Source organism: Chiroxiphia lanceolata, chromosome 8 (assembly GCF_009829145.1).
Source record: "Chiroxiphia lanceolata isolate bChiLan1 chromosome 8, bChiLan1.pri, whole genome shotgun sequence".
NCBI classification, from domain to species: domain Eukaryota; kingdom Metazoa; phylum Chordata; class Aves; order Passeriformes; family Pipridae; genus Chiroxiphia; species Chiroxiphia lanceolata.
Window position 1 is genome coordinate 28,652,822 of NC_045644.1, and position 1,153,433 is coordinate 29,806,254.

General features: G+C 38.7%; 1 protein-coding gene across 2 annotated transcripts; it reads left to right on the forward strand.

Annotated features, from left to right (window-relative positions):
• Positions 1–57,417: 57,417 nt before the first annotated feature.
• GRID1 (glutamate ionotropic receptor delta type subunit 1) lies at positions 57,418–576,786 on the forward strand. Of its 2 annotated transcripts, XM_032695050.1 has the most exons (17): positions 57,418–57,714; positions 59,839–59,994; positions 257,589–257,873; positions 333,085–333,290; positions 449,632–449,685; positions 463,510–463,683; positions 476,140–476,301; positions 477,522–477,641; positions 519,107–519,208; positions 520,753–520,950; positions 522,844–523,168; positions 524,585–524,723; positions 544,942–545,137; positions 553,559–553,725; positions 555,050–555,290; positions 555,551–555,637; positions 572,584–576,786. In XM_032695050.1, exons 1-17 carry the CDS (start codon positions 57,636–57,638, stop codon positions 573,010–573,012), a joined length of 3,120 nt encoding a protein of 1,039 aa, XP_032550941.1. In that variant the 5' UTR covers positions 57,418–57,635; the 3' UTR covers positions 573,013–576,786. The 2 variants fall into 2 exon arrangements, with proteins under 2 accessions (XP_032550941.1, XP_032550940.1); XM_032695049.1 differs by lacking the exon at positions 555,551–555,637.
• The last annotated feature ends 576,647 nt before the right edge of the window (positions 576,787–1,153,433 follow it).

A 1,153,433-nucleotide genomic window follows, 5' to 3' on the forward strand; every position in this document is an offset into this window, starting at 1 on the left:
GGAATGACAGGCAGTAGAGATGAGCAAGGGGTGGTACCCTCTGTGTCAATGACCATCTGGAGGGCATGGAGCTTGGCCTGGAAATGGATGATGAGCTGACTGACAGTTTAGGGTTCAGGATTAAAAGGAGGGCAGGGGCAGGTGCCATTATAGTGCTACAGGCTGTCCAACCCAAAAGACTGAATAGACAGATAGGAGTGACCTCATGTTCACAAGTCCTGGTCCTCACACGGTACTTCAACCATTCCAATATCTGTTGGATGGACACCACAGTGGAGCATTAGCAATCCAGGAGGTGCCTGGAATTCACTGGTGATCACATCCTTCTCTAAGTGACAGAGAAGCCAATGAGGAGAGGTGCTATGCTGGACCTTGCTCTCACCAATGAGGACTGGTGGGGAATGTGAAGCTCCAGGGCAGCCTTGGCTGCAGTGACCATGAAATGGTGGAGTTCAAGATCCTTAGGGCAGTGAAAAGGGTGCACAGCAAACTCACTACCCCGGACTTCAGGAGAGCAGACTTTGGCCTCGTCAGGGATCTGCTTGGTAGAATGCCATGGGATAAAGCCCTGGAGGGAAGAGAGTCCCAAGAAAGCTGGTTAATATTCAAGGGTCACCTCCTCCAAGCTGAGCTACTGGGAGGAGCTCAGTGGGACCCTGTGACAGAGGCAGTACAGTTTCTTAGCTGCTCTCTCACCTGGCTACAGAGATCCTACAGAAATTTAGAAAGGCCTCTAGAGAAGATTACATTAATAGTTCTGAGATCTGTAATACAGTACTTCCTAAAAATTTGATGCAGTACAATATATGAAGCAAACACTTCATCAGACTTGTAGCAGTCCTTAAGGAAATTCTTTGAGAATGGTAGGGAAGATGTAAATACTTGCCCAGAGAAGCTTTACAATGTCTTTTATCACAGGTAGTTCTCAGCAGAAAGAGGAACCTGACGTTTTTCTGTGATAACCATAGATTCTGAAATGAGAAACAGCAGGCACGAAAATTCAGCCAGTGGGTATATCTAGCTGCTGTAGCCTTTCAGAGCTATGTCTTCATAACTAAAGTGTTACTGTGCATAGGTATTGTTTAGCAAAGATGTAACTCAAAGAATTTTTCACTTTGATGACCCAGACTGATGTTTTGCAACAGAGAATGCTGGAATAGGGAGCACTGATTTTGATTCCTTTCTGCTTAGCTCAAAAATCTGCAAAGGCAGATTTTTGATTTTTGTTGTTAAGTGACTCTCGAAATTGCAAGCATCTATTAGCATGAGGTTCGTCAGCAGACTAATTTCTCCTTTCTTAAGCTCCTCTGAATCTCCAGTGCTTAATTTTTATAAATCCTAGATCTAGATCTTTATCAAAACTCAGTTGGGCAACGTGGTACATGACCATTAATTGCACCTCTAAATGCAGTTGTTCTGTTGAAAAGAAATGCCTCAGTTCTTCCACTCCTCACCCCCGCCCTCAACTCAAAAAGGCAATATCCAGCTTTTATGGTTAATATAAATTACAATGTCCTTTTTCAGAGCAAAGTTGCTGAGAAGTAACTTCAAACACACATTTCCTTTGACTTAAATACTGTGTGGCCTACAGGTCCCAGGGCAGTGGCAATTGCCTCTGTCCTCTACTGAGACCTGGACTGCTCCTTGTGAGCTCACTTGGCTTCTCACCTTCCCTGTACAAACCTGCTTCTGAGGAATTCAGGCAGGTGTTCCCTAATGAGATCTATTGGAATAAGAATGGAGGTGGTGCAGATGTGTTTTTGTGTGTCTGTCCCTCTCCTACCTTTCATCTCTTGTCTCCAAATTGTCAGCTCCAGAGCGTAAAAACAAGTGATTGTAGAGAAAAAATAGGATACAGAAGTGCTAAACGAGAAGCTCATTGGTAACTTGTTTGTTTGGAGCAGACATTGCAAAACTAATTGGCAGAGAAGCATGAAGCAGAACTGGCTGGCAGGGAGCCCCATAATGCCCTGCACCATGGCCCTTTCTGCCTTGCTTGGAAGAAAACATGGTAACTCACATCCACGGCCTTGAAATTAATCCTCTTAGACACTCTTTTGAAAAAAACCAAGAGGTATACAGCTTTCCACTTTGATAAATCCAATGTGAATCTATTGTAAAGACAACTCCTCCCATCGTGCTTTGTATTTCCACATGGTCTTGAATAGAAATGGGCTCAAGACTGTTGCGAGCTTCAACTGTTTCAGAAATCTAGCAAGATAGGAAGAGGATGTGACAACCTGGCTTGTTTTGCTTATTCAATTAACAGACCATCCAGGGAACAGAAGAGTTATGAAAGATCAAAAAGGAGCTGTCACTGTCCTTGATGACCCCTGATGGGAAAGACTCTTTGTCCGTGCCTGTCCTCTTCCTCAGACCCATCTTACAGCAGGTACAAATTCATTGGATCTTTTCTCAGGTACAGACTTGCTATTATCACCCTCCAGGATGGACACCAGTCTTGTGGCGATTTACTTTTCTCTTCTGCATTAAAATAGAAAAGCAAAGGATGAAGAAAAACCTTTGGTGGATTAGGAAGGGGTTAAGCTTTTCTTAGTGAACTTCCTGGTGTTAATGGTTGTAGCTGGAGTAAGTGATGTGTGTTATTGCACTGTCTGTCTGCTCGATTTTTCCTAATGCCATTTGAATCCATAGGTCACAATGAGCTATCTCAAAGACAGTGTCCCTAAAGGCCACAGAAGCTGGTGGCTCAATAAGGAGGTAAATACCCCTAGAGGTAGTTTCACAGAGGGAAATACTAACTGATTACAGGTTGTCTGTGTTCACAGCTTAGCAGGCAGAACAGCTTTAGTCCTGCATTGGCTGTCCCTTCCTGTGGAGTTATCACAAGAAAAGATAGAGCTGCTGCTGCTCCTGCTAAGACTGAGGATAGTGGTGGTGACCCCAAGTCCGTAGGACACAATATGTTGTTGATTCCACTGTTCTTGTTGTTTCTAAGGGAGCAGTAACCTGTTTTGAGCTACTTGATTCGAGAATGCAAAGTATCTTTAAATCAGCCATGCTAACAACTTGTATGTTCTCACTGTATAACCCTCCATCACTCAGAGCCTTTGGGAATTTCAGTTCATTTGTTTTTCCCCAGTTAATCTTGCCTGTTATGTATGGCTGATTTATAAATAAGTCCTTAGGTTAAAAATAAAATGAGAATTACTTGAGGGAAACAAGCATCTTTGAAACATACTCCTAAGTTAGAGAAGGCCCTACAACTGCAGAAAACACTAAAGACTAAGAGGAAAATAATGAGATTAGGAGGGGAAATGTCGCTTCAGTATTTCTGCTCTGAATATTAGGAGTGAAATACTGAACCTAATTGTAGCAAACTCACAGGCAAACTCCACATTTGCAAGAAAGTGAAAAGAAATTATTTCAGGTCAAAGAAATGGATCACAGACCCTGCTATATCTGGTAGGTTTCCTGGCAGTAGAAAAATGGTGATTCTCTATGTGTGCAGCAGAGGTGATAAGAAGTGGGTGTATCTGCTGGATTTCAGTCCATCCTCATTAGCTCTACTCCTATTACAGTCCCAGAAATGTAGGACTTGGGAGGAGGCAGTGTTTGTGTTTCCTAATGCCCTCTACAGGGTCTCAGAAGTAAAGCACCAGCTTAAAAATACAGAAATATGTTGTTTTAAACATTACATAACAACAACTTGTACATATAAGGAAGAAAGCTGACTTTAATATTTACCTCTGAACAATATACTGCTACCTTTCTATGGTTAAGCTGGAAAATTGCACATGTGAGTAACTTATTGATTAAAGCAGCCTTTAAATAACCACAAAACTCCACAGTGATCCCTGCTACTTTCTGTTATCACTGGATGTGTTGCAAGCCCAGCAATACTCTGTGTTTTGTGAGCCTGGAACAGGCTCAGATTGCTTATTCCCCTCTCTCCCCGGGCCTGAAAACAGAATTCTTGTTTTTGTAACACTGCCATTTTAATCTACACAATTTTGGGGGAAATCAGCATATTCCTATCTGTTAAACAGTGCTTTTTAGTGAATTTGGCTCCACTTCTGAGGAGTCAATAACACTTGAATGCCTTCCAGCTTCCATTGTAATTCACGCTTAGAAGTTTAGCCAGGTTGGAAATCTGCAGAATAGCTTGGGTTACATGGAAACAAACATTGCAGAGCTGAACGAGAGTCTCTTAAAATCAATGGGAGACTTTTCCTATTGCCTGCCACAGGTCTGGAGTCTGCCCATGATTTGCTCCCAATTTGGACAAAAGATTTCAGGCAACTACTTGCACAGTCATGTTTGTGTCGTGTTCAATAAGTCTGTGCTGGGCAGTTACAAGGCCGGGGTATGATTCAGTTCTGCCTCAGCACTCTTATAGGCTTGATCTTTTTCCCAGTACAAGTAGGGCTGGTATTACTCAGAATTACTGACACCAGTTTCTAGGAGCGTTTGTTTAGTGCCTTATAGCTCAAATAAAACGTTTGGTGGGAAGTTTTTTATACCGATGGTAATTTTTCCTGGAATAAAAACGTATAGAGGTTTTTATTTTTTTATTTTTACTTGGGTAGTAATCTCTTATTTTGGAACAAAGACTTATTGTACAGCAAGAATGATTCTTCATATCAGAGAACCCTTTTTACTCTGTACCCAGCTTTGAATGAATTTTTCAGTATCAAAACACTGGAAATTTATATGTGTTTCAGCAAAGGCTGGCTAGGGCTTAACAGTTAAAATTTCTACCCACATTCAGACTCAGTTTGTAAAGTAGCTAGTGAGCAGTAAATTCACACCCCACCCATTTTGAACTCATGCCCTGTCTAATCAAGTGATGAGTCTACTGTAGATCACATTGCTTATAAAAAGAGAGGTCAGAAAATAAAAGTCAGAAAAATATACAAATGGGAAGCTCTAAGCAGCTTGATGAAATGTGATATGTCTGTGGACACAGGGCGTTTTACTGCCAGGTATTGCTATAATGTCAGAAGACCATTGAAAATCAACACTGAAATTGGATCTGATGACTACCTGCATGCTCTTTTCATGTTTTGGACTTGAATAATATCTGACCATTTAGAAAATGAAAATTGGTTGGTAACTGGTTTTCTTAAGGCAGAGTTTTCTTTTCTCACATAGACGAGTAATTAAGTATGCATGTGCTTGTTTTTAAAGCTCTCAGAGTAACTTTGTAATACTTCCTGTGTTTCTGGCAAAAGCTCCTCTCAGCATATGGGCAAAAAGGAATAGTGCCCTTCAAAATAACTCTATCTATCATGTTGCATCTTTAAGAGAACAGGCTGATAAAATGTGTCAGTCTTCTATCAGAGAGTTATGTAGATAAATCGCTGTTGACCTTCTATTACTTCCAGAGATCCATTCTTCTTTTAGGAAAATGGGTAGGTGCAATTTCTCTTTCAAGAAGGATTTAATGCCACAAGAAGCAGGGAAAGAGTGAACCAGTCTGTTGCTATTTATTTATTCTCTGGCCAGTTTCAATCCTTAGGCCACTGATACCTGCTGCTGCAAGATATTTATCATAGGATTTATTTTTCCATTTCGGTCTGTGTGAAACTGTGATAATGACTTTATTTTACTACCTTAAAGTCTTCAGAACACATAAGTTTAGAATTTGCAAGTATTTAATTCAGGATAATTTCAGAAGAGCAATTCAATTTGCATTTGTATTTTGGAAGATAGGATCATTGTGTATATTTTTCTTATACTGTAGTAAGTAAATGTGACACAAATCTTCATTTCCATGTCATAACTCTCTTGAGAGTGATATTGCAGATAGAATTTAAAGCAAAGTAATCTGTAATGCTAAAGTTCAAATCTTAGATGTCAGCTGTGATGTCAAAATTCTATCTTTACTTTGGGTATGCTGGGATAAATTAACCTACAGGGTGAATTCCTGAATCTACCCCAATTTTGGTGAGACTTTTTTTTTTTCCTGGTTTTTTTTTTCTTTTTTTGACCTTTAATGGTGGAACTAACTGCTAAACCATTATTTCTGTGGAATAAGTGACTCCGTGAGTTGTTACATTTTGTTCCTTTTATTGACACAGTGCTTACTGAAGCTAGCATACAGTAAGAGCCAGACTCAGCTCCTGCCTTCATCTGTAATTAGGAAGATAATAAGGTGCCTTTAAATGTATTTATTTCTCTACCCCTCTTCGAGATAAAAGTGGATCAATAGAGAATTCTATAGCAAGCTGAGCTCCTTTTGTAATTATAATGGCTACCAGTTGAATCAGGTAAAATTAATTCACTCCAATTGCTTATCTATTGTTATTTTACTCCACAAAATGTCTCTTCATGTGAACAAAAGAAGTATGACACAAGCACTTTGTGGCATAAACCGGGTTTCTTTGGCATGCGGGTGACAGCTGAATGCCATCCTGGAACAGTCAATAATTGCTCACAACTGGGGAAGCCCTGGTGGTCCCACTGGGCTCAGTTACAGAGTTGGGTCATTTGCCAGACGAGTGGCTGAGCAAGGAGTTAATCAGGCACGTCCACTCATAATGGGAGATCTCTGCCTCTTGTAGGAGACTGAGGGCAGGGAGTGGGCCTTGTCCCACTTGAATAGTTCTTCCATTAAAATGACTGCATTACCAATTAGACTTCTCTAAGCTTGTTTTCTCTTACATCAATATCAATTGTGTTTCCCTTGTCTTTTAATGACCTTACAACTGATGTATTCTCTCTTTGATCACAACAAGCTGACCTGGGTGGGGCAGGGGGGGTGTTTCAGTTTTCCATTGCAGTCACCTACTTGTTGGTTTTACTTGATGATAATTTCCTTAGATTCATTGTTACTAATTTCCATTAAATTGTTTTAAGTTAGGAGATCAGAAGCAGAGTTGAATTAAAATTTTTACCAGTAGTTGGGAAAAAGATAGAAAAAAGAAAAATCAAGTGGATCTCATACGAACTGTAAGAGGTAAAATACAAACTGTGACCCTAAAGTAATAAATGTGTTGGGGTTTTTTTTAAAAACAAAACAAAACCAAACAAAAAAACCCCAAAAAACCCAACCAAAAAACAAACAAACAAACAAATAAAAAAAACCCCAAAAAACCCCAAAAAAACTACTTACCAACACAGGTTGCCATTTCAGGCTTTGTATTATTTTTGATGCTGCCAGATGAATTTGTTTCCCAGACTATTCAGAGATACTGAACTGGTTCTGTTTAGCCTACAGAAAATTTAGGTTTTAAGAGAAAGTTACTAATCTGATCATCCAGTTATTTACTCCAAAAGGCAGGTAATGATGTGGATATTCAGTGTGTATTCACTTTGTAATTAAACCCTCTTTAGACTGAGATGTTGGAATAAATTTTTTACCTACAGCCTTTTGTCACCTTTGCTTCTTTCACCTACCCTGCATACAATTTTAACTGACTTAGGGTATAATAATTTTTGAATAAAAACCCTCTTAAAATCTTTCTCTTGAAAACTAGCTTACTTTAGGTTTGCATATTTTTCTCTTGCCTAAAATATGGGAGAGGGTCACTTGGAGTTGTTTGCAATAGCTGTATAGTTTGCTCAGTCGTGATTTTCTGGGCTCAAATGACTGTTGCTTAAGTAGGTCCATTTCTGTAATGCATTTTTTTTATTTTTACCCTGTTGAGTTTAATTATTAATTTGGACAGTTCATTCCATGTTTTTCTGTTAAGAGACTTTCAACCGTTCACAAATGTGCAGACTGTGCTAGAGGATGTTGCTTTGTTGGAGAAAAACACAGTTCTGTCTCAAGAGGGAAAAAAATTTAATCTCTGTAGATCTAGTCATGAACCTGGATATGGCAGATCAGTGAGTCTGGGCTAAACTCTGTCAATCAACTTAATTTTTAAACTTGAGACACAAAGGAATTAAAGGCTTCATATTCTACACTGGGCATGCTGTGTGGGTGATCCCAGCTGAGATCTTTAAGGTTTTTAACCCCACCACACCTGGCCGCTATTTCACCTTGTGCACTGGTGCCACAGCCTTGGTGAGCACTGTCATGTGGGAAAGCTGAAAGGTTAGTACAATGATTTGGCCTTTTCTGATCTTTTATGATTCACCTCATCTGCCTCCTCTGTATTATTATTCTGAAATGCTCAGTAGAGCTGAGGAATTCAGTATTTTCAGTAGGGCAAATGTGATCCAAAATGCTGCCCTGATGTGTGACAGGGAATAAAGTAGCTAATATTCTATTCCAAACAGTTCACAGTTTCCTCTGATTTATGAGTGGAGATTTAAAACTACCCAATGTAGCATTTCTCCCACTCACTCTTGGCTTCTGCGGATCCTTCAGAGTCAGTTCCCTGGATTCTGGTGTACTTACTTACATGTGAGCTGCGGCAGAATAAGACACATAAACATTCTGTTGTTGGGATTTACAGAAGACAGTGAATTTTATGTGCATTCTCTGGGATTCCTTAAAATGTGCTGATCAGCAAATATACATGCCTGTAAGCCAGTTCAGTAGAACGATTGTGAAATAAAAATACAATAGAACACAAAGCAGACTTATTGTAGGACTGGGGTTTTAGAGTTTTCAAAAGCCTCTAGAGAACTCTGGAAAACAAATCCCATTGAGAGCCAAAGAGATTTATGTGGTTAAATCCTTCAGCCACTTCTCATAAACTTCTCATAAATGAATAAATATAGGGAAACTGTACAACAAATTGGTGTATGCACTCCCAAAGGAAGAAAACAAGTTTAGGAAATATATAGACTTCACATAGCAACCTGAAAAAATTGTAGATGATACAAGAAAAAAACACACCTCCAAAGTTCTTTTTAATTTTTTAAAATATTTTTTTAATGTTTGGATTTGTTTTAAGAATATTTACCCTAACCAATGGCTAAATGCTGAGTTGAGCCAAAGTGTAACTACTGTGACTTCAGAGGTTAAAATTTTACTCCTGATATTTTAGGGAAGTAGATTTGGAGCTGGCTGGAGTATGTAATTCTGCATTATCCTGCAGCAGATGTCTTCACTGCTGCCTTTCATTTAAAGACTGTATAACACTGTGGTGTATCCAGCCCATCCATATAAATTGCTTACTTGGGAAGATGATGTTTGCATAGGTGTTTGCCTGCAGTCTGTCAAGCACAGTCTAACTTGGATCATTTGTAGTCTGATACATCTGTACCTTAAATCCAAGTGTGTGGGATGGAGCCTTAAAGCCCAGCAGAAGGTCAGTCAGATGACAGGTGAGGATGCACCAGTTATATTTCTCAAAAGCACTTTCTGTAGAGATTATGTTTCTGTTCCTGTTCTCAGTGCTGAAGAACTGGGATGATCATCATTCTGAGTTCAAATGCTGATGGTCATTCACCTCTTATATATTGTTACCACAGTGCTGGTAGTTCTTTCTGCAGTTGAGATGGCTAAAGCAATGGAAGTATATTGTACATGTTCTTGGATAATTTTTAAAATAAAACATCTATTTTTATTGTTTGTATTCCAAGAAAGCTCTGAAGAAAACCTGAGATTTACATATGCATCTTAGCTTCTCTTTCCCTTCTTTCTGAACCTGTACAATGTGATTGCTTCATATGTTCAAATTTTGTCTCAAATGCAAGGGGTTTCATTATGAAGGCCAAGATTTCTAATGGATAAGAACCTAAGAGAAAAAAAACCCCTACAGTTAAAAAAGTGAGAAATCGGGAAAACCTCTGCATAGAAAGGAAATGTTTGGACTTATTTTTTTCCCTCTGCACAAACATTGCCCTTGTAGCTGTTGTGGTAGTTAACCAAATAATAGTTTTATTGGAAGCAAGTCCAATCAAAATCATACTAAGAGTGCATAGATCCCCAGGGTATTATTTTTTGCATAGGGTATGATGTGGCAGTATAGGAGATCAAAAAAATTATTATCATGGCAGCTAAGTATAAGCAAAGTCTGAGGGATATTTTCTGCTCTTCCCTCCTCCTGACTGGTGCTTGAGCTATTTCTGTCATCTTATGCTAGTGTGAGGGACTGTTTTCTCTAGTGCTCTGATGCTTTCGTTATTATTTACATTATTTAACAGAAAAATAAACACCCCAACTTAAATTAACTAGCTCTCTGCAGCAGTCCCTGAATCCTAAATACCTACAGAGCCGGGTGAAGAAATAGTGTGAAACATAAGACAGGTTCTTCCATCCTTCCAGTCTATAATGTAGTAGAATATATAGTGTATGGAACAGACCAGTCACCTTAACAATCAAAAATAAAAAAGGAATATTTTTTATAAATTAAGAGTATCATACTCCTTACCTCCAGAATAAATAAAATCAATAGAATTGTTTCCAAGATTGACAAATCTAGCAGTTTACTGAGTGGGGAGCTGTGACACTGCAGCCCTCCCAGACTGAAGAATAAAAGAGGTGACAGTACATCCCCAGGCATTTACTGCTGAGAAAGCTATTCAGCACCTCTTTTGAATTTTAAGAGAGGATAGATACCTGGCTGTAAAACATGACATAAAACAGGACAACTGCTGTCAGAATCCAGTAATAATAGGAAGAAAGGAAATATTTGAGAAAAAAAAAATATGAAAGGATTAGGGGAAGGCACTTTTAACCCTTGAAATCGGAAAGTTATAGCAAAGCAGTGAAGTTCCTTATGACAAGCTGTAGTTACATCAGCCTGGAACTGAGATGTTCTGAGGCCTGGAGTTTGTAGAAAGTCTTTAGGAATTGCAGGCAACAACAAAAATGGAGGGAAAAAAGCAGAGATGTAAATGCATCGCATCACCTGCCTGAGGGCTAAAGCTGAGAAAAGAATGTTTTGAGTGAGAAAGACGGACTAGGACCGCAGAAGGATGTTTCAGTCTCCTTAGCTCAAAGGGCTAATTTCACTCTGAGTGAGGGACTGCAGGGAGGGAACAATGTTTGAGATTGGCTGTGAATTTTAGAAAGTGAGGAAACAACAGGAACAGAAGCAGGCAATTGGGAAAAATAGAATCTGTCTTGAAGGTCTATGAGCTTCCTTTGTGAGTTAAAGAAAGAATATAGTAGTTTCTGTGCTAAATTAGAATAGAAGGAATCAGTAGTTTGGGGAAAATCAGAACCGGTCAGTGATTAAAGGACTGAGCCACTTGAGTATCACAGAAGTATCTCTGTATGTGCTCCACAATTTCCATTCTAACTGAATATTCACTATGCAAGAAAAAAGTTTTTTTAGGATCTGCATAAGTATAAGTCTGTGAAGTCTCACTTTCCTCCACTGAGACACTTATCAAAAGCAAGGAGACCAAGGGAAATTACATTACTGAGGGATTTTTACATTTCTGGGGATAGATATGGTTCTGGAGCAAAATTCTGCATGTGGCTGCCTGACTCCATTATAGGGCAAATATAAAATACTTTTCACTGAGGAGATGGAGAACTTTGAATTTGTAAGAGGAAAAGGCTTAAACTGTGTTCTGGACAATGAATTTGGTGGCACTGTATCATGAAATGAGCTGTTTACCCATGTGATAGAGACAGCAGAGGCATTATCAATACAAACTACCCTGCCTGCATGTACCAGTATGTCCTTACATTGCTGCAGAAAGTGAGAACCTTTCTGGAGGCATGAGAGCAGTGAGTCTTCAGTTCCCTCTGCCACTGGCAGCTCGTCTGAGACTGCCAGGAAGTTCTGAACTAGTGCCAGCTGTTAGTCCTGAGAGGCTCTTCAAATCAGGCATCCTAAGCCAGCATAAGGGGACTACTTTATTTTCAGAGTAGTAGTTCTGAATGTATTTTCATTCATGCAGAGGGGGTAAAACTGCATTAGTTATGCCAAGAAAAAAGGGGCAAGGAGTTATTTATCTAAAATTCAAAGGGAAGATTATCTGATAATGGAGGCACACAGAATTAAAGACAAAGGTACATGCCTGTTCATGTCAGACCTTTGACTTTCTAATCCTGCCTAGTTGCTGCAGTCAGAATCATAAAGACTATTTTTTGTGAACTATTGCTCAGCAAAAGCAAAACAGATCAACCATAGTTTGTAGGATTACATCAGCCCTGTCCTGAGGCATCCAGCACAAAATACAAAGCTTCTGGCAAAAACAGAGAGAAATAAAACCAGCTTGTCCTCCTTAAATCTAAGTGAGGAAAGTACATCTGGTGTAGCCATAAAATCAGAAGTGACTTGTTTTAAAAGGAAGAAAAGCATCAATTTGTCATTCTGGAGCTATGTGTGGTTTTTTGCAGTGCAGAATTGCTGTAGGGATCAGAGTATTCAGGGATAGAGAAAGACTATTAAATGAGTCCACTCCCCTGCACTCATGGACATAATCCCTTGATGCAAATACATGGTTTATTAAGGTTGCAGTGTACTTACTATGGGAATCAGACCTCTAATAACATCATCCCTGGAGCTCTGGAGGAATAATGCTTCTCCTCTTTAGATGTGTGCTGTGGGTGGTTTTGCACCAATGCTATACACTGGTAAAAGTGAACTCTCCTTACTGCTAAGAAAGACCACTTGAAAGGAACTGTAAATGTTCAGGTTTTCTGTAGGAATTAAGTTTTTTCAGATAGGTCAGTATTTGATGAGAAAACTGAGATATGTTGCTTGAGACATGCTTAAATTCTCCCAGCAGATGTTGAATTTCAGATTCTATTCTAGTAAACTTCAGCCTAAAGGGGAAAGTTCTGTTGGATGACACAGGAAGTCTGAAGAACATGTGTGAGAAGATTAAAAAATTCTGGTGCTACTGAAATCTCCATCAAATAGCTAAATAAAAGACCAAAAGAAAAGTTCTAGCAAACCAGACTGAAGGTGGGGAAGAACCTTAGAGAATCAAGTAGCTTTGAATTTAATATGGATCATATTTCAGTAAAGACTTGTGCTGAGTTCTCTGTCCTCCTTTCTCCTCCGTGGGATGTAGCTTTTGGTCTACATCTTAGCTTCTAACAGCAGAGCTGGAAACACAGCCATGTCATACAGATGTCTGCGGTTGTGTCTGGCCCAGGGTTTCCTTCCTCCTCCCCCTATTTCAGGATTTTGTGGCTGCTGTGACTCTCATCTACACCAGAGGCACAATGTTTGTGTATTACAGTGCACATAGACAGCCTAAGCTCTGAAACCTGGTGATAGCACAACTGCATAAATATCTAACTAGCATCAGCAGAGTGAGCTTGTGCTACATCCCTCATTTTTAACTGAGCTGATTTTTTTTTTTATCACAAGGGATTCATCACAATAAAAGTAATTCATCCTTCGCTTGCCTACCAGATCCTTGGGGCCGCTTCACTCTTTTCTGTTGTAGGAAATGATGTCTTTGAAAAGGCAAATGAAATGCAGCTGAGAATAGTAGTTTTGTTTACTACCTCTTACTTTACAAGCTCCATGTAGCATAGGACAATGTAGAAGAGAAGCCTTGAAATGGGGACTATTGGTTTTCCTTGTATTTTGGTTGAGGCTTCTGGAAGTTGTAATTCATTCTGAGTTTCAGTTGTCTTGCTGCCAGGATCCATAATCCAGGGAAGAAAGACCTAAATCCTCAGAAAACAGCTTCAGATGTTAACTTGGTTATTCAAAAATCAAGACACTTAATTGCTAATTATTTTTTTAAATATTGGTCTTATTATAAAGTTAGCTGCTAATTGTTCACCTGTGCATATACACACAGTGTTAGAAATAGCATCACTTTAAAGCTTTGATGTTCACCTTTTAGAAAATTAGTTACAGTCATTTTTTCCCCTTCCTAAAATAAATGTGAGAGGAAACATCAAACTAATCATGTATACAGAGACTGCCTGTAGTGAGGTAGCTCATTAAGCTGCTTCTTCCCAAGCTCCATGTTTCTTTCAGAATTTTCATCTCCATATTTGTTTTGTTTTCGTTGGGGTGTGTGTAGTATTCTGCAACAATGAAATGCTTTGCTGAGTCACTTATCATCCTTTACCTTGAAGAAAGCCTATATAATTATCTTTGTGCTTGAGTTACACTTTAAAGTTCAGAACCCAAAAGTGTAGGTGTCTGCAGGCTTTTAGAATTCGTGCAGTGGAAGTTGCACATTAGAGAAGACGCATCATTGCTTCTGAAAGCCCATCCTCGGAAGTCACAGTTACATCCCCTTGCACAAGGCAAACTTCATTTTTCCATCACTGTTCTCTGGCTTACAGCACCACCTACGAGTTACTTTCAAATTGCACATGCAGGGTGACACCTCACATTTGTGCTTCCTCTTCCACGATGCAGCTCCAGGTGTCTGCCCACCCTTCTGCAGCTTCATGGGAGCATCAGCGACTTCAGCCACAGCGGTTTGCTGCTGGTAAGGACACTGTGGTTCAGCGATTTTCTCTGTGCCTCAGGAAACACTGAACTTCACCCATTTCTGAAATTCAGTACCAGTCCCTGCATCCCATTTATTCCTCAGCTCTGGATTTTAATTAATGGGGGAGGAGCCATGCAAGGGAGTCTTTGTTGGCACTTAGGATAGACCAAATGCCAAAACTTAGTAAACTAGTGTAAAACTAGTGATCAGGTCCACTATGGGCAACTAAAAGCCACCTTATCATTCCTTCATCAGGTGGATCTTCATGCCAAACCACTGAGGCTTTTTTACTTCCAGCTCAAACCCTCATCAGTTTTACAAGTTTGACTACTTAGGTTTTGTGAGAGTCAAATTACTCACACTCTGCCAGAGGAATACTGAGGGAACTGAGCAGCACACACCAAATATTAGTGAATTATTGCAATGGCTGTAATGGCTTTGGTGGAGTTTTTTCTTCCCTGTCTTTCTCAGAGCATTCCTCATGTACTTTCATGGCATTATGTGCATTTCAGGAGATATTTGTAGCTCTCCTGTCAGTTAATCCATTTCCCTAGTGTAGTTGACAACTTTTCCTCTGATGGAAATTGTGATGACACACTTTATTCTTTCACTTCTGTTAAAAAAAAAAGTATGTTATTTATACTCATGAAAATAAAAGGCACTTACCAATATGGATGCACTTTACAGCTGTGAGAACACTTCATACACTGCTATTGCAGCTGCTGCAACAATACCAAATGAAAGTGTTGTTCATACAGGTTCTTCTTGCTGTTGTTAAGCAGAAGAAGGAGGAGATTATTCTGTTCTATTTGAGGAAAATATTGTTTACATTGATAAACTTTCAGTATGCCCCTTAGTTAAACCCATGGTTATGAATTTATCCAGTCTGAGTATTAATTATGGCTTGTTTGATGTACCTTCATCTAAGACTTCTTCCACAGTATCTGTAATGCAATCCCATTCAAATTCTCTCTGGTTTGATATGGATGGCAAGGCAAAGAGAGTGTCTGATGTGAATATTCCCAGAAAAACATAGGCAAAATAAACTTAAAAAAATATAAAAATCCAAGCAAGAGAGCACATCTTCCTTCAGCCTGAAAGGAACCACCAGTTTTCCAAGTGTATTACTATTAGCAGTAGGTAGCTTATTAAGGGGATTTTTCTGCCTGGGAGTAATCCTACTTCATCACACTGATGAACTTCCTGACAGAGTTACTGATAGAGTTACTGACTCCTGCTGGTAAATTTTGAAAAGCATATTGTTGAGCTGCAATTCTGCAGACAGTTATTTTTGTTCTCCTTCCCTCACTTCATATTTTTTATTGTCAAATACTTTTGCATGGGGATGGGATTCAGTATTTGAGAATTCAAGGGCTTTTGTTGCTTCAGGACCACTGAGGTGATTATGGCATAAGAATGTGGTTTGAGGTGGGGAGAATAAGCAGCAGGAACAGAAGAAATGTCAAGTAATTATACAGGTTTCATATTAGCTACCATAATAATACAATCAGAAAACTCACCACCTTATCTCAACAAAGAGGCAAAATTGTTTCTAAACTAAGAATTCCTCAAAAGCTTTGCATAGCATGTCAGGTACTCTTTTTGATTCTGGTAATTTGACAAGCAGATTACCAACTGGTAGACAAAGAAAGATTTGTTTTAGTTGTGTATATTGTAGGATTTTATTAAGCTTTTTATTATACATTGCATGTAAGAGAGATGTAGTTTTTTTGCAACATAGTAACAGATGACAACTCTAGTCCAATAATTTTAACAAAACCTGTTACCTGAGATCAGTGCTTTAGATGTCTGTGGGAACAGCTGTAATAGCTACTTAATTGCTTACCTTGATGTCATGTAGAAAAGAGGGAAGGCCAAATGATAGCAGATGTGAAAGCTTTAATTACAAGCAAATCAAACTAGGGTTTTGGTTTTGGGGTGTAAGATGCCATCAAAGCTTTTCGCAGAGGCTCTGCTGAGTCAGTTGCGTCAGGACTTGTGCTGTCCTTGCATTCATGACAGTTTTGTTTGAACAGAATGTGTTTGTCAGGCAAGACAGTCTCCTTTCCTCCCCCCTCTCCTTATTGATTTCAAGAAGAGCAGTGGAAGTACTACTCTGAGCTCATTTAGCTCAGCATCTTTTCGGTCTAATTAACAAACAACCTGCATCACTGACTTTAGGAATTAGCATGATCATAGTTCTCTAACTAGTTACAACCTGCTGACTCCATCTTGAACAGTATTAATTTCCAGTTATATAATACATGGAAATGCTAACAAGAAAGATTTTCTTGTATTCTTATCCAACTGCTCTTTAAATGAGGGCTCGGTGTTGCAGGTTTGTCCCACCTGTTCCCATCTTATCACTGATATTGATGTAGCTGTATTGCTTAAACTGAAATACTGCATGGGTACCTTGTCTGCTCCCCACAGAGTTCTTGGCTTGGCTCCCTAGAATGAGAATAGGTACACAGACCTAATCATAGCAGCTAGAAGCCTTTGTTTGCAGGTTAAGGAAATCAAATTAACCTGGATCCTAACTCAGCCACCAAGCACCTCTATCCCCTTGGGGCACTGATTTACTCTGTTCCACATCTCAGTTTTCCTTCTGAGAAATGAGGGTAGAATAAATTCAGCTGTAAGATGAGAAGTGTGATAAATGCTTCAGCAGATAGAAACAGTGTCCACTGCAGCCTCCTTCCTTCATTTCCTTCATTCTCTGGGAATAGTGAAGCTTGCAGGGAAGGTAGAATTCTGAATCTTATGAGTCACTGACCTTATGTCTGTCACTCCACTGGCCTTATGCTACTTCCTACGAATCTTATGACAAATCCACCCCTTCAGTTGGCTTTTTGTGTACACTTTTAGAGAAACTATATGTACCAATTACAAATACCCTCTCCTAATATTTCCTTTTTTAAGTTTTAAACTAGCAAAAGTTTAGCCCATTAGGAACTCAGAGCAATATCCAGCTTTGCTATCTGATACAACCACTGATCCTGGTTTCACAGCCCCTCCAAGTGCATTGTGAGGACTTTGTTTGATGCAGCAGATGTAACTAGCGATGGGTGTTTCACAGAATGCTATGTTCACATGCTATTCATTTAGTGGCCCCAGTTGGAGTACAAACTATTCAGTTCTATTGTTTTCATTCCTACCATTCCACTGGCACAGGGCAGTGTTCCATGTTTAACTGTAGTAGCAGCAATCACATAACCTTACAGTTAAGATAAGACTTGCTATCGTTCTAGAACAGATAAAATGTCTTGTGTATTGGAGCCAACAAAAGTTGTACCATGGTTTTATTTTACTCCTTAAGAAGTAGAAAGTGAAATAGAATGGCTTCAGTTGCACTGAGCTCCCTTCAAGCTTATTGGACTACAGCATTTGAAATGGAGAAATGATTTTATTTTTGTTTATTCTTGCTTTCCAATTTTATCCAAGCCTTTGAAAAATCAGGGAGATTTTGTTTTCTAAAGATCATCACTTTGTGTTTCAGGAAATAGATCCTCCTTTTTTTATTTCTTCCCTCCCCCCCGCCCCCCGCGTTTATGCAGGTCATCTGCAAAAGGTGTGATTAAATTATGCATCAGAGAATCATCCTCCTGTATATTTCTGTGCCTTTTCCTTCCCAGGAGTTATGACCTTTTTAATTTGTTTGTGCTACCTTTTTTCTCTGTAACCACAGTTGTTACAATGTCTCAACACTGCTTTATAGTCACGCTTTTCTCTATCTGAATGCATTTGCTCCTCTAATGGTGAGATCACCCTCTACGTTAACTCCATACAAAACCATCAGATAAGCTACAGATAAAAATTCCTGGTTCCAAATATACTTAAACAAACAAACCTACCTATAGAGAGCCTATGAAAAGTCTTGGACTGCTTGCTTTCCTGCAGAGAGCACTGTGGCTTGAAAAATAATACGTGTTTTACACTTTCTACTCTGTAGACCACGTGTGGGATGCAGCCAAATCTGAGAATCACTGAACGTATTCACAGCTCTCTGTGCACAGGAAATCTGCAATGAGATTGGCTATCATCATGCCATCAGGGTCTGTTCTATGGTCACAGCTGACTCAAAGGGATAGTAAATGCTGCCTTTACAGCTGACTTCTCAATCACAAAAATACTGCTGTCCTTGCATCTGAGTGTTCTCACATAATGCAGGCTCCCTCCTCCCAGAACTCAATTTCACTGCCACTGAAGCAGTGATAAAACCTGAGCACTGACAGCATGAACAATTGGCATTCTTAAAGGTAAACATGAAGCCTTATCACTTGGCTGCTGCAGACTGCGATAGGGAGATGAGTGCTGGGTAGAGACAATTCGAGATGAGAGATTGCAACTAAGGGGGCAAGAAAAGTCTCTGTACTGATAATGAAACTACTTAATAGTTCTGACTTATACATAACTTTGAGCAAGTAATCTCCCCCCAAAATTGTCACAATTATTTACATTTCCAAACTGCTCAAACAAGAACTAACAATATTTTTAATTTTTGCCTTATATTAGCTTGGATATGTTTACGTAATGGGCATAAGTTCAGCGAATTTGACAAGCGTAGGAAGAATTCTCAATTATACTCTATGAAGGGCTTGTGTTTAATTCTTCCAGCTTTCCCTTCCCTTAGCAGGTCAGAAGTTCCAGAACTTGAGCATTTGAGTGCAAGTTACTTCTCTTTCTAATGAGGTTGGCCTATCCTTTACTCCTTGATTTCTATTCATAGTTTCTCTGACCCTAGAGAATATATAACATTGATGATCAGATCTGAGGCACATTAGCAGTGTTAGCTGTGATATTAGGTCTTTTTTCCTCTTTACCAGTATAACATGGTTTAGCCTGTCCAGGCACTTCTGTTTGTGCTCTCCACAGAGCTGATTATCTCAGGTGCAAAGTCACTGCTGCACAGCTGTTTCTAGTTTCACATTTACCTAATAAGGACTCTTTGTTTCCCTCAGCTACAAAAACCTGTGCTCAGCTGCTGCCTAATCCTCTTCCTGCCTAGGTTTCAGTGCCATTTGTAGCTCTGAGCGATGCCACACATGACCTGCAATGGAATTTAGTGTTGAGGAGTCTCTGCTTCTTTTGCCTGGGTAGCTGAGCTGACAGCCATGGCTGAACTCGAGCTCATTCACTCAAGATGTTGAAATCTGTGAGTCAAAGCGAAGATGAGGAACTGGGACATTCCCTTGTCTCTGCAGGTGAGTGGTGTTTTAGCCATTTGGGCTTGGGATGACCGAGTCATTCCCATTCTCTGGCCTCCTGAATATTTGAATACTTTTATGGGGCAGATCAGCTTATACATGAGAAATTGAGAGCATGTATCAGCCCATGGCAAAGCAGAGTTTTAGGACAGGGCAAGTCTGGTCTCAAAATAAGCAAAGGAAACATTGCAATTCAGGTTCTGGTACTGAATGAAGGTGAGGCATCTAATTTCAGTATTTCCTGAAGATCACCCTAAAACCAGAAAAATGTTTATTTTCTTACCCACCTGCTGTGTAGTCTCTGTTGAGTCATTTGGGAATTTGTGAATTCCAGTCAACCCACAGTTAATCTAAAAGTTAATTTTTGTGTTTTGTTGAATCTGAGGTTATTTAGCCTTTAACTAAGGGAGGAGGTAAAAAAGAGAAGAGTAGGCGTGAATGCCAACCAATACAAAGAAGTAAATAACCCCTTCCCTAGTGCCCTGGGAGTTCAAAAAACTAGTTAGCTGGCAAGGTCCCCTCAAATACTTACTGGTACAGGATTAATATCCTGCCCACTGACAGAGAATGGAGATCACAGCTGTCTCCTAATAGGGCTGCCACTCCCTAGGGGGCCTGCAGTGGGTAACTCCATCAAAGAGGACTTGAGAATTGCACTGTGTCTTCTAGATTTTACATTATGAATCTTTTATCGTGAAGACCATTTATTTCTTGGCCAAGGAAGGGTCGGATGGGTAAATGATTTGACATATGATGCATGTCCAGGGTTTAAAAATTTCTCTGTGAAACTGAAAAAAGGCAGAGATGCTCCTCATGAGGGAAGGAAGAGAATAATAATCACATTTACTTTTACCATTTCAGGAACATGAGTTGTTGGTAGGGTGTTGATAGCTAAGATAACAAACTGCATTCCCATGCAGCATCCCAATTCTACTTGTTGCACTTCAATAGTGTGTCCCTGAAGGGACCTGAAGGGTTTCTTTCTTAATGTGCTGTTTGTATGAAAAAAGCTAAGGGCAATTAGAGCATTAAAGCCGTTTCTTCCATTTTTATAAAATGTCAATTTACTGTCGAGGGCAGTTGTGTCATTAGCACAGGCTGTATCCCAGACTCGCTTTGCCATTGCTTGGGATATCTGATGCCAGAACGAGCTCCATATGGGATCCCTTAGAGCAGAGCTGCTGTAACTCAGCCCATCATGAGCTACACCTGAAGACTTCAGTCTTCCTTCAAAATGTCTCAGTGTTGTATTTACTGTGAGTGCTTCTGCTGCTGTTAATTAATGTGCTTTTGATCTCATTGTTTGACAAACAGAGACAGCTATTTGTGTGAAGAATTGCACAGAAGTCTTGCTGTAGGAATTATTAGGTAATGCACTTTTGGTTTGTTGCTGCTGTTAGAATGGAAGAGGACTTCTGACCTGTTCCCTTGAGAAAAGAAATAGGTTGCTAAACTTGAAGTTATTTAGTGTTTGCCTTAAATCTATGCCATCTTCTGGCACAGAAGGCCCTGGATTTTACTTTGAGGAATGTTGTACCTTGTAAAGAAAGTCCATCATTAACCAAAGCTTCAGGTGGGTTTCAGTTACAAGCTGTTGTTAATTGTACTTGGTCTGGAAGGATGGGACAACTGGGATTGCTGTCCAGGGTTCCAAATTTGAAGGAAAATTTCTTTAACTGTTCTGGGGAAAATCTGTAATGGTTTCTCATCTTGGAATGAGACCCACTACATGTAGGAACTCTGTGCTACTTCAGTTAAATTCTTAAATGTCTTGTTTACATTGATAAAGATATTTTTGAGGTAATAGCTGGACAAATTGTATCTGGAATACTGGGGCTTTAATTTTCTCTATCTTTCTGTTCTTTATGTCTCCTATATTAAAAAAGCATTATGTTATATCAATATGAAATGAGCTTTGTGCTACATGGATTACAAGGTGCTGAAGAGCGATTACATTGTCCAATTCTGCTCCTTTCAATGTTTTTTATGATAGTCTTCAGGTTCATAATTATGCTATATTAAATACATTTTTGTTTGTTTAAAAGAATTATGCTTTTATGTACAGAACCTATCATCAGAACAGACAATGGAAAAGAATAGACCTTTTTCATCTTCAGCTCCCTCTTTCATGGTGTATTTGTGTGTCTATCTGTACAAGCTTAATAATGCCTTAACCTAGTTTTTTTGCATTCACTATGAAATAAGATTCATAGAGGCTTGTGATTGCAACCTCTATTTTGAATTGGGAGGAGGGGAAAACACACCTTGAAAGTACTGCTTTAAGAAAGTTAAATGCTAGATTCTGTCCAATTATACAGACAAACCTTATTTAACTCTTCCCTGTGTGCATGGCTATTCCAGCAAATATAAGCATATAAAATAATCACTGACTATTTCAAATGCCTGATCAGATTAAAACAACTTGCATGTTACATTGTCATGTCGTGAGCACAGTTGAAATGTTACCTGAGTATGGTATGGTAGGGAAAAGAGACCAGGAATACAAGCCAAATTCAAAATTCTTTAGTGATATATATTTCTTTACCTCAGGAATAAGAAGTCTAGTTTGGTTTATTTAGGCACAAGGATCCTGAGAAAGGTAAAAATGTAATACCTTCATAGCTGGCAGGTCTACTTTTGTGATAAATGATAAATATGGATGTTTCAGGTCTGCAATACAGACAGCAGGAACAAACAGCTGCTGGAGAGCAAACAAGATTCTCCTTGGCTCTCTGCACAACCTAGGGATCCATTATCAGTGGTCCCATTGCCATAGCATTGCCTGGACAATGGTATGTGCTGTAATGAACTGCAGGGAGCCACACCTGCAGATAATCAGTAATAATGAAGGAATACAGCTTAAGTTTTGAGGCCTTGGGTTGAATTTGCAGGGTCATAGCTAAGGAAAAAAGTTCCTCTTTGCTTATAAACCAGACTTACCTGGGCAATAAAACAGTGAAGTAGAAGCTCTCAACAAATTTGTATTGGAAGGGACTTTTAAAGCTCATCTAGTCCTACAATGAGCAGGGGCATCTCCAGCTAGATCAGGCTCACTAATGGATTGTTTATTTTGAATAATTCTGAAAGACACTCCAGCATTTTTGTATAGAAACGTTCTGCATGGTGATACATTTAGTGTGAGATACCTGACATTTTAAAATTTGTTTGAGAAGGGAAGTGGATTAAAAAGTTAACTTGTTACAATGGGTTTCCACAATGAAAAATTCAAAAGGTCTCCCGGTCTCTCGCTCCCATTTTCAGGTCAGGAGAGACTTTAACTTTTACAAGTCAAAATGAAAGGGATTTCTACATAATGCATGAATGATGTATAACTTCAAAGGGAACTTTCCTGGAGCAAAGGTTTGGTTGTCTTTTCCTAACTTCTCTTTACTGGAGGGGGTAGAAGATAAGGGAATAGGCACACCGGGTTGCTTGAGGGATTAATAAAATAGCAGAGAGATTCCACAGTAGATCATCAGTTTGAATCCAGCAGAAATCATTGGTACTGATCAACTGTCTGGTGGTCTTTTGGTAATCACTGGCCCTCTTTTTCCGAGAGGATGATGACACTGGAGTGAACATCACCTTGAGCTTGAGAGGAGTTGAAAATCTAGTCTGTTTATTAAAATTCTTCTTCTGAAAACCTGGCGAATTTGTGGTATAATCTGAGCAGGGAAATATCTTTTTGGATTGAAAAGGCTACTGAGTTTCAGCAGCTGTGTAATATAGTCCTTGCAATAAACTGAGACTCCATTTTAGAATGAGTTGGGCTGGGCATTTGCCCCCTTTACTCCCTTTGGAAGGGGGCCCCAGGTTTCTATAATGACCTTCTTTCCAGTCTGCTCTGGGCTGACTTTCTTGCTCTAGGCCTAGGAGCATCTTTGTCCTACAGGGCAGACTTGGCACACGTGTCCAACAGTGTGCCACACTGTGTTTGAATACAGAAGTCCAGTGTCAGTAGGTCACTGAAAGACATCAAGCAGACTATTGACCCCCTGAGCATGAAAGAAATCTACATGTGGCTGCAATAATTGGAGTTCTTTCGTGATTTAGAAAAGTGTGTGTTGGGGAAAGCAAGTTTTTTTGTTTTGTTTCTAAAACATCAAGCCTTTGTAGTAGGTGTGACTAAGGAATTAGTTTTGAGTTGTTTGACCTCTTCTTAAAATTTAAAATTATAGTCTGGGCATTTCTCAAAACAAAACCAACCACCAAAGAAAACCTTTAAGAAATCAGGAACCATTTAAGAAACCATTTGATGGATTTTAAATTTTATTTTTCTGCTTTGACAGCTGTTATTTTAGTGATCATTTCAATTCTGTTTAAAACAAGTACAGCTATCTTACAACTATTTTTTAGAACTGAGTTTCCCAGGGGCTGGGAATCATGCATGTAATTTTTCAAATTAATGACAAGACTTGGATGGAGTGTATACTCTTAGAACAAAACTGTCTTGTTAAAAAACACTGTGTTTAGACAGCTTGCAGCAACAGGAGATTAAATTGCTGGATTGGCCTTTTATATGGCTTGATTGATGAGAAAACTATGCTGCAGTATTCGTTGTTTATCAAATGCCACTTGGCCAGCGGCACTCACAAAAACAAATATTTGCAGGATATGGGATTAAAAAATGATATTGCAGAAATGTGTGACTAGTTTCAGTAAAAATTTCTGTATCTCTGTGGGGGCAAAAAGTTAAGATGTGCTGAAACAGTAATGAGAGGCACTGTGCATTGTAACCAGGGAAACACTACCTCCTTCATAGGAAAGAGGTTCTTGTTCATGATCCCCTACTGAAGAGCATTGCAGGAGTAACATGTATGTGTTTACAAAATCAAATGCTTTCTCCAACCGCCTTCTCCCCCTGCTCCTTTCAAAAAATAAAAAGTCAGTCTTGATGGATGTTCTTTTATTGTCACTCTTCATGTGTAGCTTGCTCTGTGAGGGGTTATACCTGTGCATTACAATTTATATCCATCCAGCTGCAGCACATTTATCCACAAGCAGCAATGGGAGTTTATCCATACAGTTATCTGGTCTATGCACCGAATATGTTGTTTTGATTAGGGCACTGCTGTGGACTATGTTACTGGAATGAGTAAGAACCTGAAAGGTGGTTTATCCCAATGTTAACCATTCAGGAAAAATGTAGTTCTCATATGGTGACAAGTACATTGTGGACATATTTGATATACTGCCTATTCTCCCTATCTATAGAAGAAGATTGGCTCTTTATTTTTTTGTGTGTGTGTGTGTGTGCATAAGAACAGATTTGGGTTTCCATTTCCCCTGTAATTGTACATCATGAATAATTAACAGTTATCACCTGTTTATTTGCAGGGAATCCTCTGTGTTTGTGTTTTGGGTTTTATTTTTTCTTTTTTTTTTTAATTTGCTTATCTAAATATGGTGTTTGTGAAAATGAGTCTCATATTAACTGTAGGTTAATGTAATGTTAAAGACATGCTGGGCAAACATCCCCTAGCCAGTCTGTCTGGGAACAGCTATAATCTGTGAAATGTTATCTTGGCTAGTTTACATCATTTCCCAGTGAGTCAGTTTGAACTCTGTTCTTTTATTGGTTTATTATTTTTGGAATGTAATTCTCAATACATTTGTATTCGTGGCAATGGACAGTAAGTAATTTAACACCTGCTATCTACAATCTATGTCAGCAAATGGCCTTCTAGTGGGATTTATAGTTACTTCATGTTTCAAAGGTGGAGAATTCAAATTCTGTTTAGTTTGCTGTGCTGTGAGCAGAGTTATGTTATATGCCTTCTTTCCCTCTGCCTTTTAGTCTAGTCTTAAACTGACACTGCTTCTTTTATTCCAAAAAAGAGAGAGAACCTGAACCTTGGAGGGGTTTACAGTTGTTTCATCCCGTCAAGTTATTTTTCCTCTCAAAAACAGCAAAGGGTGGGAGTGTGGGGAAGAAAGCTAAGCAATAATTAACCCTAGTCCCACCTTATTTACAGGGAATATTTTGTAGGCTTAGTGTCTTGGTCTCTGCATTGTGTTCTCCTATTGATTTTTGAGGAAGAGTCTGCACAGGTGTGAGGCAAAACTGAGGTGTGACGCTGTAATCCCCAGAGATAGGGGCTCTATATATGTCTGTATGGTTCCTGCTGGGAGAGCTGACTTAAGGTCATTTGCATTCCCTTTCTGCTCTGTGACAATTTCCAGTTCTGTTTCTTTCAAAAAGTGTAGAGAAAGTGTGAAACAGGAGGGGTGAAAGAGATTTTTAAGAGATAAAGGTATCTCTCTTGTACCTCTCATTTGAAATAAGGGAATGTAGTGTTTGTGACTGATTTTTTGTTTGTTTTTGCTTTTCTATTTTTGCAGTACCTAGTTTGTAGAGAGTATATGCTACATCCACCCTACTGCAAAAGCCCTGTGTTTGGGAGATCATTCATATCACCAGTTGTTGCTTTAATGTTAACCAATAGGAATAAGCTAAACTCTGCTGCATCTTTTCAAAATGAGAGAACTGCCTTTTGGTTAAAAAAGTGATCGGCATCACTTGATAGATAATAGACAATTATTGCCTTCTCACAGCAAAATTCTACATAGAAATGTTCACTCCAGCTGTCTGAGAGACCATTAAAACTAGATTGAGTATTGGCCCACATGATCAACAACCTATTGATGATTTCAGTCTCTTGCTAAACAGGTTAAGAGTACTCCAGGCTAAGATGAATTTTATCATTTCAGAGAAGGGGAAAATGTACCTCTCTTTCTCCTTCACCAGCAAACTGTGTTTATTTACAGTGCTTGACAGCTTTTCAAAGCTGTGTATATGGAGTGTGTTATAAAGCAAACCCTCTCTCTTCTGACTGTGCATCCTGTTTCCTTTTTCAATCTGTTGGACAGAGGAAACTGTGCTCTTTTTTAGCATTCAGAGTAAGAGCAGTCTTTGTGGTCTTACCCTAATTTCCATCCACTTCCCTAACCTGTGACTGGCTTGAGCTGAACTTGTCTCCTGTCTGCACGTCCCAAATTTAAGAGGGACATATTTTAGAAGCAAATGTCTGAGAGCATGCAAAATGGAGACTTAAGAGCCATACCAGAAACACTTTGGAAATGCAGGGAAGGATACTTTTTGTCATATCAGGCTTTCTGTTTAAAGAGTACTACGGAGAAGTAGGAGTTTGTCAAAGCACAGTCTCGGTATGAGAGAGGCTCAGAAGCTGCCTGAGGAGGAGCAGTTGTGCACAGTGCCTGGGTTCAACACTGACCACACAGGAAGATGGCAATAGTTGGGCTGTTTCACACAGAAGCTGGATAACCTTGGAGAATGGGGAAAATAGCTGCTTCTACAGGAAACAGTCTGAAGCCTCGTAGAAACAGGTGGATGGAGCAGCTGAGGTGTGATTGGACTGAGCTGTGGAGTCAGGTCCTGCATTGTTCTCAGGTCTAGTGGAAAAGGAAACTTTAAAAGATCACATAGAGCTGCATCTCAGACACACCATGCAGCCAGTCCATGAGTGCACTAGAAAGCATTGGTTTGGATGCTGGCATGCCCCATCCTTTCTGTGTTCCTTTGGTAAGGTAGGCCGTGTCAGGGAGATGGTGTTACTTCTGTCCAGGTGAAGGCTGCCCCACAAACAGAAAGGGCACTTATTTGGGAGCATGTCAGTCTAGCACCTCTGCAGTGCAGTAAAGCACCTGCAAAAGATAAAAACAAACCAACCCCAAACAAACAAATTATTGGATGATAGATAAAATAAACCACCAGCTCTGCTTTACCTTTGCAGAAGTAAATACAGTTTACAGTTGGTTAAGTAGGGGCTTTCTATTACCATATGTTAAATTTTGCAATTTTTCAGCCCTCCTGTTCTTGCATTTGTGAGCCTCAGTAGCAGAATCGTTGCTTGGAAACTCTGTTGTCTTTTTGCATTTCCTGATAGAAAAGAGGGCTCAATTTCAGTAACTTGAGTATCACGACTTCTAAAGAGATCTAAAACTCCTTAGCAAAGACAGTTTCTTAACTGGCAGGAAAAATGCTCCAGATATAGAAGAAGTGTTTGACAGTGTTTTCAGCAGGTGTTTTCCAATGTGTTGGTATTGTAATTGAGATATAGGTTGCATGGAAATGAACCTGCTGTATATGTGCCACTATCTATGTGACATTTCTACTTCCTTTTTTTTTTTTCTGTGGAGTAGAAAACCACCTGTGAGGTACAGGTTGCCAACATCTGACTGTGGGTAAATTTAGAGTTTCTTTGCTTTTCTGAAATTTTTTGTTTGTTAAGTTTTACATCTGCAGTGAGTATACATTGATAATTTTTTGTGTATCTGCTGAAGAAGTCAAACTTCTAATACCTGTAAATTTGTGGTAAAGATTCAGTCACAACATTTTTCTCTGGTATTACAATACACAACAGAATATGGAATCTTTTTGTACAGATATACTCTTTGGAGTTAAGCTTGTCTGAAAGAAAAGAGTAAGTGTGTTTTGTGACTCATATCTAATATCTTGTACAGATAGACTATTTGGAGTTAAATTCCTTTGAAAGAAGAGAGTAGGTGTCTTTTATGACTCATTATATCTAATATCTTGATTCAAATTGCTTAGGAAACAGGCACTCCCTCCTATTCCTTGAGATTTATATTCCTAAATGAAAAAAACTGGCGTCAGGAGGCTCATTCTGTGATACATTCACAAATAGTAGGTTTGATGCTGACAGCTGCCTTTTTTCCCCCATACATTTTAATTTAAAGAGGTGTGTTCCTTGCTGAGTGTTTGCCTTAAAGGACTTCTATGGCACAAGAAGGATTTCAAGTTGAGGAAAGTTTAGGAGATGGTCATAATATCGGGAAGCCTGACATGCAGCCTCTTCTTAATTTTCCAGTTGGTCACTCTGACCGCCTTATATTTTGGGGAAGCAAGTTGACAGGGGAGATTCTGAATTGCTTCATAATACTCTTGGTCAAATGAATCTTCTGTTTGAATCTGTTCTTCCTCCAGAGTCCTTGTTTCTCTATTCCCACCTGCTCTTCAGGAGCTTCTTTGAGAAATGTTTTATGGACAGCTTGTCAAGAAGACTTTTTTTATGGGATTTTTGGTTTGATGGGACACAGTTTGGTTTTTTTGGGACTTTGAGGATTTGGTTTGAAGGGAGTGAGAAGGAAACTGTGACCATTTTTGTGTTTTCTGGGTTGCTTTTCCTTCCCCCCCCCATCCCCGTTGCCTGAAGTAACATGAATTTCACAAACCTTGCAGGATCAATCCCTAAACTGCATACTAATGTGTTTTGGAGAACTACAGGGAAGGTAGGTGTATAGGGAACATGGAATGACTCTTTCTTTGTTCATAGTGTGCTTTGAGAGAAAAATAACAGCTGCAGTTGCCATCTTCAGTTATGCTCAGGAATACCAGAATCTGAAGCTTAACAGGGCTTTTGTTTTTATTGCCATGTGAGTTTAAATGTTGGATCTTAGGCTGTGTGCTCTAAAGTCATAGCAAAGAGTTATTTTTCACTCAGTTTCCAGGAGTTATTGCAAGGACTGAAAATTGAGCTAAACACCAGAGTGGGTTGGAGGAAGTGTGAGATCAATACCTGTGATTGGCACAGGTAATGACAGCTTGCAAACTGATGTGTATGTGAGAGATTGGTAATTGCATTGAGAGCCTTTTAAGAGAAGCTTGGTGAATCATTTTGTTTAAAATGGAAGGAAAACACTGTCAATACAACACTATGTACTACACTTTATGGTAAGTGTTACAAATGAAGGTTTCAAAGAGTATTTAAGTGCTTTATGCTATTTGTTATCCTCAAGAGTAGTATTAAAATCAACATTCTAGGTTACAGAGCTTGTGGGATGTGTTTCCCCTTAAGATAGAGAGGGATGGTTGCCTTTGTGGTTTGGCTAGTGCTTGGATTCTTTTTTTTTTCCATCTGTGGGGATTTTCATTTGTAATCAGGACTTAAGAATCTGGACTTCAGAAACATCTGTTTAATGTGGCAATGAACATAGGAATTCATACATTTGTGATTTGTACTTTTAAGGACTGGGTAGGCACTAGAAAGTGTCACCATTTGATCAATATTTCCCGGTCACATCTCTTGTAAAGTTTAGTGACTGACTTTATTCTGTGGACCTTTCAGAGAGGTCTGAAAGTATGGGGTGATATGGAGGTATTTAATTAGCCCAGGTATTCCAGTGTAGTCAGAAGCCTGGGCTGTTTGCACTCCTGAGAAAGTGATTTGGCAGTGAACCGGATTGTAAACAGTAAAAGGAGAACAATGTGCTGCTTCAGTACTTTGCCATAAAAGGCTATTCTTGTTTTCTTGCAGAATGTAGCCACTGAAAAAGAATTATAGCTCCCCAGTTGAAGAGAGCCCCTAGTTGAGAGTGAAGTTATTGTGTTCCCTTTGTGGTTTGGATGTTTTTGGCGAACAAGAGAGCAACCTTCCCCCTTCCCTCCTCCAAGGATTTGGGAGTCTTCAATATTGGACTCTTAAGCTACTTTACTACCATCAAAAGTTGTTTATTGTCAGGTAGGAGGTAGGACAATGATTGTTCTTGCAGAAGGCTCTCACTAGCCTTTTTTTTTTTTTTTTTTTTAAACTGACCTGCCAGAAAAGATTTTGTAGAGGGTATGTGTTCCCAAGCACTTTTCTTTGTGGAAACTATTGCTCTAACTTCTCCCTGATCACTTGGAAACTTTTGTGCCCCAGTGTTGTGGGTGTTGTCTATAGACCTTTTGTTCTTTCAAAAATCACTGAAATGGTGGGCTGAAATTTTGCTTTGACATAACACAAAAATGAAGATGACCTACCCTTTTCTGATGCAGTTATTGCTGGAGTCATTAATCCGGGTGTGGTTTTAATGGCCCCTGTTTGGATCTGCTTAGCAGGCTGACTTCTTAATGTCTGAACATGTAGCTGTGCTGAATTTGGCCTATATGAGGTTAACTGGAAAGAAGAGAGCTGTTGTTGGCATGAAAGATGGGCTACGGAGAGGTGAGTGAGCAGAAGTTTAAAGCAAAACTCTGACTTGCTGAGAAGTGCAAGCAGCAAACTGTGAAGTACATTAATTAAATACTAGTGAGTAGCAGGGAAGACTATGCTTAACAAGACAGTTGTGTAGAGTTTTAAAGAAAATCTAAACAAGGCCTTGGGAAACAAGTTTTTCCATCTTTGTTCCTTTGCCTTGTTGTAACAAAATTTTAAATAAAAAAATTTAATTAAAACAAAATTAAAGTATTTCTTCCAATCCAGAGAGATTTTATGCTCATGTAGAGTCTCCAAAATCTGAAGCAGCTCCAGACTCCTGTTGTTGGCATAAAACGGGGAATAACAGTGCTGCTGACCAAGGCAGAATGGTCATGCTTGGAGGCCTGTCTGAAACAGTATGGGCACAGGTGGTAACTCTGTGATAGTATCTTTAATTAGACAAAAAGAGGGTTCTTGCAGACATGATGGTTTTCAGGATTTGTAAATATTTCCAGTTGGGGTCAACAGATACCAGAATTGAAACATGGTGACATTAAGGATTAACAAAAGGATTTGAAGACCAACCAGGGAGGATTGCATGTTTGTTTTTTTTCTACCTTTGTTATATTACACCTTTATGTCTAGTGCGGTTAAATCCTTGACTTTTCTTATGAAGCCTTGAAAGATCCTGTGGGGGTTGATGTCTAGTAATTGAATCTGAATTGGCTTATTCTGTGATGCACTGTTAAAGTAAGAACTCCTGTTTTCTGGAAAAGAATCTATGGCTGTTAGCACGATACAAGTATTTGAAGGATGGACCATAGAGAGGCACATACTGTATCCCATAGGATATTTTATTCTTCCTTCATGCTGACTTTGTCTTACCATCTTTTGAAGGTGAAGCTCTCTGCCAGCAAGATTGTTTTAGCTGTGAAGGAAATCACACTCTTTGAGAACTGGCTTGAAGCAGACCTTGTTCCACCCAGTGCAAAAATAACTGTATCCTACCCAGAATCAAATGAGCGTGAAAATGAATTGCCCATGAAAAATTTATATGAGTGGTGCTTCAGGAAATACTTTTCTTCACTTTTCAAGTAGCAGCAATGAATATATAGCAGGGGATCTGCTGGAAGAGGTTCTGTATTTTACCTTCTCTGCTGTAACATTTCTCCAGTTTGCTAAGGTGGTGGAATTCATTAGGATATATTTTTTTAGTGGCATCATGTATATTCATTTAACCACAGAAGATGCCAGAGAAGAATTTCCATGAACCTGGATCCAAATGTCACTTTTGTACCACTCCAGTTGTTTAAGGTTCTATTTGAAGAGAGTAGAAAGAAAATCAGTTGCTTTGGCAAAAGTTGTTTCGAAGTATCTTAATTGGACAGTGATAAAGTTCTTCCACACCTTTGTCAGCTTCTAGGATAATTGTTTTAGGCACCCCACGATTCACAATATTGAACTAAGAAAAGTTGCAGTTCCATGTCGGCCTCAGTTTCATACTGTCTTCAGCAAGGATGATGCTTAGGTTGCTAGTGGTCAGAATGGAAAAAGGTCATCTATAGGGGCTAAATATTTCTATCCCATATCTCAAGTAATGGTCTTTCTTCTGTTTAGTAACCACTAAGTATGTATATTCTATAAAGGAACCCCATATGAAGAAGAAAGTCTCAGAACTAACCAGGCAATTCTGTTAAACTTGGTGGAAATAGCTTGCTATTTCTTAGATCCAAGACATAAGGCAGGCTTAATCTTGTTCCTCAGTTTTATCGTGGAGCTTGGGCTGCATAAGTCAATTTTCTGTGTGTTAGAGGCAAAATCTGTGTATTTGCTTAGTGTAAGTTAAGCAGACCTTCCTATGAATTCAGTCTAGGATTGGGGGACTCAGGAGCATGGCATGAGGAAGCACCTCTTCAGAAATTTGATAGAAGTACTAAGACTGCTTCCTAGTATAATCCTACTCCAAGATTACATCTAAAAGAGAGAGGGAGCTTAATAAGACAGTATCTCTTCAAAGAACAGATGTAATTTCTCTAGTAAAATGAGCATTTTTAACAGCACCACCTGGTGACTGCTCTAGCAATATTTCCTCATTAAATTATAACTAATAAACCTGCTTCTTTGGGATAGGTGTCATAGCTAATTCTCAGCCCTATCAGCTTGCCTGTAGTTGGGTTTTTTTGCTTATGTAATACTGGAGGAAGAGATCACATCAGTCTTCACAAAATGTACAGATGGCCAGTTATACCTGAGGTGAAGTTAACTCCTATGTGCTAACTGGCAATTTATTAACTTTGGAGGTTAGATTTTTGTTTTGTGTCATGTCCTGTGCCCCAGAATTTCTTTTGTGGAAAGACTCTGGTAGTTAGTTTTGATTATAATAAGCTGTTCACACTGAAGTGGAAGCTGACTTGCTTAGTTCAAGCAGAGATATTAAGTAACTATCAGATTCTGCTTCTAATATAGATAGGATTCTAATAAAATATTTCAGGCTTATGAAAATAAGAAATAAAATATTTCAGGCCATGTGTCTGTCATTTTTATCATATCCCTCATGGAATCACTTTATGAGCTTTGAGCTAATACCAGCTGCAGATTGAAAGGGGAACATTAATAGCAAGCTGAACCTGGCTTGCTGGCTGATAATCTAGAAGATCATTTTAATACAGGGACCCATAAGCACAAAGAAAAAAGCTGAGGGTTCTTGGAAGTGTTCTAGGGGCAGCAGTGAATGAAGAGTAAGGTTTATTTTCTGCTTTTCCTTTTAGGATTTTCTTTTGTTGCCCTGAAAAGAAAGTGAAAAGGCCATATGTGACCTGGCTTGGCAGGGATGATCAGCCCCAGGGAAGTCCCATCACTGGTCCCTAAGAGGAGGGGCAATGTGTGTGTAGAAAAGCTAAGGGAGAAGGTCATTGACAATTCATTTATTCCTAATGAAGCAAGGGAATCACAGGGCTGCTGCGTAAGAACTGCAAAATCTGCAGTTATGTTGCAGCAGCAGTTTCCCGAGAGACCAATTGTAAGAGGCAATACTTTGGACTTCAGTGATTTAAAAGGCTCTAATTCCCTGTACTTGTTCCGTGGAAGTCACCACAGCAAAGGTGATATGAAAACCACAACAAATCAGCCTTGCAGCTGCTTCAGAGGTAGTTTGGAACTATGATTGAAGTAGGGTAATCAGGGTAAAGGTCTGACACCTGTGATTTAACTTTTCTTTGAAGTAATCGAGTGGTAGCCTGTACTAGGGGATCAATAGCATGTAAGAGAAGACTTCCCTCTATTTAGAAGGTAGGCCTGCTCTTGGTCTGCAGGACTGATTTAGTATTATTCTCTAAGAAAAAGAGATTGAAGGAGGTTGTGCAAATGGCTCTGGCTTTCCTTGCACTTATTTGAGGTATGTTTAGGAAATTGGCACTAATTGTGTGATGTAGAAGTTGTGTGGTGTGGGTATTTTGGGGGATTTTTTGTTTGTTGGGAATTTTTTGAGATTTTTTGGTTTTTTAATCTTCCCAGTAGACAGCACAGAAGTTGTTCCTTACTCTGGCAAAGAATGATCAGCTTGAATTTCTAATGCTAAGCGCAGGGAATTGGTAACTGTGCGTAATCAATGACATGGTCAGCTTGTTGCTTAATTTCAGTTTCTTCTTGGTCTTGTCCTGATGCTGTGGAAAGGATGAAAGTTAGCATCTAAAAGAGACCAAAAAAAGAAAGGCTCAGAGTAAATGTGCCTTGCACATGCCCTTAGCACATGGAAGCCCCTCTTGGAGTCCTGTAAATGAAAATTCTAATTAGATACGCAACAACATCTGAAATTCTGTAGAGAAATACCTTCGGGCATACCTCTTACTGCTTACTCCTAAACTTCTTTGGACTCCTTGTTTATGTTGCAATATTCCATTCTAATTCAGGTTTTAAACGATGTATGTTGAGCTGTGGGGTGCTCTAGCTGGTACAGTGCTTGGGTAGATATTTAATAATGTGCTTCTTGCTTCCAGTAGAAACAGAAGTGGACATGTAAAGCACTGGTATAGATGAACAGGTTTTTTTCAGGAGTGTCAGTGTGTGGGAATTTCCTCCTTTTTGCTTACTACAAAAAGATGCAAAATTCTTTCCCTCCCCCAGACTGCACGCTGGGTATAACATGAAAACTGAGTTTAAATGCATGATTTGTGGAATCTCTGGAAATTCATTTTGACACAAAGTTGATGGCACTAGCTAGAAAGAAACTTCTTCCAGAGCTTAGCCTGTACAGAGGATTTCCCCAGCAGCATTACTACGATGCAGTGCACGTGGCACTCGTGTTGGTGTTCTCGGGTAACCTTCCATGTGGATACAGCGCTGGTGGAGCATTTTAGTCCTCGGCTGTACCGAAAGAGAGAGACAATGACTTTTGCAGACAGGGGATGGCACTGTTGCACTGTAGCTCCTCAGCCTTCCGTCCAAACTATCTCTATTTATAACAAGGGCTTGGTATTTACCAGGAAGCGAGCAGATGAACCAGATGCATTACTGCAAGATTTTCTTGAAATAATTCTGCATAAAATATCAGATTTGGTTTACTGGGAAGTTTATATGTTGATAAAACCCCTGAAAGAATGCGTTAACATGCATCTAAATTGAATGTTAGCAGTGGACATAGTTAAGGCACTCTTATTTACTTTAGATTTAAAATAAAACCAGCAAGCATTTAAGCTTCTTTCTACCTTTCTTTTATCCTGGAAAATGCAGACTTCTTTTCTCAGAAGCCTTAATACATTGTTTTCTTCAGCAATTCACCCAGCAAATTCTTTAGGGCAAGAGGCTAGTTCTGAAGAATGCCTGGTCCATGTGGTCAGGCATGTGGTGGGTGTGGAAGTAGCATTCAGATTGCTTGTCTTGGTTCTCACCACAGCCATAGCAACATGGCAGATGGGCCAAGATGATTTCTTTTGAAGGACAGGCTTTTGCCATGTAAGGCAATATAGACCTTGATCAGCGCCTTCAACTTTAGCTGTGAGTTGAGTGCAGTCAGGGCTGTTACTCGTGTACTGACATCAGCACATGGCAGTGAGGTATCTAACTCTGCTTCAGTCATTTGATGATCCTCAGATGGAGTCCCATCTGGGATGTGTTGTTAACAGCCTCAGTTGTGAGGTGATGAAAGTGTAGGTAACAATGGCGAATTCTGTATTCAAAATACAGATGGCAGGAAGAGCTGAGCAGGCTGTTGCTGAAATTAGCTCAACAATTCTGTCTCTTTTCTTGGATGAATGCAGCTACCTCTGTCTGTCTTCCACCAGTCCACTGTGACTCCCTTAGCCTTACCTGAAAGGTGGCTTTCTCAGGTTCACCTGTACCTTTGTTTCAGCAAGGCATGGGCTGTAATCCTAAGATAAACTGTGCAATTTAGATAAAGTATAGCTGTAAAGCTGACATGAGCCAGTACACAAGAAACACTGGCATTTGTGTTTTCTGCTTAGGCCCCTTATCACTGACCAACCACTTCAAACTGTTGGTGTGAAACCTCTAGTGGAAAAAAAAAAGGGCCATGTCCATGAGTATCAGCAGGAACCTCTAAAGCAAGAAGAATGAAACCTTAGAAAAGCAAACTTAAACTGCATCAAAATCTTTACCTTTCTCTCTCTCTCTTTTTTTTTTTTTTTTTAATTTCCCCTTCCCCTGAAAATGTTTGACTTACCTGAAACAATCTGTGTGATGTGATGTCGTGTAGTATTTTTGGGAGGGGAAAGGGAAAAGATGCAGATCATTCTGGTCAGACCATATTATTGGCACTGCACTTAAAAATAAAAAGTTTCAATGCAACATTTGGTTTCAAAAGTAAATATAAAAAGTTTTCTATGCTTAGTTTTGGGACCAAAATATTTATTCAGCTTGTACCCACCTCTCCCCATCTTCATCCTTTCCGCTTTACTGGAGCTTGATTTCTCATTTGAAGGACAGGCCCTATTGCTGCCTGCTGAGGTGTGTAGGTGACTCAACTCTGAGGCCTTCCTACTGTGAGGAAGTCAATTTGTTTTCTGGACAAGACAAATCAGATTAGAGATAACCTGTGTGCTTCTGTGACAATCTCAAAGGCAGCCAACCAAGCTAATAATAGCAGCATTATTAGAAGACATCTGATTCTCATTCATCATTAGAAAGAGATAATTAGCTAAGAAATCCTTTGGCTTATTCTAAGTCCATACCTAGATTGCAAGGTTCAAGTGCAAGGAAGGCTTATCTCACCACCTGCCTTGGAGAAAGGAGACAAAATATTGGCTGGTTATTTTGCGATGCTCTGGTGATGAGTTGTGAAGTTGTGCTTCTTTCAAAACTGTATCCAGTCTGTCTTTCCTGGGTTGCTGATGGTCATTGCTGACCAGGAGTTTGGTAGTTGTCCTTAGGACTCCTTTAGAAAATGATTACACAGGTTCAGTGGAAAATGCTCAGCTTTTTCCCCCCTGAACACTCCTTGAGTTTCAGTGAGTCGGTAACGGGCTCAGGGGCAGAGCTCAGGCTCAGCAGAGCAGCCAGAGAGGTGTCTCAGAACATTCCTCATCTACCTACTGGCCATGCAGTGCCACCACAGTCGTGTTCAGCAAGTCTTAGCCTGGCAATGGCACGAATAGAAATACACTAAAAGTGTCCCAGCTTTGTTTTCTTTGGGGCCTTGCATAGTAAAGGGAATAATCTTTCAGGTGCTGTTTTGGACAGAGTCCTCTTTATTCTGCTTGTTGTTTTGTCTCGAACTTAGAAGAGTGTTTCTTAAAAATTATGTTGGAGCAAAGTGAATTTTTTGCCTTTAAGTTTCACCTGATCATGCAATGTGTGTTTGTGTGTGCAATCATGTGATGACTCCTTCCTGGGAACTGGGAATGGAAAAAGTGAGCTTTTAAGGGCAGAGGCACTATTGGAAAATTACTTCACTTGTGGTAAATAGATGCTCACCAATGACAATGATTTAACTTGAAATAGGTAAAGCTAGACTGGAAAAATCATTAAAATTATATTGTAAGACCGATAACACTGAAGTAATACAGGAATAAAATGGAAGAAATTAGAGGAAAAAAATAGGTATCTGTATTTGACTTTTGATAAGTATTAACATGATAAGAAATAGAATTATCATTATTGCTATTTCAGAAAGGGGGAAACAATGCACAGATGCTGAAAAACTCATTCAAGTTTACTCACTGCGTTCTTGTCAAGGCCAGGCCTCCTAAAGATATTAGAACATAACATTACTTCAGGGAGTTAGAGAAGAACTAAACTTTTTCACTGAAAAAAAATCACTAGCTTAACCTAGGACTTCAAACTCACCATATGTGTTAGAAAACGTTCCATGGAATGTCATACAAAACTCCAAGTGTTCTACATTAAGAGCAAGCCAAGGTGCATGATCATGGTGTTCCTCCTGTACCTTGTATTTTTTCCCCCTGGACAATACTGAAATCTCTCTGGAACATCTTGTCTGAGCTGTCTCCAGCAAGGTTCTGCCTGTCATTCATGATGAGGAATGTCCATGTGAAACTAATTTAGGATGTGTATAGCACTCATGCATTTAGTGCTGCTGAAATCAGTCTCTGTCAAAATGTTGATGGCCTACCATGCCAATTGAGGCTGAGGATGCGTAAAGTGGTGAAATATTTATTTCAATACTATGATGATACACTATTTATTTTACACTAGCTGATGATACACTATTTAAGACTACTGAACTGCGTGGTTCTGATGTTTTAAAAAGCATCTATGAAATGTCCTGGTTGTATATCTACCACAGGTAAAGATGAAGCGGAACTCTGGAGGCAAATACTGCTGGATTCCAGTTGTTCAGTACCTAAACTTGGTTCTGGATTGCTATAGCCTGGACATATATGTCTTTACATAGAGGCATGTAAAATACATAGAGTATTCCACTTCAAAGCATCCTGGTTTGGACTTCAAGATGTAAACTCTTTCAATGTTCTGTTTGGATAGGGATTTGGAACCCAGACCTCAAAAAGGAAAAATTTAACTCCACCTTATTTATCCTTTTACAGAGGGAGTATTTACACCAACAAGATTAGATTGTGGATTTATGGATAAGTATTCAGAATTTTCCTTCTCAACATATTTGTATTAGTGTTACCTCATCCATTTGAACTACAAGCCTGAAATCTTTTTTTTTTTTTTTTTCTCCTCTGTAGATAAATTCCTTTAAATTACATAGTATTTATATGCAGAAAAACAAAGTAAGGGGCACCTTCTTGGAAGATATTAGGTGTCTAAGCTCTGGGGCTGTGACTAGGAAACTTACATTTTCATGATTAACCTAGGACTCCACAGATTCTTTTGTGTGGAATTTAATGTTTTCCTGGGGAATGCAAGGCTTCTCTGCTAGGCTTCCCTGGAGGAGTCCATTCTAGCCTTCTGCCCAGAAGGCAGTCCAGCACACGGGGTAGGTGAAGTCATGCCTATTTTTAAAGCATATATTTGCCTCACACCACAGAAATCTGAAGATTTGGGGTTTTTAATTATGTTCATTGACCAACACAGTTTAAACTGTAATTGCTAAAGAGTTTAAAAAGGCAAATGAAAATCTACTCTCACTGCATAAGGAGCAGAACCATTTTTGGATATGCTTTATGACTAGCAATAGTTATTTGAGACTATAACATACTTTTATTTTACTCTTTGGAAACAATCTATCGGTTGCCTTCTCTTTTTTAATTAGGAGAATTTGTGCATTGTCTTCTGAAGATTTTTTTGCAACAGCTGTATAATGTGAAATTGGGGAATTAGTTTAGAAGTTCCCTGATGTGCTTCGTGAACTGTTTCACAGTGAAGCCCAGTGTGGCCAAACACTGGTGGATCATAAGCCTACTTACTGTGTCTAGACCCCAGGGCCATATGAAAGGTTCTTGTTTCCTAGGATCTGTTTGACCACTGTTATGGAAACTGTGCTTTGTGACCTGTTTAAACAATTAGTGTTGGTACCTAACAGCATAATGCATTTGAAATACACAGTTGTTAAACTGTGTATTGCAAATGAAAGATCCATTTCAAGGAACTGGTTGAGTGATCCTGTTTCCTTCTCCCACTCCATGACTTGGTGTGCCATGTTGTCTGGAGGTATCAAGAGAAACAAATGTCTCCCTATGCAACTGTGATTTATACTTGTGAAAATAAAGTGTGAATGATGGCCACATTAATACTGGTTTTCAGAAAGGCTTTTTTTGTAAAACTGTTGCAACTTTCAAACAAATAAGGGCTTTCTTTTGGCTGCTCTACTGTGATCAGTCATAATTCAAAAATAAGAGATGCATGTTTCACTTCTTAGGACAGGAAATAAGTGTTTTAATTATCTTTTCATTCACCTTCGAGTGTTTAATTCACAATTAATATTGCTTACACTAAAAGAAGAGAAGGACTTGACTCGTGTATTAAAGGTCCTTGAGTTATAGACACTCATAATGAAACTGTCCTTGGTGATGATTAAAGCTGCCAAACCATAGTGACTGTCAGCACTGCTTGGGCTGTTCCATCCCTGCATCTTTTCTCTTTGGAGCAACTGATCAAAGGGGAAATTGGCACCAAAGTCACGTTTTTCAAGATGAGAGGTCTAAGGGATGGCAGGTTCGAAAGTGTAATGTGCAGGGGCTGAGGGAAAAGGATGTGTGGGAAGAAAATGTGTTAACCAGATGGCTCCACTTTACTGTTTTTGGGAGCCCTCGAAGACAGTGAGGGGGAGATCAAGGCAGCAAGTTCCTGCCTGAGCAGAGTTTCAGCCAAAGGGAGCTCTATGTGTGCTTTTCACCTCGCTGGTTCAACTCCACAAGGCTCAAGGTACACCCTGTAAATAAACTCCCTTGTACTTTACTTTTCGTCTTTGCGAGTACACTGCTCTTGAATTGGACACTGTATGGTGCTAATGCAGATCCTCTTTCTTTCTGGAAATGTAAAAGCCCCTATTTACCTTTCCATTCAGATCAATTAAAAAAATCTAACTTTTATAACTGTTTAATTACAGGGCTTCTGTTGATAAGGAGTTCCACTTCAGTGGGAACCATTCAGTATTGACTAACTGATGTCTGTGTTGCACCTTGGTGACCTTTAGAACAATTTAATTAAAATGATGCAAAATACCTCTGGAGACCTGTCTCTCCAGGCTAAGAGTAGATATTATCATCCTCTAGGGCTCCATTTAGGAAATTTTGTGACTTTTTAAAGATAAAACATATGGGGATTCTAGGCTACTACAAAAGCACAAAACAAAATATAGGGATGAAAAGATGTTGCATAACCTGTAACATTGCTCTAACAACCATACCACTAGTTACTACTAAAATACTCTGTGGTAAATGATAGGTGAGCAGACTTTAACCTAACAAATGAGAGGAGAGGGGAAAAAGGGAAAGATATTATTAGCAAGCATAAGATGAATCATGACTATATGTTCTCCAAAGACGTGAAAATGATATCTATTTGTGTTCTACTTGAAAGAGATTTCCAAATGTGTGTACATTGATTATTTATTTGCTGCAACTGGACATAACCACCATTAATTTCAATGAGTGTGAACAAACTTTGAGTAGTGCTGTATAACTAAATTACAGGTAACCTTTTTTAATTTTCATTTTAGCATTATTTGTGCCATCTAAGAGCATTTGAGTTCCCCATCTCAGCCATTCTTGATATTATTCGTTGCTCCTCATCTTATTACCACATCACACATAATGAACTGCGATTGCTGTGATTTGTGCCGACATGGTTTACTGAATTGCCCTGATCTCCTGCTAAACTTGTTTACCATTAGTTAAAGACACTCAGAGTTTTTAAGAATACCCCACTGACAGTGGAGTGCCTAGAAAAATAGTATGTTTTGTTCATATGACATCTATAGGACACAAATAGGGATGTCTCCATACCCACCCCAAAAACTACAGTCCATTTACACTCAGTCTTGATCTTCTGGCCAAATTCTGGTGTTTACTCTAAACTGTGTCTCTGAGAGAAAGGAGAACACTAATTTGCTTTTTGGGAACATCACTGAAAAGATAGATATTGGAATTTGTTTAGGTGCCCTTTAATGAAACAACTTTTGTTTGTTGTTTGTGTTTTTGTTAGGGGTTTTTTGTTGTTGTTCTTGGTGACCTTTCTTAGACTGTCTGACTCCAAACTATAAACAGCACATATTACTCTTTGTGTATCAAAAAAGCAAATGCAAATTTATTGTCAAAACTTCAACTTTCCTCAAATACTTAAGTCACCATGTCTTAAGCTTAACACAGTGACCTCATTTTTTGTGGAAATGCAGTGACTTCTACTGTTTCTCTAACCTTGGAGAGGGAAGCAAATCCTGTGTTCTGGGATGGAAGGCATTACAATCCTGTTGGTTCAAACATCAGGCTGCTTTGTCAAAGTGCTGTAGAGAAATAGCAAAGAAAACAGCTCCTGTCCTGGGCAGCTGCTGCTTCCAGTTATCTGACACACTGTGATGGAGCAGCACAAAGAAGAGCTGCGGGAAGGCAGGGGTGAACACTGAGGCAACAGCACAGGCTGCAGTCGAGGTGAAAGCAATTGAAAGAGGGAACAGAAATTGTATGTTGATATCCCTAAGAAACTGCCAAAGTATAAATTGTCCCTGAGAGTGCTTGGCTATTGCTTCCTGTGTTCGCTTGCCCTGTGAACAGCTTGGTGTTTATGATTCCTGTCGGGGTCAGTAGCCCTAATTAGACCTTTAGCCAGTGATACAACCCCCTCCAACTTCATGCTGATATGAATACACAGTGACCCATTTCAAAAACATCAATCACAGTTTCATTAATTGCATTTAATCCAGTAGTTTATGCTCAAATGGAGCCCAAGCTCTGAATATTGGCCATTTGATGACTTAATTAGGTATAGAAGTCAATGACCGTCAAACTTACTAGAGCTGATACACTCCAATATTGACCTTTATCACAAGTGCTTTATTTTCAAAGTTAATATATTAGAAAAATGAATCCTTTAGGTACTGATGAATTTAATGCAGATATATCTGATTCTAACACTCTGTGCCTTAAGAAAGATTTTTTTTTTTTTTCTTATCTCGTGGACATCAAAGCCCAAAATCACTTCTATCACATTTGTGGATCATTGTAATATGTAATTTTGTATGTGTTGTGCTACTTGAATGACTGATCAAAATACATGAAAGTATAAATTGGGTTTTAAATAGATTAGAATAAGGAGATGGGAGATACACATCCTGAATATTGTATCCAACCTGCTTATTGGTGTTTTAATGTCTCAAATTCTCATAACCAAGGGCTTTAGTATTACATCTTGTAGCACTCTCAACACTGCTGAACTGCAACTCCTGAAGTCAGAAATCCCATACATTAAAAAGAAACCAACAGATGGCATTTTAGAAGCCTCATGTTTCATTGTCCTATAAATAGAGATTATCAAACGCATAATGAGCACCCAGCAAGAATAATATTCCTTCTGTGTTAACCACTTTATTAATCATAAGCAAGCAACTAATACCTTTTTTACTTCTTACTGGTAGTTCTGTGTGTAATATATATGGTGTTATTATCATAGGTCTGTGCTCATAGGTTAATGTGAGTTAACATTTCAAGTGGGACACAGAGCACAGGTAACACCCACTTTTTTGGTCTTCTGCTACTCATATTCCTATAATGTGCATATACTGGTATTATGGTTATATTGTAGTTTTAGAGATGGATCCATTAGAGATGGATTTCAAATGGTTAGGAATCAGGTTTTCTTCTTCTAGAAGGGAGGGTGGTAACTGGCAGTTAGGTATAACTAAAGTCTTAGTTGAAAGGAGGTGAAAGAAATTGCATTTAAAATACTAATAATGCCAAGAAGACAGAGATTTCTTATGGATGGTGTAACCAGCTGTGCAGGAGAAATGTCAAAAGATGGTTATGGGAGCATTTGGAGTGTAGAAAAATCAATCTAAAAGGGTGTTACATAAAAATTGCGCATTTTATTATGATGTTGCCTTAGGACTGTTATCCTGTATCCTGCCATTAAGAGCTTCTTTCTCTTATAAAGTTACTCTACCTTCTCTTATATAAGTCCCTTAATATTATTTACTGTCTTTTGTAGAAGGAAAGCAGTGTACTGCTTTTAGTCATGTAAGAAGTAATGAACTAACCCATCTTGCTAAAAGAAAATAGATCAGCGAATCAGAAGTGTGCTTTGGAACACAGAAGGTATCACACAGAAAAGAACCCTTATTATTTTGTACATCTCCTTTCCTTGTGCATTTGGAATCCCGTCAGCTTACTTAAGGTCTTGTTGATGCTGCATCCATGTAAAGGTTTTGGTTTTGCATTAGCAGTTCCTAGTGATTCCTTGGCAAAGGTTAATCTCTCCCCAGATAACAGGTCTCATCAGAGACTTCCTCACCTCTGAAGAAGAGAGATGGTTCCTACCACTGTTTATTTTGGTTTGTGTTAGTCTGGGGTTGATTTTTACACATGAAGTTATACTTATTTTGAATGTTGCTTTATTTTATTCCAGGAAATACATTTTTTGTGAGGAAGATGTCATGCAAACATATAATGGGAAGCTTTGTTATTTCATGAATTGTTTTGCACTGTTTGTCAGCAGAAACTGTCATGAAAGGAATAAAACTCTTTGTCCTAAAGAGGAGTGAGACCAGTAGCCTGGCAACAGCTTCATTAATAGCTATTTGTCTGTTAGTCAAAATGCATAAAGAATGATCATAGAACTGGGATTTGGACCTTTGGCTATGGATGGCTGTTTATGGGACTTGAACTTACATGACAATTCTTTTGGTGCGGCCACTTTGTTACCCCAAGAGCTGCCTTGGCTTCTCCAGAGCCAGAGGCTGTGCTGTGCCTATTGAGGACTGTGCTTATCTAGCCAGTAGTGTGGTGGTTGGAAAAATGGTCCAAAATCTGGGCTTAAAATCAGCCCTGTCATGAGCCCACAGACTCAGTTCTTGTGTAGTCAACCTGTTTGTTTCTCTTGTTTGAGGGCAATGGCTAAATCATAAACAAGGGATGGATTTTTATACTCCAGTTTTCTTTTTAGAGCAAAGAAATATAGAGGTCTAGATTCTGTTCTAACTTACATATCACTATCAAAGTACTAGAGGCAGTCATACTTTTTGGAAGAGTAACCTTTATAAATTTCTCACTGGTGGGGGAAAAGAAAAAGAAATGGGGAGGCGAAAATTTGAGCTACTTAGCAGTAGATAAGAAGTCAACCTGGAAAAATGTCATGCATTTCAAAGAAGCAAAGATTTTCTGGCTACCGTGCGAGCTAGAGACCAAGAAATCAGGCATCAGAAAGGTGAGCTCTTAATTTTTATTTCTTGTTTCTAGAGGGAGATCTCTTTATTTTACTTTCCTGCCTAGTTTTGTAAAAGATGGGAAAGGCTTGGCTGGTTGAAGTGTATATGTGTGTTTCAGTCACTTTCTCTCCTCTTCCTCAATAATTTAAAATATAAAAAAAACCAAATCCAAACCTAAGTGCCATGACAATGGACATGCAGATAGAGAAAAGAGGCCAAAATGAATAACTCTTCTGGGATAATGCTACACTAAGTTTATGAAACAGTCCTGTAAAGCTTTGTTTTGTACAGAAGCACATTTGCATTAGTGGCTGTGTGGAGAGACCACCTCAAAAAATTTCCTAAGAGGAAATGTAAACACATCAGTGAAAGAGTGGATTTTCGAGAACTAAGCAGTAAAGCTGAAAAGCTACTGATAAAGATCCTCTTTTGGTTACTGTAAAAGAAGAATTATCACTGTGCAGTAGCACACAGCAGCAATGACGGGTAATTGGGAAGTGACACTGCCGTGAAGTTCAGTGAGCACAGCCTCGCTGGTCCAGGACAAGGGGATACCACCCCAGTTAAGAAACTTCTCTCGACTCAAGTTTGAGGTCAGACCTGCTCTTGGCCTTTTGGCTTTGTTTCCTCACTTATACTTTATTGCATCTTGAAATTCGAATCAGTCTACTGAGCTGTTGCCTGTGCTCCTTAGCAGCATGGTTTATGTACCGTGAACAAGCTAGTGCTGGCTGTGGCCTTGAGTTGAAAGGGAGTTTGCTCTTCCTGTAAACCTCCTCTCTCTAGCATTAATCCAAAGCAATTAAGTCTTTTTCCTGTGAGCTAGAAAGCTTATTCTTCTTGTGAGCTGATTTGGTTATCAGTTGCTGCATTAATTTAGTGATCTGATTCTTTGAATCTATTGATTTAATTATAACTTTTCACTCAATTTTTTTCATTGCATTATTCCATCTTTAGTAAAACTGTATAGTGAATCAGCTTAGAACAAGTATAGTTATTTAAATGTTTTTTTCTTGTTCAGCCTTGAAATGAAATTCATAATTGTACTGTACAGATGTATTCCACTACATTGCAATAAGATGAGCTCAAGGTTACAGAAAGCAACAGATAAGAAATTTGCTTGCCACTTGCTTTTGTTTTCCCACCAGCGTTCGAGTCCCTTTTAGTCTCAGGCAGTATTCAGAATCTGTTTTGCTTCCATAAGCATTGTAAAGTCTGATTGTGTGTTAATGGAAAATCGTTTGAGCTGCTGTGTTACCACCTTCATCAACAGAAGAGTGTTTGCATCCTGTGTACACAAATCCACGATTCACTGCTAACTGCAGATAGTGAGAACTTCCGCTCCAGCATTTAGAGGTCTAAATAGAAGAAATCATTCACTGTGCTTTTAAAATGCATCCTCTTAGGCCACTTTAGCTAAAGAACAATATAATATGGTGGCAACCACTGTCAGAATTGAGCAGGCAGGGCTACTGCCCCTGACAGAGAGGGAAACTGTGAATTTGTGCCTGTGTACATAGTTAGCAGTGTCATGCAGTAACCACTCATGCAGCTTGACCTCAGGAGGGAGCAGGGTGGTTTGCAGTTTGCTATTTCTATTTCACATTGTTAGGCAAATTTCTAGGGTGGTTCTCCAGGACAGTGGCCTACACAGCCAGGGTATGGAGCCACTAATGGAAACTTCTGACCTAGTGATCTTTGCTAGTAATGATCTTGATAGATATGAGCACTTGATTGGCAGGTTATCTGTGAAAGACCTGATAGATTTTTATCTCTGCCTAGGTGGTTTTGTAGTCAGGCAGTGATGTGGAGTTGGACTTGATGATCCTTGTGGGTGCCTTTCAATTCAGCATATTCTGTGATTCTATGAATGGTTGAGCAAAAGGAAAAGGAATATGTTGCTGATGGAAGGCTTCAGGTCCTGAGGCTAGAAATGCTGCTGCTGAAAACAATTCTGAGCCCAGATTATAATGCAAAATTACTCATCTAACTCAGATTATTTCACAAAATCCATGCATCCATATACACTTTCACTTTGAAAAGGGAAAAGGAAAATTCTACACTACTAATGTATGAGGCATTGCCAAACATTTGTTGAACTGAGTGCCTTGGAGCATGCTGGGCTGAAGAGAAAAACCAGAGAAGAAAAAAGTGTGTCTCTTAAACCAATTACTGCACCTAGTAATCACATCTGTTTGCCAGGCTTTAAGAAAACAAAGTTATAAAGTTTGCTTTGTTAAAGTGTGAATTGATGAAGTGCACCAAGGAGCAGGGTTTTGCAGGGATATATCATGTTATAATTGTTCCTTTCTATAATAGCTTTCCAATACAGAATTAGAGGGAAGTGGAAGTTCACTGAGAGGCATCTGTACTGTATTTATTTAGAGTACTGTACATCTGTACTGTATTTATTTAGAGGCTTCTTTTACGTATATAGTGCAAAGGTGATTGGTAGCTAGTTTGCAGTAAGAAGAACCTCTGAGCTTTCAAAAGTAGGTGCCAAGAGAGCAGAGGGACCAGACTGAGTGGCTTAAGGAAAACTGTCCAGCTGCTCTCCATGGTGTTGTGGTGCTGAAGCAATTGCATCCCTTTAGGTTGGGGTAGGGCTCTGAATCACCGTGGCAGTGAAGCAGGGCACCAGTGCAGAAGTGACAATTCCACCGTGGTGATCCTAAGCCAATCTGATTTTCTTCTCTTATTGCATGGAAATTTTGTTTTTGCTATGCTGAGGGAAGAGCAAGGTATTCTGTTCTGTGGACTTTCCTAAACCAACTGCAGAAGGCTTTTGAGGTTCATGAGGATTATGGCATTTGCTGCTGATCCTCCTGAGCCCCCTTCTGTAAGCCCTTTTAATTCAGTTGACATAGATGAAGGTGGTGGAGCAGTTATGGCTTTTATTAATTTCTTTGGACTGGTTTGCCCTTAATTAAGGGTCATCCATCAATGCAGGTTGGAAAAAGATACTTGGAGTAAACAACAGGATGGCAAATACTGTTATGTCACCTATCTCTCCGAAATATATTTTACTTGGTAAATTATAGGAATGATGTGAAATGATCAAATAATGGATGCATCTTCGTTTAGTGTTTCTGCTGGATTTTCTTAGGTCCTGATTGTAAATCTGTCCCTTGAGAGGGAAACCTGTCTCTTAATAAGCCTAAGTAGGTGGTGGAGTCAAAGGCCTCTGAGGAAAGTAAAATATAATTTGTCTCTAATAGTAAGTCCATCTAAAGCATAAATGCCTAAAAACAATTTAGAGATAATGTTCCAAACAAGGTTCAGAAACAGAATTTTGCTTTATTGTAACACATGACACAAAGATCACTGTGTACCTGTGATTTTTTTATTCCTGGTGTTTATAAGTTCTGAGTGCAACAAGAGACTTGTGGTAAAAAGGGTAAAGACTGTCTGTTCTTGAGTTTTTACCAACTGCTGTGTGAGGAAAAGAGTGTTCATCTACTTGTGTAACAGGTTTTGTGGATGTGCAGATAGACCAGCACAGGTGATAGCATTCATTCACTTAACAGTATTTCCAGCAGGAGGAAGCCAGAAGTGGGAAAGTAAGGTCCCTGTACATTATCACAAGAAACCCACTCTGCAAATTGGGATTAAGCTAGCAAAGCAGTAAAATAACTAAGAGGTCTTTATCAACTTGTGAAAACAAAAGCACAGTCTGCATAGAAATCTTGGAGAGGTGTTTAAAGGTTATTTTTGGAATGGTGCAAGTACTACCCAGGGAAACTGGTCAAGTAATGGTATAGGGGGTGATAAATCTGGAGGACTGCTTGGGAGCATGAAAACTGATGATTTTATACCCTTAAGTATGTCATTTAAAATGTAGGTGTAAGGAGGTACTTTAGTTTGAGATTGAGGGGGTTTTTTTCCTTGCCCCCTCCCCTGGCATAATTTATTTAATGTAAAATATTCTTCCAAGAGTGCTTTGCTTACTTGCTTGTGGACTCTTGCATGACTCAGAGCAGTAAGTGAAAAATCTTCTTGTGTTTCCAGGGAACAGAAATCCTTACCTAACAATGCTCTAAAAGGTCAAATTCAATTTAATAAATTTATCTCTCAGGAAAACAAGCATCTTTTTTAGCTAGTGGAGCTAAAAAAAAAAATGATTTTGCATTTTGAAAAAAATAATTTGAAGTGTATTATAGGTGTGTAAGTTTGGAGTGCTAAAAGCTTCTATTACTGAGACCACATTGGTGTAAATCCTCAGTACATGTTGAAGTCAGTAGCATTACTTGTAATTCTATTATATAGTCTCTGTGAAAAAAGGAGAGCTGCTGGGAAATGCAATTCAAATTTGGTCTTAAAGTACTTATCTAAGGGCTGTATCCTGACAGCATTTTAAAAATAAGGGTTGTAATCAATGTTATTGCTTAAAAATCAATGTTGCCTGGTCTAGTCATGTGTGATAATACAGCACTGCAGCAAATAAAGCTATTTCAACTGCAGGCTTGCATTCAGCTGGATAGCATGTAGCTGCAGTAAAATATATTGCTGTATAATGCTGCACAGTTTGGACTAGGAGCATGATAGGAGTGTATTTTATGATATTATGAAGACATTGGAGAACGTGGGAACTTAGGAACCATTGGTTGGTGAGGTTTCATGAGGGTACTGTGACAGGGACTGTGACTCAGGGAGTGCTGAGTGCTTGAAGTGACATCTGTTTTTTTATCCTCCCTTCCCTTTTCATAAGCCCTTTACCACAATATCTCCAAGTTTTCAGAAGGCCAGAAGTTTTTGTTGGCTTTATGTTTTCTCAGAACTGTTGAGTCCAGTTGCAAAATAATAGTTTGAAGTTCATTTCTTATAAGAATCAATAAAAAGAGGTCATTGTTTCCAGTGCTTTCAGGTGTTGTATACCAGGAATCGAAATGTTTTGGAACTCTTGAACTAATTTGTACTTTTTTCTGTGGCTTAAACTTCTACACTATGTCAATAATACCCAAATGGTTCTATGTGGAGGTCTACAAAGTCATGTGGTGCTGGGTTGCCTATTTCCACTGGCCACACTATAAAAACTACTGCAAATGTGTCTCATGCACTTATGTTTTCAGCTGAGGCTGTATAAATGGGAAGGGACAGGTGTTGAAGGGATGAGGCAGCACTAAGATGTGGCTTACATGACCTAAACCATGGGAAAGGTGGTGAATGCCTGAGTGCGCTCATAGGCAGGAGTGTTCATAGAAAAAGCTGCTTTTCAGGGAGAGGTATAAAATGCCCACAGAAAATCAACCTGACATAAACAAGCTTCTTGACACTGGGAAAGCTGGGTTAGAAAGCTGCTACTCTGTTCATGCTCAAAAAAACACCTTCTACAGCCTAAAAGTGGGAAGGAAGCAGTGTGATTTTTCTCTTCTCTCCCCCTTTCTCACCAGGCCATATGGAAATATTTCAAGGTGGTTTTCCTTCTTTCTTTTTTTTTTTCTTTCTCAAAAGAGGTGTATATTCTTCCCCCACTCCTTTTCCAACACCTCATCATCAGGACACCCCTTTCTCAGGTGGGAGACCTAGTTCAGGTGCCTAGTCCAGCAGAATTGAAGAAGTAACAAAGAGATGAGTATAATCAGCTTGTATTTCTGGGTGAGTTTGTCTCTAGAGCTTTTCTTATCCATTTCAATATAAGGTATTTTCCCCCACTTCACACACTCCTCCCCACCAGGGTTAAAAGGTTGAAAAGAAACAAAAGCATTAGACAGCTGAAGACCTGTCACTGGGGTCAGCAATGGAACTTGGATACTGAAAATTTACATCAGGACTCAGCTACATGGAACGAGTTGTTCCCAAGGACCACAAGAAGCATTTTCTGATGGAAATTATTTTAAATTAGATAACTTTTTTGTAGTCTCTGTATGATATACCAGCTTGAAACTACTTAAAATTACTTGTTTGACCAGCCAAAAATAAACCCACCATGTTTCCCTTATACCTTCTAGAGAAGTAGGACAACTGAATGAGTGCAGTAACTAAGGAAAGGAACTTGATGTTCTTGTTCACCCTTAAATTGAGAAATGAATACGATGTTCATGCAACAGTCCACTCAATTAGTCATGAAATGAATCAGTGACTGTGGTGGGAATGGAGCCCAGGAATCATGGCCCCTCTGCTCCAATGGCTGGATTGCACTGCCTTTAAAAACAATCCGTTTTTTTGAATAGGAAATTTAAGATATACCATGGCAGTTTACCATACTGTTCTGGCTTTTTTGTTGTTTTTGTTGGTTGGTGGTTTCTTTTGTTTCCTCTAAGAGACAAAAATTACAACAAGCAAAAGCTTGGTGAGGATAAATTTTGAAGTCAGGCATACAGTGAGAGTCAAGCTGATGGTTCTGGTATAAAATCTTCATTTCCCTTCCTGGAAACATGAGTATGAATTATGAACTCTATGACTGGGGACCTTTTCTAAAAGAGAACACAAATCCCTGGGAGAATATATTCTCTTCTGCTCTGTGTGTGTGACTGCCATTAATGCTAATGGAGTCAATGAAAAGGCAAATATACCCTTGTTTGTACAAATGGCTGCAAAGTAGATGCTATAAAAACACACTGGGAAACAAACAAACAAAACAACCCCACCCCAAACAAAGAAAAACCCCAACCCATCAACTCCATGACACAGCATTGCAAGTCAAAAAAAGAGACCTTATCAGCTAGAAGTGACCTATTGTAGGACAGTGGTAAGTATAATATGGTTTAGAATGGACTGCTGAGGAGGATCAGGGTTGTTTTTTTTTTAAGGTAAAATTACTTTCCACTTAGAGTACTTTCCATTGTGAGGCTTTTAAAGGGCTTTGTACCCACAAACTGAATCACTATTTAGTGATGGAATTAGTGCAACTGAAAATGTTCCTATTCTTTGCCTGAGATGCAGCAAAGGGCAGTTTCTGGCTTGTAGCAAAATTTTCTGCTTACATCACTCCTTGGTGGAGTTTGCAGTGAAGTAGGAACAAACACGAGACCAGTTACTGTGTCTTGGCTCCAGGGCAGAACTTTTTCAAATGAACATGTTCAGACTTCTGTGGTTATGGGCTTCACCACACAGCAGCATCTGCTTTACTGATTTTGTTGCTGTTTAGTGGGGTAAAGTGAGAAGTAGCAAGAATATGACTTCTCCAGAGTCCTCATCCAACTGAGGTGAACCGCAGGTTAAATTCTAGTAACTTGTTTTCTCCTCTGTCTGGCATACCCACCCTGCAGTTTCAATCAGTTCTAACAAAGCAAGGATATATTTTTATGGTCAAGTGTTGGTAAATTTTGTAATAGTGGAAGTACTGGGAAATGTATTTGCAGTGAAGTATCTGTAAAACATAGGGGTCATTCTTGGCCTATTGCTACCCATGAAAGTGCAAGATTGGTCAGTGTGTATTTATGGCAGCTGTACAAGGAAGGATATCTGGGGTTTTTCCTGTTATGGTTTTCCTTTTGGGATGTGTCTGCCTCTTTGGGTTGCTGTGATGGCAGAGGACAGCTGTCCTAGCACTGTCTCATCTGTAATAGGCAGCTCGTTGAACAGCTCACAAGACTGGACTGGGTGTACAATGGGGATGGATCAATGAGGCATGCAAGATGTTTTTGAATGGAGTTCCCCTGAAGAGGGTTTTATCTGTTCTGTGGAGAATCTTGTAAATTGTTTCTCCCCCTCCAATGAATGCCAGTGAAGTTAGTTCAGAGGTTATCTCGATATGGCTACTATTAAATCAGGAACAATGGACAAACACTTTTACTTGGAGAGCCTGCATTCTGATGCAACTGTACTGCAACAAGGATGACAAGCATACCTATTTTTTTTTTAAGAAGGATCTCTGCTCAGGAAAACTTATGGAGTTTAGCCTTTTCCAGTGAGTGTTCAGTGGATATAATGACAAGGAACTTGCTTAGAAATGGAAGAGAAAAGGGTTTTCCTCTAACTATGAGTTACACCCACATCCCGTACAGTAATTACAAAGGATTCTTCAGCCACTTGTGTGTTAGAATTCTCAGTCAACTACATATTGATGGTATTAAAATGTTGTGAATAAAGATATTCCTTTTTGAGTTCCTTCTGAATCAAAGTGTTTATTAAATACAGATGCCAAGATAGAGATTACATTTAACAACACCTATAAAACTTGCCTTGGACTACATTAAGAGTGCATTTATGCAATTATGAAACTGTGGGAGCCTGGAAAAGCCTCTATAGGCCCTTACCTATTGTAAAGAAAATGCCTGTTAGAGTAAAATAAGGTGTGAAAAGGCACAGCTGGAAGAGAGGAGTAGGGAAGTAAATATGAATCTTATCAAGATGCAACAGATATTGAATTGATGAAATTAAGCAAACATCAGTATGAATTAAATCAAATCTAGGCTGTGTGTACTCTGCTGAATTAAATCAGGTAAAAATATGGAAATAATAGTGCTTTGCCTTCTTTATGGCATCTTAAAAGGCATGTCAATCCAAATAAAGTTTGACTGTAGCAAAGTTTCAGATTGTTGGTAGGCACACAACAAATTAATCAAGAATGTTGACTGTCCCACAAAGAACTCAATAATTCAGCAGCCTCTTCTTGCAGACTTTAGTCCATTTACTCCTGGAAGATTATCATACTGTGCTATCAACCATGAAAAGAGAAAAGGTGGCTTTAATAATCTAAAGAAGCTTCAATAAAGCAACTGAAACTTAGAGTTGTCAACACAGGAGAATGACAATCAAAATGAATTTTTAAACACAAGCATCCACAAAGTAAGGAATGCATAGTAGGTTTGAGATTTTGCATTACTATTTCCCAAGTGAAGCACAGCTGTTCAATTTCATTGCATTTTAAAATGAGAAATTTGACCTTTTTTGTGTGTGTTAGCAATAGGTATCTTGGCTTGAGATTGTTACCATGTTGTATACGATCATATTTTTGTTTATTTTTTGTTTTCGTTCTTCCGCCTCCATAGACTGAGCAGCTAAGGACTGGAGGTATTTGCTGCATCTTTATACCCGTATAACTGATTTAGAGGAGGAGTTCCATTTACTTTCAGAAGAAATAATAATAATTGCTATGTGTACAGACGTAGATATATATATATATATGCACATATTTTCATATGTGGAAGCCTCAGCTTAGCTACAGTAAATGGGTGGAACTTGAGAGAAGACATGAGAAATGTTGACTCTTAAAGCACTCCATTTATTCTGAGCATAGGGTACAGTATGATAAAAGTCTCAATGTTATGGTCTTGTGGAGTTCCTGCTTATGAGGCAGCTTTGTAAATGCTCAGTAAATGTGAGGGGCTTTCCAGACCCAGGCATGTCCTGCAGCCAGAGTTCTGATGTTGTCTTTCAAAATGTGCTTCATTCTTGCCACGGTAGCACAGAGAGATAGAGCCCTGGGCACAAGGCTCTGAGTGTGGCACTGCACAAGCCTTTCAGTTTACCTTTATAGGATACTTTATGTTTCTATTTGCAATATAGTTTTTGAAGCACTACTCAGGCCATTCTCTTGTGGTAGCAAACCTCAGTGGGTACAGGTTTCATACCATGTTCATTCAGGTAACAGCAATAAGTACAGCAATAACTCATGATAGGTAAGCCTAAAATCACCACAGTGGTTTGCAAAGGTAATAGAGCTGTCTGAAATCTGCATAGAAACTCATCTGTTGCCACAGAGTTGAATTTTGAGTAGTGCCTGTCACTTGAGTTGAGTATTTACGTTGCATATTGCTAATGAGATGCCATCCTTCCACTGGCACTGTAAATCCAGTGGTACCTCGGGTAATAATGTGCTATGAGTCCCCTATGCCATGATGATGGAATATCACAGTGACCTACAACATCCTTAATATGCAAAATGTTGGCAAATGGATTAGCCTTTTAGTGTTGATTGCTGCATCTAAACAATGTTCACCCACTGCAAAATGTCAGCACTCTCCTGATGGCAAATGATGAGTGGCAGAATTGAAATGAGTGGTCTCATTTATACTGGTCTTAGAAATGTAACATTGATAGCTTTTTTGGGAAGGAGGGAAATCATAGGGGAATCAGTAAGTGTTATGAAAGACATAATCCAAGTCAAAGTTGTTGGCTTTTTTTTGTTGTTGTTGTTAAAAAAAAAAAAAGTGGTGAAGGAGGAGAAAGAAAAAAATTATGCAAATAATGGGAAAGAAGAGGCAATGCAGCCTGACTGCTGCAACTCTTCATCCTGAAGAGACGCTACTGAATTTGCAGTTCTTCTCTTTACTGTGGTGGATCCATTTAGGTCTCGTTGTACGTTGCGTGTTGCATATCAGATTTTATGGCATTTGAGATTTCTTCTAGGCATTTTTCTTGTTAGTTGTTGTCCTCTGACTGTAGCCTTCTGCCCAGTTTTGGGGCCTGTTTCAGTTGGTCTGTTTTACAGTATTCTGGACTCTCGTCTTTCCCCCATCCCTCCCTTGGCTGGGACTGGATCCTTTTCTGCATGCAGAGTGTTTGCTCACAGAGTTCACAGGAAATTTTGTAACTTGTCCAATTCACTGGGTTTAGATTTTTAATATTTTATATTACTATTTTATTATTACTAAAATAGCAGCCAGAGGCATTCGAGCTGAGGTCAGGACCTCACTGTGCAAACTACAGAAAGAGGCAAACCTGCTCCCAAGTGCTTGGAGTGCTACTGACGGGTGCTTGGGTGTCTGCACAAATCACAGGGTTAACAGCTGCATGTTTCTACAGCTTTCAGGCTAGGATGCCAAAGCACTACTCAAACAGAAATAAATTTAGCCTCCTTTATGAAAGTCAGAGACTGGTTCTGTGGTAACACTTTCCCCCTCTCTAATTCCCACACATGTACTTGTTACTGACATATATATGACTCTGGTCAATATAGGTGCTTAACTTTTTAAAGAGCCTGTGTAAGTCACTAAGTGCATATTGATTTGAAGCAAATGTAAATTAGAATTAATTTTGACTTGCTAACGTAGTCAAATAAGGAACATTTCTATTGATCTCTGTCCCAGAAGCCAATTATCTGGATTAAGTGTTTTTATTACATGAAATGCAGAGTATAGTATATATCATTCTGCATTGATCAGTGTGAAATTGCATATTTAAGACAAGGACTGTAAGTAAGAGTAGTTAACAAGTGATTTATTTTTAAAAACCATATCTTGTTTTATTTACCCCTGCTCTTCCCTGTTCAAAAGCTGTGCTTGTAACTACCACTGAATAAGAGGTTGTTGATGCATGTGGATCAACTGGGATTCTTGTTCATATCATTTCCATTTCGGCTTCCTTCCCTTTCACTCTGCTCCATCTATACTGTGTGTTCCCTCCCCCTTCTGCCTCCCCAGCCACTGTAAAGCTTATCTAGATTTCCTACTCCTTTAGCATTGAGCAGTTCTTGTCGTACTGTGCTCTGCATGAAAAAAAAATATTTTCTATATGGAATAAATACATTGCAGCTATCGCTCCTGCAAGCAAGCAATGCTAAGTATCCGGAGAATTTACTAGAGCATATACAGGTGATGGTTATAAAAAGTGTGCTGAATAGGCGTCACAGGTATGCTGTAGTAAGTGACAGGGGTCCGGGTGCCGCCGGACCCTCCGTGACCAGCCTCCCGGGGCTCAGCAGGCGGCGGGGACCCGGTCATTCCCTGCCGAGCCCTCGGGCTCTGCCTTTCCCTTCCCGAGAGCAGGATGCGGCCACAGAGCGCTGTTACCAGGCTTGCGCTTGCAAGACTGCGACCTCCAGGAATCGCTCTGCTTCCCGTTATCCAAAGGCTGACATTATCTCTATGTATCGCTATAGCGGTCCGTGCCTCAGCCCTACAGCAACTTAATAATCCTGGTAACATCCTGCACTCAACTAATTTTCTTGGCAGTAGTTTTAATTACGTTTCGGGCTCCTGAATGAATTTGTTTTCTCTGGATCCTCGGTATATTGAGACGCTTGTCACGTTTGGGTGCCTGCAATCACTGATGCGTTTGTTTTAGGGGATGAATTAGTCTTCTGAGCCTGAGCATGTCCAATTTATGAATTAGATTTCATTGAAAGCTAGAACAAAACAAAACAAGAAAAGGTTATGCTGTACCACTTTTCTCCCCCACCCCCTCACCCCTAGCGCGGGGGTAAAAGCCTCTCATTTCCATTTCGCTCCTCAAACGCGTGGACCATGTCCCGGGCCCGAGCGTGCGGAAGGAGGAAGGGGCAATCCCTGCACCCCGCGGTGCCCCGAAGTTGTAGGAGCGGCGGCGGGCGCGGCCCCGCGCCCTTACCTGCGGGGGCGTCCCGCGGAGCCGGGCGGGGGCTGCGGGAGGCCGCGCGGTGCTGGGCGCCCTCCGGGCAGCGGCTGCGGCCCCGCGGACCCTCCCGCGCCCGGCAACGGGGAGCTGCCCACCCGCCTCGCCTCCCTGCGCTTCGAGCATCGGCCCCCTGCCCGTTTCCTCCGGGAGATATGCGTGATATACATGTACACCTAATTCTGGATGTACCCAGCTGTACGCGGCCGCGATCGGTCTCCCCGGCTCTCCCGCTGCCCCCGCCGCTGCCCGCCCGCCCGCCGTGCCCCGGCGGCACCGAGCGCCGAGGCTCCGCAGTCACGTGGCGCGGGGGGCGGGCGGCGGCGGCGGGGGGGCCGCTCCGCAGTTCGCGGTCTGCCGGCGCCCCGGCACACACCGAGCGCTGGAGGCTCCGCCGCGCCGCCTGCCAACCCGGGATCTACCTCCGTGATTTTTTTTTTTTTTTTAAGCCCCGGCTTTTTTTTTTCTTTTTTTTTTCCCCCCCCCCCCCTCTCCGCCTGTCCCCATCGCCCGTTTTTGCTCGATTTTGGGAAATTCTTGGGTCGCTGCAGGAATTTGGGATTTTTTTTCTGAGAGGGGGGTGTTTGGGCATCTCTCCCCGGCGCCCGCTGTCTTGCTCCACCTGCCCTTGCACCTTTTTTCTTCTTTTCCCCTGTCTGTCTCTCCCACCAAACCCGGGCTGATGTGCTGTGCGAGAGGCTGGAAATGGAAGTGTTGATGCTCTGGCTTTTCCCCTGGATATTTCAGTGCGTTTCGGTGCGGGCGGACTCCATCATCCACATTGGTAAGACAGGGAACGGGGGGGGTGTTGGAGAGAGACGCGGTAGATAAATAAATATATAAAGGGAACATCTCGTTTAGCCGCGATAATGTCACGGGCAGCGGTTGAACCCAACTCCGTGGAGAGACAGGAGGAGGGATGGGAGAAAGGCGGCTAAATTCCCCACCCGGCTCTCCCTGATTGTAAAGTTAGGGGCGAAATGCCGTCTGTTTGCCCGGCCAGGAGCGAGCAGGGGACCTGCCGGGGCCGCCGCTGCGGTCTCCCATGTGCCTGGGGAGTCTGTGCTTGGACCTGTTTGCGTGGAAAGGCTTTCTTCCCCCCCACCCCCCGCCTCCTCGCCGCCGAAAACAAACAACCGCCCCCATCACCCGAGCACGGGAGAGGCATAGTCTGAACGTGCTCACAGGGAAAACTTTAGGGGAGATAATCCCCTGTTTTGCATCCCCTGTCGTAGCAGGTGTCAGCCGAGCCGGAATGCGGAGGGGGGGAACTTGGCTGGGAAAGGGTTAGAAAGGCGAGCTTTGCAGCGGCTCTGTGTGTGCGTGTGTGTCTATGCGCGCAACTGTTGTGGTTTGAATAAGATCTCATTAAAACCCCTGGGCAGCAAGAAGGCTGGATCAGCAGTGGGAGGAAGAGAGGGATGAATAAGAGGCTAAGGAAAGGCTGATGTGAACTTTTATGGCTTCTGGGAGCAAGGCACGGTGATGTCCGCGGGAAGCCTGGCAAGCAAAAGCGAGGCTCTGCAGTCACCTTTTGGCTGGTGTTGAAAGGTACCAGCAGGAACGAAAATGAGGATGTTTAGGGGTGGAGAGGGGGGAGAGAATCACTTGTGGAGGATGATAGAGGAGGAGACGGGAATACGGCCGGGAAATGAAAAGCCGTAATTCCCACCAGCCTTTCGGGGAGAATGAGAGATCAAAAAAAGGAGGGGGCCGGGGCAGGAGCCATCCTGGTGAGGGGAGGCTCCGCTGAGACGAGAGGAAACTCTCGTGTCGACCCGGGGAGAGGAAAGGGAGAGGGGGACCAGCCCTGTAACAAGTTTCCCGGCACGGGCAGCTCCGGAGCAGGTGGAGGAGGCTCCGGTCATCGCCGCTCGCCTCCGGAGCCTGGGGGCGCAGCCAAGGCAGACAGCATTGCGGAGCCATTAAGGAGACGGGGTCAGCCCTGACCGCAGCGGAGGTCTCTGGTCCAGGGACACTCCCCAGGGCAGGGCAGACCCCGGCGGCACCGGGACCAGCCCAGCGGGGACGCAGGGAGGCGGCCTTGGAGAAGTACCCTGGCCAGGGGCAGAGGGGTGGGCGAAACAATCTCCGCGGGTCTTCCCCTCGGCCCCGGTTCTCTTGCGCGTGGACGGTGTCATCTCGGCTTTTCCCCTCACGAACTTCGGCCCGAGTAGTGTTTGCTAAGTGCTGGCAGAAATAGTGGTCCGGTGGGCAGGAGCGAGGAGCTGCTGTGTGCACGGCTCTGATTTCACACGGGCAGTGCACAGGCACGCACGGTGTGAATCAGCAGGACTTTTCCAGGCTGGGGAATAACGTTTTTTTTTGCTTGTTTTGTTGCCAGCTCTAAAGATCTCCCACCGCCGCGTACAGCAGGGCAGTAAGCCTGGCGTGGGCATACACACGCTCCGTAGAGAGGGATTTTATGTAACACACATCGCCAGATGTTTTCACGTTAACTGCATAAACAGGACAGTAAAATTACAGCTTTCAGGTTGCTGGACGCAAATCCTGACTTCACGTTTGTGCGTGCTTGTAAGCTTCAACAAAACTGCGGCCTGAAAGGCGGCATCCCAGGAGCGGCGAAGCAGAGCGAGCAAAAAGTTGGTGGAGTTCCCAAGCCTGCTCCCTTTCTCATCACTGGCGAAGCGAGTCCCTCACGCCGGCGTGGCTGCGGTTCAGGGCTCCGTAAATGCCAGTGGAGCAGAAGTGGCCCGGAGGAATGCTGAGCTTCCCCGTGCCCGGCCGCCCCCTCGTGTGTCCCGGCCCCGATGCTCCGGGAATGCCCTGCCTGGCACCGTGCGAGCCGGCCCGGAGGGGAGCCGGAGCTCTGGGGTGGCGGGTGGGCCGAGGTGGTGACGAGCGGGGCCGAACACTCCTCACCCTCTGCCGCCTTCCTCCCCCTCAGGTGCCATTTTCGAGGGCAATGCTGCCAAGGACGACGAGGTGTTCAAGCAGGCGGTGTCGGATCTGAACCTCAATGACGACATCCTCCAGAGCGAGAAAATCACTTACTCCATCAAGCTCATAGAGGCCAACAACCCCTTCCATGCGGTGCAGGAAGGTGAGCGCCCCGGGCGGCACCCACGGGGCGGGCGGGGCTGGGTGCGGGAACGGGATGGGGCTGGACGGGGGACTGTCTCGTCCCGGCGGCGGGGAGGGGGCGTCAGCGCCGGGGACAGCCCGGACCTGTCCTGGCGCTCGGCTGGAAACTTTCCTTCGGTCGGGGGTGGGCGCTGTCTTACAAGGAAAGGGGAGGGACGGCGCGGTGCGGTGGCGGCAGCGCCGAGTCCAGCCCAGCTCAGCCCAGCCCGGCCGTGCGGCGAGGGCAGCCCGGGCTGGGAGAGAGGGCAGGGCAGGGCGTGGGGGTCTCCGCATCGCTCCTGGATCCACAAGCGCCCCCTCTCTCCGCCGCTGCGGAGGGAAGGTCGGGCCCCGGTCCCCACCGCCGCCCCCGATCCCCCGGCAGGGACGCGGCGGGACAGGGCAGGCGAGAGGGTCCCGCCCGGAGGGGAGGGGGTCGTGCGGCACCGAGGGGCCGGGCAGGGGGATGCCGCGATTGCAGGAACGGCCGCGGATGGTGCGGGGCGTCTCTCCCGAGCATCCGCCCCCGCGCCCCCCGAGGGGAGGCAGAGGCGCGGTCAGCGCGGAGCTCCATCCCGGGGAGCGGGGGAAAGGGCAAGGGAGGCGGCTGGAAACCTGCCCAGAGTATACGAGTTCTGACAAGTCCCTACGTGGGTAAATAATTTCAATTAGATCTTTTGCAAAAGGGAAACGTTTAAATTAATCAGCTTGCCTTTACAAATAAGACTTTAAAAAGATATTATTTGTGACTTAATGAAGTGAAGGTTAATTATGGCCTAGGTTATTTCAGAAGCTGCGTTTTTCAGTAGTAATTATTCTAGAAACAGAGAGCTATTTATATATCCAGACTAGAATATTTAAAAAAAATGATTCATCACCAGCCTTACCCTTAGTTTTACAGAGCACAGTGAATCTTTCCTGGTATGAAAATTTGCATTAATCCATATGTATTTATGTCTAAGTTGTGTACATGCAAATTATGGCTACAAAATTACATCAAATGTTAATTTTCATGAACTCCGAACAATTTCTTTAGCTATTTCTTTGCCTCAGAGGAGGTGCTAGTTAATATCATGCACATTCAGGAGAAATAGCAGTAGATATCTTTTCAAGGGCCTCATCCCATTGACAGTAGGATTCCTCCTGCTGCTCTGAAAGCTTATCAAGGTGGTATAAAAATAATCTTTATGAAATGAGAAGAAGGGGACTTTAAAACGAAACTCCACCCACATATTCAGACATCAGAGGAAAACAAAAGTCTCTAAATAATGGCGGGTTGATTTACTGGCAAAGAATAACTGAACAATTGGATCTTCTTACATTTGCAAAAAGCTCAGTGTCCTATATTGGAGCTTATTCATATTCATGGAAGTGACAGTAGTTGGCTGGCTGAACAATTGCTTTCAACAGTGTCTCTTCTCAGAAGTTAAACTTTGTGAAACAATTTTGAATGCCCAAGGATCTGAGCTGACAGTCTGGTGGATGGGGTCTCTGCTCAGTTTTGTTGAAAGCAGAAAAGCATGACCCACTGGAGGATTCTTCTTGATCTAGGGTTTTTTTTCTGTTTCCTTTTTTTTTTTTTTTTTTGATTTGGTTGTTTGCTAAGCTTGAAGACTGGTAGTACTGCATTTTTGAAGTCTATCTTGAAAATAAATTTTCTCTGTTGAAATTCTGTGCGGCATCCACAGAAAAGAATCTGGTCAGATTTTCAAGCTTTTTGGTATAGAATCTTTGTACTACCTCAATATATGTAACCAAAGATGTTTTCTGCTGTCCCTTCCAAGATGTTCTTTGAGGACTCATGTGCCCGTTGCAGCTAGAAATGCTAACTGACGAACTGATACAATGCTTGGACAATTAAGGAGGTGGTTGATGAAGGTTCTCAATTCCAAAAAAAACTTGTTCTCCATCACTACTTCATTAAGGCACATCAAGGTGTCTTCTTTTGGGAGGACTATGAAATGATCCTATCTGCAAGCCAAAGCTTGCCACAATGGGAGAGCTAAGCAAAGTGTGTCAGACTTTGCTCAATTTCCTGGCTTGCTTTATTGGCTTAGGTCTTTATTTTCTTTACTTTACATTTAATTTCCTACTTTTGAAATCATTATACAACATGCTGACAGAACGATCCACGGGACATCCAAGTTGCTGCTCTGTTCTTACTGAGCTGTGTCACACTGCCCAGTGTTACTTGGTGTTGTTCTGACTATTCAAAATCTCACTTATCTCACCTTAAGGATGTTCTGCCCATTTTGGTAAAATGTTGCAGGTAGTAGTCAAAATAATCTGGAGCAAATCCGCTGCCCAGACTGCTCACACAATCTTGCTGCTGCTACGTAAAGTGCCCTGACATCCACATTATTCTTCTGCAGCGTCTTTCCAAGCAGCACCATGGAAATCAATGTTGCAAGCCTTAGTTTCATAGGGATGGAACTTTTCATAGTAAAAACCAATTTGGAATAAAAATAGACCATTGTGATGCTACCACCAGAACAGTTCACATGAACAAACCAATCACAAATATTGCTTATATTTGAGTTGTCTTTTGCACAATCTTGTGAGGCAACATCGTAAATTATTTCTTAAGTCTTTTTAAAAGAATGCTGCAAGTAAGGGCCTTTATTTCAATAATTTTGTACTGGTAAAATGATGGAGAGTCACCACTCCATGTAACAAGGCCTATTACACAATAATGAAACTTTAAATACTGACGGAGTAACACGTATTTGACCCGGCATTTATTGTGTAGTTGGAGAACGTCTGCATGGATGAGAAGCATGGAAGGGTAGTTCCTGCAGGGTTTTCTCAGCAGAAGCAGCACATTCACAGAACTAAAGACCAAAGAGAAGACACCTTGCTTTGTATAGAGAGTAGTTTTCAGTGCTGGATAGTGCTGAGAAGTGTTGCAAGATTTAAAAAAAAAAAAAAACAAAAACAAACAACAACAAACCACATAAAAAAACCTGTAGGAACTTCACTTTGGGGAGAGAAGAGCACTATTGTGATAATCTCTGATGATTGAATTAGGTAAATGAAATTCAGATGCTTTTTCTTCAAAGTCTTGGTGGACCCTCGTGTTAATTGTAGCCAGGTGCCAGCAAACAGTAATTAACAAAAGGTGTAAATTGTTTCATTCTTTGTTTTTCATTTTAATATATATTGCATAAACAAGATCCTGTTGTGCTGATAAATAATGAGATTATTTTGGCCCCATCAAAGTCATTCTATAACAAAGTGTGGCAAATGGGTGGAAGGAAATCCAGTGGCAAGGGATGTAACAGTAAAGAATAAACAGACCCTGGTGTATGCGTAAAATAGGACTTTGTTGTTTGCCCTTGCAAGCAATCATTGCATTTTGCAGAATATTGCTTTTATGTATGCGACAATTACTTGAGGGAAAGATTGTTTTCTCACCGACTGTCATGGGAGGAAATATACGTGGGGAATCATTGTTCTTTTCATAAGATTTAGAGAAATGAGCTCAAATCACAAACATGAAGTTAAACTGTATCCTTGCTTCCACAAGAGCTGTGTGCTCAGTTTCGGTTAAGTGATTGCAATGTGAGGTTAGAAGTGCTTGTGTTTGTGTGTTGTGTATTTAAGCTACTACTGTGGTAACCTTTTTGTGATTCAAGGATTCAAATAATCTCAAAGCTGTGAGAAACTTTGAAGCTTTCGGTTCAGATTGGGATTTTTGAGCCTGCCATTGGTGTTGAAAAGGGGCTGTGTGTATGACATATGGGTGGCAAACAGGTTTCCAGATGGGCTTGAAAACATGATGACATGTTTAAACTAAAAAAAACAAACAGAATTAACGTGTAAGTTTTTAACATGTTGCTTTTGAAGGGGGCATAATTAGCTGTAGGTCAAAACTGGGGCATAAGAAAGCTAATACTTAACATTTGTAGTGCCCTTAGGAGAGTGGATACAAAGGAGACTGTCATTCAGAAACTGCAAAACTTTCAAACCCTGTTTCTCAGCGGATGGTACTTACATATCTATGGAGCTGAAACTTGCTGTTCTCTCTGCATAGCAATTTCAAATGATTTGTTTCTAATTTGGGCAGCCTTGTATGTGTGCTTGTTGATGTTAAAATACTGTCAGTTCTGCAAACCAGAACAAATTTGGAAAACCAGAATGTGATTTGAGATCAAGAATGATGTTCCATAAATGGGTTTATTGTCAGTTCCGTACACACTGCTGTGGTTTCAGAGCGACTTGGAGCTGATAACTTTTTGGGTGTCTGTGTTGTATACCACTGAGTGAATCTGATCTGTTCTCATAGTCTGCAGCATGTGGTGCCAATACATACAAATGGAATAGAATAGACAGGATAGACCATTTCAGTTGGAAGTGATGTACAATGATCATCTAGTCCAACTACCTGAATAATTCAGTGCCGACCAAAAGTTCAAGCACACTGTTAAGAGCGATGTCTAAAGGGCTCTTAAAACAGTGACAGATTTGTGGCACCAAGCACCTCTCTAGAAAGGCTGTTCTAATGTTTGACAACCCTCTCAGTAAAGAAATGCTTCCTCATGTCCAGCCCAACTTTTCCTGGTTAACTTTGAACCATTCCAACACATCCTATCACAGGATCCCAGGGAGAAGAGATCAGCACGTGGTTCTTGATCCATCTTTGCTTAGCACATATATTTCATGTTACTACCACAGTTTCTTTCGAAAAGTTTTGATTTTTTTGACAAGGTATAAGTTGTTCAATGTGTAGATAACTAAGATGAAATACAGACCTGGAAAATGGGACTGAGCAACTCTATTGCTATTTACATTTGTTTGTGAAATATTACATATAAAAATTAATGATTTTTTGGTTTTTCTTTTTTTAAACAAACAAATCTTTATTGATTTGACTGCACTAGATTGGGAAACTTGGTTCACAGATAGAAATTATAGACTGTACCTAGATTTTTAAAGTAAAACATAAAAAAAATAAAATCTCATCTGCCAGAATTGCAAAGGATTGGTTTATATTGATGTACTGTCAGTTTTTCTCCAATGTTTTCTCTTGAGCCTTCACTGTTGGGTAACTCACTTTATCTGCTCTTCTTCCATGGTTTGCTCGAGCACAAGTTTCACAACTGTTTTCATCAGGGTGCGAGGTCTTGTTTGGAAGTTCGCACTCTGAACTCTCTGGAAAAGCACATATTGTTACATACTTTTTTTTCCTAAATTCAATCTCAGCTTTCAACACTTTTTAAAAACCAATCAGAAAGAATGTAGTTGGGCTCCTTCCCATGGTCAGAGAGGCCTTGCTGTGCAACTACACATTTTTTCTACTAGTCTGCTGCATTGAAAAGCTGTTTCTCAGTAGGGTGAATGGGCTTAACAATTTTACCTCCTTGTACCCTCTGAGATCAGACTACGACTTGTCAAGGACTGCCACAGTGAAGAGATCTGTGACACTGTCACCTCATTGTGCTTATGTTTTTAGGCTCTGTAGTTGCATGTTTCATTGTATTATAAACCCAAGTGTTTTCCTGAGCTAAAGAAAACAACAAATTAAAATATCCATCTCTTCCCATTCTTGTAGTTTTATTATGCTGAAAGCAAAGACCTGCAGTAGCAAGAAAAGGAGTGATAGCCTATGGAGTCTTTTGGGTGCTGAGGATGAAGGTAGGCTACAGACTATGGGGCAAACATCCAAAGATGTTACTTTGCAGCCAACAGCTATTCAGGTTCCAGTCACACATTAACTGCAGGTGCAAAATACTTGGTTCTTTTGGGAGGAATTCCCAGCAGACATATCCCCGGTACAGTTTGGGTGTTTTACAGGCTGTACGAGGGTTAGTTCCACCCCAGCCACATGCTCTGCTTTTATGGAGGCTCCAATCATTTCAGGCTGGGATGAGCTTCCCAGAGCTCAGTGTCACACATCTGGGTGCAGCAGTCAGGAGAAGAGGATGTGCTGCTGTGGGGGTCACAGCTCAGCATCCCAAGGTTAGTGAGAGTCTTTTTTGTGGAAACCACACCAGTGTGGATGGGACCTGATCAGGGCATAGAGTCCTTTCTCAGCCTGGGGATGTTGGTGGTGAAGTGTCCATGGGAGGTATCTCAGCACTGCTTGCAGTGGGGTATCAGGGTATCCCTTGTTATTTCATACTTTTGCAGTTAAAAGACTTTGAGTCTGAAAGAGTTTTTATTTTTTCACTTCTTCCATCTGCATCACAGGTTAGACTCGATTCTTCTCTCTTTTCTGTTTGCAGACTTGCTAATACCTTTATTTCCATGTTGGTTGTGGGTCACCCATCTGTTTTAAGGGTCTCGTATAAAAGAGAAGCTGCAGGTTGGGTTACAGTTCTTTTTTAGAACCTAATGCACTTTCCCATTGATCCTACTGCTGATCCTGCTCATTTACCAAGGAGCTGCAGTTGTTTTTTTTTATTCTGGGATTTCATTATGGACAATATGCTACATCATTAACTAGTATGCTGGAAATTATCCCAAAAGTTCAGAAAGAAACACTGTTCATAAAAACATTAGCGAACATGTTTTGGGGTTAAAGATTTTCTTTATGGTTCTCTTATTTATTTCTTAATTTATTTTCTAAAGAAAAAAAAGATTTCTGAGTGTTTGTTTGTCTGTGGCAGCTGTTCTCAGTCATTAATGTGGAGGAGGATCTGTAAATGTGAAATGAGTATACAAAACCGCCTCAGCCTGATCTAGTTAAGATGATGGCCCAAGACAAGGCTCCTGAACTGTGAAATACAATCTGTATATATGCATACACATGCTGGCCCATATACTCCATACAAATAACTTAATTGCTAGACTTACTGTAGTGTGTCCAGCAGGGAATATGCCTTGAGCCTTTCTCTGTTCAGAATCTTCAAGCTACAGATGATTAGGGGATTGACTATCTAAGTATTACATTTCAAATTGCATCTTCACACTTGCTGAATGAGATGAATTTAATATTTTGATGTGATTTATCATGCTAAGATTCAGCCACGCAGTGAAAGGAGTTAAAGCTACACTTTCCTTGAGCAGAGGGGATATTATTGTGTTTATTAAACTGTTCATAGTTACCATAGTTGTTTACTGGAAGGAAACAAAACAAAGACTCAAAGCTCAGTTATACAACTGTAATAGTGCCTGACTGTAAGACTACAGCACACTAAGACTGTGGCTGAAACAGTTACTTTGGATTTAACTTTTTATCATTTCAGAGCAACCACAGTCAAACTAATTTTTAGGCAATGATCAAATGTTTTTATGCTTTTATTCATAATTGATTTCCTCTGAGGGGAATTCCTGCTGTCTTTTTCTCTGTCACCTCATGCTTAGAGGTGTTTTTTTTCAATTTGCCCCTCAGGAAAAAAAATTACTTAGATTATATTGTTGGAATCGTACTGCTGTGAGAGTCTTGTAATTATAGGAAATTAAACTTTTATTTTTTTAAAACCTGAAAATATCTGTGTTTATCTGACAGTGCTCTGTTAGAAATGGCCCACTCAAGTCTTGCTTTTCTGGCAAGAGGTTTTTCCATAATTTTCGGTTATTTGAGGTGATGACTTTGAAAAATGGTTTACTTGTTAAATTTCACTTTTTTTTTTTTTAATGTAATAACACTTGCAGTGATTTTTACATATGGAAATACTGTGTGTTGCTTTCCATTTGGACACCTGTTGAAGATGGCCAGATTTCAGACTGAGAAATGAAAGATTTTATGTACGGGGCACATACAAGTTGTGCAGTGTACATCAGATTACCTGACACAAAAATGTGTCAGCTCTGAGGCTGAAATCCTGGGTGTCATCCTGAGAATCCTTTCTACTTCTCTCTTCACTGAAGAACAGGAGCAGCTGAGGCTGATCCTTAGTGTAGCTCTTTTGTTATAAGGATTCTTGCTGATGAGAAAATTGAAGTGAGACCATTAAATAACCTGCAACATTTTGAGAACCTCATTTTATATCGTATGTAGATCTGTAATCATTTCAAAGGCGGATAATAACGATATGCTAATATGCCAAGTTTTCTTTCATTTACATAACTTTCAGGCAATAAATATCTGAAATGAGAACTATGTTGAAAGGATTTCTTTTATGTTTTTCCTAATAGCTTGCATTTAATTATAATTTGGAGTCCTGCTTGCTGCGTTTGAAAGAGTGTTCATGTCTGTGGGTTTGGAGTGCTTTTTACAGCCCGAAAGGTTTGTCTGATCAGGAAGCTGCTAGCACAACTTTTGTGAAATTCCAGTCCTTTGACCCTGTTGTGACATCTTGGTGCCTGTCTTGTTTCTCTTTTGGCCTTTCACATGTTTAGTTTTGCAGTAAGAATACTGGAAAGCACTACCAGCCAGTCCTTAAAGGTAGAAAGAACCAAGAGACATTAATTTCAAGTGCTGTTTGGCTGCATTAAAACACACAGCAGGGTTTCTACTGCTTGACCTCACTGAGAACTATTCCCTTAGCAACCTTTCATAGAGGGAGTAAAAGGACAGTAAGAAAACGATTCCCTCCTCTTCCTCCCCCATATTCAAGACAAATAATATCTAAGAAATTAATTTCTCTCTTATAAATACACCAGTCTCAAACCAAAAAACTCCCAGTGGGCCCAAGCTTTCATTAAGTATCCTGTTTCTCAGTCCAGTCATTTAATCCTCTGCTTTTTAACTTACTTATCTGAGTCTTAGGGATTTTAACTAGTAGCACTGCTGATGGAATGCTTTCCACATCCTCAAAATCTCATTGACAATCTGGTTTGTTCTGATTTAGAAACTGAATAAAAGGATTTTCCATAAAAGTGAATGTTTGTGAAGTTAATGAGAATTGTCTTTGTTAGTGGGTAAATAACCCTACTTTATACTATCACTAGATGTTTAGGAAACATCAATTATTTGTTCCCTGATATAATACTTTCAATAGAAAAACTGTGTAACGATCTAGAGCACTTCCACAGCCCTTTGTCTTAACCTCTGCTCCTGGATAAAGGTAAAACTTGTGATGGTGGAAGGAGGAATTGGCTTACGGAGGGAGAGCTTCTCAGTGTCTTTTAGTGTTTGCAAACCTTTGACTTAATCTTTACATTTATTTTAAAAATGGTTTAGAATGCCAAGGTATAAATTGAATATTGCCTTGTGTGAAATATTAGCTGCATTTTGATAGAAAGAATTGATGATTTGCCCATTTGTTATCCTAGTTGAGAGTATTTTTTGAATGAGAACCATTATCTGAGAGGCTCAGAGAAAAGGAATGTAGGATATGTTGTCTGCAAGGGTCAAACCATAAAGGACTAGGGTGTTGAAGTGCACAAAAAATAGAAGGGAGCAACCCAATGATCTGCTTTATTTTTACTGAAACTTTTTTTCCTTTTATTTGCTTTTAGCTTGATTTTGTCCTGAAGTTCTTCAGTTACTGTGGAAGTAACACTGTTTCTGACATGGGTAGGATTTAGTGACCCACAGAAACAGAAAAAGCTTGCTCTTCCTCTGGTCTGAACAAGATGCTTGCACAGTATGGGTCTGGATTTTTAAAGAGACTGGAGTAGGGCAGGGGTGCCACAGCATTAGACAAGGAATCATTTTGCAAGTAATCAGCCCATGGCAGGCATTTCACTTTCCAAGAAAAGAAAAAGAATTTCTAAAGTCTGCTCTGAGGACAAGATTGGGAAAGATATAGTTCACCAGAAGTCGAGGCTGACTAAACCTCAGTTGCAGAAAGCCACTTGCCCAGGACACCTTGAAATGAGAGTGCCATATCTGGGTTAAAGTGTTGTATAGTCCACATAAAAAGTGATTTCACATTTCAGCACTACATAGGTTGTTGGTTCTTTTCTTTAAAAGGCCCCCAACAAATTTTAAGGCAGCTGGTGGACTGTGTGTGGTAACTCAGAAAATTTGGAAGGAAGATCCTCAAGCAAGACTTCTAGACAAGCAGTATCCTCAGCCATGAGTTAGTGCACCTGTTAAATGTGTTGGAGTGCTTTGACAGCCAGTGGAGTCTTCCCTTGCCTCTGGATGGGTACTCACAAATCAGCAGCACAGGGAAGGAGAGGTGCTGTTGGCAAGCACGATTAGAGACAGCCTCCTTAAAGTAGGTGGCTGGAGGAATCTTCCTCTCGTTTCTCTGGCTGTGGCAGACAGTGTGTGGAAAGCTTGGTTCACAAATTGGTTTCTAAAAGCTTGGTTCACAAATTGGTTTCTAAAGGCCTAATGCCTTGTCATGTGTAGAGGGCAGTTTACAGTTTTGTGACCATGGTGGGTTCTCTTTGCTTTTACACTTTACTTAAGAATATAATGTGATGTCAGCTGAAACTCAGAGTCACCTGGGCAATGCAATGACTACTGATACCTGATTCTTCCAGAATCAAATCTACAGTCCTAGTTCTCAAAATGCATTTTACTGTCTTTTGTTAGACTAATTTTTCAGTAATAGCTGGGGAGACAGACCTGTGGTTCTACTTTTCAGAGCCACCTCATCTCTTCTAGCCATGCCCCATTTTGTATGGACAGCAGTCCATCATTCTGCTTTCTGGTGAGGTTTGTAAATGTAATTATTTCTCCAAATTCTGATGTCTTTACCTGTTTTTCTTGTTGGGCAGCAATGGTGTTCCCACCCTCAACGCCCCCCCCCCCCCCCCTCCGCCTTCCCCCATTACTTTTTCCTCTTCCTGCCACTGCTCAATGCAATAGATTTTATGAACAGGCTTTTTGTGATTTGCTGGATTATTCTATTTCCACTGCATTTTAATCATCGTGATGACAACATCTGTTGGCAGCGGTACACAGCTGTTTTTTCAGAGTATATTCTAAGGTTTGTAAATTACTGTATCTACATGACACAACTAAGGTTTGACTTTTTCATTTACATTAAAAGAGTGACACTGCATTACAGAAATGAAGTGTCTCTGTGAGACTTTACTGCCTTACAGTGACCACCAGGGGAAACCTTTAACTTTGATGTAGCTTCTTCTATGTTACCTGCTGCATTGAGCCTTGTATTACAGAATTAAGTCTCTCATCCTGCTTTCAGTGGTGGGTGATCTTCCTCTCTCTCTTTTTTTTTTTTTTTTTTTTTTTTATTTTAGGTTTGTCCTTTAAAGCTGTGTATGACTGACATTGTAAGGAATGGAGAACACACACGGAAAGAAGCCAGTGGTGCTCCTTGAGGGCATCACAGTAGCCCTAAAGAATGACAAAATATCAGGAATGTAAAAATAAATTACAACAGTCCTCAGTTATATTTGCTATAGGGCTTTCTGGCAAGGTTAGCAGCTGAATGCATTCAGACTAAAATGGTCAAAAAACACTTCATAAAATGCCCATAAACTAGAAGGCAGATTATGTATTGCCATGATTTTAAGGTATTGGTATATTCTTCCTTGTGTTAAGCATCTTCAAAGAGATGTTATTCTTTAGGTAACTCAATATGCAGAAAAGCAGTTGGTGACATGCAAGAAATAGTTTGTGGATCAAAATCTGGTGTTCCTGTCCTGTACTCGTGGTGGCAATGGGGCTCTAAAATGGATTTTGGTAACCCTGATAACCAGTTTTTTGTTGTTGCTGGCCTGCAGGGAGACTATTAGTAATCTGGAGTCTTGTCTCTTGCCTTGAGAGGGTTATGTTGAGTCAGTGGAAGTGGCACATCTCCTAAAGGATGCTGTAAGAGGACAGTTTGAAGCAAGGTGTATGTCATGGTTTGGTTCTGAAATATATTTTCTCAGAAAAATAAATTAATAAGCTGTGACATGGTCTAATTGACAGAGAAATAAATTACTCTCGTGTTTGTAAAAATAGAAAATGTGCTTTAAAATGTTACTGTTCCTTTGTGCTTGCAGGGGAGAGAAGCTTACAGTCTGTAACTTGTGACAGACCTACAAGGTAGAAAGTTGAATTTATTTTTTTTTTTTCCCATTTCAGAAATAGCACTGCTAAATTGCCCAGGGGTGTAGTTTACCTCTGTACAAAACCTGTGCATGGAGTGTAAGTTAACTGTAAAATTCATACACTGTAAAATGCAGCACATGAGCCCAGAGAACTATTGTACAAGGCCCTAGAGAAAAATATGTATCATACATGCACACAACACTTCATCTGGCTAAATTCAAGTTAAACTCAGTCTCAAGATGATCAAGGGACAGGCAGTGAGCCTGGATTGCTCAGTTCACTTTCTGGGACAATTGGCTGAACTAATAAGCTACAATTGTTCTCTCTTGTTGAGGATGAAGAAGAAATAGGAGGAGTGCAGAATAGCACAGTGACTGTCAGAAAGGCTCTGCTGGCTCCAGTGTCCCTGAAAAGGGCCTTAAGGCAAACTGAAGTCCTGTGTCGATTTGCCATTTAAATGTTCCCAGATACTTTCTTGGTGAGGTGTATCAGACTTCGGAAATACAAATAAATATATGCATTTAGAAAGTTCTGCCATATCTCCATCTCTTCAAGGTTGCCTTGAGCGTGTAATTTCCAAATGTCTTGTCAGATTATCAGATTAACTAGGAAATAGTCATAGATCCTAGGGCCTTTGAAAAATGCACTTTGAAGCTAAGAATTTAAAGTGGTATCTTCAAGATTTAGCATGTTATTGCAATAATGATAAATAGCTTGAGAATTGATAGAAAAACATATGATTCTATTGATAAGATGCAAACAAGCTGAAGAAGCTTGTCTAAAGCTCAAATAAACATACACGAGAGAAAATGAAATTGCTCCTCAAAAAAGATCTCTATATATGTGAACTTTTACAGTCCTTTTATTTTATTTAAATATTTTTGGTGATGTTATATTTATTGGAAAAAAAGGTCAAATTATTTTGTCTTTTGGTCAGAAAGTTTACTAACAGATATGACATTATCTTTGCAGACGTAGTTTGATCTTGGTCTCATAAATCTAATATTACAAAGTTCTGTGAGTTTCTTCGTGAGAGGTTGCTAATATGAAATGTGTCTGTGTTCTTTCCAAAAGATTGCCAGTTATCTTTTTTCCCCAGGGTATCCTTATTTGCAAATAATAATTCCTGTGGGAAAGAGTGGCCATCAAAGTAATAGAGTGTTCACACTGCTTTAAAAAATTCTGCCCACGATGCATTCATCTAGAATAATATTGAGATTTAAGTTGAAGATGGGAAATATTTGCTGACAGGACTGGCCTCAAGGCATTCTTTTTTCTTCCTAAATGCTGATAAAATTTCTTAAAATGTTCTTAAGGAAATCGATGGCTGTCTCAAGATGGATATATTGGCTTAAAAAAGGATTATTCCATTCTCCCCATAATTATATTCTATTTTTGATGAGATTTTACAGGAAACTAATATTATCTCTTTTTCTATATAAAACTATTAATATAGAAAGTAAACTTTTTGAGAGTATCAGTTATCTTGATACAGAGAAAGATCAATTGGTTTTCTGGATGCTGGTCCTGGATTAAGTTTTAAATTGTGGAAGTCTGACTCTAATTTTGGTTGCTGGTGAATGAAAACTCCTAGTTGAAAAGAAATGGGAGTCTCACTGCAGTTTCTCATATGTTTTCCGAGCTCTGATGTGTATAACATAGGAAGGAAGACAAAACTTTGTTTGTGACCTCTGTTTGTGCCCTTGGGATTAGAGTTCCTCTTCCCAGTGCTCATGTAGTGTTATCACATAGCTCAGGCCTCCTTCTGACCAAGAAGGGCCCAAGAAAGGATATTCCTCTTGAAACACAGCTTAAGGTGCATGGTAGTCTTTTGCTTCATCCCTTGTTCTCTTTCCCTGCCTTCTCATCTCTGGCATCCTTTGATCACCCAAAGCACCAGACAGGCCAGAGGAAGCAATAAGATATTTGGTGTATTAGTCTGGTACCTCTTGGTTAATTCTGTTATCACTCAACTGCATTTTCTTGAACCAGAACTGGGTTAAACAAGAGAAGAAATTTTTCTCCCTGGTGTGACTGACTCCTTGATTGTATTTTCCTGTGAGCTCAGAGAACCGGAGTCAGTGACTCCAATGATCTTTCCAGCTTTGCTCCTCTGGCATGGACCATAAGTACAGAACTGTGGAATCATTTAGGTTGGAAAAGACCTTTAAGATCATTGACTCCAACCACAAAATGACAGTATGCTCATTGTCATTGACCTCATGTTTGTTTTCCTTAAAATGGTCTGTTAAATCTTTATTTGTAGTACTGAGGGATCCTCTTATCACTAGCTAACTACAAGGACTAGAAGAATTGACTGGCATTCATTAGTGATAAGCCATTTTCTAAGTGCTGACAAGGAGAGGAACAACCCCCTTGAGTGTTGAAGTCAGTTCTTTCCTGTAGGGAAATAGAATGTGAAGGAGAACCCTCTGTCTTTGGAGGTATAAGCCTCAGAGACATAACATGAAGAAAAGATTTCAGGATGTCTGACAGCCGTAAGTTCAAACATTGACCTGTTTGCCAAGCATGACTGTTCCTCTGTTGTAGGGGAGACTAGAAATCTTTAGTGGCTGTAGTTGAGTACTTGTAAACTAGTGAGTGATTATTTCATCCTCTGTTTATACCATTCATTGAAGCAGTCTGGGCTGACAAGGCCAGGAAAATTCTCAAGAGTTTGCTGCTGTTAATGCAGTGTGCTACAATGGGATGTCTCTTGTACAACAATGTTTCTGAGTACTTCTAATATCACAATCTCTATTGGCAATAACTCATTGAAGCACAGGGGTTGTGTATTTGTATCCATCTGCCTTATTTGAACTGATTGCAGCCAATTCCTTGGAAGTTCTTCCTTCTGTATCCTGTATGTGAACTTTTGAAGTTGACTGTATTTGTTGCCATTGATAGCAAACAGTAGTTGGCTGATGATTTTGTAAAAGCTCAGACCATTTACTTATAATATAAAATAAGGAATTAATTCTGTGAGTATTTTGAGGAACCCAACTTTTTGCATAAATATGAATAAATCCCTCAAAGAAATCATCGTAGGTGAGAATGTTTTACTGCTCTAATTTATTAAATTTATTAGATGCTTCTGCAGCTTTTTTCAATTCATAGAAGCTTAGTATGAGGACCACAACTTGCTTTTTGTTTATAGAGATCTGAAAGCACAACTTTTATAACCATCTGTAACCACATGAACTTTTGCCTGGGTTGATCCTCAGCCAAGTTACAGCTGAGGTTCTAGACAACATGTAACCCCATGGCAACTCTTTGTTTTTAAATAGTGAAAATCAGGGTCAGAATTTGTGCATAAAAAAGCTTTTCAGGCCCATGTGCATTTAGTTCTGGCCTGTGATCAATACAGTGTAAGTGCTGTGAACACAAACCTGGTCCAGACCTAGGGTTACCTGTAAGTAGAGTCTCAGGGTTACTTCTACCATGCCACGTGTAGTACAGCTTGACACACTCATTGGATGCATTTCTTCTTTCCTTCCAACTTAGCTTGGCTCTTCAGCTTCAGTCAGTGGGCCTCTTATACAGCAGAAAAAATCAACTGGTTTGTTGCTTATGCTTGTTACAGTCACTCAAAATCTTTTGCAGGTATTTCTGAAGTATGATACTTGATCCTTCCATAGGCAGACCCTGCACACTTTTCATACGCATGGGATTAAAGGCAGGATGGCTCAAAGCACAGGCAAAGCAAGCAGCTCTGGGGCAAGGGGCAAGTGTCTGTAAGTGTAGCACCAGCTTTAGTTCTAGTGATGAATTTGGCTGCTCTGTGAAGCTTGCCAGCATTGCCACTGCCCCATGAGAAGGGCTGGGATTTGGGAAACGTAACTGTTGTTGGGACCAGAGTAGGAGCACCCCTCCTCATATTTTCCATTTTCTCCCAGCTGACATCAGGAACAATAGGATCTGATCACCTGAGTGCACCACTGCTACTTCACCTTGTTCCTTTGTATTTATTTCCTATGGAAGAAACAGCAGGACTTGGCCAGAAATAACTTCTTATCCTTGTGGCATCAAAATTCCGTTCTGCTCGAACTTGGCCTGTGTGGGAATTGAGTCCATATTTCTGAAAGGTGCAGCCAATGGGAAAAGAATTTCAAGGACAGAGCTGCACCATGAACAAAGTTGAAAGAATAGTAAGTGTTCTCAGAGTTACAAACTTCTAGCTCAGACACAAGTGATCGTCTCACAGGTGGTGGTGTGCACAGCTGCTGATGGCTAAAGGCAACCAGGGTTCTGCCACTGGAGGAACTGCTTCCAGCTAAGTCACAACAGCCACAGTGTCTTAGCAGACTTGGCTGATCTGTACAGACTTGAAGTGGTTCATTTCTAAGGGAAAGAACAGCAGTCTGATATATGCTGTTCAATATAGGCACAAAAATAAAGACTATACCTGGGGGAAGTTATTTGCTGAAAATTGTTCAGTCACCTTTAGAAGAAATAGGCAATAAATCTGCTTGACTCTCTTCATTAAACCCCAAAACATCTGTTACAACACTTCTTATGGTAACCAAAGTACATATTAAATCTGACTGTAAAAGTTACAGAAAACATAGCTTTAAAAATTTATTGCCTGTTTTACTAGTCATTGACAAATAATTCCTAAAAAGAAGGTTTAAAGGGTCTGAACTGTGGAGTTCAGAGATTTGTGTTTGAGAGTATCTGGCTCTTTCAAGGAGACTCTGCAGATTTATGATTGGTATCAGATGTTTTTCTGAGCTTGTAGCTGACTCTTACTGAAGAGTAAGCAAGAGCTAGCCAAGTAGGGATAATGATAGAATGAGAACAGAAAATTCCCTACAAGGGTCTCCCAGGCCCTAGTGTCATCAGCCATGCACATGAAGCTTGGTATCCCTTCTCAAGAATATCCTTAAGCTGTAACAAGAGAAAGGTTCTACTTACTCCAAATTGCCACACTACATTTACTGATTTACTGAGGCTTCAGAAAGCGAATCTAGGGATGGACATGACAAGAGATGTGGCAGAGCTGCTGTTACTGGGGAGTACAAATCATATAGAAGGTAAGAGTTCCGAGGCTACACTTTCTTAATACACAAAAATGGTTACATGTAGCACAGAATGAATTCCATAGTGGATTAGAGATTCATTGTCTGTTTTTGAGCACTTTTGGCAACAAAATATAACAAAGGTTTTTTGAAAAGGCATGTAGGCAACTTTTCTCCTTTATCATGCTTCTGAGAAAATGTAAACCAGAAAATGCAAACAAAAATAACCCCACAACTGTTTTTTAAAAATTCATTCAGTGAGATTTGTGAAAGAGTGGTGGAAGAATCTGTTTTTTTCATCTTCATTTCTTTGAAAGCTGAATAGAGTGCAGTTTCTCTGTTACAGACTTCTTATTAAAAAAATTATTCCTACCTCAGAATGTGTAATTTTTGGTGACAGTGACATTTTCTGTTACCTCTGCTCACTCTTCCAAGTAAAATCTAAGGAAGCTCTTGCTGCCAGTGCAGATTCTTCTTGTGATAAGGAATATTTTCGCTGAAAACTAAGTAGCTAATCCAGCTTGGGCAGTGTCCATAGATAGAACCACTGCCATTTTTAACTTCTGAAGTTCCTTTCATTTATATCTTGAGAAATAAATTTCCAGGGAACTGTTAATTCTTTTAGTTAACTGGATATCTGACAACAGAGCCCTATTTGCACTTAAAGACTTTAAAGCAAAGGAATGACTTTATACCTAAAACTTTGGTGGGCTTTGCTGTCCCCATAGTCAGGGGTAGCTGGTGCCAGGGGCTCACTGGGGCACATGTATGCTGTCCCACTGCTCCAGGACTGCCTGGCTGCTGACCCTGCTTCTCCAAAGGCAAGGAGGCAGGAGAAGAGTGTGTGGGCTGGCTCTGCTGCCTGGGCACCCAACCAGGGCTTCAGAGGCTTGCAGACCAAAGTCAACCTCCAGAGATTTCTGGTCTTATTGTGGGACAGTCACAACCAGGACCCTAACAAACTGTCCTTGGGACTCTTTGTCTAATGGAGGGAGCAGGAGGTTTTGCATTGCTCATGACTGATTGATCTCTCAAAAAGTTTTAGTGAAAACTCTATGTGTGGGCAAAATTCCCTTTAACTTTCAGTGAGGAAGCTACAAACTGAGGCAAACAAGTCCAAAAAGCTGAACCATCAACTGGCCTGTATTTCTCCACTTCTGGGAAATTCATCTATATATGTGTGTAATCTATCTATCTGTCTGTCTAAAATAACTACTCACCATTAGGAAGATTATGCACACATTAGGGAACTCTTCCTTTTCTTTCTGAAAGGCTTTTTCCTCCATTCCCAGCTGTTATTTTGTTATGATAGAGTCAGTGTTCTTATTTTCTATTGTCTCTTATAAGATTTAAACTTGTTGTTTTCATTGCAGTTGTATTTTTGTTTTCAGTAAAAGTTTCCTCTAAGATATATCTGTGTTTTATCCCAAACCCAGTAGTTATAGGAAATTTCTTCCTGAGATCCTTGCAGTTAGGACAGGTAGGACTTGAATCCCATGAAGAATTGCTGTGATGCCTAACATGTATGTCTCGTAACTTCCTGTAAAGACAACTCCTGATGATTTGGTGTAACAGAAAGAAGGCATATTTTCATTCAGAGTACTTTTGTTCTCTTCATTCATTGTTCAACCAAATGCCTTCAGAAATAGCTGTGGTGCTTGGTTTACCTCTGCAAGCCTGAGTTTTTGATACCGAAAAATTTTCTGTTCAGAAATGACTAATTAGCTAGAGGCTCAGAATAAAATAAGGAGGTGTCAAATGTGGTAAGCATCATCTAGGGAGATTGCTGTGTGCCTGCCCTGTGTGTCTGATTAGGGAACACTTCTAAAGCGTAGGAAATAGAGAAGCTGTCGTTCTTTCCTCTGATGGGAGGCCTCAGAGACGGAGCTGTTAACTGCTCTAGAGACAGCACTGTGGATTTCCCCTTTTGAAAGAGTCTTGAGAGATATTCTCCTTCCCCAGATCCCTGGTGACATGAAGGGCTCAGGAGTGTGGTGTCTGACTTACAGCCCCTCAAAGCCTTCTTATCCAGTGGAAATCTTCCCAGGAGTCTCCATAAAGATACTTGAAAGAACCGGAGATCACTGCTTGCACAGGGCCATAAGATCTCATAAAAACGAAAAGCTCGGCACAGTAGAGGATTTTTTCTTTTTCTTCATATACCCCTAATGACTGAAATCAGTAAAAAAAACCCTCAAACTATAGCCTATCACACAGCAAAGGAAAGGATTTGGCTTAGACAAAGTTTTTACGCTTGGCAATAAAAACTTCGTTGTGTTTTATATAATACGGTGTGGTCCACTGTGAAGGACTCTAAAAGGGCTTTTATCAAGAGGGATTTTAGATGAGTACTAAAGACAAGGTGATACTAGTACTGGGCTTGTTTCACAGGTAGCCTTCATTGTTTTAGCAGTGTCCAAAATTTTCTATAGCCTAGATGTTAGAGAAAGGTGGATAGGTACATGTAAATGCATTGATTGTTCCGGATGTTTAGGGCTTGTCAGGTAGAGCTTAAAGTCTCAGTCTTTATCTGAAAAAAATGCAGTCACTTTGCAGTAATCTGTATTTTCTTAACCAGAATATTTTTTAACTATTCTAGTCGTTTTCTTGCCTATCACTGCATAGATACTGATAATATTGCTCTGTAATAATACAATCTTTCTTCTCTACCTACTTGTGAGGAGCATTGTGAGAATCAATTAACAAGTCCTGAAAGAATATTCAGCACACTCTTAAAGCATTTTATTCAGAGAGATCTTACCCTTTTCTACGAGAACTTGAAATGCTTTTCTTTTCCCCATATGTATTAAAATAAAAGGTCAGGAAACAGTGTTGCACTGTTTGACACGAGGGATATGTGTTCAGATGGTGGGGTGAGGGTTGGCTGCTGCACCACTTATGGGAGACTGTCTCTGAAATTGCTGTTTTTATTTGCTTTTGATGGGTTTGCACTGAAAGTTTTCTGAGTGTAGCTGTCCCTTCTCCGCTGGTGTCAGACTTTGAAGCTGAAAGAGAAGTTGATAGCATGTCTTGTGAGAAAACCAGCAAGGTCCTGTCAAAACTGCAACCACCTGGTTGCATAGTGGTACCTGTTTTGAGAATATTTGTCTGAGGTTTTATGAAGAACAACCAGTAATACTTATTAGTTAGTTGATCACAAAAAATAGCAGGACTTCAGTTTCATATGGATCACCTTTATTTAAAATAACTCCCAGCTTTCCTAGTAATTATCCTTGGTCTTACCATTTTTTTTCCTGGCTTTTCTTCTGTTACCAGTGATCAACTACACTGATTAGAAGTTTTCATTGGAAAACTTACTAAGTGACAGAGGTGGCAGCCTTTTGCATGGAAGGAATTTATATGATATTAATAAAAGTATGTTATCATACTGATACCATCAAATTACAGTATCTGTAATTTGATGAAAATTTTCTGGCCAAGTCTGTCAAGCCTTTCAATTATTTTCCGTGACCTTTCCCAGTCCTTCCTGTTGTCCCTTCAGTTTACAGTTGTCCTCAGAGAGCTATGCCAAGACATGGTTTGGCCTTGGAATCTGCCTGTAATTTTCTAAAGGAAAATAAATGAAGACTGCACCATTTCTGTTTACCTTGTAGACTGATCTTCATTTGCTGCATATCTTTGATAGCTGCCAGAATGCATTTCCAACTTCCTCGAAGGTTGAGTTTATCTCCCTTCAGATCTCATCATGTTCTGCAACTTCACTGCCTTAGGAAGCAAATATATATATATATTATTTCATCACGTTATTATTTTTCCTCTTTACAAACATCACCTGCTTCTGTTTTCTCCCTTTTCTGAATGTGTGGATAACAGCAGTTTTCCAGAACGCTTGCCTTGTATTCTTTAAATCACTGCACCGCAAACAAGTTCCCTTTTTGGATGTATTGATGTCTCTTTGGACCCTCTTAGTCTTGTCATCACGCATTCCTGCACCATGAAGTGCTTTCTTTAGGCTCATCTCTTTCCTTCCCTGCCACTCAGACTTGACTGATTTTAATTTTTTTTTTTTCTTTTTTTCTCATCTGTCCCTTTCCCTTTTCTTCTCTACCTTTACTTTTGGACCTACCTTCTCTTCTATTTCTCCTACCAAGGCAGTCACAGTCACCACATGTTTGTGGTGCAGGATGTCTGTTGCCGTAGTACTTTCAGAAAACTTATGTGAAAAGGAAAAGGACACAAACCCACAAATTGCTTAGAGGTGAGGGAAGCCAATGTGGAAGGGTTCCTTGTGTCAGAAGAAAATCCTTGTGTCCCTCACTCAGGAGAAATCTGAGGACTTCACCTGGAGGAAAACATTTTCCCCATATTTTTGCATTTGGTCTACATTCCTCTCAGACTAGATGGACCAAAACAAGCAGGAACCATTTAAACTGACTTGGACCATCCAGGTCTCAAAATCATCACATGTGCACCTTTCCTACAGCAATCATGCTTTCAGATTTTATAAACCCTGATATCCATATTTTCTCCCTCTCTATCCAGGCTGTATTCCTATTTAAAGTGGAAGAACTGATACATCCCATCCTTTAAGATTCTTTTTTCCCCCCATCTGTGCATCATCACAGCTGGAACTCTAAAGGATACACTTCAAACGAGTGCTGAATTCTTATATTGTTTGCAGCAACAAACTCTACAGTCACAAAACCACTTCCATCATAGGCTCTAGCTCGGCTCTTACCTCCCACTGAGTGCCATGGATTCCCCTTTCATTTTCATTGTTCATCTTTAAACAGCATATCTTGTCTGCAGACACAATGAGGAGACAAGCTCTTCAGAACTGTGTGTAATAACAATCATCCATTCTTCAGGCTATTCAGCACGAGTTGGTAAGTACTTTGGAATCTATCTTTCTGTAGGAAAATAGTGGTGTTTCAAATGAACTTTATTTTAGGGAAGTCACGTAAGGCAGTGCCTGTTTTCCAAACAGTGAGGGAAGTACTTCATATTAACTTGGCTGTGTGAATTTTATCAGTAAGTGTGAAATGCTCAGTTATTCTCCGGAATTGAGGTGACTTGAATCTCCGTTGAATCAGAAAGAATGAGGAGTGTTTGTTTTTATCTGGGGTGTACAGTGGTGAGGATCAAACCAGGACAGTGCTGTAGGGTCAAACTCTGCCAATCTCCAGTTTTTTTAAGAACATGGTGCTTAAGCAGGGTAGAGAGACATGGGATTTTGGTCTTCCTGATTTGAGTTCCCCTGCCTAAGCAGGGGTGGGGATTTCATAAACTGTAGAAGGTACATTTTGAGCACAATGGTCAGTAACTGAGAGGAACTTCTATTGTAGGGAGAGGAAGAAAGCTTTAGTTTGCTTTTTGTTTGCTACATTTGTCTGTGAACATTTTGTGAAATAGGATGAGTTTGCTTAGACGGGGGACTAGAGTAGGCACAAATGCTCTGTTCCTAACTGTGTAATTGGTAGTTGTTTGTTGATGAATTAACTGCGACTGGGACGTTCACAGTGGGCTATGGTTTGACTTACCGAACCCAAAGACTTTGGTTCTCTGCATGTGTGAGACAAGCTTCCAGCTTTATGTGTTCCAGTGGCTTCAAGACAGCTGATTTGAAGTCTCTGTTAGTCAAAATGCATATTTAAAGGCATTGTGCATCTGCAGACTAATGTTCTTAGTTCGTTTGAGGCTCTGGAGTCAGTTTGTTGCCGTAAAATGAGGGTTGTTTGCACGGTCTGGAAAATAACAGCTCCAGACCAATGCAGTCGTCGTCATGTAGCTGCATTACATGAAATTTATACTGTGCTTTCCAGTTTTCTGAAGATTTGTGTTGTTTCTGCAGGGAACAGCTTACAGAATCCAGTAGACATAAAAGAACTGTGGGAAATTAGAGTCACTGGGAGAGCATTTGTTCCCCCTTCCTGTGGTTTGATTCGCCTTGGTTTTCTGTCTGGGAGGGAAAAAATATGTACCACACTGCCATTGCTATACAATAATTCCTGCTGCTAAACGTGCAAGTTTGATGTGACACAGTCAGTATTGGGAGGATTATGATTCATATCATACTGTCCCCGAGCGTGATTCTTTTGTATGTTTGTCTTGTTGGGTTTTGTTTTATAAATTTTTAGTGTCTTCTGTTTCTAGTCTTTCTATTAAAAAAAAAAAAATTCTTCTGCATTTTTATGAAGACAGAGATAGGAAGGATACTATGAAAGTTTGTTTTCAAATACTTTTAATAGGCAGTGATCTCTATGCTTTTCTTTTTTTACAATTTAATTGAAATTTAAGATTTCTGAAATATTAAAAAAAATCTTCCTGGCATTAATAGTAAGAAGGATAATAAAATGAGCATCTCCCTTAACCCAGACCATTCTATTGAGTACCCACTTTAGGTTTCCACCAGAGATTCAAGATTTGTGTTTTGGATACCAAAACAGATTGACAGCTTGTGACATTATGACTTTTGGAAATATGGGCTTAAATGTTCTTTCAGTGTTTTGGTTTTTTGTAGGGTATTCAGAAGATCCAAAGTCCTGAACCTATTAAATTTAATTTTCTTTCATTGTTAGAAATATGGAAATGCACTAAGAATTCCACATAATGTCACACTACATGGCTATGGAAAACCAGCTTGTGCTCTTCATGCGAACTCTTAGTCAGATCCTAGCAGATTTTATACTTGGCAAAAACTGGAGTTTCAGGGTAGGAGCAGAAAATGGGCAAATTTAGGATGAAATGCAAGAAATTTTTCACAGAAAGAAATGGAGTTAAAATGTATTGCTACATTTCTTGCAGTGTCTTCACACAAATATTTTGACCTTTTGCTTTTGGAAATTGTCGTTCGGGAATGAACCCCAACAGTTGTTTATGTAAAACTGGTTGGAAAGTTTCTGTACCTTTACCAACTTTCTTTTATTTCCAGCTATAAACATCCCCTCTATCCCAATGTTTGGCTCTAAGAAGTCCCTAAACTAAAAGGAAATATTGTTGAAAGAATAAAAATGTCAAATATGCCTTGCGTTAAACATTCAGTCTTTAAGAAAAAAAAATGCTTTAAAGAAACATTCTTTTTCCCCCAGTGTTTTGGTCCTGTAGTGGATTTTTTGTTGTTGTTGTTTGGTTTTTTTTGTTTGTTTGTTTCTTTGTTTTTGTTGTTAAGCCTAGCTCCAGCTATAATTCTAAAAGCTGTAACTGGTAAATAATCACTGGTAAATGAAATATCTCTGCATATTTCTGTACATGCAGACAGCCTGGCATTCTGATATTCCCTTCAGGGAGGGAATGCGTTGTGAGAAATCGAGTCTGCAAATTATCTGTCATAAAAATGCATTATTTCTGGCAAAGCTACAAATGGGGTGTCTGTGTTGATGCATGCCCACAGTGTCATTAACTATGTTCCTTAATAACCACTAATTAGCTTCGCTGGAGCTCTGGTAGTCCAGATTAATTGCAGTGGGAGGGCCAAGGAGAACTAAGACTCTCCTTTATTTCACTGCATTTATGGACTGGAGGCTGCCTTTGGCCATTCTACCACTGAGTGATGTCAGCTTCCTTAGATCTTTTTACCTGTCATGACTGAAATAGCACCTATTAGCAGCATCCAAAATTATGACTGGGAAGAAGAGTTCTCTCCTCTTCCTTTGTACGTCAGTATGCAGCTTTCAGGACCTCACACAGATACTCTGCAGGCCGTGTTATGGGATTTTCTTTGATCCATGTATCTTTACATCCAGTACCCTTCGTTTCAAACTTTGCAAACAAAATGAGGACAAAAAAGTAATGTGCTATTGGCCAATGCCCTCATGAATATAAACCAGGGATTTTAACAGGACAAGTGATACGATTATCTTCCTTGGTTCTTTGACGAGTTTGTTTTGCCATGAATCATAAGGGAGCTCCCATTACACATCAATCTGCTCAAAGATGACTGTTTTGGTATGTTCTGGAACAGAGTCTTCTTTATCAGTTTTAAGAACTAGAAACGTGTGTTTTTTTTACAGTTCTTCAGTAACTGCATCATAGGATCAGTTTTGTTGACCCAACACCAGATGGATTAGCCATAATTACTGTTTATATACAGCTCAGGTTGGGAAATTTCAGTATTTTCTCAAACTTTGTCTATTTCCAGTTATTATCAACCAGTCTCTCATAGAGGAATTAACCATGTTGAAAGTTAAGCCATATTTGGAAGTTACTATTGAAGAGCAGTTCTTTTTCTCTGATTTCAGAGTATTTGATTATTTTCATACATTTCTGAATGGTTATTTATAATATCTTTGTTCTCCAAATTCCTTCTAGTAGAAGAAGTAGTAGAGAAGGCTTACCTGTTGGTGTGCAGTCACTGATATCTCCAATATAAATGGTGTGAGTGGCTTGAAAAGGATACAATATGGTCTCAGCAGAAGATAAAGACTTGTCTGTGACTCTTTAACTTTCCAAATACATTTTTTGATTTTTATACTGTAGTTGAACTTTGGATAAAATACAATTTAGGCACTTTTATTTCTTCTCCCTCTGAACCACTTGCATCCTTCATCTGAACAAACATTTCTGTGACTGTTGGCTCTTCATCAAACACTCCACTGTTGATACAATGATGTGTTTGAAACAGATATTTATTAATTAATGCTTGTTTTATGAATTCTAGTTCTGTTTTTTTCTGATACAGTAGAATTAATTTGTCAAGAACACAACAGTCATAGCAATTTTGCAATGTTAAAGTGCTTGTTCTTAATTGTAACTTCCACATCAACATCACTGCATTGTAAAGTTTGATGGTCTGTTTGATTATCTGTTCCTTATAGACTTTTGCGGGGAGGTTTTTTTGTTGATTTTTTGGAAGGGATGGGGCAGAACAGTTTGATATGGTCATCTTGTAATTTTTACAGTGATATTGGAACTCAGTTACTAATATAAGCTTAAAACTGTCAGGTACATTGGTTTGAATTAAGAAAGAAGTTAGCATTTCATCTTAGCTACTGTAGATAAGAAGGAAACTGTCTCATTCAGGTTGCTTTCTGATTAGGAAGTGTTTGGATTTTGAGAGAACTCTGGGCTTCCAGCTGTTGAGAAGTGGTATAAAACTTTTAACCCACTGATTTCTAATCCAGGTTATTATACCACTCACAGTCCCTATACTTAAAGAATTTTTGAACTGTTATTAAACAGAATAAATAAATGAAACTCAGAGAAATCCAGAGGGAATAGGAACTCCAGAACTGAAACAATCTGCTTTAATGGCATTTGCTCATTGCCTTTAGAAATCATTGCTGCTTTCTGTGGTGTTTTGTTCTCTGTAGATTTCGTGTATTGACTGATCTTTATAGAAGCAACCTGCTGGGAAGTGGAAGACTGCCTTTTTTAAAGTATTAACTGAGATCTTTAGAGGTGGTTCAGAGTGGGAGCAGAAGAGGGAAGGGGATGTGGAGTGCGTTAATAAAAATCAACTGCACTGATATTTCTTCAGAATATGTCCTCCCTATACAGGAAGAATTAAAAGGTACCAGCTGCCTGTGACAGAGTGCTGTGCTACCTCCTAAAGGCAGTGGGTTATCCACTGTGTTTTGGGATACTCATACTGATGATGGTTGGAGTGAATGTGAAGCCTTCCATGTAGGCAGCTAGAAAATTATCAGCTGTGGTCATCATTAGAAAGCCAATGGTCCTTGGCAGCAACACAGTAGCATTTGTAATGTTTCTATATTTAATTTGAAGGATTCTACTGTCTGTGTAGGGACAAAAGCAATAGAAGAATAGTTACTTCTTCATGTTTTGTTTCTCATAGTTATAGTAAAAAAGAGTGCATCTTTTGTTTCGGTGCAAAGCACTGATAATATTTACTTTTTCTTGTCATGAAATAAGACAGGTAATACTGTATTCTTACGAATTGGATAAAAAATTTTATTCTCTTTGAATGAATTACTTCTGAAAGCAACAGAACTCACTTTGTAATGTGAGACTTAGAGTACAATTTTCTTTTACATGTGACATCTTTCTGGACTTTAATGATAGAGAATAAAACTGGGTGTTGACATCATGATTTTATTATAATAAATTTGTTGTTGTTCTTTCTTACTTTGTTTTTATTCATTTTTTTTCCTGATATCTGAAAGAGTGGAGTAGTAATTCTTTTAATATCAGTCTAAACATGTAATAACTGCAGGGTTGATCCAGTCTTGCATCTGGATTTTGTAAATTAGCAGGGAGTCAATGGTCTTTGTCAGGACAGCATCCTATCTGTCTGTGCGGACCTAACCCAGCTTAAAATTGGTCTTATTTCTGAATAGTTGCTTTGTGATTTAAAAAAATCGGAGTTGAAAACAATTCTTTTGGGTGAAAAAGATATAAAGCTATGTGTTTAATCCATGTATTCACACTGCCTAATGCTTATGTGATGTTAAAAAGAAAAACTTGGATTTCAATTTTCCATTATTTTCAAGGAAGAGATATCACAGTGTCTTAGTAGCAGATTGTCCTTACACTGAAGATTCAGAGTCACTCGACTGCACCTTTTAGCTCAGATAGGATAAGACCTATTTTGTTCTCATTAGATTTATAATCCCAGAATTACTTTCAGCCCAGATCGCTTAATGGAACAAAATTATGCCGACATTAGATAATAGAATTGATTTTCACAAAACTGAAGATGTGAATATGACCAAACTTGAATATATATCACTCAGAACCTTTTAAATTATCAATTAACTCTTGGCTTCAGTAACATAAAACGGATATTAAAATGCAGTTTAGTGATTAATCCTTGAGCTTTTCTCTGTTCTTATACAAGGTTTTTCAGTAAGGTTGCAGTCCTAATTCTTTGTACAAAAACATGGTACATCTGTTGCTCAGAGTAGGCAGGATATTGAAACACCAAATAGATAAATTTCTTCAGCCTTCAGATAGACATTTAAATGTTTTTGGTCACAAGGTGTGGGTATTATATGGTGTAAATATTTATCATGTTGTTTTATGAAGTACTCATTTTGATACTGCAATTTCTATAAATACTACAGACACTTGGAAACTGAAGAGATGAACCCAGTCTTGGATGTGTTTTCCAACTGCAATGATGTTTTAGAGGACAGTTTTCTACACAACCATTCGTGGTTCTCAGCCTGTGTCTCTGTCACTGTGTTTTATTGTGGCAGGTCAGCATTAAAAAGGAGAAAGAGGCAAATTGAAAATTCTCTTCTACCATGAAAATAGAATTGTGTGGTGGCCTTGCCTCATTCTACGTGTTATTCTGTGCAACTGTTACGAAGGGAGATACTTTAGAGTATGCTAATGTGGAATAAACCTAGTTTTTGCTCCAATAACACATACTGTCTCTAGGATGTCATTTAATCCCAACTGTTCCCAGTCTGTATTTCAGTTGTAGCCGTGATCAGTGGAGAAAAAACTGCTTAGCATATGGTGGTCTTGCTGGGCAGCAAAAATATACCAATTGAAAGAACAGCTTGCAGATGTATTGCTGTAAGAAAACAGAATTTCTTCATGGCAGAAAAAATCCAGAATAAGTATATGTCTATTTGGGTTGTGCTTCAGCGTGGTACATGAAACCGTGTTACTTTGTCACTTGGAGGCTGAGTCTCAGTGAGAGAACAGATGAAATTCAATATGTGCTGGCTTTTAACCAAATTATAAAATACGGTAGGAGGTTGTAATCTTAATGCTTTATTTTATTTAATGTTGCAGGAAAACTTAGTCTTCACAATCTTGCTAATTCACTGATACATGTTGTGTAGCTGACACCAGCTTGATCTCGAGGTATACCAATGAAGTCTACAGAGGTCTTAATGAACACCTAATCTGATCCTCAAAGCCACGTGTAACCTAACACTTAAAACTGATCGTGAAGTAATGGTTGTTTTTTTTTATGCTGATGGACTTGATATAGATTTTCTTGTCCTAGGAGGTGAGGTTTTTGTCTAATCCAGGATATTACTGGGAGACTCAATGTGGATTTGGTGACGAGATTCAGTAATAACTTGCTGTATACTATTACATTTAGTGTTGCTTATATGTTACAAGACTGCTGAAACTACACAAGTTTAGTGTTGTTGAGAGGACGTGCAGGTCCACAGGTGTCATTTTGCCAACAGATTCCTTAATACTGGGACCATTTGTGCTGTGTTCAGACTTTACATCTTCTTGTTGAGGGTAAGTGGTATTAAAAGAAGAGTTTCTCCAAAATTATTTGGGTGTAGTGATTATTTAAATGGGAAACAATATCCTAGGATCTTTCTCATTTTGCAGCCTTTGTGTGAAATATTTGACACCTTCCTTGTAATATTTGTGCTGGTGAAAAGCCTGTGTCACAACTGAAGGATGCAGCCAGATAAGGAGCGAGAGTGAGAGTTGCTGGTACTGTTCAGATTCTGTGGTATTACACTTCTTAGACTTGTCATAGGCCAAACTGTTTTGTCTGGCACTACTTAGATACATCCAAATCACTTTGCAGAATGCAATTTCTGAAGAATATTTAACCTTTGTTCTTTTATACTGTTTGTGGAGCAAACCTGCTGGAAGATCTCACGTGAATGTAACGTAAAGCTTTATGACTGTAGTTCTACTGTGATTGCTTTTGTAAAAGAGGAATTATAAGACTCTAAGTTCTACTGAATTCCCTTGTTAACAACCCCCATACAGCAGAAAGCTTATTATACCTGAGGGAAAGCTAATATAAATGATATTGTAGGATGTCATTAACAGGAGGGTGACAGTTTTACTTGCACTATTAGTTTCAGGTTAAAATCATGGAGAGCAAAATATTTCATGTGCACTTGACTATAATTAACCCCTTATGCCTTTCCCCAGTAGTCATGTCATTTAACAAAACTTCGTTTGCAGTAGCTCAGTAACACAGCTTGTGCTGCCACACATGCAAAGGCCACTTTAGTGACTCCCTTCTGCTAATGGCTGGTTATACCGCAGGGCAACTTGTAGGATTAACTAGTCACTCTCGGAATTTCTTACTGCTGTTGCAAATTTTAAACACTAAGGCAGCGGGCAATTCTGCATTCCCAGAGTCTGTCACTACCTTCTAGTTTTAATTCTGTTTTTATATTAATACTGAGTCCTGTTGCTTTGTTTGTTCAGTGTAACATGGGCAGAGTAAATGCAGCTTTTCAGAAGAAAAGAAAGTGCTGATAAAGTTGGATGAAACTGAGCATTAGTCATGTCATAGTTAGCACAGAGTTTGTGCCCTGTGTGTATCTTATATCCCCAGCCCTTAGCTGTATCATCACACTGTCCTGCAGCTGTCTAAAGCTGAGAAGGAGGGAATGCCCCTTCACTCAATCTGAGCATGGTCCTGCTGATGGGCTACAGAAAGGTAACCCTGCAAGGTGGTCCTGTCACTTAAAAGAGGCACATGGTTGGATGCTTTGCTGAGCTTCCACAAGGCTGGCTTTTTTGACATTGTAGAACACAGATCCAGGCAGGATCTAACATGTCATTCACTTGTTACTGTTAGCCAGAGGGATCTGAAATCTAGAGTTGCAACTATTCTTACTGGAATTTATGACGAAGGGAGAATAAAGGTGCGTGACTCTGTACTCTGCAGGTTGTGGTTTTGGAAGTGAAATGGCTTGAATAATCTTTCAACAGCAGATCAATTGCTTAGCTCAAATGATGACCACCTATATGATGACTGTTACAGTATTAACAAGCGTGTTCTATTTTTTATTTGGTTTCAATTAAGGAAGTGAAAGCTTATATGTATTGAATAAACTGACTTTCCCATTTTGTACCCAATTCCATTTGTGTACCTTTCTAATTGCTCAGCAGACCATTCTTCTAACATACTGTCTGTATTTTTTTCTAAAAAGCAGCAGTACTTGATTTTCTTTTTGTATTTCTTATTCTACTGCTAGCATCACCATCTTGAAAACTGCACTCTCAGTACCTGTAATCACCTACCATGCAACAGATGAAATGTTGAAAACTGGAAAATCAAATTTGGCTCAAAGTGTTTATATGAGTCACAAGCCTAGTGGTGATTCTGGTACTCTCTGGATTTCTCAGAGGGAAGTGAGAAATGTTTCTTCTGCTGCTGATTCCCGATCCTGCAGTGTCTGTCTGCTTCCGCTACCATAGTGAGAGGAATGTTTCAGCTAAAGCCTTGGCTAACCAAGCCTATGTTAGGAGATGGGTGTTCTCTTTTGGGTGAATTTCTTTCTATTGGTTGTTTTATGGTGAGTTATAGGAGATTAGTTTACCTTGGTCTGGTCACCACCCAATATATACAGTATTTTGGAGGAATCCAAGTAGTGTGGTGTGTTCACAAAACATACAAAAGGGTTTTTGTACTCTTCTGGTTAACATATGTGACAGGTGCAGTGTTTTCTAATTGCTCTCATTTGAGTTGCTCTTTCTTGTCAAGCCTCTAAATGCATTTATACATCTAGTGATAATAAGCCATGAAATTATCAATGTTTGTTTTTTACATGTACCCATGTATGGGCACGTGCATATGGAGTCTGTGCATCATATTAGCTTTGACTGCAGTAAAACTTCAGGACAGCCAAGTACTGTCTTCCCATTTGTGAATTGGATGCATTATGCAATGTAACAGCATTGCATATGTGCAAAACATGTTTGTTTTTCCTGACATGGTATTTACTGTGAAAGTTTGAAACATTTATTCCTTTCTCTTTTTTTTTTAAACACTTTTCGAATAATCTAAAAAGTAAAACATTGCAGGGCTTATTGTAGCTCTTACAGATATTGAAATGTTATTAGCTACATTTAAGTGACTGATGCAGCTTTAATTTCTGCTAAGGTAATAGCTTTTCATCAGCACTGTCCATTTTCTTCTGAACAGAGGGATATCTGGATTACAGAAGAATTATCAAGCACTGTTATAAAAAGTGGGAAGGGCTGCCTGTGAAAACATTAGATGCTGTAATGAAAAGCAGACAGTATTTTACTGACATCTGATTGTTCAGTTACAATAATAGCTTTCATGTCTGCAGCAGTACAGTGCCAAGTCTCATAGAAGATATGCCTTGAAAGTGTTTTTTTTGACAGACTAAAGAAACTCCTAGAATCCATACTCCATAAATCTGGATTCCATTAAAGAAAATGTGCAATTTATTCAAGACTAACTACTTTCTTTATGCTTTGGAGAGTCTGAAAACAAGAAAAAAATCTGGTAAGATTGGCAGTGTTCACTGACACGAGGGGTAGAGGGAGTCCCTCTAAATGAACTCAAAGTTCTTTGGAACTGCATGCTGTTAATGATCAAAACTATATAAGATTAAGCCTGCAAAAGATTGACTTTACGTAATAAAAAGGTGTCAAGCTCCTTAGCTGATGCTAAGAGAATTAAATTAATTAAAGGTGGTGAAATCAGGTCTCCAGTGAGTACAAGCATTCACTGATCAATATTGCACGTTAGAAAGTACTGGGGAAGGATCTGTTTGGAATGTTAATGGCTCACAGCCCACCACAAACAACAACAGCCAGCTGGGGAGCTGGGTTGTGTGTCCTTGCGTGCCCGGTGCATCCCAGGGCCACAGAGCCACGGGCTGGCTGAGCTTCCTTTAGCTGCTGCAAGCTGTGTGCAGGGAACAGGCACAGTGCTGGTCATGGGAAGTGGGTAGTTGACTCCGAGTTCATGTTTTCAGTACGGCCCTTTTCCAAGCGGGAAAATGCGTTTGTCTAAGTGAGGCTTGGAGGAAATGATCTGTGAGGTTTCAGTCAGATCTAAGGGGTAATTGCCTTGAGTGGGCAGCTATTGCTGTCAGCCCAAGGAACTAAGGCTTATAGCAGGACTTCGACACTTTTACATTTACTTTATAGGAGCTTTCAGGAATAATTTAGTAAAAAAAAAATTTACTGCTTAGTCTAAGACTATCTGAAACCTGATGACCTGTGTGCCACAGGGAGGTGTGTGTGACAGTTGAATTATGCAGCTGAAGATTTACTCCTGTTTTCATACAGTGAAGTAGAATCTGATTATCATACTGCTTACGCAAAATGCTGCTACTACTGAGCAGCTCCTCACAGGGACAATTGTGAAAGGATTTCCCGATTTGCGAAGTGAATCAGAACCCTTGAAAGGGACATGGAGTAAACTAAGGGAATGATCTTGTAGAAAGTTCGTGCCTTAAAAAGATCTACCATAGCCATGAGCCTCGCACCAAGTGTGTCAGCCATATTCCAGGTGTAATTTTAGACAGCAACATTAAGAATGAAAGTTAGAGGCAACAGGAGTTATATAGTTTTTGCTGTCTATGTAATAAACTGGCTTAGAGGCTTCAGTATCATCACAAAGCTTTATATGCCAATTAGTTGCTTAATTATAATGATTGTAAGTTAATTAACAAATAAGGTTACAATGGAAGTGACAATACCCCCGAAAGTTACAGCAGAAGTAAGCAACAGGAGGATTTTGTAATTGGCTTTTTTTTTTTTGGTGTTGGAGTAACTATCCAGCTATTTGTTATTTTTGCCCAAGGTAGATAGGAGGGGGGGGAACAAGATATTTTTTTGTTTTGCCTGAGTGATGACTGCTCTGATTCTTAAAGGGCCTGAGGTTCACACTGGAGCATGGCAGTTCAACTGTTCTGAACAAATTTGAACCAAAGAATTATCTTCACTGTATTTTTACTGTTGCAGATAGGGATGAGTGCAAGAGTCTCTCTTACTTTTAGATCAGTCAACTGTACAGAATGCTGCCCGTTTTAAATTGCTCAAGTTCAGGAACTCCTCAGAAGTGTGTAGGTACTCGTCCTCTAAATATTTCAACATTTTTCATTTTGTACTTACATGTGAAACTACTTTTAAAGAACTTGCCAGTATCTTTTCAGGGAGCAATAGGAAAAATAATAGTGAAGAATTACTAGAAGTATCATTCAAATGCAGGTCTAGCAGGCAGAAACTTATGACCTTCCATCTCGGTACTAAAACAAATCCTTCTATGGCATTTACTTCTCCTAGGATTCTCCTAATCTTATTACTACAAAAGTTATTTTTATTACTAACTGTCAGCCAATCTTTAGCCTTTAACTGTTAATCTTCATGCCTCATTGCACCCGTTGGACAGACAGGGGTGCTACTTTTCTTCATTCCAACACAAACCTGTTGAGATCACTATGGCTTGGATTCCCAAAAAAACCCTGAAGTCTTCAGTCCATTCTGTTTATTAAATTATCTATATACATGCACACACTGACTGTAACTGTATGCTTGTTTTGGTAAGAATTATTTGTGAGGAAAATGGAAGAAGCTAAATCAAACTTTCTTTAAATTTAGTGCCAACTGAATGCTAGTGTATCCTCACAGTTACCAACAAAAGAGTTTATCCCAGATTTCTCCTTTTAAAACTCTCTGTGAGGTTAAATGACCAATTGATTCAGGAGACTGGTTGCTTCTATCAGACTATTCCTTAGGAATGGACTGTTGAGATAAATGTTGTTAATTAAATACAAATCCTTTTCCCCATTGTGCAGAAACAGCCTTGCTACTGGTCCCTCTCCTAATCTTGTTATAACAGTTCCCTGATAGGTCTCATTAGATTGTCTTGTTAGCTGATACAAAGTCTATTTTGCAGCAGAACAGACAGAAAAGTTAATGAGTTGTAATGTGCCTCAACGACTGATGTTTTTTTCCTCTTACTTCATTCACTTTTTTTCACTCCCATCATCTAGTTCTTTTGCTCTGTTGCCCAAACAAAAGACACGTGTGAAAACAGTAATTTATGTACTTTGATTAGTTTTTATTTAATCTGTCATGGTTTATTGAACTTAATTATTTTAAAATCATTAACTTAAACCAAACAACATGAGGGGGGGAGAAAAGCCCTGAGTGTCTTGTACAGTGTGAATGGGACATGCCATGAGCTAGTTCCTGGTTTGCCATACTAAATTAATTCTTTGGACATAGAACTTTAATCAGGGTTACCCTTTATGTTGTCAGGATGTCAGGAGAATTTATGGAAATATTGTCACCCATAATTGCATGTGTGGGATCTTCTCAGCTTCTTTCCCTGTGACTTTCTCAGAAAGTCAGCTGCAGAACTGACTTCCGGTTGCTTGAGAGATTCAGAAGACCAAGACCTCTTGAAAAAATGACTGTTTGTAGGAAGGAACACTTGTGTAAAGTATTGTATCAGTATTTGAAGTTGTGTGTGATTGTGCTAATTGAGTTCATGACACGGCCTTTGGAAGGTGAGTTTAAGCAAAAGTAGAATGTTTTGTGTGATAGTCTTCTTAACAGGACAGTTATGAATTGCTAACCATCAATAACTCAATTAATGCTCTGGTACCTACTAAACTGTTTTGCTGAACTGTTGTTTACATAGTGCTATTTGTGTGTGATGTTTCTTTAAAGAGAAGCAGCTGGCCACTGAAACTTTAAATAGCACATACGATGATGTGCAAAATCAGAGAAGAAACTAGTAAAACTACTGAAAAAGCCATGCTGTTGACTGAATACAGTGATCTGGAGCTGCTTGCTTCATTTTTTTCTCCTGTTTCTTACACTGATACACTATGTGAATTATCTTTGTATGAGCAAGGTTTTCTTATATTTTATATCATTATTTAAATAATTATTTTTTATTTCAGAATGAGACCTATAGCAAGAGGAAAAATTGTGTTTTGCTGCCTGTTTCCAAATATTTTACGTTTCTTTAGCTGGTTTTCTTGAAGAAAGTTTGGAGGGAAATAGTATACAAAATAGTCTTGTTAGAGTTTAATATTATACTAAAGCTACAGATTTTATTTTTTTTTTTTGTTTAGGTCCTTGATTTATGAAATTGAGACCTTATTGCAAATGCTTGCCTCCACTTTTTGTGAAGTACCTGTGGTCTGTTGTCTGCTTACTTGAGACCAATAGTTTTTTTGACTTTGCAGAATGATTCCAGAACCCTTCAGATAATAAGTACCTCCCAATTTTTCTCAAAAATCAGAGTAGCAGAGGTACCTGCCACTGCTGAGCTCTTTTCTCTCTGGTACTCACTCTCTGCTTTTCCTGCTTCTAATGGATCCCTTTGCTTTTCTAAGAAGTCACAACCTGGGAATTTTCCTCGTCCTTCTTAGAAATCTTTTGATGAAGTGAATGTACCCTAAGAAGGTGATGTCAGCTAAATTGATACTCTCCACCAAAAACACTAATGCGGAGTGCAGCATCAGGTGCACAACCCATCAGTCCTGGCTTCCAAATCACCTTCCTTTTTCAAATGAAATTTTTCTCTCCTGTCTTTCTTGCTCAGTATTATGTTCATGAAAAATCCCCAGCTCAAGCTGGCTCTCCAAGGAGGAATACAGGTGGAAAAAATGATGGCACTCTCTAGGCAATGCTGCATATTTACATTTATTGTTAATTCTTGCATGGACAAGGCTTTATTCCATTTGGAGATGGTGCTCTAAGCTGTCTACTACAGCATTTGTAAATACCTGTGTGACACTGGCTCCCTGTTCAAAGTGGAAAGGATGAGAGTATCCTTGGAGAACAGTGTTGGGACTCTTTGCCAAATAGCTGTAAGATTTCAGGAGAGACGGATGATTGCTTGGCAGATGAAAAGTGGGTGAGCTGATTCAAGTGTGGGTGCTGGCATGAAAGAAGAAATAAAGCTGAGAATAAGTACAGGAAACAAGTGTGCAGGTAGGAGGGACAAGGGAACTGTTTACTCAGCCCCCCAATAGCTCTTTCAGCTCTGGCAGAACAGAATCACAGTTATCTGGGTGATTTTTCCTTAGATGGTTAAGCACCACGAGTTTACTGCCCAAACCTTTTTTAAAATTTAGGGTGTGTATGGGTTTGGTGAAACTTGAGGCATGTTATAAGCTGTATCTGGCTACACTGGAGCAAGCAGTGGATTTTAGCATGATCATCGTGTCTGGTTTAATTTAAATTAAAAATATTGTACGAGTTTTTTATGGGTATGACTAAGTGGTCAACTGTTCTTATTTCCGTCAAATCTGAGTTCAGATCAGGCTTCTAGAATGTGTAGTTGGCGTTTGATCTTATAACTCTTTTGTTTTTTTCTGGATAAAGCCTTTATTTTTTGTTTGTTTAAACTTCGTGTATGGGTACAAGGAGTGGTAACTTCTTCATTGAAGCAAACACATTGTCTCTTTCTGGTACATCCAGTTTTCAGAGATCCAAAGTCAGCAATATACTGTATAAAAGAGCACTTGATGAAATCTGCTTGAAATATAAAACTGTTAAAGTTGCTTTTTTTGTGTAGTGTTATTAGAACAAAAGGCATGACTGATTACTTGTATTTTTTCCTAGAAGACAAAAGCTGTCACTCTTCAAAGACATCAGGATATACTTGAACAACAGCCATTGCAGGTTCTGCCTTGTTTAATGTGGGCAGTATGGGCTTGCAGTATGAAAATGGCTCCCATTTCTTTGGTGAGCAGAGCCCTGTGGATATCCTCTCTATGAGCATATGATGAATTATTCTACGGGAAATAACAAATGTTTTCCTCCAGCCCATATTGGATTTTTAACATGCATCTGTTACTTTACCAACAACCTCCCATATGCTGCCACAAAATCATAACTTGCACATTTTGGTCTTGGAAGCAAATGTTACCTATAGGCCTTGGCTTGTGCCTCAGAGTCCCGAAGAATGGTTATGAAATGTTTGCATAATTAACTTCTTATGGGATACAGCTTCTGTTTATTTAAATGATACTAAGTATGATAATATCCAGGTGTCTTAAACTCCTACCCATGATAACAATGGAGAATTCACAAGTATTATGAGCTGAATCCTTCAGAAAAGACTTCAGGATCAGTCACCTGCAGGAATACAGTGAGCAGCCCCGGCTGCTACTGAAACTCCTTGCATGAAGATTGAGCATCTGATCACCTGTAATTCCTGAGAGCTGGAGAGTGTTTGGCATCTCCTGCAGACACAGACAAGAAAAAATCCTTCTTCTCACCTTACAAAAGTTCAGTCATTAAATCAAATGGTACTTTCGCAGTTAGCTGAGGCCCCATAAAATGTGAGTGGCTAAGCTTTTAAAAAATAGTTCTTACAGTTTTAAAGACCTGTAGGTTAGGAATAGAATAGAGCCATGGGTTTAGGAACTGGAGTTACCCAAATTTTAAGCAAGAAACTGTCCCATTTTGCATGCCTAAACAAGTGCTTAATTCTGTACCTCACCCTGTCAATATAACTGACAATGTCACCAATGAAAGGAGAGACAAAACCAGCTTGTGCTTTCCAGTCACTACCAAAGAAACATTAAAGAGCAATCTCAGATTTCTTTTGCAAGCTGCTGATCACAGTGGAAAAGTACTAAATGATCCAATGCTGAGCCAGCACCTTTCTGTGGTTTCTCGGTCAGATTCTTTGAGCCTGACCTAACTCTGTCACAATGGAGTGACTCCTAATATCCTAATTTTGTCAGAATTTTCTGTGTAATTTATCTCAGAATTATTATTGCCACGTTACAGGGAAAGTAGCTTTAAGCCCTTGGTGTCTGCTGTGTGAAGCCAGACAACCACTTTTACTTCCTCAGGTAGCCAGAACCTAAAAGATTACAGCAAATGTAGGAGACTGGGTGTACAATCTGCAGTGCAGTAGAAAAGGATAAAGTGTAATGGCTAAAAGAAAAGTGTATTGGTTCTCCAGATATCAGTGATAAAAAAGTCCAGCGACTTTTACTGGCTGGTTAATAGAAATACTTCCATTTGGGGAAGGAAAGGGATTCATATTCTAAATTCTTTTAATCTAAGAGCTGGTAAGTTGTTTGATCTTGTCCTATTCTTGCAAGCATTTTAAGAAGTAAAATAAAAACCTATACTAAGTAACATGAAATTACAAAGAGGGGTAGAAAGAGATATTTACATTGTTGGACAGGTGTGGTTTTTTTTTTTTTTTTACTTTATCAGTTTCCTTTTCTTTCTTTTTTTGAGTTTATTACCACACGGATTTGTTTAAATTTTTTGCCTTGTGATTTTTTCTTTGTTTTTTTTTTCCTCTATATATTTTAATTTATAGTGTTACATTTACATAATGAGAATGATTACATCTAATTATATGTCATCTCCCCACTGAAACTTGTAATTACAGAGATATGATGTGTAATGTTAAGTTTAGTGGGGGAAAATATAAAGGAAGACGGTAGCAAATTAATTTCAAAATGAAATTATGTTGAAATAAACCTACCCACCACCCCCACTACCCCCAAACAGAAATAATTGAATTCAACCACTTGAACTGTTACTGCTAGGACAAGTTCTAATTTCAGTAGTGTTCACTTTTTTTTTTCAGTTTCTGTTTCAGATCACATTTTACTTTCTCAGATTCAGAGACTAAATTTTCGGATTTTTCCCTGGCCAATACTTACACAATGTTTTGTCGAAGCATTTCACTTATGATGTGCAATTAGGTTAAACCAGAGAATTAAAAAGCTGCACGCTGTGTGAGGAGTACAGAAATAGATACAGATTAAAGGAGATCTTTTGTATCTTAAAATCTTGTGCTGCTTTAGCAGTAGTAAATATTTAATCAACAACCCCAAACTTCTCCTAAAACCCAGAAATTATTACCTCTATTATCCAAATGGAAGAAGGCTGTAATCAAAGGCACAGACCATAATTTTAGAAGTTGATTTTTAGTGTCGCAAATTCATCATTAGTTTTATAACTGAGAACCCAACAAAAGGTTAAAAATTTTCTAGTCCTGCTAAAGATGGGATAGCAGTTAGATAGACAGATGTATAGCAGCTGTGGGCCTCGACAGAGATTTTTGAATACAGTTCTTTGTTTCCAGGCACTGTGTGGTTTTTCCTCTGCAGAAGGTGAAGGACAGAGCTCAGTGACTCACTGAGTTACTTTGTGCTGAAGGCTGAATGTCTCACTGGAACGAACGGCTCTTAGCGGGTTCGCAGATGCTCGGGCATCACACGGGTGCTGAAGCACTTGTGTGGCAGCAGAGGCCTTGGGGAGGCCACCATGCAAAATGTTACTGTCTCCCTGTCTGTGGAGAATCTGGAATATGCATTGCTTCAGGTGATGTTGCAGGACTTCAAATAAACTTAGGAAGGAACTCTGGAAATTCTGGTTAGCAGCCTGTGAAGGGGAATGAGGTAGCCTTTTCTGGTTAATCTTGGGCATGCCTTGAAAACTTAATGGATGATCCCTTAATTATTCTGGTGACTCATATTTATATTGTCCTAATTAATTTATTCTTGGTATGAGATGCTGACCTTTTTCTAATAGAAAATATTCAGAGCAGGCTTTTGTGAGCTCTTGAGAATGAAGTACAGTAGGCAAGAGATGGAAAATCCTCACTTTTGACACATCAGGGTGAACCCCCCAAAAGGTTCTAACTGTCCTGTGTGGGTAGGTAATCCTCTCAGAAAGCAGCAACAGTCTTTTAAAAGGAAGCTGATCTGGCCCAGTTCCACCTTCAAACAACTCCTCTTCTATCGCCTCCTGAGAACCTCTTTTGGCTCATCAGTGCAAGGTCAGTGTTTGACCTTGCAGTGAGTTACCTTGTGACAGATAATTCTGTCCACACTCCATTCTTTCTGCAGTACAGCCTTGTCAATAGCCTCCTCTCTGAAAAAATGCTTCCAGGGATTCATTTTGCAATCATCATCCCCTTTATAAATGGGCTTTTTCAGGCAAATGATGGCTGAACTGAATTCTACCATAGTCAAACCACATCACTTGTAACATGAAAGGTACTTTCCTCAGTGGGCTGGATTTCTGGACTTGTTTAGTAATAAGCACAAGAATTAAATGTGCTGTACTCCACTTCCACTCACAGCTTCTTTATGCCCTTCCCCTCTTCTCCATTTCAGTCATTCATTGTAGCAGACTCCTTTACCTAACTGCCAGCAGCACATGATTTCCAATTGTACAAATGAAATGGAAACCACTGAGCACAGGTGAATCAAAGACACAATTAAATATGTTGCAAACTACCACGAACGTAAGGAATGTGCCATGGAAGCATCATCTGTCACAGTGCATGTGGGGAGGAAGAATCTGTCAACTTATTCTGTGTTAATGTCATGATAAATTGGTGCTTACCTACACATGTGTATAGCTGTTCAGTCTCAATGTCTTTGTGGATAGATGGAAGAACAGCTAAATGCCTGTGAAGACCTCTCCAGCTATTGCTCTGAAGTTAGCAAATACTTGGCTCAAAGTAGCTTTCCTGCAAATGAAGTCTGAAGGCTGTTTATGTTTGACTGAAATACCATAATGGAGAACAAATGAATGACACATTTAATTACATCTATGGGATTAAATAAAACACACTGCTAAAACATATGCATAAGGGTTGCAGCGGAGTTTTATTTTGTGAGAAATTAATTGCCTTATTTATTATTCATAAAGTAAAACCACACAAAATGGTATTGGACATATCTGGGGCTTTTGTCTTTAGCATATTTTCATTTCCTCTTAAAAACCATTTATTGAAAGAAGCTTTATCTGTTGATGTTTTCAGGAGATACTTTCTGAGCAGCCCAGAAGTATTTGACAGTGACTCTCAGTTTTCCACTTTTTTAGGGATCTGTCACTGACTACACGTGTGTACAGTTAAAATATCTGCTTTGGGGTATCTCTGTACTTGTTCATTACAAGCATGGGATCTGGGATTCCCTAGCTCCAGCTGAAAGCACTGAATAGAGCATGATAGGAAAACCAAGGTAACAAGACAGCAATTTATTGTTTGTGATGTTTTGTCTATGCAGTGGCCCATGCAGCAACCCTAAGCTTAAGCAGTTGGAGCAGTTGGGTCTGCCCAGGAAGCCAAGTGAGTGAGGGATAGAAGAGGACATCTGTCCCCTAAGGGACATTTGGGATTTCCTCTTGCTAGCTGTTAGTTTCTGTGCTCCATGTGGTGATACACTGTTTCCCAGAACTGAGTCTCTGTACTGTTTTGTTGCAGATGACTGTGTAAGCAGTAAAAGTATGTTGTTTACGCTCAGTGATGAGTAGGTGGGGGCACCAGGCTATACTGCTGGTATAAACTGCTTGTATTGAGAAACAATAAGTTGAACATGGTGAAGTTCTAGTCAGAAGAGAGCTATAGGTAAATCTGGGGGAAAAAAAGGCAGGTAGAAAGGCAAACATGATGGCTTCCCTTTCTGGGAAAGGAAGAAGGAAAGACCCTTTGGAAGAATAGAAAGACGGATGAAGCTGCACTAAGTTGTGCTACTTTTTGAATCTAACTGCGTGAAGAGCTGTGGCTGAGAGTCACTGAGAAGCAAGCAGACTCGAAGAGAACTGTGAGAGAGGGATCAGAGTAGAGGAAAAGCCTTAAGGCAATTGTAAAATATTGTACTGTCCTTGCTGAACCCCGGGCTCCCCAGGGTGATGCACTGTGGACCTTCTGCTTCCCTACCACAGTAGGAGCTATCATAGGGAATCGGGGTCTTGGAAAGTCACAAGGAAAGATCTGTGTTGACTGCGGGGATTCAAATAATATTTTCTTCCAAAGCTGCATATCTGAGGAAGGAGGAAGCAGGGGAGGAAAGCACCAAGGCTGCTGCCTTTCTCCTGTCTGCTTTTCTTACCCTCTCTTCCTGTAATCTGCTCTATCCTAGCAGCCAGATTACAGGTGAAAAAAGGGGAGTCTCTGCTCCAGGGGGAGTAATAAGAAGCCGCTGTTTAAATATCAGGGATGTGTTCTGGTTAGGAATGCTGAGCCAGCTGGTAGAAACAATCTCAGAAGGTGAAGTCCTGTTGATTTGGTGTTAGTCGTCACTGCCAGTGGTTGAATTTTTCCATATTGTCTGTTTTAGGACAATGCATCGCAACCCTTGTCTGTAAGTGGAAAAGCAAAGAAATATTTTTTGAACCTGTGTTGTCAGTTCCATTACAAACTTCCAACTAATGTTAATAAAACTAATTCTTTTATAAATCTCATTATTAAACTTGAATTTCCTGTATAATATTTTTTCTTTTATAATTAAAGAAGACTTTTCTGTGAATGCTTGGCATAATGAAGTTTTTTCTCAGATGACTACAAAAAATATTTAACATGTTGAGCTCAACATGGTGCTGATATTATCTAGGAGAAAATCTAAAGTACAATGAAGCTGATGATGGAGTTTTCAGTATTGTCAATGACTGCCAGGACCCTAGCAGACACATTTTATTTGGGTGAGTTTCAGAATTAGTTGATTAATGTCATTAATGCAATTTTATGCTACTTCTGTTACCTTTGAATGAAAGCTGGTCTGAAATCTGACAAAAGTGAATTATCATAAGTTAGTTACAGAAAGACCAGGAACTAGAAAAAGTGGAATGTCCAGTACACAGTTCATGTGATTGATAAAAAGATGATTACAAAATCTATGGGCAGGCAGGGTATCGAAAATGCAAGCTGAAACAAGAGGAATGGACAGAAAAATCAGTGAGACCAGATGCAAATTTTTCATGCATCTCTGTGAATTTAAATTAGGTATGAATTTTTTTGCAATAAAATCTTATGAATTCTGCACTATTTGTACAAAAAAGTGGTCATTTATATATTAGGTCTAGAGAAAGAAAATGTTTTCTTTGTCCATCCTATGACCACAGTTACCTGTTCCATTTTTAGTGGCAATTTTGTGCAAAAAGGGGGGCTTATTTCCGTGGTTATTTTGTCAAAGAATAATTATTTATGTGGAAACAAACTAGGGAACATTTTCAATTCTCTAAGTAAAAGTCAGTAGGTGCATATGATCCATTTTAAAAATCAATTTTCTTTCATTTCAGGTTTCTTGCACGAGACAATTGCTTTTTTTTCTCATGATGGCTCAGGGTGACTTCAGGCTAACAAATCTTTCAAAATGACAGGGTGCACTTGGTGCTCTGAGGACATAAAATGCTTTCTGTCTATCACGGCCTTTAGAGAATTATAGATATGGTGGAAGTTATGTCAGAATTTATCTCGGTCAAAGCTAATATTAAAATCACTGTCAGATTCCAGGCTCCTCTACTATCTTGGAAAGTGTTGCAATTGGTTAACATAGTCATGTTTACTGATGTCAGCTTGTGATGGATTGTGTGAGTAAATGGACTAAGGAAAATATTTAGTATCTATTGTACCAAACATCCACATTTCAGTGAACTATGGGCAAAGTGTGTTATCTCTTACAGTGCTGCTAGTTACAGCACACTTTATATGAAATATAAATGTTCCTTTGCATCGTAATTCTTGAGGTAAATTTCCCTAGAGGAAAAAGCAACTTTATAGCCATAAAGCAGAAAATAGTTTTCTTGTTTGATAGATGTAGTGAGTTCCATTTGGTAACAAAGATGAGCAGATGTGAATAGCAAACTTTTCTCATCCACGCATGTTCCAGCATAAATTTCATGTAGCTACAGTTGTCAGAGAAGTCACCTCACGTGTTACCCCATTTAACCTATGTGGAATGAGGTCCCCTGAATACAGTTCCAACAGTGGCTTGTACACTGATAAGGGTAAGAGTTGAAGAAGTAATGGAAAACAGGCGCTTGAAGGAAGTTTATAAAAGGCAGAATAAGACTTAGAGATCTGTTTCATGGAAACACAGAAGCTGCTTTTCAGCTTGTTAGGGGGAATGAATGCATTTCGCTTTCCAATGTGCATAAAAAAGTAGTTTCAACATGAGTCTCTTACACATGTGCAAATATTACTCTGGGAGCTCATGCATCAGTGTGATTATGGGTGTAATGCCTGGATTTACATTTCTTTCTTTATGAAGTTCTTACTTGTGTCAACTGGCTAAATCTATTACATGCCAGCAAGGAAGAAACTTATTCATATTATCATATATAGTGTTATTGTTTTGGAGAGCTCCCTTTTTTTTTGTACATTAAAATAAATTAAACTCGTATAGAAGATAGAATCCATATTCGCAGCAACTGCATTCTCAACATCAATTACCTCCACAAACACTGAAGTAGGATCAATTAGAGAAGAAATAAATTTCCAACAATACCTGAAGCCCATTTCAGAAAATGTGTGTAGGAGGATGTTGCATTTGGCAGCTGTGATTTGATCTCAACATAGGAGATAACTAAAGGGACATTAAGTCAGTAGGAATATGTTCTTGCTGTGAAAAGGTTTCACTGAATTCATCCCCACTGTCTTTACTGGGGTGCCCATACAGCACTGGCAGAAGTTTCAGGCTGTTGTTTTGTTGCATGAGTTTGATTTTTGCAAACAGGAGTCTTTGAAACTGTACCTATCAAAGTATAGATAATGAGTATTTAATTACCTCATTGTATGATGAGTTAATTGCTAATAATTGTTAGTAAAAAACAAAAAGAAGTCTGACTAATATCCTATAGTGAGAACTCTGGACAAAGAGCAGAATTCCTCTTCTTGTTTATCTCCATCATTCACTTGTTCAACTTGGAAAGGATGGCCCTCTCTTTCATGGAACAATTGTCCTTTTTTTTTCAAGAGGAGGTGTCTTAGCAAGATCTATCATAAAGACAGACACCTTCCAGGAGAGTATGTGCAGTTTTGCTGTTTTATAAATACAAATTCCCAAAGGTTAAAACATATATTGGCTTAAAGTAGTGTGAAATTGATCTGGATTTAGAATAGTAAGGAAAAAAAAATAAATGAGCACAGAAATATATCACCAGTGAACTCTGAAGTCTTAATTGGTAAACAATAGAGCTGTAACTATTTTGTTTTGATTATATTCACTAACGGAGTAATTATCATTTTAATTGATATGTATGAACAGGTGCTTACACTGAAAGCAGTTTCAAACTGGGATGCGTTATGCTTGAAAAGTAGCCTGGGTGATTGTTCTCATTAGCCAAACAGATGGCTGGACGCTTGCTTGCCATTTTATGGAGAGAGAATTATAATCTGACAATATTTTACATAGTATGAAGTATTTATAAATCAATAAAAGACGAAATTTATGCTCAGTATTAGTGTAGAGTAAACCGACTCACATGCTGGGGAATGGCATCTCCATGATAAATATCAAGCTACTGTTCTAATTACCTCTTTTGGAGGGTTTACTTTCAAGTGTAATGAGGCCAGAGCATTGGCATGCTCAGCAGTATGTGGAAGTAGACCTTATTTTAAATGATGGATTTTAGTGCCCTTCTCTGGACACCATGCATCTATCTGTTTCATTCTCATCTACTGCCTGGTTTTAAAAAAACTCCAGGGCTTCTTAAGAGAAGCCTTGCTGTGCATCTCTGAATGTTAATTGGGCACACTCTGAGTGTGGCTTCTATAGTTTAGCCTTGTTGCAAATGAGTTTGTGTGGAAGTTCCAAAATATTTTATGTGAATTTACTTTTACTTTTTTTATCCTCTTGAATTATCCTCTTTATACTGTAGGATAGGTCTCTGTAATACTTAGAATGGTTGTGATGGATATATGGTACTCCTTTGTCTGGATAGTAGTGTTCACTCCAGTATAATCTGAATTTCCTCTCAATTTGTTGCCGTTTTAGGCCCTGAAAAAATTTGTGATTCTGAAAAATTCTATTTTATGTCAAAATGAATGATTGTGTAGGACTTTTGCTCCAAAAGTTTGAGAGACAAGATATACTCTTTAAAAAAAGTGAAGGTAATCGCTTCTAATTTTGGAGTGACAGAATAGAAATATTAGCATTGTCTTTCCATATCCCCCTGAGTTACACAGACACTTGAATAATAAATGTGGTGTACACCTTTTCTAGTCTTGATTCTGGATCTAAAAGTCCATTTCCAGTGAGACTCACTGACCCTTGTAAAATCTTCTGAGAAATCTGGCTTCCAACCAAAAGCAATCAACACCTAAAATAATGAATGCCAGAAATCTTCATCAGTGACTTGTTAACAGAGTTTGCTTGGTACTTTTTAGTTTTGCAGTAAACTGAAAAGGTATATTAGTTACAGCTGGCTTGGTGGTGGGCAAGCACCTGTTAAGTCTTTCAGGTATCATCTCCTGCTATGAATTGCTGCACTGGAATGAATCTTCTTTACTTGGCACTGTAATACTTTCCAGAATGTTGACTGCAATATCTGAAAGAGAAACAGATGACCAGCTTGAGGGATCAGCAATAGCTCTTCATAAACTTCAAAGTTCTTGATGATTGCATTGCTTTAGTATAATGTTCCTGTTAGTAAATGTCAAAGAAAAAAGAATTATGATACTGTGGCATAAATATAAAACTCAGAAAAAGTAATTTGTATGGTACAAAATATTCTAAAGTCCTGCTAGTAATTTTTTAACATTCAAATGCCATAAAAGCTCCTGTATTAAATGTCCAATTATGCATACCTGGAAAAAAATTTGCTGGAGGTAAGGAAGGCTTTTGCTTAGCACCGGAACAGAAGCAAAGCTGTAGCCACCTCTTCTTTTTACCTCCTCCTCCTTTTCATACCTCTATAGCCAAGTGATGAGTCTTTTTGCTTTAGACTTTATTTCAGCCTCAAGATCCAGACCAAACTGCAGCCACACGAACAGCCGTGCTGGCACAGAGACTGTCATGGACTAGGTGGAATGTTTGGGACTAGAGGAAAGCAGGACTTCTCTTAGTAACAGCAATTGCTTTTGCTGCCTTAAAATATTTAAAGTCCTGCTGTTCCCGGAGTCCTCTGAGTACCAGGCATGGTACTGCCCCAGCTGGGAGCCCTTCTCTGCAACACACACTACCTGACCAGATGTACTGCAGTGGGCTGGCCCTGTGCACCAGGTGTCACTCTGTTAAACAAGCAGCTGTGAACTTCAGTTGCATAAAAATGATGTTTAGCACTTCCTTGTTTTCCCTCCTGTGTGGGATAATGTCCCAAGCATGCAGCTTCCAATTATTTTCTGTAGCTGAACTTGTACACTCTTATATTTTCGCTAAGCACTTGAAGACACAGTCTTTCACTGCAGACAGACTGTACTGCACAGTGCATCTAAAATAAATTGTCTCCTCCTTGGTCCTTTGGGGCCAAGTAATAAGGCATTTCATGCTAACCACTGAAGACATTTCTGGTGCTGAACAGCATTCCTCTTCATTTGTTAGTGCCAGGGACTTCGGAACAGTAAATAACATCAACAGATTTTCTCATGTTTTAACCATATTGTTCTGCAAACCAAAGACAAGGCAAAAGGCAAAACTAAAAATGAGTTGTTTCAGTCAAAATGTGATGAACACCACACTTTTCTGAAACTCAGTTACAAATCATTCTGTCAACAAACAGAGATCAGCTGGCCTTCCAAAAGGGGTGGTCACCATGGTAACAAAAGATACCAGATACTTCATTTTCCCCAAACCTTTATTCATGTCATGGATGAAGCGGGAACCCATCCTTCTTTTACTGAGTGAACAGGAGAAATGTTTTTGCTGATTCTTATCTGCTGAAAAAACCTCACAAACTTGCCCGTTGCTGGGAAATGTTTGGTAGAACAGGTGCTCCTGCAGAGTGTCTGTGTGCAGAGACTTCATTGGAGTATGAGACGAGAATCACCTCAGTAAAGCACTGAAATGATCCATAGTGGCTGATGAATTGCCAGGGGAGGTGAGAGGAGGAGAGAGGGAGAAGGGAGTCTTTGGTACTGCTTGCATATGAGTGCTGGAAGACAAAAGCAAACTTTCTCTAAAGCTAGTTGTCTTTATTTCCCATGGTGAATTTATCATTTTTCAAGGGCCCAGAGCTCATAAACACACACCTGGCTCTTGAGTTGCAATTTGTGTATCGAAGTTTCTTTTGTGAGGTTCCTGTGCTGGCACAGGCAAAGTTGTTTTACTATTATTGTACATGCAGTCAGCTCGTTCTTAATTTAATTTTATAAGCATCACACATATTTTGTCTGCAGCTTTGGTAGGCCATCTGGAGCAGTCTTGTTTTCCTTCTTTTACCTTTATTAACTTCACACTGAATGGTAGCCCTTCACTTCACAGTTCAATTATACTAAAAATTACAAGGAAACAGAATGAGTCAGTTCAAACTGAAAAGGGATCTTGAGCAAAGTTTCACACTCATGACTGTACCTCAGGAAAATGAACAGGTTTCAGCACTGTTTTTGCTTGAAATACTTCAGCAGAGTTTTTCACTGTAGTAGGAACAAAGTTGGAGTAAAAATTGATGAAAAAATGAGTTGCCTCTTTTTTTCTTCCATTTCTCCCTCATTTTTCTTCCCTGTAACTGCTTTATGAAGAGACTTCAGCAGAGATTCAGATCTTTACTTCGTTCCAAGCAATATCTGGAAACAGTCCCTGATGGACTCACTTGATTATGCTACGTATATGAATTTTTGGGAACAATTGTGATGCCAGAAGACTTTCATTAAGATAACAAGATTTCTAAATACATCCAGCTGACCTTCTCTCTGACTCCATCTTTCACTAAATGTTGCCTTTAAGGACATAGTCTATTGTTTAGGCTCAGAAATTTGTATAAATGACTATTTCAATTCCTAGATTCAGAAATAGTTTTGAAAACCAGCATTGTTTCAAAGTTAGTCTTGGAGGGTTGGTTTTTTTTCCCCAAATCCATCCTTTATGCAATGTTTTGACTGAAAATAGATTTACTACAAAAATAAACTTGAGGTTCTCTCATATAGTGTGATCTTCACTATAGATCTGTATTTATTCGTCATAATGAGATGTAATGGGATTTTCTTTCTTTCTTTCTATTCTTTTTGTTCTTTTTTACATAATTCTATGATGAAACACTGATCTTGAGGTTTCTTGTTTGAAGTCCTTAATTGCAATTCAGACTTTAAGTTGACAGTGTGGTATTTCAGGTTAAAACCAAAAAATGAGGATAATAATCAACTTGGCACCTAAGAAGAGAAACTAAATGTTAACCAGGAGAAACTTCCATCAACGCAAAGGAAAACTCTGACATAATAAACCTGATCACCTAAAAAAGAAGGTCAGGTAATTCCATGCCAATATTCAGCTGAACCACAGAACTCAGAAGTCTGGAATGTATTAGAAGGAAAAGTGTCCCAACTCTTGTCTATTGTTCCTGTGCTTTGCCATCCCTAGTGGTTGCTACTTTCTCTTAGGAAGCTGCTCATATGAGAGGCTGCTAAGGGCATTTGGGATGCATTCGATGATATACTCTGTTCCTGTAGTCTGTGTTCCATATCCAACAAGTAGGCCCTGATGACAATATTCAAAATATATAAAAAAGACTTATTGTTGGCCATATAAGTCAGTGATAATGGGAACAGCTTTCATAACCTTAATCTTTAAACTTTTCAGAGTGAACTGGAATACTTCTTGCATGTATGTAAATATTCACATTAGGTGAAGACATTGTTTAGGACTATCTACTGAATTAATTTCACTTTACTTTCTGTTTCTAAGTAGTATTAATTCAGATAAAGCATCCTCAAATTCATTCATTATTTGAATAATCAAGTAAAGTTCCTGGTGAATGTTGTTTTCTTTTTGTATTCTTAAACGATGCTGTCATAATTATTTTCATTTGAAGAACTGCTTTCTGCTAATGGAATAATATTTCCAGTGGAATTGCCATTTTAATTTGTTAAGATCCCACCCATTTGCTTTCTTCTATGTCTTTCTAGTTAAAAGTAGACTGTATAAATTCTTTGTGGAAAACATGCAATGAAATCTGAATATGTTTAAAAAAATTCAGGGTAAATATTTTTCTCTACTCTATTATTTTTAACAGGTGAGAGGATTTTATGTATATGTCAGTGAGACTGTGGCATGTAGTACAGTGCAGCAACGTGAGCACAACACAAAGTACAGTGGCAGAACTTTCAGCTCTCTGTGATGCAGCTTTTGTCAGTGTGTTGCTTTTCCTCCCCTCCTTTGCATGACAAGTATACATTAAGACTTTTACTCTAGCTGAGGAAAGAACAGATCAAATGTCTGGTCATGTACAATAAATTTTGAACTATATAATTCCTGAAGGCTAGAAACAGTTGATGGAAACCATAATTTACACCAAATAAAGCTTTAATACCTGTAAAATTACTGGCCAAATAGACTGGGTAAATTTATGGATGTGAAAGACTGGGCTGTGATATCAAGCACTTGATTGAAGAGATTTCAGGTTTTTATGTATTTGTGGAAGGAGGGGCAGGAGGGGGTATTTAATGCATTATTATATGTCAGCAAGAAAATTTTGGTTTTTTAAACACACATTGATTTAGGCACTGGCAAGGGTGGTGTGGGATCTTTGCTGACTGGCTTAGGGAAATAGCTTTAAACAGAGGTTAAAGGAGAACATGAGCAAAATGCCAACAACCTGAACAACAGTATAAAGATCAAAAATCATAATGTCACACTGCGAGGAGAAAAGCTTTTCATTTTGATAGTTTACAAAAGATGATGAAATCAGGAATCTGGCAAAATGGTTTTTAATAAATGATTTTTATATTGACACAGAATCCAAAGTTAGGTAGATTGTGAAGTTTAAATAAGAAGGCAGTATGGAGGGTAAAAAATTAGTGGGTGCTCAGCAAAGTCTTAGAATTCATCAGGTTGATGAATTGAGAAGTATTTGTTTATTGATCTATTGTTGATAGTGACAGTGCAAAAATGGAAATTATTCAACAGCCTTCAATCTGATCGAGCAAAATCTAATACTGAGGAAGATAGGCTGGGTGAGAACTGCTACAGAGACAGAGAAAAAAGGGGTTTAAGAAGGCAGACATAGATCTCTTGGGGGGGACAGTCTAAGGAAAACAGAAAGTAAGGTGACTTGCTTGCAAACAGACAACATTAAAAACATAATTTAAAATTATCCATGTGTGGAAGGATAGTAGAGGAAGATTATTAAAGACTAACTTGACTAAATCACGAACTCCCAACTGGTTTTATATAGAGAAGAATATTAGTTTACTAAGAACAGCAATAAAAAAGTAACACTGATTTATTGACAGGTACTCAAAACCCGAGGCTCAAAATTAGAAGTTTTTAGCAAGAAATGTTAAGGATGACAAGAAATACTTCTGTAATCACTTCAGCAGCAAAAGAAAAAACTTTGGTCTTCTCTGTCAACAGAAGGGAGATTTCTTAGGAGATGATGTTGAGAAGGCCATTATTCCTATCTCTTTTCAAAGAGACCAATTATAAACAAGAAGGTAGCAAAATTATTTCTAACAATAAAAGGAAGAGATAAGTTCCAGCTTGGGAAAGAACTTTGCATTTAGCACTTTGATAGTTAAAAATGTTTTCACATCAGCCCAGTGTAACTTCAAGATAGAATTTTTAAAACCTCCTTGAATGAACCTCAGAACCAGGAGTAGTTACCCTTTGGAAGCTTGCAGAGGGTGGCTGAAGTTGAAAGCAGTCACAGGTTTCTTCATCTTTAAAAGGGGCCATAGAGAAGAAGGAGAAAATTGGTATTAATTTGGGCCATTCAGTTCCTACATACATTTCTGAAACACACAAGCTGTTTGAAAGCACTTGTGGTTTGAGGAGACTAGGTAGCTGCCAGTCAGGTCAAACAAGTCTGATTTTCCTCTATGCTTGGAAGAGAAGGCGTTGTATGTAGGTGAGAAGGAGTGGATGCTCTCTAGCTTGGATTTATTAAAACTTTTGTCAGAGTCTTACACGCTCCATACACTTCCTTCTGCTTCATGTGCTGAACATGATACCATGTGGGACAGAACATCCCTTGTGTCAGTTGGGGTCAGCTGAACTGGCTGTGTCCCCTCTTAACTCCCTGTGCACCCCCAGCTGATAAGGTGGGATGAGGAGCAGAAAAGGCCTTGGCTCTGTGCAAACTCTGCTCAGCCATCAACATCCCTGAATTATCAACATTGTTTTCATCACAAACTCAAAATACAGACCCATATCAGCTACTATGAAGTAAACTATCTCTATTCCAGCCAAAACTAGCACATATATCTTACTGGGAATTATGTACCATTCATTATGGCACCCATCCCTCAGAAAACGTGTTATTTGACAAGAAACTTGATCTTTTGTATCACGTTTCAGATAAACTTGGTCCTTTCACTTCTGTCAAAATTCCGTCTCTATCTTTTGATCTAGTGGAGGAAATAGTTGTCAACAACCAAGGAACAAACAAATCTATTTGCAAAGAGGACCCAGAAACCCTTTTGTTCTATTTATGTCACTGTTTGCCATCTAACAGAGGACCAGTAAACAAATTTGTCAACAGTCTTAAGGAGTATGTACCTTCAGCTTGATAAAAGAGGTAATAAATATTAACCCATGGGTCTGTGGGGTTTTGTTTATTTTGGTTGTTAGTTGTTTTTTTTTAAGCACTGTAACATACAGTCCTTAAAATAGAGATTAGTTTTCTTTTAACAGTCAGAAGAAATTATTGATTTGATAGAATCAAAAGGACTGCTGACTCTGAAGTAAAGGTCACTGTTTTACTTTAAGAAATTACTAAGAGTAAACCAGCAAGAAATAGAGGTCTCAAAATGAGCCTTGCAAAATCTGATGACAACTGAGAACTTGATAGGGTGAAATACTTGTGGCTGATTAATTTATAATGTTTTTGTTTTCTTTTTACTCTCCATTTCCCATGAAAGTATAGAGAAATGATCTTGAAACCCTTAGAAATTACTTTTCTGTGGAATGAATGCAAAGCTATGTTATGCTTATGCTTCATGTGTGGATGAGAAAGGACAGTGAATTTTTCACTAGTCATGGTGGGTATACAACTGCAAAACAACTGCAAATGTGTTTGACTGATACTGTAGCCTGGAGGAGGTGTGACACTCTACATATACTCTGTAGGCAATGCCTTTTATAACCAAACCATAACTTAACAATGAACTCCATCAAATTCTCTGTCAGCCCTAATATTTCTACTTCAGCAGCCTCTGAGCCTCAGAGAGAAAAAGCTTGTAAGAGAGATAAATACCTTTTGTCTTTCTATTTAATTCTATTCTGATTGTGTTATAAACTTAGGTCATAGCCAGACTCGTGTTGCATAGAAAATAGTAGGTGACGTGAGCACGAACGGTCTCAACAGGGTACTTGACCTAGGAGGCCAAGGAGAGATCCTTGTAGCCTGTTTGTCTCCTTTCTTTTTCGTCAGGACTTCTGTAATTACTCAGGGAAGGGAGAACTGTTCAAAAAGCCTCTTATCTGCTCCATTTCCTAAGGTCTCATGGCACCTTGGGAGTGAAAGCATCATGTGTGTCTTGTGGCCAAAACACAGGCGTATTTTGTCACAAAACAGGCAAATTTACTGTTGTGTGTTGAGCACTAAGTAGAGTTGAATGGTAGGCCCAGGTGGTGCTCTGTGAATGAGGATATGGTAAGGGGAAGGCATTCCCAGATAAATTAGGAGTGATTTTAGACTCTATTACTTTCTGTAAAATTCAGCAGTTGGAACTAAAACACTGCCAGATTTATGGTGACATTCATTTAGATGGTTGTGCCAGCTAATTTTGTTAGACTTTTACATAATAAGATTGCATCCTAATTTTTCCATATGATCCATACTCCCTTCTATGCACAGTGGGATATGTGGAAGCTTCATTGACAGCAACATTGAACTTAGTTAATTCTATTTTAGGAAACCTAAAAATCAAGGATAAGTATTTCAAACATAACTGTTAGTCAATGTTAACTTTTTAATAATGACAATAAATGGAATATAGTTAGACACCATTAAATTTAACTGCATAGGTGTCTAGAACTAGGTATTTAATTTGAATTTAATAGTAGAGTAATCACTTGTAAAATAAATAATTTAGGAACAAATATATTATAGACATACATTAACCATTGCATGAGAACTAAAGGTTTTATAGCTGTTTAATGTGTTTAATACTTATATATCATTAACATACTGTGATTAACATACTATTAAATCCTAAAGGATAACAAACTGAACCAGTTAAGCTGCAGTCCCTTTCTTCCCTTTCATTACTGTAACCTTACACTATAACTGGTTAGCATTCATTATTTATACAGTAGATGTTTCTAGCCTTTTTTCTCATATGGTATGTCTGCTTTTTCCTCTCTCTGGCCTTGTTCCTCACTCCAGATATGTGCTTAGGCCAAAAAAAGCGGTTTTGCAAATGTCTGTTAAACATTGTCTGCTTGTGCAAACTCTTACTGCTGATTCCTGAATGTATTCATCCTACATTTGCAGTTTTGTATTGGACTTTCCAGTAAATTGGACTTACTGACTTCCCAGGCTGTAGCAGGGTTGCCTTTTGGGATATATAGAGCATGAGTAATCGAGAGTACAGTAGGGGATAAAAAAGACAAAGAAAGGTGGACATTAACCAATAAGGCTGTATTTGTTAGATCAATAGGATCTCAGAAACTTTTTATTCTCCCAGAGGTGTCTGCTGACAGAAGCTAATTGGCTTTATCTTATTGCAGTAAAAGGTACCATTCTCTGTCCCTACCGACTCAGGATCTCAAGGGAGCCCAAGGTAGCTTCCTCAACTGGCTCTGTCAGGGTGAGGCACAGCTACATGAGCACTGCGACCTTGCTGATGTGATGTAGAACAGGAGCCACGTCTTCTGTGTCTTCTCTGACACCTCCAGGTCAGTATGGGGCCTCTGCTGTGTCGAGCTTCTTGCTTGTGCTTCCCACTAATGCCCTGGCAGTGCAGTGGCAGATGAGCAGGGCACCCTTGAGAGCAGAGCTGACAGTCACAGCGGCCCCGAGGAACAGCCCGTATGCTTTGCTGGTGGGCTGCAGTCCCCGCTGCCCGCAGGGCTCTGCGTCACTTACCCTGTGACAGCCACTGTGACAGTGACTGGCTTGGACTGGTCTAACATGTGTGAAAAATAGACCCTTGGAGAGTGTGGTGAGAGCCACCCCCCGTGCAGTGAGGCCACTTTGCTCTGAACACATTGGCTTGTTTGTTGTCAGAGCCAAGGTTAGAAAAAGAAGTAATTAGGAGAAGGAGAAGAGAGTGATGACTGATGCCTGCAGGAATTGCCTGCTCCAGATGGCAGTCTGAGAGCTGAGCAGAGGTGTAGAGATGGAGCCTTCCATCAAGAGACTGAGGAAGAGGTTAGTGAGACCTTTCTCCCAAGCAGAGCAGGAGGAAGCCTCCTTGCTGCTGGGTGCCCATGGGTGTTCTGCATCCCAGGGATGGTGCTGTGATGGAGCACTGCATATCACCCACCTGGGACTCTGCTTAAGACCTGTCTTGCAATGTATAATATACCTGCATGACATGCAGTCCTGTGCCTTCCATTATCACCAACTTTGCAAGTTCTGATGTTTGGTTTATTCTTCCTGTCCCCTATTGGCCCTGCAACATCAATAGATAATTTTGTTTCTCTAACCACTGTCAGCAGTGGGTGATCTACAGTTTGATTTCCTCTCTGTCTTTCATTCTGTCATCATTCAGCTACAAGAAATCTATATCCTTTTCCTATCTTTTCTTTATACTCTTTCATGAAAACAAATGGATCATAGCAAATTTGCAAAATTATATAATACACATATTTAACTTTAGGATGCTTTGGGATGACCAGCCAATAAAAGAGGATAGTGATAATATTCTTCAGTAGTCATAGTACTGTTAGAATTGTAGAGTTGAATTTGTTGTTGTACTGGTGAATTCAGAATTACATTTGTAATTTTAGATTGTCACATTTGTCATATCACCAAAGAGGCTACTTACCTGTTACAGGAACACAAATACTAATTGGTGTGCTTTGCATTAGGGCTGAAGAGGGAACGTTCTTTCCATTCTTCTGTCAAGGCAAGGTAGCTTCTGGCTTGATGGCTTGTCAAATTACCTCAGTTTTCACCATGCACAGGAGCATTCATTTTTCCTATTTTATGGGACAACCAAAAATGGTTATTGTAGGGAGGTGGGAAAGTAATTTCATTGTTAATACTGTGGTTTAAGAGATACAACAAGCATTTAACTTCCCATTATCCATTTGGCAGGTAAATGTTCTGTTGTTAAGCTGGTGTTTCTAACTAGTTTTGTCTAACTGAAGAAACGTTGATTACATGCCAACTCATTTTTAAATGTTGATAAAACAAGGCATAATCCTTTAGGGTGAAATGCAAAGTTTGAGCTATGGCTGAAGGAAAATCAAGTGTCTAATTTTTTAAGTTTAGAGTTACCAACAACAAAGTTTTTATGTTCTTTTAAAACAGAGAATTCTGACATGAAAAACAACTACATGAACAAGCTTTTATTAACTCAGCATAGGGTTGACGCTTCTCTTGTCTCTTTGATTTCTGAAATTGTTGGCTGTCAATTTGTCTTATCCTAGGATATTTTTCTGATTTATAGGAGTGAATGTTTTCGTTGTCTCTTAGAATCAGAAACTTTTATAGGCTGGACTGGTACTGCCAACAGAATTAATTTGTTTAAGAGGTGGAATTTTGATTTCTTTGGAGAGAAAGACAGAGCTTCAGCATGCTTTATAGTATATTGCAAGTTTTACTGAAAAACAACAGCAGAAGATCTGCAACCAGAAATGGTGAATGGCACAATGAATAAAGCTGACTTGAGCCTGGCTTACCTTCTTGCCAAAATCTGAGGTAATTCCTGTTAGTAGAGAGGTGAGAGCAGTATTTACAGAGGGAGAGGAATGACATCTGTTTTATAGATGCTGGAATAAATGTGCCACACAGGATTAAAGCAGTCTTTGCCCAAGGTCATGAAATAATGTAGTGAAACAAGTTGTGTGTAAATATGATATCTACTACTCATGGGTTGAAATGTGACAAACCACTCCCTATTTTCTTACATTCATTATTATTAGGACTTTCTGCTGTCATTTCAAATTTCTCTATTCTTATGCTTTTTTTCCTTTAGGCTATTTCTTTTATGGTAGTTTTATGTCCACTTTTTCCAGTATGCGTTTGTTACTGTGGTGTCTGAACATGAAATATACAGATAAATAGAGTTGATCCAGAAAAACACAATAAGAAAACCCAATATTTGTGAAAATCTATGAATTTAATGAAGTTAATTAAGATTAATTTTGAAAAGTAATTATTAATATTATTTAAGAAAACTGAAATATACTCTCCAGAATTCTTTGATGTCACTTAAAAATGTGTATAATAAGTTATAAGTAAAAATATTACAATTAAACTTCCCATTTAGAAATTAGAAACTAGTTATCCCATAAAACGTTCAGATTTTAAGAGCTCAGCAATCTCAGATGACAAAAATGCTGGAGAATTTGCAGCATACAAACTGTCATTCTCCTTACCCCTTCCTTTAGGCTGTGTTGCTGTGCTCTTTTATAGAACACGCCAAACTGTGGAAGAATGAAATTTGTCCTTCAGGGGGGTATAGGTTGTTGAACCCTTGATGTATCTCAGTTAGTAATAGGTTCCTGAAAAGTGGGCCTCTGTTCCTGCTGTATCACTGTCCTTTCTTTTTTTCTTTCACTTTTTTGAATAAATTATGATCTTTGTCAGTCTGAGAGAAATAAATTTCTCTTCTTTTGTATTCTTTTGTAAAGTGTTTCGTTGTATCACTTTCTCCTTTGTTATGCTCTCTACACTGACAGTCCTATTCTTGCTTCTTGACTTGTCTCTACCTGCATTTTATTGTTGTTGACTGGGTACTTTTGGGAAATCTGTTGAAGTCATTGCATTTGTCCTTATACTGGGATAGTTTTCTGGGACAAGATCATTGTTTGCACATGACATACAGCAGCATCTTTTGATGGCATGGCTGTCCAGAGACAGTGTTAACTTTCATGCTTTGCAAAGGTTGTATGTTGTTTTATTTTTGAGTTAGATTTGCAGTGTAAAAAAATAAAATCTTTGATAATGCACTGTCTGATGTGTCTTTGGTCATGGTGGTTTGCTTTTCTTTGTTTTGTTTTTGTTTCGTTTTGTTTTATTTTTATTCAGGATTTTGGTAAGAAACTCTGTTCCTTCTCTGTAATGAAGTGTTAAGGGTTCATTTTTCTAATTTTGATGTTGGTTTTGTGGTGTTTTATCCATATGGGAAAAATATTTCATACTCAGCAATTTTTGTTTATTTAATGATCAATCTAGAAACTGAAGCTAAATGAGAGAATTTAATTCTCTTGGGAATGACCTCAAAATTTAAGCTCATGTATTTCCATTTAAGACAATATAAAAATGAAGTTTTCAATTGGTACTTCATGACTGAACCCCATTTTGTCATGTGTCAAGTGTCTGTAACATCTTCCAAATGACACCATCCTTATTACACCTTCAGCACCGAGAAAATTTGCTAAGTTTGGGGGTGGTTTTTGTTTTGTTTTGTTTTGTTTTGTTTTTTTTTCCTGAGCTTGTTGGTACTTTCAGAGGCTTTATGGAAAACATGCTGGTTGAGTCAGTGTCTTAATGTTCTGTATGTTTTTTGTTCCACAGTACTTAGTTGCAAATCAATGTAACAAGGTACTCTAGAGGAACTGGCCTGAGAGTCTTCCAGGGTAAGAACTCAAGGATGAGCTTTAGAGGATCCTGTGTATGTTCCTGAACAGGTCAAAGCACTGCTGATCCTCTGAGGAGAATTCTGTTTACCAATGCTTTTCTTTGGAGATTTACAAGCTGACAAGAAATTAATAGGAAGGAGTGGATTTTAGTGAAAGGTAGTGATTAGTAGTCCGTCCCTTAAGCAACTCCAACATGATGTCTATATGGGTCTAATTTTCCCCTTTGTGCACTGACAAAACTCACACTTCCATTAATGAGAATTCCATGCAAGTGTCAAGGGAAGAACAAACCCTTCTGTAAACCATTGGAATGAGCCTCCTTATTCCTATGCAGGAGTGGAGAGGATAAGACTAACTCTGCTTTACTGGGGATAGTTTTACTGAACTAAATATCAACCTTGGCAACAGGTAAGTCAATTTTATAGCAAAATGTTACAAGCACTTACACAGGTTTAGGCTTCTCCTTGCTGAATTCCTGGTGAAATATGAGGGAACAAACTGTCTCCCAAATCTTGGAAAAAGGAGGATGCTTCTCTTTCCAATTGTCCTTCATATTCCCTGTCAGATAGGTGATTGCTTGTTGCAGTCATTACCTCCTGTCTCATCTCGTGTGGGCAGTAAGCTCTGTGCCACTGCTATGCTCAAGTGCCAACATATGCAACATATGCTCTGTTGTATATTAGAACAGCTGTGTGACAGTGACAAGATCATACAGTTTGTGCTGTAAAGCTATATAATCAGAGCTATATAATCAGGCGAGAAGTTGGAGGTTTGACACAAACCCAAACATTTTAAGCCTTATTCAGCAAAATGCGTTACCTTCTTTATGCACTGCAGAGAGAGTTCTAGTGCTCTTACAGTGCCAAAACACCTGTGAGATTGTAGGTGAAAGTGGGAATTTAGCATGACCAACAAAGTTATGGTGTTGCTCAATGTGCTGGTTTCTTGGGACACTGAGTGGCTTCTCACAGCTTGATAACCAAAACGAAATGAAGGGAATCTGCATTTTGGCAAAAGGTGCCTCTCTTTCACAGTATTTTTTTTTGAAAGTAGGTGAGGAGGGGAACGGTAATGGAGGAAATATATTTTAATTTTATTTGCTGATAGAGCCAAGTGGTTAGCAACATGATGATGTTGATCTCTTAGTAGCAGCTCCTGTGGGTAGCAAAAGCATGTGGGAGGTGAGCTCATAGCCACAGCCACCAACAAAAATGCCTGTTTGCTGCTTCACTGATTAGAAGGAAATTTCCATGGTACTGTTCTGTTACAGCTGAGTAAGTTGCATTCTGGTGTGCTGCTTTTGGTGAAGTCAAAGAACATATTTATGCTCTGAAAAGTAATTTAATGGTTGTGTGGCAGTATACTTTGTCTTCTTTTAGAGAAAACTTCTTTTCAGAGATGATTACTCCTTCCATCATCTGTTAAGTGTCCTTGTAGCTAGAAGTTCTGAAAGATATGTGTGTATTTGGGACCCTAAAAGTCAGACATCATAGTAGGATCTTGAATAAACATGTCTACAAGTACTAATCTGAGAAGCATTTGTAGTGAAGCAACAAAATTTCTTTCTTTTATTTCTTAGTGCACTTGAAACCTTGCTTGGCAGTAATTGTTCCAAAGAGAATAGTAATATTTTTCTATAAAGTAATGGAAGAGCTAAACAATACCAAGGATAGTGCACCTCTTCCCCCTTTCTCAGCTGCTTGCCTTTGGCTTAAATTACAGGGATTAGTTTAACACTGTACTTAAAATTGTATTTGCAGAGGAAATGGGAGTCCTGTAAACAAAACAACAGTGAAATATACTCCTTTCAGTTTTCTTTCTTCATTCTTCTCCTGCCATGTTGAGCAGCCTTCAGCTTTGAACTGTGGTGTTAGAAAAATGTTGTAACAAAGGAGACAAAGACGTTTTGCCCCATAATATACTGCCCATCTTTGCAGTTATTGTGAAATCTCTCCATGGTGTGACATGAAAATTTTTATGTTGACGGATTGCTTTTGGAAGTATTGTACATTTATGTAACTTAGAAAACAGTGATGTGGGGATGATAGCTGTGAAGGCTGACAGGATTGCTACTGTGTTGTTCACTCATGAGGGATGCATTACTAGAAGTTGGTTTCAATACAATTGTGTTGTGTGGTGTCTGCCACAACTGCAGAATCACAAAGTTTTGCCAGAAAATGAGGTGTTTAGTTTTCAGTGAATCAGTAACTACTCAGGCGAATGTAGCAGATGACGTGCCTTGTACAAAACGATGGTAGTTGGGCTGTAGTTTCTAGCTCTCTCACTCTTTGTCTTGGTCACTATGCACAGTAATTTTGCCTGGTGCTGCTGTGCTGGGACAGTTCTGTTCTGGTATAGGAGCCCTTTAGGCTCATACCTTTGTGCTGGAGGGTAGTCTGATGATTGTGCATCATTACTTGGACTTGTATTGTTCCAGTTCTTCACCTCTCTCTGGAGGTGGTCTTTTGTGGGTAATAAAGCAAATACTTTACAGTATCGGAAATCTCATGACACACAGTGAGAGCACTGATGGTTGCCGCTTACTTTTAGTGCAATTTCCCCATTTGCGAGGCTATTTCATCATCTTTCAGTGTTTTCATTATAAGGAATGAGTTAGAATACAATCATCTGAGAGGTTTTTTTAATGATTATGATAGGTCTCCTCATTTCTTGTCTTAAAATTACTGTAATTAAACAGCTTATCTGCATCTCAGAACTGGCTGAAAATCAGAGACTAGGGATGTGATTGCCAGTCTTTACATGTCAGCAGTGTGACAGCGTTTCGAGGTGCCAGTGACCTTGTATTGTCCATAGTTAAGTACAGACATTGGCTAATTCTTCTGCTATGGGGAAAAATCTTACATTCAGCTAAGAAAACTGAACTTATTAAACTCTCTGCTGCTATAATTTCCCCACTGGCCTGAGAGACGAGTTTTGAAGGTCACGAACCTATCCCTCAGTTATTTTGCAACAGGGGTTCGTATGCAGATGGTTGTACTTCAGTGTCAATTTTTGCTAAAAATCCACAGAGATAGGAAAAGAATGGAATAAAGCAATTGTTCTGTCAAGGTTAATAATTTTCATTAAAATCTGATCTGTTTAGTTGCTATTTTTCAGTTTTTTAAAAGGCTCTTAGAAATTGGATTATCAATAGTGTGTTATGCAAGTCTTTTATTAATGCTGTCAGTTCATCTTTTCGTGGGAAAGTGCATAACAGTTTGGCTATTTCTTCATTTTTTGACTGATTAGTGCTGTTTTTCAATGCAAAGGCAAATAGTTTGCAGAAATTGCAGTTCCGTGCATTGTCTTGAAATCACTGTTTTTAAGTTGATCAGTTAAATTTCTTTCTTTGGTCTGATTAACATGTGGTTTGATGGTGAGAGTTTTGAATTACTTTGTTGTCCTAATTTTGATTTATTTATTCTGAAAGAAGAAACCATGCAGTCAACCCCGAAACAATATAATATAATATGAAATCTATATTATGTTCACCTCGACCAGACTAATTTTTGGAAGAATTTATCTGATTCCTTTTGTCACACTTGGCCCTCCTTAGTATGGTTGATACATGAAAAGTCCCAGAGAGAAAAATCTTAATAAAGCAATAAAAGAAGGTGAATTTGCAATGTGAAAGGAACTATCAGAATGTCAAATTGTGAACAAATTCCTCTCTTTCAATGATACTGAAGAATACAGCTTACAATAGTTGAACAGTCCCAGAGCTATACACAATAAACAGTCAACTCATGCATGGCAGGTTGACTTAGTTCTGTTTGGGGGGTTTCTTGTGTTGTATAGTAAATGTTTTGAAAAGGAAAACAGAGACAGGCTCTATTTTCCATTTCTCTTAGCACCTGAAAGTGTGCAAACCCACCATTGGTTAGGATTGGCTCCTCAGAATCTGCCTGCCAACTTTCTACCACTTTGTGTTTATATGTAGTTTTTGTGGTTTGCTTTCAAATTCAAGAGAACTTTGTGTCCTCATGGAGCAAAAATCTGTACAATAGAATTGGCTTGAACTACTGAGAAGAACTTGTGATTTTTACTGAGTGTTTCTATGAATATATGGAACATTTTCTAGCTTCTTACCCAGCCTGGGAAGTCTGTACAACATTGGTTGATATTTACCCAGTCAGTAGCTGAGAGTTGTCATAGTATTTAGGTAATGCTGGCTCACTCTGTCTTTGGAAGCATCAACCTTATTCCCAGGATGAAAGAGTAAACTCTCATGGTAGAGTATAGTAAAATTCTAGTAAAATCACAGGATGCCTTTAATTGAAAGTTTAGCTTGTCTAATGTATGCAACCAAGTGGTACATGTTTAAATCAGTAGTGATGTTGCACTTTATGTAGCCAGTATCTTATTGTCATTTGAATGACAGTCCCATTTCTTAGTTATCTTTGGGAATACTGCCTCCTCTTCCACTGAAAACCCTGCAAACAGCTAGCAGCCTAGATTGGATACAGCAGCAAATGTGTAATATCTGGGCCTAGACCAGTCACAAAAACTGTACAGTAAGAATTTGACTTGATAACATACCAGATTTTAAATAAAGAAATGCACGTTCTTTATCTACCAAAAAAAAAAAAAAGCAACTTAGATCTCTTTGTTGTTGTACAGTTATTGTTATTGAAAGGTATTCACCAGTTTTCAGCTGTTCTGGTATTCATTCTTTTTCACTTCCCTCCTGAAGATGAAGTGTGTGATTTCTGCAGCTTCCTGTAGGTCCTGTTGCAATAGAGAGCTGAACAAATTTCGAAAGTTACAGAGGAATTTAACAACACAAGCTTGATGCTCCTCTAAGCTGTATTCCTACTTAAGAATTAGTGACCCTGGCTACAGGTGGGGTTTTTTCTGAGCCTCCTGGTAGTACACAGGTTTTCAGGATATCAGAGGCTTTTACATATAACTCCTCATTTAGGTTCATGGATGTTCTGGGTCCAGATATTTTTGTTACAATCTCTTTATAAACCAAAAAAGTATAGAAGGAATATGCAGTACTTTTCACAGGGACTTTTAGGGGAATTTCCTGTTCCAGTTTGTTGCTTCTTCGGTTGAAGATTGTGCTAAAAGTCAAATAATGAGGTTTGTTTTGGAGAAAGATGAAACTGTGATTACATAGATGTTTTGTTTGAACATGAATTCTATCCTTTAAATTCAAATAAAAATGGACTTTCAGTCTTGATCAGGATTGGAACATCCAATAATTTTTACCATGTTATTCTGTTTTCTAAATATAGAACTCAGAGAATACAATTTGGTCAAACAGATGCACATGCTCTGCAGGTCCTCTAATGGATTGCCAGGGCAAGGCTGTGCAGATGCTTGATTAACATTTAGCATCCTTTCAGCTTTTTGTTGTTTTGGGGTTTTTTTGTCTTTTTTTTTTTCTCCCCCCAGTAATTGAGGGGTTTATCACCGTGTCTGCAGCTCTCTGTGTTTATCAATCTCTCAGATTCCTTCTCAGATCCAATGCTTCCCTCCCCCATTCTCTCCCAGCTCTGGGCTCTTTTCTGACACCCCCTCTTCCTTTCCCAAAGTGCTGTTATTCAGAGCACAGTGTTGAACCTGTTTCCACTGGTGTGCAGGTCCCTCTGTCCAGGACAGTCCTGTCTGATGTGTTTGTGCTGTGCCATCTGTAGATTGCACTCAATTATAATACAGCATCTTGCCTCCAATGATATTTTCTACACCTGAAAAACATGATAAGTGAATATTTGACCTTATCTCCTAGTGCAGGAATCTGAAGTGTTAAGATATATTTACTGGTTTTGTGGCCACCTGTAAATTATTTCTGTTCCTTTAGATATAATTAATGTACTTTTGACCTATTAGGGCATCCATAGCTGCAGAGCTAATTAACTAGGAAATTATTTTTGTATGCATACAGGTGCACTCATTTAAATGTCACTGATTTAATTTAATAACACACTGTGAGTTTAGACATGCTGCCAATTCGATGGAGTTGTTTGTTTCTTCTTTAATTTATACTTAGTAAGATTCTTTGCCCTTTTTTTTTGGAGTCTCTGAACAGTTCAAATGATAAATAATTTTCTTCCTTTATGAAAAAAGTGGTGTTTTGTTTTGGGGTTTTACGTTTGTTTGTTTGTTTTAGGTTCTGGGGTTTTTTTTAGTTGTTGATTAGATATTTTAAAATAGGAACCATTGCTTAGGAAACATCAGTTTCAGTGTTTGGACAAGAAGAAGAGAAAGAGAACTGTATCTTTCTCAGGATCAGCACTTTACAGAGAAAGTATTTGGGTTTTTCTAGAATATCTTAATAAAATAATGAGTTAACATGTCTTAGAAGCTTATATGTTTAAGGAATGCTTTTTTCCTGTTTTTTAGGAGAAAAACATAAACTGTACTGATGGGACAATAATATTGCAGTGTGTTACATATCTAGACATGTCACCTAGAATCTGATCTTGAGGCAAAATATCCCCTACCATTCTTTCCCTGTCCAGTACAGTTCCCCAGGTCAGGCATAGTCAGAAAAATTGCCTGGGAGCTGTGCAAAATAATGATTGCTGGGATGAATCCCACTGGGTTTGCTGCAGGGCTCAAGGACCTGGAGGTTGTGTTTTATTCCTACCCTAAAGAAATCAAACCTCACCCATTGGAAGGAAAGAAAAAATGACTTCTTGTTTGGGTGCATAAATCTGACATTAAAAAATATAAACTAGCTCTGAGATAAAATTTTAAGACAAAAATACAGTCAGAGTTCTTCATAGATGTATATATTTTTTATTTATCAATATTGTTGGTAGCTTTCTTAGAAGTCAGTTCTGGATGGTTTAGGGGCTTTTAAATTGTTCAGAGGATTATTGCAATGCTCTTAACTTCTGAACTAAACACAGTTCAGTTAAGCCAGTAATTTGTACAGAAAGATAAAGTGCTTCTCCTTCCAATCAAATTGCACTGAGCTGAATTTCTAGTTGTCTTTCTTAGCAAAGGATTTTATTGCCTACCCTCTTCACAAGAGAGCACAATCTCTGTTACAATGCTATCTTTGTGTCTTAAGTTTCAAAGCTTACACACTGTAAGATGTATCAACCAGAGCAATGACACTTATTTATATGAGGGAACAGTCCTTGACATTATCAGGGAAGAAAATCTGGGGTGTGGAGGGAAGAAAGCCTTGCCAAAGACCTTTTTCACATGAACAGAGACTTAGGTTTTTCAAGAAATACCTTAACAATGCTGTACAAGAATCAAAGCACCTTTTTCTTCCATCTTGAGAGGTACTTAAAGTGCAAATCGGGATAAAATGTGTTTAGTTTTGCAGTTCAAATACACCATCTTTGCAATGTCTTCGTGAAAGAAAGTCTCTCAGTTGCTTCACTATCTGCTTGGTCAAATCTATAGCTGAAATATCTGCTGAAAATAGACAGGAGCTGTTCAATTAAGGCACAAATCTTGTCTCTTGTACAGAGCTTGGGTGCCCAAGAGGTGTTAATGTAACTTAAATGGGGCTGGCAGAGGATGGCTGAAACTGGAGATTCCTGCCTTGGTCTGGACTGCCAAATGTCATTACAGCTCTTCCTTCAATATTAACTTAGGATTCACAGCTCAGATATCTGAACAGTACCAACTGTCATCTTTCTGTCCATTAGGGAAGAGCCACCTAATGAAGTCACTAACCCAAAACTATTCCCAGATGGACAGCTTATTCCAAATTCCATTGGCATTTTCTACTGTCATAGTGCTTGTTAAGCCCAGAACTACTTTGTTTCTTCCCAGTGATCCTTAGACTCTATTAGAGTTTTCAAGTTTCTTCTTTGTAATGCTACTGAAGTTGGGAATTATTTGTTTCCCTGATTAATTGATTGTTCTCTTTTCCCAGACGTCATCTTTTTGCACTTACTTCATATCAGTTTGGGGTTTTTTAAATACTTTCCTACCTTCCTCACTCCTGTTTATTGCACGTTCCCAATTACCAATTAATGTCCTTTACCTTTTTTTATTGAGTTTTGTACCAAATCTTAAGTTACAAGATCTTAAGCATATTCTTTTAGTATCCCACGATTTTCTTCTTAATACTTTTTTTTTGTTTACTTTGAAATGTTTTCCATCAATGTTTTGCATTAATTTTGAACACAAGTAGGAAAAGTCGTGCTCCCTAAGAAGGTATTTATGTAAATGTGTAACTACGATCAGAACCAAAGTTCTTCCCGAAAAAGGTCTTTCAGTTAAAACTCTAGGAAAGAATTTATCAAGTTATTGCTGTAAAATTATGCAGTTATTCTCTGTTCTTTTTATAGTAGTGTACATCAGATATTGCATGATCCTACTTCACAACCACCTGCTACTCACCAGTTTCAGTCTCATTATAATCTCAGCTGAAACTTTTCCTTAGTGCTTGTTCTCTTCTTTTAACGATAATCACCCTACAGTTTACTTCTATTTCATATTCTGAACATTTACTCAATGTTTATTCCTGCATTTTTCATTTATATTTTTATGTTACTTAGAATAATAGCAAGAGTCACAAAATCATGAGCCTTCTTTTCTACATTCTGTAAAACCCTATCATGAATATCCACTCAATTTATAAACACAAATACTTTCCAAGAACTTTTTATAAGCTCTGAATTAATGACTATTTCTAGACTCTTTGTCATACTGATAAATTGCCATTTTTCATTTTATCAGGTATATGGAAGGATAAAAAAATTACTATGAAGTTTCACACAACTTAGTATTATTAAGCTCTGATGAACTTAAGAAATGAAAAACGCGTTTGCAGAGTGTTTGATTAAGTGACTTCATAGCTTATGATTCCTATAATTCAATATTCATGGTAATTGAAAGTAGCACCCATGAAACTTTTGCTTTCTCGCTTTCTTGCATTTTAGATTTACGCATAACACCGTGTCATCTTTTTTCCCCCTCCTTTCACATTGCACTGTTGGAATAAACAGGAGTTTCATCTGTGAAAACAGGAAGGACCTTAATAAGCCTGCCTGCCACCAACTTCATGTTTTGATAGGTTTTGTTTCAGTCTAATCATGTGGCTGCCAGGGAATAGTGTCCAAAGCCTCCTTCTCAGTTTGGCAGCGTTTTCACTGCTGTCCAGGAGCCTGTGAGGTTGGACTGTGAATTTTGTACTAAGGTTTGCTGCTTTTAATCCCAGATGAGGTAGCAAAAGACTTGACTTGGTTAAGTGCTCATAACGGAGTTCCTCTTCAAGAGACTTCCATTTCTTATTATCCTGCTTTCTTCATAGTAAATAATAAGACTTTCTTGAAGTGTGTAGAAAACCCTCAAATCAAGCAGAATGGCTTAAGAAAGTTTGGGGAGGGGGATAAAAGCACTGTCAAAAAGTTTACTGTCTGAGAGCTTGTCTCATAGTACCATTTGACAATATAAATGCCGTTTGAAAAGAGAATTGTGCAAAATGAAATTCAAAATGAAAAAAAAAGAGCATGGGAGTTTAGCATAGTGCCAGAGGCTTTGTTTTGCATAGTGGAGGTAAGAGCCCCAGTTCTTCTGCTCTTATAAAATCTGAGGGGACACCACTGTCAAGTTCTTTACAAGAATTGGCTTGTGTTGGCTTTGTAAAACACTGTCTGCCCTGAAACATTGTTTCAGTCTCCTGCAATTTTTAATGTGGTTTTATATAAGGATGTGACTCAAGATGATAGGTACTTAATAAATATTATCTAATAAATATGTCTATAGTGGCTGGTAGTCAGACTCAATGCTTTACAGTTCTATCATGTCAGAGAGAGGGCAGAGTATTAACAAAAAATCTGATGCTCAAATAAGTGATGTGTATTTCCTGAAAATTGGTCTCTTCTACATCACTTATTAATTGAGTGCCTGCTTACTTTTAGAATACCTTGACTAATGTAATAAATAAAAATCTCTGTTGCTGGGCTCTGGAGAATGTGGGGTTATATTTTTGCCCATACCTCTCATGGGTTATTCAAGGTTTTGGAGGAGTTCTTATTGATGAAAAGGTTCTTCCAGAAAAACATAGTGAAAATTACCTTCACATGAGTAAGAAGTGAAAGCTCAAAAATATTCTCTTGATTCACTTAAACATATGCTGCCCTATCAAAAATGTTGTCCTTCCTTGCTGAGTTTTTTTATAACTTTAAGGCCACTCCCATTTGATGTTACCTGGAGTCCTCAGATTTCCTCTACCCTTTTCAGACTGGCTAAGGCTTTCCTCTGTGTGCTGAATGCTATTCAAGTTCTCATGTTGTTGCTGATTTCTTCTGGTTAATGGACTAATGCCAGGTATCTGTATTTATTGTTTAAACCTTTTAGCAATCTGCAATATTATTGACCATTCAGGAATATTTTGGGTATTTTTAGGACCTCATTGTGGATATTTCAAGTAATTTTTAGTAGCTCCATTTTTTTTTTTTTTTATCAAGGAAGAATTCCTGAGTGTGGTGCTAGGCAGATTTATTACTCACAGGGAGCTTTGTGTTCTAAGTGCCACAGGCTTATACCATCACCTTTCTTGCTCACATCCAGTCATGTTTGAGATCACCAGGGGCTACCAGGAATATTTTGAACAGCATTGGCATAAGGAAGTAGATTATGTGCTCCTCCTCATTCTCTCCATGTCACAAGACTTGAAACAGACTGTTTGTCATCCAGTGCTGGCTACAACGTTTACCTAATCATCCAGAATTTTACAGTGAAGAAATAAATTTAGTTGGTGCTATGTACTTCAAGAACTTTAAAAGGTTTGAAACTAAACTGTTTCCTGTAGTGACAGTTCTAAAGCAGTGGAATACCACATGTTGTACTTTATGTAAGGAAATTTGTTCAGAAGTCAGCTGCATAAACAGTGCAGCTATTTAATAGTGCAGCACTTTTTAAAGTGAGACATTTCATGATCAAAACATAATCTCTAAGCACTGTGTTGCTGATTTCAGTATTTGAAAGCACAGGTCTGTCTCCCAGTAGTGCTTTGCTGATGGTCATCTTTAACCAATTACAGTCAAATAGTATTTTTTCCTTTCTGTCAGGAATTCAGTACCACAGGAAAGTAATTGATGTTTTAAAAGAAGTAAATGTCAGAGCTTACTTTCCTTAATGCAAGTGTCCAGATTCCCCATGGGTCAAAGTGGGTCACTTGAGCCATTGCTGATGACAGTAACTGAAAGAGAACACACACAGTATATTTTTGTGGTTTTGGGGCTATAAATGCTTGTTCTGTGATTTCTGACTAGCTCCAGGGTTGTGGTTAAGGTTTATGCTCTCTTGTGCTTCTTGCAGCACACCTTCTTTAAGGATGCACCCCTATATGAAAGGTTTATGACCCTCTAACCATTGGGTGCTCTGATAACCACTTGCTTTCTTCCATCAGTGCATTTGTTGGTGAGGAATCAGCAACACTGGCTTGAGTTAGCTGCTGTACAGGTGATTTTCAGATGATGCTCTGGGTAACCTTCCCCTCCAAGTTTTGCTTATGTGTCTCAGACTTGTGTACAGTGCTGGCAGATATTCTGCATGAGACCAAGACTTCAGCAGGAACTGTGGATTATGTTGCATCAGGTGATGGTATTGTGAAATGGCGTCTCTTCCCTCAGTCATTTCTGAGTTTGGATTTGTTCCCCAGGGAATGAAAATTCCTGAGTATCTCCCTGCACCGAGATACTGAATGAGTCCATGTAGTTGTCCAGTAAAACTCTACTAGTCTGGTTCAGAAGACATAGATTATTGAAAGCCTTACCTCTGGTTGGTCTAACATACTTTCTTTTGGAACATTCAAAACAAATTACAAATAACTTCAGAAGGGTAAACGCTAATAATGAGTCACTTTAATTCAATAGCCTCTGCTGTCAGAAAATTATAAAAGTGTTTTATTTCTTTGCATAGTCAGGGTGCTTTAATTGTCAGTTGTGAGCTTGTGTCCAAGGGCAAACTGTGTGAACATTTATAGAAAGATTTCATAGGCATTTCATGCCTACCACAACTAATTTTAATTATCTTGTTTTAAAGAAATAGTTTAGCTTGCAATAAATGCCATGCGTGTGTGAATACTAATGTTTTATAATTTAGTTCTTAAAATGTGGTACAGAATACAGATAAGACACATAGACTGAGGGTTTGAGAAGCCCAATTCCTGTTCTAAAATTACTTCGTCTTTTTTGCTGTTTTCCATTTCTCCTTGTCCCCTTCTTCTGCCTCAAAAATCAAACTAAAGAAACCACCTTTATTTGGAAGATGACAACTGACTTCACCTGATATTCCTTTCACAGCCTGTGGGAGATACTGGTCTGTGTTATAGTCCACATATGCACTTGTTTTGCTGTGTTAGGAACAATGCTGATAAGCTATTATGAAAAGCCACATACCAATATACACATATATAGCTAGCATGCTATATATGTGTATATATATGCTATATATGTTTACTGCAGAGCATGCAGTAAACTCTGTAGAGCTGACCAGATTCTCTGTTGTGTTTGATTTATTGAAATTTATTCACATTATATGGTGCATTTTTATTTTATTTATTTAAAAGTAATCCTAACCACTAATTATTGTAAGCTATTTAATATAAAACATGTGTTTAACACAAGCTGCGACTCTCCCCTTGCTTTTGAGAGCTCAATGCTAATGTAATGCTATTTCTGACTCTGGTTGACATGCAGTTCTATAAATGGACATAATTTGTTTTGCCTATTGAGACACTAAGTTGTCTGAGCTAGGACTGTCTCCTACTATAAACAGTACTTAAAATGAGGTGACTGTAACCTCAGCTGGTGTTTCTGGGTACTGTTGCATACTAATGTATACAATACATGTCAGCTGCCAAAAATGAAGGATTTTCTTTTACTATAAGGTCCCTTGCTGTCTAATTTTCTCTCCTCCGTCTTTGTATATTCCCAAGGCATTTGTGATTTCACCTCCTTTCTTCACATGATTTTGAAAGTTCACACCTAATATATTCAATAGTAAAAAGCCCAAGGCAGCAGTGTTGCATAGGCAATCAAATATTCATGCTATTTTTCAAATATTTATTGGGATTCTCCTAATAAATTAGGAGACAGGAATGTGACCTTTTCTTCCCTGTGAGTGAGAAGCAGCTATCTGACATAGCAACACCTGTAAGAGGTTTTAAAAGTATAATTACATGGTTGTAATACTGCTAATAATTTCTTTTTCATGGTCATTCTAGTAGAGGGCTCTGAGGGTTTCAAATAAGACTGATGTATCAGGATTTATATGTGAGAATTTTGAGAATTTGGAGGTTTAGGTGAGCTTCTAACTTTCAAACAATGCACTACAAGTTTTAAAATTCAGGAATTATATTTTTTATTTACCATGTGCATTTTCATCTTGGATCTTGTCAAAAGATTCTTTTTCATGCTTAAATCTCTGCTGTTAGGGATGTTGTTGTTGTTGCATACTTGATTTGTGAAGCCAGGGACTGGTTTGATAATTTAGGGTTATTTGTAGGATTGTAAGAAAAAATCCAGCAACTCATGGGCATATCCAGGCGTGAAGTGAAGTTTGGATATGTAAAATATCTTGGCTCAAAGAACAACAGAAGTATTTTCTTTTCAAATCTGTAAGGTAATTACTGCCAGCTGGAGCTGTTAAGGTGAGTACAGACCTCAGGGACTTTAGTCAGAGATTCATTCGTGGGGGAAAAGCAGGATGCTGGGCTTGAAATCTATCATGGTCACAGATAGTTAATGACTGTGTGCTTTGTGCTGAATGTAAAGCACAACAAGGTTACTTCTGGTTCTCCATGGAATATTTTTATGCTATCATAGTTCTTGCAAACAGATTATTTCAAACCCAGTTGAAGTTGATGGAAAGACACTGTATTTCAAGTGGTTTTGCCAAAGAACTTCAGTCAATTAGAAATATCCATGAACAAAATCAGGTTGTTATAAAGGGAAAAAGTAAACATCCTCTCACCCCTCAAAAAAACTCCCAATGGAGTCTTCCAAGTTACAGGATGAGTTTGTTACAGAAGCAGTTTCTGGTACTTGTAAGTTTAATGAAATGTGGCCATAGAAATCAACTCAGTTCCTGGATTCAGATTGTTTGCTTATTTCTTAAGCTTATTATTCTCAGTTGTTTCTTGTATTTATGTTCCTTTTCCAAAAAAGAAAAATGGGAGTTTGAATTTGGTTCTCCTACAAGCTGTGGTTGCACACATGAATGTCTTCCTTAACATACAGTATAACCTTAAGGACCTGAAGTTGTTTTCAAATTATTTTTTTTCATTTCATCAAGGACTTCAGTTTAATGAGGCCTTATTGGATATTGTGGAAATTACAGAATTATGCAAGAATGGAGCAATTATTCAGTGATCTTTCAGGGCTTTTTCTAAAACTAGTAAATGTATAGAGCCATAAATATTAATCATTCTAACTAAATGTTCATTATTTAGATGTTGAGCCTAAAAACCTTTATTAAACCAAAAAGTCAGAATACTTGGAGTTTTGTGAGTTTTTGGGATGACAGATATACAGAGATTAAGTTTTGCTCTCTCTTCCTTTCAAACTCCTTTTCTCTACAAAACTGAAACAGGGGCATACAAGGGGCAGAAAATCGGGTATAAACAAGCAATAATTCCTTCCTTCTTCCTCTGCCCTATTGATTTTGGGGAGAATTTTATCAGATGCCAAGTCTTTGGAGTATGCTAACAAACTTTGCAGAGATGGTTTATATACACCAGCAGCCTGTGAGGTGAGTTAGGCAGGGACTGATGAGTGTTCTTCCACTGAAATTTTCAGTGGCGTTGTTGTTTTCTTCTAAAAGATTCCGATTCAGTTAAATTATCTTTTTCTTAGTGAAAAGTTTTCAGTTTTTCTCGCTGCCCCCACTTCATCCCTTTGTTTGCCTGGTTTGTTTTCTGAGTACCAGCGTATTAGGCAAGTGGTGTTTTCAAAGCAGCTTTTCACAATTGACTTAGGCTTTCATTTTTCATTTGAATACTCCTTGGCATGGCTGAAACTTCAGGGTTGTGTCAAGGCTGGTTCAGACGCACAGCAGTGTTGGTGAACAAACCTTGGGGCAGCCCTGCCAAATACCATTTGCGTTGCTGCAGCCTCTGTATGTTTACAAAGTATTATTGTTTTGACGGTGTCTCAGAGGATATGTTTTTGTTGTAAGGATTGTGACCAGGTAGTCCAAATTTACCTCCAGATGGTCATATGTCTGCCCTCCATATTAAATTTTTACTGACATATACATTTTCCTGTGTGTCTTCAGGTAAAGGATAAATGTCTGTGTGACAGAAGCACAGTCTAACTTGTCAAAGGAACTATTTGTAGAGCAAAATACAATTCAGAGTAAGGTCACCAAAACGCTTTTAAAAATTATTTGAGATATATTAAGCTCTGTAAATCTATCAAGTGTATCTAACAGATAATTTGCCTTTAGAATGTAGACAGTATTTTCATGCTGATTGAACATAAACACAATATTTGGATATCGTTTTTCCAGGCATCCTTGAAAAGGATTTGGTGTAGCTTGATAGGAAAAAATCTTGTGCATGTGGTGTTTTTACTTGTTTTGTGTTGGTGTGTGAGTGGGTTTTTTTAAACTGTGTTTTATTGTTTCATAACAATACCATGACTTTTTTTCCTTTCCCTCAAGTGTGTCACTGGTATCTCAGAAAATGAAGCATTGTATGCATACTAGAGAAATGCAAATTTATGCAGTCACACTGCTTTAAAAACCAAAAGCAACAATAGCTTTTCTGGAGTAGAGAGAATTCCCCATTCCTTCAGGATTGCTCAGGGGTGCTGTATTCCCTTGCTTATGGCAAAAAATCAGACTTGCCAGCTGAGTGGTGAAATCCTACTAACCAACAAATTTTTCACATAGCAGTGAAGATCTCCTTTCTGTTTGCCAGCTACCAGCAGTCTCACAGGTTGTTACTCTCTATCCGTTCCCCATTCCATTATGTGAACATTGCCTTTTCTTTCTCTGTTTTATAAAGAAGACATAGATGATGTATCTTCAGTGGGTTTTAACATATTTTGGTATATATTTCTTCTTCTGATTGGAACAGACATCTGCTCTGTGCATATGTTGTTGTCCTGGAAAAGAGGTGAGCTTTGAGCAGAGCTCTGGTGGCAGTGCTGCTGCTCAGCTCAGCCTCCCAACCCCAGCCCTGGGGCAGAGTGACCAGCAGTGCCCCTCCAGAGAGTCCTACTTTCCGATGGAGAGCGCCTGCTCTCTGAGCACAGCAGTGGGTCTGTTGTCATTTTGCATACTTTCATACCTAAAGTACTAGCTGACCTACTTTTTGGCTTTGATTTAAATCTACTCCTTTCCCCAACAACTCTTTCTCTTTTATCAGTAGTTACTATAAATTCATCTGGCAAATCACAGCAGATGTAATCCCAACTCTTTATCTTTCTTTGGATTTCATCTGTGTTGTACTGAATCGGGTAATTTGCACTGAAATCTAAGCTTTATTTTCAGATATTATATTTTTTTGCTTTCCTTGTTCCTGAAGAATTGTTGACAAGGAAAAAACAACAAGAAAAATGAACTAAAATTGATAGAACGTATCAGAAAACACTAAAGCTTTTAGAAAGAATAATACAAGTTTATAGCATTACTGTCTTGCATACATCCTGTAAAATGGTATCCTTGTTTTTGTCTAGAATGTGCTAAGATTAAAAATAAGTTTAGAGGAAATGTAAGATTCTGCAGAAAAATTCATATTCCACTTTCAAGATGATTGTCCAAACCTTTATTCCTTTTTCCTCGATGATGTTTTTGAGAGACAAGCTCACCCCTGACCCTACTGGCTGCCAGAAATGAGATACCATCCTTGGAAATGGAAGACTCAGATCAGAAGGTGGATTTGATTTGTGTGTGTCCTGAGAAGATGGAGGAGGATGTAGAATTTCCTGTGGCCCAAAGAAATGCTCTAATCAGTATGATGTTTGGAAAAAAATTCTCTGTTTCTAGATGTCTCAGAAACTTTCTAAATCACCAAAATATTTTTCAAGACAAAGATATTAGATGAGTTTCCCAATTTCATGTTTGTTTTGGGTTTTTTTGTTTATTTTTGTGATTTCAGGTTTTTTTTTTTTTTTGGTTGTTTGGTTTTCTTTCCCACAAAAAGTTTTTCCAAAAAACCCACAGGAAATAATTCTTCCAACCTCTTAAATTTAATGCCTGTCGTTCACAGACATATGCATACACAAAACTGTAGTTTCAGAAAACAAGTTTCGGGTGAACAGTTTATAGCCATAGCATTACAAGCATGTTATTTCTGATTTTGAATAGGGAAAGCTTTGTCACTGTTATATTTGTTAGTAAATTTTATGAGCAAGATTTACAAACTCAAGATGGTAGAAATGCGGTTCTGTCATGAAAAGAAAAGACAGTCTCTCTATATTTACTTGATTCAAATGACAAATCAATTTTTGCCTGAGAATCTGATATTTAAACTTGAGTGTAATGATGATGATAATAAGGAAATGATAATAAAGAAAGAAATAGATATAAGATTGACAGATTTTCTGAGTTGTGTTTCTGATCTCAAGAATGGGGAATTGACTCTCCCAGTTTGCCAGAGCACACGTGCAGTGCAAGGGATGATGTGCTTTCCTTTATGCATGGATCCCTTTGCATGAGCACATTCCCATGGCTTCCTACCAGCCCCACTGCAGTGATCCTGTCTAACAGCATGGCACAAACTGTGTGCAAGGCTTAAATATCCCATCCTTAGAGGGGGAAGGGACTACTGAAACGTTGCAAATTGCAGACACAGTGAAGAGACTTTGATTTATAGGCTTGTTGTTCTTCCAGAAGAGACACGAATGCTTCATTTTGAGTTCTGCTTCAGCTTATGCAAATTGGGAGGGAGACTGGTGGTTTAAGAGATGAGGTGTTGAAGGTTTTAATTTCCAAGTTTCCCTTTCAGGTTCCACATGAGGCAGAATGACTGTGAAACCTTGCTACAAGACTGTTGTTTGGCCAGGAGTCCCGTTTCCTCTCTCTTTTTTATCCATGTTACTGGCTTATCTCTATTAATTAATATGTAGATTAGCACTTTCAGCAATGACAAAAGTCAGTGGAAATATGGAATCTACTTTTTCAAAAATAAAAACACCTTCCTAGGTTGACAGAAGTGCAAAATTGGCACTGCAGGAAGCCTGTGCTTCTGCTGTGTTCTGAGCACGAGTTTGTTATCCAGAGTCGTTAGGCTGGAATCTTCTGTTAGATTCTTGCAGTAAATAATTGGTGAAATCTTGAACACATGAAATTTGATGCATCATTTTAAAGTCTCTTCTGTTTTACTCAGTACTTCAAAACCGTTTGTCTTGACCATCTGTATCTTCAAACGGATACAGGATCATATTCCACTTCTCATAGATGAAGAATGTTTGAATTGATTTACAGCAAAGCCTACATAAAAAAAAAAGAACTTTCATGGTGAGAACAGGTCAACTCTGAATTCTCTGGCTTCCTCTAAAGTGACCATGTTTGGTTTTGTGTGTAGAAAAGGTTAAAAGAAAGATGTTTCAGAGGGTGAGATACTTTCTTGCTAAAGATGTCCCTTTAGAAGTTTCTGTCATGGTAATGTGAGGTGTGGAGACGCAGCAAGTCCAGGCTGTACCAGATGGAACACTTTGCTAATTGGTTAATTCTGCTTTAGTGCCTGGCCACCACCTGGCACCATGGCACAGAGAATTTTACATAGATTCAGCAGGGAAGCTTCTCCTTTTTATTATCCTGAAATACAGAATTGGCTTTGATGAAATAAACCGGTTTTGTTAGATTGTCTTGAATTTTAGCATGTTCTAAGATCCCCCACTTTAACCCTGCATATGTATCACCTTTTTGAAGTTGAAATTAAAACTAGGTCCTTGCTTTTTTCAGTAGGCTCCAGTGTTCTTATAGTAGTTTTAAGATCATAGCTAGTAGTTCTGCAGGTGAAAAACTACATTTCAGTAAATGTGCTAATAATAGATTTTGCTTATGGCCTGTCATAACTACTGACTAATGGATCTGTGGATGGGATGAGTGCACTCAATTCTGCTAATTCAATAAAGCAAGCACCCTTCTGGATAGTGGGGCAAATTTATTCTTGGAATTATTCCATACACTTAAATGCACTTACAGCTGAGCTGGATGTGCACCCGAAGGTCCTATTTGAGGAACAGTATTCATAATTTCTTCAGTTATATTCACAAAGTATAGAGGTATCTTTTAATTTTTATTATCATACTTAAGGACACTGAGAAGTTTATAGTAACCTCATAATTCCAAGCTCTGCAGATCCTGCAGTGGGAAATATACAGTGGAAAAGAAAGGAGTATCCTCTTTCTGCAGATGCTAACTTGCAGCACACAGTTTTTGGTAGAGATGAGACTTAACTAGTTGTTTCCTTAACTTGACCATTCCTTCTGAGCTTAAAATGAAGACACACACTTGACAAAGGCTTTATTAATAATTATTTGGGAATGGGAATGAACAATTTTAGAAAAAAAATTTCCTGTAAGAGCAGTGCACTTATCAACTACTCAGTATACCTATGATAAGCTTGTAGCCCTGTCTCTTATGTCATACTTCAATGAGTATTCCTAGAAAATAAAAATCATTAGAGAATTGAAAATGTAAGTGTATATGGACACAGGCCATGTTAGCTTTGTCCATAACACGGAGATTATGATTTGGATTGGATAAATCCTTCTATTTCAGTGCCATTTACAACACTGCAGTCATAAAATACCTTGGGCTGGGAGGGGCTTCCAAAGCTCATCTAGTCTAACCTCCCCTGCAACGAGCACATATATCTTCAACTAGATCATGTTGCTCAGATTCCTGTTCCACTTGACTTTGAATGTTTCCATGGCTGGGGCATTTCCACCTCTTTAGGCAGTCTGTGCCAGTGTTTCTGTGATCTCGTTGTAAAAGATGTCTTACTTGTATCTAGTATAAATCCACTCTCTTTTGGTTTAAAATCATTATCCCTTCACCAGTTGCAAAAATTATGTCCTCCTCTTTCTTTTAAACCACTTTGAAGTATAGAAAAGTTGCTCTGAGGTCTCCCTGTAGCAGGTTGAGCAACCCCAACTCTATCACTCTGTCCTCATAGATGTATTCCATCCCTCTGCTCATTCTTGTGGCCTCCTCTGGACTTGCTCCAACAGGTCCATCTCTTTCTTCCTGTGCTGAGGATTCCAGAACAGGAGGCAGCACTCCTGGTAGGGTCTCACCAGAGCAGAACTGAGCAGCAGAATCACCTTCCTTGACCTGCTGATCATGCTTGTTTCATCCTGTGAGTGCACATTGCTGGCTCACCTTCAGCTTTTCATCCACCAGTATCCCACAACATCTTTGTCTTCTGTACTTTAGCAATAACCAAGGAGATATTAAAGATCTCTCTCTCTCCAGGAAGTTTTACCAGGAGGCTTAAAAAAAACACCTTAGCATCCAAGGTGTAGTGTGCTGGAGATAATTTTAAAAGGGATAGCATCACACAACAAATATTCATACACATTTTCTAGACAAACATTTATTACCTTTCACATTAGGTACTTTTTTCCCCTCTCAGGCATGTCAGTTGCCATACTAATAGATGATTCCACCTACAGTGTATTTACATTTTCTAAAGGCACTCCTGTTCTTGGTCTCTGGCAAATATTTTTCTGTTTTGGTGGTGGTGGGAGGAAGCAAAGAACTTCTAGTCCCGTGGTGAAGTAATTTCAAAGATTTAAATAGCAAATTCAAAATAGAAATGAGACACTTAAAGTACCTTTGCAACGAGAATGACTTTCTGCAGGAAGATATATTTGTGTTTGTGTAGGCATATATATGCACACATTTATACCTTATTTATATTAAGAAGCATAAATAAAAAAGCATACATCAAATATTAGGAGCTGACTTAGGCTTGTGTTTCCAGAAATTTCAGTGTTCCATATCACCATGTTAGCTTAGAGAAATCCTCTCTCTGCTTATTGTTGGCTGATCACTGTGTGAGAGCTTCCTTTTTTTTCTGGCATTTGGGAATCTTCTTGCCAAAGTGGGCACCATAATGCTCATTGGAAATAGGTCATTGAGCATGTATTAAGATAACATGCCTAATGCTTTTGCCTGATACAAGAGGGGTTCTAATCAGCTGTATAGCAGGTAAACCAAGTCCATTTTCCCACCTCAGTCTGCCAATTTATCTGTTTACATACTGGACAGTTGTGCTTATGTTTTCTAGAAACATTTGATTTTTAATTAGTTTTGTTTTGCCAGATCGTGAACTAGAATGGTATCTTACCTTCTCCCCATGACCACTAGCACTTTTTGAATCAATTTAAAGTAATTTGGAGGAGTCTCTTCTGTCTAGAAAAGAAACAGCTGCAACAGAATATGATAAAAGTATATAAAATCTTGGCTGACATGGAGAGGGATCAACTCCTCACTGTTTCTTCTAATGTAAGCATGACTGTCCTGCAGGTGAAATAGTAGGTGGTGAGTTTGAAGCACGCGAGAGAATGTGACTGTTCTTGCTACAGATTGTCATGGAGGTAAAATTTTACATCAATACATGGATGTATTCCATTTCTGGAAAAGTTAATGAGAGAAAAGTATTGAGAGGAATTAAATGCAGAGAAACTATATTCATGTTGTAGTCTGAACACTGCTGTCTTTCTGAGCTCTGAGTATTAGGTTGAAGCAAGGAACAAGTGTATCCTGTTCTCACTCTCTTCTGTAGGGATCCTTTCAGGAGCCCTGGTGTGGAGAAGAGAAGACAGTTGAGATAGTAAGGGTATGGGTACAAACAATATAATTTCTACCTGGAAGAACAATCTGCTTGTTCATGGCCAAACTGGTGATGAAAAGAGCAGATTTAGCGACCATATAACTTGAAAGATATTTATAAACTTTAACCAGTCAAGAATTTGAAATATTTCTCAGAAAATAGTGAAGTCAAAAGAAAAAAAAGTCCTTTGCCTGTAACCTGTAATTTCTTTTTTTTGTTCTGTAGCTCTTGGGCATAATATATTCAGATTTTCATTCATTCAAGATACAAAGCATGCTTTTGCCAATCAGTTATTTAATGCTTTGCTATCTACCTTTTATATCTGTTTCAGTAGGAAAAAGCAATGGTAGATTGTATTGGCATAAAAATGCCACAAAGCAAATGGTGTTTTAAACTGTTTAGGCCAAAGTATTGCCAAAGTGGAAGAGGATTTTAGTTTAGTGGTGTCGGTGAGATGGTGAATATCTGATTATTTCAGAAGAGAACTTTAAAATGAATTGAGTGTTGGAGTGCGAGTTAGGATGAGTATTTGGCTAATCATTTGGACTTACAGGCATATATTTCAATAGCTGAAATATATAGCAGTGCTCAGGAAAAGTGTAGTAGAGAACACAGTTCTGTCTATTTTTAGTTTATATTCTGGTTTCAAGTATTATTTCCATGTGAAGGAAAGCATGAATATAAGCAGACAATTTTCACTCCTTTTTCTTCTAGTTGTAGCACTCTGCAGCCTCTTGGAATGATGTCCTGGCTGAGCCTGCCACCCATACAGCTGCTGCTTCTTATGTTGTTTCCTAATTTGCAGAAATGTGTTATCCCATTCACATATTTTTTAATTTGTCATTCCCTTTGTAACTTAAGGAATCTTAAAAGACATCTGGAGGGCTTTTTCATGCTCAAGAAAGAGTGAGGAAGGACTTTGCTGCCGGAAATTAAATTGTTGGTGCAGAAGATAATTGAACACCACAAGAAGAAGCAGCACAAAACAAACATGCCCTGGACAGGACCCTGTCAAAGTGCTCGTCTTCTGTAAGGTTGTGAAAGAATTCAAATACCAGGGGGAAGAAAGCTTTAAGGAGTATCTGTTTATCACACATGCTTCTCCTTGTTCCTATTTAGAGGTGCTTGCAGCCACTCTCTGTTAAAGCCGTACAAGACACAAAGAGAAGCAGATTGCTTACAGGCAGGTAGCATCTTTTTTTTTTTTTTTTTTTTTTCACAGAGAGCACTATATTAGCTCCCTTTTAATGCTGTGCATGTCAGTACCTTGCCTAACTAACACTGCCAACACGTTTTCCCTGGAAAGCTTTAAACAATATGAAGAAGCACTTTGGGGAAGCTTGTAAAATTTAGTCGATTTGTCACGATGTTTTACAGTTTTATCACCTTAGTCAGTGGAGACTGCCTGCTCCATGTCAAACCAAAAAGTAACCAACTGGAAGCATTACTGCTTTTACATGTTCCAAATAGCCTCTGATGTTCCAACACCGGGTTAAAGGACTACCTAATATTGAATGTGATAGTAGACTCGTCATAGACTACATGAAGGGTAGCCACTTGAGCAGCAAAGTAAGTATCTGGAGGTGATTGTTCTTATTTTTCCTTAGTTTTGTTAGCTGAGATCATTATTGCCTAGGTGAATCTCTCTAATTTCTTTTAAAGTTGAGAAAAAGAAGTTAAGTAAAACAAAAGCTGCTATAGATTCCTTTAAATGCATACAAAACCAAGCAAGGTGAGATAACGTAGCACTAAGCAAGTTATTTTGATAACATGAAAATTGTAGAAAATTGGTACTTTTGGTTTTAATACTAGCTGTTTGGCAGACAGGCTCCTGTGGATAAGAAGGATGTGGAATATGGGAGTGGTGATTACAAGGATTTCTAGGTATTTTAAACATGAGTGTGGTATGTATGTATTTATATGAAAGCAGTGTCACTTTGATAGCCTAACAAAGCTACGGACATGAACCAAGTGCAAGAGTAACTCACATCTAGAAGAGGCAATCATGAGGGGGACACTGCCTGGATGTTTTTTTCGTATTCTGAAACCACATTTTCAAGGAATATTTGGTTTTATCTGAGTCTCAAGTGGGCTGGCCCCCCTCATGCTCCAGAGTCCCATAAGACCTGAGTGGGAAGTGACTCTTACTGAAAGCAAAGAAGATTTGGATGAAACAGCAAGATGAAGCAATGCCCAGAGCTAACCCTGAGTGTGTAGCAGAGTGATCCGAGGATAGGCTCAAAATTCAGTATTTTTTTTTTAAACCATCATATTTCCTTTGTCTTAGCAGTTCAGAAAACACCCCCAAAAATTTTCCATTATTTTTTCCCTAGTAAGGTTAATTTTAAAGTAATGTATCACATCAGATGATCCCAGTATGTTGACTCAAATTTTGCTGCTGTTTAGGAGCAACTGGTCTCCTACAGCAGTCTTCCTGTGTTCTGGCATCCTCCTGCTGTCTCATTCCAGCAGACCTGAGTTTTCACATCCTTCTTTCTTTCCTTGTTTTCATACTGACAACAGTTCCAAGACATTTTGCAAGAGTGGAATGTGCAGACCTTCCTTCACCTTGACACAGTGCCATGTCAGCCTTGATGTTTAGGCAGTGCTTGGGTTGTTTCCCTTGCTCTGCAACTGGCGTTTTCCACTTGCTGTTGCAGCACTTGGTCCCCTCTCCTGTCTACTTTTCAGTGAGAAAGCCACACCTCTGTGTTTTCACCATTCTCAAACCCTTTGCATCTTCACACAGAGCCTGTAATTCTATTTCAAGGCATGAAATGTTTGCGTATACGGTAGAACAGTGTACAGAGGGGTTCATGGCCACAGAACAGTCTGTTCCCTGATCGGTTGCAGGGCTGCAGAAGCTTCATGAAATATGGTTGTCAATCAGTAATCGATTTACTGATTAATGTTCTTACAAATGACAGTATGTTTGCTCTTGTTATTTTTGTTACTGTTTAGTTACTAACCTTACCTAGAAGTCAAAGTGGAATTCAGCACAGAAATGAGAAATCCTGAAAGTGGGGAAGGATGAAGCAAGACAGAAATTTATTATGTATTGCAGGGGTGGCAGGTCTGCTTCTCTTCAAATGTTGCTTGTACTTTATGCTGAATTTATTGTCTGTGTAGCAGACATGGAGAGAAGAAAACAGAATGGAGTGACAGTGGTTATCAGGGCTTTAATAAATTTTTTCCATCTGATTATTGATGATGTTTACAACACAAAAATTAACAGCTCTGAAAAGAAATAATTGATAGGCATTGTCAGTATAATGATATTATTGTTGGAAGCTCTGTTTTTAATAAGTACAACTTGAAATGAATCAGGAACTGGAGATGAATATGTCAATATGAGAAAAAATTTGTAATTGATTTAATAAGTTAAATATTTCCTAGCATTATATTCCAAATGCAGAATAAAAATGTAAGGGTACCAAATCTGAACACTTGCTACATTTCAGTATATTTAAAGTATAATGATTACTGTGGTTATTTAGCATAATGACTAAAATAGTTGCCCAAAGTACTTTATTTATAGCAACATTTGTAATTAGGTACTTGAATATTTTTTATTTCAGAGAGGAATGTCCTGTAGAGCTAACCCCTGTGAAATGAACTCTCCAATTAGTGAATTTACATATCACCCTTTTTCTATGAAAAGTAAAATAATTTTCTTTCTCTTGGCAATTTTGGTTACTATTAGATTTTTTTTAAGGAAACAGTATAGCATAACTCTCCTTTGCCATATCTAATTCTTAAACTCAGCTATTGTATCCTCAGTGAAGGAATATCACAATTATTTTCCAGATGGAACACCCCAAATATTATTATTTCATGGGGACTACTTGACATACTTACGGTCATGAAGATGCTTTTTATTCTTGTATCTTGCCCTTCCTCCCTCCCCCCAAAAGAAGAAAAAGCCAACAATACCCTGCATAAAAAACGTGAGTATTAAATATTCCTCCAAATGAAGCAAGTTCATTCTTTGCAAATTAAATATTATCAAGTCCCTTAGTAAGTTTTCTCTTTCTTTAAGCAATGTTAAAATTAATGTCAATCAGAGATTAAAATTAAAGATGATTTTGCCTGGTGCACAATGATGAAGGTTATTCAAATGCAGCAGTCTAAAGGCTGGTAAAGGTGTTCACAGAACATAAAAGCTGTGCCTAAGACCTTGATTTAAGGTAAAGGAAGAGTCCTTTGCCACCATTTTGGGTACTGGACACAAGAAGTGAATTAAATATTTAGATAACATGAAGATTCTCATCACGTTTACTGAAGCAGTTTCTCACTCCACGGATGGGCTGAAGTTTTTGTGTGCAGTTACTCTGTCCAAATTTCTACCACTGTTCACGCACAGGACATTGTCTCAGAGGATGGGAAACTTGTGCTCAAATGTTAATTCCTCTGCCTGGTTTGGATCAGACTGCTGAACTCAGATTCCTTACTTCCCAAGGTCTGTTGTCATCACTGATCCATTCAGTTAAAATCCATTCCTGGTCTCCTTTCTTCTTCTCTGTGTGACCCACCTGAGATACTCTGCAGGTTCAGTTTGTCCTAGAAGCCCCATAGCTTTTATGATTTGCTTTTGTGGGTACTTGAGCTCCTCTTGCCCAGTCTGAGGAGTCTGGGTGCCAACCATGGGCCTCTGGGTTCCTCTTGGTGAAGGCATGAGTTTGACACTGACAGCTGTGTCCCTGGGGGAAGATTTCCCCATTTTACTAGAAAGCTTGGTTCACCCTTGGTACAACGGAATATTTGGTTTGAAGGTAGTATACTGTGGGTGATAAACGGATTGCTGATTTAAGTTTGGTTTTGTTCAGCTGAGGCTAACTGCCAAGGAAGAACACCACTGCTTCAAGCTTTCATTTCAATCTCCAATACACCTCAAGAGAAACAGAGAAGTTTTGAAACCAACTGCTGCCAAAGGTGAAAGGATACAGAATTTGTCACGTGGGAGATAAGGAGTAACTATGATTTAGGGGTGTAATCTGTTGGACTGACTGCTGTGTTAAGTCAGTGAAAGACTGGTAGTCTTCTACTTTTAATAGATTAGTTTTAGCAGACTAGTAGATTTTTAGTAATAATGATAACAATGCTTCAGTGTCCTTTATGTCAGTTTTTATGCCTTTATTTGAGGGTGGTTTTGATCCAAGCCAAATTAGGAAAAGAAAATAGTATCTGGATAAGCTCAGGTATTAAGTATTTACTATTATGAAAGCAAATAATTCAGACTCATTAACACTGATGCTACATTACATAGAGTTGTGTTTGACCTTCTGTTTTCTTAACTGTCAAATACATTAGTACTGTTAGGTACTAATGAAATGTTTCTGTTTCCAAACATAGTTTATCCCTTTGTAAGAAATTCTTATTACTCTTATTTTTTCTGAAGAAGCAAGAAAGGTGGTTTCTTATCCTAACACTGATGTGTGAAAGGCTAAAAGCCAATGGCTACTTCTTCATGATGTTCTGCCATCTCTCTTTTTTGGACCTTTTGATGACACACCAAAGGCAGAGTCATGGTAAGGGGAATATGGTAAAGATTTTTGCCTGACCTATAAGTGACACTTTTTGTTAAGTCCAAGACTTGATTGTCAATTTAGAGGAATTTAAAGGCCTCTCTTTTTTTTTCTTCTTTTTTTTTTTTTTTTTTTTTTAAACCATATCTTAACAGTCTATTTTAAAGTCTGTATTTTGTAGAAGCAACACTATACCCATATTGGAATCTTTTAGTAGGCATTTAAAATGTGAAGTGTGAATTCTGTGAAATACTGTTTTAGCTTACAGAATGAATTTTTTAAAAAAGGAACATTTTAATTCCATTCCTCTTTATTTTCCATGCTTTTCCTATGAGCTTCTTAATGACCTGAAAGTTAATCTGGAACATGCACTCAAATTTCTAAGAAAATACATTTTATTAAAATTATTTCACATTTCTAAGAAATGTAATTTTTTTAGAGTACAGTTTAACACAGCGTGATCACTTTTGAAACATTATAACACAGAGCAAATGTAGTTCCAGCAACGTGACTAATTCAACACAGCCTGAGATGTAATTAATGTAATACTTCACAATATGAATACTTTCTACAAGGAATAAAAAAGCAAGTGCAATTTTGCAGGATAATTGACAAGTAAAATGACCTGAAAGGGATGTTATTTAACTGTTACTCTGCAACAAACACTGGTTGTTCAAGAGTTTGTTATGTGTATCTCACACACTTGCAGACCATGTTGTGGGTGCTGTCAGTAAAGGTGGTGAAAGAAATAATGGCAAAACTGAAAAGAAGGATGATAACTTTCTTTAGTTTGAAAAAGACAATTGGTCATTGTTTGAAAATAACAAAAGAAGATTTGCTGGAATTTGTTATTTATAGCTGAGCAGCTCTGGTACTCTAAGATTTATTTGGAATGTCAGGTAAATAGAAACACAGTTATGATTTCACCCAGTCCTTGGGATTTGGCACATGATTTTGAGAACTATTTTGTAAAAGTAAAAAAAAAAACAACCCAACTTTCCTTTTATACAGGGAGAAAAATAGTTCATGTTCAGAATACAGTGTCTTGTTAGCTACATATTTTTAATTGTGTTCAATCTTCTGGTAAAAGGGATTACGTCAATTCTCAACAATATCAAATTTAGCAGTTTACTTTAAACATTCCCAAACCTAAAAAAGTCTCCTGAAATTTGACTTCCCCAAAAGGGATGAAGGTCAGAGCAGCCCAGTAGAAGAGCTGATGGGTGAGGACAGGTTGGGGAGAGGCATTATGTACGGGTCCTGGACATGAAAAAAACCCTGTTCAGATTGGATATCCTTTGCTTGTACCTCACAGTCATTATATATCGTGTGAAACACAAATGAGACTTGGAATGGCCTCTGGAAGGGAAAATGCTCGTAGTCTTTCTTGAGCCCTGCAGGCCTTGCCTGGAAGAAGCTGTCCATCTCCTTTCAGCCTTGCTGATCTAGTGGACTCTGCATCTGGGACTGCTGTGGGGAAAAAAGAGTAAGGGCTGGGCACCAGACTAATACGGGAACAGAATCATACACTTCATTTCAGGCTTGAGAACTGTTTTTATCCTAAACCTTGACATGCAAATGTTCTTCTCAGTCATTGCCTAATCTCATAAAGTAGCTACTTTCAGGGCAGACTTTTGTTCTCACGGATTACTTGTACAGATGCTGATAAACACAAGTGTCAGATGAAGATTTGAATAGCTGCTATGTCACAGTACAGATCAAACTGTGTTTAGAAGCAGAATACCAACCAAGTAAGGGTAACTTCTGTACATCTAGCAGCCTAAAAATACACCTAAATAAGACTTACCTTGTAATAGTGCCAGGAGACTGCTTTTAAATGTTCAAGGGCGTTCTAAGAAAAGGTTGTCTTCTTTATTTTAAACTCGAGCATCCCAAGTGTGTGAGAACGTGGGGTAATCCCTAGAACTGCACAAATTGTAGCAAATTTAAAAATGGAGTGTGTGTAGCAGGTGGTTGTGCTAATGTAGCAAAACAAGGCCTGTGATGGGAGAGCTATTCTCAACATGGCTGATTGAAAGACTATGGCCAGCTAATTAGTACTTTGCAATTTGGTATTCAAACGTCAAAAATTCTGGGCTCTAGAGCCAACATAGGATGGTACTGGCTCTGCAAGTTCATCTAGAAACTTGTAAACCGGTAAAGAAAAATTGCAGATATATTTCTGTATTTCTGTTTGTGTGTGTCTCCACAAATGTGTTCCGGGAAGCAGGGATTCTGCTCCCTTTCCCAAGGACTCCTGTCTTATTTCTGTTTGGCAGTCAAGCAGCTACAGTCACTAGCAAACAAATTTTTCCTCTGCTGCAGGCCTGAGGTCAACAAAGCCCAGAGTTCAGCTGAAATTAGTACGGCTTAGAGATACAAAGAAATGAAATGTTCCCCTGACTGTTTTGCTGACTATGGTGCATTTTAATCCTTTGCATTTTCTATATGCCACAATCCTGTTTAATGTGCTTTTCTTTGTTTCCCTGAGTGCCCTTGTGCCCCTGCAAGGGAGAATGGGGCTCCAAATACGGTGGGCTCTAGTTACAGGTGCCAAAGCAGATTATTTTACTCTGCAGCTGGCGGAAAACACAAATGTTTTGGGAAGCCACGAGTGCATGGCCGTGTAATAGCACTTGGCTGGACAGCAACTACATAAATAGTAATGTAAAAGAAGGATTCGTAGGCTGATCCTGTTCAAGGCTGTGTGGTCCCATATCTCACCAAGTGTTCTCCTTGCCATCCAGCCCCAGGTGCTTTCCAGCTCAAGAAATCCATATGGCTGTTGTCTGCTTTCTGTTCTGTGAATTAGTTAACAATCACAGCTACTTATATACTTATTCTGGCATCTTCAATACATGAACATGCAGGCTGAGATTTTGTGTGTGCATATGTAGTCAGAAGAAAAATAGCTCTAAAGTGAGAGAAATGTTATTTTGATGAAACATCTGTCTTACTATATTAGCATTTATATTGAGGAGCAAACCTTAGAAAATGATTTAACTACTTTTAACTCTGTATTCTCATAGTTAGCAAAGGATACAACATCTGATTTTTGCTTTATACTGTTCATCCCTCCTATGTCTTGTGTAGAATTTAAATGCACCTCATTACTGTTCTCAGTTATTTTCTGGAATGTCTTAATTTAATTCCCATTCGTTCTCCCCTGTGGCCCCCAAAGAAAAGAAAATAGGTGGGGCAGACAAATTGGAAAGTAGGAAAATACTCTGTGTCAGCTTTTCTGATTGTGTCAGGTGCAGTGCAGAAAAAATAATCTACTTCATTATCTCCTCCTTCAAGTGGAATACTAATCAATATCAAGGACTCAAAGAACAGTGTTTGACAAATACAGTATGCTACTGTCATACAGTTCAATTTTAAAGTGATCATTTTTTTAACAGCAACTTGCAATTTTGTTCTAAATATTTTTTAAGTGTTTAAGTCTTGAAAAGTGCTGTATTACTACTTATGCCCTTGAAAAGGAGATGTCACTGAACTGACCTTTTACTGTCTTCTACTCCACCTCAGAAAAAAAGAGTTGTATAATATCTTTTTTTCAGAATCAGATAGAGCAAAAAAAAAAGTCTCATGTAATTTGTTCATTCAGAGAGTAATCTTAATTTCTGTTATTCTACAGGCTCTTGCTCCTTATCTTCCTCTTCTTTCCTTTCTGCACCTAATTTTTCCAGTGTTTATATTCATTAATACAAGGTATGTAGAGAATGCAGTAGTGTTAAAACAAGTTACATTGGATGGATCAGGCAACCTCAAAACCAAAAGACAATGCAGATATCATCAGGAATATTTTCTGCTAAGAAGTTGTTTTACCTTCTGAAGAGCATTTACACTCATTGTGGCCTAAATACAGTAGAAATCTCCATCTGTAGGAAAAGTAATATATGCCACCTTCACTCCTTTTTGATATGTTCTGAGCTAAATGTGACCTCAAGAGATCTGTCTTTCCCATTTATCTCTTCTTTTTTCATCAGTAGTGTGGTAACAGGAGTAGTCTTGACTGGGTCAGATTTAGGTAGGTGGCAATCCACCTTCTTAGACTTGTTCTAATTGTAAATTTGGTCTCTTGCTTTTATTATGCAAGGATGAGGATTTGCGACATCCCACTTTCCCCTTTAAGGAGCATTACTGAGAATCAGCATTTTCAGAGAGCTTAGTTTCCAGCATCTGATACTGTGACAAGAGAGGTCAGATAATTAGTGTTGAAATTCTCTGTTGTTTTGTGTTGGGGTTTTTTGTGTGTGTGTGTTTTTTTTTTCCTCTGAGAAACTGCCTTCTTTATTCAGTATTGAGAAAGAAAACTCGAACCAAATTTCAAAAATGCTGATCACACTTTTTCCGTAGTTGGTATCCTGTGGAGGTTAAATGGAGCACCTGTAAATTTTCTGTGAGCCTGTGACATGTAATTGAATTTTGTAGGTTAATATGTTTTTTATAAGGGACAGTGACTGTCTCTGAATAGTTTCTCTGTTCAGCAAACAGAGCAAAAGACATGCAGTTGTAGGCACTTAATATCAGATGTCATCCCGATGCTCAGAATTAAAGCATTTGTCTCTTTGCATGGAGTTTACATCCCTCCCCAACTGGCTTACTGCAAAGGCCATCAGGAGGTAACTGTGGTGTTTGGTCTTGCCATCACTTTATGGATCATTGCTCAGCTATAGATGATCTGTGTGCTCCAAGACAACCTTAGAAATGGAAAGAAGGATTTGAGAGGTGGCCTTACTGTGTTTGTGTGTCTGTCCCTGCCTGCTTTGCACTGCACACAGTGGGCAGGCAGCTGCTGATGCCCCATCCAGGAATCCTCTGTTAGGGACCCTGTGGGGACGTGCAGCCTTGGCTCCAGAGCCCACGTGCTCTCAGTAGCACCACAGGGACAGAGCTGGAGCTGCCGCTTCTTGTTTGCAAATGGGAGCTACAGCAGAGCCCTGTGCTCCAGAGGTGAAGGTTCCAGCTGATCCAAGAAAACATGACGTAGTTTTAAGTCTTTAATGTGCCTGATTACTTTTTTCTGAGGTAGGTAGGGGGTTAGGAGAAAGTGAAGAGCTTGAAGATCTCCTGTTTTGTCTGTTCAATTACACTTCATGTTGCTTTATGCTCTTCACCAAAAAAGAAAAAAAAAGGAGTTTTTAAAAAGCAGTCAGTGGAGTGTCTGGTCCATTTACTGCACATGGCACTAGAAAGTAATATAAAATCCATATTTAAATCCAGTGCTTATTGCTGAACAGACAATGATAAAGAAGTTACTTTACTACATAATGCCCCTGTTTAGGGGCTGAGATCTCATTCTGCCCACTCTTTAAAAATTGTCCAAAATTTATATCCTGCATTTTGTCTAGTATACAAGTTGCAGATGTGGAGGTAAGACTCTTCAGGTCTCTTCCTGAAGTCTTGAAGAGCTCTCTGTATAAGATTACTCTTGAGGAAACAAATATTCCTGTCTCAGGAAATATTCCTCCCTGTATTTGCCCTAAAAGAAAAGATGTCTACCTCCTTGTTCTCAAAGTATACTTTGACACAGTAAGAGGTGTTTACTTTCTCTACTTTAATACCAGCTTCACATGGCTTAATCCTCTCCAATGACTGCAGCTTGGCTCTGTGCCATGAATCCACCTATACCTGTAGACTTCAAACCCACCCCCCCCCCCAAAACTGTGAAGAATATTGGAAATCTAGCCAGAAAAACCCTCTTTAACTTCTTTGGCAGAGTGCCTGGAAAGGAAGAGAGAGCACAGAATCAAAATAATTACAGGATTCAGAAGTGCATTAAATTAGCCCTAAGAATTGCTTTCTCCCTGTATTAGTGACTAGTGGTATTTGAAACACTTCAACCCTGGTCACTTTGTTATTTTAAAAGAAATGGAATAGAGATTTAAGATAAGAAAGCTCGAATAATAGGGACAATGGTTGCATTTTAAGTGGCAACTTAAATTGAAATGCTTTGGTTAAGAGGAGACAACCTAGCAAAGAGTTAATTCTGAGAGATGTAAGAGGAATCATAGGATATTTCAGTCTTGAAGGAATAGCTGGAGATCCTCTTGTCTATCCTCTTACTCAGATCAGGGCCTGTGAAGATAAGGTTGCTCAAGACCTTGTCAAATTAAATTCTGAGTATTTTCAAGGCTGCAGATTCCACAACATATGCAAGTTTTATAGAGTGGGGTGCACATTTCTCAGCACAGGTCAGAGAGAGGAGAGTTTGGAATCACAGGTTGCTTGCACTCCATATTTGTCTTCCTCACAGGGTTTTATGACAGAAGTGCATTTGGCATTTTGTGTTTTGGTTCAGTTTTCCCCCAGTTATTAAACAGTACAGATCTGTCTCTATGAAGACAGAGAAGTTCAAATTGCAGATGTTTATTGCTCAAATCAATATTGTCCAGCCACTGCACAACCGGTCCTGCCGTGTTATTCATCTTCTCCAAGGATTAGGAATCCCCTCAAAGACGTTCTGTGGGTTCAATATAATGCAATCACTAATAGTCAGTGTATGTGAACTGACTCAGCCATGCAAATCTGATCAGGTTATTCAGCTGCTGTGCTCATCATCTTCAAAAATAATACAGCTGAGAGTTTGAAGCTTCACTAGTACAAACACACAGAGCTGTACAGAGCTTTTCTGGCTGCAAAGATCTTTCCACCTGTTAGACTGAAGCTGTTAGACTGCAGCTTCATTTTATTTGGGTTTTTTTTCTCCCCAAGAAGTTGACCACACCTAGGAAAAGTATTCAGAAAGGACAGTAATTGCTGTAGTTTTCTCCATGCCTCAGTGGGAAGAAGACTGTATTAATAATAAAAAGCCATTTATGGAGTATGCAGGACAAAGATGATCTCCTTATTTCCTGTAGGTGAAGATAATCCTGTACTTATTGTGCAACTGTATAATCCCCAAAGGTAAGGATTTTGCTGCAAAAGGGAAATATTCACCTCAAGCAATAGTAATAATAATCAAAATAAATAAAATTAAATTATGGAAGTGAAATGAAATGAAAAAAAGAGAAATAATGAAAGAATCTTCACTTATGTTTTTTTTACAGTCATTAATCTTGGGTTCATTTATAAATACAAGAACCACTTCTTTCTGTTTGTGCTTTTCTTGTCAGTAAATGCTTAAATGAAGAGCATTTCTAAGATGTATCAAAGGCTTTATAAATGTAATATTAAAACTTTTATCCCATTGGAACCTGGTAAAGTCCAAGGGGAACAGATTTGAAAGGACATTCTTTGGTTCTTGTCTGCCATATTAAATTTCTGAATATTTTTATTTACTCCTTTATTTATTGATTGATTTATTTATTGTGTCCTATATATATTTCACTGGCTTGTGATAACAGAGATGTCCTTCAGGATTTGTTTTCCAATATCTATCTCTTTGTCTTCGTGATGGTTATTGTAAGGGATAGAAGAGACAGTCGTTTTGCAGAAGTTGTCTGGATCAGCATCCTGTTGTCTTAGAATTTGGAGATGTGCTGCATATGAATGCTGTGGCACAGTGGAAAGAGACGCATGAGGGGAGGTTATAATTTTTTTGAGCAAAAAGGAATAGTGTAGACATGCCTGTTATTACTAGGGGAGAGAAATGAGTCTCCAGAGAGTAATTCAACGGAAGTCTTTGAAAAGAAAGGTGGGAACATTCCCCTGTAGTTCATAGGAAGCAAAAAGAGCATAATCAGTACTCTATCACATCAGAGGGAGCAAGTAAATGTCAAGACCTTACTTCAGGAAGGTCACAGAGATCCCTGGTTATTTATCAAGGGTATTACCTTGGTGCAACTATGAGTTAGAATTATTACAGTTATTACAGGACAGTTGTTCTACCCTATTTTTTTTTTTCCTTCTATACTGCACACTATAATTTGTTTTGGTTTTCTTTTTGGGGTTTTGGTTTGCATAGAATGTTGGTGGCAACTCAGCAGCTTGCTTGTCTTTGTAAGGTTTGAATATGCCAATGTAACCTACAAATAAGTGACTTTAGGGAAGGAAGGATTTTAAGTTTGTTTATATGAAAATAAATGAGAGATTATTCACAAAGAGAGATCCAACAGAAGTTTAATTGAATATATTTACATTTAGAATGCAAGACATTAATAACAGTAAATTTAAGAATTTAATGTGCAGTGGTAAGTTGTCTTTCACTGGGAATAACGGGTTGGAGAAACTTCTGGAAAAACGAAGTCTACAAGTATGTTTTGTAGTATTTCTCTGGGATGCCCGTAATGCTTCCTGAGTTTTTATGATCATCTATTTTAGTTCGCCTCTGGGGCAGAAAAGTGCTATCCTCAGCAGAAAAGTCCTCTCCTTAGCAGAAAAGTATCCTTATTTTAAAGCTGGGGAACTGAAACACGAGCTAGGCTGTGCCCTTCCCAAGGTACAGGAAGATGTGTAAAACAGCAGAAAGTGGCAACTCGGTTTCCCATGTCTCAGGCTCCCAAATTTATCCGTATTTGATATTGCAGTAGAACCTGGTTGGTTGGGTTTAAACAAACTGGTAGCAATTTCTGTGGCAGAATGGATTTCAGTGCAGTCCAGATTACTCTGCCTCTCATCTCAGTAGGTTAGATCCTCTACTGATCTTTACGAAAAGCTAGTTTCATATTCCTAGTCTAACTAATGTAAAGGTAGTTTTAGGGTCTACTCACTGCACTGTAGTGTGTTGTATAAACATACACTATTGTATAAATGTACTACATTCCACGGAGTGAGAGAACATGCTTTTGTACTCTAAGTGTCCTTTTAATTTGTTTTAAGTTCAGGGACTTGACAGTTTTAACCAGAATCTCCCAGTTCTGACACAGATACACGGGTGTGTAACATTGGTCAGGATACTTACTCTCCCTGCCCTGCAGTTCTCCTGCTGTAAGCTGAAGGCAAGGTTTCCTTGCCCTGGCCAGTGCCACAATTCATGTCTGTTAAATGCCCACAGCCAGGGGAACACAGTCATAAAAATACACGTCCAAGTCTTTCAGACCATGAGCCTGTACAATTTGAACATCCCAGAATACTTTTACTGCTGTTAAATAGGGAATGGATGTTGTACAGTGCCTACAGCCTGCTCATGTCTAGAAATGCGGGTCCTGGGAGAGGGCCAGGGAAGAATGAAAGCTGGTTTAATGTTTCTCTGGTTTAATGTTTGAAACAGAAAAATAAGTCTGTTGTTATAATTTAAAACTAATCTCTGTTACTTACTCTCTATATCTTCCAGAGGAAAGTTGCATTATGCCTGTCACAGATGTGATTTTGCAGGGGTCAAGAATAGTGTTGTCAAATAAATGTATTGATGAATTTTTTATTTTCGTTAAATCTGGATAGTTATACTTTGTTGCCTAAAATTCTTTCATTAAATTTGGTCATTCTACTTTGTTGCTTAAAATACTTAGTTTCTTTTGCTGTCATAACAGAAGCTGTAAAAGTTTTAAGAGTATAATGTAACCACCTGAACGTGGGTTGGCCAGAAGGCTGTGTGCATGCACAGACAAACATAAAAGCAGACAGGTACAGAAGTGTCCAAGGAGCAGAGTTTTAACCAAGGGGTACTCTAGAGCCAGAAGTTAAGGTTATATGATATTTTAGTACTCTCTGACTTGGAATAACTTGCAGGCCACCTTGTTTTGAACAGAGTAAAACAATCATTTTAAAGGATTAGAGAAGAGAAGATTTTTCCTCCCCTTAAGTGTTGCTAGGATAATCTTTCTGGAGTCCAAAAAACCTATAGAAGTGATAGAAAATGGTCTGTGACTGTATGGCTGAAGTGATTGATGACAATATAGGATATTTCATGATTCTGTCATTTTTTAAGCCAGAAAATCTAAAAGGGTTGTGCTCTGACAGTTGCTGAGCAGTCTGTGCAAAATAAAACTGTATGTTTTACAAAACCTAAAACTTTATGGAAAGCTGAATTATGTTTTAGATCTATGTAGTAATAAAAATATTTATTGTAACACCAATGAATGAGGGGAATTCTTAAGACCAGACTTTTAGAATTAAAAAATGTTAGTCTGAATTGGAAGGAACCACTAGTGTATACCTCATGAACAAAATGCTTACACAATTTCTAGCAACAAAGACTAATAAAATAAAGAACTTGGAGAATAATTAAAACAAGACGACCTTCTGCTGTTGTATGAGGAAGTATTTTCTCCTCCCAAGAGACTGAGTTAGTTCATTCAGGAAGCTTTTTCATGCATCATCAACAGATCTGTGACATTCATTTTGTTATCAGCTTTCTGTTTTTCTAAGCTCCACTGACAAAGAGAATGTTACATCTGAAGGCTCATCATCTTTTATTACAATTTTTCTGCATTATCCTATGCAAGACATTCATTAACATGTAATACAAGATGCAAATTAATCTAATAAACTGGCCCATTACAGAGCACAAAAGTTACAGATCCATCTTATAAGCCTAATGCTTTTAAATTCTGCCAGCATAGGCACTCAGAACAGACTTCTGTGCTGAGAGTTGTAATGAATTTTCAAGTAGTTTATAATTAAGCAGAGTCAGCAGTAAAGTTTTGGTCATGCTTTATTGGCTTTCTTATTTCTTCTAAATAACTGAAGTCAGAGTCTAAAAAACTTGCAAGTGAATGTGATATATTTTGCCCTATAGGTATCCTTTAAAATTGCCCGTTGTTTGCCTTTTCCATATGTTTCCTTGCCAACCAAGGGTACTGTGGAGTTGTGCTTTAGGGTGGTTCCTCAGAAACTCTCTCTGAAGTGATTTGGGTTTTACTTGCCCCTTGACTGGTATTGAGGAATTTTAAATCTTGAACTCTTAGTAACCGATAAAAACGTATTTCTTATTTTGCATTTCTACCTCTCTTGCATTGATGCCACTATCTGAAAGCAAGAAAAACTCTGCTAGCTGAATAGTTTTGAGAATGAAAAATGCCCCAAAACAGAGATCTGGAGTTGAAAACCTTCTAATTACCCGGGTAAGAGCAGAAATTATGTTTCATGAATCATTCAGAACAGGCATGCTTATAATCTGCTTCTTGATTATATTTTTTAGTTGATATGATGGAAACACCCTCCTTCCTCAGTTCATTTTGTTGGTTATGAGTTTCTGTCTGTCAGAACCACAGCTGAGCTGCTCCTTCCTTCCTGACTCTGAAAGGTTCATCTTTTTTGGTTTTATTCTCTAATCATGGCAAATCTTCAGTTTTTTAATGGAAAGGAAATATGTCATCTTCAGTGTTAAAGTGATGCATGATTATATCGCTATTGATTTTCAGTGAGCAAACCCTTTAATTTAGCATATTTATATTTGTATGAAGTGCAGTTGAACTTTTGCTGTACTTAATTTGGTGGTGGCCTAATTATACAGTTCAATACAATCTAATAATCCAGGCTGAAGTACAGGACAGAAGAAGATTTTTCTTTGTGATTTAGCTGGCAGCAAACACTAATCTTTGTGGTTGTTATCAGAGAAAGACATCTGAATCTATAGCAGTATTTGTCTTTTCCTGGCACTCAATTCCTGCCTTCTCTGTGTGTCAGAATTTTGTTTATCTTTTCCGGTTGTTCTGGGCTCCAAACATTCATCTTCATTTCTGTGGTTTTTCCCTTCCCTCTGTGACTCACAGCAATAACTTATTTTCCTCTTAGGTTGGTAAACAACATAGTGATGTGTATTCTGAATCTGATGCAGAACGTTTCTGTTAGGTCAGAAGAAGTGACTCAGCTTTCTTTAGCCAGCAAGTGGCCAGTTGCTGATTCACTTTGACAAATGTCTGGTTTAAAGTGAACAGTGACAAATTTGACAGTATTTAAGGAACTCCTGAATAAAATTACTGCTCCTTTTATATTCTTTAAAGGCTGATACAGGCACAACTGGAGGGAGGAAAAAATCTGTTTAAACAGTGACCTCAATCATTTAAAAGAGTACATTCTGTGATATAAAAGAAATTTGGATGCTATTCCAGTGTGAGAAGATACCTAATAAACTGAATTCATTCTTGACATAGCTGCTGACTAGGTAAATCAGTAATACAATTATCTCGCTTTGCTTTATGACTGTACTTCATATATTTATATAAAAACTTATGGAGAAATTCCTCACTTGTTTGCATGCATGCATATTTTCTTGATTTGTGGTACAAAATGTTCTTTTGGACTGCATAAAACAGCCTTTACTAATAAACCTGGACTTTTAATTACTATAATACAATCTCTCCCCAGTCCTCCTCCTTTCTTTGTCTAGTGACTAAAAAGTGATGAACACAAGTCATCAGTCATCACTGGCATAAACCTCTTACAGTATCACTTTATATTTCTATTCTGCTGTTTCTGCTGATATGCTTTAGGTGAAGGCCTTAATAACAGCAGAAAAAAAAATGAGGTGAATCACGGTGACTTTTAGAGACAGACGGTGTTAAATTTTTTCCTGATTCCCCTTCACTTGCTTTCTTAAACAGGAAGGCAATAATCCTTCCTTAGCAGAATAGAATCTTGCTTGTCACTGATATTTCGAGAGGCTTGTCTTAAAGCCCTGTGTGTTTTAAGATTACAAATAGGATAATGCTGTAACTATACAACCTTAATACATGAAGATGGACAGAACTAATCAGATAAGAATGAATGGGCTTCTATGCATTTAACATTTCTACCTGCTTTTCTGCATTTTTATTATTATTTTTTACTGCAGATAAATGCTATTAGCAACTTAAAATCATTTAGTTATAGTTACATGTTTTGGTAAAGGAAACCTGCTAGTGATGACAAACAAACTTAAATAGAGAAAAGACTACTTTTCATGAAAGATGGTTTTTTATTAAAATAGTTGGATGTTACGCTTGGATTCAGGACATAAGAACTGGTAGACTCAGTGTAACTGAGGTAAGTCAAAGCTGTGCCTGTAAGCCTGGCTGTGTCCTAATTCTCATTTTCTTCTCTGTTAAACAAAGTAACATTTCCTAAAGGGGAAATGTAAATTTATACTTGGATATGTTTCCAAACCTGTGGCTAGATTGTTTGGGTTGCTATACCAATTATTTGGTCTTTCTCTCCTTGTAAATGGGTATTGGAAAGGAAGTGTCATCTGGAATATGCAGCAGTCTTTACTGTCATCTTTAGTTTCCTCTTGGAAAAGCTTTCTGTTCAAAGGGAAGGTGGTCATCTGATTTCACCCTTTTGAAACTGTGTTGAAAAGCACCTTAGGAAAACTTTGGTATACCACACAATGACTGAAGCCTTGTGGCCCTTCTGAATTACTGTTCAGGCCTGACAGATTTTCACAGAGTTTTGCTGTTCATACTTCACACGTTTCCCTTTCTGGCTACCTCAGTAATGCTTCCTTCATTTTCGTACCTCTACAACGACACTACTACTGGATAAAACTGAAAAAGAATTGAAAAAGTGGAAAAAACTACATTAAAAAAGGTGAAGTGATGAAGCACATCTGTTTGAGTAAGTGCAGCAAAGGATTAACTAATAAACTACAAAGTAGCTCCAGAGGAGTTGAACTGTCAAGGAGCATCTTATGATGTCCTTTTCTGAAGTATTTACCTATGGAATCCCCAAACCAGAAAACTGTCATAGGATATCAACTGTATTCTGTTTCAATGAGATACTATTCACTGCACTACTATAAATGTAATGGTGCTCTGGTGAATTACAGAACCGTTAAATCTTTAGATTTAGATTTTCAGAACCTGTAACTTTTCTGACTACACATTTTATTTATCCTTAACCCCATAAAATGAATGAATATATAAAACAAAACCAGCATCGACTGACTGAGGGATAGTGAATAGGCATATTTGGGGAAGTTAAAAAGCAGAAACCAATTTTGTTTAAAACAGTTAAATGGATAGTCTATCATTTATCTTTTTCCTTCCGCCTTTCTTTTGTTTGGTTCAAACAGTTGTTTCATCTCATTTTTCTTGTATTTTATTGGCTTTTACACCTTGTGAATTATCTTTATGTGGAAATGCCATTTATTTTATGTCTGTACAGGGCCTAGCACAAACAGACCCAACCTTGTCAAATCTCTGTTTGCAAACAGTATTATTAATAATTAAAAATGGCACAGGAAAATTGGATTGAGACTGGTGTTTGTATGAGACATAATATTGAATATAATAAAAGACAATCTTTAACATATAAATAGGTTTAAGAAGATACAGTGTAATCAAATTCAACTGCAGTTTTTAGCACTTTTCGTGCCATGTCTCCCAAAGTACTTTACAGCACAATAATCGTGATTAACTCTGGATTTAATCAGTGAACTAGTGCAGTAATCCACAAAGTGGGACAATGAGTTAGAAGAGTTTGATGTTGGTGAGGACCCCAGTGACCACACTATAATTCATGAGATGTCAGTGGAACCATCAAATCCGGGTGTGGCAGAGAACATGGACAGGCAACTCCCTATTTCAGAGAAACAGTTGAAACAAAAGTCCCCAAGCACTTCTTTGATGACAGAGTAATCTGAGGAGAGGAGGTCTGGGATGAGGGCTTTGTTTTAGGGTGATACTGGCAAATCATAAGAGGAATTTATAGCACATTTTCTGGTTTGCTTCAGTTTTGCTTTTGTCAATGTTTGCGAGTGCAAATATCTCTCAAACGTGAACTCTGTGAATTGCAAACTCTGGTTTCTTGGCAACCACATCAGGACTTTGCTATTTGCAGCTAGAAAGGAGGGTGCATTTTAAAACAGTCTGCAAATTTAGAGGTTTTGATGGCATTCATGGCAACAGAGCTCTTAAGGCTTGTGTTTTAATCTTTTTCAATCTTGAATTCTTAGTCCTCAGAACCCTAAGTGCAAAACACCTAAGTGCAATACTACTACTAGTATCCATAGTAGTAGCAGTGAGTGCAAAAGTAAACTCAAATTACCTAAGTTTTTCCTGCTTATTAGAAGACAATTTTTGAAATACAAACCTTCCTTTTAGGAATGTTTCATACCAGGTACATTAAATAAACTACTTTTACAGTGTGTTTCAGATGGATCATGATGGGCACTCACTCTCCATGTCACTGAGAGATAATGATGATAGGAACTGAGGAGACAGTGTTCCCGTGTACTCACCTTGGGAGAGGGAGAAGAGGTTGTTCTGGTACAGAAGGAAAGAGCCTGGGAGGGCTAAAGGATATTTGATGCAGTGATATGACCCAAAAAAATTCAAGTATAGTTTTCCCCTTCTTTCTACCTTTCTCCTTCATTTTACTGCCTCAAATCCAGGGAAAGTGTTCACTGTCTTGGATCTCTGTAGAGTACAGAGACACTTATGAGTATCAGAGCAGGCAATAATCCAGTTAGTAGGGTCTAGCTGCCTGATACTCAAGCAGTACAATTTCAAATATATTTTTCTTTGCCTTTCTATATGGTTTAAATAAATTATTATTAAAAAGTAATAATGCCAATGAAGAATTAATTTTAAGTATTTGTTATGGTGAACAAATAGAATGATTTATCTTATTGCTATCTGAGCAATGAAATCCATGGTTATGAAAATTGGTTCTGATTTTACAAGATATTGATTCTACTACAGTTCAGGTGAAGAAAAGAGAAAGGTCAGTGAAAGGAGAAAAGTGAGATATTTTCATTCTCTTTTTGTGGATTTGGTGCAGGCTCTAGAATGCGTGTTCTAGTTGTGTGTTGGATCAAGGTTTTAGACTGTGTGCTTTTAGGATCAGAGAGAGTTTTTAAATTATAAAACGAGGGATTTATACCCTACTTTGGATATATGTTGTATAGTACTAATAAAACAGCATAATTGTCATGACTGCATCAAAGTTTCTTATAAAGCTCCTTATTTTGTGGCACTGCAATATAAATGCCTCAGCACATTTCACAGGTTTCAATGAATTGACCTTCCCATACCTTCAGAGAGTGGATGATTTTCCTACAGAAAAACTCCAAGACTCCAAGAAGTCTCTTAAGAAGTTGCCGGGCTTACTGTGGAGTCACAGCTTGGAACCAGGTTTCATTCCTCATTGCCCTGACCAACCTGTTCTTAACTCTACCCACCTTTGCTCTCCTTTAGACCTTTTTTTGGAGTTAGGCCTCTTTAAAGCATGCCTATTATTTTTATGGCAATGGTTGGTCTTTTTTTTTTTTAATCCTAATACATTTTTTCCTTCTGTGAAATGGTGAGAGCTCTGCTTATATAACCTTCAAGGGGTTAAGTAGTGTTGGCTGGTTCAAAGATGCAGAACTTCTTGACTCAGCAAACTGGGACTTTACTTCTGTATTTACACAATGAAGAAGAAAGTAACACTCCCTTCATACCTGGAACTACTAATGTCTCCCTGCACTGCTGATGGATGCAACCAATGCATCATTTTTTTCTCAACCTCACTCTGCATGAAGTGAACTATTACCCATATATTTATTATTTATTAAATGAAACATTTTTAATTTTTATTATTATTTTCAGCATCTCTTGACACAATTACTGAATTATGTTTGCTTATGGGTGTGTTAGTTTGTGCAGAAAATAAGACAGTACAGTATAGGCTTCAATTTTTAGAGTTAGAGTAAAATCTAGCTACATATGAAGAACAGTATATCCAGATAAAGTATCTATTGTGCTAAAGCAAATGGTGTTACTTTTTACTGCTTCCCCTTGGAAAAAGGCCATGTTTTGAGATGAAATCCAGCATCTCAAATGAATTTTTATATTACTTGCATGTAGCAGGATTCATTTCCTCCATTATCTAATGGATCATGTTTATTGAGTCTGACAAACTCGAGAATCTGAGCTTTCAGATGTGGAGGGCAAACAACTGTCTGTGTTTGTTTGGCATCATCGATTTATCAAGACTTTCATCTTGTGCAGAGATTGAGTTTATAGGCTGAGTTTCCATCTCTTTGGGAAAGTTCCATTATCTTTCTTAAGTCTCTAAAAACTAGTATTGAGGAAAGAATGGTGTTTAGGAAAACCACCAGAAATATTTTACCAACATTTTATATAAATGCTATAGAGCAAATCAGTAGTTATTGTCTTTCTGTTCATGATTTTGATTCAGTGACTAAGCAGAGTAGGATTTCTTCAAAAAATATTCTTGATCCTGCTTTAGCAAGGTCAGTAACAAAACTTCTGCAGTTCTGTCTCTCTTAAAGACACAGATACTCAGCTGTTTGGACTCAAGAAAGATATTTTCTTCTGCTGAGAAGAGATTTTTGCATAGGCAGCAGTTCTTCTGGTTGAACTTCTGCCTGGTAGTGTAAAGAGTGATTGCTCCCATTGCTGTGAGACAGAAACCCGCCTCTTTTCTCTGGACACTCTCCTTTCTGAACACTGTGGAATATTGCAGCTTCCCAGCACGAAAACCGACCTTGCTGCCCTGAAATCAGCGGGGAGAGTTACCACTGACTTCAGCAGTAGCAGGGTCAAGCCCAGGAGTTAAATTCTTTTTGTTGATACCTTGAAACCACCAGTGGGTTGTTACAGGATTTTTGGCAGCTTTATACACGGCTTGGATACACAGGGCAGTTATGGATTGCATTTGGGGGTCAGCAGAGGACTCCAGGTGGAGAACAGGTGTGGGCTATGCGAGCAGTAAGTGGAGGTAGCTGCAATGAAACCTGTGGAAGAGAATTTGAAACACCTGGGGGGGGTAGTGGCCTTGCTGGGAGCAGGGAACTGAGTGTGCTCTGGAGAGGTGGAAGTCTGCTGAAGGTCTGTCTGCCTTTGAACAGTTCTCAGGTCAGATTTCTGCATTTTAGAAGTTGATGAGAGCTCATCTATACGGGTAACAAATGTTTTATTTCGGGTCACTTTTGCTTGTTGCGAGCTTACACATTTGTATATGTTTGAAACTTGGTTTATATTTGTGAGCTAGATGAGGCATAAATCCTTTCTAGGACTACCTTAGAGTGAGAAGACCAATGTGTAGAAAGTATCTGGGATGTAAAAAGTCAAGCATGAATTAGAAGACTGAATGGCAAAAGGTATCCATGTTTCAGACCAAACAACCCCTTTGGGCAGGGAGCTGTTGGATTGCTACTTAACTGGTGTTTAGGTGTGCTGGATGTCCATCTGGGAGCCAAGAACAGATAACTGCTGTGCCTGCAAAAAGGCAATTCTATTGCATGTTCGGTGATTATATGTAATATTTTAGGGTATATTTAAGTAGATTTGCATATTGATTGATATAGTGCAGCTTGGCTTTTGGATTACCTTAATTGTTAGTAAACTAGAATGAGATCAAGATTTTTGTGTGATAGATTATGGAATTCAAATGGATGGTACAGATTGTGAAATATGTACACTAGGAATTACTTTGGATTTGCTTATCTGGTTTTTTTGTTGTGTGGCAGATATTGCACCCATATTGTAGTCTATGGATCCATTCTCTCCTGCTTGTTTTATGAAATCCTTTGCACCTGTGAAGAGTGAGTGTAAAAGGCAGGCAGCAAAGTGTAACTCTTAATGGTGCTACGGGTGTAAAAAACAGCACAAGTTGCAAGACAATACATTGATATGTGTAGTTGTCTTTCTGTGACAATATCCCCTTTAGAAAAGTAGAGGATATATAGTTAGGAGTTTGATTGGAAAAGCTTGACTTTGCAATTTCTAAGCCCTAGTATTAGGAAACTGAGGTCAAATTTTTTCAAGCACCAACTGAATCTTATTGTGGTTTATAATTAGGTACAGCTCTCTTGCATTTTAACAGACACTTCATTTTTATTCTCTCTCTCTCTGGGAGACTTTATTCATAGAAATTATAAGAGTTTGAAATGGAACAAGGTGTACTCAGTGGGGCCTTAATTGTTAACTGTGAGTAAAGAGAAGTTTTTTGCATTAACTTATTGCAAAGGCTTCTGAGTAACTGTTCAGTTATTCAGGTTTGCTTTTGTTTGGGGTGACTGTTTCACCTTTTGTGAATGCTAATGACATAACGCTTTGAGTTACAAAGATTTATTTTGGAGGCTGCAAAAACTGTGAGACATCTATCAGTGTTCTTAAACTACCGGTGTGTAACTGAACTCTAAGATTGTATTCTTTGAACTCTGTGGAGTGCTGTAGGGTGCACGTTTCCAGCTGTGAAGGATTACTGTTGATCCCACTAGCTCATCTAGGGACAGGTTTATATTTCAGCTCACACTTTGAATGACTGATTCATATCTTAATGGTGTACATAAATGTAATCTATTGATTACTTTGTTTCCTACTGTTCATATGCAATATTTATACTTTGCTTAAGCAACCATAAACTTTCATCACTGTCATCTCTGAAAGCTCTTATCTGGAGTGCCACTAATAATGAGAGAACATACATTGTTATTAACTCTCTCTGATGTGGTAGAAAGGGTTCCTTTACTTCTCAAAAACATATCTTTCCTGAAGGGTGGAGGGAGTGATGTGTGCAATTGTCAGGGACAGCTACTATAGTTGCCTGTTGGGAAATACTATTTTTTCTGTTTGGCAGGTTTACTGCCATTGAAATCCAACCAAAGCAGCTCTGGGAAGGGAAGAAGGGAAAATAATTAAATGAAATGGTGAATGGTCTGCAGACTGCCCTTGGGAACTCCAGCCAAGCCTTCAGCTCCCAGTGAGCCGAACCCATTCCTTCTTCACACCTAGAACAGAAACTGAGGTATCTCCTCCGGCCCTAAAATAAGGAGAAACTAACTCCATTAGTTGAAAACCAGCCTGAGCCAGGGGTTTCTTCTTACTGCCTCAAGTAAGAGTGTGGAGAGTATTCAGTTGTTCAAGTATAAGGTACGTTAGGGATTTCTGCTTTCTCTCTTCACTCTTGTTTTCCATGACTTAACATCTTCACTGTTTTATTCATGCGAAATTTCAGGGGTAAGCCTCAGGTGTCACTGAAGGGTGCCACAGTCCAACTAGGGCAGTACATTAACAGTGGATATTTCCATATGTTTCAGAACAAGAGGTTAGAGCTACCAGAAGCTGTGTCCTGTTCAGAAGCCTGGGGCATGATAGTCTTGCATAAATAAGTATTTTGTTTTTCCTAAATGCTATGTTGAACAATTTTTAAATTAATTATTTTTTAAAATTAAAATTCCAAATTAAATCACATTTTTTTTAGAGTAACTTTATCAGAATTTTTCTTCCTAAACTTTGTGAGTCAGCCAAAAGTTCAATTTAGTGATGATCTGTATTCTGAACTGACAGATACCGAAAAATATGATTGATTTCAACCATGGAGCTATGATTTCTCAAGATTTTCTTGTAACTGCATCATGCATGACAGAAAAATAATGAAGAGCTCCTGTTACTTTCTTGAAAGAACAAAACCAATAGTCAACATATGATATTCCAAAGAATGTAGAAATACATTCTGAAATCTAAATGTTTTAACTGAAGAAATAATTATGTTGGATATAGAAGCTCTTGATTTCTTTTGAGGGTTTAGTTGAACAGTCTTAGTACATTTATGAGTATACCGAGTAGTTTTAGTCTTAGTAAGATTAAACCTTCCAGCTTGTTTTAGCCTGTTAGCTAAAAGAAAAATTGTTTGGTTTTTTCCCCCTTAAATCCACTTCAGATTTGTTAGTGACTTTTTGTAGAGAATTTAGAAGCTGAGGTACACATGGAAGCTGATGTTTATGATGTGAAGATTGATAGCAATACACCTCAAAAGAATTTTAAGCTCTTGACATAATGCTTTTTGCAAGTTCATCTTGGAGTGATTTTATACTTTAGAAGGTGAGAAATGGATCCTGCAGTGAAGAGTCAGGTGAAGAATGTTAGGGGCTGTGAAAGCAGCACCTGTGTTGTACCTGCCTTTGCACCAGCTGGGACTGAACCTCTCCTTTGTACCTCTCAGCACAGTTGAGAGCTGTAAGAATATTTTGTTTCTCGTACTAATGCAGATGGAGATACTACACACATTTTTTTGGGTGACCATCACTAAAAAAAAATTGAAATCACAACAGGGACTGAAGTGTTATGAGTGTGCAGATGTGAGTTTGAATCACCAGGTAGTTTTGAAGCCGGTCCTTGCTCCAGTTAGCACCTTCTGGTTTGTTACTTGAAGCAATGTCAGACTTCACAAACCAGGCTTTCTTTGATTAAATTCAATGCAAAGATGCTTTCCAGGAGTGCTCTTAAAGCTGATAAGGGGCAGCTAGCCCACAGCACTGGATCAGTGCTAGTCCCAAGTAAAACCCTGTAATCCTATTCTGTGAGCACTTGGTGATCAGCACCAGCTGGTTCACTGCTTACAGTGTGAGATCTCCTCACGTTGTGTTAAGTTACTTGCTAATATAGATTAAGCATGGGAATTAATTATTTTTTTATTTCAAGAGGGGAGTTACTTCAGTCTCAAGTATCTACTGAGATGAACTGAAAGGATTAGAAGTGCTTCTTATTTGAATAAAACTACTTATACTTGGATTTTTATTATTTTAATAAGGATAAATGAAAATCTCGCCTTTCTCACTGTTTACAAAGGACAAGGGATGGTTATGGCAGCACTACTCCATCAGACAGTAGTCAGTGAAACATGTAGGACACTTTCCTGAGATACAGGAGAAACATCTCTTAATCTCTTCTTTGAAGTGACTGGAGCATCCCTCAGCTTTTTCAGGAACAAGGTAAATGCCAGCTATATAAATGATGATGGGGGGCTATTTTCCTCTCAGTATTTCCCATGTAGAGGTTCCACTTTGCATACAGTGTGTTTGCTAGACTAAAAGTGAAGGAGAATGACTGTAGAACCTGATAATCAGACTCCAGGTCTCAGTTTCTGCTCCAATCTTACAGTGCAAAATGGGGCAGCTTTAGCAATTTGCGTTGCATGTGTCATGTTGTTAATAATGAAGATGAATCTGAATGCCACTTTTAGGATGATATTTAAAAGAAGCATTATTTTGAATTCCAGAAGATTAAGCAAATGCAGATGGGAATTTTGGTGGGGGGGAGGGAGAGGCGAGGCCCAAACTCAGTAATTAAGGTTTCGTGAATGTATCGCTTTCATCTTCCCTTCTACTGTTCCAATTTTACTCTTCATCACATTTTATGGATTCTTTTTAATCTGTCTCCTGGGTGATATATTTTTTCCTGAGAGCTTGTTATGCCATTGTGACTGTGGGGGATAGTGTACCATTTTCCTTTCCTGCCACTATTTATTCACAAAGATGAATTGTGATTTTTCTATGCTGTTTCCAGTTTGAGAGCACGCCAAAGCTTTTCAGGGTTTGACATGCCTGGTGTCCTTTTGCTGTGGGGGTGGACTATACCTTTTGCAGTGACGAAGAGCTGTTTGCTGTAAGGGAAAGAGGAATCCAGCATACTGGAAAAATCACTTATGCCCACGATATTAGCAATTTTTGTAGGTCTTCTGTAGGCGCTTTTCTACCTTAAAGTAACGTGAAAACTGCAAAGGGAGCATGAGATGAAAGTACCATCAATCAAAATGTAAAACTATGTATCCTCACTAGAAGTTACAATAAAGTATTTTCATGAATGATGCAGAAGTAATTTTTTTTTTGTGCCTCATAACATGGGATGTTGCCAATTATTAAGGAAGTAAAACAGGGAGTAGTGATTCCTGGGCAAAGTAATTCAGTCTCAAGTCCTTCTTGAATCTCAAGGATTCTTCTTCTTTGTGGGGTATTTTGTTTTGTTTTTTTGTGGTTTTTTTTGTTTTGTTTTGTTTTTTATGATGATGAGACGTTTTTCTTGCATGAGACAATTGATAAAACAGTGTTTCCATGCTTATGCATTTTTAAAGGTAAATAATACTGGGTAGCCAAAAGAGGGAACAGTATAACTTATTTTGGCTTTTATATGTGCATGTAATCAGGAACCTTTATGTTTAAACACGCACATAGTTATTTATGTAAGTGTGAAGTTTCAGACAATTTTGAGAACTCGTAGCATACACAACATAGTCTAATTATAAATCAGAAACATATACTATGTTTTATGCTAATTCTAGCTGAGAGAAACTCTTCATATTACTTTCACAATCTTGTTTTCCAAAGGATGTTTTTTTCTGCTTACATATATATTTCCTCTTCTCTTGTAGTCAGGTTTAATTTCAGCTGAACTTGGCAGGAGGGCAAACTGGAGATACGGCTGGTTTGGGGAGATCCTATTAGCATTCCCTGCTGTGAAGGAGGCCCCATACCTAGGGTTGGTGCCTCCTTGTCTTCACCATAACAGATATTCTAGGCAGTCTTGTCTCCTTCTTGGTCATGGAAGCCATTGCATTTGCTGAAACAGTTTATACTTTAGATTACAAAACTGGCTACTGTCAGGACACAAATCTATTGGAAATGACACTTGACTAGTTCTACTGCTTAAATAATTGCTTGTTATACTTCACTCCCATTCATCCCCCCTCACCTCACCCCTTGAAACCACCACAGAACAGTTCTTGAAAAGTAAATTTTAGGAAATGTGTTTTGTTAAAGTAGTTGGTGGATTGCAACATCTGCTTTGTGTAGACAGAATAATTTGAATTAATTAAGCTTTTTGTTGATCATCTTGCTAAATTAATTTCAGAATATCTGAACAACATTACCCGAAGCAATAAAAGCAAATATGCTAAATGCTACTCTACTTTAGAAGTTTCTTCTGGGATACTACAAAGTTCTGCGTTGTTGATACCAACTTTTTACAGGTCTTCTGTATTTGAATTAGATGGAGGGGGCAGAAACCTTTTGTGGTATTTGATGTTGAATGACATGAGGAAGGACTTCTTTATATTAAGGGTGGTGGAGCACTGGAACAGTCTGCCCAGGGAAGTTGTGGAGTCTCCCTCTTTGGAGATGTTTAAAACCCACCTGGATGTGTCCCTGTGTCACCTACTCTAGGTGACACTAACTTGATGTGGGGGTTGGACGGGATGGTCTCTAGAGGACACAACCTTAACAATCTGTGATTTTATGACATTAGTTAAACAATAAACAAAACAGTTTTGGTTTTGGAAGGGAAATGTAGCTGGAAAAATAGCCTGCATTTATGATAAGGATGATTTACTACTATTTTGTAGTGGACTGGATTGAAGAGAAAGAAGTTTTTAACTTCTTTGGAAGCAACTCCAGGCATAACCATTTCAGCAGTACTGATGTATTTTTCAAACCAGTGAAAGGCTAACCTTCTCATAAAGCAGTAGGAGAGATATTGAGCTGCTTATTGTTTCCTGGAACAATATATGAGGCAGATTACAAATGTTTCGGAGTGCCAGAGTCTTGGATGCTGAATTGTTTGATAAAGTACTCATGAGTTTACCAGAGCACTGGTAATGTAAAACATCCAGCTGTTATATACTGTGAACTGACATGTTCCAAGTACTTCTAAGCTCTATTTAGAGTTAGTGCTTTGTGTGCAACACCTTAAGTCTTGGATGAGATATTGGAAGCTGAGTTGTAGTGAACTGCATGACTCCTGTGCTCTTGGGAAGTGAATACTGAGAAAGAGATAATTACAGTTTTTTCAACTACCACAGATCTCTTACAGGAATTGTGGAAAGAGGCCAGTAACCTTTGCTGGTTAATCTGGTCTGAAGGAGCACAGGGTTTTTTTTGGCTACTACCAGAACTGTGTGTTTATATTTACATGGTCCCTCAGCAGTTGCCTTGGAAGATGCTGGCTTTGCAAAGAGTTAAGCACTTAGACTACAGTTCTGAAAAGTGTTTATCATGCTTCAAGCAGAACACACTGATATCTGACTGTGTGATTATACAACTGTATTATTTGTCTTTTGATAGGGCACTGAACACGTGATTGTCATTCTTGTTCGAGGAATGCAAATAATGCAAATTTAATTGGGCCTTTTGGGTAATGAATTTGCAAAGTTATGTGCTTAAAAACTACTTCTGTTCTTTAAACTAAATGAGACCTATTTCAGTAGGTTGAAAGCCTCTCGCACAGTGCCTTCCAGGATAGTGCATGTGGTTGTCCTGTCATGAGCAGGCACACATGTTCCTTATGTGAAGTCAAGGGGAGCCACATGTCTCTGAGCTTAATGTTTGTCTAGCTCTCCTTTTGAGTCTTTCCTAAGGAAATGACAGACAGGTTGAAGGATAATAAAGGAGAGTGGGGAAATGAGCAAGTACTACTGGAGTTTTGTGTTCAAAAATGAAATTTTGAACTTAGAGCTAACTTTTGAGTTTGGAGCAATCTTGCTCTCCCTTTTCTCTCCTGATTCTGCTGGTGATATGAACTGAATAGGGAAGAGCTACATTCTTGTTTTGAGCCAAAAGCTATCAAGGTTGTGGTGAGGTAGCTTTGCCAGGCTAATATGTTACCTTGGTTAACTTACAGATTTCCCGTTTGGAAAACAACCCTTGCATTTCCAAATACAGTTGTCACTGTCATCTGTCCTATATCAGCTCTTTACTGCCCACCCTCCAGGGGAGTGGAGATCAGTGTACCTTGCAAATATTTGGGCTTTGCTGATTATTCTTTCCAACATACTTCTTGCTTAACTGGGTGTGCCAGGACCTTTGTATGATTTCTTTGCTGGTTTTTTTTAACAGTGGTTGCTACCTATATTTATCAGACATTTGACTTCTGTTCTACATATTTTTTTTTCTTAAAAATATCACTCTAAATTGGAAATATTTTCTTCAGAAGCTTGTGTTATATTAAGTGACTGCTCTTCTAGAAATATGTTTGCTTGTATGGAAATTGGTTCAGATTCCTGCCCTTGTATTTGCCACACAACTCCACTTATGTGAATGTTATTGGCTTATCTTTGGTATTAAGAATGTAATTACATATACATATAGTTGAGGGTGTTTTTCAAAAGCTGAATGTTTTCTTTTGTTGGGAAAATCTGTCCTTTAAAACTACTCTGCTGGATTAGGGTTGTATGACATGGGTTAAGCTATTCAATTTAATTTGAAAATACGTCTTCTGAGACTTGTCTGCAGCTTACTGAAAAATGGTTCCTAAGTTTTTTTTGAAAGATAAATTTAAGGGTTACTACAGCTTTTTTTTTTTAAGGTAATAATTACAGTAAGTTCTATTTCACCTATTTAAAAACAAGACACCTTTAGTGTTGAACTGTTCTTTTAAAAGATAGAGATGACTGCTGTACAAAATAGCGGTGAATACTACCTTGGTAAAATAAAGTAGCTAAGATTTTAAAAACCAAAGAAACATTAATAAGAGAAAAGAATAATTTTCAACTACAAAGATTTGTTCTTCAAGATAAGTATCTTAAAATGATCTGGAGACTACATGTTATTAATAGTAAGATATTTATTAAAAAATTGTAAAGCCCTCTGAGGAAAATGTATGATTAAGTCATAGATCCTAATCTATCAGTGTAGCTCAGAGCTGGGTTGATCAAAGTTGAATCTCAGTAGTTGTGCTTTATTCTTATTAAGCTGCATAAAGTATACTTATTTCAAGTTTTTTATTGGTATTTGTTCTCCCTTCCCCATAAATAACCTTAGTCACTTGGTTAAAATATTTTAAATACCAAAGAAAGAGAAGAATGAGAAAAACCATTCTAAATGTTGGAACAAAGGCATTTTAGGTTGGTGTGAGGTTTTTTTTTTTACTAAGTACGAATTTTCTTCTGCATGACAGCAAAAGTGAACAGTAATTTATTACATTAAAATTATTTGCAATGTTAGAGGTTAATTTTTTTGCTAAATTTCTAGTTCTCCATGAATTTTTGCTTACCAATTAAAACCTATTTGGTAAACCAAATGTTTGATCTAAAGTTGTGGGTTTTTAACTACATACTTAGAATGAATTATAATATTAATGTCATATTGTATAGCATAGGTTTTACATGGATTCATAAGTGTCCAAATGTATCTTGAAAGACTAAACAGTGCATCATATCAAACTAGTTTACTCCCCATAAGCAGCCTCTTTTGTAGAATGAAGCAGTTGAAATAGCCTACAGGGTTTTTTTCCTGTTTGTTTTTAATCTGATGATTTTCCTGTTCTCTGCTGCCTATAAAGTCTCTTTTCGTTAATAACTGGACTCCAAGGGAGGGGAAAATGAAAACTTATAAATTTTAAAACATCTCATAAAAGCTATGTAAACCAGCCTTATGATCTATAAAATGTTACAGATTGTAAATCACGTATCTGGGGACCTTCCAGAGCTAGATGCAAGTGTTGCTGCTTATTTGGCAGTTCCCATTTCTAATTGCATGGGGTTTTATGATGCTGTAACCTGTAAATGGAGCAAGAGATTGAATGTGATTTTTTTATTTATTTTTTTATTTATTTTTTTAATTTTTTTTTTTTTAGCTGAGAACAGTATTTTTATTTTCAAACCCTGGGTTGGAGGAGTGGACCAGAAGGAAATATTGGGGTAAACAAACATTGTAAAAATCTGTGCATTTTTTCAGGAATTAGGACTGTTAGGGATGTTAATGTGAATATTGTGTCTATTGGATGTCATATATTAAAAATGTTATGAATATTAAGAGAAGCTTAAACATTTCAACTCCATTAGACTTGGGATTCTTACCTTTTGCATATTTCTGTTGGTTTAATAGATACTCCTGTTCTCACTTACAACAATGAAATCTGATGTGTTCTTTGCAATTATGAGGTCCACTAGCCCTATTTCCTTTTTGTTAAGGTGTTACTTGTTAATTTTTTGCTCTATTAGTTTTTATTGCATTAACTTTTGCCTTATGTAAAAAGGTCTTGATTAACCAAATGGAAAATTGTAACCTGTGAAGCGGATATAGGTTGTAATCTCAAAGATTTGTCCATGAGCTGCCTTAGTCCTTGGGGAATTTCTGCAGGAGATGAGGTCACTTGCTGGAGCCTTTAGCTTCTCTATGGAGAGCTGGATATAGAGATGACAATTGTAATAAGGGTGCTTTTCTAAGGGTTTGTGCTCAGTCCAGTTAAATGCAATCACCCACCCCTTCCAGATATGTTGGAGTAGCTCCTAGAGATTAAATTTGGTGAGACTCTGCTGTCAAGGTTGAGGTCATTTAGCACCTCACAAGATCAGGCATCAGATAACAACATTTGTGCAGTGTTGACTTGGACAGAAGAAAAAAAAAAAGGCTTTTTTTTTTTTTTTTTAGTAGAATTTGTACTGTCAAGCTTTTGTCTTTAAAGCTCTGCAGTCCTGCTGTCACTAGTTCTTTTTGCACTGTGGGCACAGCATCGATCTTCCCCTCGTGTGTGTGATGCAGCAAGGGAACAAGGCATGCAAGATTAGCGGCTGTGCTCTCCAGGGCAGCGTCACTGTCTCTTTTTGGACAGGAAAAGTAAAGCTCAAGATGACTAGAGATTATACACAAATAAGTCGAGTCTTTGTTAGTTTGAAAAACTCTTGTATTTTTCAGAAGTCTGTGTCTGTGTAAATTGGTAGGAATTCCTGATCGTTCATCAGTTGAGATTATATGGTGATGGAGAATAAATTTTCATTTGACAGGCTTTGATATGACAAATTGAAAAAGATTGTCACTCTGGGGAGTGGTGGGGGAAGTGGGTGGGAGTGAAAGTGGAAGGAGTCTGGATGTATGTGAAATTCTATGGTTCTCATAACTGTGTGCACTTCACAATGTCATTGTTATCTAAGATAAAAAGGATACTAAAGAAAAAAGGACTCTTCTCTGTTGCGAGCTTTGAAAACACCTATAGGAGTTTCTACTTCCCTCTCAGTACAATAGGAGTAGAGTTTAAGGTAATTTAGACAAGTGAGTTTCAGTTCAGCTGTTAGAAGATTTTTAGTCCTTGCTTGTTAGGGGACTGGAAGGCTATTGAGAATCCACAGGTCTCTCTTTGAGTTTCTCTTCCAAAAAACCTGTTTCTGTGCTAGGACGTTCTTGACCTTGACTCACAACTGCTAATTATCCCAAATCTACTGTCCTGTTTCTTTGGCTGAATATCTGAGGGATCACTTGTCTGGCTGTGGATGGGCCTCCCCAGCCCATGTACTGAAGGTGAGAGTAATTAGCTCAGAAATTCTTTGGACGTTTGTGTAGAACTGGGTTGTGCAGTGGACTGTACTCAGACAGCACTGTGATGTGAGACAAGTTAGTTACCTTTCTTTTTTTCTTTCATTTTTAGTTTGAACAAGTGTTGGCCATATATAAGCAGTTTCTATTGAAAGGAGTCTTCTGTTGACATCACAGGAAGATGGTAGTAATCTAAAAAAATTGCAACAGGATTGCATTTTGATATTATGCTCAGAAAAATGCAGAATTTTCTTGTGGTTTTTTTTCCTCCTCCTACAATTTAAACAATAGTGGCCTCTCTTGGTTTTCATCTCAAGCCTGTTCCTGAATAAGTCTTCATCAGGTTTCTGTCCAAAACTTTCTTGTGGTAGTCTAACCTATTCCTGGGGTGAATCAGCTAGTTCTGACTGATGTAGATTTATAAAATCAGGAGATTGATTGGATAAAAAGCTGAGCTCCTCATTTCCAAAGGTGGTGTTACCTCACACGGAGGACATTGGTTCAAAAATGGCTATTGCAGGACACTTTTCAACGATACAGACCTGTACCAGCTACTGAAATGTGACACAAAAGCTCTTCCTGTAAAAAAGAATTCATCTTTTAATGGTTTTTGCCTTTTGGAAATAGACTCTCTATTCCCACATCCATGATGGTGATGGTTCAGAAGAGGAATATGCTTTATTTTCATCTCATAGAGAACACCGAAGAGTACTGGGCTGATGAAAGTCCCAGTACCTGTATCAGATGTTTTTTCATTGATGTGACAAAGCTGTAAGCCCAGTTGCAAGCACAGGGAGACAGATGAGCCAAAAAGGTTAATTACTTCTCATTTTCTTACCCTTATGTTTATTTCAAATATTCATCTCTTTTACTACCTGAAGGTGGCCAATTAATCTTATGTACTTTTGTTTCTGCCAAAAGAATGGTTGTGGTGTGTCTTGCTGTTCTTTATAAAGGTGTGAAAAGTTCTCTAGTGAGGAAGAATACCAAAAAGAACAGAAAACCATTTTGCTTTCAGAAGCCTTTTTGAGGGTCTGTTTAAAGCTAAAACTTGTAGTGAACTTAGCATGAAAGTTCTTCCATCAGGAAGATTGTGGGTTATGCTTGGAGAGAACCACGGTCTCTACCTTTCTTCACAGCCATTTCACTCCCTGCAAGTTGTACTCAGAGGTAAGGCTTTCAAACAGAAACCCAACACCAGGGAGTCAATCCACCTCCTCTAGTACATGGTTCTTCCCAGCTTCTCCATTTTTAAATGATTTGCATGGCAGTGGATTTGTCACTGTATACTCTGACTCTTCCCCAGCTGTATGGAACAGGTGATGCAGCTCTGCCTGCTATTGCACTACTTAGGTTCATAGCTCCATAAAAGTAAGATAAATCAGTGTAAGTTTCTCCTGTGGTGCCCTTCTATCTAAAGCAAACCTTTTTTTTTTTTCTTTTATGCTTATTGCTCTCCCTTGTATTTTGTGTCAGCTGAAAATATTTTCTTTGAGAACCTATGTCAAGAATAAAATTGTATAACAGTAATTCTTCCTGATTTTGCAGTTACAGTTAACTGTAATGTCTACTACACCAGAAACAAAAACAACTTATTAAAACAAATGGAAGAAAAGCTTTCTTTTTTTAAAATCTTCACCTTCCTTTTTTTTTTGAGTGTTTCTTAATATTCAGTTTCACTGTCTGAAAGTTGCCTCTTAGCTGGCAAAGAATCAGTAATATATCATAAAATTTATGTTGAAAGGATGTCAGCATGAAGTTACCATGCAGAACATAGAATCAGTAGTCCAGGAAGTTTAATTATTAGAAATGGTGTCTGGCAGATAAAGGCAGAGTACTTCACAGGTGGACTTAAAGACTCATGCAAAGGGATCTCTCTGTGATCTGCATCATAATCAGATTTTAAAATATTTGAAGAATTCATCCTTTTTTTTTTTTATAGTAGGAGACCTCTTTATTCCTTTTATAACTTTTCCTTTGCAGTTTAGAAGTATTATTCAGAGCAACCAGTGATACACCCTTTAGGACATATCCACGTCCTAAAAGGCATAGCTGTAACAATACTTCACAGTGCTGTGCCAGTGGTGTGGTGTTGAAAAAAAAAAGCAAGACAGGTAAAATAGTAAAATGAGTTTTTGATGCAGCTACATTGCCCTTAACTGGTAATCTAAGCAGTCCTCTCAGTGTAGCTTACAGTTTATCTTGAATTCATCAAAGGGAACTCCCCAGCTAGCTGGTTACTCACAGAAAGTGTTTTCGGCCAACAACGAAATTTTGGGAAAATGGATGTTTTATGAAGCTCTGAGTGACTCTAGTGAAACCTTCCTTCCTGGATTGGTAGACCTGTTCCTAAATCTATTCCCAAACCAACGTCCTTTACTTTCTTACTGGGAAGGAGTAATTTGCGTAAGGGAATGTTGAATTGCTGACATGCAAGTACCTGGAAAACATGTCTTACTCTTCTTTTGATAAGATGGAAGGCTGTATCTCCAAAATTGAGAAACATGGCTACTCACCTCACAAGCAGGAGGATATCCTTTGTAGGTTTTTTCATGTTTATCCTGGAGAAAGGATGTGGGGATAGTGTGACTGTATTGGGCACAGGTGGTTTTTAGTAGTTCTCAAATAAGCAGCGTGATAGTAGGTTAGGGGCCCTAGAAAGGTTTCTGTGTGCTCTAAAAAGAATATTTATGGGGAATATTTCCAAACACACTTTTGCTAGCCTTTTCTTTTTGCCTCCCTTTTGGAAAGCATTTGCTTGTCTCACACTGTGATGCAGTATATCATGTAACAGAGATGGAAAAGAGGCTGTTTTCTACAATATTTGGTTTAGTACATATTTGTCCTTTGTTATTGCGCTCTGACAGTGAAATCTCTAAAGGCCTTCCATGAGTAAATACCATTTATCAGAGTTACAATATTATGGTAGTGAGAAGTGGTTTAGCAAGTAAAATGCTGGTCATGGACATGGAGATTTCTTCAGCTTTACCTCTGCTTCTTTCACTCTGCAGGGCACGTCCAGTTTGCTTTGCCATTCCTAAGTCTCTTTCTCTTCAGTACAGGGTCGTTAAGACTGTTTTAAACTGCTTCAAGATCTGTTTGAATATCTCATACAGAGATGTTGTTTTCCCCCTTTTCAAGTTGTGGTTAAATGGCTCTTTCTATTGTTTGGTTTTTTTAATTAAAAACAGAAACAAAACCAAACAAACAAAACATATGGAGTTATTACAGTTGTTTTGATTGCTTTCCCTTTCCAGCCAGGTCATTTCCCTGGAATTGAATTTGATTCGTGACCTAGAAGAAACCTGAATAAGCAATGTTAAGAGTTAATGATTCCTCTACTTATCAAGTCATGATGAATGCCCTTCCCCACAAGGCTTGAAAAAACCTGATTTTAAAAATAGTTTTTCTAGGGTATTTTTGTACTCATTCTCATTCTGCTGTACAGGTTAAGATTTGAAAAGCAAGACTTCTTATACCCTTATTCCTGCAGACCTCTGGTTGTAGAAGTACAGAGCTGGTCTTTACTGGGCAGGATTTAGATTGAATGTAATGAAGCTGATGGTGAGTGGTGAAAGATTTTTGTACAAAACAGAAAAAGGAGTGGGAAGAACACTGATGGGATTTAGGATATCATCAAACTCACTACTAAAGGTAATGGCTAGTCGAGTGAAGAATGGGAACTGTATCAAGTCTTTCAAATGAAGTTTGTGAAAAAGAGGAATGATAGTTTATTAAAGCCTCCTAAATTTGAAAATATATATATTTTCATTTTAAGCCTGTTACAATTGTGCATGAGTTAGAATGCAGAAGTCAATATGTGCTTGCTCTAATGCTCTTCAACTTCGGTACTTTTTAAAATGCTGTTTAACATACAGTAACAATTGTATGCAGTTTTAATTAAGTGTGGAATCGTGCATGTTAGAAACATGATTTATGTATTTTTCACTGTGATGATTCCCAAGTTATTTTTCTGGGCATTTCAAATGCTGGTTGAAAGCAAGATTGAGTGTAACTGTTTAGCTTTTCATAAGAACTGATTCTAGTCTAGCTGTCTTGACCCATCACTCCTCTCTGTATTCCCTACCATACACTAGGATTTTTAAGTCTGAAAAAACAAGATTGAATTGCTAAGTTCTGCTGCTCTGAAACCCTGCCAGCCCGCACTCAGTAATCTCAGAAGAATTAAGAAAAAAGTGGATGGACTCTGTCACATTCATTCACATCATCTTGGCTTGTCATCGGGTCACAGGCTAAAGGGAACGATTGCGTGACTGCTAAGGCAGAGACCGGGCATTGTCATTAAGGAACTGTGAATCAAACGTGTGCAGCCCTTGGGATCATGCTAATCACTAACATCTCTGTGTGCTGAAGGTCTTATACTGTGCAATCTGTGCACACTGAAGTCACTGTGATGCCACGTAAATTTTTTTTTTTCAAATTCTGCTTTCATGCAGTCAGAAGGAAAATCCTTAAATATAAACATTGATGTGAAAATTGATGTGTCAAAAATGTACTTTGCAGTGAGGAAGCAACGCTAGTTGTGTCGGAGACCCTCTTATTGTGTCTGTACTTACTGTACACTTCACTTACCAGGACCTGAGCCTCCATCCTTGTCTAGAAGAGCTGAGGCAGGTACACAGCTGCTGTTGATGGAGAGTTTAGTCCTGCACTTGTGAAGATTCGTGTACCTTTTGGCCATGGTGATGAGCAGACAAGAAGCCTCTCCATGCATTGGTGTGAGCTCTGTGCTCAAGGTAGATGGGCTGCACACTCGTAATGGTGTGGCAGGAGGGCTGGGCTGGAAGCTCTAGGGGCAAAAATGCCACACAAGTCTTGGACTGCTTGTTGTCAGTGTTGACCTTGCTTACAGTCATTCACGACCTTTTGGGTGTCTAGCTGAATTGGGAGAAACAAATCTGTGGAGATCTTGTGGGAGAATGGGAAGGGATTCTCATTGCAACTCTGAACTCTAATTATTTGCATCTATGCTACTGTGAACTTCCAGATGGCATGTTGCTCTGTTGTTTTCCAGTGCAATGCACCCTTTGGGGAATTTTCCTGAGGAACAATGAAACATATTTGAATCTGCATTCCACCCTAGTACCCTGAGAATGCCTTGTAAGCAAGACTTTCTTGTCTGGCAAAAAACGTCTGTGAATTACGAGCAACTTGGGTTAGGAGTCCACATGCCAAATTAACTTAGTTTTGTTTAGAATCTCCAACAGATTTTATTTAGCAGGCAGTCTGTTCCACATTTGGATGATCTGCTGACATCATGTGCTTCCTTCCTCTAAATCATCCAGAATGGAAACTGGAACTTTATGATGCACTGAACACAAGGACATTTTCCCTCTCTTAACCTGCTAATGCAAGATGGATTTTGCTTATTTTAGCTAAACCACCTTTTGACGTGTACATGTAAGCACTGATCATAAGTACTTTCTCTGAGGAGTTGAAGACATAGAACATACACTAGCATTCATATTTACAAATATTCAGGCTCTTACTGCAAAATGTTATATGTTATGGAACAAATAATCTTTCCATACTGTGTCTATTTCCCCATATAAAGACCTAATCATAAAACAACAAATGATAGTGAAACTGTAGCTAACAGTGATCTTCTAAGTAGAACAGACTGCTCGGGGAGGTGATGAAGACATCATCCCTGGAGATGTTTAAGGAAAGACTGGACATGGCATTTAATGCCATGGTCTAGTTGACATGGTGGTATCAGCTCATAGGTTGGACTCGATGACCTCAGAGGTCCTTTCCAACCTAATTGATTCTATTAAAATAGCCTATTTTCATCTGTCGTATTAAAAGTAAAGAGAAAAGTATGGGAAATAGTAGCAGGTCTTATCTGTAGGCATTTCTCCATCAATTGCTTTTTGATTTATGATTTGAAATCAGACTCTGCAGGACCTTCTATCCCAAGAATACTCGTACCACATCTACATTCTGTAGGGGAAATCCTTAATCTCCAGATACAGCTGGTTTCTCTACTGTAGTAGAGTTGGTTCTCCAGCCATAAAGTGCTCTCATTCAAACTAAGATTAGTACAGGTGTGCTGTCTCTGCCTTTCTCTGATGCACTCTCCTCTCTGCTTACACACTTGATAGAAAATTTGGAGGAATAATGCATTTCATACCAGCATAACTTTTAGTTTCCTTTACTGGAGTTGGTTCCCTGTTTTAAAAGGTGTCAGAGATTGATATGTTTGTTTTATAACAATACTTGAAGAAAGAAATTCAGCTTTTTATGAGAGAGGATTTCCAACTCATGTAGTGCCTGGGCAATGGAATTGCAAAATTGAAATTATTGTCTGACTATCAAAGGGATAAGTCCAATTTAAAATAGGGAATTTATGCTTGTCCAGCTGTGCATCTACTTTAGGATTGCCAGCACCCTGTCAAGTAGCAGGCTTCTTAATAATTTGAAAGATGTTTTCATGGTAGGAATTACACTCTGACTGTCCTATTTTCAGTATGTACAAAAATCTTACCATTAATATCTTTATTTCAACAATAAGATATCTTGAATTTAAAACAAACAAACCCTCCACCACTTTTCAAAGTAAAGTCTTGTCATGGAGGTGAAAATCCCTCTGTTGTTGTGAAGTTACTCTGAGCGATGCTGGAATGGAATTGTAATAACATAAGAATTCTTGCCTTTGCTCTCAATCCCCTTGAGTTTAACAGCCATACAATGCCCTTGAAAATCAGCCCAGCCTCAGTAGTCTAGGACCACCTCCTGGGTGATCTAACTCATTACAGCAAAATCTAGTGCTCACATGCCATTTGAATCATGTACACTATAATGTAGGAACTGTAGGTAAGAAGTTGAAGTTCAGGTCTCTTTTGCAATAAAAATTCCAGAGAGCTTTCTTCCTTCTGTACTGGTAAGGAGAAGAGAAAATGTCATGTATAAGCAGCAGGAGAGAGAGTGTGAAACATCCTCATTACTTGTTGAGGTGGACATAGTCTGCCAGTGGGGGATGTATCATAAAATTCTTGTATGCAGGATGTAGTAGGTACACAAAGATTACTTTTTTTCTGGAAGTGTCTGCTGACAAATATATGTGGAAGTAGAAAAAAGATCAAATGCTGTTCTATCTCATCTTCCTCTGTTTTGTGCAGGAAGGCTGAACAACCATACCTTTGGGAAAGGGGTAATGTTACCACAGCTCGACTCACTCACTGGATCAGCCTGTGACATATTGGGGATGTGGCGTTATTTATTTATCACGTTCAGGTCTGTCCTGGGGTTCTTGTCTCCCTTAGGAAAGGATTAGCAAAGTCCTCCTAGCTCAGGAAGTTGAAACTGTGTGGTAGCTGTTGCTTCATACATAGAAGTAGACTGAAAAGAAGGGACAAATATATTCACTGTACCTATTTCCATCACCTGGTCTCCCCTTCTCCCTTCTGTGCTCACCCTCGACTTGCCTTTTTTTTTGTTTTTGTTATCAGAGGCAGCTGAACTGTGGCCTCACAGCAGTGGATAATGAATAATACGAAAACCTTCAAATGTGTTTGCTGTTATATTGGTGAAGGTGGGCTGGTACTTCCTTCTCTGTGTGATTTTAAACTGGTGCCCACGAGGTTTGATCTGGTTAGCTGACTATATTTTATGTGGTTTTGTCTGTGGGTTTAGTGACAAACTGCTGAACACTAATTTAAAGGAAACCTTATAATCAGTGATATATATATGGTATGTATATTTTTCAAAGGTATAATTGAAATAGAGAATGAACTATTAGAATATCTTCTGCCAAAAAGATTGTTTTACTAGTTCCTTGTGCACTGAACTGTGGTAGCAGTGAAAGAAGCTGGAAGACTCTTGCCCAGCCTCACTTGATCAACAGTGGTAAGACAGCATTGAGTGGCTCTGGGTGTGGGCAGCTGTTTCCTTCAATCCCAGTTAGACTCAGCAGCAGTTCATATCCTCACTGGTGGGATCAGGAGCAGTGAAGATTTCTCCCTGATTCTCAGCAGTCATAGCAGTGTACTGGAAAAAGGAATTTTGTTTCTGACCTGTTAATATCTGATGACTGTGCATTTTCCATTTCACACAAAATTATGTGCCACTCTTTTGGGCATGAACATTTCTGGTTTTGAGCTCCTTTGAGGGAATGAGTAAACTGTGCAGTTTTCATTTGCTATAGATCATAGAAACCAGACTTGCAGGTGCATTTCCAGACTTCAGAAACAAGGCAGCAGGTACATCCCTGGCATCTGCATTCCAGAGACTTTCTGCTTTGTCTGGGAAGCACCAAGGGCACCTGTGGCACTGCAGACACAACAAATGCGGCATAGAAACCACTTTCTAAACGAAATTACATACCTCACTCAGCTGCTTGTTCTGAGGAGGAATTAGAGATAGCTAACCAGAAAAGAAAATTTTTTCTTTGTTATATTTGTATATATCCTAAGCAGGTTTCTGCATGTAAACAAGCATTACTGCATAATTACAAGGTAAAAATACGTGGAAACTTTGAAAATATATATCGCTGTTCTCTATTGCATCAAAATATTTGAGATTTTTTTACTAGGCATGTTACTTTTGCTATCACTCATACAAAACACTTCAATTAATTTTTGTTATGTTTTATACATAGTCCAGGGGAGGTTTGCTTGAAAACTACCTGCAGTTATCAATACTTACCCATTTTAGTTAGGCTGTGGTGATTAATTCTTTTGCTTACTTGTCTATACAGTGCTTAAGGAAAGGCTACAGTTTTAATCAAGATTCTAAGTCTTATCTTAATATACATAATTCAGTAATTATTGAAATTATTTCCTTCCTGCCTCATCTATTTGTTACTGTAATTCACACTTAATAATTTGAGAGTTTGAGAGCTGTTGGCAGAAAGTCAGTGTTCACATGCGTTAATTCACTGGTTTATTACTGGTCTGTGAATTGCAGTAGTTAGTTCTGCCCTTTCTATTGTGAATTTATAATCAAAATATAAAAATTAATACCCATTTGCAGGCATAGATATTCAAGAAATCAATGAAATGATACAACATAAATAGCACTATTAGGATACCAACTAACTGGATAAGCCAAGCAGAATTAAATAAAAGCATTTTGGGAGAGGCTGAAGTAGTAAACCAAGTCCTTACAAATTGTGTTTTTTTGTATGAAAAGAGGTGAATATTTTTAATGCCTCATTGATTGTTTGAATCTATAGCTTCTGGTTTTGTTGACCATGGGAGAGGGAGAATGTATTGGTCCAAACCTCTTGAACACTGTACAGTCATTCCTCCCCCCTTTTAGTTTCCAGCTACATCATCCCCTTTGAGTTTAGTGTGGATGAGATTTTCATCTGGTCTTTGCTCTAGGAGGCAGGATGTTGGAATAACTGTGTGCTAAATGCCTGGATCATGAAGTATAGACAGGCTATGTCCCTTTTAAAATTAGGAGCAGCCTTCAGTGATCTGTATAGCTCCTGTGATGCTTTTCCATTACTGTTGCTTTCTCTTACCTGCAACAAATAGTGCGATTGAGACTAACAGAATACCTTGCCTATCTGTACAGAAAAAAGTCCTGTGTACAATTAAAAAAACCCCCAAACACCCCCCTGACATGTTCCTTCCTCCTCCTGTACTCTAAACCATGAGCCAACTCTCCTCAGGTTTGACTTGGAAGTAATTTAGCTCCATCTGGCTATGGAGGTCATGTGAACCAGCCTGCGTTGGAACAGGTTGAATCCTTTGATTTGGAAACTGCTCCTTAAAAGTACTTAAGAAGAAAATCAGATACAAATGCTGTGGTTGTCATCCTGTGTTGTAAATTGCACAATGAACCTTTTGGACGTTGCATATTCCATCCAACATGATATTGTGGTCACAGTAAGACTGCAGAAATAGTTAAAATAAGAAAAGGAGACTATGGAACAGGGGGTGTTTTTGTTAAGCATGGCAGTCCAATGTCCAGTTTCCATAAGGTTATGCCATTTTCAAAGGGGTACAGCTGCAGTATAGAGATGATCTACAGGAAGGCAGCATGGGGACAAAGCTCTAGATATTTCCCCAAACTGTGAAACTTGTACATATATTTGTTTATGATACATGTACATGTATTTGTTTATGATAATGGCAGTTTAAAAGTGCTACCTGCCACGTTAAAATTTCTGTTAGCATTTCAGTTGTGTTCTCTGAAACCAGTTAAAGGTTAGAGAGAAGAAACTAATTTACGTCCCGTTAATTAGCAGTGCAAGAATAATAGTCAATGTTTCTTTGAGGTCTGAATTTTAGGATTATTTATAAAAGCTGAAGAATTAGTCAAAACTCAGGAGAGTATCCTCCCAGGCACAATATTCCCCTAGGGTTGCCATAAAATACATGTCTTGGGGTTACTTGTTCAGATTGTCGTGACTGGTTTACATTCAATTGTTGTGCTATTTTTGGAGGGTGGACATGCAGTAATGCTTATACTGTAAGGTTGGTTTTTTTGTTTAAATAATGTGAAGTAAAGCTCTTCTATTTCCATCCACATTTCCAAAACCAGACTGTGAAATGTGCTTTAAGCATCTATATTTTAAAAAGAGTCTCCTGGGTAAAAAAAAGAATAAAAGCAGTTTGGTTACCATAGAGATCCAGTCCATTGTGCTCAGTTTGCTCCACACCCTGAGGCGTGTGGAAGTTCTGGCTGGACTGCTCTTGCAAAGCAACAGGTTTTGGTTCCCTCTGTGCTTGCAGTCCTCAGAATGTGGCAGCAATCCAGTTGGTCTGAGATGTAGCATTCCTTTTCCTCCCATCCATCCCCAGTGCTTATCCATTATGCCCAGGGACTATTGCTTCCTCTGAGAAAACTCCCACCTCTACTTAAAGAAATAAGGTGAAGTGCTACTGTGGCAATAGGCAAGGCCATTGGAGTGCAGACAAGGGACTTAATGTTGAAATATAACCCAGTGCAGTATGTGGAGGCCCTTGAAAAGAAGACACAGAAAGGGAAGAATGATCATCATACAAACAAAAGTCAAGGCATCATCTTGCATTTTCTCCCTTTGTAATGCTGTTTATCAGCCAGTACGATGTCAGCGCCTTAACTAATGGCAATTTTAAGATCAGACCTGGAAAGTAAGTTTGTTTGCCTGAAGAGGACCCTGTGTGGTTTTTGTTTGGTAGAGAGAACAATCATTTGCTGCCTCAGGGCTTTAGAGCTCTGACTCACTGAGAACATTATTGGATGCTTTGTAGGTATGGAATGGGAAGGAGGTTTCCATGAAATCTGTAATGACATGAGTCTAGTCTTTGAAATCTTGCTCTGTAGGAGTTAATCCAAACCACTGTGAAGCAAATGCAAAGACCCTAGTGACTTCTCAGGACTTGTTGAACTGAGCAATCTGGATGCTTTTCTACTGACAGTCCTCCATCAGGTGTTGCATGAGGACTTGTTCCTGTCTTGGTTCCATAATTGCTTTCTGCATTGTTTAAAAACCAAAACAACAAAAATCACCTTGTCAGTCAAACCCCAGAGAATGTATTCTGTGGTTGTGTCTGTTTTTACACTAGACAGTGAGATTCAATAAGGCAAGAAGAATGTGGTTTCATCCAGTTCAAGTGTCAATGACAGATGTTGAAGAGAAAAACTTGAGCAAAATTTGGCATAGCAAGACATACTTACCTGGAAAGCTTTTAGAATGACAGATTTATGCTGTACTGTGCAGTGGGTTTGGACCTGTTGAAAGCTCATCAGTATTTGTTCCAAAAAAATGTTCACTGAAGAGTTACCAAATTGTTGTTTTTGGTTTTTGTTTTTTTTTTTTTTTCATTTCTTTGATAGTTTGCTTTAATTGCTTTTCTGTAGTTCATTCTAATTTCAGGTTATCATACAATTGATGACAGTGTGCTGTGTCTACCAAATGCAAATTCTCCAAAGGCTTCAAGCAGCATTTCATCTTAATGAAAATGCCATTTGGAAGGGTAATACATAGTTTTAAAATGGAGGTCAATTTTGGCAGCTAATGAGTTGGTCTAAAGGAACAGAAATATCTTGCTGAAGGACTTTTTTTTTTCTTTCTTTTAGAAGAGAAACCATATTTTTTCCTCAGTGTGCTCTTGCAGTGACTTAGGAAGGCAAGATCTCTTATGTCAGTTTCTGAGAAAGTGTGCTTTGGCAAGACTTCATGAACCTGGCCTGTTTCTGTTGCAGAGGACAAGTGCCCCTTTTCTTACAGCCAAGTGTCTTGTTGGCCAGAGCTGTGGATATAAGGGTGTGAGGGTGGAAGCAGCAGAGTAAGCAGAATGAAAGCTTATGTGAGTGCTTTGAATAATCCATGGGGACTGAGTAATTATGTATGGCTTTTAATGAGATGAAGATGTTGATGTAGGTAATGGGATTTTTCTGAAGTAGGAAGAAAACTGATGCTCAGCAGACTAAGAAAATGTAATGTGGAACACTGGTTCAGTGCTAGCTTTTAAAAAGCATACAGTGTCAAGTTGAAAACATTTAGGACGATATAATTGTCAAAAAAATAGTATGACGAGAGTGATAATTCCAATTTATCTGTGGGATATTCACTTGTCAAGAAAAAATAGTATGAACTGAGAGGGTGATAATTTCCAATTTATCTGTGGGAAATGACCTTGCTGCATGCTGCTTCCCCTCTCAGAAGAGACAAATCCCTTTTATTCTACGTGGTCCTTCATCCTGTGCTGTTTGTTATTGCCAGGAAGCAGATAGGATTTGAACATTGTCTCAGCCTGGACATAGGGAAAAGTGATTTTTAATTACCCAAATGGAAAAGTTTGTATCCCGTTAGCAATCCTCAAAGACTAAAGCACCACAAAGCGTAATCACTTAACAATGTGTGTCTATAGCATTAAACACATTTGAATGAAAGTCAATGAATGACTTCCAAATGTAACCAGTTATGAAAGTCGTTGGGCATATCTAAAGTATTTGGTTTAAATTTCAGAAACAAATATCAAATAAAGCCCAGTGAAAATGGATTTATACGGTTAGTCTTGTCTTCTCTTGGATGGGAAGTAATTTCTTCTTTTGAAGAAAATCTTGTGCCATGAGCAGCGTATTCAGTGAATATCAATGATATTTAATTGGTAGACTTGCTGAGGAAGGGATTTTTTTTTCTTTTTTTTTTTTTTTTGTGAAAAATTCTTTCATAAGAACATTTGGTATAATGCCCTTTTTCTAGATGAAACCGTGGGGTTTGTTAGCAGGAATGTGAGCATCAGAATACAGATTTTTTTTTTTTTTTTTTTTGAAAGCAAACCTCGGCAAATGATTGAGCTGTGACAGGGAGATGCCAAATGGGAATTAGGTGCCCAGTTCTCACTGACTTTGAACATCTTTACTGCCGTTTGTTCTTGTGCTAATCTCTCTTTTTGATCCGAAGTAATTGGCTTCTGCCTGTGTATCTTTATCTCCTTCTGTGAGGCATGTGTGAAGGGGAATGTGTGGTAGGGAGATTCGGACTGTTCATCAAAAAGAGCATCATCTGTGTGCTGGCAGTCAGTTGGATGTGACAGCGTTCTGAGTGTGGTTTGCAGACCTGCAGAGTGGGAGAGGATGAGAGCAGGATTCACCTTCTGGTGACCTTATTATGCCAGCAACCAAAATGAGTTGCTCAAATATGTAATAAGCAGGTAGAGGCTGGATTCCATGGATTCAGTGCAAGCTCTGTATTGACTGCCAAGGCATGGCTGCTCTGGTTGATAACCTCAGGCACTATCACGTTCCTGATATCTACATGCTGCTTGATTTAGATCCAAGATAAGAGATCTCAATTTTGTTGCTCTTTCAAAGCTTAAAACAGATCTTTGTTGTTCAGAATGGAGGAAAAAAAACCTACAAAAGCAACTCTTCCCTTTATAAAAAGGAAGAAAACCAGCCCAAAAACCTAAATCAACCAAAATGACAACTGAAAAACCAACCGACAAAAAAAAAATCCCCTCAAACAAGCAAAAGAAAAAAAAGGCAAAAAACCAAAACTGACCACCACTACCAACAAAAAAACCCAAAAAACCCTCAACACCAAACTCCAAACCAGAAAGATATCTAAAAAGCCTTTGAGTTTGAAATGGGGGGAGAATGTTTTGTATTGAAGCGTCAAAAAGACAAAACTGTTTGTGAGGCCTTTTTTTAGTGCATTTGTTGCAAAACTCCAGCATAAGGCTGAGCAAATTCCCTAAGCCAAAGTTTCTCCAGGTTGCTAATTCTCTCTGACTTGTCATGACGCCTTAGTTTGCTTTGCTAAATTCCAGATCATTAACAGGTGTCAGAAATGTGGCTGGGAGCTGAGCTAGGCTGTGCAATAGATAATACTGAGGGCCATGTCTGGGCTGGTTTTACTGATTTCAAACTGGTTTCAAACATTTTGTATGTTTGTATGTACACCATCCCCTGTGCAGAATGAGGGAAATAATTTTATTAAACATCCAGACACTAGAGAAAACCAACACCATAGAAAAATCCTGGTAGGAAGTGAACATCTATTTTAGAAGGTAAAACTGAGAAATGAGACCTAGGCATAGACAGTATTTTTCTTTGTTATTCAGTCTGTTTAGTAAGTGAGTTCCATTTCTCCTCAGTGCCTTGGATGGCATGGGAAGGCTCGTGGGGGGAAAGTAAGATCATATAATTAACAATTGTACAACAGTGCAAACAAGGTGGAACCAAGTCTGATTAGGCAATCTGTGCTGTGTAAGTAACTTTTTGTCGTAGGGGTGTTGGTGGAGATGTGGGGGTGTTTGTGGAGGTTTGTGTAATTCTCTTGCAAAGCAAAACCAGTGGGTAGTTTGTAAACATTAATTAAACCATGTGGTGATTTTATAAGTGAATATTGTTTGATAGCTAGGAATCAGTTACACATTACTTTTCCCAAAGGACATTTACTGACAAAAGGTAAGTCAGTACATGGAAAAACTCCCTCAATTCTGTACTCTAGTCATAACTCCCAATAGAGTAATTCTAAATAGTAACCAAGTAGTCTTCTGCTGTTTTAGGCATTGGTTGCTGCAATAGGTTTCCCTGTAATTTCTAGGTAATGTTTTGAGTATTGTATTTTATAATTTTTTATAATATAATTGTACAACTCAATATTGTATATAGAAATATGTGCATTAAACTATACAAGGTATGCAGTAATCTGTACACTTTTAAATCTTATATAATTTTATACAACTGTGTTAAGCTCAAAATACCTTGTTTTCAAAGGGAAATTTTAACTTCTTGATGTCATTGATGACAAAAACCCTTAAACATATAGGGATATCACAGTATGTAAAATGAATCCATTTACCAACTGACTAGTTTCTATCATGTGAGATTCTTCTAAAAACACACAAACAAAAAACCCCAACCACACAGTGTTTTAGAAAGCTGGAAAGTCCATGTAGAAATCTCTCCTTTACAAAAACATATTGATGTACATAATATATGAATATTGCACTGTTTTTTTAAATTATTCTTAGCTAACTTTAGCAATTCTGAAAATGGAGGAAGGAATCACCTTGGGTTGACAAAATATGAAAGTAGTTAATGAATTCAAACAGCAGAAAAAGTCTTTAGGTTTGAAAGAAACATTTTGCTTGGCCCAAATATTAGTTTTAATATATTGATGTATTAAATCTGTGTCAAAAAATGTAATTCATTGTAAATGGAACTTTTATTGCTTTAAAATCAGTGAAATACAGGGCTACAAATCAGTGAAAGGGTTAAAAAAAATCAATGTAAAAGTCTCAAACCAATTAAAAATTGAAATACTTTTCTAGAACAGATCAGCAAAACTTTGTCTTGAAAAATGTGCAGACAATTTGATTTTATGAAGGTAAATCTTAAAAATTTCTTTCATCAAAATATTACAAAATCCTGGTGTTACTCTTACACACTTTTCTGAGTTGAGAGGAAAACCTGGACTGAAAGATATCACCCAACCCGAGCTTTGTATCTTCTTGAAGTAAGCAGCTAGTGTGGGCGAAAAAAAGCGCTATTCCGAATCTTCAAAGTTCAGAGAATCTACTTTTGTCTGTGATAAAACAGTTTGAGGGTTGATAGGCCCTTGGCAGCTATGTAGGTGTGCACTCCAGCCTTTGCCCTTCAGCTGCTTGTGTTTGATTTCACTGTTTGGAAGTGAGAGTTGTTTTCAGGTTGCGCCTCACCCGCACCTTTCCCTACTTCATAGCTCACCCCCTGCTTGGCTCACTTGGCTGCCTTAGATTTGGAGAGGCTGAGGGTGAGGTAACAGAAGGATAAGCAGCTTAGGGCTGACCCATGGCACAGGGAGGGCTCTGTAGGAAGGCAGCTCAGAGCTTGTCCAGGAACTGGGGAAAAAACACCCTGCTACTCACTCGTGGTTTGGAACTGTCACTTGACTATTGTCTTCAGAAAATCCTATAGCTACTGATCTCCCGAGAGACTGTACACTCTAATGAGTTATGTACTGTGCCCAGGAAATAACTGGCTCATGAAATATATCTCTGTTTTTGGAAGCATTAAAAAAACTGACTGCGGATAAAACGTCCAGTATTGCCAAGAGGATACCTGTGATTTAGAAAGAAAGGTAAAACATGCACTACAAGTAAAGTACTTGACTCCATTGCACAAAAGAGACTTTGAAGCTTTTTAGTTTCTTGACTAAGGGCTCTGTTTTGGTATCTGGTGTGCTGTAATGGCTGAACACCAACTCCTACAAGAGTGGTATAAATACTGTCAGAACGAAGCTCACTTTGCTCAGATCTAGGACAGGAAGCTCCTGCTGCGCAGGAGCCACAATGAGGAGAGTCTTGCTGGCGAGGACAAAGCTAAGTAGGAACTCACTTAACTCAGACAGAGTTAAGTGCTCTGCTGAACTGGATCCATGCAAAAATTACTTGTGAGTTCTTATGTTTCTGAGGCAGAAAAAACCCCTTTGGTGTGGGCTTTGGTATTGGGAATAGGATACGCTTCCCTGATGCCACAGGAATAGCTTGAAAGTCTCAATCTAACCTATTCTGATAATTTTCGTTTTGATTTAATGGTCTTCTTGCTCCAGAGTTGTCTGCCATTCCCTCTAGGGACGCTTGCATCTGAGACAAACATGACAGAGTATATACTGACTTGTGAAGGGCTTTAGGCATTATGAAAGTTTGGCAAGAAAAAAAATCAGGACAAAAAACTGCTTTAAGGTTCTATTACTTAGTGGGTTATCTTCAGCTTCAAAACTTTGGTTAATCAGCACTTTGTGGGGGGAGGGGAAGAGGAAATTATCTTGACCTGGGAAACACTTTAGAACTGTAAATGAACTGCTATAAAAGCTGAACAGCTGTTTGCATTCTCTGGACCATTTGTAAATCCTGATCCTAAAGCCACTAATGCTGGTGAGTAAATTTACTGTAATTAGTTCAGGAAGGGATAGGTAAAGTTTATTTTCTAGTCTGGATCCATAGTGTGGCTCATGCCTGCTCAAAATTACCCCTTTAAAACTACTTGCATGTTTCATCAGAACCAAAATTGGTGGCAATACTATATGGGAACTCAGTCACCAAACTTTATATTAATTTTCCTTCTGTTACTTCCAAATATAGTTAGACCATGGCGGTGAAATGTGAACCATTTGAACCAGTGTGGTGAGACATCCCTGCATCTCCCATCATTATGGGATTCTGCTGGCAGACCAGGATGGTCCCTGAGCGCTCAGAGACCTGCCACAGCCTCAGTCAGCTGTGCGTGTCACGGCTGATGGGTTATTGGCTTATGGCTAAGAGTGACTCTATGGCCAGTTTCCCAATGTCCCTGACCTAATCTGAGTCTTATAATAACATATTAACAGATAAATATGACTCCTGACCTATTTATTTTCGGAACGATTTGGGAAGTGCTGTGGGTTGCGTGATGTACAAATCTAAGATTTAGAGGATTACTGGAGAATATTAAATTGTTTTGGCTGGATCACATTCAGTCTAAGAATAAAGATTCTTCTGAAAGTTGATACATAATGTAATTTTTCTTAGTCATCACAAACTTCTCTCTTTTAAAAACATTTGGCTTCTTTGCAGAAGCCATAAGCTACTGACAATGTCAACCTAAAATCCAAGGGTTTATGAAAATCTAATTCTACTGAAGACCAACACTTCTGCTCCCTGTCTGGTGAGCATTAACAGCTTCTGCATCACTCAGAGAGAGGTGCACAGGAAGAGCTTTTTAATATGGCCCAGTTTGTTCCACTACGTTTTCATAAGGCCACGGGAGAAGGGGGCATGTACCCAGTATATTAATGCAAATAGCAGCTGAAGGTCTAGTTATGCTGAGACTTTAACTCTGAGTAACTACTGAGCTTAATCATGTTAGCAAAGTAAACATTTCCCCAGCACAGATGACTTCTGTGTCTTTCAAGTGAGTAAGGTTTGATGCATAGTGGATAACAAAGCCATCCAAATAATGCCTCCCTTTCTAGGTCAGTGCTTTCTTCAGAGTGCACTTCTTTTCTGAAAGGCAATCGCTGTGAACGGTCTGTTGGGCTCTGTATTACGTTAGTGTCACGTTTTCACTTATTATATATGTGATAGTGTTGTGTATGATGTTGTATCTGCAAAAGCTGGGCTACGAAAGTTGTCAGGCTTCAGCTAACAAAGTGTGTGCTCTTCCCTCAGGAGATATCACTCTAAAATTAGACTTTTGAAAACAGGATATAACAGAAGTAAAGATGAGGGGAAAAAAGGTGAGAACTGAATGTATTAGATCAGTAAACATTCTGAATTTACTCAGTAAAAGTGGAGCGCGTAGAAGGAAAAGTATGTAAAAGAATGAATGACCTTTGTTAGCTCATCATTACAGCTGTCAGCACAAAAGCAGATCTGGAGGAGATGTGAATCAGGAGAGTGGAGCAGATGGGTGTGCTGTAGCTGAAGAGTGAAACTGGGAACAAGAAGTGGAAGGTTTTTTTTTTTTTTATGGGAGAAACGGGTGCTCTGTGGAGCCTGATGTGCCAAATCCCAAGTCCCTGAATATTTGATCATGTTTAACTATGAATCTGGATGAAAGAGTGAAAATGTACTTAAACATACAGAGAAGCCAAGAAGGTTAAGGCTAAAAAAACAAACTTTCTCTCATGTGAATAAAAGAGAATCAGAGCAGGGACTTAGATTAGTGAAAGAATAGAGGAAAGCAACTCTTAGCGGTGGTTTTTTGTTTTTTTGGTTTTGGTTTTCTTTTGTGGGTTTGTGTTTTTTGTGTTTGTTTTGTGTTTTTTTTTTTTTTTGTTTGGTTTTGGTTTGGTTTGGTTTTTTTGGTGTGTCCTTGTGCCTTGGGTGCACAAAACGAGAAGGTTTTGCTGGTCGAGTCTGTGTGATGAGGGCCTGGATGAGGGTTTTAACCGTCAGAGCTGAAAGAAAAGGTCACTTCCTAGACACTGTGCTCTTTGTCCTTTGAGTTTTTCTCTTAGGGAAAGCTCTAAATGAGGTAGTACAGGATGAATATGTGGCCCATGAAGGGTTTACAGTGGAGAACAAACTGTATTAAATTGAAATATGCATAAAAACTAAATTAGACTAGCTTATAAAATGAAGTTGAAGCCAATTATGGAAATTAAGCATGATGTAATAGTTAATGAAACCAGTGTAGCAAGCACAGTGAAGCTTTGCTGATTGCCAAGAACATCTTGCTTTTACAGTACTTATGTAACTGTCAGGAAAGGCCTTAGAGTGTTTTTAATAACAATAAGCCTTTTAATAACATTTTTTTTTTACTTCTTTTTTTCCCTTTTTTCCTGTGACATTTTTTCTGCAGGTGGGAGTCTGTGTGTGTTTAAAAAAAAATTAATTTGTAATTTCCCAAGCAGTATTCCAGGTATACATGTATTTTTATTGTCCTTATGAGCTTCTGTGAATTGCATGCGTGTACTTCATTAACAAGGAAAATTCTGTCTCTGGAGGTTTTTTTTTCCCCCCCCTTGCTAACTGAATGGAAGATTTGTGTGGTTGGTTGTCTTGATTTACTTCTGTATTCAGGAATCCAAATTTAATTTCATTAGAGGAAAGAAATACCTAACAAAACACAAAACCATTCAGTGTTGTGTTCATTCTGTGATAGCAGCTGTTTTCCAAACTTTTGCGCTCTTAAAAAAATGGCATAATGTGGATTTGAGCTCTACAGAACTTGATTTGTCACTTCTCAGAACACTCAGGCTTATTCCATCAATAAAAAAAAACAGATTTCACTTCACAAATCCTTGTCTGACTAAAGTAATAATAAAGTAAGTCTAATGGATAGGAATCTTCATTTTAAAAAAGAACTTTCTTCTAGTATAGGCTGATAATAGAAGCTTACTGACTACAGATGGCCTTTTCTTCAGTTTTTAGGTTTATTCTGTGCTTTACAGATACATGGGGGAAGCTAAACATGACTAACTTGCTGGACTGAAAGCTGAGGGATCATTTTCTCATGAGCTGCTTATAACATCTTAGGTAATTTAGGTTACATGTACCTCACTTTACATTGTACCAGATAAATGATAAAACAGAGAAATTAGAAGGTTTAAACACATCAAAACCAACTCCTTGTAGAAATACCAGCACCTGACAAAATTTTGCCTGAGAAGAGCAACAATAGAGTAGGACTCTACCATATATAATAATATACTCAGGTATAGAGAAGTGGAGTGCTGGGCTCTGCTTTCCCTAAACCTATTACTGGCATAGGAAGGGGGCTTTAGTGTCATTTTGAATCACAATTTGGTGATACAGTGTAATGCTTATTTTCAGAATACCCAAAAAGTCCATGGTTTTTCATGTTCAGCTTTTTTTTTTTTTTTAATACTTTAACAAAGATCCTCTGGTTTTTTTTTTTATAATCAGTATCTGGAGATTATTATTGTGGGTACTCCTGCTTCCCTGATTTGGGAAGGCTAAAAGAGGACATAATTCTCTCTGTATTTTCTTCCTGCAACCAGTTTTCTTGTTCATCATGTATTTTCCTGAACTAGCTCAACTTTGAGGGATGTTACTGGCTGGAAAACAGATCATCAGAACTAAATTACCAAGTGGAGCAAGGGACTTTACAGCTAGCAGAGAAAGTATATTTAAATAGTTCATTCACCTGTAATTCTTGGTTGCCTTAACAGGCACCGTGTACTCAATGATGTGTTTGTCCCATGAAAGAATCTCTGTCTCCTCTGTGAATTAAAGAAACCAGCTGTGTTAGACTTAACCTGAGAAGTTTGATTCAAAGCTATTATCAGTGATTTTTCAGTGAATTTCTGAGAAATACATGGTGAATTAAGTAAAAGTTGTTGTCTAAACTCCTCTTGTTAATTTGAAAAATCTTATTTCTTGGTTGGAAAGTGATCTGAAATGTCAAAAAACTAACAGAAACAGAACATGGTCCTTGGAGTTGGTTGTCTTGATACCTGTTCTCCTGGGCATCCGTACTAGGTCTGTACGTGTATTACTTCCGGAAAATGTCTAAAGAGGGTTGTTAAGAGTTTTGCATTGTTAAACAAGCTGTAATCTACATTTTTGTTCATACTGTGCAATAAAGAGAAACTGTTACCGAGTGCTTAAAAATTCTCCTCTCTGACTTAAGCACATGGTAGCGAGGTACACCAACCAAAGAGTAATTCTGTCATACCAAGGTAATTGTACTGAGATGGAATCAAAGCCAGTGTTTAAGTGAAGCAGTGGAAGTGGAAAATAATCAGAGGCAGAAAATTGATGGATGAGGCTGTTCTTCAGAGAAGTCCAGGCTTGTAAAAGTGAAATGATACTTGGCTAATTCTCAATCAGAATTCTTGGAATTCTGTGGTAGGTTTTTGATAATGGTACCACTGTGTCTATGATCCCAGGCTAGCTTTAATTAATTTTTAAAAATAATTTAGATAATGTTCTTGGTTTTCTGCTCCCTCAACTTTGTTACAAAAACAATTTTGAGTTATTTTGCAAACAATTTCTGAGTTTGAGAGCAGTGACTCTATTATATACGAAATACTGGAAACAATGCAACAGCTCATTGCATTGTATGTGTATTTCTCCCTTGTCATCTATTCTGCCTCATAAATCAAACATCCCAAACAAAGTGAAAAAAAAAAAGAAAACATAAAAGCAAAGAGGAGTGAGACAAGAATGAGCGAGGAAGGAGAAAGCAGATTCATAATTTTCTTTTATTCCAGAAAAATATTTATTATGAATGAGACACAAACAGGTTTCTAAAACACTGAATATCCCTTTTTTTCCTATATTGGCCAAGCATAATACTGTTTTGTATCTGCACAGAATCACATACAAAGAACTTGATGTTGCTTGGTTTTATACCTACAGTAAATATAATTACTAAAGAGTATCTTTTGCAGATTTCATTGCAACTTCAGGTAACTAATGACTTCTTTCTTTTTAAACTGTCTAGGGCAAAATGCTCATTTTGATTTCAACACAAGTTATGCCATTTTCCATCCCAGTTAAGTACTTTGTCGTAAGACTTATCTCTGCAGAACTTGGGGTTCTATCTGCAAGCATATTACAAATGTTATTGCTACTTATTTTCTGGAAGGAAGATAAAATATTGTGTGTGTGTGTCCATTTATTTCCATTTGCTACATACCACTGCAAATTCAGCATGAAATCACCGCAGAGATAATTCATACTATTCTCCAATTCTTGCATTAAACCAGAGACACCTCAGAGACCATAACATTATTTCTGGGATTACAAACCGTGCAAATATAGACTTGCCATGAAGGGTTATGCTAGACTGTGTAATTTCCTGAACAACAAAAAAGAAACCAAGTAAAGAGTGTTTATTTTTTTTTGTCTGCTAGAACTAGTTTTTCAGAGAACTGCCTCATAATTATTCTGTGGAAGGTAGAAGACTTTTTTTTTCTTTTTTTTCTTTTTAGGAGAGTTTCTTGATGAAAAATGATAAAATGTAAAACTCAATTCAGGCTGAACAAACCTTTTAGTTGTGGATTCTGAAGCATTTAAGGGATATGCATAGGAGAGGAGGTTTTTTTCTGAACTCATGAAGGACACAGTGGCAGAAAATATGTATCTGGGTTTATCTTAGAGATGTGAAAATTAGCATAGAAAATTGTACAACCTTGGTTGGCTCATAAAAGTTCTAGTATATTTTGGCTGCACTAAAATCAAGAAATTAACTTTTACCCTTACTTTGTGACTAGACATACGCTCAAGTTATCATCAGAAATTTTCAAGCTAAAATAAGATTTCAATTTCCTGGACTGAAACAAGTGCTAGAAGCCAAACTAACCTGTTTAAGAATGTTCTTTTTATTTGTTCTGAACTTCTAGGCTTTGATTATATCCTACACTGTGCAACAGAATTTGAAAATAATATATACAAAAAGCAACAAGTCCATAGAAAGTTTTCTGGGATACCAAAAGCTCAGAGAAGAGGAGAGAGACTAAAAAGTCTACCCAGGCTGCCACTTTGTCCCTCCAGGAGAACCAGCTGACCTTAGTGAACTTGTATGCATTGAATGCATCTCCAAATGTTTGCTTTGCATATATTTATATGTATATATTGAAAACCCCCCTTTGTATGTGGCTATATGTGTATATGCATTTGGATGTGTGTATCTATTTGGTGTTCGTACAGTAAATCAGAAGAAAATGTAGTACAGACATTGTTGTTGACTGTCTTGAATGGACTTTCTGGTTTTGATGTTCAGTGAGCAGGTTAAGGACTGACTTTCTCTTGTAAAATAGAGAGCTTACAAAGATGAAAGTTTATTGGCTTGGCAGTTGAAATTTTAGTCCATTACCACCTTTGTCCATGTCAGTATTTATACTTGTCAGATATTTGCCATTTTTGTTGTGTTTCTCATTTGGCAGATTTGGAAACACGACTGAAATTACTGAGCCCTAACTGGGCCAGCATGGAGCATGGTCTAAACTATTTAAAATGAGTGGAGTGATAATGGTAATGAATTGCATGGCCTGACCATGGCCAGCTTCCCTCACCATGTGCTAAACTGTATTGTGACCAATAGTCACAAGACCTGTATCCTGTACATTGTAAAGATGGAAGACAGGAGCCTTCCAGGGCAGTGTTTCACAGGCAGAACCTGACAGCAGTTGCTCCAGACTTTCAGGATGGAGTTACTACTGAATGTGACTTAGCAGTTCCCTCTCAATTTAATTTTTTTCTGTAGCTGACAGCTGGCTAACATGAAAGCAGCTATGCCAAGAAAGTCCTGATGCTGACTTTCAGATTTGGTCTAGCATAAAAAAGAGCTACTGCATGACCATCTCTTCCATTGCATGCTAAGAAAAGCAAGAAAATTGCAGGGTTGATGCAATCAACAGGCAGGGGTTGCTTGCATTTTGTCTGCAGTTCTTTGGGCATCAAAAGGCATAGAAGCAAGTTGACAGATTGTTAATTCCTTTTCTTACACATAGCACCCGTTATAAAAATAGGGGAAAGGAGGAGGTTTGGGCTTATTCCAGGCAGGATCCCAGTTCCCTCCATTTGGTACATGGGTGGTGTTTCCTCTTCTGGCACTTAGGGATTTGATTGTTTACACAGGTTTGCTTAGCGAGTGCGCAATTTAAAAAATGATTTGACAGGAAAGCAGACTTGCCTTGCACACATTCCCATGGAAATTTATTCATTCTGTAAGAATGCGTGGCATGGACAAGAAAGTTCACGTTCCAACAGCAGTTGAGTATGATGGAAACATCCCCACATTTTACCCCATGCTCAGCCTTTCTCCAGCAGTGCCCCTGTACATGGCTCCCTCCCTGCCCGCTCCTGTCGGCTGGGTTGAGCAGGGAGGTGGAGGTGGCTGACGTGGTGGCTGGGAGAGGGCACACAAGATGAAGTTATTCTTCAGGATTGGCAAGAATTATAAATTCTTACTGTAGGTAGGTACCTGGTGTTTGAGGCCCTGAAAGCCTACTGGAGGGAAAAAAAGGAAGACAGTGGAGTGAGTAAGGTGTCTCACTGTGGCTTACTCAGCTGTATTATGCATTTGTTTTACATGGTAGCAAAAGTGATTTGTGTATGCACAGCATTTATATTGCACATGATGCAGCAGCTGTATTAGCCGTGATTTTATTGTTGGTTGCAGTGCAGGTAGTTAAGAAAAAACATAGAAATGAAGAACAGTGAGTTAAAAATATTTGGATATTACTTGTATGCTTAGGAAGTTATTTCCTTAAGTTCATCAGGGCACTCAATATTGACCTTACATGATGATCTGTCATCTCTTCAGGTTTTATTGATATGTAAACTATATGATTTATGCCATTTGCATTATTTTAATGACAGTTCTTTTAAGTAACATGTGAAAAAAGAGAAGCTGAATTTGTCTTATGTTCACATAGTTAATCTTATGGTTGCTTAGCTTATGTTTGTTTCTTCAAAAGCAAACACCCAGTTCAAATTTTCCATTTCAATATTAAGACATATTACACTAACAGAAGTGAGTACAGTATAGAGTTGTAAATGAAAAAAGTCTTTTTAAAGCTTGCATAAAGTCTAATGTCATTAAGTACCTCTTACATAACAAATTGTAAAATCTTTGGGTATTGCCTGTGCCACTCAAACTTAACTGGTTATCCTGTGTAGTCAGCCTGTTGTATTATGTGAATTGCAGGCTGAGTGAAAGAAAAAGGTATCACAGTATTTTATGACAGCTTCTTCAGTGATTTCAAATGAATCAAGTTGGTTCTTTCAGTTGTCTTTTTCTCAGTTCTCATTACTCCTTGGTAACACTAATAAAGAAGAATATAAAGGTGAAATACAAAATGACAATTGTACAAAAACTCTGAATGATTTTTTTTCTCTTGTCTTGGTCCAGTGGGAGCCGATATTGTGCTCATATAATTTTGCATGACATGGATGTGGTAATTAGGTTAATTAAAATTAGTGGAGGTTTTATTAGCAATAGGAAAGCAGAGAATGTTGTCTTCTGGGGATGATCACCTTTTGCAATTTCAATTCTGTTTCAAAACACTTGGGCCAGACACACTTGTTAATTCTTGCGCTTTAACTTTTCTGCCAGCCATGCGTTTCCTGCCCACTGGGTGCTTTTCATGCTTCTCTTATATCTTCCTGATTTCTTTCCATATCTCTGCCTTTCTGTCCCCTACTTACCGCCACTAATTAGGACTCTTCTGGAAGTTTTAGAGATCCCTAAATCTGGTCTGTGTTGATTGTGCAGCCAACAAACAGTGGTAATTCAGGGCTGTCCCCAAGTCCTGGTGTCAGCATTGCCTGGCAATGTTGTAGCAACCAAGAACTGGCTGATTACAGCGGAATGTTTTTCCTCTTCAGTTTTTTAGAACCGAAAAATGTTTCTATACAACCTGAAAAAGTCTGATTTTTTTTCTTTTTTTAGTTGTGTTTATTGATAAAGTTGAATCAGTAGAACTTTCTTCAAGACTGATCAGAGAAATACGATTAGATTGCAATTACATGATCTGGTTTAACTGCTGGAAAATAACCTTTCAACTGACAAACAACCCTTGAAACAATGCTGTTTCACTCTATCAAATAATAGGATAAATCCTGGGCAAACACATCGTGGTAAAGTTCTTTCAGATTTCCGAGACAGGCAAAAGACTGATTTATACGAGGGTGTCATTTTTGTGTTGTAGGAATGACAAATGACAACCAGTGATTAGGAAATACTTTTGTAGAGTTGTTAAAGAGGCGTTTAACAAGTAAGAAAAGTAGTTTAAAAAATGCCAGTGTACATTGAGGGCATAATTTTAGAAGGGGTGATAGCTTTATCTGTGACCAATAACCTGTCTAGTGTTGAAAATTAATTTGAAATCCAAAGTATAGGACAAGTCAAATAACCTGGCCGTGGCACACCTGGAAAAACGTGTGGCTCATTACGAAATGTAAAATTATAGAAGAAAAATTATATCCTGATATCAAACTAGCTCATGCATTTCTTTGATTGGAATGTGTGTTGGGCTGTGTTGTGGAGGCAGTTTGGTCCAGCTGAGTAAAACTGGCTTCAAAATCACAGCCACTTCCTGAGTTGGCTGCTCAATAATGCTTCCACCAAGCTGTGCTCCCTGTTATTGCTGGCCCTTCTCCTGGGTGCTATGCTTCCCGCACTTAATTAGATGAGAAAAAGGATGAGCTGTTCCCATCTCTCTCCCTTCAGGTTCATGTCTGGATGGTCCTAATTCCAGTGCTCAGTAGCACAGCTCACTGAGCTGGCTGCTAACCTGAGAGCCCACCTTCAGTGAGAGGGTCTGCTTTGCCTTCTCAGCTTGAGAAGAGAGTAAATTCCAACTAAAATTGCTCCTGTGTTAATATCAAACCCAGCATGACTGTCATTTGGGGAAACAGAAAGTGGAAACTTCCCCCAATGGTTTTTCATGTTGAGTATTTTCATAGCTTTGATTTAAAATCTTCCTTTCCTGCTTTTAGTTACATCAATATGCAGAAAAAGATATCATGTTCTCTAATTAATGGCGAAATGAGTCCTGGCAAATACAGTCCTCTACGTACCAAGCAGCCAGAAATGGTTTAAATGTTCCAATTCCAGGCAATGTCAGGCTTGCCTGGAAAAGCCAGCTCTAATAGGAGCTAAGCTGGATCAGCTGAGTTCTTGGCTTCTCTAAAATGATGTGCAAAGAGTACTAATTAGTAGCATCTCAGCAGGCCGACATTTGAGAACCTTCAGTAAAACTCCAGTGATGACATTCATTAGTAACTGTAACACCCATCTTGTCACTGAGGATTAAGGTAAATCAGGTTCAAATAACAGAGGTTGTAAGTAGCTGATATTAAATGGGTCAGCTGCATTTGGTGCCTTCCACCCAACACAGCTGGGAGATGGGAAGAGAATGCAAAACATTTATTGTGGTCACTGTTTATCTATGTGCAGTTTTACCTTTTACATTATAACAAAATAATCTCACATTAAAAGAATATCAACATGTATACACAGGAACAATTAGTAGCAGTAGATAATTATTCCTCTTTGTTTAGAAAAATACATATGTAAAGATCACTTACCTTTCTAAGGAGGACGCATTGAACAGCTCATTGCAAGCAGTGAGAACAGGACCGTGTACTTTTATACATTGCTATTGAATTTAGCAAAATATTGAGAGAGAGTGCAAGGGAATCAGCCTCATTTGTTACAGTATTTGAAACCTTTAACCGTTCCCAGGTGGTTACAGTCAGTCCTCAGCTAGAGGACTAAGGCAAAGCTCCGTCATTCCGGTGTCAGAAAGGTCAGATTCTGGAATCTGGAAACGTTATTCACCTCATATGCCAAATGCAGATTTTCTGAAAATAGCCATATGCCAGTTTGTTATGGTGATGTGCACATGCTTGAGCTACTATGTTGCTTTTGATGCCAAATGTCTGTCTCAATGAGATGAGTAGAGCAGAGTGTCGGTGCAGCGAGTATAATCCATTCTAATATTAGACTGTGGGGCTGGATCCTGTGAGCTGGCCTGCCCTGACAGCCCAGCCAGGGCAGCTGCAGCTCAGGGTGCTTGGGACCTCTGTATCCTCTGCAAACAGCATTTGCTGCTTCTAATTATTTTTTTTTTTTCCTAAGAAGTATGAGCAAAGCACAACTAATCCCCTCACAAAATACAGTTGCAATGGAAAATACGGTCTAGTGGACAAGTACTGTGTTGTGGTTTTGTTTATCTCAATTAATGCACTTCCAGCTTGACAGACAACACTATCCGTAGTCATCCTGTCTAGAAAGCCAGTTTGCAAGTGATGAGAGTAATACCATTAAACAAACAAAACCAAACCCCAAACTCCCAGCTTTAACTTATCTGGCCACATCTGAATTCTAATGTCAAGGTCCAGGGCATTTGAAAGTGATGATTTAGGAAGTAGACATTTTTGAAGAGTTTGGGGATAGGTGGGTAGATAGATATGTAGTAAGTGTTTACAGGCTCTAGCTTGCTTTGTTATAGGAAGGGAGTTTGCCTGCATAACTGGCACTCAGATATCTTTATCTCACCCAAATCCCTTAGGAAAACCCTCCCCGGAGCCCTGTCTAGACTTCAAAATGGCAAACTGGGTAAGACAGACAGGAGGTGAACTGTTCAGAGCTGGTTGCTGCCACCTTTAGGCCAGCTGGAAATCATCTCCCCGAGGTGTCACGTGTATCTTCCAAACACCCAGCTACGAACAGAGTTCTCAATTCCCCTAGCCTCTAGAGACTTTGAGCATTATCCAAGTCCAAAACTCCCATTCATTCCAGGCCCATGTATTGAACTTGAACTTAGAAACAAAATTGCACCTATGTCATAGTAAGTATTTGTAATACAATTTAGAGCAGGCAATTGTTAAAGAACATGAGTGCTCATTTTAGGCAATATTAAAATTTACTGTCTCTGCCTATGTTTTACTTCAGTTGCTAATAGCTTCTAATAAATGCATCACTGTTTATGTGTTTATACATTCAGTAATGTAATTTTCTTAACATTCACTTATCAAAAGATTAGAAAAATCATGGACAATCTTTTTCTTTGCAACCTCTTCTACTCAGCACTTCCACTTGTCAGTCTGTCTATTTGAATGCTTTTTACACTTGGTTGGTTTAAAAGCTTTACGGGAAGACAAAGATAGTTGTGTAGTTCTTAGAAGAGGACAGTTCTGAACATAATTGAAGAAAAAAAGGGTACATTGCCAAAAATGTTGTGTTGCTGTCTCTGACTGTGGTACTTATAGGAAACCCATCACCATAGTAACGAAGCCTCTGTTAAGTAATTACCAACAGATTTGTTCTTTTTGTCTTCTAACTTGTATACATGTGTCTAGGCTTGACTATAGTTTTAAATATAAGAATTTTGTATATGTGTGTGTTTACATACTGCATTTGGAAGAAAAGCTGAAGATCTCGCTATATAGGATCCTGATTCTTGCAGAAGTGATTTCTGATTTTTAGGTGTCCGTGGCTGCTGTTTCTCACAAATGAAAGACCAGTGCAGAAAAGTTTTTAATGAAGGCTGTTTAAAAAAGCCAAACAGCAGGAAAAAAGCATTTTCCACAAAGCCAAAGCAATTCTTGAGAGACATTAGATTTGTAGTTAATAAGTAGCTACTTCAAATAGAGCAAAGTTCCAAGACTTGGCTGTTCTTCCTACTCCATCAGCGGTACTTGGGCAGCGCCTTATTCAGCAGTAGATCAGTGGTGCTGCATTTCACCTGCCTGGTTTTTGTTGCTCACTGTATTGCACAAAGCAAATGTACTGACTTGGTTTGGAGGATTTGCTGTCCTGCAGCCTGTGTGGTCTGTGTGAACAGTGAGCAGCGAAGCCAGTGGCAGAGTAGTGGTTTTCAGCATCTTCGTTCACTTTGAGTTACAGGTGATCTTTTCTCTGAACTCTTCTCCTCATGTAGAGTCACCTCATGTTTGCTTCAGGGCTGTTTTGGAGAATACTGAACTATTTTACAAACTCTCTGGCTGCTTATGGGGAAGTGGCCTGCTGCTCCTTTATTTATTCCCAGAATGCTGTTTCATGGGCATATCTGTTTTGCAACCCTGTTCTTCTGGGAGGAATCTGTTGGCCTTTCATGCTACTCTTGGCAGTGAAATAAACTCAGTTCTTAAAATATGCTCAACTTTGAATAGTCTGAAGAAATTTACTGAAGTAGCTGTGCCCTGAACAAGGTCTTGCAAAGCATTGCATTTTGGCTGAATAATGACATTTGAAGTCTCTTTGCTGAGACTCAATTTCATCTTGTTGGAGATCAAGTGGGTTGTTTTTCTTTAGCAGCCAATGCAACTTGATGCATCAAATGCTGACAGCAGAATGATCTCTGATTTTTAGGGAGTTTTTTGTTGTGTTTTTTTTTTTTTTGTCTGACAGTTGTTAAACAGACCATGAACCATCTAGAACCAGACTTCTGAAGTCAGTAATCAGTGATAGGTGTACCTGTGCTCACAACAATTAATTGAGTTGAGGTACAGATAAATCTCTCCTGGTGAGGAATAGCATCCAGATATCTGTCCAAGGCAACATTCACCTTGTTGATTTTTTTTCTTTTTCGTTTTGGAGGAGGGAAAGAAGGGAAGGAGAAAGGAGAAAAAAGTAAGTCAACAGACAAGACTGTTCTTGACTTTCTTGTGAAATTCTGGCATGAATCCTACAGATTGTGTGATTAGAGTCATCTTGTAAAGGTTGTTTTTTTTTTTGGAGTTCCTTTCTTTTTTTTTTTCTTTAACAGTACTGTGTGAGTTGAGCTAGTCTACAGCCATTAAATATTCATCTGTTTGAGGTACAGGCCTGAGGTCCTACTGCACTATATGGTCTCTAGCGATGTGGGTTACCCTAGAAACAGTATATTAGCAAGACCAGTAGCACAGAGGAGCCCATCATGTGATTTTGAAATCACCAGAAGTAACAACAGTAACTTTGGATTGTAAAAGTAATCTGTTGCCATAAACAGGTATTTAAAATTGGATTTTTCTAAATATGCTCTTTATTACATTTGTGTATGTTCAAACATATGTGTGGACTGGGTTAAGAGATGCAAAGAGTTCTGAGCAGTTTTTCTGTTTCTGGTGATAGGAGCTATGTACAGACATACAGTTTCAGAATTGAATCGAATCACTAGGGAATCAAACTTGCAATTTTCATTACTACCATTCCTTTGAAATCTATAAACTTAAACATGTTTCTTCAACTGTATGTGGCACATCTCAGGAAATAAGAAGGTAGATCAACTCATTGTGTTATGAAATTTGTTAAAATTTGGTTCAGCAAGGCTTAAAATGTACATAAACAGATTTCATTAACTCAAGCCATGTACTTATATTTATGATAAGTACTATCTTGATGCTTTTGTCTAATAATCTTTCTAAAAGGCAGTATGTTCAACTTCCAAATATCTTTAGTAGTGCAATAAGTGAAAAGAACTCATCTCTGCAGATGATTAATTTTGGGAAATGTCCTTGAAAAATCTCCTTGTATCCTAGCTGAGGACATGCATAGTAAGTCTAATCTGCAGTTTTAAGCTCTGCTGGAGATGAAGATTTATGATCGAGGTTAGATTTAAACATGGCAATATTGTCGTGGTTAGTATAACAGCCAAGTATGTAAGCGAATTTTAAGCTAAAGAAAGTACAATTTTCTTGTTCATACTATCTATCCCATTTAATCTGTATCAGAGAAGTCATGGTTATAATGTCTCAATCATTATTGCTCTTAACAGACAATTACTCTTCTTACTGACTCATGTCCCCTGACATACGGTTTGCTGCTTCTCAAGCCACTTCCAGACTGTTAAATAGCCACTGTCCCTTTGAGCTGAGGACTTTCAATTGCAGCTTCTATTTATGCAGTTGGCTTTTTTTTGTCTATGTCTCCCATTGCTTGTTTTGGCTTGCATATCAGAGTTGCCTTCTTTAATTCGCTATCAGTGCCTCCCTAAAAATGTGAATGGATTTACTTTTTAAAGTTTATTACTGACCGAATTGGTTTGGGGGATGTGATTATTAAAATAAAACCAATTTGCTATTGCATGCTGAGAAATATTGAACTGTATTTCCAAGAATGAAATCTTGCTCAACAACAGTTCTCCATGTCAGTAGTCATTAAACAGGAGGAAGGAGTTTGACAAAATAATTTTTCCAGTGAATCTTAAATGTTTTAGTGTGTTTAGCTGGACCATTTGATTCTATATAGTATCATTTGGATAGCTGGGAACTTGGATAAAATTATTGGATATATCCTGTCTGTCATAACTGAGACTTAATCTATGTATGCCTCACAGTTTCAGATTTCAGCATGAGTTCCATGTATATTCCAACAAGAAGGAAATTAATGCAGAGTTTTCAACTGACTCTTTGACCTCTGCACGGTATAAAACATGAGGTTCATGGGATTAACTAGGTCTGGTCTGCTTTGAAAATGGAATTATGCCATGTATGCTAAATGATTAGGAAAACCTAATCTGTCTGGATTTTGGCAGTATGTTGTGTAACAGCGAGAAGTGACAGCTACTGAGAAACGTTGCTTTTTAATAAAATTATGTTGTATCTGTTTCTATAATACTTAACAAGAGGAGTCTAAGAATTAAGTGGGAATGAAAGCAGAAACAAGTATAGAACTTTCCTCTGAATAGTCAACTGGTTATTTTTGTTTTGGTGGGTTGTTTTTGTCTTTTTTTCCCCCAAAACTGAGGCCCTTTATCTGAAGAATGATTTCATGACAATATCTGTGGCAAGTTGTTCTACTCTAATGGTCTTGAGCAACTTGCTGTTGTTGTCCTGCTTGAGTGTGTGTAGAAGTGGACTTGGTGATCTCACCTTTTAGCTCAGCCACTGTATTGCTCCACTGGAATTAACTCAAGTTTCCCAAAGAAATAACTTGAGACAACTGGGTTTTGCCCATAATATCTTTCTCTTACAGCTCAAAGAGGTGAATTGATCTGCCTTCTCTTTAGCGTGCTCACGAAGTTTTGTGGAGTAAAATTTGTGCTTTGATTAACAACCTGAATTTAATAGAGATGACTGTGCTTTGAACTGACATTAGAGGAGTTTTTGTTCCTTCAGAGGAGATACCAGGGAACTCTGAAATGAGTGGCACAACTTCTTAATGCTGAATTTCATTATGCTTAGAAAATAAAACTTCATGTGGAAACCAAATTCAGGCAGTTTGGCTGAATTCGGTAATTTGCATGGTTTAAAGGTTGCTAGAAATTCTTTGAGATGTTTTAAATCAATCTGCACAATGTGAAGATTTCTAGTTGATTTTAAAGAGAAGAACAGCAGAAATATAGCTCAAAAAACCTTGAGTTTTTCTTTAATTATGAGGATCTCTACATTTAAACATTGAGATGGATTGCTATTGAACATTGAATGACTTAAGGGACCTTTACTGATGTTTTCAGGTTCTTTAACAGCCCTTTATTGTGAGAGTCTTTAATATCATGAGAAACTGATCATAAAGTTTTTTAAAATGGGCCCTTTTTTCGTGAGCTGTAGCGAATTCTAAAATCTCACTGTGTTTGCATGAAAATAGTAGGATGCGTTTGTCTCTAATTTTATTACTTATTGCCTCAACCAATTCATATGTCTCTATCAGGTGATCTATGTACCTTTTCTCTACCAGTTTACTCATTAGAAAACCACTAAATGCATCTTTAAATTAAGGAGAGGTAAATGTCATGGTAGAACACAACATACTTTTTTATTGCCATTGAAGCTCATTCTAAATCGAATTTTCATTTCATTACATGCTTATTAAAACCATGAGTGTCAGTCGTTTATCTGAACCTCTTATTCTGAGAGTCAGTTATTCCTTCACCTTGTTTTGTATAAATCCTCTTTCCTGTATCCATATTAGTGTTATTTCAAGAGATACAGGAAAAAACGCGTTTTCTCGTGTTGAAATAGATAACATGAGAAAGATTCACAAAACTAATGCCATGGGTATTTCCAAGGCTAACAGGCTAATGTAACAAGAGCAAATAATGAAATCCACCACAGAGGGATTTGAAGTCTAAAACCAAATAACTGTATGAATATGATAATAGACCGATTTGGTACAGAAGTGATTTGCATTGGTACAGCTACAGGTCTGTTTGAAAAACGTTGCTAAATGTTGATTTGAACTATTTCATGATCTGAAAACATCACTGCCAACTTCTTTCTATTCAGGAAATTCTTATGCTGCAATTGCAAGAGAGCTGTGCTCATACAGATAGGTTAGAAATAAAGACAGTTTAAAACAGCTATGTAGCTGAATATAAACATCTGAAGAGTGGAAGTAAATTTTTATTTTTCATTCTAATACTCAAAAAATTTAACAGAGAGTTATAGCTCATCAAATTATGCCACAGGATGACCTTTTCTTAAAGGCTTACATTGAACCTTGTACTACTTATACTTTAATAAACGCTGGATGGATGTAAATCATGAACCCTTGGAACTGTTGCCTTTGTTGCTGTGGGGTGAAGCAGATTAAGAAGCAGCGTGGAGGGTGTTGGGTGGTCAGAGCTTCAGTATAGACCTCGCACACACTGGGATGAAAGATGCTGTACACAGCCCTTCCTTGGCTGTGCTCTCCTTTTCCAGTGAGACACCCTGTGTGCAGGTAGTTGTCTTGGATATCCTCCTGCTGCAGTGGGATGGTCCCTGCTCCTGCAGCCAGGAGCTGGAAAGTCTTGAGCCCCCAGCTCCTGCCGCTGGCAGCAACAGCAGTGCAGGCTGTCCAGTCAGTGATGAAACATGGGGACATAACACCTGTAACACCTGTGTGTGTGTATTTGTTATATTTATATACGTATTTTAAAACATGAGTGCCATTCTTTTACCCCGTGAGGTGTTACAGGATTTGTGCTTGTGTAAATGAGAGCAGATGACAGCCTCGCCTTCTGGCTAGATCAGGGTATGTGCCTACAGAGTATCTCCACAGATTTGGGTGCCGTTTTCTGCATGTGTATCACGTAGTAAAGGCATGTGATGTTTGTGTATATATGGAATTACAATTATGAAGTGAGATTTCAACCTGGTTAAAGCAGGTACAAAATAATTAAACATGTTTTCAGGGTGAATTCAATCCGAATAGAACAAATCCAACAAGAACAATGCAAAATATTAATAAGAGTAATTATCCAAGGGGGAAAAAAACAACTCAGGCTTTGAAGTCACCTGAATCATGCATGCTTTAAAACAAATACTTAAAACAAAGAAAATAATTCTTCTTTAATTTTAATTCACTTTGCAGCTTGAAACAAGTCTGTATCCTAAAGATATGGGTTCAGTTTTTTGTTGCATTACTTGTTTCTGCAGAGTCTTAACTAGTTACTTAATCTATAATTTACAGTTTTAATCAGTAAATACTCTGACAATATGCTTTTTCTTACTTTATGTGTCATGCTTGTTTTTAGGGTACAGCTGCTTTGAAATCTACTAATTCAACTTATTTCAGGCTACTGAATTCTTGTTCCCCATTATGAAATTCAATTACTCCAAAAAATCTATTCCTATCACATGGAACAATTCAGCAATAGAGACACCCCTCATTCACACCTTAAAATTAAACACTGCCTTAAGGATATTAAGTGTGAATTAAATAGCAATCTTATAGCACCTTGTGGTTTGGAAACTTGTAGATAAAAGATCCTTTTAATAGAATTGTGGCTCCTCTTGTCTCATATCTAGCAGAACATAGAGTAGATCATGCTATCTGTTCAATGTGATACAGCTGTGCAAAATCACAAGGAAAAACAGTAGGAAAAAACCACCTTAGAGGGACTACACCAGGTGCATAGTACACAATCATGAGCAAAATCAGATCTGAAAGGTAACTGAGAAGGTCACTTTTCTACACTGTTTCAGGAGGTGATATCAATGTAAAGTAGCTGGAAGGTGCTTTTATTTTCTGAATGTTGTGTATGTGTTTGATCTGACTGTTGTGCTATTTTCTGTGCTGATTCAGGGAGCTTCTGGCAAAGATAGATGTGAGAGAAGTTTAAAAACATACTAGCAAGTACTTTATTGACTTTGTATTGCAATGTCACATTACTGACACCAGTGACTTGTACAGCACTTTTGCTTCTGACGCTAAAAACTCTATTTGATGTCTAGGTTTTGCAGGTCTTTCTGGGGGAAAAAATAGCGTGGTAAACTTAAGTCTCTGAATCTGGAAGACAGTAGTTTACAGAATTGATAGTGACCCTAATCCCACACTTGGAGGATTACACAGTTGGGGTCAGTTTGCCTGGCCTGATCTAAGCATGGGACAAATCTGCTGGGCATGTTGTTGTATTGTATGCTTTTAATGAGGTATTTGATACAGGATCTGGTCACAACTGCTGATATGTAGCAGACGATAAATCCAAACCCCCTTTGCCTTGTTAAGAGTCATAGTTGGCTGCAGACCAGTGATCAAATCCCTGGGCAGGCGAGGAGCACAGGCTGCTCGTGGAGAAAAGACGTTGCTGTCTGTAGCTGTGCAAGCCTAACAGAGCAGCTAAAGAGAGCTTGGCGATGCAGCTGATGAATATAAAGACAAAGTAAACCTGGTTCTCTCAGGGCAGTTTTGCAAGTGGGGTATGATAATCAGGAATGATAATCAGGGAAAGCAACTCCTCTTAAAGAAAACTGGTTGAGGAACTGAATGTTTTAGACCATCATTGGCAGTTCAGATATTTAGAGGGCTAGGGGAAATTTGATTTCATTAAAAGTTCATTGCTGCCAAGGTAAAAGATTGAAACAGCTTCTTTTCCAAGCTATCATAGAGAAAATCCTTGATGATTGTTTCCTGAATGTAATCATCTGATCAGGCTGATACAAAGAGACTGATGCCATAAGGTACTCATTGTTTTTTGTGAGAATATGTGGTTGAGATACTTTTTGGTGAATCAGTTATTTAACTCCAGTTCCAGGATAGTCTGCAGAGCAAAGACAAAGACAGTGTCCTGTCATGGATATATTAGTTGCTCCTTACCACAAACACTTGGTGAATTCTGGAACATTCCTGGGACTTCGAAGGTCTCTGACAAAATGTCAGCTCTCACACAGTGAGTTCATTTACCTCTAGGTGAAAACAGTGCAGGTGCCAGTGTTAACTGTGTGCTGGGAAGGAGAGCAAAATGAACTACTCATAGAGCACCCAGTGAACTACCATTAAGGGTGGGGAAGCTGTAGGAGTGCAGTTGTATGTCAGGTAGCCCCAGCTATCAGCCAGTGCTGCCGGGCTCTGCATTTTCTCTTTGTACCTTACAGGTGCTAACCTAGTAGGCACTACATAGGGCAGTGGTGATGTTGGTTGTGTAGTTTTTGAGATTCCCCAAAGTGTCCTAAAGCTCTAACCACAATGAAAAGCTAAGTGGTAGCAGTGCACTGGTCATGACAAATCCCAGCAGCTATTAGAGGGTTAGGAATCACTAAAGCTATGGCTAATGGTATCATTTTATGAATGAGGCGGTGTGGCTCGTACTTAACGATTAATTCCCCCTACACATTTTTAAGAGTCCTAGGGTCCTTAATTTCTCTTCAAAAGTCACTAGAGGTAAGCAAAGAGACCTTGTAAGTACTTACCTGAAAGGCAGCAACTTCTAAGCTGTGCAACTTCCTCATGCTGTGCAACTTCCCCATGCTGTGCTGCACACCAGCAGGAGTACTTTAAGTGCAGGTTTTTGTGGTGATTTCCTCATAAGATTCCCTTCTAGTTTGGCCAGACTTCTGACTCTTCTGAGCTGATGTTGTTGATTAAGTGCTTAATGCATTCTGTATCCACACTGCTGGTGCTGCTGGGTTCCTAATCTTGAAGAATTGTGGGTAAAAGGCAACTGGCTTGAAAGACACTCTTTCTCTGACAAACTTTGTTGTAGCATACGTGCAGGTTTTTTGGCTAACAGTGCTTGCAGCTTTACTTACAGTTCATTCTGCCAACCTCTGCTCAGAATATGGCACTGAAAGGACATTCAGTCTGCATTAGCAACAGCAAACCTCCAAAATTTTATGTAAGAGAATGACAGCATACTGTGGGGTTTTAAACCCTGTTGGTTTTGCACAAAGAAAGTTTAAGGCAGAGATTTTACATGTGTTCAGAACACAAAAGGTTGAATGCTGAATGACCAAATTGTGCTTTTTGGAAAATGCTGTACCTGATGAGGTGTGTGCGTGCTCACGTGCTTGTTAGTTTTTGCTTTGGGGAGTGAATCAGTAAAGTTGCATTGCTTTGAATGGATATACATTGTTTTATATTATAGATATTTTGCTAGGAACTTTGTGTGGGCCTGACAGTGACTTGGTTACTTCTGAAAGCAAAGACTGAAAACAATTGGGCTGAGTGTGTTTGATACTATTATTAATGTCTTCTATCTTCTTAGGCCCTTCAGGGTGAAAAAAAATTCTCACTATTAACTCTTCCCAATGTGCCACTAAATATCCTTGAAAACTGGCTAAACAAGTGGTATTTAAAGAAATTTTCTTGTGGTTCAGTAATTACTGATTATTTTATTAATTTCTTTAGTGGTTGCATGTATTTTCATGTTAGTCTGAGTAGACAATTTGCAGTTTAAAGAGACCTTGAAGCCTTGAGTCAGTGTTAATACTGGAAAGAATTTTCTGTCAGGCAGCTGTAGGTGTCAGACACTGATTTTATGTGTAAATACTCTAAGGAAGATGTATCACTGAAGGTGATTTTTGTCCTCAAATGTTAGAGGGCTATGCTCTGAAAATATGTGTTAGGATTCTGAAGCTCTGGTCTGTCTGGGAGCTGTGCTTTTCTGGATCAATGTGTTCTGAGAAATAGTATCTAAGTACTTTTTGATTTTATAATAAAAAAGGATATTTTAATGAAAATCCTCTTAGTAAAAACTATATAGCAAATAACAGCTGCTCACATTTACTGTTAAGCTCTGCCTATAAAAGAGAACTTGCAATCCAGCAGCAGTAACAACAGAACTCCTTTACATGAATAAAAAAATGAAACTTCCAACCTACTATGCTCTTGCCCCACTCAGTGGGTACTTGTTATCTCAGTGGTGCCTCAAATTTATGGTGAAGATAGCCTACTTTTCTTCATTGTGAGCCACACTGTTCCAGCTCTGCTGAGTGCTTTGCTCCCTTTCATGTAACAGAACTCAAAAGATAAAATGGTACTCCACTATGGCATGCTGGGCTTGAGAGAGTTGTGTAAAATACAGTCTAAACAGGAAGCAGTTGTTGTAAGGTGAGAAAAAGCTTTAATTCTTAAAAGAATTTAGGGAACCATCTTCTTGCTTGTAACTACAATCCCATCTTCTACATTGTAGAAACCTGCCAACATCACTTGGAAGAGGAGTTTGAAAGTGAATTTCCAGATTTTTATGCCTTTTGAGAAAAGAAGAAAAGTACTGGGGGGCTGTGAGGAGTGTGGTTAGTCCAGCCGAGTCAGTTTTGAGCCTTATAGAACAGGCCAGACCATAAACTCAGCTTAACTGTTGTTTGCAGTGTAACTTCCACATGTGCAAATGCTTCTGAAACATGATGTGAAGAAAATTGTTTCATTTTACTTGTTGCTTTAAATGTTAGACTTGTTGCTTTGCCATTGCTCATAAATTTTTAGCAGCCAGAGACTTCAGTTTTCAGCCTGAGGTAAAAGGAAATGGAGGATTTGGGAGGATATGCACCAACATAATTTGCTCCAGTGACTGTTAAAGGTGAATTTTAGACTCTACTGCCCTTCTGCTATTGTGTAAGGTAGAGTCCAATTCCTTGCTCCACTTAGCCTTGCAGAGCTGCTAAAAAAGAAAAGGTGAAGTTTTACTGTCACTGAATTCTGGTACATGTCAAAGACGGGTAAATCCTTGGTACTTCCTTTTCCACTCTGGGTAGTCCCCAGAAAGAAGCAGAACATAGGAAAGGAGAATGTAAGGAGCAAAGCCTACATGTGCAGAAAAATACAAGGATGGCATCTAAAAAAGAGTAGATTTTACTTTCAAGATGAAGCGATAAGAACTTTCTGGAGCAAGGAGGGCTGTGTTACAGCATTCTCAACTCCATCCTGCAGTTCTGAAAGTGCAGTAAATTAACAAGATGATTTCTTAAGGTGATTTCGCCGGTGGAGACAGGAAGGAATTAAAGCCTACACAAGGCTTCTAGCAGAAGCTGGGAACAAGGTAGAGATGAATTTTGGCATATTTTACACTGCTACTCTTCCAGTAGTAATGGTTACTTGTGCTCAGCACCCCTCTTTGCTGGGAATGGCTTCTGCACGTGGCCTCTCTGACAGATCTGGCCAGCTGGCAGAGAAATTCCTCTTCACAGATTAAATGACCCCGTCCCCTTGGAGACTGAACGTGGATGCTGCATCCGCTGACCAGGGGAAGAAGGAGCATTCTGTGACTGTCCTCTCCAGCCTGCATTTTGCCTGACTGGAGCAATGGGAAGGCTCACCACACTATTGCACACCCCTCCTTGCCGGGAGTGGTCTTGTCAAATCTTTTCTTTGAAGTCTAACAAGCTTGGGGTGTTGTAGAATCGGGAATATGGGTTGTAAAAGGGTCATATCCCCTGGGCCTAGACTGTACTTATATCAAAGGGTACTTTTCAAGTTGTTGATAATCTGTCAGGCAGCATGATGAGATGCAGAGTAAACCAGAATGTCTTTGATTTCTCTGCTGCTAAGGTTATCTGTATGCATGTCGGTCTTATTTTTCTGTTCTTAGCCTTGGGCTTTCTACGGCTATTGATTTTTTTGCTGGTTGTTACAACATTAATGCTTATTCAGGTAAAAATATTTGTTATTTTCCCAAGACAGCCTCACAATTCATTAAGAATGTGAAGGGCTCCTGTGTACTGGTAATGACTGCTTTAATTCCAGCAAACAGGATGCCTTACAAACAGCAGGTTAGATATTCACAGCTAGTTCTGTGGTCCATTACAGCAATTCCTTTTCTTCTTCACTGCAGTTGGCATTAGTATTCAAAAGCTGAAAGCATGTTGGTCGAAAGCTACCTAAATATTTATGGACTATTGCTAGGGTCAGAGTAACAAGGACAGCAAATGAAATTAAAGATTTACACTGTGAAACAAAGCGACCTATCAAGCACTCTTTGCCAAATTGCTTCTGCTGTTTAAAGAAGATATTTTCTAAGAGGATTTTTTAAAAAAATGAACTTCAGCATGAAATTTTGATCTGTAGTTTCACTTAAATGTCTGCATTATTTCTTCCAACAAGATGAACTAGTGGAGAAGACATTGCACAACTGACAAAGCAGGTTGTTGCATAGCTTGACTCCATAAGAACAGTACTCAACATCTTTTATCTGAGTATATCAAAGCCTCTTCCAAACTTTAGGTCATAAATATCCCAGAGTGAGGAAATTAATGAGGGGAGAAACTGAGATGCAGCAACCTCAGAAAATTTGTATGCCAAGTTAGACTTAAGAATAGAAACCAGGGGTTGGGCAGACTTTACATGTAAACTTTGCAGTCAAACTTCAGGCTGGACAAGGGATCTTGCTGTGCCCAGCAATGGGCAAGCTGAGATTGTTTAACATTTTTCTGGAGGGGTATAAAAACCTCTAACTTGGCATCTGCATTAAATGAGAAGTGACACTCTCTTGTTTTGTGGAAGCATGGCAGAACATATATTTGAAATGGAAATTGCCTTGCTTATTCAAATGAAAACCTCTGAGCACAGAAGCCCTGCTTTCATTATTTTGTTTAGAAGCAAAGTATTTTGCAATAGCAAGCAGGTAGGAAAAAAGCTAAATTTGAGGGAAGAAAATACTTTTTTTCCTTCAAAATATGACTTTTCTTGGTGCTTTGAGAAATGTATATATTCATAAAACCAAAGAAAAATGTGATTTTTTTATTTTGCTCTGAGATAAATATAAGTGATTATCTAGCAAGGTCTCCATAAGGTGACAGCACAATGTTAATAAACATGAACATCACCTAGAGAAAATGAACTGAACTGTAAGTGGCTTTAATAAGCAGCATGACAGCTTTTTCTTTTGGATTTTAGCTGGAGATTGCATAAAACAGAGCCCCAGGAACTGACTTATCATTAATGCGTTTTCTAGTTTTCCCTCAAAGTTGTGTTCAATACTTAAACAGACTTATTACAGTACAATAATGATAAATTAAAAAAAATACATTTTGTGTAAAAAGTGCATACATGTGCACAGGATATCTTTAGCTAGGCAAATTCTAGGGTAAATCAAAACCTGTAAGAACAAACGTGTCGTTGTTCCAGTTAAATATTGAAATAACATTTATTTGCCCTAAGTAGTGCACACGTGTACCAATGTCAGTTTGGAATCAGCATTTGCCTTTTGCAAATGAAACTGGTCTCTTTTGATGATTCACTACAGTGAAGTTGTGTTGATAATCACCCAAAAGGGATTTTGGATACGCTTGGAGAAGATACATGCTTGTTTGTACTAGTTGACTGCCTGAGTATTAGCATTTGCAAATATTTTGGTTTACCAGTAATTTCTGGTTCTTATGCTTTCCAGGGAAATAAGACTTTAATGAAGGTGAAGGAAAAAAGAAACCTAAGAAATGCACAAAGTAATTTTCATTCTTATTATAGAAGGCCAAAGGATTCACAGAGAGGATCTGAAATTTGTCTCTATGTGGTTACTGTTGTGTGCTTTTTCCCATCATCCCCTTGCCCTGAGGGGCAAAACATCTGTAACTTTACTGAAATCCACAATAGCTTTAGGCTCAGCATCTCCCAAAAATCACATCAGTGATGAGGGCTCTAATTCAGAAAAGTAACTTTGTGTATTTTCCAGTATTGCTAACTGCACTGTGATTTAAACTGTAATATTTTGCCTAGAATCACAGCAATTCAGACCCTGGATATATCAATCGCAGTACATCACTTGAGACACAAAAAACCCCCCAAAAACAAGCCAACAAAAAACCCACTTAAAAATTCAAGTTTTTCTGATTCTTAGCCTGAAAAGAATCTTGACCTGAAGAGTAGTTCTTTTGCCTAATCATTAAAGAAAGCTCTGACACATAGGCACTCCAGTCTCCTTATTCTGGTTCATTAATGTTGGACTAATACTATGTATCCTGTATGGCCAGTGTGGAAATCCAAGAACTTCACCAGCTTCAGAGCATCTCCCCTTATTTAGCATTCATAGACATGCCTGTGTAAACATAGTCTTTCTTCCGTATTTTACTTAAACTGTATAATCTTTTCCCCAGAGGGAAAGCATGCACAGCCACGGATGCCCCAGTGAAATATTCCTCTTGCTGCCCTGTGAAAAAATTCTGAAAATCCCTATCAGTTAAGAGTTTTAGAGGAAGATATTTGCCACTAAGGATCATCAATAATAAACGTTCATGATTTTTTTATTAAAGGTTGAACTTATGACATTTCCACAACTTGTGCAATACCTAATTGGAAGTGTCTTTATTTCTCCCACCCAAGATGAAAGACATCTAACATTTCACACCTTTTTATCTTGGTTGGAGGGATTAGTTTGTTTTTCCTGTGGAATAGATGCTTTCTCCCGAGCTTGTCTTTCCCTCACTCTCCATTTACCAACCGTGGTACTGCATGTCCATCTCAGCCAAGGTGATGCTGACAGCATAGTGGAATGTTTCAGAGTAAAGAACAAGGTAACCAGCAGCTTTAACGAGGTCTGAATGGCTGCAGAGAGTCAGAAGCTGTATTACCTTGTGGCACTGGTCACCCTGAGAGATCTAAAGGCACATCATAGAAAGTTGAGGCTTTACGCATTCAGGTACTTCATGCAGGACCCTGATTACAGAATATTGGCTTAAAAAATAATTCCTGATGATGCTGAGGGAGTTAGGTATATTGTGGCTCTACAGCAGAGAATTTAGGTTCTGAATATCAGTCTGTAAAGATGTACGTGGTTGTGGAGTAGATTTTCCTTGCTTCATTTTTTAATTCAAAGGGTAAATGCACTCTAGAATATTAGTGCTTCAGATATTTTTTGGTGTATGCATATCCTCTCTCTTGTTGTTTCCTGCAGCGTAGACTGTAGGACAAGCTGTACTTTACACGCTGGTCATCTTGGACAATCTTTTCATATGAAGGACTCCTGAGGATTTTTCTTGCTATTATAGAGAGTTCCTATGACTCATAAATCATATTTGAAGTCAAAGAGGGGGCTTAACAGTTTATTCCCAGTACTGGGCATAGTGTGCTATATTCTTACACCTTGATGTCTGAATTAGCTGTTAGAAGAAATACTTCACCAAGACATACATAACAAATCTTGATTATGTGGAAGTGGTATGTATATATAATTTATTTTTTAAAACAGCTTTGGAAGAATTCTGTTTCGTTCCATGTGTGATAAACTAAATACAATTTGGTTCCATTCCCATCCTCAGGTTTCATTTATTGTGAAAACATGTCTGATTCTCCTGAGGTGGTAGATTTGAGGTGAAGAAAATGAAGATATATTGAATATCCAGATATGGTACTTGCAAGTACACAATTTTTCTCTGCCAACAAGACTTCAGTTTCCATATTGCATCTATATTTTTCTTAGCTTCCCAAGAGAAAAGTAGTCAGTCACCAGACAAAATGTTTTTTTAATGGAAGTGCAGTTCTTGCATGGTGCTGTCTCCAAAGGGTAGTTTTAAATGGCAGATGAACAGTGTTGTCGCTACTTGCATTATGTAAGATAGCTCTTATGTTTTTCCAGGCTTGCTTGCTGGGGGCTTGTTCCTGGGGAACTGCAGTAGTGTGGACTAGGCCTCAGAGTACAGACTTTTTTTCCCCCTGCAACTGAAGGCAGTGAAATGTGTTTAGTCTAGCTCATCGTGTTGTCTCATATTTGCCAGCAATGCAGCCTACCAACTGGGAGGGCAGCAACAGGGATGGATGGCTTTGTGCCTGCCAACAGGGAGCCTATCTGGAAGCAATGTTTCCAGTAACTCTTCAGGAGTTGCCCCTTGGAGTGGTATTTGGGCAGCTCAGCCCCAGGAGGGGCACAGTTGCCCTGTTCTCTGTGCTGCTTTACTGTCAGAGTCATTTCCATACTGACTTATTGAAAGAGAGGCCGCTATAGAGGCACCATCTCCTGGGGACGTGATTTGCATTCTGTGTTTAATTAAAGCATGACAGTTTATGCCAGAGGATGTTAAAATGGGAAATGGAATGCTTTTTTGCCAAATATTGAGATTTTATAGGGACTTGAAAACTCATTAGTAGAGAATTTTATTCATATGTTGCAGCCTGTTTTGCAGGGCCCATTGAGTCTGTCTTTGTCTTCTTCTGGGTTTCTCTCTCACTGAGTTATTTTAGCCTTAGATAATATTGATGGAAATACCCTACTCAGTGACAAAACTATTTGAGAAACCGAAATGTTTTTCTAGTAAGGAACTGCTCCAGGGGACTGTTAACGAGAGGGAGAACCTCCTCCACACTGGGTCATAAGTTTCAATTCGATCACATCAGTCCAATTTTAATCACCTGATAAAGCTGTCAGGTGGCTTGTAAGAAAGGTGGTATGTATTTTATACCGCTTGTTAGTTTTTTACAGGACAACTGTACAAACCTTGTGACCCTGACAACTTGAATGGTAGTCTCAGAAGTCAAGTGTTAAATAGGAACAATCAGGTGGGTAACTGTGAGTAAATACTCTGTATAGTAGGCCAACAATTCATAACAAGACACAAATATTTGTCGCCTCACTTTGTGAATGAGGTCACAAACTTACCGCTTTGAAATCGGCTGTTAGCAAATGAATTCACCCAAAGCTTATGTCAGTTTTGATTAAGCAGGAAAAACAATATTATTTTTACAAATGTGAGGCCACCTGCATTTAATCTAATTGTGTTTTTTCACAAAGTTTTAACAGGAGTAAACGTGATAGAATTTATCCTTCTCTTAGTTGTAAGGCAAGGTCAAGCTGAGGGTCACTCTACCCTTTTTCCTGGTTGTGCTGTAAAGAAATGGCTAAACATGCTTCAGCAGAGTACTGCATAGGTGCTCTTTGGAGACAGCCATGGTTGGTCAGGCAGCCCTGTCCATGAGTTATTCATGTGTAGATTTAGAGTTGTTGGAATTATTCAAAATCCTATTCTTTCATCAAAAATTGAGCTATAAACCGAGGAAAGAAATGACATTTTCATGTGCATGAATTTGATATCTTTAAAAGTCCTTTTTTTGGTGTTAGAAAACCTGCACAAAGCCAGAGAACGCAACAGAATTTGGTATTGAGGGTGAGGAATTTGCTATTCAGGAGCTGGAGATGAGAGTCAGAGACTGGGAAACTATCAGTAAAGCATTTGTGTGATGGACTTCTCTCGTGATTACCCACTGACATGCAAAATATTACTTGATTTGCAAGGATCTGGTTTTCTATGCAGATAATCCCAGGTTGTGTATATGATTAGGTTAATACTTCTCTCTTCTGCCTACCTAATGATGCTGAAGGGCTTACCTGCCCTTACCTCCCCATTCTGCAGACTGTTCGGATTAGAGTAATTTATACCAGAGGCCATGCCATCCTAACAAGACATGGAATGCTGGAAATTAGAGCAGCCTGGACCATATTAAGCTCCTGTTTGCTTTCAGATAATTAGCAGTGGATTCCACTGTGAGATTCATCCTTGAGTTCTTAAACCAAGGAAGTTTGAATTAACAATCCCTAGTATGTATTATGATGTTCTTTTACTCTATGTGTATTTAGAATTTATAATTCTCAGTCTTTTTCAGTTTAATGCTAAATTGCACCTATTTGATGAAGCTTGTTTTGCTGCACAAGAAGTAAGGCCTCCTAGAGATCCCCTTCAAGGTGACATTTCTCTGGAGTGTTGGGAGAAGCTAGATTGGACCTGCTTAGGGAACAAAGGAGGAGGTCACAGAGGAAAAGGCTGCAGATGTGAGCTTGTTCTCTTGTACTTTTTCCTTAACTATAAATACAGAGGAATTGTACAGTAAATGATGCATTTTGAGTGAATATTTTCAGTGCTGTCTGACACGTCTCCCTGATGTTTCGGTAGCGCGTACATCCAGGTTTAAGTGTCAGCTGTGCTATTCATCTTCCTCTGGAAGAAGGCAGCGGTTCTGCACTTCATGAGGATTTGTAACTCTGGGCTGCAGTAACTTTCTCCCATATATGTAGCTTCTATTCAGAGATTGTGATTTCAGAAGGCCTTGGGAAAAAATAGATAGAGCAAAGGGGTGTGTTTTGATTTGTTATCACTCCTGCTTGCGAGGGCTCCTTCCTTCCTTGCCCTGTTCATAGTCTCTTACCAAATCTCAGCTGAACATGGGTGAAGATCCTGTTCCCCTCCCTTGGGCTGTGCTCTTGACTGACAGTTTCCATTCTGCACCAGTCAGACTGTGGGAGTTTCCTAAACTGAAACAGGAACTGAAAAGCAAGTAGTTAAAACCTAATTTCTAATAACTTATTTAATACAGAAGAGCCAGATACTTTAACAGAAAGCTGACATGTCCCATCATGGAGAAGTTTATTCTGCTCTTAAATACAGAAGATGAATGTTAAGTTTAACATGGAATTGTATTTATTTTTTGACCTAAGGCCTGAAATGGGGGAGTTATGGCTTTACCTACCATAAGCAGCAAATATTCATGCTTTTAAGTGAATTTTAGATCGTACCAAGATAATTTCCTTTATAATTAATAACAGCAATATAGGTGATTCCCTATTTCTTTGCTATACTAGAATTATCATCCAGTAAATTATATACCAGAGTGTGATTTCCTGTTGACGCTGAAATATTGTAGTATAATGACCTACTATGCTCATTCATGGATATCCAGAAATAAATAAATCAAAGGAAAGAGTCTGTTAAAGTGCAGTTTCAGCATAATTAGTAACACTTTATATGAACTACTCTTTGTGCTATTTTTTATATTCAGAAGATATGAAAGATGTGGATTTTAATCGGTTTCTGTGGGAAAGGCTTATTAAAAAAGATCTTCAGGGATTAAAGCAGCAGAGCAGAAGAGATTATAGTTGTGTTAGTAAAGCATTTTTTAAGAAAACATTTCTTTGTATTTTTATCAAATATATTATAACCTATGGACACATGATGGCAGAACAAACATCATAAAGAGAATATCTTTTGCCCCGCTGCATACCAATGATAAGACCTTTTTTTTTGTGTTGCACTGGTTATGTTGCTTATTACTGTGTCATGTCACAGCCTATTACATAACCTAGTGCCCCAACAGTGAGAAAGAGGGTAGGGGACTGAGCAAAAGTGTCTGTAATCTAGCAGAAATATGAACTGAAAGAATTGAGCTGCACAAATATTTTTGTGTGTAGCTGCAAATGACCAGAAAACCAGGCAGACTTAGCAGCCTTTGCAGCTGCAGTACTAGAAATTTTCAATGATAGAGCAGAATTGCAAATGAGATATATAGAAAATTGTTGTATGGGCTTTTTAATAGACAATACTCATAGAATGTGTTCAACCAAATTTGAATATAGAAAATAAAATTATATTCAGATCGTAGTTAGTATTTTTCTGAAATTACATTCTGAAACCATAAATTCTATACTACAGCTGTTTTTTCAGAATCAGTGGAATTTCTATGATAATGTAAATTTTTTTTCTAAATTGCCTTTTTAAAATAATGCAGTCTTGTACTTCTGGTTAATCACTTAAAATCTGGCTACCATATTTATTTAAAGAGTTAGGTAAATACGGGCCAAATACTGCTCAGAAAAATGACTCTGGGCTCTGATCCTGCAGATGTGAACTGCCAGCATATATATTCTGTCTATCTCCATTGAAAAAGCATTGCTGCTGTAAGACAGATGGATGGAATCAGTGCTTTGACCTGGCCAAGGACAGCTTACCATCCCAAAGATTGGTGTTTGTGATTACAGGACGTATGCTTGCTGCTTTATTGTGCCATATACATGACAGTAGTTCAGTGTGAGTTTATACTAAACAGACAACACTTAGTATTAATTGCTCTATTAAAAAATGGTGTTTGAGTGTCTTCTGTGTTGGGCACTGCCATGATGTTCTTGTTTACATAGCTACTACCTTCACTGATAAATTTGTCATAATCATTGCAAATAACTTCCAAAACTTTTTCTTTAAATCTTTTATGAAATCTGCATTCTGGCTAGCAACCCATTCACATCTGAAAGAGATGTTGAATGCAGAACCATGTACCAACTTGCTACAGAGGCTTGCTGTGTGACTTGGGGTCCAGAGCATTCTAATTAAATTACCATGAGACAGACAAGCTCTGAAAATCTTTTAGTTTCTTTCCTTAACTGGAAATCTACGTGGTTTGTTTGTTGTTATCAAAACTTAAAAATTGAATTTGGTCATTTTCTGTGGTCTGTTGTGCTTCAGTCTGTGCAAAAGAAGCCAGAAGGCCTTAGTGAGTCAACTTATGTCACCTTTTCTGATTTTAGTTCAAGGGTCATTTATTGAAAAACTAGTCTCTGTGTGAAGGGACATCAGTGGAGTATATGGAGGGAGTATATGATAAGAAGCTGTTACCTGACCTCTTGGCTATTTGAAGTAGAGTACTTAATTCTGTGGTATCTCTAACTCAGATTGGGTTGATATGGTCGTGAGTGAATAAAGTCTCTAAGGAGAGTCTAAAATGCTATTTGCATTGAGACTTTTCTCAGAAATGCCAAGTTTGTGATTGCCAGGAAGAAGTGTAAAAGTTGAATTCTGCAACTTTTTCTGAAGTAATAAAATGGAGTTAGTTTTCATATAAAATAAATGCCCTTTGAGAAGTATTTTATTTTCAGTTACAGAGAAAGTTGTGTGGACAGGTTTTCAGTAGACCTTGTTCAAATCAGCAACCAGGTAATAGGGGATGTAGATGGGGAGATGTTGGTTAAAACTTCTTGCTATGGAATATTTGTAAAATATCATGTTCAGTACTGTAGAAGAGGAGGATTAAGACATAAGCATACACACACACAAAAAAATCAGTGTTGGTACATGTAGAGCCCTATTAAGTGAAGTGTATCATGAAAAGGTTGAATTTGACCAAGGTGAAGGTCACTCATCTCACATGTGTAGTAACTGTAATATTATGGGCAGATTAGAGTACCCTGAATTCTGGATAGTACCTTGAACCTTTCAAAACTGTACAGTGCCTTTCTGACTGCAAATCTGGGTGGAAGACAAATGCAGTTTTGGTAAAAATCCATAGTGGGAATGTTTGTATTTTGATGCAAAATTCTTTAATTTTGGTTCTGATAATAGCAAGTTATTTTGATTTATGTTACACTGTTTTGCTTATTTTTATTTCAACATGTGCTTTTTTGAAACTAATTCAGCTAATATTTCATGTCTGAGAGTTTGATTTACTATATTACAGTACCATTGTGTAATGCTATGAAATGAATGTGATTTAGCAGCCTTAGACCTTTAGTCTTTTGTACTGATTTAGAAAAGATGATCTGAAATGCCAGAATTTCATATAGAATGAAAAATGTATTTTCAGTCTCATTATTTCCAATTTACTTGTACCTGCAAACAGAGGAGGATCTTTCAACATGAGGTGAAGGAGAAATGGAATTCCAGTGAAAGACAATCTGTTGAATTTCTCAAATATTTAGCTTGAACTCTTATTGAAGTCTTGGGTAATTGTTAATTGCTTTGAGCTGTGCTTCTCTGAGAAAAAGGAACATTTCATATTACTCCATGGGAAAGTGGAACAGAATAACTCTTTAGAGGAGCAGAAAAAAGTGAGGATCTGGCCAACTGGAATGAGTAAGGGAACAAATACTGAAGGAGTCAGTGGGTAAAAGAAAGGTGACCAAAAACCCACGTTGCAGAGGTGAAGTGAAAAGTGGATGCTGGAGAAGAGTTGGGGGGAGTGGAAAGATGAATGGGAATGTCTTTGGGGAGGGTTACCCAGTGTGCTTTGGAAGGACCTGTTCAGATGTCTGAACAAGGTCCGTAACGTTACAACTGGTATGAAAGCCAGAGTTAAGAGACAGCTGATTGTGTCAATTCTGCTTCCGAAACAGAATACATGCCAGCTTCTTAATTTCTTACTGCTTATTGTCTCATTAACTTTTCTCTCAAGGTGGTGTAATATTTTATTACCTGCTTTTTCAATACTATGTATAAACACCTACTGAAGCTTCATATTAGAGTAGTCTCACTCCTGGCATTCCAGACTAGAGTTCTCAATTCAGATTTGCCATAAAATGCAACCTGTGAGATAATTATGTTAGAGAGAACTGCACTCTGCAAAATGCTTTAAAAGCTGGAGTAAAATTAATTATAAAGTGACCTCTTAAAGAGAGTAGATTTATTTCTTTAGCATGAATTAATTTCCTGATAGAGATTTTGGATTGCCATCAAAACGGAATTGAATCTGTCAGTGCCTGTGTCACTATTACCACATCTAGCAGTATTTACCAACTTTGATGTGATGGGAACTCTTCTGGGGGCAAAAAAGGCTGCTTGGGGGCCAGAGCTTTCCAACCCTTAACTTCCTTTCAGAATGTCACAGTAGTGCTGATAGCTATTGATGTGTCTACTATAATTTACTAGAAACTGTAATGAGATCAACAGCTCCATTCACAGAAGTGGCTGTCTGCCAGTGAGGAGGTGTTAGGCTGGTTCAGTCCAGCTTGTACCAAACTGTGATTAAGACTGAAATGATGGTGGTTTGTACTTCTTTACTACTGCACTGCTGGAGACCAGCATTGATAAGCATCCTGTTGCTTTTGTCTTTTTAACTATCTGTGCTGTATCTCTGCAGAAAATGCAAATCCTTCAACAGATAAAATTTGTTTTCCCTTGGTTTATTTCCTAAAATACAACTTTTGTATATAAGTTAGCTAGACAACAGTTCATTTTGGATATACTCTGTTTTTCATGTAGCTGCTGATGGTTCTGACTTCAGCTACATTCAGCTAGCTCATCCTTGGTTGAGTACAGAACCTTTCAAAAGTGCTTGGCAATAGTCAGCTGGTGTGGATTACCCTGTACAGAGGCTGATGCTAAAGCTTTTGAAAATAATAATTGTTTTGAGTTTGCATTTAATAGGGGTTTTCATCATGATTTAGACTGTATTCATTATAAATCCCTTAATTGTAATATTACTAATCTAGTTGAATACAACTAGTCCATCATTCTAATTTTTTTTTTTCTCCTCATGACTGGCAGTATGTTTACAAAGGCTTCCTGCTCCTAGGTTTACCTCCCTAGTCAACCCAGATACCAATGCCAAGTATATGAAATACATTTTGTTGTTCTCTTCCTTAATAATGTGTACTTTGAAAACCTAAAGGTATTGTTGGTGAGCGTTTTAAAAGCAGAGAAATGGAATTGTATCCTTGAGACAGATCTGAGTGTTTCCAGTTTGAAAGAGTTTGAAGTAGTCAATTAAAGCCCCTTCTGAATGCCATGATAAAGGTCCCTTGTGCTGCACCCTGGTGCATTTTGTGGCACAGAGGGTAACGTGCTGTGTTGGTGCTGTCAGAGAAAAAGGCTGGCAGTGATGTCAAACTCAGTGTGTTGCTCCAAGGACTAAGGAAGCCTGACAACATGATTTGGATCTGTCACCTGTGCTCAGGTAGGATAGGATCTGATTGCAGGAGTGCTTGCACCGAGTGGACTGTGCTGTCAAGGGGCCTCAGTCGGAGGGGAAGAGAAATGGCAGCACTTCTTTCACAGGAATGTTGGTGGATGAGGCTCGGCCTCAGGCACACAGCCAAGTGTACCCTGAAGGGTGGCTCACCCCTCTGTGTGTCAGTGTGGTAATGGCTCTTCAGAGAGGACAAATGACTCCCACCAAGCAGCGGCAGGAGAAATTGCCACCGAAGGATTCACAGCAGTAAAGGCAAAAGCAAATGGCAGAGTAGGTTATTATCTTGATGTGGTTGTGTCATGGTTGAGCAAGGCCTTTGTTGGACATGGTTTAGCAGGAATCTGTACTGAGTTAAAGGCCAATGGGCGTATTAGTTGTTTTCACTTTTTTACAAATCTAATTGTGCTGCAGGGAGCAGCTGATGGCATCACAGTGTGTTTCGTATGTCTTTGAGCATGGGCTTCTCACAAGGGGGTGGTGTCCCATTGGTGGATTTGAAGTGATCCTTTTACTAAGTGCACACCTGAATATAGAGACCACAAAGAAATCAGAGTAGAATGGGGCAGGAACCCAGAGTACTCTAGACAAAGATGGAACTGTAATCTCATAGATAATTTTGCTTTTTTTTTATTTTTGTTGAAAAGCATGGCTAGAGGAGCCAGTACGTTGTAATTTACACATGCACCTTATCTGGGAATCTGCCTCACTTAGTGGGACTTGAAGCCCAGCTTGGTTTTTTCATGTGTTTTCTACAAGAAAGTGTCTTTGACTTGCATTCTTTATGCAACTACTCTTTATTATTTTTAAATAAGGTGCTCTATACTGTTGTAATTGAGAAGGGAAGTGGGGGATACATTGGTGAAAGTCCTGTGTAGCAGCAGCCAGGCTGTACCTTTGTCCAGCGGTTGTAGCCTGTTGCTTTTCCAGCGCAAAATACATGTTGAAAAGTCCATGTGTGTATTTCCATATCTGAATGAATGCAGGAGTCTCCAGGTGCAAGCTGAGTGAGGGTGATTCCCTAGCCATCATAACATGCATTTCTGAGCCAAGAATGAGAGAAGCCAGCAGATGAGAACAACCATCCATAATTTGTCTTGCTTCCACAGTTTTCACAGCTTGACCTCAGGAGCAGCCATGATGTCTGGCTTTGGAAGGAAAAAAAAACATAGCTTTTATGCTGCTTGTTGATTAAAGGACACGTTTGTTGTCTAGAATTAACAGGATGCAGAACCAAGTGGGTATGGATGGTGATTGCATACAAGTCTGTGATTTGGATTTTGGAGCTATATACAATTGTACAAATTGTGTCAAAGGCACCTTAGTCGCTTGAGATTTGTGTGTGTGCGGAGTCACAATGAGAGGTCAGTTTTCTTATGTGGAAGATGAGATTTAAACAAGTTCAGCCTGTGCTCACATGGTAAAGTTTGCTCAGCCTCTGAAACCACAAAACTAATTCTTTTCAGCTTTGGATGTACAGTGGTTCTGCATTTTGCAAGTACAGTGTGATGAATATGTTTTGGCTAGAAAATGGGAAAGTTAAAAAATTGGTGTGAAAGGCGTATCAGACTTGATTACCTTTCTTGATAGAATTACAGATCTGGTGAATAAAGGGAATGCAGTAAATGTAATGGATTTGGACTTAAGTAAAGCATTTGATAATCTGTTTCATGAAATCTTACTTGAAAAAATTGATTCAAATAGACTGTGTTGGAGAGGCTGCCCTATGATCTAAGGGTTGGCAGGGAGACTGTAAAATGAAGAATAATCTTAAATGGATGAGGCCAGAGATTTTGGAAAAACCTAATCGCGGAATAATGGTATATGTGTTCTAATGTTTAATGTCTTTGTTAATAGCATAAGAAAATAAGAATATAAACTAAGCTATGTGGAAGTACTGAACCATTAATATCTCCAGTATAGAGGAAATAGTTAAATAATGCAAAAGAATATTGACAGAGAGTAGAAATGTGGAGGAAAAATAGGAAGGTGAATGCTGAAAAACATAATCTCTATCATGGCTGAAGGGAAGAATAATGCATAACAGAACAGCCAGAACAAAACAATGAAACTCAGGAAATAGATTTTTCCTTTTCTAATTAACTCAAATTAACTGAAAATTGAAAAAGCTTTTTTGAAGGTTTCTCTGTGTTGGGCACAATCAAATCCCTTTAAAAAAACCTCAAACCCAAAGACCACTAAAATACACGGCCTGGGAGAGGTAGTTATACTTGCCAAAAAGTTTGCCTAAGAGTTCTTACAAAATTTATCACCTATCAGAGACTACTTTTTGAAAGAAACTAATATTGTCCATGAAAGTGAGACTTCAAAGACTAAAATGCTATTAGTAAAACTTATTTTTTTTAAATCCCCTAAAACAGTTTGTCACTATGAAGCCTGTGAGTGAAAAAAAAAAGAGATATGGAAACTGTTATTAAAAGAAAATAAAAACCTTCCCATTTGACAACTTTTCTTTAAATACAAAGACTCTATGGTAACCCATCCCTAAATCATAACCAGTCCCTAGCATCAACCAGTGGTGAAATGTCTCCTTCAAAAGGGTTTTGGGTAGGGCTACTTGTAGTCTAAGGGAGCTGTGTTGTGGAGCTGAATCAGCAGTGGATGGCACAGAAAGACCCCAGGGCTCTGTGCTTGGCACACTGAAGTACTCCCAAGGGCGTGAGTCAGTTTGCCAGCCCAGCCCTGCAGCCCCAGGAACACAAAATACAAAGGAAGTTTCAGCCAGCCCAGACATGGTAGGCTGCTGTATCCCTGTGAGGGATAAAAGCACAAGGGCTTCTGTTCACCTGGAATTCTTTTCAGTGTTATGGTTGCACAGCATTGATAAATATATCATCAGTGAGACACAGAAGTGACAACAAAAACAAGAGGAAAAAAACCACCAATGCCTTTTTTGACATAGAAGTGAGCTTTTAAGTTTTCTATCTCAATAGATGTGTCTTGGGGTTAACACTTTTTCTACAGGAGGTGTTTGACAAAAGTGGATATGAATAAAATGCAGCCCATGAAGTCTTCCTCTGGCAGTGTACATGTAATCAAATCAAAGAAAATGGCAAGGTCATTGTGTATTAATTCTCCTGATATGTTATGAAGTTGACCTTTTCCTGAGTTGTATCCTAATTAGTGTAGGAAGACCTGCTGAGTTCTGACTATAGATTCGAGGAACATGTAATCTTACCTCTGAGGTTTTGAAGGTCTTTGATCATCCTATAAATTAGAATTTCTGTTCACATCCCTTCTGAACTATGGGCAAAGTCAATTTGGCATTTCTCTCACTCTACATAGTTTCCCTCTAACTGATGGATGCTGGTGTTGCCAAAAGATGAAGCAAATCCTGTTTGAGGTCTGCATATGCATAAATCCAGACAAAGATTGGGGGAAATGGTGACTTAGGTTTTTAATAATTCAGGTGCCTACCTGTACCTGACATCCTGCTTAGGATTTTTATCTTGAGAGGGTACAAATCAACTGCAGCTTCATTGAACATGAATAATTTTTAATATCTCAGTAAAAAGGAGGATTAATCATTAAGGAGTAAAAAAAGTTACTTTTCAGGTAAATTACATGGGAAGTTTCTATAAAATATGCTAACTAGATTTATCACTTAGCTATGTCTTACTGTAACTGCAGAGAGCATTTCTGTCCTGCAATCATATTAAGTGCTATGACCTCATGTTTCTAGGAATGTGGGATGTGTATCATACTGCATAACATAGGAGTGTATTGTGATTTAGTAAACAATATGGGTCACTACCTTCTGTGACTTCTAAATTCAAGCTTTTAAAGATTCATAGCAGCTATGAGAGCAGAGTATTGAGTAATAGCAGTAGTACCACTATGTCAGCAGTCTTAAAATACAGTGTGTCTCAGTTGTGTGGGCTTTATAGAGGATATGGGCGAGTCACTGTGTTGAGTAAAGAAATACAAGGCTGATCTGACATCTGTTTCTGTTGCTTTAAGAACTTAAAAAAAGGTTGACTTAGTTCAGAAAGTTTGACAACCTCTCTGTAATGACTTTGAGGCAATATTTCTGGTAGTAAGTTGCTCTATACTCTTGTAGAAAAAGCCTTTATGAAACAGAGAAACTGAAGCTAGGAAAAATTGAAACTGGAACAAAAGACACTTTCTGAAATTGTAAGTGATAAAATGTTGGATCAGTGAAATTGAGCACGTGATGAATCCAGGAAGCTCTAGACTTGATGTGAGAGACATTTGATAACATTTCATAGCAATATGGTACAGAAGCTCAGACTAAATGGCTATAATGAAACCTTCTGCCCTTAAAAATATGAAACTTTATATTCATTGTAGTAATTTCTAGCTAGTGAAATGAAGATGTCAATTTTTTTTAAAGAGCGAAGTATTATTATCATTGTTTTTATATTATTATTGTCTCTATTAGATTTTTCCAAGTGATCAGTGACAGCTGCCATATTGACATGGTGGTGAATTTAATGTAGCTTATTTTGGGATATATAAATATTATTGAGTTCAAGACTCTTATTGTGGAATTTGAAAGGACATACAATGAACTTGTTATAGTATCATCAAAATCTCACCAGCCATCTCCTCTGCATACAACAACCAGAGATTCATGCCCTCCACCTAAGTGTATTTTTTAAAATTTTTTTGGTCGGGTATTTTATATTTTAGAGGCTGAGTACAATGTTATGTGCCCTTTCCCTAGATCCACTGGAATTACCACAGCTAAAAGTTCTGTCTTTGCGTGGAAAAGGGTGGGTGGAAGAACTCTACCGTCATTGTGGAGACTTCAGGAAGTGGGGATGTGCTTGTGCCACCTCTGCATTGATAACAGCCCTGTCTAGGCTTTAGGTTGCACGTGGTGGGCCAGGGTAGCTGCTGCTGCCTGGAGAATTCCTCTGGGGACATTTGTGAGCTGCAGTGAGCTGGGAATATCTCCAAAGCCTTTTAGTGCACCTGCCCCTTAGACTGTCGCTTTCGCTTTGTGTGGAAAATTCTCATTTTAAAAATATGCAGATGACCTCCTCCCTGAATATCAGCTGCCTTTTATGGTGGCTCTAATTGCACTCCTAAAGCTACAAATTTCTGGAAATGTTGCTCTAAATTTTTATTTGCACAGGTCTGCATTTATAGATTTGATCACAAGATGATTTCTGCTCTGCTGTAGGCGGTGGAGTGTTACAACTAAAATGGCTGAGAAGAAGAGTGATTCCAGAAGATGTATTTTATCCGCATTTTAGTTTTTTTTTTGTTTTAAATCTCCTGATATGCCCAATAGCAGAAGGATAATGACTTTTTTGGGGGAGAAAAAGGCCGACATACCCCAACTTTATTATACCTATTTTAATGCAGTAATTTTAAATATATAATATGTGTTATTAAATATTGCTCATGACGTGTAATCCTAAAAAAATCATTGCAATACATTTAAAATATTATTCATGCAAGACGTTTTCCAAATATTACAAACTTTTGAATACTGAGATGATAGATTTTTCAAGACAAGCTAGTTTAATCTGGTCTTCAAAGTGTTTCTTTTCATTTCATTCTAATTTATTCTATAATTCCACTCTTGTTCATTGTAGGCCATTTAATAGTGCCTTCATCTTGTAATTGTTGCTGTCACTTCTATACCATCTCCCTGAATTGGAAAAAAAAGCTTGCACAACTAATTTTTATTCAACTGTCCCCAGGCTCTTGGGGGGCCCTGGGGGACTACTGTGCCTTTCAGAAAAGGTGGAGAAATGAGGTAGTGACATTTGCTGTGCTGCCATCTGTGAAATTTCCAGTGTCCCGTCCCTCTACCGGAAAACCCTGCAAAAAATGGAGAACCACTGGCTAGGATTCACATCATCAAGACTTAAAAATGAATGATTTTATGAATAAACCTTCTAAATATTGAAATGAGACAGATTGCTACATATGCCCAAAGACACACGGGCAGCGAGTTCAAAATGTAGCCGTGTGTTTTCTTGAACGAGGCACTGCCCAGCTGTGAGCCAGTGTGTTTTACTGCACAGCACCTGGAACCTGGGGGGGCCCCTGTGTGCTCTGGGTATCACCTATGCACTCTTCGTCCCTGCCTGGATAGGAGCCATCGTTCAGCCTGTCTACTTGCTGCTCCTCCACATCCTGCTTTTTCCTGCAGTTGCATCTGTAACCCTGTGAGCAATAGAGCTATAAAGCCTCAGCCTGTTGATAAGATATCTCTGACAAATGAAGCCCCTAAAAGACATAGGCTGTTTTCATTCTGCTTCCCATCTTATCTTTTTCAAAATAACATTGAAGTAAGCACAAGGGTGTCATCAGTTGTCTGCAATACGAGTTGGGCTGACCCCTGAGGGGCAGCAACTGAGTTGAGCCGAATGCTCTTGAGATGCTACTTCAATAAGGAAAAATAAACATATATATATATATATAGATCAGAGTGCTCAGAGTGAGAATTTGGTTCTCCTGAACTTTTAATGCAGAGTAATTCAGGCTTCTGAAACAAATGAAGGGGTGTTTCAAAAATTAAAGTGTTTTAAACTCCTTGAAACTGGGGTGGTACATGGTTAGGGTTAAAAGGTTGGCTGGAGATACTTTTTATCTACAGCTGTGTCTGTTAGAGTATGAATTTTTGTACTGCTTGGTGAGTGCACAAAAGACATGTAGGGAAGTGTAAGAAATTAATATTATGGAAAAAACCGTGAAATTTTCTGTTCCTGAATTTAAGCCACCTTTTTTCCGTTATCTGTTTATAGCACAAGACATACTTCTGATAGTATCCACTTTGAGGATCAAATTAACTTCTTGGCATTTTTTGAATTAGAGAGCATATAAAGGCCATTTAATAGGAGTGCTTCAATTGAGGAGCAGAAATTGAAGACAACAAGATTACATATAGCCCTTTCTTTAGATCCTGTTAGGATTGTGCATCTTTCTGATGTTGAGAGCAGACTCTTGTTGTTTACTGCTGTAGTGTAATTTTTCATTTATTTGAAACAACATGAAGTATCTCACCATTCTTTTCTGTCCTTTAAATTGACTGTGGATAATAGAGGATTTATGCTGTGTGTACAGATTATAAAACAGTTTAAAAAAAAGTTTCCAAGATGATTAGGACTAAGATAAGCTGCCTTGGCTTCCTGTGCCTTTCAAAATGAATAGTACTTTTACCAGTGTGTAGTTCTCCTTGAACACTCGAGTTCAGTACTTCTCATTTGTGCTTGTGCTATTCCTTGCTACCATTTGCTCCAGCATTGCCGAGTGCTTTGCTGGAGCAAGTTTTGAGGAGAGAAGAGCTAATGTAAAAAGAAATCACTCTCCATTTGTTCAAATAATTTGCAGTGGCAACTATGTAAAATTGAATAAAGCAGCCTAACAGGATGATAGATGCTAGAAGATGGAATTACTGACTTGAAAACAAAGAAGTTATTGCAGCAGATGAGCAGGCCAGTACAGAGGAACTGGTGATGTAGCAGTGCTCAATTGGGTGCAAATGAAAAAACATCCAGACAGTCAGGAAGCACAAATAGAAAACCTGACAAGGAAATAGCTTCTGGTGCTTCTTAATATGCTCTTTGCTTTCACTGAGGCAGGTAAATATTTTCACAATGTTTTTCTGAAAAATATGAATTTAAATGTAACAGAGAAAGATTCTTCTAAAGGAACATGTTCATATTTATTTGCAGTTACTAGAGTTCAAAAGAATTTTATTTTTCTGCATTTCTGCAGAATATACCTTTTCTTGCCCTGTTCCTAAGAAATGCATTCGTGCCTGTTCTTTCTGGTGTGTCTACCCAGTGGTTGTTACTAGGCATGTTCATCCCTGTTGTCATGTGTTCTACAGTTACTGCATGAGTACAGATGGATGTATTAAAGATACCTGTGAAGGTGGCATAAAACAGCTCTGTGTTCTGGATGCAGGAGCCCCCAGTCCGAGCGTGGATTTGCGCACACGTTGTACCGTGTTGGCCCCCAGCTCTTCCTTACACTGCCCTGAGAGCACCTGCAGATCAAAGTCTTTTGTGCTACCTGCAGCCACTTCCAGCGATCGTGGGGTATTCTGGATCAGGCTGTACACTAGTCCTGCAGTCAGTCCCTGTGCTGTGTAGGCTTCATAATAGCTGACAAAGCAACTTATTTACCTCTGAGCTGGGGTGGTGTTTCAGTTTGAGCAGTCTGAGAGCAGTGACACTCCTTGCTATGAGACAACCACCTGCAACACACGTGCTATGTGGTGGGAAAAATGTTTGATAGTTATCTGCCTATTAGCTGATGAAGACACAGCTGTGTTTGACTTCATTTTGGACACTGTCCAAACACCAAACGTGTGTCCTCCTGTTTTCCAGACTCTGTGCTTTTATAAATAATAATAATTTTGGGGGTAACGCACACAGCGATGGGTAGATACACATAGTTCAGTAGTTATTTTGATCGGGTATGACAGATTGTTTTTTTCCTGGGCATTTTGTTTTCTTAGCATTGTGGGGCTGTCAAGAAACATTTTCTGTTGCAATATGCTACGTGTGTGTTTTCCCACAGAATATATATGCGTTCATGTACATAATAGTAAATTTGAAAACTACTATTACCATTCAGGAAACAGATCTTGCATCTATGGTGGGTATTTCTCAAAAACCACTACTTGAATGCTTGGTGACAGTAAGAAAAGTCAAATCTTAGGGATTCTTAGGAAGGGAATGGAGAACAAATCAACCTCATTTTTCAAGTGTACTTCTGTATCTTGAATTCTGTGTGCAGATCTGATGATCCTGTCTCTCAAAGGTCATAGTCAAGTGGATAAAATCTAGAAGAGGGACAGGAAGAATAGTTAAAGGTGTTGAGCTGTCTGTACAGGAGGAGAAACACAATAGATTAGGATTACTGCATGAAAGGATATGATAATAGCATAATAGTAGTATAAAAAATGTAGATGGTAGAGAAATAAAAGTAGGAAATAAGAACTACCTGCACGTTGTAATATAGGATCTAAGGGGTGTCCAACAAAAATAGAAGTTTTAAAATAAGTACTTTTCCATGGAAAGTACAATTAAATTGTGGAGCTTTGTTACCACAGTATAAGAAGAACGTTTTCTAAGTCAGTTGGCATTAAAATGTACATATACACATACACATATAAATATTGTAATGCTAATAATTTCAAATTCCTCTTTTTATTCCAGTCCAATGTCTCTTATCCTAGCTCTGAATAGTAGATCTGTCCTCACCACTGTAAGATAAATTAGACCTGAATTTCTACTCTGTGTTCTCAGAGTTTCTGAAGTGGAGAGGGCATTATGACAGTCCAGCAAAGATATTGCAAAGAGAAGAGTGTTTAGTCAGGGGTAAGAGAATACTTTAGTGCAAGCTACAACTGGTAGATCAAACAGAGCAAAATCAGCACTGCATTCTGAGGTGCTCCTCTTCAAAGGAACACTTGATGCTGCAGCAAAGCTCTACTTCCACTATTCGCTTATTGTTTTATCTGATGGTTTACACAAGCCCAGTGATTTTAATTGATGAAAATTCTTACCATAATTCTGCTCTTTGGTTCAGAAAAAAACTTTAAATTTTTATTTATTTTTTTTTAAATCTCCTTGAGGTTTATTCTTAAACACGCAGTTTAAGTAATTGGTGTTTTTCAGTAGTGTGTTGGGGTTAAATACTAACTTATGTGACATGCATATATCTGCACGTGTTTTATTGAACTACAACAAATATTCTGAATTGAAAACTCAGTACAGTCATGATTCAAGTTAAATATAAGATAAAGTTTTCTCTAAAACCAGTAACAGCACTGTAAAAGTTCATAATGGCATAATAAATCACTCACTACGTTAAAAGAGTTATCTGTACATCCCGAAATTTTGTTTCCATTTAAAGTGTCTTATGAGGGCAAAAGAAATGAGTCATAAGGATTCTGCTGACAATAAGCAGCATATGGTAATTTCTTGCATCTCACCCACGAGAAGAAACCCTCGTTTCCACTTTTAAGTGGTAAATGTTATGTGACTTGCATAAAGATTTGTACCGGGGTGACTTCAGCCACGTAATGGGGTAAAACCCTTGTTGAAAAGTTCTTTACAGAATTTTGAATGTTTTAAAGCTTTCGTGTTTAGCCCATGAATTCCAGAGCAAGGGTAACAGCAAACTAGATCCAATTCAACAACGAATCATTCCTTTTTTGTAGTATCATATTCTCAGGAAATGATGTGGGCTTCTAGGGTGGGTTCTGCATATCTGAATCTTGAGTTCCATCATATTTTGTAAGATTTGTTGATGGAGGAAACCAATGAAGTGCAACTACTGCATCAACTGCGTCAGAAACACGTGAGACTTTACCAGTACGTCAGACCTTCTGCCCTACTTTGCATTTGTGAGATGTGCCACTTATGAGCTTGTCTGCACTGCTCGGTGCACTGTAGCACAGAAAAACCTTCTGTGTGACTTCAAAATGACCTAGCTCACATGCCAGAAACTGGTGCAGCTGTAAACTGCACGGTGTAGACAAAATGTAAAATCTAAAATGTTTGTAGGTTTATGTTGATTCTGCTTGTCATATCTTTCCAGAGATGCCAAGATTTGATACTATCAAATCTTAAAAAAGTAAGGGTAGCATTATAGTCAGCTCACTGTTCTTTTGATTTTGTTCATCATCTTTTCAAGGAACTGGAATGAGATATGAGATGTTTTGCTGTAGCACTGCAAGTGCAATTTCATTAAAATAGGACTGCTACAACACCTTTCAGATCCTATAACACAGCTTGTGGCTTTCACTGAAGCTGCAACACAATTTCCCAAAGCAATACCCAATTAAACACATGGTTATAGGACAATGTGATCTTCACCCAAGATGGAAACACTCGAAGATATCCTTATTTTTTCAAAATGTTCAGGCAATACTATTATAGGTCAATGGGTTACCATATGGAAAAAGCATAATCTGGCAAAAGTGACTCTAACAGGAGTAGGTGAACGGGAAGCAGATAAAACTCACTGTTGAGATCTGCAAAGTTATGCTTTTTCATGGAAAAATAATGAATTTCACGGCTGTAATGCTGTTTATGGCAGAAAGGACCAAAGTGTCACTGGATGAAGATCAATGTAAATGTGTTAGGAACATCATGTTTTTCCTCTTGACAGTGTTTTGTGAAGATATGTGCAACACAGACTCGAGCATTCAAAGGGAAGCGAAAGCTGATTAAAGCTGTGGAAAAGAGTGGAATCTTGGAGCTATTAAAATTAAAAAAATATCATAATTGAAGGAGAGAAAATGGTAATGGAAAGAGAGCAAGGGGGATTTTATTTCAACCCCACAGGAGGCAGAGTCAAGGCTTAAAAGCAGCAAGAACTTTCTGAGGTCTTGAAATTAATGTACTGAATGCTTAGGATCTTAGCAGGATTACTTCATTTTTAAATTTTTTGTAAGGATTTGACTCTCTACAGATAACTAGAAAATGCACAAATATATTTGATAGGATTAAGAAATTATAAAGAGTTTAAATCCTCATGCTTCAGCACAAAAGCCAATGAATACGACAATATTCTGAATAATATTCTCTTATGGGAATTTGATCTTGTACATGTCTGTAGAAGATTTTGCAAGCTTAGGTGAGACTGATGTGGTATTGGTGACAGATATGGAAAAGACACTGGCCTAGACAAACCAAACTAGCTAATGTGATGAATTCAAGATTGTATTTACCTTCAGGGAAGGTTTTTCTTTACACAGCAAGTACAAAATTGAACCCTGACAGAGGAAAAATTCTGGGACAATAAATGTTCTCAAAATGTCCCCGAAAGTTTTCTCTCAAAAAACATTCGTCCTTTGCCTATCATTCAGTGGAACTGTGAGAGATGACTGCAAAATCATGCTTTGTAAGAGAAGAGGGCTGATCCTGGACTGCACAAGAGATACTTGGACAGTTATTTACATTAAAAATAGTTTATAGCAGTTCAGATTTCTGGTCATTTGCTTTTTATAGCATCTTCACTGTTTTGCTTTCAGTAGCCAAAAATAATTTAACATGTGATTCTGCTGTGTAGGGCCTGAAATGACATGACAAGTATGGATTTCTCTTCATGCTGTATTAACCACTCAAACAGAATGCAATAGCATGCTTCATACAAGCACTTCAGGAAGAGCATAAATAAAAGAAATAAATAACTATACAAATGACATTAGACCTTGCTATCATTCATGTATAAATTATCCATGTAACTCCTTTTCTTTTGCCAAATGTACAGAGATCAGTAATGAAGTTTCCCAGCTAAATCCAATTGACCCTGAAGATAACAAAAGTTTAGTCTGTCCTGATTTCTGTAAGTGGCATAAAGCGTTGTGCTTATTGTGGCAGTCACTGCACTCTAAACAAACATTGGCATTCTTGGTGAAGTAGAAAGCCAATCATTTTTGGATAGGGTTTCTGAGTGGCGGAAGCTGGGAATTGTGTTCGGCAGATTCACTCACCATCTTAGCTGGCATGTACCCAAGGTGTAGAAGAGAGCCAGGCAATGCTTTGTGCTGGAGGCTTTGTATAACTTGCCCTTGAGATCTCACAGTTTTCATAGCAAAGAACTGAAGCAAGAAGTTGCCAGCTGATGCTTACCGTGAATGGAGCTCACAGAGGCCAAACAGTTGCCAGATTTTTTTAGCTTTCGGACTTGTGACAAAAGTGACTGTCTTATGGGGTGAAGTTACACGTGGGCTGTATGAAGTGTCAGGTGAGGGCACTGATTATTTAACTGCAGCTGAGCTCCACAGGATCTCCTGGCTGCACAGGGATGATGTTAAGTGTGGGTCAGAACCAGAGAGCTCAACCTAATCCTGTCTTGAGTATGAAGTGGGGAGGGAGGAATGGGAGAACTTGGGGGCAATACAAGTGGGACCAAAAGTCTTGGTGAACTCATCAAGCAACTTGATGAGGAATGTCAGGACCTGTGCTGGCCCCTGGCTGACATGTCAAGAACCTGTGACCCTGTCAGTGGCACCCCAGAGACACAGTCAATCTGAACATCAGCCCACAGGGAACATAAAGTGCTCTGTGTGAGCACACCTGTTCTGGGATTTGTAGCAGGGTTTAGTTTGCTGTGTTGGCATGTTAAAAATTGGCCCGCAAGGAATTTACCTCGTAACTGCATCAACAGATGCTATAGACATCTGTTAGAAAAAAACAGTGCATGAGTCACCATAGTTTTGTGCCTGACACACCTTTTAGAAAGCTTGCAGGTCAGTTTGAAAGGCATTTAGCAACACTGACTTGCTCTGGAAACATGAAAAGTGTGTTGTGGTGTATACATATACAGTCAGTGCTGCAAATCAACATCCCATTTGCTCAAACTCTTTTTCTTGAGGCCTTCAGAGAGAACTTGAGCCACTGAACCAGCGTTACTGACTTTTTGTTTGTGCTGCCCACTGGTATTCCGTGGGAGTGGACTACTGGGATGGACAGGTACCAAAAAGATTTTGGATGTAGCATGACATTAATCACCTGAGAGTGCAAGTTCTGGCTGGTGCACTGTACTTCAGCTGAGTCCTGCTGATTTGCAGTTTCTGAATCAAAATGAAATTACTCATTTATGTTTTGGTTTTTTCAAGTATATAAGTGGTAAAAAAAAAAAAAAGGCCTTACCTGGATTGAAATGTCAACACTAGATTTAAAATAAAAATTGCTTAATCTTTGTTTAGAAAAAGTTTCACATTTTCTTCATATGAAACTTCTTGTGGTTGATCTTTTTGTTTTGTAGAGCTTTATATTTAAATGACTTCTGCAAGGGTCAGTGGGCAAGAAACTTGTCACTTCAAAATACTTACTCTTTTTGGATCATATTTGCTTTCCAGTGAATTAGCTCTTTGTGTGGCACAAAGAGACCTTTTAGCTGCTTGTCTAATATGGGGCTCTGTGTACACCCCAGGTCTGTGTTTAGAAGTCTGTGTTGGCTCCCGGGGCTTGGTGCAGTTCAGCTGGTTGGATACTGAGCATCTTATTCTGAATAATAAAAAGGGTTTATTCACACAATGTGAAAAGTTACCTTCCAATTTATGCAAAACAGAGAAGAGTAGCTGAGAACACTGGTAGGAAAAAACTGTCTTCCTTTTCATTATGCATTTCTATATGTTCTAATATTAGTCCATAAATTGAACAATACCTACATGAAGAGCTTATCAGTCGTCCATGTATCTGAAGTATTACTCTAATATTACATTATTTGCAGAACCACAGAACAGATTGGAAGGGACCACAGTGGGTCATCTGGTCCTGCTTGAGCAGGGATGTTGAGTATTTTTCATTCAGAGTGAACCTTTCCAGGGGAAAGATGGATATGATGCAAGCTGCGTGTGGTTTTCTGTGTCACAAGTGATCTGGTTGGTCAGTTGAAATTTTCAGACTTGTTGAAAATAATTGTTTGGTTTTGGGGGTTTTTTTTGAGAGCCTAATTCATATGCTACCAAATTCCTAGTCTGATGCCAAACTGAGCATAAGTAAATTATTAACAGATGTTAAAAAATATTTTGCCCATGTTATGATCCAGTTGTCATTCTCAAGAGGGAGCTAATGAAGACTCTATTAGGACTCTACACACCTTATTATCATCTTTGTTTTCTAGTCTTTCTGACAATTTAGCTGATGTATTTGGTCATTGCTCACAAAAAACCTTTTCGTCCAGCTTTGACGTTCAAGACACTTAAGTCCTATGAGTTACCTGAGTAGTTGTGATCAGTGCAATTAATCGTGTATCATTAATCTGAGGAAAAATGATAAGCAATCCTCCCATTTAGAAACCCCTTTTCCCAACATAAACAGGTGCACAATGCAGTCTCCTGCATGCACAGAGGACCAAGGGGGTGTTCAAATCTTAAGTGAGAAGAAAAAAAAGTTGGGTTTTGTTACATTCCATAAAAATATCTTTTACACTGGAAAGGACTTGTAGGGGAAGTAAGGAAAAACATTTTCCCTAACTGCCCAGGTTCTGTGTGATGAAGGAGGCCTGAGTGTATATGACAATCACTCTCTTGTTTGGCAGAGTCCAGTCCTGCAGCTCACTTGTAACATCAGTTATGATTTGTCGTAGCTCAGGGAAGAGAGGAAGAAAGGAATCCTTATAGTGTGTGTTGGCCTTCGTCTCCAGAGTGTTCAGGCTGTGTCTGGTATGTGGCAGCAACCCTGCACCAGGAGAGGGCTGTGAGGAAGGAGCATCTAATATAGGGCTCCATTACACCTTGATGTAATGTGTAAAGCATACAAGAAGGAGTAAAATTTTCCCCAAGCTTTAAGCTTGCTTTGGGCCAGAGCTTCATTAACACCTTCCATTGGTGCTGTGGCCAAGGATAATGTATTATGCCTTAGGCTCTATGGCTAAAGAACCCTCTTATTGTAGTGAGAAGACAAAATAAGTCACTGTTCTCTTTTAGAAAAGAGAAATAGTTGTCAGTCTAAATATATGTGAAAAATAAAAGTGTTCTCCAAGGAGTTTCCAAGCGTAATAAATGTACAAGGTCATTATCTGCCAGACAGTCTCAAGATGTAGATTTGGGCTCTATCAAAATATTCTTACTGTGTGAAAATGGAGAGTCTCTGTGACAGAAAGTCCCCCTGAGAAATCAGCTGACGTGTCTATCTGTGAGGTAGTTCTCCTTGTACCACAAAAGAGTTTCAGCCTGTGAGGGAATATATTAATTTGATTTCAAAGAAGTTACTTCTGCAGATGAATCAGGTCCCAAAATACAAGTGGTTCGTAGTAGTTCTGTGTGTGTAATAAATTCCTGTAGAAAATGTTCAGGATCTCTATAGAACTCACCTTAGGGAATGTGGGGAGGGGTGGGTGAGCATGTGTTTTCTAAATCTATGGTATGTGTTTAGACTGTTAGAGATACTTGAACAAAAAATTAACTCCTGACCTAAGGCTCGTGAAATTGGATCTTTGGGAAAGAGTTATTTGAAGTAAATAGGGAGCTAATAGTAACCATTGAGTCTGCAGAACCAGGCTACAGTGTTAGAGCTCTCAGACATCACGTGTCTGGAGAGTTAATCTCAGAAGGCAATGCCTCACTTTTAGAGATATTTGAGAAACTTTAATAGCCCACAACTGTGTAGGTTATTAGCAGTCAGACAAGTGAGATTCTAGAGGAGAATGTACTGTCAGGCCTGGATATTGATTCCCTGCAGCCCCCCACATTAGAGTCAGGTTAGTTTGTGAAAAAATTCAGTGATTATGAGAGAAGAATAGATGGTATTAAGAATGTGACAAGTTAGGTGGTGTATATAGCTTATGTTCTGAATGAGGCAGTGATTTTATAAAGATGATGAGCAATGAAAAGAAAAGAAATCAGAGTATAATAATCATACAGTGACAACTGAAAAAAGCCCACCTTAGCCTGGCAGGGAATATGTCATAGTTATTGTCAATACATCCAGGCTCTAGAGCTGACACTGTGCTGTCTGTGGCACCCTGCTGGAACTTGATTTTTATCAGTTCTAGAATCTGAGTGTTTCTCACAGTAAAATTCTCTGATGCTTATGCCAGTGTGAGAATAGCAAGAAGGCTGTATGTGCTGTGGTTTTCTAATATTTGACTTTTGAATTTTTTTATTTGGCTTGTGGCTTGAGCGTGTGACTGTAAGACATATTCTCAGAAAATCTGTATGATCCAATAACAAAAGCCTTTAGTGGGAAGCTGGTGACCTACGAATAAAGAAACAAAAAATCCACATCTGTACTGGTACTTTTGATTAGGAATTCATTTTTCTAATAAATCAGTTATTATTTTTTTAATTGGTAAAAAAAAGAATTTATATTTGAAAGCAGGATCCTACTCTTTCTGATTCTATATTTGAGGTGCATCTTTTCCTTTCCTTAAACCAGTCTGTGCACAGAGCTTGGAATCAGGGACCAACTTCTTTGGTATGAGGTTTAGCTTGTCAGTTTAAGCAATTCCTTCCATCTGTGTGTAACTCTGTGCAAGCAATGGTTACAGGTGTTACAATGCCCTGTAGATTCAGGAAGGTGTGATATTGAATTTCTTACCTAGCATCATATTTCCCATCACATGTGATAATGCCTTAGTAACTGTTTGTGCCTCTGACCGCAGTTCTAACAGCTCTCTTGGTCTTCTGTAGGATTCATTCAAATGCAGTAGTAAGAGGACAGAGACAAAATTATTTTGGCTTTAGTCTGTGACTAAAGAAAGCCACCTGGGGGTTTTATATAACGAGATTATATGAATGCAAACATAAAACGTAACAACCAGTTAAGCTTTATTAGTAATAAAGCCTAAGGAGCACCTAATCAGAAGTGTAAAAAGATATGTATGTATAGATTATGTCACAGGGCTCAAATTATTCTGTATTATCTATACACTCTGACAGTTTTCTATTATGTAGTTACTGAAATCAGATACATTTGAAGGAATTGTTCAACAGCTGAAAGAAGAGGCTTTAAGTGAAACAATATCTTTCAGAGGAAAGTGAGGTGATTTGATAGCAGGTCTTTTGTACGTGGTTTCTTCTGGATTAGTCCAAATAGTGTCTTTCCTAGAGTGACTTTCATGTGGAGAGAAACCTTAGGTGCAAGGTGTAATTACACCAATTTTTGAACAGCTTTTAATAATGCGATATTAAAAAAATATTCTGTGTTTGTACTGGTATGAGGTAAGCCTGGCTGTCACCAGCATAATATCTGTTTATCTCCAGAAATGGAGGTTAAGATGGTTAAAAACAAAAAAAAAGGTTTGTAGTCCAAAACAGGAAAAATTTTCAAGAACTCAGGTCTCATTTAAGCATTAAAAGAAGAGGTCTGGTCTTGAAGCATCTTCTGGCAAAGAGGTGTGTAAATATTGAGACTTTTTGAAAATCTACCCTCAGGTTTGCAGTTGGAACTATCAGGTGTTAAACATTTGGACAATTTGGCTAATTTCATGTATTCAGACGAGAAGTCCTGACAACTTGTAAATGTTGGTGTTTTCCCCTCATTTGTGATGTGCAGAGATGAAGGGGAGAGAGAAATTCAGATTAATATTCCAATAATTTAAAGTAGATTTATTAGCTGTTGGAAAAGTTATTGTGGTGTTTGAAGTTACTCTGTGGCAACTGCTAAAAGGAAAACTGGAGAATACAGATTTGCAGTATTTTAATGCCACCCAGTCTTGTAACCCTGGATGGTCATGGGGACTAGACGTCTGTGAACAAAGTGGGTTTTATGTCAGGAATACTAGGGCTGAGTGAAGACAGGAAATTTTTCTTAGTATTGAGCAAAAATAATTTTGGCATTTGTTGTGTCTTTCATGAGTGAGGAAAGAAGAAACCGTTCCTTCTAAAGTTGATTTTAGAAAATGACAGAGCAGCTTTAGACTGTTGCTAGGCTGAGATTTCTGCATAATCCTTGAATGCAATTGTAAGTATGTGATACATTGCAGAGATCTTTCAACAGACCAACCCCTTACGTTTGTCAATAAATATATGCTATAAATATGCACCGAGTCACAACTAGATTCGTAAACACAACAAGTCTTTGAGCAGTTGGCATAAATAAATACAAGTTGTTGAGATAAGTTGGCTCCTTCACCATGGATGGGCTTCTCTGGCTGTGTGAATTATTTCTGGTGTCTCATCTACCTCATGTGTAATACTGCTGTCCACTTTGCTGGTAGAAGTAACAGCTGTTGGAGGGGGGAAATTGTAGAGAGGACAATAATGATAAGATTTAGGGCTGTGCATTTCTGGAACTGGTTGTTGGAGTATGGAACTTGCTGTCCATGCATGAGGCAATGGTAGCTTTTGTGAATTTACCTTCAGCCTCATATAACGGTTTGCTTCTCCTAACACAGCAGCCCTAATAGCATTATGTAAACCCCAGAGTCTTCCTTTAAGTCTGAGGACACAAAATGCTTTTGGAGTGATGTTTGCAATTATTCGACTTTGTTGTTTTCAAGTAGGTGTTTTACTGAGCACAATGGCAGATTGGTTATGGGAAAGAGATCAGGCATCAGTGTTTTGGTTTACCTAAAATGTCTGGGTGAGTGGGAGTGTGCAGCGAGTGGCATGTGCTGGGGAAACAACAGAACGGAGAAAGCTTTTGTGGTTAGTTCAGAAGCAATGTCGTGATGCTTAGGCTGATGCTCATCCCTCCTGCTTTCCACATAAGGCATGATACAAAGCAGAAGAATTCAAGCCTCCCCTGTCCCCTCCCCAAGTGGAAGTTTGTCTTGGCGCTTTTTGTTGCATATGTGTCTGTTATAATCATTACTAATCACACAGGCAAGCAGGGCTAACGTGTTCCTTGGTTGTCAATGCCGCTCAGAATCCAAATGAGTTCCTCAGTACCAAAGAGCTGGGAGGTTTTATCAGCTTGTCTGGAGCTGCTGTGTTTGACTGCTTTTTGTAAATGGCAGAGGAGTGTTTTCCTTTTGTGCTTGCCGGAACTGAGCCTGAGCCTCGCTGATGTTAAAATAATGCTCGGCGTGTGCAAGTGAAATAGTCCCAAAGGAGGCAGCAAAGTCAAGCATCCCGGTAGAATGCTAATGAAGGTGTACAAAACACTTCTGTATCATTATGATTTGTCATGAAAGGCAGGTGAAAGAAGGAGAGGGTGAAAAAGCACAGTTTATTCTGTGTTAAAGGACAAAAGAAAACATAATTATTGAAGCAGTCGCAGAGAACAAGATCAAATATGTGGCATTCAGAAAAGCAGTTATGTCCCTTGAATAATTAAGATGATTTGCAAGTAGTTCTACCTCAGAACTAGTGTTGAAGGGGGAAAAGAAAAAAAAGTCAAAGCTGATTCAGTTCCGCCTAGGGCCTTAAAATAGTATTCATGCCATTGAGATTAATGTGCAGTTCTATGAAACCATGCACTATTCAAAATTAACAGCAATACTTATTCACATTTCCAAACATCACACCAAACTATGATTCTGGGAGAAAATCATTACTAATGGAATTACATTTTGTTGAGAAAACAGAAGTACAGTTATTCTGCAGAATTTCTATATCATCAAAGTTCTTTTTATCTGCCTTAAGGATCTTTTTATTATTAATACAGAAAAACTAGATAAAGGTTCCTTTTCCAGGATGTTTCACATCCTTAAGCACTCGCATTGCTAAATTGTTTTCAAAGAAATTTTAAAATATTTTTTAATATCTACATTATGTAATCTTTGCTGGTGAGGTTCTCCAAATCCACCCAACTGCAAAACCAACAGCAAAAATCAACTCTAAAGCAGTCACAAAGCTGTTTGTGCTCTCAGAGACTTACCTTCTGAGGAGGAGCTAGAGAGCAACATCAGAGCTGTCCTCTGGAAAAATAAGGCCATCTCTTATCTGCCACTAGTGCTCTCAATTAATGCACTTTTATCAGTGGAGTATGCCTTGTGCTGATTTCATGGTAGTAGCTTTTCCATGCAAAATGCAGTGTGTTCAATGAAGATTAACTCAAAAACCTTACTTGGAAAATAACTGGTGCATTTTTTGACCACTTGATGGCATCACTCAGTTGTATGGAAACTAGACTGTGCTACCAGTAGAGTAGTTTTACTTGTGCTTGGTGTGGGAGGACTTTCATGTTTTATCTTTGACCATCAAAGAGTGAAGAGAGTTATTAATACACTCCCATAAACTAAGCAAAATCCCCAACTCTTATTTTTATCACTGTTTTCCTTCTCTGCGGTACATTACTTACCATTTTGGAGTAATTTCTTTATCTCCATAAATGCAAACAGAAGAGTTGTCCAGGTGGCAACAAATGACAGTGTACTGAAGATGCTGAACCAAGGGGGTAATGGAGGAAACAAGGCACAGTGACTATTATTTAGATGGAAGGATGGTTCTGGTAGTGTCAGGGGAGCTCTGGGAGTTTACACATGCTGAGAATTGGCCCACAGGACATCAGGTCATACAGCACATGGTTGAAAGGAAGCTGGAGTCCTAAATACTGCTTCTCCTAAGCAGCCAGTGTCATTGAGCAGTAACGAGGCACCCTGTTAGGGCCCTGAGCAGTGACCCAAAGGAGATGGAGTCAGCTACTGACCCCAAAAAGAGGTTGACAGTCAGTGAGAGCAAAGCAGCACAAGAAAGGCCATATCACCAGTGTGCCTCTGTTCTGTGAGCAATGGTTAGCATGCTTCTGGAGGGGAAAAAAGTAGCAAAAATATAGACAAAACTCCATTTTGATTTTTTTTTTTTTATATTTCCCCTATTTTTCCTGCTTGTTTAGCTTAGGGTGCTGCATGATGGAAAAATAATAAAAAGACAGCCCCAAAACTGGGAGAGAATATTTAATAGCAATTTTCCCAGGGCTTTTTGGTAAACATTTCAAAATCTCATGCTTTCCTTAGCTTTTGAGGTATTTTTTGATGCTGCTTTTTCAGGGATATTCTGACATACTGATCACATGAACTCTTAACTATGCACAGTAATGTATGTATGTACTGGTTTTCTGGAATCTTTTCCTCATAGTGATGGCCAGCTGAAATAATCATCATTATCTTAGAACATGTAAACAATGATGCATATATAGTTTTTGGATCATGAAATGCTTTGAGCTGGCCTGCTGAGAATTTTATCAAAGTTGTAGGCTAAAGAGTCCAGCTATACACTTAGAAAATTTATGCTGTTTTTCTAAAAAAAAAAAAAAAGAAAAAAAGAAAATGTTTATCAACTGACTTGCCAGTCTTATTTCAGTTGCTAAGATTCAGTTGCTAGGAAAAAACACCTAAGATTCCCTTATCTTGGTTTTCTAAGGAAAAAACATAATGAAGGATGGAGAAAGAATTCAGAAACAGAAATTGTAATTATTAGGTTTTTCAGTATATGTTATCTAGCATAATGATTTTGGTTGGTAGTTATTAGGAGACAAGCTGCAAAAGAACCCCATGGAGGGCTCACAAAGGCAATTCCATTGCTGACAAATACTGTGTTTCCACAGTTGCACTAAGAGGAAAAATCCAAGCTTGCCTCAGGACAGCAATGAACTTCTCTAATTTTCATGGAGTTGGTGGTAGCCTGTGCCTTGCTGGCAGCATCTCTTTCATGTATAGATGTTAATGGTCCTGTTACAGGTTAACTTAGACATTTTTTTAGCTTTGGTGCCCTAAATCTGTAGTTTTTAGGAACTGTGGCCCCAGGTTTTACTGCTGTTGCCTGTCACTTGTTAAGGACCTTACAGCACACATATTTACACAAGGGAAAGTATCTCTTGTTGAGAGATGCCCTGGCAGTGAGGTGTGTGTTGGATTTTGAAGCTCTTTCCGAGCTTGCAAACTGCCAGGAGAAGGTGCTCTCGGCTTCTTGGAACTGTAGAGAGCCCTACAGTGATTATTGTGAATTCTTTCCAGTATGGGTTTCATGGCTTCAGAAAAAGGACATGTAAAGGGAGGTTTCTCTGTGAGACTCGTGAAAATGGGGATTTTGAGGAGGTAAACATTAGTCTGCTTTGCCTTTGTGTTGAAGACATGGTTCCTTCTATTGTGTTTCTGTGAAGTCCAACAAGAATGTTATCTATATGAAAAACTCCAGGCATGCTCTGTCCTCTTTGATGCTCAGACTGGCTATCAATTTATTCGTTTATATTTATTGCAAGACAGTCTGCAGTACTTGTCAGTGGTTGCATTTGTAATTTGAATGCCGGGCTCGTGCCATGCTCTCCAAGACCCTTTTCACAATGTGTTATTATATACAGGGGGAGCTTTCATGACGTGAAATCCACTTCTTGGGTGAAACCTTGGCATCACATTTGGGCTCTGAATGCAAGGAAGCAGGAGTAACACAATTGCAATCAGAAACTACGGAGAGGCTGTGTCAGACTTTCCTGTGGCTTCCAAAATAATCACATCAAGGACTGCAGGATCTAAGAATGCCTGTATCCTGATTCTGGATACAGGCAAAGGATTGTTTAAATGAAACAATCCTATTGTTAAACAACAATATTTGTTGTTCTCAAGTGCTATATCCAAAAAATGGATATATCCAAGTGGAGGTACTTAGGGGGTTTGGTTGGTTTGATTTATTTTTTTTTAAATTTTTTTTCTATCAAACCACAGAGGACTAATTGTCTAATTGTGAATTTTCTTTCTTGTTTTAAGATGTATTTTGTTTTGATAATGGAGTAATAAATACCCATCTTCACTACACATAAGGTGATACAGCAATGAAAGTGTCACAGAAAAGATTTTGCTGTGTTTATTATTTTTCTCTATATTATAAATTACCATGCAACAAGTAACTATAACTTTGTGTAGGGTTTTCCTAATAAAAATAATAATTTTTTTGTTATTTGTAGAAAAATAGTGAGAGTACAGAACATAAAGATAAGTAAAAGCATCCAGAAAAGAAAAATATATTAAATATATTACATTAAAATATAATTGCTGAGTATCCAAAGGAAGAATAAATGCACAGCATTAAGTGTAAATGATGCAAATTCATTGTGAAGTGCTTTTTCCAGTTAATAAAAGAAGCTGAAGAGTAAGAAACATCATAAAATGTGAAATAAGGAGTAAAATATTCTTCAGGAAACCCCATTTAGGTTCTGTGCTTAGAATACTAATTTTGATGTTGTACTTAATACACCAATAACAGAAGTGAATCTTTCTGTAGTTCAATATTTTAATAGAAGTATTTTCAGTGATATTAATGAGATTATTCTATAATTTTTTCTGCCTCATCAACTAGTTTTACACAAAAGCATTTAAGGGCCTTTTGAGGTATCAAGAGGAAAAAATGTAGATAGTTAGTAGTCTTTTCCCATTTTTCTGTGTGACTGAATTAACTGTGGGCTTGTGTCCTGACTCCATGGAAATTTCTCATGTGCTGCAGCAGAAATATTTAGGTTTTGTTTAGATATGTGTGAAAATGCTTAGTTCTCTGGTTTGTGTTATTTTGGCTTTACCTGAAAGAATTGTATCATCATCCTCTTGATTTTTAAATATTCCTTGGTGGCTTTCTCCTTGTATTGTTTTTCTTTCTATCTCATTTCAGTGCTCCAACAACTTCCCAGAAGGACTTTTTCCATTTAATTTGAGAATACCTCTATGGGTGTGTTTCCCACAGACCTTACATCTTAAGACACAGTTTTATCAGTTTTCTGAATCGATATATTTTTATCTCGGAACTCTTTGCTCGTCTAGTATTTCATCCCAAATTTTATGAGTATCTGTTTATATATAATTTTGATAATGAAAAAATGACTGATTAAATTTTGTACACATGAATAATACAATAGTTTGTGTATATAGCTGGTGGTATTCTGCATCTGCTTGCCAGTTCATGTGGTAGATCTGCTAACTATGCACTTTCAGCACAAGATATTACAGGCCTTGATAGTCTCATGGAATAGTAGGCTTTAGGTTCCCAAAAATAGTTTGTTTTGTTTTGTTGTTTTTTTTTCCATAGAATTTGCTATGTTCTCTTTACTTTGATGTTTTAATGATAAATTTTTTCCCTTATTGGTTTTCAAAAATGTGAAAAAGTAATCTTCTGTTAGAGTGACTGAGGCAGTAGTACTGAGGCAAGCATGAAGTCCCTCATCTCAGAAGGAAGGTGGCTTTCAAATCTAATTACAGATACTTATGTGCCAACTTTGTTAATCACTTCATTGCAGAATGTTACAGCAGATCTGAAGTTATCTTTTTTCATTTGAAAATCTTTCCAAGCAAAAAGGCAGAAACCTCTCAATTTTCAAACAGTGACATTTTTTAAAATGCAAGTTACTTGTGGTTAGGATGATTCTCCCTTTGCAGTGCAGTGAAGAGCTCCTAAGCATTAGTCAAACTGAAAAATAAGGAAAAAAAAAAAGTCAACCAAAAATTTAGAGAGCATTTATCAAGTATCAGGTGGTGTCCAGAGTGGGTAGGGCCAGTTACGGTGATACCCAAAAGTGAGAGACAGAATGACATTGAAGTTTGAAGAGGCAGTGTGAATGCCAGTAGGTGGATATATTGTTAGATCTGAAATTACACTGGCAGCTGGTCTTTTGATAATGGAGGAAACAAAGGAACAAGTTTCTACTCTTTTCTGAATAATAGGAAACTGTTGAAAGGGAGACTGAGAGATGGTCATGTTGTCACATTGCCAGGAGCTAGATAACAGTTTCTCTTGGAGTATTTTAATTCCCTGTGGTTTGGAGAGAGAGGGATTTAATTACAGAGAGATCTGAGCTAAAGCCCTTAATGCAAATATCCCTATGAAAAGGGTGCCAAATCAGGACTTTGCCATCTGCACCTGTCTTCAGAAATGGGATGGCAGGACACAAGGCAGTGGTAGAAAAGCAAGACCTCAAGCAGCATGATTGCAACAAAGTAAAATTCTTGCATCATCTCATATGCCATGAGGAGTCCCACTGATGAAAAAGGTCATATGGATAAGGCTCAGTCTGAAATCTAATAGCTGCTGTTCTTCCAGGCTTAAGTGTGGCTTAATGGGATGTGATTGGAGTTAGAGATGTGGGTCACAGAATGAGAGAAAAGTTTAGTACATATTGCTATGATGTAATAGTCAAGTTAGACAAGTGGAAGCTAGAAAATGCCCAAAATATATTAATCTGTGTTACTTCTGCCAACATCATGACAGAGATGACACGGAGAAGCTAAATGGAAAAAACCCAAGGCAATAGATGGAGAAGAGAGCAGACAGTGTCTTGTGAAACACTGTAATGGAAATAACAGCTCAAGAGATAAAATGTCAAGCAGATGTGAAAAGGGGAATTTCTGAAAAGAGACTTCAAGAGAATAGGTTAGGAGAGTTACTTCCCCAAAATGATTAAGAACAGGATTAATCGATAATTTGGAATACTTTAATAAAATCCAAGAATAACCTTGAGAGAGGGTTGGTTGATAGAAGCCAACATTGAATAAGCTGCATGGCATGATTTAAGTGTCTCGAATGGGTTAATGCAGGTTTATTTTTTAGGTATGATGATGTTCATGTTTTCATCATTAGAATGCACATCTCTTACTGTATGGTTTTTAGGATGTTGGTGTCTTCTTAAAAGGAAACCTAATTGTGATGAAGGAATTCAGTACAGCAAACTTATAACTCACTATTTAAATAGCAGTCAAATCCGGAGGCAGGATTGCTAGAATGTTTATGTCTTTTTATCTGTGGAACAGATATCTTAAAAGCACTATCTCTTGAAACCGATCTAAATGAATATATACATACAAGATAAATATAAAGCATTTCAGTTATAAAAATATTAAATTCTTATAACTATAAATATAGTAATTAAAGATCACTAAAGTTCTCAAGGTGTTTTGATTCCCCTTTCCATTATAGGCTGACATGGACCAAAACATTTCAAATCTCTGTATTTCAGCTTTAAGAAAATCAAGATCAGGGTTATGAAATTCATATGCAAAAATTCAAGATTCTTTTGAGTGCTTGTGAAGCTGCAGCTGATATACAGAATTAGTGATTTATTCAATCTCATGTTTGATGTTTGATTGTTTCTACAAATCCATAGCTAGTGTGAAGTAAAACAGAAAATCACATACATTTTCTCATGTTAGTTTTCTGTGGAAGAAAGTGCAGGACTGTGGGAGGAATCCTAAAAAAACCCCAAAAAGTCACCAGGGTTTTCTTCTGAGATGGTATAATCCTTGAACGTTCCCTTGCTAAGGAATTTTGAGGTGTCTAAAGAGTTAATGAGTTTTTTAATGGAGTCTGTTATGTAGTAGTAACCCACTGTGTTACTCATGTAAAAAGAAATACTTCTTTATGTGCTCAAAGCTAATTCTCACCCTCCAGTGCAATAAGTGTGGAGAGGTTGAACTTCTTGGAATTCATTGTATTTTTATATAATGAAAGTCTTCTATTAGAAATGACACGTTCTGTTTCACATTCTGTGATTTGACTAAAGAAAACAATTCAGAAAACACGAAACCTTTTTTTCCTTAGTCATTCCAGTTTTTATTGCCTGCTATCTTGAAACAGAGAGGCAAGAGGAGAAAACACTATGTAGCATATGCTTTCAGGCAGAACATAATCAATTGACAAAATATCAGAATGTGGAAACATATTGACTAATTCTTCATTTTTAACCCATGTACACAAACTAGAAAACATTGGGAAAATGCCTCAACTGAAATGGTCTTTCTTGAGATATTTCAGCTGTGTTTGGTGGGCTGTACTGGGAGATAAGGGGGCCCATTTGCCATGATCTGTCATCTCTCTGGTCTTACTGCTAATAAGCAAGCAGCTTTTGATTAGTGTCAACCACTGAATGGACGTTTTTCTTGTTAAACAACTGGTGATCAGCTCTATATTGCACAAATAAGTGACTCTCTGAATGCAACCTCCCATCAGAAAGGGCTTTGTTTTTTCTCTCCTTCTGTCTGCTTTGCAAGTAAATTGTTCCTGCTACAAACCCACGTTGCTTGCTTCTCTCACCCTCGCTGACAGCAAAGCTTGCTGGCTGGTGATCTCTGCAGGGGTTTATGGCTCAGCTCTGCTGTTCTCTCCCTCTGTTCCCACTTCGCCGTTCCCTCCCCTACTGTGACTAAATAAATTACCTGTATGACATGTTCAGTTTTCTCTGGCAAGAAGCCTGGGAAATCAAATCTGTTCCCGAACCTGGGTCTCCCATTTGGCAAATATAATGCCTCCCTGCTGTTAAATCAGGTCAGCTCTCAGGAAAAACAAAGAACAATTTCATATAACTATAATCAACACAGAGTAAATTTAGATAATGCTGCTGACATATGTTTATTGTAAAGACCATCAAGGAAATAATTTTAAAAGCTCTTCATCTTTTTCTGTTGCATCAGGATACATGATGTACATTCTGTGCAAAGAGAAGATCAAACATCTTCCTTCTGCTATCCCATATCAAAGGGAAATATATCTATTTTCTGCCTGGTCTAAGACGATATTTAGTGAAGTGGTTCATTGGTTGTGTTAGAAACAATTTTATGCATTCAATTACTGAGCTGTTACATAATTAGTATTAATTGATACTTAACTGTTAATTACTATTAATTATTCATAACCTGTCCAGTTCCTTTGACTTTCTGGCCTCCAAAAGTGGAGATATACGTAAAAGTGTTTAGAGGAGAAAAAATAAATCCTTTTAATAGATTGTGTTCTCTTTTCTACCTTTACACTCAACCCATTTCCACTGGAGATCAGAGGCAGTGGGTCAGCAGCAGTGACACAGGCACTGGCAGTCCTGCAGCACCTGGCACGTGTGGGCAGCCTGCTTGCTCGTGTGCCAAGGCTGTCACCCCAGAGCGGGGCAGCACCAGTGTGGGCAGCCTCCCCCTCCCAGATGAAAGCTGAATTTCCTGCTCAGCTCTCTGTGTGTCCTGGAGGGGCTCTGAATTACACCCCAGAGGCCGTTTCATTTATCCACTGTTAGCAAGCTTGTGCAGACTGCAGTGGAGCATCTCCAGTCACCTCCGGTCTGGCTTTATTACAGCAGGACTCTGTGGTGGAGGAGCAGAGCAGAGGTTTCCTTTGGGCAGGTGGTTGCTGGGGACTGAAACAGGTGCTGAAACCCTGAGCTTGCCTCCAGCCCTCTTCAAAGGCAGAAAGGAGTAGGCAGTTCCAAGTGCCCCTGGGGGATGCTCAGGGCTGGTGCCACGCTAACCCATGATGTTTGCTGTGCTCAGCTCCCAGGGCCAACTTTGCTACCACTTACTCAAGAGTGTTAGTAAAAACTGACGTTGCTGGTTGCTTCGTAGTTCTTGCACAGTCTTAGCACCACCACTGACTAAATAGCTGCTGAGTTATACCCAGGGTCCTTGGCTGGAAACACTTTCCAACCACAGCTTAATATCAGGGTGTCTTACCTGGAGGAGTCCTGGGAAGAACAAGCCATGTGGGATGTCCTGAGCAGCAGAACCAGCTTCCCAGGGCTCTGCCCAGCCTGCATGGCCTGTGCTTCAAACTCACCTAATACTTCATTCTCAAAAGCAGATGAGGTCAAATTATATGCTCTGTTTTTAAATGGTACATGCTTTTTGAGATCTTTTTAAGGACAGCTACAGTGTTGTTAATAATTATTTAATCATTCATAAGTTGTCTTTGTTCTAATGAGTGCCTTTGTTGTTTCTTCGTTGCTCTGAGACTTACAGTGAATGTCTTTTTCATCAATTTAAAAAATCATTCACAACTCTGCTGTGTAACACAAATCCTTGAAATGGAAATTGCTCTTTATTGTCCAAAATCTTCATCCAATGTGCCTAATGAAGATTAAGGGGTTAAAGCAGTGAAATGAGTTTTAAAAGATGGGAGTTCAGTTCCTGCTTCCACCAGGAATGACCTGAAGCAAGGACCATAATCTCCATCCATATCTGCTGCTGTCTCAAGAACTGACAGTAGCTACATTATCTGTCCTCCACTTTGACATATCAGTACAGATTGTAGATACTGTCTCCTACTGTAAAGGTGCAGAACCTAACTCTGAAAGGCTTCAACCGATATTGTAATATAAATAATTTCAGCTCTGTGTTGATGGCAAGGGTAAAGCTTGTCTTGTTCCCTTCCTAGCATTTAGGTTGTCAGAAGCATTGTTGAGCTTACTCAAACTCCTCTTTATTTCTTGTCTTCTCCAGCCTGTGACCTGATGACCCTGGGGATCTTGGCCTTAGTGACGTCCACTGGCTGTGCCTCGGCCAACGCCCTGCAGTCCCTGACAGATGCCATGCACATCCCACACCTCTTTGTCCAGCGGAACACGGGAGGCTCCCCCCGCACCGCCTGCCACCTGAACCCCAGCCTGGAGGAGGAGGAGTACACGCTGGCCGCCCGCCCGCCCGTCCGCCTCAACGACGTCATGCTCAAACTGGTCACTGAGCTGCGGTGGCAGAAGTTCATAGTGTTCTACGACAGTGATTATGGTAAGTAGAGGATTTCAGACACGTTAAATCCCTTTCTTTTCAACTGGGAGGTAGAGAGGAAAGTATAAAGGGAAGGACGGAATATAACTTGCCGGGGTTTTCATTGACGGAGGAGAAAGCATTTCAAGTGGACATGGGTCTTTGGCTTGGAGGAAAGGTTGCTGTGAAAACTAGTTCTCAGACAAGGAGCAAAGTTGCTTAGCAACACCTACCAAGACAGACAAAGTTTGAATCCTCTCGCACTTTTTCAGTCAAATATTAATAAAGTGTTGACATTGATAGGCAGGGGTTGCACAGGCGAGCAAGGAAGTTCAACATGGCCTCTACCCGCTCCAGAAAACACTTTCTGTCAAAGCTGAGAACTGTTCTCTTTAAAAATTAATTTTCACAATAACTGTTACCGTTTCTTTTTTCACACGCTTCCTCATACTATTCCGCATTAGGACTAAATTTCACAGGGATATACTCCCTGGCATTAAACCAACGGGTAGAGTTAGTATTTTCACTGTATCTGAAGCATTTCCTTCAGCAAAATTTTTGCTCAGGCTGAAACTCGAGGAAAAGTAATCTCTGCCCAAGCATGTTTTGTGCATTATGATGGGTGTAAAGAACAATGAAAAAACAAATCTCTCATTGTGCCAGGCTCTCGGAGTGAAAGGCAACTGTGTGCATACTTTTTTAAAATATATTCCCCCTGCCTACTGCTCAACTGATACGATCACTGTTCCATATGTTTAATTTGTGGTATTTTCAGCTCTGTTGTCTTAGGATATTGGATCTGTAATGGGGAAAATAAATTTTCTGTGGTATATTTTAAAAGCCTGCAAATACTTTTGCCTTAAAATATGATGGATAATCTTCTGATGTGGTGACTTACCATGAACAGAATAAAAAGAAAGGAAACTTAAGGTTAAATCACAGTAGGAAAAATAATCTTATGTGTCTCTGTGCATATAGTTTAGTCTTCCACAACTGCACAATAAATCTTTATTTGCATTCTCTATATACTGTCAGATTTCTGCTGGTGAATCAGAGAGAAATAAAACATCTTTTGTTTTGAAATTGGGCTAGTCCTGCTTTAAAAAAAATCCAAGAAACCACAAACAAAAATGAGGACAGTTTTCAGTGAGAGATCAACTGAGGTTGTACCATCTTTCTAATGATATAGAATTATTTTAAGCATGAGAAGACTGCCATGGTGCTTGTAGACTTACCTAATCTGTAGACTCAAAAATCTAGCAACCCAGCAAGTAATTACTATCGTATGTAATGCTTTAACAGTGAATTCTTTGAAAGGCAAAGCTATAAGGTACATGGTAGGTGTTCTTTGGTGGACTTCTGGTAGTGATGAGAAAGTTGCTCTTTACAGGAAATTGGGTTTAAAGACTCAAAATTCTTCTAACAGTTATTTCAAGAATGAAGGGGAAAAAAAGAAATCTTAAAAGGATGCCTTACAAACACCTCAGATGCTCTATGTGCAAACTGCCATTGCCAGTTTTGTCACTGAACCATGGTATCACTTATTCAAGTAATACAACTGTGTTTCTTGGCCTTTTTTATTTTTTTCCTTTTTTTTTTTGTATTTTTTCTTTTTGGTTTTTTTTTTTTTGTTTGTTTTGTTTTGCACAGGCTTACCATCTCAATACAAAATTCTGAAACCCTTAGTTCACATACTGTGTAAATTCAGTTATGATCGAATTTATCTTTTCTGTTTCCCACAAACTGTATCAGTAAGACATCAACGTTATGGAAAATTGCCACAGGCATTCTGCTCCTTCCAGTGGAGAATGTGGTGTGCATTTGCAGCTGCCCATGTGCTACTTCCTCTCCTTTTCCTCATGGATGTGACATCCTTCTTATGCGAACTCCACTAGAATAATTTTTTTCATAAGAATTTGGTGGGAGGGGTTTCCGTAACGAAGCCAGCTGAACCTTGCCAGCTCTGGGCAGGCATCAGTGAATGGAGGATAAATAACCCAGTTCCCAGGATAAGGCATGCTGAGCTCAGGAGCAGATGCCTGGCTCCCAGGGCATGCCCCTTGCCCTCAGCAGTGAGCTCCCACCCAGCCCTGCTCCTGCAGCTCCAGCAGCACTTCCCTGCTCAACAGGCAGGAGCTGACTGCTGGCTGTGAGGAGGGAGGTCACATGTTTGGGATTACAGAGCATTTCCAGCATTGAGTTTTTGTGGTTTTCTATAATAAATGGTCCTTCTCTACCTGATCTCTGAAAGTTATACTGTTCCTTGGAGTAGTGTTTTAATTTGTCCTTTTGCTGATCCCTAAAAGCCATCCAATCCCTTGGTGTCTTCCTTGTGTAAATGGCCAGATTTTCTGAAGCTAAAGCAGCACCACACAATTTAAAGAAGTCCTGTGTTTATATATACAGCAATGCTGTGTTATATTGGCCCTGAAAATTATTTACTTAGTTAATTACTTGTCCCTTATCAGAAATACATTTTGGATTATAATTTGTGCATTGGCTAAATTAAGGAAAAGTTAGTAATGGACTTGGTGATTAGAAATACAGAGTAGTCACTGAACAGCCTAATGAACCCTTAATATTGTTGTGCTTACTATAAATATGCCTTGTTTTACACTGAAGTGACAGATAAAAATCTGTATGCACAACTTCAGTGAAAGAATATGACCCTTTCCAGTAAAATGCCTTTAAGTCTTCAACAAGAAATGAAGAGGTTTCACAGGAAAAAATGTGGAAGTTTCAGTGAAAAGTTTTCTAAATGAAGTGGTAGAAGCAGGATGCAAACTGTGGCATTTAACCTAACGTGAAACCAGCTTTTAGATTTTGTCACTTGTGGTGAAGGAACAGGTAACAGCAAGCAATGGTAATGGCTTGGTTCTGGACAAGTGACCTTTTAAAGACCTTGAAGTTGATAGTAGCAGCACTCAGATTCTCCTGGATGATACACCGTTCTCCTGCTGAGCAGTGCCAACAGGAGAAAGGTTGGTTGATACTTTATCTATGTGGTTCTCCTGTACTTATAGAAGAAACGGTAAGAGTTCATATAGATACGCATCTTCATGACTTAGACCTTGTTTTTCCACTTCTCTCATTTATGGTTTATGAACAATTTCAAAAGATGCACAGAAATCTACTTCCCATTGATCACAATGGGAACTTTCTCCTGCTGAGACCGCTGCCTGATCAGAAAATGATTGCTAGGTACTATAGTCCTTGCCATGTCATCTTGAGAAGGTTTTCAACCCCCTGTATGCTTCCCTTTCCCATCTGTGAAAGAAAAGCCTTCCTCCCTGTGTGACTGAGCTAGTGTTTGAAATTTCTTTAAAATTCTTTAGGAAACAGAATTAAGTGGCACAGTCAGGAATAAGGCAATTCCAGTAAGATCTCAAGGGACCAGAGTCATGTTAAATGTGTCATTTTCCTTTAAACACTTTTATGAAGATCCCATGCTAAATCATGGTATTTGACATTCATTTTCTGCAGGAAAAAATGAGTTTGTCAATGGCTGTCAGGTGGTGCTCTGTGGAAATAGGTCTACCCACCTGTTACAGAACCTGCAACAGAATTCAGATCAGGTCTATCATCCTAGAAACCTTCAACTGTGCTGATGTGTTTTGAATTGCTTTTTGCTCTACAGGAGCATCTTTTGTGCCTCTACATATATTGTAACAATGTGTAAAGGCCTTCTGGGAAGTTTAATGTTTTATTTTGCTGACCTTCTGGATGTAGAAGCATCAGTAATCAAATTTTCTGACAGAAAAATTGGTAGCATGGCAAGTTTCATAAAGAATCTTACCAAGCTGTAAAATGACTATAAGTTAAAAGTAGTATGTGCTGCCCACAGTAAGATGAGGTTGAATAATAAACAGTTGAATCTGTGCTCCTAGGGTGAGCAATAAAGAGATGTATGGTTAGAGCATGGATTTGAGAAGAGTTTTGGAAGCTGAATGCAAAAATGAAAACAATGAGGAATATTAAGTCGTATTTCTGAAGAGAAATGTGAGTTATAGCTGTGTTTTCACCAGCTTAATCTTACTGTTGAAAAACACTTTGTAGTTATACTGTCACTCTGCTTTCCTACCTATGTGTCTGCATATCCATATTACAAAATATAAGACATGAAAGGTGTTTTTATGAATCCGTTTGGTCAATGACAATGGTATTAGACATGTGAAAAGTAGCTGTAATATTTTATTCTTAATTTTTGTTGTCATTAAATGACTGTCATCTGTTGAAGAAAAGTGTTGTATGAAAGTTTTACAGAAGAAACCACTGAAGAATTTTTGACCTTCCAAGTCTATGGAACTTGGTTCCTACAGAGGGGAAAAAACCCCAAACCCACAATTTATTGATTTTTAAATGATTTTCTTTTTTTTTTTTTTTTTTTAGGGTTCGAGATAATGCAGCATCAATAAAAGAAAATAACTTGGAACATTTCTTGATCATTCTTGCTGTGTAGGAAGAACTTAGTTTTCAATATGACTAGTTTTGCAGGAAGTAGTGTTTCCCACAGTAATTACATGGCAGTTTTATTTCTGAGTCCTGCTTTTCAAGGACCTCACCCTTGATTATAAGTTACAGGAATTATGCTATTAATAACTTTACAACTTGCCATTGATCCTGGAATGGTCTCTCCTTTGTCAAGGTCCCTTTGTGCAGGCCACTACTCTTGCCATTATTTAATTTGCAAAGGAGTATTGTAATGAAAATTGAGAAGTGCATGCATTTACACAGTCCACATGTAGCACTGCAAATCACTTGTGATGTGAAGCATTGGCTGTCACAAAAAAAAAGCAATGCAGAGCATTTGTACACAAGCTGCTTTCACCTTACCTGCTTTACTTAATTCTCCCGTTATCCTTGTCTGTATAATATAAGTTATCTCATGTTTTCTGTGTCGTGATTTCAGCTGTCAGACTTCTGCATCACTAGGGCTGCCATATTTCTCAACTGGCTTTTCCAGAGCATGCCTTATTTAATGTAAATACAGGGAATCTGGCACTTGAAGTGTTGAACCAACAGCACATGTATCAGTAGGTGCCTGTTTAGCAGGTTTTATGCTACCAGGAAGTGTTGGACTTTTTTTGCATGTGCTGTGTGGTTAAGTTTGTATGTGTCATTAAAAATACCTGTGTTTTTTCAATTGTTTGGTACATCCCAGCTGGAACTGTTACAGAGAAGCTTCAATTGATATTGCTGTGTTTGAACGGTAGAATGTATAGAATTTAATGAGTCAGCTACAGAAAAATATATACCATGTTATGGTCATCTATCTGCAAGTCAGCAGTCACTTAGGGAGGGAATCCTTGCGCATCTCTGTTGTTGGTGCTGCTGTATAAGATGATGAAAGGAAGGAATAGATTGGGGCTAAGAACCTTTTCACCCAACAAAGAACAGAATCCTCTCAGTATTTATTCTATGCCAATTGTGCATTACCTAGTTATTCATGCATAACTGGATACTGGATGTCTAGTCTCCAGACTAATATAAAATCTACCTGGAAAAAATTAAGACTTTCCTGTAAAAAGTTTGTGTCTCATAACTTAATGTGTGATCATCATTGCAACTGCAGAGAATGTCAAGAAAGAAAGAATTCAGCCAAGTTCTCCAAGTCCAACAGGGAGTTTGTGATGCCATGGGGTAGTGAAAAAAAAATTGACCTTTCGATTTTACATTGAATTTGATCTGGAAGCTATTGAAGAAATAGCATTGTGTGTTCCCATACTTACCCTTGAATCACTTTTCTGACTGTAGCAGCACTTAAAGTAATTGGTCTGCTTGAATTAAGCATGGATTTTTGTCATTTCTGATAGTATTTTCTTTATTTAGTAATGCATCACAGTATATAACACCAAATGTAATTAAAGAAAGTCAATTTCATTTCAAATTATTACATATACGTTACTTTTAGTACTTGGATTTGTAAGGTATATGAGTATTTGTGCTAATAGCAGCAGTAAGATTTCCCCCTCTCCAGCCTCCCCAGAATTCCTAGCAAGGTATGGGAGCAGTGGTCAGAGGTTGTTTCCCATAAAAGTTATTAAATTCCTTCAGGACACTACCTGAAGGGGTATAAAAATGATCTTCCAGTTCTGGTAAAGCCTATATTTTAAATGTGTACTGTCACAGCTGACCTGGAAGTTCAATGGTGGCAAAACCCAGTCAGAGATCTCTGGACAAAGAGTTTGAGCAGTTTCAGTCATCTTATCTCACTCATAAATTCAAGACAAATAAATATTAAGGAAATAATTTTGACCTTTCAAATAGTTTGAAAAATGTTTTGCAAAGAGAAGATGCAAGTTCTTTTGAAAAAGAAAAAAGAAAAGTTTATCGCAGACTGACACTTTCAAAACAGAAGGCTTGCACTCTATTCAAATTAGTTATTTTTAAAATCAGTTTGTATTTTAAACAACTTTAGAAATATATATCTGAGGGGATGATAGCGAAAAAATTAAATTAAAGCCTTTATTAAAAGCAGTTTTCCAGTAGTTTTTCAGCTCAGTCATCTGGTCAAAAGTGAGTATTAATCTAGTCCTGAAAGCCCTCATTGTGTATTCTTTACTGTCTCTTTTTCGACTCGTTGTATCACTTTAGTGAACAGTCTCCAGGCACAACTTTGCAGAAACTAGTGGTGATTCTGTTTTTTCCCCCCTTCATAGCCTGAAACAGAGAAATGTTTCATAATACAACACCCACTGTCCAAAGAAAGTGCAGAGTTCAGCAGCCTGGAACCAAAGGGCACAAATTAATTTGTTTTCAACAGAGGGGTCTTTGAAAATTGTAGAAATCATCTGCAGAAGTTCCTAAGTTCTTGACTCTCTTTCCTTGACTGATGGTAGTTTGAATCTCCTAACTTTTCAAGCCATGGTATAAAACTGAACTGTTTGTTCAGGCATGTGAAAAAAACAAGGAGAAAAGTAAGGATGATCTGCAGTACTTGAGCAGGGAATCTGAGGACCTAATTCCAGAAGGGAGTCTCTTTAGTCCACGTTTATTAGAGACTGAATGTTTATACATCCATTTAGACGTTGTTCAATAAATGCGTAGCTGGAAAACAAACAGAAGGATAGAAATTTGTCCTGGAGGGCTTCAGACAGTGACATCATTCTGATGAAATATATTCACATATCTCAATTTGCAATGAGCCTTGAATAAGTTCCCAGTCTCTATTACCTTTCACGAAAGCAGCAAGGGAGAAAACTCATCTATGTATACACATGTATAAGTACACACACACACATATATATATATTTATGCATGGATTTCAGGGAAAGCAATAGAGGAGTGTGTATATTTGTGTACATGTATGTGTATTTACTTGTGTGTAAATGTATACCTGAGTTCATATATAGAATCTAGAAAACGTATTTCCTCTACTTCTTTGCTACCTTTACCCAGTCTCCCCCAGTAATCTTTCTGATGCCACTACAGGCAGGACTTCTTTGGCTTCCTTCCTGGTTGGAGATAGTTTCTTGTCTGTTACTCATTTAAGAGTTGACATGCCTTCTCATCACTTCTTTGTGTTTTCCTTATTGAGACAGAAATCCTTCTCCTTCTTGCATTTCTTGTATTTACATACTTCTCTTATTTATTTATTTTTTTTTTTACAGTTAAACTTTTTTGTGGGTTTGCTAGCTTTCTTTACAAATTGTTTTTAATATCTAACTAGCTGTCCATAAATTTCCCCTCCAGCCAGAAATGTGAAAAGGTGGTAGTTTGGCTCTTAATTGAGTTGTGCTGTGCAGGCCTTTTGTGCCTTTTGCATTTACCTTTTGATTTTAGCTTCTGATTTACCTTCTGTATTTAGTGTTTAGATCTGTTGCTTTGGGAGTTATTTTAAGACTTACTTCAATCATTTTAGGAGAAAATGCATCGTTAGACTGTAAAAATTAAACAAAAGGCAGAGGAAAAAAGGCTTCAAAGTTTGGATTATTGTGAGTCAGAGCCCATTAGCAATGTAATCTAGATGTCTGAGTTCTATTGGAGAGCATTTTAATATTCATGATGTTATTATAGCATTTGTTTAAATGGAAATAATGCATTATTTTTTGTGTACAAATTGAGTAAACAGGATTAGTCTCACTACTGGGGAACACTGAGTCCTACAGAGATCCTTTTAAATACTGGATATTTTGTTTTCATGTCTCTTGCTTTCGATATCAAGATTCAAATAGACTGTTTCTAACAAAACCACAAAAAGGCAAAAATAAGGTGGGGACATCCCTCTCAATAATTTAATTGGTTGTTTCCTGTGACAGGAGAGCACTAAATGCAAACATAGCTAGTGTAACACTATGTGGAGACAGTAGTTGAGTTCATCAGTTTGGAAGATTTTATGGAGTCAGGAACTATTGATGGTCCCCACTCCCATGAATCATCTAGGTTGGAAAAGACCTTTAAGATCATAAAGTCCAAACATTACGTCAGATGCCAAGTCCACCACTAAACCATGTCTCTAAGTGCCACATCTACAGGTCTTCTAAATACCTCCAGGGATGGTGACTCCACCAACTCCATCGCTTCCCTGGGCAGCCTGTTCCAGGGATTGACAACCCTTTCAGTGAAGAGGTTTTTCCTAATATCCAATTTAAACCTGGTGAAACTTGAGGCCATTTCCCCTTGTCCTACTGCTTGTTACCAGGTATAAAATACAGACCCCCACCTTGCTACAATCTCCTTTAAGGTATTTGTAGAGAGAGAAAAGATCTCCCCTGATCCTCCTTTTCTCCAGGCTAAACACCTGCAGCTCCCTCAGACACTTGTAAGACTTGTGGTCCAGACCCTTCCCCAGCTTCATTGTCCTGCATGCACTGTGTGATGGGACTCAATCTGCTTTAGCCCTTCCCAGACCCTTCCCAGCACTCTATCTCATCTATCAATAAGAATTGAACCTTTGGGTGGATAAATCCCCAGCTGTCACAGAGCAGAGGAGGAAGGGAATTCAGGATAATAATTAGTGCTGGTATGTATTGTGGTTAGCTTGAATTTCATTTCCAATGTGACTGTGATTTTTCTCTGGTTTGCCTCTGGCCACCATTAGCTTATCTCAGCAGCAAAGTGTCTTCCTCACAAAGCACCCATGCAGAGTCAGGAAAATAGAAAAACTGTGCCATGGAAGAACAGTTGTTATGTTTATATCTAAAGACCAAGAAATATCCAGCCTCTGAAGTACAAAATGCTTTCCTTGCATAACAGACCATAACCCAGAGATCTCATTTCTCCTAATGCAACTCCTCAGTGATTTTGAAAGTCATTTTACTTTGGCCCACTGGTATTAGTATTTGACATTGCCATTAAAAGGAAGTAAGACATATCTTGTCTTCCAAAAACCGTATAATAACATCAAGGGAACTTTGTTGAGAAAGGAATAATCCATTAACTAAAACCAACATTTCTCTGCAATCACCTTTATCCTTCAAATGACAGAATCTTTACAGGAAGAAACTGTCTTTCATTTATTTTTGTCATAGACATATTAATCCCTCCTGCAGTGGAAGAATAATTAAAGGTCAAATTCTGGCATTGTATTCATGAGTCGGCACAGCCTGAGCACCAACACCTAACTGGATACCCCACCTGGCACTTGTGGTGTAATAGAAATCTTGTTGGCTGAAGGAAAAGAAGTGTGCTTTAATTTGCAGTGAAGATCTTCCCTGTTGCGCTGCATTAAGGATGCTTTGTTATGATTACCTTGTATGGAAGCATATATAAGTGCATCAAATTATTAAAAAAAATAAAATAGAGTGCACTTCAGGCAGTCCAAACTATCTAGCAAGGAGTATTTGGTGACATAGTCTGTCTCTACTGTATAAGGCAGTATCTGTGGGAGTCTTTGTGGTACAAACTTCTTTTTCTCTAATTTTACAACAGCTGATGTACCACTGTAACTTGCAATGAGTGAATAGTCTCCTTGAAATCCAGATATAAATGAATAATCACAGGAAGGGAATTAGGGAATTTATAACCCGTCTAGAACTCTCAGAATGACTCCTGACCTTCAGTCCTGCTGCAGAAACACCTGTCTGATGTGAGGAAGCACATACATGAGGCATTTTTAGGCAACAGAGCCTGATACCATCCATGCCAGGAGGCCCATGAGACAGTATCTGCTCCTGTCCTGTAAAACACATGTACTAAGTGCTCCACCTCCAGACAGAATAGAAGGACTGTAAAGGCTATAACCTCAAACTGAAATTGTTTGCAGAATGACCTGTCTACATGTATGCAAGGACTGAATTGTTCAGTTTGTGTTGAGTTTTACTTGGTTGAAAAAATACGGCTTCTGTGGTTACACTCTGTGTGAGATCATGTGTCAGTCTGCTTGTGTTCTGAGTAATGCTGACCTTGTTGACCATCTTCAGATCAATCTCCTATGGTAGAGGCCTCAAACCTTTACTATACACGTAGAAAATATAAGTGAACAATGCAAGAGAGAGCTCCAGATTCTTGCTGTGCAAAAGGTTGCACTGTGAACCTGATTGCAAACTATGAGACAGCAAAGAATCAACCCAGCAGCAGCAGGTGCTCACTTAGATTTGACATCAGGGAGTTCCAAAAGAAAAGGTCTTGTAGAATATCCGAGAGTACTAAAAGCTTTAATCAGACATTGTTAAACATGAGGTAATCCAAACATCCAACACAAAGTCACAGGACTAGTGACTGCTATTGCTCAGGAAAGGGTTTTTTCCTAATGTTCCAGTGCTTAATGCTTTTTATGTGCTAATTAACCTTCTGTGTTTCATCTTTCTCAGCTGGTGTCAGGAAAAGTCATTGTTATTCTTATATTGTATAATGGATTAGAATGGAGTAAACCATCTCTAAAAAGAGTTCTAACAACCTGGCTCTGCAGTAGTTATTGTACTGTCTTAGGGTCTGCCAAAAATATTTGAATTTAATCATGGTTATTGCAAGATCTACCTTTCTCTTTTTCACATTTTTAAATTCCTCTGAGGGTGGACTTTTCCATTGCTTAGGACTGCATAAAATTTATTCTGCTGTGCACTGTGGCCATTAATCACCTTATAGTAAAACCAGACAAATTTGAGACCCTTGTGCTGCAGAGTAGCTGGCAGTGCCACCTGAGGGAAAGGAAAATCCTTACAAAACTAATAATCACCTCAGGCAGGGGGAGTATTTGAGAAGCTATAACCCTTTGCAGGAGAGAAATGCATTTTCATAGTAGGTTTTTAATATTAATGTATGAAGAAAGATTACCCTGGCTATCTAGCAAAACAATAGCTAATTAGATATTTGTTTCTTAATAACGACGAAAGTTAAAGTGTTAGAACATCAGGACAACTATCTGGGCATTCTGAATGATCACACAGAAAACAAAAAACCCAGTTTGAATTTCCTCTTGTTTGTGGTCACTGCTGGTTTTCAAGTATTGCTTCAGCAGGATCTATAGAGACACATTTTTTGTCGTGCATTTATTAGACAACGAGGAGGTAAGAATACCTGTGGGTTTTGCACGTAAGTGTGAGTGATTTTGGAGCTGTTTAGATCGACGTGTTCCTGCGTGTTCTTATATATGTTACCCATCTAACTGAAAAATGGTTGGAATACCACTATGAGGAATTGATATTGATTTGAGTATTCTCTTTAGCAGAACACACTACCAAAAATAAGCAGCTTAATGTGTTTTTCCTTAATAATGGTTTAAAGACTGGAAATTGGCAAGCGAAAGGAGACCTGTGGGGATATATGCAAATAGCTTTGTTTTCCCATATGTCTTGGGTGGGAGGATGGCTGCTTTCTATTTAACTAATTCTTTATGTGTTAAAGAGATGTTGTGTTAAGGGAAAATATCTTTACTTATTTATTTATTTTAAGGAAAAAGGAGAAACTCTGGTGATAAACATCTGAAAGAAGTATTCTAAACAGCTAATGTTTATTGCTGTTAATTACTGTGGTAATTGTATAGAAGTGGTAATGTGTGATGTTAATTCCTAGTTTATTTATTTGAGACATGTAAATGAATCTACAAGTGAGCTTTTCATTAGAAAATCTTGTGTAGGATGTAGCTGTGTTGTCAGACACCAGACTCTGCCTACAGCCTGTCTCATGGTGGGGTGTCTTGCAGAACTTGACCTATTCTATGGAATATCATAGGTTTAAAATAAAATGAAGCCAAAACAGTCCTTAAACTTAAAGACCGCAGAAGCTGGCAAGATATTTTGTCCCTGTCTTTGAACTTCAGTTCCCAAGGAGAAGGATTTTGAGTTTCAATGGCAGGGAGATGATGAAATTTCATTGGCTTTTATTGTCACCTCAGTGTTTGGCCCACTAATTATTTTGCCTTTGGGATATATTTTTAGTAAGACCTGTTTAAAAAATGTGACAAAACTTGATTTTACTGAAATTGAAGGGAATCTTCCATTTATCAGTTGAATGTCTCAGGAGAGGCAGGTCCTCATGGAGAGGGATATATAAATACTTCTACCAACTACAATTGCATGTATGTATTTTCATCAATTATAATAAGCCTGATCCCGTGAGTCAATCAGACCTTGTTCTTATTAATTGGAGTATTTTGCACTTGGTCTTCATCAGGCTTATGTGCATGGACCAGAACCTTCTGGTTTCCACATGGTTTGCAGCAGCTCTAAATCTAAGACCAAGCAGTGTTCGCATTCCTCCTTCTTTTCCACAGCTTTTCTGTCACTCTCAAATGTTCAAAATGTTCTGGTTACATTTTTTGTGTGGGTTTTTTTAGATTTGTTTGCTTTTTAAAAAGTGATAAATATTTTTAACAAAGGATAGCTATGGTGAGGGTTGAGCTGAAGACCAACCTCTAATGTTTCTTATTAAAATGTTAATAGCTGAAACCAACCTAAAATCTAGTTGTTCATACATTTCAAACAAACCCCATGTGAATTATTAGTTTCAGAGAAAAGGTGGTGTGCCCCACTTTATCATCAGTTTTGAGAAGAACCTCTGATTATTACTTCATAATAGGGGTTGTATTTGTTAACATTTCTGTTGCAGAAGGCTCTTCCTCCTCTCTTTGACACCTTGACCCAAAGGGCTTAATGAGGCAAGAGGTTTTTGAAGTAGTGGGGTTTTTCTTCCAAACCACAAGCTTTAGGTAGTGCCTCACTGTACTCCCTGGCAGTTTTGTTCTCCTTGTATTGCAGGTGAGGAAGTTAGATTAGTATTTATTAAGTTTGAAGTGGCTTCAGTGTTCATTTGTGGTTCATCTGACAGCCCTACACTTTGCGGTTAGTATTTCTATTTAAGGTACAGGCTTTGTCTCTCTACTTGCTTCACACAGCAATGGGGAAATAGAACCACCCCTATTAGAAATAATTGGCAAAAAGCCATAACTACTGCCACACTATGCAGTGAGGCTTATATCACTTTATTTGCTGAGACTGCGTGTCAGAGCCTTCAAAATGATCCTCCTTTCTCCCTTTGTGATCACAACTTGCCTCTGAGGCTTCGCTGAAACACAAGTCTTGTGGACTGTGCAACTGTGATTCTGTTCTTCCACTTGGGAGCTTTCCCTCACGATGTGAGAAGCTGCAGAGTCATTTGGGCAACATTAATCAGGGGGCTAATCAGGTTGTCTTCCTTTCCCTGCAGTCCTCACAATTAGGGACATAGCTGCTGCCTCTACCGTGGCACTGACAAAGCAGAGCCAGCTTTTTGAGAGAGTGCTGTTTGTTTTACAAGCCTGTCCTTACGGCCAGCCACCTGTTGCTGACACTAATTAGGAATGTTTGAGGGACCAGTCAAGAATAGGAGAAAAATGGGATAAACCCATATGCACACAACACCCATGAACATATGTGCTTAGAAAGCAGTGCATTTTTTGTGTTTGCATTCACGTCATGCTGTATATAAGTGTGTGATACATATCTACATTATTTATTGCTCTGTGTGTGTGCATATGTACATACAAACGTGTATGCCTACGTGCAAATGAAGAGAAAAGGCAATCTGTGCTTCTGTTGATGAATATCAGCTACCTGGAATCTGTAATTAGAAATTAAACTTTAAATACAGAGGTTGCATAAATACAAAAGACCTCGAAGAAGTAAGAGTTTGGTTTGGTAGCATTTAGACATATAAAAAAAGGTGATTCTTCTGGAGAAAAAAAATGTAACTTTCTTGTTTGATTTTGTTTGTTTGCAAATCAACATCTAGCTTTTCAGGCTCCCAAATACATCAGTTTTGAGAAGTTGGAGGGTAGGAACTAATGGGTGGCATTCAGGCTTTGAGGAACATGCCTTCATTGAAACTATATGATTTCTTGTGCCAGTTCCTTTGTGTGCAGGCAGCACAAATGTGAACTACATATATCATCTTTGCAAGTGCACATGTAAAAAGCCAACACAGAACCCCCTGGTAATGAGTAGTGCCTACTGTTGTTAGAGCTATAAAGGTTTTCAAGTTACAACTTTTTTTCCAGGTAGCCTTGGTAGCTTCCTTTACTATTTTGCTTTTCAGATTTAATTTGTTATGTTTGGTTTGTCCCAAAGAGTGAGTTAGTTTGTCAAGGTCAGGCTATGTAGGTACTGTGATGTTCATTTGTGAACATAAAGTATTTGGCAAACTCAGAAGAGTGTATTTTTAAGTACTGTGGGTTGACTATCTTGTAGTATTTTCTTTTATTCTCGCTTTTCCTTCTCTTTCTCTGGTGTATCAGTTGGAAAATCTGAGATTTTCATCATACAACACAATGTATATCAAGCACTCTGTTGTCAGGGGTTCCCATGGTAAGACAGACCTGGTACTGCTGCCTTCACCACACACTGGGTGTGCCAAGTGTCTTCTCCCTGACATCTCCTAGTTCAGTCAATACTTGGTTATTAGCACATGACACAAAATGGCAAGCACAAGGAAGTCCATGTTACCTGAGTTAAGGTTCATGCTTAGGCTTCACTGAAAGCTTCTGAGAACTTAGCCTGGTAGATGTGGCATTGGAAGTTGGCTCCATGCTTGTTATAATTGAAGTCAGACAAGCTGATAAATATTGGAAATGGTTGGCTGTAAATCTTGATGATAGTCAAGGTAAAATATGTTGTATTACACAATACTGAAGTGAAATTACCTGAAGGACTTGTCTCAAGGACAAATTCAACTTCTTTTTAAAGATTAACATATCTCCTATGCTAAATTAAAAGATAAAAATTAAATGTGATGTTAAGATATTTGAAATTGTGAGGTAGTAGAATATTTTAGTGTGAATTTAATCATGCTTTGAAGGACTTCAACCTGAATGCCCATATGTTAGAAGAATGAGTGCTCAGGTGTGACCATGAAGAGACATTACCTTGCTGTGCTGGTCTTCCTGTTTAAACAGTTTTGTTTACTGTTGAAAGTTTAGCACAAGTGATAATAAAGCCCTCCACAATTTTCTTTCTGTCAGGTGTAGTGTTTGATATCTCTATTAAGGCCGTTGACAAAAGGCATACAGTCTCAAAGAGATGTAAGTGTAATACAGCAGAGTGAAGATTTCTATTCTAGCTCCCACTCCCCAAGACATTTCGATAATTGAGAATGTGTTTCTGCTATCCAGTGTGTGTTAAAAGGGCAATAATTGCAGGATCTTGGGCCTATTACACCATAATAATTTTGAGTTCCTGTTGTATTGGTCCTTGTTGCATTGTACCCAGATGCTTATATGGCAAACATTATGAGTGGAAGGTAATTCCGCCTTAGGTAATACTCTTTTTCTTTAATGTCCTTGTATACTGATGATTGAAAGTTTAATATGTTTACACAGAGATGTTTTCTGCATAAAAGTGATTATGTTTTCTTTTGAAAGTGGGGCATATATAGGTAGCAAATGTTAAATCAATCTTCCTATTTTCTTCTCATGATTGAAGATTTTATTTATTTTTTTTTTTATGGAAGACATCTCTCAGTGAAAAGGGGGAAGAAAGAACAGCCGGATAGCAGGGTTATTATTTTTGTGTACATGGATTTTAAGAGTGTATCAGAGTAAGAATTGTTTCATAGCACTCCAAAGAATAATTTGTTTATTAGAATCTTTTGAACAACATCATATCTGGACAGTGGGAGAGGCAGTGGTCCCTTGGGAATGAAAGATGTGATGCCACTGCTGACAGCACTCTGCTTCATGCAGCATTGCTGGAAGAAGGGTTAGGCATCGGGACAGGCTTGGGATTGGGCAGTGTCAGAAGGCTCCAAAAAGAGTGTTGGGAAACCAAAGTGGCAGCGACCATGGAAAAGTGACTCTAGATCTTGGAAAAAAATGATCTATTTCTCTCCTCTGTCACAGATCATTATGAATTACACAGACTCAGTGCAAACTAACACCACAAATTGATCTGGTCTGCCTTCCAGTTTCACAGTGGTAGCCATGGCTGAGTTTAGGTATTTGTATGGGATAGTTCTCCACATCCAGTGATAGTATCTTGCAGGTCAGGGCTGATGAGAAAACAGCTACCATGTATCGCAGAATGACTGAGATCTGGATCATTTTAGAAAAGCGTTCTGAAAACTTAATATATTTCTTTCACAAAAGTGAGAAATAGTTTTTCTTAGTAATTCCTGTCTACCAGAAGTACAGGGACATGGCTGTATCAAACATTAACAAGGAGACGAAACTCCAGAAATGCTACTTTTGTTGTGACAAGACAGACCAGCTACTGATAAACACTTGGGTCAGCTGGGCCTATTTGGTCCATGGAAGAAAATAATTTAATACCTTGATCATGAGTTCAAAATATAAAACTGCTTTTATTTTACTTAATTTTTAATTTTTTGGGGGGACATTTTGAATTACTTTTGTCAGTGTGTTCAATAAAGTGTTTCAATAGACGTAGTTTTCATCTTTGGAGGTAAATATTATTCCTTTTGCATATGTCTCTTTCTGAAAACACTTAGGAGAAAAGGGCCAAATATTCTTAAATGGAGATGCTTTTTTTTTATGTTGACCTTCCCAGAACAGTAATGATTAGTGGTGTTTTGAAGGCAGACTTCTCATTTTATCTCTAGAGCTTTTCTGTGGTTTTAAATATCTTAAATTGAAAAGTAAATAGAAAATGTTTACTCCTATCTCTACAATTATTTCTCCCTCGTTTTCTGTTTGTTGACAGGCAGGAACGTTGTACTTCATTACTGCAGAGCTTCAGTCAGCACATTGATCTTTATATTAAACAGGCACTTAGTGCAAACTTTACCAACATTTGACATCTTTTCCCTTGCTTTTTCTCTTTTAACCCTTGTATTTATTGAAGAACCCTTTCAATAAATATATCAAGCCCTGCAGCCTTATTCTGTTTTGCATGTTCTATGCTACTAATAAAATGGAAATAATCTCCAGCCTTAGAAACACAACACTGTGGATGAACTTTTTAGGGAGTTTGGTTTAGCTAGACTTCTACATCAAGAACTCATTTTTTTACTCTTCCCTTTCTACAGATTTTTTTGTATTTCTGCCCAGTTTGCAATATTTGTTACTTTAAAAAAAAAGAAAGAAAAAGAAAATGTGTTTTCTTTGTATGATTTCAAGTTTTTGTTTCCAGTTTACACATTCCAATTTAAATTGTCTGAATCAGTAATCAGTATTGACTAAACATTAACAAAAAGTGTTGACTGCGAAGGATTGTTTATTTTATACCTTGTTTTCCAATTTTTAAAAGTATTTTATAATTGTTTTTTGTTCAGAAATGTTTCCAGTTGTTCCATGTCTTTATAGAATCAATTCTTTTGATTTTTACTTTTTTGGTTAATTTTAAATTCTGTTGAAGTTAGTTAGCCAAGTAGATGTCTTGTAAAAGTTCGTTTGAGGGCTGTTTGATTATTTATGTGAACATGCATATGCATGTCAATGTATTTATAAGGAGCATGATTTGACATGTATGTTAAACTCTTTCTCATATTTTTATATTTATCAGAAAGTACAGATCTTTATAGACTAGAAGGAGAAGTTTGGATAGTACCTGATTTTCCTGCAGTCATTAGGTTTGTTTCATCTGAGGAAAACAATACTTACTCCGATAAGAGCAGCTTCAAAAGTATTCTGAGGTTTTGGGAGGGATTTATCTATCCATATCTTCAATACAGAAGCCAAAGTTTGGAACTGTGTGCTTATACCTACAACAGAGCCCTTGCCTGAGGCTCCCAGCCACCTGCCCATTGGTCTCTGCTGTTAACCTGTTGTCAATGAGACCATTCAGCAGTGCTTTCCTTGGCAGTTCTTAGATTACAGCGTAGAGAGACATAACGTATTTCCAGAGAGAGAATGAAAGATCACCTAGTATTTTCTCTCTCTAGGGGTTCAGTTTTAGAGGGTCAGTGTGCTACTGCCTTTCCTCTTGAAACCAATGTGTGCTTCATGTATTGTCTGCCACATCGGCTCAGATCAGATTTGCGCAGTTGTTTTTCACCCTGTCAGCTTGCACCGTGTTCTGCTTCAAGCTGATGTTATGTAGCATTATGGGACTTAACATGGCCTGACATAACAGGAATTCAAATTCAGTTAGAAGCAGCCTGTGTAGGGTCTATGGTACCACTCAACAAGCCAATGAGCTTTTGGCTTCGTGGCTGCTTTGCTCACTTAGTAAACTCTGTAAGTTGGGCTTGAAAATGGATGCTCTTGTTTCTGGTTTCATCTTCTGCAATAATTTACCAAGATATGAAAATACAAAGACTTGCTGGATTTGAAAACAGTTGGAAACTTTCTCCAATTACCTCTGTGAAAGTAATCAAGTATAATCAGCAAAAGCTCAGTGCTGGTATATAAAACTGCACTAATGTCTAATCCCTTTAATGTGATCACTTCAGTATTAAAACCAAACAAAATCCCCAAACATGGTAAGCTTAGAGAAAGTAGTAGAGTAAGTATGTAATGGTATTTAAAAGAGTGGGCCAAAGAGCTACCTGTGGATGTTACCTGTACTATGAGATAAAATTATATCAATAGGACTGTGTTCTTTAAAGTCCGTAGTTCCTTAAAACTGTTTGGAACTGAGTTCTTGGCTAAATTGCTAGTTAGCAAAGGGAAACCTTTGATTAAAAAAAAAAAAATAGATAGCAGTAATGTGAGAACAGTCAGTAGAATATAACATTGTAAGAATCCTTGCAATGGATTGAGTTTTGGCTGTGCCACTTCTTGTGTTATCTTCTACAATGTGCCTATCCTACCTTTTGAGCATTGACATTCACTGTCAAAACTAGTCTTCCAGTACCCTGAAAAATGAATCAAATCAGAGTTGATTTCTAGCAATAATGTAGTATAAATACTTTTAATAATTCTGTGGAACCTCTATGTGTGTTGTGATTTCTGCACTGAAGTGAGGTGCTTTATGAGTCACGGTATCTAAGAAAAGCCCCAGGAAATACCAGCCTTTCATTCTGTATGTATATATATATATATATATTTTTTAAAAAAAAAAAAATATATAAGACTTTGGACCTGAATATGGAGATGTAATGCTGAAGTGATATTGTTTTGAAGTGATATGACAGCAATAGCATTCTTTAATTTTCATGCTTACACACCAGGGGACTTAGAGAGAAGAGACAGAATCACAGAATGGTTTGTGTTGGAAGGGACCTCAAAGATCACCTGCTTCTGCCCCCCTTGCTGTGGGCGGGGACACCTCCCACTAGACCAGATTGCTCAGAGCTCCATCCAACCTGGCCTTGAACACTGCCAAGGATGGGGCATCCAGAACTTCTCTGGGCGACATGATCCAGTACTTTGCCATGCTCACAGTAAAGAATTATTTCCTAATATCTAACCTAAACCCACTCTCAGTTTGAAGCCATTCTTCCTTGTCCTGTCACTACATGCTCTTGTAAACAATCTCTCTACATGCAGGAGAACTTTTAGTTAGGAAGTGAATTGTGATCATTTTTTTCTGAAGAATATTTTGACTGATTTTCCTCAATGAAAGGTGTGGTTTCTTATGTACAATCTAAGGGAACTTGGCATCACTGAAACATCTTGGCCCTTTAGACTGGAGTACAGAGCAAAGGGTAGAAAGGGGGAAAGGTCCTAAAGAAAATATAAAAAATAAGCTTGGCCCTCTTTCCTGGTGCCAGAGAAAATGGAGTAAACCTGGGGTTTTATGCGAAGTTAGTTTTTGGACAGCCCATAGTAAAAAACTATTTTATTGGAATATGTGTGGTTTAACATGGTAATTACTAGTCATTTGCTGAGACTGATTATACTGTAAAGGAGCAGTCTAAAGGCCCAAGGAGAAATAAATGAGTCAGAAGGAAAAAGCTGTCATCCACCCATGCATTCACTAGAAATAGAGAAAATTTTTACACAATAACAGGTACAATTGTGGGTTAAGGAACCAGAAGCCAAGGCGCTGTCAGCCTGAAAGGCAGCAGGAGAACATGCTGTGAGGAACTACTCCTGGCAAATTGGTCTCTGTCTCCATCTTAATAAAGCCATGGGTGAGCTGAAGAACCCTGCAGAAATGAGACTGAGGATTAAAATCGGTTGATGATCAGATAATTTTAATTTTGTTATTATATATGTACTTTAAAACCCACTAGATGAACTCGTTTGGTTTGCTAACTTAGCTGTAATACAGTTTTTTGAGTGGCTGGAAAAGGCTTTATGTTTCTAGAAATAGACTTTGGAGTAGGGTTTTTTTTGTACCTCAGCTTTTGAAGGTATGTCCAATTTTTTTTCTTATTAGCTCAGATACCAAGATCAAAAAGCTTATGTGGTCTTAGTGCCCTCCTTCTTTACCCTGGTTTTCTCAGGTAGTCTTGGTCACAGCATAATCAGTATTGGAGTTTATTACTTGAAAGCTGATTTACATATGACTGTGGAAGCTACAGCCCCACCTTTAACTGCAGTGCAGGCAAACTAAGATATAATCACTACAGATCCAGCTGCTTATTGTTATTCAGAGTCACACAGCATTCCTGTAAGGGGAAAGTAGATCTGCTAAGTTTGTTTTAGCCACTTTCCAGCTACCAGAATTGTTTTCTGTCACTTGCTTTAATTGTGTGAGAAAGAAGCTTCCCAACAGTGTTCTCACTGACTAACTTTGGAAGTTCCAACCAACATCCAGAAAATGCTTGAAATGTAAGACAGAGAAGTTGGTCCCATGTGTGAATATTTATCTGTGAAAGCAAAGTTCAAGGCACAGAATTTTCTCATGCTAGAAGATGTTTATCACAATAAATATTTAAATCTCAAAGCTGCTAAATAAGATGGTGTCTAATGGAGAAGTCTGGGAAGAGATATTTAAGCAGTGCAATACTCTTCTCCTCAGTGAATGAACTTCAGCTGTCCAAGATTTATAAAATAGAATGGAGCCTTAAAGGTTTCAGTGTGAAAAATTATTCCTGAAGTTAATATGTGAGATGTTTTTCTTAATGCTTGATAGATGAGTTTTGTTCCAGCTGGCATTATTAGTTGAATAAAATAAGCCATTTACTTCAATTCTCAAAAAATCCCAGTTCAGAACTAGAATTTAAATTGGTGTGTTTGTGTGAGATTTTGATTTAATCCCAAAGCAGCTCTTTGCCTAAGTCACTTCAAGAAATGACAGGAAAAAGACTCAATATGTACATTGTTAAAATGTACATTGTTAAAATTCTTAAAAATTGGCCTGAGTTTGAATATGGCAGTTTTGAGTAGCCATCAGCTAAGACCACTGATAAAACTAATTAAATTTTCCTTTCACAGATGTGAGATTAAATTGATTTCCAATAGTGGCAAAAGCATCAGGATAGAATTGGAACTATCTTCTCTTTTTTGTAGCTCTCATTGCTCATTTTTCAGACTTTAGTTCCTAAACTTGTCAGGTGTAGGAGAATGGCTTATGTTGCAGGGAGCTTTAGGCATTTTTTTTTTTGTTTTGTTGGTTTTTTTTTGTTTTGGTTTTTTTTTTTTTGTTAATTTTTGATGGTTGGTTTGTTTGGTGCTATGGTTTGGTTGTTTTTTTATTTGGTTTTGGTTTGTTTGTTTGTAAAATTAGGAATGAGGAACCCCTTTTAATATAACATGTTTAGCTGGAAGCTGATTTGCAAGTTGAAGTCCTGTAATGTTTTCTGGTTTTACCTTTCATGAAAAGAGAATATAGTGTATATTTAACTATGTCCTCTCCAGCAAACCTCAAAATGCCACAAGGCCCATGAACCTTCCATTGTGAAGGTTACAAAGCCTGAATTTCTTCTTCACCTGTGTTCTGTGTTCTCCTTTTAACTGTCACATTAAAAAAGATTATTGGCTACATTTATTGCACACTTCTGTCCACAGATATTTAGATCTGTATTTTCAACTTCAAAGGTTAAGTGCCAGGTTTTACAGTTGTGATAACTTGGGTAGAATGCTAATCAACATATCTAGAAGCTCCATGAAGGGTTTCTTATAGTACACTGGAGGACTTCTCATTGTGAGTAGCCTTCCCTTGAAAATATTAATTATGAGGAAGGCATTTTCTACTTTGTTACAATTCTCTTCCACTTCCTAGTGAGTATACAGACAATTTCGGAGTTACTTTCTTTATAGCACACATATCACAGAAATATTGATGCTGATTTGGGTGTCCAAGTGAGGCATTTGCAACCTGGAGTGTATTGCACTCTAATATCCATAGAAGTTCTTGGTATTTAAAAGAATCCTTTCAGCCAAAGATCTCACAACTGTCCGTATCTATGGATTAATATGGCTGTGACTTTTACTCTTGAAAGTGAGTTTTGTCCAAAGGGAAAGCAGTAGTGGAACTGGGGACATCACATTTCTTACCATGTTCTTTTCTTGTATAATTCTTCCTCCTCTTTCTTTTCCAAAATATGTTTAGATGTAGCTGGCCCTAACTGCCTCTTTTGATTCATGTTCTGTGTGTATCTGTGATACCTAAATATCTATTCAAGATACTCTTTTATTGTCCACTCTGTTATACAGTGGGAGCACCTTTCTATATCCAACCAGACAGATTTGCTTCTCAGGTGAATGTGGAAATGTAAGTTTTGTGAGGATTTGTAATGATACTGCTGACTTGCAATCTCTCCAGCTACAGAGTGTTTTTCTATTTTTTTTTTTTTTAAAAAAGGAATTTTTCAGGTCAATCCTTTCTGACAATCCCTGTCATTCTCTCTTTGGAAGACTGTTCTTATTCTCCTTTAAAAATATAGGATGCACTACTAGAGTAATTTCCATTGTAATTATTGACAGGCTCTGAAGGCCTTGATCTCTAATCAAGACGCAATAAGGAAGTCAAACTGTGAGGAGACTGGATGAAGTATCTTTCAGTGCATTGCATGAAAAAATAAGGAAGGTTAGCTTTAATATGTAATTAAAAGCTATGAATACTCCTTAGTAAGACTAGGATAGACACACAAAACCCCACCACTCCCAAAAGACTGGATATTTCATTACCTTCACCAAAACTCTCTGGGGCTGGTAACAAGTTTAAGAAGAAGCTTCAAAGACTAAGTTTTCAAATTTGTTTATGTATTTCTTAAGTGACTAATGGGTACCACAGATAGTCCTTGAAGAGTTCTTGGGAAGATTAGCATTGACTTTCCACTGAATGGATAATTATCCTACAGTATCACATCTGAATTCGTATAGGTGGGTGGGCTTTTAGGTGTCTGTGACAAAGAGCTAATGTAATAGCTTCAGGCAGAATGCTTTGTAATTGAATGCAGGAGAGTTCAGATGTACTGCAGACCATTAATATACATCCAACTTTTCTGCTACCTCTCCTGGGTAATGAGGTGGAAATTAAGAGAGATCATTCTGAAAAGTCAGTTGCTAAGCCGTCTTTGTTTATTGAAGACTTTTTTTCAGCTGCTGCTTGTTTTGTCTTTTTTTTTCTTTTTTTTGTTTAGTTTGGGGGTTTTTGTGCGATGGAGATTGTAAACTTCTACGAGTAGCTACTCTCTTTCTTATCTCTTTCCCAGTCTGTTCTTCCTTTCTTTAATTGTTGACATAATTTAAATGTGGGGTTTTTTTATTTTATTTTTTTTATTTCTAGAGAGATGTTTACATAGCAATGGTTTTTTAGGAGCTATCTCTGAAAGAAAGACTTACAAGAGACTGTGCAGGTAGAAGATCAATTCCAAAGTATGTTACTGTAAAATGGAATGTGTCTGGCACAGATAGATTCAAGTATCTGATTTCTTCACACTGCTATCATGCTTCTGCCCACAAGGAGAGAAACAGTGTTTTGATCCAAGTGCACTGAGACAAAGAGGCAGGATGTGTGAAGCAGGACAGAATGTACAGAGCAGCTGGCTCAATTAATTCCAAAGATGATGGGGAATTTTTTCAGTGGCTTCCTTCATACTATTCTGCAAATGGTTGGAAATGTTCTTGTGCTTTGACTTTCTGAGTAAAACAAGTTCTTATACTGTTTTCCTTCTCAAGAATATTAGAGCAGGTACTTAGAGCCTTTACGGTATTCTGTTGATTTGAATTCCAGTTGGGAATACAGCGTTGGTACTATAATGGGGTTCAGCATCTCTGACCTCCCCCTACAGGCAATACTTTATGGGAAGGAGCAGTTCTTGATTTATGGGAGAAGAAAACCTCCACTGATTTGGCTTATAAAGAATCCCATACAGAAAGCAAGGAAAGATTTTTCTGGACAGTCATGACAGGTGCCTGCACTGTAGTTTGTTTTCTCTGACAAATTATTAATCTTCTCTAAGCACAGCTCCAGCAAAGAACCAGGTCTGTTCTCTCCTGGTGAGAGGATATGCAGCTAGCTAACAAACTGATTCTGATTCTATCTGGCCAGTGTCAGAAAGCAAAACTCCTACTGACTTAATTTAAAAAAACCCAAACCCAAACAAATCACAAAACCAACCACCAGAACAACAAATGGTTGGTATGTCATACTGGTCCTTTCCTTCTTTGTCTCTTTAGATCCTGTGACACTGTTTCACTGTTTTTCTTCTGAAGAAAGTGATTTATTCTCAGTTTTTATTGTTACTTTTCTTTAGAAACAAAAAGGAGACAGGCAGTAAATAGCCTTTTTGCTGATGACAACCTGATCTTCTTGTATGCTGCCATAAATGGGCTTAAATGATGTAATACTGATGAACTCAGCATCTTTACCATTCAGGAACTTTTGTCACAAGGGATTAGATAAGATTTCTCACTATTTGTAATAGTATCAAGGTAGTTAAATTTTGTTTTTTTTTAAATTTTTAACTTTAGCTTGACCGGATATCTCTCTGCTAGTTTTTAGCCCATATATGAAGCAAGTATCTTCCATTGACTGACAAAGTGATAAAGCAATGGCACATAGTCTCAAAGCTTGTTGCATTAAGATATTCTTAATCTAGATTTAAAAATTATTAGTCTAAATAACTCTTGGTCTTCAAGTGAGAATAGAACTGCTATCTTCCAAACCCGATAAATCACTCCAAAAGGAAGTCTTTAGCCCCGTAAAATTTGGAAACAAATGGAAAAATATGTTTTCCTTTGCTATTGCTTAAATATAAAGACCAAATTGAAGGAGTGTTATTGGAAGACAAATTAAGCAGCACAGCAGAGGTATTGTGCAAAGAAAGAAAGGTCTTGTCAATAAAAGACTGTGCAGTGAATAAGTCTTTGCTTCCTTTTTGGTGCATACCTTGGCAAGTCCTAAAGGAGCATGATAGAGAAGTTTGCAAATATATACTAAGATCAGCTTTCATGGGAATGGGATTAACCTTTAAGAATTCTTTATATCTAACTGATTTTAAAAAAAACAACCAAACTATCACAAGGTGAAGTAATAATTCAATCTTACCAGAATATAACCTATTTATTTCTTCAGTGTTTGGGGTGTTTACCTTGAACATGAACTTTGCATTTAGTGTGCTGTTTCAGTGGTTAAAGCAGGGTTATGCTTGCTTTTAGGGGCATGGATGGTAAATGTCTATTGTCCCTGAGATTAAGGTGGTGGAAAATAGCAAATAATTATCTTTCTTTTCATAAGGTTTACCCTAAGGTCTTAGTGCCTAAATCAGCTTCTGTGCAAGTTTTTTCTTTCTGGTTTTTGCAGAGGTTTGATTCCCTGTATTTTACTTTTTTTACAAACTTATAGGAGTGGATTGATGGAGAAGAGAGACTCTCTAACTGTATATAAGGACAGTTTATGGACTAATATTTTTCATTTTTTTTTTTTTTAAAGCCAAGAATTAATGTAACTATTGTCCCAAAAGGATGGGATGAAGTCTTGAGTGCAAAATCATCAGAAAACATGAAGGGAAGTAAGTAGAGCAGGAAACCATATCCAGGGCTGTCAGTGTCTGGTTTAAAAAATTATTTGACTACCACAGCTTTAGAGCCAAAAGACAGTAGTTTGCATTCTGTCTTGCAAGATATATTGCCACAAATAGAAAAGTAGGCTTGAGTGTCATTGGCATAACTGTGATACAATTACAGTGACAAATTACAGAGATGAAAAATCACTGAGAAATGCCAAGGAGTTTTAGTTACCATTTTTAATACCTGTAATTTTTTTTCAACCTTGGTGATTACTAACATGAGATTACAATATAATATAATTTGGAGGATATTGCACATGTTTGCAAAATGTGTTAACAGTGAACCCAGTGTTTATTGAAGTTAGGAACTGGTACTTGAACTTCCAGTCTGTTTTCCTTGTATGTTAGCACCAGCCTATCTCATATTTTAGCATTAGGATTCTTTGAAAATCAACAACCAGTGTACTTTTGCAACGTAGAAACAAGGAACAGAAGAAACCCACCCTGTTCCTTTCTACTTCCAGTATAAATTAGAATTTGCATTGGTTTCTTTGGGGATGGGATGGCTACAGCTGCTGGTATCCATTCCTTTATCCCTCTAGGCTTAGCTGTCATTCAGACTGCCTCCTTCACCCTTTTCAACACCTTCCTCCTCCTTCATTACTCTGCTTAGAAAAGATGCTTTAACACAGACCTTGAAGGGTGGTATGTACAAGTGAATGTAATGTCCCTTCGTGGGGGGATTTGCAAACATGGCACTGAAAAGATTTGTAGGGCTTTTTCCCTCTCCTCCTCCACTGTGATTAATCAAAATTTAAGGAAAATCTTGCATGTCATGCATATTTTTCTCTTTGATTAGGAAAAAAAAAACTAGAATAAATGTTTTGAAGTACTGTGTTTATAAGACATCAGGTTAAAAATATTTTGCTAAAAATAAAGATAACTTAATAAAGCAAGGGATTGGGGTTTTATTCTTGGGTCTTCTGTTGGCCTGTTGCCAACTTTTCTCTGCCTTGTCATGCTTTGACTTTTCTGCCTGTAGATTGGGACTTTATTTTCAGGTATTCTGGGGTCTCTTGAGTAGAAGCTTGATATCAGTGTTTGGAAAATAAAAATCTTTTGTAATCAGTTAATTTGCCTTTTATGTTTCAGATCTCCATAGCTTTCATGTTGTTTATTTAAAAAGAAAATAAATATACAAATTGAAAGCAGATCAAATACTTCAGTATCCAGCTCCTGCTTTTTTTTGACTGGCTTCCTCATCTGAAAGAATTTCAGTTTTTCGGTATGGGTGTTTTGCTTAAGTGTGAAAATAATAGCTCTTTTTTACTTGCTTGAATGCACATGATTTAGATACCTGGGCTTTAGTGACAGTAGAAGCTTGAAATCCAAATCCTTTGCCACCTACATTGTGATCAAATAAAGAAAGTCTCTTGCTCCATCATGACTGAATTCTTGTCCAGATTGCACAATTTCTTTATGAACATAGTAGTGCAGATTAATAATTTATAAATTTTTTAAAAAAGTAGAACCAAAAGCAGAGAAACAAAATCAAACTTTTCCCCAAAACTTCCCAAATATTCCTCTAAAACTAATGTTTTTGTGGTTGTCAGGGAAGGGATTGAGTACATATATTCAGTAATTTTTCTCACTAAACTGCCATCATCAGTGGTATAGGTAAAGTAGACATTGACTTTCTAAGTTATCATACTTTTCTCAGATGTTTATAACTTTCTTAGATCAGTTTTTAGAAAGCATATTAGTCATAATAAGGTAAAAGATGAATTAGTATCTATTTGAACAAAATAGGGTTTTATACATAAACATGAAAATATTTCTGAAGTGCTTCAGTAACCCTCTAGCCCCCTCCTATTATTCAATTAAAGCAGGATAAAACTACTATGTGTGCTTAAGAATGTGCAGATATATCAAGCAAAAGATGTGTCCTTGTGGGTTCCATCTTTTCATAAACTGGAATGGCAACAACAAGCCTTGGTCAGCTCAGCAGAGAGAGTGTGAAGCTGGGAATTAGAGATGATCAGCATCCCAAAATGTCAATGCCTTGCACTGTGCTCTTAGAGATGTTGTGTGTGTTAAGTGTGTCACGCAGGCTCTTCATATTTTCAGCTTGATCTTGCAATTTGTGAAGGACACTCAACATTTTGCTGACTGCATGTGATGTCTTTAGTATCTGCTGCGGGTATTGAATGGGTTTTTAAAGATAATACTGTTTATTTCTTGGCCTGTGAGCTGTGTTTTGAAGAAAGTCTTACCAAAGCCCTTTTCCTAAGGATTTTTTCCTCTCTTTTTTTTACTGTATGAAAGGGGCATACCTTCGAGAGAGAAACTAAAATCCTAAGGTGAAGTTACCATGTTACTAGTAGTACTTGTTGGATTTCTAATCATTTTGTCAGTATTCTTTTTTTTATTACTTTAATTTGCTCCATCTCCCACAATTCCTTTGTGTGTGTTTACTTAACCTTTTTTTTCCTGTGTCTTCAAAATTTTTCTCTGGCAATATGAGAAGAATAATAGGGACTGATAAATTGAAAGGAGTATCTTAGCAGTGAAAAGAGAAGCCAAAAGAACAGGATGCTCAGGTTGCTTTGTCTACCTGAACGGTGCAGGGAGGGACTTTAAAGGCAATATATTGGCATTGAATCCCCATCAGGTTTTCTTGTAACTTTACTTTCATGATGCAAATTAAATTCATGACTTCTTTCATCTTGGCCAGTGCAATAGAGAGCTGACCTACCCCAAGCAGAGTGAAAAATGTCCTAGGCTTTAGTCTTTTGCCTCAAAGTGAGTATTTGCAGTGAAATCTGGCGTGATGATTTTCTGGCATGCTCAGATACTAACTGATCTGATGAGGTTTTCACCAAATGTGTTTCAACTTCTGTTTTTCACTCATATAGTGGCTGCTGCAAGGATATGTCCTTATCCAGAGAACTCACTTGCATAATCAGTCTCTTCAATTATTAGGCCTTCATGTGGGGAGGAACATTATTAGTTAGCTGGTTTCTCTGTGGAACACAAGAAGGTAGTTAGAAAATCTTGAATGCTCTTTTTGTCATCTTTGTTTTCTATTACAGTCTTCTCCCACTAACCCTTATAGCAAAATCTGGCTTCTAAGTTCCCAACTTCTGGTAATATTTGGAACTCTCTGGGCAGGCAGAGATCTTGGGCAGCTGTTGAGACCTGGGTGGTGGCAGAAGTCAGCTGGCTACAGCCTGCCTTGAAACAGTCACCCGTCTTCCGAGGACTCAGCTTCTAAATTTCAATTCTGGTTGGTGGCATAGTGTTGGAAAACCTCAAGCTGCTTTTTTTGACAATTCTCATCTGTGTGATGGGACTGAGACGAAGGGCTCTTGTACAGAACAGTACTGTGAGTGCACACAGGTAGGGTTTCTGCAAGGGACTGTGAATTTGCTGATAAGGCAGGTTCTAAATATCTGTTTCATGATGTATATAATTTCAAATAAATTATTTATTGAGCTAATTTTTTTCTTGTAGGCTGCTCTTGTCAGTATGGTAAATTCTTTAGAAAATTATTGTATTTCAATTTGGTGCTACTTGCTTGACCATCATTTGTGCTACACTAGCAGAATGTCTTTGAGAGAAAATGCATTTATATTGGAGTTTTGCTTTACTGGACCTACTTTCCTAGACTCCAAGTAATATTTTTCTTAAATTCTTTGTTAAGTCTGTCAACAATTTAAGTAAGATATTCAAAGAACTTCTGTCACACTGTGGCCATGATATTTAATGAAGAAAAGTCTTCTCTGTGAGTAAGGATATAAATATTGTTTCATTGCTTATTACCTAATTTTCGACAAGCCAATGTTGGACTCAGAAGTTCCAACTACAAATAGCAGTGACAATGTGGAATAACAACACCCATGGCTCTCTTGGGAGTTCTGTGTGTTGAAATGAACTCAAATGATGCCATTGTCCATTTAAAATGCAAGATTATTGTTACCTGTTAACTGTTTTATTCCAAGGTCTTATTCTTTGTTTATGTTTGAGTAAATGGGTGTTGTATATCTAACTAAATGTGCAGTTCTTTAAATCTCAGTTGCACAGTCAGTGTTTGTATATTCCTGCCAGCACATATTTTTTTCTAGCTTTGTTTTTTTACCTTACTTTGTTAGGCAAAACATCATGTGAGAAATCTCTGTAAAAAAGGGAGAAATATTAATATTGACTCATACAGTAGCGGTAGTGTAACTTCACAAGAGATATATATTCAACCATAAATTTAAACTCACATAAACTGTGAAACATGAAATGTTCTGAGGCAACTTTCAATGCTAGTAATAGCTACTTTATTGCTATTTTGTGTGCTTGAAGTCTCTGCCACTGAGTTATGTCTTTGTATTTTAAATATAAATTTTCTGTCATGAAAACTGTAATCATGTGTGCAATGGATTCTCAGGCAAAATAGGCAAACTTGGATTGAAAAAATCCACTGTTAAAAGAATACTTGCTAATTTTGAAAATATAGAAGGTCTAAATCTGTCTTCTGGCAACTTGTATTTGATTGAAGTTGTTTGTGCTCTCTACAGAAGAAAGAATATTCTTGAACTTTATGAAGTCATTAATTGTAAATAGAAAATAGTTGGAAAGCTTTGAAACCTTCCAGGTACTGTTTAATGAAGTATGGAATATTTTCTTTCAAAGGTGCAGGTTGTCATGGAAAGTTGCATCATAAAATTTTAGATTTTTTTTTTTTTTTAGCTAAAACAATAGAGATAATTGTATTTATTCAGGGTCTTGGGAAGACAATAATATTGGAGAGTACATATCTATATGAATGAGAATTAGACACTTAAAATTCCTAGTATGGTTGCATATTTGTTTTGAAGCTTGAAAACAGTGAAAATTTCTTTTTTACCCTTTTTGAAATATGTTACATCATTCTTTAAGTTTTACCCTTCCTATGCTGCAACCTCTGCTCATTCCTTCCTTATCTGAGCCTTTTATTAATTCACGTACTTTAAGGCCAGAGGGGATTATCTGAATTGATCTATCTCAAATATCACTTAGGTTACAGACTGATTGAGTTGTAGGAGGGCTGTTCACCTTGAACAAATGATCTCAAATGAAGGAGGAGCTGCCATTTGCCTCGGGTGAATGGTTCTCTTGGTGTCACTAGTCTGATTCTCACTTCTTTTCTCTGTCTTGCCTTTTTAGGCTTTGCACTTGGTCCTCTCTTGAAAAGGAGTAAACCAACCAAAGCAAAACAAAGAAATTTTCTGTCTCACCTATTTGATTCTTTCTTTTTGCCTTTTTCTGTTAACCCTTCTACACATCTTTACTTCAATACATCTCTTAGCTTTCTTGTTGCAATAAGGAGGAGGAATTGGTAGATATTCCTCCTTTTTGGACCTTTCCTTTCTGATCTGCTCTTCTTGATGTTTGAGTCCACGAGTGGTGGCCAAGGCAGGGCAGCTGCATGTCTTTTAAAGTTTTTGAGAAGGCATTGTTGAAAGTGGTGTTTTCATTGAACTGTTTCTGTGTTCATCTGTTTTCAGCTGAATTTGAGAGCACAGCACAAGGAGAAACAGGCTACTATATGGCAGGATCTTGTAGCTTTAATGAAATGAAAGGAACATTGCCTACAAGATTGTTGAAAATCCATGTTGTCTTCAGCTTGGTCTGGAATTTATATGTGATCATGAATCATTCTTTTCAGATGGTTGTCTTGTGTTAGGCACTGTTCCTTTTATGGTCCTTTTAGAGTGACATAAATTCTTCTATGAAACTAAGGAAATGTCCTTTCCTGTGTTGCACGGACTATAGTGAGAGATGATTGTGTGCACAAAGATTTATTAGCAGGGTCTGTAGCTGATGTCATTGTACCTTTATTGTAATACCTTTATTGTAATGATGAAGATTACTTTTGGGGGAAAACAAGAAAAAAAGCAATGTGTCAGGAAAGGATGTTGGATGGCTGAAGTAATATTTGTAAATATTTAGCAATCTTCCAACAATAGTCTCTTCGCTAGAAGAGACCCCAGTATATAATGTATAAAATATACAAAGTGTAGATGTAAACAATGAGTTAGTGTAGAACCTAGCATGCCAAAATTAGGTGGCTTTTACTGCATGGGAGAAAAGACTTAGCAAGATATTTCTCCTATCCTTTTTAATATGTTCTTTAACATATTTATTTCTTTATTACTGTGGTGGCATTTTTTTCCCCCCTTTTCTGTCCCAATTTCACTTTTCTCTTTTCCTGCATCAGGTCAAATACAGCAGCTGCTAAGGAATTGCAGCAGAAGTGACAGTTGTGCACACAAGTGCTGTACTGTAGGGATTGCTCCAGCTAGTCTGCAGCTGGCTTCTTATATGAAATGCTTCTTTCTCTCAATATTGCTACTTCCACTGCTATTCACCCTTTCTGATCTCCCAAAGCACTGTGTGTAGAAGGCTGGTCGTCAAGAGATCTGGTGGTTGTATGTGTGTGATCTTTTCAGGAAATCCTGCAGCATTGCTGTTTGAGAACAAAAGTACAATCCAGGATACCGATTTCCAAGTTTGGCAGGGATAATGAAGTTGCTTTTTCTCTAAACATATTCTTTTTCAAAGGTGTCTTGGTCTAGACAGACCTGTAAAATGCACACTGCAGTGCCACAGTTAGAATCTCATTCTAGCTGACTGCTGCATCAGATCTGCTGTGTTAGTTTTCCTGTGAAAGCATTTCACTTTGTAGCAGTAATGTTCCTAGTATTTGGCAAATGATATTTCATGTCTGGGGCCTCCTTCAAATTATTTATCTTCAACTTTGAAAGTCTTCCTAGCTTGCTAAGATGTGTACAGGTAGAGAAATGATGCTGTTCCAGTCTGCGTGCTGAAAAATAGGAGCAGAGTTGAAAATGTGTGGGCTAAATTGTGAGCACCTCAGTGAAATATGATCATCATGTAGACGCCTGATAACTGTCAGTGTTGATCTCCCAGGCTGCTGATGTACTGATCTAGCTGAGATCAAGGTAAGTGCTGTACTCGTGAGTTATGTTGCTGTGCACTGAACTGCACAGAATGAAGAAACTGTGCTTTTGAAAGGATAAATGGCTATTACTTTATTTCTAAGTATCTTATCACTTACGTCTGCACAACGTAAAGCATGAGTCAAGAACAGTTTCGTTGGATATTAAGCATTCCCCTGCCATGTTCATATGCAGCTTTTTCAGAAAGTGTTTTTTTGCTTCAATTTTTAAAAAGAATGGATGGGGATTAGATTATGGTCTTTCACCTGTAGCTTTGAATACAGATTTATGCAAGTACCAAAACTGTCTTGATACATTCTTAATTAATTATTTTAGAGCAATTTTCTAGTAGGGCAGTAGAAAAGCTAAGCAAACATTTGTTTAGAAGTAAATACAATACAAGTTACAGTAGAGGCACTGAATTTATTCTTGTGAGGGGAAGGGGAGGAGGTTTTTTTTTCTCTTCCTCCTGTTTGAGAATCATCTGATTAATCAGTTGATGCTTTCAGTGAACACCCTAAAAACCCTTGGTTCCATTTTTTTAAGAGTTGGAGTCAGTGAAACACTAGTGTATTTACTATAAAATGTTTCTTTAAAACCTAGGTTAATAAATAACATTAATAAAAAGCATAGAAGATTTGCTCTGAAAGTATTTTGCTTCAGAGCCACGAGAGCAAGAAGTAACTCTCTGAATTTTTCTCAAGAACAACAAAGAACAAACACTGCAAATGCAGTATTTCAGTCTCTTCTAATTTGCAATTGCGTACAATTAAAGTCTCAAAGAAAGAAATGAAAAGTAGCTTTGGCTGTGTGTTGATTCAGCACAAAACTTTTGTTTGAAGTAATGCTGAAGGCATCACTGCCTAAAGATTTCTGAAAGGAAACTGAAGCCTGAGATTTCCTGTTCTAGTGCAGAAACTGAGGTGATCCTTGTGCTGAGCATCCCTGCCCAGCCTATTGTGCTAATTGTGTTAGTCCCTTTATGCAATCTGCTAGTGACCAGAGTCACAGAAAAGGAGCCAGCTGCACCTTCCCGAGAATAGCATCACTATTTCTGGTGTGGCCGACTGAAGCCCAGGGCACAGATTTAACTGGTGATTGGCCCTGAGCCCAGAGCTTACACAATGTGTTACAATCGCCAATCCCCTCCCGAAGTTTCCTCTGATCTTCACATTCCCTCTCTTTAAAGTGAGACACAGTCTTGTTCTCCTGTCTGTTCATATTTTTCACTTTTTCTTTACTGTATCAAGATCAAGAAGGTAGAGCATTTGGATCTCTGAGGTCCATCCAAACTGAGAGGAGACAGTAGTTTCAAGCATATGGAGTATTTTATCCCAGGAAAGATGGTATTACTTACATGTGCACTGAGCCAACAAGATACTACTTCAGATATTTTTACCAGTAATAGTAAATATGTTACAGAGGAATTGGATAAAGAAAGAAGCTTGAACAGTGACAGAAAAAAATAAACATATTTAAAATTAGGTGGAAAGACAAAAAAATATCTATATCTAAAGCTCCTTATTACAGAAGGTGAAAGTCTGAGAAAAGTAAAGGGGATAAGTCTCAAATGCTGCTGAACCGAATAGCTCAACAATTTCATCATTGAGGAACTATGAAAATTTTTTAAAGCAACAACTCACACCCCCCATTAACCTGGGTGAATGATCACCTTGGGAAAAAGCAAAGAAGGAAAAGATTATGACTGAAGTATATTCTATTTCAGAGTTAAAAGAGAATTGGCAAGGTCAAGAGGAGTTAATTTATATAAAGGAAATGTTCTCTGGCCAAAGAAAAAGAAAATAATGATAAATGTGAAAAAGAAAAGAAGATGATCTAGCAAGGCTTACAAAGTTCAGTAAATAAGTTTGTGTTTGGATTGCAGCAAGATTGATGAATATTGACTATTCTGGCAAAATTAGAAAGGCTAAACAAAGGGAGGAGAAGGCAATGGACAGCAGGACAAGTAAAGCTGCAATACAGTCTGAACAGTGTGGTATGGTTCTACAGGAGAGACCTGCTAACCTCTCAGCTGGAGTTCATAAAGAACTGGCTTAGGGTAATGCAGAAGTACATTTCTGATGAGTGTGCCCACTTAGCAGTATTAGTGTGTGATTAATGAACAGCAAGCACAGTAGTGTATTTGAGAGTTGTACTTTCGAAGCTCCTGTGGTGGAGTCGCAGAGGAGAGAGAGAAAATAATCCAGAGAACAACAGACTTTATAAGTCTACCCTGAAAAGAAAGTAAAAATTTAGAGAATGGGAAGGATATTTTTGGGTTTGAGTTTACATACATTTATATGCATACATAAAAAAAAGAAAATGGGATAAAACCACATTTTTGAAGGCAATATATGATAAACTAATGTGGGATCTTTCCTTGGTAAGCCCACTAATTCCTTAGGTATAATAAATGCAGTGGTTCTTATATGTCTGGGTTTTGGCAACATTTTCCATGCAATGTTGTGTGGAAACTTGTTGGTTTCAATGGAGGCTGATACCAGAATACCAGCAGTGGCTCAAGAGGAAAGGGTAACCTGTTATGCTAGAAGTGGCATGGATAGGTCAGAGAGCTAACCAGTCTAATTTTCATTACTGACTTTGTTATGAGAGGTAGCACAGTGTGCTTTTATAGATGCAGAATTATGTGGGTTAGTGGGTATCTGAACAGGCCCTCACTGTTTAGACTGTCTGTTTAATCTTTGTGCTCTCCCTGGTGTTTGCATGTTCAGCTGCTGTGACAGTTCCCAATGTGGCAGTGTCCTGCCAACACGCTGTCAGTGAACTAAGTCACTTTGCAATACTCCCTCCTGCCTCAAACACCAGGCTGAGGCACCTGCCCAGCCCCTGAAAGAGGCAACTGGCCTCCTTCTAGGGGCTCCTGAGCTTCCTGCTGCTCTGAGTCACTTGTAGTTTACTGTGATCTTTACCATGGCTCTCTACAGAAAAGCTGAACGGGAGCCAGGCTGGCAAACACAGAACTGACATTTCTGATAGAAGTGCACAGAAAGATCCTGATGAACCTGTTACATCACCTGTTTTGTGAGATGTCTAGAAATAGGAATAGTCCTTCCATATTTTTCCAGTGTTGGGATGTGTGTATTTTAGAGCAAGGAAGTACTCAAATATATTTTGAAAACAGGGCTATTAATCTCTAATCTTCCTTAAAGGGAAGTGTAACAGCTGGTATGCTGATGACAATGGAAAGATAAAAATAAACGGGTTTCATTACCAAAAAAAATAATGCTGACTGACTTTTCTTTTGAGGGGTTGTATCTAACAAGTTTTTCTTTTCTACATAGGAGAATTGTTGCAGGTGCTGCTTGCACAAAACCTGACAGCTATTATTAGAGTAAAAGAGTGCTTTTATGTGGTAGAGTTCATAAAGAATGTAGATTGATGACATCTTTCTCTCAGGAAATTTATAATCAAAAGTGTAATCCCAACCCACGGGATTTTTCCTTCTCTGTGCTGCTGATAAGCTCCTGTCTTGAAGATGCTATCATGGGAGATTTAGATGACTACTCTGTGCTTTATAAGTAGAGGAATGGGTAGCAAGACATTATTACAATAAATTTTAATACATTTTAAAAAGCAGCCATTTGGGATGGAGTGTTGAAGATTCAGTAAAATTCAGGTTGTTATCATCAGAGGAATTGTTTTGGTCTTTTCAAAGTCTCCTGTCTTGTCAGCAGTGTATTGTCAAGTTCTGTGAATTCATCAAGAGTATTGTGCTCTTTGGTTTCTTCTCTTTCTACCACAGCTCCAGGAGTAATAACAGAATGTGATTATTGTAACTCTTATTTTCTTATTTGTTTATTTAACACGAGTATCTCCTGTGCCTGATTTTTAGGGAGGGGAAAAACTTCAATGCTAGAAAATCTAACTGTAAGATTAAAAATCTAGCTGTAAAATTAAAAATAATTTTGCATGTCTTCCCTAGCTATCCACATTTTTCAGGTAAGCATTATTGGTTTTGGAGTCCTTATTTTTGGATGGTTGAGACTAGCAACACGGACTTTATAAATGATGAAATATAAAAAAAATACCCCTGTGTTTCCATGGAGTTGCTTCTGCTTGTCATTTGTTTATGGCTCATGCTAGCCCAGCCTGTACATAGTAAACAGCATGTAAAACCAGGGATGCATCTTGCTACCAGGCAGGTGTTCATACCTTGGCTAATCAAGTGCACATTAAGCCCAGGCTCCTTTTAGCAAGCATCAAAATTAATTAGCGCGTGTGTAAACCCTGTGACCACTGTAAGCCTTTGTAGATTCCTCCAAGAAAGTCAGCTGGACTGGAAACTGCCACCTGTTAAGGCTCACATGTATTTCATTGGTAATACTCAGTGGAAATGCACATGAGTAACCCACCCCTTCCTTCCCAGTTCCTATGGAAAGGTCCAGCAATGATTCCTCATCATTACATCGCAGCGATTTTATCAGTTCCGTGGTTGCTCAGCTGTTAATGTTAATTTTACGGTTCTGTTCATGATCTGCACAATTGATGCCATTGATTGGCCCTGAAACTGAGTCATCCTCGAGGTGACTGTGAGATGTGGAATAGGTTTAGCAATACCTGAAATTATTCAGGTAGCAGTCAGCTCTGAGGGGTGAATACAAACTGATTGTGTGTAGACAATTTCAAAGTGGTAAACTTGGGATAAAGTGTTGTCAAAACAGTCTGGACTCTCACTGCCTCACTGGTGACTTTTGAAGTAGATTTTAAAAACTTGAAACAAGCGATTTATTTACTCTCTTTGACATTTATTTTTTCCTCCATTTTTTACAGTAGAGACAGAAATTGTAACAGCTCTGCCTTAGTGAAGGAAGTTTACACAGGCAGAGACAGTTCAGGTGTTAATTTTTATGGAAATAATTGTTGTAATATGGTTTAAGTCTATGAAGTACAAAACTTATATGGAAAACCACAGACAGCCTTTTTATGTCCCCTCTGTAGAGAGGGGGACAGTCTACTCTAAAATGTTCTTTTGTGTTGAACATATGGAAAGATCATGGCAAGGATGGTGTGCTATGGGTTTGAATATTTTCCTACATCAATTTACTTACAGATCCATCATTTTTGAAAAATTTCTGCTTGATTATGCCTCTGATTATATGGGTGACTAATGCTACCGAAATCGCTCTCTTTGTGGCATGGTTGCAGTGTGTCTTACAACACAGCTAGAGTTGTTTTTTTTTAGCTTCAGGGGACTTGGGTGGTAAAATTGAGCAGAGCTGAGCACCTCGTCAGTACAAACAAGCATGAGCAGTTTGTGGGAACAAGCTGTGATCGCCACCTGGGTTTTCAGTTCACATGTCACAGCCCATGCTAATATCCCAAAGAGCACACCTAAGCCACCATGACAGAGGAGGAACTGCATGCCATGTGCAAGGCCAGATTAGGTGAGCTTGTGATGAAAATGCAGTATTTAACTATACACTGGTATAACCTCAAGCAGGCATTTCAAGTGATAACAGGCTTGTGAATGCCCAGAGGCAGATGAGAGCCTGCTGCACCTACTGTGATCATCTGATTTCTTGGTTGCCTGGGCTCTGAGAATCCGCAGACATTTCATAAAGTAATTGTAAAACTGCTGAATTCATTAAGGATGAGAAGAGAGTTCCCCTTATGTATCAATGAAATTAAATGTCGAAAAGGGTGTTTAGAAAGTGGTAATAGATTTAAACAGTCCCATAATCTGGTAGGAGACACAGAGCATTGCACTATCACACAGCAAGACCACGGACTTTTTTGTTGTATGTTCAGATCATTCCTGTACTTAACTGCAGTTTGGTTTCCTTCATGTTTCAGTTGCTTTAAAGAGCTATATGTTTTTGGAAGTAAACTCTAATTGTTGTCCTGAAATTTCATGGAGCACACATTTCTGATCACAGTGCACCACGGACTGCTTTCCCCAGAATTGTCCTTCCTTATTTCATGAATGTTGTGCTTCTAACACGCTTCATAGCACTCACAGATTTCCTTTAGAAAACCAGCTTAATACAGAGGAGGTAGGGGAGTATATTTTTCTTGCAAGCTCACTTTTTTTTTTTATTGCCTGGCTGAAAACCTTAGCTAACCTGTTTCTGTACTTAAGATATTCTTCCTCTTTGCTTAATTAAGTATCTCTTGATTGAAAAAGCAGATGCTTCAACTGAACACCCCATACAACCTCTCTGTCTTCTCCAGGAAGGACTGACATCATTTGTAAAGCTCCAGTAAGGCTCATAAGAGAGCCAATGAAGCGGATAAATAAGGTTCCAGCTTTAACTTCCAGTGACTTTTGAATATTTTTAAAGCCTGAGTAGAAATCTCTTGACAGGACAGAGTCAACATGGCATAATAGTTGCTGTATCAGGAATACCCACTGAAAGCTCCCTATGTTTTCACCAGTTTACCAGGCACAAAATGTTCCCTCCCTGCACACATCCAGAATGTTCCTGTCTTTGCAGAACCAGGCACCTTGGGCATATGTCAACCCAAGCTCGTTTTGGGATCCCAAACCAAAGGTTTCTGAAAGGCACAGCCTCACAGAAGCCTTGCTTGCAATGGCAACCAGTGCTGTGACTTTGGGCACTGCAGTGTTCCACACCTTGCAGAGGAACAGGGCATACCTGTGACTGTGGGCTGGTGGCTGTGACTGTGGCTGTGTCCTGCCCTGGGAAGGAGGAAAATGAGGGGGGGTTGTACTTGTAGCCACTTGTGCCTCTTCTCAAAATAGAGCTTTGCCTCCTAATGGGTTAAAATTACTGTTTGTGCTTTGTCTCTTTGGATCGATGTATCCTGCCTACTTTTCACTGCAGTGGAACAGCTTTTGCAGAGGGGATGGGGAGGGGGTGGACCCAAAGTAATAAAAATGAAGCTTGACAGAGGTGCAGGCAGGCTGAGAAGACTGTCAGTTGCTTCCCCCCTGCTGAGATGTGTAGATGTCTGTGACTTTACAGTGAATAGACAAACTTATTATCTCTGTAAAGAATTGGTCACTGCCCTTAGCAGAAAGCATACAGAAAATAGGACTTGTGCTCAAGAATCTAATTACTTAAAGGCCTAATCTGATACCTGTTGAGGAAAATAAGAGGTTTCTGGGTAAATACAAGGGAGAAGAGAGAGCACGTGAGTTCTTCAACATTGTGCACTAATGAGGTGGATTAGAGGAATGGGATTAGGCAAGTATTAAATTTAGATGCATAAAAAAAAATGACACAGCTTTTAGCTGGCCTGGCTGGTGGTAATGTGGACTTTAGTTTCATTTGGTGTTGGTCTCAGGAAAAATTATGTGAATGAATGCACCCTCTGTCTGAGCACCGCAGAGCACTGGGCTGTGAGTGGTGTGACAGCCGAGCTGCTGCTGGTTCCCTCCTTTCCCACCTGCATCCTGGGGGGATGAAGTGTGCTCTGTGCAGTTACCTGTGCACCAAAGAGAGGGCACCGTTCACCACGTTAATAATTTATTATTTCCATGGCAACTAGCAACCGGTATCACTTTCAGAATATTTCCTTGGTATAAACTTTGTGTTTCATGTATCGCCTGATTCAGACTGAGGGAAAGAAACTTGTCTGTTCAAGAAATACAGTTAGATTCCTATTAGACTGTGATATATCATGTTGAAATCAGTGAAAGGTTTTCTCCAGTCTGTGGGTGGATTACTGGGTTCAATTATTTTATCTGACATTGACATTTATAGAGTAAAGGTCAGCAAAAAAAGAAATCGATGCATTTTAAAGGATAAAAATCGGTGGTAAAAAAACCCCACTGAATTGAAACTCATGCTTTAAGGAACAGGTATTGCTATTAGTGCATTTGCTGAAAAGCTCCTATCAGTTCTTAAGGGTAGAGTTCTTTTCATTAGAAGGAAAGGAATTTCTCTAGTGAAGTATATGGAGAGAAAAATCCAGCTGTATTGACTTGGAAGACAAATGGATGAAGCAGGTTTGAGAATTTTAAACAGTACAAGAAGAGGTGTTGCCATTTTTAAAAATGTTTTAGCCTGCATGATTTGATTTGTGATAATATATTTTTATATATTCATAATGTATACATTTTGAATTGCTAATTGGGGAGAATTTTTTTTATATACTCATTTTTCATACTAAAATGCAGTGGTGATAATTAAACTGTTGCTGGCAAAATGACTGGATGGAAAGTTAGCTTTCTGGTGAACAGCTGTCTGTTCAGACATAATCATGAAAAGTCAGAAAGATCTGGGTTGACTAGGATTTGGGAAACACAAGTTAATGTGAATTACTATCACTTTGCCATTTTCAGTTGTAGGTAGGGCAGTGTGCCTTCTACACCCCCTAACATGTTGAGTTAAAATCTACTGGGCTATTTACACAGTGACTAATACCTCTCAAATCCTGGTATAGAGAAACCAGTATGGAGCATTAGAGGGAACTAATCTTTTGTCCCAGAAATAAGGTTATGTGAAAAAATGAGACTGTCTTCATGCTGTTTCAGCTTCACTTGCCCTGCCAATGTCCCCTGCAGGTCTCCTGTAAAGCACTGACATCACTGTCAATCAAACATCTTTCATCTATCCCAAATTGGCTTAAAATTCATCACAAATTTGTGTGAAAGTCACCCCAAGAGAATTAGGAGCCTGGGATGCCAGAATTTTTAAGGTCAGAATTAGAGTATATTGGCAATATTAGAACTAGAGACTCATTTATGTTGTAAAAGAACCTTAAGGTCATTGAGCCCAACCTCATGGAGAGGAGGACCTCTCTACAATGTGCTGCTCTTACACAGTTCTGACACTGCCACACAGGACAGCTCCACGTTTAGCCTGGCAGCAATTCATCCTGTGTTATCCACAGATTTTCTGAGCTGACACATGACTTGTCTTGTGGAATGAATATAGAGAATTATGTATTTCTTGTTCTGAAAACGATTTCAGAAGACAAAGTTTAGCTGATTAGATTAGAAAAATGACCCAGCTGAAAATAGTAAAACATGAATAATGCCAAATTGTCAGTGTATTTGAATTACTGCAAAGTAGCTGCTCAGACTATCAAAAAGATTGGTGGGAGAAGTACTTCCTTTTTTGTGTGTACAATCTCTTTGCTCTCTGACTAGCAAGATTAAACCACCAGACTCAGGTCTAGACATTGTTATTTTCATATATTTACTGCCTGCAGATGAAGATGTTACAGTTATTTTTCTGTCAGAAATGAGTGCCACAGCAGAACCAGAAGGAAGTAAACAGAACAACATTTATTCTTTTTAAGTCAGCTTTGAATCATTAAGAAAGTAATCATCAAAGTGAACAAATGAGAAGTTACATTGCTGGGGGAAAAAAAAAAACCCTAATTTTTGTTTCCAAGAAACTGTTTTCAGCGAAATAAAAAGATTAGCAAAGGACTGCAGCTAGAGATGGATTAAGGCTGGAATGTTTAGACTCTGGGGATTCAGGATATGTGTATAGTTTCAAGACAATTTAGCATTTCTTTTTCTGTCTGTTAGTTGGGTCATAGTCCAGTCTAGAATGTGCTCCTTTCCTCCTCCTCACTGAACAAGAACATGTTCTTCTTTAGGAAGAAAGTCTTTAGGTCTACACTATATAGTGAGAAAATTAGAGGAAAGATGGGTCTGTACACGTGGAAACTATGTGAGAGTTATCCCCCTTGGACTGGCTTTCTAATTTTTCTTCTTTGCGTTTCAGTACTTTTTCTGCTGTTAAAGAACAGTGAATCTCAGAAAATGGCTACTTTTCCATACTTCCCTCTGTCATGAGTGGAATTTTTTTTCTTGGGAATCTAATGAAACCCTGAAAGTCTGAACATTTGCTAAGTTGTATCTTTTCCAGAGAGGGAGCCAAGTGGGGATTGGCTCTTTGTAGCTTAGAAATTTTGCATAAAGTTGGTTCGGTTTGAGACCAAAATAAGTAAATTCATACATTGCCAATAACTTATTTTCTGAGTATACTTAGAAAAACATGTTATTCTGAAAGTAATTGGAGAGCACTAGCTATCCCTTACTTCTCATTACAAATGACAGTGTGCTTTCTCCATCACCATCTTAATTTGGATTTCCATGTACCCTTAAATTAGAGAGTACTTCGAGTGCATGATTATACCACTGCTTAATCAAGCTGTGACGTGCAGACTGGAGTTTTGGCATTTATGGCTCTGTGAACTGAGGTGGTATAGAACTAATATATGGGTTTGCATACCCTATGAAAATATGGAGGCACTGACTCAGTACATAAAAATAGTTGGTTAATGCTATTGTAGGTGCTTGGGGTATCTACAGGAGGCCATCTACATTATCTTCCATTAACCCATTGTAAAACAGGCAGGGGTCACTTGCAGACCCTGTGCTGTATCTCAAATGTCATGGGACATCTATTTGCAGATGTTTGAATTGCTCCTAAAGGGTCTGACAACCAAAAGCTTCAGTTTAAAGATGGGTAACAGATGGCGATATTTAATTGGGTTTTAGATTTTTTTTGGTGGACATTAATTTTAGAGACTATGGAAAATAATGAGATGCACAAGCAAAAAATCTGAAAAATACCTCTACTTGAATCTTAGATGAGATATGACTGAATAATTTCGTTGTTCTTTGAGGTGCTCTGAATTTTTCCAGAACATTTAAATGCATAGGTTTCTTCAGAATGTGGTTTAGATTGTGGACTCTGAGGAACTCCAGGGTTGGTTTTTTTTTATTCCCGGTAAGATTGGTGGCTATGTTTCCAAGAGGAAGGTGCAAGCCATGAGTTTTTGTTCACCTTTTCTGGTGATGTCTGTGCAAGTGGAAAGTCAGTATTCTGTGGCAATCCTAGAGAAAAAATTCCTGATATTGTGTGCAATAGAACTTGATTTATGAGAAAGACTAATGACCACAACCATAAGTGAGTTATTTTAAACATACAGACGATGATACTTTTGCTTTCACTCTCAGGCATTGCATGACAGAGTCCCCTGTGAGCTCTAGGTCCTGCATCAAAAGCTTTTTGTGAAGGATTCTTATACCTTATACACAGCAATCAAGGTACCTAGACTAAAAATAAGTGACAAATAGTAGATGCACGAAAGTAGATTGCATCATATTTTTTTGAAAGTAATTTAAGTGTCTGAATCAGTTTTCATTATGACATGACCTTAGTCTAGCTTTGCTACTAAACAGGATCCCATGCAAACACAGTAAAAATTATTGCATGATTTGAGAGGAAATAACTCAGAGTATATTGTATTCATCTTGAGCAGCATAATCTGGTGCAAACCTCTCCCTGTAGAACTTTTTGTGGCTCTCATGCTGTACACACTTGGTAGGCAGGAAAGAGTTTGTGTAGGTCCAGCCATAGCACTGGGGCATGTAGAGCAGCTTGAGGTCATAAGGGAAAGCAAATTATACCAGTTGTCAAATTAACTTTGGAAATTTAATTGCATTGATCATAAAGAGGAACAGCAGAATATAAGAGGGTGCTTTCAAACAAGGGACAAACATCAATTATTTCCAGTTACATTCCAGAATGTTAAATAACAAGTGGTTTATTACATCAATCAGGTTAGAATGTCAGACTTTTTTTCTGACAAGATGTCATTAGCTGTTTTTCTTTCCTTCTATTTTTTTTTTCTCTCACTCTTTAGGAGAATGTTATATATCCTTGCACTGATTTGTGTTCTGTTCAGAGCACATGGTGCAGAGGGATGCTGGCTGGTTCACTACCTTGTTCAGTCTCAGGGAAAGAAGTACAAAGAGAACACTTTTCGAAGTCCTACTTGCTTATTATACCAAAAAGGAAAGCTGTGTTTGGAAATAACAGTTCAAACTAGAAAGGAATACAAAATAGGACATTAACTTCTGAAACTTTTCCAACTTAATGATACTGCTGCAAAATCAGTCATCATACAAATCACTTGCACACGTTAACCCATTTAAATCAAAATATTGTCCAGCTGCTAAAAACAAAGGAATTGATCTTGACCATCCACTGCTGTGTATTCACTGGTGTGATTTTGAATGCGGCTGAACAGGTATCTTGTAAAAATCTGGAGGGGAATAAAAGCCAAGGAAAATGTTTAGCCTCAGGCAAGGAGACTTTATTGCAGGATTTTTATAATATAGCCCAATAAACTTTTATTTTTATTTGAAATTCTTCTTGTAAACAACATTGTAAGGTATTAAACAAGGAAAGAAGAGATATAATCCCCGAATAATGCTTTTCTAATAACAACAACAGAAGGAGAAAGTGTGGAGGCAAAAAAATAGGCTGTTAGTGGCACGTTAAAAAAAAAACAAACCCAAACCGAAAAGCTATGAAACAACATTTTGGGGTCATTTGTTAAGTTAAAAAGAGGGTGAAACATACCCTATTGGTTTTATTTAGAAATGTATGGTCAGTACTATTCTGTGCATCCTTTAATAGTGAGGATAGACTATGACAGAGCTTTCTGTTGTCATCATTACACCTGTGTTAATGTCACGTGTGTAAAGTAGACATGGGTATAAATAACTGCATTGAAACGTGGCATATACTTGCCTAGTTGGCAAGATAAAGGGATTATTTTGCCCTTTGAAAGGTTTATGTTTCCTTAAGTGAAGATATGATAAAAGCAAAGGCCTTGGAGGTTTTCTTCCTTGCATGTGTTAGAGGAAGGTTTGGTGCTACATTGCCCACAGTAAGGCAGGTTGGGGAGTGAGTGCTATGTGTGCTTCCTACAGTGTAACTCAGTCTTCACTCTGAGCTCTTTTTCATTGGCTGGTTGACTTGATGAAGAGCTATAAGCCAAACCCCACCCACTGTTTTCCAAAGCTCCTCGGGGTGTTTTCAGACAGTTTGGCAGTTTGTGGAGAAAGGGTGTGTTAGGCTAACAGAGATCTGTGCCTGTTCTCTGCCTTTGAGGCTGAACGGATCAGAGAAGATATGAATTTCTCTTATAGGCCGTCCATATATGCTTCCAAAGTCAGGTATCACATGAAGACAGAACACAGTGCTTTCTACCAGGCCCTGGTCATTAGTGAAATACATTTTAAAATATCTTACTGCACCTGTTAAACCAGATATGCAGTTCTGACACCTCTAAAGAACAGAACAGTGGATATTCCTCAGCTATTTGAATCTGACTGCAATTTGCATGACTCCATCCCAGTTACATCACCAGGAAGTTTTGTGACTTAAAAACTGGAATTCTGAATCATAGCGTAGGGATGTGGAAAGTGGAAGTCCTACCTCAGCAAGCCACTACCACCTGTTCCCTTTGGAACACTGCAGATGTTTACTGTAGTATCTAAACAGGGAAGAAAGTGTGCTGTGGAGCAAGGCTAGTTTGTTAAAATTGCATTTAGTTTTATGTACATTTTTATGATCACTGCAGAGATCTTCACGCTGTCAGTCCTGTCGCTGTCTCAGTGCTTGCTGTTTCCTCAGTGGTGTGAAGTCTGATCCCGGCAGCTGTCTAGCTCTGACATCTGTCTTGTTTGCCTGTAAGGCCCCATGCACACCTGGGGTATGATCTGAGTAATGAATAATGGTAATAAATGTTATTAGAAGCAGTTGTTATGAAATCACAGACCCACTGAATACAGTACAAACTTCCATTTAAGCATTTGCATGCACATGTAGTGAAATGTGTGTGTGCAAACACAAATAATGTAATTGATGTATAATTGGTAGGGTGTGGAGAGGAATACATTGGTTTGAATAAAGAAAAGTAAAATCTATGACCAGTAATGCTTGTTTAAGCTCTCCAAACACGTTTCACAAAATTTGACTCGTGTCTTTTTCACATGTGCTAAATATTTATATACTGCTTTCCTCAATGCTAAGATATGAAATCATAAAGACTATGCAAGGATCTAATTTGATGTGAAATGTATTCATCTACCAAGGAAGATGTTGTTTCTTATTGAGAGATGGTTCCAAACATAGAAGGTGGTTTTATTTGTTTGCTTCTCTGCTTGTTTAGCTGTGGGCTTAGGTTTCACAGGTGAACCAAGATTCTCACCATTGGTTTGACTTTGAAGCAATTAACTAAACACACCAGTAGCACGTAGGGATCTGCTCCATGATGCAGTGCTGTGCAAGTAATGTAATAAAGTCTTATTATATTTTGTTGGTGTCTAAGAAGTTAAAACCGTTTCAATTTATTTCCAGTTCTGTTTGGTTTTAATATTAAAAATACCCGAGGGTCTGTACAGTTGTTGTTTGAATTTTTGCTGCCGATGATTTCTAAGTGGTTTTTTGATTATTTTTTCTTCCTTTTCCTTGGGTTTTGTCATTTTCATCCAGCCTGTTAATAAATACTGATTTACTGGACTCTGAAAACTTTGGGTTAAGCATTTACTCTGTCTTTAATACATACGAATAGTGTACAGGAATCTTCTGATTATCAGACCAGTTCATAGAAGCTTATATGAACTGCTTATATGTTGTTTATAACAGTTTTTATCCCTATGATGGATTGCTGGCTCTGCGAACTCTGACTCTTTTAAACAATTGGTGTGAATTAGGAAATTCCATATTCTTCAAATGTCCAAGTATGTGGTCTGAGTACTTATGTTATTTTAGAAATAAGATACTGACTCTTAGATGTATGAATGCTTTTAAATTTTCATTTGCAGCAGTGAACATTCTATTATGAATTGACAAGCTTCTTGTCCTTATGTGGCTGTGGTAAACATTAATATTTGAAGTACATGATACAGGTTTAATAATCCATATGAATTTTGCTTGTAGAAAAAAACTTATACTAGAAATTACCCTGGAACTAAGTATAGGCTAGACCTTTAGTTGAGCTCAATAAATGAACTTACAAAAAGATCCTTGTGGGTCAAAACTGAGGCATGGAGAACAGCACAGTAGCAGCTTCTGTTAGGGATTTTTACACTGTATTTATTCAGGGAGTAAGTGGAAATATTTATTCTTTAATTGCTGTCATTTTGGTTTTTCCTAGCTGAAATTTGAGGACCACTGATCGAAGTCATGACTTTTAACATAGTTACTTGAAACTGAGTGGTTTGCTCTAATCTTGCACTGCAGCGTAGTACAAGTGCAACAGTTGCACTTTGACACAGTGGGTTAATATGAAACTCGGGATCAAGATCAAGCCTAAGGGGGCTGAAATATTAAGATGTATTGAAATGTGAAAGAAAATAATTTCTCCAACCCTTTTCCACAGTTTTGTGCTATATAATGAGTAGCTGCTGTTATATATTCCTTACCTGAAGTCATAGATGTCACTTAGTGGCATCACTGGTTAGAGCTAAAATAATGACTGTGTCAAAATACGGGAGTGTAACTGCAGGGGAGGGAATCATCAGGAGCAGAAGATTGCAGCTTGCCTCTTCAATCAGATAAAATTGTTTTGCAAATGTCCACTGCAATATTAATAATTTAATAGCCAAACTGTGGTTAATTGCTTGGGGAATGCTAGAACCCTTAAATATCATTTTAGGTTAAATTGTTTGTTATTTACATTTCCCTTGAACTGTCAGTAAGTCTCTAATATATGTATACTGGTTTGTATCCCAACCTGCCAAGCAGAAGGGACATTTTGATAAACTCAGTGAGAATTTGGTCCTTTGAACTGAAGGAGAACACTGAGTAACGGAGTTGATGGATTTTGTCTTTGGAGGGGAGAGTTTTGGCTGCTTCATGCTGCAGCTCTTCAGAATGGACAGACTAGACAGTCGAATGCCATTTCCTGTTAATCACCCAGTCAATCACAGTCTGCCCAGCATCCAAGCTGCATCTGCTAACAGAGACTCCCATTTTGTACAGTGCAAAAAGGGTTTTTCAATTTTTGCTTCAATCCAAGTGCACATGGAAACACCATTGCTTTGTGTGCTCGGGGAAGTGGGTGACCTGTGGAACCTTATAGACAATGTACTTTGAATACAGTTGTGAAGGTGTTTTATACAAGACAACATATACACACAATCTTGTCAAAACACAGGAGCTTTTTCTCTCATTGCCTCAAGTGTATTATTATTCTTCTGGTAGGCTCCTGTTAACGTCAGAGGAGAATTGGCACATGTGCATGATAACAGATCAGGGCAGAGCTTACAAAACTGCGTCTATCATTTGTAGCTGTCAAATGGTACATGCTTGTCTCCTCCCTCTGTCAGCATTGTTCTTGCATCTGCCCTGTCCAAATTCTAAATGCTGTCATAGAATCATAGAATATCCCGAGTTGGAAGGGACCCATGAGGATCGTTGACTGCAAACAATTAAAAATTTAATCTAATATTAATATATATATATGAAATTAAATAGTGATGGGCTACCTACTAAACTTAAAAAATTAAACATGATATGATCTGTGATACTAACATAACCAGTTGCTTTTCCTTGAGAAGCAAGTTCATCTTACACCAAGATAACAGTACCAGTTTTAGTTCTCTGTTTTGAATTGAGAGTCTCGATGGGCTGTGGGACAGAGGTGTTTTGGAATGTGAGAGTGGAAATGTAAGTTGGAGAAGGACAGGAGGCAGGGTGGGGGGGCAGGAAGCTCTGGAATGATGGGGGTCAAGGCAAGGATGGGACTCACCAAAGGGAGAGGGAACTGTGCTGGTAGGGGCTGGAGATGGCTCCAGAAAATGAAGTCCACAAGGTGAGATGATGTTTGTCTCCATAGTTCAGTATTTATCCACAGGTTACTCTGCTGACTTATCACTGATAAAGAGCAACTTGACCTTTCTTTTTGTAGTTGACTCCCCTGCCCCAAGCCAGGAAGAAATGAGCACTTACGAGACAACTGCAAAATTGCAAGTGCCTTTTTTTGGTACTCTGGTGTATCTATTCTCTGCCTCCCTCTGAGAGATCATCTTCCTGGTTCTCCATCCACATCTCCGTCGGCCTTAGTTTGTTCAGAAGTTGACCCTTAAGCCTCTTACATAAACAGTTTTATGTGGAAGACTTGCTGCAAGAGACTTCTTACCCCGAGCACCTTCCCTGCCTGGGAAGATCCCCCACAAGGTGTGTTACTTCTAGGGATGAGGGAACTAGAAAACAAAATTGTTGGGTTTTTTTCCCCCTTTCTCAGCAGATTTTGCTAGTTTGTTTCTTCTGTGAGTTCTCCATGTAACAAGTCCCATTGAATGTTATTGAGGCTATTGCTTACCCATAGGCATAATTAGTTCGTATACAATAGATCAGAACAAATTGTATTTAAGCAAGCTAGGAAACTGGAAGGCTTGTTCTGTGTTTGGAGCCAAGCTCCTCAAATCGAGTTTATTTCCAACAGCCAACATTATGCAAATATCCTCTATAATTTCTTGTTTAAAAATTGACAACTCTTCTCTTACCTGGAGTGACTCCTCACCTGAAAAGGTGCATTCTGGACTTGTGTGTGCATTCTCTGCCATTGCATTTGAAAGAGAACAATCTGGAAGCAAGTGTTAGGCAGAGTTTAGAAGTAGAGGTCAGACTGACCTTTCCCTGTGTTTGAGAGCTATCCTTGCTCCAATGTACTGTTAGAGCAGTAATTGAATGGATCTCACAGTGAATAATAGGAAATGAATCATGCTTTTTAATTTTTTTTTTTAACTCTCCACCAGCCTAAAAAGAAATTAATCTGGCAGAAGTTGCATGTATTGCCTTTTTCCATTTCTCCTGGGTTCCTGCCTTCCATGATTATCATGACAGGGCATAAAAATAATGAAGAGGAAGGAATCCTTCTGAGCTCCTGCTCAGCATGCTGCACTTTGGAAGCATGGCAGCCTCGCCCAGGGAAGTGGAGTGCATCAAGTAAGGAGTGTGTGTGTGCAGTCATGCATGTAGGTGTGCTGGGACAGGTGACTATATAACGCTATTTCTGTGTTCTTGAAATGATATTGTCCATTCCAAGGCACTGCAAAGTAATTCAGCTCTGTAGATAGTGAAAAACTGATCTTTTCCTATTAGGTCTGACCTCATTTTGGGGAAAGAGACAGGGAGAAAAAGGAGATTGATTTAGTCTCTGTGTGTCTGCCATATGCTGAGGGAGCATTGTCTGCACCTGTGAGGTGGCAGAGGTTGAAGGATGTGAAACCTGAACTGGTAGAATGATGGGGAGGAAAGGGTGGAGGCTGTAAAACAATTTCTTTAGGAAGCTCATGCAACAAGTTGCACTGAGGGGTCAATACAATTTTATCCATGTTACTGTTGTTTACTGAATCCTTTAGTGTGGTCCTATTTATCTTTAGGACCATATACTTCAGAGGGTGTGTTTCCAGCACTATTGAGAAGTGGTTACATGCTTAAGGGCTGTTTCACAGCCAGCAGTAAGAGCTGATGTGGTCAGAAATGTGATGTTAGCCTCAAATTTTCCAACCTCTGCCTACGTTTTTAAATGTATGAATCAGTGAAAACTGTAGAGCTAAGGTTTGCAAGCTAGTATTGAAATCTTCAGGATGATATGTTTTAACCAGCAAAAGGAATTTGCTTCATGACTGCTGGACCAGCATGCTTGAAACAAGCAAACAGGAAGGAATCATCAAATAGTGTGCTGGATACCATGGTGACAAGGGTGGCATAAATGTTTTAGTTCAAATCATTAGCTAGTTGCAGAGTTCCTGGAGTGTGCAAGGCTTTTCCATACAAATAAGACATTTAAGGAGAAATAGTTTAAAAAGCAACTGTTAAGGGGCCCTATTAAAAATGCTCCCATCAGTGGTGAACTCTGTATATTAACTCATACATTTTTTTTCTTCCATGTATAAGTGAAATATGGAGCAGGGTGTGTCAGCAGCAGCTCCCTGGGCTAGGATTGCTGCTACATTTGTATTTGATTCTGAAAGAAGGGAGTTTGTTACTTGGTGAGGTTGAGGTCATGGTGGACTGTGGCTGCCTACAGAGTAACCCAAGAAACAGAGCAGTGTGGTGTTATTTATGTCTCACTGATTAAACTGCTGTTAGGGTAAGATTTCCTTACAGTAGGTTGTCAATGTAGGGCCATTTTCAGGAACAATCCACTAGAAATTGCACACAGAACCCAAGTCAGTAAGGTAATAAATAGATAATAGGTCTTTCAAATAGTCCAGTTTATCCTTTTTTTTTTTTTTTTTTTTTTTTTTTTGTTCCATCTAAAATGGGAAAGATAATGAAAGAATCATAATGTCTGACTGAAGGGAGATTAAAAGTTTTGAGGGTTTTTTTCCTTAACAGAGACATATCTTTTTGATTCTGTACAGTGTAGTTTTCAAAATGAGGTCTCTATCGTTCATATTGCTATGTTATTTTTCAGAGTGGGTACGTATAAGTTTTGAAAAGCTCGGATCTCACAGAATCCCTTCACTTGATGGTTTTAAAGTAACTTTGATTAGTTAAATAAGCTTTATGCTACCTTCCTACAAACTTTTCTGAGTTGCAGGATACACTCTTAGGTGCATCTTCACTGGGTTTACACCATGCTAAGGGCAGGTTTAAATACCGTGGTGCAAAACCATTGTGAGCTTTGCACTGTAAGAATGGCAAAAGCTAAGGGGTGTTCACTGGGCCATATCCAAGACAGTTCAAGTACCTTTCTAGTCAGTGCAACAAATAGGATGCAAAATGGTGCCCACTGATAGTAGCTGAAATCTGACTCATTATGCACTAGGTGTGACATGAGCTTTTGCTCATCTCAACTTTCTCTTGAGTTCCTAGACATTAAATAGCTGTTATCAACCTTTCTTTTGAACTTTTTAAAGTAATATAAAATTGTGTTGAGAGAATGCCTGTGTGTGTATAGATGTGTATAAATGAAATACGTGGGAATATATTAGTTTTCTCGTTTCATGTGCATCTGTGTCTGTAATTAATGATGATATTTCTCATGGATTTTGCAGTGGATGCTGGCTTTTCTGTAAGCAAGGCTCATGTCAGGAAAGTCTTGTGACCTGAGAGGATAAAATTCTAGTTGAAGTTCCTGGAAATGCAGCAAAAGGTACAGGTGGGTAGATGTTAGGAACTTGCACATTGGCAGATAAAACTGATGTTTTTGGTGAAGCATGTTCAGGATAATGTGTAATCTGTGAAAGAGTAGAGTGGGAAATATAGAAGGAACAGCATGAGAAGGGACATTGCTCCAAGCTTGAACTAAGAGACTATTGGTTGTGCTGCTGAAAGTTTTCTCACAGGGGTGATAGAGTCCAGCAGGAAAATAACCAGTACCTTGTGTGGAATGGAAAGAGTGTGGTGGCTGTTAGAAAAGCTCAAAAGATTATGTATTCACTGTCAAAAATAAGAGAATATATCCCAGCATTGACAGTGGACAATAAAAATATTATGAAGAAAGGAGCAACAAGTTTTTGGCTGACCCAATGTGTAGACACTAAAGTACCTGGGAAAGAGAACGGAACTCTGCTGCTGTGGTTCAGCCAGAGGGAAGGGATGAAAGAAAGACCATATAGGAAAGATACTGGAAGACAGACTAGCATTTGACCAGGTCAAAAATATTAAACCTTGTCTGTAATAAAATATTATTAAAACATGCCAATTTGCTTAAAGTGATTTTATAAGCATGTATCACTTTGGATAGCCAATTTTCTTATAGGCTTATTCTAGTCAAAGGGACAAGTACAATATTTCCAAGTCAGCCCTTCCAAGGATGATGGGGGTTTCAGGCTCAAGTTGTTGTTTTGTTGGATTCCCTAAACTCCTATTAATATTAATGCTTATTCTGTGCAGCAATTGGAGACAGAGTTGAAATGGCATTTAACCTTCTTATTATGTTTTAACTGTGTATTTTGTCTTTTCTCAAATGTCTCATTTTGCATTAGAAAAGAAAGAGGTAAGATGACCTTTATGCAGACAGAGGGTTTGCAATTTCTTTCTGCCTTAAAATATAGTAGTGCTCCTCACTGGTATTTATACTTGGAATTTGAAGATAGAAAACATGGAACAACTAGATTGTTACCATAATTATCACTGATCTATAGTTTATGAAAGAAAGCAGCAAAGCTGAAATTGGAGTTTTAAAACTGTTTTAAGAACTTTCATACCTTCCTCTGCCTAGTGAGCTACTGCCAAATAAATACACAATTGAATATTTTTTTTTATTCTAGATTACAAGATTTGATATGAAATAATCATATTTCACTCCTAACTGAATTTTAGTGCTAATTCTGAGGGGAAGGATTAATTTTAAATGCTTTCCTGGATATTAATTTCCTTTAAACTGGAAATTGCTATTATTAAAGTGAACACCCTTGACAGTGAATTTAAATGTTCATCTTTGGTTTCTCACCATAACTTTGTTTAATAGACATCTACAGTTTACTGGAGAAAAGCCATTCTAATTTCTCACAGGAAATGATGGCAATTTCTGTATTAAAATTTCAGGCTGTGTGGTGAATGAAGGCTAGAATGCATGCTACTTTGAAGTGGTGCTTCATGGTTTGTTTCTCACAGGTTTTTGAATGGAAGGAAAAGACTTCAAATAGGTTGCATGAACTATATGAGCACACTGTGAAGATTTCCTTCAGTTTTTGAATTTAGATTTATTTTTTGAAAGTGCAATTATAAAATCATCTGTCCTGGTAAAGTCTTTGCAGAAGATATTTGACTAAAGCACCTTAACTTTTGTAGCTCTTCAACACAGCATTTAAGACTGCCAGAATGCTTCCTGGTAGCAAGATACATGGTTGTAGATATATGAATACTGATGAAAAAGTCTCTTCAATAGCCTGGCAAATAACCTAATATGATGTTACTCATCTGTGGATTTTTTTGGACATACATAGTGAGATTTTCTTTCACATAGGCTTATCTGAGACTTAAACTTTTTTATAGACCTGACCTGGTCTGATTTTTTTTTAATTGACCTGCTCATAAGTATGAGTAGCCTGGAATGCCTCTGTCTCACAAGTTGAAAAATGGGCAAATATCTTGGTTCCTGTATAAATTCCATTCCTAAAATCTTCCCTTTCTCAGACTCCTATAAAACAGCCACCAATTATATTATATTCTGGTAGTTGATCATTTTTTCTACCTGAATAACTCCTTCACAGCATAAACTTCATCCAAGGTCATTTACTTCCTCTGATAGAATGGCATATAATATCTCTTTTTTTAGTAAGCTTTTAATTTCCAATGTGTAAATAATCACACTCTCCCATACACCCTGGGCGAGGTAGCTTTGCTTCAGCTGCGTCTGTATGATGGTTTTCTTTCTTTTTTTTTAGTTTGCTTTGCTTTAATTAGTTGTTGTGTAAGGTTCTATTAGTCCCGTGCATTCACTCTCAACTTTTTTTTGCCATTTACTAACTCTCTGTATCATGTATAATCTGAAATGCATGGACTGGACATGCAGTACCATTCCCACGATTTGCTCTCAAATGATTAATTGTAACCATTGAATCACAGCCTTGATTTATTGTAAGTCTGGGCAGTGACTGTGGGTGATGGATCATGACGGTCATGATATTTCAGAAGTAAAGTTCAAATTATATTTTAAAAGAATTTTCCCCTCCTTTGAAGCATCACATTTGTAATCTTCCCATAGAGTTTATGGCAGCAGATGATTATAGTGATTGATTCTTCCAGGATCCTATTAGACCAGCTTTATTTTGCCAATATAGCTTTTTAATTAGTGGGTTTTTTTGACATTATCAGCAAGAATTGATTTTTGAAAAGAATCACTGGTAATATTTCTAATAAGTCACTATAGAGACTAAGTTCCTTTATGCTGGCAGTAAACAATGTAAGGGAATAGATTTTTGTCAAAGTCAAATGGTTTTAATCTGTTCAGTCCCTGGATGTTAAAGATTTTTATATTCTTTAATTTTATATTAATAACTGAAATCTAGCTTCTATTTAATTTTAAAATTTAGTTCATGGTGCTGGTTTGATTGTCTCTTAGTACTGTGAGGTTGAAAATCCATCCCTGGGTAAAATTCTGGGGCTATTCTAAGGCAGGACAGGGAGTAAAACAGCAACAAATGTCTGCCTGGGATGGAGTTAGCTTTCTTCAGAGCAGTCCATACAGTGCTTTACAGGAGCTCAACACTTGCTAGTGTTCAGGGCAGATCTAAAATAAGGATCTTCAAGTAAAGGCAAAATACTTCTTTTACTTAATTTTAAAATATCTCTGAGTACAGCACAGCTTGTTGTCCTAGTCCAAGAACAGCATAGATACAGCTGAATTTTTTTTGTAGAATGCATTTTGGTACAAAAGGAGAAACACATCCAACTCTTACATGGACTATGTGGAGATATAGTCGGTGGAAAAGGTAGAGAAGACAAAAATATATACATGTATGCCTCTGCCCTTATTTGATTGGCTTTGAATAGAATCATCAAGGTTGGAAAAGACCTCTGTAGTGGTTTGGACTTCGTTTTCCCCCAGAGGATAAGAAAAGTGGTAGACCCCAAGGGGTGGAAACCCCTGGAAGTTTTGAATTTCTGTCCAATGAGTGCTCCTGCAAAAAATGTAAACATATCACAACCAGACCGGAAGAGAAGAGTTGTAGTTTGAGGTGGTTAGAAGAAGGTGGCCATGTTGTGAGCCACGAGGAAGGGGCTCTGAGCCCCACAGGGGGACTTCGGCCCCCAGCCCCAGCTGGGACCTGTGGGGACCTGGAACAGCATAATGCTGGGCTAGGTGCCTATAGTTATACTGGGAGATGTTTTCTCCATCGTGGGCAGTGGCCGTGGCAGTGGCCGGAGAAAGCAGCAGCCAGAACTGAACCGAAGAAGCAACAAAGACATGCAGCACCAGAGAAGGGACTCCTGGAAGGAGACCTGAGGGAAGGAGAGTCAGCAGCTGAGTTCTACAGAGTTCTTGGGGGTAAGAACTGATACCAGACCCCCCAAAACTCCTTTGAGACCTCCTGGAAGGAGGAAGTTGATAGACTCTTACTTGAAAGAGCCTTGAAGTGCAACATGCACTGCAGAGAGGAGCTGAGAAGCTCGGACGTCCTGAGAGCTCAGCCAGGACGGTGTAGGAGGTTGGCCTTGAGGCCCTCCCTTGCTGCAAGCTACAAAGAAACTCGCAGCCTGAGACAGGGCACAGAGGCCCTGCAAGGAGCTTGAATCTCCTGAAGATACCAGACCGTCACGAAGACCCCCTGTGCTTCGTGATATGACGTGGTGATACGACCTTGTCTGGGGTTACGAAGCCCACGGAAGACCACTCGTTTGGAGAGACGAGTGGCCGAGGGGGATACCCCCTCGTGTGTGCTGGCAGAGATCCAGCTATCAGCTGCTGCAAGAAACAGAAGAGACAGAGAGAGCCTGCTGCCTTAGAAGATGCTGCTGCTTAGTGACTGCTACTCTGAAGAAGCTGCTGCCCTAAGAGACTGGAAGGGATCTGTCCTTCTTTCCCTCCTGGACTTTTATTTGGAGGGGAGAAGAGATCTGATCCATTGTAAATACTTATGTCATGGTAGAGATAGTTGTAGTCGTGTGTATAATGTATTGTAGTATTTATTTGTATAGTCATTGTAATATATTCCCTTTCCCCATTCTGAGTCTGGTTGTGTTTTGTCTGGAAAAAAACCCATCTCACATTGGGTTGAGATGTGGGAGGGGGGATGGAGCTAGGGAATTGGAATTTGGGCTATCTCAAACCATGACAACCTCTAAGATCAAGTTCAACCACTAACCAAACTCTGCCAGGTCCACAGATGCTTGGATGCTAATGAAGATAAAATGCAAGGAATTTCTGGGCCTTTGGATGTGTTTCTTAATGATCTATTCTAAGTGAATATTGCTGCTCTTAATGTAGAATCTGGATAATTTACTTACTTTAAAACACTTTGTCCTTGCAACAACCATGTAAAATAATGCTTTTAATGATTTAGATGGGGAATGGAGGCAAGACATCCAGAAATAAATTTTTATTTTTTTTTAGAACAGTGTTAAAACTTTCTAGCAGTTTAACAGTTTTATTGAGGAGTAGACTGTAAAGTTCTGAAATTGTCACAAGGCACAATGTCTTTACAACATCAGACCTCTGAGTATGTCAATGAATATGATCCTATGAGACTTACCACCACCCACTGATGAATAGCTTAATTGTAGGAAGGATCTAAGATCTCTGGTTTATTCCTAATGCAACCCTAAAAAGTAAATAATTTGGCTCTAATTTTTGCTTTCCTCACTTTTCCTTTCTGTTTGCATATATAATTCCTCAGAGAAGGAATCCTGTCTCATGAAGTGCTGACAGCACATATCACTTGGCCGATAACATGCAAGTTAGGCCTCCACGTACCTGTTCCACAAAGAAGTAAATTCAGGATGACTTTATAATGAAAAAAAAAAACCATGAAGAACATTGGCAAGCTATTTATGCAAATGTGCCTTGGATATTAAGATTTTTTTTTTTTTTTTTAGATAAATTTTTTCAGCATTCTAGCATTTAACTTTGTTTTCTTCCAGTAGTAGTTTGGTATTGCATGTCTAAAATCATAGTTACAGATACTATTACTGTAATCTAGGCATTTTTTAAAGTAAAAATGAAGCCTGGAAGTCTTCCCTCTTGTTTTCTGGCTCATGACCTTCAGGAATTTTTTTTAAAATTAATGATCACATGCCCACTTTAATTGATAATAAACATATGGAATCTAGCCTTCCAGTGTTACAGTTACTAAAACTGATTCAAACGCATCACTACCAGTGATATGAATCACATTCTAACACAGGTTATATTTTTGCATTGCCAGGTGTGCTGTGGCTGTTGGCCAAAATACTCAACTGCACCTGTACTCTACCTTAGGTGGTGAATACACTGAGGGTTCTCATAACTTAAGTCATGGACTTTTCATTTGAATAGCCCAGTGTTTTCAAAGCTTTTGCCTAGATTTTTTTATCTCTTTCGCTGTAGCCCAAGTATTGTTTAAGGGTAAGATCAGAACTTGAATATTTGTATGTATGATAATATAATTCCATAGATGAGTAATAAAAAATGTGTATATTCATCCAGTGTATCAGATTTAATAAACATTATCATGATCAAAATCTGCTAGTACCAAAAGGTACTAAGAATTGCTTTCTTAATATTATTACCTTTTCAAGTAGTTGGATGATGTTTGCTAGAGTGACCACCTGCAGAGAAGGGCATGTCAGCCTGACGAGCACAGACTGATGAACACAGTTGGCTACAGATTATTCAGGATCAAGACAGCAGGGAACCATGAAAAAGAATCATTTGCTCCTGTATGGAGGGCTGGCATTTCTCTCATCCCATCTCTATCCAAATGGACTAGTTCTACCTGTTTCTTTCTCCATCTGGAAATGGTAGACCAAGCTGTCTTTTCTGATCTTAGCCTTTGCCAGGCAAATGGAGAGGAAGTGGAGGGGGGATATTATGCTAAGGCCTTGCACACACTGAGCCTTACAGTCCACAGGAGAGGCAGGGGACTGTGCCAGGGGAATTTGGAGGTGTGCTATGGAATGTCATCTTCTTAGCTCTTCAACAGCTTATTGAAAAAAGGTATTGTTAAATTTGGAAAAAAAACCTCTTCAGAATTAATTCCTTCTTGCAGAAAATAATCGTGGTCTGCTCATAATGAGTTCTTAAACCTTTGCAGGAGTTTGCTGCTGCTGAAGTGGCACACTGGATCTTCAGGGGCTACCATTTGCCTTCTGAGCTACAGCCAGGTCCTACCCTACAAGGCAATGGTTCTCCAGTCCTGGGGTTACCTTCACAGAATAAACCACTCTGGTTCCTCTCCTTCCCCTCTCCTATAGCTCTCTTGCCTTCTCCTCCATCATGCCATCGCCTGCTGCTGCAGCTCTGGGAAGTGTGGGAAAACCAATGCTCATGTGGAGTTGCCAGGAACTGCACAGAGGCATCTTCAGGGACACAGGAAAGGATCCTGGCATCACCGTTAATGAAATTGTTGTTGAATTGTTGAAACTGTTAATATGTTGCAGAGTCACCTGTAGCAAGGGCACTTCTGGGGGAAGCTGATCTGCAAGAGCGAGAACATACGAGGAAGGGTTTTAGGGGCTCTCCAGCCATCCTGGCTGACTTGCAGTGCCTGGGGGAGCTCTGCCTGCTGTTTTGCTGAATCCCCAAGGGATCACAGTGTGTTTTAGAGACATTTTATAGTGGGGACCGGTGTCTTTTTTGGGGAAAAGGGAGAAGGTGATAGACCATTAATGATTTCATGGGAGGAATGACTGAGAGGTGAGTGTGGAACATGAGTGAGGGTGCTCCCATGTAGAGGTGAGTAGATGGGTACAGTTGAATCCAGAGAATTGCACAAAAAAAGTGACATTAAAATTTGCTAACTACTACCATGGGAAAAAACCCAAACAAACTCTAATTTTATTAAGTTTCTCTTAGTTATATGTAGCTATTGAAAGGAAAAGTACAAAGTTATCACTTTCCATGTAGTATAACCCATAAAAAATTGTATCAGATACATTTAATGTACCTGCAGATACAATAATTTTAAATTTCATTCTAACATCACTTTCAGCTACTTTTAGTTAGAGGCTAAAAAGAAATTGGACAACTTTAAGAGGATCTTGACCTTTATGTTTGTAACAGTAATCAGATTATATGAAATCTATAATTAGAGCACTAATAATAGACATTCAAATTAGTTGAAGTGCAAGTTGCAACAAAAATAGACATTGGACATCTGACGAGTATGAGACATCAGACGTTTGAGTTTGTATACAGACCTTTGGAAAGTCTTTGAAAAGGAGAAAGTAGTCTGAAAACAGAATGATGTTCAACCTAGAGTTCTAAATCTGCAATGCATGACTTGTTCTTTTAACTCTCCAGTCCTATTATTTATGTAGAAAATGCAACAAACAACTGCTTGTATCCTTAAAGGCTATATTTGCAGTTTATTTTAATCTTTCCATGCTCAGTATCACACTAAAGTTGCAAACAAAATTAGAAATTGAAAAAAAGAAAGTTTAAACCCCTGTCTTACAAAAAGCCCTACAAAATAGGAACTTTCATTTATTTTTTTATTAATTATTTTGTGTGTATATATATAATCCTGTTCAGTTGGCTGAAGGGAATTGTAAATCAAAGTGACTATTTATTGCAATGGGAATAAGGGATAGGTTGGATAAAAAAAGGAAGAATAGAAATTAAGGTACAAAGAAGCAAAGGCAGTGTCAGATAAATATCACGAAAATAATTTACAGTAGTGAATTATAAAATGAGAAACAAGGAAATGTTTTTGAATAGTTCATTTGGACTATTTTCAATTGGTTGTGGTTTGTGGGAGGTTTGGGGGGTTTTTTGTTTGTTTTCTTCAGAACCAGGTCAAAAATGTGAATAAGTAGCGGACTTGAGGATACACTTCAGTTTGTGTTGGTTCTTTCCTTTCTGTTCTTTAGTAGTTGCTAGAAGAATTTGCCTCAATATTCCCACAGCACTCTTCAGTGTCCAGTTCTTTCATTTTCACAGTCAACTTTACTATCCCTCTTCACATCTTTTTAGCACATGGGGCTATGCACTTCACTAAATCCACTGCAAATTTCAGATGATTCATTCTCTTCTAAGTAGGTTTTTTACTCACTGTCTCTTCAAATTGTCTTTAGCATACTGCAAAGTTCAAGAAGTCTTTCTTCCCTCCCTCCCACCTCGGTATGTTTATCCTCAATTAACTGATCTACATTCATTCTAATATTCCTCCTTCAGCTTCTGCACTTAACTGTCCCACAGTTCCTCAAGAGAAATATTTTTATTGCTTACTATTTATTGCTATAGCAATGGAGTCCTCTTACACCCCCCTGCCTCTCACACTACAGAGATTTAAACAGATACTCATGTTTTTGGTCAAACTTTTCCTAGTGGGCTTGGGAAAGAGTATATACATATATATAAAACTCTTAACATTGTGGAATTGATATTGTATCATTGATCATTTCAGATAGAGATGAATGAGTACTCTGTAAGAGGAGAGTAAGGGTTTATTCCACTCATTGAAAGTCAATTAAAATTGCATGTTTCAATCATTGAAATATAACACAGAAGAATTAAGATGATATAAATTTAGAAAGCACAGGAAAATGTCTTCTGGTTTTTTTTTAAATGTGTAAGACTTGGTTATAGGGCGTGAAAGAAAACATAAATCAGGATACTATTATAATATGACCAGAAACTTATATTTTTAGTATTAGACTCTTTCTACATGAAAAATGAAAAAGAAGGAAAAAAAAAAAGGTCCTGTTGTATAAAGAATGTAATCAGTGACCTCCTAAATCTCAAGAGCCTAACTTCCAGCTCTCTCTTTTTCTGGTGTTAAAGCACATTTTGCTGATCATTCATTCCACCCTTTTGAGCAAAAGAGCTCTGTTCAAACAAATACTGAGTACTTGTTTCCAGGGGAAAAAAAATGTTTCTTTTTCATGGGAGCAGTAGCTAGTGTAATAAAGCCTCGGAGGTGGCTGGGGTGTGTGGTTTCAAATACTGTCACTGGATACGCACAGCAGTGTTTCTGGGGACATGTCAAAAGAAATGAAGTGTGAAACTGTATCTGCAACCTCTTGCTAGAAGGTTTTGAAGTAAGGGTGTTTCCAGCAGCTTACATGGCTGTCTTGTTCCCTGAAGTTTACAGCTATATTGTCTGTGCTGCTGTAGAAGTCAGTGTAGTTATATGCCAGGAAATGCATCTAAATAAATGCTTAGGGAAGGAAGAAGATGCAGATGAAACCTGTTAATGTACTTGGTGACCAAGAACAACCTCTTGATAGTGAGAAAAATGATTATATGAGTGAATGAAGAGATTTGAGGAAATACCTGAACTGGAAAGAACCTCATTTTTGCTCAAATGAGGATCATAAAATAACAAAGAAATCTAAGCTTAAGAAAAACACTCGGTGTTATTTTGCCTTCCAAAGATTTCCAGCTGGCATTCTTAAGTGACCTTTCAGAGATCTGGGTCACATTCTCCTGACAAGAAGTCTCTCACTCTGCTTCCCCCTCTGCCTCACGTTGTTAACTATATTAACCAAATATATTTCAGATGGAGAAGTGCTTGAACATATTATGTAGGATCAAAGCATAATGATTTTCATGATGAATAAACTCAAACCTTAACTAATATATTACCTACACTTGGTGAATAAATGAGCTAGTAGAGTGAGAAATGTTAGTTCTCATCTGGTCCTTTTATTATTAATTGCAGTATGTGCAAGTTACCTTAGAGCTAGAAAGATACAGAGCTTGATGTGTTGCGTCCCAGGAATAAAAACCTGGGATTGATGCTGCTCAGAGTGAATAGAAGAATAAAAGTTAGAAATAAAAATAAACCCCCCCTATGTATGGTTCACCTAGAGTTCAAATAGTCTTTCCACACCTTTATACTAAAACATCATGTAGTTGAATTGTTCTTGTGAACTCAGCAGAATTAGATTTTTTTTTTTTCCCTTGAGAACTGGAATATGTGAAGGTAATTATCTTTATTAGCTATATTTTTAATATTTTTTTTCCCTTCAGTGCATTGTAGCAATTATAATCCTTTCTTAAGGAGAGGTTTCTGTTTCCCCCTCTCCAGCTACTCTACAAGAATAGAAAAATGAGAAATCGGTGATTACATTAGTCTTGTCTTTACCTGATGAATGGTTTTTTTAGATGCCTGGCAGTAACATATTATCCTATCCTTTCTGGTATGACATCTTGTCCTCTTCCAAGCCATTGCTTTATTTAAAGTAACTGAAATTAGCACAGTGTCTGCTTCTGTGAACTATGTTAAGATGTGCAGATTTGCCAGCACCCACCAAAGATAGCAGCACCTGCGTGGTGCTGCTCAGCCAGAGATGTCCTTTTCAGCCTTTTCTAATGATAAGATTTTTCCTGGTGACTTTTGGAGTTGTCTAGTTCCTTTCCAGTAAATTAGAAGATATTAGCTAAGGAATTAAGTTCATTAGGGGAGAAAAAAATAAGGCCTCTTGAAATATTAACCTTAAGGTGTATTTTACTTCCTAAATGGTCTTCAGATTAATGATTGTCATCAGTAGATAAAAGCTTGTCAGATTTTGCCCAGTTGATTTCTCTTTGAGTCCTACAATCAAATTTAAATTTACTGAGGCATATAGATCTCCCATTTCATTTACTCATAAATATGCATAAAGGAGACACTGTAGTAAGTCCTGGTTTTATAGACATGCAAATAAATCCCCTTACTGTCACTGAAGTAAACTGAGAACCCTGAATACTTATTGCTTTTGAAAAATGTGAAGGGGGTTTTCTTATTGTCTCTTTGGGTATCTGTGAGTGCAGATCTCAAAATAACTTTCTGGTGAATTGTGAGGTTTACTTTGCTGGGAATGGTTTTGCCAAATAACAGAGGATACTTACTGTATTTGCTTTTATTCAAATGAAGTTATTTTAATTAAATTTGTGAGGGTCACACTAGTGGAATCGGAAAACTCTATATGGCATTGTGTTCCCATTTTCCCATTATCCTTTTCTACAGCTGGGTATTTAATGAGAAGACACTGTTTTCCTGTAAATATTTCTCTTTGCTGTTGCTCTATAAAATATAGTAAAGAGAAGAAGAAAAAATATTCTTACAGATGGTTGTTAATTTTTTAATGGAGTATCTCTGTGAAAACTGGGTATTTGCTTTTGTATCTGGGCACTTGTAACATTATGGAATCATTAAGGCACTTGGAATCATTAAGGCTGGAAAAGACCTCCAAGATCATTGAGCCCAACCTTTGACCAAACACCACCGTGCCAAACTAAGCCATATGACTAAGTACCACGTCCAGTCATTTCTTGAACACTTCAAGGGATGGAGACTCCACCATCTCTCTGGGCAGCCCGTTCCAATGCCTAACCAACATTGTTTTTCCTGGTGTCCAACCTGAACCTCGCCTGGCACAGCTTGAGGCCTCTTATCGTGTCTCTGGTTGCCTGGGGACAGAGGCTGACTTTCACCTGGCTGCAACCTCCTTTCAGGTAGTTTGTAGAGAACAATAAAAGTCTCCCCTGAACCCTAGACTAAACAATACCCGCTCCCTCAGCTGCTCCTCATAGGACTTACTCTCTAGACCCAAACCTACCATATGAAACAGTCCTAGGCATGCCTGGCAAGAGCAAGTTTACAGTGCTTTCACAAAGGCCATGTATTCTATCATGGATATAAGATGTTAAACTATCAGGGATGTGGTTTGGAGAGGAGGGCTGCACAGGAGTATTGGTTAAAAAGCTGGGAAGCTTTTTGCTTGTTTCTTTTTAGTTTGTTGTGGTCTTTTAATATTTTTATTATTATTGTTATTTTTTATTTATTGATGTTTTGAGAAAGAAGTGCTTCACATCCAAGAAAGCGTATGTTCTATGCGCTTAAAGTGTTTGTCCTGATTATCCTCACAGGAGTAAATCACAGTGTGCAGGAGCTATGTGAACACTTATTCTTGTGTTGGGAGATTTTGTCTGTGGGAGGAGACTTGGCATTGAATTTCCTCACACGAAGCAAAATGTACACTCGAATGTTTGTAGGACTAAGACCTGAAACATCTAATTTTTCTGTCTGTTAAAATGTATTACTTTTGTTTACAATATGATGAGCGGAGAATCTTTTGGCACTAGTCTTGGTACAATGTACCACCTCAGAGTTAGCAGTTGTCTCGTCAGTAATCATTTCTCATTATGTTCCAAAAGCATGGAGCTGAGAGAGGGATGCCTGAGAAGGTTTTAGCTGATGACAAAGTACAAGCAGATTTGTGTTTTTGTTTTCTAGCATGTTAGTTTTGTGTTTTCCTCCCCCTCCCAGAATCAGAGTTCTGTTGTTAGAGAATGGAGTACTTGTATTTGCCATTGTACTAAAGTAGTTGTCATAATGCGAATGAATAATTGGCAATTGATTATTTTTTTCCCTGTTCGTTTGTGTTTGGCATATTCCTACAAGAGGGAGTAATTGGTGGTCATTATATGTGACATGAACTTAGTTTTTATTTTCAACTCCCTCCTGCTTCTGCCAAGAGATTTGTTATCTCAGTAGGGATCCTTCTCATCTTGTTTTTATCAGAAAACACTGGAGAACAGAAGAGTCTATAATTGATTTTTGTATTCCTTCACGTTTTTGTGCAGAGTTTTATGGAGGCTATATTGCAAAAATGGGCTTTAAAAAAAGTAGGAAACTAAAGAAGGTTACATTTTTTTCCCATTTTCAAGTTCAATTAATATTGAAGTCTATATTAAAATGCATTTTGTGAGTCAAGCGACTATCCAAGGAAATTAAACTTCCAATATTACCATCGTCCTTATGGCCTGATGGACATCATGCAAATAAAATAAAGATTGGCCAAAGGGTCCTTCTTCCTCAGTTCTGAGCCAAAAATGGTCACTCTGCTGTCCTTGCCTTGCCAGCAGGTGAGCAACTATTGGCTGAGTAGTTCACGATGGGCTTGCCAGGGCAGGTGAGCTCTGTGAAGCTTGGGCTCCACGTGAGTGTGGTGTCCATATGGTGCATGTGGTGTGGTGACACAGAGCCTTAGTCACAACCACAGCCAGGTCAGAGAACACTGTGCTGGGGGCAGTCAGGCTCAAGGTGAGGTATGGGCTCAGTGCCCCTGTGCCACCTTGTACTGAATGCCCTGAAAAGCGAGCGCTGGAGTGAAACTGTGGCATCTGCCAAAGTCACAGTGCAGAAGACTGGAGATAGTACAAAATTAACAACAAGTAAGGACTTGGTTGGGAAAAATCTGAGACTGGTTGAGAAATAGTAACAACAAAGAGAATTTCTGTTTCCTCAGTGAAGACTCCATCCCTGGAGGGTGCCAACATTAGAACTGGCAACTCTGGCAGCCTTTCTGCTGTTTGTGCACCCAGAGCAACTGACTTTTTCTTGAACCTACAAAAATGAGAGAAAGTTTCTTCAATAGAGCGTTGAATTATTATTTGCTGACATGTAGTTAAGCAGGTATAAGAACATCTAGCTTCTCTAGTGTGTATTTATAGAGTATACTTTTTTATACTGTACAGGTGTTTATAAAGTATACTGAGACCCTTAACTGAAAGAATGTTGTATGAATGCAAGCAATAATTACTGTCACACATGTAAAAGAATCAGGTCTTCCTGCCAGTAGCCTTTCCTCAAGGGGGAATTTAATTCCTTTATCTGCAATAATTTTAATGCCACCTCTCTTGAGATTGGAATGTACAGTATTTAATGCTCATTTAAACAAGAGGGAGACTTGCTCTGCAATCCATTAAATCCAAAGGGACATGCTTCTACCTTCTCTTTGCTTGACACTTAGCTATACACGCAGAGAATGAACCTCTCTCAAATTCTCAGGTGACTCCTGGTTTTCTCTGAATGAGAAGAAGTAACCTTTGCCTCTCTATTAAAGGCATGCCCTTTACACACTTGGTTTGTTTCAGGTTGTTTTTACTTGCATTTACTTATCCCTAGTTTTGGGTTGCTGGTTTTATTTATGAAGAGTGTTCTTCAAGTGTCCAAGTACAGTAACCAGAGTTACCAGGCAGTAACAGGTGCTTAACCTACATTTGTGTGAAAGCAGATAGGCTGACAGTCACAACACCTTAAATGGGCACTATTAATTCACATATTTATGTAAAATAATATGGCTTCAGGAATGTGCATCTCAGCCATCCAAGAGAAGAAAGATATGTTTTCCTAAGGTCCTGGTGGATGGTTGTTTAGATTTTCTGGTACTCAGTCACAGCAAATATTAAGCTCAGTAATTTAATGCCATAATTAGAATTAGTTTAGATGGAACAAGTATTTCATTTAAACTGAGTCTGTACATCAGGAAAAGTATATTTTCTGTCAATACAGATATTTTTGGTCTCATAAGATGATTCAGCAGTTCCACTGTGTAATGTCTTTAAAAGTATTTTAGTATATAAACAGCGGTAGTGAGGTGAGAAGCTATTACAGCTCATTTCAGTGGTTTACCATTGGGCAAACAGTTGGCAATTATTGCACTTGGAAGAATTGAATGGATGATTTGAATGGAAATGCTGGTTCTTCAGTGAATTCCCTTTTTACATCAATTGTAGCATATGTCCATATTTTTTTTCCAGCAATAATGAATTTCCTGAGGTGATTTTCCTTGTGCTTTTGAATGCTGAGTGTTAACATCCAGCAGGAGAGATCTGTAGTTGACCTTTCATGCTAAATGTGAAAGGGCTGTTGTAGCCTTTAAAAAGCTTTTGTGCTTCTGGGCTTCCTGGGAAGCTCCAGTTACCTTCAGATTGGATCAGCTGTTTCAGGTATGAAACACCAGTTGTGCAGAGCAACTTTTAAATATTGTTAATAGTGATATCTGCCTTCTATGATAAGTCAGGTCTGAAAAACATCTGTTTGTGTACGCAACACATCTGGCTTTATGGTGCATTCTGTACCTTTCCCATCTGTTTAGGAGTGAAAATCACCAATACCTGTGATTTGACACTTTTCAAAGTACTTTTTATATTTGAAAGCATGAAAATAATATCAATGTGGGTGGTATAACTGTCCAATAGAAAATTTCTGCAGCCATTATACAAACTTCAGCCTTCGATATCACGAGGAGTTTGGAGTAGGTCTTTGCATCTGGTTAATCCTGATGCTTGTATCCAAACACACGTGTAATACTTTTAGTTTCTACGGAGGGGTAGTCAAGTGTCAGCCTGTGATCTAGATTTAAGTGGTGAATCAGTATTCTGTGCCTTTTTCAAAGATTAATTTCTGATAGCCTACTTTTTTCTTTGCAGAAACATCTGATTTCTGGCATTTCTCTCATCTCTTTGAGAAGGGACTATGCAGCTTCTAGGTCTGGTTGGTGAGGCAGTGCAGGTGCTGGCATGTTGCTCTGTGTTTGATCCATATTAGTAGAACTGACCAGAAGAGAAAGGTAAAATTGGGAAATGGGAAAGTCCAGGGAGATCCTGAAAATTCTCAGGTTGTTATGCTGGTTGGGAACTGATTTGGATGCTCATAGTTTACATGGGCTTAAAGGGAAACTGCTGCTGTTCTATGCAGGAGAATCCATTGAGGATTACACAGACCCTTAGTGCATAGAAGTACATAGAAACCACACATGCCTGAGGAATTCCCTGCACTGCAAACTGAATTATCAGGAGAATATTATAGGGAAATATCCATGATTTGCTCCTGGTTTACACTCTGTTTGTCAGAGATAGGCTCTGGAGCTCAGCAGAACTTCTCGTCTGGTCACATCTAGTACAGCTGTTTTTATCTAAACTGAATAATAAACAATATCCAATTTAATTAATGAATTTATTGTACCTGATATTGTATCTACTTGCTGTAATAATTACTGCCTAGTTATTAATTACTGCCTAGACTTAATTTCTTTATAAAAAAGGAAAAGAAAATGGAATATAATTGCAGAGTGTTACTGTGAGCTCTGGTGTATCTAAAAGCATGAAAAAAGCCAAATATTTTTTCCTTAGCAGAAAATTTTTGAACTAAAACTTAATTAGGAATGAGGTGACTAAATCAGACATAGTCTGAAATTGTGAGTTCTAATGTTTGTAGAATAAATTATCTTAGCACTGATTGTGGGAATACAGCAGGCAGAGACATGCAAGGAAATGATGTAGGTAAAGTGAGAAGTTACATGTTTGGAGGGAGGTTGTAAGAGCAGAGAAAAAAAAGTAGAAAATATGCTGCACTAATATAATCTCACATTTGCACTGGGAACTAATCACCGTTTATATTCTCAAATTAATGCAGTCGTATCTTTTGTAATGTACTTTGTTATACTTTCTGGACTAATCAATCTATTTGAACAGTTAAAATCATCTTGTGAATATTTTAGACTGAAAGTTTCAGTACTTTCTCAAAGTCTAATTCTTCTAGATGATTTGGATGAAATAATTCCCTTTTGGAAGCATAAATAGCAATATTCTTTCTATTGTTTGAAGAAAGAATTTTGTTATTTATTAACTGAAAAATAAGAGCTACTTCTGAAGTATGTCCACTTTCGGTTTTCTGAAATACTAGAATATATTCAAATCCCTCAAGTAGGTTATTATCTGCAGCAAGGACAAAAAGATGGTATTCAAAATAATTTATTCAGAAAGCTGGCAGTGCAGCAGGAGTCTAATCATCAGGATATGTGTCTCTGTTTCTAACACCAGTCATATTATCCCTTATTTCTAATACAAACAATTTTCAGTTGCGAAAATTAGAGAGAACAGCCAATGTAAGATAAAAAGAATGAAATCCATGAAACTGAAGTGGTTTAGGAAAGCTGTTTCAGAGTGCTTATAGGTTATCTTCCAAATCAGTGAATCCTGGAGTGAGTATTTTATTCTGTCTCAAGAAATGAAATAATAAGTGGGAAGTGTTCTGTTCAATTTGAAGTCAAGAGAGACAAAACTACAGTAAAGGAGAGGATTTTTGTATGAAAGATAAGAAATAGTAATTTTTTTTTCTCTTGGAGCTTTTAAGTATAAGGAACAATGCCTTGAATAGCATTCCTAAAATTTTGGAAAAAGTATATGCATTTTTATAAGTGCATAAATGCTAGAACAGTTAAAGTACCCAAGTCTCCTTTATACTCTTCTCAATACTTTAAATATCGTCAAAATAATGCTCAAATAGAACTGATATGGGAGAAAAAAAAAGTGTGAAGAGCCTACAATCTGCAAATGAGAACTCAAAACCTCACCATCTCCTGATCTCATTGTTTTTCACACTTATTTACTTTTCCCTCTTACAAATGTACAAGTGAAAGGATTGGCGTAGGATATTTGAAAACAGAACTCGGTGGCGATACTTAGTCCTCCCAGAATTTACTTGGATGAAAATGACACAGGGTGAAGTTATATCCTGGTGCTTCTTTAGCCTTGCTTTCAGCTCCAACTTGGTACTTCAGTTTGCTTCCAGCTGTTTTCTGCCCAAAGTAAAATGTTTCCTGGCCATGTGCTGCCTCTATTTCTGTCAAGTGGGGTTAGGAACTGGTGTTGAAAAGACAATATAGTACTCTTTACCTCCTGGAAATTCCTTTTTGCAATGAGCCGTCCTAAAAGGCCAGCTGTGCCCAACCACACAGCTGTTCCCAGAAAAATAATAGCTTAAACCTGCTTTTGTCAGGGCCAAGAATCAGATCTTGTGAATTTATGAAATCTGAATGCTATGGTAGACTCTAGAAGTGTTTTGCATTAGCAAGATTATAAATAATACAATAAAAATTAATTACTTTAGTGTGTGATAATGAGCTTTACAGGTAGCTAATGCCATGTTTAGTATTATTCTTTTATGTTTGTGATCAAGTCAACCAGTGCAGTAACCAACCTAACCTATGGTAGGAAATTACACATCCCATTATTCCTTATAGTACAATAAAGCCTTTTATTTATGGCAAGCATTAGTTTTGTAGTCACACAGAATTCGTATCTTAGCAGTGCATTAAGACCTTCCTTCCCTCCTTGTAATAGCTATCCCTCAAATTGTCCTGTTCTTCTGTTGTCAGACCTGGACATATGGTATAGCCGTCAGCATTAGGAAGAAGGCTCTGGGCCACAGAAATTCTCTCTCCAGTCAGATGTAACAGGAGAGGCCCAAAGTTCATAAGAAATTTGCTTTTCTTATGAAGATCTAGTGAGTTAGTTCTAATTCCAGCCTGCCTATTCCACATGATGGTGGTTGACATTAGAGTATTGTAAACATATCCAATTATCATATGGTTTTACATATCACTTCTATGAGAGGTGCTCACCCGAGTGCATTTTCTGTAGTGCAGCTTCTCTTCTGAAGTGTGTTTTATCATCTCTAAGAAACTCACATTCTCTAAAGGGAAATTTTCAAATATTGCCTCTGAAGCTCTGCATGTTGAGCTTCCATAACTCAGGTGGGCAATTAGATAATTAAAATATGATTTTAATGTTGAGTGTAGGCTACAACCTGAGCAAAAGGAAGTAATTGTGAAACTGAAGGCAGATAGCTGAAGCTTGCAACTGGTCCTTTTTTCAGATGTTCTAAGCAGAAGTGAAAGTTTGAATTGCTGTATTTTTCCTAGAAAACATGAAATAAATGGACACAAGGAATTATTTCATTAGTAATGGTTCGGGATAACTCTAATGTTAGAATCTGAACTTCTTAATAAAAAGTCTCTGTTAAGACTACAAGAGACAGGAAACAATTGTATTTTAACAGGCAGAAACATTAATAGAACCCTTTATTTTTATGAAATTCTATGTGAATTTTATAAAACTCTTTTTAGTGTTGAAGGAAATGAAGGGTGAGCTGTCCTAGATTATGAGAAATGAAAAGAAATTCATAACTGTTATCTGTGAATATTTCTGTTTCAGCCACTGTGGAACAAAGCTCAGTTTTTCTTTAATGTTTCGTGGGCTTGTGATCTACTAAATGGAGAAAAAAATGAGGGCACTCTCTTCCTTGTGTGATGTGTCAGATAAGATAAAAATGAGCCTAATTTATTATGTCTTTTAAACAGATGCTCCTGCATATGGGCATGTGTTTCCCTATTTGTTTACTGATACATTTTAAGAAATGATTGCCCTCTTGGTAATGGTTGCAGATAATTACTTATGAAGAAAAGTTCCCATTATGCAGGCACCTAAAATTGTTAGTCACCTCTTAAAACACTTCAGTTCCCACTTCCACCTCTGAATTCCCACCAAACCTCCTTCTTCTCAGTGTCATGTAGGAGCAGGCATGTCAGCATTCAGGAAGATACCATCACACAGTTCTTTTTAATTGCCAACACTGAATAAATTCACATTCGTTTATATCTGCGAAAAACTCACAGATTGTGCTTGTGCAGTTGAGCTTGGACAGTCTCTTCCATCTTAGGTTTTGCTTTCTCAAGCTGGAAAAAGTCAATTTTTTTTTCATTTTTCAAACTGGGAAATAGCTTTTTTTCCTTGGTGGACAGATTTGTAAGGGAATATAAAATGCCCTTCCCAGTCCAAATAGTCTTACCGCGTGCATCAAGTATTTTGCACTGGTCTACAAGAATATTTCAGTAGTTCAGTAGGTCAGCTGAAAACATAAGGCAAGAAGAAAACCAACCTAGAGCAATATCAGCAACAGTTAATCTTTTGTAAACAGCTTTTGTTTGTGCAGTGATAACTTTAGAGGGTGACACGAAAAGACAAATTGTTACCAAATCATAAGAGTTTTCTTACTTACTTTCTTTCATACTTGCTTATCAAGCACTGCAGTAATTTTGAAGGACTAAACATCATTAAAAGAAAAATCTTTCTGTTTTGCATACCACATATCCATAAAGTGTGCATAGGAATGAATGATAGCTTACTGAATTTAAATTAACAAAATCCAAACTTACTTTGACAAGTTTGGTGAAATACTTTAATCTGTCAATAATAGTTGTTTGTCACTGTCATTTTTGCAGCACACTTGCAATATTTAACAGTTATACAAGTGCTAAAATCTTCTGATGCTTTCCAAAAATGCCTGCACAGCAATAAACCCCTTAATATCCTCACTTACTTGGGATTTTGGACAATAAGCTAGTCTGGCATGTATTTGACAGTGTGATAAAGCTGCTATAGACTTAGCTGCCTAAATTGAACAGCAAAAGACCAGCAAAACCCTCATGAGTTCACCTTTCCTGATAGGGGAGTTGGCTGGAGGGGCGATCATTTCAGCTAAACCAGAGTTAAAAAGGCGATAGGGAGTCCACTGTGGTTGGCACAGTCCTGGCTTACTTTCTATTATTTCTGATATGTCTCTGCAATTCAACTGATTTCTGAAGCTGAATTAATCACCTTAACAAGCATTCCCATGTTTGGACAGAAGTGTGAAGCTACTCAGGGCAAATTCCAATGCTTTTCATTTGGGTCTGATATTTTCTAGTTGATCCTAATATACTGCACTTGTTCGTGAGCTAAATTCTTTACCTGATGTATCCTCACAAGATATTATTACTTATATCAGGTTTCATATGATGTTTTCCAAGGAGATATAAAAGGTGATAATATGTATTCTATGGCCATCAAACACCAAGATGGGTGATGGTTTAAGAGCCCACTCGGGGGGCAGCAAGCAGTGCTATTGATTCAGTTGGAATGATGCTCAGCTCCTGAACAGTGTCAGAAGATGGTTATTTCCATGACTAATAAAAAAAAAAGCAAATCACCAGGTGTTATGATGTGGTTTACAGAGATTGTTAGAGTTACAGTAAAGTTTTCTGAAGAGCGAGTTTTATTATTGGATCAATAAATGTGCTCTAACTTAAGCCATTCGGCTTCACCCAGGAGATGAAGTTTAATGATGAAAGTGTGAGAAATGAATGTGAGAAAAGATGCTTCAATACTTTCTTGAAAAAGTTTTACATGTTTCCCATAAAATTAAGGGCTCGTAATAACATGGCACAGCTGTGATCAAGTCACTGTTAGTTTTGAGAGCAACCCGGTGCAATATAAACTTTGACCTTGTTCTAAATTTCACAACAAAATAAAAACTCAGACATTTATTACAGAAAAATGCTGAGAATCAGGAAAAAAGAATACAGTTCAAACAAGCAGCTTTCAGCATGAACATAATATGAAATGTGTTCCTCCATGTGGATGCCCTAGAATGTGATTAAGGAAATATGTTTTTTTCAGTCATCCTGAAGTTGAGGCATAGAGCTCAAAGAAACATGTTCTGAATGGGCTTGTTTGCATGATTTCTCTTCTAATAGACTGAGGGTTTGTGTACTATTTCATGGGCTTGCAGGTAAATGGTAAACCTCTGTTTAGGTAGGTTATTTATAGGACAAGAAAAAAACAGGGATGTCAAAAGGGGGGCTGTGTATGTTCTGGATATGGTAATTTTTTCTTGAAAAAAGCAGGAATATGAGGTTGTGGTAGAATAAGAGAAGTTTAGGGGTGAGTGATCTATCCTCTGTGTATTTATCTGCTCCTGGTTTTCTGCATTTGGACCATTATGTTGTTGGGGTGGGACTGTCTTTTTGTTTGTGCAGTGTTAAGCCTTGTGGCCTTGAGCTTCTGGGGAGGTTTGCATAGCCACCCAAATCCATGAACTGGGTCTTGCTCAGAGTCATTCACAGATAACTGGGGAAAGGTAATTGATGGAGTTTCCCCCTTGGCATTGATTATGAAAGGGAGGCATGGAAGATGGTGGTGTGGAATACTCTTCTTCTGATAGCATTGCAGGAAAAAAGTAAAAAAGTTTTTTCCGCCTAATTAATAATGCTTGCCACCTAATTAGTGATGCTTGTCTAACTGATGAAGGTTGATGCAGTGGCTTTTTTCTTTTCTCTTTTTTTTTTTTTCCTCCGTCTGTGTTACAGATATACGCGGGCTGCAGGGATTTCTCGATCAGGCCTCAAGACTGGGACTTGATGTATCGTTACAAAAAGTGGACAGGAACATCAGCAGAGTGTTTTCCAACCTTTTTACTACCATGAAAACAGAAGAGCTGAACCGCTATCGGGACACGTTGCGGAGAGCTATCTTACTGCTGAGCCCACGGGGAGCCCAGACTTTTATTAATGAGGTCAGTGCAGAGTTGTTTTTATCATCAATATTTTAGAAACATGTATTATGACTTATTGTGACTTATTATGTGATACCTTGCTGTGTTTTGCCATTTTGACAGTGCTGTTTGTTAAATGTCGGATGGGATTGCGAGGCTCTGGTGCCAGAGAATTGAAAGATCACATGCTTCATGGAATGCATACTTTGTGGTTGATGCAAATGGGGCAGCATGGGCTAGATGGGCACTTTCAGTATAATATACAGCTCTCTGGAGTAATTATTTTTTTATTTGATTGTCTTCCGTATCAATAATTTTGTCCTGGATTTCAACCGCTGTTGACAAGTGACCAGAAAATCTAAAATAGTCCATTAGAAATGAAACATAATGTGCCTAGAGAGATGCTTTTGTTGTGGAAATGTCCAAATTCATGTTAAAAGGGCACATTATGGATATTTGAAAGTTGAATCAAGGAGATTTTATCAAATATGAGGTGGGAATTAGATGTTTGTCTTTTTTTTCTTAGTGGTTTCTTGAAATCAATGAGGCTAATTAGGACAGGGAGGTAGCTGTTGGGCAAACTTTAATTAGTGTGCTGTGGGCTAATTTTTGGCATTAATTAGTTTTATCCAGATTTCTTAATATTAAATAATGAATTATTTTACAGTGTTTTATATGTCAGAATTGAGAATGAGAGTTGAAGCCTCAGTATAAGTTTGTGTATTCATTAGCTAAGAATTTGGCAATGAAGTAGGGGTTTTAATTTATTTTTTTTTAGTTAACCAGGCATAAGACTGAACCAAGAAATTAAAATGTGGGTGAGAACTGTTTCCAATTATCAGTTTAGCTGCATCAAAGCCTTCTCAATTAAAAAAAAAGTCAACTCAAATTAGTTTATTAAGGTTTTTTTACCATAACGGCATTAGTAAATTATCCACATTTTATGTTCATCAGTGGTTTTTAAATTAATAAGGTAAAGTTTATCAGAAATAAATGAGGCAAATAGTTAGCTTGGAAAAGACTAAGCACAGGGATAAACTCTACTAGTGTTTGTGCATACACAGGGATTTCCTGCAGAAGAATGAGGGAGCAGATGCCCTCAAAGTGTAGTAAGCTCTATGCAGCTCAGTGGGCTGTTTTATTTGCTTCGTAGCAGACCTCCAGCAGAAATACACATTGCTTAACTTTCCAGTGAGTCCTAACAAAGCATCCAAACCAGGTATGAAAAAGAAATAAACATGTGTGTTTTATTCAGACTCAAACTGGGTGGAAAGTGTGTCCCCCTTCAGTGCTCAAGGCTCCAGATTTCTTTGTTAAGAGTTAGATGAGTGCACTGTCAGGACCCTGAGGTGTCTGGAGTGTAAAGGCTCGTGTATTAAACTGCTTTACTACTCACTTCACCTTAAAGCACTGTGTATTATAGGCATTAAGACTAATGACCCTGATATATTTCCAGCTCCCTACAGAAGTTTAACAGTGGGCAGAAATGAAGAGTAATTTATTTGGCAATCTTCCTATATTGAATCTTGATTGATTCAGAAAAGCTTTATAAAAGAAAATTTAAATCTTAGAAAGGAACTCTAAAAAAGCTTGAGTTGTGAGGTACACGGTGTAGGGGAGAATCTTTCTCTGGCAGAGGCTGGGCTTACATTTTGTGGAGTTAGCAAATAACTGCAATTCTTTAAGATCTCAGTCAATAAGTGGAACTAATTATCTGCAGCACATTTTCAGGGAGTCTAGAATAACAGCTTTCAACTTAAATGAAATATGCATTCGTATGTAATTTACAGAAATGCATCACTCACTGTGTGTGGCAATAAGTGCCTTCGAAGGGTTTACTTATTTCTGCAGTAACTATTTCATGCTATAGATAACTTACAGCTCTATACTAGTAGTATTGTTACCAGTCTGGCTCTGCACCTTGAAAATTGTTTGAGATTCTGAAACAATTTCTCTCTTCAGTTTTGGGAGGAAAATTAGCTCTACAAAAAGAATCTAAATAGTAGCATTAGAAAAAAATGCAAAGATATCGTTTTTATATTTTGCACATATTTATTTTCTTTTTTTTTCTGTAACTCAAGTTAGAAATAAAAGCTCAAAAACAAAGAGAAGAAATTGGATTTAACGTTTTGTTTCCACAAACTTGTGGAAATGGAAAATTTCATGTGAAAAAGAGGTTCCTTGTTAAGTTTTTCAGTTTTGCTGAGTTGGTATTTTGTAGCAGGGGGAAAATGTCTGAAAAGCTTCAACTACATTTTAAGGTGTATTGGCTAATAACATTTCTTCATAAAAAACAGGTGTTGCACACAGACCCTCCAGTGGAAGGCAGAACAGAAATAAGAACAGTGTTTGGACTATGAACCCTGATATGAACAGTTTTAACAAATTTTTCTTAGCACAAGTCACAGACATCAGCCATTGGAAGCTGGTACAAGATTTATTTTGCCTGGTTTGATATCGCAAGTGATACATCTTTTCTGCTAAAAAATATGGATCCAGTTTTCAGCCTCACTTATCATTTCTTGGGTGGGCGAGAGAGATCTCATCTGACTTTGAATGCACAAAGTTAGGGGATTCTGCCATATCATACATGAAGAAGCTTTGAATGCTAGAAGAACTCAATTTTAGGATTATTTCTTTAATTTTCATTTAACTCTCTTAATAGCTCAGTACCTGGTTCTGTCATGTGTCAAAGTTACTGCAGCAGGAGTCACTGACATTTCATAAGTTTTCAAGATTTATTATTTTACTATAAAAGCTGCTTTGACTGAAAGAACAGAGAGGAAGAAAGGAAAAATATCTTTTCAATGATATAGGTATAAACACGGAATCAGCTGTTATTCAGAAAAGAAAAGGTAAATGCATTTATAAAATGTTAACTAACCCAGATTTTGCACTAAAAGGTCACCTTGGGACTGAAGCAAACCTAATGTAAAGAGTGTTCCTCTTAATCAGTTGAGAAAAATGTTCCATTCTTCACCTGCAAAAATCCTGGATATATTTGTCTCAATTGGTACAGATGTACATGTACCAGCAAACACAATTTTGTAGTTTGAAGGCCATACCATCCTCTTGCAAGGCAATATATAGAAAGAAAAGAAGAAAAACTAACAATTCAGAAATAGGGATATTTGTCACTTTTAGCTGTTCTGTTAGTTTCTTTGGCCCTGACACAGGAATCTGAGATTCCAAAGGCTCCCTCTTTGTGGCAGCCAGGTTTCACCTCTCTCTTTCACTTACCAATCGATAGGTTTTTTTGGTTGCAAGTAGAGGTAAATTTGTATGGATTGCTTTTATCATTAAGGGCTGTACAGTGAAATGAATAAATGGAAAAATAGTTCAAAGAGGTGACAAAAATGATAAAAGAGTGGGAGAGTATGACCTGTGAAGAGAGGTCTCAGGAACACGCTATACACAGCCTGCCTAGGAGAATACCACTGACAAATACCTGAGAAGGAACATGAGAGGAGAAGGAGGAATTATTAAAGGTGATCATGGGTTGTCTAACAGGAAGTAATGACCTGAAGCTAAACGGGGAATGCTTTCTAGCAGGGAGGTCAGTCGGACAACGGGAGTGCTTGGCAAGAGGGTTCAGTGAGGCGTCATTCTTCAAGGTGTTCAAGAGTTCACTAGATAAAAACACTCTGGTAAATTAGGCTAGCAGGCGTTCCTGAATTGGTTTGAAGGATGTTCTAGACGATCCAGGAGCTCTTCTGAAGACTTACCTTGAAACATTTGTTGCGTGAATAAGTTTAGACGTTGTACTTTTTAGACAAGACATATCTGAAGAGGAGGAAAAAGTCTTGTAATTTAGTGCTTCTGAAGTTTCCTGTGGCAGGTGTGTGGTACCTGGTGGCTGTGGTTTGGTTTTTTAATTCTTCACAGAAGATGGATTTTAATGAGATTTTTCTTTATAACCATAGATGATATCAATTCTTTAATCTTCCTTCTTTTCATTATATATATATAAACTTTACTTTTTAAAACCAGTAAAATAGAGGCCGTAACCCACTTGCATGTAATTGTTGACTTGTAAGGAAAAGACATTATTGGCTTTACAAAACCTTTAACTCAGCATTACTTGTATTTTTGGCATCTTCATTGAAGCGAAAAATGTTTCTGTTGAGGTGGATCTTTGAAAATGCTGTAGTTACTTGTGAGCCTGCCTTACCTCTAAGCTAGTAAGCTTACTGCAGTAAGGTTCCTTGTATATATGCATGTCCCTGCAGCAAACCAGCCAAAAGCAGAACTCTTTGCATGCCTAGGATAGTAAATAAGTTGAAAAAAAAAGGTAATAAAAGAGAGCAGATTAATTGCTTTAAAAATTAATACAAACCCCCTGTATCAATGCAACAAAGTTATGTGAATCACTACAATACCAATTTGAGCTGAAGCTAAAAACTTCCAGAATAACTCTGTGTTAAACAGCTGTAATTTATCTCTGCCCTGTTTATGTAGTAACCTCTGTGTCCCCACTGGAGAGCAAAGATTGCTCTCTCTTTCTCTTTTACCCTAGTTCATACTTGTCGGGGTCGACAGAGAACCTGTCAGCAGCCTGGCAATTAGTGATGAGGAATTTAAACAACTTTTAGGAAATATTTACTGTAATGGTGGACGGAACAAACATAATGCAGCCCAGACCAAAGGTCACCAATCAAAATGTGCATAGTGTCACCAATAGCATGTCACAGCATGCACAGTGTCTTCAGTGTCACCAATAAGAGTGTGTGCAGTGTCTTATGCTTGAGACTTTTGACCAATTGTGTTGTGACACGATAGTGTACAAAGAATATAAAAGAAACACTTGAGAGTAATAAACAGCTTCCTGATCACCTTGCACCTGGACTATGTCTGACTCTGATATTTATGTCGCATTGGCCGTTCCGACTTTATCAGCGACATATGGAGACGCCGACGTGATTACAGCGTTGAAGAAGGATTTATCTCCAACTCCGAGAAAGAGTTTGGAGGGATTCCTCTCCGAGAGAGAGGGGCTGCCGTGACTTCCCTCCTAGAGGGGGAAAGAGCAGAGGATTTTCTCTCCTAGAGAGAGATTGGACCTGTGGGGCGAGGCACAGGGGGAACGGAGCCCGGTGAAGCTTGAGAGCGGGTGGCTTCCCGCCAAACGGTCCGGACCTGAACTTTTTGAACCCTCATTAGGTAAGCTAACGGGGGTGCCACCGGGGACTATATTTTAACGACGGGTCAGCATATAACGAAGGAGGAAAGTGTAGTTCTATCTACGTGGAAATCCCTCCTTAATTGAAAGAATGTCAAGGTTGCTGAATTTAATTTACGACGTGTGCTGTTATAGTACTGAAAATAAGGCTTTGAAGCTACTACGTTAAGTTGCATTTCGTGTGTTTGCCTGACACTTGCTCCGTGAGATTCTGAAAGATTTAGAAGCGTACGGGAGGCAACAATCTATGCAATAACTCATATAAGAACTAAAACTCTGAAACGCAGTTGCCCAGAAAGATAAGCAGGTTGCCGATGTAACAAATTGTCCTTGAACTATACCTCCAAGCAAAAAAATGCAGAAAAATTTAATAATTCACTCCCGGAGACAGAAAAGAAGTAAGGACCCCCCCTCTCCATTGCCACCGCTGCAGAAAAAGCAGTTTTTCCACCAGATAACTCCACTGAGAAAACAACTAAGAAAAGAAATTCAAGTTAAGATATATAAGCAAATGGAGAGGGACAGAGATAAATTAGAACAGTGGGGGCTGGGCAGAAAACAAGACAGCAAGGCCCATCCCTGTATAAGCCTTTGAACTTCTTCGCAGCCTGAGTTACTTATTTTTTGTTCATGTACTAATTGGCTGTTTCAGTCTCACAATATGTGTAAGATAAAACACAGAAAAATATGCAACAAATCAAGTTTGGTGTCATGGAAGCCTGAAGACGACGATCCCTACCGGGGAGAAAAGGGGGGCAAAAACTGCCTTCTGATATTTCTGTTAATTCTTGTGTTAACTGTAGTGTCTGTTGAATGTTTTTGTGAGCTCACAATATTATTGTTACTGTGTGTGTGTATGTGAAGAAACAAAGTTCTTTGCCAGGACAAAAAAGGAAAAAAGAAAAGTAAAAAGCCCTCCCTTGAAAAGATTCAGCCTTGCCAGGGAGAAAAAACAGTGTGTATTTCTCATGATAGAGAAGGTCTGTTGCTTGGTAACTAAGCAGGAGTGAAACTCTCCTACTTTGTAAAAATTGCAACTTTGTAACCTTCTGATTGGAGAAAGAAATTGTCTTACAATTTCATAACATGGTCTTACTAACTGTTTTCTGAAGTTGTTCATTAAAATAACCAAAATTGTTTTAAAATACATACATAAATGTAATGGAGAAATAGACTTTTTAAAGTAACTGCTGACAACTGCCTGTGATAAGAAAATTCCAAAGCGTGTGGGGGGAACGATTCTCAAGCAGAGCTGCTGGGCACAGCTGCTCTACCTTCCTTCTCCACCCCCTGCTTAAACAGCTCTGTAAACATTCTTTTGTTGCTTCTGTATTTTACAGATAGGTTTTTTGAGATTGTTGAGGAAGCTTTAAGGTAGACTTATTTGGTGGAATACCTAGCTCAAAAATATCTTATTTGACAGGGGCAGTTTTTGCCAGAGAAAAAAGGAAAAATAAATAAACTGTTTCTAGCTGGAAGTTTCCACCTTTGTGGAAAGAGAGATGAAATCTAAGGATATAATACAGGAAACTGCCTAACAACAGACAGCGTTTCAAGTTTAAACTGCATCTGTCCTAGTCTCTGTGCTAAGCAGCAGAGGTGTGTCCCTGTTATCAGGTGACAAACCAGAACTGTTGCTGCTTTGCAGGTGTGCATTCTGGATCCCCTGGTATACTCTTATGAGCAAAACCCTCCTTTAAAGCAGCCTGAGTGAGTTTTACTATGGCTTTATGTAAATTGCTAAAGTTGAAAGCTACTTTACAAGTGTTAACTTCTTAAATACACTGATGTAAGTTAAACTGTTACACCTATTTTGTTTAAATAAGATGTTTAAAGTTTTCATGCATATCCCAGACAAATGTATAAATATCAGCAAAAATTCAGAATTAGCTGCTTATAAATCCTAGCTGATCATATCATTTCAGAGGCTGGGTGAGACTGCTTAAGTTGTAAAAGGACGTGACTGTTCTCCAGTTTCATTTTTTACATTCAGAGAGGCAGGAATCTGCCCTATGAATTTGTGAATCCTGTTCAAATCCCAAGCCATGTGTGGCTTGATAAAAGAAAAGTAAAAGATGCAAAACTATATTTAATCCAATTATGCAACTAAACCCCTTATCAAAATCAGTAATTCCATCCTCTGAAAGATTTCCATATGCTGAGATTTTGAACAGCCAATTGTTTCTTCATAATGAAAGCTGTTATTTGCTTTTATTGAAGTTACAGTGACCTTCCTGAAATTCAGTGTGTTTTACTTTACTATAGGAGAGAATTTTTCTGCAGTACAACATGATAAAATGCTGCTCAAAATGATAAAAGCAAAGTAAAAGGAAATACAGAAGTTAGAGACCTAAAAAGATGAGTTAAAATTAAATGTGATTGTTCTAACCAATGTTATTTGAGAAGCAGGATTGAAGAATGCTCCAGGAAAATTCAAGGAACCAAACCATGGAACCTATCTCCAACAGAGAGGATTACACTGCAAAGAATCATCACTAGACCTTCAGCTTCAAAGAAAAACTGCAAAATTACCCACAATACCCACTTAAAAGTGACTGAACTATTAATAACAAATTTGTGAGTTTTGTATTGAAGGTGAAGAACAACTACAAGAAGCAGATGAACAAGAGCCGAGAGTTAATTACGTCCCAGACATCAGAGACAACTTGGACTGACTTCTCACAGAAGACACTGAATTTCAAGCTGTATTAGCAGACTGTAATAGTGATTTATCTATTCATTTTTCTAAGTACTGACTATAGACAGAAATCATGTGTTGCTGCCAATCACACATTACTCACGTAACTCAGACATTGGTTTAACTTCTCCACAATTTAGGAAGTTTTGAAAAACTGTAAGGACAAGTAATGTTGTAATTTGCTGGTTTTTCAGAACTAAAACAATTCTTGCAGGTTAGAGTGCATGTCACACTGCAGACATCCAGCATAAATCTCTAAAAGTTACATTGTACTCAGTGTGAGAGGACATGAACCTCTTTAACAGAATTATTTGCAATGTACTGCATGAATTCTAATACTTGTTTTATTTTCCTTTAGTGACTACTGCTGTGAAGCTTCTCTTAGTATACCTAATGTAAACATTCAGAAATTCTTTTTCAGTATTAACACTGTTGAGTAGATGATCCCATGATAAAGTATTGTACAGGTTAATTTAATCCATATTTGATACAATATTCCTTCAGTTCAATCAAGATGCGAATTATGAGTAACTAAATTCAAAAAGTAAAATACCATTTGTATTAATTTACAGCTCTTACAGCATGTTGCTAAAGGATGAACAAAAATATAGAATTAGATGATGTGCTAATAAAATAACATAACCCTGAATTTTACCCATCAAATGAACATTTTAAAATATAAAAAGGGGGGAAAGAGACTATGCAGGCGCACAAACAGATGCTAAATCAGAATAGATCTCATTTAAATTTTTTAGGCCTTATATTCCTTGTATGTATTCCTTTTCAAGCCAGGTACAGTTGTTAGACATGAATGCCAAAGATGACAAACTGAGAAGTACTCAGCCAATAACTACTTAAAATGTAAACTGTGTAATTAAAATGTAAAAGTATAATAGAAATTCCAGCTATGTGTGAGTGAAGAGTGACTGAGGTGGCCACCAATGAATGACTGAAGAGAGATTGTGTGAGAGAGAGAGACTATGTAGATATATATGTGTGACAATATCTGTGTGTGCAAACTTAACAATGCTTTTGTATTGGAGTGTTGAGACTTAGGGGTAATGTATTACACAGATCTCTCGGACTGTAGTGGATCCTTGTTTTGAATAGTGGATGAGCTCTCTGGATTCTTTCTTGGTGAGATGTTGCTGTGTTTCTTTTTAGCTTTGGATCAGGGGTTGCCAATGCTGATGCCTTGCTTGATCAGCCTGTTGCAAAGGGCCCTGCAACAGACTGTCAAAGCCATCTTTGTGGCATAAAATAAAAAAAAGAGGGGGAATTGTCGGGGTCGACAGAGAACCTGTCAGCAGCCTGGCAATTAGTGATGAGGAATTTAAACAACTTTTAGGAAATATTTACTGTAATGGTGGACGGAACAAACATAATGCAGCCCAGACCAAAGGTCACCAATCAAAATGTGCATAGTGTCACCAATAGCATGTCACAGCATGCACAGTGTCTTCAGTGTCACCAATAAGAGTGTGTGCAGTGTCTTATGCTTGAGACTTTTGACCAATTGTGTTGTGACACGATAGTGTACAAAGAATATAAAAGAAACACTTGAGAGTAATAAACAGCTTCCTGATCACCTTGCACCTGGACTATGTCTGACTCTGATATTTATGTCGCATTGGCCGTTCCGACTTTATCAGCGACACATACTAAGTGTTCTGCCTGATTCTTTAAAATAAAAAGAGATATCCTGCTTTTGATTTGGGCTTTTGGGATCATTTCACAGTGATTTCTGGCCTTCCTTCATTCCTGGTCATTGAGAAAGCTGAATACCTTGCTCCCAGAGCACTCTCAGTTGGCACTTGTTAGTGAACAGTGCTCCAGATTTCTCTTTTTCCCTTCTGCAGCTGGTGACATGTTATTACTTGACTGGAGCTGAATGAATTATTTATGGCATCTTGAACAGTTTGCACCCACAAGCAATTGTATGAAATGGTTTTTCTCAGAAAACAGGGATCTTCAGTTTTCAAAATTTAACTGGAAAAAGTTCAGTACTAATTTTCTGGCACTTAACATTTCATATTGGCATACATGTCTCTCTTTTTTTTTTTTTTTTAATGTTGCAGACATTCAGCATATTAGTCCATATCTCTGTTTTCTCTGCAGCATATAAACATCTTCAAATATTGGTGAATAATTTTGGGAAAAAATATTATGCCTCTTCTGTTTTTAGAAGGCAATTTGTATGTTGAAAGAGCTGGTAGTGATTTGTGAGTGCTGGTTACAGACCTGTAGAAATAATACATTCTTCTTTCAATGGTTCAAGTTAAATTATGCCCGCCTTATTTCTCCTAAATCCTCCTGTGGTATTCTATTTCTTCCTTAGAGCTAAAATCTTGTCTGCTATTGTTGACATTTTCAATACGCTGAGACTCTTTATGCTTATAGAGAATAATAATTATAGTTAAAACCCAAGCAAATCTCATTGAACTGCTAAAACTGAAGTGAAAACAAAACCCTCCCATTTTGGGATAAATTAGCCTTGAAGCAACTTTCTTTCCACTGGACCAAAAAAAACCCCAAAACACAAACCCTCCTACATTTTGTTTCACTGTGATTAATCCAAGGGGTGGGATTATTTTCACAGGGATCCTGATCTATTGGATCCCCGTGTGAATATGTTTAGAATGATCAATTACACGGATTTGTAGACACTGTGAAGAGGGGGGAAAAATGATGAATAATTAACTTTATGAATTGCTTACCTAGTTTCATTTGAATGGTATTCCTTTTGCCATTACTGGTATATTTAAGTGAGATTTTTAAATCTTTTTTTTTTACTCCATTAGAATGTTACATGAGACGTTGAACCTGAATGTTGAAAGGATGGGAAACATGAGGCTCCCATCCAATTTTGTGCATCTCTAACAATAGCTGATAGGAGTTTTGTGAGGCTTTGTGGGTCAGTTGAGAAAAATGGCAAGAGACACACAAAGTCCCTATGAGTCTAGAACCTGCTTTACTATCAGTCTTACTAAGTTTCTGGATGCCAGTAATGATATGGCAGCTCTGAAGGAACCAGATTTCCCAGCTCATATTTTGAGTCTGAGGACCGATGCATAAGGGATCATGTATTTTTAAATGTCATTAAATCTGTATGTATAGAAACCAGGCCTTCCTCTTGCTCGAAATGCTTAATATCCAGTGTACTTTTGGGTCCTTGTTTTATTGCAGATGTTCAGTTGCTAAAACACGATTCACTTCAAAATTTTCCTGCTGTCCATATGTAAGGATGTCAGGTCTAAAGGAAACTGTGCCAAACATCTGGCTGACAAAGTTATAATAATATCTGAAATTAACTTTTGTCTCATGAGCTTCATTATTTTTTTTGAACTAACCAATTTTTTAGCTAATTATTTTTGGTTATTTTTTTATTTGTTAATCCAGATCTCTGAAGAGATTTAACCTCAAAAAGAGGGGAGAGAGGCTGCATTTATGGTTTGGTGGGTTTTTTTTGAAGGAATAGGAGCTATTAATGACTTGGAAACACACAAATATTGTATTGGGTCACAGGCAATGCACCTTCTTTAGTACTGTCTTAGTGCTGGTTTTTGCAAGAGCTGAGACAGGACAAGTCTAGTGGGCACTAAAAAAAAAGGCTATCAAAAACTAACCCCACCTCCACCTACTCCTTCATGGCTCTGTTTTCCAAATCATTTTACTTCAGGTTGTTTGGCTGACTCCTTGATTAATGTGCAATTTAAAAATAAAAATTATATGTATTTTTAAGGTAGTGAAAAGTGAGATTGAATACTCTAACATATCTGTGGTCACTATGCAAAATGTTTCTCTGAAATGCTGCAAATTTGTAGATGACTTTATCATTCCCAGCAAGGATAATTTTCTGCAATTTAGGTATAATTTACCAGAAAGGAGAAATTAGTAATTAATTATGGATGATTAATTTTAAATATGTTCCTGCATTTGCATTTCATCCCTATGCTAGCATTTACCTATTGTAAGGCACTGGCAGAAGCAGTATAGGTACATGAGAAAAGGTCTTTGCCTCACAAAAATCAGAAAAAAAGTAATGGTAATAAAATGCTATTTATCATCTTCTGGTTTTACTTTTTCATATAAATTTAGTGAATTGTTCAGCTGACTGTTCTAGGGAAGCTTGACTTTAAATGTTATAAAATACATACTGTAATTATTCTGTATTGAACTTTTGAACCTCCAACACCAGTGTTTACACACTGTAGCTACAGGTTGATTTTTTCCATGTCTCTAAGCACAGGAATTGGCTTGGAGTACAGGACTCTGAACAACCATCTCTCCCCTAAAATAAACTTCTAGACCTGCTGTGCTGGATTGAGAAAACCACTGATTCATTTCGTTAGTTATTCCAGAGGTTATAGAAGAAGGCCATTATCCTTAGAAGGGATGAGTAATTATTGCTGATAATAATTTGCACCTGCTTCAAAAATCAGCTCCTTTTCACAGAAGGGTTTTAATCACTTCCAGTAGGTGAAATGAAATTATATTTACCCAAGACTTTATTTTTAGTTTCAAACTAATTTGAAAAATTACTTAAGCCTTTACTAATTACTCGTAGCACCCAGGATAATGCTATCTGTGTATGAGATAAAAGCTTGGGTGAGATTTACCATGATTTGAGAAGACTAATCCCAATCAAGGTGTCCTAGGACTGGTGCTCTGTTCCTCTTAAAGTTATTTTGTGTCTGGCAGGCAGCACACAGTGTGAAGGTGCGAGACAACACTGAATTTTATGCCTGTTTCTTCACAGTTGAAAGTTTAGAGTTCCTAAAAAAATCAAAAATGAAGGGTCAAGGGAGCTCTCTAGAAATACAAGGAAAGAAATATCTGGAAACTTTGTTCATCAAGGACAAGCAGTTAGATCTGATTCAATTCAGCTTATAACTTGAGACAGTGTGGTAACTGTGTAAGAAGATTGTCGGGCAAAGAGTGTTCTGTGTCAAAGGAATAGAGCGGTGTATCATCAGCATAAAGCATGATGTGTCAGTTCATTTACCTTTGTACCTTGGAGGATGGCAAATACTGCAAAATTAGCAAGGGTTTGAGAGTTGTTTTGGAAAGAAAGTATAGTCCTATACTAATAATTATTTTTCCTACTGCTACTGTTAGTACTGCTGGTGCTATTACAACTAGTATGTTTGCTGTACTTGAGTGGCTTGTTATAATTTGGGATGTTGTTTTACTGGGTGCTGTATTTGTGTCCCCAAAGAATTTACAGCATTCAGGAGGTGACAGATAGAGGTATCTGGGGGGTAAAATGAATTGATGATGAATGCTGTTCTGTGACACCAATAGTGTCATCATTCCAGGATCTTAGAAGCTAGCATTTTGAAAATAAAATAAAAAGGATTTTAAGATATTTGTGGAAATGTTTTCATACATAAGAATACATGAAAAGGGTTGAAACCAAGACCAGAATCTTCATGATGAATTAGAGGTAACCTGAAAGATTGGAATAAAAAGTATACAGTATTGAAAGTGAAGATAGTTAGCATATCTTTGATGTGACAGGTAACAAGGGAGCTATTGAAGCAATGTGAAGAGATGGGTGAAATGATCAAAGCAAGGGGTTAGAGATCCTCTTTGTAGCAGAAGTTTTAGTGACATATGAGGAGAGCTTGCAATTCTTAAGGTCAGAAAGATGAACTTGGAAGTAATCAATATGTAATATCATCAGAGCTCGGAAAGGAATTTTAGCATTACATATGGGTAAAAAGAACTGTTTATTAGAAAGATTATGTCTAAGGAATCTGTGAGATTTGGGGCTTATCCTGGATGAGAAGCTTTGAAAGTAGTGAGAGTCAAGGATGACACTTGTGTTGTAGCCCAAATTGGCAGGTCTGATGTTCTGGCTGTTCATTTTGACTGAGAAAAAAGATTTTCTTTCCCTAAAGGGAGAGGTCTGAGAAATCTCATTATCCACATGAAGCTTGTGAGGGTATCCAGAAAGCAGGCTATCAATTTAGACTAAACAGAATATGAAAAATGTGTCACAGAGAAGTAGATAAAGACTCATCAGCATGTGAATGACCATGGATTTTTTTTGCTAGTTTGTTCGCTGGATGAAGTTAATGTAAACAAAGAAGATTACAGAGTGAAAGGGTGTGGAACTCTCCTTGGGAACTTGGACAATATCACAGAAAGTATCCCCAAGAGGGGGGCCCTCTGGTGGTCTAGTGGTTAGGATGCGGCGCTTTCACCGCCGCGGCCCGGGGTTCGATTCCCGGTCAGAGAAAAAGTCCCCCGGGTAGATGGAGCTCGTCAGCCCTATAAGGCCATCCATCTAAGAGAAGGTCACTCTAAACAAACCTACGTCCTGAGGACCTCACTGCCACCGTCCAAGCTCGCTCGGCCCCGGCAGATGAACCTCAGGATTAAAGGGTGGGCTCAGCTCAGCGCACACTGTGTCTCACCTAAAAAAATCCACTGCGCAGGCTCGAAGGGTAAAGACCCTTCCCAAATCTTCGTTCGCGAAGACTGGCCATACTACATATACTACATCCCCAAGAGAGACTGTGCTGGAGTGTCAGAGGAGGAAACCCATGAGAGAGGTGCTGAGAAGAGGAAGTTTATCAAGAAGAAATGTGATTAGCTCTATTAAAAATATCTGGCACGTCAAACAGGAGACAGTAACAATTTTAGAGTGTGGCTAAGAAAAGTGAATGATCGTAGGAACAGTTTCAGTGTTGTTAAAGGGCCTGCAAGTAGAAGAGAGAGGAAGAATGGGGTGAAGAGACAGGCTGGCAGTGGGAGCAGTTTGTGTGGGCTGGGGCTTTCATCTTCTCTTTGGATGGGCAATGTGTGGTCTGTCAGCTCTGCTTGTCTTTGCAGTTCTTACCAGGTGTGCAGTTGTTTTGTGTGCTGTTCTCCAATCATTGGGAAGTTGTGTATTCATAGACAGTAGAGATTATACTCTCCATTCTTGTTGCTGGTTGTTCTGCTGTGTGCAGAATTCCTTCGTATTAATCTTATTGGGAAAGGAGACAATTTTTCAGGTTTTGGATAATTTCCTTTGCAGTGTGATGACTAAGGGAATAAAAGCAGATCTGACAGTATCCTCTCTGGGAAAGGACATACACTTTGTGTCCTAAGGACATTTTCTGATGGAGCTTTGGTTTTCAGTAATGTCTCTTTACTGGAAAAGTTGTCATGCTGAAATTTTCATAGAAGGAAATATAATCAGGTTTCTATACCCAGATTTGCTGGTTTTGTCATTGTTTTTGTTCACTGCATGTTCAGGGTTTTGTTAAGATACATTTTCAAAGCTTTTATTGAAAGATCAATTTTCAAGGTTGATTTCTTCCTATTGAAACTGGTACCTAATGATTATCCTTACAGAACATAAAATGTGGAGGTAAAGGGCTATTAGTCCCTTTTTTACCAGCTGAGGCATTGAGATTATAAAGAAAGTAGGCAATTTACTGAGTTCACCTGAAGCAGGGTCTGAAGTTCTAAATGTCAAACCAAGAACTTGCCCAGAAGGTCATCCTTTCATTTGACACTGCCAGGTGTGTCTTTGTCACCATTGACCCCTGGTTGTTTCATTTGACAGAACTGATTGTCCTGTCACTCCAGTGATCCTTTTGTCAGATATGCAGCCTTTAACCCATACATGCTGTGTCAAATATTAAAACCCTCTTTGAATAGTGGATGTTGGCTTTAGTTTCAGATAAATAATGCTGCTTGCACATGCAACCCTACAGAGCATTTAGAGATGTTTAGATAACTTTAAAAATCTGTATTTTATTTATTGAATTGAGTCCTTTCACTGTAATGGAGTTATAGTTTGCTGTAGACCATGCACTGTGAAAGAGATCAATTTGTTTGGCACTGACCCATCCATTCAACTTGAAGCAATCAGATTTAAAAGCTTTGCACTTTATTAATGTGTGTGCAAATAGCAACTGGGTTCCAAGGACACTCTTTAGGAAAGCACCTTGAGTGATTGGTCTTGATATATAATTCATATTTTGCTTCCAACCTTCCAAAGGAAAAATCATGTTAAAATTATTTTTAGATAATATTGAAAGGGGAAAAAACTCAAACCTTGAAGGATGATAGTGACTTTGTGTGTTTAATAGAAGTATATTGACTTGAAAATATTACAAGTTCCCCAATGTGTTTTCCCATAAAATTATTAAAGAGTATAGAGAATATTTTGAGATGTACATCAACACATAAACTCACCAAACAAAAACCCATTACACCATAGTGTTCATTTTCTAAACTATACTAACATTCAATCTATTTTAAAAATCAATTTCAGTTCTGAATGCATCTTGATTGAAAGTAAGAACAACCTAGCAAATAGAGCACTTCAACCAGGATACAGTTATGAATACTTAATAAAAGTACACAGTTCAAGACAGACTCATCCCTGATGGCTCCCATAACCAAGAGGCCCCTCAACACTGGAAATGTCACTGTGTAAATAAGATGGTTACAGCATCCAGGGCAAATAAGCAGTGGAAGTGTCTGTAGTGGTTTGGATTTTGTTTTCCCCCAGAGGCTAAGAAAGTGGTAGCCCCCAAGGGGTGGAAACCCCTGGAAGTTTTGAAATTCTGCCCAATAGGCGCTCCTGCAAAAATGTAAACATATCACAACCAGACCGGAAGAGAAGAGTTGTAGTTTTTGGTTGCTGGAAGAGGTAGCCATGTTGTAGAGCCACGAAGAAGGGGCTCTGAGCCCCTCGGGGCCTCTGGGCCCCCCCCAGCCCCGGCTGGGGGCTACAGGGACGTGGAACAGTGTTAAGCTGGACTATATATCTGTAGCTATGAACTGGGGAATGGTTCTTCAATATGAGCAGAGACAGCAGCAGCAGACGTAGCGTCCGGAGACTCTGGCTAAGAGCCAGGACAGATAAGAACTGAACCGGAGAAGCAGCAGAAGCCAGTAGCTGAGTTCTACAGAGTTCTTGGGGGTAAGAACTGATACCAGACCCCCAAACTCCTTTGAGACCTCGGAGAAGGAGGAATACATGGACTCCTATTTGAGAGGAGCCTTGAAGTACGTGCAGCAGCGGAGAGAGAGAGGAGCTGAGAAGCTCAGTCGTCCTGAGAGCTGAGCAAGGATGGTGTGGGAGGTTGGCCTTGGGGGCCCTCCCTTGCTGTAAGCTACAAAGAAACTCGCAGCCTGAGACAGGGCACAGAGGCCCTGCAAGGAGCTTGAATCTCCTGGAGATACCAGACCGTCACAAAGACCCCCTGTGTCTTGTGATATGACCGTGGTGGAACGACCTTGTCTGGGGTTACGAAGCCCACGGAAGACCCCTTTGCCTGCGTCAAGGGGCCGAGGGAGCTTGGATATCTCCCTCGTGAGTGCTGGCAGAGATCCAGCTATCAGCTGCATGCATGAGATGAGGAGAACCTACTGCCTTAGAAGAAACTGCTGCCCTGAGAGACTGGAAGGGATCTGTCCTTCTTTCCCTCCTGGACTTTTATTTGGAGGGGAGAAGAGATCTGATCCATTATAAATACTATATGTCATGGTAGAGATAGTTGTGATCCTGTGTATAGTGTGTTATAGTATTTATTTGTACAGTCATTGTAATATATTCCCTTTTCCCCCATTCTGAGTCTGGTTGTGTTTTGTCTGGAAAACCCCATCTCACATTAGGTTGAGATGTGGGAGGGGGAATGGAGCTAGGGAATTGGATTTTGGGGCTATCTCAAACCATGACAGTGTCTAATTTGAAAAACCTGTGGAATGCAGAAGTGCTAAAAATAATACCAAGGAAATAAAATTGCAATAAAAGGAGGACCATAAAAATACATAAAAACTAAGGATAATTAATTACTTAATAGAACCAATTAATAACTATTATATTTTATGCCAACCATGTTTGAGTAAAATATATATGCTTATGTATGATATATATTAGATAATGTGAAATATATATGCTTATATATGATATATATTATAAAATATAGAAATATATATGTGCCGTATGTATTTTTTATATATATATACACACACCTCCACATACACCTTGTGTATTATACCATGCCCAGGTCAGTCACTTGAGGAGGAATTTGTGTATGTGGAAATATGAAAGAAAAAAGTTTAAATGTTTGTGTTCTGTGCAGCTGGAACAGAAAAATAGATATTGGAGCAGAAATGAACAAAAGAGTAAAGAGTGCAAGCTCTTCAGAGCTGATCTGTTTCAGCTCATTAAGAACATTCACATTTCTGATGTGCTCTACAGATATTTGCCAATAGTGTTGACATCTTTCAGCGTAAACTAGGTGAAGGACTGCATTTTTAAAAGCCTGTTGGAAATGGTTATTATTTCATGCAGGGGGCTTGCAACGCTGACCAAATGAAACAGAAACAGCGTAGAAAAACTACCTCACTGAGGCTCATTGGCTCTGAGATTTCTGTGAACAATGAAGACACAAAAAGTAAAATTAAAGGTCAAAGCCTGAATACGAGTGAGCAGGGAAAAGCTGTGCCAGTGCTGGCTTCCTCACAAAGCACAGAGGTCTCTTAGGGGACGTGAGGAATGCTTCAGTGTGAGTGACAATGTCAACCAGGTATTGGTCCCAAAAGACTCTACAGTTTGATGGTGAATTGTGCAGAAACTGTTATTTGTGATTTCTAAATGAAATTTGTGGAACGTTGCAGTCACAGATGTAAAGGAAAACAATCCTGAATGAAATGGTTGAGTGGAAGTGTCAAAACATCAACAAATGAGGCTGAAGAGTCAGTTTTACCATTTCAAGGCTCGTTGTCCTGGCATCTGAAGAGGAAAGGCCCGGTTGGCTACTTTTAATTAGTAGTTACTGTGAATATAAGAGGGAGTGTTGAACTCTATAGTCTTTGAAATAGAAAAATTTATGAGTGTGTTTATATCAAGCTGGCTGCACTGTACAGCTTGGGTTGCTGATAACAGCTGCCTTGTATGTCAGGAGTATTAGTAGTCACATTGATGTGACCACAACATGGTGTACATAAACTTTATCTCTGGTCTGGTTTTTGCTACTTTGAAAAATTAAATTCAGCTTTTCTAGCCAGAGAATTTGTCTTTCTCTTGTTCTCTTTATTTCACAGCCCCTTCCAATGGTTCCCTTTGTCATAGATTTAACTCACTCTTTGTGATAAATAAAGAGTTCCAGAGATCCTTACAGTAAATAACAGTGCTGCTCACGTTAAAATGATCTACATGGGCACTTAATGAGATATGTTTGCACTGCTGCAATTGCTAATCTAAAATTAGAATTAAGAGTACATATAAATCTTTGTAGAGAGGTAATGACCCAGTTAAACAATTGTTGTGTCCAGGAATTTTGCTTACGTATTTCTCGTCACCTTGACAAAAATTTGTCAACCTCCCCCCCAAAAAAACAAAACCGCACAAACCGACGCCTGTGAACTACTGAAGCTTTCTTGTTGACTGCTGTAATTAGAAGTGAACACTTAGGTCCTACCTAAGTGGTTTCACCATAGCACTGGAGCTGTGAACACTGTCAGTGGTGGTGGGCAAACAGTTAAATCAAGAGGCCACTGGGCTGCTCTAGAGCATAATGGCACCCTTTATTTCCCACTCAACTCATTGGTATTGATTTGCAAATGAATATGCCTATTTGTTTATTGGAATTATCATTACTTCAGCAAAGTGTTCTAGCCAAGATGCAGCAGCTTTCCAAGGACTCTGGATTTCATTATCACTGTCGCTTGTGGAAGGTTAGGCAACCTAGCCACACAGGGACTTGTAATGACAAAAAATACAGTTGGCCAAATAAAGAACAAAAAAGTACATGCTAGAAAAGTACTTTGGTACTCAAGTTTTTAAAATAACTAGATGAAGTTTAAAGAATAAGGATGCAGTGATGTTTTAGCTGCTTTAATAAAGACAATGTAGTGTGGGGAATCATATAGCATGCATGCCACTGCTTTTGCTAATGGTCATTATTTACTTGTTAATATAAGCAGTCCTAAAACTGTTGCTAGTCTTCTAGATCAGGGATATGGAGCCTCTATTTGCAGTAGATGTGTAACTATATCAATATTTCAGGGACCACTTTTTCCTATCACTGGAAAAGTGTGAGGGTAAAATCCGTTGATGGTCATAAGACACCAGAGAGTGAAGTAAAGAGAACAAGACAAGCTAAGGGGATGGGTATCAGTTTCTTGGGTTTGAAATGTTCATATAATGAGTGTTTGAGAATGCTTTGAAAACCTTTATGTTAACCAACAATTTCTTCAGTTATCAAGAATGACCTGTTCCCATACAGTGCGTTAATGCTGGGAGAAAAAGTAATGATTCTGAAGCACTGCCCTTCTCCTGAACCTACCTCTTTGTTTTGTACGTTGTCCCTCAGTCTTGTGTTACTCCCCCTTGGTCATGCACAAGAATGAAGGCAAGGGAAAAGGGTTTGTCTTTTAAGAAGCTGGGCAAACTAACATCGTCTGCATGTGAGACAAGAGCAAGAGAGAGTGGCATAGCTGAGTGCCACATTTATCTTGCCCTCATTCAAATAGGGAATTTCTTATCATTGGCTGAATCGCCTAAAGAATATCAAAATGTTATTGAGAAAAATCCCATGCAATCTCTCTCTAGTTCTTCGTTGATCTTGACAAGGGTAATGAAGTTCTCTCACATGCAAGAGAACTGTATCAAAATGACCGGTTTTGTGCATTTTCTGCTGCTTTATATTGGCAGGATGGCATCTGGAAAGGTTAAAGTAGAGTCTATTCATCCACAATTCTGGCAGCAAAAGTAGCCAGAGACATGGTGCCAGTCCCCTCATTTGAGTTTGACCTTGTTTTCCTTTTCGTGCTCTCTTCATACTCTGCCTCTGTAAAACTCCTTTGTTCTAACACCAGAAATATTCTTGGTGAGAATCCTGGATTCAGCAGAGTTTGTATTGAGAACTCAGCCACCTCTGCAATTCTGTGCTTTACCTTTTGAGATTATATAATGCTGGAGGAGAAACACATGATTTCTTTTTTCCCCTGTGGTAAGGTCCTAGAATCGGTGATGTCAGAATTATGTTTTTGTTTTTAAATACACAGAATTTTTAAGTTATTTAAAGAATAATCTATTGTACTTTCTTGACCGCAAGCAGTGACTAACTCATGAGAAAAATTTAGATATATTTGCTTTGTTTTCACTGATCAGTCTTATAAGCCATTTGTTATGAATATCCAACAGAGTAACACAAAATATCACTATTTCTCTTCATTTGTCTAACAGGCAAAACAAGTTGCAGACGTTTTGTGAAAATATGGAACAGCTTCAGTGCTTTCAATGACAGTGAAAATTTCAATTCTTGACATTTTTGAGTGATGTCATAATGACATAAACCATTAAGAAATTTAAATAAGCACATATTTTACACTTCTGATACAATGCAACTTAATCTATTGATTTGAGACAATGAGCAATGTTAGATCCCCCATACTGTGACTCTACAATATACAATGAAATCCTGCCATATATTGTCATAGGGAAAATCCTCTTTTTGATACTGTTTCATATCAAATGATCACAGACTTCAGATCTCTTTTACCTAGAGAAAACTTTTAAATGTCAGTGTGGTTCAACCAGATTACGACTGAGTACAGTATTTCCACTGTGTTGTGTAGTATTCTTTGCCTTCATTGAAGAAACTCTTACGAAATGTATGAACTCTTACTTTCATTGGATTGCTTCAAATAATTTGCTTCCACAACTGGTCCTGGTGTAGGCTCTGATGCATTGTCGCTGACTTTTGAGATAGAAAGCAAATTTTAGATGATAGGTTGGGTTGTTCACAGCAACATTCTGCTGCTGATAACAGAGCCATGTTCTGGTATTTCCGTCTTTTTTATTGTAGTAGTGTGGGTAGTGTGCGTGTATATATATTTAAAAATTACTTGAAATCATTATTATGAATGAAAACGGTGATCTGGTGGTGACTTGACAATGGACAATTGCTACTACTGCCTGTCTGCTGAATTGCCAGCCATTTTCACCATGGGTATTTTAAGTCTCTGAAGGTACCTGTGCTCACTGTTCATCCCTTAGGTTCCTATGTTAGTAGACTACATGTTCCTCTGTTCAACACCTTTGCCCAAGTAGAGGAGCCCATGGAGTACCTGTCTCCATGACCAGGTTCACTCTTCCCAGGTTCATAATCAGCATAAGAAATTCCTGTACCTAATCCCATCAAAAAAGGAGTTTTCAATTTTACAGTTTTATTTTTTTAAAGGTGGGTTTGGGGATGAAATTGAATTAAAAACCACCCAAAATCAGATAGAAAAGCACCCTTCTTCCCTCGAGATGTTTCCAAACCTTTAGCAGTGTGTCCCTGCTCGGTCTCCAGCAGCACACGCATGTTCAGCAAAGCAGCTCCACCACAGCACATCAACAGGCTCCTGGTGTCAAGGACCACAGTTAGGCTGAACAAGGCATAGAATGGCAGCAAATTCCTCAGAGTATCCATGGAAAGTGGAAATTGCCACTTTTTCACCCCGTCTATATTAGGCTTTTGAAGTGCTCTCTGTCACTCTCTTTTCTGAGTGCAACCCTATTACCCAGTGCCAAAACAAGAGCTCTGTAGGCTGGGGTACAGGTGAGGGCTCTCCCAGTCTTTTCCTTCTAAGATTAGAAGAATGTCTGGTCAAAGAGAACTCTTAGGCATCTATGCAAAGAACTGTCTGGTTGTGTATTTATTGCATTTTTCTTCAAAACAAGAGCAGCTTTTTTTCTGAGAGCAAGAAAGGAGCTATTTTTTCTCTTATACTCTTGAAACTCTTCCAGATCATTTGGGAGAAAATATTTGAAAAAAACTGACTGTGCATCAAAGACAAAATCACACCTCATGGGACAGTAGCAAAAGAGAAAGTATAAAGATGAGAATTCAGAATGTGTTGCTGAGGGTGCTTGTTGGTGCCTAAAGAATAGTTTGAAAACAGGCGAGGAGCATCAAGAAGGGGCTGCAGGGTCACAGGATTTTGTTAGATTTTGGGGAAATGCCTTTTGGAATCAGGAAACACCATCTGCAGATTCATGATGTTAATATTCATGTTGTATCTCTCTTCAGGAGGTCAGCAGGATTAAATGGGAGGCTAACTATGTAAAAAAGGATGAATTTCACCCTTAAGCCCTCAAAGATCAAAAGAAATCCTAAACTGTTGAGACAGAAAATTGAGGACTTCTGTTTTGTGAAGAAGACAGTAACACTAATAAAGATAAATGAATATTTTGAGACATCCACTGATGTCTAAGAACAGTTGTGTGATGGAAGGACAGGGTTCAACAATCATCTTGAATTTCCCTAACTTCTGCTTGTCTCATAATTTGAATGTTGCTTGCACTATTGTTTGGCTACTATATATAGATATATATATTTATACATATATGTATATATATATAATATAACCCTAAAGCATTGAGAAGGCAAACTTATGATGAAAAGCAAATGCTAGGTTTGGAGAGAGCATGCAGGGACTTGTATCTGTGTTTTGGGGGTCTTTTTGATTTGCCTTGCAAAAATCCTGTTTGTATTTAATTTAAATATTTATGAGCAAATAGCGAATTTTAAATATGATTCAGTGAGAAGGGTTTGAGTTAGCTGCTCGTTCTGCCAGTAAATAGTAAATTCCCTTTAAGATTACCAAATGAAGTATGATATAAGCTATTAAAAATACTACTGATAGAAATCTGGTTCATTAACTGTGTTGTTAAGGTTATAAACGAGTTTCTTCAAATTCATAAGCAACTTTTATATACATGTTTATGTAGACCTGAACGTTTACTTTTGCATATTTGTTATACCAGATATGATGAAAGTAATGTATATTAACTTATTTGTAGTTGTAAGGTATGAGTATAGTTATATAGTATGAATTTATACGCATAGACTATAATATTTATATATTTTTAACATGCAATTACAGCCGGACTCATAATTTGGTGACATATAACTACCCTCTTCGTATCTGAATACTTTATTGTGCATTTAGACACTTTATCAGTGTTGTTAGAAAGTTGTACCAACTGTCCGGTATACAATTTTCAGTGCCATTTGAAAGATAATCTCTGTGTTTGAGTTTTGGGTAGAATGTCAACTTGTCAACAAATAAGCAACATTTCTAGATGTCTTCAGTGTGTGGCATCTTGCATGTCCAACCGAGAAGGCAAAAAATCATATTAATATTTACTAAAATCTGGGATTGCAAGGGGTAAGATAGAAGAGGAGAGTTCTGGCTGAGAAAGGTAATGGGTTTGTTGCAGGGTTTACTTGGGTGTGTATCTGTTATTACATGTCTCTGGTGGTTCCAGATTCCCTTGGTCTTTGTCTAGGGACCTTGTTATTTGTTTTCTTGATTTAATTTTCTTTGCATTGCCTGACCTGGAGACTTCCCAAGCCCATCTCTCTCTGCTTGTACTTTTCTAGTGAACTTTGATTTTTCCATGCAACCACATAGTTTTAAGAAAATCTTTTAATTTAGGGGTTTGATAGAGAAATCAATAAATGCAGCCAGTAAAGTGCTCTGTCCAATAAAATATATGAGTTTTGTTAATGGCACTATTTTATTTTCCTCTGAAATTTGGGTTCTACTTTATGGTTTTAGCCTACAGTTATACCCTCTCTGAATTCATTCCAGTGTTCCTCATTTCCCAGACTCTGCAGTTCTCAATAGCTCTTGCTTTGAAATAATACATTGAAAAAGTATAACAGATTTCCATGTTTCATTTATCTGACTGGGTCTCAAAATTGGTTGGATGATCCTCATTTTTAGGATACAGAATGGTTTTAGCCATGCAAATGTTCCTTTCGAGATAAGTAGACAATTGGAAAATACCAGGAGCTCTACTTAATGGTATTGCCTCTCTTAGACAAAATTGATAATAAGAATTTAAGTTGATAATAATTTATGAATGATTTAAGTTGTACTTAATGTCAGATCACACTTTCTGCCATTAGATGTCATAAAAACAAGCAGCCAATACAAACTTGTCATATCTACAGAATGTGTGCAGAGAGTGCCAGAGGCATTTGACAGATTTTATTTTACTGTCTTAATTCAGTGTTTTATCACAGAGTGTTTTTTCCTAATGAGAAAGTTGATAGCTACGTTATACTAAATTAACCAATCTCTGATTTAACCTTATGGCTTGTTATTTCAATTTCTTCACGAATCATTAGTTGTCCTGCCTGCCCGCAAGAGCTTGGCTGGGTCTTGGGAGAAACAGATCAATAGAAAATACTTAAATGCACAGTTGTTTACAGATGCAGCTGTCTCACATACATGCAGTTTTGAACATTAGGGTATTTCAGGCCTTTCTATCCCTTGCTTGATTCGTAGTAGGGCTATCATTATTGCGTGGTCCTTCAAAACTAAAGTACAGCTCAGATGCCCTGTCTCTTTGTCATTGAATGTCACAGGCTGTGCACTGTATTGTTGCTCCTAAGAAATCAAGGAGCTGAACTGTTGACGTAAGTCAGCTAGAAATGGGTTTGTTTTGTGATGCAAACCCACGTGTTTACTGTGTAAGAGAAACTAGAGGAAATGGAGCCCTCTATTAATAAAGCAGAAGACTATAATGGAGTTACTTCAGTTCATCTTCATGTGCTGAATTGTTCTTTAGGGAATTGTAGCACAAGCCTAGGTCGTATATCAGCTTGAAGATTGGTTAGAGCTGATTCCATGGCACTTAAAATCAACAGAGTTCATCAATCAGAGATAAATGCCATTGGAATAAAACTCAAGGAAATCTTAGATGAGGGGGAAATTCAGATGCCAGAATGACATTGGGACCTTGTATAGAAGAGCAACATCCCAAAGACTTTCTTTTTGTCATGTGTAGAAAAGAAGGAATGGTTATGAGAGTGTGTATGGATGAACTCCTAGCACTCTGGAGTGGAATACCTTCTGAAGTAGCACTATTAATTTCTGTGAAAAACAAAGTTTTTCCTCTGCTGATACCAATGTATCCAGGGTTGCAGGTTATAAAAATGTGTATTCAGAAAGGGCTCAGGGGAATTCCTATTGTCACTTCACTCTTCCAGGCTGACTGCAGGCTCAGGGGAGTGCTGTGACATCTCTTACCCTTGGCTCACATACTGAAAGCTTGTTTTTTTGTCACAACTGGTAGAACTAAAAATTTGCTTTGACTGAAATACAGGGTTGAATTCTTTTTGGTCCTCAGACCCTGAACACTTGAAGAAACTAGGACTTTCTGCTTCAGGACATAGGAAATTCTTCTTCTCCAGTCTCAGGTCTGTATCTTCACATCTACGTGAGTTCGAGTCTGAGACAGATTTTGCTGTGTCGGATTACATTCATTTTCCAGGGTTAAGTTTTCATTCTAAAAACAGGAGTTCAAATTGGAGGCCGTGAAAATCCTCCTCTTGATTCTTTCCTTGGCTTTTCTTTCCTCATGGCTGCTCTCAGGCTTCCTTGCTGGTGGTCTCAGTCCCCTCAGAAAGCAAATTTCTAGCAGTAGTGTGGTGGGGGCAGTGTTCCTTCCCTAACAATGGGCCAATAAGGTAACCACTTATTGTTTTTAGGTAAGCACTTGCCAGACTGCAGCAAATAAGTTGGTATTGACCAAAAGTAATTACCTCCTGAGAGATGTTCAATGTGGCAGGCTGCTTGTACCTCTGAAATCACCCTCGCGTTCCCTGGAGTGCATACAACGATTGCTAAGACCCAAGAAATGAATCATTATGATCTCAGTCATCCATTCCTGATGGCCTCAGTTGTCCTGGGGTGGTGAATTGATACTTCTGGCTCTGAAGCATTGCAGTGTAGCAATGGCCTGGCCACAACAGATCTTAGAGATGCATTATGTAAAATCAAGTTATTTTGGTGCCTGGAATCATGTAGGCTGGAGAAAATCACGAAAACTCTGGCACAGGTAAGGTCACTTGCTAAAGTTACTGATACTCTTTGATCAAGGACTTGTAACATTAGATTTGCAACTAGTTCCAAAATATTTATTATAATTAATTTTATTAATTCTACATGTATCTTATGTCTGGTTTAGGGCCAGTTGTTTTTAAAGCTCACTAAATTCTTGATCTTGGTGATTTCTGTAATAAAATTTTAGTTTATTTAATATTACGTGAGAAAAATGTTCTATTATTGTGCCATGAGGCAAACAAAACAGCTCAAAGGCTGCTCAGAGTATTTTTATTACGTTCCCTTTTATTAACCATCTTGCTGAACACAATTCCATCATTTGCATTCTTCTTGCTACTAGTTTTCCTTGGCTTTTGAGAATTTTTCTCACTTTGATCTCTTCAAGTTATTTTACCTAACTTAGAAGTATTGTGGTTTTGTCTGTATTGTTCTACAAACTTTCTGAATTGGTGAGCTCTAGAGAAGCCTTTTTTTAATATGTATATGTACCAGGACATCGAAAAAAGGGAGGATAAAGTATGTCTGCAACTTATCTAATCGTAAAGTGATGAAGCAAAGTGGGCTACAGTGCAAAATAATATTACTGGATGGAAATTACCAGATGGAAAGTGGTGTAGGACAGAGATGACCTCAGATAACTTTCTTAAGCTTTCATCTAGTTTGAACTGGGAACAGCCTGCATTAACCAACCAAAGACAAATTCAAACTTTTAATAAATACTGTGGCTCTGTTTTAAATAACTCTGTAAAGACTGATGGACTCATTCAGATGTACTATTTGTCTTTGGACCTTCTATCAGTGAATCAATGTCCTTTATTTGACTGGCAGACACATATTTAATTTGGTGTAATATATGATACATGGAAAATGCCTTTCAGTTTGAAACATTAATGACTGATAGTTGCCATCACTCAAGTTCTGCCTGTTACAACTTATTTTTTTTCTATACTCATCAAGTTTACTAATAATGATTAAAGATTTTCTTAGTTACATTGTCTTTGACAACACTGATGATTAAAGACATGGGCAACTTGTAGTATGGAACAGCTCACTTCTGTCCATCATTGATCTTCCTTTCCATATTATCTGCCAGTTAGACCTAAGCGAAAGTATAGAAAAGCAAGGTTGTTCAGCACATTTGAATGAGTTATTGATGAGTAGACATCAGTCAACCCAATAAAATATATATTTTAAAACCTGTAATCAAGAGAATGATATTTCATGCTTATGAGAATATTGGCATTACATTGGAAATTAGATACTTGCAATTAGGATGAATAATGTAATATATAATTCAATGGTAGTACATGAGTTTCAAATAATTAAAACTTATACTTCATTTGAAGTTTCAGACTTTTTTTTTGTGAATTCTCTACCTGATTACTCAGATATCCCACCTTTTTATATGTTTGGGGGGGGGGGTGAGAAAGACATGCTACTGTTTCTTAAATATAAAGACTTGAAAAAAAAATCTGTAGATAAGAAAAAAAACCCAAACGTTGAACATGGCACACATGACTTATCTGGAGTTTTATTTCAGCACTGTATGCCCTTGGTAAGCATAGATGTTGGGCTCATGACTATATTGAGCTGTCTGGATTTCACTTCCCAGCTCTGTCTCTTGCTTGCTGGTTGACCTTGGACTTCGGCAAGCCATCACTGTGCTGCCTGCCTTAGTTTCCACTTTGTAAGAATAATCTTAATGATATTGACCTCCTCCTTAAAACATATCCAAAATCAAACATATTCCTATGGACAACCACAAGCAACAGTTGGTCTTTGCACCTCTATTTAAAAGGAGACTGACGCGATTCATCTTCACACGGGAAGAGTTTCCTGGTTGATCACAGATACAGAAAGCAGTGCTTTCTGTTCCAGGCTGTGACAGAAGGTCTGACTTCAGGAAATTACTTTATCTTGCTTCTGTTTCTTCTTTTCCCGTCTGTCAAATAGGGATCATCACCTTTTTAAAGTGGTTTTGAACCTATAGGAAAAAAATGGTGTACAAGAGATACAATTTACTTGTGCTATGCTTTAAACTTCGTGCCCTACATGGCCTGAGGATGCCAATATTTGAGGAGGCTTCTGTAAGGATTTCAGTTGTAAAGGAGTAATTGGATACAAATGTTAAATCTTAATGTGTAAATGAAATTCTACACCATTTTTTCCTTACTTTTTTTGCCACTTTGTAATGATAAGTTTCAGAATCCTCCATCAGTTAGTACTTCTAATCCATCATTAATACTTCTAGTTCAATAGTTTCAGAGTGAGAAGTGTGGCTTTCTGGTTAATGATTTATATCCAGTTTCATGTCTTAAAAATCTATCTTATTTTTGTAAATATGCTTTCTAGCAAAATTGAATAATAAATCAGAATGATTTAAGGACTATTTATCTTAACTATTTATGTGTTTAATGCATTTGGATATCATCCATCATTTTCTTATAGATATTTGATCATAATTTTATATATATATATATATGTGCTATGATATATGCATAAGAAAAAATAGTTTAAAACTTATTATATTCTTAAATGTAATATTTTCATATTACATATACATACTGAATATTTAAAAATTCTGTTGGATATCATGTACTTAAATAATGTGTATTTTTCCATATATTTACTTACTGAATTATATAAAAAATTGCATTTAGAAGAGACCTAACCACACAGACTTTAGATTCCTGTGAAGGAAATAGGTAAAGATTAGCAAATACACCTGTGTATTATTACTTTAGGCATACATAGCAATCTTTGTTCCTTTTGTTTAAATTGACTGTAATTTGACAGAGTGAGCTCTAAAGTCATAGTACAAGGACATGAGTGCATTCTGTGCATGAAAATATTTATTAGACAAGCATATCTTCCAGATGAGAATGTAGAATTATTCTCTTGCCTTGAGTAGAACTTCAAGCTTGAATTCAGAAATTCTCTCTAACCTCTTCCTAGAGGCTCACCAGATCTTGCCAAGTTGTAGAGTATATGATGATGGCTTAATTTTCTGTCACTGTTATTTGGTTCCCTGATGTTGTGTGCATGTGTATGTCTGAGTCTATCACATAAGGCTGAATTCAAATGGGTCTTTTTACAGAATATTCACCTCTTGAGTAGCCAAGTGCTAGGTTGTTACTTGCATTGTGTTGGCTTGCATGCTTCAGCTGCAGTTCTGACTTTGACCATGTAATGCTTTGTATGATATGTAGGCATTTCATAATTTTTAAACCTGTGGAATCATACTCCTTGCAATCTGACTGCAAAGAAGTAACCCCAGTCCTAAAATATTCTTTCTTTAGTTTGCAGTCCTGCACACAGTTTGTCACAGCACTGGACACTCAGGTAGGAGGGTGGTGCTTTAGCAGTAAACATGATCTTTACATGGAGGAAGTAAAATGGCTCATTAAGATAAGACAGAAAAACAAAAGGAAGTGGTTTTTATTAAAAAATAAGTTATTTTGTAGACTAGAAAGTTTTACTACAACTGGGAAGAAAAGTTAGAGATAGTGATCAAGTTGAGGTAAAATAAATGACTGAGCTCAAAAATGTGTTGTCAGAGAAACAACAATAACAACAACTTCCCTGCTGGGTCATACCAGGGTTCCCTCCCTCTGATGGTGGCAGGGTAAAATAGACAAACCTGGCTGCCCTATACGGCTCAACATCTCCTCAGCATCCATTTATTGGATTAGAAATATTAAAGAGAAAAGGAAGGATACTAATTTTTTTCCCCCTGTTGCTTATTAATTTGAACCTGTTGGAAATATTTGCGTCCACAGACTTCTGTAACAACAAATTCCAGTTTCTGACCCAAGAAGTAAAGTTCCTAAGAGTAAGAGAAGATGTGTTAAAAGCGTTTGGGTATATGATCTCAGCTGTCTGATCCCGATGGCATAAGACCCAGCAGAAGGATCTGAGTCAATGGTTGTGGACAAAAACGAAATAGAAATATTAAAAGGGGGTGTCAACCTGCAGGGTCAAAGTTGTTTGGGTTTTGGAAATAAGTGGATTCAGAAAATTAAGACTAAAGCCCAAGCACAAGTTAATGATGCAGACATAAAGTGGATTTCAGCAATTTTCTGCCAAACATTGAATAAGGGCATGTTCAACTGTGAAAATTAATTGAGTTTGCCTGTAATTTGTAATAAATGTGCTTTGTGAAGATGACGTCACATGCTGCTGTTTGTCTGTCTCAGCTACTGCTTTTAAAAGTGTATGGCCAGCTCAAGATAATGAAAAGTAGAGAGGCTGAGGGGTAAAGGAAGGGTTTGGCCTCTGGGATTTTGGTATCTGTGGGAAGATTTTGAAATGCCAACTTTCTCGATGAATGGAGCTACAAGTTGTTATCCTCATCTAAGACAATTAACAAAGCTCTTTGGGAAAATGGTGCCCCCCCCTTGATCACTGGTTACTTGGCCAACCTCAAAACAACTCCTAGGTTGATTTACAGGATGAAACTGTATTTCCCAGAAAATTTAAAAAAACCCCAAATATCCCTATTGTACAGCTCAGCCTACTGCCATGAGTAAACTGTATGACATTCCTGCTTTAATCCCTGATTTGTCTTTACTAACCTTTTCAAGGTGGTCTCTCTGTGTAGTTTAGTTCTTTGTTCTTATATTTCTTTCAGTTGTTGATGCATTTGAGGCATGTAATTTTCTAAAAATGGGATGATGCATGTCAGTTAATTAGGCTAGCAAAACCCTTGTGAGGAAAAAAAGGAGAACAAAGAGAGTGTAGTTGGAGACTCCTTTCATTGCTTTTAACAGGCTTTGAGGAAAACAGATGTTCATTTGAAGATTTTAGAAGAAAAACACAAATGTTTTTAATTCAGCTTTAAACTGGGAATAATACTTGACCAAATTAATATGAAGTGATAAGGAACAAATTTATCTTTTGAAACTAAGTCAATAATTTGTTTATGTTGAAGTACACCTCCCTGCGCTAGTGAGGCATTTAGACATTTTTTTCTAATTGACATTCCTTCTCATACCTGATGCCCAGAAGTAAGATATGTGGATTTTTTTTAATTTTTTTTTTTTCAAATCTTCTTCCTTATGAATTCATGCTCTCCCTAGGAAACTTGTGAAATGAGAACAATGAAACCAACAGTGGTTAATAACTTTCTTACTTTTTGCAGATAAACACATTTCAGGACTGGGACCTGGCTACTCCCAGCTGTGTTTCAGCTATAGCTGCTTGTCTGCTAATGTTTAACTTGTTCAACTGTAAAGTGTTTTTAGATAACCAAGATAGGAATGACTGTATGGAAAAGAAAAAATTCCATCTGTCCATCTTCTGTCTAAATAATGGTCAAAATATTTACTCTGTTGGGCTATTTCTGTGTTGTTCTGTAGTAAAGATGAGGTACAGAGCTACAATTATATATGCTGCAATAATTATATGGAGTTAAGGGCTTTCTTCTCTTCCCCTGGTTACTTTTGTGGAAAATTCTTCTGAAAATATGTCATGCTGATGATATCCAGTGAGAGACTGTCTATAGCCCTTCCAAATGTACAAGCCTTTTTGTAGAATAAATGCAGTTGTAAAGGGACTGATCATTCACTGAAGTACTGGGATGGGTTAGTTTATTGTAGGGACACAATAATGGGGTTCTCTGCCAATAAGTGGCATTGTTTAGGAGTTCATCTACAGCAGCAATGAAACAAAAAGGCACGTTATTTTCCAGGCTGTAAATTTCCTTATTGCTATTTCTATATTTCAGTTGCAGGCTCTGCACTCTACGCTCTGTACACTCTAAAAAAGGACCACTGGGGCTTTTGTTACATCACAAGTCTCATGAAAAATTGTAAACCCCTCTGCTCAGAAATCGGGGAGAATGCAATAGTCAAAATGAAGTTATATTGTGAGTCTTATCAAGGCATTTCAAATCTGGGTTTGTAGCACTGATGTAACATGGTTTGGTTTCAGTTCAGGGTGCAGGTAGTCATTGTCAGCACTGATTTTATCACTGGTTTCGGCTGGGCCTGCAAAATGCTCAGCCAAATGCTCCAAATTTTGGGAAGGGAATAAAAAATAAAAGTATTACAGGATGTCACACATGTGTATAAATATACACATATATATATATGTATGTATGTATATATGCTGATATTTTAGGTGATCATGATCCATACTTCCTTCTTGATTAAGTCTTCTTTTGTAAGAATGTTTGATGTCAACAGCCTCACAATGACCATGTTCTAGCTTTCCAAACTAAGCTTTCTTCCTCGGTGTGGTGTTTCTTCTCTGGAAGTTTTACTTTACCTGGAAGGATGTGAGGATAAATGCTGTTCAAAAGGCACAGGAACTCACGGGTAGGCAGGAGTGTTTCTCAGACTGAACAGTGAGTTGTCCAACACTCACAGAATCGGCTCTAAACTGTTTCATCTCAGCCCAATCCAGTAACTGCTAGATTCCCTTGCCTTGTCAAAGAAACCTTTGCTAATTATATTAGAGCTCTTGGCAGACTTCGGAGATTTGACAAAAAGGATTTGTTTACTCTTTCCTAGAAGTGGTTACCATGGCTTTCAGTGGGTATGTTTCTTTTCCTGACAGGTCATGAAAGCTGCTACTGAGATAGTATTCTTCAGGCACCAATGTATGTTCTTTTAAGTCCTGTTTTTGATGCTGATAATGGAATAATCATCTCTGTTATAACTATCCTCTGAAAAACGATCTGGTTCCCACAGCACTCTTGTCAATGGAATTGTACATTTTCCTGAAGGGAAGGAAGCAAAGCATACATGCAGAAGTGACAGATATGTAAACCTAGAAAATGTTAAATACCTCACTCTTTTCAGATCATTTAAGACTGAATATTATGTGCTAGGACAAACTCCAACAGTTTAATACTATCTTTTCTGCGGGCTCTGCACAGGCATAGGAACTTCTGTGGTATTTACCTGTGACAGTACATGTCTTACCATGCAATTTGTGTGTGTCTCCATCATGGAAACTCACTCACTCATTTATGTTCGTTTTTGGCTTTATTGAAAGGCTTAAGGTGTCATGGAGTTTGATGAAAGACTGAAATGAGTAAATGGGGAAAATAGTAAATATAGTTTAGTTTTTGCAATGTAAAATTACCCCAGGGTTTTGGCTCAATGCCCTTCACTCGAGCAAAATATGATGTGTGGATCCTTGCTTTTTACATCAATTATTTGTTTGATGCACACTGAGGTTTGAGAGATTGCCTTTGATGTTCAGTGGTAGCTGTGTCTAGTGTGACCCTTGATGCTTCTTCATGGGTGGAAAGAAGTTGGTTGTGAAAAGATAGATAAAACCCCATTTAAGCTCATTATGATTCTATTGAATTTTATGCTGTGCTTCTGCATATGGTCATTTGTCTTATAGGAATAACAACACAAGAAAGCTGAACATATTTGCATTTCTTTCTTCCTTTTGTGAACTCTTGACTCTTTCACCTTGGTTTAGTCTCTTCTTTACACCCAGCAGCATCTTTATGGGGTTGTATCAATTGACATTAATAAACTGTCTTGAAAGTTTTGGGGACATCACAGGTTTTAAGAATTGATTTTTGTATCTTTGAAGTAAATTTGCATTTTGTATTGACCTCAGCAGATGAATATTCCTAGCTGAAGACAGCAATGTTTGTAACATGGCATAAAGCTTTGCATGAGGAAATGGTAACTAGTTTCCATTCATCTGCCTTGCTATTAGATTAATATTTTTAAATGAAGCTATAAATTAAACATTTACCAGTATTAAATTTTTCTGGGTAATAAATCTGTGTTGAAGCATGTTGAACAATGCTGACACTGGTGCCAGATGTTGTACAAAGACAGCATTACAAATAGTTGCAATTTCAGCCTTGTAATGAGGTAGCCACAAGTAGCAAAAGCCTTCCTGCCTCTCCCCCCAAATCCTCATTCCATTTCAATATGTCCTTGTAAAAATTATTTTCTCATAATAAAGACCAAACTGCCAACTTTCAAAGCTCAGTGTGAATATAATTGAAAAGGATGCATAGTTTTAGTGAATGCACCTGTAATTGCCTCCCATCCTTTCAGACAATAGTGGGGGAAATAAAATTAGCTGCAAATAACAGATCCAGAAAATCTGGATGGAAAAAAAAGATAATAAGCACTTTCATGGAATTTAATTTATATCATGGATTTGTAAGCAGAACAGCAGAAGCCAGCCAATGGACAACATTCAGGGTGTGAATCCCCTGGTATATTTAAAATTTGACAGCCTTATCTTGCAGCATTCATGAGCTGTATATTGGAAAGTTGAAAATAGAGAATAAACATCACAACTTCAGATCTGGACATCCTTAGGAGCTCAGACAGTAGCTGATTGAGTCTGTCAGGAACAAGACATTGGACGAACAGTTGTCGAGTTCACTTAAAACCTCTTTACGGTTTCTTTGAACTGCTGGTTCAGTTAACCTTGCTGTTATTTGCAAGTGTTTACATGTAGTGCCTGCCACTGCAAAGACTGGGTTACAGGAAAGTTTAGCTACACATAGTTTTTTAATGGCCAATTTATTATCCTCAGTTTTTGAATATACCTTTTGTCTTTACAGATGATTTTCTTCCTCTTACGTTGAACTGAGGTTATGGTGATGCAGTGAAACTGTTTTGATGCCACAGCCACATTAGTCACAAGCAGTGATGTGGAAACTGGCTTACTCCATTGCTCAGGGTGTACTTTAATAAGAAATTAGTCTGCAGCCAACCCCTATAGATTGCAAATTTGGATATTTATTTGGATGGAACTTCTCTAGGGAGAACTCAGGTACACTCAGGTAGCTATATTCAACAGATGTCAATGGGAGTGAAAGGAGACCTGCTGAACTGAGTGCATGTCTGGTATATGATATGAAATTTTCCATGTGACATTTCTTACAAATGTTAAGACTTCAGTCTTACATTGGCTAAATTCCAGTTAGGAACCCTTCAACCCTAGCACTAACACTTCTACAGTGTTAATTTGAGTTTGTCTTTATCAGACTTCTCTCTTCAGCAATTGCTCAGTTGTATGCAGGTCTCCTGGAATACAAAAGCTCCAGAGAATATGAATTCCTCTGTCACAGGAATGGATTGTTACACTGGTCTTTTTACATATTCCTGTTCCAGAGAAGGGGGGATGTCGTGATGTCCTGTGGTGCTCAACAGCCACTTGTGCCTGGGCTGACCCATGTATTCATCATTGCAGGCTGAAGTACAGAGCAGACATACCAGAGCAGGGGGGATAGCCTGAATATTGCATGGTATGGCATAGCTGAGGTGCCTAAAGGGGCTAAATGTCCTCATAAAGGGGCTTTCACATCCAAGGTAAAGCTCTCTGCTCCTATATCCTCAACATTTTTAACCTGACACTTGAAAAATACCACCTCAGTGTTTTGTGCAACCCCGTAGCCAAGCAAGCTCAGGGCATGTGGATGGATATCCAGCAAGATCTGGGATAGGGTTGTAGAACAAACAGTGCATCTATTAGGAAATAGTTAAGAATCCCAAGGAAACTCTAATTTCCTTGATTGTCTGGAATTGTTTTAATCTTCCCTTGTGAGACAGAGGTAGTGTAAGTTTTGATAGAGTAACAGAGTGCATGTGGTCTACACAGATGACATTCTTATCTTGGGAAACTGCAGTAGAAATATGTGACTAGTAACATGCAGCAATTTTAAATATAGTTTGAATAGTGAGCTAAGACAAACACCCCCCTCCACAAAACAAAAATCAAATAAAAGGCAGATGCATCTTAGACAAAATGCAGTGGAAGGAGAAACCACCTGTAAAATACTGTCCCAAGGGACAAAAAAGAGGCTCATTGCAACTGTGAACTGTTTAGAGAAATTTGGCTAATCTACCTGTCCATCTAGTCTGAATCCACTACAGGGCACAAATATAAGGTGAACACAAGGTATGAATCTCAATAAAGGATTTGAAAATCTGAAGAGTTCAAAGGCATCCCTGCTACCTTTCCTTATTTGGCTCCGTAGAGATATCTTTACTCGAGTGCAGAGACTATCTGCAGGGAGGATGTGCTTGAATTGAATATCCTCCAGTGTACACACAGCTAGTTCTGGGACAGAAATATCTCTACATATAATAAATATTTTCATATGCATTTTAAGGTTTTTCTGACTGGGGAACCAGGAGTGGGATAAGAGTTCTACCAGAGGACTGAATTTAGTGAGGATAAAAATGCAAAAAGTAGAGTATTGAAAAGGCAATAACTGCTTCCAGAGCAATATAGTTTTAGGAGATCCTCAGTTAAGTACAGAGCTTATTAACTGTTGTCTTTTACTAAAAGTGGCTCTCTTTGATAACTTTTTTCCTGCTGTTCTTTCTGAAGAGCTCATGCCATATTTATTATTATCATAGTGGGGTGAAAAGGTTACAAATGCTCTGTTATGCAACTGATTTTGCATTCACTGGACTGGATTTGAGTGCGTGAAAAAGTGCGTGTATGTGTTTACATTTATACTTGAAGCTTACCTAGGACATAACCTTTTCGGAAAACAAAACATCCTGAAAATGACATTTGTTTCCTCACATTAATTGGAAAGAAACTTGTGTATAACATGATGCCAGATGCTCCCTACCATCACAAATCACTCCCGAAATAAAAAATGCAGGCATAATTATCTAAGGAAATAATGAAGCTAGAAGTCTGGGGGAGTAATTTGTCAGGTAAATGAATCTCAACATGAACTGTATGAGCATGGACTGACACCTTATTTATCAGAAAGCTGTTACCTATTGAGGAGGACAACTGCTTCATTGCTCTGTTTCTTTACCTCTCTTCCTGGTTTTCCCTTATGCTCTTCCTTACCCAAAACACACCGTTTAGAAGTAAACAGTAAAAGTCTGAACATCCCAAGTGACAGGGGTGAAAAACTCTGTATGTCACTGAAATAAATACTGAAGAAGAATGAAACTCAGACTATTATAGCATTACAAAGACTCTGTTTCTAACTGTTGAAGAGGATAATGCAGTCAAAGCATATTGCTTCTGTTATTATTGCTGAAAAATTACTCCTGAGTAGATTTTTAAAAATGCCAACCTCACCTGAAAACCCATTGTTTGCAGCTTTATTTCAGGTTCAACATACAGTTGAACATCTGACAGGGGAATTCTCGATCTGCACCCTGAAAGTCAGATACAGAATTACTTCAGATTGCATCAAAGCTTTTTTTTTTTAATTTTGATAGAAAAAAAAATCAGTCCAAATAAATGATTGTGGTTTGCCCAAAATAAAATGTTTTCATCTAAGGTAACTCCACACTTTTATTTAAGATTTTAAATGGTAACACCACCTCTCCACACCACCACTTTCCCCCTGTTCTCTCCCAACTTTTTAAAATACTAAACAATCAGAAGGAAGTGAGAATATGTGATGAAATGATGTGGGACTTATAAATCTAGAAATTTGAACTTGTTGACCTATTTTAGGCAGATTTGATGTGGAAGTAGAAACATCAGAGTTGCTACTTTTCCAACATGCCTTCTGGGAGGGAGGAGGGAGCAGGGGCATAGACCTGGCCCTTCATTTCAAAAGTTAAAGCCAGAACAAATACATCACTTAAAAAATATTATTTACTTTTTAGAATAAATGAACAAATCAATCCAGTGCTGAGGCTACAGAAACATAATGCACTTCCTCTAAATAGAACACTGAATACAATTAATCAAAATCTTCATCTTGGATGAATCAAATCATGTTGGCTTAAAAACATAAATTGTTCATTTGTGTCAGCCTCCTGGTTTCCAGGAATTCAGACTCTGGGAATAGCATCAACATGTCAGTTAAGCTGCTCAGGAACATATTTGAGTTTTAAGTGACTTCCTGACATTTACCTCTTATGTAAGTTATTATGTAAATAGGAAAAGGTTATTTTAATGTACTCATGATGTATGATGTTCATGCCTGTGCGTGCGCACATGAGCCACGTTCTTTGGTCCAACTGCCTTGAACTCTGGTTTTGGCGCTTCTTATGGAAGGGTGCTGCTGCTTTTAGGGTCTTGTTGGGCTTTTCATACTGTTATGCTGTGTCTTAGTGCATAATTACATGCTGTTGTATCTCAGTCAGTTCCTCTCAACCAAAGCAAAGGTTGACCATGTTGGGTTCCTAACTGTGGGTACTGCTGCTGCTCTGCTGGTAAACAGCAATCGTGTTTTCCCTTGATTTCCCTAATAATAAAATGAATGCGTGTGTATGGACATGCTTTTGCAAGGAGAAAATGTGGATTTGAGATAAAACAAGCTGGGATGAATAGTTAGATCTGTGGGTCCAAATATTTTGTAATTAAAAAGGATAAATACACCATTTCTCACTTTCACCAAACCTCAGAAGTCATTGGAGCAAGTCTTAAGGAAACAGTGACAGGTGTGAATATAGGTGGAGCAGAAATGGTGTATGGAGAGAGGGGTACAGCACCAGTTCTTCTGGAGATTGCCAAGCATAGAAGATTTTTGCAAAATAGAAAAATGTAATTTTGAGAAATAAGGATGTAATGGAAGGTATTTTGTATTATATGATACCCATTACTGGAAACAGTGTTTCCTATTTTTCTTTTTAAATTCCATAAATTTATTTGTTAAGAACAAATGACAATATTAAACAACAAATAGAGCAAAATTATGCATGCACTTGTATTTATAGTGTGTTTATTAACTGTTAAATATTAGATTGATGGTAAGATATTCTCAATTTCTAATGCCACGAGACATAACGTTGGGTGTAACTTCTTTTGGTAGCATGCAGACAGTCACTGGTGAGAAAAAAATGAGTCAGGAAAGAATCATAATTGGGAAAAGAGAACAAAAGTTTTCAGAATGATATAGTTAATTAGCTTTAGTAGAATGAGGATGGGAAGGAGGACACAATCCACTTCAAAAAAAGAAAAGGGGTGAAGCTGTTGCAAAAGAAGGGATGAACTCACCTGGGATCCAAATATTTTGAAACTTAAAAGGATTTCTTTTCTTTTGAGGTTTGCTCAAAACAGTCTCCAGTGTATTTTAAAACCATATTGCTAATTGTTTCTCCCACAATGCCTGACAGTCAGAGAGACTTTTAAATACTCTTTCCAATTACTACCACAAATCTCTTTGTCTTGCATCAGTACAGTGAATCAGTTTTACTGCACCTTGCTATGATGTAGAAAATGACATTACTGCATTTTCTACTGTCCTGTGTTCTGCCATTGAGAGACCCTCCATCAGCTACTCAAACGATATTTTGTATAAGCCAAGAATCAGCCTTCAGGTCAGTGGGTGACTTGTGGACACATAGAACTGCAGAGGCTCCAGGATGTCACCAGTGAAACCAATATAGCTGCAATCTCTTGGGAATAAGGGGGAAAGGATTGGCGTGTCTTTCTGTACTCTTCTCCTGCTCTCCCTTCATGTGGAGGCACGAGTGTTTCGGGCACAATGTGGGGCTGACTGCAAGCCATTACAGCTGCTCTTGCTGCACCAACTCTCTTTGAAGTGAAACTTTCCCGTTATAAATCTGGGAGATGTCTGACCTGGCATTCTTGGGGGAGCTCTCCATGGCGTGGTTGGTTAGTGCTGCAGGGAGCAATGAGGGAGCAGGGACCCATGGGAGCAAGCGCAGTCAAAAGACATAAACCAATCTCACATAAAGACTCACATCTTTCTTAATTTAGTATTTTGACCATGTAGCAAAGACCTCAAAATTGAAGAATGAAATTAATGATGGTATAGTAAAATAATTAAGCCTCGTTGTGTGTTCCCAGGAGGAGATCATGAAGTTACTGGTCAACAGAGAAATCTAATCATTGCCATGTTCAAAAATAAAGAAATCAAATATGTTCTTTGTCCTCTCATGAGTTCAAGGAAGCCTAGGAATTGGTGTTCATGGAGAATATTGATTAGATTTTGATTTAGCTTCCTCCTTATTCTTCTGTTGGTTAGGGAAGGCAAGAGCAACTGTCGATTCAGACTTCCTATCTGGTTTTTTCATCAGTTTATTGCAAAGGCATCTGACACTTAGCCCTGGGTATTTTTTTTTTCCAGATTTTAGTGTATGCTGCAAGAAATTATTCAAATACAGGATTAAATGAGATGCAGAGCACTTTGGAGTGGGTGCTTTGAATGTTAGAGACATTTGAGAGTTGATGAACAAAGGCAATTGGAGTCTCTTCTGTGCTTCTCAAGAAAGGTGGGAGGGAAAAATGACCATTCTGAGCCTAAAAAATGCATGTGAGCACAGAAAATATGAAATGCCCAAGATGATAAGGCATGCTCTAAACAGCTCTAAAACATCCAAAGCTGGTTCCTTGAACACATAGACCCTTTCTCACATTATATTAGCAAGCACTATTTTTATCTGATAAAAATATAATCCAATCAAATAATGTGCAAGATGTCATGCAAGGGATATCTGTTGTTGCCTAGTACATGCTAACATCTGTTTAACCCATATGGAAAGTTTTAGAGCAGCCTATATAGAAACAATTTTGGTAACTGAACATATTTTGTTTCTCCTGACTCATTATTTATTTTAAGAACTCCTGTTTGGTATAGCAGCTCTTTCTTTCTCAAGAGCTTCTTCCCTTATTGTAGTTAATATTTATCTATATTTTGCTTTAATTTGTGTGCTATTCTTGTTCCTACAAAAGTTTAACTGTGCTGGAGAGTGGCAGCTTCAGGTGAGAAACAGGAAATGGAAAGAGTCGAACATCTGATCATGTGAATGGCTAACGGCATGGGGCCATTCCAAGGGCTGGATTGGAGGCAGACTGTGCAGGGAATGTAAAATATGTTGTGGAAACTGAGATTTGTTTACTTTGAATCACCTGTCTCAGCACTGTCCTTGGCTGTGATGGCAATAAGCGTGTTATAAAACTTGTTCGTTGCTGCCAGACCTTGTGCTTGAGGGACTTTCACCCCTAACAAGGTCTTACACTTAAAGCAGTGGAGCAGTAGAAGGATCATAGCACAGAGGGAATTTCGTTCTAAGCCTGATTGTGTTTTGTGTTAGACATTTGTCTACATGAGGAGTAAACAGAAAAAAAAGCCTAACAGAACTGCCAGGAAGCAGGAGTGGAGTCCCCAGCAGGTCCCTGGCCCGCGATGCTCCGCTCAGGCACGCGACACCCCATTTGCTGTGTCTCGAACCATCTGCTCTGGTGTGTTCCCTGCCTGCTGTGAGCCTCGGTCGAGGGCCCACAGCCCATGGCAGCAGACACTTGTTCTGCAGGCACAGGGTCGTGCCAGGCCAGGGCCCCTCACAGGCTGTCCCAGGTGTCCTGGGAACATGGGAGCTGCTGTCAATGGGGACCCTGCTCTTGTCATCACTGCTCCACCGCTGAGAAGGGTGGTTTGTGTTTATGGAGCAGCATTTCTTCCTTCATTCTATTCTGGCACTTTTTCTTTCTTTTTTCATGAATTGACACATGACGCCCCATAGCCCTCTTGTAGCAATTTTCCATGCACTCATACAGCTGAATGCTCATATTTATGATTTATAGATGCTTTTTCAAGATCCTTCTCTGTACGTTTCCATGTGCACTCTATAAAAAGAAATTCTAAAACTCCACTGAATGTCTTATTAATTCTTAAAAAAAACCCCCAACACACAAAATAAAGACAAAACATATTTTTCTTTGCAAATCCAACTTTTGTCTCCTGTTGCCTCTTCATTATAGCATACAGCTTCGACTTACGTACAGATGATCCTCTTGTAATCTCTGATCATTTTACATAAATATTAGAGAACGCTGACCTTGAAGTGGTGACTGCTGTATTTACAAATGGAAAAAAGACTCTGTTTATAAAAGATTTGAGAAGATCTTTTTTTGTAAAGTGTTAGTCTAAAGGAAAAAGAAAGAAAAAATTACCACAGCAGTACTCCATAAAAATGCAAATACTGCTCTTTCAAGGAATAAATTAATTTGGAATATTAAAAAAACATAACTGGAACAAAATATATAAAAATATAAAGCATTTCAGCTGAAAGGTAGGTGTTCTATAATGAAGAGCCAATGGAAGGTCTTTTGCCAGCTTTTTTATTGCTTATATTTTAATTAAGTTGCTCCCTAATACAATATACTTTTTGTAAGAACACTTTAAGATGTAAGCAATCATATCTCAAAACTTTTAGCTGAGTAATTATATATATTTTAATTTTAACTCTGGGGAAGTTTGAGGACTGCTCTTTGGCTAATACATTCCTTGCTAATTGCTGACTGGAAATGCTATTGTGTCAACCACAATACAATAGAAACTAAAGGAAACAAGAAATGCCAGCTTTCCAGAAAAACAATTTTTTAATTGAGGTGAACTTGCATCAATTCTGTGTAATATAACTGGGAGTTACTGTTGTGTGGGTGGGAAGATACTGCAAAGAATGAATAGGAGAGTAGTTTTGTGTGACTTGAGCAGAGGAATGAACGCAAGGAGGACTTTTGCCGTAAAGGTGCACACTTAGACAGTATATTTCACTTCATTGCTCTCATTTTTATTGTTCTGCTGTTACCAAATAATTAGGAGGCTCTCAGCAGTTCTGTACACAGTGTGGGGCCAAACTTGGAAATTTCTGCTCAGTGTTTTCTGTGTTATACTCAGAGTACTTTTACATTTTGGAATTCATTGAAGTATTTCAAGTACTGTTTATCAAATATTTGTGACATGATTTGTTCAAGGTTCTTCTTTTTATTGGAGTGATAGATTTTGGTAGGATTTTAGTAAAATTTAAATCAGCCCTCAAGAATTTTAGTAGATTATTTTTTTAATTCTAATGTTTGCCCCCCAACTTGTTTGTTAAACTTTGATTTCAGTGAGGATCTAACTTGTATTTCCCACCCTAAAAAAATCACAATTTAGAAAAGCTGAGGGTAAAAATATGTTTGCCTCATTGCCCCTGTCTGCATTTTTTTCCTCATAATTTCATCTGAGAGCTTGCTCTCCTAGTCTGAAACCTTGCTGCAGGACCTAGTTTATCTGTCTATGACTGCTGGCTTTGAAGGCTGCACTGATCAATTGTATAATATCAGAGAATGTTCTTAGCATCTCTGGCTGAGTATTTTGCCTTGGGAAAATATCGGAACATCAGCCCAGGGAAAACAGGTAACCCACCTTATAGCAGAGTTTGAACATATTTGCATTTGTAAGTGGATCAAAGGCATTTTTATTTTGTGGCAGCAAGTAATGTTCTTCAGTGGTTCTGCTTTAATTAATGCCATAGGTGGAAGACAGAAGATGTGGAACAAATGTATAAGTATTCATATGCAAGTCTAGCTGTGGGGGATTTGCCTGGTGCAGGACTGGCCTGGGTGTTGGAGCCCTTCATGGGCAGCACAGTGAATGGGACAGTCCCTGACTGGTCCACAGTGCATAAGAGTGATTAAAGTGTGGAAGGGGGTGCACAGAGCCCTTGTGGTAAAATAGAAATTACTGTAGAGTCATGAGTTAGAAGGGACACACAAGGATCATCGAAGTCCAACTCCTGGCCCGTCACAGGACAACCCCAAGAATCACACCATGCGTCCAGAAGCTTCTTGAACTCTCTCAGGCTTGGTGCTGGGACTGCTTCCCCGGGGAACCTGTTCAAGTGCCTAGCTACCCTCTGAGGGAAGAACCTTTTCCTAATATCTGACATAAAACATCCCTGACATAACTTCATGCCGTTCCCTTGAGTTCTGCCACTGGTCAGCAGAGAGAGGAAATCAGTTGCTGCCTTTCTGCTTACCCTCCAGAGGAAGTTGTAGAACGCATTAACATCTCCCCTCAGTTTCTTCCAGGCTGAACAGACCAAGTCCCCTCAGCTACTCCTCATATACCTTCCCCTCTAGGCCCTTCCCCATCTTTGTAGCCCACCTTTGGATTTTCTCTAATAGTTTTATATCTTTTTTACACTGTAAAGCCCAAAACTGCACCTAGTTCTGGAGATGAGGCCCCACCAGTTCAGAGCAGAGTGGGACAATCACCAGCTTGATTGGCTGGTGATGCTATGTCTTATATACCCTGAGACAGGGTTGGCCCTCCTGTCTGCCAGGGCACACTGAGATTGACAAGGTTTGGGAGGGAAGAGATGGCACAAGAAAGATGTGCATACATGTAGAAACCCCTTGAAGAGGGGGAGTTAGGCATCATTAGATGACTGAGGAGGGAGAACTTAAAGCTCACATAGGATTCTGTAGAATGGAGAGGAAGGGGCACAGCAGGTCCTGCTGAGGGATATTTAAAGAAACCTTGTTTTCGAGGGAAGGTTGATTGATAGTGTTGGGAAGTGAAGGGTCAGTGCAGGACCTGTGATTAGAGGGAGAATGAGAATTAGAAGTCATACACAGTCTGAACATTGTAGGTTTTTGGAGGGGGACCCCTGTCAGGGAAGGGGTAGCCTGATGGTGTGGGATCTATCATGTGTAACACATCTGGTCATGTGGTGCTTCATGTTTCTTTATTGTATTTCCCCTGTTGTCTGGCTTCATACCTCCCTCCATATTTTCTACTTAATGCTCTGTCCTGCAGCGACAGAGCACCTTGTGCATTTGGCTGCTGGTGGCTTGCTTAACTCTGTCTCTAGAAGGTCCCTTGTTCTTGTGCCTCTTTGTAGACTGTGTATGCCTGTCACAGGGCGGCACAGCAGAGACTGGCCCGGAAGGTCAGTGTTAAATGGTCTCTCCAATAAAGCTGTAGGTGGGTGAGGTGGCTGTGTTTTTTTCGTCTCTCTGTTTGGCCTCAAACACTTGCTATCTAATTACTGAGCACCTTGTGCAGTGAACCATACAACTGGCCTTTTCACTGAGCTTGTAATTCAGTCACCGTATCATACTGACCCTCCTTTTTATCCTCTTTCTTATGTATTTATAAACTTGCTACCTGTGCCTGAGACAGCAAAAGTTATTTTATAATCCGAACTTCAAAGACAATGAGAAAATTCAATTCTCAATGATTTTCTTGTGTTCTCTGCAGAAGTAAAGCTCATCTACAATTCTGCTTTGTTCTACTGCATCACAATAGTGTTGGATAGGAACTGAGAGGAGGACGAAACTTGCTTAATAATCTCCTGATTTAAAGCGGAGCTAAACTTTAAAATTCGCTATTTATGCGAAGATATGAGAAAATGTATTATGCAGGCAAGTGGTATAGCAAAGCAGCACCTGTCAGCATTTATCTTGCAGGTGTACGTGCCAGCTTTTTGTGTCAGGCACCATGCAATGTGAGATCCACGAACTCAGCAGTGTAGGTGCTAAACCCAGAAGCACCAGATAAAATGCTTGGTTTCAGAACACTACTTTTAGTCAGGGTGTTGCCTAAATATGTGACATCACCTCCTTGTGGGTGCTAACTATATAAGTGATTTTCCCCTGCATATTAAGCCTTGGGATTGTTCATTCCCAATTCCCCTTCTCTGGCTCTTTGCCTGTCACCAATGAACTTCATGGGCAATTGAAAAGTTCTGCCTGTTTGGAAGCCTTTTCCACTTAATTACAAGCACAAATAATATAAAGCTTAAAAATCCTTCTATTTCACTCAACCCAGCAGTCAAAGACTTGGAGCTTGTCTCAATGAAGAACATTTGGAGTGTACTTAAACTACACTTATGATGTTCTGGTCAGCTGGTGCTATCAATCATCAGCTTCTAATGGGAGTAATGCTCAAAATAGGCATTGCTAATTTTTTTTCAGCATTACCAATCTTTTTTCTGCATTACCTTGTTCCCCTACAAAGCCATTGAGAAGTTACTTCTCATCTACTTTTTATGTGTTTGCTCTGTTAGATGATAAAGTGCATTTTTGTGCTCTAGTGACTAGAGTGGTATGTATTATAAAAAACACCCAGTACTGTCAGCCTTTTGCTCACAATGCTGGTTTTTGGTTGCATAGAAACAAGGCAGATTAAAAAAAAGATCTGGAAGTTTTCTGCTGTATTTTGGAACATGATATAGGCATTCTCGTGTTTCAGAAGATCTCACAAAATAGACATCCTTGAGGTGAGGGGAAGGGAGGAAATCTCTAAAACTAGAAGACTGCTTCTATTCCCAGATATTTTGTAAAATGGTATTCTTGGAAATATATCAACAAATGTATAGAAAAATATTGTGATTCCAAAATGTTCCCGATTCATTTACTTTATGATTGTTTTCTAACAGTGATTTCCTCCATCATTTGTGTTTCCTTCTTCAGTCCTATTATTAGCCTGTGTTTAAGTGTACTCTTCTTCCTTGAGCTCTCTCAAGAAGGTATTCAGCAGTGCAAGTTTGGACAGTTCATTATTTTGTCTCTAGTAGTTGATTAGAAAGTATGGTTTACTTTTTTAAAAAAAAATGAAGAACTTAAAGTATTTTAAAGTGTATGTACTCAAACATGACAATATTATACTAATGGCATCTGCTGTGGGTTGGACCCTTCAGGTTAAGAATGAGAGAAGGTTGCTTACAATGCCACATCAGATGATGCTTTCTACCTTTTTATCACAGCATCCATCCTTTCTCCTATAGGCATCTGCTACTCCCACCTACACAGTGTTTTCCCTTTCAGGAAGGGGCACCACAGTCTGTTTTGACCTAGAAGGCTCATGATGCTAATGTGTTTCTGTTCAAGTGTCAGGTGCTGCATGTGCTTATTGCTCCTAAGTGAAGTCTTGGTCTTCCTTGGTTGTCTTCAGTGTTTCTACATGGCACCTTTCTCTGTGAGAAGACATCCTCTAAAGATGACGCTGAGCAGTGACCCTTCTCCTTTCCTAGTTTTAATATCATCTCATTCTTTTGCTGCAGACCTCAGAGCTTTCTCTGATACGTTTTCAGACTCTTGGGAAAAAAGTGTGTGCTTCAATCCCCACTGCGGGTACCACTGTTCGTCATGGGCTGGTGGGTGTCTGTCATAGAATGCAAGGAAAGGGTTTGTTGGCATTACCTGTGAGGCTTGTAAGCATGTTTTTTTTGTAGCTTACAATGATAATTCAAGAATTCCTCTTTGCCAAGGGGTCAGAATATCTCCCACTGTCATTATGGCCTAAGAACACAAGTTAGTTTGACTTTTCCATGAGCTGTTTGCGTGATTTCTGGACATAAAAGCAGAAACCAAGGTTTTACCAACATTCTCAGCACATTTCCAGGCTGCTGGTGGCTTTGAAGGGTTGGCCTGACTGGCAGGGGGAGCTGCAGACTGCACAAAGGACACAGTTTAGGCTGGGTAGTTGCTATAGTAGCTACTACCTCTGCTGGGGTTTGCAGACTGGCAGAAAGGGACTTGGAAGGACACTGAACTGCATTATATGAAGCAATATGTAGATGTTTTATTTCCAAGGTTTATATTATGAATCACTCCCTTGTTTTGCATCCTAATAATCTGATTTATACGCATTTGTTGTTTACTTCTGTTTATATATAATCTGTTGTCTGATTCTGGTTATCTTCTCTTAGGGCTAAGAGAGGATAATAAAGTTGTGATGCAAAAAAAACAAATGCTTAATTTTTCAAAGTGACCATTTTTCATGCATTGCAATGGATAGAATAGATTAATGCAATAAATTATGAGAGCCCAAATGGTTGTAATTCTTCACTTTTCATTTAATCATAAAAATTACAATATTCTTAGTTTATTTAATATTTTCCATTAAAATGGAGATTTTCCCTATGAAGCAGTACTGGACTCTTTAAAAAGGAACCTCTAATAATACTCTTTAAGTGATCAGTTAATAATATTCATGCTCTAAAACTTTTAAAATCAGTTATTCCTCACGTTTCTTCTGGGTGATGTGTGGATAAATATATTAAGTTTATGTAATTATTATGAAATGCCATTAATTGGAGCTGAATAAATGAAAAAAGTTAGTTTTTTCTAGTAATATGTAAAAGATGAAATTTTAAAACATATTTTGTGTAAGGAGATAAAAAAATATATATTAAACAAAACATGTCCTTCAGTCCTAACTATGATTTTCAAACTAGATTTTAAGCAAACTGTTTTCAGTTTGGTTTCATGTAATTCTGAAGTCATCACAAATGAGTTAAATGATCACCAGTCTGCTACTCAAGGGGGGGCAATGCTGGTCCGAGCGGACATGCTGGTACAGCATATTAAGTTATTCTATGTAAAGAGCTACCTAGATATCTCTGTATCCACCTGAAATACTTCTCTGTCTTATTTTTATGATTTAATTTTTTTTAAAAAAATCGTATTCTCCCACATAAAACATAGAAAGTTTTTATGTTCTGCCTGAACAAATAACAGGGATCTGACAAAATAATTTTTTTCACCACCTTGTTAGAATCTTCATGTCAGTAAAACAACCAGGAAAATGAAAAGAGAGGCTCACATCTCCATTCACAGAAACCTTTCCTTGCAGTACAGCATGAAATCTGGCTTGGAAAACTTAGGTTTGGTCTAACTTGCACCAAACTCTCAGCACAAATTGTCTGTATTGTATTAGACCTGGTACAAGGGGCTGAGGACCATTTGCACCTGGCAAATTATAATGTCCTGACTTTGACTTCTGAAAGAAGAATCAAATAAATCTCTATAATCCAAGTAAATACTTTCCATTCTCAAAGGTTTGTTGGAAATGTTGAGTCCTGGGAATTGCATACTCAGTTGTGCACATACCAAATATTTTCTGAGTGCCACCTTTCTACCCTTAAAGTTTCTCCTTTTCTTTAAACTGGACAAGCTGATTAACCAAATCTTTGGCAGAACATTGAAAAGAGTTTATAATGGCCTGTACGCAATTCATAGCACAGAAGTGTCCAGCTTCCTGTACTATATAACTGTCACAGTGTGAGTTTTTTAGTGCTTTTGTGGTTTTAGGTTTGTTTTTTTTTTTTTAAGACAAAACAGTTGAGTAGAGAGGATTGTGGGAGGATGTAAAGAGGAGTTAAACTGTATAAGCAGTGAGAATGGTTAATGAGAAAACAGGACATAAGAGGAATCCATGGACCTGTTCAGGGTCCTGATTGAGCCTTTAAGAACCATTTTTCTTTACAGTCACTTTGGTTCCAGGCAGCTAGAAGGCTCTCTCTTACTCTTAAAATCAGAGCTATGTGAAAAAAACCCCTTTATTGTCTTCCTTAATGACTGGTTGCAGAAGCACCTCCTTTGAATTAAAAAAAAAACAAAACAAAAAAAAACCCACAAAAAAACCCCCAAAAGAAGTTAAAAATCAGTCTTGGGAAGAATCTTTGGGGAGCTGAGTTGTTTATCTCTAAGAGGGGACAGACCCTGGGTGCACATGCCCTCCACAGTGTCAAGGTAGCTGTCATGCATTTCAAGCAACATTGTTTTTTTTCTCACTTTGTCACTTCTAATGTGTCTATTTGCAAGTACTGCTGACCAGGTGACATCAAGTTGGAAATAAATGCCTTTTTATCTTTCTGTAGAGGAAGAAAATTGATTTTATAGGAGATTTTTTGATAAAGTTAAGTGTATAGACATGGAATTGATTTTTAATAAAGTACGGTGGAGTAGAGTCCTTGGAGTAGGATATTCCAGCCTAGCTCTCCTGAAACTTGAACAATTTGCCTCTGAGAGACTTCACACAACTAATACCAAACCAGCTGATGTACCTCCCTTTGCTCCTTGTGTCTGAGTCCCTTTAGGATGGAGAAGCATCCTTCCTCAGTGATAGGTCCAGCAGAAAGCCTGAGTGATGAATTGTCAGTTGTCTTGAATTATTCTCCACCCTGAGAAAATGCTGTGCTTTATCATTGTGGAATAATACTGAGAGGGAAGCAAAAAGGGAAGGAGGAGAGAGAAAAGCGAGAGGAGATATTTTGTATTGGTGTTATCATTGGAACTATAAAATTACTGATGGTATTGAGGGTTCTTTCATTTACACTACCTTTACAAATACTCAATTAACTCTAAATGGTGTGAGTGTTGCCTCACTGAGCCTTTATATGCTGAGTTTCTGTCCAGAGCAGATTTTTCTGATTCTTATAAGTCCTTAATAAAAAAGCTTCTGCAAGAAATGTCAGAGATCTGACTGGAACATCATGAATAAAGTTATGTAGGAAAGTGTGTTGAATAGAAAGCCAATGCTATGAAGCTTGTATTGTGTGGAGTAATTCCCCCAATATTCCTACAGTAATAATACAATTAAAAATCAGTGCCTCATAAAAAAAGTTGGTGTATATGGTCTGCTGGGCAGCTGTAAGACAAAGGTGCATTTGTGCTGATTATATTCCACTCAGCACCCATAACCCATATTGTTCACAAGCTTTAGCAACAGCCATGTCCTGCTTAGGATTCAGTTCACATTCCTCTGCCACATTCTGCAGCCATCACATCATCTGCAGAGGCAGGAGTGACTACAAAATAGTACCAGAATGAAGAAGCCCAATGACTGACCTGGGAAACAGCAGCTGTTTGCTGAAATGATTAAAAGAAAAGAGTGCTCACAGCCCCCCAGACATCTCCCCAAGAAACATATAAATTTGGCAAGTTTCTGTCCTCTTCTGCAGAAAATTATCATCGCAAATCAAGAAGAGAGAAAAGTGTGGGGAGATAGTGTGTTGCATCATTTGTATTTCTGTTCTTGCACTCTTTGGAATGAAGGATAGGTGAATGTGCTCCATATGTTCCAAAAGAGTAACAAGCAATGATTTTCTATATAGGCATGGCATAAAAGGGGATTTTTTTCAGATTCACTCACATAGTTGACAATTGCTAACTCTTTTTCATGGTTAACACAGGATGGTTACTGTTGCTATTATTAATGCTGTGTCTGATATGCTGAGTTCCACTTTATTGATTTTATTTTGATTGGAATAAGACTGATTGCTACCTTGGAAAACAAAGTTGTCCTTGAATGACACTATATAAGTATTACATTCCTCTAAACATTCATTAAAGCTCATGTTTTAATTAAACTAAAGTATTACCAGTAAGTGTTGGAGGTGCTAAAATAGAAACAGCAGTAACTGGACAAACCTGAGGGCCTTTTTTCTCCCCCTTCTCTCTAGAAAATGTCTGAATTGCTGGGGAAGAAAGTAAAAGCAGCCAGTGAGGGTTTTTTTGAGATCGACAATGTTAAAATGTAAATTTTTTCCCCTGTGTTTGTTCTTATGGTTCATAAAACAATTTTTACTACCTAGACAGAAAATCTCTTTTATATGTGTATTCATGTCTTTTGATTTTGTATTCTTTTAAGGATTCTGTGAAAGCTAATGAGCTTTTGGGTAAAGAAGGAAAGCAGTCTGGTAAGCTCTAGTTCTAGGTTCATAATATCTAGCGTCTGTTTTTCTTACTTACCTGTTGTATGATATTGGACAAATAATCTTTTTTTTCCTTGTATTTCCTCTCCTGCCTGTTTAGCTGCAGTCTTAGTCGTTTGTTTGTTTGTTTGTTTGTTTGTTTTATGAGAACCTTGCCAGGTTTGATTAAGTTTATTTATCACTGTTTTCTTCCTTGCTGTTTTTACAAACCATTGCATTTGTGTTAACTTCTCTAGCAGTTTTACCATGTCCCACATACCCCTGTCAGTCACCGCAGTGCCACTTCTCACCTGTCAGTGAAGATCCACTTCTCTTGGCTCCGCCACACTGCTCTCAACCAGTATTCTGCTCCTGTGCAGAAAGAGCTAAAAATACTGTTTCATTTTTTTTTTGTATGTGTATGTAGGGCTTTTTAATCTGCAGATCTAGAGTTGTTTAACAGTTCCCACCTCTGTTTCCCGGTGTTGTTACAGTGGTGCAGAGAACACAGGCTGATTTCCCAGGGTCACCCAGCCAAACTAACAGCAGAATAAAATGCTAGAAGCAATCATATGGCCTGTCCTGCTTATGAAAAAGTCTGTGTAAAGGCAGGTACCTTTATGTTTTACACAGCTCACGTTCCGTAGTATAAACAGGACTATTTAATAAGAATGCATTTACTTCTATCTTTGCACTTATATCATAATCGTAAAGTATTTTGCTAATATTTTCTGCATGACACATCTGTGCCTACTTAGGAATTTATCCATTCTACAGAAAAATAGCTGCTGTTGAGTCAGCAGTTTCCTAATACGATGTAATAATAAAGAATGTAAGAGATTTTGGCAAAAGAATTTGCTTAGTGTGTGCTATTTTATGATTAGAAGTGGCACTTGGGCTTTCAGGTAAAGCGCTTAAAGAATTTAGATAATAAAATACTGTATTTTGTGCACTTTTGCCTCCTAAAAAGTGACATGTACTTGTTAGAAATAAAATAGAGAACTTAAACAACTACAAATTTGTTTTGGTCCGGTGAACTCTGGAAAAAGCAGGGAGATTGTGTCTGTTGCCTTTTATTACTTATCATTGCTCACTCAGGTGAGCAGACTCAAACCGCACTTTTGGCGTTTAATTTACCAACGTTGCTATCTGTAGGATGTTTAACAAAATACATAATGAGACAGACATAATCAGAATTTGCCAAGGTTTATTAATGCCTTATCAGGACTTTGGAAGGTTCAGCACACATACACTCTTCATTTCCTTTATCTCACTTCATGGAATTTGTAAACAACCTAAGCTAAGATGTTCTCCAAGGCTCATTAGCTCCTCAGAGCTTTGACAGAGAAGCATTGGTCAGATAAATCAACAACATGAAATGTTAACAAAAAATGAGATTTAGTTTTAATTGTGTACTTGAAGCCAGGGATGGGTGCAAAAGCAATGTCATGGCTGCAGAGGCAATCCACGTTTACAGAATTATTCCTGGGTAATGGCAATTACTGTGTGGAGGCCAAAAGGTCTATATTTTTTTCCAATGAAGTCAAAATATGAAAAATAAAATTCCATGTATTATTTTGTAGTAATAATTGAAACTGAATGCTATGTTAACCACTGTTTAAATCTGGTTCTTAAAAGACATCAGCAGACTTAGCCTAGTGTAATTTGAAACAGTTATGGTGCTAACACGTAAAATCCCTTGTAATTTATGACAGTGTCTATTGGTACAAGAATTCTGGTGTATACAGAATAGACCAAATTAGTTAAGACGATGAGGCCTTATGTTACCTCCTTAGGCTATGATAGACGAGTGTGTTTCTAATGGAAATATCCATGTCCCAGGAAGAGAGCGTGGCCTTTGAATATCACAGGCTGAGAAATTTTGGGGGTCAGCGGACAGAGTGGATTTGGGTTTGGATCACTTGGGCCCAACCAGGTCTGCTGCTTTATTTGCAGATGAAATCCAAATCCTGACTGAATCGGGTCTCTCCTACTGACATACCTACATTTCTAGGAAATTTAATCTCTCTAGTACATTTAAACAATTTTGACCATATAATCTAGTCCATCCACCTTGACCTGTGAGCAAGCCATGGTGTGTGCTTACTGTAGATTGGAAAGGACTATAGGTGGCTTCAAATGGTGTTGCAATTGCACCCTCCAGGTTGGATTATTCTCATGTTACTGAGCTGGAGTTTCCATCTCTGTTAGCTTGGCATCTATTGTGCAGCATAGACTTGCCCTTGATTCCCTATTTGCACGGTAGGATTCTCTGTATTAAAACTCGTCGTTCAGAATTGAAACATATCACATAAACTTCCAAATGATTTTCATCTACCAAAGATCAATTCAGTCAATTTTCCTAATACAAGGGTTCCTTATTTTGTTTCTTCTAATAGCCACCCTTACCTAGCAGTCACTAGGTAAAGTGACTAGGCCAGAGCTGCTGGCAGTTTTAATATTACAGAGTGCCCCCTGCATCCCACCCAGCCACTGCTGGCTGCTCTGCAATCTAAATTCAACCTTCTTGGGATAATGGATTAGCCAATATTGCCCAGAAACCAGGATCATCCCAATGCTGTTTTTGTCATAAAGGGTTCATTTTTCAGGGCAGTGGGAGAACATTGTGGGTACTATGCCTATCTGGTGCCCAGTGCTGTCCCCCTACAGAGATATCTTCCTTAGATATTACCTCATCTGTGTATGTAGAAGTGTTTTATTCAGACATTTGTTAGTCTTTTGTGGATTGCTCCTCCCCCTCCTTCTCCATTTGTGACATTTGTGTCTACAGAGTTGTTTCTCTCACGTATTCTCACTCCTCTCTCCATCTGCAATTGTACAGTTTTTCCCCCTCCCTAGCTCTGTTATCCCAGTGGTGCTGCCACCATTGCTCACGGGCTCAGTTCATCTCTGAGCCAGCTGACATTGGCTCTGCTGGACATGGGGAAAACTTCTAGAAGGTTCTCATAGAGGCTACCCCTCTAGGTCCTCAGACTTCTTTTCCCCCCAACCTCGCCACACAAACCCAATACTCCTTTCTATCAGAGAAGACCTGAGGCTTTGATTCAAGCCATACAGTGTATACTTTATAGGTGAACAAACCCACCATCTACTGTGTATTCCCAGGCTACCTTGTTAGTCTTATAAGGTGTTTTTCTCTGTAAGTCTGATTTGGAGCCTTAAGAGTTGTTTGTTTATCCTTTTACTTACTCGTTGCTCTCACCCTTAACTATGATTCCTGTGTGTGCTCATAACATGACTCTGACTCGTCTCTCCAAGACAGATGCTGGGCCTGTGTTCCTTGTAATATCTCAGTTTTACCCTATGACATTAGCTAGATCCTGTAAGAACTGCCACTGAGAATTTTGGAAGCTTGACAGTAGATTCAGCTGTGCTTAAACCTGAAACTAAGAACAGATATTTACCTAATTTGAATGCTACATTGACAGCTTAGCATATCTGTGGCCAGTCTTGAGAGAAATTTCAATACAAAAGATTTTCATTATCAAACCAGTGGGAAGGGATTAAGTCAGTAATTTTGAAGTATTAATGTTAACTACAGTCACCGATAATCAAATAGTAATTTGCTCTCTGCCTTTCAATCTTCTAGTTTTCTATTTCGAAGTACTATAGTTTTCCAAAATCATGTTTTGAGACTGAAGTGAAACTTGGCATTAAATTTAATAAAGTGCATTGACTTTACAGGAGCAAATAGAGTTCAGCCTCCATAGGTGTGCACAGCTTCGTGGCTACCATTGTGCTGGGTGGCACAGAACACTTCGGATGCTTCACAGATGGAGAAAGAGGAGCCAAAGCAGAAGCAGAGTCTTTGTCCACACCTTAAAATATAATAGATTTAATCTTTTTTTTCAGACGTGTTGCTTCACATCTGAAATTGTGTCTTTCCTAATCAGGTAAACCAAATTCCATGTGTGTCTTTTCCTCGCAATTCCTGGCCATTTATTACTGTTAAGAGTCTCTTGGTCTCCTTTGGCCTGCATATGGTGATTGTATGGACTTAGCTGTTCAGCCTGATGCCCACCATAATCCAAAGATCCTTTTCAGGAGAGATACTACCCATCCAGTCCTGGCCTGTACCACTGTATGAAGGACCCTGCACTTCCCTCTTACCTTCCTCTGCCAGGCATCATGTCAGGTTCTCCTTGTACTTTGATGCTACCTGCAAACCTGCTGAGAGTGCTGCTGTGTCATCATCCAGGTAGATGAGGAAGATAATGAAACAAGAGTCCTGTCACCAACCTCTAGGGTCCTTTGCCCACTACAAGCCAGAGTCAACAACCAGTGCTGTACTCTCAGCTTGTTGCCTTTGGAACTCTCAGTTGTTGCCTTTGGAACCTGTCGGTTCAGCAATTTTCCAACCTATAACACTGCCTGTTCATCCAGGCCATGCTTCTCCACCTACCAAAAGAATCTACTGTGTGAGACAGTCCAAGATAAGGTTCAGTTTCAAAGTGGAACAAACTTCAACTTTTTAGAGAGCTGTCAGAACATCAGAGTGCCATTGCATAAATATTATTTTTTCTCATGAACTTAAAATATTATCACGACGTACAATATAAAAAACATCTCTTCCTGAAATTTTTAGATGGACAGTCTGAATTATATGAGAAAGTGTAGGCAAGGGAACCTTACAATTTTTAACTAATCATTAAAGTTGGAACATTTCATTACAGTAACATCTTACACTTACGTATATAACCCAACACAGCTAAATGTGAATATTTTCCGCTGTGAGTTAATACTTTTTAGTCTTAAGTTTTGTTTAAAGGATTGCACAATTTCATGCTTCTAAAACTTTTTAAACTATCTTTTCAAAATATTCTGTCAGTTATAAAATGTTGTCAGTTGAAATGATTGCTGAAGAAAAATCTACATTACTTCTCCAGCTCTAGAAGAATCTGAACTCAAGAAAAGAAATTACCTCTATTGTTTAGACTGAATTTCACTAGTCAGAACTCAAGTATTACATACATTGTTTAAATAGTTAGGTAATATTTGGAGAGGGTTTCAAGGATATTTGACAGGCTTGACTGCACAAGAGTAAATCAAATCAACTTAATCATCATTTGTACAGTGGAACAACTCATTTTGGAGTTTGGTAGGGGTGGATTGGCTTCCACTTGTAAACATCAATTTCTTTGTGATAGCTGGAGGACAACAGCTACCTCTCTCTTTGACAAGCTCTTGATGAACTCTCAGCAGATCTGATGTACAACTTCAGCACAGTACCAGAGGGAAGATAGAACCTCTGATCTGCCACCAAAGCTGTGTCCATTCCGTCACACTTGTGCAGTATAACAAAACTGATAGCAACTAGGCTGTACACTTAAAGATATGCTCCCTTTCATTACTGATGGCTTTGAACCTGGCTTGTTCATCATTCTATAATCTTTCGGGAATCACTGTGTTTGGGTATTTGGTGCATTCTCTTTTTTTTGCTCTCCCATTACTGTTAAATTAGTGATAAATAATTCTGACAAGAAAAGAATGGAAGAAAATTAGTTTCTTCTTCCGTTCTCTGTTCTTATTTCATCTGAAATAAACCCAAAATTTTCCATGCTTTGATGATTGTGACTGAATGGATTTTCTGCAAACTTGTAAACCAGATTTTGCCTATAAGCAGCCTAAGTAACCAGGCAAAAAGATATTCAGCATAAATTTTGTCCATAGCATAATAAGCTTTAAGACATATGCTTTTTCTGACAAAAATTACTTTCCAACAATTAGCCTAATGGCATGATTAACTTTGAGGAACTCAGTAAAATTAGAAAGTTTCATCAGGGTTTTGGGGGTTTTCTTTGACATGGCTTACTTAACGCTTTGATCTTTAGAATAGCCTTTTGCTTATTACTGATTTTAAACATTTATATGTATACTTATGTCTTGCAAGAAAAGGAAAGCTCATTGAGTGTGTTCATAATGCAAATTCAGGTACTGATCGTGTGCTTTTAACACCACTCAGAAAATGTAAAAAGACTGGTATCTTGTGGAGATAGTTTTGAAAAAAGATGGGGATGGGAAGATTCTGGGATATTCTCAGCTTTGGGTTCTTTCCTCTGCCTTCTCCCACACTGAACTTAAGTGCTTTCTAAGACACACGTCGCTGCTGTGCCTTCATCCTCCTCTGCAGACACTGAGGCAGTAGTTGAATGTGCTGCCATTCACAGATAACAATTGATTCAACCTTCCTTTTTATGACTCTGAGTGGTGCAAATGCTTAATCTTTAATGTATTGCTTATTTGAGATCTCAGTGCTCTAGGCTAAGGATATAATAAGTTGATGGTTAATGTCTGCATAGATCACAAGTGGTTATTAAATAAGTAAATATTTTGTATTTGAAATGATTCTGTATTAATATAGAAGACATCTTTTTTCCTTACCACACTGAGTTTGTAGAATTACTTGTGTTCACTTACATATACAGCACACTATTGAATTTGAAATGCAATTTAGAGTTTTTTGCCCTGAGACTTACCACAGCATTTGTATTTGGTAGATAGAAAGAAAGGTAATTGGGTAAGCCTTTGAAGAGTGAGAGATAGCAGACTATAAAATAAAAAGTTAATAATATTAGGCTGAAAAATAAATTATGGAAGTCATGCCAGGAAGAGTAGAAAAACCTGTAGTCACTGTCAAAGGGAGAATTAAGAAACCTACAGAGTCTTTTCTATCTAATTTCCATAATGTTGTTAAGTTTTGGGTGTTTGAAGATTGTGAGGGTTGGTTTGAGGTGGTTAAAAGATTTTAAATGACAACCACTTTTAATTAATGTGGGTTAGTCAATTTATTAATTGCAATTTACTCTGTAACAATGGAAATATTGGAAAATTAGTGAGACTAAGAATAGTGTTTAGAAATGTAATGAAACCATTCACTGAGAGTCTTAATTAAGCACCAGACTGTGTGCACTGCCCTTTAGTCGCAAGTCTTTTTAACTTCATTCTTCAAAAGAAGTAATTGCATCGTTTCTCAGGGCTGCTGCAATACTGTAGCAAAGGGCCAAAATCATTAATCACAATAATGCAGCATAAGTGATTTCAGGCTTGTGTTTTTATGATCTGTGCTCAGCTCACTGAATATGAACCTTCTGCTTCACTTATTCCCATAGGTTTGTATAGTAACGTATCCGCAAGTTAATTTAGATTTGTGAACTTTAATGTGCCGAGGTGCAGTGATGGCAGTGAGCCATTTTCCAGAGCTCTCTACATGTCAAGGTGTTTATCTGCACCCAGGAAATTATTTAGTTGATAAAACAGTTTTGTGTGTTCCTGTTCCGATAGAAAATGTTCCTGTGTATTCCACAAAGCTCAGTTGATGTTGATAGTGAATAGCTGCAGTCAATCATTTGTTCTGAAGCTGAAAGATTTGGACTCAAAATCTAAGTTAATGTGACTGTATGTTAGCCAAAGGATGGCTGATGGTACACCCAGAGTGTTGCTCATAGCTCTGATATTCAGTCCAAATTTTGGAACATTTGTGGCTAATTTGTTTTCAGACAAATATTTACACTGCTTTTCCAGAACAGGAGATGAAGTTCCGAATACCATAAGAGAAACTTGTGTAAAGAGAGTAGACTTTTTACAATAACTTGTTTATGATTATCTATATCTAAAACTATATTAAAAATGTTAATTAAACAGCCTGTTGAATCTAAGCACACGAGCCAATGCAATTTGAGTGTTGTACAGATTCCCTCCATGCAATATTTTTATGAAAGTCTGAAAGTGCAGTTGTGTATTTTTATCATTACAGCTTCCTCTAATGTCTTCTTTTCTTTGTTCACATCTGCTGCTCAACTTTCAGTACTGACTAAACGGCAACACTCGTTTTGCTGTAATCAAATTAGTCAGTAAGTCCTGCCGTAATGAATTAAAAAATAAAAAATGAAAAGCTAAACCAGTTTTGTTATAAAAATGAATAAATGAATAATCAAATAGCTAATGGCCTGGTTTTGTGTGAACACTATTTATCTGTGCACAAGTGTGGATCAGAACTTGCAAAATTGCAGTGCAGTATTTTGTATGTATTTATAAGTTAGTGTGGATAAGAATATTCTGTGCAACTGCTCGAAGAAGTGCAGATATTATATTATTTCTTTGTATAATTTTTATCCTCTTGGTTAACCAGTGCCTCTAAGCAGATAATAATCCCTGGTTGAGGAAGCATTGTTTCTCTTTTACAAAGCAAACTGAAGCAGAAGTAAAATAATTTTTCCTGGTGTTTTATATGAATTCTCTTGTACTGGTGGAATTAAGTAAATTCATTACTATCGTTAGATGTAAAAAATGGACTTCATTCTACAAGGCTAAATACAGCAGCATTTTTCTCTTTATATACTTGAACTTTATCTGTGCTGGTGAATTGCTCTTTAATAATGCAATATCTTCCCCCCTTCCCCAGCCCCCCCCCTCAACTAGCTCTGTTCCATTGCCTCATTTTGTTGCATATATGAAGGTGTTTTGTACCAGGATCTTAATGTAATGCTTAAAGTAAGCACATGCAGATCTATGTTGAGGTCAGAGAACTATTCCCATAGGATGAATACAAGCAAGGGAGAAATTTAAATGTATGGCAAAAAACCCTTTATGGCAGAGATATATTAGATTGTGAAAGAGTCATCTTAGGAAAATGTTAGAAACCCATTCACTTGAGATTTTTATAACTGGAATTGTCAAAGCACTAGAAAATGGTCCGTAGAGTGAAAGCTGTACAGTGCAGAGCACTAGATGAAATAGGAAAATTGAGCTTTTCAATCTTGAAATTCAATGATTTTGGGACAGTGAGACAAATCACCCCTGTGGTATAAACTTCAGGCTTCACGTGTTATCAACACTATCTAAAAATTGACCCGTTTAAACACTGAATATCTAACTTGCTTTCCTTGTTCTCCCTTGATAGCTAGCTTGAAAGAAATAGTTTGGGTAATGGTAGCCTACTCCATTTGTAACACGTGATGGTGCATTAAAGAAAGATTTGTGAAAAGTATTCTTGAATCAATCCTGGTCTTGATAGATTTCTGGGTTTTATTGTGGTTTTTTTTTTTTGTTTGGTTGGTTTGGTTTCTTTGCGTTTTTACAGTAGTGTTAAACTGCCTGTTGCAGTTCTCTGTCTTGAAGTCTTTTTTTTGTGTCAAAGTAGGAAAACCTGATAATTTTTGATAGCTGGAATTACTCAATCTTAATGAACTACAGAGTTTTTTGTAGTTGTATTTCCCTTACTATTCAAAGTTACACAATTAAATGGTTGACATTCCCTACCAACTTTTTGCCATCAGAATTTTCTATATTTGTTTTATCTGCAGAGAAACTTAAGATCCCAGCCATTAATTAAAAAGATCCTTTTTTTTAAAATTACTTTTAAAAATTATTCAAATTATTTCTGTGGTGCTAAATTAGCTTTTTTTTGTTTGTTTGTTTGTTTCAAAGAAAGAAGAAATTAGGATTGTTCAGAAACTCACAGTTTCAGCTCTCTTAAGAGCCACTGCAGCAGTGATCAAAAGTCATTGCCATCTGCAGGAATTTGATAGGTTTGTTGCTAAATTTACACAAAAATTTTAGGAAATCGTTGTAGAAGTTGTGAAGTTACTTTAAGCTAAGTTTTGAGATCTAAATGCTATTAAGGAATTTAAGGAAAACTGGATGTGTAATATAAACATAATTTGTCTTTATAAGCTTTTAAAATGAACATCCTGAAAGATGTTCTCATTAATTGTACTTTAGTCTTTAAGGTCACTTTAATGAAAACCTAATTTAGAACATTTTTAAGCTGGTGCTATTTTAGTACAAAAACCATGGAATTTTGCCTTAAGTTAAAAAATTACAAAAAAAGACTCATTTGACTATCTGTTCTACTTATATTTTCTTTTGATCCCTACAGACTTTTCTTGTGTGGAACTTTAATTTGCTGCATTTGGTTTTATCTGATTAAGATATGGGGTCAAGTTCCGATACTACAAATCCAGAAATAGTGCTAAAACCTAAGATAATGTTATTCTGGTAATAGTTGAATAACAGTAAACTTGCAACCTGAAAGTGCTTCCCAATTAAAAGTCAATGGGATTTCAAGAGGTGGAGATGGTGGTTGAATCAGAAACTAATGGACTGTGGCTAAATTACCAATATGTTCCTCTGGAACATGTACCCTCATACTGGAAAAGCAGATGTTGTTAGAATCAGACGTGGTTTATGTGTTGGATTAGAAATTTAATTGGGGCTGAAGTGTGGATTTGCATTCCTATGTGGTGATCGAAATCTCCCATGATGCTGGGAGATTTCTTGCTTAAGATCATGGAAATTGCATGTGAATGAGGTCTGGGAAACAATGTTTTTCTTCTGTGGTTATAAAGTGAAGTAGGATTGAATTTAATATTTGGGAATGGTTTTCCAAACCTACAGAGATTTTGAAGAAAGCTCACTTTGGCATGTTAACATGTCCATGTTAAGATTTCCCAAAGAGGATGTAACCAGGAATAATCTGTTAAGTCAAGGTGGTTTTCCCACTCTCATGCACGCTTTGGAAAATTTTCACTTTTTACTAGCTAATAGAATTTAAATGAGGACTTGAAGTTCTCTTTAAAAGGTCAGTAACTTATATGAACAAAAATTCCCAAGCCCCAGAGTTTGGTCAAAAGTTTCCAAAGAACCTTAATGCTGATAATTTTCCGTGTTGGAAAGGTAAAACAGCGTTTTAGTAACTGAACTGTTGGTTACTACAATGTCTATGCTTCCTATGAATTGCTATGAGCCATTGCTACCACCATATCAACTTTTGTGTGCTCAAATCTCTCCTTAATATTCTGCAGAAATTTTCATTCTTTATCTGCTTCACGAGTTTTGTCCACAGTGATTCTGGGCTAAAAGCAACAAAGTCCTGAATTGTGTTGTACATAACCTGTTTTGTTTATTTTAGGAGTGCTTGTCATAGGAAAATATTCTCTCAAAGCAAAATATTGTAGGTACAATTTCTCAAATGTCTCTGCATAATACTATGAATTACCTCATCAATTAGTGACTAATTATAAAATGTAATTCGTTACATGCATTCAAGTTGAAAAGAGTATGTCTAAAAATATTTCTTTTCCTGAATACTGTGCTGAACTAATTGTACCTTGTGAGCATCATGGTTAATGGGAAATAATTTGTGAAAGGACTGCACTCCTGTTGTCAAATCAGTGGTTTACATGTAAGAGGGTGCGTGTGTGCTCATGCAAGTAGTGACAATTTGTAATTTCATATTGATCTTTTCACCATCAGAGACTTACAGTTGCGTTATAATCTTACAGTTATAATGCAAAATTGATGGCTTTGAAAGTTAGGCTGTCAGATATAAATGTTTCAAATATTGCACTCCCCTCAATCACATGCAGAACATTTGTCCAGAAATCATTCTGCTGCAGGAGATTTTGAAATTGTGAGATTTTTCTCCTGTTATGATGCCTGTGCAGTTCCACAGGCAATAAGACGAGTTGGCTCTATCAAATTAGTGAAGCAGAAAGATACCTTTTAGATTTCTATATAGTTTATTGTCTTCACTATTTGCTTTAAAGCACACTGATGAATAATATGGTCGATATCAAACTTGTGGAAGCTGAAAACTTTGAGACTTATTTAATCAGTTATGTAATGTTCTGCCAGATATCAATAACTTTTGAAAACAAGCATCCTGTTGATAAAAAATTTAGTATTTGTAGATTTGGACGGCAGAACTGATACTTCACTGGCAGCACTTTGCATCTGTTCCCAACTTTTGAAAGCAGCAGTTTGAAATGTGCCATCTGTAATCACCAACTGCTTAAAAAGAGGATAGTGTCTGTTTGCTATTAGCTATTACCATGGATCAAGACACTCAAAAGATCTTTGTGAGCCAAGCTGTGTCAAATTTCAAGTAATACTCCAGTCTTTACTGGGAATGTTCTGTAGGTACTGACTGCATCACCAGTCCCATTCATTGCATCCTCTCTTTCCTACAGCATGAAGAAAGCAAAATAGAATATTTTCTTTGTTTTGGATGACCTGAGACCCTGCTGGATTAATTAGTGTTCATTCGCTTTTTGGTGTTTCTTTTTTGGTTACCTTACCCTGTGTTTCTTGCTGGTCTGTTTATTCTTCTGATGGCATTACCCAAGGCATTTGTGTGATCTTGTTTGACCTCTTCTCTCATCATTGAGTAGCAACTCTGCCTCTTCTTCAAAATTATCTGCTGCTGGTGGTGTTAACTTGCAGTATTACTTGTACAATTGGGAAACAGGCCAAAACAATATTCTCCATAATAGAAAATAAGCTAATAATGTGAAAAAATATTGTCCTTAGCTGGAAGTTTCTCTAGAGGTTTAAATTCCCATCTTCCTTAATCAAGGAAGGCCTCCTGAGTTTTTTGGTGACAGAGGTTTGTGAACATCAGTTTACTAGACATCAGAACTCAGCAGTGAAAGGTGTGTTTAGGTCTCCAAGTCACCTTTGTGATTTCAGCACTAAGTATTTAATTTCTGCAGAATAAACAAACGTGAAAAATCAGCAGCTTCCCACTGGGGTATACAAGAGCTTTCACCAATAAACTCTTTTAATTTCCTGCATTTTAATGAAAGTACATTCTGTGAGGGAGATTTTAAAAATTAGCAAGCTATTAAGTGGTTGGTGCAGTTACAACAGTGGTGGGAATTTATCATTTTGGCTTAACAGAGGTAGGACACCTTTTGAATTTCACCGCCTTGTGTAAGGCTGTATCTTCGAAAATTTCATTTATGTGCAAATATTTTGGAAAGCAATGCATACATGACCTATCTGTGGTAAAATGTATGTGAATCTTGTGGCCAAGGTGGATTTTTTTTTCCATAATTTTAGTTGCTACAGGAATTCATAATAGGTTAAGGAAGAAATAAACTCAAGCTGAAAGCTGAAGACGTACATGACAGGGAGGCTAAAGTCAAAGGAATTTATTAGGAAAGACTTGAAGGAGGTCAATATTTACATAGTTCCCAGTATAAATCTGCAAAAATAACTCACATGCAGAAAAATTTGACTCACACATGAAGATTCATATCACATAAATATTAGGGCTTAAAAATAAATGTATAAAACTAGTTCATGTTTAAAGGTAGTGTCTGCAGGTATTTGGCTGATGCATCATCACACAGTGTGTGTATGGGAAGCACCTTTTCTCACAGGTTAATTCCAATTATATAAAAGACAACTGTGTATCTAAATGGATTGCCTTGGTTGAATTTTAAAGTGTAGCACAGTAATGCCTGTAGGATGGCAGTCAGTAATAGATGCAGTATAAGTATGTAAACAAAGTTGGATTTATATACCAAGAGATAAACAAAGGGAAAAATTGTGCTATAAAGAAATAAGGGAAATTTTAAAGACAATTTTGAAGGGAACTCCAGAATAATATTATGAGGCTTTTAAATGACTAGGAGAAGTCTGGAAAAACAGTTTTGATAGCCAGTAAATTTCTTGGACTTTTCACTGGGAGCCTGAGCAGCAAAATGCAGTACTGTGGTTGCCTATCTCTTTATTTTGTAACTCTTCCTTTGGTTTAGGGTTTCTTTGGGGGAAGTGGGTATTATTAATAACAGAAAAGTCCTGGAGAAAATCAACATTGTTTTAAAAATCTAGAGAAGGGTGGTTTACAGTGACTGCTGAGGGAACATGCATCAGATGAGAAAGTATATATTAAAAATCTGGCGTGTTCCACCTGGCTATTTTTAACACACTGCAGAAAATGTGCCTCATTCCCCTATCTGCTCCCACTTTTCTCTTTGAGCACTAGCTGTCATATTCCCATCGCATGCACCACATCTTTCAATAGGTTGTCTCTTTTTCAGTCTATGTCTCCTCTTATTACTCCATTATGAAGATTATAAATATATGAAATTGATCTCAAAATAGAATTACCTACTCCTATTAACTTTGCTGACTAAGAGAGGCATGTAAAGCTTTTCATTTTCATGTTGTAATTTTGGATTTGATCCCGTATTTGTAGTTGTGGGGCTTTTTTTATTTTTGACTCTTTAAGGTTGGTCGGCTAGTTGTTTGGAGTTTATTTCGTATGAGACTAGTTCTGACTCTGAATGTTTTCTGGTGAAAAATATTGACAAACATAGAAGTAAACTGGTTTGACTTGTTTTTCCTTTTCATTATGCAGAAAATATTTCCATTTTTTTTTAGACTAACTCAGAGTCCTAGTCTTTAGCTGAGGAACAGTGTTTGGTTTGTTTGTTTGTTTTGGCAGATCATTTATGAAATAGCCATTTGGACAAGTAACAATCATTGTCATATAGAAAAGGTATGTTGACTATGTTTATTATGGGTTCTGGAAAATAGAAGATGTTTCCTTATGTTACAAGTAATAGGTTGAAATACCCATTGGTTAGCTTTTTGTATTTAATCAAAAATATATTTAATAGCTTCATTCATCATCATACGTGAAATGAAAATAATATTTGTGTTTTTTCAATTTCATTTCAACATTTATAAAACTCAAAGCCGTTGGGTTTTTTTCCAGACTGATTTTTTGAAATAAATGGTAGCAGGAGAACTGTTTCTCCTTAGGTAGGCTTGGCTCTTTTCTCCATACTAATTAGCTGCTATTGATTAGGACAGCATACTGAAAATATATAATGTGTCAAAATCTGAGCAAGTCTCATTTATCTATACAAACATTTCTATTTCTTTAATTTTCATCAAGATTCAGTTTCACTCGAGAAACACTATTATCTGGCTTTAGCTATGATGAGCTATATCTGCAAATATTTTAAAGCATGGGATAACAAACTCATTAATGTCGATGGAACGGACTTTTCTGTTGGCTTTAACAAGCTTTAGTTTAGGTACAGAATATACTGGAACTACTGAAAAATATCTCATTGCACCAAGATACTGAACTAGGCTGTGACCTGGTGGTGTTTCGAAAGTATAGAAATGCTGCTCTACCTGGAGTGGAGAACCACTGCAGCAGGGAGGCTGATTCCAAGTCAGGGACCATCTCCTTGTCCAAGAAGGCAGGGCTGTGGTCAGGGAAGGGCAGTGGCTGCTCGCCAGCCTGCAGTAGGAAAAACAACCCCTTTGTGGCTATTAATATACAGGCCACTTAGAGCTACCCTTAGAATTGGAGTTTTAAAATTAGATTTTATCTTTAAATAACTATCAATACCATAATAATAGTAACAAAATCTCTGCAGTATTACTTTTGCCCTCTATTGTTTTCCATTATTCACTAGCAGAGAGCTAAAAGCTTTGCTTGCTAAAAAGAGCACTTGGTAACTTCTTTGTATTGGATGAATGTTTTACAGTCAAAAAGAATTTACAGAAGCAGTGTTCTGAGTTGATTATTGACCACTGGTCTTCATTGGGGAAGGCACGATCCATAGAAAAAAACCTATATAATGCTTGTGATGTTATGAAACACTTTTTAAATAAGCATAATCTATAAAAGAGTACAGAGTCTCAGAATTATTGTATATGTCAGCAATTCTTTAAAATTATTTGAAGGAAAAATATTATACAGCCACCAGCTGAAGCAAGCAGGGACCTATATTAGTTTAATGTGTATCAGCAACTCAGAAATATTCAGTAGTTTTAGAAAACCTGACTTTAGGCCAATCATATTCTGGTGGGTAATGCAGCTTGAACCAGAATAATGTCTTACATACTTTTATTTCCTTTTAATTCATTTAAACAATGGTGTTTTAAAGCAATGAAGATTGAAGTGGAATCATCCAGTGAAATGAGTATGGTTACGTTTAAGTGAAATCACTGTTTTGATTTCAGATCTATGTTAGGATGCAAATGACAAAACTATAAATTAAAAAACAATTATGTTGAAGTTCAAAGAGAAGGTGGAATGCTCTCAGTAAAGAGACCTCTGAGACAAGAAGTCAAAATGGGAGTGTGATGGCGTTCACTGACTGGATTTTAAAATATGTGGTCTCATTTGCTCCCTGGTCAATACAGTTGTGATCACAGTACTTTTGTTCAGGGGATAGCAATCTTAACAGACAAGAAAAACAAAATGAAAACAATCATATTGAGGTGTGTCACCACTCCCTCTCACATCTGTAACATTTTTTGTAGACATAATTCCCATCCACACACAGATTCCTTTGGAAGGATCTTGGTACTGTCCAGGGAAATGTTTCTGAGCAGTGTTGCCCTCTGTGGACACTGTCTGCAGACATGGTGGAGCTGAAGGCTGAGATTTAAGTTGGCTACAGCACTTCAACATCCCTAAGTGTTTGAGTTGCTTGGGCAGTTTTGACATCTTCAGCTAGAAAGTTCAGAATATTGAACTTTCTGTTCTCCCAGCTCCTGCACGATACAAGCCCAGCACACAGCACCACTGCACCATCAGAGATATCTCCTTCCTGCTTCCAAATACTTCGCAGACTGGTCTTTGAGCATTATCAGAGATGTAATTTCGACAGACTGACTTGGACCATCCTAGACCAGTTCTCAGGTGTGGACAGCTGAAGACATATGTCCTCTTCCTTCCATACCCATTATTCAGATTTGGGACATGACGGGGATTTTGAGGTGCTGGCTGAGGCAAAGTGAGCCAGCTGGTCACTGTTAATGTGTCTGCAGTGTGTGCCAGGAGTAAGGCCAGCTGTGCCCTACCTTGAAGGGCCATGGCAAGAGGGAAACACTGAGGGAGCAGTTGGGGTCTGCAGTGTGGATGGCAACAGAATGGGGTTGGCCTCAGTGAGCGCAGTCTCATGGGGAAGTTTGTAGCTGACTGAGTAGGCTGAGAAGATCATAACTTCCCACATCTTTTTTTTTCCTGAAATGCTCTATAAAATGACAAATTATGATGATAATCTGAAGATTCTTAGGATAACAGAGACTCCTAAAATGCATTATTTTTCCCACAGCTGCATATTTTCTAACAGTCAACCTGCTGAGTGGAGAGACAATACATATCATCCCATATTTGTGTCAGAACCTGAAAGAGAAGTATCTTTTGGCAAAGTTATACATGAAAAACAATAAAATTCTTATTTTCCGGGGATGCAAAACTAGGGAGTTAATCTTTCTTTTCAATATGTGTGGCAGATAGATTAAAAATATTCATATCTTGAATTCAGGTACTCATAACAAAGAAATAGCCTTTTTGTTGTTCATTTCTTGCTGTAAATGCCTCAAAATGTGTGATGTATTTCAAGAAATGCTTTAGTTATGTATGTTTCCCCATTGTGTAGTATGTGTTATTGCTAATTGAATATTGCCTCCAAATCTTGATTGATTCTCCTTACTCTCTAAACTCATTTTAGTAAGTATTTTATACTCACATTTTGAATTTATCTATCTATCTACCTATCTAAATATATAGTTAAATAAATATATAAATATACGCATGTATAACATTCTGAATTTTCTGGAAAGAGCTGAGTTCAATACAACTCTCAGGGTGGGGGTAATCTATCTAATTATTGCATGGGAGCAAAAAGGGAAATGTGTTCAAGGGACTTAGAAAGATAGAGATCTAGGCTGTATTTTTCTTATAGAAACTCCTGAGGCCACTTGGTTTCTGTGCAGAAAAGAAATCCACATGGATAAGACAATTTTTTCTTTTGAGTTGGTTCTTTATATTTCTCTGAAGATGCTGCTACCAACACCAACTCTTTATTGCTTATGTTCATTTGTTGTATAAAATTCTCTTATTTAGAAGATCTGTACTAGGCAACTCAGGGGTTTTAAAGTGAGGTTCAGCTTTTAGGAGAAAGACTGATTTATCCCTTTTCTTTTAGAAATCCTGTAGTTTGATGGTAATGTTGACTTTTCATTGTGCATGTTGTTTTCTGGTCTGTCTTTATGCTTAGGTCTAGGAGAATGAATGCATAAATAAAAATCCACTGTTCCTCTGCTGCTCTGCTGCCATTTTAAACCCTATTTATCTCACTCTAGGATGCCAGAGAGGAAATTTAATGTTGAGTATTGGTTCAATAAATGTCAGGGAGGGCAGGCAGTTTATATCCTCTTTTGCAATGAACATTTAGTTCTCCTGACAAAGACAGCATTAGAATATCAGGAGGGAAAAGCTGCTCTAGTGGCCTCTGCTTCTTTCAGCAGCTGAAAATATGAAGTGGTCCTGGTGACCAAGCACACAAACCTGAACCTTCAGAAGTGGTAGATATGCTGTTAGGGATTCAGATGCTTTCCTGATAAAAGTAAATATTCCTTGTTTAAGAAATTGAACTACATGAGACTTGGTCTGGCGAAAAGTGGAATTTTCATCTCATCTGTAACTGTTTTGTAGGGATAAACTTTTAAAGAACATAGTGTATGCTTTGTTTATATTAAAATGAGAGACAATTTCATGTCTTACCACCAGGTTACCAAATAGCATTAGACTTATTAAGCTAAATTTTTTTGTATTATAATGCAAGGTGGTTGTTATTTAGGGAAAAGCAGAAGTACTCATTTAGAAAACATCATGCAAATTATCTAAGCATTTTTACTGTGTTAGGTGAGTTAAGATGACAGGTTAAATAATTTACTATGCAATTATTTGTTTTATGCACAGTTAATATATGTCCTGTGTATTGTACAGCGAGGAAAATAAGGTAAAATGGAAATGAGGAAAGTTTTTCTAAAATTAAATGCCTATCAATTAGAAGTACTGAAGTTATATCTCTTGAGTACGAGATAATTACCATACCTATGATTTCCTTCTGCATTCGTCAACAGACTATGCTTAATTTCTGAGGGAGCTTTGCTAAGGTGATGAAGTGGTGTTGAGAATAGACATCTGAACAACAGCTGTAATAGTTGGAAAAATGTAACAATAACAGGTTTATAACATTTTTTGAATCAACTATTATATCACATACATAAAAATATAAAATACCTGATGTATAATATTGTATACATACCCATTTTATATGTGTTGTGTGTACATAATTTTCTATATATACATATCATACACTGATACACTGTTTTATGTTCTTTGCCAATACCAGCAATCCTTATCAATGTGCTTTTCAAATACATATAATTAAAAATTCTCCTCAATCTTCAAATTTAATATTTCTCATCTTCACATATCCCCATGACTGATATTTTAAGAGTCTTTGCATTTCTTTCAAAGCTTTCTTATGACATTTCTGCTTTTGCTTTAAGCTATGTTTAAAAACAGGAGAAGAACTCAAAATGAAGGTTGCACTTTGAATAAAGGATAGAATTAGAAATATACTTCAGAGACAGAGTTTCATCCCTAAGTGTTGTGAGTCCTTTATGCCAAAGCTCTTCTGTTTAAGGTGTTTCAGCTACTTGCTAATCAAATTAAAAACTACTTAGGGAGTAAGAATTTCAGTCCTTCTCTCCTTGATAAAATGCACAAGGGTAAGCAGATGGCTGACATGACTAAAACCATTGACAAAACGTATCTTTTAGCCTAGAAGAAGAGGGACAGAGAAAATCTTGAAAAACTGTCTCTTTAAACTACTCCTAGGCACTTAACTTCAGGCTGGGTGAAATCCCTGACCATCAGTTTATTTGTTTCACTTTGGCAAATACCAAAGCACAAGAGAGCTGGCAAGAGGGGTGTGTAGCACTGGTATGTCTCAATCAGCTTTAGCCTGGTTTTAGAAAGAGGTAAAAACCACTGAGACCAAGAGACACCAGGTCAGTGGGAAGGGATTTGATGCTCCTAAAAATGCCATACAAACTGAAACCTACCATTGCAAGAGCTGGTGTATTAGACTGGGAATTATTGACAGCAGTGTCACCTGCAAGACTTGATGAGCAAGTGTTCATCCCCTCAGTGCTGCTCAGCACTGGTGACACCTCAGCTCAGGCACTGCAGTGCCCCACTGCATGAGCATGGCCTTGGGTGGGGCAGTAAGAGCAGGCTCATCCAGAGCACACCACCCTTGAAGTAAAGACTGATCCAGTGGGAGTTATCAGCCTGGACACAGGAGGTCCAGAGAAGTAGAAGGACTGGGGTATAGCATCCGAGCATGTTAATACCTCTTGCAAAGAAAAGGTCCTAGAGAAAAGGAGGGGAATGGTATGACCAGGCATTGACACAAAGTCAAGTATGGCCATGATTCTGGCTGGAGACTCCTTCTTGGGCTGTGTTAAGCAGGCTCTGGCAGACTCAAACAGCCAAGCAACTGGTTCCAGGACCTGGATTTAGCTAGGACAGGAATGGCACATCAAAATTGTCCTGAATAGATATAAAATTTCAAAGTATGGAGAAGCATGATGGCTGTGGACTGTGGCTGCTGAGTGCCCTCGGCTGCCACAGGGCTTGAGTCAGGCTGCTGTGCTTGCAGATTGTGGCTCTGTCTTCTCTCTCTGTGGTGCTCTGTATTCATCGGGCGTTCTTGGATCCGGCCCCAAGCTTTCAGCCGACAGCAGCCATGTCCTGCAAGTAACGATCCTGTTAAATAACTATCATGTAAGCACGTCATCCAGGCTGTCAAGAACACGGAGGCCAAGTGTGATCATTTCTTTTCCCCTTCCTCTTTCCCAATTAAAGAGCTTGTTACATCTTTCTGATAGTTTAATCATTGAAAATTGTGGCCGTGAATGTTGACGAGATGCAAATGAGGGATGCCATCTGTTGATCGGTGCTGTGCGCTCCCCAGGCTTGGCGCCGAGTGCTGAGCTGGGGCTGGGTGTCCTTCAGCTATTTCCCTTGCACAGGGGAGCAGTCACAGGGGGAATCTTGGAATGGGTGATCCTCTCTTCACCCTCATAATGAGTTTATTTGAAGCAGCAGAAGGACAAGTGTCCTTAGAGACAGCTACTACAGGACAACCAGGCTATTTAGACCAAACCAACATGGGCTTAGGAAAGGCAGATCCTGCTTGACCAATCTGAATTCTTTTCATGACAGGGTGACTGGCTTAATTGATGAGGAAAAGGCTGTGGATGTCATCTACCCAGACTTTAGTAAAGCCTTTGACGCAGTTTCTCAGAACATTCTCTTGGAGAAACTGGCTGCTTGTGACTTGAACAGGTGACTCTTTGCTGTGTAAAAACTGTCTGGATGACCAAGCCCAAAGAGTGGAGGCGAATGGAGTTACATCCAGTTGGTGGCCAGTTATAAGTATGTCCCTCATGGCTCAGTACTGGGTCCAGCCCTGGTTTTATAAATCTTTATCAACAATCTGGACAAATGGATCGAGTGCACCCTTGGTCAGTTCACAGATGACTCCAAGTTGTGTGGGAGTGTTGATCTTCTGGAGGGCAGAAAGTTCTGCAGAGGAACTTGGACAGGCTGGATCAATGGGCCAAGGCCAACTGTGCGATGTAAACAAGTAACAAGTGACAAAATGGGAGGAAATGGTCTCAGGTTGCACCAAGGCAGGCTTAGATTGGATATTAGGAAAGATCTGTTCGCCAAAACAGATGTCAAGCATTGGAACAGGCTACCCAGAGAAGGGGAGAAGTCACCAGCCCTGGAGGTCTATGTGTAAATGTGTAGATGTGGCACTTAGGGACATGGTTTAGCAGAGGACTTGGCTGAGTTGGGTTGATGGTTGGATTCAGTGATCTTACAGGTCTTTTCCAACCTAAACAATTCCATGATTGCCCCATGGTCTGAAGAAAAACACACATGTGAAAATTACTATCTGTTAACTTCTGTAACTAATTCAACTGAAGGTGCTCTCTCTGTTTCCTACTCTCCTGCCCAGCACACAGGTATCCTTGCAAAGAGAGGTAGACACCTTAATTACAAATTTAGCATCTGCTGCTCTGAGTCAGAGCAGTGGCTCATCTAGACTTTGTATAAACGTGGCCAGTAATAGATGGTTGGCAGCGCAGGCGGTGGGCATGTGAAGAGGTGCACTCTCAACACCTGCTGCTTTGCAGTTTCAAAATTCCTGGAGCCAGGAGGTGCACAAGAGGTGGAGGTAACCTTTGTGAATGTGCCTCCTCCTGTCTTGAAAGCAGATCTTTTGATTTCTACTCATTCTTTGAAAGTGAGTTACTACTTTAATGTGCTTTGTGTGGAGAAGTTTTTTTTTTAACTGCAGGCTGATAACATCATTTGGCTCTGTCTGGTTCTTGAATTGTGAATAATCATTTCCTATTCACCTTTTCCAGGCTATTTAAAATTTTAGAGAGGTTATTCTACATCCCCTCAGTCATATCTTTTTCCAGCTGAAAAGCTGCAGTCTATTTAGCCTCTTCTCATGTGGAGGAGTCATTTGACTGACACAGCTGACTTGTTTCAACTTTCTGAAAGTCAGTGTTCTGGAACCATTTTAGGTCATTAAGAAATTTAGAAAGTACCATGTTTTATTTGAAATTACTTAGTGTTGTACTGTGCTACCAAAAAGTTTGCAGAAATGGTATAAAATCCTAATTTGCTGCTTTCCTCTTGCCTCCCCTCCAAAAAAAACCGAAACCCAAGAAGACACCCATGTATAGTAATTCAAAAGGAAGTTTTATGTATAGTAATTTACTGTGAGGATGTCTATTTTATCAGTTCTGTTCCTTCCTTCCTTCTGACAGATTCACATTTGACATTTAGCACAAGTTGTTGCTGCAGGTTGAAGCAGAATAGAACACTCCAATTTCATAGTAAATTGTTTATGGTTGAAGCAGCATTAACTATAGTCTACCAAAATAGGAGCACTAAAATATCCATTCTCTATTACGTGATGATGATTGTTGTTTTAGTGGCCCTATTCTGGTCCAATCCCAGGCTCAGAGCAGGCTTGACCTTAAAGTCAGCTCTGAACTTGAAAGGTGGATCTGCTTTCTCATGGCACTGGCCCACCAGTACATTGACTATATAACTGGTATAACTAATAATGTCTTTTACTTTGAGTTGTATTCGCTTTCTTCCTGATTTTGAAGTTAAAAGAAAAAAAGTTGTTTTTGCCTACTTGAATAACAGCATTTTTAGTCTGTGGTTTTTGAGGTGCATTTATATACACCAGTGCACAAAGAGCTAATTTAGATTTAATTCTTAACTATTTTTAAACTTTAACATATACTTCTTATTTTAATACTTTGACTCCTTACCACCATTGATTTAAATCTTGAGAGCAGCAACACAGTTGCTCTATATCTGAGTTTATAGGGGCCCTCAGGATTTATTTTATGAGTCTTCTAAACACAGACCTTTCAGGTAGATTCATTTCTACTCTGCCTTTTCTGTCTACCTTGGAGAGAAGTTTTGACCAACTTTTAGGGTGTAGTAACCACATAGTTCCTGTTTTCTGCATTTTCTTCTGGTAATAAAGTATAGCAAAGGAGACCCAGCTGTACTGTTTTTCCTGAACTAAAGAGCCAGAAGGTTTTACGCTCCCTTTCTGTTACAATGGATTCCTACTAGGTCTGGCTCAAAGTCTTTGCCATGCTCTGTTACAGCTTATCTCCACTGCAGGAGTTGATTCCTTGTGTCTCCAGGAGAATTTGGTTTGAAGTTTCAGAGCAACAACCCTGCTATGTATGCTAGCATGCATTTTTGGTTTGGTGTGTCCTCTTCTGTCACCCCCTTGACAATTTGATTCTATTTTGCATGAATGACGCCACTGAGATACCACATCAAATAGTTTCCTGTCTGGGCTGAGAACTGAGCAGAAGGAATTAAGTTTATTAGCTAGCACTCTTAGGTTTTTTAGAAGCTGGGTTTTCACAGCATTCCATGTGGAAAAACTCCTAGACCCACGTTTACTATGGTAGACACAGAGTCTAAAGTGCAGATCTACTGATAAAAGATTCATTCTGTGAGTTGTCCTTTGCTGCTATTCTTCAGTTAAAATAAACACCATTCTGTTACAGTGTAGAATATGACCAACTGTGATATAATTTAAATTGCTAATTGGAAAAATGCTAAATTGAACATGGTTCCTGGTTAATAATTTTTATGATCTGGTCTCACATAGCTCCTAAGCGTCTTGTAAAACAGGATTTCTGTGCAGAATGGCTGTTTGTGTTCCTTTGGAAGCTGAAATTCTACTAATACTAAATGCACATGGTTAATAATGGCTTATGAAGATGCCAGAACCCTGGTATCAAAAGGACCAGCTGTATTTGAAACACTTAGACTAAATGATACTTAGGAGCTTATATAAGCTTCTTTTTCTTCTATTTTGATAAATTGGCTTCGCTGTCAGTTAAACTGTGAAAACTTGGACAAGGGAGTTTCTTGAATTCATTAACTCAAAAAACAGTATTTTTTTTGAGAATTAAAGTTAGTTCATGGAACAGAAGTCCCTTGAAAAACAACAGATGCAAATGACAAAGCATCAGAGATGCTTTTAGTGGGCATTTTAGTGGGCTTTTTTTCCATATGTACTGAGATAGTGAAGCTCCCTAATATATGTCCAGACTGATGAGACAGATGTTATAACTATTTTACCCTGAAGTTTGATACCAGAAAGATTATTTCTCCCTCCGCATACAATAAATAAACAAACAGTAAATTCATGACAGTGGACTTAATGTGATGTAAAAGTAGAACTCAACAAGCATCTTAAAGCTTGGCTGTTTATCTAGATCTCTTTGGTTTGTTTTTTGGGGAGTATATGAATATTTTTCTCTCACTAAAATATAGTGTTCAAGTCCATCATTCTGGCATTGTTCCCCTTTTAGCCTTCTACCTAAATTTAACTGTTTACATAAGAAAAGGTATATTGCTTTTTCTAAGGTGGTGTCATTCTGCATGCATTATCTTCCATCATTTAACTTTTTAACTCCTAATTTGTGCCATGAATGATGGTGTGCTGACACTCTTCTGATACTGCAAAGACAGCCAGTTGTTCAGTGTTTAAGTCTGTAGAACACAAAAGAGACCCAACAAAGTCTGGAGAATTTGATTATGCACTATTTACACAAAATACTCAGCTAAGCACAGTGCCAGATGCTTGAAGGTATTATTTTTAATGACATGGGGAGGTAATGTATGACCTGCCACTGATAGAGTGCTAAAGAATAAGTAGAATTCTTTTCATTCAGTGTGATATTATTCCCCAGACAGTTGTGTTTCTGTAAATGCAGGTTATACGTTTTTGCTAATAAAACTGGAGACAATCATCATAACTAGCAACCTGCCAACATGTGGCTGACAGTATGCACTTTGGAGAGCTCAAACTTTTTGAAAAAAAGCAAGCTGATTAGAAATGTTCTGTTATTTTTTTTTTGATTAATTTTAAATTGAAACAGTTTGTTTTAAAACAAATCAATATCCCTGAATTCTTTACCACCCAGCACAACATTAGAGAAAACCAAACAGAACATAAACATACCTGATATGATTCATTTTCTTTGTCAGATACAAGAACAAGATACAAGGCAAACTAACAGTAGTTCATAGAATGGTATTTATTTCTTCACAGTGTTACTTTTAAATGTCACTATTCTTTTAAATTCAGTTGAAATCGAAGAATCGAATTTACTTCTTCATTATTATTTTTGCATTAGGCTGTGAGAATTTATGGCTTGTTTATTCTCTTGGTCCCCTCAGTTCTTCAGTCTTTGAATTACATGAGCTGTTGAGGTTGTATAATGTTCCAGGCAGACACAGTTTTCTTTGTATGCCACATACAATGCATTTTCTGTATTTCTCCTTATTCTTGCTGTAATTACCAGGAAAATTTCCATGAAATGGGATTTTATTTTATAAGAATTTAACCCACTTGTGCTACTAAATCCCATTACAGTGAGAGCATAAATGTCAAGGGGATAAGTAGCAGGAGGAGATGAAATCTTATGAAGAAAACATTCCACTGAAAATGAACACAATATATGTCCAAGAGATTTGTAAACTATCTACACAGGTGAAATATTGTACCCTTACATCTAAAAAGTTTTCAATTTCCTTCAGGATTGTTCACAAAGAGTTCTTGTTCTCTTTTATTAACACACTTTATGAGGAAATAGTGTTCAGAAAATGTTTGTTGCAATATTAGAAAGAACCCATTATTTCTTATCTTTATTTGTTCAGTATGTAATTTCCACAGAAAATTATTTTATTAAAATTGATGTGAGCTCCAAGTGTATTTATACGTCCCATTGCATCAAAGATTGCAACTCATCATTGTATTGTGACTGTAGGATAGAAAAACAGAAGAAAGGAAATTCTCTGGCTAATTAACATGTGAAAATATGTGCACTTTTTATGTGATTTATATCTTTGTATTTTAGCATTGTCCATAAAGAACTCTAAATTCCGCCTGTCACATTTATTTTCCTGTACTAGGCTACAAGTTTGAGGATATTCTTATGCCAGTATAACACTGACAGTTTTGGCTGATGGATAAATAGCTTCTCAGTTAACTTCAGACCACACTTCTACATAATGGCTATGAAGTTAGTTTATGCATAGTCTCAGAATGCCTTTACATGCTTTTCTAGAAGACTCATTGTCAGGAGTTGAGACAAAAATGACATTTATATAACATTAGCACCTGCTTAGTCCGTGGGTACAATGTAGAGTTACAAAAGACTTAGGTAGTGATGGAGATGTGTTGATCTTATTCACTTAAATAAAAACTTCCAGCTTGCTAGAAATCAATAATGAGAATGTTTTACTGAGCCAGAGTGTCGCTCTCTGGGGCTTGATCGTCTTTTTTGTTGTTGTTGTTGGTGGTGGTTTTGTTTGTTTATTGTTTTTTTAAATTACATTTATTATTGTATTCTGGTTTTCCCTTCCTCATTTTCAACTTTGTAAATCAGACTTTTGAGAATCCAAAAGGGTTTGAATTTTTTTCCAGAAAACTCTAAAGCAGTAGTCATAAGCAAATGCTGAGGTCAGAGACCTCTTTAATGTGTTGCCTATCTTATAATTAAGGTTGCCTATTACAATTAGTTCCAGGGTTTCAGTTAAGATCACTTGTTGCCATGGCTTTCTAACTGCTCTGATCTAGCATCCATGGAGTTGCTTGTGGAAGGCTGTCAGCTACCTTGCTGAGATCTAACTTCCCATTGCTCAGAGTGACTTAATAGTTGTCCTGGGGGGGTGTTTTGCAAACACCATGGTTACTTAAACAGCACAGTGAAAGTATTGTTTGTATCTTTAAAACAGGAGATTGTGCACAGTGGATGAGGCTTAGGAAGAAACAGCAGAGAATGTATTACTGCCCAAGAATTCTATATTCTCTGCCTAAATTATCTGTCCATTAAGATAATTCTGTACACACACTCTTCCTCCGTCTCCCATGCCTCTCCCACCTTCACATCAGAGTGTCTAAGTTCCTAACAACTTGTAATGTCCTAAATTTCACTGCCTGAGAGATTCCTCCCTCTTTAGTGGGGAATTAGGGGACAGAGACAGCAAAGGACTTGAGCGAGATGAATCATGTAGAGCACAGCTGTAGTTTATGGATTTGGACTGCCTTTTCAATCCCAGACCAGCATTTTTTCCCAGCACAAAGAGGCCTGTGGTCACTATAAACAGGATTTTCACAGGACTGCCATATGCTATGGAGTTCTTCCTGCACTGAAGTGCTCAGCATCTTCAGAACTGAGTACTTTTATAAAATCATGAATATATTTAGAGACTCTTATGCTACTTATGTTCCATTTGAGAAGTGGTAGAGAGAGATATTGCTATTTCTATTTTTAGAGTATTTTCAGTAAGATTACACTAAAAAGGTCACCTATATATTCCTGAGGTGCTTTGTGCCAAGAAATAGGGTCTCGAGGCACTATCACGAAAACAAATACTATTTCCTAATTATTACAGAAATCAAGGATTGTTGGAGGTGGGGTATGAGTCACAAGTCTCCAAAGTACAGTAGATATTACTTAACATTTGCTCTGCAAAAGCACTTAGAAGCATTTTTAAGGTGGTTCTCTTCACTAGAATAGACACTTCGCAGAATTTGAGTGAATAACCGTCCTATTTCACATCAATAAACTCAATGGAAAAAAACCCTAAAACAGTCTACACCCTTTGCATAATACAGGTCCATTGTATTTCCACTTATCAAGGGCAGATTTCCATCCTATTTGTAGCCATTTTCTTTCTTGAATGTGTTTTACCAGTATTAGGGTGTTTTTCAGTGGTATAGGTGTGAGAGTGTGGTGCAGCCGACATGTTTGTCCATGTTTCAGATGCTGTGGGTATCAGCCAGGCAGGTTTTCAGTAATCTCTTCTCATCTGTAGCTGCAATATTAGCAGCTAATGTCAAAGGATGATTCCCATTCTAACAGGAACTAGCTTCTTCTTCAATTTACTCCTAAGGCCCCTGGATCCCTGCAGTGCCATTTTTTTTCTCTCTCTGTGTTTTTTAGTTTGTTAGGCTTATGCTCGTTGTTTGTGTTTGTGACATGATGGTGTTCAATCTGGACCCATGTCTCACTACCCTGAAATTAGTCTGAGTTATTAAGTCATAAAAGAATCTCAAATTAGTATGGAGGTGGGGTGGGGAAAGAATTAGTGGGTGGTGATGTTGATAGAATTCACACCAATTTTTTGCATGATGCTTTTCCTGACAGTGTGAATTTCTCCATTTCAAATGTTATTCTTTAGAGTCAAGTGCAAAAATATCAACTTTCTCAGACACATATTTTATTCTTGCCTCACTGTCCTTGTAGTCCAGAAAGGTGTATGTAACTAGAGACATTCCAGACTTCACTTACGCATAGAGGTAATGTGCAGAGTAAATAATCAGCTTTCAAAACCAACCTACATTTGCTTTTTTTTCCCTTATTTGAGAAATCAGAATTGTCTTACTGTGACCTGTACCTGTTGTTAGGGTGAGCTCAGGAGCTCATCTGTCTTTTCATTTGGGGATGTGATGCTTCTCACAGTGATGAACAAGAAATTAAACCTCTTTTGACAGGAGAGGGAATACTTCCTCATAAGGAACTTTATCACTATTGATAATGTAGTGTTTTGATCTCTCCAGATTGAATAAGAATATATATTTTTTGGTTTTGTTATTTGGTCTGTTCTTATGGGACTTGGTCATTATCGTTTTTGTGATCAGTGTAAATCACACCCTCACTGTGTAGTTAAGTTGAATTATATCCATTTGGATGAGAGCAGCAGCACAATGAAATACTCTCACCCTTCTAATAGTGCCTGCCTTTGTACCCAAGACCCCTAGATTAGCTCAGTTCGTTAGAGCCTGGTATTAATAACACCAAGGTTGGGGGTTTGATCCCTGTATCTAATTTGGGCTGTGACAGTACAAATATTCAACTGGAGTTAAAAGTTTTCTTCTGAAGAACTGGTATGAAGCAAATTCTGGTACTTAAGATTTTTCCTTACAAAAGGAATGGGTCCTGGCTACTCAGAACTTACAAAAAGTGCTTTTCATAAGATTGGGGTAAAACAGAAAAGTTGAGTGTCTATTTATACTTATCACAAGTAGCACCTTATGGATTTACATGGATCTTGTGCTTGGGACAAAAATTTCTTGTTATGTGTATATGTGTCTTAGGGGAGAGGGGATTCCCTGATCTGCATTTATGTGTCTGTATTTACATGCTTGCAAATCCCATACTCTGTTCAAAATAATGTACTGGGCACTTACATGGAGGTTTTCAACAAAACATCTCAAAGCATTAAAAAACTTTAAAGAGCAACCTACTAGGAATGAGCAGCACTGTGTGCAACACTAGACATGTAGGACAATATTCTGATGTCAACTTTTTCATCAAGTTGTTGCCATTAAATTAAATTTTCAGGGTCTTTTTCGAAGAATGTCACGCTGGAAAAATAATCAAACAAGTTGTTTTAATATTTGCTAAATCAAGACTCTTATTTAAAATTATTTATTACTTTAAAAAAATAATACTTTTACAAACTTCAGAAAGGTGGGAGGGGAAAGTTGAAATTAAATTTTCATGTGAGATAATAAAGTAATTTAATCAAAGCTCTGGGTTATGCATAGCACCAAGGGAGGTAATTATAGTGATGTGGGGTAGGAATAGAATGTATTCCCGACAAAAGCTTTGCTTCCAACGGCTATAACTTTCTCTTTATTATTTTAATCTTCTAGTAGCCCTTTCATAAGTAAATTATTATTCATTTATTTGACCATGTACATTTGGGAAAGAGCTAATTCCTTGTGACTTAAAAGTAATGTCTGGAACACCTATTTTGTAAACAGAAATATTTTATTTATTGTTTTATATTTAAAATAATATATTCTGTCATTTTCTGATCTGGTGATTAAGCAGCAAGAAACTACAAATTAAAGTCGATGCAGTTTGATGCATGTTATGCGCAGTAAAAACCCTCCTAACACACCCTCTTAAAAATTACTCAATGAATAATGTCAAATCCCTTCACGTATTTTATATTTGCTGCAGTAAAGTAGTAAAGCATTAAGACATATCATTCAACTATGTGAAGGATAATTTTAGATAAATATAAATTTTTGAACATTTGGTGGGAAATATGGGTAGTAAAATTTTGCTGACGGTTATTTATCAGTAGGAATCTTTGCTTGCCAGAATTTGCTAAAGATCTTGACAACCAATAGAGACCCTTCAGCAGTAAAGCAGTAAATTTGAACTTCCAGCATGGTAAATCTTAGCTTGAAGTTAAAGAACACATCTTCTCTTTCTGCTGGTGCCCTACATGACCTCTGTAGGACAAGTTATCCTTTTTTAATATACTTAAAGTTCATAAGCATGAGAAAGCACCCTAAAATTCAATAGAGTGGAAAGAATATTTACCTTTCTGTTTACTTATATCCTTATGCTTTTTTCTTCTGCTTGCTTTCTCTTTTTTTTCCCAGCTCTTGCCTTGTCTGTTGTGACTTTGAGCAAAGAAATCTGTAACAAGTTCTGAACATCCTAAATACTAATAATCATTGTTATTATGTAATGTGGGTGCTTGTGGTCCACATAGACATGGTTCATAGACAGGCTGTGCCAGTTCTGAGGTTATTAAAGCTTGGGCAAGAAAGGAAAACTTACAATGTTAACAGTGTTTGAGCTTCCTCTCCTGTCAGAATGAAGCTGGTAATCCATCACCTGAAGGAAAAAACGATATCAAAATAAATAATTTTTGTAACATATATTAAAAAGTAATAGCTTCAGCTTCAGTCATGAATTTGTGCAACTTTTTTTGAGTTTCACATTTCAGGTGCAATAAAAGTGATAAATATTAATTTTAAACCTGTATATGTAATAGATACCACAAAATCCTTCTTCCTCGACTGACAAATAGGGGTTTTTGTTTATTGTTAGGAAAAATGTGATGTTTTCTCTTTAGAAGACCTGCATTTTAAAAGGTTTGGTTTAATTTCTTATGTGCTTGAGGCAGAACGTGTACTGACCCTTGGAAAGGGAAATGTTTCACAGCAGTTTAAAGCCTCATTTGCAGAAACAAATTAAAAAGTCTGGTCATTTTTGTGGTTGAAGTGTTCTTGAAGTTCTCAGGTTATAAACAAAGTGGTATTGGGTAGTGAAATTTCCTCCCTGGAAATTATGAAGGTATGACCACTAGAGAAATATAAGGCAAAACTGTCAAAGAGCAAATACTTACTTGCTATTACCTATCAAGAGTTATTCCAGGGTTCTTAAATGGAACCTAGCAGGTGAGAGCACCTTATGTGGAGTTTAAAAATTGTGCATTATATTATACTTTCATTAAGTATAATATGGAGTATAATAATGTATAGGACTAATGATCTAGAGAAGTAATACAGAGAAAATTCTGGTAAGCTTTTCCTCAAAAGAAGGACTTACTTTTATTACAGAGCCAACAGTAGTGAAACCTATTCTCTCCTCTCTCCAGGATCATTGATGATACATTATTACAATTTTCAGTCATAAATATGGGTCAAAAAACTGTAATTTTTTTATCTTGCAATTTGGTTTTTTTCTCCTTGAAGTTCTTACAGCCTAATGAGGCATCAGTGCTAGAAATTCAAATCTGGCAAGAGATGCTAAATAAACAATACACAAATGACAAGGAGAAGATGAAAAAGAGGACATTTAAAATAGCTTGATTTTGGCTTAACTCTTTTGAAGCCTTTAGTAAAACCTTTTTTCATAAAGAAAAAAAAATTAACAGTAACTTGTGCCAAAATGAATGACTGGAATATCATTGCAAAAAAACCTGAGACTGCAGGAGTGAAATCCTGACCCATTTAGTTTTTTTATGGAGGTTTTACTGTCCCTCTTTAAACTCTTATGGCCTAGCCCAGTCTTGTCATCTAGTTCTTATTTCTTCAGTTACCCCATTTTTATTTTTCAGCCTTTTGAGGGAGTATTGATATGATTATGAAGTTTATGTCGAGTCCAAAATTTGCTACAGAAGATTTCTATTGATTCATTGTTACATCAATTCATCAATAGATGAAACTCAGTACAACGTGTTTTTCAAACGCTTTTCTGCCAGTATCTAATGAAACTGTCTATTAAACCTTGAACCATCCACGCTGCTGCATCATATCTGACTCAGGCAGCCTCCTGAGCTCCACTAGTGCTCTGTGCTTTGGTGAAGTGATACATTATAGAGCCAAACCAGTGGTGAAAGAATTCACAACATATACAACATATTGAATAAAGATGCTCAGCCCAGTAAAAGTGACACCAATTAAAAACACCTTTGGAGAGAAGTCTACCTGCTGCCTACTACATTCAGGAAAGTTACTTCTTCATCGTATTTTGATCAGTGCCTTAAAAGTGTCCATTCTGTCAGAGGTTCTCAACTGGGGCAAAACAATGTGTAACTTGTACTTTTTCTGGGAAAAAAATCCCTTAATTTTGCTGACAGAGTTTTGACAAAAACTTACTGGAAGTTACCAGAAGCTGCTTCAGGGCACTCTATTAAAGAAATGAGGAAATACAAACTGGGGAATGAGAGGCTGGAGAGCAGCCCTGTGGAAGGTGACCTGGGGGGGTCCTGGTCGATGGCCAGTTGGACATGAGTCAGCAGTGCCCTGGCAGCCAGGAGAGCCAACCCTGTCCTGGGGGCATCAGGCAAACCATCACCAGCCAGTCAAGGGAGGGGATTGTCCTGCTCTGCTCTGCACTGGGGCGGCCTCGACCTTGAGTATGGTGTGCAGTTTTGGGTGCCACAGTTTAAGAAAGACATTAAGCTGTTAGAGAGTGTCCAAAGGAGGGCGATGAAGATGGTTAAAGGCCTTGAGGGGAAACCGTGTGAGGAGTGGCTGAGCTCACTTGATCTGTTTAGCTGGAGAAGAGGCTAAGGGGAGACCTCATTGCAGTTACAAGTTCCTTGGGAGGGGAAGAGGAGGGGTAGGCACTGATCTCTGTGGGAACCAGTGACAGGACCCCAGGGAATGGCCTGAAGTTGTGTCAGGGGAGGTTTATATTGGGTATTACGAAAAGGTTCTTCACCCAGAGGATGGTTGGGTACTGGAACCAATCCTGCCAGAGTTCAAAAAGTGTTTGGACAATGCTCTCAGGCACATGATGTGATTCTTGTGGCTGTCCTGTGTAGGGCCAGGAGTTAGACTTCGATGATCTCTGTGGGTCCCTTCCAATTCAGGATATTCTATGATTCTACAACTATTACCATGATGTCTCCCCTCTTTTCTAATGGAGTACATGCGCCAGTGTTATGCTATGACTGAGCTCAGCACAGAGGTGGGAAAGGAATAGAAGGGATTTATTTCGCTTTCCAAGCCCTGTTTTAAGCTGCTTGGTGGATTTCTATTGTGATTTTAATTTAGACATTTGTTGTAGCTAAGTCAAAGGCAGAACCATACTGAAGCACCACATCCAACTGTTTTCCAGTCTATCCCTCTGCATATAATACAGGCATTTATTGGTCATTTTAGAATAAAAATGTGTTTCAGAGAAAAGAAAATATTTTGATATTTTCTAAGTGCAGTGTTTTGACTTTTTTCTCATTTCAAAAGAACATTTTGTCAAAAGGAGAAAAGCAGTAACATTTTAGGACACAAACCAAAACTCTTGGCATGAACGACTTCTGTCAGTTGACCTAAAATTGAATTTCCCATTATTTTAAAAAATTTTTATCAGAAAACCTATTCTTAAGAAAAGACTGTTTCAATTAAGTTGAAACTGTTTTATGCTTTTTTTAAACTTGTCTACAAACAAACAAAAACCCTGCTGTTATTAATTGAGCTCTAAGCAAAGGTATTTAAACACAAGAAATTATAGCAGCATATAACTTGCCTTGCATATAAGTACATGTACATCAATGTACTTATATGTTATTGCATAAAAAGCAGATTTTGCATCAATCACAAAAAAGTGTGTTTTCATGAAAGAACAAAGCATTTGTGAGTGTCTCATAATGTTTAATGTTCCCGATCGTATATAACACAACCCCCTCTCCATCTTCCTCAGCAAAATCTTTTCTGAAAAGACAGGTGATCTTAAACTAGTCAAAGGAAGAGTTCTACTGTTAAATTATACCAGTAATAAATGGGGCAGCTTTTTTTTTCTTTTACAATTACTCTTGAAATTAACAAACAAAAACCTCCTGAGTCTTCATACAAAAAATTTATTATTCATTAAAATTTCTTCCATAACGGTGTCCTGAAGTGGAAACATCAATATATTCAATTGATGTATTAGCCAATTATTTTATGGACATATTAAATGAGAAAACTGTTGTATTAAAGATATGTCACAAATTGTGGTTAAAGTTGCTCTCTCAAAATTTTAGCATAGAGCTTGTGAGATCCTCAAATATTTACTTCCTTCCTGGCAGGAAAAGATAATGCAGCAAGCTGTTAATGGTATGAGAGAAATTGTGCTGTCATACAGCATCTCTAATCCAGCTTTGCAAAATGGTATTTTCTTTTGAGGCTTACATGGTACTGTATTATCAGGTAAACTTTAAATGTTAATAGCACTATTATCTATGTATATGATTCACTTTTATTTGTTCTGTAATAGGAATTTTAAAAAATAGTGCCCTAATCCAAACAGAGCTTTGGAAGCAACTATTTTGAAATCCTTCTGCCTTTACAGAGATGGTCAAAGAAAGGAGAGAAACTGCAGAAATGCTGTAATGTAGAAGGGAAGAGCATGTCTTGAGGGACACAAAAAGAAATCAAGTTTCACAGCTTCCTTCAGAACCCTTCCTGTGTAACTACTTTTAGTGGAATTTTAATGTTGAAGCCTTTTTCTAAGGCTCCTTATTTTTAGCCTTATAGCACTAAAATCTTTGTTCCTTAGTTTTGATTAGTATATACTTGTGTTATTTACAACAATATTATTTATTTCTTTTCCATTAGACTGTTGCATTTTTTATAAGTGTTTAATGTTATGTTCTTAAGTGGATGTCTTTTAAGTTAGCAAATATAAAGCCTTTAAATTATACAATGTGGCACTTCAAATCAGTATCTAACAATGAGTTTATGTTTTTAAATATTTATAATTCAGGTTTTCATATTAAATGAATTAAAATATTAAATGTATTTGTATGTTTTCTGCTGTACTAACATATAAATATGTAAAATCAGGAATTTTAGTTAAAAAGCAGGTTCTAGTTCAGGAAAGTTCCTAAGTGTGCATTTAGCTGAAAAGGAACAGAGACATCCTCAGAAAAAGGACTGAGAGATAACTAACTCAGAATTAATGATGATTAATTAAGAGCTTTGCTGGATCAAGGGCATGGCTGGCAGTTCTGGTGTGGTTCAGGCAGAAATACATTTCTCCTGTATGCTTTGCAGTGCAAGCAGTCACAAGAAATGAGTTAATAGTGAGATTTCCATTGTGTGACTCATAGCGCAGTTGTTTCTTAATAGTGTGATTCACTCCCATGAAAACATTGGGTAATGAAAAGCTGTCTACTTTGTGAAATCACAAATTGGACAGCTTTTTTGTTTGGTTTATTCTTTTCTTTTTTGTTGTGTCTTCGCTTTAACAACCAGCTCCCAGTATTTGAAGACCACTCTCAGATTTTCTGCTCTGCATTGCACAAATATGCAAATATCTGTTCTAAATGGTCTTTGCACTTTGTTGCTGATTTTGAGAGACCATTTGGCTTCTTTATTGGACGTTCCTCTAAAATGTCTCTGGTGGTTGGCTTCTGTTTTCCTTCTGTTAGCACTGGTCTCTTGATCTTTACTGGGTCTGTAACTTAGGAGCTGCAGTGCAGAGCCAGAGGTCCTGTCATTAAAAGTGGAAAAAGAGAAGTGCCATAATGGAAAAGAATTTGGGAGAAATATGCTTATTTCTTCTACTGCCATCAGAAAAGTTGGAAGGGTGATTGCAGCTGCTGTTTCAGAGAGAAGCATATTACAAGCCCCTTTGTTTCCCCTCCATGACAACAGTGACACAGGCAAAGCGGGTTTTGGCATTGCTGCCACTTGACTGCTTTGGGCAGTCTGCTGTTTTCCTCACCTGTCCTCATGGATATGGCTGAGGAGCTGAACTCCCTTCACCACTCCACCAGTTGGCATTGCTTGCTGACTTGACAATCTTGGTTGGAGCATCTCCGAGCTATAATAAACAAGGAATGGACAAACAAGGGAAATCTGCAGAACTCTGGCCTTCTCTAAACTTATCAACTAGGTTTCTTATGTAATAACAGAAAGAAAACTTCAAAGGGTGATTGATTATACCTGTCTTTAATAGGATAAGTTATTCTGGAGCTGTACATCTATTTCTATTGACTCGGTTTTCTAGTGAGCTACTTGGATGATGCACCTGATTATACACACCTGAAGTTAGCTAAGTCTCTTAGAAGTGCACAAGAAGGAAATACTTCAATTTTTCTAGTGCTAGGAAAAATTATTGTTGAAAATAAAATGTTGCTTGTTACCACTTTTAGCTTTCTTACCTAAGTGAAAAGTCGTTTGGTGGTGTTGAGGGCTATACAGATTTCTGTAAGGGACTGTGACTGAGTCACCTAATGACATGAGATATTTGGGTTGACAGTAATGATCGTTTCATGAAAATTGTTTATAAAAAGCAAAGTATTGGAATCACAGTATCTTAGACACTAAATAGGACTGCATGAAATGCCTAAAAAAAATAATTACACTTCAAGAAAATATCCTTGGCTTTAGAAGAGGTTTAATATTATGAGTCATTAGTGATATTTTCCTAACTAGTCTTTTCAAAAGTTCCCCTTTGCTGTTCAAATGAAAGGACATTATTTTCTGTGAGCTAAAGAACTGGGCAGTTAAGACCAAAAGGCATTTACACTGTCATTCAAGCTGAATGTCATATGTTATTTTAAAGCAAATGTTTATGGGTCAGAAATTGGCACTTAAATATAACTACTCTTAGGGCTTTTTGGAAGGAGTGGTATAAGAGTGAAGGAAATAACACCAAAAAAAAAGCTCTTAACAAAAGAAAAGAAAAAAACCTCAAAGAAACTTAAACATTTCTACTGGTAGATATTTTATTCTTCATATGTCCAACACTGACTATCTCTGACCTTGGAAATATACTCCATCTTCCTGTCCTTGCTTGTGTCCTTGGCTCCACTATTACTGCTCTGCATTTCCATAACACACTGCAGAAGTGTGGAATCATTTCAGGATGCCCACGAAATTCTGTGTGTCTAGCAAGAAACTGGTGACCTTATATCATAAAGGGACAGCACAGGAGTTTGAAAGCTGTGCTACCCAGTAGTGTCCATCCTGTCTCAAAGACTTCAGCTTGTTTTCCAAAATACTGTGCCAATAACAGTAGAGGTTGTTGCTCCTGGCATGATGATGTTAATAGGAGAGGACTTTCAGCAACACTATGGCAATGGAGCCAGAAGGTTATTCAGTTTTGGACACTGATTTTTACTCTGTCAGCATTGACTGGACAGAGTGGAATAACTGGGATAGTGTTGGAAGTAATTTTTAAATATACACTGTGGCTTCTGAAATCAATGAACTTGGTCCAGCTCTATTTGTGAACTGTAAAGATCCCAAGTGCCAAAGCATGGAGATACAATGCTGGAGGTTCACAGAAATGCTGTACAAAGATGATTATAGACTGGATTTCATTTTTGTCTGTAAAACAGATAAGCCACAGGTCCCATCTAGTCCTATCAAGGTGCTTTCATACCAAGAGTCTACTTAGCTTTTCCTTGTATGACTTACAAATACGTTAAAATGTAGATATTTACTCACAGTAAATGACTTGATATAATTTCAGACAGCAAACAGTTTTTTTTAACAATAAATACAGAGATTTGGAGAAAAGCAGGAACTCACACTTAGGGGAACATTTTTATATAAAGATCTTAATATTGGACTACAGAGAGCCACTTTCTGCTGTAGTAAAACAATAAATGCTCACCTTTTATTCTTTATAGGATAATTTTCAATTTTTCATGTCAAACTCAAGTTACTATTTTGTCTTATTTTTTTTTCTTTCCTCTGATAATGTGAGACATTCTGTTACATTCTTCAGCAGTTAGGACTTTTTTCTCATCTCTCTCTACAGTCTCTAAATGAGATAAAAATCTATGCTGCAGAAACAGCTTTACAGTTTGAGTTTTGGTTCTGATTATCTTTCCCTATACCTTCTTCAAGAGAAAAAAGAAAAAAAATTTCTCTTGCCACGGCAATTAGCAGAAAGTAATAGAGTTCTAAAATGTCAAACAGAACACTATATAAACCACTATTATACAGAAACATCAGAGTGCTGCTGTTCATTCCTGCCGTTACTACAGGCGTCCAAATATTACCCTGCAGCGTTTATGTGTTTAGTCTATAATTTGTTATAATAGTGTGATGGAGTAAAAGTTCAGATCAGAGATATTCAAATAACAAAGAGGAACTGAAGAATCTTTAGAGAATACTGAAAAAAACAGCAAATGACTTCATAATGCTAGAATGTAATTGGGGACGTATTTTTCTCTTGTGAAGGGACCTGCAGGAATGGTCACAGCACCAAGGCTGACAGAGTTCAAGAAGCATTTGGATGACACTCTCAGGCACATGGTGTGACTCTTGGGGATGATACTGTGTAGGGCTAAGGGCTGGACTTGTGGATCCCTTCCAACTCGGCATATTCTGTGATTCTGTAAATATGTATATGTATGTGTGTGTATATATGTGTGTGTGTGTGTATGTAAAGAGATAATGTCCGTATTCATTTATATTTCTGAGTAATCTAGCTCCAGATTTTCCAGGGTCTTGTAATTGCAGCGATGCATCAGTTTCAGAGCAGGTGAAGCATACAGGTGGTAAATATTAATTTTGTAGGTAAATAAAAATTTTGTAGAGTAGAAACATTCATAGACCTATTCAAAAGTTGCAGACCAACAAGTCTGAGTGATTACTTTAACAGAGAAAGTAATGTAAATTTTTCCCAGCTTCTAGTTGATTCATCCAAACAGAAAACTTTCAGGTTTCCAGCACTATTTTTTTAGACCTTTTCCAAAATTCAACTGTTAGTGATCCTAGCGAGTTCTGCCATTATATACTGTAACAAAACTTCCTGCTCATCCTGTCACTTTTAGATATCAGACATTACCTTTGTTTATGTAGTTAATTGTGGGATACTTGATTTTTCTTTAAAGCCCATTGGCAAGTGCTGGAGGGAATGTGAGCTTTGGATCAGCTCTGGAGTCATTCAAGTGTGAATTGGCTATGGGTATATGCTGCCAAGTCTGCAGGGGAACACAAAAGGTCTGTTTTCATTTCCTGCCATGAGTAAATTCTCAGGGAATTTGTGCATTCCTATTGGCAAAGAAAGACTTGTTCAGTTTGTATTTCAATATGTAAAAGTCCACCTCCAGAAGATTTTTCAGGTGTTCTTGATTTTTCTCTAAGGTCTTTCTTTTCAGGAATACTTATGAGCAATCTTTTCATGCGAATAATCTTTTAGCACTGAATTTGAGTGTTGGGTTTTTGAAAGATCCTTTATTACAGATATCAGCTCTTATTCTGAAAATCTCTTTGCACGTATATAGCTTCAAGTGAATGCTCTTGAAGGAGCTGCTATTGGAACATCCAGAGCAGAAAACAGCCAAACCCCACTGAAAAAAAGACTGCATATTCATTTCTGAATACAGACCTTGTAGCTGAGAAAGCTCACAAGAAGAGTTCATTCCGAAAATCTGCTTTATAATTAAGGCCTCTTTCAAAATGAAGTGTTTGGACTTGATGATATTAAGGGTCTTTTCCAACTTTAATGATTCTATAGCAGCTGGGTAAATGCTGAGGCGTCCTTTGAAAGGAGAGAAGGAGGGGGCAATGAAACAATGCTTCCATTCCTTAATAAGATATTTCACCTGTTGTTACTAATTGTTGCAAATGTCATGAATTGAGTTGGTTACTTGTTAAAAGCGAGGTATTTTATTAAACATGATGGATTTGACAAAGTTGTTGTGAGGAATGTGCTTTAGGTGCAGGGTGAAAGTTCCAGTCAGAGACAGGCAGAGCAATTTTCTCTTTTAAGTCAAAGCTGATAGTTCTCAGACCTCACTTTCGTTGTGCAGGATCTGAAGTTAACATCCATTTCCTGGTATAGCTGGGTCATAGTCCCAGAGTTTTACCAAGGTTCAGACTCACTGGTATTCAGGTAGTGCCTGCATTTTGCAGGAAAATTTTAACCATTAACCCCCCAAAATAATAAATGGGTTTCTAGATACATTACACTTTACCCATTAGAAATCATGTGCAACTACCTGCAGAGGATGTGTCTACAAGCAGTTGAGTTTCATGTGTTTTCATGATTCATGGTCCTGTTTCTTCAGTGTAGTCTTTATTTTTGCTGTGGTGAGCCTGCTGCTCAGAAGGGACCTTGGTTCTTCTGTGGCTTTTCAGTCTTCTGTGTTTCATGATTCTTGTGATCAACCTTCAGATACTGAGACACAACTATATACAGAATCTATAGAGAGAATTTATAAGGCAAATAATAGCAGGAGTTAGATATTTTTAACCTTTGTGCATACAAATTTCCAGACTGCTTCAGTTGTTAAAGCTGTAGATTCTTTTTTAATGTTGAGTATAATTTGTCTGTATTTACATGAGAAATGAGAACTTTGTACCCCAAAGCATGCATCTGCATCTTGTGTACTTCTCTGGGTTTTGCCTTAATAGTTTTTGAGCCCTTAGAAACAATAAATTTTATGCACACAACACCTTTTTGATCCAAGGAAGCATTTATATTTATACTTGGCCAACCAAGTATTTGGATACTGAATCACCTGTTAAAGGTTAGAAATGAAATCTGGGGAGGTCAAGGAGTTTAAAATAATATGTATTAAACCCAGGAGAGTTGCTTATTTTTACAAAGTTATACTTTACTTAACTAGACAAATATTCACAGTAAAAATACTTCAAGCTTCTGTTTCTATAGTCGTGATTTATAAATTTTTTTTGTAGAAGAGGTAGATGACTTCTGACACTCACTATGTAGAAGGCAAATTGGAGATTACCAGTTAGATTTAATTTTTTTTTTTTTCCGATGAATGCACTGTGCTTTGGAGCAGAGCTTCAATTTGCAATTAGTACTTGTAAGCATATTTTTGAACAAATTTCAAATTTACTCTTTCTCTGAAGTGTAATAGTGCAAACGAATTTCCTCCCTGTGACCTGCAGCCTTCATGTGTCAGAAACACGGATTACTCTGGTGAGCAAGCCCCAAGTTTTATTTAAGCACAAGTGGCAAGGAGTACCTTAGCAAATGCTGCTTTAAGTATTTCCTGAAACTGGTGTGAATCCAGTATCGCCTTTTTGCTGGACAGGCAAACAGTGAAGGTTGAGGGGATTTCTAACAGTATTTCTAACTGTCTCTGAGTTTACCTCAATACTTTATAACTTCACAGCATGTAATGCTAAAAGGTATCGTAAGATAATCTAGCCTTTGTGGTTATTACAAGGCATCCAAATTATTCCACACTTTTTACCAGAATTAGCATAGTGGTAGGGCAATGACAGTTAACCATCCACAAATTCTTCCACTGTTTGTTCTCCGTAATTGATATAAAATCTCTGTTAAAAGATCAAACATTGTATATTGTTGAAGAATTTGTATCAGTAATTACTTTTTCTGGATTTTACCAGTAACACTGCTAAAGGAAAAAAACCCCAACACATCCAAAAGCCCCTATATGTATATTCTTAAATATCTAATTATTGCTTGACTAGTCATAGATAAATTATTTTATATTATTACCTGACATGAATGTCAGGATTGATGCATGGTATATAACTCTCTACATCCTCACTTAATTGTTTTCTATTTTTGTATTTTAGAACTAATAATACTTTGAATTTTCCTGGGCTTTTGGGGATTTTTTTTAAAAATTGGAATTACTGGTTTGAACTACTCATCAGTTAACTCCTTTAAGATTCTGTTTTGTCTTTTTTTAATTTATTCATAATACTGAAATATTTATATATATATTTATATGTATTTTCTGAGCTACCGTCATCTACTAGATGAAAATTCTTCATTTTTATCTATTGGGATTCCTGAGGAAAGAATACTTTGAACACATTGCCAGATGAGTGCATCCCACTCAGCTGAGTGGAGTAATGTGTGTATACTATGTTTGGGTTACAGGAGATTTAGATGCACTGCCAGAAGAGAAATTAAATAGCAGTTTTGAAAAACAGTTTTTAAAAGGATGAATCTGTAATATCAAGTAGACTGAGGAGCTTTTCAGTTTATTTGAACAAGTAAATGAATACAGGGGGAGAAAGAGAAATCTTAGAATTATCCTCAGATATGAATCACTTGATATCTTGTAAAGACTTTTTTTCAGTTATCTCACTGTGGCTGGCTGTCAATCAGTCAGTTTGCTTAAGGATCTGAAAGAGGCTTGAGGTTGCATTGTGTTGGCAAAGGAGGCAAAGGCAATAACAATTGCCTTTCCATTGTTGTAAATTGTCCCTGGTAATCTGCATTTGTATTGAATAGACACTTTTGTGACAAAGAAACAGATTATTGTATTGATTATGGCTGGACATTCAGAAGAAAGCTTGGACCTCTTATATCTGTTAGTGATACCATGGGCAGTAGCGCACACTTTGCATAAGGATCACCAAGTCTGGTAGGCAGTAATCCTTGTTTCCATGAGACACCTCAAAAAAACTATTGACAACCCCTCGGGGGAAAAAAGAGAGCCATCCAGGGTTAGCAGCTGGCTCAGATTTTTTGTAACACTGGAAAGCAACTTAGTTTCCAATCAGTAATTGTAAAGCCAAGACTCGTGCAGTGGTAGGCTGATCCTAGCTGGAGGTTATTTTAAACTCTGGCAGAAGAGAAAAGCCTCTACTTGGAGCAGAAGTATTACCACCTCAGGTTTTTGAAGGGGAAAGATTTATCCTGTTCTCCAAAACAGGAGGAGAGGAAAACCAAACAGAAAGAGGAGGAACTACGTGACAATGTACCAGAAATCTCAGATTGTCTTAGGTTTGAGGAAGAGGGTGACAAGAAATGCCAAAGAGTGTTCTCAGTTTATTGCTTGAGTATCACCACCATATGTGTGCAATGAGAGTAAGTAAATACATGAATCCTTGTGTAGTGGCTTTTGTCCTTCTATAGCCCCCAGACACGTAGAAGGATCATTGTTTTAACCGCTGCATTGGAAAACATTCTTCCCCCCCAGGGATCTAAAGGTTTGACAAATTAGTGTAAAAACACAGAGTATATGAGGGAGAACAAAACAAATATTAGAGCTAGTTAGAAGATGATCAGAAATGTTCAATGCTTCCAACAAACGATTTTATTTCGAGAAAAAAACGCAGTCCCAGTTGCTGTGGCTCTTGCTCACCTCTTACTGTTTGCTTCCACTCCCTCTTGTTTTTTTAGGGCAGAGGTGAGGAAAGAATGCTAAAGCAAAATTGAGAAAAGTGATATTTTTCCACCATGAAAGGAAATACAAGAGTGCAGGGGATTTGAGTTACCATTTCAACCTTTTACAGAATTTTGTAGATAAACAATATGTTCGGACAAAAATGTGAGCTGGATTTTGCCATTTGAGATAACACCATGTTTATTTCAATTCTAATGCATACTGATGTACTTGTTTGTAAAGGATGAGTAAGCAAAATAAATGTCAACCTCCCTGTTACTGGTTTGCTGTTGGAAGTTTGTCATTGGTATTATGATAGAAGAGTTAGAAGGGATTTGAAGGATTATAAGATCTTGGTTTTACCTTTACAAAATGTATGTATGTCATACATTTATATGTAAATGAGAAAATTCTGCTGTGTGACAAAAGGAGAAAATTGTATTGGTGTTTTCTGTTTTGAAGAGGTATTTGATTTATCATATTTACTGCAGTATATTGTTTCAGCTAATACCATACCTGCTTAAAAAGGTATAAAGTCCTTTCAAATTTCTTTACAATGCTTGTGGTCAGCCTTGCATGAAATGGCCATTTGTTCTTCCCATATAAAAGCTTATGCTTTCATGTAGTTCTGAGAATTTTCTATTACTGTAAATTAATTTCACTTCATTAAATGGTTGGTTCACAGGCAAAGGAATAATAGCAGTCAGAGACACAGGAGATTACTAGTTTGAATAATTGTAAATTGGCACCCACCGCTTTCTCTCTAATACTGGAAAGGAGCTGCTGGCTGTCAAAGCCATTTGATTCATCAAAAAAGCCTACAAATGTGAACTTTAAAGTTGGACAAGATAAAATTATTATCTATAAAAACAACATTTTACAGTGTGGAACAACAGATTCTAGTCCCTGTGGGAGACAGTGACACAATGGTAAAGATTCAGTTTTGTGTATTACTTTGCTGTTATTTCAGGTCACTTGTGATTATTCAAAGCCGTCGACTCAGCAGTCAAACATTGTGCATAGAGGGCTCAGTTGTGAAGAGATGACTCCAGAGCATGGAGAGCTTATTGTTTAGGTATCAATTTGTCCTCTCATCTAAACCATAATTTCTCTGCCAGGATGATTATGATAAGGTCTAATAAAAAGAGAAAACTTGCTTTTTTCACATTCTTTTTTTCTGAGTCTGACCCAATGCTTATTGAAAACAACCGAACACCTACTAATTTCATTAGATTTCTGATCAAAACACTAATAGCTAAAGAAAGCTGAGGGGAATATTTTTTCCAGGAACCACTTCCCCTTTTACTGATTAGAAAGAATGAAGCAGCATTGCAGAATATCCTCAATGCAAGTGTTTCAGAAAGGGCTATAAAACTGCCCTTTGAGAAGCAAACTGGAAACTACATGGTCAGAGAGGCTGCATATATGGTATAGCAGCTACAGGGAACTGCAAACAAGCTAACCAGGCCCCTCAGAGCTGTTGGAATTATGGTGGACATTCCTCCAGCATTTCCTCTGAAACCTTACACAGGGCATGGAGGGGCATTCCTGCTACTCTCTTCTTAGGCAGCCCCACTGCCACCTCCCTGTTTAAACAAGGGTGAAAATTTCAATTATTGCTCTTTCTGCATCAAACATGGCTCCTGATATCAAGTCTGTCTCCTCAGCCTGGAGCTGTATGTGGCACAAAGGAATTCAGCATTGCAGTCCTGTCTGGGAGAGAGAGGGAGGACGTATTTCTATGATGGGTCTTCTGGAAGCACTCCCGTGATGGCAACACATTGTCAGCTCTGTCAGAGGGTGAAGGTTGAGGAAAAGCTGACAGGTCTTGCTTTGCTGTGAAAATACCACATGGTATGTGCCTTTGACACACTCAGATGGAAGGAGTGGTGATGCTTTGTTCTGATTTTCGCCTTGTACCCATTCTTGTCATTAGATTACTCAGTAAGAAAAGCCTGTCGTAAAGATTGATCAGTAATTTATCGTTGTATATCATGTAACTGAGGGTGGCATAATTACTTAGATAAAGGGTAATTCTGCAAACATTTATGTATGTAAATTCAACAGGGAAATTTGTATCAGCCCAATTAGTCATACATTTTAAATCCTATTGATTCAAAAAGTATGGCATTGAAAATTTACAGCCATTTTTGATTTGCTGTAACTTTACTTAAAACATTGAAGCAACTTTGATTTTTGCATCAGACAGATGCTTCTAACATCTTTTTTGTTTTTCCTAGGCACCTCATTTTCTGTGGTAGTAATTCAAGCAGTGATAAAGACAAGACATCTCAGTTTATTTCAGTTATTACCACAATTATTCTTTTGAGACAGGTTGCAAGCCTTCCCTGGCAATGGGATGGAATAGCAAAGCTTAAGATTGTATATAGTAGTTTCCCAAGCTGGCCAGGCATGTAGCTCAAAAGTAGAACTTGAGAAACAATTAGTGTATTGAGCAATAATCAGTTACTAAATGAAAGTTCAAGTTTTTTAATAATGTTCAGTAGTCACATCAGTAATCCTTCAGTAGAGAAGGATACAGGTCCATGTGAAGCCTGGAAAACCTGTATGATTTCCTAGTTAATTTTAAATTACAGGAATAAAAGTTTAAAATCCATCCTGATATTATGTTCTTTGGTTGCTCTTAATCCACCATGGGTTATAACAGTGGAATTTCAAATGAGAACAGTGTAAGAGTGCCAGATAGTTGTTTTGGTTGGTTTTTGTTGTTACTGTTTTGGTTTTTTTGAACAAGTATAATTTTTCAGACAAAATTATGACACTTGGTTTGGATTAAATACCCTGTGGTAGAGGGTGTTTGGAAGAGTATGCATACATGTATGCATAGCTTTTACACAAATAAGTTTCTGTGGCTATGCTAAATGAGAATTGAGAATTGCAATGGCTCTTTACTCCTGTTTACTGAAGCCAAGAAATGTCCTCCCTGTTTTTTAACTATATAGGTAGATGGGGTAGAAAATAAATTTGCTTGGGTTTTGAAAGCCGGTGAAGGCTCATTCTGCTTGTTTCTCACAGCACAGTTTCAGGTGGTGTAGGGTCACATCTCTGAACACAAGAGAGAGTGAGAGCTGGTGAATCCTGTCAGTGGCTCCACCCCCAGCATAGAGGCAGAGGTCTCTGAGCAAGAAGGCTTGAGTATGAACAGGTGTTAGAATAACCAAAATTGAATAAATAAAAGTTTATGTTGGAAGTTAGTCTTTTTGAGTATACCTTACAAAACCTAATATACCTTGTTTAACCAAGACCCAGAAAACAAGATACACACGGCTCAAAATTCCAGGTTATCTTTCATTTTAAAAAGAGTAGGAGAACCAATGGTGTAGGGTTTTCACAGAGCTGTAGTAGGCTCTTCAATGTGTCTGATGAGACAAGGGAATAAAGGCGGTATGGAGGAAGAGTTTTATGTTTGTAGAAGTTTATCTACAGCTGGCTACAAACAATTCCATTTGTCTCTGAGTTTGGAACAGAGTAAATAGCTGGTGAGGGTTCCAGAATAAAGACTGGCAGTGTACTTGTAATTAATTTGGGAAATAAATCTTTCTCTGGAATAGGGAGCATGGAGTAGCTAAGGGAAAGCAAAGTAATGGTATCGGAGTGTGCTGCAGTCTTCTCACTTGACGGATAGCTTTTCTGTTTCAGCTGCGCAGCACAGACAGGTGAGTAATGTCTTGTGCTTGTTGAGAGGGACAGGAAAGAGTCAGCTGACAGAGAGACAGCCAAGACACAGATTTTAGAGAGAATTGCTGAAGAGACTTAATGAAAAGAAACAGGGAACAATGGGAGGTGAGGGAAGGTGATGTTTGAGCATGGTACGAGGCTGCTGTGAGAGGCAATTTGCACAGAGCTCAGCCATGTGGTATCTCATCTGACACAGCTAACTGAAGTGGTGAAATGTGCTCTCAAAGGCAAGGCAGTAGGAAATCTAGCAGGGGATGGGAAAGGCATCTTTCTCCCAGAAGCCAACAGATGACGGCAGAAAAATGTATATATTCAAATGGTTTTCAAAGGACTGCCCTCCTCTGTTTTCTTTTTCCTAAAGCTACAGAAGGGAATGAATGCATGACATATAAGTAGAACAAACTGTGTGCTCTAATAATTTATATTGGATTTCCAGGAAAATTTTTACTTTAACCAATAAATCTTATTTAGATATAGCCAAGCTTAAAAGTCAACAGTCAAAACACGTACAAACCTTGTTTACTTGTTAGCATAGCTACCTATAGAATCCTGCTGTTCTGTATGATGGAGATCCCTGAACAGTTGCAACAGTGGTTTGCCTACCTGTGTCAGTCCTAGATTTGCAACATTTTATGCATGAATATATGTATAAGTCTCTATCAAAATGCACATATATACTATGGAGTTACTTATCCCTGTATATAAAATTTGAGAAAATTTGCTCATATTTTCCCAGGAATATTATGGTAAATCCAGGAGTCAATTTTTCTGAGTCCCCATCCAGTGTGGCGAGAACTCAACTTCGTTTAAAATACCCTTTATGCTTGGAGCATACCCTTTATGCTTTCTTCTTTCCATTTTCCTTTTTTCTGTTTTATGTGCCTGTCCCCAGACAGCCGCGTAGGGGGGTGTGTATATATATATGTATATATGTGGGAGTATATCCATACAAATGTGCATAGACACAAACACGTGTATATCTACCCAGGGAAGGAGTAGATATGGATTATGGATTGACAGTTCTGGCTGTGAGCTTCAGATTCATGAAGGAGAGATCTTTCTGCCACTTTCCAGCATTCAATTAATAAACAATCAAACACAGGCTTAGGAGTAGCTGCAGGCGCGACGCAGTGGGATAGAATTTGCAAGTGCAAACTTGCAGTGATATTCTTATAAGCTCAGGTTTTGTTTTCAGTTCGAATGGTATAAGAGAGAAAGTGGTAAAAGACATAGATTTATGTGCATAGCCAGGAGTACACATCTTTAAAGTACTTTTCAAGCAGAGATACCAAAAGAGACAATGGTAAGAATGCATTTCTGGCAAGGACTTCTGGGATATTGACAGTGTATCTCCAAGTGTGTGCTGCCTTTTCCCTCCTCTGGAGCAGAAACCAGCAGGTTCAACCACATCCTTTGCTGTGATGGACCCTTCTACTGAAGGTAAAAAATAATCCAGATTTTTAAAGCAATGGTACTGTTGAAGGTCTTGAAGAAGGATGTGTGACTTGAGCTCCTTGTCCTGTCATGTGCTGTGGGTGATGTTTAGCATGCACTTGATCTCTCTACCTTAATTTCCAATTGTAAAAAAAGGTATCATCATACCTTTTTACTTCCTTCTTATTCCCTTCTATTGAAAACTCTTCTATATCTTGATTTTCACCAGTGGGGGTGATACCAGCCTGAATTGGACAACCCTCTCCAGAATTCTGTCACACTTACTCTCATCAAGAAAGTAGAGTCTCAGATTTCTTTACTTACCTCTGGTATGTACTTGTTTGTAACTAAAATATATGGACTAACTGGCTCTTAATAGTCTTCTGAATCCATCAGTTTTGCAGGATTTGAAGCAATATTTGAGAGACAAAAGACTCCTGAGGACGAAATCTTGTCCCCCTTGACTTGAATGGAGCTAATATTCATGCCATATTACTTTATTAAGTCTTGAATCATATTTATTTTTGTGCAAGTTCTTCAGAGCTGAAGTAATCAGTCTTCTTTTCTCATCCCCAAATTCATAATATAACAATTCAGCTATATAAATAAATAGACTTTGAAAAATAAGTTCCTTTTCTTTGACAGTCAAGCTTTAGTAAATAATAAATATTATGGTAGACAACCTTTATCACAATGGTAAAGGATTACTGCTTTTGTACTTAATGCCTTAAAAAATTAGAACACCTTAATCTTTTAAAAACAATTTGGATCTGGAAAAACAAATTGTATTGAAGCTGACGAGATGCTTGCCAAGTTCCAGGAGATGCAATTTACAACATCTGAGATATTAAACCTTGAATGAGCTTCTAATAGAAACGGGGCCTCGGTGTTAACTCTTTCAGCTCTGCCATGGTCTGTAATATATAAAGTGCATATTTTTGTGCCTTTCTCACCCAGGAGGCTGCTGCTGTGTCTCTGTACTGTGTCAGGGGTACAAGATAGGAAATTACCTCCTGGATGGCTCACTGCTGTCCCCAGAGAACAGAGGTCACCATGATGAATAAATATATATTCCACACTTTCATGAACTAATCATGCAGTTTTCTGGAATGGAATTGTGTGTATTTTGGCCTGCCACTGCTGTTGTGAGGTGAATATAGAATCTCCCCATAATACTTAGAAGCCTTTCTATTCTTGGCCAGAATATATCTGTGATCCTACTAGTATCCATATGTCTTTGTGCTAGCATGGCCTTGTGAGCTTAGCAGTTGGGATGCCTTCTTTTTATCCTGCTGAGGTACTTAATATAGTACTTGAAATGCAGCAAGCATATTGTCTTATGTTTCTGCTACTAAACTATCCAAACTTAAACTCTACTCTCAACCTGCTAGTGACTAGAGGAATCTCTCTCTATGTTGATATTCATGCTTTCTTACTCTAATGATAGCATTTCAACTGATATGTATATACATATATGCATATATATATATTAACATCTAATTGTTCATGGGTGTGAAAATTGCTAGATCACAGACAATGAAGCTGTAATAGCATCTCTGGTGTTTTTCAAATTGATGAAGTTTAAAATAATAAATTTTTTTTGTTTTGTTATCTGAGTACATGACCTTATTTTTCAAAGCAGTGAATTTCAGCATAATTATCTTACCTGGTTTCAGAATTCATCATCTTTTTAAATGCTCTCTAAATACCTCTGAATTTATCATACTTCCTAGTTTTCTGTCATAGTTAATTCCTTTAATAGTATTTGTCAGATTCATTGCTGATAATATTAAATAAACAACTAAAGCTCTCAGGTTCCACAGGGAGTAACTGCTGAGTGAATAAGATAACTGAAAAGCTCAAAATCTAAGCAGATACAGGAAATATGGAAATTCTTTAAGGTCCTCTGTTGTGAAGCTGTGAACCTTCACTGTACTTAACTTCATTTAACTAATGATTGCACTTTTTTACAAGATCTATTGTAGTTATTTTTTTGCTCTGGCTTTGAGATTTTAAAATTTATTATATGAACACCACACCTGCAGAACATTTTAATAGGTAAGGGTTATTCTTCTTTATTCAACTTTGTCTGTAGGGCTGCTATCCCAAGAAGTCTTTCTTTCCTTTGTTAAACTTCCCTTGCATTACACAGATTCAGTCCATTTTACCATGATGTCCTTATTTATTTCTTTATCTTTGTCTTTTATCTTACTATGCAAGTATCATTCCTTTTCTGACTCTGTCATTATATTTGTATTTACCTTATTGCTGGTTTTGCATCTTGCACTCTCTGGACATGGCTGTTAGTATATCCTCATTAAAAAATTTTTATAGTCTCACAAATTAAAAGTAGCTTTAGAGACTGTGAGTCCTCTGTGCTTTTTAATATTTAATTTTTCTTTTAGTGGATTCAGACTCCCTAAAGGCTGGCACTGAAAGTCTTTTCTGAAAGAATGACCAAAGAAATGTTCATTTTAATGAAAATGCTTTTCAGTGGTTACATTTACTAACCATTTCTTTTTACCACAAGTCTTTTATCTGTCTGTTCCTCTTCAGTAGCTGCATCTTACTTTAATTTGCACTGTACATCTATCTCACCTATATATAAATATTACTTCATCTGGAAGTAACTTTACAATGACACCTGTCCTAAGTGAAGAAAGACTTTTTTTTCTTCTTTCTTTGTTATTTGTTTTCTGCCTTGAGGCCATATTTCTTGTCCTAGCTTGCTGACCTCTTCCTTCTGTGCTCTCTGATGACAGGCCAGTCAATTTGTCCCTCATGCAATTCAACAGTTCCTGGAATTGTGTGAATCTCCAATCTTCTCAATTTTTTTTTCCTTCATCTGATTTGTGGTTGCCTCCCACCTCTCCTGTCCCCTTTCCCTTCTTCTTCATTTATGATTTTTTTATCTTCTATGTGTTGTCCTCATCAACCATAGGTCTCAGCCCTTGGATTTTACCTTCCTCTGTGCTTGCTGAGTTCTTCTGGTCTCTTTATTTGTCTGTCTTTTTACTCTATACAGCATCTCTGTTTCTCTTTACAACGGCCTTGCCCTGTTAACAACCCTTTTTCTTGCTATATTTGATCCCTCCTCTGTCTTGTCTTGTGCCCACATGCTCCAGGTCTTTTTGTTTGCAGGTATTTACAACTCACATCAGGTTAAATTAATATTTTTATTATTTTTTCATGTGCATTTTCTTACAAAAAAAAAAAAAAGATAATTTCTCCCATGTCTCCAAATGCATCTCTAGTCCTTAGTTCTTTTCTTCCATGCTTTCTATCAGGTGATTATATTTCCATTATATTTCCATCAGGTAACTATACAAGGATCTGTTTTTATTCAATTTCTTTCAGCTAGTAACATTTCTTGTCAGACTCTTTTGAGTTTTCTGTAAAAACAGATGTAACCCTGACTTAAAAATGTCCATTCTGATGTCATGTTTTATTCCTCCTCTCTTTATCATTACATCTGCACAAACATTACATCTCTCAAACTTCTGTTTTGACACTCTCTGCTTATTGGCTTTCCAAGGCACTGTCCTTTTTAAATTTTTTCTTAGGTAAAACCTTTTTTTTTTTCCCCCAGTTTTGCAGTTAACTGCTGCTCAGTCATAGCCAAAGATGTCTATAATATGTGCTCAAATACATGGCCTTTGTGTCACTCAAAAGTTCAGTGTATATTCTGCAAACATGGAAACCCTAACCACACCACAGATTTTAGGAATAAAGCTACAATCAACTAACAGATGATTCTCGTTTCCATCTCCCATAGATTTTCCCTCAAGGAGGATGGATTACATGCCAAATTCCGTGTTCTGCACTCTCTGTTGTCTTGTTACACAACAGGTTGCTGTCACCTTATCTTCAGAAAAAGAAATTAACACTTGATGGATGCTTTTGTATATTAGCTTGAAATCTGAATCCATTGAACATTTTTTGTTCAATTTTTGTTTTCTAGTCATAGTTTGTCACAAACTTAAAACTGTGTTCATTCCATAATATCTGGGGGCTGTTTTCCTCCTCTAAGCAGATCATTAGGGTTTTATAACATAGACCAATGTGCCTCTATATAAATTGTCCTGCATAAATGATTTACCATATAATGTACTTTATTTTTTGTCAGTGAGGTGCAGGTTACTTTAATTAGATGCAATAGAAATTTCCCCTTTGAATCCTTTCATACTTACATGGATGGAATGATAGAAATCAGTGCTACGGGTAGGATATCACCAGCCAAACAAGCTCAGATTTTGAAATCAAAAGCCTATTAGTTTCACTTTTTATTTTTCTCTGGATTTGTAGTGAAACTCAGGTACATGGAAATTCTAACACAAATCTGTGTTTTGTCTAAATCCTGCCTTGGAAACAGTGGGGAAAAAAACCTGCAGAACTTCAAATGCTAAACATTATTTAGTTTTGAGAACAGAATCAAAACATAGTCTAATGAATGCAAGTTTCCCTTGAGTCAGAAGATAAGCTGTTCCTCCAGTCAGTGTAGAATGGTTCATTCTCAAAAACCCATTTGTCTAAAACCTTGCAAATACTGTGTGAGCTTCTGTTAGTTAGATGAAGCAGAAAATGTTTCAAAGGATAAAAAAGGTTTTGGTCTTGGTTTTTTTGTTTTGTTTTGTTTGGTTTTGTTTTTTTTGTTGTTGTTGTTTTTTGTTTTGTTTTGTTTTGTTTTTTTTAATTAGTAACTGCCATACTCTTCTGAATAACTGTGTGTAAGCCTTTGGAAAAAGTAAGTATGTTTTCCAGTTAAATCTGCTCATGCCCCATACTAAAATATATATTTTTAATATCATTCTTGCTGTCAAAGGTAAAGCTGATACAGACTGGCAGTAATGAGATCACCACGGGGGTTCCAGTGCACCTATGCAAACTTTGAGAAAGTATAGGTGCAAAACATCACAGGATTGAACTCATGTGGTGAATATTTGAACATCTGCTTGGAGGAAAAATCTGTGAACCAAAAGTAAATTTGTTTGTGCTTCCTTCCCATTGGCAGGGGAACTGTACATGTGCACTGTGCTGGGGGCCTGCTGCCTCTGCATAACCTTCATTAGCCCGTAAGTCTTCATTAAGGCTGGACATCCTGAGGGAGAGTTAGCTCTGCCATTACCACCATTACTGCTCTCCATGGTTTCCTTCTTCCTAGAGGAAGGAAAGAGTTGTCACTTGGCAAATACACAGCAGGCAAGTATCCTCAGGCAGTGTAAAGAACAGCAAATACTTTTTCCTCTTGGCAAAGCTGATCAGGCAGAATCTTGTGGTTTGAGATGGTTAAGGTGATCTTTAAGGTGTGCTTTAATGCTCACACAGCCTGTGGCATGTTTGTGCATTTAAAGTGCCCTGTGACTGACAAGAAGATCCTCAGACCTGTAAGGATTTTCCTTTATTTATGTCTTTGTTTTGCAATTTAAAATAAGAATGCTGTAGGCAGAAAAGGGCTGGTTTGAAAGACTTTATGTTTCAGGCTGACTAGTGTCATCTTTCTTTTAAAACCAGACATGATTTTTAAAAATGTTAAGAGAAGAGAAAGCATGTATACCAATGGATGAAAAGATGGATATTGGATAGGGTAACCTTTGATGTTGACATATCTTTCCAAGTTCATTGAGTTTAAAAACCCATAACCTATGTAAAATAGCAGCCTTGCATTGTGGTTTGGCACTTTGTGCTAGAGGCAATGAATCAGTATTAAAACTGTAAGTTCCTCAAAATCAACGTGGTCTCTTCATACTATAGCTAGTTCTTTCAGTTCAGAGTTTATGATAGATAATCCTGGGAGTTCAGCTATCATGCTGTCAAGACAAAGCATATGTCTCTTCATAGGGGAAATTAGGAATGTGTAAAGTGTGTGCATGATGAAAATATAAGAAATTTACATCTTCCTTTAATGATATAGTTGCCATCTGCTGTTTATACCTGCAAAACTCAAACTTTGTAAAACTCTGTGCAAAATCTATAAAGTTATCTTGAACTTGCAGTTTAAACTGAAGTTGGAGCTTAAGCCATTGTTCTGAGTAGAGCTGAGAAAGCACAGTGTATGAGACTGGTGGTGTGCACTGGAACATGTTATATCCTGACTGTGGAATGGCTGCTCATTATGAGAACAGAAACCAATCATCCATGCTGAAAATAGGCTGTCTACCTGGGGTCTATGCCTGTAAAAGCATTTTCAACCTTCAGAGCAATGTCCACTCAACCCCCTGTAGGCATTACAGACTGAAGACTTAAACTATTAAATTGTTTCAGTGGCAATTTCTTCTCTTAATGGGAGACAGGAGGGGAACCAAAGCAAACCAACCAAAAAAAGACCCAAGTCCAAGTGCTGGCCAGTTCTGATGAATTTGAATTTATTCTCTGGAGTTTTGACTCTTTCGGGTGCACATTTCTTAACAAAGCATTACAAAATTGTCTCTAAAAACCTGAGGCTTTTTAATAGGATACAGATGTACAAACCTGTTATTTTCAAGAAGAAATTCAGCAAGTCAAGGAGCAAAATCTAGTTATTCTTCTCAAAGATTTCATAGAGTCTTCAAATTCAACTCAATATCTGGCTATGGTAAAATTTTAAATACTGTATTTCTGAGAGGTTTAGTTCTTTATTTAACATTAGATTTATGTCTTTACGGAAATGTTGCTTTCTGACAGCTGTGCAATTACCCGGTGTCACTACTTTGCAGTGTAGTTAAATGGTCAACAGTTACCATGTTTATAAACAGTGTGTGACATTTGAGCTTTGAAAAGCAAATTCTTACTGAATGCTTTTGGAAGAGTTCCATGTACGGTATTTTTATGCCTCATTCAGTGGAATATGCACTAAATGGAATGGCAACACAAATTGATTGTAATAAGCATTACATATAAAATGGGAATCAGATTAAACAGAAATCCAATGCATTACATTGAAATGATTAAAGTTAGAACAATAGGCAGTTCCACCTATATTACAATGGTGACTCAAGAACATTACAGCTGTGCAGCCAGGAGAAGTTGCAGTCCATAATTGCTCTTCTCCCAATCTTCCTTACAGTTTTCTTCATCTCCAGTACTTCTCTTGATTAACATTAATCTTTTATGCAGGTTTTCTTTGGTGTAGTTTTTTTTTTCTGATCCCTATGACCTAAGTAATAGGAAACTAGCGCAGTGCAAACTTCAAAATGCATTATTAGTATATTTGTTTGTGTTGTTATGAAATCACATTATGCAAAATATTGGGTACACCTTCTAGTTAGCATTCATCAATTGTAGGGGTGTGTGCTAAAAGCTGGTGAAGGTTTGGGTCATATTTACTCCTGTTTGCATAAACTGTCTTGTTAGCAACCAGAAATGGAACTCAGTTGGGGGTGGTGTTTGGGAATGTGTTTTCCGTCTTCCCCCACTTTTTATTTTTCTCCCTTTTTTTTTCTCTTTTCCCCTCTCCCTCCCACCTCCTGTGGTTTTTTTTCTTTTTATTCCTCACCCCTCCCTCCGTTAGGCTGAGTTATTTCGCTTGTGGAGGAACTGAAATGGAGGTCAAGAAAGGACGATATCATATCATTTAGACAGAGGCCATAAATGGAATATTACCGAGTTTATGGGGAACAAGAACCTTGGATAGCTACCTCAGACTAATGACCAGGCACCTCAGTAGGAGAGTATAGAGATCAACGTGACCAATCTGGCCTATCTTTTGTGGGAGATTCCAGCTGAATAGGCCAGGTTTTCAGGCTTATATTAATGGAGGAGCCTACAATGGTTAAAATACCATCCAATCTCATGACAGCCTTTCAGTTACTACTTGTGCTTCATCAGTACCACGGAGGGAAGAATAGCTTTTCTCAGCAATGCAGTTCTGCAGAAGAGAAAGAGGGAAATATCAGGCTCCATATTTTAATGTAACAGTGCATAACTTGAAAAAACATCCCCTCTGAGTGAGGGCTTTCAGTACTATGTTTGTAGAGTGTATACTAAGAATGAAGTACTACTCATAGTAAATTATCAAAAAATGTGGGTGCTAAAAGGACGTTGTGCTTGTGGTTCATTAATGACTTGTACAAAGCTAATACCTACCAAGTTTTGGAATTGACAGTTCCTATCGTAAGAGTAGGGAAATTAAGTGTATTACTGAGACGAGGTGTAGTGATCAGTTAAAGACAGAGACTTTGTGAGCCTGCAAAGTGCTTCTTAAAAATCACGTACTTGCACTTTTCTAGAAATATGTTCAGAAAAAAGGAAGAATATAGATTTTCTGGCAAAACTTACTTTTATTAGAAGTACTAATTCTTCATGGAAAGTGATGTTCAGTAAGAAAGGGACAATTTCAGTGGATTTTCTTATCTGAAAAAATATGTCATGGAAACCCTTTGAATTCCCTTTTTTCCATTTAGAGAAGGAAGAATTTAATATTTCATTTTGAAATGACATTTAGAAATTTTAATGAACCTGTATTAAATAAGAAAAGTAAACTTACAGACCTGATCCCGTTTACTGCAATTGATTTTTTTCTCTTCAAGATTATTAGTCCAAAATATCACAGTTTTATGACTTTTCATTTAGAGTTGTGATGTTGTACTAAAAATTTTTTATTAATCCCTGTTCTAATGGTGCTATTACCAATTAAGCTTTAGAAAATATATCCATTTTGAGTGTTCTTAAGTATGGTATAAGAATTATAATATTTATATAAATAATTTATTTATTGTGGCTAGTAATGTTTATTTTATTTTTAATCTAACAAAGGTCCTCTGGAGATACTGAGCCAAGAGGTATTTATTTAAAATGCAAGAGAAAGAAGGTTCTAGGGAAGTATAAGAATTATACTTACTGCTACAGAGAAATTGTTTTTCTGTGAAGTTCTATTACCTATGCAAATCACACCTGGACAAGGACTGCACTATTTTAATTGAAGAAATTTCTAAATATAAATTGGATATATAGGGGATTTAGAGTGAACCCATCTGTTCTACTAAAATTGACTTTTTTATATCTGTTATCTTAACTTATTTGTATCCAAGACATACACAAAACTTCTCAGATAAACAGATGCACTTCGATATTATCCAATTAATTACTGTCAGATGTATTACATTGGAAATTTGGTCTGTAGCTCTTCTTTGGGATCAAAACCTGTTCCCTGATTCCTAGGATGCTTTCCTGGATATTTAAATCAAGAACAAAGCCATTTCAAAAAATATAACTCCATCTCCTACAATGAAACCAGCAGCCGGACCTAGGTTTGACTCAGGGTTACAAAATGCTATAAAGAAGATAGAGATTCTTTTTCTTCCCTACTGCAGTTTTACTATAGTAGATTTCAAAATGATTCTGAATTATTTTTTCTTATTTTGGGGGGATGGGAGAAGATAAGACAGTAGGCAAATAATTTCTGCAAGGATATGAAGAGAAAGGAAAAAGAAAAGCTGCTTTTGGAAGCAGGTGACTAGCTACAACCTTGTTGGGGATGAGAGTTGGAAACAATTTTCTTTTGAAACCTGTTCAGTGGCAAATGTGAAGTGAGCAGGTAATGAATTGTAAGGGCTGAGGCTGATCCCATATGAAAGATTTGCAAATAGCTGAGATTTAGACAGGGTTACTTCCCCAAACCCTCCTTTACTTACAGCTTCATTATGAGTAATAAAAAAAAAAAAAAAATAAAAAAAAAAAAGAGGAAAAGAAAGAAAAGGTAACAATGAGTTTTATCTGTCGTTGTCATGCTGGTTGTTTTAGACATATGAAGGGAAAGGTGACAAATTCCCTCAGAAGAACCAGAGTTTTGGGATATTTGCCTATGATGATGCGACAAAGGCGTATTTTAATTTTTTTTACTAGTTTCATATTGTAGAGCTGACCCTGAGTATTTCCTAACCTCATCCTCCACTGCCCTGGTCTCTAAAAAAAACTTGGGTCTTCTGCAGGCTGCTTCTTCAGATGCTTACTGGCCAACACATTCTGTGCCTGGTTTTCTGCTGTAAGTGTTGAGGAACACATCCAGTGCAGATAGCTCGGGGTGCAGCTGCAGTGCGAGCTCCAAATTGAGCTCTGGGTGGGAGCCTCAGACAGGAGGACATGAACTGCTGACCCTTTTGCATGACAAAGGGCTCAGGGACCTGTGGCACAGCCAGATGAGGGACACTGAGGGATAGGGCTGGAGCCAACAACCCCCAGACTGTCCCACGCTTATGCTGCGAGAGTATAAAACCCCAAGATTTCCTTTGTTTAGGGTCCCTCCTCAGATGTACCAACTCAAGCTGTTATTTAGTTATTGCAACAAGATTAAACTGTTTTAAAGATTAGTTCATCTGAGACTCTGCTATGGGAAATCTGGGGCTGAGCTCGTGAGGAAACCTTAGTGTGAGAGTGTGGGGGTGCAGCTGCACAGGGACATCAGTGCCTCAGGGGGTTGCTCAGGTGGTGTGAGTGTGACTCCAAGAGCGGGTCCTGGACAGACGGACAGGGAAGTTTCCTTAACATAACGACCCTGGAGCTGAGCATGGTCTGTCTGTCTGGTTGGTAGGGCTCTGCAGTGGCGTCTCAAGAGGAATACAACTGTGTAGGAGTGGCTTCGTAACAGGGCCTGGTTCCTGGAGCTGGAGTCTGGGGATGATCCGATGTATCGCCAGTGACACGGAGCATTCACCGCATTGCAGGTGTATCTGCTCTCTGATGACAGCTGTAATTAGTCATTGGTTGGTGCCCTGGTTTCAGCTGGGATAGAGTTAATTTTTCTTCCTACTGGCTGTACAGTGCTGTGTTTTGCATTCAGTATGGGAATAATGTTGACAACACAGTGATGTTGTAGTTGTTGCTAAGTCATGCTTACTCAAAGACTTTTCAGTTTACCATGTTTTCCAGAGAGGAGGTGGACAAGAAGCCAGGAGGGAGCATGGCCAGGACAGTTGGTCCAAAATAGCCAAAGGGATATTCCACACAACAGAGCATCCTGCCCAGTATATAAACTGGGGAGAATTGGATGGGAGCCACCAATCACTCGGGAAGGGGTTGGGCATCGGTCAACGAGTGGTGAGCAGCTGTATTGGTCACCACTTGCCTTTCTGGGGTTTTATTTTTCTCTGTCTTTTTGTTGTCTCCCTTTTTATTACAGTTATTTTTTTAATTATTTTATTTAGTTTCAATTATTAAACTGCTCTTTTCTCAACCTACAGGTTTTACTTTTTTTTTTCTGATTTTCCTCTCTATCCCACTGGGATAGATGAGGGTGGTGAGCAAGCTGGCTAGTTTCTGGCTGGGGTTAAACTGTGACAGCTGGCAATAGTTTTGATTTTATGTTCTTCCAGTATCTCTCAGGACACTTTTTGCAAATTATTTTCTAACTGTGAATACCCCAGTTTATTTCATTTTTTCATTCTGGAAAACTATGATGCTCTTTATGCTCACCATTAAGGTAAAGGATGTACAAGTAATAACCTTTGCTACTTTGATATCCCTCCCAGTAAAACAGTCTGGTGGTTCTTTTATATCATGGATCTCAGGGTAGCAACCCTTGTTTCCAAAAATTGAGACACAGCAGGAACAGCTGTGTTTGCCACCTGCAAGACATTTCCTTCTAGGATCCTGGGGTTGATTGTGGGGCTTCCAGACGTTCCTACTCCTGTTCCCCTGGGTACATAGTAAGGAGACAACAGGTTTACAACTATAACACTGAAGCATGTAATTCTAAACTCTTTAGCACATCCTGCTGTCACTGAAACAGTCTGCCTACGTTTGTTTGAACGCTCACCAGCATCCCTCTCAGTTGTGTCTGGCCACTCATCCTTGAATTCCTTTCTAGGTAGGCTCCTTGTTGCTGTTAACAGCAAGGTGTTGACCCTGGCAAAGCAGTCAGGTATTGTGGAAGAGAGCCTTCCCCATTACTAGTCAACCATTGTATCCTTGGAGAGGAAAGGATTGTTTCTGTTCCTTTTTTTTTCCCTCTGCAGAATTGATTTATTTCCAAACATAGCAATATTTATTGCTTACTTTCCTAACTTCTCCTTTTAATCCTGCAACTACCATTAAATAAAATAATGAACCAAGTTACTTATTCATAAAGGCAATGTAAATATTTGCTCTTTGCTGTATTCCAGTAAAATAATGTTGTCATGGATTATTGACAGTAGATTATTTTGTTATATATTTAAAAGTAAACAAAACTATATACATGAAACTATCTTTGACCGTTTTTCATCCAGCCTTATTTTTTCTTTTATCATTGTTGCTATGAGATCTGAAATCTTAATGCTCGTATTTTGATTTCCAGTGTCTTCTTATTTCATTGCTATTGCAAATGCATTCTACTGAGAAATTGTAAACAGTTTTCTACATTTGCTGCTCCCTTCCCATCTTCCAATTCTGGCCCAGTTCTGATAATATCATTTATATGATGTCACTAATAGTGGTCCACTGAGTGTATTACAATTCTCTTGTTTGGGTTCTGCATTTTACATTTGGCTCTTTAAATGTAGTTGGGGAGGAAGAAGGGCATTCAGTCTCAAATAAACCTCTTTTTTCCAAATTTGTAGAAGCTATTTGCTACTCTAAGAGAAAATAAAGGAAAGATGGATGCTCTTTAATTTCCAGTGTGCTGTTTATCTCAAAAGTAGATTTTCTATTTGATAGGAATATTGTGAAGCATTACTCCCAAGTGCCAACTAGACCCCATGTACATATAAAGTATAAAAAGAACAGGGACATTTTGAACGTAATTTTTTTTTTCATAAAAATCCCCATTACGTATTTTAACATGTGAATCCTGCCCCAATAGATGGCAGCACTTTTCCTCAGCCACAGTGATCTCACAAATTCCTAGTCTACTTCTTTTATATAGAGTGCATTTATGAAATAGGCTGTAATAGATTCTTCAAGGATGCTTCATAAACCATTCTTTTCTTTTTGAATGGATGGACACAAACATAAGCAAATGGCAAGACCTTGAACAGCTTGAATTATTAAAAATGGGTGACCGCAATCTTCCAAGTGCTGATATGTTTTTCCTCTTTAAAGTAAAATAAACTCCCTAACTTACAAACCTGTAATTTCTTTCTTATTCTGAGATTTCTCAGTAAATTTTCCTGTGATATCACAGGTGTCCAGGACCCTGCTCTTCACACTGCTTAACTTTCATGAGCCTCCGGGAATACACTGGTGCTATCAGAAAGTCGAAACTTCCAAGAGATGTTTTACAATAATTTTGTTTTTTAGGATTTTTTAAGACATTAAGTCGGTAAACATGGTGCAAAATCTGAAGCACAAAACGCAAGAAGTTTCTGCTCCCTCTGAGCATGTTTGGTTTTCGAGTAAAAGTTCATGCTATGTGTTGCAGTTCTTAACTGGAGATGTTTAGAGCTATTTAAAATTGACTATCTACGGAGATGTTTCTAAATACATTTCAAGCTATTAGAATGCAGAGCCATCGTCTCTGTAGGAGGAGCACTGAATGGTCTAGCACTCTGATGACTAAAGAGAAACTCTTAGCAACCTAAATTTAGGCACCTCATTTTAAAAACTTTGGCCCACATATGTGAACCCAGCAGAATGAGTTACAATAATTCATTTCAAATTCCCTGGCTCGCTCAGCTCCTCAGACTTAGCATTTATTCATATAAATTGCTCACTGTTGCAGATAAATCACATTTTGTAGCCAGTGCAATAACTCTCCACCTGAGCATTATTTAATTCCGTATTGCAAATGCTGGCAGTACTTTGCTTTTTCTCTATATGTTATAGCACCTGGCTATTTTGACTTTGTCTGAACATGTTTGGGGGTGAATAGAGAGAAAATGTACAAGTTTTTGCCCTCCTGTTCATCACTGCTAGTTTTCCTAAGAGCTGCTACTCCTCAATTAGGTGGTCAGTTTAATTTTCCTACCAGTTTAGAATAAATGCAAAGGATACAATTACCAAGGGGGACAATTTTTCACTACACGCTTAGAAAAGGATTATTTTATCAGAAATGTTGTCTCTAGTGGTTCTCATCTGCTTTGACACCAGTTTTTGTTATTTTCCCATAATGCTGTTTATGATGATGAAGAGAATTACTGTGCTCTGTGTGGATTTTTTTCTTTCCATGAGTTTGCAATTTCTGTTTTGGGATTTTTGTCTCTTTAAAGGAGTACTTCACCTTGTGGACATGAGAAATAGATGGAGATATGTGTGTTGCTCACAATTTTTCTTATGTTTGTGTGGGCTATGCAAATGAGTAAAATTTTAAAACACATTTATTTAGGCAAGTAATTTATACTTTTTTTTTTTAAAGCACAGTATAAATTAAGATTAATGTTAAAAATGTTGGTGTTAGCTACTTAGTGAAATTTTGCTTTGTTTTTTTTTTTTTTTCTGGGATCAGGTAAGAGTACTCCCTTAGCCTATATTAAGGATGGATCTCCTGTCATTTCACTGCAGCCTTAGAAGTTGTGGGCGTTTATTCTAAGCCAGTCATCTGTAGTCAGTGTCATCAGAGAAGGTGATTCATCCCATCTGATGCTAAATGTCTGAAAGGCTTATTATGCAAATCTGTTCTGAAGAGGAAGGTGGTTGATGATGTTCCTGCTCAGCCCAGTGCCACAGTCTACAGAGTCTCTCTGTATCAGTGCAATTGTTTTTGAACAGAGTTCAGAAATTATCCAGGTTAAGAAGCAGTAACTGGAAGTATTTTGTATCTGTATTTGGTTTTTTAACCGTGTTCATTTCAGTGATTCATAGGACTTTTTATAACAGAGCAATAAGAACATCTGTTTAATAAATGGGGTCATACTGGTACAAAAGAAAGAAGTTGTTGAAGGCAGAAACATTCAAAACTTCGTGTAATGAACTGCCTTCTGAAATACATGTGCACTGGGACTGTCCTGTTTTATTAGGTGAGATGAATACACAATAGTAATTGTTTAACCATGTATTAAGCAGGATATTAAGAATATCTCTAGCAGTGTAATGTACACCTCTTGGTGCTTGCTATTGCTCTATTAGACTGCTAAGTGTCTTCCACTAAGTTTATCTATGTCAAACAGTTAGGAACTTGTATGTATATTGCCAAATCTTTCCTCTGAGGTCCTCAGTACTAGTAGTGCTGTTTGTGACAGCAATCTTTCCTGGGTTTAGATTCCTAGTGAACCATGAGGGTTACTTATGTGTGGACAAATATGCTAACTGTTGAGATGGGCTGTTTCTTTATAATATGTAATGATTGTCCAAGTCCATACCAGGAAGCCAGAAAAAGTGACCATGCAAATCATAAGTTTACCTTCAGTACTGTGTAAATATGAAGAGACGATGACTTATATGAACTTCACTTGAGTGTCTTCATGGTGCTCTCCATGAAATAGGTTAACTAACAATTAAACTATCAGAGTTACAGTGAGGTAGAGACAGTATGTTTTGGGAAGCACGTTGAAAAGAAACCCAACCTAGTAGGATGCATTAAATATATCATACAAAAGTTAAACCTCATGAACTGCATGTTTGGTGTTCAGTTGTTCATCACAGAAGCCCTTATGTTGATGTATCACCCTGCTGCAGTATGATTTGTGGTATATATACGTGGTCAGGGTACTTTGGGTTAGGAACTGAAGTCACGGAAAAGTGACTACCATCAATAAGATACTGTCCCATGAAGCAGCAGAGGGAGAGATGAAAAGAACTATACTGAAACAATGCCAATAACAATGAAAACAATCAAAATGAGCTTTACAGTACATTTTTATATAAGTTTTTCCTGGAATATGTTTCACATGTTTTATTTATTTTTATTATTATGTTTCTTTTTATTTTTGTAGGCTGTGGAAACCAACCTTGCATCAAAGGATAGTCACTGGGTCTATGTAAACGAGGTAAGAAAGTCAAAAGAGAAAACACAGTTTGCTACATTGACTCACCACCATTTTTTGTTTCATATGTTTTGACACACCAAACTGAGCATATACTTACCATTTTGCTTTTTCAGTGGCACAAGATGCAAACTCTGCGGTGTCACTGCTTACCTGTCTTAGTTGAATTGGCACAGGTTGAACACCAGAGGTCAAGATAAAGCTTCCAATACACCTCATAGCAGCTGGGAGACTCTATTTTTACCTGTATGTTGATGCTATTTCATTAGCAATTTAGGAAGCAGAGACTATATCAAAAGAAACCTCAAATATAGGCATCTCTATCTGCCAGGAGCTCACTCTTCACTGCTATGAAAGCCCTCACACAGGTGCCAGGACAGGAAAGAGCACTGAGGTGGTTGCAAGCTCAGCTCGTTCAAATTCACATGATACACAGGTTTTCTCTAGTGCAGAACTGTGTTGATGTATTGGCCAAGATCCAGAACTGCATAGATTCAAAATGTGATGTTTCGTCTGCAGTAAATGGTGTCCTGTACTGCTACTGTTATTAGTTATTTTACCTTAATACCATGATACTCTAATGAGAATCTGTTCAGATTTGCATTTAAAAAGCAGTGAAATGTTTTATCATATATAATAATGTATAAATCACTGGTAAATTTCAGTATTTTATATATCTGTGGTTTTTCTAATGATTCATTAAAAGATAGCATAATATCTAAGTTAAAAAGAACAGTGTTCACTGTCTTATTTTTATTTTATAAATACATAGGCTTTAATTTAATAACAAATTCATTGGTTAATTTTTCATTTCTTTCTTTGCACCTAGTTAATTTTGGATAGGTAACTTCTAATAGTAACACTAAATTGTATTGTGTGGCATTAGAAAGGCTCTGTAATTAAATAGGTTTTAGGGAAAGCGAGTGAAATCCCAGCTTGTGAAGGCTTTATAAATTCTTTCTGGTCCTTGTTACATTTAAGTACCTCCTGGTTTGTCAGCTGCAGTGATGACCCACTACAAAACATCAACAAGATGCCCAGAGAGCCAGTGTTTATATTCACATAAAGATAATACAGTGCATATTTCCCTAAATATTTATACACAGGGAGTGTTTGTGAATTTTTTATCACTGTGTTATTGTTCAGATGTTAAAACTCACTTCATGATGCCTGAATCTGGAAAATCCAAATAAAAGCCTTCAGCACTCATGCACTAACGTGTGCATGCATACACATGCACAAACACATCACATAGGGTATCAATTCTGCTTCTATTTTGGGAGCTTTTATTTTTTCTCTTTTACGGCTAAAGACTGAGTAGGGAAGCCACGATAGCAACATGTAAATCTAAAGTATAGCTTTCTAGTGAAAAATATTAGTACACATAATTATAAATATCATAAAATGAAATGAAATTCAAACAGACAATTACAGAGGCTTTTTAGACTCATGAAACTTTGGAGAGTTCTTTGCAGGCAAAAATCTCTTGACTGTCCTGTCTTTAACAGAAGAGTGTTGGTCTTTGTGAGTTTGCTTAAAGCTGCTATGAAAAGAAGGTACATCAAGCATCCATATGAATGCATCTATAGACAGATGGAGATTCCTTATGGCTTGCTTCTTATTTAAGTGTGCATGTGAATACCCCCATGCTGGTAAGAAGACAGACTGATCATCCTTTCCATATACAAGTTTCCAGTTGGTTGTAGTGAGAACTACATGAGTACTTGATGGAAAATATAATGCTGATTGTTGCTGTGATTTGAAGAACAGAATGAATTTTTAATTCCCAACAATCAGCTCTTCCCAGTCAAATCAGCTCTTTTTGATGTAATTCCTCAAGAGTAGCAGTCCATTATGCAATGGACCAAAAACTTAGCTAGGCCTTTTTTTCTCCCAGGCAGATGGAAAATCCTACACTTTCCTGTTCAACCTATGTTCTGTGTGACATAATGATCCCATTACAAGGAAGGAGACGTGTAAGGCTGACTGATCTGAAGGGGCAGTAGTAGGAAGAGAACACTGTGACAGTTTTTCCATTGAGATTCCTTGTATGACAAGCATTTGATTGCAATTGGGCTCTTCAGGTCTTTCTCACTCCATGAAGAATTTTAGGGCCTTGAACAGCTTAGACTGCCGAGGTTTGCTGGTCTAGAACACCTTTTATTTGCCCTGTCTCCCACCTTTTGTCAAGCCAATGAGGATCTGAAACTTGGACTTACCTTGCTGTAGTAAGAATGACTACATAGCATGCTATTATTTCAATTTGAGATTGTTTTTATTGTCTTACTTCACTTAAATCTACTTTACTATCTCTGTACTGACAATTTGTGGGTTTTTTTTTCCTCGTGCACCTTCCCGTACAGTAAGACAGGAGTTAGGTTTTGGAGTTAAGACTTAAATTTTGTTAGGTGAGCAACACTACTAAGCTTGGGATGGGATAACTTAAATCTCTATGGTTGGTAAGGTTATTGCCCCCCAAATGAGCAAATGTGGAATATAAGGGTTGTTCCCAAATTACAGAGCTGTACTGTCAAAATCTCATTCTCTGGTTTTCAGTAACCCAAGTCTCTGTGCTGGGGTATCTGTTCAGTTTGGATGCCACTGCTGGTGTAAAAGGACTCTGACACCTCAGTGAATTGGGAGCTGAATTTACTACATGAGGTTGGAAGGCTAAAACATTACATGGCAAGTTTTCTAGAATAAGAGAATACACAGGGATGGGTCTTTGCAGGCAATATCATGTCCTCATATGTCCTCTTTGAAGCCAAGTTATAAAAACCTTACTGCTTTAAAAATAAATAATTTTAAGTGTGTCTACTTTTCTGATTTTAAACATGTTATGTTTCAAACTTGCAGAACTGTCAAAAGTACTGGAGATTAGAGGGGGAAAAATGGTTTTCTAACTACCCACCCCCTTTTAGATTTATATTTCATCATCTGCGCTTTTATTTTTATTCATCTAGAAATACTAAATCATCCCTTGCCTCCATTTAGGTAGCAATTCTATCTGAATTCTGGGTTAAACATGCCAAGTACCTTTTAAGAGCAAGAACACTTGTGATTTCTGTATAAATCCTTGCAAAAGCAAACAACTCTTCCAAACAATGACATGGTTAGCTGTGTCTCCAGAATAGTCCAAAACATTTTATTACCTGGGTTGGGAATTGCCAATGACTAGCATTTTGGACCCTATGAAAGATCTGCAAAAACATATTTAGTGTTCTGCTTGTACCTTTTTTGTTCATGCCTTTAATTGTTGAAGTGACCCACCAGCTTTGATAGATGCGTGTTGCTGCTTCTTTTGGCATGACTGGCACAGTTGTAGACACCCTCTGGTTTTTTGGATGTTTATTTCCTGTCTTTTTTTCCTAGTTTCCCTTCCTATTTTTATTTTTCTCTTTTCTTTCTCTTTCATACCTGGCATCAAGCATCTCTCTTGGTTCCTTGAGGCATTTTTCATTCTCCCCTTCTCTTTTCTGCCTTTTCTAAGAAAATGTTGTGCCTTCCCCAGGGCATATATCTGTGGGAGAGGTACAAGAGCACTACTTGAAACTGAGTTTGTATGTGGTTGTACGAGGAGCAGAACTCTAAGAGCCTGTGTTTGCTTCTTTATTAGTAGCAGCAGTAGGTCTGGGAGGTCTCCTAAATAGCAGTAGGTCTCCTAAATAGCATTAGGAACCATATTTCTCTCTTTGTGGAACATTTAATGGTTTTGAAATTTTCTCCATTCCAAGGATAGAGAAAAGATAAAACATACTACTCTGCAAAACTGTAATATGGACCAAAACAGATAGTCAAATTAAACACAGTATTTTATTCCCCCATATTAATAAATGTAATTCTAATTTTCTAAACAATCATTATTTTTAAATGTAAATCAGTATGAAAAGCAATGAACTACTCTTCATGGAAGAGAAATGGATACTGAATTTGACTAATAGTTCAATTGAGAGTTGTTCCACTCTTATCCTTCCTTTAACTTCTTTTTCAACAAACTTCCACCACTATTCAGAAGTTTAATTGAAAGCTGTAAGACATGGCAAGACAAAGCACAAGGCCATTGATTATATAGGAGATTATTTTTCATGAAAGACCAGTAGGGATGAAGAGAGGGCAACATAATTTTGTTGCATGCCCTAACCATATGTTTCTGCTCTGAACTTAGGGAGAGGTGAGGGACAAACCTTGTTCAATAGCTGCCTGGAAATACACAAAAGAAAGAGAGAGAAAGACAGAGAAAGACCTTCTTTTGGAAGTGTATTTTTTTCTTTTTAAAGAAATGCCCCAGAGAAAAGAAATTAAAATAAAGGAAGGTTTTAGTTTTCCTGGCATTTGAAAAAAAAAATGTTGGGATACAGAGATGGTTTCACAATTTGCTGTGATTGACAGCATTATCTCTACATGTTTGAAAAGTTTACGGCAGCCGTCAGTTCAGATTTCATTATGGCTAAGGAAGAACGGGCTGAGGAATCCAGAAGATAATTGGTGTGAAAGTGATTATGACATGGTAGCATGCACTGTTTGGAGAAGAGGAAGAGGTGGTAAAAGGTCAATGGGGATAATAGGAATCATTAAAAAGACTTCACAACTTTAGGAAACTCGTAGCGCTTTTGGAAAGATAATACAGTAAGTAAAGGATGGCAACAGAACTGTGGAATTCTGTGGAGATGAAGGTATAACAAGGTATTGTAGTGGTTCCAATGGGTTAACTTTACAAAACTTGAAATCAGAGGTGAATTCTAAAGAAAAAGTGTTGAGAAGAAAAAGGGAGGAGTGTAAAGGTGTAACAAAGTAAGTGATTACAAAATGAGGCTGTGGTTCAAAATGAACCATAAAAAACAAACAGAAAACATTTAGATATAGCAGAAGATAAAGGAAAGTATAAAGCCATTACTTGATGGGAAAAGAGGTTTTAATGGTTTTACTCAGTTCCTTGATGCTGACTTTGTAGAAACTAATAATTATAACCAGACTGTTAAAAACATATTGTAGTAGACCCAGTTTATTCAGAAAAATCTGAGGCACTTCACAAGATGCGATTCAACTGAGAAGTGCTGAGTATTTGGCGTGTGGCTACAAAATGAAGTGTAGCTGGTGAGCATCTGCAGGAGCAACCTAGAATCCTTGTGGACAAAAAGCAGAATGACAATCAATGCTGTTGTGGTCTTGCTAAGGAAGCAAATGTAGCATTTAGATATGTCACCAGAAACATTCTTTGTAAGATAAAGGAGGCAATTATTTCATTGTGTTTGACATCAGTTTGGCCTTGTTGGAACAGTGTGGCAAGTTTTGGGCAAGATACTTTAAAACAAAACAAGAGAATGCAGAACAATATTGAAAATCTAGAGGAGAGCACCTGGTATAATGAGAGCTCAGTAAAATATGACTCATACGAAAAGGCTGAAAATCTTAGGTTTGATTCTTGTGAAACTCAAGATGGAGAAGGGTATGGCAGTACAAATAAAACAAGAATCTGATCACATGTTCACTCTGGAAAGATAAAGGAAATGGAATTTAGTCTTCTACAGTAAAAATGAGATCTAGTATTGGAAAATGGTTTATGATCTAAATATGATAGTATATGGGAACAACTTCCTTGGTTACCTTCTTTCATCTCATCATCTCTCTCTCTTCACACCTGGTTCTGCTATTGTTTTTTATTCTTTGTTTTTCAGCATCCTACTCACATTATGTAAGTCTGCTAAATATTTTCACATGTCAGTGTGGAAAGACAAATACAACTGTATTTTGAATGCCACTGGGTATTTTCTGATCTGCACCTTCTGTTCTAGGTCTTTTCACATAACATTTTTCAATACGGTTTATGACAGTGACAGTTTATACAAAAAGTCACTGCATATACTTCTTATCAAATCATTTATTCAATACTTTTGGTGGCACACATAAATGTATGGGAACTGTGACTCATATTTGATTTCCAGCCATCATGGAACTCCATCCTTCTCTATCTACTACTGAGTAAGCTGGAACGATTGTGTTTGATTAGATTCTGTCAGCCAAATCCACCCTTGGGGCTGCCTCAGTGATTTGACTTAGCCAGGGATGAACCTAGCATCATATTTCTTGATATCAGTCATTTGTAATGGGGGATTATATTATAATTGTATGTAGTTTTGATAGAAGAATCCCTAGTAATGGATTAGTAGCACTTCCAGTGCTTAAAAAAATAGATGTAATTGTAAGGTGTAAAGAATAAGTCTGAAAGCTAAAGATTAGAGCTTTTACTTGACTGCAGTGTTCATTTGCTGCTTTTCCATTGTATTGATTCTTGTTGCTTCAAATCAATCCACATCAGAGCAGATACAAAGGAGTATTTGTTATTAACACAAATTACCTTCTTTTATAGTCTTAAAATCACCACATTCTGTACCTTATGGATTAACAAATGCTGAAATTCAGACAATACTCCCTTTCATCACATTAGTCCCTTACTGTCCAAATGATCAGGTACTCTCTAGAAAGGAATGTACTGTTGGGTAAAGAAGTCCTCCTTGTAGGCCAGGTACCAACCCCTGTGGGTATTTGTCATGGCACACCAGTTTCAGAAGGGAAGAGGTGTTCACAGGGACTGCCCAATGGGTGACTGTATCTCTGAATTTCACAGCTCAACATACAGTTTAATGCTATGCAACCTTGACTCTAAGGTTGAATAGGGGCTCATTTCTTTATTGCTTAGAAAAACCTGTGCTCTCATTTGTCCCGTTTAAAAGCAAAACAAGAAAAATCAACCAAGCAAGCCTATGCTGCAGCATCGTGGGGTGGATAGCAGAAAGGAAAGTTGTATTTGTAATGACCCTTACAAATTCAAAGATTTTTTTTTTTTTAATGGATAGAATGTGATAAACCAGTTAATCTTGTACTAACCCGAGCTTAATAAATAGAACTTTTAAAAAGTCATCAATAGCTTTTCCAGTGCTAACCATAAATACATTTGTGGTAGTTTACTTTGGCTAAACAAACCCATTACAACCTTTAAAAAAAAAAAAAGTCAGGGACCAGTTTGTTGTTGGTGAATATCTGTTTTCAATAAGAAATCTGAAACAAATATCATGAGGCTATAGAAATAGAGTGTTATACAGATTCAAAATTCGTAGGAAAGCAAAGTATTCGGTATTTAGAAGACAACAGAAATTCTTGTAAGCTTCAATTAAAAAATAAAAGTAAACTCACATTAACACCCAGAAGAGGATGCTTTTGAATATTTTCTCTTTTCAATCCACAAAAAAGATCCCGATTTGGAAAAGTTGGAGTCAGTAAGCACAGAGAAATTACTATACCAATCGCAGCTGTAAAGTATTTGGTTAAATTCTTCCCAGCTATGATGATACTTCTCAGAAAAGCCCTTGAAGTTGAGAAAGGAAAGGGAAAAATAGAGTAGAAAGAAAAGTTCTTGGAGTTTTTTTGTGGGAAAAGTAATAAAAATATTTGGAAATATAGCAAAAGTACACATTTCATCAGTAGCAAGAAGCCTTAGATAGAAAGTGCTAAGGGATTTGGAGAACCCTGAGCCATGTGGAGATGATATTGTCCTCATCACTTGAATAAAAGTCATAAATTTTAGACAGCAGTTGACCTTATTCTTCCTGTTTGGACAGATGACACTTTCCAAATGATGCTGGTGGTTTTGCCAGCAGATTTAGTTGTAGGTCTTCGGCTGACTGATAAAACTTTCCCAAATTTAGCCTAGGTGATCAGTCAGAACACAGTGCAAAAAAATGGCTATTGATGCTTTTTCCTTTCCCTTCTGAACATTTTCTCAAAGCATCTTTCTGCTAATATTTTTCTGGATTCAGGCTCAATTCTCTTATTTCTGCTGTTTTAATAGGTCTCTCTTCACCACTGTTTCACTGCCTGTAGAAGGCAGTTTGCTCTATGAGGGACTAGAAAATGCCCCATCATCTCTTTCCTGGTGTGACATATTGCTTACTTTCCATTTTTATCCTGCAGCTTCATTGCTTCTGCCGGTATTTGTTTTCTTTCCTTTCACCACATCAGACATGCCCAGTATGTCCATAATTACTCATCCTCTTGATTTGAGAAACAAATGGCTTCTCAACTGTCATCTGGGCACTTCTTTATTATTTTTCTCTATAAAATATTTTTTAAAAATTGAGAGAAAGGAGCAGAAAATAGAATAGTAATTATCAGATAAAGTCTATCTCAGCAAGCTACTTTTTTCCCCAGGGGTAGCATGTAGGAAGGTGTTAGATAATGAATGATGAGCCAAGTTTTCCTAGCACAAGGCTTGTAGAGCGATATTAGGAAAACTTCTGACTTCGGAAGAGAAATCCCTTATGAATACAGTGTTTGTTCTTCACTTTTGCTTGGATACTTTTTTTCTAGAAATTTCTCTTTTAAATGCATTTTGGGTTGTGAACAGTTAGGCCCTGTGCAAATTTGCCTGTGAAAAATGTTATGGCCTGATTTTTACTTGGGTAGAGCCAGGACTGTTAGATAGACTGGAATTCTTTCTTAGGATCTCTCTTCATATGAAAGTGCCTAATATTTTTTTTTTCCTTCCATTTTAAAGTATCAGTATGTGTAATGGTATTTGTGTTTACTTTGATAACCAGAAGTTAGTAAATCTTTAATACTTCCCAGGATCTTTGCTTGGAAAAAAGCAGACTTTTAAATGATCACTTACTAACGCAAGTGGGGCAAGCTTCTAAAATATTTTAAAATTATACAAAAATGAACAGGGTAAAAAAGTAAAAAAATTGAACAAAAATACAAGCAACACACTGTGAAAATTTCTTAACCTTTAGAAAATGACATATTTCAATGCAAAATGTAACAATTTACAATTACAATTTATTCCAATTGTATTCCAGGTACTCTATATTTATTACTTGCCTAAGGAAATCTTGCTTCCTTCCTTTTGGCAACTATCTTTGACACTGCAGAATTTGTATCTTACTTATTTATTTTCACAAAAAATCTATGTGTGTTTTTTTGTTAATTTGTTTGGGTTTTTTTGTTTATTTGTTTGTTTGGTTTTGTTTTTTTAATTTACATATGATTGAAAGATATACATATACATATACATATACATATGAAAGTGTACTGCATGTATACCAGCATCACGCTCAAAAAAATTAAGGTTTAGAATTGATCTGGAGTCTTAGTCAGCTAGGAGCAAGGTTATAGATGAATTTTGATGAGTTATTTTATCAGTTATTTTATCACTCTAAAATTAATGTTGGGGTTTTTTTTGTTTTTGTCCAGCTTTTACTAACTATCATTTTGTGTGCTTGTTTTTTATTATTTTTCCCCTGAGAGAATTAATTTTTAGTATGGAATAATATTCTGTTAAATCAGGGATTTTTTACTGTGTAGGTACTCGCCGTGATCTGAGAAAGACATCTGGACACCCAGTGCAGAGCCCTTATATCTAGAAATAGAGCTAATTCAACTACATTATAAATACAACCCTGTAGGGATTTTTAGGAGCATTGGGTAAAAAGAAGAGAAGTGAGGTAATGTTGGTTGTATGGGAGGACAATGAGGATGAGAGTAGGACAGGTGGTCATGCAGACTTGTATTAGAGTACTTTCTGTGCTTTGAAAAATGGACGGTGCCCTTTCCTTAAAGAATTAATCTTTACGGATATATCTGTGTCTGTTCATGTGGGATGCAGAGAAGCCAGCATAATGTAAATGTTGAATAAATCTATGTACAGGGTAAGGTGTGGTAAATTTTTAAAAAAAAAATAGTTAATTGAATGGTGTTTTCTGGATTTTCAATTAGTGTCCCTTTTCAAATGCAAATAGTGTATTGAGGGGAGTTAGAATAACCCAACAAACAGCATTGATACTACTGGAAAAAAATCCACATATAAATCTGTAACTTGTCTCCATGAGCATTCCTGTCCTCATTGCCTTTCAGTTTAATCCTCTAGTTATCTCAGGGATGTGCTTTCTGGAAATACGTTTTGGTTATTTAAATTATTAATTTCATTAAAATTTATCATTTTCTGTCATCACCTCTAGGAAAATAGAGACTGTAATGTGAAACATAATTGTCTCATTTTGCGATTTGTGTTATGATAGTTGAGCACAACTAGAGCGGATTTAAATATTCCCCTGAGCAGTATGACTAAATATTGCACACTAATTGAAGTTCTTTGTGTGCAGATAAATAAACAGATAAACGAATTCCCCAAATAAGCAATATTTATGTGCAAATAAATAGATAATGCCACAAAAATTTGTTATTAATATGTCACATGAACAAAAATACAGTGTCTAAAGGAATACCTTTTAAGCATTGAGTCAGGTGGTGAGAACTACTATTAGCCTGGGTGAATAGTCAGTCTTATACTTATGTCTGCCTACCCAAATATTTAAGTGCTCCCTGCTATGTTGGGAATAACCAAAGTCTTTCCCTTACTAAAGGAAAAAATGAGGATAAGAATACTTAGATATGAGAACATCTTTTGTCCCTGGGTAACATGTTCTCCCTCCATGCTCATTCAAGAAATTCAATATTTACAGGCTTTAGGGCAAACTACTGTTATATGTGCCAAGCAATAGAGGGTTGGGCTCCTTAACCTTGCACAAAGCATATCCCTGAAACAAGCAGAACCCACCATCTGCGTTAAGTAAATATTTACCCTATAGTGCAGTAGCAACATCATGGGATCATAGAAACCAAAAAGTGGGCATTTGATACAGAATTTTTCAAGGAGTATTTGCCTGGCCCAACCAGCTGATAAGCTCTACTTCATTCACGCATGGTATAAATGGTAATAACTGAGTGCTGGGTAATGATCCAAGAACAAAATTGGAAATTTGGGATGCATTTGTTTGGGGGAGGGAAAAACCCTCTAGGACCAAATTAAATAATTTGCTCAGTTTCACAGTGTAAAGAAATTTTTTGTGTCATTTGCAGGAAGGAAACACATTACTTTTAAACAAATGAGTAGATGAATAGGTTTTAATTGTAAGATCAATGGGAAATTTGTTTTCCCTTTTGACTACAAGTCTTAGAACTACTTTTTGATATATGTTGCTATTCTGTTGGGTGTAAAAGTAAGAACGAACTTCACATGTACTTCTTTTTCCTTTTTTTTGGCTTTCTATTTTTGGTTTTTTGTTTTTTTTTTTTTTTCTTTTTCCCTGTATTTATCTCAGTTGGGACCCAGGTGACCTTTCTGCATGTGACATTTAAGATTTCACGTGTTACTAAGCCAGGACTGTAAGTTTTCTGGCAACAAGCCTGCAGGGCCTTTCAGTGCCAGGCAAGAGGAAGGGATGCACATTCCCCCGCTGGGGAGTCCATAGCAAGGCCCGTGCAGGATGGCTGTGACCTTCTCTCCTCTGCAGTCAGGCACTCAGTCTTGCTTTCCCTGCTTCTGGACCTGCTTAAGTGCCCTGAGATGCTGCCTGTGGCTGTACCACCCTCTGCACTGGCTTGGGAATGCCCAGAGTTACCTTTAGTGTTTAAAGCAGCAGCTCTAAAATGCAGACATAGTCCTTTTGTTCCTAGTACTTTCAGCAGCAACCTTTTTTCCCCGTGCTTTTACATTTCTAAAAAAGACCCCAATTTCTAAAAGTAATGGATTGTTTACTTAAATAAATATCCATCAGCTGAAAAAATTTACAGGAGCTTTGTTCCTCTTGGCATTATGTGGTGAACTGAGGCATTGAAGGATTTAGCTACTTTCAGCTGGTTACACAGAAAAAGGTGGCACTTTCAGGGTTAGATTTAGCTAAATTTAGGTTCTGAAATTCGCCCCAGAGACTTCCATTTTTCTTTGACTGTATAGTGACATGGTTTTTACATTCAGGACTCACTTGGTGCCTACAGCTAAGTGGGAAGAACCTGGGTTAATGTGCCTATCACGACTGATCTCTTTTACTACCTTACTTCTGGAAACCCATGGAGGAATCAGTTCTGCTCTGCTACAGATAGGCTTAAAAGTCTCAGGTGAAGTATTTTGACATGGGTTATGAGACATCTTTGAAAGGCTGTGTATCACCTGGAGAGGACACAAAATGTTTGGTGTGAGCTCAACTGAAGGTTTGGATGATTTGTCATTCCTTCTTTTTTTTGCTGTTTCCAGCCACTCGGTCTGAGTGTGCATGCCAAGGGATGCAGCCTAGGAGGTTATGAGCTAAAGCTGTGCCATAAAACTATCTCCCCCTCAGACTGCAACTTAGACATGGGGTGTGGTTTTAACACCCCCCAGCCCCACAGAAGAGAAATCCAAGGCAGCAGCCTGGAGGAATTGGTAGAGCTTGTGGATCTGCTTCTATATCTTGCTGCAAGGCTACAGGTGCTGCCCAGCATTTTCTATTAAGCTTCAAAATCTTTTTTTTATAAGAATATATTTATTTTCTGATTTACTGTTTTCATGCCATGCCAGTTGGTCTGTCATTAATACAGTGAATTTCACCTTCTGCAAAGTTAAAAATTCATGCTCCTAAAAAATGATGAGAAACTGGCAAAGGACTAACCTGAGTCAAAGCTACAGTACTAGTCAACCGTAACAAGTAATTATAATAACCCTATAGTCATTTCACTCACAGCTTGACAGAGAAAATGGAAAGAAAACAAAACAATTTTTTCTTGAATGTTAAATGTCTGGGGCCAGGTTCACTTCTGCTGATGACACATCTCAAGGTGTGGTCCCTGCTGACTAAGTCCAGCAACAGGAATAACTTGCAGTCCCCTGTGTTGTAGGGGCCTGAGACAGCCCTGTACAAGCTGGACACTGTGCAGCTGGGACAGCCCTTCTGTGCTGGAGATGAGCTGATGTGAATTCCAGACACTGCTGGTGGCTGTGGTGAGGAGCTGGGATGTAAAGCAGGTGCTTGGGGGATGAGTGCAGACAGCAAAGCCACTGTCTGTGTTTCCTCACAGTGAACTCTTGCCAGGAGGAAAGCATCACAAGCTGCACCTTTGGTATGATTTCAGGATCTGCTAAGCCAGTGATTTTCAAACTATATATCCTGGGGTAAAAAAAGAGGTTTTGGTTTTGTGTGTTTCTTCAAATACAAAATATGCGAAGCATGTAGTTGAGTTGGCTTCAGTCATCATTCAAGAGCACCATTCATGCAGGTTCTGTCCCAGGATGGATTGGGAAGCTGAGGCATGTGAAGGTCTACAGAGAAACTTTATAAAGTGCAAAGCCTGGAATGAAGAGCAGCCTGTCCTTTAGATGTCCTTGTATCTTATCTCAATTCATTCTGTGTGCAGAAACTGGTGTTCCTAAATGTGTCAAATCCTTCCATGAAGTTTCTCCTGTTTTTTGTTTCCTAGTACAGACAACCTCAAAAGGCTTCCTCGAGTCATTATCAGGATTAGTCTGTGGAAATGATCTACTGTTCTTATGGGAAAAGTGCTTACTTGTAGTATTGTTCAAGGTGTAAGGGCCATATTTCCTGAAGATTGTTATATTTTCCAATTGTTATTTTGTCCTGAGGATATAGTGAGGTTCTAGTCTGTTAAACAAGAATTCTTTCTATATAAATTTGGTTTCAAGGCTCTTGTTTTTTTCTATTTAGAAACCTGTCGAGACCATCTTGGTGCTTTTCTATGAGGAACTACATACGTAGAATTTTAGTATTGTCAAGATAGATGGTACTGTGTTAGGCTGTTCTCTTTTGTTTCAGAAGATGTATAAAAAAATAGCATTTTTGTTATAAAGCACAAAATGGTAACATTTAGCCTAGACTAAGCTTGTACCTCTGTAATGTTTTTCTTCTATTGTTTTTTTTAAAACATTTATCCAATAATAAAAGGAGGATATAAAACGTCTGGACAAATATATATGTTTCTAAAAGACTGTATCTCCATTCACAGGAAATCACTGATAATGAAATATTAGAGTTGGTACATAGTGCTCTGGGGAGGATGACAGTGATCCGGCAAATTTTCCCTCTCTCAAGGGACAACAACCAGAGGTGTATGAGGAACAATCACCGAATATCGTCCCTGCTGTGCGACCCACAGGAAGGCTACCTTCAGATGCTGCAGGTCAGTAGCTGTACCCAGCAGAAAAGCCCATCTTAGGAATTTGACATGGGATAGTTTTCTGTGACTGTATTAACACAGAGGAAAGAAAAAATGGGTACATTTGAGATAAGTCTGAGGACGTGACCTGTGGTCAACTTTTCCGGACTTAATTATTTATTTCCCAGGACCGAGTGCTTTAGGTGTGATGTTACGTCCATGAAGTACCAGCAAGTGGTTGCACTAACTCAGAGCTGATTTTTTCACATCTCGTTCTCTTAAGAATATTTTCTATATGAAAAATATCGTGCTGTCATAGTCTTGTGGTATCACTGCTTGATTATTATATTTATGCTTATTAGACATCTGTTATGAAAGAGTTAATCTGAGAGGATAACAGAACTCTGATAGGTATTGAGCTGTGGAGCATTTCAGATTTAGTTAAATGGACTGAATCCAGCTGATGTATTCAATCTGTCCCGTCTCAATAGTCTCAGAAGTCTCCAGCAGTTGATAATTGACTGAGCATGTGAAATATGCACCAGTAGTTCAAGTTCCAGATTTTAGTAACAGATTTGACTCTGATGTAAGCAGTATCTTGAAATTTCTTGGCAATTTATCCCAGATATCAGAATTTTTCTTGCTATAATTTAAATATAATTCAAAGTGCTATTTCCAAGGATAGTACAGTAATTTAGAAACAAAAGCCTTCATTTTCAATGGAGACCCCATGGGTTTTGGTTTACTTTAGACACAATCAAGGATCTTGTTTGAGTCACTGTTGAAGGTATTGGATAAAACTATAAACTTGATTGAAAATTTAGTCTTAAGCTGAGATGAATTGAGTGAGGACACATTGTTTGGGCCTGTGGGTTGGCAGGTGTGGGTATTGTGTGGTTGACTGAGTCTAGAAGAGGCTTGGTTAGGCTGTGAGGAGGGGACTGTTGGCAGTCTGGGCTGCTGCAGCCTGGTCAGGAAGGTGGTGAGGGGTCTTTAAAGAGGGAACTCATGCCCTGGCTTGGAAGAGCTTCTGAAGAGCAAGGTGTGAGGCTTATGGAAAACCAGGAGAGGCACGAGACTGTCAGGAAGCAAAGCGGGTCAAGATTTCCCAAGAAACATGGGTAGGGATGTTCATTTTACTTACTTATGTCCTACTAAAAAATCGTAGCTGCAGAGGTTGAAATCCTTTAAGGGAGGGATATGGACCTTTCCTCCTTGAAGAGAACCTCTGCTGGCTCAGGTTCTGTCCTAGTGGTGGCAAAGGTTGGGAAATGCCAATCACACATCCTGTAGTTTTGAGCAGTGGTGTATTCTTTCTGCACAAGCGAAAGTCTGTGCCTGTCTTGGCTCAAAAAGAAAAAACATTTTTGATCTTTGTTAGTAACTCTGAGGTATGCTGTAATGAGAAAAAGGGCTGCTCATTTCAGAGGATCAAAGCAATTTCCAGTATGATGAAAAAATTATCTATGCTGCACCAATAAATCACTCATTGGGGAACAATCTTCCATTACAGCAGGATTTTGACTATTACTGCCTATGCTGGTTTATGCATAATCTAATTCAGAGAGTCATCTGAAGGGCTCTGACAGGCCTCTGAGCAAGTTCTTATTTGCTAATATATTAGCTGGTTTGCTAGCACAAACGGCCTTATGTCCTGTTACTGAATTTCTTTGATAAGAACCCTTTTAAAAGGACCCTCTTCCTGCTGATTCCCAAATGTGGGTTTTGAGAAGCAAAACATTCTCAGTTTCTGTCTTCCGGAAATATTATACCACCTTAGAAACTGTCTTTAAGGGAATGGTATGGTAATGTTATGCTTTGCCCATTAGCTTCTTCTCAGTGAACCCAGAAGAAGAGATGCAAAGAAATGCAGAGGTAAAATGTTTGCCTTTTGGAAGCTGAGTCCATAGCATTCACGTCCAGTCTCACTGGCATGAAAGATGAAGGGCACATGTGAGAAATTTCAAATTAGCTGCCCCCAGTATGTCTTGTGCTATCTTGAGGTGTCTACAGATTGAATACAAGATGCTTTTATGATGTGCAGTTGTACCTGAAGTGCTCCATAGCTGCATTTTTTTCATAGGCTTTGCCAAAACATCTTACGTAACACCTTGTGGACGTACGGCTCATATTAATTTCTGAGTATGACTGACATGTTATTAACAGTCCTGTAATTCAGGTACTTCCAATTTTCTGTTTCCTTTCTTCTTGCTTAAAAAATAGTTTTGACCTTTTGTTGTACAGAAGTACATCACTAAATTACCCCTGTTGCCAGAGGCTGCAGTAGCTCCAAGCTCCATGTCAGGCTGCATGAATCCACCAGAGGCAGTGACCGCCTGCCAGCACTGAGTCTTTGTGTTGCTTTGAAGTAGTTTGATTAACACCACGGTTTGGAAATCCCTGCCTCATTCTCCCTTGGGCAGTCTCATATCAATAATTGTTTGTTGTCAGGGTAACTTACCAGCTATTGTTGGTTAATTATTTATTTAATGACTTTGAAGAAAAATAAGCTAATCTCTGTCAGCTTCTAGCTGTAATATTTTTATAGGGGAGAATTTAGCATTTTTAACAAGCTAGTAAAGAAAAAAGATTTATGTCAACTTTGTTCTGGCTAAATTAATAAAAATCTTTTTGGAATGATCTTGTTCTCTGTGTCTTTAGTACCATATACTGGAAAGTTGTTTTTCAGTGGGTGATCATCCTGGTTTGGCATTCTGACAACGCGTTTAAAGATCAGGCTGTTCTGCAAGCTCATCCAAAAACTCATCTGTTCTGAATGCTTTGTGGAAATCCAATCTTATTCCATCAACCCACTTGTCAAAATTTTGCTCATGCCCTTATTTCTTGCACGTATAACATACTCAGCTGGGTTTCTGCTTGGACTGGAGAAAAAGCTTTATAGAGTTTCCTATCTTGGTCATTTTATTTGACTTTGGAAGACTACATTTCTCTCTTCCTTATTCTTCATACAGGATTTTTTCTGTCCATCTCTCTTACTCTTTGTAAATGGAAAAGACACAGTTTAGAACTTACTGTCTTCCATTGGCTACGAGTATCCTGTGGTTTGGGCCGTCGGTGTTGTCAGTATTGCCTCATCTGGAGAGAGAATACTGAAGCACTTCAGGATTCATAGCTAAATCTAGTTAGTCCTGGATAGACTTAGTATGTATCCGTGTACAGTATTTGAATGGTGTATAGTGGTATAACTGCTATAAACTATTTAGTTTATTTCAGACATGTTCTTATGGAGTCAGTTGGAAGAAATTTTGCTGCATAACCTGCTGCTTTTCAAAATCTTTCCCTTTAAATAAATGTTAGTTTGACACCTCTCTACAAACTTGAATTTTTGGTGAAGATACGTTTTTAAATTTCATGATGTGTTCATAAGTTCAAAATCAGTTCTCTCCTGTGGTTTTTTTGTTTGTTTGTTTGGTTGGTTTTTTTGTTTTTGTTTTTTTTTTAAGAAAGATTTCTCTTTAGAAATGTAATTCCCACTGTTTTGGTTTTCTACCAAGTTTGTCATTTACACAGTTAATGAGTTCAATCTATGTGAGATTCTAAACATATTAAAATGTATTACAGGGACACAGTGTATCTGAATTCATTTAGAATGGTCCAAAATATATAGTAAGATTAAAAAGGCAAAAAGAAAACCCCAGCATACTGTGTCACAAAATTAATGAGGTTATTGCTGACAAGATTGAGGGTCCAACATCCCTGCTGAAGAACTATTCCAGGCATTGCTTTGACATATTTGAAGAGAAGATATTGTGAATTGTGGGAGGTAGCACTGAAAGAGCTACTCTTCTCCCTGTGTAAAAATTTCATTCTTCAAAGACATGTCCATCAGATATCTTTGTAAGCATCTCTTAGCAGTTGTTCCTACAGAGCTGTGTTTTTATTCCTGAACTGTCTTCTTTTCAGGAGTCACTGTGATTTAACTTCTGTAAGTGAAGTTATGGTTTGAAAATGTGTTTGGCTGCCTAAACTTAAGGGCCTGATCCCACAGTTTTTCAGACTAAATGGCCTTATTCTCATTTGGCCTCTTTACACTGCTGTTATTACACAGCTGTGGGTGGTATTGGAGGCAGTAAATATTGATTAACCCCTATTAAAGCATTCAGTTTCTCCAATGAAGGATCAGTGAGCCACATTTTTCTTTTTCTTTCATTAAAAACCTATGTTTACATGTGTCTCTAGTAAAATTTAATGTGGATTTTTCGCCAGATATTCAGTCATAGGGAGATTGTTTAGGAGTACCACGTGAATGAAAAATATCCTTGAACTGACTTTACTGCCCCTTGCACAAGATAATCTCTCCCTGAAGCCCAATGACATGTGCTTTATACAAATTCTTCTGTGTTAGCAGAAGAATTTGTTAAAAAAACCCCAAACGCTGTGGGTTTCCTGTGGTCATGAGGAATTTTGTGAACACTCTGGAGGCTGAAAGCCCAGGTGAACTTTTCTACTCTGCTCAGACTGCCTCTCCTGACTGCTGGATTTCTCTATTTGCATAATTATTTCATTGAATTTTTGTTCAGTGCTCTATCAGGGAGCAGACAACAGTGGCTAGAAGAAAGGGTTAGTACCTCCATTTTTCATTTGTTATTGCCTCTGAAACCTAATTTGCACCCATATTTATTTATAAATGAGGTCGAATAAAATTATAATCTTATATTCTCTTTTGCAATTCCAACATTACCTCTTGTCCTCCTGTCTGACTCTTAGTTGTGTTCCATTGTTTTTTTTCATTAAATGTCTTCTACCAGACTTTCCCTGGATGATTAGTGTTAGCTGTGCCAAATTCTTGAGATGTTTAATGAGTGAAGCCAATGCCTCCAGCTAACAAACTCGAGTTTTACAGGGTAACCCAGGCCTCGTATTATTGTTAACATGTTGTTATAAAACATACTGGGGAAGAAAACACTCATAATTATGTTAATTACTCATAATAAACAGCTGAAGGACAGTGAACATTCAGAGAATAGAAACTGTGGGTAGGGAAAAATGATGTGAAATGGGTAACTCAGTGAAAACAGGATAAAATGAAAAAGCAAATAAGAGCTGCTTATGAATTAAGAAGAGATTCTAAGAGTGCATTTTTCAAAGAAATCTTTGGAAAGCCTGTTGTTTGAGATGCTTAAAACTAGAATGGGCAAAGCACTAAATCAGACACAAGTTAGATTTCCTTACTGTCAGAATAATAGGCCTGTCTTTCTGTGGTTTTAGGAGTATTTTATTAATTTTATTTCAGTTGTCTCAGTGATAATAAGTAAATAGCCCTTTGGAAGTTTGAAGCTGACATTTGAGTCCTTAATGAATGTTTGTTTTTGACTCTGCTTTTCTCATGAATGCCAGACTGCTGGCTGTGATTTTGTTCTCTCTGAGCAGCAAAGTATTTAGAACATTTTCATACTCGTGCAGAGTCTCACAGTGGTTTCTGCAAAACAAGAGTGGCTGACAAGGCATGGGCAGGACCAGGAGTAATGGGAACCAACCCACACTCTCCTAAGGGCAGCCCTAGGGAGCAGAGTGGACCACTACAGGGTGGGCAGAGTTTACTTAGCCATTCATGCTGGAGGGCACGCAGGGAAGGTGCCTCCTTGGAGGGAGGAGCATTCCAGGAGCCAGGTGGAGAGAGCTGAAGTCCACATAACGCAGTAACCAGGCAGTTCTGTGACCATCTGCAGAGGTCAAGGGCACTCATCCTTCCCGACCCTCAGTGCAGAAAGGTGGGCATTCATCTGTGGGCAGAGGCTGCACCTCTGCAGTGGAGATCTGCACCATCTACCCCAGTGGTGGCTGGTGCCTGCACCCAGATGGAGCTGCTGAAGGGAGAGGCTGAAGTGTAGACCTCAAACTTCAAGAAGTGCCTGGACCCAAATCCTGGTGCAGGGTTTGGCTACTTGGACCATGGGGCTCTCTTTGGAAATCTGGTTTGCTGGGAGCTGATGGGCTCCATCTGTCACAGAAGGGGAAGAGCATCCTCTTTCATAGGCTTTTCAAGCTGGTGAAGAGGGCTTTAAACTAAAGTTTCCATGGGAGGGGAATCTCAGTCCATCCCACTCCTGTCAGATGATGTGAGCACCAGCAAGGGATGCCCAGAACCTGGAAAAGGATCGCAACTCAGCAGGAGACTACCTGAAGAGCAGCACGAAGGAATATCAGCCAGTGAGTTGGCTTCATTGGGGCCCAACTTTAATGTTTTTATGCAAACACACATTAGGAATAAACTAGAGGAGTTAGAGATGTGCACACTCCTGCAGGGAGTGGCATCACGGAGACATGGTGGGATGGCTGTTGTGACTGGACTGTCGGAATGGAAGGGTGCAGGCTTTTAGGAAGGACAGACCGTGGAAATGGGGAGGGGGTGTCTCTATGTCAATGACCAGTTGGAGCTCTGCCTGGGGTTGGATGAGGAGCTCACCGAGAGCTTAGTGGTCAGGATTAAGGGGAGGACAGGGACAGATGGCTTTATAGTGGCCATACAGGCCACCCGACCAGGAAGACTGAGAGCATGAGGGTCCTGTACAGATGGATAGGAGTGGCATCACATTCACATGCCCTAGTCCTCATGTAGTACTTCAGCCACCCTGGTATTTCTTGGAGAAACATCACAGGAGGGCATGAAAAATCCAGGATGTTCTTGAAATGCTTTCTTCTTCAAGTGACAGAGGATCCAAAGAAGAGGGGTGCTATGCTGGACCTTGTTCTTTATAACAAGGAGGAGGCTGGTAAGGACAGTGAAGCTCCAGGGCAGCCTTGGCTGCAGTGACCATGAAATGCTGGAGTTCAACATCCTTAGGGCAGCGAGGAGGGTGCACAGCAACCTCACTATCCTGGAGTTCAGGGGAGCAAAGAGGAAGACAGTCAAAAATGCTGGGAGGCCTGCATGGAGGAACAAGTAGCCCCTGGACAAACTCAAACACTAAAAGGAACCCTACAGAGGGTGGAAGCAAGGACAGGAAGCCTGAGAGAAATACAAAGAAATTGTCTGAGTAACCAGGGATCAGGTTAGGAAAGCTAAAGCCCTGATAGAATTAAGAATGGAGAGGGGGTCAAGGGCAAAAATAAAATCTTCTATAGGTACAGTTGGTGATAAAAGAGAGACTAGGAAAACTGTGAACTCTCTCTGAATGGAAATAGGAGACGTGGTTACCCAGGATAAGGCTGAGGTACTCAATGATTTATTTCCCTCAGACTTCACTGGCAAGTGCTCTGGTGACAGAGAAGTTCTGGATGCTCCGTCTCTGTCAGTGTCCAAGACCAGGATCGATGGGGCTTTAAGCAACTTGCTCATTCTAGTGAACCTGCCATTCTAGTGAATGGCATCCCTGCCCATGGCAGGGGGGTGGGAACTAGATGATCTTTAAGGTCCCTTCCAACACAAGACATTTTATGATTCTATGAAACTTATTTAAGAGATTGAAACAGGTTAAATTTTCAGTCTCTCCATTCCAACAATGTCTTCATAAGCATAACACTATGCCATAAGTACACCATCCATCTTCACTGCTCTGAGTAAGATGCATTCTGCCATTACAGACACAAGTGTGTCTGTAATTACATAACTATGTGTGGCAGTACTTGAACTCTGAAAGTTGAAACACAGTTTTAGGGCATGCTGGTGTGTGCATATGCAGCCACCATGATACCACTCCCCAGGTAGCAAGTGTTTGTGCTGCTGGCAGGCTGCACTTGATCTGAGCTCCTCTTCCATCTGCTTCATCCTTGGAGATGACTGCTGTGGCCACTCACAGAGCAATTTTGGCAGCAACAAGGTACAGATGCCCAGCTTGGGAACGAGTTTTTGAAGCAGTGGCATCTCAGTGTCAGCTTGCCTTCTCAGCTGGTCTCTTCAGCATTCTTCTCTGGCTGGACTCCTGGTTCTTCTGGCCACTCAGAAGTTGGGGTCAGTTTTTGTGGCTTGCTGGCCTTCCCAGAAGAACACTTGCCTCTGATTAGTCCCTCTGAAGGAGCTACAAGCTATCTTCCTACAAAACTTTAAAAGTAAAATCACTCTGGAAAATCTCATGAAATTCACATAGAAGCCTCTATGAAATGACATTTAATAATGTGATAGATTTCCATTCTTGTTGAAAATTCCTACTGTTCTCTACTAGTGTATGGTGGATTTATTTCTTTAATACATAAGAGAGCTTCATAAAGTCTGAAATAATTTCCAGAAGATAAACTAGAACATGCCTAAAATTACTCATGTACAGGCATAATCTTTAACATATTGGTGAAGCAGTCACCATCATTCTTATAGCAGATAGATTAAAAAGCATTTCAGTACCTCCTGCTCTTACACTGTCAGAAATGGAGTGAAAGAAGAACTGAAAATTACTGTCTCTTCCTCCAAACATGACTGAAATTAAACACTTTGTTCTAGTCTAGGAATTTTTATTCTATTAAGGGGAATCTCTTCAGGCAGATATATGTCCTTCCCTCTCCTGTTCCCCTGTGAATATACAAATAGGGGAAATAAAAAATGCTCCAGAGCTTTGAAATCCCAAAGAAGCCAAATACATTGCCTTGTTTTTCTTGTCTCTTGCTTTGCTATGAATTCTGAATGCTACCTGAAGATTAATTTTTAAGTTTACTTTTTTCTCATGCCTCTGACAGTACTGGTGGAGTTGGAGTATGACTTAACCACTGGTATCTCACAAATTCTCTTTCAATGTCATGTCTGTACTCACAGGGGGTTTGATAGTTCACTGAAAATTAAAATATGTGTGCAGTTGCAGTTTCAAGTGTATACAGGCTATGACTGCTGAATCTTTTTTCTTCTCAAAGCATCACTGTTCTGGAGGTTACAGCAAACTCAGGTTGCAAATATTGTCTAGGACATCTGCAAAGATTTTGCTGTGTTAAAATGTAACAGAGGAAATTATTATATCCCTGGATTTATTGGGACATCAGGCCAGAATTTCTGTATCTTAAGTAACTTTTTTTCTACAAGAGAATATGTATGTAGCAATGAATTCAAGTAGAAAGTGAATATTATTTTGAGAAGAGGAGCATATTTGAGGTGTTTAAGTATTTTTGTCTACCTCAGAAAGGAATTAGGAAAAAAGTAGATTAAAAATATGCCTTATAGTAATTTAATAATATATCTTACTCTAGGTATTGAAGAAATCAACTGTTCAGCTACAGTCACAGAACACTACTCAGGCATCAGATTGGACCTGATTGCATAATTCTGTTTTCTAGCATAAATCTAGTTCCCATTTGGAATTAGGTAAAGACAGTAAGTTTATACTACAGGGGATAGTCAGGAGCTGGGTTTTTCTGTGCCCGCTGTGCTGAGGCACCGTGATGTTTTTTGTTCTTCACTGTGTTTTGCACTTCAAAGGGACTCAACCTAGAGGACTACCAAAACAATAACATCATGTGAACATCCTGTCTTCTCTTCTTCTAAATAAACACACTGTCTATGCACTGATTTTTGATCACTGTGCAAAACCAGATGCCTTGACTCATAGGCTGTATAAATTTTAAAGGCTGTCCTTTATAGAGTGGAGTTACATATTTTGTGTTAATTTATGGCTTAACTAGCAGATTGAACAAAGAAAATATTTAAAAAAAAAAAAAAGATAATTTGTCTTCTTAATGTTACAAATCCAGCCCTAGTTGTGGAAGTTTTGATGCTGGGTTTTTAGTAGCTTGCACATTTTGTGTTCTAAAAAAAAGAAGTGTTGATTGTGAGAATAAGATTCAACTTACTCTTCAGTACGATATTGGCCTTCAGTGAGAAATGAGTAAAATGTAATTATATATGCATGTGGTTATTCCTGGTGTAGATAGAGTATGTTTATATGAAGAAAGGAATTTTGCAGATTAAAAACTACCATATACTCATGTTTTGGATGAGGCTTTCAGTAGAAGAGAACCGGAGCGGCAAAATTACCAGTGGATATTTGCATACAACAAGACGTGCAGAGTATTCTTTTCATGGCAAAAAGTAACTTACTGTATTCTCTGCAACATTTCCTCCTGCCTTGGTACATACCTCCAGATGTATGATAGAAGGGTATAAGTAGTGGGAGACTTCTCTTGTGCAGACCCTTTCTTGCTGTCACTCAGTTTATACAATTTTTACAAAAGAAATTAATGGAACAGTAGTGATACAAATTCCATTCTAAACCTAGCTAAACTATAAGGATTAAGTTAGTAAACACAGGTGTGGTTTGTTTTGCTCTGCAGCATAAGGTAATTTGAGTTGGATGCATGGTCATGTGGGCTGAGATCCTCAACACAATTCTCACAAGCTCTCAGTAAATTATACCTGCAGAACTGGGGTGTTTTCTTCAAAAGCAGAAAAAGTAGAAAGAGTAAGAAAACAGTGTACCCAAGTGCACCTTCTGTTCTGTCCTAGAGCTCTCTGCTAGCATACCAAGCACACTGTTTTTGGGTGTGAGGCTGCAGTTTTCCAGAACTGCAAAAGAACAGTGATAAACGGAGAAAACCCAAAGCATTCCTGATTTGTGCCAGTTCCAAGGCAACAGACAATGAGTTGTCAGTTAAAAGGGAGAATGTGAAATAAAACTCAGTGGGGAGCAAAAAGGACCATGATGGCACATAAGAAATGGTATTTTTCCCTATGCATGTAAAACCTATTTCTAAGCAAGTGGATTTTGTGGTGTGTGGTTTATCTTGTGGGATCTGAGGTTTGTTTTGATTTTTTTCTGTGAAGAGCAGTTTAACCTAGAAGAAGAAAAGTGCCCTGTTGAATAATAAGGATCCACTTGGTTGCTGTATTTGAAAGTTGTTTGGAAAATATCTGGAGATTAGAGAAACAAATACAATTGAGAAGAAGAAAACTTGGTTGCTGGAACTCTCTACTAACTCTTTACTAAGGAAATCTGGAAAGTAGCTACTTTGAAAACTGTTTTAAAAGGAAAAGGATTAACTGGATAAAACATCAAATATAGGTAATGTGGACTGCTTGTTCAACAAGGCTCAAAAGAAAAGAAGGGAATAACAGTGTCAGTGGCAGCTGGAACTGATTCTAACTGATAGTTTCTCATAAATTCTGCATTATTTTCATATTAAGATCCCTTTTAATATTTAGTCAAATTTGTGGGTATTCTCAACCTCTTTTTTCATGTATTTGTTTTGTATTTTGGTTCTTTCAAAATGAATTTTTGTTTATATATCTTCTGTTCATATTTACTTATACTAGAATATTTTTTAAAGTGCCTAGGTTATCAATTTATGTTGAACTCCAGATTATGGAACATGAAATATTTTGTTTCTGAAGATTAGAATCTTAGAGATATCAGGAGTTTACTTGGAGCCAGTGATGCAACAGTAATACATGTTTAAGCTTTCACAGAGTGACACTTTTATTGGCACACTTAGAGAATGACATTTTTACAGGAAGTATGCAGCTGCATTAACTTCCACATGTAGCCCCTTCCTGGTCTCGAGGCATCACTTTCTAAGGTGAACTAGAAATATTACAGAAGATAAATGGCATATTCATGGATCACTCTGATTAAAGCCTTCAGCTGGGAGAATATATTTTTAATAATAATAAAAAAATGCTGTATTCTGCAAATTATGTGAACTGGAGATTTGAATCTAGTAAAGAGTAAATCAAAACTCCTGCGTGTAGGTTTGAAGAAGAGTGCATGTGAACTCTTGAAACAGGTGAAGAGTATTTAATTATTTTTGTTAAATCACTTCTTAGCAAACTCCCACTGCTGAAGTTTTATCAACTGTGTTGCATACCACTACATGTCAAAGATCTGATCTTGCATTGCTGGCCATGTCTTGGTTTGAAAAATGAAATACATAGCTCAACATTACTAGTGTGGTGTTCTGTTCTTACTGAAGCTCTTGTTCGCAATTATTGTTCTCATTATCTCTCATGTAAATTGAAGAATAAGAAGACTAAAATCAATAGTTCCACAGAAAGAAGTATAGTAACTAGTCTCCTGTATATTTGGTGGAGAGAGATGATAAGACCAAAATAATACTGTAATGTCCCCTTCCTTTGTTCTAATCAGTTGCATTAGTTTGCATTCATGCACTGTGGTGGGTTTGCTGTGCCAGAAATTACCAAGGAGGTTGCTCAAATGAATAAAAACCCCAACAACTTAATTCTATTCCATCTTTCTCTCCTTGCTGAAAGGACTGACAAAGTAGCAATCCTTGTCTTTCATTGATAGATAGCTGTACTCCCTCTCTAGCTGAGTTTATATGTGAAGTGTGATCTCTTACTTTACAGCACTGCATTGCAGTGGTGTAGGTAATGCTCAGGTAGTGTATGTGAGCCAGAGTCCCCCAGCCAGAAGGACCCAGATTCACTGATATTTGTCTCAAATGCCCTGACTATTGAACATGTCAAACATTCCCAGCTTTTAGTTTTTACTTATGCCTTATTTTTGTTCACTTTATTAGCTGGTTTTTGCAGTTTCTTTGAAAGGTGCTCAAATAAACAAAGAGGCTCATTCTTATTATTGCTTGCAGGTTTCCAACCTGTACCTCTATGACAGTGTGCTCATGCTGGCCAATGCTTTCCACAGAAAACTGGAGGACAGGAAATGGCACAGCATGGCAAGCCTGAACTGCATGAGGAAATCCACCAAACCTTGGAATGGAGGACGATCCATGCTAGAGACTATTAAGAAGGTGAGAAAAGAAAAACCACAGTCGTGTGAGCAATTGAAAGAATTGCTTCATTTCTACTCGAGCATTTGAAGAGTTTTTTTATTCAACTTTTCTTTGATTTATTAAAAGCAAGTGATTTACAACTACCAGGAATGATCCACAGCTATTAAATGAGTAAATGATTTATGATAAACAAATTGCAGACATTGCAGTGTTGCTCCAGTGGTGTGTGTTCTACCTCTGTTGTTCTCACAGCTACCTTCTGTGGAGATAGCATGATTAGGAGTAGTCATTTGTAGAAATGGAAACATGCATTTTATAAAGAAAACAACCTAAGGAGCTCAAGGGGGGCAACCAGTGATATGGTTTAAGACTTTTGTTCCATGTACTAAACTCAACTAGCTTTGCATGTTAGCTGAGCATTGGTAAGTATGTTTTTGTGTACTGTAGGGATCTGATTTAGCTAAGTTGTCACTAACAGTTACACTGTTTTGCAGCATTGCTGAATTACTCAAATATGGACAGTACTGTGTTTTTGCAGATGCATGGCAGCTTCTTGTATGAAAGTTATTTGATCACGAGTGCTAATGGAAAAAAAAGCCTCATTTTTTACTATCCTAACTTTAGAAATTATTATGAAGAAACCCCTTGTTTCCTCTAGTAAAAAGATGCAGTTTGATCATTCTGACCAGTCCTAACGATGCTATTCTTTATTGCTAAATTATTTCAAACTTTGGTGTCACTTCAAGCTTCTTTGCTACAAACCCAGAATCAAACTTGGTGATACTTTCACAGAGATATTTCCAATTATATGTTCTTTTTTCCCTGCCTCTCTTGGGAGCACAGCAGGCATACTCTTTTTTTTTGGACTGGAGTTTCATGCCTTTGTATTCAGACCCAGAAGTGAACATGCTTTAGTTCAAGTAGATACAGAAATAGCTGTTGTCCACCAAAGTTCTTCTCCTCTTCTTTGGGCTCTGTTTCTGTGAACAGTGATGACCTGATGGCCATAAACAGTGGATGTGTTAGTGCTAAAGTAATTTAAAAAAAAAAAAATAAAAAAAATTAAAGTCTTTTGTCTGGCACTGGTTTGGGGTTCGAGCTACTTAAGGACATGCAATTGCTATATTTAAGTTCACTGTAAGCATTTTCAAAGCAGATTTTGCCTACCTTTAATGTAGAGGAGTGTTTATAAAGGTAAATTTGTTCTATTCTAAACTTCTTAAAACTTATTTCCTCAGGGCCATATAACTGGGCTTACTGGTGTTATGGAATTCAGAGAAGATGGTGCCAACCCCTATGTCCAATTTGAAATCCTGGGCACAAGCTACAGCGAAACCTTTGGCAAAGATGTGCGGAGGGTAAAGACATGCTGCTTCTTTCTTTTCTTTTCCTCTAAATAATGTGTATTCTGCTTCACAGGTGAAAATGTTATTCTTAAGAATGAATTAGTGGTATGCTGCAGAAGAAATTTACTATAAGAGAAATATTTTCTAATTTATTACACACTTAAATCTTGAAAACTAATTTTATATTGGTAGGCAGGAATTCTGCAAGTAGTTTTCCATGTGCAGTAATGATGCAGTGCCATAACAATTCTGTGAATATAATAGGGAACACTGCACAATTCTGCTCATGTATTTTATTGTTAATTAAGATATGATTGATATAATATAAATATGGAAGATATAATACAACTGGCACTTGTCTTACTAAGGAAGGTAACTGAGAATATAAATTACCTAAACACACAAAGATGTTCCAAGTATAGCTATTACAAGAATTTGAGATACATAAATAATAAACTGTAGAGAAGATAATTTCCAAAATTAATGATGCTATATCCTGAAAAATAAAGGATGATTCATCAGTGGTAGCTGGTGGTGTAAGAACTGATGGGGATTGGAAGGCAGTTAAAATGGTTCCAGGGTGTTATTAACATAAATTGTCTTGAGCTAAGAAGGCTACCTGGAACAAGTTCATGCAGAGGGGATGCTCCAAAAGTATATGAAACTCTCAGTTGAACAGTGAGGTACTGATTGGAACCCAGGATACGAATAATTTCTAAACTGGTCAGCTGGTTGAAATACAGACATTACCACAGTGTGATCAATGAGTCCTGCATTAAACAGAGCTAAACAAAAAGGTTTTCCACGAATAATTAAAATATACAAAATTTTCTATTTCCATTTGACCATTGGTTTCTGTAATTTGTTTTGATTCACCTAAATTACAGAAGTCTAAATGGAAAAACAAGTAAGGAACTTGTATTTGCATTATCATTTTTATCAGCAAAACATGAGATTCTTTCAGAGTCTAGTTTGGCACAAGGATTCTGGACGTGGAGCCAAAGGCATTCAATATCTATTAGAAATTCAACAGAAGGCAGATAAGTATTGGAAATGCATAAAATTCCAGGAGATATAATTGAAAATTTTCTCTTGCCAAAAAAATGTGTTTGAACACTTCAGATTGGCTAGGTACCCTCCTATATTGTAATGGCCAGAAAAGGCTATTTCTCAGTCTGCTTTCACTTCTAGAAGATTGAAAATTAGGACGTCTTTAGTTTCAAACCCTGCCTGAATTATTAAAAAATATATACCCTATTGTCTCAGTTTGGAAAAGTGTTGTCTATTTAAGAAAACAAAGTCAGCTTAGGAGGTCTAGGAAACAATTCCAGCTCATAGTCGGAAGTCTGCACCTCCCTTTATGCACAGGTATGCAGAACACAAGTATCTGGTGCTATGTGAGATGCTGTGGACTGTCCTACTGTGTTTCCAGCTGCCACTAGAGAAAAGCATAAGTGTCCTGCCAGTGCTGTGTTATCCTTAGCACATGGATATCATTTTATTACAGAATTCCCAAGTGACTTCGCATAAGTCACATAGTTGCTTGATGCTTTGATTTACCTTTCAGTAAAATTGGCATGAACACCACTCAGCACAGATTTGAGCCTTAAAGGCAAATTATGACGTGTGATTATACATTATTACTTTTTTTTTTTCTAATGTGTATTTCAAATATGGTGATACAGATACAAAAGCTCTCGCTTCAGCATGTGTAGCACACTGACCACCTGGACATATAATCCAGAGGTGTGAAGTGGAGAGAGCTAAAATACCACTCAAAAGGGACCACAAGGTAAAGAAATAGGTAAAATGACTAAATGGAAAAATTGCTAAAATGGCTTACCTGATATACTGCTGATCACTTTTGATCCCTAATGTGCTACTTTGGGATTAGGTGTTTAATGTAGGAGGCCTAACTTTTTGAATGTCAAATCCAGAACATTATACAGTTCCCAAAAATGAAAGGGAGTATAATTCTAAATGAGTAAAAAGCTAATGGCTGTGGAATACTGCTCTGAGATAAAATAAAATTATACTTTTAGTCTAATATAGAGAGAGAGTAAAAAGTCAGCAATATGCCCGAGAAGTCTATAGAAGAACTTAGAAGAGATGATACCTCTCAGAGCATGACTACCATGGAACTACTGGAATTCAGTTATTTGAATTGACTTGTGTTATTGCAGCAAATATATGTTATAGCTTAGAATTACTTTTAAAAACTCAGAAGGTCATGTTTGTCTTGTTTATGTTATTTGAGTGAGAGACCAATTCTTATTTATTATCAGTCGTTTCCATTTCAGACTTTGCTCAGGTTTAGCTGAGGAGGCACATATTTTGGGTAGAAAACAGAAGGTTCTTCTGCATGGTTTTCTTTTCTTCTGCATGGAGAGCATCTGTATTTATTTATTCCTGTCCAGACCCTACAAAAAAATCTTTGCACTTGGGATCTGTGACAGGGTAAGGCAAAAGACTATAACATTGAGTGTTGAACCTTAGATGGAATTCTGTCAAAAGCAAGTGGACTTTTAACTCTCAACATCCCTTACAAAGTTTTTTGGGAATCATTCCCACCAGAAAGACTCCTAGGAGGGTGTCCAAGATAGTAACTAAAGTCTAGCAGAAATTTTCAGAGCTATTTTGTAGAGGCCTCTTGACTCTCCAGTTGCCCTGAGATCAGGTTTTTCTGCAGACAATTGTTGCTTTCACTAGCTGTGATTTAGGCAGGAGTGCAAGTAAATATATGTATTTTCTTGTTTAGTATACCTTCTGCTTTATTCAACAAGTCACTTAGTATGTCTTTTGTTAGACAAGTCTAACACCATGTGGTTTTCCTAAAGGCTTATAGTGCTTTTGTATGCACCATTTATTTTTCCTTTGGGTGTGCTTTAGTGAAAGGGAAACTTCAGAAAGTGCTCTAATTTCTTTGGTTGAAACATAAAAGAACAGGATATGTCCCTTAAGGTATATCACCTTGTTTAACAACAGGCTCAGGCAATTGCCTTCTATTCACTGTGGCTATGTGGAGATTTAGAAAGCACGGTGTATTTGTGCTTAAAAAAGAGATTAGTGTAGTGACTTATCAGGGCATTTGAAACTTGAAGATTGTTACACAAACCAGGCTTAAATGCCTAGTGCTTGGTAATTACCCCTATGATTTATGTTCCTGCTGTCTGTAAACACTTTTAGAAATAGCAACCAGGGTACCCGTATATTTTAAAAAAATATAATAAAAATAATTAAATACAGAAAGTGATAAAGGAAGAAGTAAGAATAAAGCTGATGTCCTACTTCCATGGTACAAGGGACATAAAGTAGGAAAGCAAGTCAGGCTTACATTAATTAACTCCTTGGTGACCATCTATTAGTTCTTATTAATGAAAGCCTTCGTGTAACCGTCAGAACACCTGAACTGGTTTGTACTTCTTGTGTTTCTGCATTTGGATGGATTCCACACAATGATGATCCAGTTTGATGATCCAGTCGTGAGAGCAAAAGTAAGGGAGCTGGTAATCCAGGGTGATATTCCTAGTAACTCACTACTTCACAGAGAGCTCTTGAGGTGTAAACATATTTGTTCTCATTTAATCATGTATGCAGAGAACACCACAACAACTAACTGCCCTTGTAGGGATGTGATTAGGCTTAGTTAGATGATGCCTGTGAGGAGCTTTATGATAATCTTCATCTTCATTCTTGGCAGGAAGATCTTCTGTAAATGTGAAATGATGTGGTTATTTAGTTTACTTTATGACAGGGATCATATTTTTTCTAAAGCAATCTGCATTTCTTTACCAACCTGGCTGTAATGAAGACAGAATTAATGGTTTGCACACATTCAATATTTCATGAGAAACATTCTGCTCAAAATGGTAGTTTTTGGGAGTGGTTATTAATTTCTACTAGTTGGTGTGTTTTAATTTTTTTAAATTAGATTTTCTTTAAATATCAACTTCTTCATAAACGGTTATAGTTGTTTCCTACAGCACTTCTGAGGCAGATTGCAGAAGTCACTGTGAGTAGTTTCTGTGATATGTTTCAGATTTGTTGAAACCGCATTTTTGAATTCTGAAACCGTGGTTTAATTTGGATTGTTACTTTTAGACAAAATCTCAGCATTATCATGATGAGAAATCCTATGCTCCTTATCCATTGCAAAAAGGAATGGTATTTTTAGGGATCCGCAGTAACAAGCACTTTTATCTGCAAGAATATTGCCAAGTCACATTGTATGCTGCTAAAAGATACATATATATATATATATACACACACCAAAAGAATGTTATGGTAATTGAATCAGTTTTGCTTACGTGGACAAATACATAACTAAATTGCCTGAGTTTAGCTATAAAACAGATGCCTGCCTTCCATCTGAGCACTTCATAAACATGTACTTGGGTATAATATTTTGGTTTAACCTCTGTGGCCAAGGTATCTTTCAGCAGAAATGTAAGACTGAAGTCTTGGTTACTTTTGATCCCTAAAGACCCCTTGTTACTTTGCAAAGGGAAGGGCTAATAGTCCTTTCATTCCAAATAAAATACAATTTCCCACATTTACATTTAGTTAAACTTTCTGTTTGAGTTGATTGAGTGCCATGGTGGAATAAATTGGAAAAAGACTGTTGTGATTCACCCTATAAATACGTGTGTCAAACTGAAGAAAGAACTGAAGTATTTTACTTCATAAAACTCCTTTAATGTTTAGTAGTAATTTTCTCTACCAGATGTCTGTGAGGAGTAAAAATAAATGCATACCTTGCAAATTCCAGGGGTTGAATTATTTGTGGTGAAAAATACAGCTGAACATACAGGAAATTGCTATGATCAACTATAGAAGAATACTAGAAAGGAAACATGATGAACAGAAGGGTTAATTTTCTGAAATGGAGTCACTGTTTGGTCAGGTTCTGCAAATTGGACCTTTTTGTAATACTTTATGTTCTGCATGATTTCATTGTAAAATTCTAGCTGAATTGTTACACTCACTGAAAAGTAGATAAGCAATTTTAAAAATGTATTTCCTGTTGCAGATATGTGATAGTTCTTTTTAAGTTAGTTTTTTATTTTATTTTATGTTTTTGAGAAACAGTGGGACTCATGCTCGTGTATAAACTGTTACTTGTATTTGCAAATACAAAGTGTTGTATATATTTGCAAATTATACCAGTGTCAACCCCAAGTAAATGGGATGTCTTGCAAATTTGAGTTGGAATTTCTCCAAGTATGAGATCATGCTGGTCTTCTCCTTTGGAAGACTGTTCAGCTGTTTATGTGACATTTTCACAGTGTGGAGCTTAAGGCTAGATTTTAAAAAGCAGCCATATCTGAGTTAAGAGTGGGGCCAGGATACCTAGAGCAATTAGGATGCTGCTGAAGTTTCCACAGCCCACATACACCACTACCTGTATGTTTAGAAATTTTGTTTAATTTGTGAGTTGCATGCTATATCCTACCTACCAGATTATAATGAGTCTTGGCTATAACATTGTCCTTTTTAAACACATTATGCAATACTGCATAAAATTGGGATACTAGGACTGTTAAAATCAGCCATATAAAAACAGGTACATCTTTAATTATGGAGTTTACATCAAAGCTCCTATAATTTATTGATGAATCCTAGGAGAGTATTCAGAATGGGATGAGAAGAAAGCCCCTTTCTGTAGCTCAGCTCAGGAAGAATCTGTGCTGAAAAGTGGACACTATGAAGAAAAATGTGTTTCCATAGAGAAATGGGTTAAAATTTTATGAGCTTAACACACACGAAAAAGTATTCAAAAAAACCTGCACAAATTCTTTTTAAATTTTTGGAAATCCAAAGACAGAGATTATTTGCTATTTTCTTTTTCACAGCATCGATCTTGAACAAAGGCAACAAGCTCACTTCTCCAGAAAAGAGGGACAGTCGCTCTTTTTGAATTTCCTACCCTAAGAAATGTCTTTGATACATGATTATTTAAAAATTCACACCAATCCAGAACTTTCTGTTTAGTGTCAGAATAGTGTTTTTTTTTTTTTTAATAATGTCTGTTTAGTGAAATCACTTTGAAAGATAATAATGGTAATGCCAAAATACAGTTATTTAAGCTGTCAAGTCAAACAGGAGTCATCTTGGCTTTCATAAGTGCATAAACTAAGGAGATCTGATTTCATTTTTAGCATGATTTCAGTGTCAGGGACAGTTGCAAGGACTGCACGTTGAAGGAGACCATGCATAGTTTGTTTTCTGCAGTATTTGGAAAATGCTTTTAATTCTTCTAATGATTGTTACCCTGTATCATTTGGTAAACAGCAAATAGATGTAGGGAAAGTATAATTTATGAAGTAATTTATGTCAGCAGTAATTTTAAAATCCAGGATAATGTCACCTGTATGTTGCTCTGATACATTCGATATGTCAAAAAGTGGATGTTTAAATACAGGTAGTTAAGTTATTTGGTCAGGCCACCATCACAGTTTTATGAAAAATGAAAGAATTTTATGGTTTCTCTTTAGTCTTATTAAAATACAGAACATAAATAGAAGTAATTAAAAACTACGTTTATATTTGTGTTTTTATTTCTGCCATTTCATGCTGGATTTTATTATTGTGTATGAGTAAATAATTTCACATGCAGGTTTTCAAAAGACAAGTTTCACGGCAAGATCTTAGTGGTCAGCCCAAATGTGGGACATGAGGAAATTTTGTGTGACAAAGTGCCACAAATTATCTGACTTGCTTTGGCTTGGTTCTTTAATTTCATTATACTTTAAAAAGAATAACCTTAATTTGTCAATTTACTGTTTTGGAAATATACCTTCAAAAGGGCATCAGAGTTCTGATTATACTTCTTTGTCTGTGTTGGCTAATTCATTGCAATTACGGTACTTGGCAGAGATTGCCTGCTGCTGTTCCAGTTCCTGACAGAACTGCCTTTAAATTGAGGACTTTCTGTTTTCAGACTACACAGAAAACACTCAGTTTTACCTTAAAATAGGTACAATCTATAATCGATGTGAGCCTGTGCCAAGGAAAGAATTCCAAAATATGCCCAGTCCAGTACCACGATATCTCCTGCAGTAGGAGTGAATTAATTTATGTGTTTGGATATAATACAGAGATGTCACATAATAAAACTTGTTCTCCAGTTTGAGACAACATCATTTTGCTGGAATGGGGATGGTATCAGGCATAGATAATAACGGTCAAAATGGAATATTCTTTCTGAACCTTACATCTACGTGACAGGCTACCAGATTTGGTATGTCTGGATTTTTAATACATTAATAAGTGTAATGCACAAACACTTACTTAACTCACAACAATATCTTTCCTATGAAAAGGTAGGTTTCAAACTTCCAAAAGAGTTTGTTGATGAGGTCTGAAAACTTGCAAGTATTGGGCTTTGTTGGAAAGCAGATGTAGCGAAGAGTAAAGGAAAAAAAACCCTAACATATAATCCAGGGATTCTCTGTTATAGTGGAGGAGTTAAGGAAAATATCCTGCTGCTTATTATTGACCAAAGGACATAGCCAGATACAGGCTTTCTTTTAGGAAAAGAAGCATCATAAAAACTGTTAAATCTGACATCAGTTATTTGCTTTAAAATTGCTTGCCAAGATCAGTTTCTCTGAATATGGGCACTATGAGAAGAAAGAGAGTGCTTGTTGTAATAATGAAATTCCTCTCATTTGGAATACTGCCCAAAGGTCCCAAAAGGTTGTGCTTTACTTAGGACAGCACATGCACTTGTTCCCTCTGTGTCTGAAATTTCTGTGCTGTCTTGCCTGGTCCTGCCCTTTCTTCCACCATCTTAAACTTTGGGAAAAGAAGTGGAGAGTCAAATCCTTTCTCTCACATACCCTGTTTTCTGGGATACTGGGTCTGTGATGAAAGCATTGATTATACTTTTGTGTTTCATAGTTTACTAAGAGACTGGAGGCTCTATGAGCCTACGAAGTGAATTGTTGGTTTCAGCAGCTTGACTACTGTATCTCCCTGCATTGTTTGTTGTAAAGTCTCTTTTTTTTCTTTTCAAATTTTATCAACTGATAATATTTCATTACAATGCTGTGAGAGAAGTGGTCATATTGTAAAATGGTTGAAATAATACCATCTAGGGATGGTGTCTAGCTGTTATCAGTTCATGAGCATTTGTTTGTTTGGATTTTTGTGTTTTTTTTTTTAAGTAAGGACTGTTATCTAAATATAAATAAGGTTGGCAAAGTGCAAAAATAGGTGTACTTTTACAAAGCAGTCTAAAGCTTTCCTGTACAACACTGTGCTTGGTCAGATAGTGACTGAAGGTGCTGAAGCATTGAGTTCCTGGAGCCTTAACAGAGAGTAGTCCTGGACGAGCACAACAGTCAGCAATTGCTTACATGGAGTTAAAAATGCTCATATGTAGTAACTAGAAGCATGGGTGATATTTAATCATATGAGAACATTTCAGTTTGAGTAGTTCTAGCACCATCTATAATTATCTTAAAGTTCTATATGTAATTTATTCTACCATTAGATTAATACAATAAGACATAAGCTAGTGGATGCTTTGCAAGATTGCTGTCTGAGCTGTGCTGAATGTAAACTGAGTTCATTCTCCCATTCTTTCTATTCTCATTCATGATGCCATTCAATACCAGTCTACAAGGTCACTGTAGCTATTTACATTTCAGTAAGGCTATGGATTTGTTGTACCAAGAGTTACCCAGGTATTTAACTGTATTATTATTGTGTAATATACAAACCATGTAGTTGTGTGTTCAGAAATCTGCTGTTGTAGTTTTGCCATTCTGACAGGAAAACAAGTCAGAATTTCATAATTTCATAATTTAAGTTTTGAGAATGTTCAGTATTGAGACTTCTCAGGATATTTGCCAAGATAGGGGTCAATAGTACAGTGGATAAGGTGTAAGGTATGAATTTCAGGGTAGGCACAACAAACAGTGCTGCCTGTGGCTGAAAGTTGCAGAGAGAGCAGCTCACTTCTGGAATCTGGAGTTGTGTGTCTGTTTTTTTCTTTCTTCTCTCCTAAATTTTAAAATAAATAATTGAGAGGAAGTACTTCATAGTAGGTTTTCCACACTTTCACAGTGTTACGACGAGGTAATAGTATTAGAGAAAAAAGTGTTATTACTCCTTGGTTTTTGGTTGTTTGTTGGTTTTGTTTTGTTTTGTTTTAGACAAGTGAGGGCAAAAGAGAGCATAAAACAGCTACTTTATGAGCATGAAGGAAGTGCACTGAGATTTTGTTATTATTTTTCATTAACTCTGATTGGTTTCTGAGTGTTCAGAGGAGGACTATTCCTCGATAGACTCACTGAAAGAACATTCAGAGCTTTTTTATTTGAACACAAATAGGAACACTATTACACAATAGTAGCCAATGAACTGGAAAACAGAGATTTGCTGGCTGACCTGGCTTAAAATGAACCTGAATCTAGGGTACAGCCCACAGAGTCTGCTACTCTAGTGTGGCCCTCATTACAGGACATTTTGGTCTCTTTCTTAATTAAAACAAAATGTCTACTCTTGGGATCTCAAGATGAATCTCCTATGTCAGAGGCTTGCTCTCTGAGTTTGCTTCTCCTCCTCTCATGCATCCCCCAGTTTCAGACCCAGCTACATGGTGCTCACTTTTATATTGCATCCTGTCCCCTGAAAGCTTCTCTCTGTTGTGGGTGGTCATTTGTCTCCATGGAAGCCCCAGTGTCCTCCATTTCAGCAAACAATTCAGTGTGACTCTATGCACAGTCTGGCTCTGAAAAATTGGTACCTTCCTCGGCTGCCCAACCATGACTTTTTATTAGAATTCAACATATATTCACACTTGAACTGAGAGATTAAATATATTCCATCCATTGCATAAACGGCTTCCTCCCCATTTCTATTTTGAATCTTGATGGAGGTTTTGGGCAAAGACAGATGAGTTGTTCAAAGATCTATTACTACATTATTTTAACTATGGTTTGATTTATTAAAAAAGTAAGGAAAAATGTAAAACACCTACTGTTAAATCTCAGAAGACAGAGAGAAGTTTTCATATATATTTTCATTCATTATGTAATGTACTTTTGTATATTTTTCCTATGGGAGGTATTACAAGATTTTATTATCAACTACTGTGTCAGCCATGACTTAACACCATCATAACACTTCACTCATGATGACTCCTGTTGAATCTCTCTAATTATCCACATACCATGTTCTTCGTCTATGTCTTCCATTCCCAAGCTGCAGTGCAAAACAGTCATTTGTTGTAGCCAGTAGAGAAGGACAAATGGAAAATATGGATTAGATTGCCTTTAATTAATTTATATATTATTATTTTTTTAGTGAGAATCAGATTTCATAAGGAAAGGAGCTCAGATTAGACTAGACAGTCATTTTTTAGAAATAATCAAAACTTTAAGGCATTAAGTATTTTTGGCTTTAAAACGATTATTGCAATTGCATCAGGTTTTTGATATAATTTATTACGATTTTCCAGGTTCACAAGAGAGAGCTTCCTGCATTGCTAATGTGCTGTTTTAACAAATGTGCTGTAGGCAAAACAGAATCTGATCATCATTTTCATCTAGACTTGCAACAGCAGGGCCACATCCTTCTGGGGGCCCTGGGGCCTCACTCAGGTGGGGTCTCACCAGAAGAGAGTAGAGGGGCAGACTCCCCTCCCCTGACCTGCTGGTCATGCTGCTTTTGACACATCAGGGCACAGTTGGCTTTCTGGCTGGAAGCTTCTCCTCAACATCTCTATAGCAATGTCCTTTGTGCTTCAAGATGGTGTGTTACAGAGCTAAGCATGGAGGAAAGGAATGCTCAGCATCCCAGAAAGTCACAGTTTCCTCATTGCTGACTTGGTGTCATCTTGAGGTGAATTTGTTGAGTATAGCATAGTTCAATATTGGACAGTCTGATGAGGATATGAGAGTAATTTTTATCTGACAGCTGAGCCATCTGTGAAAAGTCAGAGTCACCATCACTAAAACCTTTTTATCTGCCACAGAGTGACCCTGCTTTGGAACATAAATAACCTTCAACTTAAGGGAAAGGCTCAATAATGGTGGAGAAAATGAAGTTGGACCTTCCTCTCTCTGTCCCTCTCTCTGACATACATGAAGCACATAAAGTTGAAGTGTGGTAGTGCCACCTAGCATAAAGTAGAAATCTTCTCTTTCTTATTTGCATTATTTGCATGCTTGTGATTTTGTCTAATTGCTTTTTGTCTTGTTCAAAAAACAGTGCATTGTCTGAAAAACTTGGTTTTTCTTTGTTATTTATAACATGGGTTGGCTATAATGTGTCGGAGGAGTTCACCACATTTATAAATTGATCTATAGCTGCCCTTGTAATATTTTATCCTAATATTATCAGGAAACAATTTTTTGGCTTAAAATACATTAGTGGCACTTACTATACATATTTTCTGGTTTCATTTGAAGAGAACAGGTAGAGCCTTTTTTCTTCACCATTTATAGCACTTCAGAGAGGATCTTCACCTGCACACTGCTCCTGCCAGATTATCTTTCTCTGTTCTCACAGATTTTGAGCAAAATAAAGTTTAAGAACCTGTACTCATTTTGCTGGTGTCTCTGTATGAGAGGATTTATGGTAGTTCTTTTGAGTATTGATACTGGATTTTGAAGATAAGCTGCCCTGTTTTCTCACCCTTTATGAAGTAAAGAAAAAGAGTCAGCGGGATCTTCTGGAAGGAAAGGAAGAATTGGAACAGCAAGGATCTCTTGAGCTCCCTTCCCTCCTGTGTCTCCCTGCCTGCCCACATGAATAATCCTCATTGCTCCATGGCACTTAGGCTGCAGCAAAGATTAAACATCCTTCCCTGTATCTGAATTAACCTTCTAGACACAGGTAGTTTTAATTATTTCAGAAATCATCTCTGTTCTGAATTCATAATAACCGTGAGTATTTCCAAGACTTGGAAGTTTAGGATCAGACTAGCAGCAAGGCTGCATAGAGGCAGATTTCCAGTTGAAGTGAGCTGTTTTGATTCTGATTTTGAAACACCACTGTAGTATATCTCACTTCTCTAGCTCTGGCTTGCTTCAGTGGGTATTGCATGGTCCAGTCCAGAAAGACAGTGTATGGATTAACGATGCTCTAGATCAATGAGCAAAGGATTGTTTTCTTTTCTCCTCCTTCTCTATTAGAAATTAACAGACCCAAAGCCATTTGTGTGTTTGTGTACAGCCACAGTCCTGCCCACTGCCATTGCTTCAAATCCTTCCATGCTCCCCATGCTTTCCTGTCACCAAAAATAAGCATCAGCAATGCATTCCAGGATAGAAATTTGAATATCTGTTAGTTTGATCTATATTAGTTCAAGAATTTCTTTAGTTTTCTGTAGGTATCTCAATGTGCCTGATGATAAATTAAATGGGGCATAGACCCAGGCATCAGCAGGATGCTCTGTGGGGGAGTGCACCAAGAGCACAGGCAGCTAATTTGAGTAATCCCAGAAAGCTGGGGGTGCAGTGATTGATGAGGAAAGGACCTCCAGCTGGCCTGTAACTGAAGCAAGCTGACAAAGTCTGTTGAATTAAATACTGGTTTGATTGACAGCATCTCAACTGAAATCCACATCAGGACTAGTTCTGTTGCCTTCCTGATGTATATTTATACTGAAGTATGCCTGGTCTTGGCTATGTTTGGCTTTTTTATGTCACAATGTCCTCAATTGTAAATCCAAATGTTCTCTCTTTCTTTGTTGCTGTAAACCATTTGCATAAAAATGCTGAGTCTTTAAATTGCGGGAAAGACTATAAAATATGCAAACTCCTATACATGTATACATGCATATATAGATTTCACTGTATCTTAATTTTCTCTGTGGCATATTAGAATATGCTTGTCTTGCCAGTCAATTAAAAAAAAAGTACAAATCAACAAAAAACCAGTTCCTCTGGGAGCATTTTGAAAGCTTTATATGGACACATTTAAAGATTAAAAAAATATAGCAGTAAGATTCTTTCTTTTACTTTGGTGTGCTGACTAATGCTGTCAAAAATACAATGTTGAGAAACAAGGCATGCCCAGTGGAAATACAGGGGTGTGAGAAAACCAGAGAGAATTTATGGATAATGGTCATCAATAAACCTGACAGGCAATATCAGTACTTCCTTTGGCTTATTATTTCTAGCTTATTAGCTAGAAATACAGCTCTGCTTTCCAGACTTTACATTAGAACTTGTATTAATATTGCTGTGAGGAAGAATCTTTCCTTATTTTCTCTGCAGAATATTTTGCAGCCAGTCCTGCAGTCTCCCTCCTAATTCTCTGGGCTGGTCCCAGTTGCCTGGTCAGAGCACAGACAGTGCTCAACTCTCACCCTTCCTCTCAGCAGAGGATCTGAGCTCTGGCACCCATCAAGGTAACACGTTGGGGTAACTCCTGGTCTGGTTACTGCACAGGGAGAGCAGCCTCACAGGCTGCTCAGAGGATAGACAGACATGCTGGAAAACACTATAAAGTAGGGTTTTACTTTACTGGGATACTTCAGTTTCCTTCTTTTAGGAAATTGTTAAGTTTCTGGATCACTTATCAGACTGATCAGAATTTGATAGGTAGTTTTGGACCATGCCAAAAAAATTGGTAATGAGTGGTCTAGTAACAGTTGAGAAGGAGAAATAGAGGGGGCAAATTTGGATATATAGAAAATGCAGGCTAGCTTAACACATGTGCAACTCTTTCTTATTTAAATCAGATGGTGTTTTTTTAAATAATAGAAGTTTTTCACAGACTAAGAGATAGATTATATTCTACATCAAATTTCTCTCTGTTTTAGAAAGTCAAGAAATGTTCTGGCTATCAGTTTTATCGTTGTGATTTTCAGTTTCAGGCACTAATTTCATATAGGGAATTTTTTATATACAGGTATATACGTACATTAGCTTCTTTCATGTGAAGGATAAGGCTTTCATGTAAGAGCCTAACTAATGTTAGCCTGGTTTCACCCATAATAAGCAATTATTCCTTCCACGGCAACTGGTAGGCAGTGAGTGCAACCACTGCAAGCAGGAGTTCCTTTTTCAGGAAGGTACCACATGTAAGGTAATCAAGATAAACATACAAAGCATATAATGGTCCTCTAGCTTGTTTTTCTCTGCCTGTTGTTTCTCTTTGCAGCCATTCTAAACACGTTCGATTGGCTGTGCGTCATTACTAGGCATATATATGCCTCAGCTGAGAGATTATTAGACAGGTATTTTCTACTCATGAATCATGTCTCTGATTCTAATTTATAAAGTCTCCTTTATTAAAACTTATTCTCACTTGGCATTTCTTTTAATTATCTGAGAGACTATGCACAAACTTCTTTTTTTTCCTTTTCATTTTTCTTTGTAAAGACTAAAAATATTGATTTCTAGCTAGCTGGATTTTGTTGTCTTTCTGCTGCTGTCTTTTGCCCCTGTAGAAATACTGTCTCCCTGATGTTACCTTCACATGAAGACCTTTGTACATCTGCAGTTCTTTATTTTCCTTAGGAGGAAATGAGGCTGCCTTGGAAATGGGTTTTGAATGGATTTTTAAATTCTCTGCTGGTCAAAGAAAATCAGTTAATTTGTAATGAAAAGAAGAATAACCAAAGAGAAGTGTTTCATACAGAGCTTTTTCTAAACTATGATGACCTTTTGGTCACAGCACATGGGATAAGACTTCACAATGCTACTTGTAGCCAGCCACAACTTTTTGGAAAGGGTACATATGAAGGTTGTCAGCACAGATCTCCTGAGCAGTGGGAGAATAGTCTTGCTTAGCCAGTAAAGTTATTGCCTGTGTGCAGTGTTGTGATGCTGCACAGGCAGCAGCACCCAAGTGAGTGAGGCAGGATGTTCTTCCAGCTGCAAAGGTAGTCCCAGGCCGTGACCCAGCTATGGTATCTGTTAGCTCTCCTACCTAATGAGGACACTGCCAGTGACTGACTGAATCATGGCTGCAGAGAAACAACAAGCAGTTATGTCAGATTATTCCAACAGAATTCAATGGTCATACAAAGAGGTTAATTTTCTGAACCAGTCTTGTATATAGCATAAATATGTACTTCTTTCCTGAAGACCAAGATGGATAACAAAGTGTGTAGTCAGTAGTCTGACTCAGGTGTGACTTCAGGACCCAAACCACTCCAGCTGCCTCCAAATGGCAATAGGAATTTGGCATCACTGCACTCTGTATCAATTAATCAGTTTAAAAAAAAAAAAAACCAAACTCCTACTGTTTTGTAGTAATCTGCTTTAAAGAAAAAAAGTCTGTTTATTTGCAATGTCAGAAGGTGTGATCTACCTGAACATCTCCCAGCTAGATAATTTCTAATTTTCTTAATTGGTGTGTTTGGAAGATAGTGACTTACAGACAATCATAGACTATCTTGAGTTGTAAGGGACCCACTTATGTAATTTAAATTATTAATTAAATACAGGGGACCAGGATACAAGTATATAGAAACTGCCTTATTTATCAAAATATTTCTAACCAGTATAGTAGTGTATGCTTTGTATCTGTGTTTTAAGGGATATTTCTGGAGAATATGGGGTGGGGCAGAAAGGACATCCAAGAAGAGCAGCTGTCTGACTTCTCATGAAAATCAGGTGCCTTTAAGGTGACCAAAGTCAGATGAATGAAGTCCAAATTAATTGGATCTGATCACAGTATGACTGACCCTGGGGGTCTGTGTCTTGTGCCCAGCCTGGTATGTACCACCAGAGGACAATGCCAGGGTACTGTCTTGTTAAAATATTGGACCTGCCTCATGGGGAGTGCTCACACAGCTGTGCTCCTTCCACACACCTCTGAGGGATCATGTTATCCTTCCTGCACTGTCCCTTTCCTATCCTAGTTTATGTTTCCTTTACGTGTATAATATTGGCCGTAATCTTTTGCTTAACTTTCTTGCTTGTACAACAGTGCAAATCAGCCCATTTGTGTCTAGCTAGCTTCTCCTTGAAGTTGATTTTCAGTTGTGTTGTTTCTCTGTGTTTGAAGCAGATTCTTTGCTGTATCAGTTAATACCTGATGCAAACTGTCTTGTATTGAGAGAAATATGAGCTGCTAGTATCCATCCCCCTGAAAACTCCCTTGACTTTCTCTCCACCTCTTTTGTACTTTGAAATAATGTCTCAAACTGTTGACATTGTGAAGCAGTTGTTACATTTCACTGCAAAAACTGACAGAATTGATGTGCAAAAAGATGAAGGGCTCTCTAGAATGAAAATCTCTGTACTGCAATGAATATTCTGATTGATGAAATTCTCAACTGCATGTGGTTCTTTTTTTCTTCAAAACAAGACAAAAATAAATAAAAAAAACATTAAAACTTTCAGATGTGTTATAAACTTCTGATACCATTTTTGAAATAAAACAGACATCTACCTCAATAAGGTTTTAAACAATCTTTCACCTTCAGGACTTTGTTAGATTATGCCCTCAGAAACCTATTCTTATTATAATTATGACCCAGAGGAAATATTCTTGAACAGTAAGACTTTTTCATGGTAATAGCACAGTAGATGCAATAGTGTATTGATGATTGTTTAAAAGCTTTTTGCCAGTGTGAGGTAAAATGATCCAATGTGCTTGAAATAAGATACTGACTTTGGGTTGAATCAAGAACTGTAATAAAGGAGAAATAAGTTCTTAGAAAATGCATTGAAAATTAGTAGGTTGAAGACAAAAAGACTGAAATTATTAATAGGAGTGTTTCTTTCGTTGCACAAAAATAGCTGCCATTTGTGCTGTTGGAAGTTTTGTAGTTAAAATCAAAGGATCTGTGTTCTCTCACTGCTGTTCTGTCACCTGTTACTTTGGTGACATTGAAAAGATGTCAGGGGGTCAGTTTCATAAGCAGTAAATACATAATGTTTGGTTAACATTCAGGATAGTTGGATTAATGTTATCAACACTACAGTCATAATAATTATTCTGTATTGTAGAATTTACAGTGGAGCTCAGAACAGTGGCATTTCCAAATTTGTGAAGACAAGATGGTATGAGTTAGGAGAGTAGTTCTACTGTATGTGACTACTGGGGGTTTGAGTCTTGTGAAATTGAAAATTGTCAAAAATACAAAGTACATTTGTAGTCTTCTCTCTGTCTAGAAAAGAGTCAAAGTAGCTGAAGGTATGTTCACTGCTATCAAGACAGCTTTGAGAGATGGCACTTGTGTCCTTTTATTTTACTATTTTCATACTTTAAAGTTCCCTTTTGGGCAGGAAACTAGAATCAAAACATACAGAAATCAAGTGTTGCTGGTAAGGTTTTTCAACAAGTATTGGAAAACCTAGCAGAACATTCTCATCTCCTTTACTCTGTGGACCAATTTTGAAAGTGGTTTGGACAATTTTAACATGATTAGTATCCTGATTGATATCAGAAGGGTCTCTTTTGGGGTTTTCATGTGTTTCTGATTAAAATGAGGAGAATCCTATTAAAAAAAATCTGTAAGCCCCAAACCTCTTTTAGCTTTTGCTTGTTTTGTTTGGGTTTTGGCTGTGTATGTTTTTGTGTTTTTTCTCCATTTTTAAAGAGGAGAGACATGTATGACTCTCCTCTTCAGTTTTTCTGCATGAGGATAACCAAGTTGAATAACCTATTTACTGACACATGGAGTTTCTGTGAGTTCATTGAGCATGGCAAAGTTAGATGTCTATGAGGCATTATAATATTTTAGCAGAGACTACAGGCTAAGTGTCTATCTTCAATCCTTATAGTGCAGGAATACAAAATAGACTAGTTATGGTGACCTCTTCTGGCTTTAAAATCAAGTCTAATACATCCAAAATCTGGCTTTCACAACTAGTCTCCATCATGGGGACCCCCCCACGTTTTGGATTTCAGCTGCCTCTGATTTACTGTGTTTGAGATTCTTATTTTTTATCTAAAAGTCAGGTTCACACCTAGAAGTACATGGAAATATCCCTTACTATCCAAATGTATTTATTTATCTGATATTTTTCACCTTACTAAAAATAAAACCTTGTTTCAAAAATAGGCATGTATTCTTTTTACTAGTGTGAGAGTGAAAACACTTGGAACTTGGATTTAGTAGAGGTGTTGTTTAGAGTTTTGGTTTTAATTCAGAATTTTGGAATCTATTCAGTTCACTTTCATTGTGACAGAAAAATCTGACACAAAATAGTGACAGTGCCTAATATTTGTACATAAATAGTGGAAATGAAATGTGAGCTTGCTGGTTTCTAATCCCTCAGACTTGATATGGCGTGTCTAAAATCCTGTTGTATAGAAGGTATATGTGAACAAGCATAACCTTTGTGGTGTTTTATATCCTCTTTCAAAAATTTATATTTTTTAATGTATTTTAAGCTACAGGTTTTTTTCTATGTGGTATATCTGCCCTGAATACATCTTGCTTTCTGATACACACAGAGGACAGGTCCTAAAATGTCTGGTGATATGCAATTTATATGTAACTATTCAAAAAGTAAACTTATTTGACTACAGCAATACAACAGAATTTATATTTAAATATGGAATAAATAGCCTGATAAATTATCATAGAATGGTTTTGGAGAGGACTTAAACATCATCATGGGATTGCCATGGTCTTCCCTTTATCAACGATGTACCTGTATGAGCTTCTCTTGTTGCTCTTGATGTCCCTGGCCAGACTGAATTCTATCAGGGCTTTAGCTTTCTTAATCTGATCCCTGGCTGCCCAGACAATTCCTTAGTATTTCCCCCAGGCTTCCTGTCCTTGCTTTCACCCTCTGTGGGTTCCTTTTAGTGTTTGAGTTTGTCCAGGAGCTCCTTGTTAAGCTATGCAGGCCTCCTGGTGTTTTTGTCTGACATCATCTTGTTGGGATGCATCGCTCCAGAGCTTGGAGGAAATGGCCTTTGAATATCAACCAGCTTTCTTGGGCCCCTCTTTCCTCCAGGGCTTTATTCCATGACACTCCACCAAGCAGATCCGTGTTGAGGCCAAAGTCTGCTCTCATGAAGTTCGTGGTGATGAGTGTACATCCTCCTCGTGGCCCTGGGATGTTGAACTCCACCATTTCATGGTCACTGCAGCAAAGGCTGCCCTGGAGCTTCACCTTCCCCACCAGCCCCTCCTGGGTGGTGAGAACAAGGTCCCCATAAACTGACTTGGGGAATACGGAGAAAGTAGCGTGGAACAAGACACAGAAGGGACTGAAAAGGGGAAAACAGAGTTCTTAAAGTTAGAAAACATGGGATAAGTGGCAAATAATTGTATTTTCATCTCAAAATGTGGCCATTGTTTGTATCCATAATGATAGTTAATTGAAACAGTAGCTAAAAAAGAAATAAATTGGAGAAACAAAAGAGATGTCAAGCATAACCATAATAATACTCTATTAGACAATTCTAAAATTAGTTTCTCTCATTTATTTAGGTTGTAATAGAGTGTTTGTCCCATCTCTGCTTTTAGAGATTAGAGGACATTATTGACTCTTCTTCCACAAGAAAACTGATAGCAGCAATCACCTGCAAGAAGTTAGGCTCCTTTAAACCAGATGATTAACCTTGTCATATTTCTGCTCGTGCCGTGGATATAAGCATCAGATAGTTTGGATGCTTTTTCTTTATTCAACATATTTTAATTAACTGAGGAGATAAAGCAGATCAGTGTAGAATAGAAAAGAAAGAGAACCACTAACATTCTTATTTTCCTGAGAGCCTGCAGTCTTGAGCAAAATACTGAGCTGAGTAAACATTACATTTAAGACCATATTTGTAAAAATTCTTTTTCTTTTCATATACAAATCTTTGGAAAAACCTCTAATTCTGTAAAGTTAAATATAGTTTTATTTTTGCGCTGTAGTCCAAACTGTAGTTTTCTTATCAATGGAATGGCATGATGACCACTTTCATTAAATTAAAACAATTTAAGATTTCTATGGTATTTCAGGAGGTGTAAAGAGACTGGTTTGCCATTCATTTGTATTGGTAATAAGTTAAGAATGACCAAATGAGGCTAATAAAATGCCTTCTAAAATAAAAAGCTGTAAATAAAATAATTAATCTCTAAGATACCACTTTCACAGAGATTTCACTATGATGACAGTTTCGTGATATAATCTATGACATGGATGTCCAGAATATTGTAGCAGTAATTTAAGAGAAAATGTACCAGAGTATATGTTCCTGAAATGTTCCTGTTAACACAGACAGAAAATCACTAGGAGCACTTAACAAGATATCACTGGTAAAGTCACCTGGAACCTCAGTTTTCATACAGTTGTGTGAGAGCAATGAAGTCAAGGGCTATTGATCAGATTTTACCAATTAAGGATCTTGCCTGGAATATTTTTCCAGTAGGGTTATAACATCTATTTGCTCTGCAGGCTGCATAATAACAGTTCACCCAACCATACCTAACCTAAGTTTATATTAGCTTAGGTATTGCTCATTTTATTTCCATGGCACCATGAAATTCATACAAGGACCACAAGACCCACTTATGCCTATGCTAAAAACCTACTGATATTCATGAAATTTTGTGTTACCTTTGGCACTATCATAATAGATGGGGCTTAAGTAGGAGAATATCAGTGTTCTACCAAAATATTTCATTGTCTTAAGCACACTATGTTCCCTCTGAAAAGCTTGTCTTTTACCACATCATGGAGTTGGTGGGATTTGTCTCTTACACCCCTTGTGATAAATTCAAGATTGTAGGGGCTTTGAAGACTACAACTCTGATCTGGCATTATTTTAGGCCTCTAATGTTCACATTTTACCACAATCATGGTCACAGTTAGAAAGCACAGAAAGCATCAGAATACTAAATTCACAGTGGGGACTAGTTGGTAGTTTGGTTTTTTTTCTGAATCATTTTTTATTGCTCACAAGATTCTAATTACGCAAACACGGGTTTATTTTGTGGGGTTTGTTCTTGTCAGATTTCTCTAACCACCAGAGGAATTATCAAGACAGCTCACGAAAAAGGCTAATAATCATATTTATTTGTTATGATGTTCAAACTTCCTGATGCAGCAAGGCCTTTAGCCCAAATCTAATCCAAAAATTCAGAGTGACTGTTGACATGTTTAAATTCTTTGCTGAATAGGGTCTGAAGCTTTGCCCATTGTTAATGTCCCCAGTTCTTGCTGACTGCAGTGAGAACCTCACGCTTGTGTCCAAGGGGAGATGGCTGGTAATGCATAAATTCCAACCAATAGGGAAATTCTGAAGTGAATGTCAATGACTTTGTCAATCTACGATGTTGTAATTATCTTGCAATATCTCTTTATCATGTATTGGCATTTCTTGATGCCAAAAGATAATACTGTTTGTGTATGAACATGAGAGAATTTACTGAACTTGTTTATTGTAACGTGGGTTAAATTATATTGTCAGTGCTACTGTTATAGTTAATAAGTTAGACACTTTCAAAACTGTCTAACAACTTCAGTTTCCAAGAAATAAAGGAAAGGGAGAAAATGAAAAAAAGTAGCGTAATCATTACATGTCTTCTGTTTTCCTTTGAATATTTATTCTGAAATAATAGGCTGAGATTGTCTAATGTAAATCATAGGCATACATTCAGATGTTAATGCTTGATACTTCATATTTTGGAGTTCTGTTTACTCTGCTACAGAGAAAAGTTTAGGTTAAAATATAGCATCTTTACCAAGTAATTTGAAGTTAGTGACCTTATGGTATCTGCAGAATGGTCGAAAAGAAGAAGCCTCAAAATATCTTTATTAGGTATTTTATCAGAGACACAACTAATAATATTTTGGCATGATATCCAGAGGGTGTTCTAAGAGGAAAAAACAAATATTCCTCTCTTTCTAAGGGATGCTATTTGGCTAATAAGCTGGTCAGCCTGTCAGGTGCATTAGCAGTAAGTGATGCTTCTGATGACTGCAATTAAGGAAAATAAGCTGCATGTGTCTGCTTGCCTGCCATCTCTCCTGTGCTGTGGTATTCTATCTAGTCAGTCCTTAGTCCCTCTCCTTTTCTCCCCCTCTGTCCATCTTCCTCCCATCTCCTGGCCTTCTTGCTCCTGTTTTTCCTGGGCATTCCTTCCTCCTCTTCTCAACCCTCTGTGCCACTGCTCTATAGGGTTTAAACTGTGTCCATACAAACATGCATGTTCTCTCTTTTATGTCCATCAGCTACATAGTATCAAGTCCTCACAAACCTCCTGTCACCTTCTCTTTTTTGTTTTTGTTTTAAACTCTATGCAATTTGTTTCTGTAGTAAATTAGTATAAAGATTGTCAGTGTACTTTTCAAAGAAATTGTGGGGTTGGTTTGTTTGTTTGCTTGGTGGTGGGTTTGTTTGGGGTTTTCTTAATATATATTTATTTTATTTTACTCCTCATCTGGGAAGTTTGTCTTAAAGCTCAATTCTCTTGCTGAAGAATGCTTGATCTCCATGTCTGGGAAGTGACTTCTCTAGAGATCTTAGAAGAAAACCTCTGGTGTTGTTTTCATAGATGAAAATACAGTTGAAATTTTACACAGTGAATTTGATTATGGAGAATATTCAAAATGAATATTGTAATATTAGACTTTAAAATTATCATGGGACATTGACAGGGAACCTGCAGGAGGAAGGTACATAATGTGCATCTGAGATTTAACCTGAAGTGTTGATGGCTTTTGTTCCAGCTGAAGGTTTCACATTTATTCATTCTCTGCATTTAGTGCTGTGTATTAGAGCTTTCCATACATATATAGAGGGGAAAGTTGATAAACCGGAAAGTACTATCGTTTAAGTTCAGAAAAGTTCCGTAAGAAGTCAGATAGGACCCAGAGATTTTGCAGCTAAGTTACCTACTTTTGGCACTTCTATTTCCTCCTATAATTTTGCTCACATCCCTCTCTTCACTATCATATACTTTAACATAGAGAAGGTAAGCTGAACTCCAAACAAAACTCATGTTTTGAGTGCCATTACCTAAAACTTTTTATTTCTCTCAGAAAATTTATTTGGTGCCTCTTTTGTTTTCCAACAAGTATTTCCCTTCATAGTTCTGTGAAGAAAGACAGGAAGAGAATTTTTAGGGCTTTCTAATTTGTCCAGGTACATTTCACATGCAAGTAACATTGTCAGTCTTTTGCTTTTTCTTTTGTTCGGTTATACAGGCTAGATTTCCTCTTTAAAATTAGAGATTTGATGGCCTCATAATCATATGATTCTGGCATCTGGAAACTTCTGAGCTTTTAATCATACTTGCTGGCAACATTGCAGTTATTGTTCACAAACTAATTCACAAATCAGCCAACCTTATACATGGTGCATGACTGTCAGTTCTTCTCTTTTATTTTGCTAAATTAATTTGGCCAATCAAAAAAGAATTTACATGCTTTCTGAACAATTTTTTTTTTCTACCAGAACAAGGCAGAAGTGTGAAATAAGCAGGTTTTTTTCACACTTTGCCCAAAATGTGTTCTGCCATGACTGTTGATTCAGTTTCAACATCACATATTAACAGTGAAATTTTCCTGGATCTCACCTCCAGAACCCTGGCCGGCATCCTTGACTACACAGGTGAACCTTGGACAGTAAAAAGCACTGAACATTCATAGTTAAGAGAACCTAATTAGTCAAGTAGACTAAAAGAGATTTTTTTAACAACGTGTTTAGAAAAATAGGATCAATAAAAATCATCTGTAGTAAAAGCTGGTTGACAGTTTTTCATTGGAATGATTTTCTGGTGGATAAAGCTGCACAGAAAAGCATTTATTTTGTTTAAAAAATATTAAATGGAAATTTAGAATTTGTTAACTGGACAGTAGGGTTTTCTTTGACAGGATTATTAAAAAAACTCACAATATTGACCTGGTTTAAAATCATCTGCCTTGTATTGTTAGTCAGGTTCTCTTATATATTTCCTGTACATGGTGATCCTGAGGGACTGGAGTGCAATTGTAGGAATTTATTCAGTGGGATATTATAGTATGCTTAACAACTGGTCCATAGAAAGAATTTGAGAACTAGGATTGCAGTGAATGCAAAACAGGGAAATAGGTTTTAATTCTGGAATAGATAAGATCTGCAGAGGATTTTTCCAAGGATTCCATTTTGTCAAAACATTTTACTTGAATTAAAAATGTCTAAACATAATGTTTTGACACTGCCCAACTTAGATTTCTCTCTGTGGAAAAGCTCAGCTCTGCATCTCATCTCAGGAGGAAATCGAACTGCCTGGTTTCTCCTATGGTAGCAAGTTCCTGCTTTTTCTCAAGTCTGATTGTCATACCTCCTTTAAATACATACATAAGTTAGTGGGATATTTCAGATGGGAGGATTTCTTGGGCTGCTTCTGGAAAGGCAAGCATTCTCCTAGGGGAAGGATGCTACTTTAATTCCTTCCTAGGGAAAGGAATTGGTTCTGAAAGGGTCCTAGAGCATCCATGTTTTGAGAAGGAGGCAGAAGAAGAAGGCATCAAATTGGATCAGTAAACATTCCTGTTGGGTTTCTTTCCCATTTAGGTGCTCCTGCACAGCACAGGTAAATTGTTATGCCAGGAGTGTCCTAATTCAGAAGCATTTTACTAGTGAGCTGCTATAACAAAGGAAGACTATATTAAAGGATGCATTTGGGATTTTGGTTATTATAAATTACATTCTTTGAAATCTCATTTAGAACCACAAACTAAAATGATGTTGGAGGGCTCAAAGGATTAATTCTTCCTGAACAATAGACTGTCACTGATCACTCTGTGAAGTAATTATGCCAAATTTAATTATAATACAAGCACATTGTATGATAGTCATAGTGTGCCCAAAAGAGAGCTTGAAAAGGTGTCTCAGAAGCATATGGACTAGCTCTGGGAGCACGGTGGCAAATTACAGATGTTGTAATTGAGTACAACTTAATATCAGGCTTTCTTAATTAAAGGTTTGGGGTTGTGTGGGGTAGGTTCTTGCTGGCATACTTTGCTTTTCAATATCATGAGCATAATGGAATATACGGACTCTTCAATCCCCATTTTATAGATTCTGCCAAAAGCCCTTATGATTTCCATTGATGTTAATGTGTTTAAATCAATTCCAGTGTCACTGCTGAGGAGAAACCAGGAGTAATCAAATTGTTACAGGAGTAGAAAAATAACTGTTCCTCCTTCTGATATTGCAGGAACTGCACTATCAAATATTGCTGATATTTCATAATAATCCACTTATGCAACCCTAAGGCTCCTACTTAACCATTTCAGTCTTCTCTTCTCAGTTTTCCATTCCTCTTCATGTTAGATTTGGACTAGTTATGGAAATATGCTCCTGTTTCCAATTTCACCCCTGTGTCAGGCCGAAGTCTAAACTGAGGAAGCCACCAGGATAACAACCAGAGTGGTGTTAAAATGCTTTGCCAGAACCTTTTCTTGGGAGCTACAAAAGTTGCACGAGTCATACATAAACAAATGAAATGAGTGCCAATGCTTAGGAAGCAGTTTCACAGCTGGTATGTCATGGTGCAGTTTACCTGAGATGAAGTTTCATGCTCATGTTATGTTAGGGCAAGTATCCTGGGATAAAGCTAATGAGATCTAGAGCATGTGTGTCAGGGCAACGAAGCAGAAATGGTGGCAGAGAGAGGTAGATAGATGCCTTTGGTTTATGTTACAACTTAAGGTGTTTACTACAAAGCAGCAAAAAGGGTTAGGACCACAGGTCAGCACAAACAAAATAAGTGCAGGTCTGCTGAGTTTCCTGGGTTTGTATTCACAGCAGGCTTCAGTTTAGCTTTGCATCTCAATGGAAAAAGTTAAATACAGAAAATCTGTAAAGAGGAGGAAATCTACTATACCTTCTTTTTTCCTTCTTTTACCTTATTTCTTTCATATGCAACTGCTTTGTTACATAGGAAATCTGGTCAAAATATGAGTCTGGTGTTAGTCTTCTTACTTGTGGCACAGAGGCTACTGTCACACTGAGTTGCAGGTGCAACTTCTAGTTAGGCAGAGGACAGTCCCAGCACATGCTCTTCACTTTGCTTTCCTCATTTCTCCCTGTCCCAAAATGCCTCTGTTCAAAATTGTTGCTATATAGAACTAGTAAAATTCTTTAAACAAAAAAAGCAGAGAAAAGTGTTTTCTCTGCTTTCTTCCAGTGTAGAACATTTTATTTTTCAGGTTGTCTTTACAGCAGTATTACATTTTCAGGGAAAGTGTGGGGAAAAAAGTTGTTAAAAAAAATAAAAAAATCCTAGGCTCATTTTGGTTATTTGACTTAATCTGATAGCCTGGAACACTTTAATAGCTGGTCTGCTGTAGTAATTTATACCATCATTGAAATGTTTATCAGATCCTAAACCATATCTGCCAGAGATAGGAAGAGTGTCAGTTTGTTTTACTGAAGAATATTGGATGTGAAATCTTGCGTGAGCTGTAATGTCAGCACTTTGCACACAATCCACTAAGTGACCTTTAACGTGCCTGTGAAGAAATTTGTGTTGATTTGGTGGGCTGTTATGAGGGTAGGAATGATGTGCTTGTGACTTTCATTGTTTGATGTGTTACTGGTCTTTTAGTCTTAACCAATTCCTTAACCAATAGTTTCTGACATATTCATATGCAGCTCATTATACAAATTAGTTCTCTTTGATTTTCTGTGTACGCATGCAGTCTCTGTAATATTGTCAGACTAACACATACCAAAGTCCTGATGAAAGTCATTTACATGAGATTTATTCATACTAACAGCCAACTCCTGCTTATTGAGAGGTCCAATATTCTTTCTCGGAAGCTGATGTGGTAACACTTCAAGACCAGAAACTTGGCATAAGGAGATAGAAGCATCCCAAAAGAAGAACAAGTAACTAGGTTAAAAAAAGCTATGAAAACTAGTTTAGAGTATTGGGGATTTTTTTTTCAGTTCTATAAGCTTTTTTAAATTGTATCTCTCTATAGTGACTGTGACATTCAGTACTGAAAGGCAATTGAAGCTCTGCCAGATTCTTACAAGGGGTAATTGCACAGGCTTATTTATGCATGCATATATACGTATATATCTGTCTACATATATCATGTATATCATATATATATATATTTAATGACAGCTGCATGTTTCCTAAAGGAGAGACGAAGAAATGCCATTTTTATGACAGCCCTAGGTGAATGTGGGAAGGGATATGTTTTTACAAGAGCACATTTTAGCTAGTTCAGTTATGATCTTAGATTGAGTCTTGGAAAAGTCCTTCGTTGGAGGAGCTGTCTGTAATCAGGATCTGCCTTCAGAAGGACCACCTGAAGACTTGCATCTTCCTACTCTTGAGGTGCAGGGCCTGTGACCTGGGTACCCAACCCATCTGGCTAACCAGGCCTTTCAATATGCTTTGGATGAGAAACAGTCAAATGTTTTTCCCTCCCTGGAATTCTAAAAGTGAGTGTGTGCTTGTGCTGGTACCAGACTGACAGCCCCCAGTGCAGGAGGCCTTCTGCTTCTGAGCCATGAGCAGCTTTCATGGGCTGAGCTGCCAGTTCTGGAGGGGCCTCAGCTATTGGAGTTCCCTCCCAACCCTTGACTGTGTCAGTTTTGTGTGTCCATCTGTCAACTAACTGCGACCTTGGGAGTACCAATTAGAAGCATTTTAGGACCATCTCCTGGGCTGATATGATGATGATATTTATTGCTTATTCATTCACCCCTCCCTGTAGCTGCTGCAGTTTGAAGTCTGCCAGGAAACTGGTTGTTAATCTCTAATGCAGGCCCTTATAGGTCAGTAATGGGCAAGTTTTCACTCAAGTATCACGAGCTGCTAAGCTGATGGACAGCCAGCAGATTGCAGGGGCTTTTAGCCATCAGTGCTGGTCCTAGGCCTGCTCCAGCAGCTGGGAATATTTTGCCATGGAGATGTGGACAAACCCCCATAATTATTAACACACTGTTAATTTTGTTTCCTTTAATTAATTTGATTTGTGAGCAAGGTTTGTAGCCTTCAGACATTCTGGGGTCTATAAGGCAATTTTGTGAATTACAAGAAAATCCTTGTTGGCTGGAACAGTGGTAAAGGCCTGATATGCTTTATGGAAACAGAAATACTGGAAGTTCAGCAATTGCTGCAAATTCCCCTTAGCCTTATGAAGAGATATGGGAAGCAATTACCAATAAATTATTTATTTTACTGTAGATCTAGTGAGAGGAGGGAGGTTATTGCTAGCTCATAGCTTTCTGCTTCATATATACCACCTTCTGCTTATGCAAGGGAAAAGTTTAAGGAAGAGTTAACAATAAGTAAAATGGAGGGTGTTATAATTTTTTTCTAATAAATGAGAGGGGTTTTTTTCCAAGAAACATTAAATAATTCTACATCTTACTGTCCATATAGTTGGTGTTTATTTTCCACTTTCTAAGTATATATTATCTAAATATATTCCATTTCCATTACTGACATTTACTTTCCACCTTTCCTTGTTCAGCTCTTTCTGCATTTTAATGCTGAAATGCAGTGTCAAAGATTTTTAAGACAACTCTTTTAAGATAATTTTAAAATAAAGGTTTAAGACTTGCACCAGAAAGTTGACTTTCTTAAGGTCAGATTTTGAATTTTCCACGGGCTGATTTTTGGCCAGTCTCTGTGATTTGGATTGGGTTGGGTTTTTATGATTTTTATTTTTGTTCCACTTCCAGAAAATATTGGAATAACTAGAAAAGATATAAGAGGAAAAAGGGTGACTAGAGATATCAGATTGCTTCTATATGAACAGAGTATAGAGGCCACTATTTCTCAGCTCAGTAAGCAGGCAAAAGGAAGGAGTGTGACCAGGTGCTTAGGAACCAAAGAAATAAAAAGATGAAATGGGAACAATTATTCATTTTTTCTCATAGCTGAAACCTAGATAATACTTAATAAAATGAACTGGTGGCCAGCTTACAACCTGTAAGAGAAAGTACATTTTCAGAGACTTCATGCTTATATTTTGGAATTCATTGCCACAGAATATGTGGGAGAGAGAAGTTTAAATGGACACAGAAGACCTTAGGAAAATGAATGCCTGATGGGTCCACTGAGGAAATAGTCTTTATATTGCATTAAGGAGATATTTCTCACACTTAGAATTTCATGAGAGGGAATGCTGATTTTTTCTTTAAACGTATAAATGGCTGGATAACAATCACCATAGCAACAAAAAGAATATCAGGTTAAAGAAGTAAGAAAGGGATTTAACGACTGTAACGTGTAGTTTTTTCCTCCTCAGATATGTTTGTAGTAATTCTTTGCCATATTTCTGCATCCATATTTCTCTGAGGGCATTGCCCATTTTAGTCCTAATGTTGCATACAAATACTCTGCTGTTCATTGTTGAGAGACTGCCTGTCCCGCAGTGACCAAGAGCCATTTACACTGTAGAAATAAATCTTGTAATGTTTTAAGGTAGGGTGATCTTAAAATGAGGTCTGACCGCTGGGTCATTCCCAGAGAGCTGCTGCCTTTCCCCCACTGGAGGCTCTGCTGCTTATCTGTGGCCCTCCATGTGCTGAAAGAGTTTGTCTCTTCCCACTGAGAAGTTTGGACCATGGATAAATCATGTCCTGCTTTCTAATTTGATCAGGCCTGACCTTTCTAGAAGCTTTTCAAGACTTTGAGAACAACAGCACATCAGGTGCAATATTAAATGAGCTTTGTAGTAATTATATAAACTTACTAAATCATTGAATCCTCTTAAACATGATGTAGGGTGCTCTTACAAAGGTTCTTGGAGATCAGTGTTTATTTTTAAAGCTGTAGGTAGGAATCTGGAAGGCAAGCCTTTAAGCATTACACAGAGTACAAGCTGTATTTCTTACCTGCTTTCATTTCTTACCTTTGACTACTTTGCTGAAATTACCACATCCTTTCTGGTGATGGAGTTTCACTGGTACATGTCAGTTTGTGGGGCTTGGGAAAAGTATTTATCACTGTAATCATTCTTACATACCCTATGTGCACTGTCTGTCACTGTGTAAAATTACTCAGAAGTTCTGAACTTCCAGTTTGTTTTTTTTAAAAGCTAAAAATTCTCCTGAATGCTGATTTGAAGCAGGGAAAAATGAAGCAGGGCAATAGGTTGTAAGCAAAAGCAGTAAGCAGTAACATGTAAAAATATTTTTCATGCTTACCACAGTGTCTTTATGAAGGCTATTCAAAGATTAGCTAAGTGTATTGCTATATTCCTTGTGAATACTATGCAACTGGTATATAGCTTATATAAATGATAATATCTATGGATATAATGTTTGTATATTCTCTGTTAATTGGCTTCATGAGCAAGATGATTTTATTTGCCTTACAAAACCTGCTCTATGTATGTAACAAAGCCCAAGGGATAAATATATTTTTGAAAGCTGTTTCAATATAGCTTTGTTGTTAATTAAAACCATTAAATGCCTATCATTGTACAGAAGGAAAGCCATGTTATCCTTAATACTATCTACTGTTCTTCTGTTTCTTGGAGAGGTAATTATCCATTGCCAAACACCGAGTTATGGGGTTTTTTACTCAGTGGATTTCTTTGTTGGAGAAAAATATCTGCAATTTTTTGAAACCGTTTTGTGTCATTTTTATGAGAAGTAAGGATAAAGATAAAGTCATATTGTAAAGATCAAAATAAGGAAAGTTCAGAAAAAATAGAACTTTTAAATTTATGACAAGAATTTTCACTGTTTCATGGATATGGGTGTAGATACCAGTGTGATAACCAGAGCTGGCCAAAATTAATTTAAAATTTTTAGCAGTGAAACTTTGACATTTAGGGTTGTGACTGATGTCAAGAGAGAATATTAACTTGTCTTGACAGTAATTCTGATAAAATATTGGGGTTTTTAAATGGTCATTTTAAAGTACCAACATTTTATCTAAAACTTTGACCTCTTTGTGTTATTTGTTTTATAAATTACATTTTTAAATCCACTTTTCATCTAGAACATTGTCCTTATTGTTATATCAAGGCCACCAAAATATCATCAGGTAGTTAGATAATAGCAACGGTAGGAAAATGGAACAAAATAACAAATGTATACAAATGTTAGGGAAAAATGTAGGAAGACAATCTCGAAGCTTTTAGATAGAATTTTCAAATCTTGAAAATTTTAGATAGAATTTTATTTTTTAAATAAGTTTCTACAAAAAAAAAATACTCTTGAAGTTGTGGAGTTTTGTCAGGAGCATGACAGAAGAGCGGTTTCAATACATAAATGGGAGCTGGCTCGATACGTGACACCAAAGAGTGGGCTGAATTTGGATTTTGTTCTGGGATGACTCAGTGCTATCACCCAGAATCAGAAAGTGAATTCACAGTGGCTAAGCTTCAGAAGGTTTGCAGCTGGTGAAGTCACACCACGGTCTGTTTCTCATGGGCCAGGCTGTGAAAAGTTCGGTTGTTAGAACTTCACAAATACGTATGGGCTCCTCGAACGTGTAGCGAGACACCAAAAGCATTCAGCTCACATAATTTCCAAGAAATCCAGTAAGGAATTGCAAAAAAGAGCAGTTGTTTTGCCATAGCCAGTTGTAGTGTACCAGTGAATCCATAAGTGCAGAGCTCTTGTGTAGAACAACTGGAGAAGACGGCAGGTCCCAACAGCTGTCCAGCTGCACAAACCTCTCTTGCTCTCCCTCCCCAGTAAAATTAATAGAATGTCGCTACAGGGAGGTCTTTGGTTACTACACTGCGCAGAGAAGTACAGGAACCTATAGAAAATCAACAAGAATTTTTATTTGTTGTTAGATCCAACTTTTCGATGACTTTTTTGTTTGCAAACCAGTCTGCTGAGTTCACCGCTGCAGAGATAACAAGTTCTTCTCTCAAAAGCTTGTAATTGCCCACCAAAAAGCATTTGGAAGCTTTGAAAAGAATCTGTTCTCTGTGCGAAACAGATTTGTTTCCATTTTACCCACACATAATGAGTAATGGTGTTGGGAATTGGTTCAGTTTTGTCCACAAGCAGCTACTTTTGAGCTACCTGATTTTCAATACTTAGCTGTAGCACTCAGAGTATCCTTGGAGTCCAGCACCTGTTGTCTCTCACTATCACTGAGCAATGACTTTGCTTTTTAAACCGCAAAAGAGAGAAGAGGGGCTTGTTTGTCTGTCAAATAGGTAACCCAGTGGCAAGGAGCTCATACTGTAGGGTTTTTAAGTTGGTAACTAGTGACATCTGTTGAGGACTTTAAATCTGGATTGGTCTAACTTTTATGATTACTTAACAGTTTTAATTTTATGCTTAGCGACCTGGTTGTCCATATCAAAGGGTAATTTACAATGCCCCTGGCAAGTGCCTGACTCAGCAGAATCTAGAGTACTCACAGTTAATTTATTTGACCCTTAAAAGAATTGTGGTGCTGCACATACATCTTTTCTATATCAATGCTGCCATCTGATTCAACAGCAGCGTTTCTACACTATAGCATGTTATTCGTATCTTAAAGCCTTGAAAAGCGGCAAAACTGCAGATTGACAGGGGCGTAAATTTTCTGCCTGCTTTGCAAGATAGAAGCCTGTGATCTTCTAGGAAAAAATACCTCAGATTTATTTTCCACACCTTTTTCACCACGTTTTGATTTTGTGTTAGGGAAATTAAATACAAAAAATTTGGAGACAGAGCAATAGTTGCCTGTACTTTATGAAGAAGCCATCAGAGGATAATATTCTTGTTCATATTGTTTTCATCACTCTTATGATTGCTTCATTTAGTGCTACATCTTTTTCAGTGCCTGTGTTGCTGCACTAATAACATCAGCATGTTGCAGTCACTGCTCCTTCAAAGAGTAGTATTAATTGAAGCAATTTATTCTACCAGAGCTGAAGATGGCCTATTTATACTTTCATATAATGAATATTAACAGGTTACATTTATCTTGTCATGTCCTTTCAGCTCCTTTTTCTGCTAAGTGTGGATTTGCTGCCCCAGACATGCTTTACCCAGGCTCAGCACAGCAGAACCTGGGTGTTTCTGTGTTGCATGAGAGGTCAGAGATGCTCACCAGCTATCACAATATGGAAAGAGGAGCAACTCTGAACTGGTACCATTGCTCCTCCATTACTTGCTAGCAAAATAATGTCTCACTCTGCCAAATAATGGAGCAGCATCTTATTTCAGCAAAAAAAAGATGATATTCATAATTTGTGTCCTTCAACATAATATTAAATGATGTATATGCAATATGAAGTATATGGTGCTGATCCATTTGCAGGGGGTATAAGAAGTCTTACACTGTGACAATAAAAACCTGTAGGGTTACAGAAAACTACTTCTTCAATACTCCATGAAATTCCTCAGTCAGGGTACTACAGAAAGCAGTGTACACAAATGCATGTATGAGAATATCTTGGCTTCCTTAATATTAGTAGTATAAGGCATAATGTGTCTAATCTTCATTTATGTTGTAGAACTCTATTACATATAAAATAGTCTACTTTTAATAGTATGGTCATTACAATTAGTTCAATTGATCTTTGGCTAATGAAGAACATAAGGGAAAACAGGTCCTCTCACACCAAAATATTTGATGTTCTTTGCAATGATGAACCATAAAAGTTGTGGAGCAAGATACTGCTGAGTTAGGATAGGTAGGATCAAAATTGTTAATTGCAGTGAACAGCAGAATCGGTAGAGCGAGAGCTGAGTAAATACACAGGCTTTTAGAGAATAATTATTGCTAAAATACCTCTACCAAAGCCTCTGTTTGTAGTCCTTTGTCCTTCTAAACTATCAGTTCTGAGATAGCTACGGTAGTTTTTCCCCTCTAGGTTTTCCCTATCTATTATGCAGGACTTATTGTAAAGGACATGAAGAGAGAGACTCTATATCCTAGACTCTAGTTACTCTCTGATGATGATAGTGGTTAAATATTGTAGGTGATCTTACATGACAAAAACATGTTTCTGATAATAATTTGTATTTTGTTTTAAGGCAATGTAATTTTTATCATTTTTCTTTGGTTTTGAGCTGTTTGAATTATTTTGAAATTTTTATTCCCATTTGTACTTTTCTCCTCGTTACTATGGAGCTTCTTACTGAGGTACATTTTGTTTGCACAACTGGAGTTTTGTTTTCTTAAATTTTAAATCAGAATTTCGTGGGATTATCTGTGTGGTAGCGACTCAGCTACTGCTACTCTTCTCTCTTAATTGTGAGCCAGTTGCCTTACATAGTTTGAAGGGCATTATACTACTTCAAGGGCAGACTTTATGTGGCATCCTAATCCCAGACATTTGCCATTTATCTCGCTGACTTCTCAGGCGAGCAGTGGTGTGTATCTGTTTCCTTAGATATGTCAGTTCAGGTCAATTGCTCTTTCTTACTCGAATCCCTCCTTCAGCATTCTTGAACTTTCTTTATTTTCTATTCTAGGTCTATGCTCAATTAATTTTATATAAGTGTAACTCTCAGGATTCAGTGGTATTACGTAGGCTTCCCAAGTTAACGATTGTAGGCTGGGACCTTAAATTGCTCCTGTGCACTTTCTACATAATTTCTCCCTGGTTGAGTTCTAGGAATGGCTTCATTTCAGCAGTAGGGAATGGATTTTTCTATTGAAGTTGAAAATACCTGAGGTTTTCAAGTATTCAGGAATTATGACATTCTTCAAAAAGACTACACCTATATCTTTTACCTCTGTGAAAAACTATAATAGGCTTAAAGATGGTGATTAATCCACTCATCTGAGAAATGGCAAACTGATGAGATCACAGTTTAAACCTTGAACTTTGTGACTTGAGGTTGTTCCACACAGGACAAAAGTATCTTAATTACGTTTGGCTGGTATCCAGCATTGTGTGAAACACTGGCTCAGATCTGATACCTCTGGTGAATTCAGGAACCATGAGAGTGTTCTTTGATTTCCTTAATATAGATACTTCCTCATATCCTGGATGTGCCAAACCTTTCCAATAAAAAAATTGTTTTGTTTAGAGATACTGAAAAAGTCTCTGCCCTTTTATCTGTCATTTCGTAGTCTGCATTGAGAATGAATAAATGTTTCTAGGAAACGGGTTGTATTTGATGTGAAAGGGTCTCTGTAGATTATTAGAAGTTAGCAGCAGTAGTTCTGTTGCCTTTTATCTAGTTTTGTTTCTAATTTTTCTGTTCCTTAGTCATCATTACCTTCAATATTCACAGTTGTATCTTTTATTGGTTTTTTATGACCTGAATCCTCCACCCCAGCAGTATTTGTCCTGTTCTCCCTTGGTTTTCTTCCATCATGCCTAAATCTTGTTCAGACAGGTGCTAAATATTGTATTAAGACTATATATTCTTGTCAGCTGTGTTGTGAGTGCTCTCTGTGCAGCCTATGCCATGAGACATGTGGAGTCCAAAACCACAGTGATACTCCTGCAGCTGCCCTTTTTTACAGGCTCACCATCATTTACAGCTCACCCTGCACAATTTGTCAACATTAATTTCTGTGTTTATTTCTTCAGTTGAAGTATCTCTGTTTCCCATTTTTCTGTTCCATCAGTGTTCACTTCCAGTTATGCAAGATGCATATTATTTATTCATGTCTCGATTCTTACCACTCCCATTTATTTTTCTCACTGTACTACTCTGCCATATTTTTAGTACTTTCTAGTTTTGAGATATCTTTGCATCTTTGACATTTTAATTTTATTAATTTCCTATTTCCTGTTCCAAAACACTAAAAAAGCTATTAATAAGACTTGATATTGACTTGTTCTAAGCTACCTAAGAACTTTTTTCCTCATCTTGGTCATTCTTCACCGTTGCTTAGAAACTAGTCTGTAAATCATGCGATATTGTCTCTATTCAGGAAACAAAATCAAATTTTCCTATGTGAGATTTCATAAGACCTTGTGTGAACTAAAACTAAAATGCAGATACAAGCATACTGTGCTCTTCTCTTCAGCAACAGCTTAATTCTGTGCTCTTAATTCTGCAGTACTATTGAAAAAGCAGTAAAGTTTTTCCAGAATGACTTGTTAATTTTTAGGTCTTACTGCCTCATGCTCATCTTCCTGTGATTCGCTGGAGAAATTTTATTATCATTGATATAGCACCATAAATTTGCAAAAAAAATTAAATTTGCACTAAAATTGGAATAAATGGCATTCTTCTCCCTGAAGATCTCTCATTCTTAAAGGCCCATTAAAGCATCAACAGTCACATCTGTGTCCTTCACAGAGAACCGGGGTCCTCCTGTAGAAGCATCAGCGGCACAGCAGCCCCAGGGGAGGCAGCCCTTCCCTCTCCTCCATTTTTCTCACTTTATATTGGCTGGTCATTGCCTTTAAAGGCTTTGCTTTCTCAGGAGATGGATGATGCACACTGTTTGCTGTGGTATCAGGAATGGGGGATGGCACCTTTCCATGATCTCCCTGCCGTTCTCTACACTTTTGCCGTGTAGATGCAATCTTTGTGTGGCCCTTTAATGGCAAAGGGACCATCTTGACCATGGAACAGGGTGGGATAAATCTTGTCCAGTATCTTATCCCTAATAATAACCGTAAGATTATTCTTTGGAGTAGAAATGTTAGAATATTCCTAATAGTTATGCAGCCATGATGCAAATAAATTGCATCAGTGTTTGGATTTGCTTGCTAATATGAGAATTGATACCTTTTTATTTTCCTAATCCTGTTTTATATTGCTGTGGATTACACAAATACACAGTCCAAAACGTTTTTTAATTTTTTTTAAATTATTATCACATATTTTAAATTAAAAGATGTTAGTGCTTTCAAGGCAATTCTAGTCATAAAAATGGAAATGATGTTTCAGGAATCCTATCAGTTCTTTAATATTGACACATAATCCAAAGTGTGAGTCCTACTAATACTTTGTTGTGTAGGACAGCAAATTCTGTAGATTACTGTTATACTGCATTTAGAAAAGAATAGTGGACTTAAATGTTTTAAGTGGACTTAAATTTGTTTTAGAATTTAAATTAAATTCCTTTTATCCCTTAGAACTGCAGCAGAGGAGTTTTCAATTTACTCCACGTATTTAATGGCCCACTGTCTTCTTTCAAATTTCTCTCCTGTAAACATTAATTTTCTTGTTTATGTTTTGTTTGTGTAATTTTTTATTGTCATGTTCGCTTAAAATCTGTTTTTATAATGTAAGTGTTTCAGTAAGAGTTTAGCTATATTGCAAAGCTTGCAAAGGGAGTGAGACACCAATGTTATTAAGAGCATCATACTTGATATACACTGTGTTGAGTTCGAGGTTAAGAAACAGGTGGTCACTGAAGTGAAATCTGTTTCAACTCAACTTTAATCTAAAAGCATTATTAGATTGTGAGTGTCATAGATGAATTTATTTAACTCCTCGCACAGAACAGCTTTCATATTCACAGAAAATGTGCTCTGGTCTACATGAGTGCCTCTGGTTCCTAGAATGAGAACTACCTGCCTTGCACTCTCTTCACTTTCCTGTCTTTTAGAAGTTTTTCAGGTGTCAAGGCATGGGTTCCCAAATTTAATTTCTTTGGATAGTATAACCTTATCTCCAAAGGAATCAACAGATAGAAGTTTCCAGGTTTTGGTAAAAAAGATGTATGCTCTGGATAGATTGTAACCATTTTAAACATTACTATACATCTGCTGATAGTTATCTTTTTTTATTTCTTATGGGAATCACATTTTCCCTGAAAAGTAGATAGTGTTTAGGACGGTGTCATACTTAAAATTGTGTTATATAGCAGTGACATGTATTATTTGGACAGTAGCTACCGTGTCATAAACTAAAATAGTGTAGATGATCACTCAATGCTGTGATAGAGATATCAAATAGTTTTTTGCTAATGTCAGTTTTCAACTGTATTTACCAGTAGTTTGGGGTAATTTACATCTCAGTTTGTTTGGGCCTGAGACAGACATTTGCCACAGTTTAATCGTGTCAGTGTTTACAGCAGAGTTAGAAAATCTAAATTCAAGTTCCTGATTCAATGAATTTGTAATCATTGTGTAATAGAGTCTCATGAACATGCAGATTTTGCAGACAAACAGATGTGTAACAAATAACTGAGTTTATCATTGGTTCATCTCCTAAAGGAAGTGGCACACAGGCTCTCAATCTAATTGATCAGGTTCACAGGAGGTAGTGAATCTTCACATCAGAGTTTAATTCATGCAGCCTTGATTTATTTGAGCAGGATTGTCTGCCTCATTATGCTGATGAGGGTTCTCACACTTGCATGGAGTTGTTTCTGATATTCTCTGGTGTGAGTTTGCCATGACACCGCAAATGATTTCCCCTGGGGATCTAATCACTCAAGTAAATGTTGGGCAGCCAACAGCTACATAATTAACAAAGTCATGAAATTGCTTGTTAGAATTTGACTTCGGGTTTATCAAAGGGAACTCAGGAACCCTAAACTTATACTGACATTAAGTTTTCTTTGGAGGTCCTGACAGATACCAATACCTTTCAGGGCAAAGTCCTGAACAGTAGGTTCAACAGACATACTTTGGATGATGTCCTTTATCATTTGATGTTCCTAGGTTGTCTAACCACGTAATTTTTTTGTCTGTGTTTTGAGTAAGTATGTTTGTTTCATTCTGCATTGTTTGTGGAGGATTAAAATGTTAAAACTGTGATTCTCTCTCCAAGCCTTTCCTTGAAGTTCTGGTTGAAAATGCCGTAAATATTGATAAAGATCAGAAGCATGTCTTGAGTCAGTATTTTCCAACAAATTACCTTTTTGTCTGAGTTCTACATTTGTTTCCTCTATGTAGTCTTTATTAGGTGATTTAGCTTCTGAGGTATGGCTAGAACTATGGGATTCCCAGCAACAGGGCTGTTTCAGAAAGAGAAGTTAGGAAGGTTTAAGTTGAAAACCTTTCACAGAGTAGCTGATTTCAAAACTTGAGCTCACATAACCCAGTAACTTGAGAACCAAAAAATTCCCACCCAGACTGCCATTCAATACATGTTCCAGAGACCACTGATATTTTTTAAAACACATCCTGCAACTGCTGATTCTGCAAGTAGTTGTTTGCCATCATCAGATCTAAAAGCCCTTTATCTCCTATCACCTGATGGCTATGCTAGAACCTTTGGCTTCAGACTTGTGGTAGGAACTCAGCACATATTTTTACGAAGAATGAAACTCTAATGGCCTCAACAGCAGTACTCATTGTGTGTAACAGTGCTGGAAATTAGTTTCTTAGGCACTGATCTTGACAGGTCAGCTGTCACAAATTGATAGACATATCTGTAAATACATCAGTCCTATAAACAAAATTGTGTCTGCTAGAAGTGGAGGCTAAAATTGGCACATTTCTGAACAAGTGAAATGTTCCAAAGCACAAGGATGCACAGAAAAAATCCCTTCTGGAAATGGTTTTCCTTATGTTCCATTTATGAATTTTATCTGCATAGTTTGCTTTTTAGAGACTGAAAAGTTTGTACCTCTATAGAGAACACTGTGGAGTTCTGTTCTGAAGTGAAATATACTCCTTCTCCTTGCATTTATCCCTGCTGCATAAAAGGGGAATCTTTGTCTTGCTCCCTTTGAATAAAAGGAATAAGTTTATGGTTTTGCTCTGGTACGTCTCCAGTATTTTTTGGAATTCTTGGAGTTAGTGCAGAATGTGAAACATAGGGTATGCAAGAAGTCTAAGGCCCTGATAGTTTTTGAAATGTGAATGTGTGGGAGAAGGAATTAATACATCAATCCATGAGAAGTAATAATTTGAATGTTTTACATTTCCCATTTTTTAATAAGTATTTATTCATCGCTTGTTGATTTTGCAAACAATTTTGGCCAAATTCTTAATCATATACTTACTGCCTAGGACTGCTGAAGAAGGCTTAAACAGCAAACTTTCTTTACATATTTGAGACATAATATATACCACACACTCCCCTATACTAGTCTGTGAAGTCTGTTGAACCACGTTGTTTTATGTCAAATGAAAAATCTGTCCATTTGGTTTGGCAATAGCAAGAGTAAGAAACATCTGGAAACATTTCAGAGCAAACACCTAAATTCAAATTCAGAAGATACCATGGCTACAGGTGTTTGTCTACCTGTGTTGTTGAAGATCCTTTTACGTGCAGGAGCTCATCTGTCACTCCAAACTGGCATCACAGGGGAGTTTCAGTCTGAGATACTTTAGCTTTCAGGTGTGTCATTAGAAAGCTGAATATTATTCATTCATTCTCCTCCTCCATCCTCCAGGTCATCTGGATAAAATGAGGTGTGCTTTAATTCTTTCCTGTCCTATGTCTCAGCTTTCAAGATTTAGTGACTATGGAATAATTTTCATCAGTTGTGATAGTTGCTCAACATTCACTGAATGTCCCATTCTTTTTCTAGTTCCCTGTTTATCAGTTTAGTGCAACAAAACAAAAATAAAACTGTACAGATCTCTTCCATCACATTTTATTTGTTGATTTGATTTGTAAGGCTTTAGGATAAAACTGAAGTCATAGAAATAAATCATGTAAGACATCTAGCCATAGGCATTTTCAGTGAAATAAGTTCTTTCCAAGAAGGTTTTGACTTGTTACATGAAAATTAGCTTCTGGCAGGAGGAATCCACATTTCACAGATCTTGGACTGTGTTTAATTTCTACAGGGCATGCCTTCAGCTAACAACACTGCTTCCACATACGCGAGCATAGTATTGGTGTTTAAGAGTAGAGCTGGAAAAAAAAGAAGAAGCAGTTTCTACTCGATACTATTTATGACTCTTCTGAACAAAATGACACTGTGGATTCTGTTTGGAGGCAAAAAGAATATCTGACTGCTGCTGCTGCTCAAGAGCGTATTTAGTTTCAACAATCCAAAGGTCACTTAAGATTGACTTTTCTATTGAACCTGTTCTATTGAGTTGGACTGCATTTCTCTTCAGAAATTGCATAAAATTGATTTTTAAAATTATATATTTAATTGAAAAATAAAATATTTAGATATAATATTCCAGTGAGATATCCTGAAAATATGCATCCAGGTACATCTGGCAGATGCATGAAATAGTGGTAGGTATGAGATACTTGTTCATCAGAGCCTAGGACCTCAGTAGGCTGCTACTATTTTAGAAATGAGTTAGAAGTAGGGCAAGAACAAAGAAAATAGGACTTAAGATAGGATCTGAAGAAAATCTGAGAGAGGAGGCAATTTGATGCCATAGAACCTATGTCAAGAATTTATTACTATCCATGAGCAAAAAATGTTGTGCAGCAGGAAAAATGGTCAGTCTTTGATAAACAGTGGGGAATTATTTGAAAATAGGCAGGAATCTGAGCAGAGAGGGAAATCTGGGATAGCGAAACCACAGATAATCCTCAAGACTGTCAGGCAATATAAACTTACTGAAGAGAAATGTCATATCAGAATGATCTAAGCGAAATAATATGACAACTACCACAGATAATAGAGCAGATACATTGCACACATCCATGAAAATATATTCAGGCAAGATACTTGTTTATGTCTATCCTCCGAATCTCACTAATTCTGATTCTGCATTAAAAAAAGCCACACACCTCTCAACTTCTCTATATCAGTTCTGGGTTGGGCCAAGCTATCATTAAATGTTTATGTAAATGCTGAAAGATTTCTGCTTGCCAGGCCTTCAGACTCACTGCACTTTCTGTTCTAGTTGGCAACGTGGGACTCTGAGAAAGGACTGAATGGCAGCCTACAAGAGAGACGTCTGGGCAACGACTTACAAGGAGTGACACTCAAAGTGGTGACTGTCTTGGTACGATGCTCTTTGAAGGATCTTTCAGGAAAGAAAACGCTCAAAATAAAAAGGAGCCAACTGGGTATTTTGGGCACTTCCCGCAGTGTTTTTGCCTATCATTTTCAGTTCTGTATTTTTGGATGATCAGTTACATAAGCATGGAAGATAGATGATGGCCTTTTATTATTCTGTGTGAAGCTGTGCACTGTCAGAGATACAGAGCATTTGTTTGTTTGCTTATGCTGTTTTTCTGCATTGTAATTCCTACCAGGCACAGAACCAGCACAGGGCCTGAGTGCACAGGGGTGCATTCCAGATATTGTGCTTTAACTTGGATAGGCAATTTCCAGCATTTCATGGATTTTAAGATCAGATGGGCCAATTATGATAATCTAATCTTGGCTCTTGTACACTGCAGGCTGTAAAATTTAATCAAGTGTTTCCTCCATCAAGCTCATAAATTCCCATTGAGATAAACTATATCTTTTAGAAAGGTGACATTTTTCCAAAAAAATCATTATGCTTTTGGGACTACTGTCTCTTAGACTCTGAGTGGTAGAAGAGCTCCTGTCAGCCAAGTTCTACATTAGGGGCAAATTAGGCCTTAAATGCATTTCTGCCTGAAATATTGTGTCTGCAGATTGCAGAATGTGATTTCTTTCTGTGGCTTTTAATCATCTTTTTCTGAATCATGGTACAAATAGGCAGTACTACATAAGATCATTAAGGCACTCCCTCCAGCCTTCAGTTTACTTTTCTCTGTTTATACTGTAGCTGATGTGAGAGGTAAGCAGAAAATGTGAGTACCAGGGTACAAAGGCAGCCAGCTGTAGTGGCTGTGCTGCTGGCATCCCTGGCATTCCCCAGCAGGAGAGCAGGACACCTGTGCCCAACAGAAAACATACCAGAAAATGCTGCATTTTCTTGGTCCCAAAACATACTTTTAAATTAAAATATTCCAGAAACTAGTACCCATGAAGGTTATTCTTTGAATTTTCAAAACTTTAAGTGTTCACTAAATGCAGTGTTTTTAGCTCTTGTTTCAGTATGTCTCCTGGATAAAAGATTAAGAATTGTATGTAAAAGATGGCTTTCTAAATCTAATATGATCTGAGATACATGGACAGCAGTAATCTTCCTATCTAGGATTCAGGTGCTGAACTTAAAATCTGTATTCTAGACAGCTACTTAGGACACTAAGTTAGGTCTATGTGCCTCCTTTATCACCAGTGAGAAGAGGCAGGTGTTTTAGAAAGGAACTAATCCTGTGGACACCAGGAAGCTGCTAGAGGGGGTTGAGTTGTCTTCTGGAGTCTTTGCCTCTTCTCAAGAACTATGGAAACCTAAGGCCAAGGACAGGGCTCAGGTGCTGAGGTGGTGGTGTCTGGTTGGGATGCTTCACAGTATCCCACGTTGCCTAAATTTTTTGCCTCAGAAGGTTATGAGTGTCTCAAAATCCGTGCCAAGTTGTTCAGAATTAACTCAGAAAACGTCCTTTTGCTAAGAGGAACAAACTAAAAATCTTGTTTCAAGTGTCAGTTAAGATGTTGTTTTGTTCTCAGGAAGAACCTTTTGTGATGGTGGCGGAGAACATACTTGGGCAGCCAAAACGATATAAAGGATTTTCCATTGATGTCCTGGATGCACTTGCCAAGAATCTAGGCTTCAAGTATGAGATATATCAAGCTCCTGATGGCAAATACGGACAGCAGCTCCAAAACAGCTCGTGGAATGGCATGATTGGAGAACTTATTAACAAGGTACACAGAGAAGAAGCTGCACTATAAGAAAAAAAAAAAAAAAGAAAAAAAGAAAAAATATTACTCTTTGGAGTAGGGTGTCAAAGCTTTGTAAAGGTGTTTAAATATTCTCCTTTCCTCATTTCAAATTACAAGAGAATGAATTAGGATGAAAGCATCAGTGCAGAATGCTTCTGAGCTATGCATGGTTTGAGTGTGACATAAACTGCAATTTAAGACCTCCCTGTATACAGGATAGGAACTAAAGAGTCTCTTGTTTTATTTGCTCCCGACTGCTCTCAACATAAATTGTATCAGTGTAAATCTGTGTGTTTACATAGCTATTAAAAGAGAGGGCATGCATTTGTGTGAGGGGATGACTACAGAAAATAGAGAAAAAAGGTATTCTTCAATATGAATTTCTATTATTTTAATTTTTGTCATTATGCGTTTGCTATTTTTTTGTTACTTTATTTTACTCCAACACAGGAAAAGTGACTCTAGTAATAGGGGACCAGAATTTGAACTGATCTCAAGATTATTCATTCATTTAAAATAGAGAGGACCAAATTTCTTTTCTCAATTACAATCTTGCAAATCCAGGAGTAAGTTAACTGTACTCCATTTAAGTAGATGGGGAAAGTTTGTAGCCTAGAGTCTCTCAGAAAATTGAATTAAAGTATATTTTGTTAATGTTCTTGCTATCTGACATGGGACGAATGTTAATCAAGAAGAAGAATCAAAGGAATTAATATTCCATGTTGCTGCTCTCTGTAGAAAAGGTTACTCTTCTGCAGTGGAGTTATTACTGAAAATGATAACTTTCTCATTGTCTAGTAAGTAGGTGGCTCACTATCTGGTAAGTAGATGTTTAGAAAGAAATAGAAGCAATTAAAGCAATAGCCAGTGTGTGTGATAAGGGGATGCTCTTGGTTGGTGCTAGGAAACATGAAGAATTTTTACCTTATTTTGCATTGACATAAGCTGTTTGATTTTCATTGATTTAAAAATGAGTTAAGGAATCCTGTTAAATTTCCTTGGAAATTGCTTTCTTTAAAGCAATAAAGTGTCTGTTGTGGTATACTTAAAAAGTATTTCTGCTACCAGTTGTTCCATTGACTCCAAAGGATTTTAAAGCAGACCTCCCTCATCTAATATTTGCTTTACTTTCCCAGCAAAATTAGAGATAAGGAACAGAATGTACATTCTGTTTTTTGAAGAGAGCTCTTCTTATTAAGATGGAAAAATATTGAAAATCTGACTGCAGCTCTTCAAAAGCTTTGGGAATCTTATTTATTAACTTCTTTTTTTTTCCTTCATCAAGTTTGCATACTCTTTAAGGACCATCTCCAAGTAGAACCTACTTGTTTTAAATGTTGAAGTCAAAGCAGCTTCAAGAACGAGGTTGCTTTTGGTGCCTTCTTCCTGTTACTACTTTTTGCAATCACTTTGTTCATTTTAAAAAACAAACAAAATCTTCTCCCCAGTTGTCATATAAAGTCTCTTCATGAATATGGAAAGCTGGCAATTCTGCAGGGAGAAAAACAAACACTAACTCTTCACACCTTGGTACCAAATACACCAGCTAAATAAATGGTGTTTCTTTCTTTATTGCTTGCAGTGCACCAGGGTAATATGGTTTGGAAAACAAGTGAGGGATAAAGGTTAAATAAGTTGTACTTCTTCCAGAGAGTTCAAGAGTACCTTGACAGGTTATGTTTCACTTCTCTGCTTTAGACCAGTGCAATTAACTAATGCTTAAATTATAAAACAGATTCTGATTTTATTTTTAGCCAATTTATATAAATACATCTAAACGTTTTAAGTTATAGAAAGAAAGTGCCTCCTTAAGGCTCACACTGGCCAAAATCGTGGTGAAAGGGAGAGCTCTGACCTGTTGTGCTTGTCTCGCAGAGAGCAGACCTGGCCATCTCAGCCATCACCATAACACCCGAACGGGAGAGCGTCGTGGACTTCAGCAAGCGCTACATGGACTATTCTGTGGGCATCTTAATCAAAAAGCCCGAAGAAAAAATCAACATCTTCTCTCTCTTTGCTCCTTTTGACTTCGCGGTGTGGGCCTGCATCGCCGCAGCCATCCCCATAGTCGGCGTCCTGATCTTCGTCCTGAACCGCATCCAGGCAGTCAGGGCACAGAACGCTGCCCAGCCCAGCCCTTCGGTGTCCTCCACCCTCCACAGTGCCATCTGGGTTGTGTATGGAGCCTTTGTTCAGCAAGGTACTTACCCTCCTATAAATGCCACTGAAAGCCCTTCAGAACTGGTCTGCCTCGGGTAAAGCGGGGCAGGACGTGTCAGTCTTGGCCAAAGTGGGCTAAAGATGAAAGAGGAGGCTTGTATGGGGAGGTAATATGTTTTATTAGCCTAGCTGATGGAAAGTGGGAAGAGGTAAGTAAGATTAGGGGATGTATTTCTTTTTTCTTTAATGGCTTTTCTGCCTCTCAGTAAGTCCAGAAAAAGGAGTAGCAGGTTTTTTCTCTTTGGGAAAATTGTTACACTAGAAATAAACTACAGAGCTGCTTGGTGCAGAATTACAACACTGCTCCAGCTCTGAAACTAGCACTTTTTCTAATTGTTTGAATTTCATTTATAAATATACATAGAAATTTATATGCTTTTGAGCTTATGTGAGACAATTCAACTCTTGGTTCTTTGAATTGATTATGAAAATGATTTGTGGTCTTATAACTAGCCTCAGGAGTCTCTAGGCATAGGACTAAACCTACTGAATTCAGGAGGACTGTTACCATTAACAAAGTTAGTTTTGTAACTAATTGCTTCCAAAATCTGCCCACACAGTTTTTGTGCCATATCTATAATGTTAGTTCTATTCTTGAAAGACAGGTCTTGTTGAATGCTGATATGTGGGTAAGTTGTTAACCTTTTTCTACATTTTTTGTTGTTGTGATTGCAAGCTTACAAAGCTTCAACTGGAAAATCCTTCCTATTGCTGTGAAACTTGGTCCCTCATCTTATTAAGGTGGCACCCCTGATGGGTTTAAGTGCAGTAAGATATAGTCAACACAAATGTATGCTGAATTGACTAGCACCAGCTCTATGGTAAAGTTTGAACATCCAGTGATGTTCAAGCATGACTGTGCTTGAAGACTGCTGGAAAGAAATCTTCACGTTATTTGAAATCTTGCAAGGAGTAACAAGTAATAACACTAATACTTCAGTCTTTGTAGATTTAAGTAAAGCAAAGATAGAACGCAAAATATTGGGCAGCTCTGTGGGTTTTTTCCCCCAGTTCTAAAATTATAATTGAAAACAGAACTTTACTATATTCTGAGCACTGTAATTGATTTAATTCCTGCATATTAGTTGTGCTTCAGCATTCAACTTTCTTTATTCAGAACTTTTTTCATGTTCTCTAGATTTGATCCTCAATAATTCTCAAGGGAAATGTGCTGAAAGATGATTTTCTAGAACACTGTCTAAGGCAAGATGTTGACTGGTGAAAATACTTTTAAATTATCGGTCTCAACAGAAGCAATGCTTTTTCCACAGTGAAAGGGAGGACTGGAGGGGGAGCAGAGAGGGAGCTCCAACAAAGTTTAACACAACAGGGCACACAGAGGGTGATTGTAAATGGAAGCTGCTGAGAGACCCTTATTTTCTCTGTTTATTTGTAGGGAGTGAATCCACTGTCAATTCTGTGGCAATGCGCATTGTAATGGGAAGCTGGTGGCTCTTCACCCTTATCGTGTGCTCTTCCTACACAGCGAATTTAGCAGCATTTCTCACAGTATCAAGGATGGATAATCCCATCAGGTAAGAGCCTCTTCTTAACATGAAGCTAGAAACTTGGATTTCACAGGATGGTATTATCCATTTGAGCACTCATTCTTGCAAGAAAGAGATAACTCTCTAATAAAATACTCTTCTTATTTGCTGTGTCTGTTTTTCTCTTCTCTCCCCCTCTCCACCTTCACTCCAACAGCCCCCAAGCAGTTTTGACAAGTGCATGGAGGGGACAATGGCACGTCAATTGTGTGTTTTTCCAGAAGAGAGGACTTTCATATGTTCCTGGTTGTTTGGTGGCGATTTGTATTTGTGTGTGTGTGTGTGTGTGTGTGTGTGTGTGTATGTAACTTGGGGGGTTTTCATCAAATTTAAAAGCTAAATAGTGTTTTCATTTTTTTCCCCTCACAAAAACTTGGACAAAATTCCCACTTCACACTGGCATAGAGTACTGGGAGGGCCACTGGTCTTTCACACTCAGAACTGACAGGGTAAGAGCCTGATAGCTCATGTTTGATCTGATGGCAATGGAATGGAGAGGTGGCAGTGCAGCACAGGCTCTCCTCCTAGAAAATTCTGAGCCAAGGATTTCAGGTGCTAGAGGGTGACACAGTTAAGTTGTTGGTTTCCTTTGGGATTGCATTGGGAAGACTGGGACTGAATGTTTGTGCTTGCCTCCTGTAACAGAAGCATTGTCACTGAGGTGAGGCTGGTGCTTAAAAAGCTGCTTTTGACTTCTCTGTGGTATCTGCACAGAAGGACATGAATAAGTGCATTTCTCATAAACCTGAGTTCAACAGAATTTCCAGTTTTTAGCTTGTCAATGTGTACTTGCAGATAATGTAACATTTTTTATGGATATAGTCTTTAAATAATAATAAAGCCTACCCAAAACCATAACAAGCTTTGGGTTTAAATTAATTTTGTTAGTTTGGCCAAAATAAGTGGATCTTAACAGTAATAGAAATAAGCACTCCAAGTAATATCTGGAAATACCATGAGAAATTATACAGAATAAAACTTTGTGTGAATAAAATCTATGTGTGAGGCCTGGAGGTACTGGGAAAAAGTTAAGCTCAATGAATAAATTGCTCTTGAAAACCAAGACACAAATAGCTATCCAGAAAGCTTGAAAAATGACGTTCTTAAAAAATTCTAAAAGTTCTATTTCTTTCGTTGCAGAAGAGTTTTTCTGTTTGGGCTAATTAGCACTTCCTAAAACTCAGCAAAGTTCAGAGGAGGACAAAAGTTGGAGTGCAGTTACGTGAGGAATCTCCAAAAAAAGGCAGAGGTTTAAGAGCCAGAACTATGAATTTTTAGAGGAGGCCTTTGAGGGTGAGCTGTTACAACATTTACAAGGGGTTTTGATTTCCCTTCTTTTTAAAATTAAAGGACATTACTAAGAATCTTGAGAAGGAAAGAATTTCTTTGGGTAAAGGAACTGCTCAGTGTTGGTTCTCGAGCAAAGACTCAGGCACCCTTCTACTGTTAGAGATGCAGCTGGAAAATGGTAATGAAATGCCTTTCTATATCTAACAGTACCTGCTGCTTTGCAGGTTCCTGTTATCCCCTTGTACAAGGCGAGGACACAGGAGGAAGAAATCACTCTATTATGATTTGAAAACATCAGCAGAGTCATTCAGGTGCCAAAACATAAATGCCAAAAGTAATTTAAGCTGCTATAAGGCTCACTGCCTGTGCTCCAGCTATAAGGGCAGGGGTCTCCATCAGGAGTTGTCAGCCACAATGTGGATTGTTCATATTGCCTGAGATGTCAAAAGTGATCCTGGATGCTGTGGCTTAGGTACCCAAATCATTCCTGAGGTAATCTGAAATGGAACTGTCAGAATACCCTCTGAGTTGATCACTGGTTGGCATAACTGAGACAGTTAAGAGACTGGCTTGTCTTGGCTTGCCTATGGCTATTTTACAAAGTTTGCATAATTTCTCCTAGATGCTGCTACTCTGAGAGAAAGAGGTCTGGACTAACCTCTCTCATTGAAAACTGTGATTGCCTTAGGAAAGAGGAAATGGGGTAAAGAAATAGGTCTCTCTTCATCCATCTCTAAGTTATGATGAAGATATTTTCATGTCCCTACTCTTTAGGAGAAACATCTTATAAAATGTTTTGTCAGATTTAGAGCAAATCATTTTCCTGAGAAAGTAAATTACTGCCCTACCTGAATTCATTGTGTCTCAGCTCCCACTACTAACTGACTTCAGCATCATATGATGTGGAGTGGCTATTTTTGCCTCTCTAACTCTGCCCTCAGCTTGCCCACATTATATCTTTCATGAACCCAGAAAGGAATACTTATGTGAAATCCATTTTTCCCACCCAAAGAGGCACAATGAATTACAGTGAAAACTTGCTCACCAGCTGAGAGCTACCAAATTCATCTGTGTATACTTCCATTGTTAAGAAAAAACAACCTCCATCATTTCAGTAAATGTGTGCTGTTATCTCTCCTTCTATAGAGAAGTCTTCTGGTGTTCAGTACTGCTGCAGCTCGATTGCCAGCAGGAGAGAAATAAGTATTATGGTGCTGCAGTAGCTGCTACACAGTTAAGATTTTCATTACAAGACTGATTTTCTTCCCAAGCCCTCTCCAAAATACTTAATAAAAGTTGTTTCAGCATCAAATTTGGCATGTGTGGTCTGTGACTAGTGAAATAGAAGTATGTTTGATTGAATAACTAGGTGTCAATCAACCCAGTGATCATTGCCTCTACAATTTCACTGCAAAAACAAGTATGTCATAGAAATCATAAATGATATTTATTAGAAGGGGCTTGGTGAGACATTTGCTGCAGCAAAGTTGAATTGTTGGAAGGCAGCTTTTTAGAATTAGAATGTCAGATGAAAACCTGCTCATAGGTGAATAATTTTTTGTTTTAAATCTGGTGTAGTTAAGTCTCACAAGAATATTCCACCCTGCCATGACTTTTAGAGGCTCCCTCTGCCTCACAGAAAGGTGAACTACCCAGAGCAGGAGGCATGACAGAAAGCAGCTTTAAAATGCCACCTGTATTTCTGTTTCCTGAAAGATACTTCTTAAATCCTAAACAGGTTCCTGGATGCTGTGCAGTCCAGGTGCTCAAATCCCATGTAAGAGATGTGCCTATCTTGGAAAGAACAAATATCCTTCTCCTTGGATTTTCCCATATCCTCAAGGGCTTCATCACATGCTCGCTAACAGGAGGAGGCACTGGCTTTCTGGCCTGGCATTGCAGCACGTGCTGCCTTGCTCCTCATGTGTCCTGTGAGCCCATCACTGATCCTGGTGTGACAGGGTGGTGGGGAGGGTGTGAATGTGGAGGTTAAGACCCATATGAAAAGCTCTGTCCCTTTAGGAGATCAAGTCTAGCAAGAAACAATGTGAACCTTCCCTGGCTGTCCTCCATTTTTGGTTTCTAGCAGATTGTGCTTCTGCTCCCCTTTGCTCTTTTAATGCTGTTTTTCTAATCCCTCTGTCCAAACTAACTCTGCGCTTTTCACCTTCTCTCTGCCTCAACCTCACAACAAGGGAGCAAAGGCAATGTTGTGGTTAGCTCAGAATTTCTGTGTTTGTAGAGATTCGCAGGCAAGGCAGGGAAACATCAAGTAGATCTCCTGGCCACATATGGGCAGAGGAGTGAGATATTACCCAGTCCAATAAAAAACAGGGAAGGCTGTTTGTGTGAATGTGGTGGTGGCAACTGCTTTGGAGCTCAGACCAGGAAACTGTGATCCATGTTCTAACTTTGTAAATGAGTAGTTGTCAATTCTTGTTTTGAAATAGAAATCTAGGTAATGTTTAGAGCCTGTGCTATTCTTGACAAACTCATTTAAACCCAAATAATTTGCATTTATTATTCTAATATTTACCTTCAGTAATGTATGCAGCTGAGAAGTCTTCTAATGGGTCAGTCTGCCAAGTAAGGCAGAATTATTACATGCAAGTTTGTTCTTTCTTTTGTCTTATTACATTTTCAAACAGCTCTTGGATCTGCTGTCTGACCTTCCATTTGTAATTATGAGTTTAATTAGCAGTGACTTACATTCCAGCCTCATTTCTTGCTAACAAGCAGACAACACGCAGTTCAATGGCTGCACAGATATTCTGAAACTGTGCAGGTTTTGGAGAGCTTGTCTGACAATAGGTTAAGAATCAAGTAAGAAAAAATAGGACGTTAAAAAGTATTCTATTTGCAAATTCAAAAGAGTTTAAATTGAAGATTTTATCAAATTGATCCTTAACATTTTTATATGCTATGGGTGTTTTGACAGGCATCTGTACAAATGCATTCATGGACTGCATACAAATGCATACTGTGTCTCCTTTTAAGTTTGCAGCTGTTGTTTCATGATTTGGGATTTCCTTATTTGCATTTTAATCCCCAAATTTCTTGTGTTTTGGTAACAGCTGAAGATTTACTGCAGCTTAGTTGGGGTGATAGGCTGGCACTTGGAAGACTTGGGTACAAATTCTTTTTCTACCACACGCTTTGTTTGATCTTGGCAAGCTTAGCCTCCTCTCTCTCTCAGCTCTCTTTCTGCATAACAGAGTACTAATATTTTCTTATCTTATATGGCATGTTGTCAGTTTAGCTGCTTTAAAGATGATGGCCAGAAATGACCATATTATAGTAGCACTGCAGGTATTAAAGTAGATAGATTTTCTGGGTTGCATACAAAACAGAAACAATCTCAAAATATTTTAAAAGAAAATGAGGAAAGTACTTGGAAGATGCCAACTAGAGGGAAATGAACAAAGGTTTCATCTGCTGTAGTTAAGTGAATTTGATAGGGTTGGCAGCAAGAACCTCCCTCTGTATTTTCAGCAATTTTTTCTTGCAATTCCTTGTATTTGAAAACAGCATTTCTGTTGTTCATGTCATATGTGGCTTTTTAAATATTTCATTGCATTATCGTTTGTTATGTTTAATTTGTACTATGTTTTGTGGTGTCTGTGCAGCACCTCAGGCACACTGGCAGGAGGCATGTATGAAAGAATATGATAAAAAATAATTACAGTTATTATTATTTAAGGCCTATGAGCAAATGCTTCAATCACTAAATAACTAGATTAAGTTCATCCATAAAAAAAAAAAAAAGAAGGCAAAAAAAGGATGTAAGAAGGATGCAAACAAATGAGCAAGGACAAAAAATCAAAACTTTTTTCCTTTCCAGAACATTCCCTGTTTAGAGTGCATGGTTGAAATTTCCTGGGAAATGCTCTGCAGCCTGTGCTCAGGGATAGAGCTTGCCAGCCGTTTGCCTTCAGGCGCTGTTCAGGACAAGGCACTGTGCTGTTGCCAGGGCTAGAACCCCCATTATCTTGTCTTTTCATTTCCCTTCTATTGATGGTGTTGCCCAGTGGGTGCTTCTGAGAAACCCAGGGCTTCACAGAGTCTGGAGCCTTTTAAAAAGCTTTCTGAATGTTGGCATATGCCACTCGACCACAGCTTAAAATGGATCCTAATTGGTCCTGTAATTGAACAAGCAGGCAAACATCTAAGTGCAAATATTTCCCAAGGACATTTTTTTCTGATAAAAATGAGAATGCACAGCTAAAACTCAAGCTTGCATTCCATCTCTCCAGTTACCCTTAAAAATGTGGCATATATTGGAGATCAATGGCAAACCAAGAGATTTGTGATTCCGTAACTCTCCAACTTGACTTTTACGACACCTATACCATAGTAAGTCTTCATTTGTTCCTGTAACTGAGAAGTTCTGTGACTTAGGTGGGTTGAGGCATTAAAATTCAAATGCACGCACAGTTTAGAGAAGAAAATGATTTGGATATAACATTAGCAAAATCTGCCATCTGTGCAGGTAATAAAATCTTTTTTTATTATTTTTTTTCTTTTGCTTTGAAAGGATGAAAATCTAGCAAGAGTAACAACCCTCATGACAGCCCATCAAAATGTACAGGGAGTGGTTTAAATCTGATATTTGATAGTTTCTTCTCAGCTCAGATTGAATCTCCTTTTGGGTCAGATTGTCTCACATTAATATGGGTTATTCAGTGGCTACCCATTGAGTAGGTGTTTGCTTTCTGCATACATTAAATCACATTGGCTTCTGACTTAAATCTTCTTTGTTGCAGTATGAGGCTTCTTTTTATTACAAGGATAGTACCTCTGCCTTATTTTGTTGTGTTATATTTTCTATTTGACTCCTAAGGGATAAACAGTGCAAAATGCAGTAATAGAAGATTTTTGCTCAATAGGATATTTATACTTCTATTGTTTGTCTCTAAAGAAGCTAATTTAATGTCTTATATGAATTGATAATACAATCTAATATAGCAGGATATTAAAAAAGCAAAATAATTATTACTATAACAAATCAAATAGAAACAGCCTTAAAGCTTCAGACATCTCCTAACTGCTCAATCCATCACTTTAAAGACTAAAAAAGGAGTAAGAAGAAAAATTTCGTGGTGAATTCTGTTTTGGAAATGATTCTGTGTGAAGAAAAACCATTAAAGAGGCTGGCATGTTTGCTCATCTATTTGAATTTCACTTCTGCAAAAGCATTAGTATTTTTTTCTGCTGTAACAGGCAGATATTTCCTTGACCCACAATGCAAAATTACTTAACATCTTTTTCCCTGTTAATATACTATTACATGTATTTGCCTGCTTGCCATGTTTGCTATTCTTTTGAACAAACATGGACTGTCACATGCCACTGTGGTATATATATCTTTGTCAGGAGAGTATTTTAAAAAAAACACTCTCAGAGGCAGGTAGAACCTGAAAATATACAAAGATTTTTATGATATTTGCTAGTGAAGCTGCTACCAGGAAAAAAACCAAAATTAACCCCCTGTAAAATAGCTGGTATTTTGTATAATTTATCTGTGCTGGTCAGAGTCATTAGCGTGACTTTTACTGTAAAAGCCATGCAGGTTTGTCTGTTAGAAGGTAAAGTAGTGCATGTTACTACATAGGTTCCCAATTTTTCCAGAGTCGGGTCTCTCTGAGAGCATCCCTGAAGACCATCTAGCAACCTTGAAACCAGAACAAGCAAATAAATTGCATTCACAAAACTACCAATAATTAGTAAACGTTTAATCACAGTAAGTTTGTTCCTCAAACCATGAGATGAAGCTGAAAGTCAGGGTACTGACTTTTAAGAAGGGAAAGTTGTACCTGTTTTTTTACTTGCTGTCAGCTCAGACAGGAAATACATGGACTTCCAACTCTGCTAATCTGCAATATTTTGGGAAATGCTTCATTTTCTCATGTAAAAAATGTCTTCTCACCTTGCACAATTCCTCACAAACATCCCCACATGAGCAGTGGTTCTGTCATTCTTGTACCATGATTGTTCAGCATCAGATTTTCTCACCCACCTGACAGCAAAAGTAATTTTCCCACCTTCTGTTCATTACCATGTGTTCAATGTCAGCAGGCTGACTGTGAGTACAAGGAACACACACTGAATTGTTTATTTCTTTAGATTATTTTGGATAGAGAGAGGAGTGGGAAAAGAAAGGAAGTTTCCCGATGGGGCAGGGGAAGGATGCTGGCCCAGCTGTCCTCCCAGAGACATGGCTGGTTACTAACCCTGACCAGTGCCACCGTGCCATGGCCAGCCCTGTGCTCAACATAGATGGACCTTCTTTCACATTGCAAGATTTGAATTGATAACCTGCTGCAAAAATGAAGTAAAGATAATACCTCCTTGTAGCCTAAAAGTTCAGTTTCATACAAGCAATTCAAAAGCTGATGTTCAGTAGCTGTTCTGAGACTACTACTGAGAACAGTAGTAGTCAGAGACTAAAGGCTGAACATGCCTGTGCTGTAGGTTGTGAAGGTAAGAGTTTCAGTTTTGGTGGGTTCCGTGCACAGTCACCTGTTTCATGTTACACTGATGAAATTAGCCATAAATTAAACAAATCAAACTTTGTGTGGAATAGCTGGGGTACAGGAACATGTCTTTTAGCCAGCTCTGCTCTGGACACTGGAACTTCAGTCAAAGACCCTCTGCAGTGACATCTTAAATCATACAAACTAAGTACACTGGTGTTGTGAGGAGGATTTATTTTTGATTCCCTGCCTTTTTTTTTTTCCTCCCATGCATTTGTACAATTCTCATGCATTTGTAGTATGGATACATATTTAGTCTTTGACATCACTCAAGAGAGAGAATGCTTTTGGTTTTCTATGTCCTGAAAGAGCTTTTGCTGACAGTATAACAGCTTCTTATAATTGTTTTTAATAGTTCCTCATGTTAAGATAGTTTGCATCTGTGTCTTTGATATGGTTTCTTTCAGGAATTGCCAGCCCTTCTGTAGCTTTTTATCTTTAAAGGAGCACCCCAAGAGATTTTCTCCTCCAGTTCTTGAAGTTTTTTGAGTCTGGTCTTTTGAAACGTATTACTTTTACATTTTTGTTTAGGTTTTGCCCCTCAGGTTAGTGAGTTCCATTGTCTTGCGAACACTTTAAATCTGGTTACTTTTCTCTTTGACATTTCCATTCAAATCTATCAAATCTAAAATAGCTACTAGCCTTATAAATGTCTTCATGATAGGAGATCATTCAGTCTCACACCTTACACTCTTAACATTTCAACTGATCCATAGGATGGTGTTTCATCTGCTGAAATAAAAGTTGTTCTGTTACATTCTAAAATGTTTATAGACTCTCTTGCCATGAGGTGGAAATCTGTAAAATTGCCATTTAAAGAAAAGGCTTTAAAAATTGAATATCTTTATAAGGAAATTTAGAAATTATTCCCGTGTATGTAGAAAAAAAAACGAAAAACAAAACCAATCAAAAAATACGAGCAAAACACTTTTAACTTATGTGGGTTATAGGTCTTCAGGAGAGAAAGAAGCTGGGTGTTTTTAGTTTCCCTGGGAACTAAGATACTACTCTTTATTACCAGATTGCATTCCTATTAGTTCTTCATTCTTGTGTTGCAAAAGATTTTCTAAAGAGAAAGAAAACTTTTCTGGAAATAGTACTGTGTTGCTAAGAGAAGGGTTGCATGTGTTCTTTCCTTTTCCTGGGCTCATCTGCCTTATTGAGCAATGTTCTCTTCTTCTGCACGTGTGCCCACTTTATAATATAACACAGGAGCGTTTCCAGGCTCATCTGGAGATGAGAGAGAGAGTGGTTTTGCCTTATAAAAGCTATTTTGGTACAGCTGACAAAGTTTGTTACATTAAAAGAAATGTAATTACGTGCACTAAAGTCGTTTGCCTTCTAAGCCATTAAAATCAGCCTAAGAGAATATGCCACTGATGTAATTTAATTGATTTATGAATAGTCATATCTATCTAGAAAAGAATAGAAAACCATCAGTTAGAACGGGGTGGATGTTAAACACTGTGTTTTCCACATGTGGCAATAATGCAATTCCCAAGCTCATATTTCAAGGTATGTAGTTAGGCTACCCAATAAACTAATAAATCTCAATATAAAGAACAGCTAACTGGTGTTGACGTGGTGCTTTCAGTGTTTCTAGTATGAGATTCAGTATTCAGGCGAGACTTGTGCTCAGGGTGAGAAGAGGGAGAGGCGAAAGGGCGACGTCTCTTCTTCTGTTTACCCTTCTGTCCATCAGGATGTGATGGGAAGCACACCAAATACTACGTGCTTACAGTGCTCTGAGAAACAAGCAAGTGAGCCTCCAGACCTTAAAATATGCATGTGTGATGTGTGCACTTTAGACATCAATAATAACTGATGAATGCTATATGTGCTTTCAGTATTAATGAAGAGCCCTATATTTTGATTTCCCAGGAGTATGCAGCACATGTTCTAGCAATCAAGATGCTTCTTCAGAGCCTTTCTGTCTTCTCTTCTTTCTGTTGACATCCATAGCTTCTGCTTTACTCCCTGTTGTAAGGGAAGGGTGTGTGCTGTTTTCCAGCACCACATTGTAACTTTGAGAGATATGAATGCACCCAGCCCCTCCACCCCAGGTATGAGGTTGCTGACATGCAACAGCTCCTGATAAATCAAAACTTAATAAAGAGTTGAGTAGGACCTCATCCCACACTGGGATTTCACGGACTTTAATGGAAATACTCACAATATAATGATATCCTAACAGTCATTGTATAAAGTACCACTAACCCAGAGTAAAGACTTTATAAGCCAGCACCAAGATGCCAAGCTTATCTGTTCCCCACTCTATTTAATTAAAAAGCTACTCCTTGCCATCTGAGTGCAAAACAGAATGTCAGTGCTATCAGTACTTATAACACCATTTGAAAAGGAAGAAAGCAATTTCTTCCCTTTCGATCTTAATCATTAATCTTCATTAGGATTTTTAACTTCCAAGTGTGAGTGGTAAAAGACATCAGCATAGCAAACAATTTAAAGTGCATCTGCATATATAATATAGGTAGTCTGTTATTTTCATTGTAGGTAAAAGCATGTGTCAGTTGCCAGATGTGTTTGATTCAGACGATATGATTTTCATGCCAACTTTATGATATGTTTGATTTAGGTGAAGTGACTAAAACCTGCCATTGGGACTGAGCTGCTGTTAAACACCAGCTGCAGTTTTTATTTTAATTAATAATTTAAGGAGTAGAATACCTTTCTTTAATTAACATGTTTAACCCTTCGAGCTACTCAGAGAAAGGCCACAATGGCAAAGTAGTTTAAAAATAAAGCAAAAAAATTATTCAAAGGTAGTCCAAACAGGAGTACTTCTTTGCTTCAAACACACTACAAGCTCTTGAGATTTTTCACCTTTTCTTTGCATTTTAATTTCCTCCTCACTGTTGAATGGGATGTGGAGTGTGGGTAAACAGTTCAGGAGAATCCAGATATTTTAGCAAGACTGATTATTCTGGATTTGCAGGATGAACTGCAACTGCTCATAGCTGCTCTGAATCCCTTTCCAGACTTTTAACTGAATCTGCCAATGTCTTAAGTGCTGTTGTGCAAAACTTCCCTTGATCTCTTCTGAAAATCTGCCTAGTCATATAGTAGTTTAAATGTGGATCTGAGCATACAAATTAAAGCTCCTGATTTTGAAAACCCAAGCCTACATCTTAAAAGAAAGTCCAATGTGTTAGACAGTCTGAGTGTAGTCCAATGTGCTAGACAGTCTGAGCGTCTCTTTGTCAGTCAGATACTCTCCATTGTTAAATTGCAAACACAATGGGTAAATTGGGTAATATCTCAAGGTTATTAAGTTTTTAGAAATATGGGAAAATGGGGTATGAAGAGGGGTTCTGTAAATGGCTCCTGTAAATACAAAGGAAAGACTGCCTTCTGACTTCATTCCCTCAGTTAAACATCAGATGAACTCATATAGAATTATAAAGTGCCTGACCATGACAGAAACTCCATCCAGAGATCCATCACAAAATATTGGGCACCAGTGGATCTACCTCTGAGATGCAAATGCTCAGAGACTACCTTCCATTGCCCCCACTATTAGTGGAATTTTTTATTATGCAATTTTTTGGTTTTGAAAACATTTCAAGCAAAGTAATTGTAACTTCTGCTATGAGGACCATCATGGTTTCTTTATGATATGATAACAATTAAGAAAATATAGGACATCCAGAAAGAAAAAACTTACAAATCAGCATTGAGCTAAAAAAAAAACAAACAACAACAACAACAAAAAAAACACTAGTTAATGGAAAAAATCAGCAATCTAAGTGACTTCTGCTTTTATTGCCTGGAGGAGGTTTGGAGAAGAGGAGATTTGGAAGTATAGTTAGAAACATTGGACTGGCAATCAGGAGATGTTTAGCTTATTTCTAGCTGTTTAACAGATTTCTTTATGTGCAGTGCTGGAGCAGAGCCAGTGTCAGCTCTAGGCAAAATGAACTTCTACGATCCAGCGACAAGTCAAGTCGCACTCGTACAGATCACTGCAGATGACTCGAGTTACCACGGTGGTCCCGAGGGCATCATTTAGAAATAGCAATGGATGGGAATACCCAGGGGTCTAATTTTGTTTACAGAAGAACCTGTTTTACTGATTATGACGAGAATCCAGTTTGATTTTTGGATCCAAATTTGAGTCTCACAGCCAGAAATACTGTTAAGTCTTTTTTTAGAAAGTGGGTATGTTTCCTAAATAAACTGCTGGAAGATACCAAGAAGTTCTGTGAGCAATGGGACACAGCCTAGTTGTATGTGGGTTTGTCCTACATTCTCCATGCTTTGGCTTTAGCAAAAATGCTAAAGACTGTTTTGGGTTCACTAAGGAGAACGTGAGATTTCAAGTGCTGCTAATAGAACGCATTTCTGCTGCATCTCAGACTCTTAGAAAGTACACAAATCCTACAAATGTTTTGCCAATACAACGTGTGTAGCTAGTAATTACTTACTATTAAAATCGTAAACATGACAGTGTATCATTTATTAATGGCTTGACTGTCTTTGCATTTTAGTGGGTATACATACCATTTGTTCCTGTCTTTTAAAAATTAATCGTGCAGTAGCTCTACTGGAACAGAGTCTCAGTGAAAACAGGGAAATCATTTCTGTATGAGGAGTTAAGAAGACAGTTTAGTTTAGTTTGTTTGTTTTTCATTTTCTATGTTAGGAACTGAGGCTAATGGGAGTAATTTAAAAGAAATTTAATCAGTTTGGAACTCTACAAGTTCTGTACTTCTAGTATTTTGTGTACATATTATTTGGCTGTTTTGTTTTGCATTTTTCTTACTGTTTGTATTTTTGTTTCCAATCCTGGAAACCTTGAGCATGTTCTTTTGTGTGCTTGAATAGATCTCAGCAGTATTGGTCTACCTGTTAAGTCTGCTAGGTAGCCTACAAAGGAAATTTCTTTGGGGCAGCAGGAGAGAAAGGACCCTGATACTACAACTGCTTCCATCACACACGGCACACAGAATGTGTAGCAAGCCCCCTCCTCCTGTGGCAGAAATAAAGCTGGCTTTAGCTTCCTTTCCTCAGTAAATCCATATCTGAATGTTACATTTGGTTTTTGGTTGGACCTCATATAGGGCTGTGAGTGCCAGTCCAGACAAGGTCTTGTAGATGCCACCACATTAGCAGCAATGACCATTATCACTATGAAAAAAGCTACTGCAGTGCCATTACCTGCTGAGGAGTTTAATCACTGTTTGGTTCTGCTGTAATAAAGTATGTAGTTGACATGGCAACGTTTTCTGTGACACGTCAATTGATTGTTTTTTCCACTGGAGGAAATCCTGCTTCTTTGAAATCCTGTGTAGCGGCTGTTCCTGCCCCACTGATGATGACAAGAGAAGACACAGCCTTAACTGTCTGCACTGTTTGTCTCCTCCTGTGATTTGGAAAGGTTCAGTCCTGGTGTGAAGGGCTGCAACTCCATTGATTCAGTGCAGTTTAATCTGTCAATACTGATGGCTTCCCCTGTAGAAACTCCCATGAGGCTTTTTCTGTTGAGGCTTTTGTTTAAAGTGGATGGTATTTTTCATGGAGAGCTGATAAAATGAGTTTTATATGAACTATAAAACAGTATATATTTGCTGGTGAAGGACTTGAGCCAGCAAAATGTATACTAGGCATGCAAGTGCTGCTTTCTATTTCTACTGGACTTACCTCTAATTGGTAAAGTTAAGATTTTACTGAAGGAATCTGTTGCTCTGCACATCACTGCACAGAGACAGAATTAAGAGCATTTAGAGTGACTTGATTTGCAGTGAAATGGAACAATGCAGGATTTGATCATGTCTCCATAGAGAAGCTGGCAATTTAACAATTGATTTAAGAGCTCAGCTTGATTATTCATAATTTCAAAGACAGTCAGAGATGCACAAATTAAAACCATGGACCCAATTCTTCTGAAGTTTAAAGTTATTAGGTGTGGAGATAAAGTTGCTTTCATTTTAATATTCTCTGTATAAGGCTGCTGCCATTCTAACAATACTTTGAACAGTTTTATTGGCTTCGCTAAGAATAATCTTTAAAGTAGCCCATCTTTTAGTTCATGTATGTCTAATTTAACACGCACTTTTATCATTCCTGTATGGACTTTGAACAAATGTTGAAAATCCATAGATATATAATTTTTTTTTTTAAGGATATTTACTTTTTAGACCTGTAGGTCAATTCTATTGGTACCTCATTGTTCAACTAATATATCACTCTTTTCTCATAAAATTGAAGGCTTATGAAGTATCAGTTGCACTGAAGTTTAGAGACACTAACTGCTACTTTCTCTTCCATTTTTAAGTGGGCCTGTGCTTTTGTAACTTGGATTCAGCAGGACAGTGAAGCTTTTCAAGCAAGTCTCTAAGTCAATGTGACTGTCATCCCCTAGTGGCAGTTTATATCCATAACAGAGGGATTTTTATTTTTTTCCCAGCCCGTCAAGCAGTAAACTATTCAACCTTGGAAGTCTAGCTCTAGAGAATGTCTTTACATGAAAGCTTGAACTCTGTTTCAGATGTCTTGACATGCTTTAACCACTCATAAATTTTGCTTAAAACTGGAGATCCAAAGGATGTTCATTTGTGAATAACGGATTAAGGTTCAAATCCTTTGCCGTGTATTTTTTGGATATAAAAATTAATCAGGACTCAGATCAGGACTGAGGTGCTGAATGGTAGAATCTCCGGTTCATGTAGACATTGTCTGCACCACCACAGTACCACTTCAACCTTGATTCAGCTTTGCAGATGATTTTCTCACTGGAGATATCTACAAAATTTGCTAATCTGGCAAAGCTTACTTGGTTTCCAAGTTCATGTCTCAGTGGGTGGATTGATGTGGTCAACAACAAATAATGCCATTTTCTCATTTGTCCTCATTGTCATGGAAAATTCATTCATGGAGGGAGTAGTTCTGAACAATTTTATGTCTCAAAATTCTTTACTTTTCTGCAGTTCACAGTAGGTAGAATTCTCTTTCAATTTCTCAGAATTTTCCTTGCTTTCCACTGGTGATGACTTTATCAAATAAATCTACCTTCCAACAGGATTTTATATTCTAGGTTTCTTGGGCTTACACTGGTGGTATAAGGTTGTCAGATCAATTCAGGTACTTTTATCTTTACTTAGAAGTTTAATGGGTTTACTGTTCTCCCAGTGCATAAAACAGGTATTTCCCTCTCATATATACTGTGGAGAAAATAATTTTAGTTAGGAACTGTATTTATATTTAATTCTGTAGATGTAATGAATTCCTAACTTTTGGAGAAAAAAAAGAGCTTAAAAGAAAATAAAGTAGCTTCAAGGTATTTTAAAATGTAAATTTAGGACTTGTGCCATACCTTTTTTGCATGTATTTTTAAGGCTTCATTTAAGCAGAGCAGCTTAAAAAGTCTCATCATCTCTGGGACACTTTATCTTGATGGCAGCCATCACCTAAAATGTTATGCTACATTGAGCAAAAATCTCAGGGTACTGACTTCCCAAGGTAAAAGAAGAACATAGCTTGCTCTCCAAATTTGGAAAAATCAGTAAATTTATTTAGCTGTCTGTATATGGCTTAGGGATTAATATTCCTTATGAAAATTAATTTTAGTTGAGAGGAATGATGTATGCTTGTTTTTTGACAATTGTAGTGCTGTGAAATGTTCTCACAACAAGTCAGAATGAGGACAGGAGCACAGCATGGAAAATGTTGCATACTTTTAAAATAATACTGTGAATTCAGAAATGTTGAAATATTGTTTTTCTGTAAGCAATAACAGACTGGAAATATCCTCACTTTTACAGTGTCAGAACGTGGGCTGTGAAGGCTAAGGAGAAACTACCTCTAAATCAAGAATCTGTCAGGATTTTCCCATGATGGTTTTTCTGAAGTCAAGATAAAATGCTGCATTTGTTATTGTGGTGTAAAAGACCACTCCCGGATGACACCGTGGTGCCAACCACTGGCCTGTTCACAGTAATAGGCTCTACACACAGGAGTTCAGATGTGAAGCTTGCCACAAACGTTTTTAAAAAATATGAACAGTAAGGATGAGGAAAAGCAAGAATTTTTTTACTTTTTCCCTTGTTTCTTTGTTTAGTAAACCTTATTTTAATTTTAAAACAACCCCCCTTTTTTAGAAATATCAGGAACCTGAGTTTTTTTTGAAAAATGCTTTGACCACATCTGATGATCCTGAAGGCTCCAGTTGAATTAATTGATCAGCAGTTACCTCAAAGCACCTAGTGTCAAGTTTAGTCTGTCATTAATTATCCATCCAGAAGTCTTGGACTTATAGCAGTAGAAGAGTAAAATAAACCCCTATGGGCAGCATATTTTTAGTCTATATATCCACAGCCACATGAGGCTTTTACTAGTAAGAAAACATCTCCAAAAAGTGTATCTTAAGCAGTATTGTTATTCTGGAAATTATTTCTAGTGATCTAATTATAAATGCTAGTAGAAGTATTGCCTGGCTGTTTCCTCTGCAGCATATGTTTTATGTCACTATGTTTCTAAAAGACAAAACAAGTGGAGAGCCCAGTTTTCAGTTGACTGTGCATGAAGTAATAGCAATTTCACTGGGAAGTGCTATCAATTGTTGCGTTGATCTAGCAGGCATAACTACAGGCATTAAATATTTTGGCTGGTAATACAGTTTTAAAAGATATCCTTTTTCTTCAGATTGATACATTTACTTAAATCCATTGGTTTGCATGTACTTGTCAATTATAGCAACCACACAGTGGATGTATTTATCTACAAATTGAAGTTGGGCTCCTGTAACTGTAAGTGAGGAACATTGGCTTTTTCTGCTTTACTAGCTTTATCTTTAATCACACTTACAGAGAGCCTTTAATGGGTTGTGAGATCCAATAATTGAGGTGGTAAGGTTAATGGGGCATCTTGTTATGCTACAGGTTTTTGTTGCAAATAATTTTATATGCTAAATTGTATGAAATCTTTGCAACAGGAAAGCGAGACAAGAATTTGAGTGGCTAAAGCAGAGGCATCCAGCTAACGCCTGGTTGCAGAAATAAAGCTTAAGAACAACGACAGCAACTGCCTTTAGAGAATGACGAAATTGTAAGAGACAGCCAGTATCTGAAATGTAGTGAATGATTTTGTCTGGCAATGACAGATCTGAGGGAGTTAAAATAACAGTTTTAAAACCTGAACTTGTGATTATCTTACTTCATCCTGTAAAAAGTAGGAGATATTCCTCTTCATTCAGTATCTTTTTTTGCATGTGACCATACTGACCATGCCCAAATCTTTTGATCACTTCTCTAGCCATGGAGATGCTGAGCATCACTTCCACTTTCAGTACAGAAATACAGCAGCTCAGAGATAATTTTTATTCAGAGTGAAGAACTGTGGTCTAGACCACTGTCTGTCAGGATAATTTCTGAAATAGGTTTGTGGCTAAGTGGTCCATTTGGTAAAGGTATAAGGTTATTTTCTCAGTCAGTCACCATCCTTCTGAATTTATGCCACAGGAGTCACTGGCAAGCTTAGTTACCTACTGTGCCCCTCACTGTATCCTTTGGTGTCCATCTGTGTCTCTCAGAGGACATTTCCAGTGATGGGAGAATTTCCTAAATCATTATAATACATCAAACAGTTCACTGAGAGAAAGGTATCTGTAATCCTTAGGACACACAGTACTCCACATTTTCCCTTCCAAGAAAATGCTAAAGTGGTAGCCACCTTATTCCCCACACCCAGGCCAAGGATGTGCTTCCCTCCCTGCCACCTGAGCTAATAGTCTGTTTATTGCAAAGCACTTGATTTAAGCCCCAAAATTTGCTCACTCTGCCCTGTGATGCTTAAAGAATTGAAGAAACTGTGCTGCAGCATGTACTGTGCTTTTGTACAGTACTGATTATCAATAAAATGTAATTTAGCTAAAACAAAAATACCGATTGTCAATAAAGTACAATTTAGCTAAAACAAAAGGCACATTTCTGAGTAAAAGCCTCAGAAGTATTAGAGGCAGTAGAAGTGATACAGAAAATACTGATGATATTAAAATTGCAGGTTTAATTATTTTTTTAAATATCCAAACTCTCATGTTCAAACTTTCAAAGAGAATGGCAGTATGAGCAGTAGGTATTTTTATAGTTGTTACCAGCTGACACTTGTGTTAAAGAATATTAGCTAAAATATTTCTGCTACTGTGCTTCTACCAAACATGCTCTCCTACACATTCCAAAATCTGTGCAGCAAACCTGGTATGAAAAGGTTGCCACAGAAACCCTTCTGTTTGTATCCGGTAGCTTTCTTTGTCCTTTATACATAAAATAGACAGAAATGTGTCTTTTAACAGCCAGATCATCCCTGGACAGAAGTAATTCCATGGGATATGATGAAACTTACTAAAGACAGGACTAAATACAGCATCTAATCATGTAGATCACGACTGGAGGAAAACCAGTCCTATTCAATGGAATGTACCTGTAGATTTAGGAGGCCAGAATAGACCTTTCAGAATTGTTTAAAAAAAAAAAAAAAAAGAAGTAAAACCTGCACAAAATCTCTCATGTTTCATTAGAATTTTGAATTTCCAACAATCTCAAGGATGTTCGTTTTGTACTTCAGCAAAGTTCCATATAGAGAGAGAGAGGGAAATAACAGGAGGTTTGGGGGTTGATGGAACTTCTAGAGGTAGCCCAAATCCACAAGTGTGCCGTGTATATAGAGAATGTTCACACAGTCTTACTTAAAGCTGCTTAACAGCTTAAAATGATAAAAAGTCCTTAACACAATTTAAGAACTTAAACCATTTAAACTGTTTGAAGTAGCTTTTGAGTTTGAAGAGTTTGAGAGGGGGGTGATGGTGGAAAGCATCCCTGCTGAGCTGCAGGCCTGGGGACAGAGCTGGCAGGGTCCCACCAAAGGGGCCCTTTTGCAGGTAAACTTTGGAGAACTGGAGGAGATGTGATGGAGAAAAGAGTTTTCTACATATTTTTATATAGAATTGTATATATGCCCAGATTGCTTTGCTTTAAATAGTGTTGCAGGGAATCTTACCGGGATGAGAGGTGTCGGCAGTGGCATCTCCCCAGAGAAACAGGGAAAATGGTGGCAGAAAAATATTGTATATGACAAGTCTTCAGCTGTGGAAAACAACTTTGGCTCATGGGCCAATGGAAGGCTCCTCAGGAGCATTGTGAAGAAATTTTCTACACAAGGTGCAAGGCAAAATGTTCTGGTTCTGTGGCTCCAGGAGTTGGAGGCAGGGAGTGAGGTGGCATGAGTGGGCCTTTCAGATGTTTCGAGGAGGAATCTTTGATTCTAAAAGACTGTTTTGGGGAAAAAGTAATGGTACGGGTAGAAGGGGAGGCAGGGAAAGTTACTTTAGTTTGACTGATCTCAAACAGCGTTAGTTGGTCATATCAGAAATGTTGTTAATATGTGAAGTCACATGTTTATAAAACAGAAAATAAACCATTATTTTTGAGATCTAGTTTGGTCCCTGCTGCCATGTGTAGTGGTCTGTGGTTGCATGTGTGTTTGTGTGTGTGTATGTGAGCTCAGATGGAAAAAAATAGCACTGCACAGGAGTGATACTGGAGGGCAAAGGAGCAAGGCACAGAAATGGGAATGAATGTCTGAAGGGGAAAAGAGCTATGATGCTGCTTCTGAAGGCAGTGATGCCACCTTAAATGTTTTCAAACTTGGTCTGGTTTTCATTGATGCAGGCAGTGATTTACACCTTTCAGTGCAGAAAAGGCTGTAAAACAGGAGTGAATTACATTCTGTACCATTTGAAAATAAATTGCGCATTCACAGCCACTCAGGGTGAGGCCTATTTACGCTTCCAGAGTGGTATATGATGAGTAAATGAAAGTTAGGCCTGTGTGTGAATGAAAAATGCCTGTTTTACCAGAGGCTGTGAAAAGAGAGAGCAAGAGAGACTTAGTGGAAATTGGAAGCGAGACTTTTATTTGTTTGTTTAAAACAGTCCTATTGATTTGGAGTCAGAGGGAGCATTGGTGTAACTGCAAACTAATTCCACTGAATTCTGCAAGGTATTTCTGGTGATGCTGATGGGGCTGGAAGTTTAAGTTTATAATATGAGTTTTTCTTATGTTCAGGTAAGTGTTTATCACATTATATTCTTGTGTGATCCTGGTGGCATGATATTTAACATGAATGTTATTTGTCCAAAAACACAACCTTCACTGGGGAGAAACAGAGCTTGGGTATAGTTAAGATCATTTTATCTCAATACAATTAAATAACTCCTTGGTTTTCTTGTATGATAAGGAATGAGATATGCAAATGTTACTTGGTGAGGGTAAGTGCTTTCTGACTAATGACAGACATAGAAAGAAACCCTTTAATTAATGAAATCTTGCTGTTGTGCGCGTAATGCTAATATCTCAATATTGCTTGTATTTCAGAACGTTTCAGGATCTGTCCAAACAAATGGATATATCTTATGGTACAGTCAGGGATTCAGCAGTGTATGAATACTTTAAAGCAAAAGGGACAAACCCTTTGGAGCAGGATAACACATTTGCTGAACTGTGGAGGACTATCAGTAAGAATAATGGGGCAGATAATTGCGTATCGAACCCTTCTGAAGGCATCAGGAAGGTAAGACTGGGTCACAGAGGTTTTCACCTAATTTTTGTATCACTGTTGTTTCTATGGAGTTATTGTTAAGTTCCAAGGAAGAAATTACAGTCATTTAAGAAAACCCTGAATTCATGGCTAAAGTTCCTTTTAGTACCTTGATGGCAGATAAGAATCATATTTTGGTGTCATGGCTTTGAAGTAAGTACTTTAGCTCTGCCTATGTCTTCAGTATGTAAGTCCTTCTTTGAATCTGGTCATAAGGTTTCTCAGTTTCTTGGGAGTTTTGATAATGCCTTTTTGAGTATCATTCTTTACATTATTCAGGTACTGACTCTTGTCCTTTTGCTCATTTGAGTTTCTGGGGATTTTTTTTCTGCTTTCATGAACTGAACATGTTGGAAACATGAGCGGAAATCAGGAGATTCACAGAACATATACTCATTTCTCTTAAACAGAATTTAATGAAAGATTTTTCTTTGTTTATTCCAAACTTTGAAAAATGCATTCGCCTGATACTGTGTTTTTACCTCCATTTTGTTTCTCTCGGATAAGACTACACATTTCTTTTGTGAAACTGAGCATTGTTGTGAGATTCAAAGACTGTTATACAACAGCTTGGAATCCTACATCTTTGTGCCAAGTCCTGTGATAAAGAATATCGGTTCAGATCAGATCATTACAAATGTCCACACTCTCTCACAGCCTGCCTCTCCCCTCTGCTTCCCATCCTGAAGCTCAGCAAAAACAGATAGTACCTTACATCAAACCACGTGTACAGGAGCAGAAGGGATGCAGACATGTTGTAAGCTTAATGTGCTGCTTCTTTAGTGAAAGGTGTCCTCTTTATCTGACAATTGATTTTTTTCGAAAAACAAGCTAACAGCCATTATTAGCACAGTGAATGTTTGATCAGATGTAGTCTTGTCAGTGAAACACTGGTTCTGAATTAATATATATTACTAGTTCTTTATGCTTTTGTAAGTGGGAAATGATAATACGGTTGAGTCTTCCATTTCTTTTTTTACTATGGATTTTTGAAACCTTTTCTGAACAGTGAGAGGGAGAGTATCCAAAATCTACTGTTTTTTTACAATGCCTTAAGGAGGGTGAACACAGTAACACAAGCCAACCCATTTCCCAATTCATTATCCTTTAGCAAAAAATTCCCAACTGTTTGCATGACTTTTGGGCAAAATCTTTGTACAAAGACTGTTGTATCTTCTCAGCACAGGAGTATTTAGTAAAAAGTTTTGGTTCACCCTGCCTTTTCACTCACCTCTCGGCTGAGCTTCCCTAAAGACCTCTGCCCTCAGCTCCAGCAGCCTTTCTCCCTTGGTACAAGGGAGAGCTCTGGCAATAGCAAGGTCTGCAGTGTGTTTATTAAATTACTTATTTGATCTGCTCAGCCCTTTATGAAAATGAGGCCTCTATTTTGAGAGATTTTGGTAGCATTTAAAGGAGAAATGGAGACATTAAGTACTTTTCTATGTACCCTAGCATTTAAGCCAATAATAAAACAGTTTACCTCAGAAAAACATACAGTATTTTATTTTCTTTTTTCTTTTATACCATTCTTATGGCAGTGGATGCTCTTTATCCATGAAATTGTAAATGCTCTTATTCTGTAAGCCTACTGCATGTTGCCATTTATGATAGCTAGATTTGCCTGAGCCAGAAATGTAACTGTAGATTGGCAGGCTGTTGAGAATACCAATTATATTGTCTGTATGGAACTGGCACCTTCATCTTATCTATGTGATAATAACTTTTCATATGAAGTTTGATTTCAATATTGCAGGGTGATTTTTATATGACTAGATCAACTCATTGAATTAGTGTCAACAAGGAAATTTTACTTCAGTCCCCAAGATGACCGAGGCCACCATTTGATTAGACACCTACATAAATGGGGATTAATATTTAATAACATTTTCGACTAAACTGTTGTGTTTATAGTTTAAGTGTCACTCTTCCTAGCTCATGAGCTCTTTCAATAAACAGACGAGTTTTCCATGTCAAGTATTACAGCTAGAAATTCTCGTTTTTTCTAAAGGAGAATTGATGTCAGCCAAGGAAATGAGAGTTTCCATCCATAAACGCATACTGTTGTATGAAAGACACGTAAACGTGCCTTAAAAATGTATTTTATAGGAAATGGGAAATCTAAATCTCTCTAGAATAAAAAGATCCATAAAACATTTTTCTGAATGAGGATTTGTCTGACACAATGAAAAATAGAAAAAAAAAATCACTACTCTCCTTTCTTCCCTTCCCTTCTCCTCCTTTCCATTTTCTTCAGACAGTGTCACAGTTCAGCTGTGGTTACAAACAGAGCAATGCCACTTCAATGCAAAACAGGGGAGTGCTGGTTGTTTATGCTACAGGCAGGTATTTCAGGTGTTTATCTCTATTCCATCTCCCTGCATTTCACGGAGATTTTCCTACTCCCTTTGACTGTCTGAAAGTCAAAAGGATGGCAGTGGAAGAAGGTCCTGAGAGTTTTTGAGGTGTTTGGTTGCCAGGGCAGAGGTCTCTCTTCAGAGCCAGCACAGTCCTTGTAGCCACGGCGACCATCTCCCTTAAGCGACAGGAAGATGTTTCAGAGACGGGGGGTAGGGGAGGCAAGTTACTTTTGTTCTACTCCAAGGTTGTTGAAAGAGGTCATTGAGGTTTGAAAACCTCCTCCTATTCACCAGTGCCTCTTCACAGCATCAGAGCAGGTTACCAGGCAAATCACCAGTCCATACAAAATACTATTTTGCTACTTGAGCTTTCCGGTATTATAACAGAGGATGATTGACTAACACTGTCGTAGGGAAAGTTTCTTTCTGGGTCAAACTCCAGCCAGGATCCCCAGGAATCATGCAGTGAGTACTCCTGCCATCTCATCCCAGGTGGACATTTACACTGGAATCACATGCATTTCTAAGCCATTTGCACATCGCAGCAAACTGTTTGCATAATACCCAGTGGCAATTCGTTTTCAGGGTAATTATTGATTGCACCAACATATACAATAACCCGTGGTTTTTGTCATTGTAGGTATCCATTTTTGCTTTGAAAGGATAAAGCATTATGATCCCCATGTAATGCCATATCTGCTATATATACACCTAGGAGAATTAAGCTGTTCTTGTTGCATTTTATAAAGCCCTGCTTTGGTTGAGGCTGTTCCCCTGTCCAATCAATTTGGTGCCAAAATTTCTCTGAATCCTTTCTTTTCTTCCTGTGTATCACTTTTGATCAAAAGTGAACAAAGCCAAGTAGAGCACAAAATAAGGATGCATCACTGACTTAGGCAATAGCACAGTAAGAATTTATTCCTTCCCTTTTTTGGTCCCCTCAAAAAGTCTCTTTTGACTGAAGATGAAAAGCAAACATTAAATCAGACTGATCTTATTGAACAGTCACCTCTATTCATTCTTATTTTGAGAGTAAAAGTAATTTAAAATTTCGATTAATATGACTTTTTTAAAAACTATTTTTCCCAATAATTTATTGTCCATAATGAATTTTATATTGTGAATTGAGGTTGTTCATCCATATGCTTTCATGGACCCTCATAAATTTTTCCATTTCTTGACCCATTTGAAGTAAAAGCAAATGCTTCCTTAAACCTGAATCTATTGCATCCAGTAGTGGTTCCTTAATTATTTTAATGTTGGAAACATTTCAACAGGATTAAATGGCATGTCTTTCTTTTTATTAGATCTGTTTTGCTTCTCTTAAAGTATTTTTTTATAGATAATAAATGTTATCCAAGCGTGTTTTTGAACTACTCCACTAATGTCAATGTAACAGTCACTTTTTGATATTTCTGTGGTACCAGCCATATAATGGGATCAGCCACAGTGACACTCTGTTCTGGCAGTAAATTAATGACAAATTTTGTACTATTCTGGCACTTGTGTCCTTAGTATCATAGCTTCTTCATAAGTTAATCTGGAATTAATGTTTTTTTTCATGTTATTATTTCTTACTATGCTTTGTTTGAAATAACATAATTAACCATCAGTAAACCAGGACAAACCAGGACCCTTTGAACAATGGTCTTCTGTGTCCCTCCACATTGAAGAGTGACATTATGAGGTTGCTTACTGCTTTCCTGGAGTATTATTTCCTTTGTAGTCCTTCTTATGTCTAGGAAGAAATCTTCTTTGACCTTTTAATTTTTTTAGGATTGTGAAGAAGAAACATTTTTCTAACATAAGTTTTGCCCAGGTGGGTCATTTTTTTCTTAAATCTGTTTTCTTAAGTCTCTTAAACTAAAAATAAATCTGGTGTCTTTGGTGTAAGCCAAAGTAGTTGTTCTACCTGGGAGGGATAAATGAGTGCTGCTTTGGCTGGCTTTCTGATAAAGAGGATGTTAAATGTTTAACCAAGTGATTTTGTTTTGTTCTGCAGCATGCCTGTGTGCTAGCAGTCACTATAAGGCCATAGCAAAAGAGCAAAATATGAAAGACAATTATAGATTTAAAGTACGAAATCTAGCTTATTATTCTGTATTTACTTTCAGTCATTTTTTATTCAAGCTATCTTACTTGTGCTCAGCTGGGGTTTGCCACAGGCCCTTTTACCAGCTTTCTCTCTATTCTACCTTTGCAATGATGTCTGATCACTAGAACATTTTTATGGGCCCTAAACCCACACAATTCAGGCTTTAGATGGCTGAGCTTTGAATACAAGAGCCTGAGGATGTGGATATTTGCCGTACTGTGATCAGGACTTGGTTACATGGGTAGGTACATCTGTGTTATACGCAACTGGGGAACTTGTTGTGTTTCTTGCTTGTCCATCCCACAGGTCAGTGCCAGGTCTTCCTACTTTCCCTATGGCCTGGGAGCTAAGAGGCATGCACATGTGTACACAGGCATTCTTTCATGTAAAAAGAAATGAAAAGTTTAAAAAGCCTTTAAAAGTTTTGGGTTGATTTTTCTTTGAAAATAAGTGTCGATTTGACTTTATTTGGCTTTTACCACTTGCCTAGTGAAAGTATATAAAAAGTAAACATTCTTCAAACACACGTGTATGTGTGCAGTTGTGTGTCTTGCACATATTTTTTTGTAGTTTGACAGCTTTTCTTTAAATTGAACAAATGATACTGCTTAGCTGTCACAACAGATATTAACAGGGAAGGGAATGATGCTGAATTTAGAGAGCAACTAAATGTTTTGTTATAAGAAAACTTTCCACACAATGAACACGCTAATAGAATGAGGCCTCCACTCTTCAGAGAAGAAAACTGAGCAAGTGGAAGAAGCTTTGGAAGAAACAAATCCCTCCTTAAGAAAAAGGGATCTTCAGAGATTCCATTTTTGGCATCAGAGAGGGGGACCAGTCTTACACCCAGTATTTCTGGGAGACGAAAGAGTTTAAGACTCAGATTCCTGTTTATGCTAAAATGATCAGGCTGTCAGAGAAATAATGTTTTACAGATGTGATGACATTGGATAGAATAATTTATGTCATTAAAAAAATATATAAAATAGATGTGGAGAGAGCTGGTAGACTTTGGTTTTGACCACTTACACTTGTAGGATGTAATTTGGGATAGCAGCACTGCAGACAAAAGATAAGCAGACCTTTACAAAAGATCTGCTGTCCAGCATTGAAACTCAGTGTAGAAAACTCTGCTATATAAAATAACACACAGAAAACAGAGGCTTGAAAAATAGAATCAATAATGTGATTTTCCTGTAGTCATTGTATTATAACGGAAATCGAATATTTGAGGAAGACTGTGTTCCTCAAGTATTACTAAAAAATAGGTGAGGAATGTATTATATTGTCAGTGTTGTTCTTTTCTAAACTGTAAATTTGAAAAGCAGATTTACAGAGCAGTTCTGAAAGAACAGAAGATAGATACAATTCTTTAAACCAAATGAACATACAAAACAAGAACAACAAAAAAACCCCAAACAAACAACCAAAAAAGCCCCTAGAGAAATGCAAGACACATATCCAGTTTCTGTATGTATATCTATCAGGTGAGATTTTGTTCTCTGATAGCATGGATTTTGAATAAATTCTGTGTGCAGTAACAAGTGCTGCTGTCTTTGTTCCCACGAGTGCATATTTTTAATGCACTTGAACTTGCAGTTTCCTGTCGTAGGTATCAAAAGCCTATGCACTATTTACCACAGAACACAACCTTTCTGAGATGTGCAAAACCAGGCCTTTGATGGTCCTCCCCTGCCAGGATCTCTAGTGGGACTGATGGCCATTGCCAGGGGTCCCTCACCAGGTGGGAGGTTTATCAGCACCATCACAGCTGTCAGAGGGTAAAATGGGAATCCTTGAAACCCATTACAGGAAGGGAAGAGAGGAAGATACAGAGATTTACAGCTAAAAACCCAATTAATTATAGCTACTTGATCATTCAGAAAACACCTTTGAAGAGTATCTTTTAGGCTTCCAAGAACATAGGTTGCTCGTGGAACATAGGCCAAATGCCTCGAGAAACCACTTCCTTGGCATTCTGAATTTCGTACACATCCCTGTGTTGGTAGATGTTGAAGCATTTCTGGGGTTTGCTTATAGTAAAGAGTGATTTGCTTGTTCTTTTCTCTTTTGTGCCACCATCACCAGATTAGGTAAACAACCAGCTGGAGCATTACAATGCAGATATGGAAGTCTTGCTCTGATCTGGTTTCATACAATGATATTAAAGTGCAAGATATTTTTATGAACATGCTGGTTTAATAAGTTGTGTGAGCTAAATCAATGACTGATTCTAACAGTAGAGTGTGGCTTCTATTTGAATAACTCCTGTAATAGGAGTTGCTTCATACTATAGTTCAGATTTTAATGACATTTTTTACTAAGATATCAGTTGCTGTTTGGGGCTACATGAATCATTGACTGTTACTCTGAACTGGCCAGGGAGATGGCAAAGGAGAAAATGGACACAAACTCACACTAGTGGCATGCCCTTAAAAAATAAAACAGTATTTTCAAAGGGGTCACTATATAGGCTCATTTAAAACTTACCAAAGAGGAACATTTCTACTTTGTTTTAACTCAGAAGCAAATGAATTTGTGGATCTTTGCCTTGATGCAGATAAAAGGGAAGATGGGAAAAGAGGTGGATTGTGGCAAGTAGCTTACAGAAAATCCAGGAACCATAATTTCAATCTTTGTTTCCCTGATTTCTACCCACTGGGGGATAACCCATCCATTTGATTTATTCTCATGTGTAAGCAACTGTAAGGGACTTCAGAAACCTAGGGTTTATATCAAAGCACGGTGAATTAAAATTATCTTAATTGCTCAACTGAGGAATCCAATATAATAAAACATCTAACAGAGTCTTACAAACTTACAGTTGAATTTAAAATTGAATTTACACAGAAATTGAAAGTATGCAGAGGTATGAACTAATACTGTGTCAGAGCTTCAGTCATTTGCTAGGGGAGCTTGGTGAATTGGTTCACAGAAAGAAATATATACAGGAATTCAGCTCACTGTTTTGCTTTGATCTGACCTAAAGAAGGATCTGAAAAAAAAAAAAAGAATTCTACATTCATGACTAGTCATGTATTTACCTTAGATGTTCCAACCCATATGTTCTATCGTTCACTACGATTTAAAAATTTGCTGCTTAAATATATTAAGAAAACAATGATTACTTTAACCAAGAAAATTATTATTAATTTTACTTTATTGAATCCCTATCCAGAGATGTTTCTTTCTTCTTGTGTTAAGTAAAGTGATTTACATTAATTGTATGCCCCGTGTGCAGGCATTGGTTTCAACCCCAGTTAAGTCTGATGCTTAAGGACCACTGCACGGGTGTGTGTTAAAACAAAACAATATTTATCCCAAAACTGAGATAATAGGAGATTCTTGTGAATCTTCTTACCTGTGAAGAAAAGTAGGAACTCTTTAAATTCAGAGCATGCCTTTCTTTACAGGACTAACACAGCTCTTAGAAAGGCTTTGTTTATTTGGAAGGGAAATTGGTTTTATTTACGTGTTTATATCAGCAAAACTACAAAGTTACAATTTTGGTGACTGTGATGCCGAGGAAACATCACTTAGTGCTCATACTGTCCCTGTCTTGTTACACGAATGTATGGAACCAGCACATTCAATTCTCCTACAAAACATACATACAATCTCATCATCTAAAGCAATAAGTTATAATTAATAACTTGTTACACAAACTTTACTTATACTTAAAGTTGGCTATGTTATCCTATGCACTCCTATTAAAAAAGGAAGATATTTTAGCAAAGTTTGAAGTAGATGAGGTACTGCTGGGAGTGAAGAGTGTTAGAAATGCATTAAGATGTTGGAGGTCTACAGATAACCTGTGACCTAAGGAAATACCACCAAGGAATAATTACAAAGTCTGGAATTGTTTGTTGGCTTGGAGTTTTGTCCTACCTAGAAATTCAGTTTAGTTTAGATTGTGTTCTGTTCGTGCTGTATTTACAGGCCAAGAAAGGAAATTATGCTTTCCTGTGGGATGTGACAGTGGTGGAATACGCTGCGCTGACAGATGATGAATGCTCTGTGACAGTCATTGGAAACAGCATCAGCAGCAAAGGATATGGGATAGCACTCCAGCATGGAAGTCCCTACAGAGATCTTTTCTCTCAGAGGTAAACTGAAACAAAGCTCGTTTTACAGGATTCCTCTCTACAGTCAGCAACCATTTGTGGCTCACATTAATTTTGGCATTTAATTGGTACAGGATAACGAATACATGACAGCAGAGAGGTTGAGTTCAGGTTCAACAAAGCTGCTACTTCTGCTCCACGTGCATCTGCTTTGGGAGGAGGGAACAGAGGTGATGTGTTGATGTGTGGCCTCACACCTTCAAGCAGTGCTGCCTCTGGCACTGAGGACTGATGTCCTCAGAGCTTTGTAGAGGAGAGATTGAAGAGAGATTCTTGATTCATGCTGCATTTTGCAGGCTCTGAAGCAATGTGTTGCTCCCTGCAGTAAGCAAGTAGTAATGCCCTGGCTTATCCTTTAGGGTGGAGAGACAGGTCGAAGACTCACAATGGCACAGGGAAACAAGAATTACCAAGTATTGCATGGGACTGCCAAGATCACAAGGCTATAAAACCATGCCATTTAGTGATCTCTGAGCTATCAGCTAGGAATATGTTTTTCATATGAATGTGTACACTGAAATGAAGACATGCAGTGGTGCAGGCAGAAGGTGAGCTGGTGCTCCGCTCCAGGCAAGGAGCTGAAGCAAGATTTCCTCATTTTGCTCCTTCTTTATAAAAAGGAGCAAAACTCCAGCTGCCTAACTAGAGACAAAGCTGCCTCAAGAGAACAGATTGTTAGTAAACAGCTAAAACAGTTATCAAACCAAATCCAAAATGAATCATTCATGCAGAGAAGGGACACTTCACAAGAGACAAAACAATGATTAATTAGCAACTGTTAACACAGTAATTCAGGCATTATGTAACAGCATTGAAGTAAAATCCTTTTGAATAAAGTACATTTGCTGAAGTAAATGAGTTGGTCGCTGCTTAAACAGATTTGTATTAAGTGGTGCACAAACAGTAGCATGTTTAGCCTCTCATGATTTTGAAATTATTGTGGAAGAGCAGCAGTGGAGTGGGTTGAGCATTTCACTAGTGGGACCAGCTGTTGCAGCTGAATGTAGCCAGACCAGGCATGACTAACTGGTGATTTCCCATGGAAATGCTGTTTGTGTTGCAGTGGAATTTTTGACAGTCTCTTTTTTTTCTGAAGTTACCCAGTGGAGCTTACCTGCTGCTGTGAGTAGAAAGAAGTCTTCTTATAGTGGAGTCTCAGATGAAAAATAAAACACTGTGGTGGTGGTGGGGTGGAGTTTTGAGCTGTGGGATGATAGGTTTAAGAGTTGTGCAGCATAAGGAAAAGACAAAAAAACTGAGAAAAAGTATCATTGAAAATAATGCTTGTCTTTTGAAATTTCTGCAGGATCCTAGAGTTGCAAGAAAGTGGAGATTTGGATGTTCTTAAACAGAAATGGTGGCCACGGATGGGACGTTGTGACCTGAATAGCCATACCAATGCACAGACAGATGGGAAGGCACTCAAGCTTCACAGTTTTGCAGGCGTTTTCTGCATTTTAGCAATAGGCCTTCTTCTTGCTTGCTTGGTGGCAGCATTGGAGTTGTGGTGGAACAGCAACCGTTGTCATCAAGAAACACCGAAAGAGGTCCATAACTTTTATTCTTATCACAATTAAAAGTAGAAAACACAAAAGAAAGAGAGAGCGAGTGAAAGTTGTGGGATTTTAGGTGCTCTCATGCAATAAATTCGATTTATATTGATTCGCCGTACTAAGCTTTGCATATAACTTTTTGGGTGGTTGTTTCTAAGCAAATAAAAGAACAAACAAATGTGTCTTTTGTGCACGTGGAAGGTGCCAAACTGACGGCCCTGGAGACTAAATTCCTCTATTTATTTGTAGAGCAGATACAGCATGGGCAGCAGCAGTGCAAACTTCCCCTCATTGCCCCACCAATGTGCCTCAACCCTGACCTGGAGAGACCACCTTTAGGGGTAAGAGAGTAGTTCAGAAACATGCCCTGGGCCACTCTGCTGTGAGTGACAGGGAGGCCAGTCACGGGCACCCAGTTGTGCCATCTGTGGTAATGTTTTCCCTGATCTGAGCTCCCACCTATTGGCTGTGAGAACCGTGTCCATCCTGTGCAGGCTGTGCAGCTGCCCGCCATCTGGTAGCTTCTTTCCTTCACGGCTGACCTAGGCTGAGTTTGGAGAGGTACATGAGCAATTAAAAATAAACCAGCTAGTTAAAAATTGAATAAGCCATATTGTCATGACACTGTTTAAACGCTTCTCTTCTTTTGAATTCAGTTTTATTTGTAAAACTAGGAGCCTCTGAGAAAACTGACCTTCATATAACATGTTTTACCTAGAAAAATACCTCTAAGAATTTTCTTGGGTTTGGAGTTTTCACACGCAGTAGTAATAGTTAGCAATGCTATGATAGAATAATCAGTCCATGCTCAGATCTGTCTTGCATGAAGCCTGTAGTTGTTTACTTATACTAAATGTTTAACAAACTAACCTCTTGTTATTTTGGAGACATTGAGGCATTTGTAGGTGCTTTCATCTTGGAACAGATGTTTGTTACAAGCAAATAATAGCAGTGAGCTACATTACAGCTGGAAAATAGTATGTAACCCATCAGTTCTAACCTATGTTTCTCAAGTTGCAGTAGTACTAGACTAATTGACATACCTATCACCTCTAAGCAATTTTGGCAAATTGGCAACCTGGTCTAGTGGATGGTATCCCTTCCCATGGCAGAGGGGTTAGAACTAGAGGATCTTCAAGGTCCCTTCCAACCCAAACTGTTCTATGATCCCATGATTTTGCCCTGTTGCTGTGTAAAGTCACTCCTGCTGTAACCCCAAAGGTCCCCCCACCTCAGCATTGTGAAGGCCTAAAGCCCAGAGGTTGGTGGTTCACTGCCCACTGTGAAAGCCTGTCAGGGCAAGGGACAGGGGTGTTGTCTGAAGTGTCCTACTGCTGCGTGTGCACAAGCACAAATCTGGCCAGACTATGCAGTGAGTTCCCCTCTCTACGCTCAGGGACTCACCTTTGTGTATCTTTGTAGACTGAGATGAAAATATGACTCAATGGCAGTTTCATATAAAGTGAAATAATTCACTCTTTCATTGCAAGGAGTTTTAAATACTCGGTTTCCGTTGCTGAAAAAGGATCTGTCTTGCCAAGTTTAAATATTGTCTTTTTTGCCTTTATCCTTTATTTCTCTTTTTATAACCATTAAAAGGAGTACTACATACCCCTGCCTATTCCATCCCATCCCGTCTCTTCTCCCTTTTTCATCCTTCTCCCCCTTCCCTCCAGTGCATTCTTGATCAGGATTGCTCTGTACATCTGTACTGCTCTTTTGCAGTTTCTGTGACAAACAATAGAATGCTTCTAAGCTTCTGTGTTTTAAAGTCTACTGAAGTTACCCACATGGTACAACTGTGCTTGGGAAAATCACTGTGTGTGGGGCTGGCTCTGCCTTTGGAGCACAAGCAGGTTGGGTTAAGGAGGCAAATTAAACTCAGGTACAGCATGTGGACAGATTCTGGAAAGATCAGTGATGTGGGTGCTGCTGAGAGAGAGGGAACAGAGTCAGTGGGAGCCCTGGCACAAGTAGGTGTTAAGGTTGAATGAGGAAGTGCATGTTCCCAACGAGAGGGCACAGGGCTGAGCCAAGCTGGTCTGGAGGAAAACATATGGTGGGTGTGCCAGGCAGGCAGGGTGGGGTGGAATGAGAGGTCCCTGACAGGGACAGCTGGGTGCAACAAAAGGCAAGCAGCTAGAGGCACCTTTGGATCCAGCCAGAGGGAAGGGTGTCTGCTACCCAGTACCATGGACAGACAGGATGCTTAGGGACTCTCTGCCCAGATGTGAGACAGCCACACAATTGCAATCTAAGCTCTGATCCCACTGCAGACCAGGGGCTGGGGGTTCTGGTCACAGTGACCACAAGATCCACTCAACTAAATTAGCAAATGAATGTGGCAGATATTTCCTGATAGGTTAAGAGTCAGAGATATTTTATTTATGTGCTACCAGTGAGGAGGGGTCGAAGTGGGATTGCTGATAGCTACTGCAATTAAGATGGGAAACCAAGTTTCAGAAGGGATGGTGTACATGGGTTGAAGGGTTTTGACATGTTAAGAAGGCCTAAGTTTAATAACTTTGGGAAGGATAGGATCCAGGACTGAGGGGAGCAGGGAGTCCTGGGTACTCCCCTGCTTGAGCCAGGACAAGTGATGTAGGGCATAAGGAGAACTTGATATCCAGGAGGAGCATGTTCAGGGTATCTCATTTCTACCACTGTTTCTGGCATTTCTACAGCAAGAGCCAGAATGACAAAGCTGCAGCATATGTAGCACACACAGAATATTAAAATCCACCTCTTAGGTGCATCCAGTACTCCAGCCAAGTCATTAGTTCAGCAACAGCTGCAAACTCAAGTCATGCTGCCGATTTTCTTCTGCTTTTGGGAAGGCTTTGGCAAAACATGAATGTTGTGATATCACCTAGAAATTGTGGGAACTGAATTTTCTCCCAACCGCTTTCTTCTGTGAAGTGTAGAGCTTGTGGAGGGTCACAGAAGAGGCTGATTTTCTTGCGGTCTAACATCAGACTTTGGTGTCACCTATGAGGCAAAGGAGAAAGTGGCAACATTTGGCTGCTGTGACCCTTAGCCTGTTAGGAGCTTTATAAATCCATTGTACAGAACTGGAGTGGATCAGAACTGAATGAGGAGTTGTCGTGACTCACAGAGCTCTTGTGTAACGTTCTCTGTTTGGCATGAGCCACTCAGTAGGCTGCATCATGTCAACAGCTTCCAACTCAAAAAAAAAGGGATGTTGGGAAAAAGGAGACACAACTGCTATGGCAGATTCATGATAGGGTTGGATGGTGTGCATCTTGCTGGAGAGAGAGAGAAAGCATTTTTTTAGAGACTCTTTGTATGTGGAGGGTCTGTGAAGTCTGGGGTTAGAAGAATGTGCACAGCCTTCATTAGCTTTGGAGAAATGTTTTCAGCTGACATTAAGGTGTTGGGTTTTTTACCAGTTCATTTGTCTTTTCTTTTTCCACTTTGTATTCCTTAGGCTTTTGTGGAGGTTAGGCTGAGCCAGTACATTGGTGTTCAGGGACTTAGATGTCTGCTCTTAATTACAGTGAGTGAAGAATGTAGTGTTAACTGTGTACCTGGGGGGAGCAGAAAACCTGTGTTTTGAAACCTGACAACACGACTTGGACTTTGACATTAACATGACCTACTTTTGTAGAGACGTTATAGGAAGAGTTAGGTAAGGTGAAGACTGCCTCCAGTTGTGATATTTTTACATTATTTGCATATGAAGAAATGCTGTCCCACAAAATTTAAAAAAAGATAGTATTTTTTCTACCCATTAAGTCAATTCATTAAGATAAACCTCCAGGAAAGATGAATTTCCTTTATTTTCCCAAAGACACAATTGCCATTGATTCACAATTGTGTCATCTGAAGAGTAGCGACATTTCTTGCTAGAAGAGTAAAGGCTGGGTTGATCTTCTTTTTCAAGATGTTGATACAAGATATTTTTATTCTATTTGAAACAGATTTATAAAAATGTTTCTAAGTATTTCTGCTTTACAAATCTTAATGTTATCCTTATTAATTCTTAATTTAATCCTTATCAGATCAGATTAAAAAAAGAAAGATTAGTTCCAACATCAGGAAAAAATGTGTATCTGCAACACCGTGCCACATTCTTCTATTAGGGATCAAGTTTGCAATCTCAAAGTTGGAAAGATATCTGGTAGGATTAAAGTGCCCTTTTTAATTTCTAATTCAGAGAAACTTACACTTGGTCATCTTTTTCAAAACAGATTTTTTGGCATTTATAATCACCCTCTCCTAATTGTCAATGCACAGCCACCCTATACCCACAGCGAAATTCAGCCAGCTCATACACCTGTCTGTGTGTGTTAAAACCTTGAATTTACACAGTTGCTATGCAGCCTGCAATAGTTATACCTAATCTTTTAACTTTGAAAAGCTCCAGAAAATTGGGGAGTTGTGAAAAAAGTAATATTTATTCCAGAGTCTCTGTTCAGTCACTCTGTGTCCCTTTTAAATAACTGAGAAATCAGATAAAGTTATTAAACCCTGGTACCATATAAATGCTGAGCTTTTAATAATTATCTCTGGAGTTCTATATCTTTTTGTATGAGTTCTATGCATTTATTTCACAAAATCAGAAAGCCATAATGTAATTTGGATCATTTAACTGCCAAGGGCTTTGGCACATCATCAGATTGTTGGTATCTTTTATTCCATTTGACAGAATGAAAGACACTTTTCACATCTCCATCGTCATTATGATCAAGTGTAGCTGCTTACTGCAGTGGACTCCCCAGCATCCACTGTGCTTTATCAGCTGTGTCTTAGTGTGATGTGCTATTGCTCTTGAAGATTATTACTTCTGAGATCTCTTCAGAACTATTAAGGAAGCATTCCTAGTTAATCCACATACTACAAAACAATGGAAACTTATAAGCAAACATAAAATATCTTACTCTTCATGGAAAGAAAGTTGAATTCTCATATTTTTCACTGTGCATGAGGTGTATTCATTAAAAAGAAATGGTAACACCCATATTAAACAAAATTAATCATTCATGCAGGAAGATTTTTTTTTTCTGGGAACTGAATCCCACTGCATCTCTCATAAAGGTGATATTGATTCACTTATAGTTACTATAGCTCTTGAAAGACAATGTTAGAATGACCTCAAGAAATTCTTGGTTTGATTCTTTCTTTGCTCAGATAATGTATGTGATAAATCGGAAATCTATTTTTTCCTAAACCTGCTGTGCTATTCCTAGCAATATGAGTGTTTCAGAAACTGTATGTAGTGCATTTGTGATTCTGTAGTGCAAGAAGATTTTGGATTTTTGTTGGTTAAGAAATAGCGTAGTTTTCCATCTCCTGAGTTGCTCCTAGTCATTGTCTCCTAACTTGTGTCAAATTTATAATTTATTAACAATCACAGTCTTCACAGCTTGGTTTGCTATTTGTTAACTTTCTCATGCTTCTGCAAAGTTATTTTGTTCAGTAGACTCTTTTCACTTTTCTGTTCTTACTTTTTATTTTTAAATTATTAAAACGGGGCAGCAATTCAGGTACTGTCCAGAATGGGAACTGACTCATGTACTGGAAACAGCATCTTATAATTCCTGTTTCCTCCAGGTTAATAACGTTTTAAATGTATTGAATTTCAGAAAGTATAGACTCTGCAGGTTCTATAAGATTGTGGGGAGGTAGCAAAATTACTCTAAAAATTATCACAAATACCCTGGCTGCATGCAGGATGAAAGAAAGAAAACCTGTATCTCTGGCCAGGACAGCCTTGTGTGATCTGCCTTAAATTCCCTTGTTTCCATGTCCAGTGATGTGCAGACTCCAGCCTACCTCAAAAATCCATACTTCTAGCTTTAGCAGTCATGAAAGTTACCCACTAAGACTCTCCTCTGGTATTAGAAGAGCCCAAAACTCAGTGTACCTTAGAAATGGAACTATGAGCTGGCAGACACGAGTCCAATGGATCAAAATTTGTCATTGCTAAGAGTTGTGTTTTGCACCATATTCATCTCACTTGAGTTCTCCAATCAGATACTATTCCATGGCAACCGAGGCTTCTGTACCTTCAGCTTGGTGTCAGCAGTGTTGGGTTTGATTATTAAAGAGTCTCTTGTTTTCACCATTATTTTCACTTTCCTTTTCTTTTTCTTTGTCACTTCATTTACCTTCTCTCCTTTGTGGTGTTATCTTTTTATCTGACAATTTATTCCCCCACTCCAGGATGGTTCCTTTTCAAAGTGAAAGGAAACATGAGATCATCAAACAGATATTTTATTTTCCCTTCATTGCATGTTCTCTATATTTTATCTTGGTTTTATTTTAAGTTATTTTTTTCTGTATTTTAATGACATGTCTGAAACCTTTGTACATTTTTTTGCTCAGTTGCATATAAATTATCATTTGTTTGTACCACTGTATTGTATTCTACTTTTCTAAGAATAAATAAAGTTTTTTGGGGAAAATAAATCATGTAAACGCTGGCAAAATAATGCATCTTAATGCCATCTAGAAATTCAGTTTCAAACTAGCTTTGAATATAATAAGCTGAGAAACTTCATTTAACTAACATTTTTAAATCAGCAGAGCGGTGTTAGGAATCAGCCACCCCAGAATGCAAAGTTTAATGTTGTTTGATGATAAAGTATAACCCGAAAGAATCAGTTAAAGGAAAAAAAAAGAAGAGGAGTATATAGTATATGAATTGCCTTGTACATAAACTGATAATAGCTGGAAGGGCATCTTAACTAACTCTGTGTTGGCTTTTTACATGAGTCAAGCGACAAGATTTTCTTTTTGGAATTGTCTTGCAGTGAAGCAGATATTCTGTAATATCTGGTCACAGGCAGTGTGCGCATCCAGAATCCAATGAAATCAGTCAACTCTTGCTATTGATCACTATAGATTTCAGTCAAGGCTGTAATGGATTTAGAAGTGACATGTCATCCCTGTGATTTATGACACTGCTACCCAAAGCAGTGTTGAAGCAATTCACTTTGGCACCAGCATATTTCCCTAACTGCAAGGAAGGGATTTTTGTGTTTGGTTTAATTTTTCTCTCAGTCATGTGAGAAAACCCTGCTAACGGGATTCTTAAGGATATAATCTGGATTTACTTGGCATGAATTTTAGGGGGGAAAAAAATTATTCAACAGAAATAAGCTTAAAAAATTAATGTACCACACAGGGAAATCAAATTTAGAGTTTCAGTTTGGTAATGAGTGTAAGTACTTGTTTAGTTTGTATTACATCATCTATCCCAGAGAACTTCTGAGGCTACTCACGGGCTGCATGAGCTTATGTGTTTTACTGAATTGGAGGCTTAATGTGTCAGATTCTTTTAAATTCTTCACACATTGTTTACAGAGCTAATTTTTTGTATGTTTTATCTCAGCCTACAGTGCTATTTTAAAGTTGACTTTTTGAAGGGGGCATAAAATAACAAAATCGGTAAAAGTTTAAAATAAAAAAAACATAAAATGTGACCTTTTTCTCAAATTTCTTTTACATGTTTGTGGTTTGAAAAATGCCTTAGGTGTTGATCTGACTAAGCATTTAAACATGTACATAAAAATAAATAAGATGTGTATCCTAATCTCACCCAGATCACCAAAACACTTTCATTCCTTTTAGTGGTATAGGATTAAACTGCAAATGCTTTGAAACCAACATGTATAAAGTAGAAATTGGAAGTTACATGTGCATTGAAGTTATTTGCTGAAGATTGACCTTACCATGCAATAATATTAACATGCAATTTATAAATTTATCCACTGAATTTAAATAATTTTCTAGTACCTGAAATAACCTGTGGTCAATAATAGCAAAATATTAATTATCAGAGATATCAATACTGTGCAAAATATATTTTTTTTTAAATAATCGATGGTTTGGTTATGATTTTCTATAAGTTCAGGACCATATTTGTAAGCCCATGGATAGAAAAGAGCTACTCAAACTCACTCAACATAACAAGTACTATTTCTTCAGAATTATTCAGTATGCAAGAGTTCTCTTCTGGGAAACTGGTGACCAGATTTTTATTAAGCTGCTCTGTTTTAATGATTTGGCTGGTCACGTATTTACTTATGTCAAAATAGGAGCTTGAGCAGTTGCCAAAACATAGCCTTGAATGGGGGGTGCAGAAACCTTTTCAAAATTCAATTTTTAATTAAAAAAAATGTGGCTAATAATCAGGAGTAAGGCTGGCAAGCTATGTAAGCTATGCCTTACACATATTGTAAAGCAATCTGGGCATCTAACAGGTTGTAGAAGCAAGTCTTTGTCTCCTGTGTCAACTCTTCTCTTCTACTCCTGACATAATAGGAAAAAAATGGAACTTTTGAGATTTGGCATTTAACTAGACCGGAATGGTGAAGAAGGAGGGTGTAGAGCAGTCTGTTGTGCCTGATGCTCCAGTAGAGTAAATCAGACTGTTGGGGGACAGCATTGCTTTGCTTTGGGCTCACTAGAGTGAAAAAATTACATCCCTTATGGACTAGGTAACAATTTAGGATTAAAAAGCTGTGCAAAAGCAATGTAAGAATCCATTAATTTTTAGTGAATTTGGAATGGAACCTTCATGAATTTAATTCTTACTTCATAAAAGAGTAATCTGTCACCTCACAGGGTATTTAGATGTAGTCAAATTCTGAAAACACCACCCCTCTTGAGGGTGGTGCCATGCTATTTCAGACCAGAAACTATAAGAAATAAGAAGTATATGTTTGCTGAAAAGAGTGAACTATTAATTACATTATTAGTCTCACTATCCTGATTCTTTTTTTTTTTTCTCCCCACATCTTCCTTTCCTTTTCCATCTGGAGATGGCCAATGATGTGAGGCTGGGCCTCAGAAGCATGGTGAGAATTTATAATAAACATACAAATAATCAGTTTCTTGTTGAACATGCCTGCACAGAAGAATACCTGTTAGTTTTTTCCTCATCTTTATCTCTCCCTGGAACTCCCCTTGAACCTCACCTTTGTGTTGTTGGAAATGCCTGTAACTACAATATATGTGGTATGTACACAGTAAAGGTTTCTCCAGTTGCAAGTTCTCCTTTCTCCTAAGAGTTCCTTTGCAGAGACCTGGGCATGCTCATCCACCAGCACTCATTCTGTACTGCATTTTGCTGCTTGTGTTGAAAATATGTTTCTTTGCATTCTTTTTAACCTCTTGAAAACCGTGGAAACACCTGTATAATGTGAACCAGTCATTCATTTTCTTTGTAGCTGGGTTACCGGCTTGTGAACCAAGGTTGGTAAGGATTTTAAAGCTTGAATATCTCAGCCTGACGCTGAGTGTCCCCTTTTGTATTGAGTAACAAGTGAAAATGCTATCATAGCCTCTTACCTTGCAGGTTTGAATGTGCTGTGAGGACTAGACTGTTTCTCTGTGATTGCACTTAGTTAATGGATTGTGGTGACTGTGGGCGTCGATCACTGCAGGAAGCTGTGGGGCTGCTGCTGTCACCTCATGTGCAATGTTCTCCCCTCGGTACTGTGCCCTGCACGTTGATTCACACAGCACCATAGCATGGGGATGCAGTTGAAGAGGACGAATAAAACAAAGAGAGAGGTTTAGCTGGTTTAAGTTGGTGTGCATGGTCAGCTTCACTGGCTGGCTGGGGAGCTCACTGTCCACTGCGTTTCTGGACAAGGCTCACAGGCAGGAACCACGGGACAGTTACAGCCACCTGAAGAGTTACATCCCTGGTTAGATGTCATTTCAGGTTAGATAAACCCAGTCTGGGTAAGGGTGTGGGAAGATATGAACTGCTTCATGAAGGTCCTTGCTACTTGTAGCAATTCTGTAGCAAGTCACTTATTTGTTTGGTCTCTAGCCTTTTGGTAATTTCTTACTTTCAGCTATTTTTGGGCTATGGGTCATCGGGAATAAACTTTGGCAATGTATTTGAAACAATTTTCTATCACATTAACATCATCTTTGCAGTATTTTGTTATTTCTCACTTTTTTTTCAGGTTTACTTAGAAGGGAAAAGAATGTTACTGTTTCTTCATAAAGGAATTTCTGCTCTCTGATGGAGGAGAGCATCACCTAGTGAACAAGGTGGCCTCTTGTACATAATTTTTATGAAGTTTTGTTCCTTTGCAGATGACTACACACTGAATGCAATTAACATACTGCACAACTTTCATTTCTTTTATTGTTTCAATTAGATAACAGCCAACTGGACCTCAACTGATGTCAGTCTCAGTGCATTCTTCTAACATCTGTTTTATGGATGATAACTTACTTAATTGCTAATTTAAAATATGTGGTATAGTTTCCACTTAGAAGAGCAGAAGCTTGATTGCAGGATTGGGCCTATTTATAAAAGCAGGTAGACAAGTATTTTTTGTCTACCTGGTACACAAGCAGGTAGACAACGTATTTCTAATAGGTTACTGCTATGGTCAAACTAGCATCTTGCAGAGTACCCTGAGAAACCACTCAGCAAATTTTATGTAACATTAAGTGCTATTTGACTAGGTCAGTTGCCTGTGTTAAATTAATGACAGCAAGCATACATCATCACTGCATCTGTTTACAAGTCTGTCTGCATTTCACTGCATTGTCGGCTGTGGAATCTCTGGAATAATGAGCGTGGTAAACTGAGTCGTATTAAAAAGAGGTTATTTGTATTAATATAACACCATACTGTGTTGTCATTGTTTTGCAGCACATCTATTACATATATCATCCTTACTTTTTCTTCCTGAGCAAGCCAATTATGCCTGGTTTTGCCAGTCTGTCAGAGCCTCCTGGAATAAATTAAAATTACAGCTTTGCATATGCAGTAGTTGTAGCTGAAAGTAATGATAATGAACCTGGGTGAATACAGGATTTCAAAATAATCTTAAACAAATGTACATATGCAGAGCTGCTGCTGCTGCTTTATTTCTCCTTAACAAGATAAATGTTTGAGTCCATGATGTCTGGAACCCCATGGACAGAAGGTGGTAGCTGGGTTGAGCTGTGGGTTTTAATGCTGAGCTAAGAAGGGAATAGCCTGTGGGTACCTGAGCATGGAAACGTCACCGTTTCATTTCTCTGCTTTGTTTTTCAATTGTGTAGTATGTCTGTGCATGGAAGTGCCTCAGAGTGCGCCTTCCATCACTGTGTCTCATGACCTCTGATACCTGTGTTTTTAAACTTACATGTATGGGTCAAGAGGACTTTCATATGAATGGGAGAGAGACTGGTACGTATCCTGGTCAAGGTCAGAAAAGGAAATGTCTGTCTGAGGCTGGGGTTTGGCTTAAATTTTGAACCCCAGTCCTAATCACAAAATTATGTTATTTTCTAAGTAGTTCTTTCACAGGATGAAAATCTAATATTAGCACTTATGTCTTGGTTTTAGTCTCTCACCAAAAGATAACCTTCATGTTGTCACCCAAGACAGAAACAAACAAACCAATTAACCAGAAATGTGTCATGATTGATCATTAAGGCTATATTACTTTAAAAGCATTATTTTCTGCATATCTCCTGAGGCTTATTAAGAACTACATTAACAAGCTTTTAATTCTTGCCACAGTTATCAGCACCTGACTAGGAGGTATTGACACATTCATGACAGTCCCTCCCTGTATGAGCCTGTCTGCTCATATTGGCTACATTTCTGAATTTCCAGTTCTTTTAGGACCAGGGCCATCAGTCTTTTCTTCTATAGCCCAGTGTACTTTTATTTGCATGTGTGGGATGCAGATGAAACTTATCAGAGTTTTGGCATAGTTTTAGCATTGAATTTCTGCAGGTATTCAATCTTCTTTTTGGTCATTTGTCTTCCTTTTTTTTGCCTTACTGGAACTGCTTCATCAGCTTGTAGCATTTTTATGTCTTCAGCTGGCTTCTCCTGAACTCTGCTAAAAGCTCAGAGAAATCACAAGTAAGAACAAGAGGCCACAGGGGAGTCTTTAATAAAAATATTTTTCTCAAAAATCTTCCCTTTGGAAAATCCCAAGTGTTGCAACCTGTCAGCTGAGCAATATTATCTTTTAATTAATTGTGTTTACAGTGATGTAGGCAATTTCTGGAAAACATTAGCCAGCAGCTCCTTTTCAACACTCAGTGTGATGTCTCTTGAATTTGATCACGCTAACTGACTCCAAACCTCCCAGGTAGTTTCATATTCTTTCAATATGACTGCCCACGGGCTTTTATTAGATTAGAACCCACTGCTGAAAGTCCCAGAAAACAAGCTAGAAAAAAATATATTGATTACTCTGCAAATCATCCTGTCTGCATTTATATCGTGTCATAATTTCTCTCTGCGTGATAAGGCCGAAATTAGCAGGTCCTGAAAGGGAATTGTAGTTGGTTGCAGGTGTGGTTATGCAGGTTTAATCATTCCCAGGTAATTCAAATCCACTCCAGCAGTTGCCAGGGTGTGCTCTTGCTGTCAGTCACAGGCCATTGAACCTGTCACTCACCATCGAGTGCTTGGGACGTATCAGAAACATGCCCTTCAATCACCCTTCCAGAACTCAAGCTCATTGGGCAAGAATGACATTTCAATTGGTATTTATGAATAAGATAATTTCCTGACCAGGAGCAATGTTTGGTTAGCAGTTTTCCTTAAGCCTGCAGAGGATAAGCCTGTATGTATAATTCATTTTCCTTACACGTTTCTTCCCTTCACTGATTAATTTCTTCAACTGATCTATTTGGAGTACAACATTAATATTGAAAACAGAATTATGAAGCTAGCAAAGGAGAAATATTTCATCTTCTTATGGCAACACAAACATATACATTTATCCAGTGTAGCCATAAGATGAAAAATGAATTGGCACAAAACATCTGAGATGTGACATATTTATAATATTAACTAAATTTTGTATAGTAAGAGCAAAACAGAAAGAGGAGCAACCTTTGGTGACATGTCTGCCACAGGCACTGAGGAATTAAGTTTGGAGCTCATTCATTCAGCTCTTGGAGAGCCCTCACTCAGGCTCAGTGGAGCTGAAGGCAGAAAGATTTGTGAAGAGCAGCAGTAGGGCTTCCCCCAAGGGGCTCGCCCTGGGTAAGGGAGGGCTCTGTGATACAAAACCAGCTCACCAGAGCCTGTTTTTCATCCAGCTGCCAGGTCTAGTACCTCTGCCATTCCCTAGCTCCAAACCTCGATGTATTAATCGATAGTATTTTATTAATTTTAATTCATTAATTTTATCATAGAGGGATGCAAAAAAAGAGAACAGTTAGAGCACCAGAAACCTTGAAAATCTTCTTCAATGCTACATTACCATTGGACAATTGAGGTGACACAGCCTGAGGAAATGAAAAAATAAATGCAACCCAAGTTCTTAAAAGTTATAACAAATTACTCATATTTAATGAGAATTAGAGAACTAAACACTGAGCTGAAAAAGGAGCAAAGTGTCATAACTTTTAGGAATTCTTTTTCTGGCTTTATTGCCATTTAATTCTTTTTCCATTTAGCTTGTTAATTTTCAATACCATACACTTTGTTACTGAATTTTCCAGAAGAACAATAAAGGGGAAAAAAAAGATTAGGTCTACAGAATTACAAATTCTGAAAGGGTTGACTTGTCACATAAAGCTATCCCAAAACCGTCAGTTCTGTAAATCTTGGGATTCAAAACAGTTTTATAGTAGGCAGTGACAAACTAATCTTTTCAAGGGTTTCTGATTTTTATCTTAGGGTTTTTTAAAGTATTTGAAAAGTCATTCATTCAGCATTAGATAGTGTCCATACAAAGCTTGACATTTAGTTATTTAGTTGTTCTTCATCTAATAAGCACAGAAAAAGGAAGAACCTTTAAAATGTGGGTTTATTATTCCTCAGAGACAAGTGTTTCCATACCTTTACAAACCCTTTATTTTGACAGTGAAAAAAAGGAATAATGTGATTCCTGAGCTGTTGAAAGAGTTTAAAAAGTTTCCTCTGATCTCAACAAGGCCAGAAAGTTGTCCCTTAATGCTGAAGAAAGAGAAGTAGGCAAATGAAATCCTCACCCCTACCTCTTAAAAGATCCCAAGCATTTACTCTACTTACTACATAAAGTGTTCTGTTGTAGAGAGAATGGGATGTCTGTATGCAGGAATTGGCTTTTATTTTTCTTGAGAATGAGAACTTTAGCACATTTAGCGTAAGTTTCTGTTGTGAAACATAAGCCACTGCAAATCCACCATTTTCTGAGGAATGCTGGATTGTGCACAGTAGAAGAAAAGGTCTGATAGGCCAATGGAGGGAAACATTCCAAATAATGTGGTCCTTAACAATCCCTGTGGTCTGGACCAGGAGGTGTCTGTTCAGAACATCCCATCTGTGGCTCTTTGTGCTTGCAGATAGAAAAGGTTAAGCTAAATATATGGCCTGGATTAATTCATGCCTTGAATTTTATGACCCTTTGGGCACAGATGCTCCAATGAAGAGTTTGCTTCATTCACAAATTTAGTTTTACTCTGCAAACAGTTAATACTACATATTGCAATTATTGAAACCCTACCTTTCTCTCTGGCTTGGCTTTATCCAAGTCACATTAGATTTTTTCCCATAGCAAAGCAGGATGGAAGGCACTGGGGATGTACTTGCAGTTGAAAAATTCAAATGCAAATAAAATGGCGATGTATATTTTCCCTTGAAATGATTTGAAGAAGGTATTAGTATTTGGCAAAAGCTCAGAAAAATGTAAATGAGTCATGAACGTTTCTCCAAAGTCTCATTTAGGAAAATTTGTTCTAATATTTGTTCAGTTCTAATCTGAGTTCTTTTTCTTTGTTTTGTTTTGTTTTGTTTTGTTTTAGTAGGGGCTTGACAAGAATATGGGTCCCAGATAACTAGAATCCAAACTAGGAGTCTCAGTCAAAGCTAGCAACACGATTTAGAAAATAAGTAACATAAGGTACCTAAAAAAGCATTATATAATGGGCTTCTGGGATGTAGCTTCCTGAGACAAAGGTATCATCACACGTGCTAGGTCTGTGGACAAGTAGAGCTTTGCAGCAAGCTTTTGTTGGCAGACAGGTGAGGAAAATGCAGCTATAAGTAGCTGGACAGCACTGTAAAAGGAACTTACCCATGGAGGTCGAGCCCTTTCCTCTCATCAGGGAATATAAAAACTTTTGTCATACTTGTCCCCAGTCCACAATTTTAGTTAAAGAAAGAGAAACAAAGGAAATTATGAATAAATCCATGTAATCCTCTGGCTGCTGTACCACAAATCCTTAATTTACCTAGCTACAGAGTTTACGAAAGAGCCTCTGAGTTATGGCCAGCTTAACTGTCTAATGTATTGAATGAAGAGCCTGATAGGTCAGGTATGATTGTTGGTAAGAAGGACTTTATGCAGCTGCAGGGTTATCTGATCAAGTGTTGTGTGATACCCTTTATGTCAAAAAGTTTATTATTTTATTTATTATCCATTGATTTTCTTCCTAACTCAAAATTATCTGATATAGAGGATTTGGGCTGAAAACTAGCATTTTTTTAAAAAAATAGGTTGTATCTTTGGTGAGGATGATTCGTATCCCCTGGGTTTCTGGGAGCTCATTGGGATTTTGGTGTATTCGTGATGTAAAGTACTAGGACTTCATTTTTTACTGATTAGCAAAGAAGTTGCACATGCAACTCAGCCCTGTAATTGTGGGGCAATAGCACTCCAATTGAAATCAATATGGATTTAGCTAAGGACACAGGTTTGGATTCAACATCATGTAACACTAATTCATTTCCAAATCCATGCAGGGATCAGTAATTCAGCAGTTCCTGAGTAATGTAGAAGTGGTGTTAAATCACAAGGTTAGAATCGAATCTGTAGTTGACATTGACTGGAGTCAAGGACTTTGGAAATGACTTTTCAATTTACAGGTGGAAGCAAAATGCATAGCAGATACCACTGGAATAATATTTTAATTCTCTCTTCTCCACCTGAACACCAGTGGCAAAAGATTATGAGGAGTGAGTGGCACTGACTCTTCTCTGTTCCCAGAGCTGAGATTTTGGTGTGAATCAGTAAGATTGCTGTTGTTGGGTTTAACAAACATCTAAGCACACATCGACCTTGGGCAGTCAGAGATTACTGGAACAGAGAATTTTCAGGTAGTCCTACTTCCTAGGTTGGGGTCTTGCTGGCTGCCTAATGTAATTACAGGTTTCTGTCAGAGCAGGGAATTTTCTCCAGTTCCAGGGTTGTTGGGTTTTTATAGATGCCTTGCTGCTATTCTGCTGTATGTTACACTTGCATCAAATACTACAACTGCAGATCATAGCTGTGCTTTGTGAAATGTAGAGAAATTTTATAATACAATACCTTTTTACTGGTAATTCAATGCTAGCTGTTAAAATTCAGTCATACAGCATCCCAGGTGGTTGACTTTACCCTGCCAGTTTTGTTGCTTTCCAATTTGAGCATCCTGAATGCTGTGCTGAGGTGATAAACAGCCCATTGCAGGTCTTTGCTGCTTCAGGCTTAAAAGACAACTTTTTCTTCTGCATTTTCCTCATGGAAGCTAAACACTCATGTGTTGAGTGAGTGGTCCTGAAAGTCTGTTGAAGAGACCATTTGGAAACCTTAGGCAACATGTTTCAGAAGATGTTGTAAGACTAGCATTGTTTTCTCAAGCTCTGACACAGACAGACTTCTTCCAGATGATGTGTCAAGGTGACAGACAGCTTACTGCTGGTCATGCAACTGTTCAAAACACAAGTATGTGGTCCCCTCCCAAGGGTTCACAGAGTAGGTCTCTCTCAGTGCTGCTCCAGTAAGTCTATGTTACCACATGGGTGACCCAGGGCTTCCTGATGGGAAGGGAAGAATTCTTCACCACCACAACTAGTAGATTTTGATACATGAAGCAACTACCCTGAAATAAGGGGTTTTTTACTGACATGTTTTACTGATGTGCTCTTTAGAAAATGCACTGCATAGAGATGAGACAGTGGTGAGCTGTCATGTAGTTACAAGATGGTGAGCTGCCCACTGGAATTTGGAGTCCCAGTTTTGCTTGTTTGTCTGACATATGCTTTTTTCTGGGCTTGTGCAAGGTGAGCAAGGATGTGCTGGTCCCTGGTGCCAGATCCTGTTAGCTGAACCACAGCCATCTGTTCAGCTCCAAGGAGGATGGGATTGGCAACACAGGGGCTTCTGCGGGCTGAGATTGAGCTGGTGCTTTTAATTCAACGTGTTTGCGGCTGGAGCTGTTGGGCAGACCTTGAGGTTTTGCATAGGCACAGATGAAATCAAGTGATGTAATGACTGATCAGCAAATCCGGTCACACACAAGAAATGACGGGGGGGCCAGGCGGGGTTGGAGATTGTGTTTGGACTGATTGTTCTGGTTTCTTCCTCACTAGGACAAAGAAGTGAATCTGGAGCAGGTCCACAGGCGCATGAACAGTTTAATTGATGAAGACATAGCCCACAAGCAAATCTCTCCAGCGTCCATTGAAATCTCAGCCCTGGAGATCGGTGGCATGCAGCCAGCCCAGACCCTGGAGCCCGTGCGCGAGTACCAGAACACGCAACTTTCTGTCACCACCTTTTTACCAGAACAGACAACTCATGGTGCCAGCAGGACACTCACAGCTGCCTCCGGCAGCAACCTGCCGCTGCCCCTGAGCAGCTCAGCCACCATGCCCTCCATACAGTGCAAACACAGGTCACCAAACGGAGGACTATTTCGTCAGAGCCCCGTGAAAACCCCCATCCCAATGTCATTCCAGTCCGTGCCGGGGGGAGTCATTCCAGAAGCGATGGAACCCTCACACGGAACATCCATATGACGAAAACAAACAGTAAAACAACCAGCAGAGCTTTTTAATACAAAAATTTAAAAGGAACAAAAAAAAAAAGCGAACAAACTCTTACGTTTTTCTTGTATATACTTGTAAATAATGAAAGAATGAAGTGGGGTAAAGTGTATTTTGAATATTCCCAATTTTCGAAGTAAGTAAAAAACAAAACAAAAAACAAACAAAAATGTATGAATGACTTTGTAAATTTTGTTCTATATGAATAAAAAGGCAAATTACTTGTGGTCGTTCTCAAGTGCCAAAGAAGACCTGTTACTGGGACTGAGGGCCATACTTTCTTTTTTTCCATGGATTTCAACACTTATTCCCTTACAGGCTTGGTTTTTTTAAGAGCAAAACAATTATCTGTTTCTTGCTAGAAAAATTTACCATACTCAGACCTCTTCTTTCCCAGAACCCTATCTTATAGTCAGATGACAATTCACTTGGAGACTTAACAGCTGGTATTAGCATAGCAGTAACAATGTTTTAAAGGTGAATTATAACTAAAATCCAACAAACAATAAACAGAAAAAAAAAAGAAAATTTTTTCCTTCTAACAAGGATTTAAAGTTCCACACCATTCTAAGTTTAAGCACAGGATTATTGGATTGTGTTTTTACATGTCTGCTCTGCTGAGTCGCTCTTTTTGTTTATCTTTCTGTGTTTTGTTATACATATATATAATATATATTATATATATTATGACGTATATATTATATATATATATAAACACTTTGATGAACAACATGTTTAAGGTTAAGGGGAAAGCTTTTAAGAAAACTGCTCAGCTTTTTTTGTTTCTTGTGTACATGACTGAAAATGGGGAGGAACCAATGGAGTGAGGCAAGGAAGAACTGTATTGGCAGGAGATAATGGTGTTGCAGTGACTGTGCCCTCTGGTGCCATTTCTTTCTTTAAGATTTCAATGAATTTGTTGCATAATGGATGCAATGCTCTCTGTTGAAGTCATATCCCTGAATGGTAAGGCTAAGCTCATGACTATAAGCACAGCTCTGCTTTCTTTTCCATTGATTTTGTAGAGAGAAACATTTAATAGCCATATTTATAATTGTAGTAGAAATGGATGTAAAAAACCTATTTTTTTTTGTCTGTGAAACACAGAGGACAAAGATAGAGCAACACATATAGTGAATTTAATGTCTTGTTCTGCAAATATTACCAGTGCAATTTCATATGACAGAAAAAAATCAAATCAAAACCCAACACATTGTTTCCTTCCCAAATAGTAGCTTGAATGCCAAACATGATGGCTCCCTGCTCCCCCACCTATGCTTAATGGACCATCACTCTCTTTCAAAATGGGGATAATTTAGTGTCTTCTCAAATGTACCCCTATAACTAGGTTGTAATTTCCCTTCCCAGATGGATTTCTTCACTTTATTAGAATACTGCTATTTGGAAAAGGTTGTAGAACCTGGTGCAGCAAATCTCTGTCTACATTAAGGTGAAAATTCTGTTTGAACAGAGGTAGAAATGTTTTCACATCCCAAGAAAGTCAGCAGGTAATCTGGGTGAGGTTTTTTGATAAATAAACATTCCATTGACTGCTCCTAATTTGATTTGCATAATTACACAACAGGTATATTTATGGGATGATTAAAGTCCCCAAATTTTTACATTTCTAGTTTAAGCAATAGGGAGGAAAAGTCCAACTGTGACATAAAACCAGCCTCATGGAAGAGCGTACTCAGCACACTACATTTTAAATGAGGAATATTGATGGTAAGCTTACAGAAGGAGTACTCTTATAGGAATTAATTTGTCTCTGTTGTCAAGCTGTTTCCTCCTGAAGATGGTGTGATTTTGCAGCTTGTCACAAATTGCAATATTTGCTTCAAACTAATTAAAAATGAATAATGCTCTAGTCAGCTGACCAGATTTATCCTATTTAGAGACTTGGCCCACACAAACTTGGGATTTTTTTCTTTATTCTTTTGTTGCACTTTTTCTTAACAAACCCATGGCCACAGGAAAAAAAATCTTTCGTAAATACATTAATTTGTTATGACAGAAGTAGCTGCACTAATAAGACTATGCACACACAGAAATCTGTAAAGATGCTTAGGAGAAAGCATGCAACTATTTGCATTGGAAAAATCTATTGTTTTTATTACCAGTTCAAGATTTTAGCAGTAGTAGAAGAACACACTCCAGAAGAGGTGCACAGAGGTGCTTGAGCAACTACAAAGGGTGCAATCTGAAAGCTTGGGCTTGTTTATACTGGATAACTTTAACTGACCCGCATTTGTGGGATAAATGGTGAATACATTTTATTTTGGGGATTAACTTTAACATTCTTCACATTCAATGTTCTCCTCCTGGCTTAGTCTTGCCACGTGCTGTGACTCGCCTGTTTGAGTGCTCTATAGCTTTACATCTAAGATGATCAGGATCTTGAAAGAATCAAACCACACAGCCCTCTTCCAGTAGAGTATTGAAGCATGTGTGTAAGCCCTCTAGAAAGCAGCTGCTTTATGCACAAGTTGAAGTGCTTCGCTGATTAATGATGGACTTAAAATGCACATCTCAAATTAAATATGGTGCCTAATTTTAAGCAGGTGAGTGAGCTTGCCAACCTCACTGGGACTATTCAGTTGCTTTAAGTTTACTGTCTTGAGTGCTTTGCTGCACCAGGGTCTATACTGTAAAAGTAGGGATCTACGATGGATCTGTCACTGTCTAGTTATTTGTTTATATAAAAGATAGCAAGTCCTGTCAGCCTTGACAGGGAGCTGTTAAATCCTTCATGTGATAGTGGTTTGGGTTTAGATTATTTAAGCAAATCACCAGGTTCTCCTTGAACATAAACAATGTTTCTTTCCCCACAACTTTCAGTTTTCAAAGTAAATGCAGAATGTATGTTTTTCATATCCTGTCTCCTGTTTTATGTTTGTATCTTCCTTTTGACAGATCAAAGCATTCACTTTCTATATAATATGTATTCACCACACACATGCATATATATATATATATATATATATATATGTGCAGTTACTCCCAGAAGAAGTGAGAAACATAATTTCCATGTGATGTAAATGAGCATAAGTGAAAGCTCTCACAGAGCTGTGCTTATTTACACCACCTGCAGATTTGACCCTTCAACTTTTAATATCTGGCAAGTTGAAATAGAAAAACTGCAGAAACTTCTGAAAACTTTGAAGACCAAACTGTGCCCTTGCTTTTCAAATGGAACTTCTCCTGACTACACTTAAAAAAGGGAATAATGTATGATCTCAACTATTCTAGCTCCTCCGGGATGTTTACACTGCAAAGGTGATTGTACATGAAATGTACCTTCCTTTTATTGTGCTCTTTTGATGATGAACTTTCACAAGACTGACATCTGTGGCACAGCACTTGTAGTGTGTCTTGTTCTATCAATCCATTAGTTTAGAAATTACTTTATTTTCTTACAAAAATGTGACTCAGTTTCTTCTATTTGCTTGCAATCCACGGGCAATCTGCTTTCAATCTGAAGAATGCGTTGCTCTTACTTCTTAGTATGTCATGTTTTCCTACTGCAGTGGAAAAAAAAGAGTAATTGTGCTTTCTAATTTCAGAGTTGAAACTCAATAGAACATTTTTATGCTGAGTTACAACTACGTGTGCAATACTTGTCTTGCAAAGTAAAATTCCCAGTATCTGCCTTGCTTTGATAACCATTGCTGCACTGTAGAGGAAGTCTCAGTGAAACAACTCACTTTTTCTCAGTCTGCTGATAGAATAAAACACTTAAACCTGGGTTCTCACCTGTGTAAATCAGTATCCCTCCACTGAGTGGGTCAACCTTACTGAGTTTAAGCAGGTGAAGGTTTGGCTCATAATATTGAGCTTGAGAGCACTGCTTTCTATAAACTTGTATTCAGTGAGAGCTCTGAAAAGGAAAAAGTTCTGAGAGTCTCAAAAATGAACCAGAAAGAGGAACATGTATTATAATTTTGAGCATGTAACATGGATTAGAGTTTAAACTGTATGCTAAAATTGCTTAGAGAAAAAATTTCTTCTTCAAATCTCTTCAAATTTAGGTATGGCTCTCCTTTAAGATAGGCTTAAAGCTGTTGAGTTGGTGACAAGTGGACCATTGAGAGAAAATCATGTTAGTGAGGCAGTACAGCAACTACAGTGCTCAGACCTTGTTGGGTTTTTTTTATTTTGCTTTACTGACTTGAACTTACATTGTGAGCAGCTAAAGAATGACATAAATCTAAACACAACACATTTGGGGGATCCTGTTGGAAATTTCTCAAGGAATCCACATCCTTTGGCAACCCCGGGAAAGGCAAGGAGAAAGGCAGAAGAAAACTCAGAAGAGAAGCAAAATTAAAGGTAAAAACAAATGTGGTGAAGGGGGAGGGAAAAAAGGGTGATTACAACATATGTTTAGCAAAGCTGTATTACTTGTATGAGAATCCTCAATTCCATCATACAAGCAGTTTCCTCAGTTAATTATTATTTTCCTTAATTTTTAGGAAACAAATAAAAACAGCATTTGTTCTACCAGAAACAGTTGTTATATTATTTAAGAGTTGGAATTATTTCTTTGGTGATGCCTGTTTTTTGGCTTGATTGTGACTCAGCTGGGGAAAATCAACTTCAATCAGCAATTTGCACCCAAACCAGCTGTGGGCTGCTTGCTGGGAGATACTCCCGGGGGCTGTTCAGGTCTGCAGCTGGGAAAAATCAGCCTCAATCAGCTCCCACAACCTCTCACTTCTCTGGGTTTGGGTCAGAGTCCTGGCTTAGTAGTATCAGCTAATTTCTGGATGAGGACTCTGTTTTGCTACTGTTCATGTTGGAGGGAAGCAGAACAGAAATGTGGCTTCTTCAGGCTTGCAAGGTAACCAATAACAGAAGCAAATAATGTGTAAGGTTTCAGATTTTACTGAGTTTTATTTTCTCCTAATTTACTGGCAGCCTTATTAGAGGAGTTTTTTAAAGTTTTATTTTTAACTGTTCACTACTTGACTGACTTTCTTTTATCCCCACTTAAACTGATATTAGATAGCTTGCTTAGAAATCAATTAATGCTGGTTGTAATTTCATGTCATGTTGTAAGGGAGCAGCACCATGGGAGAGTTGTTTTCTCTTTTTTTAATTCCTTTTTTCTTTTGTAACTCTTTGGAAGGTGACTCGTCTTTCAGTAACTAGTTCTGTTGTTGCAGTCATGAGGCTCTGTAGTTTTGAGGGTGTCTGTTTTGGTCTCTATCACATGAGAAGGGGGATAAGTGCTCACAATCATAGATACAGACATGGAAATTAGCAGGCTAAGGACAAAACTTGAACAAAAAAGAAAAAAACAAAATCTCTGCACATCTTGCCAAAGTTTTGAGTGTTTGTATGACTGGATGGGACAGAATCTGATTCTGAATCATATGCTGTATGTGAGTGTATTGTAGGTATCATCTGAAACATTTCTAGGTGGAAACTACAGATCACAGCTCAAAATTCCCCCAGTTGCTTTCAAGAAGGTTTTTTTATTATTAATAGTTTTGTTATAATGTCATAACTGAAGCTGTATGAGAGGGGATGTGGAACCTGAGATTTTATAACAGCTGCTTTTAGACTCTCATTCTGAAAGTCACTCATTAAAGGAAATATCTTGGAGATATTTCTATACTTAAATATTTTTCTTATTTTGTTTCTCTCTTGTAAAATGTATGTATTTGTTTTCTGATGAAATTATTTTCAAAGTGGTTAAGTAGAGCCCAGCACTGCAGGCGAGAAGTGCAGCTCCAAGAACAAAAGACTGTGCAACCATGACAATGAACTGCAAAGAACAGAGATCCCAGATTTATGTAGCTTTTTCTATGTATCAGCAGAAAAAGATTTGATTTTTGTTTAATGTGGGGTTTTATGTGATTTATATTGGATCAATCCTGTCGAGTTAAATATTTGTCAGAAGCAAAATACTCTAGCCCACCGAAGTGCTGAAATGCATATTAGCAAATAAATCTAAGCAGACACTGAAAGGTTTCCCTGTCTTATGTAGAGAAAGCATCATTTTAGGCTGCTGAAATTAGCATACTTATAGGTTAAAGATTTGAAGAACTTGAGCATGTAGTAGCCCTGTTCTGTGCCCAGGACTTGTGGTGTAGTGTCCCACAGCCATCAGCAGCCACACAGGGAAGTGGGCATGAAATTAGTTTTGGGAGCTACTGCTTCATCCTGACACAGAGAGTCCTTGCCCATAAATAAGTCTGGGATGACTGTAGGTGAAAAATCATTTGCAGTTGCAGACCCTTTTTCATTTGGGGACATTAGCAAGGATTTTAGAGGAGTGAGCTGGGTCCTGGTTGCTGCCCATTGCCCTAAAAAGAAGGGACAGTAGTGTCCTGCTCTGGGTGATGGAGTGCAACGTGTCCGTGTGTGCTGTGGTTTTGCCTTTCTATAAGGATGCTCCTTTCCAGTGTTGGCTTTGTTGCTGCTGCTGGGCAGATAACATGACAGAAGAAAGTCATGAGAAGTGCCAGGTGTAGGCAGGTATAGCATTTATAAGCTATTGAAATTTAGTAGCTCCTGCATTTCAGCTACCATTTAAGAGCTGGTCAGGAAAATATAATGCAAAGTTTTGCTTGATTCTAAAGGCAGTTTGAATGATGGTGAGAAACAGTTTTTGTGAGGGTGTTTTGGTCATGGAAGCTTTCAACTTGCAGTATAGCAAACACTAATGTGGCAGTAGAGCCCACAGCTCAGCACACACCCTGTGGGGACCCTGAGGTGGTGGCAAAGTGAGTGTGGAGTGAGGTGGCATCTGGCAGTGTTTGCTGCAAGCTTCCTGGAGAGCTCCTGCCTGCTGTTGTGGGGGCAGAGGAGGGCAGGGGAACCCCACAGCATCACTGGCACAGGGAGCTGCTGGGGAAAGGGAATTTGAGGCAACCCTGGAGAGCAGGGGGAGCAACTGGGAGACTGCAGGTCTCCAGAGAGGAGTGCTGATGATGGAGGTGAGGTGGGAAATACCCATTGATAAGGGCTGGTGAGGCCTGGAAATGGACAAAATGCTGTATCGGAGTATGAATGCACCCCGGGCTATGGATTGTGGAGCATGGAGGTTGTTCGATGACGCTGTACTTATTTACATAAAGGTTTCCTAAAATTCCCATGATGCTAAATGGGAAAACTTGAGTCAGTCCTGGCACATGGAGAGAAGCAATAGTGATTGTGTTGGGCTGTGCAGATCGCATCGGGCCGTGAGTGGCTGTTTCAAGTCCGTTCTGTTTGATTTCTCCTCCTGTTCTGTGTCTGTAGGTCGGCTCACACATCTTTCTGGGCTGTGATTAGTTGTGCAACATTTACCCAGCTCTTTGACAGGGGCAATGTGCTTTTACAACACAAGAACAGTTTCTTCTCATGCATTTGCATTCCTAGCTTTGTCTTGTCATTCATGTCAAAATGTCAAGCAGAGAAACATATGCTTTCAAATGGAGTTTCTGCAAACCATTTGGATCAATAAGGACTGTCTGCATATTTGTAACATCTGCCATGGAGGAATATGAAGCTCTATGAATTCAGTGGCTTAGTATACCATATTTTACTCCAGACTGTAGATTGTTTACATTCAGTGACAGAAAAATATTGCTGCTCTGGGCACTGCAGAGGTCTATTGTAAAGCAAGTCCTGCTTTTTGGAAAGTAGAATGTCTCATCATTTTCACGCAGCAAATACTTGCCACCCTGACAGGCCAGGGCATTAATCCACAGACATGTCACTTGTGGCTCCTGACAGCTCAGTGCAGGTGCTGATCATCCCTGGGCTGCTCTGAAGGCTGGTGTGGGCAATAATTTCAGTTATTCTGAGACAACACCTGAAAAACTGCCAGGGTTTCAGGAGGAGAGACCACCTGCCTGTGGACAGCAAGAGGGAGTGTCTGGAGTGAAGTGGGGAAGTGTCTAGCGACAGTCCATGGAAGCACTGAAGGTGAAGACTCCCCCATGCCCTGCTTGGTGGGATTTGGATGTTGAGGTACACCTCTAAGGGCTGAAATGTCACAGCCAGAAAATGATGGTGGAAGGTAGTGATAGGAGGAAGGTCTCAAAAATTAGGGAGAGCAGGTTAACAGCTTGCTTGGTCCTAGAGCAAAGCTCCTGGCAGGGTGTGGGTATTTTGCCATGTGAAACCATGAGGTTGCAAAAGAAACATCCTACAGTGCCAGCCTGGATATTAAGCAGTTGGGCAAGTCCCAGACCTTTAGTTATAAAGCTCCTTAGTTCCACAGTATTAAATGCCATGAAAAGTGTATTAAACCTTTTATTAAGAACTCAAAGTGCACACAGTGAAAGCACGCAAAATGTAAAGTGTTAAATTAGGCTGTCAATTTAATTATTCTTTATCACTTAATCCCTTTACCTGTGTGGCTTGTTAAAGGCAAATCCTTCTCTGCTGTTCAGGGAAGAATTGTAGAAAACTTCAAAAGTCCTCTGGGAAGGAGGGGAATTGGGGAATGCCCTCCTGCAGGGGTGGAGGCAGACCTGAGCTTCAAGGGAGGACTAATGCATGAGCAGGGAATGAGAGAGGGGGCTGTGATGGAGGAGACAGACTTGCTCTGCAGTGATAGCACTGTGAGGTGCAGTGCCAGCAGCCAGAAATTGCACCTCTCTTGAATTGGGATCTTGGGGTTTAGTCTTGCTTAAAGTTTGGGAATGGAAAATGGTTCTGCTCTGACACTCGGTCTGTGTTGGCAGTGCCTCTTGGGGTACTCTGGTGCCTTTGGGAGGAGCAGGCTCTACATCAGGCAGATTGGGATGGGCAGTGGGTTTACTTCAGTGGTTGGCACTTTCTTTTTCTGGCTTGACCTCAAATTGTTATAAAAATAAGCATTAAGAGAAGATAGATTAAAAAAATAAATAAATTATAAAGCCTAAGGGAAAATTCTGGCTTTTTCCTCACCAGTAAATTGCTTATTTTCTCAAAGACAAAAGCCTATGTATATGTGGGATTTGATGAACAGATAAGATAACAAAGTATTAAGAAAAAAACAAAACAAAAAAACAAGACCTGCTCTACAGTTTCTGTGCTTCTGGGGTCTTTTCGTATTAGAATATATTAACTGAAATTTTCTTTAGTCGAATTTTTATCAAAGCTTAGATTGGAACTATGTAAGCCAAGGGTCTATAATTGATCTAGGTGGGCAATGCATAGGATTTTGTTTTTTAAATTAGCTGATCAGTTTTACGTAGATACCAGCAAAAGTAGAAATGACTATTCCATGAGTTGCAAATCAAAAGTATTCATAGTTGATAAAGAAACATTAAAATTTCGTTTTGTTTTTGTTTTTAAAAGAAGCAGATAATTGGAAACAATTAGCATTGAATTGCTCACCTGGCTTTAGTTATTATGGGTTTATTAAGTCTTTATTGAGAGATTGAATGGTGGCACATTGATTATGTTTAGATGTCACTTGTCTTTGTTTTTTCAAGCACTAGAAAGAAATAGCTCAGGTCTTCTGACAGGAAAGAAAAAAAAAGGTAAAAATTGATGCTACGATGGAGTCTAAGACATTTAAAGACTCCAAACTATTAAATTTAAGTGGAATTTATAAGCTTAATTCTACAGAGCTTCTTTGATAGTCCCTGATAAAAGTAGAAGTCAGCTCACTATTATCTTGTGCATATCATGTCAGATGTGTGGATTGAGATTTACCAATACCCTAATATTTGTGAAAGGTGGGGGTTTTTTTGTTGTCAGGGTTTTTTTTTTGGTGGGGGATTAAGCAGGGGCTAACTTTCATCAGTTTTGAAAATTAATTATTTTGAATATGTGTTCATCTTAATAATTGGAAAACTTCAGACAAGGTTTGCATCCTTCTGCCAGGATAGAAGACTGAAAAAAGGGCTTTAAATCGCAATTATTAACTAAGACACCTGAAGTACTTGCCACTTTGCTCTGTCATTGGGCTGAGCCTTGTACTGCAGGGTTTTGGTCATCTGTGGGATCCTCTCTGTTGTGCTTCAACACACAATATAGAAAGAGGTGTGTATTTGTGGAATTCTGATAATGCAAAATATTTCAGTTTCATCAACTCTTCAAATACTTAATGTTTACTTATGCTGGCTTTCTGTTAGCCCACCTTTGTGGGTCAGAGACTTTAAGTCCCACAAAGATCCAACTCTTCAAAAATAAAAGCAATACAGAAACCTTTCAATACTATAAACAGCTATTCCTTCACTCTAATGTTACATATAGAGAAAGTGCATTTGAAGGACTATTGATGCAGAGGCCATTAAATAAACTGTAGTAAATATTACCTATATTCTATAATAATTCATGCAGCTTCTGATATTGCATACATATTTTTTCAATATTTCTTAGCACATAAACACAGGCAATGTTATTTTGCAATGGGAATAGGAAGGAATATTTATTTTTATCTGTATTTGCTGTATTGCAGCTATCGTTCAAAGTGCAATAATTTAAAGAGTACAAAGACTTATCTTGTGTAAGTGAACTGATCTGGCTGAAAAAGTGAAAGCACTTTTGAGGAACGGGACACAAAATAGGGTCCTTCTGCCTGTCTGAAAACCTTGGAATTAAAATGTTGTGTTAGTCTCTTTAGGTAGAATTTTTGGTTTTGCTGTGAAGTGTTTGAAATGTCTTTTTTTTTTTTGTCTTTTTTTTTTTTTATCTTGGAAGGGGAGAGATGAAATGTGCCATGTTTCTTTGGCTTTTCTTAGCATTTTTTCTTTAAGGTTGCTGTGATAACCTGTGTCATGAAGACTGGGAGGGGGTGGGGGGGAACACTGTAAGATCTGACTTTTTGTTGTTTCTTTGTGGGTTGTGTAAGTTTTCTTGATCTCGTGATGAAGAATAATGTCCCAAGGTCTCAGCCTTAACACCAGGGAATTATTTTGCATCTTGCAGGATCTGTCATTTTTGTGACTCACTCATAATCTGTTCTTACTCAACTTCCCAGAGAACCAAAAACTTTGATGTATTGCTATGGGTGGCGTAAATGAGGATAATTTGCTATGAAATGTGATGTATCACGTAGTGCCTAATTATGTCACCTCGAGGCTTGACCCCTCTGCACTGTGACAGGCACAGTTAGCAATTCTCTCAAATTTTCCATCTACAATAAAACCCCTGTCGGGTTATAACTGAAGGAAAAGAAAATCAGTGGAAAAGGAGAAGCATTGCACTCATCCCAGTGCAGTGATGTTCTGCTTGCCTACACACCAGGTATGACTCTTTGCTGGGGTTGCAGGTGAATAATGACTTATTTGTAAACAAGATTTGCTGGAGCTGAAAGTCTGCCTTATTGCCATAGGAAGATGAGATTTCTGACTAGGCCTTTTCTTTTGTCCTTCCCATGTACTTCAACAGTCCCAGCCACAGTTATCCAGGAGAGCTTTCTAATTGCTCCTTGCTTTTCCTTTTAGGACTTGCCTGCATGAAAATCCTTTCCTTCCTGAGGGATTGGTCTGCTCTACATTTGACATGGCTCACATAAATGATATTTCTTCCACTGGAGTCACTTATTTTTTCACAAAGTAACTTGGGAACTTAAGAATACCTATATTCTTGCTGGCTGATGTGCAGCTGAGGGAGTAGAAAAATGAGAGGGAGAGAAGCGAGGGGGGAAATTCGGTAGAATATGAATTGTAAAATCCTTTTAAAATCTGAATTTGGATGTCTATGGATAATTCTGTGTAACTAGTAAAGTTTTGCAACTTGTTTCCTTAAATACAGTGTATTAACAGGTTTACATCTAAATAATCATCTATGTGAGCAAGAAGATGTCTTAGCTTTTCAAGCTTTATTGTGAGAGTTATAAGACATGGATGAAGACACAGGCTGGGTACATGTCTCTAGCTCTTTTTTTGTAACTCAGCCTTATTTGCCTGTGTGGATTTTTTTTCTACTGGATAGTTAAATTTGCATGTGTGAAATGCTGAAGTTTTAGTTGTGTGACTTTTTTAATTGTTTGGCTTTTACATGTAAATTGGTTCTATGTCAGCCAAATACTACCTTAATTAGAAAACAAAATATGCAGCCTGGCACCTAATGTTTCCATTAGCTTGTTTAAATAGTCTGCAAATTTGGATTTGGGCCAGGCTGTTTATTTAGAATGTATTTTTAATTGGATTGTTGGTACGTAATAATTGATATATCACTGATCCATTACTAAAATATAGATGCGTTTGGAAGTGCTCTGACACATTCCGGTGGATTTTAATTGAAATATGTACTTATATACAGCAATTCCTTCTTTCAATGCTAAATAATTAAAAAACAAGTGATTTGATGGTATATTAAATAAATCCTACCTTTGTCAGAAATGGATTCATCTTTTACTGCTGTTTGAGATGTATCCTTGAGATTTTTTATATATAGCAAAAGCTATTGTTTTTCTCTAGAACTTCAGAATGGATACCTCCATTTTTGAAATATGAAACTGGAATAATATTTTTGATTAGAAAGCTAGGAAATGCTTTTTCTTGCAATGCACTTCCTTCGAAAACTGACTAATTGCTTACCCTTTTTTTTTCATCTTTTAGTCATGTGTAAAGAGGTAAGATGCCGAAAGATAAATCTGTTCTTAATCCGAGAAAAGATCTTCTGCTGTCTCTTAACAACTGAGTTACAGTAAGAACCACTTTTGAGAAACAGCTTCAAATGCCTTTTTTTTTTTTTTAAAAAAACCACCTTTGTTATATCAACTGGATCATCTTTTGTGACCCTTTCAAAAGGACACTAGATTTAAGAAGTATGGCTTTTTCCTTCTGAAAAGATGGAGGGGCGAGTGCAGGGGTTTTGTCTGCCCTGCCGCCTGCCAGCCCCTCTATGCACTTGTTCCTGTACAAACCCTGCTGCACTGGCCTTGCTGGTAATTTGGGAGGAGGGGACTAGAAAAAAGAGCAAGATCTGAGAGTTTTCCTGCTCAGTGATGGCTTCCCTGGCAGGTTGCAGTGGGGCTGCCTCTGAGAGCCTCGAGAACCCACTGAGCTGTAGGGTTGAGGGTGTGCAGAGGGTCTGCAGGGCTGCAGGCTCTGCTCCTGCCCTGGCTCATGTTTCCCCTCGGCGTGATGTTGTGTGTCCTGGTCATGCCTGTCGCTGGTTTGGTCAGGAATGCACAACTCGTGGGTGTGAAGTCTATGCAGAAACTGCTGGTGAGGGATAAATGAGTAGCAAACAGGATCCTCCTTCCTTGGTCCAGCTGTACATCACTGTGGGTTCCTCACTTTAATTTCCATCTTTTCGCCATCTGTAGACGTCTCCCACCCCATAAAGCTTCTGCCCATGCTCTGAACCATGTTAGTGGATCCTTTGGAGATTTCTGGTCCAAAGGAATTGCTAGCTCTGACCTGAGCCAGTCTCCCCGTGAGAAGGGATTTGAGAGAGGAACTACCTTTCTCTGTGTTCTTGTCTGGAAGGATATAATCATGGCCTGTCACTCAGAGCTGCTCTGTATTTTGGAGAGAGTAATGACATTTCACCACACTTCTCGAGTGATGCACTGAATAATTTTAAGTAAAGTTCATGATAAAGCTAAAACTGTTTCAAGCAGATATTGGTTTCCAGGAACCGTTATTTGTCCAGCCTGAATCAGATGGCTTTGTGGTGGTGTCAGTGTTTTTTATTTCAAACAACTGTATAAAGGCGGCAGCCTAGTTAAATCCCTCACAGTAGACTTTGGAAGCTCTTATTTCCAGGAGATGAATGTGTGCTAAGGACTGGAGCCCAGAGGATCACCGATGTTGCATGCTCCCCCTAGTGCAGTATTTAAATCCCAAATTGAAGCCTGACAGTTTGGGTTGCACAGCTTTGAGCTAAGATTGGCCTGTACAACTGGGGAGAAAATGGGTTTGTTTCACGTGGCTTTAGTGACTGTTATGTTGATGGGTTACCTGTGTGGCAGGGGTGGATTGTCGTGGTGAGAACACGCTGTTTTACTGCTAGATGGAGGTCTCTGACAGGAGTGTGCAAGGGTAATGATCCTTCTGTGCCCCTGTGAGTTTCCAGCTGGAATCCAACCCACACCTCACTTTGTGCTGCTGAGTCAAGAGCGGCCAAGGGCACTGAGGCAGAGAAAATGGCAAGCAGCGTATTTGTCCCTTGATGGTCATTGTGAGGAAGGATTTTTTTGTCAGGTGCTGCTGAAAATCTGAGAAGGCTAGAAAGTGGTTTTGTTTTCCTTATAGGCTGCTTAGATTTGAAGCTTCTTCCCCTTCCTACCTTGCATATCTTGCTATCCTTTTAGCTATTGTCACTAACTGTATGTCTAGATTATTTCAGTGTTTTCTTTGTTAAATAAAAGCCTTAAATGATTTGTGGGTTTGGGGTAAACCCTTTCCAGTTTCTAGGCAAAGTATTTTTATTTGTACCAGTAGCTAATCTGAGGAATAAAGCCTCTTTCATGACAGCTGCTGCTGAAGACTCCCTGCCCTGGTCTACAAAGCAGTGATTCTTATAGAAGGAAGGTGAAACGTTTTTAGTCAAATATAATGACAAGTTCATTCCAGAATATCAGAAATTGTCCTCTGTAGTATTGCCTCTGTTGCCTACCAAAGTCACCAGATTCTTTTAGTTCGAGGCAGGTTATAAGCTTTATGCTATAAAGGTTAATTATGGAGGAGCTGGATGTGGGAACCATTGTCTACTTGGAATGAAAAACCGAAATGCTGCCTTCATAGCTTGTTAACTGCTGTAACCTCCCTGTCCTGGCCAAAGTAAAGAATCATGGCCCCATCTGTCACTTGGTTTGGCTCCAGTTTTCTTTCTAACTAGAAATAGTTCATAGATGTTGCTCTCTCTATCCCAGTGCAGCTCTCTATGGCAAAGTTGGCCCTCCTGGTCACTGACGAAGCTGATTGTTAATGGGGAGAGAGATATCTATATTAAAATATATGTATTTAATTTTTTTCAGGGCGATCTTGTTGAAAGGATTTCCATGTTGGCTGTGAAATCTGACCTTTTGTGGGATTCACAGTCCTCCCATAGGCTAGGGACTAAGAAAATAGTGGGTTACTTTCACAGGCTAAGAACTAAGAAAATACAACCATCCCTATTATACACAGAGCCAGTATAGTAATATGAGTTATCATGGTTCTTAAACATGAAAAAAAAAACAATTTCTGTGTAAAATGAGGAAAAATGCCCTGGAGGATTATACAAATAGAGGTTTCAGCTCTTGCCTCAGAAGGTAAAAGAGTGAAACTATAGCTGAGTTACCTTCTGTTCACATATGCCAATGGTTAACTGAATCTGAGGTGATTTAAGAGCAGGCAAAGACTTGGCACCAGCATCTCTAATTCAGCTTGGTGTTTCTGGGAGGCACTATCTTTTTGCAAGAAACTTGTTTCCTGGAGAATGGAGCAATTAATAACTAATATTCTGTTTATATAGAAGCCAAAGAGTGAGTGTTAAAATTCCCTGAGCAGGTTCTGTATTCGAGTCTCTCTGTTGGAGTAGCATTTTCTGTCTACCTTTATCAATCATTTATTTGTTCTGCAAGAAAAAAGACTCCCAACAATCTCTCTGGAAGTCCCTATGCTTGTTCTTCAGCCAGGATTTACAGTCTTTGGTAGATTCCCAGCACCAGTATTCTGTTTCTTAAATGAATCTTAAAGGGCTCATTTCCTTAGTTATATTCCCATTTTATTTAATTACACTTCCTGAAGAGAAGCCATTCTATTTTATGTTTAACACTGCTGTATGCATGGGAAGTGAGAGGGATATAGAGCTGGGAAAAGTCTATTGCAATTAAGCTTTTTGTGACAGTAATGAAGCTGTGACCATACCACCATGATATCTGGAAAATACGTTTCTGTAACAGTATTTTATTCGGTTTTGTTCTGTGAAATCGTTTTATAAAAAGTACTTATTTAAGTATTTTTAAAAAGTAATGTTTTTTTATTTTTTCCCAAGGTTTTACTTGCTGCAATATTTTCTCCTCTGAAAAGCTTGAAATTACTGATCTGAAACAAATCTTTCTCTGAATCCACCGGGGAATTTAGCGTTTCCTCCAAGAGAGACTGTTTTTAACCTTTTTTTGCAAGCAAGCAGGTCGGTTAAAAGGAAGAGAACTGATCTTTGAGATGCACCATCTCCAGATTTCCAGGATAAAGTTCCCTCTGTATGAATGGGTAGTGGAAGCAGTAGTTTTTCTTGGTATCTCTTAAAGGCCCATTATGACTTCTGCAGCTATTCTGTGTCTCTTCTCTAAAGTTGGTAGCTTGGCCTGCTCTGTGCAAGGTAAGAGTATTGCTGCTTCCCTGTTTCCTTAAGAGTGTCTCAGCCGGGCTCCAGAGCCAAGCTTAGTGCAATAAACCTTCATTTTTCAGACAGGTAAAAGTATTGATATGTACAAGTGGTTGCAAACTAGAGGTAAAAAGCGTTGAATTGGTTGTATAGCTGTAGCAGTTAAAGAGTAAAAGACAAAAGAAACAGTAAAACCATGGTCTTTACCAGCCTGGTAGCTTTTGCAGCCTCCCCAGCAGTGTGTGCTCTTACTTAGTCTCAGCCCTAACAGATAGTGATCAACAAAATTACTTTTCAAGGTCATCGCTGTGGACAGAATCTTGCACCAGAGATAAGCAGCACCTGCTTCGCAGGCAGAGCGATGCCCGAGATTGCTGGTGAGAAGTGTAGCTCCAGGGAGGCTGTGACCTGCCTTGGCAATGCTGGAGGATCCTGAGCAGGGAGCAGGTCACTTCAGTCCCGTGACTTTGTTAATTTGAGCTGCATGAAGTAACCCAAGATTTATCAGAATTTAAAGGGACCATTTTGACTTTTTTTTTTTTTTTTTTTTTTTTGTGAGGTTGGCTTTTTTTCCCCCTGGTTTTTATTTTTAAAGCGAGATTCTGGGAGTGGTTTGGTTTTCTTGCTGTTTATTTTGTTTTATTTTTATTTGGTTTTGGGTTTTCTTCTTTTGTGCATATTTGTCTTTACTGTACATGAACTACTTGATAATTTAACTCATGGTCAAAATTTTTTCTTCTGAAAGTTTTACAAGTTCAGTGAAGAATTTTTAAAATGCATGGTGCCTATGTGAAGTTTGGGGTTGAGTGAGTTTAATCACTACTGGAGGTCTTTTCCCACAGTTAAAATGGGGAACAAATCCAGTTTTCTTAGAATGCAAAGTATTGGGAAAATTATAGCAGAGTTGTCAGTTTTTTCCTGTACTGACAATTAATAACAGGACTGAAATAAAAGAAACATGGGTGGAATATTTTCTGTCCAGTAAACCTTCCTTCTGAACGAATGACCAAATTTCTTCATCATTGAGGGCAGCTGAACCACATGGGAAAAGACACTGGAGTCGTTTTTGGCTGCAGGAGATGGAATAGCTGCTTCCAAGTAAATGGAACAGATACTTAGATGATGGTAGCAAACACCTCAGAATTTAATTACTAAAGCTTATGGTCTGGGAGTCACCCAAGCACACTCTTTTGGGATGCTGTAAAACCTGGAGCCTAAACTATTTTCTGGTTTCCCTGGAAAACCAGAGTGATGTCACCAACCTTCGCACAGAAAACATTTTTAAATGAGGCCAAGCTGCTTTAAGTTCTCTTCTGTTGGGTGAGATGGATGCATGATGAAAAATCAGTCATTAGAAAGGAAAAGAACTAGAAAGTCACCTGATGGTCAGCATTTGTTGTAAACTCTTGATTGCTTCACTTTGAAGTGAGAGACTGACTGTGCAATAAATGGCAAGGAGATCCTTCAGTGTTAATCACATTACTTTTTATGAAAGAAGATGGCAAAAAAATGAAGGTGTACGAAGTTCAGCCTCATTCAGAAACTGTCTTATTAGGTTTTGGGGTTGGATTTAGGCTTAATGCACTACTAGTGTGTTAAACCATTTGTTAGCCCTAATTCTGGACAGTAATCTGTTTTCTGGGGCAAGCTGGTGCATCTCTAATGATGTTGTAATTATTACTCAGCTCTACAGGGTATTAGTGTCTACAGCAGGAAATGGAGTTCTTGGGGCCTGCCAGCATCCCCAAACCAGCTTATTTCCTTCTGTATGCCTGCCCTGTGAACATCAGGGCTAGAGCTGGAAGGCTTGAGTAGCTTTATAAGCACACTTCCACTTATGTGTGACAGAAAATAAGACGACACATAATCAATTTACTCCTCTGGTGTGAAGAAATAATAGGTTGCAACTGGTTACCATTTTCTAATGATCTGTGAGCATTGAAAGAGTCATCAGCTTTGTTCCGTGTAATTGCATTCTTTAAATGTGGCTATTTGTGGTAGATTATAGCTTGCAACTACAAAATGCATTTGAGTAGACAGCAGATGAAGTCTATCGGTTCTCCTTTCAGCTTTCTTGGTTTTAGTGAAGTGGAAGCTGGCTTGCTTCCATGAGCAGAGGTAAACTATGTCTGAGGTGCACTTCAATTCCACAAAATACATCCTATTTTCTTGGTCTGATTCTTCTATTTCTGGAGTCATATAACTACAGAAACTTCAGTTTCTGCTGCTGTGAAATACTTCTTAGAATACTGCAGAATTAGCAAGGAACACCATGTAAAACATTCAAGCATCATTTCATATTTTATGCAACATTTAAAATAAAATACAGGAAAAAAAAAAGGCAGAGTTCCCGTATAAGAGCTCCTCATAGTTGGGGAAGGTCTTCGCGATAGGCGGTATCATGCTAAAGTCAATACTGATTCTATTTTCAGTGCATCAGGTAACTTATGAACCCAAAGAGTAGAAGCTGCCATTTTTAACCTTTAGTTCTTACGCAGTAATATGGGCTAGTTAGCTACTTTTTGCAATTTGTTATAAGACTTGAGTGGTAATTCAGTCTTCATGGTAGCTTAAACTTCAGCTCAGCGACTGTCAATTACTAACAGAAACACAGTGATGCTGCTTTAGCAACTATGATCTCAAGGTCAAACAGGAATGAGAAGTGACCACTCTTGTTTCAAGGCACCCAGGCCTGAAATCTGTAGAAGTCAATTCCAAACACTGATCTTACTTCACTGACAAAGAACCATACCTTTCAATCTTTCCCAAAATCTTAAAGGCCATCCACCTCTTCTGCTCTACTTTTCCAATCCTTTTTAATACTAGGTAGATATGTCCAGATGGAAAACATGGGACTGTTTCATACTGAGTTCATGGTGAAACTCTTCCCCAAAAGTAATCTTTTTACCTGTGCATGTGACTGCCTTTGTACACAGATTTTCACACAGTATATTTAAAACATGGGGAATACGGTAGTTCTTTAAGTACATGCAGGAAGAAACAATTAATACACCTCACTTGAAACTGTCTTGCACAAAGGAAAAATTAAATAGGGCCTCTCACAGAAAAAGGGTCCTTTTCTCTTTTCACTAAAAAGTAGAGGAGATGTCAAATGCAATCCCCATTTGTTTATTTTCACATGCCAAGGGGTGTTGACTCCCTGAAAACAGGTATCTCTCCCCACGATCTGTGTCTCCTTCTTTGATTAGAAATGACCTTGGCTCACAACCAGGAGATTTGCTTTTCCTCGGAAAGGGAGGCTAACTTTCTACAGCTTTAAAGTTCCTCTGAAAATCATCCCTGTTTTTCTGTGCAGAAGCACTTGTATTAGGAAGGGCAAGCTACTTGAGAATTCAAAGGAAACTATGCTAGTGTCATCAAAAAGGAAGAACTCAATGACTTTTATTGGGGTAGGAGGAAAACCCCAAAGAATGTGTTCCTTTGAGGAACAGGCTCAGTAGCACACCATGCACAATCCTAGCTCTTGCGTACCACAAATCATGTCTCTTAAAACCCCAAACCCTGGCTTCATTTCTTACTTTCAATTTGCTGCCAACATACAGAAACTTAGGTAGCAACTGCAGTTTGGTTTTTAAGTGACTGAGCTATCAGGCTGCATGAAAAAGATACCACTCACAGCACGTATAGGTAATTTAGGAACTCTTACAGTGAAATTCTGTTAGCAGATGGCAAGGAGTATTAGAAGTTGCACAAAGTCCAGGTATAGTAGCTAAGCAACTGCCTTGCAGGCTTCTTGCCCTTTGGAGAGGGAGCTTGTGTGAGGGGAAAAACAACAGCTTACATTAGTGTCAAAACTAATTTGGCTGACTTCCCCATCCAGCTCCTTCCTTTCTTTTACCCTGTTGCAGGTACCTTTGCTTTACCTTTCCCAGATTCTTGTGGCTGTTCAGAAGTACTCCTTCTATGTCTGGATGCTGTTCAGGGGAACACCATGTGGTCCTGGCTGGAGCTGTGCAGCCCAGCCAAGAGGGACAGCTATACCCTGTCCTCCTACCCCTCCCTGTGCAGCAACATCTATGCTTGTGCAAGGGAACTTGTCTTAGTAGTTCCTGCTCTCTGAAATTTGGTCTATCTTAGTTGAAGTTATAGCAAGAAAAAAGCCAGTGAAATAATTTCTCTTTCTGCCTCTTGATTTTCTAATCCTCCCTAACCCCCAGTGTGCTGAAGTGCCTGGATTTCTATTTCCTGTTTGATCAGAAGGATGTAGGTGCTTTTGAGGAACTTGATTTTAGCCTGTTGTTAATAAGTATTAAGTGACATGGTGAGCACTCTGTGTCCTGTCCATTGGCCAAGCCTGTCACAGGTCCTGCTGTGGTCATTTTCAGGAGGCAGACAGTAGCTTGAGGTCAACAAATTAAATTCTTGTGGGTCAGACCTGAAGGTCCTTGAAAAAAGTTTCTAGGCTGTCTGTCTGATGTGTTTGAAGGAGAGTAGAGGAGCAGGACATGAGATAAAATAATGATGTTGAGAGAAATCTTATTTACTGACTTTGTATCAGCCTAATGCTACTCAGTCCAGCCATGCCCACCTGTCCCTGCCTTGACAGTGCCCCCTTCCCATCTTGGCTCTGCTGTGGGGCCAGCTACAACTCATTGCTATAGCACTGGTGGCAACTTCTATTATTTGCACTTCCCTACTGAGAAAAGGGGTTCAGAACAACTGAAGTCCATTAAAAGTGAAATGCAGAAGTGACAGGTACCTGCAGCAACTGGGAAGAGAGGAAGGAGGAAAGGAAGCAAGAGGTGGCTGAAGTGCTTTATTTCCTCAAATCCTCATCTCCACCTACCTCTTTCTCTAATCACTGTTTTTTCCTTGGGCATTGCTCCTTTAGTTGAAGGTAGGTTGTCTGGTTAGGAACACAGGCCTTGATATCAGGCTGTATGGCACCAGCTGCATAGCTGGCGTGCTGGAAGTCACCTATTAGTAGTGTCTACTCCAGAAGATTCCCAAAACGCCATGAATATTATCACAGTCACTGGTTTTGAATGGTGTGATATGTCAGGAACTTGGTGTCTGACTACACAGGTACGTCTTGTGGGTTGTTATTTGGTTGTTATAGTCTTGAGGTAGTGAAGTGTGGTAGCAGTTCAGTGATTTAGAAGAATTGAGAGGCTTGTCATGGTTTTCATAGAAAAAAACCCCAAACAACAAGTTTTTATTATTTTCTTGAGAAATCAAAACAAAAATGGACAGCCAGCATCTTGGAAGATGTACAGCAAACCTCACAGAGGGAATTTAGTGAAGTAGTTTCTCTGAAAATATCCGTGGTGAATCGTGTTATGTGTCTGTCAAATTTGACACCATTGATTTATAGTAACTGGATGAAGAAATACAATTAACCTAGATTGTAAAATCCAAAATTAGTAGGACCAAAAAAGCTCCTCAAAAAAATGGTGCCAAAAAGGTATATATAGCAGAAATTAATTTCAAAATGAAGCCATCTGTTTCCATGCAAGTTATCCTGTAATTTTACAGTATTAAATCCTTGATGAAAAGCTTGTACTCACCCTTAGGAAAGAAAGACTGGAGACTTTTCTAGTTCATGTTAAGCATCGCTATTTCTTTACATACTGTTAAATGCTGACCATAAATACTGCATATTGCTTCTAATTATTGATGTTTCACATGAGTTTCATAATCAGTGAAACTGTTCTCATGTATAATGAAGGAAGAAGGGCTACAGTGTCCCAGGAAGGTACCTCACAGAGCTGCTGCCTGCCTCGTCTAGCAAAAGCATGAAGTAGGCAGCAGCCCCTGACAGACAGGAGTGTATCAAGATAGATTACCAAACATTTACAAAATAGATCAAGCAGAACAAGAACTTTGTTTGAGAAATGTTATATTAATGCTTCACTAGACAAGCCTAACTACTGTAGAATATTAATAAATGAGGCATTATTTGTTACATTAGTGGTGTGTGGGTGTGGATGTGTGTGTCCATATCTATATATTATAGAAAAGTATTTATTTTATATTATTTTACAGAAGATAAACCCCTCGAGTTTTCTGAACAGGGGGCTCTTTCTAATTAACCACAGTCACTTGTTACAGAAACACCCAAAGTCACCCCAAATACTATGCGATGCTTGTGAGCTATTTGTTAACATTGTAATGGATAGGAACAAAACTTGCCAAGTTCTCCAGTTTAAAAAAAAAAACACCAACAAAATAAAAAACAAATTAAAAAACTGAACCCACCTAAAAAACCCACCCAAAACCGAGAGAAAAAAACCCAACCAAACAAAATTTAATTGGTTTGAAGCTAACCTCCAGTGCTGGCAGCAGCCTCTGGTGTTTCCTCTCCATCCTGTGGTTTGGAGCATGAAGCAGTCAATTGCCAAATGTTTGCACAGGGCTCTCCAACCCAGTCCCTTCCAGACAGCAAAAACTAGATGCAGGACAACTTCTGTAAGCTTTCCCAAAGTGAAGGTGCCTCCAGTGTTTTGGAGAGCTAAAGTGTTCAGGGGTTGAAATTGGTACTGAAATTGGTTTGTCAGCTACAGGACGGAGCTGGGCCCAGCAGTGGCACCTTGTGATGCTGTTCATAGGCATGCACCATTTCCAATATTTTCCTTTTGGCAAGGAGGGGGAAGAAGCAGATATCAAAACCTTTTTTACATATGTCTTTGACATTTTCCAGTGAGTGCATTTGTTCATCAAGTGGATGTGATTTACAGGTACCATGCATCAGTGGTGGCTGCCCTCGCTCTGTAGGAGGGATTGTCTGAAAGGTTGGCAGTAGCAGAGGAGACTGTGGCTAATCCTGGTAATCCCTCCGACTTGTTTATGCTGTACATATTTATCTGTTGTAAATGTGTGTTTGATAGGTCAGGAGTTCAGTGAAAGAGAATTTTTGTCTAACCTTGTAATACCATAGCGGCTGTCAAAGCAGTTCTCAGGTGCAGAGGTCTATGCAGCCCAAAACAGTGCTGAGGGTTCTGCTCACCACCCCTGCTAAAGTTTAAATGAGCCTCCTCCTTGCAAACAACTGTTCTGTACTGAACACAGGGTAAATCATTTGTGGCTATGCAGCTACTGCAAAGCTGAGGAGATGGTGTGCACCTTGGTGCCATGTACAGCTTCAGCTCAGCTTGTATCCTGGGCTGTCAGCAAACTGTATTATCTGAGTTGGCTCAGGCCACCTTTATACCTATTACAGAGATTTACAGGAACCCTGTGCTTCACAGAGCCAAGCAGGGTTTTATCAGAGACTTTGTGAGCTCCTGTTCACCACAATAAGGGTATTATTGGTGCCAGACCCATTATCATCAGATGAATTACATGTTGTTGCCCACACTGTAGTATGCGCCTGCAGCTGTGCATGGTCAGGGCTGGCTGGAGAGGCCTGAAAGGCTCTCTGAGAGGCAGAGAAATGACAGAAGTATAAAGCTGGGATGAGCTTGAAAACAAACTTCCACTGAAATTTTCACCACTTGTTTTTTTGAGTTGTCTGGAATTAAAACTAGGTATGTGAATGTTCAGATGCCTGAGGGAGGTCTCCGGAAAGAGCACAGGAATTTAGAGCATCCCAGGGATAAGGATGGCATGTTACTAACAGATGCCTTTTTGGCAAACAGGTTGGAGTTTAAGCCATGTCCTACTCAGTTGTATGTCCCGACTTTTTTTTTTTTCAGAAGCTAAGCACTGGTCTCCATTTAGAATGCTGTCTTGAGCAATACTTTGTTCTCCAACTCATATTTTCTCATAGAAATTTTCTGCTTCAATAAATCCTCAGATGGAAAAGGGAAAGAACAGCATCTTCTTTTTGGGTTTGTTTTGGTTTTGTTTTTGGTTTTTTTTTCTCATGGAAGATTTCTGAGCTGTATTTTAGAGGATGTGCTACTGCAAAGGTTTGGATACCACAGAAGTAAAGCTCCCCCACTATTGCTTCTCAATGGAGATCCTAAATCCTTTAGCACTTGAGAGGTGAATCAAAGCTCCACTGAAGTAGGAGTCTGAGACTTGTAGGATGTGATGTTTCCAAGGCACCTCACTTACTTACACAGGTAAGCTGTGATGGCTGGAATTAAAGACCTTCTCCAAAGCCCAGTGACTTTAATAGGTCCTCAGGTAGCCCTTATGGTGTGCTTTTCTCTTGGTGGGAGTTGGCAAGAAGGTCATAAATAAACTTGGCTCAGCCTTAGGGAGCTGCTTTGGTTTTGGTTTGTGTGTGGATGAGTGCTTTCTTTCCTCAGCATGCTGTCTCCTCTAATAACATACATAGAATGATGAAAATCTGGATACCGTTTTATGAAAGGGTAATGATGAACATCTCTTGTGGACAGGCTGGTAAGTCAAGCCCCGTGCATGATCTGTTTGGTGAGCTGCAGATCCTTTTATTCACTATCTGCAGGCCCCTGGGAAGGGAGAGTTTGTGTACAAGTTACGATGAAAGCTGGAGAAACAAGTTGACTAAGAAAACTGGAGCGGGGATGGTCATCAAGCTTGGAGGAGCAGGAGGGCCACTGTGCAGTGGTGTTAGTTATTAGGGGATTGATCACATTTCAGTAGATTGATGCAGAAAGACGAGCATCAGAAACCTCCTGTGGGGCTGGAGCTGCTCAGCACCTCTGGGATTTGATTGCAACACATGCTTGGTTTCTCTGCAGGATCAACACCAGTCTGACTCTGCTGCTTTGTTATTTACCTGTAAAGTGCTGTAATGCAGCATAAGCTTTGACTTTCACTGCATTCCCTCTGCTCTCAGAAGAGGTAAAAAATTGTGAAGTTGCAATTTGCATACATACAGAATTGCTATCTGGAAAAAACCCACCTGCTGAAATAAGTCTGAGAAAGATATTTGGGGTTTTTTTAGGCTTTTGGTTTATGCTTCTGTAGTATTCAGTAATAATAGAAAGATGGTGCTTTGGGGCTGGAGTGTTTGCCTTTGCTATTGGGGAGGAAAAACAAAAAAATAAAATCCTCGAGCACGGGTTGCTGGTTTAGGTGAGGAAATAGTCAAATAGTCAACATGACACTAATTTGCCACTGGAGCAGAAATGTCAGGAAGGATTGTGAAAACGCACTGATGGTAGCAATTATATTGATAACCTACCATTCCCAGAAGCACAGAAATCAATCTTACACTGACAGGATTCTGACAAATTTCTATGAAAATCAAAAAGGAATCAATATTAATTGTGGGATAGAAATAATGCTGAGGACTTTCTTGTTTTGCTTGGTTTTCCCCTTTCTTTGTTCTTTTTCATCTTCCTCCAAACAAAATGGTTGAAAACACTGCAAATGACAGAAATAAGAGAAACATTAAAAGACAACTGTCATTAGATACACAGAGTGGCCACCTGACTAACCTGGCTTTCTTTATACTTACCTGTATGTAGTATTTTAATAGCTTTGAGATTCAGGAGGAGTGCACTCTGGGAGTCCCTTGTTCTATGCTGAGGAGTGTGGGGGGTTACATTACTGGTATTGAGTCTTACTCTTTTTTTCACCTCTGACAGCTCTACATCAGAGGATTAGCAACAAATTACCTTTTGTCCTGCCATTAGTTAACTAGATTAGTTCATTGCTCTGTTGAAAGGACATACTCCTACAGCGTCACCTCCCTGCTTGATCCTTAACTCACAGCTGCGTGCCAGGTAATAATTTTATTTTGTAGTAAATGAAAACTTTTTGACACTCCACAAACTGATCTTGCCTCCCCTTCTTTTCAGCAGTGTTAAAAAACTTTTCAGATGCTGGTTTCCAGCCCTTCGGTGTGTCACCAGCCATACACTTTGCACTGCATTTCATTTTGCTTTTCACACTGTAGTGGATTTAATTTTAGTTGTAACGCATACAGAAAGGGAGATTTTGGACGTCAAGAGAGCTTTCCAGTTTGAAATATAAGTGAATTTGTGATTGGGAAGCTGAAATAAAAACAAAGTGTTTTGAACACACTGAATCTGTGGGTTTTTTTCTTCAGATTTTCAGTTTGTTCCTTTGAGACGTTTCTCTTTTAACCCACTTTTTGGAGTGGTGAGAACTGCAGAATTGTTCTGACACCTGTGAGATGAAGTGGGTCATGCAGGCTTACAGCGATGGAAATAAGGGAGTGAAGTTGATTGTCCCGTCTGCATGTCTTACTACGCTGAGAACAAAGCATATTTGGCAAAAAGAGGTGAAGTTAACATGAAGCCTTCTGAATTCTGCCAGATCAGAAATGATTGCAAAAGATACGAAGGAGATGGTTAAAATTCCATGAGCCGAAACCACATTGCATACTATTAATTGAGAACCTGCCACTTTCAGGAGTATGAGCAAGAAAGCCAGAGGCTTTGGGATATATTAGATTGGGAGCATTAAGTTTAACTAGAAATCGCTAAATTAAATGTTCAATAAAATCTCAGTTATGAAAGAAAGAACATTTTGTTCCTCAAAGCTGTATGTCCTAGGAAATGTACCTGCACCCAGCTGTCTGGGCAGAGCACTGATTGTGTGTTGCAAATTTGTGTGATGGAGATATGTGACTGCAAACTGCTGGAGAGCCAACCCTGCAGAAGTCCAGGAAGGACCAATTTATTCTTGCTGTGAGTAATAACCAGGCCAGAGTCATGTACTGTGCAAAATGCTGTGTTTCTGCAAAGAGCAGTGAGTGCTGGAGGGTGAGAGGAAAGTTTGCTTTCTTGTAATGAGGAAATAATGTAAATGTAGGTAATCGTAAAGGCCTGCAAAGGTGTTTGAGGACCATGGAGGGAGTGACACTACCTGCTCCATTGCTTGCTGTGCCCTTGTGAGGTGGTATTTAAAAGGGCAGTGAAAGGCCCAGACTGAGCTTTTCCAGGTCTCTGTCAGAGCCTGCAAGCCCAAGGACCAAGAGGTGTTCTCTTGCTGGGGCTAGAGCAGGAGCATGTGGGTGAGAGGAAAGTGTTCTGTCATCCCAGGAGCATTTGGGGTTTAGAGGGTGCCTATAACAGGTACAGTAGCTTGATGTATAATTGCAAGAACACTTTTCGCAGGAGCAGAGTTAGTTAAAATAACCCTGATATCCAGTATCTACTGCTCTCTCCAATTCTTCCTCCTTCATCTGTCTAATGGTTGGAATTTTTAAATAATCTCAACATGAGGAAGTGATAGCATACTGCTGAGTGTAGTGCCAAGTGTGGATTGCAAACCCCTCTTTGTTCTACAGTAAATGGATTTAAAGGACGTGTAGTGTTGTAATTAGAATATTGCAACAGTCTTTGCAAATCTTAATTAGCACCACCAGATTAGCAATTTCAAGAACACTGTAATGGCTTGCACCTAACAAGTTTCTTGAGTCAAAGAAAGTTAATCCTGAATTACTCACAAGTGATTTGCATTGTGAGCGTAGAGCAGGGGAAGTGACTCCTAAAAATCAAATAATTCTCCTACTGGAAATGGGCTGAAATGAATTAAGTTTGCCATGCAGAAGCTTGTGCATCAGAATTGCTCCTCAGGTTCACAGGCTGACCAGGCTCTGAAAAGTTTTGAACAGAACTGGTTGCCAAAGTGAATCCTTTAATGCAAAGAATTTTGGAAATGAGTTTTCGTTCTGGATCTCAGATTAGGATGAACAGCTTGTCTTGGAAATTTTCAGGAGTCCAAAATGCCCAACAGTCATGTAAATCAAGTTCATTTACAACACTGAAAAAAAAGAGCTGTTCTCCTTCATCAAAAGGAATTGTATTTATCAGGGTCATAATTGTCCACACTTTCAACTTCAATATTTTAAAAAATCCAACAGACAAAATTTGCTGTAAGTGACTTTCTTCCCACAAGTAGCTGAGCTTTAACAAAGTGTTATTTTCTGGTGGAGAAATGTCGGTAAAATTTCCAAGAGTTTCCACAGCAAGTGATATTCCATAGGAACTAATGCATTTTGGTTTGGCATCCCAGTGCATTCTTAATATTTTCAGTGAAGCAAAGTGTGTGTTGAACCAGCCATGCCTGGAATATTCCATGTCATGTGAATGTTCCTCTTGTGTAGAACCACACCTTTTGTGTTTTTCTTGTTGTAGGTATTTTAACATGCTTTGGCACTCTTTCTTTCTTGTGTGCATGCCAAAATATAATTCTTTATAACTTGAAGTTCAGAAGCTAAGGCATTTCTGTCTTTCTTCCGAGATAGGCCAGTGTTGCTCTCCATAGCAGTGAAAATTCTTGCTGACTACAGCAAGATGGTGGCTGACTACAGCACTGGAAACACAAGAGCAGTGCAGTTATTTTGTCAGAAAAGGCATCAGTAGCTGGGCTCTAAACTTAAGGGCTACCGACTGGCCAAGCAGGTCACAAGCCCTTTTTATAGAAGTGTTTGTATCTGCCAGAAAAATGTCAAATATGTTTTCAGAGTCCCCAAGAAAAGTGCATATTTCAGTACACAAAACATCTTCACATACTGAAAGGGGTCTCTGGATTCCCTCCGAGCAGTGGGATTCTTTACACTGTTTCATGCTTTGTTCCTCTGTGCAACTCTCTAGTCTGGATATTTTTGCTCTTCATTTTTTTAACCAGGGCTGTTTAAAATCTGGGAAAGTAGCCCTTAAAACTGGCAGCAACAACTCCTGCCATAGGCAGCCAACTGAGTATAGTACATGTGAAGAACATCTTTTATTCTATGTATTCTATGCCCATATAAAAACCTAGCAGTGGATTTTTTTGAGAATAAAATTTATTCTACTACCAAAAAAAAAATCATTTGTTTTATACTTCTCTTTCCTAAATACAGACAGTAAAGTTCAGCAATAGCTATGCTCATAACGTTGTTCAATGTGTTTGTCCATTAAATATACTGTGCCTTATTTTCAAAGTATAATGTTGCATTATACTCTGTAAGTCTATTACACTATCTCTTAAAGGCAAGTTTGGCCTTCCTTGATTTTCAAAGCAGAAATAAGCAATCAAAATAGTCTTGAAAAAACACAAGCGTTTTTCTTTACTTTTTTTTTTAAACTTGGCTTGTCTACTTTGTTCTTGTGCAAAGAAGTTCTGAAATTCTTGACTAATGACTAGAAGGTTATAAAATACAGAGAGATATCGCTCTGGTTTGAGGCAGAGGATATGGTATCTTCTATATTTCTTTTGCTTTTTATAACTCTTTCATTATTTGGTAACAAATGATGTTTAGCTTTGGTTAAGTTTCCATCAAAGAAAATTTTTTGATTTATGCTTTTGCTGAAGCGCTGTTTTAACAGCATTTGACAGCATGGACAGGATTTGAACTCTGGTAAACAAAACAAAAAAAAGTAAATATTCAGAACCCACTGTCTAATCCAACCTCATGCAGATTCAAACCTGAGTTACAAACTTCACTCAAATTGAAATTTCTCCAGGCTTTGGTGATAGACCTTGGTTGTCTCTTAAATAAAGAACCCTCCTTTGGTTTTGCCAGCCATCTCTGTTTAACTTCTGGAGCACAGGTTTGAAAGCCACTTGACAAACACTTGCCTGTCTGTCAACACTGACCACTTCTGTGCTTGTGCAGTATGGGTAGAGTACCAGCAGCCTTTGAGAAGCCACAGCATGTGGTCTCTCAAGATTTAAATTTCCACATTTTGTACATTTTTGTATAGTCTTATGACGAAATCTCCCTGCCGAGATCTGGACTAAAGGTTCTTAAATATCTCTTGTTTCCATTTCAAGAAATGGTCATTTACTTTTCTTTCTGAAATGGCCTTTGGAAAAGTCAACCATATGCCTCATTGCTTATAAGAATAATAAATACCTTTGGGCTTTGGCAAATCCTTAGCTAAATGACTTCAGGGTCAATTTTCTCTAATAGACTTAGTCACTTGGTGCATGCTAATTTCTGAAGGAAAAAGAACAAAGGAGATTTCTGAAGGAAAAAGCACATTGAAGAGCGACTGTATAGTAGTTTTCATGAGTGTGAAACATTTCACTGTAAATGCAGAGAGGGGGCTCTGAGTCCTGTTTGACCTGCCTTCACCTGACCCTTCTTAAAAACAGTTCCTGGAAGCCTGGTAGGTGAATTGAATGGAAGTGGGCACTTACCATACTGCTTTCTTTTGGTGCACAGGAGCCAAGTGCCCACCAAAGGCTGTTTCCAACTCTGTCAGGTTTTTAATCTGGGTGTTGAGGCAAATCAGACCAAGTTCACCACAGGTGCCTCGCCTGTACCTGAGAGTGGAGTCTGAGCTCAGTGTCACCCTTCACTGTCCCCCTTCTGCCTTAGGAGGTCACTGAGCCTTGCTCTTACCCTTTGGCCATGGCAAATACACATGCCATTTCTTCTGTATCTTGGTTATTCCTGCTTTTCTTGACCTGATTGACCCAGTTAAGCCTCATATTTTTACTTGCACTTGCAACTTCTCTTTGAAAGGGAAGAACAAAAGCAAAATGCTTGCTGTTTTGGTTGATGGCTGATTGTAAGGAGAGCAGTGACAAATGGCTGTGTTTACTGGGAAATCTTTCCTAAGTTGCATTTGATGGTGCTGTCAGGGTTTTTTTCAAGGGCACCTTAGAGTTTCAAAGGTGCTTGTGGCACTGATGGTCAGCAATTGTCAAATAAAATGGAATGGTAGTGAGTGAGGGTAGTGCTTCAAAGGGGTCTTTCTTGGGCACAGAGAGATGAGACTCCAGTTGAGGTGCTCCAGAGGTCCTTCTGCCCTGACCTCATAACATAATTAGAGATAAAGATTCAGGACCTTTCCTTTGTGTTCAAAGTTTTGTTTCTCTCTCTAAAGGGATACTTAGAGTGAACAGCAACCTAAAACAGGGGGAAGTGTTGGCACTTGAAGGAAGGTTTCTGAATGTCTATGCAGGGATTGGAAATATTTCCTTGATGTTTTTCTTTTTGAAGAAGCACTCCAGAGGTGTGTTCCTGCAGAGGTCAGTGACAGTGGGTCAGTGCTTCTGAGTGTCATTAGATTAGACCCAGTACAAACTCCCCCTGTGCAACAGAGGTATGTCCGTACGTGCAGATTCTTTGGGATATAATTGTCCCAGGGGAACTACTTTGATTCATGAGAGACTCACAGAGTCATGTCTGGCCCCTTATCAGTTTGCTTTGCTGTGTAAGATCTCAAGATTATGATCTCCTTGAAGGTACTACCACCAAGACTTCCAAGTCAGCTATGTGTCTGGGTCCTCTCACTCCATCTGTGGGCTGAGGAGAGACAAAAATCTAAAAACTCTAAAAAACAATGTGTCTGGGGCTCTGGGCTCCTGGACCATTGGAGATTCCCAACATATTCCAACTGGAATAAAGCAAAATACTAACACTTTCCAACTCTCTGGTAATTATTATTCTCTGCACAGCTCCCAGATATATTTAGAAAATTAATTTCAGGCTCTTTTGGTTTCAGCTTTTTCCTCTTTCTTCTTTAGAAGCCCCCAGAGCTAAATTAACTTTCAGCATCTTCAGTAACCACCTGCACTCCTGTAACCACCAGCCGAGCACAGCGTGAAATGAACCCCTGGTCTCACAAGGGTCCTGTCCTGGCAATAGCTGTTGTCTCACCTGATGCAGATTGGCTGTTTCTACTGGAGCCTCATTAGGAATCTGTGCATAAATGAATGAACATGGAAGATGAATTGTTCTTTCCTCCTTATTACAGGATAAGGCCAACTAGGGACTGAATGTCTTCAATAGGGCAGCAAGACCTGCTCTCGAGATAAATATATTATTTCAGCTCAGAGAATTGTCAAACCAGAACTTAGGACTAGTGCAGAATTCAAACAGACCCTCAGCACAGGTGCAGGTGTAAAATAAACTGAGGGGTGATAGTGTCAAGCAATGCAAAAAGCACGAGGAAGCTGCCAAGTTCTCATGTTACGGTCTGTGCTGAGCAAAGCACTTCTTCCTCTTCCTCCTGTCTCTGACCCAGGGCCAACAGTGCTATAGCTCATAAAGGTATTGCAAAAGAGGATTTGCTCAATCATGGAATAATATAGGAGAATTCTAAAATATATAAGAAATTTTAACACTAGATATAAGAGTCTGGGAACTTGTTTGGTTTAATAAAGGACAGTATCTTATTTCCACAGTGCTTCTGGCAGGGCCAGTTGCATTAGAAATAGGAGGTATATTCTACTTCTGGTTTGCAGTAACATGTCACATGTAAGTGAAGAGCATTCTCTTGAGGGCTTTTTAGAGGAAAGACACTGACATGACAACTTTAGGTGGAATCAAAAAATACATGAATTTTTTTGTCAGCAGTGAACTGTGGTGCCCTGAATAGTATCTATGTTATTTAGGTACCTAGTTTTGAAACTATGCTCAGGACGTTGCCTCTGACAAAGGGAAGAAACTCTGAGCTACACTATATCAGTGTTGATGTGACATGATGGACTGATTTCGGTCACTCTCTTTTCTATTAAGGTCCTGCTGTCAAAGAGAGGTATACTGGATTTGTGGTTACTTTCTGTTGTTAAAGATGTATCATGTGCTACCTTATTTGTTTCTCAGCCATCCTTAATTGTGCATGGGCAGAAGCAAAGAACTGCAATGTCTGGGGAGAGGGAGCAGATGACATTGCTTTGGTAAACTTCCTACTCAGGGAGAACTTTTTCCTCTCTCTGTCTTTTTTTTTTTTTTTCTTTTTCTTTTCTATTTTTTTTTCTTTTATAGTGCTTTTGTGGGTCCTTCACTGGTCTTAGAAACTATGGAGAAGGCTGAGGAGATAAGGAAAATGTTTAAATAGTGCTTTGAACTGCAAGTGGAAGTTCTGGGGGACGAAGTAAGGAAAAGTGAAGATAAAAATTACAACAGCTACCCAGTCTGTACATCAAATCTAAATAAAAGTATAGAATTGGTAATAAGTTTCTTAAACTGTTCTAGAAAATGCAGAGAAACTAGTAAAATTCAATGATTAAAGCTACAACAAAAAGATTTCTAAAATTGAAGGCTGAGTCTTTTATAGTCAAGAAAAACACTCCATACTTAAAAGACATGCTCATAAAAGGACGCAGAGCAAACCCAGGCATACTGTACAAAATAAACACTAAAGCCTCACTAACTGGGGTAATAATTGGAGCAGCGTGGTTCAAAGGAAGCAAAAGGCTAGGGAAGTCAAAGCTCAGCTTGAACTGCTGAAATAAAGGGGAAAAATCAATTTATAGGAAAGTACAAGGCAAAACAAGGACAATTACATTTGCTGAACTTAACAAAGAGTGTGTTAGTAATTGGCATGGTGCAATGTGATGCTGTGGCAGAGCTCCTGGTGAGCTGGCACCCTGGCACTGACCAGGGCAGGGATGGTAGCTCAGGAGTGGGCAGTGGTGCCAGGGTGAAGCAGAGTCCCTTTACACGGACTGCATCCAGCACAGATATGGTTCAAAAACTTAAAAATTACCTAAAGGGTAAGCAGGAATATTTCTGTGAGAATGGCAACTGGCGAGTTTCATCCCAGGGAAAATAGAATTTTGCTGTGACTGTGAGATGTGTGAAGAATCCTCCAACTGACCCAGGAAGCTGCTTGTGCTGGGTGTGACTCAATAATTAAACCCTTGACCAAGGTGGGATCAGTTATCGCTCATTCAGGATCTAGGCAAATAAATATATATTCTCCTGAGAACTGGAAAACACGCTCTCCCTGACTCTGCTCCCAAAATTAATAGGGCCAAATGGCTCTAGATGTTGCCTGCACTGGGAAGAGCTTTGATGTTCCTCAATCCATTTTAGGAGAGCAAGGCATCATGTTGGCAGTTAATATCAACAGTGAAGCCTCTTAGGGTACATCTTGTAGAGGATGTTACTTATGTCCTGGCTAATAGATGAGTTTTTCTCAGACATCATAATGCTGGGGGGCACCCGCAGCAGATGAACAAAATTTTTCCTCATTATTGTGCATATGGCAAGGCACAGGCAGTGTGGCCTGTGCAGAGGTGTAAAGGGAGATTTCTTTCTTTCTTGTTTGGACAGGCTGTTATTTCCTGATTGCATTTAATTTTTATAAGGTTTTGAAACTCGTTGTGGGCCGTATTTCCTTCTTCTTGACAAGAAGCCCAAGGCTATGTTATTCCTTGTGATAAGTACATTGCTCACCAGGACTGGAATAGCGTGTTTTGATCGCCTGCTTTGCGCAGTTATTCCGCCCTCCCTTGCACGAGCATCAGGGTGAACTGGGCCATGGGGGGCTTCTGCTAACCCCAGGCACCTTCAGGGCCTGTGTGGGGGAAGAAAAGGAAAGTCCCACGGGAATGGGAGGCACAGCTGAGTGGTTTAGCTTTCACTGCAGATCTTTTCAATGAAGAGGAGAGGGCAGCCGGGACATTGGCTTCAGAGGCGATAGCAGAGCTTTATTAGGGTCCAAAGTGCACTGTGCTGTGTCTAGTGATTCAGAAAGTTATTGAGCAAATAAAACCATGTAATGAATCTGCCTGAAAAGGTAAAGCAGGTGGGAGGACAACTGGTCAAGGTTTTAGTGGTCTTTTTCTCTCTCTTTTGTGATCTACCTTATTTAGAGTGGTATGCATGTCAGAAGTTAATAATTTTAGCTTTTTTTGCAAAGCTCAACAAAACATGTTTATAATTCTATCCATTTCATACTTTCAGCTGATGTAGGGCTGTGATAAATACATGCATTACTAAAACAGGCACTCTTTCCAGATGCCCAAAAAGTTTATTTGGAGCTAAGTGTAGTTATGTAGCTATGACAATGCTCAGTATTACATGATTACTAGAAAAGTAGACTATAGTGGGAAAGAGACATGAGAGAAGAAACATGCCAAGCAGTAATACCAAGCAGAACAATATGTGAAGAAATTAATATTTCCCACTTGTGCAGCTCCCACAGAGGGAAGCTGGTTGGTTATTTTCTCAGCAATTGTGAAAAGCATAAAAAATAATAGTTGCTATAGTAAAGGAACATATTTAAAAGAAGTCATGGGGAAATTTGCAAGGATGGAAAAAAAGCAGGCTTCAGGTTGCTCATTTCAGCTCCATAGGTGATCTGCAGCTGCAATACCTTGGAAAAAAAGGCTGGTATGGTACTTGTTCATCTTGCAGGTCCAAAGCTTGGTCATCAACTGAGTCCAAGCTCATTTGTTTCTTATGATTGCATGATCAAAGCATAAACTGCTTCAGCAAGTTTAATACAGTGATAAGAGAACGTTTAACATCACAGAGAGTGGCTACCCTGCATTCCCAGTGAATGTCAGGGATGTTGGTATTTGGGACAGTCCAACAGTTAAAAATCAAGGGGGTTTCAGACTTTGCTAAATTATATACATTTCCTCCTGGATTTCAGCCATAAATTTGTAGACTATGGAGTCTGTACAGTTAGGAACTTCTAAGAAAGCATTCAGCACAAAAGTATTCTTGTAGAAGTTAACAGTAGAGTAGCCTTGCAGAAATCACTGGAAGGGCTTCAGTACAATGGGTGGTCATAGACAGCAGATAAACTGCAATCAGAAAATGGTAAATAATTCTGCAATTTTTACAAGCAAGTACATCTTAGAACATGCATATAAGGCAGACGGTAATATGCTTTTCCACAATACCTGGCTTAGATCCTTTACATTACAGAAAGCTGAAAGAAGTATGGGCATTTAGCACTCCAGGTTGCCTTTGCAAATCCCTGCTTTTGTTCAAATACAGCAGGAGGGAAAGCAGTCAGAATAAGTCACCTCATCCATAGTTTGTTGATCGCACAGTGAAAATATTTGATGATAGAAGTATGAATGAGACCTGGGGGCACAGGAATAATTGCCCTAGAGAAACACTGCAGGAACAAATATTCAGCTTCCATAGCTTGCTTTCTTTTGCATTTCTGTCTGAAACACATGCAAGGGTTTGAAACTTGTCTAGTCACATTTTTCTTTACTTTAAATCCACAAATTCTGGAAGATGCTCACTGGGTCATGTAAATTGTGGGGAAAAAGAAAATGCCTAGGTGAAGATTTCCTGAAGTTTGCTCAGAGAACGAAGAAAACAGGGACATGACAGTTGTAGAAAGCATTTTATCCCTGCCATGCTGTTTTTGGCTTTTGAAGATTTCAAAGCATATAGGAACCATCTGCAAGGACTGTAATAAACAATATGCCGGTTTTGCAGTATAAGATGTTTCTTGTTGGATTAGAAGTAAACATACTTCTTTAGTCACCTTTGTGATATGAAAGGCATTACTAACGTGTCTACTGTCTCAGAAGAGCTGCACAAACTATTCAGGCTGCACTTGGACTTTAAAAATATAAAAAATGGAGAGCACTTGTAATGGAAATTAGTTTATTTTTTTTCCCTCTGCTCCAGGAAGGGCTGTTTGAAGGCACAGCAATCTTGCCCCAGCATTCTTAGCAGAGATAGGGGTTGTTAAAGAAATATAGTTCTTGTGTCCTTAACTATTACTGAAGTAACACTGTTAGTGTGCATGAATGAATGGCTCTTCTAAAAGTTCTATTAACAAAAAAACAATAAAAAGGTGCTTAACTTTATTTACATGAGACCTTACTGCTTTTATGTCAAACACAAGTGTGCGGAAAGTGATGCTCTGAAGAGAAGAAGGGAGAGGAGGAATCCTATTGCACTTAAGGATAGCTGTCTGCCTACTCTTGCGGGCAATTCTTGCCATGTGCTTCCAAAGATCCTGGCTAGGAGCAGAGGTGCTCTCACAGCACTGCTGTCTGCTTCTAAAGCAACCACAGAACTGGTGCCAGGGATAAAAGGTATCATTAATTTTTCCTTAAGTAGGGCTATGTCTTGTTGAGCCTTTTGCAAGGAAGCGAAGTATAAAGACTCTTACTGGCTTTGTGAAGTACAGAAGGGCAATGCTGATCTCAGGCTCCTGCCCAGGGCTGTTTATGCACAGTGACAGACTTCAGTAATCCCAGTGTTGGGCTAATTTCTGCCAAAATTAAGGCAATCTGATCATGCACAAAATGAAGCCAAATTAGGTCCACTGTGATTTTCTGCATCCAGTTTTGGATGTAACTCTCAGTAAGTTTTGTTGCGGGTTTGTTTTTTTTTTATGTCAACCAGTATTTTTGATGTACCAGTATCAAATTTCTGGAAAAGAGCTATTAGCATAAAACCAACCACTTTCATGTAATTGCAGAAGATGCACAGGTTACCAGTGCATCTCTTAAAGTAATAAATTGGAAAATTAATGAGTCCAACCACAGAAAGAAGCTGTAGGGAAGAACTTCTCCCTGGGAGCGGGTCTCTGAGGCACTTTGCAACATTGGAGGACTTTGGCTGGCAGCCATTTCTCCTCTGCTGCTGTTTGGTTAAACACTGACACCCCCCAAGAGGGTGTTTGGTCTGTGTCTGCAGAGCATGAGCTCCTAATGCATGGGAAAGGTGCCGTGCTGAGACCTGGCCCCAACCCAAGGAGTGGAGAGAGTTCCTGGAGGATGCCCCCTTGCCTGGGTCTGGCCTTTCTGCTCTCGACACTGCGGTGTCACAGTTGTGTTATTGGACATCATTTGGAGATTAAAGATGAATTGTGTCAAGACTTGCAAAAATATGTAGTAAGAAAAAGCCTCCTGAAAAACTTGATTCTAAATAAGAAAAACTGGTCAGGAATAAGAAAGGACATGGGGAAACAAAGCCTTGCAAAAGGTCTCACAGCAGAGTCGGTGGCAGAGCTGGCAATATGAGCTGGTCAGAAAAGTCAATCTCTTTCCCTCCCAATGTTCTCCTTGAAGGCAAACCAAATTACAAGAGCTTTCAAGGTGCTTGCTGGAAACTAAACAGCCTGACCCTTTGCCTTCTCAGCTCTCTGTGGTCTCTCTGCTGTTGGAGAGGTATCCAAACCTTGATTAGGTAAAAAACATCCCAGTCTGTTGCTTAAAATTGTAGCAAAAAGCATACGGCAGGAACACTTAGAGCATTGCTATTTATCAGGCAAATCTCTTCACAGATGTTAAGAGCACTCACTGAATACTCAATGTATTGACTGCTGTATCAAGTAAATCATATGTATTAGCTGGTTAAATGCATATTTTTCTATAGATGAGGAAGTCTGTCAGCTTGATGGGAGCTGACTGGCTCTAAGATGAGTGAGATTCCATTGGTGGGGTTTCTGTTGAAGATATGCAAACTAGCAGTAGACAGAATTGTAAGAAGTGAGATAGCAACGCACAGTGACACGGGAGCCAATCATTTCTCTACTTCACATTCGTTAATTGAAGAGCTAGAAGAAGAAAAGCAGAGTGGTACAGAAAGAAATGCAGTAAAATCCAGGAAATGTGCCTTTATTTGCTCCTTTTATGTCTCCTTTACTCCTACCTGGAGGAGACCTTAGTGGTGACCTTACTGCTCTCTACAACTACCTGAAGTTGGGCTTAGCCTCTTCTTCCAGGTAAAAAGTGACAGGGTAAGAGGAAATGGCCTCAAGTTGCGTCAGGGAAGATTTACACTGGATATTAGGGAAAATTTCTTCTCTGAAAGGATGTGAAGCATTGAAACGGAAGTGGTGGAATCACTATCCTTGGAAATGTTGAAAAGGCATGTGGATTGGCACTTGGATATAGTGGAGAACATGTCTGTGCTGGCTTAACAGTTGGACTTCATGGTTTCCAAGCTCTTTTCCAACCTAAAAATTCAATGATTCTATATTCAGCTACTCAAGCTACATCAGCCTGGGACTTTTGGCCTGGGATTCTTCCCACAGCTGTGCCTGCCTAAGGACCTTGCTAACTGTGCTTATCTCCTGAGGCTGGGAGAACTCCACTGCCATGCAAACTACTCGCCTGTTATAAGCAACCTGCTGCTTTCAGTGTTTGTGCCACCCTACCCCAGCTGAATTTACCCCTGCTGAAATCATCAGACCTGCAGGAAGGCTTTTGTCAGTGTTCTTGCCTTAGCTCTCCCCTCTGGGCAGCCTTGCCACAGCCACCAACCCACCACTGCTTCGGAACCTCAGAGCTGGTCCAGCCGCCCACCTCGCCCGTAGCACCCAGGAGGCAGCAATTTTTGCCAGTGTATTGTTGCCAATTCCTGCCTTGCAACCCATAGAAGCACCTCCTGCAGCCCTGCCTGCTGCTGCGCTTCAGTGTGTTTAAGAATCAACCGAAATCCCCGCTGCACACATAAGGTGCTCCTGGATGGAGTTTGTGGCTTATTTTCAGTTTTCCAAAGCTGCTGCCATAGATGCATTCCCTACTGTTCAGGACTCTGTCCTTTGGAGTCTTCAGGAGGCATCATTCTCTGCATATTACCAAAGGCATGAAGTGACTTAGCCAGGTTGTCCTAGGCTCGCATCTGCCTATGTTAAACATTGATTTAAATTTATATTTTTCTCAGGTATATAGAAACATAAAAAAGTACAGTAGTTCTATCAAAGGTATATTTTAGCTTTTTATCTTCTCCTTTCATCTTTCTTTTTCTCTTTTGAGAAGGTGATTCAAAATCAATAGCTCTGTTTAAATTTAGTCTTTTAAATGTGTCTAGATTTGTTGATACAATCTTTGATAAAAGATATTTCTGTTGAGGAAGTCAGTGAAAATATTCTTCAGGGTGATGTTTCAGGCACATTTTTCAAGCCTTATATCACACCTTATACTGGACTCTAAACTAATTTTGAATTGAAACCATATTCTGAGTGGAATAAAAGTGGTGGTTTTAATTTTTTTTTTTTTTTTTGCTCACCTTTGCTCTGGAACACATTTTGCAAGTTATTCACTACTTGAGTAACTTCATAAAACTGCATTGATCACTTTTCAAGAAGTTGTTGTTGGAGAGCAGAAGAACTTGTCTGCTATCTGGTTTTAGAAGATCAAGCCGTAACTTACCCCTTTGCTGAGGAAGAAGTCCCTAGGAATTTTTATTTCCCTTCTGGTGCTCATCCTTGTTTCTCAGAGTGTTTCATGGACAGCTGTTCCCAGCCATCTGTTGCACAGTCTGGGATGCTGCTTGAGCACATATGGATTAAGATATGGTAGCTGGGATTCAGGGGTTTGAGTGCCAGTCTGGTGTTGAGCTCACGAGAGCTGCCTCCAGCTCAGCTGTAAGGGGATGGCTGGCAGTTCAGAGCTGGGGGTGAAGGACCAATGGATACAACTTTGGATGCAGCAGGCCTGTGTCTGGTTTCCATAAGCTATCAAAGATAACCTGCCTTATCTGGAATAACTCAATGGTCTTTCTAGACTTGAGGCAAACCCTTGACTTCACCGAGATTAGTTTCTCCCGCGTGTACGTATATGTGCTCTGTCACACACAAACCGCCTTGGGGTGGCATGACCCAGTGTTGCTGGGTCTGGATTTCCAGGGAGACATTTGCATTCAGTTTGGAGGAATGAATAAACTGCCTCAGATTTTAGAGCAATGGCAAGCAGAGGCTGGTTGCTTGTCTGAAGAAACGTCAGGCAGAGCTGCTGCTTCCCATGCCTGTCTCAGCCCCTGGGGCTGGGAAAACCTTTGTGTAGCCTAAAACTGCTGCCCTACATAGGGAATGTATCCCTGGTATTTTCCGTACTTGGTCTCCTTTCAGTCTCCTTTAAGGATGATTTGCATTTCCCTGAGTTGATTAGGTTTTGACAAGGAATGCCAAGATCTCTGACAAAGGACTGTTTCCTAAAACACCACCAATGCTTAGGGCTGACCACAGACTATGATTAGAAGCTGGGTCAGGTTTATCTGACTGATATTGATTCTCCTGTCTCCTTAGAACTTTTTTGTTTGTTTGTTATTTAAGTCCTGGTCCCTCAGTAGCTTGTCCTGACAAGAAAAGTAGTGGCTGCCACCGCAGATAGACAGGACTTTCCTGGGTTTTAGAAAAGTTCAGGGAACTGTTCAAGCTATGAAGAATTTTCTTGAAAATCAATGAGTCAGGCAGAATAATTGGCATAAATACTGTCGGTGTTTACAGCCACATCCATATGCAGAAGTTATTTTGGGTCACTGTGGTATAAATAACAATGGCACATCTAACATTTTAATATTCTCTTTGTGTTCTCCAACTTATTTTCCGTCTTGATGCTTACATGTCAGATCAGGGCAAGTAAAACTGTAAGGAAAAAACAGACAAGAGAATTTTAAGACTGAGAAACAAAATGAGAATGCCTAGGGTGCAGGCTACAATGTAGCTCAGCTTTGGACTTTGAACCCACGATAAATTAGCTGGTGCTGAGCTTCCCACTTTCGGTGTCTCAAGTCCTGCTCAGCTTTGCACCAGATCTGCTGCAGATAGGACCACACCTGAATATGAACACAAACAACAGCAGGAATGGATGGGGCTGCAGAACAAAGCACTCAAAAGAAGGTGTCTGTCCTTTCAGCTTCTTGCTTCTGCCCACCTCAATTTAAATAACAGCAATTTAGCCTTGGGAACATGAAAGTGTTGGTGTGGACAGGCCAATTACTGCACCTTTTGAGTTGGAATGAAAAGGTGTGGTGTTTAAGCCCACTCTCCAGGAATGCTTGGGGACTTTAATACTCAGGTTATAGTAAGATGCTGTGTTACTGGATGGGCTGTGTTTTATTGCAATTATTGAAGAGGCTATTAAAACAGAAAGTCCTGTTAAGCCTGGATATGATATCTTAAATTATCCTTGCAAATTTGTCGACCTGGGGGTAGCTGGAGGCCAGTCTAACCCTCTGTAGGCATTAGAGCAACCCTAGGTTGCCTGACATCCTGCCTGGTGCCTTCAGCTCTGCTCTGCTGCTTGGGTGCTAGTCCAGCCTTCCTCCCTGTCCTGAGAGAGGGGTTGCTTGTCCTTCTTTTTTCTGTATTATTGAAGTGACTGGGCTCAGAACCTAGAGAGCAGGACACCATATCAAATATCAATAGGACTTCGGAGAAAATGCCTTATATTTAGAATGGTTGGATATTCTTAAGCCACACCATATGGTTCTGTAGAATCCGGTTTTTTCAAGCTTAGTTTGTTGTTTTCTTGATTTTTGGGGTGTGTGTTTTTGTTTGAGTGCTTTTGTTGCTGTTGCTTTTGTTTGGTTTGGGTGTTTTACTTTTGTTGGTGGTGTGCAGTTTAAAACCAAACTTTTTCTGATTTGTTTCCCAGCTAATATAAACATTCTTTTCCACAGTTCTCCATTTCCCTACTGTTATTCCCTTCTCCCTAACAATTTTTGTACCTCCTGCTTTAACTCTTGCTAAAACGCTGTAACTCAGATATGTTTCATGCTGCTTTCCTTCCCCCTGTCTCCCAAGGAGTTTAGATGTAAGTACCTAAATCGTAGATGATAAGAGCTTGCTGTGACAGATGCTTGAAGGAACGCTCTTCCCAAGTGTTTCCAGCTTTTGCAGTTCAGCACCATTGGCACTCTGCACTGTTCCCTTGTTGTGCAGTTCCCTGTCATTTCACTTTAACTGGAAATTAAAAAAAAAATCCCTAAAGCAGTTAACCAGCTGTGGGCTGAAGTGAGGCCATTTCAAATGACATGGATGGAAATCAAGAGGCAAAGCACAGGCTAAGAGACGGCAGGTTGGAAGAAAGAGCCCAGGATTAGAGATCATGTTTTCAGAAGAATTTGGGGGAATAGCCATTATGAAAATAATGTAGATTGCTCCACATGCTCACAGTTTGAATGCTGTGTTGCCCTGGCATATTAATCCCAAACTGCCTCCTATTTCTAACATAATGGACACACATTGAATTTAAATGATGGTCAGCCAAGAATCATCAGTGTATGAGTGACTGTCCTGTAGGTTTCAGTCCATGCCAGTACAGCACAGAGTACAGCCACATTAGTTCTTCATAGCAGACTAAATCCTACTGTAAAATGTCCCACCCTCATGTGTACCTGCTGTCCCGTGCTGTGAACTGAACATTTCCCACTCCGTACTGAGGGAGGATTTCACCATTGGCTCTTTAGTCAGCAGCCCAATTTTTCTAGGGCTTAATTGCCTTGGCTGGCTGGGCAGGCTGTCCAGCTGACAGCCTGGGCAGAGGGAGTGCTTTACCAGGGCTTTTATTTATTTAGCTGTTGGATACATCGTGCTCTTCTTTTATTACCTGTCACATCTTGCCCTTTCTTGCTTTATGAGGAGCCTGTTCCGCAGCAGGACCCTGGGATCTCTGGCAGGAAGATGGAAGTTTTGCTCCGTACAGTAGTCAGGAGAACAGTAGGAGCATGGCACATGATTGGCATTCCTTTTCTTTACCCCAATGTCTGCATATACTATATCTTGAAAATCCCTGGGCAAGAGCACAAGAGCCCAGTTAACATCTCCAAGTTTGAAAGGTAGTAAGACAAAACACAAGTATTGATAGCTTAAGTGAATTCTGTGAATTCTGCCTGTAAACTTCATGAGAAGGAATTGCACTGGGGACACAGAATTAGCGGTTCCTGAGGAGTGCTGATGTCTACACTTGTGCTCTTTGATTTGTGGGTATTTTGGCAACAGTGGCAAATCACTTCATAAACCAAAATAGGCAAGCAAAGGGTATTACAGTATTGCAATTGATAATTGAAAGAAGTCACCAGGAAATATCTTCATGTGTCTAGCAAGTATGTCAAAATGTGGTCCATGTAGCAGATCCAGAACCAGCAGAAGCCCTGTCACTGACTGATTGCTACTCTTGCTGGAAAGAAAATCACAGACAAATTAACTGCTGACGTGCACTCTGCAGTCAGTGACCTGGCAGAGTCTGAATTAATAATGTTACCAAGTTTAAAAGGTCTTTGACTAATTTTACATGTGTGCAAGTGGCTGTGTATGGAACAAACTGGTGGAGAAGTTGGCAGCCAGCAATAGACTCCGTGGATTGGATTCATCTCTACCTGCGTGCAAATGCCAAAAAGGCAGGTGGAGAGCTACGGAGAGAGTCTCTGCTGGCATGGGAGAGAAAGCACTTCCACAGCTCAAATTTTACTTCAAGCTAGTCTATTTTGGGTGCTGGTAAAGTTTTTGGTTTTATTCTTTATTGAAGAAATGTCGATAATCCATTCAGGTGCAGAAACCTATATTTGTCTATATTTATATTTAATTGCACCCTGTGTGCCCGCAGCTCCCTGAAAACAACACCAATTACCAGCTCCTGGGGATTTGAGCCTTTGTCTGATATTTCAGTGAGAAAAAAAAAAAACCTGCAAGCATTTAACTCTGAGAAGAATGCTGAACAGGTTCATGTATCAAGAAACATCTTTGCTATCACATTTGTTTAACTAAAAGTAGACTGTTTTATAAATCTTCTAAAAAAAAAAGTGTGTGCACAGACCCATTCTTCTTGCTCGTCTTCCCCTCTTGGCCCATAGTTGTGGGGTAAATGATAATGGAGAAAGGATATCTAACATTCTCCTGACTTATCTTCTTGGAATTTAATTTTTTTAAGTATCAGCAGAACATTGGTATTTTTCTGATAAAGCTAGTTTAACCATAACATGGCCCTCTTTTGGAATTTCCCCCTCCATTAGAAAACTGTAATAATTTATGTTCAGAATGTGCCATATTTGGATTTTTGAGGAACATAAGGTTTCTAACTACATGACCATCCAGAATTGTATCTAGAAGTTTTTCACCTTTGGGAAAGGGAAAGCTATGATTTTCCAGCATCACAGCACTTTCTTCAAGTTCTGGTGGGTCATGAATTCTGAGAAAGTAAAAGGTACAGCAGTAAGTTTGAGAGATGTTTTAAATTTTCTGTACATCTGAGCACAGTACAGCATGGCTTATTTTAATTAAAGTCTGGTTTGCAGTTGCAAGGATAGAAGAAATGGTCCCCATAAAATTTTTTAAGACTCTCTAAAAAGTGTCTTATACAGAGTTTTTCCCTTCCTGTAAAATAAGTTGCATATGTGGAATATACAGCAATCCCATATAAAAAAGGTTTTATTGGCACTTGTAGTAATGACTTTCATAACTTATTCATGAGTTCACTGCTCATGAGTAATTTGGTCATCCAAAATACAGGCCAATAAAACTTTTATACCCTGCTGTCATGTCTTCTACACTTGGGGTGGGGAGATAAACAGAGGCATACCAGAAACATTTTGTAGATCCTTTAAGGGAAGACTTAAAATAGAAGCTAAGTTCAGCTGTGATTAAAAGAAAATTGATTAGATAAGGGGGAGCTGATAAAAACCACCAAGACCAAAGCAAATATGTTCTGGTTTTAACCTGATAAAATTGATACCACTTTTTAAAGTGTTTAAGTTTATATGTACTTAAGGATCAGAAACTGGTGCTCATCACATTTGCTGCATATTTTTGCAGGTCTCCCCTTGTTCTCCCTCATTTTCTATTTCGGGTGTTGCTTTGGTTTGGCTTTTTGTTTGGTTGGGTTTGGGTTTTGTTGGGGGTTTTTTGTTTGTTTTTTTTTTAGCCTAGTGAGTGGCAGTGGGACAGTTGTATCACTAGAGTTGTATTACACTGGACTTTTTTATGGCATCTGAAGGTGTTCAGGAGGAAAGGCTTTCAAGCACTTGGAGCATAGATCGGATGTAAGCCTAAAATCAGGCTGTCTGCACACAGAGAATGTGATCCCTTATAAATCTAGTTTGACACAATTCCCTATTTTTAGCTCTCTGGTGCAGTATCATATGACTAAGTGCCCCCAGGGCATCCGCTGCTCCCACAAAAGAGGAGGACTCCCACCTCCAGAAGGCAGGCTCATATTTGCTATGCTACTGAAGGAATATAATGAGCTCCTGACTAACCTGACGTTTTATAACCAAGAAAACTTTTAAGTACCTGAGCTTGGAAGCAGTGCATCGATTGACACTTATTCTATTTCTCCACCACTTTAAACCACCAGCGGCATGAAATTTATCATCTTTGAGCCTCCTGCTCTAGATTTTTTTTTTTTGTAAAAAACATATCCTGTGCGTATTTTCCAACTCAGAGCAGGATGGGTGTCTCCCCTGCCTGCCACTCCTTCCCATTTCTTAGGCAGAGGCTATTCCTTTGACGTGGAGACCGCAACCAAGCACCAGATACATTTTTAATAAGAACATTGTCCCTTTAGCAGCTTGGCAAAACACAGTACAGGGAGGGGGGTGTGGTACTGCTGACTACCATACCTGAGACTGGGAAAGGGTTTGAAGGGGAAGGTCTTGCTTTGGCAGAACTGGCATAAAGAGGGCTGGTTGCATATGTACTCTTGCAAAGTGGGAAGGTCTTCCTTTCCCAGTAAATAAAGGAAACTTTTCAGCCTGAATGAAAGGAAGAGGATCTTTATTTAATGAGCTGAATGGCACTGTGCCTTTTATTTGCTATTGAGCAAAACCTGACCTGAAGCCATTCTCTTGGAGTGACTGGTATTCACCATCCTGGTGTGCTGGATGTAAGGCCAGGCTTTAGAGGGAATAAAAAGGAGTGGGGTGAGGGTATGGAGATGTATAAATAAGGACCTAATGCAGTAAGTGAGACTGGTTCACAGATTTTCTGGTAATTATGACAAGAGAATAGCTGTAGGGTCATCTTGCCTGACATGACTGAAGTTTTTGATTGAAGACAAACCTTGTAGTGAATATGCCCTCCATTAACAAAAATATTAAGGGTATTTGCCAACTCAAACACTTTAATGCTGCTTAAGTAACCCAAGAGGGTCACAGAAAATGTCTGACTCAATAAAGCAGGAGCCTAAGCCTTTGTAAGGCTTTCCCAGTCTTCAGACTGGCAGTTCCAGCTTGTTGGCCATTGATCCCTGAGTGCACATGTGATAGTTGGAGAGATTTGTAAGTTTAAGACTGTTTTCTGGTTATTCTAGTATTGAGTATGCTGTCTTGTATGTACAATCTTGTTAAAGTGGGCTCATTCAAACAATTTTTCGGGAGACCTTGTCACCCATGGTTCCTTGAATTATTACAGAAACATACACACACTGTTCTTTTTTTTCCCCTCACAGTTCTATCATTAACCTTTGTAATTTACAGTGGTTCTAGCAGAAGCTATGTACATCATGTCCCAATTTTACTGCAATCTGAAGCAGATAAAATTGTGTGCCAGACAGTTTGCGTATGTATACACACAACTACATCCTATGAGTTCAAACACAGAGAGATATAAGTATCATGTTAACTATTTCTTAAGGTAGTATTTTAAAAGACTGTTTAATTTATGTTATTTACTTTTGATTCTCTCTGCTAAGGAAATGTGTATATCCCTCATGCCTGTGTGTAGTTATAGCTGGTGCCACTGCACTTAACAAGGTAGGAGGTCCCATTAATTACATTTTTCAATGCATCTGCATGAACACTGCAACACTCACAGGCTTTTACACCCCGCTGGTAGCATGGGAGGTTGATTGTCAGTCCTCCAACTGTACAAGTGTCATTTGCAGGTTAAAATGACTGTAAATTAATTATGTCTTTCTGGAAGATGGGGGGAGTGGATAAAAATTCCTAGGACGCATAACTTATGACAGCTCTCTGCTGTGCAAAAGAAGAGTTATTAATTTTCACTTTCTTGCCTTTCCTCCCCACCTCCTCTAAAGGTCAGTTATGAAGGTACTACTTACAGCAGCGAAATGGCTGTCCTGTTCACTTTGTTGCATATGTGGGGGTTTTTCTTCGCTCTTCTAAATATTTTAAATTTTTATAAATAGTTGAGGGAAATACCGTTTGATGGTCTTGTGATTTGTGGCTCCCTGGGAATGAAGGATGAGGGAGGTGTGTTTTCCTGGAATCTCCTGCTGGTGTCCTGGGCAGAGATCATACACAGGTTTACCTCCAAGAAAACCTCATCCTTAATTTTCCAGTGCTTTGTCATCCTTGCTGGCAAAAAACCACTCCTTTTAAATAATAATTAGATTCACAGGGAGAAGATGCCTCGTCTCTAATGGCTTCCTAGGTGACAGCCTGACACGCAAATGAATCATAATTTGTTCATCTGCATCTAACTCTGGACTACTTTTAATTGTGTTACTAGTCAGGGTTCTCTTAGCAAAACTCCGTTGTTTACAGACAGTTTTTCTTCAAAGTATGCCTAGAAAAGCCCTACAGGCTAGGCAGCTGGAGCCTAAGAATTATCAGGATCTACAAACCCCATGAAAGTCCTTACTTCACCTTCAGATCCTGCTCTGAGAAATCCCAAACCGCATTTACAAGACCAGATCCTGCATGAAACGAGGGGCTTTTGTGCAGTGGCTGACATGAGCCACAGAGTCCTCCGTGGAGCCATGAGAGCCCTCCTCTGTGAGAGGCAATCTGGGCTGCTGCTTCCCTGCCCTTGTGTGAACTGTCCTACTAGTCAGCTCTGCAAAAATCTGCCCTGAAGCCTGCCCAAATTTGTCTGTTGAAGCTGTTATTTTGTGCGGTGGCTGTGGATATTGTGTATCTTGGGCACATAGAAGTGTGAACATTACTGCCTAGACTAGTACATTTGAGAGTGCATTCAGTGACTAATTCATCTGCTGGTGGGATATATAAGGTAGGACATTTCAGCATTCACAAATAGAGTGAAATTCGGTATTATTAAATTATTTAAAGAAAAAATAGCTCAGTTCATTGCCTAGTCCTTTCTGAAAATCAGGCCTAGTTCACTACCTAAGTCATTGCTGAAAAGGAGTACTTGCTTTTAAAACACAACTTCCTGAAAAAGATGCACTGAGGCACATTAAGATACTGGAAAAAAATTACTAGATAATTTTTATTGTCACTCTCAGTAAGTTATTAAGCATACTTCAGTGTTGTAAGGGGACTATTTATTTCAGTGTTTGATATAAACCATATTTATTTATTATCAATCACATCTGTGAAGAGAACTGTCCCCTTGCCTTACACACATGGCTATGTTTGGCTGTAGTCTGCACATGGTGAATCATGGATGTGTAATAAGAAAGTTTATTATCAACAACTCCTTATGGAATTGAAGTTTCTCTTCCAGAAATATTGCAAGTTTGTGCATATTCTTCAGCTGTTACAAATGCTTCTTGGCTGGTGTTTAAATCATCAATAAAAGTGACTACTGGAAAATGTGGAACTTTCTGTAAAAACTTCAGCTGAAAATATTTTTTGTTTTCAGCTGCAAATCAAAACCTGACATATTCCAGTAGCGAATGAAAAAAATATTTTAATTCTGAATTACCACAGTGTTTTCTCTGGGGAGATGATTTAGGTACCTTGTGTTTGTCTCTGCCATTCTTGGGTTCTATCTTTAATAATGCATCATGATTTTTCTCTTGTGATGGGACTTAGTGGAGTGTGGTGCTAGATGCCTGAATGTAATTTAAAGGCAGATAAAGAAGAGAAAGGAGGAAAAGAAACATTCATTTTCTGTGAAGTACTGATGGTTTTTTCACATTGAGATATTTTGCTACTTGTTATTTTGATAAGAAAGTGAACTGTACTATACCAAAGCAGGTAATATCTTATCATTAAAAAAATGTTCAGTTATAAACTCAATATAAAAAAATGTTGACCTATCATAGCACTGAACTGTATAACACTGAGCTGTATAACTACTGTCAGTATGCAGAACATGTCTTTCAGCCATAATGCATATGTATGAGAAAATTATCCTGTGAGAGGCATACAGTGAAGAAATCTTGATTGCTTTCTGGTGTTATTTATATATTTAAATTAGAGTTTTAAAATTAGTATATGCAGAAAACAAAGGGGTTATTTAGGACATACCAAAACGTTACAATAATACTCTTATTACCAATAATTAATTTGCTGCAAATCTGATACAACTCAATAAAAGTCACTTAATTTGCACCAATATGAAAAAGTTGAAAAAGAGACATTCAAAACCAATTTTTAACACTTTTGGTATAATGAAGAGATTGCCTCTTAAGCTTTATTGTGTTGGTTAGAAATGCTGTTACAGTAGGCGGAAAAAAAGGTTTTTGAGTCGTGTTGAACAGGGAGAAGCTATTCTGTGCTGACTACCTTTGCAATTAACAGAAAGAAAACCTATGAGTGGGATGGGCGTTAGAAAGGGATCCAAAATGTGCCCTCTGTCTCCAGGCCAAGAGTCCTTCTTGGAAAAGCAAGTTGTGAGAAAGCATATATGAATGGAGAAAACATCTGCTTTGTCAGACTCCCAACAGGAAATCCTTGATTGTCCCTATCTATTACAGAGCAGTAGCTACAAGGCTGTGATCTTTTTTTTGTCACTTTAACTCTTTCTTGTGCTGCACTTTCTCCTCACACTTAGATGGATTTAGTCATCTCAGGAGGGTTTCTTTTGAAATCTTTAAACATAATTAGGTGAATTGATTTATACACAGCACTTGTAATCATAGTCAAGTGGATGCAAGAAGGGCTTGGAAAGGGCATTCAGAGTGCCTGTTAATGGCAGGCTATAGACACTGGATGATGACTGTTATGCACTGCTGAATAGATCAGTCTGTGACACTATAAAATCAATTTTGCTTTATGTCGTTCATCAAACAATTAATATAAAGAATCTGATTTCAAAACTATAAAATCAGTTTTGGCTGATGTTGTTTCACAAGGCCATTAATACAAACGATGTGACTTCAAACGTCTGCTGTCACATGAGCTGCTGCATCATTAGCCTTAAAAATGCCAACGAGCCTCCGATGGTTCAAGTTGAGTTGCCAGGTGAGGTACAAGAGATGGTGTTTTAGCTATTGATGTCTTCGCAGGTGAATGAAAGGTCACAGTCAAAGAGAGCTTCATCACTTCTGCTCCACCTGCCCCCACCAAATCGGGCCGGTCCCCGCCGACGTCTCTGTCTCACTGCCGGCACCCACAGCCCTCCGGCCGCGGAGCTGAAGTTTTACCCGACAGATTCTGCCACAGGCTCTGTAGCTCGAATCCCTCCTGGGAGATTTAGCTCATAATTTCCTATTTCTATACAACCTAGGCACTGTTCAAATAATTTCTTGAGGCTGTGTTAGCAGAGGTAATATTTGAGGAGAGACAGCATCCTTGCTTCAGGAGGGCTAAACGGACACAAATCAGGAAAAGGAATACAGAAGAATTTGTGGGGGCAGAATAGAAATGCTCACACAAGGCTAAGAAGGTGGTAAACAAAAAGAATTAAATATTTAATTTCAGACAGATCTAATTCTGTCTTTCTCAGCCATAGTGATGACCCATCAAAAGACACTTTCTGTAGGAGGTTAACATGAAGGCTATACATCTAACAGACTGTAAAGGGAAAAGTCATGGAGACAGAGGGCTGAGTGAAACTTTTTATAAGGAAACTTTTCCGTGAAATATGTAAATTTGACAACAGTAAAATGTTTTGCTAATACTTGCTGACACCAGTAATTTCATTTTTCTATTTCTGAAAGATTCAGCATTCCAGTTTCAGCACTTAAAATATTGTATTGACTTATGGTTATATATGACTTTATATTAGAAAGTATTTTTAGCAATATTTTAAAACGTGAAGTAAAAGAAAAATAGAAGAAAATTAATATGATATTTTATTTTTTGCAAGGATAAATTTGGCACAGATATAAAAAACATTTTTTTCCACTGTGGTCCAGTTGGTTTCACATTTGATAGGTGCCTACAGACTCTGCCAAATTGTATTTGTTATTCTAGGAACCAATATAATAGTAATAACCGATCATAAAAATGGAAAAATAAAGTCTCCCTGGAAAATATTGAAGGGAGGGCACTTCCATGCCTGAGATTGTGTGATGCATGTTGATACAACGTCATAAAAATCTCATCAAGGGTAGAAGTTGCCACTAAGCTGGGTATGTGTCCTGATCGTGGTCCTTAAGTGCTGCAGATGTCACCGCTGGTTGTGCTGATCAGCAGAGGAGCAGGGATTGCACAGGATGGCAGGAGCAGTTAGAAAGTGTTTTGGCTGCTAACTTTGCCCAGAGCAACTACATTAATGTTGGTTTCCTAAGCATTTCGCATGGTGTCAGTAAGTCTGTGCTCGCTGCCTCGCAGCTGATCGGGGGTACCCAGGAGCCGCCGTCTTTCAACAGATTCTTCATTCCTTTATTTCCCCTGGAGAGAAAGGAAAAAAAAAAAAGTGATAAAGCAGATCTGCCACTGAAAGCACGGAGCATGCTCCAAAGGCTTTTTAGGCATGATGACAGATGCAGCGATGTGTTGTCATAGCCCATGGAAAATCCTCGGACGCTGCTGTGGGCTTGCTGAGGCTGGTTTCACTCACTCTTAGCGAGGAAATGGGGAGGCCACCAGCTGGAAAGCTGGAAAAAAGAAGGGGAAAATGCTCCCCAAACTCTAGAGCATACTTTGTCAGGCAGAGCTGGCACAATGGGGAGGTCAGCACCTCCCTTGCCAAATGACTGGACTTTAAAGCTGAATTTTACTGAAGCTCAAGTTCCTAAAGCTTTTAGGAACCAGCAATGCAGGTGGAGCACGTGTTTTCAGGCCATGTTCAGCAGAACAAGGAGGAGAGCTGGGAGCAGGGCTGCTGGCACTGGTGGCTGGGGCATTGGTGGGGAATCTCTGAGAGTTGGGAAGCCCTGTCCTGCACAAAGCCCTGCACAGAGAGCCTCGTGTTCTGGCAATGCAGGTCAGTGCACTGGCTATTTAAAACCACAGGCAACACAGATTTACTGCGTTCTTGTATTTAGGGAAATACACATGCTTACATTAGCTGATCTACATCTGATTTGGGGATTCATAGCATGATCTCCCATTGACTGCCGTTCTGGGCATATTTATAGTACAAATTTCCCAGTCAAATATAAATTAATTATCATTTATATTACAATATTATCCTTGATCCCCCAAGGCTGCTAGTTCTGCACAAATTTATACTGTAAAAAATTCTTTGTTCTCAAAGAGGTTACTATTATTATATGCAATTCTGTAAGATACAAAATGTCTAAAGAGGCATTATCAACTCTATTATTTTCTCTTGTTTCAGATAGGAAATTCGAAATAGCCTTTTTTTTTTCTTCCATGGGTCTAGAACAATTTCATACAGGAGACTGGGAATTCAGCCAAAAATGCCTCAGATTTCAGACCATATCCTTAAACAGTCAGTCCTACTAACAGTTCACACAGGTATTGATACTGAGTGTCTGTAAATATTTACATAAATAACAATAAAGCACTGCAGTAACTGATTCTAGAGTAAAGAGATTAGAGTGTTTTGATCTACAAGTGTAGAATTTAAAACATGCTTTCTACCATTTTACAATTATTAAAGTTCAAGTTAAAAGTTCAAGTTATCTTTCCTGGATGGAGATCTATGCTCATGAATATGGGCTACCTGAAGCTCAAACCTGAGCCCTGCAGAAATAATTTAGCAGTCTCTCAAACTCTTGATCTATATGCACAGTATATAGACTAACCTGAAAACATTTGCAATGATAAGAGATAACATTTTGTTTTCAGATGCTGCTGTCATTTTTACTAATTATCATTAAATGCATTAGAGATCCTGACTTCGGGATAGCCTTCTGTCTTGATGAGGGACTACAGTCCTGCTGCAGGGGAGCATTTCACCCCATACAGCAGTGAGATGGATCCCAGGGGCATGTCCTCTGCTTCCAGCAGGCTTTGGGCTGTGGCATCCCTGGGGCATTATGGGAGGACTCCCTGGATGGCTCAGGTCATGGTTGGTTCTAGAAAGGGTTGCACAGGACAGGGATGGGAAGCTCTGGTTATCTGAGGATTTCAGTTAAAGATAAATAATACTTTTCCTAGCTGCTTTCAGTAGCCACAGGAAATTTTAAAGCCGTAGGTTACAGTCTAATCAGAACAACATCTGCAAAGAATGGGGACAGCCTGTGCTGTGGAAAACTTGGAGCTCAGTCTGTTTTGTATACCGCAAATCAGCTTATAGCTGAGCTGATTAAATCTACCATCCATTTTGGTAGATCCTCAGTAATAGTTTCAGTGAAATCAGCATGAGTAATATATGCCAGGTATGACTCAGGTGCAGACGTGTGTGTTTCTGTGGGCAGAGGCAAGAAAACTTCTGGCTTAACGTTTTTCTTAAAGGGATTTCACACGTGGACTGTTTGTTTTGTTGGCATGGCAAGGCTGTTAAAAACCTGCTCCAGGTTTCAGTTAATGAATTCCTGATTGAAGGGAGTCTTGACATGATGCAAAATGAGAGATGCAGTAAAGCCCTCTGTTGTAGTTTTTACCACCCTGGCAATACTGAATTTCAAATTATACAACTTATTTCATGCTTATGCAGTAACTTTAGGGTTTTCCCCAAGTAATATATGAAGGACATTAGTATTCCAATTGAGGTCTCTATTAAAAGAAGTTAGGATTTGCAGGGAAGTAAATTACATTAATCAGTCATCGCATTCCTGTGGTCTGAAAGAAATCTCTCAAGTCTCTAACACCAGGTAGAAAATAGCTGAGGTCATATATCCTACAGACCTGCTGAACAGAAACACTTGTTTCACCTAATTTTCCCAACTATAACTCTAAAAATGGAGGGCTTTAACATAATCCATCTGACTAGTGATGAGTTTTTAACTTTGAAAAATTGGTAATGAGAAAAAGAGGAACCACCAGGAATGCAATTGGCGGTGTCAAAAGTCACACTTACTGAAAACTGAATATCTGAAGCCCTCAGAGCCTTCCTGACTCTGACCTGCCAGTGCTGGAGAACCAGTGTAAAGAACGTGCTGAAATTCAAATATAGCCCTCTAGGTGTGCTGGACTGCAGGCAGCCAGCAGCTGCTGGACAGGACGTCTCTGGTGCTGCCTTCTAGGCCTTTAGAAAGGGCTGCCATCCTCGGTGTTAGAGGCTCAGTTAGGGCTAATTTTAGGAGTTTGATGAACCGTGGTTTTCCTTTCATTTACTCATAGGGGTTGTAAATGGCTAATGATCTGCAGCAGAAATTAATTATTGCTAATTATTCCCTTTCAGCCACAGCTCAAATCTTCTTTTAGCACTGTGTGTGGATGCAGGTTAAATGAAGTCCAAATCCCATTCCCTTTGCTGTCCTTGAAGTTAAACAACAGATCCTACTCGCTCTTCAAATCCAGATTGGCCCATGCAGGAATGCGTGGGAGGGATGTTCTTGTTTTCAGAGGCAGAGAGGAGATGGGTACTTAAAGCCTAAAATTGGATTACGGCCTTTCTTTTGTCACAGGTTCACTCTTTCTTCTGGGGTTTTAGGTAGGACAAGGTGAGACTGATACCTCTGCCAAACACCTATACTGAGGGAGATTCTATTTATGAGGAGAACAGTGCATCTGAATTCATGTCAATGAAGGTCACGATAATACTCCAAGTATACTATGCAAAGTGGTGTGATTTTCTATGCAGTCTGTGTGGGAACAATTATGCTGTTATTAAAAATACAACTTGCAAAACTTAAAAGATGCAAATTAATTATATAAATTTGCTCTAGGACAACTGATGTTGAACAGGCAAGGCAAATTAACGAAATGTCAACTAGACCATGGTTACCTTGCCTAAATGGATTTGTGGCTTTAATCAGCACAGGGCCATGTATTACCACTGCCTCTCTCAGGTGGGTCTGGAGATGGGTGGGAAAACATGAAAACACCTACCAGCAAACTACAGAATTTTCAGAGGACAAAGAACAGCCAAAGTATGAGTTTTTTCCTCACCCTGTCACAAAATTATTGCCACTTGGTGTTGTAGTGAACCATCTTCAGTGAGGTTAGTATGTGCTTGCTGGCATGGTGATGCTCTCCCTTGTCTCACCTTGGAAACATGTCAGCTCTAAATGTACATATGAGGTTTGCTGGCAGAAAAGCAAGTGCCTCAATTTCTGCATTTCATCACATGCACAATAGCCTGAATATTGAGCTACACAGTTGTATGCAATGACAGAGCCCTCTCAGCAGTGAATGTGGCACTTTCTGGGGCAGGCCAGGCCAGCACAATGTGCCCTCATAATACAAAGCAGCCCTGAACTGCTCTCCATGTGCTTAATAGCCCAGAGCTTAAAGGACTCCTGGAACTTGCAAAGGAGATTTGAATCTCATCTCATCCCTGACTCAGAGCTGTGATTTCAGCTAAAATAAGGCAATGATCTTTGAGAAAGGAAGAATTCAGGTGGTTTTCTTAGTCTGTTAGAAGCAGTATGTGATTCAGTGAGTATCTCTGCAGGGGAAACCTGGAGCCACCAAAAGCCCTGATTTTAGGTGTTGTCATTTTGAGATAAAATCCTCCTGGTGATTGTAGCCTGTTGATTCTAAGCCATCAAAAGAGAAGCTGCTTCTGCTTCTTTCACTTGTGCCTGGCCTATCCTCACACAACTCATGTTATGTCATTAGTTTGCTGGTGGGAATTGTGATAATTTTGTCTGCCATTGAATTTGAAGTTGCAGGTTAAAAATCATTTCTCCAGCAAATCTCATCCTTTTGACACAAACTACATAGCTAGAATATTCATTTACAGAAAGGGGCAGCATTATTATCTGAACAGTGACAGTGAGTGCCGTTAATTCCCCCATGCTGCTTAATGACACAAATCTGTTCTAAAAAGTGGTTATGTTTCTGTGGGGCCAACTCTTCTTCACCTCACCATGTATCTCCATTATAAAACACACAGAAAATGGAGCAGGCATTGGTCCTCAGCATCATCTCTCGTAGTGTGGGAAGTACAGGTACCAACCTCTTTGTCAGAGGGTTTTTGGGGAGACTAGTGGGCTTTCCACTGCCCCATATCACAGGAGGTATGATCACTTAGGCTGGTTGCAATTAGACATATGCTGGACATCTCCTGTGCTCCTTCCAGCACCTGCCACTCCTCCATAAGGAACCTGAACTCCTCTGAGATGTGCTGAAGAGAGACACTGTGTGCAACCATGTACCTTGAGAGCTCATTTGCAGACTTTATTACAACAATTACTAAGGATCATTTGACTGTAAATGCTGGCTCTCTCTTGCTATGAATCAATGTCATTAACCTAAACAGTATTGACGAGTTCTTCCTATGCATTTCAAGCAGTTTAATAAATAAGGGAAGAGTTAAGAGCCTATTCTGTGTGCTGTGATATATTCCTGCCTTACTGGATCTGGATAAACATAGTGACACTTCATTGTACTCTGAGATTTATGAAGGAACTACAACGTGGGAGAGAACGGGAGAGAGAGGCTTGTGCTGAGATGTGCTGGTAAAAAAGGAGAGCTTGACAGAGAAACGGGAGCAGCTTGCACACGTGTGCTCAGCTGAAGAGCAGGCAGCTGACAATGACCTGACACCTGCTAGGTAGGCTTCACTTCCAGTTCCTTCTGCCACGTCACTGGCATTCTCAGTGACTTTGAATCATTCTGAGAACAATAGACCTCAGTGTATTCAAGTGAAAGGTGGAAAAGAAGGAAGAAAAAAAAAAAGCACATGCATAAAAGAAGCTCTTTTTGATGTGTCTTTTTAGGTGATCATAGTAAAGAGTATATGCTTGTGTCTTGCAAAAGTATAGTTCTGTGTATTATGAGGGCCTTGATTATTTTATTACACTCTTTAATAGAAAAAAACCAAAGGAAACAGTAAAAACAACTGAGGAAACAATAAAGTCAACCAGAAATCTAATTTCTGACAGAGTATAAAATGACTTGGAGGTCTCCTTTCCTCCCCCCTCCTAAATCTTGAAAATCTTTTGTTTTAATTCTTTCTTAGCCAGCAGTCCCCATCCAGTAGTACCGGCCAACGTGATCCCTGGGAGGCTCTTAGATGTTTTCTGGAACAGTATCCCTGTGAACAGTCCAAGTTGAGGAAATGATGTTATATGTAGAGCTGTCATTGCTCAAGGTTTCTGCTTGCAACAGGAAGGTTAGAGATCTCTACCTCAGGGCATTGCAGCCCGGCTGGCAGGTGTGGTGAGGGTGACATGCAGTCCCTGGGATCAGGGGCAGAACTGGACTTTGTGGGTCAGTGCCACTCACCAGGTGACCCTCACAGCAATGCCAGGACCTCATCAGGCAGCAGAGTCCTGTAAGGTCAGCCAGAAATCTGCAAGGACTGGGAACAGCCTGCTTTTCATTACCTGGTGACTCCTGGGTAAATCAGGAAACAGATGTGACAAGCACAGCAGATGACACCGGGCTCCTCCACTCTGCAGCCGGCCGTAGGTGCAGCCAAATTTTCCAGCTCTAATGGGCAGAGAACAGGCACCAGCTTTGTAGCTGGCTAAAACAGGAGAGCTGGAAAACAATGTCCTTTGTAGGAAACATGAAGCACTTCACTGAGCCTCCTGACTAAGAGGTAAGATCTGATTCTGCAAGTCCCCAGCCTGGAGCAGCCTTTGTGAATGGGCTACTTCCACAGAGTAGCCATGGAGAAGGGGAGCCCACATACCATCTGGAAATCCTGGCTGTTTTAGTGCCTGTGTATGAGCATCCTGGAGCTTGACAAGTCTCCAAAGGGCTCAGCAGCTTCATGTTTCCTAATTCCTAACATATGTAGAACTTCAGCTATGACACAATCAATTTAAGCTATTAGAGAGAGTTGGATCCAGGCCTTTGCTGAGCCGAAAGGCCTGTATTTTGTGTTTTAGGAATATAACACATCCCTCTGCTTCTGAAGGGGGTTTACAAGGGAATAATCTTCCTTTAGGTGTACCTGCTCAGCCAGCTTTAAGCAGACCTGTTGCTGGAGGAAGTGCCCCACATTGTCATGACTCTGAGTGCACAGGGACACTCAGGAGTCAGAACTTTGCAGGCATGAGCCCTCTGAAAATTTCAGATAGGGAGGTTTTTCCAAGCAGATTGGTCTGAAGCACATTCCTTTGTCTCCTTTATCTTTATTCACCTTTTTAAGTGTGTTCGTTCAGGTCCCACACAAAGACCTTATGAATGACCTCCTGTTAGCTTCTTTCATGAATATGAATGTCTTTGCACAAAGTTTTGCACATTCAGCTTCATAAAAACATGGCCTTTAAAATCAGCAACCGTGGGCTGGAAGCTTTAAACAATCTTGATGTATGCTAAAGAATTTCAGTTCACTTCTAAGTTCTCAAATAATGTTTTATATTCTAAATTAATAGATATAAAAAAAATTGAAGTATATCCTCTTGAGCTTTAGATCTTCCAGTCAGTTTTATTCTACTGCCTCAAATTATATAAATATATAGTAGCTGTTACACCTGAGTATTTAAATCAAAATGAGTAATTTATACAGATTTTCTACTTTAGACTTCATTAGAAAATTACAATTTTCTTTATCAATTTAGTGTCTTTTATTACTCTTACGTAACTATACAGATTGATTTTGAAAAAAAAAAAGAAAAGAAGAAAACAACAAAACCCCTCAGTGAGTATCTCAATTTTTAGTCAATCAATACTGATTAGTTGTGTTTGGTCAGATGTGTAATATGACATTGTTCTTCTGCTGTGACTGGATGAATGCACAGATAATCATGATATGAATCATTACATTTGCAAAGCAAAATCCATTTTCTACCGTAATGCTCCCCTGAGCATTTTTTATAGAGATGAATTGCTGAAAGGCACTATTTTTGAACATGTTGGCCATTTTTAAGTGTCTCTCTTGAACAGCTTTAGAGATTATTTGCACCTGATTTCAAATGGATTAAAGGAGCTAGGGCTGGGAATAGGTGTTGGTTGTCTGAGTTGGTGGAATTGAAGGTGATTAGGTTGGAGGAGGGGGCCAACCTGCCCCATCCTATCTCCTCCTACAGCCTGGGCACTGACTCTTTGCAGAGGGGCTCCCCAGAGTGTGTGTGGAAGGCTGGAGGTGTCACTGAGGTTGGCTCTGTGGTGTCCCCTGTGGCTCCTGAGACATGGCACCTGGAATGGGTCACCCTGAGATGCAATGTGTGGCTGATGGAGGGCTCATGGCTGCTCTTCTGGTCTGTACTGAAACACTCGTGCTGCCATGGATTTGCAAATGCTTATGCTTCTGTAAGTGGACACACAGTTTAATAAGTGATTTCCTACTGACTTCCTCATGGATGGGGATGCTGGGAGTGAATATTCCTATTTTTGTCAGTATTTTCTGCCTCAATTGTCTTTCACTTTTGCCATGCTTTTTGGGATGTGTAAGTTTACCTTGGTGAACAGCCAAGCTCACAGCCTGAGCAAACTAACCTTGAATAAGTTTGCACATGGATAAGAAGATGTGGGAATGGGAGGGGTAAATGGACCTGTAGCTACTGTAGCTCACAAGGACCAGGCCCGTTTCAGATGCTGTCTCTGGTTTCTTGTGTTACATCAGGCACACTGGGGATTAGAGCTTTCCTCCTCTCAGCCTGCCCAGTCTGTCTGTCAGAGTTGTCAGATGTGCACTGTAATAGGAATTATTTAGGTAGAGCATCAGGTGCAACTGGGACCCAATATCACAAGGTGTCATCAGTCACCATAGTTATGCATGAATGGCAAAAACAAAGCCCAGGTTAATGAAGAGACAGAGACATGTATAAAGTTATAGTGCTGATAGCCCTGTGCTGGTAAAGATTAATATCTCATACACCTCCTTGAAAGCAGAGAGAAATTCTAGCTCTTGTAAATTATTTGTAATTACAATAGCACCTTATTACTGTCTTTAAAAAAAAAGATAATTAGATGATGTATAATATCATATATAATAGATGATAACTTTGAGATTTCATGGTGCCTAGAGGAAAGAGATGTGAAAGTGTTTGTCTGCGAGTATACACAGCAGTGAAGTTGTCACCTCATGGTGCAGCCTGAAGAACAACTTCAGGAAGCCAAGCACTTGAATTAATACCACAGAAGTGGGAAAAGGCTTTTGAAGATCTCAAACACAGTTAGATGTCTTAAACAGCTATGAGTTTAACGCCAAGTGAAGTACTTGCAGGTTTTAAAAAAAATATCCTTCTCTGATCAGGGAGCCAGAGAGGGTGCACAGTGAGAACTCTCAGCACCCCGGGCTCTGCAGAAACCTAAAGGTGAGCACAGCAGGAGAGTTTCTCTGGGTGGCAAAAGTCCTAGCTGAGAACAGACCAGCACGAAGGAGTTGGAGGTGCTGATTAGAAGTCTCCTACTCTGCCTTTCATGAAGAACAGCAAAAGGAAAAAATAATTTACAAACCTCAAGAACTAGAGGAAGCAAATTAAATTACTGTTCGAAAAGAATAATCACTATTAGAAGTGTGAAGTGTTGATCTTATGTATTTTTCTGCACATTGTAGAAATCCTTAAAGGCTGTCAGCATTTTAATTAAATATGACAGCTTGACAAAAGGAGCAGCTAGGTGTGAAATGCATATACTGCTGGAGGGAGGCTTTCTGCGCAACGCTGACCTGGAATCGGGAAGTCGCTGCCTGTGACCTTGGCTGTGCTTTGAGGAGCAGCCAGAGCTGCAGGCGGGGTTGTCGACTGTGCAGTCCCCAAAACTGACACGCCACATTCATTACTGCCTGAGTCAGGCATGGGGAGAGCACTGCCACTGCTGCTCATGCTGGCTGTGCTCAAGCAGAGAAAGGACCTGACCCTTCCCCTCGATATGCAAGTTTGGTTTCTTACTGGTGTAATGGACTAACCTGACAAAATTATGAGAAATGGCATTCTTCCAACCTTCTTTCTGTTCGTGGGGGAAAAAAAAATAAATCAATCTTAGCTGTAGGATTCTTGCACTTAATCTTATTATTATTAGAGACCAGCTATGACTGTAGCCTATAACCAAGATCTTTCTGCCATTACATGGCTTTTCCATTAACTGCTTCCTCTAGTGAAAGGCTTCCTAGCTCAGTAACACTTTGCTGCATTTCAGGCATCTCTATTATTAGTAATTGTTATTCACTGTAATAAATCCCATTGTAATTGATTTACTTAGCACAATATGGATATTTCATGTCTTCTGATTATGCTTCCTTGAGAGCTTCAATGGCAGGATTTCCCAGTACCCTCTGACATCCTGATGCAGCAGATCCTGATCTGTATTCTATCAGCAACATCTCACTATAAGAAAACTTGGAACTCACTCTAGAAATGGAAATGAAAAAGCTTAAAAATTTTCAGGCCCATTTCAGATTTTGGAGGGCTTGGATATTTCAGAATTTTCAAGATGAAGGCCAAGTCTTGTGAGACTCCACCTGGAGTACTGCATCCAGCTCTGGGGTCCCCAGTACAGGAAAGACATGGACCTGCTGGAGCAAGCCCAAAAGATGCAACAGGGAAAGGGATAAACTAAAGGTAAATTCAGACTAGATATATAGAAGATGTCTTTTATAATGTGGGTTGTGGAACAGTAGAACAGGTTCCCAGAGAGTTGTTGAATGCTTCGTCCCTGGAGACATTCAAGGTCAGGTTGGATGGGACTCTGAGCAACCTGATCTAGTTGAAGATGTCCCTGCTGATTGCAGGGGGCTTGGACTAGATGAGCTTTAAAGGTCCCTTCCAACTGAAACTATTCTATGATTCTGTGATTTTGTGTCACTCCAGGGAAGCTGCAAAAACCACAGCCACAGCCTTGTCAGAGCTGAGCATGTCCTGACTCATGAAACTCCTGTACTATCTGGTGTTCAGATCCTAAGAGCCACTGATGTAATTTTCATGACCAGTACATCAAATCTACTTTCATGATATCTTACATTGTTAAAATGTTAGCTACCATGTAATTTATGAAGTAAAACTGGTTTTAAATTCAGAAAAAATCTGAACTGCTCTAGAGTAGTAGCTTGTACATTAAATTGTAGCTCAGCTTGGTCACTTCCGTGAAAACTATTTTAGGTAAGAACATCTATGCAGAGATGACTATAATTTCATTAACATCCTGAAAAGGAATGAAACAGAAATTCTGTACAGGAAAACTTAATAGTCATTGTACTTAGGTGAATGTAAATTGAGGTCTATATCCTGGTACGTGCCTCAAAGTAGTTGAAGATTTCAACAAATTCCTTACAACCACAAAAAATAACTGATCATTTGTTATTATCTCAGTGGATTTCTAGTACTCATTCTGCCATAATTTGTCCCCCTCATATCCTGAAACGTTAACAGTCATCAGCATAAAAAAGACTTGAAACAAACATGCTTTGAAAGAAGCGAATTAAACATTATGTATCAGTAACATTGTGATTCAGTAAGATTTTTTCCGGAGCAATAAGTATAAATATGTTGTTTTGTTCCCCTCCATCAACGTATAAACAGGGTGATTAATGACAAAATCAAATGTTCTCATTCTATTCATGCACTAATAGTCATCCCTACAGCAGCATATGGTTTGTTCCTAAAACTCAAAAAACTGCAACAGAGACAATCCTGCCGGAGGTGCTGTGGAGATGAGCTGGACTGGGATGGGAAATGCCCTGGGAGTTTTGCCAGTTGAGTTCAAGGTGAACTGTGCTAGATATGGAGACCCTGGAGAGGCAGGGCCAGTGCCACTGAAAACATCAGGAACACTCATTCAGTGCCTGGCAACAGTCGATCTGGCCCATAGAGCCCTGTAGCCATTTCAGAAGCTTGCATAGAAGTGAATAGCATTGTACAACCCAGCATGGGCAAAATCAAAAGAAAATGTGTGTTCAGCAGGATGATCAACAAATGTGCTGCAACAGGGCTTGACAGTTTAGCTTTTCATTTTCTGGTGTCCTGCCATTGAGAGAATTTTTGGGGGAAAAAAACGCCAAAACTAAAAAAAACGCCCTTCCAAAACTGGAAGTAGATTCAACCTTCTAGTAAAAAAAATGTGCTATTTCGACTATATCAGCTTTCAAACATCTTCAGGTTATGAATTTGCCAAGTTCATTTAATTTTTCACTGTTTTTGTTACTAATTTTTATAGACTTATTTCCAGGATGACAGGCTTTTCCATGCTCTCTGCTCCTTCCTGGAGATGACCACTTATTGGGGTTTCCCTCATCTATCTACTTGCACACTGGTCCATCTAAAGCAAGAAATCTTTTCTAGTATATGAGTGATTTTGTTGTATACTTCATGCTAAAGCATTTGTCTAATGTGTCTGTGTAGTTGCGCAGCCAACCACTCTCTATTAGTGTTAGGGTATGTAAAATAAATACTAGTTCTACTCAGCTGTTATAATGGGTACAGGTGTATGTGGTGAGTTACAATTGTTGTCCTCTTTGGTAAAAGGAGCCCAGAAATCACAGTTAGACTGACATGAACTCCAAAAGCAATAAAACTAGGTTTTAGATCCCTCCACCCCCATTTGTGTTTTACATCCTCTGTGTATCAGGTTAAACACACTTTGCCACACTATGTGGGATGACTTCCTCAGAGTGAGGAGAGGAAAAATGAGAGAGGGAGCAGCTTTGGATATAACCATATTTACAACAGCAGACTGCTGCATCTGGAAAGATGCCACGTGTTTAACTGTGAAGAATGACCCAAGGAAGTTCTTGTTATGGGCACATTTCTCTGGAAAAGCTTTCTCTGAATCTGGAAGGGAATGTGGTCGTATGTGTTAAGTGGAATATTGCCAGTGGTCTCCTCTATGCACAGACCTAATCCCAGTGCTCTGGTTTAGAGGGCAGGGCTCTGTAGTTATGAAGGTCATGAATATATTTTTCCTTAACTGTGTGTGCCTGGCTGCCTGTTCTGTGGTGCACAAAGGAGGAAACAGCTGCTATCACAGACAGCTGGTGGCAGCTGCCTGTTGTATCTGCAGTAAGAGAGTGGTGGGACTCAGGTGAGAGATCATGTACTCGAGTTCTACCTCACCTTTCCTCTGGCTGCAGAGGAACATGCCTGTGAGACTGCAGGTGATATCTAGTTAGCTGCTGTGTTACTGAACTTGCAGTCTGATCTAATTCTCCTGGAAGAACTGGGTCATGCTTTTAATCCCTTCCTTAAGCACTGGTGGTTTTCTCAGACTGAAACTTGATGTGTAATTTTTGACTTCTAAAGGTCATTTTTGTTCATTCCTGCTGTGAAAACACAGTTGAGCTTTTCCGGAATATGGTTTTTGTAATAAAACATTGTTATTGGAATAGTAATACTTGAAAATAAACTCTATCCACTTTATCAGAAATCAAAAGAACTTCTAAAAAGGTTGACAGGTACATGTAAGCATCTGAAAATACTATGCTGCTGTCTTCTGCTGTCTTCTTAGATAAAATTAAATGGTGGAAAGGAACCCAGTAGGATGTTTAAGAAAAGAGAAGAATTATATTTCTTCTGATGTTTTTAAAAGCTACTATAGTGGCATTTTTTTAACTGTTGCTTCTGATTCAGGACACAACATATAAAACAAATGGGAGAGCTGTAGAACCTGTCAGTCTTTGCCTCAGATTTTTTTGCAATAACCCATCCTTCACCTCCAAAATCTCTCCCTTACAGGTTTTCATTGAACTGGAAATACTACAAAATGTATTTCTAGATGAACACTAGCAGTAAAGGTTACACTGGAAAGAAAGCCGATCACTTTTCTTTTTTTTCAATTTAGAAAGGTATTTTAAAGCAATGGCTGAACCAGAATTTGCACCACTTACAAAATGTTTCATACTGCTCAAGATGATAGTTTTTCTATTTCTAATTGAACTGTTTTCTGTCAATTAAAAAAACCCCCCATATATTGTTTTTCCAAGGTTCAAAGAGTGAAAATGTGTTGAATTCACAAAAACTTTGATCAGAAAAGTCTGGGTTTTTTCTTTTTTAAGTTCTCATTTCATTAATATATGCCCAAAATGGCTTGTACCATCTATTCATTGGTCTAATTAATTCTGGGGGTCTTGTTACCTACAGCGTATTTGCTTCCTTTCTTATGGTTTCCTGAGCCACAATTTACCTTCCCAAACCACCTCATCTTCCATTACTCTGAAGTTAAATCATTAAATAAAGATCATAAAGAATAAAAGTAACTCCCTTGATTCCCTCATTAACAGTGTCCTCTGGCTTCCCCAAATCAGCTGGTGCATGAAACAAGGAGTGAGATAGCACTACATCTATCTCCCCAAGCCCTGAGGAGGCATATGGGGAAGGAAACCCAAGTCTGGTGTCTCCATACAAGCTGTTTTTGGACCTTCACTTCATAGCTCCGCAGGAAGGATGGACACTCATGTAAAAAAAGCACAGCATGTGGTTTGGAGCAGCCCAAGAGTGATGATCACTGTCCCCTGCATGGTGAGTCCTCAGCGAGCGCAGCAGCAACTTTTTGCTGCTGCTGCTCCAGGTCCTGGAAGTCAGCCAGGAAAACATCATCAGGAAGTGATTTGCAAAGCCTGGTAGAGTGCTACTTAGAGAAAAACTGCTGGCTTCAATCCTGATCTTGCATGAAGCCTCTGTGCATAGCAGGGTGTGAGCAAGATATGTTCAGGAGGCTGAATGGAGGCTAATTTTCAAGGCCAAGGAGGGAAAAATAACAGATCTGTCTGCTCTGGATGGGTGAATCCAGCTTTGTGTGATTTGAATTTGAGTTCTCTCTTGATAAGGCTGGAAGTGGTGTTCTTTCAAAGTATCAGCTAGAGATCATATGAAAACTCTCAGGGAATGATGAGACTCAAGACCCACCTCCATCCTTGGCCCCCTGAGCTCTGAGGAGTGTACCTGTGTTGCAGCATACCTCCTCCTCCTGACCTTGATCTCCTGATCTTGACTGCAAGCCCTGAACATCCTTCTTTGTGGAAATTCCACCCGGGAAGAGCTTCTGATTTGTGCCTTTGTGATAGGCTTCTATGAAAACTGGGGTGATAAACTTGTGTGATCCTCCCCATCTGCATCCCTGCAAACTTGTTCCTCAGCTTGGCTTTATTTGCCACTGAGAGAGCCTGGCTGCAGCATCCTCTCCGTGCACAGAAGTAAGTTTTGGGATTTATCTGTGTACTTTCTTCATGTCCCATTGTTCTTCCCACGTACAGCAGAATAATTACAACCTCACACAAAAAATGAACAGACCAGGCTTTTGTCCTTATCTCTTCCTGCCTCCCTGTTGTTCCTATTCAAATGCATTTGAAAGAGAGTTACCCCTGAAACATTTCAAAAACTTCCCCACCTGCTCTTCTCTTTTTAATTTTTTTTTGTTAAACATGATTTTAAAAGAATCCCTACAAATTGATTTTTTTTTTCCCAGAAAGACAACCAGATTTGAAAGAGAGGCAGGCCCATTTTGAAGAAAGACAAAAAGGGAAACCCTCAAGTGTTTGAAATTTCTGTTCAGATCTGCTTTTGGTGCCTGCAGTGCTCTCCTAAGAGTCAGGGCAACATTTATGCCTGAGGTAGCAATTAAAGAGGGAAACTTTAAGTGGAATTAAGCTTAGTTCCCAGGGAAAGTCTGACTCTCATCTTTGAGTAATTCCCCATATTCTTTGATAAGTGATTTCACCAACACCATTATTCTGGACTGTTTTTCACAGTGGTTGTATGGCTTTTTGCTAAACTCACCACACTGTTGCTCATTCAACATTCATTAGGACTTTCTTTTCCTCTGTAAGAACCACTCCTCTCTCACTGTCAAACATCTAGTCATCACAGTGAGTGAGTTGGGGAATTTTTCACTGAGTGCTGTGCAAAGCAATTTGCAAGCCTATCTCCAAGAAGCACCTTTCCAGCAAGTGATCTGGAAACATTTCTGGTATCTCACCCATTTCATAAACAGAAAAATAAGAGTCCCTTACTGTTTAACTGTGGTTTAACTCCCAGCTAGCAACTAAGTACCACGTAGCCAGTTGCTCACACATCCTTCCCCTAAAGGCGTCATCAAGTGTTGGGCACTGCACACTTCAGAGCAGAGGCAGCCTGTACCCAATGTGCATTTTGTTTGGTTCCCAAAGAACCAAAGGTATTTGGCATTTAATGTCCACAGAGGTCGGGGGGGGGGGGCGGGTAAGGAAAAGAACAAAAAAGTAAGAAAATCCTTATCCCATAGATGGTAAGATCCCACCAAGGACTTTGTGTGATGGCACTAAATCAGTGCACATGCAGGGGCTATTGGGAATGTGGTGCAGATGTCAGTGTCTGCACTGTTTCAGTGCTTTGTGCATGGACTCAGGAAGCCCTGTTTTCATTTATTTCAGCCACTATCCAGGCAATGACATAGTTTGTAACACTGATTTCCCCCCCAACAGGCTTCAGGAAAATTTTCAAATGCTTTTCATAATTTCTGGTCTAGCATTCCTTAATGTATTCCTTCTTTAGGCTTAGTCTAAAATGATGAGGTCAGAGTTTTTATGAAGAACACTGCAGTTCTGAGTTTTGTCTTTTTTTTTCCTTTTCATCACCGTACTTCTTTAAATTATATATGCACTAAATAGAAATATCATCTTCTCGTAGGCTTCAAGCAGAGACAAAGCTTTAGTGCACTATATTTGAGCTTGCTTTCAGTTGGGTGGGTTGAATAAAAAGCAATCAGAATTTATAACTGACTTTTGGGGGGCTTCAGGGTTGTTTGGGGAAAGCTAAGAGGTGTTCTGTGTTCTCTGGTTCTACAAACATCTCAATTATCTGAAAGATAAATTTTGAAAGAGCAAGTCTTTCCTTACAGGAATTCTGACCTGTCTCAAATCAACAGCCTGAGATTCAACTACTGGGCAGCTTGTGCTACATTTTGTGTCTGTACACGCAGCTCACTGCTTTCCAGAGAAAAGGAGGCTGGGTGAGCTTGATAATTATCCAGAGTTTTACACATTTATCTGGAAAGAAGCCTTTGAAATTCATCAGCTGCTATTTGGGATGTGATAGAGACTCCTGCTCTGCAAACTATGATGCCACACTTAAAAGCTTTCTTAAAAATGAAATGCCAGAAACTTAGAAACTCCATGAGGAAAAAAAGAAACCTGTGTGGAAATATATTTTATATTTTCGATTGCATACCCTGCAAGAATCTATTCCCATAATTAAAGGGCACATGATAATTAGCATGAAGAGGCAAACTACAAGTGAAAAGTCAATGGAGTTGTGTTAAAGAGACATATAAGTTTCTTTTATATTCAGTTGGAAAGTCCTTTTTTGAAGCGTTTATTGCAGCATTGTAAAAGATAATCCATAAAAGAAAGTAATTTTGCCAGGAAAATGATGTCTTTAAAGCTGTTTTCCATTTTACGGTTTAATGCTTGTCTTTTGTCGTGATGAAAATGTTCAGCATGTTTTGGGGTCCATACTTATTTATCCCTTCCTCCAGTCAAGAAATGTCAATAGTGCTGAGAAGGAGATGGAAATGTCAGCAGTGCCATTCTTAGCAGGGATTACACATTTCAATAAGTAATAATTTTTGATATTTCATCATAGAGACAAACTGGTATCTGAACCCTTGCAAACAACCTGGGGCACGTTTTTACAGTCATCAATGCTGAAATTCATGCACCCAAAAACTTCTCAATTTTTGACCACTGATTTTAATTCAAGCCAGTCTTTTCCTCTTGTCCAAACAGATGGGAAAATATCAAAATGTTAAGTAGCTTCATATTCACCACAGGGCTCTTTCAAAGGCTTTAAACTTTTGGATAGCAGCCAGATTTTCAGCTGGATTTTTCTCCTCGTATTTAGTCCCTACATCTCTGAAGACACAAGAAAGGAGTTACATGCAACTCCCTTTAGCATGCCCTGCTTGCTTTCTCTGCTGCTTTGTTAGCAAACTTTACCCAAAGTAGGTTAATGTTCTGATGCACAGCAGGCTCCAAACCCAAAACTTGATTTTTACTTTTTTTTTTTTTTTGGCTGTCATCATTCATTCATCCAAGGACATATTCTATCTCTCTGTTTACCTACAACAGGACATTTTTAAAATCTGAGTCTCAAAGACCCAAGCACTATTTTTAGCATTCAGAGGGGTTACTTTAATCAGCCATTTTGTTTTCCTGTAGTGACAATTGTGATTTATCTTATCGCTAAATAAGGCTTTGCTCGTGAGAATTTGCATGGGGAGTCATCCAAGAAAAACAGGAGGCAGTGGGACTTGCATCAGAAGGCAGGTGTATTTTTGGGTAGTTCTTCTTTAGCATCCCGCCCTCACCATTACACTTGTCTAAACTTTTCAGGCTCTGAAGACTTTGGACTGGGCCCTGGATCAAGTCTGCAGTGATGGAGAAGAAGGTAAGCATGGGGCTTTTTTGGCAAAGAGAGAGGGGGCATAGTGTGGAGGAGGCAGTCAGTTCCTGTATATAGGATGTATGTGTATATCTATATACAAGGGTGTACATACATACATACATATATATATATACATATATATGCCCTTTTTATCTTGCCTTTGAAGTCAGAGATATTTAATGCCCCATTTCCTTTCCCTATATAAAAGTGATTCAATGCAAGAAGGTTCCTTGGCCCCCTGGTGTCAAGGGATGCATTGTCTGTAAATGGAATCATGGAATCATAGAATGGCTTGGGTTGGAAGGGACCTTAGAGATCGTCTAGTACATTCTGTTGCATGTGCTTTCTGTTACTTGCCAAACCCACCTGTGTCCTCAGCAACTGCTTGTGGTGTTTAGTATTCTTCAGGAACTACATATGGAAACTAATATCTGGATTTTGGGAAGATAGGTCTCAAACTTATCCTAAAGAGGTGGGCTCATTTGTCAGAAAAAGGGAGGAAATAATCAGTGCAAAGTGCTCCCTACAGTATGTCAGGAGCTAGAAGTGGAAAGCTATTAATGTAAGTATGTGGCCTGGAGAAATAAATATATTATATTATCTCATAAGGATGATTTTAACTTTAACTTTTAACTTGGAAGGGGGAGAAGGGAGTTTGTATTGCTTATGTTGCTTCAAGGTATTAACCTGACGATGATAAGTCTTTCTGTGTCACTGTAGTGAAGAACCACAGGAAGTTTCTTCATCTGGGATAGAAAGAGATTTGATGCTTCACATTTTAATATCTCTGCACTTCTGAAATATGTTACAACTTGGGTGCTTCTCGTGAGAAGCCCTAGAAAGCAGCAGCAGATGTTTCAAAGGCAGGAGGAGAGTTAAAAGTACCACCGTTAAAATAGCAATCTGTGTAAACTGCTTTACAACTTCAGAGTTATGCAAAGCCATAACTTACCTTGGCCTCCTGCCCCAGATTGCATGTCCGTAAAGCACTGCAACCCTGCCTTGACACATTTTATAGTGCACTTCAGCTTGGAGGGAAATAAACTAGTTGTTAAAATGCTACTGCAAGTCCCAGAGTCCGTCCCATCTGCCTGTGGACAAGTGGACCGATGAGACTGTCCCCTGTGTTTGTACATGAGAAGTCTTGGGGGCTTGTTTTGCTTGGCGTTGTTTGTACTATGTGTGAGGGGCACTTTCTGTTCCCAGTTGAGGTGATGTATAGCTGTACAGTGAATGTGTTCCCTGCCACCTGTCACATAGTTGCCCAGGTAATTGCATGTAACTCATATTACACAGCTTTATGGAATTGCTGCACTGTCTGGTCTGTGTTCTAATCATAAGTAGCAATAGTTGCATCATAACAGTGGCATCTTCAGCTTACAAGGGGTGTTTGTTTAAAATGAGATCATCAGCTTCTGGAAAGGTAAAAGGGGATCTAAATCGTAATTCGTGTGAATAACGATGAATAACTGACATTCCACGTGCCGTGCAGTTTGACTTAATTTTGAGCCTAAATCAGAACTCACTCAGTGGTTATGCATGTTTGTAGTTTAATGTATACAAAAACCTTGCAAGAGAATCCAACGGGTGCAGAACCCTGAAGCTGTGGCAGGAGACATGCAGCAAACCGTGGCCAGTGTGATCATGTGCAGCCACTTCCCAAAACCACCCCGGAGACAGGTGGTCCTGCCCCCTGTCCTCAGGGGTCTGCAGGTGGGAACCTCCCACAGCACTTCTGCACTTTTACATCTGATCCCACATGGATCCCACGTTACACGAGGAGGAGGGAAAATGGAAAGCTAATGAGCAGAGGATCTCAAAAGCAAACTGCTTTTTATCTATAAAGGGCTTGATCTGCATTGCACTGACAAGTTTCGTGCAATGCAAAGGAGGAACTGATGTGTGAATTAGAGCAATTTATGCACATTTAAAGAACTTTTTAATTCTGTAATTAGATGGGCATCTCTACAGAAAGTACGTGTCAGCAGCCTAAATAGAAGAGATGAGAAAACTGCTATTATTTTATGTTGTTCTCTCTGTGTCTCTTTTAGATCCAGTGCACTGTCCAGCTAAATATTTCTTTAGATTTTGTCCTTGTAAGAGGTTCTTAATGCAATAGCATCCTATCAAGAGGGCCTTTTTATTATTATTTTGAGGTGTTTGTATGCACTGGGATAATGCCACTCTATAAATAGAAAGTTTTTTTCTTTGTTTTTAAAATAATTTTATGATTTTATTGAAATAGTTTTTAAATAGTTTCCTGCTTTCAGAAGAGCAAAATACAGCTGCTACTGGCATCTGATTAATGCTTGTTATTTCATGACAACTGTAATTAAATTCAGCTAATTCTCCACTGCAATATTTATGGAAAACAAGAAACAAAAGCTGTACTTCAACATTTATACTGCAGAGTATAGGGGCACAGGAACTTTTTGAGCTATGAAAAGCTGAAGGGCAGGGTGGTGACCCCTGGGGTGGCCTGCAGGGAGCCCAGACTTTCCTTTGCATCCCACTGGGTGATGTGGAGCCGGTATGTGCACACTCTCCCTCATAACATCTTCTTGCTTCCATTTCTTTTCTTCTGCTATGAAGGATGTGTCAGCAGAGAGAATCAGTCTTGGGGCTGTGTTACACAAAGGATTGCTTTGAACTGTGCCTCAGCCTTCACTGCTGTGGAGATGTCCCTCTGACCGGACAACCATCAGGGGGATTTACAGCCACCTTCGTCTGCCTTCAGTTTAAGATTTAAGGGAAGAACAGAGAAACATAATTCCCTGGAAACTCCTCTTTGGTGACAGCTTCTGAAACACCCAAGCTCTGACAGATGGATGTGGTGGCAGTTCATGGATATGTTAGGGGTTACAGCAATACCACTGCTCTCAGCTCATCACAGGGACCTGAAGCAATGACAAGAATGTCACTGGCTGTGTTTTAATTTTTTTTCTTTTTTTGTTTTTTTTTTTTTTTTTTATGTTTGGATGAGGTTTTTTTCCTATGTAGCTGTGCTGTCCAAACTGATCATAGGAATTGATGCAACAAGCTGTCCAAATCATGACCTAACCCTCCCCACCCTCAGTGGATAACTGCTCTGTAAAACCAAGTTTTCCCTTTATATGCCCCCAAAATGGTGCCATGGTCTTTACAATGGCAGGCAGATAGTCATCCATAGCTAACGTGGACAGAAGAATACAGCCTGGGAGGGGTTCACTGCAGGCAGATGGTCAAAAGTGCTTGTTCACCACAGCTGAGTCACCTTGGGTTTACTAACGTGTTGGTTGGACTGAACACCAGTAGAGGTAGCAACACCACATATCTTGACCACAAAGACAAAATCTCTTGCTCAGAGAACAAATACTGCAATAGACTATTAGGACAGGAAAATAGAGCTTTAATTTCGCAAACCACAATGTATACACAATATAAATAGTGCCTTCTCACACCCCCCCCCCATAAGATGCTGGATTTAAACATTACTGACACATTTCTGAAGCTCAGAGCTCCAGGGTTTGATTTGTGAGCACTTGGACCTGGTCTCACCCAAAATATAAGTTTTGTCTGTTGTATGAACGATGGATGGATGCTCGGGTTTGAAGAGGGGGAGCACATACTGTTTGAGGCGAATGCCAGAGAGCTGCTTATCCTACAATCCAGAGTGTGCTCCTAAGTATACAGAGGAACACATCCTTCTGGTTACATACCAGGTGAAAATCTTGTCGTGCAGCAGGAGAGATGCCAGTGTGTGTGGTGCTTGTGTTTCAGTAAGAGTGGATACCGGACACATGGTGTGAGAAGGCTGCTGAAGTAGCCTGCAGTGTCACTGTCTTCCAGCTTCTTTCTCAATGTTTTATTGAAGATGGTTCAGTGGTTCAAATGCAACTTCAGCCATGGGACATCTTGGTTAAATTTTAGCTTTGAAGTAGATTTTTGTGGGTACCAGTTGCCCTGGTTGGTGTAATGTGGGGATTAAATACTAAAATCATCTCACTAGGCTATTTCCTCACTGCCCAAAAAAACCCCAAATCCTTTCTAGAGGAGAAAAAAATAACGACCACCAAATATTGTTGATAAACATGACAGGATTAGAATAGAATATTTCAATTTGTAGTTTCAGTACAAGATTCTTTTTTTCAGTGCCCTAGTTTCTCAGTCTTTTTTTCTAATGTTATTTTGTGTGGCTAAGAAAGAAGAGCTTGCTTGTCTTCCTCAAGTTATTTAGAGCTTTTCATTGACTAATGCCTTTTGTCACAAGTGACAGTGAAGGACCTGTTTGGTAAAAGAGATCAATGGAGATGAAGGTGACATTTCAGACCCAGCATTTTAAAACTAATCCATTGCTATTTATCTGACCAGGGCACCAAGGAACACTGGCTCTTAGTCTAAGACCATCACAACACTCACTGTAAGTTCCTCCTCCTACAAATGCACATTTCCTTTTTCTGTCACTCTTCTCCAGCCCAGTACTTTTCAAATTTCTTCTTGACTCTTCCAGAAAACTCTTTGTCATTCTCTGGTCCTATGAAACTTTTATCAACAGACTTCTCACTGTGTTGGCAGGGTTAAGCACCAGTTGGCTGAGGTGGGGCTTTATCAGCAACGGGTGGGTGACTTGCTTCCCTCGGGTAACTGCACCCTGTGGTTTTTGCAGGGACAGAGCCTTTAGTGATGGGGAGGTCCAAGGGCACGAAAGGTGTTACTTCCTTTTTATCCTGTACCGAGAAAAGTGTGGTGTTGGCACTAAGCAAGTTAAGGAAGTGTGATTTCATGCTTCAGCTCTCTCTACAATTTCAAGTGCACTAAAGATACTTGTGAAAAGTGCTAAAGTGATAGACAGTGAAAAACTTAAAGCCCCTTTTCGCTTGGAGAAGAGGTACAGTAGAAGTTAAAGGTCATCCTACATTATATATTGAAGGAATCAGCTTTGAGTATACAGTATAGTTCAATTCCCAAACACATTTAGGATTTCATCCACATCTTCTTTGCTAAGAAATCCAGGAAGGGTGGCAGCTTTCAAATCAGCAGGGATCTGAGACCACTATATACTCAAATATATTTCAAAGCATTGGCCAAATTAAAGCCGTACCGATGTTGACTGGCTTTGAGTAAATACTTACTACTTTGATGCCAGTTATTCCTCTCTCTCTACAAGTAAGCTTTGCCATCTGTGTCCAGAAGTACTGGCTTTCATGCTCTGTCCACTTGACATCCTCCACACTTAATTTCAGGATAAGAAGGTCAACTCAGATGAAGCACATAAAACAAAATCTCAGTAACTTTTGTGCATAAATGAAATAAAACATATAAAATAAAAACATATTGATAGCCCACCATACGTGCTGCCCGGCTGTCTCGCACTGTGTCATAGCAATGCATTTAGTACAGACCAAGCAAAAGGAAGACAGATTGCTTTCCCAGAATTCATTCAGTTAATGGAGAAAAATTCACCCTGATCTAAGCTGGCTCCAGCAGTTTCTGAGAAATATTAATGTCTCAAGCTCTCATGGCTTTAATATGGTAAAATATAATGTATTTCAATGGAAAACAAATTCCCCATTTCTTCTCTTCTGGCACTTGGTGCAGCTGATAGCTACAGTACTGGTTTCAAGCGGAGCATGCTGAGCTAATTATATTTCTTCTAAACATTGTTGATTTCTTGATTGCTAATGTGGTATTTGAGAGTCAGTGATTCTTAAATGTCAGCTTAAGAATCCATCTTTACCAATCTGAAACCCCTAAATGCAGATCTTGTTTTACCAATATTCCCAGTAAAGAATTATTCTCTCTGCTACTTGTCTGGCAAGCGAGACAAATAACAATTTCCAAAGGCTGTATTTTTTTCTCCACCATATTTAATTGGTGGGAGCATGGAGACTCAGAAACATTTTCATTAATGCTTTATTATTAATCAGTAAAAGATGGATGCAACATTTGAGGGAAGCACTGAACGGTGAATTCCCTAAACAATTTACTGTAGCTTCCTTGCCCTATTAGTGCAAATGTTGCAACAGCACAATGAGAATGAGCTCTCCCTTTAATGTCCTATTTATGAAAAGGGGAAAAAAAATCCTCTACTGGATAAATTTAAACTGTTTGGTAAACAAATGCAAATGATATTATTTTTCTTAATTTTTCTAAGGTTCTGTGGGCACAGCATTCATACAGTTTTTGGTCGATGAGTCACATAAATATTACCTCCATATTTTTGGTAAGTTTCCCTCTTTCTTTATTTTGCTTGTATAATATTGTATGTGTTATTTCTTTTTACATGTTTACAATATTGGAACAGAACAGTAATTAAGCCTGGGTTTCAATTTAGATACACACATGTCTAGATGTCCTGCAGGGAGGGTCTACCACCACAAATGCCCCTCTGGGGAGGAGGAGAGCCTCACTGGTTGCTGTTCAGAAAAACAGTGACTCTCATTCCTAAATGTGCACTGGGCAGGCAGCTGAGCAGCATGCAAGGTCCCCAGCAGGAAAGCAGGGACAGTGAGGTGCAAATCCATATTTGTGTGGGAAAAGGGGAGGCAGTGAAAATGAGTCTGATGGCTGGCATGAAAATACATGGAAAAAGTTTTGAAAAGAAATCTGGATATGCAAATTCTTATCCAGTTCTTGCTATAAATCCTCCTGTTTGGATGTCTGTAAAGATTGGTCATGAGAACAGTATGTGAATTAAGTTACTCTTGTAAGCAGAATTCTAGATTTTTAGACACTTTTCAGAAAAATATCTTGGTTATATACAGAATTTTTTCCCTCAATGCTACTTCCAGCAGTAATGGAGAGACTAAAGTACCATACCATCCATTTTTAGTGCCTTTGTCGCACTGACACCTGTAAGCAACAACAGACTGATGGGATGTGACTGTTGGAGCTGTCATAAAACAGCAAACCATGAGGGTGTTACTCCTTTGGGTCCTGATGGACAGCAAATCCCCCTGCTCTGCCCTCAGTTAAGCAGATATCAGTGTAGCTCTGCAGTCTGGAATCAGTCATGGTCTACCAGGGCCAGACAGGCTGAGCTCTGCATTTTTTAGCAGGTCATGGCCTGAGTTAGGATTCTCCTGGAATCACAGGTAGGCAATGACCAAAGTAGCTCTCCAGCTTCTGGATGCTGAAAACAGAAGAATCTGCTCTTCAGTCTCAGTTTAACTCTGCCCAGTTTCCTGAAACCTTTAGCTTGTCTCCTGGCTGAGATAAATCTCTCAAAACTGCTGTCCTCCTGATGTGCTTGATGCTGCACCTCCTCCTCTTGTGCACCTCTGGTTGGGTGCTGTCCAATTTGCTCTGTTTCTTCTCAGCTGGTGCTCATCAGCTGATTGGTTTTCCTTGAGAACAACTGGTCATAACAAGATATGGCATGGGGGAAGTATCCCATTATCCTATTCCTCAGTCAAGTAATATTCAGGCACCAAATGCAAACATCTGCGGGCTTGTAACCATTTTTACACCCTTGGATGAAAATATTTGGGAGCAGAGAAACTGAGGAATGTAATTAAACTGAAGATATGGCACAGTATATTCTCATCCAACATGGAATAACACTGACAGAATGAAAAGAAAATAGCACATCTTTTTGCCTAGTTTTCTCTCTCATAGGATTTCTTTCTCAGCCACGCAAATCAAATCAGATATATCCATGAGACTATTTACTGCTTTCAACTCAAATTGGAAGGGCAGCAGGTAAGAACGGGTATATTTATTTTCTGTTTAACTCTCAGGAGCAGCAAGTCACAAACCTGGGACCTGTCATGATTGACAAAGCAAGTCATTAGATAATTACACGGAAATCCCTTTTATTGAAACATCTGTGTTAAAATGTGCAAGCAAAACAGAATTCTAACAGGCTATGAGTCTAAATCCCTGAGCTTTAATTTGGTAGCAGAGAAACTTGATGCATTTTCAGCATTATTTCAAAAATAGTTTAGAGGGATCCCATTATAGGGCAAGAGTTTTTGGAGAGAAATAATATTTTGCTTTGACATCAAAGCAAATGTTTGATAAAATTCTTATTATGAAATAAAACATAAGCACAGTTTCAAGCTGCAATGTCTGAGTTCTTTTTTGTTTCAGCCTTCCCCTTCCCCTTCAGTTCTGTCTTCACCTTTCTGCCAGGTCACCAGCTCTTTCCTTTCACTCCAGTTCCTCTCCTATATTTTATTCTTTTCTACTGGCTGAAGAGGGATCAAGCCTCTGTGTTGTTATTTTCATGCTTCACCAGACATTACCCTTCTAGGTTTCTTAGTCAGCAAAGTCCCAGACTGCAGACTTTGGGTATCCTCCCATCCCTGTATCCCAAGAAGTCCTGGTCTCTGGGACTCTGCTGATGTTAGCAAATGAATACAGCCCAAAGGAGCAGATCTGAAGAGGATAGAGGTTGGCATGCAGCTGGTGGTTGAAATCCACACTGTACACGTTTTAGGAGATTTTGCTTTCTGCAAGTTCTGGCCTGGTCCTGTGGGGACCAACTGGAGCACACCTCCCAGTTTAACTTCATTGGAAAGGGGCCCAGTTTGCATGTCCTGAGACTGCTTGCTGATGGAAACCAAATCACAGGGATTTGCAGAGGCAGAAGGGCAGTATGAACTAAAATGCTAACATAGATTACACCTCCTTCTATCCACGCTTTGCATTCCCCTCTCTGTATTTCCCATTATCCCATTGTCTGGTCAAGGGGAATCTTTTCTGTTTTCCAGGACCCATTTGCACCTAATGAGTTTCTCTTCCTGACATGAACTTTCCTGGCTTACTCTTCCTTCTTGCTGCTCAAATTCCAGCAGGAAGAGAATAAGATGCTCTTTCAGCTTGGCACTAGCCAGGAAAGTCCCATAGATGCAACTCTGGAGCATCTCACAGCATATAGACAATATCTCCCCATAAGGAGGTCTAGGCACAGAACTGTATGTCTATTCCTTCTTCAAAACCATGAAGTATTTCAAATCTCTTGACAGTTATCAAAAAAACTAGTTGTAAGAAATAAATTCTCTCCTTATTCTTACATTTAGCCTGATTTTTTAGAATATTTTTCTTCAATTTAGCCAAAATAAGGAAAAGTTAATCTTGATCTCTAGGAGTTCAGCCATAGTATGAGCCTTGAATGTACAATCCTATGATAGGAAATAGCAGATGTCCCTACATTTAGGTATCATTAATCTTCTTCTTGTGATACTGCACCCTAGGAATTCCCCACATGGCATAGCTCTAGAACTGTAGTTGATCACATTTTTATTAATATTTATGCAGTAATATAAATATGTGGGTTTGTTTTCTGTTCCTAGCAAGTCAACACACACAACCTTTTCTCTGTTGCAAATCTGTCAAAAGTCCTCAGGAGACTTAGACTCACAAGGCTCCAAGTCTAAGGTGCTTATAGTAAAAGCTTCTTCAATAATAATACTTGAGGGACTAACTCTATTGATGTCTGTGAAATTACTTGTACAAAGGAGGATATTGGAATGGTTTCATGCATTGATAATCGTTGAAGGTGTCTCTATGAACCATCTTTATCTATTAACTTTCCTTCTTTGTTTTCTTTTTCTTTCTGTTTGCCTACACTCAAAAAAACCCCATAAATTTTTTCCAAGACTATAAATCTAGGAATTTTTTTCTCCTCTCTGAGAAAAATGCATGATGAAATGTCATCTCTCCTGGTATTTGCTAGTGTGTACTTTAGTGCTACCTACTAGAGCAAGACTTCCTACAAGGGCATTCTTCTAGCCAGGATGCAAATAGAATTTTTACATTTAAAAAATCTCAAGTACCCCCAATATCAATTTTTTTTCCATTTTATATGTAAACAGGAAGAGATGAAGAGTGTAATAACCACATGAATATAGGGAAAAAGGTATAAAACATGGATCTCTGAAAATTGCATCTTATGTGAAAGTTAAAGCATCATCATTCTTTGTGGATGATAGTGATATTCAGTTATTTTGCTTTTTCAAACAACTGTTGACATGTTTTGATGTATTCCATGTATCAATTTTCATTATATTTCTTTCACTTTAGTTTCCTGGTCACTTACCATACATCCGTGAAGAAAAGCTCTCAAAACCTGAAAAGAAATTTCCTTTTCTTTAGATTCTGTCTGTGGGAATAGAAAATTTATATGCATTGAACACTGTCTGAAACAGCAATTGTATAAAATTCATAAAGTGGTATAACAATGTAAAACCTGTAGGTATTCCACTTAATGGCCTTGACAATATCTAAAGAAAATGAAGAGACAAATAATAATAAGCACAAACTTTTAGATGGAATCTACATCTACAAATAATAACTTTGTCATGAAGAAGAATTTTCGGAATCATCACTTTCAGACAGAGATGCAGCCATGAGACAGTGATGCAAACCCACAAGTGAAATAGCCTCTGGCTTTCTGTGTAAACCAGAAGCCAATTAGAAATATTACAATTTATCAGGCCCGTATTAGTCATGAGACAATGACAATCAAGATAGTTATAGCCAAGAAAAATCAAACATGTTGTCTTATTAATAAGATTATCTGCCACCTTCACCCTCTGTTAACGCCACCCAGACTGAGTTACCTTTCCCAGTGTCCCCTCCTCTGCTCTGACATTGCTGGTTTCAACATCTCACACACCAAAGACTGTGGAAAGAAAGTTCCAGGTCTGGTCCATTGCTTGTGCACTGGCTGTGGAAACATTTCAGATTCTCTTATCTGGTGGTAGGGGCCAGGCTCATCTGAAACCAAAATCTTTCAGTTACCTAATACCTCAGTGCTGCTTCTTTGTTCAACAAAGCCTTGAAAACACCAAAAAACCACTATATATTGCTCTATATGCTTTTCCATTATAAATGCTGTCCTGTAGTAATACTCCACAACAAAATTTTTGCCTTTATGCTTTACTCTAGTGAAGCTTTTATCAAAAACTATTAGGAATTTGTGAAATAAGTGTGTATAAAGATGCAGTGGTCTAGCCTGCTCGTTCCCTTGGTATCCTTGTTGGGCCCAGGCTGTCTGCCTCTCTGCAGATATTTTCCTCTGCACACTCAAACAGTATAAAATCAAACAGGACTTGGGTCTAAAGTACCTTTATCAGAGTTAAATTGGATCACTTAAACAGTTTCCCTAACATATTTAATTTGCCATTTGTGTTTTCCTAAGAGCATGAGTTTGGTTTAATTTGTTTCATTTCATCCTGTACCCAGCTGTCTGTAATTTTACTATCAATTTCTATATTTTTATGGTGACTTAGATAAACATTACTAAATTACGGAGATTTTATAAATGCCAAACAGGTAATGCCATTAACCTCAGCCAGTCAAAAATAATCCTATTAAACGTCCAGTCAAATTGCCTCATGATGAATGTGCAGTCAAACTCACAAAAATTAACCATTTCACTGCAGATAATTAAATCACATACTGAATATTTTTCTCCATCCGCTGCTATAATAGCATATTACCACAGAGCTGTCAGCAACCAGTGGACAGTGATACAAATATCTTCTGGTCTGAGGTCCACCTTGAGGACCCTGGTGGTTTTTCACATCAGAACCTGAGCAAATACACAGTCATATTTGCACTGCTTGTGCATTGCCTTGAATGCCAATTAAATACTAATTTTTTTCTGTTCTTTTGTTAGCCTCAGTGGGCAATTGTTTTCCTACAATTTACATCTTTTCCATTCTGAAAAATTCAAGACTTTGATTGCTCAAGCTATACCTGCTCTTCTCAAGACTCTAGTAAAGCTATTGGATTAGGAAATTGAAACAATACAAAGAATATCCATGTGGAGATTTCTATTAATAGCTTTGCATATTTATTAAATTGGGATAACTCTTAAAGCCTCAGAAACATTGAAGAACTGAGGCTGAAAGAGAAGTTGGTTGGCAATTTTTGCTTTGTAGGGGTTTTCTAGGGGCTGAGCTCTGTTCGAGTAATGCTGGAGCATGGCAGCTGCACTGTATGATGTGATGACTGGTTCCAACTGGCACCTGTCAGAGGCCCTGAGTGGAACAGTCCCCTACAAATTTGGCAAGTTTTGTTTCTTTAGGTCTCTCTTAGGGCTTAACATTTCTTAGCATAACTGGGAAGAATCACAGCTGATATTCATAATGGAGCAATTGTCATTCCAAGCCCCAAAGCCCCTGGATGATAGTTCAATGCATCGTGACCTTCATCTCTGGATTAAAAATGGGAAATAATTAGCCTGAACAGCAACATGTCTGAAAAATGTTCCAAATGCTCCAGATTCCCAAACTGGGCAACTATTGCCTCCTTTTCCCAGGAGCCCATTCCTGGTAGTTCACAATTTACGTCTGTGAAAAGCTCTTGGATCCAGGTCTGAACCTCAGTGTGGGCTTCTCACATCTTCCCCCTTGCCCAATAAATCCTCCACTCCTCTTCACCCCAGGGCACACTCCTGCAGAAACAGCTGATGTGGAACCAGTGAGAGACTGAGATTTCAGGCAGCTGTTCCTGAGAAAAAACTCAAAAAATCAAACCAAAACCAAAACCAAACCAAACCAATAACAACAAAACAGCAACAACAACAACAACAAAACCCCACAACAAACAAAAAGAAACCACCAAACAAACAAAACCACAAAAAAAAAGAGAAATGGAAGCACATAATGAGGACAGATAAGGACCACCAAGGAATTTTTTATTACACTACTAAGGGAATTCAGCAGAGAAATAAACATGGGAAATACTGACTCAGGACTCTCTCTCTCCTCCCTTAAGCTCTTTATGACATGGATAATCAATGCCCAGATTGTTTCTTGCAATCTTTTCTAGCAAACATCTTTTTCTTTTGTCTGAATTATACCTCTATCTTATGTGTCATCTACTATTATTACTCTTTTGGTAAGTACTATTAGCTGCTATGCTTTCCTTGAGTTTTATTTTTGTCTCCCTCTGATTCCTATTCAGTATGCCAAAGTGTCGTTGTTCTTACTAGTGGAGAAATGTGGCATTTAGTTAACTGTTAGCAGTAAAGCAGCAAAATCTGCTTGACAGTTGTGCATGCAGAATGAACACACAAGGCCTCTAAAACATCTCTCTAGGATGGGAGCTACAAGGAAGAGAGCATAGTTTCAATCTATTTAAGTAGATGAGGATAGCACTTTCAAGGTACAATACCATCCACTTGATGTGTACCAACCAGCCTGTTAAATAAATCCTTTTCTTTTAGTACATACAGATAAATCTACAAAACTCCACAAAACTTCTCTTTTCACAACCTACAAAGCATGTGCAATATCTCTGCATTATACAGTTTCCATCATGCCTACAGTGTTATTGGATCCCATCCTCTGCCTAATCATTATCTGGTATCCGCTTTATCTTTCACTATGCTGAAAAAAATCCATAAATTCAGAAGTTATTTTATCCACAGAGAAATTAGTAGCTCCAAGAATTGTCACCATTCCAAACAGTTCTTCATGTGTTTAACCTACACGGTTCTTCCTCTTTTTCAGGGGCATAAAATACTTGTTTTCCTTACAGCAGATATGAGTCAAAAATAAATGTAGATGTGCTATGTCATTTCACCTGGGAAAACCTCTGGCACTCAGGGTAGGCTACATGTACTCCCTGAGATCACCTTTTGTTGCCATCCTTTGCTGATCCATTTTGGAGCCCACACTCTGGTTTGCAGGGTAGGTGTTCCCAGCTGCTAAGGCACCGGCTCTCCTGGGCTGCCCAGCTGCAAGACCTGCTTGAGAGCATCCCTTCAGTGCACTTCCCTAAAGGTTTGTCCTCCCTGGATGTCCCTGGGCACCTGGCCTTGTGTTAATCCACATTCCATCTGACAATGTGGCCCAGTGTTGTCTGTCTTTCTCTGAACTTATCTCCCTGTTGCCCTAATTTCCAAAAAGCTGATTTCACTCTCTAATTCTGCATAGTGTCCCTAAACCGAGTTTCCATTTTTCTTTCCTCTGTTCTTACAGAGGCCATGTTATCTTTTCAAACTCTCTATTTGTTTTGGGAGGATATATTTCCATTTGGGATTACCTGTATTTTGCTGGTTCTCTTGATATATGTATGGCATATGGCAAATAAAGTATATATTACATCTGTTACTATCTTTTCTAGACTCTAGAGATTTATATTCTGTTGAACCCTTGCCAAAAATTACAAGGTATATAAACATGACTGAATAAAAAACTGATGGTCCTCTGCAACTGAGAAACAGACTTGTTCATAACATGCAAAGACAATGGGGAGGAGACACAAACAAGCTCTTAAGGTGCTAAACTGTCAGCAACAAGAATCACCATAATTTCATGGACTTCTGATTTTCATAAAAGTCCAGAATCTTACCTTTGGGTTTATTCAAGAATGATTTAAGCATTTTGGTTTACTTATTTTTCTATTTCAGTTAATTTAACCTTAACAAACTTTTTCTGCCATTGCAAGTTCCTCATTTTATACATAGAATATGGGTACTTACTCATCACAGATTTATGAATACTTTGAAACTCACATATTTAAACAAGAGAACAAAATCTCTCTGTTATCTGCCTAATGCCACAGGAACTGTCAGTGTCTTAATTAAATCTTTGTCATCCTGCTACAACTGTGGAAAAGCATAAGGGCCTGATTTCTTGTAGGAGCTCAGCTGGCTCAGGGGAAGTGCTCAGCATCAGAAAGGGATACCATAACACTATCTCTCCCTGGAGCTGGGACTGAGCTCATTTATTGCTGGCTTGATGTGCTGTTGGTTTTGCTTTGGCTATAGCTTTCAGTGTCCCTGTCTGACTTCAGGCTTCCCCTTGCTCCAAGCCACAAGGAAATCTCCAGGCACATGTGCCTAATCTAAAGAGGCAGGGTTGGGAAGAATTGCTACTACACACGAGTTGGAAATACCAGGCAAGGGAAAGTAAATCTACTGTTTAAGGTATTATTTGATTCTTACTTTTACCTGAGGTGATATATGAAGTCTAGAGCAGAGAAGGGAGATGAACCTTAACCTTCCATTTGAGTGCATTTAACCATAAAACTGTCATTTGTCACAGCATGCATGATGAATGCACAAATACAACTGCTTTCCACATTATCCCTCCTGGAGGATTTTACAGTCATGACACTGGACAGGAATCAACTGGCTTGATTTAGTTTCCTACATCTGCTGTACAGTTCCCCAACACCACGAGGAACCAACCCTCAATGCTGACATACCTATTCTGAAACATCATAAAAATGAATGTATTTTTGTTTGGAAAGCTTTGTGGTGGGAGGATGTCAGAGCTAGGGAGATAGATAAAGATCTTAAAACAGGTTTCTGAAAGCTGCTTCTTTCTTTGCTACAGTCTTTCTTTGTAGTATTGAAAAGCTCTCTTAAAAAGTTATACAGTCAACAGTGGCTGAAATTAGGAAACTAAATTAAAACATATGCAATATCAAAAAAGAAAAACCCCAAAACAAAACAGATGCCTAAAAAGGGACTTGTGCCACTAAGCTTTGTGTGTTTCAGATAGACTGGATACAACACACACTGAATGTCTCAAAATACTTGGAGCCTCAAGGGATCAGTAACTATGTCATACTATTCCTATAACCTGCATCCTGCCTTTATCCCAGTACTAATGTGACATTGTGAGCTTCCTGGTGACAATTAAAATTTTTTCAGTCACTTCACTGGGCTGGTAGCTGAGTTCCTGATGCATATCCTCACTTGTCTTACATATCTACTGTTTAGAAGGAGGAAGCTCCACAGCGGGTTCCTTTCGGCATCCTTCCTGCCTACCCTGTGCAACCAAGTCCTTGCAGTATCCCTCCTTGTTGCTGACTGTATTTGCTGTGAAATGAGACACATCACCATCCTGTGCTTAGGCCAACTGGTGGCTGAGGAGCATGTCCAGGGGAGAGCAGCTGGAGATGAGTCAGATATTGTGTTAGTAGTTCTATAAGGGTTTGCTTCCTTTTTTTTTTTTTTTTTCCCAAGAGGAAAATAGGAACCAGGAGCACTGAGTTAAAGTGTTAAAACTTTCTAAGAAATCATGATTAAAGGAGAAAATATCAGTCTGCTCTTCCCTTCAGAGTGGTACCACATGGGCATTTTGGGTTTAATTCTACTGGTCCATTTTTTTTCTAGTGCCCTATCACTTTTATGTCGAACACTATTTTCTTTCAGATGCTATGGTTTAAAACCTTACCACTTCACATCATGTGGTATTCAAAGCTTTTTACATTATCTTATTGTAACTTCAAAAAAGGCAAATTATTCAGTGTGTCAAAGGAAATAGCTTCCATCTACTGTATTCTTGGACTGAAAGCAAAGGTTTGTAATCTGTCCTCTCAACTTTATTAAAAAACATAAGGCATCAGCCTTCATGTAGCTCAAATACATTTCCTTACGTGGTGACATACCATGTCTGATACCGTAGAATGAACTTAATATGACTTTCTATTCAGTGCACTCAGCATACTGAATACTACTTAATTCTCCAGTGCTGTGTGATTGAACACACTGATCATGGAAACAGAATGCTTGCTCAACCTTGCACTTCTTTGCTTTGCTTTCTCCTGGGTTTTTCTGTGATGATGTTTTTCCCTTCCCATGTCTGGGGATTCAACACTGCCTTCCCATGACCAAGAAGAATTTAACTCTCAGGCCCTGCCCTTGGTCCCAGGATTGCACAGCCCCACCTTGGCAATAACTCAGCAAATGTCTTATCCTGTGCAGCAGCCACCCCATGCTCTGTTTACACACATGTTTACACATGTAGGTATTTATAGATAGGAAGGTATTTATAGATATGCATAGATAGAAATGTAGAAAAACTGGCAGTCTTAATCCATCTGAGATTTCTGCTTTGGACTGATCCCAAGGGACTTCTGTGGTGGTATCATGAGGGCTCTTGTGTCACTGCTTACTCTGGGGTCTCAGTGACACCTGTGACTCAGTGACATCCAAGTTCACCTATTGTCCCATGGGGTATAGGACTTGCTAGTATTGATATCATTAATTTTTGATGTGAAATACCTCGGGCCAGCAACTAGGGACTAAGCCTAAAGATTTAGAACAGATATTCAAAAATTAGGAAAATCAAAAGATTTTCTACATTTGGGGCAGAAGCAACTATTGAGGTTAGTAAGGAAAAGAGTGTTTTCTGTTCAAGCACAAAGCTCTTGTTTCTCAAAAGAATCCAAGCTATAATTTTCTACAGAAAATCTCCAACTATGTACATCTATTTCCAAGCCAATACCTGTGCCTGGTAGCACAGTTTTTAGCAGCCACAGCTGGCCTACAGGAATGTGGAAAATGGACAATTTACAGGGTATCAGTGCCTGTGTTTCTTACAGGTGCTGTGATCAGAAAGTTATTTTATGTTACAGAGGAGAAAACTTCTGCATTCTCTGTCATGTCTTGTACAGATTAAAGGAAAGATAACCTGTCCAATCATCATTATGCACACAAAAGCACAGATAGAAAAATCCATGCATATCAACTCTGTAAGTCTCAAGGAAATTTGCAGAGGAAACAAATGACCCACAGTGCAAAGGGATAATACTTTACAAAATTGGTACCTGGGAGCCATGTGACTAAACTAACTGTAAAAATGACCCAGTCTTTTCAACATGAAATTAATTCTCTGTGAAGTATAGGAAAGAGATTTTTATGCTCTTTTACCACCTGCTCCTCATGCCTGGGATCTGTGTACTCATTTTTGATTTATGAGGGAAAGTGAGGGAAATCAGATGAATTTTAAATGGAATATATCAAGATCATAGTGGTTTATTTTTTTTTCTTCCAGGCTATACATTTTTCTTACTCTATTTTTGTAAAATAGCAAAATTTTTACTGCTTGGAAAGCCAGAGAATTTTTAGTCACTCCTCCAATATTTTATCACTGCTCTACTGCCAAGGAAGTCTTTTGCTAAAGAGTAAAAGCAAATTATTTGCCATGTGGTGACTCTAGCCAGCAAACAATTTGACCAGGTCAAATCAACTGTTACAATCACTTTTTTTAATTTATGTTAATAACTTGGATGTATGTGCACAACTGTGACCATGGGGGTATTTAATACTCTCAGAAAATGTCAATCTAACTGCACTGGCATCAGACATACTGTGCAGCACTGGAGTAACTTTGCTATTGCTCTTCAATAAGTGAAACAGTATGCTGGACCCACCATAAGGTAATTGAAAAATGAAAAAAAATATTTTATCAATTTAAAAAAAAAAAAAAAAAAAAAAAAAAGATAAATAGTCTCATCCTCATGGAAAGCCAGGAACCTAGGCGTGCAATTAGCCCTCAAAATTTCACTCTAGGTAGGTCAGAAAATTGCACACTTCAGTCACTGTGGACCAATGGCATCAAAGTTTATTTGTCAGGGCCCACCAGGATAAAAGAGTAGGAGGGTTTTGGAGCCAAAGTGTTGCAAGTGGGGTCCAATCTCTCCATACAGGGGAAAAAAAACCAAACAAGCAGATTTATGTGTACTGTGAGTACACTTTTCCCTTTATAGCTGAGAAATTATGGCTTTTACTCTTTCTGAACCCAAGCATCTACTACTGCTGGTTAAGAGATAAAAATGGAGATGAAAAAGGCAATAGGAATAAATAGAAAACCCTCTTTCTATGGATGTAATTAAATTATCTGACATCAAGTTATACAACTGATATTTTTAGATAATCTGGGAAATTTGGATAGAATTGATATCAGGAATCAGTCAGTGATAAACACTGTTGGTCTTTGGAGATAAGTTAGGTGCAGGTCCTTTACAGAAAACTTGGGGAAAAAATACTATTGAAAATTCTGCTGAAATGTTTTATTTCTTCTGTAATTTTTTGTCTCTGTTTATTACTAAACCTCTCTTATTCTGTGATCTTAATTTAAAGCTTATAGTTTCAATTTTCAACTCAGATTACATGTCAGGGGTAAATCTTGTTCTTTAGGACTTGTGATAGAGATGTCTAATGAATGGGAAGAACAGAGACAATTTTAAATACGGTATTACTGTGTGTAATTTTTTGTCTTCTGCATTCTCTGTCATGTCTTGTACAGATTAAAGGAAAGACCTAATTTTTTCTCACAGTAATGATGTTTTTAATTTTTCTCATTAAAAACATCCTGATGGCGAAAAATTTCTTTCCCAATCAAGAGGTCATGAAACTGAGAGAGACGGAATGAAGAGCTCTTGCCCCAAAGATGCCTCTGTAGATATTAAAAATATAGTAGTCCTCTGGGATATTTTGTGACAAATACCTGCTTTTGAACCTTCATATTGAAAGGTCTTATCTAACTCCAAACTAAATGTTATTTAAAACTTTTAACAAAGAAATTACTTCTAAGCAACGTTGCTTTGCCTTTCATCTTTTCATATTAAGAGAATGACAACTGCATGACAGGAATGCAAGTCCAGGGTGGAGAAATATATAAAATTTATAGAAATGTCTTGTCTGGACAATATTGCCTTTGGTGCCACCCTTTTTTTTTTTTTTTTTTTTGTGAAAATTGTGATATAGATGAATGGCTTAAACAACTACCCCTGATAGAGAGTATTTATGTCATGGACTTTTACCTTTAAAAAGAGAAAAGCCTTAAAATCATCCAGTTCTAAAATTCTGTCTTTGAGCAAGTTTAGAATTACACTTATCCTAGTCTTGTCTCTTTTTACTTTTTTTTTTTTTTACTATATCTGACACCTCTATATGTGCTATTCTTTCAATCCCTCTACAATAACTGTATGATATTTTTCACATTTATCATAAAGCAGAATCTTATGGAGACTGACCTTTGTAGTGTTCCTCATATACATCTGAGTCTGAAATTACTGTTCTTTAATTACTGGAGAGAGAGATATTTGGAAATATGGCTAAATACCAGAACATTAAACTATAATAAAAAAGAATGAATTCTATTTAGTCTGTTTGTTTAGACATTTATGCTTCTGGATGGATTCTTAGCATGGGTAGGAGGTGTGAGTTATTGCCCAAGAGGTCTGGATTTTTATCTTGCTGTTCTGGATGTGATCTAAATGTTAGTGTTTGATAAGAGGAATGAGCTATTACTTATACGGGACAGCTAAGTGTAGAGAAGTTTCATAATTAATGAAAAATACTCATCTATTTCAGGAGTGTATAGTTCCTGAATAACATCTGAAAGAAAATTAAATGGGTTTGTACAATAAAACAGAGCAATTCAGATTTTCACAATTATAGCAAAGGACTCTTCTCTACTATTTCTACAAGCATTTGGGTACAATCCTGGCACAGCCCTGGTTGGTTGTTTGCAAAGATTGTCCTTGTGCAGTTGATTCCACACTTCAGCATTTCTTTTGGGTGGTCCTGGTCCCACAGTCCCAGTGGTTAATCTGGGTTTCTGCTTTCCCAGAGCATCCAGTGTGCAGTTTTTCCCGTGTAATAGTTTTGTGGCTACAGAAAAAGGGCAATACGTGCAGTTGATGCCCTTGGTTTGACTTGGAGATTCTTGATCACACAAACAGCCTGTTCCAGCTTCCTCAGACTGACATGGACTTAGCTAAAAAAGACCAAAGTCCCACAGATCCATTTCAGGACCTAATTCAAATCTAATTTACTCCTTTATTGATCTATATTTGGTATTGTTATCTTTAAAAGTCAGGTCCCTATTTTGGCTATAAAAACCTCATCCTTCATAGTTTTTCCATCTTTGCTTCTGCTTCTTTATCATCATTTATCTTTATCAGTTTCTATGACATTAAGTCCAGAACAGTGCACAACAGAGGAACACATCCAGTCTGAGATGAGCAAGTGAATACGATCACTCATGGATGTGTAAAATTACAAAATAATTTGTTCATTCTTAGCATTTCTCACTTCTAATGTTGTATTTTTGAAGCTATTGTTAAATCTTTATTCTGGCCTTCAGAAACATAGTGTTTTCTCTAACAAGGTGAATGTAACTCCTTTTTGTTAGAAGATACAAAGTACCAGATCCATGCTATTTATGTAGCGGGGTTTTTTGGTTGGTTGGTTCTGATTTTTGTAATGCAAACTATATTAGATATCAAAATAATGATGAGAATGAGAAGAATGATAATGCACACAGAAGGAACTTATCATTCTAAAAGCAAGATGTCTGTTCTGTCCAATTACCATGAATATTATGGTGTGTTTTAAGTGCTAATGAATGAGAACTTTGATTTCTAATTGTGATGAGGCCTTGTTAAAAAATAGGTAAATAGCAAATATAAAAGGGAAAACCAACTGAGAGGCAATGTTACATTGCACTTGAAGTCTCTTAAAGGGATTCGTCATTGTTATTATTATTATTAGGCATGTTATTTAGTCATCATCATCGTCATCTATACAGCCACACATTTTTTTTTTCAAATTAAAGAAAACTAATTCCTTCACTATACGAAGAAAAGACTTCTAGGGCACCATGAACTTGTAAATGTAAAAGACAGAAAGACTCTGCATTTTGCAGAACATGGGTAACTATTGACAAATACAATTCCTTAAATAAATGAAATAGTATGACTGGATTAATTCATTTAAGGCTGGTCTTCAGTAATTCCTGTGTTTCCATTCACACATTCATAGTGTGAATTCAGATTCACACTATGTGACTATGCAATTATATCCTCTTAAATCTTAGTGTGGACTACCTGAATTAGGGCTCATTGCAATTAGCATAAACAGGGCAGCAAGGATGTACTTTTAACACATGGAGTAAAGAAAGGGTGGGAAATTTGGAGGAATATGAATGTCATGGTGTAACTTGACTACCAGCTTGGTATGACTGAGAGGCTTTAAATTTGTTGCTTGTAAAACTTATAGGAAACTTGGAAGCCACTCTCAGAAATCAGAACCAGGAGGGTGAAAGCAAGAGATTTGTACATTTTTCGCTTTTGTGCATCTCAGTGCTACTCCTATCCTAATGCTCTTTATGTGAGTTAAAAACAGCTAAATGTAGCTTCTGTGCTGCCCTGTGCTTTAGGCTGGGCCTCAGCCAACTCCAGCTGATGATCAGGGTAGAGTAAAGCCCTTTCAATAGCTGACAAGCTTGGAGGTTAATCTGCAGGTCTTGAAGGAAAATTGTGCCTTTTAAGTGTCCAGTGCTGGAGTCCTGCAAAAGACCCATCAGGACATCTTATTTTTGAGCCTCCTGTTTTTTTCCTCAGAAGACTGGTGTGGGGTGTAGTGGGTTTTTTTTCAGGGAGTGACATTTTCCTCAGTCCTTTTGGATCTTGCATCAGTCATGAGCACAGTCTGCAGCAGAACTCGAGGCATGATCACATTCCCCATTTTATCAAGATCATGCATTGAACAAATCTGCACCAAACTCGAGATAACATCAGGATAAAGAAACAGTTTAGCAGAAACATATGGATGACAATTTTCAATAAAAATCCAGGACAGTCAAATAGAATTGAAATTGAATTTTAGAGTATCCAGAAATTATGTGCCTTGACTTTTTACTATTAATAGATCTGTCAGACTTTGAAACTTCCAGATGAAGCACCAGTGTTAATTGATAGCTGTGTGCTGAAAGAATAAGCATTTATTCCAGCTCCTCCACTAGAGACATTAGCAGTCTTTGAGAGAAAGAGGAGAAGTTCTATTTTAAGGGCAGGACTGTGGCAGAAGCTTGTGTATGTCCAACACAGAGGGATCAGGGCTGTGTATGGCTGATGGTAAGCTGGGGCAAAGGTTCAAGCAAAAATCTTGAGGTCAGCTCAGGCTGCCTTCTTGGGGAGAAAGAATAAGGCAGAAGCAAGAGGTGGGGTAATGATTTAAGTAATAATATCTAGGTTAAATACCAGGGCAAGAAAATAGGCTTGATGCTAGGGACTTGGAAGGAGGAGTTATACATAGAACTCAGGGCAAAGCAGCATTTCTACTTTACAACAGTTGTGTGGTGCCAGATTTTGAGCTGCTGTTCAGGAGCAGAGTGACAAACCCACCGGCACAGCGCAGCAGTCCCTTTGCAGCTGCACTCACTCATTACACTTGGAACTTCTAATCAACAACCAAAGGTCCCAAAAGGCAAATAACATCACTGTACATCAGCCAGCAGATTCCCTGAATAACCTTCTTTGTTACAGCTGAGAGGATAGAAGCATAGATTTCAAGAGTGTTTATTGGACATCTTCATGCTTTATTCTCCCAGGGTAGCAATACATTTAGGAAAATTCAGCTGATAATATTTACACACTGAAAGGGCTTTTTGATACAAAGCAGTCATGGTGGTATGAACTAAGCATTCACTTCTTTTTTTTTTTTTTTTCGGTCCAAGCAGCTTGAGTTGAAAGTCAAATATTTGAGACAGAACGTTGTGTTTGTAATTGTGCAACCCAACTAGATTTTTCTACTATCATAGTACACTGGCTAACAAAACGTCATATGAAGAGACGTACAGACATCAGAATTAATCACTGCCTGCATTCACTGGACCAATATCTGCAGTAAATGCTGCTGTGTTGTATTTTTTACCTGTGTAAAGGTATTATCTGTCATTTTGGGGAGATGAAGTCTAGAGAGCAGAACCTCAAAGCTCATCTTCTGTTGTCATCTGCCTGCTGAATCTCAAAGCTCATCTTGTGTTGTCATCTGCCTGCTGAAGGGTACTGAAAAAAAGCCAAAAGGGAAAAAATCCCTCCCTTTTATTAATGAAGAGTCCAAGAAATTGAAAGAGTTAATGGCTGGATCTGCTGTTCTTGAGATTGCTGGAGCAATTCATTGTTGACCCAAGGGAGCTGGAGTCAGGTCCTGTGGGACTTAAGTAAAAATAGGCCCAGTGTTGCCTAAAACTGATTCTTGCACCACTTCTTCCCCTTTCCTGTTGAGGTAAAGATACAGTTAATAGCTAATCAAATTGCCCTATTTCACAGCTTGCTTGCAGCCATCCCTGGCAGTCCTGCTTCCCTTAGTTTGCTGCCAGGTACTGCAAATCTAACAATTATAACACTAAAACTTACAGCCTCCATGTATCACATTGCTGATGCCGTTATATTGGTCTAATCACCAATACACATTTTACAGAAAGTTGACAAATACATCAGGTTATTGAGGTTCATTTTAGCTTTGGCTATGCATGATATAATATAGAAAGAAATCAGGTTAGAGAGAGCTTTGAATATGTATTTTCTAGTGGGAACAAAAAAAAAAAGTTTTTTTCTCGCCTCCCTCTCACTTCTTCTCAGTCATCTAGAGAGAGAGAAATGATGAAAATGACACATGAGCTGCTGCAAAGCCAAAAATAAGACAGCTTTTATTTTATATTTGGAAAGGGAGATTAGTTTGTTCTGTAGCTATTTTTCTTTTTTTTTTTTCAAGTCTTCAAACAAGGTGGCATTAAAAGTAGACATTCACCACATCAAAAGAGGCAAACAAATTTATTGTATTTTATTGCTGGGGAGGTGGATAATGGGAAAAGAAGTGAAAAGTGAGGGAGAGAGTGGGAAGTGGGGGCAGTTACAGGGAAATGCATTTGTGTGGGTTGGGTTTAGCGGTTAGAGACAGGGAAGTACTTAGACAAATAGCTTCACATTTACACTCAGAAATGAGGAATAGCCTTTCTCTTAAAAGGTATTACATATGAACCATTCTTGAAACTAGTATTAGGTAGGCAGGACTGAGGATGATGCTGGCAGGAGACTAAATGTGTAAGTGCTAATTGTGGCCAGACCAAATGGGTAACCTTCCAGTTCAGTAAATGTAAAGGTCCTGAGGTCAAAGAAGGAGGACAACTGAATGCTAAGGGACTTTATTTTTCTTCTATACTAAAAAAATTAGTCCTGCTCCTTACGAAGAGTTTTGACATTGGCCTCAGACACAAACTGCAGAAATAAAAAAATAAAAGCCACCAAGTTCACGCTTTGAAGTTCACTAGGATTAGCCACACAAGAGCAAATTCCAGGAAGAGAAGGTAATCAAAATGCAGGCAAGCAATTAGATCTGCATATTAAGTATGAAAATACACAGTGCTGGGTTGCATATTAAGCTAGTGCAGTAACCTTGTGCTTCTGGAGCTGCTTGGTGAGGTTACTGTGCAGAAGAGCTCAGAGGGCTCACCTCCTAAAGGGGAAAATTGCTTTTCTTTGGCTATAACCATGGATATGGTGCTGCAAATGCACTTTGTGCTTGATCCTTTCCCGGGAGGGGGCTGGGGACTGCAGGCAGTGGTGAGCCCTGCCCAGACTAGGAAAGCCCAGCCAGGTGTGGTGGGCATCAGGTGGGCTGTGGAAGCCACATGGCGTGAGTGGCCACCCTTGGGGTGCTCTCAGCCAGCCAGGGTGGATGTGAGATGCCTGAGTAAGGGGCTTGGGGAGGTTTGCAGGGCAGCTGCTCACACCATGCTTGACTCACAACTCTGATCTGAGCAGCTGCCTGGGAATTTTTTTTATTTTTATTAATATAGTAGGCTTTTACTGCTACAGAAGGAGCCTATTCTGATTTTGGAAACCAGTACTTCCTGAGCAAACTATATTTTATCTGTAACTATTATTATTATTAGTTTGATTTTTTCTTCTCTCTTTAAAATTGAGGACGGAGACTTTTCAGATGCCCGTGTGGCTGCATTGGGCTCTCCCTGCTCTCTGCTGTTCCTCACTGGCACTGACCATACAGCTGGGAAAAAGGTCTGACCATCCAGGCATCCGTCCAGGTGTCTTGCTGTTCAGCATTGCCAGCACAGTTCGTGGGTTTCTAAGGCTTGAGTTACCTTATTTGTAAAGTTTTAGCATAGAGCTGCTACCCTGTGCCCATCTGCTCTCCCTGATTGTCTGTGCACACTCAGTAAATGCCAGATGTTGATAAACCCCACATTAGAGGCTTAGACACATTTCTCCCCCAGGTTCCTAAATGCTTCTGTTGGTCAGGACTCAAAGGCAAGCCAGGAGCTCCCAGCTTGTTGGCTGAGTAATTTCTTTCTAAAATCCTGTGTGCTTCCAGGTGAGATTTATCCTCACCTCAAGAAAGATCATTGGCCTTTAGTGAGAAACATGAGTACAACACATTTGAGATCATCTGATACTTTATGTGACATGGTACATATGAAATAAAATAAATACCACTCTGTCTTCCTGTCCTTCCTGTCCAAGCCCTCAATTTCACTGTGTACCTCTAATGCTTCCTTTTATAAAAGTCTTTTGAAGATGAGGTACTCGCCCATTCAATTTTTTTTTTTTTTTTTTTAAATTTTCTGTAAGGAGCTTGATATTGTAGCAGGGAAAGCAAGAAGTAAGAAGCAAAGGATGGAAAGAATGATCACCTCTAAGGCAAGCAGCTTACTGTTTCAGGAGCCAGGCAAAATCATTTTGGATGAGCATCAAAGATACAACACAGCCAAAATGTTTTATTGTTCTCTTTTTCCCCCCTCTAAAATAGCACATTTGACAAAGCTGTCCCTTTAAATCTACTCAACTATCTCACTTCACCAAGTTTGAATTTGCTGTATTTATCAGCCCTGTGTGTTGGTGTGGGTGTCAGAAATATGCAGGTGATGTCATTTTTCATTCCCTAACCCAGGGTTTAATTGACAATATCATTCCACACCCCTCCTCCCACCCTTCCTCCACCTCTTCAGTTGAAACCTTGTTCTCTGAGGCCTTTCGGGTCAACACACTTCAAAAACGTGTTACCTTCATCATTTAAAGTTTTCTCTAAGAAAAGGAAACTTAATGACTCCATTTTTACATCCCTGTTGATATGGATATGAAAGATATGCCCAATATGAATTTACTTTTGTAATCTTACCTAGTAATAATTTCTTTGGCACACAGAATGAAGTGATAGCACACTACTGGTGGTACAGAGCAATTTGGCCATTAGTATACTTTGAATTAGGAAGATTTGTCGCCTTCATTTTACTGTCTTTCTCATAGAAAAAAAAGCCCTCTAAATCATCTCTTCTGCATAGAATTTGGTGTTGGAATATCTATTTTCATATAACCATATTAAATAAAACATGGCAATAAGCCCTGTAAAATATTTTGTCCTACCTTTAATCCATTCAGAAAAGATTCCAGGGTAAACAGTAAAAGTTTTCCCTTTTTTCCCCCCAGTGGTATATATCATCACTAGAGGAAATACAAGCTTAGAAAAGAAGTGGTTAGGAGGCATATAAAAGAAAAAGGCAAGAACTTAATTGCATTGAGAGAGAAAAGGTCTCAGCAGTCTGGCTCCTCTCTTTTCAAAGGATCTCCATGCTCCTAGCATCCTAGGGGCTTTTCTGAAAAAGGAAAACAAAAATGATAAGACCAGTAATGATACATGAACTGCACACCACAGACAAGTGTCCTTGGGACTGTCCTGGGAACCAAAAGTCAAACTGAGGCAAAACTCTTCCTCTGCCTTGTCTTCACCCAAGTGAATGGAATGTGTGATGTATTCAGCTCTTGTTCCTTGTCCCCAGCTTCATCTGACTCATAAATATAGACACAAACAAAAGCACCTCCTCATTTCAGTGGAGCTGTGACTGTTGTGCTGGCTGGGAGGTAACAAGTAACATCGGAGTCACAGGAATAACTCGGCACCATAAGCCAGGCCTTTCAAAAGCCAGGCTTTCAGCCTTCTGAAATTGTTAGGCAAAACCACAGCCTGCAATCTTACAGCTTAGTACCTCCCTCATTATGGTTACAGTACTGATGGTTGTCTGTGATTACTTACTGAGTCAATTAATGAGATAAAGTCGAAGTGTGCGTGAGAGCATATTGGGTAATTCAAAGGTTGAAAGGCTATATTGAAACACATCTGGTCATAATTAAGTTTAACTGTACAGTTTCATCTAGCCAAACATAATTACTTGCAACTAAATGTATGTCAGTGTAGCTGATTGACACATATACTATATATAGCCACCACAAGCAAGGGACAAGGTTTAGGTCAATTGCACAAAAAAGTAAAAAGCCTGCTTACAGGGATGGAGTGGGACAGAAAAATAAAGTAAAAAAGAAAAAAAAAAGTATTGTTGTCAATTAACTCCACACAGAGTTTAAGATCCTTTTTTTTAAAAAAGGTATGGTCCAACCTAGAGCAAGGTTTTCTTTTACTTTCTTCTGGACTGTCTCTTCTCTCAGTTGCAGTGATTACAGTTTTGTCCTTTACTGTGATCAGCTAATGCTATGAATAGAAAAAGTTACTGAAAAGAGGAAAAAAAATAGTGGGTTTAATTTGTTCACGATAGGAATCGGCAGAAGTGACTGATGGAATCCACAGGAATTGGTGCTTTGCCAGTGTTAAACCAATGCTGAAGCTGATTAGTTTTTGTCTAGAAGTGGTACATACATGTCCTGCTGCACAAGACAAATCTTCTCCAAACAATAAAAGAATCTCTGTGAAATGTGATTCTAATAATGTTTGTAACCACTACTACTTTCACCATCTTATCTCTCCATGTATTGAACTATTACTCCAGTGAGTGCTGAAGTTGTTCAGCCTTGTGTTTGTGGGTGTCAGGCAAAAGGAAATTTGAAGACTTGCTCCAGAATTCATCAGGAGTTGGAGAAAGGAAATTCTTGACTGAAAATTGCTTTTGATTACATTCTCTCCTTGCCAGGAAAGGCCAACTTCCCACAGGAGCCGTAATTCTCCGTGGGCTCTACAAGGATGCCAGTTTTACTGAAAATTCAATCTCTTTACTACAATAAAAGCCCAGTTGAGCTGCCATCCACAGCAGCACTCAACTAACCCCATGCCAATGCTGTGTGATTCATTGATTGTTATCATATGAACTTTCACTTCTAACTTAAAAAAAAATTAGACAGAGATGAAACTCACTGTAAGGGCATCTGAGCAGACTCAGTTGTAATAATGAAAAGGAATGATTACAGCTCTAAGTTGTACCAAGACATGTGGGCCTATGCTGCTTTTACTTAAACATTATTTAGACTTCTGCAATTTGTTTATAGCATATCTCAACATAAGGTGCCCTGTGGCAGTAAAAGTGTGGGTGCTGATAAGAGCACATGTGAGACAATTGTGTCTCTGGGTACCCCTTTCTCAGTCATCCCAGGAGCACTCCAAGTTGAGGCTTTAGCCTGGAGACAACTGGAGTTTGTTGCAGATATTTTCCGCTATCAACTCAGGTGTTTGGGTGGCATCTGACTCATTAATAAATTAATGAAGACTATTCCCAGCCTGTGTCTTTCAGGAAGATGTATCACCAGGATTCTTTGTAATACTGTTTATTACTTCAGAGGGCTTGGAGGCATCTCAGACTGTCACTGCAGGTAATGATGCAGGTCTAACTGCACCCAGCTCCTCATCCTCATTGAAGTCACGCAGACGATGCACAGTGAGTGGTGAGACTGGGCTGCTGTCTGGAGCTGCACCCTCGACAGGCCAGCTGAGCATGGAAAAGGCTGGGGCTCTCTGTTCCCATCCCTACCCACAGCACAGCAACACCTGGGCTGACACTGGCTTTTGCTTTTGTTTCATTTCCCAGTTTATGCTCCTTCCTTACTGGCTGTGCCCCACACCTTTGCTGGGGACTGTGCTAAAGCACAGCCTTTTATTTCTATTCCTCAGAGCCTTCCAGGTTCATTGCCCAGGTATTGCGCACCTGTGTTTCTGAGATACTCCACACAGCAGTTTGAGAAAGGCAATCTCTGTGGTCTCTGTGTTTGCCATGACTTGAAAGCATCATTTAATAATGTTGATTCAGTTGGAAGCTTTACTGGGTGTATTCCACACACACGAATGCTGAAAATATGTCATCATTTCTCAAGGAAGGAAGAGTTTAAAATGGAGATAAATCAATATCCAATGGAATGGATATTGATTCATTTCCTTGCCTTTGGAATGAATACCTTCTCTCCTCAGCAAAAAGCTATGAAGGGGAAACCATTGTTCATCTGAAACAAACAAGGTTCCATAAATCTTAATCCTGCTAAAAGATATCTCTGAGAGGAGCCCCAGACATATACAGTTTAGCATTCCTGCAACCAAATATGACGGTGCCTTTCTTCTACTGTTTTGTCTACCACTTGACCTGTATTTTTTAATGTAAAGTTGTTTAAACGTGGAACTAAATTCTCATTTTAATAGCAAAATTGTATTCATATTCTTCCATTTGTTCTACTTATTCAATGGAATTCCATACTTCTATGAACATCTGACCTTAACCTTTCACAGTACCTAACGTGTCATTTTTGCCAAGACTGACACTGAATGTAAGAGCTTCCACCAGAATATCCCTGTGAGGCTTGAAAAGAGGTCCAAATGATCTGGTATTTATTCTTAGTAGTCTCCCCTTTTCTGACCATTTTCAGGTCATGAAACTGCCTGAGTCAGTTTATGCATGCAGAAAAACCTCAAAGGATCTCAATTCTGTTAGTTCTGTCTCATCTCAGACTCCTCTAAACTTCTTGAGACTACTGAGAGCAGACACAAACTGTTTAATATTAAATGCAAACTAAAGCAAAAAAAAAAAGGCATGGAGAATGAAAACTATATTTGAAATTTTAAGTTATGTGTATCTCATTAAACTCATAAAAAAAAAAAAAAAAAAAAAAAAAAACCAGATGGATTTGTCTCTGTGCTTTCCTAGCCTCCTGCAGGGTAGGCTTGTCTCTGCCGGGCTGAGAAGACGACTGCTGTCAGACACGGCTGCACATCCACGGCTTCACTGGGTGACAGCCACTAGAGCTCTGGCAGCCCGGAGAGCCTCGGTGCTGGGAGAGGAGGCATCGGGGTCTGTATTGCACTGCTGCGGTTGCCTCAGCCCTACAGAGGGCACCGGACCTAGTGTTTCTGCAGTGCTGCTGCTGTGGGACCATGCAAAGCAGGTCAGCAGATCAGCTACATAGACACTGAAATAACAATGTCATCTCAGCTCTGATGACCCAAGTTGCTCAGCCTTATCCATGCATCTGAGCTGATGAAGAACTAGAGCTGTCTCAGGAAGCTGAGGAGCTGCAATCTGTCTGCAACCAGGTGCTTAAAGCTGAGGAAATGTGTCAGTAACTTCCAGACTTGGTCCCCTACTTCATACTAGGCATACTTCCTCTGAATATTTCCTTTTAAAATGCATTCTTTTTGCACAAATACCTTTTGTATTTGCTTCCTATGTGGCAGCAGCAGCTTCTCAGCAGCTGGCTTCTGCTGGGCAAAATCTGCATGGAAGGTATTTTAAATCACTCTCAGGGCTAATCACACTGGCACCACGTTCACACATTCCCCTTGAGACCCAAATGGCACTGGATGCCCTGTGGCATCAGCTGCAGCTCACTGTGGACCCAGTAGTCTCCTAAGGTAGCAGCAATTTCTTCTCAAATGCGCTAAAGTCTGTTCTTAACACCTCCACATCCCTGGGCACCCCAGATAGCACCGAGTCTGCCTTCCTGGCTGCAGCATCAGCAGATACAATGGCAAAGAAATGACATTCAAAACTATTGCAATTGGACGTCTCTTGGGGTTTGTGGTTAGGTGTGTTAGGGGCTGCCTAAAAAAAGGTCCTTACTTGAAGCTTTCTTCTGTAACTGCTTTAAGACATTATCAATGTGAGACTATCTAAATTGTGTGTCAGGTTGACACAGGGAAAAACCTGTGTCCAGTAATACACAGTACTTTTTTTCTGTTGCTACTCAGTCTTTATTATTCAGGCAACCTCCTTCCTAGTGGACAATTATGGAATGACCTGTGTGTAAGAAATAGCTTTCTATCTAATATAATTATCAGCTGATATACCCACAGAGCATAGTGACATCTCTTCTTCTGTATACATCTTATTTTTCTGTATATATGCATATAAATATACACACATATATCTGATTTGTGTTTTATAAATACTTAAGAATAATTAATAACATGGTCTATTTGGGTGTGCATACTTATTTTAAATATATGTATTTTAGATATATAATTCAGTAACTATGGTTTATAAAAGTATATTTACTCATATAATATGCCTAGGGATTATCTTCTCTCCCACCTACATGTCCTTCTATTTTCTCCTATGTCTTTGTTACCAGTGACTCTATGTGACCAAAAAGAAATTTGGGGTTAATATATTAAGTCTCTGATTAAATTATACATATATAAATATATATATATATTTGTGTATACATATATATATATATTTGTATATATATAACATTATATGCACATATATCATACAAATTATGCATAATGTGTATATATATACACACTATAATGTATCACAATGTAATATTGCAATAAAATTTAATGTATGGTCTAATATAATACATTATAATATTTATGCAATATGTTATATAAAACATATGTGATAGATAACATAGTCTAAATTTCTATGTGATACATGTAACACATACATGTGACATGTATCATATAATATGTAACATGTCATATAATGTACAATGTATGATATATATGTATTACTAGTGCAAGCCTTGCAAATGCTGTCATGCACCATAATTAAATCATGTTTTGCTTTTTAAAATCTCATTAAAGAATACCTCTCTGAGAACAAGTATGTCATTAACTACTTTGTCTAACAGAAGCTTGTTCTGTCTGATTTATCTTATCCATGGTAAACAGGTACTGTCACCTCACATTCTCTCCCTACGAAAGTTTTTCTGTGAAACCCATCATTTCATCTCCAGTCTCTGAAGATCTCTTTCTGCTCTTCCACAGAACACACTACTGAGGGCGAAGGAGCACTGATTTAGAAAATGGCATTCTGTTCTCTTTCTATTAATCTGTATTCCTTTTTTAGCCATGTTACTGCTCTAGTTGCCATCCCACCACCCTTGTAGATTGAGCAAAATTGTTTATGACTTCAGATGTCCTTCCTCAGTGATCACAGTTAATTCAGATTCAAACAGGAGATGGTCACGTAAGTGTTTCCTGGCTGGTGTTGCTCAGTATGAAGAACTGAATATATGATTATCCAATATACAGGGGTTGTATTTTTTTTACAGATCGTTTCAGTCTGCTTAAAGTGCTGATTGATTTGAAACAAAGTGGTGGGGTTTTTTTAAAGCTGCATATTTCAGGGGTTTTGTGGGATTTACTATTTTCTAATTTGACCAAATAACAGTAGCTCTAATAAGAGACTCCTGTCTCTCTGTGGATTCCCATCAGGGTTTAGGTGTAAGAAATGCTCTTCCATGCTAAAATGCCAGATTGTTCCTCCACTACAATGAGGTGCCAAGACAGATAAGACCTCTGACACAGAGGCATTGGGAGGTTTCTATCAGCAGTTCCCAGGCAGAGGCTGAGAGACACCACAGCACTTGGATTTCCTCTTAATGGCACACTGAATGCCAAGAAAGCAATCACAATAGCTCCAAAGCTGTATTTTCTAATTACAATGGCAAAATGAAACAAATACTTCCTGGTGAAGTTAGTACTGCAATAACAATATCATACTGATTCAAAAATGGACCTCAGAGTTTACCTCCCATGCAATAGATGCCAAAAAACCACCTCTCTGTGGTTAGCACTACCAGGGACAGGCTTTACCCACCAATTTCTGCTCATAAACTCAAGGACTGATACAGTGTTTTCACAAAAGCAAGCTGCTCATATGGTTAAGTTGTCCACTTTAGTCTCACAGCATCTCACTTCAGCTACATGACTCCAAGACTCATCCCCCTGTGTTGTGGGGGATATTTCTCTGCAAATGGGGTGTTATGCATATCTAAGTCTATAGTCTGTAATGGGAGAAAAAATTCAAGTCATGGTTAAAAAGGCAAAAACAAGGAAAAAAACCCCTCAATCAAACAAGCACTGTTCTAGACTCATTTACCCACCTTAGCAATGCATGGCAGGGAAGTTGTGTGTGGTTTGAATTTAAGAGCTCTTTCAAAAAGTAACAGACACACTGCAGGGCTTTGTTTCTAACCCCACTTTTAGTTTCCATGATTTTTAGGTATAGCAAATGTTTTGACATTCAGTGCTGAAGAGAAGGTAAGCCACACTTTCCAGTCAGGGTGAGTATCCTGAATGACCCATGGCCGCCTTACACAGCTCAGTCTGAGGATTAGATCACCTGCTTGGGGAAAGCCGGTGGGGAAAAATAAACTTCCGTTTTCTGCACTTCAAGCTCGCAAACTTTTTGTTATTGTTCATTTTAGAGAGGGATTTTTTGGTGGGATTTTTTTTTTGTTGTTGTTTTTCTTTTTGCGGAGTGTACATTACTGTCAGTTGGAATACTAATGGACATCAACATAAACATCATCTCCAGGGCTGTTCAATGAAACTAAGGAGGATTCTCTTGAAATTAGCTTGATTCATATCTGAAAATTGCCAGTGATTAGCTGATTATGGTTTGAACTCAGATTGCTACAAAAAGCTACAAAAAGTCATCCTCAGATGTATTCTAGTAAATGATGCCTCAGATGCCTCAGTTGCTGCCAGCACTTGCATTAGAGATGAAGGTCTATTACCACATCACATTGATGGTAGTCATTTTAAAATATATATTCTGCCTGGGGAGAATCTGTCTACTGGGGAAAATTCTTTTTACTTTTTAACCTACTCACTAGGAGAAAAAAAAAAAAGTAAATTGAGATGTCACAAACAGCAGAACAAATTAAAATATTCTCCCTATGAGTGAAACTTGTTCCTCTGTAAATATAATTATTACAATTACAGAGTGATTCAATCCTGTTGTCTTACTAGGAATCATTCCTTCTCTACTGAGAGTATGTGACATTTAAAATAATTTTAAATAAATTGAAGGCCAAGTGCTAACAATGTTGATAGATGTCAGGCTTATTAAGGAAAAAAAAAAGTATTACTTTGTTGTAATTATGAAGTTGTGAGAACATTTCTGGGTTTATTAAGTCCTGTGGATTTTAGAACTTTGATACAAACAAGAGAAGACTATCAATTTCCCTGTCCAAAAGTACAAAGACATACATTTGTCACATGTGCATCTGCATTTCCCAGAGTTGAAATAAATACAGTTCAGTTTCATGAAAATAAGCAAGTCCTTCATTTCAAAATTGTCACTTTTGAGTGAGTCTCTGCATGGTTTGCAGGCTGCTCTGCTTTCAAGTACCTCGTTTCTTTTTTTCTCCACAGAGGAAATTCCCTTACAGTCTTTACATGTGAAAATGTATTGGAGCTCCAGCCCTTCCTGCATTACCAAGCATATTGCACAGGGAAATATTCAAATGGTATCTACAAGTCGGGAGTCAAATTTTATCCATGTAAAAGTGGGCAATGAGATATTGCTGTACCACTTCCTACAGGCATTAGGTTTAGAACACTCACAATTGCTACTCATTTCTTTTTAGTGCATATTTGACTTCCCACCAAAAAAATAAATTCTAAAAATAAGTTATAACTTGGTATCTCTGATGATGTGAGAGAATGCTACTGAGTCCTGCACTGGAAACACTCATTTGGGGTAAGGATTAGGGAAATAACGAAGACCCTGTCATGCCTGTTAGTGGTAGAAGCCACTATGAGACCAAGAGATGAACACTAATTGCTAGGACCAGGTGGCAGTCACAGCCCCATAGACACTCCAGTTGGAAGGGACCTCAGGAGGCACCCCTGCCCCAAAGCCCTGCTCCGTGCCAGGCAGCAATGCTGACAGAGAAGGGTGCTCAGTGGCCACCGCAGGGATGGGGTGTCTGCACACCTCACTGCCATGTGTAATCCATGTGAAATAACACTACCCTGGAAATAGAAACTGGAAAATGGTAGGCTTCATGTCAGTTTGAATTTTTAGCATCTCCAGGCAAGATCCTGAAGAATAGGGTCAAGTATGACATGCGAATGCCATTTTCTACAGAAGAAATGAGGGCTACAGGGGAGGTTTCAGGGACCAGTGCAGGAGAACACTGTTGTAAATGACTCAAAAAGTGGTTGAACATGGAGGGGATGACATCTGCTCATGACAGCAAATGCACTTCTCAAAGGAGAGGGACACATTTAAGAACCACTAAAACTTAGTGACTCTTAAATTATTGAAACAAAATTATTTTTAAGACATTAAAAAAAAAAAAAAAAAAAAAGAGAAAATTCAGTGACAGAAATGAACATGGAAGACCCTTACCCACCCTCCCCACCATCCCCCCGGCAACTTTTCAGATTAACTGAATGGTTCTGTATCATCTCTAAGAACCCAGAAGAGCCATACCTACCAGTTAGCATTAAGGCAGCACCAGCACACTGCTAACAGTCAAACAACAACAAAATAAAGGAAAACTGATATTAAGATCTTGTGCCAGGTACAGAACACAAGGAAAGACCATCATTAGGAATTATATAAATCTCTGTTTTGCCTACATTATGATTATTGCTTGCAGTGCTGATTTCCTCCCTCTTCTCCATCTCATAAACTGGTGTAGAGAAACAAAAGGTGGTTGATCAGATATCAAGCAGCTTCCCCTAGATGGACTAAGTAAACAAGACCACTACAAAGTGTAATGTGGCTAAGTATGACTTTGTAGAGGATGATGAAGTTTGGGCAATGGACGAAGGTGTGTGTCAGGAATAATCATAGCTGTCTCTAAGGCAATGATAAGGAACAATAGAAGGAAATAAGCAGATGGTTGCTAGTTTCAGAACTAACAAAGGGATGTGTTCCCTCTCTTGGTATGAATTCACACTGAGAAAAAGCTCTGCTTTTAAATGGCTGCAGTTGAAAGGCTGCAGAGAATCAAGAACAAACAAGACACAGCCATGGAAGAAAAAAAAACACTGAGGACATAGACGTGTGTCTCAGAAATTAGCTGCCATATAAAGCCTTTATGGGTGGCAGAGTACCCTGGGGACATCAGTCTGCATTGCCTTGTTCCTAAGCTCATACTCAGATGTCTGCTGGCAATATGATGAGGGGCATGTTGAGCTAACGCAGCCTGGTCAGTCTCACTTCTCCTTCAGACCCTTGCTGTGACATAACCAGCAAATGAAAGGGCTTAAAAATATTCAGGTTGCTATAACTATTAAATTCTGCTAGCATGGAATCTGTGTTTGATGATCTATCAGAAGAAATATGTGATGTTTATCCTGTTAAAAGCACAAGGTGGACTTCTTAATAGATATATTTTATAAATGTATAACATCTAAAACTGAATTCTAACCTTAGTTATGCAGTATATATTCCTTGTCTCTCTGCTTGCAAACTACGTTGACTAATTATTTAGTCTTTATGAATAATTTAAATTATCATTAGAATCTCTTGCATTATATTCAAGAAAATGTGACTGTCCCCTAGTCTTCATTTAAGAAAGGATTTTAAAAATCTTTGCTTCTTTCTTCATTTCAAATTTAAGCTCATGAGTACAGGCTAACCTTAGTGTCTTCAGGGTTTGAAATGACCCACACAAAACCATATTCCTTTTTATGACAACCAAATGATCTGCTATTTTTCTTCCTGACTGAACTCTGACTCTCTTTCCATCACTAAGGGTGATGGTGCCATGAGCAGGACTGAGGCTTCATCTCAAGGACCCGGGAAAATTTTGCAGTGAGTACTCTAGAGCCTCATCTCCTACACCTGATGGGTCCATTGAAACTCCATAAAAACAGCTCCAGGGCACCAGCAGCTGGGCCATTCATCCTGGACTCATCCAGGGTGGAAAGAGCTATAGAACTTAAAAGGGGGTTAATACCCCATTTAGTGCACATGTGCATGGGGTGCTCCTGTGTGGGTGCAGGAGGACAAACTGAGCTTTCAGAGGCTATAGCTGGCTCCAGAAACTCCTCTGCCCAGGTACAACAATGGAAACAGATCTTCAGGGAAGTGTCTTGCCGGTGCAATACTGGGGTGCTGAACTGGCCCTCACAGTGGGGGTGGTACTAAGGAAACAGTGACAAGTTGAGTTCCCCCCAATACTCTGGCATCCAACTCCAGTTCTGTCAGTACCAATCATCTTACCTTAACAACTAAACCAGGATGACAGCCATTTAGAAAGCTTAAATATTTAATTTCGGAACAATAGTAGGTCATTTAAATAATTAAATTCAAAGGAACACTCAGACAACTCACAACACCAGAATGGTTTCATTTTCTCTGATAGCAATGCATACATTACCTACATGAGCACCTGCAGTTGTTAGCTAAAGTCACAGGAGCAAATTAAGAAAGAAAGAAAAAAAAAAAAGCAGGTTATTGCTGTTGCTGTGATGGCTGCTCTTGGAGAATCATCCTTTGTCTGGGCCCTGGGACGACTCAGTTGACTGGGGAGTGGATGCAAAACTTACTGCTGTAAGCCACCACCAGGTGTTAAGTCTGCAGGCAAAGGGAGCCCAGCCTGGGCACTGCCTGCTGAAATGGGAGAACAGCCTTTGGCACTGGTGCCCCTGAGGCTCCTCACACCACAGTGCCAAAAGTGAGGATGGCTGTGCTGCCAGTGGCTTCTTGGAAAACAGTGTTAAAAGGTCTAGAAAATGTGATGAGGGGCTCAGGGAGTGCCACCACAGGTGTACCAATTCTCAAAAAAAGGTGTTTTTTGCTTTTTTTTAATCCAAACTAAAATAATTAGCAACCAACTAATGAGTTTGAAATGAACATTGCTAATGGCAGCTAAAAAGTATTACATTAACATAAACTAATCATATATGTTAATTATTTCAATGTGTCTAATCACTATTTCTTAAATAACTACTTTGTCATAGGTAAGTAATATTTAGGAACACGTTCCCTTAGCTATGAAGTAAAACACACACACACACACATCAGACTACATTGGCTGTGCAGAATTTTGTGTCTCTAGTGTGAGGCTTGGACATGGACACAGAGCTGAAACTTCAGCTACCTGCAGGCCAGAAGGTAAGCTTTTGTGCCCTCATTTGAAATATTAGCTTTTGGATCAAATGGCAGCATGGAACAGCTGTGAACTGCAAGTCTCCTACCGGCAACTAATGACAAGCTAAGCTAAAGGCTAATGAAACATCAAAAAGGGGTCCTATGATGCCAGTAGCTAAGCAGCCTGCTGCACAGGGAGATGTCAGTCCGCTCTCATCACTAACAATCACCAGCACAAGGACCAGCCACTGCTGTCACACCCTGCTGAGTTTTACAGACATCATGGGAAAGACCCCAGTCTAGGAAATCCCCCAGTCCCTGACCTTCTGGGTGCCACCCTTGCTGGGTGGCACGTGGGACAGCTGATGATCCTGCTCTGTCACAACCTCATGGTACCTCAGGAGGTCATTGCTCAGTGTCCACCTTCAGCCATCACTCCCTCAGTGCCTTCTGCAGGTGCCCCTTTAACTGCTATAAATGGCTGATGGGTCAGTCCAAAGTTTCTCAGTCAGGGTAAGGATTTCTCACTTGGGAAAGACCTGTTTGGTTGTTTATGTTGCAGAGACAGCAAATTTCAGTAAGGTCACAACAGACTATACCCTTGCTGGCTCTCACAACAGAAGTCCAACAGTGAGGTAAAATCCTGACCTCCACAGCAAAGTTGTCTAAATGCATAAAGAGACATTGCACTTTTGATAAAATCCCACATTAAATATAACATTCTTACATAAACCTAATTTTATATGACAAATATATTAATTTTCAATAGTCAAAACAGTGTTCCTGATGGTCCCACTCATGGTTATCTTGTTTGCATCTGTTTGATCAGGGAAGCAGACCTCCAGCATCTCTGCTGGGTTTTATATTTCTCACCTTGATATAAAGCTGCCAGAATTCACAGGTGGCCTCTCTGGGACTCCTCTGGGAGTTCCTCAGATGTCTACCAAGCATGGCAGTTTTAATGCCTAGTGGAGGCTGCTGACTCAGTATCAGCACCTCCTGGTATCAGCCTCGTGCTCCCTTTTCCAGCCAATACAATCTTATTTTCTGCTCCTGCGTAGATGAAGCCTGTAAGTTAATGGAAAAGAGAAAGAGATTGTTTATTTCCCTGCCACTAGTGACAACTCGTGAACAGCCCATTCCAAGCAGCAGCCCTGCCCCCAGACACTTGGCAAAGCTGCCTTTAGAATTATTTCTGTTCTCCTTCCATTAGAAAAAACCCTTTGTCCTATCAACCTATTAGCAACCGGATATTTTACTTTACATTCAATTATGTTCTCAGAGAAAAAATAAGTTATGAAAGTACCTTTTGGACTAATATCAAATGTATTTCTTGATGAATTGCAAACTTCTAAACTACTTGGAAGCTTTTGAAACATAAAAATCTATTAAGCCTTTCCATAAAGTAATTCTGTAATGTACTGTACTTTTTTTGCCCAAGGATGGCAAACGTAATAGAACACCTGCTACTGACTGGAGCTGGTGCTTGTCAGTGGGTGCTTTTATTTTCAATTCCATTTTTCATGAGGTCTCAAACCTTCACTTAAGAAATGCAGAACCCTCAATGTGACAAATCCTATTCAAAGAGTCCCAATCATCCACAAGGGTAAGCAGAATCCTTGTGCCATTGCAGGGGCCTAAATGCAGCCTGGTAGCCTTGGTTTTTAAACACGGCTCACCAAACTCTTCAGTCCACATCTAAGCACTGATAGCAAACAGTTGTCTCTTTAAGCTGAGAAAACGGACCCATTTTCTGGGATCCCTCAAAAAAGGCCACTCATCATGTAGGATGTGCCCTAGTTCAGGGTAGATCACATCTTCCAGGAACCTGTCTCAGCCCTGGCTTAAACTCTGGTGCAGATCCTGGACTATAAATACTTGTTAAAGTTAAAATATTGTTTATTATCAGCCTTCAATACAGATAAGTAAATATGTTTTAAGCCTCGTTTAGCTGAAAGACGTGACCTTAGCAAGACTAAACAGCTATCAAAAAATTATGAGCAATTTTCTGCAGTAGATGGAGAAATTAAACTTTGTCGGTTTTCAGCTTCTGCTGTGAATGCAACCTTAACATTAAACCTGATAGAGAGAGAAACCAGGTAAGGGACTAGAACCTCAGCTTTAACAGCTTCTCCCTAAAGGACAATGGCAAAAGCCCTTAACCTTACTCAGCAAGGTCTTTACACATAATTAGAAGATTTTTTTTTTCCAAAGCACCTAAAAAATTAAACATATCCTAGTGTTGCCTGCTGCAGCATGAAGTGAAAGAATCCCACAACCTATAATTTCTGAGATTCCCTGCAGACTGCGTGACTTTACCAGAGGATACTGCAACAGCTAGGAAAGGACTGAAAAATGAGAAAGGATGTCAAATTCCTTGTAACGTTTCTGAAACTGCTTTCCTAAAAGACCTTTTTTTATCATGCAAGAACACATAAATACATTTGAAAACTATTTTCTCACTTACTGTGTTCTGAGATGGCTTGGGAGGGGGTGCTTTAAAACTTTTAATTCATTGTGCTTTAAAAAAACCCCAAATTGCATTAACACAGAAGCTGATAAGCTCTTCCTAGTAGGGGCATTATCCACTGAGTCGTAGAGCTCCCCTGTGTTCTCCATGGACTGCACTGCCAAGGTTAGTTCTGCCCTTCAGAGAAATTTGAATCAAGACAAACTTCAGTCATGTTTTCTCACAGACTTGGCTGCTTTCAGGGTTGTGTGCCAAGGATTAATCTTTTCAGATAGCATTCCCATTTTCCCCAAATATATGGCTGGACTAATGAATTTTCTGCAGTAACGAGCTGGGTAAAGAACACTTCAAGTGTGCCCTAAAACTGCTGGTTTTTAAGAAGGTGAGGTTTCCAAGCAACGTGTGTGGTGCTGAGAAACAAACAGCAATAATCATCCTTATGCATAGGAAGATACATGAGGAGTTTGTTGTACAGTTAATCAAAACTTTCTTCTGGCCAGGTTAAATCCTTTCAATTCACATTTGAAACCACCTGTCCAGTGGCTCCAAACTACGATGGCCATAAGTTACAAAAAAAACCATAATGCAGGCAGCTTTATAGGTCACTGAAGTAGTTCACACAACATGTTATTACAAAAAGAAAAAAAATAAAAATCAATTATATACATTTGGGTAAACCTCGAACAATAAAAGAGGAAAGGTCAAAGCAAAATACAACCATTTCGCAAGTAATTATGCAACAATAATCCCCATGAGAATGCTGTTCTGAAAGCAGTTGCTTTGTGGTCAACATTAGTGTCAACTAATAGCATTCTAATTTTTACTCTGCTTGCATGCTCTAACAGTAAAGGAAAAAAGGTAGAAAATTCAGCGTGTTTAATATTGCTGGGGTTTTGCATGTGTGTGTGTATACTCATATATTTTTGTCCTCAAAGCATCATTTACCATGAGCAATAGAGAGGATACACATCTATAGACAACAAGTAGAATTAAGAGATTAAATTACTAGAAGACCCCTTCTTTGAAGTGGCTGAGTTGGGACCCCCTGGAGACTCCAGACAGATGGTTTTTAGCTCAAAGAAGCACAGAATGTCATGATGTCATTTTTGCAACACTTGATCTAAAGTGTCCTAGATCAACAAGACAGTTGTGGGAGGTTTAAACAAACACCCAAACAAAACCTTCAAAAATGCTACAAGTCAGATGCTAAGCCAGGACAAACCAATCAAGAGCTTTTGAAAGCAATTTCAGTTTACACCAGTAAAACTTGCCAAGTCCACAAGATCAGAGAACGCAAGGGAAGCTTCAGAAGAGGGCACCATTATAATTTTTTTGATGACTAAGGAGAAAAAGGGGAGAAATATTGTGCCAAGGTGTAGTAGCAAACAGATGAAAGTAAAAATAAAGTTTATTTGCATAAACTTTCTACTCATCACTCTTTCAAATGATGCTCTGAATTGCCTCCAGAGCTGCAGCTATAAAGTAGTATCAAATAAAAAGGGGGAAGATTCTTGAGAAGATGCAGCTGTAAAGCAGTAGACACCTTTTCACCTATTTGCCATTTACTTGCTTTCTTCAAAGGAATATTTTTAAAAGAAACAACTTCTAGGTGAAATTCAGCCAATTAGTGAAACCTCAAGGTAACAAAGAGCCTGTACAAATAAACTCTGGAGAGAATTTCCTACTCAATGCATAAGAGGCAGAAATCAATACAGCTGGGTTAGATAACAGCACCTCAGAATCTCTCTTTCATCAGTTGGGGAAGACAAGCCTTTCTGACTGCACTTCTGTACTCAGGCCATTGTATTTCTTGCTTTTTGGGTCCACTGATAAAAAATTGTGCATAATTTTACATATGGTGTGAGAGATGGGAAAGAAGGAAGTATCATCTCAGAAGTTTGCAGAAGTGGATAGAGAACTGGCATTAAAGGCTATTTCACTGTTACAGTACCTTCTATTACTTATAGTTATTGTGGGGGTTTTTTTGCCATATGTAATGATGTTGATTCTCTGTTCCTTCATGCACTTAGTTTTCTCCTGGTTTCACTAGCAACTGAAGAAATCCATCCAGCTAAACACGCCCTGAATTACATTTTGCTATCATCTTCAGCTGAGTTCACTTAGAACTGTTAAGTGTAGCCACACTAAGCATAGTTTGCTTGTGCTTTCAGCTTTTGCATAAACACTTGCTCTTGAGGTCTTTGCATATTATGCTCAAACCCAAGACTTAAATCTAAGTCTTGGTTAAAATAACAACTGTAACCAGGAACAAAATCACTTAATCTATGCCTATGTATGATGGAAATATTGAAACAGTTGTGGCTATACTTGGCCATTGATGCAACAGTGTAGATGACACATACTAACTATAGTGGGCATAAGCTCATATGCACTATATGTACAATAAAACAGTCTGAAAAATGATAGAAATCAGAATGACAGGAGAAACACCTCCCAGAGGTCCCCAACTTTTTTTCCTAGCAAGAAAAAAAGACCTCAATGAAGATCCAGCAGATCCCTCTTATGTCATGTGTGGCACCATGATACACAGAGATCTTTTACAGTGAAAAAAATTTTCAGCATAAAGTTATTTTGCAATATTGTATTATTTTAAAGATACTGATCACTTGTGGTAAAAACAATGTAGAACTAGATGTTTTGTAGGAACAGCCAGGATATCCCCCAAGTTTACAACTTTTGCAGCCATACTTGAAAAACACTCTGATTTAAATCAAATACCACACTTATTGAATGCAAACTCATATTGTCAGTGTTGAGGCTGAGTAATAGAAAGTCACCATTATCATACACTAAAGGAGTGATGTGGAAGATTCATGCAAGAATTCTACATCAGCTTTTAATTACCATTTTTGTCAATATAGTGATGAAATTCTCTCACAGTTAGTGTGTTAGAGAAGTGGCATGTGAATAACAAAAATAAACAAAGTAGCTATTGACAGCTAGTTCTAGCTGTACTATATGAGTACTTGACAGAATACATTTTTTTAAAAGAAATTATATAGAAATTAAAATATTTTTTTTAAAAAGACTATGTTCTCCTTGTTCTATCTGCTGCCTTCTGATCAACTTAAATTTTGCAAAGAGAAAGAGGAGGAGGAAGAAACGTTGGTCTCTGGAGTCACAGAACGTGATAAGGCTCAGGGAGGCTCCTGCATTGTGGGTGATAACACCTGCAAAACACTTAAAAGGAGGAGAGGAGCTTGCCAGCATTGGGGTTATGCTTAGAGCCAGCTAGACAGACATGGTGCAAAAGTAGAAACTTCTGAAAAGGCTTTGGACTAGGTGTGTGCTGGAAGGTCCTCCAAATGTGCCAGAGTTTAATATTAAACAGCGGAAGAAGAGCTCTTGACTCAGTCCCCCCCCAGGAAGGGGACTGGTTTTCAGGCATTCTATGTAGTTCATCTCAGCCATGAACCCAGTTTAGAGAGTGGTGTTATTCTAATTTGTTCTATGATCTTACCAAAATCATAGTTCCAAAGATCAGAGAGTGCTGGATGAAGGGCCAATCACAACCCGAGTCTTCAACTGAGCTTGAATTTCTGTGGAGTGGACTGCTGACAATTATAAATTATTTTGTAGGAACTGATCATTAAAAGGGAACACTTTAAAAACCAATTTATTTTAGAGGTTAAAGTGTGACTGGTTGTTTTAATATGAGTGGTAGTCTTCAAAGATGCAACATTTTAATTTGAGGGTCAACTTATTCTGAAAGGCTAACCAATCATGTAATCTAGATAAGTCTTAGTCTAAATAGGATAAAGATGGCCATGCATAATTAAAGTATTCAAAGGCACCTTATTCAGTTCACTGCAAACTTTTCAGATGCCTTGAACCATACTAAAGGAACACTGATTGAAGCAAATCGTTTGAGAGATCTATCATATTAATATGGGTAGTGAATCCTACTTTATACTAAGAAGTTATTTTAATATAATCATCCTTATGTGATGAGAATTTTTAAAATACATTAGCAAGGTTTGATTATCTCTACTTCAGAAAACTTGAAATGTCCCATGTTAAATTTGCAAGTTTAACTCCATTAACTTACAACTCTTGCTTTCACTTCCCATAGTTCCTTTTCTACTAATGTAACTTAATAAAGCATAACAGTTCACATAGTTCTGCTTTTAGCTAAACACCAAGAAATCTAGTATGGTAGTGGAGAATGTTTTATAAGTTATTTTTCATCTGCTTTTCAGTACAAAGTCTTCGTAGGTACTTTGCACACAAGTACTCTACTGTAATGCAAATTCTTTTTCCTTGTTATTTTTTAGAAAGTAAGAATTGCCTTGGTGAAAAAAAAAAAAAGAAAAAAAAAAAAAGCACAGAAATTATAATCTTGAGTGTTCCAAAACCAGAACTTTATTTATGCCTTCACATCTATAAGCTATTGCTGGCAGCACACCTATCAACTGATACCTAAGGGATCATATAATCCCCTTTGTCCTCCCATCCATCTATAAGTAAGTTTTGAGTCAAGTGACCTATTTCATATGCAATGTGCCTCATTTCTGTAGGAAGTGAGGGAACAACAGTTTCTTTCTATTTTCAGAAACTAACTAAACAACTTGGTCCCAGCCCTCTGGCTGGAAGTAGAGAAAAATAAACACATGCAGTGTGTACTTGCTGGCTGCACAATTACAGCAGTTTGAATCAGACCTCTCAACCAATTAATCTAAGTCCCGGAGCCTCAAAAACTAATCCCAAATCTGCCTTTCTCTCATGAACAAAGCAGCAAAGGTGTGGAACAAATGACTGGTGTGATACCTACAGCAGGATCTGTCTGATGGCATGAAAGAAACTGGTGATCTAAGAAGGAAGGAAAGTTTATCTCTGTGCAGTAAAACACAAGTAAAATACCAGAAGGAAGTCACAGCTAGAAAAGCAATAACCTAGAGATTACCTGAAGTCTTCTCTGTAATTCCCTGTTTCTTGTTTTCAGGCAAAGAAGAGACAGATAAGACATGCTTTCCATTTGTGGTTACTTCTAGTGAGCTCATTTTGGCAGCCTGCTAAGGCAAACTACCAGCACTCAGCATCTGATCCCCCAAGGTGGTTCTCACCTTCCTCCATGCAAAGAGAAAACTTTCAGTTCTTTCAAGAAATTAATAGAAAAATAGAAAAAGTGCAGAAATAAAGCAAGCTTTATATAAATCAGAATAACATTCTACATTTGCACCTAATGCTGACAAACAACCCAGGACCAGAGACACTTAAATTCAAACTAAACAGTGACCACCTCAGCTCCTTGCTACCCTCTTCCTGGTAGTCTGACTCTATGGCTTCAGGAGAGTGAGAGGGTCACATTTGACCTGAAAACTCTGGTAGTGCAGGCAGAATAAACAGGGCCCCTATGAAATATTGATCAGAGAGCTGCCCAAGCCTAATCTTATGTTTAACGAATGAACGTAACTTGTATGAACATGATCTTATATGGAAGCCAGGTTCATACTGGGAGGTGGTAGCTCTCATTAGGCTAACTCTCATAACTTGAAAGCACAGAAAATGTTGCAGAGGTCCTTCTTCATATCTGAAACCTCTTTTCAAGGTGAGCTGAAGCTGAAACCAGGCTGTAAGTACAAACTGACTGTGCTTTATATGGCTCCCTGCCAAAGTTGTGATTGAAATGAGCCTAATTACTGGTCCATCTCAGGTTTAAGGTACATTTAGATTTTAAGGTAACAGACACAAATTAAATACTGTAATAATACTAACTCCTTTCCCTAATGCTTATTTTGGAGATCTCCACACTCTGGGCATACCATTGACAAAGCAAAAGCTGTTACAGTGAAGGGTTCATATTAATTAAGGTCACTGATGTAAAAATAACTACAGTTGTATAACCTAGATGTTTGTGTTACTAAGATTTATAGTGAGAATTATTAACTTTAACAGGTATTTTATCTAAAGCAATGTCCATGAAATAGGATGACCTTTTATCTATTACCTGTTGAGTTTACAGCACCTATGAGTTCCAGATTGATGAGTTTCATGCTCAGGCCAATTTCATTACATGTTCTATTTATATCACCCTTTTTTTTCTTGAATGACAGGAGGAAAAAAAAATCCCCAACCAAAAAACATCACCCAGACCCTGACATGTTTATGGCATGAAAATTTGATGAGCTAACTACAGTGGTTATCAAATGCACAGTGACTCTGGGCCCTTGGACAGATGAGACAAAGCTCTGAACCCAGCAACCCAACAGGTTAACTGTGTTAAATATTGCATTATTTGTCATAACACATTCATGCAACGCATGAGGAGATAAGACTCTAGTGGTTGAAACTCAAGGCATCACAGGGATGTTTGTGGGCTTTGAAAAGACTGAAATTAATAGAAAAACTTTACAGCCAGGAAAAAATAGCCTAAGCAAGCCCTGAGAACATTCAAAGCACTTCCTAACTTTCAGGGATATCCCATCCTAGGCTGCCCCATGGAAATCTTCATCAAAACAAGGACCATTTCTTATTTGGGACCTTAAAGAAACAGCTGGAGTTTCAAAATGCTCTGCACCAGGCAGGGTGGCAGTCTGACTGAAGAATGCTCAGCCAGATAAGTAGTAAATAATGAGAAAGGGTTGCTTTGAAATACATGATAAGGTGCCTACTAGAGCATACAGAGAAACTGTAGCCACTTTACCATGTTCTCCCCTCAGAATATTGCTCAAGTGCTTTCAAACCTGGTCTCAAAACACCTCTGAAAGTCCAAATAAATCATAGAATACAGCAGTCATACTGTACATGCGGTTGAATGGTTTTAAATAAAATTGACTATTTAAATGACTCAGTCCCTCTATTTCTCCTAGAATATCTTTATTTCCCCTCTGAGATCTACAAATCACATATCCACCTGCTTTCTTCTCAGGCTTTCTGCTGAAGTACAGAAATCTTTAACTGGAGTATTATTTGATCCTTTATAGCCCCAAAGTTAACTTTTGTTGACTGGCCTCTTAAAATGCTTCGAATCACAGAAATATTTCGAGACATCTCCATGAAATAATTATTAGTGCTGAATTTGCACCATTGTCATTAAAGCTTGGGACTAACAGCTAGCTGAGATAACTGAGGGGTTTGTGTTTTTTCTAGATTAATGACTTTACAGTTTCTGTGGGAGAAAACACATCAGGCTGAATCCCTCTGCAAGTGCAGAAGTAGCCTCATGACAAGCACAACTAGAATTTCTTTTCCTTCTTCATAATGCTCTGCTAAACAGTGAAAAATTATGAAAAAACCCCACCCAACTAAACATAGAGAAAAGTCCAATAAAAACAAAACAGTCAAATATTTCCAGAGAATTTCAGCAGAATACGTACAGTGGTACATGAAGAATGCTGACATATTTAATGACTTTTTTTTGCCTCAATCTTCACCAGAATGTGCTCCACCCACAGAGAAATTGTGGATGGCCCATCCCTGGAAGTGTTCAAGGCCAGGTTGGCTGGAGCTTTGACCCGGTCTAGTGGAAGGTGACTGGATCTAGATGGTCTGGAAGGTCCTTTCCAACCCAAACCATCCTATAAATCTGCAAAGAAATTTGTGAATTTTTAGATCATCCCTGTTTGGCCACCTGCTCTGAATAAAACACCTTTTTACACAGTTTCTCTTCTTTGTTATAATACTCCTGCCAAGAAAACTATTTATTGTATACTCTGCAACAAAACCATCTGGCAATGCTAACCCCAGTAATTGACATTAATGTTATTTTCAGGTACAATACGCCATTGTGGATATAACCTAATGTTTCCACACACACCTGTATTTAGTCTTGTATGTCTTTAAGTGCCTAAATAAAAAAGCTTCATATTCAAAAGTTCTGATTATCTGGCAGTAGCTCGTGCTGGCTTTTAACTGACTTAACTTTGTGAAGGCCTTAATTTCCCCAATATTACTTTTCTTTCTAAGCAGCAAATACTAATTCTTACCATCCATACTACTGGTTATGATTTTATGCACTGATGAAATCCTGCTTTGTTCTAAACACTGCTCTGTTGAATATAAAACTATAGAACTTTTGGGATAACTGATTACTTCTCCTAAAAGGCATCACAGCTTCAAAGATTTCTCTCTTCCTAGGAGATGAGTAGAAGCTGCATAATTTGTACTTCATGACAAAACAGCAGCTCACACTCTGAATTAGCAGTGTTGTACTCCGATGCGTGTCAGCAATGGCAGTGCAGTGCTGGCTGGTTATTTAACAAAGATAAATTAATTTGTAGCTGTCAGTCATGTTTGCCAGATTTGCTTAGATCCTGAAATTTATTGACAAGCTATAATAACTGACATTTAAATTGTCTGTTCTTGTAGAAGCAAACATGAAGCAGGGACCTAAAATATGACATTTAGTTCTAATCCCTGTTGCAAATAGAGAGGAGGAAAGATATCATTTGCTACTTCTGTAATTCTTCTTTTAAAAATGGGTATTCTCAAATGCTCTAGCATCTTTTTAAAGTAGCATTTGAAGATCTTAAATTTACCTCTTCCTGAAATATTTATATCTGTTTCTCAAATTCCTTGAATGCAGTTGATTTTATTCTGGCAGACAAGTGTAAAAGGGTACATTCATTCCATTCTGTTCCTGTACTTCTGGCTCATTCAAATCGTAATTAGCAGGCAGTTTGATGGTGATTGAAAGGACCTGGCTGCATCATCTTTGTTGCTGCCACATGGGAAAAGGAATTCAGTTTCTTGTGTTTTGCTTTCCCTCTCTGCATGACTGCCCCGATGCTCACACACTCACAGTGACGGGGAGAAAAGGAACAAAAACTCCTGCTTCCTCCACTCCCAGCAAGGTGCTTGAGGGCAGAGAGCACACGCCTTGACAGCTCCATCCCATGGTACAGTCGATCATAACACAGCCCTGATGATACATCAGGGACAACTGTACTACTAAACAGCTACAGTAATGCTATAAGAACATTATAAAGCAAATCTTTGGCTCAAAAAAAAAAAAAAACCCACAGAAATTGCAAACCTTTTTTCTTCCTCTTGATGCCCATTGCTCCCCTTAAGAGGAACAGACTGATGAGTTGTCCACTGTCTTATATGCAAACCTCAGGTCAGTTCCTGCTTTCAGAAATGTCATAGCCAAAAGGGAACTGTATGTTTCTTTGCTATTTTAAAATAAATGCTTCACTGCTAAACAGACTGATAATCCATGTTAGAAGTCCATCCTTCCATACTGACTCTACTACAAAATCATCCAACTTGAACATATATAACAATTACCAGTCTGAAGGGCTTAGCATGGATGTTTGGCTCAGACAGACTCAGGAGCTCATTTGCACAACTGAACTTGAACCCCTGAACAACATACTCTGACAGGGCTGTGAAAGCAAATGAAAAAATTCACAGGAATAAAACGTTCTTCCTGGATTTTATCAGAACCTCAGAGTGTGCACACAAAACAAAGGGACACAATCAGACTAAATTGCCCAGGAAAAAAATAATCTGAATTTAGAACTGGGAGATGCAGGGAGGCTGCTGCCTGACCTGCAAAATGCCACCCCTCCACCTGAAAAGCTTTCTTGATGGCTCATTCTTTCAATCCCTCTGATTGCAACTGCTAGCACATAAAATCAGCCACTCGTGTAGGTCACTCTTAGCTGATTATTGTAAAGAGTCTCCACTTCAAATAAGGGGTTAAATCCTCTTTCTGTTACATGATAATGTTTTTCGTCAAGGGGTTTGATTGGCCTGATGCTCACACATTCACTCTGTGGAGAAGGACTAGGGCAGTGATTGCAAAAATGACACCCAGCACAGCTCCATTAAATCTACTATTGTGTCAGAACACAAAGAACAAAACTAGCTCCTGGTTGCCTTAAAATCTAGAAGTAATATTTTCTTTCTTTTATTAGAGGGCACATTTTTGAAAAGCAACAACAGCTGAAGCTTTAAGTCCTTCACTGGTCCCCTAATCATGACTGACCAGAAAAGTAGAGCATCCTTGGCTTCCCTTCAGGCCCTTTAACTACTCCAGCTGGTCACTAAGTGCTCTGTAAAAAGACCTCTGTATGACACATTTGTACACAATATGGATCCTGCAGGTTTCCTATCCCCATGGTAGTAGTTAGGCAAGTGTTCCCTTCATGTATTGGCTATGTCCTGCCTTACAGGCATGTATCTATATATTTTTCTCTTTTTACCAGCTTCTCTGACTTCTATTTTTAATATTCAGTTAACTTTGTAGAAAGTAATTATATTCTGCTCATTCTACACCAGCTGGTATTTACTTCATCCTCCATCAGGCATCAACAGAGCATGGGGCTGCAAGACAGAAACATTACTCTGGCAAGCATAAATATTTCATTTTTCACACCACAAATGCGTTGATGATTTATTAATTAGCCTAAAGGCCTGCTGCTACTGCATAGCTGAGTAGCAAAATAACTCAGCTACAACGACTGAGAAAGTCTGTGGCTCACATCCCATTGGAAAGCTTTGACCAGCAGCATGTCTGAAGGCTAAAAAACATTTCCAATGGGCCAAGACCAAAATTACCAAGATAAATCTTGGACATTACAACCTTTGGACCAGCTTTGGAGAGACGTCTTGTGGAATTTGAAGCAGCAGCAGCAGCTCAGATGCTGGCCTTGTGCTGGTTCTGCTGAGGGAACCTGTCTGGCTGCTGTCAAACACATTCTCGGCAGAACTGATACTCTATAGCAGCCATAACACTCAAACAAGCCAATAAAAGCAGCAAACTGAGCAACAGTGTACCTTGGTGTTCGTGATTTCAGATCCAGACTGGCAACCATATCTGCCTTTTTCCTTAAACAAAAAGAAAAAAAAAAAACAAACCAAACCAACAACAACAAAAAATACCAAAATATTAAAAAACATAATAAAAAAATAAAAATTCTGAAACTCTCCTTTAAAAATTCTAACGATTTTTCTTATGTCTTAATTTTACTTTCAGAACAGTCAAGACAGTTTCTACTTAATTTTGTTTAAAAATTCAATAATTTAGGAGTTGATTCTAGCAATCTCTGAATTTTAAATGAAAAGCAGAGAAAGGAAAGGTGAATATCTCAAAATAATTTATACCATTTTTAAAGCATGCTGAAACACCATTTGAGTTCTGGAAAATGTTCCAGTGTTCCCATTTTTATTCTGTATGCCTTTACTTTTAATTATATTTTTAAAAATAAACATTATAATCACCATAGTGATTCATTCTCTTTAGGCATAGGTAAAAATCTGAACTGCACTGCTGCATTCGAGTGGGCAGTGGTTCAAACCAGTGGCCAGTGATGAGTGGCATCCTTAGGAATCAATACTGGGGTATCTCCACCAGGCAACAAATAAATGAAAAAAATGCATCCTTGGCAAATTTGCAGTGACATCACATTGCAATTCACAAAAGGTCTATTAGAGGGCAGGGCAACCGTTCAGGGAACTTGGCAGGCTACAAGGAGCCTTAAGGAGCTCAGCAAAGGCAAATGCAAGCTCTGCACCTTCATCCTGGGCTGCTTTAGCAAGAGGGCAGCCAGCAGGCTGGAAATTAATTCCTACCACTGGGCATCTGAAAGGCCACATTGCATGCACAGTGCTCCAAACACTGTCCCTCACTAGGAGAAAGGTATCAATACCCCCGTGGAGGAGGATGGAGCACACAGCTCAGGAGGAGCCCAGGGAGCTGGGCTTGCTCAGCCTCAAGATGAGAAGGAGAAAGGGTGACCCGCTGCAGCCTCCAACCACCTGGAGTGGGGTCCAGGGAACACGGGGCCTGACCTTTCCAGAAGTGGTCAGTGAAAGAATAAAGCAACATTCATAAATCACAGCTGAGTATAAGGTCAGGAGGAAAAGAACCAAATGAAACAGCATAAAAAGGTTAAGCCTTGCAATAGTTGTCCAAAATGTCTGCAGAGTCTCCATCACAATGGTATTCAGTGCTGGGCTGCATTAGCCCCTCAGCAAGCTGATTGCTCTTTGAAGAGCCCTGCTTTGAGTAGTAGGTTGGACTGTTTAACTGTCCCAGTGGACCCTTCTAACCTAAATTATTCAATGATTTAATGAGTCAAAGAACTTAGTGGTAATTGCTATTTATACAGCCTATTTAATAATTGATGTCATTTGATGTTTGTATCATAAAGTTTCGACCCTATTCCAAAAAGATTTCTGTTTCCTTTCCCTGCAAGGAAATATCTTTTGCACTCTGAAAAATGATCTGACATATCCAAAACTGGAAGCATTTTAGTCTAAGGTTCTCAAAATGCAGCCTTCGTCCATTTTGGGTTGAAAATACATTTTAAAGGATCAGAAGTTTCCATGGAGTTAAGTTCTGCCTGGCAGCTGCAGTGTATGCACACACATCACTTTAACTTTTGCTAAAATAAAGTGCTTTTCCCTATCTACCCATCTTGCCTTTTATTAAAGCTTTTTAGTAGGATATTTTGAAAAAGAAATACTGAGACTTGTCCTATTAGCAATTTCCCTTTAGTTTTGTTATTTACCTTTTGCAAGTAACCAGAGACCCCAGTAGAGACTTGGTAGGTAGTGTAAAATTGTGCAGTAAAGAGCAAAAAATCAATGCCCAAGAGGGGCGATGTATGACACGCCAGATACATGGTGGAAGGTTTGGAAAGGGATAAAGAGAGGTACCAAAAACATCAGAGCTGGGAATACAGTCTGTGTCTCTGGGTCTCAGTACAGTGCTATCTGGCAGAAAAAAAAAGCTGGTATGATGGGAAAAAAAATCATTTTGAAGCCTCTTGCTGACACAGTATGCCTGAGGTTAAAGACAGAACAAAGCCAACGTTAGACTTCTTTGCAAGAGTTATTTTTAAGGTTACTCCTGTTCACTAAAACATCACAAGCTGGCACAATGGGAAAAGTAAGGGAGACACTGATGTCTGCTTCATTCATGTGCTGGCAGCAGGAGACAGCTTGTGGCCAGGACAGGGGGAGAAGCAGCACTGTCACTACTGGCGAATCCTGGTGGCCACCACCTGTCTGGCCTCCCTACCAGGGAGAGGTGCCAGCAGAGCACCACCTTGTCTGGCAGAGGGGCTGGCAGAGTTGAGAATCAGCTCAGCACAAGCACCAAGCAGCCAGAAGAGGGCTGGACATTTAAGGCTCAAAAAGCAGTGATCAGCAGATTCAGCAAATTCAGTGAAAAAAATCATATATAAACCCCTCCTTTCACAGGATTTCCTAAGTGGGTTATGCCCTCCAGGGAACTCACTACTGCCAGAAAATTTAACATCCACCAAGACCGCTCTGGACACTCAACACTTTCTCTAAAATGTAAGTCTTGGCCAGCTCTGGCCAGTCTGTCACCGGTGTTCCTGTGCAGGCTGACAATTGTGTAGGCAGCTCATCACAGACCATGCCTGACTGAGCAGGGGGGAGGCAGGGGCCTGTGCTCCAGTTCCATTGACTTGTGCAAACAGGATCTTTACACTAAGACCATGCTTATTTCTCACTTTTATAATCCATATTTTGAGGGTGGGTAAAAAAAAAAAAAGGAGAGAAAAAAAGTTTTGAACAACATATTTTGCATCAGCATGGTGTTAGCACTAATACTCATGTAAAAAGACCCCAGGCAACTGTTTTAACATAGCAAGAATTGATTTATACCTGGATCCAGTTCTTTCTGATGCTTTCTAGCAGCTCCTGTCAAACACTACTTTATATGCTTATATTATTTCACTTTATTGCACATTAATAATGTATGCTTTGTTATTATCAACATTAATATTCAGTGAATAAATGTAGCTTTGCTAAATTTTTGATTAGTGTTACAACGAATGTACATGTTGATATACCTGTGATTGCAAATGGTTTTTAGATGGACAGTTGTCCCAATGGATAGTTAATGCTTCTGAAATAAATGGTAGCAACATCTCATTAATTTAAACAGAAAGACACACAAGGTTCAATCCCCAAGATATGTTTTAATTTTACTTTTTTTTTTAATAATCCTAGCAGTTCTGTGCACACTAAAGATACAAAACAGAAGTTGTTATTGTAAGAAAGTTTCTTGGGAAGTTTCTTGGGTTTTTTCCTCTCTAGATTTTTCATTTCAAGTTGTTGCACAGAACATCTGAGATCTTACACATTTAAGACTTCATCATTCTTACTGACAAATTTTATATTTAGAAAGAAACCAGCATAAGACATAGGTTTGTTTACTTTCAGCTAAAACCATCAATAAAATATGATAGTCTATATCTGAGAAATCTATCTCTCTGCAGCACACATGCAATATTTTACTCACTTCTAGGCAAATCCCTCATCCAATGATGCATTTTCAAATAGTAGGTAGCACAGGAATTATCTCCTGAGCATCTTTGCCATTCTTGTCAATGCTTTGGTTGCCTTATGCCCTGAAAAATTTTTGCTTAAAGATTTCAAACTTATTAATTGCCAGCATGCTGACTTTTCTGGCCTGCCTTGAGCATATGTCACTTATTACAATAGATAAGGCATTGTAGCTGTGAAATGGAGCACCATAGCAAGAAGGGCATGTAGGAGAGCGTTATTAAACCAGAGAAGTAGGTGTGACAGAAGGCCTGGGGTTTGTCAATAATTCATACTTTATGGTAAGAGGAAATTGATAAAAGGTATTTAAAAAGAGTTAAATCCATTCTATTTCTGTGATCACGCAATGCATCCTTCATCAAGATGTGAACTAACACCTCTAATCAGAGGTAAAGGAGTCACAATTCAGTAGCTGATCACTTCGGTCTCCATTTCCATGCTATTCCACACAAATCAAAATTAAATGCTGTCCTTGAAGGCAAGATACTATAAGTACCTTCCCAGAAAAAGAAGGGACAACAGCCAACACGGCAGGGACAAAAAAGTTCAGCACTCTTGGTCTGTCTCCAACTCGCTGTCTCAATGCCACCCTCATAATTCGTGGAAGCATTTGGTCTGACAGGAGCCAGACTGAGGGGCCTTGAAGTGCAACAGCAATGTCAACAGCAGCCAAAACCTTAAAACCTTTGCCTTTGACATGGCATGACCTTAAATCACATTGCTCTGCAGTCGGATGAGGGAGAATTAAAAAAAAAAAAAGTTTTATGGAAGAAGGAAAGGCCTTGATGCACATTCCCTGTGTTGAATATACTTGTTGGTACTTGTTGAACTTCCAGGACGTATGGCTGGTGTTTCTCTGCACTGAGAGATTAAAATTTCCAAGTCCTCCTCTATCTTGAAGGGAGAAAAAATTCTTCACGGTAATTATGTCATCAGCACGTGGGACAAATATTGTTGTGCTGCCCATCAGCTTTTGTAGGAGAAAAAGCACCTAATCTTTGCTAACATGCAGTACATGAGCTCATTGTGGCTGCAAAATTTGCTATCTTGCAGAAATGAATGAATCATCACTAGTGTTCCTGGAAACAAAGGAAATATTTAGGTGGACAAATACTATCACAGGAAGAATATGGCTTAGTTTAATAGCAAATAATGAGAAATACTGAAAATACTGAAATAAATTAAAAATTACTCGTTAATTGCCAGGAGAATTTTGCCATCAAAATATGGCAAAAAAGCTCCTCTTATGGACACCAGATTCATAATTAGGATGTCAAAAGGAAAGCTGAGACAAGGAAAAAATAAGAAAAATATAACTAAGAAAGGAATGATTTAAGAACTTGGGAAAAAAAACGCATTTCCATTCTTGTTTAGATTTTACTAGACAACTACATTGTTCTAAGTTTTTCTGAGATGATACTGCCAGTGGTGGCCTTTAGAAGGTTTTGATAAATACTTTTCTTAAAGTCAACCTAAAATTAGTTTATTTGTTCAAGTGTATTCAAATGAGATTATGGTGTGAAAACATAAATATGTTAATCTTTCAATGCATTACTATCTAAAACACACAAGACTGAAAACTTAAAGAATATGAACAACTGGTGTAAACCAAAAGAATCCTATTCAGCTGTGTCACTGCTAGCTAGAACTCCCTTTTGCTTTGATATTTGTTCTGCTTTAAAATCTTTGGTGCATTTTCTGAATAATTTTACAAAATTGATAAAAGCCAATACTTTTATTACAAGTCACTATTAAAATATTATATTATTCTAATCTATTGTTCCAATCTAGAATAAAAATAATTTATGTCTAATGATGTCTATTATAACCTGCATGGTCAAACAGTTCTTTAACCTCAGCAATGTTCCTACCTGACATTGGAGTAGCATAACTATGACTATGTGCTAAGAAAAGGACCAAACCCCATCCTGAGATGCAATCTGATGGGATAAATATCTACAGCTTAAATGGCTAGAACTTTCACCCTCCAAAATTAATACTGCATGGAAAAACCCCTAAACCAATCATGGTTTGTTCCCTCACATGGGGGTTAAACATACAGAGGTGTATTTACAGGTGTCAAAGCTTCTAGAAAGCAACTCTTGAAGCATCCTATTATTAATGATTTCAAGCAATATTTCAAAGTTGAGAAATAGTCACTTTAAGGTCTATAAGAATGAAAAGCATGTGCCTTTCACAAATTGCTGACCTGGCTGCAGGCCATAGAGGAACAGACAGGTGTTCTGCACAGGTTTCCCAAGTTTATTTCTGAGACGCAGCTCCCTTGGTACAAAAGACACTCATGGATACACCCAACTGCAAATCCTCACCCAACTACTGAACTCACTTGCTATTCATGCAGCAGCAGGAAGAGGGGAAGGGATTTTGATGCTACAGGAACGACACAAGGATGCTACATGAATATGCCCATATTTCCCACCTCTCAAAGATCAGTAATTTCCTGAGAGTGTTACAGAAGTAGGAAGTTAGGGAGTGAAAGGTGGCAGTTTACAAAACCCAGATGATGGTCAGTGTGGGTATTTGTTTTCTGCACGTGAATCCTGACGAATACTCAGTGTGGGGGAAACAGGAAAGGCTTTAAGAGTTAAAAAAGGCAGAGAAATCATTTTGGTATATGTGGAATCAGCAAAAAACTCCATCTATAACTAAATTGACCCAAGTGCCAGAAGTCTAGAAGAAACTAGTTTCATTAGTTGTGCTTATTCAGTAGTACTCTTTGGGATCAAGGGAGATCTGTTCTGCTGCAATTACACAGGGTCTCAACTAGCATGAAGGTGAACAGCAATGCATTACCCTGCAGCTCCATTAAGCCTGTATGAGCACAGAGAAGGACACAGCTTTAACACAGAAAGCCTTTGCAGGCTTGCTTTTAAGATTCTGAATGAAGTTACATTTAGATAACTGTTCCTTCTGCGTTTGCTGAGATTGAACATCTCTCCTCCCTCGACCCCATGCCCTATTTCCCTTTCCAGCAGCCACAAAGACTGACTGGAAGTCTACCCATGAGTGATTTCTTCAAAATTAGTCAAATGCATTTTCACGGAAGGCTCCCACCATCTTCTTGCGTAATCACGCTTCATTATCCTTGTGCAATCTGAAAGACATGGTGGCAAAACCCCTAAGTGGAAGAGATTGATACAGGTAACACTGAGACTTGCTACAAATAGTGCTGCACAATGAAAGCTCCAGACCAGGTCCCTGGCAAAAATGGGCACAAGCCAGCCTGACTGGGCTGCACACCAGAGTCATGCAGACTTTTAGAAGCAGCGTGCTACAATGCTCTATGCTGCTGAAAAGCTTCCTGTTGCCTCAAGTATCTTATTATTGCTTTGCTCTTCTGAAGATGATCTCGAAGGCAAATCTCTTCCCTAACATAATAGCCAAGAAGTTCTACTGACGAGGGTTTTAAGAAAGCTTAAAGTCGCAGACACTACTGAGAGGAGTAACCCATGTTTCACTCTTAGTTTTTTATTATTTACTGTTTTAGAAGCTAGAGAAAATTACCTTGAAAGCCTTTCTTTAAGAATCAAGAGAGGTTATTATATTATGTTCTGACAGGATGGAGTACATTTGTCTCCTCCTTTGCAAGTTTTTTTTCCCAGATAAATGCATTTTCTTCCATTTCTCTTTCTGTATGCACTTATAAGATTTTCCATAGTATTTCATGTTCAGCAAGACTGCTACCTTTGTAGATATTTTTGTGGTCCTCTTTTATTCACTGACAAATTTACATTTAGATTATATACTTTTTACCTTTTTATTGGAACAAATGGCAGTAAAAGCACATTTGATATACTGTTTACGTCCAAATATAAATAAGCATCAGTAACTGGCCATGAATTTCTCAAGCCCTACAGCAAGAAAATAAAATGCTTCATTGTGTCCCCTAGCTAGGTCTATAGTGGGAAGCAGATGGAGACAGATGAACAAACCTGTAATGCTGGGGTAGTGCACTGTAAAAATCCCAGGGTGTTATGAGCTTCACTTCATCCCCCAGTATTACCCTGCCTTTGGAGAAGCCAACCATTCCTTCGCAGCCTTTCAATCTCCTACAAAGTCAAACATTGCCAGCTTCACCAGGAACATAAACCTTCCTTGTCATAGATTGTCACAGAGTTTTTGGGGGAGCTGAAATACTCTGTTCATGAGTGGGTAATGTATGGTGGACACATTTGGCTCAAACCTTCAGCTACTGAATGATTCAGCAAACAATAAAATGTCTCTTTTCCAGCAAGAAAAGAGCACTGGGTAAAATGCCAGCTCTGTAAGACGAGAATCCATCTTCTGGTTGTTCCTGATTCTTAGTAACCTTTGATCTCAAACTACATTCACGTAATCTATTGAATATGAATAGAGTGTAAGTTCCAGAAGCAGTTATAAGCAATAAGACAAACTCTGCCTGATCATCTTTGTGTTATTCACAGAAATACTGAAACTGTTTTCTTGCTAATCATCCAAATGCTGGAGAATACTGAATTCCCCAAGTTATGTTTTCACGACAGCAAATGCTCACTTTCTCAATAGTTTTTTTTTTATACAGTCCAACCCCAGCCCCCCACTAGAAAGCAGAGATTTTAACAACCTAAACCTTAAAAGTTTTCACTGCATTTAATAGAGTCAGTCATGCTTATTCCTGTCTTTTCTTTTTTTCTTTACCTTTGGCAATCTTACTTTTGAAAAGGACAACTGAAACATGGTACCTTTGCAAAAGCTGGAAAAGATTTCTTAGTCTGAATGTCCTTTTTGTTACAAAAAGGGAGAAGGGTTAGAAAAGCTGCGATGCAGCAACAGAGGAGGAAAATGGGTAAGGAGATAAAAATAACCAATGAGGAAGAAAAGATACCACTTACTGCAACAAACATCAAAATAGAAAATGTGTATGTTTGTGCCTATGCCTTCCCACAGCTTGCTGGGAGGAAAGCATTCAATATTGAAGCACCTCAAGATATAATTCATTTCAAATATCATGTTGAGAAAGCCAGATCAGAGAAATGGGAGAAAACACTCAAAGAATAAACACAAACACAAGGATTACTAATTCAAGTACCTGAAAATGGTAACAGCTTCAAGCACCTGAGGGGAAGGTGAGCGGGGAAGAGAAGAGTTATCACTTCTTGAAGGAGCTCGGGGTGGGTCTGTTATTTCCAGCTGCTGAGGTGAAAGCAGCTGGTTCGTCTTCTCTTCCAAAGTCAGAGATGGTAACAAGCACAGCTCTGCCGGGCTGTAAATTCACATGCAGCACTACCATGCACACTGCTTCAAGTGCCACCTGGTAAATAACCAAATATTAGTCCCACGGGCCCTTTGGCTTGCAGTCAAGGGCTGTGAAAGCACAGGTTTGGCAGAGAGGGGCCGGGAGCCCCAGGGCAGGTACAAGGTGAGGAGTCAAGCTTTCAGACCATGCCACAGACAGCACTCACAGCTCGTGCCAGGCAGAGCCAGCCCACGCTGCCCTGGCTGGGAGCATGGGGAAGCAACATTAAACACCCCACACATACTGGCTTGAACAGCAGCAGAGGAAAAGGAGAATCCCCGAGGATGCCCAGAAGGAACAACCAAGAACAAGAAAGTACCCACATTTATATATGTTAATAGAGCCACGTTTATGACAGCTGCTTATTTGGAGGTTTAGCTCTTGCTGTTTAGTGTAGAGCTACCAGCAAAGTGGGTATGAAAGAGCAGATGATACTGAATTATCTGAGCTACTGACTGTGTCTTGCATGGGCTCTGAGGGCTCTGCCAACAGCTGGATGGAGACACAGCTCACTGCCATTGAGCCTCCAACACCGAGAGGTGAGCAAATCCTAATTTTGTCACACTTCAAGGCGCCCTGTTCTCTATTTCCCCAGCCCTCACTGCTCTGAGAGGAAAGGATTTAAACCATTAATTCAAAAAGAGAAAAGAATAACATTTTCTAGACATAATAGGGTGAAGAAACCATCTTTTCACTGCAGTTGATCCTGCATAGGTCTATTTACTTTGTTGAAGAGAAGACATAGGTGTTTAAAATGACAGCACATCAGCTTTTCTGTCTGTTCTGCTCCAAGAGCAGTGCAAATTCCCAATGATACCTCACCTTGCAGAGCTCTGGATGGCAAGATGTTCCTAGGGTAATGAGTTGTAGCTTGGGAATTTGGAAATGCAATTCTACTCTTTGAAGGTTAGAAAAAAAAAAAAGGAGAGAGAAAGTAATAGCAGGTTGACATAAGGGAAGAGGCCATTTTCACAACGTTTATCTGCAGCAGATTATAATTTTCAAATGTAAACTCCATTCAGTGAGGCAAAAATCAAACAGAAATATACTGTAGAACATATTCTCTGGTCTTTTCTCAAAAGAAGGAAAGAAAGTATATTAGATCTAGTTGAACAATCCGTAATGAATAACGTAGCTGACATAACATACCTGTGCTGTGTATATCACCAATGTACACTGGGTTTCTCAACTGTTTATTACTCAGAAAACCTTTGCTAAACAAGGGAAGTGCACATCCAGCTCTTAAATAGGAAATATGCTCTCAGTATGACTGTAGACTTACAATTTAGGAAAAAGACTTTTGCAATTCAGGCGTGTTTCATGACATCCACAAGTCCCTCAAAGCAAAGCTCATACAGAAAATTACCATGGTTTGTCCCAAGCTGTCATTTGGTGAATAAGGTGACCAAGACTTGCCTGCTGAGGAGGGTAAATGAAACAGGACAGTTTGGAGGAATTCTGGCACCAGTCAGCCAGGCCCTGAGCTCTCAGGCCTTAAGCTACTGCTCACGAGTGCAGGGAGACTTCAAGAGCTTTGCAGTTAACCTCACAGTTAAAAAAAATAAAGTACTGGTTTGAACTCAACAGCTCAACAGCTCTGCAGGGCTTTTCTCCAAGAATATCAGATAAAGTACCTCCTATAGCCACCACTCTATTTTTCATTATTTGCTTCTCCCTTTCTGACCCTGAGTATTTTTCTCCCTGCTACTGCATTTCAAGTCCAAGCACATTACAGAGCTAACACATACACAAACACTTCCTGAGCTGGAACCTCCTCAGTCTTGCATTGACTCCATTTGGGCTCTGAATAACTCACAGCACACAACACATTAGTGCTCAGACCCTCATGGACTGGACAGTCAGATCCATTCCTACAACCAAGGAAGATGGAACATGGGGATTAGGTGCAAGGGTATCCATTTCAAGGACACCAGGATGTGGCTGCAGTGTATGAGAAGAGATATGGCCCAAGGAGGCTGGATTTCCAACACAAGAAAGCCTGGACCTCCTCCAAGAAACTGTGATTGGGTCTCTGACCACCAAATTCCTGTCATTTTGTCCAGTGAGTTGCCACTTGCTAGATCAGGTTGCTCAAAGCTCCATCCAACCTGGCGTTCAACTCTTCCAGGGATGGGGCATCCACAACTTCTCTGAGCAAAGGGTAGCACAAAGGTAGTACAAGAGCAGAGGGAGGGTTCATTCTGTTCTGAGCCTACCTCAAGCTTTGAGCTTGTATAATGAACTGCTTTTGTTCCAGACCAAAAAAAAAAAAAAAAAAAAAAAAGAAAAAAAATTATTTTGCATTTAGAAGGCAAAGCTTTGTTGGATGAAAGAGACAAATGCCAACACCAAACTGTTTTAGTAAAGCTGCTGGGATGCGTGGGAAAATTGGCTCAAATGTACGTTTCATTCAGTCCCTGATTTATTGCTGTTTGTCTTCATTTCTTCAGCAACTCAAAATACACTTAAGTAGAAATAATGTTTAAGCAGATTTGCTCTACTCTTTACTACAGCAGGCTTTCAGAAGACATGGGCATTACTCTAAATCAATTACTTTTTGCTTCTTTCTCTTGTCTTTGGCTGGACTGGACTTCTCTACTCAGTCAGTGGAAGCTGTTATATAGCTGACAAGAAATTTCCCAGCTGAAAAATACAGAGTGCCAACCAAACCTTGCTGAGCATTATTTCATCAGGCAGCCACTGTATCTCTTTACAGTACAAATGATAGACTGAGGCATGAGGCCTCCAAGAGGTTCTTAGTTGCCTTGGCTTTGAACTTTGTTTGCCTGCTCTTAAGGAGTCTTACCCTCAGTACCAACTATTATTCAAGAGCCCCTTTGAAATTAACTCTCTTTTCTGGGTTGTTGAAGTATACTGACATTTTTATTTTGGTTTTTTTGTGTGGAATGGGGGCACCTTGCTTATTTAATACTATAAGAAAACACAAGTCATCACCAGCAATCCTCCTGTAAACTGTGAGATTTGAAGCATGAAGCACTCACTGTACCTATTCAAGGTACACATGGAGGAACAGTAAAGTCGGACAGCCAATTGCTACAAGTTAGACTCTAAAACCCACTCCAGGGTAATTAAATACCTTACTTCAGAGCTCTTCACTTTTGAAAATTTTTGTTGGGGATACAACCTGTCAAGCAATTTGCAGAGTAGAGCCACTCCTATGAGTCTCCATCATTCAGAAACTATTTAAATATATGCAACTTTCCCCTGAAAGTTCAGAGTGACCAAACAAATCAAAACTGGCTATGAAACAGGATTGTTACCACTTGTTAGAGTCTACTTTTCTATCTGTTCATCCCTGTTGCCTCACTCCTTCACATATAAATGCCAGTTGTGCCCTGCTGATTGAAATGAATATTTTATATCCATAAATTTCTTTCAGCTTTACGATTGATCTGTAGATTTTACTGAGCTACACCACTTGCACATCTGATGGATTTTGTCTACACTTACAGTAACTGCAGCCACATTTGGTTCAGACAGAACCACTTCTCTGTACAAGTACAAAAGTGGAGTTCCTACGCCCTGAGGTTACAATTTTGTCAAAGTTCACATTTTTGACATAGCTTTTTAAGGCTATAAAACATTCAAGAGACTGACAGCTCCAGACAACATTTGTTTCTGGAGAACAACTCACAGAAAATTACAAAGGTTGCTTTCAGGTACTTAGTTTATATTCTAGACTTGATTTACCCCTGAATGGTCCTTTGTAAGCCATTTATGTTTCCCAATAAAATAGAGCAGCTTCAAATTCTTCTCTTATCTAAGCACGTCAGAAATTAAAATTAGATATTTTTTTTTTGCATTTCTTTTATCATACTAGCTCAATTCCACACCACACATGAAAGCTTGGTCTCTGCTTTCTTCTAGCCAGAAGCACTTAATCCTCTTAATGGGTGACTCACCCGACTTACTTAGTCTGGTCAGATAGGAAATCATCTGCACAGCCACAGAATTACAAGTCTGGAACAACACTGCATGAAATTACCTCAAGGATTTCCATATGGATCTTGCTGTCTACAAGACTATCCTACCTAATAAGCCCAGGGGATTCAGATAACATATTTACAAACCCTTCTTTCATTGATTTTTTTCACTTTTTTCCTCTCCTCATTAAACAAGACAGATACCCAATTTAAAGTTACTGGTTAACAGCTAAAAGCAACTTTTATAGGCTTTGTAGCAAGTAGGAGTGACAAAAACACCTCTTCTATCACTTCCTGTAGGTCAATAAAATATAACATGATGAACCATCTGCTGCTTGTATAATGGGTAAAGGCTGGAATAACACATCAGAACTAATCTAGTCTTTTCGGGGTTATCTTCATGAGTTTAAAATGTAACCCTCCCACTGGCTACATGGAAGAGCTGACTTAGCTCTGGAATAGCTGAAGTCACTCTCTGCACTAAAAATCTTATCTGCTTCCATTCTCACTACAATCGACTCACCAGGCAGTGAAAATAAAAATTAAATTACCAAAAGCACCTTTAGGTATTTCTCTCACATCCCCAAAATAGACTAGTACTTTAACACCACGTCAGAAGATATAAAACCAGTGAAGATGTAATGGTAAGGGTCAAATCTTGCATTTGGGATGAACACATCTGGGAGAAAATCTCAGAATAACAAGTCAGGGTACTTATATGTTACACAGAGCCAGATGGGAGGTGGATGGTGGGCTGCTGTTGAGGAACAAGGAGGGCATGAAGGTCCCTTGTGCTGAGCTGTAGGAAGCTGCAAGGCTTTGGCACAGGTACATGTGGCCAGGAGCATGTTGGGGAGCAGATAAAGGACATCCCAGGCTCTTGTTTGGCTCCAGGAGGGCCAGTTGGACACAAGACCTAACACAGAGGCTAACACCCATCCCAGACAGGCACTTACCCCAGTAAATCTGGAAACAGCCCAGCACCTTGCTGGGAAAACAACCACCTTCCTAGAACCTGTCTCAGCCCATCTCAGGGAAAACTCCCACAAGCTGCTATATGAGATTATTCCTTGTCTCTCCTCATGTCAGGAGGCTCTGCAGAGAACACCAAGTCTGTAGAGAAGACTGATGGGATTTTCCATGATGCTATGTAACACTGATCCATGCCTTTCAGATGGTGCACAAACAGAAACATAGGAGATTATACTCCTGCTGTTTAAATCTTATGAAGAATAAGTGACAAGGTTTAAAAATAAAGAGCTGTGATGCAAAAGAATGTATTTGGATGTCCTAGCTTAGTCAGCAGTAGAAATTACATTTAATTAAGAAAACACTAATAATCTTCAAACAGCATTAACTTTAAACCAACTAAATCCATGAAATATCTTCAGCTTAATTTCTAAATACTATTAAATAATTACTGTATCTCTTCTGATATCAATTTAACCAGAAAATTTAGTCTCTTGAGGCATGTTGGACAAAGACACAAACATCAGCATCAATATCTTCTTTTTATTTCCACAATTATCTTTCTTAATGCTAATCCCTAAATACAGTTTAGAAGTGATGCTTTCTCTAAGTCTTAGCTTGCTTTGAGTTTCTTACTTCAGATGAAATTCAAAAAATACAAGGAGTATTAATCCAAAAAGACAAAACTAACACAACTTCTCCCATCAACAGCTAGCAAACTTACAAACCAAATACATTGAAAAGAAAGAGAAAAGTCTGTGTATGGAATTGTCATAAGTCAGAGGTGTTTGCTTGTTATTTTTTTTAACTTTATTTTATCCCATGTACAGCAGCAGTGGTACACTTCAGCTGGAGGCAGCCTGATAAACATTCACATAAACTGTGGCTTGCTAAAAGAAGAGATAAATTGTTCTTTCAGAGACGTTTCTCACAGTAATTCTTTATTTACATCCTCATATTGATAGCTAAAACTAAAGTAAAAATATTTTAAATATTCTATGTGTTTGTGATTTTGAGTGTAAAACAGGGGGATTACTAAATTTCTTAGTGTTTCCATTGAAAGTTACTGTCTGAGGTCTTCTAGGGCTGTTTGGAACTGAAACTGAGGAAAATTTTTAGATGTTTCAGAACTTTATGAACCATCAAAAATTTTAGGTGATAAATGTAGATTTTTTTAACTGTTCACTTTTTAGAACTCATGTCTCCCAGAAAACAGACATTGTCAGGAAAGTTTGTATGATAAATCGTGGCTTAGGTTGATAAGTACAAAAATCATTCAAAACCCATCTGAAAGATGTTCAGAACACTAATGACAATATAATATAGTTCAGTTTCTGAATCAAATTTGCCTAAGCTCAAATGGAGCGATCTCATGTGCATGTCAATTAACAGAACTGTGGCAGTTTTGCCTTTCTAAGGCAGAGTCCAAAAGGAGTTGTAAAGCCCTTTACAGCTCTAAATGTAAAAGGCCACACACATCTGGCAACAGAGAAAAAAGAAATTTCCGCTTCAACATAAGATTATGGGCCTTACAAAAAGAAGACCTGATCTATCAAGAAGGATCAAGATGACAATACAAATCAAAAGCCCTGGCAACCTGGTGTCACTGTATCACCTTTCTATAGACAGGTGGCTGCTGTCACCAGAACTGACAAGATCCTTGTGCTTAGAGCATGCTCTGAGCATTACTGTGACTTAAAGGCTATTTTCTACATGCCAAAGGAAGGATCTCTTTTTCCTTGCCTTCTTTCCCCCTCCCCCCAAAATCACTTTAATGTTAGACCCTGTCTTTAAGCTATTTAATCCATCCAGCTAAGGGATACTGATTTAGTGTCTCACATTGACCTCCACACTTTGGAAGTGCATCTCAATATCATCTGTGCTTGCCTGCAACCACATATTTCCCATTTTGTTGCAATCCAGAACATCCTTCTATCATGTGTCATTTGTTTCTCACCAGCCTGCTGTGCCCTATGGCATTACCTCACCTTTCTATCCCAGGGAGCCAGAGGGTGTAGGAAGGCTTTTTCGGCAACAACAGGTATTGCTGCTTCCGTAGAGATTGCTGTGGGTGGACAGCATCCTGCCAGGGATAAAATGGCCCCTTCTCAGCCAGAGTCATATTTTGTGCTGCATTATTGCTCTGTAAAAGAAGGTGGGTTTTTTTCCTTGGCAGCTGGCAAGTGTGCCCCTCTGAGGAGCCTTCTTTCAGCTGAATCCAGGCCCTCCTATCATTTTGACTGATCTTAGGAGAGAATCAGTATTTAAGCAGACAAAATGTTGGCTGTCAGACACCTAGAGGTAACACTGTTGACATGGTCTCATGTCACACTCCGGTAAAAACAAAAATTGACTCATTCTGAAAAATTAACCTGTAATCCAATTGGAATGAACCATGGGTGGGGGCCATGCCTCTTTCTCAGAATCCCAACCTTCTGACTGGAAAGAGCATCCCAGTCTAGCTAGTTGTACTGCTGCATTCCAAAGGGAAGGGTTAGGTGGTAGGACCCTGGGATGGATACACCTGGGTGCTCTGCTTTAAAGCTGAGCTGCCCCTCGTCTTCTGTCACTAAAAACATTATTCTTCAGGAGAGTCCACAATACACTGTCCACAAATCACTGTGTGTTTTCCTGAGGAGTACGTGGAAAGAGTAGTTCAAAGAACATCAAAGTGCAGTTGTGTACTAAGGCTTAAAATACACAAATCCCAACAACCTCTTTTCTAACTACCCACATCAACATTAGAGGCTTCTTCCCAGCTCACAGTTGGGGTTTCAGATAGGTATTCTAACTCTTTAGTATTGATGAACATTATATATTCTTGTAATCGAAGTATGTGACTATAAATCAGCAGTGTGTAATCCAAAGACTTCTGTTACTGAAGTGAAACAAGGAGATGAACATCTTGGGGCATCCCAGACCTAGCACATCTATCAGCCTCAGAAGAATTTAAAGTTTGCTACAGCTCAGGCACCTACCTCATCTGCAAAAATTGGGCTGGGACCATATACCAAACATCCCACCTTCACCCAGACACTCACTAAATGTATTTCATTCAAAGTTTCAAGAAACAGGGAAGACCATGATCACAAAGTATTTTTTTCCAGATGTAAAGCCCTTTGTTTTACCAGTTGGTTTTGCAGAATCCTGTTCTGCTTTCACCTTTGTCCCCAGTGCTCTTTTACCTCACTTAGCTGAAATATCCCCTCAATCTATATCCTACTGCTTGTCCTGTGCAGTTTAGACTAGGTTAGCTTTTCTCTTCTCCTTCAGCTGAAACACTCACCATGTCTAAGCCACATAATTCAAGATTAATCGTTCCACTCCACTAAATGTCATTGACTTCTACTCGTTTCTTCTTCAACATTTTCTTACTTGAGGGCTAAGTAAATGGTAATAGCCAAGGATAGCTTTATCCAGCACATAAAGGGCACCTTCCTTTTTTTGAACTCAGAGGACAATATTATACAAAAGTATTCCAATGTAATTGAAGAAAATGTACCAGTTACCATACATTTATTTCTGACTTCAACAGTCAACTTTCCATCCTCCATTAACTATTCCTTTTTTTTTTTACAACCTCGCAAAGAAAAATAATGCGCTTTTTTTTCCCCTAAAAAACCAAAATCCTCACAAAACAGCGGGAAACCATCTGAAACTCTCCCTTGGCAAAGTTTGTGCTTTGCAGAATTGGCAGGTGCACGCAATGAATGTGACACAAAGTGCAGTTTGTGTAATGTGCCAGAGACCGACGCTTGACAGCCAACTGCTGCCCCCGTCGTCGGCATCACTGCCTTTCCTTCTCGTACTCACAGGCAACTCTGACACTCATCTGCAGTGCCCTGGCACCTCTGCAGTTTGCATTCTGCACACCTATGATGCTTGTGTAATAAAGGCACAGCAATAAGCAGCAGAAACCAGACAGCAGATCAGGCTATACCAACCACTGCTTTAAGGTGAGTAGCTTCAGGTTTAATGCTGCTCCTTGTTCCATATGCACTTTCCTAGAAAACTTAAACAGCAAAGTAAACCTGGCTTTGCTGGCTCCAGCCTTAGTGCTGAGCCAGGTCAGAGAATATGAGCAGCAGCTCAACATGTCAGGAATATGAAGGAGATGAGCAGAAAGGGGTTGCTCTGAAAACAAGGAGTCTGAGTGACATGGTGATGGCTGAGCTGGTGCTCAGGCCCAGGGGGAATTGCACGATAGTCTTTGTGGTTGCCTAAGACATTTGAAGTAAATTAAACAGGAGTTTTCTCTTTCTAGCAAAGTGTGCATGGTCACGTCTCAAATGATACACAGGTTTTCCAGAAAGGACTTGGGTGGGGACAGCAAGCAGCCACTCATAGAAGGCCAGATTTCTAAACGAGGGATACCCCTTCATAGTGTCTTTAAGAAATAAAGCTTAAATATTTTCACCATTGTCCCTGAGCTGATCAACCCTAACCCAAACTACAAAGCTACCTGCTACAAAAAAAAAAAAAACCAGCACTGCCTACTGATATTGCAGCACAAAAAAATAGATGCATTTGCTCACACACACAAACAGAGCACTCTTGAGTAGGACTTTTCAGAGCCATGCAGTTGTGGGAGCAGGCTAAAGTGTTTACAAGGGTCTCAGCATGAGCTGGCAACCTAACTCTGGAAAATGCCACACACTATCAGAACATTATCTCATGCCTTCAATGCAAGCAGGACACTCAGACCTCTTCAGAGCCCCTTATCCAGTCAAAGATCAAATATAGAATTTTTTATATGTGCTTTGAAGAAGAAATAGGAAAATATTTCAGAAGACTACTTTGTTCACACTAAAAAAACCCATCACATGCATTTGACTGAATCAATTTGTGAGTCTACAACAACTGGTCAAGCAATTTCAACAGATCAAAACAGCAAGGAAACGAAAATAATCAAGGCAACAGCTTAAAAATAAAGTCTTTCCTTTTCTCTTATGGAATAAGAATTTTGTTATGAAATTCATAGAAATTTATTTTTTAACACAATCTCCTACTCCCCAGAGAAAGTAAACTGCTTATTTTGGGATTATATTAAATGGGCTAGTTACTTGCAGTGGTTATCTTCTTTCTTTCTCCCCACCTCTCAAAAAAATAAAGAGAAATTGTGCTCCTATTTGCTCTGAATTATTTTTCTGGTCTGAGCCACCTGCATGAAAAACTGACAAATCAACTCAATCCCACCACCCATCAAATGTTCATTTACATCCACATATTTCATAGATCAAAAGGAAAATTACCTTTTATGCTTCCATCTAGAAAATATAAGCTTCCTTGCAACAGAACACAGGTACAAGTTCCAAACCAGCTGAGCTGATTACCCAGCAGCTCAGGCAGTTCTGGACCTCCTGCCCTGCCACCTTGTTTCCTCGTTAGGATTGATTAGTACTTTGTAGCTGAGCCTAATTAAGGGTGTGGGGGTGCAGACCTGCAAGACCCATGTGTGAGGGCAGTTCCTGTGCTCTCTGTCCCCTGTTCCCTTGCAGCTGTTGCCATGCTGTTGAAGGATGCCAGAGGAGATTCCCTGTGCTCCCGTGCTCAGTGCCAGGTTGTGAACATTGGTATCTCAGAGCAAGGCAAGCACTGTTGTGCTTTATGCTCCCCCTGAGTCTGACTTGCCTTCCTTCTTTTACACATAGATATGAAGGGCCTCCTAAAAATGAGACAGAAGATCATAAAAGTAGTACCCTTGTAGATCTGCTTTACCACTTACTGCAATATGAAATTATACTCATACCTTAGTTTGTGATTTCAAGAGCAATGCAATTACTTCTCCTTGGGAAGTTCAAAATGCAGAGACAACTGAGTCTTTTAAAAAATTCATGTTGTTTTCCTGTCCTTTTTTCCTTTTCCCATAATTAACAATTATGTTAACATGTGGTTCTGTTCAGAGTCTGACACTCCTGTAAAGTTGATGGGTCTGCATTGAAAACACCAAAAGAAAAGAAGCAAGAAAGGAAAATGAAGAAACCTCATATTACTTGACTTCCCCACCTACAGTCCTGTGTACCTATGAATCCACTGATATTTTACTTGTATCTATTCAATAGGCAACTTCTACATTTTAGATAACGTACCAAAAAAAAAAGGTAATTTATTTTGTTTGGAGGTTTCCATCTATGCTTCTGATTTTTTTTAACTAGAGAATGTGACTTACATTTCTGAACATAGGAAGAGTGGAAATGCCTCAGCATTAAAAACACAATGGGAACAATTTTAAAGCTTATAATTTCCATAAAACATTTAGATACATTTCAAATCTAAATGAGCTGCTGATGAGAGAGCTGTTCTTTTTGTGTTATGTGACAGCAGAATCCCAAGATCCTTGTTCAACCATGATTCTCACTGAAATTTAGGAAAAAATTGTCTGAGCCAAGACAGCAGGATTCAGTCTCAGAGATTTTTCTGCAAGGCCCTAGGGCCAAATTCATTCTCGATTTAAATCAGACCAGCAGAACTGAAGTCAATAAAATGCCACTGATTTATATCAGCTCTTATTTATTGCTATAGCACCCATGCTTACTTCCATCCCTCCACTGTAATCATTCTCCACCATTCATTAGGTCCATATATAAAAGCTGTCAGAAAGCACAAGCCAACTGGCTGCTCTTTGCAAACCTCCAAATGTCAGATTTCCCTCATTTGCAAAAAAAGGTCTTGATCTTACTAATGCTGGTGGAAATAAGGATTCCTACAATGCAGCCCCATGCTGTTCCATTGGGATAAATGAGATAAAAATCAAGAACTGGAACACAGAGCTACTGTGAGCATTACTGTTCACATTGCTTTGAGGTGTGTCATGCAGGGAATTTTAGGGCTGGCTCTTTCTGGGTTATCTCACTGGTAACTTCAGTTCTATTTAATAATGTGTAACCTCTTAGTGACATTTCTAGACAGATTCCCTGTCATTTCCTACTGAGTTGCTTTATTTTTTTTTCCTTTTGCCATTGTTCTGCAGAGATGTTCAAAACTCATTTGCATAAAAATACCCTATTATTCCATTTTTTATGCAAAATGATGAATCCCTACAGTGTCTGAAGACAGAATGGGGGGGGGGTGCCTGGCTGTGTTCAGTGTTTTGCTGAAGACCAAGGAGGCAACTGCAAAGTGTATCCCCTGATGGCCCTTTGGTTCAGTTCTCAAGTGACTTGATGCTCTCAATGTAGGTTCCTCCTGGAAGAAACCTAAATGATGGCTCCATGCCACAACCATGCAATCCAAGAGGTCCCACAGCCTCACTATGGCTGTTCAGTACATGCCTAATGCTTCTTCCTTCCACAAAGCTTCAAAACACAAAACCTAGAGGAATTTATCCCCAAGGACTAGTTTATCTCTTATCTCATGTAAACCCCTCAAGACATATATAACATCAGTATTTAACAGCTCTGCATGAGTTGTTTTGGTCAACCAACCACTCCTCTGAAACTAAATTACAGCTCACAGAGATGTAACCAATGTCCTGTGAACTTTTAGGTTCCTTCTCTAGAATCTCCACTGAAGATCTGACTTAATTCATTATGCCCCTGGTAATGTCATAATACAACAACAACAACAACAACAAAATCACTCTCAATCTACAAAGCCAGTGTGGGAATATCTGCCCAACTAGGCTGCTTTCTTTCATTATCCTAGTGGTTTGTAACAGGATAAATGTATAATTTTAATATGTTGATGATTTATCTTTTACTCAGGCTTCTGCTAATTTTGAAGGAACAAGAAATTGTAAAAGTATAGTGTAATTATTCTAGTCTTGCTTACCTTTTTTTTTTCTTTATTTTCCTTTAGGAGATACTGCTGGAGCTTCATTTAAAATAGGAAGATCTTGTTTTGTATCCCACTGCTGCACAAAGAAGTGCTCTCAACTATGTACCATATGCTGTGCCATTTAATTTCTTAGGTATTTACTAGTTTAAATAAATGGATCACAATCTGAGAAGTAAATCTGCAATTCTCAACCTGAAGGTACTCTTACTTACTTGACAGAGTCATCTTTCACATGGGCTGAAGGACAAAACCTTTGGTCTAAGTTCATGAAGTATAAATTGTCTTCTGTTCTTTTGTTCCATGCAAGCCTGTTTTTACATGAGTAGATCACATTGAAAGATGGACAGATTGTTTAAAAGTAAATTAATCAATATGACTGTGAGAGAGATGACTGTTCTAGTGACTAAGTGCTGCAAAACATGGGAGGACAATGGAAGCCTGAGCTTAGAAAAGTCCTTCCCCTCTTTTTGTCAAACTAGTTTTACTTGAACCAAAACTGCAGTCCTCTAGGTGCATTTCAATTTGTGGGGTTTGGTTCTGATGAAGTAAATCAGCACAAGGATGACCATAATCCAGCAGTTTGTCCAGGAACCGTTGCCTGCCAGAATTGTAGACTTGAATTTCCATTGAAGTTACACTGATTTCCTTGACTTTACCATTGATTGCAACTTGACTTGAAGCAAGGGATTCATTACTGTCTTGAGATATGATTAAGTTACTGTGTATAGAAACTTTAAAAGTTGAGAAAATTAAAGAATGTTGTCTGAGAACAACAGAGCTGGTCTGCTTTTTGTTCTTATTCGATATGCATCTAATCTTTTTAAAAAACTTCACTACTTGCCTTATTGATGTCTTGAGGCAAGGAGTATAGTGTATTAAGATGGGTTGATTTAAATCGGTTGATTTGTTTGAATGTCATTACAGATATCTGTAATGCACTAAGGTAAAAGATGCAAATACAGCTATATGCTCCATCAGCTATATTAAATTGTCTTTTTTTTTATTAGTCAGTGTCCCTTATAAATGTCAAAACTTTACAGCTGTTATAGTCAACTTACATGCAGAAACTTCTGGCTGAAATTTTGTTGTTCAATGTTGTTTGCCTGAAATTGAAAGAAATATATGTAATCTTAGTCTAAAAATCAAATCCCTGAACCCCCTGTACCAGTGACTTTGTAGATTGTGAGACTGAGGCCATTAAAGTTTTTGCCCAATAAATGATCTTGATAAAGCAAGTAAGAATAAAATGTAGAAGCTCAAATGAGGCCAGTCATCCAGCTCTCCAAATAGTCATCATATTTTCAATAATAGTAAATCCGTATTTACCAGCGTATACACCTATTTTCTAAAACACTTCACACTAAAGCAAACGGAATATGTTCTGAGACACTTCTGAGACAATGCCAAATGAATTTCACTCTACAAGTTCCTATACTAATCTAGTAATCATTCCTCAAGGCTTTCTAGCTCTGCTGCCATATGTTTTTTTGTGGGGAGAACATAAGAGTTGAATTTGGTTGTCAGCATTTGTTTTGTTCACGGGGGTATCCTTCACTGAGACAAATAAGCATATATAGTCAATAGTCATGAGGGCACTGTTACATTTCCCTTATTGCACGGAGTTGAGACCTTTCCCAAGTCACTCACTGTGAGAGGACTTCATTCATATAACTCATTTCTTTACAGTTTGTGTTACATTTTTATTCTTCTCAAATGATGTCTGCATCATCACCTGCTCTAATCACCTTTGCTCCATTATTTCCCTTTTGAATTCCTTAAAATTCTTCTTAAAATTCATAAAGCAAATCGATGTGTATGACTGGAAAATGAGTCTGCTACTCTCAGCCTTGCAACGCATGGCAGCAATTATGTCATTCTAAACAACCTGTGTAATCTTGAATACCTAATGTACAAAGTCCTCAAAAGGCATGTGGACAATGGATTGCATTTGAACAGAAGGAATTAAAAGGTGCAAAACTATTGTAGAAGGGAGCCAGTCCACAGGAAAGAAGACAGATGTGTCAAAGGAAGGGATGAATACATCAATGTATTTATGAGCATTTGTCTGGGATGAGGAACTTCAGCTGTGAAAAAAAGGGACTGCTCCTGAAAAGCCACAACAGGTGGGCTGCCTACACAGATCAAATTCACTTAAAACAGGGGGGGCAATGTCACAGAATGTCACTTCTTCTCTGCAGAAATCCAGCTGAGGGAGTACAGTGCTCCATCTGGCAGAAAACTAGTCAGATCTACAGAGGAGAAATTTTAGCTGTGTTCGCTTGGGAGAGGCTGAAGCATACATCTAAATATGAAAAGCCTTTCATGAGAAAGGTGAAATTTAATTTCTCTCTTCTCTTTTCTCTTTCCCATTTATTTTTTCCTTATTTTTTTCTCATGGGGGTGATTTTCTTCATCATTACTGGCTAGTCTGAAAGCAGTGAAATATCTAGAGCATTTCAATTTTATCCCTGAGGGTCATGCCATCTCAAAAGGCATTTTATTATCATGATATGTAACTTTATTTTGTCATTTGTTTAGCCCTAATTGTGACATGCATCTTATTTAATTTTTTGATCCTTTTTTGTTAAATTTTCTTGCACGTGGTTGAGGTGACCTGAATGCTCCCCATTTCTCATGTCTTTATTTCTACTCTGCAATAGAATAAGAATAGGAGGACATCACATCCTCTCTAAGATGCCTTGATCATATTTTATTTTCTTTGATGTATTCCGAGTGTGCCCTTTCCTCTGTCATATGCAGTGCTTCTTGTAGCAACTTTTAAAAATTGTGATTGATTTCTTGGCTTTCCTTTTAACCACAGTCTAAAGCTTCTTTAGTTTTCCAACTGCCACCATCCTTTAGTTTCCACATCTTGACATTTTCTCTAAAAATTTTCTAAATGATTCTGAAGAATCCATGGTTTGATAATTCTTCTCAATGTATCTTTATATACTGTGCTTTAGCTGTATGTAATAATAAAGCATTGAGACAGTAAACAAAAACTAAATTCAGATTTCTTCATAAATTTTAATTTAAATACTTCTGCCTTTCATATTGCTAGGGACAAATGAAATTACCATAAGCACAGAAAGCACATGCTTGGCTTCACCTGAAATAATACTGCTATGTTTCTTATGTCTTCATTTTCTTAAGGAAAAGCTGGGGAACTCAGAGGCATTAATCACCAAACTTTATGATGTCACTGAGAGCACATTACAACTATGTAATACCTTCCTATTTTCACAATACTATTATCAGTATGATATTGAGGATTTAAGGCAGTTACCTGGGCATCTGCATTTATGGAATTTTTAAACACCTAGATGTAAGCAGGTGGGACTGCCAGGTATTCATGTAGAGAGAGACATAAGGAGCCCTATTCATCAAGGCCCATTGCCTCTGGTTTTATTCAGAAATTAAAAGCCTGCAGGGTTTAACAGCATCCCTTTGCAATATAGTCTTCTGTGCAAAGAAGACTTCTCAATTTACTGTAAAAGTCCAATATCAGAGGAAACCAGAAATAAAAACTCTATCCAAGACAGTTCTGTGCCCAGTCAGTATTGCATTTCAGTGATGAACACAAAGGAGGAACATATGTGAATTGTTCCTTGTTATTCTATTTCCAGCAGGGCAAAGCAGCCAGTGTATCCAGTTTTTTCCAGCATCAAGGATGTTAGTTGTAGAAACAACTGTGTTATCACATGAAAATGAGGAAACACCAGTTGAGAAGCTGGTGCCAAAGGAGAGAAGCCACACAAATTTCTCATTAGCAATTTATGAGCCTGATAGGAACAATCTCCGGGAAATTCTCACAAACAAGTGAAGTGCAAGTTTCTCCACAGTCATGGGAATGTTCATGCTTTTTTTTTTTTCCCCCAAAAAAGGAGTGCAATAAAAATAAGATATTATCAAAACAGGAAGGTTTATCTCATCTTAAGTCTCTTTCTGAATAATTTCCTTGCAGTTTATTTGCCTTTTGTGAGAGTTCACATGAAACAGGAAAATGGTTTATTTCTATGGACGACTAAAAAAGGCAAGCTGAGGAGCTGGAGACAAAGAGAAGAAATTAAATATGCAAGATAACCAAATCATGCTTTGCAGATGTATAATGTTAAGTTTAATGCTCAAGTGCTGGTGATCCTTCATACACCGGGTTATAAAGCTCCAGAGTTCAATGAAGATTTTGGATAAGAATAACAGAGGAAGTATCAGTTCCTGCCAGTAGTAGGAATGGACTAAGGGAGCAGAATCCCTTCAGTGAAAAGCATCAGTTCCAGAAGAGATAATTAAATGTGGTATTAGTTGACTGAAGGAATACAACTGGAACTTTGTCTGGTGTTTAGTTTGATTGAAACCCATATAGGTGGGTGCCTTTAACCAGGTGAGAACTGTTATGAATGAAGTTAAGACTTTAAAACAGAGTGAAGGAGTTAACTGCAGTTGGCAGGGGTATCTGATGCATGTGCAATTGGTCAATGTTCTTTCTTGTCTCTCTCCAATGCCATATAAATCTCAATAGCTGTTGGGTGAATTAGCAGAAGAGAAGACCTGAAAAATCAGTTTGTTATTGACTTAGGATCACCAGGACTTAGTTCTTCTTTTTGCCTTATATTCAATATAACCTATATTCAATATAGCCTGAAAATTAATCGTTGGAAAATTCAATCTTTTTGGAAGTTTGAGCTTGATTTCAAAGCAAAAATCCTCATTTAAAACAAACATTTGCACATTCACTTTTCAGCAATCAGTTGAATATAAAAGCCTGTAAACCCAACACCCAAAACCAGAGCTGAAACTTCAATTAGATGTACACATAGAAAGAAGTTCCTTACTGAAGACACTACAACTTGATTAAGCAAGAAAAGAGCAGAGTAAAAGAATATGGTTTCTGGCAGAGCTACAAGGACAGGTAGATCTGGAGACTTAGGCACATTGTTAATCACTAAATAGGGAATGTCTAAAAAAGTTGGGAATCCTTCAGCACTAGCTTAGTTATTTCACCTGAGGAGTACATTTCCTCTTCAGCCCTGATTTTTTTTTTCAGTTCCTGAAGTCAGGTAAGAGTGAATGAACAAAAACCAAGGGAAAAATATTATAGATAACACTGGTCAAAATATTATTAATATTATTATTAACATTAGTATCATCTTTTAATCAGGTGCAGTATCGGAGATAGCCAAATCTAATGAGAAATTGTTCAAATTTTGCTTGAGTTCTACATACAGAGTGGAGCTGTTCCCTGCTTAAATTATTTCATTTCACCTCTAGCAAGCCAGGTGAAGTGAAGCAAGAGTGACATCAGTACTGTCCTGGCCCTGGTCAGAAACGTTACGTCTTGTGAATCAGCAGTGCCCACCCCACCTTCTTTCTGGAATAGGAAAGGAGAAAGAGAGCAAGAAAGCAACTGTATCTGTATTCACATGTAACCCCACCTATCTTGTGGAGATCAGTGTTGAGACTGCTTAGTCATGATGGCAATTATAATAATGTGGAGAAATAAGTAATTGAAAAATTTACATCATCATTATTACAGTTCTTAAGCTCAGCTCCAAACTCAACAGAAATTGTATTTCATTTCTAGGAATGTCCATTTGAAGGCCTCTCTATTTGACCAATAATGCAAACTCCACAATCCATAAAATCACTTAAGCCAGTTCTCTTCAGCCTTAAACTGGTGGGGTCTTGGACCAAACCACTTACACAAAAACACCAGGTTATACTTTTGCCTATTTCAAAACTGGAAAAACCCCACAGAATTCAAAGAGATTTCAGGGGGAAAAAAATTAATCCACTACTGAGCTATGGAGAAACCCATTTTGTCTGGTCTTCACAGAACAGGATGACTGCGTTGCTTTGTTCATGCAAACTAACTTACAACACAGAGCTTTGGCCATGACAACTTTGTACATAGAGGAAATGAAGTCAGCAGGAGTAGATCAGAGATCATTTTTTCTACTTCTGACAGGAAAAAGGCCAGATCTCTAGAAAAATGGGGGTTTGTGTTTCTAGATGTACAATTTTCCAAGATAATATGGAAAGGTAATATTAATTTCTTAGCACATCCTTGTCTATAACATTTTCCTATCTGGGGTGCTATTTCTGTTTATAAATATGATTATGTAAAATCAGACAATAAAAAGTGGACAGTGCAATGAAGAATCAGTCACCCAAGTAGTGATCCCAGCCATCCCACAGGGAACACTGCACAGTTTGACAACACCTAAATAAACATGTGTAGTTATAAAACTGTGCTACCATTTCGATTGCCTAATAAAAAGATATCTAAAAACACTGGCTAGATTGTTGATGGCTCAGTTATAGAAAAAAGACAAAGGGGAGAATTGTCAAATTTTTTTACCACTGCTCTGTTCTTGTATTGATGTGGGGCAAACTCATTGGCAGAGAAGTGAAAAGAAGTGAAAGTGAAATGTTTTGGCTTTGAATACCCACTATCGAATTAAATTTATATCCCTGAATCCTTAAAAGTTCTTGAGAATCCCTTCCAAAATTTCTCTCTTTCTTATTTCCCAAAAGAGGCAGTAAGATGGGACTTTCTCTCTCCTTTCTGCCACCCAGCATCTCTGATCTCTGCGAGCAGAGGTGGAGTTGCAAGCCCTCACAAAAAAAAAAAAAAGATGACAACTGCACCCATCTCCACCACCTGCTTCTCCATCCCCAAAAAGAGGAAGATGCCCTCTGCTGATAATATGGCCTGTTCTTTCCTCTCCTCAGGAAAAGATATGAGGTCTTTCTGGAGAAGAAAAAGCAAATTAATTCTGCTGGGGAAAAGCTGCAAAAATGTGAGCCCTAAACATGAATACTTAGAAAGAGAATAGATTTCATATTTGGTTCTCTAATTGTAGAGACCATTGGACAAATCTGGATTTAAGGCAATCTGGAGAAATGAAGGGGCTCCAGGTGACTCTGTCAACAGAGCTATTAATAAATGATGACTTTCTTAGATACAGAACACAGAAACAAGAAGCTGCCTGCTGCTCATCTGCACAGTGCTGAGAGCAAAGCATATTTGCACAGACCTTTTTTGGCACTTAGGAAGGGGAAAATTTGGGTTTCTGCTGAAAAGGGAAATGCTTTCTTTCCAGATCAGCTGCTGATAGCACGCTGTTCCTAGCAGTAAAGAGGTTTTAAATATTGACAGTATTTCTTATGTTCTGCATGAGCAGTAAGTGGGCACATTCCTTTATCTCCCTTTATATCCTTCCCTACTTGAATTTTGTTTTTCTTCACAATATTCTCTCCATTTAAAAAGCAGGGAAAATTAAAATTCCTCAGTTGAAGCAGTATGCCTTCCCTGATTTGGTTCACTTTTGCGAATTATCTATTTAGTTTTACCTCCTTGCTTTTGTGATTCTTGGTTTTGTTTAATCTGCAGTACACAGGAGGCTGGTGGAATTACAGGAGGAAAATGAGCTGCGTAATGCAACCTGAGGAGGGTGTGGCAAATGGGGACTTACTGGCAAATTGATCCAAAGGGATTATTTCAAAGTCATCTTTCCTAAAGCTCTGTTTTAATGGGATTAGAGAGATGCCTGATACATATTTGATTTCAGCAACCTTTCAGAGACCCTTGCCTGCCTATGATATCTCTGTGCTGTAAAGGATGCTGCAGCTATGATATTTGTTTTATTTCAGGGTAAATTCCATAGGACAGTAGGATATTTTAGAGCTGTGAAAAGATGTCAAGAAATCAGAAAATACTGATCTTCTGGCTTTATAAATATCCTCTTTCTTTTTTTTTTATTCGTCATAGCAGCCTACAGTTACTATATCTAAGGAAGTGCTAAACTTTCTCTCATACATGAGACTGACATATTTTATCAGATTTCATGTTTCTTTCAAATCTACAGTAATCTCATTGACATAATTGTTACATATATTTTAATTGATTTCAATTTCTTTGTATGAGATCTTGACTCTGGTGATGACAGAGGCAAAATTACAATCCCTTAAGTTTCCATCTTTCTAAGTACTGCTTTAATAATCTTACCACTGACCTTACTCACACGATTTTTCCTCGGCTTTCCTCATGCTTTGCATACAGAGAGCAGATGAAGTGCTGTGTCCTGCTGGATGGTTCTCCATGACCACAGTTTGTGGAGACATGCCAGGTAATGCTTCTGACAAGGCAGGTTGGTGAGGTACCAAAGTTGATGTTGCCTTCATTAATTTTTCCAGTCCTTTAGATTTAAATGTTTGTTTCTGCAATATGAAAATTTTCCTGAAGTTGCCACCTTTTTAGACAGCAGTCCTGGCCAGGTAAGGACTTTACAAAGTGCTTTCCACAAAGAATGTCTGGTTCCACTGGGCTGTGGCTACCAAACAGTAAATCAAACTGACTGCAATTAGTTCTGTGTTAAATGTTCACTTATACTTTCAGTGGATTTGGCCCCAGGGTTTGCAACCAGATAAGGGTCTTGCACCCATTTCACACAAAGAAAAGAATCCAGGTAACTGAGAAGAATATTTTGATTTCTCTCTTTTGTCTTCTCCAAATGTATTTTATACTGTTTGGCTAAGCAATACCAGACTTGTGGGGATAGGAGACAAAGTGTTTCATAGATAATTATAATATTATTATGCAAAAACGGAGACAAAATAGGTCCATTTATTTATTTAAATTTTGTCTTCCGTGTTTTTACACAGGCCTGGGCTCAAGAGGCGAAACAAGTGGCTCATCCCAGAACAATGGCCTTAATTTGCTTCACAAATGAGACGCAGGAATCCAGCAGCAGAGACAAAACAGGAGATAGGCTGAGGGGAGGTTTCAATGTAATTACTTATGCTTAATGGACTTTCAAATTTAGTGTGGGGTTCAGCTCTTCCAGTTCACCTTAAAAAGGTAATGGGACCCTTTCTAAGCTTCCAGAAAAGATTTGGCTCTGGTACTGAGGGGCCTCCAGTGCAAATTTACTTGTATCATTAGAAAAGCCATTTCCTTTTACATGTAAGCCTAATGAAAGTACACTTAATTTGTAATTTTGTATAATTATAGATCTTGATGAGACAAATGAATATGAATTCAGTGTCAGCTTGTGAGTTCATCATTCCTTGTATCATCCATTTCTCAATTATCTCTAATGGTTGTCTCCAAGAGATTTACATCTTGTCATTTTCCTGCTAACCCACATAACATATCCTTGCAGAACTGTACCAGCGATTTGTCCTAAGGAGAGTTTGTGTCCCACGCCAAGTTTCTGAAGGTTAGGCTTCTAAAATACTTCCAGACTATCTCCAATGTAGATACTGATTTCACAGAATCACAGAACCACTAAACATGCTAAGTTGGAAGGGACCCACAAGGATCATCCAGTCCAACCAGTAGCCCTGCACAGGACCATCCCCAAGAATCCCACCATGTGCCTGAGAGTATCATGTAAATGCTCCTTGAACTCTGGCAGGCTTGGTGCTGTGACCACTTCCCTGGGAAGCCTGTTCCACTTCCTTCCAGCTTGTGGTATTCCTTTTGTTTGCTTGTTCACCTTTAGAACAACAGCCAGGTACTCCAACACTGATGCCTTCTCATCTCAAATTTCCATCCCCTTCTCTCCTTTGAAACCTTGCTCAAGTACATGTTAGATCTCAATAACACAGCCAGTTGTTTCTCCATGCACTTCTTTTTTTTTTTTTTTTTAATGCATTAGTACAATTTCCTAAATGTCTTGCGGGGTTTTCCAGTTCTCAGCTTTCTTTTTTCAACATTCCTCTTATGTCCTCACAGTCAGTTCAATGGCAAAGTGACCTCCACCCTGGGCTCTAGGCTGTACATTCCAGCTACCTTCTGGGTCTCTCATTGCTCTTCTTATTTATAGCAATCTTTTCCTCACAATCATGCTTTTTCTTTTTCCTTTTTTTTTTTTTTTGTTTAACTGCTGAATTTACTCCCAGGGACAATGCTTACAAGAGAACTCTAAGGCCTAACAGTAAAAGCAAACATGAGGCACCCTAGGGAGGGCCTGCATGCTTTTCAGAATTTGTTACTGGTTCTTAAGGGAACTACATGTTTCTGAAAAAAATGTGTTCAGGACAGAGACGAGCAGTTCCTCTTCCATGACTCTCCCATTACGAAAGCAGACATCCAAATAATTCAGATATAAATAAAATTTTTAGAAATCCCACATTTCTAACCTCCCTTTTATCCTTTACATGGTCATCTCCCAGTATTTAGGGTAAGGATTCATTTCCATTTCAGAGTAGGGAAAAAGTAAGCTCACATATTGTAGTGTTTTTTCTGTGCTCATTCATCTTACTGACTTTCATCTTGAAAGCCTCCAGGATTAACTGAGAACATTTTTTTATTTTTTTTATCCAAGGTAATGGAGGCAGCAGCCTTAGCAGAAACAAATTCTTTTCCACCAGAAGGAGAAGGGCTCATAACATAGCTCTGTTTATCATCCTACAAAATAAAAAATACTGCAGCTCCTCAGTCTGCCACTTTAAAATGTTCAGAACCAGTCATATTTTGTCATTATTTGCTTGACCAGGAAGGTATTTCAGTGCTCTTATGAAAAATATTTGGGTTATGAGTACTGTTAATTTTGCAGTGTATGATGTAATTGACTTCCCTTACACATCCATAAATTGTCAAGTACTCCAGGTATCTGTCACATCCCATCTGATTATAGAAATGCTTGTAGATAATTTAATAAACATAGTTTTACAAAACACCTGAATAAGCAGTGTTTAAAGATTTACAAATTTAAATGGACTGGAAAGACATTAAATAAATGTAAGACAGAGTCCATCTTACAGTGCAAAAAAAAATAAAATACAAGTGACTTTCCATCACCTGCTGATCAATCCTTATTGTATTGCAAATGCTGAAGTAATTTTGTTCAGTTTTATGAGCAATAAGCTGGTTGCTCAACACTACAAAAGGCTGGGCAAAGATAAGAAGGGAACAGTGCCTTTTCCAGACAGAACTGCTGGACAGTACTAGCCTTGCCCTGTCTTTCTCAGAGAAACTGTGATTGAATAATACCAGAGCAAAACCCACAGCATCACTCAGCACTTCCAGCAGCTCCTAGGAAATAAGGTTTCCTATTCTACTTAAGAATGAAGCAGAAATTATAGTTCTCAGACTCACAGGATAAGCAGGTTCCCCAAGAGCTGTCATAACTAGGCTTTATTGCTAAACGTGGTTCATGTTTGGATGGAATTTAGAGAAAGCTCTTATGTAAAGAAATTGTGAGCCCTTCAGTGCCTGACTACCACTTACTGACCCTGCTGAGATCTTACCCTTGCCAACAAATATGAACTGGTAACTGGGTAAAGGCCTGTCATCACACCTGTCACAGAAGCTTGGTTTAGATAATTTCTAGCTTCAGATGTCTTAATTTAAAAATGCTTGTAGTATGACAAACAGAAATGAGGCAGAGTTTGGAGAGATAGAAACGGCAAGGGAAAGAATATTTCTTATAAAGAAATATATATGCTCACATAAATGAAGGATTACCAGGAAAAAAATTAAAGGGAAAAAGTATGAATTTGGAATGACATTTTCATTACAAGGTAGAATACAAATATCAATAAAATTTTTGTAAAAATGTGTTTACTGCAGTGTTTCTTAGCTTAGTAGTAATTCTTGGATTTTCTTACCATGGAAATGGTTTCCAAAGAGAAAAACTTGAGGTTGGGTCCATGGTTACTGCATTTCCACAACTCTTCTTTGAATAACCAAGTTCAAATCACTCCATCCAGCACATCATCTGTTCGTCTTCTCTGTCATAATCCTGATGACTAAATAGAAGTAGATAAGGAAAAGAAATCTCAAATAATTGTGAAAAGAGGTGGTGTAGTTCTTGGGAATTGCTCAGACACTAACAGCAGTACTCAAAACTAGATTTGGGAGCTGGATAAATCTCCAATTCTAAGTGATGTCTCCCTCCTGCAGTAAGATAGATACATATTTGAAGAAATGGAAAGAGAAGTGATTTTTTTTCTTAAACATAGGGAAGAACTGCTCAAGGAATAAGAAGATCAGCAGAACAAAGAGATTCCACAAATCAAAATTTCCTCTGTTTTCTTTTCTCCATTTATAGAATGAAAATATCAAGCATGCAGATAGCTTACCCATGTAATGTTTCATTTCATAGGGTTTTTTGAGAGAAGGCAATAGAGGAAAAATACAATAATCACTTCTTGCCTGTCATATCATATCATAACCATATTGTAACCTGAAAGATTTAGAAAGAGTACTAAAAACTGAAATGTTTAGAAGATTGCAATGCATGGATGTATATGTACAAAAGAAATCCTTGGCTAAGAAGTGATCTTTCTCACTTTACTTTTCCAAAACGTGGTACAGACAAGGGAATTTCTATGTGAAGCAGCAGAAACAATCCTCATCCCCACAACTGCCACAAGATTTTAGAGCCATTTGCATAGTAGGAATTTCTGCTGGATTTTCTAACCTCCCCACAGAGATCATCATATGGATTTCTGTAATTGTACATGGCTTTGTTTTAGCTTTATATGCTGTGTTCTTGACAGTATTGGCACACAATAGCAGCTTAGACTATAATAAGGTGTTAGTTTTTGCTTGTTTCCATCCCTACTGTAGTCCTTGGTGTGTATAATTACTGTATTCCTTTCTCTCTCTCGCTTTCCTTTTTAAATCCATTATTCCAACTTCTGGCAATGAAGGAAACACTATGGATGCCAGCATCACCTCCATTTTGCTGTTGCACTACTCTGACTCTTTCCAGAAGCTGCTTATTCCATTTCTCAGCTGTCCTGGGAAGATGTTCAGGAGCAGAGGAAGGGATATGGGAACCACAGAAAATCACTCTGGAGAGGTAGAACTTCGTTAGCTCATTTGGCCCCATTTTGTGGAGAAGTCTCACTACTTCCAGTGGCTTGGGCTTCACACCATCCTGTAACTTTATACCTCAAACTTTACATCTTCCTTGGGTAAAGGTTGGGAAGATTATCTGAGTTGCCTCTAACTTAATTTCTTCAGTCAAGGATTTAGGAAAGAAGAAAAAACCACCAATTGTTGTTTTCAGCAGCAGACTCAGTTAATAAATCCCATTGAGACATGATAACCCTTTTTACCTTGAATCACACTCCCATTCCTGACTTTTTCTCCTCCTTATTTGTATAGTTCTTGGGTTTTTCTCTTTCAGTATGTTACCAGAAAGTGGGGAAAAAAAAAAAAAAAACCAAACCAAAAACATTTAAAAGCACAGTATAAAAAAGATCAGATATGAAAGTCATGTCTCGCTCAAGATATGACACCATTGCTGTCCTGAAGTCAGCTTCAGTCTGTCTTCCTCTTGAAACAGTGGGCTCTGGAAAAAGCCCTCAAGCCCAATATTACTTTTAACTTTTTTAATCCCCACTTTCTTTAGCACTGATCTGACAAACTGTTCTGCTGGTGCTGAACTCACTCTTATTGAATGATTGATTGGCAGGCTTCTCCTGTCTGAGATAGTGTGGCTGCTGCTGAGCCTGTGCTCCTTCGACTGAAAAAGGACCAATGAATTTAAAGGTGCTTTGCTCTCCAAAGAGCCTCTTTATTATCCTCCAGATCTTCTGACACTTCAGAAATACAAAGTCAAGTTTCCCCTCTGCCTGTTCCCTGTTTGGAATGATTGTTTTGTTGCATTTTGGCTGCACAAAGGATTGTAGTTCAAAAGTAGTTCAAACTCTGTTAAACGACAGATAGCTGTTAAACTACATCTGTGGGCACTGGTATACAAGAGCTCAAAAGTGGTGAAGTTTGGGATGGGAATGGGAGTGAAGTTGGCTAAGATAGATCTTTCGTACCTCAAATCCCCAATGAAGCCTTGACAGTGGAAGAAAAGTAAAGTGTGATTTATCCCAACCTCAAATAAAGGCTTCATTTCCGACAACAGGATCTGAATTGAACTTTGTTGTGGGCTTGGGCTAAAATCTTGTTCTACTTTCATCTCTTTTTTTCCACATTGCTATTGGCATAAACTATAATGACCCCAGAGAAATGCAATAGGAAGATCACCCATGGCACCTATGGCACTACCTCATTTCTTCTGGAAAAAACACTGAAAAGGATGCTTGAGAGGACTGAATCCACAGATACCTGCATAAAGTCCATTCCCACAAAGAGCCACCCGAACTGACAGCTGCTGCATTTGTGTCAGAATGTTTAATAGATTTAGCAGTGAAGCACATATTAGAGGCAGAAACTGAGCTTTTCTGAATTCAATCTAATGCAGCCCATTCTTTATGAACTAGAGCATTTAGCCTCCATGTACCTCCTCCCAAAGTAAAGTACATGAAAGAAGTTTTTTAGTGGCAAGAATAATGATTTATGACTAGCACTTTTCATTTCATAAGCTATCAGCTACTATTTAAAAGTACTTTAAGAAAATATATATTCCACTCATACGTATTCAAATTTTGCTAACACAAAGCTACTGTCACGGTGGTTAGTTCATCTGTTATTTGCATTAATAAAAATAAAAATATTATTCTTCAACTTTAGCATAGCCTATATTTAAGTATTTTTGAAAGCTTGGCAAATATTAACCCTTACACAGCTCTAGGTCACTCTCCCTATGAAGAGTGCGAATGCCAAATATATTAAGTAATTTATTCCAAAGCTTCTCATTGAGATGTCTGATACTTTCTAGCCAATTGTCCTTTCTCATAACCATTACATTTTATTAATTTTCAAGAAGCAACTAAAAACCAAAGGCAGAAAATAAAAAGACTGTTTATGTGTGGCAGAATAAAAGGAAAATCTGAGTGAGACAGGCTACAGCTAAACTGGAGCTTGGCAAGAACCAGAGGATTGGTGCTCTTCTGTCCCATGGCAATACTTCTATTTTCAAATATCTTTATCAGATTCAGCACTGAGAAAGAACACAGTATGTGTAGGCAGACTAATTAGTTTGTTAGCAAGGTTAATCATTACATCAGTATGGTACCCTAGCCTACTGCCATTATGCACCCAAGAAAACTAATTCAGTTAGATGTGGATTTTTTTTTTTTATATTAGGATACAGCTTTCACCTTTTATCTTATACTTGATAAGTTGTATTTTAGAGACGACTGGTGAAGAAGGGAAAAGAATATACAATGTTGATTTATGTATTTAGCAGCGTATATGCTATTTTCTGGAACCAGGAAAAGAGATCAGAACTGAAAGACAATTTTAAAAAATGGTTTATGCTGCCATGTTTTTGATAACTGAAAAAAACCCTCACCATTTTTCTTTCAAGTTTTTCATTGAAACAACATGGCTGGACATCTCCTTTTGCACTAACTCCAGCTGCAGTTTTTGTTCCCTGCTCACTGTCTGATAATATTTTTGGTTGCAAGCTATCAAGACAGGCGTTTTTTTACTTCTTTCCTCACATTGAGTGGAAATACACAATTCTTTTCTGTTTTATTCTCCTCTGGCTTTAGTCCTCTGCCAGTTTTGCACAGGTGCTTCATCTCCTGACACCCCAAACAGACCTATGACAGGCAGAAAGAATTGCAGTCCCCTGCAATGAAGATCATTGGTGTTATATATATATATATATTTTTTTTTAATATATAAAAAATATATATTTTTTTTTTAATTTTGTTGTAAAGTCTGTTTCAAGAGAATGACTGGATTCCCACCTAGCCCATTTCAATGTTGAGCTCCTAGGTCCTGCACTTCTTTTCAGCCTGCTCAGAAAAGAAACCACACAGGTCCAAGAAACGTGATTAGAATGTTCAACCACACAAAAGACTTCAATATAAATATTTGCAAAAGACCAGAGCTAGAAGATTGAAAGAGAATAGGATATAACAGAATTGCCTTAACTTTAAAACTATGTTTCAATAAAATTAAACTCTGGTTGAACTCCATGTTGGAATGCCGAGGTGCTGTGATAAATGGAGGACTCAATCCTGTTTCACCTGCAGGAAAGGGAAACAAATTCTTTGTAATGCACTTTATTAAAATGCTGATTTTGACTTTTTGCCTATGACAGGGCAATCTGTAAGAGAAAGTAATAAGGCAGGGAAGCTTTGAATTTTAATATCTCTCTTCCTCCTCTTCCTTCCCTTCATGTTTTTCTCCCCTCCCTTGGCTAAGTAGAATTGGATGACTATGACTCAAGCACATACAAAATTAAAAGGCTTGTATAAAATTAAAAGGCATACCCTTGCCTGCTTCTTTATTTACCTATATAACTATATAGATAAAAATCTTAATAGTCCCAAGAACAGGTTATCTGAGAGTACCAATAGTGTGACTATGTGACTTTTCCAGAAAATTGACTTAAATTGATAATCTTAGGTCCTTGTATAGGAAACACAATTTGAAAAATATTTCAAACTAAACTCATACAGCTTGGTGTAATTTCCTTACGTCTGTTTCTTCTTAGTAGCTCATGCTTTTTTATTACAGGTATAACATCCTGCAGAAGTGGCCTCTAGTGGATTTAGAAGAAAATGAAGTCAGAAATATCTTCCATATTGTGTATTCACCAGGATATTTAAATTGAAGGAATTGATTTTTTTCCATTCAAGTGTTGCACTAAAAAACAAATCTAGGAAGACACCTGATTTAAAACAAACAACCAAATAAACCAACAAAAAAAAATCATGACGGCTCTGGGGAGAAGAGACTTCATTGATATTAATTACGTCCAATTTTAAGATCACTGTCCTGGGACTTCAGCACAGGAATGGAATCTTATGGCAAAAGTAAACAAAATAAAAGCATATTAAAGAGGAGCATCCCAGGATCTTACAGTCTTGGATTAGCCAGTGACTTGGTCTATGACCTTGGATAAATCACTTGTCTGATTACATCTTGGGAAATCAGCTGGAAAACAAGCATAAAGGCTGCCCTCTGTGATGAGCTGCTTTGAACAAACTGAAACGTGCTCCTGTGGCATCCCTTACTGACAGGTACTTCTTTAGATAGAACCTTGCCTAATGGGTATGTTGTGGGGGAAGGGGTACAATAACCGAACGCGACAGATGCAAAATGCACCTATATTCATTTACTGCAGAAAAGGTTGGAGTTCCTGCTCATTTAAATGTTACAGTACATGGGACAAGACAGCAAAAGATTAGTAGATGGTTTTCTAACTTATTTACTTCAAATCTTACAAAATAATAACTAGATTTAGGTTGTTGGTAAAAAGTTCAAAATGAATTTGAATTTTATCCCAACACATTCCTTCATGCTAACTGCAATAGTGAACCAAAATGTATCTCAGGTGGACACAACTAGTGAATATGAACCATCTGGCACATGAAGCCTTGCCTACTGTTTTACCCAACTCAACTCAATCCTGACCCAGTGCACACACATCACTGACCTCACAGTCTTCGTCACCCTTATTACAAATGAAATATTAGCTTTTGAAAAGAGTTGGCAAGCTGGGAGAAGAAGAAAAGGCAAAATGGATGCAATGGCTGACTGACTGCTAAAAGGTCTGGAAGGTTTCTTTATTTCAAGTTTTGGAAAATGTGAAATAAAAGAACGTACCATTTTTGCAGATGAGTATATGAGAGGTAAAAAATCCACAATATACACTATATTCCTGGTGACTCCTTAAACATTGGTGCTTTACTTTGTTAAGCTGTGATTCTCAGAGCAAGTGTTTGTATGCAACTTGGCAGTTGCTAAGGTAACAATCATTTGGGGGAAACAGTAGAGTAAAACAGACTTATAAAACCTACATAAAATTGACATGAAATGACAATGGCTTCCCTAGGCTTACAGTAACTTTCTATATGTTCATGATTACACGTATCTAACACAAATATTTCCATTTCCCAGGACTTACCTAGTTAGGTTTCTGTTTAGAAGGTGAATGGCAGGGCCATTTATATTTGTTTAAAAAAGAAAAATATTGGTTAATGAATGAAATGAAGGATATGTACTTTTGTCTGAAACCATCACCATTTAGCACACAAAATATTTGCACACTAATATTTACATGCCATTATTTCTTTTCCAAAGGAACATAACCCAGCACAGATTCAGGGGCTGCTGAGGTGACAACCAATTGTACCCACCCTAAAGCCTGTTTGTGCTCTGGGGTACAGGATGCACTAAGAGCCAGGACAGTCATATCTTTTTCCGCCAGCTCTTTTCATCACACCCAAAACATACCACTTTCACAACTAGCTTGGATTTTCTTATGTCATCTCCTTTTGTAATCCCATGGGTTTCCCTAGACCAAGACAATTTGTAGGTGGATACTACCATCCATATTTGAGATAAGGCACATGGACTTATAGTGCACCCCATATTGTCTTCCAAGTTTTAGTTCTGTGAAAAAGATATAGACTGGTTTAACTAATGAAGATATAAAGGATGCACCTTCTATTTTAAGTAAAATTTTAGCTGAAGCGTGCTTCACTGATGTCGAGAAATCATTCATTCACCTAGAAAACCTTTTCTTTATATCTTTATATTCTGCATCACTTTTTTGAGACATGCCGTGTTCTTAGATGATGATAACTGAAAGCTGAATATCTTTATTAAATCTATGAGTAAAAGATAAAATGTTTTATTTAAAAAAAAAAAGGAGAGGAAACTCCTCTGCAGGAGTTGCTAATACTTTGTAACAGGCAACAACTCACCACAGTCAAAGCATTTGGGGTCACTGTTCAGCATAGGCTTCTTAGAGGTTCAGTCATCTTTTTATGGTAGAAAAGCAGAAAATGAGAGTAGTCACAGCTACATAACAAACTCAAATCAGACAGAAGCACAGATGTTGGCAGCATCCAAACTGAGAAAATAGCAAACAAAGCACTCCAAACTGGTACAAATCTCTATCTACCATTTAAAACAAACACGTACAAACACCTAGATTTCTCTAACAAGAGTCATTTAAGCATTCAGTTTTGTGTCAACAGTCAAGGAAAAGCTAGGAATAGAAACCAGGGTGGTTCCTGTAGCAAAGACCCACCACCCAGAGATGGAATCCAAGGTGTCAAGACAACTCAACAAGATGCCTTAAGATATGCATAATAAATTCAAGTAACAATGTTTGTTAAGTGCTTTCAGCAGCTCTTGGACTTCAAGTTGACATCTAGTCATAATTTTCACCCCGGTGAAAGATCACTTGCATTGCTGTATATATTTCAATTTTAGGAAAAGCAGAGGGAAAATGCAAGTCTTCAGGCTAAACACTTCCCAGAAGAAAGATTGTACTTGTCCATAATAATAAGCATTACACTAGTTCAGATCTATTTTGTAAATGTCTTTGAACCTGTATCTACCTGCAGGGTAGGAAAAAGAAAAGAAAGAAAGAAAAAAGAACTAGGCAACTTTCAGCATAGAAAGATGGTCATAACTAAAAAAAGCCTTTCTGAATCCAGCTTGTACCCTGAATATCCCAGGGGAATCAAGTTGTGTCTAGTGTTGTCTATCTTGATACCCTGACTACCTGTCTGCACTCTCAAATAGTGATTTCTAAAATGTTAGCCCCACTGGCAGGCTCTGGCTGAGGCTGCCAGGGAGCCAAGTGATCAACTCTGCTGTTTCCAGCAGAGACCTGTGCCCTGTGGTATGTGCCCAGTGCACGGGAGGAGATCACAGCAGGAAGGGAAAGGTGGCACCCTCCCTGTCCAGAGAAGGAGACAGCAAAACTCCACTTTCTTTAGTGTGTCCTCCCTCTGGCACTCAGAGCACCAGCGATGTGGTTTCTGGAGAGAGGCATTAACAGTCCCAGTTTTCAAGCATCCCACCAGGTTGCCAGAGGGAAGAAGTAGTTTGGAGATGCAGCTGAGAAAGATCCTTCCTTCTCTTTTTTTCCAAGTTCATGGTTTTTATCCTTACAGACTAGAAAGGTTTGGCTTTTCCTTGTGTTGACATGAATGTGAATGCGGCATCTGCCTCATGAAAACATAAGGACCAATGGCACAAAAATCCCTTTCTTCTTATACTGGCATTTCCTCTGCTGAGACAGTTTTTGTCTTTGCTAGTTACTGTGTTCAGTGTCCTCTGCAAGGCTTTTCCTATTAAGAAAAGAAAGTCCAGGGTACTGCATGAAACACTTGATTTCATACTTCACAGTGTCTCTTCCTGGGAATTTACAGCTGCTCCTCATGACAGTCACCAGACAAAAAAAAAGTGCATGTGTGTGTGCACACAGGATAAACTAGTCTGTGATATATTGATGAGTTCATAACTGCATGGTACATCTCAGAGCAGACAGAAGCTGCCATTCATTATTCCTGTTTTGTCTGTAATTTTTTAAATTACATTTTAATACCATTCCTGTCCATGAAAAGGAAAATTATGAGAACCATTCAAATGGTTTCTTACCATCAGCACAGGGGGAAATTGAGGACACGAGCCACTGCTCCAGAAGGATTTCACTGTAAGAATTTACATGTGTTCAAAAGAAGGAGAAGCACCTAGTTAAAAGTAAGCGATATTAAAATCAGCTGACTCTAAAATCTGTAGGACAGATTGGTGTTATGAGACCGACTTAATAGCCTGAGAAAACTGATGGCAGCAGACAGACGTCACAACAAGCCTGGGACACAAAGTCCTCTCAATACCATCATTTCAGTCCCAGGATAAGCAGTTCCTCACCCTCTTAATGATCTCTGAGTCACCATAGTCAAATCCAAATATCTAATTAAAACATCAGCTGGAGAAGGCCAGTATGTCTAAAACCCCCTGCAGCTGTGAATTTCTTTAGTCTAAATCAATGTGTTTCAGTGAAGTGTGTGCTGGCAGTCTCAGGTAGGCCTTCTCAAAACTTTCCTACCTCAGCTACTTTTTTCAAACCTAGAGTTACTAGTTTGGCATGAGCAATAAATAGTCAAAAGAAGATTCTTAGAGCATGGGAGTGATCTCATTGTAATCTAAACATGTGCCAAATATTATTTTTAGAACAAAAGGGTGAGTGGCAATAAGAAAGAGTCACACAGTGCAACAGTAATTTAGTATTATTTACATAATTAACAAAACTTTTCCTGAGGTCTTGCAGGGACATCTTACAAGAAAAATCTACTGGCTGTGTTCTGTCTTACTTGAAATCTCTCTGTTGACTTAAATGGAATTTTTCTTCCTCGAGACAAGCAGAAATGGGTGTCCTTCTGAAGGAAAAGATACATTTGTCTCTTAGCCAGGAATAAGTAATGTGAATGTTTGAACATCCAAAGTGTCAGGGGAAGCAAAGGGTTAGCTGTGCTGAAGGGCCTCAGGGTTGTTGGGCATCCTTTCAGCAGAAACGGTTTTTACACTAATGTTTGGCAGCTCACACTCTATTTGATGGTGAAAAAATGGACCCTTACGATACATCTGGTAGGGACACAGTGCATGGAAAGAAATGGATCCTGTGCTAAATTCGACCCGAGCCTCTGGCAAGGAAACCTCACCCTCTTGAAATTATTGAATTCACTAATGGGATCTTTCTCTGTGAGGAAGGAGATAAATATCCAGGCCATTTATCAGAATCAGATTATTAAACATTTAAAAGTGACATTAAAGGGGATGATACTCAGACTAATGCACATATCAGGACTGGCAGCCCAAAAGCGTATTAGCAGTCTGAACTGCAAAGCCCTGAATCTGGAGGTGCTAATCACAGTGTTCTGGGCTGGGTGTCTAGTGAAAATGAACATCCATTGCCTGAGGCCCTGCTGCTGTAGTTTGACTGTTCAACACTACAGGAGAGCAGTCAAACAGAAAAAGCAAACCAATATTCAGGAGAGCTCCACGCAAAAGCTTAGATCCTTGACACAGTCACTTTGTTGTGCTGCCATCCTTATTTTTAGCATATTTTGATAGAATTCCCTTTTTGTCTCAGCCTGGTGACAGTTAATTAAACAAACATTTCACTAGATCTAGATGCATATTTTATGTGATGAACTGGTTCAAAAGCAAAACCTGTTTGAACTGCAGTGGGTAGAGGGGCGTGGGGGGTGGAAGCCTTTACATAAATAACCCCATCATTTTATGAATCATCACTTAGAGTTTTTCAACATTTTCCCATATATCTCTGATATTTCTTATCTAGATGTCAGTTCTGTTTGTTTTGTTAAATTGACATATGAACAAATCAATCTGTCTGCTACTTGGAGCAGCTCAGCCCTTTGCATCTGTGTTCCTGAAAGCTGAGGGAAAAAAGAGGAGGAAGAAAAATAAGTTCCTCACAGAGTGCAGGGAGGTTTGTTCCTTTCTTTCTGGCAATTCAGTTAAACCCCAAAGTGCCATTCATTAGGTTTTGATGTTGGATTTTGGACCAGAAAGGCTACTAGTTGGAAGCACCAAATGCTGTATGATCACTTATGTGCCTTGACCTCAAAAGAGAAATCAAACATATCCTTAGAAATAAATACAAGAGAAATTCATTGCACCTCTGAGGAAAACCACCCATATGTTCTGTAGAGCTCTGCTGACTAAAGAAAAGGACAACAGGAGGCCGAAGGAGAACTGGAGACTTTCTCACCCCTTTATGACCTGAACCCTAAAGAAAGGAGTGAATGTGACAGCCTTTGTAGCAGGAATATGTTCTTACTAATTGCCTTCCTGTTTGCTTATCTTAATGAAGAATCAGAGCAGATCCTGTCTAATTGACTACCTCTAACCCTGTGGCTACTACATAAAGAAAAGCAAGAAAAAAATGTTATTCCAAGTAATGATCCAATTGCAGTTATGTCACTTTTATACTACATCCCAGAGACACATGAGTTTTAATTTTATATGGCTGGCAATAGGGAACACAGCAGGGAATCCTTGATGAGGATAGCAGTTAGTAAGGGTGGATTAACCTTTCCTGGACAACAGTGGCTTTTTTCCTGCCAGAAAATTTTGATTCCTACTCATAATTATAAATATTTTTAATGTATATTAATTATCAACAACAACTGCAGGTAGTAGAGGAAAATTTGTGGGAAAAAAATTGCAAAAATGCAGTGGATTTCGATGAGGAGGTAAATAATTTTTTGAAAGACTCAAACACTTTAAGCATCAGATAAGCTTTAGTCAGTTTGTTCTGGAAAATTTAGGCCACCAAACTTTATACAGTGACTTCTGTAATGAGCCTAATAACTTAAAGATAAGCTAAAGCATTTATTTTACAAAAAGGCCAATCTTACAGCCGAGAGAAAATTTACTGTATCACTTGAAAAGTTCCGCAATTACAATTATCCTCATTATAAAAATGTGTTCCTCCTCATTATTTTAGGTGCTGTTGTTGAAAGCTTAATGGTTCACGCTCATTTATATGGGAAAAAATAAACAGTTTATTATGAAGTATGGAACTACAGCATAATGTTCTCAAAAATTAGTTCAATTTTAATGAGGCTGCAGAAAAAGTAAGTTATGTTTTCATTTTTGTTCTGGCTAGGTGCTGAAACGCAGCTGCAAGGGCTGTTCCAACCCTAGCAGACAGGCTGAATTCTCTCACAAAATTCTGCTTTCTGGAGACAATGATCAAATTTTCATTAAGACCTTTGAATCTTTCTGTTGAAATGCTTAGGCTATCAGTAGATTCAAAACAACTTACTTTTAAACCAAGGTATTTAACCTTGGAGGGCTTATTTGATATGAAACACAGCTGCTTTTCAATCTCTAAGTTGACCAAAAACTCTGCATCTGAAATCTACCTTGGGCTTTTGAGTTCACACACTGAACCACTTGAGTATAGTTTCATATTATTTTCCTACAGGACGGTGGCAGGAAAGGTTTATAACATTGAGGACAGCCCCTGAATTTCCACACAATTTCCATTCAGTTTTCACACAGGCCTTTATATACTGTCAATATTTACCAGTGAGAACAATTTTCCACAATGCCAAAAATGAAAATGGAGCTGTAACTTACAATTGCAGCAAAACAAAATGGTTTTCATGACATTGGATTGAAAAAAAAAAATTAAAAATAAAAACTCGATTGAGGCTAAGCCAACATTTTGTTTCAGTGCTTCACTTCATATAAATAAATCTGTGCCAGAGGACTAAGCTTAGCATCACTGGAAGCTGAACAGATGCTCATTTTTTTGTGGTTCTGCATCCATCTCCGTGGTACCTAAAATCCAAATTGATACTAAAAATCTGGTACTGATAACTCCTCCTAGCCACTTTGAGTTGTAACACAGAGGAAATCTGCTTTGACCTTCATGACCCCCATATACAATAGCAAAAATAAACAAAGTAATGCTTATCTGTTTTTCTGATACTGAAAGAGAACAAGAAGGGCTCTTAAATGGTGGAGCCTCCTTCTGCCTGTACATATAGAGCCACATACACATATATACCCGTGCCAGCCCTCATAGATTTTCTGGTAGCCTTCACAGTAAGGCACACAAGCTCAGAGCACAAACAGGCACACTTCCACTGAATGGGGGACATGGAGATTTGTCAACTCTGTAGCCCATCTAAGCGGCAAGACTGACAGATGTAAAAAGTTCTAACTCTACCTATGCTATTCCTTTCTTCAATTATACTATCCACTTCCCAAGGCTGTTTTGTACTTGGAGTAAAGTTTCTTTGATTAATACATGAAAATACATTCTTCTACTTTTCTCAGATTGTTTGTAATTGCTGCTTGTAATTCCAACTGAGATTTTCACAGGGAAAATTAAACTTCAGCGTCATCACCTCTGTTTTAGGTTGCTGAAATAACCATCTATTCGAGATCTGCAGTATAAGGAAAATGCCACAAATACTTCTGAGTGCAGAGCAGGGCTTATAGACATATTTCTATGCTCCTGGATCTTTTTAAACAGCCTCTTGTAGTCCTGGGAGGAAAAGTGGGACAGGTGTTTGAGAATAGCAAAGAATCTGGAACTCCTACAATTCACACTTTTAAAACAAGTGTGTCATATATGTAAGACTTAATCTGAATGAATTCTTGCAGCTGACCCTGGGTATTTTTTCATACAAACCCTTTTTAATATAAGATACTGATCAAGGTAAGTCAAGAATAAATGTTTACTCAGATTTCAAACCAAAAAGGAGAAAGCATTAAACTGCCCTTGAACAGGTAGAACAGGGACACATAGCAGTGCTGCCCTGAGCATTGTAACAACTTAAAAAACCAACCCAAATCTAAAACCACACATGATTGTATCAAATTTAGCTTTTCTATCATTCCAACCAGTATTTTTCCTCATTTTCATTTGCTATGTAAAATACAATCCATCACTGAGTTTGCAATAGACTGGTTCAGTCTTCAAATACCCTGGATATCATTTATGGGTTTTCTTCTTTCTCTGTTCTGGGACAGGCAGGGATTTTTCTTGGCTTTCCCTTTCCTCCCAAAATACCGAAATATAATCATACTCAAGATTAACTCTTCATAGACAGAGGTGAAAACTATATGCTTGAAAATGAAATCTAGTGCACAGTCAATATCAATCATATAAGAGGAACAAACAGGTTCATAGTTTGAAATTTCTTGTCACAGTGCAAACTGAGACCTTATTTAAAGGTTCTGTTTCAGGATGCAAGGAAAAATATTGGAGGTTTTTGTGTGGTGTTTTTACAAAATTCATGGTCTGTATACAATAAATAGTGTTTCTAATTTCAAGACAGCAGCTCACTTGCAGAACAATCTTCAAGTTCTAAAGATTTCCTTAAAGCTTTTGACGTAAGTTATACCTCAGCAAAGGTCAGCTCTTGCTTTAAGACTGTTGAGAAGGTTAATTTGACCAGATGAATTCAGACTTCACTCTGAAACTCAGTTGACATTTTTAGATGAAAAGTGAGTGATGGTAGTAAGGGAAAAAAAATCAGTATCAGCTGCTTCTGTCCAGCCACCAGGGAAAGCAGAAAATTTTCTATTGTACAGAACACTCAAGATTAAAACCCCAGAATTCTCAATTACCATGTCCGTATGGAAGCTGGATTCTGGAACTTGAAAGCTTCAAAGAAGCTTTTTCACACTGCAGCAATAGTACTTTATAGCTTTCTGACGTGCCTTCATCTTGACACTCACAGAGGTTAATTTTTGATGTCACACTCCCCATCCTGATGTAGCTTCAATGGTCAGTTGGGAGCAAGAGGGAAGGATGGAATGGGGAGAGTATCTTTTCAGGCTAAGGTGGGAGCCTGGCTAATTGTGGAATGGAACTGCTGAGCTCCAGCACAGTGGACAGGACTCAAAGAGCAAGGAACAGTCCTCACTCAGTGCACTGATTGCCACAAATGAAGGGCAGACAAACAAGGATCTAAAACTTTAAGGACTAAAGTTAGGGAAGAACATAAATTTTGGAAATAATCTATATTTGGAAGAAACAAGAGGCATATATGTCAGTATGTACACATGCACACACATATATATATATGTATAACATAAATGTATATATACACACACTCCTGCATACATACATGTAATGAAACTCAGCTGAAAATGTCTGAGAAATGTTTGCTTTTTTACAAGAAAACTAGGAATGCTTAAGTTGCCATTTTCACCTACAGTGCACAATCCACTTTTGTAGCGCTGAGCAATTTTTAAGCAGGCACTCTGCCACTTCAGCACAGCCATGCCAGCCAAACAGCTTGTCCCTGAAGCTTGAGACTCCCTTGCCAGCTCCCCATCCCAAAATGCTTGAGCAGCATACATGGTCTTGGTCCTGTGGCTACAGGAGATGTGTCACTGCCTGAATCTGGAGCATGGGTAAACTTTTCAAAATCCCCAATCAGTGGAATAAAATATCTATTCTGGGAAGTAAGTCCACCAGGGTTTGGATTTGCTGTGAGAGTAAAACAGGAGAATAAGCTACATGCAGTGCTACGTGCTACCCGTGATCTGCCAGGAGGGGTCACAACTTTGCTAGGAAGCAGTGGGAATTTTAGAGTTAGGGCAAGGGGCACAGTGTGAGGTAGACACAACTGCTGCTTGTCCAGCCAGCCTTGGAGCTCAGCCAAAGTGTCCCAAAGACTCTGGGATCTCACCCAGGACTCAGTAACCTCCAGAGCAGCAGAGTGAGAACAGGATTTGATATCCCTGTCTTGAGTGTCACAGGCCTCTGCTCCACTACCATCATCCCATCAGTGTGTCTCTCGTCACAGGCATTTATCCACAGGAAGATCCTGAATATTTCTGTAGCTTTCTCTACAGAAAAGCAGTATGGCTTTTCACTATATACATCTTTCTCATCACTGCCTTACTATCAGACCGTTTACATAAGTTCTGCTTATGTAAAAACAAGTCAGAAGACACTTCTTTAAATTCATTACTACTTAATGCTTTCCAAATAGCCAAAAGCAGTACCAAAAGCTGCAGGTGCAAAGACTGAAATTCTAGAGATCACACAACCACAACAGGGAATTTTTTTTTTATCTTTCTGCTAATGCTGTATCAAAGCACAAGAGTTAAAAGGATCTCTTATAAATTAGTGACACTACTTTCATTTCTGTTTAGGGCATAGTTTTCTATTGGGCAAATCCTTGCCTGCAAAGGGGTAACCAAGCCACAGGTAACTTGTGGGAATTGAAAACCAGCTGTATTTTGCAAAGTGCTGATCTATAAAGCTTTGGAAGTGTTTACTTCAACAAGAGTGAAAAGAAAATAGTCAGAACAGTTTTTCACTGTCAAATATGCACATTCTGCAAAATGTTTACATACATGTATATTCATGCATCCACAGCCAAATATACATAAATATATATATAAATACACACATTTTTTTTATCCTTATATTAATATTCTAATACATTTAGAAACATGATCTGGATATGTCATAATTTACCCGTAAGTGTGCTTGCTGTACAAGAGCAGCTAACATTTTTACTTCAATCATGGCTGTAATTAAGTAGGAGGAAAACTGAAGTGGCTGAAGGTTCATGCTAGAAGACTGACATGATGTCAGGTTTCATAAGTAATAAGATGTGGAAAATGTCAAATTATTGCTGAGGGAGAAAATGTCAAGGATACACTTAAAATTAGATTTCCCATGCAAGAGTCACAGTGAACAAGAGGATGCAGAATGATTATGACCAATGTCCAGATGATGACCTTCAAGACATAGTGATGTTTTAGACTCAAGTGCACAGAGCTGTTTCACTTCTTCAGTGACACCTGCAAAATATTTCCATTCTATGTCTTTTCCTAACTATTTCCACAAAGAACTCAGCTTTGTTATCAGGGTTAAACCTGTAGGTGTCCTGGTTTCAGCTGGGATAGAGTTAATTTTTCATCCTAGTAGCTGTACAGTGCTGTGGTTTGGATTCAGTAGGAGAACAACATTGATAACACAGCGATATTGTAGTTGTTGTGAAGGTGTGCTTACTCCAAATCAAGGATTTTTCAGTTTCCACGCTTTGCCAGTGAGGACGTGCACCAGAAGCCATGAGGGAGCATGGCCAGGACAGCTGACCCAAACTATCCAAAGGCATAGTCCATACCACAGAGCATCATGCCCAATATATAAACGGTGGGGGGGGAATTGCCTGGGAGCCACCAAGAGCTGCTGGGGCCCAGACTGGGCACTGGACAGAGGGTGGTGAGCAGCTGTACTGGGCATCACTTGTCTTTCTGGGGTTTTATTTCACTCTCTCCTTTTCATTACTATTATTATCATCATCATTATCATATTTTATTTTGTTTAAATTATTAAACAGCTATTATCCCAATCCATGAATTTTACTTTTTCCCCAATTCTCCTCCAGACAGGGGATAGGGTACTTAGTTGCCAGCTGGAGTTAAACCACTGCAATAGGATATAACTTCCTCAAAATGCCTTCCTTCAGCTTTTCAGTTGTTACGTTTTAGCCTAAATTAACATAGTTCTAATTTCTCCCTTTTGTGTTTTTTTTTTTTAACCTTTCAGAAAAACTCTTGAATATGAAAGTGCATCATTTACTAAACCAACACATTCTGAAATTACATGTCACACCAAGAAACACTTAATGGCTCACAGGACTGGCATGCCCCAGTTTAGAGAAGCCTTCAATAAGGAAGGATATACCACAGTCAACTCCCTCAATCCTCTGTGATCAAAGCACTTGAAAGTGAGTAGGCAGCTTTTATCAGTAAATGCTTGGTTTTAAATCATAACAGCTATTCAGGTTTCCTTGTCCTTGTTTGTAAATTGCCTACTTTTTTTTTTTTTTCCCCCAAATGTTCCAGACATCTACCAAGGGAAAAACTCTAAAACTTTATGGTGCATCTGAGTGGATGATTAATCAATCTTTGAACTTATAGCTTCAGTGTTGCACAGACACAGAAGGTAGCTGTTAGGAAGCATTAAAAGTGTGCAGCTACCCGTCATTCAGTACACATTTCTTCTTTCTCCCTTCCCCAGTCCCTTTTAGAACTTCTGTTGCCATATTGCCAGTAAATTCTTAGCATAAAATAATGTTATTTTTATAGGTTAGAGCTATATATCCTATTGAGCGGCTTTTAAAAGACCTCCATAGGCACTTGTTTTCAAAACTATATTTTTTTTACCTCTCTTCCAGTGCTGTATATGTGGCTGAATTTCTGAAGGGGAAGCCACAATTTTCTTACAAAAGGCTGATGTCAGTAATCAGAGAACCAGAATTTCCCTTCGCTGCAGGGGGACAGTCACTACATGTTTTACTCTGCCTTGTTAAGTGTGTTTGTTTAACTGCTAAAGTACCCCTTTTCTGTAGAGTAAAAGTGAAGGAAGTACCTCAGTGATGTCCCAGAAATCACACAAGAGGTAACAAATGGGTGTTTCACATCTGGAGAGCTCTGCACATGTGGTGTTTGTACCCTGAATTTCAAGAACCACAACCAAACTCTTTTTCAAATTGCACTCTTTATTTTGACTTTGTGATGTTTATTCTTAAGACTAGATATATTAGCACTGCATCTGAACATGAGGTGACACTGGTCACATCAATTGTAGAATGGTTTGAGGTAGAAGAGATATTAAAGATCCTCTCCTTCCAAACCCTCTGCCATGGGCAGGGACACCTTCCACTAGATCATGCTGCTCAGAGCCCCATCGAGCCCAGCCTTGAATACTTCCAGAGATGAGGCATCCACAGCTTCTCTGGGCAACTCTTATGAATGTTGAGTAAACTGGAATTATATTTTGGGTGGCTTTATAAACAGAAAACCAGAAAGAATAACTGGGTTAGAGAAAGTTTCATTATAACTGGGTTATAATGAAAACCAAGGCACTCCTCATTATTTTGTTGCAAGTAAAATGTCTCTGTTACAGATAAATCTTCAATGTCCTTAGAGAGAGGAAAAATACCTTAGATTCTGCCCGTGTAATCTCAGAATATTCCATTTTAGACAATATTAACATCAGTTGGGAATGAAATATTAATATCTCTGAATTGAAATAACTGGTATTTGCACTTAAAATCCAAGTTTTATTATGATTTCAATATTCTGTCATAATTTTCTTGATGTAGTTTTCAGAGTTTCAAACTTCAGTGCAGCCTCATCTATTTGTCATTTGGGATAAAATAGTTTATAACTACATCTCCTTCTTTCCTACCTATTATAATTTGAAAAAGATATTTATCAGTAGTTGAAAATATTATTTCACTTATTATATCAAGTCAAGACTGAATTATCTATATTAATGTAAATTTTGTTAGAGAAAGCAGGTGTATTGGTGTGATACTGAGTAGGAGATAATTTGATTCTTATTAGAAAATGTTTGGCTAATGGAGGGTCACTTGTACTTTTAAATGTATTTTATTACTTAATTGACTTTCCAAAGATATAGAAAGGAAAAGCTCCAGAAATTAAAAAAAAAAAAAATCACCCGGTAACATGGTAAAAATCATATATATCATGCAATTAATTTTTTCCTAGCATGAAAAATAAGAAACTCAAACCAAGAATCAGCTAAGAAAATTAACTTTATGTCAGATCCTTGGGTGAAGCCTCTTTTTTCAGGATAGTAATTCAGCTCTTGGTTACCTTTAGCACTGGGTAAATTCTCACTGCAGTCAGCATTAAATACCTGTTTGTTAGACACCTCCCTGTGCTAAAATGGGTTTTATGTGCTGCTGAACTAGTCCCTACAGCTCTGACCAGCCACGAGTAGCTACCATGTTAGAAGGATGTGGAACATTCACACCATGAAACTGCAGGTTTAGAATGGAGCTGTTTTACCAAGGAAGATGAGAGGGCAGAGTCTCCCCTCACCTGCAGCCTCTGATGTAATTAGCAGAAGCAGGAAAAGTCTTGCTGCTTCTGCCAGGGAAATATGCCTTCTCTATATGTATTTGAACTGTCTCTGACCTTTTTTTAGGCCTTTAGGTAACAAACTGAGCAAGTAATGTCTTGCAGCCTACACTTTGGCCTCCCAGTCAGATGATTTTGATTGGAAAGTCATCTTACTGCAGTCTTCAACTTACATCATGTGAAAAAATACATCATCATCTAAAGCAAACATTACATACACACAAAAGCTGAAGAAAATTCAGGTTCCTCAGAAGAAGTAATGATCTGAGTGATGTTTAGCTGGATATCTTTGTGTCATGGGTGAAACAGCGCATCATGTGCTGTGGGCTTACTTTGTCTTGCTTTAACATTAGTGCTTGTCATTTTACAAACCAGATATGCTGAGAGAATCAATCCAACGAGTTTTGTAAGATAAAGTAGGAAGGCTGTTTTATAGAATTCTGAATTATATTCATTTTTCAATAGTTTGGACCAAAAAAACCTTAAAGTGTACACATCCTAATCAGCACACATAATTTGACTCCAAATATTTTTATCTTTAAACTGGATGCTTGCATTCCATATATAACTTTTGAGTTAATTATCTTATATTGTCTCTTTATCTTACTGCAGTCAGTTCTTTACTGCTTTGGAACATACGACGTACCTGTGTGAGATGTTTTTCCTTTCTCTGGAATTACTGACTTCATTTATCCCTATCATGTCCACCACCTCTCCTGTTATGAGGTTTGACATTAAGAGATCACGGTAGCTGAAAAACACAGCAGGAAAGCAAAGAGAAAGAAAGGAAAAAAAACTGTTTTAATTGTAGCTTTACTCAGAGTTTTCACTGTAAGGTAAAAAACCAGGTATTTTTATGTATAATCAGCAACGCTTCTTATAGTGACAATCCATGGATTATCTGAAACAGCTACTGTTTTCCTCTTAGGTTCCTGTGGCTTTAATGTACCTAATTCACATTAATATGATGAGATACTACACCAAGAAGATACACCAAAAGCCAGTGAGCACCTTTAACTGTTTGACCTTCTTCCCATCCTGCAGACCTCTGACTACTATTTCCTTATCTCATCACAGATTCCTTTTAATTAAAAGTCTCCTTAACTCTCCATGTTTCTTATTCTCGTAGTGCTATGGATTTTAAAGAAACCACAAGATCCCACAATTTACCGCTGAAATTATTTACATGCCAAGGATGCCAAACTGTTGGAGAGAGCACCACTCAACGTCTGCTCAATCCTGTTGAGAGGATGTGAGAAAAATACAGGTTGTGAATAGAGATTTACTGGAGTGCCTTGTAGGGATTAATTTCACTTGAAAAAGATTACAGCAGATGTTAGCATTGCTTTCTAACAAGAGTCGTTTCTGCTCTGAGATTTGAGGATGTTATTTTTCCCCTCATCGGGATGAAAATATTCAGGAACGGTGTTCTCGGGCTGTGTGCCAGCCCTTGCATACCTAAAAACAGGCTAATCTTACCTACTGGAAAGTTAAATGTCTGATCTAAAGTAACTGCCTGCTGTCACACTTCTTGAGGGTGTGCAACTCACTTCTCTTGGATACTAATTTGTCACTGTAGCTACCTCCCCTCTGCCACTGACTACACGAATAGTTGAGGAAAAGCGTAACACTTACTTTGGGTGAGGTCACTTAGGTGATGAACTTTCATACAGCTAAATTTGGACATGTATTTCCACACTGCTTGCCACCACTGGTACATGTATAACCTGGCAACAGCACCCAGAATTGGTATTTTTGGTGCTTATCTGCCATATAAATAACTGATATTCAAAATTAAGAGATGTGGTCAATCATGGTAATGATTCTGCTTGCAGGAAAGGTGGCCAGAGCACAGTACCATCACAGAAAACAGAGCACAAGAAATCCTAGGAAAACATCAATCTTGCTGCTACAACCAACAATTGGGATTATACTCTGAGCCTTCTATGTGCTTTCTCTGGACAGAACACTTTTCTGAGCTCTCTGTAGAAATTCGTTATCACAGATGTTTTTTCCTTTTTTTACTCCTAAATGTTCCAGTTGGAGAGAGCAGAGAACAGAACATGAGCTGCTGCATTGCAGATCAAAGCAAGCCAAAACAGCTTAGATCAGATTGTGATCCATAGGTACAGGTAGGCAAAATATGGTGTGGTGTCAGCAGCTTAAAAGGAATGATAAGAAGAGAGTGTTTGAACCTTCAGGTGGCAATGATATGTGTTTACTTATTTATTTTCAGCATGGCATTTTTGTTTAAAAAGAAGAGAGAGTTACAAAGCCCAATACCCAGAGAGAGAAATGGCATTGTCAAGGTAAGAAAAAAGAGTAGCAGGGATCTTTTGATAATAGTGTATCTAAAGATACCATTTTGATTTCAACTGTTCATTGTATTTCATCAATATTGCAGAAACAGCAGTCATGGAGATGTAAAGCCCTGAAATGATAAATCCATCTTTATGGATTGATGTTGACTGAGATTCACTTAGGCTTTCCCATCTCCAGGGTACCCTGATTGATGTGCGTCTTCGAAGTCCACCTCTTCTCAAACAGCTTCCCATTAATTGTATCCTCCTGATTTGCTACAGATTCTTCCCTGCCAGATGTTCCTACTCAGACCCTTCGTGGATCTGTTACAGGGAGATGGAATTGTTGTGCATGCTAATCTTGCATTATTGTCAACAACAAATCCATCATAAGTTGAGCTGGTAGAATATTATTCAGAAAATACGTTTCTTGATTAATTTCCCTATTTTGCATTTCACTAATGCAAATTGTCTTCTGTTGTGCTTAAGAAAAGAACTCTTAAACAGATCCAAGACTGGATCAAATCTCAGTATGTTCATCTCATTCAGATTTCAATGTAGTTAATGATTCTGAACTCACTCAGAATATAGTTTACTGTTCAGTAAATGTTTATTAAATGGACTACTTGAATGCAGCAGTCAAATTCAACAAGTGATAAAACATTTGTAAAAATCTTTCACTCCTGAAAAATGAGCTCATATACCACAAATATGCCATGGAGAAAAAGAACCACGTGAAAGATACCAGAGATTTCTTCTGTTCTCTGTGAGTCAAAAATGTTCTTCCACATTCTAGAACATGGAAAGAACACAAATACAACTCTACCTGATGATGGTTATGGATATGAAATGTCCAATAGGAGCAAAACATAAACAGACTAAATTAAAAATTTCCTAAGATTTTCTTCCACTCTGTGAAATCTACTTCATATTGTGAGATTTAAGTTTAAGAGAGGTAAAATCTCATGTAGACAGAGCTGTTTATTTCTAGGTTGTGTATATCAGTCCAGTGCCTCTTAGCTTCTACTACCTTAAAATTCAGTGGAGCTCCAATTTACAACAGTACCTTAACCTGAATGAGCAGCATTTCCAGTGAGAAAGTGCTAAAAGGATTATTTTCATTTGTTCACAGAAAACTAGTTTTCATCCAGAAATAATTTAGTTTGACTTGCCACCTTTCTGCTCAGCTTTCCTCCCTGTATTGCACAGGTCCAGTCGCATGAAAAAAAATAGATTCAGATATATTGATTTTCCTTCCGATGGCTGGCTGTCATCAGACAGGTGTGGGAATCTCCTATAGAGGCAAAAGATTGAGTTTGCAGGCAACTTCATGCTGTAGTTTTATTTCCTGCTTTTATTTTTCTTTTATTTTTCCTACAAGCCACACCAGCTTAACCTGAAGGTGAGTAGAAAAGCTAGTGAATTATAAAATATGAAGGTAATTAATTTGGCCTCTGACCAGCACATAACCTTTGCTGTCTCTATTCTGAATTTGTGTTTTACTACCTACTTGTGCCTTCCTCTCCCAGAAATCCTCTCGAAACTGAAAGGGCCAACAGCATAAGAAAGCTACTCTCCAGCCTGAGGAAGAGAACAACTTGTCCTTACAGGAGAAAGGGCTTATTAGCAGTGTTGGGTTGCTATTCAATCTGCATCATTTTGGAAGAGGTAGAAAGGAAATTATACATTCAACGCGCATCTAACCCAGGGATATATTGCTAGTAGCTTTTCCAAAAAGTGTTACTGCTCAAATAAAGCTGATCTATGAGCCTCACAGCTCAGAGAGTTTTACAATGCAGTCAGCATTTTCTCCTTTGTTCCCTTGATTGAGCAGTCATAGATTTAAAACCGAGAGATTTAACCAGACAGCATAAGAAGGAACACAAAACACATGATTTAGGTATCCAGAGCAGAGCTATACATCCCACCATAAACTACGAAAGTCAAAAGACAAAGACTTTCAGGGTCACACCCCATGTAATCTACAGGAGCGTGGGAGGAGGCAGAAATAATTAGCTATGAATGTTCTCAAGCAAAGGGTCTGCGCAGCGCAATAAATTCCTACCCACACCAACTGCACCCTGAGAACCACCGAGACACTGGGCTGCTGTACTGCTTCTTTTACCATGGTCACTATATGATAATGCTGGTCAGACATCGACAGGAATTAACCACAGCACTAAACAGATTGATCTAATCCTGCTGTTAATCAGATAAGACCTGAGATGGAGCACATTTGTGGCACTGATGGAAGGGTTGGCCCAAAGGGCTTAAGGTGGTGCTCAGAAAGCCAAGTTCTGACACAGATGCTAACAATAAAACAGCAATTGCTTTTCTCCTCAGTAGAAATTAATCTAATTTCAAGTACCTATAGTTGCAGTCTCTGACGAAGACTGAGAGATTAGAATGGATTGGAACAAGCCAAGGAAGTTCTTTGTAATTCGTAACAGGGTAGACACAGTGATGTTGATTCAAAAATAAAAATCAATCTGAACTCTTGCTTGAAAATGGAAGGGAAACCATTCTGAGTACTGAATCAATTAGGCTGACGTCTTTTAACTGCCAGATTTTAAGACTTAAATTGAATATTCCAACTCCAATCACAAGTGAAAATGAATTCAGGTGCTTTAATCACTAACTGTTCCGCTCACCAAAAGTATGATCAATGAAAGGGAGGACCCAGGATTTCAGTCTGTTTTGGTTTCATATCAGCACTGAAGTGTTGTGTTGGACACCTGGGGAGCCATGAACGAGTTCAAGGCAAGGTACATATCTCAAAGGTAGAGCCACAATACTGTCTCCACTGCTAGCTCATATAAATTTTCTTTTCTTTTCTTTTTTTTTAAATCTATATGCAGTTCCGTGTTTGTGTTCTTTGGTTGATGTTTGTTTTTGGGTTTTTTTGGGGGGGGTTGTTTGTTTGTTTGTTTGTTTTTTCTTTTTAGCTGTTTTTCACTTTGATGAGAACTCAATCCCTCAAACTGGGGATTTTTTTTCTCAGAAGAGAAAAAAAAGTGTCCTGCGAAGATATTAGAGACCCCCCTTCTACCACTCAGAGAAAGCCAACTTTTCCTTTTTTGTCAGTTTCTGTTTATCTACTTGTAAGCTGTCATATGTTACACTCTGTGTGACTTACAGCACATGCCCTTTCCCTACCACATTCCTCATCCCTGCCTCTTTCTGCTCCAGAAAGTCATTAGATGCCAAACACATGGAGCTTGGATCACTGGCACTTTCCTCAAGAAACACAAATCAGAGAGCACCCCTGTGCTTTAACAGTTCTATGCCTCTGTATGTCCAACATTTGGAAATATGTGACAGCTAGGGACAAACTCCTGCCTGTTGGAGCAGTGTTGCTGAAGGGATGCCCAGCCCAGAAACTCAGTGGAGGAGAGGATTGTTCTTTATCTTCATGTAGAGACGTGGCTTTGGTGTCATGTTTGCTTTGCCACAGTCCATTCCTGAGGTGGAATTTGAATGAAGGTATGCAACAGTTTTGCTGTATAGTGTCTGGCCTAGAAAGCTGATACGATCCTGTATCAGCCAAGTGGATGGATTTTCAGACAGGCCTGTGAGTTTTGGTTCAAAAGCTGCAATTACTTTCTCGTGTTTGTTGTAGACTAGAAGTGTGAGGAATGCTGTCATATTTAAGTATCACACTGTCCTTTGGATCAGATTTAAAAATAAAACTCTAAAGAAGAAAATTTTGCATGTTAGAAGGTGTACCTGGATCTCATTTAAAGACACTGTGGCTTAAAATGGACCAGATTAATTTCTGGAGACCTACGGAGAAAGACGAACTTGATCTGACAAAGTGCCCTGAGATGATCAAGCACAGCTGAAGAATCTGCTGCCCTGGGAGGGTGGTAGGAAGGATGGATCCCTGCTGTCAGAGACTACAGCTGAACAGAAAAAGGCAAGGGTCAGAGGTTAACTACAAATGCCAGAAACCATGAGTCAGGTTTTGCTGCTCATGAGGCAGTTCCCTCTAGTAGTATGAAGAAACAGTGGCTTTAATAGTGAAGTAATTGATATTCTTGCCATTAAGCTAATTAGCCACAATGCTTCTTCCACTTCCTCTGCTTTCCGTGGAAGTCTCCTGCCTGAGGACTATAATATCTGATGAGATCTGTGGATTAATGTAGAGAGTAACAGGCTCTAAGCTGTACCTTCAATCAAGATCCTAGGGCTGAAAAATATTTATGCAACCATTGGAGACCAGGAGCACTTCTTCCCCTCACTGTGCAGAAAATTTAAGAGACATTGACTACTAAAAAACCTTTGAAGACAACTATTTACCACAGAGCTGTTACCTCTTATATAAAATTTTAGCCAGCATTAATAAAATAAAATAAAAATAGTAATAAAAAAAAAAATCTTTCAGTGGTTAAAACTTACTGCAATCTCTATTTACATAGCTATCTGAAATAGTGATCTTACCAGGGTAAGGAACAGTTCTCCTTTCTGAGGAAAGGCTAAGCAGATTAAGACTTTTCAATTTGGAGTAGAGATAAGTGAGGAAGACATGACAGAGGTTTGTAAAATCAATAGAGCAATGGAAAAGTGCACAGAGGACAATTATTCATTTTTCTTCTTACGAAAGGATTAAGGGGAATTAAATGAACAGATGACAGATTTTAGAAAGCATATAAAAGAAAGTTCACACAAAATGCAATTAAAACTGTGGAGCTCATTACCACAGGATGCTGGAAAAGCTAAAATTTTATGTGAGTTTGAAGAGTAAGATACTGGAAAAAAAAAATCCACTAAGATTTCTCTCCATGCAGGCAATATACAAGTCTCAAGATTTAAGCTCCAACTCACAGGAATTTTGGAGAACATACCCAGGAAACATCACTCTTAGATGTCTACTGCTTTCTTCTGTAGGAGGTAAAATATCTTGCCTTGATATACTTTCAAACTGGCCTGATGCAATGGTTTCATGTCATTGTTAATAGATTTGCAGCCACGGAGAGCTGCAAAGCTGAGACATAACCACGGATATTTCACTGTAACCGAAACCAGTGGGACTATCGTTGCCTGTGGGATTAAAGCTTGCATGGGAACACCTCTCTGCTAAATACACCCTTCTAGTGAAGAGCCACAGCAATGCTCTGGTTATCAACATCTCTCATTTTTCCATCTGCAGAGAACTAAAATAAATTATTTTAATTTAGATTTCACAATTGTTCAACAAAGTGATTTGGATGTGCAAAATTAACTTCAGTGACTTGAATAGTAGAAAAGGAGATAGAAAATTGCTCATGACTCTAACCTGAGTGAAACAGAAAGCTCTGAGAACTAAAATACTCAATAAAAACTAAAATACTTAATAAAGAATTGACTCTTCCAGGGTTAAAGCTGATACATATCTCAGTAAGAGTTTGCAGGAGATCCTTCTAGTGCTGGGTACCAGGAAAGCTCACATGGATGCCATGCAGAAACCTGATAGTGTGTCACTTGTCCTCTCATGTGACTGAATCAAAGCAGTAATAGTGTTTTTTGTTCCCATATGCAACACACTGGGATATACGTAATTTAAATATTTCACATAGTACAGTTCTGAAAACAGAGTATCTTAAAATTGTGGTTAAAGTAGTATTTGTTCCCACACTGATTTTGATCTTTTTTTTTTTTCTTCTTTTAACGTAGGAGGCAAAGAGAGGCAAAATAGCTGTAAGTCTGTAGAAAGAATGATTACATATGTGTTTGATGTGACCTCAAGAGTGGCTGTGGCAGCACATACTATTGCACAGTAATCTTCCTGCCACTTATGTTAGACAGAAACCTGTTGCTGTGTTTAACTGGATGTGCCCAGTGTCTTTTTATAAGACACAAAAGATACTTAGGTGCTTATTTTATTTTGATTGACAAAATTGCCAGGAAGGTCATGCCAAAACATTCATGGCAGTAATTTTAGTCATCAATTTGGTATCCCAGTCAACATCCAGTAATCAATTTAAAATAAAATAAAAAGGGGAGGGGGGGAGGTGGATTAGTACCTGGCTTATTAATGAGTAATTAAATGCAGATTAAAGATGCAGTAACCTAGAGTCCAGCCATGGAAATTTAGCTGTCAGATGATGTGGAGCTGGCTGTTTTGAAGGAATCTGATGAATGCCGGCTCATGGGAAGCTGTCACAATGATGAAACAAGCCCAGCCTAGGCTAATAGATTCATCTATTTCTACCTGGCAGATTATAGTAGGATTTGGAGTCATTCTGCTGATCAGTGGGTATCAGTAGAAAGCTCATCACACAAAGAGTGTCATTTGAAGTGGATCGAAGGAGACTATTTTTTGGAGCTGGATACCTGGAGACATCATGACTTGAAGAAAAGCAGAGAGGGAAGACGGAGTGTTGGGGTATAACTTGCAACAGATTTTCAAACCATCTGTAAAGAAGTAGCTAAAATAGCTGATGTACTGCTGTTGTCTATTCATGGGGAATTCCCACAGTAGATTCCTTCCCTTCCCATTTCCCTGAAGACTTCACAGTGCTGTAAGATCTAGTGCTTCATATTTTTGACAGAATGTGTAGACGTTTTGATAAAGGAGAGGCTGAAATAATCAGTATTTCCAAAGCCTCCAGCTAAAATGCTGGAAAAGTCAACTTTTCCAATTTGCTAAAGCTAGAACTCACTTGGAAAGCTGGAGAAAGTAATATTAGGCAGTTAACTTACTCTCAGTTTCATCTTGGGGATGGGCCTATGGAGGACCAGAAGTTGGACTCAGTGATCCTTGTGGGTCCCTTCCAATTCAGCATATTGTGTGATTCTGTGACTGCAATAAAGACAACAGCACGTGTGATATTTCTATTACATGTTTGTGAAACCAAGCCTTCTTCTGGCAATTGTACTGGCACTTGGGATTGTTCCTGAATGCAAACACAAATCAGCTTTGCTTTTGTTGTCTGAGAGCGGAGTGGTCAGTGCTAAAGAAAGATGCTGAAGGCACATCAATTCCACATGAATGCCATGTCTCCCACACCTACCAAGGGAAAGAAAATGTGGAAACTCCCAGCTGACTCCATAAACGTGCATGAAGCCATATAGTGCAATGTCTGCTAGTGAAGGGGTTATTCTATGCCACATCCCCACCCAGCCCTTATGGTGAGGGCTGTCACTAATGTCTTGGCACTTGGCTTGAACCAGTCTCAAATATCTCATTTTATGCAGTCCAGAGGAGCAACCATATTTGTATGAGATATCCATCAAAGTCATAGTGTTCAAGTGCTGATAAAAGTTGCCAAAGCCATTAAATTTTGCTTTCTTTTATATTTTTAATTTTCTATGAATTCCGGAGAAGAAAAATAACTTTTATTCTTACCCCTATCACTTTTGAATTACTTCTTGTACGCCAGTAGCAGACATTAGCACCAAAACAGTGGCCAACATAGCTCAAATAAACTCAGTGTCTTTTATTGATTTTTAATATTAAAAAAATTAACAACCTGGAAGCTGATTACAAGAACACCAAAATCCTAAGCCCACTTAAAAGTCAGTATTTTCAAACACAGATCATGCACTTATGAATGGGGAAAGGGAAAAGTGACAAATGGATCAGTTTTGCTAAAAAAGGAAAAATGTTTTTAAATCAGTGTTTTGGTGTAGAAAATGAATGACCGTAACACTATGAGGAAAAAAGCACCAGAAAAAGCAATTCCCTGTTCCAAGGTATTTCAACATAAATAAGCAAAATATATAGTGTACATTGAAATAATATCAATATTACTTTTCAAATTAGAAAGTTCAAACTGATGTACAGCTAAAGGGAATTTGTTATGTGCAAATAATACTGAAGTAGTCTATAACAAAGCAAATTTCATGCAAAATGCCTAAACAAGGATCATATTTTTTTTCTGTGGTATATTTATGATATTGCTATCCAGTCACGAAATAAAACATGCACACAATAAATGGAAGGCATTTGATTCAGATATCAACAATACCAGAGGCTGAGCTCAAGATTTTCAGAAGCTGCTATGGTATAAACAGAGCTGGTATTTTTAGTGGGGAAAAAGAATGTACAAGTAATTTGTAAATTAAAGTTTGTCTGCAGTGGCCACTGGATTTGTATTAACATTAGAAGACAGAGTCATGATCCACAAGCCTTTCTTTCAGTGAAAAACGATAAGAGTTTCTTACAGTGAAACAGGCTGGACTCCTGGGGTTGTATACACCAATGGCACCTGACTTATGGACATACAGCAGCTGCCCTCAGTGGGGAAAGACGGTTAGAAAACACAGAGGAATAAAAAAAAAACAACTGTAGTGTCAAGAATAACTCCTCATTCAACTTTTGATCTCTATCAGTGAGGGTCTGCAAAGACAATGAGACTCCAGATATTTCTGCAAATACTTCAGGCAAGTACTTGGGTATATCAACTTCTTGTCCTCAAATTCACTTCTCACTTAGAGTGCAAAATGCCAGTTATTTATTAAGTGGGTAAACAATAAAACACTTTTAGAAACAATATTGTGTTTCCATCTTTCTCCTCTGAGTACATAATTATTTGTGTTCTTCCACATGCTTTTCTGTACCTGCAATACACCTTCCCTTATAAAAGTGGCTTGTAGTGGATGAGACATCTACATTTGTCCCTTTGCTAGTGTCCTTCAGAGAAAAATTTAGGATCTTATTGCTCATGTGGGATCTGAGCCAAAAGCTCTTAGTAAATTCTGTGGGTGTTGGATCACAAGGCTCTAAAAAGTAATAGGAATAAATAGAATCTCCTGTCTACCTTTCCATTTTTCTTTTAAAATAGTATTTCATATGCTTTGCCATTTTGTGTGCACACCTTTGGCTTCAGACCAAATCCTAACTAGTGTAAATCAGCCTCACACCACAGGCAGTGGAGCTACACGAGCTAACAACAAGCCTGGAACTGGCCCACTGCAAATAAGTTATAGATTTACCTGCTTCTGTATCACACCACTAGTTCCTGTTATTGCTTTCTAAAGTGCTTTGGGAAATTAAGGGAGTAGTAGGAGCTACATTAAATTAGATTCTAGTCTAATACAATCTGACCTGTATTTCACAATGAAAGAACTTTTACTTCTGAAATGCTGAGCAATGAATTTTATAAAGTATTCAAAGAAGAGTAATTTCAGATGGCTCAGTGCTACCCTGTTCAGAATCATGTGGGCAAATCTATTGCTGGCATATTTTTTTTCTGTCCTCCTAATTATCTTTAATGCTAATTAATAAATGTATGTTAGTTCAATCTCATTGTTACTCCATAAAGTTTAGTTTAAAATGATGATAATGAATTCCAACTTCTTCAGCCAAATATAATAAAATGGCGATTAATATTCCCCTGGGCTAGGATGGAATATGATTCAGGGTAATCTAAAATAGTTTTAAGTGAAAAGTTTGATATCCATCAGGCACTGAAGCTGATGCAGTAAATGTAAGATATGATTAGCAATGTGGGGAAACAAGTAGGTCACTGCTCTCTGCTCAAATCACAAATGCTGTGGCTGCTATGATGTGGTCAGAATTGCTTGGCTGAGTATGGACTGGTTGTGTCCTTGTTTTCCACCTTGTTCAATTCTTGTGCCTCTATTACCCTTGAAATCTGCCCACATATTGAAATCTGCCCACGTGTATTTCTGTATGGAATGAAAAAAGCAAACCTCCCACTTTGTTAAATAAAAATCATTTTTTCCATGGGTTTAGGTAGGTTGTGCATAGTTAACTAAACAAGATAGAAATTTAACATAATTCAGAGACACCCAATGTCCTGTCAGTGCACTTAAAATCAAATATTTCAGGCCCTATCCCAGATGCCTGTCACAGGTGTCATCCACTCTCTTATGACAGTATCACAGAAAAGGTTTATTTGGAATGACATGTGGATGGACAAATGCAATGACCTTGGCGGGGAGCCAGCAGGCAGGTGGCCATGTGAGGCTATGACAGTCATTTATCCTGAGGAATAAATGGGCCAAGACCACATTGCTGAGCCTTCTGCCGGTGACAAACTTTCAAGAACAAATCTAAAGCTTGTTTGCCAGGGACATGCAATAGGCTGAACACTCAAGAATGTACAGCACTTTCAGAAAAATACACATTTTTTGTTATCCTATATATCCAGTGCTGCCAAAATTACATTTTCTCTAAGAACAGAAGGAGGTACAAAAATGGGAGCTCCTGATCTCACTCTGACAATAATCCATAGAAATTCATGCCCCAAAATTCTTACTTTACATAATCCAATTTATACAAACATGTCCTCTAGTCACATGCTGCTGTGACTGCTGCAGTCAAAGGAGTTACATAGATAGAGAAAGGGTATAAATCCAGGATGAATTCCACCCTGGCTAGCTATCTTCTCACACTGCATTGTACACTTCCAACTCCCTTCAGGTTCCACAAACTGAGAAATCATAGGAAAGAGTACCATAACAGATGCACTGAAACCCATCCTTTGTTGCAAAATTAGTTTCACAGCTGCAGATAGATCTTTAAAGTGCAAATGTACAGGGAGTCCAATCTCTCCTTTTAAAACACTGAAAATTGAACTCCTCTCTATGATTTAAACAAAAACCCCAAACAAACAATAAAGCCAACATCCCAAACCCAAGAAATTGCTGCTGAAACCAAAGTACATGAAGACATGGTAATAGGATTGCCTCAATACTATACATCTGCCTGTGGTCCTCAATCTTCCCATCCCTCATTTCCCCAAGTATATAAGAAAAACCTCTATAACAACTTTACTGTAATACAAAATATTTTATAGGTCCTCAGGTGATGTAAGGTTTTGTTACAAAGAAGTGTAAGGCACAAAATATCTTTTGTGTGTACCTGTCTGTGTATATATATAAAAATTTCACAAACCTGAGCAAACACTGCATCTTTATTTTTTTGAAAGCAAAATTTTCCTTCTCTCTCCTTATCTGTATGCACAAAATTAAGAAAACTTACAACTGCCTTGTTCAACAGTGTTGTGCATCTGGGTAATAAAGAGCTGAATTTGGTGAGGGGGCAAGTATTCCTATCACCTGACAGCTCCTAAACCCACACTTCTCTGTATTCTGCAGCACCCCCTCAACCAGCTGAACAAAGGCAGTGCAGATTTCACCAACTGTGTCCCACTGTAATTTGGAGAGAAACTAGGGAAACAAAGATCCATTCCAAGACAGCATTACATCTGTATGTCCTCTTTTTTATACTTTTTTTTGAGCACTGAACGTTTTTTTGAGCGCTGAGTATTTACAGAACTGCTTCATTTACAAGTCACTCAGAGACAACACACAAAAAGTACTTCTGTGCTACAGTGTACAAACACTAAACTTACTGAGGGAATTGCATTGCTGCCTAAACCAGGGAGGTCTGTTTTCATACAGATTTTACTCGTGTCACCTTACTCGTGGTTGTAAACCAACAAGTGGCAAACAGAGGTAGGTGTGTTTCTTGCCTCTGATGGGGCATGGAAAGGGGTCCCCCTCCTGACCTGGGGAAGGAGGCTACTATTTTAGCTTTATCCACTTTCTAGAACAAGCAAACAAATGACAAATGAGAAATAGGTTATTGTTGTTTCTAACTGACAGGATATATACATAGAACACTCAGCTTTATGTAAAAGCAAACAAACCAACCCCGCTCTGCTCTCATTTTTGCACTGGTGGGTATTTGCAGTGAACTGGAAAGCTGTCAGAGGAGAGGTGTTACTTATTTGACTTCTAGAGTGCTGTATTTGCTAAGTAAGTAAAAAAATAGGAGAAGTTTTACATGTTATCTTGGAATATGTGAAAGTAAATTGATGCAAATAGGGGTAAGAGGAGTATCACATTGTGCAATCATAAGGCAAACTCAGCAGTGACAACTGAAAGGGCAAGTTTATGAAAAAATCATAGTTTTCTACCACAGGATTTATTATTTATTTATAGTGAAAAACTGCACAGTGTAGAGGTTTAGGGGTTTTGGTCTTTTTTTCCCTAAAAAAGAATAAAATTTGTTCAATTTTTTTAACATAATTTACCTTCTGTTGATTTTAAAAAGTGTACAGAATATATTTTTTCCCTTCACTCACAGAAAGAATTCCTTCCTGTTTGTTGTGTCTTATATGTCAAAGGAATGGAAAGTTTATAAGAGTGAGAAATGTTTATCCAAGGTACTTGTTTCCAAAAGCAAACTAATGTGCCTCTAAATGGTATCAACGGCACACTTATAATGCTCTATGAAAGTGTATAACCACGCAGAACGAGTGGCTTTCCTGCCTTAGGTCTGCACAGGTTTCCAGGAACTGAAAAGCACTGAAGTCTCTCCGAGCAGTCTCACCACTGGCCATGCACACCCCTCAAAGCTGGGCATCCCACGACACCTCAAGAAGGGAGAGAAAACCATATGTGAACTACATGGTGCCAGCGGCAACTTTGGAAGAGTCTTTGGGATCATGCAATAGGCACTTGCAGAGTTGTTCAGTACTTTGACTCAGAAAGTGCCCTCAAAATAGACATGCAGCTGGTCCCTGAACATGGGGAAGGTATAACACCTTTTCCAAAACTCTATTCTACTGAAATCTCTTCTCGGGAGAGAATAGAGACTGAAGTAATTCAAAGCAATGGATTTTCAGTGTTCAAGCTTTTATTGTCCAGACCTGAAGAGACTACAAGGGAAAGCAAGAACTTGGCCTTAGACAGTACCCTCATCTAGAAATCCTGCTAGAACATCAAAGGAAATTAATTACTTTTCTTTGTTTTTATAGGATGGACATCAATGCTCTGAGGAGATGTTGTGTGGATGAACAATGAGGTTAGAGATATTTAGAAATATTATACAGAGGCTGTTAGAGGAGCCAAAAAGAGAAAACTTCATTGATAGAAGAGAATTGGAAGACTTGCGTACTTTTAAGTAAAGGCACATCAAAGGTCACTATATTTCATTATTACTTTATGCAGTACCTATAACGCCATAATTTCCACATCAAATGCAGGTACAGACACAAAGCAGGTTCTGTCATAGTTCCCCTGGGTAAGGTCACAAACAACTATATTATTTGTTTACCTCCAAGTAAAGCACTTTGCAACAGTGTGACATTTATTGTCACATTTGAATATATATATATATACATATATAAAGGCAGAAAACTTCTGTTTTTAATGACTTTCTCACCCCAGTTGTGTTTAACACAATGCAAGTTAATAGGGCTAAAGAAAAATGAAATGTGATTAGAAAAAAAATCCAGAAATAGTATCTGCAGTATACCCTTCAGCCAAGGGGAGTGCTCAACACAAGGTCGAAATTTCAACATTGAATATTTGCAGTCACTCACTATATCTTTCTGAGGTGTCCAGTAACAAAGTCCATATTACTTTACCTGCTTGATCTTACTTGAACTTTGTTTTTGGAGCATAAGAATAGCTGGAAGATGAAGTCCAGGAGCACTTTCAGATATCCTCTACCCAAGGCCAGACTAGACCTAACCTGAACTGCAGTTCCCTGAGATGTTCATCTTGTGGACATCCAGTCTCAGCACAAACTGATTTACACTGGGAATCTGACCCACAGCACCTGTGAGTGTAGGCAGAGTTGAAGAGACACAAAACCATCCAAATACATCTGACCCACAAAGACCACTAAATTTAAGGAATCATTGCTTCCCGATTAGAGACAAGTTAGAAGGCGTTCCTGACTGACTAAGTGGGAAGAAATTTTGCAAGAGAAAACTCCAATTTCGCTAACACTGATGCTCTAGCACTAAAAATTTAAATTGACCATATAAGTTCACTATCATGTGTTAATTATATTTAGGAGGCAATGATTCAGTAACCTACTCAAATAATTTACCTCCTGCCTTCCAGGCTCAATTCTTAATAATATAAATAGAAAAAAATTCAAGCTGTATTTTCACTTGAATATTTTGACTTGCACTTTTGTGTGTGGGAAGATTTTAATCAAGCACTTGCTAATGTAGTAAATAATAAAAACAGAGGCAAAATGTTAAATGTGGCTTAGCAACTAAATAAATACAATATCAAAAATTTTTAATTTTACAATATTTCCCGCTTACAACAAACAGAAAAGGGCTTTCAAGAAGAAAGAGTTATCTTAAAAAAACACAAAATATACTAGAAGTCTGCCTCAGAATACTGGTCCAAATTCTGAAAATATACTCTGGCCTTAAAGGAACAAACACAGGAATTTAGAGCTGTTTAATGGAATATGTTCTGTGGAACATAATGCCTTTTTATTAGTTTTATACTAGATAAATTTCTATGCTTTTTATAAGAAGTATTTATTTAATTAGTAAGTTACTGGCTACAAATGAGAAATTAATGTACTATAAAGCTGAATAAAATAAGATATCTAGTCAAAGACTCTAAAAAGCAATAGAATTTGGGATGTTGAGGACAAAAAGGAAACCACTAGGAATGATCTAAAGTAATAAAAAAGCTATTTTGTTAACCTTGTGAATGACTTCACATCTAGTGGAAACTATAAGAATACTAAACACTGGTTTTCCAAAAAAGACTTTCAGCAAAGTGTCGGTTCAATGTGCGATAAGGGGAGAGGGGGGAAGAAAGAAATACAGAACTTCAACACAGTAGGAGTTAAAACGGGTCTCACTCACCACATTTTTAGCAGAACATAATGAAAGAAAGGACCAGCTTCAATATAACTTCCTGCTGTTACTTCAGATAGCTTTCCCTAATTGCATATCCTTGAGCTTTGCTTGTGCTATAAGACAAAGATACAGCAAGTTGCTCAAACAGAAGTGGTTTTGGTGGGGTAGGGAAAGAAGTTAGTTACACTGCTAAAACATCTACTCATTTCACATCCAGCAAAGCTGAGAGCACATAAGGTTAAGGCTGATGAGCGAGAACTCATTCTGACTTATGGATGTGCCCTGAGCTACAGATAACAATTTTTATCCATTTTTTCCAACAGGAAATGAGCAGACAGGCAGCATTCACATGGATGTACATCTTCCTTAAGAGGCTTTGTCTGCATACGCATGGGAAGCACTGCTCAGGTACCCAAGCCACGTTTCAATTCACCTCCTATTCCTCACTGGCCTTTGGAGCGGATTGACAGCTGACCATCAGCTTTGCTCCCTCTATGAATATGACTGACAAACATGAAGAAAAGGAGCAGATAGATCAGTAACTCAAAGGTGCACCTTCTCAGAGCAGATAACACACGCTGACAGACAATCTCAGTGTTGTTACCTTTCAGGTGATGCACGAGCAAGTGGTGTGCCTAAACTAGGGTACTCTTGTGATGAATTTGTAAAATGTCAAGAAGGAAGCATTTCTGGTTTGTGTTTGTGAAGACTGTAACCCAGAAGGATACTAGTTTCACAGCCCTCTAGAATCAATGAAGAACAGTAGGTACTTCCACTTCATAGCTCAGAAGAAGCACTGAAAACTTAGACAAGACTAAAACACCTTTCTGTGGTTTTTGTTTGTTTGGGATTTTTTACTTCTTTTTATAAAATATTTAAAAGTCTTTTACTATTATCCACATTTCATTTACCCTTGTTTTTCAGTAATAATGAATAGGGTGTTTAAGGTTGTAAACCCATCACTTTGGACTAAGACTAGGATAGTAAACCAGCACAAATGGATGCCACAGAAAGAAGTAAAACACCGAGACATGAAAACCCTTTAAAACCTTCAAATCTTGCCAATTTTTGAAAAGAGAGAAACAAGCATACTCTGAGAAAAGGTATGACACTGAGTCAGACAAATGAAACAAAACCCATCCCTTATATCATGGCCTAGTGGAAACCCACGATGCAGAGAGGTGCATGAACCACAGCACCAAGAAAGGAGAGATGCTTTTTCTATGGTCATTACAAAATTGTGGAGAAGCAAAGCCTGCAGAACTTCATGCTGAATGCTGCTTTTTAGATGCACAGGCAGCTCTAGGAAACACAGGGGAGATATAAGTGGAAGAATTTCTTCTACTACATTTAAATTAAATGGTTCAAAACTATAAATCTCTGAGAAAAATCAGAGGCTGTTTCTGTGCTGATGTCTGCAGGAAGGTGGTGAAAAGGCCATTGAAACTCCTACTGGGAAGCAGGTGGGATGTAAGGCAGCACCACTGGGTAGGTAGCAACAGGAAGCCTGCCAGCACCAGGCCAATGGGGATTTGAATGAGGGGTTTGGCTGTGCCACAGGCTTGGTGCAGCACTTTGATGGCTTCATCTGCAGCAAGGGAATCAGGGGAAAGTGCTTAGACAAGTATTTTTAATTAATCTAGTTTTCAGAGAAATATTTACACTAAATGCCTCCCTGTCTTGTTGGCCATATTCGTAACACACCACAGCAGCGACAAGGTGTCAAAGGCTCTGCACTCAGCTCTTGAGGAGACATATCACAGTATTTGGAGCTACATTTTCAAACACTGTTGACAAAATTCCTGGGGGAATTTGGGCTTGGATTAGCCACTGAAGGCTTACTTGACAGGTTAGGATTTCCTGGCCCTACACCCTAAAGCACTGACTGTGCAGTTCTTTGTGCATTTCTTTCTTCCCTCTGCAGTGAAACTTGTGGAAGGTTCTCTGCCCAGGGAAGGAGGATTGGAACCAGATGATCTTTAAGGTCCCTTCTAACTCAAACCATTCTATTATTCTGTGATTCGGCAGCCAACATCCTTGTACAGATAAAAGTTTTATAAACTTGAGATTAGACCGAATCACACTGTCCTCGGAACTAACCATCAGTCTGAGAAGTAGCACAATTTCCTTCCACAGTGATCAGAGTAGTCTCTAATCAGTCAAAACATTTCTTTCACTCTCGTTCAGAAACTTTGAAGCAAGAGGTATGCTGCATCCTCCTTCGTGCATTTACTTCCAAGGAAAACACTTCTTCAGTTGAAATTCTACCTTAAATTTTGTTTTCGCTTACAGCCCCTGAGGTTTAAAACACTGATTTTTTTCCACCTAATGTGCGTTAGTCAGTTTAAATTGCAATTACTGTTTTTGGTCATAAAGGCAGACCTCTGTATTGAGGGTTCATAATATCAATAAATAATGCCAATCATACTGATTTTTCATTGAACTTCTAACATTTCCACTGTTGCAAACTAAGTTCTGAAGCAGTTTCTGCAATATGTATAAATGAGCCTTTAATCCACCTTTTCTATTTCTAACTCTCCAGTTGTCAGAGTGCTCAGTGCCCTATGGGATATACAAGGAAACAAATACCTAACTCTCATCAGAAGATCATGTAATCAGAGAGAAAATGTAGCTCAGATGCAAAATGTGTTGATCGAGATATAAACTCTTCTAAGGGGACCTGCAATCTGCATTTTCCATCTTCCAGTTCTTTCTGCAGGCTTGTTCCTCTTGAGATGATGTTCCTTTTAACCAAATCACATAGCCTCTTTCCCCTTTGACTTACTCCATTTAAGAATGTTTTCCTTAACACTTTTTTTCTGTGCAGAGTTTTTTTGTGATTTTCTCTGCAGAGATCACTATCTGAAATTGAAGTGCTCCATAATGTCTGTCACAAGAAATTCCTTAAAAAAACCAAGTAACTCCACAGTATCTGACACTCTCTATGGTGAATTTTCCTATGTCATTCTTTCCAAATGCCACAGTCAAATTGAAGCTTCCATATCCCTTCCATACTAAAGGCAGCATTTGTTTCAAGGATGGATTCACTACACCTTCACTGCTGAGTTTCCCCAAAGTCTTCTAAACAGCAATGTATTTCTACTGTAGCTAGCTCAAAGTAGTGTCTTAAAAAAGGCACTGAAAGTTTGGGAATGAGGAGGAGGGTTTGGGTTAAGAGCATCAAGGCTGAAAAGTTATTCAGTGAGTAGCAACATGTCTGTCTCCAGATCTCTGGCAACAAAAAATAGAAGGATATTGAACCTCAGATGGTAAAAGATTCGAAGACTGCCTTAAAGACAGCATCTCAAACTGCCCAGTACTGTGGAGATTTGCCAAAACTTTCACAGAGTCTGAGAATTTCTGGGCAACACCCACTTGGAAGAGGAAACTTGCCCATTTTACCACTTCTGTGGAACTCAAGTGAAACTCTAATTTGCTCAGCTTATCCTGATGCTTTGACAGGCACACTGCCTCAGAATTGTTGGTTACTGATTTATTTTATTGCCCAGATGCAAAAATAAGGTGGTGAACCATGCAAAAATCCATCTCTTTCTTCCCCAAACCAATGTTCAAAACTGATTTCCATATAAGCCTAGCCATCCCCTTTCTGAAGAGGTCACAGGGTAGAATCACAGGAGTCTGCTGTCTGCTCTTTTTGCTGGTTTAATGGGGTCGCAGTGAGCAAATATTAAATGTTGGCCAACAGCTAGTGGAATGACTACAAGCCTGAAGTGCAATCACACCCAGTAATTCCCAGGGAAGGCAAATTATTAATTTGTAACTAGTCATTCTTTTCAATTACAGGGTACTTTTTCTGAGAAGCTGTTTTCTCACTGATCTTTCAGCTGCAATGTGCCCTCCATTGCCCTGACACATTCAGATACTCTAATCAGCTGAACCTTGTGAAAGTGGTAATTACTGTGTGTTGGGGCTGAAGAAAGCCTCAGACACAAGAAGAGATGCAGGCCCCCAGAGCAATAAAGACTTACTTATTATACTATGCCATCTTCCATCAGTCTGTCATATGACCTCTAAAGTTCATAATTTACAGTAATGTACTAAAAAAGATAATTCTAATTTGTGTTATCATCTGTTGCTGGATTACTGCTTTCTTTCAATATTGCATATGCTGTTGCCTATGCCAGCTTGTTAGATATTTTTTAGAGTTTTCTGAAACTCAAAAAAATAAAAAAGGTGTTCTTCTTCTGAAGAGCTCTGTGATTACTGCAACTGCGTACATACACCTGTTCCTTGAATAATTCATGTGTCTACTCAGAGCTAAGATCTGAAAGGGAAATATTTCAATAAAGAGATCAGGATATGGGCAAAGTCTAAAGTCAATAGACAATAAAGGGAAACTGATCCTGAGGTAAACACATTGTCCTTTTGTGATGTGTCTGAAGTAGGCACAGACTGGACGGATAAAGACAGGTCAGAGGCCTGAACTCTGCCAGGCCAGGGCTCAAATGAAGCTGCACAGCACATCAGGTCAGGATTTCTGACTGTGTCATTAAGCATGATAATTGCATTGTAACTGTGTTCTGTGGGGAAGCAGATATGCTCTGAGCTGTGTTAGTTTAAAAGGAACAACCGTCAGGCCCTATTCTTTGCATAGGTCATTGTAGTAAAGATGCACTTGAATATCAGGGTAAATTTTGAAGTTCTACTTATTTTCCAAAGCCCTCTATTTCCTAAAACATAACTGTGGGATAGGGGTAAGGAAGCAGAGCAGGAAGCTGTAAGTAACTATGATCTGAATCACTTGTTCAGATTGAAGAAAAAGGACCCCGGGTTTTGAGATGGGCACCGTAGCGGCATCAAAAGGTGCAACTGAGACAGAATAAAGAGAAATGTGTAAAACAGATGATTCCTCCTTGAAGTTACAAGAAAGGGAGGCCTTGGCAACATGCTAAAACACCTCTTGGATGCCATCATGCAGCACATTAAATTGGATTATAAAATTACCATGTAACTCCCAGAGATTTGATAAAACTAACACTATCACTCTGCATTGACTGATGAGCAGCTCACTTCATTTGCTGAACTTGGACTGTGTTCACAAATCTCAGAGGCAAGAAATTTTCACAGCACTTGTATAAATTATGACTAACTCATAATATTATTGATCATTTTGCTGTGCAGTAAATTCTCTTATTCTCTGCTCCTACATCTACCACAGTAGCTTTACAGAAAGCTGTAAGCCTTTCCTAGCCATCTTAATGTTTGAGTTTTTAATTACTTTTTACCAAGTGCCTACTTCTATAAACAAAGCCAAAAGCCATCCCACAGCATTTGTTACAGCTGTGAGCTTGTTATCAGGGTGATGGGATACTTGAGGCACCCTTAGCTTTTAAGAATTGCCCAAGATAATATTTTGAATGTCATCAGGAAATGAAAGCTAAATCCTCTCAAGTGATTGAGAAAATAGACCCTTCTTTAAAAGTATGCTCTCCTTCATCCTCTCACTCTTCTCTTCCTAAAACACCACAACTTGGTTCTTGGCAGGGCTGGGGCAAGTTCATGTACAGAAGAAAATTAAGTTTCTGGATTTCTCCTGTGCAGTACAGATGTTGTCTCTTCAGCATAGAGATCCCTTTCATAATGGCTAAAAAATAAGTTTTCATTACATTTTTCCTCTCATATTTCTTTGCCATATATCACCACCATTCCAGACCTGATCATTTCCAGATTGAGAACAGGGTTCTTCCCAAGTGTTATTTAATCCTCAAAACTGTGGATCATTTTTATGTGGTTCAGTTGGAAATCCCATAGGTTCTGAAACCTGTTAAAGATTATAAAGATATAGAAGGCTGCTTTGGAATGTGATCTTCAAGAACTTTTCTATTTTATTGCTTCCAAGGGGCTTGTCAGCTTCCTACTGAAATACAGTTCAGTAATTGTATAGTGAATATAAATGAGAAAATAGCTTTTTATTAGCAGTAAATGATCAGGTTGATTGACATTAGGGATCTTTTTTATGTCATTTCATTGACAAAAGCATATGCTGAAAGGTGTCTCTATGTCCCAATAACGCATTACTATATGTAATAAAACAACTCACTACACATTATATTAAGCCATATTGTTGCTGATCACTTGGAATATGCCTCTGCTGTAATTTCTGCTACCCCCACAAAAAAGTATTAAACCTGTTTTTTAAATTTTACTTAAACTTAATAATACTAAAAATTACTTATAGTTATTTCATCTATGGTTCTAAGATTCTCTGAACTAAGCATTTTACAGTAGGGTACAACTGAGAGGAACTGTCGTAGTTTTTTAGACAAACATATTTCAATAACTCCCATTAGATCTCTTCACATTGCTTATGGAAGCCCACAGTAACCCCTCCCCTTTCATGAGGTGGTGCCCTATTTACACCATATTTCTGAGAACCAAGCACACCTCAGGCTGAGACATACAGCACCTCATGCAATCACAAAAGAAAAGAAATTGCTCTCATAAGATAAAAGGGTCCGTAACAGACTGAATTATAGGCTTGTCATTTCAAAACCTTGTTAGTTGTTGATCTAACCCTCTCTAAGAGGGCTTGTAGTGATAAAGTGTCTACCATTTCCTCTGGAATACCATTTCCAGAATATAACTGTTCTCTCCATACATTTTTTTGCCTATATACAGAAGCCTTTTACATATTTGTAGTATTATGTCTCCCCTCCTCCATTCACTTCAGTGTTCTTCACTATCTTATTTTCACTCTCTTTACTTGTTCGTGAATCTGACATTTTCTAAATCTTGGCCTTTTCTGTTGGTGTCCTAGAAATCTTTGTTATGTTTATTTTCTCTATATCAAGTGTCATATCAGTCACACATGACTTAAAGGACTGGCTAAGTCCACAGAGACTAGATGTTTTTCACTGTATTTCTTTGTAAGTTTTAGCGAAGTTTGGACCTCTAGAAATATTTGCCTTTGACTTCTTGGGGAAAATACTCAAAAAGGAAAGGATCAGAAGTTGACTGATCTCTCATCGAGAACTAAATTAAGGGAACCATGCCTCCAAAGCTTGGTCTGCATTTTCACAGTATTAATCATTCTTTGATGCTTCAGATCTCAGATGTCCTGGTCAGTCACACAACCGGGTGGCCACTCAAACTGAACACCTACAGTTCTGAAGATCAAAATGAAACCAGAGGATAAAGCAGGAGCCCCTGATGGAAACTCCAAAGGTGAGTACAGAGTCCTTCAATAGAACCTCATTTACAGCAGACTGCAGTAACTTAGTGTGTAACTACTACCTTCATTTGTTGCCTATGGCCAGAGATTAATCACAAGATAAGCTAATACAAGATATCCCACTGAAAGGAAAAATAATGTCCTGCTTTGCATAAAGCTACTTTATATCATGGGAACTACCAGGGAGTTAATAAAAAGTTACACAAAGGCAAAAGATTTATTTAAGCAAAAAAAGGCTGAAGCCAAAAGTAGCTCACAGGTCACAGAACTTTTCTTATGTTCCCCAACAGATTAACTACTTGGCCTGAAAAAAAAAAAAAAAAGGAAACCCACACAATTTTCAAATTCGTTTCCAAGATGGGTCTTCTAAATTTAGTAAGTTGACTTTCCAGGATAAAAAAAAAAAAAGAAATTGTTTGAGGAACATTTTTTCTTCCCACAATATACCTTTTTTAAATTTTATTTTTTTAAAGCAGTGCTTAAGAATTCATGAAGAGTTATAGGATTTTAAATCTCTGAAAACAGGGAAGCCACGTAAAGTGCAATTGAGTTGCACACATTTGAACTTTATGAAGAATGCAATAGATTTTCATGAAAATTACTCTAAAAACTATTACAATTTATTTTTTATAAAATGAGTGGGAGTTGAATACGAACATTGCTTTTGCATTTAAAATCTCTCTTAGGGATTTCTTTGCCTGCATCTCCTTTGAACACAACACAGTCACATAACTCAGTCAGTAAAAAGATGTAAGCAGGAGTTGGAGGAATATTAGCACTCATGGCAGGCAACCTTCCCAAAGCTGAATTTAGACTAAGGTTTTGTTTCAAAAGAAAAACTGTCATCCCTCTTGCTCGCCTGGTGTTTAAATGCAACACTATTCATGGGGGATATATTAGTATCTATGACTCTTTGCTGATTTGTAAAGTGGACATGTGAAATCATGTACAGCCTAAACTGAGACACTGTTATTCACCCCAGAGCCTTCTGAGCAGTTCTCATTCACTACAGAGTTACTCTTTGCAAGTCTGTCGTTTTCTTTGCCATCAAACCCCTCAGACATCTAGAGCTGGATATGCAACCTCAAAACACCCTGTCAGATAAGTGTCCTGGCAAAGCCAGAAATAAGGAGCAAAATGTCCAACCTACTTTTCCTGGCTGTGCTACTGATCTGCTCTCTGAGTGGATGGCAACCCCTCAGTGAGTTGCTGGACAGGAGAAAAAAAAAGGCACAAAAAAACCCACCAAAAAAACCCGAAGAGAAGACCAATTCTTTTCTGTACAGAGAGTTATCTGAAAGAGTTCTAATTTCCAGGAGAAAACAAAAGACTGGTTTTAGTTGAATGGTCCTTTTTTGTTTTAATTAATTTTATCAGATAAGGTGCTTTTTATATCATGGCTTTACTTGTTTTCTCTGAAACCTGAATTACAGGTGTACATTCTTCAGAACTACAGAACTGGTGCTGTGACACATTTATGTGAGAAGCCTAAACCTCAGAGAAATAACTGAAATTAAAAATGGAAAAAATGTCAGAAATTGTTGTCCAGTAGTTCAAACAGTGACAGAATTACAGGAAAAGATATGAAATATGGAGAGTGAGGGGGAACTATTGGAAATATTGTAACAATTGCTTATATCTGTTGGTGGGATGATTGTTTCCCTTCTGACTTGTAAACATCAAGAGGAAAAAAGGAGAGTAAACCAGAAAAGAGCCTAATATAACAAAAGAAATGGGGGGGGGGAATGGTAGAGAGGAGGCAGCAAGCATTGGTAATCAATGAGGGATAAAAACAATGCCTAGTTTAGTTGATAAACTTCTGGGGAAAGAGGACTTACTTAAACTTTATGGAACCTTTATAAGCTTTATAGAAGCTTTATTCTCTGCTATTTAGTCACTGGGGTAGGAGAACTATGATAATCATAAGAGCCATAGTTAGAGACACAGGAGAGATTTCTTGCAAAGTCCTCTAATTTCTAGCCACTTTCTTTCATTTTCAAGTAAATCATGAGTCGTTACTGGAAACGTTCCTGGAGAAAGGTAAATTTTTGCCCTTCTTCCCTGAAGATCTGGAAGAATTATCACAGGTTTGCAAAAAAGAGCCTCAATTCTCACTCACTCGCAGAAGTAAAACCCATCTGTATAAAAAGAGCAGAAAGGATGAGTACTGATGGCTGGACTCAAAACCACACGTATGAATTTTCTAACACACTGGAAAAATCACTGGTTTTGTTACTCCTCCTGTGCTGGCAAAGCCCAAGCTGATGCATGATTTCTATCTCTTACATAGCAAATGCATCATCCTCACTCATGCACTTATGAATATGTTATAAGTTGTGACTAAATGTAATTATGTAAATGATAGTCATTTGTTTGCTATACAGATTAATGTTCTGCTTCATTGGGGTCCCAATATGGAGCAGCAGAAGTTTGAGCTTTGCAGCTGTGCCTCTGTGTGGTGCTGCCTCTCATGTAAAAATTAAAATGAAGATGAAATTTGTCTTTTAGTTAGAGGGAACAAAACAAACCATCTCTGTGTTACTTAATACGTTATCTATTACTTTCTACAGGTAGCAGAATCAATCACCTTTCCCAGTGGTGGTAAACTCCTGGGGAATAATTTCATACACCTCCAGCTCTATAATACAACGTCACAGTGTTAATTAGAATCTGAAAAAAATGGATTTGTCTTTTTTCTAGTGAAGCTAAGCTCCCTTTGTCAAACTGAGACCTGTCAAGAGGCATGAAAAGTAAAGTTCTGCTACAATGAGAAGATACAGCTAATAAGCATTTGTATAAAATGGATTTTCCTTCCCATGAATTTTTTTTAACTAGTAGGTTTTTCTATTTTGCATCAGGATTAATCTGAGAGCTTTTAAGGGTGGGAAGACTGTCTAACAAAGAAAACCTCTTCCAAAACATAAGGACCTGTGTGCTTCATAAACTTGCATGCACAGATGTTTCTTTTAAAGACAAGTCACACTAGCAATTCTATGTATTGTTGACTATTTCTCCTCCCTCTCTAGAAAGTTACCTGGAAAGACTTTTCAGAACTAGGCTACAATATCACTGTCAGGCTGCTGATCCCATATGAAGTCCCAGATCTGATTAGTTCTCAAAGTTAGGTAGCCCATTTCTCTTGTTTAAACCAGTAACATTGCATGCAAACCGAACACAGCTTTACATCGTTATGATAACACTTCCAGCACTCATAATACAGTTACTGCAAAGTGTTTATATTTAATTCTCTAATTATGTCTTTTGAATTATGCATGTCTCTACCTAATATAGGGGATGCAACATAAGTAGGGAAGAAAGGTAAAAAAAATCTACCAGACTTAAAGAGACTTCTAAAGGTGGTACCGAGTTTGTTAAAAGTGAGACCAAAAGATGTGCAATTCTCTCAACAAAGTTCCTTTCACTGACAATGTCAGTCCTAAGACTTGCTTTATCATCAGCACATCGTGGCAATGGAGGCAGGAACAGACTGCCTACACACTCTAGTGCCTTATTAATAAAAATTCAATATTCAGGAAAAGGAAAATTGTCTTTCAGGGCTCTTGCATCTGTTAACAATGAAAGAACCTCTGCTGTTCTGCACTTCATGTGCGTGGAGTCACCCAAACCCCTTCCCACAAAATTTTAGCCCTTCATTACTTAATCAGCTTTCTATTAGTTGCACATGTAGGAAAAGTACCAAACTTATTTCTATTACTCTTCAAACTATATGTTGCTGTTCTCCAACCATAGTTACAGAAGGACTGGTCACTAGATGTTTCTGGGCTCTCTGGTGATGCCTGGGGAGCACTTGGTGATGCAGAATTGAGTATGAGATCTGTTTGGATCCCCTCTTGAATCCTCTTGTGCCATGAATCTATATTTCTAGCTACTTAAAAGTAGCTTTAGAGTAACCCTCACTGTTTTGGTGTTGCTATGAAATTGTGTAGGAGCAAACCATGTGTATCCCTGAGAACCGGACACTGATTTCTTACACTGATTTTTTCAGGTCATCTATCTCATTCTAAACCCACAAATTTCTGTTTACACAATAGGTGTAAACAGTGACCAGTGTGCCTTGCTGATTCCTCATATAGCTCTAGGGGAGGTAGTAACACTTTCACACCTTAGAAATAGGCTGCTTGTAAATTACTCAGAGCTTCGTAGGTGAAATAGGGTGTTGAGTTCACAGCTATTATTCTTTCAAGTTTTACCCATTTGAAGGAATACACCCAGGGTATTTAAAACCTTTAAAAATGTCATCCACAGAAGGAAGAAAAGAGTTAACTTTTTTAACATGTTCCTGATTGATTCATAAGGATTAACTTGCATTATCTCGTTACATACATACACAGTGAAAATTACAGGAGGGCAATTCATACAGCATGTTTCTCTTTTATAATTTAACAGAAAATATCCTTTATCCTCGTTTTAATCTTTCCCTACTTCCATGTTCAGATGTTAATCAGTGTACAGAAAGTCTGCCTCCAGTCAGCCCAGATCCATTTCTCACAGTACTTGCACGTCACAGAAAAGCATAATTGTACAGCCACAGTAACAGCAGACCAGACCCACCAGGATGCTCCATGAGTGCAACCAGTTCAAATATTCATAAAGCTACTAATTTATGGCAAGTTCTTGTCTCCCATCAGGGTTTTCCCTTGGACTGCATGCAGATTCCAAGTGTAATATGCCTTCTTGCAAAGCAGAACGGTAAGAAATTAATATTTCAGGAAGTGAAAATAGAAAGATAGAACAATGCCATGGCTCTCCATAATTTTCCTAAAAGAAATATTTTTCCAAGTTATCATTAATCATATGTACAACCAATAATGTTTGAATAGTTATTTGATTAAGTAACAATATAATCCTGTTTGTTGATTTTTCATCAAATATCAGTTTTGTGAAAGTAATTACGCTAATCAAAAATATGTGGTTGATAATATTATTCTTTGTAAGCATTGTTAAATATCAAATATTTTAAGATGTTATACAATAATATAACCTTTAATGTTTCTCATTTCTCATCTCCTAACAAAGAAAACATGCATTTCCTGTTTTCCATCACAGTGAAACAAAACAATGCAAAGTGACAGAATAAAACTTAAAGCAATAGAGTCCTTGTGGCAATAAAAGTATTTTTCATCAGAAGAGCCCTGTTAAAACTATTGCAAAACAGCTGTATCCTAGAGGTTGGCCTGAGGTGACTGTTTCCAATCCTTTTCAGGTTATGAGTTAGAAAAGGTGCAATAGATACTCTAGACAGGAGGTGATCTGTAGTGTGATCAACTAATTTTCAGACTGCAAATTTAAATATATAAATTAACAGCATCTTTAAAAGAAAAAAAAAAAGAAAAAGAAAGGGAGAAAAAAATATAAGTAGCATCATTTGGCAGATGAGAGAATGCTAAATATGAAGTGGCCATGCACTACAAGCATTGTACAAGCCAAGCTGTAAGACTTTAAGCCAAGTCTCTGCACGTTCTCTTGCCAATATGTCTCAGCCCTTCTCTGGAAGGCAAATTATATTGATGTGAATTCAGTCCTTGGCTGTTCAGCTAAAACTACTGATATCTTTTACTCCCCATCATAAAGCAAATTCTTGCCAGTACTGTGGATCTACAAGGTCTGAGACCTATACTCAAGACCAAAAGACAAAGATGCCTCTAGAGGAGACACCTAAGGAGTTCTGGTGACCTGAGAGATATAATTGACCGCTTTGCCTTCATGTCAGGCTTGGGATTCTGGTTCTCAGAAAGTCAGGAGTCAGACTGGAGAATAAGGCCTTCCTTACTGGGAAGGGAAATTGTCTTTTTAAATTCTGCTAGGCTGCAAGTATCAGAATATTTGTGACAGCGACACTGTCTGATTTTAGTTACCAAGCTAAATCACTCATGTCAGTGTGAAGAGGCTGCAAAGAAATGCTAAGCTGATAAATGACTTTGGGTCACCAATAAAGTGATGACTCTGTATGGTCCCTCACTGCTTGAGGGCCCACAAGCTTCCCAAGGAGTCTATTAGCTCCATAATTGTCCAAGCAAAGCTGCTCCTTCCCTTTGTAAAGGCTCTCTGTTTCCCTAATTCCCTTAAGGCTTGGCTTTGTCTCTTTACCAAACTCTCTGTGCCAGCTGTAGAGAACTGTGCTTTAAATGACTCTGGCAAAAGGCAGCTGGGAATGGTTGTTACACTGCAATGAGGTTCATGTTATGCATTGCTGATCAGGCACTGAATGAAGCAGACCCAGTAGGCACTTTGGCTCTATTACTGGGAGCATAACAGAGAAAAGCACTCCAAATGGAAACAAACACAAAAAAGCCCTCAGAACAGTAAACAGCTCTGCCAAAGCTGGGGAAAAAAAGAAAGGGAAAAAAATTCAGACAAACCCTTCATCAGTGAGAACTATGACCAGAAAAGGTTAATGCCCTTTAACAGGTCATGTGCAAGCTTCATGGCAGAAAAAAGGAACATTTACATTAAAGGATTTGAGTTCTTATAGCCTTTGGAGCCTAATGTAACATCTTACTGGCATACTTGGAGGACTATGGACTCTGTGAATACAAATGTGTGTGGAGATTGTTTGGTTGGGGTTTTTTTGGGAGTAGGGATTGATTGGTTGGTTTGGTTGGCTGCATTTGCTTTAACATATAGTTGATTTAGTAAAGATTAAAAAACAGGAAAGGATTTTTAAAGCTCACAAAATCATCTTATGAATTTGGGAGCTTACACGAATCCCTAGTATGAAACTTGTCTGCACTTTTAGAATGAGAGAGAACACTCTTTTCAGCCATGAACACCGGACTCAATGAAGTGTTCACAAAGAGATTGCAGTTTACCAGAAAGTCATCTACAAAGCTCAAAGTCAGGATGTGCAGAAATGGGGGTAGCCTGTGTTATTCACAACACCACCAGTCAAGAGAGTCAATGAAAACAATTCCATGGGGATGCTAAGGGGAAACAATGGTTGAAAGTACATGTGACATCAAAGAGAGTCTAAGGAGAGTTCAGAGAGGAGAGTTCTGCTATTTCTACATCACACAGCAAAAGGGAGGCACATGCAGGTAATGAGCTGGAAGGTGAAAGACTAGTTAGGAAGGAAAACAAAACCAAACCACGAACAAAACAAAAATAAAAATCACAAAACTAAGACAACTGAGCCCCGAGAAATGACAGAATTGAAACCAACAGAATCACTTTCTGACAATAACATTGTTGCCTAAAGGCTCTCCTGTCCTGATCTCAGAACACATGTACCTGGACGTTGCTAAAAACTGTTCTTAATAGGGTGCTTATTGATATTTCAAACGACAGGTATTGTTTTGAGGTTGACTGCCTCTAATATTATACTTAGCTTGTGCAGAAAGTATTAGAGCTTAAATAAAATGACACAAAGCAGTTAACTCAGTTTCTGTGTCATACAATAGCTAAGATAGGCAACATAGCCTGGATAGAAGCAGATGCTTCTGTGGCTGTCGGGAATTACAGAGCTACAACCGAGACAATAAATGATTTTCTAGATGGAAAATGAAGTGTTTGAAATAAATATGAATATGAAATAAGTACATTAGGTACAGGGAAAGGACAAAAATCAACCTGTAACACTTATTAAAAGTAAGAATTGCAAACCACTCCTTTGTGTACTAGAGAATCCTCCATTCCCATGCCCAAATCATCCAGCTGTTTAGAGCTGTTAGAGTCTGAAAAATTAAACACTAGCTCGAAAATATGGATTCCTCTATTTCAGTAGGTGATGATAGCTCCCTTCAAAGTCCAGGCAGGGAAAAAGACAGTCTGAGTCTAACATTTCACAGCAGGTTAGATCATTATGAACAAGAATGGAAGTGACTGATCACACCATAGAGAGACCCTAAGTCTACAGCTTAAACATGCTTCAAGAGCTGGGGTCTGATCTCCCTCATCTGGGTCCACCACCTTCTCAGACTCTCTCCTCCTCCCAGCCATGTAAAGCCACTTCCCCACTAACTTCTCAACAGTGTCCTTCTCCTTTCAGTCTTGTTTTTGAGCCTCTCAGCTTGAGCTGGCCAAACACAAGTGAAGAAGCCTTCAGAAGTCCTCCTTTCCCTGCAGCCAGTCTCAGAGAAAACAGCTCCTGCCCCTAAAGCCTCTGTTCCCCTTTGCACACAGCTACTTCTACCAACAAACCTCTCTGCTTACTGTGAAAAGTCCCTTCGTTTACTTGTTTATTTATGGGGTGGGGGAGCTGATTTCAATATATGTAAATGAAAGCCTGCAGGAGAGAAGGAGGAGAATCTTTCAGATTAAATTTACCCATAAGCACAGCAGCTAAATTTCAATTTTATCTATAAGATTATGACTAAATATTAATGACCTTATTAATTGAATACCTAAGATCTTAAAAATCTTGAAGACTTACAATTTTCTATCTGCTCTTCACTCCTTACCTCTTAAAGCTATCCCTAATGACAGTATTTGCTTTTCTGGCCATCACTACTTAAAACTATATTACATGACCCCCAAAATATGAGACAAACATTGATATGTGTGACCACCTTTCGAACAAAATTTCTTTTCCTTTTAAAAAATTTTGTATTTTCTTACTCTTTCCAACAGTAGCATTTTTACTATTCTGATTGCTATACTTTCTTCACCATTATTTTTATTTTCTACCCATTTTACCAAATTTGCCCTGCAATTTTTTACTGACCTGAAAGCATTGCAGAAATGCTTTCCAGGAGTTTACAAGTATCTGGGAAGGACACTCGATGCACAAAGCCTGCTAGCAACAAAGTACAGGTGTTTTAGTCATTCCCTGGGCCATGAATTCCCTTCTTCCCATGGAATCCCCACTACTGCTGTTTGCATGCAAGGATTAGATTTTTTTAAAAAATAGCTGGATGGGGACTCACAGGATTCTTAAACACAGTTAGTGAGCTGAGATCAGAGTACTACACATAATAAGGCTGATCTAAAGCTGAAACAGAAAAGCAAGGACCTGATTACATTAATTTGAAGTCTACACAGTGGGCATGAGTATATCTGCTTTATATCACACAGGCAGGTAAGAGATGTCATTACTAATGAAGCTGCATGTTAATCCTGTGTAGAAGTGTCACAAGGCTTTCACTCTTTGAGCAAGTCTGTGCAGGGAGCATTGCAGCTTGGGCCTGGGCATATGGCCATTAGTGGGATCCCAGGACATGTGGTGGCAGCTGTAACTGCAGAGTGTCCTCCTGTCTTCTCTGCACAGCAGGTGGTTCTTAATGGTTTCTCAGGATCCCAGCAAGTGCTCTCTTTGCTGGCTGCTTCAGCACCTTAGGCCAGTATTTTCATCATCAGGTGTGGCTGCACTAATAGGAACAATCCTCTGGTGTCTGACATGTCACTTAGATAGATGCTTATTCCCCGACTTCACATGAACTCAGCTGCTCTGCTGCTGAACTCCAGATACATCAGCTTCCCAGCCCAGCTTTGAAGTTTCTTTTCAGAGGTTTCAGAGCTGTGGCATTTTATTATAACAGGATCTTTACTGCTTTCCTCCATACAACCATCTTTCATTTTGCCATGCCTGGTAATGCTGGGAATCAGGAGAGATTCTTGCAGATGTTATTGATTTCAGCATCATGCTCAAGATGCATGGGTGAAACTGGCCACACAAGCAAGGTTTGAATGCTCCACAAAACCAAGAAAGGTTTTGAACCTCTCCTCTAACCTTGTTCACTTGCTTTACTTGGCCAGCTTCTGAAATTTTTCAAGATCACATGCAGATCCACTAGACACAATTTAAATGGCACTGCATCAGGTGAATATTACCTGGCCTGAACTCATTACAAGAGATCTTGCCTGCATTGCTGCTTTCAGGACAATTATATAAGTACTTACCCATTTCTATTGCTATTTCTGATCACATTTTTATACAGAACAGTTATTGTATCTCATTCACTTGTTCTTTTGAGTCTTTCACGTTTTATCATTTGTTCTTGTTGTTTTTATTTCAATCTATCTGAAACAGTGCAAGAACTGACTGGCTACTGGAAATTCTTTTTCCAGGACAATATTGCACCTTAGGCTTCACCTTTGTGGCATCAAGATCAAACACAGGAATCTCAGCAATGTAAAAGCTGCTGCTATGCTGAGAACACTTTTTTATATTTTGTGATATATTTTAACCAGACAGCCCCACAATACACACTCCCTTTGCAGCACCCTGACACGTTTCTTACATCCAGTAACAAGAGCGAAGGACAGCAGGGCTGACATCTGCACTCATGAGCCAAATCCCACCAGGGAGGTTTTTTGCAACAATACTTCTCCAGCTGCTACACCTGAAGCTGTGATTTTTAGTATTCTGTTTTCTAAACTTAGTTATCTTCAGATAGTCTTCTCTTTGTTCCAGTTATTCCTTAAAGATACACCCACATCCTTATCCCCAGTGTGTTACAGAAGTGCTGTGCTTTCTACTTATCTAGAGTAACATCAGTGGTGTCTAATCATTCCTAACCTGATTTCTAAAGGTCAGAAACAAGAGGTAGGAAGAACTGTTGCTTTTAATTGCTTTTAACAATCAAGTTCCCTTCATTTGTAGCAATGCAATAGTTTTATCCTGTGCTTCCTTCAGATCCTGCTGTATGCAAAAACTACACAGTATCAGCTCTGGAATATCTCTTGTGCTAAACAGACAGCAGATGTTCCCCTGAAATGTTGTCTACCAAATGGAGTTTTGAAAGCAATAAATTCTCTTTGTTTCTTTTCCAACTGAACCAAATGAAATAATAGACTCTCAATTATCTAACCAAGCCTGGAGTAAATACACATATTTTTATACTTTTGTACAGATGTCATGCTTTAACCCCAGCCAGCCACTCATTCACACACTCCTAGGTGGGATGAGGAAGAGAATTAGAAGGGTAAAAGTGAAAAAATCTGTGGGTAACAGGGAAAACCAAAGCTCTGCATGCAAGCAAAGCAAAACAAGGAATTCATTCCCCATTTCCCATGAGCAGGCAGGGGTTCAACCATCCCCAGGAAAGCAGGGCTCCATCATGCACAGTGATTATTTCAAAATACAGATACCATCACTCCAACTGTCCACCCTCTTTTTTTTCTTCCTCCAGCTTTGTATGGTGAGCATGGAGTAATAATACCATGTGGAATATCCCTTGGGTCAGCTGTTCTGTCTATGTCCCCTCCCAACTCCTCATGCACCCCCAGCCTTCTCACCAGTGGGGTGAGGTGAACAGCAGAAAAGCCTTGACTCTGTGTAAGAGCAGCTCAGCATTAATGAAAACATCTCTGTATTATCAACACAGTTTCCACCATAAATCCAAAACACAGCTTTGTACTAGCTGCTGTGAAGGAAAAACTCCATCCCATACAAAACCAGCACAAAAGAGTTTCCATCTGTTTGGATAAATCATGTAATTTCAGTATCTTCCTTTTGATGATTTTCACAGGTCTGAGTCACATCTGCCATCCCTTCCTTAAAATAGGCACACATTACGTCACAAAAATTCCTTCATTTCATTATCCTCCTTCATTCTTAAGGAAAATCAGTTGTGTGCTTAAAACTTTTGCAATGGCCAAGTAGACTACTCGAAACACACATCTAGCAAAATCACAATTTTTTTCCCCACTGTCTTTTTTGTGATGCATGTGTCACACAGCACCCAGCTGGCAACATTTTCTCTTGTGCACATCAGTGGTGTTCCCTCCTATGCAGACAAAACAGCTTCTCTACCACATCTCAAAGAGGTATTTGTGGTACAAGCTGAACCTTCACTGTATTTCATCTGTCACACAGTTTATTTTTGTCTTGATGTTAGCTGAGAAATTTATTGAACAGTCAGAAAGACATTTTTCCCCTCATTTTCCTCTATAGTCAAAACCAACTCTTCTTCCACAGCTGCTTGAGCTGGCCTGAACAGTACACCCTGCTTTTCCTGCTCCCCTGGCAGCAGTGGTGGCACTGAAGTTTGGCTGTTTTCCCATTTACAGTCACTCCTACCACTGCCTCAGGTCACACCTGCTGGGGAAGGGCCCTTCCTGAGAGCTTTGGGCAGCTCATTGTGCTCTTCTGATGCATACATGTGAGCCCATCCCTTACTGTAGTAATTCTACCTGCAAAAGACATTTTTCATGGCTATACATCTACTGGTTGTCTTGGATATTCCTTGACTGCTTCCTTAACAAAGTTTGTTTTCATGAAGCTATTATTGTTTGGAAAACAAAAGTAATCAACCACTTATCTGGACTTCTCCTGTCTGTTGATATGAGACCTCCACAAAGCACCCATGCTCTTTATCTACCGTTTTCCTTCCTTCTAATACGTTTTAAAAACTAAGAGGATTTTGTTAAGAGCCGTGGTGGGGAAGTTTGTGCCCTTCTGCACAGCTCTGTTCTCTGCAGTGCTTCTGGTTAAAAATCCACAGGCTGCACTTCTTTGCCTTATTTACATGAAGGCCACAGTCTCTTTTTCCTTCTCTTACCACATTATTTTGATTTAGATACCTGCCAGTAATAGAAATTAACAGAAGAAAGGATGATCTACGCTGACTTCTATTACAACCTTCCCAAAGAGTTCTACCTCATCTGTGCTGCTCACTACATACCCAGAGAGTGACCAGGCTGTTAAAGCTTTAAATCTCTTAAAGAAGCAATATACCTGTAGAGGGACTAACACACACCTGAGTAATGTGGTATTGACTTCATGTCACTGGGATGGTTTATTAGATTGTCTGCAGCCACTACCCTTGGGCATCTTCAAATGTGAGTTTCTGAAGAGAAAGTAGCTTGGGAATGCAGAGACATGAGTTTGTGTTTCACAGGTGGGTTTTTTTGCAAAGTTACAGGTGAAGCTGTATTGCTGCGTTCAAAAAATCAAAAGTGGAAAGTGTGCTTACACAAGCAAATGAAATAGAGACATGAAAAATGATCACGAACAACTGGTTTACACTTTTGCAGGGATCACAGTGGGAGAATATACCCATATGTCCTAATCACTGTTTAATGGATGCACAAGGTCAAAGAATACAATACTTTGACAAAATATCAAAGGATTAAAAATGAAAAAGTTGAGAAATGTCATTTAAAAAGAGCATTTGAATTTATGGGAAACAACCATGCAAAATATTAATAAAGTTAGCAGCGTCTCTTAAAATTGATGAGCACCTACTGGGATATTTCTGTGACATAACAAATTACTTTATCTGAAAAATATCCCACATAAAATCATCCAAACATTTTATTGATGAAAAAAAATAAAATCAAGGAGCACTTGCTGAGCTGTTGCTGCTTAGCTTGGGTACCTAAACTACCAGTCTACACTGTGTTCTCAGGGATGTTTGCCAAGTGGTTATTCAGAACATCTCAGACAAAAGCTGAGTCTTTTTTCACTGACTAACCAGTTATACTCTAAAAATTCATCTTTAACCACCTTCATGATGACTGATACTATTAAGTTACCAGTGGATTTATCACTCACCTGTCTAACAAACTTAATTTCTCACCTTTTTTCTCCTCCAAGAAGGCACACCAGCCTATAAAAACCAGTTACAGCTAATCATGTGAAGATATTTTGTTTTGAACTTCTTAATAAAAGTTGTAAAACAGAAATATGATCTCACTTCAAGGCTCTGAACTGTAATGTTGATTTGAGAAAGGTTCACTTTTCCCAGTAGCAGTGATTTTGGTTATATTGGAGCTAGCATGGCTTACCTGTGCAGGAAGCAGGGAGCTGGCTGAGGCACCACCTTCTATCGTGTCAGGTAACATTTCCATCTTTACAGCACTTTTTAGGCTTTCACTGTAAATCTGAGGGACTACAAACTAACAGAGGAAAACTGCCACTCACGAAGAGGATGTAAGAATAATTAGAATTTCTTGATTGAAGGCAGCTGTTGGAAAGACGTGTCCTGGACTTCAGAGTGGCTAACACAGCCCTAAACCTGATAGGCAGGAAAGCCAGAAGTGTTCTGCATAAAACTTTGGAGAAAAAGGTGGCAGAAGGAGAAGCAGTGCGTGCTTGTGGTGGAAAGCACTAAGAGTGCATCAAATCCCAGTTCTGATCAGACAATTGAGATGTGACATACTTTATAAGCCATAGCATCATGACTAGGACGCTTAACATTCATACTCATTATCCAGAGACTACAGAGATTCAAAAAGCGAGGCAAATTGCATTTGTAACTGATTGTTGGGAAAACAGTGAAAGGAAGTGCATGGAATTAATATGCTTGAGAACAACAACATCAGCAGAAGTTACTGGATTCAAAAACCAAAATAAGTACTTGTATGTCCAGAAGATATTTAGGAGGAAAAAACAGAAACCAAACACAAAAACAAAGTTCATGATAAGTAAATAAATTACAAGCAATGCATGAAACAAATGATGGAAAAACTTGGTTATATTCTTCAAACAAACGTTGCAACTAGGATAAATTTCCCCCCAACAGCCTCAGTGATGTTTCCTTGCAGGTGACTTGCTCCTGGACAACATGCCTCCATCATACTAACGCTGCTCACAACTTGGCTAAATCCAGGACTTTTCTAGCTTTAACGGGATCTTTACAAAAGAGTTTCAAATCTTTCTTCCTTCTTGCTACTTTATTGGTTTTTTAGAACCCCCCACCCACCTCGGCCAGCTGAGAAGTTTCCCTCATTAATGGAGCACCACAATTGAGTGTTCAAAGTGAGGAGAATGGAGCGAGCTTGTTTGCTAGCAAAGAAAAACCATAGGGAGATAGACTGCTTCTTAAAGCAACTAACTGATGATAACATTAAAACTCCAGTATCTATAGGCCTGACTGGAAAAATACAGTTCCACTGCCTGAAGTGTCTTTGCCAGGACTCCAAGAATCATCTAAGAGTTCAAATGCAGCATGTTTTATCCAACTCAGTTACTAGCAGAGAGAGTTTTGTCTTGCACCTTTCAAGTCTTCTCCAGATTACTCATCTATTCTCATAAAACCAAGGGGTTTTAGTGTTACTAAATAGAACAGAACACAGAAGCTATTGTAGCAACTTTATTTTACTTAAAGCAGTTTGGGCAAAATATTGGACATAATACTACACCCCAAGCTTTCTCTGGCCATCTCATTTTGTAGGAGAGAGAAAAGCTAAGATAGTAGAAATCTATCCTGATGTCACACCACCATTAAGATCTTTACTACCAGGAGGGATTTCTTCACCTCATGGACCAGCCCATCACCCAGGAGTGCTGGAATAGAGGTTCCTAGGAGCCTTTTTGGAGCAGCAATGTGGGTTGCTGACTCCTTAGAGAAAGAAAAAGGAGACAGAGCCAAAATCTGTGTTTCCAGATCTGATCAGCTACCTATTACTCTTTCATGATTTGGCAGTGATAACTTCATGGCAACACAAAGACAGCTGACAAGCAAAATTCCTCATTACAGTTGACTTCAAAGCTTTTTCAGTGAAATTACAGTTTTTGTGAAGTGTAAGTTAGTAGGACTTGCTAAACTAAGACATTTACTTATAATTCTCTGGTATTGCTGACTATGGCCTGGACCTGCTTGTTTGCAGAAAAAAGGAGGTTGGTTGTGCTGTACCTTGTGGGACCCTGGTGCACAGTTGTCTCTTTTCCCAGTGTCATCCTGCACCAGTCAAGCATATACTTCTACAACTCTTTGTGCAGGCAATGTGAAAGCATTTTGTGCTATACAAGTGGTTTACATCAAGGTGCTTCCTGGGTTGGCTGGATTTCCATTAAACCCGTCCTCCTGAGAGCACAGCATGGCCTCTCAGTCACATTAGAGCTGAGTCTGCCATGAAAGCCTCTCAGCCAGACAAAAGGAGTCCAGAAAAAGCTGATACAGCTCTTTAAATACTAAAGAGATGTTGCCTAACATGTAGGGGGAAGGGGATATGAACTGCTAAATCCATCTCCCTGTCCTCACCTCAAGTAGACAGATGCATGAGATACCATTCCATCCACGCTATGCTAGGCACAAAAAATGTCTAGGAGGAAGAAAGAGCAGGTGTACATTAAGCATTTTTACCTTTTACATCAAAATACAGCTAAATCAGTGTCATAAAGTGATTGTTTGAAAAAAAAAAATCCTGATTTTACTACAAAATTTCTCTTTGACATCAGTGGGTGTTTGCATGCTTATTTACATGGATTTGCATATTGCCACCTCCCAGCACAGCACACAATTCTCTTAAACCTTGTTCATTGGACATTTTAGCAACCCACCCTTATACCAAAGCACCAAGGGACACAAAACCACCCAGGTTTACTCCTGCTGTCGTAGGAATCTTACTTCTTTTAAACTCTAAGTACTGAACAGGGCATATTCAGCTCTATCAAGGGACCATACTGGACAAAAAAAACCCAGCAGCAGCATAGCCTAGGCAGTGAACCAGCAGTGGGTTTCTTGGATTCTGCTTAAGGAGTGCCAAGTGCCAGAACAGGAGAATATTATAACTGGGAAAAATCAAAGAACTTTTAACTTGTAGACAGTTGTTTCATTATTTCATAACTGGCAATATGTAGCATGTAATTATTGCCATATATAAAATGTTACATTAATTTATTTCTTTGTAGATTGTTTGAAGGACCCTTCTACGTATCTTGAAAGAGCATTCAAGAAAACACAGCTAATTATCTAATTTTTCAGAACTGAGCAAAAATTGGGAAGATGTAGTCCCCACGAATTACTGCATCGCTATCAGCCAAAAAAGCCAGGGGCAAAACCAGATTGAATTTGCTTAATTAGGTCCAGATCCAGTGAAGTATATACATATCTCTAAGCCAGCAAGGGAGCTATGGACATCAAAAAACTTGAAATAACTGTGTTGAAAGAGAACATAAAGCTAAATATGGCATGGGTTTCACTTCCTACATATGATTTCTCATATGCTTAGGATGATCTTCATGCTCAAGCATTTTGCACAATCATTGCTTTGCCTCTTGTCAGAGAATTGCATAGTAGAAAGTTCTAGAAAACTACCTTAAAGCTGATTTAGACCCCATTTCATTCCTTCTTATTTCTCACTCAGTTTTATAGGAAAAAAAAAAAAACAAATTCAGCACTGCAGACTTTTGGAAACAGCATGTATGAAATTATAGATGTAGGCATAATTAAAAATATGAAAAAATTATAATTCAAAGTATCCACAATTTAGTTCAAAAACACTGTGCAAGGAAAAAACTGCTTTCCAGGCAAAGTAGAAACAAGGTGTGTTATCAACTTGTGGGTGACATGTGGGTTTTAGAGATATTTCCTATCTGCACAGCAAGACAGTCCTTTTTTGGTATTTTCTTGAGATAAGATATCCATCTGTCAGATCATTACAGGAATTATAAAAAAAAATAAATAAAAATCTTTGCCAGTACCTATTATTTGACATATTGCAGATAAAAAGCAATTCTTGACCAGAGGGAGTTCCCCAAATGTGGCAAACCAGGATACAGCTCATCTAAGGGGCAAAGTGCACTAAATTGGGAAGAAACTCAAGACAACCCAAGTGATGCAGAGAGACAGAGCCACAAGACAGGTAAGTGATACAGGAGAAAGTTCACAGGCCAGACACACACTGATTTAGACAGGTGACATAAATTATACTTGACCTGCAACAAAATCATCATTAATTTCCACCTTCCATTCCAATCTAATGACAACATTTTTACCTAAGCAAAATGTTTCATCTTAATTGTCTTCTCAAGGTATTCCAATAATGTGATGTAAAAACTGATTCTAGAGCAAAAGATTGAGATTGTAAAATGAGCAGTATAAACAAGGAGCAAAGTTATCCCACATATTTCTCATATTTCTCTAAGCCAAATTTAAAAGGTCAGTGTTTTCAGATGTCTAAACTTTGGGTACCTCCTGAGTCCAGAAATAAAAATGTTATTTTACTCCTAGGAGACAAAAGTTTGAGGCCATAATGTGTTTAGATAACTTATGTTAACAACTGAGACTGAGGGGACATAGCCATTCTGAATTTTGATCCTTTTGAAGTTGCAATTGTTTTGCAATACAATGTACTTTAACACACATTTAATTATTTTCTGGAATAAATAGCTCTTAGCTGATCAAGGCTGAACATCTCTGATCCAGATAATAACTCATGAGAAAATTATGGATGCACAAAAGACAATTTTGATTTTTTTCTCTCCAGGCATTTGCTCAGTTACTTCAATTTTCTTAAAAAGGTGATCATGTCTTTAAAGAGAAAGTGAACAAACCGAGCCAGCTTACGCTGCAGTAGCTATGACAACAGACTCTGAAATAAGTGTGGAAAAAGCTAGACTTGAATCTTAATTTCATTTAATTATTTTTTTCAGTCTACACTTCGCATTCACTGCTTTGCATTTTACTCTGAAATTCTACAGAAATTGTGATTTCTTGCTAACACTAGATGCATAGTATCTTCTGTAGCAGATTCTAAAGATGTTATACAAGTTGGAAATGAAAATATTCAGTGAATTAGTAGAGAACTCATATTGTCTTCAGATGAATGTCAGTCTGCCTTCTGGGGAATATTCCTCACCTAAAGATGCTGGGATCAATGCAGATGGGTCTGTGTGAGAGACCTGACCATTAAGGAATGATCCCACTGGTCAACCATTAGCAAACTGTATCATATTGTCTATTAGAGGTGAGGTGTTCAAAATAAAAAGACAGGAGAGGTGGTAGAGTTAAAAGTCAGGTTTTCAGTGGATTCAGCAGCTGGGCTGGGGTGAGAAAGAAGAAACTTCAGTTCTAGAAGCTCTTCTTTTTTTCTTTCAGTCCTTCCCATCTTCCTTGGACTGTCTTTTACAGATTATATCCACGATCATGGATATCACTACCTTCACTAGACAGAAGATCTGGCTCCCTATTTATGTCTCCCTTCCCATTCCTCTATATTATCTCTAGCAGAAGGAGCAGAGAGCAAATTTTCCCTCTTTCAACAAGCACAGCAGTTTAGAGATTGAAAACACTTAAAAAAGAAAGTAAAAAAAAAAAAAAGGAAGAGACACTGAGACCATTACCACTAACATCTTTCCTTACTCCATAAATGTTCCATCTGCCCTCTCTGTCTATTTTCTTTGAAAACATCCAGGACTTCACAGGAAAACTAAATCACTTTACAGCTGTGATTATACAGAAGAGGAGTCACTTAAACCTCTTTTAACATGACCCATGTCACCTGTGCTCCCAAAGCAAGTTATTGAGCTACAGCCACCCATGAGCTCCCAACACCTGCCCAGGCCAGGGACATTATGCAGCACTTTCCCCCACTGTACACCCTCAGCTCCTCTGGAGGCAGCTTCCCCCAAGCTCAGTGTGGTGGATTTTAGGCCACCACTGCAGAGTTTGGCACCAGGGCATGCAGGCATAAAATACAGAAACAGATGGTCATCACGCTAATCATTGCTTATTAATTCCCTTTAGAACTCATTGTTGAGTAATCAATCCTCAGAATTCTCCCAGAAAACCAAAAATGCATAAGAAATGTAAAAAATATAAGTCATTCATTTTCTTCAAGCCTGATACTGTCAATTTTTTTTCCACTTAGCTCCCTCCACTTTCTCAGTAAGGTGCCTGCTGCTGCGATGGGCGAAGAAAGACTGGTTGAGCAAGGACTGGAAGTAAGCAGCCTTAATCTGCATTGCATTTTACTGGTGCGTTGATTTTTAGATTTAGCTGTCTGACTGCTGGAAATTTGTGTGAGGACACCTCATGTGTAAGCAACTACAGATATATTCACAAGAGGAGGTCCAGGCCTTGGTCATCAGACACCTCCACCCATTGAAGAATATCGGCTGGCCCATGTTCAAATACATTACTCATATTCCCTGATTTGTCCTCTTTTCAAACTGCAGCCCTCTCTCACACTCTTGTAGATTTGCCCTGCATTTCCAGTATCTTCAGTGTAAATGAAGCATTGCAGTGTCCCATCTATGACTTGCAGAGCTATGAACAGTATAAGGTACTTACAGATTTCATCCACAGCTTCCAAGCAGCTGAAGACCATCATCACAACAAGTCTTTAGTCAGAAGACAAGATTCAGGATTTACTGACTGCAAAAAAATGTAAAAGATACTTGTGTGACCCCTAAGGAAGAAGAGGTGTGACAAACACAAACCCAAGCACAGCCCCAGCTTACAAAGGCACCATTTGCATTTCACACGGGGAAACACTGCTTGGAGGATGAGAGGTGCCTAAAGATGTCCTACCCCCAGGCACAGCTGCCACCTCTTACCCTAATTTTCCACCTGGGAGTTGACAAGCAGCATTAACTCTTCAGTCCCTGGCTCAAGGAGGATAGAGCAGGGTACGATGCTTGGAGGTCTCCTTGTTTCTGAGAACTTCTTGCCATTAAATTTGGAAATGCTCCCAGCATATCATTCTATCTGTGCTCTGCTTGCAGCAATGATCTTTGATCTTTCTCTTCCATGCTCGACAGAATCAGGATGAAATGGCCTTGCCCCATATTTTGGTCTTTCCAAGTACCTCTTAACAGCATCTTTGTTTCTGCATCCACTGTGCTCAGTACACAGAGTTCATTTGCTTTCCGATAATGAGTATTGTGAAGTGCATGCACAGCTATTTTTAAATTCTTCCTCTTTAAATCAGATATGATTTTCTTTGGAAAACCTTTTTCCCTTGACTCTAGTGGACACAATGCTAGGGAAATAAAACAGAGCCACATTTTGTACTAGAGTTGGTATAGCCTTTCCATTCTTCTTCTCTCTAGCCACACAACAGCATTGAGAACCTTGTTTCAGTCAGTGTAGCAAATTTGAAAGCTACTCTGCTTTTTGTAATCATGGAATGAGTCACGGGCACTTGAAGTTCAATAAATCCCCAAAGGCAGCCAGCTTGGTTTATTTTCAGCACTGATGACCCACAGAGGGGAAATTAGTTTACTTTTTTGAGACATGGGAATTGGATTTTTTCCTCATTATCTGTAAACAATCTCCATAACCTAGGAGAGGGAAAAAGTTCATATTAAAAGGCAATGTTTATTAAAATATCAGCTTCTTCCTGCTGTAGAACGATTATTAGCATCACTGACTTCCTTCTCTGTTCAAACAATCTATTGCCAGGTTTCACAGAGAAGGACTTTTGTGGTTGCTGCTCCTTGACAGTGAGAGTCTAAGAAGTTTATCCTTCATGCGAGAACAGTGTTGCAAAGAGAAAAAAACAAGGTGCTGAGTTTCCTGGTGAGGGAGGTGACAGAAGAATCCCCCACTCCAAATAAGGCCACTGAGTTTGACATCTTCAGTAGAAGCATGAGATGAATTGCTTCCTTTCTAAGAATCAGTCTGATACAGCCCAGAGAAATATGCTCTCAGAAAGAGAGTCATATTTGCTGGTGCACTTCATACATTGCATTACTATGCACAAATATAGACACAGTCTTAAAGGAAAAAAGAGAGGATGATGTGCTGGTCATGTACAGTGACATCTGGCAATAAGTGACACAGAAATGATACACTGAAATGGTGCAGAATGAGTATAAATTGTCCCATATTATGTCTTAAGTATTGCAGAAGGCTCCATATATGTATCACTGAGAAAAGTGTTTAGTTTATTTGTCTTACTGCACTACGTTTTTTTCTTTACTTGTTTCTTGAATTTATAAACCTCAAAACAAATTCTGATTTTCAGTGCAGAGATTTAGAATTCAGGCTACAGAAGCCAATTTAGCACTTAAGATGCAAAAATAGTTCTGTCTAAAAAGAGATACTTTATTTATTTCTAAGGAGAAACTGAAAAAGAATACCTAATTAAAGTGGGCTTGGGTTTTATTTTTAAGAGAAAAATGAGTGAGAGACAACGTTTATTTAAATCTTTAAAAACTTATGTCTCTTCCATGGATTTCATTTTATTTTCATAGTATGAAAACGTATCCTTCTCTTTTTTCTCCCAGTTTTCCCCAGGGCAGACACTTAAGCAAAGATACTTTTTAATAAATCTACCTGTATATTTGCTCAATCTATTGTTTAATCCCTGTTTCTTCACAATGTTTGATGAAAAACTTCTGCTTTCCTCAAAGAAAATCATTCAAAGTTCTATTTTTAATTGCTGAATATTAGAAACACTTCTGTGCATCCTAGCTTTTAAGGATGTTTTCCTTATTTTCAGCTCCCATTCTGCTTCTACCCATTGTCATTTTGGTTGCCATCCAAGTACGATTTTAAACCTCCTGGTGTGACAAAAACAAAGACAATAAAACACTTTCTAAGAGTCATTTAAGGATATACAGGTGCTGCGAACAATCCCTGACTTCCTTTCTAGGAATGTCTGCTTTCCTTTGACACTCCCTTGCTTGACAAGTTTGTGATGATAAGGTCCCACACACACAGATCCATGTTCCCTCCATCAGTCATCAGATGACTGCCATTTTCTGGGGATCTTAGGTCTGGTTTTTTTTTAAATTGAGTCCCTCAACCACTGTTGACATGTGCTTTTCTTTCTCTGTACCATAGTCACTCAGAAAAGGTGTCAAAACCCTTTCTGTATAGAACAGAGTTTACAGGGATATCCTTTAATTTTCCTGGATATTTACATAACACATAGCATGAACCTTTTACATTTTGATACTTTAAACTCTAGACTCAGTATGTTGTGAACTGTGAAATAACTGTGAAGTTGTGATTTATGCTACTGCACCTTAGGTTTCAGACCCACCTGTGCTCTTCTGTAACATGTCAGAAAAGACCTAACATGGGAAAGTCAAAGTTTTCTCCTCTCAGAACTGTTTAATTTCTGGAAACCAACACATTAACTGCTCTAAATGGCCATAGAGAGCTGCACCAGCCCTGACTTGCACTTTTCAGAGTGCTGCAGATACAAGCTTCAGGTAATTTATAGTGAATAAAGAACCTACATACACAAGGAGGGGAAAGAGAGATGGCTTTGAGAACACCCGGCTGCTTTGTGCTGGCTTTGCACTGCATCATATACCCAGTGAGTGCTAAACATAACAGAAACATTTTAAGTCTTGGCAGAAAAACCTGCTATGTCTTCCTAAGAACAGTTGGGTCATTAGTGGCCGTTCAGTCAGACAGACCGTGGCTGTCTCAGAGCTATTAGGTAAATGGGGAGAGGTTGGTGGTGAGAAAATGTTGTGCTGGAGGATCTCAGTGAGCAATTACTGGGCTCAGCTGTGTGCAGAAAGACAGCCCTCGCTGCAGGGCTGATAGGCGGGTGGAAGCCAAAAGGGAAATCAGCACTTCATAAAAGTTAATGACCAAAGATATACTTCTTATGAGTCCTGACCATAGCAGGATTCAAGTGCAAAGCACAATGCTATTTCCTCCTCCATTGCTCCCTCTTGTTTTGGACCAGTCTCCCTCTCTTGTTTTGTTGTTGTTACTGCTGGTTTTTAAGATATACCTTTGTGAGAAAGCCCTGAATAAAACACCCTCCATCATTTTCTTCCCTCTCATTATCAGATCTGACTCAGGTAGGCCATCCATTTTCTCTTCTACTTTCCCAAAGGTAATATCTCAAGTGAGATTAAATACCCTCTTCCAGATGGCCCATTTTTGGTAAGAAAATTAATCCATGAAGCCAAACATTGGCAGATCCTGGAATCCTGCACAGAGAGAGGCACTGACATTATGAATATTAGCCCTTTTGACTATTACTATTATATTTTCTGTACTGACATTATTCCAGATAAAGACGACTGCCAAGCACTAAGTGTTGTTTCATATCTCCCAAAGTTTGCAGTGTAATGTTTCAGCATTTTATTATTTTATTATTATTACTATGGTTCAAAATTATTAATAAATTATCATATTTAAGAAAAAATATTAAATATATAATTGAAAAGAGATTGTGGTTTTTTCTACTGACTGGAAACAGGGGAAGATAGTAATATGCAAAATGCAACTTGCAGCCCTGTGGCACTGAAGTATGTATATATGTATGCTGCCAAAACTAACTGTGAACACTAAATAACAGTCTAATAATAACAAATGTAAATATCTGAATTTCTTAAAATAATAACCTTCTCATAATAATTTTTTTCTTCCCTTTTCATCACCATATATATCCCTCTATTCTACCTCTTCCTGCTTTTCTATTCTGTAACCAGCTCTGCAAACACAGTACAAGTTTTCTACTACATTTTCTAAGTTCATACAAGTGGAAAAGGCGTGTGAGATGTTACAATGTTTGTTTTCAAACACTGGGACAAACACACAGATTGTACATTAGAGAGGAGGGGTTAACACTGAGGACATTGTGCCCTGCCAGAAGGGCCCAAAACACCTTCACAACTAGAAGCACCATGATCTACACAACACAGCCCTGAACTCATTGGATCTTCTTGCTGGTTTAAAAAATTGGAGTTTTAGTCCAAACTCTGTGTAATTCACTGTGATCACAGGCTAAATATTTCCTCTCTGTTTTCTATTTTACCAGTTGTTAAGAATACATAAAGATGCCTCTGATTTTCAAGGGGGGATTCATTGACATTAATGTTCAATTTTGATGATTAGGGTGAATGTCATAGGGCAGGAAGAAACCCAAGGAAAGTCACTTGTTACTATGGTGCTATAAAGAAAGTTCTGGGATACATAAGCAAGAGAAAAATCTAAAAATGAAATAATTCCAACAGAGCTTGTAAGGTACAGAATAAATATGAGTACACTTTAAGTATTCTGTCTTATCAAAACTGCATTTATGATGGAATAAAAAATTATTGCATTGCTAAAAGAATAGTCATAACTGTGAAGAAAAAATGTTGAATTATTATGGCAAACTACACAGCAAGAGAGCATTTATGGCTCCACTCAGGGCAGACTGCTCAGTCAGGATTTTTTTCACATATATTATCATATAAACCTGCTGTGCCACATGCAGTTTTGCAGAGTTCAGGTGATGAAAGAGCAAGAGGGGGATAACTTTACCTATTGTTGTGGAAACCTATTTATCATCCTTGTCTAGAATTATTGTCTTTTTACTTGAGTTGAAAAAGTTTTCATTAACTCCATGACATCTTCCCTTCACCCCAAAGTTGCTTTTTTCATATGTGCATGTACACCATTATTATTGGAAGATGTGCTTTAACAAATTGTACTACCAAGGTTGCTACTACCAATTTGCCATCACTGGGCAGCACTGGCTTATCAGATCATAATAAATTATAATAGCTCAGGACTGTCCCAAAATTCAAACCACTTTGTCTGACTATTTCTGGGACAATTCATAAGCTCAGGGGACTGCAAATTAAACATTTTATGACAGTTATATGATTAACTCATGCTGGTTTTGAGGGTTTATGGGCAATATGATCAGAATTATCTTTGTCCTTTTCAAGTAGATGCATCCTCTTGGTCTCCATCTACAGTTTCCTTTGCTACAGGCTCAGCAGTAGGATAATAAATCCCAGTCTTGACTGGGAAGGGAAAAGGAAAGAAGGGAAAGGGAAAAGACTATCTAAAGTTTGCTGAGATCTTGAGCTGCTACTCTGCCTCCAAACATATACATTTCCATAGCAATACCAAGGGAAAGTACAGCATCTGTGCTGCAAACCTCGCTTGGAGACAGCTTTTGAAATATCAGAATTTTTTGTGGGTGCAGATGATGTTGAACGTATGGTGTTTGAAAGAGTGGCCAACATCGCAAAAGCCTTTGAAATCATCTGAAGTTTTGTGTTTCCCCACCCTCAGCTTTTAAGTCTGTCATATTTTCCTAGTAGAAATATAGTGACCCATTTATGGCAACAGCTGCACATTCAGCTTGTCACTGGTGATGTCACTTATCATAGAGAAAAGGAAAGATTCAAGAATACAATGATGAACCTAAATGGGGGGGGGGGGGAAAGCAGTGCTCATACTTCATTGTATGGCCTGGATTATCTTCTCATAACATGTAAAGATTATTTTGTAGTCATATGTTGACTCTGCATGTTCATGTTACGTATGCAAGTGGAGCAAAAGTCCTTTCTCATCCATAAGTACAGTGTTCTAGATATTTCGGGCAGAGAGCACAACATTTCATTGATGTGAAATGTCAGTCTGAACTGGGAAATACTGTGAAGCATGAAGTGATGAATTACCATCATTTTTGCCAGGCTTCATAATATACAGTGACTTCACATTACACTGTTTTAACTTGCATCTGTGTTATTAATTTCATTAGGAAACATCTAAAAAGTAAAGCCTTAAAAAATAGCTTTGGCTTATTTCCCTCTCTCTTAAATTTTGTGTAGTTTTTCTCGACCTTACATTTAAGCAAAAACTATTCTTTCTCAACTCATGCATTATGTAGTTCCTAACTCTCTCCATGCATCATCTGTCTCACACGGAGGGACTGTAGTTGAGACAACTGCATCATACTACAAATGTGATTTTCTGCTATTAATTCTGTGGTAAAAACTACTCTGGAATAGTCTAATTCCCTGGCATTTTCTGGGCATCTCCTTGTTTGTGAATTCAGGTTTCCAAAGCCTGTCTGTATAAAACAAATGTCGTGATCTCAAGGTACAAAATTTCAGGTTTGAAAAGTCTATAAACTTCTGCTTTGGTCTGTACGGAAAACATGAATATCGGTACTTTTGGGCATCAGACTTCCAGTGTTGACCTTACATGCCATGAGACACTAATCCAAAACCACATTGAACCGATCATTCAGATGAGTAACTAATAATTTATTCATAAGTTGGCAAAGAGACATCCTTCATATTTCATATGTGTCTGTCTGTGCTCTGTAACTAGGCAAAGAAGGAAGTTAAGCCTGTATATCTTTTTCTGGTTGCTTTCACCTGCACTACAGCCAGACCTGTTAAGTGTAGATATGGGACACTTCTCAGTTTCTACTCACATCTCTGCAGTTGCAAGGCATTCAGATTAGTTTACATTTGTGATTGTAAGAGCTGGTAGAGAGCGAGAAACTGCTGTGCACTGACAGACTTCCACAGGATGCACACAAATTGTATCAGACAGGAGCAGATTAAAAGAATAGCACTCAGGATTCCAGCTCTGGAAAAGGGTGTAAAAGCTAGTGAAGAGTGATGAGCTTATTCATTGAAAACTTTCTTACAATAAGCTCAAAGGAAGTCCATTGCTGAGGGGAGTTTATACTCATTTGTGGCCTTCAAGTGCTTCTGAAGTGTTTCAGGAAAATAAAGAAAAGCTAATTAAAAAAGAAAAGTTTTCAAATACTTAAGGAGAGAATGTACCTTTGTATTTGGAATAGATGTACATGAAAATGTCAAGAACTCAACCCCATGGCAAGGGTCTTCAAAATCTTCTACAAGGAAGAAACTCTTCTTTTTGGTTCTCTTTGGAAATATGAAGGATGGTTTCCATACTCCATGCAGTCAGGTCAATAAGTGGAAATAAGAAGTCAGTAAGGGAGAACACAGGGCTTTTTCATATTTGGCCAAGCTTTACAACTTATATAACTTATCATTGATTTAATTGATTTGTAAGTGATATTTCAAGCTGGTCTATGCCTGTTTGATAGCACTATGTATCTGTCCTGAGCATGAGCTGCACATGGCACACTGGCGAGTACTCCCTAACCACAGCTGAGGAAACTTGTTGCAGAGGCAGCCTAGGTGGAAAATTTAGTTTAGAAATGGTAGAGGAACTACTGAGTGTCACAGCTCCACTCATATGCTTCTGCCTTCTATATTCATTTCTTGGCTTTTGCATTGAGACTTCTAATAAAGATGACAAGCACAAAAATGTTTTCTCTTCTGTATCAAGAACATATGCTTATTGAGAACTCTTTGATGCCATAAAATCCTCTTTACCAAGCCATAAAAAGAACTATTCTTTTATTACAGATTTCTGCCTGATAATATGATATCAATTTCATCATCCATAGCCAGCAGTTCAAAGTGATTAAATTTTTATTTGCAATGAAGAAATCCACCACTAATAAGCAGTAGAGAGAGGGTTCCAGTGGGTTGCTGAGACTTTTGCTCTCCATAAACACATTGATGGGCATGCCCGAAATGTATGAGTACAATAAACATATATAAAGGTACAAACACACTGATGTATGCGCATATATGTCAACATATATGCATGCTGGAAGGGCTGTACTGAGGATGTCTCTGTGGAACAGAGCAACCAGATATACAGGCTGAACTTTACAAAAGTTTACATTCCTGCCTTGTAACGTTGTGGGTTTTTTTTTTTTTCCTAGAGAACTTACATTTTAAAGTCAAAGGAGGAAAAAAATAGAAGAAATAATAGGATTATTACAGCGTCTGAAAAGCACTTTCCCCTGCAACACTTTTGCAGCCAAAATGATACTAAAGGGATTGAAATAACCTTAGCACTGCTCCATAGCAACACCAATCTTCCCTCTTCCTTTCTCCCAGCCAGGCAGTGAGACTGTCTTGGGTATTGTCTCACCTATTCAATAACACAGCCAGGGAATGAAAAGGGTGAGAAAAACTCTCCAAAAGTAGAGTAGGAAAGATTAAAAATGTTATCAAAAGGAACAGAAGCATTTGTGCGGGGTGGGAAATCAGCAAAGACAGAGACTGAGGTTGCAGCTGCACACCTTTACTCATGACAGCCTCACAAGACTGTGCAGCATTACCTTTTCTTTCCAAGTTATTCAGCTGGGGAAGTTATACTTTAAGGTATGTTTGATGTCCAAACCATCCTTTACGTATACATATACCTTTATATCTTCACATACATATACTGTAGGCTTTCCTCCATTTCCCATTTCCATTTTATTCAAGTTAGCATTTAATATGGCTTTTGAGCTGAGAAAATTGATGAGTAAAAGATTATACAAAACAGAGGTTATATGGCTGCAGACGAGGGGGATCATCAAATCCTCCTCTTTGAACTCCCACAAAACTGAAGGCAGGTACAAGAAGGCAGCAATCTTCATAACTACAATGTGGAGGCAGTGGTATCTTGTGTTACTGTGAAGCAACAGCAAAAGAAAACAAAAGAACGTTTCATCTATGCATTTTAGGCATCTCTAACTACACCTTTGTGGAAACTGCAGATTGGTTTCATTGTGCTACTGAAATGAACCCAAGATCTTGTGCGACATTTCAAATAACGAGAACAATATATTTCTCCATTACTTTACTTACTTTAAGCACATGTGTTTTGTAGTTAATGTAGTTCCTGGTGTTATGAGAGAGCAATGAAAATGAAATCTATGCTTAATGCACTGAACTTTGACAACAGCAGCTGCAACTCAAAATTAAAATCCACTGCTCTGCTTTGCTCTAAGGGTCTGAACCAGCTTTGAGGAAGTGCTGCAGCGCACTGTGGATGAGGATTTCTGAAATGAAAAACGCCCGAACGACTGCCCAAAGGACAGATCAAATGACCAAAAGCAAACAGCAATGTGCTAGGCTGTTTGCTGAATACTCAGGTGAAATCAGACTAAACCCATAAGCCTTGGAAATTTCAAGACAAAAGAGAGATACTGAATTTTTATCATCTGCTGCAAGGCACTAATCATGGAGATAAAAGACTCATTTAGACTGGATGACTTGACCCAAAAGCCAGAGGAGGCATTGAAGGGAATGAGGTTTCTGCTGTTGGTCTCAGAGCACTTTAGATCTGGCCAGAAGACATATACACTGCAGCTTTTGATTAAGTTGTTTTGGAGGGGAGAGAGGGTGTATTTTGGGTTTTGGGGGAGGGGTTTTTTTGTTTGTGGGTTTTTTTCAGACAGCAGCAGTGTACTGAGCATAAGTCATTTTTCTCAGGGATCTGATGATGTCCTTTAGGTGTTTAGCTGTGTCTTATAATGACCCAATATATTCAGGTTTTCTTCATTTGTTTTCCCCTTATGTCATCAAGGACCTGCTTTGGATTTCTGGTTGAAGCAGGAATTATGGAAAACTCAGGTAGCCTCTGAAGGAAGGTTGATTAGAACAGCCTCTGCTGAGTGCCTGGCAGGTGGTCAGCCTCAGCTGCACCCTGGTTGAGCAAGGTGAAATTTTCTCCAGTGATTTTATTTAAGTATCTACGATAGGGACAGTGGGAGAAAAATCCAAGGATGGAAGGGTGTGCAGACACTATGATCTTAGAAAGGTTATGAATGAGCACTGACAGAAAGACTTGCTGGTGCCATACTTGCCTGCTGCCAGGGGATGGTATCTGTATCAACCAGAACTCACCACTTGAAACTGGAGTCTTCCTGCTGCCTGTCCAGAAGAGGCAGTTTTTAATCATGCACAGGCCCATTCGTTTATCCCAGAGGGATAAATGTCAGGTAGGGAAATAATATGGCCCTACTGGGTCTGAAAATTGACATGTAAAGTTAGTCACGTAAAATGAAAGAAAGTGACAAGCTGAATTACCTTCCTATGATGTAAAAGGTTATTGATTCAGTGAAATAATACAGTCACATTTCTGAATGTGCTTCTTATTATATGTTAATCGCAATAATGTAAATATCTTGCAGATCTTTGTGTGCCATCCACCATTCATTTTCGATGAGGAACAGAAGTAGCAAGAGTCAATAGGTCTGACTCTGCAAGCTTTCTTTCTTTTTGCAGTTAACTTCCCATGTATTGAAATGCTCTGAATACAGATTGAGTTGCTTTGTTCGATATTTATTATTGTTCCACCTGCGTTGAAATGAGAACAGCTCTGGCTTTGATAAATAGATTCAAAGGCAGTCAAAATTCATTGTACCTCTTTTAAATGCTTTTGTGTCCTCTGCTGGAGCTCTTTTTGATAAACTCTTCCAACAAGGCTTCTCTTGAATCAAAATAGATATATTTCTTTCTTTCATAGGACATCACTGCAAACCCTTTCATTGATCCAGATTGTCCTATGTCACATATAGGTCCAACTTTTTGGGCAGCCAAAGTCTGTTTCTCTTTCCCACATTGAGAGATGTGGTACTCTTTCTTAAATCAGTGAGGCCATATACATGATAACTGATGGCTAATTAAAAATAAAGGTGTCAGAATCTGACAGTAGAACTTCACTAGCTTTCCCAAGCATACCAAAGAACATTCATTATCACTGTATGAGGTATCATAAATAATTAGTGCTAAATCCACGTGCCAAGTGAACGATCAGTATGACTTTGTATTGTGATCAACTTGCCTGTTTATTTCATTACTGTCTCATTTGAAAGCTCAATATTTTACCAATTCTGCCTTTCACACTAGTTGTCCCAGCACTTTTGTGATGAAAGAAAAAGCCACTAGGATTGTCTTGCTATTCTCCTAAATCGCAACAGCAACAAACTATAAATATTTCACCACACAATAATAGCACAATCTTGATTTAACTCATCCTTGAGCCACTGCACCAAGAATATCTCCCTCTAGTTTTTTAAATTTGCTTATGAGGGTAGATTATATTACAAACTACAGTTGTAAAATAAGGCAATATTAAACATAAGGTTGATGCACAACTCAAAAAAATGAAAGAAATGGAGTTCAAAGATATGCATTATGTGTATAAAGTACTTCTTCAAGAATTCATGTTTGTGCCTTTTCCCTCTTCCTTTTACTCATGTACTGAATGAGGACGTTTTTTCTCCCAAGAGGAGAACAGAGTGTACAGGAAAAGAGCATTGAAATGACTAACGTACATACACACACAGAGTTTTTACGTAAATAATGTGTTTAAATTTAGTTCCAAGATCATCCTTGTCAGCAGCTCATGATGTAACTCGCTGCATAATGAAAGAGGAGCAACATTAGTTTATAGTGATTTAGTTTTTGTTCCATAATTAAGTTTTGATGCCTGGTGCTCCAGGGCAATGCAACAAGACACGCCTAAGCGGTGATATGAGTACTATAAAAATTTAAATTCAGGCACACACCAAGAAGTTGGAAACAGCAGAACATGAAGTGTCTAAGGCATCCAAAGAGCAAACAAATGAACAAAATAATCCACTCATTCTGTTATGCCTACTTTCCTTCCTCCCTCTGCAAATCTCATACACCTGTACCTGAAAGACACCTCCTGCTTTCACCTTCGCTTCAGGTTTAATCCGGACATGTCTCTTGGACAATCCCATTTATTAAAACTTGTTGCTGACAGTTCAGCTAACTAAAGTCCCTTGATATAGCCACAGGACAGAAAAACAGAGCTGCAGCCCAGGTGTTCAGGGTACAGAAATGGCTTGCTCACCCTTGCCCTGCACAGCATAAAGGGTTTGTCTGTGCGATTCAGCTGCTGCCAATTTGAGTAAGTGGCTAAGACCAGTCCATTCTTGCTGTGCTATTTCCTAAATAATCCACAAGCCAGTCAGAAATTTTCCCCTTCCTTTTTTTTTTGTTTGTTTGTTTGGTTTGGTTTGGTTTGTTTTTTTTATGAAAAGAGATGTAATTCACCCAGCAGAAATGGGAAATATCAATTATAATAAAATTCTTAATACAGGAGGGAGGAAAACAGTGAAAGCATTTTAAAAGTGTTGAAAGATTCCAATTAATTTTCCATTACAGAACTGCTCATTGTTTTGAAATTGTACAGAATGAGAATAGAAGGTAACAAAATTATCACAGCAGCATAATTGAGTTTACAAGGATTCTTAAATTTTTTTTAACCTTCTTAACATTTGTGGATGGGGAGGAAATGTAAATAGTCTAAAATATTTTCAGAGGCTCCCTTTGGCTCCGTATCTGAGCAATTGGCAAGAGGCTGCCTGGCTATATTTCCTGAGGAAACACTGAAGTGGTGACTTCCATAGCAGACCCCAACTGATCCCAAGTTTTCATTAGACCGAGTAAAAGACAGGGCTGTTAACAGCACATGCTGCATTGAAGGGAAACAGGACACAGACACACTTGCAACTGGGCAGCATCACCCAGCTGAGGGTAATTTGGGGCTACAAAAACATGCCAGAGCTCAGCACAGTCAGTATGAAAGGCTGCACCCTCCCTGCCCCAGAAGAAGCAGGTAGATGTCGACAATAAGAGATGTTGGAAAGAGCTGGCTCTCCCACTGCAGCCCAGTCCTTGCCTGCCTGAGTGAGCATCAGGCCTTGCAACTGATTTGGGACTGTGGCACTTTATGCTCAGAGTGGGAAACTATGGTTACACCCCTGAAAGCCAGATGCTTTGAAGCCAACAGAAGTAGTCCTGATGGAGTTTCTGAGTCAGCTAATATAATTCACCAGGTTCCGCAGAAAACTAAATAACAGGTTTTTGTGTCAGAGAGAGACTACAGGGAGCTTGGTTGTCATCTACAGAAATTCATGGGAGAGATTGTGTTCTTGTTCAGTAGTTCATTTTCAGAAGGTGATTTAGCCACTTGTTTTATTCAATTTAAAATTGTCAGCCTGTTTTTCATAAGAGAAAATAGATTACAGAGCCTAAGAAACTGTCTTTTTATTCTTCACAATGGCTTCAAGCAGGTCCTCCAGTACTCCAACTAGACTGGGCAGTTTCCCTCAGCTCCGTATCTGTGGTCTCCATGGGGAGATACATCATAGAGAGAAATCAAAATTTACTGCAAGATTAAAGGCAGTGGAGATCAGAGCAAGTTGCAAGGAATCACTGTGCATTAGATTAATGCTCAGACCAATGCTGCTTTGAATTCCTCTCCAGTTTCACAGATTATCAGGGAACAGTGGTCAAGCTAAAACAAGGCCATTTCTTCTCATAAGCAATCACGCTTGGCTGGAACTTGTTCTGTCACTGTCTGCATTAATCAGTCACTTCAAAGTTTGCCTGGCACCCTCTGGGGCTGCCCCCCACACATAGCCTCTCCTTGCCCTCCCATTTTAATTTCTTCACAACTTCTTAGACTGGTAGGAGAGAGCTTAGAGGGACAACTCACTAGATGCAGAGCAGGAACCTAGAGAGTATAAGGCTAAATCCAAGCGCAGTGGAAGATTTCTTTTGTGAGCTTGCCATTCTTCTTTGTTTCTCAAGGTAGATTTCTCTCTGCATTAACAGAGGCAATAGCCTTCAGCTCTGCTCCCTTCCTTTTTTCTCTTCTTGTGCAATGAAGAAAAACTAACTCAAGCTTAGTGGTAAGAGAGGGCATAGACTTTAACTACTGCATTTCTCCTATAGAATTTTGATAACTCCTTTGCTAACAGAGCTGGTAGAAAAGAGAATGAGAGAGGGGAGGACATTCTCTTCTTGCTCCTTTTCTTCTTCACTACTTTGAAAGTTTTGAATATTTTCACATAACTACAGAACTAACAAAAATGAGAAGGAAAATGCCTTTTGAAACACAAAAATTCAATATTAGAAATGTGATGACAAGACACAAATGTAACTGATTTGAAAAGGTTTGAAAAGGTTTGCTGAACAGGGAACATAGGAACAGGGAACAGCTGTCGTACAGCTCCTGCACAGGAAGAATGAAAAAAGCAAAAGGAGGAGGCTGTGGGGAGACAGAGCAGCAGATAGACTGAGATTCTTTTAATTGAAAATTGAATCCAGCCTCATTCATTATATATTTTTTGTGAAACAGTGGAATTAAAAAGAAAAGGTTTCAATGAAACGTGGCGCTTCCAGCTTGCTCAAGAATATCACAAAAGCCCTTATTCAGCTTCCCTTAAGCCAAGAGAAACATGTCTTTTCTGGTTCAATTTTCAGCTCTTTGAAGCAGAAACTCACTCTTTTATGTGTCCCTACAGTGCCCAGTGCAATAGGTCTCCTGTCTCAGCAGGGGCTTCTAAGTGCTATTGTAATAAAATTGATTAATCATAATTTTTAATGAACTCCTTAATATTTTCAGTATCATCCTTGACTAAAAAATATATGCAGGCTGAAGAGACACGAAAGTTTAATTTAGAATACAGTAAAGAGAACTTTTTACTATAAGAAAATCTAACTCAAAAGGTAGTAAAAAATGCTGTTCATGCTAAGCAGATGCAGAAGGAGTAAGAAACAGAAACAAAACAGAAGTCTGGCCTTGAAATCTATTTGTAGCCTAAAAATTAAGTGTGAGATGGGTGAGATATGCAGTAGCATGTAGGGATGCTATTTATGACTTTAAAAAGAGCGAGCTGTAGTGTTATCTAGCTCCATCTTCATGGAAATGAAGGGCCACTCCGAGATAGATGTGTAAATCTTCCTGATGTGATTCCTCCCCACTCTTTTGCAAAGTAGTACTTAATATTGACTTCTGCACTACTATCATATAAACCCCGTGATAGCCGTGGAAATGAAAGGGCCAGCTCACATCTATTACTGGCACTGGTTCAGGTTGCAAATGTGGGTGGACACTGCTGCATCAGTCAATAAATGTTTTTAAGGCTTATTTTTCACAGCAGGAGCAGAAATGAAAGATAAGATTCAATTGTACGTGTCGACAGCCTGGGAGAAGTGCCAGTATGCCATAACCCCATGTACCAGCCCAACCCTTTTACTCTCTAAAGTACAATTACTGTAAATTGGTTCAGAGCCTGGCAAACATAGGAAGGGCACACATGTGCCTCTCTGTAAATATGCATATAAAGTACACATAAATGATCCTGGTTTTCTTTTTCTCTCTGGTAAAAATAATTTAAAAGCCTTAATGTGAACTATCCTTTTTTCCTCAGCTAGGGCAGATTTCTATCTGAGATAGTTTCTCTAGGCTTTCCTCCAAGTCAGTGAAGAACACAAATATGAGCAGAAGGGGCTCATCTCCCCCCGTGGGAAACACGTGAAGCTTAGGCCCTTCCCATTTCTCTCCATTAGCTACAGTCCATTCTAGGCAGGTAACTGAAGCTCACACATCTTACATTTGTTGGATTAAATGCTTGCTATTTGGATGCCTAATGCCATTTGATTTGAATATTTATATAACTGCCTATCAAAGAACTACAAATATATCTAAAAATGTTAGTTCTATATAGAAAGAACTGCCAATTTTAAAGTCTATTTTCTGTGGTAATTTTGCAACCAGAAGTATTAGGTCCATTGAACTATACAAAAATTTGCCTTTGTAATTTAGAGTTATAAAACAGAATAAAACTTATAATGTATAAATAGATAAGCTTTTACCCCAGAATTTAATCTTCTGTATCCCTGACATAAAGCGAAACATGTTACAGAATTATAGAATACCTGGTTGGAAGGGATCTCAAGGATCACATGGTCCAACCTTTCTTGGCAAAAGCAGGGTATAGACAAGATGGTTCATTATTCTGTCCAGGCAAATCTTCAAAGGGTCCAACACTGGGGAATCCATCACTTCCTTGGGCAGTTCATTCCAAAGATGGATTCTCATTATGAAAATTTTACTTTTGAGTACAATCAGAATCTACCCAGGAGTAACTTGTGCCTGTTTCTTCTCATCTTTTCTTTTTACACTCTTTGTAAAAAGGGAGTCTCCATCTCTTTCGTAGCCACCCTTTAAACACCGGAACATGGTGATAAGGTCTCCCCTAAGCCTTCTTTTCTCAAGGCTAAACAAAACTAGCTATATCATTCTTTCCTCCTATGGCAGGTTTCCCAGTCCTTTGATCCTCTTTGTGGCCTTTCTCTGGACCCTCTCCAGCCTGTCCACATCTTTTTAACATAGCAGGAACTAAAACTGAGGACAATATTCCAGATGTGTCCTGGCAACCACTGAGTAGAATGGGGTAATGACTCTTGCATCTCTGCTGGTGATGCCCTTGTTGATGCAGCCCAGCATCCTGTTGCTTTGCTTTGCCTCAGCAACACACTGCTCATTCATACCGACCTTGTACCCCAGCTCCCTTTCCACAGACCTGCTCCCCAGCTGGGTAGATTCCAGCCTGTGCTACACTCCTGGGTTATGTTTTTCCAGATGCAAGACCTTATGCTTGTCCCTGTTGAACTTTATAAGGTTCTTGCTAGCCCATTCCTCCAGCCTATCCAGGTGGCTTTCCCTTCTGAAATGTCCACTTACCCACCCAGTTTGGTGTCATTGGCAAACTTCATCAGGGTACGCTTGATCCCAACTTCCACATCTCTTATGAAGACACTAAACAGTGTCGGGCCAAATATGGATTCCTGGGGGCCTCCACTTGTGACAAGCTACCAATTTTCCTTCTGTTTCTGCTCCTACATACCTGAAGAAACCCTTTGTTGCAGTTTTTGATCCCTCTGGCCGATTTCAATTTGAGCTGAGCTTTTGCATTTCTCACTGCACCTCTGCACACCCCAGCAATGCCCTCATAGTTCCCAATATCTATTCATCTGGTTTCTCATCCCTATTACTCACCTCTTTTGGTATTGAGCACATTCAGAACCCTGCAGTTCAGCCACGCTGCTGAACAGAAAATCCCACATGTGAATGAATATGAGGAAGCTTTTTTCCCTGCAAATTATTTCTCAGAAATGTCAGCTGTGTGATAAAGCTGTGGGATTAATTAATTTAGTACGCATCTGTAATTGCCTTATTGCAATCCTTCTCTCCCAGGACTAAAGCTAAAGCTCCCAACCTTGAAGCGTCTTCAAATAGCAGCTTTTTCCTAATCATAGCATGCCACAAATTTATTCTCTTACCTTCAACACATAAGGAATTTTTGTACCTATTATATACAGGTACTATATTTATGGGCAGCCTGCGAGTCTGCATAGATATTGCCACTACGTTACAGTAGAAACCACTTTAAAATGTAGTTGCTTTTTCCCATTAATGCTGAGTACCATTGGGAAGTTAAGTGTAAGACATAATTTGGATATATGGGTGTACACCATTCCTATGCAACAGCTAAATCAGATTTTAAATAAAGCGACACCACTGGATCAGCTCATAATCTCACCTAATTTAATCAAGTTAACCTTTCAGAGAGTCCAGTTATCATATTTAGCTCAGCAATGTCTCCTCCAAACCATCCAGTTCTTGGTTTGACAATTTTAAAAGGGATTTATGTTCCTATAGTTGCCTATGCCCCTCATAGATTTTATAGACACAAACCACAAGAAGCAACAAAGCACAGGTGTGTTTTTTTAACAGTGGATATTTATTTGCATGAACACATTAGGTTACTTCCACTCTGTTCACATTTGTGTACCTTTTCTAAATAAGTGAATTAAATGCTTCATGAACTCAGAGAGGTTTTTGAACTTTTACATGTATTTACCAGAAGGATCATTCCGAAGGGTTTAACCGGACAGAGAACAGACAGTTACCTGGTCTGTTTGATTTTCACAAAAGAGACAAACCTTAAGCCAAGAATTATTCATGGAAATTACTTAACCAATAGTTGGAATAACTATATTACACTCAGGATAATTTCAAACTTATTATACACGACTAGCAATGAAAAAGGATAAATTATAAATTGGATTTCAAAAAATTATTCCTGACAAGAGTATTTTTTTTTCTTCAACATAAAATGCGTACCATGGTTTTATTTAAAATCCAGGTCTTGGGTATTGTCTGATCCCATGAATAAGCATTACAAGGATCAGCAAGCTCTCATTACATTGAAAACGAACTCAACAGCCTGCTCGAAACCACAACTCAGATGAAAGCCCAGCAGTCCGAGCCATGTAGGCCAGGAAACAACAGCAATTAAATTTATTATTTAAGGAAAGGGGTAGCAAAATGATGAGCATATCTTGCAGCAGGTATCTGCAGCCTTATGGGAGGAAGCAATGTGTCCTACAGCCCTCTGGCACCGAGACTTTCTACTGCAGCAAATGCGCCGCTTTGTTTCACCAAGATACGTGAGCAGTCTGGGAAAAGTCTGCTGGGGGAACAGTCACTGCAAGTCATCTTGTTTTTCTGGTACCTTAAATATTTTATTTTAATCCCTAACTAGAATATGTACGTGATGAGCAAGATAAACTGAACTCTTTAACAACCTGTCTCTGTTTTTTGGACAAGCAAGCCTTGATTTACAGCACATAGGAGAAGATAGTCAGCACTTCCCAGATGACCCTTCTTTAAAATTATATCTTTTTTACATAATTTGTATTCTGGTTTCCGGCTAAACCAAGACTTTTGCTGTCAATCTATGTATGTCTGTTCCAGTCCATTCACTAATAATTTTTGTCACTCTCTGGGTAATTTCAAATTCAAATTCAACAGAGGTAACTTTCAAATATATCCAAACCCTAAAAGAATTAGTTAGCAACTGTGTCACATAGAAACAATTATTTACTTTCTGGAGAAAAGTCATTGATAACTCAGTGTAGATTTATCCTGCAAAAGTCCAAAACCAGCCAGGAAATCTCACAGTATTCACTCAGCAGCCAATGGGCACATTACCTACAAGAAGTAAGGGGAGAAGACAAAAAAGGGTTAAAAGAGCTGCAGGTAAGAGTTCATAGCAAACCATATTCCAGTAGACTATATAATATCTTCTTTTTAAGGACTGTTTTTTTTAAGTTTCTTGTACGATTCTTCATATAAATTTTTTTAAACCATTTTTAAGTGCTATACCAAATTTTTCCCCCCTTCTGCTGGACTTCTGTTTGCAAAAGTGCCCATAAATTAAAGTTCTGCAGCACTATAAATACACTTTCTTATGACTTGTTCCAGCCACATTGCAGCTTTCAGTCTTCAGCAACGAAAACATGGAAACTTCACCAGATGAAGTTTGATGGATGGAGGAAGAAAGGGAAGCGCTGGCAGAAAAATAGTGTGTCAGAAGCTGGCTCTGACTGCATCTCTGAGATCAGTGAGGAGCAGGAGTGCTCCCATTTTCCAGCTCTTACAACAGACTGCTGGCCTTGTCACCCATTGTCCAGGCTTGCTGGAACTCTGAGGAGGTCTTCAACACTTTTCTATAACCTCATGGTCAGTTTTTGTTATTCTTTTAACCACTAACATATTTTGCCTCCAAAGAAGGACACATTTCATTAGAAAATGAAATTATTGAATCTCCCCTTCTTCCTTTAACTTTATCAACACCTTGACTTTGCTAGGAGCTATTCCCCAGTCACAGTGAGAGGGAAGCAAGGACCCATAATCTGAATGTAAGCTTGTCTTATTTCATCTTTCTTTTCCTAATTTAATTTTTATTTTTGTAATTCTCACATTTCCTCAGGTTATTTAGGATAACAGCCTCTTTCCTTGTGTGCTGCAGAACTAAAACTATTTTCAGAAGCACTAGATTCAAGGAATGAGAAATAACATCTATAAAACTTGTCCAGTTGGTTTACTTAAGCTTTGTAATACTTCAAGACACTTGTTATTACAGACTTGCTGGACTTTCTCAGTCCCTTCAACACTGTACCCTTGCTATCTCATTTTTGATAAGAAAATCAACACAATAACCCTAGCAGACTTTTTTCTTTCCCTCTGGAGATGTGCATCCTTATAGATTGTAGGCTGTGATCCCCAAAAGTGTTCCCTGAGTAAATGCTATTGAATCTGACAGCTACAGTAATACTGCCCCACCACATGCATTTTCTATATACATCATGGCCCCTTCCCTACTTCTTGCACAAAACCTTGCTGAGAATGAATGTGTGGAAGGTCCATGACATCTCCCTCAGTGTGTATTGTGTTCTATTTCCCATAGCCCATGAAAGGTTTCAACAACCACAGCTAATAAAGGACAGAGAGAAAATATGTTACAGAATAAAGTGACAATGCAATAAATACAACTCATGTGAGAGTAAGGATGTGTTATTGCCGGAAGGCAATAGTTTTGTGTGATGCCTGAAGTCAGACTGTATGGTCAGAAAGAAAATTTCTGGCTTTCTGACCCACCTAGCAGAGACTCTGCAGAGGAAAGGAGGGAGCAGAAGAACCTCATTGTGTCTGGTCTCAGTGCATCAGCACACTGGTATGGAGAAGCTGAGTTTCAGGGCTACAGGAGCTAATGCATTCTAAATGCACCCTTCTGTGAGTCTCATCAGAAGAGAAATCACTCAGAGACAGAATACATATATACTTCTTGAATTACTGAACAGAAAATAAATCAGAAGCCCAAATGGTTCTACCTCAGTTCAGCATGCCCAAACTAATTTGCTTGTATTAATATTTTCATTCAAATAAGCCTTCTCGCAAAAAATACAGCGCAGTGCTAGGAAAAATCATTGGTCCTGCAGCTGTGATCAGGGAATGAATGAGACATGACAGTGCTTTTGTAGAAGTTCAGACAGCCTGAGCTTGCCTCAGTCATCTTTTCCTGTGGTGGCAATATCCTGTGTGATGTAGTTTTGTGTCATTTCTGACATTGTCATTTCAGATGTTGTAAAATCTTGGAATCAAGAGAAGGCACTAGGGTAAGAGGGGAGGAAATAAAAAAGAAAATACTATCTGACAACATATATCCAGTCCCTTGTGTCATGGTAAGATTTGCATGACTTGCCAGAATAACCACCAATCTGATCAAAATGCGCCTACAGTTGGCTTGGCAAACAAGCCAGGCCTTGGAAACCACCTCTTGGGTTGCTGTTATAACCTACACTGCAGAGGGGTCCTGCAGCATTTGGTCAGTTGACTTGAATTTTCCCTTCACATAGCAACCTTCCTTCTTTCTGAGCGAAAAAACTGAAGTCTGAGCTGACTGCATTTCTCTGCTAATCAGTGGTAGCAAACTGGACAAGAAAAAGGCAGTTTTAGCCCAGTTAGCAGCATTTACACAGGCTACTTTTCTTCAGGTTTCTCAAGAGCTGATTCTCTGGAGTCTCCCAGTAGGGTTGAGCTGACATTGCAGCCTTCCCTCTAAAAGGGTGTGAAATTATCTGGGCACATGTTTTTTGTGTACATTGACAGTAACATGGTTGTCTGAGGTCTGTCCTACTGTCAAGCTAATCAGGTTCAGAGAGAAGTTGACAGGCAGATGAAAGGACACCTAGTACAACTGGAGATGGCAGATTTCTTTAGCAAATCATCATAAAACTCGTTAATAAAGGATATAAAACATTTCTTTCTAAATCACATCTGTCACATTAATACTAACCCGCTAAAATGTCATGACTTTCACATACAGTTATCTCTGCCACTATGAGACTGATGAGCCTTTTAATGCAAATTCTTCCCATTATCAGATTGATTTCACAACATTTGATGGCCACTCCTTCTGGTTAATTAGGTGGTCAAAAAATGTTCCAATTAATCTGTGTTTAATCAACCAAAACCATTTCATTGGAAAACTATACCCTTCCAAGAATTTTCAACAGACATAAAATGGGATTTTTGATGGGAATCTGTATGATCACTGACAAAATTCCATCTCTTTTCCTGCCCTCCCTCCCTCATCTGAGTACTTGAAGGGCTTCAGGTCCTGGATTCCAGAGCAGTCTAACGTTGAGAGATGAGGAGCAACATTTCTGAGGCACAAATTCAGGAGGATACTGCAGAGCCAAGAAGGAGGTTCTAGACATTCCCTGGTGTCCAAACTGCTCAGGGAAAGCCAGTCTGGGACCTCCTGTCCCTCATCAGTGAAAGCACAACTTTCAGCTTTGGTGACCCTGCAAGAGACTCTCACATATGCACTGTGCTTCTGTTAGATGTGACAAATTTGTGGACAAATTAAAGATGGACTTACCAGGGCAAAATGTTTAAAGCAGCTGTACAGATTCCAAGCTTTGGAAAAGTGACTCTTGATTTAGGTAGCCTTCAGTCTTGAGTTCCCATTTCCCAGAAGGTACCTATGTTCAGGTTTCAAGTGTTAAAATTCTATTTAGGTAGTTTTCAGGTCCTCAAAATATTGAGCAGCTGCTCTGTGAAAGACAAAACCCTCAGGAAACTCTAGTGTCAGAAGCCCAAAGGGGAAGTAACCAGAAATGCCCTGTCCCTCTGTGGTGACACTTCTGTCAGCTTCGTGGTTCCAGCAGGTAAAGAATTGGAAGTGGCTGTTTGTTCAGATAAAAATATTAGGTCATTCAATTCTGGGTTTGTTTTTGTCATTGTTGTTTTTGGGTTTTTTCTGTTTTGTTTTGGGGGTTTGTGGGGGGTTTTTTGTTTGGTTGATTTGGTTGTTGTTGTTTTGTTTTATTGATTTTTGTTTGGGTATTTTGTTTGGGGTTTTTTCTGATGCTTTCCTGAGAAAGGGGAGACCAGCTTACAGGGACAATCAGGAGGATTTTGGTAAGCATGTGTTCTGGTATTTGATGTATTCATTGAGAGGTAACAGTGGTTACCAAAACAAATGCATTACAGAAATAAGAAATAACGTAGTCTGCATACCACAGAGAGAATAAAAATGAAGCACCACATTATAGTCTCATAACAGTTAATGAATTTTCTGTTCTCTTGCTTCCAGACTAACTGTACCTGATTTACTTTATTACAAGATCATAATCTGGTCCATATTTAAAGGTACTTTCTATTTTTTCCAAGATGATTTTGGGTGCAAAACTGAAAAGGAATTCCTGGTAGATGATTATTCTGTCATTCATGAATGAAAAAAAATAAGTGGTTCTAGTCTGGTATTCATTGTGTTACACTGATGAATGTAAATAGTGACAATTCATGAAGAAAATTCTTTCTAAAGCATGAGATCGGAATACTAAAAAGTAATTGTATTCTGAGTTCTTTTAATTCTTTACTTTATTAGTTGTCGAAAAATTAAGAGTTCTTTTTCAAGTTCTTTCCTTTAGCAAGCCAAAAACTTGCTTGAAAAAAACCAAAACATAAAAAAACAAACAAACAAACAAACAAACAAAACAAAAGAAAGACAAACCAGGATTCTGGATGAATTCTGGACTTGCAGAGAAATACCAGGTATTGAAAATCACAAGAAAACTACACCACATGCCAACATTATACTCTTACACTGTCTGGTGATATAAAGATAACTGGAATTAAGCTTTGAGTTTTATTTCGATAGAAATAAACTAAGAATTTATTTCAAAAGAAAGAATCATAAATTAATCATTTATTAATGATTTCTGCCTATGTTTGTCCAAAATTTCATTGTTTTCTTAAATATTTTTATGTTTTTATAGTTCTTGTTTACAGTGGTAGTACAGTTATTGCTACAGTACTTGAAAGGCATAAAGGGAAAATTTTACATCAGTCATTGAACAGCATTGGATTGTCTGTATTTTTCTACAAAGCCAGAGGAAGTACTTACAAAATATAGTTTAGTGATGCTCAGTGTGTTTAGGTGATTATTAGAGATCTTGTAGGGATTGACAGCATAAATACATTTCAATGTCTTGAAAAGAAAAACTTTTCTTTTGACTTTAAAATGTTTTATATATCACGAAATTTAATATATGGCAAAGCAGAAGTAGTTTTAAACAGGTTTCAGCTGTTCAATAGTTCTGTTTGTAGGTATTTATTTGGTAGAGAATGGAAAAGAATGAAATGTGGTTTAATTAACAGTGTCAAAAAGGCACCAAAATTAACTTAGCAGGAGGGATAAAGTTAACAAATCTTAGCTTTTTGTCTCTTTGTATGATCAGCACTCATATACCACAGTTATTTGACCTGTTAAGAGATACATAAAACCACACAGCCAGCCCTCCTTTATTGTAGCTTATTGTCTTGAACACCACAGGAAGAAAGACATAATAGAGGCAGTGTGGTTTAATTAGGCCAGAACTTGATTAACTTTGCACATTGGGGATGTCTTTCAGAATTCACTCATCTAGAGCAGAGATTACTCATTTGTACCATCTGGAGGAGGGTTGCCCACTGTCCTGATGCCCTCCCAGCACTTAACCTGGCCTGGCCTCCCCACAGGGAGCTGCTCCTTCAACCCACACAGGAGCTGACGGGAGGGAGGGCAGACTCTGGACCTGTGCTCTGGCAGCCAGGGAAAACCTGACATCCTAACACCTGCTGCATTGCAAGACACCCACCTAACATTGTTTTAAAAACCCTGCTTGTCAGGAAATCCAGCTCTTGATGGACAGCTACCTTGAGAGGATAAATATCCAGCTGCAGCAACATGACCATGACCTGATCTATAATACTTACCATCAGCCTGTGAGAATGAGATTGGAAGTAAACACAGCAAGTAATCCTGTTTAAGAACACTATAAACTATCTTCACAGATTAGACTAGTGACATCATTTTCAAAAACACTCAAAGTAATATCATCAACTTGTTAAAGACAAAAATGTATGTGGTGGGGTTTTTTTTTCTTCTTTTGCTAGTAGAAGATATAACATCTCTTTCTCTTCTGAAACCAGGTCAGATATGAGGGTGTTTCCCAATGAGTGGAACAGGGGCAGTGATGAGGGAATGTTTGCATCTCATCCAAACATTCCATTTTCCTTCTGATGTTTCCTCTTCCTTTCTCCATTATAAATATTTCATTTTTATCCCATTTTAAATGATATTTGAAGTGTTGTGTTTTGCAATGCTAAACTGTAATGTTTGCTCTTGCAGGAATGCTGCCTTTTTCTTCAATGAAATTCTGAGGAAGTCAACCTGTAGTTGTGATATATTTCCTGTAATTGGAAGACATTTTGCATCAAAATACCTCAGGATAGTAATAGTATGTTCAAATGATCCTTTTCTTTAACTGTTCCAATTTGACTATAAAAGACTCGCATTCGGCACTTCTGTCTCACAGAGTCCCACACTAGCGTGGCAACAACTGCAAATGTAATAATGATCATCCTCCTGCGGTCACAGTGCTCTGCCAAAGCTATGGTTTTGGAATGACCATATGCATTCCAAATCAGTGGGTTTGCAAAAGACATCCTAATAACTGGTATGAGTTTTCAGAACGTGCTTAGCTGCCTTGGCGTGTTTGCAAAAAGAACACGAGCACTGCAAAATAAAATCCTGCCAGCATGCTCTGATGTGCTTCATTCAGAAAGTTCACTACTCTTCTCTGTCCTCCTGCGCCCACACAGACATTCATCTCATGCATTACTCACACTCCTCACCTCGTGACATTTCCTCTGCCTTCCCTGTGAAGACATTTATCCACGCTCAGTGGTGTTTACTACATTAGAAATGTCCCACGCATTTACTATTAGACTGAATGCTCTTTGCAGGTAAGATCAACCCATGATCCACCTACAATTCAGCAAGCATGAGTGCCTCCTATCATCCCGAGGACAGAAAGATTATACTTTGTGTGCTGAGCACCATCTGAACATATCCACACCAATATTCATCCATAAGCCCTGACAAGTGAGGGGTTTTTTTAGAAGAGGTTTTCATTCCCTGGCATTCTACTTCATGCTTTCATGCTATATGTAGATTTTGCTTTACAGTAATTTTGGTGGAATTTTAAAAGAAGATCCAGAATCTTCTACAGAAAGTCCTCTGTGAAATTACTCGATCCAGAAAGGGTTGTCTGTTCCACTTATTTTATTTCAAGCAAGAAAGATGTCCTTAGAATACTATATATAATTTAGTCCGAGCAAAATATAGCATGTACTATGATGTGAGCATTGATTTGTTTTTCTTTGCCCATCTATTATCTCAGTGAACATATTTGGAGAATGTACAACAGTAAATCAGTTGTGGAAATTATTCTTGAATTAAAATGAGAGAAGAGAATTCACAGCACCGTCACCTGGGCACATATAAGAAATGGAGTTATTATGCTCACCTTCTCTACTAAAACAATGCATTAGAAAGGTTTGGCTTCTTGTAAGTAATTTCATAAATACATTATTATCTAGCGACAGGCAAAAAAAAACCCTGTGACTTTTGGCATTATCTACGCTTCATCTGGATTCTGGAGAGCAACATGAATGGATAAGCTGACAGACATAATACATCAAAGGAATTAAAAGCTGCACCTGGTAGTAAATGTGTATTTTACAGCTACTTTCTGAGCTGCTCCAGACAGTGTTACTGCTTGAATTCACAGTGTTAGGAAAAATCCAGATTTTGCAACCTACCCAGTGATGGGAATGTGATTGCTTTTATAGTCCATATCTCCCACCTATTACCTGTCAGCTACATCACTCTGGTTTTGTGCACTCCATTCAGAACACCTACCAAGACAACCTACAAATAACTTCACTTTTTGAGGAGGAATAAAAAAAATTCCACTTAGCCGTAGCATGGCTTGTCACTAAAGCCATTAAGACATTGGGTTGTTACACCGTATCTCTGCTGGATACAATTTGAAACACCACGTTTTCCAGCTTTGTACCTTATCTCATATATATGTTCACAGGCACACAGTTAAACTCAGGCTTAATGTAATTTGACTAGAAAATCCATTTAAATTGTTCACAGAATAAAAGATTATTTCAGAACAAGGTGTCTAGACAGCATTTCTATTTAATTTCTGGTGAGATCATTCTAAGTCCACTTCCAGCACTCATCCAGGGGATTTCCACCACAAGCTTTTGCTGCATTAAAGGCAATGTCTACACTGGGGTTTTATTCTGATTCTTGATGACAGAGACCAGTGTTGCTTTACTAATCTGAGCCCTGCTGTTTACGCTGCTGTTTACACTGCTAGAGATTGTTCTAGACTGAAGGTGGGTCGGTGACACAGGAGCAAGGAGCAGCTCTGTGTGCCTCTGCTGCACTATAACCACGACCCCATCACCGGTCTTAGGGTGACCAGTAGAGAGAGGAAAGATTTGAATCTTAAACATCTCATATTATTGATGACAAACACCATGATAATTTTTAACAGGCAGGGAGCCCCCACACATGTCACTCCTTCAAGGAAGTAATTGGGACTTAAAGCAGCTCGGCATTGGTGCTGTGAGTTGGTCACTGTCACATCAGGAAATGCCTGCTGGGTTTACAGCCATTAGGAAGCTACAAGGCTCTTATTTTATATTCCTAATCAGTGGGTAAACTGCTAAACAGAGGACTGTTCTACCCAATCTCACTCGCCCAAGATCCCTGTTACCCCAAGCGCAATATACACGTCTCCTTGGAAACCAGTGCACCATGCCCTGTGCACAGAAATCCACTCTGCAGAACCACATCCCAGCTGCCTGAATACAGCAAAAATAAAAGGTTTTACTCTTCCAGGGCACTTATAGTAACTGAATTCAAGCAGGAAAAGTCATTAACTTATACGCAGAAGTGCGTTTTCCAAATGAAACTTAAAAATACCTCAGCATTAAGGGACCCAAGAAAGTTTTCTTTTCTCCAATCCATGAATCTGTCAAGATATATTACAGAAGAATTGTGAGTATTGTTTTAGTGATCATTTGGGGGCACTATAATTACAATACAAAGCCATCTGCTTCTTGGGGAGTGCCTAATTACTCTGTGTCAAAATGAGATTAAACTTGAATTTCCTTCCATCTCATTTTAACCTTAGTATGAGTTGATATATGAAATCCAGATCATTAAAGAGAAGCATTAGACAATCTTATAACAAATAGCTTTCTTCATTTGTGCTCCTTTAAATGAGGTGCTGTTTCCTAGAAATTATCATGGAGTCAACTCTATTAAATCTGTTTTCTTTTGTGCTTAGTTTCTCATCAAATGACCTACTGTGGGAAGCAAGGCCTGACCAAGCCAGCCCTGGGAGCCAGCGGCACTGACAGCATGGGAAAGCTCCATCTCACTGCTGAGACAGGTGCTTGGGCATTTTTAATGAAAATTCTTACAAAAGGCTAAATTTTAAAACCAGTTCCTTAAGCCTCAAGTAGCCTAAATTTGTACATGGTTAGGCTTCAGGTAAACCCTGCCTTTCGACAAGCTTCCCTGACAACTGTCCTGCAGATTCAGAAAGTTCTTCTTTATCTGCCAATGACAGATAAGTGTTATTGAATCTTCCCACACCCATAGCTGATGACTTCCAATATACTGCAAAATTTTATACTGAAATGGGCTACTACAACACACAAATTACTGCGAGATGAAAGCAAGAAATTTAGTTCCACTCCTCCTGCCCTCTACCTTTTCATCTCTGCTCTCTTTTTCTTCAGCAGCTTCACATTTAATTTCCTCTTTCAGCAGTACAAATAACAATTATTTACTTATTTCTTTGCTACTTCTATACATAGTTAATTGGTTTCACCAAGAGAAGAGTGCCAAATGGTAAGAAAGATTTGCTTATGTTAAATAACATCTCTGGAAGAAGTTTCTATTTGCCTTGATGGGAATGGGAATCTGAGTGCCACAGAATGCAATCATTTTTTGTCTCTCAGGCAAATTGGAATCATGACCTGACAAACTCTACATGCTGCTTCCAGTGTTCAGGGTGATCAGGGTGGCAAATTCAGCCCAACCTTCAGCAGTCTTAATCTTTAAAGAAAGTATGTGGCAAGTACACATTTTAAACATGCAGTTTGACCTTGCATCAGAACAAAGTTTAAAGAGGTAAAATGCAATAATTTAAGAGATTTTTCTTCTCAAGGACTGTATGCTCTCTCATAAATCTGTATGTACTAATAACACTCATATATCACTCCCAGTGCAATGTACAGGACAGAATTAACCTTAATTATTTCTTTTCCTTTTAATAGAGAATCACACTTTCGAAAGATTCACTGCAGTAGCAAGTGATAACCTCTGTTTATCCAGACCTAAGAATTTACAAAGCTAGTAGTAGATTTTTTTGTATTTCATTAAAATTTTTGAGCTTTGACCTGTAAGAAACAGCTCTGTAGGTGAAAGGGTTTTATCTCCACATCTGTTCTTTGCAAAAGTGACCTCACAAGAAGGTGCAACAAGGATTCTAACTGTGGGAGGAAGAAGGAAAGGGACTGTTTTTGCTATGCAACACTTGTGAGCTGGATAAGTCTATCAATGCATTTCAAAATCTTTATAAAAGTTTGCCCTCAAAATCACCTTGAAATATCATAGCCTTCACTACATGCCCATAAGGAGCTTAAAACTCCCTTATTCCTAATCAATTGCTCTGGCAACTGTAAATATGTAACATTTCTCTGTTGTTTGTTTTAGCTGCTGCTGAGATGAATTTACAGGCATAATAAAATAAGAAAATATATTTGCAATGTAAAAGAATCACATAAATTTATTTTATCAAAACTGTTTTTTCTAAAGTGAACATTTCTAGCCAATTAAAAATATATTAATATATAATATTCACATTGTGGCGTACTTATACATTTGATTTCATAATAACAAATGAGATACATTTGAAATAAACACAAAGAGTTTTCACAAATTATTCTATGTGTTATTCTGTATTAAATCTTTTACATGCTGCTCCCCAGAGTCTTAGGAAAATGTATCTTATTTTTGCTACTTTCCTTGCACACAGAATTCTGTACAAACGAGTGCACTCACACAATTATACTTCCCTTCTAGAGAAAACATCAAAATAATTGTGTTTTTTCTATCACGCCGTTAAATGGAAGACAAGATGAGCTGTTAGCCAGCAGTAGTAGGACCTGCCTTTGCAACTGCTGAAGAGAGCATGCACATGCACTGAAAACTGCCATTCATGCCCAACTTCCACAACGACCACAAACAGCTTCACCCAATTACTCTTTCTGTGGGTTGTATATATGCAGGTTACATATTTCCAGAGCATTAATAGCGATAATGGCATTTCCAAAAAAAAGAGACAGGTTTGCATGGTGGTGCACTGACACACCTGGCAGCACAGGATGTCAGAACACAACCCAGGGCTCAGGTGAAGGGCAGCCACCCTGCCCCTCAGGTGAGGGGTTCTGCCTTGGATAGCCACACTGCACTCACCATATGGTGGATGCAAATGTCAGCACGAGCTATTGAACGCTCCTGGGAAAGGAGCACACCGGCTGCAGCTCCCTTCAGATAACATTTACACAGGGATGACTGCGCTGTCCTCCCTGATCTCTTGATTCTGCTCCCTGGGATGCTCCCTGCCTGAGCTCTCACACACAGACCGCAGAGCTCTGTGCTCCTGTGACCACGCAGGCTTAAAAAGAAGGTGGCAACATTTACATATTCCCATCACCGCTGTCATAAATACAGGCTGTGGTAAGAGACTGTGAGTGTCTCCTCCGAACCCGAATGGGAGTGCTGTGGGAATGCACAAAGTCAAGTGTGTGGAAATGTTAAGTGAATTTATGAGCTGCAAATGGAATTGAAACAATGTAAAAATTTTTATATGACATTTGGCTATTCACTGTGTTGAACTGTTTTGTCATTTTATAACGTACCTGTATTATACATATAGGCTGTACATGAAGTACCTCAGAAACACATTCTAGTCCACAGATTATCTCGCAGTCAAAGTGACATCACAGTGTTAAAATAACATGTCTGTTCTGAACTTTCAGACAGCAGCAACATCTATTTTTCTTTCTCTTCTCATTGCATTAAGGCTCTGAGTTGACTTTGTAGAATCACTGTGGCAGCCTGGGAATAATGGTGCACAAGGTAGGGAAATCACTGCCCCACCCTGACAGCCAGGGAGAGTGTCTGGAGACAGAGCTGGGCTGTGCCAACAGAACCCTACCTGTCTGTTTGCTCTGTGAGACATTCACAGACACAGATCTGCCTCAGAGGACTGGAAAGCCTAAGGGGAGTGAGAAAAATAAATGGCAGGTAATGTAGATTAAGTACTGGGATTATGATCTTAATTGTGAGTGACTATTATTCTCACCAGTATGCAGGTAATCATAATCACCAAATTAAACTGGTAAGATTTCTTTAGTTCACTAGATGACAGCAGCACAGTTCTATTTATTCAACCAATTTGATTAGATTAACTACTGTATATCTGAAATAAGAATTCAAAATAACCTTTTATAATACTCTTTTATAATACCACAAGCTAAAAGAGAAATTTGTTCAGGATTGCCTCCCTTCCGGGCCTAGCACATCCCCATATCGTCCCTGATGGGGACAATAGCTCTCTTTTTCTCTCATGCTTTTTACACTGGGGATGTTCTCTGCCTCTCAAGCTTTGCTTCCCTCACCTCTGCAGGTGCTTAGTGTCAACTTCAGTTCTCTGAATCTCTCCCTAGACCTTCATTGTACAAATCTTTTGCTTTCGTCTAGATGAAGCCCCTGGAGCTTTGCTCAGAGGAAAGGAGAAACTGCAGCATGATGCAGTTCTACTGTTAAACACAATACAAAAAACATATAAGGGAAAAAGAACTCAAGAACATGAAGGAAACAACAGTGTATTTCTGCTGCTTGTATTGCAATCTTGTCAAGTAGGTCCTGGATTCTGATCAGAGACTGATTGACTTGCTTTTTGCTCAGTAATTTATTTTAAATTGAGCACAGTGAGCCAATTCTGTGCATTTATGAATATACACAGCTACCACAATCTGCTGGAGTAGCACAGAGAGGGTGGGAAAGCTTGCAGGGGAGACATCCACCACACGGGAGGCATCCCAAGCAGGCCAGAAAAACACAGCTGGTGACTACACTGTGATGTGAACATTCATCTCCTCTTCAATGAATTCATTGTGAGCATCAAATTTTTACTCCCAAGGGTATTTTTACCTGGAACCTCCAATCTATTCAAATTGAATGCAAACTCCTCTTTGAAAACAGACACATCCCAAAACACTGGGGTAAAGAGGGTAGACACAAGGCTGCAAGCCAAGGCAGTGCTAATGTCAAACAACGATTTTAAATGGAAAAAAGGTTCCTGAGAGTGCTGGTGGCTTATGTTTAGTTCTGAGGACCCCTTACTTCCTCTGAAAAATGTTTGAATTGAGAATACTCAAACCACAGAGGACCTGACCTTTCCTCAGATATAAGTGTCTCCATACGTATGTATGCGTCTCAAATCAGGGCTGGCTGTAGGACTTCTTTAAGAGGCTTATTTTAAAATGACTAAGGGATATAATTGAAGAGCAAACATTTTTAGATAATGATCTGGATGGAAGCTAGGACAAACATAAGGTGTGTCATTGGAAGAAAATCTCAAAAAGTTTTGAAAGTTACATTTTTCTCGTAGTTCTTTCAAGATTAATTTTCCCTGAAAAATTCATCCTAATTTACTCTTGGATCTCTTCATAAATCTAATTTATTAGAAAGTCATCTTAAATTATTTTCAGTGGTTCATCATCTCTCTCCCCAACAATATAGTGAAATCATCTTAAAAAGAGAGAAAAGCCAGAATTCTGGAATGGAAGTGGAAGAGGAGTTGGCTAGATGCCCCTTTATTTCTTTTGCTATTCACATTTGTCTTGCTACATGTTAAAAATACTTCTCTGTTATATTTCTTTCTTTTTGATAGAAGGAAATATTTATAAAGAGCTAAAAGCCAAGACCCCTCATTATGAAAAGGTGCAGACTTCCAGAATAAAACACAGCAGAGACCTTGGGCTTCTTTTTATTTCCTTCTAGCCACTACACAGACACCTCCCAGCTCCCACACTCTCACAGGAAAACCTGTTATCACAAAGGTTAGAGATGGCAGAGAGTCTCATTCCAGCTGACCCTGGATCTCAAGTTCTGGTGTCCAACATGCCCTCCTGAGGTCCTTTCCTGATCTTTACTTGGGTAACCTGTTGAAGATAGTAAGAATCTGGGTTTAACTAATGAGCTTTTGAAAAGATTTCATCAGAAAGAAAGAGAAATAAGAGAGTGAAATTTGTTATCTCTTCTGCTTCCAAGTTATCCTGTCACAGCTTTTTGACCTAAGGAGGAAGCTCTGCAGCCTTCTTTTATTTTCTCCAGTCATTGTATCAATCATGTCTTGGAAGATTAAAATTTAATAAAGACCAGTGTCTAAAAAAGAAAAGCCTGAACAATAGAGCAAATAGAGCAAAAGACTGAGCTGCCTTTATTCAGGAATAGGATACAGACTGTTGAGGACAAGGCACATTGAAAGAACAGAGGCCAGCAACCAGGTGTGACACCCCCTGGGGGTGGTAAACAGGCATGGGGACAGCAGGGGAAATAATTATAATGAGCTGAGTTTTGTTGCCCAGTTCTGAGGATTCAAACAGGGACACCTTGCTCTTTTTCAGCCCGTTGTGCACATCTATGATCCCGTCTGTCTTTGTGTAAACTGGACAGATTCTACAAAGAATCTTCCTCCACTCCCAGCAAGCCAGACGTTCTTGGGCACATGAGCTTTATGCTGATATCCCAAAGGTAATGGCAGTGCTCTCCGGGAAAGTAAGACTCAACACGTGAAAGCTGGAAGGGGTCACCCAAAATCCGGAGATAAAAAGCTGCATGCCTTGGAAGTCAGTGAAAGATTTCCATGGGAACAACAAACACACGGTAAAGTCTATTTCTGTTAACAGACATATACTTGCTCTTTCCCACATTTTTTTCCCCTTTTGCTGTATCTCTCTCTGTTTCAAAGGGCATTACTATGTTCTTTCTGGCAGATAATCAGTTAAATCAATAGCTCTTCGACAGTTTGTTTGGAATTCCCAAAGCAAAGGCAATTTCATTGTGGATCTGATGTACATTTTTCCCATTAATCTTTTCCTCAGCCTTCAGGAGCACCTGGCTTTTGACATGTGAATAAAATCCTAGATCCATGTAACTCACATGACGAGTAGCGCACTGTCACCTGGATGGTGAGGAAGAGGAGGAGAGTCTTTCCAGTGTGGTCTCTGCATGCTGAAGTGTGGGATTTGATTGCCCTCATTATGGCAGTTGGTGTAGCTGACTCTGATTACAGCTGTAACACCACAAAGGCCTTTGCAAAACCCTGAGTTTGTTCCTATGATCTCCTGTGGTGGTAAATTATAGTATGAATACACAATGTGGCAGAAAGTAATAATCTTGAGTAATGTAGCCGATCTTATTGCTCTTTAATTTCATTAAGTGTATTCCTGTCAGGCAAGGGACAGGCTTTCAGCTCCTGGGAGCAGATGCTCACGTCCTAAAGCTAGACCTGAAATACTTATCATGAAGACAGAGGCCATTTGCACAGTCTGGACCCAAATAAGGAGTGATGTTGGCATTTTTGGTTCAGAATCATTTCTGTTCCGGAATAGGTGCATGAAAGAAGACAAGTACTGCTTTATGGTCTGTGAATTTCTGTTCTTTAGACTACTATCTCCTTCCACAGCCCTGGTGAGTGGTGCTCAGCAGGACTCACCTGGCAGAGGTGAGCAGGTGGTTTACATGGGAGGGGTTTGGCAGACAGCTGCCCACAGAGAGGGTGCCTGGGGACAAGCCTCTCTGTGTACAGAAAGTACATCTGTGCTACAGCTCCTGTCAACAGCAGGCTGATCCTGCAGCGTCATGGAAGAGGGAAGTTAAATCATTGCAGAGAAATGTGGATTTACACTGAAATGACAGACAGGACACTGAAGAGACTGAGGCAGAATCATATACTCTGTTCTGCTGACTCTGCTGTAAAACATCCGGAAAGTGATGAAATAAAAAGTATTGTTTCTTAAACTAATGAACTAGGGCTTCTCAAAGCTTGTCTGTAGACGTAACTCCATCATATTAATGATAACTGCCTAGATTCTCTAACTCATGCATAGATAGAGGAAGTCTGTAAGAATTCACAACAAAAACTATACTGGAATGAAGACGATCATCTTTTCATACAGAGGAGCAAAGAACTTTGCTCTCAAAGGTTCCCCTGTTTCTATTTGGTATTAATATTAGGAATGCATTTCTTATTCTCAGGGCATGTAGAAAAGGCTGTTGCATGTCATCCTGTGAAGTGAATCCCAATGCTAAATAGACTGACCTCACTTCCCATGTGCCTTTCTTTCCAATTCCTGTCTAAGGAGGCTGGTCTAAGTCCTTTCCCTTCCAACCACCTCCTCAGTTCTGTCTGCCAAATTTACTAAAAGTCTCTGAAAGCCTTTTGGAAATTGAATCAAAGGTTCATAAGCAAACTTGCTGGAGAGCAAATGTAGGAGCTTCCTCTGTCTTGGTAAATCTGAAATTTGGTAGGAACTTATTTAACTGTTGTGTGAGATAAGATGGGGCAACTGAGGGTCACTCAAACAGAGGGTATATTATAAAAATTATATAGATATATTTAGTGTGTATTGAGTGCTCTATTCTATCACCACATTCAGAGACTCCAGGACATATTTGATAAATTATTATTTGATCATTCATTCTTTACTTGAAAGACTCCAGATTAAAAACTGTGATTATCGACAAGCATTAAGGTAATAAGTTACTTCACTTCAGAAACTGAGTCATCTTGTAAATTTATATATATATATATATATATATATATATATATATATCACATAAATATTATATCAGGAAAAATTGAGACTAAATTTGGAATAGGAGATGGCAAAAAACTAGTTGAAGAAATCCTGAAGTACTAGCATGCATACATGCACATACATAACAATTTTGTGACTCCCCTGTGGTAATCTAATCCAAATTGAATTCTGAAAATAATATTAGTTTATACAAAATACAGAGCCTATATAAATTCATCACAGAAGCAGAAATCTTTATTCAACTAGCTGATTAAAGGATTTTTTCCATAGCTCTTTAATCTAATTTTTACGTGTTACATCCCATTAGTGGGTTCTCAGAGAATAAATCATTTTAAGTATATAATACCAAATAAGTCAGCTTCAGGTTTGACAAGCCATTGACTATACACAAGATATAAAGTAAGTACTGAGAGGAATGAAAAAATTAGCAAAGCTTAAAACCCTTTATGTATAGCTTAGTTATTACAGCAGTACTGGAAAAGGAAAGCAATAATTATAGTGGCTAATTCCCCTTAGAATAATACAGTGTAGTGAACTCATTTCTCATGTGTGTGCAATATTGCTCTCTACTGGCTGCTGACTGGATCGGAAGAAGCAAAGTTTTAACCAAAGGAGCTTTCATGTGGTCTCTCAAATCCTGACTATCTGTGAGCTGAAAAACTAATTCCTAAGAGGTTTGATCACACAGCAGCAGCCAGCTGACTTTCAAGACAGCTGCTGGATATCTTGCTCCTTTATTGCAAAGACTAAATAGAATATCAAGGGTGGAAAAATGTAGGTAATGCAGTCATTTGAAAACCTTTCCAGTGGCTAGCAATCTCAGAGGTGATGGTATGACATTACAGGAATAAGGATAATACTCACTGTGAAATAGAAATTAACTGTAATGTCGATATAAGTAAAAGGAAACTCTTTTTGCTCACATGGAAAAGGTTTCCAATTCTGTGATAAATGCAGTACAGTTCTAATCTCTGCTCCCTCAGGTACAAATGTATAATTTAAATGAGTATTATGTCTTCCATCCAGATCCTTTGACATCATTATTTTAGAAATCCAAAATTACTATGGGGAAAAAAAATCTATGAGAGAAACAGAATCTATGAGGGAAATAGTAGATCCCACTCCTCTTAAATACTGCTGTATGTAAGTTTGTTCCTTCCAGTCCCCAAAGAGTCTACTACTGATTTTTTAACCTCAGAGTTACCTAAATGTTATGCTGCTGGAAATCAACGCAGGACTTGCTCCTCTGAAGTACATATGTGGCTTCACACAAACTTGTTAGACATGTGCAGGTGACAAAAGATATAGGGTGTAAAACATGACTACTTCCCTTCTTTCTCCTCCACAACCCCAGCCACATTCCGACCTCTGAGCCAAAATGTTAAATGAATAGAAATGTGCCCTCTCAAAAATCTGGATGGAGTCTGACAAGAGTGAACGCCCTCAGAGAGGTTTAGAAGCTTACAAACCTGTTCTTAACTATAAAAGTGAGGAGAAAAATCATATTCTGGGGCATGGAGAGTAGTTAAAGGCAGTTCTAGGTCTGAACACTTCTTAACTAATCTGAATAACTTTCCTCACAGTCAGACAGATATAGGAAAATTGCATGGAAAAATCTGTACCTTTTCCACTTCCACACTATTCTTTTGGAAACACAGACCAGAACTGCACACATGCAGGCAGTATTCAAGATACAAGCTAATCTGGGGAGTATTCAAGGGCATAATAATAACAACATTACTATTATTTCTACAACAATATTATTTATAACAACAAAATTTTTAGTATTTGTTTCCTAAGGAAATTCTTATTAGTCCTTTAGTCTCTTTTTTTTTTTTTGGCAGAACTACCGTTACTCCCAGGTCCTGTTCCCAAGCAATAGTGGTAAGCTCAGACCTTATTTTATATGCAAAGGTAAGACATTTTTATTCCTCTGGTGCATCACTTCACAACTATTTACACTGAATATTACTTGCTGATTTAATAACTACTCTTTTAAGAGCCTCATGCAGTTCTTCACAGCCAGGCCTCATCTTTTCACCCTCTGCAACTTACTAGCATCAGCACATTTTGCCATCTTAAAAGTCACTCCTTTAATAAATCATTTATAAGTGTGTTGAGCAGTGAAGATCCCAGCACACATCTCTCAAACTCCTCTCACCAACCATTTAGTCATTCACTTTTTTTCCCAACTTTCACACATTTTTTTTTAATCCATAAAATACCATTCTTTCTTTTTATGACACCATCTTTTCCAAAAGAACTTCTAAGAGGTCTTGCTGATAAATCTAGTGAAAGCCTTTTAGTATATGTTCTACATGAGTTGGGTTTGTAGTATCTCAGGATTCAATGGAATTGGGATAAAAACATCAGAGAATAAGGTAAGTTAACAACATGTAACCTGAGCAGTTACCCACCATCATGGTGACCTCCTCCCGTTGGGAGGACAATGAAGACCCTTGACTGATAGCCTGGAATGACAGTTAAAAATAACATTAAAAAAAATATCTTTGCTAGAGTTTTTAAGGGCTACCAATGACACTATTTCCTACCAGTAAAAAGCAGTTTAAGGACCAGACAAAATCTGACCCTCAAGGTTTACCTGCCCCAGAAGACTATTGGACTCCATCCATTCACACAACTTCAGAGATGTGAGAGAAGGGAGTGAAAGGAGCTGGAAATGTCACAGAAGTTTTCATAACATTTTCTTGGTGCCTACCAGATCATTTCCTTGGTCATTTATGGCATTTTCATGTCAAAACCAAAATAAACAATGATACCAGTGAAACACAGCCAAGGTTCACACTTCTTTATTCACTGTTACTTTCATCAGACAAAAGAACCTGCTGACAAAAGCCATTCATTTCCTACAGACTGCTTGATTCAGCAACGTACATCATTCTATTATGAGCTGAACCTACTCTAAAACTAGACTTCCTCAACTTAAAACAGCCAAAGATCAGAAATTAAAGATTTTAAAAGGTAGTGTGAGATTAAAAAAAAAACCAAACAAAAAAAACCAAACCAAACCAAACCAAAACAAAACAAAAAAAAAAACCACACAACCTTCACTGAACATCTCAGAGGGCCTTGGCCTTAGTCTGAGTTGGTGACTGAGGTGACTACTTTTGCTGTTTGATCTTTTGCTGTGTAACTCTTAAGGTAAGTCAGGAAAGAAATCAAGTGGCCTCCTCCAAATAACAGGTGACTGAGATGGCCTTTCTCAAATACAAAAGCTGTGTGTGAAGATAGAAGACAGAGACAAGATCAAAAGTGAATGTCTTGTCTCAGGAGGCGGAAAAAATATGGCTCTGGAAATGGTGGAGCTGGTTCAAGAGAGGACACAGAGTGTATCAGACAAACAGATGCTGTTGGCTGTCTCAGGAGCTTGCACCTTACAGCCTTGAAGTGCTGGACTGATTTGAAGTATGATGTGGCTACAACTCATGAGAACAGAGCAAATGGAAGGGCTGGTAGGGATGAAGGTAACTTCAAAAGATAAAAATAGGTCATTACAGGCAAAGAGAGATAGAAACTTCAGATCTGAAACTCTACAAGGTGTCCTGGACTAGCACAAGCTTTTGTTCACTTCTACTAAGAAGGTTAGGGGACGGCAAAGGGAAACATGAAAGAGAAAAACATGATACATTTTTAATATTTTTAAAATAATTTCATTCAGTTCACCTCGTAGACAGCCAGTTCACTTATCTGAATGTTCGTGATGCACCCCACTGGAAAAGTGGGGTTAGAAGCTACTATTTAAAATTATCTATCTAATTTCAGATTTCTTTGAATGAATTTAAGGAAACTACAAACACTCTAAACTGTCCTAAAATACATTTTACTTCTGCAGAATATTACAATATATTCTGCATTCAGCTTGAAATTGGACTGATTCTGTTAAGGTATCTTCCAGCATACTTGAAATGAATTACAAAGGAGTGCAAGATGGACAGCCCCAGGGCAGTGAGAAATCCTGGCATAGTCCCCTTCTTTTTCTTTCCTATCTCAGAACAACTTTCTCTCAATGCACCTGTCTAAAAATGCCATTCTAGGAACCTGAGGCTTTAATATCCTTAGAGAGAATTAAATTAATGAAGTTTTGTCAATGAAAGCTCTGTCTAATACAAATTCATTTGAACTAGAAGGCTGCACTGTTTCAGCCCCATGCCCACTTCAGCCCATAAAGCCCACTTCAGGTTTCATAAAGGAGAAGTGCAGTGCCAAAACACCCACAACCAGCCACAGAGGAAGCAACTAAGTTTAATATGACGGCATTTGTCTCTGCCTACTAGTCTCTGGTGAGCATAAGCTGAGACTTTTAACATCAATTTTATCCACACAGGTTTTGCATTTAATTATAGAGTAAGGTCACCATGTGTTCCAAGAGCAATCATCTTACTGATAGGTTATTCTGAAGCCAGCCTTCATTCAGTGTGACACATGCTGCTTACGCACCAGCAAATAGAGCTATAATGAATTGAGGCGGGGGAAAAATACACTGGAATCTGAAGTAATGCCAGCTAAGAAAGAGCTTATTTCTACTTTATTATTATTATTATATTTAATAAACAAACTTTATGCCTACAGAAGAAAGAAACAAATGAGAGCTTTCTAGGATAGTTATAAAAGCCTCGCATAAAAAATGTGTTTACTGAGTTACAATTACTTTCCATTCTATGCTAAAATTAAAAAAAAAAAAAGCAGGCTGAAACATACAGAGAAGTTTACAATTATGATGTGAAGAGGAACAAAACTCCCTTAAGGTAGAAGACAAAAATATATTCCAGGTTGTGGCTTATGACCATTTTTGGTCAGGATACAGCCTTTTGTATAAAGTGCATCATGAGCTCTTCTGTTTAATTGCTGGTCCAATTTAAAGTTCCATCGAAGGACCTTGGAAAACTTTCTAAAATAAGTTTATAAGTAAATATTGCTGATGAGCAGTTTTGGATTTGGATTATTTCTGACACCATCTAATCAGCCTTCTTAAAAAGGCTTCTCAGTCGTTATCTACAAACATGAGGCTGCAAGGTGTTGAAGGGTCCTCATTCTGCTGGGTCAGCCCTGTGCTTTATAGCAACAGCACCTGCTAAATAAGTTGTGACCTGGAACTGAGCATTTCTCACTGAGCTCTTCATTTCTCTTCTGCTGTATTCTGACAGCCTTTACCCCTCTTTTTCACAATTACATCTTGACTTGATATGGAGCTTTGTTGCATAGCACATGGTGCATATCATCATGGTTCCTGAAGCATGATTGAGGATTAAGCCCTGTTACAGTATAGAACTTTTATTTGTTTTCCTAAACTACAATAATTGCTGCAAAAAAAAAGAGATCAAATTTTTCACGTGTTGCAATAGGAGCTCTGTAGATTTCAAAGCTGATTGCTATTCTGTATATATTTTCAGGGTCCTTGCTTCTGTATTTCAAGACAAAATCTGTCACAGAATAATGTGTTGCACTTTCAGCATAAACAAATAATTAAGAGTTTCATTTTTCAGTTTCCAAATTATATAAAACTGATCTTGAAATAGAGATCTCATTATATTTCCTAGGCTTTTGGTTTTCACAGCTCTCTGACTCATTGTGGGCTAATACCAAGCCAGTGGTACATTATGAACACTTGGGTGTCCAAGTCTCTCTGTCCTCAATTCTTGTGCCCACCTAATCTGAGTACATGCATTCTACAGACAAATCCAACCCTGAGTAACTTACACTGTTGTACAAGGAACTTACTTCAGGAAGAGTATCATGAAAAATCCTTGTTCAAAATTTGGGCAGGGTCAAAGCTTTGTGAGAGCAGTATAATGTACATTTTTTTGGTCACAATTCTTATTTCTATTTTATGGTTCTTATTATAAAAAGACATTACATAGATTACTTTGTATGTTCTACCTGCACTCATAGAGATGCATTCTTTAGTATTTTCCATAACAGACTTTACATCTGGAGGATATTATTTGCTTAACAAGTTTCTGCCAAGACCAGCATCTTAAACTGAATTCTAAGAATATTAACTCAGAGCAGAATTTTATAGCAAGCTCAATGTGAGTACTACTCAAAAATAAAATAATTTCCTTAGAAAATATGCTGATTTCTGTGCTGTACCTGGAAACAAAGCTTCTGGGGGCAGAAGCAATCTGTTTGGAAGCCAACAGTGCTCTTGTGAGGACACATAATTCAGTGCCAAATCGGTTATACTCTTAATTAATTTGCAGACTGTATCAGTCAGCCCAGTAAAACAGGAGCATCCAAGAGGCTGAAGCTCCCTACATTCCAGTAATACACAGTCCCATAGTCAGATCTGGGAAATCTGGAACAGCCTTACAGACTGTGAGCTCGGACTGTGATTCAGATGGCCTTTGAAACTTTTGCTGACTTTGGCTCTGACCTGCCACTCAGATAAGCTATTCTGGACCTTCTTCAGCAAAAGAACAAGGCAAAGCTAATATTGTTTTATTATTAAAATCAAAGCAGTTTTCTATCATGGTTTTGACATAAATTCTCCTTTACTTTTAGCATGACCTGGCACAGCAAGACAGTTTTCTGACAAAAACATTGCTCTGAGGAAAGCTTTAAAATTTATTTACCCCATGCATGTCTTTGTATCTTTTCTTTTACATTTTCAGTTTTACGTGATTATTTCTGTTCTCAAGCACTTCCAAACTTGTATGTTATCTGCATATAAAGTTCTCCAATTCTAGAAACACAAAACATTTCTTTACATCTATGACAAACCAGTATCAGTTCTTATTACTACTGTAAAGTATTTACTGTAAATTAATCTTGCACTTCATTACAAAACCAATAGGAATTAAAAAAAAAAATTTAAAAACAAAATCCTCATGATAACAATCTGAACAACTCGAGAAATAGGAAACTTTTTTAATTTCTAAACTAACAGTCAATACAATCTTTGGAGTTATAGAGTAGCTTCAGTACATTAACATATAATCTATTACATATTACCTATATGTAAGCCTTCCTTACTTGCATTTCTTCGGGAACTTTTCCTGAAGATACCAAAGCCCCCAATAACTTGACACTACAATATTTTCTAGCAAACATAATAGTAAAAGGAAAGATGTCTAAAATATTGTCAATAAAACTGTAGAGATTAATCCCATTTTATTTAAGTTTGCATACTAAACTAAATTTAGTATTCAATGACACTGTTTTCCTAAGAATAGGTGGATTATCACTTTCCCATAGACCTGTTGCCAAAATAAACAGGAAAATTCTCACTGTCATAAGGAGATTTTTTCTTTCCTTAACTAACCATTTCAGAGCTCTAGAAAATCCTGGAAAATTCTTGCTGATCTTGTGTTGCTAGAAAGTTACCATGGTATTGGGTTTTACTGCTGGTTTTCTTTCCTGCATGAGTAGCAGCATATTAGGTTCTCCATATGAGCTATATTCATTGAACTAGCCAAAGATGACTATAATTTTCCAATAAATTGTTGTAGAATTTTACAGACTAAGAAGCAACATTAGGAAACATCCTAAAACCACAGACCGTAACCAGTAAAGCTGATTAGTAGCTGTTTTATATATACATATGCATGCTATATTTACAATGTATATGCATTTTGAAAGGTGTTCAGTATTAATCTGCAATAACCAAAATGGTTATTGTTTACAAGTATCAGTATTCCCATGCTTACAAGCATTGTAGACTTTAATAATACAACATTTTGGCCTTTTTATGACAGAGATAATCAAAGGCAGGGAGATATGGAGAGCTTAAAGTTCAAGGTCACATTAGCAGTGGTATGACATCAGACATTCACTATCCAACTCCAAATCATACCACCAAAGGTGGTCTTTTATGACCCACCTTTCCCTCTGTAAAAAAGGGTCTTTACCCTAATCAGTCAAACTCAACCACAGCAAAACATTTTTTAAGGCCTGATTTTATACCACCTGCAGGTAGTATTTTTGGATGTCTTAGTAATATCATCTGCTAATCTTGTTATCTTGTTTTATCATGCTAATCAAGGTTTTAATCTCCAGGGGCAATAGACAGTGCATCCCTGAATCTATCTGCATTTAGCCATATGGCCTGTCCTAGGGCACTTGAATCTGCGTTTCAGTGAGCTGATGCTTTTCCCAGGACTACCTGAGTTCAAAGCATCCAACCTAGTCCAATTCTTGGATATCATTACTGCTAGTCCCAGTAAGAGAGAATGTGGTAAACTTGGCTACACAGTGTGTGCTTGTTAAGTGCTTACAGTCATCATAAAAGACAGGGTGAGCTCAAATTTGCCATAATTTTCGTCCAGAGCCTCAGAGCTGTTCAAGACACTGTCTAACTTGCTGTGGAACACTGTGGAATACACACTGCTGCTACTTGAGCCTAATTAGCTTTTTCTTTTGGTGGAACACCATCTAGATATCAGAGTGTCCATGCCTGACTAATTCCTATGGAAGTGGAAAGAATAGCAATTGTAACAAGAACACAAATGAGAACTGGTCATGGAGCGTGGTCCGGTTAAGCAAATCTCTTTTTTGATCACAAGCTGTTCCTTCGAGCTGTATATTTTAACCAGTCAGCACATGCAACCACAATTCTGTTTTCTTGGCTCGCTTGCTCACTTGCTTGGCTAAACATGACTGGCAGTTGCAAATTGAATTGTTGCTAACTGATACCTCTGAAGAAACAAGCTCCAGCATTCTTACTAATTTCAATAACTTAAATGCTTCTACACGAGAGAAAAGAAACATAACGAAAGGAAATTTTTCTATCAGCAGCCAAATTGCAAAGCCTTGATAGTTTCCAGAATAGAGATAGCTTCGTGACACCATGAACCAAAGGAAAAAACACAAGTCTTTGTTGGAAATGGCATGTTTGTGCAGTTTGAATTCATTAAGTTCTCCATGGTGAATTGAGATAATTCTCAGTTTTGTTGTTGTGGATATAGAAAAGGCAGAACCCCTTCCCAGACAAAACAATATACATCAACCCCCCTCTGCTAGCTTACAATAACAGAAATCATAATCAAGCATCACTAAAGAAACATGTTTTTCTTTTCTAAAAACTCTCCACTTTATTGAGAAGAAAGCTTCAGCTCTGAGAGGTTCATGTTCTGTTCTTTTTTCCTTTCACCAAATGTCAGTCACTTCAAATATTTTCAGCTCTTGCACAGAAAAGATGCCTCTGACTTCCACATTACACTGAAATGATTAGCTTCTATGAGAGTGACAAGAAAATGCAACTGTACAAAATAACAGTTACAATGGCCACATATATTGCTTTCCTTGTGTCAAAAGCTTTATGCTTTGGTATATGCAAAGATTCCTAATGGGATATTTCTCTGTATGAAGCAGAAGTAGCTAATGAGGAATTAATGGTGAAAGTCTGTGTGGCTGAGTGAAAAGAGAGAGAGTTTTTCGGGAAGGTTTCTTGTATTTCTATCAGGAAAACAGTTTTAAACTATATTTCTTTTATTAACCCGGAGGCATTTGTAGGTATTTCCTTTTCCTCCTCACTCCTTTTGAGATCTTTCCCACATTAGACCACAGCATTTTCCAAATATAGCCAATCAGAAATCCCTTCATTATCAATTGCTAATGGAAAATAATGTTTCCATCTAAAATATAGCCCATGATTAAGCACAAATTATAGAAAAGTAGGTCCTTTGTAATTTAACTAGTTTAGGTCTCTTCAGAAGGGTATCCATTATTCCATTCCTAACAGATTATTTTCTAACCTGCTTCAAAAGATCAAAATGCAGTGATGGGATTCCAGCTCCTCAACATGCTCTTACAAGCTCAGGTTTAAAAGCCTGCTCCAACATACTTAGGTATTTACTTTTCTCCATTATTTGTAATCTCAGGGTTGAAACCTCAGTAAACAAGAGAAATTTCCTGTGGGAGATGGCAGGCCTGATAATGAGCTAGCTGAAGGCAGGGGTCTGTGCAGCCTTCTGGACCTGACCCATTTCATGATTCGACTTGGATTATGGACTTTGCTATTATTATTTTTCTTGGGATTTTTTCTATTTAAGGACAGGTAATTGTTTGCACCATCCTTAATGCTGACCCCTACGGTGACCAGCTGGTCATCTTTTGATTTTTTATCCTAGAGACTGCCTTTGCTTGAGGAAAAGTAGCATTTGCAAATGGAATTCTACAAATAGATATGAGAGCAAGCAGTAGCACAATTCTTACATCTTTCTTCCACACCACAGGAAAATCTGCCCTTCTGACATTTCTAGCCCAGTTGGAAGCAAGAAAAATTAGAGATGTTATAAGAGAAGTTGAGATCAAGGTCTTCAAATGGTCACATGTTTGAAATAAGCATCTTATCTCTTGAGCCAGTCCAGCAGTGGACATTTTTGAGATTTTCCCATTCATAAGTTCTGATACCTTTTTGCAGCAGCAAAAATTCAGCATAGTTTGTGATGCTAACACAAAAATCCAAGTGAGGTGAAGAGCTTTGACCTAAAGTTTTCTTGACATCTAAAGCCCAATTAAGAAGATCACATCAGCTTCATTGCTCTTTCTCTTGGCTACTCTGAGTTTATGCAGTCTGAAGTTTCTCTTAGATGGAGTTTGTAACATTCCAGGAAAGGGTATCCCGGTACCTATCCCACTCATATTTTTAGCAATTTTGGGTGTCATATTTAGATTCTCCATGAGTCTCAGGGCATGTACTGGATCCAGCTGGTATGTCTCCTGACTTCTGATAAACCCAGTACCGCTTCAGCATCAGCTCTGCCTGCTTTATTAGCAAATGCACTATATTGTTTGGTCTCCAGTCTATCAGATCTGACACAGAGGTGCTTCCTCCATGTAAATGATGATAAATGGTGCCCACACGCACACATACACTCGACCTACTTATGATAAGTATGTTTCAGAACCAATTATTTATCTCTCTCTAACTTTCAGAGCCAGATTTAGCTGAGGAACAAAATGCTGTAGGGGCTGAACAGTCTTGAAAATCTCACTATATAAATTGCAGTATTATAATTACAGCCCAATTAAAATTCAGTGTTACTCTCTTCATTAATTATCATCTCTAGCCTTATAAATAAGTTGGGAAGGACTGCTGTTCTGTAGAACATGCAGATATCCCCAGCCTGCTTTGACTTTGAGAAAACTATGGCTAAGTTTTTGCCTCAACAATAGAGAGCACAACAGGTAGAACCCCTGGTTTGCACTCTCAGCCTCACAACCACCCCGTTCTGTGAATCACAAATGCCCAAAGCTCTCCTCCAAACTCAATCAGAGTTCTTGTTTCCAAAGGTGTGAAGAACTCAGTCCTGTGAAGAGCAATGTAATTGGGGACCACGGTATGAGGACACATAAAAGCTGTTGATAGGACAACTATGCCTATAGCAAAACTTCAAGGCTGCACAGTCACATTTTGCACGAGCTCATTCTGCTGCTTCTAAAACAATGACATCTCACTGCTTTAATCTTAATTTGTGAAGATGTTTCCCCTGTCCTTCTGGGACATACATAAAGGCACAATAAAGTCTGCAGGAAGCTCGGCCTGGACCAGTGCTGGTAGGGGATGAGCAGTTCACAAGCCCAGACTGAAGGGGCGAGAGTTCCTGACTTTAGGTTGTGCTTACAAACATAGCACCACAGGAACTCTTTGCAATGTAATAATTTAGAAATTGCTACACTCCCAAGGGAGTCAATACTATAATTTATCTTACCTTCTTAGGTACACATTGTATTTCACAGAGAATGGCTTGCTTCAAATGCTATAGCATTAGTGCTTACTTAGGCTGTTAATGCCAAGGTCTATCTGCTCCACAGACTGTTGTCCAATGCTACACATATCTTTTTGGTCCAACCAGAACCTAATCACCCTTTCTTGTACCCAAAAAAATATGGTCACAAACTGAGCAAAAATACCATTTCTTCTCATTCCACAGCCAACTCAAATATCTTTTAGTTTGTCATACTCATAATTCAGTCCAATCACCTGCTGTGTTACACTGTTGCTTGTACCATCTGAAGTAACTGTTTTACTGATTTAGAGTTTACTGATTTTACTTGGTCCAATGCATTATTCCATCTCTAATTAAATGAGTAAAATCATAGTACATTAGCTCTGTAATATCTTTTTAAAGTAAAAAAACATAAAAGTACAAAGGGCTGTTTCTTTCTGTTAAAACACAACATGAACCTAACCTCAAGGGAGATGTTTTCCAGCAGCTTGATTTTTATTCCAAATTACTAACCACATCCTTCGCACAGGAGTTGAAAACCCAAAAGGATTCAATTATCATTAGAAGAAATGTCTAAGCTATAATAAGAGAACAATGTGTTGCAAAAGGGACTATAGTAAAAGAACGACTAAACAGACACGTAATTTAAAAGCTGTTTCTGCCTTAATAACATCTGTCAATTCTTCTGTTGTGCTTAGAAACCAAAGATCAAAGTATCTCTTGCTTGGGCAGGTTGGTAAGGGGGATCACAACAACCAGTAAGGAATGAGCTTCTTCAGGCACAGGCTTACAGGGAAGTGTGGGAGGATGCACACCACGAACTGAATGGAGGACAGCTACATGAATGGTTTTTGGATAACATCTTATGATGTCTCACACTTCCCTGAGGGATTCCTATGAGCTTTCTCTTTTCCTTCATGTTGGCCAATATCCCACTGCAGTATTTCTTTCTCTCAGACAGTTACAGAACATAGGAACATGGATCTGTACTCGATATGCTGAGCACATTAATTGCATTTCTTTTCTTTGCCTTCTTATTTTATTTGCTGCTCTGTACCTATGTTTTAAATATACTTTCTATCCATCAAAGGGCTAATAGTTATTCTGAATTAAACATGACTCCCAGGGACTGGCAGACCTTTCTTCTCCCATATGTATATACAAAACAAAAATAAAGCTCAAAAAATATGTCAGGGATAATTAGACAAAACAGTGTCATATATATTGAGAAAAACAGAGACCCATCAGGTAGCATATGTAAAGTGATATTCCCAGTTATCAAAGTACTCCTTTCTAGTCACAAACTGATTTTCATTTCTTCTTCTCTGGCACTGAAGCAGCAGGATTTGGAATCTTGCTGCTTTTTCTTTTAACTTTACATCGGTTATATATTTGGGCAACACAAAGGTTGATTTTATATTTCTTTCAGCATACAGTCAATCAACAAATCAGCATGTCTTCCAAAACCAGAGTTAGCTTTCTATCTTTCCTCAGAGGGTCTGTAAAATGTAATTAATGTTTGCAAAGCACTAGAATATTCTTGCATAGGAAGTGCTAACTTACTGCCAGGTATTGAATACAGGCAGTGCTCATTCTGTTCAAGTTCCCAAATGTGACTCAGGGGTAGATTCAAAAAGGAGCATTGACATACAAATAAAAAATAGCTGAAGACTTTCAGTGTACAACCCAAAAAGAGCCCCCAAAATGTCTACCCAATGACTACTCAAATCTCTAAGTAGAAAACTCACCAAGCCCTTTCCTTCCGACCTCAGAACCCTTTGGGCATTAGGAACTGGGTTTGTGAACTCTGAGCTGCTTAGGTTTGGCCTGAAGAGTTACATATCTTGCTCCTGGACACACAGAAAATAGGCACCTGTAATTTAGTTTTCACATTCTGTGTGGGTGAACATACTTTGGCTAAACACAACTGTAACAAGCAGCATCACGGAGAGAAGACAGGGTGAGTTGAACAGCTGGAGAGTTTGTCCTCTGCTTCTATTTCTTTTCCAGAAATTATTTCACGTAAGACAAAGAAATAGTCTTCTGCATAGGTTTGGCTCTTCTTGACAGGCTCTCCCCGGTTATGAGGACTAAGAGCACTGCCTTCAATTTGCAGACACATGTTCAATAGGGCAGAAGGAGGCTTCCCACCCCATGTGACCTGTTCCAGCAGATTCCAAGCTCTGCAGGCCAGGAAGAGACTTAATAAAAAAGTAGCACTCTTCATGGTGCACACTCCAAGTGCTAAATATGACTACCTGTTACACCCTGGAACTGCAAGATTGAAATGGCATTCTGTGCATCACAGCAGTTCTATTTCCAGTCCAAATTTGAACTAAAAACCACACACAACATGAAAATTATTAACTGTTTAAAAAAAAATAGTATACCCATTACCAAGACACACTCTCAGACCCCGGACAAAATAAATTCCATTTGGGATCTGAAGCAGAAACACTTTCACAATGAAGTCTCAAGATTATCATGAGTCATAGGTAAATAGGTGACACGTCTTGGGCAGTTAACCTTTTCTTTAGGTGCAATATGTGACCTTTGCAGTAACTGAGAGAAATTTGAGACAAGATAGCACAAGCTATTTACTAGAGGTCACATTTTTAATCACAAGATATTGAAGACATCTGCCTTAAAGCTATTTAGTTTTTCAACTACGACAAAATCAAAAAAAAAAAAATACAAAGAAGTACTCCCACTGAAGGCTCAAGCTTTTTAAATGTCTTAAAAATAACAGCAGAGAATAATGAGAATGCAGAGAGAAGTGAATTTATTGGTAGAATGATAGCATTTTTAGTAGCCTGGGGGTAGAAAGTTTGTTGGAAAGATGGAGGCCTCTGTAAACCCTTTGTTAGCAATGGACTTAAAAAGTATGGGATTATAACCATTGCTGTGCTGATCTAAGACAGAGGCCTTCTAGTTAAATGGTTGCCATCAGCTGTGTAAGAAGAAAGCCAGCAGCACATCCTATACTCGTCAAATTATCGGGTTTGACCTTGGCCAAAGGGAAAGCAGAGAAGCAAATCTCTGTAGGTGAGGGAGGTCTGTGTGGTTTACAGAGCGAGGTGGTGCACGGGGCAGCCCTGGTGGGGGCAGCTGATCCCTGCAGGCTCTGCTGCCAAGGAAAACACAGAGCTGCTCGGAAACGCAGCCCGCAGGAGCACGGGCTCTCAAACGCTCTTGGGAGGGGCTGTTTCTTTCCTCAGGTTTCATCACCAGGATCCTGCAGCGGTTCGTGCCCAAAGCAGAGACCCCCAACAGAGAGCAGCTCTGCCCGCAGTGGGTGCAGCCGCTGTTTCTGAAGTTATAACACACGACTTCACTGTAACAACTTATACGTGGCAGGGCAGATCTCGGATTCCTGGGAGCTAAGCTGCAGAAACTGTTTATTTCCACCCAGGACTTGCAATGAGACATGAATAGGGATGTTGCCATTGTTCTCAAGATTTGACAAATTTAACTGACATGCACTACAGAGTGTAATCATACCCCAGAGACTGAGAAATCCTTCCTGAAAAACGATCAAGGACAATGTTTGTACATACTTATGTTCGAAGTACAGATATGTAAATGTTATGTTGTTACATTTAGATTTAAATTAGATAAAAACCAAGGCAGAGTGAAGCAGAAGAATTATGAGGGACACTAATAGATTCATTATGTCATAAATACAAGCCAATATATGAATATTTTAATTGTCCTTTAGCATTATAATTTTTTCTCTGTTCAACTAAGGCAAGATTTTCTAAGGATTCATGTTATATATTCTATACAGTGCAGACTATCAAGACCTATTTATTGAGTTTTATATGCAGCTCAGCAGTTTGACTGCATAGTGCTTTCAGATATTTCCTGAGAAGACAGGTTGATGACTTGTAGGTGCAGAAAGGTACAGGAGAAAAGGGGAATTTAATTTTTTTAATGCATTATTCTCTCACTTTCTTATTGTGCCATTAAATATGTACTTTTGCCCTCCTGGAAAAGTTCCAGCAAAGCTTTTTGAGGACTGGTTATGTAAACTGTATTTCTTTGGAAGTGGATACTTTCTGTGATACTTCAGTATTTTTCAACAACTGATGAAATTTATACTTTTTAAAAAAATATATATTTGCCTAAATATTATTAAGTGTAAGGCATTAATATTGCACATCATTGTGAAAGAAATTATAATCTGGCAAATTTTAGCACTTAAAGAATCTGGTTTTGACCATCAGACTGCTCCCATTTGCCTTGTAATGAGAATTCCTAAGTAAAGATGAAACAGACCATTAAAAACAATGACTCATCTAGGAAACCACTTAGATTTTATCCCAAATTATTTGTGCCCCCAACCTTGCACAAATGGAGAACTTTAATGATGTGGTTTCTCTTCTAGGAGCAAGTGTACATTCTTTGCTAATATAAGCCAGGAGAAAAATAGTATTTTGAGGTTTAGAAGGTGAAACCAGACTGTAGTTCTAACTCAGTGAATTGAAATATCTGTAATAAATGTAACATCTGAAGAGTACGGAGATCATCCTGACGGTGGGTCTGTCTGTCCCTGCCTAGAAAACATACGCTTGGGGCAGATGCATTGTGTTTGCTGACACACAGGTCAGGGAATTCTGAAAAGTTCATTCGAGCTGGTACACAGAAAAGTTGGACAAATATTTCAACACTGCAGGGGTGTCCATAAATCAGTCATTGTTTTCTGGTCACATTTAAGATCAGTGATTCAAGATTTGCTATACTGTGTTTTGGAAACAGCAATGTGACTAGCTAAGCTAGTTGATTTTAAGGAGTAAACAAGGAAAAAAAAGGGATGTTCATTATGGAAAATTGTGTATTTCTTCAGCATTATATTTAAGTTAGTCTAATTAACTACATTTCAGTCCAAGCTGCAGGGAATTTGTGTCTTTCTAGGCAGAAAACAAGATTAATCTGGGGACAGTAGTATTTTATGTTAATGCAAAAGCCTGGTAGACTGAAGAGGCAGCAGAAGAAATACCTTAATGTCCTGGTGTGGGAGGCGTGTCTAAAGGCACAAGGGATGTGCCGCGGCAGAATAGCCCAAGAGAGCATGCCCCAGAGTTAGTAAACTGGTTGGTTAAGAAAGTCACATGGTATATAGGGATATAAGGAGCAGAAATTTGAAATAAAACCTCTTTGTCCACACCACCCACGAGGAGCATCATTATTCCTTGTTACACAAGGGCACCGCCGTTACATCCTGGTAAACCCTGGGGGTGAAATTACTGTTGTCACACAGTAAAATAAAAATGAAGAAATCCGGGTCACAAGAAATATAGTAGGTCTGTGCTCCCTTTGGTTATTTAGAATTTGGATTCTTGAGTTTGTCAAGGACTTATTGTTTCTTCCAACAGATTTTCAGTCACTGCTGCTCATGAAGTACAGTGAGAAATTCAGGAGAGACAAGACAGGACTGATACATTACCAGCTAGACCAGAATCACTGAAGAAAAATTGTGCATCGTGGACATATTCCTTGCCATGGAAGAATCTAGAAGCTCTGAACTGGAGAAGAAATGGCACCTAATCTCCAGTTATTATGGACTGCACTGTAATTTCTACCTGAAGTCTGTCTAAGGTTCTAGAACATGAAATGGATAACTTTCCATTCTTGGCAAAGATGAGAAACGATTTAAGTGATGTCACAAAATATTGCTTGCAAATGCTTGGACAAAGCAATATTGCCCAAGTGCCCATGCAACTGAGAAAGCCACCTGGAGATGGGATTTGTGCATTCCAAAACAAAGAAATTATCTAAACTGAAGAAAAATGCAATGTTTTAAAATGCACATTGATATTTCATAGCAGCAAAATACAACTGTACCTTAATCTCTGTCTCTCTAAGAGTCCTCTAGTACCTCACTGGATGTAGTTAGAGATGAAACAAGTACTCTTGAATGACAAGTACTGACCCATCACAGTACAAGAGGAACTTGTTAATGTTACTTTCTAGATTAAAGAAAAAACAAACAAATAACACCCTTCACTTTCCATTTAACAGTTGCAGACACAGAGAGATACTAAACATCTTTTATACTAAGACAGAAATAACAAACTTGCAGCTTCCTGCCTAATGATGGAAACATGGTTTAATGGGAAATCTTACAGAATATGTGCATCTGCCTCATACAACAGGGAAATCACACTGCTCTGTGCTTAAAAGAGATAAATTACTTAGGTAAGGGGTCATAAGCAGGAGATGGCACCTCCAGAGAACATTACAGGCTGAAAAGAACCTCTAAAGATACAGAATATTATACTGGATGTTTGTTAGTCGAGTCACAACAAATGGAGGTTTGTTCCAGTGGATACAACTGAACAGTCACTGCCAGGCTCACTGTGCCAGGTAACCTGTTCTTGGGGAATACTTCTCCAAGGTAAGCATAATTTTACTTCTGCTATGTGTGCACTCCATCTCCACTGGCTCTCCAGGAAACATGGCAGAAAATTAATTGCCACCTGCATCATTATCAGTGGAGACCACATTCCAAAATTGTTGATGGAAGCATTTTCAGAAAGTTGGATGTAAATGAAACATCCATCGAGCATGAAATAAAAAAAGAGACAGAGCTTTGCTTTTCAGAACAGGATAATGTGTGGGTGAGCAGTTACATAACATATAATATCACCATTTTGGTTATTTATTCCTTTCTAAATATCCATCGGCTTGGACAAACCTAGCAACACTCTGATAAAGATGCTTGCTGGAGTACTGTTAGACTTATATTATTGTTAGAGTGTTTAATGATTACAGTTATTTTAGGAAAATGGAAGCAACGGTATTATTTGACACTGTTTATTTCAGTTTAATCTTAAAAGGATACTTTTGTTAAACTTCATGCTAAATTCTTGACCAAGATGTCATTAAAGCAATCAAAATACAATGAATCAAGGAAAACATATGTAGTATATATATATTTATATACATAATCATATATTTATATAAAATATATGTTTATTTATGTATACGGACATACCTAACATATAAGTTCAATATTGGTAGAGGTCGGTATTTTGCAAGATCTGTGAGGACAGGATTAGAAAGAAGACATTTTATAAGATTCTATTATTTTTTTTGGTTATCAATTTTCTCTGAAAAAGCTTCAGTAGCTTCTAATAGACATCATGGCTAGACAAGCTATGTGTAGTCATTGACTTCTTTATAATGAGGCCAAAGGAAATGGAAAAATATGTTAACAAAAATTGCCAAGTAAATTTTAATAATGAGAAAATGATGCGTATGTGTGCTGTATGATAGGCCCTAATGTAAGAACTTAACCAGACAGTGATCTGCAGACAGACACTACGTTCAATTCAAAGATGAAGAGGCTACATTAATCAAATCCATTATCTATTGGAAAAGTCTATTCAGTTCAAATAATTCTTACACCTTCAGACTGGCGATGTAGCTGATGCCTCAATAACAATCTAGCAGAGTGTGCTAAGGAGAATGAAATGGCTGATTTTAGGGGAAATTTTTAAAATAGTAGGGCCATATGTAACAAGGTAGAGGCCTGAATTCCTCCTAAGTACCTTCTACTCCCAGCAAAACCAGCTAGGCCAGAGGGAGGGGGACAAGGTGGGAGGCTCTTCTCATTACCTTTGTATTACTGTTCATCAAAATTTTTCAAGGTCAGTTTGCTCAAGATTACCAGAAACTTACATTTTCAAGCCTTTCTTTATAATTGCAAAAACTAAAAGAATGTGTATGAGGGGTAGGGGATATGTTTTAATAAAAATAAACAGACCCAAAGAGTTCCTGATAATTACCTGATTTCAAAAGTTTAAGCTGTAAGCCAGGAAAACTGCCAGCTGGGATATTTTTTATATATAGATCAGAAGGGGTAGAATCATTAATTCCTGACATTCTGGTCTGATTCTTCATAAAAATCTAAGAAAATACTTTGAGGTTACTATAATATGTTTGAGGGAGAACCATATTCCCTATGATATCAGATTTGTTTGAAGATTATTCTCTGGTAAGAAGGAAAGAAACTGTTTTACATTTTTGTTTCTCTTACCCTTGAAGAAAAATGCCTGTGATCTTTCCATGTAAAAGTATTTTGGCTTATATAGAAGATGGATTCATAATGCAATAAACACTGTAGCATTTATTCCTATGGTATTTCAACTTACAAGTTAATTTTGCCAAACAGAAACTGAAAAGAACGATCTATCTGTCATGATTCCCTAACTGCATGAACGAAGCAGGTCTTCACAAAGCTCCAATATGCACTGACATACATAAAGTTCGATATGACATCATGTTGGCACTCATCATGTGACTCCAGAAGTGAAACAGAAACTAGATTTTAAAAACAATTCATAGCCTGCTTTTTATTACCCTAAGACTGAATGAAACGAACAGCTTTAAGTTGCACAGAGTACGATTCAAAGTATGTACACGTCCATAAGGTGGGTGAGTGTTTCTGAGATAAAATGCCTCTTCCTGAGCAAAGACTGTCCCATAAGACCAGATGTCAAAGCTCTCTGTATAGAATGGGCCACGTTATACCCTGGAAATATTTATTTTCAATAGCTATAAATGAAAGTCTAGATGGGTAGCTGAGATACGTGACATGGGTGTGGGGTTATGTTAGGAAACAACAACACGGTGGCCTTAGATTTCTGCAGACAACATCCCTGGGAACTATTGAGCATTACAAGGAGACACAAAGCCAAAAAAAAAAAGCAAAAAATCCACATGCAGGGCAATCAAGAATAGTTTTGCTGCTGCCTGATCAGTTTTAAAGAGAGGCTTATTTCACTGGCCTTGCAAACTTATTAACACTAGATTTCCTTATTGTGCAAGTTTTCTGAGATCCATTCACACTATTAATGCAAGCTCTTGCTCTGCTCCCTCTCATTGAGCCATCTGTCTTAGAGGGTATTGTCCAAACTGTTTTCTTGAGGGGTGTAGTTCAAGGAAGAGAGGAACATTGCTGGTGAGCATCATTCAGAAGGAATAAAAGTTCCTTTAAACAGACCTAGCTCACTTCAGGGGTAGGAGAATATGAGAAGCTATTTCTGTTCAAATAGGGGCCAGAAAGGAGAAATGATCTCAGAGAAAAACTGAAAATCTATGATAGTCAAAATGAGTTTAGCATCATGCTTATGATATGAGAAGTACACAGCCTTCTTCCCTTAAATAAGATTTCTTGTTGCGGTTCTTTATTAGATGACACGAATTGCCCTCAGCAAAACAAATTTTTATGGATAGTTGCCATAGGGAAATGTCTAGGAGAATTAACGAGTTCACTGTACTATGGTAGCCTCAGATCAGGTTCTGCTAGGGGCTGCAATGCTATGCCTTTAGGGACACAAAGGGGTTAGAAGACAAGAAGAAAAGTGAAAGAAAACTGGTAGAGAAAAGACAAACAATACAAAACCCAAAAAAAGTGCAGCTGGGGACACAGAAGGAGGCCTTAAAGCATTATAGTGGGAATCTAATAAAGTGCAGGTTATTAGAGCAGAGACACCAGGTAAATCACAAATTCCCTGAATTCTGTTTCTATAAACTCTCAGTTTAGCAAACTCCTGCATGAAAACTTGAACTATGGTTTTATACACTCTTCCTAAGGGATTAGGGACAGCCCTTGCCATGTTTAACTGAGGTCAAACTTCTCCCGTCTCAGGAAAAAAAAGACATGTCTGAACACAAGAGATGTTGAAGTAACTTCTTACCTAGTCACGATATCTAACAGTGCAGGCTTAGGAGAAACTGCACTTTCGGCAGAAGGTGGTGAGTGCTAACAGTTTTCAGAAATGCTTTCTCTTCTACTTAAGGTGAAGTTTAGGAAAAAGTTTTTATTAAGATCAGATTTCTCAGTGTCTTTTAGAAAGACATGTTGCTCAATTGTTTACAGAAGTACTTGTACTAGGTAGTCTGGATACTTTATACTTAAGAATTTGTAAACAAACTTGGTACGGTATGAATTTAGTGTTTACCCTGGCTTGAGGAAGAAATTAGACAAGGTGCCCTTCTGAAATCCTATTCAATCTGAATTATTCTATTATTCTGTCATTTTTTGTTCTTTGAATTGTTCCATTTGATGACATTTAAGAGGCATCTTCTTTAACTTGGGAATTCAAACATTCACAGAAGGGGAAAACTATGTCTGTGTACAGAGACAGCAGTATCACATTTAGTGGTAGCTCCTGGAGTATTAACTCATCTGTCAAGACTTTGATGGTTTAGAAGAAAATTAGCTTACTTAGCAAATTTCAGGAGTCAAGCACAGTTGTTTGTTAACTCAGGTATAGACATCTTAGCTACTGTACTGCTTCACAGCAGCACTCAGAATATGTTTGTAAAACAAAGCATCACTGCATCTTACTGTTTTTCCAGGCAAAGCCAAAAAAGGAACTGGACATCACACTCCCATCTTCTCTTTGCCTATGTTTCTGCTAGCTTTTCCATGTCTTTATTTCTTTACATTAAAGGTTTTTCCAACCTTTAAATGTATTGAAGACTTCTAAAAATTCCACTGAGGGGTTGCTGACTTCTCACTTTCAGAAGATCTTACCTGATGTTCAGTTTGACTAACAATTTTATTCTACTAATTTTTCCTACACATCCATACATTTTCTTGTTTAGCATGTTCACATCTTTCTGACATAAATTTAGGTTTTCATCCTTTAGCCTTTTCCTGTCCACATGTAATTCTACTACAAATACATGGACTTCTGTTGGCCTTTCATTTGCAGACTGTCTTAGCAATACGCTTCTTCGTGCCTGATCTCTTTAGGGCTGTCTGTTTTTTTCCTTTGGGGGTGTATATATATTCCATTATCAGAACACAGTGAATTATTCTAGGTACTGCCACCCCTAGAGCTAAAGAAAGAGGAATAAGTACGTCACAGCTGTGTGTTGAGAAGCCTACATTTAAAGCATAAAATCCTACTGGGCTTTTTTCCCCAACATATCATCCTACAAAATCACGTCTAATTTACTGCTGGCTATTTCTAGTTCTTCTTTTCAGTATTACTGATTTCCATGCTCCTCCTTCCCACTGAATATCAATGCTTCAAATTGTATCACTTCAAGACAGCAGTGTCTCCTCTGGGAACAGCAGTTGCTGGTTACCACCTGCTGGCCAGCCAGGAACACACCACTGAGCGCTGCTTGCTGCCTTTCATGCACAGCCCTGAACACCAGAGTCTGAACTATCTTAATTTAACAGGTATATCCAGACCTTCTGACAAGTTGCAAAGATGAAAACCAAAAATCAATACAATCAAGTTCTCAGCTGTAGATAAAACAAAATTTTAAGGATTTTCAGTCAGGTATTACAGTAGGTAGCACAGCAAGATCTACACAGGAAAATGAACTCTAAATGCCTGGAAAACTGCTGTTCCTCACATATCTGGAGAAGTTCTAACACGAGATCAGGCCCATGGAAGGCTTGGGGCACTTCTACCGGTATAGAAATAACATGCTTTTCTTGTTTATGTAGAGAAAACGATCTGTTAAGGAGTTACATCTTTCCCTGTGAGGGAACTAGATTTCTTTGGGAAACAGAGAATAAACTCCACACAGACCAAAGTCTCTGGCCAGTACAAAAGCCAAGGTGGAGGGAGGGGATGAGAGGGGGTGGTTACTGCAGAGGAGTGACTCAGAAAGAGATGCAAACAGAAGAGTTAGACAAGAGGTCAGGAACAGCCCATGCAATAACTAGAAACACAATCTGGGAAAAAAGAACAAGGTGGGACATTTGATGCTAAGCATTGAGAAGACATGAAGTTTTAAGGGAAGGTAATTGCCATTTCAAGACTTTGTGTGGTGTTTAGTACCAAACAGCTCTGTACAGAAACCATTCCATACTAGGATTTGCCTGCCCTTCCTGACCAAGAGAGTCACAGACATCCTAGGCTGTGGCTGCAGCTGTGATTTTCTCATTTTCACGTCTGACATCCATGCAAACACAGAGCACACATAAATTGAGAAAAGCCCAGTATCTAGTATTCAATGGTACTGTTTTACCGCCTGCACTAAAAACATTTCTGATATGCTACAACCAGAGCCAGCTAACTGGGAGACAGTGTTGCTGAAATTTCAGGAGGATGTTACTCTTTTTTCTGTGTAATCTCTTGTAAATCCTTTAGTCAAAAAACAATTGCATGTTCATTGAAGTTGTTTGTTTCACCTGTACTTACAGGGATAACATGCCATTTTCACATTACTTGAAGTGGTGTTACTGACACAGACCAGACTGTGTTCCTAGTGACTGATCTATACATCAGCAGTGGTATGAACTTTGCTGCTCTTCGAGCCTTTAAGGTTTTAATCTATAGCTCATGAACAACTTCACTGAGGTGTAGAATAACCTTCAGAGAAGACTGTTTTTCAATCAATAGCATTTCAGTAGAAAAGCAGTGCATGCATGAATACACTAATTGGAGGATGTGTTTCCTTAGTCTCAGTTCCATTATTGTATTCTAATTTCCCACCGTTTTTGCAATTTAACATTTCTGGTTGATACAAAGTTCATCATGATACAGAGGATTTATTTAACATATAGGAGAATTAACTACTAATTTTGAAAGCAATTTGAACTGTGAGAGATTAAATTGGAGCTATTAACATGTTTGCATTTGCTCTGACTGAGAAAAAACCTTGACATCCACAAATCAGTTGCCACAAAAAAGCTTTGATGTCTTTGTCCTGACCACGTCCTTTATTTGTCATAGAAGCAGCTGCCTCATATTTTAGAAAACATTACAAGTTCTTATACACTCCTGGTCCTCTTCCAGAGATGACTCTACCCATATTTCTTGTCAAACCCTCAATCTTAACCTCTTACTTTCATTGCTAAATTATGTCCATTTTGTAAAGAAATTACACACACATTCCAGAAGCACAGAAAAGGTTAGGCAAGTAATAGTAAAACCAGTGCATTATTCAAAAGCAATAAGGTACACAGATCTAAAGCAAGCACGATATAAAACTCTCTCAAAAAGAAGCCTCTGAGCTGGTGCTTTATTTAAGATTGCAGTCCTAATTAAGTAGTTGCTGCCAAGAAGCGTTGAACCCGTAGCAAAAGGCCCAGAGAAGATTCTGGTGGAAACACAACAATCCATGAGCAAAAACATCCTGTAATTCAAAGTAATATAGAGAAGCAGCAGTGTCTCCTGGTTCCTGTGCTAACAATTCAGCCCACCTGAGGCAGGGTCTCAGTTACAGTGGGGTTCCTGAGGTGCACAGTAGGCTGGCAGAAGAGACTGCAAATGAGCTGACAGATTCATTCCAATGTTAAAAACGAAGCATTTTACTGAAATCTGTGTGTGCACAAACAGCACAGCCAGAGTGGGAACTCCTCAGCATATAAAGTTGTTTAGATATTCTGTCCAATTTCTTTCCTCTCTCCTTTTATTGTATTCCTCTATTTGTAAACCAAATTTGCATTGCAGAAGTTTCCAGTGAAAGCTGGAGGTTTGAACAGTTCAGGGATGGATGAACTTTTCATATCCAGAGTTTACCTTAGCTTTTACTGTTTTCAATGAGAAAAAAAACCCAACAAGCAACAATAACAACAACAATCTATGTGTTCTGGGGTCTGGGTATATCACAGGGCACTCTCGGGATGCACCTCTTAATCAAAAGTTTCATCCTAAGTATTCATTCCAACCTTACTGAAATTACATTGAAGTTCTCAGTTTTGCTTTATCCATAACACCACAATTAAGCTTTGTACGTGTCCATGCTTTGTTTCCAGCTAAGATACCTATCCACCTAAAACATTTTTGCGTTGGAGTTTCAAAAGTCACTGTTATGCTTTACAGTGAAGCCACTGAAAATCCTTTTGACTCCACCCAAGTAAAATGGGAATTCTGTAAATAGAAGGTTTTCCATGATACTTTGTGATCTTCTCCTCTTACACTTGGGCAGAAACTCCACCTGTCAGAATAGGAAGATTCCTTTGCTGTATTTCCAAGACCAGAAAAGAAGCTTTAAAACCCTCTCCAAACATTTTTTTGTAATCTAGTGAAAACTTTCTGTTTGAGGGGAGTTTTAAGAGGGTCCTAACAGTTTTGTTTCTTTATTTTAATTTTCAGTCTACTTGTTTACTTCTCTTCCTACATGTCCCTTTTCCCAGGTCTTCTGGGACTGGGTGAACTTTCTACAAAGATATTCTAAAATTATGAGAATGAGGGAGTATGTCATATTTTTGTTATTCTTTGGGGAAAAACCCCATGTGACATGGAAGAGAAGACTTAATAAAAGGGGGAAAAAAAGAAGACTGAATAGCATGTACCAAGGGAATTCTCTTTTTGTCTCCCCTCTCTTGCCACTATGACTTAGACAGGAGGATCAATTCTCATCAAAACATTCCTCCTTCTTGATATTCTTTGCATACCTTGTCTAGCACAACAAGACACCAATCCTGACAGGTTCCCTCATGAATGACTGTAATAAACTTATAAAGCCATATTATCCTGTACTTCCTCACATAGAAACCAACTTTTCCACCTCTACCCCCTCCCCCTTAGTGCTCGTGTGGGCTACAGCCGTGTTTATCCCAGTATATTAAAATATAGCAGCTATGGGAGCTGTCAGAAACAATTCCTGTTTCCTTGCACTGGAGAAGTTCAGAATGTATTATGGCTTTATGATTAGCTTTCATTAAAACCTAAAAAATTATATATATACCACCACTGGGAGATAATGAACTACATGCTATCCTAGCTTTACAGACCTAGAAAATGAGATGTCAAGTGTGGGGAAGTACACCTGTAATTGCCTCTAGTGAGAGAGACAGCTGGAGCTCATCACTGCTGTTTCTCCACAAACAGGCTCAATGAAAAGATATTTCTCTGGCTCCCCTGAGTTCTCCCAAAGGGTCAACTCTTGCTTCAGCTGATGTAAAATCTCCCACTGCTTTACTCGTTAATTTCTTTGCAGTTCAGCCTTTCTTACCCACTTTGTAGCTAAAATAAAATCCCACAAGCACCCTTAGAGTGCCACCTTTGGAAAAGTAATTCCAGAAGATAGTCCGAGTTTCTGGGCTAGCTATATGTATCCATATATATATATATATATATATATATATACACTGTATGCACACCAAATCAGTCTAAGGTTACATTTAAAAGAAATTTCTAAAAGCAGTGGGATGGAAGGGAATTAGGCTACTCAAGGTCTATTGATAAACCCTGCAATCTCTTGTCAGGACATACTTTTCCCACTAAAATAATTTTACTGCAATAATTATAATTTTTTTCTTTTCTTCAAAGGAAGAAAAAAAAGGAAAAAAATTGCACTGTCAAACGCCTTCAGGAGAAGTTAAAATAAACAGCTGAAGTTAACTGGAACACTGACCTCCCACAAAAATATTTTAAACGGATAATATTAGATTGCAGCCAGAAATTTGTGTCAGTTTTCATTCAAATCATTAAATATGTTCATCTAACTGACTACCTTTATGAGATATTGAGTTCTACTGCTTTACTAGCTTTTTTTATTATTGTTTTTCCTGTGTGATTACCATGGTAAATGGACCCCATTACATGAGCATGAGGTCCTCACATCAGCAACAGAGCAGCTTAATCTCTACCCACCACCTCATATCATATTAGAGACATCTTATAGATTAATGAAGGCTTGTTCATTTAGACTCATCAGCTTTGGGAATCCCCCTATTTTCTTGATTGTCTGAACTCTGGACCAAGAAATTTTCAGTGTTTTATTTTGCCTGGCTAGATTTGTCAGTATCATTTTTCTTTCTCCTGTCTGAAAATAAAAGTGTGTTAGTAACTCTGAAACACGTGAGAGTAGAGCAGCAGCCCATGGACTCCGTACCATGTGGGAAGAAGGAAAGTGCCCTTTCAGCTCCATGTTGGTGAGCTCCCTCAATTCTTTGTCCCCATACGGGTCAGTTTTCACATACAAAAAATTCTTCAAAAGAAGTTCTGCAGACTGGAGGTTACCTCAGGTCTTTCGATGGAGGCTAAGAAACTGTGCATAAATCACACTTTTGGCTTTTGGAATTTTGGCAATTCATGTGTTTAAGAAGAATAAATTACTTTCCCCCTTCATGTTACCACCCCTTGGTAGTGCCTTACATCAGCCCCAGAGTGAATCCAGGGGCCCCTGTCAGAGAGAAAGGACAGCCATCCATCTACCTCTTTCTCCATGTGCTATTTACCGCCAGCACATTTTTTGGCATGGTGGTGATAGATTCTTATCATTTAATTAAATCAGTCACTGTCTACTTCTGTTTTCACTGCCAGTAGGCTCAGCAAACACTTCCCAAATCCCAGGATCCTTCTAGAAACAAAATGAAACACAGGAGTACAGTATTCCCCCTCTTACACTGCTCAAGTGACTGCAAAGCAGGGCTATTCACATGCATTCTGCTCATTTTTCATAATTAATGGTAATCTCCATATCTCCTGACATATTTGGAAACATTTTATGTCCTTGAATTGCTTTTGTTCAGGAAAGTACTTTTTGAATTATTCTCCAAGCTGAAAGAGGGTACAATGTATGGCTAAATTTTAAACCCTGGAATTAAAAGTAGAGGATACGATTTTTTATAACAACTAGTTCCTCACTTCTGGCACCTATTGTAGCAGAAGTACTTGGTGGTAACTAATGATTGATCAGGTATCTTTTGTCCTTTTAAACCAGAGTGCCAAGTTTTTGCAGCTGCAGAATGGAGTGGGCTAGTGAAGACACTGAGAGACACTGCTATCCTGTCCAACAGCAATCCTGTGGAAGCAATGGTAAAGCTACTTGAGAAAGACTAAGTACATTTTTGTTTCAGAATGGGTACATGCTCATAGTTTACCATCTGAAAGGTCAGAGCCCATACCTGAGGATAGTGGTTTTCCATCAGTGACTGGTTTTAAGGACAAATACTACACTGTAGTAGGCAGCTGGGGGGCTGGTGGTGGTGTAGTGCACAGGCAGGGAAGAGGAAAAAAAACAGTAGAAAAAAAGACCCAAAAAAGTCACTCTTTTCCACATTGCTGAGTCAGAAACACAGCTTGTAATAAGGGCTGGTACCTCCCTCTGCTTCTCTGACACTACAGATTCAACCTACTCTTTCTCAGAAAGACAAAGTACCTGATCGTGGGTTAGGCTACAGTAGCCAAAGATGATCCACCTATTACACAAATTGCTGATAAATGACATTGCAGTTTCTTTCTGCTCTGTACAAATAACAATGTTTTCTCCAAATATTTTACTGAAGTGTCTTCAGTCCATCACATCTAAGGCTTCTGTTGTAATCCTTTCCCTTTTACTGAGAAAAAGTGATCACTTCTCTTTATTTGTAGGTAGATAGATTACTTATATAGTAGTCTGGTCTTTTTGGTTTCCCTCTCACATCTCTTAAGTCTTTCCTTACAGCCCTGACAAACAGTCGAAAAGCTGGAAGCTTTCCCTTACTTTATCAGAGAACGTTAAGTAATCTTATTAAATTGCATTTTCCTCAGCAGTATCAGAAGTTTCCATCTACCTTTCGGAAAGCGTGAAAAGGAAATTTGGTTTGCAATTCAAAAAATAGCCCAAAGAATAAAGCTCTGAATCTTTTCCCCATATTGCTATCAGCCACAGAACTACCCCATTAAAATCAGCTTCCAGGCAAACTGATGTTTTCTAAACATATGTTCCTCAAAGCTGTGCCAGCTGTGGTGCTTTCTACAGCCAACCACGGTGTTAACTGAGGTAAGCAACAATAACATAAATACCTAAGTTACAGCAGTTTCTAAGATATTTAAAGCTGACTTGTATAAGCTATGCTAAACTACTGAAGCTGTGTCTCCTGTCCTTTCAGATTTAAAGTAACTGGTGGTTTTGTTTGTTTGTCACAGCTTGTGGCTGATCAGAATAACAGAGACACCAAATGTAGCTTTGGTTTCTGTTTCTAAGCTCAAAATGGCCTTAGCAGTCTTTACTACCAGACCCAACTTGAGATATGAAGCATATGAATCTTTATCACATTTTCTTTGGTTTTGCCATTGATCATTTTAAGCTAAATAGGCATTAACAAAAATATTGCAATCTTTCCCAGCATTAAGAAACTCAGCAGTCTTACTAAGAATGAGCTTCCTCTCCAGTATTTAATTTTATTCATGGGACTTAACATGCTGTTGAAAGAGATTCCAGATTTTTCTCACAGTTCCACCTAGCTGATAAGTTACTGATGAATTTTGAGGTATCTGTGCCCATGAGTGGAAATAATACCATAAACAGAAAAAAAAAATAATAAAATGAAAAAAAACACAAACTAAAACCAAAAAACAAACAACAACAAAACCCCAAAGCCAAACTAAATGAACAAACGAACAAAAAACCAAAACATAAAAAAGGTCCCTAGATTCTTGTGTCATGCATCTCAGAAAAAAAGCCAAAAATCGGAGAGCTACCTAATTCTGCTGGAAGTAACAAAATGAAAGAATCCTTTACTAGGCTACCTTGAAATGCATAAAAGCTAAGAAGGACATCTCCAACCAGTGAGTACATGTCACCCAGTGAGGTGATTAAAAAACATCGTGTCTACAGCTTTGAGGAGCTGTCAGCACAGAAAGCCCAAGAGAACATGCAGAGTAGGCACAGAGGGACAAGCTGGTTTCCCCTGGAGAGCCCTGTACCACCATTCTACCTTTTGGAAGACACTGACCTCGTAAGCAACAGCACCAAGGAAGATGGAAGAAAACAGAACTGTTCAGTCCTGTCAGGATATACATGAAACTGGGGTTTCCTGTGGAAAAGGCTTCCATTCTGCTTAAACCCTCCTCTTTTTCTGCTGACAAACTGAACCCTCAGGTGTGTTAGCAGCATGGAAATTTACATCAACTGGAGTTTTTGTCCTCCTGACTGTTTTTTGTGTTAACATTTTACTGTGTCGCCCGTTCCTAGATGACTAGCCCAAAGGCAGGTTGTATTTTTACAGCAAGCGTAAGTTGATTAAAAGAACTAGATCACTTAATGATCATTTTCTGCATACAAAATACATTTCTCAAGAAAGCATAGGCCCTCTCTTTTTTCATATTATTTTTAAGTAGGGCCATTGCCCTTGCCTCTTCAAGAATGCAGAAAAGTCCTACAAGTCCAAAGCAATGTTCTTCTAGAGCCTATTAAAGGTGAACAGTTGTATTACAAGGTGCAGCCCTCTATCTTGTAGCCAGCCATTAAATCCTTATTTGCTATGATCTCTGAGGTGCTGTTTTTGAACTTCAAGAATGAGTTTTTAACTTGGTGAGAGAGGTATATGGACACAAATTGCTTTCTCTTAGTCTGTTTCTTGGTGGTGGTTCTTGGGGTTTTTTTGTTTGGTTGGTTGGGTTTTTTACAGCCTCTCCAGTTCCTAAAGAATATGGTTTTAAATTAGGGTCTTTGACAGCCAAAGTGGAGCACATTTTATAATTCCCAGAGCTACATGAAACAACTGTATATAAGCACAAAACCAGACAGTTCCTGCCTGAATGTGCTCCAGGACACTGCTGGCCCAATTCTCAGTTGTATTACAGCCCCTGTTGTGCCATTCCTCTTGTGCAAAGAGGTTATCAAGCCACGTTCTGCAGAAATCCCTTCAGCAACGGGTCAAGCCCTGCACAGAACAAAGCCAACGTAGCTGCTCATCTCCCCTTGCTCAGTGCTCCAGAGCCTTAGGAAATGCATGGCTCTGCTGCAGCATCCCTTGCCTGCTCTCTCCAAAGTAGCTCATCTGAATGCTGAGAAACTGGGTTACTGCAGTCTTCAAGGTATTCCAGCTTTAATAAGGAGAAAAGGATTGGCCTAAGAGATACAAATATTTAATTTTTTTTTTTAAATTCACATTGTCTTCTCTCAGGGAACTGTTCCTGTACCAGAGACTTTACCGGCATAAGACTTGGAACAGTGGTTTTTTTCTCTAGGCCACTGTACTCATTTGTTGCTAATTATAAGGTAAAGGTGGGGTTTTTTCCTCTCCCCTATGGATTACATATTCCACAATCATATGTTCAACCTAGATTTAAAAATAAATAGATATAGAGCCTTCAGGCAAGTTATTTCTCTTATTTCTCCTAGACTGCACAGAAGTAACTCAACAAATATATGGTGTCATTTCATAGATTACACACATGGGGTAGGAATTGAGTTAGAGCTGTTCTTGGTTTCGGATGGACTCTGTGTTTGAAGCAATTGTGGCTACTTTTCAGGAAGCACACAGATGGCCTGCTGATCACTGAAATGCTAAGGCCTCAAAACCAGAGCCAATTGAAGAATAGCAATTTTTAGTTAGAAAATGTCCATGACATAAAACAAGCTTTTATAATTTCTTCTGTGAGTTTTCCAAGAATGTTGCCTGAAATCTGCAATATTTTATCTGAAAAATTAATTATGTCAGCTTTTTTCATTTTTAATTCATAGAAAAAATGTGAAAAGCACATCCTTGCTATGAAGATAACAAAAAATGCATACAAAAATCACCCAAATTTTCCAGTACAAGGTAGTTCCAATAGAAATTTCTCTGAAGACTTCTTAGCTCAGTTGCAAGTTCTTCCTCAGATTTTCTTAATGTCTCCAGGCAAGTCATTTCATTTCTCCATGTCAGCAGCATATTTGAAAGTGGCTAAAATAGTGATTTTTCATCCATTTTTCTTTGAGTCTTGGCTATATAGACAAGAAGCTATTTTGGATGGGCATCCTCTTGCTGTTTTCTGTAGAACACTGCATTGCACACTAAGTAATCACCTATCATTCAGAGTTTCTAGGGACTGTTCTAATACCAATGATAAATTAGAGTAATTCACATTAACTGAATGTTTTTCACCAAGTTTACTTGCGATTTTCCAAAACCAAATATACATAATTATAGAAGCACAGCTCTATAAGGATTAGTTCCTTGTTCTTTAAATTGAATCAGCCTGTTTCCATAGTACCCTTCATCATGTTCTGATACTTGTATTTGAAAATTTAGAAGGAGAATAAGTGAATAAATTGTATTGCAAAGTGTATAAAACTCAATAACTTTGAATTTTAAACAACAGTCAACCTTTGGGGATAGAAGCAATAATTTAGTTTCTTAGTTACATCACAGAGGTTTTGTGCCTTATGTAAAAACATATTTGTTCAGCTTGCTTGCTGCCAGATGATCTCCAAGATGATAATTAATCATGGTTGACTGAACATGGGCGACCTGCACATGTGTTCAAAAGGTAACCCTTCTGATGTTCTTGCCAGCACCAAGAGCCTCAGTGAAATGAGGTTTGGCACAGGGACAACCTTGTCAATGTGGCTGGCGACTCTGTGGAGCTCTTCACTCTCACCCAGAGCAGACACATCCCTGAATGTTCAGCTGCAGTGGTCATTTGGTGAGGGGACATACTTTACTCTGATGAATGCTAAAGGGGGTGACAGGAAGGACATTTGACTGTCGTGTCAGATACCCACACAATACAGGACAAAGAAACAACCTCACTCAGGCATTATCAATTCTCACTGAAGGAGGGAACTGCTGGATGTGTGAGAGCATGAAAATAAAGTAGGTGCCTTTGAATCCTGCATACCTGGAGCTGCACATCAGGGTTTTGTGTAGGAAATGAGAAGCACAATGTAATGGCTGCTTGACTGAGATGAAAAGCTGAAAAGTGTTTCTTAAACATAAAAGAAAAGCATGCTTCCCTTCTCTGAGAGATGGGCACAGTAGAGGATAAACAAACAGGTCTGGGTGCAGAGGACTTCAGTGGAGAGATAATGTCACACATGCGTGGCCCAACTGTGCTCACACAGGAGAAGTGTCACAACCCACAAACACAGACAGCCAACAAAGCACTGACACCAGCTCATCTAGCTGCGGGAACTGGCACAAGCAAGTGGCCTTGTGCACCATCCCCTCTGGAGGATGAGGTATCAGGAATCAGTATATGAGAGAGGCTCATCTCCCAGACTTGCTGTCTTCGTTTCTGGAAGTTACTGTCAGTTCAGTGCAGCAGTGGGACAGGATCACTACATGGAGTGCCTGGAAAGCCCAGAATAAAGAGAAACACAGGGATGATTCTGTGCCTGGTTTTTAAAAGGCCATTAGTCTAAACTTCCTGTTGGCACAAAGCTCTGCAAACACTAAAGATACAGTGGGGATAATGTTGCTGTAGTCACGATGGTCTAAGAACATTAGTGATGGAAGGTTTATTAAGTAGAAGAATCTGGCATTACAGGAATTTATAAATGCCTATAGGGTCAGCTGTCTGCAGTAAGAAAAAATGAGATGGGCCTGTAGAGCAGCCAGAAAGCTTTTCCTCAGCCAGAATTTCCCTGGGATTGTGAGCACATTACATGCTGCATGGAGGAAGCAGTGGCCATTACAGGCAGGGTGATGTGGTCACTAATGTGAGCTGAGCAGGCTGGGCAGGAGATGCTCTGTTCCCCTTTCTCCTTCTGCCTTGGTACCTGCAACCATGGTCCCTACAGCCCTCAAAACTTTCCCTGCATGCAACCCAAGCAAGTTTGTCAAATGACAGCTTATCTATGCCATCCTTGTGATTTCTTTCAGCCTGGTTTTAAAAATAGTTTCTGAGTAATTATGTGTCACATAAGAATAAACCTGCATACTGGTGCATCTTTCCTGTCAACACAAAATAACAGCACTACAGTTTCTACATTTCAGTCTTTTTTTCTTTTTTTTTTTTTTTTCTGCAAAGATCAACAACTTCTGCAGCAAAAGGACACAGTATAATCAGGAGATCATCAGCCTGAAATAAGTATAAAACTTGCAAAATTATGCACTCTGTGAAGAAACCTGATACTTTTTTTAGCATCCAAGCACACATACTGCAAAGCTAAATTCACCTATAAGTCAACACAAGCCTCTTCATATCACCAGGACTGCACTTACTAATGATGACAATATGTGGGGGTTTCTTTTTCTTTTCTCTTGAAAAATTTTGCATAATTCTGATGATATGCCACAGTTGAGGCTGCTTTTGTGGCTTCTTTGTTTCAGAGTGTTCACAGAACTTTTGCTAAGCCTGGTTTCCAGGCACTTGTACCAGTAAGGTGAACCCTTGAGATGTTCTGCCCTTCTTGTGTTCATATTTCAAAGCTGAGGAATGACCATTTGCATAGAAGTGAATGTGTCGTGCACACCTCCTGGCCACACTGAATAAGGACAGAGAAAACTCATGTTCTTCTCTATGCATTGAAATTGCCATGCCTGTTCCTCATGCCTTGAAATACTTCTACATTTCCTTTCCCAGAGAAGTGATTTGCCATTGTCTGCAGCTACCTTGGCCTGTTACAAAGTTTGATGAAAATGTTTTTCCTTTTGAAACTGAAAGGCCTCCATTTGCAGTTAGGTTTGATACCTCACCTTCCTGGTTCAAAAACCATTTCAGCTGTCTGCTGATGGAAGCTCACAGTCACACAAGGAACTGCTGCATCACTACTATCCTGTAGTGATCAATGGATTTGTTCCAATAAGGGAAAACTTTAGTGAAGAAAGCTGTCAAGGGACTCCAACACTAGATCTCAACTGCTTTACCATGGCAGTAAGTATTTTCTCAGGGTATTTCACAGTCTCCCACAAAGCCATATTTTAAGCTGATGAGATTTCTGTATGTTACTGATACATCTAACTCATGGACAGTGATTGTGAACATGAACTGTTGTCCGGTCTGCCCAGCTGACTACAGATATAAAGAAAAAGAAAGCTGACAGAATTTTTGGCAGACACTTTTATATGGCTCACCATGCCTGGTGAAAACCTCAGCACAGCTCTGGGTGAAGAAGTCAAAAGGGAATTACTTGGAATGACCCCTGAACGACAGAGGGACAGTAGCCAAACAAGAGCAGCAAAACAAAACTGCAGTGGCACTGACAAAGGTATCATTAACATGAAGGGGATTTGAAAGGATTTATGGCATACTGATTTATCATTAGCAGGATTTTTCCTGGCTTCCTTTAAAGTGATAGCTCCAATAATACTACAGAATGAACAGGTGTAACAATGAAAAATAACACCAAGGAAAAATTCTTCTGGAGTTTATGCTCAACGAGTTTTCTTTTTTTCTTTTTTTTGTAGCTCAATTACTGTATATCTAGTTTTTCAAAGTCTTACAACACTAAAAGTATTGAAATCTCTTTAATTTACATATTAAATAAATAGGCAAAATTACTGCAGCCTGCCTGCTCCCAGCCTGTGAGCTTACCATTGCTAAGTGTCTGCTACTTGAGCAGAATGAGTGGTGGTGCTTGTAAAGGCAACGAGAACAATAATATATGCAGAGTGGTTCAGGACAACATGCAATTATAAACACCTCCTGCAGAGCACATTCATTAGGTCTGCAGGTTCATAAGAGCTTTTTAGAGTCCATATTTTAATCACTCATCTTGAAACAGCCTGAAAAAAACAAACAAACAAACAAAACCAACCCACTACAAAAAAACACCATATGCCCAAGGCCAAGAGTAGAATGTTGTTTTTTTTCCTCGAACAGGAAGTATGATTTTGTGACCTTGTCTTTCTCAAAACTATTGTCTGTTCTTCTGCATTGATGTTGGTCATAGGCCTGACATCAGAAGAGAGATCCCAGGTAGACAGATACCTGAAATTTGTCAGGCCAAATACTCAGCTGGTATAAATTAGTGACCCTACATCGCCTTCAAGTGGCATGAGAAGAGCTGTTCTCACCAGTTGGCTGGCCCCAAGCTACTGTTTTGTAAAGCTAAACTGCTCCCAAGGAATTGTTTACAGAACAACAGGGGATTGCTCACTGATTTCTCAAACACTGAGGAACCAAAAGAAAAAGGGAAGAAACAAACTTCTAACTGTCCCGAACAGTCAGCACAGAAACTATCCTCACTATCTCTGCAACACCTGGAAGAGCTGATTGTAACTGTAGATCCCAATTACAGTGACAATAACACAAGATAGACAGTTCTTTAAAAATAAACAGAGATGAAGTAGTACTATTGATCACTATTATTAACATAATGGGTCAACATAATTTAAACCTTTCCATTAAGGCACTAAGATGGGTTTTCAAGATAGGTCATTGGTGCAATTATTGAGCTGAGTAGGAGGTAGAAATGTAATTATGTAAACTAACTAAATTAAGAGGATTGCACAGTTCATTAGAGTCCATTTTTTTGGTCAACATTTTGGATCACCAGCTGCTATAGAATTTCATTTCCATTAAAAAGCATTAATTGCCTCTCTTCTGTGAAAGCAGGCCAGTTGTGTTAGTTGAGCAGTTCCAGCCTTGCTACTCTATTGCAGGTGTGGAAATAACCTTCTGCTCCACACCAGTGCTCAGGACAGCCTCATCAAGCCTTCGGTGGGACAAGATACTCCTGTCAACTCTGCCTACAATCACACTGGCTGGTGAGAACTTGTATAGCTGATATCCTTAGGGGCTTAAGGCAGCATTTATTTAGTAAATATGACTGAAGAGAGCATCCCACTTTGCTAACTAATTTCTAAACACAGAGCTAGGCCCTTCCCAAAGAAGTATCTCTGTGGCCAGAAAGAAGAAAGAGAGGAGGCTTAGTCACTGCATGTTAGACATAGTGGGCTGACACAGAGGGCTCATCTCGGGCCAGGACTTTCTCCCAAGCCTGAGAGCACTGGGCATCCTTTTCTGAGTTAATTGTGGTCAGGCATCAGTTAGTTATCTGTTTTCCAGAGACTGAAAAATCCAGCCAAAACTGCTTTCCTGGAGTCAAACACAGTCTCTACCATGTACCCATGCCATTCCCACTGTCTCTTGGTCCAGTTTCTCATGCTCTCCACTGAAGGAATAAACAAGTCCCTGCTGTCAGATGAAGAACTCAAGAGGGACTTGGAAATCTATAGGCCAATTTACATACAGCAAGAGACTTCATTTCACACATTTCTTGTCTCTGGCTTTATTGTCCTTTGTGTTACTGTGGAGTAATATTAAGGTAAATATTGATCTATGTCCTGTAAAATAAATGTGGACCACACCTTTGACCCTCAGCAGTAGAAAAGTTTCCCATCTGTAAGAGGTCAATCTGCAGATAAAATAATCTTCATTCTAAACTGGAGACTCTGTTACTTGTGAGTTATATGTGACTCTCCCTTCCTCACAGGGACAACTCTTTGTCATCAACCATTTTTCTACAGATGCTGCTGGCTGACTGGAGCCCAGGGTAATCAGTCACCAGCTGCTCCTCTGCCTCCAGACAGGATATTCAGTCTACAACGGGCAAATCTCATGCTGCTCCATCCCTGCCAGACTGTTTCTCGGGGTTTCCTTGAGCTTAGAGGGATTTTTTTATTGTTTGAAGGTTTTTATTGTTTGAAGGTCTTCCCTAAAGACAGGGAATGCTTTTGCTACAATGTTCTAATACATTTTGACTCACTGACTGGCCACTCAAGCTTTTTGCATATGAGGGTTAATGCTGAAGAACTTCATAAAGACATACCTCTTGTGTATGTGTAAGGAGTATAAATGGATATAGTACAGTAAAGAGGGTGATCATACTGGCTTTATTTTCTAAACAGTAGATAAAAAACTCCTAGCTCTTTTCTCCTTCAAGGAAACTACTAGATACAGACACAGATGTTCACAGGGAGAGAAATGGTTCCACACTCAGGAGCATGTTTACATAATATTTTTTCTACGTGCAGGGGAAAGGGAAAAAGAGTAATTTTGTATCAATGTAAAAAGATGGATACCTGTGCTGTGTGAGGCTGCTATGGAAGGGTATTTGATTTTTGTACCTAATAGCTTCTGAACAGGCTTTACCTGCAGTTATCATCAGACTCCATGTTTGTTCTTTTTTAAATGAGCATCCTGCGGGTGACTAAGCAAAAGGAACCCGTGGAAACCTCCTCTCACAGCGTGTAAATCAGTGCTGCAACATTCGCTTTTCCCTTGCTGACGGTATTAATGTGTTGCTTGCACAGACAAATTAGGGACACAGGAGCAACACCTCCAGCAGCCCTCGGTGCCCCCACCCACTCATGCCCCGCTTTGGCACAGGGAGGGTTGCTCTGTGCCAGCAGAGTTCGCTGCGATGACTCGCTTGTGAAATATGGATGTGATCACACAGGCACCACCACGGAGCAGCCTGCAGTGCCAGGATCAATGCCATACCTATGGCTGCACCTCAACGTGCCCAGGAAATTCAATACAGTCCCAACAGGCAGTGCACTGCTGTCCCAGGCTCAGCACAGGTCTGCACTTTTCCTTGACTCCATAACCCTACCTGTTTATTTTCACAGAATTTCTTAAGCTTTCTTGGGAAGTGAGCTGGACTACATTTTTCTTTTCCAAAGTAGAAGCTAAGCATGGCTGGGGAACGGCAGTAGGAGGGGTGAGCTGCTGTCTTTCAAAAAGACCAGAACCTGCCAATCACCCTCTCCTCTCTGTGCTGGGCAGAAACACGCAGACCCCAGGCCCAGAGCAGCAAAGGAGGAGCACACATTAAGTTACTGCTCAAAGATCCACAGTACCAGGGAGCAGCAGAGCCAGATTTAGGAGCCAGGATCCACGTGTCATCCTCGGCACGTGAAATGCAAGGTACCTCACCCTGGAGCAGCAGCGAAGTGACAGAATCTGACTGTAAGTGCAACAAGTTCTGCTGCACAGAAAGGGCCAGATCACAAGAGATGTGAAAGAACAGACTTAAGGAGCTGCCCTGGAAGCTTAACATAGATCTGCCTCAAGGAGAAAACCTGCTACTAGTTACCAGGCTGGTTCATTCACTGTGGCCTAAATTTATCTAAAGATTCTTCAATAGAGAATCACTATGAGACCCTCGGATCAAAACAAAAGTAAAAATATACAGGGAGAAGAGATAGGGAAAAATTTAATCATGTAAACAAGAGAAAATCATAAAATGACATGGTAAAACTAAAGAAACAAACACATTTTCAATATAAATCACAGGTTTTAGGGTCAAGCCTTTCTTGCCATTCCTTCAGACAGGCCCCTGACAGTATCTGAAATACCTAGTCATGTCATTTCTGACTCAAAAGAACAGAAGTTACCATGCCTTCTAATTTTGGTCTCAGAAAAGTCAGAAGTGGCCCTTGCAGATAAAGAACAACTTTACTTCTGCCACAGGAAATCTACTTGTCTACTTGTTTTTCTGGCCCTGTGATAAAAATTTCCTGGGTACATCACTTTAACTTCTAGAGGAATGTTTAAAAATAGTTCTGCATTTACCTATCCCTTTAATACTAATTCAATCCTTCAAAAAGTATTAAGTCCTTGTGGGTTTTTTCTGTGCAAGTAATTATTTCTCCAGTTTGCCTGCTTAGAAGATATTATTTTTCAGTGATATTATTCCTCTTCAGTTAGCTCTTCATGTAAAGCTTCTGAAATGACTGATGCTAATGCAGCTGTCAAAAGGTTGGAAAATATTTGACTTTCCTTTTCACAAGCCCAGATCCATAGTTTTATACATTCTGGATCTATATTTTCAACTCAAATGGTGCGATGAATAACATTTTTAGTAGGTTAATCAATACATACCTCACCTCTAGCAACAGAAATCTACAGTACAGTTAATGAATTCATTTATAAGACTAAATTAAACAAACTATTTATGAGGATTCTGACCATTTCTTGACAGCTTTCCATGTTTTAGACACAAGAAGAGAAAGTAGGTTGGGCTAGCAGCATTATTGATATTTTACTTAAACCTCAATATTGCAAACTTGTTCAGTATATCCTATTTTAATTAGAGGAGGGAGGTTCTTCCAGAATTTTAAGTTCACACAGAGAACAGTCTTGACTGCCCCCATACATGTGTAGACTTGTAATATCTAGTTATTACTTCCTTTCACTCCCAAAAATGAAGATAGTTAGATAATTGATTCTCAGACCCAGCTAACCACACTTCACTGTCATTACTTGCATCCTGACTTTGTCTAATACAAATTTTATGACACGCTTTTAACTTAATTCCCCACATTGTTTGATCTATAAAACAATATTTTTCTTCATAATTTGAAGTTGTTCAAAGCAACAAGATCAGAAGCAAATGCCAACACAGTGGTCTTAATTGGACCAGCAGTACTCCATTCCCAACTTTATTCTAGCTCATAAATAAAGGAAGTTAATGTGAAGGTAAGAAAGAAGCAAAAGCTGTGTTCTCTCTGTTTGATATAAATCCATATATTTTTTAGTTCAAGGCACAATTTCATGTAACTTTCCCATGAAGTTATAAAAAAACCCCAAAAGCCTTTGTACTGATCATCTTTTCTTGCCTTCTTATTTACCAACTGTAGAAACTTCTAATTTCCTCAGCATCTTGGTGATTTGATAGTAGTTCATCTCATGTCAAGAACACAAACTTTTGCAAATCTGGCTATAAAATAATTGGGAATAAAAAGTCATAAAATTCAACTTCATATTAGTGGGTCTTTAATATTCAAAGCTTCTCTACAGATAATCCAAACTTCCCCCTCCCCCCCCGCCGAATTTGCCCTTTTATTATCCATTAAATACATTAATCAAGACACCATCCAAATCAGCCAAAGAATGTCAATGAAACAAAACAAGTGAAGCTCTGGAAAATAGGATTTTGTCATTTCCTTCATAAACTTCAACGCTTTTCAGATATTCTGTCAAACAAGAAGCCTCCTGTATTTGCTGTTTACCTTAAAAGTTATAAAACTTTTTAATTTTTGTCTCCTCATTTCTTTTGGTAAAATTGATACAATAAACTTGGAATTCCCTTCTCACCAACGAAGCTCTGTCTTTCCTCTTTCTGTGTTTCTAATCGCAACTTTTTGATCGAGTCTGTGCTAGAAGGGTCCTTAGGAAACACAGAGACCATCTCAGTGGATGGAGAAGGAATCCTTGTGCAGATGCTCACATGTATCATGTCCCATAATTTCATGTTCTTCACTTGTTATAAAATCACCTCTATATTGGTAGTTTTTGCTCCCAATACCTCTTTGGGGTTCAGCCTGTCAAACTTCCCAATTCATCACTGTTGTACAGACTGATCTGAGTGTCACCTCAAAAATTAGCTTTGGGGTTTTTTTTATGTCTTTCATCATTGACTTCTTTGGTGGCCTCAAGTAAAACTTCGGAATTATCAAGTTGTTAGTATTCCTTTGATCCTGATATTCCCTCTCCTGTTGAAAAGCAGGGTTTCTAACTGTCAACCAGTAACTTATATGTGTTGCTCTACCTGAATTTATCATCCCCAGCAAACTCAGACACTTACAGTTTTTATGGACCACCTCTTTGTTGCAAAAGTTTAATTTCATATTAAAGCCAGTCTTGTATTTTCCATACTGATTCATTCACTCTTGTTACATTCCTTAGCATTCTGGGAAATAAAATACAATTTTATGTCTACTTTTATTGGTTGAACACATATAAAGAGCATCAAAGAAAATGTTTTTGTATAAAATGTAATCTATCAAGACACCAGAACTGAGATGTTCGCTGTGTTGAGCCCACTGGACAGGATGTATTTGTGTTGGGAAGCATCATTATAAAAAAGGCAAGACTGGACAGATATTGTTCATTATTAATCTCTGGTTACTCTCAAATTCTTTACAACATCATCAAGGTAGAGGGAAGCATTATCACCTAACAACTCTGGCTTTGCTTTTGAAAACATCTCATCTCTGTTCTGCTACATTGTACCATCAGGACTTGATTGGAAATGTCAAACCACCCAGTTCTGCAGGAACTGTATAAAAATACAATAGCAAGATCCATAGTTCTATCACATCTATTTTGGAGGAATGACAACCAGCCTTGGCGCTGGACATTAAATTAATAATATGTTCCACTGGGAAGTTTCACTTTGAAGTGTTTCTGAGTGGCTGCCAGCTCTTGAGTGCAAATTAAATGTAGCAGACCTCACTAAAATGAACTGCCAGGGCTGAACCCACAACTCAGAACAGACACAATTCCAGGCAGAACTACATGTGTGTGGCAGGTGCTCTGCCTTCATGATCCTTGTGGCTGGTCTTACAGCTCTATCTCCCCAGGTTCTGTACCTTTAGGGGTGGAGAGGAAAGAGTTTCGCAGAGTTTCTATTTCGAATCTCTGACACTATCAACAAGCTACAGTTCCCCCTTCTCAGCTCCTCACTGTATACATATTAAACCAAAACTTGTGATTTGCTTCCAGATAAATATATCTTTTTGACAAAAAGGTCATGTATGAAGGGCAAGTTGCAGACTCAGAGCTGAGGCTGGTGCACTCAGAAGCAACCAGGACAAGCCACAGCCTTTTTGTATGTTTGACTGACAGATGCTCTCAGCCCTCAAAACTGCTGCTGAAAAGGAAAGCTCAAAACTGCTTTTGAAACTCAAGGCCGAGCCTGCACAGGCCATAAACAAACAGGTTTTAGAGCTTGCATTAGCTTGAATTCCCAGGAAAAAATGGAACTCTGAAATTTAATGTACATTGGTATTGTTCCTTGGTTGTACTATGGTCTACTTACTAAAAATGTCTGAATACCTTTTAAAGGTTTTAAAAGGTGAAATGACATTGTAATGCATGCAAGACTGAGGCAAAATATCAACTCCAAAAATGCATAATAAATCCAAAGCCTTCAACTGGAATCCTGAACTAAATTAAACTGGTTGTAAGGTTAAAAATTCAGCTACCAATGTTTTTCTACTTTTCTTCATTCACCGTTTCCTACTATGCGTATTTTGAACATCCCACAAACTCCACAGTAGAATGACTTTCTCATTGTCCTGTTATTTCAACTGTTTAGGATGAGGAAGGAACAGTCACACAACATAAAAACTGGTGGTTGCAGAAAAGATCCCTCCAGTGTGTTGTCCTGTCTTCAGTAGTGGCTTATGAGGTTCTAAGGGATGAGCTGAGAACCTGAGATTCATGATATACATCCAAAGGAAAAACAAACAAATTCCAGATTCTGGTATTGTTCTGGTGTATTTTGGCCAAAGGTTTCAGTTATGCTTTAGAATTGATTTTGTGCACTTCAGAGAGAAGCCTCCAAAACTGTTTATCTCATACCAGTGGGCTGTGTTGTCCCTCCACATCAGGGGCTCTGCAGGAGCCTGTTGCTAATTTTGTGGCAAGTTGAACAAGCACAGTATGAGCTTCTCAAACACTGACTTGGCAACATCTGAGAGACTTTTTTTCTCAACTGAGTCAAAGCCACTTTTCCTCTACTGAGGAGCAAGCTCATGGTAAGAGAGAAGTTCTAAGAGAATCTATTTCTGAGTTATCCAAGTGCATACATAGCTCCTGAAGATTTTTTAAAAGAATGGAAAAAACTCCTTAGAAGAAATAAAAAGAGGATTTTTATGCTTTGGATCAATGAAAACTGGACAAACAGAATTTCACAAAATGTAGTAAAAAAAAACAAAACAAAACCAAAACTAAAACAAGACCTTTTCTTTGAAGAAAAAGTAGTAGAATAAAGTACTAGTAGTAGAATAGTAGTAGAATAAAGTAGTAGTAGATAAAGTACTTTAGAAACTGTTAGTAGGCTACTAAACTAATGCATCGGAAGGGAAAGTTCTTACTCAAACTCCAGTAGTAGAAATTACTATAGGATTTCAATTTTTTACTAAAAAGGCAGGGTTTTGTCATAAAAAGCTTAGCCTGTACTTTCGTTTAACTTATCAGCAAGGAAAGTTATCCATTGATAAAGGCTCTGGACTCTCTAAGGGAGCTCAGATTCAAGAGCTACCTTTATATCACAGCAACTTCTGCAACTTTTTTCTCAACCTGGTAACTGATGCTACACCATAAAATATCAATAAATATCCAGTTACTTCACTATCCATCCTTATATACAGCATATTTTTAGTGATAAAGATAGCTCAAGTAGTATACTGAATAAGAAAACATTATTCAGTTGCAGTGTGTTACTGAAAGCCTGTTTTTCTTTTTCATGTAATATTCAGAGTACCTTGAAAAGAGAAATAAAATCCTGGAAAGAATCCTTATTCCAGGTATGCAACAAAACTCTCAAACAAGATCCCTCTAACTCCCTCTCTGGTGCATGTTTTCCCCAGTTGATCTTATCAAGACACATCCTCAAAAGTTATTTGGAATTATTTTGAAGAGGGCATAGTAGCAGCAAGTCTGTCATAACAAGGGCAACACCTGTGCTTTCCTGGCTATCTGGAATCCCAAATCCAGTGTATATCTTGTTGTGGTTTAGGAGTGAGACCAAGGATTTCAGTTGTGACTTGACAATGAAACACGACAGGATGTGATTATCTGAATATTGAATCAGATTTCTGTAGAAGCTGCCTGTCTGAAATCATTGCATTTTTATTAAATTTGACACTACATGTGGAGATAAAAATAGTCAGTGACTACATTTCATTACTGTGGTAAAAAAAGACTGCTTTAATATAAAGCTTCCAGACTGTCTAAAGGTCTGGGTTGCATTAACAAAACCTATTACACTGCTTTGCACCTCGGATAAGCTTTCTGGAATGAATGCAAAGAGATACCACTCAGCATAGGCTGTAGTAGCACTGTCTATCAGAGAATTCAGCAAATTCAGGTGTTATTTGGAGTGACTAGACAAAGCACAGTTTAGTCTCAGAGCACCGTGGGAATGGTACATGAGCCAGGCTATGGATGATGCACATTGGTTGAGTTTGTGTCACATATTCCATGGTATTTATTCATGGGGGCAGATAGTCACACACCAATCCTCGGTATTACATTCATCAAAGGAATTATAGTTCACTGGCTCTGCTAGATATAAGATGCACAGACAGGTTGTATATATCACAAAACACAAGATACTTCAATTTCTGTAACCCCAATAGCAAAGTTCTAGTAAACCATGCCAGACAGCTCCCGTCTGGAGAGGCAGCTCAGGTGGTTATTTATTTCCAGCAGTATTGCTAGCAGATAGTTTCCAGGCATTATTAAATGCCTACTCCCCAACAACCAATTCCCTATTATTAACGTGCATTGACAGCCCACTCACTACCTGTAAATGTACAATGTATTTGGCACAAATCAAGCTTCATTTGCTGCCTGAGAGTATGGATTTAGTTTGATGGACACTATCACAAACAAACCACAGAACTGCTTGGGGCCAGACAACGCAGATAAGCCAGTGCAAACTGAAATTTCATCTAACAGCTGGAGAAGTCAACTGGATTGCACAGTCTTGCACAGTATAAAAGGAAAGAAGTCATTCTCTGCATTTTGAAAATGTATTTTCCAGGTCGACAAAAATTTTCCACTCTATTATCAAACAAAAAAAAATGGCTGTGAAAATTGAGAAACATGTCTGTATTATTTGTAAGAATATATAAATACACCTGTTGATTATTGATGCATTGGCAGTTAATGCAATGGAGCATTAAACTGGAAGATCTTTTCAGCTACCCAGGAATACATACATCAATTTTTATTTTTTTTATCTAGCCACCAGATTTTTAATTGACTCCTTTTACAGTCCCCCTCACTCCCCACTGAGGTCATTCTGCTCTAATATGGGGCTAGGAGACTTGTCCTAGTTCGTAATGTGGTGGACCTCCCTCTGTCACTCTGGGAAATGATGTCATGAACACTTAAAAAGGTGCAGTCGTGAGAATAGAGAGGCCAAAATAACGTTTGGAAAAAAAGTTTATGCTAAGTTAGTCATCGATGAGCTATGTCTAAGTCAGAGAACAGTTAAGCCTACCTAAATTTCTAAGGAAAACACAAAATTCATGAAGCGTGTATTGCTTTAATGATTTTCCCTCTTCTTGGTGGAGTCTACACTGTACCCTGTTTGAGAATGAGCTCTCTCTTACTCACTCCCCAGATTACTTGCCACCCATGAAGAGAGTTTATATCAGGGACCAAAATTGGCTAGTGCCGATTAGGTAGAAAAAGTAATTAACAGGAGACAGTCTGATCAGGAAGCATGATCTAAAAACTCAGGGAAGTGTCAAGTTCCTCGATGAAGAGAAGCACAGGTAATAAACCCCACACTTAAAAATGTTTGGGTTGGTGGGGGGACACATGTTTTGGAAAGGAGGAACTGAGAGAGAAAAATTAATGTTGGTACTGGGATTACTATGATAATAATAAAGGGAGTGGTTGCAAATGGAGCTCTTAAAGCCTCTTGAGAAAAATCCATTATTCTTTATTTTTTAATTTTGTTTGTAGAATACAGAAAATCGTCCTAACTTTTCAGCCATGGAAAAAGCCCAAAACGTTTTGCTCAAATTTCCAGTAATGTGAACAATCAGTAAGTGACCAATTTTAATGAGACCTCCAAGAGTCATTAGAAAGCTAATGGTTTCTCAGATTATATCACTTTGTCAGTTGATTACCTTGCTTCGTGCTGGGAGTGCATGTGATTACTGCCTTGCAGGGATCAGCAGCAGCACCTCTTATATGGAAAACAACAGCAAGTAGTGAAGAGTTGGACTCACTCTTCCCGCTTGCCCTGGGCTTTGCCCTCAGCTCCTTCCCAGGCATCTGGCAGAGCTGATGCTCCACTTGGCTCTGCTGTTTCCATCTCAGGGCAACAGCAGCCAGAGAGCTGTCTCACACTTGTCCTGACTTACTGCATAAATGCCTTGGGTGGCTGCTGCGGCTAGCTCAGAGACCCCATTTCACAGAGCACTTGAGCCCCAAGAGGAGAATAAACACTTACAGTAATAGAGCTGAATTTATTTCCAGTAATATATTTCCATGCACTGAACACTATCTCTTGTGGTGTTTAACCCATATAATACAGGACTGGTATCTGATCAGTATGAGAATTAATCATTTGGAGCATGTACAACCAATTATTCTTGCTAAAATTCCATTCCCCATAAAAGTTAAAAAAGAGAGGAAAAAATCTCAGAAGTCACACCGATGCCATTTCCAAGGGAGGATCCCTGGACATGGTAGCCTTTAGGCAATACCATTTGTTGTTCAAAAGGTGAAGACAGAGCTTTACCAAAGAGAAAACAAGATGGTTTTGAAGATGATAATGGTCCAGTTACAGTAAATCCCTCTGGAAATAACTGCATTGTCTTGAAGGCTTTCCAAGTCAAATGTTTTCACATTTATCATGGCAAATGCAGAGTATCATCAAGATACCTTATATGCTCGCAGATCTTGGCTAATAGCTAAAAACTGAATCAGCTCCATTATTGCCTTTATTGCTGACATCTGTTTCTCCCTAAAGATGTGTAAATAACTGCGGCCAACGCAGCTGACAGGGAGGGAAGAGATTCAAACCAAAAATGAAAAGTGCCTCTGGGATATTTTTCAGGCCCACTGATAATGAATTTCAAAGACTGCTGCTTTTTTATGACATGTACTTAGACCCTAGGCTAAGAATACAGTACTGTAATATAGATGCCTCTTTTTCTAAGACACAAAGTTTGTTTTTATACTACAGTAAGGTTGAATTCCCAATGTTTCCCATACTAAGGAAGTGAATGAATACATATTTATCCATGAAAACTGTAATGATGTCATATTAAGGGTAAGAATTTGAGGAAATTTAAAAGCAGGAGACCTGGTAAAAAGAATTATCCTTCCAATCACTTTTACTGAGAAGTTAAGGACAGCCCTGTACTGGCTGCTCATGACTTGAAACAGTCACAGTGAAGTCTCCTTTGAACATAATTTATTGTGTACATTTGGAATATCCCATCTTTTTTTCTTTTTAAGAGAAGAAGTTAAAGGTAGCAAAGAACACGTTCTTCACTCAGACCTACCTTCACACATTATAAGTGGAGAAGTGACAGTGAAAAGGAAAGCTCAGCCAAGTGGAAGAAAGTGGCTAAGTTATTTTGTTTGTTATATTCATTACAGTCATACCCAGGAACATGGCAAGTCTAGAGCCCAGTGATGCAAAAACCACTGTGCAACACAGAGTAGGAGCTGGTGTGAGTTCAGAAATGCTTGCAGCCAAAGAGACAAGACAAAAGCCACTGCAGAAGAAAAGCACACAAAAGGATTGAGAACACAGCTGTCTTGGAAAACATATTTTTAGGATCATAGGAATAGCTTTATTTTTTGCTTAATGTCATGATTGATTTGGGGTGGGTCAAGGCACGAACTTCTGGTGGGGAGGGACTAGCAAAGTGGAAAACCAAAGGGATGAGATGGTGAGGAGAAAGGAGGAGAAAGATAGTAGGAGTCCCAGAAGACACTGCACAGGGGCCTGCAAGGTAGCACTTGACCTATGGACTAGGGATAGAAACAGGCATGAAGACTTGCCAAAATATTTACAAAAACTGCAAGAGAACAAATATCATATTCCAGATATTGGAGCAATGTTGTCTACTGATTAAAATGATGAATATCAATTCTACACTGAAACCAGATACTGACAAAAGGCATTCCCCTCTCTTTTGCTATGTGTATAATTTCCTGTTCACTAATACACCCCAAAGATGTGAATAAAAAAAGAAAAAAAAAAAGTAGCTTTAGCTTAGCAATTTCATGCAGTTTCATCCAATGCTGTAGTAAAGAGCACAGACAGGTACTTCACCAAAAAGAAAAACATCAGGGCTTACAGGTGACCTACAAAATTACTGTTCCCGACAAAATGCTTTCCAAGAGTGTATTTTGATCATTGAACTAGACACTTTGGAGAAAATGTTACTGAAAAAAACATTGGACAACAGAAAATATCCTCATTAAACACTGTCAAGTTGATATCATTAAGTTATGAAGATTGAACAAATGTGTTTGACAGAACCACAGAATCAGTAGAACTCCCAGTCACTGCAGGCTAAAGATGAAGCTGCTGTAGTGCTGTGATTTGCTGCAGTGGGGATATTATGACTGTTTAAATGGTTTCAGAGCTGTCTTTGAACTCTGCACAGGAATAATTCTAGAACAATTGACAATAAAATGGTGAGCCTATAATTGTTTAGGTCTTGGGGGAAACAAGAATCAGTTTTGGACAGAAGTTTCTGGTAACTCTCCAGGAAGAATTTTTAGTTGAGGAAAAAATAAAATAAGTCAGAGAAGAGAAATTTTGGTTACTTCCCCTCCTTTTAGCACAGTAATGAAGATAATCAAAGCCAAACTCAGTGTCTTGCATCATCTGAAGCAAGGCAGGTTTGGGGGTTTTTTTCAGCCATAAATCTTGGTGGCAGTGACCTTAGAGGTTTCATCATTCTTCTCTTTATCCAGAAATATTTACCTTAGCTTCCAAACTGTTTGAATCTAGGAAGAAAAGAGCTCATCATTTTGTGTGTAATTTAAGTGAAAATAATTCCAAAAAGCTTTGGTGATGCATACTGAACATTCAACCTGTAGAGTACAGCACAGCAAAACCTCTTAAACTGCTCAAGGTACTGACAGAAGTTGATAACTCCATGGAGGTAAATCTGTCAATAGCAGTGAAGCAGATCCATACTCAGTGAGATGCTTTGGGAAACAGCAGGAGGGGAGCCTGGAAATATGGAGCAGCTCATTATGGTAGTCTCAAACAAGTTTCAGTATTTGTATGACATAAAATATTCCTTAAGTAGGCAGCAAGAATGAATCAGTGTTGCTAGATGTTACCAGGTAAGACTTCAAGGTACTAATTGAACAGTTATTTCCAAAAGATATGGAAATTCCATATAAGAGTGTCTTTTAGCTCAAGTTAACTAACCAAAGTGGTTTTGCCACAAGGCCAAAATATGGTCACTGTATCCCCAAATCCACAGGAGATGGTAATCCTGACTGACTTTTAATTTTGCTTAGATTTTTATTTTCTGCCACTCAAACATGCAGCTCAATTTAATAAAAAGCCTGTTTGCTTTCTCTCGCCTTTCAACAGTCTGAAGTGGTCTCTGTCTGCTCAGATGCCTCTTGAGCTGGCTAGAAGACCGGTAACAGCAGTGACAGAGTAAGAGGAGTGGGAGTTAAAGGCTTTTTCCAAAAAACATAACCAAAGATAGCATTGTTTGATCAAAATGTCACTAGGGAAGAGAAAGGGCTGCAGGCATACTGCAGCTTCAGCAACAATATCAGAAAAGAGATTTGCCCCTGGATAATTGAAAGGTCCCAACATGAAGCAGAGTGCCTGGCCCCAGTGGCCATCAACCAGCTGCACAAAGGCAAAGTCACTCCCTGCCATGGTAGCCTGGCTGCTGGAGGGTTGCAGGAACCTCTGCCCAGACATCTACATTTCTGGAGAACAACACAGGCAATGATTAGCTCTGCAGGCAACAGCCAGAGTTTAGGCCAGAAAGCACAGAGCAGCAAGGAGGGATTATTAAAGCATTAGGTAGTGGAAAGGGCCTGTCTGAAGCTGTGTTTGACTTGCACATGAAAGCTCTGCCCTAGTTCCCTAAGTGAGGCTGGGCACCTGCCTTGCCTAGAGCACACACCTCCACAGGAAGAAGTGGAAGACACTGTGAAAAGAACAGCTCAAATATCAGGGGTTGTGAATATTTCCATTTTTGCCAGGAGAGCCAGCAGCGTCCGTGTCAGCACAGAGGCCAGATGATGATCTGCATTTCACAGCATCTGTGGACAGCCCACAGCACCACACTCTTTCCTCGTCCTAGCCTGCCCCCACTGTTCTGCCTGCCTGTCCTCTTGCTCTATCTTCCTGTGGCACGTAAGCTACTCCCTGAGAGTAGTAGATGGGGTTAATTGGGATGAGAAAATTTCATTTAAGATGGGCTAGTGAAGTGGGTTGCGCTGTGCACATCATCCCTGTGCTGCGTGGGCTGTGCCATGTGGGCTCGGGAGCCTGACTCCACATTGAGCTCGTCTTGTTCCAGCGAGCACACACGCTCACTTCTGCCTTTTGTTACTCTTGATGAATTTTAATCACCAATGCCTTGTTTTCAAGTAATGGTCTGCTGCATGAATCACCCAGAAGACGGTTATAATTCAAGGCACACCACTGAAAAGCAGCACAACATAACCTCAATTGTCTCCCTTTCATATATTTCTTTCAGGTTATAATATGTCTAATTTCACTTCCCCAAAGTTGCAGAGATAGGAGCAGCGCTCCTCCCCGCAGCCGCAGCCAGTAACCATGGTGACCAACGCCAGTGCGATGAACACACCTTCTGTTCCAACGGGAGCCCAGAAGCACTGAAGTTAAGAAACGATGTAAATAAAAATAGGGCTGGAAACAAAACCAAAGCACTGGGAAAACTTTGCCTGGGTTTTAAATACAACACTATGGAATAGAAACAAAGCGTTATTCATTAAGGTCTATATGTGTGTATCTCTCACAGTCTTGTGATCCTTCACCATTTAAAAACACCGGGTAAAGCCAGCAAAGTATATTTTTTTAATATTTAGGTGGAAAGAACAGAACAGATTTATCACTGCCCCTGCCACACATATTAAAACACTTTGGAATAGCCAGTGCCTGATTCCTCCCTTACAGAGTATTATTACAAGAAGTTCTAGGTGCAGTCATGTCTGGTGTGTGTCACAAATGCAATTATAAGTAGATGCAGGCCTGGAGGACTTAATAAATCTGCTGCAAAGTCGAGTGTGCAACATCCTGATCTGCAGCAGGCATGTTCTGCTGGGGAAGGAAACACAAGATTTACATAATGGACAAAATGCTGCTCAGCCTTATTCCCTAAGAGTGCTTTCAACTTCTCCCATCTGCTAAGGACTGGCAAGCTTCCCTTGCAAGCGAAAGCAGCGTCTGAGAGCCGAAGCATTGATGGTCCCGACCTCAGCATCTCTGAGACTGCTTTATATGGCACAGGAGAGGTGCTGCCCGTGCACACACACCCCCACGCTGTCTGTGTGCACAGCATGCAGAGCCCTGCTCTCTCTCTTAACACTAAAACCAAGCGTGACTTGAAGGTGACTTCTATCTGAGAGAGAGGGGTGTACTGGAGTGTTGTCCAGTATGGTCATGGAGTGGTTTGGTTGGCAGGCAACTGAAAGGTCAGCTAGTTCCAACCTCCCTGCCATGGGGCTGTGTCTTGATCTGAATTCTGTCTCTGCTGCTCCCCATTGACACTAAAGGGTAAAGTGAAAGAGACTGATTTACCAAAACCCTGCATAATAAAGGGCTTTGCCAGAATTAGAAGCCAAGTTTTTTTGTCTCCATTTAAGCAATGAGCTATCATACATAATTCAAAAGCTTTTTTCAGAATATTTCACACATTAATTAGTAGTAGTACTATGAATATTCTTCTAATTGTGTCACTGATAGTTTTTTTGCTGCTTCCTAATTGTACAAGAACTTTTTTAATCTCTGGAATTTACACGATACATTACATTGTTTCTTCCTTTTCCTTTATCCATTTTTTAAAAAATGTGTTTCTGCTTATCCTAAGTCTACCCAAAAGAAATTTTCTATGTAGCTGGTAGTTGGTTTGCTGTGCCAAAGAGTTTCACTGGTGTAATCTAGCCAGAATCAGGGACAGGGGACAGAGGGGGGGGGATTAGAGTGATATTTCAAAGAACAATATTCTGATTTATTTCCAATGAAATGGTGGAAAGAAAAAGGCTATGAGTTTAAAGAAGGTAAACACGGAAGAAATCTTAATTTAGTTTAATGTCTCTGCTCACAGTCAGCAGGTTTCAGGGCACTTGCATATCCAAACTATTCAAATGCTAGTTTCTGTGTGACAATCTCTCCTCCCCTCTTGACACCCCTCAAGGCTGCTTTCAACTTGCTGAAAGTACTCAGACACAAAGTCTGAAGAACCTGAGCCTGGCACACATTTTTGTTGGTGATGAGGTAGAGCAAGCCCTAGGGCACATTTCATGTTCCATCTCATGTACTATCTCAAGGCCTCCTCTTCCCCCTGCCCACCCCCACCCCCAGCTGTCCCTTCCAAGTAAACACTCCAAAAAAATGAAAAGCCCTCCTTTCCTCTCTGAAAAATAAATAGACAAAACCACAGCAACTTTGCCTGAATAGTCCCAGCACTTCTGACTCCTCAACTCTGCCAACATCTGTTTCCCCTGTCTGTAGTTAAAATGCAAATGCCATCTTCTTTTCTCTCCCTTTTCCCTTCCCTAGACAACTGTGAGACCTGCTACCTGTTTTTAGGCAAAGTAAAAGAGCTTTTCCTTGTTGGCTCTCTCCAAAAACCACAGGGAACAAAGCATTTGTTATTTTTAGATCCCACAGTTCCACTCAGTGCAGGAGGCTCTCTGTCCTGGAAAGATGAGGATTCTTATATGGAGCTTGAAAAATATTTATTGCATTCCTGGTTTAACCACTTGTTTTCAGAGTACTGCATTGAAAACCTGCTAATGGAAGTAGTCAAGAGCTATTAGAACTTCCTGCTTGTCCAAGCACTGAAAGCTGAAATGTATATCCAAGCCTTCTCTGTCTGCAGCATCAAACTGATCTTTTCTTATCCTTGTAACCCCGTTATTTCCAGCCTGACAGGTTTCCCCTCTGTGCCCTTGAGTTTCCTCCCATCCCCTGAGCCATACTACTCAAGTTCCTTCAGGTTAAACCTTTTTTTTTATTTTGTCTGTTATCTCTAAAGGATTACACTTCAGGACTAAGCAGCTCTCTGTGATTCTCACTCCTCCATATGCTCTGCGAGGGTATTTTCCACATTGTGTCACCATGTAGTAAGCAAGGAAGCGACACCTAATGTCACTTCCTAGTGAAGGTGGGCTACATGATGCAATCCAGCAACAAATGAAAGAAAGCTTGGAAAATACATTGTCCCTGGCAAATTTAGCTCCTTAAAGAGGGCTGAAAAACTCAGAAAGTGAGTGAGATGCAGACTGAAAATCTGGAGAGTGAAGAGGAAGGGCAGGCTGTAATATCTTTGAGAAGAAGAGGAAATTGAGAAATACTGCAGTGCACTTGAATGTATGCCACACTTGAGTATACATCTGAGCACTAAGGACCTCTTTGGGGTCCTCTTTAGGACCTCCCTCCCTTAGGTGAAAGTGATGCTCACAAGACTACACAACCTGTCAGCATGTATCTCTTTTCTCCCTGCCAATATCTTGAGGCATCTCAAAGACAAGCAAACAACCAAAAATACTTGCAGACTTACTAATTGGGGTTGAAGAGAGAAACCCAAATTAGCAGTTGCTGGAAGATATTTTTGGAATAGGCCTTAAAACAAGAAATCAGAGAAGTATTTGACATGCATTACACTTGTGACTAAGGGTGCTGAGGTCATGGGGATAACTTGTGGGCTGGAAGGTATGAGCACATACAATTGCACTGTTGGATCAGAGACACCATCTCTGCAATGTAAGTAAGCACATTTGATTCCCTATGTGGGTAGTTTGTAGTTGAAACCAATTATATTACATATGGGATAATATATATGACATGAGGTTTTTCAAGGAATTTGTACTTAGATCACAGACACATGAAAATACATTATTCAAGTAATTAAGAGATATTTTTACAAATTTTCACCTTTTTTCAGAAATCATGCAATATGCTTACATATGCATCCACTCCAGAAAATGTCATATTTTTAAGAGAATCTGACTTCTTTATAGCCCAATATTTTTAATCACTATTACATATACCTATTAGATATAAAGCAATTTGCAAACATCAGAAAATTATATATTAAAAGACAAAAAGATATTTTTCTCTCATGTTAATTCTCCCTCCTAAGAGCAGTAGTCATCACTAGTAGAAAGGTGATTATTTAAGCAAGAAACCTTCAGAACTGTCCGACAATAGCTACTGAACCACTCAGTGATCTCTGGTTAATATGTGGGTATTTTAAGAAGAGACTTAATTTTGTAGAGGGATCCTGTATTATCTGTATTCTGTTGGTCTACAAGCACAATGACATTACTCTTTTATGGTATATTTCAACATTAGCATTTTGAAACACCAATAAAATGGGGACATATTACAAAGGACTTTTTTCTTAATTACTCTTTTAGATATCAAAACACGTTTAGTTTGAGTTGAGAGTATGTGCTGGAGGCAAGTGTGGCCTATTCAGAATGGTTTCCATGTCCCAAAAATAATAAGCTGTATTCTTTTGATACTAACACAAATGTAAGGAGGAAACACATCAAAGTAATGAAACTACACTAGTAAGGCATGAGAGTAGAATCCAGCTGCATTTTCAAAGATATTTTCTCTGCAGTAATAATTTGAAAGGGAAATAGAAAAAAAAACAACTGCAACAAAAAATATTAGTAATCTCAGTTCCTGCATGGCATTTCTGTCACATCTGAAACTCAGATTGATTTGACCAAGAAATGAACACCAGCATTTGGGGATGCTAAATAGCAGCTTTGTCAGGATGGTTAAGGAAGAGTCTTGGAACATCCTTACTTGACTCGATGTGTTGTCACAGCAATTTGAACTGATGGCAGTTTTGAAATCTGAACAAATCTTTGTACCTTGACACTACCTGGAAAGTCAACATGCAGTCAGAACAGCTTCATCCAACACTCACAACTGCTCAGATTAAATTAGTTCCCATCCATTACCTTCTATCCTCTAGGTCTAACATTATGTTCAAAAAATAAGGTCAGTGGTGAGGTGGGGTATTTCTTAAAGAAAGCTGATGTCCTGGAACAACTCTCAAATGGCACCATTGAGATAGTGTTACTGATCTAGAACAGATAAGCAGAATGCTGGTGCATCCATTAACCTCATGGTCTGCATGCTTGTAGACCTTAAGATCTTTCTCTTCCATTTCCTTTCTTTCTTCCCCTGTTTGTTTCCGTGTGTTTCCAGGTACTGAAAATAAACATATGCTCAGACAGAAAGAGAGACAAAGAACAAAAAGCCCCAAGAAACACCCTGAAATCTTTGCTTTTGAGAAAGGAGTGAAAAATCTACTTAGGATTCACTGTTTCCCAAAGATTCAGTTCTATCCCTAAATTTTAGATAATGTATTATTCCAAAGTATGAGGCTATGGAGAAAAACTTAATCCAAAGAATACTATAACCTGATGGAGTTCACAAGTTGACAATTCAAACCCCATGACAGGCCTGAGAACCTCCTTTCCCTTTAAGAGAGAATGAAGGAGTAAAGAAGGAAATGGTGCCATAGTTGTATAGACCAGGTCAGCCACTGTATTCAAGAGAAAATATATTATGAATAAATTCGATATTTGACTCTCCATTGCACAAAGCAGGCTACACAGAAAGAGAAGAGTTGAAACAGCCATTGCAATTAAGAACTCCCCCAAAGGCAAAGAACTGCATCCCCCAGAGATGACAAGGTAATTTCCAATGTCAGAGGGAGGATGCACCTGGTGGGAGCTGGGCACAGCTCTCCTGGTATGACATGCAGGTGTTTCCAAAGGACTGTAGACACAGGACTGCACAGTCACCCCTTTCAGGCTGGAGCTGTATTGACTTCCAGTGCTGAGAAACAAGCATGACTCCTTTTTTTCTCTATTGATTTCAGGTGTTCTGGTTCTGTTCTATCCCAGACCCTGTTCATTGCAGGACCTTGGAGTTTTTTCCTCTGTGGCACCAATTTAGTGTATCTCCTACTTGCTGCAATTGGAAGGTCACCTAGTTCTCCACAGGATGCACCTGAGTGATGTGACACACACTTATTCAAGGCTACATGTTTTGACATCTGTGCTGTTTGCAGCAGGGGCTTCCCATCACGGATGTGCACAGCTTCATTTTCGTGAAGCATTTGGAGCTTCTGGGACCTTAAATCATAGTGGATGTTTTTGTTTTGTCTTAACTATGGCTCTGCATGTCTGCAAGGACCCACTGACTCTGACATACGTTTCTAGGAGCCCAGACAACCCTGTTTTCAGTTTTCTGTTGAACAAGATGTCAGCAGATGACAATCCATACTCCACTGATGTCATTCTGTAATTTAATAACATTAAATATGGGTCAGAGTCTGACCTCCATCACCGTTTCAGCAGACACTTTATTATTTTGTTTTCACTCAACAAGTCAGACTGAGAATAATGGGGATATGCTGTGCCATAATTCACTGCAACGGCTTAAGCATATGCTCATGAAATGGCAGTTTGTTGCCTGACATAATTGTGTCAGACTTACCATGGCTAGCAAAAGCAGATTTTGTTCAGCTGCTGAACTCTAAAATCTACTAATACAACCATTTTAAGAGACATAGTCAAATCCTAGTTGATGATAAATAAACTCCTGGTGTTTGCTCCCCCATGCCTGCCTGAATAAATCTGTATTATTTTGCCCACAGAACACAGTTCCGGCCACACAGGGGGACAAGAAGCAAAAGGAGAACTACTGTACCTTAAACACAGCAAGGCTGGTACTTAAAAAGAGCACTATCAATAATTATAAGTATTATATATATATAACAAATACTTAACTGACGATCTTAGATTCTCCATACCACATTTGTAAAAGGCTATGAAAAAAATTAGTCCTAAAACATACAGAACAGAGAAATATAACAGTCTAGGAAGCTCACAACAGCATGTGGGGGCTGGTGCATCCACCCACCCTTACAGAGCTGTCTGAACATGCTGGGTCTCTCAAGCCAATAACAGTGGCAGATACTGCTGCAGATGCTGCCATGCTGGTGTCGTGCCCATAATCTGCTCTCATTTCATGTCTTATTTCCTTTGAATTAAAAGTTGAGTGGTGTGTGAGGCACCATCCTTCAGGAGTCTTTCTGCAGTCTCCAAGGACTCCTCCTTAGCCGAGTACTTTAGAGGCTGTAAATACAGCTGTTAATTTCTCTGATAAATAACAGAAGGACACAGGAAGAGAGAAGGAATTGGCATCACAGTGTCAGCTTCATTACTTAGGAAAATTATCCTTTTCCTCTTCAGAACACTGAATAGATATTTGCATCCTAAACCCAGCAGGTTTAATTTGTAACCTCCCTTCCTGCACATTCGGACCTAGAGCTACCAAACCACTAACAAACAAAACATTTGGAAATAGCAGTGCTGCTTTTTAATTTGTCCTTTTCTGACTGCCACTTTGAATGAGAAGTGTGTTACAAATTTACACTTTATTATCACTATAACTTAATCTTGTTTGAGATCCTGTATTAAATGGTTCACACACAAAAGTAAAGATCTGTAGATGCATTTTGTCCTTACCTCAGCCCTATAGCTATAAGAACTCTCTCTCTGATATTTTATTTTCCTTCAACTTATTTTGTAATTTCAGTTTCTCTCCATTAGTACTCCCTGATTTTAAAGCAGCAGAAGCATTTTTTTTCCAAACTGTATCCGTTCGGAAAACATCAAATTACATTTTCAGAATGAGTTAATGCAAACCCCTCTTTTTTGATCTGACAACACCTTCATTACGTGTTCCCTATTGCTGAAAACCTGTTTATTTGTATGCCAAAAGAAATTATACCGGCACCAGGGCTGTAAGAATTTTTTTTACTGTAACAATTGCGGAGCTCTTCAAGACGATACTTCTACAGTCTTTAACAATAATGTTGTAAGTCTGTGTGAGTGTTTTTATTATTCCACTCTGAAAAAATCAGTGAGAGATGGTTTCTCCTTCCCAACCAGGTATTGGAGGAGAAAAAGAAAATAAGTTAATCTCTTTTTTGACAATATTTTAAAAAATACTTGCTTTACTGTTTCAGTTATAATAAAATTTTACTTCTTTGAGCATAACATAACCTGGGATATGCCATAAACCCAGAGCATCAAATTAAATTCTACCAGGGTTTCTTTAATATACTACCACACAAATCAAGTAACTGGCAGCACAATCGTTTTCCTACCATCCTTGGAAGGTTTTGTAGAACAGAATATATTTAAGTTTTACTTCTTAAACATAATTTGCACTAAGGACTAGATCACCCAGTGTGAATTACCAAATGCTGCAAATTAACAAAGAAGATACCCAATTATTTTTAAAGGGCTAATGGATACTAAAATGTACTGGTAATACACTTTAAAGATGATGTGTTGTTTTAATTATTCATAATCATAACATAAAAGCAAAGTATAGCTTGGCATATCTATACAGGTAATGATCATCCCCTATAATCATGTTTGTCCTGGTGATCCTATTGAAGGGAAGGGTGGGATGGAAGGGTTGTCTGGAGTGTCACCTGCCATGGTAACAAATGAGCAAAGGTCAGAAAAAGGGGCTTTCTATTTCATGACAAGGACAGTGAAAAGAGACTCACAGCTACTGCTTAGAAAGTGTCTGTGCTGTAGACAAAGAAATCACAGTTTCCAGGGATGTCATTCAAGCCCCTTTTGCTATTGCTAAGACTTGTGTAGCACCAGACAACCTCTGTGTAGGAAAAGTGTGTTAATACTTTACAATGCACTCCCAACAGACTCAACAATACCTCCAAGATGCCAGCTCACCTTCTCTGCAACCATTACAGTGTGATTTTTCTGCCAGCTATGACTCTAATACTTCATAGAATACCATCAACTATCAACCCAGTCCCAGCACTTTGCTGCCATTGGCTTGCCAGGGTTGTCACAGGAGCACGACTGCAAACATTGTTTACTCAAATGTGGAATGACACAGCTGGATGGAAATGGCAAAGATACATATATGAGTTGACATCAGTGAATCTCTGAAGTCCTATTTATTAAAAATTAATGTTTCGAAAAGACAAGTGCACCCTAGAGTCTCCCTACTCAGACTGCACACTCTACTGCTGAGCTTTCCACCTCTGCACCCACTGTTCAGACCCCTCGAAGCTTCGCTAGTGCTGATGTGCTTGAGCTCTATTAATGTAATTCTAGCTTTCAATTTGGCTATTGCCAGTTCTCCTCATTTTCAACAAAGTCAAACACCAACACCTTTAATGCATTTCCAGCTGTGTTGGAGTATGTTCCTAAAATGACTCTAGTTTCTCAAATTGCTCCTTTTAAGGTAAAAATTGTCATTTTTTTTCTCCTTCAGCAAGCACTGTGTCTTATTGTGAAAATAACTGTTTTTACTAGCAAAGAAAAAAGCCTGATATTATTGGGCCCAGACATCATGAGCAGCTCTGGGTCTGTTTCAGATCAGACATGGCTATTACAGCAGCTGGGAAGCGGTGACTGTCTCCTCATAGAACTTGAGCCCTGAGCTGAAACCTCTCCAGGAAGATGTGTGCTGGCTTCACATTCTCAGCTGTGCAGGACAATACTCCTGAAGGTTTCCTAACAGCTTATCTGATACTTTATAAAAGCCATGTCTTTGGCACAAACAAGGAATTGCAGTTTGCCTACATGTTTTAGAAATCATGTATTTCTAAATACATGATTTCACTGGAAGTGCTGCAACCTATTTAGCCTGAGAGTTGGTTTGCATATTTTCATTTTTTTCTTAAACCACCTTTTGCTGGACAAGTCTTCTTGCTGTCAGAAATCACAAATAGGATATACTAAAGATTTTCTCACAGTTCAATTGAGGATATCTAGAAAACACATCATAGCTGGTCTAGATGTTGTTTTGATGAAAAAAAATACTTCAGGCTTCTCAGCATGTTATTCCTCTGGTGTGAAGAAATTTACTAAATTATTTGGTTGGTTTTTTTATTTTTTTACAAGTATGGTTTATAGTTTTCCCAATTCTTTTTTGCCTTGGCTTCCTAAAGAGACAATGGTTGTGCAAAGCAGCTGGCAGACACCCAGCCCCTAAGCCTGGAAACCAATTTAGATCATGTTTGAAAGAAAAGCAGGACTCTCAAACATGCCACTGCTGTTGTGAAAAATGGTGTTTGGCTAGAGGACAGGGACCAAGGCCCAGAGAACTTGGCTACTACACAGATACTTCTCAGTAGTAACCAGTCAGCCAAACTCAGTCTCCAGGCTAGCAAGAGCACATGCTTGCTCTTTTCAGTGGGGATGTCTGAGTACATCACAGAGCAAGAAGGAGGCAGAGGTGCCATAGTAAGGAAACAGAGTCAAGCAGAAGACCCAATTCCTCTATTAATTTTCAGAGAGGTCTCTCAGATCATTACACCCAGATTTCCTTTGATAAGGTCTTTCCTGAGATTCTGATGAAAATCCTCACACCCTGCCTACACATTAACCCTACAGGTTCCTCATCTCAGCCCTTCTGTGCGCTGGGCTGGCAGCTGCTCCTGCACTGAGATCTACTCTGTGAGGATGCCAGACCTCTACTCAGTTTTTGTGTTCTAGCAACTGATTTTGGGACTCAGCTATTCCAGCTTTCTTTCAGCATGTCCATGCCAATAATCCTTAATCTTATTTATACTTGGTTCATTTTTATCTTGTTTATTCTTTTGCTTCAATGTCCAGTCCTTTCAAAACTCCTCACAGAGCCATACTACTTCCTACTATTGTTCTGTTTCTCCTTACCTTTCATCAGAGTAGTCACTGTTTTTCTTCCAGTCCAATCCCTCAGAAAAACTGCTAGGATTTTTTTGTTTGGTTTGTTTTAGCATTTTGTACACTTCAATCACCAAAATTATCTTAAAAACCCGACTCATTAACCATTTTAAAAAAATTTCTTTGTCTGGACCTTTGCATTTATTCTGCTGTTCTCATTCCTTCCTTTATCATAATTCATTTTGTGGTCACTGTCACCCAAATGATTTCTCACCATTGGAACTAATCAGACAGTTACTTTCTGCTGATGAGACTGAAGCCTAAATGAATTACTGGTCTGGAATCCCATCTCTTGACATGGAGAGTTGTCTCTGACACAATACAAGAACGTGGTAAGCCATCAGTGACCTGTCATACTTTATTTCTAACTGCTACCCTGTTAATTAACCTCATTATGTGAGGTTAATTAACCCCAGAATGCCATTAGCATCATATTCTGCCTCTGGGAAGCTTTTATCAGCTGCTCAGAAACCCCCAGCCTCATCCACTCGTATCACCTCAGAAGCATCACTTAGCAGAAGTGTTGAGTTAAACTCTGACACATTATTCCAGCACATGTCTCAAGCTTTGCATCAGAGCCAGTTCTACAAGGTTGTTGTGACTCTATTTGGGAAGGTCACATGAGATGGAAAAGCTTTTCTTTAGGAGTAGGATGTAACTGTCTGGCACTGGGGGGGTTAGAGGATGGGGAGAGGATTACAAGAAAAAATAAGGAAGAGAAAGCTAATAAGAGAGAGCAAACTAACTTGTTCTTTCCAATGATCTATTTGTGCTGAGGGATGTCAGAGTGTATCTCTTCTTTACATCCACCTGCTTCTCACACACTTCTCCCCATTTTCATTTCAGTGATCCTAACTTCTGCATTTCTGAAGACAAGGTCAGCCTGAAGAATTTCAAAGCTTAGCAGGTGCACAACCCAAAATATATAGAAGATGCCTGTGGTGTGTTATATCAAGATCCCATTTTTACAACCCTGCCCTTTAATAAGTACAAAATTGTGCTGTATTTTTATATAACATCAATTTTGTTCTATTCCATTCTATGATGGGATAATAATTTAATAACCTGATTGTATATGATAAATATTTTTAAATAATTGTAGGCAGCCTAAAAATTCATTGGAAATGTTATTTTAAATTGATCTCAGTAGTATTTTTAAAAGTCCTGCAGAGAATGCTGATTAAGATTTATATGTGCAACTTGTCTGGAGAATCCTAGAGAGAAAGACAAATGGTATTAAAACACTGCAATGCTGATACTTGAGACTGAGCTGATGCTCAGGGTGATTTTGAACAAAATTAACTGAAAATATTTCCACAAATCATATCCCCTCCCCACCCAAGTTATGCTACTGAGATTTTTTTTTGTTGTTTGTTTAAATTTCAAATGCTAAAAAAAAAATAAGTATTTTCATATTTCTTCATAATTTTTAGTAGTTTCTTCTAAGTCAAATGTAATCCTTCTTTAAACTTTGAAAGACAGTCTGAAATATTGGCATTTTTTGGCAGGAAATCTGCCCCAATTCTTTAGGGCAGAGACCTGATGGGTCATCACCTTCTGTCAGTGTAAACCAGTACACAAAACTTCCAAACCTTCCAAAGCCCCTACAATAACAGCATCTATTTGGCACAGATTTTGTGCAGTGACATTAATGGGAGCTCTGAGTTGACTTCACCTGACATTGTGGCAGCTTCTACATCAGGCCAGAGCTTAGCAACAGCAGTTTAGTGCTAGACATATAATCCTGTGCTGTTTCCCTATAATTAATGAGCACAGCTCAAAATGTAACAACAGAAGATTAACTAAATCTATTATGGCTCTATTATGCTATTAGAGAATTATGCCCGTTTGCACATTCATACAGAAATTTCTTCATCCATAACAAAATTACAGTCTATTGTTGGGAGAAAAATTATTAACTGCAATAGATTCAGACAGCAAGTAAAGAATATCATCTACAATGAGGCTTCTAAGTTTACTTCTTATGACCTCTCTAAAAGACTACAAAAATGAACTTCTGTGTTGCAAATATTATGACATGTTTAACAATAATCTTGTTACAGTTCTGTCTCAGCTTGTGAAAAAATGTTAATGTCACTGCAGTTTTCCCTTCCTTCAGAATTCTTAGCTCAGTTGCACAGGGATAAAGCTAAGCTTTTGCACTGGACACTGTGCTACTTCATTGCTTTACGAAGAACAAAATTATGATATACTTGAAGAATTTCCATTTTAGTGTAATCAAAATGGACCAGCTGATAAACCTTTCTGGCTGAGTTTGTCTTTGTGCGTGCATTTTGTTCATGATTAGACTCTGTTGTTAGTCCTAGAGTATATCCTACAATGATACAAGGAAAAAAAAAAGATATTTTGAAAATATCCAGATAGAGATTTGACCTATTTTGCTCAAAAAAAAAAAAAATAAAATTCAGATTGTTGATTGAATGGTAAAAAGTGAATTATTCTCTATTACACTTTTAAGAAATGAATAACTGTTTCTACCAAATACCTTCACCTAATTCTCATTAAAATGTCTTTTGATGCTACTTCCTACCTACAAAAACGGCTATATGCTGTCAGGAAAATTATTTGGTCAGATTAATACAGTAAAACAAAAACCTGTTTATATAAATATTCTATCAGACTTTCTGCTGCCTTTGCAGATGGTGACAGTTTCTTTTTTGCTAACAATAGTTTCTTCTCACTTTTGATTCTAGTCCTTCTGTCATGGAAGAGTACATGTGTATGTCTTTACAGGAGACAGAGAAGATTTTCACATATAGGCATCAAAGAGAACAAATTAGCAATTTTTCTCTAATCTTATGGGTAGATTAAGTTTAATATTGTGATTTTATCCTAGTAACATAGACCATTCTATCGCCTTTTGTGGAGCTACCAGAGTATGAAATTATATGTGATCTCCATGAACTATCCTTACATATTTATAAAAGAACTGTTTCCACTGGTAATTCAACACCAGCATCTGTGAACACACACATACACACACACACACAAAGGCTTATTCTCAAACATGGATCAGTTGTTTCTTATCCATAAATAACATTTTCAACACTCAGTGCATACAGCATTATTTACTGAGGAAAAGTTGTATGCGTTTAGTATAACTCTAAATCTATAAACACATTAGGTACACACTGTATGAACACAGGGACAGCCGTCCCACATAACATCTCCAGATTGTGCACTTAACCTTGAAATGACAACACTTTCTGGATCAATGGGCTCAGTGTGTGGTAACAGGTTAGGTCTGGGCTGCTGAAATGCCCTTCCCAGCTGCTGCTGAGCAGCTCCCCTTCTGCTTATGCCAACAGCTGAGTTGGTGCCGTGCCACAGAAACCTGTTTCAAATGCAGCAAGACAGAGCAGAGCCTACAGGTAGTCGAGATAGGAGTAGAAAGCACTTGTAGCTGCAATGAATTTCGCTAAGACCTTCCAAGAGAATTTTTCTGTCATGAAGAAAGTGTCTCCACAAAAAAAAAAAAATACAGTCTCTGCCTGATCATTAGCTGATTGCCAGCTAATACTACCCAGCATTTTAAAACCTGGCATTCCAGTGATTTCCTGCAGTTTTTCCTGTGTTAGATCCAAAGACCAGTGAAGTCAATGCCAATTGCCTCTGTACCTTGCAGCAGATCCATAGTTACAGGAGCAACTTTGAGGATGTGATTTAGTCTGAGAGGAACAGCACTAGAGCTCCACAGGAAATAGTCCTGCCTAAATAAACAGATCAATAACTGCTGAGGTAATTTACCTTTAGCTACACATGTTGAACCCAAGTTTAACCAGAAAGATCTCAGTGCAATATCTTACATTATATAATAACAGCCTAGGCTTCTGTAATGTGATGATATCTCATTGGACACTTGTCCTAACTTACACAGTATCTTCTTTCCCAATAGGCACCTGGGTAATGAAATTAATGGTGCATCAGGTAACTCTATAATTTTCCAGTGGGCTTCAGGTACCAAACACTGTTCTTGAATAACTGCTCTTCAGGGACACACGTACACCATCTTATTTATTATACCAGGATATTTAAAAAAATATAAACAAAAACCCACGTGTAAGATATAAAACCAATGGTCCAACTGTGATTTCATTCATTGTGTGGGCCTAGAAATGCCCAGCTTTGGTTCATTGTTCTTTCACCCATGGTCCTCACAAAGCCACACTGTTATGTGCTGCAACAAAATTTACACCAAATTGAGGCATGACAGACAATAGTTAGAATGGAAAATTTTCCTGCCCACTACTGCAGCCAGGAAACCCAAATCCTAAACTGTTCACAAATTGTAAGGCACCTAGGAAATTCTTCACTACTGCAGTTTGGAGCAGACTAGATTTTCATAAAGGAAACAACACATAAAAGTTTATCTTCTGTGGCTTAGTCAACCACAAGAAAGCTGATCAGACCTCAAGAGTCTGGGTTCATGTTCATTCATTAAGTGTAAATATCAGGACAGAAATATGAAGAGAAATATGCAGATACTAGCAAAGACTAGGAAGAGTACATTCTTTGAAATGTTAAAGTTATTACAGAATAATTATGCAAGAATGGAAAACAGGAAAGCTTTATTTGCTTGAACCAAAGAATAGGTGCTTAAATGACTGAAATAATAAAAAAGTAGGCAGAAGTAGTTACAGGTTATTTTTCTGCACCCCAAAACATTTAGTGGAAAAGGAATTTAAAAATATCTGATCTTGTCCAATAGTTTTCCATGAAACAAGAAAAATCACAGAGTGAGGGAACCTAAACCCTGATAAGAACCCAGATGAAGGAAACACTTTCCTGCTCTAAACTTTTGTGAAAGTTGGGTTAGTACCAGGCAAACACAGAAATCCATGTGGTTTCATTAACTGACCATGTTGTTTCATTACACAGATTTCATCAGGGTTTTTATTTTTGTTTTCTTGGTTTATTTGCAGACCTGTTTGCATACTTGTTTACTTGGTGAGAAAGGGAAAGTCATTCCTACTCATTGCTAGGATGAGTGTTAGTAAACCAGAGTATGTGGAACAATATTAGATGGCTCCTGTGCACATGACAAGAGCAAATATCTGTCCCCCACTGAGTTCTGCCAACCCTCATGATTTTCAGAGTAAGAACAGACTTGTGTCACCCTGGCACTCTGCCATATATTCACAAGGCTTATCATCATTTATATTCAACATACATACTATCTTTAGCACAGAGATTATATCTTCTTACACATAGCCAATTTTTGCTTTAAGAAAGTAAGAGCTACCATTTCAGGACCAGGGATTAACTCAGGCTGATCTCCTCTCTCCTTGCAGTTAACCTACTTTTGGCATAAAATCAGGCAGACAACTGCTGACTGTTTACAGTGCCAATCAGCCCCAGGGTGTGGAGCGTGGAATATTCCACATCCTGACATGGAATACACCCAGAACACTTGGGACCTGAATCATATCTCACTTTCAGAAGCTCTGTATTCATTGCTTTCCATTTGGTTTAGTGCAAAGGAATACAATGCATACACCCAGACCACAAGGCATATGCATACTGTCCCAGTTCCAGCCTGTTAGATCAGTGTCTACCAGTTGACTCAAAAGGAAGTTGACATTTGATAGTTAGATTTTTAGGTTAATATACCATAGGCAAGTTGAATAAAAAGCCTTGACATATTGGCCAGCAACATAAATATGGTATCGAATAAGTATTGAATACTGATGGTCTTAAAGAGAAAAGCTGCAGCAGACCATTCTGGTCCAAGGGGAAATTCCAAGCTCAGGAAAAGACTTTGAAAATTAGGTGAAAGAGAGGGAGGAATAGTGTGCAAGGGTTGGAGAGAAAAGCACCTTGCTTAGAAAGCAAAAATGAAAGGCAAGAGACAAACTGGAGCAAAGGTGTTGTCTTTGAGAAGAGCACCTATCCCTACCTGTGTTTTTTAAGCATCAGTCATACAAGTATTTCACTTCCAGAAGGAGTATTTAAAGAGAAAAATGTTGAAATAGCAGGCTGGACACCAGTGCAAGTATTGAAGGATGAGGGATTACATCACTGAGGCAGCAAGTAAGGTGGATTATTTTATCTTTGTCATAGATTTCAGGGGATTCTGGTAAGCATCACACAAGTCAGAAAGAGGGAAGATTACAGTTTTCCAGACATTGAAAGCACACTGTTATGGTTGAAAAGGAAAGGGTCAAATTCTGCCTTCTATTGCACTGATTTATACCTGGAACAACTCATCTGAAATCTGTTTTGTCAATGGAAATAGAACAAGAGATACGAGACCAAAAAACTGTGCAACTAGCATTTAATGGACAAGTGACTTTCTGGAAATTGGATCTCCAACAATAAAAACACCTAAAGGCAAGTATTTAACAAGAATTTGTTACAGAGAACAGTAGCTGTGTGAAGATGATAGATCCCCAAACATACTGAAAATCTGTCTGCAACCTAATACTCTAACAGCTCAACGTCTCTGGGAAGTGTGCTCTGAGCAATGGTGAATAAGGTTACAATTACACACAGACACAATTGTTCATTTTCAGCAGAAAGAAGAGAAAAATGGAAAAGTATTATGCAAGACAGCAGTATGACAGAAACAACAGCATTGCATACTCAGCAGCAGAGTTGGAAGTAACCAATGCATTCAACACTTGCTGTTTTTCTTGCTACTCTTGCAGTTATTCTTGTCAGGAATTTCTGAAAAGGCAACATTTCAGCTCACTAATTCAGGTAGAAGCAGGAGCTCCACGAGACAGACATTAAGTGATGGCACTGATCCAGGAAGCAAGACCTGTCTCATGTGCAGACTTCATAGGCAGTGTTGCAAAGAACTGTAACAGATGCAGGATGTGGCACCACACGGCATCTAAAATGAGCTTGGGAAACGCTCATAGGGGTTTCCATTCACACCAAGCCCTTTTAAGGTGGTAATCACAGCAGTCACTGGTGCCCTACTGACAAGAACTCTTGTCTGAATGTGCAGCAACAAAAGCCACTGATAAATCCTGATCCAATATACAGCTAGTTTGCAGTGACTTGTCAATTGGATTCCTAAAATACCCAGGGGACCCCCATTAGTTTCATCCAGAACTGTCTAATGCTGTCCTAGCTGTACATCAAGCTGACCAGCCAGGCAGACCTGGAGCTCTGTATTGTTTGTCTGTCCATGCTGAGGTAAATGATGCCTGCTGCCTCCATAGACAGCTTTTATTTAAAATACTACATATCTGGCAGGGCAATAATCTACAGGTTTCCACAGTAATGACAAAGACCATCACTACGAAAGATGAGTTAGATGAGGTCTTTAATTTTCCTGTTTGAGGATTAGATGTTTGGCAGAAAAAAACAAAGAAACAAACAAACAAAACAAAGTTCCCTAAATCTGTTGAACATTCTGAACATAACATTCAGATTTACCTTTGTAGTGAATTTACTGCCAAATGGAGGAAAGGGGCTCCTCAGTGACCATAGGGCAAGAAAAATGTACCTCCTTCATTATTTGGTATCTCCTCATCAGATGTGCTGAATGAATTACTTAGACAAAAACAACAGAGACTGTCTTATTTCATGTTCTACTTAAATCTTCTAACAGCCACATTTTCTGAAATCTAACCAAAATAGTAAGATCTACCAAACATTTGAGTGTCTATTTGCTTTAATTGGCAGCTGTGGTCTTATGCAAATGTAGCTCTATAGGTAATTAGTGTGTATTGTGATAAAGCATATTAATAACTTCTTAATAACATATTAATAAACTTCTTAATAGAATCAGAAAACCATTTTCTTTGTGTAGTCTGATTTTCTATATTTGATGAGACATTGCATGTGTGTTCTCAGCTGAAGCCATAAATATCATTAAATGATTAGTACAGGAAGTATTGTCTTAGTCTACATTCTATTCTTTGGTTGTTATGTCCTTTCTTGTAATCTGTTTCCCCCAACTCTGGGGTTTTCACATTAATTCTAGAACAACCAGCTTTGACACAGTGGAAACATTATCTCCTTCCATAACTGCTTCATACTTAGAAAACGAACAAAGGTCGTGTTTGCTGCAGGACTGAACCTCAGTGAAGTGACCCCCTATCACTCGTAGTGCACATTTTCCATTACAAGTGCTTCCTGTTTTCCCAAAGAATATTACAGCAACATTTCCCCTGTGTATATTGCTTTCAGTGAATCCAGATTAATCTTGAAGGCAAGCCTTTCTCCTGCTGCACTGTAGGATAGACCGAGTCAGGCACAGGATGCCTCTGCTGTTCGTTACACTGCATGAAAATGCAGTCTCCCCCTGAAAACGGCAGCGTGTGGAACTCCTCAGACTGGCCTACTCCATTTCTGAGGATTTCCCTCTTCCTTTTATCTGGGTTTTCCTGTTCTACCCTTCCCTTCCTTCACTTTATATTCTCCCTCTATTTTTTACCCTAGAACAACCTGCCATTCTTTCCACTAACATCCTTCTATTAAGTGTCTGTCACACAAACTCTTAATTCTCTTAAGTTTGGCCCTGATTCTGGCAATAAAGAGCATCTCTTTAAAGATCAAAGAAATTCATTTATATCTCCTAGCATAAAATGTCATCTTATCTGTATTTGTTTTCCATAAAAACTTTCCTGCTTATATCAGGAAAAAACCTCAGATTTCAAACCAACCATCCACGATTATTACAACAGATTTGTTTAAATTCAACTTGTAAATGCCACTGACTGATTGATAATAGGCATCCTTACCTTTTTTTTGTTTCAGACAGACATATGGTAAACTTTATGCTGAATGAAGGAAAGGGGAAGAGTTGAGAAAGCCTGATACAATAGTGAAAATAATATAAATAGACAACATTTTCTTTTTGTATCAGAATGTGTGTATTTGTTGTGACATACTGCATCAGAGATTGTTCTGCAATTAGAGATTTCCATTTAAATCAAGAAGCACTTGTTAAATAAAAAGGTAGGACAACTAAATGAACTCCCACATATATTGAGCTCTACCACTGCAGCTCACTTAATCATGATGAAATGTGTAAGCTCCCTTAATTAGCATAGCCAGAGTGAATTAAATTTTATTTCACATTGACTTTCTTTGGGCCTTGCTTATTCTGTAGTTCTTGTTATCAAACCTATGCTGTATAGCAGCAGTCAAGTTTGTTTCACAGAGAACATAACTTCATTATTCATTTGCAAGTTTATTCCAAAATAGATCATCCTAATGGATGAAATCTAAATATGCATCAGACCTATTCACACACACATTTATCAGTTTGGCTCTATGGAGAGCAGCAGACTTCACCGGTCCATGGCTAAACAGCACACTACATTACCACACCATTTGTTTCTCCAGCTGTTCAGCATGCCCATGTTAACCAAACTCAGTGCTAAATACTGCTGTACCAGAGCAGACTCAAAACCCCAAGCTCTTTCTCACAGGCCAGTGCACCTTTCCAATTTTCATCACAGCTCCCAGAGCAGAAAATCATAGAAAACCAAAAGAATGCTTATTGAAAAACAAAACGGAGCAACTACAGTTTCGGCAATCTGTCCACCTTTCTGTATAAACCCCTGCCTTAATTAAAATGTGCTCAAGTAGAGGCCTCAGCTTCACATAGCATATCCCTGATATCCCAATTCACCCAGAGCCCCCAGACAGACACAAATTCCAGATAGACTGGGTGAAGAAAACTCCTCTCCAGCTTTTGCAAGAGCAAATCATATTTTCTAGAGACAGTAAAAGGAAAACTTTTGGAGGCCAGGCTATTCCCAGTTCATGGGGCTGCCTAAAGAATGGGGAGGTAAAGAGAGCACAGGAGCACACAGCCTGACAGCCACTATCAGTGTATTTGCTCCCCAAAGCCTTGTCTCCTTGTTTCACAGGATGATGTTCATGGAAGGCAGAACATTTGCTAGAGAAATATCTCAGTCCCAGTGAATAGCAGACAGTGTGACATAAACGTGTCACAATGGTGTGGTTACAGCCTTCTCATTGAAAATGTAGGTGTTATACTGTCTTGGTATGAAAATAAACACATCAGTACTTAAATCTGCTGTTGCTACATTATAGTCACTATATTATGCCATCATACAATGTATATTTACGTTAGCAGCAGGCTTTCTCTGAATAAACAGGAACATTTCCTATTATGCATTTTGTGGATCAGAGTGCTGAATTTACATTTTACAGCACTTCACGTAGAGGATTCCAAATATGCTTGGCCTCTGTCCTTGTGTTAAACTATGCTTGTTTGCCTCAAGGTTTCTTCACGTGGCTTGGGAACTGTGTATTTTCCTACAAAGCTGCCTGGGAAGTTATAATGTGAGAGCATTCAGTCAAATGCCAACAACTCACTGAACACTTTCTAGGTTTGAGACTGGCTGTTGGAGGAATTCATTATCCTTCAGAACTTTGCCCAGCAGTCCCAATGCAGTGCATGGCAAGTATAGTAATCTCCACATCCCTTGGTGTGCCCTAGCACCCAGTGAGTCTTCGAAATGATTCAGCTTCAGTCCCTCTCTACCCCATTCTCCATCCTGCTTCTTGGGGGTTGAGGAGAGGATCTGACACCCCTGTGGCTTTCTACCTTTTTAACAGTTCATCCAGCCAGCCACCAGAAGGAGTCCACAGATGAGACTGAGGTTAACAGAGAACATCCAGTTGGCCCTTCATTTCAAAGTGCCTGAAATACATACCATATTTTAAATTGCTTATGGTCTGTCATGAGCAAGACCTTCCTCTCCACCCACCTCCACCCTTTTCCTTCTCCCTAGGCAGCCTCTGTGGAAGCTCCCCACCCAAACAGGAACCACAGCCACTGCTGCAAGATCAAGCAAGAAATACAGCCCTTTGCAGAGAGCAGCTCCACTGTACAAATTTATATTTTACATCACATCAGGAGAACAAAAAAGAAAGAAAAAAGGGAAGGGAGAGGACTGCAGTTAGGGCCATTAATGTTTCATGAAACATCTCACATCCTTGCTACAACTGACAGGATAAAAAAGATACAGTCATTAAAATTCAGATAACAGGATACTGCCTTGGTGTTCTTTATATTAAAATTCTGAGCTGAACTATTGCTTTGCAGAAATATGTGTCTCTCTGTATTCTCTTACATCAGTGTCTCAGGAAAGACTTAATACTTCAGCATCAGTAACAGTGGCCTGTATTGCTCCTATAGTGCAGTTTGTTGCCTTATGGAGAAAGGTTTTCATTATTTCAGTCCACATCACTGAAAAGGTGGCTGTAGAGCGAGATGTACATGTACATTTCAAGGTTATTTTTGTTCCCTTTTGTTAACAATAAATGTTAACAAATGTAAACACCAAAGCTGGAGAAAAAGACTGAAAAGGTAAAGTTTTCCTCTACCCTTGCAAGTTCTAGAAGCCATTTTTTGAAGGACAAATTTAAGAACTGCAATTGGGACGCACATTTCCACTGTGCTGTTCTACATAGAGTAGAGATACTAAGGTGATAAAGAGGTAAAGTAAATAAAAATCTGAATTTCTGAGCAGAACTTGAAACTTTTTAAGCTTTAATTTAATCTAGCTTTTGTGAAAATATAAAGGTTTTGTTTGGGTTTGTTTTTACACTATTCCCTTATGAAACCTAGGAGAATAAGTAAATGCTTTTTCACCATATTAAAAAAGCTTTACATAACATTTATATTTAGAAGTGAAAAAGATCATGAACCAAGAAAGGGTTTTACAAAACTTATCTGGTGAAAATATTTTTCAAATTTTGTTGAAAGAAAAATATCAAGTTTTCCCATCCCTACTTTTTTGAGATTTTAATTTTTTTAACCTCTTTCTTTCTTAAACAGAGGGTTTTGGTAGAATACTATAAAATAGAAGAATAACACACTGCTTATTTACGTTCAACTGCAGCTCATCATTTATACCACAGGTGTTAATCCTGGGCTGATTCATTACCCTCATGCTAATCGTCACACAACCCAGGCTCAGCACACCTGGCAGAGATGGCTTTTCTAGTCAAGCATGAGCATTAATGAAGAAAGGAAAATTGGTTCCATGAAGAATCAAGTGCTTTTTGCTAAAAGATATAAAAAGAAAAAATAGAGGGGAAAAAAACCCCATAAAATAAACAACAGATTTTTCAGAATTTTGCCTTGCTTTAGAAAAAGTGTGATTATTTGTGATTATTTGCTGTCTGCCTTGTTTTAGATATGGGATAGATACAATCTTTCTCTGCATTAGTGGAAATCCCGAACAGATACCGAAAGAAAAAACTTCAGCTAATTTCCTTGTGCAACTCTTTAATTGCACATTGTCAACACTGACGAAGCACATGTGAAAACTTTTCTGCACTCTGGCTCTAAAAACAAGCACCGGGAACCACATGTGCACCTTTAAGTTTTCTGCATTTCCTAGTATATTACCCCGGTATACTGGTAGCTCAAACAATAGAGGATGTTTGTATAACATGCAACAAATCATATAAATAATCTCTAAAATAACAACCAAAGCAAACCATTTGTGCGACTTATGGTTGTTTTCTGATGATGAACATGACACAAGTCATTGGTTCACAAAGCTTACAGAAGCTAATTACAACCCCTTGATGCACTAAGTTCAAGTAAGAGTGGTAAGAGGAGTCTCTCTGCTCAAGCTCTTTGCCATCCTCAGAAGACACTATGTGTCCTTCCCTGAAGCTCTGAATAAGCTGCCAGAAGGAAATGTATTTCCTTCTTTTAAGTATGGTGCAATCTAGTGTTAGGACCGTCCTAAAAAAGCTGGAATTATAAATATGGCCTCAGATTCATGAAGCCAGTGTACTACTGTGCAAACTCTTTAAGTCTGATTTAAGGTTCAGAGCAAAGTGCAGCATTTTCTCTCTGTACATTCCCCTCCCTTTTACTGTTTAGACAAGTTCTGAGTTACAATAAAGGAAATTTATATTCTATGAAATTCTTATTTCCCTGAAAAGCGTATTTGAAAACATTTTCAAGTGTATCTCTGAATATATGAGAGTAATTCCTTACAGGGGAAAAAAAAATTGTTTTCCCTTATATTATGCACATTATGTAGTTTATGCTATTAAAAAGGAAACTAAAGTTAAAGCTTGAAAGGACATTAAATGTTTGAATTATTGAGAATGAAAAGCCTATAATTATTAAAATATAAAGATATTGCTTTTTTAAGAAGTATGGCATAAATACACATTGAAAATAAACTTTAATTTTTTTTCTACTGTAACCTGACATTTCTAGGTAACTGTCCTTGCTTTATAGCCAGGCTCATACATCAGTGCACACTTGGGGGAGGTCAGCATCAGCCTGGAAAAAAACCTTCTGAGATTACCAGAGTCTTCCCTTGCCTTTGGAATATACTTGTGTTAAGTGGATGGCGATGGTGCTTATTTATTACCTTCTGTAAGATGTATGAATAGACACACAAATACACTCACACACCCTTCCGCATTTTGTCTCTCTCTCTCAAGACTGCAGTGAACTTCTGGATTTTTCTTCAAATCTCAGCTCACCCTCTAATTTTGCCAATGCAATTTTCCAAGAATAAATAATAGAGCCTACTCTGTGAACCTAGAACACGCAGAAACTAAAATCTTGTATTTGAAGATTCCAAATTGAAAACTGACCTATATTAAAATGACAAATTTAAGTTCACACATAGGGAACAAAGAGAGTTTGAATCATCACCACTTCCCTGGAAGTTCTATAGAAATAATAGAGTACTTTTTTGTCAAAACCAAATTAAGTTTGACGTTAAAAAAAAAATCCTAGTTTTGTTTTTTCCCATTAAAAATAAATAAAGTAAGAGAGAAAACCAGATCTTTGTAGTATTCTTCCTTCTGATCTTTTTTCTTTTTGGTCCTTCTCCAAACAAACATGACAAAGGAGGCCTGAGCCATGAAGAAAATGCTTGGTCCACCAGTGGAGCTGGCAGAGGTCTGCAGGAGTCATGGGGCTCCACACATGCCCATTGGACACAATGACAGCATCAATATTTTCAGCAGGACTCACAAGAACTCATGAAATACTAATCACCAGCAAGAGGCTGAGACAACTGTCAGTGACAAAAGAAGGTTTTAGCAGTGAATTGAAGTCAATAAATCAATATGTATTGTTTTCTCTTCTGGATGTTTGATAGGCATGAGAGTCTTTGCTACCCTTTTATCCTGAAAAGGATAACCCTAACTCTAAAGGATAGCAAAAGGATTTTAAAGGGATAACCCTTTAAAATTAACCTAATTTTAGGAGAAGAAAAATTTTTAACAAGGTGTGCATATTCAGTTGAAACTGAAGTAATGCTTGACTAATAATAAAGACATTTCTCTCCAATCATAGGCTACAGATGCCTGGCAGGAGTAGCTGTGTTCTGTGTTTTAGAAACAATGAGTGCTACTTGGAAAATATGTTTATTTGGATCTCAACTCACACAGGAGGGCACATCCACCAAGAGACTTCCATAAGACTGCATGGTCTCCATCCCAGGTGTCCCGTGTCCAAACTTCCTGGATGTTTCTTCTGCTCAGGCCAAAGTCTGACCAAACTTCAAAGCAGAAACAAAACAAAGAATGTATTTTAACCTATCTCTTTCTTTCAGTTCAATTTCAAGTGATTTTTCCTTTTTATCAATTCAAGGGTTTCATTATGTGGTAGGAGAAAATATCAAAAAAGTTCAAACTCCTTTGCCTCTTATGGTGGAACACAAACAACCAACACTCACTGTGCAGTCTCAGAAACAGGACTGGCCAATTCCATGAGTTCAACTTTTCTCTTTATTTTCCTATGCCCTAAGAAAGTCACTAAGAAGCACCTCAGGATTTGACAGAGCTTAAGAAATCCAAGGTGCCTCTTTTTTATAGGCATCTGTGTCAACACTGATGCAGGCAGGAAAAAGATAGAAAGGTCCAGTCCTAAGGTATCCTTAGGATCCTGCTGCTATTGGGAGAAACAGAGAGCATTAAGGCATGGAAATTGAAGTCGAACAGAAAGGGAAAGAAATGCAGATCAGTCCACGAAATGTGTTTGCAATGGAAGACCTGAGACTATGGAAATTATATTTTAAAAGTTCAGGAAAAAAATCTTCCTGGTCAGCATTTTTTTTCAAATTAAAACATCACAAGAAACCATCATGGATGTCTTGAGGAGAACAAGCTAGGATTAGCACAAGGCTGCATATACTAAGTGGATATTTTCTGAATTCCCTCTTTTTACAGCAACACGGTAGAAGAGACACAGCTCTGTTAAAAGCATTCCCACCATATCCACTTGTATTTACAGAAAAGAAAAAACCAAACTAATATTGTACAACTGATTCCCACTCTTCTATCTGTCTAAAAGAAGGTTACAAAATTCTTCGATTACAGCAGGTGCCAAGGAACACGTATGATGCTTCTGCAAGTGGCAGTTTGTAAGGGATATGTAAAACACTACTACAGAAAAGAAACAAATCCTCATATGCTTTGAAAATACCACGTTTTGTATGTTGGCTGACTTCTGCAAAGCTTAATGATATTTTTTTTTTTCCAGATGCCAGCTCTTGTCTGTTCAGTAATACGTACAAAATCCTCAGCTTTGGTAAAATCATTTCCTGAGCTCTGCCACTGGGCATTGGTGGGAAGCAGAGTTAAAAGAAACAGACCCTGAAGGTTTCTTCACTTTCTTGTAGCAAAGTAAATTGGTCTCCTGCCTATGTGCATGCTTTCCTGTGAGGTCAGTGCCACCGAGGACCAGTGTAGTTGTGGAACAGACATACCCCACCCAGGGCCACAGCTCTCACTGGGCTGCTGCTGTTGACACTGAGGAGCAAAGGAAATGCAAAGGACTCCCACATCAACATTGGTATAACTAACCCTGCTTTTCTCATATTCCTTTGAAGTTTCAAGGACAGCCAGTGGTGACATTTGAATGCCATTCTGTCTGTTTACAGTACATTTTCCTTCCAAACAAGAAGGAAGAAAAATAAATTTAGATAGTCAGGAATTGACAAAATGGTTTGAAAACAGGATGTCTATGTCTCCTAAGTCCCTAACTCTGTTCCTTGCAGCTTTCAGGTACTGTGGCTTGTTTTTGCAGTGATGCAACCTTAGCAGCTTTGCTCCCTTGGGCCAGCCTGCTCACTGTGCCTTCACACACAGCCCACTGGTTCACAGGGGCAAGTCAAGCAGCTGAGTACAACTCTCAATTTAGCTAAAAGTATCATTTGAAATCTCCCAGTACCTTAGATACATAGCAGTGTGTGTTTACTTCAGAGACCCCCTAATCAACTCCCCCCAGTAACCCAGCAGTCTGAAAGAGATTTATCTTTCTGTCTCAAGTCCCCGTCTGCCAACTCTAAAGTGCAGCCTGTCCATCTGTGACTCTCAACATCAGCTAATTCAGAGAGCCACTTGTTTGGAAAAATACATCAAGACACTAGAGACAGGAAAATAGAAATGTACCTTAAAGCAAACAAAATAACTAAACAATGAGTAAATATGACTGAGGTCAACAGCAGAGTAAGTGAAAATGCAAGCATCAGCTTCCTTTCCCCAAAGAACAACAGAAGAAGGAAAGAGAAGTCTAATCCATTACAACAAATGTCTGATACCCTCACCTCCTTTAGTGGGAGGAACAATACAGCATTATCTTTCACAAGGAAAAAAATGAAATAAAGACCAGCTATTTATTCTTACTCTGGAATTTGAAATACCACCTCTCTTTCACCAGCTCTACATTCCCCACGGCTGGTTTTCTACCATTGAAGCTGCACTTCCTAATGAAGCGTTAAGGGTTACACAGTCACCAGCACCAATTACGACAGAATATTGAGTTATGGTGTCTGCTTGCCAAGAAAACTATCGGAAACTTGGATGGAAAGGGTGCTGCACCAAGTCTGTTTGGGGTATGGCCAAGTTCATTCAATCTAGTTTGATCAGCCCCTCATTAACAGTCCTTTTATAGTTGTAGTTATTAGTGTTGAGTGGATTAGGGAGGAGATGGTGTATGTTCATGGAACATAACTGCTAGTCCCTAGCCTACCTGATAAATTTTAATCACTCATTCCCAGTGCACTTCCTCTCCAGTCTTTCAATTCTGGATTTATTCCCTAAAATTGCCTTCCTTGAGAATTTTACAGCTAGCTAATTGACTTTCTGTTCCTTCTCTTGCATTGTGCATGAATAAGGTCTTTTCAAAGTCCTGCCAGCAGCTCTTTTCTTTAATAAAAGAGCTGTATTGTATTCATAAACCACCTGAATGGAAGGAAGGTTCACAAAACCCACAATAGCATTTAGAAGAATAATCATTGAACAAATACTAAGCATTATATATAATCTTTATAAGAGCTCTAATTCATATGAAAATGCCTGAGACATGCTGCTAAGGAGGACTGGATTCTGTCATATGCTGAAATGGCAAAGCTTTAAGAAAAATTTACAAGAAACGTATTCTCTTCTCTTTCCTCTTCTTTTTTTTTTTTTTATCTTTTCTCCTCTATTTCAGTATTTTATTATTTCTGGTAACTATTTCCGTAAAAATCTGGATTTCCCCTCCCCCCCCCCAAAGAATTTTACACAGAAATTTCCATTTCGCAAATGTTTTGGAAGTTAACATTGATTACTGGAAGAATTTTGATTGCAGGTACATTTGTAGTTCTGTGGTTATTGATCAAGAGGTGAGTGAGTGCCCAGGATTCCAGGAAGCATGCTGAGGCTTTCCCACTACGAATAATAGCTTTGTTATGGAGAGGACTTTTATGGGAAGAAAGGGAATGAAACAGTAAAAACAACCAATGCTGAAGGCCATCTTGTATCTGCATATGAATCCAGCAATGAAAAACTTTAAAAATGCAGATTATTCATTGACAGTTACACAGTCACCATTATGCCTCAGAGCCAGAGTTGAAGTACAGCCATTCTTCCTGCCTCTCCAAAACTTGCTTCACTGAATGTTCATTTTACATTTTGGACACCACCTCTACATCCATAAAAGCTGGGCACCGCCACCATACTTGGTATCAGACACAGTCTGTGTGTATGTGTCTGTATATGTTTTTATGCAAAGTACAGAAATATTTTTTTATCTGGGACATTGTTCTAGGTCAGCATTTTAATTCTGTGACTAAAAATAGATTTTCCACATTGGTTTTATTGGACTATTTTTTTTCTTCCACTGATCTCAGAACTTCTTAACATCAGCTGCTTCCCCTCAGAGGTTCCTACACCGCAGCTCCAACTGCCTTATGACTCCGAAGGAATGGTTGAGTTGGATCTTACCGACATTTTCTTCTATTTTTGCCATCCAAGATGGGATCTGACAGCAATTTTAATTTGGGAAAAATTGTACCTCTGACACCAAGTTCTGAGTTCATAACATCTGTGCAAAGGCTTATGAGCTCTGCAGGGGCATCTGAGTTATTTCTAACGACCTTTTAAGTGTCCAACAGTTCTCTGTTACAGCTGTTTTCTCTAAACACCTGAACTGACCATGAGATTTCCAGGGAACCAGATGCTGACAGATTACTTTTTTTCCACTTGTTTCTTAAAAAAAACCCAACAAACCTGTATATTAGACATCAAATAATGGTTTACAATGCCTCTGGAGTCAGAAAACTTGTCTACTTGCACACACAGGTGATAGATTTCTTTTTCAAAGAAGGTGGTCATTATAAGGTTCAAAAAAACCCTCAAAACTCTCTTCAGTATGCAGATACAGTGGAGTTCAGTGATAAAAAACAGCCTTTCTTGTTGCCAAAAGAGGAAATGGACTCTCTCTTGGAAATAAATGTTCTGCTCATTGCTGTATGGGAGACACCCTATTGACCAGGAGGTGGATTAACAAAGGGAACAGACTGATTGAGGTATGGACAGCTATGAAGATGTCATCCTTACTCTCCAGCTTCCTAGTCCCTCATGCATCAGGCAGATGAAGAGGAGGGAGCTGCAAATAGCCCAGATAATTGTTTGTGCCAGTAAAAAGCATTAAGGTATGTATTTACTTTAAAAAGACAGATCCCCCTCCTCTGGCCCACTGCTTCCCCCCACAAAATCAGAATAATTCTAAGCCTTTTCTTTCACTCATGTGTTGCTATTTTCATAATTAATAGATCTACCATGGCAACACATTTCCAACTTGAATACATATTTTCTTGGAAACACTCTCAAATAAGCAGTTTAACTATTTATCTTTCCTGTATCATATTCACAACAGATGTTTTTCCCTTGTACAATAATTACTTGTACTCTGTTCCCATTAGGTATGCACTTAGAGAAAAATGATATGATTACTATTTAGTTGCTTTTAGCATGAGTAGCCTGAAGGATTGTATTTTATGATACATTTCTAATCACTGCATCATGATAAAATAATACAGAACAAATCCAGAGTTGTGGCTAACCATCTACCTATGGACAGAGTTTGGAAAGGATGATCCTGATGTTCAATTACAGTTCTAAAAGTCAGCATTGATTTCCTGATCCCCTGCTTGCTGCAGGTATAAATAAAATCATAAGTGAACTATTTTAGGCTATTAAAAGAGTCTCAGGCGAAAGAAAACCACCGAAATGGTCTGTCAAAACCAAATACTGTCAAATTGGTGTTAGTCAACTTTTCTTGAGCTCTTGTGGTTCCCTCTTGTCAGCAGTCTGAAAGGGCTGCACAGAGTTGCCTAACTACTGCAGCGCTCCTGAACCTCAAATCCCTCTCTTTCCAGCTTTCTCCAGCTTCTCCATTTGGGCACATTTATGTCACATCTTTACTTCCCATCTCACTGTAAGATCCTAAGTGCCAGATGAAGCTGTTTAGGGTGGGATCTTTTATCGTGTGTATGTGGTGTGGCTCCTGGAGTGGTCCTGTACTGCAACTACTGCCAGAGCTTCACTAGACAAAAGAGTCCTGAGCTAAAGCCCCTCCTGACCCACTCACACCTTGATGTACAATCCAGCATGTCTCTCATGACTCCACAAACTTCTTTTGTCCTCACACAGCCTCCCCCCTTACCCTTTGACTGCAGAAGAGGTCCCCGTCACATGAGGGCAATAAAGATTGGGAACCACTGGCAAGAGGCATTCCTTTAACATTAACTGGAGGACAACTGCTGTGTTTTAGTACTTGGCATGGAGCAGCAGTGGAAAACACAGCCATGCTGGTAATGCTGAAAGCAAGCATAAGTCACATTTTAGATCTCTGTGGTGGACACAGCCTCTGCTATTCAGAAAAAGCTCTAAGCCAAAGGGTCTGACCGAGGGCTGCCTCATCCACTGTCAGAATTAACACAGCAGCATAGAGCAATCAGAGCTTCTGACTGATGCTGTAACAACTGGCTCCCACTCACTCTCACTCTGGAAGACAAACCTTCCCCAGTCTCTTTCCTCCTCCTACATCATTTCCACTCTCCTCATCTGGTGCTAAGTCCACTACTCTGGCTGTGCCATGTTCTGACGCTCAGTCATGATGATCCACTGCATTTGCCATGGGGGAAGGCCTCAAACTGACTCATCAAATATTAAGTCAGGGCCTTTCAGTGCCATGTGAGAGGATTGTTTTACTCCAAGCCTCAGTTCTGATGTAGCCAGTTAACAGGGACTCAGGCAGCTTTTGTCTTGATTTTTCCCTCAGTGTTAACAAGTCACTAACACTCTTATTCTTTTGTCTTCCTTTTGTAAACTTTCTTTTAAAACCATAATACATAAATGTTTCATTTTCACCTAATAAGCAATGCTTCAGAAATTACTGTCTCCTCCAGCTAGAAACAGAAAATGTTCTTTTAGCTTTTTGGTCTGAAGGAAGTTTATCTCCTGACACTCTCCTTACTACCACCTGTTGCATGCAGAGACACTGCAGCCTTCTGCAGTAAAACTAAATTAATAGTAAAACTAGTCTGTCTCTGCAGATGGCCAGCTCAGCTCCCTTTTATGCCACGTCACATCGTATGTGTAGATTCAATCCAATGAGTGAGTAACAGAAGATGCCTTCAGCATTTCTAAGAGCTTTTGGTTTGGTAAGACTATTCATAGAAGTATTCCACACTTTCCCTTGTGGTTTCATCTTCGCTTGTATTATTCCTGCCACTGCACTTCAGTGTGAAAGCCCTCAAATATAAAAATGATGTTTAAACTGATTCCCAGGCACTGGAACCTGATGGTCCTCCTGTCAAAGCATTGCACTGATTTTTCCAAAATTGCAGCAATCTCTCAAAACAATTCCCAAGCACAGTTTATGAACTAATACTAGCTGGAAACCATTCCTAGTGGCAGTATGCATACACCCACCATTGTCTGGAGGCTGACTATAACAGGGAGGACTGGTCACCCTGTGCAGCTGGGCTCAGAGCCAGAGGATGCTTCTGTGCATGTATAATTTACTAATATGGATGTGGCCAAGGAGCCTGACAAAAAAGCACTTCATTCAGTGCCTTCATCTCACCCATTTATCTCAGTGCAGCACTTCTGTCCTGTGCAACAGCCTGCTCCAAATGACACCCTTTACACACACAGTTTAAATTTATCCCCATGAAAATCACACCATTCCTGCCAATCTCAGTGGCTGTGGGACCAGGTATGCAGCCTCTCTGTTGACCCTAATATCTGGCACTCAGTAAGACAAGTAATCAGTGCTGAGTGTTTCGGTGTGGTTATTTGTGTGTAGTCTCAGGTTCTGAGTTGCATCAGCATTGAGAACTGCAGGCAAAAATTGCCCACAGTCTTACTTTTCTCTCCCTTCACACTGAGTACACACAATCAGGACATGAAAGAAGAGTGAGCAGGGTTTTCCTTGGCACCTCATTTCGGTGTAGGTACCTCACAGCCACCAGGACATCCTCTCATGTAGCCTTTAGTACCCTGCTTGCTCAGCTCGATGCTGGTGGCACTCATGGTGCAACAAGAGGAAGAGAACTGAGCTCCATTAATCAAATCCAGCCTATACTCCAAATGTTTCTTTTTAGATGTTACTTCCCAGAGGAAGTCTGAGTTGCTTTTACAATGCTCTTTCATCCAAATATACTTAAAAAGTAATGACGGTTTATCCATCTAGTCTTAGGCCTTTCTTTTTATATACTATATAACAAGTTCTGAGAAACTCCTGTAGTGAGAGAAATAGAGGAGAAATATTATTGTCAGTCTCTTAACGTTTACCTTCAGAAGGCAACTTTAGCTTTGTTCAAATATCTGCTAAAAGTCAAATGAACACTATAGAGAGAAGTCTGCCAAAAAATTCTAGTTCTCTGCCTTCTTCTCCTTCCTTTGGTCCGTGTTTTAATCAGGCTACACACTGGATCATACATCATACATAAGAAGCTTCCAGTGAGCGCTTTTACCTCAGCTTATTTGTGTGGAGATGTTTCTGCAGTAACATGTATGAGTCATATCTTACTTCTATCATGAGACCTGCATCAGCATAAAAAGGGAAGACCTTACTTGACATTGCTGATTTCTGTAAGAGAATAGAAGGAAAACTAAAAGGTTTCTTTTCCTGAAAAAAAAAATAAAAATAAGCACAACCACACTTTTGACATATGTCAAAAAGAGCAAATAAAATGAAAACATGTTCTTTTCCCCTAGAATATCTAAGAGAAGACTGATTAATGTGTTAGAACTTACAGAACAAAGGAAAAAAAATTGGAAGGGTTGCTAATGTTAGAATGAGCTACGGCAATTCAGAGTCCCTGAATACATGGAAGAAAAACAGCAGTGACATCATTCAAACATGTTGCAAGTTATTTAGGAAAGTTAACTTAGCCTTTCACCTTTGTATGAAAACCTACAGCTACAACTAAAACCTACAGACTGAGTGGGCCATACATCCTGTGCATGTATGCAGTCCCAGACACCCTTTCCTCATTTCAGGGGATAAAATCAATGAGACAGATCCACCTGAGAGACATAAACTGAATGAGAAAGATGTTCCAGCTCATGAAATATTGCAGACTCCAAAGGAATGCCTGAGGATGTCAGAAAGTTCCAACAAAGGAAGCAAACTCAAACTCTAGAATCTGCAAGTCATTTCTGCAGTTTGGGAACTCTTAACTTCTACAAATTGTTACTAAATGCCTGTTCTCCTGATGCAAAACAGGGTAGGTCATATAATGGAAGTCACCTGACACTTTCCCAGGCACTTTGGAAATGAGCATATCTTTGGACACCACTCAAGTAAATCATAAGTTTTTTAGCAAGGACCTAGTTGCTAGAAATTATGGTCAAAGGAACGGAAAAGATGTTGAAAATTGAGTGTTGGTTCAGAAGGTACAGGCTGGCAGGATAAATAAAGATGGAAAATTTCCATATTACCTGCATATCTCACTCTTTGGAAGCAGAAAGAACACCCCATATATTCTCCTCTGAATAAGCATCTATTCTAGAGCTAGTGTCAATGGCTACATTACAAAAGGTCACCATTAATTCCCAGAAATATTATGCACCTGATTCATGTGACACAGCTTCCTACATAGTATAAATAATGATGTTTGTGCCCTGAAGCTAAGAACCCAACTGATAAAGGATGTTGTATGGCCACTGTAAAAGATACATTGGGCTCAGTGTGCAAACCTGACAGTCTCCAGGCCAGCAATGTATAATTCAGAGTTCCTCTCTCTCCTCTTTGCTCATTTATTAAGTGAAAGAGAGCATAAAGTGACAAAGGAGACAGGGAAAGAGCTGCTTGTGTCTCTGTATAGGGAAACACGTGCCTTTAGCCATCCTGTGCAGTCTTCCACAGCTCAGCTACAATGCATTTTATAGACTACAGGAGAGAGTTTCCAAGGCCACTGCCAGAGCCCACCGTCAGACAGAGGAGCTCACGCTGTGGCCCTCGTGTCAGCTTCTGCAGTTGTAAGCTGAATATATCCACTTTGTCTCGACCCTTTTAGTGACAGTAATTCCAAAAGGGAAGCGTGTTAATGGATACTTAACATACTGCCAAGTCCTTCAAGCATATACTTGGAATACTGGCCAAGAGAGGTGGGAAATGTTTCTTTTCACTCATTTCAGATACATTGCTTCTCATTTTGAGCCTCTAGTTTGAGATATCTGACCCTCTCTGACCTCTATTTTCTCCAAAATTTCAAAATCATACATTCAAACAAATTCAGCTCTAAAAGATCCAAGGCAGTTACGCAAGGACTTCCCAGATGAAACCACTGCTACCTCTACAAAGTGTGTAAGATGCAGAGAGGCACTCACTGGGAGAGACTGGCTTCTGAGTCTTCCCTGTCACTTCACATCTTAAAAAACTGTCACGATGTGACATAGAGAACTTAAAATAACAACTAATTCCATTTAGAAATAGCTCTATTATTCATCACACATTTTCTGGGGTTTGTCTTTTTGTTTTTAATACTGAAGATAGTTTCATAAATATTGCAATGTTTGTTTCTTAATTAATATTTTCTTGGCAGTTTATATCTAATATATTGCTGTAAATAAAGCTGTCAATTACTTTGTTGGATTAATTTAGCCTTTTTCTTGAAAAAATACATTTTGAGGGACATGACTGTTATTCAGGAGGATTTGCTAATATTTTCTTTTTGCAATTTTCTGCACACAGCTTATAATAAGTTTTTAGGTTTAAAAAGGAAATGATACTAACATATTTTATCTCAAAGAATAGGGTAACCAGATAATTTTTCCTTTCTATCCAGTGAGATGGAAGTAATTCAGTTCTCAAATTGTTGATTTTTAAGCGAAGAACTAAGGAATTAGAGCAAAAGAACTTTTCAGAAAAACCCCTCTGAAAGTCCTACTGTTGAAAGAACAAAGAGAGAGAGAAAAATAAAAGGAACAGCATTTTGTGCTAGAGAATATCTAGAAACAAACTTTTCTTCACATTTTTTTGATGCCCCAGTCTTGGCTCCCACTGATTTTAGTCAGCAGGCTTTGAGTCACTCTAAAAGTTTCTGAAATAGCTGCACTTGTCACCCTTCCTATTTACCCGGTAAAGTTTACTTTGACCTTTGTATTACAAATCATCTTAGCGTTGGTTTGGCACATCCAGCATCCTTGTCACAACTCTCAGAGTGGAAGAGATGACATTTTCAGCCAAACAAACTAAAAAAACCCAAAAGTAAATAAAAATATTCCCTCCAAGTTTTGATCCATCCTGTTAAGTTTGTGGGTTTTTTTTCATTTCCAAACAGAGACAAAAACACCACACTCAGGTTGCAAGGGGAAGGAGGAAAGTCAGTACTAATGAAAATATCTTATTACAGCGTTGCTACAATGACTTCAACACCAAAATCTCCCCCAACCCTCTTGATCTTTCATTGAGTGCTACTTCTGTTAAAACTGACTTACTTTTTCATGATATGTATTATTTCTCAAATATAACACTTTCATTTCAGTAGCTTCATTAGCCTTAGAAAAGTTGTTATGTTCTTTTATAGTGCTACAGCAATAGATTTTATTCTAAACTTGTGATCTAGATAGTGGGATGCTACTTTGCTGTAAAGACAGTAGATTTTTAGAGAGTTAATACTAGTGAAGAATTCCACATTCTCCTAAAGGTTAATGTGGTATAGAAGGTATAGATCCTTGTATTTTCAGTGTTAGCAATGAAGTATAAAATATGATGCTGAAATAGCACCAGTTGTTTATTTCTATGTCAATCCCTTTAAGCAAAAAACACCATGAGGGTGTTGTGATAGGTAGGTCTTGGAAAACTCATCTCTAATGAAATCAATTAAAAAATTTGGGTTTGTCTTCAATAAGGTCTTGATATGGCTCTAGGCACCTGAACACCTGCAGTACTTGATACTGCACTTCATACATCTTGTTGTAAGTTACCCATCGTGTAGACAGCAGCTGCAACCTCATGTTTTTTTAAAAAGCATATGCATTGCAAAATAAATCTAATCTAATTTGCTGTTGTAAAGACCATCCATTTATATAAAGAGTTCACTAAATTTGACTGTGGATTTTTTTTCAGTAATTCATGTGGTAACTTACAAGTAGTACAAATTGTATCCCATTTGCAGAAGAGTAACTAGTGACTTTCTCTTAAAAGTTAAAGCTCCTCCCCTTCTCTGTCTACTGAATCCATAATGTTAAGCAAATTCCACTCCATAGGCACAAAAATGCATGGATGTGCACGTGGATGAAATTTCCATTGACGCAAATGAAATTCCAGACATCTAAAGGCAGGGCTTAGCCCAGAGTACTCAGTGTGTGACAACTCATTTATTCTCATGGCAAAGAACTGATGAAGGAGAAAGGCTCTTAACGTGACACAGAGAGCTCAAAAAGCCAAAATGGGAATTCAGGAAGTCGCTCACCTGTTTTTTTAAAGATGTTCCTGCATTTCAAGTCTACAGTCAGCATGGTGGACCCTGCTCCCTCCAGTCTGCAGTAAGATCTTATTTGTCCTTCAACTACAATTGCAGAGTAGTTACAAATTTCTCTATTTTTTTTCTTCTTAGCGACAAGTAAACATGATGCTCTGATGGAGTGTCATGTACTTTGAAATAAATTGACACAGATAATGAAGGAAGTAAGAAAGAGCTGTATTACCAAAAAAAAAAAAAATCACGGTTTTGATACCAAAAAGATGAACAATTTTCATTACTAAAGAACTGATACCTTCCATTTACTTTCTCCGGTGACAATTCAGATTTCAGCAGAACAGTTCAGGTTTTTTTGACTTTTTGTCCAAAAAAAAAAAAAAAAAAAAGAGACTTAGTCAAACAGAATATACCATTACTTAGTTTTCATGCAAGTCATTAAGAGCGGAAAAACTGAGCTACTACTAAAAGAAAACTCCAAGGAAATTACAGAATTACCTAAAGAAGGAGTATCTGTAGTTTCCAAAATGCAATCACAGTTGACAGAAATTCTCACCTCTATTTACAATCTCACCAGAGCCTAAGGACTGAGAAACCACAAGAAACTGTTTAGTGTCTTGTCTTTCAAAGTAATCTCTTCCGATTTAGAATGAGCAGAAATGCTGAACTCATGTGAGGACACTTTGACTATTGCTACTCAATGTTTAATGTGGTGCTCTGTGAGGAGCTACAAGGTTTCAGTCTCTCTTGCTCCCAGACTAGCGTTTTTCACCACACAAAAAAAAAAAAAAAGTAATGTACAATAAAATCAGGAAAGCATTTCCTGACAATGCTCAAATATCTGCATCAACTCAGTGTGTTCCCCTCAACAACATGCACAGTAAAGAGAGAATTTTTATTTGACAGCTGACCAGCAGAGAAGAACCAAATGTTCAGATTAATGATAAATATAACTCAAGAGCAAAGTTGTTGAGGTGCACATGCAGACATAATATAGACTGCAATGTGCAGCCTGAAGTTTTGAAAGCCTCCAGAGAAAACAGAGTGGAAAGGTTTATCAGGAAGTAAGGAAAATAAAAAATATGCCAAAGTGTTGGGTAAAGGCAATAGGCTGGAGAACATCAGAAATATGGCATAAACTAATGCTGTCAGGATGATACTGGGAGCCAAAGCCACAGTGTCACTCTCTAAGGCTCCCAGGTGTTTATAATGTGATGCTATAAAACCAAATATTATCTCCTGAGTGCTGAGCACCATAGAGATATTTCATGTGAAGACTAGTTCTAGCAGTAATGCTGAAAAGCATCCCCATCTGGAGGAATTTTAGACTAATGTTCAAGAATGAAAATTCAAGGACATCCTTAGTTCTTCTTCAGTGGCACCTTAAGAAGCCAAACAACACAACAGCAGAAAAAGAACAAAGCAGCAAAAAGTTAACTGCTTTAGTTTGATTTAAGTAAGGACTTCAGAATCCCTGATCATGCTGCCAGTTATCCCTACACAGCTAATGACAGTTCTGCATCAGGCCTGGTGCCCCCTTTCCTTGTCCTTCTCTCCCATTCTAAATATTATTTTTTTTAAAATTGAAAGATGTTCTGGACTTGACACCAAACATTTCATGCGTCAGGAAAACACGGGTTAGGGATTTGGAGCTCTGCCCAACATGAATAATGCAGCAGAGCACTATGGCAGCATGAACTGCTAGAGAAATCACAGCCGCTGGTCTTCACTGCTCATCTAGACAAAAATTAGGTCTTAGTATGTTCTTGATGCCCATCAGAGGCTTCAGGACAGGTACTGAAATATGGATTTCACATGCCATGTTAATTCTGTCAGCGTATGTCAAATAATCCTGTGTCCCCCATTCCCGTCCTCTCCAATCTATCTATCCTTCATATGCTGAAACTTTACTCTGATGGCATTTTCTCCCTGGAACTTTTGCTCTGGAAAGCTGAAACTCCAGCATGAAAAAACAGTAGGTATTGTAGATAACAAGCTATTTTGACAACAAAACTAGAATCCCATGTATCAAATACTTGTCCACTAACACTCATTGCATTTTTTTGCTTGCTTAGCCTTCCAATACTGTTGTCCATGGATAGGGTCCTTAGACCTGAGTCATCTTTTCTGACTTTCAAGCAAATCTTAAAGTCTAGGTGTGTATAAGACTTAATTTTATTTTTCCTTCCCCTTCACTTATTGTCTTTGCCTTTTGAAGCAATGTTCAGCTGATACTCCACCAAAAGCATCCTCCACAGCACCAATATTCTCTCTGTTGAGGCCACATTTCTGCTCTCTGAAACAGTCAAGCCCATTCTCCTGCTAAAGAAGGGAAATTAAAGAATATGGGGCTAGTGTGTTACAAAGGTCCTACAAGTAAAGGGCTGATGTATTAGGTGCAGGGCCAGGTGAGTTCCTTTAACTCAGTTTCCCACCTGAACTACACTTCAGTGGTTCAGTTCTCACCCTAACAGAGGAGGAATTCATCCCAGAGTTCTTAGCTACACTCAAATCTGATCTTAGGGATAAAGAGAAAAGAAAAATATGCTGAAGCAGCTGAAATTTAGAGAGCAGACAGGAGGGTAAGAAGATTTCTACCATATCGTTTCTGTATCAATTACAGCAGGTACATCCCCAATAAAATCACATAGAGTCAGCTAAGCCTTATTTTAGAGAATGGGTCATCACCAGAAAGGAACAGCAGTTCCATGCTGATTCAACCCTGAGTCATTTTTCATTGGGTTTCGACTGACATTGATTTTACATCATATTCATCTGAACAAGGAGCCTCTGCCCTTTCCACTAATCCTCATCATAACAAAGAAGAAAATCACAGGGAAAAAAGAGGGAGGTGAAGATACTATGGCTAAAATTTACCTTGCAATAGAATAATATTAAGCTTCTGATAGGACACATTTTCCTACATTATGAAGGAGCTTAACGACGTCTTTTAAGAGCAATAAATAAATGGGCTGCTTGAAAGCATTCTCAGGCTAGAATTGCTTTTCTCCTGCTAAACCTGCTAATTATGCCATTTTTCCATTAACTGAGAACATAAAGTGCTTAAAAACAGCTTTGAATCAGTTTTCTGAACTATAGTAGCTCCTCAGAAGTGCACCACTATCAGATATCCTCACTTCTCAGTGAATAGAGTCACAAAGTTTGTTATAATAGATAAAACACTGTTCTGGTGTCATCCTGGGGGGTTCACACCTTGCGGTGCCTCTGTCCAGGCGACCTGGGGCCGCCTGGGGGGAGGGAGGGGGAGGGCGGAATACGGACTGGATTTCTGCTGGAGTATGGAATGGGGGAAAACCAGGACTGGATTTTCTCTGGAGTACGGAATGGGAGAAAACCCAGACTGGATTTTGTCTGGAGTATGGAATGGGGGAAAACCCAGACTGGATTTTGTCCAGAGTACGGAATGGGGGAAAACCCAGACTGGATTTTGTCCAGAGTACGGAATGGGGGAAAATCCAGACTGGATTTCCAAAAAAAAAAAAAAAAAAAAATTAAAAAAAAAAAAAGAGAAGGGTTGGACTTGATGATCTCAGAGGTCCTTTCCAACCCAGCTGATTCTATGATTCTATGAAAGGGCAAGATTTCTGTGTCTGACTGTAAATTCCTTCCCTGACAGTTTTCTCTCAGAAGTGACCAAGCCTCCATCACCAATTTTCTGCTAAAAAAGATCAACCTGGACATTTCAGTTTGCACAACAGCATAGCCAGTAGCATGTAAAAGTATAAGAATGGATCCTTACTTAGGTTTTCAGCTACTAGACAGTACACCTTATTCTACGTTTCATTTTATGAGTATTTGAAGCAATAAAATTCAGAAGTAACTTATTTAAAGAAGGTATATAGGCAAAGTAAACTAGTTTGTGTGAATACCTCATGAGAAAAACTGCCTCATAATGTCACATTAGATATTTAAAGCTATGATGATAATGATAAATTTGCATCAAGTCCAAGTATTACATGTCACTCCTGAGAATTTGTCAGCAAAATCCAACAAACGGGTTTGTACTTTCTCATCTATTCTTAGCCTTCTTATTTATTTATTCTTACATGTACAAAGATGTCTACAAATCTCAACCCACTCTCTCAACCAGACTTGTATCTACAGGACACATGCAAAGCTAACTTCGAAATGAATTTTTAATCATTTCTTTTTAAGGCTGAGAACAGAATGGATCAAACATTGAATATGTTGTAATTTTCCGAGGTCATCTTGTAGGTTTTTTGGCTCTGAAGTGAAAAAATTTCTCAGTCCTTAGTTTTTCATCTTCAAAAATATGAAATTCGCCTTGAGCCAAGAGTTGTTTTGCTACTGGATTTAAAATATATATGTATATATATATCCCAAAAAAACCAACCCAAGTGCAGTTATTTTCTCTTTTCAGAAATATGAAATACGAAACACTATAATCATTACTTTTAGCTCATCTTAAAACAGCATATGGGTTGTTGTTTTCATTTCAAGAATGGGGAAAAGAAACAGACAAATTAATTCTGATTTAGCTTATATACTTCCTTTAGAAAGCATGGTGATCACCAGAAGACATATTTTAGAATCCTGGTGCCTTCCTGAAACATTGAAATTGCAGGTATGAGAAAGTGGTCACCATACTTTTCATCAGGTTATGAACAATAATGTAGAACAAGTAAATATCTCCTGGCAATTCTTCTTTTCCTGCCAGCCTGGAGCACGGCACAATGCGCAAGCAAGACTTTGCAAGCAAAATGTTTCCAAAACTTGATGATCTGAGGCAATGTTTAGATTATAAGAATATGCACTAATAATGTATTATTTTTCATCTCCTTAGAGATACAGCACATCTCTGAAAGTACACACACAGTGTCAACCAGTTCTGAATGTTCAATTAACACATTACTTTGCTAATTTATTTTATATTTTAATGTTAAATAATATGCATAGAAAGCCCTGATATAATATAACTTAAAAATATGTATCTTCTAAAGTTAATCAAAGCAAAGTTAAATTACCCCTATGATAAATTTATTTCAGCTTACTTTCCCTTCAGGTTACTCCAGCTTTCTTGTTTATATAAATCTAATTTTCACTTTCAATGTATTTAAATTATTTGCAATAGGATTCCCTGTTAAATAAACTGTTTTGAGTTTAAGGGGAAAAGAGACTCTATTCTGGTATTGTATTTCTATACAAATAAACAAAAACAAAAAGAATAAGAGAAATGTTGGGTTTTTCAGCCTCCTGAGATTTCTGTGTGGGTTTTTTTTTTTCTCCCTAACAAATACACAGAAATGCAGAAAAATATCCTACAGGGAACACTTGATTGAACTGGCCAGTCACTAAATATGAGTTTAGCAACAGGAAATTGATGAATTTGAAAACGAGGTATTATCAAGTTAATAATTATGATTTCAAGCAAAAGAAACAAAGAAAAATTTCCTAGTGTCTTGGAACCCAAAAGTAAAATATTTTGATCACATAAATTCGAATAAATGTTTTATTGTCATATTAAAAATTGTTTTGCAGGAGTCTGAAAATAATTCAGAGGAAGTTGAATACAATGAGAAATGAGAAATCAAGGATTTTGTTAAGGTACTCAAAGGGGAAACTAAGATTTTGCTTAAGGAAGGAAATGCAGAAGTGAGATGGAAATCACAAAGAAACACTTTGAAGTAACAGATGTAAAATAGAATGTTTCAGATGTGTTCTTAAATATCGTTTTGTTAGAAAGGTGAGTGATATAGACTGTTTATTATTTAAGTGATACTTCTAATTGTCTTCCTGTTTGGAAAGTTGAAAAATACAAAGACAGACACTGAGTCAGTACTGGAGTTAGAGAAGGATAGAGAAGTAGTGCAATGAGATTAGCATCTCTGTCTATGCAAATTCAGACATTGGAGTTCTTTAATGTTAGAATTTTTTTTTCCAACTCCCTGTGATGGATAGTAGATGTTAATAGCAGGATTTCATGAAGGAAACTGAAGCCCAGACAGGTCAGGGTAGGAGGAACTTTACAGAGCTACTAATATTTAGGTGTTCTAGACTTCAAATGAAGGTACCCCATTGTTCTCCAAAAGGCAGAAGAAAAACAGTGCACAAGCTCCACAGCACTGCTCTGTATCCATTACTGCAACTTTCTAAAATAACACAAACAATATTTGATATTAGTAGGGTAATACCCAGTGGTGCTTTCCATAGATCGATATTTTACTACTTTGCTACAAGATCCCAAACAATTCCAGTGAAAAAAAGTCAATCAGGTCAATGCTCAGTGGTGAGCCAAGTTGTGTTGCAGCCTGTTTTCTCTTCAGAAAGAGAGAACCCACCTTCATGGGTCCAGTCACAGAGAGGCCCTCGAACAGAGCATCAACTTCTCCCTTTCTAAACGTAGTTGAAGTATTTAGGTAAATACCTGGGACTGCCATCCTCCCAACTATTCCAGATTGGGATTTATGACCTTTATGACCTTGGGATTTATGACCTTTACAGGATTTCAAATCCTAAAAGTACTTGTGGGAATTTTCCTGAGCTCTCACATCCAGTGATGCCTGTGGCATCACTGGTTCCTCAATCACTATTGCTGAGGAACCTTTGAGATGGGGTTTGCAATACTGTACTGAGATGTACAAGAGTCAAAAGAAAACTACAGGAATTCCTGGTATTGGAGCCAGGGGGAAATCCTGAATCCTGAATCATACAGGACCACACTTTTGTAACTATTTGGTGGCAAAGACCTTACATTCTGACCAAGACTTGCCACAGCATTTATCAGTAAACAAGTCTGTAATGTGAAGGTGCTGAATCATATATTCCCCACACATGCTTTTTCCCATTGAGCTGAGCTCTGAACAAAACATCTGTGAGAGAATTTTTGTTTCAAGGAGTGTGAAAGAACATAAAAAATCAGTGGGGTTTTTTGTTACCAATGTGTGAAGGAAACAGATCTCAAGCTCCTCTCCTTTTCTGATCAAATACTGCTATTCAGTGGTCTGAAATAATATGGGTATACCACCCAAGCAAGAACTTAAGCTTTGAGAGATCTGATGACACTTCTGATAAGTCAAGATTCATGTTCTCCCACATCTGGCTGACACATTCATCCAAGACCCTTCTCCCCCTTCCAGTGTTAGCTACTATATGAGGAAATAAGAGGACTTGAAAGAAAAATGATGGCATTCTTGTCTGAAATCTCTATATAATAAGGCAGCAGAGGATGTGATAAAATTTAAGACTTTCGCTACTCTAATCACTTATTTGAAATCAGTGGTGGCAGGCCCTATGTGCTGTGGAAAAAGGCACCAATTAACTATTACTCATTTGTTCTCATTTGAGTTTTAACTGTTTAAGTTTCATAAAGTTTGAACATCCACTCATACAAATATGTAATAAAATCTTAGAGGTCCTGGTCTATTGAGCAAGTCCTACCAAAATAACTATTTTGTCTTATTTGCAAAACTAATATTTTTTTGCTTAACTAAGTATTTTTGTGGGTGGGACACTGAAAGTCTGATATCCTGGGTCTGTAATGAGTCTTGTAAGGTATAACAATGTCTGTGGAATCACTGATTTTGTTGCTGTTGTCTACCCAAAACTGAAAAGATTCTAGCAGGTGGGTAGTCAGATAAAATTGCTTCATGAGAAGGAGCAGAAATTAGGATGTCTTCTGCCCGGGTTAACTCCCTGACCTCTCTTAGAAACAGAAAGAAAAGGAGTGGCCCTGCTGTGCTGTTAAAAACTTCCAAACCGCCAGCTTGCATTTATACAAATTCCTTCATCCACTCCTCAAGAACAATTCCTTTATTCCACGTGAGCTGGAAGGCTTGGAAGCATGGCTAGAACACATTTTTAACAGATGTTTGTCAATGTTTGCCGTGACAATTCAAAGTCTGTACACTGTTTGGTATGAGGAATTCTGTGCGTCTCTCTTTCCAAATGAGATATGAATATTGATTCATTCACCTTCCATTGCCTGGCATCTCCAACTTGGTGCAAAACCCAGTGAAAACATCCTGGTACTTATCTCAGATCACTCAGAGTGTAATAACTGCCCATTTAAACATGGACTCTGGGTATCTAAAGATGGATCTCACAGCTGTTTCTTCTAGTCTGAACTCCAAGAAGGACAGAACTTGGAAAGAAGTGATCTGCAGAATACTGATCACTTGTGAAGGCTGATTAGAAATGCAGCTGACAAAGTTACTTGGAAGGTACAAGAAGTAACAATTGCCTCCTAGCTATTTTGGAGATGCAGGCAAGGCATAAACAGCAAAACTGTAGGATCGGCAACAGACTTTGTGATTCGTAACTTGTTGAATACATTCGGTGGGAAAAGAGTCCAGCTGGTCCTGTTAGCTAAAGTGGGTTTTAGATCCATCACAGAAACAATACCTGTTTCTCCGTGACAGACCTCTGGGAAATGCTGTGTTTATTGTATTGCAGACTGATCAATTGGGAAAATTAGATCTGCCTAATTAGGCTTCAGTTGGGAACCCCACAGTCTGGACTGCCACAAAGAATTGGAAACTAGGAGCCCACACAGAGCCCACTGAGGCCAAGTAGGAGTCCAACAGCACATGGCTCCAACAAATATCTTCTTTAAGTCCTGCTATGAAGGCTTTACTGAGCCTGCCTTTGGCTGAAATAGAACCATGCCTGAAGTTATATCTTCAAATGCAAAAACTGTTTGTAAAGGATCACATCTAAGATTTTTAATGAAATGTTTATCTCAAAAAGACCTTCACTACTGAAATTTCATAAAATTGAAATCAGGGGAATAAATATGCTTTTTTCTACCTAATTCCAAAAAAAATCCCACAAACCAAACCAAAACAAAAAACTCTCTAAATGGAATACTGGTAAAAAAACTGTTACCTTGCTTCAGGAAGAACATTTAGGTTTATAACTTTCACAGAGGAAGTAGTGCATGCTGTTGTCTCAGGCTTCTCAGGAGTCCAGAGAAAACAAGATTGAATGGTTTCCTATGTGGATTTCTGGTAAGCACATGGAAAACCAGATCCCACTCTTCTCAAAGTGTTCCCTAAGGCCAGGCAGTAGAATGTAGATTCTCTAAGCTATTAGGCACTGCTACCACCCTCTGCTCTAGTCCACAAGATACTACATTCATGGAGTATGTTACTCAGGACAAAGAATTCAACTGACTTCAAGAAGCCTATAAAAAACATACATGAAGTGCTCTTGGATGTCCAAGAGTGAGAGAGAAGGGATACAGAAGACAATGGGAAAAGCAGACAGGCCCTGCAAGAATAAAGCCATTACAATATTATTAGAAGAAATTAATAAAACAAATAAATAAAAAAGCCACCAAACAAATAAGCAAACAAACCAAACAAAAAAACCAAAAAGGTAAAAAAACACCCACCAAAATGAAAACTTGATTAAAATAAATAATAACACTAATACCTATGTTTTTACTTCAGCAATAAGTACCAGAAGTGAAGCAAACTTTTCTGGTACACTTTCATCAGCTGTGGATTACTCATAAGGTCATGCATTTGCAAAAGAGGTTATTTTGAAACATTGGATTACTGCAGAAACACAGTCTTATCTAAATTAGTTCTGCCCACACTCTCAGCCAATAAATTTCTCCACCTGTTTGCATATTGATTTTTTCCCATCTTTTATTTATTTCAGCTTTGGAAAGAAAAAGTCCCTTAAGCAGCTAACAGGAAGTATTAGTTCAGAAAGGTTATTTTGTTTTGCTGTCAAATGTCTCTCTAGCCGGATCACTTTACAAATGTAAATTAAAAGGCTTAAAAAGTTGTGATCCAGTGTAGAATTCTAATTCAGCTTAGACAACACATTTTTCTCATTTCAAACACAATATATTATTTTTGTGTTTAACACTCTGCTGATCTGGATCAGAACCCATTAGCTCTCAGCTCTCTTCTGGTATGTAGAAAAAAGGATTGCCTAAAGGATCTTTATTTTATTTTTCTAGTGCATCTAGTCCATTTTGCTTCCCTTCTGCAACAAATAAAGCAATGCAATATATACTTGTCAGTCCCACAGACATCAGCAAGTGTGAGAGTTAAAACAATAATCAACAGTAGCTTGTGAGATTTCACAGATGGATAATTAAGCAGCCTATGTACATGTCATTTTCTCTCTGGTTTAAAATGTCCTTTGGACAGATTTGCATTCCTGTGACACAGCCAGGGCACTTCACCTTTAATACCACTATATAACGGTACTGCTTCTTGATGCTTCTCAGGTTCTTACAAATTATCTCTACTGATTTAACCTTGAGCATTTGATCTCATCCAAGGGTGTGACTTCTCTGAGAGATCAATGGTGTTATGCAATCTAATGAATACCCAGGTAATAGTCGTTTGGTCATTTGTCATCTCATTTATAGCACTTTGTGATTAAGTTTAATTTGCTTTTATTTCTGATGAAGCTGTTGTCTTACAAAAGTCATCAGTACAAAAAGTATTAGAGTGTTTACTGTTCCCTGGAGACCCAGCTCTCCTGAATCATCTCTGGAAAACCAGCTGGCAGATCTTTATCTGCCTAAAAGAGGAAGGTAGACAATTCTTAGCTAGAAATCAGTGCCTGCTCTGCAAACTTCTGTTTAGAAGCAAGTGCTAAGAGAATTATGCGCTAACAGGAGTGTAGCTGACCCTTCTGGTTCCTAAGCAAATGCAACAAGCTTTAGCATAGCCATCCACACTGTCCTATTGGGGTCTTACTTCTGAGTACAAGAATTTAAATAAAAGTTTCCAATGCCAGTACAGTATGGTCCACAGCTGAGTCAGAGCAACTTCACTAGATAAGTACATAAAAAGAATAAATTCAAAAAATAAACTCATGGATAAATAAATAAAGGACAAAACTTACCTGGGGGTAGACATCTTTCTGAGATAAGATAGAGATACTATTCCAACGAAGCATCCCACCCTGAATCTCACAGAGTGGCTGCCCTACAGCACGTGTGCTGGTTTTGCCTGACCTACTCAATACCAGTGTTTTGCCCAAATACTCTATCTTTAAGGATTGCCTCCCACCACAATTGATACAGGTGGGACATATTCAGAGAAATGGATTAGGATAGACACCTGTGTTCAATTTAACCCCTTGCTCTGCTGTTTAGGCTCTAAGGCAAATCATATGGGTTTGTTTTCTCGTATTCAATAAACATTTTCCACAACATGTGTGGTTTTATGACTTTGCTGCTACTGCATTAATCATAAGTGTTCTAAGAAAGGTATATGAAAAGCTATTCCAGTTGTCTTCCACTATCTTGTCTGCAAAAACTGGGAGAAGCTGGACTAACTTTATAGCCTGCAGGTTTCTTTTGGAAGCACAGAAAGTTTCCCGGAATTGATTTTACATTGTATCACTGATTGCTAGGCTCTGGCTAACAAGGTCTGCTACAGCTTTAATTCATTGACCTGATAAGGCTCACAGGTTGCCACAGTGCTCCAAAGTGCTGCTTCAAGGTGTTTTCTAGGTAGAGATTTCATTTTAGACAGGACAGGTTAAAGGATCAAGAAACTTAGGTCAAAGAATATAAACCACTGAATAATAAGGCAAGAGCAGTATTATTTTACACCTTTAATGAATATTGTTATTGGCTACAATAGAAAAATATTCTTCAAAGAGCTCACTGAGCTGAGTTCCCTGTTGTATTAAGCGATTGTATCATACATACCTTTTAGGTTGACTGAACTATCTAGCAGCAAGCTTATTGTTTTTGGTTTTGTGCCCACTGCTCTGGTGGGAAACATCATCCTTCTGCTCTGAGGGTTGAGTTTTCACTGTGCTTTGGGACAAGAGTTTTTCCTTGAAACTAGAGCAGGCTGCAGATACACACCCAGCCTCCCGAGATATCCCAGCTGACATCCTGGAACTCACTTGCACATCGGAGCTCAGTGCTCTCCTTCAGAGCTGGTTTCTAATGCAGGACCAAGTCATTGCAGTAATTCCCTTCTTTGCCTTCTTTATTGTGATTTGTTCCAGGTTTTCTTCTACCTTGAATGTGTTTCCACCTCATCAGCTATCCTATTTTGTTCTCAGGTTCAATAATCTCTCCCTTACTGAAAACAAACATTTTGTTTCGGGGCCACGAGTAACACCTTTTCCCATATATATCACTGACAAGCTTTTTTCTCTTCTTTAGCCATTTGGGTGTCCAATTCAATATGATGAAATAATTATCACCTTGTTCTGACTTTCTGTGATGCAGCTTAATTTCCTGGTTAGATTCTTCTGTATTTAACTCATAACTCCTGATTTCTGTTTCAGTAATTTCATAACCCTTTTGAACGCACAGCCCTTTGCCTTGAAGGCTTTTTCTGTTGTTCCTAAAATAAACTCCAGATGACTTTTCTACCTGTAACTTGAGGACACTGCTAGCATTTAAATGCTTTAGAGTAGCAGACATTTTTGCAAAGCTTTTTTTGAACTCAAGAGCCTAAATACAATGGGCACCTCCCTAGATCTTTTGATCATTCCTCTGTTCCCCAGCAGTGGTGCCAGAGAGCCTCAGCTACTTAGCACTATAATAACAGAGAAATCCCAAAGAGTCCTCAAACATCTTTCTAAATCCTCTTAATTTGTTGTTCTTAACCCATGACTAAGGGAGGTACTTGTCTGTGTCCAGGCACACCTGCACAGGCTGAGATGTTTCTGCAACATGCAATTCCCTCCTCAGCTACTGGAAAGTTTCTCTGCCGTTTCCCTGCTGCCATCCCAGCTCCCCTCCCTTCCCTGCCACCTGTCAGCCGGCCTGTTTTCTCCTGTGTCAGCTCTTACAATGGCCCCTAAAATGTTTTCCTCTTGTCCTAAAAAACTTTGCTCCTGCCTCTAGTGCAGAATCTCCAATTCAACCATACTTATTTACAGACCTATTTTTATTCTTCTGTTTAATTAACTTATATATTTCATAACTATTTTAGTGTAGCTTGTATCCAAGAACTACTTTACTATCCTCTCCTTAAGCAGTTTGAGTCCAGAAATATCTTTTTCAGCTGTGCTTTGCCATCTTATTTCCACCCCATTATAAGCATAAAGTGCTTTTTTGAATGTTGTTTTCTACTTCTCCTGATTTGCACAGGTCCTTCAAATTTGACATTGCAATTAAACCCTTTATTCCAGCATGTTTTTTGCCATCCTAGATATCCACCCTCAGGTTCTGCACCAGAAGTTCCTGTTTCTCCACTTTTGCCCACGCTCCTTTCATTAGCGAGGTTGGCATCACACCACTGCCTCATTAATCACACCTATTCTCTTTTCAGTATTTGGTACCAGCTACATCACTTATGCTACTACAGTTCTCAGTAGTTTTGCAACCTTATTCTTCCTTGTTGTACACCATACTATCCTTTATTTCTGCCTTTTTTTTTCCCATTTTCTTTTGTATGTAAAAAAACTTGGAAGACATTGGTGTTTCAGGCCCAACTAATATCAAAAACACCTCTTACATCATCTATCCTGATTGCTGTACTCAGGAGGTTAAATATGGTGTTCAGGTGGTAATAAAAGTAGCATATGGTTACAAAAATTCAGCAGTGCTTTATCACTATCTTACATGCTCCTATTTCTCTAAAACAGGTAACTTTGTTAGAATAAACTGTCTATAATTTTTTAATAATAACATGTATTTTTGACAGTAATAGTAAAATTATGTTACATTTTTTCTGTTACTCATTTTAAACATAAATTTTATAGCCACTACCAGGGCAAGTGTTAATTGTGCCTTGCACTATATCACAATTGAACTCTCCCTGAAGCAGTAAAAGTGTTTAAGGAGGCTAAATTTTCTTTTTAACTTGCCTTCTAGCTTCAAGAAAATTTAATAAGATCACCTAAAAGAGACAAAGGGATGTGCAGAACTTTTTTTCTCTTGTGCTTTTTCAAAGAAATGACTTAATTTGCTTTCCTTCCTGCTATCTCTTTCCTACCTTGTCTCAGAAATAGAAGCTGTTACACATCTACACAGGAGCACAAGTAACATGAGACAGGCCAAAATCCAAGAGGTCATGTTTGCTTGCTAACAGAAGTAGAGAGCCTGATGACTTGCAGTTCAAATCCTGATCAAATCAATTGTTCATAAAAAAAAAAAGTTGTGACCATTCTGTAGGAAATGACTATCTGTGGATGAAGGAAAGCTATAAAACACAGCTTCAAAAATTATACTGAAACAAAAAACAATTATGCTGAAACAAAAACTGCCAAGGAAATTCCCTGTGATTTTTGAAGCTCTTGATGGGATCTCTACACTCTGATGAAGGTAGAAAGAAAAACGAGCATTAAATATTTGTTCTGGAAAGTCTTCAGAGGCTACAGCTGAAAAGGTTTGTCTGTGCCTATTACTACTACATTTAGAGATAAGCTGTGGACACTAAAAAAAATAAAAAAAAAACAACATAAACCTTACCTTTCACCAATTTTGAGATTTATGGACAAATACATTGAGATGACATTTCCTTCCTTTGAGGGCCACAGTCAGAACCAACAAAAACAAAATAGAAAAGAAGTCAGCTTTCTGAAAACAGTTTTTCTTTACAAATTCTCCCACTTTTCCAGGTGTGTTTCCTTTTAGTTGATGCAGGTGACCTGCTAGCAGCCCTTGCTCTTCATGTTCCTGGAAATTGCTAGTTGATAAAATCACAAAGTGAAGAAGGTGGAACGAGGACCTCTTTTGCATGAGTACATACTGTTTTACCTAACAAAGCCAACAGGATCATTATTTTCTCACAATGCCAGGTTTTGTTGCTAAGCCAAGTCATTTGCAGAAAGGAACAGGTCAGTGGAAAAGCAAGAAACAGTATGCTGGAATAAGGATTTCAAAGAAATATTCCGAAGGTCACAGATCCATTACTGGGAAACCACCTAGGCCAGGTTAGAAATTTTTCATCTAAATTATTTTTCAAAGGTAAACTGAGTTTTGACTGAAGTCAATGAGCAAACACACAGAACTGCAGAAATGTCTGCTATCAGTCTGAAATTCTTCAGTGGTTTAATTATTTGGTAAAAATAAAGGAGGGCTTCCTGATTTGTTCAGAAAATAATACTGTCTGCAGGGATGAAAAAAAAAAAGTCTTTATCCAGTCTAGCAACTGGAAAAACCTGTGACATGTTAGAGATATTTCATCTTCATTTTGTATATATCCAAGCAAGCAGAACGAAATTAATTTACATAGCAGATAAACTGGTTTGGTCCTAGAATGGTATCCCAAAAGACATTTTAATATAAAAGGAATACATTTGGTGTATAAACTATTTTTTTTAAAATGATGTGGGTATTGCCAGGAGTCTATACTCTATTAAAAATAACAGCAAAGAATTGGTGATTGTCAGTATATAACAACATTTTACCATATCAGCCTTTTCCAGAATTTCAAACAAGTATTCATGTAATTGTCTTTTTGCCCTTGTGTCAGAAACAGTAAAAATTTTGCCTTTCCCAGCTCTTATTTTAATGCATTATGCAGCTTCTCAACCATCAGAACAGTAGCTCAGCTCTGACAGTACAAGTTCACGCTGCAGGAAGGCTTCTGTGCCAGGGCTGCTTCAGCCACAATGCAGTATTTTCCACCCTGAACATCTCATATCTGTGAGTGCAAGTTGGATAGATAAACTCCTTACCATGGCCATGGCAACACTTATAATGCCCAACAAGAATGGATTCTCTACCACAACACACAGAAATTCCAGACTAGCATAGCTGGTTTGTTACTTGTCAAGTTTTTGGCATAGGGAGCAGTTTGCATCTTAGAGTTCCCCAGGAAAGACAGACCTGTTTTAATTCTGTCCAGGTTTTACCTATGAAGCAGGAATGACTGATTTATACCACAAAATGCTCTGAAAGTGGCAACAAAATAAGAGAAGCAGCTTTCATTGGCACAATGCTAAGACAGAGTGGAAAACAGCCATAGGCTTCTTTCTACCGTCAAGAGGAGATATCTGGAAGGAAAAGCAAATGAACATAGATTCCTCAGCAGGACAGACAATTCCACTGAGGATCTATGGGTTATCTATTTACATGAGAGCATGTATTCCATAACCCGGGTTGTTGCTTTGTGACCAATTACTCTGTGATTTATGTTAGTGCTGTTTTATAAGTTTTGCAGAAGGAAATATTTTAGAATTGAACTATACCCATCTCTTTCAGGAAATGCTTTTATTTAGAAATATATCTTAGCCTTTACTACAGAGATTAGTTATAAAACAAAAAATATTTTATGCACCTGCTTAGGTGTGGATCAATAAAACTTATTTTCATAGCCATTGTGTTGATGCAGTAGTGACTGCTGAATTTGCTTTACTCCCTCTGCAATCCTTAGCATTTAATTCAGAAAACTGCATCCTGCTGTAAACTGTAAAGCTGCAAGATAGAGACTTAAGTGGACAATACAGTGAACCCAACACAGAGAAAACTGTACTCTGAATGCTGGATTTGATTTAAAATCATATTATCAAATTAAAAAAAAAAAAAAAAAAGAAAGTACAATACTACAGTAGCTTGTTTTAAATGGTCTATTTTGAAAAGTACACCATTTCTCATATTGCTTTCAATCCTGTTGGCCTCATTGTTAGTAATTATTCCAAATCATTCCTCAAAACAGAACAAAAGTTAAATTTGGTGTGGGCAATGGGATTTTTTAATCCATTCAACTCTGCTTTGCAAATTCATTCATCAGTTTAGTGTTACAACCTTCAAACTAGAAGCAGATTGAGTGCCAATACCAGGGCCTGTTCCATGACAGACTTCAGAAGCAGCTGGGAAATATGCCATTTTGGTGAGTTGTGGGGAGTATTTCTCAATGCTTGGAAATGCTTGTCTCTGCTTCCCATTATGTGAAAACAACTTGAGGATCAAAATCTGGGAAGTTTAAAACTCACATAAATAAATGTTAGTTAGCTTACAGAACTGAGAAACATCAGATTTAACTCTGCAAAAAGTTAACACTGCCCCCTTGGGAAGTCCATGATAATGTGGCTTTTAATTAATAAGATCACTTATTATTTGTCCTTCCATGGGACCCCACAACTGATTTAGCAGCCCACAATGAAGGAATGAGCTGTTCACTAGACTTTTACCATCGTTTTTTAGCTATATTCAGCCCCATCTCATCCTCTGCAGCTGTTCCCTCACTCATAAGACTCCTGGCATGACATTCCCATGGCTCCCAAGTGACATTGGCACAGGTTGGGACAAAAGAGTGTCCCTGCCTGAGGTACCTGCACCCTTACAATCACAGTCCCCAGTCTGACTGAAACACTGTCACACATGAACCTCCATAAAACATGCTGGTACTCCCTTACTGAGGGAAATGCTGTAGTGCTGCCCCTTTAACTAAGAGATACAAAAAATAAGTGGAAAAACTGGGAAAATTGACTTTTTGACTGCCATGGTTTTGGTTTGTGTCTGATGATGTTTTGTGAGAGTCTCCCTTTCTCGCTTCTCCTGAAAGCAGGAAACAAATAAATATTACAAATAAACTTTGACAAAAATCAAAACACCTGCTCAGGTGGAACCTGAGCACCTGCTCACTTAACACCACAGAGAAATCTACATCCCTCCAGCTCTACTCCTTCCTCCCCAGAGAGCATCCTGCTCTCATGGAAGTCACAGGGAAAGACAGCAATATCATTAGAAAGCAGCAGCCTACTGACACTAAAGTAAATAATTAAAAAATAACCTTTATAATGGAAACTCTTAAATTACTTTACATATAGCCCTCACCACACACGTCAGTACAGTTATGTTTAAAGAGAAGAAAAGTAAGCTCCTGGAAAAAATCATACATTGCAGGGATGATGAAGTAGATGTCACAGCCAGGGAACTGTAGATTTTAGTTAAGTAGTAAAGGTGAGTGATATTTAAAAAAAAAAAAAGGTACCAATAATAGCATCAGCCAAAGCAAAACCAGCTGAAAAATCCTTGCAATATGTCAACTTTACCATAAATGACTGTGCTAATAAAAGATGCTGAGAGAATAAAATAAGAGGAAATGGAATATTCAAGTCAGAAACATTTCTAAATATTCACTAATATGTTTTAAAAGTTTTCAGAAGATGCCAGTGTCTGCTGAAGCAGGACAAATCTATTTCCATGTTGCTAATGCAGAGACAGCCATGTTCATGACACATGACTGTCAGTCACACCTTACACGCCCCAAAAGAGATATATTGCCCAATGAAATGAAAAAAAAAAGGGCACCTAGGGCAACTCTTGGGTCACATCTGGCTGACTAAGAGCAGCTGTGTTGGAACAGAGGTAGGCAAGTTCCCTTGTTATGTAAGCAGCATCAATCTCCCCTGAAACATTAAGATGGAAAATTTATTGAATTAATTGTGGTTTGGTTTGCTCTCTCTTCTCCTTGAAAAGATATGAATTCATTTATCAAGCAAGAATTGTTTTCAGGTTGGCTTAGGAATTTTTCCCTTCCTGATTTAGCCTAATGTAAGATGTAAGGACTGGATTATTAAAGTAAAATTAATATTTCAGCTGCCTACAAAAATGACAAACAAACAAAAAAAAAAGCAACAGAAGTATGAATCTAAAACTGAGACAGAGAAAGAAGCCAGGTTAAAAATTAGTTTGATCATTACACTTCCTAAAAAGAATATAAAATAAAATTTTACTTAGCCACTACTATTAAACTAAGAATGACAGGCAAGTGGTAGAGTTAAAACCACAAGTTTGTGGTCCAAAGTTTCCTAGCAGAGCCTTTTGAGTATTGTACACACCAAACCTCCATTTCTGCAGTGTGTGAAGACCAGGTTCTGGAGCTGGGAACACCAGGGCAAGCAAGGGCTGCTTGATGTGTTGTGGACCTTGCTGTTTACTGAAGAATTCATTACAGAAGGGCTACAGCAGTCAGAAGTTGTATTACAAAGTATGAAGCTCTGGCAGTGCTGGCTGCCCATGCTAAACCAACCTATTCACATTTGACAGGCAAAGGAAGAGGATGAGAAATAATTCAGAGCTTCTACCCCGTCTTCTCTCTTGGGCTTGTATATGAAAAATCTACGGCTGGAGGAGGAATAGAGGCTTCCCCCCCCCCCCATGTCCCAACTGCCTTGTAGACCTTGTTGAATTCTTTTTATCACGGTTAGGAGTGGAATGGGATAATTGTCTTCACAGAATCAGTCCAATTTCTGGTGGTCCCCCTCTCCAGTATAGAACAGCTATTAGACGGGTCATGTCTTGGGATATCTTGAAGACTGAGATTTCAGAAAAGTGCAAAAAATCAATTCCTCTAACTAGAAGTCTGACAGCAGATGAGAGGGTCAGAAAACTGGTCAGAGATGGTTCAGGGGTCACCTCAAGGATTGCCTTAACTGACAGATGTATTCATTTATGAAAACATACAGTTTGCTTTTATCAACACACAGTTGTCTTTCTTTGCCGTAAACAACTACTTAAAAGGAAGCTGAAGACAGCAGATGAACTTGTTAGTACTTGTTAATTAAATGCCTACAGTCTCTTCCTTTACCATTTTTTAAAGTTTAGAAACACAAAGGCAAAACAGGAAATTAATGGACAAGGCCGGGTCAGAGAACTGAAGTCAAAGTACAATTGAAACCAAGGCTACAACCTTTGCTGCTCAAGAGCTTCAGGTTGTGGTCAGAAACAAGAAATCAAACTGTCCTCTGACAGAAAGATGTGAGTCAGGGCTTTCAAGGAGTCTCCACGAAATGCTTCCTTTCCCCCTTTAACTTCCCATCAGCTGCTTCCTTCCTCCTACACTCATCTGCAAATCTCTTCCCCTTAGTACAAAGAAGAGAACAGAAATTTGAGGCTGTATTTTGCCTTTGGCTGGAACAAGAAAAACACTTGATAGCAGAAACCCCCTAATTTTTAATCATTATAATTTATAATTATTATGGCCACATAATAATGTATCCCTAAACATACACATGAAAGAAGAATGATTTGAAAAAGGCTGGAAGGCAGATGCCACCAGCCTACCAGGTCAATGAAATCAGCTAGTAATTAAAGTTTTCTAAAGAACTCATTCTTTCTGATTTCTTTTCAGTAACTTAAAAAGATAACACAGAGGGGGTCCTTCCTTTAAATGCAATGATATTCATCAAATCCATTTGTAAATATTAGTTCAGTTGAAACAACACATAAGATATAAAATGTAATTAAGTTCTGTATAGATTTCACTTTCATGGAAGACTAAGAACAGCAAGAAAGAAATGATGTTATTCTGTTTCTAGAGCTCATAGGAACCACTAATGATTTCAAAAGCCCACGACTCATCAGCTGCAATTAAAACAATTGCAATGACAGTGACCCCAGAAGAAGAAAAAATATAATTACAAAGAGAGCAAGAAATACAAAGAGATGAAGTTGGAATACAGATGTCACTGATTCATGGGATGCATAAAAGAATAACACTGGGAGTGTATTTCTGAGTACCTCCTAACCCAGAGTTACAGCAATGATGGCTGGCCAGAAAACAGCAATTCTGATGCACTGCACATCTCTGACTAAGGACTTGAATTCTACTTTGGAAAAACTGTGGACTGCTTCTGGAGGGAAAGCAAACATAGCCCAGAAGCACAGACCCTGCCAGAAGGTGAACCATGTGCTGCACACAGCCAGCCTTGGGGTTTTGAACATCTCAGATTTATTCATTTATTACATAATATTTTTAGTAATAATGGGCAAGGACATCTTAGTTTCAACAAAACACCTTCCTCTAAAAAAACAAAACAAAAAAAAACCCAACCAAACAAACAAAAAAAAAAAACCCAAAAAAAACCAAACCAATTTTGTAAAATTCTCTTTTTTACACTCCTGATGTGGGTATACTTTAATTAATATTTACAATATTAAAGAAAAAGCAACTGACTAAAAAAAAAAGTCTGTATGTCAACATCTGGCCATCATTCTCAGCAAAACCTCCTTTCCCATTTTCTCCCTCAAAATCTTTGCTTTCAGTATCGTCATCTTGGGCAGATTCATTGTCCTCTCTTCACTTGCTGACATATCACAGAACGGACTTTGATACTCTTAAGCATTCTTTTTTGTAAGTTGGACAGAGTATCTGCATTTGCATCATTTTCCCTTCCTCATCCCATCTCATGCTTGTAATTTCTTTTCTCAGAGACCTCATAGCATCATTGCTGTATTCCCTGACGGGATACTTAGACCACATGGGCATTTCCTCTTTTCCAGCTAGGCCTTCAATTAGAATGATTGCTCTTTTAATACACAGGAACAGCCATAAGAGCACACAAAATGGCTACATCCCATTTAGAGCATTACTTATGCAAAAAAAAAAAAAAAATCACCCAGTTAAATAGCTTTGTGCTCAAAAGAGCTTGGAAAAATGCCTTCCAGAAGTCACTGCCCCTGGTATCTGGCTGCAAAGCTGCCAACATAATCATCTCCTCAGTAATTTCAATGAAAATGAGCCATGTTTACAAAACCCTACTGTTTCAGCAAACTTGACTTATCCAACCAGAGCAAGTCAGCTGGCAGAGCTTGTCCTCCGTTGGGATGAAATGCTGGGCAGCTCATAACTCAGAGGGGACTTGTGACACAAACATCATCTCCCTGATCCCTTCATCTGTCCTTCAGCAGTAAGAGTTAAGCCCAGCTGGGTCTTAATAGTTTTACCTATTTGCAGGTAAAACTGATTTGATTTAAACATTCTCTCCATTCCATGTCGCCCCTCCTATTTACTTGACATGTTTTGAGAGGTGCCAGAGTGCACTGACTTGTGCTGGAAGTGAAGCTGGTAGACACATTTAAAGAAAAAAGCATGAGAGAATCTCTGATGTTCAATTTTATGGTTTGGTGGGGTTTTTTGTTTGTTTGTTTTCCTTCTGTGTTAAACTTGATACTTGTCTTTCTAGTTTGGCCTGCATAATCTTTATTACCAGTGGTAACCAATAAAAGGAAGGAACCTAAGCTTGTTTTAAAGACTCTAGGCTGGAAATCAGGAGACAAATAAAATCCAGTAGTCGTACATTATGGACATCTGATATGAAAAATAGTGAGAGACAAATCATTTTCTGAGCACAGAAGTAGGCAATAAATCACAAGTAATACAAAGATTTCACAAAAAGAAATTCTGGCAAAGAAACTATGTATTTATCCCTGTTGATGTTTCTTGTGGTTTGGACCATTGTTTCAAGGCTGATCTTGACATGTCAGACACTCTGTTAATACTACACTCAAAGCTGCTCAGGAAATAAATCTAATTGCTAACCCATGAAAGGTTTCCTCCTGGACACCTTTCTAAATTATCCAATAGCTTCCTGTCTAAATGGGTATTTTAAGAAGATGCTTTTAAATTCCTTGCTCTCTAATAGTTTTAAAATCTCAAACTATGCTAAAGGATCACAAAACTTTTCCTGGTACTCCTAGGCAATATTTTTCAACCAAGCCAAACTTTCTTTAAGCAGAAAAAGAGCTGATGAGTCAAACACTCAGGAGGTCCATGATCGTCTTTGTTTTCCTAATCTGTTTTATACAGTACATGTACAAATACTGGAGTGATGGGTGGCAAAAAAAACCCCTAAAACAGATAGTCTCACAGTTGCTCAATGCCTCAAGGCAGTTATGGAAAGCAACAACTACTTCCATAAATACTACTGCATAAATACTACTTCCATCTACTTCCATAAATTCTTTTTTGTTTCCAGATAAGACCTACAGTCTATCAGTAGGAGAAGAATCCCTTTGTCAAGCCCATGTTGTATTCATCAGCGTGCAGTAAAGGAAAAGAAAAAAAGTCTTACAAGTTAGTTTTGTCTTTACAAATCCATCTCTCCATTTGGGAGGCACATTCCTAACAAGATGGCTGGTGCTCTGGTGAAAGCTGAGAGGTTAACAGAGGGAATGAAAAAGGGGACTGCACAAGAAGAGGAGGGATATAATTGTGTCCATCCCCTGCCAGTTGCTATGTCAGAATTTTGCACTCTGCTATTCAAGCTTGAATCTCTCCTTGCTTGGTGCTTAACAACACATCCTGGATATGCAGCATACAAAAGATTATAGATTATAGTGGTTACAAGAGAGAGAGCAGAAAGGGCACTGATACATTAGTGGGTTTTGATCAAGAAAAAAAAAAAAAAAAACAGAAAGGTTCAGCTACTTTGAAGTTGGCCAGGCTTTTAGCCTGACTGTAGCTGTATTTCCTAACCGGGAATGACAACAGAATTTTTAGGTGGTATTTATGCACTTACTTGCAGGAAAAGTTATTCGTATAATGAAAGAAATGTTGGGTTTAGATACAATTAGATAAATTTATCCTAGGAACGAATAGACTTTCTAAATGCACAATGAAAACAAAAAGGTGGTCATATTTTAATCCATGAAGATACTAAAGAAGGGGAAAACTGAATAAGATTCCTAACCAGAGAGAAACTACATGTTTCTTGATTTTGGATTAAACTTTTTTTTTTCCCCTTATTGTCATTTAACAAGAAATCAGCCTCCAGCTTTAAGAATTTATTGTAGAGAGAATTTTGGAGTAACTTGAGAAGAAAATGCAGTAAAGATTTCATTCAAATTATAATGCTGTCTAAACTGTTCCTATTTATTTGAGTTGGCTTCAGATCAGGGTCTTAAACTGGAAAATACTGTACTATGCACTGTGAAGAAGAGGAGAACCATGCTTAGTGTGCATCAGGAAAGGTAGTACAGGACAACTGAAATTCCCTGACTTCTCCTTGCTCAGTAAGGTGGGTTATACAGCTTTTCCCAGTGTCAGGACAGGGTGGCTCTGAGAGCCCCTCTCCATCTCACAGCCAGCACATGTGCCAGTGTCAATGCTCACCCCAAAGTAGCAGCTTTACTACGCAGATGTACAGCAATTCTTTTCAGCCTGTGCTATACATGGTGTCCACATACATTCCCCATGTGGCTGTTACCCTCCTGACCTGGGGGTTCTGAGGATGTCCCTGTGCTTTGGCCCTGAGGACCATCACTCCCTACAGCAGATAAAGTGTTTCTAAAGTGGTGCAAAAATTCCTTGCTTGGTTGCAATCCCAGTGTAGGACCTGGGTGGAAATCACCTGATATGCCCAGGACATAGCCAGGCTCTCCTTAGAGTCTTGCTTGTGTGTATCAACCACAGATTCTTTCTAGGTCCTAATTAATCTCATTTTATGGCTGACACTCAAAAAAGTCAAGTGAGTTGTTTCTGAAGGAAATTTTGTGCCAACTGCACAGGGGTAGATAACCAGTTTTCTAACTAGGTGAGGTTATTCCCACCCCAGCCCCATCTCAACATCTCATCCTTCATTTTTGCCCTGGCAATTATGTTCTACAACAGTAATATATTTTTGCTACAGATGCCTTGTCCCTTCCTCTCTCCTTCTCCTCTTTTTGAAAGAAACTGCAATGGTCTCCTAGAGTTCAAATGACCTGCAGTGCATTGGATACGTCTTTCCAGAAACAGCATTTACAATTCATCAGTTTGCTCTGCCCTAACAGTACTTCCAGTTTGAACTGAAGCTGCCCTGTTCAAAACATGTATCAGCTCAGCACTGTAGTGAAGAAGGGAAAAAAACCTTCATACACCAGGTAGAAAGTAGGTAAAGAATGACAGCAGCAAGCACAGCATTGGTACATTAAAACCTACAAAACAGCAGACCTAGGTGCTCGTGCTGTAATGGCACTGTTGGTACAGAAACCTTTTGGTTTTCTCAAGGCAGACATATAAAATGTGATAAGGAATATTGGCTTTTCTATTTGACTGCAAAACAGTCAGAAACATATCCTGAATTCAAGCTGGCTGCCTGGCACAGTAGAATAGCTGGGTAAATTCTTCTGGCCTGCAAAGTCTTTACATTAAATATTCTTTTTAAATTCAGAAAAATTTAATATCGGTCAAGCAAAGTTTGTATACCACTAACACTTTCAGGGTTCATTTCACTCCTGTGCTCTGGTTAATGTTACTGTGACACTGATATTAGCCAGAAAGGAAACATAAGTCTGAGCCAGTACCCTGCTGATGCTCCTTTGGCAGAGAAAGGATGCTGCCAGCCATGCTCCAGCACCACTGGCTGTGGATCAGCAGTGGGGCATAGCACTGAAAAGGCTTATTTTGAAAGCTCACATCCAGCAAAATATTTAAAACACAGGTCTCATTTAAAGCATGGAATAACTTTGCCAAGCTGGACCTCCTCGCTGCCCGAAGCAGAGCTCAGCACCACAGGAGAGCCTGCTCAGGCCAGGGTAACCACAGGGTGAACTTTTAATTCCCATCATGTCCAGGGCAGGGTGTGTCTGCAGAGATGTCACCCCTGGTTTAGAAGATATAAGACTCAATCTACAGTTGATGATAATGTGAGACTTTGGCTAAAGATAACACTTTTTCTTCTGCAGCACCACCAGATCATCACCCAGTGTAACAAAGGCTATGAATCCTCTAGTTTGTGCCACTGACTTGGCCCCTCAAATCCTCTTTTCAATTACTATTCTTTTATAGCAGGTTCTGTAGTTGAAAACCTTACAAACATTGTTTCATTAAGCTACACAGCTCTCATTTCAGCTAAATAACAATATTTTCCTCATTTTAGAACCCAAGAGATTCAAACAGAGAGCGAGACAGGCCATATAGCAAGTCAAGGTCAAGACCACAACACCAGTATTCCTCACTCAGTCCCCATGCTCACACAGTCCTGTATGGGGGCCCCTGGCTTCCACTCACAACAGCCCCACTCTGGAGTCACTGAGGGACATGGAATGTGTGTTTATATACATTAGTTCTCCCACTGAACTCGGCAGCGTTTCAAGTTCAGGCAGAAAAGTACATTTTGAGAAATGAGTACATGTGGCATTTTCACTGACTCAGAGAGCCAAAATTACTTCATCAATTCATTTCCTATTTGGCAAGTGAGGTTTACATTTCCCTAAACAACCTCTCCAGCACCACCACTTCCTCCAACATCCCTGTAGTTAATTCATCCTATGAGCTTGGATGGCATCAGAGCTAAAAGACTTCCTTTGGAAACCTACCACAGCCTTAGCACATTTTAAATCCCACCCACTCAGTGGGGTGGGGCTGTGGACACAACCCTACATTTACGATATGCTCACACTTGTTGCCACTGTCAGCATTTCTGAGCAGGGCAAAAAAAGGACCCACAATGCAACAAGCAATAAAAATGCCCACTCTGTACTTTTTGAATTTCCTATTTGCTTATATAATCACCATTGCTATTTTAATATCTTTTCCCAAAAATGTTTCATGTAATTTCAAACAATTATGGGAAAATATTATTTTATTAGTAGGAATTCATAATGAAGCTATGACTAACTGGAAGTGTTTATCAAAGCAGTTGCCTGACCAGAAAGAAAGAAAAGCAATCTATTTGTTACAATTTACAGCATTTTAATGTTGGCTTTCTTACCATTTTTTTTAAGCCAGATAAAAAGATATTAAATTCTTTTTTTTTTAATGAAGCATTTCCTTCAGAGTGATTTTTCAACAAAAATTTATTTAATATAGCAAGAAAAATTGAAAATATGTAAATTTAATAGAAAATACGTGTCTTAGCTGATGAAGCTTTTTCATTCTATTGTTTCATATTTGGAAAATTCAACTAAATAATTAAAGCAGATGTACCTGCAGAACTCAGCACATGAAACATAAATGAAAAGTGGGCCTGACAAAAGGTGAGAAATATTCCCGGGATGGATGAAGTGACCTAACGAATGCTAGAAAATGAGACCTTAAGTTCTCACTCTTTCCCACTGTATCTTTTTAGTTTTGAGAAAATGTGCAGAACTTCCCTGATGGGTAGTAAAACCTTTCCAGGATCTTTATTGCTCTGGCTGATGACTGATGAATTCTGACTGAAATTCCCCACTCAGTATATCCTCTACCTTTTTTCCCCATTCCGAGACAACTAACTTCTCATGCTCCATATATCACATGGAGGTACCTTGCACAGGCTTGCAGTTGCCAAGTCAGATGTCTAATTATTTTGTGTCACAAAAAATAACTGAGTGGACCTGGCCCCAAGGCACCAGTTCCACCTTTAGCATGAAGCTAAGGGATAAGGAAGGTAAAACAAAATATAATCCAAGTTCAGGTTCAATCCTCAGGCTGAAATTTGATGGAACACAATGTTTATTCAAGCAGCTGGAATAGCAAACACATGCATAAAAGGCAGTCTTGTCATCGATTGTAGCTGTCATTTCACACTAGCACAGCCTCAAACATGGACTAACATTCAAGCCTCTCAAGTCAAAGCTGGCTTCACATCCCAGTTTCCATATGTGATACAGGAGGCGTGTGCAGCCTCAAACATCTGACACATTTGCCTAAAAGGATTGACCTGACCAAGAAATGCATTCAGTGGATATTGTTTCCCCAGTGCCCTGGGCTCAATCCCTCATCTGTTTGTCTGTTACAGATGTAGCAGTCTTCAAGTCTTCTTTTTTAACGTGCTTCCTTTTTCATGCTTTTGAGAAAAAAACAGCAAAAAAAAAGGTTTTCCTTTTCCTTTCTGCCAAGGCTTCAAGAGAATCTACTACCCAAGGGTTAAACACTCTGTCCTTTGGTGCATTTATGGTAGCAGGTCTGACTTCTGCAATGAACATTAAGCAAGAGCTTCAGTGTTACTCTCATTACCCATTCAGGAATTCAGATAACTGATTGAATAATGCTAGTTTCCCTTTCTATAAAGCAGATAAAAGCCACAAGGGCCGTTGCCACTGACATGGTCTCAGACACTCCTTCTACACAGGCTTTTGCCTGACACAGTTGCCAGCTGAGCATTTTTTGGGTAGCCAGGTAAGCGCAGCACCAGCTGAGTTAGAGGGGAGAGGAAGTGAAAGTGCAGAGGATTTAGAAGGAAGCAAAGAAAGAAAACAGAAAGCAAAGGAGGCTCCTTCCCTCTATGCCCTGCAACAGCCTTTCCAACTCAGATGAAGCAGAGACAGGATCATCTTCTGGCCCCACTGCTACTGCAGGGGCTGGAGGGAGCTCTGCCCTCACTCCCCTACAAAAATTTCTGGAGTGGAGTTCAGCTTGGAAATGTGCTTTACCTTATCATCTCTCAACAGACATCTGTTTCAGAAAAATTAGGTGTTTCTCTCCTTAACACCTACAAGTGAGCTGTCTTAATTTACTTTCCACATGATTACGCATCCTTTCCACTCCAAATGTAAATTAAGTAATAAATAAATAAAAACTCACCCAGAACTGACAAACTCCTTCATTTCTCCTGCTTCCCTGTTTATTTTGCTGTTGGCATTTTACACTATTGCCTTTAAACTGTTTGTCCATGATGTGTTTTTAAATGCTACAAGCAAGAGCAGGTTCAAAAAACAAGAGAGCTGTACAGTTGGAAAGCTGAAGTGCAATTGGCATACCAATAAATGCCTCGATAGTAACTTCAATACAACTGCACTGATGTGTCTTGTTTTCAGAGTTTCTCTCTCACACTCCTGTTTTTTGAAAAACCTTGGGCCCCACACAGAGGATGAACCAGGACTGGCCTCCAGTGTTACAAAAGAGATGATCAAAAGGGTGAAGACTCTGCAAGGCAATCGCAGATGTTGGAGATACCTTGCCAGGTATTTCAGACTATGACTGAGTCTAATCCTCTTAAAACAGGGTAAATATCACCTGTCAAATGAGTTTTAAATACTGTGCTCCCAAGGGATTACTCCTGCTGACTACTTTCCTTTTTTTGTTGGATCAGAGAAATGGAATCAGAAAGGAAAGAATCAAAGTTGTCCCATCACTCCATGATGAATGTAGAAGGGAAGGGTTATGTCTGCAGTTACACAAAAGTTGTAGTTTTATTATGCCAGGACAGAAATCTCTGTGAAATATCTTAACTGAATAGACATTGAGCCTGCGAGGTCAGATCCTTGTTTTGTTGCTCTTGGGCAAGACAGGAGAGGAGCTGTTCTTGCCATTTACAGTTCATCCTAGGGGTAAGAGTTTCCCTACTGTGCTGCTTTGGGCAGCTACTCGCAGTGCAGAAAGCTGTAGCCACTTTTCTGTACGTCTTCTGAACATGAAAAGCTGTTCCTACAGCCCATACCAGCTGTCCACACTGTCCTAGCAGCTTGTCCCTTGTCACACAGCTCAGTCTCTCAGAAAAATCACATCTACTCTGGGTCAAGCTACACTGAGTCACCAGGGGATGCTCTAGCAGGATGTCCCCTCTCCACAGCCAGATAACTACTAAAAAGGAAGAAAATAGCTCTTTTTTCATTTCTTCGTAATTCTACCCGCATCTTTGGTGGCAATGACAAATACATGAACTCTAACCAGGGATTCTTAGAGGCAGAAAACTCGAGGGAATTCATAACCTCCTTTCTCTGGTTACTTTTTCACTTGAAAAGAGAGAACCAAGTTTAAAAGTTTGGACATAGACACCCATACTTCACTGTAGTCCAAACCATAAATCCCTGGTCACATATTCCTGATGTCCTAACATTGTCAGATCAGCAAATGGAGCAGACACAAGGAGATGGGACATTCCCCAAGATGATGTTGGGTATAGAGGAGTGTTGCATGGAGTGGAAAATTTTGAACTTGTGTTTTTGATTAATGTTCTTTTTTAAACAAAGCAGAAGGAAAAGAAAAAAAAAACCACTGTAAAGTATTGTATGGGGAGGGGGAAAAAGAAAAGATTTTTAATGATGGTGTTTGGTTTTATGCTTTATAAGAGATGAGGTAGAGAAGTGTTTAAACTGACCTGAAAATTTCCTGTTGTGTGACTATATTTTTAATTCTAACTTTTAGTGCCCCCACTTCTCTTCACAAAGTAGCTTTTCAGAAAAAAAATATCTTCAAGAAAGACCTTGAAACCATAGGCAATTTGATCAAGCCCACAAGGATAAAGCCTAGGGCTTGGCTCTTGAGCTCTGCTGAAACTAGTTGAAGCGTTTGAAGATGTTCCCATACCCTGTTGACCTCCCTGCTCCTTTGCTGACCTCCCGCACGCCTGAAGAAAAGCAGCAGAAGTGAATGTGTGCAAACATCTCAGCCATTCCCACTCACAGGTTCTCTTACCAGTGTGATCTCACCTCTCTGGCCTAATTAGCCTGAGCACTCAATGACAACAGGCCTGCAATTATGCAGGAGCTGCTCAGTCATAGCTGAGGTGCTGTATGTGCTCCTCTCTACTAATCCGGCTACAGACATGGTAACTTCTTGCCAAAGGACAGGGAGAACACAGGGCTTGGTAGCATATTAAATTGCTTCAGCCAGATTTAGCAGAGCACTCAAGTCCCTGGTCCTAGTGTTAATCACACGTGTATGACAGATTATAACAGCAAGAGAAAGAAAACAAACATGGGTTTCACTTGGGAGAGCAGGGGAAAATTTTGCAGAACACAATTGCCTTCTCACAGATCTGCTGCACTTGGCAATTGTTTAACTTTCTGAAGTGCACTGTTATTTGCTACGAAGAAACAGAATCCTAGTGAATGACTGGAGTCTCATTAAACACATCTTACATATTGTATATTGCACTGACAGGAGAGAGTGCATATGAATGCAGAGTGTCTTCCTGCTGTATGAGCAACACTATGTAAAGGTAACTTTTATGTGCAGACAAATCTTCATTCTCCACTAAGAATGGCAAATTACACCCTAGCCCAGTACACAATCCCTTCCTCTCTCTGCTGAACCTGGTTCTGCTTAGACATTCCAAGGCAAAAAGCAAATGGGAGCATCCCTGCAGCCAGTCATTGGGGTTCAGCTGGGAGAGTACAGCTAGAGAGAAAACTGGGATATTCTGTAAAGCAGAAAGCCAGTCTAACTCCGTGACATCAGGCAGGGAAAATTCTGGGTGGTTTTACTAGCTTTTCTAGAAGAAAATTTATGTAACATGTACAGCTGCCTCAAGTATCAGAAATGTGGCTTAAATGACATACTGATTGCTTGGCTAAGGTCTAAAGCTCCAAGCTTTTTTCTGACCACCATTGAAGCCTGCCTGGATGCAGCACTGAACGTGTGCCTTGATGTCAGGGGACTGCTGGCCAGATGAAGTAAATAGAACTCTTCTTTTCACAGTTTATTGGTACAGAAAATGTTTCCTCTATTTTATATCCACAGGTGTCTTTCAATTCCTTGAGGTTTAATACCTCTGTTAGTATTAGATCAATCTTTCTCTTTACAATAGACTTTTCAACAGTAACCATATCATCCTTAAGTTAAGGCTCAGAAAAAGTTGACAGATCAAGAGATACCAGGTGGGTAAATGCTGAAATCAAAAGAGAAAACGGGAGAAAATCTGTACTTGTATCCAGAACTAATTAGATCTGGGGAGTAATGGATTTTTTTTTTTCACTTTGGTGGATGAACCTAAATTAAAAAAAAAAGGGTAGATCAAATCCAAATAATTTTATTTATTTTGATAGTTGGGAGTTTAATTTAAAAAGAAACCTCTCACTACACTATGATTTTGGTGCTATTCAATTTTCTGAAAGGTTCTGAGGGGTTTTTTTTTATTAGGTGTGCTTTTAAGTGAAATTGGAATGCCTTACTGTAATTGGGAAACAATAAGTTCTGTGCAAAAAAAGTTCCTGTATTTCTGGAATACAATACAACTTTGAAAATGGCAAACTAAATTTTAAAGATTTTTTTGCTTTTCTCTGCTCAGTTTGGCCTAAATTCTCGAAGTTGTCACACAGCAGTTTTATTGGGTGAGCTGTAGCAGTAGGTTAGTTTCTCTCCCTTTGCAGAGCTTTGAGCATGCCTTAAAGTAGTTCAGGGCCCACATTCTAACCTTGTCACAATCCTGACAAATCCTACTCTGTCCAAAATAAGTGGCTTTGATCCACTTCAAAATGAACTGCTCATTCCATGCTTTTTCAGCCCCATTACCCATAATCCTGTGGAGGAGACACGATAAAAACCTAACCTCTCCTTTTCCAAGCTTTTTATTTTCTTGCTGGTTTCTCGCTTTTTACACTCCTTCTGATAGACCATTTCCAGAAGTTTTCTGGGTCCCTGCTGACGACCAGGATTTGTACATCTCCCAGTTTCTGGCCCTGTCTTTCTCTGTTCTAGTGTAACTCACATTTCCATTGTTTGATTCAATCCATGGTCTTGCCCCCCCTTTCACATCTCACGTTTCCAGTCTTGATGCTATTTTGTGTGTGCTCTACTCCACTCCTACTCTTCATTCCCTCAAATTACAAGCAATACTTATAAAGTTATGAAACTATAAAGTTATACAAGATATATTATTCCGTAGATAAACAAGGCAGGGGTTCCAAGCGGCATAAATCAACATGCAGGACTTGTAAAACCTCTTACCAGATTCCCAGCAACCAGTGTTTCTGTCTGGGCAGTGTTATCCAAATGTAATTTCAGCAGGAGCTGACAAAAAGTTTCCCCAGCATTAAAATCCCCAGGGAAGCTTCATCGCTCCAATGAGGTTCTGACCTCTTTACAGGGTGGTAAGAGGGTTTCCCTAAGCAGTCCCACATCACTGGATTCATATGGAAAGGAATCATCTCATTCTTCTCATAGGCTGGTTAGGGGATTATCAAATGCTTTTGTTTTTTTTTCCACGGAGAACTATTCCTGTTTTCATCATGTGAACTGTTTTATATGTAATCTGTTGTATTAATCAAGTCCCAGGTAACTCAAAGCCCAAAGTCAGCCTAACAATCTGATTACCCTAAAACAAGTGTACATCATCATCATCCTTTGTACAAGATAAGACCCTCCATGCCTTGTCTTGCCCTTTCAAAGTTTTAGCTTTCAGCAACACAGCCATTTATCAGGCACATAAGTATTCTGTGCTCCCTGCTCTGCTCTTCATTCAGGGCTCCAAGGGAATAGCAGTTCCCTTTTTTTCTTATTTTTTTAAAATTTAAATTTATTCCTTCTCCTGGAGAAGTGTTAAGGGGATTGAAATCCCCCCCAAAAAAGGAAAAAAAGAAAGAAAAAATTACTTTTTCTGGAATTTTTCTTCAAAGCTTTTGGTGATCAGAAAACTGTCTGGTTCTATCAAAAGTAACACAGCCTGAGAATGCTGGGGTTAAGGCCCTTTGGAGGCCCGCTTATCAAAAGGTACAAATATTAGCCTGACACCAAAAGAGGAGAAAGAAAAGGGAAAGAACATCAGGACTTAGGAAAATCAAACTGTAACACTCCATCAGGAGGCCGCAGGTGTTCAAACCTCTTCCTCCAGGCTGCTATGAAAAAAAAAGCCCCAAACCCAAAAATCTAGCTCCTAGTTGAGAGACTTAATTTGCTTTATACAAGAAGACATAAAGAAAAGAAAGTAAAAAAGCAAGGAACAGATATTTTTGGCATTGCTGATCTGTTGAAAAGAAAGTAAACCTCTAAGAAAGGGCCAGAAAGACAGAAAACTCTCCATGGTAAAAATGCACTCTGAAGTTTATTAGACAATTTCTGTTCATATTTGAAGGGAGCTCATTGAAAGGGATTGTTGGGGCTGTTAAGGTTGAAATTAAACATACGTCTGGTCATGGTTCATGTACCTACGTGCACATCACAGCATTGGTTTGCTTTGTGCACAGCCTGTCTGTTGGGGTAAATAACAAGGCAGACTGCCTTCCTCCTGGCTGCTGAGAAAGATGAGGAATGATGTAGCAATGTACCCAGCCAGGTTACCACAAATGAAACAAAACCTAAAGGTTCTCCAGGACGTTTCCCCACAAGTGGATGGTATCACAAAGGTATTACTGGAATAATTTTTTTTCTAGCTATTAGGAATTTCTATGCTCATAGGAAAAACTCAGATCAAATAAATCTTGACTATGTCTTGCATGAATCATTCAAAGATGCTGAGATGGCCTTTCATGCTCAAGTGCTATTTTTCAGGATGATTTTATTCACTTCGTAGCATTTGGTGTGAAACTTCATGCCACAGAGAATTTTTCTAAACAGCATTATTGTCACTGTAGGTTGACAACTTTGAAGCTTTCCTTTAAAAAGAGGAGGAGGAAAGCATTTCGTATAATGCTAAAGGAAATACAGTACTTCTATTTGAAGCCAAGTGCAAATCAGTGACTAGGTGGGTTATTAAAAAACCATGTTGTCGTTTTCCTGTAAACTTCTAGGGGGAACAAGCCTCACTTCAGCTAACTTTAAATTTACCTCAGCCTTTCTCTCTGTATAATTGAACTGCAGCTATATTTCGACACACCTCTGCTCCGAACACCAGCTATAGGTAGCAGATAGGACTACAGAGGTTCCTATAGGCCATTGCAATTCTACATGAGCATTCACAGTTCTCTCTAAAAGTTTTAACAAGTTTAAGGTCCACCCAAGCCTGAATCCTCACTGAATTTAGCTCAGATACTGTAGTCACTTCCGCATGATATTGAACTGAATATTGACCTAAACTGATTTATTCAAGATTGTTTTTATCCTTGGGCAAATTTGCATGTTTTGAATTTGCAACAGACCCTGAAAAGCCTGTATGATTTTGGCCTAACCTTAGTAGATTAAGAATTAAAAATTGCAGATACATTGTCATCATCAATTTACGCAGAATAAATACTTTCATTAATCCAATTTTACTCATAAACTGTACCTGAAGTCAGGTTTACAATGCCTGTATTTAGTCAATCCTCCCATAGGCATTTTTGGTAAGGTGACTCTGAGATTAACAGAACTTTAATGACATTTAAAAATTTCCCAAGATTTCAAGGGCAACAATTCTGACAGCCTTAGCTTGAGCACTCCCAGCAGTGCTGTTGGTTGCAGTAGGACTATAGAATGAAGTAGGTGTTCATTGGAATGAGCAAAGTTGACACTCTTGATATCATCTGGCCCTGGGTTATCTGGGCAATTACACTGGCGAGCTCTTCAACACAGCACTTTCAGTTTTTCATAATCTCTCTTTGGGCATTATTAACCTTTTATATTTTTAACAGCAATTAATTTTCATTTTAAAACAGGTGCCATTTTAAACAGTATATTTCCAAGTACACTAATATTGCAAAATTCTGCTGCCAAAAAAAAAGTGGACATACTCTTTGGCTGCATGGCATCGTGCCTGCACCATTTGCTGCCCAGGAATACTGCAAATCTGAAATATATCTTAACTGGAACAAACATGACCCATGCATGCAAATCCGTGAGGATACACAATGTGGATAATTTGTCATCCATTCTCAAGGGAGGCACAACCTGCTGATAGCATCATGTAGCTATGGCTCTGTTCCCACACTCATTAATACTGATCTCAGAACTACTGCATCACCTGGCAGGACAAACAGTGCCAGTCAGGCAGAAGCCCACAGCTACATTTCTTTAGAACCAGACTGAGATATGGAAGGACAAGCAGCTGCTGACATCATATATAGTCAAAAATGGTAAAGTCAGCCCTGAAAGAAGTGTGTATGTATTTTTAATAGCTAGGTTCCACTGAGCAAAGGGAAATTGCTCCTATTCAGGACCAAAACTTCTTTTTAGAACGTTCAACTCCTGGAGCTGCAGTTTAGCAGGGTTTGGGGGAGGGGGAGGGGGATGCGGGTGTCAGGCAGTGGCTATTTGGTCAAAGATTTGGGGGTTATTTCTGTTTCTGGAGTATCTGGGAAAATAGGGTTGAAGAACAACAGGAAACTGAAGGGATAAAGCAGCAACACAAGCCTACCTGACAAAGATTAGCTCTGAAATCCAGCCTTTCTGTAAATGACATCTTCCTAGAAGCGCAAAAGATGACACCAGATTTTGTGCTAGGTGTAATGTATATGAGACCAACACGGAGGAGAGAGGATTTTTTAAGTCTGTCATCAAATACACAGTATTTTGTGATCATCTGTCACTGAGCAACAATACAATCTGATGGTAATTAGAACATCAATGAAGTAATTACCTCCATTCACATGGAAAGGTGGCTGGATAGTGGAGTGAACCAAAGTACTTTAATACAGAAGGAAGAGAAACAGATCCATTCCTCTCTCTGTCAGATACATGCATTGCATAAAGCTATCTTTGTATCATTTGGATGTGTTCTTGTGGGTGCATTAGCACTCTCAGTTTTTCATGCATGGATTTATAGATAGATACTAATCACTAAGCACAGGAAACATACTTCAGTTCAGCATTCTCAAATGAGGCCTTCAAAAGTAACCCATTTCTTTCTTATCTACCATATGATTAGAAGATCCCTATTTTGTCTTACATTCATTTTTCTTCGGGGTGATAGCAATATGTAATTACATCATTTAAGTGAAGTTAAAGAGAAGGTTTTAAAGTGAATATAGTGTATATATCTGACAAGACTGAAAGGGACATTACCTCAAGCTAAACTGATTTTTCTTTCTCCCGGTTCACTTTGCTACATGATGCTTCACCAACACCAGGTTGTCCTTAGTCAGTATGAAAATAGAAACTACCCTAAAGTATTGTCAAGAATATTTGCCAGCTCAAGCACAAAAATCTATTCATCCATCTCCACTATCCCAATGAAGATAACAAAGCAAGCTAATTGTACTTAATTCTTCTACCTAAAGCATAATACTTTGGCTGAGTAAACTGGTAATAATTTAACAAGCTATAATCAAAATCACAGTATCTATCCATATGCATCTCTTATAGGGGCCCCTACATTAATGAAGGCTTAGCACTTTGTATTTGCACCACAAAAACACCTGAACACATGCGTGTTTTAAAAGCCCACAATGTAAAGAGTAACATTTTGTATTCAAAAAATGAGAGAAAAAGAAGAGGAGAATTGATAAGTGACCTAGTTTATTTAATGTATTATCTTTGTGAGTTTTCATGTATTGATTTTGGTAGAAATAGGATCAAATGTTGCCACCACTTACAATGGTAAGAAAGTGTTTAGTTAAGACCTGACTAGGTTTTATCATGCAAAACATAATTGCCTGGTTATTCTGATTGCTGTATCCGATCAGCACAGATCCAAAAGGAAAGGGAGTGAATAATATAGCAATAAAACAAGTTTTATCATGTCATTGGTTTGTCACTGAACCAGTGTTTTTTACAAAAATATCAAAGCTGAGAGTTTTGCACTTATCCTGCGACATTCAGTAACTGCTGGCTTGCGTGGCCTAATAGATAAAAAAGTGCTTGAACAAGTTTGATCTTAGTGTCACTGTTATCTATTTTGACCTTTTTTACAATTTTCATCAATGAAATGAAACTCTACTTATGTGAGATACCACCAAAATCACATTTTAGTGATGTTCAGAAATAATTTCTGTCCTTTAGGTTACTTAGATTTACTTTGCCTTGGATGAGACTGGTAGCTCTGCATGAAATACTGCTTCAAACTTTACTTAAAGGCACAGAAACACAGTGTCTTCTGCTACCCTCAGTTCAGATTTCCCAAGAAGTTTCAAAGACTACAACACTGAGAGACTTGTTTAACAGAGCTCAAATTTTGTGAGAAAATATGAGTTCAAAAAATGCATGTCATTGTGTCCAGTCATTACAGATGAGCTCTGCCCTGGAGAAACAGAGATGGGCTAGCAGTTCCCCCCAGGGTCTTCATTTCCCAACCATGACTCCCATTTCCCAGTTCTCAGGGATATACCATAACCTGGTTTAAGGACAAACTGCCTGGAGAGTGGTAGCTCAAAAAAAACCCAGATTTAAGAAGTGCAAACTGAAAATGGTGGCCAAGCACTGGATTTTAAGCTCTAGCTTCAGTCCACAAGACAGACAGGGAGTGTTTTGGAAGCACATGTGCCAAATAGATCCCAAACGCAGATGTCTGAGTCTCAGAGTGGTGCTCAGTCAAAACTGTAGCTCCAGGCCACAACTGTGCTAACAGCTTTGTATTAATGAAGAGAGGCTTTCCCAAGGAGATTAGCACAAAACTTCATCTTCCTTAATAAAATATGTTCTAGAATTATTCATTTGGCAGATCATAAAATATCTGGTATCCTTTAATTATTTCTAAAAATCCGATACCCCACAATGGGTTCATGACTTGCAATTTTTTTCTCTTTTCTGTAGTCACCTGTACTGTGACTGAATAAATCTGAACTTGAAGGGGAAAGTATGACTTTACCCCTCATTATATAGCTACCAAAGTTAAATAATGCACAGTATCCAAGAGATAGCATCTCTGAGGCAAGAGCAAATAGAAGAGAAAAAAGAAATGAGTGAGAGAACAGATTAGTTTGTGCCAGCTGGTTTAACTTACAGAATCAGGCCGAGACATCCCTGGACTATTCCAGTACCACTGTCTATGAGTTCCTATGTTATCACACTTGGGGGTACAGATACAGGCAGGCAAACAGCAAGTGTTCCTTTTACATGGAGAAATGGTCACTCCAGGAAAAGCACAGTTCCAGTGTGCTAAGACACATTTTCCAAATAGTTTGGTTGTTCAGTCTTGGACTCACACTATGGTATCCACATTATAGTTTCTCAAAGAAACAGAAAACTGGAAAAAAAAATAACAACCAACCCAAGTTCTTGTATTATCAACCTCAGAACTCAGGAACTAGATTTTCTTTAGCAGTCACTCAGAAGACAATGCAAGGAACTGTTTTTCTATCACTTGCTTTTTCTCACCACTAATCAATAATTTTTCCTCACAGTATCAAGAATTATTGTTTTACAGTGCAAGGATACATGGTAATAGAGTAGGACCAGCAAACTAAAACACACTTCTTTTGACTGCCAGTTAATAACAATCAACAGGTTGAGTGGAACTAATGGAGCTGGGCGAGCCCCGGGCCATGTGTTTTACAGGAAAATGGGAGCTGCACTGCCCAATTTCTGCAGGCACACTCAGACTTTTGCCGCCATACGTAGTTCCTACTAAGTGCCTGCCTTTCCCTGCTGCTTCCCTGTGCTCCAGGCTCAGAAGTGACTACTCATCACATGGACCATTTCCTGACCACTGTGCTTCGCCTCGTAGTTGGGAGTCAACAGGTTTTTAGCAGAATGACTATTTAAGCAGTTGCAGAAAATGTGCTCGCCATTTCTTCATGTTTGGTGCTACACTGACATCTTGTGGCCCTTAACCCTGGTGAGACTGTAAACAAGGTCAACAGATTTCCAAGTGTTTCAGCAAGGATGCAATAACATTAAGTCTGGGAAAGCAGCACTGACGTTCGAATTCGTGTTCTAATGTTTTACATACCCCATTTTGGTAATAAACTTCTGTGTTAAATATCTAAAATTAAACAAAATCAAATCAAAAGTAGTAATGAACATGTTGTGAAGCTAAACCAGAATTGCAGAAGGCAAGCAGAATCTACAGATACCTATTGCTTTCATGTTTCGTTATCAGGCTCCATCCTTGGTTTTATAAAGCTGACATTTTAAACTGCTGTAACAGTTCTACATTTTACTTCAGCTAAAAATTCACAAGAAGAACAAAAACATATGGAAAGTGTGGTACTATTTATCCACCATAATTAATGATCAGTAATAAGAATAGAAGCAAGAAAATCTATTTGGAAACAATGCTATAGCTTAAAGCCATGTGAGGTGAAATCACATGCCTGTGAAGAGACAGGTCTGTCACACTGGAATGATATACCCAAATGAAGGAGACTTTACCTTTCTTTGCCTTTATCCTAATGAGGAGTGGAGAAATAAAATCAGACACCATAGAAATAGGCATAACTGCTTAACCCTAAACTGGAAAACATGAGAGACCACACTTCACTCCAGAGTCATTCCTCTAAGCTCTCATCCACCTCAGCTAAAACAGGATCTCTGGCACTTGCTGGGTAGGACAATGCAGAAACATTCCTCTGCAGGATGACTGCAATTTTGCCTTGGATGCACTGAGCTTTGAAGGCATGGACCTTTCTCTTCAGCAATTATTACATTCACTAACTAGTTAGATTAAAAGTTAGAAGCCAAAATGTTTTCAGAGAAGCATCAAGAACTGAAGGTCCATGTCTTTTTTATAAGCAAAGTATTGCAGCTGAAATAAATGGGATACAATATCACAGTTGAAATAAATGGGATACTGAAGTTAGAGTAATGGAGAGGAGATTTACATGAATAGTCTAATAGCTAAATCCAATTCAAACAATTTAATTTCATATTCCTATTACTATGCTAGGTAAAGTTCCTTTTCTGATCTAGTAAATTTTCAGTGTATAACATCAGACACTTAGATTATCACCGAAGCAATGTGGGAGACACACTAAGAGTCATAGGTGCTAAAAGGGCTTCTCTATATGGAAAATACAGGAAGATCTCACTGCAAAACCCAGTCTAAGGGAATCAACTTCTTAAAAGAATACTGAAATAAAACAGAATATTTTGCACATTCATCATTGGGTCTGATGCAATCATTGACAAAAGGGACACTGCAAGGGGACATTTTCCCCTCCCATAGATGTCACTGGTTGTAAAAGGATACATATCCCTGCATAGGAGACCTCTGAGAGAGGGAACAGAGAGAGGACTGACTTGACTGGTAGACTCAAATTGAAAGCAAGTTCAGGACAGTGACAGAAGATTAGATTGTCTAGCCTGGTCCACTTGCTCTTGTAGACAACCTATCAAATAAACTCTCCCATAAACCTGCCATGTTTCTCCTCAAAAACCGTTTTGTCTCTACCATGTCAGACTTCCATCTGTTAGAGATGAGAACCTGCTTCTCCATTGCAGCCTGTGTTCGTTCATAGCCACTATACCTGCTCTTGGCTTCTGTACCAACACACTCCTTTCACCTACACAGCTCTTGTCTTTCCTGATGGATTTATAGACAGTTTCCATATTTTCTCTCACCCTTCATTAGGCTCAAATGAAGAGACAAAGCTCTTCTAATCTCTCCTCAGGGCTGTCAATGCAGCAGACTGTGCCTGTGGTAGTTCAGTCTCCTCAGTTTTACACTTGGTGGATCAGAGTTGCAGACAGGATCCCAGATGACCTCTTCCAGCTGCTTCATACAGGGATGGCAACACTGCTCCATCTCCACTGGCAGCACTTGCCCCCACACAGGCTAAGGCATCACTCACCCTTTCTAAAAGCTCTACAGTACAAGCAAGCCCAGAGGGCCTCCTTTTCTTTAAACTGATTGTTGCTTGTTTTCACTCTGTTTCATCCTGGTCCTCTTATTCCAGACCTCAAGTTAATTCAGTCTGTAGAAATGCCCTCTAAATTAGTCTTTTCAGCACATTCTCTGCTTGTCCTGGGAAGACCTTTTCGTCTTACAGGTACAACAGGTATAACAGGTATAATAAGTGATACAAACACCTCTCACCCCAGCAGTCAGGAAGGACTTCCTGTTGCTGGAAACACTGCACACACCAAGGCATGACTGCTTATAAGCAACGCTATCACCAGCAAAAGCATCTTAGTTGAAGAAAACACATTTTCCTAAGTGACTGGGATATTGCAATGACAAAGTTAGTGAGAACAGGCTGGATGCAAGTGTTTGGATCTGAGTCAAATGTCCCAGAAAGTATAAAACAGAAAAAGATTATGTACTAACGCTATGTTCTGGATTGAAAACGGTTTAAGCAATGAGAAATATGGGTAGTGATGAAATGCCACATATCCTATTAGTTTAGTAGAAGAAATGGCAGAAGCTTCATTTGAATTTTTTTTTAAACTACATTGGTTAAAGATTAATTGTAATTAAACAGTGACTTGTGGGAGAAATCTTTCCTTGGCAAGCATATGAAGTCAGTATTTGATACAGTATAGCTTCTCTATCTTTGATGCCTATAATAAGCAGCCAGAAATAAGGCAAAGAAAATAAATGTAATTAGATTGGAGCATTTTCATTGGTGGAATTGGAACCACTTCCACACTACCAGAACTGTGAAGATGACTTTGTCCTGCTTCTTTTCCCCCACTTGTTCCATGAGGTCGGCAGTCTTTTGTGGAGCTAAAATACAAATGAATCTACTAAACAACAGAGCACGTGATGAAGTTGGCAACTAGAACGAGACTTTGGATGTACTGGCAGATTCACTGCCATGCTGTATGTAACACTCTGCTCCTTTTATACTACTCAGCAAACTCTGGAAAACTGCTCTGTTGGATATAATCTTATCACAGAGAGAAGTTTCAAGCAGGTTCACAGCAGCCAGAAGCTGCTCTCTCCAATGACACTCAGCTACAGGGAAAGCACTAGGAGGGGATAAACCCACTACTTATCCCAGGCTGGAAGCCCTCGAAAAGCTGTGATCCACAGATGCAAGTTTGAACAAGCTCTGTTCTTGTTAGATAGGAGCTATAAAGAAAACAGAGAATCTGAGAAGCAGATCTCACTCTGTCAGAGACATCCAATTCTCTTTTGCACTGCAGGAAGAAAGCAGACCAGTAAATCTGGCAGGGTGCATAAAACTGGCCCCAGCACCAGACTAATTAAGCAGGTTGCAACAGGTGACAAAAGTTACAGAAAGAAAATAGTTGGGCTTGCTCTTCAAATCTTATGTTATCTCCAATTTAACAGTAATTCTGCTCTTTAAAAAGCTGCTAGACTGACACATGCAGAGATGCTGTTACCTGACGCCCGCCAAGCCAACACAGCTCTGTCAGAAGCAAAGCCCACTCCGCTTATTCCACTCTGCCCTCCCACCCCGACCCAGAGGAGGTGAGCAGTGCAGAAAGCAGACAGCTCTGCTTCCCACACAAGCCTTGGCCTCCCTCCGACACGCCTTGGGAGCAAGTCTGTGTTGATGGGAATGCTTCTGAAAATGTGAATACTTGTCCCTGAGCCCAGACACTGGCAAAGGGAAAGCATCATCTTGTGTACTCATTGTGCGAAAGAAAGATGTAAAAAGAAAGACACCAAAAAAAGGCCACATAGTGAATCCTAGGCTCTCAAGAAAAGACATAGTGGAGCTACAGCCACTAGAATTGCACGAGCACTTCATTAGGAGAGACTAACTCTCAGTATGGGCCACAGTCAGAAATAGATGAGGTGAAATCTGATTCTGGGTCTCTAATGTTTTGCAACTTTGTGATTGCCAAAAAAAGAAAAAAAAGCCAGCCTAGAAGGAGAGCCACAGCATGCCAATATTCCGAGTCACAGGGATGTAGCACTACCAGAAGTGCTACTGCTGGAGAACTTACCCTTAGTGGTCTGTTATGAATAATAAACAAAACCATTATGGATGAACTCATTTGTCATATAGGTTTAAATGTATTCCTCTGTTATTTAGAGGGCATTAAAAATATTTTGATGAGCACTGTGCCTGTTCAGAATCACTTCAATGCAGGGAGAAACAAATTATTCCAAATAGCTCTCGTGACTGGAGTAGGATGCTTTTGAGAAGCCATCTGCATGGCTTCATCTCCACCCAAAAAAAGCCCTAGAGAAAAAAAGATATAGCTGTGCATGCTTTTACACTGCTCAGCATGATGTTCTGTGGTATAGTCCCTGGATTAGGCCATGTGAACTCTTATGCTATATCTTAACAATACAACTAAAATCTAAAATATCAGCTCTTCGGTGGTCTACTTTAAAAACATATTCTTCTGTAATTTTCTATATATTTTCTCTTACAGAGTTTTTCTTGTATCTGTGTTACTTTTTTAATTTAATGGAACCAAACTTGCATTAACATTTTTGGTAATGCATCCATATCATTCCTACATCACACTGTTTAGTAATGTCCAACTGTATCTTTCCAGGACATGAACCATCTTCTAGTCTAACCTTATTTATATTACTATAGCAATGCAGTCATTTTAAATATAAGAAATGCAAATTCTGAGATAATATAGAGCCTCAGACTGAAAAAAAATATCAGTCTTTCTACTCTGAATTATCAGGATGTTGGAAAATTGATTGTAGACAGGTAACTAGTAGCATTTCCAACTTTAAGAAATTCAAAGTGATATTTAGGCTGGTACAGTCACCTCCTTACACATATAAAATGGTATAATGAAGATGAATGCTGTCTGCCAGCACTGTATCCTGGGCAGCTCCCAGCCAGTGCTACAACATACACTGTTCTCTGGGAAATATAATATAAAGCAGCAGGCAGAATGGAGTTTAAGAGACCACAGCTATATTGCTTCAGAGAAAAAAGTTTGTAGGTATTTTATTTTACATGGAGAAAGCCCTGAGAGGCTTCTTCTGAAATGCTCTGCTCCAGCCACAAGAGCTGCTTGGAACAAGCCACTCCACCACTGCACACCAGCATTCTCCCCTTTCCCACTAAGCAGCACAAAGAACCCTTTGAGCACACCTGATGAAGATGATGGTGCCATTTCTATTTCTTTCATTTTTTTTATAACACATGCTGGAACAAGTCTAACTCCATGCTTTTTGGCTACTGTTCTTCTATTCTCTTGCAGTCAAAAAAAGTCACACACTGGGTGCACCCATTGTTATAAAGCTGTAAAAATCTCTTTTATATTCCTTTAATACAGATTAATTATTATTTTTCCTATTAATAGCCTTACTTTTTTTCCCATCGGTTCTAACTGTTCCCCAGCTCTCATAAAGATCTAAAGACTGGCTGAGCTGAAAGAGAAAATGCTTCTCCCCTTCCCACTACTGCTGGATCCACCTCTGGGCAGGCTGTAGGCTTGTGGGCAAGGTAACATAAATGAGGCAATCTCTACCACTGTGTACGCTTTCTCCGCCAAGGATATTAAATTCCTATCCCTGTAGCTGGCAGTCTAGCAGATTCTGGCACTCCCAAATAAACCAGGACTAGCTAAAAGAAGACAATACAGCTTTTCACTCAGTTCATTCACCAGGTTCAATTTTCTCCAGATGTGTTTAATTCCCATGTTCACAATCTACCCTTAGTGCATTGAGAATACTGCATAGGCTTCACTCTGCTGGATTTGTGATGCTTCTTTTTCTAGTTCCAACTCACTGTGATAACTCTGCTACTGAAAATCCAGTCATTCTACCCAAAACTACACAAATAGAGAGTTTGGAGTGACTCATATTGAGTTAGTATTTAATGTTCATTCTAGAAGAAGTTTAACTAGGAGAAAATTAGGTAGAGAGCATATGTCACCATAGAGGTCATGAAGGATTTATTAGATCAAGCAATATTGATTTCTTCCACAGTCATTTTTTAATCAGCAAATAAGCCAGGAGATATCCTGAGCACCCTACATGGCACTTTGGCATTTTTTGGAGGATATCCTTTAATCTGTACTAATGGCAGTTAATATTATTTTTTTGAAAAAGGGTGACCGCTGATCCAGTGACTCTTGTATCTCAAAGACCAAATTTAGCATCAATATCCTTAGTATTCCAGTTAGACAGAAGTACCAAGCAGCTTGTTTATGGAGGAAATTCAAACCAAACCTGAAAGCTCTACCAGTTTTTCATTAAAATATAAGTGTTTCTATTATAAAATACAAAATTCTTTAAATGTTTTCCACTTAGTTCTTTTTCATATAGTCAGACTCCCTTCAGCCTGAGAATCCTCCTCATGATCCTGCTAGAGATTGGCTCAGACACAGTGACAAGGAGCTCACAAGGTATAGATACCTAAATCTGTGCTAATGACCAGAAACTCTCCAGGAGTTAGGAGGATGAAAGAGATGGTTTAGAACAGAATTCATCAGACTTTCATCCAAATACTTTCAGAGAGAGAAAGTATGCCCTGGAAGTGCTTATTTCTTTTTGATGACTCTTAAGTGAGACATTGATGTCTGTGTTTGGTCACCTAAATCCTGTCCTTGTGGCACTAATCAAAAGCATGGACTGCAGAGAAGGAAGAGAACTTAAGGAATGCCAGAGAGGTTTCTCAAGACTAAAATACAACTCCCAGTTTCAAATGACTGTAGTGGATGAGAAAATAATATTTAGCTTCAAAAGAAGCTTCAATATTGCCTCAATTTCACATAGTACTTTACCCTGTTTTTCAATATGAAGTGTAGTTTTTCAAAGTTAAAATTAATTTACCTGACACTTACTACTCAGGGATTTCCACTAGAGTATTTTAAGATTAATTACCACTGTTTTCACATGATGTCAATATTCTGCAATGGAATATGAATAAAGTGGGCAGCTTGCCTCTTCTAGAAGTAACTACTTTGGCTCAGAAATTTTTAACCAGAGAACTAAATTGTTTCCCAAAAAAAAAAAAAAAAAAAAAAAAAGAAAAGAAAGGGGAAAAGAAACCTTATTTTAAAAGTTATATAAGGTCATTCAGGAACTTTATAGATTTTAACTTAGACCTGTTCCTAAAAGATCCACGAAGAAAATCAACTTATAGCAATGTATTTAATTTTTCCTCTCATCTCATTAATGACAGTTATGGCAGAAAAAAAAAAATGTTGAAGTAAGAATTGCACCTTACCTGACTCTATCCCTACCTATTAAAAGTGCAATAAACTTACACTCTTCAATTCTCTCTCTTCTTACACCTTTGAGTCCCTGAACTCATAGACAGCAAATTTAGGGCTGTGGCTTTTGACCTCTGGAGCATGTGACCTGCACTTTGTTTTCTAGGACCTACACAGCCTGGGGCACATTATCTTATGCTGCCTTACAGAAAAACAAAACAAACCAACCAAACAAACAAAAAACTCACATCAAGAAATTTTTTTTAAGTGACCAGTTTGAGAGCCAGGGAAAATATTAAGTATGTGTATAACTGTTCAAATGAATCAATGCACTTCTGTCTGTTTTTCTCAGAGCTGGAGAGCAGCCATAACCTTCCAAGGCTAAAAATAGTGTCACTAGGCAGCTCAGACAGATGCAAATCATGTTCTTCAGCTTTATTTAATATCTCCTGAGTAAAGGGACAATTCATTCTTTTGAGATGTTATCGAAAATTAGTGGAATTATACCAGCAGTGAAGCTGATAAGAATCCAAGAAAATTGCAATGGATTAAGTATAGTTAGTTTGAAAGAAAGTCATTCGATTGACTTGTTCTTCAACCTTCCTTACTCCTACAGTTTTAAAGACATGAAAAAAGTTCTCCTGATTATTGACCACAAAACCCTTAGCACCATATTTCAGGATAACTTACATTTCTCCTTTAAAGCAGTGATTTCTGTAAAAATCCTGTGTGTTTGATTATACCAAGGTCAGAAGTAAAGTCCAAAAGCTGTCAACATACCAATAAAATCCCCAAACTTTGCTTTCTCCTTTGTGAACACCAAGGGCTCATCTCCACATCCAGTCAGCAAGATAATTGAATAACATGGGTGACAGAACACAGCCCTGCCAAGCTTTTGGACTGACCTTGAACTCCTTGGTCAGCTCAGCATGTACAACACCTCTTTGTGAAAGTCCCTAAAGAACGAACTCTGAGTAAGCAGATCAATTGCCAGCCATCTTTCTCAAGTAGCACATGGAAAGATTCAACAATCTGAGTGAAATACTGCAGTAAAATTGGCCCAAAAAATAAGAGTTTGAAGCCAATATTAGTGTAGAGCTTCTTGAATCTGAAGTACATTGTCACCTGATACCTGGATCCATGTTGCAGTAAGTATATGAGATATACATATATATATATTTTAATATAGTACAATAGATGCACACCTCAGGCAACATATTTTTCTATGACCCAGTTCTCAGACTTGCTTTATAGTGCTATAACAGTGTTATGGGTCTACAGAGTAAACACCATTATATTTTCATCTACTTTACTCTGCCAAAATGGTGACTAATATATCTATTATATAGTCATTTATTAAGCAAAATTGCATACAAAGTAGTTCATCATCCAGAAAGAAATTAGTAGCCAGTTGTTTTCACATTACTGTGCATAGTGATGAGTCTTTAGCTGTGGGTCATGCAAGTTTAAAACTAAGGCAGGTTGAGGCACTTGGCACTAGGTTTTGCAGCTGGAGCAAGAGTGTCTCTGAGACACCCTCTGCAATGGTTAACTTCAAGAACCAAAGGGTCAGTTTTCTTTGGAGAAAACAAACAAACAAAAAAAGCAACATATTCCCAGTGCTTTTTTATTTGCTTTTAATGAGAAATTGCACTATTTCCTACCTGCTCAAAATGCACAAGATTTCCTGTTGTGATTTGTTTCTGTTTGGGTTCCTCTCAGGACAGGGTGAAAGCAAGGACTGGTACTTGTGAGAGCAGAAGCTTTACTATTTTTCAAAGTATAACAAAGTTCAAAAGGCAAGAGGCGCTTTTAAGATATCCAGGCATAATCTGTGTACTCCTCTTGAAGGTAAAATTTGTAATTAAAGTTGGCATTTCCAAGCAGCCTGCTAGTGCTGGTCATCTTGCTAACAAACAAAGAGGACATGCTTTGTGACACTGGCACACAATCCGTGGGTAAGAGCCGGTGCCTCTCTTGTAGGAAGCAGACAGAAGAGATGTGTGTATCTAAGATGGCCTAGAGGGAACACAACTGAAAGATGTTTGGAAAAAAAAAAGGTCATGTAATCAGAGCAAAGAGAAATATGAGATGAAGCAAGGGATGTAAGATCACTGCTTTGCTTTCCCACAAGCTTTGCCCAGTATTTTGCCTTCTTTCCATTTCCTTCTACATATTGCAGAGGAGGAAAAATATTTTATTTTTTTTTTTTAATATTCTGAAAATGAGAACTTGAAAAGCCAGATAACAAAAGAGTGACAGGTCCCAATATTCAGAGCAAACCTCTGGATGGGAGATAGAAAAAAATAATTTGGTTCTCCAAAACCCTGTAATAAAGAATCAAGAAGTAAAATGCATCTGATTTTTATGCAGGTTATTTTCTCAGAGAGAAGGATGGAGTAAAATCGGATCACTTCTTTTTTTTTTTTAAATTTAAGTAAGTTTTAAGTAGCACGGATATTATAGTCTTGGAGACCACTTAGGCATATTTCACATTTTCATTATTCACACTGTGCTATATGAAAAAGTATCTTAGGTAATCTGGTCACGAAAATAATTTCATGTTTTATTGAAAATCTCAACATCATCAGAAAAAGATCTTAAAACAGTCAAAAGGTATATGCCACACAGAATCAAATTTATATACAATTAATTGTGTCAGAGGGGGAAGAACAAGTTGAACCCACTGAGATTCAATATTGTGGTACCAGTAAGTATGTTATTCTGTTCCACTTGGCTTCTCAACATGGGAAAGCAAGTCAGCATCCACAACTCTAGTCCTCTTGGAGAGGTTTCTTAGAACAGATTATAGCACTACACCTCGTTTTAAGCATTCTTCTGCAAACAAGTTAGAGACAGGCACCACTGCAATTAACAGGGGTCAGAAAATTAAAACTTCTGATAGGGTGCAAAGTGGGAATATCCCTACTGCAGGAAATGATTGCTAGAGCATTCTGGTGGCACTTTGTGACATGCTATGACAGACTCATGTCCAACTATCAATTCTTATTGAAAGGAAATAGAATAAAGGTAGGGTAGGATGATGAGAAAATCCTTCTGTGTTTGAAGAGAGAATTCTTCTTAGCATTTCTTGTGAAGGTCACATAACTAATTTATGCAAAATTAAAAATTACCTAAAGGCAAAACAGAGAGAAGGCACTATGTTGTATGAAACATTTGCTTGGAAAGAGATGACATGGTAAAGACAAGCAGGAGGTTTTTGTCTTCAATGAGATCTCTGAATTGTTACTATGACTCAGAAATGATGGATAAGGGGACAAACAGAAGCAGTGATGACAAGTATGGACTACACCTCATTGAAGGTGATCAGATCCCCCATCAGAGCTCCCACCAAAAAATTGTTTTTGCATCACAAGGTTTCTGGAGACAAATCAAATCCCAAAAGAGAGTTTCAACAGAAGAAAAAGGGAGATACAGAATGTGGAAAGGACTGGCATACAGCATATCCAGGAAGATAAACAGAAAAACACACAAGTATGGATGAAAGAAAAGAACATCAGTGTTCAGATCTTAATACAGACAATATTCCTGTGACAAGAAACATACTTATGAAAAAGAAGCAGATTAGGTCCACCCAGGAGAGATGCTCAGACATACTTTCATCTGATGTTCCACCTGGTGAGCAGAAACAAGGAGTCACTTCCTGCACCAGCCAGAAGCACTGCCAGGCAGAGAAGACAGAAATCGCAGAGCTCCAGAGAGAAAACTTCTGCCTCTCTGCTTGCTCATAACCCATTAATCTGACAGAGATGCTGTTTTAAACCTAGCTCTGCTGAGAACAATCCTCCATGGGTCCACTGACACAAGGTGGCATAAAGACAGCTATAGTTGTAGTATAGTAGAATATAAATTGTTAGAAGCTGTAATAAATATCAAAATCAGGAGACACAACAAAATGTAGTGAAGGAGAATTAATAGAGCTTTTCTGAAGACAAGTGGTGTCACAAAGATGTGTCACACTTCGGTTTCAAAGAGTCAGTACACACCAAGTGATTTTATACACCTACAATTTGAAAACTCCTCAGTAGGGCTGCTCATTAAAGAAAATAAGGTGCTACAAAATAAAGTGTTGGGCCTGGGAGCAGCTGGACTGTCCATTCAAGCCCAAAGACAAGTCTGAACTCCTGCACCACGGGAGCACCCTGACTGAAACCCACCTTGGAGGGGGCTGAGCCTCAGGTATACAATGGGCTTTCTCTCCCATCCCACCTCTGATTCCCTGGGGAAAAAAGCAGGACACACTGGGTGAAGGGAACCAGAGCACTCTCTAGTCAAGGTCCTAGGGAGGACAGCAGTGGGCCCAGTTCCATGGGGAAAAGCTTGGCATGAGACACAGGGCTTCTCTGGCTGCAAAGAAGGACAAAACCCCTACAGAGACAACTGTCAGTTGTTATTATGGACTTCTGAGCAAGGCTGAGCATGATTCTTATGCTGTTAAAGGGTTGGTTCTTTGTGTCAAATTTGATTTTCTTATTTCCTATCATTTCCCTAGAACCCCGCATCCCTGAGGTACAAACCCATGTGAAGTAATAGTGTATAAAAGAATCAAAACCCAGAAGATGCCTACATTGGTACTACACTTTCATTCTTTCACCCAAAGAAGGACTGTTCTCTGTGGCTAATTTCCAATTACGTTTAAAAAAATCTCACCCAGACTTACATCTCCTCTTGCCATTGAAAGGCTTATTTCACCGTCTATTAATGTCTTTGAAAAAGTTTTCCTGGCAGATCATCTTCCTGCTCTCCATGATAAATCTTGTTGTACTAATTTCTCTTCCCCAGTGATGTTTATTCCCTCAAATATTTGCAGAACATTGTCAAGTCACCTTGCAATCACTGTTCGGAGCATTCCTATCTCATCTACAGCCTTTCTGCACACAGCAAGCCAGTTCTTCCAGCCCCTTTATCATTTGTCTTGTTCATTTTGTCAATTAGTTTCTCTGACCTCTCCTTTCACTTTGTTTTATTAATTTTTCAACACACCAACCCCTGTGAGGTAAGCACAGATTAGCAGCCTCCCCCTCTCCACGTTGTGCAATCAACGTGGGACCAGCGAGGAGCTGATTCACTCGGTCACACACAAACGGCAGGAACGTGGCCTGTGCAATGCAGCTGCTTCAAAGAGAATTAAATGGTGCATTACAGCATCCAGCAGCCCTTTACACAGGACATTTTTATGCCACTTCAGTCTGAGCGACCACTGCAAGCACAGAGGGTTAGAATTCCTCCCAGAGCACTTCTCTGCAATGTGGGTTCAGGGCAAGCACAGTCCCAGCTGCTCCCCTGGTGGGAGCCCGGGTGGGACACTAAACTCATTCTCTTCATTGCTTTGCTTTCTTTCCTCTGTTCCTTTTGCTAGGTTGGACGAGGGTGTTGCACTTCCCCTCACACACTTTTTCTGAACAAAGGTATTATTTATGGTGAGTGGAAGATAATGGAGTTTTCTCTCTGTGTGGGTACGGCATACCCACCACAGTGATTTTCCATTTCATTCCTGTGCTCTGTAGGTTCCCTCCTAGTCCTGCAAGAAAATAAAACACATCTGTATTGATAGATACAGATATATCTAGATTTTTGACAGACCTGGATGTTGCTGGCCTGAGTAAGATTACATTCATCTCTATTTATCAGAGTAGTAGTTACACATGTGTAGTGAGGAACTCTATTATCCTGTCTTTAATTCACTCTCGAGGAGCTCAGCTCTCACAAAATCCATATCAGAGCCCCCTTTCCAATTATTTTAGCCAGAGAGGGGAGAGGTCTCTATCTGATCTGATAATGGAGCTGTTTGGCTCAGCCCAGCCATTAATCCATCTGACAGCTTTTCTATGAAAAAGCAGAATTTCCATCCTCCACTCCAATTTATTTCATCATCTGCACTTTCCGTCTTCTATCCCTGGTCATTGGTAATAATGAGAACTGTCCAGAGAAATATATAAATATGGCACATGTATATAAATACAGCTAAAGTAGGTGGCACAGGTGTTACAAGGAGAGAATTCTGCCTCTACAAGAATTTTTACCTCAAGCATTTACTTGCCCTATGGAAACTTAAACCAGTCACCATCCTTTTGAAAATATCCCAACACAAATTTCCATTTTTTCCTCAATAAACAAGCTGTTTGTTTTGTTGTGTGTGGAGGGTTTTTTCCTTGTGTTTTTTGTTTTAGTTTTGTTCTGGTTTTGTGTAAGTCCCTATCACAACAGTTTCTCTGGTCTTAATGAAAAATACTATATTGTAATTCCAAAGTGAGATTTACTGATTGTGATGATACTTCAGGTATTATGGAGTGAATCTGGAAAAGAGACAGGCATGCAATATGGATATTGAGCTCTCCTGTCTGACCTGCTGCTCTGCAATCATCTTTAGCTGACAGAATTTGACAAGGCTTAGTTGGACAAGTAGAAATCTCAGTGGAGAAGGGGTTTTCTTGCTTCTTTTTCTTTTTAAGTAAGAAAAGTTGATATATAAGGCAGCTGACAAAATTTACATTTTACCCGGTATTAATAATTTTCACAAAGCATTTTTTATTTAAAAATTCCAAACTTGTTAAATGTTTGCCCAAAATCTATTTTTAAATAGAAATAATGTTTCTTTTCAAAACTTTGGAAGTAGAAGATAATGTTTTTCAGATTCAAATAATTTCCAAAGTTAGGGTAATTCTACCAATAAAAAATATCTCAATTTTAAAAAATGCATTCATGATATTTAGTGGACATACTATGGATCAGCTATAAGATATCCCAATCCAAGTGCAGGCACCACTCAGTTAAATGCTCAGGCACTCTCCCCAGCTGCAGCTTGGTTCCTTGTTTTTACAGTTGGCAGCTCAGGAAGATTTCAAATGCGGTCAGGAGAGGAAAAAAGGATTTTTCCCATAATGACATGCTGAGCAAAAGACAAGAGGGAGTTTGTACTTTTCGTGCTTATGTATTTACATGTTATCTCCAAAGTCACTTAAAATTAATTTCTATGCATGCAATCAATACCTTGCATTTTCATCAAGCTACTTCAGTTTCTTAATTGAAAATGGAAATGTGAAAATGGAAAACATCTCAGCTATGCTGGGGAGTCTCCTCTAGTATTTTGAGAATCTTGTATTTTCTGGTTAGTTCTTTGATCCTTCTGTAAGTCCAGATGATAAGACCCCACTGTGCAGTATTCAGGTAAATTGCAATGTCTGGAGAAAATCCTACCCTTCCTCATGCTCATTGTGGTCTTTTTATGGTTTTTCTGCATCACTGTGAGTCAGGGTAGTAAGCCAGTCTTGAAATTAATCTCATACCTGGAAACTGGATAAAATGGCACAAAGATATTGGACAAATTTCTCTCTTTAGAAGGGCAGAGCAGTTCCAGATGCACCAGAACAAGGTCTTCTGCCATGCCTGGGGCAGAACCCTGGCAGGGTATATGCACTGCGTCAACAGATGTTCTTTGTTGCTACTGAAATCCTTTGTCTTAGCAACATGTGATTTAATATGTTCAGGTTCAAAACCCTGTATTAAACCCTAGTTGAATAGATTAAAAGACTCATTTGGGTTATGAGATTCAGACAAACTGGAATAGTGGAGGTGGAAAGGGTCTGAAACTCCCTGCACTCCCCTGGAGACTTGATAAAAGGATCCTGATTTCTTCATTAGTAAGTTCCATTTCTGGTTTCACTAAGACAAGATTCAAAGCAGAATCACTTTAAAGAAGGGCATAAACCAACAATACTTTGAGACACCACAGTGGCTGTGTCTGAATATTTAAGTAAACCACTTTCTTTCTGCCTCCTGCCAAAGCATCACTGCAACCACTGGTACGTTCCCATCTCTAATGTCAATACAGTTCCCTAGAGGAGAAGTGGCTCATGGTATAAGTTCAGAAATAGCAATGCAATTGTAAACTACAAAGCTTCCCAAGCAGCCTGAGTATTCTGTCACTGCTGACTTTTGGACTTTTTCACTTATTTTACATTTTCCAAGCCTTTTTTGGGTAAGATTTGAGGTCCTCTTTTCTGCTTCATGCCAGCCCTGTTACAAAAGAAAAATAAAATAAAATCTACATGGATTGCTTGCTTTTTTTTTTTTTTAATGATCCTCAACAACAACAAAGTCTGTCTTCTCCCCATCACACTCTCAGCTGTTGGAACTGACAGTCTCAAGTCCTGCTGTGATTGAGATGCCCTGAAAGTTTACCACAGGATTTATACTGCTTCCTACAAAGAACTTGAAGTCTTTATAGGTCTTGAAATGAAGATGAACTTGTCTTTTATAAGAGAGGTTATATGCCAATTTATCAACAATTTCAGAAGGGCAAACATTTATGAAGACAAAAAACAAAGATACATTTTCAATGATGTCTCCGAGGCCCAGGAAACGCTGGTCTCTTTCAGGTTCATTTGCCCTTATCTCTCTCCTGTATAATGTTTCCTCAGTACCTCTTTATTGGGGAAAACAAGAACAATTGATTATGTGAAAAAAAAAGAGGGACTTTCACTTGTTTATTTCTACAAACACACTACCTGAGTGCATTTCAAGCTGAAGGTAGCTCACAGAAATCAGCAAAATAGGTGACTAGGAGTCCCAGAGGACCAGGTAAAGCAACGAAACTGAGATTTCTGAGAAAGTGTCAGCCTGGCAATGCCTGATCAGTCAGAAAAGTGCTCATTGTGTTCTTAATTGTGAGATGAGGTTTAAGTTATTGATCACTGCTAACATCTTGAAAGTTGAAATCAAATACAGTATCTGATTGACCACTTAAATCTTCCATCTGACCTTCCATCTCCAAATAACTTTTTTTTTTCTTTTTAAAATATTTTAGAGCTTTGATTTATGAAAAAATCACAGTAACTCAGTTTGAGTTGGGGGAAAAATGTCAACGCTTCTCAAGGTTCAAGCTATTTCTTGGTCAGATCTGTTACATCAGATCTTTAACTCCTACTTCTGAAACCCCAGAATTCCTGAAAGCTCTTGGAATGAAAATGAAAATTAGCCTGTATTGCGTGTGATTATTAACATACATGACAGACGACATATATACTTTCCTAGGCACTCCATTAAAATTGCTTTATTCCCAACCTTTTGAAAGCAAAACAAGCAAAAGAAATGATGATACATGTGACCTGCGGCATAGGCCATTTTATAAAATATGCTGCATGCAGCAAAAGCTTTAATCCATTTTTGGCTTTAGGCCTCAAAACCACGCAGCTACCCTGATCTCTCTCACGTTGTAAGGTACCAGCTTATGAAGAGAGAAACTTGTGCATTTAAGTTTTAAAGTGTTAACTTCCTGGATTGCTTGGTTGGCAGAGCAGCTCACTGTTGGTTCCTTGTCTGCAAAGTAGCCAATTTGGTGGTGGCATCATCCACCAGGATCCCCTGATCAGCCTACCCTCTCCAATGCCAAGCCCCAGTATCCCTTGAGAGAAGCAGTACCCATCATCAAATGGGAATATCTCCAAAAATGTTACTCAAGACTAGCCCAGGCAATTGTGATTGATCTGGTTCAAATAATCAGAAAGAACCTATGGTACCCATTTCTTCAGAGTCTCATAGGAAAGACAGTAGTTGGGCAGAACAGGATTTGCTTCTGCAACCACTAATCAGCTGTGAGCCCACATCCTACAAAACATGAACAGAACAGACCAGAGTTGTGCCGTCCTTTGGAACCCGAATTGCCAGAACCAACAAATTCCTATTCAGACAGCAAAACAAACAAGAAAACTGAAAACAAACAAGGGAAAAGGCTCAAATGAGCTTTCTAGAGGGTAGAGATAATACAGGAAAAGGGAAGGGAAGCATAACTGTCAAGCAGCCATGGAACTGAAGCAGGGATAACCCCTGTGTTTGCATCACTTTAAGCAAATATTCTTACAGGTTTGAAGAGAAAGCCATCATCCCTCCATAATGGCATTTTACCTACCAGCAGCGTTAATTGCTTTTTTCATAGTCCCCCTAGTACTCCACAGTCTTGAGGGAATAAAAACAAACAATAAAAGCCTAACTACATAAATCCAAAAGAATTTGCAAGGCAAATGTTTTAAAAGTGACTCAAACCTTCAGAAACGTAAGTCCGTATGTAAATGAAAGAGTTATAAACATTAATGGACTTTAAATGTGGTAGTTATTTATAACACTTCCACTTGACATAGTTGCTGCTTTCTTTCAAGACTTCGTTCATCAGGCATCTATACTCTGCAACAAATGTACTTTCTTATTCCTATACACTTTTCCCTAATTAAAGATAGCACTACCTATTACATAAATAGATGGCATGATAAGCAGGGATGGTAACTTGTACCCCATAACAAGTTTTATCTGCAATCACTGCAGTATATCCCTTGTTTACAGAAATAAAGCAAACAAACTGGATTGGATAAGTGACTTGATGAAGATTGTGCTGGTGCCAAAGCTGGGCTGCCATGCTGTGGTGCTCCCCAGTTGCATTTCCACTAAGGCTAAAACAACTGTGAGCTTTCAAAGCATATGACACACTCCATTTTCTTTCCACTCAGTGGCCTGGACCCTGCAGCACTGAACTCATATCTAACATAAATGCTGCAACAACTACCACAACTGACTGCAAGTCCTGTAAAATATAAAACCTAAAAGCAGGATTTTTTTTTTTAATTTGAATATTCTTTTTGCTTCCTATAAATTATTTCCTTCCAAAAATCACAACCACCTCAAGGGGGCTTTCCAGTAGTTACCGCTTTTTTGAGCTGCTCTATTACTCATCCTTCCTTTTTGCCTCCCTCCTCCATATCACACATCAGCAAAATAACAGAAAGGAAACCATTTAAGACACCAAATTACTGCTGAAGGTGAACAGGAGAGAAAGTCAAGTACCAAGCTCTGCCTGCCTTTTGGGATTCCTCACGTATCACATTCTGTATTTCACTCATCAAAATGTCATGCTTAAAAAGATACACAGCCTGAAGAATAGAGGAAACAACAGAAAGGAGAGGCGAAGAAAAAATTTGACCCTCATGCTATTGCTCATGTTTGTCCATGAAAAAAAATAGAAAAATATTCTCAAGTCTGACAGCAATCACAGCCATCTAGGCAGTGTCTAACGCATGAATAATGTGTTGTCAGTTCAAGAAAAAGACCAAATTTTCTTGCCCCCAAAGGCCATTTTACAGCTTGGGTATATATCTGACATTAGGGAAAGAGAGATTGCATCATCTCAAATATATGACACTTGCTGTGTAGGCAGCTGCTTTCAGGATTGACTTCCATGATAAACATGTCACTTCTGGAGAAAATTGATGGGAGCCAGAATTGTCATTTCTCTAACTCATTCTTCCCAATCGCTTTGTCCTCCTGGTTCCAACATGCTTTGTAGCCTGAGATTCGACACATCTATTGATTTTCTTGGTGCATAAAGGTAAAAATATTTTTAAAGTTTCTGACTGAACTGGGTCCATGATACCTTAGTACTTTGATTTTTTCCATTTTAGTAAAATGAATTAAAGTTGAGGAAAGAAACACAGAGACATGTAACCTTTAGAGACAAAAGCCTGGTTTTGATCAAATAAAGCACCTTTGAGAATAGTAAGTCCTTCTGTTAGCATGCAGCTTAATGTTACTTGGCTGTAGCATTATTTTGTTTCTTCTTGCCTTTGAACAGAAGCATAACCCAGTCTGTGCATACAGACTTGTTTTTGGATGCTTGGGAGTAGTTACAAGTTTCTAACAGTACCCTTAATACAACCCTCATAACTCATAATAATACTTAAATCTTTATACAATGAAAGCATGTTTTCACAGGGTCAGAGATAATTTGAGTAAGTGTAGCCCAATCTGGACTATGAACATGCCAGAATATCTCCTTCAATTCCTTTCATATGAAATTAGACCCTGTGCCTACTATTTGCTCACTTATTTCCATCATTTCACTGGTCAATCCTAGTAATTACCAAATATATTTGATTGATTTAGGGTTGGTATTTAAAAGCTCCCACATGTACACAATTTCCTCTTTTTTTGTTTGTCTCTTGTCTGCTAGTTCAGCGGAGCTTTGCTGCTCTGATTACAACATTGCTGTCAATTCTATGGCACAAAACAGATTCTGCAAAATCCCACTCTTCTGTTTTCAGTTTCCCTGCAGGAGAAGGCAGTGGTACAGCGGGGCTGAGGAGAGCTGGACCTGCTGCCTGTCTCTGTGGCCCCCCATGCTTCAGGAGGGAGCAGGGACAGACTGCAGAGCTGCCGCACATTTAGCTCTGTAACTCTCCCCAGGCTGAGATGAAATGCAGAGTAGCAACTCTGCCCATGGGGGTGCCTTGTCAAGTCAAATCAGTTCATAAGACCTCCTGACCAATGCTACAGAACAAGAGCTGTAATCAGAGGGCTGACCACAGATCCATTTCCTCAAATATTGTGAGGGAAAGAGATGTAGTGCATCCCTCTGACCACTCCCTATCTTTCCCCAAGTCATTGCCAGGATGAAACCCTCCTCTTTGCTGCTTGCTAATAGGGAAAGCAGAAAGCACTGGATGTAAGCTGCCAATGTGATACAAAGGATGTCCTTTTCACTCTTTTCTTCCAATTTTTCTCCCTGTGCTTGCCCCAGAGTGCAAGTCCTGCTTTCCTTTCCATGACAGTTACATCTGTCAAACCTGTCACATGCATTCCTTCATGCCAGATGCAAAAGCTAAAGCAGGTGCTACAGATGCTTGTTTGATTAGTGCAATGTGTTGATATAGTTTCTTGATGTTTCACAAAGGAAAGAGTGGGAAAGAATGAAAGATAAAAAGAGAAAGGGAGGGCAGTGGCAGCATTCAATGAGATAAATGGCCTTAAAGTACCTTGCTCTGCTATGATGGCTTCCATCAGACATGCCTGGCAAGGTAAAAGAGGCATTTTTTCAAACAGATGGTCTCAAAGTCCTTACAGCATTACAGCTCAGAGGAGCAGCTACCTCACTGCCACATGCTGGGGAGGAACTGTGCCATGAAGGAGATGCACTCAATTTACCTGCCTGCCTTAATAACATCTCAACGTCTGGTCTGTTGAGGTGTTAAGGCACATTTTAGTAAAAGGCAGCTGCTAAAGGGACATAGCTGAGGCTATGGAGAAGAAATAAAGGGTTTTTGTTAAGGCATTGAGTTTACATTCTGAGGACAGAGGAATCTCAGTTGATTTTGAACAAACCATGAAATCTCTGTGACAAGGTTTATGCAACGGCACAGCTTGAGGACAGTGAGCCATCAGATCCAGCCACCTTTTCTTCATGAAAACACGATGGAGGCAGTCAGCTTATCACAAAAGCTTTCATGCAGCTTGCAGAAAGCTGGTTACCTCCAAAGTTCTGCAAATAGTATATTGGTTGTGTGCTGCTGCCATACTGAGCCAGGTTCCCAGGCCTTTTTGGGTACATATATTGCACTTACTGGAGAGAAGCCTTTGGCCAGCATAGGAGACTCACTTCCAGCTGTCCAGATAGACAGCAACTCTGGATTTGCAGGTTGCAGTAGGCCTGTCTGCCTCTCAAAAGGTGGCATAAATACAGCCAGAGTTTCTGTTCCCTATCTGTAGAATAAGGATAATAAATTATAACATTATCTTTGCCTTTCTCTCTTGTCTTCTAAATTTGTAAGTGCTTTAGGAAGAAATAGAAAAATCTCTTAAAAAAGGATGTTTGTTATAAGCGGCCAGCTGAACTCCAGACCTTTCAGATTCCTTCATCTAGAAGCAGAAATCAGCGTGTCAGTTGGATATGGCTTGTGTTGGTGTAGAGTATCTTGAGACAGGAAAGCAGGCAGGAGAGAGTGAGTGCCTTCTATCACTATATATATACCAAATTTGATACATATTATTAAAGGCTACAGAGAGTCTTTAGAAATGCAATTCCTCTTTCAGACTATTTTAGCCTTTCTCTGAAGACACCAGTGTCTCTAACAAGGTAACTATGGAAAGCTTTCTGTCTACTCAAGGATCACTCTCCAGACCAGAGTTCGCTGGAGCCTTTTCCCAAGCCTGTTACAAACTTATCAGGGAAACTCAAAGCTCTCCCTTCTGTCACAGAGTCATCTCTTCCTGTAGGCTAGAGAGGTGAGGACAAGCTTTCCACCATGGTGTGACAATCAGAAATATTCAGGCTGGTAAGTGCAATAGCTGCCAAGCCAGATATGACCCTCTAGCCTCCATTGAGCAGATGAAGAGAAGGAGAAGGGGCCAGGAGTCATGACAGAGGCCCTAGAGCCAGCAGCCAGCTGGCCAGGATGGGATCAGCCTAGGGGGATTATGCATCATGCAGGGCAGGAGAAAGTCCAAGCCTGAATGTAGCCCAAGCAGTCTCCAGAGAGGGTGTTACCAGCCAGGTCTCGAGCCTCCCTACCAAAGATGGCAGGTTTTGTACAATACTGATATTCCTTCAAGCACATCTGTAGTCCATGGGGACAGCCCCACTCTGCACATAACCCCATGAGTCCAAGTGGCAGCAGACTCCCAGACAACAGCTCTCAAAGTAATTCAGCCTTAAAATGCAGCTGAGCCTTGGAAAAAAATATATTCACCATCTGAGTGCTGGGTGAAGGCTTATCCCCTAGGATGTGGGGCTTGCTGCCTTGCATTGCCCAGGCCACAGGTCTACAAGCATGATCTGCCAGCAGACCAGAGGACGCTGTATTCCATAAAAGCCTCATTAGGAACTTCAGCCCAGCATCCCTTTTTTTTCCCCACGTCTCACTGCTGTGGTGTCCCACAGTCCTGATTTTCAGCATTCTGACTCTTCTAGTTTTTACCCTTGCAGGCTAGGACAGTAATTAAACTGTTTGCTGCTCTAAAACAGACAAACACCTTCTTACAACAGGAGAGATCCATCACAAGGTGATGTCATGTCATGGGATGCCGTGAGTTTCTAGTACCTCTAGAGATGCTGCTCCCAGGTGAGAACAGGCACAAGAAATTCTTTCACATGGATCTGCTAACACGCTTCCTTGTTGAGGCACAGATGAACTGAGACGCTGAGCACAGCCAAAAATCAGGTCAGTAACTCATTTCCCAGTGTTATCTTGGAGCAAGTGGCTGGACTGCAACCCCAGCCCCCACAGCTAGTGTATCAACTCTCCTGCACCACTAACTCTCATACTCTCAGCAGGCTTTGTTATCTAAAGGTTTATTTTGTTTAAAGGAGCTATGCCTCTGTACCACTACACCAGAAATGAGCCTTCAAATCTTGTTCACCCTGGGCCATGAGAACAGGAAAAAGATTTTCTCTGAAATTTGCCTAAATTGGCATGTTATTTTCCAACTGCTGTCCCCTATTTGAGTGGAGCTGGCAGATTTATGCATTCAGTATGTATTCACTCAAACTGCTTCTACCTAATGATAAAGAAAAATGTTAATTCATAAATAACCCTGGGCAGTGGCAGGCCTGAAATATATACATTACTTACTTACATCTGTGTTCAGCAAGCTGAAAAATGACAGTGCCCCAGCAGTGCAACCAGGCAAAGCATAAAGTGTTCAGCTGAGCAAAGATGGAGAGTCCATGCTGTGCTCCTCTTACAGGCTAAGCTGTCAGGTCATAGTTATATTCCTGGTGTGGGTTAAGCTGGTTGTGTGAGCTGCCAGCACCCGAATCAACAAACCAGAAGGTGAAACAGAGCCTTGGACCACACCTCAGTGCCACAGAGAATCTGGCAGGTTGTGGCCTCCAGTTGAGACACCGGTGGGTGTTGCTTCCCACCCACCCAGCACCTCAGATATGTCCTCTGCTCTTCTACCACAGGAGACAGAGGATCTCATTTGCCATGGGGCAAGCAATCCAGACAATTTAATAGCTTGATTTTTGCCATGCTTGTTCTCCCCTGTGAAAGTAAATCCCAGAGCTGCTGGGCTGGGTCACTTCCAAGTTTTGCAGTCAGGGATTTTCACAAAAAAGAGCTGACAATGCAAATGGCTCCAGCAAAGGTTTTTTTGATGACCCTAGTGACCTTTTTATTTGAGCAGTTAGCAGCTTTTATGTCTTTGCACCGTTTGGTTATCATACTTTTTTATCGCTGCGTGAAACTCTAGTGATGTTGCTGCCAGGAGAGAACAGGCATAAGAAATTCTTTCACATGGATCTGCTAATGCACCTCCTTGCTGAGGCACAGCACCCCAGCTATCCCAGGCTCAGGCATTCACATTAAGTACTTCACACTGACATTGCAGTATCTCCTTTCAGTCCATTACTGAACAAGTAGAGCACCTATCCCAATAAAAAACCACTATGCATCAGTTATGCTTCAATTGTCACAGATTGATACATCTGCTAAACAAAACACAGTCATGCTTGTTAGTTTTCTTCTTAGTGAGTCCATCCCCATTTCAGCTCCAGCCTGGCATAGATGAGAATCTGAGAGAGAAAAGTTAGCAAGAATCCTTTCTCTTACCTCACTCCAAACTAACTCCTTAAAAGAGACTAGCCTGGCAATTACTCGAGTTCATAACCTCTTCCTTAATTACCTACATAATATCAAAGCTCTGCAAAAACATATGAAGATGATGAATAAACTTCCTCATGTTTTCCAGCAATGTTTTCCTAATTATTAGTATTTTTAATGTGATCACACATGAATAATAAAGAGAAAATTTCTTTGCATTTTTTATTTCCTCAATACAGTACACGTGTAAGCCTTCACTAATCAGAGATTCCTTTCAGCAAAAAATGCAACCCATTATTTCTGAACTTTTTGTACTTTCATCCTGTAAGCTCTGGAGCAGTGTGACCAAGGATACAATCAGCTTAAAGGTATTTGGATGCTAATGAACTACAGCTGTACTGTTCAACAGGCTGAGAATGATAGTACCTTTAACTGATTGGGGTGAATACCAGAGCTGGGAAAGGAGAGGGAAGAAAATAGAAACATAGGACATAATGTACACTAATCTCTGGCATCAGTGGTTCACATTTCTCTCTTCCAGGCAAAAGAACAGAATGCCTAGATCCAGAGTTTTTAATCCCAAATGAAAGACTAATGGTCTTGCTTTAGTATTTTGCTGAGGTAACAGCATCCCATCAGTACATCCAGTTTCCATACAGTAGTACTAAACATGTGTTCTCATGTACCCTAATCTCAGGATTACCCTGGCAGAGAGATGAATAAACAAAGGAGAGTGAATAGCATGCCCACAGGGTGTATGGTGGCCAGAAACCAGCTCCGGCTGACACAGAATTGCTAAAAGAGACTGTGAAACAAGTTGTTAGTGCAAGGGCAGCCAGCAGTCCTGCAGGCTCCTGTGTGGGCAACCTCCCTGGGAAGGAGCCTATGGAAAGGCACAGTGAAGTAAACTTGTCAAGTGAGAGGTGTGTGTGAAATAGCTGAGTAAAGAATATATCTTTATATTAAGCTTACTATAAAAGACTCCACAACTGCAGGAACAACCATCGGCTGTGAAAATTCTGCCAGAAGTCTTCCAAGACACATGTCCTGTAAGATCATAGAAGGGCAGTGGGTACCTCAGATTCAAGCAGAAGGAAATCATTTAATAAAATAATGACAAAGCCCTACTCATTATTTCAGTTTGGATTTTGAGACACGCTGCCTTTTACCCTTATTCATATATTTTTACTGACAGGTCATGTCAGCACTGCAGCTATTTGTGCTCATACCAGCATTCCGCTTCTGGGATGGCCCAACATCCTAGAAGATTAAGAGTGTGGAACCTGTTATGCTTTCTGATTGACCCTTTACTAACAGAAAAAAGGCAGAGCCACACCGCTTGATCAAGCTCTAAACTTTGCAAATTTATCTTCTGATTCACCTTGCCTGTCTGAGCAACTTATATGCTGCTGTATGTAGCCCTGTAAGCCAGCAAAATATTGTTTGCAATTCATCTCTGAAAAACACAAACATCATGTGGAATCAAATTTAGATTTCCCATTCAGATGCCTTTTAAAACAGCCATCTTATCATGTGCTTTGATGAGTTATTAACACTTTTGAGAAGACCAATCTTCTGTCAATAGCATTAATTTAACAGTAATGGCTTTTTAAATTATCACCTCTTTCCAAACTAATGTGCAGGGAGTTTGTTTAAGTTGCAGAAATCCAGGCAATGTGAACAGGTACAGGATTCACATCCTTTTGTGTCTCTCTGACATCGGCATTTACTAATTGATAAAGATTCGAGACCACACCAAAGTACTTGTCTCTCTCCAGTTCACCTAGCAGCTAATAAATGTTTCCAGGATTCTATCCTGTCATTACTGAGTCAATTGAGGGGAAAATAGGATTGCTCCTTGTGTCAAAATATCTCCAGAGAATTTGAGGTGCTGTTTGCATATCCTTAAACATTGCATCCCTGCTGTATCTTTAAAAGAGGACTGCAAATGCATCTTACAGAAACTTCCCAAGCTCTTCATTTGCCTAAAGATAACAAAATGAGCTATGTAAAACAATTCTGAGAGAAAACAGGAGGAAACCACAGCTAGCAACCTGGGGGTCTTCCAAGGTGGTTGCAAGTCAGAGCCTTTCTCACAGCAAAACCTGTATTCTCATGTACATGAGTTTAATCTGTAGTTAAGGTTTCCCACCCTTCCGTGTGCAGCCCCAGACACTGCCATCATCTTCCTCGACTTCTGCAGCTCTGTCAGTGGGTTTGTACTGTCACAGAACCCCCAGTCTGTGAGGAACACAACCAGCCTGCACCAGTTCACTGAACTGCCTTACAACGTGGTGGTCCTATAAACCACGGTATCTGCTCTGTGGAACAGGCCATGGGCTGAACAAGGTTTGCAAAAAGGGACAGAGCTTTTTGTCCTGCCCTGGCAGCCCAGGAAGGAACATCATGTGCAACAGTACATTGAAATGGACAAAGGGAGGGAAAATCACTTGGGAGCTATTCAAGAGTTTTCCCAGAAGCTAAAATCTCAATGGAATTAAATATTCAGAAAGCACATTGAATAAGGTCACGTATGATAAAACAACACTATACATCTACAAGTATAACAGAGTAACTGAGAGAAACTTGGGAGTCAAGTGCTGCTCCTGTCCACTAGCAGACGCTGTAGGTAGATCTGCTTTCTGCTAGTTGTGGAGGGAATACCCTTCTAAAATTCAAGGGAGAAACATCATTCTTATGTAAGCTTGCATTTCTAGTAAAGAATTTCAGAAAATTATTCAAAAGCAAATAGGAAGGATTATCATTCTCTATGACTAATGTTTGTTACTTTTTCTTCCAGAGTCCCCAACTACTTTTATTTGTTTGTTTCTCTCTAAACAAACGTAGGTTTTTCCACAACTGTACAGATATAGCAACATTTTAAGGTAATTAACACTTGCCATAGATACCTGGTGATAGTAACCTTAATGATTTCGGGTTTAGCCCTTCTGTCTTTGTTTATGCTCTCACTTAGAGCATAAACTTACTGATCTGGAGACAGTCAGATGTCTTTCATTCACTGATCTCAGCACACTACTTACCTGATGGATTCATTGAAAACTAAAGTATCTATTTACTTTGATCAGTAAAAAATATCCAGAATCTGGAGTTTCAAGTCCAGGGACTGCCAAGCTGTTACTCTTCAGAATTGAGACTGAATGCCATGTTACATCATTTGATCCGATTATCTTTCCTCCTAAGACTTAGTGAGGAATTGTCACAGCTAGATATATATCCATAAAGAAAATTTACCCAAAAAAACCCAAAAGACAGGAGACTATTAAAGAAACTGTACAATGTTAGTTGATTGCTTTCATTCTTCTTTTTTTCTGATTTTCAAAAGATGAAGTTCTAGGATTGCTGCTTGCTTTGTTGATATTTTAACTTCTTAGCAAGAGAAATGTAAATAAGAAGGAGAAAGTCTGCACACTGCAGAGCAAAACTTTTTTGTCCCTCTGGACCTCTGAGGGGAGAAAAAACACGGAAGACAAGGATACTAATGTCTGAAATAGGGAAGTCAGAAAAAAAAGGTGAATTTTGGTTTCACGGATCAGAACATGTACACAAGGTTGAACAGGAAGAAAAAAGACTCAAGAGAAATACCAAGAGCCCTGGGAAACAGAAAGATGAAGCACATAACTAGGATTATGTGATTTGACAGGTACCAGGAAGTAAATCAATGGGAAATTGCAAAACCAAGAATACTGCTGTGGAACCAGACTTTCGGACATTGACTGAGAGATTTCCTCTGGCATGAAGCAAGGGAAATGCTAGGATCTTAATAAACCATTTTGGATATACAGAGAACAAATTTTTCCTATTAAAATAATCCCTTTGGGGCCTTTTGGAACTTCTTCTTTGAGAACTACTAAAGTTTGAGAACTCTGATCCTTTTAAAAGTGCTTCTCCTGTTTCTCCTATCCATAAGGGAGAGTTGGAAAAGCTTTCTTAGAAAAGGAGGCAGGCAGAAACAGAGGTTTTCCCATGGGATATTAGAGCCTTCATGCATTCCCATGAATAACTTTTTCTCGGTTGCTTCTCCTCCTAGAAGCAACAGTGGAAAAAGGTTTCACCAGAGATTACAACTTAAACTCAGTGTAGAGCTTGAGAAAGTCTTTAATGTTCATGCAAGCTGGGACTTTAACAATGATCTCAGTCAAGATTAGCACAGGCAAGAGGTGGACTGTTTTCCTCCAGCTCTCTGAATCTATCTTTTCTGATCATCCTTGCCTCAGGCTGCTCTTCTCGGGTCAGATCAAAAGCCTAATCCAAATGGAAAGGTCTTCTTAATGTAATTAGGCCTTCGATGAAACTCAGGCACTTCAGGCTTGAGTTCTGACACCATCCTCTCCTCCCATCGCTGCAGTCAGAGGTGCTTTGTTGCAAGGATTTCTGTGCAATTAATGCCAGACTAGTTTTGTGATATACACTGATAGGAAATAAAATAGAGTACTCAGCTCTTTTTCACTAGGGAATTCAGCCAGGACAACTTATTTCCTAATGGATATATGCCAAGGGCTGAGAAAAGCTGTGGATCAGAGTCAAGCATAAATTATTTCCATTGTTTGTTTTGCTACCTCAGAGGGATGAGAAATCACCAAGAAATAGCATTCTATCAAGCAGCCTATCTGCAAAAGCCAGGACTGCACTTTAACAAGCCCTGCTCCCAGCAGCTCTCGCTCTCAACAGCTGCTGGCACAAAAATATTGACACCAGCTCACAAAAAGGTCCCTAAAACTTCTGCAAGAGAGATGAAATACGAAGTAGGCATGCAGAGAGAATCACTCTTCAATTTTCAGCACACAGTGAGCAGAAAGGAGCATATCAGCCAGCCTGTTTGAGGAAGCTCACGTTTCCTTTGCCCTCGGAAATAAAGAGCCTTTTTTATAGGTGAGTGTTAGCCAGCAACAACCTGACCCATTCTGCTGTACAGCTGGGAAGCTAGCAGTGCCCACAGAATTTAACTCACCTTCTCCAAAAAAGTTCTAAATACACCAACTAGCCTGTTACATGCTTGTACGCACAGGCAGAGGTAGCCCAGCTGCCACAGACATCAATTTATTTTACTACTCTTCTGCTAATACTTTCTAAAGCTTACATTGACAGAGGGCAGTTTTGTGTTCCGAGCTAGATTTTCCAAGTTGCCAGCCAAACTTTCTCTCCCAAACATTTTAATTGTATTTACTGTTGGTTTCCAAACTCCTATACTAGACGGCTCTCTTCTTCTCAGCCTTTTCATTTAAGGTTTCCAATGCAGGAAGGAATTTCAGGAGAGGTAGAAAAATTAGTCTTACCTTTAAATTAAAATAAAACAGGTAAATAGCCCATGTGTGCTACTTTCCTACAGGGCAGTGACTCTAAAGCTATTTAAGTTCTAAATTCTAGGAAGACAAGAATTGCCTTTGTTTCCCACAAAGCTGTTCAACTGAACAATGAGCTCTGCAGCCTTCAGAGACCAAGGAGCCAGAAGGCATGGCTGCAATATTTCAGTCTGGAAAGCTTTCTGGTGGAGAAGAGGTTTTTTCCCTAGTTAACCTTCACAGAGAGAGTCAAACTACCAAGAAAAACAAACCAAAAATCCAGGCCTGAGGGCTCCCGTTGTTATTAGTCATATCCATCTCATGCTGCTTTTCTATTCCCTTTCTCTAATAAAGCGGCACGATGCCTTCTGGCTTGCCAGAGACCTCATGACTGTAGGGAAATCTGTTTTCTTACTTCTTCCTGACAGAAAAGCCCTTTGTCCTGAGCAAAGATCCCCTCTAAAGCAGCAAGGCTCCAAGACCCAGCTTTCCCCAGCCCCTCTAGCTGCCATAAGGCTGTAATTATCACCCACTAGCACCACAAGGAAGTAATCACCCCCTGAAGCAAGAAGGGTGAAGGATCTTGGCAGTGCTCTTGGACATGCCAATTACTGTAGTCCATATCCCCCCAAAAATGTCTTTTCACATGTTTCGGTTTTTGCACCACTCAGCACTTTATATGGCAAATGAAACTCTTGTGTGTACTAGCAAGTAATTAGTAGAGGCTGGGTTATTAGTAAGTACTCTTGGCAGGTTATTTTTTTTTCATGTAGTACATGTTTCACTCCTAAGCTAACTAGGCATCTGGCAGCAATTACACCCAAAGCCAGGCAACTCATCTAGTGTATACAGGCAAACGGGAAAAAAAGTAACTAAAATGCTTTCAAGGGTGTCTAAGAGGCAAATCTCCATGAGGAGAGAGAATTGAACTGACAGGATTAAAAGTGTTAATTGTGGGAACAGGCACCATACGGTTTTGATAACAGCCACGGTAGCTTATTTTTACATACTTTCTCTTCAGTTTTACTTCCTTTTTTTTTCTTTTATTTTTTTTTTTGTACCTAGATCTTGCACCCATCCTCATCTGTCCTTCCCACTTGGTAGTTGCACTTTCCACCTGCAGGCATCCTTCTGCCCTGCTCTCACAGACAAGGGGAGCAGCCCCCACGCAGGTGGGTTGGGTCACAATCAAGGGGGAGAACTGCCACTCTGAGCCAAGGTGGTGCTCCTTGGTGTCATGGGCAGCAAGGAGATCAAAATAGCAGCAATAGTTGCAAGTCCCTGAAATGAAGCTGTTGGCACAGTCATAAAAGGGTCTCTGCTAACACAGAGCTTCACCTTGCTAAAGGGATCTCAGTTACTTTTCATAAGGTACACCATTTTCCTCTCTCCCTTTTCTCTCAGCAGGGAAGGACATAAAACCCATTGAAATGTGGCTTTTCCTACTCTTCCAGGTAGTATGAAAGAGTTTTACAGTACAACGAAGGACCCTTCAAAACAGGAGCAGCCAAGAGCTCCCACTGAAGTCAAAGAGCAAGTCTGGGAGTTCCCAGGGCCAAATATGGAGGCAGAGAGGAGAAAAAATCACTGATAGCTGTAATCTACGTGTGTACCTTCACTGACAGTAAATAGAGAGTCAGTTCTTTAGGACATTTTTCCAAATACAACTGGCTTGTTTGTATCTCTAGACTATACATCAAGCTCACACGTGACCTCAGTTTTTTCTGTTTTGTACAGTCTGGACATACAGTAAGGAAAGAATATTTAAAGATATTAAGTATCCACTGATTCACTAGTGAGTGAGGGAGCTGGCATCAGGTGAGATGCTGATGTCAGGAATACAGTGATGTCTCCAATAATTCAGAAGTAGTTTATGCCAACAAAAACAACTACTAATTTTCTCTAACAGAGAATTATAAAAACAAAATAATAATCCATGTGCATAAAGGTCTCTTATTCTACAGGGCAGTTTATGTCCTGCTGCTCTATGCTGGCTCCAATGCTGTAGTTAGCTAAAGCAAACCCTATGCTGATGGCATGTGCCTGGATAATATTTTCAGACACTCAATGAAACCTAAGCACCTATCTATATGTTTGAGCACACATACAAGAATACGTTTCAAATATAAAACAAGTTTTGAAAAGATATTGTGCAGGAGATGAAGATATGTCAATACTTATGTATTTGTGCATTATATCCTACCTAGTCCTGCAGTACCCGTTCCCATGTTAGTGATGGCTACTAAAATGAGGGGAGAAACAAAAGTATCAGGCCATGTGGGCAGCCTTTGTGCAGCTCCAGTTGCCAGGGAGATGTTGTCCACCCTGTGTCCAAATCAGAACAGCTGCCTCATTTGGAACCTGACCTGCAGGCAACAATGAGCATGCTGCGCCCATTGGTGAAAAAATGAGCAGAAAGAGGAAAAAATAATTATAGACACCAATAAAAATGCAAAAATAACTCTCACCCCCCACCTTGTTGTTAAAATAAAATATTTGAGCCAGCAAGTTACTTCTAATGTAAGTTAACGAAGGACATAGTTCTTTTTCATGGGTGTTGAAAAACTGTGGTTGCCATAATTTCCGTTTTGTGCTAAAAAATGCCCATCCAAAGCCTGCTACAGCTGGTGGGAGATTTCACATTCAGTGAACTTCTGAAGGAGACTTATTAATATTAAGGCAGTGTTTGACAGTGATGTTGTGCAATGAGGTGCTGAGAGCTGTGCAGATACAAGACCCAATTCCTGCCCAGGGTTCCTCTTTGGCAAAATGAGGCAAGCCAGGCCTCCCACCATTCCTGTGCTATTCACACAGGTGATGGTTCTTCCTGCCTCCATTCTCTCAAGATCAAAATTGCAAAGTCTAACATGGATCACTGTTGACCGTTTTTGCTGATGTTTAAGCTAAATATTCATGTCCACTGGGAAGAGTCTGCCACACCTGATCTGTGTTCAATATTTTAAATAGCAAAGTGATTTGAGAAACTGAATAAATGACTGTACATGTAAAAGGCAGATGTTGATGGTTAGGTATTAAAATTTAGTTCTCCCTGTTCATTTCAGGAGTCGCTGTAAGAAGGAAACACCCCCTTGCAACTCTTACAAATGTTTCTAACAAGTGATTTTAAAACTAATGCTCCTTCAATTTTATATCTTTCAGTCAAATAAGTCAATGCACTTGCCCTTAAATCTTCTGCATCCTTTGCCTGACAGACATGTAAGCTTCCCATGGTACAGCCTGAACTTCCTTTCTTTTTTGCCACCAGTCAAATTAAAGCTGTTCTACCATTTCATTTATAAATATCCATGGGCACAGGACAATTAATATATTTTTTTCTGAAATTATGATAACTAAGCATGCACAAAAACACAGAGCAAAAGTTACCTTGAAAATAACATTGTACCTATGTAATGCTGATGATGTGTAAGTTAAACAAGCTTTTTCATACAGAATCCTTAAAACTACATGCAAAATTAGTCAGCTCTTTTGGTTTTTTTTCCCCACAACAGGTAATGTGTTCTGCCTACAGTGAAGGAGTTTGGGAGGGAGCCTGCCAGTTTCAGTGAATCTGACAGAGAATTTTCAAAGACAAAAAAGGATATTTTGTTCCAACATTCTCAGGTTCTATTATGATTACGGATTCTATTATGGATTACTTGATGTGAGCACAAACACACGAACTGTGCAGGTACACACGGTGCATACTGGCAGTACGTGTGTGACTAATATCAGCATTACCAGAAAGAAATATTTTGATGAATTCACTTCTGTGTTTGCATACTCAAACAAATCAGAATTTATATATCTATATTATATATGTAAAATATGGGGGTTTTTTCCAATTTTCCAGCAAGCATTCTTAAATGGGATTTCACATTCTTTATTTCTCCAGGTGTTCCTTTCAAACACATTCTTCAGAATTCCTCTATCATATATCACACTAAAGCAAGAGTCATGTTTTTCGTGTTGCCCTACAATGAACTAATTGTCTACATTTAACAGAGACAAATAACCATTAAAAAAATTAAAAAGACAAACAAAGCCAAAACATATTTTAATTTTAAGCTCCTTAGTGTCTTGTTATATAAGGAACAGCCTGAGGGGAGATATCTTAGAGAGGATGGGAAAGTATTTTGACAGGTTCCTTTAAACTGAGATCCTGTTTTAAATTTATCTCTATTCTTATATTTAACAATCTGAATTTTAAGGGTCAAAAGCCAGGCAATTTCCTAGCAAGCATTTCACCTTGCTATGCTTGTTTGCACTCCGAAACTGTATTCTTAATGGATTTAAATGCTATAAAATATCACAAATGTACTGAAGAGGCTGATTTTTTTTTTTTTGGTGGAAGCATTTCTTTCCTTCACAAGGTCACTGCTTCACTAGACTGAAAAAACAAAGTGGATTATTAATACTATGTAATCCCAAAGAGTCTAAAAATCTCTTGACCCATGAAACTCACTGGTTTGTGGATCTGCAATTCCGATGCATCTGAAACAAAAGGTGTAGGAGAGGGGAAAGGAGGCTCTTATGAAACTAAGTATGCCTTTTCTGAGCACTACAGATGCCTACTATGGTAGTCACTACATGCCTACAGATGTTTCACTACTTTCACAGCTCGTAACTTCGCACCTCACACTCACAAATATAAACTAAGCTTGGTATCACACCACATGAAGTGCACCTGTCTACATTACTATATTTAGACTGTTCCTTTCTGGCCAAATACAATATTATAAACATATATATTGTACCCCAATAGCCTATGCTTTTAATTTATATTTCTCCTGAAGAACAGGTAGGTAAGTAATTTCCACTCTCAAAGAACTACTGCAAAACAAAATAAGGGGGGAAATAAACTCTGGAAAGGTAGCAGTACAGGATAACATACTTACACCTATTTCTGAAAGTCTCACCAAAAATCAGGTTCAAATTGTTTCTGACATGTACAGTTCTGCAATCCTGTGAACAATGAGAAAAAAGAACAAAAAAACTGTGGACCTGGATAAGTAGGAATCAACTATGCTGTAACTTTGAATTATAGCTGGATTTCACAAACACTGTGAGGTCCCTGTGTTTCTTGTTTCCTAAAAAATTGTTTTCAGTGTCTAGCACAAAGACACTGTGAACTGTAGATTCAAATAATAAATAACATTCCTTGCACAGCAACCCCTACACTACATGTTGTGGCACTACAGGAAGTTTTGTGGCATATTTGACTGTGTGCTGGCTGGACAATGGAGAACTGAGCTGATGGTCAAGATGGAAACCTTGCTGTTTGATGCTTTCCAGCATATTTGACTAACTGCAGCAGCAGTTCTTTTTGCGGTTGTTCCTCTCTGCTGAACAGAGCAGGGGCTACTACACGTGAGGTCCCAGTGTATTAACAAGACTCCAAAAGTGCAGCTGTTCATGTGCTGGACAGTAAAGTGCAGGGTGACAAGAGCAGATACATGTCCCATTCAGTGGTGCTTTCTGCAGCACCAGGAACATCCAGCAGAGCAGACAGCTCAGAGGAGAATCTGTTTCAGTTGCCTTACAGCCAAATACATGTTGGCATCTGTGGTCTTCAAGAAAGCTGTGCCTTTCTTTTAAGCTAAGCTTAGAAGAGAATCCAGAAAAGTCTGGGTAGCAGAATGTTTCTTTGAAAAGAAGAAAATCTGAAATAAACTAATACTGTATATTCAGAAACTCCTATGGAAAAAAAACTCAATAAATAGAAGAAACCCAATTTTGTAAGTTTGTGAGTTCTGTAACTGCAGGTGAAAGACACAGTAATTGTGTAGAGTTAATCAACTAATGACAATTCAAGACTGAAACTGATCCCAGCCTTATTCTTTTAAGTCCCTTTAAAGCTATTTCACACTCACAAGTCTTTTGACCACCATTAGATAGTCAGCTGTTTCTGGCACATTACACTTCTCTATCTAGAGCTGACAACACAAAGCAGGGAGAGTGTTTTTAAGACAGTGAATTACAGACGTTGGAAATTTCGCGTTTACAACCAGCAAGATGTCACTGCAGAAAGCAAGAAAAGCTTTTTTCTTTTTGCCAATGTAGAGGAGGCAAATGACAACATCTTCTCTGGTGATATTTCAAATTGCTATTTGATGAAGTTGTCAGATTGCACCAAGTAACCATTCTCTGCAGAGGCTTGTTCCGGGGATTTCATCTGCTGCCTGTCACTCAGCAGGACAGTGTGTTCCCATATGTTTAGGCTTCTGTACAAATCACTGGTTTATCTCAAAATGAATGCTCGGCTTGGTAGATTTAGGAGACAGAGGAAGCAAGAGGGCATCGCCCATGGTATTCCATCCATCTCTACCACCCATGATGGGGAATATGCCGATTTTTTTTTATTTGCTGTAGATCAGAACTATTTCTTACTAAACTGATTGCATTCTTAGCAGGCCCAGTGCTTCAAAATTAAGGCAGAGAGGTGCAGCATGAGAGGAAACAATTTCTCTCTCATTTACTGTCAAATGCACTCAGTGCATATGTTTGCTGGATTAACTGTTCCTCAATGAACTGCTCTCCTACTATGCTTAATGGCCTATAGGTTTCTGAGTGTGCTTTTGTTCTTACTTTTTTTAGACCTTAATTTGAGAAACTCTGTTTATCTCTATATATACCTAGGCTCTTTGACTTGTCAAGCTCTTTGGTACTCCAGCACTCCCACTGTCTCCTTGGGCAGAGAAAAATAGACTAACAGTGGTAGCAGCCTTATGGCTACCCCAGCAATAACCTACATTATGAAAAAGTATCTGTGTTCCCAGGAGATTCATACCCACTTATGACCAACATATTGACCACTGCTTCTGTGACTTTGTTGTGCTACATGTGATTTTTTAGGCAGCAGTCCAAGGTAGCCTTTGAGACAGTCAGATGGAGTGAGACATCACATGAAAAGGTATTACACATCCCTGGTTACAAAGCTAAACCCTCCCATTTAAAGATGTCAGCAAGTGCTATAAATAAGGAAAAATAGGCACAACTTCATTAAAACACACCTTTTTTTCAGGTCATTTGCTACTTTTCCCTAGCCTTTGACCTTGTGACCAGAAATGGGTCAAAATCCTGAGGTACCTGTTATGATGAGGTGGTGGGAAGCTGTGAGTTCGGTTGACAAAATGTATTAAATACGTGTGTGTTTTTTTCCCTCTCAGAACATTTTCGTACCACCATCACAACTTTACTCCCATTTAAATCTCTTTGGAGCTTTCATCACCCTATCTGTGTTATGTCAGACACCAAGAAGGTTCATTTACAGTAGCCTCCAGACATATTTGCTGTCTCTCTAGAGTCCAACTAGAAAAACTTCACCCATACCATCTCAGTGAAGACCTCAACATTCTTCCAACAGCACCTTCTACAGATACACATTCATCTCCAGGAGGAAGGCAAGGTGACATTTTGGCTCTCCTGTTACATGACTAAATAACTACTTTAATCCTGCAAAGCCACTTATATACTTAATACATCGAAAAATAGCACTTGCCCTTCACAAGCAATGAAGCATGCCCACAATCCTAGAGTGAATCAGCACCAGCAATGGATTGAGCACTCAGGAGTTCTGCCCTCCACCTCTACACCCATTGTGACCCATCTGTCTTTGTGAGTATTCCTGGTACTGCTTGCAAAGGACACTTTCTTATCAAGATAAAGTAAAATGATGTTGTCACAGTAGCTGCAACAGTACACTAAGCTCTGCTGGCTGGAGACACAAATCAGAGTTTATTAAATAGGAAAAAGGACACAACTTGGAGGAGACAAAAGCAGTCTTTAAGCATCTTGTAACTCACAGGAGAAGGCCAATAAGAGCACTGTAAACATTATTTGATTGTGTTTTCTGAATAGCTCATTATTGTGTCTTAGCTGTGACAAATTTCATATAAATGTGAATGTAAGTATTACAATCTATTTAGTTTCTGAAGAACCCTCCTTGTAAACTATTTTTTAGGAAAGGGCATAGAACGTGATAAAAATATTTGGGGGTACTTAAGTTACTTGTGCTGACGCTTTCACCTCAACAGTGTGAGGGTGTGTCTGGACACACCCTCGCTGTGTAACCAAGACATCCCTCCTCCCTTAAATAATGTTGGGGTTTTACATAAACTGTGCAAACAGCAGCCATCCTGTGTTTTTACATATAATAGTATTACACTGTAATTCCCTCATGGTGGACTGTAAATTAGTGGGCTGGGAGACCAAACTCCTGTTCCAACTCTTTCACATACTCTGCTGACTTTTACTTACAAGAATAAGAAATTCTTAATAGAATAGCTTGATCTGCCTTTCTTTAGCTGTATTGTGTAGCAAAGGGCTTTTAGTCAGACTGACAGTAGCAGTTTGGAGTGGTTCCCACAGATAAAACATAGCAAAGCTGGCTATGCTGGGACATAGTGTAAAGGATATACTTGTACACCATTAATGTGGTATATAGGCTCTTCTTCCTTCTCCCTTTAAGATCAGTGATGGTGACCATTGTTTAGACTCTCTATAAATCCTAGTAACAATAAAACATATTACAGTCATTTTAAAAGAAATAGTGGAGTGCAGATAAGTGCTTCTGCACCTCTTTGATTTATCCTGTATCAGTTCAGCCTGATTTTCTCTTCAGAAACAAATCTTTGTGTCTTTCAAATTACTTGACATACAGTGACACAAATTGTCCTTACTTATTTCATATTGATTAGTATCTGCCTGAAACACCAGTTTTTGAGCTTACCTTTTGAGTGACAGTTTTCTTTGGATCTACAGAACACCCCTGCACAGCAGGGATGTGACAGCTACAGATATGAACAACTCATAGGAGCAATAATCCCCATTCAGAAACTCTGACTGTCCACATTATTGAAGCCAGGCCATCTTAAAACTGGCTATAATGAGAACAGGTTCTGAAATGATGTGCAAGTTCGAAGAAGGTAACTAATGTGTGAAATTTTGTCTTTCTTTCCCCCCCAACTCTTCCTGCGAGGAGCTGGTTTTAAGGGGATTTTGAAGCTTTGAATAATTGGAAAAAATTGTGAGCAAATTATTTTTGTAATACTGCCCCAGAGGTGCATGCCAAGAAAAAAGGCTTTTTGTCTTACCACCTCCTCCTCACTCTCAATTTTAATTACCACAGTTTGGCACCTGATCCTGCAGAGAGCCATACAAAAGCCACACAGGCCAGCTCTTTCCAGACGGAGATAAAAGACAGGGAGGGAGGAATTAATTAAATCCATTTCAAATCTTTTCAGTGAGTTTCCTTCTAAAGTCACTGTTCTGGTTTCTGCATAGCTAGTACAATGACATATGGTCATAAATAACAAACAGTTCTCTGCCTCCTGTTGTCTCTCCTTTTCCACTCTCTGCAGAATCAAACAAAACAGGCTTATGATTCTGGTATTATAAGCAAGCCAGTCAGGATCCAGAAAAAACAGGCAGCTGAGCATGTTTTCAATTCACAACATAGTGTAGAGTTTTCAAATGAGCTCGTTTATTCAGTCTTGCAGGTCACTGCTACCAAGATCCACTTACTGCTTACATTTTAGGCAAGAATAGTAAACACATAGTTGCCAAACTAAATTAAACTGAAACAAACCAAACTAAAATATGGTAACCATAGCTACCAAATCATAGCTTCCTTTTTTTTTTTTAAAGACTAATATTATGAATTTGCTCCCCTCTCAAAAGGAGCTTGTCACTTATTTCTGGGATCCTTAGGAATAATACAAGTACTGGCTGCAGCAACTCAGTAGCAGTGGCCTCTATGTCCTTTACAGTTAATTAATGCTGCTGTCTTTTGTGGTTGAGCTGCAGGAAAAAGCCTGACCCATTTTCCACCTCTCATTTCCTCCACCTTGGAGGGTAGGGAGGCAGCAGACTTGGCTGTACACATTATCAGAAAGCAAGGGGCTGAGGGCAACATTAGGAGCCACTACTGTCTGGCCAGCTGGGCTCCCTTCAGAGTGAAGCAAAGCCTCTTCAAAGAAGCCAGAGCTGGTATTGTTTGAGAATTTGCATTGTCCTCACAAGTGCCTAAGGTTGCCTGACGTCTTAGGAAAACCCAAAGCGAATCCTGAGCACACCACCCCTGATGCTTGTGCAAGGAAATAGCTACAATTTCTGCATAATGGCCAGTTTTTTGCCCAGTATAACAGTTCTGACCCTTATTTTGGGCCGGGGTGCATTACTGGTAAGTTTTCAAAAGTTTATAGAATTATTAAGCATATGTAGTTTTTATATACAGGGAACAAGACAACACGAATTTGAGAACTTGGCTACTTTTCAAAATCTCCTGGAACAGGGTCAGGCTGATGTAAAGATTGTTCTTTTTATGACCTGCAACAGTAGTTATATCTCCATATTTTCTCAAACTTATCGGGTTGCTTTTAATCTGGGTTTAGTGAACATATTTGTACAAGAATTAAGTTACTACAGAATCTCATTTCTTATTATTTCTTCAGCCTGGGCTATTCCAAGTTGGTTTTTTAACTCTTGAATATACTACACATCAAAACCCTGGGCAAAACACCAGCAATAAACTGTCACTGCAGAGAGCACTCGCAGACACAACCTGCAAGCAAGAAAATTCCAGCAGAAGGTTTCCTTTCCAGCTCATAATGCTTCCAGCACAGGTTTTTTCACTATGCACTGAACAGGTCTGATTCAACTGACCTTCCCTTCTTTCAATACAAAGAAGCCAATAATAAGGTAAATGCTTCATGTCTTTGGATCTGTTAACATTTAGCACTGTAAACACAACCAGGACTCTTGAGAGGCCGTGGTATGGAAGCTGACCTTTTGCACTAAATGATTAATTCTTATACTAATGTCTTCTAACACAGCAAAGAAAGGTTCAATTGCAGCAGGTCAGCACCCTCAATGGTGACCAGTTACAGAGTTTTCCAGCCTAAACAGAAGTGATTCTGAGAAAAGCAGTAGTTTACATTCTCAACTCAACACTGGACCATGCATGAGAAATGCTACAATATGCAACCCAGCTTGTCAGGACACAGCTAAAAGACACGTCAGCTTCCAAGATGTTTGTTTTTCATTTGGACAGAATACTACTGCACTTCTTCACCTCCATGTCCCACACTACCTGTATCAGTGAGCCCATGCAGCCCACCCAGCTCAGGGAACAGAAGGCACATTACAGCATGAAGGCCAAGAGATCAGATAGCTCTTACTGCATTTTTGGATTCCTCACTGCCTATTTACTGGGTTTTTTTATACACAGACTGCAATAGAAAGCATAAAATGTTGCAGGAGATTTTTTTTCCTCTGGAAAAAAATAATAAAAGGAGAATTTACAAATAAGGTTCCTTGTGATATTTCTTTTTCTGAGTATAGCCCTAGATTACAGGAGAATCTGTAATCCTATCAAAAATAAGTCTTTTCTTGCCTATCTCCTTTGCTATTGATACAGGGAAGCTTCTGAGGGAAACTGTAAATTAATCATTTTTTAGCTTGTCACACTTCCATTACCTTTGTTAAAAATTATGATGGACTGCTATTTGTGGTTACTTCAGCTGAAAACAACCTGGCTGCATTTGCAGGACAGAAGCTGCTTGAGCACTGACCAGAGCTACGAATGTTACAACTGTTACACAGAGTTGTCTCTTGGAATAATCCTGCAGCACCCACAGATTACACTGAGACCCAGATGGTCTCTGGATTAGAACTAATTAAAATTCAAACCTTCAGTTCCCCGGAAAATTCTAACATTTTGAAATGTGCTTGGTTTTCAGAATAGAATGCAAAACCACAAACAAACTGTTATATAAAATTTCCAAATTATTTTGTTTGAATCTGTTAAGCTGTCCAACTTCAATTACACAAAAACATTCAGCCATTTTATATCACAACACAAGAGAAAAATCCCCTGATTTTTCGGCTGGGATCACAGAAATGTTTTGCTTCAAAACAGGCCAGGGGTGGAGAAGCCTGAGTCAGCTACAGTGCTCTTGGCATCTGCCTTAGCCACCTGAGCTGAAATGCTGCTCTTAGTGTGGTGCTACACCCAACATGAGAGACTGATTCCTCTAGCAGCAATACAGAACATTAAGCAAGGCTCCTGATGAGAATTGTGGTATTGATGCATTGGAAAACCTGTAACAAATGACTAATCACTTCTTAAAGAGCCTTTTAATCATTTTTTAAGTCCTTCATAAAAATGTGTTGATGAAACCTTCAATGTAAACAAGAGTTTCATAAGAATTAATCAGTTTTCAGCTGTCAATCACTCTGCATACAAGAAGATTGAGGAAGTAGGCTTCAAAGGCTCCAGGAGAGGTAGAGGTAAGGCTTAGGTCCATCATTAACAACAGGAACCTACATTAGATCCCAAAGAAGAACAGCAGAAAGGAATAGGTACCAGGTTCTCACTCAGTGTGGAGAAACTCCAAGCAAGAGCTTCAAAAATTACTTGGAAAATGCCAGGAATTTCCTAGAAAGCATTAGAAAGGGAGGTCTACCTTGCAGCCACCCTAGAGGTATTTGCAAGAGAAGACAATTTGCCCCACCTAGCCTTTTGTCTCACTATTCAGCTGTTCAATAGCTGCAGTTGTCAGTGATGAATGAACCCCAAAAGAACAAAATACATGTTAAGCCCTGCTGTGTATTTTGGAAAGTCAATCCAGATCAAGAAAAAAGAGCTGAGGTGTTCCAAGACACTGAGGAAACAATTTTTATTCCACAAAAGTACCCACAGTGCTTATTAGGAAGAGAATAAAAACTGTCTAAGCATTTTGGATAAAGAAACAGGGGGTTCTGTAAGCCCTAAAAATTTACCATCTACTGTGTTCCATTTCACCCTGCTTTAGGTGTCCTAACATACCCCAGCTAAGAAAAGAAGCTCTTGTTTGACAGAGATCTTGATTCATCAAATACCCACAACTAATCTAAGCAACATGGCTGATACATAAATCCCATCATGCTGGAGAGCCTTTTCTCTCTTTTTTAGTCTATGTTTCTGTGTAGTAATGGTTGCTAGAAAGTATCTTTATAAATTGAACTGCACTGTTCAAGTATTATGTGGAAGGAGACTATGTGCAGCACCAGGAGAATGGTAGAAAGAAATAAGCATTGATGTAGAATCTGGTTCTTCTTTTGACTAGAAGAATTTCAAAGAGATAAAAAATAAAAATCAATACACAGAGGAAGACCTGGATCCTGGGAGAGCATGCTTTTTACTGATAGAATTGTATTTCCATCAAGACCCTCGGCAGACTTTGGAAGAGTACATGAACTCTGTGCCAGTCTGGCTAGAGCCCACAGCCAAATTGGGAGCCTCTGATGCAGAGTAAGCAGGCTCTAATAAGCAAATACTACTGCTCAAACTCTCTGTGCATGCTTGAAGAATTCCATTCTTATTGCTGCACTTAGCAAAAACAGGCTCTAAAGAAGGAAGACAAAAGAGAAACAAACCAAGGAGCCATATGAAAGAGCTGCCTTGAAATAACCACATCTAATAATGGTCTTCCAGAATGTGTGATTTGTTTGCAGCACAAACACCATAAACATTCATGGATTTCTACAAGATATGCAAATATGCAACAGAACAAAGTTCCCAGGCTCCACTGTGATGGAGACATGTGAAACCAAATGCTTAAAGTTCACTCAAAGTGGTGAATCCAGGTGAAAGGGAAAGAGAAAGCTCCAGAAAGCCACTGCTTCCTCAAATGAACAAAAGGCAGACAGAAGGTGAATTAGTTTTTACACCTTGTCCCTAATGCTCCCAACCAGTTAAACTACCTACCAGCAGGAAAAAGACACCATCAGAACAGAATGTCACCTTGAACCCCAAACAACCCTTTTAAAGTTGTTCCTGCAAGACAGCTAAATATTGCTCAAAAAACTGCAAGGCAAAATGACAGGGTCAATTCATCACTACACTCTGCAGCATTGGCAACATCAGAGGTCTGCCACCAAAAACACTAGGATTTTGTAACAAGCTTAGGAGAGCCAGGAAACCAAAGAAAATTTGGAATCCTCCTTGCTTTATGGACCAGAGAAAATATATCTCTTTAAGAAATCCTCATTCTTTACTGTGTTGAATCAAATCTCTTGCCCCTCTTCTTCAGGGCTTTTTGAACATTCTGGCTATACATATAGAAGGGAAAAATTTCCTTTTGTGAGACCAAAGCAATGAAACACTCTTGCAAGTGGACACACTTGTATTGCCTTCACTGGATCTTCACCAGTTTTTATCAGCACAACATTTGATCCTCTCTATTGATTGTTATTATGGGGAGCATATACTGAGCACACAACCAACATAATGGAACATACTAATAAGTTTTAAATTGGTAATTATCTCAAATTTCTCTTTTAATTCACAGGGTTTAATCACATTTCCAGTTCTAGAAAAGCTGTATATTTTAGGCTGTAATTATTCTGTCTAATAAAATGTGGATGCATGCAATATAGTAAAGTGCCTCCTGAATTGATCACTGATCCATGGTCAAGGAAATGCTGTCTCCTTTGAAATTAAAATTATATTTCACATGGGAAAAAAAGGTTTATTATTAGAATACACATGATAAAAATCAGAAACAACATTAATCTGTTTGGGAGTGGGGGGTGTTGATCATTTGCCTCTAGTTAGGTGCTCCTCTGTATCAGTTGATTATTAAGTGCATTTGGTAGTTTGTCCAATACATATATCTATACCCACAGATATATGCTCAATTAAAATTCCTACCAAGCTTTGATCAGGAGCTTTCTAAAAGGTATTGGTGATGAAAACTATGTGCATCTTATCCAAAAAGTGTTCCCACCAATATCATGACATTTGATCTCAGTTAGCACCAATGAAATAGAAAAATTTGATCTAATATATGGAAGCTGTGGTTTACTTCATGCTGGTTCCTATGGTTGGAATTAATAAAGCCACTTCATTACCTTGGTAAGAGACAGCTTATTGCTCATGCTTTACCCCAGCATAAACATAAGGCCACCTAAGTGCTGAAACTGTAAACAAACATCACTCCAAGTTTTCATGCTTACATAATAGCTTGGGCAAATTCACAGTGATAACTTAGAAAACCAACTGCCTAATGCACACAGCTGAATAAAAATGCAACCGGCAGCTAAAATAATTTTGTCTCTCTACTTGAATACTGACAGAATGGGAGAGAGAAGTGCCGAAGAGCTGAGGAAGCTGTTACATATCACACTTGTGAATTCATTTGGACAAACTTCCATTTTTTCCAGATGAAAGACTTCATCCTGTGTTCTTGAGCTATCTTTAACATAAAGAGTTGTATGCCTAAAGCTTTATGATGGCAAAGACCTAACTTAAAACCTAGATTGGCCCATTATTACCAGTGAGTTGCCATTAGCATCTGATTTTAATACAGGACAGGAGTTACGTTTCCACAGCTAAGCACAAGCACAAAATTGCTTTGAAGTGGCCCTTTGGCACCAACATTTCAGAGTTGGTTTAGACCCAATTAGAATTTTCCTGTGATTCAGACCAAATGCCAACTATTTTAGAAACATGAAAAACCTGTCGGTACCACAGAGTGCAGCTGACACGGCTTTAGCATGTTGGGTTTTTTTTCATCAGTTTTACTAATGAACTTCTTGTAGATGCTGAAGTACTACGAGGAAGAAGTAACAAAGATATTGAAATATACTGGAAGATATTGATAGAAGAGCAACAGAACAGCAAACCACTTCATTTTTAAGTCAAGTATCAAAATGCTGAATCAAACCCTAAACTCCAGGTCTTCAACCTGTTATCATTGCTAGTCACCTGTGGGTATTCTCATTCTAAGAAGAAAGAAGCCTGCTGTGATCCTGCATTTTGTGTGCTGTACATTTTGTTGGCTTGGAAATAAAAAAGGCTCTGTCCAAAGACAACACCTCAGCACCTGACCTGAAGAGTGCAATGGCTCCCACAGCTCAGTCATCTTCTTAAAGCAAGTAAAGAAGCATGTCCAATATTAGGTGCCTAGTATGAGGCATCTGTTCCTCATCTAAATGTTTTGCTTTACAGTATAATTATATTTGTGAACGCCTAGTCTGAGATTTGGATACAGATTGAATACTTTAAATCTAACTTATTTGGAAATGTAAGCAATTATTAAAATTCAAAGAGATGTCTAGTCAGTCCTTCTTCATTTGCACTGCAAACACATGGTCCTGTTCCAAGAAGATAGTACAAAAAGAACCTGTTCCGGGTATAAAAGCATGTCCCAGCACTTCTGGCTTTGGGATCCTTATAAATCGGCCACAGGAGAAAGTCAGGAAGGATTGACAAGTCCTTGAAGCTCTTTGCCTGTTTATTTTCTTTATGGAGAGGTACATGAGAAAAGTTTTGGAATTTGAACCTAAATGAAGGCAGCACTTGCTTTGCTAAACCTTCCAGCACTGTCACACTGCAACTGAGGAGGGCTGACTTCTGTCATCTGGGGCCAGGTGAGCAACTGGTCTTGAATTTAAATACTACCAGTATCTTAGAATAGGCTAAGCAGTGAACTAGTACTGTGCTGAAATCACAGTACCATTTCAGTGTAATATTTCTCTGCAATGATTATAATATACTTCTTATACAATGACTATAACATTTTAAAAAAGAGTCTTTAAGACTTGTTTCATCCCATCACAGCAAACGCCTGAATTCCTCCTCTATTTCTCATTGAAGTGTTATAGATTATGGGGTCCTTTATTCAAAGCACTCAAAAGAATGATGGTTGCACGTAAATTACAGAAATTTCCATGTTTTCCTTATTAAAACTACTTGGATTTCCTAAGCAATGTAGGTCAAATGCCATTTTCTTTTGACAGGGCAAATAATCATATTTGGAAGATATGAGCATATATTCCTTGAGACAGACCTATAATATTTCAACTTAGCCTCATGGACTGACGTTTCTTTGAGTAATGAGGGTGTGAAAAGCCAATTGATATTATGCATTAGCTCTCTCTTTGCATCTGTTTATTCTCTGTGTTACTTTCCATTTATAACATTTCTGTAAGAATATATCTCTTCTTTAAAAATCATTACCATTGCCCAAAGCCTTGTGGGAGACACTTCTATAAATAGCAACAAAATAAACAAACCATAGTGCATACAGAATGGAAGACAATATATAAGAAAACAGATATATGCTGTCAGCTGCCAATTGGTTATTAAAAAAAAGCACAGGGATAACATCACTTTAAAAATCATGATGCAAGAGAAATGCCTGACACAATATTTTAATATAAGAATGCCTGAAAATAATACAGAAAAATTCCAGAGACCTAAATGATCTGGTGCTAGCTGGACATTGATAGCTGTATCCTGACTTCAGACAGTATTTGAAAACAAATCCACTTTCAGGTGTGAGAATATGAATTGCAAGCCACAGGGATGTGGGGTGTTTTTTACCCTTTTGATGTTCATTGACGTTTAAATAATATTCCGTTTAGTACACCTGTTAGTGCACTGGTGGCAAACACAGAGCTGTTACACTTGTGTTTCTTAGACAGGTACTAGATCCATGCACTTAAAGGAATCTCACTGCCTAACGTGGCTACCAAAAAAATCCTGTCTTACAAAAGCATTTCTTACATGCCTGTCCTTCTAAACTACACTGGTTTAAATGGTTTTAGCATTTATAGCCACATCACAGAGACTGTCAAAGCAGTCACCTTCCAACTGACAAGCCCAATTGAGATTCTGTTTCACAGGGAGTGTATCAATGAGCTATGTTTTGAAGAACTGGTTCAGTCTTCCAGCATTTACACAGGAATGCAAAAAAAATTAATAAAATCTCTACCTACATCTGAGAGGACCCACAAAGCAGGTGAGGTGCCATAAAGCACAAAGCATGAATGAATGCCATGAAATTATATATGAACTGTAGGGAAATCCAAATTTACTTTTCCAAGCTACAGGTAACAACAGATATATTCTGTTCTGTGGCTCCTGCTGCTGCAAAGCAACAGCCAGAAATACTATCAAGTCTTCAAACTGTTTATAAACATGCAGTAGAAAATCATCTTAGCTAGGCCCAGTGGGTATTTACAACAGCTGTAAATTTCCTTTTTACTTAAACAGTTACAATGATTTTTACATCCCTTTCCTAAAAAATGAAGTAAATTGCCCACTGTTGAGAAGATGTTCAGTTTGTTCTTTCTGTCCATCTCTGCTTGCTTCCAAGAAACTGGAGCTTACTCTTTCTTACCCAATTTTTTGATTTTGACCTTTTTTCCTGCCCTGACACAAAGTAGTTCTGTTCTTATGGTAAAAGGCTAAGTTGCACATCCTGACAATCAGGACATCAGCATCTTACTCTCAAAGCAAGTGTGATCTGGCACATTGCCTTACTCTGGACTGAGAAACACCTTTCATGGTTATACCATTTTTGAAACAGAAAATCAATCCCACAAACAAGCTCCTTACATTTATTCATAATGCAAGACTGCCTTTCACAATAGGTTTCTTACAGGAAAGCTTCATTGTCTACCATGTGTGACTGATGGGCATAATTTATTGGTCAAAATGTTGGGCCTAAAAAAAAATCACAGTATCACAGATGAGTACTCATCATCAAAGAACAGCAGAGGACTTTCAGGACATCTGGAGCTATATACTATCCAAGAGAGCCAACTGCACAATTTCAAGCAATTATAAGCTGACACACAATTGTCAGGTTGATTTTCTTCCCGGGTTGATTTTCTTCCTTTTGGGGAAGGAGGTTGTGGGGCTTTAAAGGGGATCAGGACATGTTTTTGTAACCAGCTGTTGACACTGAACCGTTTAATGCTTAGGAAAGTCCAGCTGCTGTTCTCTGCTAATAGCAATCATAAAGCTAGACCCTTTGTTGGCCTCTAAGTAGAAGTTTAAAGGTCCCAAAAGGCTTCTTCTAAAAGAGGAGTAAATGACTCTGATGTCTAGACCAACATTAGATTCATCTATAAAATTCAGGTCGTAATGATCAAAGCTGTGTGTGAACTATTGCTGAGCACATAATGACCGAGTTAATTGCCTATATAATCATTCTACAACCCAATGAAGTACCCTGAGATAGTCTAGATGGGAAAAGTACTATTAAAAAAACCTTAGGCCAGACTAAACTTTAATTACATGACACCTGCAAATGATAGCTGAGAAACAACTCAATAAAACACACACACCTTAAAAAAAATGTGTTCTGCTTGTGCCATTAATGGATAAAAGATCGGTTCCTAAGGAGTTCATCCTGAAAGCTGCCAATGTGACATATAGGAAAATCCTTGGGACATTCTCTTGTACTCTAAAACCACAGGCCAACTTTCCTCTTCCCCTAAAGCCGGTGATAATTTCATACAAGTCCAACTCACAGAACTTCTCCGTTAGTGAAGATGGACCCAGGCAGGGTCTGGACGTATGATTGCTACAACAGCCTGGAGAAGGGCTGGATTGTAAAATAATTTTGATTTTTTAAAGAAGTAATATCAAACTCAAGTGTGTTTTTCTGAGACACTGGAGGGTTGGCAAAACAGATGAACCTGCACTTCTGTTTTATTCATGACTGATACAGGAGACAGCAGTGAAGGTTATGACACATTTTCCTTTACAACAGTTACAGTGGGGCTCAAAAAAGTAGTAGCTGCAGCACTAATTGACTCAGCCAATGCATTTCCTATTAAACCTTAAACATTAAGAATTCATAGGCAGAACCAGAAATAAACTGTGTGTGGGTGTGAAGGTATGTGCAACGGTAAAATCTAAGCCTGCACGAAATCTTATTAAGTTCAGCAGAATGGGAAGATCCATAGTTATTTTAGAAAACTGTTGTTTTATTTGTTGGCTTACAAGAAAGCTATTGTTAGCCTGTTTGGCTTTGTCATTACTGTTCTAGCTTTTAATCCAACATGGTTTTATCACATGCAACATTATGCCATTTCACATCATGTACCTAATAGGATAATGTCAAGCAGGATAACATCACATCATCTGAAAGTCATCAGAATCACGCTGTATTCATCATACATTCTCCCTGGCACACTGTAGAGTTCCAGCCCCCACCCCCATGATTTAATCAAGAAGACACTCCCTTTGACTTTGATTTGACATGCTGCTGTGAACAGTAAGTAGATTCAACCACCAGCTCATAAAACAAAGCTAGGCCATGGTTTCAGAGTCCTGTTCCAGTACTTGTCTGTTGGAAAACAACTAGTAAAGTTGGCAAGGATAGAGGTAATTATCATAAGTTAAAGTAGTATTCTGTGAAGGGAAAATATATATAAAACAGTCCTCAAAGGAAATTCTGTTTGCATACAACTAGCCCAAATATATCAAGATGACCTGAGGGATGAACCATACAAATATGTGCCTGTGGCCCAAACCTGACACAGATATGAATCTACAAACTGAGCTATTTCCCCAGGATGCAGATGGCAGCGAGAGCATCAATCCTATTTTTCTAGAGATAAAAACAAAACCAAATAACCAGATTTGCCAAGTTGCCTCTCATATCACAGAAGTAAAATCAAGTTAAAGCTCACAATTCCCTGAACCACATCTCATCTATTCAATCACAGGACACTCTGGACAGAAGACTTAGAAGGTCATCCTCCCCTGTATGGGATTGATCTGCACTGGAAGAGAAAGTTTATGTAGCATAGTTAATAAAGCAACTCCATCAGCAGGTAAATAGCATAATTTCTCTCATAGGAGACTAAAGATCCAGCTCACCTACAAACACACAGTATTCTAGGCACATTCAAAAAAAAATTCCGGCATAGCCTCTGCCCAGAGAATCTGATGGAAAATTCTCTTACTGAATTGTAGGAATTACTGAATACTGAAATTACTCCACTGAAGTTTCCCCAAATGTTTACCCTTTGCCTTAAAATCTCAGTCCTGTCTTTCTGAATGATTATTAAGAAGTGAGACAGCTCGCAGATATTTTCTCCCTCTGCCTTATGGCAAACAGACTGTGCCTTTGATGGAAATTGTTCTCCTGTTTCTTACCTCCCAGGAAAAAAATATCAGCCTTCACACTGATGATTAAAAAAAAAAAAAAAAATAACTCTAAAGTGTTTGTAAACTGTGTAGCAATTAAAAACGCTGTCAAAATATTTTGAAGAGTCTAAAAAACGTTTGTATTCACAGAATTTTTATAAATTAAATAGAAAAAACATTTAGGGATAAGGTTTGAGGAAAAAAATCATTTTTCCCTTGTTTCTACTTGCAACCTCCCCATATAAACTTAGCACTTTATTTCCATTTTCTTTTCTAGAGGCAAAGAATATAGAGAGGGATTTTACATCCTTGACTGTTTTATCTGTCATTAATGAACACGGTAAGCATGTTAACTATCCAAGCGTACTTACTTCCTTTGACTCTAGTTCAACCTTAACTGTCTCTCAGCATGATTACAGTCAGTATGAAGAGATAGGGCAACATTGTTCAAGTGTCCTTACAGTGCATCTTTCAATTCTGAATATACTCGGTATATTTCCCTTGGAGTATATAGTCAATCAGAAATATGGTCCTTTAATAGCTACAAAAGAGAATTAGATCAAGACAATCACATTCATTTTAATTCATTACCAAATAAACGTGAATTTGGGCTTGGAAACAACTGTTTAATTCTCTTGACTTAATGATATCTCAATCTCAATTAAGTAAAGTATATAAAAGATATTTTTAAAATGCTTAAAACTTTTTACTGGAATTATTCTGATACACAATGATACCCCTCCCCTGCCTATTTTATGACATAAAGAATGTCAAAACAGCCAAAAATTATAAATACCAGTAGTTTAAAATATCAGAAGCACAGACACTACCTCACTGGCGTTCAGCTCTCCAGTCAAAAATATTTTTACAGCAGCTGACAAAGTTGACATTGACATGAAGCAAATGAGTAAGAACAACAAAAATATCACTGAATATTCAGTCACTAACTAGCCAAGCACACTGTATCTCCTCTCTTCCATGCAGGGAAATCCACTTGGCCCCTCCGGCAGTACATTGCAAAGTTCACAGACCCTGACTGTCTCTGTGAACTTCTCATCTGCTAAACCATACAATTCACCTTGTCTTATATGCACTGCATCATAGAAGATGCAGGTGTCTCCCACATCTATTGCTTCTGCTGTATTAAAGGACATTAGTGTTTTTATTATATCATAAACCACTGTCTGAATCTAATGATCTAATCTTACACTTTCAGATTTGGCATCCCACTGAGGAGTGTTGAGCTCCCGTGGTTTTTATCTTACTTCAGCTCTCTGAGTGAAGTCTCACATTTCTTCAGCAACAACTGACTTGTTTTGATTGCAAATCTCCTTTAGTGAATAATGTGTAACAAATCTTACAAGTCTCAGTACCTGCTGGTTCAGTTGCACCAACATTGCTATGAAAACCTCCCAGCATCATCTTGTGAACTGATTCCCAATCACACTCAGCAGCTGTTGGCAGGGAGGCAACTGTAACCCCAATTCCTCAGTTCCTACTCGGAGTGAATTGTTCCTACTCTGTTTCCTTCCAGTACTCAGGGCAGATGCCAATGAATGGAGGTTCACAACCAGTTCCTGTTTATCCTGCACAGCCCCAGTGTTCACAGAAAGGTACAAACTGGCACACCCTGCACAGTCTCTTCACCAGCTGTACCGTTTGCTTATGGTGTGACAAAAGGAACTCTGGCTGTGTTTTGTCTTTAATTCTTCACCACTATTCTGAAACACCATTTTTATTACACAGTAAGGACACCAGAAAATGTATCCTGTATCTGAATATTCAAAACATTTAGAAACAATTAGTCCTTCATTACAAGTAGGTGATAAAAATAATACCATACAGGAAGTGTATGGTATTACACATGTATTACACACAACCTTCACTTTCTCAGGGAGCTTAATGACTCTGCAGTCAAGACCCACAACGTCAAGATTCAGATACTGCAATATGTGCTATCACTGACACATTATTGAATGACTTAAGTGTAATTTTTTATTTCAGTAGCAAAACTCAGCAGAAAAAATGCAATCTATCGGTATTACAAAGGAAATGCTTAATACTTGCATACATGTACTTATAGCTGCTCATTGTTCCAAACTGTGACACTAGTCTGCTTAAAATCTATTCAGTATGCTTTCCCCCTCTCCTTCCACCCACCTTATTTTTAATCCCATTCTGTCAGTACAGCAGGGAGGTGAGACTTGAATCATTAAAGAAATCTCAGTTGAAAGGGCAATTGTGAAGCTGCCTTGTCTCCATCCTTCCTTTCATTTCTCCTTCAACCAAATGGACAAACATCCCCTCATTGCTAGCTTTCCCTCGAGTGTTCTCCTGGCTGAAATCTGCCTCCTATGAAAAGATCTCACAGCACCACTGTAGCCCTACATCCTCTTCTGCTCCTCAGCATCTCTCTACCCTGTTTCCAGAGCTGGGCCTGTGAGTTTCTGCATAATCTCACTGACCAGGTTTCCCAAGTGGCAAGTAGAAGAGCCCTGTGGCTCAAGGAAAGAGCAGAGATGAAAAATAATGCATGAACAGTAACAAAGCCCAACATACAGGTTCTTGGCTCTCTACCATCCCTGCACTGTTACATACTTCAGTGCAAAGGGGGTATAATACGCAGTGAAATCTAAATGCATGTGTTACCTCATGTCACTAGTGGTGAATATAAGTCCCCCTCAACGGTGGGAAGCAATCATAGCCTGCTCACATTTCCCTTCCTCACAACTCTTTATTACTTTTCACAGCTAGAGCTTGAAGAGAGTCTTGAGAGACATGCAGGTAAGGGAAGGTGCCTTTAATACTCTGACATTTCACACAAGCTGAAGAGCTGCCCCTCAAATATTTACTTAAAATGCATATGCCGGTAAATTCCAGCAGTCCACAGCAGATTCAAGACTTCTTCTATTTATTGATATGATTATAGAAAACAGATAGTTTAAACAGGTAACTAGTTCAGTCTTTAAAGATTTCCTAATGAAATGAAACCAAAGTTTTGGGGCTTTTTGCATTCAAGATTGCTACTCACTGGCAATGATACTGCCTGCAATATCACTACAATCCTTCTTTGGAATTACAGCTGATGGAGTTCTGCACTTTCACAATGTGACTTCAAGGCATAGTTCAGGAGCGACTGCTGTGCTGTAAACTAGTTTGTGTTTCACCATGGAGCCACAGATTCGTGAGACAGAGCTGGAAACCAGTTGCAATACAGGCATATTAAGAAACCTCCATTATAACAGATTAAATAGGAACAGTTGGATTCATTAAGTCTTAATACCAACATAAGGATTAATTTACCCACCTGAATGCTTAACCAGCTCTGAAGTGCACAAAAGGATGGGTAAATTATCTTTTCCAGTGCTTCTGATTTTCAAATTACAAGCTGGTGTTGCAACCCTGTTCTGGCAGTATCGCCTTGTTGAGACAGCCAGCACAGTACTTGCTCTGCCTAATAGGTTTCATCTTGAAAATAGCAATTGTAACAGCACTTTGTCTTCCATCTTCACTCAGTGACACTTCCATAAATCTATTTATATTCTGTTCTCTCCTAGTCTACTTTCTAACTTTCAAATGCATTTTCCCCTACCTACTTCACAAGGTCAAAGTCAAAACTCTTCAATGTATATTGACAGAATCTACCTTAGATTACTCCAAACAGCAACTGTACAAGACTTGCACTTGTCCGTTTCTGTACTAGGCCTCCTTCTTTTGACATCCATAGGACAAACAACAGATCACTTCTAAGAGCAACCTATGTACTGCCTGAACTGAATGCTGAGGGAAGCAGGAACAGCTCTGTGTGCAGAAGGATGACAGGAATTGACCACAACAGGAACAGCCATTTCAAATTTGAAGTCAGCACTAGGAATACTGTAGCAAGAAGCCACCACACTGTCTCAAAGGGGCAGTTGGTAGAAGAACACAATACTGTCTATTACCATTTAGTGTCTCATCTAAGCCGTGCCCACACCCCACAGCTGTGCAGGTCAGAACCACATGTTTAGGAACTCCCTGTGAGCTGCAGCACCTCTTTTGACAGGTAACCATCAGCCTCTGAACTCATCTTGTGTGATTGCTGCAGAGGGACTGGATGTCAGTCAGCTGGACCAGGCAAAAGGTAACATTCAAGGGATGTAAAGGACAGGTCAACAGAAGGCTGCAAACAGCAATTACATTAGAAGAGGATTAGCTAAATAAAAGCAATGAGAAGGGGGAATACTCAAGGGAAAGAAGCAGAGAGGCAATTTGAGGGAGGAGATGGAAGGTGAACACATTTGGAGTCAAGGTGAGATAAATAAGGGTCAGGTGGAGACTTGGGGCAAATAGCACACCACCCCTGGGAAGGAACTGTACTGAAGAAATATTCCCAGCTCTGCAAGACCCTGGCTTTGACTTCACCTGCAGTGTCTTCCAGTCACTGCAGAAGGGGGACAATGTTGTCCTGCTGCACTGTGTTTCCAGTGCTTGCTTGGGCAAGATGGGCAACTTGAGGGGGAGAAGCACTAGGGGAAGAAGGAAACGTAGTAAAAGAAAATAATCCGCAATGTGGCAATTGCTTCAACCTATGGTATCAGAAAACGTGTAGCTCTACTTTGTCTTTAAAATAAGTAATTATGAGCATAACTGCAAGAGAAGCATAACAAGCTTCCCGTTTAGCTAGCTATTATTTTCTGCACATGTGGACTTTTTTAACCTAACCTCAGCCACAAAAAGTCATATCTCATTGTTAATTTACGGAAACTAAGCAGAGGCTCTGTAACAGAGGTTAATTTGGGTTTAAAATAAATGAAGTGCCACAGTATCACATGCTGCTGATTAAGCTGATTAAAAGTAGTGTCTGGGACAAAGTCTAATTATTTCTGACAAATTTTTCATGACTGGACACAGCCTTTTGTGAACTGGGATTATGCCTTTTCTAAGATCTCTCATCCAAGTCTCCAATGTAGGCTCCTGTGACACAAGAGAGGCACAGGGACAGCCTCTTGTGATTAATTCCAACAACTCTATATTGTAGTTCCCTGCCTTAGTGAGGGCTCAGTTCCAAGGGACTCACTGCCTAACCTTGCCATTGGAGGCTGTAAACTCAAATTATCATTGAATCATAGAATGGTTTGGATTGGAAGGGACCTTAAAAGATCATCTTGTTCCAAATCCCATTCCATGGAAATCCCCGAGATCAGCTCAGTTGGTTCGAGCATGGTGTTAATAACAAAGTCATGGGTTTGACCCCTGTATTGCCCATTCACTTAAGAGTTGGACTCTATGATCCTTGTGGGTCCCTTCACTCAGAATATTCTGTGATTCTGGGAAACAGATGCCACCCACTAGACCAGGTTTCTCAAAGCCACATACAACCTGGCCTTGAACCCTTCCAGGGACGGGGAAACCACAACTTCTCTGGGAAATCTGTTTCAGTGCCTCATTAAACTCACAGTGAAGAATTTCTTCCTCATGTCTAATATAAATCTGCCCTCTTTCAGTTTAAAGCCACTCCTATCCACACCCTATTACTTCATGATGTTATTAAAAGTCCTTCCCTGGCTTTCTTGTAGCCCCTCTATGTAGTGGAAGGGCCTTTAAGGTTCTCTCCAAGCCTTCTCTTCTCCAGGGTGAACAACCCCCAACTCTCAGAGCACTTCATGGAAGTGTTCCAGCTCTCTGATCATCTTCATGGCCTCCTCTGGACTCGCTCCAACAGGTCATGTTCACCATGTCAGCCCAAACTGATTTGTTAATCATAGGGTCATAGATTTTTTTATTTTGAAATCCCATTCCTCTTCTGAGCATTAAATGGACAATTATTGAGATTTCTGTGTCTTGATGCAGACTTCACTGTTAAAAAAAAAAGTTATATCTCCAGCAAATGATTCTGCCAAACCTCCAGTCCAAGCACTGAAATATAAAACCCATCATCATATTTTGCTTTTTAATCTGAGAAACCCACACAAATTTCCTATCCTTATTCAAGGAATGGAGCATGCAGCTGTTCTGTCCAAAATTAAATTCACAGAAGTTTAGCACAAACTTTGTTTCAGGGAAGAAGAGGCTGAATAACTACAGTGATACAGAGAAGGTTGAAGTATGCAGTGCCTTTTCTGCAATAATGGTGAAGGCTGACACCTTTCCAGTGTATAACAGACACCAAGAAAGGCTCATGCACAGATCTGTTCCCAGATGACTGCTATATTGAGTGAGCAAAGCTGGGGAATCAGTGGGGAAGGCAGAAGGTTTGTCAAGGTAAAGCTGTGCCTATCGTATCATCAGTAAAAATATTTTATGAACAGCATCATTACAGCAGACTAAAATGCAAACTGCAGTCTGTCACTATTATCCCAGAAGATGAAGCAAGAATGATTATTCTTATCCCTTGTAAAATATATTTAGATTATCAAAACTCCTTTACTAATTCAGCTCATTATTTTACCCATGAGAAACAATTTCTTTTATATCTGTAATATATAAGTCTTTCCTGTTCTAATCACTGTGGTCCTCGATACCAAAAGATAATGACATTTTAGCTTTACTGGAAAAAAAAAATCTCACATTAGGAAAAAAGAAACTACAGAGCTCATGGTAAGGATAAAGAGACATTTGACAGAATAGAACTCACAAATTAGCCAATCTCTTATTCTTGGACTGGGTCCTCTTTCAAGGGCTGATGTGCTCATACTGCAAAATCGTAACATTGACCAAAACACTGAGATTCATGTACATAGTTGTGAGTCATGGCTGAGGAGCACTAAGAGCACTATTAAAATATCCCATTTCCCAAAGTACCAAGCTCACTTTCAATAAAGACAATCAATATCTGCCATTTACAAATAATTCTTGAAGATCCTACCCAAATATTATTATGCTTAAATGAGCGAACTTGCATGGATCAAGGCAAGTGTTTTCCCAGAGACTACATCCATACCCAATTCCAAGTGAAAGAAAGAGGAGCTATAACTGAATATAGCAGTGCTTAGCACCACTGACTGCCATGAGAATTACTGAAGAGAAATTCCTTATATGTCTTCTATGCTCTGTATATCCCAGCTGTATTCTCTCTACAACTCCTGAGGGTGTGCCTAATTAGATCTGCACATACAATTCATTCCCTGCCTCTCATCATCTTTGCTGCCCTTCTCTGCATTTGCTTTCCTTGTGCCATTTTTCAAGGAGTGACCAGAACTGCACATTGCATTCAATGTGCACAGAAAGCCCAGATTTATAGATGGCATAAAGATGTTTCTATTTTGTTCTCCTTTTTTCCCTTAATAATTTTTATGAGCCTATTTGCCTTTTCAGTGTGACTGAGCACACAGATGATATTTGCAGTGAACCACACTCAGTGACCTTAAAGATCTCCCTTCTGAATGGGAGTAGCTGATGTAAAACTTACCATGGTATATGCATTAGAAGCTATTTTTCCTAGGATCATTATTTTACATTTATCAGCACTGGACTTCATCTGCTATTGTATCACCTACTCATTCAGCACTGAAAAATCATTCTGCAACTCTTCCTAAGCAGATTTATGTTGGACTACCCCGACCCTTTTCTTCAATTGTAAATCATTTTGGTTTACTCCTCAAGCTCATTTTCTGCTCTGCTATAAATGCATGGAATGACATAATTCCCAGAACATATTCTCATGGAATCCTTCTAGTGACTTTACCCCTTTGCTTTTTTTTTGTCTTCTAATAATTTATTTTTTTTTGGAGGGGGGGGACAAGGCTACAAGACCAGTAACCAAAGGGGAAACAAGGGGCGTGGGGGATAAATTAACTTAATGTAATCTGATAATCATAGATTCACTTTATTTAAAATAGATTTAACTTTATTGCCTTACTATCCCGAAGCTATACAACAACCAACTAGGTAATAATTTAGTACACAACACTCCCGTGAAGATGACTGGCTGCAAATTTACCTGAGTTGCCTTAAATAAAGGGATACCATGATTCCTTTGGGAATTCATTGGGGATTGGCCCATTCTTAAGTGCCTTAGGGTGGGCTTCTTGGTCCTCTCCCTGCTGATTTACACCATTCTTTACTACCTCATATATTTGATCCACACTTCTATCTCCTCATTAATCCCATTTTCATTAAGTATATAACCAATACATGTTCCAATGATTTACATAAAAGCAGGAAGACTGGTTTAGTCTTTCTGTCACTATTTCTTTCTAGAGTACATACTTGGGCTTGTATTTTCGTTTATTTTCCTTCTTACTTTCAGTATATTAATAAAATCCCTATAGGGTTGTTTATATTTGCTTGTTTGGATTTTTTCTGGCTTTGGGGGTTTGTTTGTTGGATTTTTTTAATTCTCTTCAGTCTTGGCCTTTCTGACTTTCTCCCTGTCAGCTTTTGCTTCTCCTGAGTACTTTTAGTTACACCTTCTTGTTTTCACTGGTGCATGATTCCAATCCAGCTTCCATGTTTAGGACACATTTCCATGGCCACATGAATGTACTGACTACCTGCTCTAGTTCTGTCTCCTCTTTGCACTGGGATAATTTTTCACTCAGATAATTCTTATTCTTTTTTTTTTTTTCCTATTTCTTTTTCTCTAGTAAAACCATATACTTTAAACATCAGAAACAATACAATATCAGCATGAAATATGGAAAAGGTATTGCTTTGTGTTTAAAATAAAAGTGTGGAAACATGGCTGGGACAGGGAAAGAAGCTGTGGACCCTTTTCTGTACTATTTTTCTGACACTTCATTGCTTTTTCACTTCATATCATCCTTACAAAGTGTTGACTGCAAATCTTATTGTGAGGATCTGAGAACTCTCATTTTAAACAGAACAAAATGGTAAACTGGTTTTTGAAATTGCATGGAGACAATAAGAAAGCATCTCCTCAATTGCTACAAGGCTGATGGGAAATTAGTGACCTGCTTTGGTATTAACAATGATCCCTATAATGGAAAATTTTTACAGTGATACCATATTCATTAGTTATCTATTAAAAAAAAACAACCCCCCCCCCCCAAAAAAAAAAAAAAAAAAAAAAAAACATACTTTAGCATTTGCACTGGTAAAAACTCATTTTTTCCAAGGAAAACAGATTGCAAACTCAGTCTCAATTAATTCCATTCTGTCAGACATTTGCCCTTTTTCGGTACTTCATTCCAGGCCATGCTGATGCAAAATTCAGAGATGCCAACTGTCCTGCATGAGAGCTGTCAGACAGATTAGTCCTCCTGCACTGACACAGCTACTACTTTGTCAGGACTGGGAACCAGTGTGTTGAGAAATGAAGCCTCAGCTGATGTGCCTATGGGAAGAAAGCAACTGGCAGCGTATGGGGTTTGGTCCTATGGAGTCTCAGTGTCTAAGACCGTGATGTCCAAATTGTATTCCCACTAGTCTTTAAAAGAAGGACCAAGATTTGCTAGCAGTAAAACTCTCCCAAGTTCTCCAAGACCATTATTTATCCCTCCCCTGTGTTATATAAGATCTACATACCCCTTTTTTTCTTCTTTCATGTAATACTTAAGAAGTCTCTTTTTCCTTATTCAGTTGAAACTGATTTTGATCCTTTCTTCTTCCAGATTCTCCCTCTCCTCTTAACTTACACTATTCACTCTAGCAGTCTTAGTTACACCCTGCACTGTTCTTGTAGTGTCTCTATTCTCATATGCTGACACATTGTCAACGATTTCACAACTGAGCAGACATTGTCCCACCTTTTGTATACATCACCGGACACTCTCCAAGAATTCCTGTATTAAGTCCTTTTGAATCCACAGCAACTGATACTTTGTAGCTCTACCATAAAGGGTAACACACCATAGTTCTTTAAACCTTTCTTGAGAGTGCTGGAATTTCAGGACTGTTATTCTATAAGTAAAACGAGGAAGATGTCACAGTTCAGTGGGGCATCATTTTTAGTTCTCACAGCTCCTTTCCTCGTGCTATGTTAACTCTTCAATAGACTCACAAATTCAGACTGCTGAGGAAATGTGGCCCTTGTTTATTTCACTTCAAATCTGGCAAAAAAAACCCCTAAAACCCAAAGGATATGATTGCAATGGGCTGGTCATTTTTGATTGTGTATCAGAGTGTACAGATACTACCACAGAACAAAAAACCCAGGCCCGTTTCTTTGAGACTCACTACATGGAGAACTTGTCACACCATGTCACTAATCTCTCCTGTAGCATTTAGAGAGCAAAACAAATCCTTTTCCCTAATACTACTTGTATTCCAGTCCAAAAATCTATTTTTAAACCACTGGCATTAGTGTTTTGGAGCACAGAAGCAGAAGATCTAAGAAATTGAAACTACAACTAATAAACAAGCAAAACATGTTACCAGCTGTATCTGTTTGCAAGTGTTACTTGCCTTAAACGTTGCTTAGAGAAAACATTCCCCAGAGAAAAAAAAAATCAGGCAATATGCAACATTCATGGATTAATAATGCTATTTTATAGCATAGCTACTTGGATCTAGTGTTCTTGCTGCTCAGACTATTGTTTCTGTTTTGCTTAATGTAGGTATGTTATTACTAAAAGTTGCAAATAGCCTCTTAAGTTGCTGTTGTGGAGCCTAAAGGGTTCCAGAATCAGATGAATATTCCTAGGATAATCTCCTAGGCTACATGAATTGCTTTACATGGATTGCATTTTAAATCTCATTTGATAACGAATGTTTTAGAGAGGAAAAAAGTGCTCTCTGGCTTAATCACAAACCACGACAAGTTAAGTGTGCATAACAAGATTTGTCCACTTATCCAGTGTGAATAGGTGGAAAGAATTACTCAGTTCTGCGCTGGCAGCTTTAGAAGCAATGGAGAAAGGGAAAGGAAAAAAACTACAGAAAATCATCCACACTCTTAGTGCTCACCAATTACTGTGAAAGTAGCAATCTTTGGGGTTCTTGCCCATCATCAGGGCATTTTGGTAGACCACTGCCATCCTGCTTCAGGAGTCCTAATTTCCACTTGTGCATACATGTAGGTCTCATTCTGGTTTAAGAGTTGCTTGCTTTAAACACAAGAAAAACTCACTGCTCAGAGTTCACCATGTACAGACTGAAATTTGCAGAAATTCTGTTCTATTTTAACTGGAGATTTACTCTTCCCACTACCCTCTTTCCAGTCTGTTCCTAGCAGTCACACATGAGGGCAGGAAGCAACACAAGTGAGATATAGTTTGTGTGGCAAATAAGAACTGGATACTCTACAGTGTTAAGAACAGCAGCAAGGGAAATGCAAAGCATGTAAGTGAATGAAGGTACAGCACATGTGCAAAAGAGGACAGCTCCTTGGAGTTTTCACCAGGGTGGTATTTCTAGACACCACACTACCCTGGTCTACCAGGCTGCAATCGGATAAAAAAGACAAAAATCTTTTTGGTCTTAACACTAAAGGATGCTCACCCTTCCTGCAGAAGTCATGTTGTGACTTCCTGTAATGGTTTCAGTATGATTGATCAGAAACACCTTTAGCAGAGATTTTAAGTGCTAAATGACCCCTCTTTAACCTCTCCCTAACTTGAGCATCATTTCAAAATGAAACCAAACATAACCTTGAAGGATTATGATAAAGATTACCAAAGCAACCATAAAAATGTTCGATGTAACTGAGGATGCTGAATCTTTCTGTGGAACTAGCTGTCTGATCAGACAGCCTACAGAATGAGAAGGCATCAGTTCTCTTACTGCCATAAGGAGTTATGCAGACACTGGTCAGATACTACTTAGACTAATACCTGGAAAATAGTGAGGCACTTTGACAAAATGTCTGTACCAGAAGTATTCACCATTTACATAACTAATGTAGCTCATTTTTCTGTCCATAAATAAATCATGAGCAAACAATGTTGTTAATAAATTTGATACCGAGAATTATTCCACTAAGGACCAACGCAGGCATAAAAATTTGCAGAAATAATCCACTGCAACTAATATGTCCAACAACATCTGTTCATGCTATTTGTAATCCATTTTTCAGACTGATCACTTGAACTATTAGTGCTTCTGTTTCCTGACTGGCTTGCTGTAGTTCTCTAAAAAGAAAAACAGCACAAACAACACGCTGCAGACATTTCATTCCTTCTCCAGGGACTCTGACAAGTACCTATTCTCAAAGTTTTTAAAGACTTTTGCTTGCTGTGAGCATTCTTCCACACTTAGAAATTACATATTTCTGTTCCTGGCCACTCAGTAGAAAAAAGAACATCAACAAAATTGAATTGAATTTGCTGGTATTATGCCTGACAATATTCATTGGTGAAGTCACCCAGGGCTATATGCTGTGTAGACTACCTTCTCCCAGCTCATTCCCAACACTAAAAAAAATTGAAATAAACCCCTTAACTCTACCTTGTATGAGGAACCTTGAGGGAAAACAGGCAGGCATCTAGGACAAATGCACATTAGTCAGAAAGTGCACACCATAGAAGAAGATCCATACGTGCCCATATAACAAGGAGCTACATCACTCCAAAGCCCTGAACACAGGGAAACACTGCTCCCTGCCCTCCCATTGCCTTTTTGCTTCCATCACTAGCCCACAAAGTGACCCAGTGGTGCAGCAGATTCTGAGAGAGGGGTTACTCCTGCCTCACTATCAGGTGCTCCTTCATAACTTCTTTCCAGGCAGGTCCTTGTTCGCTGCAACAGCCTGAGTAATAAAAGGTGAGTTTGCCATGTGTATATTTGTGTAAAATACTGTCTCATTCTTCTCGTCATTCTAGTAACCAGAAAAAACTCCAAAAATCTGTCCAAATGTAATGCAGCACACTTTGTTGAGCAGCCCTGAGAGGCCAGCTCAGTGGGTAGAGTGAATAGAATGTTCTGGAGACATGCATTCAACACCAGCTTTTAGTTCAGTCCAGTCCAGTACTAAACCATGATTTACAAATGTATTTACATTTTCCTGTCCTGTTTTTCGTAAGCACAACCCAGTATCAGTGTCTCTATGCATCAGGCTACCCTTAAAAAAACCCCATATAAACCTGAATAAATAAAACACCATTGCTGGCACTTTTGGTACAAATGTCAACAGAAAAAGGAATAAATGAACACATATGAGGAGAAAGGAACAGGTTTCTGACGCAATAAATTTAGTTCCCTCAAATCAGGACTGGCAGAGAAAGCACACCCCCTGTTTACGGGGCTGACCTAAAATTAACACAGTAGACTTTACTCCTTTGAAATTTTTAAGGATATTTGAGAATTAAACTTCCCAATGTGGACAAAACCAGTTGTTTAATTTGAATGTTTCAGACTCAATCAAAATTTTGAGTCATCAGAGCTATGTTAGTTTATACCAAATCAAAGTCTTTTCTGAAATTACCGATCAAGGGTGTTTGAGCACAGTCAGAATCACCAGCTGATATTAGTGAGCTCTGGAGGAACACTCAAGTGCAGGACAGTTATTTCTGTCCAAAAGAAAATCACAGGATTGTGAACAATGTTACGTATATATTTCCATGAGACCTTTACAATGAAGAGGAATTAGAACCAGAAACAAAACACCCAGTAAAGAACCAGACACATTCCCGTATCACTAAAGATAAGCAAAAAAAATATTTTGCCCTTCTTCTATACCGTTTCATCACATAGAGTCAGAATTCTTTGTAATATAGTTCAAACACTGGACAGTCTGTATGACATTATGTTACCAAAATGCATCTGGGCTTTATCTCATGTCTTAATTCTTACTCTGACACAGTACTCATGACCTTCCCATTATATCTTGTTTGTGAATATCTAAGTGTGACAGAAAGGATGAATAATAAAAAAATATTACTCAGTGGAACCAAATTAGTGACCACATACACTAAAAGGGTACAAGATAATAGAAGTTTTAATCAATTCCATCTTTAGGAAATGCAATGGTGCATATAATGTATCACCAGCAGCTTACAGTAAAACATCTTATTCTCTATCAAGATAAAGGTGAGTACTAATGACTGTGACTAAATCTTGACAGCCAAATGATCTCTTCTCCTTGTAACAGTCTGTCATGTAATGAGCAATCAGAGCAGCTGAGCAGTAATTACATACATTGACTTACACTAAAAGCATTTCTGATGGACTGAAATGTATTGAAGTAGAAAATAATATGATATAATTATTTTCCTTACCTTTACGTTGGACATGCAACTCCCATGTTTTCTTTCTGTTTGTTTGGTTTTGTATTTGGTTTGTTGGGGGGGTTTTGTCTGTTTGTTTGTTTTTTAATTAAACCAAAACCCAGAAGTCTTAAAAGTTTTTTATTTCTTTGAACTTAAGGTATTCTTTCTTTCCTGGTTTTAATTACCACTTATTTTGCTTTAGAGAATACAGGCAGTACATAACACATATTTGTTGTGTATTTTTAGGGCAAGCCATGGAAGCATGGAGAACTACGCAGGCTTTCATATGACCAAGCTCTGATGTGGAAGAGCAACCAAGTGCCAGTTCACATAGCAGTGCCAAAAGCTTTTGATTAAGCTAAACAGGACAAAGTGTGAGAAACCTTCATGTTGGTCTAACATGTTCTCTCAAAATGTGTGGGAGGAGAGAAAGAAAAAAATTCCAAGGTGGAACAGGAACTGGGACATTTATTCAAGCTGATAATGTTCTGAAGTTCCAACGAATGACGTAATAGGCAGAAAAAGATTCTTGAAGCATAGATAATGTTAAAGTCTCCAGACTGACTGATCTTTCCAGATCAAGAACTCCTTCTAATGTTATTGATGTGCTGGTCTATTTATGACCACAAATCCAGTTTTAAACTCTGCTAAATTAATGCAATAAGATAGTGCTTCAGTTTGAATTAAGAGGGCATTTTACACATGGAGATAAATCTTTCTAAACCATCCTCAAAAATAACACAAGAGAAGGCAGTTTATAAGTCCTCTGCATGCCCTACCTGAATGTTGTTTATAAAGATATTTTTTTACCAATATGACATTTCAAAAGCCCACTTGAGCACTCCAATTTGCACTTCCCATTAGGAACCCATTGATCTTGATTAAAAATACCTACTATATTCATATAGAAGGCTTACAAATACATAACACTCCTGGATAAGTCCAGTTTCTCAATTCCAACCCTTAAATACCACAGCAGAATTTAAAACACTGTATAAGGTGAACAGAGGCATAACATCTTCCATGGTCTTAATTTCCCCTGGTTTCTTCTATCTGTGATGTACTTCTCTGTCATATAGCTAATACAAGTTCTAAAAAGGTTTGGGAAAGCTCTCTGGAATCATTCCAAACCCCAATTTGTGCTGCACAGTATTGCCAGGTATCATAACTTTATATCACAGTTATCTATTTCCGTGAAGCGCTCTCACTCCTTCAAAAATATTCCCTGTCCTTTCTAATTATTTAACTTCCTCGCTACTTATCTTACATCTCACCTCACAGAAGCTGCTGCTTCCCCGACCATTACAAGTTTTGGGAAGGTATGGCTCTTCACTTGGAATAAAGAGAGTAATTTTTTCAGCATGTGCATTCATTCACGTAATTTCTGATCGTTCACTTCTTGAGGGAAGGGTTCATTAAAATCAAATCTGCTAGTTTTTATAATGAGTGGTGTACATTTCAGTGTCTAATATTTTAATATAATGAGACTACATACATCTGTGTACAAATAAAAAACCTGTAATTGCGTGTGTTTTTTTCTAACTTCCCTTCTGTTCTACAGAATTACATCTCTATATTTGTTTTACAGAGATGATAAACACATATTTTGCACCAAGAACAGCTGCATGTCTACCAACTCTGTGATAACTTGACTGTGGTTCACTTTATATGGTTCCATATCTTTTTCTTTACACTTGAAAATCTCATGTCTGTTATGGAAGTTAAAACTGATGGCAGAAAAGGTAAAGAGGAGAACTTAATCTCTAGCTTTCCATGGAAGAGCAGCTGTAAGAGGATTATCCATCGAACAATAAATCTCACAAATGCTGTCAAGTTCCAATAGGAAAACTCATCTTCATGAGTAAACGATACTTCTTTCTGTGAATATTCTTTAAAATCAAAGTTTTGGCAATTTCATCAAAATTTCACTCCTTTGATATAGAAAAAAAATGTTTGTTTGAGGGTTTTTTGTATTGTTTTTAAATTAGGTATAATCTATTTATACATAACATTTCCTACCATTGAGCTCAATTGCTACCCCACACATAATTAAACAGGTTCAAAACCAGGGACACAGATGAATTAAGCAAGTTTCTCCAAAGCCAAAACCACAATTTCAAATGTTTTAACAAATTTAGATTGCGTTACTCTGAACTCCTCTACTACAATTATACGTTTTTTTTCTGTCCGACATTGTTAAAAATGAAATTAAAAATGACGTATTAAAGCACACTTCTGCATGTTTCTGTATAACAAAGTGCTAATTAAGATATAACTAGAGCACTACCTCACTGATCTGATGAAATGAACCACAGAATTAATTAGGACCACTTTACTGATCTTTCCTCCATCACATAAAGATAATTTGACCCAAACAATTTTTACCTGCCAATTAAAGAACTTCCTGTATTTAGATTTCATTGCTATTAAAGTCAAGAGGATCGTAGCATTTTCCTATGATTAAGCCATTTTTAATCTTTTCAGAGTAACATAATCATTTGCAAATATCAGAACAGGAAAAGGAAATTCAGAGATGATGAAAAGGAGAGGCAAAGGGAAAAATCACCGTGATCCATATGGCACAAAAGCAGATTTGACACTAATTAATAATGCCGTATCCATAATCTATTTAACTTCCCATTCTGGCAAAATGCCCAAGTCATTTGTTTTGCTGTCTAATTCTACCCTTACTAAGTTGTTTATTATTTCTTCTGTTCTCCAAAATTAATAATCTATATTGCAGGAGAGATTGTTTTTTGAAGAGAAAGATAGAGGACACTATTGCAAACAGCAAAGAACCCAGCTCTGGGGTCTTGATAACATGTTAAAAGGTGGTTAGCTGCTGCCCAGAACATCCAGTTTCCACTGGGAAACTCAGACATCCAAGCAAAGACAGAGCAGCACGATGTTTCAGAGGGCCTCCAGTCAAGAAGATCACGGAAGCAGGACAAAGAGTGAACTGTATGTGACCACAGCACAAGTACAGCCTTAATTCACCAAATCTCTGAAGGTTAGGGTCCTTCCAAGGCTCTTACCAAGGCAAAACAGTCTGAGATAGAAGACAAAATAGGGTTTTAGGAGTCATCAGAGTCTGCCTAGTTATTATTTCATGAACAGAGACAAGAAGACAGAAAGGGAAGAATTTCCATCTGTTATTCTCTCTCTTCTGTTTGCTTGTGGCAGAATTTTTTTCAGCTCTTTCAATAAAGCTGAGTCAGACCAGTCAGGGGGAAAAACAATGCACCCCACAAAAAAAACAACACACAGTCAATGCAGCTGTCAATCTAGCTGCTTCACCACAGACAAGAGTTCTCCAGCTCAGTATAGAAGTCTATTAACCAGATTTGTCTTACTGCTATCAGATATAGACCTATTCTAAAAGTGAAAGAAATTAAGTTGGTTTCACTTCTTGTGGCACTACTAGGACTCATCATTATTCAGTAATTTGCTCTGCATACACAGAGGAGACTAGACTGCCTCTCCAGACTCCCCTGACTCCTGTTCTGCTGTCTAATTAGTACGTAAGTGCTGGAAAACGCTGCCAGCACTGGGGTTAAACCAGCATGTCCCTTGAATACTCATGAGCTCAACTTTGCTTCGCAGACAAGGATGGTTGGATGGGGCCCTGAGCAACCTGATCTGGTGGGTGTCATCCTTCTTGCCATGGCAGGGGGGTTGGAGCTGGGTGATCTCTAATGTCCCCTCCAACCCAAACCATTCTGTGGTGTCCTGGTTTACTTAATAGGACACCTGGTGTAGGTGTTTGTTTCCTTAACAGTAACATTGGTTTCCTGTAGTGATTGCTGTGGAAGGTTGTTACTCTGAAGCTCATGCCTTCTTTTACAAGCTATGTAACCATTGCTGGGAGCTAAGCCAGTTAGGAAAGAATGTGTCCTTCAAGTCTTTTTAGAACTAGAGTCCTCCATTACTTGGTATTTCCTCCCTCACTCATTTTTCCAGCCTTTTTTTTTTGGAAGGGGTGGGAGCCAGGAAGGCAAGAGAGGTACACCTTTCCAAACATGTAGTGCAATTTGGCAGTACTGCAAGATGGTGAGAGCACTGTATTGGCCTTGAAACAGCAGGCAAGGAAAATCACAACTCTAAATAGCCCAAACCTGAGGATTTAAGGGACACTTGGAGTGTGATGGTATATCTGCAGTGAGATAAAGATGCAGGTTCCTGTAGAGCACCATCAATCTGCACTTCTGATAGGAAACATGAATTAGAGGGTGTGAATCACTTTTCTACTGACACAAAACCAATGAACAATCAAAACATTTAATAGAGAGCATGAGCCTGATAGTCTAAAGATCTTGCGTGCATGCCATGAGTAATAATCCATTCACTTAGCAGACACATGCTTCCTACTCCCACATACTTCACACAGTCCTTGTGGCTACTGCAGTCTTTAAATCTAAGTCTCCTGCACTAAATAACCATAATTACTTTTCCTCAGAGATAACTGGCAGCTCAGAGTACCAAAGCTTTTGTTGCTGGAATTTTGCCATTGGTGCTGTGTAAGAACTGCACAATACATTACTTATGAATGCCAACATTCCTTTATCTGTTTTGGTATATTTATTTTTTTACTTAGTGCAATAGCTCCAAGGAACACATGATTAATTCTAGGTTTTAGTGAAGGACCATTTACAATATGAAATCTAAGTTTGTAGTAGTAAAACTAGCTCCAAAAGGTAAGTGTTTATTGAAAATGGTACTTAACAATGCATTTTCCTACCTGCTATCTCCTCAGTTCCAAACAGGTTGTAATAGGTATATCTCTAGCTTTTTCCCCTTCTGGCTGATGCTGCTCTTGCTCTGAAAATCACAGTCCTCATCAATATTGTCAGTGAAGCAGAGGCAAACATCTCTCCCCTCCTGTTGATCTTGCTTCCTGTACTGCTCACATACCATTCACAGTTAAGCAAATCATTGCTGCAAACTTTAAGCAGCTTCCTACTGCAAACTTTTGCTGTCACTTAGAACACAGAAAGGCTTTCAGTGGCATTTGGTATTACTGATCTGAACCACTAGAGCTAAAATATTGAGTACTAAGCACGTGATCACAGGAAGAGAAAGTAGCTTTGATGCTTCAAGGTTGAAGTTCAATACTTCCCATCGGAAGTCTGAGGAACTTTTTCTCTTGGGCTTCATTCATTTATGGTTGCCTAGTGCAGATGGCTTTCTACCTTTCTCAGAAGTACCTAGTACCAGATGTTCCCTTCCTTGCTAAGGCTCCAGACTACATATTCAATGTGTCCTGCAAAACAGCAGTTTCCATAATATTCACCCTTTAGTTTGTGTGCCTTCACCTGAGGCACACAAAGAGATAATAATTAGGCATCAAAGGATGATATTTATGTTAAGGCTATCCCATCATCATTACGAATTTCTGGTTCTGGGAACAGTTTGACAGAAAACAGATTCACCAAAGAATCCATGTGTTATGGTAGCTCATGTATGGCCATGGTAACAGGAGTACACCACTACTCCTCGAGCCAGGAGGGAGATTGTTGTGGATTTGTTCACTGCTGACCTGGAGGGCAGGCAAAGCAAAGCAGAGAGGTGACTGATTCATTGTCACATTACCTGGCTCTTAGTCATCCACAGTCATGCCTTACACAGAGCCTTCACTTACCAAAAACAAGAGATACGAGGTGTAATTCAGAGGGTTCTCATTTCTATGTACCAATAGTGTAGATTTCAGAACTAGGTTTAATTAGAACAGTAAAATCAATTTAGCAGAAGCTGTAAACTGTCTAAGGACTGAAGTAAATTAAACAAAGTTCTACGTATTTTTAAAAACAACATATCAGGTTTTAAAAAACATATTGAGAGAAACAACCTTAAGGTCTGAAAGTCAGTGGTGAATAGTTAAAAAATATTAGCTGGAGGGCTCCTCTCTTTAAAACACAGTAGTACCAGAAATGGAGATGGCCAATGCCTTTTGAGAAATGCAAAATATATCACAGGATGAGTATCAACATGTCAGAATTTCCTTTTCCACGATTTTCTTTTCTTCCTCAGTAGCTAATATATACTGCTCATCTTATTTACTATTGCACACAGAGGATCAGTTCTGCGTGTGATTGTCCCATTTGCTGTAAAGATAATAGATTTATATTGCATTATATCTAGGCTATCTGGCTCTACAGAGGGTAATTTTGCTAAATTCTATTACATTTACAGTTTAATGGCTTAAAAAAAAAAAAAAGAAGGAGCAAACTAAGTAGTCTTTTTTTTTTTTTTTTTAAGAAGCAAGAACTAGAACCAAACCTCCTCCTTCTGGCGCCAACTTAACACAGCTAATCCAACCCTGCTGCCTCACTGGACCCAGCCACCACACACACCAGCTGGAGAACTGAAGATCTCCTTTCCCCCCAGGTAAACTCACCAGAGACACAGACCAACACAAAAACAATTTAAAATTAGCAGAAAAGATGCTTAGTGTTCTAAGGGATTTATGCAAGAGGCATAGTTAATATCCACCCAATTCAACAAGAGAGGGTGTGTTGATATAAAACCAGTTCTTTCCATTTCATATGATTTGATATAATTTATTGCTCTCACTAGAAGGAACATATTTTTTTTTTGCATAATGTTGCTAACACAATAGAGACCATCCATCTGTATACTGCACACAGTCACAGGTATGTCATAACTCCTGTCTTCTAAAGTAAGGGCTTCCTCCCCCTACCCAGGGAAAACTTCCTGGCAAATTTGGGCCATTCTTCCTCTTCACAGAAAGAGACTGAACCTTTAGGGAAAAACATGGTGATTACTATGCAACCAGAATACTGTGCAATCACAGAAAGGTGATCAAATTTGGGGTTAATACAACAATTTCAAAAAATTTTCAAATGTCCACAGTACTTGCATCTGTTTCAAGCTCATTCCTAGAGATCACTGTTAGTCATAGCCTGCACTACAAGCTGGAATTCACCTTGTTGCAATCATTCTCAATGTAAGCTCATACATGTCCTCTCAAAAATTGCTTAGCTCACAACTCAGTCAACATACCTTGAACTTGAAAAACATTTGCCTCCATTTAGGCACAGTAAAATCACCAAACCTTCAGTTAGTTAATGCACTGACAGGCCAGGAAGGTAACAGAAGGCAAAAAAGAAAAACAATATTCCTGAGCCAGATGTAATGAATATGAATATACAGGATCTAAGAGAAACAAAACCCCAGAAAAGCATACTGATTAAATAAATCAAAATTTTATATAAATTCTGTAATGATATCATGAAAGGTACTGAGAAATCGCACCAACTCTGTCTCTACAAATTTTATTAGAAGGAGCATCTTGTAGGTAGCAGTAATGTTTTGTTTTTACAATTTGAATAATGTTTGTTGTTTTATACAATGCCCCATCACTGCTATGCTGCTATTCAATTCACAGGAAAACACAGTGCAGAAACAACTTTTTCCTTCGCTTCAATCCTGTCTACGTAACATCACACACTTCCTACTGTACCCACTGACTAGCAAATACACACAAAACCATCCCATTCTAAATTGAGTGTGACTCTGCAAATACAAATTGGCATTTTTTTTCACAGTACTCAAACCATGAAGTTTGGTCATACTCCATTTCTTTTCTTTTAAATAATATCTACAAAGCACCTTTTCTTTTTTCTTTTAAGAAATAATCAAAAAATAACGTATTTGTACTCCACAGCAGCAAGCTATCCAGCTTAATGTTTTCCTATTGTGAAGACTCAGGTGACTGAACCCTATATTAACAAGAAAATAATCTGACATTTTTGAAATATATGTCAGTTCTCAAGCAACTGTATATATATCACTTAGACTCCATTTCAATTACATAACTAGAAAGCAAGTAGTCAATAAACCTTTTCACATAGACCTGGATATTACCTCTGAAACCATAATCAATTACATGAAACATCCCATACTTAGCTTTCAAAAATATCTCAAAATCTGTGACAAAAGTTTTGAAGCGGCAACACTTAAAGAATAAAAACCCCAGAACTGTTATCCCTATGAATACAGAGCGTACAAAAGTTTCTCACCGTGCTGAGATTTCAGAGGGCTTTCAGAAGCAAATCTCCAAATGTTTGACACAAGATTTCAGAAGGCTTTTCTGCCCTTACCTAGAATAAAAAACTGCCTCTATGAGTCACTTCAAGTGAGCTCCATTACTCACTTCACTGCAAGACCACTACACTGACAAGATATCCAAATATTCTGTGGAAACAAAATCTTTCATCATGAAACATTTTCTGGACATGACATTCCAGAAGAGAGGTTACATGCATATTTGAGTTAAAATACAGCAGTCTAAAGTATTCCTGTGATAATTAAGGAGCTGGATTGTGTCGTCAGAGTGCTGCACTGCCAGATGCCAACTAGCCAAGGGGCCCCCTTTGGAAAATATTTGCAATAACTTTTTGAAATGCCAAATTTGAAAGAGAACCATAACAATGAGTACATTTAGCCTCAGGCTCATCTTATTTGAAGTGGTGTTTCAGTAACTGCTATTAATGTTCTGCCATATTCATGGCATGGTCATAACATTATCTGCAGCAGCGTGGGATCTTTTATAAGCAGCTGTAGTGCTCACTGAAGTGCAGGTTACACTGCACAACTCACAGTTGCTCATATCACCCTCCAGGTATTGCTTGTGCTTTAATAGAAGAGGGAGCTACATAGTTCCATCACCTGTCATAACCCAGTGCCACTTTCCAGAACAGTTCTCTGAGAAGAAAACTTGTGGCTTTGAGAACAAGAAAGTGCATTATCTCATCCTGAAGAGGTGGACCTGTGGGTATGCTTCTGTTTTTGTTTTCAGCCACCTGAAAACATTAGAAAGATATTTTGCCTGCAAACAGCTCTGACCAACATTCCAGCTAGCCTCTGCCTTTAAGCTGTAGTTTGCAGTTTATTGAATAAAAGAGCGGGATGACACCTGGCAGAGCATTTAGTGCTTTCACCAGAGTCTTCAGGCTTCCTTCCTTCTTTTCAAAAGCATGAAAACTAAATGTCACCAATATTATCCTATTCCTTTTCAAGTACACCTACTGCTTTACTCAGAGATGAAATATCCTGATTAACTCATCCTTGTCTCCACTTATGGACTTTAAAAAGCTTTACTTAAGCATTTAGTCAGGAGTCTACTAACAGGATTACAACACACGCTGTCAACATCAGTACAATAATAGAGAGTCAAAAAAGCAAGTAAGAAAGACTGTCCTTTATTCTTTTATTGCAGGCAAAACAAGAAACTGCTCAAGCCTGCAACCATGATTTTTTTCCTAAGCACAAGTATTACTTGCACTTTCAGTGATTTAATTTCAGCATACCTCTCTGTCCTTCCCACTGTCACTCAGTAAGAATGATGTGGACTTGTAGAAATAAAACCACAGTTTCAAGTAGCAAACAAAAACATTTACCTGCCTCTGATTTTATACTATATTCTTCTTGGCAAGATTGAAAGAAAAGAGCTGCTGTCATTCAGTCTGATGGTCTTACAGGAACGCTGTTTTAACTGGATGTTCTACAGAACATCTAAAGGGCCCCTCTCGCACCTTGGAGAGATGAAACAATTGCATAAATGTATTTATGACAGCTAACAATCCAATCACAAAACAGAATAGACTGAGCTCGGAAGAACATGAACACATTATGGATTTCAGGGTGTCCAGCTGCTCCACCTGTTACTGAAAAGCACAAGTGGCCTTTGTGCAGCAGGGAGGGTGCAGGTGGGAGACAGGCAGCCAGGAGGCTCTGGGAGATGGCATAAGCCAGGAGAGCGATGCCTGTAAAATGAAAATGTGCTCAAGTCATCCATATTTTTAAAGATGACAGCCAAGATCAAGAGTTCAGGACCTGTGTAACTGCTTGATAACATCCCAGAGGCCTGGTTCAGCCACTGGAGATTGCCTGGGAGAGTTATCAGATTTTCGGAGCAAACTGGCAAGGTTTTAATAAATAGGAGGGTGAAACCTCTAATTAGTTTCTGAAAGAAAAGTTTAATAGAAACAAAACAGTTATTCTCAAAACAACTTTGGAGAGCAATATCACCCTTTTCTGCAGAAATTAAAAAAAAATGGGTTTTTTTTTCATTCAGATATCTGCTCTTGCAGCTAACTAAGATCTCTGGAGAAACAGGGGATGAATAAATCATTATCCAACAGAAAAACTGCTTGTGGAAATTAGTTAACTTTCTAGAAATTTTTATGACAACAGATTTGCACTTCAACAGAAGCATCCCAATCTTGACTTATTTAAGTAATCTGCATTTATTACAGTTTCTTGGGTTTGCCATTTAAATGGAACAACAGTTCTACTCAGACTCTCTTTATGATGGAGGGTTTTCAGAAACCCTTGACTTAAGCCAACTTTCCTTTTGCTGTACCAAATATAAACTTTACTCTGGGTTGTAAGAGTAGCTGAATATAGCCAGAAACCAAGATTGTATCAAAGAGCATGTGACTGCCAATAAAACAATTAAAATCTATCCAGCTAAAGAGGTCTCAAAATTTTAACTGTTACATTAGTATTGTTAAGAGACTGAGTTTCATGTGTGGTTGCCAAAGAGATATCTTAATAAACACTTATAATTTAAAAATTTTGTCAATAACTTTATAAAATGCCATCCCTAAAGTTGTTACCATGGAGACTATAAGTGACTAAAAAATGAAATGTAAACAATGAAATGTCATAGGGAAAAAAATTAAGAGCAGAAACTGGGACAATACATGGTGAAACATAGCTAAGGTAACAAATGAAACACTATGGGATACACCAAGCAGAAAACTATCTGTGAAAGGGCAGCTCTTGGGCTCAAGATAAGAGTTAGAAAAATAACTATCACAGTAACCACACAGCCTGCCATGCAGAGCCTCAGTTCCACATAAATCAATGTGCTAAAAGACCACTGTTATCTGTTGTATAGCATGGGCTTTAAAGTGGAGAGTTTGAACTAGCTCTATCCCCTAAAAGCTAACTTCAGTCCTACACTCCAGTCAATCAGCCTCTGAACAGCAAATAACAGGGGACAGGGATACAAGTCAATACAGGAACACAAGGAGGGCAGAGATGAAGTTTAATGTGTGAGAAAAATATGGAGAAAATGGGCTTTTTCACCCCTTATCCTTGTCTCTGCAATCCTCAATCTGGCACTTAAACAGGAGAAGATCAGGACTGGAAGGAGCAAAATTTACAACTGAAGCAACTAATCCACTACCTAGTGCTGTCCCCCAGTCCACCAGGATATCAAGCTTTTCCTGATCCTGAGAGGATCTAATCAAATGGGGACAGAGAGAACAGATTTCACTGCCATCTCCATCCTGTTTTGCCAAACTTTAATCACTGTATGCAACTCACATCCCTGCTACCAACTTTTTTTACATCTTCCTCCCTTAAGTTCCCTCTTTTCCTGATTTCAAAGGAGTCTAGCAAGGTTGTACCTTATCAAATACTGTTGTAGACCTGTGAACAAAACCACAGATACAGCAAATCTTTAAATACCCTGATACAGGTTTCCAATGTGTTGAAGTTTCTGATAACAGCAATGAATTGTGCCTATCTTTCTTTAGCTGTGAAGGTGCAGCTCAGGGCAGAGTTTTCATACCCATTTGCATGTATCAGACTTTTAAAAAAGGAAAGAGTAAGTGTAGACTATGACAGCTCTAAAGCAGAGAAAACACTAAGATGCAAAGAGGTATTTCAATTTTGCACTTTTCTACAGAAAAAGTCTTGCTGGAACATTGCCTACAATTCTGATGCCCAGCTTTTAATAAGAATATGCAAAAATTGAAAATAATTAAAAAGCAACAAAAAACTTTAATATTTTCAATTAAAAATTCAAAAAGTTGCTTATCCTAGAAGTGTAACTAGGGGAGAATTTCATCATGGTGTAACAGAGACGTGCAGGGAGAGCAGAATTTGATGGCAGAGAAAGCTCTTCCATGTGGTTATTAAAGAGAGAACAGACTACAGTAGTTGAACCTGAAGGCAGGCATATTCAGGGAAGAAATAAGAGGTGCATTTGTTATGGTAAAATACATTAACAGCTTACCAAGGATTCTCCATCTCTGCACACTTTGAAATCACAATTGAATATGTTCAAACACAGTACCTACTCTAATTCAAGCAAAGGTCTTGGATTGAAAGCCATCATGCAGATGAATTCAATGGCTCACAAAAGTCAGACCAAATAATCACCATAGCCATTTATGGCCTTAACATATACAATTCTCTGACTTATTTCTCACTTAATTCTAAGACATAGTCAGAAAAGTTACAAACCAAATCAGCTCTTTTGCATTCAGTGACATGGCCATATGTCCCTATGCTTTCCATGCCAAAAATGCAGTCATTTGTTTAAAAACCTGTTTTCTAACTGTACATACAAGCTAAATTACCCCACTTGCTGTATGTGCTCATTTTAATTATCATCAGATAACATGGTCCACACAAAAAAAAAAAATCCATGCATGACATTCATGATCTGAAAATAGGTATAAAACATGAAGACAATAACAAGTCTAGTTAAAATTACAGTAAAATTCTGACCTGGAGTATTAAAGTATTAAATGGCTTCATTAATCATTATCTGCTTATTTGTCATTCCTAAAGTATAAATGCAGGAATTAATAATTCTACATATAAGAAGAAATTTTGGAAAGACTATGGAAAATACGTGTACACTGCAGTGAATTACTCCTATCACTTTCAAGTGTGCATATGCTCTATCATATACCTCATAAGCCTTTACTAGTTTAAAATTGCATATTTTAGACAGCCTAGTAAAAATTCATGGTAGAAAAACCCACTGAGAACTTTCAAATCCCAACTCACTACTTTGAAAGTTGTTGAAGTCTGGGTGAGCATCCTTGGACACAACTACTGATGATTTGCTCTGTTCTTACACTTATTTGTTATTGGTGATGTTGTTTTCCCTTTGGGAAAAAAAGGATACTAATCTAGCCGGACTTTTAAGTTGACTCTACACATTCTTCTGTTCTTATCTCAAATATCTTAATCAACTAATCTATAAGGGCATAGATACATCTTACAGTGGTGTTGCTCTATCCTCCCTCACATTTGGATACATTTTGTGCAGCTATTTACATAAACAGTATTTTTGCATGTATCTTATAAGCTATTTTTCCATTTACTTGGGTAATATCATGGGGGTTGGGGGTCCCCCTGCATGGCAAGGGAAGTGCAGGGGTTGGGGGGGCGGGCTAGGTGCTGGGGTTGGCTCCCGGGCTGGTCTGGTGTCCCCGCTACATGCCGCGCACACGCTCTCAAAGTGCAGTCTCAGCAGGAGAGGGGAAAGTGGGGGAGCCTTGCCAGCAGTTGCTACACACCTATGGAGGAGGATAGAGCAGCTTCGGAGCACACAGAGGTTTGCTGTTTCAGGTCTGGGGGGAAGAGGGAGGGGGGGTACAGGGGAAGGGAGTGGGAAAGAGAGAGGAGGGGTATCGAGCGGGCCATGGGGGGCTTCTGATTGACGGGGGGGGGAAGCGGGGCACTCCTGTATGAAGTGTCACAGGTGTGCAGTGCACCTGCAGATACCTGGTAACACAGTGGAGGAAGGACATGATCAGGGAGAATAGTGGGGTTCCTTCAGAGTGATGGGGGTCCCAGCCAAGCTGGGGACTTGAAAAGCACCTCAGCCTTGGATGGGTACAAGGGCCAGAACACTTGGTCAGTTTGTTTGTCTGTTTGTTTTTGGCTCATCTGCTGCTACTGCCCAGGTTCAGCATGTTCCAGATAAGTTTGCTTTGCTCTGTTACGTCCTGTAAAGGGTGGGCAGGACAAAGGGCTGTTCCTGGGTATCTCCTTATGACTGTATATAAATAGGTGATAGTAAAGCAGGAAATTAAAGACTTGCCCAAACCACTCTAACAGGAACGTAGCCTGTGTGTCCCTGTGTGGTTATGAGCTATGCTGGCGATGGTACATGCCTTTGGTAGGGTCACCCATGCCAGACAGGTCAAAACAGCAGGGTCGGATACAATAAATCTATGGGCAGGATGAGCTCATTAGCCTTCTGGCAGTCATCCTAGGAGAAGGACAACTCCAATCCCAAACCCGGGCAGATGGAGCTCGCTTAACCCTGTAAGGCCATCCATCTAAGAGAAAGTCACTCTAAGCAAACCTACGTCCTGAGGATCTCGCTGCCACCGTCCAAGCTCGCTCGGCCCTGGCAGATGAACCTCAGGATTAAAGGGTGGGTTCAGTTCCACGCATACTGCATCTCACCTAAAAATCCATTGCGCAGGCTTGAAGGCTTTACCCACATGCAAAAAGTCCTGTAGCGACGGGCGAGGGTTGAAACGGCAGGTGAAAGGTGCACTGGGAGCCGCAGACCCAACCCTGCATGCAGGCGGTTCAGGATATTGGTCATTTGAGACTGACCGGAGATGACAGTCTCTTGGGGCAGCACCCTGAACGACCAAGCAGCCTTTTCAAGGACAGCACTGCTTGCTCCACTCGGAGAAGGGCCTAGAAAAGGTGGCCTAAACAAAGCTCATCTCCACTTCCACCCAGTTGGTTAACCGCAGACCAACGGGCATCTTCTTCCAATGCGGTCGCACAAAGATCAAAAGATAAAGGCATGCACCTGCCTCCAAAGGTGTACCTAAATTAACTCTAGCATGTTGGAACATCAGAACCATGCTTGATTCTGCGGATAGCGGACGTCCTGAGCGGCGTTCTGCCCTAATTGCCCATGAACTGGCTCGTCTCAACATCGTCATTGCTGCCCTCAGTGAAGTTCGCCTTCATGAGGAAGGAAGCCTCAGAGAACATGGTGCCGGTTACACACTCTTTTGGTCAGGTAAGCCCAGAAACGAAAAACATCTCTCAGGTGTCGGCTTCATGATCAAAAACTCTATTCTTCCCAAACTCAAAAATCTGCCAACAGGTCACTCTGACCGCATTACCTCCCTACGCCTTCCACTAAACAACAAGCAACATGTTGTCATCTTTAGTATATATGCCCCAACTCTCCAAGCTGACCCTGCCAAAAAGGACAAATTTTACGCTGACCTGCGCCACCTTACCCAAAAGGTGCCTGCAGACGATAAGATCATTATCCTTGGTGATTTCAACGCCAGAATAGGTAAGAATTTTGATGCCTGGAAAGGAATATTAGGCAAGCATGGTGTTGGAAACTGCAACAATAATGGTCGACTCCTGCTAGAATTCTGTGCAGAGCAACAGCTCACCATCACTAATACTATCTTTCAGCAGAAAGATAGTCTGAAGACAACCTGGATGCACCCCAGATCTAAGCATTGGCACCTCATCGATTATGCCCTGGTGCGACGGAGAGATGTTCGCGATGTCCTCCATACCTGCGTGATGCCCAGCGCAGAATGCCAAACAGACCATCGGCTTGTGCGCTGTAAACTCAGCTTCAATCTTAAATTCAAACCTAAAATGGGCAACATCCCAAGGAGAAGACTCCAAGTTAACAATCTCCAATCAACCACAGTAAGAGAGAGATTCCAGGCAAACCTTCAAACTAGGCTTGAAAACCGTTCCACAGATTCTGCAGATTCCTCTTCTGAAACAACCTGGCAGCATATTAAAACCAGCATCCTGCAATCCTCCGAAGAATCCTTAGGGTTCTCCCTCAAGAAGAACAAGGACTGGTTTGACGAAAACAATCAAGAAATCCAGGACCTGTTGCGGAAGAAGAGAACCGCCCACCAAGCACACCTTGCACTGCCATCTTGTCACGCAAGAAAAACAGCCTTTCGTCTCGCATGCAGCAGGCTCCAACAGAAACTCCGTGACATCCAGAACAAGTGGTGGATCGATCAATTATGCGCAGATATGGGTGATCACAAGGGTTTCTATGAAGCCTTGAAGACAGCATACGGGCCTACATACCAGGTACAAAGCCCTCTACTCAGTGCTGATGGCCAAACACTTCTAACAGATAAAACCTCCATTCTGAATCTATGGTCTGAACACTTTCAGACTCTTTTCAGTACCAACCGTGTGGTCCAAGACTCAGCAATTCAGTCCATCACACAACAACCAGTAAAGTATGAATTGGATACTGCCCCCACTTTAGGAGAAACCCTGAAGGCCATACAGCAGGTAAAAATTGGCAAGGCAGCGGGGGTTGATGGAATTCCACCCGAAGTCTGGAAACATGGGGGTCTTGCACTACACACCAAATTTCACGAGTTTGTGGTGCACTGTTGGGAGCTCGGTGAACTACCATCAGACCTTCGAGATGCAATCATCATCACTATGTATAAGAGGAAAGGTATTAAATCTGACTGCTCAAACTACCGTGGTATTACTCTGCTCTCCATTGCTGGCAAAATCCTGGCAAGAATACTCTTGAACAGACTAATACCCACTATAGCAGAAGGGATCCTACCTTAAAGTCAGTGTGGTTTCAGAGCCAACAGAAGCACCACAGACATGGTATTTGTCCTCAGACAACTGCAAGAGAAGTGTAGGGAACAGAACAAAGGTCTTTATATAACCTTTGTCGACCTCACCAAGGCTTTTGATACTGTGAGCAGAAAAGGTCTGTGGCAGATTTTGGAACATTTAGGTTGTCCCCCCAAGTTCCTTAAAATGATCATCTCACTTCATGAGGATCAGCACGGCCAAGTCAGGTATGGCAACACACTTTCTGAGCCCTTTTTAATTAAGAATGGTGTGAAACAAGGCTGCGTTCTCGCTCCTACCTTATTCACAATCTTTTTTAGCTCCAAAGGGCCACAGCAGACCTCGATGATCAGGACAGTATCTACATTCGATATCGTACTGATGGAAGCCTGTTCAATCTAAGGCGTCTGAAGGCCCACACCAAGACCCTAAACCATCTTGTCCAGGAGCTGCTTTATGCTGATGACGCCACCCTTGTTGCCCACACAGAAGCAGCTCTGCAGCGTTTAACATCCTGCTTTGCAGATGCTGCTGAGCTCTTTGAACTGGAAGTCAGCTTAAAGAAGACAGAAGTTCTCCATCAACCTGCACCTCAGGAAGTCCCCCATCATCCCCATATCACCATTGGCCAATCAGAGCTCAAATCAGTCCAGCAGTTCAATTACCTAGGCAGCCTCATCTCCTCGAATGGTAAGACTGACAGGGAGATAGACAACAGGTTAGCAAAGGCATACAGTGCTTTCGGAAAACTCCACAAAAGAGTATGGCGTAATAAATACTTGAAGAAAAGCACCAAGATCAGTGTTTACAAAGCCATAGTGTTGTCTACTCTCTTGTATGGTTCCGAATCATGGGTCATCTACCGCCACCACCTGCGTCTCCTAGAACGCTTCCATCAGCGCTGCCTCCGTACAATCTTAAACATCCACTGGTCAGATGATGTGACCAATACATCTGTTCTTGAGCAAGCAGCAGTCACAAGTGTAGAGGCCATGCTGATGAGAACACAACTGTGATGGGCAGGACACGTCTCCAGGATGAAGGACCACCGCCTCCCTAAGATCCTGCTCTATGGTGAATTTGCCACTGGCTGCCGCAAGAGAGGAGCCCCGAAGAAAAGATTCAAGGACTCCCTGAAACAACATCTCAGCCTTGGTCATACTGATCATCATAGCTGGTCTACTCTGACCTCCAGTCGGGAGGCCTGGAGACACAGCATCTATAACGCTGCGGATACCTTTGAGAACACACGCAGGATCACTCTCGAGGAGAAAAGGCAACACAGGAAGAACCGTGTCTTGCGGAATACACCATCTAAGGAGTCTTTCTGTTGTGCCTTTTGCAATCGGATATGTCTGTCACGTATTGGCCTCATAAGTCACCAACGTGCCTGCAACAAATGTGGACAAAGCCTTCCCAAATTTTCGTTCGCGAAGCCCAGCCATGATGATGATCATGGGGGCCATATCAAGAGTTGCTAAAATATATATGTAAAAATTATAGCTATAAAGAAGAAGCATATATCAAGTCAAAAGAAAACTAAAGTAAAATTAAAAAAGGGGCATAGTAATGTTTTGTAAAGACCATTTTTCATTAACCTGGGGGGGGAAAAAAAGAAGGCCAAAATGACTGAAAGACACAGATTTCCGTAATATTTTGAGACATATAAAAGGTCACCTGAACATCCTATTGTGTAGTGAAGACTTAGGGGGCCTTTGGCATTGAAAAGAAAAGAATCTTGTGAAACAGATGAATAATGGAGTAAGGAAATTTATCCACTGGTTGTTAGTCTATCAGTAACAATCCACACAGATTTGCATCACAATTTTGAAAAAGATTGTAAAAGGAATATCAATCATGATTATCTTTTTTTTTCATCTCCCAGCACTGTACTTGTTCTGAACACAACAGAGTGAATCAAATTAAGCCTCCCTCAATACCCACTCACACTGAACTGCATGCAGTCTCTCCTTTGTCTACCTGCAGACAAGTTCTATACAAACTAACATCCCCTCCAAGTCAGCACTGTTCAAAAACAGGTGAAAAAACCCCAAACTGATAAAAGGTGCAGACATATTTAGTGATTCTAGGGTTTGGAACACTCGAAGAGAAGTTAAATTTAAAGGCTAAGAAGACTGAATTAATTCAGTGTTGTTTGGAGCTCAGAAAATAAGCCATGCTTCAAATCTATACAGCTAGGGAAAGCCTTGAGGATGAATACAAAGCCAGGAAGAGGGAATCTGAACACAGCATATTTCAAAGGCTATCTTGTGGTTTAGCAAGTCATCAGCATTGTGTTTTATGATGCCACCCCCATGGCATTGTGCCTCCCATTGGTACCTTTCAATTTAGCAAGGTAAAGCAAAACTCAGAAAAACACACATTATAACAAATTATTCTGGTCATATTAGCATTTATATAGGCAAGGCTTCTAGATACGAATAAAGCTAAACTAATTAAATGTAACATCGATATAATTCTCCCTGTGAGAGACAATCTGTTTTTCCTTTGGACTGTGGTGATTCTAGGGCATTTTGATTTTACTATTGCAACACAACAAAACAGTATTTTATCTATTATCCCACACATGGTAGCACATTGATATCTGTAGGAACAGTTTGCATCCTGTGCTTTTTGAAAAAATTTGCAATCTGCCTTTTTGTGTTCATTAGTGGAATGCTTACCTTTCAGTCAGACATCTTCATAATAGAAAGATTTTACAATAAACATAAGTCTCCCTGAATTCATTTGGAACAGCAAAAAGGCAAGGAAAAAGTATAAACATTTTCAAACACTCAAAATCCAGTAGCATATCAAAAACTACAACACAGTGTTTTATCTTCAAAAATTGACTTATCTTATGGCTTTAGCTCATATAAGTCACAAAGCAGTACCTTGTTTGAGCTGAAGTCAGTCTGTCTTTTGGTTGACTCTTCCATGCACTTCTTTATTCCCACCTACAAAAAAAAAAAAAAAAAAAAGACAATTCTTTAAAAGCATTTCCCTTGAGGACTGTAAGAAGTATGCTTAGTTAATGTTAGGTACCATAGTAACTTTTTTTTCCATAGAGTCCACATTTTTGAGCACACCAATATCTATACTTTAAAAGCTACAAATAAACCAAGTGTAAAAGAAACTTGGAAAAAGTTAGCTGGTGAGTAATCTCAGAAAAAGGAAAGTTTAAAAAGCCTTGCACAGTACTTCTAAAATAATGCCAGAATGCACTGTCATTCCTTTCCTGTACAGAAGAATTTAGGGATATGCTGCAATACCAGCTAGAGAAAGAGATTCCTTTATTTGAACACAGTATTTTAATTATGTTAACAAAACCAGGAGCAAAACCAGGCAGATGTGTAGCCTCAAACAAATTTTTGTAGTATAGAATTTCAGAAGCTCTTTAAAAATTAATCTATTCTCTTCTAAAATAGCTGCTATCTCAAAAGGTCAGTAAGTAATTGCATATTATTGTCACTACTAACTTTAAGGAAATCAGATTTTCTCTCTCTAAGTAGCACCCTTAAGCTCTAATTAAACCAGTTTACAAAGATACGAACAAAAAGCACCTCAGTAATTTTGCAGTGTTGCAACACACTGATTATCCAAAAATTTCAACTCTTCTCCAAATTTAAAAAATAAAGTAACTGAAGCTAGAGCCTCTAAACAAGACAAAATGTCTAAACACAGTCAGTGAAAAGCAGAGGAAGAACTGAAAGTATTTAAGATGAATTTTGCCCCAAAGAGATTTCAGTTGTACTTGGCAAAGGGAGGCAATAGAGTAGATCAGTGCTTTCCTTCCTTTACCTACTTCTTCTCTAGCCCTTCTTAAGCACCAGTTAATCTAGAAGAAAAGGCCTGAAACTGCATTATGGAAAGCTCTGGAAGACTTCTTCCACATCTACTTTGGTAAAATCCTTTGGAAGGTTACATTGGCATTATGTTCTCATCAGTCTTACAAAGTCTTCCCACTTCCATGGCTGTTCAAGGTGGAACATGTACGTGCTACTACAGAGCATCCAGATTCCCCCTGCAGTTCAGCAATAGATGCTGAAGTGAGTAACTGGTGTTGAGTGATCCTAACTAAGGAAACTGTAATTTTGTCTTGTCAGGACTTCTGGCTGCTTCTAGAACTCCAACATAACTGAAGATGTTCAGTTTTGGAAAAGGAAACAGAACCCCCCACTAACTCAGTTTAATCTGATTAGAAAACAAAGACCAGAGAACATAATTTTCTCCTGTCCTATGATGGATACTGCTGATGAAATCCTTGCCCTGAGAAATGTGGTTCTTACAGCAATGCTAATGCTTTTCAGTGGCAAGTAAAGCCAGGCAGAATTGAGATGCTTTTTCATATTTTATCAAGAATTCAAAAATCTGCCCACTACACCGATAAAAGTCATGTTTCTCTGCAGCATTTTTCTCAGGAAGAGACAGCTCAGTGATGTCTTAGGCAAGCAAGCAAGCAGGAAAAAATGAATTGCCAATCAGTATTTTCACACAGATACATAGTTCTGAAATTTGTCTCCTATTGAAGGAGCCAAAAGACATAAGCAATCCACTTCATGAACAGAGAATAAATAACCCCTTGGGCCATCAGCAAGAGGTCACAAAAATAAAAACTAGCTTTCTGCACGTTGGATCTTCACAAATCAGTAACAGCTAGTGGCACAAAATAGTTCTGGCAAACAGCAGGGAGACGGGGGTGTCAATCTCCACAAGCAGGAATAAAATTTTTGAAATTACCTTTTCATAAGAGCTTTCAAGCATCTCACATTGTTCTTGTCCACCTACAACTATTGTTTTTGCTGCTTTGGAAAGAGTACTGTGGAACCAAGCTTCTCATATTTCACCAGAAGTAAAAACATTCAAATTCCAATATTCCTTATGGAAATTTCTATCCTCTTCATGTAACTTTCCTGACAAGTCCAGAGACCTGCCAACATGTTAGTTTATCTACTGGCACAGCCAATAATTGTAGTGTAGCTTTAGAACATATCATACATTTTTCTGAGACCAGAATTCTGTTATTACAGAATTGAGACATAGCTTCACTTTTTTAATTTGAGCAGACTACCACAAACAAACACCTTCGAACCAACAGCATTCACAACTCTCAAATTCTAGAAGAAAGGAGAATGAGCTTGCAACAGGAAGATTCTTTGAGCTGAGCTGATTCCATTACTTATTGACAAAACAAGACTAGTAAGATGGAAGCCCTTAGCAGGTTTAAAACATATGGCTTTTAGAGAGATTCAAAACTGTGTTGCATAAATTTCCTCTCAATTAATGCTTATCAGGTTGAAGATGAGGCCTACCCTACAAATTACAAGATAGCTTAAGTAGTGCAAACAAAGTATAATATTAAATGACAAATGATTGAGGTTTAGAGTCTTTACTGGTCTTATTTAATGCTTCTAATAGTCATCAGGAAGACAGTTAACAGCATGGCAATGAATTCTCCAGATCAGAAACATGAGCAGAAATTACCAGCAAAAGGCAATTTAGAAAGTCACGGGCTAAGACATCTGGAACAAAATAATACAAAAAGCTGGTCTACAAATTTTCTGTATTACAGAAAGCTGGAAAATGATAATGTATAAAGCAGTATATATATATTTTCCTACACAGAGAGACATATAGGTGCATACTGTTTATATATATATAGACCACATACAGACAGGAGTTCTCTGACTAAAGGAAAACTGATAGGACTAACAGAAAACTAATATTTTTCTGATAGGAAAACATAGCCATTTTCAAGAAAGCATTTGAAAATTTTTCAAAACCAATTTTGTTCCTTAAGGAAATATTATATAACATTTGATTTGCCTTTAATATTGAAGGAAAGTTATGTCATGAAATTGGTTTCATAATAAAGACTAAACTTCACACACAAGCTTATGCCACATGTCCCAGTTTGTGTCTGAACTCTGTTAAATTTCCAGGCTCCAGCAGTGAAGCTACATGAAGCTTCCTTGTTAGTGAATTAATTTTTAGGAGTATAACTTGAAAGATAGCTATGATTCAGGAGTTCAGAGGAAAACAATGAAGAGGATAAAACACACAGAGACAGCAGTTTGCCCATAGGATTAAAAGAATCTGGACACATTTAGGATGGCTACAGGAGAACGCACAGGGTGGACCAGCTTGTGGCTGTACAAAGGGACTCCCAGCACCAGAAAATCATAAAACAACTATTCCCCAAGACTGTTTAAGGCATGGAGAACTTTCAAAAAAAAAAAAATCTATTTCACTGTATGATATTCTTGACTCAAAAGTACTGTCTCAAGTATTTGCAGCATTTTCAAGCACGAGTCAGCCAACTCAGAGTGAATGTTTAAGACAGGATGTCTGTCACTGTCTCTTTAGCTGATTGATTTCATATCTCTGTCCATTAATAAATGGCTTGCGAAGCCATTCATTTACTTATTGACTAGTATCTCTATAATAAAAAAAAAAATTTATCTGCTGAGTGAAATGTGTCTTTAGTCTTTGAAATACACATTATTTCCATTAACACTCTGAAGTAACAAGGAACAGTAAAACCTAATTTATTCCTAAACGTAAAGACAGAAATAGATATGCAAGAGCTCTCCTTGTGTTATAAATAGCATGAGGGATCTAAGGTAACACAGAGCAGGGTTTCAAATATTCCATGTAGGCAGGGACACCAACATAAAACTTGCACTGCTTCAAGCACCTGAACATAAGCAGTTTTTTCTCTCCCCCTCCGCATTGTACTTCTTGAAGCTTGATTTTAGTTATTTCACACTTCCTGCTATTTTATTCACCTATTAGAAATGTAGCTGAAAAGGTGAATGGAGTCAAATTATCAGCTATTCAAAACAGTAATCCCACAAGTTAGTGCAGACTCCAAATCACTGACACACTGGCATGGTGATAGAAAGAGAGGTAAATTAATTTAATTTCATAGCCTAAGCCATGGTGTAGTAAAATCTCAATTAGTCAAAATAGTCAAATTAGGAAAGTAAATTTGAAATGAGAACTGCTACATAAGCCTGTTAGGTTTTGCAGTTAAAGCAACATAGAGGTAAACATGGCTTTTCAGAGAAGAGTCCATCCAAAAAAAAAAGAAAAAGCTAAATCACGCAGACTCATCTTTACATGTTGAAACAAAGCACTATTTATACCCAGTCAATTGCTCTTCCTTCTGAAACATGACTCTGCACTTCACTACATGGACACGCTCTAATTCACCTCCAGGGAACTCACATACTGAAATCAAGGTTGTTGGTTTAGCTGGGGAGCCAAGTCACTCAGAGTTAGTTGCTGCAGTGTTGAGCATCTTTAATTCTTACCCTTAATTCCCCTCCACTGTTTTAATTTTTTGTACTGGTTGCCATGAGCTCATGATTAATCTAGGCAGAATAATCAGAAACTTCATAGGGCAAGACCTGCTTTTAAGCCACCAAAGGCAGACCCTTCATGTGCCAAAAGGTGCATGTGGAAAAAAAAAGTTAATATCTCAAGGTTAAAAACAGACTTCTGTTTCAAACAGGATTTTAAGCCAAAAAAAAGGGAATAACAAGGGATTTCTGTGCTTGTAAATGACACGATTTAAACTGACAAAACAAAAATATTCAAGAGAATATTCAAGAAACAAAACTATCTGTAAGCAGTATTCAGGCAAGAAGGATCCTGTTCAGATGAGGGTCACTTGAATTATTGTGACATGACTTCTGTAAGAGTTTGGGGGGAAAAGCCCATAAAACGAGAACAAAAAAATTAATCATACAAACCTGATGTTTTTAGTGTATTGCAGAACTTTTGACTGCACTGTTCAGTTTGAAAAGGAAACAGCTCTGAGTTGCATATACTGGAAACACGACAAATCTGAAGGAGTGAAAGAATGGCCAACGGAGGCTGGTCAAACTCAGATAATTAGCAGTAAACAGATACTCTCACCATGCCATAAAAGTCCTTCCAATAAAGGGGTAAAAACCCTCCACATTTGACACTCTGGAGGTTGCATTTCAGATTATAAAGAAACTCTACAGCTGTCAGGAACCTAGTTAACACTAGTGATAATCAACTATTTTCTATTTCCCTCTCTTTTTCTGTACATTAGCTTATCAGTACTGCCTTGACTACAGTGCCCAGACTTTTAGATGCCCTGGCTTCTGTCAACAACTCCTTGCTCGCCAGCTACTGGAACTGAGGTTCCTAGACTGTCTCAGCTTGAGTCGTCGGAGAAGTCCAGGCCACGAAATAAGTAGTAAAATCATAGTGGGAGATAAACTCCCAGAAGCCCAAAGGTTACATTCACACAAACATTTCCAAAGAAACCAAAATAAAATTCCATTTGCTGTGACTTATTGGATTTTTATCTCCTGAGAAAAAGTTGTAAGTTAAAAAAAAATGTTTATTTTTTGTGCATGTTCTCTAGTAAGTGCATTGAAAAGGGACCTGATCCAGAGCCCAAAATTGAACAGTAACACATACTAAAGTACATGCCCTATGTATGCTCCAGTTTTAAAACACATTAAGTTATGCATTGTAGTTTACACACTTCATAAGCACACCTTTTATCCTATTTTAAATCACTTCCACATTCAATAACAAATTGAGGGAACGGTGCTGTCCCATCTCTTCATAAGCACAGTACTTTTTCCTTTAAGAAGAAAAGAGAAGTGAATATGTGTCAAAGCCACATGGCTTCTCACCTACAACCAAGTGATTTATTTCCTCAAGAAAAATCGAGCAGACAGGAAAGGATGATCTATGGCAATGTGCTCCAGCAAGCTGTTACAGCAGTGCCCCAAGTAGCACTGACCTGTGCTTGGTCACACGAGGTTTGTTATCCCTGCCCTCGGAGATGAGCTACATCTCCACAAAGAGTATGCCTGGAGTACAGGAGGCTCTCTGACACAGAGGGTAGGGGAAGTGCACCTGCTATTTCTGCCCATCTGCTGTGCAGAGAACTGGACCTGCCGAGCTCCCCCCCGCTGAAATAAACCTGGCATTGCAATACAATGAGAAAAGCTTTTGACCAGAGATACAGCAACCATGGAAGGAACATTGTCTGCTTGCTTTCCAGCAGCCAAGAATAATTTGGGCAAGATTCAAGCCTCATAATTTGAAAATAGTCTCTGAATTACATAGAAATAACTCTACAGGGAGAGTTAAGAGGAGCAGATGAGATGTGAAGACGCACCTAACATCTGAACACAAGATATTTGCTTATTTCTAAGAGTGAACCTAATTCTTGTGTGTGGGTTGTCTCTGTAAACTGTTCCTCCTGCCATAAAAGATTGCACAGAAAACATCCACACATTAGATCTTTGTCCCTTGAAAAATTACACACAACTCTTTGAATTCTTCAAGGAGACCAAGTAAAAGAAACTATTATCTCACTTTTCCCAGTAATTCCTCCCACTACAATGATAGATGGGGTGTTCCTTCCCACCCCCTTTAGTTGTATGGTATGAGAACTAATACAAAGACTACACTGAACAGATCTGGTGGGAGGATAAGTTGTGGCGATGACAGGCAGGTGCACACGTCATCTCCAGAAAGCTCAGCACGAACAGCTTGATAAAGGCTGCTCACCATAGCATTGATATTCTGTCAAAACAAATATCTGTACCACAATAAGAAGTCAACATCTTTTATGAATGAGATCTATCTATAAGACGCTGCACAGAGGCCCTTATGTAGTTCTTCTCTGCACAGAGATTTATGAGTGCAGATTTGTGACTATTGATTTACTGTAACCTTCTGATCCCAGGCTGTGATCCCATTATCTCTCAGAAAGACAGGAGTAAGGCCCTGCTGCTGACTGTGTGTGGGCCTTCTAAGCAATCTCTCTCTACTTCAAGCAAGTGTATTGGGATGACAACAGATGGATATGTCTTGAGCCCTATGCTAAGTAAATAAGTGGAAGATGTTGCCATGGAGTAGATTTGCAAAGAGACATGAAAGTCATTGATACATACAGTCTCTATGGATTTCAGGGAAAGAACTATCCACCCTACTCAAACTCCAGAATGGAAGTTCTGCCTTGTAAAATGTCCCTTTCAATACAAGAAGAGTTTCCTGTTTATTGCTCTGTCATGTTGAGTTGCAGGATAAAGCTAAATGGCTACTAAGAGTCAGGTTCATAAATCTCGGGCCATAATTGGACATTACACCAGCCTGGGGTGAGGAAAGGGGAAAGGAAGTATAACTTAAACTACAGGTGCTTATTTTGTGGCATTCCATCTAGTAACTTGAAAAGTAAGTAGAGATCAAGTTGAGTTGAGAACTGATGCTTGGTTATCCGATTTGGAAGAGGGCTGTAACCCTTCCTATGCAAGCAAAATAAATACTGCCTTATGAGGACACTACAAGTCATTCAGAGACATCCCACCTGAATCAAGCAGCAGCAACAGATGACAAATTTTAGCCAGAAACTCACTAAGTCCCCTCACTGTTCCTTCAGAAAGTTTAGACCTCTGTCTGCTCAGTGACTCAGCATTTTTCAGAACAAAAGCAGTTGTAGGAAGTTACTTGAACTCAATTCAACAGAAGCAAGCACGTACAAGACCCTTGTCACAGCTTGCTGTGACAAGAACATCTCAACCTTGAGCAGCATGTTTCATTTATGACATTAGAACTATAGAAGTATTTCTGTTTTGCCACAGGAAGGAAGCAGATCTGACAGACACTGATCCTTATGTGCATCCAAAAGTTGACCAGGTTCAGCACATTGAATTTTACCCACAGCATTTCAAGTAACCAGATATTACTGGCTATTACTTTGTTCAACCTCCATTCTTTCATTCATCATGTATTAGACACAAGGTAGTTATAAGACAATATATAGCTGGTACTTCATATAAACAGAACACCTTCTCACAAGTGTAAATTGGCATAGTGGTCTCATTTGAGAGGTTTACATGAATGCATGCAAGTTGGAAACCTGGCCTATAGCCTCCAAAGCAATTGAAATACAGGGGAGTACTTGGAAATGAAAGGTGATTTCTAGAGAAAATAAAGCATTTTCTTACATGCTAGAGCAGAGCAAGCTCTAAACTAATGGTGTGCATTACTTCCTGGAATTTAGCTGCTCCTTAATTCACCTTCTTTTTAATGTTTATAGGTACCCTTTTGACCATAATGGACACTTTTGAGCACTAGCAATGAAGCAGTGGTAAGGAGCTGCAGAGCAGCAAAAACTCAGTGAGGTTGCATTTGAATGTCTTTCGTTTCCATCTGCTGCAACACTAAGTCAAAATAAATGGATTCACTCTGTGTTCAGTGGGATTTGCCTATCTTTTGTTCTTTGTTTATAAGCCATTATTAACTGCCAATTGACCCACATTAATATTTTCTCTCTTTTTGAGTCTTTTTTTTTTAAGAACAGTTTCTAAGTTTTTTCCCATCCCCTAGCCTTCCCGGAATTCTTGAAAATGTGTTTCTATCCACAAGAAAATAAAGCAGAAGGGAGAAAAAACAGATATTGACATTGAGATAGAATAGGCCACAGACTTCTAGCTGTCTGGGCAGAGCAAGATGGTAGAATTTCAGGGTCTCAACAACTTTTGGTATAGAGGTCTGGAGTAGCTGGAGGCAAAAAACATGCAGAACTTGTTGTATTGGAGATGAGACTGCATGGTGACCTATGGATTTCTCTAAGCACTACTGTCAGAAAAACGTGCCATAGGAACCAGCTACAAATCTCTAGTACAAGATTGGAAAACCAGGCACTTAATCACTAACAAAAACAAGTTTCCTGCTGAGAAAGGAAAGCATATCCCCTCCTGTACAAGTTGGTCCTTGCATCTTTCTGCCAACCCTGTTAATTACCAGCTGAGAGCAGACCTGAAACAATGCCAGTGTGGGATGTACTTCAATTACTAGAGGTTGGGCTCCTCTGAGTTTCCTATTACCAAGAACTCTTGCCTTTCTTCCTTTATTTCATCCTACCTAACTACCCTGTTCTAATTTATAGCTTTGCAGTAGCAACACTGTAGTTAAAAGAGAAATGGCACTTCCACTCTAAACCTCTATTTTATTCCTTTCATTTGAGTTCATTACTTCAGTTACACATAAAAACGTGCTTTCTGGCAATCCCTGTCCTCCTCCTCCTCCTACACTTCCCCCACAGTAAAAAATATTTGTCATTCCCCAAGGACAGCGGATGGCTGATCCTGTGCTCTCTTTCATAGCCTGTAGATTTGTCTTCAATGACAGCTTCTGGAGGTAAAAACCCTCAAGGATACTGCTGCACTGTTTGCCTAGGAGAGAATCAGAGTTTCCAAAGAATGTAAGAGAATGTCTATTTGCCCTATATAGATGGAAGAAGTAAAGAAGAGGGGCTTTCACCTCTGCCCTACCAGCACTTCTCTGCTTCTATTTTGAGGTTTCTCTGATCCCCAAAGGACCTGTCTGCAAATTTTACAACAGATATGCATCAAAAGTCAGTATGTATGACAGCTACATTAGAAGTCACACAGCCAACAATCTTGGGCTGTACTTGCTGTGCAGGCTCTTCAGAGAGCAATAGGGCACTTTCAGTCACAGCACTGATCTCTTCTCTGTGGTGATCAGTGATAGAACCTGAGGGAATGGCCTGAAGTTGTGTCAGGGGAGGTTTAGGTTGGATATTAGGAAAAGGTTCTTCACTTGGAGAGTGGCTGGGCACTGGAACAGGCTCCCCAGGGCAGCGGTCACAGCACCAAGCCTGACAGAGTGCAAGAAGTATTTGGATGATACTTTCAGACACATGGTGTGACTCCTGGGGATGGTCCTGTGCAGGGCTAAGGGCTGGATTCAGTGATCCTTGTGGGTCCCTTCCAACTCAGCATATTCAGTGATTCTGTGACTACTACACCAAAGAGAAAGCAAAACAAGTTCACAAGTCCATTCATCTACTTAAGATCACTTAAGGACAGAGACAAGGTAGAGCAAGTTTTATTTCTGCAAAACCATGTGCTCTGTCAAGACACTTCTGGGAGTGATAAAGCAAGGGCTATTGAAGCTTCACAAACGATAATTGCCCCACCTCAAACTACGGTGATGGGAATTTGTCAATTTTATTAGCAGGTTTTATTTTGCGTAAGCATTAAATCCTATTTCATAGTTTCCCCAGTATCCCCACATTTTCTTTTTAACCTAAGAATTCCAAAAGTGAACAGACACTTAACTTTCATCCAACATTCCATGAAATTATTCTGCGCAATTGTACGTATGCACACATGAAATACTGCAAAATGTCCTGTCCAGTGGAGAAAAAAATTGTTGCACTAACCTCCTCCAAACAAAAAAGGAAAAGTACCTTCAAAAATTTGAAATAAATACTAACAAATAGGGGGGAAATACCAGCTCTTCAAATATTTCTCCAGGTTTTTGGGGGTTTTTTGGATGGCGTGGCAGAAAGGGGATATGAAACAAGAATGGGTGTAAATGTTGGGGTCAAACTCAAATGGGGAATACGAGGCACTCAAGCAGTGGTGACCTATGAACCCCACAATCTAGCAGGTAAAGTAGCTCTTCTCCCTTTTCCAGGCTGTATTTCCCATTCAGCCTGTGGAACTAAAAAAATTTCTGCTTCCCAGTGCTAGCTGCTTTTGAGCAAGAAGACAAGCTGCCTTGAACTGATTATCTCCATCACAGATTTTGAATTGCCCTCTGATGCATCTGGTGATGGCCATTCTGTGGGACAGAATGTAAGACTGGATGGGCTATTGGGAAATTGAAGCAATAATTGAGACAGAAATATTACAGAAGCTTTTTGGTAGGGCTTGGCTCACACGTGGTTTTTCAGAGTACCAGGGAAAAACAGTATCAGGTTCTACCAATTGTTTCTACCCACTCCACCTCTTCCTTTTATTTTCACTTATGAAAGTTTAGAATCTTGTTGTTATACAACTGGATTAAGTTGCTAAAAATAGGTCAGGTAAGAGAATTTTAAAATTTGCTGACTACTGCATCAGTTCAGTGAGTGCTGTACATAATGGTCATACTATATAAAAGTCAATAAATAATTACAGCATAATGAAGAGGCCTATTAATCACTTAAATTATAAATGATATTTTGTGATTCTTAACTGGTGTCCTCAGGGCACATTTTTTTCTTGTTCTTCTTGGGATTTTGAAGGGCAAAAGTAAACATGAATGCAATTATGCAAATCACAAATTTTGCTACCAGAGCTTCTGAGACTGTCCTTTGTCCATCACAGATGACGTAGCCTCTGGCATCTTCAAACTAAAAGGAGACACTGCTTTTTTTCAGCTCTAGTGTGGTGTACAAGGCAATTTTAATCAGCTCTGTCTTTTGGCCACAGGAATGGAAATGAGACATTGATCTTCCCATCCTCTTCAGTACAGGAAACAGCCTTTCCACAGGGACTTGATTAAAACACATTTCTATCACAGAAAGTTCTGTGGAGTTGAAGTATATTTCAGAGCATATTTTTAGGATCTTTTGTAAAAATAGCCCCCTCTTTCAAATAAATTTTAAAAAACACTCTTCTTTCCACTACACCTCAAGGAAAGTTTCTGGGGTGTCTACCTTAGGTAAGACAAGAGAAGCAGCAGCTGTCTCACTGCTGCCTCTCCCGATTCTAGCTGTGACATCTTTGTGACAGGAACATTCCTGCAGCCCAGAATCTTCTGCAGTTCAAAGGCATCTGGTTTTTGTTCTGAAACAGGTTGTAACAACTGGAAGCAAGAGGCAGTCTCAGAAATTCTTAAAAACCTGTAGACAAGCATCCTTCAAGGAAAAAGTCACATTTACATCCCTTAGTGAAATTTCCACAAAACATCCCTAATTCTAGTGAGAATTTATTACTTCTGCTACTAGAATGGCTCAGTCGCAGATTTAGTTTATTCCTGACAGAAGCAGAACTCAACACGGCAAGAAAAGCAGAAGAGAGAAAGAAAAACACCTCTGACTGGATTCTCTGCTAGTGGTATTTTTGCCAGGTAAGAATCAATGTAAAACAGTCTAATTTACTGAATACAATTGACCTGCAATTTTCTGAGCCATAAATGATTTTTCCATGGAAGACTTCAGCTCCAGGATAATATTAAGGCTCTCACTCCTTTAGATGTTCTGAACTAACTAGAGCTTTACTGGAGAGCAAGACACTAATTTACCTCTGCTGCAAGATACTGAGGAGGTGTAAGAAGTAAAGAAGAAATGTGGAAAATGAAGAAGGGGGAGAAATAGGAAGAATTCTATCTGTATACTGAAATAGCAAAGACCTAATAAACCCAACAGCAAGCATGACACCTGTGACACCCAAAGATTTAAAGGTCCTTGTCCTCAGGTTGACATAAAAGGGAAACCCACTATGGGCAAACATTGGGCATCACACACCCACCCAGCAGCACCAGGCACTTAGCATGTTTAACAAGCTTTTCTGCAGCAGGTTTGGCATTCTAGCTACAGGAGGGAAACTTCCCATGTATCATGTCTGTCTTGGAGCTGCACTGCCCAGGAGTTTTATTAACTGTTTTCTTAACAGAGATTTTAAGGCTCTCCTGGGGTACATCACATTTATGGACAAGTTTCCCTTGCTTCAGATTTGACTTGACCTGTTCGTATTTACAACCTGCTTTTATTCCCATCTCTGCACTGCAGCCCACTGTTTCTAAATTACCAAGGTAACAAGATTCTTAAATATTCACAATTTGGTTCCACCAGTTGTTACAGTCTGGTTTTCATTCCTGCTGTCAGTCTCTTGGCCTTCTCACTAACACTCCTATTTTCACCTCTCCAGTACCAAATATTTCTTTTTAATAAATATTAAACAGAAAACAAAAATGCAAGTAAAATTACATCATCCACCCAGCAGAAGTTTCTGATGATTTGTAGAGTTAATGCAAGAAGCCCAGAGCTTTAGCTCAGAGTATTTTTTCATAAGTGATTCTCTATCCACCTCCAGAAGCAGAGGTAGCAATGTCCACATTGCCTGATCACTGAAGAAACCAGGCCCCAATAAATATGTTGCAATAAAGCATTGCTGTACACCAGCCGCCTGAAGGAAAGGTCTCACAGGCAACTGCAGCCAAACAAACAGCAGCACACAAGGAGTATTAGCTCAAGACCAAGCCAAAACCAAGTCAGTTGGCTCACTGCTTTGGGGATCCACTGCCTGGGACTCCTGCCTGCCTGCCTGCCTGTTGGATCTTACAGAAGCACTTTGCAAACCCAAACCCACTAAGGTTAACAAGGAAAATTCATGCTTCGACTCTAGTAGACAATCATGTTTAAAAAGAGTGTTAGGTATACAGGACAACAGGGCTTTGCCTGCTACTCTCTGGCTCAGGGTATTCCTGCCCTGCCTTTGGCTGGGAGTAAAGAAAGAAATGGAGATTTTGTTCAGAGAAGTAACCTCAGACACTTGTAAGGGAACAGTCCTGCAGGTTTGGAGGAAATTCTCAGTTTAGCACTGGTTTTGTTAATGTGATTGCAACAAAGTCTGGGAGATCCCCTGACAAGCCCTGCTATCAGAGCTCACAAAGGAGCTTTCCATGAAGAGGGAAAAAAAAGCTTCCTTCTCTGAAACCAAACACCATTTTCTGATCCTTTGATCAAAGACCTCACACTCTTCATTTGAAACCCCCCGTAAAACAACACCAAATATCAAGAAAAGAAAAAAGGATATCTGCAGCTTTTCATGAAATAAAAAGTTAAAAATAAATCATTCTAGCCCTTTCCCTTCCTTGCCAATACCGTTTATAATGCTAATGTGTCCCTATTTCCTGACTGACTTCTTTAAGGGGGAAAAAACAAGGAATGTACACATTCAAGTAATAGGATGTCTTTGTCAGTTCATTCAAAATGTGCATTTCTATTAAGCAGCCAGGCCTTTTCCTTCATGCCACTGGAATGCCTGATTTTACTCAAACTGCTACTGTCTACACTCACAAAAAACTGATAATTCTCTTCCCTTTTAAGAGCTGTGTCTACCCACTGGCTCACAAGGGACTTGGTTACATGGCAAAAGCAGCAGTGCCACAATAGTATAATATATGCCAGGTCATTATTCAAAATGTTGCAGATAATTTCCCCATCATTTCCATGTTCCTATGGAAGCATGTTATAATCCTTCTCCTCCTACATAAGGCTGTAAAACAAGAACAGATTACTGTAATCCTTTCCCTCCCATGTCACACAAACAATATAATCTCCTTGCTATGTCAGAAGCAAATTTCTATCTCTAAACATCAAGTCAAACTTAAAAAGGAGTTGCTGCTGCCTTCATTGTATTGGTAAACAGTTATGTAAGCTACTTATATATATTTAAGCACAAATACACTGACGGAAGATTGAAGTTTTAGGCTGCAATTCAGTCTTTGGTTCCTTGCATTTATAAAGGATACAGAAGCACACTCCTTTCATAGGAAATTTAGGAATTAATTACAGTCTGGTACACCTCTGCCTGACACACGAGAGTCTAAGCTATTCTCAACTTCAGAGGCATCTGAGCATTTGAATTCTATTCTGAAAGACATTTAAATGACCTGAACAAATAAAAGCAAGCAGCAAAAAAAATAAGTGGAGGAACAGGAGGCTGCGCAACACCCCATCAGCACCACAGGTCCTAACTAGGTGGAAAACATCCTGACTGAAATTAGAGACAAGGCATGGGCCAGCAGACAGCCCAGGCCTGTAGCCAATTACAGCCTTGAGTGTGCTCTCACAGAAGGCTGAACCTTCAGCCTCTGACTTTTTTTTTTCTTTTATTAAATGGGCTGGCACATCTCAGAAGCATTTTTATGAATTAAACTCATGCCTGCAAGGGTGGTTCAAATGTCAGCCTGCAAAAAGAGGAGGTGGTTACACGACACAGTGAACAGCGAGCCCTTCTCTCATGATCTCAGAACCAAAAGTGGGCTTCTGTTTTCCAGTCTGACATTGTTCCATTACTTATCTTGTATTATTAAAGATGTCAGCTATTGCAGTCCCAAGGAAGTTGGGAATTGAGACAGAGAAACTGTCAGAACACAAGCTTAACAGTTGTGTTGGGTCTGAGGGCATACCTATAACTTAAACATTCATGTGGGAGAGGCGCATTGGCAAACTATTCATGTTATACTGAGGATTATTAGAAGATGCAAATCTGCAGAGAGCCTTCATCTTTCTCTAGTCTTCCACTAGGAGTATAAACAATACAGACCTTAGGACTTTCCCCAGTAAAAAAGGCTTTGAATAGAAGTTTTGCAGTCCAAGTGCACTTTTCAGTCAGATTGAACTGGAGGCAGACAGCCAAGGAAAGAGAAAAATCAGGTGAGCAGAGGACACCTTCCAGAGCACAGCAGAGGAAGAAATGGTGTTTCAAATGAAAAGCAAAGGCCCAGAAATCATAAATATAGGTTTAATATATTTACACATAACCTTTAATGGATGTGACAATTGTCCATATAACACTCCACTTTCACATTGGCCACCATGTTGGACTCAAAAAATAAAAGAAACAACTTGTAGCTATGACAAGGGATAACAACTGTCTTGAAACAACTGCTGAAAGAATGGAGGACTGTCTGCATGCAAAGGACATGGCACGTTTAAGATTTTCATAACATGCAGGATGATGAAGAGGAATGAACACAGAGAAAACACATCTGGATTTCAGCAAGTAGTGGTAAATCCAGTAAATAACAAGCTGGTACACAGAATTCAATTCCTGTTAGCAAAAAAGGCACAGAAGAGGGGACCACACCTTCCCTGAACTGGGGCTACTACAGGAAAGTATTTATAGACATTGGACCATTTTCAGCTGGTATGAGAGTCTTAAATGCCATCTAGTGTCAGTAAAATGCAGAATTAGCTGGCAATGGATCATGACCCAGTAAAATAAGTGTTTTGCTACTAGCTTCAACAAGGTAAAGATTTTATCCATGGAATGTTGATGTCTAACAGGACTAAACCGAAAGACAGATATTTTCATAACAGAACTGAACATGTTAACATGCAATAAGCAAAGTATGCCCCAGACACTGCACACTCAAGCTCAGACACGACCTTTAAAGCAGCTTTACCTCAAGGGTTATAACTAAATTTTTTTATACAACTTCTTCCTTTTAGTATGACCACATTCCATATAAAGACAAGATCTGAATGTGCACCAGCTTTCTCCTTCCTCACTCAGACCCATATCATAGACCCCAAAGGGAGATCCAACAGTGGGGCCATGGGGGAGTCATGAGGTTTTTTAACTGTGTCTCCATGCTGCAACATGCACTGTCAAGTTAATCAAATGCAACAAAATTAGATGACTCCTTTTTCACCAGAAAAAGTAAGACTTTATAAATCTGGTCCAGTGGTACTACTCACTGAAAGGTACTGAGGATACAGTTTTTGTGGATGTTTCTAGAGTGCAATTTCCATGTTTTTTGTAAGCTGAGGTTTTAGTTTCTCTAATCAATCCTTAGTTACATTTATAAAGCTGCAGTGCACGCATTTAACTTTCCCAGGAAAGGGTGAGAGAGTGCAAATATTAGATCAGAGTGTTTCTGGTTCAGTGTTTCTCAGATGGCAGGTTCAGTACACATATCTATAGACAGTGAACTGAAACAGAGCATGGAGAAGAACAGTGAGCTCATCTTTTGTCCTAGATCTTTGATTGTTGTAACAGAACATTGCCTATTTTTGCTGGTTTGTTCAGGAATTTACATTTTATTAATTTTTTCAAAAGTTTATCTTCAAATACTTAAAACTGAAAAGCTATCCTTTATGCCATTTATCATCCTTACTCTCAGCTCAAGGGCAAACTTCTTTCAACAGACTGCTGTTGACTGGGTTTGAGACAACTGCTTAAAAAAAAAAAATCATTCATTATTCACATACACTTTTCTGATGGCAGGGCTTTTGATCCTTTCCTCTAGTTTTGTACAGCCATTTATTCCTGGGCTGGAATACATGTTGTAGAGGATACAGGACAAGGAACTGGGCTGTTTTGCTCTTGGGAAAGAGAACAGAGTTAGATTCTGTTGAAGAAGAGATGCATCCTTATATACTTATCAGAAGATAATCCTGTGTTAAATGGATTCTAACTAACTAATTCCACTCATCTTCAGTACAATTATGGCAATAAGAGGTGTGGCAATTCTGGAAGTGAAGCTCTGTTTGTTCTATAAGATGACACACAGCTGTCCCAAACTGCTGAAGAGCTTTGACAAACTTTGCACTTTGAGCTGCAGTTTGTGAGAAAAAATAAAACAGGTTGTTGTCAAATAGAAGAACCCTGTCCAGCTCTTACCAAAAAGTGTTTATATTTTCCCTCCTGGTAGATCTGTGTAATATGTTTTACAGTGTTAGTCCATAACATTCAAACAAATCCTAGGTAAGTAAATGGTATTTCCATCTTTATGTCCAAAGAAGATTAATGGGCCTATCTGACTTCTTGTTCCCCTACTCTCTGCCTTTCTCTCAGTTTAAGAAGCCTGCGTAAAAGGAAAGATTTTTTTCTGCTAGGTAGTTTTCAGCACCTCAGCTTATTACATTTAATTTGAATTTCCTAATGAGCATTCTTTGTTAAGACAGAGAATTCAAATTAATAATCTGCCCCAACATAACATCACCACATCTTTTATTACTTACTTTCTCTGTTATTTTTAAGGTATTGCTGCTACTACTGAACTGAAAGAACACAAACGTAGGGTTTCACCTGTGATCCAAGAGCCACACACGTTAATAGGAGTCTATAGTCCCACACACTTTGCTTTTCTCACTGTTAGCAGCTCTTTGTATCCCCCTTGCAGTGCACCAGCAGCCTCCTTCCTGTGAACCAGCCAGGGAAAGGGAATGGTTGAAACCTCTGTGAGGAAGAAAGGGCATTTAGGTTGAGAATAAATCATCTCTAATGGGAAGAGGGTCAGGTCTGTCCTACTGAGAGCAGGAACACAAGCTTCACATGTTCCTCAAAGTACAAGCTGAGAAACTAGGGATTTCTAATGCCATCACAGCACCTCCACTCCATGTTTTACATCAGTAAATGTAATCTTTTAAAGCAGGATGTCCTACCCAGCCAATTTACAGTGCAGCTAGAGTAGAATATATACATTCAAATGATAGCTCTTCTTAAGGTCTCAAAAAGTGACATCTGGCAAAACAAAATGATCAGCGGTTGAGCTACTTAGGGCACACTGTTCTTTCCCCATCCCAAAACAGCTCAATTTTACTGATTTTCAGTACCACACAGCTATTCCATTGACATATATCATATACTATGAAGGAAAGAGTTAATTGAAAAAAACAAACTCACTCACTGGCAAATCACATTTCTACACAAGTTCCCACAGAAAGCAAACACTTCAGGAAACAAACTGAAAGTTCCCAACAGAATCCAGCTCCGTCCATCTCTATTAAAGTAATGGAAAAAGGGCTCCTTTCCTAGGGTGGATCAGAATGCAACAGGTTAGGGAGAATTATAAAGTGGAAAGCTCTTTAAGTCCCTCTGTTTGTTCTCATCATCATCTTTTGAATCAGAAGGTGTGTTAACAAAGCGCCTGCTGCAGGGCTGTCTCGTCTGGTAGGCAGCAAGGCTATGTGACATGGCACTTGCTTCTGCCACCTCACCTTCAGGTTCCATAGGGCTATGGTCGTGGCAGCGATGTACTTGCACCAAATGTGATTTGAAGGAGCCCAGAAATTCACCTCTTATCATCTCTACTCTCCACTTGGAGAATTATGGCCCTTTGTCAGCCTTTTAATCACCGCCAGCAGCTCACAACAGGACTTTCCCCTCCCCAACAATTTCTACCAAGCCACCAGCAGAACTTGAGATTCTCAGATGGACAGAGAAGTTACTCCAACAATGCAAGCATGAGATTGATTGCTCAAAGCTACAATTAAGCTAATTAACTGAAGAAATTATGTGTTTGCTGTTAGCAGGAGTGCTTCTCCGAAGTTTTCTGAGGGGAAGATTTTTTTCCTAAGATAGTGAAGAAACAGGGAGATGGTACTGTGAAAACTTTACCTCATTTTGGATGACTCCTTGCTCAAAAGAACTCACAGTAACATCTTTCAAGTACTCAGGAAACACACCATGAGAGACAGGGGTGAGAAAATCCAGTCTGTAAGAAGGCTAGAGGGAGAAATGAAGGACTTCTGACCTACTGCAATGCAGTCAGCTGACAGAGCAACACACTTATGTGACTATCTTACAGTATATTCTGTATTTAGTTGTAAGATGAACAGCAGCAATTATGGATTTATTTTAAATATATTTTTGAAACAGAAAGTACTCAATGCAAAAGGCATCAGAGGAGCACAGCTGAAGCAATGCAGAAAGCAGCACTAAGGCAACAGAAGTTTACTCTGTTTCAAATCTTTTGCTTTATGTAATACAGAAAAAAACCCCAAAGTTTAAACATTTTGAAGACAAATTTTAGGTGGGAAGGCAAGGAGTGATTATTTCTATTCCTTTTTGACTAATCAAAACATTTTTGCAGGCAAATTGCAAAGCCTTGTTTCGATTTTTACTTCTCTGTTCTGTATCAATATATCTAAAGACAAAACATTCAAATCACAGCCAAAAGAAAACAAAACACCATTTGGGAAACATTGAAATAGAATGTTCCAACATCAGATTGATTTTATTTCTTCTCTTCTAAAGTGATATACCAGTGAATCATCACAATTTCACACTATGCATTTCACTGTAGACAGGGCTGCACAGACTGAGCTTGAACTCCAGGCAAGTTTCTCTAACAAATAAACAAGTCAAAAAATTCCTGCCAGTCTGGACTTTTTTTTTTGTTGTTAAAAAAGCAAAAACAAAAAAATCCACAACCAAACACCACAAAATGCAAACCAAAACCCTCCAAACACATCAACTTTGTTATGTTCCATCTGCTAAGTTTCTCTCACCAAGAAGCAACATCTTGCACAGAAGAGCTGGAAGACTACGCATTTAGCTTCTGAAACAAGGGAAAAACAAGTTTTCTGTTTGATATTATAACAAAAAGGAAGGTTGCTCTTGGCTTCAGTAGCACTTGGAATATTTTATACAAAGTGATCAGCGACTCTTTTAGTGACAACTTTTTAAAAAACTCTGAACTTATTCAAAACTGCAGTTCTACCCATCGTGGGACTACTCCTCAAGCAAGATTGTTTTATACAAATGGCAATAACCCAGTTACACAAATAGCTGAGAACTACCTGCTCTCTGTACAGGTTACAGTCCATAATCATCTACCTTGCCTCTGCTGAAAGCACAGCAATGATTATAGAGCTCTCATTTAAGGTATTTGAATTACAGAAAGATGTTACACATCAAAGTAATCAAAGGCAGTTTAGGTAATGAAGTTGACACAGAATGGATCATTTCCCAAAGAAACATTTCATTTGCATGTAATAGAGCTATTTTAAGTTAATTTTGACATCACATCATGATAACAACACTTGTTGACATTTACAGCATTTCAGTGACAAGCCTTCTTGCTATGAATTAATTTTAGTCATAAGCAATAAATATAATTTCATTTCACAGAGGGAAAAACCCCACCAAAATGCTAACCACACAGCTATTCTCACTGCTGTATGAAAGACGAATTGGCTGTCTGAGCAAATATGCCATAGGACACAACCTTCAGGAGCTTGAGAAGTTAATAAGGAGGCATTTTGAAAGATAGATGCACACAACTGCACATACAGGGAAACTGAATTCAGACAAATACCACCATCATCTGTCATTTGACAGAAATGCTTCGTTTGTTCCTTGTGAGTTACCTCAGAAAAAAAATATTCTAAACCATGTCTATTCTTTAGCACAGATGCAAAGATCAGAAAGTCAGAGCCATTGCATGGTAGCAAACATGAAAGGGGAAAGGCACCCCAAACCAGCAATCAGCAGTCCTAAAAAAACCAAGGGAGTAAGAATGAGCTCTGGACAGAGAAGAGGAAATGGGAAACTGGTCCCTTTGGATCTTTGGCACTACCTTCTGTCCTGGCCACCATTATGTGACTCAACAAAGGGGAAAGGCTGCCAGGTGTCAGACCCAGGACAGTATAGGACATCCAGAAAAAAAAAAAAAATCTACTGGAACTTGGGCAGAAAAGGAGTATTTCTAGTCTTTTCAGAGTTTTGTGCAGAACAGGAAAGGTCCACTGGATGTATTTGTAAACATAACTGCAGAAAGATAACACAGATAGCAAGATCTATCTTCTGACAAGATCTCCAGGAACTCACATTCCTTACCTTTCTGTGCTGCAGTATGAGAGCATAACTGTTCCAAATAAGCCTTGGGCTGAAACATAACTCCTGAAATATTTTCATTTATACCATTTAACGAGAAGCCTCCTCAAGGTATAGGCACATAGATTTCTCTCCTTCCCTCAGAAGTTCCCATTCCTATAAGCTCATTAATTTACTTTTCATATTAAATTCTCATCACAGTTATAACTTCCACTAAGTGGTTTCAAGGTTGAAACAAAACCCTTGTTCTACAGAAAGTGGAAAAATAGCATACTGCTTGCATTGCAGAAGAGAATTACATTCTCTCCTCCAAGACTTTCAGTTGTACTGTCTTACAGCATTAGTCAACTTAACAAAGGAAGAAGTCTTAATTTATATGGAGGAATGTAAATCAATGTGTTGGTAGATACATATATGGATATACATAGATTAAATCATGATGAGGAACAACTGTCAGATAGGATGTCTGCTGGCAAAATCAAGTAAGATCTTGTTAATTATCTGGTTTTACTGAGTTTAACTTAGTCAATATTTATTCCTCCATTTCATCAAATTAATTTGTTAGTGAGGAAAAGCATAACTCTCATGAAATTGGGTATTTGGTTATCCAAAGTCTCTATGCTAAAGACAGTCCCAATTCATGAGAAAGTGTCCAAGTTCCACTCACACAGGCAGAAGCCCCCATGTTTACAGATGACTTGACAAGCTGCCAAACTCTTCAGCGATTTTCTAGTGATTTATAATTCTATTTAGCCATTTAATTGGCATAACAAAAGCAAGCTATCAGTTAACATGCTTATCAAGTGTCCGTTTGTGCCTTGCTGTAATTGATATCTAATCAACAAATAGTCACATGTTGTTTGATATCAAATGTCTCAACAGTTCTTTCAAGGTATTACCCTAATAAGAGTGTAATTGTGTGCTCAACATTTCAGTAACATTTGAGGTAACACCCTGCAGACCATATCTAGCTCCTTTATCCTCGGAGAAACTCAATAATTGTTAGGCAGCAATATTTAATTACTAATAACTGCCTCAATACATCTGAGCAAGCCACTTACAGAATTATTGTTATAAATAACAAACAAGATGAGTTTGCTTTAAAAACTTGTAATTTACACTTAAGGAAAGAGAACTTTTATGAAATATACACAATGATTGGCTTTGGCTAATAGTTTCCTTCCCAAATAAGAGAAAGGTCAGCAGCCCCTGTGCCTCGGGGTAGCTGCATAAACACTGTTGTATATAAAAAGACAAAAGTTGTACAAGTCTACAGCACCTACTTTCAGTGTAAATAAGAAGAAGTAAAGGGAAAAATTCTGTCATGAAATAAAAAAAAGGTAAGCTACAGGAATTAAAAAAGGGAAAGGTACCTTGTGAGTCCCAGCAGCCCTGGTTCCCAGCAATATTGTTGTATCAAGAAGGAACAACATACACAAGCACTGTAAGGGACAGCTGTCTCTTCCCTACCCTGAATAAAACACCTCAGCTCTAAAGCTATGTACTATTCTTTCAAAATGTCTCCCTCCTCCCCCTTGACTTTTCAGCATGAACCATTTTTCATCTACCTACAAATTACATGAAGATAAAACAACTCAGTGTGATGGTCTTGGGGTTTTTTTTTAACCAACACCAGTAATGTCTTTCCCACCACACAGCTCTACAATCTTGAATGTAAGATACGAAGAAAAGTCGTAAGAACTTGGGACAGACCCTTCAGGTCCATGTTTCTCCCAACTCAGACTACTCAGCTCCCTGTTTTATCTGTTACCTGGCTGATATTCAGCAGTGATTAGTAGTGGAATAGCAGCGAGGCTCATTATGGATCACAGAAAATATCTTTTCAGCAGTGTGTGATACTACATCCGGAAAGAAGCCAAGTATTGATCTAATTTAATGGAAAGTCCAATCACACAGTGTAAGAACAGGTCTGAACATCTGCATTGAAAAGGCCTTAGGTGCGATTGTTGATCCTTGTCCCACATTTAAGTCTAAAATGCAGCCTTTGTGTAAGCCACTTCTCCTCCAGATAGAAAAGCCTTCTTTTCAGTGCATCCTGCATCTTTTGAATGGGTTTGTTCAGATGAAGAGATGTAGTTTTTTCTAGGAGGGGAAAGGTTTAGCAACTCTCAAATTTGAGTCTTCCTGCAGCTTCAAGACAGTGCCCAAACAGCAACACCGAGGGACCTCTCCTGCTTCACAACTGAAATGGCTTTAAAAATGCACCAAAAAAAGTCCTTAGACTGAAAGCAGAAAGGTAATTAAATCTTAACAGCTTTAGATTAAAAACAAACTCACTATTTTGACTAGGAAAAGAATGGGACAGATGTATGTTTACAAAATGCATTTTTACACCTCCTTGCAGGGCTGAGTAATCCTGTGTCAGATTTTTTCTGCAGAGAAGAAAACTTAAGGCGAAACTTCTTTCTAAACGATGTGTTCCCTCTCTGCCTTATAAAAAAAAAATTAAATTGTTTGTTCATATTCTTTCCCATTTTGAGTCATTAATACCACCTGAGTAGCTGCAGGATGAATTGCCATTTTAGTAGAGTGCTAGAGTTCAGATCTTGACTTAGTCCAACAAGACTATTAGGAAGGTGATCAATGGACCATTTACTTGAAAGACGGGAGGACAAATGGTGATTTATCCTCTCCCTGGCTGGCCACCTATTTCCTCAAGCAGTCATGAAATTACTATAACCATGAAGGCAGCAGCCACTATTTCTTCTCCAGGCTCGAATTTTAATTGAGAAGGGAACTCTGAGTCATTGGGAGACTCGAAGGAAATCGGTGAACACCACAGGCTAATTGTTAAATGACTCCACAAGTCACCTGAAACAGTTGAACAGTGACCAGCTCCCTCACCAACCACAACGAACCTGAAGCCACCTAGAGCCCCAAATGGTGTTTCTAGGAATGACAAAGTAGGTAGTACCCAGGAACCACAGAGATGGACAAAGTGCAACAGAGCCAACTCTTTTGGCTCCCAGACTTGACATAAAGCTCAATAACATCCTTTAAAGAGAGTTGAAACAGCTCTGATAGTTGTCAGGCAGTTTTGCCAGGGAAGTCATGCAAAAACATTTTTGACTGGATGCATTTTGGCACACAGTTGCCACAAATGTGATTAGTGAACACGTGCTCACTTGCAACAAAAGTACATGCTGAAGTCTATTTCATACAAAATCAAGTGGAAAGCAAATCTTAAACTGAGATTCAAGTAATGTTCTCATTTAAAAGCTGCTTTTCAGAAGTTGAAAATTCAACTTCATAATGCTCCTCTAGTGGCTTAACACTGCTATAGAAATTCTTGACTAATTCTAGAAATCTAAATGCCGCAGTAACATTTTATAATAACTGCCCAGGGAGAGGGCACAAGGGCAAGCATGAACTATATCCACTCTATCTATAACCTAGTCTTCACAGCTGCTAGAGAACTCAATTCAGAAAAAGCAGACCCTGTTTCACTTCTCTCTCCTGGCTGAGGGACTGCAAACCCACATCTCGCAGCAGGCTTGTGTTAATCCCAGGATAAGTGTTTGGTAGAAGAGTGAAGTTGGAGCGACTGAGCAGATTCACTTCCTGTTGAAGCCGTTCCAGGAAAGAATTTGCAGTAAGGGACAAAAGAGTCAAGATATGCAAAAAACTACTCAGAGTACTTAGCCAGGAGAGGAAGTGACCCATTTTCATTATTACCAGCAAATAGTTAAGCTGACACTTCCAATAGGCAGCAGACCCCTGGAATGAGATACAATTTCATAACACCCTCCTCACCAGCACATTCCAATGCTTAGGGGTAGGTTCTTCTTTCTCAGAAAGTTTGTGCACACTGATGTCTCTGGCCACAGAACCATGTGTTAAAGCACCCAGTTCTCCCCAGGCCCTGTTCTAGGAACCACAGGTAGCACAGGAATGCATCTCTCCTCTGAGAACCAAGTGCCTAAAGTCTAGCAAGCCCCGTTATTTCTGGACACCTCAGTCATTTGCTGAGTCTGGTCCTGAGAATCATATTTCAAGTCCCGAGCATACATTACAAAATATGACTTTCACTTACTACTAACCTGAATCATATTTGAGCCAGTGACTTAAATTGAAAGGTTCATGCATTTTACTGTCACTCTATGAGTCATCCAGACCCTAAGGCAGAACATTTCTCAAATGAAAAGACTGAAAGGTTTTGCTGGAGGCCAAAACCTAAGTACATTAAAACTGTCTGTGCATATTCCCCTGTTAATCACGTTAATTAATTTCTGACTCTCCTACTTAAACCTGTGTGATTTGTCTGAAACAATAAAAGCAATTAAAAATTAATTTTTCATACACTACATTGAAATAAAAGATAACAAGTGCTTTTTGTTTCAGCAAACTTTACAGGGTTAATAGGAAAGGTCTAGGTTATGAAAACACAGCTTTGTTTTTGAAAGCAAGTAACCATCATTGATTCAAGTTTTATCATCTACCATGTCTGTAATCAGAACAACTGAGTTTTTGTTGTTCCCTTCACATAATGTTAAAAATGTTTACTAAATGTGCTGTTGAACTGCTTCATGTGGCCCTGGACATGGTTTGAAGGTGGTTATGAAGTGCATGGATTTAGCATTAAATGTTTTATAAACAAAATGGATCCTTACTCTACTATAAAAATATACAGGGCTTTTCTTCCTTTTTTTCCAAGCCGTATTGACAAATGTTGAGCCCCAACAGATGTGGAAAGAGGAACATCAACACCAAGTTAGCCATCAAGTACATAACTTCTTATTCAGTTTACTGGTCCATCAAACCACTTCAGTATATCTTTAACTAACAAAAAATTCCCAAGAGGAAATCAACATTAAGCAAACATTTGTTTATCAAATTGGGAGGTAGGTCTCAAATTGAACTGCTATCTCGAAGTAGTAGCTTTGTAAAGGCTTCACCTTTTAGTCCCTCACCCTTCCTTGGCATACACACGTTTGTCAATTAGATACTTTTGAAGGTATTTGTGCAGAATAAAATGTCCTTTCACCACACTCATTCACAACAGAAATTCACCATCTGGTGGCACAGAGCAGACAATCCCACGGGATACAGGACACAAATGGCAGGCATGGACTGGACAAATTGCTGTGGCTCACCAGCACAGTCCTGTGCAGTGTGAAAGCAGGCTCGCACCCCCATCCAGCTGAGAAGCAGGCAGGGATTTTGTCCAGCTCATTAACTTCATCCAGTGTATCTACTCACTTCTCACAATGCTATACATTGTGTGGAACTGCCAGAACGAAATGGCCCTGGAAACAGCTGAAGGTTATGAGCGAGTTTTTGGGTGGTTTTTTTTTTTTTTTCCTCGAAGTTTTGGTGTTTGTGGTTTGGGGGTTTTGTTTGGGTTTGTTTCATTCCGGGTATTTGAAAAACAAAAAACAACAAAGCAAATCCACCTTTTTCTTTCTCCCTTAACCCCCATGACGTGCCAGCAGCAGCTATCTCTGCAGGACAGAATATGTGCACCCCACCGTAAACCTTTTTGAAAGCACTTGGCTGCTTCTACAATTGTAGCTTCCACTCCTATGGAAGGAGAAGCAGGACACAGACTGTAATGGCCTTTCCAGGCAGGAATAGACAATGCAGCAGACTGCTCTATCCTTGTCACTGCAGCATCCAGCCAGCATTTCATTATGCTTAAGTATGACAAGTGACATTGTACAGCTACCATTTCCTCGGATCTTCACAAAAAACCAGAAAGTATCTCAATAAGCTCTTCCAGCAGACAAAACTGGAAATTGTAAAATTGCACCTGAATAATACAGCTTGTAGGAATTGTGTTGGGAACAATAACCTACATCTTACTATACATTCCCCTGCGTAGGTGGGGTTTGGTAGAGGTCACAGGTACTGATAAATTTGGCTAAAATGGAGCCTGTTTTTTTTGGCACTGTAAGTTACCTGCTGCAGGATACTGCTGTGAATATTAAAACTATTTGGCTAGTCATTGAAACAAAATAAAATCAAGTGCTTTCAGCCACTCCATAGCAAGACCAAGGGACAGGATGTCCCTTGAATCCAACAGCTCATTTCAGTTAAATCTGACAAAAAGATCTGACAAGGTTAAGTGCTTAAACATTTAATGGAACTGTGGCCAGCAAAGGAGGTAATTCCTACTAATTACCTCCTGAAAGGCTGTAATGTGAGCTCAATTCATGATAGTCACATTCTGGAGTACAGCCATTAGTGATACTCCAAACTACAAAAGTTTTAGTTGTTACTAGAAAACTTGAACCACAATACATATTCAGTATGTAAATCTGACTTAATTAGTTCTGCTGATAGTAGAGCTGTTTTGTCAGCTGTGTCTGCAGTACACAGATTAACTCTTTCATGTATATCTTCTATATTTCATATATCATTCCAGACAAAAATACTAGTATGAAATTCAATATTTATTTGTATTTTTTTTCCTGCTTCAACAAAAGTGAAATTTGGTGAGGTGAAATTTCCAGTTTTAACAGGGTTTGGTTTGTAGCTAATCTTTATTTTCATGTGGTCATTAACAACTGGAGGATCAAATAGGGAAGAGAAGGAAGTCCCCTTACCCCACTTCACAACACCTCTATTCATGTTTGGTAGTACAGCCAAGCTTGCATCTGCTCACCTTATAACTTACTGTTGAGTGAAAAACTTCTGAATTTATCAGGTTTTTTCCTTTGGCTTTTTTATTTTTTTTTGTAACAGCTAACAAAAGATGTGTCCAAAACATCAGTCATCTGTATTATTGTACTGGGTTGTAAACACGTGTTTTACAGCAGGGAAAACAGTTTCATTTATTGCTACTTACAGATATTATATAGCAGTAACATAACAGCCATCAAGTGAATCTACATACTGTCAGCACACTGGTATAAAATGGCATTTCCAGGTTTCCAACAGAATCATTAGTTACTATTTCCTTCTCAGGAATGCATCATGATACTCTGATTCTTCACTATTAAATCTATTTTCAAAAATTACTAGAGCTTTTACAACCTTTTTAGGGGAAAAATATTAAAGATCAAAGTGAATTCCATAGTTCCCTGACAAAAGACATTGTTCAGTTTTTGGTCCACTGCTATTTCAAAAGAAAGACTTCCACGTCAAAAAGGAAATAAAAATAAAAGGAATAACAAGAAAGAAGGACACACAACTACAGGTATGAGAAATAACATATCAAAACTACATCAGGAAGATTTGATAATATGCAATATTCAAAGACCACTATTCCAACCACAATGCATCCTCCTTTTCCTTCTCAATGAATTCCTCTGGCAGACTGACCACACAGCTTTCTCATATTTTTTACATTTTACTTTTAACTGAATAAACCAGCTGATTTCCATCTTCAGACTCCTCCCTAAAGTCACCCTCAGTGTTACCTTTTTTTACCACCCAGTTCCTTATTGTCTTCTCTCATCTCTAGGCAGTACTAAACCCGGCAGAACGAAAAGATCCAGATCAATACTTACAATTCCAGCTTGCTCACAAATAAAAGGATTTTGCCAAACCTGGACCTTAAATGATCCATCACACCACAGCTGGAAAACACAACACTGGTAATGAAATTTTCTTGTATTTGTAGAACTGTTAAGGATCACTGGTTTCTTTAAATATCTGGCAATTTCACTTCTCAAGCCCCACTATTTGAGTGTCGATCTGTTTTCATGCAACATTGCTTCCTATGTACGAAATATTTCCTAACACAAATGCATTTCTTCTTGCATTGCTCTTTCCACACTGAGCTTTCACTTCCATGATCTGTTTTTCTATCTTGAATATTAATCAGACTTAAGTGCTCATTCTGCGAGTGCTTATACATGTGCTGGACCTCACTTGCCAAGCCATTCTATTGTCTCTGGAGAGACTCTTATGTACAAAAACTAGGAGCTGAAAACATTTGCAAGACAGTGGCCTTACTTTACACAGAGGAAACAATCTTACAGAATGACACAACACCAATAATAGCAACATTTTACCACCACTGATGAACTTAACGCCAAGATGTAGGACTTTGCTTTGAAGGGGGTGGATAAGAGAAGCAGGGGGAAATCTGCCAAGAACTGCTATAGACTTTTCTATGATTTCCAACACATTCAGGTTATCAGAAGGCTTGTGACCCTTTGAAACAACTGCGGCTTGATAATCAAAACAGACTTCTTGTTGTTCCTGCCTCCAATGAATTTTAAGACGCCAGACTGAGTACAACACCATGCCCCTGTTGCACACACACTCTTACTCGATATAAAAGGGCAGCTGTGGTTCTATCTTATATCAGCACATGTAGGTTAGCACATATGGAAGAAGCTCTAACACCATAGGAGCCATTTTCCTTCAAGCCACAAAACAAAATTACTAAGGTGAAGCAGCATCTCTTGCAATAGGCTGTATCACTGGGACAGAATCCAAAACAGTGTGTTTTGATGAATGGTGACAGGGAAGCATGACTTAAACAGCACAAGGCTCATTTTAAAAACTCCACTTTTACCAAAATGAAACGTTACCTTTTAACCTTTGATTCCCAGAGCCCACACTACTACTGATATCTCCCCACTGTTTGACAAGAGGTCACTGACTCTGTCATTTGTTAGAGATGTAAGTTGAAGTGTCTGTCCTGTTTCTCCAACAGCCATCTCTTAAACCTTAACTAGAATATCTTTACTTAAACTTAAAACTCTACAGTCATGAGGGAGAAGAGGAACATCAAAAGCATCCTGTGACTAACCTTGATTTCTTAAACAGCTCTGAGGTATTCTTGATAAGCGTGAAATTGTGTTTGCCTTCTAATGCATGACAAACATCAAACATCAAAATGGTGATATGAGTGTGACACTGGTTTCAGCAGCACTGAGAATAACTGTTTATGATCCTAAACAGCTTGAATTACAGGAGAGGAGTTTCTAGGACTGTGAAGTTCAAAGTAGTATTAATTCTGACAGTTGATGCCATTTTAAGAATTCAGATGCTTTCTTTGTGCCTGAACTGAAGACACCCTTCCCTTTTATATTTTCAGTGCTTCACGTCCCCCTTCTGTCACAGGAACTGATATTTCCTGATATTTTGTACTGTTCCCATGCCTTGCAGCAGTTCATCATGACTGACTTCCTCAGCAGCATCTGAGGAAGCCTGTAAGTAAATGTTAACTGAGGTAAATAATAAAAGGAACTGCTTGAATCAGTTTGGGCTTGAAAGCAACTGCACTTCACAGCAGGGCCCGGCCCACCTTCCCTGGGCCCTGTTCTCTCCCATGGCACCCCATCCCCCCATGCTGTTTCCCAGGGAATCATACAGTCATTAAGGCTGGAAAAGCCCTCTAAGATCAAGTCCAACCTAACATTGCCAGGTCCACCACTAAACCATGTCTACACTTTTTTGAACACTTCCAAGGATTGTGATTCCACCACTTCCCTGAGCAGCCTGTTGCAATGCTTGATCACTCTATCAGTGAGGAAAATCAGAGAGTGATGTCTCAGCCAGCCCCAGGGCTCCCAGTCCAGCACTCCTGGACCCTGTAAGGGTTCCTTAGCACTGTAAACAGCCTGTACATAACCAAGTAAATCATCCCAATTCCTGCAGGTACCCACTAATATCCCATCACAAAACTGCGGATTTAAACTATAATAAACTCAAACTAACATCAAACTACACAGAGGAAAACTGACACAATCTGACCCATCATGAGACTACTTAAATGAAGATTTTGGGTATCTTCTATTAAGTATCATTATACTTTTTTGAGGTGGACTTGCTGGGAAAAAAATGTTTTGTCTTGGTTGCACCATATTTCGTTCCTGTTAACAATCACATTCTAAGCCTGAGCTAGAATTCTAAATTCCATAGAAAATGGGGTGCACATGCACTTGAGAAGAGGAAACAGAACAGGAAATAAGTGCTATGTGTTGCTTTCTAAGAAAAATGAGGGCCTGACTTATTTTAAAATAGGATCTTCATGAAAACTGCACCCCAAGCACTGCAATTAGGCTTCAACATCTTGAGATTTTACCTAAAAACGTCATAGTTTAATGTTTCACTTTGACTGAGTACATTTCCCCCTACACACAGAGAGCTGTCCAAGGTCAGTGAAACGAGAAGAGTGCTCAGTTATGAAAAAATCTGTCAAGACAGTAACAGAGATCCTGACAGCATGATGACCCAGAAGGCATCATAAGCCAGCAGAAAGCACTTCAGTCCAAATATCCTGACATCAAAGAACCGAAAACCATCCAAAAACATTTGCATGATTTCCAGAGTACTTCCTCTACAAAAGAATTTCATCCTTCACTGCATTTTTCTTCTAAATATTTCCTAGCATTGTTACTAAGGCCATTTTAATGATGACTACAGAGAGTTAGCTGATGGGATGTACTAAACCTCATAATTGTTCTTACTATGGAATTTATTATCAATAAAATATTATCAAGGAGACATAAGAATTGAATGCTGACAAAATGATCTTTTACTGCTGACATTCATCTCTGTTACTGGGACCACATCTTCCAGCATTAAGGCCATGTCCATTTACAGAAATATATGGGCACACAGCAACACTTAAGCTCTGAATACGCCATCTTGAACCTTTATATCTGCCTTAGAATCTCCAAATGTACAAGATTAACCTACAGAGAACTACCTGACTTCCAGTCATCTCCATTTACAATACAAGACCTGAGATAAAATCACCCTGGAAACTATTTCCATTACTTGCTTTGCTTAGGTTTTTTTTGGAGCTGCTTTACAACAAAGGGGAATAGTATAAGCTGGGACTGAAGCCATGTCCCATTTCTCCAAGTATCTCTACCATCACCTATCATCTCTGCAGCACAGAGCCTAGAGGAAGTTCTTAAAGCCTCCTATTGTTTCGCTAGTAACCAGCTGCAAATAAACCACCTCTAAGCAAAAAGCCCAGACTATAGTTTTTACTATTCTCAGTAAGGTAACAGCTCCCATTTGAACCATAAACTACAAAACACTGCTTTGATTATAAATTTTATAAACACACAATTGTACACTTCTTCCCATTTCTGAACTGACAGATTCAAGGCCCTTGACAATTACACCAAAACCTTTTTCTAGCAAGGTTTTATTTGACCAACAACACCCAAACCATTTCGTTCACCACCAAAATGATCGACAACAAAATTAGTAACCAAGAAGCCAAATTTAATCTTTTAAACAAGATACATAGTTCTAGCTGTGTCATTCTGTTTTACATATCAGAGAGAAGATAAAAAAAATGAACATGGAAATACAAGGGTGCCTCTGGTACCACTTAGTTCTGATGCTTGTACAGAACTGAGGAACCAATAATGAAGACTGTTTTCACTTTTCATTCCTGAAGAACTTTGTAGAGGGGAAAAAAAAAGGAAAAAAATACATTTTCATATGTATTATTTCTGTGCAGTAATATCCCTTCATTGTCTGTGGGAAAAGAGGTATTGACTTGAGAGCTCCTCAAATCTTTTAATGTACATATTATCAATTTTATTTTGTAATTCCCTCCATTTCAGCCTCATTGTAGATGCCTTGGAATTTCTAGTAAAAATATATGAAAATGTCGCTTGACTCTGCTATGAAATCATGAGTAATATTGTATTGTTATCACCACTCACACAAAAGTCATTTACTTCATTATTACTCAACCTTAAAGTGATACCTTTGTGTGACAGTCATAATCTTTATTTCTTTTCAACTTTACAACTATGTGTGCCATTTCTTAACTGCCATCATTTAAAATGTTTCCCTGTACTGCTTCAATTGCATAACCTAGTGTCATTTTGGAAAGGCAGATCTGACTTCCACTTCTGTTGGGATGGTTGCAACTTTTAAACAAACTTTGGAGAGCCACAGAAAAGCAGGTAGGCTGCTTGGGGTTTTTTGTGGGTTTTTGGTTGGTTGGTTGGTTTGGGTTTTTTTGCTTTGTTTTTTTGGTTTTTTTGGGGTTTTTTTGTTTGTTTGTTTTGTTTTTGTTTTTTAATTAGGAGAGAAACAGCAGTTAAAAAAGGTATTCCTACTGCTAAGAACTCTGTGTCCCAGGCTATTTTTCAGAATGCTTTCACCTTTCCCCTGTGGCAGGGTGGTTGTAACTAAGTGACTTATAAGGTCCCTTCCAATCCAAAGTATTCTGAGGTTCTATGAAATGTTTGTCCCTAAGCATCTGTCCATAGGCTTTTGAAAGTTTAACTTTATAGAACTAACACCCATAGTAACACAGATAACGTTCTCCCTAAAGATTCTACTGTGGGATAAAAGGTAAGAGATTGCACCTGAGAGAGGACACCTTTCCTGTCCTCTTTCCTTCTTTAATTCACATTTACATCACCCAAAAGAAAGAGCTAATACAGGACCAGGATAGTGCATCAAGGTGATAATTCATCATCCCTTTCCTCTCAACAACCCACAATCGATATTGATCTGGCAGTGACTCTCCTCAGTGTTCAGAGAGCAGGAAAGCATCTGTGCCTTCCCCATATCTCAGTCCCATGGCTGCCCACACAGCTGGGAGTTCTCAGGCTGCTAACACAGTTTCCCAGACCCTGAGACATGGATAGACTGCCTAGTTCACAGGGCTCTGTCCTTAAAACAGTGCACTCCCTTGTTTCAGACCAGGCACCCCTCCAGGTTTTCTCCACAGCCAAGTTCTCATGACAGGAGAATTCCTGTGCAAGCACCCTGTGTTCTGCATTAAGGATAGAGCACCATCCCAGGACTGAGCCAGAAACTTGAAATGACTTTTCTATCCCTACCTTCCAGCTCCAAGTTTCCCAAATTAAGACCATTAGAATCAGCTGTTTGTTGCCTGGGATAGATTATTTCACATAATAGTTGCCTAAAGGCTGTTAGGCATTACACTTACACACACACACACACACACATACATCTCACCACTCTGAGAGTCAAACAAAGGGCCCACATGCAAAACTCCACCTGCCATTGAGTTTCACATTATTAGGTTCTTGTTTCTTCTCACATTGCTCAAAGTCTCTTTTTCTGTCATAATTTCACACACTTACATACAAAAAGCCCCATATCTCTGAAGTTGTGTTTTCTCCACCTGACCACAGTAGAAGACAACTGCTTCATTACCAAGACAGCAACTAACCCCAAGAAAATCTACCTTCATCACACAATAGTCCTAAAAATAGTGAGGTGATACACTGACTTCAGAGGCTTAATATTTCTTTCAATTTTTGCTACACTGCCTGCATAAATGTTTCTATTGTGATGTGTACCAAGGGAACATTTAATAGACCTGCACCTGGATGGATGTAGGCTTTCATTTACCTTCAAGGTTATTTTCACAAAAGCATTACCTTTTCCCCTTTTATCACAAAGCTGCCAGAGTGCTTTAAGTCCTTCATCTGCAAATTATGAGTTCCAATACAAATGCCAATACAGGAAGCGATAGACCATCTTTAGTCAGGAACATCATCCTCCCCTCCCCTTCTCAACACTGGGAGAAAATGACAAATGAGTCATTATGGAAAATGCTCAGCAAGCCAAGTACTGCACTATATGCAATTTGGGAGCTTATTTTCCTCTCAGAATAATAAATTAGTGACAACTCATAATTCTTCAGTTTAATCTGAAGGACTGTATTTCTATTAGAGAGGAAATGCCAGTTTCCTTATATCCTGCTTCTTAACTTCTTCTCTAGTCTCTCACAACATGCCTTCTAAACCTCCACACAGAAAAGGTACACTCAGCATGGTATCCAGTTAGGGTGTTGGAGTCTAAGCCTACAGCTGTCCTTGTCTACATCAGAAACAGCTATTGGGGGGCACTTGAGAAACAACAATCCCATGCTGCACAGGCATGCTGTGAAGCAGAGCTCAAAATGGGCACTATTTTCCATCTACTGAGGCAGCCCCTGCTCCGAGTCCGCCAAAAAATGTTTTCAAATATAAGCAAAAGTTAAGGTGTTCTAAGAAACCAGGAAACAGATGGCTCACAGGATCACAACTACTTCTGTATCTCTTTTCTCTCATCCCAATATCACTAGAAATGGCAGTGGTTTGTGGCTGAGAGGCCTGACAGTCTCTGCTCTGTGGTTGCACTGTTGAGAGTGAGAAAAGAATAGCTACCATGTAAGAGGAGGGAGGGACCTCAAGTTCTTAGCACAAAGCCACAGACAGAAAACTAATCTGCATCTTCACAGTAAAGAAGCAAAACAGAAGCTTCCAGACTTTCTTGAAAGCATACAGACTCCCTTCCTACCAACTGCAGTAAGCCAACCCAGAAACACTCAGCATTAGCATTTAGAGCCTCCAATTATGTAAGAAGACACTGTACTCTTCAGAAGAAAGAAAAACAGGCCCTGGACTCTCAGCCCCCTCACACTGATACTTTATACTTGGTAAAAATCTGTAGTCTTCTGCTTAGACATTACTAAAAAATAAAGAAAGAAAGAAAAAATCCACAACAACAAAACAGCAAGAACAAAATCCTAAACAAGCAAACAAAACGACTTCAAAAAGCCTCCCAAAACAATACTCACCCCTTCCCAGTCACCTGCCAGCAGCAGTTCTCAGGCAGAAGCTCTACTGGCTTTTTATCTCCTCCCCAATCATCTCATGATAATTACTTCGCCTAAATAGCAGCTGTTTCCCCTTAACCCCCACCTGTCACCCAAAAGAACCACCCCAAATTGTATCAGCAGGTTCGTAACAAACTCGACTAAAACGGGAGAAAATGGATTGGCTGCTCCTGTTGCATTAGTGCTACACTCTCCTCAGTGTTACCCTAATATGTGTGCATATTGCCACTCACACGATGTGGCAGAAGATATCTTTCTTAAAAATACCCTAAATACACCAAATATATTGTTCTAGGCCCTAATAGCAGATCTCCTCAGGAACAGAGTGAAAAAATCACCTGTGTAAACTCAGTCTTGTTTGGAGCCAGCTGTAATGAATCTCCACTGATGAGTGTAGTAAGTTTTTCCTCTCTTCACTTGATCACTTTATTTATTCAGTCAGTCTGGGAAACGAGGTTTTTTTATTGCCACTTTTAACTCTGTATTTAACCCTGCTTTAAGCATTGTTAATTCAAGTTTGGTATTTTATCTGTGTCTACTTTATGGGCTGTTACTGGCCTTGAGCATGTTGTCCCAAATTTCTCTTTCCCCATATTTGGTAGTTCCTGACTTAAGCCTCTAAAGAAATGGGTTTAGGGCCACCTCTTTCAGCAATGCAGGTTTGGTAGGATGCAAAGCCTTTCTCAGAGCTCAGCAGTCAAAAGTGGGTAGTTATTATGCTGACCTCAGAGCTCTGCAGCCTTCAGATGCAACCAGTTCTCATGAACAGCTCCATCTAAGGACCTTTTTGGTCGATCTGGTTTTAAAATGCAATGATCAGCAAACGGCTGAGAGTTGCATCTCTGGTTTCAATTGAGATTTTACTCTGCTCAGCACTAGGCTTGATCCAACAGCCTGTGGTTTGTCACATTCTTGTTCTGAGCAATCTTTCCGTTAAACAGAATGTGAGCTCAAAAAAAACCCCCTTTTTCTCTCCAGCATTTTATGCCAGATTTGCTGTCCTGCACATCCACTGGGGTAAACAGCAATTGCACTGTATTATTTTGAATGGAACTTCACCAGTCCAACAACATCACAAATGAGGGTCATGATATTGCCCTTCTGGCAATTGGTAGCTCAGCTAAAAGTTATTGCTGTCACTCATGATAATTATCCACAAGAACTTGGAAAGGAAACAATTATTGCTGTACCAAACCACTCAGTAGCTCCCCAATTTTAAATTTCACTGCAATTACATTATTTTGACACGTATCAAGTGACACATGAGAATAAAAAAAGCACATTTAAAGCTGAAAAGTACCTTTTCATTCTCCATACCTGACTTCTGTATCTCTGAAGAAAATTAAAGCTTTACCCTTCATTTCTAGCTGTATATTTTAGCAGCTACTTTAAAACAATCAGTACAATCTAGTTTCCTTTTTGCTTTCTCAACTGCAGCTACACATAGCTTTGAGTCACAACATACAAGAGTTCGAAAGGACAAAACTATTCAGTTTGAGATATTATACCACTAATCAGCATCTACAATAATACAAGTTTTATTGTTGAAAAGATTTTTGCAAAGAATGTAGCAGAAAATTAGATAACTTAAAATTAATATATGGGCATATGATAAAGTGTCTGACCAAAAAATTGGGAAGAAGGAATGATAAATCAATGTATAACTAATATCTGCTTATTATAAGGCTTTGGTTTGGTGGGTTGTTTTCTCTTTTTTTCTGGAGGACAGCATTATTATCTCAGATTTTGCCTGCATAAACTGTGTCCTAGAGAGATACCTGGGACTTATCCCTGCTTATCCATGAGGCAGAGCTGAAAATATGTGTAAGTCTGCTTCTGGAGAAAAATCTCTTCATCACCATGTGCAGGGTTGGAACAGCTGCTTTCATTTACAGTCAGCTACACCTCAGGTACTGTTGAATGGGCACGTGTGATCCTGAATTTACCGTGGTTTGTCTGCTTCTTTCCATCATTGCATCCTTAATGCACCCATACAACTGGAATAAATCATAGCTGAAGTCTTGAGTAAAACTGAGAAGGACTGAACCGTAATAGTGAGCCCCCAGTCTGCCTTCCAGAAGGACACAAGTGGATATGACAGTGGAGATCACTTTTCAGCATTTTTTAGAGTCATTCACGAATCAAAATGTGCAAAGCAGATTTCAATACACCAGATATTTGGGCTCACTGTAAGGGTGTTATTTAGCATCTACATTGTTTAGCCAACAGGAACCTAAGAAAAGGAATGTGTCTCAATGATAGTTAAAGGAACAACTGGAAAACTGACATTCAAAACCATCTTGATGGGAAAAAGGTACCAAAGCTGATAAAAGTTTTCCTCACACCAATGAAAATCAGTAACTAGGTAACAGTCCAATTAAATCAAGTATGTCCCAAATTACCCCAGAGAAATAAAGGTACATTTACTGAATTCTGTGCAAATAAATTCCTTCAGTGGTACCTTAACCAAATTGAATACTAGAAATTACTTAAAATAAAAAGATACAAGTAGGCAATTTTCAAGGAAAAGTAACTAAAATAGCACAAAATACTACAGCTTCTCTCTAGTATGCAAGGAATTTATCCTAACAGTATTTCTGTAGAATTTTTCAAACCCCTCCAAAATAGGTGTATTCATATCTTAGGGTTGCTTAAAAACAATCATCTCTTTGTAATCTGTTCTACCTGGACTAAAACGCAAAAAGGTGAAGGCTAATCCTTTAGGGCTGAGACTATTAAGGGACTTAGATCCCTGTAGCAAACTAAAATTCAGTATGAGTTACATGCAAAAGTCTCCTTGCAAAAATCTCATCCTGGTTTTTGAGGCTTTGCGGTACCAGCCAATCTCAGCGCTGATTTCACACAGTTGAGGAAAAGGTACAGAACTTGACTGACAACACACAAAGGCTCAGCAGAGTCTGTTAAAGCTAAACGTGTGACTGACAAGTCTCATGCTCGGTTCTCTGAGATTCCTTGACAAGTTATAGATGGCTCTTTTGTTGTCATCGAGATAGTCACTGAGAGGTGAATGCAGCAGAGGAAACTATGAGCATACACAGAGATTCAGGCAGGGAAGGCAAATCCAGAATGAACTCATGCATAGCATACAGATCTGAATGACTTCTTTAAGGACCTCTGGAGTTTCTCTGCTTTCCCCTGATCATCAGAGACCTCTCTGGTGCCTGATGAAACTATGAAACTAGCAGTATCAATGAGGTGAAAGGAGAGAAGCCACAACAATTGTTCTGTTGGACTCCAGAATCCCACTGCATCCTCCAGGAGACTAGGGAACAGGACTGTGGGGTCAGCTGGGAGTTGGTTATGAGCTGTTTCATTGCAGCTACAGGAATATCTCCTTATATAATAAAACTGCTGTGTATGCTCACCAGCCTGCATACCCCTGTGCTCCCCCTTCACATGGCTCATGCAGAAGATTTCTGTAGACTAACAGCCAAAAACTCAGCATCGGATTCAGATGTCGACAACAAAACAGATCATAAGAACACCAAATCTACTGACCTTAACTGAATCTGGTGCAAGGTGTTTGCTAAGCAATCCCTTCTATTTCATCTCAGCTTTTGTGGACCAGCACATAAAGAATGAATTCCTGGCTCTCAAGATATTCGCTACTTACTCAATCAACAAACACACATCTTCATTAAAAATTCATAAATTTTCTTTGTGCCCAGATCCTGTGTGGTTTTTATCTCATTTCTCTTTAGTATCATTCTATTTTCCTTACTGCATATAGAAACCAAAAAAAGCAGAGACCAAGAGCGTTGCTTTTCACCTGGAAGAAGGTGGCCTATCAAAGCCTCTGAAGGAGGCAGTATTTGCATGAAAACTGTCCTCAGAATGCTGCCTCTACAAAGGCATCAACAAGTAATCAAATTCTGGAAACTCTTGAAACTTACTGTCCTTTGACTTTCAGTCTGAATAATTTATTTTCTGTTTGAGTCCTGCCTGGAAAGAAGCGTGCACAACACTGATGGGGCTGGGATGCTACACTGAACACCCGGAACCTATGGCTCGATGATTCAATCTTCAAAATATTAAATCTCAGGATAAATTTTCCCTTGCTAGATAAACTTACACTTACAGAACAGCAAGGTAACCCTACGGAGATAAAATCTAGATAAATAGTACATCAGCACAGAGTAAGCCTGAATAAACCAGGGGAAAAAAAAAAAAGATGCTTGAATGAAGAAACTGAAGGGAGGGAATTTATTTTGTTCTGATTAAAAAAATCCTTGGATAATTGTTTACCTATCTTGTAAGCTGCATACTTTGAGGGGGATTGATGTAATTGACTCATCTCTGCTGCTGCTTAGAATAGAGACAGTATGATAAATATTATGCCTTTTAAGTTTCTCTTCAAATGAAACAAACAAACAAACACACAAACTCTCAAAGTCTGGAGTAGTAGGACCTGCCCAGCAGTTCTGGAGGATGATCACTGATCTCTGACTGCAGCAGAAAGAATTGTACTCTTAAATGTCTCTGCCTGCCACATACACCACCGAAGTTTCCAGTCTTTCACCTGAGACATTTCTTTGCTAACCTGGAAAGAATGGTAAAAACAGGGTGACACACAGCAGCATTTGCTGAGTTCTGTCAGTCCTCTGTGCTCTATTGCTAAAGGTCTCTGAACCCCAGCCAAGATGCTGAACAATTTTACAGCTTGTCAAAGCCCCTGTTTGCCTTCTGGCTGTATTTTAGCAATTCGTTTCCCTTGCCCAATGTCTTGGTAGTCCAGGGGCACCAACTCTCTGTCAGACATAGATTTCAATGGGTATTTTTCCTGCAAGGCAGGAGGAGAGAAAAAGAGAATAACAGTGGATCTGTGTCAGCTGCTTGCCCACGGGGCTCTAGCAAAGTTGGAACATGACCCTTCTCACATGCATTTGCTGCTAGACTTTGCCACTGGTGCACGGTAATGGGAACCCACACAGAAGATAGTGCGCAGAAATACAAGGCTGCAGCAAGTGGAAAGGGTTAAACCTGTTAAGATGATGCCAAATAGGAGGGACTCCTCCCAGGAGGTCTAAACTCTTTACTAGGAGTTAAGTATTTTGAGCTGTGAGGAAAGCAATCTATTAGAAATACATTAGATTCAGAAGACTGATTTTAATGTGATATGCTTACGGTATGAATCAAAGGCAATCCATCAAGCCTCTCCTGTGCTGCAAAAAACAGGGAGCAGACAGTACTCGACTTACTGGTTGTGGACAATCTGAAGCATATTCACTTGCCCTGACCAGGGATGCTGAGGCACTGTGAACCAACCAAAACCAAATACACAGGCTTGGGGACTCAGGTAGTAATTGGTGCAGAGGATTTGACACTTGTAATGTTTTCTCCTTGGGAATATGCAGCCTCTGAGATAAGATGAGCATTTGCTGAGCTCTCCCACAGGTGCAAAATAGTACTTGCCCTTGCCATTTGGCAAGGTGTTGACATGATTAAACAAGCAATGGCCATGAACTCTCCCTAGAAGTAAGTGTCAGTAGTGTTTTTCACCTACCTTTTGTAGCAAACTTGCTCCTACATTAGCCAGGAATAATGTAGGAGTGGCACATGAGAGGTCTGCAGCCCCCACACGAACTCCACTTTGCTTAAGTCTCTTCATCCAAACTGACCTACGTGACCTCAGTCTCCTGCATGAGACCATAGCTGTAACCATTCACCCTGCCAATTTGTGAACATATGCTTCTGAACTCATCTACTAAAACGTTTCTGAAACATGTGAAGCATGCATTACATAAAGCAGCCTTGACTGGACTAACGGATAGCGAAGATAAAATTTCCAATTGCAAAGACTTGTCATGGAAGCCACTGATTTTATAAAGAAATTACATTGTGGGGGAAAAAAAGAAATCCTCCAAGAAAAAGAAAAAAAAGAAAGGGGAAAAAAGGATACAAGGGAAAGGGAAAACTACATTGAGAGTCCTATGATTAATTGCTACCAATATTTGCATTATGTCTGTAACCGCATCTCCTAGTCATGGACAAGGACCTCTTGTGCTAACTGCTAATATATTAATTCTGAGGCATATCTGTGCAATGTTTGACGGCCTTTGTCATTAAAACATAAGGCACTTTGTAACCTTGCCAACAGACCAAGCTTCTCCTTGTTCCCTGTAATTGGCATGCCAGTGATAACTCTTTGCTCTCCAGGATGTTGGAGGAAGTGCTGTACTTCTCATTGCTAAACCAAGGACTGCAACGTGGCATTTAAAAAGCAATGGGAACAATAGGGCCATGTAAGAAATCCCTGTGATATTTCCAACTGAATAATATTAGTTCCTGAGGAGAAGCCCACCTCATACTTTTTTGGCTATCACTGCAAATGACCTTGTTGCCTCTGCTGCACTTACTGTAAATAAGAATCCCCCTGAAGTCACTGGAATTACATAGCTGTAAAACTCACAAGAGGAGAGATTGTATAGCATAAAACAAGCAGGCAGATAGTGCCTTGCACTTTTGACTAAATCTGAAATTAAATCTCTTTTCAGCCTCTGTCAAAAACAAAAAGAAAGTTCTCTCTAGCTTGCTATTGAGTGAGAACATATTTTTTATGTCTGTAGTCAGACATGCCTGGTAACTGGCTAATACCATGTCTGATTTTGTTGTGTGTATATGAACTGCATGTTCATACAAATAATGAAAAATTCACCTCTGTGTGTCTGTACAGAGGAGCTTTGCTGAGAAAAATACTCAGGAGGTGACACCAGAAACCAAGATGCTGTACTGGGTTAGGGATTGAGATCCCTCCTGAGCATCTGTATTTGCATTCATCTTTCTTCCACTGCTCTTGTACATTTTTGCATGTGAAGGTGTGTGAAGAGGGGTGTTGGACAAGTTACAATATTCTACAGCACACTGGTACAATCTGTCTCCTTCAGCTCTGGAGAGAGGCAGTAATTTAGATATTACAATGTTGTGTGCTATGGATTAGAAATGCAAGGAATGCGTGTGATGTTTAGTTTCATCTCCTCCCCTTTGTACATGTGCTTGTTTCTACCTTGCAACACAACATTCTGCCACTTAAAGTTGCTGTGGAGGTACCTCAAAAAAGTATTCAATGAGGGAACAGCATAAGATGTAGGTGGCTATTTAAAATTTGGGACCCAAACATCCCCATAATGGCACCAAATGACATCAGGAACCAGGAAACAAAAACAACTTACAAAATGAATTCTCTGTGCTAATTCACAGCATCATCCAAAGATCGAGAAGTCTCTCTTTCAAAGTCCCTCATTCAAAACACGGCCCAGGCTGTGCCCTCTCTGAGAAGCTGTTATCAGAAAGAACAAAGAAGCAGCACGTATTTCTTGAGTGGAAACTCTCTCAGTACACTTCCTAGAGCATAAGTAATAATTGAAAAAGTTCTATGAATACTTTCCTGGTATCACCTTTAATCTTTCCTGATGCCTTATAACGCCTTATAAGATTTTATTGATGTCTGAATAAGAGCAGCTTAGTCACATATCAACTACTCCTTCTGGTATGTGTATAATTTTATCTGTAGGTAAAGACAAGCTAAAGGTTTAGGGCTTCAAGTCCAGGAGATCCTGAAAAAAATCCAAAATTTTAGGAGAGCTCTCTAATGAGCAAAGAACCTTAGTTTGTTTCCACTTGAGTATTTTCCAACCATTTCCTTAATACAGACTAGGTCTGAGACATTAGTGCTGCCAAGACTCTGGAAAGTAATAGTAACTGGGTTTGACTCACTATAAGGGTGAGGCAGCAGCATTGCAGACTTCAAAGAACACAGCAGACGGTGCACAGCAGTATTAAACTAATTATCAAGATCCTTGTTGACTTTCTCTTCCCACACAGTTTGTCTTTCTAATTACAACTACAAATACACAACCTAGGTGACCCCCTTCCCATGTATATTCACCAAACATTGAAAAATCCCCCTTGGATTCCAGATGCAATCAGCTGGTGGTTAACAGGAGTCCTCTTTGGAGAATAGCCATCTACTCTAAACACATATTAGTTAAATCCAAAGTTACTTCTGGGAGGCATTTAGTTTTCCTGAGTCAACATAACCTCATCTAATGTCTGGGAGCATCAAGCCTCCCACTGTGACTTGCTGTGCTCAACACAACCCTGGGCAGCTCCTTAAGGGCAGAGGACATAGCTCTGGTGCTCTGCCTGTTGCATATTCATTTGCAGTCATAAAAACATATACTACTCTTACTTACTTGTGCAACATATTGCACCTGTCATGACCTGCTGAAGGCTCAGGACAAAAGGGATTTGGCATCTACTTTGGAATTTGTACCCTTCCAAGCCAAGGGGATACTTACGTTCACCGGCCTCCAGCTCCCTTTTGCCACTTCCTCAGCAGTGGGTGAAGTTGTCTAGACACCGTCTGACACCCCCTGGAAAAAATGTGCTTATTTAAAACAGACTGCTCTGTCTGAATAGTGATTTGGGAGGGGGGAAGGGTGTTTGCCTCTATATTTTGCTTGTTTGTTTGTTTGCCATTCTTAACTGCACACATTTGCATAAAAGAAGGAATGTTGTATCATCTTCTCCCAGAGCTTATTCCCCAACTGAATCCCGTTGATGACAGCTTAATCATTTCCACAGCAACCAAGATCATGACATCAAATAGGGTATAAGCAGCAGGAACAGATGATCTCTCAGGAAACAGAGATTCTCTTCCATGTACATAAATACTCTGAAAAACAAGAGAGAAACAGAAAATATCTGACACAAAAATGTGATTATTATAAGAGGGAATGGCTGTCAATTTTTTCTTTCATTGTCTGTCTGCTGCCTCTTAACAGTACAAAATTACATTTGTTTCCATGGTTTTAAACTGTATTAAGTGACAGACCTAACATGAGGGACAGACAGCATCCTTGGTCAGAGCTGGCAAAGCAGGTTTACATGCAGTTCTTCTGCCAGGCGCAGCCCATGCTTTAGGTGGTTGCAAAGGAATCCTTCTTGGCCTGTTTGGCTTTAGCAACTTTTGCTAAGTGTGTTCTAAATCAGGAAAATAGCTAGACTCATGACCCTAAGCCCTTATTTTCTATAATTCCAGGTGCTTTTGCTTCAAAAATATTCCTTTTTATGATAAAACAAAAACTAAACCTCTGTTCTTACTAGGGAGGCTCTTTTTATATAACCTTTCAGAATAAGGACCTCAAAGTCTGACCTTTCAGTTGCTCCAGCAAATGAGCAACGTGCCACAACAAGTGTGTAGCAAGCAGATCTGAGTTTCTTGTCTCTAGAGCATGTACTGACGATCCAAGATCAGTACTCAGCTCCCATGTTGAGTACAAATTACTCAGTGGTTGGGTTTTAGGAAAAGCAGATCCTTCTCATGCCCCTTTTTGCCTCCAGTGCAGTGCCATGCAGTGTGCAGGCTGCTTCCCCATGGCTTGTTTTACGTGTTGCAGCTCCCTGACTTAACTGAGCTGTACAGGTAGACAGAAATAGTTGCATTTTTTGAATGCTTTGGGATTAATTACAAACAATTGTTTAGTTCAGGGATGGCCAGTGGCAAGCAACTCAGAATTATTTAATCTTACCTACCATGCCAAGCTATACCATGGCTCAGGGCCACATGGAGACTGGTGTGACACACCAGGGTCAGGGACAGGCGAGTGACCACACCAGACTGAATAGGTGACACCAAACCTGCAGGTGGTAAAACTGCTGAGGAAGCTAATATCTGACACAGGAATAAACTGCCAGAAGAATGGATTACTGATCACTCTGCCTTCTGTCTGAAAATTAAGGCTGCGGAGAGACAAAGAGCAATCCCGCTCTCTTTCCAAGTGAATAAATCTGATGAAGGCAGGAGCTGCTAAACTTAAGATCTGTGGCCCTCAAGTGTGTGATGGTGGTAATGCGTGTGGGAGCACCGGTGCTGAGCTCACACTGAGGGAGGGAGATGATACAAGAGAGGTGAGCGACGGAGCACAGGGACCAGGAAGGAGTAAGGAAGGTAACACCAAAGTAGCTTTGAAACATGCAGGTTCCCGGAACACCCACAAAGCCCTGTCACACCAGTTAAAGTCAAGTCTTTCACTAACTTGCAACCAAAGGCAAGGTGACAGCCCACAAGATTTCCAGCAGGGTTCTTGCTTTTGATCTGGTCTCCTTTATTACTGCATAAAGTCAGCTCATGTAGGGCAAACCTGGGCACAGATGAAATCCATCTCCCTTTTTCCAGTGTGGATGGTTATGGACTTGGATATCCAGGTAAATTTTGGCTGAAAAGCCAGTGGTAAGATTAGTACAGAAATATTAGCACCTGTCTATGTCAAATAAGTGACATCTCCTGCCACTGGCTGATAGTCAGAAGGGAGCTGAAGACTTTACAGCAAGTTTTAGGCAAAGGTGAAACATGAGTGGGTTACTGATTAGAATAAGCACGCTGGAAAGTCTGGGAGTTGACTCTAGAGTTTAGGTCTTCAAAACAGCATATAATCTCTTCCCCAAATGTTGGAGAGGATCAAATAGTGAAACTTTTCCATGAATTTCACCACAAGCACCCACATTTTCGAATTTTATGCTGATAGAATTGTGTGTTAATGTGAGAGATGTGAGCCTCATGACAAAATGCAGGTGGTCAGTTCCTGTGGAAAAAAACCCCAACCAAACAAAATGTGGTTATATATATTTCAAGGCATCAGAAAGCAAAGGATCACAACTCTTTTTCTCATCATTACTTCACCCAAACTCCATGAAGATTTTGGAATTCTGGCTCATGAATTTTGAAATGCGCTAAGCTGGACATATTCCTCGGTGACCTCTTGAGTGCTCAAAGGAATGTAAATCTGCCAGTTTTTATTGCTGGCTACCCACAAATTCAGGTCATTTATCAAACAGCGCTATGCACACTCCCCAGGAGTCTGCCCTATCATCTTTCTCACAGGACATACTGAGGGAGCCACACATAACTTTTATTCACATAGTTATTCTGTTGCAAGTAGCTGAACCTGCATTGTATGCATAGATACGTATTTTTAAAAAAGAAAATTTGGGATGTCTGAAACATTAACTTAACTATACACAAAGCCAGGTACAAATCTTTGGTTTGAATGGACAAAACAAATCTTTCTGTGATTTTTTTTTCTACATTTCAGATTTTATCATATTTTACACTGATTTTTCCCTTGTGCCCCAAGTGCCAAATGTTTCTTCCTGTTAGAAGGTGCCTTTTTGAATGGCTGGTACATACCAGCATAAACTCATTAGGGAGACTTTTAACAATAACAAAATATCCAAACTGCCCTTCCAGCAAGCCTCCAAAGGACTTTTCCCATGTTTGTACACTCACTTCAGGCAAATACTGTGAACATTTTATGCAAAACCAATTACTTGGTAACAAAAAGAAAGGTGTAATATGAAACACAATTTCCCAATTATTATTACTCTTGTCAGAATCATAGAAGTGTTTCAGTTAGAAAATACCCTTAAGATCATCAAGTTCAGCCACTAACCTGGCACTGCCAAGTCCACCCCCCCCCCTAAATCACATCCCTAAGTGCCACATATACATGTCTTTTAAATGCCTCCAGAGATGATGACTCAACTGCTTCCCTGAGCAGTCTGTTCCAATGCTTGACAACCCTTTCAGAGAAGACTTTTTTCCTGATATCCTTTGTCATCACATTTCCTCCCAATGTGCTTTTCATATTGCCTCTAAATTTCCAAGAATCAACATAATTAGCCACTTTGAACAAAGACCCTCTGACCTGTGTAAACAGACACAGCCATAAAGCTTTCTAATTTTTTAATCAGCGTCGCTTCTGTGCCAGGCGAAAGATTTAGTTTACTAAGATATGCTCCTTTGCTGAGAAACACATTATCTAGGCTTCAGCATGGAGTAAGAGGTTTGCTGAAGACTGTGACATTCCTTTGCCAAAAGGCCTTTATTCTGTATATCCACAGACTTAAAAAGAAGAAAAAATGTCTTAATTCTTCACTGCTACATTGGAAGAACTGTAATACTCACAGCAAGCCTTGGGTGTGAAAAAACTGTGGGCCACCATATCAAATATGTCTCATTATCAGTAAATTGTCCGAGATATTTAAGATAATCTCTTTTACCACTTTCCCAGGCATAGAAGTCTCTTCCTGAAAGAACTGACATTATATCTATACATGTGGGCAAAACCTTTAGTGCAAAATGCACAACCTGCAAATCCTACAGCCTTTACACACACGCTGTGCTGAATGCAGGAGGCACTCCTTGTACACTGGCTGGCAGTGTCTGCAGAAGCAGCTTATCTTCATGCTGGCTTGCAGCATCCTGATGGAGGGGCAGGAGGGATGCCTACACAGTCACAGTCCATGCCAACAGAGGTGTACTGCTGCCAGTAGCACAACTTTCTCCATGTCTGTCAATAAGGAACAACTGACCTCTGGAGCAAAGAGACTCCAATACGTCTCCCTCTAGGAGGGATCTAGATTTTTAATTCAGTAAATTAAATGAGCTGGACACTGACTAGTGATCAAACTAAAGCACTCAAAATAAGAAGATGAGCTTATTCTCATTCCTGAAAGAGATAGAGGGGAGAAAAAAAACCTTCTCACTGCTTCTATTCCTAAAATGTATCACAAAAATGCTCATTGACCTCAGTGAAGGTTGTGAGGTGTGTAATAAGAGTGTATTAGTAGTTGACTATGAGTAAAAAGGTAGAGCCAAAAAGGGTCTGTAAATGCTATTGAAGACAAGAGCACTCCAAAGAAATTTTCTTCACTTCCCATCTAGTGCCAATGTGAACATCAAGGACACTCCCCTTCTCCCCCATTTCCACTGCTCTGGAGAAGTAATTCAGGTGTCAAAGTATTGCTTGGAAGAACTGCTAAAGAACAGGAAAAAAATAACCAGAGAAACAATGTCTTTACACAAGTTAACTTAAATTCACATAATAAATCTACTTCATCAGCCCTTATTGAGTGTCCTAGTCTGGAGCTACAGATCTATAATTAGCTCTATAGTGCTGTCAGTTTGTTACAGCTCATGTGGCAAAACTTTTCTTTCAAAAACAGCAGCTAATTCTTCCTCCCTGGAAGATTTCTTTTTCAAGTGAAAAAGGCAGCCCATCCATGTGGCTGCAAATGAGGAGCTGAAATGTGTTTTCCTTATTAAATGGCACCAGCTGAAAGATTTTCTGCCTTTTACTGTCTCCAAAGTCTCCCTGAGGTCACCCATCTCATAGAATGTCTGCACAGAACAACAGGCGCAAAAAGATATTTCTCATCTGCCAACCCCACCTCCTGCAAGGCAGAGGGGGATGTTCTGGAGCACCTGTGCACTGGCTCCTGGCTCTGGCAGGGTAAGGCAGGAGTGAGGCTATGGAGGCTCATGTGTGAGGGAAGGATGGTGAACTGGACCTGACTGGATCAGCCTTGCAGAGTTCTCTCTCAGAGCCCTCCTGAAAATGAGCCAGGGCATGATAGCTCCAAAAGGAGGCTCTTTGTCAGGAGAACCAAAGTCCCCATCATATTATGCAAACCCTACAATGCCTCAGACAATGTATTATACACAGAGTAATTTCCAAAGGAAAATTTTGCTTCTCAAAGCCTCCCCCAATGGAGAGCTGGTGTTCTCAAAATACTTGTACCACACCTTCCAGTGGCTCAGTCTGATGCACTATGTGTTTCCAAAAACGGAAACACTGGATCAGAGCGCCAGAGGAAAAAACCCACAGTATTCCCCCTCTATTAATCTCACAGAGATGAGGAGCTATCAAAGTGTCAACACCTCAGGAAGATGTCAGCTGTGTTCCAAACTCTGTCCTGCAATAACTTGAATTAGTATAAAATACTGACAGTAAGCAACAGATGCCTTTGTCTCCTCCCACATTGTCTTTAGCATGAATTTCAAAATCAAGTAAACTGAAAGTGCAATGAAGCTTTAATATAAAAAACATTGCCTAAGACTTGTCCCTCCTTATGTCTTTTATAAGTACTGTCACAAAAGACTTGCATCACAATCTAAATCAGGAAAGAAGAGTGGAAAAGAATGGAACAGGACTGGCAGCAGCAGACCTTGAGATGTAATTGGTCAGACTCTGTCTTTTCTGAATTTTGTTAACACTCATGGTTTCTGCAAAACCAGGAAAGACAGGATGCAATAACATATGCAAAATTAGGTAACAGCCTTTCCTGTCACATCCAAGTCCTTCTTTCTGTGGGCTTCATGGGATGCTAGCATGGAAAGGTCAGCAGTAGTATCTCTGTTGCTGTTCAGACATAGCTGTGTGGGGACACACTAAAGCAACCAGGATGCAACACCTGGCATTCATCTCACAGAGGATGACTGACACCTTCCAAGGGATAAATGCAGCTAAACCCATTTGCAGCACAATGGACTCCCCCTGGAAGTGAAGTGAATCTTCTGTGTGAGCCAAGGCCATTTCAAACATAGCCTATGGCACTTAAATGTCAAAACCTATTTTCAACAACCAGATCCAATGTTCAAAACTCCACAGATCTGGGGACAAAGAGAGAGACCACTGAGGTGAACCACCAGAAATTTCTTAACGATTTTTTTTTTTTAAATCTGATTTTCCTTGTTGGACTGAGCAAATCAAGCACTAACATTGCCAGGAAAGCTTGCAGCCCAGCTGAACTGCTCAGTTGAATCTTACCAGTTTGAGTGGCCTCCTTCAAATGCAAAGGAGGAAATCCTACTGCAGAAAAAACATCTGCAATCCCCATTGCTCCTGGTGAGTGGTGCCTCCACATCCTTAGGGCTTCTTTATCCGCTGTCTCTGAGATCAGGAAATAGTGCATCAGAATTTTGGGACTGCTGAGTCTGGAGCTTGGAGTGGTGACATCAGGACTGATACGAGATTATTTCTGACATGATGACAGAGAAATATGAAGTAAAAAGTTAAAAATAGCTTATGCAATAGCTAAAGTAGAACCATTTTAAATGCATGAGGTTCCTGCTGTCCCAAGAAACATCTGGTGCAGTCTTCTATGCCTGTGGTTATATTCACTTCACATAAAACCAAGTGCAGCACTTGGATTGCTGACATTTGTGCAGGGATACCTCAGTCTGTTTGCTACAGGATCTGTCCCCTGGAATCAGCTCTCAGTTACTATGACAAAAAAAGACCCCAAATCAGCTACACAACAGCAACAAGAAATTTTGTGAAAGTGATTTAATTTTGCTTCATTTTACAGGATCTTTTTGAAATTGTTCTAGAGAAATTTGAATTACGGGAAATAATTCTATAACTTTTTGCATAAATTATCAGCCAAGATTTAATTGCCATAAGTGGTGAAATCTCCACATCAAGTTTAGTGGAAGCTTGGTGCAGAGGACAGATTTTCAAGGATTTGTTGAACTCTCCTTGTCCTAATTTTTGTAAGTTAAATGTTAAGGCTTACTGCCATCCCTGAATATTCCTTAACTCCATAGATGATAACCATCTTCAACTGAGATTCACACACAGAGCTACAACCAGGACCATGATCACAGACATGAGCAACTTTCCCAGATTTATTTCTGAAAGAATCAGCTGGCAAAGGCAATGTGAGATCAGTTTTACCATAGGTACCAACATCTTTCAAGGAAGAAACAGTTTTCTGAACCATCAATGTTCAAGCAAGCAGCAGCCACTTGAACAGGAGCTTAACAGGATAATAAATTCTCCAGCCTTCTTCATTACCTTGCAGGGTATGAGCTGATATACAGAATCAGGTAAGCAAAATTCAGTGATACCTCTGCAGAATACAGACAGCTCCTTTGCTCTTCATCAACAGTGTTCCTTTGTTACCATCAAAGCCTGCACTGACAACATTTACATATGATCTAATTCCCAGTCAAGCCTGGCTCAGATTCCCTGGCTGTTTTGGTTACCAGTGACCAGAGGAAAGAAAAGGGCAGGGTGGAAGAGTTTCCATCGGTAGCAGTCACATAACAGAAATATAGATTCTTTCTTTATCTTAAAAGAGAAAGGATTTGCTGGGCTGGATTTTCATCTCCTTTGCCTTTTCATTCAGAGTAAGTTATTTGATTCATGTCAATAGATTCAACAAACTAAAATATTATGCTTGGGCTGTATTTATAGCAGGAACATTCCCTCATGAAAAGCATAAGTTAGAGACTCTGACTTAAGGAGTTGCTTTGGTGTGTGTTTTTTTTTGTTTGGTTTTGGGTTTTTTTGGTGTTGTTTTTCTGTTTGTTTGGGAGTTTTTTGTTTGTTTGTTTTTTGTTTTTTCTAGTAGGCATCTGATTGCAATTTCCAGAAAATTTCTTGATTAAGAATCTGTAAACTAGATGATTGAGTCTCTCTCCAAATCTGGAAAGGCCTTGTTACACTCACTACAGGCCAGTTCATGCTTTGATAAATGTTGGGATTATTAACAACACCTCATACTCTGCCAATTCACAGGCAACTCAAACACTGCAGCTATAGTGTAAAGGTAGAAAAAAAACCCCAAACAACAAAATAAATACAATAATTTTCCATTACCCACTGAATTTTATCCTAAATACCTCCAGGAAGGGGCACTTGTTCCAAACATAGAGCATTAGGCAGCTAATATCAGCTCCAGTTCAGTATATTACACTACAGTTCTCCCCAGTACCTTCCAACAGTACCTTCCATTTTCTTGTACTATTTCATGACCACATACTCCTTACACAAACACTGACTTATTGTCAGCACCAGCTTGGAGTTCTCCATATGTGCCTGTTCTAAGTGCTCCTTGGAGAGCTGTCAGATAAGGAAGTGGGACTATATGTCTTTCACCCTAGTGAAAATTATATGTCCCTTCCTCCTGCCAGAGCTATGGCTAAGCCAGAAAATGTTGGTTCAACATCTTTCCTGGACTCAAACATCCCTTGTCATTTCATTCACTTAAGAAAAATCATTGCTTCAAATAAAATATCCTTTAGTTTTTGAAGAGAACTTCACACGGACTAACAGACCAGCAGACTGACTCCTTCTCTCTGATTTCCAGAAAACAGATAGGAATGGCAGTGGCATCACAGCACCTCCTGCCCTTCATCCCTTGCTGGCCAAGATCACCTTCACTACATTTCCAAGCCCACCATCACTTCATTTCCAGGCTTATCACTTTAGCTATTTGCTTCCTCTGTGAAACTATGACTAAATGAGTGCCATGAATCCTATTCTTTAGACATTTATCTACCAGGAACATGAAGAGAACTCACTTCCCCAGAACAACACAAGATAATAATCACTGCTGGAAGCAAATTTAGGAGGGAAAGATGTTACAGACCATTGGCAGTCCCCTGAGCCATCCCTGCAAAGATTTCTTTGTAGGAGGAACAATGGAGGAAACAAAGATAGAAACAGCCAAGGACTGGGCTTGTCAGATTAAGAGGATGCAGATAAGGACCAGGGCTCTCTTCTTTTACAGGGTGAGAGCACACAGACTGGTGGAGTTTTGAAAATATCTGTTGGAAAGGACAGAACTATTGATCTGTATTGAAGGGGAGGGCAATGCTGGTGGGAAAGGAAAGGATGGCTAAAAATAAACCAATCATTCTATTTTTCAGTCAGAAAGAAAAAAGGGAAAATGTCTGTTCCTATTTTACCCAGCAAATCAAAGACTTGGTGATTTATAATCAGAACAATAGAATTGGCTTCTAATCTGCCCAATCTCACTTGCTGTAAGTTTACACCTGATCTGTCAGCAGAAGGGATATAAATGATTGATCTGTGACTTTGTTGGCATAATAAATGCCAGTGTATACAGATGAGGATCTTTCCTAGCACTGTCTACCTCAAATCATACCAGCTATATATATGACTATAAACACAGATGTTTTTGTTATTTTCTGTTTGTTATTTTCTGTCTCCTACTTGGAACTCCTGACTGTCTGCAAGGGACTGGGAGAAAAATAAGAGGGGCTGCGTGTCTTGGTGAGAGAGAGGGAGTTAGACCAGCAGAGACACAACCTTACCATTTGATATTGTTGATGTTTTTCATTCCTTTCTTTTTAAAAGGCTTTCAAGAGCTATGCTTTCCCCTTCTGTGCCTCTGCCACAAGCACACAACCAGCCTTAAAGAGAGAGGAATTTGATTTTCCTTGAGCAACAAAATATTTTCCGTCCTGAAGAACAGCCTATATTCTTGTTTGAACCTTCAACATCTTCTCTTCCTTTTCATTGTTTTCCTCCTCTCCTCTTCTGGCCTTTCCCTTTTCTGACTCTCCACATGTTCTCTCTTGGTCTGGAGCCTTTGCAAAGGCCTTTGCAAAGGCCATCTCACTCAGAAGAATGCATCAAGATTCACTGCCATCCATGTCTCCACAAGAACTTCTAAATGCAATAAAAGCAGAGTCAAAAGACACATATTTCCTGTTACTACTTAAAAGATGAAAGCAGAAAACAGCTCAAAATTAACCCCCCGGTTCCTCTCCAAGACGAGTGTTTTTAAAATACCCTAAGTATAACAGCAATAATAACAGAGAGATGCCATTGTTTCAAACCTTTTATTTTCCTCGTTCTCTTTTTATTCTTTTCCTTTGTGTTTTGGCAGCTGCGAATAATTCCATACCCTGGAATTGTTCTGCAGGCTATTAATGTCTGACCTTTTGCATCGACAACAGCTCTACTTTCCAGTCATTTCTGGAAGTGCTACCTAATATGAATTTAACGTGACTGAGGCAGCCTCCCACGCAAACATACACCCTTTTCTGAGAGATGCAGAACTGTGCTTCATCCCACCCATATACAAAATAATTCCCTTCATCAGAGAGGTTTATGCCTTGTAAATAGCTGTGTTTCATGGCAACGGGGAACAACCACCTCTATTACAAGCTTCCCTATTTCTCCTGAGGAAATAAAAGGACTGATATTAAAGTGGGATGATTTCATTATATAAGAAAATAAGAACTCATTAAGTCTAAGCCATTCTGGGGTTCTCTTTTGAATTAGCTCTGCTGCTGCTTTTACTTTTTAAGAATGTGTAAAGAACCCATATGTGATAAAACAGATATCAAGAGCATTCTCCAAATCTGTGATCAGATGCACGCATACATCAAGAGAGTCTGTAGTTCCCTTTAGATTCATTTAATCAAAAAGGTTAATAGACTGGAGTCTAGTTCCCAACAGCACAGCACTGCTGCAACAGTCTCCCATGATGGAAACAAACAACAGGTATCCTGTTGCAAAATAAAGTGGGAAGCAGATATGTAGGATAAAATGGCTCAAAATATAGATGCTTTTAAAAACACTTTAAAATTTCAAGTAGACCTTTCTTCACTTAGGAGCCAACGACTGGTCAAAAGAATTTGCAGAAAGCTGGTTTTGTTTTTGTTTCTTTTGAAACAGGTTAAATGAATTGCCTCAAAAGGTCAAGAATTACCCAACTTAACTCCTCACTATGATTTATGCTCTTTAGAAGTCAAAGTTAGGATCGTGTTTCTTCTCCAGTTCAAATTACAAATGAAATAAAAAAGCAGGTGTTAAAACAAGCTTTAGAAACATACTGGACTCCAGCAATGCCTAAAACCAGACATGAATATTGTAGAGCAGTAAGTGTCTGCGTAAGCCTTCCCTGGGTAAAAACCATAAATTTAAGAACTCCAGAGTTTCTGTTTCTCTTTCCAGCTGCCATCAGACATTAACTTCTCTGAGAAAATTTTTTGGGTCTCCACTTCTCTTGGTTCAAGCTTTTTTTTCTAGTCACACAGACCAGTGAGCAGGGCCTTCTGGACAATTTCCTCTGAAATCCATTTGTCAGGCAAAAATGAGGGCTCTTTTCTGACAAAACAAAACATTTCAAGGCATTTGTCTTTCTCATTGTGTATATCAAATGTTCATAAAAACCTGTTCAATGAAATTCTTTCTAGATGAAGCTCTTCACACTCTCTGATGAGGAGCTGACAATTTGTAAGGCAAATTAAGATAAAGAATGTTCTGGCCTGGTTTGTGTTTACATTTTTCTTGGAAAAATCTCTCATCACACAGACCTATAACAAACTGCCTGGCTGATCAGAGAACCACGGTAATAAGGAAAGCAGACAACCAAAAAACCCCAAAAAACTAAGTTGCTACTTCCTATAGTAAAGTCTTTTTAAGCTGGGAATAAGGCAGAAAGCATTATGAATGCAGAGGAACATTTCAGAATTCCTGAGAAATCCCAAGTTCTAGGGAATGAGTGATCCACTCAGAAACCCATCTCCCAAAGTGGAAGATGACTGTGATTTCTCATACTGTGTACCTTGCACAATGATGAACCTTCCTCAGAAAATTATTATTATGACAAATTGTGACTAATATAACCCAGAACAGTTGTTTTTCAGTAACTCAGCTCCTTCCAATCGCCTACTGCAGAGCACACTTCACTTGGAAGTTAGTGATTGAGACTAGCCCAGGAAAGGAGCTATTGCTCACTAACAGCTGCTTGAGAGTCATATTTCAACTCCTGGGAACAAATACTGGAGTCACTCAAATCACCACCACAAACAGTTGCTCCTCTGTCATGTTATACCTGATAGGGAAAGGCCTGGATACCTCTGGAACTGGTACCTTGGAAATATCAATCCATCCATATGGCTTGGTGTGCACTGCTTTGGCAGAGCAGCGTGGGGATGTTAACACATCTGCTGTCTACCTTACACTTGTTTTAGAGAGAGAAGTGCAACTCTCTGCTGATGCATTCATGAGAAATAACATACTAGAAAAAAAAAAGAACTTTAAAAAATGTAAATTTGTTTTGCTGTATCCAATATGTTCTTGTCTCTTGTCTAAAACACCCATCTGGCCAAAAAACATACAGCACCTGTGTAAATTTTTATGTATTGATGCTTGAAGTGCTAAATAGTCCTTGTTGTAAAAATAAGTCATGGATATTAAGGGAAATTTTTTTTTTATGTACTCGCAAATTGATGCACCCTGACTTTACTGTACATGCATTTTCTGTTTTCACACAAAGATGGGCATGCTGGACAGAGGAGAGAAAACAAAGAGATCAAAAAATGGACAAAAGACTTATCGGCCCACTTTGCATATCCCAGCAATAACAACTGTCTAAGCTGAGCTCCTCCAACTCTTTTCTGATGTAGAAAAACATTATTCTCCATCTTCCCAAAAGATAGCTAAGGCATAGAGCAAAGAAAGAAATTAAGTACTGCATAAGTAGTCTGTCAGATAAACACCAACAAATCCCAGCTACTAATGATACTAAATATGCATTATTTTCTATCTCAAACAAGGGCTATGTCTCTCTCGAGGTTTTTCAGTGCTATACTTTTAAATGTCCAAGTACTGCAGAACATTGGTATCTAAGATCTTACTTCTAATGTTCAGAATAAAAGGATGGGAAAGAATGAACAGATGGTGTTGAGGTCACTGCCAGAACATCCTGAGCTAGAGAAACAAGCTTGATCCACACCCATTTGCTACCCTAAAGTCTGCTATTACAGCAGGACATTATTGCAAACACATCCATTTCCTAGCTGGCTAAAAGCAAAGAATAAAATACATTTTGAGTTTCAGTGATTATTATGCAATTGCAATGATTGCATTAAGAAAGAGACAGAAAGTCTGTGAAGCCTGAAGTGAGCCAGGGTAGATGAACGTACTGCCCATGGCTCAGGTTCCTACTTTCAATGCTGCCCAGGAAGACCTTGAGATTCTCTACAGAACTTTGCCATATGATAACATGGTTATCCAGACTTGTACACTCAGAAAACACTCCTTAGTTCTCCAAAGAAGGGATGAGAAGACTCTTCTCACATGGACTTACAAGTCTTCAGCTGTTGTTCAGAAGGGGAATCAACTAGTCATTTTTCTGTTCTATGCCTAGGAGAAAAATTTTCAATTAACTCCTCAGGTAATTCCGTGCAAGGTCGAGGAAGCCAAGAGTAGATGAAAGACCTAGAAAAAGGTGGAAGAGTAAAAATCATCCTTAGTATCCTGCTCAACCGAGCTATTCCAATGCTGCAGTAGGATTTAAATAAATCAACTTAATCACTCTTCTTATTATCATTGCAATTAATCATTGGATTTCTGAGGCAGCATCACTTTGTGACTTAGTATTTTTGTGACTCTTCACCTTCCTCATTTACTGATCTGTTATAAATTAAACCCAGCTCGGGGAGCTGCCTGTTCTTAAAGATTCCTTGTTATGCAGTCGTTATCATTTCAAGTTTTGAAACATGAAGCACATGTTAAAATCCAATTAGAATGACAAACGAATCATGAGAAAGTCTAATGGGATAAAACAAATTTGAAAGCTTAAACAATTTCCAATTTACACTTATAGTGTATAATCTAATGTACCTCACCTTGCCAAATGGCCCCATTAGCATTTAAACTTGGGAAGAACACCATATGCAGTGAAAGGATATTGATTACTGCACAATACAGGAAGGAAAATTAAAGCTAAGAAAGGTGTGACAGTTCTGGATGAGGTGTGATTGCAGTCACCTCAATCCAGACTGAGGGACTAAGAAGGTCATCACTGTATAGTTGCAGCTTGTCCCTCACTGGTGATATATGTGCAAAGCAAAATTGCACAGATTCTTCTGTAAAGATCCCTGTAAATCCATTACAGACAACCAAACAAATTGCACCATTTTATCTCTTCACCCATCTCTGAACAGACTTTCCAGACTCAACAGGACAAACTAGAGAATCTTTTTGGGTGCAGGTCTCGGATCAGAGAAGGGAGAGATGTTGATTCGCTGTGCCAAGAAGTCAAAAGTCTTTTCATTTCAAGAGGTATTTGACAATAGGAACTAAGGGAGGTAATGTAGGAGAGAAGTAAGTAGAAAGATAAGAAAGAGGGAAGTAGAAAAAATTGTACTGATTTTATTAAAAAAGAGACATAAACCTGTAAAGTGAATATTGAACATGAGTTTAGCACATTAAAAAAATGTTGTATTCAATCATCTGGGCAAAAGTGGGAAAGAGGGAGCAGAAGCAAAGAACAGACAGAAAGGAAGACTGAAACATTAATGGGATGGGAGGAAATGAGTGCCAAAAAGTCGTTCAAGAGAAGCAACCAAGGACTGCACTGCTGAGCTCAGACAGCCAAACATACGGATTTAGCATAGTCTAAGGGGTTTTTTCTGCTGCTGTAATTAGAAGCAGCTCTTTTTAACAATTATACCACTACAGCTGTGGCTTAGCATAAATACCCATAATTTAAGTAGATCCAACGTGGCACGTGCATGAAGCAAAGAACAGTTATGGGAAGTTTTAACACTTGTCAAAGCAACTTTGCTGAGGGATCAATACCAGTGATTAACAAACCTGACTAAGTCTAGATACAAGTTCTTAACTTTGATGGAGAGCAGAAAAGTAAGGCTGTGTACTTTTATGTAGTAAGTCATGTGAATGCTCTTACATCTCTCATATACCCATTTTCAAAATGTTGTATTGCTGGCAGAAACCTGCAAACATGCACAGAATATATTTCTCTTCAAAAAATGAAGGAGTATAAATGTATCAAGAAATCCAATAGGAAGAAACTACCTTAAAAAAAAAAAAGGCAGAAGAGACAGAGGTAGTTATTTATTTGTTCCCTCATAGCAACATTGCACAAATATCCTGCAGGACTTTACACAAGGTTCTGGGAATGCATTAAACCTTGATTCTCCAAATTTTGTGACTAATTGCTTAAGGGCAATGTCCCAAGCAGCCAATTGAGACTGAACATCTGGAAGGTGAATGCTTGATTCATAGGCAGACCCTGAAGCCCTGGCTGCAGGACCTTGTAGAAATGGTAGATGACATTTTCATGCTCTGTTTCTGTAACACTCATTCTTGCCCTTTGAGGGGCTGCATTGTTAGCAGACCATAAAGATTGTGTCTGAATGGATTTTGGATGAGGATTTCCACATCAATATTGGACCATTAGAACAAATTGCAGAATTGGTCCTGTGCATTTTGTAGAGTAAACACCAACAAAAAAAAAAGCAATAGAGAGATCACACAGACATTCTTTACAAAGAATTTAAATCTAACATGGCATTTAGAAAACATACAACAAAATTGCACAGTGCTTTCCCTTTCTGTGACTCTTATTCAAACTGTAAACTACTTTTGATAAAGATCCCACAGCCACCATGTAATCTGGCATGACTGACACTCAGCACATAGAAATGCTTCACCTCTGTTGTGCAAATGAGCTGTCTTTGAAGAGTTGTGTCAAGGCTCAAAATTTAAACTGAGGTGTCAAGGAATCTGATGTATTGGTCAAGCGTGTGCACATGAGTGTCTGTGCCCACATAGCTGTGCATCATCAGAAATGTTAAAGGCTATTGCACAGTGGGATTATTGTGCTGTAGAAATAGGAAAGCTGTACAAAGAAATCTCCTGTCCAAACCATGATTGTTAAATGAACAATCAAACCCAATTGCCATTCAATTCCTAGTGGTAACTGTAGAAAAACTTTGAAATTACTGTAGATTTTTTTTCCAGCTTTTGCTACTGCATTGTCTCTGTGCTAAGTTTATTATGATCTTCCTGCCATAACGAGAACACAAAACTCTCGCCTCAAGTCCCATAAACAATGTGTATTTGAGTCCATATGCCATCTGTCCTGGTCACTCTGCTGTCGCACAAGCTCTTTTCTTCCTTGGCATGACAAATGAGGAAGATGAAAAACACGATAAAACATGCATAATAAAGCACACATGATTTTGGAGATGGGTTATTTTTGTGTCTCTCCGATGTTTTCTTTCCATTCTTTTCAGCAATTATGCATAACCATCATGGAGATGAGCATGAAGATTCTTACAATATTTTTAATTGCTGCTTTCAACATCAGTTTCTACCACCTTTTCCCCCCTCTGCTCTCCTTTTTGGCTCTGCCACAAAACGTTTGCAGAGAATTGAGAACAACTGCAAACAGCCAGTCAGTAAAATGGTGACTGTCATACCCTGCAGAGCCTTGCTCAGCAATCAGATGAACAACAGTTTGATGTTCATCTGATTCTTGAAGGTACATGAAAACCAGTGCATGTCCCAGACATTACTAGTCTAATCATATATTAAAAGCATTTCTGCATCTTTGCACCACTGAAGTCTCTCATTTATATAACAAACACAAGTCAAAAATCTCATAAATGTCACTTACCAAGATCCAGATCCAAGAATGCAGAGTTTTGAAAATAGAATCTGAGATGTTCAAGAGGATTTTGTAATTAACCTTTATAAATTATGAGATTGGAACAACTTATTTATTCAAGGCAAGCATCATATGTCGTTGCTGTAGTTCGCTTATGTGAATGCCTGGAAATATGACTACATATGCCTGCATGCAAGAGAAGTTTTGTGTAAATGTGCATGTTTAGGATTGTTATGATTATTTTCACATCTCTTTGTAGATTGTTATGGTTATTTTCACATCTCTTTGTATATGATGTCTGAATATGGCTGAGCTTGAGAACAGCTAAATGACAGCCAGTAAATATAGTCATGTATATGAGAGAAATATACTGAGGTGTGTTCCTATGAGGATCATTCCTTATACAACTCTGTTATCAGAGATCAGCATGGCTCAGTTAATTTGGCAGCGCTTCCAGCACCAGAGAGAGTTTCTACAGCTCTGATCCTCTGCTCCTGCTTCCTCATGGGACACACGTATTCTGCAGCTGTTTAGAGTAAGTCATCCAAACAGGTGTTCTTTGTGTTTACTGTGTTTTCTGTTCCTGCTCTACCCTCTGTAGCCTTCAAAAATTTTACCCTTAGGTTCTAGTTGCAGAAATCAGGTGATTTATGAGAAGCAATTTTTCTCCTGCTGGTTTGTATCCCTTGCAGTGTGTAACAGTCAAGGAACTTGATGGCCTACCAGGAGGTTGGCATAAGCAAGGGAAAAGAAGGGAGGGCTGCCAGATATTTGGTCTCAAATGAGCACTTGAAATCCTTCGCTGCACAAGCAGAAAACTAGAGTTTTGTACAAAAAGTCTCAAAAATAGGACCTGGAACTTCAACAGGATTGATTCCAAAAAGAACCATAGGTCTTGCTTGTACCTACTAGGTTTTGTGTTTCTGACAGAGATAGTTGTACCATATGTATTAGGGAGCTTTCAATCTGTGCTTGTTTTTCTAGTAAACATCTGATTAAACTACTGGGAATGCCAGGGTGAAAGGACTAACAAAGCTACTTAGTATTGTCAACTTTCATAGGAAGGTAAAGGGAATTCCAAGGAACAATGAAGTAAATGAAATGAGTATAACACAAATAGTAAAAGTAGCTGACTACATATTCAGTTAGGTATTCAAGGTATTTTAGAGGGGAATTTTGCACTGCTGATTGGCAAAGTTAAGTGTTTGATTGACTGACTGGTGTTTGCTTGAATCTTTTGACAGCTGAAATGTCTCAGGGCATTTGTTTAAGTAACTTGGAAGGTAAAACCTTTTCAAGCCCATTAAAGAGCACAGAGCATATCAGCATTTCACTCTAATTCAGAGTTTATAGTCATTGGGTCAGCTACAAAGACCTACTCTCAGCAGAGGGTAAAAGTTCTAAATAATCTTCTCATGTGTGACCCATATGATGACACACCTTTCAAAAGGATCTTGCATGCTGTTGTCTCCTGGCACTCTCTCCTTGTGATGATTTTCATCCTGCTGTCTATTGCCTTGTTTTGAATGTTGCAAGGCATTATACAAAGGAATGTTATACACATGGAGTGAGTTTTACTTATCTGCAACAACTGTGTTCATGTTTTGAGAAGTTCTTCTCTCCAATCTCAGTATGAAAAGCTGAATGAATTTACAGCTTTCAAGTGAGCCTGGTGGACTTAGTACTACATTTTAGATCTAATTTTCCCAGAAGAAAGTTTGGCCTTTAATCTTCAGTGTTGAGTTACTCCAAATTCAATCCAAATATAAGCTCTTGTATGCTGCTTTGAGTTTACTTTCCAGAGCCACCTTTCTACATTATCTTTATATGAGTCATTATGAGATTAGTGGCATTTTCTGGGTTTTATTAGAAAATCCCTAGAAAGTTTAACTGCCCTTGTAACTTCTGAATGAGATAAAGAACAGCCCGCCTATTATCTTTGTATTGTCTACTCACTGTCATCACCTTATCTCATGATGGTACAAGAAAACATTTATTGGCATTATTTCCAACTCTACGTCTTTCTCTCTCAACCCAAACAGAAGATCTATACCTCTTAAGCATCCAGTAAAGGTGTATAGGTAGTAAGAAATACTCTATATTGTGAGATAAGCTGCTTGGTGAAACTTTCCAATGAACTAAGGTCTCACATGTGGATTTTTGATGTGACAGACAAAAGAGATCTGGCTTTTTGATCTGCTCAATTGGTATCTCAGAGTCTGAGTGGATGTGCTATTCTGGGTATTTCTGAAGATGCCCAGAGCTGCTCAGCTTACTGCTGCCTCACAACTGGTGAAACAACCACATATCAGGTTTTTCCCTAACCCAGTGCCAGTCACTATAGTTCTAGCCAAATAGCAAATCTACCTGCATGTCTATTTATCTTTAGTTTAATGTTTTTTACTCTAAACCTTTCAATATTAACAGCACTGTTTTGGGTAGCAACAACAGGCTGTTAGCTCTGAGGGGGAGATATGCTTTACCATCTCAGGCAAGCTCACTAGCTGCTTGTGCAAGACAGCTCACTGCATCCTGATTTACCTTCCTCCCCTTTCTGCCAGGCAGGATCGCACTACTCAGAGAAGAAAAAATGATGCTTGCTTCAAAGAAACAGGTCCTATTACATCTAGCAGTCAGAAGCCTTTGCAATCAGTTTGATCAGTGACTTTGGGCTGATGTGGACCAGTTGGTTCTCCAACACAGTCTGCTTGATACTTCTGAATTTCACTTAAAGAAACAGAGGGCATTTGGACCCAAGACACATGACCCATAATATGACGGGAACCTGGCATCCCCCAACAATAAACTGAAAGAGAGTTCCAGCTGGGTTTATAATTTATTTTTTTTTAAATATGTGCCTTTCATTCTGTGGCTCAAATTGTACACACTCTAGACCCAGAGCACCACAGGTTCTTTTACTGGGCTTGTACGTAGCACCACTGGGCCCCAAGAGCCTCAGAAATCCACTGAAGGATTATCAAGACTGCCAAGATCAGTGGGGTGATGTGCTCTTTAATTTCCCAGGTGTAGATAAAAGACCTTCTCTCTGAAGTCCCTCTCCTGTGCTGAGTGCTGCCCCAGCACAGCATGGAAATTACAGGGTTCAGCAGGGTGGCAACAGGGGAAGAGAAGATAGTTTGGCAGAATGCTGACCCAGCCACACAGGACACCTTCTGACAAGGTGTCTAAATCATAGCAATTTGTGAGACCAGCAGAGCCCAGATGAATGGCAGGTGTGAGGTTTATAGAAGCTCCTTGTAATTCTGCAGCAATGAGCCCTTTGGAGAACACAGGGAAGGGGGAAGAGAGGAATGCAACGAAGCAAAGAAGAAAAGCTGCACAAAAGAACAGTTGTGTCCTGTATAGGAACAGTAGGGAAGTGAAGGAAAGAGAGTATTCTTTCTTCCACATGGGTTAATTTTTCATTTAAAATTTGTTATAGTCCTCTCCAGAAGCTCTTCTATACAGTTTCTTTAAATTTAAGCTGGGGGAGTTTCCTTCCACTGTCAGATTTTCAGGCCAATGAAGTCAAGCTACAGATCAACCCCGGGCTATGTGTCTCCAGCACAAATATTCTACTGTCAAAGTAAACAAATTATTCTGGATTGCAGTTTTCTTTTTGCAGCAACCCCCTTCCTTCCCTTCCTCTGAAGAATTCGCCAACAGAGAGGGAGAACATCTTTTCACTGCTTCACATGACCCACTGCACAAAGGAAAAAGAGGCACAAGAACAGTGAATATCATTTGTTGCCTGTTTGGTAGCCTCAATAAACTGGCGATCCCTAGTTGTTTTCAGGATGGAACAACCTACTTTTCTCAACTCCTTGCTATGAATTTTGTTTGGAAACATTCTCAAAAGAATCTGGGCAACATAATATTAAATGTGCCATCTTCGCAAGTTCACTATTTCACCTTTGGCAGTCTGATGCTTGAGAAAGGACCCCAATACCACTGCAGAGTGTCACTGAAATAGAAAGGATCCTCACACAGACAGAAAGGTCACGCGCATATTTCTGAGTCCAGGGCTGGGGCTATATTCTGTACAAAACCTTTCCAAACATTCTGCAAGATAATTGGAAATTGCAGATACAGAAACGTGAAAATGAAAGAGAATTTACCCACGGTGCAGAACACATCCACTTTGTGTCTTGATACTCTTCCCACAGATCTGGTGCTCAGTACTGTTCTGTTTGCATCACTTCCAGAATGATCTCAGTAAGATCTCAGAGGAACTAACAAGGGCAGGATACCTGGTGAAACATCACCCATCAGTCCCTGTTAGAGACAAAGGAAAAATATGAGTTGGAGTTTGTAGCTCAAATATAAAACCAGCAAAAACTAAAACAACTCATGAGGGAAGGAGAGGAAACTGCACAGGTTTTTGTGGCCATCAGCTAGAGCACCTTTTGCATTCACCGGGAATGTCCAGGGCAGTGAACTACATTTCCCTTCAAGCTGCAAGTAAAATTCGTTGCTCCTGAAGGAGAATAGACATCGTTTTGTTGTCTCTCTGATAAGGCAGGTCTAACCATGTAAGTGATGCTGATAACAGAACTCTCCTGGAGAGCAGAGGCTGCTGGATCAGGCTGCTGTTCCTTGCTAAAAGGACAGGCCATGAGTTGATTTGGATTGTGAACTTGCCTTTGTTCTTACTTTCCAGGACTTCTATTTATAGAGGAAACGTGGACTCTATTCTGTCCTCTATGTAACCTAAAAAGTTTCCAGCTCTTCAATATCACAGTTCATAGTTTGTGTGTGTTAGAAAGGGCAGTGGTGAGGGAAGAATGAAATAGCCTTTCCATCTAATACCTTAAAATCTGTGAATTTTTATTCAAATAAGATCACAAGAACAGCAAGAAGCATCTTGAAAATGTGTATGCCATTAAAAGAACCCCTAGGTTTCATTATGCAGCCTACATCTGAGTCAGCACCACTTCTTTTTGATAACTACCCTGCTTTCTGAAAAAAATTCAACTGCATTACCCTGCAAAAAATAATATGAACTATAGTATATTTTGTCCAGTAATCATGCAGAACAAAAGCATCATTGCAACAGCACCACTCTTTTCCAAGCCTGAAACACAGCTGAAGGTTCTTTATCATTCTTTCTTGTAGTGTTTGCAGCTGAGAGAAGAATAACCTGGATAATAAGGATGTGATAACATTACAGAAACCTGATGATAGCAGAGCAGCTCCTCTGATATCTAATTTATTCTGTGTAGCTCAGTCATTATTCCTTATTTCTCTGCTGCAAGATTTATTAAACATTGTATCACAGTTTGCAATTAAAATAAACCAATTAATAAATGTCGAACATTTCACTTGACACAACAGAAAAAAATTCCAAACAGATTCTGGGATCCTGTTTATTTCAACATATAGTTCAAAATTTCTCTTTTATCTTCTGAAATTCAGTTCTCATAAGCAGCACTTCTATATTTCCTGCTGTATCATATTATTCTCCCTCCATGCACAAATGACTAACCATACCTAGTGCTTATACAATTCTCTGAGTAACATTTCTCTGTAAAGAAATTGTTAGATTTTCTTAGTACCTCTGAACAGAGCAAAGAAATGTTCTCCCTTCCTCGAGCACTAGGCAAAAGGGCACAGAAAGAAGCTAAATGTGAGTGGAAAATACCCTTTTCATCTTGCACGAAGGTTAAAGTTTTCAAAAGTTGTCCAGTCCTGAAATATGGTGAAACATGAGTATCACAAAAATGGTTTGAACTTGATATACAAAGATAACAAAATATGTTTCTGGGTGGGTCAGTCAAAGTTCTCTGGACTCCTCATGTTTGTGTGTTATTTTCCTACTTTTGACAAGCTTTGTTTCTTAACTATAATTGTCTGTCATCTCAAAAGAAAGGGAAACAGCAGATCTGAAATCCAGAAATGTTTGATTTAGAAAATACCCAAACTATGATTTCTAGTAAATGTAATCAAAATTTAAGTGGGGGAAAAAAAAAACCACCAACACCCAAATCAGCCAAAATAAAAGGTCGCTTCAAAAAGTTACAATTTCAAAGAAACACACATCCCCCACACCAAATCCTACCATTTCCCAGCCAAGGGAATTATGCTTCATTCCAATACTAAACCTAAGAAAAATGTCTTGTTCTTCCGTTAGTCTCTCAGCGATAAGGGCTGTCATATTGTTACCGACCCATCTTAGAAATCCAGCATCAGCTAAAGCAGGGTACGAAATGTTTAACACTCAGACCTAATCTCGGGTGTATTTCCTCACAAAGAAGATATCCAGAAGACAGATTCCTCCCCAGGCTCCTTCCTCAGGCAACAATGTGTTTCCTGCTTCTGGTGGAGAGGCTTCCAAGGGCTGTAATTCACTCCAGCTCTTATTCCCTGCCTCCCAACCCCTTGAGGACTGTTCCCCACCCTGACAGATATTCCCTGCTCCCACTGCTCACTCCAGCAGCAACTTTTTGGAATAAGACAAACCAGGTGTCCATACTGAGCAACCGTGTGCATGCAGAGGCACTCAAATAGTCATCCATCCATCCACACCCCCCAACACAGCAGGCAGAGGGACACGGATACCTGGGCTCCTTTCCATGACCGAGAAGAAAACCTCTCTGTTTATGGGCAGAAAGCTCTGAGAACATTTCTTTCTACCTCTTTTGAATTAATAAAATCTCCGATACCATTGTTCTTGTGAAGGAGGCAAACAAGGGGGAATAAGAGATGTAAAGAATCACATTGGTACTGCAATGTAATCTATGTACAGGAATCAAGGCTGTTGGTTTGCCTTTATAGCATCCTTATGTCTGTGCTTCATGATATTTTGGGGCTAAATGCCACTCCTTTTTCATTATGACAGTACATGCCAGCTGGTGATTGATGTGGTGCTGAAAGCTACTTACACAAGAAGTACTCTTCATTGTGAAAGGGCCATTACAGCGTGTTTACTAAATAATACATTGTAAGAAACTCTTCCCAGACACAGAATGCAGTTCCTATAGAGTTGAAAATATTCAGCAAGTTGCCATTTCTCTTTCTAGCACCTACATAAAAATAAGAAAATGAATGTACTCTACCCAGAACTACCAGTGTGCAGATGATCCATTGTCACTTTAGCAGCAATCACAGGGAAAATTAATGGTGCCCTTTACTGAGTAACATTATGGCCTCTTGGAGGCATCTCAAGAAGATAGAGACCAAGATTGATCTCTCAGTTAAAAGAACAGGACTAATGAAAGTGGACATGGCTACAAGAAAGATAGTAATGTTAAAGTATTTCTAACCTGCTGGAGAATATCTGTGTATATCTGAACATGTATACACAATTCACTGCTCAAAGCACTGAATATGACAGACCTCCAGGCAAGTAAGTCACAGCAGTCCAGACTGAAGTCCACAAGTCTTTCTTCCCTTCAAACCTAAATTGGTTTGTTGCTCAGAGATCTGTAAATCATTTGGGTTTAGATACACCTCGGGAGAATCACAGATCTGACAGGTTTTGAGATGGAACACTGAACAGATTAGACCATCCTCCACACAAGTCAACCTTGCACTGCCAGACAGTGCAAGGTTGTGCCAAAGGCTTTCCCAGCTTCCAAGGAAATCTAATCACTTGCAGGGAAAGTAGTCTTATTGACAGGTGAAGGCTGTGACTGGAAAACATCTGGCAGTTTAACTTCCTAAGCTGTGATCCTTTTAAGAAGCACAAAGCTCAGCAGAGAAAATAATTTGTTCAACAGTAGCCTGAATCAGAAATACTTCTGTGAATCAAGAACTGATGGTCTCAAACCCTAAGGAAGTCTTAAAGGTGAGTTCCTTGTCATAGGAACACTTGCTGACATTGATGCAACAGAAAATTATTTCTGTAAATACTATACATATTGAGTACATATATTCAGGTGCCCTTGTGCACTGATGGAAATCCTGATGTCAGCTGGAGAGTTCAAAGACCTATTTTCTGGGATTTTGCAGGCAGCAAGTACTTTTCTAAGCCCTGACACCATTTGCAACAGACCTCATGACTCACCCTCTGGCTAATTTCCTAAGGTGGTGTCGTGGCACTACACTTCATTCAATGCCAATTCTAAAGCAGGCTTCCCTTGGGGATCCTAAGAAGCCACACGGCCTGGATTACAGCATCTTGGAGGAGTCTAGAGAGAGGTATAAGAGCATCTGCTCTTTTAATCAGGGCCACAGTTAGCAATAACTAAACAGGCAAAACTAGAAAAAAAAGGAAAATAAGTGTGAAGCTAGAGGGCAAGCTGCAGAAATCAAACTGAAGCTTCAAAGACACAGTTGGGAGAAAGAAGGAATAAATTTGTTTTGGGAATCTGTTCTGGTGTCACGCTGCATGAAGCACTATCAGTTTCTTTTCTTGGTGTTCCACAATATAGGACTATGATGCTTTTAATTTTAACTTAGCAGTATTAGTAGGTTCTGAGAACATGTTTTTCATTGATTTCTCTGGTACAGTCTCAATGGCAAAGACCCTGTCACTCTTTCATTGAAATTCATTATATGCATTTCTCTTCATGGTAGTTCACTTTTGCAGAAGGGGAATTGAGCTACTCTAACTTATCCCCAGGACACACAATAGTGGATGGAAATAACACCCAGGCTTTGTAAAGTTCTTAGTACAATTACTTTTTGCTTGAGGCAATGAAAGGATCAATAAAACGTGGGGATTTGGTGTGAAAAGCTCTCATTTCTTGGCCTGTGTCGGTCCTTTTGGATTTTCACTATGGAGGAAGAAATAATTGGGGGAAGTCATGTGAAGTCTACACTGGGGGAAAAAAAAATAAATCACAATTTGGCACAGAAGTACCAAGCCTCTGAGAGAAACAAAATTTGTAAACCAGGTTAGTTGGGAGCCACATTTTCCAAACAATCATAATCAAATACTGGGGTCCATTCATTTATAATTAACTTCCAACGTTAACCAAAGATTTTAAGTCTTGCTTCATATTTCCTCCAAGACTAAAATGCTGTTTCTGTGGGTAGGAAAAAACCTCTAGTTTTGCTATAAAAATGACAAAGTTTTCCTACTTTCCTTAAGATGAAGACATTTAATTGGGGAAAAAAAATTCTGGCAAGCACAAAGTTTCACCATGCATCAATTCTGCAAAACTTTTCAATCTTGCAGTTTTAGAACTTAGGCTTTGGAAAGATGAAATGGGTCCAGTACTCATCAGAGACTGCTTTAGAATCTACAGGGACTCCAACAAACCTATGGCAAATACAGATGGCCCTAATATTTAAGGGAGGAATTTTGAAGCACAAGTTCTTAACCTTTTCTATGCAAGAAACAAGACAAAAGAGCAAAGCTCCCTTTTTGCAGCAGAACTGTGCATGATGAATAATTTGTAAACTTTTTAAGCCAGAAGATGTTTGATGACATGTTCTGTCAATACAGTCAGGTGGTGGTTTAAACCCAAGACTGTGTTTAATGGTAAGCTCTGCCCCACCTAAACTGAACTGTCTTAATCTGTTCATTATTTTTGTAAGACAGTTTTGGGCTGGTCTTTGGCATTTGACCAAAATGACTCTTTAAATTATGGCCTTATATTCGTAGTACTCTTTTAACAGATAATTTGGGAAATGTAATACAGAAGCCACAATGGTGTGTCTACAGTCATTATTGAAAACTTGGAATAAAAAAGAAATCAGAATTCTGAGGTGCATCTCAGTAGCTCCATAATCACATTTGGGCATGATAATAAAGGTTTATACGTTCTTTGATACTTGGTGCTATTCCCCAATGACATAAAGCAGAAAATTCATGACATTTCACTAATTAACTTGAGCACTTCATTTCATAATATAACTAAAACTTCTTTAAGCAGGATATTAATATTCTCCAAGAACTTAACATATGAAAATGACTGAAAGTGTTTCCAAGCACACTTTAAAGGCAAAGGCTAATTTGTTACAGCCTATATACCAAGACTGCATTACACTGGTGCATTTCACACTAATACCATGGTCCAGAAAACCCCAAACCAGGCAGGAGGTTGAGCACTGTGAATAGCAGAACCATTGTGACCCTCTTTAAGAAATGACACTGTATTTGGGCAAATGGTACGGGGCTATATGACTGAAAGAGCAGAATTTTTTTTTTAGTAATAAATATGAACTTTAATTTGCCTGTTTTCAATTAGCTTGTTTATTTTACCATGCATACTAATTTAAAATTGCAGTTAAGCCACATTTAAATAGCATTTGCTAATTAGTAAATTGGAACCCAGCAAATCAGATGCAAATCACTGGTTTATATACACAATGTGAACACTCTTGGCTCCATTTTTCCAGCAGTGTTATTTAACTCAGGAGATCTGAAAGAGCACGGGATACAAACCTCCCTTCACAGTACAGCTGGGGTAGGGAGTTGCTTGGTTAGTCAGTTGTTTCAACAATTAAATGAGCCACTTTGGGTTCAAGTCAAAGTGGTTATACTTAAGGAGAACGGTAGTTTCCTATCACAACAATCCATTAAAAGTTATGACAGATAACATGACAAATCCATCAACATTCAAACTTCCGTAGAGAAAGACAGAGAGGCAGACAGGTCAACCATGGCCTCACTGGCACTGCCTCAGCCCTCAGTCCCTGTGCCTCACCAAAATACAATGATGAATCTTGGCCAGGAAACTTCATAGTTACTTTGTCCTTAAATACAAATACTAGTTTTCCTTCCAAACAGGGGTAGGTATATTTCCATCTTCAAACTGCACTGGGTTTTATAAATGCTAGGCACAAACAGGCAATAAATTCAGAATTGTCTTTTCACCTTGTTATGAGACACAGCTCTAAAAAATGTAAGTAATGCAGGAAAAATGTTCTTTTTAGCTTTTTATTTATGCCCATGGGAAGTGGGAATGAAGTACAACCAAACCACGTTCACCCCCTATGTATTATGGAATATGGGCAGGGCAGGGTACCTGGCCCTGAGGGCTTGCTGTGCACCCAGGCACTGTGCTGTGACTGCTGACACACAGTGTGAGGCTTCAGCCAACCTCTTCATCCCTAAAGATACATCTTCAGATATTAACCAGATAAAAACACAGAATGGGAATGGGAACCTGGAATACCAAGTCTATCATTTATTTTGGAATTAAAGAAAAAAAAAAACCACTAAATATTTCTCCAGATTGGAAATGCAGAATTTATTTCCATCAACAAATCAAAATCTTGTTTTGAGTTATATGTGTATTGAAGACTGAAGAAGGAGTATGTCAAATTTCAGTATTACTTCTTCACTTTTTTCAAGCATAGGGAACCACTGGCAGAGAAATATTTCTAAGAGCTGTGTTGCAATTTAAAACATCACATTTGCTTGCTAAGGCTACTCCCTTTATACAGTCTCAGGCAAACTGAATGTAAGCCAATCATTTAATTTTTAATTCCTCACTTGTTACTCACACATGGATAAGTTCCCTAAAGAGTGTCCATCGAGCTTTTAGTTTTAAAGTGTGCAAGATACAGATCTCAGATTTAGCCTCAAGCCCTTTCCCTCAATGGTTGTCAAAATGAAGTATAAGGGAACTCCACCTGAAATTGCCTGTGTTTTAGCAAAAGTCAAGACATTTCACACTACAGAGGAGATAACCTTGGAAAATTCCCTTGTTTCATGATGAGAGAGGCCAGTTTCCCTTCTGTTTAGAAACTTTGACTGTCTAAAAAGAGACTAGGTCATGTTCAATTGTGCATATTATTTTAGCAGATTGTCTTCGCAGCAGGAGGGATCTTCTTGTTTTTAAAATAAATTCTTAACAGCTTCAGTTGTGGCCACCTACAGACCAGATTTCATGCAAAACCAAGAGTCCCTATTTGAAAGGAGACACAAGGGAGCTGTGAAGAGAAATAACTAAGTAAGATGTGGGGATCAAAACGTGCCAAACTTCACAAGGGAAACAACACAAAACAAGAGGGCTGATAAAAGGGAGGTGAATTACTGGTATTTCCCTTTCAAACACATGGCAAATACATTTGCTAAAAGGCCTGCCTGCTAGTAGGGCTCCCTGCAGCACAGGGAGTCTTCCTAAACGTAGCTACAATTTTAAAAGGACTGAAGATGTTCCCACATCAAAGGTGGCGATGCAGATCTTTTTTTTCTCTTAGCAAAGTAGAAAGAAACACTGGTATTTTTAAAAATTTGTGTAATACAAGGCAACTGAGCTGCACACTGACAAACCCTGAGTGAAATTTTAGGGACTGATTCTGCCTGAATCTTGTGGGTCCCACCAAAGTCAGGGGTGGCTGTACACACACCTCAGCCTTCCTGGGGCTGGGGCCTTGCTGAAACACATGCCTGCCCCTGCTGCACATGTCGCTTCAGCATTTTAGGTCAGTCCTTAAAAGGCAACATCCAAATCAACATGAAAATTTAGGTCAGATAATGCAATCTAAAACCTGGATTAAACTGTTAAACTTCAAAGAAATAGATTATCTTTCAGCCAGATGTGTGAGGGCAGGCACTGACAGCTGTGGGTGAATTTGAAACATGGGCTAAAAGCCAGCAGAAAAAGGTGAGACTTCTTTTGGTAGTTAAGTGGATTTAGTTTGGGCCAAAATGCCCTCATCCTACATGTATCCTATTTACTGTTGCTTTCTGGCTTCCAGGAATGCACATAACACCAGCTCTGGAAGCATACAGACAGTTGTGGTGCAGGAGGCAGCCCAAAACTCTTTCTCACCAGCTCCTTAAATTAGGTGAACCTCAAAGCAAGCACACAAGGACGTGACAAGAGTCCTGTGCACATCAGCTGTCACTGCCATCCAGTTTGAACGTGGTGATCAAGAACCTTCAAACAAGTGGAATGTCTTTCAGTGAAAGGAATAAAAAGATGAAAGATATTTTGATAAACAGAAAAAACAAAGCTGTCACCTACAAAATTATTTCAGTGTGGAAGATAAATTTGGAGATTTTTTTCCTAGTTTGATCTGGTATTCTCTGAACAAACCAATGGCATTACCTATATCCTATATTGTTAGGAAAAAGCCGCCTTTGAAGTCTTTTATGACACATCGACTTAGGAACTGCATAGTTATAGGAAAAGACCTGCAAGTAACTTTGCATTTTAGGGGATCTACCGAAAAATTCTCACTCTTTGAATCTATAGACAGGAAAAAACTAGCCTGACTTTGCTGTCTTGTTTATTTACAAAGCAGGAGTTGAAAGGCACTGAGAAATAGCCCACATGAAACACATGAATAGCATAACGACAAACAAGCCAGCATATGAGCCAGCAGAGTGCTGAATGGCAGTGTAAAAGCCAGGTAACCCTCTATAACACATTCAACCAAAGAGATAAAGTACTATGATGAAGGAAAAAAGCAGAAAAGAAAAGAAACAATAATCATAAAATATCAATCATTTGAAACCCTACAGTGGCCAGGTGTAGAAAGGCAAAGCTGGCCATATTTTCAGGAACATGGAAGGCATTTTGGATGCTCTCATTAAAATAAATCTGGGAGTTTTTTTAATACTGGAGTTCAAAGCACCAGATTTTTTCATCTTTCCCTTTTCTGTCTCCTCTGCTTAGTTCCCTGCGCTATCAACTCTGCTTTGTGCCTTCCATACAGCAACAGCATACGTGGCTTCAAAAAAGGAAAAAAAACCCACCACTGTCCCAAAGCAGCTTCCTGCTGGGGCTTGTACACCATAGTACAGACAGAGACCAGCTGTGGGTACCCAGCACACTGAATCCTGCAACCATCTCCACGTTACAGAACAGGGAGTCACTCCTATTTCCATGCACATGAAATAAACACCAAGTTTTCACCAAGACCATATCCCATTTAACTCACATTTGATGAAATCAACACAGGAGCTACCAGCTGATCAATATATATGATTTGTTGTTCTTTGGTACTACATAGAACAGGGTATAGCAGTATCAGGCACCTCCAACTGTAACAAACACTGTCTGCCTCCTCCTCCTGCCAACAGTCCCCGTGTCCCAGGAACAATGTAGGAACAGACTTTTCTGTCAGGCCAGCTCCTCTTAGCATCAGAGCTCTTCTAAAGTGCCCCACTGTTCCCTGAATGATGCAGGAAAACTGGGACACTGTGATAAGATAAATTACTGTGAATGTTACTTTGGTGAGCAGGAGCCAGATGGCCCAATGGCACAGTGTTGTTGGGTCTACAGCTCCTGTGGAGCATCCAGGGCATCCAATAGAAAGGTTGAATTTACCTTCTATTGAGATCCAACAGAATCCATTATCTCTGCAGCTCACCCCCGGTTCAGGACACTGCAGCACTGGTCATCTCTGTGCTGAGCACTTGCAGTCCATGGAGTTAAGGGAGACAGAGCAGAAGAAAGGAAAATAACTGCATTCATCACCAAGAACTGGTCCCTGAGGACCAGATTTATACATTTAATCATACATGGACTTGTTTTCTGAATTAAGACCTAGAAATCAGAGGTCCAGACTTGCAAACCTCTTCGGGTGTCATGGTACTGAGCACACACAGCAGCCACCTTCTCACCAAGCAAGTAGTACAGGGGAGCCCTGAGTCAGCTACTTGGGATGTGTGTGCTATCTACAAGGAGAACTAAATGCACAATATCCTAGAAAAACTCTATAGATCCTAGGGAAAATCATGACTTTCTGACAAGTTCCCTTGAAGAAGGAGTCTGCTCTGACCTGAGCAGTGACATTCCAGGTCTAAGGTGAGATGGTTTCCTGTCAGGACAGGTGTTCACATGTAATTGTCCCCAGACAGTTGCCTCCAGGCTCTTCCTCTGACCACCATAAGCTCAGAATTGAACCACAGAAGCCAGATAATAAGCTAGGAGCCAAGATAGCCAGCCAAGCAGAGAGGCCTCTCTCTGAGCTAGCAGGGATTTCCTGAGGACAAACCTGAAATCTCACCCTTTCCAGAAATTAAAGCTAGAGGAACACACCTGCTTTGAGGAGCCTTGCCGCTGTTTTCTGTCCTAAAAAACCACTTCCCTTAACCACCTTCTTCAAAGCCAAGTAAAATCCTCCTTGGTGCCCTTCCTTTCAAAAAGCAAAGGGCACCACTATCCTCCTCTTTAGTATCTGACTGTTTAAAATACTCACAAAAAGTATGGTGTAATTTACTCTCAGTGCTTTACAAGCTCACACTTGTGTACCCAATATTTTAAGTGACATTTTTAACAGAGGCTACACTTAGATGCAGGGCTGAGGGACAACAGGTGGCCAGCATCACCCACCAGCAGGACTGGGATCCTTACCCTTTGACACAAACCCTCTCAATGAGGGCAGTTTATCCTGCTGAGACCTTCACCTCAAATAAGACACTTAACTTGACAGGACAGACTCAGTTGACTACAGTCTCATGTGATGAAAGACAAAAAGCTCATCTAACTTCTGCAGTTTTTTAATTGGTGAATGAATGGGGAGGGAGGGAAACAGTAGTGTCTTTTCAAAACATGCGAGGATCTGCTTCACCGGATTTGAAAATTACAGACTGAAAAGGAACTGGATGCTCTAGTTGGAAACTTCTTTTTCCAGGAGAAAAAGAATCAACATATTTTAAGACAGTGCTTTGTAATCCTTGCATGTAGGCAGCTGCAGTCTATCATATCTAGTTCTCTTCTGGACTGATTCTCCCAGAAAGGTTTCATCAGCTTACAAGCAGCTAGGCTGTTGTTTCATTTCCCCTTAGGATTCTGCTGTGTGTAAAAGTAAGAAATTGAGGCTAAACAAGAAAACGTGGAGTAAAGTTTAAGTACCTCTGCTGTGAAAGCTGTTAAATGAGAAACAGGCATTGCAGACTACAAGTGTCAATTAGGTACTGGTTCCATTGGGAAATGACATTTTCACATTGTTTCTGCCTTCTGGTTTGTTGTTGACAAATTTGAGCTTAGAAAAGTTATCCCCTAGTTACATGTATTCCTGACATCCTTCCTTTGCAGGCTTGTCAGCACAGACATTTCACATGAAACTTATTTGCCACTATCATTTTAAATTAATAAAAAAATTTCAAGTACTATAATAAAAATATAGATTGCTTCCTCGATTACTGCTAGTCTGGGGTACTCAGTTGTCAGAACGAACTAATGATTTCAGGAATCTCTGGCTTTTGTCACCCTAAAGTAAGTATTTCAGTGAGATCTGACCTGTGATTGACAGATGTGCAATGCAGTCCCGAAAGTCTCCCTTACACATTGTAAATTGCGTGGCCTTTGCAGGAAGGGGGTAAAAAAAAAAAAAAAAAAAAAGAGTCAGAATGACTGGAAGCAAAACATCCAGTGAATGTTTTATGAAATCTGAAATTCCAAAAACTGAACATAATTTCACAGTGTTCCAAAAGTGCTTTTCAGGAGCTGCACTCATTCTTAAGAACATGTCTTCTCCTACATGGGGCAGGTAATTGCAGGCAGAGTGCCATGGTCCTGCCTTCAGGCCATGGAAAGACTAGTGGAGAGTTGTGATCCCTGACAGTGCTCTGCTGCAGGAGTGGCTTTTGGGACAGGGAGATGCTCTGTTCCAAATCCCACAGCAGACAGACTGTTAAAAGGTTTTGAGCCCAGAACAAAAGGCTTTGCAACAATAACAAATCAATTCATACAGAGACCCAGCTTATGAAAAGTGGCTGATTGTCTCCTGAGTGGTTGAAAAGGTGTAGCTGAAATTGAAATTCGGTCCTCTAATTCTATCTCCATATGCCATTGTAATTCCATCAGTCTCCTTTCACTGCTCACTCCTGGACTCCCTCAGCCTGGGATTTCTTGTGTCACTTAACCCCACACTTAGATCTGAAATCAGGAAAGAGACTTGTTCTTGTAACATGTGGCATCATGCCACTGAGCTTCCCAAGGACCAAAAATACCCTTCTTGCACCAGAACTGGGATAATTGGAATTCATTGCTACCAATACAACAGTCAATGTTTCTGCTGTATCTGCATTCCACACGGCTGTGGATTTGACAAGCTCCCATAATAATGGAAAACATTTCCAACAACTTTCAGAGCTAATATATTCTGATCCCTACAGAGCAAATTTTGTAAAAGAGAAGTGTATCAATTTACAGCTAAGGGTTGGTTAAGAAAGGCAGAGCTTTCCACAGAGAGGAATATTATAGTGAAGACACAAAGGTACAGAAAACTTATTTTCAAACTTTCAAGCATGCATTGTGCCTAAAGCAAAGTTTGCATTTCCCCTTCAAGAATGCCATTAAAGTCCAGGGAAACTTGGGAACACACACTTGAATTAGAGCCATAAAAGACTCTGGCAGAGGTCAGTTACTGACAAAAATTAAAAGTTGAGAGTTTCCCTGCATTATCTCCCACACACATCTACTAACACAGAGAGGACAGGAATCCCTGGCTGAAGTCCCACATAGAGCAGAAGTTCCACATAGCTGTTGAAAAGTAACAAAACATGTGCCAACTCAGAACAGGCAAGTGGGCACGGACAGATCCAGAAAAAAGCCACGGAAACTCACCATGCAGAAGGGCTGAAATAAGTTGGTTCAGGGCTGTGCAGGAATGATGGACAGTGCCCTCCAGTAAGGCAGGCTAACACAGGAGTTCCCTTTTTGCTTATTTCATAAGGAATTTTGCTGTTTTACTGTGGTACAAATTAAAACACAGTTCTGTAATGGGATTTCTCCTCCTAAGCACTGCCATTGAGCAGAATACAATCAAAATAAATCTGGCGAGAAAGTGGAGGTCCAATATACTGTGGGACACAAGAAGGCAAGCTGCCTATTTTCTGCAAGCAGCAGTCTGTGCAGTTTTGTTTGGTTAAATCCTTTAGATGATTGCAATTTCTGTGCTACAAATCAAAGTTTCTGCTGTTGTGGACAGACAAACCCATACCTTTGCAGTGTGGACATACATTGACTGGCTAGTGAAAAATTTCCATAACCAAAATTGGATTTGGTGTTTCCTTCTTATGTTAATTCAAAATAACCGCAGTGCGTGGATCTCCAGATGCAGCACTCTGTCAATGTTTTGTGGAACAGGATCTATTGACATTTTGGATCTGGTTTGACCTAAAGCCATTCAAACTAATTCTCAGTTTGACAAGGAAAGCGTTTTATATTTCACATATTTGAAGCTATGTCAAAGGTGCTGCAATCAGAAGCAGCCTTTATAATATGGAATTCAACACCAAGTGAATACTTTCAGATAAAACTGTTTATGGAGCTAAATGGTCAACACAGCTTATCCATATGTTCATACACTGGAACCAGATGTTCACATTGTTAGGCTTAAACTTGACAGGGCAGGGTAAATACGATACACATCTATTCTGCATGTTTCTTTTTTCAATTTCAGGCTGCTTATTGCAACAACAGCTACTAGGGTCTATTCAGCTGGAAAAGAAAAGATATTGTGCTATCTAGAAAGTGGTACAAAAACATAACATTGAAGTTTGAATTTTAAGCTCTGAATGCATATGAGTCTAAAGAAGAGACCTTCCCAAGGTCATCTTTCTCCAGGAGAACATTTCTTTCCTTTGAACTAACAATTCACCAGGCACATGGAATTCTCAAAAGAAGAGTATTTCAGCCTGTGTATAGTTTTGAACGTGTGCAGGAGGCACTATCACCATTATATCTGTCCACATTCTTCAGTTGAGCACAGTTAAATGCTTTGATGGACTTAAGCATCATTATGCTACAAGGTAGTTTTGTGAAATTGCCTCAGCATCCACTTGGATCCTACACTCATCATCTGAATGAGCAGATGGAAATAAAAAAAGAGTTACTACTAGTGGTGAATTGTGTCCTGTTAGTGCGCTTGGAAAAGACACAAAACATTAGAAACAATTCAAGGGTTCTCACCGTATGCTGCATATAATCTACAAATTTTGACCTTGAATCAGCACAAGCAGTTCAGATACATTACTTAAAAATGAATCAAGCTCTCAGTCTTTGAAATTCCAGTCCTAATATGAGATACTGATTCTGGTTTTGCATAACAACTGTCAGCAGTCTATAAATTTTTACTTAAAAGGAGAAAACTGCTAAAGCAGAAAGCTTTTACTTAATTTTACCCACCTTCTCTCCTCTGAGTAAAACCAGCCATGTTTTCTAGAATATTATGTCTCTTCCTTCTTGCTATTAAAGCTGACATTTTTTTTTGTCACGTAGGCAGGCAACAAGGGAGTATATGGCCTATTTTTTCTATGATGAAAACCTTGCAATTACAGCAAAGAATTCCCAGCAGAAATCTGTGAAAGCAGCACCACGACGCTTGCACTGGAGTGCTACTCCTGGTTGGTCACCCCTCTTGCCTCCTTGCAGGCCTCTGCTCACAAGCCAGAGGGGTTATTGCTTTCCTATTGTATTCAATAGACTTTTTTAGGTCAGCTCTTAAAAACCATGTACTTTGCACAACATGAAAACAGCATATTAACACCCCTACAAAATAAGATTAGGATTTCCAGTGTCTGCCTGCACCTTTACAAGGCACACACAGTAAGGCAAGCCATACTTTGCTGTTCTGATTATTCCTCAGCTGCAAATAGTACACAGAGCCAAAATATTGTCTTCCCTTTAAAAAGCCTCCAAGGGCTTGTAAAGCCTACTGAAACCCATACCAGCCTGAATTCAATACACTGCCTCTACCTTACAGGCTGCCAGGCTCATTAGCAAGTTTTTAACTCACCTTATTGTGGCTGTTCTGTGGGATATAAGCAACTTCATACTGCTAGTAATGTTCTCCAAGCAGTCTGATGCTAACTTTGCTTTCCCTATTGATTCTTCTCATCTGCCAACATTGATTTTTTTTCTTTTCCACATTTCTGTTCTGATGGGAAAGCCATGGCATTTGCATTAGATTCCTGTTTGTGCCCCAGGATCATCTGTGGAGAAGTAGGCAATGTATTGCCAGTTGAGTTACTGAGGTGAATAAAAAGTGTCCAGAGAGAGTAACTGATATTGTACTGTCCTGTGCATCACACAGCAAGGGCATCTCAAACACGAAAAATGTAAACATTCCTGTGTGTATATACGTACATAAAATACTTACTTGTAAAGAAGAGATAGCATTTTTCCTTTCCAAGTGAAAAATATTCTTGCTTTATGAAAGAGATTGTATATTGAGCACATTCAGACATGGCCACAGCATGTCATAGCTGGCCTCTGGTGGCTCATATCTAATGGATTGCACTCAAGCTGTTCTAGTCTATGTCAAGGCCAAAACAAAGTCAGTCTCAAATCAGGGAACTGTAAGTCCCCCTTCAGTCTTTTATTTGTACCCAGTAAAAACTGAGGGCATCTGCAAATCTGGCCTTGAAATCGTTGAGAAAGTTTCCTCCAGTTTTGAAAGTAGCCAAATAGGATTGTCACTCATGAAATGATAATGAAAAAGGTTCAGCCTGTTCTGACATGCCCCTTCTTACCATTTCCAAGCCTTTTCCATTCACTATCAGTGCTGACACATGTGAAAGGATCATTGCCTCTCTATCTCACTTTGGAAAAGGGAAGAATATTATTCCCTTGTCTTCTACGCAGACTGGGTGTACAGGAACGAATGAATCATGAAAATTCCTGGGACATACTAAATACTAAAGCACAGCCTGGTCTCCTGGGAATGCAGTCACTGGGCCTTGTGCTCTCCCTCTGAACTGCTCTTCTGTGAATCAATTTGCTACCTTTCAGAAGATTACAAGTCCAGCACTGCAGTCATTGAACCTTTTGAACACCCTGAAGCAACTACCAAATCTTACCAACTGTTTTAAAAGCTGCAGCAAAAATTCGGTAGTCTTGATTTGATCCAAGAAAGCTTCAGTTTTAACAAAACTCTCACTGACCACAAAGAGAACAGCAATATCCAGCCCTCCCTTTCCTTGGAGCACGGTCCTGGTACACCACTAAGGACCTGTGTAACCCTACTTTCAATTATCTCATAGGAAACCCATGAAGAGAATATTAAACAAGTGTTAAACATGATGAAACATTCCTTTCTGTTTAAACGAGCTGCTTTAATTTTGTCTCTCAGGTGGATAGTACGAAGCTTGAACACATGATTAGCAGAGTATAAGGAAAAAATAGGAAGGCCTTCAAAACTCTAAGCTGTTGGTTTAAAATGGCAATGGCCATATCCTACTGATTCCTAAACACATAATGCACTCTGGAAATACAGAGGATTTTGTCTGGGGTCCTTTTTGTCCTTGTGTCTTTGGACAGCCTGTCTCCTACATTTAACTGTCTCAAGATGCAATTTGATGCTGCATTTCCAGGTTCCACACATTAATATACTCCAAGAGCAGACCTGCAAATGCCTTTCTGTGCGTCCTATCCTTCTTAATTCCAGAAACACAATCCCATAAATATGTTACCATACTCACCAGGTGAAATGGTGTCTTTAGGTGCTTCTACCACTCCTGCCACCGAAGTCTCAGCTGCGTGAAAGGCTGTCTGTGATAATATCAAAGAACTGCAGGATTCACACTGCTACTGCCAAACGTTGGGAAAGAAACTGAATAGGGAGAGGTCTGTGAGCGAGCATGAGAGTCAGGCATGCACTCTGAACACTATCATAATTTCTCAAACTTCATAACCTTCAAATTGTAAGGTAGGCAGCTTTTTTTTTTTCCCCAGCAAAGGAGGAAAAAGGTCCATGTTAAAAATATTCCACACAACATTTTCAAAACTGCTTTTGCAAACAGAATAAAACCTTATATATCAAGTGATATCAAGTTACTTTTCCATATTTTGTAAAAACATAGAGTAGATACAAAATACAGAGTAGCTAATCTCAAACATAGTCTATTATTCTATTTACCTCAACAAATCTTTGCATTTACTATTCTTGCAACAGTCTGAGCAATGTGTAAAACACAGAGGTTACTTGAAATGAACACTGTTAATTTAAAATGATATTAACAAGCTATTAAAGCAGAAAAGTAAGCAAACTGTGTCTTAAACACACCAGTCAAGGAAGATAAGCTTCTGATAGACATTTGCTGAAGCAGAGACTGTTGGTGGGAGCTATTTTGCTCTGAAGTGACAAGATTTGAAGTCGTCCTTCTCTAAGTTAAACTCCTTGCAGTGTAGGAGCACTCGGTGCCTTTGTGAGTCCCTGCATTGCTGCCAGCACACACAGAGTCAGCACCTTCTCCTCAGTTAGATTAACCCTAAACACCAGAGCCCCAGGGAGGGCTGACTGTCTGTGAAGATGCCAATTCCTACAAAAAGGAGCCAGCTGGGAATGCTGAATGCCCCATGGGGCTAACACTTCTCCTTCTCCGTTAGAATTTCAGTGCTGCCACCTGTTGCAATGGTTCTCTATTTCCTCCCCCCTCCCAACGTGACTTGGTTAGCCCGCTTGGGCAAATGAGACCAGGTTTTAGTGATTTTTCAAAGAGAAAATGTCAAGAATATTCAAGAAGCTCTTACTCCCACTGAAACACACTTTAGGAAATCAAAACATACAGAAGGAAAGCAAAAAGCTTTCAATGACAATTATCAGAATATTTTCTTTCAGTAAGGCCAGGGGCTTGTGTCCACTACTCACTTAATAGTATATAAAACAGGTGAAATATTCCAATCCTGAGAGGAGATGGATACCAGGAACTTTGAAACACATCCTCCCTCCACAGTACCTTTCTGCATCTTTGAAAATATTCCAATTATCTCTTTGTCAATAATCTTCGGCTCTTCTTTGCTCCTGATGATCCTCTGGTAGGATTGAGGGCGAAGACTTATCTAAAGATAAGGTCATTCTTGTGATTTCTTTTTTTTTTTTTTACAGATACCAGCACATTTGAGTAAGTAGCACACCTTTAAATATTTGAAAACTATCGTGATGTGCTTTGGAGAGTAGACAGCAAAACCCCACCTGCTATGCTGAGCTGTTTCTATTTTAAATAAACAGTTTTCTTCTACCTCCCCATTGCTTCTTTTTAATATTTAAAGGGAAAAGCAAATTTCCCTTAAGGAACTAAATGTGAGGTATAGTAAAAAGAATCTTTATATTGTTACATTATGACTCTAAAATGAAGGGAGGTATATATTAAAGTTTACAGCACAGCAGAAATAAAAAATATTTAGACAGAGAAATTTGCACAGTAGAAGTGTCTGGAGATTACTTTCTGCTTTTAAATTCTGTGAAGCAATTTATATTGTGATACTTAGACAAATTCCAATCTCTAAAGAAAACAGAGAGAATATACATTTCTGAGGTGTCTCTGAAAATTTATAAATTGTGATTTATTATGAACTTTCTGTTTAAAAAAAAGGGGGGAAAATGTATTACAGAAGGCATGGCACTTTGTGCTTTTTGGATAAGGAAATGCAGGCCTTTTGTTATGCATCTATTGATTTTAAGTACAGATTTTATACAATGCAAGCACTTAGGATATTTCTCATTTTTAAAAATTCATATAGGAAGCAGACAGATAGATTTCAAAGTGAACACAACACATATTTGTAAAATAATTGTGGTTTATTGACCAAACCCATTAAACTCACTGCAGACAACAGCATTACTTGACAGTCCTCACTGAGTTATTGATTCACTTTTCTCTCCCAAAAGTGCAGTTGTTCATTATACTGAGCATGAGGCAGAAGGCACCTCTTCATTGCCACTGTTCCAGCTGTTATTAGACATCATTCTCCTGTGCTGCTTTTGGCAGGAAAGTGTTGGTGTAAGGTGCCTGCTCCGACAGAGTCAAGCACTCCTGACTCAGAGGTGTGTTTGCCATCAGCACAAAGGCTACATCTCCGGCCTCAACCAACAGTTTCCCCCAGATGCCTGCTTTGCCCTTGCATAGGTATCTTAAAAAATTGGTATGAAGGGCTTGCAACAACCTGTATATGAAATGATGACACTTTGATATTGCTTGCAAATGAGAAAATCCTGACTTCTGAGCTTCCTGATGTAACACAAAACATCCACAGATCTCTTTGTAGAAAGGGATGTATCTTAATGCTGCGAAAAAACTGAAAGGTACCCAAAGTCAGCTGGGGAGCATCTGCTTTGATAAAGCAGTGAGTGTTCCCAAAGGAATTCAGTGGGGCAGGAGGGCCAGGCATGCAGAGACCCAAAGGGAGATGGACACCCAACTCAAAGTCGTCTGATTACATCAACAGTTGATTCAGACTATAAGAGGTTTTAAGAACCAGGTACCCATTACCATAAAAGACAGGAGTTCTTCAGCTCCCCCTGCTCTGCTCATGTGAGCTACAACCATGACTGCACACGCTTCCAGGTGGCAAAACATGTGGAGATGTGGTGGTCACTGCAGGTCCTCTGCCCCTTACCCTTTCCTGCCAGGCACCAGCTGTTCCTGCTGAGTCCCTCCAAAACAGTCATTGCTTTGGACATTGCTGCCACATGAGATTCAGAAAAACCTCCTGGGAAGGGATTTTGTGGAAATGAAGCTTCTGCAGCTCACTGAAGCTGTTTCAGAAATTGTCCACTGCTGTAGTCCAGTGACTCCTCTGCAGATGGCCACAGCTGCTGTAGCCCTTGGAGGAGAACTCTGTGTGTTGCTTCTTGTTCATCCTGACACTGCTAGGTGGAGGAATTCCCAGAGAAGAGCCACGCTTCTTAACTCTGTGCCATAACACAGAATGCACTATCCACAATTAAAAGCGTGACTACAAGCACTTGTTCTTCAAATTCTTTTTCCAGTTGTAGATCAAATGACAAAAGCATGCTTGATTAACTATCAAGATTAACTATCAAGATTAACTACCAAGATTAACTACCAAGCATATAGTCAGATTTTGATCTAATTTTCTGGGGAATGGAATGGAATGAACCACTGGAATGGAATGGCATTAACCAGTGCATCACATCTCGGCACGTGAGCTGAAAAAAACCAGTTTAGGGATCTCTGCCTTCACTACAGGCTGTGAATGACAACATGTGCACAGTGAAAGCAGCAATACAACTAGCACAAGCCCCAGACCTACTTACAGGTAGCTTTTGATAGCTTGATGTCTGCCTGAATTTCCTTCAATTCATTTTAAAAGGTTGCAGATAATGAAAAAATACCAATTGCTGTACTGTACAGTAACTTCAGAATGAAAAGCACCTGCTCCTAGTGGGAAAGTGCTTTCATAAAGTAAACCATTTGCCACTCTACAGTTTATTGACCAGTGGCATCAGGTTCTCGGTCTTCACTCAGTCTTCAGTGCTATTGCCTGATCCAATCCCATCCCCACACCATTTGCCTCAGGAGATGATCAGCATCAAACTCCTCTGATGCTAAACAATCATTTGATCTGGTGGAACTCCTTCAATGGGTGTGACCAGATCAAAAACCAAAAAGCTCCCACTCTCTGTACTGATTAAAGAACTACCACTGACCACAAAGAAATCAATGCTATGGAAATATGATATGCCAGCAGAACTAACACACAGTGCTGCAGCTGTCAAAAGTGAAAGAAGGACAGGTCAGGCCATGGCAGAACTGTCTGCTCTTTGGATTGGAGAGAAAAGTGTCAGCTGAGAAACAGGGTAAAAAAGCAGCTAAATCAGGTGACTTCACTCTCTCAAAGACCAGAAATATCAAAGAGAAACAGCCTTGGAACCACTTTAATACATTACAGCACTAAAGAACCTGCCAAACTACTCAACTGTAAAATAAACTTACAAGGTTTTTTTACTTGCAGTGTTGGGGGAGAGGGATGAGAACTATAGGTTTCTCTTATGAAAAACAAGAGAACAGGGTTTTCAGTTAAAAACTAAGTGTATAGGAAATAAAAGTAATAAGATAATAGTACTAGTTACTTAAAAAAGGCACTTAGGTCCTCATTTGACAGGCTAACAGTCACTGCTTACATCCTGACAGGTACGAGTGGAAGCAAAGAGTCTGTCTGATATTGGCACCAGGCAGTAGGGCGGCATTCAAAGAACCCCACTCTGCAACCTCCCTTACTGGTTTATTTTGAGGGAGGAAAAACACAAACTGAAGGATAGCATCGGACTTCTGAGCAGATAATACGTAAAAAGGGAGTGAAAGCATTAAAGACAAACAGCTTTCATGACATATGTGCAGAATAAATGAGAGTCTTCCAGCTCCTCAATGTGAGGAGCTGGGGGAGCCAGGACTTAAAAAGTTTCATCAGTCACCAAATGAGCAATGAGTGCTTTACTTTTTGACTTGTGATAGCAGCTTATTCCTATTCTTCCTTTTGCAATAAATTACAGTGTTTTGAGCCTTGGTCTATTCCTCCAGGGATCAGTGGCTGAGAACTGACTGCATGGCAACAAACAGAATAGAGGGAATGCCACAAAACTAACAGAAACAGTCACTTGAATACCTTAGTGAATTCACAGCAACAGTATTTACACCCATTTCGTGTTCTCTCCAGCTGAACACACTAGAGAATGTGACTGTTGGCAGGAACCAGGCAAATGAACAGTGAAAAATAAGCTCAAATAGAGACTATTCGCAGGAACTGAGTTTTGAATTAGCATTCAGGTCAGAAATGCTGGTAACAGCAGGCTCTGCTCACCCAAGCAGAGACAGGAAGAGTCTGTGGCTCCTCTGTCCACTTTTTTGACTTTTAAAACATTCCCTCAGATGGGTACAGACCCCACCTTACTTTATTCCATGAAATTAAAGGATGCAACACTCTGAGCAGATTCAAGGAAACGATAAAAAGAGATCTGTCAGAAAGATGACTTGTTTTCAAATGGCCTGTCTACATCTGGTGCAGACATCTGTAACTGCATTAGTGACCATTAGGAGTGGAAGACAGCACTTAGCAAGGAGCTGCTAAGAAGCCCTGCAACACAGAGAGCAAGAAGCGCTTTGTATCCAGCCTCTTTAGTTCGCTGCTGTTTTGAAAGGAAGCCAGACTCTTTGTACTTGGCATATCCTCATTTTTATAATGGTAAACTTCATCAGTTGTGTCTGCTTTATGTGATTTTAAAACCCAAGATAGAAAAGAAACTGAAAGACTTCGCAACTCTTAACCCCTCTTCAACCGTGCAAAATTTAGGGGAAAAAAATGTGCTTTGCAGAACTCTGTCAAGTCTTCCTTTGGCTTCTTAAGTCTCTGCACTTTGCACTGTGGTTTCCTCCTGTTTTCAATGACTAGAGAGAATTCCCTCACTTAACTGTATTGCCACAGCAGATTAATGCAATGTGGGAGCTGAAAGAGAGGGAACTTGGCTTCCCTGGCTTTGTTCAAGGTAATTCAACCACTTCCTCTGAAAGAGCCCTCTGGCACCTGAGCTTTTCCACCATAGAAATTATTCCCTCACTGTATTTACCCAGAGGTGGTACCAAGTCTTTCCTAAAAGCACCTAAAATCTTATGTTTAGAGAACTCTCAGCAAAACCTGAGAGTTTCTCCTTCTGTCCCTGCCTTATACTGCTGATCCCATGAATCCTTCCCACCTGTACCTAATGCACATGTAAAGCAAAGCCACTCAGGTGCATCTCTCTTTGCCTGGGAGCTGCAGTGATTTACTTCATTTGGGAGAAAGTGTCCCTCCTTCAGGGAGGCAGCTGCGCTCTTTTCTCTCCACAGAAGCAGAGTTAATTCTCAGCCTACCGAAAAGGGTGCTGAGTTTTCACAATGGCTCAGATTTTTTAGTCATCATTGCTATACTCCTGGGACTTTCAGGTGATCAGCACATTTTTAGATTGGACTGTGCCGGGTCCTACCCCAACAAAAGTTTCAGGGCTGCATTTACAGCAAAAAACCTCTTGTCATTATTTTTGAAACAAATTCCCTTCAAAGTCACATTTGGAACAAAAGTAAATAGCTGTTTCCCAGCATTATTTTTCAAGTACAAAACCAGCTGCATCCCAGAAAAGGACTATTTGACCTCATTTGAAGGGCTGCTAATACTTATGTCTTAAGTACAGGAGTTACGGTTATGCTTTACAGTAAATTACCTCATCACAGGGCATTGGACTGGAGCCCTGGATTAATGATCTGTGTATATGAAACTTCCACAGCTGATAATCAAATAACTCTGTGTGTCTTCTAAACAAACACCAAGCTTGGGGGCACTTCTTCGGTGCAGAGGACACTCAACACATCTATGCAATTACAAAATTGTTCATAACTGTCTTCTTCAGGATCTTCTTCAGGAACTCCATCAGCGTGAGGTCCCCAAATCTCTCAAGACTGTCGGCGGATGCTGTTCTTTTCTTCATAGACATATTCCTTGTCAGGGTTACCAATACCTCCTCTCACTCCTGAACTATTTACCACGTGCTGTACTCTTTTTTTCCCACTAAAATTGCTGGTGTCTCTAATGTGATGTCTCAACGTTGCAACACAAAAGGGAGGAAGTCATATTGCAAAAACATGGCAATAGCAATAGAAGAGAATGGACTTTTCTTCTCTGCAAATATCTCATCCATCCTTCTGGAAATCATGCTGACAAGAAAGGAATAAATGTTACAGATGTTTTCTAGCAGGTTATGCCTAATTGACCATTTCATACCCCATGAGGCAGCACTAAATCTGAGGGGATTCCTTTATCCACTGAAAGCAATCAGAGTCAAAACCATTCCTATGATGCTATTTTTCTTTTCTTCCTTTACTCACTGTTTCCCTGCTGAGTATACACACACTCATCTGGTCACATCCTCACACCATATAGATAACCATAACTTCACTGAAAAAGGAGAAAAAGTCATAGAATGGTTCAGTTTGGAAGGGACCTTAAAGATTATCTCATTCCAACCCCCTCCAATGGACAGGGACACCTCCCACTAGATCAGGTTCCTCCAAGCCCTGTCCAACCCAGCCTTGGACACTGCCAGGGATGGGGCATCCACAGCTTCTCCAGGCAGCCTGTTCCAGTGCCTCACCATCCACACACAGAATAAAGAATTTCTTCCTGATATCCAGTCAAAACCTACTCTCTGCGAACAAAAGTATTCACAGACACAGCATGTGTGTGCTGAGAAGTTAGAGCAAATTACCTTCATTAAAACATGGGATTAATTAGTCAGTACACCAATAAACGGTGTTGACATCCCAAAATCCCTTGGGATATATTAAGCATTTAGATGTTCAGAACTGCCAGCAATAAATTACATCCAAGTAGTACAGAGAGGAAACAAACCAAATGGACGTACACCGAGGGTCAGAGTTAGCCCCTCTAACCTAGGAACTGGATTTTCCCAGTTGTCTGCCTTTCTGAGAACCCACAACACCCTGAGGAGGAAGCTGTCCAGGTCACATGTACCTCAAAGCTCACAAATTCAGTAACTGGTTGCTTTTTACACCCCAGCATGACGCTCCCAATCTTTGCTCTGACCTCTTAGCACAGTGATTGACAAATTTATCTAAAGCATGTCAGCTTTGGATTCAATGTTCTTCCCATTTTGCAGAGACTATAAACAAGATCCCAGTTAAATTCCCTGCAGCTTAAACCAAAATGTTTTATCTAGCCCCCCTGTGAACGTTGTAAAATACTCTCTGAATCACAGAAAACAAAAGGAAAAAAAAAAAAGAAAATTAATTACTGCATAGCATGCTGGTTGTAACTTCCATCTGGGAGAGGAGAAAAAGATACTAAATCCAAGGACATTTATTGTGAGATAAATAAGCCTTAAATCCAAGACTTTGCAGCCAAAGAAAGGAGTTAGCTATATCACATTACTTCTCACTCTTACTTACTTGGCTTCGATCAATATTTTGCTGTTCACTGAAAATCAAAAAACTCAGCAGACTGATGGCTGGGGCACTCCACCAGCCCATAAAACATGCAGACAGCGGTCCTGTCAAGTTGAGGGCAGCAAAATCACGTCTCACATATCCTGGATATGAGCTCTTAACACTGATGTATTCAGTAAAATCTGAAGAGAAGGAAGAAAATAGTGTTGCTCTTCTTTCACCTGTCTAGTGAGAAAGAGCTCTTTCAAGTGCCTGTTTCTGGAAAAATGTAAATCAATATAAATCCCAAGCTAACTTTGGAGCTAAGGACAAGAACCTGGAAAGGACTTGGTCTGCTCAAAGTAGACACTGCAATATCCTGCACTGAATTGACCATTTCTCTATAAGTAGCTCAAAGACAATTATATTCTCTCCAACAATTAGCCAGCACTCACTCTAAGCAATGTATTCACAGCACAGGGCTTAGCAGGCTTGCTTTCATATCTGACTCAGCTCCCAGAGTGTCTTTTGTGTCCTTCCTATTCTACGTCTCAGAATCCATCTTATTTTAAGCCCAGAGGTATTCAAACAATCACAAAACTTTTGGAGGATGCTCTACCATGCATAATTTAGATTTTCCCGTCATTTAGATGTCCTACAGTTATTGCACCAATTCTCCTGAAACAGAGGGAGAGAGATGGAGAGTTGAATGGAGAAGTTATGTCTGTGTTTGTCTTAGTTATCATCCTCAGCTGGTTAGAGCACGGTTCTAACGACCCATACAGGTTTGATCCCTGTATGGGCCATTCCTTAAGAGTTGGACACAACGATCCTTGTGGGTCCCTTCCAATTCAGAATATTTAGTGAAATCTGTGAAGATTAAACATGATAGAACTGTGAGGAACAAGCTTCCCTCCCGCCTAGTTGGTGGAATACAGCTCCCTTCCGTGGAGACAGCATGTCACACACACACAGGCACCGACTGGCTCATTTCTACAGGAGCCTGAAGAGGTTAGAGGAGGGAAAAACACATTTCCTAACTATCTAACACAAAGAAACAGAGAGAGAGAGAGAGAGATGAATTACTTTGCTTTAGTCTATCATTACCTTGTCAAAAAATACTATTAGCCCTAATGCTTCATTTGATAGTAGCCTCACAGCAGTATACTCGTTTTTTGGGGACACAAGCAATTGGCTCTAAAATACATTCTGCAGTGGGGGAATGTATGCTCAGGGTTTAAATTATCTGCATAACTTTAATCTTAATCCAGGGAGCAAGGGAGGATCTGCTAGTTATTTATAGCTGGACTGGGGTGAGCTGCTGGGAGCAGGGTAATTGAAACAGTATTTCAGCCTGTCTGCCACTGATTTGTGTAATGGCTGATGTTAGCTACGGCATAATCACCACGCTAAATGGAAAATAAAAACTAAAAATGCATTAAACATATGTTTTTATGTTGTGTTTTATGATCTTTTTTGCTATTGCACTTCCAAATTCTGTTGTTTCTTCCTTTCTGAGATCAATTTATTTGCCTGGCAGCAGTTTGCTGTATTAAAGCTGAGAAAGATGATCTGCTTTCTCTTATTCTCTGGATTATGAGAGCTTTCAGTCTGAGAGCTGCTAAATTCTTAAGACTGAGGGCTATGACCTCTTTGTAAAGTTGCTGTTACAACAAAGGATCAGTTCATGCAAATTTTTGTCCCTTAAATAATAATCTTTCTTTCTCAGAAATGTGTTATTTTGATCCTTCCTCTGTGAATTTTGCAGCAGATATTACTAATTCTTCAATCTATTGTTTCTCATACACTATTTTTAATATTTGACAATTATTGCAGTTAAGTGACCTAGTGCTGCCTCAAGCCAGGAAAGACATAGCATGATTTACCATCATGCCCATTATTTCCTCTCCTTCTAAAGGAGAATATGCTCCCAGATAACACATACTGTCTTTGGATGGTTTGCCAAGGTGCCTTGCAATTCCTCTGCCAAGTGCTAAACATCAGTTTATGTCCCTGCCTTTCTGGCCTTGGTGACTTCTGGGTGGGTCACACCCATCTGTCTTTTGGGCAGGAGCTTGCTGACCCATGACTGCTTTCCCATCACCCCTCCTGCAACTTGGTACCACAGACCCCTCTAGTTCACACTCTGCTTCCAGCACCCAAATCAAAGCAAACAGGACCCAAACATAAGAAGGACATAGAAGTCCTGGAGCAGGTTCCCTGAAACAATACCTCTAGATCCTGAGCAAGCACAATAGCAGAAGCCACCTTGTCAACAGAACCCTAGGAACTCCAGGATTCCCTACTCCAGAGTCATGCACCAGCCTAAAGGGCACAAACCAAGTTCATTTCCAGCAATCCCCTTATGTGTTTTGTCACCAGAAAATTTCTGTGATAAATGTTAGACTTCACAAATATGCTTTTTCCCCAAGAAAAATACACTTCATCAGATGTAGCAGTAAATCTGCAGTATATGAGAAAACTGTTGTTTAAACATGTTTCAAAATGGCTTTTTGTAGTCTCTTTGCAAATACATGCTTCTTCTTCCCAACACCCCCCACAGCAACTGTTATCTCCCATGCAGGAGTGTCCTGGGAAGATGTTCTGAGTCTTCTCATTGGACCTTGTTAACCCCTTCCTGCGATTGGGTGTTCCTGTAAACCCCTTGGGACTTGAAATTGGTTACTCTGTGAATCCTCCTAACCCTATAAATGTAACCCCCCCAACAATAAACTCTCCCTTGCCTGCTCTCCACGCCTGTGTGCTGTCTCTGTGGCTGCCATGGGACCACGTGGGGGGGGGGGGGGAGGGGAGAGCAGCTCTCCCCTCCAGGCTCAGGACCTGAAGAAACCCCCGGCACTGGAGTCCCCCCTCCCTATCCACATTAAGCCGCCAGAAATGGTTCCTCAGATGGAAATGGAACTAGAACTGGGCCGCCCCATGCCATGGGGGGAAAGAGATCCAGAATCAGAGGATTTCCAGCTTGCAGAATGTGGGACAGTCCCAGGCCATACCAGACAAGTTAAGGCAAATAGGAGCAATCTGCATGTCCCAGCCACAGAACCACCCGCACTCCCAGCCACCTCCATGGTAAACTCTCAGGCTGCAATCCTCTTTTCATCACTCTCTGAATTTTAAATGTTAGCTCTTCCATTACCTTAGGAGCCACTCAGCCTAGAGCCTTACAGACTTTTCTCAGGCTCAAGCCTAAGTTCACAAACTTAACTCCAGTCTAGTTCTGCTCTGTGCTCTGACTTCTAGACATGTCTGACAAGGAAGAAATACTCTCTTGCAGAATCTCTTTGTAATATCATAGACAGCACCATTACCAGATTAATAATGCTCTGAGAAGAAGGGATGGGCTGAATATTAAAAAATCTCTTATAAACTGGCTGGACTCAATCTAGGGGATTCCATTTTAATGCAACCCACTGAGAGATAGTGAGAAATGCCCTGTAAGAAGCATAACTATGAACTACTAAGTATTAAATCTGCTAATATTTACATAGGAGTGTAACAAATGAATTGCAGCCAGACCACCCAGCAGAGTCACATCAACTGCTGGCTAAAGTTCGGTACCATTTGCCATGTTCCTTCTCATGCGCACATGGATTCCCCAATCTTTTTTTTATACAAAAAGAAATTCTGGTATTTCCAGCAGGAAATTCAGGAAGCAAACAAAGAATTCGTGCTGGGATGAGGGGTTAGCAAAAGGCATCAAAGGGACACGTGGGCCAACAGAATATGGAGAGCAACAAAGACTTTACCATAAAATCAGTGAGTTACCACTTCTCTCTCTCATAAGATGGCACCTGGATATTTTCCCCTCCCAACAATAACCTTCTAAGAACAGAACAGAAAAGTTTTGTGGCTTGCTACAAGCTTGCCATCTGCACAATATCAGTGAGAAGAGGTCACTCGATTCCTTGGAAAGATTACAGAAAAAGGAAGAAATCATAGCAAGACAGCTCTCTGATACATGAGTACCTAGAGACCCACTGAGAAAATCTAATCCCCTATAAGTGCTGTGCAGAAGCTGAAAGGCAGCCATTTAACCTTTGAACTGCCACTGCTACACAGCTTACAAAAGCATCCATGTGAAACCTTTAAGTGGCAGAAATTACAGTTGGGAGAGACCTATTCTGGTCCCATGAAGTCTGACCCGCTCAGTCCCCAGACAGAGGATTCATCAATTACAGCTAATAAATATTTTACAAATAATAATAATAAAGGCATATTTCTAAATATGGAAATCATAATCTTTCTAAGGCATACAGTTCCTCATCTAAGCAGGCAGTACAAATGTATTTTTCTATTGTAGAGACACTCACTGTTCCTGGCAGGGGTTCATATTACTGAAGTAACTTCTTTTTCATAGCAGAGACATGTTCTGGGAAGGCTGGGATATAATTTTACAGACATACAGGCTTGGGTGAATCCTGCCTTAGGGATGTTGTTATCTAATGGTAAATATACTGCACAGAGCTGCAGAGAGGGTGAAATGTTACTTTCCTTAATCTAAAAGAACGTGTCTATGACAGATGAGAGTTTATAACATTAAAATCAGAGAGAGATACAAATTATTCAGGAATGACAGCCACAAAGCCTCTGACAAGGCTCCCAGCACAGCCAGGGAAGGACTACAAGCACAGTGCCCTCATGACGACCTATCTCCCTGCAAAACATGTCTCTGGAGGAGCAAATCTCTGAAGATCACTTGGCAGAGCCTGTCTCAGATGAGTTGTGCTGTGATTACATCCCCTCTGCAGCAAGAATCATGAAATCACGGGATACGCTGAGTTGGAAGGGACCCACAAGGATCATCGAAGTCCAACTCCTGGCCTTGCACAGGACAGCCCCAGGAGTGACACCACGTGCCTGAGAGCATTATCCAAAAGCTTCTTGGACTCTGTCAGGCTTGGTGCTGTGACCACTGCCCTGGGGAGCCTGTTCCAGTGCCTAGCCACCCTCTGGGAGAAGAACCTTATCCTGGTATCTAACCTAAATCCCAGTAAACCTAAATCGCAGTAAACTAAGCGTTGGATATAAACTTTTTCAAACAATTTTCTTTACCAAGATGTGCATTCCCCAGGCTGGGCCTCAATATTTTTCAGTGCTCCTTGATCCTGTGCTCCTTCTGTTCTCAGTATAAAGCAGCTGAGCCCTGGCCAGCTGCCACCTCTGCTTCCCACTCTCTCTACTGTGCAAGCCTGATGGGAAGCCAACAACATTGTGAGCCATTTTTCATTTTTTTTTTAAAAAAAAGATAATTTCTTTTGTCTACCTTCCATAAAGCCCCACTGCCTCTGGCCCATTCTTTAGTACAACATCCATGCCTTGCCTCATTTCACGGCATATTTCCAAGTTCATGCTGTTTGAGGCTCAGACTCATTCCTCAGTTTAGGTTCACGCACAAGGTTTAGGTTCATGCACAGCAGTGTGGGAAGTGCAGAGGCGAGAAAACACTCAGTGACTGTTGATTAGTCTCTGATGGATCAGGGCTGGGGGAAGCTGATAAAAGAGCAGTGTGTCTTGCACACCGTATTGCTCAGGCACTTTTTATGAGACATTTGTGCCCAGAGAAAGGGTCACTGAAGTTCTAGAACATTGCAACAATTTGAGCAAATGTAAAAATAGAGACGGGGGTTAGGAGGGAAGTCACAGTGGAATACAAAAGCATTTTTTTTCTTCTAAAGTGAAGGTGAAAAACTTTCAAAAATTTCCTGTGAAATTGTTGAAGAACTGTAGCTGATAAACCTGATAAATAAGATATTTGTATCTGATATTTGTATTTGCATCTGATAAACAAGAGATGGACTCCGGGAGGTGCATAGCACACAGACACCCACACATTCCCAGTACTCTGAGGAGTTTTGTGCACTCTTGGGCACCGTAAGTCCTCAATACAAATAGCTTGAGAGCTCTGCTGAATACAGGTGGGCTTAAAATATGCTTTAAATTAAACACTTGCTTACATTCCTTGCTGAATCAGAATGGAAATTCTGTGTATTGGCAGTCTCAGCTTTACAGATTCAAGAATTATGCCAAGGAGAATGAAGTGAGTTGGTAATTTCCAGCAGAAATAACTGGACTTCCTAAGCTATCAAGGGCTGCAAACAAGGAGGAGAGTAACAAGGCCAAGATTTTTATCTGCCCTTGAATCATGGCAGAGCACAAAGGAAGACACAGAGAGAAATCTTCCCCCCCCCCTTTTCTCCTCACTTGGTTGAATGAGTACATGTCTGCAGCTCCATTCAAATCGGATTATCTCACTTTCAGAAATGAATTCACCAAGGAAACAGCTGCTTATCACGAGGCTGCAAATAGGATGCCCCCCAGACCACCAGCTCCCAGAACCTGGGATGAGCAATTAGAAATGTGTAAGGCTGGATGAACATTTGCTCTTCATCACAGAAGACAAGCATTGATAAGTTTTCACAATGCCAGTTCCCTGCTGCTTTCTGTCTCACACTGCTTGCCCCAAGGTAAACTATATAATTTGAAAATTATGAGAAGCACATTCCTATTATTCCACTAAAGACATGTGAGGTTTCCTATAAATACCTCTGGTCAAACCTTTTAACACCTCTCTTTAACAAAAGAAGACAATCATGACTCTCATTTGAAACACAAATTTAGAATGCCCTGACTTTTATTTTCACTGTATGGTGACCACAACTGCTTATTTAAAGGAGCAATGATTATTCTGGCTTCCTTCATGCTCCTAAAACCAAATTGATAACTTTTCCTCTTTTCAAATTTAATTTGGGCAACTTTTCATATATCTCTGCAGCAATGTCTGACCATATCAAGCTAAGTGTCCTTGAGGTGTTTTGGCAACAGGATGGAATTGCATTTCCCAGTGTGGGCACCTTGAACGAGCTGAAGAGTAGTGCATCCCACAAGTTCTGACTCTCTGCACAGCACAGAAAGCACCAAAGACAGTCCTTTCTAAAGCCACTCTGCTGAACAGGCACTGCTCTAGGAAGTGCTGCTAAAATTTATTTACCTTCAAGCCCTTGGAAGTAAGCATGTAGAAGCTTTTTTAAATATTTAAGTAAATCAGAATGTCTTGTTTTTCAGAAAAACTAAATAAGCCATGCAAAATATTTTGATGTGAATATAAGCTTTCTTCAGCACTTACCTGATGCAAGTCTACATCCCAGGGCTGCTACCTCTTTTCAAATACATTGAAAATTTTGTACACAAATAGATTTCAAAGGACACACTAACGATCGATTGTGAAGTATAGAGCAGAACAGAGATTTGAATGGTAGCCTCTAAAAAGCTTAGCTTGAAGTTGCTCATGAAAGCGTCAACATTATCCTGCCATGAACAGGTTAAAAAGACAATGAAGAAGTGTAGTGGGTTGAGGAGAAATGAACCTTAGAATTCCAGAAATGTGTTGGTCTGAGACCTGTAGTTCAAAGTCAGGGACAGGCTTGTTTCTAAAAGTGCAGATACAGCGAGGACCATGACACAAGCACTCCTTAGGTGAAAGAAACTGTCACCGAATTTAGTAAGTTCTGGACCAATAATCAACCTTTTTTCTCAGGACAGCATCTGGTATTCAGATGATGGATTACATGACCTCTGTGTTCCTAAAAGAGCTGCATGATTCCTTCTGTCTCAGGCTGACAGGACTAAGGATTAATGAAGTCTGGAGCAGAGCTCCTACTGGTGAAATCAAGCAGTCGCCATCCCCCCTTCTCCTAGAATGAGTCAGGATTCTTTTTGTTCATTTGTTTCACAGAGTTAGACACTGCCACACCACTCAACACCACCAAGAAAAAGAACAGCAAGAAGAAAACTCAAAAAGTGCTCTTTTGAATTTGCAACTTAAATACTGAAATGAAACATGGGAAAAGCTAGAAGGAACGCTGAGACGCTCCCTTTGCTTCAGGTTTTGACTATTGCTGTTCATCTCCCTGCATAAGCAACAGGGGTGTAAAAATCCCATCAAAGATGCTCAGTGGTTTGCCACAGCCCTCATCCTTGCTGAGCTCATGGTTAAATGCTGTCAGGTTTTGGTCCCCTGCCAAGCACAGAGCATCTTGCCTCGGCATCATGGCTTTTGCTGGGCAGTTTCCTTTCTGCATTCTGGTAGGTCTGAAGGGAAGGCAAGAAAAGGCCAGACTAATTCCTGTTACTACTGCATGGCTCAGGAAGCATGCAGTATTTATCAGTTTGAGCAAGCCAATTACTTTGCCACTCTCAATAGCACATAGTTTGATGCGTGCTGCTACTCCGAGCAAGTATGAAGCTACAGAGCTGGAGAAGGGTCACTTAGCTCGTTGCCTGTTCAGCTCCTGTTTTTTGTGACTAAGATAACTATGCAAATAGATCCCAGAAGAAATTAGAGCAATACTCTGCTGTGGGTTTCTGCCCTCAGACACACGTGGCTGCCTCATTCCCGAATCACAGGGTTAATGAAGAGATGCCTAAGGATGTGAAGGTGAATCAGGAACAGAGACATTGATTTTGCAAACTGCTGAACCAAACTCCGGATTAAATGTGAGCCCTGGAGATAAGTAAAGTAACCCTTAAGGCTGTAACACCCTACTCCTCCTCTCTGTCTTAAATTTCTCTCTCTCTCCTCCTCTGCAACAGATTGATATGAATTACTCAATAATCACCACCTCCCTTGGGCTTCATCTTTCAACTGACAGCCAAGACCTTATCTCTGTCCTGTGAGTAAATTGTCCTGGGTTGTTCTTTTTCTAGTTTTTCAACTATTTGCACTGAACTTTAAGGACAGGATATCAGACTCTAATCACAGCACATATTCTTCCTTCATTTTATAATGATCAGGAAAAAACATAGTAATCAATAATCATATTCAATAAGCCTTGAGTGTGTATAAGATTCTGCATGTGACTTTGCATAAGTCACTGGATTTTTTTATGCTTCTGCTCTCAGTTTGTTCCGAGAAATTGTTTTTCTCTCTTCTTCTGCTTCTTTTGATTAGTTAGACTACAACCACTTCAGGACAAAGTCTCTAAAGCATCCCCTGAACTGCAGTAGTGCCCAAAGATACAGGTAATGATAAATACATATATATACATATACCATACATACAGGTACTTCAAACTAGAGTTATGATTATATCTCTCATATTGGAATATTTTGGGATGAGAAGAGGAATATTATTAAACTCAGAGGCACTAAATAATTGCTAAATCATAAACACATATCCTAAAAAGCCAGGTTCTATTAGCTGTATTCGACCATTCCCTTTGAGAGAACTGCCTCTAAGAACAAAAAGAAAATGACATTTCAGACTCCAACTCTTACTTCAGTTTAAAACAAGTCCTTAACAGAAAATGAAAGAAATTATTTTAAATAGATAATGAGTTTCAAGGTGAGCACCTTACCCCTGGCACTTTTCAATTAAGAGTGCAGGACTTGCATGTCTTGAGAATACTATTACTGACAGTGCTGTTCTAATATATTTTTAGAAGACTGCCCTCAGGGCTCCAGTTTCTTCAATCCACATCCTCCTCTCTTCCTTCCTAGGTTCCTGCTGAGTTTCTGACAACCCATAATACTTCAACCTCTCTCATCCGTTCCACCTTCTGCCTAACTAAAAATGAACAAACATTTTTTAACCTACTTTATTGTTGTTTTTCTCACAGCCAAAGGCCCCACATGTGAATAGGCTGTTTGAACATCATCAAGAAAGGTGGTGATGGTTGATGAGAACTGTATTAGCAGACTGGCCTAAAGAATTTTGTTGGTGTTATGGTGTGGGATTGCATACAGATTTGCTCTGTTCAGGCCTCAAGAGTGCTCAGTGGTGGAAAACCAGCAAAAATCTCTGTACGAATAAGCACCAACCCTCCTCCTACTCCTGTTTTACACTAAATAAAAGTCTGAAATTGCTAAAAGGCCATTTTTGGGAACTTTGACTCGCTGCTTCTTACAATAACCAACCTGAAGCCCAAACTGGACTTTAACTAACTCAGGGCACAAAGTTGTCAGTCCTTACCTGTTTTCCAAGGCTGCTCTCCCAAGTTCAAAATAAAGTCACTGGAATGTCCAGAGGAGAAAAGTTCCTGTTCACCATCCCAGGACTGTATGGATTCAAACTGTTTCTCATTCCTTTACCTTTTTTCGCAATAGATAAATACAAACTAAACAAAAGCTTCTCTAATTAGAATCAACATCTTGTCACAAGGATGAAAAGTTCCAGGTTGCAGCTATTGCTGTAACCACCGTCAGCTGTGCTATCATGATTATTATTAATAACAGCTACAAGTATGCTTGAAGTAGCACACGATCCTTGAGCAAGCAGCCCAAAGAGATTATTTATTTCTTGCCTCATGTAAGATTTATTGTATTAAGGGTTGTTTTGTAATTAATCTACAACTCCTGAAAGCTCTACTAGCTTTCTGATGCAAGGATAATATGGATCCTATGAACGAGGTGTGAAGATTATGAAGTGAGAGCCAGTGTTCACAAAGCACAGCAATAAGTCCGCTCTTCACCACGTGCCTGGCAAAATGGGGAGTTTACAGATCCCTAGACCTTTGTAAGAGGACATAAACCCCATTCTTTTATTGCAAATCTCAGCTGCCATTGCTAGAAGAAGCCAGTGATGTATCTGGACAGATACACAATTCAGATGAAATTAAGGAAAAATACCATGTTCCACAATTTGCATTAACACAGAACAATGTTGCTTCACCTAAACCACCACAACAGAGGGGAGAACAACAATTTCTCTGGATCTGACTGAAAAAAAAAATGCTCAAAGAACATTCAAAGAACATTCTAAAAAGAATAGGAGAGTGACCTGTAAACATAAATTTACAGGTAAACATCTAGGCATATCATCATTGCATGTATGTGTTGCTTGTTAGAATGCCAAGATACAAAGAATAAAATTCCATAAGTTCATGTTTGCTTTTGCACATGTTAGCCTTTTACACAGACAGTGCAAACTCAAGGAAAGCGTATTTTAACAGGCTCAGTTTAGGAAGCATAAACAATAAATACAGCCCTTCACCTTGCAATGGTTACACAGAAATGCAATCAGTGCCTCTGAAAATAATGGTGGCATGACATAACACAGAAAGGAATCCACCTATTTCAAGACAGAAGCCAGAAAGAGTATGCTGGTAAGAAGCAGCACTTTTGCTTCATGGAATCAACCTGTGGTCTAAATCTCATACCCATGTTCACCAACATAATCCTTTTGACTTTACATTTTTACCCTATTAATTTCTCCCCAGGAGCAACAGCTCTTTTCTAAGTGATGGCATTTGCTCTGGCCCCAGCCTCTCCTCAAGCCAGTGACCTCTCCAGACAACAGTAACAAATACAGCACAATACCAGGACAGGTCAGCAGCAAAGCACTGCCACACTGATGTTTTGGTGGCCAAACAACAACTCACAGATGCTCTCCCTCTAGCAGAGTCATCCTCTAGTCCACTACAAAGGTTCTGCAGTATTTGACATGCACACAGCCCATAACACTCAATAAACTCAAAGCACATTTGGCTTTTATTGTATAAAGTAACAGCTAAATAAAGAGTCACAGTTATAGATATAAAAATATATATGTAAATACACATAAAAAATGTATGTTGCTGTATCTGAAGCTATCTGGGCTCATTAAAAGATTCATGAAGTAGGTAGTAAGTATATGTAAACCAATTTGCAAAGTCAGACTGAGATGGTTAACTTTAAAAACCCATTCACATTATCAATACAGGACTTCTTGCTTAGTTGTCAATCCTTGTTTTTACTAAAATAAATGCAATCTACACCAGGAACTATTAGATTAAAAATTTGATCTTCTTTTGTGTGTGAAACTATAACTTTAAAGTGATTTCTACTATACTGAATTATTCCAAATGATTTGGAAAGAAGGTAGAATTTTTTGGATCATAATTCTAATTCTTGTCTTTTTTAAATGGTAACTGTTATAGGAAAATCTATTTTTGATTTTCTATTTTTGATCCATTTGATCCATAGATCAAAAATCTATTTTTGATAGATAAAACAGCTAAAACAAGTTTTCTCACTTGATTAAGATAACGGTACCCTGAATCCTATTTGTCTGGTAATAAACTAACAGAACTGTTGTTAAGCAGTAAGGGAGTGAGAGAGACTGAACAACATGATACACGTGGCAGAGTGAATTTTCAAGATTTCAACTGAAAGCTGTCACTGTACTAAGCATAATGCCAATCTATTCAGCCTCATCTTCATCTTGAAAATACATAGCAAAACAGCTGTGCTTCACAGGTAAATAAAAATACCTGCACTTTCTATCCTGCCTCAGAAACCTTCACCAAAATTTCCCACGAACCTCTGCTTCATGCAAGTAAAGGGTCCAGGGGGTCTAGTGCTACAGTGCCTATATAGGGCACTTCAGCAGAGCAAAACTGCAGTGGACATTTTGGGTCCATTTTTAGGCTCTAGACATGCAGCGGAGATGTAGCAGCATCCGTTGGTCAGACAAGGCAATGGCTATTAAATTACATTTCCATTATCACCCCGTTTCAGTTTGTTAGGTTGCATTCGCTGCTTCAGGTCACGTTCCACCACACATTAGCCTTCACCTGCTGTACGTGTCTGGGCAGCCAAACTGCTCCACCAGCCACCTGCTCATGCCAGGCACCCCAGGCAGCCAAACAGCTCGAACCTGCCCCCTAGTCGTGTTTAGAGATAACCTGGTGACACCGACAGAGCCAGCCTGGAGAAGGCTAAAAATGGAAGTCTCTGGTAGCTCACTGAATGCATGTGAGCTGTGCATCCCTGAGTTTGTATTTTAACTGCCTCAGGATTTCAGAGAGAGCTAGAAAGATTCAAAAGACAAGTGTGCTCCCATCTGGTGAAAAATTCTCGTTAGAAGTGGAAGAGAATCCTGCTGAACCGGCCACAGTGCCTTGCCACTAAGACTTTGTAACAACGTCACACAATTTTCTCCAACTGAGAGGAAAACTGTTTGGGAAAAGCTTCCAGTCACAGATTTTTAAAACCTCTGCAGGCTCACTCAACCCAAAAAACCCCCAGAACTTATGAAAAGGCAATCCATGTGACCCAAAAAAACCAAACCTACCTATTAGCAAAGCCATATGCATTAGAACTACCAGCTTGCATACAGTAACTAACATACAGCAGGCTTCCCTCTTCTCAAATCCCTCCAAATCCAGATCTTTTTCACAGAATAACACAAAAATAATTTCACATAAGAATAAATTGAAGAAACATTGCTTTTTTTTTTTGTCTTGGCTCAGCCAAAAGTAGTTCAGCTCAAACAAGTCAAGTTTGTTAAAGCATATGGAGACAAATTTTTATAGATTTTAAGCAAACTTATCAGATAAAAGTGACATGACATGATAAAAATATTCTTCATTATTTATTACAAGCTGATCAAGAGATATATATGTAATCTATAATATCTATATTTTATTCCAGATGCTATCTAACAGAGATATATTCCATCAATAAGATTTTAATGTCAGAAACATTCATTACATCCTGGCTTCTATAATCTGTTGGGAAATTACTCCTTCTAAGCTAATCAATAACAAATCTTACAGTGATAACACAATTGAAGCAGCGCATATGAAATAAATGGTCTGATCAACAGCAATCCCTCTTCAATAACCTACTAATACATCATCTCTACAAGCCACTTAACTTAGAACTGGCATCATCCTGCAGGAAACAGAATAAGAAAACAATACTAGTGAAACCATCTCAGCTGTTTTAATGACATGAACAGCAGTGATTGCTCTGGGTAAGTCTAGATGACATCATCAGCCAGTTATTAGCCTTCCCTTCCTGGACATCCACATCTTTGTCCACTACCCTAGTTGCATTGGAAAGAGATTTTGGAAATATGAGTTTAGTGTTGGGGAATCAAAGAGGTCAGAGGCGCAAAAGTTAGTTCTACCAAGTTTTGGTTTTTTTGCAGAAAGTTCTGGTTTTAACTGAGAAGCTCAGTTCAGTACTTAAGCTGGAAGATGCCTTACCAACAAAATTTGAACAAAAATATTTAAAATAAAATACAATGCTTCATTACATGTCATCCTTTATTGTTTAATTTTAGCCAGAAATACATGAGCAGAAGATGTTAGCAATTTTAATTTTAAAGGCATGAAGAACTGTGGCAACCACCTAACCAGATCTGCTTGAGAATATGTGGAAATGCAGCTAAACTAAAAGCACCCCTCTTAGAAAGCAAATTCTCATTTAAAGACTGTAAGTAGTGATCAGCAAATCATTTTGCTCAATAAATCACTGTAGCAGTTAATTAAAATGTGCCCCTTATGTTCAGTTTTCTTTGGCAGTCAACTTGTAGAGAGCAGACTTTGTTTTATCATACATTACATCCAGGCAAAGTTTCTAAGGTCTGGCAGTAATTTTTCTCTACACAAATTGACAGAAACTGGAGGCAACCTTCCTGGTACACTGCCTGATGCTTCTATACCATAAAAAAGAAGGCACAAACATTATTTCTACTCCAATTTACGCTCACGGCTGGTGTTTGGAAGGTTTGCATTTCAGCTGCTATTATGTGTCACAACTCGTGCCAACACATTTTTAATCATAACCATTACCTACCCTGGCTGAGGTACTCCAGTCTGGGGATACCAACACATGCTGCCATCACCTTCATTCTGTGGTGCAGATCTTTCTCTAACAAATATAAAAGCTCTTTAATTTTCTTCAGTTTTCCCTCCACACTGCACAGATGCTTGATGAAACATACGTTGTTATTGTCTCCTTTATACCCCGAACTGACTGAACTCCACAAATGCTCACAAAAGGAAAAAAGATTTCCAAAGATCTACAAGTGCAAACAGGACAAAATAATCTTTTTTGGTTTCCTACAGCCCAGCTTTTCCTGTGGACCAGATTTTCCTCCTCCCTACCCTCAAGTTAACACAGACGCCCTCTCCCACTTCACAAGAGGAAAAGTGTTTCACATTAGACCTATTTAGTGCTTCGAATTTCTATGTTTATAACACAACAGTAGAAACTCGTGCTCCAAAGTCTCTGGACTCACACATCTATCTCTTGGAATTACTTGTCATCAAGGTGTCAAACCCAGGAACATCTGCATGACAGTTTGTTAAAGTGGGCAAGTTAAAAGATTCTGCTAAGTTAACACTTGAATGACTTATGAATCACTGATTTTAATATTTGATTTAAGTTTGAGTGAGTTGATTGGGTGTGGAAGTGCAAGGCTTGACAATAAACAAAGGAGTCACTCATAGGGCAAAAGGACAGCATTTTGCTTCAAACCAAACTTGCAAAATCATGGCAGGTTGTCTCTCTTTCTATAACTGTTTCACCTACAACCAATTGTCACACACACCAGTCCTGTCATCCACACAGGAACAGCCAAAATATATGACAAGACTGTGATCCAGACATGCTTTTGTTTTGTACCATTTTTTTATTTGCAGATGTTTTGTGAACACAAACAACATGGTTTGTACCATGATGTGCATGTTTAATGGTGCAATAGGCTTACCAACAGCAAATCTATATTCTAGGATCAGCTACCATGAAGGAGGATATTTCACCTGGTGCTCTCAGCTCTCAGCCTGCCACCACCTCTGTGACAGCTGTTATTGAACCAGGAGGGCCTCACTTCTCTGGCAGAGCTGTTTGGAAGAGCACTTCTTGCTTAAGTCAGGAAAAAAAAGGCTGAGTTAGCCAAAGGGAACAGGTCTGACAAGTATGTGGGGTTTGGAGAGGGTGATAGATGGGATATGCTCTAGGGCTGACATGTCTCCTACCATGCAAGACCCTCAGCACACACTATGGGCAGGTGTTTTTCCCAGTGCTTGGGCCCTTCTTTCCCATCAGACACTACTGCAATCCAGACACCAAAACACAGCACAGTGGCAGAAAGAGGTAAGAATTAAGTGAAACTATCCACACATCTCTTCTTTACAACAAGCACTCCCTGAGATTCCAAAAGACCTTATAAAATTCCAGACAAGTTAGGAATAAAAGGCATTTTAAGAGGCAGAACCCAGAATGAGTCACATTAAGAAAAAAGGGATGAAGAATCTTTTCCCTGTAATTTACGTCCTTGCAGTCAGGCTTGATCCAGACCAATCTTTAGTTGGGTGATGATTAACACTCCACTGTGAGTTCCCACGGAGAAGTCAACATTTTTCCATTTCTTCAAAGACTGGCTTTGCTTTTTACTTCTTGCCCTGATCTCTGTCTGAGTCTCTCTGACCTACTCTGTACTCCACAGGTTTCTCCCGCCAGCCACCAAAAGCTGTTCATGAAGGAAGAGCAACCTCCTCCTTTCAAAGGCCCCTGTGAGCTAAAAGTACAGAAGTTGAACAACAAAAACAGGCAACTATTTTCTCTGCTGTCTGGTCATCTCCTTTTCAAAGGGATTTAACTCAGTGCAATTACAGAGGAAACAAGGCAAAAAGTCACTACCTATCACACATACAAGAAATGTAAACTACACCCAAGTCCTTAATATTCTCAGAGAGCAGTTTTAGGTATTTGTGCATTGTTTTATGGCAACATGGACAGGAAATAAAATTAATTTAGAAAGCTCATATTGGAAGCACAGTATTTTCATCTAAAAGCCTGAGGCTATATTCTGAATTTTTAAATATATAAGCAAATATGATGATCTTCGCTATTTAGAAAGAAGCAGAAGCAAACAGGGATAGGAACATGTAGGTAAGAACATAACTAAAGACAGAGTAAATGAAGTTATGGCACAAAAAAGCCATCCCAAGTTCCATTTTATGGTACAATATAATGAATCAAAATGAAATATTTCAGAGCAAAAAAGGAAGAAATGAGAAAGCTGGAGTTAGGTCAGTTAGTATTCCAAATAATTTGTTTGCAAAATTCAATTTCTTCGAAAGCAGCCAGCTCCTGACGAGTTGGGATTCTTTTTAACACAACAGGATTTTTCTAATAGAAACTACTCTGCTTATTATTTTGTGACTGCTTGACATAAAATAAAGCTCATTACAAGCAGATTATACTGCAATTAAAACTAACAATTTTTGCAAAGCATGGATTAAGGCCTGCACCACTGAACTCTGAGGGAGAGAGATTTGCCTTAGACCAGTGGATTAACATGCTTCAGTAAGTCTACTCTTGTTTATGAGACAGTGGCTGATATTTCTTGCAATCAGACCCTGTGTGACCTTTGGTAAATTGCACACAGTTAAAAGACTTGCCTTTGCAGTGTAGATTTCTAAAGCAACATTTTTCACTGTCGTAATGCAAATCCAGTGTCAAGCTGAACATTCCAGGATGTGTTCAGTTATAGGACTCTTAATCATTTAGCTGTGGCTACAGGTCCTCCACTTGAACAGCACATCGGTCTGTCTGAGATCAGGTAGTGACTGCATGGACACCAAAAATTTGTAGGGAAGCAGGCAAACAGCACAGACCCATTTGTTGATGCCTGTACATTTCTGGCTGGGATCTTCTGCTTCCTCAAGCTGTTAAAGCATGGGACAGACTGTATTTCTTTTCTCCTAAAACATATTTCACCCAAAATATCCCAATTATAGCACTAGATGACGACATCCTTGAAGAGATGGTTTTGCACTGAGGAATTTGTGAATCATCAAGAAGAAAGGTGAGTTCTGCTGAATATATAATGCCAACTTTGACAGGAAATCTATGGCTCCTGTAAGAGGCAGAGTACCAAATTAGCAAAGACAGCACAGTTCTAGAAAACTGCAGCTCAGCAGTTAACTTCAGCAAGTGATAAACTTGGCTTAAGTGACCTGAAGATTTCACCTCCTCCTGAGCAACCTTTACATCAGTAAAAGAACAAGAGTGATTAACAGGCTTGACTCTCCCTGACTGCCACATAACTGAGGTGGGGCCATGGTGGGACAGATCCACCTGGTTGTGTTGGGCCTGTTCTTATGTCGAGTTAAATAGGGTGGCACTTCAAAATAAGGTACTGGAAATGCCCATGCAGCTCTTGACCTCCATTTTTAAAAGTCAGCCATCAGCAAGGGCGTGGGTCTGCCTCCATCTTCCTAATACAGCTTAAAAAATACTAATGATGAGGAATTTCAACAGCTCCTTCTGTTTGTGTGACCATTACAAAGAAAGGACACTGGCAGCTCAGACAACATTGGTATCCAGCCCCCGTGTACATCACCTCACAGAGCACAGCTGTCTTCATGAGTTCTGCAGCTGCAGAAATGACAGCCTTTCTCTTCCACTCTGCAGCCTATGAACAGACTTACCTTTTAAATATTAATGAAGTGCTCTGCCCACCTAATGAATGGAAGTCTCCTCTCCTGAGTTAGATGGGGCCTTGGCAAGCCAGTTAGTACAAGATTTTGCAACTCCTACCAGTGCCAATTATCTCTGTTCTAGGAAGTGCTCACTGACTGAGAGCTTTCTGGTGAGCTGGCAAAAACCAAATTGCCAAAAATAATTTTCCCCCAAGGGCACAATCCACTTTGATATATTTCCTACTTCGAAAAAAATAGCAAGTGTTTCAGAACTGCCACTGATTCCTAAAGTGTTGGGCTGCTATTAAAGCACCAGCCTCAGATTTCAGCTTGACTTCCCTTGGTTTTAAACCATTTGCCTTGAAATGTAAAAGAGAGTATTATTTAAGTGAATAACAATGTAACACAGCCTGAGTGTATATATAGATATGTATATATACACATCATATATTAACCTCAGGATAGATAGTTTAGGGCTGAAGCAGCAAGATACCAGGAACAATTACGAGAATTGCAGGATTTTTAGGAATCCAGAAACAGGAGAAATAAGAAAGAAGTAGTAAAATATTAAGTTTTAGGACAACTTACAGAAGATGCGATTGATTTCATACAGTATAAGTTGTCCCTGCTTTCAGCCATTAACATGGATAGAAAGCACAGATCAGGGAAACAAATTCGAGAGATCTTCAAGGGAACCGTGGGAATCCTCAAGGAGCAATGTCCCATCTCAGCACCTCCTGACCTCTAAATCCTGCCTGGCATGCCGTGCTCCAATGCCCACAGGCTTTCATGCCAGTTAAGTCAAAGATTTGTATGCTGTTTGTGCATTTAATCCTGAGCTTTCCATTTCCCAAAGGAGGGTCTTAGTTTTCCTTATGTCACTACAGCTCAAAGGCAGCGAGTTATGACGTTTAGAGGCTAAGGAAGGAAATGATCAATCTAACAGGCTCCAGTCTCCCACCTTCAATGCAGTGGCACTTCAGTGCATTGAGGAGACTGGAAATAGCTGCTCAGTTACTGCCCAGGAAAAACTGAATGTGGTGTTGATCACTAATTTATAGTTACCCAGACCCAGCCCTTATTGGGTACCTTATTGGTACCTTATTGGTACCATAAAGGTGTTTCTGTTTCTCAAACAATTCTCCAAATCTTTGTGACTCACAGTATGGTACAACTATGACTGAGGGGCAACTGAGATACCAGCTAGCCCCAGCACCCCTGAAAGTTTAATGATTAAATATATAGCATGTTCTTACTTTCATGTATTTTATGCAGCTCAACTGCTGCCAAGGACAAAACCCTAAAAGAGTTTCCCTTATAAGCATGTTTTCCAGCTCACCAATGCCTGCTCAAACTTCAGTGTTCACAGCCTGGAAAAAAAGCAGTCATTAAATTGTATTTATTTATGGAAGATTTTCCTAGGTGCTAGAGAATGCACTCTCCTTGCTCCAAGTTTTTCACCGAATAACTTTTTGAATAATCTTTTATGCACTGGGGTATTGAAATATTAAGCTCTGACAAAAAGAAGGCTTCATGGAAAAACTCAAATTAGAATCATCTCTTTTTAATGAGCCAAGTCTATGGCTGTTTCTCGTAGTTTTCCATAGTGAAAGAACTGAGTTCTTGGATAAGGTGAGAAGCAATCAGAAGTGTCAGCAAAAAGAACACACTTTCCCCTAGCTGCTATGTCAGTCTAATTCTATGCTAGAAAATCATACATTTCTCAGTACTCTCAGGAAAAGAAACCAACTGAATTATTACTTACAGTCACTGAATTGCTAACATCACCTCGTATGCCAACATGGAAAAGGTCTCCCAGTGCCAAAATGCTTATACACCCAAGCATATGGAAGTATTCAAGAACAATGAAACTCTAGAGAGTTCCTGGCTTTATATCATCATCTACAAGTGAGATATTGTATCATCTTCAATAAAAGAGAAGAAAAATCAATCCCAATAACACCCTGTTCACTAATCAGATGACAGATTCACCCCTTTCACTCACCCTCTCTTTTCCTGCAGACTTCCTTTACGTGATGTCTTCCATGTACTTAAACAAAATTCTCCTCCTTTTGAATTTTATTGGTGGATTTTTTGCCTAAAGGGCACGTCTGACCTAAAACTATTATTTTCTAGATGGCCTAACCTTTTTTTCATAGAATCAAGCCATTTACATATAAGTACTGAAACCTACATATGGACACAACTAGGGATTAATGGGGAATGTTTGCAGTCCTCCCTTTTCCCCATTTCACTATCCAGTGTGCAATGAAAGTGCTTGTGTAACATAATACAGATTCACAGATACTCAACTTGCTCCTTAACAGGATAGGGCAATATAGAATAGTCTTACCAGTCTTTCCCCCTCCCATGTTTCAGGGTCTGTAAGCTGACATGCATCCTAGTGCAGGATGAATAATCATCCAAATATCAGGAAATAGTCAAATGTGTAACCATGCATATGCAACCTCCCCTCTGAATGTACGGCATGCCTATGCATAAAATACAGAAGTAACATCACAAACTGAAATAAAATAACATGATTACAGACTATGTATCAGCTAATGCTGAACAGTCCACCCTTTGCTCTATTTTTCATTAAAAATTCATACTCTATCTTTTTAGGCAAAAAGAAATTGGAGGAAAAAAGAGCATCTTAGAAAAAGTCATTTGAAGTCTTTCAAGATCTGCAAAGTTGGTGCCTAATATAAACTCCATAATCTGGGACTACCTGGCTAGATCATCCTGCCAGAATGTCCCGGCCTATGTGGGAACCTGGAAGAGGGACTTACTGCTGGTCCATACATCAAATTACAGACCTGAATGAAGCTGCTCCGAGATACAGTGAGAGGTTTTTCTAAAGATCAGAGTTGTGATGGAAGCTCTGAGTAGGAGCTGGCAGTCTACACAGCCTGTCTGCAGGGTAATCGGAGCCTCTCAATAAACCCCGTGCCCTGCCCGACTCATCCCTATTCTCCATCCCCACGGTCTGGTTTGCAGATACTTTGTATTCCCTGAATTGCCTCACTGCTTGAGCTACTCGAGCACAGAGTTAACAAAACTCAAACGTGAGCTCATGCAACTCTGTCTTTATAAAGGGAGGGAAGGGAGAAGCAGAATGAAGAAAGTGCAGACAATGCTGTTGCTTTACCATGGGCCTTTCTCAAAGCTATTGATTTTCTGTCGTAGCTTTCTACTGAAATCACAGCGTGGCCTTCTGGCTGACTGAGATGCATTTTTGTGTACACATACTCCCTGGCGTCTCTATATTATCACATTATCCTCACATGCCAATTCTCAGCATCCCTGTCACTACTAGAAGCTGACACACAAGTTTCCTTTATAAAAACATAAAGCTGCAATAAATTCCAGTCCAGCTTGAACCAAAATCCATTGTTGCTGATTCTTATTCATAGTACCTTATTCCCAGTATCAAAATTCTCCCTCTCCTTGTTTTTCTATCTTTGAGGGGAAATGCTGTTTTCTGAGAAGCTGTGCTAAAACTCCAATTAACATGTATAGCACTAAGCAAAAAGCACACCAGCAAACAGTCCTTTTTTAAGCCTATTTTTAAATCATATTACATTCAAGACATGCTCCCTCTGTTGCGTAGGCCCACACAGTCACTTAGGACTTACAGCTTCAATTGCTGGCTGTTTCCCAACTTTTCCCTCCCTTCTGTCTTATTCTATACCCATGGAGACAACAAACAAGCCATTTCCACAGTCAAGAGAGGCTCCTTGCTGAGTCAAAAGAATGAGCCCTAGTTAGAGAGGAAAATACTCCTAGACACAGGTGTGCAAGCAACATCATAATTACAGTCAGAATAGATGGCCTGCAAATTGCAGTGTATTTGTAATTAACAGTGCTCTATAATGAAAACCACTCTGTGTGCGATTACAATCTAATAATGCCTCATAGCTGCATGAACAGAGCTTTATTTCACTGAGAAAACATGGATTGAATATTCACAGAAGGAATCCACCCTATAGTGCAAGATCCTCAAGTCACAGATGAAACCGTAGGTTTATTCAAATATCGATCAAATTAAATCTGTTCTTAAACACTACTTTACCACAGAGATTTAAGGCAAGCTAATGGGAGCTGCATCACGGAAATCTTTTCTGGAATCTGATGAGATGAATCTGCAGGTCCTGAGGGAGTTAGAAGATGAAATGGCTAAGCCACGATCCATCATATTTGAGAAGTCATGGCAGTCCAGTTTTATCTTATTCAATGAAATAATTAATAGAAATAAAACCAGCAAATCTGTCTCAGTTTCTCAGCAAGTTCCTCCTCTCCCTAACTCAACTTGGACTCAAGGGTCTTTTCCAGCTTAAACGATTCTATGGTAAATGGTAAAAAGGACAAGAGGCACAGTTGCAGCAGCCAGTACAGATTTTATCCCGGAGTTTATAAGTCACTTTGCAGAAAGTGTAAAGCACTTCAAAACTCTGCTGGTGCCAGAGAATCACCATTAACGTCAGTTTTTAATACATCCATGGTTAATTGAATGAATTTCAGAGTAAAGATGTTAGATATTTGCTCATTTCCAATTCAAATGTTATTCTGATGAGGTCAGGCCCTAACTGTACAAGGACGCCCAGACCTGCAGGATAATGATAAAAACATGTCCCAATTGCTTAAGAAAGAATTATAACAACGATTAGCATTTGTATCACACTTAGTGTCAAAGTATCCCCGAGTGCTTTACAAAGCACATCCCTGGGCTCTGCCCCGCGGTGCTTATCCAGCAGTCCTGGAGCTCAGCAGCACAACTGCTTTATGCACCAGGCCTTCATCCTCCTTCAAAGGTAGCACTGGCAGAGCCAGGCAGATCAGACTGAGTGGTCAGAGGGCAATATTGCTGCATTCATGGAGCAAACAAATCCAGCAGTTCTGAGAGCTCCTGGGGCTATCTGGCTTTCTCCATGCCTCCTGTAGGAGCAACTTCCTAACCCCTGTCCCTTTGGCAGTACAAGAATATCCCTGTTGGAGCAACTTAAGTCACCCAGGGCCACAGAATGCCCCAGTCCTAATCAGCTTTGGACACAGCTCATTGTGAGAGAAGACAAAATATGACAGGAATGAAGGAAAGAAAACCTGGCTTATCTATACTGATTTTGGTGGTGTTCTGACAATTCATGTCAATCCAAAAATCTTGGCCAAAATAGTTTTAAATGGTAGCACAAAGTTAAAAGGAAAATGTGGTGTCTCACCATACTGAGAGATTAGTTTTGTCAGAACAAAACCTCCTATTGCTGACTTAATGACTTGGCAAAAGCACTGTAAATAAAGGCAACACTGAATCTGCCAATTCCCAGCTTGTCAAGCTCCTCAACAACCAGCAAACCACAAAAGTAATTACAGACAGTTAAAATGCAAAGAGCAGGAGGCCACTTTCTAAAAGGCAAAATTACTGTGTCCCTAGAGGCTGGATTTAAGTCTACACCCTGAATTAATTTCCATTCATTTCCATCTGAAATTTGTTTGGCTTTCCCCAGGTGTAGGTTTGAGGTGTTTTCAATTTATCTGAGACTTCATCATGAAGGAACTTGCAGTGCATACTTCAGTGACATATTTAAGTCCTTCATCCCCATGACATTTGGCAATAGCCAGCTTTCTGTGAGACAGGCTTCTAATCAGCTCAAAATTAAGACCTTCTTTTCAGTATCTCTATTTAGAGTTTTCAGTATCAATGGGTCTTGTTTGTCTCAAAACAAACAATTTATTTGCAGGGACATGTTGAGAATCCTATGCACCTGTTGGCTCCAGGGCCTAAAGATGCTCCTGTGAATATTTAATCTTGTTTCCTGTATAAAAGTGATACGAATTTCATCACGTGTCCACAAGTTCTTGTATTCCTCAGAACACTTCTTGATTTCTGAATAGAATCACACACACACATTCAGCATGGAAACAAGTTTGAATCCAGCTACACATATGTTGTAACAACAACAGAGGGAAATAAATGAAATGGTGCGATCCTTTCACATTGCCCATGCAGTGCAAGAAGTGTTGAGCTTGTGGGAATGCTCTTGTTCTCAGAAAACAAGAGATGATAATCATCCAAAAATTGTCAAAGAAAGTAAATGACTATCATTTTGACTGCTGGCTAGAAAGCCTATGGTGGGAAACACTAGCTCCTGTCTGGAATTGCATGCAGCAACATCTGTGTGTCCAGTTCCTCTCTGCACCAGCATAACCCCTGACTCAGCTACTGTGCTGTAACTGTGCTGCTCAACACTCTGAAAGCTGCTCACTGTTGGGCATTCACACCATTTAACTTTAGGCATTCCCAGTTTGATACCTCACCTCTATGTACAGTTACTGAAGGGAGGCAGGTTCCTAAAAGGGGTTCTCTGCGTTACCCTCCAGAAGCCTTATTTTCCTTCGGGAGCCCAGGTTCTTAAGAAGTATTCTAAGAACATCCTCTATTGTTTCACTTTTCTATCTCTTGGGTAGAATATGCACTGTTCTTTCACAGTAGATAATTTATTCAGAGGCATTTTCCAAGTCAGAGGAGCTACGCTCAGCCCCAGCTGAGCTTCTTAGTAAATTTGCCCTGTGCAGGACAGCAAATACAGAGAGGACAAAGCTAAGGAGTGTTCAGCTGCAACAGTCTGAGGCTACACAAACTCCTCAGCCTCACCAGAACAAAAAGAGTTTAAATTTGATGAGGAGGAACTCTTTTATAAATCTGGGAACAGAAGGTTCCTGTGTGTACTGTACTTTCCTCTATGGTTTCCCAAGGCCACAGAGGAGCCCAGGCAGATGCTGATTTGGAGAAGCCCAGACCATTTCTGCCAGTTGCTAACAGGGGCAGGGCTGAGCAGGGCAACAACCCCAGCCCTGCTGTTTGCAGCTGCACATGGGAGTGCACACGCAACACACCGACTGCAGACCCTTTACGTGTCATCTGTGGAAATAACAAGGTCATTCTCAGGGATCACTAGGAATCACACTGCCAGAGTTATACACCTTCATGGTGTGAACTGCTTTGGGCTCAGACAACATTGTGGATCGTAACCAAGGTCAGCAACGTTTTAATACTTTCCCGTTTCTTACTTCAGCACACAGAAGTAACTAAAGTCCCTGTAAGACCTATTGTTTCCTGGCATTCTCAAGGCACAACCAGAAATCAAAAATTTCCAGTTGCTGTTTGAGTCCTTGAGGTTAAATCCTCAAGATTTAACTTGCTAGAGTATATCTGCATACTTCACTAAAAAGCTCCATTAAAGCAAGATAGATTTGTGTCAGATGAGCATATGACAGCCTCTTTCTTCCCCTTATGCCTCCTTACCACAGACATACCAAGCACCTTTTTGAAAAACTGGTGCTTTGTGTAACACTTTTAAAGAACATTGCTAAAAAAGCAGTCTTCATTATTCACAAAAGACTACATAAGTTACCAGGCTGGTATTTCAGTCTTCCAGTGTTATTTCTTGCCAAGAATATACAAGTTAATATGACCTTTTACAGCATTTACCCTTAAGATGCCTCCAAGATACAATGGGATTACAAAATTTGAAATCTGCTGAGGCAGATCAAATATTTCCTATTAGAATAACCTGAAAAATACAGGGTATACCCATGTGTTCCCTAGAAATTCTCGTTCAGTAGGTTTCAGCTTTTTTTTCCCCCTCTCTGCTGATTTGCAGACCCTTAAGCATTTCCCTCTAGATCCCCCAATGTCAGCATAAAAATAATATTCTTGCCTTTCTTAATTACCTTTCTCAGATCTCTAAGAAGTAGCTAATATACCTCCAGGGATCCATAGAGAATAAT

Excerpts from the sequence above, each read along its gene's own strand:
- GRID1 (XM_032695050.1), top strand. The coding sequence starts at position 57,636 with ATGGAAGTGTTGATGCTCTGGCTTTTCCCCTGGATATTTCAGTGCGTT. Across the intron at positions 463,684-476,139 it reads GCTACCTTCAGATGCTGCAG|GTTTCCAACCTGTACCTCTA; the intron begins GTCAGTAGCTGT and ends TATTGCTTGCAG. Across the intron at positions 545,138-553,558 it reads CTTCTGAAGGCATCAGGAAG|GCCAAGAAAGGAAATTATGC; the intron begins GTAAGACTGGGT and ends CTGTATTTACAG.